General features: G+C 45.2%; 1 protein-coding gene across 5 annotated transcripts; it reads right to left on the bottom strand.

The window, feature by feature from the left end:
* Positions 1–59498: 59498 nt before the first annotated feature.
* ZDHHC2 (zinc finger DHHC-type palmitoyltransferase 2) lies at positions 59499–794501 on the bottom strand. Of its 5 annotated transcripts, none has more exons than XM_069200600.1 (14): positions 794180–794495; positions 695743–695769; positions 627206–627300; positions 587834–587954; positions 537136–537205; positions 497455–497487; positions 406267–406387; positions 279354–279486; positions 207662–207788; positions 205364–205456; positions 108337–108435; positions 89806–89918; positions 75942–76021; positions 59499–62367 (listed from the first exon to the last, which is right to left on the bottom strand). In XM_069200600.1, the coding sequence occupies exons 1-13, from the start codon at positions 794307–794309 to the stop codon at positions 75981–75983; spliced, it is 1203 nt and encodes a 400-aa protein (XP_069056701.1). In that variant the 5' UTR covers positions 794310–794495; the 3' UTR covers positions 59499–62367; positions 75942–75980. The 5 variants fall into 5 exon arrangements, with proteins under 5 accessions (XP_069056701.1, XP_069056723.1, XP_069056717.1 ...); XM_069200609.1 differs by having other exon boundaries at positions 62252–62367; positions 75946–76021; XM_069200622.1 differs by lacking the exon at positions 108337–108435 and having other exon boundaries at positions 75946–76021.
* Positions 794502–1153433: the final 358932 nt, after the last annotated feature.

Below are 1153433 nucleotides of genomic sequence, written 5' to 3' on the forward strand. Positions count from 1 at the left end.
TTATTAGTCTCAAAACCAAGAAACACATTAGCATAGTCACAATATGGCAACTCTGATAAGATTTAATCAAAGCAAGAAACACGAATATTAGAACAGAACACGGCGTCAACATAGGTTATCCTTAGCAGAGTAATATTAGCGCATTATTCAACAAAGCATAGATTCAGTCATTTTTCTATTTGCATCAGTTTTAGTGAACCCCTCTCCTAACCTCGAATTAGCATTGGCATGTTGGGCTTCATGCAAAACAATTTTGTAACACCAATTTAGAAAACATCTAGCTATGGTCTCTGTCAAAAGAAGCAGTTGGTACCTAGAAAGGAAAGCAAACAGACAATTACAATATCATTGTCATATAGTTACCCTCCGTATTGGGTCAGCACTTAGGTTCGGTCTTCGTCCTCAGGACATCAGTTGATTCGTCATCAGGAATTCAGCAATCGGGTAAAAGGGGCACTTCCCTCATAAGGAGGTAAAGTGTAAACGGGCAATATAAGGCAAGGATGGTTTTAAGAACCAAACAGCAAAGTCTCTATGCAGAGAGACAAAGTGTCTGGGTCATAGCAAATCGCATCAGCATCTCCCTAACTCTCTTCTAGTCTCCTATTCTCTCCTGTTCTAAACTACTTCCTTGTGTCAAGGGTTTGTATCCCATTTTCGTTGTACATTCCCCTAAAATTTGGTTGGATGAGGGGTTGCACCCCACTATCTCCCTCCAATAGAGTTTCGATTACTTCATCAAATTTGTCATCACATAACAGTCCTCACGTATTTTATTGGTCCTTATGATTGACGTCTTCAGCAGGTAGAATGTCCGGTATGATTTCATCCTCTCGTGGTCTTTTGCACATCTTCAGTCAGTGGCTCCATTGTCTGTACCGGTTCAGGCGACCTTGTACCAGGTATTCATCTACACTGTTGCATTCAGCTAAAATGTTTCTACAAGCAAGTCGAATTTCTCGAGAACGGATCTACTACAGTTACATTCATCTTCTAGTTTAGAAAAACAAGAGTTCATGTCCTTCAGCAAGTCAGCACACTGCATGTTAGAACACACATTTAATAAGAAACCAGGCAGCTAAGCCTCGACTCATGCTAACTAAGGCCTAATGATTTATTTAGCAAATTTTAGCATATATCCTTTAATATTAGTACAAAATCATATCCTAGTACAACATTTCATAATTATTAGTCAGTTTCATTAGTCCCCATTTATATTGACAGCCACTCCCCGTGGGCACATTTCAAGCACGCGTTTAGCAAAATACATTAATACATTTTCTAAGCAACATTATTATACATTAGTTCATAATTATTTAATGTTAATATTGATTATATATGCTACGCTCTCTCACAAGCTATAAAATACCCTTCTTGGCAATTGTGTATTGACCAATTGACAGATGTAAATTTAAGCATGCTCCAGAGTCCCCAATCCTTCTCTAAACTCACACTGCACTGGGCTCACAACTGCATTTTCCTGGGCCCAGCTCTCAATTCTCCACAAAATGACATGGCTCAGAATCTTCACCATTGACTCCAGCAAGTAGATAAGCTGGTAACATTTGGGGTCACTTCTGTTGCCTTTTTTATACACAGGAACTATGCATGCTAATCGCCAGGAGAGGGGTATTCTATGAATTGTGGCAGCTTCAAAATATTAACAATGATGGGTGCCCAAAAATTGACATTTTCTTTGTAAAGGCCCATTGGTATACCATTGGGGTCAGTCAGGCGTCTTGTTTGCAAGGCTTTCTTGGATGACTACAATTGCCTCATCAAGGCAACACCTAATATCTAAAATGGGGTGGGATTTAGCTGGTACCTCCGCAATCTCCAGGGATTGCCCATATTACTAAATTCGACTAAAAGGACTGTACCAACTTTCAGATGGAATGTTGGACACCACCCCCTCTGACGTTCCAGTTGAGAAGCTTCCTTTGTTTACCATGCTCCAAAACATTCTAGTGTCTCTAGTCAGACAGGCCTAGATCAGATTCTCCCACATCTCTTTCTTGGCCTCCGAATTCCTATTTTTCTTGTTAGTTTATATTCTAATCTAGCCTTTTTCACCCTTGTTCCATCCCTGCGCTTACTGCCCAGCTACTTTTGCAATATCTTTCTGGAGGCTTTACATGTACTATCAAACCATTCAAAATGGCGTTTTTTTTACGGTCTATGAGTGCCATTGATTATATCTCTAGTTGAACTGTTCAGTTAATCCATGGCAATCGTTAAGTAAAACGTCCATAATCAAGTTGAAAGAGCAGATGAAATATTAGCACATGGCCAACTCATCCTGAGGGCATTATCCTTAATTTCCATACCCTTGGGTCCCGTGGCTACGAGGGAGCATCTCAAAATTAGGTGATAATGTGCAACAAGTTGTAAGAAAACTGGAGATGTTGGAACTAGTTTGAGTGATAATTAGTACTCACTAAATATAGATTATGGTGACACCAGAATGTGATTGGAGAATGAAGCTGTTAAAGCGGCAGGTGGAATCAAATATGCAGCTATCGTGTTTGAAGTGATTTGTGAAGTAACAGCAGGTACGTCTGAGAATGAGGAGATTGGCAGTCTCACACATCGGTTCTGGCAGTGTCAGCACAAGTGAAAATTCAAAGCAAACAGCTTGAACAATGACAAATGCATTACATTGCAAAAAAGTGACTGCTTTATAATTGGCTGGAATCAACAGGAAGAGCACTTGCTTCTCCAATGGAATCATCAATATGACAGTCTGATAACAGCTCAATTACTGAAACATGGGTCTCACATGAGGAAGTTAATTTGAGCAAAAGTGCAGGGCCTGTGTACTCTCAGATTAGCAAGTAAATCTGCTCAATACCTTTCCATATAAAATGGGCTACTGTTTACAAAAAAAACACAATGCCAGTTGTGTTCTGAGCATGGAACACAGGGCCTCATTTACAGAGGTCTGTGCCGCTTGAGCATTACTTTTTATGACGCTCCGGTGGCGTAGGGCTCTCAATCATATCTATGCGGAGACGCAAAGCCACCCTCCATGCCTTTGCATGGCCTCATAGATATGGAGTAAGGCACAGGAGCGCGAAAGCACTGCCTTGCAGTACTCTAGGTTAACGAGGCATTCCATGGACATTGTGGTGGGTTTTCCACACAACACCCATGGGTTTTGACACATTCCTAGATTTACAAGAATCTGTAAACCTGGGAATGCACCAAAACTGTACACCTCTCTAGGGGAGGTGTAACGAGGAGAAATAACTATTTCTCCTAGTTTTTTCCGCTTTCTATATGTGCTGCATTTTGCAGCACACATAGAAAGAGGAAAATGCCTCACTGATTATTTTAGTGGAGGAAGGTGTACCTTCTGCACAAAAACATTTGTGCCAACAATGCAGACACTCTTCCACCATGGTGCAAGGGTTTCTGCGTTGGTGCTCAGCAGCAATTTCTGCACCAGCGCTGAATGAAAGGACAGGGATGCACCATATCATGGAAATATGCTGCATTCCTGCCCTTTTGATTTGACATAGGGTAGCGCAGCTAAAAGGCTTGCAGTGCTGTCCTCTGCCAAATGTTTGTAAATGAGGCCTACGGTGTTTAATAGGTCAGAAAATTTGTGAGAAACATAGGTCCAGAATTGCTGAAGGTAACACACGGACAACGCAAGCCCTTAAGTAAGCTTTACTATGCCACTTAATCAATCAATCAATCAATCAGGGATTTGTAACGTGCACTACTCACCCGTGAGCACCTCGTGTGGCTCTGCAAGGCATAGTCAATATGGAGTCACACAAGCCAGGGCAAGTTGCTGCCTTGAGTTACTGTGCCCGGGGAAGGGATTCCCACACATCTACCCATGATTTTTGGCACATTCCTAGATTTACTAACAATTTTAAAACCTGGTAATGCGTCTAAATGCTACGCCTTCTCTGGGGAGATTTATCAAGGACAAATATATTTGTCCTAGTTTTTTCCTCTTTCCGCATGTGCTGCATTCTGTAGCACACATTAGAAAGATGAAAAAAACTCAGAATATTGTTTTTTTTGTGCAGGAAGGTGCCACTTCCTGCACAAAACAATCCTGCCTGCTACCCAGGCACACTTGCACCACAGTGCAGGGGGGCCTGCATTGGTACTTGGCAGTTACTAATGTGCCAGTGTTGAGAGAGAGAGCGACCAGGAATGAGTCACATCTTAGAGGATATGGTGCATCCCTGCCCTCTTCATTTGACATAGTGTAGTGCAGCAAGCTATTTTGCTGCATTGTGCTGCATCAAATGTTACTAACTCTGCCCCTAAACCTTGTTTGGCTCTGCCATGCATACTCAATATGGAGTAACACAACTCGCTCTACTCACCCGTGAGCACCTGCTGTGACTCTGCGAGGCATAGTCGATATGGAGTCACACAAGGCAGGGCAAGCTGCCTCCTTGTGTTACTCTGCCCTGGAAAGGGGTTCCCATTCATCCACCTATGGTTTTTGGCACATTTCTAGACTTACTAACAATTTTAAAACCTGTGAATGCCTCAAAATGTTACACCTTCTCTGTGGAGGTGTAACAAGGACAAATATATTTGTCCTCGTTTTTTTCCTCTTTACACGTGTGCTGCACTCTGTAGCACACATTTAGAAAGATGTAAAAGCCTCAGAAAATTGTTTTTGTGCAGGAAGGTGCCCCTTCCTGCAACCCAGGCACACGTGTACCATGGTGCAAGGCGGCCTGCATTGGTGCTTAGCAGCCACTAATGTGCCAGCGTTGAGAGTAAGCAGGAATGTGCCATATCTTAGTAGATATGGTGCATTCTTGCCCTCTCTATTTGACACAGTGTAGTGCACAAGCTGACTTGCTGCATTGCGCTGCATCAAATGTTAGTAACTCTGCCCCTAAGTTTGCAAAAGCCATTGAATTTCAGAGGCGGAATGGGCTGTTAGAAGAGCAAATGATTCTACTGCAGAGGACAATGATAACTCTTTTTTGAGTGAATATTGCTATCAGCTTATTTAGTTTAGTTTATTAAAGCTTGTATTTATATCAGTTCTCATTCATGAAATGCTATCAACGAATAAGGGAGGAGGGTAATTATACAACATTTTACAATTTCCTGAATAGTCAACAAATACATGTACCCTTGGGCTAACTCGCAGTAGGGGATAATTTGATTGAATTACATAGCTACCCTTACATAACAAAGTGTAGTCAGACAGAATGAAGGAAGCATATGTCACAATGAATTAACAACCAAGGTTAGGCATCCAAGGATTACAAGTGACCTGGATAGTTATATTCTTGCAAATAAGTGAATGACCTAATGAAGCATTTTATAATGTTTTTTTTTTACTTCTGTGGACCCGCACTGAATAATTACTGGTTTAAGAGGACCTCCACTGAGTCATTATTGGAAGCCAGGGACCCCCCCGATCTAAGCAATTTCTTTGATTTGAATCTCAAACAATATACAAAAATACAAAAACAAGTATACAACAAACAAATGCTCGATTATTGAAATATATTGTTTTACAATCAAAAATACAACAAGCTTCAGATTTTCAGTTTTGCTTCTTTATTTGTATATAATTTATCAATTGTATTTAAAAAAAATATTATTTAATTTTGTAAAACAGTCATGGACACCCTGAAAAGGCCTCACAGACCCCCAAGGGCCTTAGACCAACGGTTAAGAAGCACTGTCCTAAGGGATTAGTACATGCACATGTGCTAATGAAGGTAGGATTGCCACTAGCAAAGCAGTGGAATTCAAAACAGAGACACCAAATGTGCTGTAAGAATGTATTATGTATGTGTTCATACCTTCCAAGAGTTGTATATTTTTGACAGCCATAAAAAACAAAAGACTAAGATAGTCAAATAAACTATTCAGAGTAACAACAACGGAAAGAGGCATAATCTCCATCTGTTTCATAGAGCCACAAATCAAATAAAGGATGTCTCTTTTTAGAGATTATCTGTCTTGCAGTAAGATTGCAAGGAAGAAGAAGGAAGATGTCTCATTGATTAAAGACCAAGGCAATTTGTGCAACATAAGTGTTAGTGCACACATTTGAGTTTGTCTATGTTGAAAGGAACTCCAATGCTCTTGTTAAAGATCTTAAAGCAGAAGAGATAGTTTTAGATGTATTTAGATAGAGTCAAATACCCTAATTCTTTCTTCTGCCTCTTTTTCTGAATATTCTTGTTATTTTACAGGTATGTACATTACTGTAAAAGGACCATTTTTTCCACCTGTTGTGGTACCTGAAAAATTGCATAAAACGGTATCTTCCCTTATATTTAATATATATGTTTCATAGCACTCAGACTAGATCATGATCACCAACTTTGTATTTTATAGGCAGTCTCTGTCATGGGAGAATGTAACTTATATCTAGGATCTGTCTATTTGACCTGTATCTTTAGACATAATCCTGTAACTACACATACTACTATGTGTTGGGCACAATGCTATCCAGCCTGAACCAAACAATATTAAGTTATACATGCCATTCTGTACCATTCCGTTCACCTCACTATAAGAAGCATTTTCTTTCCATTTAAATCTGCAAAATGTGTCAAACAGTTTTTTGCAGTTGGTGGTGTCTTCAGATTGGAAACATATGAAAAGCTTGTGTAAGTCGTTTGCTGCACAAATAATTCTATAGCAATCATACATGCTAAATAAGGCATCAGTTCAATTAAATGCAACAATTTAGTTCCCCAAACAGATTTCTCATTAATATTCTTCTTTTACCATGTGTAAATGAATCAATTCATGTTGCTGGACATATAAATATATTTGATTGATGAATGTAGTAATGTCCATCACATTGAAAACAGAACATCTGCCTGATAATTGCCTGTGTTGAGATATTGATGCACATTATCCAATGAAGCACACAAACTCACATCAACCATCAGTTGTTTAATAGTATTGATGTCCCTTGAACTTACAAAGGACATGATGTGAAAATGCCATGCAATGAGATTCTTTAAACAAAGGGAATCTGAATCATTTATGCTAGGCCTTTAATCTGAAATGGGACTTTCGCGCACTAAATACATCAGATACTTGATAGACAGTGATATTGACCGCATGAAAGTCTGTTTTAGCTCTCTATGATGAATAATGCAGTTACAGCTCTTGTATAATAGGAGCCCTTTTGAACTTTCAGGAAGATAGTGCCCATGTGCCATCAACAAAATATTAACCAGCATAGTAAGCAAAAAAAGAAATTACAATTTTATGGCAAATACCTAAATGTAGGACGATGGTGGGCAGACATACCTGTCAATTACCCAGCAACATGTAAGAATTTATCTGCAGTATCAAATAATTTTATAAGTCGACGTTTCTCATATTTCTTGAAGAAATGGAAGGAACACAACTCCTGTTTAAGGAACAAGATTACACTGATTCCAGATAATACAATTTCTTATAATCATCTGGCGTGGAATCTTTCAGTGGTGCACATTCTGCTGCAGTTGTAACAATTGTATTTGAAATTACAAGTTCCATTATTGGAAATGTTGCTTGCCCCACATTTAGATTTATGGGAGTAAAGCTTCAGACACAGCAGGCCATTAATCCCCAGAATATGACCAATAATTTCAGTTCAGCAGTATTGTTCTTGGGCTAACTCCTGATCAGGGAAGAGATGTACTGGACTAATCTGGAGGCACTTTGGTATCGCCAGTGGACCACGGAACAGAATTGGACAGAACACCTTCCTGTTTTTCTTCACATAAGGCATTCTTTTACCCCAAGAGCTGAAACAGGTGGTCTGTAGGAAGGTGCAAAAACGTCCTTGTCAGGAATTTGTTGGTGAACTAGCTCTCCCAATTTAGGGAGCCAACCATCAGAAGTAGATGTCTCTTCAGTAGGGGAGTCAGAGTTTTTTATATTGGAAGGGTTTTCTCTCACTTCTTGGATATTCTGAAACAAACTCAATTGTGAGATGGGTTCAGATGAATCAGATTTAGACTCCATCGTCTATATCGAGATCGGGTATATACAGTACAACACCAAAAAAGCATCTCAAATGAGGTTCAACTACCTAGTACTCCTATATGAACGATATTGAGTGTTTGCTGCACCCAATAAATATTATGAAACCATATCAATCCTGATACCAATACACTGGCAGTCACTGCTTCCTGTAACATACCAGATCAAGCCGTTCAATACTGGACAGAAAGGAAACAAATATATATTTGTTGTTCTGCAAGAGAATAAATAGCCTTAGCAGTAAAAGGAAGACTACTGAATGGAAAGTGCTGCTCCCATTGCTATTAGGCACTGCAAGTCTTTAATGAGCACCTGAGTGGTGGCAGTTTTTTGTGATCACAATCAAAGGAATCCAGAGCAGGAATCAACGCCAACCAATATTTATTTATAATGATCGACTGCTGGCAGCTGGCCAATATAGCTGAGGAAACAAAAACCAAAGGTCTTATCAGATACTCCAATGGGAGAAAGTGCTGGTCTAACAGCTGCTTCATTTGTTACCAAATTTTACATTGCTTTTCATTCTTTGGTAAATACAGCCAGTACCATTGCTGTGGCATTGATACAGTAGGACTGGCACCAGTATGAGTGGAGACCAGCCTTTCATGAGCTGTTCTAATCAGATCTAATGTAGCCTGCTCATTATGTATATGCCTATCACTAAGCCCAGGTATAAAAACCATAGGAACTTTGTCTTTCATGAAATTACCATTGTTTGCATTGTATTCTCCCAGATTTTTTGCCTTCTTTTGTTGAACCTGTATTTGTTGGCCATAGGATTCTGTGCCCTTTACCCCCATTAACAATAAGTAAAGTACTTGTGCCACCCACTAAAGTAGCACTACAAACAGTGTCTAATGTCTGGCCATTACAGCTTTAAACTACCATTTTGACCTGCCAAAATAAACCTTTTGCAAGACCTAAACCTTCCTCAGGACTCATAAGTCACCCCTAACCTAACATAGGCCTTAAAAGCCCATAGGACAGGGTGCATGGTATTTAAAAGTAACACACATATATTTGATGTGTTACATGTCCTGGCAGGGTAAAACCTCCAATGTCATTTTTCACTGTGGCAAGGCCGGCTCTCCCATAAGTTAACACTGGTTTACCCTATTACATTGAATAAGTACTAAATTCAGTTTGGGAATAGCTATAACAATAGTTCAAGGACTCGTTTTAAAGTAATTGAAAATCCAACTTAATGTCCAAGTTGGATTTTAGATTACTATTTTTAAAATTACACTTTTTAGAAAGTTGTGATTTTCATGTCTAAAACCAAAAGTCTTTCCTGCCAATGTCCAGCTTTCACTGTAGTGAGATGTATATTGCTCCCAGACAGTAGGTAAAGGGCTCTGGATGTGAGGAGGGGATGTCTTCACTTGGCAGCATGGCTTGGGGGCCTTGCCCAGTCCTTTATTAAGCTTCAAAGTATGCCTACCCTGTCAGTGGCAGATGAAGCTCGCAGCTTGGCCTGCCTCCCTTTGGTCTCTCTACACAGGCTGCTTTGGAGAGGAACTGACCAGATCTGGTTTAGGTTTGTAAAAAGAATTGCCTTCCACCCACATGCTGGCACTGGGCATAAATGTGGACCTCACAGACCTCTTCTCAGAATATTCCTCGACCTATGAAGAAGACTGTCCTGCTGTATGAAGAACTTGAAGGTAGACTGGAGCAGCTTGTCTTGAACCCAGGATCCCATAAGTGACTCCAAGTGTCTCTCTCCCTGCAACTAAACAGCTGACCAGCCCAGTTTTATGTTCACCTTGTGTTAGTGTGTACTCATCTTGACTAAATTGCAAGAGATGGGACTTAGAAACTTTTTGCTTAGAGAACGAGGGGAGACCAGGCTCGACATTGAAACTGCAGCCACCAATATTCAATTGCCTGTCAGCCACAACTTGCCGGTTTTCCTCACTTTAGGAGATCTGTCTTCCAGAAAGGTTTCCATATCTATCATAGAGAGCTTCACCGGGACTGGCTGAGGTCCCAGCAGCATCAGATCAACATTGAGTCTTTTCTAGGCATGATCTTCGGACATCTCCCGCTAGGAGCTTTCCTACCCTTGTCCATGACCACACCGGAACCCCGCTCTTTAGCAGTCTGCCATCGTCAGGCCCCCTTTTGGATCCAGCCTGCAACTTGCCCCACTGAAGATTCATCAACAACCACTTTTTCCTCCATAAAAGTTGTTAAGTCAGATGGTAAACTTTCCACTGGGACAAATATAGAGACCCATTGCGGTTGACCTTAGCTTTTGACTTTAACCTGGTCTAGCGCGATCTGATACCCACAGTTTATTTTTTAATTGAAACTTTAAAAATCCATAACTATGGTTCTTCTTATTGGATTTTTATTATTTTAGTGTCATTTTATTTATTAGATTATTCTCAATTGGTTTACATGGATTCTTCTTATGTTGTGTTTTCACTTTATTACTGTTTGAGTACTGCATAAATACTCTAACATTGCCGCTAAGTAAAGCCTGACTTTTTGGGTTAGAGTGGCAGAGGGTTAAGCATAGGATAAGTTTATTTAGTGACTTCAGTGGTTCACCCTGACAAGAATTGTGACTATTATTAGAAGTGGGTTCTCATTCCTTGCAAATAATACTTCAATTTCTAACAATAAGTCTATAGCTATATTCAGAAGTAAAACCATCAGTGGACCTTTCCCCTTTTAACATTGCTTGTATCACCACCAATATGTCTGTATTGATCTTAGTTTGAGATTGAGTCGCAGCAGCAACATAAAAGGATTGCACTTCTTTTTTCACAGCTAAGTCAGTCGCACAGTTCCCTTTAGTGTGAATACCTTCACTTTTATGCGCCAACATACATTGTACATGGACCAAAGGTAGCCTATCCTGCATAGCAGCCACCTTTTCCCAAAGCTGTTTGCTTTTAGCAGTTTACCTTTTGAATCTCTGATTCTGTTCAGATGCCAATGTGGTAAGTCCACATTATAACCTTGTACATAGAATGCAGAACTGATGGAACAGCTTTCTAAAGGGCAAGTAAGAGTGCATTACTTTCTGCTATTTATGGAGGGGAATTAACTAAAAATGTAGTCTTTGTATGTAGTGTCTTGAAGCCGTCATCTTCCAAATTTCCCAAGTCTGCTGCAGAAGCCCCAAAGTATTTTTGCTTTGTGTCAGCTGGAACTTGCACAGAGCCATATGCATAGCATGTGTGTCTATGTATTGGTAATATATACAAAGTTATATAGCTTGTTGATGTTGTATAAGTTCTTTTACCCTATATGTTGGATCATATCCAAATTTTAAATCATTTGAAGTTTGCATCACTGCCCAGAGAGCCTGTTCACCAGCGAGGCTGGTGAACAATAATTAATTCCACTGTGCTATCCAGAACCACTACTGCCCATGCCCAGTACTGCACAAGTATTCCGGGGCATATTTATACTCCGTTTGCGCCGAATTTGAGTCGTTTTTTTCGACGCAAATTTGATGCAAAACTAACTCCATATTTATACTTTGGCGTTAGACGCGTCTAGCGCCAAAGTTCATGGAGTTAGTGTCATTTTTTTGCGTGAACACCTTCCTTGCGTTAATGATATGCAAGGTAGGCGTTCCCGTCTTAAAAAATGACTCCGATGCATATGCGTCGTATTTATACTCCCGGGCAAAAATGACGCCCGGGAGTGGGCGGGTCTAAAAAACCCGCATTAGCGCCGGATTTTAGCGCCTGGGTCAGGGCAGGCGTTAAGGGACCTGTGGGCTCAGAATGAGCCCAGAGGTGCCCTCCCCTGCCCCCAGGGACACCCCCTGCCACCCTTGCCCACCCCAGGAGGACACCCAAGGATGGAGGGACCCACCCCAGGGACATTAAGGTAAGTCCAGGTAAGTATTTTTTTTTAAAAAAAATTGTGGCATAGGGGGGCCTGATTTGTGCCCCCCTAAATGCCACTATGCCCAATGGCCATGCCCAGGGGACAGAAGTCCCCTGGGCATGGCCATTGGGCAAGGGGGCATGACTCCTGTCTTTGCTAAGACAGGAGTCATTTCAATGGGGGATGGGCATCGTAAAAAAATGCCGCAAATCGGGTTGAGGCGATTTTTTTGCCTCAGCCTGACTTGCACCATTTGTGGACGCCCATACGCCATTTTCCCCCTACGCCGGCGCTGCCTGGTGTACGTCGTTTTTTTTAACGCACACCAGACAGCGCCGCAGCTAACGCCGGCTAACGTCATTCAATAAATACGGCGCCCGCATGGCACTTCAGAATGGCGTTAGCCGGCGCTAATTTTTTTGGCGCAAAACTGCGTTAGCGCAGTTTTGCGTCAAAAAGTATAAATATGGCCCTCGGTTTCTAAGGCATGCTTCTCTACTTTGTTAGTCCATCTGCTTTCTTTTGATTCAGAACATGTTACTTTGTTCTTCACACTAGCCTCAACTTCATGTGATTGTTGTTTCTCACTTTTAGCTCTGACATATTCATCTTTCGTACAACATTCAGTTCATCTGTCTACGAAGCTCAAAGCCCTGCACATAACAGGAATAACATGTACCAGTATACTGATCTGGTTTTTATATTTTTTTCAACTTCCTCTTGGTTCCAACCCTACCAGAATCCTGCGGAGGTGATGTCTTCCTTTTATTATGTTTAGATTTCTTCTTTTTCTTGGTGTCTGGTGCTTTTTACCTCTCTGAACCCTGAGACTCATTTTTCATTTTGAGTTGTGGTTTTGAGGCACGAGTACCTAAAGTATCTCCTCCTACAGGTGTATAAACTTCCAAAATAATTTTAGGTAGTTCACATTCACAATCTTGTACAGGAACAGCAGCCAAAAGCTGCATAGTCCCAACAATGCCTCCTCCCTTTGGTTGTCACTAAGAACTATCAAAGAGACAATCTCAAAGTTAACAATCGACTACAAAGCCAAGTCTGGAGCTGCTCCATAATCTTTCTGTATTTGTTTCAATGCCTCCGGTAACACCGCCAAATAGGGTGAGCCTTGTGCATTCGTATATAAACCCACAAACATAGTGACCGATGTAGTACAATCCTCAACGGTGGTACCATACCAAAAGGAACACACAGCAAACATTCTGTGCTTCTCTTTGGGATGTAGTGTGAGGATAAAGACCTTTTGGTTAATTAGTTTTGAAAGCAACCTAAAATGGGATTTCATAGTGCTTTACCCATAATCACATTATTGGTCTCTGGACTAATTGTTTGCACTGACACATGTACCTGGGCAGCAGGAGGACACTAATATACCATTCCTAAATGATTCAATCAAACAGCTTCCCCTACATATGCTCAGTGCCCTTCAAAGCACACCTAATGTTGTTGATGTCCTGGAGTGATTAATAATTTTGAGTAACTGGGGCAGATTTATAGTAGTAACTATCAAGTTTTGGACATACAGGTTCAAAGCGAGTATAATATTTCAAAGTGGTACAATGTAGGGTTATAACTATTAGAATTACTTCACCTTCTTACCCTCCAGGGCACTCTCATTTCTCATCTTGTAAGGCACTCTGTCAGAAGACCCATAAAAGTTACCTTCAACACAACTGGCACAGCCACCACTGTAAGACCGATTCAGGAAGAGATACAAAATGCAATCGAACAACGGAAATATTTCACTAGTTGAGCCTTACGGCTGAACTGAGGGAGCAATCTAATATTACAACAGATTTCTTTGCATCAGTAATCATTATTAGTATCTTATGTTTTCCATTGCATTTTCTGTACTTGGATCCATTTTAACAGGCTTGCCAGGTGTTGAATTCTCAATATTGTGTTAAGGCTGTTTTGTTCTGCTTGATGCTGCAACAAGAGTGCATTCACAAGAAAGGCATTCACTTTTTTCCATACCAGGATGCTCCTTCAGAGGCAGCATTATCTATTAATTAGAAGAAGTTGGTTCTGACCATTCTTCAGGACTAATTCCTCGAAGCTGCACTGAAAAATCTACAGGATGACGATCCCCTTGCTAGACAGATGTTGCTTCTTTTAGACCATGACCTTGGAAGATAAGGTAGACCTTTGTCACATGGTCTTGAAAATTGCTTCTGTTCTGGGGTTACTTTCTTCTTGCTTTTTACTACTTCACATGCTGGTCAGCATATTAAATCACCTCTGGAGGGTGTTCATCTTCATTAGTCTTGGATGTGTGGTCAAGGGGATTTGAGGATGCTCTTGTCTTCCCTTGCGTCTATTCCCTCAATAGTGGTTGGATCTCAAGAGCACATTTAGGAGTCTGCCTTTGAACACAATACCAGACAAAATGATCATAAAGACAAGTGCTTTTGTTGAACGATTAGGTGTCATCTGGACAATATTTACCCTTTAGCACCAACATCATGAACATCTGAGTCATCAGACCTGCTCTGCAAGTATTAGTTCTAGTGTTGCATAGCAAGATAACTCTAATGAAGAGTGGAAAAATTGATCAGTATGTTGTACAGGTGCCAGCCAGAAGAGCCAGTGTTTTTGCCCAGGAACACCAAGCAACTTGGGCATCTGACAGTTCAGCACTATGTGTGCAATATTTAATCTAGGACCAACCAGGTGTACGCAATGAGGTGCTAAGTGCCATAGGCAGGGGCCATGGGTAAGAGTTCCTTACAGTCCTGAGGAAATCCTCTTACAGATTAATTTGCTACAAATATAGACACAACATGGGTCCAGGCACCAAAGTCTGGGGTATCTGGAAAATAATTGTTTGTGACAACTTTCCTCTGATTCTATTGGGAAAATGAAGTAAAAGGCATTGGGCTTCATAATGATTCTTATTCTACCCATTTTGGTGAAGCAGATGTGACTACCTGTATCTTCTAGAGTTAAGTTGCTTATCCTATCAAGCTAACATGTAAGCAGAATGTAAGCAGAATCTGTAATCTATGGCAAGATTTTTCACCACAACCTAAGCTGTCAGTTTGACAGCTTGGCTTCTAAACCTCTTGAAGTTGAACAGCGAAACCTTCCTGAAGAGTATATAATGTGAATATAAGCAAGTTCAGATCGAAGGAGAATGAAATGGAGGCTGAAATTAACGGGATGGAGGATGAAGGGTACGGAGACTGTGGGTAAGGATGCTGCCTTGAATGGAGTGGAATTTATTGCATTGAATGGCTCAAGCATTAGAATGGACCTAAGGATAATTAAAGTCAAAACCCTCTATCATACCAAAGCCAGCGTAAGTTTCAATTTGACCTAGCCTCCATAATCGGAGCCTGAAAGGAAATGCATGATGGAAGAAAGGGATCCAGCAGGAAATGTACAAATGACCTGATAAAGTTACTAGGTGATTCAACACAATATCATTTCATGTATCATGAGCATAAAATAACCATCTGACTCAAATTAAGAGAAATTGTAAAGGGAAATGGAAGGCCCCTCCTCGGTACAAAAAAAGTAAACAGGCCAGTAGGGCAATTCTACTGGGAATTAATGAATTGAAAACTCTAGGTACTTGGGGTTTGTTTTTTAAGGCAAGCTCTTTAATTGAACAGCCCTCCTGGATTGTAAAAGAAGGGGGAAATGGCTGATCTTTAATTCTATCAATGGAGTAATCTGTACCAGAATCCCCTATCATTGCAAGCAAACACTTGGTTGAATAGTCAGCACACTTGTGTCAGCAGTAGGGAAATCAACTAATCACCACAGCAGGACAGGGATCCTGCTACTTCTTCCTTTAAATGACCACCAATTTACAGGTTACAAGATAGCGGGAGTGGACACTTGTAGTACAGCTGGTAATCCAGTCTTTCTAACATACATCAGGTGAGGCAGGATAACTGTGTCCTGAAGATAGACTTCACAGGTGTCAGTGCAGGTACAAAGAATTATGGTAGGCTTTGAAACCACCTTAGAATGCATCATATTCTTAGGCTGAACTGACACATTGAGGCTCATCACCTCGAGCACACTTCAAATACTACTAGCCACTAGGAAAAGCAGTTCTTAATGAATCTTTTTTTTTAAGGGGACTGAATTTAAATGAAATGCATGTGACTCATCACTAGTTTTGGACTCCCCTAGGACAGAAGTCCTTGAAGAATGTCCCATTCCATCTAAGAGGAGATGACACAACTTGGAGAAGACATGTAGATGGAAGTGATGGTTCTATCAGAAGTGGAATTCACTTTGAAGCTCTAAGTGTGCTCAAATAGCTGGCCAGTAAAAGACGATTGTAGGAGGCTGGCCTGGCTTGTAGTGGGTACCAAGGGGTACTTACACTCTGTACCAGGTCCAGTTATCACTTATTAGTGTAGAAGAGGTGTTTCTAGCAGCTTAGGCTGAACTAGGAGACATGCAAAGCTCCTACTATACCACTGGTGTCATATGCACAATATCATAAGAAAACACAATACACAGATATACTAAAAATAAAGGTACTTTATTTTTATGACAATATGCCAAAAGTATCTCAATGAGTACCGTCAGTATGAGGATGCCAAATATACACAAGATATATGTACACAATACCAAAATTATGCAGTAATAGCAAAAGGAAGTAATGCAAGCAACGTAAAGTTACAGTAGATTGCAATAGGAGCACATAGGTGTCAGGGCAACACAAACCATATACTCCAAAAGTGGAATGCGAACCACGAATGGACCCCAAACCTATGTGAGCTTGTAGAGGGTAGCTGGGACTGCAAGAAAACAGTGAGGATTAAAAAATTAGCCCACCCCAAGACCCTGAAAAGTAGGTGTAAAGTGCACCTATAACCCCCAGAGAGCACAGAAGTCGTGATAGGGGGTTTCTGCAAAGAAGACCAACACCAGCAAATCAACAACAGTGGATTTCCGGACCTGAGTACCTTTGAAACAAGGGGACCAAGTCCAAGAGTCACGACAATGTCTAGAGTGGGCAGATGCCCAGGAAATGCCAGCTGAGGGTGCAAAGAAGCTGCCACCGGATGGTAGAAGCTGTGGATTCTGCAAGAACGAAGAGGACTAGGAACTCCCCCTTTGGAGGATGGATGTCCCACGTCGCGAAGAAGCTTGCAGAGGTGTTCCCACGCAGAAAGACTGCAAACAAGCCTTGCTAGCTGCAAGGGTCGCGGTTAGGGTTTTTGGATGCTGCTTTGGCCCACTTGGATGAGGAGACAGATGGGGCACCCAGCAAGTCAGGGAGCCCTCACAGAAGCAGGCAGCACCCGCAGAAGTACCGGAACAGGCACTTGGAAGAGGAGTGAACCGGAGTCCACCCGAAGACACAAAAGGGAGTCCCACAACGCCGGAGGACAACTCAAAAGGTTGTGCACCGCAGGTTAGAGTGTCGGGGACCCAGGCTTGGCTGTGCACAAAGGAATTCCTGGAAGAGTGCACAGGAGCCGGAGCAGCTGCAAATCACGCGGTACCCAGCAATGCAGTCTAGTGTGGGGAGGCAAGGACTTACCTTAACCAAACTTAGACTGAAGAGTCACTGGACTGTGGGAGTCACTTGGACAGAGTTGCTGAGTTCCAGGGACCATGCTCGTCGTCCTCAGAGGGGACCCAGAGGATCGGTGATGCAGTCTTTTTGTTGCCTGCGGTTGCAGGGGGAAGATTCCGTCATCCCACGGGAGATTTCTTCAGAGCTCCTGGTGCAGAAAGGAGGCAGGCTACCCCCAGAGCATGCACCACCAGGAAACAGGCGAGAAAGCGGCAGGATAAGCGATACAAGGTTGCAGTAGTCGTCTTTGCTACTTTGTTGCGGTTTTGCAGGCGTCCTGATCAGTCAGCGGTCGATCCTTTGGCAGAAGGTGATGAGAGAGATGTAGAGGAACTCTGATGAGCTCTTGCATTCGGTATCTGAAGAATTCCCCAAAGCAGAGACCCTAAATAGCCAGAAAAGGAGGTTTGGCTACCTAAGAAGGAGGTTAGGCTAGTAACACAGGTAAGAGCCTATCAGAAGGAGTCTCTGACGTCACCTGCTGGCACTGGCCACTCAGAGCAGTCCAGTGTGCCAGCAACACCTCTGTTTCCAAGATGGCAGAGGTCTGGAGCACACTGGAGGAGCTCTGGGCACCTTCCCTGGTAGGTGCAGGTCAGGGGAGTGGTCACTCCCCTTTCCTTTGTCCAGTTTCGGGCCAGAGCAGGGCTGGGGGATCCCTGAACCGGTGTAGACTGGCTTATGCAGAGATGGGCACCATCTGTGCCCATCAAAGCATTTCCAGATGCTGGGGGAGGCTACTCCTCCCCAGCCCTGACACCTTTTTCCAAAGGGAGAGGGTGTAACACCCTCTCTCTGAGGAAGTCCTTTGTTCTGCCTTCCTGCGCCAGGCCTGGCTGGACCTCAGGAGGGCAGAAACCTGTCTGAGGGGTTGGCAGCAGCAGCAGCTGCAGTGAAACCCCGGGAAAGGCAGTTTGGCAGTACCCGGGTCTGTGCTAGAGACTCAGGGGATCATGGAATTGTCTCCCCAATGCCAGAATGGCATTGGGGTGACAATTCCATGATCTTAGACATGTTACATGGCCATGTTCGGAGTTACCATTGTGACGCTATACATAGGTAATGACCTATGTATAGTGCACGCGTGAAATGGTGCCCCCACACTCACAAAGTCCGGGGAATTTGCCCTGAACGAGGTGGGGGCACCTTGGCTAGTGCCAGGGTGCCCACACACTAAGTAATTTTGCACCCAACCTTCACCAGGTGAAGGTTAGACATATATGTGACTTATAAGTTACTTATGTGCAGTGTAAAATGGCTGTGAAATAATGTGGGCATTATTTCACTCAGGCTGCAGTGGCAGGCCTGTGTAAGAATTGTCAGAGCTCCCTATGGGTGGCAAAAGAAATGCTGCAGCCCATAAGGATCTCCTGGAACCCCAATACCCTGGGTATCTCAGTACCATATACTAGGGAATTATAAGGGTGTTCCAGTATGCCAATGTGAATTGGTAAAATTGGTCACTAGCCTGTTAATGACAATTTGTAAAGAAGAGAGAGTTAACCACTGAGGTTCTGGTTAGCAGAGCCTCAGTGAGACAGTTAGGCATCACACAGGGAACACATACAAATAGGCCACAAACTTATGAGCACTGGGGTCCTGGCTAGCAGGGTCCCAGTGACACATAACAAACATACTGACAACATAGGGTTTTCACTATGAGCACTGGGTCCTGGCTAGCAGGATCCCAGTGAGACAGTGAAAACACCCTGACATATACTCACAAACAGGCCAAAAGTGGGGGTAACAAGGCTAGAAAGAGGCTACTTTCTCACAACAATTACATGTGATCAGTGTCTTAATGTGAAGAAGAGGTGACAGAGAGACTATTCGAGGAAAGGAGAGTACACACTGCTGTTCCAGTACTGGGACCTTGGGCGCAGCTCCATCAGTGCACCTCAGTTCACACACTAAAAGCCCCTCAACCGTGCCAGAACCCCACACACACCATCTGCCAGACGACCTCAGTTCTTTCAGTCAGTACACTCTGCTGTTCCAGTACTGGGACCTCAGGCACAGCTCCCTCAGTGCACCTCAGTACTACCCTGGCGAGGTCACTTCCTTTCCTATATGGGGACCTGCTCACATACAGTTGTATCACAGCAGCTCAATTCTAATATTCAGTTCCAATGTCAATATAATAAAGGGCCCAAAAAAGCAAAACACAGCTCAGCCAGTGCACCTCAAGTTTAACATCAAACACCACTGTTGATGGGAACCACCACAGCTCAGCCAGAACCTATCAATTCTAACATTCATTACACATTTCCTCTCAGTACTAAGGCTCACACACACGCCCTACAGGACTCCTCGCTTCTGTGGTTCAGAGGCAATGCCACTCCCATGCTGGGCCCCACTCGTAGCTTCACCAGGGCAACTCCATTCTATCACTCAGCAACACTGGCACGCCAATACTAGGTTCCACACATAGCTCCATTAACATACCTCACTTCTGACCTTGTGTGCCCGTTACTATTCTAGTACTGCAGCCCACATACAACTCTGTCAGTGCACCTCAACCCTAACCTGCAGTGCCCCATTATTCCAATACCAGGAATTACACAGCGCTCCATTTCTCATTCCAGGCCCACTGCCTTTCTATTATTCCAGCACTGGGCCGGGACACAGCTCTGTCTATACACCCAATCCTGATCTGAAGCACCCCAATAATGCTGTATTGGGGTTCACATGCAACTCTGCTAATGCAACTCCTGCTGTTCTGCAGTGCCCCCTGCTGTTCCACACTCTGACATCTGTTTGAGGATGTGGGGGAGCCAATTAAAATCTTTTCTTAGCTGCCATCTTTATTTGGAAGGGTCTGTTTCACCTATTTCACTCCGTTCTTTCCTTTACTCTGTTTATTCTCAATGTTTTCTTTCTCCCCTACTTTTCTCTTTCCAGCTCTTAAAATCCAAGCTAACAGTTGTGCTCTTTCTTTTTACTGTTCACATCTACTCCTCTCCCTTTTTTGATTTCCCTCTTCAACTTGCTACCTCTTCTTTCCAACTCGCAAAAACTTGGTTATTTCTATTCTTGTTTCGTTCCTCTCCTTTTTCTTCATCTGGCTTTCATTCTTTCACTATTTTTTCTCTCCTCTTCATTGTTTCTTTGTCTTTTTTATTTGCTCTTTCTTTTGACTCTGTATGTGTCCTTTCAATTTCTTTTTTAGATCTTTCTTCCTTCTTTTCGCTGGTCTTTTTCTTATCTGTATCTATCAATTCACAATTTGTTATAAATGCCTCTTTTTTCTGTCTGTATGTGGAAGTCACAAGTTACTTGTTGAGACACAAAGTGTCGAAGAGGTTTTCCCATTCTGTGTCTCTAGGAAATGTGTCAGTACATACATGTACTGGTTCTTTCGTTGCTTGTTTCTCCCACCATCTCTCTTTTCTTCTCTAATGTTCATTTTTCTATTTCTTTTCACACTTCATTGATAATTTTTTCCTCTTTATCTTTCTTTCGCTAGCTTCCTTCCCTTTTTTCTTTTGTCTCACACGTTTGCCCTATTTCTTCTATTAGTTGGGCTTTCATTTTCTCTTTGTTTCCCTTCTTTCTTTTTTTTCTTTGCAACCCCTTCTCTTTCTTCCTTTTGTCTCTTGTATTCATTTCACTTCTTTTTTTTCTGCCCCATCCAGTTTCTCTCCTGAGGCCTAGTTATCAATGGAGCAACAGATGCAGTGGCAATGGGGCCCAGAGACCTATGGACTTCACTCAACTCTAATTACTGCTCTGTTTTCCTACCAAAATTCCACTTAACCATTTTCCTTTCTTACTCCAGGATCCATGACACCATTACTAGGTTACTTGTCCTCTCCATCTTTACACCCGACTCCCTCTTTCCTTTCACCCTCCAATCCATCCCAGTTTATATTTTTGTTATGCCGTTTTGAGCATTACATTCTAATGCCAAAAGTTTATTTCTGATAAAGGTTTTTATGATAATTGTATATCTTTTAAGATAGAAGAAGAAGGTAAATGGAAGTGCTTTACTTAAATGATGGGTCACTGGAATTATATGGCAGGAAAAGAAGAAATTATGAGGCGGGGTTGACCAATTTATGTGGCACTAAAAGTCCAGTTATGAATTTACAATGCCAACATCTCTAACTCTAGAAAATGAGAGACATATTGCATTGCAAGTGCTTGTTGCTTTTGTGGCTGACACTTAGCCTTCCCTTTAACCTGAACCAAATGTGTAGAAAAGTTTAACTGAGGACCCAACTTTACAAAAATGTACATTTTACATACGAAAGTGGTAAAATGTAAGTTTCACATTAGGCAGGATAAATAGGATAGGGGATACTGAGAGAGATTCTCTAAATGTTTGCAGGATGAGTACACTGAGCAACCTAAATTCTGCGAAATGGTGCACTGAGAAGGATGATGAGGACAAGAAGTACGCTAATTTAGGAAAATTAGGGACTATTATGTCTACAAATATTTGCATCGAGGATAATTTTAGCAAAATCTCCACATCTTTGTGGTAGAATAAAGGTGAGCTCTGCGACAAATTTTGACGTAATTTGTCTGAGGTATATAAACTGGATTCATTGACGCAGACATGTAACAGCGGACATTCAGTAGGGGTAAAATGCTAAAGTGTATCAGACAACAACAATGAGATTTCATGAACAAAAGAAAACGTGATGTAAAATGAGGCAAAGAGCCCGAGGAGGGGCGTTATAATCCAGATGATCTCAAAGCACGCAAACATAAACATTTAATGAAATGTAATTTAAGGCACGATGAAGGATTCAATCATTTTAAAGGGGAGGGGGAAGGGTGATGGTGTATGTATGTTGCAGAAATGCTCATGGTAGAGCGATAGAAAGCAGTGTACTTATTAATTGATAACATTTTCTCCAAGGACGAAAATAATTGCTTATGAAGGTTTGCATAGCACAAAAACAAAAACATGCTTTACTCTTTCTGTTTTAGGTATCTTGAAATCCAAACTGCAAAATCTGGCAATGAAAGTCGTCAGTGTAAGTGAGCCAGATTGCTTTATGTTTTACTAATGATACAGATGATGAGAGTTGGAATTCATCCAGTCTGAATGATTGCTCATTTTGTGCATTCTGGCAGCTTGCTTTTAATGAAGACTAATCAGTGTTAAATATGTTTGAATCATTACTTTGAAACTATTGTGCATTACCTTTACCTTCTTTTTGCTTGATGACAATAGTGGTGGGCCTTAATCATTCATTTTTCTTCTCTGAAAACTCCAATACAGATACTAAAGATATTAAAGCAAGATCATTGATTCCAAAAAGATTTAGAAACAGCAGTTAATAAACAACTATCCTGTTTCTTTGAAAAATTCTCATTTTGATCCTGCCCGATCTTGACCTGTGCTGCTAATGGCACGGAAAATCTAAGTCGCAACTGGATATGCAGATCAAGTTTTGTCCATTGAACTGTATATCATACAAAGATAAATGGGAATTGTTACTGGAGGAAGAGGAAAATGGTGATAGTTATGCCTTACATGTGGTTGACACTTTGGAAGAATTGAGAGCATTGCAGGACAATGTTGACATGGAAGAGAAACGAAATTGGGAAAATTGAAATGTGTTCAATGTGAGGATGAACTGTGGGTTTCAGGAGAAGGACAGTTGGGGTTGCCAAATAGTTTGTTGACGCAAATGACGAGGTTTTACCATGGTCAAGCACATGTTGGGAGGGATGCTATGATTCGTACTTTTAAGCAGATCTGGTTCAATACAAAATTTAGTCAGGTTGCCGAAGCAATTTGCCACCGCTGTGTCATCTGTCATCTGTCAGCAGATGACCGTGGGTAAGAAGACTGTGGTCAATTTGAGCCACATTGGAAGAGCAGGAGGTCCGTTCAACAGAATGCAGATGGATTTCATTGAGATGCCTGTACGTGGAGGATGGAGATATGTGTTGGGGATTGCTTGCATCTTTAGTCATTGGATTGAAGCTTACCCTACACGAAGAAATGACAGCCTTACAGAAGTGAAGTTACTGGTTAGGGAACTGATACCACATTTTGGGTTTCCTATCTCTTTAGAATCAGATAGAGGAAGTCACTTCAACAATGAAGTAATTAAATTACTATGTTCAGCTTTAAACATTGAGCAGAAGTTGCATTGTAGTTACCGCCCTGAAGCCTCAGTACTTGTGGAGCAGATGAATGATACCTTGAAATAAAGAATGGTGAAAATGTGTGCGTCCACGAATTTGAAATGGCACGACGCACTGCTGTTAATTCTGATGACAATGAGAAACACACCAGACAGGAAAACAGGACTGTCACCACATGAGATCCTCATGGGCAGAGCAGTGAGGTTGCCAGCGGTTCCTGCCAATGCTCTTGTGAACATGACAGATGATATGGTGTTGGATACTGCAAAGGTCTGGCTGATGTGGTTCACTCTTTCTCTCATCAGGTGGAAGCCACCACACTGCAACTGTCTCAAGATCAAGAACACAACCTGACAGCAGGTGATTGGGATGTGATCAGAAAGCATGTGAGGAAGACGTGTTTGGAGCTTCGGTGGAAGGGTCCTTACCAAGTAGTGCTGATCACTACTACAGCTGTGAAGTGCGCTGGAGTTCCAAAATGAATCCACGCAAGCCATGCAAGGAGAGTACCGTGTCCGTTGGACAATGAAGAGGAGTTGTTGAGAGTACCAACAATGTCCAGACCATCTCCAGAACTGGAGAGGGAAGAAGGCGAATCAGAGACTGAATCTGAGCAAACTGACAGCGGTTCAGCCACTCCTGTGAGAGATGAAGTGTAAGAAATACAGGAGGGGGAAAGTGAACCAACCTCAACTGAGATAACAGGAGAGTCTAGGCAGAGGAGGGCTCTCACAGAAGCAGACGGTCTTGAAAGTCAAATAGAGCAAACAACAGATCTCGAGGGGGGAGGGGTCGAGGCAGTTCAAAGCCAATTTAGTCTGACTCCTCCTGAACCAGTTGCAGGTACGTCAAGAGAAAATCCTGCAGAACAAAGAGAAATTACAAGTCCATCACTGAAGAGAGCATTAACAAAAGGTCCACTGAAAAGAGATAAGTGGCCGAAGCCACAAGCAAAGAGAAAAGAGCAATTACAGTGACAACAATTGAAGAAGAAATATACACGACAAGGAGAGAAGATTTGAGCGATAGAGAATTAAATGGAGATTCCAAATTGAAAAGGAATGCTAGGTGGTTCTGAAGATGGTGGAATTGCAAGTCGAAGGTACGCTGGTCTTGAATAGGCATATGCAACAAGTGAATGGCAGAGTGAATTTTTGACTTTTTGTTTTGATCAAGACATTCCATGTCAATCTTTTGGCACTTGAAGCAAATCAATGAATTGAACTGTTGAAAAACTGTAAACTGAAAAGGTGCCAGAGAAAGAGACTATTGAAAGTAACCAGAAAATACTTTTTGATAACCTGATTTGACAAGCTGCTCAACTGATTTTGACAAGCTACCTATTTGTGACAAAAAGATTCGGGAAGAAAGATTGAAAGCTGTAAATAACTGCTAAAGAAAGATCGAAGATTTTTGTTTTCGATTTTTGCTGCATAATTATATATTTTTTCTCTTCTACTTTCTGATTCTTTACAGATCATGAGTAACCGTAGCCAGCAGGGTAGGAAGAATAGGTGCTGTAAACACATGGATATTGGTTTGGCGATTGTATGAATGAAATTGTGTCTGGTGTTGATTGTGAGCATGACTCTTCTTGATAATAGTGTGGTTAACCATACCTCAGCTTTAGCGACAACTTCTGCACTCACAGAAGTAGAGAAGTTTAGGTTAGATGAGAAATATTTGCACATAGACAACACCCAAGGAGAACCTTCTACTAATATTTTCTATTGCTTATTGAGTGAGTATGCTGAGACGATGGATGCAAGAGATTGTTATGTCTGCATGCAGATTCCATCATCAGTCGAGGAAGGAGTTACTTATCATAGTTTGCCCTTTACTTATGGGATTAGTTGTAGTCTGTTACTAACAAGATTCTATAACCAGGAGTACATTCAGTATTTCTATTCCAATTATGACATTGTGTTTTCGTGTGTTCCTATAATTAAGTATTTGAGTAAAGTAGCTAAGGAAAATGCCATAGAATTAGTGAGAAGATTCTTTGAGCCTACATTATATATAGAAATACCCTGACATGCTTGCTTACACCCAGAGAAAAGAGCTTTTTGGATCAGACAGATGATAGAAGAAAGGCATTAAAGGAGAGATTCAAAGAGGGCTTAGAGAAAAGGACATTTAGAAATGAATATGCATTTAGTGAAATAAAGACACAAGGATGGTTAGCTCTAGATGCACAACACGTAGGAAGGCATATAGGCCTTAATTCTAGAACTGATACGTTGTTTGTGGGAACGAGTGAATGTATGCATGTGTTTTTGTTTCAGAGTAAATAGATGTCCATGTTGAATAGACAGGATCTGGCAATTCCAGGAGTTTATTACATTTGTGGACCAAATCCAAATTAGCGTCTTCCAAGAGGATGGTATGGCACATGTTACTTGGGGATAGTCTTCCCAAAGATATATCAACTTGAGGACTTGAATAAGTTACAAAGAATGAGTGAATTATATCACGTTAGACAAAAGAAAGAGTTTCCTTCTAGTATAGTTGGAGATATATTTGGAACAATAATTCCTTCAGTAGAAGTTATCCTAAATTCTAAAAAGATTCGAAAGTTGTCCAGTATTGTGGATAACATGCTGACAAATTTTTCAGGAGCCATTATCCTGATGGATAAAGAAATGGCTGCGGTAAAATCTATGACTCTTCAGAACCACCTTACGTTAGACATTCTTTTGGCAAAGGATGGTGGAGTTTGCAAAATGCTGAAATCGAAGCATTGTTGTTCATATATTCCTGATAATAGTAACGAAATGAAAAGCCTTATTAACAATATGACTAATGACAGTGCTGATTTGAAAGAATTGAAAGAGCCTGGAGTTTGGGAAAATGTTGGCAAAGGATTTGCTTTAATGGGAAATGAGTTTGGCAACCTAGGGAAAGGGATACTATTGAAAATAATAGAAGGGATGATACTTATTGTGATTTGTATAATTGGAGCATGGGGAATATGTAAATTGTATCATGTGATTAAATTAAAGAAATTGAAAAATGATCTGAGGAGGGAAGAAATTAAAATAGAGGAATTGTTCAGGGAAAATTCAAAAAGGGAACGAAGAATTAAAAGAGATAGGTTGGACACATTTTAGGGGAGCAGAACATTTGTGTGGGGAGATGTAAGTGTGATGACATATTTAGTCATCAGAGGAGGGATTGTGAACGCTGAATCTTTACTAATAAATATTCATGTATTCGAATTATGAATCTGCATAGAATTTGACTTAATATCGAAAATAATGCACAGCTTGGAAAATGTGCCTACTTGAGTAGCCGCTAGTATCACAAAGTGTCCTTATTAATTGTTTATTCAAATGAATTTATGTGCTTATGTTTAAATTAATGTAGTAGTGTGTTATATTACTGATTGCATGTTATGTATTTGCTTTATTAATTGTAGGACTTAAAGTTAGCGAGGTCTTGGGCCTAGTTTGTACAGCCTCATGTTAAACTGCATTGTTAAGATAACGCTGTGAAAAATGTTTGCTTGAAGAAATTAATACACAAATTGTTCTTTTCCACTGAGTTGACCAAACATTAGCAACTGTTTTCTTTTTTCCCATGAGAACTGATTGTTGAATGTCTTGTAATAGCTATTGTTACTTTGTATAGTTTAATGTGTGAGAACATGATGTTCCCAGGAGCTAACAATGGACGCACTGACTGGACAACGGAATGATACAAAATTGATACCTGACAAACCTGACACCAGGAAAAGGCAAAGAGGAACAAATCATTGACACGTGAAAGACAGTTTAGTTATATCTTAGATTTAAAGTTCTATCTTCATTGGACTAAAAGTAAACACGATTCTTTGACAAATGGGGACATGAGAAGTGTTTTAGACTATTTTTGCTTAGCCCTACTGCACCGAGAAGAGACAGGCTTTTTCCCACTTTGATATCCTCCTGTGAGGAGCTTGTTTTCCCTGTGTGAGGAGCTGAACAGTTCTTGAGGACTTTATTTCTATTTTTAACTTTATTGCTTAAACTTCTGATGCTGAATGCTGACTATGTTTTACAGATGGTTCAGATAGCTTAGAGTCCCTGGTTCTGAACCATTGCCTTTCATGGCCCATTGCTGATGCTGACCGAACCGATGTCCAGTTGATGAAGATAATCGCAGCTTGCTGACCATACTGAGGAAAAGGAATAACAAAACAATATTGTTCTTGTTGTAATTTGTCTTTTGTTCCTAGGTACCAACCGCTATTTTGATAGAACCATAGCTAGATGTTTTTTCAAATTTGTGTTGTCTAAATTGTTCTGAACAAAGTCCAAACATGCTATTCTAATCAGAAGGTAAGTGAGGGATGACCCTAAATACTATCAGGTTGCTATTAATAAATAATTGATGTTACTCAGTTGCTGAATCTAGATGTATGATATTTTTATTGCTCGATTGTTCTTGCTATTGATTTGTACTGTAACTCTAAGAGTGCCTAGCCATGCAAGCTTTAGTTAACTTGAGATTCTTTAGAAGGTTTGATCAACCAGTGTTGTTTTTGTATGTATATCATTAGATTTTGAGAGTACGTTATGTGATATTAGCATTGTTAATATAGGGAAATAAACATTCTAACCTTTACATAAAGGTGTGGTTATTCATGGCCAAAGGGGTCATGGTGCATGAGATTACTGACTCCAAAGATTATTGATACTGTTGATTGATATTGTTAATGAATTGTATTGAAATTGAGTCGTATGGTGGGATTTACTCTAAGCACAGTCAAAAGGTCCATCGAACCTCTAACGCTTCACCCTATAAATTAAAGATAAGAAACAAAATAAGGCCAGATGCGCTCACAATAGCATCAGGTAGATGGTGGCTGGTGCTGTGCCACAGTGGATCTACTGATTTTGACTCCACCAGTCATCCAACACAGCTTCTTAGTTTCCAGGAACATTGTGTTACTTCCTTCCCCTATAAATTGCTGATATCCCCTCTGCATTGTAGATTCCAGGTGAAACATTTTTAGCCATTTGAACCTGAGATTTAAACACTGAAATGCAGGGGTCCTCACTGATTCTTTTTCATTAGTCCTAAATTCAGGGCCTGATTTAAGGAAAGTGGTGCTGCTCCCAGTGCAGCGCCACCTTCCTTGCACCCCTTAGCGCCCCCTAACGATACTCTATGTGCGCTGTATCTAAGATACGGTGCATCATGGTGGTAGTTAAGCAACTAGCGTCAATATTTTTTATGCTAGTTTGGAGCTTTGCATGATTAGTGTAAAAAATGTTGATGCTAATCCTGCAAAGCCCATTGAGACCAATGGGAACCTCCTTGTAATGCCTGCTCTGAGCAGGCATTAAAAGCTTCAAAACAAATGCCACAAAGAAATCTCTCAGATAATCTTTGCACCATTTCTTTGCCCCCCCCGTAACGGGGAAAGCCCCCTTTGCGTTCATTATGCCTGGTGCAGACATAATGTAGCCAAAGGGTTACAACTCAGCTCGATGACTCTGACCTCCTGGTCAGCGCTTGTTGCTCTCCCAGTGCAGCTCCTCTGGCTACTGCTGCTGCTGCCTCTGCTTGGGACGAATTGAGAATCTGCCTGACTTTCAGTTTGAGGGCCACCTCTACCCGGAGGCTCCTGCATGTACCTCTTCCCTGGTGGCCTAGTGGCCATCTGAATGTAAATATAAGTATCTTTCTCTCTTTGCTCCTTTCCTCTCTTTATTCCTTTTTTTTTTTACTTCGGCCTATATTCTCTTTTTTTTTTACTTCTGGCTCTTTTTCTCTTTCTCTTTTCTGCATTTTATTCCCTGCGCGGCAGCTGCCCCTGCAGCCCCACCTCCTCCCCTCCTGCGGAGTGCTTTTCCCACCCTCCCGCCTCCCAGATAGCCGGACCCCCACCTCCATTCCCATCTGAATGTCGGCGACAGCGCTGTGATAGAGCGACTCCACTGAACTCCTGGTCAGTGTCTGTTGCCCTCCCAGTGCAACTCCTCTGGCTGCTGCTTCTGCCTCTACTTGGGACAAACTGAGAGCCTGCCTGACTCTCAGTTCAAGGCCCACCTCCACCCGCAGGCTCCTGCCTGCGCCTCATCCCTGGTGGCCTAGTGGCCATCTGAATGTGGGTATCTTCCTCTCTTTACTCCTTTCCTCTCTTTCCTTCTCGTTACTGCTGTCTTTTTTACTTCTGCCTTTACTCTCTTTTTTCACTTCTGGCTCTTTTTGTTGTTCTCTTTTCTGTGTTTTATTTTTCCCATGCCACTGCTGCCCCTGTGGCCCCGCCCCATTCCCCTCCCACAAAGTGCTTTTTCCCACTATCCCGCCTCCCAGCTGACTGGACCCCCCACCTCCCTTCCCTTTTTAATGGTGGCTGCAGTGATGTGAGGGGGCGACTCCTCTGACCGCCTGGTCAGTGTCTATTGCCCTCCTAGTGCAGCTCCACCAGCTGCTGCTGATGCCTCTGCTTGGGATGAACTGAGAGCCTGCCTGACTCTCAGTTTGAAGACCACCTCAACCCGCAGGTTCCTGTCTGCGCCTCATCCCTGGCGACCTAGTGGCCATCTGAACGTAAGTATTTTGCTCTCTTTACTCCTGCCTTTTTTACTTCTGCCTTTACTTTCTTTTTTTACTTTGCGCTCTTTTTCTCTTTCTCTTTTCTTTGTTTTTTTCCCCGTGCCACTGCGGCCCCAAACCCCTCCCCTCCCACCAAGTGTTTTTCCCGCCCTCCCGCCTCCCAGTTGACCGGACCCCACGCCTCACTCCCCTTATTAATGGCGGCCGCAGCGTTGTGAGAGGGAGACTCCTCTGACCTCCTGGTTAGCGTCTTTTGCTCTCCTAGTGCAGCACCTTCAGCTGCTGCCTCTGCTTGGGACAAACTGAGAGCCTGCCTGACTCTCAGTTCGAGGCCCACCTCCCCCTGCAGGCCCCTGGCTACGTCTCATGCCTGGTGGCCTAGTGGCCATCTGAACATAACTATCTTCCTCTCTTTACTCCTTTCCTCTCTTTACTCCTGCCTTTTTTTACTTCTGCCTTTACTCTCTTTTTTCACCTCTGGCTCTTTTTCTCATTCTCTTTCTGCATTATTGTTTTCCCCATTCCGCTGCTGCCCCTGCGGCTCCACCCCACTCCTCTTCCATGAAGCTCTTTTTCCCACCTTCCTGCCTCCCTCCACTTCTAAATGGTGGCTGCAGCGTGGCCACGCTGCTGGCGTGCTGAAGGCACACCAAAGGCAAGCCTGTCTGCGCCTGGACTGCGCCCAGGAACACAGACCCTGGTTGTTACCCCCTTCTGCCAGTTCGATGCCAGCACTCTATGTGCCCTCAACCCGAGAAGATCATCAGCCTGCCACCAAGCCGACCCCAGGAACACCCATGGACCTTTTTCCTGCCACACCTGCTCCAGCAGCCTCCAAGTACCACCCCACGATCCTGCATCAAGAACAGACAGCCATCTAAGTGCATACTCCTGAACACACGCTCCCTCGTCAAGCATGCAATAGAAGTTTGGGACCTTCTCGACTCAACAACCCAGGACATCGGCTTCCTCACGGAGACTTGTATCACCCCCACAGCTGCCCCAGACATTGCTACAGCCATCCTGGACAACTACAAAATCCTCCACAAGAAAAGAGCCAACCGACCTGGGGGAAGCATTGCCATAATCTACAAAAACAACCTCTGTCTGACTACCACCATCGAGTCGCAGTCTCAGTCATCGCATGAGCACCTTCACTTTCAGATCCAGACCAACCCAAACACCTCCCTACACGGCACCCTCATCTACAGGCCACTCAGACCCCGACCCCAGTTCTTTGAAGACATTGCCGACCTCGTAACCCTCAAGCACTCACCTCCTTCAACTACATCCTACTCGGTGACCTCAATTTCCACCTTGATACCCTCGATGACCCCAACTCCTCAAACCTCCTGGACAACCTCACAACTCTCGGCCTCAAACAACTGGTCAACATTACCACCCACAGAACCGGACACATTCTCTGCCCTGTTTTCTCAGCTGGGGACAACATCACCATCTCCCACACCTCTGAACAGCACTGGACCAACCACAAGTGAGTCCACTTTACCTGCACGAAGAACACCACATGCCACCAAACCCCCATCACCCCTGGCAGATGCTGGGGTAAAGTCACAGAAGCACAGCTCACCAACTCTCTCAACCACTCCCTCCCAACGGATGCAGCTAATGCTAATGAAGCCGCAAGCAACCTACACCGCTGACTCTCAAACTGCACCAACAACATATCCCCCCAGAGGAAATCACCAGGGAATTGACAGAGCAAAACACCCAAGTGGTTTACACCAAACCTACAGGAATCAAAACGTGCCTGCAGATGATTGGAATGAAAATGGAGACCCAGAAAAACCATCGAAGACGGCACAGCCTACAAAAATGCAGTCACCACGCACCATCAGAACCACCAAAAATACGCCTTTCCAGCATGCCTCAACACCAGCGCTCACAACAGCAAGGAGCTCTTCACTATCGTCAAAAAGTTCATGAACCCCGGGGCAGACACCTCATACCTCCCTCCATCCCTCCCTCCCAAGACCTCTGCAATGACCTTGCCACCTTCTTTCACCATAAGATCCAAGACATCTACAAAGACTTCTGGAAACAAAGCCCACCAGCACCGCTCACCATCACGGACCTTGCACCTCACCAGATACTGAACTCCTGGACCCCCATCACGATAGAGAACACCCAAAGACTGATGAACTCCATCCAATCGGGAGCACCCTCGGATCCATGCCCTCATCACATCCTCAATCTGGCCAGTGCTACCATAGCACCAGAGCTCTGCCGAACCATTAACCTATCCTTCAAGACCGCCACATTCCCCTCAGACTGGAAACACGACAAAATCAGCCTGATACTCAAGCAACCCACCACCGACCCTAGAGAGCTGAAGAACTATAGACCCATCTCTCTGCTCCCTTTCCCTGCCAAGGTAACAGAGAAAGTTGTCAATCAGCATCTCACCGAGTTCCTCAAGACAAACAGTATCCTAAACCCTACCCAGTCTGAAGCAACCAGAGCACTGAAACTGCACTCTTAGCAGCCACTGATGACATATGCTTCATACTGGACAGTGGAGGCACTGCCGCCCTCATCCTCCTCAACCTCTCCGCTGCACTTGACACTGTCTCCCACTCCACTCTCTGTGACAGACTGCAGGACACCAGCATTTGAGAAAAAGCCCTGAACTGGATCAGGTCCTTCCTCACTGGAAGAACACAGAGGGTCAGACTACCACCGTTCACATCAGAACCTAAAAACATTTGCTGCGGAGTGCCCCAAGGATCCTCATCAGCCCAACGCTTTTCAACATCTACATGGCCCTGCTCGCTAAGATCACCAAACAACATGAGCTAATCATAGTCTCCTACACAGCCGACACCTAGCTTATCCTCTTCCTGTCCGAGAATTCTACACAAGCCAAGAGGGATTTCCAAAACTGGATAAGAGCAGTCGCTGCCTGGCTGGAGGCCAGCTGCCTCAAGTTCAACTCAGACAAGACAGAGATCCTGGTGATAGGCTCCAACCCTTCTGCCTGGAATGACTCCTGGTGGCCCACCACTCTGGGTAACGCCCCCACCCCCACTGACCATGCACGCAACCTGTGCATCATCCTGAACTCCTCTCTATCGATGACCTGCCAAGTTAACGCCATCACCTCATCAACCTTCCACACCCTCTGTTTTCTGTGAAAGATCTTCAAATAGATTCTTCCTGACACGATAAAGACAGTCACCCAGAAAACTAGACTATGCCGGCACCACCAAGAAACTTCAATCTAGACTACAAAGAGTCCATAATTCAGCAGTCAAACTCATCCTGGACATCCCCTGTCACAGCCCACTTCAGAGACCTACACTGGCTCCCCGACAACAGGCGCATCACATACAAACTCCTGATCCACACCTTCAAGGCACTGCACAACAAAGGACCAGCCTACCTCAACAACTGCCTCACCTTCTATGTACCCAACAGAAGTCTTCGTTCCTCGCAGCTCGCCCTTGCAGCCACCCCCAAGATCTGGAAAAGTACAGCAGGAGGAAGATATTTCTCTTATGTAGCAGCCTGGGTATGGAACACACTTCCTCTCGAGCTCAGGCAGACTGCATCACAGAAGCAGTTTAGGAAGGACCTCAAGACCTGGCTCTTCGACTGAGCAGCATGCTTACATTCAGCGCCTTGAGATCCTATGTGTGATTAGCTGCGCTTTACACATCCTTGATTGAGTGATTGACAAAGTGGTGCAATGCATGCATTGCGCCACTTTTTAAATCTGGTGTGGCGATTTTTACCTCGTTGGCCACATTAGTGTAAAAAAAAAACAATGCTGATGTGGCACAAGGAGGCGCTGGGGGCTCTTAAGTCAGTCCCTCAGTGTTTACTTTCCACGTTTGGCCCCTTTGATCAGGTTCTGTGGCTTAGACTTCTGGTTATGCAGACAACCCTATGGTTCATTTGTATGGCCCCTGGATCAATACCCAAGAGACTTGCATGAGGTCAGTCATCGATTGAGTGGCAGATGATACCACGAAACTCATGTCAGAAAAAGCAGGTTGCGATTCTTGCTGGCCTAACCTCTATCTAGACATGGTCTTGATGGCCCTTCTTTTAGTGTCCTACTCACATTCCGGGTACATCATTGACATTTACACCTCCAGTGAGGAAAGTGAGAGTCATTTGTTTCATAATTGTAAGAACTCCTTAGGAAAATTCTTCTGCTTCTTTATCAGGAAGGTAAACTCTTAGTGATAAAAGCTACCATATCATTGATTCTAGAATATGGAAATGCCATTTATCTAGGGCTTTCCAAACATGTTGAAAAAAAAATGAATACTGCTGCCTGTCTTTTGCTCAAATGTATGAACTATGACCTTTAAAACAATTAATGTAGCCAAGTTCCACTGGCTATCCGTATCTAGAGGAATCACTTTCAAGACTCTTTGTAAGGTGCCCAGGTATTTGTATTATCAATTCAAGAGATTCATACCCAGCTATCCTCTTAGCTCAGCCTCACAACAGATGCTTCAAATATTTCACTTTATACGCAGCCACTTGGTAGGACGATCATTCAACTATCTTATTGTCCCATTCAACCCCATCAGTTGCTTTGTGTTTTCCCTGGCAGCCTTAGGGTGGTCTTCCCCCACATTTTTGCTTGCCTCCCTCAATTTTTCTGACATTCTTTTTGCTGATTTTAGGACTAAGTGCACTTTACCACTGCTGGCCAGGACTAAACTGCTTGCGCTTTCTCTCATGAATATGTTCATACTGGCTCACACCCAATTGGCATATTTAATTTAAATGCCATTAGTGGGCCTGCAGCATTGATTGTGCCACCTAAACAAGTAGCCTTCCAAACCTTTCTCAAGCCTGCCTTTGCAGGACCTGTGTGTTCAGTATACTGCCACTTCGACTTGGCATTTAAAACCCCTTGCCAAGCCTTAAACTCTAATTTTATTACATGTAATTTACTCCTAATGTAGGCACTATGTAGTCCATAGGGCATGGTGCTATGTAAATAAAAGGTAGGACATGAACTTTTAAGTTTTACATGTCCTGTTAGTGAAAAACTCCAAAAGTCTTTTTTCACTACCATGAGGCCTACTCCTCTCATAGGCCAGCATTGGAAATTCCTTAATATACTTTTAAGATGTAATTCCTGATTAAAAAGGCGTAGCTGCATCATGCTTCATATCATTGGAATAGTAATGAAAAATCCTCTTCACTGGTAAAGTGAATTTAATATTACTATTTTAGAAATACCACTTTTAGAAAGTGTGCATTTCTCTGCTCTTACAGCTCTGTGTGACTGCAGCCTGTCTCCAATACACGTCTGGGTTGGGTGAGAGCTGCACTTCCCTCTAGCCAGCCACAAACAGGGACATTGGGTTTGTATAGGTAATCATCTGCATTCATCTGCATTCTGATTGCTCTTCCTGGACAGGAAAGGTGAGGTGGAGGAGCTGGCACTTACACCTGAAAAGGGTGTGCCTGTCCCCACACAAAGGACTGATTACCCCCACTGATAGTCTTGAGCCAGGGCTGGGAAGAAAGGGCCTCTGTGCACTTCCATGACCCTTCTTGGAAGTTTCCCCCAGTTCAGGGGCACAAGAGGGTATAAGTACTGGGTCTCTGAGCCTACCAAATCATATCCTTCTGGACCTACAACTGGATTCTGTCAGAAGAACTGCTGTGCTGCAGCAAGGACTGTTACTCTGTTTGACTGCTGACATGGAAGGGCAACATTTCTGCTGTACTGCCTGGCTGCCTGCTGCTCTCTGACCCTGCTGAGGGAGAGTTGGACTGTGCCTTGCACCATAAGTGATCTCCAAGGGCTTTTTGGCTTGCCTCCTGTTGCTTGAGACTCAGGGACATCAAAATCTCTATCATTGCTCCTGTGCCGGGTTCACTGGAAGTGTATTCAGAGACTTGTATCCCGGAAAACAGTGCATCTCCTTTCTGTGTGTAGGAGAACCCGTGCGTCGACCCGGTTGCAGGAGAAGAATTTAAGCAGCACCCTTGGAACCGTTGCATTGCTTTGCGGGCCCAAGCATCAGAACCACACTTCTTCACCACAGCAGTCTACAAAGATCGATGCATCCTTCGACTGAGTGGGAAAACCCGGTGCATCATACTTTGGAACCAACGCATCTTGGCTCCACACTTGTCTTCGGTACTGAAGCATCACCATCACTGCGTGGGACAGATCAACACATTGCCAACCCTGCAAGGGTCCGATCGACACATCTCACCAGGCATCTTGTTGTTGCGACCAGGAAAGGTACTTTGTTCCCTGGGGCCTGTGTGAGTCCTGTAGCCAGCCTGTGCCCATAAATATGCCACCTAATTCCTAACACCCTGGAATAAATGAAAAATCTATTTTTCCAAGCCTAGCATCAGGACCTATGAGTAGCAGTGTGCTTTATTGGGTTCATTATTCATCCATCTTAACCTAAAAATTAACTACTAAGGTTTAATTCTATATCCTATCAAATGGTCTATAAGTAATCCCAAAACAACACTTTGACTCCCACTATCTCTTTTGTGTAAGTTGCTGTAAAATGTATCAGCCCAACAATTGTAGCAGCACATCAGAGTTTGCCTTTGCGTAGCTGAACAAGTTATTTACCTTTTGTAACAATTGCTCTTGTTGATACTCAATGCCCCTGCAGATTCCTCACTTAATACATCCTCAACAGGAAACTCACTGTGTCTGGGAAAGTTGTAATAGCTCCCTAGCACCAATGGATTTCATCACCTGGCTGCACCCACTACCACCTCCAGATATGAAGTCACAGAGACACATAAAACACCAGCGTCTGCGGTAATGCCAGTTCCGTTTCTTTTTTCCCCACACCCTTAAAGGCAAGACAATCATGGCTAGAAGAATAATGGAAGTGTTCACAACAACAAACTAATGTGGAAAGTTAGAACCAAAAATCCCTAAGACCACTCCTCATATATGGGAGATAGGTAAACAGTGAAGAATCTTCATTTAGAGTGTCCATCAGAAAGATTGTTGCCAGAGGTAAGTAAGTTGTTTTTAAATAAGTTGTTATTAGGTATACTTTGACATTCTGATTCCTTATGAATCAATACCCTATACAGTACTCCAAGATGTGTAGGTCTGCAGAGAAGATTACACCAAAATGTCTTGCAGCACAGACAGGATAACAAAAGCAATATTGTCTAGTGAAGGTGTGGTCCAAACCCAAGTCACAGTCTGAAAAATGTCCAGAGCAGCAATGCCCATGAACAATGTGGCTAAAGCAGCAGCATTGACTTTGGTGGAATATAACCTGATGTAAGGAAGCAGCTCCTTCTTGATCAGGGAGGAGCACAATTTAATACAGAGAACGATCAAGTGGGAAATTGTCTTCTACTGAACTACCTCGCCTCCTTTGGGTCCTACAAAGACAAGGGACAGCTTTTCATAAGCACAATGCTCCCTTGTGCTAACAATGTAGCCTCTTCTGCTCCAAGGTAAGTATAAGAAACAACGCCAGCAGGGAAATGGACTGGTATGCTCATTTCTAAAGCATTGGGCTGACTGGAAAGAACAGTTCCTGCACCTCATTCACTTGCTGAGCTGAAGCAACAACAAGAAGGAAAACAACTAAGTAAATAAAAACACAGAGAGCTGCTGTTTATGGCTTCAAATGGCACCTTCTTCAAAAGGGTGAGAAACACATTTAGTCTCTTTTGAGGCATGACGAACTGAGGAGAAAACATATGAGTCTATGAAGATTGGCACAGCAGACCAGTGGTATTTTATTGTGCCAAGAACAGGACCTGCTGAGTCAAACTTAAAAACTTGCATTAATCAGATAAACCTTTCCTTTGACACACCATTCCATGGTAGTTCTGCTCCTCAGGAAATCGCCATATCATTTACAATACCTCTCCAACAGAGAGAAGAAGCATCAGTCACAAGTACTGTGACTGCCGATGGAAGATAGAAGGGTTTGCTGCAGGACAGACCATACGACAAACCCCTGTTAAAAACATTGGGAACCTGAGCTGAATGTCTAGGAATTGTTGCACGGGGGAAAGCCATCAAAGTTACTGTTACCAAAACCACCCCAATGAAAAGTAACTACTGAGTAGGCTGAAGATGGGGCTTTAGGTAGTTGAGAGAAAGAAACAAGGTCAAAAACCAAATTTATTGCGCTCTTGATGTGACTGAACATTATCTGGATGCCAAGGTATAGGAACACATCTATCCATGTAAAAGATGGACTACAGTCACTGATATGACCTTTATAAAGACAGGAGGGGCAGATTTAAGGCCAGAAGGACACACCAGAGACTGTTAGTAAGCACAAACCCTCAAACCACAGATATCTCCAGTTGGCCTGCAGGACCCAAACATGAAAAGACACATTCTGAAGATTAAGTAACAGCATCCAACCCTGACACCTGAAGGCTTGCAGGACTTGAGCAAAAGAGAACATTTTGACATTTTCTTTGTGGAGAAGAAAGTATAGTACATGAAGGTCCAGAATTGGCCAAACCCCCCCTTTCTTTTTGGGGGACCAAAAGGAGTAACATTAATATCCCTGGCCTAATTCTTCCTCAGGAACTGTTAGAAATTTGTCCTTTCGGCAGGACCACCCTGGATGTTTTTTCCTTCTTGCTGAGCCCTATTTTTGCTGGTTATTGATCTCTGTGCACATTACCCCTACTGACCAGTAGTAAAGCACTTGTGCTCTTCCTTTCCACATAGTACCATTAGTGTCCATCTGACTTCATTTAATTTGCCCTTAAGTCTCTAGTTTATGGGACCATGTGTTCCCATGGTCTGTAAATTAAATGCTATGAGTGGAGTGCATCTGCTATCTGGTTGCTAAAAATTCACCTTTTGATAAACCAGACGTCTGTCTCTGAGGTTGTTGTGGTTAAAGGACCTGACTCAAACTGGATTTTAGTGTTAGATGTTGATGAACACTAGGATTGCCATGGTACACTCCCCACACATACCCCAAGTCCTTCTTGAAAATGCCCAAACTGGGTAGAGGTAGACCCTGGAACCATTACCCCACTCTACTCATTAGCTCTTGACAGGCAAAAATATGGCATCTCAGGGAACCCACTTCAGAACATTCCTGGACCTGTTCAATAGCAGAACGACTGAACCTGTCATCTGAGATCTACTAAGAGCCTAGAAGACTGCACCTGCTCTCACATTTGTACTCAGGACAAAGAAGTGGAGTCCAATGTTTGTAAAGCTGACATCCTCTTCAAGCTACAAGCCTACAACAAGCTACAAGAGCCCTTTCCTAAAGCTTAGCTGCTCAGCTGATCAGTGGCAACTGGGCCTAGAAAGGACTCTGCTTGACACCCTGTAAGTCTCTAAGGCCCATATTTATACTTTTTTTTACGCAAACCAGCGCCGGCGCTGGTTTGCGGATTTTTTTTTACCGATGGCTAACGCCATTCCTACGCACCTTGCAGGCGCCTTATTTAAGGAATGACGTTAGCCGGCGCTGCTGATTAGTCTGAGTAAAAAAAATGATTCAAACCAGGCAGCGCCGGCGTAGGGGGAAATAGGGGTTGTGCGTCAAAAAATGGTGCAAGTCAGGTTTGAGGCAAAAATCATGCCTCAAACTGGACTTGCGCAATTGTTTGACGCACAACCCCCATTGAAATGACTCCTTGCCCAATGGCCATGCCCAGGGGACTCCAGTCCCCTGGGCATGGTCATTGGGCACAGTGGCATGTAGGGAGCCCAAATTAGGCCCCACTATGCCACTTTAAAATATTTAAAAAAATACTTACCTCAACTTACCTGTACTTACCTGGGATGGGTCCTCTCATCCATGGGTGTCCTCCAGGGGTGGTCGAGGGTGGCAGGGGGTGTCCCTTGGGGCAGGGAAGGGCACCTCCGGACTCCTTCCATGGTCAGAGACCATGGAAGTGAGCCCACAGGTCCCTTAACGCCTGCCCTGACCCGGGCGTTAAAAAACAGCACACATCAGGCTGTGCGCCGTTTTTTAAGTCCTGCCCCCTCAAGTGTGTCAAAATGACGCTGAGGTATAAATAAGGCGTACAGGCCTTAAAGTAATTTTTTGGGCGGGAACGCCTGCCTACCTTGCATGTCATTAACGCAAGGCAGTTTCCTGCATCCAAAAAAAGACGCACACGGAGGAATTTTTACGTCCGCGAGCTCGGGCGTCAAAGTTTAAATATTGTGCACGGTTTGCGCCAAATGTGCGTCAAAAATTTTGACACACATTCGGTGCAAACAAAGTATAAATATGCCCTAAGTGCCTCCAATGAGGTCCTGGGGGGCTTTAGAAATATACTCCTGTGGTGGATTGGAACTTAAATGACTAAAGTCAGAAGGTAAAATCTTTGACCAAGATGAGCCTGGGTGGTGATTCCCACACACCCCTCATTGTGCTCACCATCAAATTGCACCTAGGTCTACTTTGACAAATGACTATCCTTTGTGCTTCTTGGTTCTATATTTAAAAGTTCATATCTCCAGTTCCTCTCATTGGATTTTTGTCATATTGGTGTAATTTTGTTTTTTATATTTTACTCTATTTCTCTAATATATTGTGTGATTGTTACTGTTTTTCATTTCAACTTTATTACTGTTTTACTACTGCATAAATACCTTACACATTACCTGTAAGTTAAGCCAATTGGCTCTGTGCCATAGAAACCAGGGGGCTTATGTCAGGTTTTTAGGGACTTTAATGGTTCACCCTCACAAGGACTGTGATTATTACGTGAGGTGGGTGCTTACTCAACTAATATCCCAATTTCACATAGGAACCAATACATGGCTATCTTACTCATGAGAGGCAGCACCACCTTGAGAAAGATTTGAGTGTGCAGTTGCAGATCAAACAGGAGGATAAAAGGAGCTTGGAGAAATGTGGAGGGACCAAGAGTCGGAAGTAATGACTTGTAAGTTTGGCACAAAATGAGAAATACCCTTCCCCCATCCTGTTCACCTCCTGGACACTAGTTTTCACCCAAAGAATGAGCTAAAGTGGTTTTGAGGCAGTGATGGTGGAGGTGGAAGAGGAGGTCTGTTGGTGCTGATGGAGCTTGCCTCTGCTGCAACTTCCTACTCAGTTGAAAAAGTGATATGTCTGTTGAACGGCGTGGGTTGATTGACTCTGAGTGGGACTGATTTTCCAAAGCCCACAGGATGTCTGGTATTGCTGATGAAATTGGCACGCTGGTAACACAAGATTAGAGAGTGTGCTGTGGCACAGTTTTGCTTGGAGCACTCCAATGCCGCATTTTTGTTCTCTCTGAAAATCCTTGAGCCATTGTATCCCTAGTCCATTAGGTTCACCTGGACATCACTAAAGAAACTGGCTCAGTACATCCTGATGTGCTGGTGAATGTAAACGGAAGTGCCTATAGCTATGAATACAATATCTGCTCTGTCCAGACTGGAACACAAAATGTGCTTGCCAGCTTTCAAGTTGTCCTTGACAAATTGCACCAAGGAGAAGCACATGTGATCCTGAAGACTATTCATCACCAACTGAACCATTTAAAAAAATGAATGGCAGTAGTATGCCTGCCATCATGTGGCATTGCAGGAGCACAAGGACAAGACTCTCCCTCTCCCCATGACAGGCTAACTTGAGTTCAGAACTATAAAGTTTTGCAGGTCAATTTAGAAGCCTTCATTTCTGTAGTGTGGCAGAAGAAGATTAGCCGCCTTGCTGTAATCATCTTATTTGGGAGGTACAATGTGAGCCAGAGAGAGTATCCACCCTTATGAACTTTTAAGCACATGGCAGAGTATAGAACAGGCTTTCATCCTCGACAGAGGACATATCTGTCCAATGCCTCAGTGCAAATAGACTGTTTCACAAACAGAAGGATTCGGTTTCAGAGTCTGTATTGACAATGGTACGGTGCTGGGCAACTGGTGAGGCCTTTAGCGAAACAGAAGAGGTTGCACTGGGTGCTGAAGCAGCTTTTAGGCAACTTTGACAAGGGTTCCATGTAGGACCTACGGATGAAGGATCGGTCAGATGGGCCAAAGGCTCCTTGGCGTCAGAAGGGAAGCCAGAGGGAGGCAGAGCAGCGCTGAAGAATTGGAACATAGCTTGACTAAAGAGCACCACCTGTTGTGGTCAGCAATTGGTGCTGGAAACTGTGGGGACAGTTTTTCCAACATGTTCCTTGAAATAGGAGAGATAACTTAGAGAGGAGGACTTATGAAACCTTTTGTGTTTTTTTTTGTAGGAGAACCTTTCCTTGAAATGCTCCCTTTCATATGACTTACCTGCGGAAGGAGATAATGCGTTTTCTGGTCTGAGCTCTGAAGAGTTTGGCCTCTCTTTTCTTCATCACCCTCATGCATGAGGCCACTCTTGTCTCAGAATGTGGAGTCCTGCCTAATTACCATAAACTGACGTTTCGTGGATCCCAGGTTTATCTCTGTTTCACACTAGTGCCACTGTATGAAGTCTGGCCCTTTAGAAAGCAGAAGGGAGCAGGTCTTAACTGTACACTTCTGAAGAATCGAAGGGAGCAGAAAAAAGGAACTGACGTCTGCTCGCACTGCGACCCCTAATCTGGTTCATTGATGTTATATTTGGAAAAGGTTTCGGAGGTGAGGCTGGATCTGGGGAACTTCTGCATCTTTTTGAGGTCCAGCCTGGCGATTAGGAAGGATTCACAAGGAGAGGAATCTGTGACTAGAAGTATCCAACAGAAAATGGCTTCCAAGCTGAATAAAATGTGCATTACTTAAGCTGGTACCAAATTGTGCCCTCTCAGATGTATTACACAGCACAAATGTAAATGTCTGATTCATGTGATGGGATCGTCAAAAAATAATCCACCACAACTGCAACAAACCGACCTGCACCGATAGATTGCAGTTTTATAACGAGCACAACTACCTATGCGTGTCCAGGGTCTGGACTCCGATTAATGAAGAGGAAAGTGGATTAATAGGAATTATAGAGTATACAGATGACTTTCCAAGACCTTAAGGAAGGGGACATGAATTTTAATTCTTAGGATTTATGCAGGGAGTTGGGTAAGGTTGGCCTGGGGAGAAGCCAGGACAGATAGAGCTGATGATTTGAGAGAAAGTACTGCAATGTATGATTTAGTTTGCTTTCAAGATATCAGGGACTTTCAACAATGACAGAATGCTGGATTAGGCAAAGTGCCTAAAACTGGATAGCTCTGCCCACTAGGAACCACTGGAGTTTTGTAAAGTGAGATCGAACTACATCGCCTCAGACCCAAAAGAAGGCAGGAGGGGCGTTTTGAACAAACTTGGAGTCATTTAATCCATGACTTTGAAACACCCTAGTCCTATTGCAAAGCAAGAACTGTCTGGATGACCAGTCACTGATGTTTCGGGTGAAACAGAGGAAGATAAAAAGTAGGTAGAGACAACTTTCATAATATTGGGTGCAGCAGTGGCTCCTCTGCTATGGCGGAGGAGCGTCAGGCCCCCCACACTCCTGCCAGCAGAAGAAGGTGCAAACCTTGCACACCAAAGGGATAATAAACTATGTTTATTATCCCTTCGGTGTGAAAGGGGCAGGGCCATGTGCACTCCCCTCAGGGTGCATGCGTGTTTGGACAGCCCTCTCAGGGCGTCAAACACACATGCACAGTAGACTGTCTCCAACCCGGAGAGAGCAGGTACTGGCTCCCAGTCTGCCTGGGAGTACCCTCTGAGCAGCATTAGGATTGTCTGCAGGGTAGGCTGGGAGCCTGTGCCTCCCTGCAGTGACAAGGGAAAGAGGAGCGGAGCGCCAGCAGAGCAGGTACGTTTTTACTTTTACTATTATTTGTTTTATTAAATGTCCCCCCCATCCACCAACCCCTCCCCCCTGCACGCCGCACCCGCCCCACCCCTTCAGAGCACAGTGAGCCGCGACTGATTAGGTGTAAGAGATAAGGTGGTGTCAAAAATAAACCCTAGGTTGCGAACTATAGCAGGATGTGCGGGGGAGGGCAGCCAATTTCAGACCATAAAGTGGCCAGGAAGATGGGGGAGCACCACAGATTAACACCTGTGTTTTCCCTCTAACTGCAGAGAATCTGAGGACACCCACTAGGAGACTGCCAGTAGCAGAGGTAATCTGATTCCCCTTCCTGCTGGTCATGGAGCCACACCAATTGCACAGCTGGGGGACAGGCCGCGCCAGCAGCCTATTAGTAGACACTCCTGAGCATTAAGGTGAAGGCAGTTGCTCTTGTTTCCCTAGAGATATACATAGAATCAGGTCAATCTAGCCACCATTGTTTGACGTACGCATGTGCCTAGCGCAAGGGATTGATGACACCTGGAGAACAGATTAGTGCACAGAAATAAACACGGATTTGTTATGTACTGGTTGATGAGAACCACATTAATGTGGGTCGACCACCCCATAACTGCAACTTCAGGTTTAATTCTGCAAAAGATTTGGAATGCTAAATCCTGCTATTTTACCAAAAACAACAGAGCCACTGGTTTCATTTTTTACACTGCCTCTGTGCACCCTCCACCGAAACACCTAAAAATGCATACTTATGATGACTCCTTCAGAATAAATTATATTATCCATAACTCAGTAAATTGTACGATCCGGAATGTTTTTTGGCCAGTAACTTTCTAATAATATTGTTCATCGGCCCATTTTCCAGGGCTTTTACCTGTGCCTTATGATCAATGAAGCTGGATTGTACTGAAAGGTTCTATTCAAAAATCTCTGAGAAAATGTTGACTTTGTAAACATTTCTGTCTACTTATTGTTTGCTTTGTATACATGTTTTAATTTTTTGCAGTTTGTTTGACTTGCTTTAATAATAATCGACAGTGTCATAAGCACTCAGTTAGCTTTTCCCGTTTCTTCACTCATTTTTGGATGCCCTTAATAAGGTGCGGACCAGTATTTATTACTTATTCGCAATTCGCATGTTTCATGGCTGTTCTACATACGAGTTAGGAGAAAGAGCTGGCCTGCTGGGTTATTTAAAAAGTACGGTATTATCTCAAACGCAGTCTAGACGCTTGGATGGAGAACACTTCCTGTGTGGACTTTACTGGATATTTAGACAAGGCCTTTTAATACAATCTCAAGGCACTTCTGGTTTCCATTGTAGTCACTGTATACAATATGGGATAGATGCTCACTCAGTCTTTGTATACGTGCGTCTTTTGTAGCAATATCAGCATGGCCCCATTATCGCATCACTGCCACATTGGGAAGGCAAAAGGGTAAGTCCATTTAAGACAAAGCTTTTCAACAAAAGATCTTGACATGCAATTTTAAAATGTAAATACACTCCATGTAATCTGTATGTAAGAAACACCAATGACATACATCTCATCTCATGCAGTCATAGTATATGTGAAGATCTATGTGGTAGTTTTCCTTGAACTGATGACTTTAATCTAATTTTTTCCAGCAGAAGATTGGAGCATCGTGCCACTACTGAAATCTAGTGAAATCGGTTGCCTTTGTTGTGTATGTACTGGCAGAATCCAGCTGGTGCTCTTTTAACAAACTCTGCCTCTTCCTTTCATGTCCTTTACATTTAATTTTTCGTATTTTCTATTTATGAAATACACTAATCAATGAAATCTGTATAGCCTAAATGTGCACATGTAAGAAAAAGTGTATTTGTTTGCTATTGTTGCTTTTGATGGGTTTTAAATCCCATTTATTCAGGTCTACTTAAAAGCAATGTGGAGATGCGGTTTTGAATCTTCATTAACATATCGTTGCGAAGCTCAGGCAGAATTCATAAATGTTCAGTAGTACTCACCGGGGATCCAGGAAATTCATTTGCATCTTCGTAGAGGTTAATTTTCTGCTTCCATTACACCCTAATGTTAAAACTAGTTTTAGATAAAACACGTTCAAGCGTTTTGCCTGAAGACGTAGAAGTATTGACAAGAGGTATTTTGGGGGGAGGATGTCTGACCGTGTGGGTGGGATGGGCGTTAGGTCTTTCAGTGGCCACGTTGCATTATAACATGAGTGACACTGAGTTCCATGTAGAGCGAATGTGTAAAGTATTTAAAGATAACATGTCTGGTATTTGTTCAGGAAACGCCCTCTTCTCTACTTCTTCATGAATTACTCAAACGTTATTGCAAATTTGAAGATGGAATGTTGATCTCAAAGCGTCACACGTACCAGGAAGCAGAAGACATGCTTTCATTTTGCTTATACTGCTAAAATATGTTAAACACCTGGGGCAAACGTTGAGTGGCCCAGAAACCTACCGGTTATTTGAAGAGGAATTGGTCTGGTTTGATGGCTGAGTCCTTGTTTAAAAAAAGAGTGTCTGACCAAAGTAAAAATAGCTGAGATTCTGATCTCGGAGATACGCAGTCCAGAAAGACGTGGTGGCTGTCTGTCTCAAGTTAGAGGCATGTCAAGCAGGAAAAGCATAGGTGTACCTCAAGAACATTTATTAGTCATCGAAGATGGTAATTTATTTTACTTTGCATGTAGCTTCCACTAATGTGGTCGCTCCATCCACAAAGCACTGTCATCTCACCCTCAGCGGAGGTATGCAAGTGCACTTATATGAAGTGAGAAAAATGTGGGTTGGCGTATCCCATATACAAGTAAGCAGGTTTTTGGTGAGTACTAGAGAGGTCCTGGAGGTGGATTGCTGCGGGAATGTTGAAGCATAATGCAGCAATTTTGTATGATCAAAACAATGTAGGGAGGTTGTGTGAGTGGTCACAGCATATATATATATATATATATATATATATATATATATATCTTCCTTTGTTTTGTCTCCAGAGTCCCTTTATTATGTCTTATAGGACATGCACGTGAGAACTGTCATCCAGTTACGCTATCCCACAGCGTTTGTGTTTTGCTTTGCTTTTGCCGCCCTAAGTGCGCCGGGTATGCCCAGACGTGGGTCCCGGGCTCACTGTGCCACTGGATTCAAGCTAGCCTGGCTGATGAGGGGTGAAACCCCGAAACCGGTCCCAGGATGCTTGTTTCCGGTCCAGGGAGAACCTGGCCTGGCAGTTCGGGCTGGACTGTTCCCATGAGGAACAGGGTCAAGACTGATTTGCATGTGGCTGGGTTCAAACTGGGGTGGCATGGTGAGCAAAATAATGGATGGATTAAACCCAGATCTGTGACTGGGGGTGAATGTTTGATTGGTTCCGCATTCCGTCCATCCAGTTACGCTATCCCACAGCGTTTGTGTTTTGCTTTGTATATCCTGTGGCGGCACCATGGGAATTGACTCAACATGCGTGACAAAGTGTTTTGAGCAGGTTAAAAACAAATATTTCCAATACTGTATTCGAAATAAATCTCCAGCTTTACTAAATATCATATAGACATAATGACTGAGATTATTAAGTCACTGCATCTCAGCCTTATGGGATATGTGGTTATAGCCAGTGCTTAATTTGTAAATGAAAACGTGCCGGTGCTCAAATCCCTCCTCTTAAACAAGTGGCTCTTGCAATTAAATGTGGGAGCACAGAATACTGAGGCAGAGTAATCCTGAAGCCATCTCGGGCCCATACAATCAATTTACACTCACTACCTGCCCCTCCAGCTCAATCTAGCAGCTGTCTTCTTTCTCCGATTGTGACACTTTTTTTGTTTTTCTCCTCCTCCGTCTTTCCCATGTGTGCCTTTTGCTCGCAGCAAGTGCTGGGGGCAGAAGAATAAGCGTTGGCCCTCAAAAATAAGTGCCGGTGCACAGCACCGGAAACATCAAGCACAAATTAAGCACTGGTTATAGGCGAAGCTGGCAGAAACAGTTCGTCTTGACAGCTCTAAATTCAAATTGTTACTAGTGCAAGTGTGAAAAAAGTGCTCTGTGCAATTTAGAAACCAGGCAACATTTTATAGTTCTTGACTCACCAATCACACATCCGCAAAGTTGTGACTCAATGGGTTTATTGACAAGGCGCTTGCGCTGTCGTTGCGTCATTTTTTTTTTACTCAGTGATTGCACTGTGTTAGCTCCATATTTACAAAGTGATGCATTTGGCCAAATGAATCCATTTTCCTGACTGCATTAAAAAAAAAACTGTGCAGGATCCAGTTGTGTTGCATACAATTTAATGTATGAAGAGTAAGTGTTCTGTTGGATGAGGTCACTTACAACTGACACAGTGATATTTACAAGAATTTTCTCATTTGACACTTCTTCAAGAAGCATCACACATAGCCTGCAATGCGTCAGAATTCCTATTCCTCCAAAACCCAGGCACAAGGACTGACGCAGTGGCTTTAAAACAGGAACCTGGCCATTTGAAGTCACTTCACTCCCTAGAAGATGTCTGTTTTGCACCTCCCCACTGACTGCAGTAGGTCTACACATGTACCAATAATTTTGTAGGCCCCCCCGACCAAACTCGGACCATTGCACCTATGATACCATCATCCACTGCAGCAAGGCTATGTGACGTTGTGTACTTTTATTAAGGGACAGGCCAGGATTGTCACTTATACATGGATGAAGGGATTCCCAAGTCCAGGTCTGCGTACTCCAAAGGACAACAGGTAAGCACACACATAAGGTAGATAATACATGTATTTCCACTTCACATTCCAACAGATACTTCTATTCACTTACATTACACTGTCACTCACTATGTCACGCCTACTCAGGTCTCAACATACACATCAGCAGACTATGCCCACTGTAATGTGACACAGCCACACTGCATACATTACCTCTTACATCCAGGACCAATGTAAAAGTGTAGAAGGTGATATTCCACCATTCTACAGTATTTTACATTGGTCCTCACACATTAGGCTCCATAGGTCAATCTGAATTGACTCATTGCATCAGATTTTTGACGCATTGCTGAAGTGTCAGTTCTGAGACCAACTTTAGCAATGCACCAATTTTTGAGTCGATGTCTTGTGGCATCCTTCCCTCAAATGCGTTAGTATTTCTGACCCATCCTGGGACCCTATGTCATGGAGTACCATATAGTAAATATGACACATCCATGGCGTTGTAAACGTTTTTCCAGCAGCGCACGTTTTTCTGATGCATCACTGCTGCAATGCAGCGATGCGTCAGTTCTTGCAAATGAGGCCCCAAGTTTGTACACTCCAAGATGTGCAATTTATTTACATTTTCGAATGTCCCTGGAAAAATAGTAGAACAATGTGTGAGGAGTGATTTCCAAAGAGGAGAGTTGCCCCCATGCACACTAGTTCAATTTTCTTCCATTTTGTTGTCCATGTCCCTTCAGTTCATATCTGCTTATCATACAATCGTTTGTTCCTTATCAATTTATATAATGTGTGCCATAGGTGGGCAAATCTGAGGCGCGCTGAAAACAAAACCCTATTTGTAATTTTCCATACTGGTCATTCCTTGATTCACTCGCTCAATTTCATGCACTCCAGTAGGCAGTTTGAATCCTGTGACAAGAACATTCAATCTGTTAACTGTGCACATTTTGTAACCACCTTGTCCAGATGTTTTATTGTGAGACAGCCATTCCTATGACTGTATTCAACTGCTAAGCAAAATGTACAAAAAAATCCTCAACCAGTATTATGCCTCCTGGGCTCATCCTCATTTTAATGATATATCTTGACTAAAGTTAGTGTCATAGTGCCTCCCGGTCATCCCTCTTTCTGATTTTGGAACACAATCAATGGCAAAGAACTTGAGTACTTGCCAGTTCCCATGATGTGAACTTTCCATATCCTTTGCCATTGCATACATTCTGTCCTTGTTAGTTATTACACATACATGTTCTAAAATACATTTTTGAGAGGACAGACAGTACTACCTATATATTTTAAGCTGCATGGACAGAAGATAAATTTGTTCATGTTATATGTTATATGTTACATGATGTTATATGATGTCTGATCAGACATTTGTTGCCCTGAGCCTCTGAAAACTCCCCTTTAGGTTTTTCTTGCACAGGGCTTTTGCTGTGCTTGAGAAATCTCTTGCAACTAAAAAAAATAATTGTAAAATGGGCTTAGAGCCCACCCATTACTTGCACTTACTTTCCATTGGTTGGCCCCCAAGTCATTCTATTTTCCTTGCTTCCTAGTGGTCAGAGCCTTATTCTTGTCTCTAGCTTGCTCCTATGCTTGGAGTCTTTGTCCATCCTGTGAAGATTGGACCAAGTACTCCTTTCTGTGGCTATTGTCTTTCCACTGGCCACAGGCTCCTGCAGGTACTATTTTGCATTATTTGTGTTAACCCACCACCCCACTGCCATTTTTTGTAATAACACCCAACTCCTTCTGCTTTTACCCACCACCTCCTCCTCCCCCTTTCTGTTTTTTTTTAACCCAACCCCCTGTTTCAGCTACCTCCCGTGCCCTCCATCGCGTCCCCCACTTTCCTACCTCATGTCCTCTACCCTTGTGCCCTTTTTTTGTGTCCATTCAGGTCTTTTATTTTTATTTTTGGCAGTTTCATATAGCACTTACTCAACTCAAAGGTATTGGAGCCCTTTACATTAACACCAGTTACCTCATGCATGGGCACTTTCATTTTGTTTGTTTGTTTCTATTACATACAGGGCTTAAGTGATTTGACAAGACTCACAGGATGTTGAGCCAATGCCGAGATTCGAGCCCGGTTCCCCAGTTCCATGGTTGGCAGCTCTGACTTCGACATGCATTAGTTGTGTTCACACAAAACATCTCTCATAGGCGAAACCTATTGGCTTTGAGAATGCTTGTTGTTGACTGCAATCTTGTAAGCCTTGCAGTTGGAACATTTTCAAAACCCTCTAAATTTTAACCAATCATTTGATGTCTCCTATTTTGAAAAATGACTAAATGTGAATATGTCTTTTAGGCGTTTTGCTTTCCTATTGATGGTCATTGGATGGTCTTCTTTTATGATTGATACCACTGGATCCAAGTTCAAGATGTTCCATTTCTTCATCATTATCTTTTTTACCTGATTGAATTCCACTGAGAGATCTGTAATCATCTTGATAGGTGATTTCACTTCAGGGTCCTTTTGTACATAACAGGAGTTCTCAACTTTGAGTCTTTATTTTTTGGGGACTCTTTTGTATTATTTTTATAGAATAGTTGTGATTTCTAAATCTTCTACATGTCACCTCACTGTTTCTTATCAACTCCTCTTCTTCTGAAACATTATGCTTAAAATGGAGAAATTCGCCATAAGGTATGCTCCATTTTGGTGAAGTTGTATGAAAGCTAAATGCAGGTAATATTGAATTGGTTGAAGTTTGTTTTCTAGATCATGTATTCTGTATGTTCTCATCCTCAATATAAATTTGAGCGCTCAGAAACACCAACCTATCTCCACTGATATTTTATGTGGATCCGAGATTGTTCCGTTTCTGAAAATATTCTTCAAATACACAAATGGGTCCATCCAAAATAGGTTATCGATGTAACACAACCACATGATGGTTTTTGACAAGTTTGTCATTTTCTGATGACCATGCCACTTTCTGCACTTACCAACCCATTGTAAGGTTGATAGTTTGACATATATATATATATATATATATATATATATATATATATATATAAAGCAATCAGGGAACCATGGGTAGGTCCTAAGTTTTAGGAGGAGAGCAGTTTATTATATAGAACACTCTACAACACCACTGACAGTCCACAAATCTGCTCACATCAAATGTCTCTTTTGTACCATACGTTTATCACAGTGCTATCCATGTTGAACTAGAAAGTGACAAAGCCTTTTACATTTTTTCAGTAAAGTCTTAAAGCAGAGGATTGGCAAGTGCCATCCACACCAAGTTGAAAAATGACAACAGCCTTTACCATTCCAAGGACAGTATGACAGCTTTGGATTGGTAAAACACCATGCAAGCCCACCCGGAACGAATAGAAGCAACCCCAGGCACATGTTTTTCTCTTATTTTTCTCTTATTAGAATTCATCAGAGAGGTATAGCTTTGTGCAGACACAAGGAAGCAACTAGGATGTCAAAACAATGCCCTTTCAAGCATAGAGTGCTGCATAAACTATGCAGAAAAGGAAGCACAGAACCCTGGGTAGTTCCCATGTTTTAGGTGGAAAACAATAGCTTTATATGGGACACACTACAACACCAGACACTCTCAATCTGCTCACCTCAAATGTCCGTTTTTCTAGCACAGTGTTTAAGCATAGGTGTAGCACAGTGCCATCCATGCTGAGCTAGAAAGTGGCAGAACCCTTCGCCGGTATGAGGCTTTTGACATTTTTTAGCTCAGACTTTGCGTTAAAAATGGTGAAAGGCTTTGTCACTTCCTAGCTCAGCCCAAATAGCACTGTGTTAATCCTACCAGCCTGTTTGAACTGTAAAACTTGAAGGACGATCTCTCTGACATGAAGATTGGGAAAAGTGTTATTAACAAAGGGTTGATTTTATTTTATCTTCAGTAATCCACTGCAGTTTGAACCAAAATAAGCTTAATACATTGGATGGCCAGTGGAGCCAGGCAAAAGGGTTGTAGTTCTTTAGTAAGCTTCAATTCAGGGAATTGTTAGGAAATGTATTACTGAAGCAATTGGACAAAAAGTGATCTACTTATCTGGGAAATAATAGATGTAATTTCCTAAGAGATGCATGAAACACTTCATCTCCTGCATAGGATGGTAGCAGACATTTCCAAGACTGCTGATGTACTATGGCGAGTCTGAAGCTGAAAAGAGTTGTGGGTTATGGCTTGTGTGAAGTGATGCAGTGCGCTTGGTATTTTGGAAGAAAGAATGTGAAAAGAGGGACTAGAGGTTTTAAGCTGAAATTCAATGACATTTTGGATGCCCTGAACTTTGTTTTTTAACAACATACATTTTGAAGATTCAGTTCTAGATTTACAAGGCTTCAGCGCCTCCTTGCACCACATTAGCATCATTTTTTTATGCTAATGTGGCTCATTAAGGCAAAAATTGCAGTGCCATATCTACAAAGTGGTGCAATGCATGCATTGCGCTACTTTGTGACCCCTTGCGCCACATTATGCCTGGGTCAGGCATAATATATGCAAAGGGGGAATTCCGGCAATAAGAGGCCTCCACAACTGGCACAATGAAATCTACAAGATTTCACTGCACCATTTTTGGCGTCATTTTTAACGAGGATGTACCTATTGAAATCAATGGGCCTCTTTGCACTTTGCTCAACTAGCTTCAATATTTTTGACGCTAGTGGAGCAAAGGGCCACAATAGGGTCAAAGATTTTGACGATATTGGTCTAATGTGCACCATAGTGCGCTGTATTGTAAATACAGCGCACCCATGCTGTCGTTAGGTAGCGGTGGGGGGGCGCAAGAAATCTGGCGAATAAGTACTAATGTTCCAGATTCTTGTAAATCTGGGCCTCAGTGCCTTGAGATGCTTTGGTATAGTGTGCACTATAGAAATGTACACTTACTTGGGGTAGAATGGAGCTTTGCAACTAATTGGATTGGCTCAAAATCTGTTGAGAGCCAGTTGGAAGAAGAATTTGTGACAGATGGTGGTGACTATCATACGTATGAGGATAGAGAACGCTAGGTCCAATAGTGTCTGAAGTGGGTTTCCAAGGGATACATTTTTGCTTACGTCTGGTGCTTTTGGGAGTAAACAACCTTCCTCCTCTTCATACAGTGGTGAGTTAATGAATGAATTAATTCAGTTCTTTATTGTATAAATTTATCTTTAAAATCATTTACAGTAATAAAAGAAGGTAGTACTATTATTTGTTTCAAATGACATAAAATAAATATTGCTATTGCAATTATAAAAACTTGTTCATTAAATTTGCCATTCACTAATGAAATGTTAGGTCTATTTTAAACCATATTAGATGTGACACAAATTAGGCACTGCTATGTATGATTGATTTAGGTTATCTTTAAAGCTAAGCAATTGAGTTCAATGGTAGGTTTGTTGCCATGATGTTTGAGATGATTAGTAATTGAGTCCTTGTCCTTCGAAAGGGATTGTTTTAAGGTTGTGCTGGATGGTACAATGATTAGGAGCATTCAAGATTTTAGTTTGTCCTCTGTAGTGGACAAGAATTTTACTGTGCATCTGAAAGTTTTCCCTGTCCTACCCTTGGAGCCCAAAACAGTTGTTTCTGCTATTGTTCTGGTTCCAAGAGTATTTAAGATTGGTGTCACGTATGTCTTACGTACATATGATAGCTTAGGGCATATACATAAAATGTGTGCTATGGTTTCTTTGTAAGAGTGACACAAGCAGCATACAGCTGATTTTTCAGTGTCCTTCCTTAGTCCTTTAAATTGTAATAGTGGTATGTAGAGGAGTTGAAGCTTAAGAAAATATTTTTTGACTTAAGAGTTTGTCATAATCCAGCTATCTTTGTCTGTTTGTTGTGCTAGAAGATATTAAATCATTTGCACTTCTGTACTTTGATTGCTTAACATGCAACTCAAAGTAGGTAAATGTTTCAGACTTCTTTCTTTGTATCATTCGCTTGGTCCTGGTGATATTCTTCAGATTAGAACTTAGGGGTACACTATATATAAGTGGTGCTAAGTCAAAGTATGTTTTGTTCCTGAAGAGTTCAGGATTTCCTTTTCCAACTCAGGAGTATTGGATTGTTCCAAATGTGTTGTGATCAGGATGCCCTTCATGAAGTTTTGGTTCCATAATGTTTTGCTTGATATAGGAGATTGCAGTCCCACTTTACAGAATTTGTACTTATTACCGTTATTACCTCAGACTCAGAAAGATGTTTCTGGAATTAAATCAGTTGTGGGGACATTTTAAGGGTATATGCTGAAGTCCATGATTGCTTTCTACTCTGGCTCCAATCTTAAATTTGTGCATTTAGAGATTCTGAGGTACAAAGAAAAGTATAATCAATGCTGGTTAGCAGATGCTTGAAAGGTATGACATTCGGGTTGGTCCTTGTCAAGTCTTCCATTTAAGCGACATTGTATGAATATATTTAGACTGGAGGAGTGGGTCAGTTTAAATAAGTGATTAAATGTAGCTTTAGATTCATCACATATATTTGAAATGAGCATGAGTCTTTCAGTATACATTATGATTGGAGTGACCCAAGTAAAACAGTGGGACAAGGAAGTGAGCATTTAGGTAATACTATCCTGAAGTACAAGACCTGGGGTGAGGCCCGATTTTGCGGACTGTGGGTTGTACAGCAGAATCTTCAAATGCACTAATGAGGTGAAAGTACAAAAGTAGGTCTTGTACTTTGGAAGGAGATCAAGAGACTGTGCTAGATGAATTCTTTTGACACCTCAGAACATTCCATTGGTCCCCAGTGTGCACACTACATTCTCAAAATACAAACAGCTAGCTCCTTCAGGTAGAAACTTCCTAGGGGTGCAAGTGGCATTGTTAATTCAGTGAAAGGGGAGCTGTTAGTTCCTCTACAACATTTAGTTTGTTTGGGGCTTGGATGAATACTGAGATACTAGAACAATTAAATAAAACTGCATATGAAATGCCTACTTAAAATAACCCTTCTACTGATTTCTGTATCCTTCAAGTGGTTTTGAAATGCATCATTGCTAATGACATTGGATGGACTCACAGCAATTAGCTGACTGCTCCAGATGTTTAAAGTGGGGCTATATTGTTCTAACAACTTTTTTGAGTTGGACAGAGTATGTGAATCTATGTATGCTTTTCCACATTTACAAAGCAATTCCTTCTAATAAATGTCAAGCAAGCAAGTTGATGCAATATCACCAGAGGACTGTAGCACTGACCATTTGCAAAAGTGTTGCTACTTCCAGTGGGAAGTAGAAAGTGGCTCCTCTTTCAAAGGGCAGTACTACTGCTATTGGATATTCTGCTCTATATTATAATATATTGTGCACACCGTATAGATCTGGTATTAGAAAAAGAAGTATATTTATCAGCCAATTTTTATAGTGAATAACGTTTACCAAAGAAGAAGAGAGCAAAAGTAACACATTAGATATAGGGTGCAGGCATGAAAAAACAAATTAATCATGTTAACAAAAAAATGAATGGGAAACAGTTATTAGATATGGCAAAGTTGTCAATTGTAGCAGGAAGCATACATTGCATTTCCAAGTGTCCAAATTGCAGGATACTGGACAGATCATTTAATCCTCTGTGCCTTAAGTGAGACAATATTTTGATGCCTTGTATTCAGGCAACCCCTAATATTAAGTGCTGTTTATGACAACAGGGCAATAAAAGATTATTACAAATACAGGTGACAAACAACTCTTAGACTTGACTAAATATATGTTTTTATTTACTTAAAGAGATTTAGAAAGCACAAACATGACCATAGAGTATCATAGCACTCTACACAAGCTGGAATAGAAGCAAAACATGAACATAAAACATGAACAAAATATGGTCTGATGCATCACAAATAATACCAAGCAACAGTAACTCAGTTACGAAGCAATATGCGGTTCCTCTAAAGATGGCATTTCTAGGGGCCTGAGATGATCTGGTTCAAGTCACCTGGGTGAACCTTGTTTCTGTCCGGTTTGCTGAGATGGATATGTTATAGTATCATCAAGGGGTCATCCCTGAAGTCAGTCTAACCAGGACATTATGTAAGGAATATGTTCATTAGGATCCTTTTCAACTCTTTTTTGAAGACAGAGGTTGATTGGTTCAACCAAATACCAGGCCGGAGAAAGTTCTATATTCATGGGAAAGACAATGCAAAGGAGCATGTGTAGGTATTTTTGTCTCCTGAACCTGACAGTGAGTTCTGACTTCTGAGGGAGCTGCTGCCCTCAGATATTCAAATCAGTTCAGCCAGGTTCCAGCATTCGTCGTAGTGCAAGTCTTTGAGAGAGGTGAGCAATCTTCAGCTAGTTTCAAAAGGGAGCCTGTGGAGAGACGTCTGTGAAGGGGTAATGTGGACAAAACATTGCGTGCCTTTTATCAGTCTTGTTGCTGGGTTGAGGGTTGCCTTGAGTGGAGTCGTTCTCGACTTGGTAAGACCTATAAAGGTCACATAGCCGTATCCTAGTCTCGGGACCACTAGTGATTGTACTGCTAATGTGAAATCTGGTGGTCAGTGGTGGCTTGTTACTGAAAGCAGTGGTTGGGCACAAATACAAGACGGAATTGCACCTTACTCATCCACATTGTCATCCAACGCCATTCACACAACTCTTATACACAGACACCCACATTTTCTCAGCCACTCAGTCAAGCCCCGCAAACACATTCAAACAAACACACATTGCCTCACTAATCCAGTATCCAGCAGTTTCAGTGATAAAAGGTACACGTTTATTTGAGCTGCAGATTACATGTTTAATATGACATATCACCTCATTACTCTGCAGAAGAAATAAAGCTGAGAGAACAGATTTTGTTCTTATTGTCTGTAAAAAAGCTCCAACTTACTTGTGTTCAGGGTTGTCTTTGGCATATTTATGACTTGAGGTCTTCAGGTCACACTCCTGTCTCCCAGAGAGCCCTGGACGGAGTTATTTATTGTATTTATTCAATTTCTCTGCCACAGACTGCTTGCAATGCAGGAAAATTGGATTTTCTTTGCGCAATGCCACATTCTTTTAATAAAATGTGACCTCTGGTACATAGACCCTTCTGATCACACCCCACCAATTGAGTAAATAGGAAAGGGTGGATAATAATATCGGAGTGACATGAAGTTTTCAGAAACCCGGGCTGAACAAATAACGCTCCAGGCTGTTTACTATCAGGGCTTCTGGTGGAGGAGGAGATAAGCCAGGGACGTCACTGCGTTCTGAGAAAACGCAAGGGCTTTGCGTGGGCAAGCCCTGTCAGCCCTACTGTGCAGCTTTCAGCCACATACTGACGCAAGCGCAGTGGGGCTTTACAAAGTGCACAACTTTCACTCTGAAAATGTTGTGCAGAAAATGTTTTACTTTCATCATGCAATTAAATATATGCTTCACTAGAGAGGCCAGATAAGGCTAGGGGCGCAGCCCCTTAGCCCTTGAACACCAGCCGCCCCTGCTGGTGGTGCCAGGAACTGCTTTAATTTCCTCAGGAGATTGGGTTGGAATGATGCACTACACAGGAATTTACTGAAATGTGGTTATGTTTAGATTTTTATCCAGTGTTATTCCGAGGGATTTAGTTGATTCTATAGTGGCAGGTTTGTAGTTGACGGTATCTACGTGGTCAATCTATTCTTGGATAGGAGGGAAGCTATTATGAGTAGTAGGAAGTCCGTTTTCAGAGAGTTTAGCTTGGGTCTGTTTTGAGACAGCCAGGGTAATATAATGTGACAAAAGTAACTTTAATCATCTGGGGTGAAGGGGGGGTGTTTACACACATCTTGCAGCACTAAACCTGTATACTGTGCATCGAAATTGTGATCAGCACTGACACTTGCCTCACTGGATTTCATGCTATTAGCCACCCTTTCAATAAGACTGAAGGCATTATGCCATTTTTCTGAAAACATTTACTATGAGTTCTAAATGGATTTCAGTTACTGTACGGTTTAGTAGTGGGAAATGAAATTATTATTCATTGATATAACATTAAAAACGTATAACATGGGGTGTGGTTTGGATGGCCAACATGGTGGACATATCCTAAGAGAGTTCTGGCAGAATCTCCTTTTATCTGGCATCATCCTCCTACTATCTAGCCACAGTGAACCCAGACAAGCTGGGAGGAGTGGTGGTGGGGAGGTGGTGCTCTGGTGATTTTTCTCCCTGCCTGGCACTGCAGCTGAACCAAGTCTTGAAAGGATTGCACTCCTCAAAGCCACATATGGTGACCATGCAGTTTGGCAGTGTGATCTGAAGAACAAGCTTACCTGGGCAGCTGACAATGAAACATTGGAGCCCACTGCTGGCCATCTGGTCATTCTGCTACTGCCAGTTGGAGCATTGATGAGCCTGTAGTGGGTCCATTACTGAAAGAGAGGGCCTCCTCACTAGGCTCCCTGGAGAGTCTGAGGGGCGAATTATGGCCTTGGTATACTTTTCGGGTGCCACAGGGGGCCAAACCGGGGCTGGGGTGGTCTCACTGGACATTGGGAGGCACAGCCTGTCCATACACACCTCACTCATCATTGCCTAGCCTGGACTGAAGAAACTAAAACTGGGCTACCTCAATTGCTCTGAAGAGTGTGCCCCCACTAGGCCTGTAATGTTGCTGTGGGGAACCGGGACAACCTTTGTGGGACTAGAGGCAACCCTGTGCTTTGCTGTCCCTCACCCTGTGTATAGACCTGACCATTATTTTCACCCACCTGGGCCCTAGGTGGGGCTGGGGGAACTGGATCTTACCTGCTTCATGCCCACCATGAGGCTCTACCTGGCTGCTCGTGCTGTCCACAGTGAAACCACATAACATAACATTATTGCAATTCCTATACAAATCAGAGTATGAATCACTTTTTAAAGCATAAACATTTCCCTAAGCTAAGATGAAACACACCACAAAGGTGTAAGCAAAGGGCACCACACAACATTTTGCATAATCATAACACATTGAAATAAGGGACCACAATATTTGGCACCATTTTGCATTCAGATTCCACAATATTTGGCAGCTTGATATGAATCAATAGCACGACTACATGAGTATTTTATTTTTTAATGGTTATTAATGTTGCATCAATATTTATTCTAGCGTATTTCCAATACATTCTGATTTTCACAACATGATAACAACAAAAGCTTTGATCCAGAGAGTTTAATGATTCTAGGTACCTAAATGAGAACATGATGCTTTAGATGCCCACTGTTGAATGGGAAACCATATTAACCAATGAAATTAGTTTTCTCTGAAAACAACTGTTGCACACCACCCTTCACTCCGATATAATGCTGTCTGAACCCTTCTATGCCTGACACTACATTAGTTCAGGTTCTAATGTGGGCCTAGGAATGGTTTCATGATAATAAGGATTTTGACTTCAACATACATGCTTGACTACTGATAAAAGAAACACTACAAATTAATGGGCTGGACCAAGTCAAAAGTAAGCTACATCTACTCACAGAAATAATATTTGTGAATTAGGTCCAATATTGTTTGCATGTTTGGGGCGTGAGGAGGGCTCGCTACATTTCTACAAATAGTTCTGACAAGGGATAATTTAAAATGTACTTTTCTGCTACCAAATCAAAATACAGACTGGAACGTTCGTAAAAAATACAATGTTGATGCCCTCAGCATTTGTTAAATTGAGTCACTTTTTGTGCCTTTTTTACGCGTGTAAAGTTATGAAAGCCAGCTAACACAACATGCAGGACAATTGGGAAAACGTGACAGTGGCCGTGGCATCTTCAGTGTAATTATGGATTTGCCGCACTTGCCACATGACCGTCATCTGCTGCATAATTGTACGTTTCAGCTAAAAATGTGCTTCTAGCTCAAATGGATCAAAGCTTACAGAAGAATACGCACGGTGCAAAGCAGTGGGACAATCTTTGCAAAAATGAAATTATCCCCTTTCTGTTGTTGACTGTTGCCTTAAATTATTAAACGAGTACTGAGGTAACGCGTTTGCTAAGACAACAGTAATGTCCCCAATTGGTAGACTCTAGAAGGGGCTTTTGTCTATCACATGAAAAAACTCTCACCTTGTTAAATGTAATTTAGAGTGGAACAACGTTTTGTTTCATTAATCGTACAAATTCGTATTATACCACAGATACTGTTCTACGCACAGCAGTTATATCAAGAAGGTATTACAGAAGAATTTTAAAAAGTTTACTTCTCTTTAAAAAGTATGATCTTTTGTATTTTACAGTGCCTGCTAGTCAGACATTTACCTTTAATATATTGTTGCATTTGTACATATCTTTGGGATCCCTTTTTGAAGTTATGTCTTTTAAAATGTAAATGTTAGAGACATGTTGCCACACAATGTGCCACATAATGCTGTATAATGTGCCTCACTTTCCTTGCTGCACCATTTGGGACTGCAATGCGGCATAATTCCCATGGTCTTGCATAATGCAGGGCCGCACCCAATCGGTTATTTCTGGAATATTGCAGTGCCAGCAGAAAGCACCCCGAAAAATTAAGGTGGAAATGTACTAGTTTCACATTGCACCCACCTGGTGTAGACCCTACCGAGATCAGCAGAGAGCCATCACTGGTAAATAACTATTTGCATATGACAAGGTGTAAAAGAAAGTGTGATTGATCCACAAGAATCACGTGACATGGTGTGGCAAGGCACTGAAAGATGCCAAAGCCAATTAAGCTGGACCACATGCTCTGCTGCAATTTAAACTGAGACAGATGCCGCTATTTGATTAAAAAATACAAAGGTGGATTCTCAATTTGAATTCTGAAAGTAAATCCCCTGTGTATTTCATACGATTTAACAGACACAGACATAAAGGAACGCGAGGAAGGAGTACTCTGCACTTTCTGGGGTGCTTAGCAAGACAGGAAAGGCACTAAGCAAAACACTTTCACCGCACACCTTGTTGCACCGTTGTTCCTTCCTCAATAAAATTACCAAACACGCTGCTCTTCAGGGAAAAAAATACCTTCTCGCGGAGTTTTTGTTTCCCTCTGGTTCCCAGTCTTTTTAATATACCCTATGGTAAACACCGCTTGTTGTGTTGTGTGCCAGTGTGTTTTGGGGCTATTTTCGCTTTATAAACCCAACACATTTGCGACAAAACGCATCCTGCAAGTCTTCCTTGGAGGAGTTGGCACATATTGCCTATCCTGGTCACGTTCATTGAAAGCCCTCTTAACGAGGCTTTAAGGCGCTGCAAGCACTGATTCAATGCACGCCTCTCATCAACCCTCGGGCACGAATGTATAGCAAATCCTGCCCTCTGCAAAGTGGATACTAAGAAAACATTTACAGCAAGGCTGGTTGTCATCAGGGCAGCCTACCCTAATATTTACACGCATGATGCCATTGGCTAAAAATAAGCTATATTTAGTTGCCTTTACCCATGAATGTTAAGACCATTTTATGACGAGAAAAGTCGACAACCAACGTCAGCCAATTCGTGTCTTTGACTTTTTTTGCCGAACTAAATTTTTTAGAAATCAAAGTCAATGCTAGCTGAAATCTAAGAACATGGCTGTACAAGGATGCATCGGATGTATTTAAAATGCACATTTATGATCCTTTGTGCTATCAACATAATTATGTACTGTAAACTATTACCCACAGTTCATACAATACTGGTCAAAACTGCATCCCAAACGACGTTTCTTGCCTCGATCCACCTTTTCTCATGCTTCTACCACTCAAAAACGTTTATTTAAAGTTCTCACGGCATTGTTGCTGGGAGTACTCTTATCACAATACCAAAACGTAAGCACGCCTTTAAAGCAGTGGTATGGAGAGTCGATCAGGTGCGGTAATATAGTCTTCTGAGCACATCCAGACAGGGGCACATAGGTAGCTGGCTGATGTGGACTGGTATCTGCGAGAGGAGTTCCCCACCCAACAGCTTTCTGGGCTAAAAAGTAAGCACAGTATTACACGTGTGCAGTGCAGAACCGAAGTCCAGATTCACAACATATTTTACAAACATATCATTCTATGGAATATAGCATTTTCATGTTGAAATAAGGTTATGTTTTTGTTTTGTGCATCGTGTTGGCATGTACTGGCGTCTGCTTTGATTTCACACATTCCATGTACTCTCCTCCCTATATGCTTTAAATGGCTCCATAGGTGCTTACTCGAGTTCCTGTTCACAGGATAAAATCATGTTTGTATTGCAGACGTGGAACGTTTATTGGTTAAAAGGTAAAAAAAAAATCAGTATCAAAAATACATTACTATCTATGTCGAAGTGCATCGGAGAGTTCTTTGGCAACCATATAAGAGCATTTTGCAACCCCCTCAGTTTCGACATAGTGCCTCTTGACATTTGTACAGTTATTGAAAAAGCCTTTATAACATTTTTCACAAATGGTTTCCAAGCCAAATGCGTTTTTTCTTTTCCCCACGGTCTAGAGATTTTGATTTACCCAGGGTTTGTGATTTCCTGTGGAGGGAGTCTGAAAAAATTGTCAGAATATGGTACATATTTATGGAAAAGTCACGGAGAGCAACGCAGCAAGGGCCAGATTTAGCAAAGGTTTTTCCCCATTCTGTGTCTATGGGAAAAAGTGTTTGTACATATGGCCCCCAAGTCACAGGGAAAATGCAGGACCGAGTTGTATTTATCAGAATAACGCACACTCCTGCCTTTTCCCCTGCGCTGGCACCATTGTGCAAGGGCCTCTGCATTACATGCAGGATTATTTTTGTGCAGGATGGGACACCTTCCTGCACAAAAACAATCCTTTGAGGCATATTCCTCTTTCTATGTGCGCTGCAAAATGCCTCCACCTGGGAAGGCATAGCATTTTGGTGCATTCCCAGGTTTACAGCTTCTTGTAAATCTGGGAATGCGTCAAAATCCATGAGAGTTGCATGGGAACACCCAGAAACACCTATGGAACGCCTTCCCAGGGCAGAGTAATGCAACTCACCGACTTTTGATGCATTGTGTTACTCCAGATTTATGAAGTCACGCAAGGCCACCTTATGGTGGCCTTCAGCGGCTTCATATATCTGTTTTAGGAGTTGTGTTGCTCGTCCACCATGTTACGTGCTGCAAGAGCAACACAACCAGGGTCGTAAATGTGGTCCTTGGTTTTTCTCTAAAAATTTGAAAAAGTGCAGCCCATATCAACAAAGCCATGTTTGCGTGGCTTTTCATGGCCTTGTGGATGTGGTGTAAGGCAACGCAGTAGAAGTAAATGCGTTACCTTACACTGCGTCAGGGAGGCATTCCATGGGCGTTGCGGTGAGTATTCCCACGCAACATCCATGGGCTTTGTAGCATTCTCAGATTTACAAGAATCTGTAAACCTGGGAATGGGTCAAAACTGTACGTCTCCCCAGGTCAGGTGCAACAGGGAGAAATATCTTTATTTCTCCTCGTTTTTCCTCTTTCCATGTGTGCTGCATTGTGCAGCACACATAGCGTCCCTTCCTGCACAAAATCCTGCCAAAAACACAGACACCCTTGCACCATGGTGCAAGGGTGCCTACTTTGGTGCTAGGCAGCAATTTGTGGGCCAGCACAGGGGGTAAGGCAGAAATGCAACATATATTGTTAGGACAATGCATTTCTGCCCTTTCCATGCTGCTCCGCATCACTGGGCTTGTAAATATGCTGTGTACGCTTTTTCTGAAAATGGTATTAGGAAAAGGTTTGCACTGCCAAAATCACGCTTTATCTAACTTTCCCAAAAAAAAAAGAAAGGGCAAAGCGAGAAGATGAATGCAAGCAAGATCTAGAGAAATGCAATAAAACTTTTATTTTAGAAGTTTGCAAACGTTTCCTACAAAGTTCATCTCTTGCATATGCTAATTTGATCTCCCTAATTTTCACTGGTGTTCTGTCTTTTTTGTCTGGTGCTGCAAGTAACAAGAGCTCCATATCCTTGTAGCAGTCACGTTTTGGCATGTATTAATGTAATTCCCTAGCGCAAATTCGAGGAGACATATCACACATGGGTGCACTGAAACCAAGTCCTGGTTAAATTAACCACTACATAATACGTTTGCAAGACACGTGTGTTCCCATAAGAGTTCCATCACCTCCTTGTCCAGCACACTCATCATGAGAGAAGGCTCCTGGTACCAAAATAGTCACCAAGTTTAAATGCATGTTTACCATCTCTCCAACGTGGCTCCACCGTTTTATCTGTCACATGATATAGAAGCCCACGAACCAACCAAACTGATGGGCGTGACATGGGTGTGGTTAAAAGCCCACAGAGAGATTACAACAGGGGCCAGAGTGGCTGGGCGCTCGACCCTATAAAGGAACTATACCAACCTTGCATTCTGTTTTTGTTTGCTTCTTCGTTGGGTACGATCTCCAGGATCAGGTAAGTAGTGATGTTATGTTTTAATTTTTAAAAAGATGGTTCTGCTGTATTATCCATATAGAATATTGTGTTATGAAGTAAGAAGTCCATCAATAGCAAACACATTCACGTAATTGTCTGGGAAGGCATGTAGGGGGTCCTGCTTTAGCAAAGCCTGGGCACCTCGAGCCTTTATTTGTGTTCATGATCCCTATTCATTTTCCACCACAGTTTAAACCCCTCTTTGAGTGGAAACACCTTCTAGGTTTTTAATAGCTGCATCGCACAATTCTGGTTTGGGAATCGCTAGACAATGCAAATAAACAGGAAGGACTGACTTTAGCAAATCCAGTGAGGGGAGGCTTTTCTGAAGTAGTTCCAACTTACACTGACATTCAGTACATGATTGAGATAGTGCTGTCAGCTGCCTTTACAACAAGAGAGCCAACTCATTCCTCCAAAAAGTTTATGCAGCATATTAGGAATAATATGGCCTTCTCAGAAGCCCCGATATTGGATGAATCCGAGGATTTGTTTGTCATTATCAAGAAAATAAAAATAAAATTTGCTACCACATAGTGCTGTGAAGAAGGTTGGGGATTCAGAGTTGAAGGATGTGAATAGGTATCCCTTTAACATGGTTTCTCTCCAAAACATATTCTTTGCAAGGCTTTGCAGATGATTTGCCCATTATTGTTACTGTTGACTCGCTTATGCCTGGCTTATCAACCCAGTGTGCAAGAATTTCAGAAGACACTGCAACATATGAAAGGTTGGCTTTAGCAGTCAGTGCTGAAAAGTAGGTTACTAGTTGAGGGGAGAGTGACTTTTCTCAAGCAGGAACCACAATTTCTGTTAGAGTAAATTCACAGCAAACCCCAAACTAACCTGTGCTTAGCCATCTCATAGATTGGTACAAAGGCAGTCAGGCTTAACCTAGAGGCATGGTGTGAAGCATTTATGCAGCACTTCAGACAGTGATGAAGTGAGAACACCACACAAGAAAAATCCCACACCAATTTAGAAAAAATAGAATAGAATTTAGTAAATTGACACTGAAACATCCAAAGTGCAAACAGTAGAACAGGAGATATGCATTTGTAAAAATTTAAGTGAAAATAGCAACAAAAAGCACATACCGCCAACTGTGGTTATCTAGTCACGCCAGACCAGGAAAAAGTACAAGTTCAGGCCGCTCGTGATGGAACACGGTCTGGATACAGGGACCAAGTTAGGTCCGTTGAAGAAGACTACCTTAAATCCTGGCTCCGCAGCATGGCGAGATCCTGCATCTAAAATTAATGACACAGCTGAAGTGATGTGAGGTCTTGGTGTGAAGAAGCATCATGCAGCAGCTGTTCAGGGAAGCAGTGAGGCTGCAATGCGAGGTCCTGCATTGTTATTAAGGATGCAGTTTCCATGGGGCTTGCAATGCAGAGTCCTTTGTTAAAGATGCATCGTGCATGGACTGATTCCGCAGAAGCTACGGGGTGTGCGATGTAAAGCCCTGCGTCTAGGATGCATCGCACAGCGATGGCACAGAGGAGGCTGTGGGCTGTGCTGCGAAGTCCCTTGTCAGGGATGTGTCACACAGTGGTTCCAATGCAGAGGTTTAGGAGGTGATGCATCGTGCTGCGTTGTGTCTGCTGGAACCAAGCTGAGCTGGTAGAGCACTTTCAGGCCCCCTCCCAATGTCCAGGACTGGGGTGGCACCACTTGGGAGGGCAGACTCACAGCCAGCAGAGTCCTATTGCTGGGTACAAGTTTAGTGGAGTCTGTTCTGTCCCTGAGGCTCTTATTAGGAGGGCAGCCAACTAGCCCTTGGAGTCACTCTGGTGGTCCTGGTCTTGTAGCGTAGGTTCTCATTATCCTAATGAGACTACTGGATTCGGGTGGCAGAATAACCTGTTCTGCGGGGGACTGAGTCGGATCCAGCACAATGTGACACCTGTCAATTAATCAATCAGGGATTTGTAAAGCACACTACTCACCCGTGAGGGTCTCAAGGTGCTCAGGAGAGGGTGGGGGAGGAGGTGGGGGGGGGGGGGGTTGGAGCTACTGCTCGAACAGCCAGGTCTTGAGAAGTTTCCTGAAGGTAAGGAGATCTTTGGTCTATCGGCCTAATCCGGGTTTTGTTCCGGCTAACAAGCAGTGCCTCATCTTCACCCAAGAGCAGGGATGATTGGGGCAACTGGGAGCATGACATAAATGACTCCTCTAGGGAATCGTGGTCACTCAGATCTCACCCGTTTCTCTCAGTTACATTAGTCTCACATATGCAAGGACAGTCAGAGGCGGAGTATAGTTCAATAAGTTTTTATTGAAGCAACTGCATCTTAGATAATAAGGCATGTATTGCAATAACTATAACAATGAAGCACAATAGGATTAAAGTTGTGACAAGGAGAGTAAAACAGAAGAATAACGCTACCATGTTGTCACTAAGGTCTTTAAGGATAGTTCCTACCTAAGCTATGTTAGAGCACAGCATGTTAAGCTCTAATTCTGCCCTTCATGTTTCCCCTGGGAAGACATCATTCCTCATAACTGAGCAAGAGGCCTGTAGTCTACAAAAGCAGCTGCAGCGAAGCAATCAACAATCAGCATACAGTTGTGGTCATCTTCTTGTAATCTCCCTCTAATGTGCATGGGTCAAAGTAGTGTTTTTATAATAAAAAAGCTGATGTTCCAAAAAAAGATCCCACGTAAGAGTGTGTATGTTTCTGTGAACATTGGAGACAAAACGTACCACTTTTGCTGGTAACCTATCTTACTGCAGCCTTGAGAAAAGCACAGAGTGAAAGAAATGTCTTGTTTAAGAATACAGTGCTGACCTCGTCGCAGAACAGCTAGAAAGAGAAAATAAAACAAGACCACATATGTGGCTACTGTTAAAATAATATAATGAAGCTAAAATAAAGAACATCTAGGTTAACGTGCACAGCGGCAGGCCTAGTTTGCTAAAATAAAATGTATAAAATTATAACTAAAATGGATACACAACAGTCTCAAGATGCAGGTCCTGTCCTTCTCACTCAGGTAGAAGGGCAGCAGAGTGAAAATTCTTCATGCAGCAAAGGAGCACAGCATTCCTTGATCTGGGTCTTCTACAGTTCCAAATGTGTACTGAAGAGTTGGGTTTGAGGGTCCAATATTTATATCTGTTGTCCTCTTTGATGCAGGAGGTGGTTCAGGAGGTTCCCACCCCCCCTGAGGTGTAAGGCATTCCTTCCTCCCTGCCCTGGCCCCAGCGTGCCTAGGGACACAAAAGACTAGTGACAAACCCTTTGTCTGACTGATTTGTGAGTGTGTTCGTGCAGGGCCTTTGTGATGTGTAAGTGTGGTAGGAAGCAGCTCCTCCCCCTCGTTAAGTCAGAGTGTCCCATCCTGCCAACACCTATCTTCCCTTTGTTTCACTGTCTCGGAGCAATCTACAAAGACCAACTACCAGCTACACCTAGGGACAGGCTGCAAGCACCAAATGGTTAGGACAAAAAATGTGCCATTTTCAGAACTGTGACTTAAAATGTCACTTTACAATTAAAGAGGGTTTTAAATTATAATTCTTCAGACACCAAACTCAACCTGTCCATCATCTACCAATTGAAAGTTATCATTTATTAAATGTAATAAGGAAAGCCAATGTTTATCCTATGGGAGAGGTTGACCTCGCTATAGCGAAAAATGAATTTGAGTTTTTCACTACCAAGACATGTAGAAATTAAAAATACATACCCAGACTAGACTATGTTGCTTCAATTTCTGTTATCAGGGCAGCGGCATATTGTAGTTATCCCATTCAATCTTTGATTAATGCCTTTAAGGATTAACAGATCTTCTGAATCATGGAAGATGTCTCTCCAACATTGACATTTATGGTGCAACAACTTCTCTTCTTGTCCCATATATCGTGCACCTTTTTTAGTGCAGCAGCAGGGTCGTTGGAGTAAGCTAGATGTTAATTGTGGATGACATCTTTGAGCGTTGATTCAACCCAGAAAGATCTTTAATGACAATTCCATTTTCAAGACCAAAATTATTTGGTAAGCAGCTAGGTACCATCATTAAGAAGTGGTCAGAGGTCAGATTTTTTGGGAGGTTGTAGAGCATTTGGGCTGACTTTCCAATCCAAAGACATGACTCAGCCCTTTCGAGGGAGGGGATGCGGTTGGGATATCCCTACCTCAGAAAAACTCCAGGTGTAGCAATCCAGTGGGGCAAAGCTCTGACTATGCTACTTCAGAGAATCTTCTACAAGGTTTGGATGTTATTTAAAGACGTCAATCAAAATAAAATGGATTCTGTAAGTTATTCAGGAAGGGTTACGTTTATTATTTCAGTCTTGTCCTCCAGGCTATTTTTGTGTAACTCCACTTCCAAACAATAAAGAGTAAAAAGAAACATTGCTGGGGGGTGGCGTAGAAGCTGCTTCAGAGGAAGGCAACTGTTCAAGGTCCTTACCATCAGAAGGGAAAAAGCACATATTCAATTGTGTTTGTCGTAAGAATACCTATAGGGGAATTCAGATCAGTGCTGGATCTAAAGACAATAAATTCATCCATTCTACACGTAATATTCAAGATGTTAACTCTTCAGCATCACTAGATCTTCAAGGCCCTTATCTCCATGTACAGGAACATTCCGCCTGTCAAAGCTTTCATCCCTTCAGTGTCCAGCAGAAATATTATCAGTTCCAGGTACTCTCCTTTAGACTTTCTTCTCCTCTGAGGATCTTCACCAATGTGTTTGGTTTATTGGTGACGTTTAGGCATTCTAAAGGAACTCAGTTATTTCCTTATCCGGAAGACTAACTTATTTGTTCCTCTTCTTTTTTAAGGCACAACCACATGTTGAAGAAACGTGCAAGCTAATCTTACATTCCAGATTTTGTCACAACTTACGTGCTGCTTTACCCTGGAGTCCGCAGAACGAGTGGCGAGGATCTAGTTCGTGAATGTTCGGCCTTGGCCCAGGTAGGGGTGACTCTTTCTGGTAGCCACGGTGCTGCAGGCAATGGGTACGCCAAGAGCAGGCCGTGTCCCTCAGCAGTAGTGCCAGAGGGAAAAAACCCTGAAAGGGGAAAAAAACCTCCAAAAAGATAGGTTCCTGCAACAGGAACAAAAATGAATAGGTAACAACAGGAGCAAAAATACAGGAACAAACACTGGAACAGACGAGAACCAGCACAGGATACAAGGAAGCAGGAGCGAAGACACCATCCAAACAGAAAGTGTTGCAGTGCAAGGAGAGAAAGAATCACAGCCCTTAAATACCAACAAACAGGAAGCGACCAACAGGAAGTACAAGGACACCATCTTAGATAGGGAAAAACACATAGAACAGAATGGACTAGGAGCCATAGAGAGCAAAAATACAGGAAAAAACACGGGAACAGACGAGAACCAGCACAGGATACAAGGAAGCAGGAGCGAAGACACCATCCAAACAGAAAGTGTTGCAGCGCAAGGAGAGAAAGAATCACAACCCTTAAATACCAACAAACAGGAAGCGACCAAAAGGAAGTACAAGGACACCATCTTAGATAGGGAAAAACACATAGAACAGAATGGACTAGGAGCCATAGAGAGTAGGGAACAAGGAATGCTGGGAAGAGAGGGGTAATATGGGAAAGGGAGAAAACATAAAGGAAGGCACAACAAGACAACAAGAAAAAGAAGAAGAAGAAAAGAAGAACAGGTGAGTGGGGGAGGTCAGACCTGCCTGGGACCGCGGCACGCTAAAAAAGAACGAGGCCCCATGCCCAATTTGGGGCCTCGTAAGGTGCAGAGCAGGCTGGGGACACGGCGCATCTTTAGACCGCGTGCTGTGGCCCGAGCCGAATGTTTGGCTCGTGCCGCGCGCAGCGGCGCAACAGATTTTTGCTAAACAAAGCAAAGTGTCATTCAACTCCTTCATGTGAACTGCAGTTGATAGGAGCCCTTTTCAATACAAATTTGGAGAAAGAGATCCTGCCTCAACCACGGGTTTAGAAACTGAAGGAGTTATTAATCCTTCTGGCGAGTGAAGCTCCATCAGCAAGAGAATGATTAAGAGTTCAAGGTCTCATGTCAACGGCAGTGATGATTCTTCCCTGGGCCAGGTTACCTCTGTATCGGTTGGTCAATCATCAGTGGAAAAACTGGATTCCGGAGAGCGAAGATTACAAGCAGAAAGTCCCCACAGGTCAAGACATTCAAAATTAACTGCAGTGGTGGTTAAAGGTAAAGATTCTGTTAAAGGAAACTAATTTTTAACCTTTCTTACCAAAGTAATGACAACAGATGAAAGAGGTTTGGGGTGCAGTTCTAGATCAGAGTTCAGTACAGGGTAAGTGGTCATACCTGGAAGTGGAAGCCTTCACCAACTGGAGGAAATTGAAGGCTGTTCAGTTAGTTCTTATGAGTTTTTCCCCACAGACATCTCAGCAGGAGATAGATAATAACAGAAGGTAGTGTAGTAGTAAGCTATGCCATTAGTGTTGAGGTGCATTCTATTAATGTTCTGTCTCATTACATACATCAATAGTTGAGGAAGGAGAATTGTGCAGCAGATTATCTGAGCAGGGTGTTTCCTTCTAAATCTTACTTATCATTGATAAATCTTGCATTTCAGCTGGTAATGAGGAGGTTCGGCCAGCCAGAGGGAGATCTATTTGCATCGAAGGAGAATGCTTTGCTTCCAGGGTTTTACACAATTAAGCTTTGCCAGAGGGCATGGAAGATAGATGTGAAGTCTTTCAAATGGTCCAAATCCCTTCTGTATGACTATCTCCAATTCCTCTAATATCAAGGGCTTTACAGAAGATTAGGGAGGACAAGCCAATGGTTTTTTAAGTGCTTTCATGTAAGGATTGTCGTTCTCAGTTCCTGTTGCCTATTCAGCTTGTAATTCAACCTCATTGGATGATGCTACTGATCCTTATCCATTGAAGAGCTTCTAGTGGCCTCTACTAGTTCTAGTTAGGGGTATAGATATCAAAAGTGTAAATTTAGATGTGAAGGGTTGTTCCCCAGAGATAGCTTGATTGATCCAGCAATCCATCAACTCTGAAATCATACTCTCACCACTGGCAATCTTTTGATTAGTGGTGTAGAAGCAAGGGATAATCTGGGATTGTGATGGAGCCAGGAAACAATGTTCAGTTGGTAAATGATGGGTTTCAGTTAGGCCTGGCTGTGGGTACAATAGGCAGCACCAAGGGCATTTGGAAACCCTTAGTTAGAAACTATAGCTATTTTAGTTTCTAGAAGGCTGGAAAGTTTTTTCCTATGAAATCTACAGTCGTGAGATTTTCCATTGATTTTTACAGACAACTCCCACACAATTACTGTTGTGCTAGGTAAAAAAATCAAAACATGTCTACTTAAAAATTGCATAGAGAGTTATAGATATTTACTTACCTTCAATGCCATCTGAATTAACATAATTTCCACTCCTTTCTTACTCAAACAGAACCTTTTCTAGCCAACAATCTTGTAAATACTTGAGTCATGTATTTAAGCTATATGAACAACTTAAACAAGTATGTCATTTTGTAGAATACCTGCGTCTGCGATGGCGGAGCATCCAACAAAATTTTCAATAATTGAATGAGAACAATTCTTCACCACCTTCATATAGAAACTAATTTCTTTACTTACCCTCTCCACTTCCTTGCTCTTCACAACCTGCCTGACTTCTTACCCTCTGGGACTTCTCTTTAACGAACCCATTCAACTCTGATACATTTTTAAATAAACAAATGCCTAAAAACTACAACCCTTCAGTTATCAAATTATTATAAATTTACCATTCCCCTCCAATAAACATCTGTCTTACCTCCTTATTCCAACACATCCTCTTGAATGATATCTATCCACAAAGATTTGAATCTGATGCAGTGCTTTCTATGTTCATGTTTTAAACAACTCTTTATGGATTTTGATGCTATACAATATGCTTTGGCAACACGAGTATTTAAGTACATATAGAAAAGAAAATGGAAAAAAGGAATAAAAACAAACAAGGAAAATACAAAAACGAATGTGCAGGTGAGGGAAGTCAGACATTGGTGTAGTCCTTAACTGGAGGTGGGGGGCGGTAGTGTAAAGCCTCACCTGGGAAAGCCTGGGGGGACAAGAGACTAACAAAACGATCGGGTGTAGTACCACAGATGGTTCATATGACATGCAGAGGGGAGTAAAAGCCACCTCTCTGTATCCTCAACCAGACATCAAAGGTCAATAATTAGCCTCTCATTCTTTAACTGACTATTGTTTAGAAGTTGCTTGTTGGTGGGCATGGGCTAGGTAGAACTGATTAGGTAAGCCCATCAACTGAGTTAATTGCTTCTGATGAGCCAAAACCCTATGTAACCCACCTTTCCTGAATAGAACGTTGAGCAATCCTCCACCCTCTTGCTGCCACTTCACATATGTTTAAAGGTTTCAGTATGTTCCGAAATCATCGCAACTTGTTTGCTTGGATGACCAATAACATTTCCATAATGTAAACATGCCAGATTTTTTACCACCCCAGTTTCAGACTTCGAGGTTAAAAAAGCAAAAAAATTACAAACAATGTGTGTTACTTTTCCTGCCAGTAAATGGTGTGATATTAATACGCCCACAGCGATGTACCCAGGGAATACTCTTTCCTCCTCAGGATGACACAGGAGTATGACTGTTATGTAAATGGTGGCACTATCCCATCATGGAATTTATTATTGTGACTAACTCTGCCCAATAAGGTTTCACTCTTTGGCATGTCTATCAGACATCGACCAGTGTTCCCCTCTCCCCGACCCTCTGCCAGCACATGTCAGAGCCTCTGAGCATTGCCCTTAACTGGAACTGAGTGAAGTACTAACAGGTTAAGATTTTGCACGCGCGTTCTTTCCTCTTTTCATGATTTCCTGCCTTACACAGATCATGCAGCTCAGACTGTCTCACTGCAAGTTAAAATTGGAAGGTCCACAGTTCATTCATCTTGCACAATCCAAAATAGGGGTCCTCCTCTTGCCATCATCCTTTGCTTACGTCCCCAATCTCGCTCTAGCCCCATCCCTCCTAATAATCTAACCATATCCTCTTCTGGGTCAAATCTATGGATACTTTTCAACCTCTAGAATCGAATGGGAGCATTTATTACAACCACAACCCATCAATAACAAATAATGAACATTACAATAATACATCCATAACTCCCTGCTATAATCATCATATATGTTGTCTTCTAAGTATCTCCGTTATTAAATTATAAGCGTATGCTTTAAATATGAATGCACATTTATTCATTACATTATTCCCTCCAACAGGATAATTGTGCTTGAATATATTCATGTTTTTTCTGTATTGACTACATTGTCTTTTCCAGTGGTTGTTTTTAAGTAATAAATAATGCTTCAAAGAACTTGATTATATTCACTTCTCATTTCTCATTTTTAAACAATAGACAGGATTTCACAGAACGCAAGTAAGTGAAAAGCTGAAAGGGCTTTACTACTTATTGGTTATTCTGAAAATTTTAAACAGTTTTCAGAAACAATATATAAACTAGAACAGCGTGTAATAAGGTAGAGAGGAACTTTGTACCAATGACTTGAGAATGAGGTTTCATACAGAACCGTAATAACCTTCCCTTGTTGAAGGCTAAATTGAAAGCACACCCAGCCTTCACATGCAGACAAAAATAGCAGATGTTGTTTCCTCGCTGAACATTGGTTAAATTGTTCAGAAGAAGTATGCGAGTGTGAACTATCTCTGAAATTCGAAATAGGCCTCTTTTGATGCTATGTGTATCTTAGTTAGCAAAAAGAAGGTGGAGATACTGAGGTAAAGAAGCTTTACAATCTCATCACAATGCTACAACATTTTTAAATTATTCAATGTACTGTTAAGTATCAATGCCACTATTTTGCTTGTTTTTTTTTAAATAATAGTCACTATTCACAATGCATGCTCTAGGATGAGATTTTGATTTTGAGTGGCTTTCCACAATGAAAAATGATCTGGTGTCCGCTAACTGACCTTATGAAATCTCACAGAAATGATTGTTACCTAGAATTGTATCTCACTGAAGTAATGCTCAGTGCGCTGTGGGGTGGTTGCGGTCAATTGGGGTTTCTGTCTCAGGTTTGTAGATTGACTGAGGGCCTGATTTAAAGTGTGGTTACTCTGGCAGAGCAATAAAGTATTTTACTCTGTCACCCTCATGGAGTCACTGCACTCCAGATTTAGAGATGCTGGCTGCCCCTGCTGACATCTCTTACATTTGCATCAACATGACAGAGCCATACAGCACACTTTTAATTTAATTTTTAAATTTCAAAAAGAAAATCCAAAACAGCATTTTCTTTTTTAAAATAAAAAAGCAATGAACCCCTCCTTCGCCATGGGAGTTTTCTCATATGGCAGGGAGGCCTTCAAAATGTTTTTACTTATCCATGGCTTACTGCCATGCTTTGATTGGCGGTAAGTAAAACCTTTTTACGTCCATTGTGAAAAAGGGTGGGTGTACAAGTGGTGAATCCCCCAACAACCCTCATTATCCTGTTGAGCCATTGGAGGTGTATGTCAGTGGCGGAGATGGAGTAGTCTTCATGGCTGATATGCTCAAGGTCCGTTGAATCTAAATAAGGTGGGCAGACCTTCAATACAGCAGAAAGGATACTTTGCTGCCTTTGTTATGGAGTACCCTCTCAGCTGCACTCTAAATCTCGTGAAAATGGAGAGATTGAATAAATATTGACCCACATCCTGCCTCAATTCTAAATGTTTAAAAACAACACCATGAACACCACCTTTTTGTATTTGTTTAGTCACTCAGTCATCACTTAACATCATCTTTGTGCAGTGCCCCAGATTATTCATTTTGACTTCTGTTTCTTACTCTAGCAGCATATCTTGCTATGTACCACCTTTATATGACTTACAGTAGAATGTCATGTTGCTTAAGTCAAATTAATAAATATCTGAAAATAGTGAATTACCCCTTATTGGTCTGAAAGTATTCTTCATGCCGCAAAATATCTCCTACCATGACAATGAGGTGGCCACTTCAACAGAAAGAAATGGGTCTAGCATCATAGCAGAGAGACGGCTACTGCACCATAAAATGGGCCAGTAGTTTTGACAGATCACTAAATCCACTGTTCATTAAATATACTCGAAGAAGCACTGACCTACTTTCCTCATCATTTACATGCTTCATTGAAGAGTCACTAGGTTTCATTTTCCATTGTTAAGGCTGGATTGCTCATGCCTAAAAGAGAGAAGAACACAAACCATTATTATACAACTTCTCAAACCATCATTATTTGCTTTTGTCATGCACTACGACACATTGATTTAACCCCCGTTTGAGTAGTTGTCGGAGCAGAGGTAACTTATTGAGGGAAACATGAACAGAGACTGTGTAGTTTTTTTTGTGGATGGAGGTATGCTTCATACAGGCAGGGTTGTACGTAGGGTACGTATTAGACCCCTACAAGAGTACTTCGAGTTTTACTAAAAAAGAAGTGGTTGGTCGCATCTGTATACCTTCATTGTTGTTGTCAAACCCTCGTCTCTTTTTATCTCTTGATTGGTCACAATAGGAATGCCATGAACCAAAACTAAATATTAATCTGAAGTGTTCTTTGTCTAACAATAAACGTGATTGATTTATGGAGTAAGAATACAGAATAGAAAGAAAGGCACATTAAGGGTACATATATAGATCATTTTGAAAGGATAACAAAAGAATGCAACATATATTACTGCATACCTTCTTGGCATACTAGGAAAAAATCTCAGAAACAAGCATATTTGTTAATATTACATTAAGTTTTGCATTGCTGTAAAAAAATAAAGAAGCGTTAGTAAAGCCAATAGTTCCTGTAATTAAAAGGTCGAATTTTCTTCCTTGCCAGTACTTCTCTAGTGCTGCACCATGTGAAATTCATAACTGTTCTGGAGAATTACATCGGACACCAATGACACAATTTTAACAACTAAGCACAATGCAATCAGACAGAAAACACTACAGCAACGCCATTTTAAAGAAATTCCAATGAGTAAAAATAATTTTCTAAAGCATGAAATCGACATATGTGTGGTTCTCCGAGAAAGCAGCACACACCCATCACACCTGTGGAGTAGTACAGAACAGCAATATCTATGGTGAGAACGTCATGTTTTACCTTTTCCTGAGAAGGAAAATAGGACCTTGTCAAGGGCCTTGTGGCAATATGCTACACTAGTAACATGAAACAAATGTGTTACCCTTACATGCAGCCTGTACCTCCTAAGAATGCTGGACTCATTCATGGCACCATGTCATGCAGACCCCCCCAGTCCGTCTACAACAGCAGCAGAAAAGCCATGCTGTACTACAGTAGCCAGACCCCAGCACAGTGATTCACATCCCAATAGCCGCTAAACAGCTGCGTCACAGCCCTTTGAGAGGGGAAGTCTGCAGCCTTTCACTTTAAAGCTATTTTCCCGTAAGCCACTGTACATTACATGGAGCAGCAGCAAATGACCGTCAGGCATCCAGTACACTCGCTCAGTTTGGGGCTGCTGGGAGCTGTAGGAAATCCAACCACAGCTACACATTTAGGGGCAGATGTAGCAAAATCCGATTTTGCGACTTGCAAATTGCGAGTTTGAGCGACTCGCAATTTGCAAGTCGCAAAATCGGATGCAGAATGGTGTCTCAGACACCTTCTGCGACTCGCTATGGGGTCGCAAAGACCCACCTCATCAATATTCATGAGGTGGGTCGCATTTTGCGACCCCATAGCGAGTCCCTGCACTCACAGGGATGGTGGCCTGCTGTAGTCAGCAGACCTCCAGGTCTGTGACTGCTTTTTAAATAAAGCAGTTTTTTTTTTCATTTTGCAGCCCGTTTTCCTTAAAGGAAAACGAGTTGCAAAATGAAAAAAAAACGAAACCATTTGGTTTCGTTTTTTTCAGAGCAGGCAGTGGTCCATAGGACCACTGCCTGCTCTGAAAACATATTTTTGTCGACATTCACAGAGGGGAAGGGGTGTGCTACATCTGGCCCATAGTTCCTAGGTAGGTCTCATGACAACTGATCACTTTCTTGCAGTGGTAAAGCTCTACTCCTTGAGCTATCCCTAGCTACCGACAGCCACAAGCACTGACCCTAGTCTTTTCATGCACTTTATTTTATATGAGCAAATTGTCTTTCCATGGGCGTCATTGGTGACCATCTTTGAATGGAGAAGCTTACCAAAAAGTTGAAATAAAACGAAGCAGGGAGGGACAGGAGCAGCGAAGGAGCAGGGTGGTGGGAGGAACATTAAACAAAAGGAGGGAGATGTAGGTGTGTGGAAGCAATAGGGAGGGACAGGAGAAGGAGTGCCAAGTGGGGAGAGTAGGGGAGCAATGGTGGAGCATGGGTGAACATTAACGTAAATGAGTGAGATGGGGAGGGGTGAGGAAAGCAATGGATGAGCTGACGGGGCAGAATTAAAGGAAGGGAGATATAGAACCAGGAGAAGAAGCAAGAAAAATTATTAATTCCCAGGGAGTTCTTAAAATAAATGAAAAAAGTAGTTCCCTGGATAAAAACAATGTTAGCAGTTTGAGACAAAAATATTCCTGGACAGGACAAACACATGAGTATGGAGGAAAGCCATTGAATCAAGAGTAGATAAAGGAGAGAGCGAACAAAGATCTCCAATCATCAGCAATCTAAGGTTGCACTCTTAAATATTGTCTGATCGATCATCAATCACATACTGCTCCCTAGACCTGCTTCATGTACAAAATGTATGATATATGAAGAACCTTAAATCTACCCCATTTATGGCCAGTCAGAAAGAATTCCTTGATGTGTTCTGCAACACCTTCAGTGTGGTCTGGAAGCGATGACAACCTGAAACAACTCCAGGACAAATCCTTGATGATTTAAACTAAACATCCCAATAATAATGAACCATGGAGACCCTATTCAAAACAGGGAACACTAGTCATCCAAAAACATGAATCAAAGCTACCAAGTCGGATGTATTTCTTTGGAGAAGAAAATGTCTCCAAGATTTCTGGGTTTCTCTTGATAGAAATCAGAACATTGAGATTATATTCAACTGGGAGAGTAAAAAAATGAAATATAAAGAGGCATATTTATAAGCTCCTAGCACCACCTTGCGCCACATTTGCGGCATTTATTTTGATGCAAATGTGGCGTTAAGGTGGTATTTCCCATGCGCCATATTTACAAAGTGGTGCAAAGCTTGCATTGCGCTACTTTGTAAACCCTTGCACCACAGTATGCTTGTGCCAGGCATAATGTATGCAAGGAAGGCATTCTCGTGTTAGGAGGGCCGAAAAAATGGCATAAGGAAGTGCGCATTTCTTTCAGCACTTTTAACGCCTGCTCAGAGAAACCTTGCCCAGATACAATAGTACCTTTGGATGGAGGATGTGTTAACGTTAAAGGCCTGATGTGAGGAACAAAAGAGGCGATGCACAGGAAATGCCTTGGTTCCGATCTGGCAGTTGGGTATATGTCATTGGCAAGTCCTTTGGCGAGGAAGGTGATGCATCATCGTCAAGCCGTACAGCCAGCGATGCAAAGTCCTCAAGCAGTGATGCGGCGGCATCGAAGAAGCTGCATCGGTTCCGACCAGCGCAAAGGCAGCGATGCGTGGATTATTCTGGTTCAGCACAGGGAAACCCACTTCCAGGGGCCCAAGACTGTATTAGCACCACTTGGCAGAGAGTACTCACAGTTGGCAGATTCCAGGTGCTGTTTTAGAGTTGCTGGAAGTCTTTGATGTCCCTGAAACCTCAGAACAGGAGGCAAGCAGACAAGCCCTTGGAGTCACTCTGGGTTCAAGTGGTGTAAGTCCAGTCCTTCTTACTCAGGCAGAGAGGACAGCAGGCAGGTCAGCACAGCAGAAAAGCAGTTCTTCTAGAGCAGCAGTACGGCAGAGCAGCAGTCCTTCAGAAGCAGAGCAGTCCTTCTTCCTGGCAGAGTATCCACAGGTCCAGTAGGGGACTCGTTTGGTAGGGTCAGATGTCCTGTTCTTCTACCCAGTGGTGCCTCTGAAGTAGGGGTGACTTCGAAGAGGGGTCTTTGAAGTGCACAGAGGCCCTCCCTTTCTGTTCTGGCTCCAGACTATCTACAGGGGTTAAGCAGTGCTTTGTGTGGGAGCAGGACACCACCTATTCAGGGGTGTCAGCTCCTCTCTCCATCCTGCCCAGGATGACCCATCAACATGCAGATGGCCATTCAGTCCAGTAGTGAAAAACGAATTGGGAGGTTCTTTTTACTACCAGGACATGTAAAACTTAAATGTATATGTCCTGCCTTTTAAACACATAGCACCCTGCCATGTGGGCTACCTAGGGCTTACCTTAGGGGTAACCTATATGTAATAAAAGGGGAGATTAAGGCTTAGCAAGGGGTTTTAAATGCCAAGTTGACATGGTGATGTAAACTGCACAGGCTCTGCAGTGCCAGGCCTGAGACATGTTTAAAGGGCTTCTTAAGTGGGTGACACAATCAGTGAGGGAGGCCCATTTGTTACATTTAATTTACATGCCCTAGGCACATATAGTGCACTTTAGTAGGGACTTATAAGTAAATTAAATATGTCAGTTGTGGATACACCAATGTTACCACATGTTTAGAGGAGTAAGCACATGCACTTTAGCACTGGTAAAGTGCCCTGAGTCCTAAGGCCAACAAAAATAGTTCAGCAAAAAGGAGGCAAAGCAGGCAAAATGTTTGGGGAAAGACCGCCCTGAAGCTGTTCAGCCTCCCCAAGCCACTAGAAATGCTTTGAAGGGCACATTTGGTGCCCTCCTTACATAATCCAGTCTACACCGGTTCAGGGACACCCACTACCTGCTCTGGCACGGAACTGGCTAAGGGAAAGGGGAGTGACCACTCTCCTGTCCATCACCACCCCAGGGATGGTGCTCAGAGCTCCTCTTTTGCTATCTTGAATTCCAAGCTGGCAGGGAACTCTGGGAGCATCTGAGTGGCCAATGCCAGCAGGTGATGTCAGAGCCATCCCTGATAGGTGCTTTCCTGTGTAGCTGACCGATCCCCCTTTCAGGGCTATTTAGGGTCTCTCTCTTGGATGGTTCTTCAGATTCGGATTGCAAGACTCCAGCAGGAATCCCCTGCATCCTTTACTTCACCTTCTCACTGAAGAAACTGCATCTGGACCCTCCAGGAACTGTACAAACTGCAACAAAGATGCAAGGACTACTTCTGCAACATTGTATCTTTGGCTCCTGCCAGCTACTGCAACTGTTTCCCAGTTGTGTATCCTCAGAGGACAGCCTGTCTTCAGCCTGCACCTGAATAAAGAAGGAATCTCCCTTGGAGTGAAGTAGTCACTCCACTGCTTCAGCAGGCACCTCTCTGCATCGACGACCGGCAGCGTGGGTCCCCTCTCCTGGCAAGTTGCATTGATCCAGCATCATGGGTGGTGGACTGAAGTGGTCCCGATGGTCCTGACGTCCTACTGTTCAAATTTGGCGGAGGTAAGAGCTTGCCTCCCGATGCAAGAAGGTACCCTCATGCAATGCATGTTTTGCAGTTGCAAAGGCTTGTTCGCATCCTTCCACCAAGTTCTTCGTGCACCATGCTGCTCCAGCCCCCAGCACTCTATCCTGTGATGCACAGCTTCCTGCATGGCTCTCCGGCGGTATGGGTCCCTTTGTTGTAGTGCTGCATGGGCCTCCTTTTGCACCTTCTTTGTCCCCATGCTGTGGGACTCCTGTGCGCGCTGCCTGGTCTTCTGAGGGCTCTCTGAGTTGCTAAGAGCCCCTCTGACTCCCCCTCCTGGGTAGAGTCTACCATGTCTCTCCAGGTCCCAGGCAGCGACATTTTCCACTAACCGTGAGCTTTGCGTTTGCCAAGGCTTGTTGGCAGAATCCAGCAACGCAAACTAGACTGCAATCATCCATTTGGCACGGGACATCATTTGTATCAACCAGGAACCTCCATCCATCTTCTTGGGTGCAGTACTGACTCTTTTGCACCTTTATGCGGGTTAGCAGGGCCTCCTGTTCTCCGTGGACTCTTTTGTGCTTCTTGGACTTGGTCCCCTTCTTCCACAAGGCTTCAGGTCCAGGAATCCACTGTTGGTATCTTGCAGTCTCTTCTGGTTCTTGCAATATCTTCTTCATTGTGTTATAGGAAAGTTACTCTGATTTACTCCTGCTTTCCTGGGATCTGGGTGGGCTCTATCACTTACGTTTGGTGTTTTCTAATACTCCCAGTGCCCCTCCATACACTACACTTGTCTAGGAGGGAAACTGACTTTTGCATTCCACTTTCTTAGTGTATGGTTTGTGTTCCCCCAGGTCCATTTCTAACTATTGTGATTTTCACTTTGTGCATTGTTTTCCAACTGTTTTTACAGCTATTTCTGCATTTGTGGATATAATTCGTTTATTACTTACCTCCTAAGGGAGTATAGTCTCTATGGTATTTTTGGCATTTGTGTCACCAAAATACAGTACCTTTATTTTCGTAATACTGAGTATTTTCTTTCATGTGTGTGAGTACTATGTGACTACAGTAGTGTTGCATGAGCTTTGCATGTCTCCTAGATACCGTTCCGTCCACAAGCACGCCGTTGAACTTTGGGACCTCCTGGACTCCACAGCCCCGGACGTCGCCTTCATCACGGAGACATGGATGAACGCCTCCTCTGCTCCAGACATCGCTACCGCCATCCCCGAAGGCTACAAGATCTCCAGAAAAGACCGCACCAACCAAGTAGGAGGAGGTGTCGCCATCATCTTCAAAGACTCCATCAGCGTCACCACCTCCACCGAAGACCCCCCCCTCGCCGCTGAACACCTGCATTTTCAGATTCGCACCGACCCAAGGACCACCCTCAGAGGATCCCTCGTCTACCGTCCTCCCGGACCTCGCGCCTCTTTCAGCGACGCCATCGCCGACTTCATCTCCCCGCACGCCCTCGCCTCACCGGACTACATCCTCCTAGGCGACCTCAACTTCCATCTGGAACAAAACAACGACCCCAACACCACCACCCTGCTCGACAACCTCGCCAACCTCGGCCTCAAACAACTGGTGAACACCGCCACCCACATCGCCGGACACACGCTCGACCCTATCTTCTCCGCCAGCAAACACGTCTTCTTCAGCCACACCTCTGCCCTACACTGGACCGACCACAGCTGCGTCCACTTCACATTCCGACGCGAGACCTCCCACCTCCGCACTCAACCCACCCCTCGTCGACAGTGGAACAAGATCCCTGAAGAGCAACTCTTCTCCGCTCTCGCCGCCAACCAACCCACCCTCACCACCGACCCCAACGACGCAGCTCTCAACCTCACAAACTGGATCTCCAACTGCGCTGACAACCTTGCTCCCCTCAAACGCACGCATCGACAGACCAACACCAAAAAACCTCTCTGGTTCTCTGACACCCTCAAAGAATCAAAGAAAACTTGTCGTGCCCTTGAGAAGGCCTGGCGCAAGGACCACACCGCGGACAACATGACCGCCCTCAAGAACGCTACACGCGAACACCACCACCTGATCCGCACTGCCAAAAGGAACTTTTTCACCGACAGACTAGACAAAAACAGCCACAACAGCAGAGAACTCTTCAGCATCGTCAAAGAGTTCTCCAACCCCAGCGCCAGCGCCAACGCCGTCACGCCCTCACAGGATTTGTGCGAATCCCTCGCCACTTTCTTCCATCGCAAGATCAGCGACCTCCACGACAGCTTCGGACACCAGACCCAACCATACACCACTGAACCCGCTTCCCCGGACATCACCCTCAACAACTGGACCCACATCAACACGGAAGAAACCAAATCCATCATGAACTCTATCCACTCCGGCGCCCCTTCGGACCCCTGCCCGCACTTCATCTTTAACAAAGCCGACGACATCATCGCCCCGCACCTCCAGACCGTCATCAACTCTTCTTTTTCTTCTGCTACCTTCCCCGAATGCTGGAAGCACGCTGAAGTCAACGCCCTACTAAAGAAACCTACGGCTGACCCAAGCGACCTGAAAAACTTCCGCCCCATCTCTCTTCTACCTTTCCCAGCCAAGGTAATAGAAAAGACCGTCAACAAACAGCTGACCACCTTCCTGGAAGACAACAACCTGCTCGACCCTTCACAAACCGGATTCCGAACCAACCACAGCACGGAAACCGCCCTCATCTCAGTCACAGACGACATCAGAACCCTGATGGACAACGGTGAAACAGTCGCCCTCATTCTTCTCGACCTCTCGGCTGCCTTTGACACCGTCTGTCACCGCACCCTAATCACCCGCCTACGCTCCACCGGGATCCAAGGCCAGGCCCTGGACTGGATCGCCTCCTTCCTCGCTAACCGCTCCCAAAGAGTTTACCTCCCTCCGTTTCGCTCAGAACCCACCAAGATCATATGCGGCGTACCTCAAGGCTCATCGCTCAGCCCGACACTCTTCAATGTCTACATGAGCCCCCTCGCCAACATCGTACGCAAGCACGACATCATCATCACCTCCTACGCCGACGACACCCAACTTGTACTCTCCCTCACCAAGGACCCCGCCAGCGCCAAGACCAACCTACAAGAGGGTATGAAGGACGTCGCAGATTGGATGAGGCTCAGCCGCCTAAAGCTGAACTCTGAAAAAACGGAAGTCCTCATCCTCGGCAACACCCCGTCCGCCTGGGACGACTCCTGGTGGCCCACGGCCCTCGGCACCGCACCGACCCCCGCAGACCACGCCCGCAACCTCGGCTTCATCTTGGACCCTCTTCTCACCATGACCAAGCAAGTCAACGCTGTGTCCTCCGCCTGCTTCCTCACTCTCCGCATGCTCCGCAAGATCTTCCGCTGGATCCCCGCCGACACCAGAAAAACCGTGACCCACGCCCTTGTCACGAGTCGCCTGGACTACGGCAACACCCTCTACGCCGGGACCACCGCCAAACTCCAAAACCGCCTGCAACGCATCCAAAACGCCTCGGCCCGCCTCATCCTCGACGTACCCCGCAACAGCCACATCTCCGCACACCTGAGACACCTGCATTGGCTCCCAGTCAGCAAAAGGATCACCTTCCGTCTTCTCACCCACGCACACAAAGCCCTCCACAACAAGGGACCGGAATACCTCAACAGACGCCTCAGCTTCTACATCCCCACCCGCCCCCTCCGCTCCGCTGGCCTCGCACTTGCTGCCGTCCCTCGCACCCGCCGCTCCACGGCGGGTGGGAGATCTTTCTCCTTCCTGGCGGCCAAGACCTGGAACTCCCTCCCCACCAGCCTCAGGACCACCCAGGACCACTCCGCTTTCCGGAGACTCCTAAAGACTTGGCTGTTCGAGCAGCGATAACCCCCCCTTTTTCCCCCCTAGCGCCTTGAGACCCGCACGGGTGAGTAGCGCGCTTTATAAATGTTAATGATTTGATTTGATTTGATAAGCCTTGGCTGCTCAGCTACAGCTACTTCTAGAGATCCTGACTCCTAGACACTGCCTACATTTCACTAACAAAGTATAACTGAACCTGGTATAAGCAATATGTACTCACTACAAACCAGTCCAGCCTCCTGCATCGGTTGCTTATGGAGGCAGTGAAGGTAAGGCGGCGTTGGCGGTGAGGCGTCAGTTTCTTATGATCCGGCTGGGTCAATGAGTCCAGCAGGTCAAGACATAATGGGGCGACCTCTCAGATTGCGGTCACACCACGGGGCCACAGGTGCTTTGGCGGAGTCAGGTGTCACAGACGATGCTGGCACAACAATCCGGATTCACAATGTTACAGGACTTCAGAGGCACTGTGGCAGCCTTGGGCCTGCAGTGTTGGTTGCGGTCATCACACTTCAGCGGGGACCACGGCTCCGGGTGCAGGCAGCGGCAAGGAGTCGGGCAGCAACAACAGTTCTGGAGCCATCAAGAGTTTATGTGACTGTCTCTTCTTGTTTTATGCCAAATTTCACTCCCATGGACCCAGGATCTGGTGTGGGCACTTCTTGGCAAGTCAGGGTCCTCAGCAGGAGAACTCATGGGCTGGCAGATGAAGTATTTGATGTCCCTGAGGCTTCTTAACAGGAGCCAAGCTCCACCCAAGCCCTTGGAGAAACTTCACAAGCATGATACATAGCAAACTCTATCATTTGTCCTCTCACTCCAAAGCAGAAGCAGCAACTGCAGGCCAACCTAAAAAATGCACACACAGCAAAGGGGCAGTACTCCTCCTCACTGCTCTTCGGCTCTTCTCCTTGGTCGAGTCTTCTCTTGATCCAGAAGTGTTCTAAAAGTCTGGGGTTTTGGGTCCAATACTTATACTCATTTCTGCCTTTGAAGTAGGCAGACTTCAAAGGAAAGTCTTTGAGGTGCACAAGACCCTGCCTTTCCTGCACTGGTCCCAGACACACTGTAGGGGGTTGGGGACTGTATTGTGTAAGGACAGGCACAGCCCTATTTAGGTCCAAGTGCCAGCTCCTCCCACCACTCTAGCACAGGAAGACCCATCAGAATGTGTAGGGCACACCTCAGCTCCCTTTGTGTGATTGTTTAGGGTGAATTCACAACCAGCCCAACTGTCATCCGGACCCAGACGTGTATTCCACAGCCAGGCAGAGGCACAGAATGGTTAAGCAAGAAAATGCCCACTTTCTAAAAGTGCCATTTTGAAACACCCAAGTTTAAAACCACCTCCACTAAAAGATGTATTTTTAAATTTTGAGTTCAGAGACTCCAAACTCCATATCTCCATCTGCTCCCAATGGGAAATTATGGTTAAGGGCCATTTCAAGGCAATCCCCATGTTAACCCATGGGAGTGATAGGCCTTGCAACAGTGAAAACCGAATTGGGCAGTATTTCATTAGCAGGACATGTAAAACACACTAGTACACATCATACCTTTTAAATACACTGTACCCTGACATGGGGTCGTCCCACCTTAGGAGTGCCTTACCTTACATGTACTAAAAGGAAAGGTTTGGGCCTGGCAGGTGGGTGAACTTGCCAGGTCAACATGGCAGTTAAAACTTGCACACACAGATGGCAATAGCAGGTCTGAGACATGTTTACAGTGTTACTCTTGTGGATGGCACAATCAGTGCTGCGGGCCAACTAGTGGCATTTGATGCACAGGCCCTGGGCACACATGGTGCACTCTAATAGGGACTTACTAATAAATCAAATATGCTAATCATGGATAACCAATCATAATCCCAATTTACACAAGAATACTTGCACTTTAGCACTGATCAGCAGTGGTAAATTGCCCAGAGTACCAAAACCATCAAAAACGAAATGCAGCACACAGTCAAAAATACAGGAGGCAGAGGCAAAAAGATGGGGAAACCACACCAAGGTTGCCAGGTCTAACAAAGTAAAATATTAAAAAGAAGGAAAATTAGAGCAACACACAAGTCGCTCATCCTGAAACTTTTCACATTTAGTACAGCATGTCTTCTTTTAGGTATTCCAAAGTTTCAGTCAATCTTGCAGGCACTACCTAAACGCCACTGGCACCAGTAGAAAAGTGGATTGATTTTAACCCCATGTGTATTGCCCGTAATGCTCTTCAGGATTGTGGTCCTGAATACCTAAAGAAAGGTTTTCAGTTGTAAGTCCCCACAAAAACACACTTCGTTTCAACATTTACAAAAAAATGGTGGTACCTAAAATTAAAAAAATAGAGGGAGGGGTTTGGGGGGGCAGAACCTTTATCGTATCCACTGTGTAAATGTGGAATAGCCTGCCACTGTATCAAATCTGAAAGAGTCTAATGCGGTCATTCTGACCCTGGCGGTTGAAAACCGCCAGGGCAGAGTGCCGCGGAAGCACCGCCAACAGGCTGGCGGTGCTTCATGGGCAATTCTGACCGCGGCGGTAAAGCCGCGGTCAGAAAAAGGCAACCAGCGGTTTCCCGGCGGTTTACCCCTGCCCCAAAGAATCCTCCATGGCGGCGCTGCTCGCAGCACCGCCATGGGGATTCCGACCCCCTTCCCGCCATCCTGGTCCTGGCGGTAAAAACCGCCAGGAACAGGATGGCGGGAACGGGTGTCGTGGGGCCCCTGGGGGCCCCTGCACTGCCCATGCCACAGGCATGGGCAGTGCAGGGGCCCCCTAACAGGGCCCCATAATGATTTTCAGTGTCTGCCTAGCAGACACTGAAAATCGCGACGGGTGCCACTGCACCCGCCGCACACCAGCAACTCCGCCGGCTCCATTCGGAGCCGGCTTCATCGTTGCTGGGGCTTTCCCGCTGGGTGGGCGGGTGGCCTTTTGGTGGTCGCCCGCCCGCCCAGCGGAAAAGTCAGAATGACCGCCACGGTCATTTGACCGCGGTGCGGTCTTCTGGCCGTCTCCGCCCAGCGGGCGGCACCCGCCGCCCGCCGGGGTCGGAATGACCCCCTAAGTCTTTTCAGAAAATCGCTCAAAACGTGGCTGTTCTCAAACCCCTAGTTCCAACATATTTGTGACACGCTATAGTTCTGTTCCAGTTGATTGCAGTCTAATTCATCGCTGTTCATGAGTTCCAAAAATGCATATGGACATTTGTACACTTTATAAGTATCATTCATTCATTTTGGACTCAAACATTTTGAAGTTCTGCATTACTGTGCGCAAAACCACTAAAGGCTCTATCATAAATGTACATATGCCTTTTCTGTACCTGAACACAAATACAGAATGGATCTGTGCACCTGTTAAACAGTAAAGCTGCTGTGGCTGCATTGCATGTGATCACTCGCCTGCTGTGAAAATGATCGCCTGCCCTGCAGACAACTTAAGCAGGGGAGCATGGAGCAGTGTTTCACGAGCCACTCAATACTTTTTGATAGGTGAACCACTGCTCCATATTTCTAGTCATTCACTGCCTGCATCAGATGCACTCACTCAAATACTTTTTAAATGCACATATGCACTGCAGTCAGTATAATTGCTCTCTTAATGGCCTCATTATGAGTGCCCTCGATTTTGATCGAAACATTTCACTTTGTAGTCAATGATAATGCGGTGAGGTAATTAGCACTTGCTGGATTCCCGCATCATTCCGAATTTTCCATCTTGGAATTGTGAATAAGTAGTGCCTAATTTGTGAAAAACTAATAAATCCTGGGCCCTAAATTATTTTTTAGGTGTCCACTGCCAGCACTACTGAACGCTGAGGTTGCGGAAAACTAAGCAGCTTAATTCCGATTCTACCTTCATCCGTATTTCTACCGCGACCCTACAATTTCTACCTCTTTTTCACTTTGTATGTTCCTTTTCATACATACTTTCTCCCTATATCACTGTTTTACTATCTTTCTCCCCTCTTCTCACCCCATTTACTTCCTAACTCTCTCTCTCTCTCTCTCGCGGAGTGTTTCTGAGCACATTTTTCACCAGGCTTTCTTTCCTTGGTGAAAAAGTGCAAGGACAATTGTGGGGTGAGTTACTTTCCTCCCCACAACTTGTAATTCTGATTCTGTAGAAAACTCAAATTTTCGCTCGAATAGGGATTACCTTGAGAGTCCTAATGAGCACCTTAGAGTCCGCTCAACCCCATACTGCACCTCTGTGCATATGCAGCAAGGCCCTCTGAGACCTTATGACACACCCCGAGGAGGCTTTCCTTGTCCTCAAATACAACTTCACCACTTTACCACTCCTACTTTGCGTACTTTCATAACCTGAACTCGACCCGTTTTATGATTGCAGTGAGTATAGCCTAAATTGTTATTTTCAGTGTCACAAAGCCAAGCCTCCTGCTTAAAATAATTCTTCATTACACAACTCCTAACATCACAGACCTTGTGCATACATACTCTTTCTCTTTAGACCTCTGGGGTTAAACCCATCCCATATAAAAGCCTTAAGTAAAATGAAATTAACAAAAAAGAATAGAGGATGATAGAGGATGATCAAGAACAACTATTGCAATAACCTACTGAGACAACCCGATCTTGTCAAAACAGGTTCAAATGGATTGGTTAACACACAATGTTCAACTCTTTTTGATTTTCTCTAAACAGAACAAGGCCTCAGAGGAGCACACACAAGATTATGCAGTAATTGCCACCTTACCAAGTTTACTCTTTTCATTGTTTCCAACGCTCTCTGTCCAGGACTGCGAATCAGTAAGAAGGTGGCTTTGCGACTCGCGCAAAGGCTTTGCAGGAAATGGGTGACCTTCAACCCTGTGTATTAAAACAAATAAATGCACAGTAACATCTTCTGAATGACTCCAACATTCTATGTAACACCTCTTTTAGGCAGTAATTGTGTACGTTGAGTGAGTTTTCATAAACATCAGACCAGGGTACCAGCATGTGTACTTTTGCAGAAAGAAGACAGCTCATCAAAAAATAAGCCTTAAACATAACTGAAGTGGATGCCGTGGAGTGGAGGGCTTGGAAGTACATTTCCTGGGACGGTAGTAGGATTTGTATGGCCGGGGCAGAAAGGGAATGTGTGGGGCCCCTCTAATTTCCGTACAAAGTGGCACATTCAGGGCTGTTAGCATCCCAAAAGATGCCCCTGCTCCAGAAGCTGCTTTGTGCAGAACCCTTCTATGCCGCAGCCCCCCTCTCTCACCACCTACAAGCACCTGCTACAGCTCATACAGGGCTGAAGGTATGAGAGTTGCTTATGTGTTAATACTAGAGGGGGAGGATAAACTGCAGGACAACAGGCTTTCCATGGCGCCTGTTTGTGGGCAGTCAGGCAGGAAGCCTATTTGCAGGATAAACTTGCAGAATGTGTCTCCTATCAAATCTGGGACCATAGGAGGAGGTCCCACTCTCCTAGGCCTCACCTCGCTACATCACAGCAGCTAGGCCCAGGGAAGGGGCTCCACTCCCACCCACTACCATTACCCCAATAGAAACTAGACAGCTTTCTTTCACTTGGAAGAGCAGGGGGCACAAGAAGACAGGTGTACCGTCATGGCCTGGTTGTGGTGTCCTGGTGCGCTGAGTGTGGGGACCTGGGTAGCTGCCCACACTGCCAATGCCTAGAGCCAGCCCTGTATTTTTCCCTGGGTCGTCTGACCCCTCCTCAGTCAGTAACTGCCTCTGGGTGCCCTCTCTCTTGGATAATAGTGCAGAGACGTTTTCAGGCATGGGCAAAGCGGGCTCTAGTCCAGGGCCCCGGCCGTTCAGGGGGCCCCTTGCTACAGCCTTCTCAACTGTCTGCCAGAATAAACTGTTTTATTCTGACAGTCCTGCCCTGATTAACTAGAATGTTTCTGAAAAATAGATTGTTTTTAGTACAATTTATTTGTATTTGTTATTTAATAAGGGGGAAGCTGGAAGATGTGGGAGTCAATTACCAACTTTTTTAAAGACATGTACTTATTTTTTTAGTCTAATGCTACATCAAAAAAATATAATTGTGAGCCAAACAATATCTCACTCGTGGGTTAATGGAGGGGTCCAAATTTACTATTTTAATGAATCCAGTGAACTGCACCTGTTTCACAATATAAAAAACTTAAATGTTATTGTTTTGCCTTCTGGAGCACGTATTTTGAATACTAAACATAAAAGACATTTGATCAGAACCAGTGCATGGCACATTTTGATTTGCTGCATATTTTTATTTGGTTACTGATGTATCTCAGTGTGAATGAGGTTTGCTTTGGCTGCTGCCAGTTGAGAGTGAGGATGCCTAAACTCTTGCTGCATCTTCCACGTGTGAGGAATGTTTGCAGTGCTGCTACCCAGACTGGTGTGAGGTGAGTGTGATAGGACTTTGCAAAGTTGATCTTTACTGCGCTTGACGAAGTAGGTACCTAAGCGAAGCTTACACAGGAAGCTCTCACTGTTAGGGCCAGCTTAGTTTTTGTATGTGATCTTTGTACTACTTTTGTCTGGGCTGATGAGTGATGCTTGCTTTGCTATTGCTTGCACTTTTCCTATGCAGCTTGTGAAGAAAGAATACAAAGCTGACGCCTTAGTTTGTCTCTTTAATAAAGTGGTACTACCCAGAATTCCTCAGTTATAACTTTGCCATACAAAGTCTGAGCCTGTGATATTATGTAGCCTAATATACTTCTGTGTGCCTGAGTATGTATCATTTTCTAAACATAAATTATAACTTTTCGTTCTGTTGTTGAGCCTATGAATTCTGTGTAACATGAGGGATAATTTTGCTTTGAGATGCTTTAGCATGTATGATCACTATAACTTGAGGGAATCTCTGTAGTTGTAGTTAAAATCCTGATTGTGCCAGAGATGTGTAATTTGAGAAGTACTAATGCTGTCAGATAGCTAAAGTTGAAGCTTCTGCCCGAGCTAGAATCAGATCAAATCGAGTTTATGTTTTCAACTTTACACTTATATAGGGGGGTATCTTTCTTGTGTGAAGCTAGAGAGTGTATTAAGACCCATCTAAGTGGAGACATTGTTAATCTGTCAAATGCTATGACACATATGAGTTGTCTCTGTGATATCTGTACTGATCCCAACTAGCTATACCTCAAAAAGGTGTCGAATATTTGGATGTTTAGGCTCCTTTTTCTAATGTTTCATCAACTTTGGTTGTAGTTCTTGTAAGTTGATTACTTTTGGACATTGTGGTCCTTCTTGCTTGAAAGAGGATATAATATGGTGAACTGCATCTCAGAGATGTGTAATTGATACCACTTATTAAATGTGAATTGTCCAAATAGGGGTGATCAAAATATGCGTGTACCTAACACCTAACTAATCCTTGAGATGACACTGCCTGTGAACTGGCATTAGAGGTGAAATGGATAATAAATTCAAAGTCCTTCCAAACTGAGGCCCCTTGAATGTGTATGGCCCACAGCCCCCAAATTTCTTAAGATGTCCCTCTAATAGTGCATAAATAGTGCACAGTTTTGCAAACTGAACCCAAGGTTGTCATGTTTAGCAAAGTACCCATATTGAAAGTTTAATGTAACTTTTGTTTTATTATTGCATTTTTTTTCTTCATAATTTTCTGGCCACAAGATAGACTTCTAGGAGTCCGGGGTCACAGCATATTGCATTGTAGGAACAGTGGTACATGCAATTTAAGACTTGTGTACAGTGGCGGCTGCTAGTGATTATAAGTGGGTGGCAGAGGGAGGGGAGATGGGGGGGTGAATGGGAAAATAAAATAAAATTGTACTTACATGCCGGCTGCCAACTGTCTTCTCCTCTGGTCCTGATTCAGCACAAGCTGGTGCACACTGCGCAGGCTCCAAGCTGCCAATCAAGACACTGCTCTTATGCTGGCAATACTGTTTACTAGCATGAAAGCAGTGCTGTGATGGGCCTGAGCAGGTTGGTTTAGTGCTTGCTCAGGGCCTGGGAACCTGTGCCTCTTCTCCACTCGGCTGTTGCAGCACAACCAGGTGGAGAGATCTAAATGTGCATGTTGGTTTGGCTGGGCTTGGCCAACTGGCCAAACCAAGATGCGCACTAGCTGTGCACACAAGTCCGCCTCCCCCTGCTGCTATCATGGCCCCGCCCCGCCCTAGTCTCAGTGGGCTCTAGCGCCCTACGAAAAATAAAATGATAATAAAATGGATTTATTATCATTTTATTTTCCACTTTTCCCTCTGCTGGCTCTCAGCAGGGGATATGGGGTGGCGACTCTCTTCCGCCATAACGGAGGAGCCGCCACTGCTCGTGTGTTTATAAAAGTAGACAGCTTCACCAGTTAGGTTGCATGCATATGCCCTGGTGGGTCTCAGTAACTGTTTTCGGAGTCTTGCGTTGTTGCTTGAAGACAAATGTCACAATTGCTGCAACTATTAAATGTTTTCATGTTAAAAGTCACCAAGGAATACTTTCAATAACAGGGAAATGCTGAGGCATTATTAAAGCAACATGTTTTTATGTATAGAAATGAGTATGCTGGTTCTTGAACTTAAATAATGCCTTAAATAATGTTTCATAGCTGCTCGACATATATGGGAAAAACCGAAAAACCAGCATTGACAAAAAAGGAAAAAATATGACTCTCTCTGTGACACACATCCAGCGTTCAACCTTAAATCGCACTACAAGGAGACAGTGCAGTCCCAAAAGATGAAGGAGAATCATCATTGTTTATAGAAAATATGACAGAACATAATTAATTGAGTGCCTCAGTCAGCTACACAAGCTTTTTCTCTGCCAAGCATGTACCTAATGAAAGTTGTCACAATAACTTTCTCTCCATCCCTCTCTACCCTTCAACCAAAGGATACACTCATTCAATCTGTGTAAAAGAATCCTGGCACAATGTTTAATTTTGTCATAAAGCATATTTTATGCATTAGTTCTGTACACCTATGTTCGTGCAGCACATATGTTTGCCAAAAGCAGATTGCATTCATGGCCTTAATGCATGTTTCTTATTATTTGCATTTAAAATCATACGGAAGGGGGGAGGAAGCACACCGCCTCTCATCTTCGCTCTCTACTCTTTCTGCTTTCTACTGATGAAGGGCTGAACCCAGAAACATGTGTCTAGAGATAACAGCACTACCTGCACCAACTTTGGTGAAAATCTACAGCAACTTTGAAGTAAGCGTACTGCATTTACCAGAATGTAATGGAATGAACTGTGCTGGGGTGAGAGGCAGTGTTCCCCCCGTGCTTAAAAGACTCCCTTGAGCAAACGAGCTGACAAGCTCATCCGAGATGCACCCATGATCTTGTGGAGTGGTACTGTGACCAGTGAGGACTTGGGTGGCATTCCAGCAACCCCACATGACATTTCCCTGCTAACTACTACTTCTGCTCTCTACTGATGAAGGGCTAAACTCAAAAACACATGCCTAAAGAAAACAGCACATCCTGCACCAACTTTGGTGAAAAACTACAGCAACTTTGAAGTAGGCATACTCCATTTACCAGAATGCAATCGGTTGAACTATGCTGCAATGAAGGCAGTGTGCTGCCCCCTTTGTGTTTCAAATCATACTGACTGATAAACCAGGACTGGTTTAAGGTTTTACAAATGACACTAGTTAGCTAGGCATAAGAAATGCAAACAGGGTTGTAATTTCTATAAAAAAATGAATTTATCATGGCTGAATTGGACTAGCAATTTGTATATTTTTAAACGCAAAAGGTGCCAATATTATATTTTCTTAGTATCTTTGTTTCTATAGAGGCAATTAAAGATCAATTAGTCACATGGAAAGTGGGCAAAAATCCTCTTCTAACAAACAGAGGTACAGAGTTACTAATGTTGTGTGCTGGCGCTAGAGCAAGGCAAAGTGACGCAAAGCTATTTACTATCCAGTGCAAAAAGTGATTTTCACTGGAAAGGTGAGCTGTTCACAGTGCTTATACCTATTTGTGCTGCTTTGTGTCAAGCTGGCATTACTGGGGCAGAACAACACACTTACCCATGTGTTTTAATGCAAAGGTCAGCCTTCTAAGACAGGCAGACTACTCTTTGCGTCAACAACTAATGCCTACAGGAAGCAGGGAAAGGGTGTCCTTGTGTCATATGTGCCATAGTGCCATGCACATGTCCAATGCCTGGCAACCTTCTTAGTTTGTTTGAGCATAAAAATCTCTAAGGAAGGGTATGCTACCAGTACAAATCCTTTGCTAAACAGCACAAACACACCTCTGAACCATGAACACTGTGTTCATGGAAAAATATTAAATCTGGGATAAAGTCTACACAACTCAATCTTAATAGAGTAGAAATTAACACTGAAGACTGAATACGCGTAGGGAGTGGCTTAACCGCTTGTTAGACTTTTCATCCTTGGCATGTCTCCCTTAACTTTTTGGCTCTGTTTCCCAGGTCGTTGATGTGTGCTGGACTCTGATTTTACTGTTTTTGTTACTCTGGGCACTTTACCACTGCTAACCAGTGCTAAAGTGCAAGTGCTCCTTTACAAAATGTGTATGTAATTGGCTTATCCATGATTGGCATATTTGGTGTATTAGTAAGTCCCTAGTACAGTGCACTAGAGGTGCCCAGGGCCTGTAAATCAAATGCTACTAGTGGGCCTGCAGCACTGGTTGTCCACCCACATAAGTAGCTCTGTAATCATGTCTCAGACCTACCATTGCAGTGTCTGTGTGTGCAGTTTTAACTGTAAATTCGACTTGGCAGGTGTACTCACTTGCCAGGCCTAAACCTTCCCTTTTCTTACATGTAAGCCCCCTCCAAGGTAGGCCCTAGGTAGCCCCAAGGGCAGGGTGCAGTGTATTGTTAAGGTAGGACATATAGTAATGTGTTTTATATGTCCTGACAGTGAAATATTGATACATTTGTTGTTCACTGTTGCAAGGCCTGCCCCTCTCATAGGTTAACATGGGAGCTACCTTTAAATATTATTAAAGTGAAGATTCCCTTTGGGAGCGGATGGAAATGTGGAGTTTGGGGTCTCCGAGCTCACAGTTTAAAAATACATCTTTTAGTAAAGTTGATTTTGAGATTGTGTGTTTGAAAATGCCACTTTTAGAAAGTGAGCATTTTCTTACCTATACCATTTCTGTGACTCTGCCTGTTTGTGGATTCCCGGTCTGGGTCAGATTGGCAGTTGTTTTGGTCACACCTCACACTAGACAGTGACACAAAGGGAGCTGGGGTGTATTCTGCATTTTCTGATGAGCCATCTGTGCTAGGAGGGAGGGGAGGAATGGTCACTTACACCTGAAAGGGCTGTGCCTGTCCTCCCACAATGCAGTCTCCAACCCCCTGGTGAGTGTCTGGGGCCTGCCCTGGACAAGGCAGGATTTCACATTCAAGAGAGACTTTGCTTTGAGGTAGGCCTACTTCAAAGAAGAAATTGGGTGTGGTGCCCATACAGTTCCTGGTACCCTGAAAGGAGAAGCTGGCAGCCTAAGAGGAAGAAATTCACAAACAGATCGCCGTGCGGGGAAAAGATCGATGCGACTCCGATTTGTGGCTGAAAAATTGACGCGCCGCTGGCTTCGCAACTGAAAATCAATGCTCGTCTGCAATGCGACCAAAGAATCGGTGCACGGAGCTGGAGAAATGATGCACCGCATTTCTGACAGAGGCTGGGAGATCGCAACTTGCGCTGCGTGGTTTTCCAATCATCGTGCGGCTGGTTTTCCGACGCAAGTACCACGGGCGTGTAAAAACAAAACAAGGCCTGCCCGGACCCGAGAGTGCTGACCGGATCGAAGCATCACTCTCCTGCTGAGAGAAGAAATGATGCGCCGACCCAACAAAAGGAGAAATTATGCAAGGTCTCGCTCGGGAGTGAAATCAACGCATCGCAAGCCCTTTTTGACGCACACTCGCCTGTGCTGGGTTATTTTTGACGCACCCAAGGTACATTTTCACGCTAACAGTGTTACTGTGTGTTTAAAACTACATGAAGACTCTTTTTGCTTTTTAATTGCTAACTTGACTTGTGTATTGTGGATTTTTTTAGTTTTGGTCTTGTTTTGTTTGGATAAATATTCTCTATTTTTCTAAACCTGTATTGTCATTTTGTAGTGCTTTCATTAGGTTACTGTGTGTGTTGGTACAAATACTTTACACCTAGCGCTCTGAAGTTAAGCCTACTGCTCGTGCCAAGCTACCAAGGGGGTAAACAGGGGTTAGCTGAGGGTGATTCTCTTTTACCCTGACTAGAGTGAGGGTCCTTGCTTGGACAGGGGGTAACCTGACTGCCAACCAAAGACCCCATTTCTAACACCGCTGAACATGGCAGACACGCTTTAGGAGTGCTCCAGACTGTAGCCGCTCTATCCTGTAACATCGTCCCCAAACTGCGCACTCAAAACCCCTGGGGCACTCCCTGGGCATAGAGGGATCCACTGTGACACGGAGGTGATTTCAGACTCTGCCACACTGCTGCCTGCTTCCAAGAGATCTTCAGGACTGAGGGGGGACAAGTGGCCGAACATCACTCAAAATGGCGGCACGGCCCTAGGTGACTGGGTGCGGCCCAGGGCCGTGACCTCTATTCTACTCTTCTGAATGCTTATGGCACCCGATAGATGGTAGGGAAGGGTGGGTGCCGCCACTGCAGAAGGTACCCCGATACAGTTCACGCCTATGTCACAAGCTGAGGATAGCCACGGTGCCAGAGTCCCGGGGGAGTGGCACGGTCTTCGGGGATCGAGGCGCCTGCTGCACTTTCACAGAATTGGAGGGTGACGACGTCCCAGCCTACAGGTATGGAAAGGCCTGGATGGCTACACACAGCCACTGACTTTTGTGGGGACAAACTAGATAGGAAAGCTGCACAGCACACTGAGGCAGAGGCTTGTTGGTCATCCATACAGTATACGGGCAATAACTTTTGACAGCAAAGACCTGACCAACGTTGTACACCCGAGGAGGTCAATGCTGTGCCTGGTGGAGGGACCGAGGCACCCTTCCAGTGGGGGAGGGAAGTTGGTTCCCGCTCCTCCTTATTATACACATCCAGAGGTACACCCGGAGAAGTCCTTGTGCGGCTGTGACGTCCTGGCGTCCACGAGGGACGGTGACATTAAATGAACAGAGAGGAGCCGATGCTGTAGGCCTGCTCTCATCCCTCCTTCCACTGCAACATTTACAGCCCTGACACAGACATTTTGCTCTTAGGGAAGTCCCCAGCAGATCCCTCTTAAGGGGCATTTAAAGTGGTCACCCCGGCTGTGGAGGTGGCTCTCCTCTGGGGTTACACCAGAGCCCAACTGTTGCCTGCAATTCTATCCGTCAATGGAGCCAGTGCCCTATCACTGGCAGTCCACTGCTTGTGCTGCCCTTTGCATCCTCCTCAGGAGTCTAGCAGCTCAACCCCAGTGCCTGGCTGGGACATATGGCTTGTACATACCACAACGTTACGATGACCATGACCAAAGACAAGCAACCAGCTGGCACAAAACAGAGCAACATGGATAAATATGCACAACCTGAAGGAGCTGTGGTGACCCCAGGCACCAATACATCGTCAACATCGACCCCGGATAATGCAATGCTCTTGGTGGCCGTAACACAATCCAGCGATATGCTAGGTGCCAAGTTCGGGGTGTTTGGTTCGGACATCGCTTTGCTCCACCAAGATCTCAGGAAAGCAGTGGAGTTGATCATAGAAGCTGAAACAAGGATCTTAGGGATCGAAGACTCTGTAACTACTCTCTAACAGAAGGTGACTAAACTTGAAGAGGTAACTAAAGAACTCCCTCTACAAGTCGAGGATGCAGAAAGAAGAGCCCGGAGGAACAACTTAAGATTTGTGGGCTTTCCAGAGGGCTGTTAAGGCCAGTCCGCGGACACCTTCTTGATGCAATGGCTTTGCTCAGTGGTCCCTGCGGAGGCCCTCTCCTCATGCATGTGTTTGAGTGTGCCCACAGAGCACAGGTCAAGAAGCCCCCTACCGGGGCACAGCCTAGACCAGCGATTACCCAAATCCTAAATTATATGGACTGGGATGTGATCCTCAAATTTGCACTCTCACAAGACAAGATCACTAACCAAACCTCTTCCATGATATTTCCTAACTATACGAAGATGGTAGAGCAGTAGCGACAGTATTTTGTTGCTGCTAAACAATGCCTTCATGAACTTAAACTGTAATACATGCTGCTGTACGTGAAGTGTCTAAGAGTGGCCTTTGATTCACAAACCTACTTCTTCAAAACCCTGGAGTAGGTTTTCTGCTGGACTGATGAAATGTGGCATTGAAACCCCACATTGCGCTACACCTTGACTCTGACTCATCGCAGAGCACTGGGAGAGACTGCTCTAAGAAACCTTGGGCGAAGCCGCACCGATCCTCCTAATGCAGGGACGGACAAGACAGACGCAGAATGATGGGTCAAAAATGGACTACAAGATATTCTTCCTTGCTCTCCAGTACTGTGCTGTGGGGACATCAAGAATTTGAATGACTCTATCCTGTGGTTTGTATTTTGCAGTGTGGTATGCCATATGATTGACCATCAACTTTAGAACCGGAGCTAGCCCGACTCTAGTGCACACTCCTAATGGGGTTTAGGGATCCATTGGATGTTACTACTGGAGCCCCCTGTTGGAGTCCCCTGATCTCATTGGCTGTGATAGATACTTCATTTTTGGTGAAGTATGTGGGTGGGGGACATTCAGGGAAGTTTTTTTTCAGTTACACAGTGTTTACAAGCACAGACTCACTCCTCACCCCTGCTCAGGTTTGTGCCCAGAGACACAGCCATATGCACCCTAACACGTCATGAGTATTATGTGTCCCAGCAGCCCTTTAGGACATGTCTGTGTCGCGTTGTGTCATGGAATGTCCAAAGAATCCTTGATGAGATCAAATGAGAGGGAGTCCTCAAATATGCTAAGAGATCGAGGGCACACATCCTGGTGTTACAAGAGACACATCTCCTTGGTAACAAAACCCCCTGCCTTGTCAGATGTGGTTATGGCCAGGTGTTTCACTTAGGATTCACAAGAGGGTCCAGAGGCACATGCATTCTGATACAGATAATTTCCCCTTCCAACTGATCAAGGCCTGGTTAGATAGTCTGGGTAGGTACATGGTGGTTCCAGGCACCCTTTACAGCGAAACCATCACATTCAGTGTATTTATGTGTCCCCCCCACCTCGGACAAACTTTTTTGGATGAGGTGGTCTGTTTATGGGGAAAACTCGCTAGTGGTTTGACAGTGATCGTGGGGATTAGAATGATGTTATGGACCCACAAGTAGACTGATGGTGCGCACATACAGGTATAGCAGAGCCACGTAGGTCTAGGCTCTTCACCATGGCATCCGTCCCGGAACAGGATGTATGGTGAGCTCAATATCCAACTGGATCAAGGTACACCTACTTTTCTACGACCCTTCGGTCTCTCTCTAGCTTGGACTACTTTCATGTCCCCACCACACATAAACACAGCGTGTCAGACATTACCATCTTAGCCAGAGGACTGTCAGACCACTCCCCGATAGCCATGGGGCTCTGGTAGGGGCCCAAGAGAACAACCTTTTGTTGATGTCTTTCACCCTGGAATTTGCAACTCCCTACATATAAACTACAACTCACATGGTTCATTGAGGAATACTTTGCCCACAATACTGGCTCACTATCGTCTGCAACGATGCTTTGGGAAGCCTTTAAAACTGCCCTTGGCCGGGTAGATATCAGTAATTGTGCCGGGGAACTTTAAAGCAGAATGCAAAATTTAACAGATCTCGAGGTGCAATTTCAGGACCTGGAGGGACGTAGCCACCGGGCGGGCGGGCGCAGAGGCAACCAGGACTGGCACAACAACAGTATAGCCAGTTACTCCCAGATGAGGCTAAACACACCTGGCGGGCAACACAAAGCTGCATTTACCAATGAGGTGACAAATCGAGCAGACTGCTATATAGGCTGTGTAAGGATGCATGCTGGCCGAAGGCCTCTATGTTACTCTGGGACATGCAGGGGACACGGCTTGTGGACCCTCAAGACATAGCCCACAGTGTTGCAGTGTATTTTAGAGCCATGTACGCTCGGCAGAAAACATTGCTCCTTGAGCAGGTTGTCAATTGTGTGGATGCCTTACCTCTTAAGACACATAAAGATGCTGCGTGTGACCACCTAGATGACGTGCTCTTGGAGCCTGACATCATAGCAACACTGTTGGGGCTCCAATCGGAGAAGGCCCCAGGCCCAAATGAACTCCTGGGTGAATTTTTTAAAATCTTTGTGCCTAAACTTGGTAAACATTTTCTAGAAGAGGTACATGTTGCCATGGATGCAGAGATTCTGCCCCTGAGTGGCGACATGCAGGCCCTCCCCCCACCAGACGAGCACTCCTCCTATCACCCAATATCCCTTCTGAATATAGAGGCTAAGCTGATTGCCAAGGCTTTAGCTAACAGACTGATCCCTTATATTCCAGGCTTGGTCCATCCAGAACAAGTGGGCTTCATGCCCGGCCGAGCAACAAGACATAATATCTGATGTGTTTCAAATGCCCTTGCTCTTGCTGGTTGCTTGGAGAGGTCGGAAGAAGATATGGACAAAGCGTTTGACTCTGTTAATTGGGATTACCTATTTGCCCTGTTTCAAAGGCAAAATTTCGGTCCCTGGTTTCTTTCCTATGCCAAACTGTTCTATACAGATCTGACAGTGACGATATGCGTGGCAGGTTACATATCCAACATGTTTCCCATAAAGTGGGGTGTGCGCCAAGGGTTCCCTCTCTATGTGTAGGTGTTTGCTTTGGTTTTTGAGCCCCTAATAGTGTGGGTCAGGATGGATGCGCAGGTGAGGGATTTCGAGTGGAGCTTAGAGTACACAGACAGGGGAAACGTCCTAAACAACGTGTCATCAACAACACAGGCATTTCCCACGCAAGTGGAACAATGCTTGCCTGAACAACAACTGCCTTTTTCTGTGTCTTAACCATGCAAGTGCCAAACTACACTTATGCGTGATTAAGGCAGAGAAAAAGACAGAGAGCAGTGTAGTGGATTGGGAGAGGATGCAGTGAAGTAAGCGAGGCACAGGGTAGTTTTTAGGGGTGGGGTAGATTAAGGGCTGAGGTTGGGTGGGGGGTTGGGGTAGTCTTGTTTTTAGGGACGTGGTGGGTTAGGGTTGTTTTTCTTGGGGTTTAGGGTGAGGGGTCGGGGTAGTTTTCTTATTAGGGGTTTAGAGGTTGGGGTGTTTTTGGGCCTCAGGGTGGGTGGGGGGCTTGGGGTACTTTTTTAGATTAGCGGGGGGAGTTGTATGACACAACCACGCATGCTGTTTCCACATATACCTTTACTAAGCATGTTATTACAACGGAATTCATTGTAAAGGCATGCGTAGTAAAGGCATGCAAGGAAAAGGTTTGGCCATGGTTCCGACCTCATTGTTAAAGCATGCGTGGTTCTGGCATGCATGGTTGTGTCATACAACCCTCAGATAGGATTGGTTTATACACAGATAACATCCTATTTCTTATGAGAGATCCAGAGGTCTCAGGACTGTGCCTACTCCAGATCATGCAAATATTCTGCAAAACATCTGGCCTCTATATGAACAGTCAGAAGTCCATGGTCTTCCTCCTGAATGGGTATGCAGGACCTACAAACTAGGCGCCGGGCTTACAGTCAGTGCAGGGAGGCTTTAAATACCTCAGGGGTATACCTAATACAGGAAGTGGTCATAATCGAAAAATATTGAACAGACTGTGGCCCAGGTGAGGGAGGAGGTAAGAGCGTGGACGCCCCTCCCGCTGTCTCTGAAGGGCCAGTCAGCCATCTTCAAAATCATATCCCTGCCCAGACTACTATATCAGCTGCGGAATTATCCATATTAAATTCCCCAAGTCTGGCTCAGGCAGATCAACTCAATTCTTACTGTGTTCCTCTGGAATAGTGGTACCCTTTACATTGCCTCACCAGATGCTTTCAATCTACATATGGTGGGGGCATCACCGCTGCAGACCTATATTCCTAATACTCTGCCTCACAGTTGTTGATAATCAATGAGTGGGGGTATGATCTCCATGGGGGGCCAGCATATGCAGCTGAAAGGTGGGAAGGCCTGATGGGAAGGCAAGGGTTGGCTCTCTCCCACCAGTGACACAGGTGGTCCTGAATGTAAGGCAGAGCTCCCTAGGGCGTATGGGGTGGTGGGGAACATTGACCGAGTTGATGCCTCTGTGGCAGAGTTGCAGCAGGTGGTACGATTGGAAGGCTTTGGGAGGTGGGATATTATAGGCATCTCAACCCTAGGCGATGTAATGAGTGGTACGATTTTGAAATCATTTCAAGAGCTACATCTAGAATATCAATTACACCATAACCAATTCCATTGCTACTTATAACTGTGACACGCTATCAACCCCTACATTAGACACCTTGAAACACTTCTGGAATTTAGCCCATTAGAGGCCAAACGTCTTCTGGGGGAACTGGAGGCCCACAAAATCACCAAGATATATTGTTTGTTAGTGTTTGTTATGGGATACAGTAGCTGGATGAGTGGCATGTCTGTCCCAATTTGCACACACTCTCTGCCCTTAGAAGTTCCTGGAAGATGTATACCAACACTTTAAATGACAATGACTAGTCTGATGCCTGGAGAATGCCCCGGGAGGTGGCCATTTTAGCCCACCTCCACCTTATTCAACTCAAATACCTTCATAAGGCATATTATCTGAAATATCGCCTGTTGTGTATGGGGATGCTGAGAATGGCACATTCCTGCACAAGATTTGGAGCTGTACAGTGCTGGGCCGCTTTTGGCAGGGATTGACCTCCTCCATTGGTGAAGTTCTCTTCTGGACCGTTCCACTAGACCCAAGATTAAGGCCCTCATTCTGACCCTGGCGGTCTTTTCGCAAGACCGCCGAGTTACCGCCGCGGTGAAGACCGCCGACCGCGGCGGTATGCCGCTGTGCACATTCTGACCGCTGGGAGCGTTCCGCCGGAAAACCGCCAGCAGCCACACTGACGGTCGGCGGGAAAGTGGAGACTGGTCAACCTCCACCGCCACGCCAGCAGAACACCGCCCACAGAATTACGACCCACATTTCTGTGTGGCGGTCTTCTGTTGGCGGTCTTCTGTTGGCGGTCACCTCCCCATGGCTCCTGTCACCTCCCGGAGGACCAACGCACAAGGTAAGTTGATCGTCCGTGAGGGGAGGGGGTGGGGGGGTGTTGTGTGATGTGTGCGTGCATGGGGGTGTGCGTGTGAGTGTGTAGAGGGGGTGTGTGAGTGCGTGCATGCGGGCGGGGAGTGCTGCTGTGCCTATGGGCAATGTGTGTAGTTCGGCGGGTGCGCATGTCGGCATGTATGTGTGCGGGTATGTGTCCCCGTTGTGTATGTGTGTGTGTAGGGGGTGTGTATATGTGCATGTTGGGGGTGTGTGCATGTCGGGGTGCGTGTATGTGCATGTCGGGGTGGGGGTGGGGAGGGGGTTCGTACCACCTCTGGGGGGTGGCAGGGGGGTGGAGGGTGTGGGGGGAGGACTCGGGGGGGCAGTGGGGGGTGGGGGAGACCCCTATCAGTGCCAGGGAAGGAATTCCCTGGCCCCGATAGTGCCTACCGCCATGGTTTGCATGGCGGTTCCCGACCGCAAGAAACCGCAGCGGTAAGCAGGGTCATGATACCGTTGGCGGTCTTGAGTCGACCGCCGGACCGGAGTGCACAGACTCCAGCCCGTCGGTCATGACCGCCGTGGCTGTCGGAGTGGGGAAGTGGCGGTCGGTCGCGGCGGTGACCGCCGCGGTCAGAATGCCATTTTTAATACCGCCGGTCTGTTCGCGGTCCGACCGCCGCCTCTCCGCCGACCGCCAAGGTCAGAATGAGGGCCTAAGGCCCTCATTCTGACCCTGGCGGTCTTTTCGCAAGACCGCCGAGTTACCGCCGCGGTGAAGACCGCCGACCGCGGCGGTATGCCGCTGTGCGCATTCTGACCGCTGGGAGCGTTCCGCCGGAAAACCGCCAGCAGCCACACTGGCGGTCGGCGGGAAAGTGGAGACTGGTCAACCTCCACCGCCACGCCAGCAGAACACCGCCCACAGAATTACGACCCACATTTCTGTGTGGCGGTCTTCTGTTGGCGGTCTTCTGTTGGCGGTCACCTCCCCATGGCTCCTGTCACCTCCCGGAGGACCAACGCACAAGGTAAGTTGATCGTCCGTGAGGGGAGGGGGTGGGGGGGTGTTGTGTGATGTGTGCGTGCATGGGGGTGTGCGTGTGAGTGTGTAGAGGGGGTGTGTGAGTGCGTGCATGCGGGCGGGGAGTGCTGCTGTGCCTATGGGAAATGTGTGTAGTTCGGCGGGTGCGCATGTCGGCATGTATGTGTGCGGGTATGTGTCCCCGTTGTGTATGTGTGTGTGTAGGGGGTGTGTATATGTGCATGTTGGGGGTGTGTGCATGTCGGGGTGCGTGTATGTGCATGTCGGGGTGGGGGTGGGGAGGGGGTTCGTACCACCTCTGGGGGGTGGCAGGGGGGTGGAGGGTGTGGGGGGAGGACTCGGGGGGGCAGTGGGGGGTGGGGGAGACCCCTATCAGTGCCAGGGAAGGAATTCCCTGGCCCCGATAGTGCCTACCGCCATGGTTCGCATGGCGGTTCCCGACCGCAAGAAACCGCGGCGGTAAGCAGGGTCATGATACCGTTGGCGGTCTTGAGTCGACCGCCGGACCGGAGTGCGCAGACTCCAGCCCGTCGGTCATGACCGCCGTGGCTGTCGGAGTGGGGAAGTGGCGGTCGGTCGCGGCGGTGACCGCCGCGGTCAGAATGCCATTTTTAATACCGCCGGTCTGTTCGCGGTCCGACCGCCGCCTCTCCGCCGACCGCCAAGGTCAGAATGAGGGCCTAAGTCTTTTACATATCACTGACAGTCTTGGGGGCAACAGATACAAACGGACACTCGTATACTGGGGACAATGTGTGGGTAGTGAGGTGGGACATTGGGAACATACTGTGCACTTTTATGCTAATGTTGTAGCTTATTTAGCATGCTGTATCTGTCTTGTAAGTATGGCCATAAGCGGCAATATCATCTCAGCAAAACTCAACAAATTTTGTTACGGAAAGACTGAATACGCAAAATTACAAGCAGAAAACAATGGCATATTGTGGGGGAAGGGTTCACTCTGTTGACAACTCTAGCATCCTGGTATCTGGAGCTGCAGGTCAGGCTCTCTCTGTCCATCAGAAGCACTTTTGACTGCCAGAGCTATGCAAGGGCACATTAAAATGATAAAGATTTATAATTGATACCAAACAAGCCTCTCTTCATTTGACTTTTGAACATTGCAGACGATAGGCATATTCAGATGATGTTGCCCAAACCAATAGAAATATTAAGCTGAAAAAATGTACACTTTACAGAAAAGTCGACAAATATTGGTAATGAAGGAAGAACTAGAGAAAAAAGCTAAGGAAAACAAAACACAAAAATAGAAGCAGAGGAAAGATGAGTAAAATTAAAAGCCATACCCAACCTGCTTGCAGACAGACCTCTTACTGTGGTGATCAGATTAGGTTACCCATTAAAAACATATATTGATATTAACACCAGTTTTGCTCTCAGGTTTATTTAGGGTCATTACATTTCAGCAAAGAAACATAACGAGACACACAATTAATAAAAAATAATCAAGAGCAATACCAAGAGCCAATATCTCTGCTAAAAGTGCTGGAAGCAAAGCCTGGTAATCCTCAATCAAGGCTAAACCTCAATCACAACTAAACCCTTTTAGATGCTAAATGACCCACCGTAGCCGTAATACATTCATCAGATCAACATTTTCTGGTTGTGAATATGGAATATAGGGGTTTGATTAATTGTTTCCTCTGTCAACAGGGATCAGGAGTGACCGTGATATTTTCGTTCTATCAGTGGATCATGTTGATCTGTTGAACAGCAGAAGTTAGTTTATCCAGCAACAGGAGTGCAGTTGTAGGATCAGATTCAACATTAGATAATCCTATGCCAGAATTGTCTTTCAACACCTACTTCACCAGTGAACTCTAACAACGTGGACTGTCCTTGTTTTGCTTTTTCAGCAAACAAAGTAGAAAAAGTGCATGCACTACAAGGCTGGTCCGATATTTAAAATATGCTGAATTGTTCAGTCTACACACTTTTCCTGCAAGAGCTTTGCATAACAGCCACTCTGAAGTTAACAGCTAAAGGGTCAACGGAATCCATACCAAATGTGAAATGGAACAATACCGAGATTGCATAGTTTAATTCATTTTCAGAATTATATGTTCAGGACACGATAGCCATCAGAGTATTCACAATTGGTTTGTGTTGGTAAAGAATATTCCTTCCTTCCAATTTCATGATTCCTTGGTGCAGAAGGTGAAGACACGTATCAATCCTCAGAAATCTGAAAAAACGTGGGTGGCAAACTAGTGACATTGGACCATGTGACTCACAGGCTGGTAAATGCCATCCCATCCTTCCAGGCCCGCAGATTCCTGGATAGTTCAAAGAGTGTTATGATTTTGGAAAATAAGATAGAATCCAATCAGACAATTTTGGCTATGCTTTCTGATAAGCTGCTTAGCAAATATTTACGTAGACTTTTGGTTTTTGGGAGGATCCAACGCTGGCCCAATGAGAGACAAATTATCCTGTATTCCTTGGCCATGTCTCACAACCGAAGGTGAACTGGGGATGAGTACCAGAGATTTAAAGTTCTACTATAGAAACAGGTAACTTTGAAAACAATTTTGTATTTTGTCCGTGCAAAGGCCTAAATACTGTGTCGGATACAGTGAGAGAGTTAACTCCTGGTAGGCATTAGATCAAGAAGGAACTGGCCCTGCTTTGTTAACTTTCATTAGAAGGTTTTGGAAATTACTTGCAGTAAAATTTGACAAATGACTTGTCATTTCCATTGGCCTGTGAAGTTCGACAAGGATGTGTGCTTGGGCAAATCATACTTAACATTCCTTCTGGACATCTTTCTAAGAAATGCAAATTTGACCCTAAAAGCCACCCAGACTGTTGGCTCAAAGACAAATAATCTTGAAATGTCAGTTCTTCTCTTCAAGTATAATTCTATTCAGGTGGTGTGTATGGCACATAGCCTTGACTTTTTGCCTGCAGCCTTTGTACACTTTCGTACATTTAAAGATTTACTAAATATTGTTACTGAAATGAAGATTAGAGACCATAGTTGTGGGACTACAAAGGCTTTAAACCTACCAATTGTATGAAACAAGGTTGTGGTAAAACATGTTCCACTTTCAGTTACCTGGATGTCCTTTCTGCTCGTACTGGTAGCTGGCAGACGCAGGCGCAGAAGAGAAAAATGATCTTGGTGCAGCAAGCATCAGCTATTTCAAGTTCTTGGCTAAGATTGGATGAAACAAAGCAATGACAGCAATTGAGAATTACACGGCACGAGCTGCGGCACTGTAAGGGGCAGATTTATTTATGCTCACTAATATAGAATTCATTTTTCTGGTTTCTTAAAAGAATCTTTAGGCTTCCATTGTATACCCCATCTGTGTTCTGGGAAAAAGATCGCCATGCAAGGAATTAAGCACATAGTGTGCGCTCAAGACAGCTTTGCTATGAATTCATGTTTAGTTAAATTGCTCTTAAAAAATTATTGGAATCTCATCAGCAATTAAATAGGCCATATTTGAAAGTGGCAAACCGGGAGTGACTTTGCTTAGGCTGTCTAATTGGAGGAAAGCATGAGTTCATTTTAACATCAAAGTCTCTTCTGAGCTGAAGAAATGTCTGCTAAAAGCATAAACTAGTCACCTCAGACATATTTTTAACACGGAGATTGGGAGTTTGTTCTCTGGCAACAATGACCTGCAAATGAATTGGAAAATAAAAGGGGCAGATTTATCATTATTTCACGCAGCACATTAACGTGCTGCCCTGCACCATTGCAGGCACCTTGCACCATTGCATGGTGCACGGTTGCCTGTGTTACCAGCAGGATTGTTTTGTGCAGGAAGGAGCACTTTCCTGCACAAAACAATCCTCAGAATAATTTTCCTCTTTCTAATTGTGTTGCAGAATGCAGCACACTTCGAAAGAGGAAACAACAAGGAGAAATATAGAAATCCCTCCTTGCTGCCTCTCACCTGGGAAGGCCAAGCATTTTGACGCATTCCCAGGCTAACCAGTATTAGTAGATCTGGGAATGCACCAAAATTCATGGGTGACTGAGTGGGAACACACATGATCGACCCATGATACCCTCCCTGGGGCAGAGTAATGCAAGGCAGCGATTGGCGCTTACTCCAGATTTGTCAAGCCATATCTGACTTTGTTGTTGTGTTGCCCTTGAGCCCCCTTGTGTGGTGCAAGGTGATGCAACACAATGATAAATATGCCCATAAACCTCTAATAGATATATCAGTGAAGCCATCACATATTTTCAGTTGTTGAGATGCTTATGCAAGAAGCACATTACACCCTGCTTAAAGTAAAATATCACAAATGTGTCTAAAATGCTTTACTTATGTTTTCTTCTATCAAATCAAGTCAGTTTCTAATGGCAGTAGACAAAATACAAAAACAAATTAACACAAATTCCTGCAATGGTGTGTTAATTATGACAGAGTAAGATGGTGTGTGTTTATATTAGACCTAACTTTGCTCGGAAGCGGTAAGTAGTGAGGGCGGTAGCTGGACAGTACACATTGTCTTCCAGAAAAGGAAACTGGGATTTATTTTGAGTTAAAGGTCGGGAGAATGAATTTGCATAGAGGATACAGTAGCAGAATGAGTGGCATGTCTGTCCCAGTACAGGAAACGTTAGAGTGAGCTAAGCCAACATTCTTGAGCAGGTGCAGGACGACAGGGCAGTGTATGCCTTCACCAAGTAGAACAGAAACATGGCGGAAATGAGGATCGTAGTTAGGCGAGGATCATTATACATTTTATCAAAACATGAGTTAAGGTTGTTAGGTTACTTGTTTGCTGTTACTTGTACTATCTAGATTATTCATGGATCTTCACTCTTAGAAACGTCCTCAATGAGTCATGGACTATTTTTAGATTACAGTATGTCTCTTACCTTCCTTATATTCCTTTCCTCAGTGACTCAAGGTTTATGCAGCCAGGCATTTGCAGTCCTTATGTGCTGGGGTCATGTAATTTTGTAAATGACTTTATATAAACCCACAGAGACCATACTACTTAAAACAAGTAGCTCACCGCAGGCAGCATCATGTCTAACTCCCGGTAATGCTGTGTCACCTTGCCCACCGTAGCACATAGATTAATTCCATCCATCTGAGATTGCCTCTTTTTAAATGTACTCATAGATTGTGCTCTATGTCGATGATCAATGTCGATATGTTGATGATCAGTTATTCTGCTTGTACTTTGCACATTAACATTGAGAACCAACATTATTTTATATCATAAACTAGCTACGTTTGGTCAGTGATTTTACAGCACGTAATGTTCTATATTACTCAAATAGGTGTGGTGCAACCTTTTCTTAAAAAAAAAAAAAAAGCATAGCAACCAAAAGGCTGAATCAAAGTATAATTATGTCCAATGAACTTGTAAATCGTGACTCTATGACTGTAAAATTCTTCAGATTTACTTGTAACAGTAACCGTGAGAAAGGCAAAATAAAAACCTAGAAAGTAGGCGAATGGGTAGACCAGAACCTGAAACTTGTCAGGACTAACTTCAGAGAAGAAAAGGTAAATAAAAGTGTACATGGACAAGAGACCATCCCTATAATACCCTGTAATCTTAAAATAAAAAACACGAATGATCATAAGCGGATCAGTTTGAGTATCTAGTGCAAATGTTCTATTTAATTTAGAATAAAAGATGTAGAAGAGACCATTAATCGGGGAAGGAATAGTGTGCGTAATACAATGAAAAAGTGACACAATGTGTGACACAAATTTTGAAACTGATTAAATGAAGCAGAGAGGAAATCACCAAGTGCTTTCTGCGTCTTTTTCTGGTGTCCAGCCTTTCCAATGTTGACTTGGATATGGAGAAGCAACATGCCATCGCTCATCATGAATGACAATGTAGTCACTGACTGTCTGCCTTGTGGGTTGAACCAAAAAAAGTCATACTTGCAACAAAGCAATGGATAAAGCTGGATGATCTATTGGCTCCATTCCATATAAGATTTATTTGGGTTGATCCACGATGCGAATGACACTTCTAACAATCAGTGGCTGAAGAGGGCTGGCTCAGCAACCCTCGCCCTCTGTATTGTGTATTGCTTACAAAAGCTCTGAGGAGGCAAATAAACCTGTCTCTGTTCCCTATAAGTTAAGAATACTTCCATTCATTGAATGATTGTGTTGCTAAAAAGAGATCATTTCTACACTAAGTTGTCAATAAGTCACAATTATTACATTGTTTTATGTAGCTCACTACAATGGAGTAGAGCGTTCTCTGCCTGCAATTTTACTGAATTACCCACCTAAATTCATTTGAGCTTGAGAGACCACCTGCAATTCCCGAACACTCTTAAACCCGTCTTTCTCTCTCTCATACAAATAATCACTCTAGATCTATCTCTTTCTTGAATCAGGTACCACTTTCGATACACTGAAAATAAATGGGTTTTGTCCAGGTAGTTCACCGACAGGTTTACTCAAATTGCTAGTGTCCGTAGTGGATACAGCTCAATCTGTCGAGCTCCCTTTGTCAAGCATTGCAATTTGTTAGAAATTGGGTTTTTGGTTGGCAGTCAGGTTACCCTCTGTCCAAGCAAGAACCCTCACTCTAGTCAGGGTAAGTCACACACAATCCAAAATTAGCCTGTGCCCATCCTCTGGTAGCTTGGCACGAGCAGTCAGGCTTAACTTAGAAGGCAATGTGTAAAGTATTTGTGCAATAAATCATACAATACCACCATATAGCACCACAAAAGTACACCACACAGTGTTTAGAAAAATATATAATATTTATCAGGATAATTGTAGGTCAAAATGAATAAAGTTGCAATGTGAATTTGTAGAGATATCACTGAAAAGTGATATAAAGTGTCTTAAGTCTTTGTGCTTGAAAGAGACTTTGTTTGCTTTTTAAAGTACCTGGTTTGGAGTGGAAAATCTCCTCAGAGGGCCACAGAAGAAGAGATACGTGGAAAAATGGTGTGTGCATCGATTTCTCCCCAGCACACATGGACTTGCGTCGTTATTTTTCACACGGGGAAGTCGTGCGTCGTTTTCCGGCGCGCAGACAGTCTCTTTCTGTGGATCGCAGGGATTACCAGATGTCCCGGGTCTGTGCGTGGATTCTCCTGCTTGTTTTCCGGCTGCGCGTCGTTCTGCGGGGCTGCGCGTCAAAGTTTTGCTCTCACGGCAGGCGTCGCGTCGATTTCTCCTCTGGAGGTCGGGCGGCGTTGTCCTTGCGAGGCCGTGCGTCGAAGTTCCGGTCGTCACGAAGGCGTCACGCCGATCAGCGTCAGTGTGCAGCATTTTTCTCGCCGCGGAACAAGCTGTGCATCAAAAATTTCGACGCACGAAGCGTCCAAGTGAAAAAGAGAAGTCTTTTTGGTCCTGAGACTTCAGGGAACAGGAGGCAAGCTCTATCCAAGCCCTTGGAGAGCACTTTCACAGCCAGACAAGAGTTCAGCAAGGCAGCAGGCCAACAGCAAGGCAGCAGTCCTTTGTAGAAAGCAGACAGGTGAGTCCTTTGAGCAGCCAGGCAGTTCTTCTTGGCAGGATGTAGTTTCTGGTTCAGGTTTCTTCTCCAGCAAGTGTCTGATGAGGTAGGGCAGAGGCCCTGTTTTATACCCAAATGTGCCTTTGAAGTGGGGGAGACTTCAAAGAGTGGCTAAGAAGTGCACCAGGTCCCCTTTCAGTTCAATCCTGTCTGCCAGGGTCCCAGTAGGGGGTGTGGCAGTCCTTTGTGTGAGAGCAGGCCCTTCACCCTCCAGCCCAGGAAGACCCATTCAAAATGCAGATATATGCAAGTGCGCCTGAGTACCCTGTGTTTGGGGTGTGTCTGAGTGAATGCACAAGGAACTGTCAACCGAGCCCAGCCAGACGTGGATTGTAAGGGACAGAAAGATTTAAGTGCAAAGAAATGCTCACTTTCTAAAAGTGGCATTTCTAGAATAGTAATATTAAATCCGACTTCACCAGTCAGCAGGATTTTGTATTACCATTCTGGCCATACTAAATATGACCTTCCTGCTCCTTTCAGATCAGCAGCTGCCATTTCAACAATGTATGAGGGCAGCCCCAATGTTAGCCTATGAAGGGAGCAGGCCTCACAGTAGTGTAAAAACGAATTTAGGAGTTTTACACTGCCAGGACATATAACTACACAGGTACATGTCCTGCCTTTTACCTACACAGCACCCTGCTCTAGAGGTTACCTAGGGCACACATTAGGGGTGACTTATATGTAGAAAAAGGGGAGTTCTAGGCTTGGCAAGTCCTTTTAAATGCCAAGTCGAAGTGGCAGTGAAACTGCACACACAGGCATTGCAATGGCAAGCCTGAGACAAGGTTAAGGGGGCTACTTAAGTGGGTGGCACAACCAGTGCTGCAGGTCCACTAGTAGCATTTAATCTACAGGCCCTAGGCACATATAGTGCACATTACTAGGGACTTATAAATAAATTAAATAGTCCAATCAGGTATGATCCAAAGTTACCATGTTAAAAAAGGGAGAGAGCATATGCACTTTAGCACTGGTTAGCAGTGGTAAAGTGAGCAGAGTCTAAAAGCCAGCAAAACAGGGTCCAAAAAGTGGAGGGAGGCAGGCAAAAAGTTAGGGGTGACCACCCTAAGGCATGTCAGGTCTAACACAATTGATATGGAGACAGGTTTAACCAGACATGATGGTAAAATCTATGGCATGCTCTAAAGAAGTTTGAGTACGGATAGAGGTCCCGTTTTACTATATAGTACTGGTTGAAAGGTTTCCCAAATCTGTACCAAGACAGCAGCCTATATTAGTAACAGATGCTTTCATGTCACCGAGGGAAAAAATCATCATGCAGTATGACAATATCAAACAGTTTCAAATTGATCATTCCGTAAAACATATATCCTACTATGCAGTTGATAAAATGATACAAGAATAGATCTGCAAACAGCTAGTAATTCAATTTAGTAAACAGTACAGCTATATGAAAATGTTGAACTACAACTATGTAAATAAGATGTAAATGACGGTTAAACGTAGATACGAGGGGAACGAATGTAAATAATACAAACAGATATCTGGATACAAAAACATCTTCAAGGGAAAAATAATTATTTTGAGCACTATTTTACTTTCTTCCTCTGTCTTTTTTTACTTTTCCATTAGAGTTGCTTAAACGGATAATCTTCTAAAAACGTATGCATTGGTTTGTTTTCCTTCTTTGTTAGGGTTCTAAAGGAACACATCTCTATTTGCCGTTATCCTATTATTTTACAATAATATTATTTGTAGTGAGAAAATTAAAGAACATGCATTGTTTTATTTGATTATAGTTTAGAATAAGAAAACTATGCATTGTTTTTGCCAATGGACAAAGGAATATAAAAAAAACAGTAAAAGCATGAGCAGTATTTTGTATTTTGGCATCTTATAATAAAACTTAGATATCAGAGTAATATGCCAGATGATTATTTTTTCAAGACGACTTCAAACCTTCTGGAACCAGAGTGTGAAAACTGATTTTAAAATTACTTTTGGCATCACATTCCACAAATATATTGACCAAACACTCCCTGAGGCCAGAAGTGGAGCAGTAGTGAGTAGGTTTTACTAGACTAAGGTCCTCTCATTTATGGTTTGGAGGACAGGTCACCAAGTAGCACAGGCTGCAAAGGATCTATCTACAGTACACCAGCCGCAATCTACTGACCAAATCTAGAACCTGGGAACTATTTTATGTCGAAAGTGCTTCAGCCAACATGGTTGCGTACTTTTAATAAAACCTGGCAACGTCAGCAGACCACATGATATAGTGTGGCAGGGTAGAACAGGCATATTTTTTCAATTTTTTAAAATCAACAACCTGCCCCTAAAACAACACAACAGTAACCTAAACATGCAAACATATAGCACAAAATGACTGAATCAACATATTACCACATTCACCTACTCCATAAAATAAATCAATACATTTCTCCTAAGCATTTCTATCAAGTAGTTTCACGCTATGCCTTTACCATGCATGTCATTACTATGCATATACCTTTAACACACATGTCTTTAGAATGCAAGGAAAGTATATCCAAGGTAAGTGAAACCCCTACTATGTGTGTCTATATGTGTAGATATGTAATATATACATATATACTATATATATAACTATATATATGTATATATATATATATATATTCACTGAAAAAAACATAGGTTACAAGGACGTTATAGTTAGGTTCTGAATTTACTCGTCCAAAACCCTAGAAATTCAGCAGAAATATTTAGGTCCATATTTATACTATTTTAGCACCGTATTTGTGCTGTTTTTTTAAGCAAAAGTGGCGCAAACTTACAAAATACAATTGTATTTTGTAAGTTTGCACCGCTTTTGCATCTAAAAATGGGGACCGCCATCCCCCAAGGCTGGCTCCTGCTATGTCCTGGGGTGCCCACCCCCGGGACATAACTATTTGCTCTAACTTGTAAGGAGCTGTGTCAGCTCCCACCAAGTCAGAGCAAACACTTCACTTTCTGCAAATGAGAGCTGTCAAACAGCTCGCACATGCAGAAAGTGAAGTTTTCAAATCAAATCAAATCATTAGCATTTATAAAGCGCGCTACTCACCCGTGCGGGTCTCAAGGCGCTAGGGACAAAGGGGGTGGTTATCGCTGCTCGAACAGCCAGGTCTTTAGGAGTCTCAGGAAAGTGGAGTGGTCCTGGGTGGTCCTGAGGCTGGTGGGGAGGGAGTTCCAGGTCTTGGCCGCCAGGAAGGAGAAAGATCTCCCACCCGCCGTGGAGCGTCGGATGCGAGGGACGGCGGCGAGTGCGAGGCCAGAGGAGCGGAGGGGGCGGGTGGGGACGTAGAAGTTGAGCCGTCTGTTGAGGTATTCCGGTCCCTTGTCGTGGAGGGCTTTGTGTGCGTGGGTGAGAAGTCGGAAGGTGATCCTTTTGCTGACTGGGAGCCAATGCAGGTGTCTCAGGTGTGCGGAGATGTGGCTGTTGCGGGGTACGTCGAGGATGAGGCGGGCTGAGGCGTTTTGAATGCGTTGCAGGCGATTTTGGAGTTTGGCGGTGGTCCCAGCGTAGAGGGTGTTGCCGTAGTCCAGGCGGCTCGTGACGAGGGCGTGGGTCACGGTTTTTCTGGTGTCGGCGGGGATCCAGCGGAAGATCTTGCGGAGCATGCGGAGGGTGAGGAAGCAGGCGGAGGACACAGCGTTGACTTGCTTGGTCATGGTGAGAAGGGGGTCCAAGATGAAGCCGAGGTTGCAGGCGTGGTCAGCGGGGGTAGGTGCGGTGCCGAGGGCCGTGGGCCACCAGGAGTCGTCCCAGGCGGACGGGGTGTTGCCGAGGATGAGGACTTCAGTTTTTTCAGAGTTCAGCTTTAGGCGGCTGAGCCTCATCCAATCTGCGACGTCCTTCATACCCTCTTGTAGGTTGGTCTTGGCGCTGGCGGGGTCCTTGGTGAGGGAGAGTATAAGTTGGGTGTCGTCGGCGTAGGAGGTGATGATGATGTCGTGCTTGCGTACGATGTTAGCGAGGGGGCTCATGTAGACATTGAAGAGTGTCGGGCTGAGTGATGAGCCTTGAGGTACGCCGCAGATGATTTCAGTGGGTTCTGAGCGAAACGGAGGGAGGTAGACTCTTTGGGAGCGGTTTACGAGGAAGGAGGCGATCCAGTCCAGGGCCTGGTCTTGGATCCCGGTGGAGCGGAGGCGGGTGATTAGGGTGCGGTGACAGACGGTGTCAAAGGCAGCCGAGAGGTCGAGAAGAATGAGGGCGACTGTTTCACCGTTGTCCATCAGGGTTCTGATGTCGTCTGTGACTGAGATGAGGGCGGTTTCAGTGCTGTGGTTGGTTCGGAATCCGGTCTGTGAGGGGTCGAGCAGGTTGTTGTCTTCCAGGAAGGTGGTCAGCTGTTTGTTGACGGTCTTCTCTATTACTTTGGCTGGGAAAGGCAGAAGGGAGATGGGGCGGAAGTTTTTCAGGTCGCTCGGGTCAGCCGTAGGTTTCTTTAGTAGGGCGTTGACTTCGGCGTGTTTCCAGCATTCGGGGAAGGTAGCAGAAGAAAAAGAAGAGTTGATGACGGTCTGGAGGTGCGGGGCGATGATGTTGTCGGCTTTGTTAAAGATGAAGTGCGGGCAGGGGTCCGAAGGGGCGCCGGAGTGGATAGAGTTCATGATGGATTTGGTTTCTTCCGTGCTGATGTGGGTCCAGTTGTTGAGGGTGATGGTCGGGGATGTGGGTTCGGTGGTGTTAGGTTGGGTCTGGTGTCCGAAGCTGTCGTGGAGGTCGCTGATCTTGCGATGGAAGAAAGTGGCGAGGGATTTGCATAGATCCTGTGAGGGCGTGACGGCGTTGGCGTTGGCGCTGGGGTTGGAGAACTCCTTGACAATGCTGAAGAGTTCTCTGCTGTTGTGGCTGTTTTTGTCCAGTCTGTCGGTGAAAAAATTCCTTTTGGCAGTGCGGATCAGGTGGTGGTGTTTGCGGGTAGCGTTTTTGAGGGCGGTCATGTTGTCAGCGGTGCGGTCCTTGCGCCAGGCTTTCTCAAGTGCGCGACAAGTTTTCTTTGATTCTTTGAGGGTGTCAGAGAACCAGAGGAGTTTCTTGGTGTTGTTCTGTTGCTGCGAGCATTTGAGGGGAGCAAGGTTGTCTGCGCAGTTGGAGATCCAGTTTGTGAGGTTGAGGGCTGCGACGTTGGGGTCGGTGGTGAGGGTGGGTTGGTTGGCGGCGAGTGCGGCGAAGAGTTGCTCTTCAGGGATCTTGTTCCACTGTCGGCGAGGGATGGGTTGAGTGCGGAGGTGGCGGGTCTCGCGTCGGAATGTGAAGTGGACGCAGCTGTGGTCGGTCCAATGAAGGGCGGAGGCGTGGCTGAAGAAGACGTGTTTGCTGGCGGAGAAGATAGGGTCGAGTGTGTGTCCGGCGATGTGGGTGGCAGTGTTCACCAGTTGTTTGAGGCCGAGGTTGGCGAGGTTGTCGAGCAGGGTGGTGGTGTTGGGGTCGTTGTTTTGTTCCAGATGGAAGTTGAGGTCGCCTAGGAGGATGTAGTCCGGTGAGGCGAGGGCGTGCGGGGAGATGAAGTCGGCGATGGTGTCGCTGAAAGGGGCGCGAGGTCCGGGAGGACGGTAGACGAGGGATCCTCTGAGGGTGGTCCTCGGGTCGGTGCGAATCTGAAAATGCAGGTGTTCAGCGGGAAGAGGGGAGTCTTCAGTGGAGGTGTTGACGCTGATGGAGTCTTTGAAGACGATGGCGATGCCTCCTCCTACTTGGTTGGTGCGGTCTTTCCTGGAGATCTTGTAGCCTTCGGGGATGGCGGGTGGCGATGTCCGGAGCAGAGGAGGCGTTCATCCAGGTCTCCGTGATGAAGGCGACGTCCGGTGCTGTGGAGTCTAGGAGGTCCCAGAGTTCAACGGCGTGTTTGTGAACGGAGCGAGCGTTGACTAGGATGCACTTGAGGTGGTTGATGGCGCGTGGGCTTGTGGTCGTAGTTGTTGCGTGGTGGAAGATGCGTTTGCAGGAGTTGCAGGCGAAGGGTCCATGGGTGCGTTTGGGGTGAGCTTGGAAGCAGGTGTTGGAGCGTCCTGGGTTGAGGGCATGGAGGGTGGTGGGGTCATAGCGGATCATCGGGGCTTGGGAGCGCTGGGGACCAGCGGTCATGGCGCTGGGCGCAGGCCAGGCGCGGACGGGCGCAGACGGGCTTGCCTCTGGCGCGCCTCCGGCGCACCCGCTGCGTGCGCCCGCTGCGCAGTCGCGCAGCGGCCGCCATATGAGGTAGGGGGGGGGGGAGGGGTCAGCTGGGGGCGAATGGGAGCTGGGGGGCGGGGCGTGCAGGAGGTCGCGGCGGGAAAGCGCGAGGGAGGGGGGGGACAGGTAGAGTGAGAAGAGCTGGGGGAGGGGGGTTTAAGGGTGGAGGGGGGAGAGTGTTAGGATGTTTAGGAGATTAGGGAGAAAGATAGGTGTAGGGTTGTGAAGATAGGGGAGGGGGGGTTGTAGAGGTGGGTGAGGGTGAGAGGTAGAGTGAGGGGATAGGAAGATAGGTAATAGAGGGGGTGGCGGGAGGGGGGGAGAGATAGAGAAATAGGTAGAGAGAAAAGGTAGATAGAGAAATCGATAGATAGGGAAAAAGATAGAGAGATAGGAAGATAGGAAGATAGGAGGAGGTGGAGAGTGAGGGAGTTGGATAGTGGGATAGAGAGATGGAGAGATAGGTAGATAGGAGGAGTGAGGGAGGTAGAAAGTGAACGGGTTAGATAGGGGAGATAGAGGGGGGGATGCGAGTGGGGGAGGGGGATGAGGCAGGAGCAGGAGGGCAGGCGCGGGGAGAAGAGGACGGAGGAGGCAGAAGAGCCGAAGGCAGAAGACAAGAAGACAAGAAGAAAAGAAGAACAGAAGAAAAGAAGAACAGAAGAAAAGAAGAACAGAAGAGCAGAAGACCGGAAGGACTGAAGACCGGAAGAGCAGAAGACCGGAAGAGCAGGAGACACACAGAAGAACACAGAAGAACAGAGAGGAGTACAGAAGAACAGAGAAGAATACAGAAAAAACACAGAGGAAGACAGAAGAAGACAGAGGAAGACAGAAGAACAGAGAAGAATACAGAAGAACACAGAGGGAGACAGAAGAACACCGAGGAAGACAGAAAAACACAGAGGAAGACAGAAGAAGACAGAGGAAGACAGAAGAAGACAGAGGAAGACAGAAGAAGACAGAGGAACACAGAAGAACACAGAAGAACACGGAGGGAGATACAAAAAACGAAGAAACAGGGTGCAGAATACCACAGCAGAAGATGAGGAAGAAGAGAAGAGGAGAGAAGACGGGGAGAAGAGGAGTACAGAAGAAGAATACAGACGAGGAGCGAGGAGGAAGAACAGAGAAGAAGGAAAGAGGAAAAGAAGCAGGAGCAGGAGAGAGGGTGAGTAGCGCGGGGCAGAACGAGGGGCTGGGAGGTGGGGGGTACTTACTGTGGGGTGGGTCTCAGGAACTCAGGAACCTGGAGGAGCTGCAGCGGCAGGGGGAGCGACTTACCCTTGGGTCAAGGGTCGCTACCACTGTCGCGCAGCGGCCACCATATGAGGTAGGAGGGGGGGGAGGGGTCAGCTGGGGGCGAATGGGAGCTGGGGGGCGGGGGCGTGCAGGAGGTCGCGGCGGGAAAGCGCGAGGGAGGGGGGGACAGGTAGAGTGAGAAGAGCTGGGGGAGGGGGGTCTAAGGGTGGAGGGGGGAGAGTGTTAGGAGGTTTAGGAGATTAGGGAGAAAGATAGGTGTAGGGTTGTGAAGATAGGGGAGGGGGGGTTGTAGAGGTGGGTGAGGGTGAGAGGTAGAGTGAGGGGATAGGAAGATAGGTAATAGAGGGGGTGGCGGGAGGGGGGGAGAGATAGAGAAATAGGTAGAGAGAAAAGGTAGATAGAGAAATCGATAGATAGGGAAAAAGATAGAGAGATAGGAAGATAGGAAGATAGGAGGAGGTGGAGAGTGAGGGAGTTGGATAGTGGGATAGAGAGATGGAGAGATAGGTAGATAGGAGGAGTGAGGGAGGTAGAAAGTGAACGGGTTAGATAGGGGAGATAGAGGGGGGGTGCGAGTGGGGGAGGGGGATGAGGCAGGAGCAGGAGGGCAGGCGCGGGGAGAAGAGGACGGAGGAGGCAGAAGAGCCGAAGGCAGAAGACAAGAAGACAAGAAGAAAAGAAGAACAGAAGAAAAGAAGAACAGAAGAAAAGAAGAACAGAAGAGCAGAAGACCGGAAGGACTGAAGACCGGAAGAGCAGAAGACCGGAAGAGCAGAAGACACACAGAAGAACACAGAAGAACAGAGAGGAGTACAGAAGAACAGAGAAGAATACAGAAGAACACAGAGGAAGACAGAAGAAGACAGAGGAAGACAGAAGAACAGAGAAGAATACAGAAGAACACAGAGGGAGACAGAAGAACACCGAGGAAGACAGAAAAACACAGAGGAAGACAGAAGAAGACAGAGGAAGACAGAAGAAGACAGAGGAAGACAGAAGAAGACAGAGGAACACAGAAGAACACGGAGGGAGATACAAAAAACGAAGAAACAGGGTGCAGAATACCACAGCAGAAGATGAGGAAGAAGAGAAGAGGAGAGAAGACGGGGAGAAGAGGAGTACAGAAGAAGAATACAGACGAGGAGCGAGGAGGAAGAACAGAGAAGAAGGAAAGAGGAAAAGAAGCAGGAGCAGGAGAGAGGGTGAGTAGCGCGGGGCAGAACGAGGGGCTGGGAGGTGGGGGGTACTTACTGTGGGGTGGGTCTCAGGAACTCAGGAACCTGGAGGAGCTGCAGCGGCAGGGGGAGCGACCTACCCTTGGGTCAAGGGTCGCTACCACTGTCGCGCAGCGGCCGCCATATGAGGTAGGAGGGGGGGGGAGGGGTCAGCTGGGGGCGAATGGGAGGTGGGGGGGCGGGGGCGTGCAGGAGGTCGCGGCGGGAAAGCGCGAGGGAGGGGGGGACAGGTAGAGTGAGAAGAGCTAGGGGAGGGGGGTTTAAGGGTGGAGGGGGGAGAGTGTTAGGAGGTTTAGGAGATTAGGGAGAAAGATAGGTGTAGGGTTGTGAAGATAGGGGAGGGTGGGTTGTAGAGGTGGGTGAGGGTGAGAGGTAGAGTGAGGGGATAGGAAGATAGGTAATAGAGGGGGTGGCGGGAGGGGGGGAGAGATAGAGAAATAGGTAGAGAGAAAAGGTAGATAGAGAAATCGATAGATAGGGAAAAAGATAGAGAGATAGGAAGATAGGAAGATAGGAGGAGGTGGAGAGTGAGGGAGTTGGATAGTGGGATAGAGAGATGGAGAGATAGGTAGATAGGAGGAGTGAGGGAGGTAGAAAGTGAACGGGTTAGATAGGGGAGATAGAGGGGGGGGTGCGAGTGGGGGAGGGGGATGAGGCAGGAGCAGGAGGGCAGGCACGGGGAGAAGAGGACGGAGGAGGCAGAAGAGCCGAAGGCAGAAGACAAGAAGACAAGAAGAAAAGAAGAACAGAAGAAAAGAAGAACAGAAGAGCAGAAGACCGGAAGGACTGAAGACCGGAAGAGCAGAAGACCGGAAGAGCAGAAGACACACAGAAGAACACAGAAGAACACAGAAGAACAGAGAGGAGTACAGAAGAACAGAGAAGAATACAGAAGAACACAGAGGAAGACAGAAGAAGACAGAGGAAGACAGAAGAACAGAGAAGAATACAGAAGAACACAGAGGGAGACAGAAGAACACCGAGGAAGACAGAAAAACACAGAGGAAGACAGAAGAAGACAGAGGAAGACAGAAGAAGACAGAGGAAGACAGAAGAACACAGAGGAACACAGAAGAACACAGAAGAACACGGAGGGAGATACAAAAAACGAAGAAACAGGGTGCAGAATACCACAGCAGAAGATGAGGAAGAAGAGAAGAGGAGAGAAGACGGGGAGAAGAGGAGTACAGAAGAAGAATACAGACGAGGAGCGAGGAGGAAGAACAGAGAAGAAGGAAAGAGGAAAAGAAGCAGGAGCAGGAGAGAGGGTGAGTAGCGCGGGGCAGAACGAGGGGCTGGGAGGTGGGGGGTACTTACTGTGGGGTGGGTCTCAGGAACTCAGGAACCTGGAGGAGCTGCAGCGGCAGGGGGAGCGACCTACCCTTGGGTCAAGGGTCGTTTTCATCTGGAATCAGATGAAACACTGCTCCCGCAAGGAAGGAGCTGCTATTTAAAGCAGCTCCCTGCTTGTGGGAGCAATGCCGGCTTCCACAGGAGGTGGGGAGCCGGCTAGGACCGCAAGGGCCTTGAGGCTCCCCCCGCGGTCCTGTCATTTTCTCTCTCTTCCATCCCATAATGGTATTGAAAAGAGAGAGAGAAAGATTGTCATTGTAGTGGCCTCTCCATGCAATTACTTCAAAGTATCAAACTAGCAAGAAGTTTGGTACAAATGTTATAGTTACGTTTGAATGCAGAGCGAAATAGAGTCACTTCTGGCCTAATGGTCAAGGTCTTGTGCTGTCACTCACTAGGCTGAAGGTTCAAATCCTAGCATCGCTTGGCAGTGTGTTTGTTTATTCACTAATGTTTTGACTGTTAAACCTTCCTAGTGGTGGAACATTCACATTTCTTTCCTATCACATGCATGGGTTTAATGTCATAGGTATGTCTGGAAACAGCAGAGAAAGGAATCACCTGTGGCGTACCTGGTAAGGTCACAGATCCTCACAGTGAAAGCTGAGAGTTCTGCTCCAGGTGTGTCTGTGGTCTTTTCCCTTCTTTAATTTATTTGAAACTTCAAAAGTTAAAGGTTCATACTGAAAGGTGATATCTCTCATTTTAAATGACAAATATACTTTTCTTTTTAATTTGTCCTAAAATACCTCATGTCCTTCATCAAAGCCTGAATCGCTCTCTTGCTCTGAATCTCTCAATTACTCTCTCTCTCTCTCAAGGTTGGGTGGTTGGCTACAGGTTGAGTAGTTATGTTGTGTTGGCTCTCATTGTACCAATAAGACTGCTGGATTTTGGTGGCAGCACCACCAGGTTGTGGGGAACTGAGTCCAATTCCACACCGTGTGACAACTATCGGCCTAACCCTTCTGGCCAGCTAGCAGTACTTCACCAGCACCTAAAAGTGGTGGTGATTTGTGGCAGCTGTGCGCATGACATTCTGATTTCTCAGGGAAATTGTGGTGTAACAGATCTCATCCTTTTCTCTCTAGTACATTCGTCTCACACATGCAAAGACAAACAGAAGCAAGAATTGGTTCAATACATTTTATTAAATCAACCGCACTCTAGATAAAATAGCATGTACTGAAATGATTAGAATGATAAAACATAATAATAGGGATGCGGTGACAAGGAAAGTGAAACACAAGAAAAGTTTCACCATAGTGTCAGAATGCTATGGGTTGGAATTTCTACCTACGCCACTAAGGTACTACTAGAGCACAGCAATGTGAGCCCTAGTCTGTCCTTCAGGATCCCCAGGAAGACACCATCCCCATACCTGAATATGGTAGTAGTGAAGAGGGCTGTTGGTCTACTGAGAGTCCTCTCCTGAGTAGGGGGAAAAGAGGTCAAGTCTCAGCAGACAGCTGCAGAGAAGCGACAGCATGCATTGGCAGTTTTCTGGCTGGAACTCTCCCTCTAATGTACAGGGTCAGAGGAATGTTTCATAATAAAACAGCTGGTGTTCTGAGAAAACTGTCCTAAGGTAAGAACATGTATCTTTCCCGTGGAGTGGCAAAGACTGAGGTGTTCCTACTTTGTACTGACAACAACATTGAGTACAGCCTTGAGCAGGGTACAGAACGAGAATGTCCTATTAAGAAGAATTAAAACAGTTCCTAGGCTAAAAGTGCATGAGATAAAAGAAAGAAAACATCACCACAGAATGAAGCTTCTGGTCAGAAATTAAAATAAATAAATAAATAGTTATTAGGCTAAATGGCACAAGCGTCAGGCCTATGACTAAAATAACATGCCCATAAAAAGCTCACTAAAATAACCTCACAACAGTTATAGGGGGTTAGCAACAGGTCGTGGCCTGTGACCAGGCCCTGTAGCCAATTGACGCCGCGCACGGCCAAAGGCTGTGTGTATGGCGGTGGTTTGGTTAGTGTATAGTATTGAAAATTACTTTACTTTAAAAAACATAGAAATTCACTGAAAAAAAAAACAAAGGTTACAGGGAGTTATAGTTAGGAAATAGATTTAAAAAACTATAGAAATTCATTTAAAAAACAGAGGTTACAGGGACGTTATAGTTATCTCAAGTAACTATAACTCGTTCCCTAAGGTAACTATAACTCGAGACCTCACCATGCACTGCTAATTACCCCATAAATTACGGCACTCGTGACATCTTTAATAACATCATTGATAATATTAATAATGTAATATTCACAGTAAAAACATTTATGAAAAAACTGTGCAAGGCGGGGGAACGTGTTATAGTTATCTTAGGGAACGAGTTATAGTTACTTGAGATAACTATAATTATAACAGGTGAATTTCTATGGCTTTGTATGAGTAAATTCAGAATCTAACTATAACTTCCCTGTAACCTTTGTTTTTTTAAGTGAAAAAATATATATATATTATATATATGTGTATATAAATATATATATATATATATATATATATCTATATATATATATATATATATATATATATAAATTATTCAGTGGCAGTTGCACGTGGTAGTTATAGTTAGGGTCATGTTTCTAAAGGAATTGCCTTTTTTGTGTTGTTAATAACTTTGGCACCGTTTGATGAATCTCGGACTAGTTTGCACATAAAAAATGTCAGGGTGATTTGTCAAGCGGGGTCCAAGAAAAAAGGGGGCTGTCTCAAAATGCATTTTCCCTAATCATTTTTCTATAGGTATTCTAGACACAGCTACAGCACACACTGCTGAAACAATTAACACCAAATTTGGGAGAAAGCTAGATCTTGGTCGGGAAAGAGTGCTTTTGTGATTTGGTGTAAATCTGTTCAGCAGGTTTTGAGCATTAATACTCAAAATCTTTGTATATAACTAGGGACTCAGAACATCTGCAGATCAAATAGATCTCAAACTGAGATCTGATTGGCTGCCACCACCTCAACCTAGAAGTGGTGGCAGCCATCTTAGAAATGAAAAACATGCATTAGGGGGCACGGTAGGGATACCCTAATACACTGATGTGAGCAGGCAAACAGTTCAAGAGATTGTTCCTGCCCGTGGTTCAAGATATTTATGCTGCTCTCTCTGGTCAAGAGCAATGCTGGCTTGTGCAGCATGCAGGGGAGCAGGCTAGGGCCGTGGGAGTATTGCCTGAAGTAGAGTAGAGTGGAGTACTGTACAGTGGAATAGCATATAGTGGAAGGCTGTAGAGTGGAGTGTCTCAGAGTGGAGCAGCGCAGAGTGGAGTGAGGTACAGTGTACTGGCATACAGTAGGGTGGCATACAGTGGAGTGGCATAGAGAGGAGTGGGGTAGAGTGCATTAGCATACAGTGGCTTGGTGTGGAGTAGAGTGGAATAGCATAAAGTGAAGTGGTGTACAGGGGAGTAGTGTAGAGTAGAGTAGCATAGATTGGAGTTGAGTAGAATGAAGTGGGGTAGAGTGGGGTGGTGTATAGTGCAATATCATACAGGGAAGTGGTGTAGAGTGGAACGGCATACAATAGAATAGCATACGGTAGACTACCATACACTGAAATAGCATACAGTACAGTAGTGTAGAGTGGAGTGGCATACAGTGGAGTGGCATTGATTGGAATAGCATACAGTGGAGTGGCATAAAGTGCAATGGTGTACAGTGGAATGGGGTAGAGTGGAGTGATTTAGGGGTACAGTGAAGTAGTGTACAGCGTAATAGCATACATTGGAGTAGCATACATTGGGGAGGGGCAAAGAGGAGTTATATTAAGTCAAACAGCATAGGTGTAGAGTGTAGTTGTGTACATTGGAATAGTGTATAGTGGAGTGCCATTGAGTGGAGTGGGGTACAGTAGAGTGGCATAGAGTGGACTGGAAAACAGTGGAACATTGTAAAGTAGAATAGCGTATAGCCGAATGCTGTAGAGTGTAGTGGTATAGAGTGGTGTGGCGTACAGTATAATAGCGTACAGTAGAATGGTGAACAGTGGAATGGCGTAAAATGGAGTGAGGCAGAGTGTAATGGCATACAGTGGAGTAGCAAAGAGTGTAGTGGTGTAGAGTGGAGCGGTGTAAAGAAGAGTGAGGGACAGCGCAGTGGCCTACAGTTGAATAGCATACAGTGAGTGTCATAGAGTGGAGTGGAATAGCATATAGTGGAATGGCGTAGAATGGAGTGGAGTAGAGTAGGGTGGCTTACAGTTGAACAGCATACAGTGAAGTGACGTACAGCAGAGTGGAGTAGAATGTAACGTTGTATAGTGAAGTGCTCTATAGTGAAGTGGCAAACAGTTGAGTGGTGTGGAGTGGAATAGCATAGAGTGGAGTGGCAAGAGTAGAGTTGCATGCAGTGGAATTGTGTTCATTTGACTAGCATAGAGTGGAATAGCATACAGAGGTGTGGCATAGACTGGAGTTGTGTAAAGTGTAGTGGCATAGAGTAGAGTGGTGTGGAGTGGGGTAGAGTAGAGTAGAGTGGCATAGTGTGGAGTGGTGAAAGCAGAGTTGCATAGAGTGGAGTTGTGTACAGTGGAATAGCTAGGAGGGGGGTAATGTAGAGTGGAGCAGCATACAGCGGTGTGGCGTAGACTGGAGTTACAGTAGAGTGGCTTGGAGTGGGATTGGGTAGAGTAGAGTGGCATAGAGTGGAGTGGCATACAAAGAAATAGAATATAGTGGAGTGGCATACAGTGGAACAGCATAGAGTGAATTGGCGTACACTGTAGTGGCATGGAGTGGTGTACACTGAAGTGTCTTACAGTGGAGCAACATACAGTGGAATAGGGTAAAGCTGAGTGGTGAACAGTGCAGTGGCATAGAGTGGATTATGATAGAGTGGTACGGTGTACAGTGGAATAACAGAGTGGAGTGGAGTAGAGTGAAATATTGTTGAGTTTACTGGTATACAGTGAGGTGGTGTTAGACTTTTCATCCTTGGCGTTGTCTCCTTAACTTTTTGCCTCTGTTCCCCAGGTTATTGATGTGTGCTGGACTCTGATTTTGCTGTTTTTATTACTCTGGGCACTTTACCACTGCTAACCAGTGCTAAAGTGCAAGTGCTCCTGTTTAAAATGTGTATGTAATTGGTTCTCCATGATTGGCATATTTGTTTTACTGTTAAGTCCCTAGTAAAGTGCACTAGAGGTGCCCAGGGCCTGTAAATCGAATGTTACTAGTGGGCCTGCAGCACTGGTTGTGCCACCCACACAAGTAACCCTGTAATCATGTCTCAGACCTGCCACTGCAGTGTTTGTGTGTGTAAATGTGTACTGTAAATTCGACTTGGCAAGTGTACCCACTTGCCAGGCCTAAACCTTCCCTTTTCTTACATATAAGGCACCCCTAAGGTAGGCCCTAGGTAGCCCCAAGGGCAGGGTGCAGTGTATGGTTAAGGTAGGACATATAGTAATGTGTTTTATGTCCTGACAGTGAAATATTGCTAAATTCATTTTTCACTGTTGCAAGGCCTGACCCTCTCATAGGTTAACATGGGGGCTACCTTTAAATCTGATTAAAGTGTAGATTCCCTTTGGGAGCGGATGGACATGTGAAGTTTGGGGTCTCTGAGCTCACAATTTAGAAATACATCTTTTAGTAAAGTTGATTTTAGCATTGTGCGTTTGAAAATGCCACTTTTAGAAAGTGAGCATTTTCTTGCTTATACTATTTCTGTGACTCTGCCTGTTTGTGGATTCCCTGTCAGGGTCAGTTTGACAGTTGGGCTGGTTGCACCTCACACTAGACAGTGACACAAAAGGAGCTGGGGTGTAGTCTGCATTTCCTGACGAGCCATCTATGCTAGGAGGGAGGGGAGGAGTGGTCACTTACACCTGAAAGGGCTGTGCCTGTCCTCACACAATGCAGTCTCCGACCCTCTGGTGAGTGTCTGGGGCCTGGCCTGGGCAAGGCAGGATTTCACATTCAAAAGAGACTTTCCTTTGAAGTAGGCCTACTTCAAAGGAGAAATTGGGTATAAGAAGGGCACCCAAAACCACAGACTTTAGAAACACTTCTGGAACCAAGAGGAACCTCTGCCTGGAGAAGAGCTGAATAGCTGAGGAAGAAGTGCTGCCCTGCCTGTGACTGTGCTTTGTGGAGCTTTCCTTCAGTGCTGCTTCTGCCAGAGTAAGAGGGCAAAGACTGGACTTTGTGTGCCTTCCATCTTGTGAAGAAATCTCCAAGGGCTTGATTTAGAGCTTGCCTCCTGTTGTTTGAAGTCTCAGGGACAGCAAAGACTTCTCTCTGCCAGCACCTGGAGTCTCTGGAGGGACACCTACTCTGACAAGTGGTTCCCTATCCAGTCCCTGGGTCCTTGAAAGGAAAGCTGGTGGAAATCGAAGGAAATCGACTTCGGACCGACGCCGCTGCTGAATCCGGTGACACTGCCTGCACCCGACGCTGTGACCTTCGCTGGAACGCGACGCTCTTCGCAGTCCCGACGCCGCTGCAGCCTCGCTGAAGTCTGTGACTCCATGGAAGTCGCCGCACCACGTCGTGATTGACGCCGCTCGAAGTGCGCGGATTCAACGTTTCGCACAGACGCCGCGATCCCCGACTTTGCGCATCGGCTTGTTTTAACACTTCACCAAAGGTACTGTACTTGGGGGTCTACGTGACTCCGTGTCCGGCGCCGCTGGTGTCAGCTTGTTGGGAACGACTCTGTCACGACGCCGTGTTAACACCTCATCGAAGCATTTTTGTTTCTAAGCGCTATTTTTGAGTTTAATCTTTAAAAATTCATAACTTGACTTGTGTATGTTGGATTTTTGTCATTCTGTTCTTGTTTTGTTTAGATAAATATTTCCTATTGTTCTAAACTGGTGTTGTGTCATTTTGTAGTGTTTTCATTAAGTTACTGTGTGTGTTGGTACAAATACTTTACACCTAGCACTCTGAAGTTAAGCCTACTGCTCTGCCAAGCTACCAAGGGGGTAAGCAGGGGTTAGCTGAGGGTGATTCTCTTTTACCCTGAGAAGAGTGAGGGTCCTTGCTTGAAGAGGGGGTAACCTGACTGTCAACAAAAGACCCCATTTCTAACAGGTGGCATAGAGTGGAGTGTTGTACAGTGGACCATCGTAAAGTGTAGTGGAGTAGATTGTAGTGGCATACAGTGGAGTAGTATAGAATGGAGTGGTGTACAGTGTAACAACATACAGTGGATTGTCGTAGAATGGAATTGTGTATGGTGGAGTGGCATACAGTGGAGTGGCATGGAGTAGAATAGCGTAGAGTGTAGTGTTCCAGAGTAGTGTTGGGTGCAATGGAGTAGTGCAGAGGGGAGGAGTGTACAGTGAATTGGTGTACACTGGAGAGTCATAGAATGGAGCAGTGTGGAGCCTAATAGCATACAGTGGATTGGTGTAGAGTTGAGTGGCTTAGAGTGGAGAATGATAGAGTGGAGTGGCATACAGTGAATTAGTATGGAGTGGATTGACATACAGTGGAGCGACAGAGTGGAGTGGCGTAGAATGGAACAGCATTGATCGGACTGGCATGCAGTGGGACGGCATAGTGTAGAGTGGCATTGAGGGGAAGTGTGGTAATTGAAACGGAAATAGCATAAAAGTGGGTGAACGTATGTAGATGTAATATGGCAGGATTATACATTACGAGGTGTAAATGTTCATTTTTAGTAGTATGTGTAAATAGCATGAGAAGTTATAATTTTTTAAAAATTTAGTTATATATTGCGCTGCTCTATACCGCACAATTTCATGGTATACCACGGTACATGCGGATGAGAAGGCAGTATGTGATTGGCTAATGGCTGTGTTTACCAAAAGTAAAAGGCAGCCTTGCAGTTTTAGCAAAGTTTGTCTGCGAGGTGCATTCTACGTTTCGCTGCATTCTGGGTTTAGGGCTTAGATATAGGTATGTAGTAGGTTTTATCATTGGTCTCTGCCTATTACCACCTTAATAGATTGCTAATAGGCAGAGAAATGTATTTATAATTTTCATTTTTTTTTTACAACAGTTTAGGAAGAACTGCACATTTTTTAAATTGTTTTTTAAGTTGTGCAGTAATTTGTAGGTATTACTGTAGTACTTGATTGACTTTTTTGTGCACATTTAAATATGTTAAAAATAAAAAATACACTGTAAAGGCAGTTATTATCCTATAACATAATGACTTCTCATTGCAATGTACCACGTTACTTCATTGAAATATTGCAAAATACCATGACATTTTCTGTCAAGCCATTTTCATGCTATGTGTGACACAAAAGTCTTAAGAAAATGCATTGGTAGAATAACCTTTTTTCAGACCCCGGCCCCCTTTTCTTTGCACCCCCCTAAACAAATCACAGCAAAAGTTTCCATCCTCTGCCAATGAAGAAAAAGAAACACGTCTGAAAAGTTTCATAGCGATTCGTCAACCGAGGGCAAGTCATTATCATGCGAAAATCAGAGGCAGTCCTATCTCTAGCAACCCTAATGATAAAGTGGCTACCGCCACTCTGCAATATATATATATATATACATCTATGTATGTATGTTGGAAGGTGGGTCATTAGTTGTGTGGCCTGCACAAGTAACGAGTCCGCACACGACCGCCACTGGGAACCAAACACCCCATTGCAGCGCTTGACTCTCATAGGGTAGCGTTGCAGAGCAGTCCAAGGCTTACTCAAGGGAGGTGGTGTGGGCTAGTAATCCCCATTCACAAGCACACAAGCATGACTCTCAATAAATGAATGTCCAGTCTGTGCTTGATAAAGTAAAAGTACATTTATTATTCACACACACTACTCCATACTATGCAACAATCCACAAATATATACAAAGTGACAGAATCACTCTGGGCAAACATTATGTAATCTCTCAGGTCTCCTCAAGGGAGAATATAATCCAACAATCCACATGGGAAAACAATCCCAGTGCCCCCCTTGCGCCATTTGAACATTTTGACCAACGATGACACCTACATTTGTGATTAAGGCCCGTATTTATACTTTTTTTAGCGCCGCATTTGCGCCGCTTTTTAACGCAAAAAGGTGCAAACCTACAAAATACAATGGTATTTTGCAAGTTTGCGCCGTTTTTGCGTCAAAAAACGACGCAAATGCGGCGCTAAAAAAGTATAAATACGGGCCTAAATACTTCCATCTTGCCAAGAGGTGGCTGTCAGTATCATTATTCAAATTAGCATAATCAGAGAACATATGAGACCCAATTCTAGCATTATAACCATGAGGATTACTTTTGGATTATTCCTTATTGATCATCCAATAACAGTAGAATACATGGGGCCATACCAACCTACACCTATGATAGACACCCTTGCACAAACAGGACCAATAGTTCACTGAAGCTTGTGCTTCAAATATCAATCCAACCCTTGAGGGGTTATCTCTCATGTGTCCCACCCTACCTAGGGTGGGGACACCAACCAATGTTGGGGGGAGGCTGCGCTGCTCCTGCAGCTCCCCCTGTCTCCTGGTACTCCTTTGGTGGTGGCCCCATCTCCCTGGGACCACCACAGGCATTTTGGGGGCTCAAATAGCAGCCCCCTGCCCCGCAAAGCATGCTGGGGCGGCTGCATAATTGATGAGCGGCTCTCCCGCTACGCTGGGGAGAGCCGCTGTGCCTTTTCCTGAGGACTTTTCCCCTGGGGGTGCCGGTCCCACCCGGACACCCCCGCACCACAGAGAGGATCCCTCGTTGGAGGGTGGCCCAGGGAGCCCACCCCTGGCCGCCCCGCCGGCTCCCCGCATGGCCAGCACCACCGGGTGCTGCCGCGGGAGCCGGCCTGCTGCCTTGAGACACAGAGATGCTCTCGTCCGGACGGGCCGCGCGGGTGGAGTGCAGCAGCACTCCCCCTTCCTCCTTGCATCTTTGGGGCCCCGGGATGGGGTCTGGGGCCCCTCCTCCTCATGACAGGGAGCGCGACGGCGCTCCCCGAGGTCGTCGTCTTCTCAGGGCCCCGGGATGGGGTCCGGGGCACCTCCTCTCTTTGGTGGGGAGCGCGACGGCGCTCCTCCAGGCCCTCTTCTGCTCAGGGCCCCGGGATGGGGTCCAGGGCCCCTGCTGGCCACTTTTACGGGAAGCGCAATAGCGCTCCCTGACTTCCGCTTCGGCTGGGGGTGCGCGACGGCGCACCCCCACTCCTGCCTCTTCACGGCACCCCCCCCATTCCTCACTCCTTCACGGGGAGCGCGACGGCGCTCCCCGGCTTATCTTCACCGCTGGGGGCCCTGGGATGGGGTCCGAGGTCCCTTCCCACAGCAGCAGGGGGGTGCGCGACGGCGCCCCCCCCAGCTGATGTCCAACTCTGGACCAGGCTTCACAGGGCCCCGGGATGGGGTCCGGGGCTCCTTCCTCTTCAGAGAGGAGGTGTGCGACGACACTCCCCTTTGCTCCTCTTCCTCCTGGGCAGCCCCCAGGCCCTGGCCCACCTGGGGGCACAGTCTCAAGCAGCTGTGGAGCTCCACGCGCTTCGTAGCTGCTTTCCCAAAGGTCAAAGGTCGCCATCCTTTGTCTGGTGATATCTCAGGCCCCCAAGGGCCGATTTTCATCATTCTTGTCTCGTTCCGCTCCTGGTGACAAGCCCTTGCCACCAGGAGCACTCTCCTTAGGCCTCCTGGCCTGGAAGGGTCCCAGATCATCAGGGAGCCAGTCCCACTGACTCCTGCGCCAATCTTTCCTCTGGGTTCCCTCTTGTCCTTCTGGGCAGCGCGCTTTCCTTGCGCTAGCCCAGTCCTTCCCCCAACTAGTCCTCTGCGGGGGTAAGGGGGCCAGCTTGCCTGGCCCTAGCATTCGCCTCGCTGGCCTGGAATCCTTCAGGGGCAGAGTCCCTGCCCCAAGGGCAGTCAGGAGGTTCTTCCTTCCAGTTGTCCATGACGCCCGTCTGCTGTCCCAGTGCCCAGCAGTGAAGCACAGCCAAGGGAGAGAGCTCTCCCCTGTGCAGGACCTTTTAAGTGGGGGCGGAAGTGTCCAGCAGGTCTGCACCTCTGGCCTATCCAGATGTGCCACATCACTTCCTTAGCCCCGTCCCCTCCTTCTTGCACAGTCTTCTGGGATAGCTCAAGATGGCATCCTCCAGGAGTTAGTTGCCACATGTGCTCTGAAAGTCTCAGCCCCTCCTCCCTGACATTCCTCGCAGGGTTTCTCCAGCCTGCTCCTGACACGAAATGACAGCTGGCTGATTGATGCAAGGCCCTGCTCCAGCAACTGGACAGAGCAGTAATTGGCCCTAATCCTGAGCTGAGTCAGAGAAAGATGATATCCCTGGATCACCCATAAGTTGTACAACTATGCTCTTGTAACCTACTGCATCATTATTTTCTTACAGGTTACAGGGTACATTGGTGTGACTCTGGTCTCGGTGGACCCCAGAGAACTGGAGTTGCACCCTAGGCCCTCCTTTCCCATTGACATTCAATGGAGCATCCCCCCAATGCAAATATCTTAAGCACCCTGACATTGGCATTGAACTGGGTGTCCCTACAGTGAAAAGACAGTAAGCACACTGACTCTCCCTCACATGTATACACCCCTCTCATGAGACCTACTCCAGGTCACCACCCACTCTGCACAGTTCCTCCTGCACCCGGACTACCTAAGCGCAGTTCTTGGGCTGCGCACACTAGGAATCCTCCCCCCACAGCCCTCACATGGGTGCACATCCATGCGCACACATGATCACATGTAACCTGCCCGGGGCCTCCTGCCCCTGCTGCACCACAGCAGCCTTTCCTTAGCACGGCGACACCAGCGGTAAACACGCGCAGTCCATTTTACCATGTGTTTATTGTGCGGGAGCCACCTCATAGGAGGCTTCCTCACAGTAAACAGTCAAAAACCAGGTGGTCAAAAATCTAAAAATCAGGGCAGACCTGATGGTCAGAACCGTCCTCTAACAATGTATATATATATATATATATATATATATATATATATATATATATATATATTTTTTTTTTTTTTCACAGAAAACAACAAAGTTTACTGGGACGTTATAGTTAGGAAATAGAATTAAAAACATAGAAATTGACTTAAAAAAACAAAGTTTACAGGGACGTTATAGTTAAACATTTTAAACATACAAAGCAATAGAAATTCACCTGTTATCGTTATAGTTATCTGAAGTTACTATAACTTGTGCCCTAAGGTAATTATAAGTGGCAGTCCCCTGGGCCAGGAGGCTCCTTGGGACCACCCCTATTACATTTCTATGTTGCCCCTGGGAAGTGGTGGTCCCTGGGGTGTGGGAGCTGCGTGCCCACCTGCTTTTATTAAAGTATATTTGCCCCGGGGTTGGTGGCCGTCCCTGGGGCTGTGGGACGGACGTGTGGGCCCCGCATGAATTTAACAACTTTTTCCCTGGGGAGGGGGCAGTCCCCAAGGTGCGGGTTGGTCCAGCGGGCCCACCCACAAATATAATAAGCAGTGCCCCGGGGAGGTGGTGGTCCCTGAGGCTTTCCTATGCCCTAGGAGGGGGGCCACATGCGCCCCCCTCCTATTTTTATTGCTATGCCCTCTGAACCTAGCCCACCAGGGGCAAAATAAAAGCAGGAGTGTGAGACCGTGCTTGCTTTTTTTTTAAACCACTGCAAAATTTGCAGATTGAAGTGTTGGCAGCCAATCAAATCTCTGCATGAAATCAGGAAATCTGAGTATTTGTGAAGCCTTACTGCCTCCAGATATACAAATTTAGTTTTCTTTTAATATTTAAAAAACTACTGAACACAGTTACACCACATTACGAATAAACAGTCTTTCTGTACCAAGAGCTACCTTCCTGCCAAATTTGGTACAATTCTGTCCAGCAGTTCGGACTGTAGTCGTGTCTAAAATCTTTATGGGATTTAAAATGGGAAATGCACTTTTTGTGACCCCCCCAAACTTGCTACGCATAACAAGATTCTTGGGCATACTTATTTTGGAAAATTTCATGAAGATTTCTCAAACGCTGCCAAAGTTATAGGCAAGTCAAAAAACGCTTTTTAAATGGAAACTAGGAGCTAACTATAACAACCTACTTGAGGCCGCCAGTATGTTATATATGGAAAATATCACTTACCCAGTGTACATCTGTTTGTGGCATGTTCCGCTGCAGATTCACATGCTGTTCACTGTTCCTGCCATCTAGTGTTGGACTCGGAGTGTTACAAGTTGTTTTTCTTCGAAGAAGTCTTTTCGAGTCAAGGGACCGAGTGACTCCTCCCTTTCGGCCCCATTGTGCATGGGCATCGACTCCATCTTAGATTGTTTTCCCGCAGAGGGTGAGGTAGAAGTGGTAGAATGAGAATAGTAAAGATGTCCATGCAATGGAATAGATATGTATGTACACAATTTGTGCTAAAGTAGTGTTTATTTACATATACACAATTTTTAATTGCAACTTAAACGGCTACATGCTCCCAGGCAGGTGGGAGGGCGCATGTGAATCTGCAGCGGAAGATGCCACGAACAGATGTACACTGGGTAAGTGACATTTTCCGTTCGATGGCATGTGTAGCTGCAGATACACATGCTGTGCATAGACTACAAAGCAGTAATCCTCCCAAAAGCGGTGGTCAGCCTGTAGGAGTTGAAGTTGTTTGAAATAATGTTCTTAATACAGCCTGTCCTACTGTGGCTTGTTGTGTTGCTAACACATCTACACAGTAGTGTTTGGTAAAAGTATGAGGTGTGGACCAAGTGGCTGCCTTACAAATTTCTGTCATTGGTATGTTACCTAGAAAGGCCATTGTTGCTCTTTCTTTCTAGTGGAGTGTGCCTTTGGTGTAATGAGTAGCTCTCTTTTAGCTCTTAGGTAACAGGTTTGTATGCATTTAACTATCCATCTGGCTATGCCCTGTTTGGATATAGGGTTACCAGCATGGGGGTTTCTGGAATGCGACGAACAATTGTTTAGTTTTACGAAATGGTTTTGTTCTGTCTATATAATACATTAGAGCTCTTTTTATGTCTAATGTATGCAGCGCTCTTTCTGCTACTGAGTCTGGTCGTGGGAAGAAGCCTGGGAGTTCCACTGTTTGGTTTAAATGAAACGGTGAAATGACTTTTGGTAGAAAGCTTGGATTTGTGCGGAGAACTATTTTATGTTTGTGCACTTGTATAAAGGGTTCCTCAATAGTGAAAGCTTGTATTTCACTAACTCTTCGTAGTGAAGTGATAGCTACTAGAAATGCCACTTTCCAAGTTAAGAATTGGATTTGACAAGATTGCATGGGTTCAAATGGTGGACCCATGAGTCTTGTAAGTACAATATTAAGATTCCACGAGGGTACTGGTGGAGTTCTTGGAGGTATGATCCTCTTTAGTCCTTCCATGAAGGCTTCAATGACTGGTATTCTAAATAGTGATTTTGTGTGTTTAATTTGCAAGTAAGCCGAGATTGCAGTGAGGTGTATTTTGATGGATGAAAAATCAAGATTTGCTTTTTTTAGGTGTAGTAAATAGCGTACAATGTCTTGTATGGACGCATATAACGGAGTGATGTGTTTTGCTTGGCAGTAGAAAAGAAATCTTTATTAGCATAGCAATGCCTGGTGGTAGGTTTTCTTGCCTGTTTAATGACCTACATTCACTCGTTTGGAAAGTTTAGATAGCCAAACTCTAAGACTTCAGGAGCCAGATTGCTAGATTGAGCATTGCTGGATTGGGGTGCCTGATCTGTTGTTTGTGTTGCGTTAACATGTCTGGTCTGTTTGGAAGTTTGATGTGAGGTACTATTGAGAGGTCTATCAGTGTGGTGTACAACATTTGGCGTGCCCACGTTGGTGCTATGAGTATTAGTTTGAGTTTGTTTATACTCAGTTTGTTGACTAGAAAAGGAATGAGTGGGAGAGGGGGAAAAGCGTAAGCAAATATCCCTGACCAATTGATCCATAGAGCATTGCCCTTGGACTGAGGGTGTGGGTACCTGGATGCAAAGTTTTGGCATTTTGCGTTTTTGCTTGTTGCGAAAACGTCTATGTCTAGTGTTCCCCACATTTGAAAGTACTGTTGAAGTACCTGAGAGTGAATTTCCCATTTGTGTATTTGTATTTTTTAAAGTTTAAAAATGTTACATTGTTACTGGACAATTCACATACCTATAATGCTTGTTTAACTTTTGTTTTTTCAGTATATATATATATATATATAAATATATATGGAAAATGTCACTTACCTAGTTTACATCTGTTCGTGGAATGTAGTGCTGCAGATTCACATGCTATGCATAATTCCACCATCTAGTGTTGCGCCCGGAGTGTTAAAGATTGGTTTTCTACGAAGAAGTCTTTTTTCGAGTCATGGGATCGAGTGACTCCTCCTCTTGGTAATATTGCGCATGGGCATCGACTCCTTTGTTACATTGCATTCCCACAGAAGGGTATAGGAAGGAGTGATAGAGTGAAAGAATGAAAATGTACTAATAAATGCAATAAGTAAATAAGATGTCCATGCAAATGTAAATATATATACATATGTACAAATAAGAACTACAATGACTACAGACTTCTGGGGAGGAGGGAGGGCGCATGTGAATCTGCAGCACTACATGCCACGAACAGATGTACACTGGGTAAGTGACATTTTCCGTTCGATGGCATGTGTAGCTGCAGATACACATGCTATGCATAAACTAAAAAGCAGTCCTTCTCCCAAAAAAAGCAGTGGCAAGCCTGTAGGAGTTTAAGTAGTTTGAAATAATGTTTTAAGTACAGTTTGATCAACATCGGCCTGTTGATTTGAAAATACATCCACACAGTAATGCTTTATAAATGTATGTGGTGTGGACCATGTGGCAGCCTTACATATGTCTGCCATTGTTATGTTTCCTAAAAATGCAATAAAAATAATTTTTTTCCTAGTGGAATGTGCTTCAGGAGTTATTAAAAGTTGTCTTTTTGCTTTAATGTAACATTTGTGAATACAGCTAACAATCCATCTAGCTAATCCTTGTTTAGAGATAGGATTTCCTTTATGTGGCTTGTGGAAAGCTACAAAAAGCTGTTCAGTTTTCCGAAACTCTTTTGTTCTATCAACGTAGTACATAAGAGCTCTTTTAAGGTCAAGAGTATGAAGAGCTCTTTTATCAGTTGAGCCAGGTTGTGGGAAGAAGACTGGCAATTCCACTGATTGGTTAATGTGAAAAGGAGAACCTACTTTTGGTAACAATTTTGGATTTGTCCTAAGTACAACTTTATGTTTGTGTACTTGGAAAAATGGTTCCTCCAGAATGATTGCTTGAATTTCACTTACTCTTCTTATGAAGTAATTGCTACTAAGAAAGCAACTTTCCAAGTGAGAAATTGACTATCACATGAATGCATGGGCTCAAATGGTGGTCCCATTAATCTTGTGAGTACAATATTGAGATTCCATGCAGGAACTGGTGGGGTTCTTGGTGGAATAATACGCTTAAGTCCTTCCATAAAGGCTTTTATGACAGGGACTCTGAAGAGAGAAGTATGTTGTATGGTTTATAAGTACGCTGATATAGCAGTATGATGAATTTTAATAGAGGAAAAAGCTAAATTTGCTTTTTGTAAATGAAGCAGGTAGCATACAATATCCTGTATTGATGCTTTAAGTGGATCTATATTTTTGGGCTGACAGTAGTAAACAAACTGTTTCCACTTGCTAGCATATTGTCTAGTTGTAGGTTTATGTGCTTGGTTGAGAACTTCCATACATTCTAATGGAAGGTATAAATTTCCAAATTCTATGACTTCAGGAGCCAAATCGCTAAGTTGAGAACACTGGGATTGGGATGCCTGATTTGACCTTTGTTCTGTGTTAACAGATTTGGTTGGTTTGGAAGTTTGCGATGTGGTACTACTGACAGATCTAGAAGTGTTGTGTACCAGTGCTGTCCTGCCCATGTTGGAGCTATGAGTATCATGGTGATAGAGGTGTGATGCAGTTTGTTGACCAGAAATGGAATTAATGGGAGAGGGGAAAAGCATAAGCAAATATCCCTGACCAGTTGATCCATAGAGCATTGCCCTTGGACAGAGGGTGTGGGTGTCTGGATGCGAAGTTTTGGCATTTTGCGTTTTTGCTTGTTGCGAAAACGTCTATGTCTAGTGTTCCCCACATTTGAAAGTACTGTTGAAGTACCTGAGAGTGAATTTCCCATTTGTGTATTTGTTGCTGCGTCCTGCTTAGTAGGTCTGCTAGCTGGTTGTGTATCCCTGGGATGTATTCCGCTAGCAAGTAAATCTGATTGTGAATTGCCCTTTTCCATATTGTTTGGGCTAGAAGGGACAGTTGAGATTAATGTGTTCCACCCTGTTTTTTCAAATAATACATTGTTGTCATACTGTCTGTTTTTATTATGACTGTTTTGTGCCTGAGTAAAGGTTGAAAATCTTTTAGGGTGAGAAACACAGCTAAAATTCTAAATGGTTTATCTGATAAGTTAACTGTGTTGAATTACATTCCCCTTGTATGGTTAGGTTGTTGAGATGAGCTCCCCAACTTGTCCTTGACACATCTGTTGTTATTATCGTCTGAGGCACAGGGTCCTGAAATGACCGCCCTTTTATTAAGTTGTTGTGATTCCACCATTGTAGATATCTGTGAGTTTGGTGGTCTAGCAACACTAGGGGCCAGATGTACCAAGGGGTTTTATCCATTCTGTGGCTATGGGAAAATGTGTTTGTACATATAGCCGTAGATTCTGTAATTGACCCTGTGCTTGAGACCATTGTTGTGAGAGACACTGTTGCAGTGTTCTCATGTTTAGTCTTGCATGCAGTACTATTGATATGCATGATGCCATCATTCCCAATAGTTTCATGATAAATCTTACAGTGTAACTTTGATTGGGCTGTATCTGTGATATGAGGTTTTGAAAAGCCTGTATCCTTGTGCATTTGGGTAGGTTAAGGCTTTTTGGGTATTGAGAATAGCACTTCGGTAAGGTTGAACCTGTGCTGGTTGAAGATGTGATTTTTGGTAATTGATTGTGAACCCTAATGTGTGTAGGGTATCTATTGTGTATTGAGTGTGTTGCTGGCATTGTACAATGTTGCTTGATTTTATTAGCCAATTGTCTAGATAAGGAAAGACATGGATGTGTTGTCTTCTTAGATGAGCTGATACTACAGCTAGGCATTTTGTGAAAACCCTTGGAGCTGTTGTTATGCCGACGGGAAGTATCTTGAATTGGTAGTGTTTTCCTGCTATTACAAATCTTAGGTATTTGCGATGAGCTGGATGTATGGAAATATGAAAGTAAGCATTTTTGAGATCTGAGGCAGTCATGTATTCTTGTTTTTGTAGTAGGGGAATTACGTCCTGCAGAGTTACCATGTGAAAATGTTCTGACAGGATATATAGATTTAGAGGTCTGAGACGCAGAATGGGTCTGAGAGTACCATTCTTTTTTGGTATCAGGAAGTTTAGTGAATATACCCCTGTTCCCTGTTGTGATTTTGGAACTGTTTCTATTGCTTCTCTTAGTAATAGAGATTGCACCTCTTGCTGTAGCAGAACGTTGTGTTCTGGGAACAGTCTGTGAGAGCGAGGAATGTTTAAAGGGGTAGAAATGAGTTCTAGGCAGTAACCATTGCAGATAATTGAAAGCACCCACTGATCTGTGGTGATGCTTTGCCAATGAGAGTAGAATTGTTGCAGTCTGCCTCCCACAGGAGATGTGTGGGATTGTGGGATGTTGAGGAAGTCACTGTTTTAGGGGAGTGGTGACACTCTTTGAGGTTTGAAATTTGCCTCTGGCTCTAAAGTGTTGACCTCTGTGAGATCCTCTAAATGATCCTCTTGATAATACTGCTGGGTTTGTTTAGACTCTGTAGTATGGGGTTTGAAACCTCCCCTAAACTGCTGTTTGCGAAAGGAACCCTGGTAAGGTGTGGTATATAGGGCTCCCATGGCCTTTGCAGTGTCAGGGTCTTTCCTGAGTTTTTCAATAGTTGTGTCAACCTCAGATCCAAACAGATGCTCCCTATCAAAGGGCATGTTAAGCACTGCCTGCTGTAATTACAGTTTAAACCCGGAAGATCTTAACCATGCATGCCTACGAATTGTTATGCTAGTGTTGATACTTCTAGCTGCAGTATCGGTTGCGTCGAGGGCAGATCTAATTTGGTTATTGGTGATTGCTTGTCCCTCTTCAACAATTTATTGTGCTCTTTTTTGATGCTCTTTCGGTAAATATTGCTAGAATTCTTGCATTTCATCCCAGTGTGGCCTGTCATACCTAGCTAACAGGGCTTGGGAATTGGCAATACGCCATTGTTTAGCTGCTTGTGTAGCTACCCTTTTACCAGCCGCATCAAACTTTCTGCTTTCCTTGTCAGAGGGAGGGGTATCCCCTGAAGATTGGCTATGGGCCCTTTTCCTTGCAGCACTGACTACAATAGAGTCTGTTGGTACCTGTTGTGTGATATAAACTGGGTCGGTTGATGCAGGCTTGTATTTTTGATCTATTTTTGGGGTTAAAACCGTAGCCTTGACAGGTTCCTTAAATATGTCATCAGCATGTCTAAGCATACCAGGCAGCATTGGTAAGCACTGATAGTGTGAGTGAGTGGAGGACAATGTGTTAAAAAGAAAATCCTCCTCCAAAGGCTCAGCATGCATCTGAACTCCATGGTATGAAGCTGCTCTACAAATGACCTGAGTGTAAGCCGTGCTATCCTCTGGTGGTGAAGGTTTGGACGGATAGGGGTCTGGGTCATTTAGTGGTAGAGGATCTGGCTCATATAGGTCCCAGGGGTCCACTGTATCTCCATGTGAATATGTATGAGGATGTGTTGGTGAGAGCAAAGGTGTTGGGGTAGTAGGTGGTGGAGAGAAAGAAAGCTGTGACGAATGTGGTGGAGAAAGCTGTAAAGGTGATGGTTTCTCCTTTCTTTTAAATATCTTTGTGGGTAGTGGAGCAGTATCACCAGTTTCTTGAAACGCCAGCTTTCTCTTGGTTTGTAGAGGAGGTGAAGCAATAATTTTGCCCGTCTCCTTATGGATATGTATCCTTCTTTGTTTACTGTCCATACTTTCCAGTATTGGTTGGATATCAGAGTCCTCAGAATGATATTCAGATGCCCTAATTCCTTTAGGGGATTGTTCAGTAATTGTCTTTGAACTGTTTTAATTAGCTCGAAAGTCCTGTCTCATCTGGCATCGAAACAGGTGTGGCTTGTTGATGTGGTGACTTGACCTTTTTCGGCACTGAACCTGCAGGTCGGTCGCCGACAATTTACTTTTGGGTGGAACCATGGCTTTCTGGCAGTGGTGCACCCAAGGCCTTAATAGGTCTTTTAGTAATGTGTGTAGGGGCAGGTGTACTCACATGCTGAGCTGCAGTGATCAGTTGGCTGTTTTCATCCGAGTCTGCTTCGGAGTCGGTGTCCTGAATCCAAACAGCCCTATCTGCCTGCTGTTCTTCTAAGGTGTCGGTGGACTCTATATGCTTCAACGCCATCTTGAGTCTCATTGCTCTCTGGTCACGCAACGTCTTTTTCGACCGGAACGACCAACAGGCCTCACAATCTTCCTCTCGATGTTCGGGAGAAAGGCAAAGATTACATACCACGTGTTGATCAGTGTAAGGGAATTTCATGTAACATCGAGGACAGAATCGGAATGGAGTATGGCGTGGTAGGCCTGAACAGGCCCACGTAGGGTGCAAGCGCCCAAAAGGGCGTTTTCTTGTTTCCGACTGTACTATCGGCTCGATTACAGATGGAAACGCGATCAAAACAATACTGACTGTAGAATAAAGTTAATATAAAGTTTCTGAATTGAAAGTCTCGGAGCGAGAGGAAACACGTCCAAACCCGACAGCGGAAAGAAAACAATCTAACAAAGGAGTCAATGCCCATGCGCAATATTACCGAGAGGAGGAGTCACACGATCCCGTGACTCGAAAAAAGACTTCTTAGAAGAAAAACAACTTGTAACACTCCAGGCCCAACACTAGATGGCAGAATTATGCATAGCATGTGTATCTGCAGCTACACATGCCATCGAACATATATATATATATATATATATATATATATATATATATATATATATATATATATATATGAATTATGGAAGGAAAAAAAGATGGTAAACTAGAAGTCTCAATTTCATCAGAAAGAGGAGGAATTTTTTTTGATGGGAGCTGTCTACGTATGACTACTCCTGTACCATTCAGAATAGCCCAAGCAAAACTATCACATTACCACCTCTTGCATCTCCAAGGTAACAATTGACATAAGCAAGTGCATAGCTGTGTGAAAATATTGCATGGCACGGTAATGGTTTTGCTATGTTGTTGTGCTTGTTTTGGTTAGGATAATTGAGACATTAGGTAGTTGCATGTGATCATTGCTCGAGACTATGATCTATTTAAACACAAGCAAATTGTGCGATAGCAATGATAAGTATAATTTTCAATACTTGTTCACTTCTTTTCAGTTTTTTATATAAAGGTCCGGGGATAAAGAATGAAATAACTGTGTGGACAATAATCAGATTTTGGGCACAGATGGAGAATTTGTGGCATAAATTAGTCATAAAGGTGTACCAAGGTGAACCCCATATGGGTAACTAGAAACCAAATTGCATTGAACAGTCAATCAGTACTGAGCATGATCGTTGTACCACATCTTGTGTACTGTGTCACTCCACAAAATATATCTCATGTCATAAGTAGAAAATTTCAGCCAATCTTTGCCTATTGTCTGAAGAATAGAGGAGCAGCAAGGTGTGTTAAATGCCCGACATTGACCTTTTACTTGCTACAATAAAATTTAAATGAAGAACAAACATATGCCCACACAACTAGATCCTTGAGATGCGACTGAGCTGCGCTATAGAAGAGAGGAGTTTTAATCTGACCGCTGGGAAATGAGAGAGAGGAAATTAGGAGCAAAATGAAAGAGCTGGCAATAGGAATAAACGAAGGTAGAGTTAAAAGGAGTAGACACTGATAATTACAAATTTGTACAATTTTTAAAAACATTAAAAAACACTGAAACAAACTACTGGAATCCTTATCAACTAGAAACTGAAAACAAGAATCCTTAATTATAATGTTTGTCTTCTTATTTTAAGTATGATCTCACTTGCTCTAATCCTATCACTACTACTGTTTCTGATACCATGAAGAAACAAGCTAACTCTTCACCTTCTATCAAGTGTAAAATAGGGGAAGTTTAGGGAACATAATTATCCCAAATACTAGTGGAAATACACACATTTATATAATTACTACCACCATCAACACACATATTAAAAATATTCCAAAATACTTAGGTACTGATTATGAGTTCGGCGGTTGGACTGCCTGAACTCCAATATGGCGTTGGGGAGGCAGCTGTCAGGCCGGCGACCTGACCACTGTTATATTACAATGTTTCTGTCGGGCTGACTGGCAGAAACAGTGCGGGGGCATTGGCCTCGTCTCCCTCAGGAAGTCAAGGCCAATGCAGTTGCACAGACGATGGACCCAGCCATAGCAGACAGAGCACTTTCCAAAGATGCTGACGGGGGCCCCTGCACTGCCCACAGCATAGTGTGCACCCCCCTGTGGCCCCAAACTCTGCCTTTCTGTCACCCTTTTCCTGGTGGGGACCCCGCCATTGAAAGGCTGGCAGAAAGAAAAGTCATCATCAGCACAGCGGTGCCGAACTCGGCTCCACCATGGCTGACCACAACTTTCACCACTGCTAACCCATCGGGATCACTGATCTTTGTGGTGGCAGTCTACTGGCTCTCCAATCGTAATGATCGGAATCTGGTGGTTGGACTGCCAGGAATGCAGATGTCAGACTGCCACAGCGGGTATGACAGTCCTATGGACCACAGTACTCGTAATCAGGCCCTTAGTGAGCTTATAGATGAGAGTCTCTGAAAAAGTAAAAATCAGTGATAAGTTTAGATTTGAACAAATAACTATGAAAGTAGCCTGATTATCTCCAATTAGGACATTACTTTTGGATCTCAAAAAGAGAAATGGACAATGCAATCTACTATTGAGATTGGCAAAGCATTGTATTTTGTCGCATTGTAAATAAATAAAAGCTAGGCATCTTCAAAATATTTTGACATCACCATCTATTCGGGAAGCCTGCCGGAACAATACCTCCCCTTATAGTTGAGAGACTTAAGATATAAATTCATCAGGGTGTTGCCAAAGATATGGCTACCATTCATGAAGAATTTCACACTTAAATACCCACATTGAAAGACTACAAATAGGGTTATTTGACCTGTCTACAAAGAGAATATGGAAAAATGATATATAGAAATCCTTCAGCTCTACTGCTGATCGCATTTCTTGTTTGGACTTACACAATTCTGCCTCAATGGATTCCTAAGATGTTCATGACCTTTGACCTTTCTATAATTCAGGCTTAAATCTACATTTAATTACACCTTTATTATAATTTATTTCACATGCAATTGCTCATGCAGGTAAATGCAATGCTAGCTCTTTCTTACACTTCTTATGTGGTTTGACTTATGGAATTTTCTATGTTTTTTGTCTTGTTTGTCTTTTTGTGGTTAGCTACTTTAGAGTTATCATATACACAGTTCATTTTTCTCATTATTTTATATTGTCTATTCTTCTTCTTTATTTCCTATGGAGAATGCATATAATTACAAAGATAAAGGATTGTGCTATTCAGTTAAAATGAAGAAAATTTTAAATTATCTTACCATGCATAATTCAGATATTTGGTTTCTTCAAGAAAACAATATAAATGACAAGATTCTATCTACTGTGATTGAGGGCTGGGCCCAGATTTTTGTATATTCTTCAGCTATAGGAAGGGGAAAATAGTTTTGCAATACTTTTTCCTAAACATTACAACTTCAAATACTTGATCATCACAATGATTCCTAAGGATGATTTGTAAATGTTGTGGTTAAATCAGTTCACCCGTCATTTTACAAACATACAACATATGAACATGTATGGCTTTATAGCTGATTATCCAATTTTCTGGGGAAAATATTACAACTGAAACTGCTCAGAGGTGCAGCAGAGTTAATCAGCAGCTCTTCCTCTATGGTCACTCCAAACCAATTCTGTAGTCAGACCCCCCTCCCAGTGGGATTAGTGCCTTTCTGACAGAGAGAATAAAATAAGGGGTTTGTCTAGGTGTCACCTGACCTCTGCCTGTGTCAGTAAAGGTCCCTTCGAAGAAAAACATGTGCCAAATCACAGCCCAAATAGATGTCCTACCAGAGGAGTAATAACACCTCCCCACACCCAGGGCTTTGACCCTGCACTGGAAGCAGTTTTTACACCTCATTCAGTGCCATTTACCAGTTGGGTGACAGTTGGAAGGCTCTTGTAAATTAGTTTCAGGCTGGGAAAAGGTAACTTTCTAAAAACTAACTACTTTTCCTTAATATTTACCAAACATCTGACTTCATCAATAAATTGGGCTTTTGAAAAACATTTAAAAGATTGGTTGAATTATATTTCTTGTTGGTTCCTATCCTGAGATGGCAGAATTTAAATTTTGTTTCCCAGTGTTTCTTTATGGGTCAGCCTGACTTCCTATAGTGAAAGTAACTTTTGGATGCAAGACACTGTAAGAACATCTTAATATTACATTTCTACATGTCTTACTTTTAAATACTATGTACTGTACCTTGTGGGCTACAAGGCCTCTTTAGGGGGGACTTATTCACACTTAAAAGTACCAATAGAACTGTGTTAAAAGTGGGATCACTAGCATTTTACTACTGATTACCAGGTGTAAAGTGCACAGAGTTCTATAACCAGCAAAAAGAGGGTTCAGCAAAAAAGGCAAAAATCCAGGGTAAGCCAATCGTCGAGATATGGGAATACATGCATGTGTTGTCTCCTTATGTATGCCGCTACTACTGCAAGGCATTTTGTAAATACTCTGGGGACTGTTGTTATCCTGAAGGGTAATACCTTGGATTGGTAATGTTTTCCTTGTATAACAAACCTGAGGTATTTTCTGTGAGATGGATGGATGGGTATATGAAAATACGCTTCTTTTAAATCCAGTGTTGACATGTATTCTCCCTGTTTTAGTAATGGGACTACATCTTGTAGTGTCACCATGTGAAAGTGTTCTGATTTGATGAATAGGTTGAGAGTCCTGAGATCTAAAATTGGTCTTAGTGTTTCGTCCTTTTTGGGAATAAGGAAATATAGGGAATAGACCCCTGTTCCTTTTTGTTGATGAGGTACTAGTTCTATGGCCTGTTTTGTTAACCTGCACCTCTGTTTGTAACATTGTTAGATGTTGCGACAACAGTTTGTGCGCTCTTGGGGGAATATCTGGAGGAAGATGTGCGAATTCTATGCAGCAACCATGTTGGATAATTGATAGAACCCATGTGTCCGTTGTTATGTTTGACCATTGATTGTGGAGCATTCCCAGTCTTCCTCCCACAGGGGATGTGTGTTGGGGAAGGGTGATGGGCAAGTCACTGCTTGGTATTAGTGACCTGCTTTGTGTTTTGGAATTTTTCCCTGGACCTTGGGAATTGTCCCCCTGAAGGACCCGCGAAACCCCCATCACTGATATTGTGATTGGTAGGAGGGTTTTGTTTGAGAGGTGGATGTTTCTGATGTCTGTGGTCTAAAACCTCCCCTATATTGCGGTTTTCTCAATGTCCTTCTGTATTGGGAAAGTAGAGTGCTCCCATTGCTTTGGCCGTATCAGTGTCCTTTTTAATTTTTTCGATGGCAGTGTCCACTTGTGTGCCAAATAGCTGTTGCTGATTGAATGGCATGTTGAGGACAGCCTGTTGAATCTCTGGTTTGAAACCTGAGGATCTCAGCCAAGCATGCCGTCTAATTGTCACTGCAGTGTTCACTATTCTTGCGGCAGTGTTGGCGGAGTCTAATGTAGATCGTATTTGGTTGTTAGATATTGCTTGTCCCTCCTCTACCACTTGCTGAGCTCTTTTCTGGTATTCCTTGGGGAGATGTTGGATGATATCGCTCATCTCGTCCCAATGAGCTCGGTCATATTGTGCGAGGAGGGGTTGAGAGTTTGCTATGCGCCACTGATTGGCAGCTTGTGACGCTACCCTCTTTCCTGCCGCATCGAACTTCTTACTCTCCTTATCTGGAGGTGGTGCATCTCCAGATGACTGTGAGTTGGCTCTCTTTCTCGCAGCTCCAACCACTACAGAGTCTGGGGGCAGCTGCTGTGTTATGAACACTGGGTCTGATGGTGGTGGCTTGTATTTCTTTTCCACTTGTGGTTTAATGGGTCTTCCTTTCACGGGCTCCTGAAAAATTGTTGCCCATGTTTAAGCATGCCTGGGAGCATAGGCAGACTTTGGTAGGAAGCATGCGTCAAGGACAAAGTATTAAAGAGAAAGTCTTCCTCCAATGGCTCTGTGTGCATGCTCACATTGTGGAATGCCACAGCCCTAGCCAAGACTTGAGTGTATGAGGTGCTATCTTCGGGTGGAGAGGGTTTAGAAGGATAGCACTCCGGGCTATTGTCCAACACAGGGTCATCATAGAGGTCCCAGGGGTCTGTATCTTGTTGCGACTGCACTGTGTGTGTGGATGACTGTGCAGTGGGCGTGGCAAGAGGTGAAATTGCTCTTTGAGGAGAATGTGGAGGGGAATGTTCTGGGAAAAACTGCTGTGACGGAGATTTTTCTCTGGGCACTTTAGCCTTTGGCTGCTCAGTCTCCGAAAGGCCTTGGAAAGCCAGTTTACTTTTGAATTTGAGACGAGGTGCTGTTTGGATCTTCCCAGTATCCTTATGGATCTGTATCCTTGCCTGTGTTTCATCAAACTCCTCCATTTGGTGAAGTTCCTCCTCAATCTGTGTCTCTCTTTCATTTGTTTTGAGAGTCCATGTTCCTCAGTGTATGAGGCTTTTTTCGGCTCCGAAGCCGTTTTTTTGGCACCGAAATGTCCATGCTGACAGTAGGCCTCGGCTCTGAAAGACTCTTTTGAGGCTTCAACTCAACGAGTCGATGTCGAGTTTTCTCGGACACGGTTTCTCGGCTCGAGTCCCAAGACTTCGGCACGGGTTTGGCCTTTTTCGGCGCCGAAGGTGTTGCTTGGTCACCGCTTAATTTCTTGTGGGTCGAGCCATGGCCTTCTGGCAGTGGCATCCCTGAGGCCTTTAGTTTTGTTTTGGACTGACTCTGGACTTGGGTCGGGGCAGGCGTACTCACGTGCTGGCCTGCTGAGTGTGGTCTGTCTGCGTCGGAATTGTCCGAATTGGAATCTTGGATGGAGATGGCCATCTCCTTGTCCTCGACGTCGAGGTGCTTGGAACTCTTCGACGCCATTTGTAGTCGCCTCGCCCTTCGATCCCTCAAGGTCTTATTCGATCGAAAGGACCTGCAGGCCTCGCAAGTATCTTCTCGGTGGTCCGGTGACAAACACAGATTACAGACCCTGTGTTGGTCTGTGTAGGGATTCTTGGCGTGGCACTGTGGGCAGAATCGGAACGGGGTCCGGTCCATTAGGCTTCGATGTTTTCTGCGGTCGGACCGACCAGGCCCTGGCTGGGTGCAGGAGCCCCGAAGGGCAACGAAGGTGTGTTTCGCCAGTGTCGAGGTGTTGATGCAAGATGTTTTGCGATCGAAAACAATACCGACGATTTTCGACGAATTTAGTCTTTTTCCGAATCGAATACCCGTAACGAAGAGGAACACGTCCAAACCCGATGGCGGAAAGAAAACATTCTAAGATGGAGTTGATGCCCATGCACAATGGAGCCGAAAGGGAGGAGTCACTCGGTCCCGTGACACGAAAAGACTTCTTCGAAGAAAAACAACTTGTAACACTCCGAGCCCAACACTAGATGGCAGGAACAGTGCACAGCATGTGTATCTGCAGCTACACATGCCATCAAACATATATATATATATATATATATATATATATATAACCTATAATAATAGCTATGACTGCTGAATTTCTATCATTTTGTGTGTGTAAAATCTGAACCTAACTATAATGTCCCTGTAACCTTTTGTTAAAAAGCTATAACTCATGGCATAAAGCTACTTAATGGCATGAGTTATAGTTCCTTCAGATAAGTATAACTATACGTATAACTATAACTGCTAAATTTAACTATAACTGCTAAATTTCTATTATTTTGTGTGTGTAAATGTGCCCATAACTATAACGTCCCTGTATCCTTTAGTTTTGTCCGTGAATTTTTTTTTGTTTACATAAAGTAATATATAATTGCCATACGTTAATACAACCACCACCGCACACAGCCAAAATAAAATTATTTGTGCAATGTTTTGCCCATAAGGAGTCTCTCGGAGTTCCCTTTGTGTTTCCTATAGGGTCAGGATACCTGTATCCTGATCCCATATGTGATTTTTTTATTTATAATTTCAACCCAGGGACGATCCGAGAAACAAAATGACAGCTGCAACTTTCCTTTCAGGTCGCGGCCAGCCAATCAGGCCCTTGCTTTTGGTTTTGTCTCCATGGTTACCAACAGGTACCCCCAGATCCAGTAGGGATCCAAGCCCCTAGATATCTATATATTTTTTAATTTAGTCACTCCAAAACTACTGAACAGATTTACACCAAATTACAAAAAGGGCTCTTTATGGACCAAGATCTAGGTTTCTTCCAAATTTTGTGTTATTCTATTCAGTGGTTCCAGCTATAGCTGTGTCTAAAAACTTCAAAATCCACATAGACATTGTATAGGGAAAAAGTGTTTTGGGATCCTCCTTTTTCTCGGCCCCTGCTTGATGAACCACCCCAAAACTGTCCACACATCACCTAAAGTGTGAGGCAAACTAGTTTTACAAATTTTGTAAAGATTTGTCAGATGGCACCAAAGTTATTACCAAAAAAACAAAACACTTTGTCTAAGGGAAAAGTTGGGCCTAACTATAACTACCTACTGGCTATATATATTCTCTTAAAAAACAAAGGTTACAGGGACGTTATAGGTAGGATCACATTTTAGATGTACCAAACCATAGAAATTCACCACTTATAGTTAGAGTTATCTCAAGTAACTATAATTCATGCCCTAAGGTAACTATAACTAGCTTCCCACCATGCAGAGTTTTTTAGTCAAAAATTTTACTGCAAATATTACATTGATACTATCTATGATATTATCAAAGATGTCATGAGTGCTGTAATTTGTGCAGTAATTAGCAGTGCATGGTGAGGGCGCAAGTTATAGTTACCTTAGGGAACGAGTTATTGTTACTTGAGATAACTATAACTATAATAGTGAGTTTCTATGGTTTGGTACCTTCAAAGTATGAGCCTAACTATAATGTCCCTGTAACCTTTGATTTTTAAATGAATTTCTACTGTTTGTTTAATTCTAAACCCTAACTATAACGTCCCTGCAACCCTGTTTTTTTTACGTAAAGTAAATTTCATTACTATACGTTAATCCAACCACCGCCATGCATGGCCTTTGGCCATGCTCAGCGGCGTTGGCCACTGGGCCTGGCCTGTGTCCAGGACATGTGGCCAATCCCCCTGACCACCCAACTCCACGCTGTGCACGGCCCTTTGGATGTGCGCACGGAGTTGGCAGTGGCCTGTCTCTCTGGGTGTGAGAATAGGTGTGACAGGGTGTATCTGGGTGAGAAAGTGTCTGTGAAAGTGTCTGTCTGGGTGTGAGTGTGGGTGTGTCAGTGTCTTAGTGGGTGTGTGAGTGGGTGCATCAGTGTATGTGTGGGTCTGTGAGTAGGTGCGTGAGAGTTTCAGTAGGTCTGTGGGTGAGTGTGTGAGAGTCTGAGTGGGTCTGTGAGTAGGTGTGTGATGTCTGGGTGGTCTGTGAGTGGATGCATGAGGGTCTGAGTGTGGCTGTGAGAGGGTGCACGAGGATCTGAGTGGGTCTGTGAATGGGTGTATGAGTGTCTGAGTGGGTCTGGAGTGGGTGCGTAAGGGTCTGAGTGGGTGTGTGAGTGGTAGAAAGATATTGAAAGACAGAGAGAGGGAGAGAGAGAGTGAAAGGCAGAGATAGAGGGGGTCATTCTGACTTCCGCGGGCGGCGGAAGCCGTACTGCGGTCGAAAGACTGCAGCGGTGATTCTGACTTTCCCGCTGGGCTGGCGGGCGACCGCCAAAAGGCCGCCCGCCCACCCAGCGGGAAAGCCCCAGCAACGATGAAGCCGGCTCCGAATGGAGCCGGCGGAGTTGCTGGTGTGCGACGGGTGCAGTTGCACCCGTCGCGATTTTCAGTGTCTGCCAAGCAGACACTGAAAATCTTAATGGGGCCCTGTTAGGGGGCCCCTGCATTGGCCATGCCAGTGGCATGGGCACTGCAGGGGCCCCCAGGGGCCCCACGACACCCGTTCCCGCCATCCTGTTTCTGGCGGTGAAAACCGCCAGAAACAGGATGGCTGGAAGGGGGTCGGAATCCCCATGGCGGCGCTGCTTGCAGCGCCGCCGTGGAGGATTCCCTGGGGCAGCGGGAAACCGGCGGGAAACCGGCGGGAAACAGCCGGTTTCCCTTTTCTAACCGCGGATTTACCGCCGCTGTCAGAATGGCCCTAGAAGCACTGCCAGCCTGTTGGCGGTGCTTCCGCGGTCGTTGGCCCTGGCGGTCTATGACCGCCAGAGTCAGAATGACCCCCAGAGTTTGTTAGGCTTTGATGGATGATATACTTAGAATGAAATATTTATGGACAAATTGAAAAGAAAAATGAATTTGTGAATTAAACACAGTGAGATAACGTTTCAGTATGATCCTTAAGCTTTTAAAATATAAAAGAAATTAAAGGAGGGAAATGATCACAGGCACACCTTGAGTAGAACCCTCAACTGTCAGTGGGAGGGTCTGTGACCTTAACCATTAGGCCACAGGTGACTCTTCTGCTCTGCATCAAAAAGTAACTTTAACGTTCGAACCACACATGTTGCTAGTCTAACTCTTTGAAGTCATTGCATGGAGATGCCATGCACTGACAATCTCTCTCTCTCTCTCTCTTTGGATGGAAGAGAGAGAGAGAGAGAGAGAGAGGGAGAGAGAGAGAGAGTGACAGGACCGTGGAGGGAGCATCAAGGCCTCCGTGGTCCTAGGAAGCTCTGTACGTTCTGTGGGAGCTGGCAATGCTCCCACAAGCAGGGAGCTGCTTTTAATAGCAGCTACCTCGTTGAAGGAGCAATGTTTTCATCTTTCTTCCCTGCAGGAAAGACTGATGAAAAGTATGCTTTCTGACAGCAGAAGCTGTTTGACAGCTCCTGCTGTCAAAAAGCGGACTTTGTTTGAGCTGTCAAAACTTAAAACTAACAGGTATGTCTCAGGGGTAGGCACCCTGGGACATAGCAGGATCTGGCCCTGGGGGGTGGTGGTCCCCAGGGCCATCAGCAGTTCCACGAGGGGGGCCCCCACGGCCCCCCTCCAATGTGCATAGCCCCAGGGAGGTGGTGGTCCCCAGGGTTTCAGGGGTTCAAAACAGACCCCTTCACTCTTTTGGTATAGCCCCGGGAGGTGGTGGTCCCTGGGGTTGCAGGGGGGACCTGGTGGCCCCCGTGTTAAATTACTAATGTGTTCCGGGGGTGGCTGTCCCCAGTGCTGCGGGGAGGCCAGGCGGCCCCCATGTTAAATTACTCTTGTGCCCCAGGGAGGTGGCAGTCACCAGACTTCGGGGGGCAGTGCGCCCCCCGCATTGTTTTTCTTTAGTGCGCCAGGGAGGTGGTAGTTCCTCGGGCAGCAGGGGGGCTGCACGGCACCCCTGCATGATATTAGTTGTAAGCCTTGGGCAGGCAATTATCAATGCCCCTGGGATTTGGCCCAATCAGGGGCTTAGGTGTTAAAAAAGAGCCTGCGCTTCCTTTAAAACTAAATGCAGTGGATTTGCAACCCTGTCACGCTTCCACGGCAATTTGTTCCCCCAAGTCTCCCGATAAAAATGATACCTCACTTGTGTGGGTAGACCTAGCGCCCGCGACAGGAAACGCCCCAAAGCGCAACGTGGACACATCCACATTTTTGGAAGAAAACAGAGGTGTTTTTTGTGAAGTGCCTACCTGTAGATTTTGGCCTCTAGCTCAGCCGGCACCTAGGGAAACCTACCAAACCTGTGCATTTCTGAAAACTAGAGACCTAGGGGAATCCAAGATGGGGTGACTTGCGGGGCTCGGACCAGGTTCTGTTACCCAGAATCCTTTGCAAACCTCAAAATTTGGCTAAAAAAACACATGTTCCTCACATTTCTGTGGCAGAAAGTTCTGGAATCTGAGAGGAGCCACAAATGTCCTTCCACCCAGCGTTCCCCCAAGTCTCCCGATAAAAATGATACCTCACTTGTGTGGGTAGGCCTAGCGCCCGCGACAGGAAACGGCCCAAAGCGCAACGTGGACACATCCAAATTTTTGGAAGAAAACAGAGGTGTTTTTTGCGAAGTGCCTACCTGTAGATTTTGGCCTCTAGCTTAGCCGGCACCTAGGGAAACCTACCAAACCTGTGCATTTCTGAAAACTAGAGACCTAGGGGAATCCAAGATGGGGTGACTTGCGGGGCTCGGACCAGGTTCTGTTACCCAGAATCCTTTGCAAACCTCAAAATTTGGCTAAAAAAACACATGTTCCTCACATTTCTGTGGCAGAAAGTTCTGGAATCTGAGAGGAGCCACAAATTTCCTTCCACCCAGCGTTCCCCCAAGTCTCCCGATAAAAATGATACCTCACTTGTGTGGGTAGGCCTAGCGCCCGCGACAGGAAACGCCCCAAAGCGCAACGTGGACACATCCAACTTTTTGGAAGAAAACAGAGGTGTTTTTTGCGAAGTGCCTACCTGTAGATTTTGGCCTCTAGCTCAGCCGGTACCTAGGGACACCTACCCAACCTGTGCATTTCTGAAAACTAGAGACCTAGGGGAATCCAAGATGGGGTGACTTGCGGGGCTCGGACCAGGTTCTGTTACCCAGAATCCTTTGCAAACCTCAAAATTTGGCTAAAAAAACACATGTTCCTCACATTTCTGTGGCAGAAAGTTCTGGAATCTGAGAGGAGCCACAAATTTCCTTCCACCCAGCGTTCCTCCAAGTCTCCCGATAAAAATGATACCTCACTTGTGTGGGTAGGCCTAGCGCCCGCGACAGGAAACGCCCCAAAGCGCAACGTGGACACATCCACATTTTTGGAAGAAAACAGAGGTGTTTTTTGCGAAGTGCCTACCTGTAGATTTTGGCCTCTAGCTCAGCCGGCACCTAGGGAAACCTACCAAACCTGTGCATTTCTGAAAACTAGAGACCTACAGGGAGTGCAGAATTATTAGGCAAATGAGTATTTTGACCACATCATCCTCTTTATGCATGTTGTCTTACTCCAAGCTGTATAGGCTCGAAAGCCTACTACCAATTAAGCATATTAGGTGATGTGCATCTCTGTAATGAGAAGGGGTGTGGTCTAATGACATCAACACCCTATATCAGGTGTGCATAATTATTAGGCAACTTCCTTTCCTTTGGCAAAATGGGTCAAAAGAAGGACTTGACAGGCTCAGAAAAGTCAAAAATAGTGAGATATCTTGCAGAGGGATGCAGCACTCTTAAAATTGCAAAGCTTCTGAAGCGTGATCATCGAACAATCAAGCGTTACATTCAAAATAGTCAACAGGGTCGCAAGAAGCGTGTGGAAAAACCAAGGCGCAAAATAACTGCCCATGAACTGAGAAAAGTCAAGCGTGCAGCTGCCACGATGCCACTTGCCACCAGTTTGGCCATATTTCAGAGCTGCAACATCACTGGAGTGCCCAAAAGCACAAGGTGTGCAATACTCAGAGACATGGCCAAGGTAAGAAAGGCTGAAAGACGACCACCACTGAACAAGACACACAAGCTGAAACGTCAAGACTGGGCCAAGAAATATCTCAAGACTGATTTTTCTAAGGTTTTATGGACTGATGAAATGAGAGTGAGTCTTGATGGGCCAGATGGATGGGCCCGTGGCTGGATTGGTAAAGGGCAGAGAGCTCCAGTCCGACTCAGACGCCAGCAAGGTGGAGGTGGAGTACTGGTTTGGGCTGGTATCATCAAAGATGAGCTTGTGGGGCCTTTTCGGGTTGAGGATGGAGTCAAGCTCAACTCCCAGTCCTACTGCCAGTTCCTGGAAGACACCTTCTTCAAGCAGTGGTACAGGAAGAAGTCTGCATCCTTCAAGAAAAACATGATTTTTATGCAGGACAATGCTCCATCACATGCGTCCAAATACTCCACAGCGTGGCTGGCAAGAAAGGGTATAAAAGAAGGAAATCTAATGACACGGCCTCCTTGTTCACCTGATCTGAACCCCATTGAGAACCTGTGGTCCATCATCAAATGTGAGATTTACAAGGAGGGAAAACAGTACACCTCTCTGAACAGTGTCTGGGAGGCTGTGGTTGCTGCTGCACGCAATGTTGATGGTGAACAGATCAGAACACTGACAGAATCCATGGATGGCAGGCTTTTGAGTGTCCTTGCAAAGAAAGGTGGCTATATTGGTCACTGATTTGTTTTTGTTTTGTTTTTGAATGTCAGAAATGTATATTTGTGAATGTTGAGATGTTATATTGGTTTCACTGGTAATAATAAATAATTGAAATGGGTATATATTTTTTTTTGTTAAGTTGCCTAATAATTATGCACAGTAATAGTCACCTGCACACACAGATATCCCCCTAACATAGCTAAAACTAAAAACAAACTAAAAACTACTTCCAAAAATTTTCAGCTTTGATATTAATGAGTTTTTTGGGTTCATTGAGAACATGGTTGTTGTTCAATAATAAAATTAATCCTCAAAAATACAACTTGCCTAATAATTCTGCACTCCCTGTAGGGGAATCCAAGATGGGGTGACTTGCGGGGCTCGGACCAGGTTCTGTTACCCAGAATCCTTTGCAAACCTCAAAATTTGGCTAATAAAACACATGTTCCTCACATTTCTGTGGCAGAAAGTTCTGGAATCTGAGAGGAGCCACAAATTTCCTTCCACCCAGCGTTCCTCCAAGTCTCCCGATAAAAATGATACCTCACTTGTGTGGGTAGGCCTAGCGCCCGCGACAGGAAACGCCCCAAAGCGCAACGTGGACACATCCAAATTTTTGGAAGAAAACAGAGGTGTTTTTTGTGAAGTGCCTACCTGTAGATTTTGGCCTCTAGCTCAGCCGGCACCTAGGGAAACCTACCAAACCTGTGCATTTCTGAAAACTAGAGACCTAGGGGAATCCAAGCTGGGGTGACTTGCGGGGCTCGGACCAGGTTCTGTTACCCAGAATCCTTTGCAAATCTCAAAATTTGGCTAAAAAAACACATGTTCCTCACATTTCTGTGGCAGAAAGTTCTAGAATCTGAGAGGAGCCACAAATTTCCTTCCACCCAGCGTTCCCTCAAGTCTCCCGATAAAAATGATACCTCACTTGTGTGGGTAGGCCTAGCGCCCGCGACAGGAAACGCCCCAAAGCGCAACGTGGACACATCCAAATTTTTGAAAGAAAACAGTGCCTACCTGTGGATTTTTGCCTGTAGCTCAGCCGGCACCTAGGGAAACCTACCAACCCTGTGCATTTTTGAAAACTAGAGACCTAGGGGAATCCAAGATGGGGTGACTTGTGGGGCTCGGACCAGGTTCTGTTACCCAGAATCCTTTGCAAACCTCAAAATTTGGCTAAAAAAACACATGTTCCTCACATTTCTGTGGCAGAAAGTTCTGGAATCCGAGAGGAGCCACAAATTTCCTTCCACCCAGCGTTCCCCTAAGTCTCTCGATAAAAATGGTACCTCACTTCTGTGGAGATGGCCCAAAACACAACGTGGACGCAACATATTTTTTCACAGAAAACAGAGGTGTTTTTTGCAAAGTGCCTACCTGTGGAGTTTGGCCTCTAGCTCAGCCGGCCCCGGGAGGGGGGGTGGGGGGCAGAAATGCCCTAAAATAAATTTGACCCCCCCCCCACCCCCCCAAATCCCCCCTGACCGGGAACGACCCTTGCCTACGGGGTCGCTCCCCCTGCGTGACATTGGCGCCAAAAAACAAATCCCCGGTGCCTAGTGGTTTCTGCCCCCTTGGGGGCAGATTGACCTAAAATCGGCCAATCTGCCACCAAGGGGGGCAGAAATGGCCTAAATACAATTTGCCCCCCAGGGGAGCGACCCTTGCCTGATGGGTCGCTACCCATCTCTAAAAGCAGAGCTTCCAGCGCGATGGGGGAGGCCCCTGTGACAAATCAGCGCGCACTCGCGCGCTGACGTCACAGGGGGTGGGGGTGGAAGGGGAAGGTGTTCCCCTTCCATCTCCGCCTTGGGGGGAGGGGGGTGCACGGGGGGGTGCGCTAGCGCTCCCCCAAGTTCCCCTGTGCCTTGGACGAGATGATCTCGTCCAAGGCACAGGGGAACTGTAGCCTTGAACAAGATCATCTCGTCCAAGGCACAGAAGCGGTTAATTTCTCTAAAACTACTGAACAGATTTACACCAAATAACAACAAAGTCACTTTCTGGATCAAGAGCTACCTTTCTGCCAAATTTGGTGTAATTCCGTCCAGTGGTTTTGGCGCTATCGCTGTTCAAAATCGATTTGGAAAAATCAATAGGGAAAATGTGTTTTGGAACCCATCAACCGGCGCCAAAGATATAGGCAAGTAAAAAAACGCTTTTGTTATAGAAACAAGGTCCTAACTATAACTACCTAGTGGCAACCGCCACTAGGTAATATATATTCACCAAAAAAAGACAATGGTTAAAGTAATGTTATAATTAGGTGAAATGCTCAGTAACAACATAACATTTTAAACACAAAAAATCACTGAAATATACCAGTTATACTTACCTCAATTAACTATAACTCATGATGTGAGGTAACTATACCTTGCGCCCCCATCATGCACAGTTTTCTCAGCAATAATGTCACTGCAAATGTTGCAGTGATATTATGAATGATGTCACAGAAGATGTCATGAGTGATGTGATGTGTGGGGTAATTAGCAGTGTATTGAATGGTATGAGTTACAGTTACCTTAGGCCATGAGTTATAGTTCCTTGAGATAACTATAAATGGTGAATTTCAGTATTTTTTAAAGTTTAAAAATGTTACATTGTTACTGGACAATTCACATACCTATAATGCTTTTTTAACTTTTGTTTTTTCAGTATATCTATATATATATATATATATATATATATATATATATATATATATATATATATATGGAAAATGTCACTTACCTAGTGTACATCTGTTCGTGGCATGTAGTGCTGCAGATTCACATGCTATGCATAATTCCACCATCTAGTGTTGCGCCCGGAGTGTTAAAGATTGGTTTTCTACAAAGAAGTCTTTTTTCGAGTCATGGGATCGAGTGACTCCTCCTCTTGGTAATATTGCGCATGGGCATCGACTCCTTTGTTACATTGCATTCCCACAGAAGGGTATAGGAAGGAGTGATAGAGTGAAAGAATGAAAATGTACTAATAAATGCAATAAGTAAATAAGATGTCCATGCAAATGTAAATATATATACATATGTACAAATAAGAACTGCAATGACTACAGACTTCTGGGGAGGAGGGAGGGCGCATGTGAATCTGCAGCACTACATGCCACGAACAGATGTACACTGGGTAAGTGACATTTTCCGTTCGATGGCATGTGTAGCTGCAGATACACATGCTATGCATAAACTAAAAAGCAGTCCTTCTCCCAAAAAAAGCAGTGGCAAGCCTGTAGGAGTTGAAGTGGTTTGAAATAATGTTTTAAGTACAGTTTGATCAACATCGGCCTGTTGATTTGAAAATACATCCACACAGTAATGCTTTATAAATGTATGTAGTGTGGACCATGTGGCAGCCTTACATATGTCTGCCATTGGTATGTTTCCTAAAAATGCAATAAAAATCATTTTTTCCCTAGTGGAATGTGCTTCAGGCGTTATTAAAAGTTTTCTTTTTGCTTTAATGTAACATTTGTGAATACATCTAACAATCCATCTAGCTAATCCTTGTTTAGAGATAGGATTTCCTTTATGTGGCTTGTGGAAAGCTACAAAAAGCTGTTCAGTTTTCCGAAACTCTTTTGTTCTATCAACGTAGTACATTAGAGCTCTTTTAAGGTCAAGAGTATGAAGAGCTCTTTTATCAGTTGAGTCAGGTTGTGGGAAGAAGACTGGCAATTCCACTGATTGGTTAATGTGAAAAGGAGAAACTACTTTTGGTAACAATTTTGGATTTGTCCTAAGTACAACTTTATGTTTGTGTACTTGGAAAAATGGTTCCTCCAGAATGATTGCTTGAATTTCACTTACTCTTCTTATGAAGTAATTGCTACTAAGAAAGCAATTTTCCAAGTGAGAAATTGACTATCACATGAATGCATGGGCTCAAATGGTGGTCCCATTAATCTTGTGAGTACAATATTGAGATTCCATGCAGGAACTGGTGGGGTTCTTGGTGGAATAATACACTTAAGTCCTTCCATAAAGGCTTTTATGAGAGGGACTCTGAAGAGAGAAGTATGTTGTATGGTTTATAAGTACGCTGATATAGCAGTATGATGAATTTTAATAGAGGAAAAAGCAAAATTTGCTTTTTGTAAATGAAGCAGGTAGCATACAATATCCTGTATTGATGCTTTAAGTGGATCTATATTTTTGGGCTGACAGTAGTAAACAAACTGTTTCCACTTGCTAGCATATTGTCTAGTTGTAGGTTTATGTGCTTGCTTGAGAACTTCCATACATTCTAATGGAAGGTGTAAATATCCAAATTCTATGACTTCAGGAGCCAAATCGCTAAATTGAGAACACTGGGATTGGGATGCCTGATTTGACCTTTGTTCTGTGTTAACAGATTTGGTTGGTTTGGAAGTTTGCGATGTGGTACTACTGACAGATCTAGAGGTGTTGTGTACCAGTGCTGTCCTGCCCATGTTGGAGCTATGAGTATCATGGTGAGAGAGGTGTGATGCAGTTTGTTGACCAGAAATGGAATTAATGGGAGAGGGGAAAAGCATAAGCAAATATCCCTGACCAGTTGATCCATAGAGCATTGCCCTGGGACAGAGGGTGTGGGTGTCTGGATGCAAAGTTTTAGCATTTTGTGTTTTCGCTTGTTGCAAAAACGTCTATGTCTAGTGTTCCCCACATTTGAAAGTACTGTTGAAGTACCTGAGAGTGAATTTCCCATTTGTGTATTTGTTGCTGCGTCCTGCTTAGTAGGTCTGCTAGCTGGTTGTGTATCCCTGGGATGTATTCCGCTAGCAAGTAAATCTGATTGTGAATTGCCCTTTTCCATATTGTTTGGGCTAGAAGGGACAGTTGAGATTAATGTGTTCCACCCTGTTTTTTCAAATAATACATTGTTGTCATACTGTCTGTTTTTATTATGACTGTTTTGTGCCTGAGTAAAGGTTGAAAATCTTTTAGGGTGAGAAACACAGCTAAAATTCTAAATGGTTTATCTGATAAGTTAACTGTGTTGAATTACATTCCCCTTGTATGGTTAGGTTGTTGAGATGAGCTCCCCAACCTGTCCTTGACACATCTGTTGTTATTATCGTCTGAGGCACAGGGTCCTGAAATGACCGCCCTTTTATTAAGTTGTTGTGATTCCACCATTGTAGATATCTGTGAGTTTGGTGGTCTAGCAACACTAGGGGCCAGATGTACCAAGGGGTTTTATCTATTCTGTGGCTATGGGAAAATGTGTTTGTACATATGGCCGTAGATCCTGTAATTGACCCTGTGCTTGAGACCATTGTTGTGAGAGACACTGTTGCAGTGTTCTCATGTTTAGTCTTGCATGCAGTACTATTGATATGCATGATGCCATCATTCCCAATAGTTTCATGATAAATCTTACAGTGTAACTTTGATTGGGCTGTATCTGTGATATGAGGTTTTGAAAAGCCTGTATCCTTGTGCATTTGGGTAGGCTAAGGCTTTTTGGGTATTGAGAATAGCACTTCGGTAAGGTTGAACCTGTGCTGGTTGAAGATGTGATTTTTGGTAATTGATTGTGAACCCTAATGTGTGTAGGGTATCTATTGTGTATTGAGTGTGTTGCTGGCATTGTACAATGTTGCTTGATTATATTAGCCAATTGTCTAGATAAGGAAAGACATGGATGTGTTGTCTTCTTAGATGAGCTGATACTACAGCTAGGCATTTTGTGAAAACCCTTGGAGCTGTTGTTATGCCGACGGGAAGTATCTTGAATTGGTAGTGTTTTCCTGCTATTACAAATCTTAGGTATTTGCGATGAGCTGGATGTATGGGAATATGAAAGTAAGCATTTTTGAGATCTGAGGCAGCCATGTATTCTTGTTTTTGTAGTAGGGGAATTAACGTCCTGCAGAGTTACCATGTGAATTCTGACAGGATATATAGATTTAGAGGTCTGAGACGCAGAATGGGTCTGAGAGTACCATTCTTTTTTGGTATCAGGAAGTTTAGTGAATATACCCCTGTTCCCTGTTGTGATTTTGGAACTGTTTCTATTGCTTCTCTTAGTAATAGAGATTGCACCTCTTGCTGTAGCAGAACGTTGTGTTCTGGGGACAGTCTGTGAGAGCGAGGAATGTTTAAAGGGGTAGAAATGAGTTCTAGGCAGTAACCATTGCAGATAATTGAAAGCACCCACTGATCTGTGGTGATGCTTTGCCAGTGAGAGTAGAATTGTTGCAGTCTGCCTCCCACAGACAGGAGATGTGTGGGATTGTGGGATGTTGAGGAAGTCATTGTTTTGGGGGAGTGGTGACAAATTTGAAATTTGCCTCTGGCTCTAAAGTGTTGACCTCTGTGAGAGCCTCTAAATGATCCTCTTGATAATACTGCTGGGTTTGTTTAGACTCTGTAGTATGGGATTTGAAACCTCCCCTAAACTGCTGTTTGCCAAAGGAACCCTGGTAAGGTGTGATATATAGGGCTCCCATCGCCTTTGCAGTGTCAGGGTCTTTCCTGAGTTTTTCAATAGTTGTGTCAACCTCAGATCCAAACAGATGCTCCCTATCAAAGGGCATGTTGAGCACTGCCTGCTGTAATTACGGTTTAAACCCGGAAGATCTTAACCATGCATGCCTACAAATTATTATGCTAGTGTTGATACTTCTAGCTGCAGTATCGGTTGCGTCGAGGGCAGATGTAATTTGGTTATTGGTGATTGGTTGTCCCTCTTCAACAATTTATAATGCTCTTTTTTGATGCGCTTTCGGTAAATATTGCTAGAATTCTTGCATTTCATCCCAGTGTGGCCTGTCATACCTAGCTAACAGGGCTTGGGAATTGGCAATACGCCATTGGTTAGCTGTTGGTGTAGCTACCCTTTTACCAGCCGCATCAAACTTTCTGCTTTCCTTGTCAGAGGGAGGGGTATCCCCTGAAGATTGGCTATGGGCCCTTTTCCTTGCAGCACTGACTACAATAGAGTCTGTTGGTACCTGTTGTGTGATATAAACTGGGTCGGTTGGTGCAGGCTTGTATTTTTTATCTATTCTTGGGGTTAAAACCGTAGCCTTGACAGGTTCCTTAAATATGTCATCAGCATGTCTAAGCACTTCTAGCTGCAGTATCGCTTGCGTCGAGGGCAGATGTAATTTGGTTATTGGTGATTGCTTGCCCCTCTTCAACAATTTATTGTGCTCTTTTTTGGTGCTCTTTCGGTAAATATTGCTAGAATTCTTGCATTTAATCCCAGTGTGCCCTGTCATACCTTGCTAACAGGGCTTGGGAATTGGCAATACGCCATTGGTTAGCTGCTTGTGTAGCTACCCTTTTACCATCCGCATCAAACTTTCTGCTTTCCTTATCAGGGTGAGGGGTATCCCCTGAAGATTGGCTATAGGCCATTTTCCTTGCAGCACTGACTACAATAGAGTCTGGTGGTACCTGTTGTGTGATAGGATCTGGATTGGTTGGCGCAGGCTTGTATTTTTGATCTATTCTTGGGGTTAAAATCGTAGCCTTGACAGGTTCCTTAAATATGTCATCAGCATGTCTAAGCATAGCAGGCAGCATTGGTAAGCACTGATAGTGTGAGTGAGTGGAGGACAATGTGTTAAAAAGAAAATCCTCCTCCAAAGGCTCAGCATGCATCAGAACACCATGGTATGCAGCTGCTCTACAAATGACCTGAGTGTAAGCCGTACTATCCTCTGGTGGTGAAGGTTTGGACGGATAGGGGTCTGGGTCATTTAGTGGTAGAGGATCTGGCTCATATAGGTCCCAGGGGTCCACTGTATCTCCATGTGAATATGTATGAGAATGTGTTGGTGAGAGCAAAGGTGTTGGGGTAGTAGGTGGTGGAGAGAAAGAAAGCTGTGGCGAATGTGGTGGAGAAAGCTGTAAAGGTGATGGTTTCTCCTTTCTTTTAAATATCTTTGTGGGTGGTGGAGCAGTATCACCAGTCTCTTGAAACGCCAGCTTTCTCTTGGTTTGTAGAAGAGGTGAAGCAATCATTTTGCCCGTCTCCTTATGGATATGTATCCTTCTTTGTTTACTGTCCATACTTTCCAGTATTGGTTGGATATCAGAGTCCTCAGAATGATATTCAGATGCCCTAATTCCTTTAGGGGATTGTTCAGTAATTGTCTTTGAACTGTGTTTTAATTAGCTCGAAAGTCCTGTCTCATCTGGCATCGAAACAGGTGTGGCTTGTTGATGTGGTGACTTGGCCTTTTTCGGCGCTGAACCTGCAGGTCAGTTGCCGACAATTTTCTTTTGGGTGGAACCATGGCTTTCTGGCAGTGGTGCACCCAAGGCCTTAATAGGTCTTTTAGTAGTGTGTGTAGGGGCAGGTGTACTCACATGCTGAGCCGCAGTGATCAGTTGGCTGTTTTCATCCGAGTCTGCTTCGGAGTCGGTGTCCTGAATCCAAACAGCCCTCTCTGCCTGCTATTCTTCTAAGGTGTCGGTGGACTCTGTATGCTTCAACGCCATCTTGAGTCTCATTGCTCTCTGGTCACGCAGTGTCTTTTTCGACCGGAACGACCAACAGGCCTCACAATCTTCCTCTCGATGTTCGGGAGAAAGGCAAAGATTACATACCACGTGTTGATCAGTGTAAGGGAATTTCACGTAGCATCGAGGACAGAATCGGAATGGAGTCCGATCCATCAGGGTATGGCGTGGTAGGCCTGAACAGGCCCACGTAGGGTGCAAGCGCCCAAAAGGGCGTTTTCTTGTTTCTGACTGTACTATCGGCTCGATTACAGGTGGAAACGCGATCAAAACAATACTGACTGTAGAATAAAGTTAATATAAAGTTTCTGAATTGAAAATCTCGGAGCGAGAGGAAACATGTCCGAACCCGACCGCGGAAAGAAAACAATCTAACATAGAAGTCAATGCCCATGCGCAATATTACCGAGAGGAGGAGTCACACGATCCCGTGACTCGAAAAAAGACTTCTTAGAAGAATAACAACTTGTAACACTCCAGGCCCAACACTAGATGGCAGAATGATGCATAGCATGTGTATCTGCAGCTACACATGCCATCGAACATATATATATATATATATATATATATATATATATATATATATATATATATATATGAATTGTGGGAGGAAAAAATGATGGTAAACTAGAAGTCTCAATTTCATCAGAAAGAGGGGGAACATTTTTTGATGGGAGCTGTCTACGTATGACTACTCCTGTACCATTCAGAATAGCCCAAGCAAAACTATCACATTACCACCTCTTGCATCTCCAAGGTAACAATTGGCATAAGCAAGTGCATAGCTGTGTGAAAATATTGAATGGTACGGTAATGGTTTTGCTATGTTGTTGTGCTTGTTTTGGTTAGGATAATTGAGACATTAGGTAGTTGCATGTGATCATTGCTTGAGACTATGGCCTATTTAAACACAAGCAAATTGTGCGATAGCAATGATAAGTATAATTTTCAATACTTGTACACTTCTTTTCAGTTTTTTATATAAAGGTCCGGGGATAAAGAATGAAATAACTGTGTGGACAATAATCAGATTTTGGGCACAGATGGAGAATTTGTGGCATAAATGACTCATAAAGGTGTACCAAGGTGAACCCCATATGGGTAACTAGAAACCAAATTGCTTCGAACAGTCAATCAGTACTGAGCATGATCGTTGTACCACATCTTGTATACTGTGTCACTCCACAAAATATATCTCATGTCATAAGTAGAACATTTCAGCCAATCTTTGCCTATTGTCTGAAGAATAGAGGAGCAGAAAGGTGTGTTAAATGCCCGACATTGACCTTTTACTTGCTACAATAAAATGTAAATGAAGAGCAAACATATGCCCACACAACTAGATCCTTGAGATGGGACTGAGCTGCGCTATAGAAGAGAGGAGTTTTAATCTGAGCGCTGGGAAATGAGAGAGAGGACATTAGGAGCAAAATGAAAGAGCTGGCAATAGGAATAAACGAGGGTAGAGTTAAAAGGAGTAGACACTGATAATTACAAATTTGTACAATTTTTAAAAACATTAAAAAACACTGAAACAAACTACTGGAGTCCTTATCAACTAGAAACTGAAAACAAGAATCCTTAATTATAATGTTTGCCTTCTTATTTTAAATATGATCTCACTTGCTCTAATCCTATCACTACTACTGTTTCTGATACCATGAAGAAACAAGCTAACTTTTCACCTTCTATCAAGTGTAAAATAGGGGAAGTTTAGGAAACATAATTATCCCAAATACTAGTGGAAATACACACATTTATATAATTACTACCACCATCAACACACATATTAAAAATATTCCAAAATACTTAGGTACTGATTATGAGTTCGGCGGTTGGACTGCCTGAACTCCAATACGGCGGTGGGGAGGCAGCTGTCAGGCCGGCGACCTGACCACTGTTATATTACGATATTTCTGTGCGGGGCATTGGCCTCGGCTCCCTCAGCAAGTCAAGGCCAATGCAGTTGCACAGACGATGCACCCAGCCATAGCAGACAGAGCACTTTCCAAAGGTGCTGACGGGGGCCCCTGCACTGCCCACAGCATAGTGTGCACCCCCCTGTGGCCCCAAACTCTGCCTTTCTGTCACCCTTTTCATGGTGGGGACCCCGCCATTGAAAGGCTGGCAGAAAGAAAAGTCATCATCAGCACAGCAGTGCCGAACTCGGCTCCACCATGGCTGACCACAACTTTCACCACTGCTAACCCATCGGAATCACTGATCTTTGTGGTGGTGACAGTCTACTGGCTGTCCAATCGTAATGATCGGAATCTGGTGGTTGGACTGCCAGGAATGCAGAGGTCAGACTGCCAAAGCGGGTATGACAGTCCTATGGACCACAGTACTCGTAATCAGGCCCTTAGTGAGCTTATAGATGAGAGTCTCTGATAAAGTAAAAATCAGTGATAAGTTTAGATTTGAACAAATAACTATGAAAGTAGCCTGATTATCTCCAATTAGGACATTACTTTTGGATCTCAAAAAGAGAAATGGACAATGCAATCTACTATTGAGATTGGCAAAGCATTGTATTTTGTTGCATTGTAAATAAATAAGCTAGGCATCTTCAAAATATTTTGACATCACCATCTATTCGGGAAGCCTGCCGGAACAATACCTCCCCTTATAGTTCAGAGACTTAAGATATAAATTCATCAGGGTGTTGCCAAAGATATGGCTACCATTCATGAAGAATTTCACACTTAAATACCCACATTGAAAGACTACAAATAGGGTTATTTGACCTGTCTACAAAGAGAATATGGAAAAATGATATATAGAAATCCTTCAGCTCTACTGCTGATCGCATTTCTTGTTTGGACTTACACAATTCTGTCTCAATGGATTCCTAAGATGTTGATGACCTTTGACCTTTCTATAATTCAGGCTTAAATCTACATTTAATTACACCTTTATTATAATTAATTTCACATGCAATTGCTCATGCAGGTAAAATGCAATGCTAGCTCTTTCTTACACTTCTTATGTGGTTTGACTTATGGAATTTTTTATGTTTTTTGTCTTGTGGTTAGCTACTTTAGAGTTATCATGGACACAGTTCATTTTTCTCATTATTTTATTTTGTCTATTCCTCTTCTTTATTTCCTATGGAAAATGCATATAATTACAAAGATAAAGGATTGTGCTATTCAGTTAAAATGAAGAAAATTTAAAATTATCTTACCATGCATAATTCAGATATTTGGTTTCTTCAAGAAAACAATATAAATAACAAGATTCTATCTACTGTGATTGAGGGCTGGCCCCAGATTTTTGTATATTCTTCAGCTATAGGAAGGGGAAAATAGTTTTGCAATACTTTTTCCTAAACATTACAACTTCAAATACTTGATCATCACAATGATTCCTAAGGATGATTTGTAAATGTTGTGGTTAAATCAGTTCACCCTTCATTTTACAAACATACAACATATGAACATGTATGGCTTTATAGCTGATTATCCAATTTTCTGGGGAAAATATTACAACTGAAACTGCTCAGAGGTGCAGCAGAGTTAATCAGCAGCTCTTCCTCTATGGTCACTCCAAACCAATTCTGTAGTCAGTCCCCCCTCCCAGTGGGATTGGTGCCTTCCTGACAGAGAGAATAAAATAAGGGGTTTGTCTAGGTGTCACCTGACCTCTGCCTGTGTCAGTAAAGGTCCCTTCGAAGAAAAACATGTGCCAAATCACAGCCCAAATAGATGTCCTACCAGAGGAGTAATAACACCTCCCCACACCCAGGGCTTTGACCCTGCTCCGGAAGCAGTTTTTACACCTCATTCAGTGCCATTTACCAGTTGGGTGACAGTTGGAAGGCTCATGTAAATTAGTTTCAGGCTGGGAAAAGGTAACTTTCTAAAAACTAACTACTTTTCCTTAATATTTACCAAACATCTGACTTCATCAATAAATTGGGCTTTTGAAAAACATTTAAATGATTGGTTGAATTATATTTCTTGTCGGTTCCTATCCTGAGATGGCAGAATTTAAATTTTGTTTCCCAGTGTTTCTTTATGGGTCAGCCTGACTTCCTATAGTGAAAGTAACTTTTGGATGCAAGACACTGTAAGAACATCTTAATATTACATTTCTACATGTCTTACTTTTAAATACTATGTACTGTACCTTGTGGGCTACAAGGCCTATTTAGGGGGGACTTATTCATACTTAAAAGTACCAATAGAACTGTGTTAAAAGTGGGATCACTAGCATTTTACTACTGATTACCAGGTGTAAAGTGCACAGAGTTCTATAACCAGCAAAAAGAGGGTTCAGCAAAAAAGGCAAAAATCCAGGGTAAGCGGGGAGCAAATACAGATTTGCTACACATAGCTATGCCAGATTTTAATAAATATCATACTGTTTTTCTAAGCAAGCAAAGTTTACTTTGGCTCCAAAGGTGTAAATCTACATAACAAATAACAATTAAACATTTTCCATTACCAGATATTCTATTCATATCTAACAACAAATTAAATAACTTACCCCGGATCAGAGAAACAATCAAACTTATTCTATTAAAAACTATTAAAGTTAAATACAATATTTCACTCACATAATAATTGTTCATAAAATCTTCCTTTAGTATAATTATTTTTTTCAACTACATTAATTCATTGAAAAGTGGTGTTCTTGGATTGATGCTGCTACTCGCTATTTACAACATATATGTCAGGGTAATATTTTTTTTATTTTTCATAGAATTACAAACTCATAAATATATACAAATACATATAGTTTTTGTTCTTTAGAATATATTAAATAGAACACTTGCATGATTTCTGTAGGAATGACCATCATTTGTGTGACGTCCCATCAAAGTCTGCCCTCTCTGTTTGTAGGCATTAGAACTGTGTGTGCTTTACCCCTTCTGAACAAGAGTAAAATGTCTGCACTCCCACCTTCTCCCTTTAAACATGTTGCAATTTGCTCAAACTTGATCAGCATAAATACTTTCCTTTTAAGACAATAGTGTATGGTGCAGAAATACACCCTTTGCATGGAAAGTTGAATGCTACCTGTGGACCGCCGCCCCTATTGTGCCATCTACGACAGTGGGAGTTAAAACATGGCTTCAGGCCTACCCTATGTGGCATGACAGCAGCAGTCAGGACCCTGCTGTACAGACCTGTCATCATCATCATCATCATTTTGACAGGTACACATTGCTCACAAGGTTTGGTGCATAATAAATACGAGTGGAATACGTGTGATATTAGTAATGACATGTCCCCCCAGTGACTAGGCCCAAAATGCCATTGTCATTGGTCATGCTGTGACTGGCAAGTAAGATAAATCAAGATTATACACTTTAATCTACAACCTTTGACCTGTACATGTTACAGACTCATTCAATTACTTATTTTTATATTTAAGACAAATCCTGTCTAATGTTAAAAGTGGATTTTTATTCAAATAAATAGAAATTTAATTTTAGAAAGTTATCTTCATGCAGTGTGTACCTGCTGGATACTAATTTGCATTAGTTCTCCAACCACTGCCCAGCCTGTACTTAGCCTGAATGTGGTGTAAAAGAAGTGTGAAAACTGCTCCCAGAGCAGAAAACATGACCTGGGAGTACTTTTGTCCCCTGGCAGGAAGACCAGTTGGGGTGGGCCCAGGTACTTAATTAACTTCAAAGAGTGGGCATGCTGAATCTGCATTAGGAAAGTGGGGTATTTCCATGTCTGATTTTTAGAGTGAGTAGCACTTTGGGATTGTTTGCAGTAGGACAAACACGATCTGTTGAAAAAGTGGGTATGGTTGCCCATGGAAACTTTTATCCCATTGGTTAAGTAGTATCTAGGAGTCACCCCCACCCACTACCAGCTACCAGGCATAAATGTGCCATTCCAAAATACCATCCTTAGAACACTTTCTAAACCTGTGGAAGATCAGAAGAGGACTCAACTTGCTGTGTGTGACTTTAGAGTAGCGCTTCAAGGACTGGACCTGGTTCCCTTTGTACCCAGGACAAAGAGGTGGCCTTCAAGGGTAATAATGTTGATCTGCTGTGAGGGTACAGAGACACAACAATTGGCAAGAGGCCATTTCATTGAAGTGCCCAGCTCAACAGTGGCAAGTGGACCTGGACTGGACTTTCCTGTTTTGCCTCTGGATGACACCTTGAGAGTCTTTAAGTCCTTTCCCTGAGGTCCTGGAACCTTAGAAGTCTACTACTGTGGAGGTTTGAGCACCAGAAGAAAGTTTGAAAACTTTTGAAAATTTTCCTCACAGTGACGAGCTGAAAAAAGTATCCGATAAACAGTTCCAAAACATGAGACTTGAATTTCAGGTTCGTCCTGCTCAAAGTTACCCACACCTCCAAACAAATGACCAAGGCCTGATTTCAAGTTAGGCGGACGGGTTACTCTGTCATAAACGTGATGGATATCTCATCCGCCATATTGCGACTCCCATAGTATATCATGGGATCGTAATACAGCGGACAGGATATCTGTAACGTTTGTGATGGAGTAACCCCATCCACCAAATCTAAGTAAGGCCCTAAGTCCCATTTTGTGTTTTCACCAAGAAATCATTAAAGCATCAGTGCAACAACCTGCTCATGTATCAGGCCTTTGGTTCAATGGTGGTGGCTATAACTTCAGCAGGGTCTTGCTTAGGGAGGATTTTTCTTCTCAAAAAAGTAACAAAAAAGTGAGTTGGAACTTAAAAGAAATTTCAGTTCCTCTTTTTAAAAAAAAAGTCAAAGGGCCTCATGAGGCTGGCAATATTGAGACCGCCAGCCTTGTGGTGGCGGTCATAGTGCCACACTTCTGGCGGTCTGACCGCCACACTACGACACTGGCAGTCGGGCCGGCAACTGGAATATAGCTCCTGGCGGCATGGCGATGGTCAGAGTCGTGGTCAGCCACAGCGGCGCTGTGTTCAATGAAAAAGTGCTGATCACAAGTCCAGTTTCTGCCAGCCTTTTCATAGTGGGGTACTCAACACCCTGTTAAAAGAAGCTTATTCTTAGACACTCATAGGGAGTTTAGGAGAGATAATTCTCATTTGACAAGGAACCCATCACGTTCTCTACTGTAATTTGAAAAACATCCAGGGTCAAAATGTTGATAGATATTTGGGCTATTGTAGATAAAAAGAAAAGGGGACATATATAAACAGCACCATGAATTCAACATGCCCTCCTTATCACAGAGACAGACACATAGGATTTCTAGGTGTAATGTCAGGTCTCTATTTCCTTGGGGCAAAGGGAGTGGCTACTATGATTTTGTCACATTTAATGGTTAAAGAAGTTGCATGTTTCCCAAATATCACACATTCTCATGCTTCAATACTGAGAGGAGTAGCAGGGACAAAGGGGTAATACTGTTGTGCAAGTGGTCAAACATTCTTATTAACTAGGTGTAACATCAAATGAATGGCACGGAGGAAAAAAACAGGAAATCAGTAAAGCAACAAGAAAAAAATAGATGTTTTTGTTAAGAATCAGATGTTGTGTGCAAGGAAACATTTGTATTTTAAAGGTGCTATTATTGTGGAGAAATAGCAAAAAGGCATTTAAAGATAGAGTGAAGGAAATAACATAGAGTAAGTTAATGGTCACAAATAACACAAAAGTACTCTTTAATGTGTTAATTCAATGAAAGAAAAGATTAATTTCCTAGATGTATGATGGACAAATTTGGTGCGGTCTTCAAAATAGTGGCAGAAACTGATCGATTGAAAGTGAAGATTGATAAACCTAGGGTTTACTTAAATAGGTCATACAGAAGAGGAAGAAGAGGAAGAGTATAAGCCTTTAAAAAACTTTAAAGCAAAATATTTGTTTGAGTAGTCTCAAAGATACAAACGCTGAGGAGAGAGGTGAGAAGTTGAAGAACAGTGTTTTGTTTGAACTAATGGCTCTATTACCATTTAATGAGTTTTATTGAATTACTTGAGGAAAGTATCAGACTCCAAAGTGATTTTTTTTTTTTTTACATGTGTTTATACAGCTCAGTACACTAGGACACAATTAATGTCCCAGAGGAAATCAGAGCAAGAATAAAGGCATGGGATCTAGCCAATGTGCAACGTAGTAATTGTGAATTCCACAAAACAGTAGCACGCAAACAATATACTAAGTGATGATTGTAAAAGTGCACCAAATATTGTCACAATGAAAATAACTTACTAAACGACAGAGGAGAATGCAAAGCAATACTTTATTAATACACATCAACAGTACGGGGTTTAAAGAAGGATATTTGATAACACTACTGACCTGTTTATTTATGTCATCAACATATGCTGTTACCTGTCATAGTTATATATGGAATTTTACAGAGGTCATTATTTTGTGTTAATGGAACTGCATAATATGTTGAACTTTGTTAATGGACTGTTACAGATAGATTAGATTTCAGGACACGGATCCAGAAATTGAGGTAAGGAAAGCCATTAATAAAAAGAATACATGAATTAAAGCCAGTTTCATATTTTCCGAAGCTGTATTGTGTTAAGGATAAGGAATGCTATTTGATTATGGTGTATTTATTAGGACTGGCATGGAAGATAAGAAACCAAATGAGCAAACTGTGGATTTAAATTGGTGAAACAGTTTTTAGAACATTTAGGTCTGTTTCGAACATTTGGGCAGAGAATATTATAACAGAATTATTTAAACACTTTACACAATAGGAATGAAATAAGTACAAACTCTTGACAAAAGAAGGTTCAGCCAAAACTGTGGACTGGCACTTGTTTCAAAGGGCTGATATAAATTTGCAAAGACAATCATTTTTGTAGCACATCTTCAAAAAGTGTTAGTGAAAACTATATTTAGAAAGTGGATTTTGTTGTTGTTAAACTGAAGAAATCTCCTAACACCGATGAGTATTTTGCGCATGTACCTGTGAATGAAACAACAGTAGGAACATATATAAGAGATCTCACGTTTTGGATGACAATGCTGATTGCAAAGACGATGCTGCCTTGACAGTGATAACATTTATTAGTTTTGAGAAATTAGAAAATGGGGATTTAATGATGATTAATTTGTTAAAATAGTCTCCCATCAATTGTTTATGATGAAGCACTCTGGAAGGAATTTTTAGCAATGCCTGTATTGAAAATGTAAACCAAATTGTGGTTGTATGGGTATACGTTTCAGATCTAACTGGGGTTTTCTCTGGGGAAAGCTGATACATACAACAATGTGGATAGGGTATGAAAAGCATTTTGAGGTTAAATAAACAACATTAAAGGGGTGTGTAAGTTTCTTATCTTGTGGTGTAGTTATACAAAAAACAAATGGTTATGGGCTATATTTTCTTTTAAGGCTGATAAAAGTTTGTGCAATTTCCCTATTGAAACATTACTAAGATATAGAGGTATAACGTTGGGTAGTGCAGGACTACCATTTATTTACAAGAGACAAACATTTTTAAAGTTTATTGAAAGAAAAAGGTTAGTGAAATGATTATATGAAAAATGCTAGTAGCATGATCATGTAAGAATAGGCAATTGTCAATCCTTCTTTGAAAAGGTCAGAATTAATTTTAGAAAGAGGGATTTAGGAGGAAAGTAATAGGAATCATGTTACTGGATAATTTGAGTGCCTTACCTAAATATAGAACTTGAATTGTCAATGGAATCCACAAAAGCTAAAAGGTTATAATATGAAAGCAATATAGTTGGTCAGGATCACTTTAGTTCAAATCAAGAAAACAATGCAGCTTAAAAATAAATCTGTTACTATAGATGAATCCTACGTTTCTAAAATCAGCAAACCTTGGGAAAGATTAATTACATTAACACACAAATTCATGCAGATCAATCACTCAAACAAAATTACATGATAAAATAGCCATTCACACAAAACTCAAAGAAAATAACATGATAAAGTAGCCTTGCCATTTTCTAACAGCATAAAAGGGGGAAAACAGATTGTAGGCCATACTTTAGGTGTAATCTGGTGCAATTGCAGTCAACAATGCCACAATATTTAGGAAGGCTGAAATCAGTGAAATAAGATTTTTTATTTTTCCACCTTCAAAAATAACTTGTCTTTCCTAACTTGGATAATTTATGACTCTAGTTGAGGACGAGGGTCACCTTTTTTCTATGCCTTGTCATATTTTTCAGTCTTTGCTTGTACATTTTAATAAGGTTATCCAATGCGGTACAGTGTGCAATTCTAGATATTATTCAAAGGAGACTCTTTCCGTAACCATGACCTCGTGGTTAAACCAAGTCAGATTATATTTTCATTCTAATGATTCTTGTGCTTGCTTACCAATACCCATCATTCTAGAGCTAGAATTTTCAAATGTTGGGCAAGGTGAATAAAAAGTGGAATCAATCGTGGAGCTGGCTGTACCAGGTACCTTCATATTCTCATCAAGCAATCTTCAACCACACATCCATTCTGAACCTGAGACCCCTTATGTGTCAATATTTCCATAAAATGGTCTCCTCTCATATCTTGGCTGCGATCTGTGAAGGAAGGCCATATTAAATGGCAGGTAGCATAAAAATCTGCTATGCATCTATTGTCCATCCAAACAGCAGTACATCTGGGATCGAGAGTCCTACTAAAATTATTGATTGTTGATTTGTAGACTGTGGACAGCAATAATAGCAAGGCACCACTCAGTCTACCCCCAAAACATTTTTGGCAAAAAAATCCTCTTCTATTTGCAGACAATGTAAGACTCTGGTTTCTTGCAAGAAAATGATGCCATACCTACATAGAAAAGCTAAATAATCTGGATTAGCCAAAGGAGAGCAAAAAACCAGAAGAACTTCATTATATAAATGTTAGCAAGTGAGTGCAGCTCTCTTCCTGCAATGTATCACACAACTTCCATTACCATTAACTGACCTGGCTAAGCCAAACAAGCCAGAATCTACTTTTGTGCATTCCTCACTTCTCATCTCCAAATGGTTTCCAGCATCATTTAAAAATGTTTCAAGTGTCTCTAATAATACTGCACATATCACTTCTTCTCATCAGCATTAACTCTTACAGGGTAGCATTCAAACTTAAAGTATTTAGTTGACTGGGGAACCCTGTCTTTGCACTGCATCCTTATAAGTTCTCATACAATTCTGAAATACACAGTGAATGCATAATCAAATACCTGTATAGCATCAGTGCATCTCTTGATCATGCTTATTATACCCAGTGAAGTAACCTTTGCTTTCCTGATCTATACTACATCATCTACAGTGTGCTCCACAAAACTACCAAGCTCTATTTCTTTGCTTTTGGTCATTCTCATATTGGGACATGCATTAGAACACACAGTGATATACATCTATGTATATATTACTCCCAGTTCTCTTTGCAGATCCTGGGTACATTGCAAAATGACAACGGATCAATAGTGCTGTTCTGGTTCAGTGTTCAAGGATTCCCATGTTTCCCCTATTTTCTCATCTTGGATTCCCAAACTCAAATTCTTCACACTTATTACATTTCCATAATGTTCGCTGCAATGTGACCTACATTGCTGTTAATTTATGCTTGGTGTTCACTAGACCTTCCACTCTTCCCCTCTATTCCACATAAACTGGCAGTAGGTTCTGCATCTGGATTTTTAAAGGTCACCTGCATTTTCCGCTTCTTTAGGCCCATTTGGGATATCTTAGCATTGGCAGAACTCATATTCAACCCAAGGGTTGCTTGCGGTTTTACAGTTGTCATCAAAGTCTTACTTTTGCTCATCTACAGTAAAATGCTGTGGGCTGTTTGTGTTAGTTGTGGTGCTAAGATTTATCACATCCTCATAGCAGCTGTTTGTCTCAGCTCTACCTAGGTATAGTAGGAGAAGAACTTTCAAGATTATATATTTTTAGAGGCAGCTGTGGGATCTGTGGTCATTTCATGAAGGCCTTAGGCAGCTTTAGTGATCTTTGCTTAGGTTTGGGGCCTTACAGCACCTTTTGGAGACCTGCAATAAGAGTGGTATCAAGCCCCACTCACCTATTTTTGATGATTCATGCCACCTCCCAGGGATTGACACATCCACCATGATACCTCCAGCAACTTTGTCCTCAGACTGAGCGAGAATTATGGCAGCCTCTATTGCAGGTGATAACTCAGATATCTGTGTACGTGTCAGTTTGCTCCCATAACTGCATTCTGCTGACTGTCTTTGCCCAAACACTAGGGAGACACTGGTCCTTCCTAACCCTAATTGTGACACCCAACTACAGTTAATGTTGTGAAGCTTTAAGCAGGCGGCTTAAGGTCTAGAGTCTTAAGGATACTTTGTTTTCTCCTGTAAAGGATGCTTGGTAGCTGCTGCGTGTTTTGCAAGCTTTATCCAAGACTCAATACCAGCAGCCATCTCAGTGAACAGAAGAATTCCAGGGCAAAATCAAAATACAGCTAAAGATCCACAGCCCATAGACACACGCTGTAAAGTACTAATGATCATTTGTAAAGTTTGCAAAGCCATAGTGGTCGCAAACCTAAGTAGAACAATCTGAAAGCAGACAAAACAAATTATTGCAGTGTGGATTAGATACCTAGAATTCACGAAAGGCTGCTTATGGAGACCATCGATTTAGATGGATATTGATGATCAAAATAATAAGACTTTTAAACCAAAAATTTATTTAAATGTATTTGTAAACCTGGGCGTTTCTGTGCATCAAATTAATGCAATGAAACAGCAAACAAAATAGCAAAACAGTGTCAAAGGCACCTTCAGAGAAACAGTTTGTAAATGTGTGTAGTTTTACAGAGGAGGTACAATAAGATTGGGATGCCAAAGCTCATACTGGGGCAACTCTCCAAAAGCTATGGGAATCAGAATGAGCCACAAAGTTCGCTGGATCAGGCTAGTTGGCTAGCCAACTTGGTGCCGGGCCGTTATGCTCTTCCAGGTCAAGGGAGGGACTGAAATAATAAGATGTGGTGCCCAGGCTAAGTTAACATTATCTCAATTACACTCAATTGATGAAGTCTCTCAGGAAGTCTGCCTCTATTGCTCGTGTGGGGGTTCCAGGGTCTCAGCATATGGTTATGAACAACAATGTTTGACTAAGTTGAACTCATGACAGGCCACCTTCTGCTTGCGGTGAGAGGTACAGACTGCTAAAGCTATCTTTAGGCTTTCTGCGGATGCAGAACTCTTTGGGTGGGCTGTGGATTTCATGCTGTGCAATTTCAGCAGCAGCAGAGCAGGGAAGCAGAACTTCAGCAGGGCAGTGACCAAATCCTAGCCAGAAAGAAGTGAACAGAGCCCAGGCTGCAGGCACTGGATTCACTTTCAGCAACAAAGGGGTCCATTAAGGTCCAGGTCGAGTGTTAGTTCAGTGAGCTGTTATATTAATGAAAAAATTCAGACCAATCATCAAAGCCCCTGGAACTTGTAAACACTATAATCAGTCTGATTATCTAGCTTGTGCCTGAAAGTGTAACCAACAAAATATAAATTGTGGTGCGTGACATTTTTCTGTGGAAGCTGCTGTCCGTTTCCATCACTAATGACAAACTCACCAAGAGCCACAGCAAACAGCTAGAATGAAAGCAAAAACTGGTTTGCAGCAAGTAAAGTGAATGAGGCCACTTTCTACAAAGGGAATTTACAGCACATTTCTATAAAGCCACAGACTCTAAAAGAGCACTAAACGAACACTTCTGAAATATACCAGAGCTTTCATGATTGTGACTGAATTCCTGACAGTAAACGGATGAATTTAGATGTTAATTTTCCAATGTTTTGAAAAGATGTATGGCTACTCATACTTCTTGCAAAAACACATTGGTTGTCAAATAGCACATATGTCGCAACTGGTGCAACATAAGGCTACCCACTGGATTTTTAGGATGTCCAAAATTTTATTAAACGTTTACTACACAATACATTCTGCCCAGACCTCAACCACAGTACACAAGGGGATTTAGGGTAAACTGTCCATCATATGCCATACTGCGCAGACCTCCCAGGGGTACCCTACTCAATTTTCCATCACACTGTACATAGATCCTCCACCCAGCCCTCTACTAATGTGTAGAGAACACACAGGCGCATCCCCACAACTCTGTTTTACACTCTACTCAGTGGCCATCTGCCCAGGTCTCCAACACTCCTTGCAGAGCAGCAAGGACATTGTTCCTAATCCTTCGCTCTATCAATGGCACCAGGGGCAAGTTGCATAGCAATGAACTAGCCTTTTAAGTACTCTTGATTACAGACAACAGCACTAAGCATATTGGGACATGTAGGCCCTTGAAAAAGTGGAATAATGAACAACCATTGACCTAGCCAATAGGTCTCGCCTGTACAAGAGCTATTGGTAATCTGTGCCATGTTGTACACCAATGTGGCTACGGTCCAGCATGGCTAAATGTTAGTGGTGTGGAGTGTCAGAGTGGAGTGGGGGAGTAGAGTGTGTAGAGTAGATTGGTTGGAGTGTTGTAGAGTGGACTACACCAAAGTAGAGTGTTGTAGAGTTGAGTAGAGGGGAGTAGAGTTCACTGGGTCAGTGGCAGAGACTGTCATAGAGTGGAGTAGGATGGAATAGGGTGGAGTGGATTGTGGTAGTGGAGTGGAGTGGATTGTATTGGAGTAGAGGGAAGTGGTTTGTATTGGTTGAGTAGGGTGGATTGAGGAGAGTGAAGTGGATTGGACTGGGGTGGATTCAACAGGGATGGACTAGATTGGTTTAGGGTGGGTGGTTTGGATTGTAGTGAAAGGGCTGGGTTGGGGTGGGGTGGAGTGGAGTGGGGTGGATTGGAATGGTTTTGAGAGGGGTGTATTAGATTGGACTGGAGTAGTGTGGATTGTGTTGAAGTGGGGAGGATTGGATTCACTAGTTTGGACTGGAGTGAGGTGGATTGGAGTGGGGTGGATTGAAGTGGGGTGGATTGGATTGGAGTGGACTGAACTGGGATGGGGTGGATTAGATTGGGATAAAGCGCTATGGATTCGAGTAACAAGTGTTGTGGATTGAAGTGGATGGGATTGGAGTGGGGTGGATTGAAATGGGGTGTGGTAGGCTGTATTGGATTGGGGTGTGGTGAGCTGCAGTGGGATGGATTAGGTTGCAGTGGGGTGTATTGGATTGGATTGTGGTGGATTGGATTAGGGTGGATTGGAGCGGGGTGGATCTGAGTGAGGTGGATTGGAGTGGGGTGGATTGCATTGAGGTTGGGTGGATTGGAGTGGGATGGGGTGGATGGATTGGGATGGGGTGGGTTGGTATGCAGTGGACTGGAGTGGGTTAGGCTGGATGGATTGAATTGGAGTGCAGTGGACTGAACTGGATGAGTTAGGGTGGATTGGAGTGGGGCAGAGTAAAGTGGATTGAAATGGGGTGGGGTGGGATGGACTGGAGGGAGTGGAATCGATTGGAGTGGGGTGGATTGGATTGGATTGGGGTGGACTGTAGCGTGGTTGACTGGAGGGGGATGGATCAGATTGGGGTGGAGTGGATTGGAGTGGATTGGAGTGAGGTGGATTGGATTAAGGGGTTAATTGGATTGAGTGGGGTGGACTACAGTGGGTGGATTAGGATTGAGTGTTGTAGATTGGATTGAGTGTGGTGGGTTGGATTGAGTGTGGTGGATTGGATTGAACTGGGTTAGATTGAATTGGAGTGTGATGGATTTGAGTGGAGCGGATTGGATTGGACTGGATTGGTGTGAGGTGGATTGGATTGGTGTGGGTTGGATTGGAGTGGGGCGGATTGGATTGGTGTGGGGGGATTGGATTGGAGAAGGGTAGACTGGATTGAAGTAGGGTATATTAAGGTGGTTTTGAGTGCAGTAGATTGGACTGGAGTAGGGTGAATTCATTTGGACTGAATTGGACTCCAGTGGGGTGGATTAAAGTGGATTGTATCGGAGTGGGATGGATTGGTGTGTTGTGTGTCGAATGGATTGGACTGAGGTGGATTTGGGTAGCAGTGGACTTGATTGAAGTGGATTGGATTGGGGCAGATTGGACTGGGGAGGATTGGGTTGGAGTGGGGTGTATTGGATTGGAGTGGGGTGGGTGGCTTTTACTGGAGTAGGATTGGGATGGATTGGAGTAGGGTGGGTTGGATTGCAGTGGGGCTGGATAGATTGGAGTGGAGTGGGGTGAGCTGGATTGGAGTAGATTAGAGTGGGGTGGATCAGACTGGAGTGGGGTGGATTGGACAGGAGTGGGGATAATTAGACTGTAGTGGATTGGGGAGGGTTGGATTGGAATGGGGCGAGGTGTACTGGATTGGAGTGGGGTAGATTAAACTGGGCTGGATTGGGGTGGATTGGATTGGTGTGGGCTGGATTGGTGTTGCGTGGACAGGATTGTAGTGGGGTGGATTGTTGTGGATTGTAGTGGTGTGAACTGGGGTGGAGTGGGGCGAATTGTTTCAGATTGGAGAGGGTTGTTTGGGATTAGAGTGGGGCAGATTGTTTTAGATTAAAGTGTGGCAGAATGGAGTGGAGCAGATTGAAATGGATTGGAGTGGGACAGAATGTTTTGGATTGGAGTAGAGCAGATTGAAGTGGAGAAGATTGTATTAGGGTGGATTGGGTGGGTGGATTGGATTGCAGTGAGGTGGATTGGAGTGGGGTGGATTGGGGTGTACTGCAAGATTATGTGTTAAAGCATCATTTCAGAAATTACACACAATAAAGAAACAATGTTGCTTTGCAATATTTAGAACAAGCTAATCGTCATTTTTTTAGAACGCCCACAAGCAAAAACAAAAGTAAACATGAGGGCAAAGTGAGAAAAGACGACGTGGCAAACCAAAAGAAAGTTAATTATTAAAAATAAAACCTTGCAATTTTATTTGTACTGCTGGGGACGTATTTGACAGTCACATGCCTTCTGTTTGCAGGGCACTAGAAGTTACAAAGAACAAAATAGCACGTCAATCATATCAGGAGCAGCGAACTGACACTGATTAAGTTGAATTAATCAGTGCTTGGTTCCTACTCCACACAGATGAACGGAAGTGATGATTGGCCTGCGGTGACAAATTACGAGGCTGTAAAGAAGAGTGCCATGCAAGCCAACAAATGGTAGGGGTCAGGTGGGCTCTGAGCCCTTTACTGTACACAACAGAGTCTTATGCATGCACTCACAGGCTCGACCCTAAAAAATGACAGTACCAGCATGCTTGTTAATATTGGCTGTAAAATCAGGGCTTGCTCTATCTCATCCTCAAGGCATAGGAAATGGGGACAGCTATATCTCTATCTAGACACCACGTCCATTCTTCCACCACACTACACGCCCAACATGAACATTCTGGCCTATCTCCCAAAACAATGCACAGAGCACCTATGATCAACATTATTAACCATAAACCTTGTAGAACTGAGTGTGGAGGGCTGCTCTGCCTTATCCTACTTATGTCTTACAGTACAGAGCACAGAGGGGCACTATTTACATTGCTTCATTACCTGATATGCCAAGTAGGCCTTATAATTCATCACAAACTGTCCTGGGAGAGGCAGTAGCAGCGTGGTGCTGATGGCAAGCACTTCACAAGTAGTAAGGTTACAAACTGCCTGCCCTCCAATGCCTAGCTAAGTTGTGGCAAAACAGAAGGGAATAGAATCTGGTGACCATGCCAGAAAGAGGAAAACTCCTGTCTTAGTGGTGTCTTCGGTGTGCATAATGCGAAACCATTCTCTTTATATTATTTCATTTAATCGTTTAGTAACTTAAAGGCCTGTTAAAATAAACCATGTGTGAGATATGTTAGATGTCTGTCCTTAGAGAGCCATAAGAGCACTCTAACAGTGAGAAAAAGGGCATATGAGGTGATGTAAACAGACTTTTATGTGACCCAAGGGCCTTTATTTCCAAATGGCTATCACATGACTATTTTGCATGTCATTTTAACATAAATAATCCTGACATGAAACAATTTAATTGATTTCAATTAAAGTAGAAAACATTCCCCTAATATTGGCCACAGCTGACAATGCTTTCCAGATCTGTATATGTTGTGACATTAAAAGAAATTATTGAACATATAAACTTAATTACACTTTTGTGGTACAGTTTAGTGAGTTTTGCATAGTACTGCTTTGCATATTGCCCTGTGTAAAAATTTGCACTTGGTGGTGGAAAAATATAAACACATCATAACAGTGTGTGGAAAAAAATATGTTACTGAAAGACCCCTGCTCACTAGCGCTCCACCTAGGCATGTTAGTAGGAGCACGCATTCTTGGTTCACCTCTCTCATTTTCATAGAAGGAAATACTCCATTGAGATTTGAGGCAAAGGGTTCATATAATTAAGGTAAGTCCACATGGCTCTCACTCTTAAGGGTTGCACAGATATATGCAGCTGCTTAATTTACTATTAGAAAGATTTGCAGCCTTTTCTGTCCCACTGGTCTAGGAAGATGGAGAGGAAATATGCAAGCAGCGCAAATGCCTGTGGTTAGCAGAGCAGGACACTTGCTCTCACCAAGCTATGAATGTTGCGCTGCCTTTTTAAGAAGAACATGTGCCAGGCCCAGTCAGCCATCGACAAACTGCAAGACGAGAGGCCTGCAAGCCAATGAGTGGGTAGCCCCTCACTCTCACACGAGATCTTGACACTTGAGAGCAAGAAAGTGAATAATAATAGGCTGAAGCAACTCGGGTCACAGCTTCCGAGGCTAGGGCCTTAGCGCTGCTACCCCTAGTCCCTTAGGGTGTGTGCAACTGGTGTTTATCACAATGTCATGCATGCAACATAATAAATGCTAGGACAACATTTGTGGGTATAATAGGTTGCAATTTTATTGTTTACACAGGTTGGGTTAGCTTACGGGCGATCCCGGTGTCGGAGATGAGTTTTAAAACATTGGCCGACACACATCCTGAGAAAGCTAGAGCTGTTCCGTCTGGTGTTCTCTGCACCAACGTGTTTAGCATCTTACAGCTCGTTCCTTTATCGTGGTTTACCACTATCAATTTTGTCATGCTCCTGACAAGTCAGAGCGAGACCCCGGCCAGTCACCACAGTTGCTCAGGAATCCAACTGTCACTTGCAGGATTAAGGAGTGCCGTTGCGTCATCCCAGGCCCCGCTGTAAAGGCTCCCAGTAGCCTGAGGAATAGCTTTTGGCTCCAGGAATCACCATCTGGAGGCTTTTCTAATCAATTTTACAGCTTTAGGATCGCCCTGTAACTCCGCCAAGCCTCGGGGATGGCATCTCGCGATAACCGAGGCCCCCCCACCTGTGCTCGTCTCTTACTTGCTAATTACAGGCTGCTATCTCGCGAGGGTCTCTAAGATTATTAGGAAATATACGTGCCCGACTCAGCCTGGTGTACCCAGTCTGGTGAAAACAAATCCCTGCTGATACGCAATAGCGCGTCTCTAATATATTAGGAAATATACGTGCCCGCATCCGGCCGGTGTACCCTGCCTGCTGAAAACAAATCCCTGCCGAATCGCAGTAATTGTAGCGACTGGTTGATTCTCTGCCTGGACATTTCAAATGTGGCCGGAGACCTGTCTCCCTGCGCTCCCTGCCACGCCTCCCCTGGGATCATCTCAGACCAGATTATTTCCCGTCTTCCATAAGGGCGGCCATTTTGGCCTGACCCTGTGTCAAGGCCTGCCACAGTGGACCTCTCCCACCAGTAGTTAGGTTGTTTCCACCCAGGTGGATTACAAGAATGTCAGGCTTAAACCCTCTCTTCCCCACCAGCTGGCCAACTCTAGTCTCCCACATGGCCCAGCTCATTCCTGGGGTTCCCATCCAGGCAAGTTTGCTGTTACTGCAACCGAGGTTCCGGCCACCCACTCTGGCCCAGCGTCCAGCTCTGGCCACCACAGAGTGGCCCCCTCACCTGTTACGTACTGCGCTGGACTTCTCACCTCTGGATACCGGGTTGGCGAATACACCAAGGGCCTGATTCTAACTTTGGAGGACGGTGTTAAACCGTCCCAAAAGTGGCGGATATACCACCTACCGTATTACGAGTCCATTATATCCTATGGAACTCGTAATACGGTAGGTGGTATATCCGCCACTTTTGGGATGGTTTAACACAGTCCTCCAAAGTTAGAATCAGGCCCCAAGTCTTCTACAGGTTCTGGATACTCCCAGATAAGGGCGACCCCTTCTAGTAGCCACGGTGCCGCTTGACAGGCTATCCCAAAGCAGACCGTACCCTCCAGAAGGAGTCCCAGAGGGAAAAAAAAACAACACTGGGGAAAAAACCTCAAACAGGAACTCCTGAAAAAAAACAAGAAAAAACAGGACTAAATAACAGGAAACAAAAATAGGCAAAAATCTCCAAAGGCAAAAAGCAGGAACAAAGAACAGGCAAAAATCTCCCAAGGCAAAAAGCAGGAACAAAGAACAGGAGTGAACAGCACAACCAGAAGGAAGTATTTGCAATGCAAGGTGGTATATACTGAGAAAAGGGAAGTGACATCACAGGGAAAGGAAAGAACACCATCTTGAATTGGGAAGAGCCCATAGACCAGTATAGGAAAAAGAAGGTAGTATAAAAGAAAAACAGAGCATGCTGGGACAAAAACAGGAAGAAAACAAGATGGACACAACATGGACAGAGACAGGGAAAAAGACCAGACAAACCCACCAACAACAAAAAAGAAGAAAAAAGGGCTACAGGTAAGTGTAGCGCGACCGGGAGCGAAATATATGCTTCCCAGAATGTGTAGTCAAAAAACGCGGGGAACGGCGTTCCGAGTATCGGTAGCGCGTTCCATCCGCGAGGACAGAAAGAGATGCCACGTCAGAGCGTGGCATTACATCACCATACTGTTGCAGTCCCTAGATGGACGAGAAGGAAAGCATTACCACACAATTTCTTGACATCTGTTACAGCACATGTTAAGGCTCAACAATGCTACAATATATTCAACGCATTTAGTACCATAGCCATGCCCTTATCTCACCTAGGATGTGTCTGCCATTTCCGTCCTTGGTACCCTGCCTCTTGCTATTGCCTATCTCAAGACCCTCCTATAATGGCATTGTACCTCCTGAGTAGTTCTATCGGGTGACATTGGGGGGGGGGTCCCCTATTCCTCTCCAACAAATCTTCCCCGCCTTTTCCTTTCTGGTCAGCTTTTGAGCGATGTACATAAAGTTCTGCCATGTCCTGCCCTATCTTGAGATCACCCCCTCTTAGCGCCCTAACGGAAGTGGCGCCCCTTGCCTTTGCCACTAACTCTAGGTGCAGAACGCTCCAAGGAAAGCTAGGGAAAATGTGACCGAACCACAGCTCCACCCACCCCCCCCCCACCAAAGCCCTGTGCATGTCTAGCTCGATGGGAGCCCTAGTCAGGTGTCTTTCCTTTCTGTCCAGCCCATCCTTTCAGTCCTGCCCTCAATGGGAAGTCCGCCGTCGGGTCTCCCTCTCCATTCCATTTTGCGAAATAGGCGCTTGCCGTCGAGTGTCTAGAGACCGACGCGTGTGATTGGCCGCAGCACTAATCGATGCACCCCTCTGGCCGGTGGAAGGGCGTCTCCAGCACCCCATCCCTGTGTTACTGGTGTGAACCTGACAAAACACGCCTTGTGTCTAGCTTGGGTGGAAGGGACCCGCGATAACATTCCAGCGCCCCTAATCTTCGCTCCACTGTACCAAACGCCACTGCTCGCCCTGAACGGTCTAATCTCAGCATCGTACCGATTTCTTTCCCTTCGCTGTTGCCCTTGCTAGCCACCTGGCACTTATTCTGCCTGCTGGTATCATCCTCGCTACAACGTTGAGCCTGCCTAGGAGGCTCCAAGTTGCGGCTAGCATTGCTTTGTCCTTGTTCAGTACCTGCGGCAGTCAGCCTGCAGCGCTGTGCCTTGTCCTCCGTCAATCGGCACATCCCTTCCGTTGAATCACTCTCACTGTTCAGGTCTCCAGGGGCCAATGGCACCCCCAGTGACTGCCTGCGGTGTTCAAAATGCACTGAGGGTTGCCCTATACTAGCCAGAACCAGCCCTGCCCATGAAGAAGAAGTCATCTAAGTGGTGCAGTAAACTCCCCGGGGTGGGTGCTTACTCGGGGCCCCTGCCAAGAAACATGCAAATGTTCTGACTAAGGAACATGACACCTCACAACCCGTGGGCATGCACCTGCCGTAAAAGTATTAACTAGCCCCACTGCATACCTAGGCAGTGAAAGCTACCTAAAACCTCCACTGACCTCCGCACAATAGCTCGCATTCAGTTGCAGTGCACCGCGCTACGGACTTACCAGTAAATCAAATCTGTCAATCATGGATGAACCAATTACATACACATTTTGTACAGGAGCACTTGCACTCCTGGCACCGGTTGGAAGGGGTAACAGCGCCCAGAGTAACAAACAGCAGCAACAAAAACAGCAACCACAGAGTCTACCCCACATCCACAAGCTGTAAACCGAGGCAAAACGTTAAGGGAGACCCCATTGCAACCAACAGCTCTGGACACTCCTGACTCTCCTGCCTTGCTACAGCCTGTTTGTGAAGGCCTGTTACTAAAGACTGTGCCGTCTAACTTGAATCGGTTCCAGTCTCAATAGATAAATTCACTGGAGCAAGACCTATCCATCACTGAACCTGCCCTCTATCAGACGCATCAGTGGGAGTGGAATCCTCCCAGGTTCCCCAAAACAATGTTGGCCATATTGCAGTCACCTCCTATCTGTTAAGGAGGATAAATGCTTGCTGCCAGCAATCGTGTGTTGGTCGGATCAGTCGGCCATTGTTATATAATTATTATTTTTTTAAACTACCTTGTGTTGGGTCCGGGTTGCCTAGGCGTTGTGTTCTCACCTCCTACGCTGGGCAATGTTCCTTCCGGGGTCCTGGGTTTGTGGCGTGGGCGTCGCCCGACACCGTGGATCGCAGCGTCCTTGTGAGGGCGTGCTGGGACGCCTTTGCCCACGGGAGTGCTTTCCCGTGCGAAGCAGGGCGGTCGCTGCATCGGCTTCCGGGAGTTCCCTTGCTGGGTCGGGCGACCGCGCTGCGTCCTCCATGCGGCTTCGTGACCTGCCTGCCGCGGCGCGGCAAGGTCGTGGGGAGCAGGGCCGGAGTGAGCGCGCCAATGCTTGGGGGGGCGCGGCGATTCTCAGGCCGCTCGCCCAAACCCCCCCCGGTCAACGGGTTGGGAGGGGGAATTAGAAACCGCCACATAGAAACAGACGGTGAAAGCGGGGAAAGGCTGGGGGCGTGCCCGGCGCGCTTTTTAATAACATTTTAAAAAAGGAGAAAAGAAATATAGCGCGCAACAAGAGCGTGCGGCTACCTCCCCCACCACACCCTATAGTTAAGTACGGGCCGGGGAGACGAGGTAGGCGCTTTTACGATTAACTCTCTGACCCAGTAGTCAGAGTAAGCACGCCCATTTAGGCTCTCACGCCTACAGGCTTACGGGGTGGGAGGAAGCGCTGCCACGCCGGTGCCACCTGCATGTTCAGTACCGTTATGTTTTAAAAAAAAAAAAATTGAATGTTATGTGCATGTTCAGTACCTTTTTGTTGGGCAAAAAAATTTATGTTATGACACTTGGCACGCCGGTGCCAGTGCATGTTCAGTACCTTTGTATTTAGATAATTGAATGTTATGACACTTGACCTTTGGGAGCCAAGTAGCAGATACTGACTTACATGGTGTGGAAAGATCGTATTGGTACACATTATTAAACTCTCCAGTTTAATCCTACTTTGCGAAAACATGTTGGTATGTGCATTAACAAGCTGATTTAGTTACTTGCTGATAACGGCAGTCATAAATGCATATATGTAATAACGAGCCGATTTAGTAACTTACTGGTGACTGCAGTCATACTGAATTTTTTTTTATATATATATATATAATAATAATAGTTCATCGCTGATGATGCTTGGTTGCTTAATTGTCTTTTTGCTTCCAGGCGCCCAACGAACTGCTAGCAATAAGCTGATTCAGTTACTCACGGGTAATGACAGTCATTAGTATATAAAAATAAAAAAACATTATAATTCGTGATGCTTTGGTGCTTAATTGTCTATTTGCTTACAGACGGCCAATGAACTGCTAGGTACTTCCCTTGGTGGGCCACATAGGGCAACTGTGAGGCACAGGCGCTAAGGTGGAGTAAGGTACACGGTAAGCAGGAAGGGGTACCAGGGGGCGGCTACCTCAAATGGGGGGGGCACAATAGCGAGTTGGCCCAGAGGAGGGTGCAGGTCGCAGGCGTATCGAGGAGGAGGTCTGTATGCCAGATACAAGCCTTCCCCCCCACCCCTCTCGTGGCATCGGAGTCAATCGCGTAAGAGGACAGCAACTGGTAAACACACTAGCTGGCGATTCCTTATATCGTCATGAGGTTACCCGGCTGGGGTGCCGCCTTAACAGTTGAGGGGCGGCCACGAGGGCCAGCAGGTCGTGGCAGAGCAGCGCAGAATAGGGCTGGAGGGCCATGGGTCAAGCTCTAGCAGCAAAAAAAAAAAAAGAGGCGGCGGGTCAGCGAAGCAACAGCGGGCGAGTAAATAGAAGGGTGAGGCATCTCCAGGGGCATGTCAATAAGGCTGTCTTCTCTCAATTGCAGACATAAGATCACTCACCAGCACGCACTAGGGGGACGATGGAGGACCACGGTTCGCCTGCGCTCTTTTCCGCCGAAGAGAACCCAGAGGAGGCTGATATATGGACGAGGTTCATAGCCATGGGTCAGGCGAAAGGCCTGGAATGGGTAAAGATGATGGTGGCGGCACAAGGGGTGCAGCAGCCTTTAGAAACTCCCGCCCCGACGAACACGGACGAGGTGCAGCCTTCGGACTCAGGCCTCTGTCTCCTAAGCGAGGAGAGTGTAGCAGCGCCTGCCAAAAGGAAGAGACCGGCAAGGGTCGCAGCTGGGAGCAAACTCAAAAGAGCCAAGAAGGACATGGCGGACAGCAATTTACCTGAGGGCCTCTCTACTACCCAGAAGGACAGTGGGCCAAAGAGAGCCAGAAAAGACAATGAGGAAGAAGAGGCGGCAGGGGCAGGTGGGGTTCCCCTCAGTGCTGGGGGGGGTGGCCCCAGGGGCAAGCCCGCTGATTGGTCAGGAGCAGATCAGCCAACCCGCTAGGAGCGTGGACTGCAGCCCCACCCTAGGAGCATCAGGGCAGGGCCTGCAAGTGGGACTGGGTAAGATGATGGAGGCAATGCACAGCTTCATGGCCTCAGCAAAGGCGCTAGCTGGTTTGGGCGTGGACGAGCAGGGCGCTAGCGGCAGGCCAACAGGCGCAGGACAGGTGTGGGGGCGTGACACCAACTCGCTGCCGACGGTGCAGGGCGAGGCTTCCGTGCTGGGAGCTGGGGTAGCAGCCAGGGTCGCACCAGATAGTCCGGCAGGCGGGAGCGACAAAGTGACTGTTGTTAGGCCTGATCCCCCTTTGCTATCAGGGAGGTCGTCCCTGGCGTGGAGGGTACCTTTGGAAGCTAGGGAGAGAATATGGAAGAGGGAATTCATTTACATTTTCTCATTGCTCACATTTGCCAAGGAGGGTGCGGACATACCGGTACCCAGCAAGGAGGTAGAGAAGCACAAATGGAAGAAGAAGGTTAAGCCAGAGGAGTCAATAGATAACTGGTTAGAGGCATTCGCGATGCCGTCCACAGTGATTATGGAGAAGTTCCCGGAACAGGGACCTGCTCTTTGCAAGTACAACCGGGTCATATATGAGGAATATACCCGCAACGGGGGCACAGGGTGGCTGAAGTACGACCGAGAGTTCAGGCAAAAGATGGAACAGGCACCAGAGATGGCATGGGACTGTCGCGAAATTGAACTATGGGTGCAATACATGGGCAGCAGCAGCAGGCCAGCTAACAGTGACACCGGTTTCGCAAGGCACAAACAGGCAAGGCCATACTATTTTAAGCAGCAGCTTAGGCTCCCCTTTCGAGGGAAGCCTCCGCAGAGGGGAAAGGGGCTTCACAATATCGGTTCAACAATAATTCATGCAGGTTGTACAACAGTGGGGCATGCTCATGGGGCGCCGTTTGCAAATTCGCACACAACTGCTCCAAGTGCGCCGGCTTGCACCCAGCGACCAACTGCAGCAAAGGGAACAGGACGGACAAGCCAACTGGTACCAATGCCGTTCCCAAACAGCCCTAATGGTCCGGAGCTGCAATGCAATACAATAGCACCTTCTCCCATAAACTTTAGCACCTTGGCCCACATTCTCAAAGACTACCCTAGACCAGTTGAACAGGAGCTGTTGTCAGTCACTAGGGGAGCCAACAACTTACGATCAGCCAAGGAAGCCCCAGGAGTGGTACAGGAGAAGCTGGAGAAGGAGCTTCAATTGGGGAGGGTGGCTGGCCCCTTTTCCCAGCCACCCTGTCCAAACTTCATCGTGTCACCTCTGGGGATCGTACCGAAAAAAGAACAAGGAAAATATAGGTTGATCCACCATCTCTCTTACCCCAAAGGGTCGTCGGTTAATGACTACCTGGAGGAGGGAACGTGCTCTGTTGCTTACGCTTCATTTGATGAGGCCATTGACCTGGTTCGCACAGCAGGCAAAGGGGCGCTCATGGCAAAGGCAGACATTGAGTCTGCATTCCACCTTCTCCCAGTCCACCCGAGTAGCTTCCACCTCCTGGGGATGCAGTGGGCTGGTCAATACTTTTACGACAAATGCATGCCTATGGGTTGTGCGGTGTCATGTTCCTTATTCAAAACTTTTGCATGCTTCCTGGAGTGGGCACTGAAGGAGAACAACCCACCGGGGAGTTCACTCCACTACCTGGACGACTTCCTCTTCATAGGAAAGGCAGGTTCTGGCAAGTGTAGGGCTACCCTCAATGCTTTTGAACACCTGAGTCAGTCGCTGGTGGTGCCTTTGGCTCCGGAGAAGACGCAGGGACCTACAGAGTGTCTAACATTCCTGCGCATAGAGATCGACTCAATGAACGGGATGTGCCGACTGCCGGGAGACAAGGTCGTGGCTCTGCAGGCCGACATTCAGCAGGTGCTGAGCAAGGAAAAAGCAACCCTAGCAACAATACAGAGCCTACTGGGCAGACTAAACTTTGCAGCGAGAATTATACCTGCGTGCAGAATCTTTGCCAGGCGGCTAGCATGGGCAATGGCGAAGGTTAACAAGTCCCACCACTTGGTGCGCCTCAGTTCGGGCCTGAAGGAGGCACTCCATGGTGCACCAGTCAGCAGCTCCAGCTCTTCACCGATGCTTCAGGGAGAGAGGGCTTTGCTGTCATACTGGACCATCAGTGGTGTGTGAGGAAATGGCCCAATGCATGGGGTAGGCATGGGGTCACAAAAAACATCACAGTGTTAGAGATGTTCCCAACTGTCCTATCTCTCCATTTGTGGCCACAGGTGCTAGCCGACAAGAGGATTACATTTTGGTCAGACAACATGGCCGTGGTACAGGCGATCAACTGCCAGTCAGGGAACTGCCTGGTATTGGTAGGGCTGCTGAGGGAACTGGTGAGGGTTTGTCTGTTAAGAAATGTGGAGTTTTGTGTGCGGCATGTGCAGGGAGTGAAGAATGTGGCCGCTGATGCTCTTTCTCGTTTTCAGTTGACGAAATTCCGGACTGCTTGCCCCCAGGCGATGGAGGAGATGACGCCGTTCAGGCCAGAATGGTGGCGATTGGTTCAGTGGAGCAAAGGATAGTGGCACTGGGAGAGTTAGCCCTGGTCCCGAATACCCGAGCCAGATACAGGGCCTGTTTCAACAGGTTTACATCACTAACGAATGCCTGGGGGGCGGGGGAGGACCATCCACCGGCCACACGAGAGCACTGCTTTGTTCTGTGGGTAAAAGATAATGGCAAGTCACACACTTGGGTTTCTAGGCACCTGGCGGCAATCGCCCATTTTGCTAAATTAAAAGGGGAAGGAGACCCAACTGCAGGCTTCCCACTGAGGGCAGCATTGAAGGGTTGGGCGAGGGAAGAAGTAAAACCACCCGACCAGACGGCACCCATCGATCTAGACATGCTGAGGGGGCTGATGGGGGCACTCACAGTTATCTGTAACACACAGTATGAGGAGCTGTTATTCGCTGTCACCTTTTCCCTAGCCTTTTTCGGGGCATTCAGGTCTTCAGAGTTAGTGGCGAAAGCGAAGGGCGACACATCCTACAGGGCGCTTAGGTGGGGCGACCTAAAAATTGGGCAGGACATGGTTGAACTAACAGTGCGGTGCTCCAAAACCGACCAGAAAGGCAAGGGTGTGGCGGTGCGTTTGAGAGGTCTAGGGAACCCCAAGTGTTGCCCTGTGGAACTGCTCAGGAGGTACACAGCATGCCGCCCCGCACAAACGGGATACTTATTACTTCACCAAGACGGGCAACCACTTACACAGTTTCAATACAGGAGAGTCTTGAAGTGGGCAATCGCAGAGGCAGGGTAGCAGGGGCGCAAATGGTCAACCCATTCCTTTAGAATCGGTGCTGCCTCTACGACATTTGAGGAGGGGCTGCATGCAGGGGCAATTAAGTGGATTGGGAGGTGGCAGTCGGACAGATACAAACTGTACATTCGGTCATGAGACGGGTAAGGGTGGTCATCGGGACCCCCCCCCCCACAAGGACAGTGCGTTAGTGCAATGAGGGCAGGAGGCTGCCAATGGTCCTAGATGGGAGGAGTGCGTTGCTTTGGGGCAAATGTAATGACTGTATTGTAACGATGTAGCCATAAGTGTGTATATGGCAGTCACAAATGGCAATAAAGTGTATGGTAATGGTTACCTTCTCGTTCATCTAGGGGCTAAGACGGTATCAGTGATGGGCCATGCCATAGTGGCCAGAGCAGATCAGCGGGACAAGGAAAGAGGCTGGAACCTCGGTTTCAGTAACATCAAACTCTCTTGGATGGGATGCCCGGGAATGAGATGGGCCATGCTGGAACCTAGAGTTGGCCAGCTGGTGGGGAAGAGAGGGTTTAGGCCCGACACTCTTTTGATCCACTTGGGTGGTAACGATTTACCTACTTGTGGGAGGGGCCCACTGTTACAGGCCATGAGACAGGGCATCGCCAGGCTCGCCACCCTGATGGAAGACGGCGAGATAATTTGGGCTGAGATTATCCCGCAGGGGTGTGGCAAGGAGCCAGGTCAGCGGCTGCCATTGAAATGTCCAGGCGCAGAATCAACAGATTCCTGCAAAAAATTGCGAAGCAGCGGGGTTTTGGCTTCATCAGACATACCCTGCTGAGTGGACACCTGAGCGGTAATTTTGCGCCAGACGGGGTACATTTGTCTGACGCAGGCTCAGATATTTTCTTACTAAATGTTAGGGATGCGCTAGAAAAAGCAGGATGTACGTAGGGTATGGGATGAGCACAGGTGGGGGGGCCTCGGTAATCGCGAGATGCCATTTCCGAGGCTTGGCGGAGTTACAGGACGATCCTAAAGCGTTAAAATGATAAAAAAAAACTCCAGATGGTTATTCCTGGAGCCAAAAGCAATTCCTCAGGCCGCTGGGAGCCTTTACGGCGGGGCCTGGGATGACGCAACAGCGCTCCTTAATCCCGCAAGGGACAGTTGGAATCCTGAGCAACTGTGGAGACTGGCCTGGGTCTCGCTCTGACTTGTCAGGAGCAGGACAAATAAAGAAAGCAGGAGAGTGGTAAACCACGATAAAAAAAAAAAAGAGCTGTAAGAATCTAAGTACGCTGGTGCAAAGAACACCAGACGGAACAGCTCTAGCTTTCTCAGGATAGGTGTCGGCCAGCTTTAAAGAACTCATCTCCGACACCGGGATCGCCCGTAAGCTAACCCAACCTGTGTAATCAATAAATTTGTGACATATTATACACACAATTGGTGTCCCAGGTGTCTTATTATTATGTTGCATGCATTGTGTTGTTGTGACCACCAGTGCGCACACCCTAAAGGGCTAGGGGTAGCAGCGCTATGCAGCTGGCCACGTCGCAAATAGTGCGACAATAGGGGGGACAGCTACTTAGCGTCGCTCCCCTGCTAGGAAGGCGGATGGTCAGCAGTGGCCACCATACCTTGAGAGGGTGGTCCACCCCCGTTGTTTATGGGCCCGAGGTGTCAGAAGGGAGGAGTGAGGCCAGGAGGTCTCAAAAGGGGTGACCTCCCGGGGCTGGGGCCTCTTTGTACAAACGCTGCGCTGAGATCCCTCCCACCCACCCCACAACTGTGGCAAACCAGGGCTGGATGCATTAGGAAGAAGCGAATAAGCATGTTTGTAGAGATACTTGTTAACATGACTTTCTTTGCAGATGAATGAAGGAGTCGCAAAGCGGAGTTACAGGGCGATCCTAAAGCGTTATAATTATTTAAAAAACCTCCAGGTGGTTATTCCTGGAGCCAAAAGCAATTCCTCAGGCCAATGGGTGGGATGGATCAGACTGGAGTGGGGTGAATTGGACAGGAGTGGGGATAATTAGACTGGAGTGGATTGGAGAGGGTTGGATTGGAATGGGGCATGGTGTACTGGATTGGAGTGGGGTAGATTAAACTGGGCTGGATTGGGGTGGATTGGATTGGTGTGGGCTGGATTGGTGTTGAGTGGACAGGATTGTAGTGGGGTGGATTGTTGTGGATTGTAGTGGTGTGAATTGGGGTGGAGTGGGGCGAATTGTTTCAGATTGGAGAGGGTTGTTTGGGATTGGAGTGGGGCAGGTTGGAGTGGGGCAGATTGTTTTAGATTAAAGTGTGGCAGAATGGAGTGGAGCAGATTGAAATGGATTGGAGTGGGACAGAATGTTTTGGATTGGAGTAGAGCAGATTGGAGTGGAGAAGATTCTATTAGGGTGGATTGGGTGGGTGGATTGGATTGCAGTGAGGTGGATTGGAGTGGGGTGGATTGGGGTGTACTGCAAGATTATGTGTTAAAGCATCATTTCAGAAATTACACACAATAAAGAAACAATGTTGCTTTGCAATATTTAGAACAAGCTAATCGTCATTTTTTTAGAACAGCGCCCACAAGCAAAAAACAAAAGTAAACATGAGGGCAAAGTGAGAAAAGACGACGTGGCTAACCAAAAGAAAGTTAATTATTAAAAATAAAACCTTGCAATTGTATTTGTACTGCTGGGGACGTTTTTGACAGTCACATGCCTTCTGCAGGGCACTAGAAGTTACAAAGAACAAAATAGCACGTCAATCATATCAGGAGCAGCGAACTGGCACTGATTAAGTTGAATTAATCAGTGCTTGGTTCCTACTCCGCACAGATGAACGGATGTGATGCTTGGCCTGTGGTGACAAATTACAAGGCTGTAAAGAAGAGTGCCATGCAAGCCAACAAATGGTAGGGGTCAGGTGGGCTCTGGGCCCTTTACTGTACACAACAGAGTCTTATGCATGCACTCACAGGCTCGACCCTAAAAAATGACAGTACCAGCATGCTTGTTAATGTTGGCTGTAAAATCAGGGCTTGCTCTATCTCATCCTCAAGGCATAGGAAATGGGGACAGCTATATCTCTATCTAGACACCACGTCCATTCTTCCACCACACTACACGCCCAACATGAACATTCTGGTCTATCTCCCAAACCAATGCACAGAGCACCTATGATCACCATTATTAACCATCAACCTTGTAGAACTGAGTGTGGGGGGCTGCTCTGCCTTATCCTACTTATGTCTTACAGTACAGAGCACAGAGGGGCACTATTTACATTGCTTCATTACCTGATATGTCAAGTAGGCCTTATAATTAATCACAAACTGTCCTGGGAGAGGCAGTAGCAGCGTGGTGCTGATGGCAAGCACTTCACGCGTAGTAAGGTTACAAACTGCCTGCCCTCCAATGCCTAGCTAAGTTGTGGCAAAACAGAAGGGAATAGAATCTGGTGACCATGCCAGAAAGAGGAAAACTCCCGTCTTAGGGGTGTCTTCGGTGTGCATAATGCGAAACCATTCTCTTTATATTATTTCATTTAATCGTTTAGTAACTTAAAGGCCTGTTAAAATAAACCATGTGTGAGATATGTTAGATGTCTGTCCTTAGAGAGCCATAAGAGCACTCTAACAGTGAGAGAAAGGGCATATGAGGTGATGTAAACAGACTTTTATGTGACACAAGAGCCTTTATTCCCAAATGGCTAGCACATGACTATTTTGCATGTCGTTTTAACATAAATAATCCTGACATGAAACAATTTAATTGATTTCAATTAAAGTAGAAAACATTCCCCTAATATTGGCCAGAGCTGACAATGCTTTCCAGATCTGTATATGTTGCGACATTAAAAGAAATTATTGAACATATAAACATAATTACACTTTTGTGGTACAGTTTAGTGAGTTTTGCATAGTACTGCTTTGCATATTGCCCTGTGTAAAAATGTGCACTTGGTGGTGGAAAAATATAAACACCTCATAACAGTGTGTGGAAAAAAATATGTTACTGAAAGACCCCTGCTCACTAGCGCTCCACCTAGGCATGTTAGTAGGAGCACGCATTCTTGGATCACCTCTCTCATTTTCATAGAATGAAATACTCCACTGAGATTTGAGGCAAAGGGTTCATATAATTAAGGTAAGTCCACGTGGCTCTCACTCTTAAGGGTTGCACAGATATATGCAGCTGCTTAATTTACTATTAGAAAGATTTGCAGCCTTTTCTGTCCCACTGGTCTAGGAAGATGGAGAGCGAATATGCAAGCAGCGCAAATGCCTGTGGTTAGCGGAGCAGGACAGTTGCTCTCACCAAGCTATGAATGTTGTGCTGCCTTTTTAAGAAGAACATGTGCCAGGCCCAGTCAGCCATCGACAAACTGCAAGACGAGAGGCCTGCAAGCCAATGAGTGGGTAGCCCCTCTCTCTCACACGAGATCTTGACACTCCAGAGCAAGAAAGTGAATAATAATAGGCTGAAGCAACTCGGGTCACAGCTTCCGAGGCTAGGGTCTGACTGGTTGCTTCATCTATTGCAAAATGTGTCGAATCTGGTAGCTGATATTGAGTCAGATCTAGGCTGGCCCCAGAGAAATATGCTGAACTTCTCCCTTTGTAATTTGGTGGCACAGTGACACATTTAACTGCGCCCCCAAGTTGTCAGCTTTCCGATGGGAAACATCAACCTGCAGACGCTGAGGGGCCTTTCTTATTTTCAGTTCCAGTTGTGCTCAATACAAAGGCCCCATTTAAAGAGCTATCAGCCCCCCTTTTGCTGAGTATCAACCTGGTTGGGAGTTATCTGGAGCCTAACACCTATATGCCAATGCAATTAAGGGAAAGAAGGGTACATAGCTTGTTGTCACTTCACAAGTAGCTAAGAGAAACTATGATCTGGAGGCAGGTTTTTGACTTTAGTCAACCCCTGAATGTAAGAGATATGCATGCACTGTAGAATGACAGCTGTATCGGAATGTATGCCCAATTACGCTAATACATAGTTAATTAGCACTTACTAATTTATTTTAATTTAATTTATTTTATAGCACTTCTCATCCCAATGGTCTGTTTCAGAGCGCTTTACAGCACACACATTATAGACAGACAATAAATCATACAAATATGTGACTGAATTAGTGTTCAGGAGGTGCTACATAAGATAATAAGGGTTACAAGGCATAGGTGGTCCATATCATCTATACTGTTAGATATTATATGTTAAGAGTGCATGATCTGGAGAAACACAAAATGAGAATTTACAATTGAATGCATTGATTGGGGTTTTCTATACTAATAAGATGTTATTACTACCCAAAGAACCAAACAAAAAAAAATATGAAGCAAAGATTGACAACAAAACAATAGGGGACCTAGTACAGCGCCACTTTCCTTGCGCCCCTTAGCACCCCCCTACAGCCACCATGTGTGTGCCGTATTTAAAATACGGCACACCATGACGCAGGGTAGGGGGCAATAGCATAATTTTTTGGATGCTATTGATGTACTCTGCAGGAGTAGCGCCAAAATGTTGGCACTACTTCTGGAGAGTACATAGGGGCCCATTAGAAATAATGAATGCCCCTTTTAACGCCTGCTCTGGGAGGCGTTGAAAGTACTGAAAAAAATGGCACAAGGAAATCTCTTAGATTTCCTTGTGTCATTTTTTGACCCCCCTAACGGGGGAACACCCCCCTTGCATACATTATGTCCAGTGCAGGAATAATGTGGCTCAAGGGTTTACAAAGTGGCGCAATGCATGCATTGCACCACTTTGTAAATATGGTGCAGGGAAAATGCCACTTTAGCGCTGCATAGGGTAAACAAAATGACGCTATGGTGGCGCTAAGGGCTCTTAAATCTGTCCCTACGGTTCTAAACCCAATAAGGCTCTAAACTCATCTTGCAATTTGTAGGCAGTTCCTTGATGTTGGGCTATATTAGAAGAATTGCAACTTATGAACTGAATGTAACAAAAAAGTTCCCTGTGACAAAAACCATAACGCCTTGAGCTATACACATAAAATACAAATCTGTGATCTACGCTACGTTATGAGTCAAAACTGTGACTAGGGAAAACAGAAATGTCTTCTGCAAGTGCATTAATTGCCAGAGACATTTACCATCAATATTATCTCCTGGAAATTGCTGGGCACATATACATATATCTCTATAGTATGTGCCTTAGCCTGATAAGATATTTTAAAATGCAGCCTCTTTGTGACCATTCAAGCCAGAACAGATTTACTGTCACACTTTTTCTTGTTGCCAATTGGTGGAAGAGTTTAAATTATATATATATGTACAATTGCGCCATTGTGTGAGCTGAACAACTTTTAATATGTTTTCGGAAAACAAACAATAACTGGGAATGTAGTGAGAGAACTATTTTGGCTATATGGGAGTTGGAGAAATTTACCAACTGGAGTGCAAAATATAACATGCTGGTTATAAATTTCATATAATGCCTCCCACAGATGTTATATGTTGTGCCACAATTCCAAGAATGCCTCCATGTGGATAAAGGGAAGACTAAGGATAATGGGGTATGTCATTACATGAAGCTTGCTGAAATAAATGAAGTTTGCTTAAAAGAACTACCGGGAGTGAAGCGTTTCTCTTGGTTAAAAAAAATAATATATATATATATATATATATATATATATGTATATATATATATATATACACACACACACACACATTTATATATATATATATATATATATATATGAAGTCGGACGCTGTCTTTCATTACTAAGCACCACTTAACTCTACCCTCTTTCTGCTGCCACTGACCCCCAATTTATGGATGTTCACCAAGTAAATCTTTTTTCATTTCTAGCAATGTAAACCGCACATCTGTACACCACCATTGGCAAAGATGCAGTAAGATCTGATCAGAACACACAGACAGAACAAGGGAATTTAGATATGCTGGCCTTGCAAAATGAAAGCTGTGGTTGCTAATGGCTAAAATCCATACAAAAGAGTTCTGTTCTAGAAAAATAAATGCTGGTGGCATCCACCAACAACCAACAACACAAACTCAGTGTCGTCTTAAGGATTTTTGGGGCCCCAGGCAAGAAATATTTTGGGGCCCCCTGTTCATAAAAACTTTGAATTTGACTACACACTTTTATGCTAATTGCAGCCCACATGAAGCTAAACAAAGTTTGGTAAACGGTTTTCACACAAAACAGTTCAAACATGTCTTTCTAAGGTCCCCACATATCCTTAAGATGACCGTGCGCAAGGAGAAACAGAGGTAGAGCTAGGCAGAGAAGAGAGGTTCAGCTATAGCAAAAGAAATAGGTAAGCCTGGGAGAGAAACAGTTTAAGAAGGTGGGGATCCTGAGCAATTGCCCACTTTGTGCATGCCTTAAAATGTCTTTACACAAATTACGTACTGATTGCAACACAAGCAGTAGACTGACAAAAAGTAATTGGTGGCATTTTAATACAGATTCAATCACCCTCTCAATCAAACTTTTTTTTGTAATTTACTAATTTACTAATTGATGAAAGCGGTTTTAGAATAATATGGAAAGAACCTAACAGATAAACAGACCAACCACTACTCTCCAAACCTACTTCCACCATACAGAAATTATTGGTGCGGATGCAATATATTTCGGCATACTTGTAGATATACTCAAAGGACAGAAGGCAGAACCTTTCAGACCATTAGTGGATCTGCTGTGCTTAGTACATTTCAAGTAACTTATTATATAGGACATTAAGGCCCTCATTCTGACCCTGGCGGATACAATCCGCCAGGGCCAACGGGCACGGGAGCACCGCCGACAGGCCGACGGTGCCCCTAAGGGCATTCTGACCGCGGCGCTAACGCCGCGGTCAGACAGGGAAAACTGGCGGTCTCCCGCCAGTTTCCCGCTGCCCTGGGGAATCCTCCATGGCGGCGCAGCATGCTGCGCCGCCATGGGGATTCCGACCCCCTTCCCGCCGGCCTGGCTCTGGCGGTTCTTACCGCCAGAACCTGGCCGGCGGGAACGGGCGTCTTGGGGCCCCTGGGGGCCCCTGCAGTGCCCATGCCCATGGCATGGGCACTGCAGGGGCCCCCTAACAGGGCCCAACTAGGCTTTTCAGTGTCTGCGATGCAGACACTGAAAAGCGCGACGGGTGCTGCTGCACCCGTCGCACGCCTTCCACTCCGCCGGCTCGATTCCGAGCCGGCTTCCTTGTGGAAGGCGCTTTCCCGCTGGGCCGGCGGGCGATCTGAATCAGATCGCCCGCCGGCCCAGCGGGAAAGTCAGAATACCCCTCGCGGTCTATTGACCGCGGGGCGGTATTCACGCGGCTTCCGACGGGCGGGCGGCAACCGCCGCCCGCCTAGGTCGGAATGACCACCTAAGTCTGTTCCTTAATCAGACTCAAAAGACCACAGGCAGCCAATGTGGTTTCTGATATAGCAATAATTTCAGGTTTAAGTTTCGTAAAGAGGCCCAAGGACAGCTCTTTAATTATTGTTAGTATTTCATAGGCTGTGAAGCTTTTCAAAGATGGCTAGCAAAACTCTGTGGAAAACAAACACATGAGTGAAGTGGCTTAATAAGGTCACACAACTCTGCAATAATATTCCTTTCTATTTCCATGTATAAGGTAGCGATACTGAATCCTTAAAAACATGTAATGTTTCATATATTTTTCCCAGGATGCATTGTACAACATGGCAGACTACTATACTGCTTATAAATTCTGCGTCCAATTTCCCAGTGCTGGAGTTACACGAGTACAACTCTACAGGCCATTGTGTTGAAAAGGAGTCTAGCTCATGTGCATTACAAAAAACAGAGACCTTGACTGAACATTGAGTTTCACCAACTTAGGTTATTACCGGTATTCTATTGGTGACAGTCTTCTTCTATGCACTGCTCATGAGGAGATGGACTCACGTTTTTTTCTCTATACAAGCTGGCCATTATCGGATGTGATAATTATCCCAAGTGATAATCCAAAGTGTTTGGAATTTATTGGCTGTGATAATCATAGTCAATCATTATTTTCTTATGGCAGGACCAGACTGGGGAACCAAAAGCATCCCTGGCGAAGGGTGCTCAAGCTAGTCCTGCTCCCCTCCTCTCCTCCTCTCTCTTTTTCTCTCTGTTCTCTCATGTTCTTTTCATCCCTCTCTTTGACTCTCTCACTTGATCCACCTGTGCCTGCTGCAATTCATTTAACAGGGCTGGGGAAATATACAGAGGTGCCAGCAGCAGCATTGGGCCTTCAAACCCGGCCTCCAATTGCTCCAGCTCACCTGGAAAATGCCTGGTGGAATAAAATGCCAGTCCAGTCTTGTTAAACACACTAAAAAAACAATGTTCCGGTGATTAACCTGCACAATTTTTCCAGTTAAACTGTGGCAGGTTTGACATGCTTACATACAGTATACTAGGGGCAAATTGCAGGGGTGTGTTGTTAACCCCAACATTCATAATTCTATGTGTGGCAATGGAAAATATGTTTGAAGCAAACATCCTATTAGAGACAGTGTGCCTCTTAAATGAGCTTACTGAATTGTTGCCAGGTCGTCTCATCACACAAGGAACTTGTTAAAATATATTAGTTCAAAGAACCAAATGAGATACTTGTGCTCCCTCCTATTCAATGCAATCCAAACAAAAGACTCCCACAACGAAGTACACTATTTTTTCTACTGATGCAAATCACTAAACACCCCATATTGATGTTGAATGTCCATATAGTAAGTAATTAGTTGAGTGTGTGTTGCACGTAAGCATTTTGCAAGTGCAAATGTTTCCCTTTTGGCCTGTACTGCTTTTACAATTGGAAAATGCTTTAGTGCACCTGTTTCCAGTCCTCCTTTCCTTCCAAAACATACCTGGTTCCCTACAATTTAAATAGTGTGGAGGTAGAATTTAAATCTTACCTGCACACTATTATCTGGTTATCAACGTTATATCTTTAATCTAATGTACTGGTACAAAACAGATAAACTAGAAGTATTTCAGTTATGTGTAAATACTGTATTTCATACTACTCTAGGTAGAGTATTCACATCTGTAAATCTAGTGGTGTAAATCTATTCATATGTAAATCTACTACTGTACCTAGCAGTAACGTTACACTTTTTTACTATTCTCTATTTCTGAGCATAAAGTTACTCATATGTCTCCATATAACAGCAGTCTCCTGGTGTAGCCGCCTAGACTAGGATTTATGAGTGTAAATGACTAGTGAGAACTTTTCACAAGTATGCGGAGGTCGCTGACGTGAGGAGAATTCGATATGGTAAAATATTGTAGATGTATTACATTTTATTAAACTTAAAATTAAAAAAATATGTATATTAGTATAAAACACCAATGTGAAGTAATTTTATATATTTATTTTAAATGTAGGATAATTAAATGAAATGTTGCAGCACATTAACTTGAATGTATATTAAATAATTACTTTAAATACATTTAATTAAATAATGTCCCTAAAAATAAAATAAAAAGATTTCCCAATATTATTTTTTGATTTAATAGCTGTGAAAGTTTATTAACAATTATGTATACAATTACTTTGAAATAATAACACTTTAAGTGTTAAACCGTATTAAAATGTTATTATTAAATAACTTCATTTTAATAATTGAATAACTATTTATTAATTAAATATGTTTTTCAACTAAATACAATTTATATATTTTGGAAGATGAATATGTTTTATTTATTTAGCATAATTTATGCAGGGTGCTATTTCAATAAATTACTTTCATTATTTTCTATGTGAGTGTGTTTGGTACCTGTCAGTGGCCATGTGTGGTGTTGGTCTTACTCCTGGAGTCCATTTACTACTTCTTGTGAGTTCTTTTTGGCTGTTGTTACTTTAGAATTGCAGTTTGTGAATAGCAAAGGGCTTACTCTTTGGAAGAGTGTGTTTTGCTTTTGCATGTCCCTTCCCAAGCCCCTCCATATCGCTCCCAAAATCCCTCACATTTTCCAGCCACTCCAAATATACCTCCTACACTTACGACTAAAACTCAGACCTATGGGTGCAGAGATCGCCACATACAAATGATAAAACAGGCGAAGGTCTCTCCAGGTAGGTTTCTATATGTAGTTTTGGAATTGCGTTTAGTATTAACTGGGTATGACTATTACAGTACTGCTAAAAGTTGTTTAAAAAAAACACAGTTTGCCTATAGGCCGCTTCTAATTGTTTTAAAAATGCATACAACTTTGTAATAGATAAGCGGATTATTCACGAGTTTTTATATCAGTCTTGCGACAGATGTATGGATTTTTAAAGTCCGATTTGACTCAGCGCTTATGATTCAGGAAAAGAAAACAGGTCAGAAGAACAAGCCAATATATTAATAAGCTAAAAATGAGTGTACCTACCGTTGTTTAAAAGCAAATTACGACAACCAGATGCAAAACCGGCGACTCGAGTTAACACAGGCTAAATGCATTTGCACAGAAGCCCAGGCCTATGCTCCCATCTCCCTTAGCGCTATGTGCATTAATCGGAAATGACAGTGTAATTACATTTTGGCTGCTGGGTTATTTCCCCCCGGCGTGGATGGCTGTTCAGGATCTTGGTTTACAAGACAAGTTGGAAAGGAGCACCCGTCCCCTAGACTGAAAACAAAATGAGAAAAATATCATTAGAACACGCTCGTGGGCAGTTTGACCTCACATCACTCGAGTAAACGCATTTTCATTCCTCCACTCAACTGTTCTACTCCTATGGCCCCTCTAGGTCTTTGATTTGTGATGTTCTTGCTTAATCAGTCCGCAGCCCACCAAAACATGACTTTAACATAGTTGCATTACCATGCTAAGAAACCTGCTCGCAGATCCCACTTTCACTGGAAAACAACCTTTCCTTCAAATGCAAGCGGGTCGGTTTACAAACTATTTACACTCCTAAATGGAAAAGAGACACCAAAAGGACTTTCTGAGAGCAATCCACTATCACGGTGTATTGTCCTTATTGCGAAGACCCTGATTGCCAGTAGTAGAATTTAGCCAAGAGTGGTAACTCTGAGTGAAATTGAACCAGTTGCAATTCAAAGTCTTTCTTGACCTGGTGTTATCGGGTCCGCAAACTATGAACCTGATAATCCCAGGCCTGGAGATTCCGGGCCCTGTAAGGAGCTACAGGGGTGGTGGGAAGTGTCAGAGCTCATCCGCCATCCGACCCCTATCGCAGCACAAGGTTTAAAAAACAAAGCTCCTGGGACATGCAGAATTCTGCCTTGACCCTCCTCCCCCCCCCCCCCCCCCCCCCAACTACCACCTCAACACCCACCAGTCCACCTGCTCACCTTTTTGGCCTCCTTGGAGCTGTTGAAATATGTCAGCAGTTTTCTCCCTTGAAGAACTACACGCAAAAGGACCCCCATATCCCCCTGTCCTTGTGGTCATTTCCCCTTCAGGGGAAAAAGCTTGTAATCACCAGTTTTTGCTGTCGAGATACTGTTCGAAATTGAGGATTCTCACAATTTGGTATCTCTGCACCAGGTCCTCAGTCTAGGGGTAGAACGGGGCAAGTCGTTCTATGGGGCAGGAGGGGCTGGCCATGCATAATGAGCTTAATGGTATTTCTAGATCTTCGTCTTCAGCTGTGCCCTAATAGAGTGCTTGATTTGTAAAATAATAAGTGCTGGGCCCAGCGTTTTACTCTGATGCCCATGACAAGCGCTATTAAATGAGGGGGGTGATGAACCAGGGTTGTAGATTCTTAATGCATGCTTCTTTCATCCACCATCAGACACAACCCGCCCCTTTATTTCACTCTTTTACGTTCTTTTCCTCTGTGCTTCCTTTCTTTGTCACTGTTTTTTCTTCTCCTCCATTTTCCTTTTGTGTCATTACTCTCTTTTGCTCTGGGTGAGGGTCTCATGTGAAAAAATAATTGCTGGTGGGACCCCACTGAAACCACAAATTAAACTCTTGCCATTAAAGCAAGAACATCAGCCTCAGCTAAATTTCAACCTTGTTTTACAATATTTGGCGAATTTCCATCTTTCCGCAAAGTATTCCAGGGCTGAAGTTAGACTAGTACATAAGCCCAGTGAACCATTTGCACTTCCCCGATACATTCTAGGACATGAGTTGAAATATTAAATTAGTTCGTCCAGCTCCTGCAAAACCTCTCCTGCAGAGGGGGTGAAAATCACGGTAAGAAACTCGCCAGCTATTCAACACAAGCGCTCTTACCTCTTCCTGTGTATTCACAAACCTTTAGCATGTTGAGTGCTACCCTGGAAAAGCAAGAAACTCTAAAGTTGTTAAAGGCAGGAGTGAGAAGGAAACAACCCCAAGTTTGGATGTGGTTTCTTCAGAGTTTAAATAATTTTCCTGTTTAGAATAAAGTGAAGGGCAATTTCCCGTTTCGGACAGTCAGCAAATTGTCCGCTGATCTAGATATGCAACGAAACTGCAATACTTCTATGCGAACCCCTATAAAGTCCATAATTATGAGTGGCCTGTAATTTCGTTGAGATTGGGAACATATTTGACTAGGCCCACTGGAGCTTTGAGTTGTGGTCTTTCCCACGGTTCCAGCAGATGAAATCTGTGTATGAAACACTAAGGGGGAAATATACAGCGGGGAGAATTCTTTCATCTCGTGGCATTCACAAAAAAAGTCATAATTCCTGGTATTTCCAGTCCCTCGAATTACCGGATCACGGAGATCGGTAACCCAGGAGCAGGAAAATAACAGTGATGGGTACTCGTCCACGAAGTCAAAGTCGTCCATCACCGAAACTTATATAAGACAATCTACGTTCAATCTCTAGTTGCAAGGCTCTTAAATATGTTTTACTTGATACTTACCTTGTGAAAACCGGCAACAACCAGTATTTCTTTTCATCGCCGAACACCTGTCGAAGATTTTTTCTGAAGCCCAAGCTGAAGCCGTTCTTGTCAATACCATGCCGAAATATGGGTGTCCTGAATGCCTCTAAGAGCAAAAAAATGACAGTTTTCTCCTATTATTTTTAGACCTGCAGATTTCAAGCTACATTTATAAGGTAGATTTAAAGGCTAAATACAGATTTCAGTCAGCAATGTCACCATGCGGCCTAGGGAGAAAGTGGATCTCCAACTGTGCAAAGTATAGCGTGCAGGAGCCCGGATGTTTTGCACACTACACAGCTGTTACCCTCCGCCGGGAGCGCGGGGGAGGGCCAATGCATTCGTGGGAGCAGGACATTCTTAAGTAGGAGATGGCCTTTGAATGAGTGTAGCACAATCTTAAACTTCCCCACAATTACACATTTTTTTCATCATGCTCTGCATCAATTTAGCGCCGAATGAAAGAATAATTTATGCAACATAAAAATGAGCTGCATGTATGTCAATGCTCTGCTCAGTAAGGAACACCTGCTTTTTAACGTCAATTGTTGGAGGTAAAGATTCAGAATATTCCCATGATGTGATCTAAAACTACCCTGAAAAATGGCCACCAGTTGCGTCTCTAGATTAGGGGTGGGCAATATATTCCACTCCGTGGGTGGAGGTGGCAGAGTTTTGGCCACTCTGCAATACGCAGAGTTTCGGCACAATTCCGCCAACCACTGCATGGTGGAGTTTTTTCCCATTCTCAGCTCACAAATGACAAGTTGGTGAGAACAAGCGAGTTTTGGCATCTCCTAGCTCAATTTTCAGTTGCTCGGAGGTCGCTTGGCGAGATTTCTCCAACATGGGCAGTCATGGGAGGTTGTAACCATTTGCAGTCATAAAGTTGCTGCTCGATTAGAAAAATTAGAGGGAGATTTATGAAAAGTGGCACTACACCTAGTGCAGCACCACTTTTCTTGCACCCCTTAACGCCCCCCTAATGCCACCATGTGTGCACTGTATTTGAAATACGGCGCACCACGGAGGTAGTTAGGGAACTAGAGTCATATTTTTTTACGCTGGTTCGATGCTTTGCAGGACTAGCGTAAACATTTTTAGAACTAATCAGGAAAAGCACCCAGAGGCCCCTTAAAACCAATGGGAGCCTCCTTTTAACGCATTCTTTGAACAGATGTTAAAAATCCTGGAAGAAATGAGACAAAGCAATCTTTTAGATTTCTTTGCACCATTTTTTCGGCCCACCTAACGGGGGAATCCCTCCCTTGCATACATTATGCCTGGCGCAGGCATAATGTGGCTCAAGGGGTTACCAAGTGGTGCAATGCATGCATTGTGCCACTTTGAAAATGTGGTGCAGCATTTTTGGGTTTCCAGTGCCACATATGCGTAAAAAAGAAATTACGTGAATGTGGCATTGGAATTACGCTAGGCCCTCTTTGACCTGGGCCTTACTCTAGCGGCAGCAAAATTAACTCCAGAAGCTGTGCCCTCTGGCCACATGGTGTCAATGAACTCCTGGTGCTAAATCATATCATGAGCGGTGCAACGTGCCCATCCGCTGAATTTTTTTGCAACTTCACGGAATTCCGTGGAGTTAAGCTTTGCAAGTTCCACGCAGGCCTACACTAGATACTAGTTTGGGAGGGGACGGCACACAAGGAGCTACAAATACAATGAATGATGGTTAACACTGTGTGCATCTGTGTATGTATATCATTTACATATATATTTATGCAAAGTAATTTTCATTTTTAAGCAAACTGTGAATTCAACTTTGCAATGTAGAACGGGCTGTAGTCTTCAAAATGTCCCAATCACTTCAGTTTTCCTCTTCACACCACTATCTTCTGCATTCTCTTTGAAAAATACGTGACCCTTTTTTCCCCTCATTTCTTTTTGAAACACAATTTGCATTTCACACCTCATTTCAGCACCTTCTTTTCACTCTTTCCTGCACATACCTCCTTGCTTCTCCTTCACTTCACCATCTCCGCCCACAATGAACCGACTCACCTGTAAGCACTGCATTTTCTTTAACGTTCGCTCTCTCAATATTTTGACAGTTCTGTACCTCCTTCCCACACTTTCATTCAATTATATTTGGCAAGCCCAGAGGTGGGCGAGTCACTGAAACTTCAAGCTAGGCTCAAGCCTGAAACCTGCTTCTAGCTCAGCTCGAGGTCCTGTTGGAATCTTGAGCTCATAATGAGCTTAGCTTTCATGTGCCTGCCTGCATCCCTCTACCAAAGATGTATTGTTACAGACAGAGCTGCCACCCAGGTTTGAGTCTCGGCGCTGGCTCAACCCACTGTGTTTTTTAGCACATCACTTAGGGGGTCATTACGAGTTTGGTGGTGGCAGTCATATCGCCGATGGCCCGGCAGCGAAGACTGCCAAATTATGACCATGTTGGTGTTCCCAACAGAACACAGCCAAACTACCACCAGTACTGCCAGTGGGGTCAGGCCGCGGCAGACAGAAGTGGGCACCTTCAGACCGTCTGGGGCCATGTTTCTGCCAGACACATCACAAGGCTGCACACCACCAAGGTTTTCGCCGTGGTTGCGCTGCCACCAAAGCCCTGGGGGAAACCCACAGAATAAAAGGAGACACTCACCTTTAGGAAGCCATACTCGTCCAAAGCCGCCATTGAACCTTGAACTCAAAGTCCTCCCACTGCTCCTGCTCGCACAACGACTTCAGAACCAGCAACAACGACGAAGACAACAACCCTAAATACACCCACCTAGCACACCCCGGAGGGAAAGGCATTAGTACACATGCACACACAACACATGCAGTCGGGACGGCTTGTGATGGCCACACACTCATGTAACCACATACCCATGTGAACACACACACACACACCTACATAACATACTACACACATACTAGCACACCCAAACTACACACACCAGGGCCAACAACACGTGCCATACACACACCAATCCGCACACACACATCACCACCACATTCTAACACAATCATACACAACACCACCGGGTCACAGAATGACATCACAACCGCAACTTAACAAATGCTTCAGCAAACAATGTCACTTCACACTGACACATGACAACACATGCTGACAACAACATGTAACAACACCACACAACCAATTGACACTACCACACTGCCATACAATGTTCCATATATCACACCATGCCCACACAACACACAACGCATATGACACAGCCATCACCACACACATGGATGCACACACAACAACCATAAAAGGGCACACAACACCACCATAACACATGGCAAGACAAAAAATACACAATTTAGCTACACACATTCATGTGCCAAACACAAAGACATTCTACACACAATATACAGCAATGACAGCGGGACTAATGGCAGGGCCAAACAAACACATTCAACTCAGGCACAACAGCTAGCGCAATCAACACAGACACACACATGTCACACACACACACACACAAACCAAAGCCCATAAACACTTAACAGCCATGCAGAAAGAACGGCAAGACAAGTATGTTGTCATCAAATCCAACACCAGGTTGGGCCAGATGTATTCAGAAGGTCAAATTTTAAAGAAAAAAATAACTATTTATATTCACAAGACCATTGGCCAGTCCAATGTACATGCTGCCAAAGGCACAAATGGCACTTCACTGTGCCCCTACTTGACTCCTGACTCCAAAGTGACCTCCACAGGGTAGGGGCATCAAGGGGACATGCAGACACCTCAGTGTAAGGGAGGGTGGAGGTGGGGTTGGGCTTGAGGGGTGTCCTTGGGCCTGGGTTTAGGAGGGGGGTCCTTAGGCCTGGGTTTGGGTTTGGGAGGGGGATCCTTGGGCCTGCGCTTGGGAGAGGTAAACATCTTGGCAGGTAGAAGGGCATGGGCACTACCAGGGGGCCAGGAAAGGACTAGATTTGGGGAGGGACACAGAGCGCTTGGGTGTATCACGGGGTGGGAGATGGATAGGGAACAGGGAAAACTCTGTGAGGAAATGTTTCTTTGACACACAGGGATGGTCATGGCAAAAGAGTTTGGGAGTGGAGGGAGAGGGAGTGGTTGTAAGATGTGTCTTTGTGGATGACTTGGGTACAAGTGCGTGCGTGGAATGCTTGTGGGTGCTGGGTGTCTGTTGGGTGGGTGAGTGCAGGTGTTTAGATGAGTTGGGAGGAGCGGGGGAGGAGGTGCTGGGAGATGCCATGATGGATGGGTGACTGTCTGTTGGGGTGGTGTCTGCAGTTAAGGTACATGTGCTGCATGTGGGGGTGTCAGTGGTAGTGGTGGCTGTAGATGTGGTGACTGGGGTGGATGTCTTCAGGTCTGCTATTGTGCTGACTGTCGGTAAGATAGGACTGATGGCTGGATCCGTTAATGATGGTGTGATGGTTGCAGGTGTGACTGGTGTAGTGTCTGTGAAGGAGGGGTTTGCGGGGAATCAGTGCAGAGAGTGAATGTTGAGTGTCTGCAGGTGGATGTTACTTGTGTGCATTCTGGTGGTGGGTCTTCTAGTGCTTTTGTTTGTCTGAGTTACTCTTGTCAGTTGAGGTAGATGCATGCCTGTGTGTACGTGTGTTTGGGATGGGTATGGGGAAAGGGGTTTGAGATTGGGAAGAGGTAGGTGGAGGGTGGACAGGAGACAAAGGGACACGGGCTGCCATCCGAGTTGAGGCCATAGCCTGAAAGGATCTCTTTAGGCCACCCATGGCACCGTGAATGCCCTCCAGGAATGCATTGCTCTGTTGTACTTGAGCTGCCAGTCCCTGGATGGCATTCATGAAGGTGGACTGACCCAGAGAGATGGACCTCAGGAGGTAAATAGCCTCCTCACTGAGGGAACTAGGGCTGACTGGGGCAGTGGCAGAGGTGCCTGTGGCAAAGGAGACACCCACCCTCCTGGATGAGTGGGCACGGGCAACTGGGTGGGGAGCTACAGGGAGGGCGGTGGTAGCAAGGGGAGTGATGGACAAAGATGGTGCTGGGGTGGACCCAGATGGGTCCGCCACCACCAGGGAGTGTCCACTAGAAGAGAATTCTGAGGAAGAGGTGGTAGATCCAGTCTCCCCCAAGGCACTCCCCTCACCCTCCATCCCACTGGGTCCCTCAGCATCGCTGGTTCCGGGTCCCTGGGACCCGTGGGCTGCTGCTTTGCCACTCGCCTGTGCCACTTCTCCTTCACCAGACGATGCTGATGCACAAAAAGAGAGAGAGGGGGAAGAAAGAGAAAGATAGGGGTGAAAATGTCAACATATACCTCCTGTAGACACAGTTAAACATGTTCATCTGTGACAATACATATCATGGCTAGGCAATTGCATTTGCCAATACACATTACCTACATCATGTCATTACATGTCACTGTTACCCACTCCTGTATGCCAACCCTCACACCTAAATCAATACCGAAATAGGACTGCACTTCTAGAGTCATCCCCATGATGCCTACCAAAGCCAGTTTAGCTGGCATGGCATGCCCTGGATGATGTATCAAGAGTATACCTGAATGCACATCTTACCTCTCCAAACCCCTTCCACCCATTGGATGTACAGCTGACTGAACACAACACTTCAGACCTCTACAGTAACAACACCTGATAAGTCCATGTCCTCTTCAATATGTCTATTGCTGGGAAGACAACTCCACTCACAGACCACACAGCACCTATCTGTCATATTACATGGCTGGCCACTCAGTACAGTGAAGCCATTATGGAGAACAAATCAGATGTAGCCAATACAAGTCAGACACCCAAACATTTGACATCTGATGTGTACTATGTGAGTCTGTGGAATAGCCATGTGATCAGTCAGGCCCTATCACATAGGCAGAGCAGCTGACACCCAACGCATACATCACTACTCAGCATACTGCTAAGTGCATCTACAATGGGCCATGTACCACATATGACACATCCACTGACTGCAGTGTCATTACAGATGTGCCTCTGAAACACACATATCACATCATGGACCACTACCAATGCCACCACACATGCAGGTACACCAGTTGTACTACACACCATGACAACTCCAGCCTTACACACACCATTCCAATAATGGCAAAACCTGTCACTGAGCCCAGACAACACATATCTCAGAGAGGAAATATTTGCATCCACGATGCACACATGGGCAAACACCACTGGCTGTACACCAATTATACATACCACTACACATAAGACAGCCTGAGGGGACTGCATACAAAATGTGAATCACACCTACACGCCATGTGTCATGCTATGCCAAAACCACTCCTAAGCTGCCACTACCTATTACCCACATCAAGTTGTAATAGTCATAGGCCATCAGATGTGCCCACAGATTGCCATTATGACATGATGTAGGCATTTATCCAACATTGCAGCATAGGAATTGCTAGGGCTTTGTCATACATGCCATATACAGACCATGGTGTCAAATTAGGGATCTCCCAGGGCTCTTGCCACCTCTTATACCATCCCATATATTTAAAGGCCACATCCCCACAAGTATGGCTCCTAGGAATGCATTATCTGTGCAATCAGGCCTCATAAAATTCACATGTATCAGTATCCCAGGTTGGCTACCTACACCTACCCTATAGTCAGCAGACCACCTTAGTATGTCTAGTTAGCTATCGGGCCAATACTCCTGTTCCATGAAGGCCATTCATGTGGTAGAACTGTAATACCAGCCCCACAATCTGTCAATACCAGCTACAGTACATGATGTATATAGTACTGGTGATAAAATAAGAGTCACACAGTAGCAAATACACAGGTAGGCTACACATATGGGAATGGACTGACACCTCTGGGCCACTACTGCAGATAGATGGAACTGTTAATGAACAATGCTTCTGGTGATCCAAACACTCACATCCATTGCATGGCCAGGATGTAGTCAGGCATTTGTCTATGTCATTAGTGCATCTCCACATTACAGACATGGAGAGGTATGGAAATGGGAGATGTACATCCACTGACAGTCAAGCATGGACACACATCTACAACAGATACTCTGCCAGGGTGCCTACTACCCATTTCCAATTGCAGAGAAACATGCAGCATTAACAACAATGTCACAGTACCTGCAGTGTCATTTAAGACCTGGCAAGTCCAGGGATACAGTCAGTACTCACCCCTTTGTGGGTGCTGTGCTGCCCTCAAACGCCCATCCACCCCAGGGTAGGCCACCACCAAAATGTGGGCCATTAGGGGGGTCAGGCTCCGACGGGCACCCCGCCCTCATTGGAAGGACACCCCCAGCTAGGCCTTCGCAGTGTTCCAGGCCCAGTGTCTCAGGTCCTCTCACCACTTGCGACAATGGGTGCTCCGCTGGCTATGGACACCCAGGGTCCGCACTTGTTTGGCGATGGCACGCCATATCCCCTTCTTCTGATGGGCATTTACCTGCATGGGTGACACAGACAGAAGGAGAAAGTCATGTAGACTGGCACCATAAAAACAGCAGTGGAGTATAAACATCAGGCTCATCAAATGCTCACACATGCCCATTGTCACGATTCACACAACCTAACTCTATGCATCCTGCATGCATGTATTCCCTGACTGCTACACTTACACCGTTCACCCTCACACACACCCCATCACACATGACAATGCCATTGGGCTCTCCTTCGCCTCTGGTACCATATACAGCTGTCCATACAGAGGTAGGACCTCTTCCACCAGTTTTTCGACCTCTTCTTGTGTGAAGGCTGTGGCATGATGGCTCCCAGAGACAGTACACAGCAGCTCATGTTGTGGAGGTCTTACTTGCAAGAGTGTCAGTAGTCAAGTGAGCAAGGCTGCAGAAAATGGCGGACCATCACTGCCAGCAGTGATCACCATTGGCCCCAGTCCCCTATAGGCAGCAATGTTAACCAATGAGAAGTTGCACTCGGTTGCAACCGCATACCTCCATGACAACATATGCCGTCGGACTTAGGGCACTTCCATCAGTCCAGTGCATGCAGGACAGGTGGCTGCCATTTTATGTACATGTCATGTCTTCCTGCAGCAAAATGAGTGTGCCATACATGTTTGATGTCCAGAATGCGGAGCAGGCCTATGTTGTGTCATCATGGTTAGGCTTACACATGTGACATGCATGACACAGTGATGTTACATGGCCGGTTGTCTTATGGAGTGCAGGTCCAGATACTCAGAACCTCATAGGCGGTGTAACCATATAGGTATATAGCATGACTACATACATCTCAGTGCAGGATACGTCTGTGTTCTATATATGGCACATTACACATGTGATGTGTGTCACAAACTATTGATCAGGGCCAGAAATGTGCAGCAAGGAGGGTGTCCATGCCACTTCAACATGCCCAATATTGTATGCATCAGCAGTGCGAGGCATGTCTACAGTGTTAGGTGTGTGCAATAAGGATATGTTCAGCTAACATGTGTGAAGTGCATGCCACATTGTACATTCTCTCCTCTCTATCCTAGTTATCCTGTCATGAGGAGATTGAGACATGAACCAGTGTACCATCCGCTAGTGGACCTTGCTGCCCAGGAGGACAGGCATATCATCATGACCTATCATCTGAATCGTCAGACCATCATGGATCTCTGTACCCAGTTGGAGCGAGATCTATTGCCTGCTATACGTAATCACTATGCCATCCCTCCAACAGTACAAGTCCTGTCATTGCCACATGCTCAGAATACAGTGGGCTTGGCAGCAGGGATGTCATAGCCCATGTTTAGTCTTGTGTTGAGGGATGTACTGTGTGCTTTCTTGAAACACCTGGGCAGCTACATCAGATTCCCCCAATGTGCGGATTTGGCCTATGCAAAGGCAGACTTCTATGATTTGGGACACATCCCTCATTTGATAGAGGCTGTAGATGGCACCCATATTGCTTTGGTCCTTCCCAGTGCCAATTAACAGGTGTATACGAACAGGAAAAACTACCACTCCATCAATGTTCAGGTGGTGTGTGTGGCAGACCAGTACATCTCCCTAGTGACTGCCAAATTTCCAGGATCTGTGCCTGATTCCTACATCCTGAGGGGCAGCAATGTCCCCCACATGATGGCAAGACTACACAGGGAGAGGGCTTGGCTCATTGGTATGTATGCATTTTGACGTGTGTATTTCTGTTATGGCACCTGTAATCACTATCTATCCTGTGGCTGTACCTGTATTGTAATAGGTCCTACCTCTGTGCACACAGGTGACTCTGGCTATTCTAACCTTCCCTGGCTGTTGATACTAGTGAGATACCATGCCACGGCAGGGGAACACCATTTCAGTGAGGCCAACGGCAGGACGAGGAGTGTAATTGAAAGGACATTTGGCCTACTGAAGGCCAGATTCAGGTGCCTGGGCGAATCTGGAGGTGCCCTCCTCTACACTCCCCAAAAGATATGCCAGATCATAAGTACCTGCTGTATGCTCCACAATCTAGCCTTGAGACATCGGATACCATTACTAGCTGATGATGGGGAGGCAGCTGGACCAGTAGCTGGTGATGCAGACATGGAAAGTGATGAGGAGGCAGATGAGCACCCCTGCAATGGAAGCCATGGTGGCATTGTGGGCCTGCCACTGCTGCATGATCTCCTGGTGGTATTCCCTCTGCAGCCTTTGGTTTTCCCCCAACATGTTGATGATCTGGCCCATACTGCCCTTTGATCAATGGTATGCTCCCAGGACTTGAGAGATGGCTTCATGGTCAGGTGACTGCCTTGGGTGCCCTGTCCTCTTGCCCACAGGTTCCCTCCCACACCCCAATGCCCCCATATGCCTGTGCCCCTGGCATGGTGTGCCCACTCCCAGTCTCACCAGGACCCTCATTGTGTTGGGTGTGAGGAGTCGACTCAGGTCACTGTACCATGGGACACACTATTGATTGTACAGTCCTTGGGACACAGATTTGGGGACGAAGGTTTGACTGTGATGTTGGTGCCTCAAGGGGGGTGTTTGATGTGGGCAGGGTGAGGAAGCGAGTGGTAGACTGACCAGGGGTCCCAAATGGGTCAGGTAGGTCATCACTGTCCAGATATCCAGCGGCATTGTCCTCACTGGGGCCTTTATCCTGAGGAGGGATAGCAGTCTCAGGTATGCTCTCCATGATGGGTCTGGCAGGGGTACCTGTGGATGGAATGAGAGAGGGTTACATGGTGGAAGTGTGAATGGTTGTCTCTTTGTCTGAAGCATGCAGTGGCTTGACATGATTCCCATCAATGGCAATGACAGGTACAGCATTTCTAGCACAGTTTGTGGAAAGTGGATTGTGACATATACCATGCTGCTCCATAGGTGTTGTGGTCGATCAGGCTTGCTAACTTGTGGTCGGTGGGTGGGTTCTATTCCTGTGTGATGCTTCACATTACAGGTAGCATGTCCAAGACCTTCTCCTCCCATGATGTGAACTCTGGGGGGGAGGAGGTGGGGGCCCACCGCCAGTCTTCAGCACGGCAATTTGGTGTTGTGATGTCATGTAACGCACCTTCCCCCCCCATAGGTCATTCCACCTCTTCCTGATGTCCTCCCTTGTGCATGGATGGTTGCTCACTGAGTTTAGCCTGTCGACAATTCTGTACCATAACTCCATTTTCCTGGCAATGGATGTTTGCTGTACCTGTGCTCCAAAAAGTTGTGGCTCTACCCTGATGATTTCATCGACCATGACTCTCAACTCATCTGTGAAACGTGGGTGCTTTCGATGGGACATGGTGGTTGTGTTGTGGTTGGTGGCGGGTGTTATGTGTTATGTGTGCAGTGTAGGGTGCTTGATGGGGTGGGGGTGTTTGCTTGTGTGTACTGGCTGGTTGTGGTCTTTGTGTGCAGTAGTGATATGTGTATAGTGTTGATCGAGCAGCTGTATGCTGTGCTGAGTGTGAAGTGTATATGTGCCTATGGTGTGTAAGTGCTAAGTTATAAGTCTGTAGGTCCTCGCTGTCTCTGTATGTGGTTTTTGTCGCAAAGGATTGTGGGTTGTGTGGGGGGTGCTATATAGTGCAGTGAGTAGGTGTGTCTGCTGTGTGTGTAGGTGTGTCAGGTGTGGGGTATTCGAACGGTCCAATGTGGTGTTTTTGAGTGCGGCTGTTCAGACCGCCAGTGGTTTTCCGCCATGGAAGAAATGCTGTGCTGATTTGTGAGTCGTAATGTGGTGGGTGGAAGGTTGTGAGCCTGGCAATGCTGGTGGTGGAACTGCTTCTTTCCCGCTATCCAGTGTCCTGGCGGTGTCAGATTTGTGGCTGTTTTTTGGCAGCCTTCAGTGTTTGACTCTTAATACGGCAGTCGGATTAATGCCAACATGGCAGTCTTTCGGCAACCGCCACCGAGGCAGTCTTGCGAAAAGACCGCCAAAGTTGTAATGAGGCCCTTAATCTCCCTGTGCCTATAAACAATGAATGTCACCTTGTGCAATGAAAAGAGCTTGAATACTTTTGGGTCAGGTTCCCGCTATATAAAAACTGCATGAAAAGGCATAAAGAGATAAAAATAAAGGGGGTTATTCCAACTTTGGAGGAGGTGTTAATCCGTCCCAAAAGTGACGGAAAAGTGACGGATTTACCACCAGCTGTATTACGAGTCCATTATATCCTATGGAACTCGTAATACGGCTGGTGGTATATCCGTCACTTTACCGTCACTTTTGGGACGGATTAACACTCCTCCAAAGTTGGAATAACCCCCAAAGTCTTAAGATAAGGAAAGACAAAATAAATACCCATTTACTAGGTAATTTGTACAGAGTGAATTCAGAAAATCTGGATATTGCAAAATCCCTGCTTAAATTGTGTGAGCTTAGGCAAATATTTTATTTCACCACAACTCTTTTTTCTTGATTATCGAGCATGAAAGGCCTTTCAACTATGTGGATTTAGAATACCAGTTGTACAAAAAAATACTGTGGTGATGTAATAGTCTGTAATTTTGTTCTATAAAAATCTGGATCACTTACAGTGTTTACATGGCAATTGTCTTGCCTCCTAGTGCTCTAATAGTTCATGTTTAATAAGTACTTCTTGGTGCACTACTGTAATGTGATTTACTAATGTCAAAGCCTCAAAGGTTAAGGAAATATACTTTTTTTAATTGTGAAGCAGCTATATCATATTTTATGTTATTGTTGTTGTGTGATTTTCACAGCAAACATTTTCAGGGCTGGCTCCTGCACAGGCTCTAAGATCTGAGCCAGACCATTGGCTGAGCTCTCCCTGTAAATCTGTTGGCTCGCTCAACTCTAGGCAAACCTGACGATTGCTCTGTGTCCTCTGCAGAGAGTCCAAGGATTGGGTGAGCATGTATTCCAAACCCCTTTATGACCCACGGACAGGCACTGTGAGAAATTAACAATGCATTCGACCTGAACTTCACAACTTTCAATCGTGGCCCACCCACACTCTGAACTCACACATCTTACAAAGGCAAATCTTTTCACACTATGCAGTATATATGATTAATGTTGCATGAAAAAGTTACAGACACACCATCCTAGAAAAAACAAATACTCTTAGGGAATGCAAGACTAAGTAAAACATGAAATTGAAAAAGGAATATCATAGCTCTCTCCCCAGGCTGAAGGCAGTGTCTGTTTTTCCTGGCTGTGGCTGTCGTCGGTGTTGAGGCACAAGAGGAGAGGAGGAGGCCAGGACATTTACAGACGGGTCCCCCTTGCCCCCAGCAACGCTGCTAATGGCCACATCAGACTATGGAAGCCTAAAAGTGGATGGACTGAGTGCTCCCCCTCCCCCCCCAGACGTGCGAATCATAGCTGTGACTAGGATTGATTCAACTTCTAATTCTCCTGAAAGTGATAAATGAATACAGTCACACACTAATTAGTCAAATTCCTACAGAGAATTGAGTTTGTTTTGCGCTCTAAAAGAGTATTTATTGTCTTTCAAAGATGTTCAATAATTACAGAACATTTTTGCCCTGTTACAAATTTATCAGGGCTCTGAGTACCTCTGAGGCAGACCTGGGGTAAAGCAGCACGAAATATGACTAATAACAATCAATTTCAAATATAGAAGACAAACAATATCTGCTGTAAAGTGCGGCACAAAACAAATATTGAGCATCACCTACACAGTCGAGGTTTTAAAAAACTGTCTTTACTAAAGGTTTCCTTTTATTGTAAAAATACAAACCGCAGAACATAGAGACCTACATTGACTAAAAGCAGAGAAAAGCAAACTGACACAATGAAAACAGTGTCTGTTTTAAATTACATACCTACCTGCCAACTTCAGAATTTTTTTTTACTGTGTGAGGAGGGTGCACATGCTTGTCGATTCACCAAAATGTCAGGGTTAATTGAAGTAACACTGGAAACCTTTTCACATTATTGACATCATCAAAAGTAACATATGATCTTTGACCCTACCTCATCCCAGGAAGAGATGTCACGAGAGAAACTGTAAGACAGTGGTTCCCAACCTTTTGATTTCTGTGGACCCCCACTTTAACATTAATGAAACCTAGGGACCCCCACTGAATCATCATTAAAATCCGGGGACCCCCACCTGAGTCATTACTGGAAGCTGGGGACCAAATTTGTTAATATTTGTTAATATTTTTTAATTTTCTAGGCTCTCGCGGACCCCTGAGAAGGCTTCACGGACCCCCAGGGGTCCCCGGACCACAGGTTGGGAACCACTGCTGTAAGACATCACAATAATTGGCATTGCTGAAGTCCTATAATAAGTGTGTGATTAATGTAACATCACAACACAAATGTCTGTTTTTGATATACCTACGTCAGGATGCTGACATGATCTTTGAAAGTGGTAGGGTGTAATTCAGTACTTGCCCTAAATTGCAGCAGATTAAGTGAGTGAGCCAGGCCTATCTCAGGTGTGTTTGGGGGTGGTTCTCTCTCCGAGAAAAGTTTGAATAAAATTGGGTGAGTTAGTGCAATTTAAAGAAATATTTTCACATACATTTGCTAAAAGTCAATGGGCTCTTATAGGACACTTGTTAAGTATGCAAATCTTTTATTGGCGTGCCAAGCCTATGAAATACGATTCTTCCCATTAGTTGATTCGCAGTTTTTCAAAATCTACTATAGATGCCCTGATATGTCCAAAATTACCTCCACTGCCCCAGGACCAGCATTTTGTAATGGGTGCCCCATTTTCCATGGATACCCTTTTATGCCAAAAAAGACATGCAATATGCCAATCCCAGAAGTTTGCTTTAATTTCAACAATATTCCACAGGTGATAATGCATCCCAATCTAGATAATTTATTCACTTTGGGACTCGTTTTAGGCCGATCAATCTTTTGACCCTGATTGACGTCTCCTTAAGACGAGATAACTAGTCAACATGTCAATTAATAATCAATAACCTCAAAAATAATCACAATAGCAAATCAATTAAAGCAATCAGTAACGTCAATAAGCTTTGAACACACCATGACCTTTCAGTCATGAATAACCACACAGAGTTTAGTACAACTTATGATATTTATTCCCTATTGATTACACTCTACGAGCAAGTTTATTAGTCTCAAAACCAAGAAGCACATCAACATTGTCATAATATGGCAACTCGAATAAGATTTCATCAAAGCAAATATCATAAATATTAGAACATAGCACAACGTCAACATGGATTAACTTTAGCAGAGTATCATTAGCACATTTATTCAACAAAGCATAGATTCGGTCATTTGTCTATTTGCGTCCATTTAATGCATTCCTTAACTAACCTCGAATTAGCATTAGCAAGTTGGGCTTCATGCAAAACAATTTGGCAACATGAATATTGAAAACATCTATCTATGGTCTCTGTCAAAAGAAGCAGTTGGTACCTAGAAAGGAAAGGTAAATAGACAATCACAATTTCATCATCATATAGTTACCCTCCGTAATGGGTCAGCATACAGAATCAATCTTCATCCTCAGGACATCAGTTGGTTCGCCATCAGCCAGGAAACACAGCAAAGTTCAGCAGGATCGGGAAAAAGGGAATACTTCTCTCATAAGGAGGAAAAGTATAGAATCGGGCAAGGCAAGGTAGGATGGTTTGAGGAATCACAGCAAAGTCTTTAGGCAGAGTATCAAAGTGACAGCATGCAATGGCTTGTAATGGCTGGTAGTAGTTCGTAATAGCTTGTGTCCATAATGTTTATATCAATCTTGTGGTACAGTCCCCTAATTTCCAGTTGGGCAAGGTTTAGCGCACCATCATCCCCATCCAATAGTCCATCGGTCACCACCTTTCGATTGTCACCCCATGACAGTTCTCACGTAGTTTATTGGCTCCTGTGATTGACGTCTCCAGCGGGTAAAATGTCCGGTATGATTTCATGTTCTCGTGGTCCTCTCACAAACCTAGTCAGTAGTTCCATTGTCTATACCAGTTTAGGCGACCTTGTACCTGTTGCAAGTTTACACTGTTGCATTCTGCAAGAAAGTCTCCTTAAGCAAGTTGAGTTTCATGAGAATGAATCTACTACGGTTATACTCATCTTCTAGCTTTTGGAAAAGTACAACTACATGTCCTTCAGCAACTCAGCACACTGCATGTTAAAAAACACATTTAATATGAAACCAGGCAGCTAGGCCTCGACTCATGCTAACTAAGGCCTAGTGAATTAATCAGCAAAACCTTAACGTATAACTCTTAATACTAATACAAAATCATACATTAGTGTATTATTATTTCATTAGTAGTCAATTTCATTAATCATCGTATATATTGTTGGCCACTCCCCGTGGGTACATTTCGGACTCACGTTTAGTAAAACACATTAATACATTTTCTATGCGGCATTATTATGCATTAGTTCATAAACATTTCATGTTAATCTTGATTATAAAAACCACACTCTAACACAGGTGACCTTTAATATGATAAAGTCAGCATTTCCTTATAGTTGGCCCCAACCTATATGCTATGGCTGTCCTCCTTAATGCCAAGTATCCCCTCCAATGTGGTAATGCCAGGACTTTGCCTTGGGAATCCATTTCCCAGGAATTACCTCTATTATGCCACTACCATTTTACCATGGGTGCCCTTTAAGGAAAGAATTGAATCCAGTATGCCATTGCCAGCTTTTTTCCATAAGTGCCCCATGCCAAGATTTATCTCCAGTATGCCGGTGCCAGCTTTTTGCCATAAATGTCCCATACATTAAGTATTAAACCCTAGTATGCCAATGCCAGTGTTTTGTCACAGGTGCCCGTCGTGTTAAGAATTGTCTCCTGCTTCCCAGCACCAGTATTTTGTCACCGGTGCCTCTATAATCCCCCCAGAATTACCCTCAATATGCCAGGGCCAAATGCAGACCCACAAGCATAACAGAACATTCTCATGCACTATCACTTACATTCACTCTCACTCAACCACTCTCACTTATTTGCCCTAACTCCTTCATTCTCACTCACTCTCTCTCTTGCACTCAGTGTTACTCCTAGTCATTCTTACTATGATTCACTCAGTCTCATTGACTTGCACTCACTCATACATTCACTCCCCCATTCTCACTCACACTCATTCACATCCCCAGTCACACTCACTGTCACTCATTCTCTCTCACATGCTCTAACACACCTTCAAACTCATTCTTACTCATTTATTCACTCACTCACATTCACTCACTTGCAGTACTTTTGCTCACTCGTACTCACTGACATTCAATCTCACTACCTGTCACTCACATGCTTGCATATGGAGATACGCTTGCCCCTAAACCCACTCTATCACACAAACACTCTAACCCACAAGCATGCAGACAACATACCTTTATGGGCATTTTTATACTTACGTCAGTGACCAGCGAATGTCCCCTTTCTGCTCCTTATGCTCCATTTTATACTATGCTAATATTGAACAATGTAGCATTATTCACCAATATTGCAATAGTAATACAAAATAGACAGAAAACATGATGGCGGAGCCTCCTCTGTGTTCTTGGAACTTATTTTGTTACCTCTGAGGCTAAAGGCCGCAAAGACAGGGCCAGGAGATCACAACAGGCAAGCCGAGAGACACAATTATGACCGCTTCTGACCACCAAACAACATTAGTGAGGGGCTGGGGCTTTGGAGGAAATAATATAGCACGTCTTCCACAGAGGACGGTTGACGCGACTGGGAAGATGTGCTGTATTATTTAGCTTCTGGCAAAATATTACCGGAATAAAGACATTGAAGTAACCTGTGTGTGCGGAACATCAATCATAACAATGGCGATGAGCTGCCTGAAGACAGATCGAAGCGTGCACCTGAAGTAAAGTCTTTTTCTCCTGCACGTCCACGTACCTGGATTCTCGCTCGAAAACCCAGGTACCCAGTCGGCATCTCGTGCCCTGCACCTCATGCTAATACCAAGCCACAACAAGAGTGAACAGAGTAATTGCACATATTATCCCACTTTTTTCTAAATAGAGCATAAGACCAGTCTGTCAAGTGGGTTTCTGTTTGAAACACTAGACTATCATCAAGCCTTTTGTTATTAGGTAGTATTTAACAAGACATTTTTCAAGTCAGAAGTCTGATATTGTGTGTCCACGAATAAGAAAGTGTTGAATAAAAGTGCTCAAGATGAGCAACACAGATATGTAAAGCGTATTACTGTTGAGACAGTTTATAGAGAGTCAATTTTACAGGTGGAACTTTGGCACAAGATTGGAGGGCCTTCGTATCACCTAAACATTATAAAATATTACGATGACACCAATCCATACCTATTCAGATTAAAATACATTTTAAATTAATATTACTATATGTATGTCCTGCAGTTCGCAGTATTACCTTTAAACGGTGAAGATACAAGTGATACACAAGAAGGAACATCTTCTGCGGATTCGCTAGCTCTAGTAAGGACTAACATGAACAAACATCATCTTCCAAAGCAATGGTAGCTTTGTTAGATAAACATTGAAATCTAAAAGGACTAAATTGATTTTGAATTTAAGGTACTGTTCAAAGGTTGTACCTTATAACTATGTCCGAGAGGAAAAGGACAACTTTGTGACACCAAGACCTACATACAATTTCTAAGAGACACAACCCTCAAATAAAAAAATGATCAAACAGTTGTGAAAAAGTCACATTTGGATAAATAAGAAGAGCAGAAGTGCCTTGCCAAATATTTGGGTATACCAGTAATTTATGCAGCCCCTATGATTCCCAATGATACACTTAACAATGGAAGGCCACTTAAAGCAGACATTGGTTATCGATTTCAGCATTTACCTAAATAGAAAAGTCGGTTATAGAAAGTTTGGCATGCACAGTTCAAAACGTATGGATTTCACAGGAAAGGCTCAATTGATTCCAGCTGAGGGTCCAGGTCCTGGGGAGGAACCTCTTGGGGATGAGGAACTCACTCCAGCAGAAACAAGCCGGGGCTCAGGCAGGTCCAGTTACAGGTCCAGGCAGGGGCAATTGCATCAGGCCACCTGGGCAGTTGCAGGGATGCCTTTGGAGCTTGTTGTGTCCCTGTAGGTCAGAACAGGAGGTCATCTGACTGATCCTTGAAATCACTCTGGTAGTCCTAGGTTCAAGGAGATGGTCCTCTCTCCTTGAAGCAGCAAGGCAGGTTTCAAGAAGCTGGGTAGTCTTCTGAAGAACATGGCAGGCCTCAAGCAGCAGGACAGTCCTCTAGTAGTAGCAGGACAGTCTTCTGAGAAGCAAGGCAGGCCTCAAGCAGCGGGCAGTCCTCTGAGAAACAGGCAGGTTTCAAGCAGCAGGGCAATATTGAGAAACAGGGCAGGCCTCAAGCACCAGGAGAGTTCTCAGGAGTACAGAGTATTCCTTCTGTAGTCTTTTGTAGGTTCAGGAGTGTACTGTAGAGTGGGTCAGAGGGATCTATTTCTATACCTTGTGCCAGCTTTGAAGTGGAAGAAACTTCTGGAGATTTCTCCCTATAGATGGTTCTAGAATTTCCTTCCTCCCTGCCCAGGCTCCAAAGCCTCTGAGGTGACAAAAGGCTAGTGTGAATTTCTTTATGAGTGTGCTGAGACAGTTTTTTTCTTTTGGTGCATGGGGGGGTCGCGAGTTTACTTACCTTAGGGCATGAGTCACAGTTAGCTGAGATAACTATAACTGCCGAATTTCAGTGGTTTTTGTAGTTTAAAACTGAATATTTCACCTAACTATAAAGTCACCTTAACGTATGTTAAATCGATGGTGAAGTTCTAATTGCTTGCATGTGTACATACTTTGGATGTTTTTTAATTAAATATTTGGTCACAATCTTTCACTTGTGCCTTGGGAATTAATTGAATGACATGAGCTATGACCAAAACATAGCATATTCCTGAGGGATCTTCATGTAAACAGTGAGGCTGTTGTCAGATACTCCTCTGGCTCCTGTTATACAGAAAATTTTAAAACTTTGTGGGGTGTCCGGCAAGAGTGCATTCTGGCCCCCTTTTTATTTACAGTATATATAAATATACTTGAGCAGGTTTTAGTGAATGAGGGAAAAGACTGCCAATACGTTAAGGGTCAACGCTTGTCCATTTTAATGGCCAAAACTGCCAAGTGTCTGCAGGCACTTATTAATGTGTTTGTGGGGCTTATGGATGAGCTGGACCTTAACACTAACATCAGCAAGTCACACTTTATTGTAGTTCGCCCTAGAAATACAAAAGCTTTAACCTTTAAGATAGGGTCCTGTGCTCTTATGCAGGTTAAAGCTTTTCCGGATTTAAAAGTTTTATTTGACGTTAGCTTATGATGGATGATCCTGCTTTCTGATAAGATGTCTATTGCCAATAGGTCCAACACTGTGATCTGAAAATTTGCTTCCAGACCAGGGAGGAAGACAGTTAGGGGGTCATTCTGACCTCGGCGGTAAAAGGCGCTTACTGCCGGTCAGAAGACCGCCATAACACAGCCGCGGCCGCGGTAAACCGCCACGGTCATTCTGACCCGCAACTGGCAAACCGCCAAAAACCCGACATCCACAAAAGTCCGCCACACCAAAGGTCAGCGCAAAAATGGCGATGAACAAACCTCCACCGTCACGCCAACAGAAATACGCCCATACCATTCCGACCCACAAATCCACGCGGCGGTCTTTCAAACGTGGTATTCCATTGGCGGTACACACCGCCGCGGTCAAAATACACACACACATAGAAAACTCAGCCACATTGGTCAGTTTGAAACACGCACACCTGATACACATACCAACACCACTCCCACACACCCAACACAATATAAAACACACACCCACATCACCCACAAGCCCCTACAACCCAAAATGATTGACGAAGGCTAGAGAGCGAGCACAGAATAGACAATCCCACAACACAGAGGCACACAACACCATCACCCACACAGAATCCACGCACCAAACATCACACACCACCACACTCATCACCACAAACGCCACCCCACACCTCATCCACACCACCCCATGGCACCCCAAAGACACCCCAGGTTCAGTGACGCCGAACTCAGGGTCATGGTGGAGGAAATAGTCCGTGTAGAGCCCCAGCTCTTCGGGGCACAGGTGCAGCACACCACAATTGCCAGGAAGATGGAGCTATGGCAAAGGATAGTGGACAGGGTCAACGCGGTGGGACAGCATCCACGCAATCGGGAGGACATAAGGAAGAGATGGAACGACCTACGGGGGAAGGTGCGTTCCATGGTATCAAGGCACAACATTGCGGTGCAGAAGACTGGCGGCGGACCCCCACCTACTCCCCCCGAATTTACCGCATGGGAGGAGGAAGTCTTGCACATCCTGCATCCTGAGGGCCTCGCAGGAGTAGGCGGAGGAATGGACTCTGGTAAGTCAAATCTTCACTACTGCTTCCCACCCCCACCCCACCTGCATGCCAAATCATACCCCCACCCCCATCACACCAACACCTAGCAAAAGGCCCACCATCACAACCCACCCATCCCAACACCAAGCCCTGCATGCGACCACAAAGCATGGACACCCATCACCAAAGCATGCCCACTGCACACACACATCACCCCCACAAGCCACCCTCACAAAAGCCCCCACAAGGAAATGCCTGCACTTGGGTACACGGACACCCACCCATCACACGAAATGCCACACACAGAAGCAATAACCCTACCTTTATACCCCTGCAGGACCCGAACGCCACCACACCGCCACGGAGGGTCCAGAGATGTCCATCCCACCCCCAGAAGAGGCCCCCACGATGACAGCAGCTCTGTCTCCCTGGAGCCAGATTACCAGCCCGGCCCATCGGGGACCTCTGGACAGTCGGTTCCCCACAGACAGCCACAGGCTACACCAGACCCAACCCCCTCTGGGAACACCAGCACAGCTCCCACCCAGTGGGCCCATGCCTCTGTCTCCAGGACACGTAAATCAGCGGTGTGTACACCACTACAGGGCACCCAGGTTGACCCACCACCCCAACAACAACAGGGACCTGGGGGCAGTGGTAGTGGGCACACCGTCCAGGGGACAGAGGCCCAGGAACACAGGGGAACTGGGAGGGCTGCTGTGCGACAGGGGGGGGACAGGCCCGGGGAGCCGACTCTCCAAGAGGCCCTCTCCTCCATCATGGGAGCATACCACCGCTCCCAGGAGACGATGGCGACGGTACTGGCCCGGTTCCAGGAGATCCAGGAACTGCAGGAGGAACGGTACATGGGGTTCAGGGAGGAACTGAGGAACATCGGTTCCGCAATGGGGACCATCGTCGTGGCCCTTACCCAGATCGTCACCACATTGCGGGACCATGTGGCACCCCAAAGGGCCCCTGTCACTAGCCCAGGCCAGGAACAGCCTACCACCTCCGCCGGCGCTAGTGGACAGGAGGCCCCCACACAACGACAGGCCACCAGAACCCCACCTCCTGCAGAAGAAGAACCACCCCGCAAGCGGAACCTGAGATCTCACAAGAAGACAGAGTAGGATTGCAAGACCCCCGCCAGCCTAAGATACCCCCTGATGTCATCCCACTGTCCCACATTGTCACCCTGTCCAACCTTGAACTGCCCCTGCTCCATCCTTCCCCAGGCATATGGACAATGCACCTGTGCGACTGAGAACTGGACTCTGCCATGGACATTACTCCACCCCCACCCATCACCGTTTCCCAATCATGTACCTATATGTAGCACTTAAAATAAATCACTTATTGCACTTAAAATAACAGGAGTCTGCTTGTATTCTTAACAAATGTATTACACATAACGGTGCAATAATGTCCAGTTACTTTGTGATGACAACATACCAATTTCAATAAGCTTTAGTCCATGGGCAAACAAAGCTGAAGTCAGGCAGTGGGTCATACAGCTCTGAAAAGGGAAGGGAAAGTCACAAATCAGTTAACAGGAACTGGGGGGGAAACACAGACAGTGGAGACGCATGAGGCCTTAAGTAAATGTAAAATGGCGTCGGTGATTCTTACCTGTGTGCTACTGAAAATATTGTTGTATGACTGTATCCCTGTTGTCCGTGTCGTCCCCGTCGTCTTCCTCCTCTTCACTCTCCACAGGCTCCACAGCTGCTACAACACCACCATCTGGACCATCCTCCTGCAGAAAAGGCACCTGGCGTCGCAAAGCAAGATTGTGAAGCATACAGCAGGCCACGATGATCTGGCACACCTTCTTTGGTGAGTACATTAGGGATCCCCCTGTCATATGCAAGCACCTAAACCTGGCCTTCAGGACCCCGAAGGACCTTTCTATGATCCTCCTAGTTCGCCCATGGGCCTCATTGTACCGTTCCTCTGCCCTGGTCCGGGGATTCCTCACTGGGGTCAGTAGCCACGACAGGTTGGGGTAACCAGAGTCACCAATTAGCCACACACGGTGTCTCTGTAGCTGTTCCATCACATAAGGGATGCTGCTATTTCGCATGACATACGCGTCATGCACTGACCCAGGGAACTTGGCATTTACATGGGAGATGTACTGGTCAGCCAAACAGACCACCTGGACATTCATCGAATGATAACTTTTTCTGTTTCTGTACACCTGCTCACTTTCTTTGGGGGGAACCAAAGCCACATGGGTCCCATCAATGGCACCAATGATGTTGGGGATATGTCCAAGGGCATAGAAATCACCCTTCACTGTAGCCAATTCGCCCACCTCAGGGAAAATAATGTAGCTCCGCATGTATTTCATCAGGGCAGACAACACTCTGGACAAAACCTTAGAAAACATAGGCTGAGACATCCCAGATGATATGGCCACTGTTGTCTGAAAAGACCCACTTGCCAAAAAATTGAGTACTGACAGAACCTGCACCAGAGGGGGAATCCCTGTGGGTTGGCAGATGGGGGACATCAGGTCTGGCTCCAGCTGGGCATATAGTTCATGTATAGTTGCTCTGTCAAGCCTGTATGTAAGTATGATATGTCGTTCTTCCATTGTCGACAGATCCACCAGCGGTCGGTACACAGGAGGATTCATCCTTCTCCTCGCAAGTCCCAGCGGACGGTGCCTAGGAAGGACAACATGGAGCACAGAGTCAAGCAACCCACAGGTTCGTTCACACAGCTTGCACAGTACACGAATCGCTATGCATTGAAAGGCTTGTATGAGTGGCAATGCAAGGCCTAGGCCTGTGTGACGCAGTAGAAATCATGCCATGTGGGCCCTTGAAATGGCGGCTGCCTGACCTGTGAAGTGTGACAGTGGGATGTGAGGTCACTGCGCTGGCGTGGCACACCGTGGCGGTAGGCGGTCGAAGACCGCGGCGCAAAGCAGCATTGGTTAACATTGAACCCTATGGGTCTCGGGAGCCAATGACGATGTGCGCCGGCAGTCGCGGTACGCACCGCCACGGGCGTGACCGCCATTTTCTATCTGATTAATCACTCGAGACCTGATCATCCACAGGAGAGGACCTATACTGCAAGTGCTGCTGTGACCTTGGTCTGGGAGATACAATGGCTGCTGCGACTGGGGAAAGGGCCCCTGCCTTCACTTCCGAAGAATTGGAGAGACTTGTTGATGGGGTCCTCCCCCAGTATGCGCTACTCTACGGTCCTCCAGACCAACAGGTTAGTACACAGGGTGCACGTTGAATGGGCTATGCCTGTGTTGAGTGGGGTGTATGTAAGATGGTGGGGAGGGGAGCGAATGAGGAGTGCAACGCACGAAAGATGAGAGCATGTGCCACATGGCAAGGTTGGGGAGGGGGGGGCCACTCACATTGACCAGGCAGAAAACTGATGCGATTTCCTTTACCACCCTGTACATGTCACATAGGTCAGCGCCCATCAGAAGATCGACATTTGGCGTGCCATCGCCAAGGACGTCCGGGTCCTGGGGGTCCACAACAGACGGGGCACCCACTGCCGAAAGAGGTGGGAGGACATCCGCCGCGGGACCAGAAGGACCGCCGAGTCTCTGCTGGGGATGGCCTCCCAACGTAGGAGGGGTGCCAGCCGCCAATTGACCCCCCTGATGTCCCGGATCCTGGCGGTGGCCTACCCCGATTTGGATGGGCGCGTGAGGACATCACAGCAGACACAAGGGGGTGAGTATCAGCACATTCTGCTATCTTTGCACGCAGTGAAGGTGTCTGGGTGGGGAGGAGGGCTGTGGCTATCTCCAGGCCAGGGCGCATTCTGTAGGCTAGGCCCCTCCGTTAGACACAGCCCTGTGCCCCCGCCCCCCACCTCTGTAGGGTGCCAAGTACAGCTATCCATGGTCCAGCCTTACCCATGTGTGCATTTGTCGTCCATAGACCTGTAGGCCTAGTCACAATAACTGAGTAGTGTACCCCGATTGCGCGGCCTAGTTCAGGGGGCTTCTGTGTCTGTCCTCTCCGACAACGGTGTTGCCAATGCATGCACTCAACCTGTCTTCATTTCTCCCCCCCCCAATTTCTTTGTCTTCCTGTTCATGTGTGCATTAGCATCATCAGGTGGAGGAGAAGTGGCATCGGCGCACGAGGGAGCTGCATCTCACATGGCCCCGGAGGGCCATACAACAGACTCCGAGTACACCAGTGAGACGGAGGGCGAGTGGAGCTCCACAACGGGGACACGTGGAGACGTCAGCGACACCGACACGTCCTCGGAAGGGAGCTCCCTAGCGGTGGCGGCAACATCCGTGCCCACCGGCACAACAGGTACAGCCACCACCCAGCGCACCAGCCCCGCCCTCCCAGCAGCCCCTCAGCCTTCGCTCCGTGCCCGCTCGCCCAGGAAGGCGGGCATCTCCTTCGCCCCAGGCACCTCAGGCCCTGCCCCAGTTACCCCTGCTGCCCTCAGTGAGGAGGTCATTGACCTCCTCAGGACACTCATTGTTGGGCAGTCTACCCTTTTGAATGCCATCCAGGGTGTAGAAAGGGAGGTGCATCGGAGCAATGCATACCTGGAGGGCATTCATTCGGGTCAGGCTGCCCATCAGCGATCGTTCAACGCTCTGGCCTCAGCACTGACGGCAGCCATTGTCCCTGTCTCCAGCCTCCCTCTTCTGACTCCCTCCACCCAGTCCCAGTCTCCTGTTCCTCTGCCTATCCCATCCACACCATCAGACCAGCCTGCACACACCTCTACACCCAAGGGCAGCTCATCCAGACATAAGCACCACAGATCCCACAAGCATTCACCCAAGCAACATCCAGATGCAGACATGCCAACAGTCACTACCACCTCTGTGTCCCCCACCTCCTCATCTCCCTCCTCCCTCCCTGTGACGTCTCCACTCACACCTGCATGCACACCACCATTAGCCAGTACTTCCTTCACCAGCACACCCTCCATTACAGTCTGCACACGTGCAGTCACCACCCCCACTGCCATTTACACGTCCCCTGTGTCCTCTCCCAGTGTGTCTGTCACCCCCTCTTCCAAAGCACACAACCGCAGGCAGCCACCCACCCAACAGCCATCCACCTCACGACAGCCTCCGTCACAAGCACCTGCACCCAAAGACAGAACACTTGACTCTTCTACAACCACATCCTCTTCCTCCACTCCCATACCCACTACACCTACCCGTCCCTGTCCTTCCCAAGTCGTTTTCCTTTCCAACCTTGAGCTCGTTCCAATCACTGACCCACCCCCTCCATCTGGTAAGAGTAAAAAAAGCACCTCAGCCACCACCAGCCCTGCATCTACTGTGACCATAGTGCAGGGCTATTGGAGTCCACCAGCTCCTAGGGCAGGAACATCGGCCAACAGCAAGGGGACAGCCAACCCACCCCCTGGGAAGAGGACAAAAAAAAAAAAGGCCCGGCGCGACAAGACTGAGACGGCTGCCACCAAGGACAGTAGCCTTGCCCCGTCACCTGCCACATCATCCAAGGGAGGCAAGGGCCACAGAGCTTCAGCGAAGGAGGGCAAGGGCAGCAGGGCGGAGAAGTCAGGCAGCAGGCGAGCTGCCCAGGAGGGCCCCACCAGCCCCATTCCGGTTGTGACGGATGACACCCACGGGCCCAGGACTCCATCACAGGAGGGCCCCGCGACCGCAAGGTCGGATGGCGACTGAGCGGGAAGTCTTGCCCAGGTCTGGCTCCCTAGACACACAGGACAAGTACCGCTGAACAGGGCCCCGCCGGGAGGAGCACCGCTGAACAGGGGCCCGCCGGGACAAGAACCGCTGAACAGGGGCCCGCCGGGAGGAGCACCGCTGAACAGGGGCCCGCTGGGACAAGAACCGCTGAACAGGGGCCTGCCGGGACAAGAACCGCTGAACAGGGGCCTGCCGGGAGGAGCACCGCTGAACAGGGGCCCGCCGGGACAAGAACCGCTGAACAGGGGCCCGCCGGGACAAGAACCGCTGCGCTGGGCCCTTCATCTCAAGCACCGCTCCGCTGGGCCCTTCCTGTCAAGCACCGCTCCACTGGGCCCTTCCTGTCAAGCACCGCTCCGCTGGGGCCTTCATCTCAAGCACCGCTCCGCTGGGCCCTTCCTGTCAAGCACCGCTCCGCTGGGCCCGCCGTCTCTGCACCGCTCCGCTGGGGCCTTCATCTCAAGCACCGCTCCGCTGGGCCCCGCCGTCTCTGCACCGCTCTGCTGGGCCCTTCATCTCAAGCACTGCTCCGCTGGGCCCCGCCGTCTCTGCACCGCTCCGCTGGGCCCCGCCGTCTCTGCACCGCTCCGCTGGGCCCTTCATCTCAAGCACCGCTGGCCCATTGACAGTGCTGGTTCTGTGTCGAGCAGGGCTTCACGAAGCACTCTGGGCACCATGCCTCCTCCATTAACAGTGGAGTCGGTAATCCATCTGATGGACTGTGGCTTGGCACTTCCCAGGATGGAACAGTGGGCAAGCCACCCACTGTAGAGACTTGAGAGACTGTGGCTTTGCACTCCCCAGGATGGCACAGTGGGCAAGCCACCCACTGTAGAGACTTGTGAGACTGTGGCTTTGCACTCCCCAGGATGGCACAGTGGGCAAGCCACCCACTGTAGAGACTTGTGAGACTGTGGCTTTGTACTCCCCAGGATGGGAGAGTGGGCATGGAGGCCCCTCGTGGATCTGGCGTCAAGGACTCCTGTGGCTGAGGTGCCCCCCCTTCCCTTCCCCCTGAGGTGCCTGTAGTTTTATCATCTGATGCCCCAGCAGTGTTCTCTCCAATGGTATCTGGTCTCCTGTGTGGGCTTTGCCCATGTGTTTGTGCACATTGGCCCACGGACTATGGAACTTTGACGGAATGTGCAGGACTTATTGCCTATGTATATATTGTTGACTATGCTCATTCCTTATTTTTGTATCTTTCATATAACATATTTCCCATACCTTTAATGGAGCTATTTATACATATATTTTATAGATCATTTTAATTGTGTCTTTGCATTATTCCGGTGGGTTTGGGGGGGGTCACTCTGACTTGTTGCTCGGCATTGGGTTGTAGGTATTTGTGGTGGGGGGGTGGGTGTATGGCGCATGTGTGTGCCCGTAAGCTTTCCTCCTCCCCCCTCCCCTGTGTCGTAGGTGCAGTACTCACCGTTGTCATCTGCGCCGGCGTTCGTACTCCTGGTAGATGAGCAGGTAGACAATAGCTGGTAGGATGTTTAATTCGGGTTCCATGCTGTCCTCCTTCCTCGTGGAGTGTGTATAGGTGAGCGTTTTCCCGTTCGTAGTCTGTTTCCGCCGTGTTTTTATCGGCGGGGCTCCCGCCCCGGAAAAGGTGGCGGATTGGTGAGTTGTGATAGGGTGGGCGGTACATTGTCTGCCGCCTGCCTGTTGGCGGTGACCGCTGCGCTGTTAGTCTGTCCCGCCGTGGCGGTCGGAGTGTTAAAGTGGCGGGCTGTGTTGGCGGTTCCCGCCAGGGTCAGAATTCCTTTTTTTGGACCGCCTGCCTGTTGGCGGGTTGGCCGCCGCTTTATCACCGCCCGCCAGGGTCAGAATGACCCCCTTAGTCTCTGCTACGAGCCTATCGAGCTAATTGCTAATTGCACATCTTATCCCACCTTTTTCTAAATAGAGCAGAAGACCAGTCTGTCAAGTGGGTTTCTGTTAGAAACACCAGACTATCATCAAGCCTTTTGTTATTAGGTAGTATTTAACAAGACATTTTTCAAGTCAGAAGTCTGATATTGTGTGTTCACGAATAAGAAAGTGTTGAATAAAAGTTCTCAAGATGAGCAACACAGATATGTAAAGCGTATTACTGTTGAGACAGTTTATAGAGAGTCCATTTTACAGGTGGAACTTTGGCACAAGATTGGAGGGCCTTCGTATCACCTAAACATTATAAAATATTACGATGACACCAGTCCATACCTATTCAGATTAAAATATATTTTAAATTAATATTACTATATGTATGTCCTGCAGTTCGGAGTATTACCTTTAAACGTTGAAGAAACAAGTGATACACAAGAAAGAACATCGTCTGTGGATTCGCTAGCTCAGTAAGGACTAACATGAACAAACATCATCTTCCAAAGCAATGGTAGCTTTGTTAGATAAACATTGAAATCTAAAAGGACTAAATTGATTTTGAATTTAAGGTACTGTTCAAAGGTTGTACCTTATAACTATGTCCAAGAGGAAAAGGACAACTTTGTGACACCAAGACCTACATACAATTCCTAAGAGACACAACCCTCAAATTTATAAAAAATTATCAAACAGTTGTGAAAAAGTCAGAACAACACATTTGGATAAATAAGAAGAGCAGAAGTGTCTTGCCAAATATTTGGGTAAACCGGTAATTTATGCAGCCCCTATTATTCCCAATGATACACTTAACAATGGAAGGCCACTTAAAGCAGACATTGGTTATTAATTTCAGCATTTACCTAAATAGAAAAGTCAGTTATGGAAAGTTTGGCATGCAACCCTATCGAGCTAAAACAGTATCTAAAGTGACGGTACGAGAGTGAGATTTGGGGGTATGTTGGGCATAACCCCAACCTTCAGGTAGTGGAAAACGAGTTTTTATGACGGTTGCTCTGTGTCCCACAAAGTACCCCTTAATATATAGTGCATGAAGAACTGAGGTTTAGCTACGTTAGTGACACCATTGCCCTCTGTCCCCTCTTATGTGGGGTTGACCTGTGAGCCAATTGAGCGGAATTGAATAGGGAGATATTACATGACTGTCTATCCCTTGAGTTTGCTTTGTGACTTCCCTGGATTAAGTATATTTATAAAGAGCTTCATGCTCTAGGAGGGGGGTCTTTTTACTTGTCCAGATAAAATTGCAAAGGCTGACCATGGTTGGTTCAAAATATGTTTTTAAGAAACAAAGTTGTTAGCTACAGAAACAGAAGCTCTTCAGAAAGTCTCGGGGCACAGGTACTTACTGTTGAAAACTTGTCTATTTATAGAGCCCTACCTTACAATGGTAACTTCCTACCATGCTCGTTTCCTGCTAACCAGATTTAGGTTGAATCTCATATCTCAGGTTTTAGAATTTCCTTTGGACTTGCATGAATCTTCATCTATAGCACCCTGCGGCTGTGATCAAAGGTCTCCACAGGTCAACATGCACTTTGTTCTCTTTTGCAAATATTATGAGGTTCAGAGAAAGGCAAACTTAATCCCCCTTCTAAAAGAGCTTGTCTTTAAAAAGGTTTGCCCAGTCTTTTTATTTCTGCAAATATTGTCAGAAGATATTGTCTTCCATGTTGCTAGCTTTTTAAAAGCTGCTAAGCTCGTGACAAATTAGATGAGGGATCGGCCTACTTGTATCTTACTGTATGAATTACTGGTCATTTTAATGTATTTTTATCGATTTTTACCCTTCCATGATATATGTATTTTCTATTTTGCTGTGATATTGCTTTTAAGGTCGTTATACTACTACCAGATAAAGCTTACTTGAATTGAATCGAATTGAATTGAGATGAGCTATGAGAAAATGACTTATAACTCTAAAACATATGACTACTTTGAAATAATGATTAAAACATTGTTAGGAGGTTTTGTTAAGATAGTATTTTGAAAATAGATATAAACTTATTATAGGCATTTACAAACCCACCAAGGAAATACCAAAAATCTCTGGAGGAGGAAGATCATTTATAACCGATAATATAGGTTCATGGAATGAAATTCTCGCAATACCTGACAGAGGCAGCTTGCAGATTTCATGAATTTCTAGTCAGACACCAAAAGGGTGGATCAGTCAATGCTTTTGTTTAACCTGTTATGAGGTGTTAGGATTTATGAATCAACTCTAGCTTTCAAAAGAGAAGAACCCACATGTTGAAGGTTAGAAGTACTTACCCTGCGGCTCATGTTTTCCACTATCCCAGATTTTGTTTACAATACATATTTCCTGATCTTGCTTGTCTATCACGTCAGCAGGATAGCAGATTGGAGAAGAAATGATATGCCCACTGGCTTACGCATATTTAGTGCATTGTCTGTGCTTTGGATTGGGAATTTATATCAACCAGAAGTTGCCTGGCTGAGAGAGATGCCAGAGGTACAATACTATTCAGCCCAGAGCTTAGTAAAGATCTACAAACTTGAGTAGAAAGCCTGCAGCAAACTGTCTGCCATCATAATTCCGTGCTAAGAATAATCAGGTAATTGTCTCAGTGGTTTGAAAATTGTGAAGGCTTGACTGCCCATAAAGGTGAAAGGAGGGTCTGGCATGCAGTTTTTATAAAAAATATGTTAACTGTAGGATCATAGTGGAGAGGAAATACCCACAACAAGGTAAGAAGCAATAGCTAGAAATCTGCTGAAGTTCCACTATGGTTTTGTTTGCAACAGACACTGGAGATACAAGGAGAGACATGGAGTGCTATTTTGTCTTTGATTCAAGAACAACTGCATTTCATCTTTTTTCCTGTTATTCTATGTAAGGAAAATGTAAACAATTCTGACAAGGAATGGTTTCATGAAATAAATCCCGACTGGATTGCTAGCAGTACTTAATTTGAGTTGGTGATTGCTGGTGGGGGGTACCAGCACTTTTTTGGGGGGACTGGCACGTATTTCTCCACACCAGGCATTTCCCAAAATCAAATTAAAGAAAAACCAACACAATTAAAAGTCGGAGGAAGACAAATACAGAAAATCCATCACCAAGGAAGAAAACAGACATCTGTATTAGTGAGATAAAAGAGCAGGGACTGCCTGGAAGTGAATTAACGAGGCCTGAAGTGGATTCAGAACTGTGCAACCTTGCTGTTGCTCTCACATTTTATAGTGCCAGCCGCTGGTATCTGAGCAGCACTGTGGACACCAACACCTATTATTTTACAAATAAGGCACTGACAGACAGCCAGAGCTCTAATAATGTTACATATAGATTAATGCATGGGTAGGATAGGGGTTGTACTACATTCAAATACCATGTTTACACAATAGATCCTTGGACCCTCCCCATGTCTACACCATACAGCTCTTAACGGGACTAATGATGAGAAGACATCAATCTCCATTCCAGGACATTTTTCTGGTGGGAAATTGATGACAAGAATAAAAGTGACTCAGGATGGCAAACTCTACAGAAGACATAGGCCCCCATTACAAGTTAGGTGGTCACTAGACCACCAGACTCGTGGATGGCGGTCTGACCGCCACCAATGAGGCAGTCCGAGAGCCATATTTTAACTATGGCAGTCGTGTCGCTGTGGGACCACCAGCAACGCCAGGATCAGAGATCCCGGCAGTCTGGTGGTTGCGGCGGTCTTAATCCTCCAGGGCAGCGCTGCTGTGGGGATTACGACCTCATTCTCTGCCAGCCATTTCATGGCAGTAGCACCACCATGAAAAGACTGGTGGAGAACAGTTGTGGGGGCCCCAGGGGGGTCCCCTGCTCTGCACCATCACAATGTTCACTGTCTGCTTTGCAGAGAGTGAACATTGTGAGGGTGCTGGTGCACCCTGCATCCCACAGCATTGCCGCTGGCTCGAATACGAGCCAGAGACAATACTTTAGGCCGTTTCCCACTAGGCCAGCGGGCAGAAACACAGGTTTCTGGCCGCTGACCTAGCGGGATACTCTTAATGGGCCCGGCGGTGAGGTAGCCACTATGACAGCAACCTACCCATTGGAAGTTCGGTGGACAGTCTTAACCGTCCGCCGAACTCTTAATGAGGCCCATGATCTTTCTCTTATAATTGAATCACATGTACAGCGGAAGCAATACCCACTGATGTGTCCCTGCTTCTTTCAAAGAAAATTAAGTCTTTGGCACAAAGCACAAACTCTAATCAAGTAACATGTTGGCAACTCCATGTCAAAAAGCACAGGCTCAGGCATAGAGAATGTTCACAGAGAAAGAAAGGGTCATGGTGGCACACAAATGTAAGGACAGAGTGGCACAAAAAGCAACAAATAAAGGATCTACGATAAAATTACTTATGTGATCAACTCCAAGATTCAGTAAATATAATCATTAATAACCTCAACATGATCATCACTTAATTAAAAAGAAGCAGTGCAGAAGCATTAATAATGTAGGAAAATAAATCTACGTAGCGCTGGTCCTAACACAGAAAGCGTATTATGGTTACAATAAGATGTTCAATTGCAGGCAACTAGAACAAATAAGGACAAAACAATCCCTGTTTAAAAAAAATAAATGAACAAAAGTTACTAGGTATGACAACGATATGTTAGGAGGATGGGTGGCTTTGCTGTTGATCACGATTAAATGTATAAATGGAATGATAAATGGTCTAAAAAGTAAACAAGTTATCTTTTAATTGTTTTTATTTAAATTTGACATTTATAGGCATACAGACAATGCTATGGTAACAACAGATCAACGTGGTTCGAAACAACCCATCCACCACTCTCAACACCACGTCCCACACCAGGTTGCTTAGATAATAGAGCATAATGGCCTATATATCAGATGAATTTGGGAGGGTTATGCCGTATTGTGGTGGCAGTGAAGTTTCCAATAGGCACAGAGCTTGCAGTCTCTGATAGCATGTCCTGCCTCGAAAGTCTGAGTTCAAGTAGGTAAGAACTTGGTCCCAGAGGTTGGGAAAGAGCTGGGTTGTGCCCACTATGTCGTGGGTGATCGTCTCGTGGCTCACTAGGAGCCACAGTTTGTGAAGCCAGTGCTCACATGTAGGAGTGATGGGTTTATCCCAGAGAAAAAAGATTCTCTGTTTTTCAGCTAAGAAGAGGTGAGAAATGCAATTGCCAACTGTGGAATGGTGGGGCGTGGGGTGGGATAAAAACCTCTGCAGGACTTCCTAAGATAGTGAATTCAAAAACTTGCTGTTCTTGCAGGCCTGGATCTGGGAGAGTTCTTGGAAGGTGACTTCCCAAAACTCCACTAGGAAGGGGCACAACCATATAATGTGTACTAGGGTACCCATGTCGGAGCATCCGTGCCAACAGGCCACAGGTTAGGCCTCGTTAATAGTGTGAAGACAGTGGGGTGTGATATGCCAGCAACAATATTTTATTTTCCTGCCCTGCACCTGTCTGGAAAAGTTGATGTTGTGTAGGAATACTTCCTGCCATTGTTTGGTGTCCAGGGTGAGCTATAGGTACCTCTTCCAGTGTAATTGATATGGTGTTTTGAGTGGCGCTGTCCGGTTGTTGAGGAGTCTGCAGATATTGAGATATTGCTCAGGGGAGGTAAGTCATTGGAGGTAGTTTTCAAAATCAGTAAACTGTTTGGTTGCCTTCATTTTGATACTGGGGTGGGAGATCCAAAGCTGGACATAGTCGAAACACTCCGTCTACAGAATACGACAGTCAAGTTTGGATTCTTCAAAGGCTTTCGTTTAGTCTATTGTGAAAAAGTCCCGGAGCCGGAAGCAGCTTTTCTCTCCCCATATGTGGAAAGCCCATTTTGCCAGGCCTGGAGAGACTCTGGGTTGTCTAGGATGGAAGTGACAGGGGGAAGGGAAGAAGGTAAGGCCCTAGTTACTGGTAAGCAAATCCCAGCCAGCGAGGGTGGTTCAGGTCATAGGGTATAGGTATAGGAGATGGCCTTGCAAGGCTTTGGGGAACCAGGGGACCTCGCCTAATGGTCTAGAAAACATGTTTCTGGTCTATAAAGCACCAGAGTTTGGCAGTTTACACCTTGAGTCATTCGATCATGTAGTGGTGCTTTGATGCCTGGTAGTAGTAGATCCCATGTGACACTCCAGATCCAGTGGCGGCTGGTGCTATTTGAAAATGAAGGGGCTTAAAAGTTGTGGATGAGAGTTATGTCATGAGTGAGCAAAGCGAGCAAGCCCAGTGGACAAAATTGGAGTTTGGGAGGCTTACCTCTCCAAGAAAACTTTGAAAAAAGGAGTAGCAAATCATGAATTTTAGAGGAAGACTGAGAAAGCGACACATTTATAAACATGGACATCATTTAGGGGTTACCAGGGGTTTATTTGTGATCCCTGGACTCAGAGGTAACAAAATGAGTTTCTGGGATATAGTGGCAGCTCGTCCTTATGGTTGTCTATGTGGGCTCCACTCTGCTTGTTTTCTATGAAGTTGTTATTACAGTAGCAGTAAATAATGTTAGATTATTTACTATTAGTGTAATACAAATGTAGTGCAGTTAACTGGAGTATGACTTTTTGACAGCTGAGGTAAAAAATGTTTTAAAGTATGTTTTGTGCATGTGTGCAGTGGGTGCCCATGTGAGAGTGTGTATGTGTGTATGTGTGAGTAAAATTAAAGGTCAAAGGATGTGTGATGTCAATTCCGCTACCCCGGCCATTTTGGTGAATTGATGGCTATTCTTATAAAGCAATTTTGAACATGTAGCCTTTTAATATTTGGAAACATTGAAAACTGTCACATTTTACTGCATTAATTATGTTCAACAATTAGTGTAGTGGGCAAAACCAGGATTTCATTTTCACTACTCTTACCCCCAATTCAGCACACGTTGTACAGTTGTGTTGTTCTTCTGTCCTACTGATTAATGGTTGATGCACTGTAGGCAAACAGTCACCTTTGCCTGCTACCAAACTGCATTGAGTGCAGCACATTTGCTGAACCCATTCAAAGGTCTCAAGAGCTGTCAGCAAGTGCATCAATAGGAAGGCAGGCTAGGATTTTTCCTCTAAGTGTACAGCCCAAGCCCATGTGTGTCATCAGCATTCATTCCCACCATCCGGAGCATCAAACGCAGCCAGCGGTTACTCGGTCCATGTTTATGGGTTCACTCCTGACAAATGGTTTGCACTCCAGACACTAAAGGTCAGATGTACATACCTCAGTGTTTCCAATTTCCTAGGATCAAATTTTTGAGATTTGATATTAGGAAATCTCAAACTACGATGTACTCTGGTGTGTTTAACACTGTTTTTGATTCCTAAATGGGTCGCAAGGGACCTGCCTCATCAATATTCATGAGGCAGGCCGCAAATTACGACGCATTTGGAATGGCCACAATTCCAGGAATGGTGGCCTACTGAGGTCAACAGACCACCATGTCTGTGATTGCTTTTTAAATAAAGCATTTTTTTGTAATTCATCCGGTTTTCCTTAAAGGAAAATGGAATGCATTACAAAAACAAAAATGAAAAGTTTTATTTTGATTTATTTTTAGAAGACCACTTCCTTCTCTTAAAAAATTTAGAGCCCACATTCAAAAAGGGGGACCCCTCCTCTACGGAGTCTGTAAAATATTAATGTTTTGCTAAAGCATTCCAGTTGCAAACCATTCATAAATACCAGTGTTATTCAATATTGGGAAGGGATGAACTAAACACGGCCCCGCAAAAGCAAGTTGTGATTCAGTAACAAGTTACCAAGTCACATTTTGCCTTTGGTTCATGGAAAAAAGCATTTTTCCGTTCGCAAACTGAAATAATGGTTGGTACATCTCACCCTAAGACTTCACTGGCTCACTCTTTACTGCTTTTTACTTTCCAAAACTTCAAAAGAAAAACAAATTATTTTGTCTTTATTTAATAGGATTCACCAGGTACCTTGTTCTTGCTTCCACCCATGGCACCCATTTTATTTGCCTATGCATGGACTGGAAGAAACCCTAAGTGAGTATTTCTCAGCTCAGCAACACTTCAGGATGGAATTTAATCAGTGTTTTCTGTGCAACATGAATCATAAGAGAACTTCAAATAAACTCGTTAGGCGGCAGTGTCAGAGAGAATTAATTTCCACACTACTTTCATGATGAGGTCATCATTCATTTTTATTTATATTGTTGCTAGTGTGATGCATTTAGTTTGGCACTTTAACTAGTACACACATCAATAGCAAGTAGTGCTGCACTGGCTCTCAGGATTATACGTTTCCTTGCTATGAATTGCGCAGGCAGTGATGCATCTGTGATAAATAACCACTAAACCAAGAGAGGAGAATGGCGCACCAGCCAGAGAGCAAGAGTCTGCCTGGAGGCAGATTATGGGACATTCTTATCAATCAAGCTGTCAATAGCGCTGCACAAATTATGATGGTGGTCATTTTTCAATAAAGCGACAACATGGACACAATAAATGTTGTAACAAACAGTACATAGAAGAAAATGTGCATTTTTTAGGGAATTTTGAATGTCTTTAACATAATTAGCTTGGATCAGCATTTAGAACCTCACTGCACAGATGCATTTTGTCTATTTTGAATACTAAGGGGAATAGAGGGTCAGTTCCTACCATTGGTGGTATCCTTTTCGATTTTAGCAAGATTCTGTCACAGCTTACCTCCCTAAAATAGTCAAGCTTGTGTGACTCTGGCATGCCTAGCACACCTGTTGTTTCAATCATTATCAACTAAACCAATGCACGTCTTGCACGTTGGAGAGGGGGAATAATGGAATTAAAAGAAAAAACATAATGAGGTGTTAAACTCTGCGAACGGCCATTCAACTGGAAGCCATTTAAAAATAAAAGTGTACATTTCCTTCACAAAGACACACCTCCCTGACATTAATCCATTAATTTCTAAATAGTTTGCCTTGAGGCAGGACATTACATATCATTTTGGAACGGTAAATCACTCATTAGCTATCTAACTATATGCTTAGTGCACTCTACTGTGTACATCTTTTATTTTACAGTTTCATATACCGCCTAAGGGCTTCAAAGCGCTTTACATGAACACCAGTTAAAATTACACAAGGCCCGATACATTATTTTTAGGCATGGGGAGATTAAGTGATTGTCCCAGAATCGCAGGCTGTTGAGCCAACAGTGGGACTCAAGGGGTCATTCTGACCCTGGCGGTCTACGACCGCCAGGGCCACGAATGACGGAAGCACCGCCAACAGGCTGGCGGTGCTTCCTAGCCCATTCTGACCGCGGTGGTAAAGCGGCGGCGGCAGGGTCATTTTGAGGGCTACGATATGCAGGGGGAGTGTCTCCATAAGGGCGTTGGGTTATTGCCCTGCTTATATTTTGGCCCTCTTGGCTCCCCAATTCAATTAAATGTAATACTGATAAAACTGATTTGTTTTGCATTGATCTGCTGCGGCCGGGCTGGTCACAGTATTAAGGGTTGAGGTGGGTCCTGGAGAAGCCAGTGCGGGCCTGAGGAGGGGGTGGGGCTTAACAATATTGACAGACTGACTGGCTGACTTAGCCAGTGCGCATGTCAGGTTGGACTGCTGCAGCTCTCCAGCCAACCCAACAAGCCCACTAGATGCCACTCAGCGCCTGTGCATACTGGAGCCAGGGGTAACTCAAAGCCGCAGCCCCTGGGCTCAGTAAGGAGTGGTGAGGGTGTCTGCCCCAGCCAATTCAGGGGCTACTGTAACAGCAAGAGCAGCATCTGGATTGGCTGAGAAACACAGTACGTTAGTTGCTAGGGGCCTCTGGCAGGGTGTGCATGAGACATCACACACCACAGGTGGATGTTTCTTGCTCTCTCCTCGGTATGGTATGAAGAGAGATGGGCCGTACGCATGCATTGCTTGCTTTGAAGAGCTGCCTTCTTTTATCTTCATCAAGCTTCCAGTCCACACACAGGTAAGTTAGTGAGTTGTGTGGTGTCTGTTGAATACATCAGCACCACACTGGCTACCACTTTCCCTGAAATGTGCTGTTAATGTTAACTTAAACCTAAAGCAAGCAAGAAGTGCTGCGTATTAGTGTAACAATTGGCCTCAGATCTGTTGGCTTCAGCGGTGGATCTGCATCAGGGCACACTGTGCTAACCTGCTAATATAAACATAAAGACTTGCAAATGTACTTCTTCAGATCAATTATTGCAGACAGTGCTTTCCCCTGATGGTTTCCATCAGGGGTTTCGGCCTTCTCAGGGTTTCCATTCTGCCCCTTTTCCTGGGCTGCAGCCAGAAAATAATGCAGCATGGTTTCATGTTTCACAGTATTGTAATCAGTTGATTGGCACTCACCTTGTGATGATGGCTCCGAGTGGGAACAGAAAAAATCTGACTGTGGTATATTTCCACTCATGCATTCTGCTAGGTGGCAAATCTCTGTACCTAGTGTCCGTAAGTAAGTTAATACAGGTTTACCTTTTCTTACTTAAATATCAGCACCACAAATGAATGTGAACAACTGCCTAACCGCAGCTAAGTTTTAACGCAATTTCCTATGGAACCTGAACGATTATTAAGAATCAGGCTCATTCAGTGATCTTCACATTTATTAAGAAACAGGCTCCTTTAGTGTCAGTCTTCATATTTACAATTTGCATATTTAGCTTTTAAATCTGGGATGTGGGCCCAGCTCAGCAGACAAAATAACATCCTGGTGCGGTGGTGCTTGGACATTCCAGAGTCCATCTGCTTCGGCCGAGTAAAATCAGTGGACTCATTTAGTGCTAGTCTTCACATTTACAACTTGGCTTTGGCTTGTAAATCTGGGATAGGGGCATACCTGTGCGGCTCAGCAGACAGAATAACACCCTGGTGTCTGCTTGGGCATTCTGGATTACAGGCATCTGCTTAGCTTCGTTCAGATGTAATTGTTCACCGAAGGATTGAGGGTCAGGAAAATAACAAAAAAAGTGATAAGGACCTGCACTATCCTGAGGCCACACTCCATAAATTCACACATCTCAATTTCTCTGTGGTTTCCTTCCCCCACTGCTGAACCAAACAGAGAAAAACCAATGCTATTTTTTAGTGAATTCTTTTCTGTATATACCCATTTAAAGACAAGAGACTTTCACTGTACAAGAAAGAATTCACTTAAAATGTGAGCTGAGGCACCCTGATCCTGCCTTTGCTTGAGAGCTGATGAAGCAGAAAAAAGAAAGACTAACAAATATTCATATATCATGTAACAAAATCGTATAAGGTAGTGTGATTTTAGCAAAGAAAAATAATGTATGTGGGAAAATGTGCCCACAAGGTAGTTCGCCATTATTATAAACGAGCTCAATTAATCATGAAGAATCAATAATGTAGTAATCCGTCATAATTGCAAATGTATTCTATGATTTTCTTGTTGAAACAGTTATATGCTTAGCTTAAATTTAGCAGAGGCTTTGGCCTAGTTTGCCTGGTCTCAAATTTAACTGCGTGGTTTTCACTTGTATTAACAAAACGTATTTTAACTTTAAGGTTGTATTTTTCCAGTAGAAATGACTAATACACTTATCTCAAGGTTTCATGCTAGGCTAGTTTCATCCCCTTTGAAGCAAGGTCAGTTTCTGCAGGTGCAGACAATAAAGACTCTGATACAGAAATAATTGGCAAACTTTCTTGCTACTTGTGTTCCAAGGCTCCAAGGACACCTTATGCATAAATGAGTACTAAGAGAAAGACACTATTCATTGGTCAAAAGGAAGCCACCCTATGAACCCTCCAATGGAAGACCCTGAAGAATTTGGAATGTTTCTTATTTAAACCCACCGGACAAAGAGAAGTCAGACATTTGCTTTGATGCCATTTTGAAGCCAGATTCAAGACCCCATATTAAATGACACTTTAATGCCTTTTCTCTGTCGCAGAGAAAGAGACTTTAAGAATTCTTACCCTAGAGACTTTAACTTTAATTTTGCCCCGTCTCGTTCATGCAGTAACTTTTGCCCCATTTTCCTTGCTGCCGCATGGAAACTTGTTTTAACTTTGCCCCTTTGAAATCTGCCCCATGCTGATCGAACTGGTACCTGAAGGACGAAGACTTTTCCTTGAATGCTGATTGTATTTGGTAAATAGGAAAGGATAATTGTATTATGCATTGTGTTTTCCTTCTTAGGTACCAACTGCTTATTTTGATAGGGCCCAAGCTAGAAGTTTTCTAAATTCATGTTCACTAAATTAGTTTTGCATGAAGCCCCACATGCCAATGCTAATTAGAGGTTAGTTGAGGTATTCACTTGATGCACCATGCTAAATTGAAGCCTTGTTATGCTGACCGATGTATGCAATTAGTCAAATTCAGTTACTTATATTAGTAATTTGCATTGCTATAACCGAGTGTATTATAATCCAGATATTGCGTAGATTGCGTTTCTTCCGTCGCTATGGACAGCTAGTAATGTTCGTATACGTATATCATTTGATTTTGAGACTTACTTATATCGTATTAGCTTTGTTAATATAGGGAAATAAACTCATTAATCTTTAATAAACAGGTGTGGTTATTCATGACTGAAAGGTCATAGTGTGTCTAATTACTGATTTTCTGTTTAACTAATTTGTTGTTTGATCTATTAATTGAGTATTGGGTATTGATTATAATGGTTATTGATGATTGATTTGAGTGATCCGACTATTCTTGGATGAGGGGAACCCAACTCGGTCAAAAGGTTCACCGACCTCCGGCGTGTCCAAGTACAAGTAATTTATAAAGACTGGACGCGCTAACAGAGCTTGGTGGACTGCCTGGGCCCACCGCATGCATACACGCGCTCACGATACAAATGCGCAAATTGGCAGCATAGATCGACAGGGTTGACGTGTAGATGTTATCGACGTGCCTACTATGTATTCCCTCATAAATATTTGTGTTGTGCTGCACCCTGCATGAAGGTGAAGTCATAATAATGCCAGATAGTATTTATATGACCAGTGCAGGCACAGAGCAATACTAGTGTCTTCTCGTCTTTCTCACCATTAGTTTTTATAAAGGTTCGGACGGGGCTTGTTTGAAGGGCAGCAGAAGCGAATAACACCCTGGTGCCTGCCTGGGCATTCTGGAGTGCAGGCATCTGTCAGATGTAATTATTCACTTGAAAATGAACATTTATCGGACAAAGCAGCGAAGTTTTATGAAATATGACAGGCTTGATCCCAATGCTTAAAATTAGGCTATGCAATCTCTCGGTTGTGGAAAACGAGCACAGCAGAGATTATAAATGAAATGAGGGAAAACTGCAGAGTGGAGGCAGGGCTGACTTCAGAGCACTGAAGGCTGGCAACCAAATTCAATAAACAGGAGTTTTCAGAGGGAGCAGTGACTATCAACAAGCAGCATAAGCCCTCGCCAATCAATCTGCAAACGACCTTGCTTCCTCCAAAGATGCATTTTATCTGCAGTTTCTCCCCTTCCTGGCTGCTCTCTCCAAAACAGCATATATTCGTGAACTACTTGTTCTGCGAGCATTAAACATTTGCGTTTCTACCAATGTGATTAAATAATTTCTTGCTCTTTCACACCAACAGTTGCATGTAAAAAGTTATAAACCATAGTTACACAAGGATACCAGAATAACACAGACTTATTTTTAATTGAAGTGTTTCTTACACCTGGTAATTCAGGAGTAATATATAATTTCATCACATGCATTTGTCATGTACCAGACCACATTTCTGCGTGGCCACTCATGCCTCGAGCTTATCCTTTCCAATCTTATACTATGACATGAAACTGACTCAGCCTCTTTCAGGAGTGTGGGCAGGGAGAAGACACCTTGATTAGGAGCCACAAACGGTCCTGGAAGGCTGCTTTGTTTTTGATGTTGCTGACTTGTCTTTATTTGTCTCATGATTGAGCCATTCTTGCCGGCTGCCTCCAATTGTCCTGATTTGTATGTAATAATGTCTTACTCAGTGCTTGAAATGGAAAAAATAAAGTGCAGGTATTCTGTGCCAAAGTACCTGCTTGTTTCTGAGAAGTGCTGGTACTCTCCAATTAAAAGTATCACATTTTTCTTGAGATGCGTCGGTACTCTCCCTCTAGAAATAAAAAAGTGCTGGTACTCAGTACCGGACAGTACCAGCCCATTTAAAGCACTGGTCTTACTATTAATATTTACTTTCCATTACAGCCTCTTGCAGTCAGTTGCGCCTGCCATTCATGAGCAGTGACTGTTCCCATTACTCCCTGATGGTTCTCTATTGTTCTCTTCTTCCTTATCCTACAATTCCTAAGACTGAAATTCTCCATTCTGTATGTTCCTTGCTACCATCTCTGTCACCTCATGATCAGGGTAACCCAAGGCATCAGATAAGACAGATTTCTATTACCAATGACCCAAGCTGATCCTAACATTTCTTCATCCCCTGAATGAAACTTACAGTGCCTTGTAGGGTGCCCTACTGCCTTTTTATGTTTATTCATTCCTGTCTCAGTTGTCCAATCTGACATATCACAATAACTGTATTTCCTCAGTAGATTTTGTGTGTAAAGGTATATCAATAAATAAAAACATCTGTGAGGTACTCAACATTCTTATCTCAATGTCTGTTTTGAAGTTCTGGTGTTATACTGCATAAGTAGCTACCTATGTCATTATCATACGAAATCTCTTTATAGAGGTGATAACTACAATTTTACAATTGCCTTATTAACCTTCTTGCATTCTCAGATTTGCTTGAAAAGGCATAATTTGCCCATTCTTTATTTTTTTAAGTTCTCAGGGGGAGAACACACCCTGAGCCCCTCATAACGCTCAGGCTTGCTCGCTCCCCATAGGGCACTCATCTCGAAATTTTACGTCCCACGACTTTCAAATGCCACTAGCTGCAAATGATGATATGTCCCATTCAGGAGAGAGATATTGATTAATCCAGGTGAACAAAAGCTTTGGTTTCACATAGGAGGGATTCAAAGTAGAGGTTGACATAGGCAGAGAAGTCAGATGGATCCCCAAGTATCTGATAGAGGTGGTTGTCCATTGGAATGATGGTACAGTGTGAGTGCCCCACCCCCTCACCCAGCCAGGCCCTCTGATTTCTTCATCCGGAGCCTGGCTGCCACTTAGAATTCCTTTAGGAGGGGAATCAGATTATGGAGTGAGTGTCAAAGATCTGTGAAAGTAAGTAAAATTTCGCCCACGGATTTATGGGGCAAAACGCTTATAGAACAATGGGATGAAGTTGTCCAGAGACTTTAGAGAGCTTGAGTTGGACTATGTCTATAACAATTTCAGCCTCGGTTATGGGAGCATCAAGGTCCATGGTTGCCGATGCAGGGAGCTTGCATAGAGTGACCGAGGTTAGGAACAACTCTACGGGATCAGTCAGCTGGTCAGCCATGTACAGTGATTACTAAAAGAATTAGAAAGCCTGAAGTTATAATAGTTGGAGATTACTACATTCTCTGACATATACATATCATAATAAGTGATGTGGCAAGAGTGTCAAAGTAGACTAGTGCTTAATTTCAAATGTATTTGATTCTTTTAGTTATACAAATCAAAGGGTTATTCCATCTGATCTTTTAGATACAGTAATTACAATCCCCATGGTAAGTGTGATGTGCCATAGATAAAAACTGATCAGTAAAATGTGAGGAACCATGTTTGGTACTAGTAGGCTAAATGACCTTCTCAAACAATTGAAATTCTCAGCAAGTGTCTCCATCTTGATCCTTTCCTTGGCCTCTCACCCTTTATACTTGTCAAGAGGTGTATCTGAAAGTAAAAATTGCTAACAGCGGGATGCTCTTTAGTGTCTCTTGGGGAAATAGATGGAAATCTCTCAATGTAATGCTTTGTGCATTGGGTGGCCTGAATCCTTAACTTTTAGCATTTTCATTAATATGTGTTGTTTTTTCTCAGTGCTTTCGTGCCTACTCTCTAGGTATCCATTCACCCCTGGACCCAGAAATAGTAATTTCACACAGTAATTTGCCTCTTTCTTCAAATAATAACCACCAAAGCTCACATAAGTTATCACAAGTATATTTATTTACAACAATCAACACAGGCTACTTTAGTCAGGGGTCAATATTGTTTTGATCATTAGAGCACTTCTTGGGATCAATTTGGACCAACTATTGTGTCTCATTGCTTCAAATTGACTTGCTTCTAAGAGCGAGCTGTAGAAAGATTCAAATGTCATGATCTCTCCATTACATCATAATACACACAGGATAACTGTTGTAAATTTGCCATTTCAGGGACACTAAATCCCTCACTCCCAATCCCAGCCTAATTTATATATAGAGTCCAGCATGACACCCAAATTGCAAGGATTGAGTTACTTCATAGCTTCCTTCATGCATCCAATTTAAGCCTCTCAAAAGATTACCACCAACCTTACTTTGAGGTGTAACGCCTGTCACCTCCACTCAGATAAGCAGAGAGAGGAACCCAGGTTGTCCCTGTCATAAACAAAATCTATTCTGTTTTCAGCTCCGGGTGTTCTTTCCTTTAAGCTGTAATTGTTTTTGTCATGAGTTTGCCTCAAACTCTCTAATATTCTATTTTTTTCTTATGCAATTGCCTCACTTACAAACACTACTCAGCATTGCATTCACAACATCCAATCATAACACTGTGCTCTCGACAAGGCGCATGCTTCAATTAAAAGCTCATTCTATCTTGCATAACATCCAAATTAATGCAACTTTCCTTTACATGAACTAAATATCAAAATGTTCTTACTGTATACATAAATGATTTTCAACACATCTCATTTTACAATGAATGATAATTTATTCCTATTTTGTGGCTGGTCTCAGAGGACATCTGGTGCAGTTTTCAGGTTTATAAACAAAAGGGCCTCATTACCGGTTTGGCAGAAGGGTTTACTCCCTCACAAACGTGACGGATATCCTTCCCGGCGTATTCCAAGTTCCATGATATACCCTATGGAACTTGTAATACGGCAGACGGGATATCCGTCATGCTTGTGACGGAGTAATCCCCTCCTCCAAACTCGTTATGAGGCCCAAAATCAGGGCACTTTTACATTAGCTGGAAGTGCATGTTAGGAAAAGAAGTGAGAAAGGATCTGGAGTCTGTCTTCAAAAGAATGGATTGTCCATCGTGCATGCAGTGTTGCAGTGTGCTATGCATGTGAGGTAGGTGATGAAAAACGCAGCTGTAAATAGCAGCGTTATAATTTACATATGGAAAATGAGGACTTTTGTAGTGAAAAGACAGAAGTATCTAGTGTAAGTACTATCAGACATTTATAAGGAACAACTTGGTTTATTTAGGATATACATGTAATTTTAAATCTTTCAAGGGGTTGTAGTCAGGTTGCTGGGCCGCTGTTTCTCTGATCACAGCAAAAATTAAAGAACAAGTTTCAGCGACTCTTAAGCCCTAATCAAATGGAAAACTGTCTGCGGGGAATGTATAGGAGTGAGAGCTTATTGCACACTTGACAGTATATAAAGATGGACAAACGGTGCTGAGCTTACAAACAGCTGCTTGTCATTTATGCATGCATCGTTTTGCTGGTCGGATCCCCTGACGTGAGAGCAGTGGGATGCACCATCTCCAATTCCAGGCCATCAGTCTAGTCCAATGTAGTACACTGAAATGTGTTTTCTGGCTTTACAACTGCATTGTCCACTCAAATGTGGTGTCAAGTAGTTTTCTCAAATATATTTCCTACTTTACATTTTTAAGACGAAATATTTTATTTGATAGATTATTCCCAAATGTAGTTCATTTCTTCACTATAAGTGGTGCCGTAGTATTTGATTCTTCCCATCCAAAGAATACGGATTAATTTACTGTGTTAAACATATTCAGATTTAACATAAACGAAGTTTATTTTTCTGTGAAACATCCATCGTCAATGCATTTAGTGAAATGTATTCCCGATTCCACTCAGCGTCATAATATGTCTGTGAATATTGTGCATTTTAAAGAGTAAACTTGATGGAGGGAGATCTTGGCCTTGTAATGAGGGTGGCACAGAATTTGCGATCCTGACAGTAACTCTAGCTAGTAAAATGATCAAGAGTCACAAGTGAGGCAGGATTATCCCATGTGGCTGACCGGAGTGTATTTTTTAATCAGAATCAAATGTAGCAGGTCACACCAAGATGGCTTAATCCCTGGTTAAAAAAAAGACTGGAATTAAGGGTTCACATGCGAAAATCAATGTTGATTCTGCAGTCCATAAGGACCTAATGGGGGATCAACTTGTGATCATACTCTAATCCTCGGCCCTACTATTTCTAATACCAGTAACACTGTGTGTGTGGTTTAACATCCTCAAAGTCAAGAACATTTGCAGGGAAGAGCGTAGTCAACTCTCTAAAATATCAAGGCAAGAACCGAAGGTTCAGTGGTGTGAAGAGTTAATAATTCTACAGACGTTGCTGTTATTATAATGCTGGAAAAAATATATGTAAAATGGAAGACACCACAAGAGATACAGCTTACGATAATAACACGATACAATATAATAACGTAGAGATGTTGGGTTCATATTAATATATGCACTGTAATGGGGGCACGGATGTGCCATTAGATAAGCCTGTTGGGATGAAACAGAAAATAAGAGAAAATCAGTCTTTTTGGGGGTTACAATGAAGTGAATAAGAGAATATGTATGAAGCGATAGCAGATAGACTGTTGAAGTAATGTGTACACATAAAAAAAAAAAATTAAGGCATGGAGGTGTGCTCCAAGAAACAGAAGCAAAAGCTGTCGGGGGTGTTATGCTACAAACAAGAAGAGACAGAGGACGAAAACCTGGAGGGCACTGAGAAGGAGAATAAGGGATAAAATGGCATTGATCAGTAGAAGGAATAGGAGTATTGACAGAGGAAGAGCTATATTAGGTAAGAACAGAACCATAGAAGCCAAAGTGGAAAAGAGTATTTGGTAGATTAAACTCTCAACCGGTTACCCAAGGTAATTGAAATAAAGGAAACACATTAGAAAACAATGTTCAATACTTTTGTAAAGTAAATTAGGTAGTATTATATTAGATCTGGTTTTGTGAACTGAAGAGAGTGAAACCAGACTGATAGCCAAAATGAGAGATACAAGTTGTGACATACCAAGGCATGTATAAGGTTTAGATGAGAAAGAAAGAAGATAATCGCGGCATACCTAATGGAATCCATAAATATGCTTAAAGCTAATAAATAGATCAACAGAGCAGTAAGTTAAGATAAATGAAGTGAAACAAATGATGATGTTAGTGCTGACGGAAGAGAATTAGAAGGTGCTCCAGTAGGAGTGCTCTATTTAATTAACAGCAGCACAAGGGACTCAGGGACAGATACAAATGAACAGAAAGTACACTGGAACAGAATTGAAAGAACTGATTGATGAAGACGATGAAAATATGAACGACATCAAATCACATGCATGTAGAGATAAATCAGGGAAAGGGGCCATGGAGAATTAAGAGCTGAGAAGATGAAGTGAGGACGAGGTGCCAGAGAGGGGATTACAACCTGACCATATACTTATATTTGTATTCTGTTGGGAATCGTTGACATTTGCACTTTAATATAATGTCAGAAGCCGAAAGTAAACTATTTTTTAAATTGCTCTTTGTTGAAATGTTTATACACCATGAAAGACAGCAATTACAATCGTTGACATATCAAACAGGGGCCCAGTGGTGCATGCGAGACAAAAACACTAAGATGGGGCGCAGGAAGCGCCGTCTGCAAGAGTCATGTGGATGGCAGGAGAGTCAAATATTGTAAAAAAGAGAGAGGGACGAGCTCTTGGGAGTGAGGCATAGGTGTCGGGCAGGGGACATCGCATGTCGTTGTCAATGGCCGGGTGGGGGTAGAGCAACCCACAGAGACGCGCCGCCCACGGCCAAGAACGCGGCATGGGGGGGGGCCGCCACCCACAAGTGCTGTTGCTTAAAGCGATATCAAAGAAAACTAGACATCTTTTTCCACTACCTCTTTGCTTTACCGAGAGAATTGCAAATGGAACTAAAAGAGCTAAATTTCATTAGATTTGTGAGGTAAGGTAAAAGCTTGAGCATGTTCCAGATTATTAAAACAGGTGGCTGTGGATAACGCTATTAGGGGAGCAATGTATTTCAGATTAGAAGATAACAGAGGCTAATCATAGCACAAGGCAAAGGCACGGGCGCTGCAGGCAATGGTGAAGGAAATAATCGATACTGGGCCGTTTTAAAAAATACAGGGGTTCAAAGAGTCTCAAAGTACGTAAAATAGTTTGAAGTGGGCACACAATGATGTACGAATAGCAAACAAAGACAGAAGATTGTAGTAAGATTGTAGTAAAGTGCAGGTTAAAATGCAGAATGAGCAGGATCAATGTGGCAAAGGGACTTTAATGACAATGACAAGAGTGAAAAAAAAGAGGTAGATGAAGGAAGAATTAGAGTGCATGGCAGAAAAGGGATGATTTAAAGCACCAAGAAATAAGTGAGTCAGTGGAAGTAGGGAGAGAAGAAAGGAACGTTTTACAACAAAACTTAAAGCAAGAAAAGAGGGAAAGAGTAGGATGATAAATATTTTAAAACAAACGAGAATATGACATTGTTTGTTAATTTTTTGTTTAGCGCAGCCTACGCCACAAATTTTTTTCTCCTAAAGCAGAAATATTGATAATAAATCCAACACACGCAAATAAATAGCAGAAGTAGGCTGCTTGAAAGAGCACATTTTTATGTCATGTCTAAAGGCAAGATGATCCTCATTAATTCTGAAGTGATAGGCGTAGCGAAATGGGCTATGCCCATTTAGTCCACCAGGATTTTTTGGTTTTGATCACCTAGTTTTTGGAACTTAATTGTAAGTGTATCGCACTACCTGCTATGTCATGTCATGTTATGTCATATTGCATCGTTATAAGGATTTGTAGAGCACCCTATCATCCAGGAGAGTATACTGTACTGAGCAGGTGTGAGTCTGGTCAAGCCTAGAGCCCAGTAAGGCTACTCTAAGTCAAACCTAGGGCCTAGTGGACTACTTGAAAAGCTTCTTACAGAATTCAAGAAGTGAGGAGTAGGCTTGTATGTGAAGCAGCAGGTTGTTCCATGCTCTAGGAGTGATGTAGGAGAAGGCTTGACCACCACATCTGGTTATCTATATGCATGAAATGTGTGCATGTAGGAGTCCTGACAAGCAGAGGTGTCTTGGGAGGTTTGTGAAAACAGAGGCGATTGTTGAGGTATGCTGGACCAGTGTTATGTATTGCCTTGAAAGTGTGGGTGAGGAGTTTTAATTGTGCTTGTTCGTGTATGGGGAGTCAGTAGGAGTCAGTAGAGCTAGGTCAGGTGTGGTGTGATGTGAGTGAAGTATGGGTGGTTGAGAGTGATTTTGGCCACTGCGTTCTGAATGGTCTGCATCCTTCTGGTGAGTCCGGGCATAGAGGGTGTTTCGGTAGCCCAGCTTGCTTGTGACGTGGGCATGTGCGTGACAGTTTTCTAGGTGCTGCTTGGAAGTCACTTGAAAAACTTCCTCAATATCTTCAGGGTGTGTAAGCATGAGGCTGTGATGGTCATGTTGAATTTGCTGTTGATGATGATCCCGGGGTTCTTGGTGTAGGTGGTGGAGGTGGTTTTCAGCCTTGGCTCTGTAGTCCCCTAAATAGAATCACACAGTGAAGTGCTCTTCCCGAAGATGATGATTTTGGTCATTTCGATGTTCAGCTTCAGACAGTTATTCTTCATCCAATAGTTGATTTCAGTCATGCTAGCTTTGAACTTGTTCCGGGTACTGGCCGTCTTATCAGCGAATGGGTGAGTTGAGTGTCGTTGGCGTAGGAGAAAATGTTGATGTCATGAGAGCAAATGATGCTGATTAGAGGGATCATGTATACATTGCATAGAGTCAGGCTCAAGGAGGCTCCTTGGGGAACTCCATAGATGAGGTTGCAGTGGTCCATGGAGTTCGGTGCCAGGCTGACTGACTGGGTTATACCTGTCAGTGAAAGACTGTGCCATTTGCTACGGAAAGGTCCAGGAAGATGAGGGCCTTCGTGTTTCCTCCATCCAGAGTAATGCAGATGCCATCCTGGCAGCAATGAGGGCAGTTTCTGTTCTGTGGTTGGGCCTGAAACAAGACTAAGTGGTGTTGAGGAGTTGGTGGTTGTTGAGGCATTCAGTGAGATGTCTGTTGATGATATCCTCTAAGACCTTGGCCGGGAAGTGTAGCGGGTGATTGTTCTGTAGCTGGTGTGCATGTCTGTGGATGGTTCTTAAGCAAAGAGAGGATACTTGTGCATTTCTAAGGGTCTGGGAAGGTGAGGAAGAGGTGAACATGTTCACAGTGGGTGTAAGCATGGTGCAGAGGGGGTTGATGTCTTCTGGACTAGGTCTAATGAGGCCACTGAGTGGAGTGCATTTTTTTCTAGGGTGATAAAGGGTCATGTGTTTAGCATTGATTGTTTGGATAAGATCGGGAGGCATTTGGGGAGATCTGTCGGGTCGGTTTCAGGTTGAAGTTGCTGTAAATGGTGGTGATTTTCTTGCTGAAGAATTGAGAGCTATTGTTACAAAGAACCCACGAGAGGGTGACTGAGTTGGATGCAGCTGCTGATGAGGTTGAACCATTCACAATGGCAAAGTTTTTTTTGCTTCTTTGAGTGCTGGCCTTGATGTTGTCTGCCAGAGCAGCGCACTTGGTGGTCTGGATCATTTGGTGGTAGTGTCCCAGGGGGAGATTTGAAAGTGCTACTGTTTGCATTGTTCTGGCTGAATCTCGACTGCATCTCGTTTGTTTGGAGTGGTGTTTCATCAGTCTAAGTTCCTCCATGTACCAACAGTCCTGTGGTCTGTATCTTTTTATATTGCTGTGTTTGAGGGGTGCTAGGTCATCAGGGACGAGGTGATCCAATAGTTGAAACTCTTGACGGCTTTGGGGAGGTTGGGCTGTGTTCACATTGGTGGGTGTTGAGAACAGTGTTCCAGTCCTGGTCAGTGATGCTGTTCCAGTTGTGGCAGGCTGGTCCAGTGGTAGTGCATGTGCATTGGACAAGGACAGAAATGCTGAACTTGATGAAGGCATGGTCTGCCTAAGAGACTGGTGAGAACTCCCTGACTCAGATGTTGTCAAAGGTGGTGAAAACAGGGTCTATGAGGTGTCCGGTGATGTGAGTAGGTGCCTTTACTTATTGGGTGAGGCCCAGGCTTCCAAAGTCTTTGATTAATGCTTTTGAGTTGGGGTAGATGAGGTCTTTCAGATGAATGTTCAGGTCTCTGAGTACGATGTGACTGCTAACGTTGAAGGTGAGCAGAGCAATGAAATCTGTGAAGGTGTCAGTGGGGTTGGTGTGCAGTCCTGGTGGTCTGTAGATGAGAGTGCCAACTAGGGTGAAGTTGGCTGTGATGTGGAGCTGGCGATGCAGGATCCAGCCAGGTTTCCGTGAGCAAAAGTGAAGTCCAAGGCAATGACGTGCAGCAAGGCGCAGATCTCTGTGGCATGTTTAGTGAATGAGGGGGTGTTGAGGAGCATGAATGTGAGTCTAGAGTGTTGTGTGGGTGGTTGCAGGACTGTATGAGTGGGGTGTTGGGTGCTCTCAGTGTGGGTGCAGTGATTGTTGGGTGTGGGTAAGTGCATGAAAATTTACAGAAAGTCCAGGAGAAAACTCCCTTGGTGTTTGGTGAGGCAGCAGAGTTTGGAGAGGTGGCCTGGGTTGAGGGTGCATAGGGTCACCACGGGTAGTTGCAAAATGGGGAAGACCAGGGTTCCTGGTGCTGGGAGTGGTATCTGAGTGCCACTCACAGTAATTTCATGGCAACTGGAGTGAGCATGTTTTCTGCCAGTGATCGCCATTAAAAAGAAGGCCACTGTGGTGCAAGTAGCATAAGGGGCACAGGGATGGTAATACATGAACATGTGTGCACAAGTGTGTGCATATCCATGTGGGCAGTGTAGCTGAGATTACCATTGTGCGCAGGCCGTAATTGCACTCAGGTAGCCCAGCACAGAAGTGACTCTACCAGGGAAGGTGATGAGCTGGGCTAGGCCTGATAGTACGAGTGAGCATTCACAGATAGGTCAGTAGGGTTTAATAGAAAATATGTAGTGCTACACTGTATTTTACACATAGTTGAATCTGCCTTAAAGTGCAGTTTCGCTTGACCTAGGCCTACACAGCCCAGCGAGATGTCAAACTGGGGTGAAACAAGCACGCTGAGTTTAAATATGCAGGTTCCAATAACATGTGTGCATCTTATTGGTCATCAAGAATTGTCATATGTATCTGGTTTAGCTCAGAACCGGATTCCAGGGCATTTGTTCCCCTGCTGGTCCAAGTTAATTAGTCTGCTCTCCAGCATGGGGAACAAAGGTCTTCCCACACAATGGGAGCAATTATTAATGATTGACTCAGTTCCTGAGAAGGAAGGGGTGGGGAGGAAAATCTGCATCTGCTATCATACTAGACCCAGGGTAAGACAGCGTAGGCCCACTGAATGGAGGAGGAAACCAAGACTTTTGGAGCCAACATAAGAGGGGCTCCCCTTTGAAGTTGTGATGGGAAGTTATCTGGCACTGATGTCAGCTAGGGGTGTTTCTGAAGTCACACAGAAAAGATATTCACAGGAGAAACTTGACAGCGCAGTATTGGATTGTCCCAGAATACTGTGCAGGAAGGTTGGGATAGGGGCGGAGGTATGATGTGGCATGATAGGATTGGGCCAGGGTGCCTGACATCTATAACTTTTCATCAATACTTATAAACCCCTGCACGAGGGAGTGACAGCGAGCAAGATCCTGGACCTGAATGGATTTGATAGCAGAACCATGGACATCTATAAGAAGACACTGCATGATGCCCTGATGGACTAAGGACTCTGACTCCAGCTAACCTCAAGGACTAGATGGGTCTTTCCAGGGCCAATGACTTATCCTCTTCGCACCCTGAGGACCTGTTGTGGGAATATCTGGACTGTGCTGTCACCATAAATGCTTGTTAAAAAATACTGGAGGTTCTTGGGCTTGTAGGACCAAGGAAAATGGCCTTTGTTATGCACCATTAAAAATTGCCATTTAAACATGCTAATAAGAGAAACAAGTCACATGGGGCTCTGACACATTTTCCTAAAATTGCCCACATGGTGGGCCACTGTCCATAGATTGACGCAACAGTATTTCCTGGATTATTGAGAGAGGGGCATGTGTAGGGCCACCCTCCCGGAGTCATATTTGGGCCGATGACCCAATCTCCCAGGGACAGCCACAAGGAAAAACTGTCCTGGGGACCTTATTCCCTTAGATAGTAAAGGAGAGCACGCTGGTCGCCTCTGCATCCCCCCCAACCGCCCCACTGCCCTGCCTCCCACTCTCCGTGCTTATGATACGGGGACAACAGGGAAGGCCAGCAGGACTGCAACCCACCCATGAGAATGTGGGCAGGAGAATGAACATGCCAGAATTGGATCATGTCGGCTGGCGAGAATCCTACTGAGGCAGTGTGCAAGTGGGCTCCCTACACTACCCCCAACTCCTGCACCACTCAGAACCAAAACCTCACCAAAAGGAGAAAGCAGAAATCATAAAAGAACACACCATGAGTGTGCGGAAGAAGAGATCCTGCAGCAAGGCTGCTAATATAATAAAAGGGGGCTATCTCCATATTTTCATCCATTGTGGTGCTCAAGGGAGGAGCAAGGGAGGAGCAAGGGCATCACAAACTTGGTTTGGCGGTGGGGTGGCTGCAGGTTGGTGCAACAGTTCCCCCAATAATTATTTCAAGATAATTCACCATACATCTCCCAGGTCATAGAACACCTGAAGCTGATGCTGTTCAGCTTGGGAGTGCAGAGAGCTTTAGAGGTTGGTCCTATGGCTGCATCCTATGTGGCTTGAGTGTGCAAAAAAGACTGTGGTGCATGTTACTGTGATTTTCAATGTTTTGTTTAAAATATATTGCTCACAATGATTTTTGTGAGCATTGCAATGCATACTTTTTTAATGAATGCATCTAACATGATTGTTCTTACTATGTGGTGACCCCCATGATAACCCCAATAGACTTACTTTTTCTATTGGTGTGGTGAGCCCTTGACAAATGCCAATGGGTCTGCTTTATTTACAAGGACACTGTCAACATCAGGGCAGTGTGCGCTCTACGGGCGACTAGAATGCAAAAACCCAGCACTTTCAAGATAACGTAATTTATGCATTGTGCTCATATGCTGTTGTCTAATCTTTTGCATTGCAGAGTTTAATCCTGAAGACTTATGTTCAAGGTGCTTATAAATACTGTTAATTTGCAATGTATTGCTGCAGGCTTTCAGAGTGTGTCAGGGTGTGGTCCCTTTCCAGGGCTTTCTAGAAGCTTTCCCTGCAGCATGCCTGGGTGTGGTTTGTGGGCTGGGCCAAGACTCTATATAAGGAAGCCAGCACAGCTCCACGTACTCACTATTCAGAGGTCCCGGTGCAGAGTAGCAGCAACTTCCTGAGCTCCTGTTCCGGAGGCCTACTTTGATCCTCCAGGCCTTGCCCTTTCACTTTGTTGGTGATTCTTGATCAGGGCGGTAAGATGGAGGTTGGGCTGGGCCCCCAATCCCGTTCTCAAAGGCTTTCGAGTTCTTGGGCCTAATTTGCATGATAAAACATTTTGGCTCTTGTGCGTGTGAATGTGCGCTTGGTGTTTCATGGCATTTACATGCTGACACTCGAATCGGCAAGACGCGCAATTCATTTCTCGTGCTTAATTCATGTTATTCATTGTGCGCTACCATTTCATGGCATTCACATGGTGGCATTCGAATCGGCAAGACGCGTGATTCATTTCTTGTGCTTACTTCATGTTATTCATTGTGCGCTACCATTTCATGGCATTCACGTGGTGGCATTCGAATCGGCAAGACGCGCGATTCATTTCTTGTGCTTAATTCATGTTATTCATTGTGCGCTACCATTTCATGGCATTCACATGGTGGCCATCAAATCGGCAAGACGCGCAATTCATTCCTTGTGCTTAACTCATGAATATTCAGTGTGCGCTACCATTTCATGGCATTCGCAAGGTAGCATTCGAATCGGCAAAACACGCAATTCATTTCTTGTGCTTAATTCATGATATTCAATGTGTGTTGCCATTTCCTGGCATTTACGTGGTGACATTCGAATCGTCAAGACGCGCGATTCATTTCTTATGCTGAACTCATGTTACTCATGGTGCGCTACCATTTCATGGCATTCACATGGTGGCATTCGAATCGGCAAGATGCACAATTCATTTCTTGTGCTTAATTCATGTTATTCATTGTGCGCTACCATTTCACTGCACTCACATGGTGGCATTCGAATCGGCAAGATGCGCAATAAATTTCTTGTTCTTAATCCATGTTATTCATTGTGCGCAACCATTTCATGGCATTTACAAATTCTTGTGGAAATCCGCAATGTGCGCAATTCAAGTTCCTACATTCTAAGAAACTAAAGTGCTAGAATTCTAGATGTTATATTGTGTGTGCATAATAAGTCCCTTAAGTACAATTCCTATGGTGTTATAGAATTCATTCAGATTATTTTCTTGTCCTCATGCAAAAGACTATGCTTGAATTTGAAAACATAATTCTAGAAGGTTCTGATGTTTCTAATCCATGTGTAACATTTTATTGAGAGGTTCATTGAACAGTTGTATTAATCCTTCTTGATTCCTTCACAGGTAACCAGACATCTTGAGGCCTAGCTACTTAGTCCATGCTTAAGTTATCCATGTTTGCAGTATGACAATGCTTAGAATCATAGTCTAGTAATGATTAATATGTTATAATCTTGATATTGTGTGTTTTAACCTTTTGCTTCCTACAGGTCTCCTTCCCAGCTGTTCCCCACCTAATCCCCTTTTCCCCACTTGGACTCTCTTAGACTCTGTGACATCCTAATCAGAGTATTGGAGCTGTCTTGTGGTGGACGTGTTTGGAACGTGCGCAGACCCCGAGGATCTGGTGACTCTGACAGACACCCCTTTATATTATGATGTTACATCAAATATAGGTGAGGTGGGTATTGAATATGGTGGTGTGACCGACTTGGGGACAAATGTGTTTCAAGAATGTCACTAAAGGCCTTTCTATGTACCATATGTATATATTTGTAAATCAATGCATAGTTTTGAGTAATATGTGTGCAAAATAAATGCACTTTTCCTTTTTCAAAGAAAAAGCATTGACTGGGTAATCATTTATCAAGTGTTGTTGTTTCATGCCAGTGAATGGACATTACTAGACCACACCACCTCCCCTCAGTATGCCTTGGACTGCTCTGCTCTGCTACCCTAAGTAAGTCAAGTGTTACAATGGGGTATGTGGTTACCCGTAAAGTGACAATTGTGGACAAATTACAAGCGCAGGCCTCACATCCTGCATGATAAAACAAAATTCTTACATTAGGGTAATAGTTTTGCAGTTGAGTGTCCAGAATGTAGGAAGGATGTCCTCCAAATCTGCTCCTCTTAAATCTAGCATCAACCAGAGTGGTTTGACCTTAAAATAGACAAGATCTCTGTGTGTCATGTACAGTAAATATTCAAAAAAGTACACAATATAGAACATGAAAAGCTCTGTAACATAAATATTCATTGTAAAAAATCCTTCTAACACATGCAACCCATGGAGAGTGCAAACCACTGGAGTTAAAAGGTCTCACCATCTGTTTTAGCAACATGTGCATCCCAACATTCTGTAGTTATTTCACTTTCGTTAGTAAATATTTTGTTACGTTTAAATAGGTGTAGTCTGCAGAGTCCAGTATAGATGTGTCTGCGCCAAATGCGGTAATCTCAGATATGTGAAAACCTTTTTGAGGGACCCACAGTTATGGATGGAATTACTGAATTAATCTCAGCCACTGGTAATCACTCTGGGCTGCATCCCAGTCCATTATTAGTTTGCACAGCATGCCACCTCAATTTGGACCCAACCATTTGCAACTCAGTCTTGACACTGCTCCAACAGGAATAGTGCAGCCCAAACTGCCAGATCAGGTCCTCCCTGAACCGGAACATAAGCAGCCCAAGAGTTTTTTTCCTCCTTAATAGGGCCATTAGTCAGATATAGATAGCTTGGTTTTAGTTGCACAGTGTGCACAGGATCCGTGTCTGGGCATACTTATCCCATTTAGGGTGCAGTGCTGAAGTATACAAAAAAGTGATAGATGGAATGCTTGAATTTATCTCATCCACTGGTAATTACTCTGTGCCGCGTCCCAGCTCATCGTTATTTTACACGCCATGCCACTTCAGTTTGGACCAAGCCATATCAAAATCAGCCTTACCCTGCACAAAAGGAAAAGTTCAGCCCGTACTACCAGGCCAGGTCCTCCCTCAACCAGAACACAAGAAACACAAGAATGGTTTCCCAAAATATTAGATCTACCTATTAAGGAGAGAGGGAGAGCCGCCCATGCTCTAAGAAGTTTCTTAGTCTCCAAACGCACTTTCTCAACATTTACCCTTGCTACCTCACCCAGATCTTTCGTAATCTGAACTCCTAAGTATCTGATCTCCTGTTTAACTAACGGGGATTCATACAGTATGTTCCAACACATAATCTCTGTCTTTTCAGCATTAACATTATACCCCGACATTCTGCCAAAACCTTCTATCAGCGAGTTTATAAAGTGAAGTGAAAAAGCAAGATCTCTAGTCTAAATCATCAAGTCATCTGCATACAATGCAACTTTCTTTTCCCATCCCTTACTCTGAAAGGGGAGAATTTCCCCATTATTTCTAAGCAATATCGCAAGAGGCTCAATATATAAATCAAATAATAAAGGGGACAAAGGACAGCCCTGACGTGTTCCTCGACCAATGCATACTTCCTGTGACAGCACATCATTAATCAAAATTCTCGCTGTTGGTGACCTATATAGCTCTTTAATTGCTCTAATAAAAGTACTTCCTAATCCAAATAACTCCATTGCAACCTGCAGAAATAACCAATTCACCTGATCAAATGCCTTGGCCGCGTCAAAAGTTATTACTGCTAGAGGGAGCTTCTCCTCTAAGGCAAGGTCTGCTGCAGCCAGCAAATCATGCACTAATTCCTGTAGCTGCCTACCCTTAATAAATCCCTTCTGATCTGGGTGTACCAGATCAGAGATGACTTTCCCCAACCTTTTAGATAACAAGCTTGTGTAAATCTTATAATCTGAATTAAGTAGCGAAATAGGCCGGTAAGAAGAACATTGTGCTAGATTCTTACGGGGTTTCACGATCAAACAAATTACAGCTTCAGCCCAAGATCTCGGTGCATGCGCCCCTTCGAGAAGCATATGGTTAAACAATTTTAGTAAAACCGGGATTAATTCTTCCCTTAGTAACAAGTACAGCTCGTTCAGGAGGTTATCCGAACCAGATGCATTCCCTTTCTTCAATCCCTTAAAAACTTCGATTAGTTCCATCTCACTTAGCACTCCTTCTAAAAAATGTTGTGCTGACTTCTGCAAGGCAGGCAATCTAATATCAGTCAGAAAGTCCCTAATCTGCTCCTCAGAGTTCCAAAGCTCATCCGTATACAAAGTTTGAAAGAAGGAAACAAAAGCAGCTTCTATTTCTGTCCTCTCTACAAAGATCTACCCAGTAACCTCTGACCTTATTGAAGAAAAGTATTTCTTTGAGCGATCTGACTTTGTTTTCCAAGCTAATAATTTACTGCATCCTTCTCCGGATTCATAATGTGCATACTGGCTAGTTTCCCATTTCTTCCTATCCTGCCTTTCTAAGAAACACTCCAAGTCCAAACGTGTTTTTTCATATTGCCGCTCGAGTATCTCTAGTTGGCCCTTATTCTCCTTTTTTCTGTGGACTCCTGCAAAGTTGCCATTATGGTTTCAATGTTACATAACTTCCCTCTTTCCTCACTATGCCTGTAGCAGCCAAACTAATCAGTCTGCCCCTTATATAGGCTTTGTATGCATCCCATTTTATTTGCAGGCTGGCTGAACCCTGATTCAACTCAAAGAATGCTCTTGTGTCTTTTCTTAATGTCTCAATTACCAAGTCATCCAATAATAATGCACAACTTATTGAACACCAAAACCTAGGGACTTGTATCATAAAAGAAAGATACAACTTCACAGCAGCATGATCTTAGAGGTGTGCCGGAGCATGAGCTACGTAAGAAGCATTCCCAAGCAGGCTATTTTGTAGTAGAAAAAAAACTATTCTAGACTTGTGCCCATATTTCTTATTATGAAAGGTGAATCTGGACCCTTCCCCCCCCCCCCTTTCACCTGCTAAACATCCACAAGCCCCAAATCAATCATCGCCTGCTTGACCAATGACCTACTTCTAGGGGAATTAACCGTTGTCCGGGGGGTGGATTTGTCCAGATCCAAATTCAACAATATATTGAAAACCCCTCCTAGCACAAACGGATACTTAGTTTGTAAAAGAAGGTTATAGAGTTCTGTAAACGGGGTAGAATCATCCATATTAGGGCCATAGTAACCTGCAATCGGAAGCCATAACCCAAAAAAACATACCTCGACCACCACCCATCTACCCCTTGAATCTACCTGCACATCACCTATCCTTATCCCCCTTGCTTTTTTCTTTTTGAAAAGAATAGCGACTCCTTTAACTGAGCACAATTGATTAGTCACTATCCCATGGGAGATCCACTGTGTATTTCTAAGCACATTGTCCCATTCATCTCGTGAGAGATGTGTTTCCTGTAAAATAATCACATCCTCTTCTGCCTGTCTGAGAAACTCCAGAATCTTCCTTCTTCTATGCTCGACCCTTAACCCGTTGATATTCCATGAGATTATTTTTAAAAGTAAACCCTCCTGCTTACCCATCTTCTCGAGAGACTTCTTGGGCCCTTCCCTTATCCAACTGTAACAGAGACCTCCTAAGGACATTTATATTTGTATACTTTTTTCCCCTCATGCTCCCACACCTAAAACAACACACTCCCCATACCACACAACACCCCCCATGCCCATAATCTGCCCTCCCATGGGAACCCTCCCTTCTTTCGACGAGACAACCAAAGTTACCCCGTAGAGCACTCCATACACCAGAGTATATCCAATCGTACCATTATTGTAACATTATTGCAACACCTTCATCTGTTCTATTAGGGCCCTAACCTCCTCTGGATCTCTTATGTTGTGGGTTTTATTCTGCCACATGATTCGTAAGGCCACTGGGAACCTAAACTGCACTGTTGCACCCAAAGACCGGAGCCCTTGCATGAGTTTCCCCAGCTCCCACTGTCTGTCTAAGGTCACTCTAGAAACATCTGACCGTATTCTAAAGGACCAGTCACCTTTAACAAAATTTCCCACCTTCAAGGCCTCGGACAAGATCTTCTCTTTTATTGAATAAGTAGCAAAGTTCACTAGGATTCTTCTGGGGGGTCTCCTACCCGGTTTCTTCTTGAACGGATCTCGATGTACTCTTTGAATATCATCCTCCAATTTCAAATGTGCTAAACCTGGCATTGTGTCTTTTATCAACGAAAGCATGTATCCTTTAAGATCCGCCCCTTCCGTCCCCTCCGGGACCCCTAGAACCCTGATATTGTTTCTTCTCATATTGTTCTCCAAAAACTCTATTTTATCCTGTAGGCGCCTCTCCCCACGTTTAAGCTGCGAGATATCTTGAGTATTGGCCAACACCTGGCCATCTTGCTCTTCCACGGCCTCCTCCAACCTACCAACCCGATCTGTCAATTGGTTAATCTTGGTCTCCAAGACCATTCAAGCTTCCTGTATTTTAGCTTGGTTACTCTCAGAAATCTCAAACTTTTCCTGAATCTTCTTGGTGAGGGAAACCAAAAGTTCATAGACAGCCACATTGCTAGGCTCTGAAGGGGCTAAGGTACCGGGCTCGGAAGGAGGGGCTTGTAGGAGCAAGGAATCCTCCCTACTCCCTAAAAAGCCTCTCTTTATTTGAAGTATCTGGGGCATCTGAGCATCATGACTCTCCAGGGACTCCTGTTCTGATGCCTCCGAGCCCCCTAAAGTCAGTTGTGACTCCATAGGTAAAGGAGAGATCTCACTCACCTCCTCCACCCCTGGCTGAAAATATTTAGCTATTGAGCCTAGGGTAACACTTTCCCCCCCCCAAAGTCACCAGTACCTCCCGTATAATTCTCAGACTCTCCCAGACTTCCCTTTATCCGAGATTGGCCCCTCCTTTTGGTTAAGCATATATTATCTGCGATAGTAATGTTTTCCGACCCTCTAGAGCCAGGCTTACCTTTTCGCGTTGCCCCTAGTTTGGTAGCGGCTACCTGGGGACCCTTCAAATAGTGCTTAACTGGTGACATTAATGCTGCTCCAGATGCCTCTTCTCCCTGCTTCTCTGTCTCCGTTAAACCGGCCCCAGGAAATGTTAATGGGCCTCGAAGGCTGCACCTGGAGGTGTAGCGTCTTCCCCGACGCACACCCCTTATGGCCTCACTCCACACCCCCTAAGTTGAGTGAGACCTCCAACGTGTCTCTGATTGTGCCTCTAACTGCCGCTACAGCGGCTCCAGTGTAAGTAAGGGCCAGAATTTCCAGCAGTGCTCTTGCAGCGGCTTGCAGTCCCCTCCGCTGCATGAAAAAAAAGGAAATTGCAAATCAAACAGAGTCAGAAAAACAAAGCCGGCTCGCGTCGGAGGTGCCGGCATCCGACCCGGCGCTGATTCAGCACCTCCGGCAAGCCCCTCCTCCTCCGTCAGCGTCGCTCAGCCCTCCGTACGGAGCACTCACGGCTCAGTGCTTAGCTGGCCGCCATGTTACCGAAAATTCATCAGGTAGTTTTGTGACCCCTGAAGATGACAATTTTGCCAAAATTTACGTTTTTATTTAATACTATCCCTCTGGAATTCAAGGTTTAGTGGTTTACAAAATTGCAGGGAGATTTGTCTACATTTGTTTGGGCACATAAGGGAATAAGGATATTTTGGAAGAAGCTGTGTAAGAAGAAGGAGTGGGGGGGATAGCAGCACCAGATTTTTATAAGTATTATCTGGCTTTTCAATTTAAGAATAGTAGAATTCTTTTAAGGAAAAAGTCTGAGAATACTCCACTGTGGAAAGCTTTGACAGTACATTTGGAGGAAGGAGCCGAGTTTTTTTTGTATAAATTTGGTCATCCAAGGTTTTTAAAAAAAGTTAGACTTAAGATTCCAGGGCAGGCCTGCAAGGTTTGGGTACAGATCCGCAACATATTAGGGAGAGCCTATTACTCCGGATTAGCCCCAATTTGGGATTCACCAGGCACTCCTGTATGTCTTCTTGATAAGTTATCTATCCCGCTGAAAGTGAGTGGGGTACTATTGTGGGGACAGATCATAGAGGATGTGGAGTTGATTCCTTGGACCACATTTTTGGAGCGAGCGGGGGGCCGTTTCTAAATTTAAATATTATCAGTTAGTTAGCTGGATTAAATCATTACAAGTAGGGGAAATTGGTAGATCCAGCTGAGAGGAGAAATTAACTCAGAGATCTTTACTTAAGGAAATCACGTTTTGGTATCAAGCTTTGTTGGGGGCAGCTGAGGAGGATCCCCCCCTCCCGCTCCAGAAGTGGGGGGAGGTGTTTCCAACCATTGATATAATATCGTTGTGGCAAAAGTCATGTTCAAATCTTTGGTTCACTGTTAAATCCGCGGCAATGAGGAGGAACCATCTGTTTACTTTGCATAGAGTATATTGGACTCCAGCTAGGATGTCCCGCATCGGGAAAACTCAGAAAAACTGTCCACGATGTGATGATCCAAATGCGGATGATATCCATATGTTTTGGAACTGCTCCAGGTTGGGAAATTTCTGGGAAGCCATTCAGAAAGTTTTAAACAAGATATTTGGTGAAGGAATAACATTGAATCCTCTTTTGGTCGTATTTGGGGTTTGTGATTTGAAAGCCCAATCACAGCAATAACTTCTGTTTGGGTTGATGCTTATTGCCCGGCTGCAAATCTGCTATAAATGGGTATGCTCATCACCTCCCACAACGCAGGAGTGGCAAAGATCGGTAGATCGTAATTTGGACAGAGCTGGGCCTATTAGTAAAAGGGACACTTTCTGGGTGGGATGGGAAAATGTTCGTCAAATTTTCACTTGATTGGTGGTGTTTAGTATCAGTTATGAAGTCCGATGATTATACATTGTCCCCCTTTCCGTGTATTGTCGTGCTTTGGCACCAGACAAGAAAAAAAAAAAAAAAAAGAATGGTTTCCCTCTTATTAGGGCTCATCAGCCAGGAATAACTTGGTTTCAGTGGCACAATGTTCATGGTTTCTGGGCATACCAGTCCCACTTGGGGCGTACAACCGAAGTATACAAAATAGTGATCGGAGTCAATAAGACATAAGTACAGGAGGCCATTAATTACCATAATGCTGGCCTCACTTGGATTACTTTTCAGGGAAATTGGGTCCTATCTGTCCCTGGCCACAAATCAAGAAAGGAAGCATTGTTAATGCGTCATCACAAGTGTAGAAATGTACCCCCCAAAAGATGTTGCTGTTTGATTACGTTAAAAAAAGATACAAAAGAAAGTGGATGGCAGTTCTGGGACACGGGCAATATTCAGAGTTGTATTACAAGTTCTGTACAAAAGATCGAAAGAACCACTGCGGAAAAAACAAAACAAAGTCCACAACTTCAGCTGAAATGAAGGAGGATGACATGGACAAGGGTGTTAAAGGGTAACAATAGGTATGATAATATGAAGATACCACCATGTAACTCCCAGCTCTCACGATTAAGTGGGGTGTACCTCGAGGACAAATCTCCTGCAAGGCACTGCTGGGTCTCCTTTGCTAAATAGCCTTTTCAGCGTGAGTGAGGCATTGACGTCATTGAAGCATAGTTCTTAATAAATATAGTGCTTTACAATGTTTAACATTTGCACAATGCAGCTCTGCTGATTTTCATGAAGCACTGTGCCAATTTCAATGTATTTCAAAAAGTGTATAGTTAATTAAAACCATTGCACATTCCCGCAAATTGTCAGTTAAAACATAGAACACAAAAAAATATTATAATATCACCAAGTGCTAACTTGCAACAATAGCAGAACGCTTTAAGGCAGGACACACTGATAAAGCTAAAATGACTGCATATATCTATGTAATTAATCTCTTTACTGACCGACTAACGCGTACTAAAGCGACAGTGCATTTCTATAAGGTCTCATTTCCGGCGAGTGCTCAGGACACAAACTAATGACATACATTCATTCAATTACATGTCGATGTAATCGCTTTCCTGACCGGCGAATGGGGGACAGTGCATATCTATATGGTTTATTTTTCGGCGAGCGTTTTCCCGAAGTATGTTATGTTTGCACTGAAAGTTGGCAGAAATTTGACAAAGCCATGGAAGTCATTTATGGGGCGCCAGGGGGCGCAGCTGCGACCCTGGCTTGACCTTTGAGATCCCTGGCACTGCTTTTACGACCTCTGGTTTAAGAGATGGCAAATTTAGTGCCATAAACACAGTGACAGCTCGCCATTATGGACGTCAGTTAGGACTCGCTCTCTTAGTTTTCTGCCAATTGTTATTACACTAATAGCGGATAATAACATATTATATATTATTAGTGTAATACAAAAGGCTTGAATATTCCCTTCCACGGCTGATCAGGAAAGTAAAAATGCTTTTAAATGTATGATGTACGCGTACTTGCGGGTGTGAGTGTGTTTATGTTAGAGAGTGTGTGTGAATGTGAATATGTGCATGTGTCTGTGAGTGAAAGTGGAGGGCAAAGGGCACCTGATGTCACTTCTGCTACCCCTGGCATTTTGGTGAATTGACGTATTTGAGTGCGCTCCAGATTAAATAATGCGATAAGGTTAGAAATTCCGGGCCTTTTAGTGACGAGCTACTGGACTTTCATAATCCAGAGCTAAGAACAACTTTTAGCACTAGAAAATATCCCAGTGCAGCCCATCGAAATGTTTGTGATCGATTCCAACGGGTTTTACACCTCATTATACCCACCAAATGCATTTGTGGATTGTGTCTTTCTTGTGTATTCCAAACCACTTCTCTTTTTTGCCTGCAGTTGGACAGGAGAAATGCTATTTTGAGCTCTTTTCGTTTTGTCAGTTTTTAGTCTGCCTAAAAATGAAGACAACAGTTGCCACTGCTGAGTGGCGTTTTTTGTGTTAGTGTGTTTAAATCGATTGTGGTCTAAATATTGACTGATAACATTCGTATTTCTCATTATTACCAAACATGCAATGGCAAAGACAATAGACCTGGCGTTAATGTGCTAAAATATGTAAATACAGACATTCACAAATGATTTTCAATTGCTTTGCATGCATCAGTGCTGTTTATCACATCAAAACCTAGGGTGACCACCTATCTTCAGGTCGTTATGGGTAGTATTTTCAGTCCTGGGCATTATTGTGATAGCCTAATATATTCTGAGTGTTATAATCTTGTTTTGGTTCAATTGAACAAATTAGACTAACACACCTATAATCAACAATTTGTAGGGAAAAGGTTCAGGAATAGAGGCAGCGTCTTTAATGACTTAGAGACAGGTGGTCAGACACCATTTTTTGAGTGGAGGTGTAAGCCCTCTACCCTGTTGTAATCTCTCAGTGGGGTTTTAACCATGTCCACTCTTGCTATTTATTCGCTGTTCTGCTTGTTTTAAATGCTTCATTTTTATTGGTGCATTTTGTGAAATGTCCCTCCTTTGTGTGCTGAGTTCCCTCCCGTGGTGTATTAACTAAGTGAACTTTCCTTAACATTTCTGTTGGCCATCACACTACGTCACGCTTCCTCCTGTTACAGCGTGTGATGGCCCCTCCTCTGTTTCCAGTTTGCCTTTCGTTCAAGCGCAATGTTTTCTATACATCTACGCAGGGGGCCAATAACTCTCACGGTGGCGCTTTTAATCGGCTTGTTAATTATGCATTTTATTATACTTCCTTGAATGTGCGAATTCGCAGTTTGTGGCAGATAAGAAAAATGTATTGGGTAGACTTTTGTTTTGCCGAGGATAATACAATTTGCTTCAACACAGAAGAGGCTTGAGTTAGAATCCAGGGCTGGTATTTCAGACAGGGGGCTCCACCGTCCCTTATCATTCTGTTTCTCTTGCCGACTTCGCTTCTTCCACGTTTATCCTCCACTCCTACTACTACCCCTCTCACCCAGCGCATTCTTTGTCCCTCCCTTCTCTTGAGTTCTCTTCCCATCCCTCGTGCCCTCCTCCATCTCCAGTCACTCCTGTCACTTCTGGTTTCCCTTCTTCAGCTCTCACAGCTGCTCCTGCTCTCTTACAACTCCTGCCACGAGGCATTCTCTCTGCCCACCCCTCACCTCATGCACTCCTGTACCTCCTGGCTCCCTCGCACTATCTCTCTGTGCATGTTTAGGTGCTCAGTCTATGTCAGTCTCTGGCCCCGCCCCTTCCTCCACAATTCCCTCTCTCCCCCACTTCCCCACCCCCTCATGCAGCTGTGTATTTGGTCCCTTGTCCTCCTGCCCACATGCACCTGAGCTCACCCCCAGTGCTTCGTCTGCAGAATGAGTGCAGGTGCCTAAAGTCTTTCTTAATAGAGTACATTTAGAACTGTCAAATGATGTCCCCCAAACAGTGACTGCGGTGCCCCCCACCTGCACAAATTAAGCATTGTGTCTGTGTCTGTCCCTTGCAGGCCCTTCTTTCATTAACACCATATCAGGTCGCAGCCCCCCTCCACCTCTCCGCAGGGTCTCATTTCAGAGTCATTCGGGTATGCAGCAGGCAGGAAGACCTCGCCAACACCAGAAGGAAACAGTACTGCCCCCGGTGAAAACCACATTGCCTGATTGGCACAGAAAAAGTGGCAGATTCCTGGTGGTGATACAATTACATCCAGTTGTAAATGTATGACCTCCTGTGTTCATTTTTAAGGAATTGAGACAAATTAATATTTATCACCAGGGCCGAAATACTCTGAAAATCAAGCCTAGCTGAGGTTTCCTTAAGCCTGAATGGGTGTGGCACAATACACTTCGAAAATGGCCGGGCTTCTATCGCCGCCCCCTCAAATGTACACTTATGTTACAAGACCTGACATATTTTTACTGCTGGGGAGGAATACAACTGTTGGTGGGGAGAAAATGTCAGCTCTACCTCCTGAACAGCAGAAAAGGATTTCCCCCTCCCCATGCTATTGTTACCACTGTCTGCAATTACCACCGGCAGTATTTGAAAGTAGAGTAAAGCCATACTGCCTACGGTAACATAACAAAGTCAATGCTGTGAGCACGGATAGCCTTTATATCAGCGATGTCAACAAAGCGGTCATTTAATGCCACTATTTCCGCAAAAATAAAACCTTTTTGCCTTCTGTACTCTCTCCTCACAAGCAGGTGCACTCTCTTCCATTCACTTTCTGTGATGGTCTGCTGTACTCTCCCCTCTCTCTCTCAAAACATCTCTCCCCTCAAGCTTGTGCACTCTTCCATTCACCTTCTGTGACGGTCTGCTGTACTCTCCCATCTCTCTCACAAAACATCTCTCCCCTCAAGCTTGTACACTCTTCCATTCACCTTCTGTGATGGTCTGCTGTACTCTCTCATCTCTCTCACAAAACACCTCTCCCCTCAAGCTTGTGCACTCTTCCAGTCACCTTTTGTGAAGGTCTGCTGTACTCTCCCCCCTCTTTCACAAAACATCTCTCCGCTCAAGCATGTACACTCTCTTCCAGGCACATTCTATGAGGTCTCCTCTACTCTCCCCCTCACTCACAAAACATCACTTCCCCTCAAGGATATGCACTCTTTTCCAGTCACATTCTATGAGGTCTCTTGTATTCTCCCCTCTCACTCACAAAAAATCTCTTCCCTCAAGCATGTGCAACCTCTACCAGTCACCTTCTGTGATGGTCTGCTGTAGTCATCCTCTCTCTCACAAACATCTCTCCCCTCAAGCATGTGCACCCTCTTCCAGTCCACCTTTTGGGCCTATCTCGGTGTACTCTGCCAGTTGTCTCCCCGCGGGCATGTGCACTCTCTCACAGTGTCCGTCTGCTGTTCTCCTCTCAAAAAAGCTCCCTAGTCTTCATACAGATGCCGCAACCCTTGGTTATCCTCTGCCTGTCACTTGCATTCAGCTTCTTTCTTTACACCTATCAGCCCCTTGAGGCTATCTCTTTCACACCCTCATTAAATCTCAGCCCTCTCTGTGCCTGTCTCTTGTACTTCCACTCTCTCAGACCCCTCTCTAGCCACCTCTCCGTGCCTGTTTCCTGTACTTCTGCTCTCTCTTGTCCCCCTCACCCCTCTCCCACCACATGCGCCCAACTACCAGTTTGTCTTTTGCAGCCTGCCCCCATTAAGCCTCTCACGCCTTGTCTCTTGCAAACCATCTCTCATTAAAAATCTCAGCCATCTCGCCATCTGCATTTTACTCCCTCCCTCCTCTGAACCCTTGTCTGTCTCCTTGCACGTGCATCCAGTTATCTTTCTGTCTCTTGCACCTCCCGAGCCCTGTTGACAACTCAGCACCCTGTCCCTTGTGCCCCTAATTAAAGCTCTAATTTCCCTCTGAGCCTGTCTTTACCACACCCTCATGAAGCCCGACTCCAACCTCGTGCACTCAGTTACATCTTTACACAATGGTGAGGAGAGGTGGGGAGAGAGAATTGAGACCCCACACTGCCTCCCCTAAGCACACTTAAAAAAACACAAAGAGTATGGGGTTTCACGTAGGGGCATAATATGTTTAGATTATCCCAAACCGTAGGTGAATCCCCGACTTCTGGTCTGATTCGTGTGCTATGTGTGGTTCTCAAAAGGGGCTAAGGAGAAGTTCTCCTTACGGACTAGGTGGTCTCACACACTATATAGTGTCATGCTTCATCATATGACCACCTACCCCCATCCAGGTAGGACAATACCACCTGGACCGACTCGACCTCGTAGTTAAGGGAACTTGGAGGGAGTGCAGGGATAACGATTGTCTGGATAGTATCGGGATCCAGTTGTACTATGGAACAATTAAAATCACCTAATCAATCACCTTTGTGTTATTACACCTTTATTAGCGGTGATTGTTGGTGAGATTAAAAACACAACAGGGACGCTTCTAGAGAATAATGACTCGAAGAGTCACCAAAGTTATACTGGCCAACATGTTTCTGCCCACTAAACTCAGCCAAAGAAGGTCTGGGGCATTCGTCAGGGCCTTGGATCCCTTTATTCGTGCACCAAGGGTCATGCACTGTGGAGGATGCCTAACCTCAGTAGGAGGTGGCTGGATTAACAAAATGGCCTAACTATAGAATGCTTAACCAGGAAGGCCCTGTCAATGAGGGCGGATAGCCCCTGGTCAGGGTAAGGGAAGAGTCCCCTTGTAATCACACTTGCAACAAAGAGGGCGCTCACTGGCGAACCAAAACTGGCTCCTCCCCCAGCCGTAAATGGTAACCGGCACCATCCCAACTCTCCCCTTCCCTCAGATACAGTTACCTCTCCAAGCACCCGCACTCAGTTACAGTTACTTCTCCAAGCACCTGCACTCGGTTGCAGTCATCTCTCAAAGCACCTGCTGTGTTACATTTACCTCTTCAAGCACCTGCACTCAGTAACAGTTACCTCTCCACACATGTGCACTCAGTTACGGTTACCTCACCAAGAACATTCACTCAGTTACAGTTGTTTCTCAATGCACGTGTACTCAGTTAGAGTTACCTCTCCATGCACCTGCACTCAGCTACAGTTATCTCTCCATGCATGTGCGTTCAGTTACATTCACCAATCCAAGGACCTCCACTCAGTTAGTTACCTCTCCATGCATGTGCACTCAGTTACCTCCCCACACATGCGCACTCCGTTACCTCTCCATGTACCTGCACTCAGTTACAGTTACTTCTCCAAGCACCTGCACACAGTTACAGTCACCTCTCTATGCACATGCAGTCAATTATAGTTACATCTCCAAGCGCCTGCACTCAGTTACAGTTACCTCTCCAAGCACCTACACTCAGTTACAGTTGTCACTCCATCACGTGCACTCAATTATATTTACCTATTCAAGCACCTCCGCTCAGTTAGTCACCTCTCTATTCATGTGCATTCAGTTACCTCTCCATGCATGTGCACTTGCACTCAGTTACATTACCTCTCCTTGCACGCATACTCAGTTACAGTCACCTCTCCAAGCCCCTGTACTCAGTTCCCATTACCTCCCCAAGCACCTGCACTGAGTTATAGTTACCCCTCCGTGCACATGCACTCAGTTACAGTTACCTCTGCATGCATGTGCGCTCAGTTACAGTTACCTGTCCATGCACATGCGCTCAGTTACAGTTACCTGTCCATGCACGTGCGCTCAGTTACAGTTACCTCTGTGTCAGCCCCCCACCCGCTCGTGGACACGCAGTCTGCTCATCATTTTTAGGGTTGAGAGCGGAATCGCTCTACCCTGTTGTAATCTCCCTGTGGGCTTTTAACCATGCCCTCTCTTGCTATTCATTCTTTGTTGTGCTTGTCTAAAATGCTTCATTCTTAGGGTTAAGTGAGCAAGTGCTCTAGCCTGTTGTAATCTCTCTGTGGGCTTTTAACCACGCCCACTCTTGCTATTCATTCTTTGTTGTGCTTGTCTTAGATTCTTTATTTTTATTGGTGCATTTTGTTAAATATCCCTTCTTTGTGTGCTGAGTTCCCTCCCCATGTGTTTTAACTATGTCGCGCTTCCTCCGGTTTCGGATTTACCTTTCATCCGAGCACGATCCGTTCTATGCATTCACGCAGGAAGCCATTAACTCTCACGCTCACGTGGCGGTGGTGCTTTGAATCAGCTTGTTTCTGTCAACTGTTTTACTTTTAATTTTCAGTTTATGTGGCAAGAACAGTCCAGTTAGGAATTTACAGCGCTAATAGCTCTAAGTCGGCCAAACGGGAGACCCATTGCATTGCAAATGCTTGTTGGCTTTACCAATGCTGTCAAAAAAGTAGCAAATAATCATTTCTTTCTGTATATAATACATATGGGATATAACAAATTGAATATGACAAAAAGCAGGATTATTGAGTGTAATTTTAAGATGTATTTTAGGCCGTCCTGCATTTCAAAGGCATCACTTTCTAAACGGCTGAAAAATACATTACATAACCAGTGGCTGGGGTGACAGTGTAATAGTCGGGTAGAAGCAAAGAACACTCTATGTATATTTTAAAGAATTTGTAACAATATGTCTTGCAGACATCTGTGCTGTAAATCCAGACCTAAAAATGTTTTATGGCGCTAGAGGACCAAGAGAGTGGTACATAAAAGTAAATACAGTACAGGTCATAGATCAAATTAATACAGACCCTTGTGCCTTGATACCTCAAGTGAAATAAAGAAAGGAAAATACAAACTTCTGAAATTAGAAATCCGACAAGACATACGAAGAATGTGCAAGATATGACAAATTAATCTACAGAAATATTTGTTGCATGTCACACCGAAGATGTGCCTCCACGTTTCCAAACAAAATAACTAACTTCACTTACCTAGAGTAGATCTGTTCTTGCAGACTAACCAGCAATGGTAACCGAACAGAGAGGAAAGACTGACTGAGAACATGGCAGCAGCAAAGAACAAAAACATGATGTGGAACTTGGCTTGGGTGTCAGGGAGGCCGTTCTATCAGAAAGCAACAAGAAAGAAGACAAGGCAAATTAATACACTGAAAGAACAGAGTGGAGATCGAAATATATTTCAAATGTAATAATGAACCGAAATATGTATGAAAGGCAGGCTTGACAATTACGTTTCATTACAAATGTCTATTTCTGAATACAACAAAACGGTGGAAATTCATGTGATTCATTTGAAACAGTGACATGGCGTCACTGGTTTATAAATTACGATAATAGATCAAGTGCAGAACTATCCTTTAGGGATCGTCGCAGCAGATGATCACGTATCAGTCAAAGGTCTTGTCGTTTTCTCTACGCCTGACATGTCTCTAATTATTTATTTATTTTTGTTGGTCGCAAGCTGTGCATAGAGGCTCATTCACCAAAATGCCGGTGATAGCGGAGGCGACATCACACATCCTTTGGCCGCATTACACCATAGGGAGGGATATCCATTTTAAGGATTTTAAGTGGGGAGGTGTGAAGGTATGCTAAAGGTATAAATATCACCTGCCCAGTTTCAGCCATCATGCACCAAATGTGGTGACATGCAAACCAAGTCTAACATGCCAAGGCACAACTACTAAATGCTTGGACTTTCATCACCATTGCTCTTTAGTTCATTATCATGCTAGAGTGGGTTACAAATGTCTTACTGAGCCAGATGTTTAATATTTATTTCCTAGAGAAAGTGGCTGCTCTCTTCGCCATTCTCTTCTTGATTTATATCTGTCCGCTCCTCACAAATCTCTATTCCTCTTCTCAGTTTTCTGTCTTGCATTTTTCTCTACACTGCTCTGCCTTCACATCTTCCTTGTCCTGTTCTGTCATTCTCCTGACCCTTGCTACCAATTTCCATGGTCCTCGCTTCCTCTTTGATGCCATTTGTGTCTCATCTCTTCTTTCCCTTAGCTACATAATGCATCTTTTTCACCCTTCTCCTCTTCTCTTTCTCAACGCTTTCCCACCAGCTGCTGACTCCTTATCTCTCACCTCTCCTTCTCTCCCACCTTCCTTTCTCAGATGTCCATGCGTAACGCCCCTGCTTCTCCTTAGCTTCCTTTGCCTCTCACCGATCTAACTCTCTCTGTCTCTTTCTGCTGTTTCTCACCTCTCTAATCTCTTTATGGCCTTTCTTTGAACTGGCTCCACCTCCCTCAGCAGCCTCTTAATAATCTCTCTCTCAATCCCACCTGCCTATTCTCCCCAACTCTCCCAGTTATCACTTTGTACTCAGTCTTTTTTTTCATTGGCGTCTTTCCTTCTGCTGTCTCCCCTTCTCACTCTGAGCTGTCTCTTGCCAACCTGCTTCTCAGACAGCTCTCCCTCGCCGGTCTCCTGCCGCCTCTCATCTGTCTGGCTCGTCACCTTTTACCTGTCTCACCCTCTTTCCTGTTTCCTCCTTTCTGCCTTATTGCTGTCTCTTTCTCACGTCTCTGGGTCTGTATTATCTCCCTAACCTGTCTCACCTCTGTTATGCATATGTCTATCACAGCTGTCGTCTGTCTCTCTCAGCTCTGTACAATCTGTTTGTCTTGCACACACTCTCCTTGTCTCTGCCTAGCACATGTTTCTCTCAGTAGCGTAAAGAGTGAGTCATGGGCCCGAGTGCAAGGAAGGAAATGAGCCCTGTGGCTGCTGGCTGAATTATGAAGTACAGGAATATTACAGCTCACGTGCGCCCCTCTGGGCCCCAGTGCACTGCACCTGCTGCACCAATGGAAGCCCTGCCCTTAGGTTTTATGCAGAGTCCTCTTATCTTCCGTTCTTTCAGCGTCTCCTGATTCTCTCCCCGTCTGATCTCTGCTGTATTTATCGCCGTCTCCACTCGGATAACCAGGGACAGCCAGAGCTACGGACATGCTGTTTTTCCAGCCCCTATCCACCGGCATTACTTTTTCAATGTGTTTTTAGTGTCTTCCCACAAGATGCAAAGTAATGTGCGGGGCACCTCAGAGGAGAGCCCACCTAACATATAGATATCCCCAGTGCTTGAAATGGAAAAATTAAAGTGCAGGTACTCTGTGCCAGAGTACCTGCTTGCTTCCGACAAGTGCCGGTACTTTCCAATTAAAAGTATTACGTTTTTCTTGGGATGTGCCGGTACTCGCCCTCTAGAAATAAAAAAGTGCCGGTACTCAGTACCGGACAGTACCGGCCCATTTAAAACACTGGATATCCCTGATCCCTGCATGCTACAGAAAGTAAACAAAGCTCGCAGAACACTGACTAATTCTGTTCTTGGCGCTGCCTTTGCTATCTTTGAGGCCCAGGGATACACACGCTGTGCCTGGTGTTGCAAGGGCGAAGCCAGGAGTCGCAGCTGCGCCCCTCTACATTTACACCCTAAGGGTGCACAATAAATACTAAGCATTTCATAAGTATTATTCATGAAATAAAGTTCCACATCTTTATCCGATTTTATTAAGTTAAATCCATAATTTTTACATTGTCAAATTCATACATGGTAAGACTTGACCCTTGCTGACATTCAAAAGGTTTATGAAAATAAATAGCTACTTGCAATGTAGTCCCATGGACTTACAATATATTTATGAAAGGCTCTCCTAGGTCGTTAACTCTTGGAAATTCGTGTCCTCTCTCCTCACTTCTCCGATCAATTTTATTAGTTAATTCCGTACAGAACAGGAGCATATTTCCAACTGCGTAATTTATTTTATATTATAAAGCCACTCGGCTACGGATGGCAGTGTTTTTTTAAATGCTTCCAGCTTTTAGCTTTAGCGATAACTCGTCCAGCAATCACAGTCATAACACGACAATAAACTTTCACTGTGCAATGGTGATTCCAAAAGTGGCCTGTCAGTGTATAAATTCTGATTTAACTTAGAGGAACCGGCTTTACTACTGCATAATAAAAGCGAACTGCTGTAAAATGAGTGATGTCCTAAGCCTTAGAGCCCCGGGGAAGGACATGAAGCAAGGACCTCAGCTGAACGAGCTCGTTCCTTTTCTAGAGATTTCCCCGCCTCCCTCCATTTTCTTAATATGAATGTATTTACAATACGATAGCCGCACTTTGCAGGTCCTCGGGAACCTATCACAACTAGAGTAGGCAGTGGATAATCGCGATCATCGTGCAAGTACCCACAGGCCTCTTATAGCCAAAACACTTTCTAGAGTATTCTGTATAACTACATCCAGTTCCGCGACTATAGATGTTTGTAAAAGACAACATGGAGAAGAGCAGCATACTTGGCTTGTAATGCAGAAATGGCTTTAAGTTTACCATTGAACATGCCGAGGCCAGCGTTACATCATTCAAAGTAACTCCCCCTTTTATCAGCTCCGGTGGAAGCAAGCCCCACAACGGAACTAGGTTACTCCGCTTAGGGAGTCTAACAAGTTTGACGACGAAATAGAAAACATGCAGCTCATTATGAATGCAACGGAATCAAGTATTTAAACAATTGTGATGTCAACAGTGCTTTATTTGTAAATAAAAACGCGCCTGTGCAAAGCTCTCCTTTCGAACACGTGGTTGCTGCATTTAAATGTGCGAGCACAGAATACTGCAGCGTGATCTTGAAGTCATCTGGGACTCATTAATCCATTTACAGCCACTCCTGCCCCTTCAGCTCTGTGACGCTTTTTCGTTATTCTCTTCCTTCGTCTTTCCCGTTTGTGTCTTTTGCTAGCTGTAAATGCCTGATACAGAAAACGAAGGGGGTCATTACGACCCCGGTGGTCGGTGTTATAGTGGCGGTAGTACCGCCAACAGGCTAGTGGTACATACTGCCATTTGGCCAATCTATCACACTGACCGCCACAGCGGTAACGACCGCCGGGCTGGAGACTACAGTCTGGCAGCCGTCACTAGGCCGCCCACAGTAATATGACCCCGCCCACCGACATGGTTTCCGTGACTTTTTTACTGCCACGAAAACAATGGTGGAAGGCACTATCAGTTCTAGGGAATTCCTTCCCTGGCACTGACAGAGGTCTCCCCTGGCCCCCGCCCCAGAGTCCTCCTCCACCCTCCCCCTACCCCTTCTGCTCCCCCAACATACACACACCTACACGCACAGACATACACACGCATACCCACATTCACCCACGCATGCATACATCCACACAGACTGACATACATACAAGCACACATGCATTCACACATCACAATATACACGCACACTCACATTCATTCATGCGTACACCCATTACACATACCCCACACCCGCATGCTCACACAGAGACCCCCCCCCACACACACACACAACAACCCCCACCTCCCTCCCCTGTCGGAGCACCCGACTTACCTGCTTGAAGGGGGTCCTCAGGCAGGAGACGGCATGCGGTGCTGCTGCCAGCAGCAGCATCCGCCAGCAGAACACTGCCAGACCGTATCATGCGGCGGTCTACTGGCGTGGCGCTGCTGCTGGCAGCAGCGCCCCCTTACCGACGTCTGCCACCATGACTGTAGCCGGAATTCCGCCAGGCTTCTGGCGGAATTCCGGCTACGGTCATAATATAGCAGATGGTAGGTAGCCACGGCGACGGTCTTTTGGCGGCTGTCGCCGTGGTGGTAGGCGGCTTTTCCCGCTATGTCATAATGAGCCGGCCCTCAAAAATAAGTGCTGGTGCCCAGCACCGGAAACCACTGGCTCAAATTAAGCACTGGATGTCCAAAGGTAAACAAAAATTTCTTCAGGTCATCAGCCTGCACTTCTTGTATGGTTTTGTCAGCACCTCATCAGGGTCTGCACTTGTTCCTTCACATATATTCATTACATTTCTTTTCATACCTGATCTATCCACAAGGAGGTTGCAGCTCGCAGCCTAGCTGTCTAATCTTTCATTCACTACAGGGATGATTGTCCTATGCGCTTCAGGATAGACAACATTCGTAACCACTGTCTTGAAACAAACTTAGGCATTAAGGACATTGGCTTCAGAGTTTACCTCTGAAAGATGTATTTTAGATTCACTTGAACTACCTTTATCTTTTTGAATTAATTTATACAGCTATTGGGAATTGAACAGTGTCTTATGTGTTATATGTTGTTAATACGATCAGTATGTGAGGACTGAGTTATTTGCACTATATTCACCCATATCACATTGTGTTATACTGTATTGCTTACATAATCATTTAATACATTTGTGGTAGAAACTAAGGTTGCCAGCTGCTGGTATTCCGAGAATGTTTTTTCATTGTGCAATTGATTTGAAATTAAATGTTGTTGTCAATTAGATTGTGGATTCCTCTAACGTACAGATGAGGTTCCTCATTTAAATGAGTCCCACATGACATTATGTTTGGAAATTACGCAGTGACCCTGTCCAGTGGGCATATGGATTGTCTGTATTAAGCACATATATAGATACTTTGGTCAGTCCCATGTAAGTTGGGGGGGGTGGGGGGGGGGGGGTTCTCTCTGTGTTTCCAGCAAAGACAATCTCAAGATTCTATTGCATGGCCCATTCAATCTAAACAATGTTCCCTAGTTCCAAACCTGATTCTTTAACACCTACTGATGAGGTAGATAGGGCAGGGGGACTGATACAATTATCTGCCATGTCTGAGGCTTTGTCTCTAGTGCATGGTTCTCTGAATTCTCATCGTCCATAATGTTTTGTGCATCTTATCCCCTATCATTTAACTTGTTTGCATTACATGGAAAGAATTGTTCAGTGAAATAAAGGCTGTTGATAAACCCTGTAGAACATTTGCACATTATTTCTTGGCCTTAATCCATTGATGGTTCTGCACCTGCTGAATGGACAATTTACCCTTTTTCTTCAACCCTTGAGCCTCAACATGTTTTTCAAGGGCTAAACTGTGGTGGAATGGAGAAAAACTGTGCCCTCTTAAAGGGGCATAACTGTGTAAAAAATAAATAAAACAATCTCAGAAAAAAGGAGACAGAGTACATTTCATGATCCATATTATGAAATACTCTGGCAGTCAAGAGTTCCTTCTGGTCATCTAGGAACAGGGCCAATCATTCCAAATCTAGAATCCAAATCTAGAATCCCGTATGCACTTTGTAAAATAGGACTCAAAGAGTCCATGCACGTTCTAGTAGAGGCCCAGTAGGGAAAACTAGATGCTGAGGGTGGATCTTGCTTGGTCAGGGTGAAACAGATATGCAGGGTACTGCGGAAGCTTCAACATGCAGTGATTCCTCTCCAGAAGATGTGATGTCCTCCCATCAGAATAGGACCCGCTGCTGAGTGACTGTATATGTTCCTGTGGGCCTCAGCTGGTATTGATGTAATTTCCTAAATAAAAGCTGGCCCAGCTAATAGCTAAAGCTTAAACAATGCAAACTGAGGACCAAAAGGCTCCATTGTATCAGAAATGACTTCTCTGTCCATGATTTAGCAAGCTAACTAACTAGCCGTGTTGCATTTTTTGTGTTTTCTAGACAGCAACCTTTCATCTGCTTGCACTTTTTTCTGGCATGCTTGTCTTTTTTCTGGCATGCGTGAATGTGTCTTCACTATACCAGACATTATAGCCTCTCACAGCATTCAAACATCTACTTTTACGCTGTTAGGCGATCTTAATGCACATTTCAAAGACAAGGGCTGTACATTAGCAGCTAATTTACTTATGAATTTCTCAGCACTCCAGCTTCCCCGTTTACTTGAGCTCCCTACGCACAATAAAATACACTGAACCCTATTTTTGATAACATTTATAATATAAGAATTGGGGCTTCTCTACCAGTTAGCTGGTCCGGTCATTTTTTAATCTTGTTTGACATCCCAAGATCAGGAATAAATATTCCTAATAAATCTGAAAAAAGGCTGGCCCAGCAATGATCCAAATTGGAACAGCATGACTGGGAAACGTCCTTGCAACATGCTATTCGAAAAGCCCGGCTGAATAATTTTGCATGCAGGATTAGCCAGGCAGATATCTCCTCTCAGGAACTTTACACTATTTCTTTCTGAAACCTGCTATCTAAGGGACAGGTCCTACCTCCTTGGAGTCACGCTGTGAGGCACTGGCTAGCCATTTTTGGCCAAAGTCACCCTAATCTACAATGCTTTGTCGAAAGAAGCTGAATCTAATATGATTTATGAGGTCACCACAGTCAATCAATTAAATGCTAAGCTCAACACGTTTCCATTATTGAAAAAAAAATATTCTTGGAATTGCAGAACAGATTAAAACTGACTCCAGCCTGGACCCCGCTCCTCTAGAAATCCTCCCGCAAGGAGGTGATGCCATTGCTACTGCTATGGCAGACCTCTATAATTCATCCCTGGAGAGTGGGGGTGGTCCCGGATCCATGGAAGCTTGCTGTTATACGGCCAGTATTAAAAAAAACATTGCTAGACCCAGAACAGATAGATAACTATAGACCTATCTCTCTACTTCTGGAGAAAGTCTTGGAGAAAGTGATTGCTAAGCATCTCTCAGAATCCTTAGAAGCAAACAACATCTTGCACCCTACCCAAACAGGTTTTCGTCAATGCCACTGCTCTGCTAATGACCGCTGAGGATTTAAGGCAATCCCTAGATCAGAGTTGGTAGGCTGCGGTTATCGTTTTGGACTTGAGTGCAGCCTTTGACACTGTATCACACCCTGTTCTCGTTTGAAGATTGGAAATAAGCAGCATTACAGCAAAGGCGCTAAAATGGCTAACATCTTTCTTATCCAACAGGAGATTTCAAATCAGTGAAGGTCCATTTTGTTCCAAGATACATCAGTACCTCAGGGGTCTTCCCTCAGCCCCACACCTTTTAATATATATGTCCCTCCACTAGTGGACATTATATGTTCCTTTGGTTTCAGTATGTTCTCTTACGCTGACGATACCCAGATCATTGTTTCTCTCTCTCCTAATGGTGGACCGGTATCCCAAAATAGCTGCCTAGAGCAAGTCACCAAGTGGATGTCAGGGAGTTGCCTCAAATTAAATAGGGAGATAACGGAGGTCATAACTCATTGTTATGAGACCAACTCACATGGCCTCTGTCCTTAGGAAATCGCCTTTCCCCCAAACTAGAGGTGAAAAGTCGGGGTATCACTCTGGACAGTCATCCTTCTATGACCCTACAAGCAAAACGAGTCATGGCTACCTGTTTCAGCCTTCTTAGAGCCTTGAGGAAAACTATTAAATGGCTCCACATTGAGCTACAAAGAACAGTGGTACATTGACTGAATCTATCATATTTTGATTAGGGCAATTCTCTATTTCTAGGCAGCCCAATTTCAGAGATTAATAGGCTGCAAATCATCCAGAACACATAAGCCTGTTTGCTACTGCGTGTACCTAGAGCCCAGTCAGTTCGCTCAGCACTAGCCATATTGCAAGGCTGTCAATGGGTAAAAGAGTTGAATTCAAGGTGATATGCATGACTCACTGTGCTAAACATAATTGAGGTCAACCAAGCCAGGCCTTCTCACTGTTCCAAGAATAAAAAATGCTAGAAGTGGCAGTTGGTCCTTCGCCTACTTGGCCGCCAAACTGTGGGACTCTCTGACAGTCAGCCTTGGACTTAATATTAACCGGTCTAGTTTCAGAAAGTGTTAGACTTGGCATCCTTGGGGTGGTCTCCCCTAACATTTTGCCTCTGTTTTCCTGGTTGTTGATGTGTGCTGGACTCTGTTTTTGCTTTTTTTGTTACTCTGGGCACTTTACCACTGCTATCCAGTGCTAAAGTGCAAGTGCTCCTATGTAAAATGTATGTGTCATTGGATTTCCATGATTGGCATATTTGATTTACTGATAAGTCCCTAGTACAGTGCACTAGAGATGCCCAGGGCCTGTAAATCAAATGCTACTAGTGGGCCTGCAGCACTGGTTGTGCCACCCACATTAGTAGCCCTGTAAACATGGCTCAGACGTGCTACTGCAGGGTCTGTGTGTGCACATTTTAACTGCCAATTCAACCTGGCAAGTGTACCCACTTGTCAGGCCTAAACCTTCCCTTTTCTTACATGTGAGGCACCCCTAAGGTAGGCCCTAGGTAGCCCCCTGGGCAGGGTGCAGTGTATGTTTAAGGTAGGACACATACTAATGTGTTTTATATGTCCTGGCAGTGAAATAATGCCAAATTCGGTTTTCACTGCTGCAAGGCCTATCTCTCTCATAGGTTAACATGGGGACTGCCTTTAAAAATGCTTAAAGCGTAGATTCCCTTTGGGAGCAGATAGACATGTGGAGTTTGGGGTCTCTGAACTCTCAATTTAAAAATACATCTTTTAGTAAAGTTGATTTTAAGATTGTGTGTTTTAAAATGCAACTTTTAGAAAGTAGGCATTTTCTTGCTTAAACCATTCTGTGACTCTGCCTGTTTGTGGATTCCCTGTCTGGGTTAGTTTGACAGTTGGGCTGTTTGCACCTCTCTCTAGACAGTGACACAAAAGGAGCTGGGGTGTAGCCTGCATATCCTGATGAGCCATCTGTGCCAGGAGGGAGTGGAGGAGTGGTCACTTACACCTGAAAGGACTGTCCCTGCCCTCACACAATGCAGTCTCCAACCCCCTGGTGTGTGTCTGGGGCCTGGCCTGGGCAATGCAGGATTTCACAAACAAGAGAGACTTTCCTTTGAAGTAAGCCTACTTCAAAGGCCAAAATGGGTATAAGAAGAGCATCCAATACCACAGACTTTAGATCACTTCTGGACATCAAAAGGAACCTCTGCCTGGAGAAGAGCTGAAGAGCTGAGGAGAAGTGCTGCCCCGCCTGTGATGGTGCTTTTTGGAGCTATCCTGCAGTTGCTGCTTCTGCCTGTACAAGGGGACAAAGACTGGATTTTCTTGTGCATTCCTGCTTGTGAAGAAATCTCCAAGGGCTTGTCCTGAGTTTGCCTCCTGTTGTTGAAGTCTCAGGGCCATCAAAGACTTCTCATGCCAGCACCTGGACTCTCTGCTGAGACTCCTGCCCTGCCAAGTGGTGCCCTATCCAGTTCTTTGGGCCTTGGATGGTGAAGCTGGCAGACCAAGACTGAAAATCCACGCACAGACCAACGTGCGGGGAAAATTATGACGCTCCTTCCGAGACGCGGCTGAAAAACGACGCGCCACTGGCTTCGTAGCTGAAATCGATGCTCCACCTGCATCACGGCTGTGAGATTGACGCACGTAGCTAGAGAAACGAGGTGCAACACCCGCTGACGGAGGCTGATAACGTCGCAACCCACATAGCGCGGTTTTGCTGATACCGTGCAGGAGGATTTTTGTGGCAAACATTGCTGGGCTTGGAAAAATGACACAAAGCCTGCCCGGACGGGAGTGCTTTCACAGATTGATGCATCGCTCTCCTGTGGAGAAGAAAAACGACGCACGCTGACCCGACCAGAGGAGGAGAACGACGCGCGGTCTCGCTTGCGGGTGAGAAATCGACGCATCACTAGCCTTTTCCGACGCACACTCACCCATGCATGTTATTTTGATGCTACCCAGGTACTTTTCAACGCTAACAGTGTTTTTACTGTTTTCTCAAGGATTTAAGACTCTTGCTTTTAAAATGAATAACTTAGCTTGTGTATGTTGAATTTTTGTCGTTTTGGTCTTGTTTTGTTTAATAAATATTTCCTATTTTTCTAAACCTGTGTTGTGTCATTTTGTAGTGTTTGTACTGTTGGTACAAATAATTTACACCTAGACTTTGAAGTTAAGCCTGTCCGCTTGTGCCAAGCTACCAAGGGGGTGAGCCAGGGGTTAACTGTGGGTGATTCTCCTTTACCCTGACTAGAGTGAGGGTCCTTGGTTGGACATGGGGTAACCTGACTACCAACCAAAGACCCCATTTCTAACAGAAAGCAATTAAAAAACAATTTTTGTTTAAAATGTAAAGGGGAAAGTTTCAGTAGGGATAGCTAGTGCTGGGAAGCCAGAGTTGGGTTCACTTATTTTACTCTAAATACTTTGAAAGCTAAAATCCTTAGACAGACATTACAATTCTACAGCTTATTTAATATGATGATGATACAATACAAACTTGGCTTAATGACACAAACTTTTATGGCTTCAATCCCCAACTTTTTGCAAATGCCAAGGCACTTGGATTCATCCTGGACACCAACCTCATCCTCAAAGAACACATTGCCAAAAACCCTAAAGACGGCGTGCAGGTTAATATATGGAGTCTTATTCTTGACACAAGTAATAAGATCTCTTGCAGTTACCTGCATTTTCCTTATTAGAGGAGGATAACAAATTAACCAAGGAACTGGATATAAAGAACGGTGTAACTGAGACTTTGGGCCTTGGATGGTGAAGCTGGCAGACCAAGACTGAAAATCCACGCACAGACCAACGTGCGGGGAAAATTATGACGCTCCTTCCGAGACGCGGCTGAAAAACGACGCGCCACTGGCTTCGTAGCTGAAATCGATGCTCCACCGGCATCACGGCTGTGAGATTGACGCACGTAGCTAGAGAAACGAGGTGCAACACCCGCTGACGGAGGCTGATAACGTCGCAACCCACATAGCGCGGTTTTGCTGATACTGTGCAGGAGGATTTTTGTGGCAAACATTGCTGGGCTTGGAAAAATGACACAAAGCCTGCCCGGACGGGAGTGCTTTCACAGATTGATGCATCGCTCTCCTGTGGAGAAGAAAAACGACGCACGCCGACCCGACCAGAGGAGGAGAACGACGCGCGGTCTCGCTTGCGGGTGAGAAATCGACGCATCACTAGCCTTTTCCGACGCACACTCACCCATGCATGTTATTTTGATGCTACCCAGGTACTTTTCAACGCTAACAGTGTTTTTACTGTTTTCTCAAGGATTTAAGACTCTTGCTTTTAAAATGAATAACTTAGCTTGTGTATGTTGAATTTTTGTCGTTTTGGTCTTGTTTTGTTTAATAAATATTTCCTATTTTTCTAAACCTGTGTTGTGTCATTTTGTAGTGTTTGTACTGTTGGTACAAATAATTTACACCTAGACTTTGAAGTTAAGCCTGTCCGCTTGTGCCAAGCTACCAAGGGGGTGAGCAGGGGTTAACTGTGGGTGATTCTCCTTTACCCTGACTAGAGTGAGGGTCCTTGGTTGGACATGGGGTAACCTGACTACCAACCAAAGACCCCATTTCTAACAGAAAGCAATTAAAAAACAATTTTTGTTTAAAATGTAAAGGGGAAAGTTTCAGTAGGGATAGCTAGTGCTGGGAAGCCAGAGTTGGGTTCACTTATTTTACTCTAAATACTTTGAAAGCTAAAATCCTTAGACAGACATTACAATTCTACAGCTTATTTAATATGATGATGATACAATACAAACTTGGCTTAATGACACAAACTTTTATGGCTTCAATCCCCAACTTTTTGCAAATGCCAAGGCACTTGGATTCATCCTGGACACCAACCTCATCCTCAAAGAACACATTGCCAAAAACCCTAAAGACGGCGTGCAGGTTAATATATGGAGTCTTATTCTTGACACAAGTAATAAGATCTCTTGCAGTTACCTGCATTTTCCTTATTAGAGGAGGATAACAAATTAACCAAGGAACTGGATATAAAGAACGGTGTAACTGAGACTTTGGGCCTTGGATGGTGAAGCTGGCAGACCAAGACTGAAAATCCACGCACAGACCAACGTGCGGGGAAAATTATGACGCTCCTTCCGAGACACGGCTGAAAAGCGACGCGCCACTGGCTTCGTAGCTGAAATCGATGCTCCACCGGCATCACGGCTGTGAGATTGACGCACGTAGCTAGAGAAACGAGGTGCAACACCCGCTGACGGAGGCTGATAACGTCGCAACCCACATAGCGCGGTTTTGCTGATACCGTGCAGGAGAATTTTTGTGGCAAACATTGCTGGGCTTGGAAAAATGACACAAAGCCTGCCCGGACGGGAGTGCTTTCACAGATTGATGCATCGCTCTCCTGTGGAGAAGAAAAACGACGCACGCCGACCCGACCAGAGGAGGAGAACGACGCGCGGTCTCGCTTGCGGGTGAGAAATCGACGCATCACTAGCCTTTTCCGACGCACACTCACCCATGCATGTTATTTTGATGCTACCCAGGTACTTTTCAACGCTAACAGTGTTTTTACTGTTTTCTCAAGGATTTAAGACTCTTGCTTTTAAAATGAATAACTTAGCTTGTGTATGTTGAATTTTTGTCGTTTTGGTCTTGTTTTGTTTAATAAATATTTCCTATTTTTCTAAACCTGTGTTGTGTCATTTTGTAGTGTTTGTACTGTTGGTACAAATAATTTACACCTAGACTTTGAAGTTAAGCCTGTCCGCTTGTGCCAAGCTACCAAGGGGGTGAGCAGGGGTTAACTGTGGGTGATTCTCCTTTACCCTGACTAGAGTGAGGGTCCTTGGTTGGACATGGGGTAACCTGACTACCAACCAAAGACCCCATTTCTAACAGAAAGCAATTAAAAAACAATTTTTGTTTAAAATGTAAAGGGGAAAGTTTCAGTAGGGATAGCTAGTGCTGGGAAGCCAGAGTTGGGTTCACTTATTTTACTCTAAATACTTTGAAAGCTAAAATCCTTAGACAGACATTACAATTCTACAGCTTATTTAATATGACGATGATACAATACAAACTTGGCTTAATGACACAAACTTTTATGGCTTCAATCCCCAACTTTTTGCAAAATGCCAAGGCACTTGGATTCATCCTGGACACCAACCTCATCCTCAAAGAACACATTGCCAAAAACCCTAAAGACGGCGTGCAGGTTAATATATGGAGTCTTATTCTTGACACAAGTAATAAGATCCCTTGCAGTTACCTGCATTTTCCTTATTAGAGGAGGATAACAAATTAACCAAGGAACTGGATATAAAGAACGGTGTAACTGAGACTTATGTATTGATGGATCAAATAACAATATACTGATTATGAAGCCCTGAAGAAGTTTAAAAACAGCAAAACTGGACCACCATAACAAATGAAAGGTTTATTTGGTCTACAATTAATTTGGTGTGAAGTTGGATTATGAATAATTCATTGATTTTATTTCAGCATATGATCTTCATGTGATGTGTCCAACTTAGAGAGACTAATGTTTACACATATGCTATCTAACTTGAGCTCTGAATGAACAGGCAGAAGTGGGGAATGTGTAATATGTTTAATAATGCATGCCCTACCTGTCATGCAGCTAATGAAACTGAAGTACATTTGTTGCTCTTCTGTCAAGCTTATCAAATTGCTCGAATTAAGTGGTTGTGGTCTGTGTGTAAGAGATTAGGCATCAGGCAGTGTTTAACAGCATTTAGGATTTTTAAAACTGATACATCTGATTTTATTGATTTCGCAGTGAGAAAAGCTTTGAGGATTGCTCAGCGCATACAGGGTAAAGTTGTGGATCAGACTCTTGTATCTATGAATCTAGTTATAATCAACTTTTTTATATTGTGTGTCTTTTAGATGGATCTGCTTCACTTTAACTTGTTTTCACTTGTATATAGATTGTATACCTAATTATCGTATTAATTTTTGCTTGTCATGGTTTTATGGATTATTAAAAATAAACTACGTTGACTGATTGACCGACTTGTTTTTACATTTTGAGTGATGAGCTTTTCTTTTAACTGATTGGACCTCCTCTGTGCAGTAAGTGACGTCATCTCAGAAAGCTTCAACAAGCCTTGCCAGTCAACATAATTGGTAGATGTTAGACCTGACAGCCTTAGGGTGGTCATCCCCCAACTTTTTGCCTGCATCCCTCCACGTTTCTTACACTGTTTGTGCTGGTTTTAGGACTCTGCACACTTTACCACTGCTAACCAGTGCTAAAGTGCATATGCTTTCTCCCTTAAACATGGTAACATTGGTTTATCGCCAATTGGCATATTTGCTTTACTTATAAGCCCCCAGTAAAGTGCACTACATGTGCACAGGGCCTGTAAATGACATGCTAATAGTGGGCCTGCAGCACTGATTGTGCCACCCACATAAGTAGCCCCTTAACCATGCCTCAGTCCCGCCATTGCAAAGCCTGTGTGCAGTTTAACTGCCACTTTGACTTGACATTTAAAAGTGCTTGCCAAACCTTAAACTACCATTTTCCTACCTATAAGTCACCCCTAACATAGGCCCTAGGTAACTCATAAGGCAGGGTGCTATGTAGGTAAAAGGCATGACATGTACATATGTGTTTTATATGTCATGGTAGTGAAAAACATCTAAATTCGTTTTCCACTACTGTGAGGTCTGCTCCTTTCATAGACTAGCATTAGGACTGCCCTCATATACTTTTTGAGTGGTAGATTCTGATAGGGGTAACCAGTTCATATTTAGTATCCCCAGAATGGTAATAGATAATCTTGCTTAGTGGTGACAGCTCACTTGTGCATTTCACCCAGACAACCACAAACACAGGACACTCAGACACGCCTGCATTCATCTGCATATTGAATGGGTCTTCCTGGGTTGGAAGGGTGGCAGGCCTGACACTTACATTTCAAAGGCCATTGGCCTGCCCTCACACAATGGACTGCTAAACCCCCTACTGGGACCCTGGCAGACAGGGCTGAACTAAAAGGGGAACTTGTGCACTTCAAAACCACTCTTTGAAGTCTCCCCCACTTCAAAGGAATTTTTGAGTTTACAAACTGGGTCTCTGACCCCACCAAAAAAGACACGTCTGGACCTACACCTGCACCCTGTCAAGAGGAACTGCCTGGCAGCCTGAAGGACTCATCTGGACTGCTTTGCTGAGAAGGACTGCTGCCCTTCTGCCCTGCTTGCCTCCAACTTTGCTGAGAAGGACTCTGTCTTCCCCAAAAGTGCTGTCCAAGGGCTTGGATTGAGCTTGCCTCCTGTTTTCTGAAGTCTCAGAGCCAAAACAACTTCATTTCTTCAGGAAACTACTTGTGAGTTGAAAATTGACACACTGCCTTCCGACATAGACGCGAAGCGTGCCTTGCGACCGAGAAATCACTGCACAGCCTACCAAACAACGCAGCCCTGACTGGAAACTTGACACAGCACCTGCCTTGCAATGGAAAATTCAAAGCATCACCTACCAGATTGATGCAAAACCCATGCCTTCTTCCAGCGCATCAAGGATTTCCCTGCATTGTCCCTGGGTGTCAAAATATCCATGCATCGCAGTGAGGAACCAAGACTGCGCTCTGAAAAATTACACAAACCCCTTGCAGGGTGGAAAGAAACAATTTATTGTCTGTGCTGCATCAAAAAATTTGACGCAAAACCCTATTTTTTCCACGCATCTCCTACTCTGCACTCTCTGTGCATCAGTATTTTTGATGCATACCAGGTACTGTGTGTAACAACGGTTTATTTCTAAGGATTAAGACTCTTTTAAAACTTTTAAAAGTGATATTTCAACTTGTGCTTCTTGGATCTTTGTTGTTTTTACCTTATTTTATTCGGATAAATACTATATTTCTTTTTAAACCTGTGTGGTGTATTTTTGTGGTGTGTTCACTGGGTTACTGTATGATTTATTGAACAAATACTTAACACGTTGCCTTCTAAGCCTGACTGCTCAGGGCAAAGCTACCAGTGGGTGGGCACAGGATAATTTGGATTGTGTTGTGAATTACCCTGACTAGGATTGTGGTCCCTACTTGGACAAGGGTATATACCTCTGCAAACTAGAGACCCCATTTCTAACATTGATTATCAGCGGTGAGGATAGGACTTGCGTTTGTTCTGTACCATACAATAGCTAGGTGTACACTACCTACCCACAGTTAAAGTTCAATTTGATTTGTTCTCTTTTTGCTACAATTTCCCTGTTGGACATTTTTTAATCTAAATCCTATACATCATGTCTGTAGTTGGGTCCACAAGTGGAGCTGGAGAGTTTAACTAGCCAAGCCGGAGGCATAAACTATCAGCTAGCTGAAAGGGTTATGCAAGGGGATAGGAGTACCAACCTGGGAAGGCTACAGGAAGGAGGAGTACCAAAAGGCACGGACGGTCTAGGCAGAAGCCCATTCACAAGAGCATGTTGAGTTGGGAGAGCAAGTGGATGGCTCTCCTGATGGCTCTCCTGAGGATTTGTCAACAGCCATGGGGGATGACACCCCTGGATCTGTGCCCCCTGCTAAACCAGGGAGCAGTGTCTCAAGTCACGGCCTGACTGCAGAGTAAAGGAGGGATAAGAGAGAAATCCAGCTGCAGTTGGCAAGATTGAAAATAGAGGCAGAGGAGAGGAGAGCAGAGCGAGAACCTTGGCTGAAAAGAAACTCATCTTGGCTCATGAAGTGAGTCTGAAATAGCTGGAGCTCAAGTCTAGGCAGTCTGAGCCCAGCAGTGATGGTGGCAGCATACATACAGGACCTGCTGGAGACAGAAAGGTTTGTATACCCAAAGATGTGGTGCCAAGCTATGTGGTGGGCTCATGGGATTCCTGAAGAGCAATGGGGGGCAGGCTTGTGGAAACACGTGCAAATAATTACACTAGAGGCTGGCGACCAGACCAAATATGCCCCTATGAAAGCCATTTTGATTGCCAAATTTGACCTACCCCTGAAAAGTATCACCAAAGATTCAGTAGCAAGCTCCCCAACCAAACCTGGGTAGACTTTACAGATTTTCCAGTAAGATACTGAATGGCTGAATGCGGGGCAGTAAAGTAAATGATTACATAGGTTTGTACAGTTTGATCCTGAGAGAGCATATACTCAGCATTTGTTTTACAGAGTTGCACCAGCACCTAGTTGACAGTAAGCTGACTGATCCCAGGAAGCTTGCTGAGGAGGCGGACCTCTGGGCTAGCACCAGAGTTTCCAAAAAGGTAACTGGGGGGACACCCACAAAGGTGCTCAGGGTCCTCAACAGCAGAGAGAGGGGAGAGAAAAACTTAAAATAAGGAGTTCTCAAAAGGCCCCCAAAATAGTCCTCAAGAGAATAGTGGTAACCAGTCCCAGTCTGAGTCTAAAAAGAAAAGATTCTTTAAGAGTAAGACAGGTAGTTTTGTACCCCAATGCATAGAGTGCACTAACTATGGTCACTCTAAAGGCAACTCCGGATGTCCAAAGAGGGCCCAACCCCCCACTGGAAGGCAGACACCTTGGTTGACTAGTGTATCGCTCGGGGAGGAGGTAGTCCCAGTTAGTTTTGGAGAACAGACAGAGGTAACCCTAGTATCCCTGGGGGATGCAGAAATGGTGCCAAAAGCCCACATGCCTGCTAATACTTCCAAGTATAGGCAGTGGGTCACCATTAATGGGCAACAGGTGGAGGCTCTTTGTGACAAAAGAGCCAGCATGACTACTGTCAGGGATCAGCTGGTGTCTGCAGAGCAGGTCCTACAATTCACATTCCACCAAGTCATAGTTGCTGACAATCGTGAGAGCCAGTAGCTCTGGTTCCCTTTGAGAGGGGGGTCTCTAGTACTCTGAAAATAGCTGTGAGTCCTGCCATGCCTGAGACTGGCTGTTAGGCAATGATCTTGAGCACACTACCTGGTTGGAGGTAGAGGTAAGGTCTCACTTGGAGATGTTGAGATTACCTGTGTCTGCATGACTACAAGGTCCATGGCAGCTCGGGAGGGGAGTCAAGGGCATCTTCGGCCTGGAAGACTGGCCAGACAGCTGCCAAGAAGAGGGGCAAGGGGCATGAGAAACCGGTCCCAGAAGTTCCCGTGGTGGTTGATGGGGTCCGTGTGGAGGAGGCCCCTGAGCCAACCAGGGAGGACATTGCTGCCCTGGGTAACCTACCTGAGCTTGCTGGCTGGCAAGTTGAGGGTGGAAAGAACTATGCAAGGTGCAGAAAGAGTGTCCTACTCTTGTGGGCTTGAGGCAACAGTCCTCAGTCCAAGCAGAAGGTGAACCCTCTGGTGATCACCTTATCTATTGGAAGAATGATCTCCTTTACAGTGAGCCTTAAGCACCGGAGGCTGGGGCAGCACGTGTGCTGGTGGTACCTCAGTGTTACTGGGCCTTCCTACTGGGCCTGGCTCACAACATTTCCCTGGCAGGACATTTAGGACAAGATAAGAACTTTGCCAGGCTTTTCACTAACTTCTATTGGCCCGAATGCGGATTCTGTACGTCCTGTCCCACTTGCCAGGTCAGTGGGAAGACAGGGAAAAGGCTCAATGCCCCTCTGATCTCACTCCCCATCGTTGGCACCCCCTTTGAAAGGAAGGGCATCAACGTCATTGGTCCATTGGACCCCAAAACTGCCCTAGGCAACAAGTTTATCCTGGTTTGGTGGACCATGCCACCCGCTACCCAGAGGCAATTCCTTTGAGGACGGTGAATGCACTGGTGGTGACCAGAACTCTGATGGGGATCTTTACCAGTGTGGGATTCCCAAAAGAGATTGTGTCTGACAGAGGCGCAAACTTTATGTCTGCATACATGAAGTCCATGTGGGATGCGTGTCGGGTGACCTACAATTTCACCACACCCTATCATCCTCAATCCAATGGTCTTGTGGAGAGATTCAACAAGACCTTGAAGGGCATGATCACAGGCCTCCCTGAGGCCATGAGGCATAAGTGAGACGAGCTCTTGACATGGCTTCTCTTTGCTTATAGAGTCAAATCAAATCAAATCATTAACATTTATAAAGCGCACTACTCACCCGTGCAGTCTCAAGGCGCTAGGGGAAAAAGGGAGGGGGGTTATCGCTGTTCGAACAGCCAGGTCTTTAGGAGTCTCCGGAAAGCGGAGTGGTCCTGGGTGGTCCTGAGGCTGGTGGGGAGGGAGTTCCAGGTCTTGGCCGCCAGGAAGGAGAAAGATCTCCCACCCGCCGTGGAGCGGCGGATGCGAGGGACAGCAGCGAGTGCGAGGCCAGAGGAGCGGAGGAGGCGGGTGGGGACGTAGAAGCGGAGGCATCTGTTGAGGTATTCAGGTCCCTTGTCGTAGAGGGCTTTGTGTGCGTGGGTGAGAAGTCGGAAGGTGATCCTTTTGCTGACAGGGAGCCAATGCAGGTGTCTCAGGTGTGCGGAGATGTGGCTGCTGCGGGGTATGTCGAGGATGAGGCGGGCCGAGGCGTTTTGAATGCGTTGCAGGCGATTTTGGAGTTTGGCTGTGGTCCCGGCGTAGAGGGTGTTGCCGTAGTCCAGGCGGCTCGTGACGAGGGCGTGGGTCACGGTTTTTCTGGTGTCGGCGGGGATCCAGCGGAAGATCTTGCGGAGCATGCGGAGGGTGAGGAAGCAGGCGGAGGACACGGCGTTGACTTGCTTGGTCATGGTGAGAAAAGGGTCCAAGATGAAGCCGAGGTTGCGGGCGTGGTCTGTGGGGGTCGGTGCGGTGCCGAGGGCCGTGGGCCACCAGGAGTCGTCCCAGGAGGACGGGGTGTTGCCGAGGATGAGGACTTCTGTTTTTTCAGAGTTAAGCTTTAGGCGGCTGAGCCTCATCCAATCTGCGACGTCCTTCATACCCTCTTGTAGGTTGGTCTTGGCGCTGGCGGGGTCCTTGGTGAGGGAGAGTATAAGTTGGGTGTCGTCGGCGTAGGAGGTGATGATGATGTCGTGCTTGCGTACAATGTTGGCGAGGGGGCTCATGTAGACATTGAAGAGTGTCGGGCTGAGTGATGAGCCTTGGGGTACGCCGCAGATGATCTCAGTGGGTTCTGAGCGAAATGGAGGGAGGTAAACTCTTTGGGAACGGTTTGAGAGGAAGGAGGCGATCCAGTCCAGGGCCTGGCCTTGGATCCCAGTGGAGCGGAGGCGGGTGATTAGGGTGCGGTGACAGACGGTGTCAAAGGCAGCCGAGAGGTCGAGCAGAATGAGGGCGACTGTTTCACCGTTGTCCATCAGAGTTCTGATGTCGTCAGTGACTGAGATGGGGGCGGTTTCAGTGCTGTGGTTGTGAGGGGTCGAGCAGGTTGTTGTCTTCCAGGAAGGTGGTCAGCTGTTTGTTGACGGTCTTCTCTATTACTTTGGCTGGGAAAGGCAGAAGAGAGATGGGGCGGAAGTTTTTTAGGTCGCTCGGGTCAGCCGTAGGTTTCTTTAGTAGGGCGTTGACTTCGGCGTGTTTCCAGCATTCGGGGAAGGTAGCAGAAGAAAAAGAAGAGTTGATGACGGTCTGGAGGTGCGGGGCGATGATGTCGTCGGCTTTGTTAAAGATGAAGTGCGGGCAGGGGTCCGAAGGGGTGCCGGAGTGGATAGAGTTCATGATGGATTTGGTTTCTTCCATGTTGATGTGGGACCAGTTGTTGAGGGTGATGGCCGTTGATGCCGGTTCGGTGGTGTATGGTTGGGTCTGGTGTCCGAAGCTGTTGTGGAGGTCGCTAATCTTGCGATGGAAGAAAGTGGCGAGAGATTCGCACAGATCCTGTGAGGGCGTGACGGCATTGGCGCTGGGGTTGGAGAACTCCTTGACGATGCTGAAGAGTTCTCTGCTGTTGTGCCTGTTTTTGTCCAGTCTGTCGGTGAAAAAGTTCCTTTTGGCAGCGCGGATCAGGTGGTGGTGTTCGCGGGTAGCGTTCTTGAGGGCGGTCATGTTGTCAGCGGTGCGGTCCTTGCGCCAGGCTTTCTCAAGGGCGCGACAAGTTTTCTTTGATTCTTTGAGGGTGTCAGAGAACCAGAGAGGTTTTTTGGTGTTGGTCTGTCGATGCGTGCGTTTGAGGGGAGCAAGGATGTCTGCGCAGTTGGAGATCCAGTTTGTGAGGTTGAGGGCTGCGTCGTTGGGGTCAGTGGTGAGGGTGGGTTGGTTGGCGGCGAGTGCGGAGAAGAGTTACTCTTCGGGGATCTTGTTCCACTGTCGACGAGGGATGGGTTGGGTGCGGAGGTGGCGGGTCTCGCGTCGGAATGTGAAGTGGACGCAGCTGTGGTCGGTCCAGTGTAGGGCGGAGGCGTGGCTGAAGAAGACGTGTTTGCTGGCGGAGAAGATGGGGTCAAGCGTGTGTCCGGCGATGTGGGTGGCGGTGTTCACCAGTTGTTTGAGGCCGAGGTTGGCGAGGTTGTCGAGCAGGGTGGTGGTGTTGGGGTCGTTGTTTTGTTCCAGATGGAAGTTGAGGTCACCTAGGAGGATGTAGTCCGGCGAGGCGAGGGCGTGCGGGGAGATGAAGTCGGCGATGGCGTCGCTGAAAGGGGCGCGTGGGCCGGGAGGACGGTAGACGAGGGATCCTCTGAGGGTGGTCCTCGGATCGGTGTGAATCTGAAAATGCAGGTGTTCAGCGGCGAGAGGGGTGTCTTCGGTGGAGGTGGTGACGCTGATGGAGTCTTTGAAGACGATGGCGATACCTCCTCCTACCTGGTTGGTGCGGTCTTTTCTGGAGATCTTGTAGCCTTCGGGGATGGCAGTGGCGATGTCAGGGGCCGAGGAGGCGTTCATCCAGGTCTCCGTGATGAAGGCGACGTCCGGTGCTATGGAGTCCAGGAGGTCCCAGAGTTCAATGGCGTGTTTGTGGACGGAGCGAGCGTTGACTAGGATGCACTTGAGGTGGTTGATGGCGCGTGGGCTTGTGGTCGTGGTTGTTGCGTGGTGGAAGGTGCGTTTGCAGGAGTTGCAGGCGAAGGGTCCATGGGTGCGTTTGGGGTGAGCTTGGAAGCAGGTGTTGGAGCGTCCTGGGTTGAGGGCGTGGAGGGTGGTGGGGTCGTAGCGGGTCAGCGGGGCTTGGGAGAGCTGGGGACCAGGGGTCGTGGCGCTGGCCGCGGGACAGGCGGGGACTGGCGCAGACGGGCGCAGACGGGCTTGCCTCTGGCGCGCCAGTGGCACGCCAATGGCGCACGCCCGCTGCGCAGTCGTGCAGCGGCCGCCATATGAGGTAGGAGGGGGGGAGGGGTCAGGTGGGGGCGAATGGGAGCTGGGGGCGTGCAGGAGGTCGCGGCGGGAAAGCGCGAGGGAGGGGGGACAGGTAGAGTGAGGAGGGGGGTTTAAGGGTGGAGGGGGGTGAGTGTTAGGAGGTTTAGGAGATAAGGGAGAAAGATAGGAGTAGGGTTGAGAAGATATGGGAGGGGGGGTTGTAGAGGTGGGTGAGGGTGAGAGGTAGAGTGAGAGGATAGGAAGATAGGTAATAGAGGGGGTGAGGGAGGGGGGGAGAGATAGAGAAATAGATAGAGAAAATAGATAGGGAAATCGATAGATAGGGAAATAGATAGAGAGATAGGAAGATAGGAGGAGGTGGAGAGTGAGGGAGTTAGATAGTGGGATAGAGAGATAGAGAGATAGGTAGATAGGAGGAGTGAGGGAGGTAGATAGTGAACGGGTTAGATAGGAGAGATAGAGAGGGGGATGCGAGTGGGGGAGGGGGATGAGGCAGGAGCAGGAGGGCAGGCGCGGGGAGAAGAGGACGGAGGAGGCAGAAGAGCCGAAGACAAGAAGAACAGAAGACAAGAAGACAAGAAGAACAGAAGAACAGAAGAACAGAAGACCGGAAGGAGAGAAGAAAGGAAGACCGGAAGAACACAGAAGAACATAGAAGAACACAGAAGAACACAGAAGAACACAGAAGAACACAGAAGAAGATACAGAAAAACGAAGAACAGAGGGCAGAAGACCACAGAAGAAGATGAGGAAGAAGAGAAGAAGAGTGAAGACGGGGGAAAGAAGAGTACAGAAGAAGATTACAGACGAGGAGCGAGGAGGAAGAACAGAAGAACAGAGAAGAAGAAAAGAAGAAAAGAAGCAGGAGCAGGAGAGAGGGTGAGTAGCGCGGGGCAGAGCGAGGGGCTGGGAGGGGGGGGTACTTACTGTGAGGTGGGTCTCAGGAACTCAGGAACCTGGAGGAGCTGCAGCGGCAGGGGGAGCGACCTACCCTTGGGTCAAGGGTCGCTACCACTGTCGCGCAGCGGCCGCCATATGAGGTAGGAGGGGGGGGGAGGGGTCAGGTGGGGGCGAATGGGAGCTGGGGGGCGGGGGCGTGCAGGAGGTCGCGGCGGGAAAGCGCGAGGGAGGGGGGGACAGGTAGAGTGAGAAGAGCTGGGGGAGGGGGGTTTAAGGGTGGAGGGGGGTGAGTGTTAGGAGGTTTAGGAGATAAGGGAGAAAGATAGGAGTAGGGTTGAGAAGATAGGGGAGGGGGGGTTGTAGAGGTGGGTGAGGGTGAGAGGTACCAGGAAGGGTGTAGGGTTCAGTCCCTTTGAGCATCTATATGGGTACCCTGTCAGGGGACCCCTAAGCATTGTCAAAGAGGGGTGGGAGAAAGCTCCTAAGAAACCCCACCAGGATATGGTCAGCTACATGTTGGCCCTCTGCAACCAGATGCACCGCTTCTGGAAGAAGGCCAAGAGCAACCTCGAGGCCAGTCAAGTGGTTATGAAACGCTGGTATGACCAGAAGACCATACTGGTAGAGTTTCAGCCTGGAGACAAAGTATGGGTGATGGAGCCAGTAGAGCCCAGAGCTCTCCAGGACCACTGGTCTGGCCCATTTGAAGTCAATGAGCAGAAGGGGGAGGCCACTTACCTAGTGGACCTCAAGACCCCTAGACACGCCCTAAGGGTTCTCCACCATAACCGGCTCAAGCCTCATTTTGAGAGGTCTGCAGTCAGTATGCCCCTTGTAACAGATGAGGCCATGGAAGAGGAGAGTGAACCTCTCCCCCACCTCTCTCTGCACAAAAAGGTGATGGGTCAGTGGAGGGTGTCAATCTCGCCCACTCCATGACCCTGGACCAGCGAGCGGACTGCTAACAGCTACTGGAGCAGTACTCCTCCCTGTTTTCCCTCACCCCTGGACTGACACACTCGTGTGTCCATAATATTTACACAGGAGTTAGTCTCCCTGTAAGGAATACAATTTAAGGGTTGTCAGAGAGGGTGAAGGCCAGCACCAAGGATGAAGTTGCCAAGATGCTGGCTCTAGGGGTGATTGAGAAATCTAGCAGTCCCTGGTCCAGCGCTGTGGTGCTGGTACCAAAGGCTGCCGCACCCGGTGCCAAGCCAGAACTTAGTTTATGAGTGGACTCAGTTCTGTCACTAAAACCGATGCTCACCTGATCCCCCGAGCTGATGAGTCGCAGACAGGCTAGGCGTTGCCAAATTCCTCCGTACTTTCGATCCCATATCAGGGTGCTGGCAGATCACCTTGACTGAGGGGGCCAAAGAGAGATCTGCATTTTCCACTCCAGAGGGACATTACCAGTTCAAAGTGATGCCCTTTGGTTTGAAAAATGCCCGCTGCTTTCCAGCGGTTGGTTAATGGGGGCCTGGCTGGTATGGATGCGTTCTGCGCCGCCTATCTAGATGACATTGCCGTCTACAGTTCCAGCTGGAAGGAACACCTGCTCCACCTCTAAGAGGTGCTCCAGGCCCTTCAACAGGCAGGCCTGACAATCAAGGCCAGTAAGTGCCAGATTGGGAAGGGTTCCGTGGTGTACTGGGGACATCTAGTGGGAGGTGGCAAGGTGCAGCTTCTCCAGGCCAAAATTGAAACCCAAAGAGGTGAGAGCCTTCCTAGGCCTCACTGGGTACTACAGTGGGTTTGCTAAGGATAATGGCACCATGGTGCCCCCCTTAACAGAACTAACTTTCAAAAAGCAACCTAGGTTGGTGATTTGGACGGAATCTTGTCAGAAAGCCTTTGACTCCCTAAAGGATGCCATGTGCATGGCACTCGTGCTCAGGGCCCCTGACTACTCCAAGGAGTTCATCGTGCAGACAGACGCTTCAAAGCATGGTATTGGGCGGTTCTAGCCAGCTCAATGAGTAGGGCCTAGACCAACCAGTAGCCTTTATTAGCAGAAGGTTATTACCACAGGAACAGAGGAGGAGAGCCATTGAAAGAGAAGCATTTGCTGTGGTCTTGGCACTGAAGAAGCTGAGATCATACCTGTTTGGGACTCACTTCTGGGTTCAGACAGACCACAGGTCCCTCAAATGGCTCATGCAGATGAAGGGTGAAAATCCTAAACTGTTGAGGTGGTCCATCTCCCAACAGGGAATGGACTTTACGGTGGACCATCACCCGGAGACTGGCCACGCCAATGCTGATGGTCTCTCCAGATTCTTACGCCTTAGTGATGAGAGGTCCCAGGGGGTTGGGTAGCTCTCCCCTCTTTCAGCTGGGAGGGACACATGTTAGACCTGACAGCCTTAGGGTGCTCATCCCCAAATCTTTGCCTTCCCCCCTCCACTTCTATGACACAGTTTTTGCTGGTTTTAGGACTCTGCACACTTTACCACTGCTAACCAGTGCTACAGTGCATATGCTCTCTCCCCTTAAACATGGTAACATTGGTTCATCCCCAATTGGCATATTTGATTAACTTATTAGTCCCTAGTAAAGTGCACTACATGTGCCCTGGGATTGTAAAGTAAATGCTACTAGTGGGCCTGCAGCACTGATTGTGCCACCCATATAAGTAGCCCCTTAACCATGTCTCAGGCCTGCCATTGCAAGGCCTGCATGTGCAGTTTCACTGCCACTTTGACTTGGCATTTAAAACTACTTGCCAAGCCTTAACCTCCCCTTTTTCTACACCCAGGTCATCCCTAATGTAAGCCCTAGGCAGCCCATAAGGGAGGGTGCTATGTTGGTAAGTTGCAGGACATGTACATATGTGTTTTATATGTCCTGGTGGTAGAAAACTCCTAAATTTGTTTCCCACTACTGTGAGGCCTGCTCCTTTCATAAACTAGCATTAGGACTGCCCTCATATACTTTTAGAGTGGTAGATTCTGACCTGAAAGGGGTAACCAGGTCATATTTAGTATGGCCAGAATGGTAATAGAAAAACCTGCTTATTGGTGAGTTTGGATTTAATATTACTATTTTAGAAATACCACTTTTAGAAAGTGTTAATTTCTCTGCACTTAAAACCATCTGTGCCTTACAGCCTGTCTCCAATCAACGTCTGGTCTGTGCTGGTTGACAGCTCCCTTGTGCATTTCACCCAGACAACCACAATCACAGGGCACTCAGTCACACCTGCATTCATCTGCACATTGAATGGGTCTTCCTGGGCTGGAAAGGTGGCAGGCCTGACACTTACATTTCAAAGGCCAGTGCACATGCCCTCACACAATGGACTGCTAACCCCCCTGCTGGGACCCTGGCAGACAGGGCTGAACTGAAAGGGGACTTGTGCACGTCCTTCAAAGGCAGTTTGAAGTCTCCCCCACTTCAAAGGCAGTTTTTGGGTATATAAACTGGGTCTCTGACCCCACAAAACCAGACACTTCTGAACCCACACCTGCACCCTGTCAAGAGGAACTGCCTGGCTGCCTAAAGGACTCATCTGGACTGCTTTGCTGAGAAGGACTGCTGCCCTGCTGTTACCCTGCTGCCCTGCTGGCCTCTGACTTTGCTGAGAAGTATTCTGCCTTCCCCAGAAATGCTCTCCAAGGGCTTGGATTGAGCTTGCCTCCTGTTTTCTGAAGTCTCAGGCCAAAAAGACTTCATCCCTTCAGGAAACTCCTTGTGCGTCGAAAATCGATGCAAAGCCTGCCTTGCGACTGAGAATTTGCTGCACAGCCGACCGGAACGACGCAACCCCTACTAAATTTGATGCATCATCCAATGGATCGACGCAGCACCCGTGCCTCCTTCCAGCACGTCAAGGATTTTCCCCGCATCGTCCCTGGGCGTCAAAATATTCCTGCACCGCAGGAAGGAACCAAGACTGTGCACAGAAAAACGACGCAAGCCCCTTGCAGCGTGGAAAGAAACAACACATCATCCGTGCTGTGTCATATAATTTGACCCAGCACCCTATTTTTCCACGCATCTCCTCCTCTGCGGTCTCCGTGCGATGTTATTTTTGACGCATACCAGGTACTGTGTGTAACGAGACAACTGTTTAATTCCAAGGATTAAGACTCTTTTAAACCTTTTAAGAGTGATATTTCAACTTGTGCTTATTGAATCTTTGTCGTTTTGATCTTATTTATTCAGATAAATACTATATATTTTTCTAAACCGGTGTGGTGTATTTTTGTAGTGTGTTCAATGTGTTACTGTATGATTTATTGCACAAATACTTTACACATTGCCTTCTAAGTTAAGCCTGACTGCTCAGGGCCAAGCTACCAGAGAGTGGGCACAGGATAATATGGATTGTGTTGTGACTTACCCTGACTGGGATTGTGGTCCCTACTCGGACAAGGTTGTATACCTCTGCAAACTACGGACCCCATTTCTAACAGTAGACAAATGTACCCAACATTTCAAGATGATAATTGAGTGCTGTTCTAGTTTACTTCACACTCTCTGGTTTTATGTATTCTGACTTCAGTGTAGCCCTATCAGGGTTGGACAATCAGGCAGTGCCCAATGGGCTTGTCTGACAGGTAGCGTGTGGGCTGATTTTTTGGCTGTTTGTGAGCTTTTTATGGTCTGTTAAGCCACGTTTTACTGATGATTTCCCTGTTATATAAAAAAAAAACGTTGCCTGCAGGAAGCTCAAATCCATGCAGTCTTCCATACCTTGTAAAATACTTATACATCTTTTCTTTATAGGTTAAAAACCGCCCCAATTTTCCAACATGGGCCACTTTTTAGCACTAATGGGGACACTTTTATTTTTTGTGCTGACCTTTTTTCTGCCGCAGTCTGACCCTGAACCCTTTTATGAATAGCCAAATGCTAGTAATTTAGATTACGACCCAGTAGCCAGCCCATTAAGTAAACTGTTCATGACGGATACTATATTCAACACAAAATGGATGGGACTGGTGAAGAGGTTTTCACAATAGATGAAACTGGGGCTGACAGAGCATCACACACCATTATACAGCAGTGCTGACCACAGACAGATGACAACCACAGTAACCCCAGGAACACACAGGAAAACATAATGGCAATATTATAGCAGTAAAGGAAAACAATTTCATAAGAACCTTTTCACAGATATATTTACAAGCGAGTGTGGTGGGTTCCTTATCTTTAAAAGTGATATAATTATATAGCAAAAAGCCACATTGCGTGCTTTACACATAATGTACCGGAAATCAATTACCTGGTAAAGGAAGGGTTGCCTTTGTAGATGAAGGGAGCATAAGGAACTGGTATTTCTCTCATAAAGGAGACACACCTAATATTTACATACATGATTAGGCTGAAATTGAAGGATTCCTGCACCAGTTCTAATCATGTTTCAGAAGAAACAGAGTAATAATCTTAATATACGATGTAGCCGACTATAATTTAAGGAGGGAGCAGAGATACTTTGACAGCAGATAGATATCCACAATAACCTGCTTCCAGGAGCACAGCTTTATTTCTGTTGATCCTACCAACAAATGAAGAGGGATTACAAAAAGACATATTACTTAGAGTCTTCAAGTTTGCAGTTGGTAAGTTTGTGTAGAGGTGATTCCAGTGCCTTGACCCATGCATAGAAAAGTCAGTGACACATTTGACAGCCACTTACAAATCCCCAGCCTGAAGGGTTGGAACAAGGTCACCGAAGACCAACTTACCCTCTCCCGGAACCCGCCCATCAACACCATCGACACTGATGTAGCTGCCTGCAACTTCAGGCAATGGGTCGACACCTGTGCCAATACTCTCGCCCCAATCAAGAATCCCTCCAACAGATGCACCGACAGAAAGGCCTTCTGGTTTACCACCGACCTCCACGAATCTAAGCTAACCTGCCGAAGACTCGAAAGAAAGTGGCGCCAAGATCAGACACTGGACAACCACACAGCCTTCAAAAATGCCATCGGCAAGCACCACCAACTCATCCGAGATGCCAAGAGAACCGCCTTAAAAGACCGAATCAACAACAGCGCACACAGCCACAAGGAGCTCTTCATCGTCGTGAAGGAACTCTCCAACCCCAGCTCCAACGCCAACGACTTCCCACCATCCTAAGACCTCTGTGACTCCCTAGCCTCCTACTTCCACCGCAAGATTGCAGACATCCATGACAGCTTCAGCACCCAGCCCCCCCTGGCAACCACCAACACCATAGATTCATCTCTGACCAACCTCCTGCTCTCCTGGACCCCCGTCAATGACAAGGACACGATCAATATCAGGAGCACCATCCACTCCGGCTCGCCATCTGACCCCTGCCCTCACCACATCCTCAACAAAGCAAGCTTCGTCATCGCACCACAACTACGGAAGATCATCAACAGCTCCTTCAAGTCTGCCACCTTCCTAGAGAGCTGGAAACACTCTGAGATCAACGCCCTCCTCAAAAAACCCAAGGCAGACCCAAAGGACCTCAAGAACTTCCTGCCTATCTCCCTGCTCCCCTTCCCAGCAAAAGTAATCGAGAAGGCTGTTAAAAGACAACTAACCTGCTTCCTCGAGGAGAACTGCACCCTTCCCAATCCGGATTCCGCAGCAACCACAGTACCGAAACTGCCCTCATCACTGCCACAGACAACATCAGAACCATACTTGACAACGGGGAAACCGCGGCCCTCATCCTCCTGGACCTCTCGGCCTCGTTCGACACCGTCTGCCACCACACCCTACGCTCACACCTCAGCAATGCAGGAATCTGCGACAGAGCCCTTAACTGAGTCACCTCCTTCCTAACCGGCAGAACCCAGAGAGTCCACCTCCCCCCAATCTGCTTGGAGGCCACCGTTATCATCTGCCTGTACCCCAGGGTTCGTCCCTCAGCCTGACCATCTTCAACGTCTACATGGCCCCACTCGCTAACATCACCCGATCCCACAACCTCAACATCATCTCATACGCCAACGACACCCAGCTGATCCTCTCCCTCACCAAGGACTCCGCCCGGACCAACCTCCACGAAGGAATGAAGGCCATCGCCGAATGGATGAAGAGCAGCTGCCTCAAACTCAATTCCAACAAGATGGAAGTCCTCATCTTCAGCTCTACCCCCTCCGCATGGGATGACTCCTGGTGGCCTGCCACTCTCGGAGCTGCTCCAACTCCCACCGACCACGCACGCAACCTAGGTTTTATCTTGGACTCTCATTATCCATGACCCAGCAAGTCAACGCTATCCCCTCCTCCTGCTTCAACACCCTCTGCATGCTCCGAAAGATCTACAAATGGATACCCACTGAACCCAGAACAACAGTCTTGAAAGCAGCAAACAGGACTACGGTGATGCCCTCTACGCAGGAACCACGGCCAAACTCCAGAAGAGGCTGCAATGCATCCAGAACGTCTCTGCATGCCTCATCCTGGACATCCCCACCACTGCCACATCACAGACCACCTGAGAAACCTGCACTGGCTCCCAGTCAACAAGAGAATCACCTTCAAACTTCTCACCCACTCTAACAAAGCACTGCACAACACCGAACCAGAATATCCTAACAGACGGCTCTCCTTCTACACCCCGACTCCACATCTCCGCTCCGCTGACATCGCCCTCGCAACCGTCCCACGTGTCCGCAGAACTACAACCGGCGGTAGATCATTCTCACACCTCGCCGCCAAAACATGAAACACTCTTCCCACCCACCTGCACCAGACCAAAGTCCTCCTTACCTTCAGGAAACTTCTCAAGACCTGGCTGTTCGAGCAGTGGCAGCACCTCCACCCCTTCCCCTCTCCCCCTTTTCAGCGCCTTGAGACGCTCATGGGTGAGTAGTGTGCTTTACAAATTCCTGATTGATTTATTGATTGAAAGGGGTCTATGCGCCTCTCTTAGGCACATTTTTCATTTGAAGGGTCAGTTGTCCATGTGGTTACTGAAGAAGTGGGACATAGCGGCTAGAAGATGAGGCAGAAGTACTACCTGTGATGCTATTAATTGTGTTTGACCAATGACTTTGTGTTTCACCATTGCGCATATTTGTTGCTCAATGTTCACCAGTAGCACATTACATGTTGTGTTCAGTTTAGCTACCTATTGGCTTTGATATGGCATTAGACATTACATTCTCTATTCAGTTTAGCTGCCTATTGGCTTTGACATGGCATTAGACATTACATTTGATGTTTAGATTAGCTGCCTATTGGCTTTAACGTGGGGTTAGACATTGCAGTTGAGACATTGCAGATGAGCTGTGTTTTTCCAAGCTGTGTTTTTCCACAAGATAGACCAAGCTGTGTTCTTCACACCAGACTATAGCTGATAAGAGAGAGTACATTTGGTGTTTTCCTTTCTGATCAGCCTTGGGAAGAGGAGAAGTCTACGAGATCTGGCCAGTCTCCAAAGGCTTGCATAGTTTTCCCGAGTCTGAAAGGAGGGGGCACGTTATTGGAACAATGACTCTGGACTACAGCAGAGGTAGATTGAATCTGCTTTGACTTCAGACAGGAACGGAGATGTCAGTTGCCTGTCTACCGTTTGGGTAGAAAATCTCTTTCTCGCAGTTGACCGGAGTCATCAACTTGCAGACCCCAGAAAGATGAAGCTGAGCTATAGGCCCTACGGAGATAAATTTTGACTTTTATGCTTTGCTTTGAAGTTATGCTATAATATAATCACATGTATTTGCTGTGTACATTGCAACTGAGAAGTACTTTGATTTATTTTGCTTTCATTGCTGCGACTACTTTTGAATGTGTGCTTCCAATCTACTAATTTCGTCTCTCAAGAACCTTGTGGTGAAGAAATAATAACAATAAATGTCTTCTTTAAACTCAGAAGTGCATTCCAGAGAGGTTCTGTAAGATCGGTTATGAGATAAGAGCAGGAAAGCAGAACACTACCATAAAGGTAAGAACACAAGAGAACTCTTCAAGTTCAGGATAGCACAGACTGGTGCCTGTTGTGCATGCTGTAATCTTTTATTAGATTGGAGAGCCTGCAGAAGGACAGACTACAAATGCTCAAGGCACTATTGGGAGGTGCAAATACCAAGGCTCAGATTTAAGAGGGCCTAGCGCCTCCTTGCGCCACATTAGCATCATTTTTAATGATGCTAATGTGGACCAACAAGGCCAAATTTGCAGTGCCATATTTACAAAGTGGCGCAATGTATGCATTGCACCACTTTGTAACACTTTGCGCCACGTTATGGCTGCGCCAGACATAATGTATGCAAGGGGGCATTACCCGTTAGGGGGACCGCAAAAATGACGCAGTAAGAGATTCCATGGTGCCATTTTTAGCGGCTTTTTTTAACTCCTGCACAGAGCAGGTATTTAAAGTCGGCGTACCATTGTTTTCAATGGGCCCCTATGTACTCTGCAGGATTAGCGCCAACATTTTGGCACTAATCCTGCACAGTACATCAATAGCGTCAAAAATGTTGACGCTATGGCCCCTACCCTGTGCCATGCTGTGCTATATATTAAATACGGAGCACACATGGCAGCGGAAGGGGGGGCAAGAAAAGTGGCGCTGCATTGGATGCAGCACCAAGTCTCTTGAGTACCTAAGACAGAAAATGCTCAAAATACACAATTTCTGCTGAAAAACTAAAATGGTTTAGGATTGGGGATGTGGCCTGGCTGCTTAAGTTGGAGATCGAGAGTTGAGAGTGTTCCATGCTGCCATGAACACTGTACATTAATTCTGCCTAAATTCATAACACAACCCTGCCGCCAAGCCCCCTGTGCTACTGCCACTTGTGGAGCTGTTAAGGAATAGAGAGAGGGCAACAGGCACTGAGTAGGCAGGGCCTCCTGGAAAGCATGGCGAGGGCCTGGCTGTGATAGTGCAGGTCACCAAGGAATAATTCGAGTGGCGGAAGCTGGTGGGCTTCATGTGCCCTGACTTGTGCCACCTGGGAGTTGTTGCGGCCCCGGAGACGGATCACTGACATAATATCGATTACACAAATATTGTGACACACTAATATTGTGTCAAAAATATAGTTGACACAAATATCATTACCCTATCTTCATAATAGTAAGTACAAAATATCGAAAAATACAATATTGTTTCAGAAAATCATAAAAATAACACATTATTGATTTTTACTATAAATATGCAGTTTACTATAGTACATCTTCAATATTTTAGAATAAAATATTAATATATTGTAAACTAAACAAATTTAAGTAACATTTAATAATATATATACTCACATAAACATATAAATATGCATGTTTTTGTACGTTAATATATACATATGTATAACAGAACACTATTATAAAACATATATTTCACATCATATTCAATTGTTTTGTAATTTTTTTTATTTACTACCATAAAAGTATATATATATAGTATCCCTCACGTGTGGTACCAATGTGCTCCGGAACATTGATGATGCTCGCAAACGTGTCCACAAACGGATCACATTACAACAAACACTCCAGCACCGGTTTAATGAAAAGCATTTATTGCAGAGAAGCTAACAATGCATTTGGTGTGGGCCTTGATCATGTTAGTAGTGCCATGAATACACCTACATTTTTTAATATGCTCCACCCTACACTGTGTACAATACTCCAATGTTCTTCTACTATGGCAATGAATTGAGCAGTATAAACTAGTGTTCGATAACATTATGCCGTTTTCAGAAGTACAAGTTGAATACAAATACGAGCACATGTATGAAAAACTGAGGGAAATATTGTTGTTTATAAGTAAGTCAATGATTTACTGTTGTGAACTGTTGAATATTGAATGAAAGAATAATATTTGTATTATTTGGAAAATCAGTAATATTGGATAGTACAGTATTCATCCATTCCAAGATTGCAGGTTATTTTACATGGTACCCTCTGCTTTGTAATCTGGTGCCTAGTGTATCTGATTTGGGTAGTTTGTCACAAACTGGTTGGAGCAGCCCGGACGGCAGCGGTTATCAGTGATAGTGTGCAAGATGGCAGAGGATGAGTACCGTGAGAGGGAACAAGCGGCAGAAAATGCTTTTCCCAGGCAATGAGAAGCATAACCAGACCAAGCACACAGGCATTAGCATTATACCAACAAGCACTGGATTTTAAGACTAAATTGCAAAAGCTCCAGAGACTTTCTAAAAGAGAAATTTCTAAATGGTGGGAGATATCAACAAGGAAGAGGTATCTAGACGTGGGAAGAACCACTAGAGGACTGCGTATAATGATTACGTCAAGTTATGAATTTCCCCACCCACACCTCCTCAAAGAATGAGCGGAACACAGTGCAAATAGTTTAAGGGTATGATAAAGATTTTAATGAAATATGCGGTGAAAGATAGAAATGAAATTCTGATGCAGATTAAAGAACTGAACAACCAACTTGATAATGAGATGGATAAGGAACAAGTCTTAAAATGTAAGAGAGACATGAAAGAGAGGTTGAAAAAGTATAAAGACTCAGTGAAAGCCAGGAAAGTGGTTAAATTCCAGAGTGACCATCTCAATTATGAATGAGGCCAAATCTACACCTTTGTAAATAGATCTGATTCATTGAGGAGACAAAGGATGGGAAATTGCAATAAGGACAAACGAGACATGTCTGTGAGTGACGTGAGTTTAGTATCAGAATTGGAAGCAGACGCGTCAGGGAGAACTGACCAAGTTTTCGATGGTACTCATACCTCAGTAGTGGAAGATTTTCATTTTTGAGGTTGGTTCAAAGAACGAACCATGGACCCAGACAGAGAAAAGGAAAAGGAAATGAAGGAGATGACAAAGGAGAGTAGGACAAAACCAAAGGATATCATACAGGACAGAACGTGAGGGATACAAGGAACAGCAAGAATCAATGTTGGAAGTAAGGACTGTAGTGAACCTTTCTGAAGAAGTGCTATGTAAGGCAGATGAGAAGATTTTAGGCTTAGGACTGTCCTACTGTACAGAATCATGTTTTGACTATAGCCAGACTAGTGTGGATCTGTACAAATTTATTAGAGGGCTAAAATTATTAAAAGTGCTTCAAGAAAATAAATACAAGAAAATGCAGATGATTGGCAACTTACCGGTAGATATACAGACAACACAGATTAATTTGTTGATTTTAGACGTAGATGTTATGCTAACTCTCATTGATTTAGAACATGGGTATGATAGGAATCAATCAGAGAGCAAAGAAAGTCTGTCTACAGAACTCTCTAGGGTCATGATCGATGCAGGGGCTGACTGCGGCCTAACAATACGATCTAAAAATAAGATCTGTTTGTTCCACAAACTCCACACAACAACATAGACAACTTTCCTGAAGTTTTGATTAAATAACTGAAATCTATACTTACCACAGAATTTAGAAGGGGGACACACTCATAGCAATAAGGAAAGTCAATACAAGAGAACTATTGAGTGTCTTAATAAGAACAACACTTTGATGATAAAGTCATCTGATAAAGATGGTAATGCAGTTCTCAGGGCTCAAAGTATTTTAAGGAGGCTTATAAACAACTGAATGCCACTAATTGCTATGAGAGGATAGAAAGTAAACAATACCATAAGACTAAGACCAAATGTGATGTCCTATTAATAACTTGGAGGGAGGAAGATTTGATTAATGATGATAAGTATACATTTTTGAGACAAGGCTTTCCTAAGATGCCGATCTTTTATTTAATCCCTAAAATTCACAAGAATTTCAGTGACCCACATAGGAGGTCCATAATAGCTGCACAAGGGAGAACCTTTGAAAATGTATTAAAGTATATAGATTCCTTCTTAAATTCTATTGTATGTGGTTTACCATCTTACATAAGAGATACATCTGATTTTGTATGTAGGAGTTTTCATATAGGCTGGAAGGATGATATGATATTGATTTCATTGGATGTTACTTCTTTATATAGAAGCATAAACCATGCAGATGGCCTAAGGGCAGTTAAACATGAGATCTAAAAGTTATATTTTCAATTTCAATAATTAAATTTTCGTGTAACGACAGGGAACTGTGATAGACATCTGCTTCACCCCCGCTATGCTAATTTCCATATGGGCTTGTGGGAGGAGCAGGTGATTGGGGGGTCCTCAATATGAAATATGGTTTGTGAACATTACCCTGTGGGTGCCCTTTATTGACAACCTCTTTATTATATGGAAGACAGGCTTCTGCTGAGGAATTCATCAGAAATATTAATGAGAATGATTTGAATTTGAGATTTACATACAAGATCAGTACACAAGAAATTGAACTTTTGGATGTGTGTCTGAGAATAGTAGATAAACAACTAACTACTACTTTGTTTTGAAAATCCACCACAGGAAATAGCACTTGGCACATGGATAGTTTCCATCCTGCCTCTTAGAAAGAAGCATTTCATTTGGTGGGTTATACAGGGCCAGATGGATATGCAGTATAGAAGAAAATGATGAGAAGATTGAGAGAGAGAGATGATCATATGTGTTAAACAAAGAGTGTATTCAAATGAGGTCTTACATCAGGCGTCAGTAAGAGCAAGAGCTTGTAGAAGGGAGGAAGCCCTTTTTGGAGAAAGGAGAAAGAAGACTCTACATAATATAGGGAGTAACACAGGGAAAGAATGTAGATTTATTACAACTTACAACCATCAACATTAAAGGGTTAGGGCAGCCTTGATTAGATATTGGTGATTAGTACGCAGTGACCCCGTAATCGGCAACCTGGTTCCCAAACCTCCTATGAGAAGCTACAGAAGGTCTAGTTCAATGAGGGACAAACTGGTGAAGAGTGATGTGAGGGACTCCAAGGGTATATCATCTTAGCTGAAAGAAAAATTTGTGTGTGCGTGCAGACAGGGTGAGAACGCTATGAGGATCAAAGAAAGGATACCTCTGTGAAAAGAAATAAATAGGGAGTACTACTCTCTCTCTCTCTACATAAAAGGATACTCCAGTATTTAAGAGCGATAAAAAATGGTGACTCCTCACATCAAGTAGCCGGACATTTCTCCAAAATGCATGAAGGTGATGACAGCTTATTAAAATTTAGTGGGTTGATTCACATACCAAAATCCTCCAGAGGCGTGGATAGAGAACTAATATTGTGTACAACAGAAGCTCAATTCATTTTGGAGCTGGACACCAACGAAGCGAATGGATTGAGCCTGGATGAGAAGGTACATGTATTTATATAATCCTGGATAAGTTATTAAGCTGTTTTATTCCCTCATTTTGTAGTCCTGTTTTTAAACTCAAGGTTTTAAAATTAACTAATGTTTTTTTCTTATAGGTCTAGTATAGGAAAAGGGCAAGGAGCATCTCCCACTTGGGACTTATAAATCAGAGACAGGATGTTACAGAATTTTTCCATTGGGAATAATATGGACTTTGAGAGTTTAGATCAGGATGTTTTGTAAGTGGACTCAAATTGTTTAAAATCGATAAATAAGAGTGATGATATGATGTTCTAAAATAACAATGAAATTGGGTTTCTACTGAGTAGTGTAAACTAATGCTCAATAACATTATGCCATTTTCAGAACTACAAATCGATAATATATACGAGCACATGTATGAAAAATGGAGAGAAATATTGTTGTTTATAAGTAAGTCGATGACTTCCTGTTGTGAACGGTTGAATATTGAATATTGAATGAAAGAATAATATTTGTATTATTTGGAAAACAAATAATACTGGATAATAATACAATATAAATCCATTTCAAGATGGCAGGTTATTTTAGATGGTACTTTGTCCCTTTTTCATTTTGGTCACTTGCTGATTGGAGTGTTGTACACAGTGTGGGGTGGAGCATATTTAAAAATGAAGTTGTATACATGGCTCTACTAATGCGTTGTTAGCCTCTTGGCAATAAACGCTTTTCGTTAAACCGCCACTGAAGTGTCAATTCCTTCCTTTATATGAGAAGTATGGTGGAATATATATATATTACCTGTGATCAAGGCATTAGCCGAAACGCGTCAGGATTGAGAACTCACAATTTCTGCTGCACTGAAGTGGAAATATAACGCTTGATTTTACTGTGGATTGGTGCTTCGGCTTTCTGTTACAATTAATACTGGGATGCTTCGCCCTTTACCGCGGCCGCCCTGGAGGGTCTGTGGCCCTGTATGGAGCAATTTTGGATTAGGATTGTTTAGTGAGGGGCCCGACCCGCTCTACTTCGTGCACATTACGGCATTTATCCAAGATTTGGTGTCATGAAGGTGAGAAGGGGATGGGACAGAGGTATTCTATCTCTGTCCTAGCTTTCCACAGACTTTCGACGTGAACTTTTATTTTTGGGAGCAGCAAGTGCCTGGCACAGCCCATGGATATGGACTGCACACTGTAAAACATGCTTGGAACTGTGATACCTTTTACGCTATTTGAGCAATATACAGATTAAGTACTGTCCAGCGCAATAACTAACATTAAGCAGGTGCTTGGCACAGCACGTGGATATGGACTGCATACTGTATAACATGCTTGGAACTGTGATACCTTTTACGCTATTTGAGCAATATAAAGATTAAGTACTGTCCAGCGCAATAACTAACATTAAGGTGTATTATGGGATTTGTATTTCAGATTAAGAAACCACGTGCTGATGATTGAAAAACACTGTGAGAAAGTACATCTGTTTCATATTACCTGTGATCAAGGCATTAGCCGAAACGCGTCAGGATTGAGAACTCACAATTTCTGCTGCACTGAAGTGGAAATATAACGCTTGATTTTACTGTGGATTGGTGCTTCGGCTTTCTGTTACATATATATATATATATATATATATATGTATATATATATATATACTATATAGATGTATACACACAAATATGCATATATACATACATATAAATATGTATACACATAACATAATAAAAAAGTAAAATCAAATGCAAAATAGTAAATAAACAAACAAAAATAAAAAACATTTACTAAAATATTAAATAAAAAATATATAAAAAATATATATATATATATATATATAAATATATATATATATATATATACACACACAAACAAATAGGCAAATAATAATATTATTATAGAGCACACAACATATTCGAAGTAGTAAAGTCTGTGATAAATGGATAGACTATTTCCACTCCAATGTCTACAACAGTAAGGCACTTCGCCGAAACACGTCATGCTGGGGTGAGGAAGTGGAATCCAAGAGTGCCCCTGGCTCTGTAGTGGAGCTGCTTGGTTTGGATATTAATTACGTGCAGTGCTGCTTGCACGAAGGAGGCACCCACCTGATAGAGTTCGGTAACAATGAGCAGCATTTGGGTGAATGTACTTTTGTTTGCTACCTGAACCGCCATTGTCCCCTTTTCAAACACATGCCTGCTGCAGAGACAGGACATGACTTACATGAAGTGGCACAGATTACAATAATCGGCGTTTCCAGGCTGTGTGAGGAGTCTCAGGGGTGAGATGTGGCAAGGTGAAATGGAGCATTAGAACTACTGATAATGGGACACACGCACGTTTTAAAATTTGAGTAAGAGAGAGATGGAGGCTGGGAATGCACTTGCCACTACAGTACAGCTAAGTGACCCAAACCAAAATGTTCTTGGTATTCCAATCCACTGAGAGAAAATATGATTGGGACTGTGTAAAAACAATTAAGAAAAATCAGAGTGGTAGCCTATCCAGCTTGGTGCATTATGGGAAATGAAGTCTGTTTGTAATCATGAATGAACTGAAGGAGGAGTAAAAACTTATTTAAACACTAGTGGGCGTGTGTCCTGTAATTACCGGCATCTGAAGAAGGCACTCCGCCGAAATGCGTCATGCTGGGGTGAGGAAGTAGAATCCAAGAGTGCCCCTGGCTCTGTAGTGGAGCTGCTTGGTTTGGACATTAATTACATACAGTGCTGCTTGCACGAAGGAGGCACCCACCTGATAGAGTTTGGTAACAATGAGCAGCATTTGGGTGAATATATATATATATATATTTACATATATACTATATAGATGTATACACACAAATATGCATATATACGTACATATAAATATATATATACATAACATAAAAAAGACCAAGCAAATGCAAAATAGTAAATAAACAAACAAAAATGAAAAAGACATTTACTAAAATATTAAATAAAAAAATAATAATAAAAAATATATATATATATATGTATATATATATATATATATATGTCGCATATATAGAAATCCCGGAATGTGGGTGCTCAACGCAGCGGTCCTGGACGGGCTCCAAGGTGCCCAAAATATCCTTAATCACTCCCTTGCCATAACAGGAGAACCAGGACACCTCCGAAGTAATGAAGTGATTTATTTCAGTAAAAGAATCCAACGTGTTTCGGCATCAGCCTTTGTCACAGATATATTTGTTGCTATAGTGCTCCAAACAAATAACCCAAGTTTATCATAAACATAAAAAACGGACAACATCACAATTTCCACTTCATTGTGGTTATACTATGGCGGCCATCTTAAGATGTTCGGTTTTGGCATAAAAGTAGCAATAGTTGATACAGTGATCATCTGCCAATGAGTTATAAATTATAAAATAGAGTAGTTATTATTATTCATTCGTAAAAGACATCAGATAGTACTTTGTACACAAAATATAAGAATGTTCTTTATATCATTAAATTATATGTTGTTAAAACCTATTTGAAAATATCTAAACAGACATTAATAAACTCAAATTCCTTTTCATATACTATATAAATATTTTCTAAAATATTCTTTACATATTCTCTAAAATATTCCATAAAATATCTTGATCAGGTTCAATAATTACCCAATGGGATTAAATTAAATGTTTTTAAACCATATCAAAATTGTTTTCATATCCATAATGCCTTTTAAAAATATATTCTCTGTGTTTTTTCAAATATAACTTCTCAGATTCAATATTTACCACGTGGGCATATATATTGAAAAGAGCTCCTGTACACAATGAGTTCATGATTGATTACCAGAGAAGAATTCTAGTATTCCTGACGTCATTCACAGTTCCTGTTGCCATTTTTTATATAAAGTTACATATTCATCTCACCCAAGTGGGTAGGCACAGAAAACAACTCAATATTCAAAAAGCTCCATAGCAGACCCCGAATACCATAAATGTGTCAAATGCCAATATGACCTTATAATTCTCAAATATCATTCCCCTAAAGACGGCCACCATACTCCCCCTGAATTCATCACACTAAATAATATTCAACCCAGATGGATGCTCAACTCTTCACTAGAATTCAACCCTACAGGTTCCAGTGCCTCAAAATCTATTATATATCTTGACTCCATAATACGCAGTAATCGCTCTCTGTTACCGCCCCTTTTGCTCATCTTTACCTGGTCAATAACGACAAATTTCAACAGATTTTCATTGCCAACATGTTGATTATGGAAGTGTCTAGCTACTGGATAATTTCTATCATAGTTCTTAATAGCCCGTCTGTGTTCTAATACTCTCTTCTTAGCACTATGGATCGTACTACCCACATACAACTTGTCACATGGGCAAATCAAGCAATAAACACAATATGTTGTGTTGCAGTCAAACATACCCCTGATCTCAAAGCTTTCTATTCTTCCTGGAATTTTTAATTTCTTGCAATTCTCACTGGTTTTGCATGCTTTACATTTCATACAGCAGGCAAAAGCTCCTTCTGTTTCATTTCCTCTATTCCCTTTAGATGTTATATCATTGCAACATAGATCGTCTTTCAGAGACCTATTTCTCCTAAACGTTACTTGGGGAGAGTCATTGATCCAATTACTTAAAACTGGATCAGTTTGTAAAATGTGCCAACTCTTATTCAGAATAGAACGTACTTTGTACGATTGATCGCTAAAGGTTGTAATAAACCTAATCAAATCATTGTCCTGCTTCTGACTTTTACTCCTCCCGTACAGGACATCATCTCTGTTTAAACTCTCCACTTTCTGTCTGGCTTGGTCTATAACTTTAGCTCCATAGCCCCTGTCCTTAAATCTTGCACACATCGATGCACATTCTTGCTGAAAATCCATTAGTTCACTGCAGTTCCTCCATGCCCTTAGTAATTCCCGAAAACGGGATACTCTGTATCAAAGTCGTCGGATGGGCACTATGAGCACTTAACAGGCTATTTCCAGCTGTTGTTTTCCTATACAATTTGGACACTAATCTCTTGTTTCTTACAGAGATTTCCACATCTAGGAACTCAATGCAACTAAGGTCTAGATGTTCAGTGAATCTCAGGTTGAATTCATTATCATTCAAATCCCGCACAAAACGCATGGCTGAACTCTTATCTCCCTTCCAAATTACAAAAATATCATCGATGAAGCGACACCATAGAACCACATTGGTATCAAACTGAGCAATCGTCTCTGACAACTGTTCCTCCCACCAGCCCATGAACAAATTTGCATAGCTGGGGGCGAAGCAAGTGCCCATAGCCGTCCCTTGCATCTGTTTATACAAGCGATTGTCAAAAATAAACAAATTGTTCTTGAGACAAAACTCAGTCATGGTACACAGCATTTCTGAGTGGAAAACAGAGATAATGATCTCGCTCTAAGGAAGTGTCTAATGGCTTTAACTCCCAAGTCATAATTTATACTCGTATACAAACTCGTCACGTCTAGGGTTAATAGCAAAAAATTATATTCCCATTGGATGCCCTCAATGATTTTCAAAAAATGTGTAGTATCCCTTACATACGATGGTATTGACTCCACAAAGGGACGCAAAAAATAGTCAATATACTTCAATGTATTTTCCAAAAGAGAATCCATAGCCGAAACTATGGGTCTGCTTGGTGGATTAACTGTATCCTTATGAATCTTAGGCAAACGATACAGTATTGGAATCTTCGAATGATCGCATTTTAGAAATAGGAACTCGTCCCATTCAATCATTCCCTGGTCTCTCCAATCAATTAACATACATGGAATTTCTCATTCACTGATTTCACATCTTCCCAGCTCACTTCTTCATAACATTCAATATTGCTGAGCTGCCTAACTCCTTCAGCTACATACTTAGCGGTATGTTGAATAACTACATTCCCCCCTTTAGCAGACTGTCTGATGACAATAGTATGGTTTCAAATCTTGGATGGCTTGCCACTGTTCTCCGGACAGATTTCTATTTTTTACATCCTTCCTACTGTATCTCATCTTTTTCAATTGCTTAGTCAATTCTCGTTCAAAAACATCAAGAGCATCACAATGAATAGCAGGTAAAAAAGTAGATTTAAGATTAAAATTGCTCGGACACGCACTATCCAGAGCAATACCTAATCCTTCCAAATTCAAAATTGGATCACTGTGGGCAACCACCCCATCACATAAATCCGTTACTGTATGCAACAATTCAATATCGGAAATACATAGATTACTGAGATCTTTCCTTTTTATCAATTCATCTTCACCTTTAACCTTCGTATGGTACAATTTTTTCAGTTTAAGTTTTCTGATAAACTTAAAAGTGTCAATTCTAGTTTGAGTATAATTAAAACGTCCTGTTGGGTAAAATGACAGGCCCAGAGATAAGAGGTCCTCCTCAACAACAGACAACACTCTGCTTGAGAAGTTAACAACATTCATAGTTTTTACTTGCGTGCACGGGTTACCACTCCCGAAGATCTTGCATCGTCTCCTCCGTCCCCTCTTTTTGGCCTGTCTATTCCTTTTCCTCTTCCTCTGTAACCTCGACCCTTGCCCCTCTGGGAGTGAGTTTCTTTGTGTTGGTCCGTTCTTCCCTGATTCATAAGTCTGAATTGCTTTAAAAAATTCAATCTGTCTGCTTCTTTATCCGATGTCAAACCCTTAGATAATCCTGTATCTGATACATCAGACAGATTTCCATCCGAAATGTCACCCTCCTCTTGTTCTTCCACAGGTTTGCTGGCTGATTCCAAATCCCTCATATTTGTCTCAGTGATTTCCTCATTGCACATATAATCATACTTGCATTGAAAAGTTAAAATCCGGCCTGCTTGATAATCCTTGAAACACGTATGAATTTCCTTTGCTTTTTGCTGGTAATTTCCTCTTCTAATTTTGAAAGTTTTTTCTCTAGATTTTTCATAAACTCATCAAATGCCTCCTGTGTGACAATTGTTAGCAGATCCAATTTTATTTTTTCAATTTCCTCCAGGATTTTGCTCCTATCCTTCATCGCACATTTGATTAGTATATGCATCATGTTTAATGAACTCTGCTTGGAATTCTCAGCCCATTCCTCAAGCATTTCCGGATCGTCATAAGTCGGTATGGTATAAATTCTCAATCCCCTAGGAACTCATTCTACATCAATGTATCTCTGTAGTGACTCTACCTCCCACCATTTGGACAATTATTTTCTGTGTAATTTCTCCAATTTATCATAAAGAGTTTGTAGTTTCACTTCCATCCTCATATTGCCATGACCAGGTTGGGTGGGTTGTCCCTCATCCATCTGGGAAAAAAATAATTTGTTTGATTTTTCTTTTCGTCGAGCTTCCCACCCGGAAGCCATAATTGCTGAAATAAATTACACTCAATCAGTTATCTTAGAAATCCTTTCGGATGTGGGTACATAAATCATCCAATTTAATATAAGATCCACTCTGCTCCTGTACTCTGTAGCAGTCAAAAATACATACGCGTTTAAATTATTCTTATAATCACTCAAAGCAGGTCCTGTATAATGCAACTCTTCTATTATCCCAGCGGGTTTCAGACTGAATAACTGTCTTGTTGTGTCACAGTTATTCAATTAATTCTCATTATACTCTAACAAATCGATCTCAAGTGCTTCTTCCACGTACATATCAAATGGCACACAACAGCCTCAGATTCTCAACTTTGGCAATGAAAATCTGTTGAAATTTGTAGGAATTGACCAGGTAAAGATGAGCAAAAGGGGCAGTAACAGAGAGCGATTACTGCGTATTATGGAGTCAAAATATATAATAGATTTTGAGGCACTGGAAACTGTAGGGTTGAATTCTAGTGAAGAGTTGAGCATCCATCTGGGTTGAATATTATTTAGTGTGATTAATTCAGGGGGAGTATGGCCATCTTTAAGGGAATGATATTTGAGAATTATAATGTCATATTGGCATTTGACACATTTATGGTATTCGGGGTCTGCTATGGAGTTTTTTGAATATTGAGTTGTTTTCTGTGCCTACCCACTTGGGTGAGATAAATATGTAACTTTATATAAAAAATGGCAACAGGAACTGTGAATGACGTCAGGAATACTAGAATTCTTCTCTGGTAATCAATCATGAACTCATTGTGTACAGGAGCTCTTTTCAATATATATGCCCACGTGGAAATTATTGAATCTGAGAAGTTATATTTGAAAAAACACAGAGAAAATAGTTTTAAAGTGGGATTATGGATATGAAAACAATTTTGATATGGTTTAAAAACATATAATTTAATCCCATTGGGTAATTATTGAACCTGATCAAGATATTTTATGGAATATTTTAGAGAATATTTAAAGAATATTTTAGAAAATATTGATATAATATATGAAAAGGAGTTTGGGTTTATTAATGTATGTTTAGATATTTCCAAATAGGTTTTAACAACATATAATTTAATGATATAAAGAACATTCTTATATTTTGTGTACAAAGTACTATCTGATGTCTTTTACGAATGAATAATGATAAATACTCTATTTTATAATTTATAACTCATTGGCAGATGATCACTGTATCAACTATTGCTACTTTTATGACAAAACCGAACATCTTAAGATGGCCGCCATAGTATAACCACAATGAAGTGGAAATTGTGATGTTGTCTGTTTTTTATGTTTATGATAAACTTGGGTTATTTGTTTGGAGCACTATAGCAACAAATCTATCCGTGACAAAGGCTAATGCCGAAACGCGTTGGATTCTTTTGCTGAAATAAATCACTTTGTTACTTCGGAGCTGTCCTGGTTCTCCTGTTATGGCAAGGGGGTATATATATATATATACACACACACACACAAACAAATAGGCAAATAATAATATTATTATAGAGCACACAACATCTTCGAAGTAGTAAAGTCTGTGAAAAATGGATAGACTAATTCCACTCCAATGTGTACAATAGTAAGGAAACCATTGTGCTCCAGAGATGTAAAATTTACTATTCCTACTCCAGCGTGTGCAACAGTAGGGAAAACGTTAGACTCCGAAGGATTAAAATTTACTATTTCCACTCCAGTCTATACAACAGTAGAGAAAGTGTTGGACTCTGGGGGGATTAACATTTGCTATTCCCTTTCCAGTCTGTACAACGGTAGGGAAAGCATTGGACTCGGGAGAGGTACAATTTACTATTCCAACTCCAGTCTGTGCAACAGTAGGGAAAGCAGTGAACTCCAGGGGGGCAGAATTTACTATTTGCCCTCCAATCTGGGCAACAGTGGGGAAAGCGTCAAATTCTGGAGGAGTAAAATTTACTATTCCCACTCCAATCTGTACAACAGTAAGGAAAGCATTAGACTCCAGAAAGGTAAAATGTACAATTCCCAGGCCAGTCTGTGCAACAGTAGGGAAAGCGTTGGACTTGAGAGGGGCAAAAATTACTATTCCTACTCCAGTCTGTGCAACAGTAGGGAAAGCGTTGGACTCCAGAGGGGCAGTGGCGGCTGGTAATCTCAGGAGGGAGGGGGCGGGCGGGAAGCACACACACACATTCATTCACACACGCACGCATATCCATTCACAACACTCATCAACATTCAAACATACACGCAACCACCAAACATTCATTTAAAAAACACACACACACTTACCTTCTGCTCGGTGGTCTAGGAGGATTGGGACTTCTGCCTTCTCTCTCTGGCTGACCTTAAGTCAGCCAGAGAGGGAAGGCAGCATTTCCAACTTCACCACAGAGTGGAATGGGGTCAGTGAGACTTCTGACACCATTCCACTCTGTGACGAGGTGTCACTGATTGACACTTGCCCTGGACGCTTCAGGGCTTAAACCTGAAGCGCCCAGGTCGGAGTCAATGGGTGACACTTTCCCCCGTCACCGTGGGGAGGGCCTCGAGGCACCTTCGCTGAGCCAAGGAGCTGTGACCTCTTCAGCCCAGTAAAGTTCAGCTCAGGCAGCCAGGAGTCTGCACAAATCGTGCATGTCTCGCTCCTGGCTGCCTGAGCTGAACATGAAGATTGTTTGTCAGGCTGACAGTTGCCCAGCCTGATAGCCACTCTTCATGAGGGGCAAAAGGTGGGGGGGGGTGGCCCCTCTGCCCTAGAGGACGGGCCGTGGCTGCAGAGGGGTAAAGCTTACTATTCCCACTCAAGTCTGTTTAACAGTAGGGAAAATGTTGGGCTCCAGAGGGATGATGTTTACTATTACCACTCCACTAAACAGTAAAGAAAGATGTTCACTTCAAACAGATAACATATTTTCATAACTACATTAATTAACCAAAACTATAAAATTGTTCAAATAAAAGTTATACATATAAATAAAAAAACATTTTACATAATTATAAAAAATTTATATGAAATCATAAAAATTTTATTGATTTTTTATTTAAATTCCAACACTGTACTCCAACAAACCTAGCGGCCCAAAATTAAAATAAAATAAAATAAGCTAATAAATAAGTAAATAAATAATTAATTGTTAATTAATTATTACTTAAGTAAAACTCCCATCCTATTTGAAAGACAAACAGCCTGCAGCAAATATATAACATTGAAAATATACTTATTAAACAATTTACATAATTATAAATCAATTTAATAATAAACAATAATCAACTGATAATTAATTATTGTTTAATTACCTTTCCACCTTATACCTCTACAAACTCAACAACCAGCACCTAAAATATAACTTAAAGAATATAATAATTGGGCGTGGCTTGGCAGCTGCCAAGATGGTCACTGTTAGACCTGGCAGCTCTTGGATTGGTTTCCCTGTACTTTTTGCTTCTGACCTCCTGTTTTTTGGACCCTGTGCGGTAATTTGTTTTTGCTAGATTTGCTAACTAGTGCTGAAGTGCAAGTGCTTCTCTGTCTAAAAGATATTGGTAATTTGTTTTCCATGACTGGGACATTTGATTTACTAGTAAGCCCCTAGTAAAGTGCACTATGGGAGCCCAGAGCCTGTAAAGCAAAATACTACTAGTGGGCCTGCAGCACTGATTGTGCCACCCACATGAGTAGCCCTGTAAACATGTCTCAGACCTGCCACTGCAGTGTCCGTGTGTGCAGTTTTGCACTGCCAAATCGACCTGGCAAGTGTACCCAGTTGCCAGGCCCAAACCTTCCCTTTTACTACATGTAAGTCACCCATAACCTAGGCCCAATGGAGCCCAATGGGAAGGGTGCAGTGTATTTAAAAGGTAGGACATACACTGGTGTGTTTTACATGTCCTGATAGTGAAATACTGCCAAATTCGTTTTTCACTATTGCAAGGCCTGTCTCTCCCATAGGTTAACATAGAGGCCTCCTTTAAGTGTATATTAAGTGCAGTCTCCATTTGGGAGCAGATAGATGGTGTTTGGGTCTCTGAACTCACAATTTAAAAATACATCCTGTGGTAGAGTTGGTTTTTAGATTGTCTGTTTGAAAATGCCACTTTTAGAAAGTGGGCATTTTCTTGCTTAACCATTCTGTGCCTCTGCCTGCCTGTGGAATCCACATCTGGGTCAGACTGACAGTTGGGCTGTTTTTGAATTCCCTCTAGACAGTGACACAAAGGAAAATGAGGTGTGTCCTGCATATCCTGATAAGTCTTCCCGGGCTAGAGTAGGGAGGGAGGAGCTGACATCTGCACCTGATAGGGCTGTGCCTGTCCTTATACACTGCAGTCTCCAGCCCCCAGGAGTGTGTCTGGGGCCAGGTATGGGCAAGGCAGGGTCTTGTGAACAACAGAGACTTTCTTTTGAAGCTTGCTTACTTCGAAGGCAGAAATGAGTATAAGTAGTGGACCCAAAACCCCAGACTTTCTGCCAAGGAGACGAGCATGATGCTTGAGGAGGACCTGCCACTCTGCCTGTTGGTTTGCTGTGCTGGCTTGATGCTGCTGCTACTGCCTGAAGAGGGAAAGAACTGGACTTTGCTTTGTGAAGTTTCTTCAAGGGCTAGGGCTGAGTTTGCCTCTTGTTAAGAAGTCTCAGGGATATTAAAGACTTCACCTGACAGCACCTAGGTGCTTCTGCTGAGGACCCTCACTTGCCAAGTGGTGCCAATCCAGTTCCTGGGCCCTTGGAAGTGAGTTCTGGTGAGAAAACAAGAAGATCCAGGCACCCCAACTCCAGACGACTCCAGAACCGGTGCTGCTGCATGACCCTGCACCGCTGCCTGCAACCCTAAGCTGTGGTCCCCACTGGAGTGTGAAGACCCCGACTGACATTGCAGGCCTGATGCCGCGCCTTACTGAAGTTCTGTGCCTCTGAGAGTCCTGAAGTCCCATGTCACCGATGTCTGTGACTCCTGACTCCGTGCCTGAAGCCCTGTGGCATGAGCACGACCCTGTGAGGTCACCCATTGCATCTTGACCCACCGGATTCATCGACCCTGATGGATCGTCAGGAACCGATGCTGCGTACAGACACTGCATCACCTCCCCTGCTCTGCAATAAGGAACCAACACCGTACTGGAGTCAGTGATGCCTCACCTCCCTGACTCCGTACACCGATTTGTTTCCTCATTTGCCAAAGGTACTATACCTGGGAGGTCCATGCGACTTTGTGACCAGCACTGCCCTCCGCAGCGCTATATTGAAGTTTAATCTTTATATTGAAGTTTAAACTTTGAAAATGTGTATCTTGGTGTATGTTGGAATTTTGTCATTTTGGTCTCCCTTTACTCAGATAAAAATTGGCTATTTTTCTAAACTGAAGTTGACTGCTTTTATGATGTTTTCACTGTGTTACTGTGTGTGTTTGTACAAGTACTTTACACATTGCCTCTGAGATGAGCCTGATTGTTTGTGCCAAGCTACTAAGGGGGTCAGTAGGGGTTATCTGAGCTGTGTATGTCCCTTACCCTGACTAGAGTGAGGGTCCCTACTTGGACAGGGTGCGAACTGACTGACAGCTAGAGACCCCATGTCTAACAGTCGCACATTGAATAAACTCTGCTGCAGCAGCTGTATCATACCCCTGAATCCATTACAATCTCTACTACCTGAGGCAATCAGAGTGAACAGGAACAACTGGAGACTGCAGGCGCAGTGACCGATAGATAGTGGCCCAGCTAAGACACCGCAGGGGCGATTGGGGAGAGCCGGATGGAGTAGGCCTGAGCGAGAGCCGGGGGATCAAAACACTGAGAATGGGGCCCTTCCTAAAGCATGGGCTTCCACCACCCCGGTGCTGGAACAGCCGACCGTGGCTTGGTGGAGATGGGTGCCTCAGGCGTGGGCATGTCAGGTGAAAATCTGAGGATCAATCTGGCCCGGCAACTGCCAAGGGCCGGTGAGGTGGTGGAGAGTGCCCCAGGGCCAGCACTTCTGGAATCACCCTGCCCGCCCACTGCAGCGATTGGGGCGCAGGAGGGGTTAGGAGTCAGTGTGCCCATTTGGGACTGCTGGCACCATCCTGACCTAATGCACTTGCCCCCCCTCCCGGGGGCCTCCCCCAGGAGGAACAGTGGCCATGCAGCCACAGGAGATGAGGATAGATGGGGGCGGTATGACTAGTGAGGCTGCTGGGCCTGAGCCTGGGGATCAGCATGTTTGCTCAGTGGCCGGCATCGAGGGACATCATGGGAAGCTCCCTGGTTGTTCCCTTGGGCAGTTCCCCCTCCCCCTGGGTGAAGAAGATAATATTCTCCCCTCTGACCTCTGGGGCCCTGGGTGTGCCTAGCCTGAGTAATTGCCATGCTGCGGGGGAAGGGGGCCTGCAAAGTGTTCCAGTGTTGTGGGGCTCGGGTTTTGAAGTGGCGCTGACCCTCCAGACTTCTACCTGATCTTGGGATGGGCGCAGGGCAACAGAGGCAGGCCCCCGGAGTGACTACAACATACTCAACTGAAGGAACTGAGAGAGCCCTTTGGAACTGGGCATCCCGCAACATATACCAGCCTCTGAAACTTGCATGGATATATAGGATCGCTCCAGTACAGCCACGCCGTATACAATAGTGAGTGCCCTTCACACACACACACACACACACACACACACACACACACACACACAGAATGGGAATCTAGCAAAGCCAGACTTGGAAACTGGACTTGGCCCTGAGCAAGATGGTGTGCCCTTACCCCCCCAATCTACTTAAGGAAGCGCAGAGGGGTGATAAACAGAGTGAGAGGGGAGGCGTTGTGATGAACTGTGATACGGGCGGGCCACCGCCACCCACTAAAGCCACCAGAATCTGACGGAGTTGTGGGGGGGGGGCAGACCTCCTAACAGGGCTAAATTCGAAACAGGGAACTTGCCATGGGGAAGCCCAGGGGGAGCACGTCCCCTCCCCCCCCAGGCCAACAGAATTGACAACTATGCGGTCCTGAGGGGGTGGCAAGGGAGTGAGGAGCAGAGAGAGGAGATGGAACACGTCAGGGAGCTCTCATTGGGGGCATAATGGCGGCAATTCAAGATCTCAAGAACACATTAGAACCCAAGATGGATGCAGTTACCAGTGATGTGGCCCTACTTCATGCAGATGTCCAAAAAATAAGTAATAAAATGAACATGGCAGAGACCCACTTACCTTCAGTCCACCACAAAATGGAATCCCAGGTACAGTCCCTCACCCAAAAGTCAGTAGTCATGGTGGCAATGTTTGAGGATCAGGAGGGCAGGGTGAGATGCAACAATATCCGGTGGTGAGGGTCCCGGAAGGAGCAGAGGGCAAAAGTGTTGACCTTTTCCTTGAAGATGTTATTGTCAATACCCTTCGCCCCAAGAGACTCTCCAAGTTTCTTGTGGTGGAATGGGCACATAGGGCGGTAATACCTCTTCTGAAACAGCCCCGCCCGAGAACCATAATAGCCCGGATCTTCAACTTCCAGGATAGGGACACGATACTGCAGGCAGCACGCACTCATGGGGACCTGAAATATGAGAACGCGACTATCCGTCTGTTTCCGGACTTTACTCAGCAGGTCCAACAGCAAAGATGTAGTTTTGAGTCAGTCAAGAAAGAACTTAGGGCACGAGACCTCAAATATATGATGCTCTACCCTGTCAAGCTATGAGTAATTGTGGAGGGTAAGACCTGGCATTTCCTTACCCCAGAGGCTGCCTGGGAGTGGCTAGGGTGCTGACGGACACCAAGACGATGTCGTATCAATGTTACCAAGGTGGACAGCACTGGAAAGGGCTCGGCACACGAGTCCGATGCTGCACCGGACATGGAAGGGGGAACCCAAGACACTGAGACTGTGTGAACTGCACCGGGTCTGGCGGTGGGGGGCCGGGAGCGGGTGCGGCACTGAGGGTATTTTTCCTAATGGGTGAGCCAGGACTCTGCCTGGTGAGGGGTGAGCTCCAGAAATGATGCACCAGCACCGCGATGGGTAACTGACAGTTGTGGCGTGACACTTCAGGTAGTGCAAACATCTAGTGTGAATAACGAGGTAAGCCAATGATGCTGGTGGAACTATCCAATAGCTAGTCGAGGCGCCAGTAGCCACCTCACAGTTTGGTTTTAGTATCTGCAATATATTGGACGACAGCCACTCTGAAGGTTGGGGCGGTGGGGGGATCTAAGTGTACATAGCAGGGTTGCAGGGTGGGGGGATGTATCAGTTGGGGGTTACTTTTATTGTTTTTTGACTTTGCATTAGAATGCATAAAAAATATGGACATCGATTGTAAATGGTCTGGAGGGCAAGCTAAAGCATACAGTGGTGCTCCAGCGCCTACGTAGGAACACCTCAGACCTGACCCTGCTTCAAGAAACACATCTTAAGGGGAATCAATGCAAGGCCCTTAAAAGGTTCGGATACAAGCTGGTTGCCCATGCTGGATACACAACTGACTCTAGGGGGATGGGTATTCTCTGAAAGAAATCCGTCCCTTTTACCCCTGCTTGAATATGGACAGACCCCCAGGGCAGATATGTGGCACTAACCGAAAATTGGGATGGGCTGGTCCTTCATATTTGCTCTCTCTACTTAGACAGAGACTGCATGCACAAACCCTCACAGCCTTGTGTGCTGTACTTCTTGAACTTGAATATGGTAGGCATTTAAGGTGGTCCTAAGTGGCATATGGGAGGAGGCGCTGTTGAAATGGGAGGCTCTGGAATGAGCCTACGCATCCTTGGATGCCCACCTTGCGACCGGTGGGCCGGACTCAGCTCAGCTGCAACACAAACTGGGCATGAAGCATCACAAACTCAGGGAATGGGCCATAAACAAAGTGTGCTTGTATGCTTTGGCATCCCAAAGCTGTATGTACAACATAAGGGACAAGGCCACTAAGCTGCTTGTGTGGCTGGACAGGTGAGATGTAGACCGGAATTGGGTTCTTGAGATTAGAGACCGGGGGAGGGGGGGCACTGCAAGTCTCTGGAATGCCCATAGCTGACATTTTTGCAACTTACTATGAGACTATATATGCATCCCCCTCTGCTAGGTCAATAGAGGACTGTGACGACTTCCTGCGAGACATTGCACTTCAACAGATTACAGGGGAGGGCTGTAGGACATTAGAACAAGACCTTAAGGTAGAGGAACTAACAGGGGCTGTCAAAGCCCTGCAATCCAGGAACGGACTACCGGTAGAACTACAAATGTCTAGTGGACAAGATAGGACAAAATTTCTTACAGATGTTGCAATTAGAGAAAGATGAGGGAATCCTTCCAGAAGAACAATGGATGGCCACTATTGTGGTTGTCCCTAAACAGGGTAAGCCGTTCAACAAGTGTGGCTCATATAGACCCATTTCATTACTTAACTGTGAAATTAAAGTTCTGGTGAAGGCTTTGGCAACCAGACTGAAAGCGGTCTTTGCCAAACTCGATCATGCAGACCAATCTGGATACATGCCACATATGGGGACACATCTTAATCTCTGCCACCTCTACAGGGTACTACATGTCACTAAAGACTCTGACCATGAACCAGCTGCAGTGATGACTCTAGACGCCAAGATGTCATTTGACACTGTAGAGTCGTCCTACCTTTTTGCTGTGTTGTGTCGGATGGGCTAGGACCCTAAATGTATTGGTTGGGTCAAAGTTTTATACATTGATTCAATGGTTAGAGTACGAGTAAACAACACAGTGTATCGGGTATTTACCCTCCATAGGGGGATGAGACAAGGGTGCCCACTATCCCCTATGATTTTTGCACAGGCCCTTGAGCCATTGGCTGCCTGGATCCGATAGGAACCCCTTATTTGGGGAATGCCAGTGGAACAGGAGTGGATGAGAGGATATCCCTATACGTAGATGAGAGGCTCCTGTATGTGACACAACCGCAGGTCTCTATGGATTGGATTTTACAAATCTTAGCACTTTTGGAGACTACTCCAGCTACTGGATCAATTGGGAAAAATCTCAGATTTTCCCATTGGTGGGAACACTGCAGAGGCAGTATACAGCATCTGTCAAAACACATGCCTTTAAATATCTAGAGCTACAAATCATCAGAGACTCAGGTGACCTTTTAGACAGGAACCTGCTCTAGCAGCTGGAGAGATTCCGCCAGGGTGCACCCCACTGGTGGGTGCTTCCTATCACATTAATGGGAGAGCAGCCTTTTTTAAAAGGATGACCCTCCCACATATGCTATATATCCTCCAAAACACACCATAAAAGATTTTGCAAATTGGACCAGGAACTGCGCCAGCTGCTTTGGAATGGAGGCACCTCGCATATTGCACTAATCAAGTTGCAGAGGGGTGCGTGTGAGGGAGGACTAGCAGTCCCAAACATGCTGCAGTACTACTAGGCCTCCCAACTGGTGGTAGTGAATGCATGGATTCATGAGGACAGAGAGGAACCTGCCTACCGGGTGGACTGAATGGTCATGGGCCTTGATGGCTGCTTGCCTTGCCTGTAACGGAGGACATAGGAATGAACATTGCCCTTCCACATTCAAGTAGCAGTAAAAGCTTGGAGGGAAGCGACCAGGTATTTGGGCTGGGAGGGTAAACTGACAGATCTTACCTGTTATCAATTAGCGACATGCTAAAAAAGATGGGGCGGCTGCAAGGCTTCTTAAAATGGGTGCAGATTGGCATTGTGAAACCTGGGGATGTCTGGAAGGACCAGGCATACATTACATTTGAAATCCTACAAGCAGAATTCGAATTGTACGACACCGAAAGATATAGGTACCGACAGTTGGGATATGTGCTTCGCTGCCATATAATGGAGGGTGAACAGCCTTACTTGAAGACTGGGTGCTTTCAGACCCCCTAACTGAAAGGGCAATTTCCCTTCTTTATAAGAAACTAATCAATAATGCTCCAGACCAGCTGGGAAAACTGTGGGCAGCATGGGATCTAGATATAGGGCTGATGGACAATGAGGACTGGAGTGAAGCTATGCAGAGTCCTAGGGATATAGCGATCTGAAGCCGCTTCAGACTGGTTCAACTTAAAATCCTACATAGGGTATACTATTCAAGGACTTTGTTGCATCGTATAGGGAAAGCTAGTACCCTAATGTGTCTTACAGAATGTGGGCAGGAAGGATCTTTTATCCATACACTGTGAGGATGTCCCAAAATTCAAGAATATTGGGAGAAGATAGCAGGTATCATGAATCGGGTCAAGGGCCTGGTGGTTCCTCTAGATGCAAAATTATTTTTACTGAATGTCACTGGTGAGGTGCAATGGCCCAGGTACCAGAAAATTTGATTAGCACTAGCCGCAATAGTGGTTAAGCATAATATAGCTAGTCAGTGGGGCTCCCCTCAGCCCCCACGGGTAACCGACTTGGAAACAGACCTGGACTGGTGTCAAAGGGCTGAACATGCCATGTACCTTAGTAGGGGTTGCCCGCGTAAACGGGAGAAATTATTAGGGGGGATGGAATGCCTACAGTGGATTGTAGATGTGGATGGCCTGGGAGATACTGGCAACCGGTCATTGACAGCTGAAGGATCTAGGGGAAGTATAGAATGTATAAAAGCACAGAACATGTTCTCTAATGTTGTCCTGCAGAGTTGCACCGGAACTACTCCTTATAATGTGAGAAATAATGTCTTGTGTGACAACATGTGTATAATCGCTATTTAGCATTGTTTAATAAAAAGAGTATTAAAAATATATATGATAAATACACATTTTACATAATTTATCACCAATTAAATAATTAATAATACATTGATAATTGATTTGTAATTAATTGATAACCAATTAATAATGATTTATTTTCCACCCTAAACCCTTACCAAACCAACAACTCACACATAAGATAGAACTTCAGAAATATCATAATTACACAATTTATATAATGAATTATCAATTAAGTTATTGATAATACATCAATAATTAATAAATAATTAATAACCAAATAATTAATAATCAACTTCCCACCCTATACCTGTATAAACCTAACAACCTGAACCTAAAATATAATTAAAAATAATAATTACCATGTACATATTTAATCATCAATTAATAATAATAAACATTTAATAATTAATTATTGATTAATAATCAATTAATTATAATTAACTTCCCACCCCATATGCCTAGAAACCAAAAACTAAAATATAACTTTAAAAAAAATACACAATGTCCATAATCAATTATCAATTAAATAATTCATATTAATTAAATACTAATTTTTTATTATTTATACTTAATTAACTTCCCACCCTGTATCCCTGCAAACCTCACAACCTGCTATGACATTATAAATTACTATTAACAATTACATTAAAAATTATACCTAACTTAAAATTACAAACTATATTAAAAAAATTACAAATAATATATATCATATGGAAGTAAAATATGAACAAAAAAACAAAGATAATTAAAAAACGATATTAATTAGAACTATATTTTTTAAAACGATATACACAGATGTTATTGAAAACAATATTACTTACCTAAAAAAATCGATATTCTTGTCATATATATTTCAAATATTTCTGCATCACCATATTTCTGTGTCACAATATTAATAACTCAATGTATATGTAACTCGTTATTTCTAATCCGATATTTTGTCCAAACATCCCGGAGACAAATCAGAATGTGGTGTAGGTGAGCCTTCCCAGAGGAAAAGAAAGGGGCCCGACAGAGTGTTGCAGTTGGCCGGAGACGCATACCTGGGGACACTGGCCCAGGAGAGCGGGCCGTCCTTCTCCCCTGCGGTGAGTCCTGGTGCTGGGGGTGCTTATGAGGGCGTGCCCCTGACGTTCGAGGACTGCTGGGAGCTGCCGTTGATGCATAGACTGAAATTCCAGGAGTGCTGCGCCTGTATGGAGGTGTATGCTTTCAGTGACCAGTGGGGACAGATATGAATCTCTCTTCACCTCTGGCTCCCTTCCGCAGGGCAGAGACCAAAGATGTCTGTCTGGAGACTTGGATTGCAGAAGCTGAGTATGAGGGTGGGGCGCAGCTGGAATTCATCTGACTCGCCGCCATAGTCAAGGACAAGGTGGCTGGTGTTTACGGTCATGGGAAAATCAACAATATTCTTGGTTACCATCTGCTACAGCACATTGAGGTGGGGATGATGCTGGAGGACCTGGGATGTCAAGAGGACTTATCTCCTCAGCCACAATACTGCAAACGATTAAGGATTCTCATAAAGACCTCCATGAGAAAATGGGAGTACAGCTATTGTTTCTCTGGCAGGGGTAAAATAATCTTTTGAATAATCTTTCTGTGCATAAGACAGAAGCTGAACAACAGGTTTTCACTCTGGGGGAAGAACTGAACCCAACACTCATCGAGCTTAAAAGCCTGCTGGTGCTGGTGGATCAACTTGAGCGAAAACTGGAAGATACTGAACAACAGTCTTGCCGAAACACCCTTGGCTCGTGGGTCTACCAGAGGGCAAGGAGGGAAGGCAGCCAGAGGACTTTTTCACTGACTAGTTTAGGGCTGAGATTGCTGCAGAGGTCCTCTGATGTTGTTTTATTTGAAGAGGGCCCACAGGGCTCTGAATCCCAAGCCCTCACACGGAGCTTCCCCACGGCACATCATAATCAGACTCCTCAGCTACGCAGACTGGGACACATTCCTCCAGCAGGTGAAACAGCAAGTGAACTTACATTGTGCCACGGCATAAATTGTGCTATTTCCTGACTATACCCCTATGGGACAGCTGTACCTCAAGTCATCCCTTGGTGTAAAAGAGAAACTGATGCAATACATGCTACTATAACTGGCCGGTTAAATGTTCTGTTCCAGGGAAGGGAAGTTTTCTTTGACAGCTTCAAGTCTGCATGGGACTGGCTCAAGGAACAGAAACTGCTACCTAAAATGCATGGTGAACCAATGGCAGCCCAGGGGGGTGGTCCAATGGTCTACCCCCCAACCAGCCAGGAACTCCAGGAGATGCAACAGAAACCGCTGTGGCTAATGGTTGCGAGTGGTAACCCGGGACGGGGCGCCTTGTCATCGGCAGGCTCCGGTGAACATCAATGACTGGGCACGAGTGATGCCTCGGACTGAGGGGTCAGGGCCCTGGCCAAAGTGCTGGTGGGACACAGAGCCAATCTTTTAAGGGCAGGATGTTTTTTTTGATCTGATACAAAACTGGCCGAACATGGAGCCTCATATCCCCTTCTTGTGCAATGATTTTGATCATTTGAACTATTTCTCACTATTTTCTTTTCACATTTTAGATTGTATAAGTGCTAAACATTTATGGGGGTGACAGATGTTTCAAGTTTGGAAGTGTGCTTTATAAGGTGTTTTTCTGTTTGGTTACGACACAACATCAGCATCACACAGGCACTGGTGAACATACAATACAACCCGTCATGAACCAGGACACTCTGCCTCCAGCTTATAAAATACTCACCTGGAAATTATTGGGTAAAATAATTATAGAATTAAGAGGGGTCATATTGTGCCAGGCTAAAACCTTCCACCTTGCGGTGCTCCTTCTCCAGGAAACCCATTTACTGGGAAATAGCTGCACTTTTCTGGACCACTTCGGCTTTAACAGGATCTACCTTGAGAGATTCACTAAAGGTTCTAAAGATTCTAGGAAGTAGATATTTTTTTGTATAAAACATTTCCATTGGTGGTGCCGTCATGATAGCTGTCCCCCTGGGATGGTTCGTACAGGTCACTGGTACCAGTGAAGGGAGAGTCTGGTCAATCAATAGAGTATATGTTCCACTGTTCCTCAGGGACCAAATCCTAGAGATAGCTGCCGTTCTTGAAGGGTGCACAATAGTAGGGGAGACTTAAAAATATAATGAATACATTGCTAAACACAAAAGACACGGCCATCATGAGGTTAATGGGCATATTCAATAGGACTTCGAGAGATTTGGAGATACCTCCACTCTGGCACCAAACAATACACTTACTACTCCTATCCCCATAAGTTCTACTCCAGACTGGACTACATAATTTCCCCTACGATGGACCTTTTGGGAGTAGTAGGGACAAGAATTCACTCAAGTGTGCTTTCGGACCATTTCCCAGTTTAGATGATGGGCAGATGTGTTGGGGGTGACTTGAGTAGACAATGGCAACTCCACCCTGGGTGACTGTAAGACACTAAGGGTCTTATTTACAACGTTTTGGCACAGGGCAGCACCACAAAGGTTCTTGCTTGGCTGCCCTGCTTCAAAAAAAAGGGCAGGGCTGCACTGTATCTAAAAGATATGGCACATTCCTGTCACTCTTCCACAGCGCTGGCACACAATTGGCTGCCTAGCGCCAAAGCAGGTACCCTTGTACAGTGGTACAAGGGTGTCTGTATTGTAGGGATGATTATTTTTGTGAAGGTAGGGACACCTTCCTGCACAAAAACAATCAGTGGGGGTGATTTCCTCTTACTATGTGTGCTGCACAACGCAGCACACATAGTAAGAGGAAAAACAAGAAGAAATAATGTTATTTCTCCTCGTTGCGACTTCCTTACGCCTTCCCTGGGGAAGCATAGGCTTTTGACGCATTCCCAGGTTTACAACATATTGTAAATCTGGAAATGTGTCAAATGCCATGGGTGTTACATGGGAACAACTACCATATTACCCATGGCAAGCCTCCCTATCACAATGTCAGGCAATGCAGTGACTTGCGCTGTGTTGCCGCACTCCATATCCATAAGCCGATAAAACACCACACATGGTGACTGTATGTGGCCTTATAGATATGGCTCTGCAGTGTGTGCTGCTGGACCATCATTAAAAGCTACTTTTTGGCTGTGCACAAGGAGGTTATAAATCAGCTCCCTTATCTCTGCACGCACATAGAAGAGGGGATAGCAGAATACATGCCTCTTACAGGTCAATCTTGATAAATGTAGAAGCAAAAATATTAACGAAGGCATTGGCCACCTGGATGGCTGAGGTTATATGTTTATTGATATCCACAGATCAAAATGGCTTGATGCTCACAATAAGGACAAGGGACAGCACTAGAAGAATCCACAACGTAATCGTGCGAACACGAGAAATATATGCACCGACGATTATTGCACAGCTAGACTTTGACAAGCTCTCTGATTCTGTTGAATGGCCTTTACTTCACTCAGTTTTGCAGCACATGAACTTTGGTCCCTACTTTCGAAAATGCATTCAGTTGCTCTACTGCGCCCTGTGGATGAGAGTGAGGGTAAATGAAGTGCTCTCTCAGGAGTTTCCAATACAGTGGGGAAATGGGCAGGGGCTGAGATTGGCACATGACTCAGGAGATCCCACCTCCCTATGCATAGACGATGTTTTGATGTTCATACAGAGACCGGATGTTTCCATTCCAAAGCTAGCTCAAATGTTGAAGGTATGTGCAGATGTGTTGGCCCTTCAGATGAATTGGAGTAAATCGAGGCTTGTTGCGCCCCTCCCACTATGTCCATTAGTAAACATGATATCAGGTACATAAAATGCCCATTCACCCATTTGGGAATACATGTGTTCAGTGACCCCGAGAAGTGTTGGAGACTGAACATTGCCCCACTAGAGCTCAAAATTAAAGGTCACATGGCACAATTGAGAGTGCTCTCCCTGAACCCTGAGCCAACCAGCACACGCTCTCCAAACACAACTCACTAGAAAGCAAACTCACCATGAGGGACTTTGGCGGAAGGGCATCTCAAGCTTGTACAAGAACCGACCCCAAGGTACCCCTGCGGGAAGGCTGGGAATCAGACCTTGGAGAAATGGATGAGAAGGGCTTGTACATGCTAAAATAGTAGTCAAGCAGCTAGTGATCTGAGCATGGTTGAAGCTGATTCAGTTCAAATACTTTCATAGAGCATACTTTACATCACAGAGGTTGTGTAAGATGGGGAGGGTCTCGGGCTCTGACTCCCTCAATGTAGTGAACCAGAAGGTACTTGGGTCCATGTTGTATGCGAATGCCCAGACATATACACTTACAGGAATAGAATCCTTTCTACACTAGAAAAAGAGATAGGCATTACTGTGGGGCAACACCCTAAGATGGCACTTCTCGGCGTGCTCCAGGTTGGGATGGTTTAAGAGTGTAAAGCATTCTAGTGGGCATCTGGTGTACATTGGCCAAGAGCAACATAACCAAATAGGGGAGATGCAGGCAGTCCCCCTTTCCAAGTTGAGGGGTATAGACAATTGTTCAAGAGCTGAAGAGAAAATATATAGATCCAGGGTTTGTCCAAACAAATACACTGGGATATGGGGACCCTGGATAAATCATTTTCACATAATCGAGGGATTAGTGGTGGTGCTCGGCTCTGTATATTATATTTGTTCCATTACTTGTCTGTCTGTCTGTTCAAGTAGTGATGGGAGGAAATGTGATTGATTGGGAACATTCTCAGCATATAATTCTGAATCAAGGTAGATTCTAGTGTAAATTAAGTGTGGAGCTGGCAAAGCTGTATTTGTTATGTGGTTATACAGTAGTATGTTGTTACTGTAAAACAATACAAATAATTTCCCCCAAAACAGTTCTAAGCTCACATCTGTGGCAACATGCCAAAACATCTAGCTGCAAGGATTTACAAAATTTAAACATCTGCCACCCCTTTCGCCCTCTCACCCATAGCACTGATCAATACATTTCCATCAACAGGTGGTGAGCATTTAAAACTATTATATGGAGGGCAAGAGCCAGCTGTGGAGTGGAGTAGTCACACTAGGTATGTTCTTCACTCCTACCTTGTTTTAGCCCTTCAGGTCAAACCCTGGATACCATATCCTGAGCTCCTGTTTGTTGGAAATGGCCCTTTTTGTAGGGTCATCCCTAAACTTTTTGCCTCCTTCCTCCTATTTTTTCAGACCTGTTTTTGTTGGCTTTAGGACTCTGGGCACTTTACCACTGATAACCTAAACCTAGTGCTAAAGTGCATAAGCTCTCTGTGTAAATTGTATTGGTGATTGGTTTAACCCTGGTTGGCATGTTTGATTTACTAGTAAGTCCCTAGTAAAGTGCACCAGCGGTGCCTAGGGCCTGTAAATCAAATGCTACTAGTGGGTCTGGAGCACTGATTGTGTACCCACTTGGCAGGACCAAACCTTCCCTTTTACTACATGCAAGGCACCCCCAGGGTAGGCCATAGGTAGCCCCAAGGGCAGGTGCAGTGTATGTTAAAGGTAGGACATGTACTGGTGTGTTTTACATCTCCTAACAGTGAAATACTGCCAAATTTGTTTTTCACTGTTGCAAGGCCTATCTTTCACATCAGTTCCCAGGCGGTCTGCTTTTAAATATTCTTAAAGTGTAGTTTCCGTTTGAGAGCTGATAGAAAATTGGAGTTTGGGGTCTCTGAACTCACAATTTAAAAATACATCTTTTAGTGAAGTTGGTTTTTAGATTGTTAGTTTGAAAATGCCACTTTTAGAAAGTGGGCATTTCCTTGATTAAACCATTCTGTGCTTCTGCCTACTTGTGTATTTGTCAACATCAGGGCAGTGCGCGCTCTATGGGCGACTAGAATGCAAAAACCCAACAATTTCAAGCTAACATAATTTATGCATTGTGCTGATATGATGTTGTTTAACCTTTTGCATTGCAGAGTTTAATCTTAAAGACTTATGTTCAGCATGCATATAAATACTGTTCACATGCTATGTACTGCTGCAGGTTTTCAGATTGTGTCATGGTGTGGTCCCCTTCCAGGGTCTTCTAGAAGCTTTCCCTGCAGCATGCCTGGGTGTGGTTTGTGGGCTGGGCCAAGACTTTATATAAGGAAGCCAGCCCAGCTCCACGTGCTCACTATTCATAGGTTCCGGTGCAGAGCAGCAGCAACTTCCTGAGCTCCTGTTCCGGTGGCCTACTTTGATCCTCCAGGCCTTGCCCTTTTGACTTTAATTGGTGATCCTAGATCAGAGCGGTAAGACGGAGGTCGGGCTGGGCCCCCGACCCCGTTATCGAAGACTCTCGAGTTATTGGGCCTAATCTTTGCATGATAAACAATTTTACTCTTGTGATTGTGAATGTGCGCTTGGTCGTTTCGTAGCATTTGCATGCTGATACTCGAATCGTCAAGACGTGCAATTCTTTGCTTGTGTGTTAACTCTTGATATTCATTGTGCGCTACCATTTTATGGCATTTACAAGGTAGCATTCGAATCGGCAAGACGCGCGATTCTTTTCTCGTACTTAATTCATGTTATTCATTGTGCGCTACCATTCTTTGGCAGTTACATGGTGGCATTCGAATCGTCAAGACGCGCGATTCATTTTCTTGTGCTTTAACCCTTGATATTCATTGTGTGCTACCATTCCTTGGCAGTTACATGGTGGCATTCGAATCGGCAAGATGTGCGATTCTTTTCTCATGCTTAATTCATGTTATTCATTGTGCGCTACCATTCCTTGGCAGTTCCATGGTGGCCTTTGAATCGGTAAGACGTGCGATTCGTTTTCTTGTGCTTTAACCCTTGATATTCATTGTGCGCTAACATTCCTTGGCAGTTACATGGTGGTACTCGAATCGGCAAGACGCGCGATTCATTTCCTGTGTGTAATTCATGTTACTCATTGTACGCTACCATTTCCTGACATTTATTTGGTGACATTTGAATCGGCAAGCCGCGCAATTCCTTTTCTGTGTTTAAAATCACGGTGTTCATTATGCGCTACCATTTTAAGGCATTTACTTGGTGGCTTTTGAGTTGGCAAGTTGCGTGATTTATTTCTCGAGTCTAATCTGTGTTATTCATGGTACACAATCATTCTATGGTATTCGCTACCCATGTAAAAATCTGGAATGTGAGCAATTCATGTTCCGGCAATTTGAGAGAACAAAAAAAGCCAGAGTTCTAGATGTAATGTTATGTGTTCCTAATATGTTTCTCAAACACGATTCATATGATGGTTTTGAAATCATTCCGATTGTTTCCTGATCCTCATGCAAAGGATAATACTTGAATTTGAAAGTTGCATTTAACCTTTCTTGATTCTCTCACAGGTATCCAGTCATCTTGAAGCCTAGTCATTTTAAGTCTATCCTTAGGTTGTCCATGTTTTCAGAATGACAATGCTTAGAGTCATAGCCTAGTATTGATTCATATGATGTAATCTTGATATTGTGTGTTTTAACCTTTTTGCTTCCTACAGGTCTCCTTCCCAGTTCCTTCCTCCCCCTTTTCCCCACTTGGACTCTCTTGGACTCTGTGACAATTCAAATCAGATTATTGGAGCTGTCTTGTGGTGGAAGTGTTGGGAACGTGCACAGGCCCCGAGGATCTGGTGACTCTGACAGTATTCCACGTCTGGATCAGACTGACAGTTGGGCCGATGTCAATTCCCTTTACACAGTGACACAAAGGGAGCTGAGGTATAGCCTGCATATCCTGATGATCCATCTGGGCTAGAGTGGAGGGAGGAGTGGTCACTTACACCTGCAAGAGCTGTGCCTGTCCTCACACAATGCAGTCTCTGACCCCTTGGAGTGTGTCTGGGCCAAGGCCTGGACAAGGTAGGATCTTGTGAACAACAGAGGCTTTCCTTTGAAGTATGCCTACTTCAATGGCAGAGCTGCGTATAAGTCGTGGATCCAAAACCCCAGACTTTTAGAATCTTTCTGGATCAAGAGGAACCTCTGCCAATAAGAGGAGCTGAAGAGCTGGAAGGGAGTACTGCCCCTTTGCTGTGTTGCCTTGCTGGGTTTGCCTGCAGTTTCTGTTTCTGCCTTAAAAGAGAACAAAGGGTGAACCTTGCTGTGTATCTTGCTTGCTAAAGTTCTCCAAGAGCTTGGAGTAGAGCTTGCCTCCTGTAGGAAGTCTCAGGGACACCAACAACTTCATTTTCATCTGCCTACAGCACAGGGAACTGTGTGTTTTTTGCTGTTCAGGAAGAAAAACCACTGCGATGCCGCCAACGACGCTGCTGGCCTGAACCATGACCTGCCTACACCCCACGGAGTCACACTGCCCTGCTTTGCACTGCAACCCTGGTCTCACCGACACCGCCATCTGAAGCTGCCACCGAGTCACTGCTTGCAGCATGACCTGTGGACCCCACACTCCGGCATCCCCTTGTTCACACCGCAACCTGGGCAACCCTGACGACGACGCTCCTGCTGGCAACTGTGGACACTGCTCATGAGGTATACGAAGCACTGTCCCATCCCGCACTGCAGCCCCGGCCTACTGACACCAGCACCATTGACTCCAGTGTCACCAACAGATGTCCCTGCCTGCACTGCAACCCATGGATGCCACACGGAGTCCATCCCATGCCACGTCGCACCGGCAACTTGGGCCAACCGATGACAGCGCTTCAGCAACGACGACACCGCAGCCTACACCGTGACCTTGTGACACCGCACGTCGCACCGCCCCACTTCACACCACAGCCCTCGTCTCACCGACACCGCTGTAAGCTGTCACCGAGCCGCTGCCTGCACCTTGTCCTGTGGGCACCGCACGTTGCAGTGTGCCATTTTGCACCGCAGCCCCGACGCCATCCACACCAGCACTCCAGACTTCATCAGCCCAGACTTTGATTCGTAGCGCGTGTGACTTCAAGGGCCCAGCGACTCCCGCACAGACTCCGGAACTGACGCCAGCGACGCCGCTCTCTGGATCTCATTGCGAGGATCACACTCCCTGCAATTCCAAAGGTACTGTTTGCAGGTCTTCCCAACACCGTAGCTGGCCTACGATGCCACGGCCGGCCTGAACTGTTGGTTTTGTTGATCACGACGCCGTCATAGCCCCAGGTGGAGCTATCGACTTTAAAGAACTGTATTTTTAAGTTCATTCTTGCAAAATTCATATCTTTATTACTGTATGTTGGATTTTTCTCTTTTTGGTATTGTTTTACACAGATAAATATTGACTATTTTTCTAAAACTAGTGTGGTGTACTTTTGTAGTGTTTTCACTGTATTACTGTGTGTTATGTGCAAATGCTTTACACATTGCTTCTGAGATAGGCCCGACTGATCGTGCCAAGCTACCAAGGGGATGAGCAGGGGTTGTCAGAGCTGGATATCTCCCTTATACTGACTAGAGTGAGGGTCCCTACTTGAACAGGGTGCAAACCGACTGCCAAGTAAAGACCTCATTTCTAACACTGGTCATGGTAAACATGGTTGCGCTGGTCAGCAAGTGGTCTGCATTGCTTCCACTGGTACATTTTTGAAGAAGCAGGTAACTAGACTGAGGCTGGGAGGTAGAGTGCAGGCAATGTTCCACACAAAGTGGCACTCAGCTGCAAGAGCACACCAGTTGCTGTCCAGGGATCTCTGGTAGCAGTGGAAGCATTTTTTACTATATTGTCCAGAAAGGTGGAATGGTAAAACATGCTAAAGGCACCTGACTGAAAACCCACCATTGCTGGCTGAAGAAGGCGGAGTCAACTAGCGTTGGAGCACTGAGTTGTGAATGGTTCAGGTGTTCTAGACAAAGTGAGATGATACCACATGGAGGATATGGGGAGGCAGTGGGGCGGCATGAGTGAGACCTTCAGTCCTCCAATGGGGTCCAAGTAGCACTTAAGATTGCCACAATGAGGTTTTTACATCCTGGCAGTCCTGTACCCCCTTATGGCACAGGGAACCACAATTATTGTTTCGAAGGCGAGTGGAGGCAGTGGAGACCCAGGTGAAGGATGAAGAAAAGACCCTTCCACAGTCCACTGATGAATTGCCCCTGCTGCTTTCCCTTGGGTATGGAAGCAGATGATGATATACAATCACCGTCCACAAAAGAAAAGCAAAGATATATTTTATCCTCAACAAAGAAGTGTTGATAATCAGATACTGGCTTTAAGGGACCAATTCTTTGGGGGGAGTAGAAGTCTGGTGAAACTGGAAACTGCTTACACATAGATATGAGCGATCGTGGAAGGGAGCCTGGAAGCCTTGAACCTCCTGGAATTCACCTCCAGTGAAAGGAAGTTATTCCTGTGGCAGGCAGAGTGTGGGCAAGCTTGAAGAGGATCATAGGTGTGGCCCATGGCTGACATAGCATGAACAGCAGCGGCATACAGCTAAAAGAGAAGGACTCTTCCATTAAAGACATGCTTTCGTCTAAAGTCACAAAAAAGCTAAAGAGCCTTGCAAAATGCACACATGAAGACCATTACTTGATAGGTGGGACAAAGGCCCAGATTAGCATTACACAAGACAGTATACAACATTTCCTCCAAGAAATCTTGACTAAGCAACATCAATACAGAAATAGCATCATCAGATGTGAGGGTTTGATTCTGTTGCTAGGTAAGCAGAAAGAGGAGTTCCAACACAAACAGATAGACCTGAAGACAGGTTTCAGAAAAATAATATATCCATAAAGGGCATTCCAAGAGGCGATGAAAGGCAAGATTTAGAAGGCTATGTAAGGGACCTCCTACACTTAATCAGCGTCAGGCTTAAGGATCATCTGAGGCCTGATCACACAAACAGAGTTGGCCTGGGTCAGAAAAGTGGGACTTGCCCCCAGACATACTCTTCTGGTTCACTGTTTTGAAAAAAAAGTTTGAGCTCATGGTGCTAGCTCGGATGAAAAGCAAGTAAATATATCAGCACCACAAAGTACAATTGCACAGGACTTAGAAAGCACTAAACTAAGGAAAATGAGAGAAATCAGATTGATCAGAGATTTTCTGAGCTCGCAAAAAAAACCATTCCAATGGGAACAACTGTTAGACTTGGCATCCTTGGATTGGTTTTCCTCCTAACATTTTGCCTTCAGTCCTCCTGTTCTTGTTGACATTGATTTTGCTGACCTTAGGACTCTGTGCACATTACCACTCCTAACCAATGCTAAAGTCCTTCGGCTCTCTCCTTAAAACATGTTAATTTAGCTTATATCTTATTGGCACATTTAATTTACTTATCTCATGGGTTCAGGCCTGCACTTGCAGTCTGTGTGTCTGCAGTTTTAAACTGCCATTTCGATCTGGCAACCTCAATGATAATGCCAGACTTCGCATTGCAGCCTTGCATCTCTTCACAACCGACGCAATGCCCTGATTGTGCGTCTACACCTGCATACTTAACCAAAAAGGACAAGGGAGAAGTGTGTGACAACGTACTGTCAGACACACCGAAGGTTGCAGTCAGGGGTGCTTAATCTGCATACACTCTAAAATGAAGACGAACAAAGGAAGGGTGAGAGGACAGCTAGTAGCCCAAGTGAAAAAACATCCAGGCATTCACAAGAGGACAGGCTGAACAATGGTTCAACAAACACTCATAGTAAATAGAGTATAACTTAGGATACTGGACACAAACAAAGTTTCATACACCATACTTAGGGCCTTATTACGACCTTGATAGAGGGGTTTCCTCCATCACAAATGTGACAGATATCCAGTCTGCCATATTATGATTCCATTATAATCTACGGAGATTGTAATATGGCGGATGGGATATCCGTCACATTTGTGATGGAGGAAACCCCTCTGTCAAGGTTGTAATAAGCACTACTCTAGTGGGGCCCGTACAGCAAGGAAACTGCTACCAATTACTTGAGAGCAAAAATTGCAAAACATAGTTTTACAAGAATAAGTGACTCAGACAGGAAGTTAAGCCATAACGATCCAGTGATACTCACAGATTTTCATACCTACTTTTCTAAACTCTTTGTATGTTTGTATCGGCGTTTATATAGCAAAAACTTAACTCAGACGCAACAGAGCACTGTACATAACAGAGGGAATAGGAGATAATCTACAACAGTGTTTCGTAACCTGTGGTCCACAGACCCATAAAGGGTTCACAAGGGCTTTTCAGGGGGTCTGCAAAAATTAATAAATTAAAATTAAAATTAAGAAAGTATATACAAATAAAGAAGCAACATTGAAAACTTTGAAAAGTTTTCCAAATTGGACTGTGAATTAAACTAAATTAAACTAAGTATTCCAATATTTGAGCATTTGTTTTGTGTATGTATGTTTTTGTGTATTGTTTTGAGGTTCAAATCATAGAAATTGCATAGGGTGGGGGTCCCCGGCTTCCAATAATAACTCAGTGGCAGGTCCCTGCATTCCAGCATTCATTCAGTGGGGGAGTCCACAGCAGTCAAAAAGTTAAAAATCACTGATCTACAAGATCGTTTACATTAGGTGAACATCACACAAATACACACTACCTTTCACATACTTAGGCAGAGAGAAATTAAGGCCCTGATTTAAGAAAAGTGGCGCTGCATCCAGTGCAGCGCCACTTTTCTTGCGCCCCTTCGCACCCCCTAACTTCTTTATGTGTGTGCCACCTCTAAGATACAGTGCACTGTGGGGGTAGTTAGGGGAACTAGCATTACATTGTTGACGCTAGTTCAGAGCTTTGCAGGGTCAAAAATGTTGAAGCTAATCCTGCAAAGCCCATTGAAAACAATGGCATGCCTCCTTTTAACACCTGCTCTAAGCAGGCATTAAAAGTGCTGAAATAAATCATGCAATGAAATATTTTAGATTTCTTTGCGCCATTTTATCGCCCCCCCTAACGTGGGTATGCCCCCCTTGCATTCATTATTTATAATGCAGAGCAAAGGGTTACAAAGTGGCGCAATGCATGCATTGTGCGCTCTATCACCCTCCTAGTACTTCCATGGGCCTCATTGTAATTCCTCTCTGCATCTCTTCCAGGATTCCTCACTAGTGTCAGCAGCCAGCGCAAGTTGGGATAGCCAGAATCACCTAGAAAAAGGTGCAAAACAGGACTGTCATTGACAACCCACAGAGGCAGACAGCCTGGCTGTCTGCTATGTGGCAATAAGTGTCAGAAACACCTACCTATGATCCACCCTCTGTCCTCTTGTAGTTGTTCCATCTTGTGTGGCACACTACTGTTCTTCAACACAAAGGAATCATGGACTGAACCAGGGAACATGGCATTCACATGTGAGATATACTGGTCTGCAGTGCACACTAATTGAATGTTCATGGAATGAAAGTTCTTCCTGTTTCTGTACACCTGTTCACTGACTCTTCAGGGGATGATAGCTATGTGGGTGCCATTGATGGCACTTATCACATGGGGTATGTTGGCAAAGGCACAGAAGTCCGACTTGATGGCAGGGAGGTCAGCACTTTGGGGAAACCTCACAAAGGACTTTCGGTGTCGTACAAATGCATTCAGGAGTCTTGACAGTATAATGCTGAACATTGGCTGTGAAAAACCTGCACCCATGCCCACTGTCACTTGAAATGAGCCCGTGGCCAGGAAATGGAGTGCAGAGAGCACCTGCACCTCAGTAGGGATGGCATGCTGATTCCGATTTGCCGGTCTCAATGCTGGATCAAGTAATGCACAAAGTTCATGAATAGTTGCACAAGTAAGTCTGTAATTGATAATGATGTGACGCTCCACCATGGTCCGCAAATCAACAAGTGGTCTGTATACCGATGGGGCCCTTCCTCGCCACAAGGGTCTGTACCTAGGAGGAGTTGAAAACACGTGTGAGGAACACACATACATCTACACACATTGTTTTTCATTCAGCACTGCTGGCATGTTTGTCGACTACACAAATGCTTAGTGTGTGTGACATTACAGCAACATGACCACAATGATATATCAGGACTGGTCAGGTGAGATAATGTATATTGTTACATGCCTATGGGTGTTTAGGGGACAATAGGGCCTGCATTGTGCTGATGAGGGTTTTACAACTGCGTAGTTAAGGCCAAAATGTCTGCCCCCTGTAATCCAAAAGTGTTGTGGTGGAAGTGACCTCATACCGCTAGCGGTTGACGCAATATCGTAAGGCGATGTTTACCGCCGTGCGCAAATTCATTGGTTAACATGGTTGCCAATGAGCATTCTTAGCGTAACATGATCGCCGCCGGCGGTGACGGTGCACAACTTCACTTGTCACCCCAACTTCACTTGACTCCCTGATCTCGTGCATGCAGGTACTCTACTGAGTGTACTGCTGTGTCCTGCCTCTGGTCATGGAAATGGCACGTGTTGCAGGGGAAAGGGCCCCTGCCTTCACCAACAAGGAATTGGAGAAGCTCGTGGACGGGGTCCTGCCCCTGTACGCCAAGCTCTACGGTCAGCCAGAGGTACAGGTGAGTAGGAGGATTTGGGGGGCATGGATGTGTGTAGTGGTGGGTGTTGACAGCATGGTCCAGGGTTCCTGACATGCTGCATGTGTGTGTGCTGTTAGGCTGTTTGAAATGTCCGTCCCATAGTGGACATATAGCCAGCTGTATATGATTGGCCAGTATCTGACCTCAGTGTTGCTTTTCTGTGTGTCCCTTATAGGTAAGCACCCATCAGAAGAGGGGACTTTGGCATGCCATCGCCAAGGAAGTGAGGACCCTGAGGGTCTACAACCGGTGGAGCAACCACTGCAGGAAGAGGTGGGAGGACCTGCAGCGCTGGGTGAGGAAGATCTGTGAGGCCCAGCTGGGGAAGTCCTCCCAGCAAGGAAGGGGTGCCCGTTGGGCACTGACCCACCTTATGCAACGCATCCTGGCGGTGGCGTTCCCAGACCTGGATGGGCGCTTGAAGGCTGCACAGCAGTCACAAGGGGGTGAGTACATATACCACATTTTGGCCCCTTGATGGATGTGTCTGTGTGCATTCGTATTTATGCTGTCTAGTGGCAGGGACTATGACTGATGTTCATCTACATAATGGCCCCTGTGGGGAGTAGCGGTGTTTGGGTCAAGTCTGCAGTATGTCAGGTCCTTAAGTTAGTTGGGGAATGGCTGTAGAGCAGGGTTCTGGCCACTAGTCAGGGGCATAGCCATGTGTATAGTGGTAGGTGCTGCATGGTTGAATATGTTCTGGGTGGTTGGATATGTGAACCACTTATGTACCTCCATTCAGCTATTTACAAGTGTCTCTTGTGTTTCGTCTCCCCAATCCTGTTCTCTTGTGTTGTCCGTGTACATCAGCATCATCTGGCAAGGGAGCTGAGGCACCGGCGAGTGGGGAGGCAGCGGCCTATGAATCCTCAGAGGCAGAGTCATCTGACGCCAAGGGGACCAGTGGGTTGGAGGGCCAGGGGAGTACCACGGGGGAGGCAACTACCACTGGAGGTAGTGACTCCGATACCTCCTCCGATGGGAGCTCCCTTGCGGTGGCGGACCCTAGTGGGCCCACCCCTACTGTGTCATCTTCCACCACCCCTCATACCATCACCACCCTCCCAGTTGCTCCCCACCGAGTTGCCCATGCCCGCTCACCCTGAAGGGTGGGCATCTCCTTCTCCCCAGGCACCTCCTCCCCTGCCCCAGTCAGCCCTGCTGCCCTCACAGAGGAGGCTATTGACCTCCTGAGAACCATCTCTGTAGAGCAGACGACCATCGTCAATGCCATCCAGGGGCTAGCATTAGAGGTGCAGCAGACCAATGCCTATCTGGATGGCATTCACGGTGCCGTGTCTGGCCTAGAGAGGTCTTTTCAGGCTCTGGGCTCCTCTTGGACGCAAGCCAGTGTCCCTGGTCATTCCGTCCCCCCTCCAACCACCTCTACCCCTTCCAGCACCCCACTCCCTTCACCCGTCCAAATCACGCATTCTGACACGCAGGCACACACCTCAACACACAAGAAGCACACTTCAAAACACAAGCACTACCCCTCCCACCACAAGCATACACATAGCCAACATACACATTCACACACACCAACATCCACTTCCCCCATTGTGTCCACCTCTTCCGCCTCCCTGTCTATCCCCTCTACATGCACACCCACAGGCACTGCACCCTCATTCAATGTTGCTGACCCTGTTCCTGCAGTCACCATGATAGCACACATCCATTCATGCACCCCAGAAACCACACCTGCACTCACCACAACGACTTTAGTTGACACATGCAGCACACTCACCAGACTTGCAGACACCCAGACAACATCCATTTACACTAGCAGCAAGTCTTGTCCCACTGTGTCCACTCCCCTCCTCCCAAGACACTCAAACGCACCAAAACACACACCCATCATACATCTACCACACCTCAGTATACTGTCCAGTCACCTGCACCCACGTGAGGCACACCTACACCTGTCACAACCACTCCATATAACTCCACTCCCACGTCTTCCTCCAGATCCACCCCAATTGCACCTAAGAAACTTTTCCTATCCCGTGTTGACCTATTTCAACCCACTGGCGCACCCCGTCTCGTCCCTAAACGTGCTCCCCTCCTTGTCCTGTCCACTCCTCCCACGCCACAGCCCGCCCCTGTCCGCCATTCCCATTCCTGTGCCCCTTTTTCAGGGAGGAAGAAGCCCCGTGCTGAACCTGGTCCATCTGCCACCCCCCCGGTCCAAGCCTACACCCCCACCTTCCAAGGGCAAACTCAAACCCCGTCCACCTTCCAAACTGAAATCTAAGCCCCCCTAAGTCGTAAATCCCCACCACCCCCTGCCCCTGTTCCGTGAGGTGCGTGGATGCCCCATTGTTGCCCCTATGAGGTGGAGTACCGTTGCACTTGTGGGAGTCAAGTTGGGGCCATTGTGGCCCATCGGACTTCTGGCACTATGGACTGGCCATTGGCCTTCTATGCACTTCTGTTGCTCAGTGAGCAGAATAAAGGTTAATGTGTGGCCTGTGTTGTTTGAGGCACACTCTGGATTCGTGGTCTCTCGTTTCATTGTTTGGGGTTTGGGGCACATGTATGTACTTTAGGCAGGTTGGATTTGCCTTGTGTCGGGTAAGTACCTCTTGCTGTGGGGTGTATGGCTTGTGCTGCTGTGAAGGGTTGTGGGAGCGTTGCAGAGTGGGTGGTTATGTAACTATGCCCGTTCTTCCCTTGTTTAGTAGGTTGTGGTACTTACCATCGTCATCTTCGTCGGCGGTCTCGATTGTGGAGGTATATGGCAAGGAGCAGGGCTGGCATGATCTGCAACTCTCTCTCCATGTCTGCTTCCGCGTGTTGTGTGAGCCTCCGGTGAGGGTTTCCTTATATTTGGTCCGCTTCCGCCTGGCTTTGCATGGCAGTAGTTCCCGCCCCAGAACTGACAGTGGTCTAGTGCTTCATTAGTTGATGGGCGGGTAAGGCCTTTTCATCGGCCTGTGGGCGGGCTCTGCCATTGTTGTCGGCACTCCTCTGCTGGTGGTGAGTGGTTTTCAGGATGCCTGTGTTTCAGTTGGTTCCTTATTTGGTGGTTCAGACCGCACGTCTGTTGGCGGTTGTTACCGCCACTGCCGCCGGTGCAGTGTTTACCGCTGTGTTCATAATGAGGGCCTATTTGTCTTTTTTGTTAATTTATTTGTTTCTTTTTTTTAAGGATTCCTGGTGTTTTCTATATTATTACTCTTGCACTTATCATTTGTCCGTTGATGCGTTCCGTTTCCTTGCTGTGCCTTTTTCAGTCTGTGCTGTCACCACCCCTATCCTATTGTTCATTCTTATCAGGTATGTTTATACAGTCGTCTTTATTTGGCACGTACTGTCTTTTCTTTTCCTCTTATATATCTTCAGTCTTTTTTCTTATTGTTTTCTCTTCACTCTTTCTTTCCTTTGTTATCATTGTTTTCCTATCCCCTATATGTTTCTTCAGTTACTTACTTTACAAGACCCTTTGTGTGTATATATGGTTATGCAACGTAAAATTCAGAGTTATTTCCTGGAAAGTCAAAGGTTTTATTAATCCGATAAAGAGGCAGAACATTTTATCCCATTTAGCTAAATATAATCCAGACTTGGTCCTTTTGCAAGAGACCCATTTGACTGATCCTGAAGTGATGAAACTTAAAAGAGGTTGGGTGGGTAATGTTTTTACTTCTCCTACATCCACAAAGAAAAATTGAGTAATTTTGCTTTGCCATAACAAATTATCAGTCAGTGTTCTTTCTCAGGACTTATATTCAGATGGCAGATGGCTCTTTGTGAAATTAATTATTAATGGAATTACATTGACTATTGGTAACATTTATGGTCCTAATCAATCAGATTATCTTTCTTGGCCTAGCGTTACTAAACAATGTATGCAATATAATGATGATTTTTTTTCTACTTGGAGTGGATTGTAATCAAATTATTGATCCTTTAATAGCTAGGCAATCCACAGTCAAATTTTCTCCCCTCAAAATGTATAAATAATTCAAAGCACTGCTATCACAATGCAATTTAGTTGATTCATGGAGAATCTGTAATCCTGACAGCAGGGATTTTTCGTTTTATTCTCCACCACATCGCTCCTTATCTAGACTTGATCATTTTTTTATTTCAAAATCACTCTCCCAAAATCTTATCAATTCCTCCATTGAACCTATGGTTATATTTGATCATGCTCCAGTCATTACGGATTTTGATTTACTCCTGGTACATCCCAAGTCCAATAGATGGAGATTTAACAACTCTTTGTTGCTTGATTCTAAATTTTCCACATCCTTTATTGCTTTTGTGGAGAAGTTCTTTAAATTCAATGATGATTCTCCTATCTACGCGCAATTGTTATGGGATTCATTTAAGGCGGCAGCTTGTGGGCATATAATAAACTTTCTTTCTAATAAAAGAAAAGCTTATAACGCACAACATCAATCTCTACTTCTAAATTTGAACGTTTAGAACATCAATATTATTCCTCTTCTTCTAACTTTAACTTACGAGAACTTATTCAAGCAAAATTACAATTTAATAAAATATCTTTGGAATCTTTGGATAATGCCTCTTCCTTTTTTTACGCAGTAGTGCCCACTACTATGGAGGTCGAAATAGATCGGAAAAACTTCTTGCTATTTATTTAAAAGCCCCAAAACAACGCCACACAGTGAAGTCTATAAGTACTGATACTAGCAAATCTCTTTTTAAGGATGATGATATTTTAGCTAAATTCAGCAAATATTATCAAAAACTCTATACTCCTGAGTCGATCCCGTGCTCCTTACAGATAGATGACTATTTAAAGAAAATTCCAAATCCCAATAAGACTTTATTTGATGTCTCTTCTCTTGAAGTAGATATTTCTGAGCCAGAAATTCTTAATGCCCTTCATTCTCTTAAAAAAAGGTAAGACACCTTGAGGGTCATTCTGACCCTGGCGGCGCACCGCCAACAGGCTGGCGGTGCTCCAACGAGCATTCTGACCGCGGCGGTTCAGCCGCGGTCAGAAGCGGAAAGTCAGCGGTCTCCCGCCGACTTTCCGCTGCTCGTGTGAATCCTCCATGGCTGCGGAGCGCGCTCCGCAGCCATGAGGATTCCGACCCCCCCTACCGCCATCCTGTTCATGGCGGGAAAGCCGCCATGAACAGGATGGCGGTAGGGGGGGTCGCGGGGCCCCTGGGGGCCCCTGCCATGCCCATGCCAATGGCATGGGCACGGCAGGGGCCCCCGTAAGAGGGCCCCGCAAAGTATTTCAGTGTCTGCCTTGCAGACACTGAAATACGCGACGGGTGCCACTGCACCCGTCGCACCTTCCCACTCCGCCGGCTCGATTACGAGCCGGCATCCTCGTGGGAAGGTTGTTTTCCCCTGGGCTGGCGGGCGGTTTTCCAGCAACCGCCCGCCAGCCCAGGGGAAAACTTGTAATACCCGCCGCGGTCTTTTGACCGCGGCGCGGTATTTCGGATGGGGGAATTCTGGCGGGCGGCCTCCGCCGCCCGCCAACATTGGAATGACCCCCCTTGTCTGGATGGATTCACTGTGGAATTTTTCCTGCATTTTTCAGGTCTCCTACTTCCCAAACTTTTACTGCTTTTCCAGTTCTTCTCAAAATAAGGATATACAGGGGGAACTTTTCAAGAAGCTACTCTTTGTCTTATCCCAAAGGAGGGTAAGGATCCTACTTTTCATAAAAATTACAGGCCAATTTCTCTGCTTAATACAGCCTATAAAATGTTTGCTAAATTGTTAGCCTTACGTCTTGACCCCTTTTGCCTGCAATGATAGGTAAGGAACAGACTGGAGTTGTCAAAGGTAGACTTGCTTCTGATAACTCTAGAATATTCTTTAATGTACTCAGTAAAGCATCCACTCTTTCATACTCCTTAGCAGCAATTTCCAAAGCTGCTGAGAAAGTGTTTGATCGAATATTAAAAGCCTTAGCCAATGGCATTGGTTTTGGTTAATGGAAAATTGCTTTGATATTTTTCATTAAGTTGTGGCGTTCATCAAGGTTGCCCGCTCTCTCCTCTCTTATTTATCTTAGCTCTTGAGCCATTTTTATCCTGTATTAGAAGTAATATTAAAATTGAGGGTTTCCAATGTGGCGAGAAACACTTAAAACTAACGGCATATGCAGATGACATACTTTTATATATTTCAAATCCTGAAATCTCTAAACCGTTTCTACTCCAGGAGATGGAGGATTTTTCCTTGATTTCAGGTTATAAGTAAATTTGGTTAAAACTGAAATCCTCCCTCTAACAAAATTTTGTTTTAGACCACCGTTTGCTACTACTGGCTTTCATTGGAATACGTCCAAAATTAAATATTTAGGTATTGGTTTACCTCTTCTATTAGAAAGTCCATTAAAGTAAATATCTCTGATGCTTTAGAGAAGATTGATAGATCCCTTCTGGAATGGAATCCTTTATTTTTATCTTGGTGGGGTCGACTTGACTCTATCAAAATGATGCTCTCTCCCATCATTTTATATATTCTATCCATGATTCCGATCCCTCATCCTGCTACTTTTTTCAAACAACTTAATTCAAGATTATCTAAATTCCTTTAGAACAATAAGAAATCTAGAATTTCTTTTAGTCAACTTCGTCATTCTAAACAGGAGGGTGGAGCCAACTTTCCTGATTTTCGACTTTACCATAAATCTTTTTATTTGCATCAAGCTTCTAGATGGATTTCCTTGTCAAGATCTCAGTGTGCCCTCTTATGGTTGGATATTGAATGTTCTTTTCTTCTACCATTTTCTCCTCATAAGGTGGTGTCCTTTTCTTATAATATTTCGATTATCTCCTCCCCACTTCTTAAACATACTTGTGCTCTTCCATGCTCTCATTATTTAGCTCCATCTGTCACTTATTCCTCTTGCCTTTGGCATAATCATCTCATAACTATCAATAAAAAACCTTTTTTTTTTAAATCTTGGAGACAAAAAGGTATAGCATGGATCAAAGACTTATTTTCCAATGACACTCCACTTTTGTTCTTGCATTTCCAACATCTATTTAACTGTCCTAACTCCTTCATGCCTAAATATCTTCTGCTTATTAATATTATCCTTGATATATTATTTTCATTGCTAACTTTCCCTTCTTCTTCGGAGTTGCCTTCTTCTTTGTCTTCCATTTTTACCTCTTTTCCTAAGGCATCAAATATCTATAAACTTTTTCATTCTCCTATTTTGACAAGACCTAAATCTAAAATTGAATCTCGGTGGGAGTTGGATTTGGTTTGTACCTGGACTATTCCTTTCTGGAACAGGATATGGCATGGGTCATATAAAATATCTAGATCAGCTTCTACCACACAATCGTTGTTTTTTATATGTCACAGACTTTATTTTACCCCCTCCACCATAGCTACATTTTCTATATCCTCAACTTCAAATGGTTGGTCATGTGACAACCAAAAGGGAGATCTTATGCATATCCTCTTTGAATGTCCTCCCACTAGCTCTTTTTGGAGAAAACCTTGGTGTCAGCTCACCTCCATTTTTCATTAGCGATCCCAATTATCTCCCTCTGCGCTCTTTCTAGGTAGTTTATCTGATGATATTGCTTCGGATGGTGATAATTTAAAGCTGTTAGATCTTATGTCAGCTTTTCAGCAAATTACCCTTAATTGGATAAATTCATCCAAAATTTCCTATAAAGCTTGGCGGTATAATGTTTGCCACTATTATAGGCTAGATATTGCATTTACATCTCTACGCTGCCCCTCCATTAATAGAGATCTGTATTGGTTTTCCTTTGACTACTTATCTTGATGCTGTTGCTTGCAAGCCTATTAATTGTAAATTATCTGAAAATTTTAAGTCACTGTAAATGGTTTGCTTTCTCTGTTCTTGATTGACTTTAATTTCAATTTCATTATATGCTTTTAATTATAATTAATGCTTTATCGTTTTTAATATACATCATACCTCTCTTCTTTTTATTGGTCTTGATCCTTTTATTGTTTCCCCTCCCCATTTTTCCCTGTTTATCAACCATTAATTTAAATTGTTAAACAGCTTTTTCAGTTCCTTCCACATTTATACTGTTATAGTTGAGATTGACATTTTGTACTGTTATTATAGCCTTAGAACCCGCCGTAGCGGGCTCTACCGGCTATTAAAGGCCTGAGGGCCTTTAACAAGGGAGAGGGCCTTTAATAGCCAGTAGAGACTGCTACGGCGGGTTCTAAGGCTATTAGAACATTCTGCCATTAGAGGGCAGAATGTTCTCATAAATAAAACAAAGGCTTCACCGAACCGGAGGGGATTAAAATCCCCTCAGGCTCCGTGAGGCTTTGTTCACAGCTGTTGCTGTGAACAAAGAAGATTGGAATGTTGGCTCTCCGGGCTTTTACCGGCCAGTAAAAGCCCGGAGCACTCCATTGTTTTCAATGGAGCTGCCAACATTCCAATGTTCTAATATGGGTTTAATATGCATTTGATTTCAATAAAGCTGATTTATCTTAAAAAAAGAAAAATAGCTGATCTTCCTGACAATTGGAGGACCAGACAGTGGCCTAGGACTCATGCTGGTATTTTCCTGACCCACAATCGTAGACGCGACTTCCCATTTGCAAGCAGTAACCCCTACGTTCTACTCCGCCTGCATTCCACCCCCCCTGGCAATTCTTCTCTCTCTATCCAGACCGTCCCTACCCAATAGACAGTCCTGCCCCACATCAACCACCGAAACCACTGATATCTCACACACTTCTCCCTGCTGGGTACCACTGGCTGGCAAGTTGGGAGAGTCGCCTATGACCCCATATCCCACGACTCCCCATTATGGATTACAGATTACTGTTTCTTGTTCACTGTTTACATCTGTGGAGATTTTTGTAGCAGCACCTTGCTCTCTAGGTTGAGCTTGGTAGACCCTAGCTGCGTCACAAATTGTAGGTGCACCCACGCTTTTTGTTAAATAGCATGTATGCCTTTGTACCTATATGTTGCCCGGTGGGTACCCTACTTCTTTTGGCTTCAGCCACCTCTTGTTTCCAAACCCTACCACGCTTCCTCTGTAGGTTCTCTATGTTGGAGTAAACACTCCTATTCCACTGTATCGCCACGGAAAAGAGCTGGTCTGGACTGCAGAGGATCGAGACTCCACAGCTCAGACACCCTTGCAGCTGCACTCCTCCTGACTCCAGTCAACTGGAGACTCATTCCTCTTCTTTCTTTGTTTGTCATTATTCACTACATAACACCATTGATCAGTGCATCTTGGTTATTGTAATGCTTTCTCAAATGTGAATAAATAAAGGTTGCAAAGACAAAATAGCTTTTTCCCACACAAATCTATGTGACCTTTTATGACAAGAAAGCATGTATGGGAAACAATTTAAGAGCAGAGCATTATGACAAGACATAATTGCATTGACTTTTAGATTCAGCGCAAGAAGAGGACACATAAATTATATCAAGATAGTGCATGGCTCTGCTAATTTGGGTGTCATATACATACTTGCAAACACTGCATGCTGGAGAGATGTGATTTTCAGTGGGATGATATATACACAGGAGGCATGCACAAAGGAGTCTAATCCCTGATTTGGGACATTATAACAATCTAGCTGTCGAGGGATCTTCTAGTGCTCTAGCTAAGAGCCCCTGGAAAGTAAAATGCATATTTGCTCAACTCCTCAACTATCAAACTAATAACCCTTTGTTTCTTAGTCACCAAACTGGCATTGGAAATCGTCTATCTCACTCCTTAGATCTATGGCTGGCCAAGATGTGAGATATGATAGCTGTAAAGAAGGTGACTGTGGTTTAAAACAGCCATGAGAAATATGAGTAAGTAAAAAGCTTGTAAAGTGTGCGAATACCAGAGTCTTGGCGCTAGCATCCTCAAAATAATCCATCAAGTAGAATCCTATTTGGTGAGGGATGAAAAGAACCAAGTTTTCAGCGTCTTCCTAAATTGAGTCAAATTAGGTTGAGATCTTAAATGAAACGGCATAGAATTCCATAGTTTGCAGGTAGAATAGGAAAAGCTCCGACCAGCCCATCTTGCTTTATTAATTCTGGGGATGGCTACCAACTTGGCTGCACCAGATCGAAGTTCACGGTTGGGCACAGGCAGCATGTATTGAGGGCCGGTCTTGTGAAGCGCCTTATGTACCAGGCAGAGAGCCTTAAGTTTAACCCTTTCACAAGCAGGCAACCAATGAATGCAAAGAATGCTTTGAGAAACAAAGCAAAATTTTGGAATATTCAAACAGTGCCATGCTGCTGCGTTTTGCAGTTTGAAGTTGATGCACCAGATGATTCTGTAAGCCCATGTACAAAGCATTACAGAAATCAATTCTAGACAAGACAAGAGCCACAATGACCCTTTTCTGCACGTCTAGTGGAATGTAGGGAAAAACTATTTTCAGACTTTTGAGCACATCGAAGCACGATGATGTAACCTGATTAATTTGATCAGAAAAACAAAGATGTATGTCAAACAGCATCCCTAAGTTCTTGACTTTCTGTACAGGTATGAGAAGTGGGCCAAGATTGGAAGGCCACCAGGAGGTATTCAAATAGGTGGTGTTATTCCCCAAAAGAAGCACCTCCATCTTCTTGGAGTTCAGTATCAGACAATTTTCATGAATCCATGTCACAATTTGTGGCAAACAGTTGTTACATTTGCTGGTCACCTTGTTGATATTGGATGAAACTGACACTACTATTGAGAGCTCATACTCCTCAACCTCTCAGCAGCCTTCAACACGGTCTCCCACAGTTCTCTATGCACCAGACTCCACAACATAGGAATCCATAGAAGAGCCCTGGAATGGATCCACTCCTTCCTCTTTGGGAGAACTCAGAGGGTTAGACTCCCGCCCTACACATCCAAACTCACAGGAGTCAACTGCGGAGTCCCCCAAGGATCCACACTAAGTCCCACACTGTTTAACGTATAAATGGCCCCTCTCGTTGCCATATTCAGAATCCACGGAATGAACATTCTGTCATATGCTGATGACACACAACTCATTATTTCCCTTACTGAAAACCTGGACACAGCCAAGAGGAACATCCACTCAGGAATGGAAGCCATAGCCACCAGGATGAGAGGAAGCTGCCACAAGCTCAACTCCAACAAGAGTGAGCTCTTCATCTTTGGAAATGCCACCTCAACTTGGGACGACTCCTGGTGGCCCACATCCCTCAGCACCCCCCTGCACCGACTGAGCACGCCAGCAACCTAGGCATCACCCTCAACTCCTCCCTATCCATGACCCGCCAGGTAAACCCAGTCGCCTCCTTCTGCTGGCACACAGTCCGTAAACTTCAGAAAATCTTCAGATGGGTCCCAGCACACTGCCGCAGGACAGTCACCCACACCTTAGTCACAAGCAAGCTCGACTACAGCAATGCCCTCTATGTCGGCACCTCGACTAAAAACATCAAAAAACTACAACTAATCCAGAACGCCGCCAGACTCATCCTGGACCTCCCACGCTGAGAACATATCTCCCAACACCTGAGGACCCTCCACTGGCTCCCGGACGAGAAACTAATCCCCTTCAAGCTACTCACTCACACGTACAAGGCCATACACAATGCAGGACCAGCCTTCCTGAACCACTGTGTCTCCTTCCACACCCACGCCAGATCCCTCTTCTCCCCCCAGCTGACCCTGGCCACCATCCCTCGCATTCGTAAAACCACCGCCGGAGGACAATACTTCACCTACATCACAGCAAAGAGCTGGAACAACCTCCTCCTGCACCTCAGGAAAAGCCCATCGCTCACCATCTTCAGGAAGAACCTCAAGACGTGGCTCTTTGGATGAGGCCCCATCCCATCAATCCCCCCTTTGGGGCCTTGAGACCCTCATGGGTGAGAAGCTCCGCTTTGCAAAAACTGATTGATTGATTGATGGGAGTGTCCTCATAGAGGAGACAAACGAAAAGCCATGAGATCGAATAAGTATGGTGAAATGGGTTACATAGATATTAAAAAGTGTTGGGCTTAATGAAGAGCCCTGAGGTACCCCACACGGGAGAGAGAAAGGTGCTGAAACACAATCTCCAAAAGCAACCATCTGCTCTCTATCAGATAGAAACCAACTGAGTATGGCAAGGGCTGCGTCTCGAATGCTGATTCTCTCCAGCAGGTTGATAAGTAAACAAGACCAAGAGATTGAGAAGAATAGGTCCCCTATGAACCATCATTCTGATCTCCTCAGTAGCAGGAACTAAGGCTGATTCCGTATAATGATGTTTTCTGAAACCATGTTGCGATGAATTCAGAAGATGATTAGCATCAAGAAAGGACATAGGGGGTCATTACAACCTGTTTTGGAGGAAGCTCCGCTAACAGGCTGGCGGTGCTTCCATGGGGGATTACTACGCCGCAGTCGCTCCGCCGGAAGCGGCGGTTTCCCGTTTTGTCCCGGCGGATTTAATCCTCCAGCGAGTCCCCCTCCCGCCAGCCTTTTCATGGCGGTTTGAACCGCCGTGAAAAGGCTGGCGGAAAGGGGAGTCACGGGAGTTGCAGGTTTCCGCCCGCCGGCCCAGCGGGGATCTCATAATGGACCCTGCGGGAGTGCGGCTGCATTGGCGGCCGCCCGGCGGTTCATCCTTGGCGTGACGCCTCAGCCACCCGCCAAGGTTGTAATGAGGGCCATAATGTCCACATTCCTAGCTTTTTCCAGTATCTTACCAAGAAGCGGAATGCAGGAAATAGGACAATAACTCTTCAGATCACTAGGCTTGAGGGAGGGTTTCTTCAAAAAAGGAAACACTGAGGCCTTTTTCCAGCATGCCGGAAAGTGACCCGAAGTCAATGATATTCAACAACTCAGTAAGATATTCTGAGGCAGTAGAGGAAATCTCCTGTAAGATACAAGGAGGGCAGAGATCATTTGGAGAGCCAGACTTAGTTGTTTCAATACATTTTGCTAATCTTTCTTCAGAGAGGGGGTGAAATTGGTGAGAACATTAGAGGCCTGAACAGTGCCTAAAATCGAGGCTTCTGAGGCAGTAGGAACAGGGATAGGTGCTTCCATAGAAGGACCTCCTATGTTGACTTTTGACTGAAAAAAATGTGCAAGCTTATTGCAAAAAGCTTGATCTGGAGTAAAAACTTTGCTGTTATTACAGTTAGACAGGGTAGTGACGGTCTTAAATAACTCCTTAGTGGAATCCTTGCCCATGTTGATTCTTTCCATAAAATATATCTTGTTTTTATCAGAAATGATTAAAACTTTGCAATCCCTGATAAGAAATGTATATTTAATTCTTTACTCAATACAACAGTCTTTCCTCCATCTGTATAATTGAGCCGTACATTTTTGTTTAAGATTTTTAAGGTCAGACGAGTACCAAGGAGCTGATGGCTTCCTTCTAAGGTTTGTCATTGTTCTTTCAAGAGCTAATAGAGTGACTGTAGCATAAATCCAATTAGTATAATTGGTGTTTGTGGATTCAATATTACTATCTAATATAGGACTGGAGCTTCTGAGAATGTTATCAAGCCCCAGTTTGTCAATTTTCTGCCCCTGACAAAACATACATGTTGTGAAGGAATGAGGCTTGAGGGAATTATTAGTGGAAACTGTGAGGTTAAGAGCTTTTCGGTCTGACCAGGTTAATGGAAGAACTTTAGCAAAGCTAAGGCCACAGTTGTTAGTGAATATCCTATCCAAAAAATGGTTGGCCTGATGGGTAGGAAGATTGACTATCTGGATAAAGTCAAAGCTAAGAAGACAATTGACTAAATGGTCAGTATCTTTATTTTCAGCAAGCTCTAAATGAAAATTGAATTTCTTCAAATAGTGAAATTGAGAAACTCCATACAAGACTCAGTATAGGACTGCAAGGATCTAATGAATTTCTCTTTCGGCTTGGGTGGGCAGTACACCAAAATGCCATTAAAGGTGTGCATATTATTAAATTTAAACTGAAAAATAGGAACTTCACCATCCAGCTGAGAGGTCATCTGGAAAGTGGCTTCAAGGTAGTTGCGATAGATAATCGCAATCCCACCTTCTTGTCTGAGAAGTCTGTCAACTCTAAAAATAGTGTAGCAATCTGGGATTGACACTCTTAAATCAGGGCCAGATGTAGTGTCAGTTTATGGCTTGGTTACAAGCACTATATTGTAAGCATAGAGCCTGACAAAATCTGCAAATTCTTACTTATTTTTAAACAGCAATTTTGTGCTCAAAAGAAAACACGTACATGACTCAGAAAAATGCTTTAACCTTGCAGCTGCAGGCGTTGGTGTTACCTACTGGAAGGCTGGTAGGATCAGGGCTGAAGACATCTTTGCAAGCAGAACAGCAATATTGACAAAGCTCCCATTAAAATCATGAATATTACACTGTTGTTTCCTTCCTGAGCTGCGGAGTTCCAGAAGTGTGTCCCTCGAATACAAAAAAGTAGAAAAACGGCCAGGGGTCCTGGCACATGGTGCTTTATGGGTGCGGACAGGTGAGGACGGGCGGACTTGTCTTTGGTGCCCCTTAAGTGTGCCAGTGGTCCGCTGTCTCACAAGTGCTGCCTTTTGCAGTCTTTAAGTAAAGAAAGACTAGACCAGCACCCAAGATTGCGGCCGGCAATTAGCTCACTCTAACAGGCAAGTCAGAAAACTAAAGTGCAAAGACTCAATGCTAGCAGAATCAAGTTAAAATCACTGCCACCTTAAAATATCCCCAAACACGGTTCCAAATCGCTTTAAAAGTGAATTAGGTCTCTGAGAATGTTGTACAGTCGTGCCAGCGTTCGTCTTTGTAGTCATGGATTGCATAAAGACTAGACCGGCACAAAAGATGGTGGCTGGTGATTAGCTCCCTCTAACTGACGAGTCAGAAAACATGCTGAAAATCAAGAAATGTCCTGAGATGCTAAATGTATGATTATTGTATGTAATTGAGAAGATCTGTAACTACATGATTCGCGTGCTGGTTATCACTACTAATAAGACAAACTTGGGGGAAAGTTGTATATAAGCAAAAGCCCAGCAACCATAAACACAGCAACAAGAAATAATGTTGATTAAAAGAATCTTTTTAGCTTTTTTAATCATCAAATCAAGGGGGGTGAACAGAGTACACACAAAGCCTGGCAAATAAAAGCATTCAAATAAATGATATCCTCGGTGATACATGATCTATTGGACTTTCTTGATGGAGCTCTCTTGTCAGTCATGTGAGGATGATCTAAGGCTCAGCGGCGGCTCCTCCGTTACAGCGGAGGAGCGTCGCCCACTGCCTCAGCATCATAAAAAGATGTAAAATAAAATGATAATAAAGCAGTTTTATTATCATGTTATTGTACATGATCGGAGCCGGGACTGAGCTGAGTCTTGGTAGCGGGGCCAAGGCAAGCATGGAGAGTGATAGAGCAGTCCGTACTAATAATTTACCTGTATTTGGACGCTCTTCAGGCCGATGAATCTTTTGACTAAGTGGGAACTCTCCGTACTCTTATGTCGCTCAATTGCATCAAATCAATAATCAATAACGAACATAAGCAATACCCTGCTCAACATAACACTTAACAATTAGTCCAGAATACATTTCGGCGAACCCTGACCTTTCAGTCAGGAAGAACCACACCAGTTTATTGCAAAGTTAGTGAATTTATTTCCCTATATTAACAAAGCTAGCACAATATAGATGTGTCTCAACACCAAATGATAAACATAAATGAACATTAATAGCTGTCCATAACGGCGAAACAAGTGTAATCTATGTAGCATTTGAATCACAAGGCATTCGATAATAGCAATGCAAATCACTAAAACTATAATCTGTAATGAACTAATTGCATACATTTAGTCAGCATAACAAGGTCTCAAATTGCATCATGCAACAAAAGGAATCCTCGTCTAACCTCAAATTAGCATCAGCATGTGGGACTTCATGCAAAACAATTTAGCAACATTAATTTGGAAAACTCCTAGCTAGGGATCTTGTCAAAAATCAGCAGTTGGTTACCTAAAAGAAACACAATGCAATTTTACAATTTCCTTTCATATTTACCAATTACGATCAGCATACAAGGAAGTCTTCGTCTCACAGGTACCGTTTCTCGATCAGCATGGGTACCGTTTCGATCGGCATGGGACGGGGCAAAGGGGCAGGGGTGGACGGGGCTATTGCCTCACGGCGGCAAGGTAAAACTACTACTTCATGCAAAGGGATCAAATCAAAGTTAAAGTCTCTAGGGCAAGAATCATTTAAAGTCTCTTTCTCTCGATTAGAGAAAGCATCAAAGTCTCTCAAAATGGCGTCGCAGCAAGATGGGCCATAATAGCTACGAAGTCTGCAAAATGGCGGGATGTCCAATAATGGCTGCTAAAGGCTGGTAATAGCTGCAAAAGTTGGCAAATGGCTACTTTCTTCTCGTGCACCTGGGTTTTATAGACAACAGTTCAAGTCCAGTAGGGTCTTCCATTGGAGGGTTCATAGGTTAGCTTCAAATTGTCCAATCAAAAACAACAGTTCTCAAGCTTTTACTTAAGCATACATTATCCTTGGAGATGGGTACGCAAGTTGCAACATTTTATACCAATTAGCTCACTTTCAGAGCTTCCATTGTCCGCACCTGCAGATTGACCTTGGAGTAAAGAGAAAATATGCCAGGCTGGCACGAAACTTTAAGATAAGCATGTGAACGATCTCAGTGGAAAAGTACAGCTTCAAGCAAAATTACACGTTTAATAGCACATTGGAAAAATACGAGCATCTAAACCGTGAGACCAGGCAACTAGGCCAAAGCCTCCGTTAAAGTTATGCTAAGCTAAAGCATTTCAAGCAAGCAAATCATAGCACACGTTTACGATTATGTCAGATTAGTGCAATTCTAATACATCACGTTATATAAAGCACGCTTATAAATGTCGGCAAACTACTCTAAGGGCACATTTTGTCCCCGTACAATCTTTATTAGTTTGGTTAGAATCACACATGATTATTTCACACTACGTTTATTAGCTAATAAATGTAAAACCTCCATTTTTCTGCTTCATCAATCCCTCCTCTGATGACTACTTGTCATCACACCAAACCATGCCCACAAATTTTATTCCATTAAAATTCTGTCAGTTCTCTTTTCCTTTTAGTTCCCCTAGTTGTCGCTTTGTATTCTTCAGCCATTCTTTTCATTATTTTCTCTTCCTTTCTTCTTTTAATTCTTTCCATAATCATTATTATTCCCCTTTTTATTCCCCAAATTCCAAATACACCAATTATAACTATCATAATTCCCTCTATTATTTTTAACAATATTCCATTCCAAATTCCCCCAATCCAATTTCCCACTGAAGCAAGTCCTTTTCCAACCTTCTCCCACACTCCTGGTTCTTTCAATTCCTTCAAATCTGCACTTTCTTTTGTTAGATTAGCAAGCATAGTTTTAATCTTCACACTATTGTCTGGAATATAAGTACAACAGTGTCGTGCGCCAAGCATTTTGCAAACGCCTCCATCCTTTGCTAAAAGAATGTCTAAAGCAAGCCTATTTTGAAGAGTCATAGCTCTTTCCGCTGCAAGTTCAGCATCTATCAGGATTATAGCACCTGAAAACTTTGTCAACATGTTATCCACTATAGTAGACAACTTTCTTATCTTGATGGAATTCAGCACAACTCCCAATGAAGGAATCATGGCTCCAAATATATCTCCTACCACAGCAGCTGCGGTCTCTCTTTTCTGGATACGATGGGATCCAGATGTCTTTTGAATCATCGATAGGTCATCCAGTTGATAAACCTTTGGGAACACTATACCAAAATAACATCTCCCCCACCATCCCTTTGGAAGACGATAATAGGCATTATACCCACAAATGTAATATACACCTGGAATGACAGGGTCAAGTCCGTTCATCATGAATGTCCATTTGGCCTTAAAGATAAACGTATGTTTACACTCACTCGCTCCTACAAAAATGTTGTCATAATAAGATTCACCTCGATATATACAAAATTTCCCTACATGCCAAGCATCTAAAGCAATTTTCCCTTGCGTTTTTATTGCAGCAAAATCATAATTATCTACTGAAGTCCTCTTATGTAGCTCCTTTTCTAATTTCGCATTCATTTGTGCCCTTCTATCATCTGTGCGATCTAAAAAGCTTATTTCTACTACAGAGAGCGAGCAGGTAAGATTTTCCCTATGAGTGTGAGCCGTTTCAAAAGGTAGCATTGGCTCGAAAAATTCCCTCATTATTTTAGCATCCCAATCTTTAGCAATCTGGCTTAGCTGCGCTATTATAGGAACATATGCAAAGGTAACATCATAATTTGAGTAAAAATACTGTATGTTAGTTTGACCATAAAATCTAGACATTACTATACTACATGTAATCCCGTATGTAAGAGGCATGTGGTGATAAGTCACCCCTTCCTTTACTGATGTCGGTATCTGTGTACACACATAACAATCTTTCGCATCCATAGTCTCAACATATTCTGTTAGCAAGCGATAGAAAACATTATATGAAAGCTCTTTCTTATCATGCAAAAGTCTCTCATCTATTTCTAATCTTTTCAATGCGGTTAGTTCAGTGACAGTAACAGGGGCAAAAGTAGAAGCATCAATTTTCTCATTCTCACCCTTACCATGCATTCCAAGCACTATTGCCATTATTATAAGTACACATGCAATTATCAAGCCTACACACACATATTTACAATATTTCTTTCTATTGTTTTGCGTCATGATCTGTATAGAATCAGAGAGCTAGAAGCACCTATAAAGAAAGTATTTAGCAATTCAGTTACAAAGCTGAACGAGCGCAATGTTCACACCGTCTTCTTCAAGAGGCCAAGTCACTTATCGGTTAGCAGCATTTGTCTCAATTCGGCAATAACTCAGTCTTTATCAGTTCAGCAAGTGTCTCATCCGGTTTAGCAATGTCTCAGCTGGTTGTTTGTTTTCACGTTAGATTGTAGCAAGCGATATCATTTATCACCCTTTCAATCAACAGAGTCCATAAAAGTTTTCTTTTCTATTGGTATCTCTTCTTCTTCTTCGTTCTCGATGCTTAGAGATACAAACTCGTCAGTCCAATCGTCATTGACTGCATATGCCCATTCTGGACCGGAATATCTCCTATTCGGTATCCTTTTCCTTTTCAATTTTGCTTCTCTTTTCGATTCTGCCTCACTGGTACTTTCCTCTTTTGTCAAGTCTTTTTCTTCACTCGAAGTTGGTACCACGACAGACACTTCCTTTCTTTTCTCTTTCACTTTTGGCCTTTCTCCGTCGTTCAAACCTTCTCCAGTCCTTTGTTTAACTGGTGATATACTTAGTCTCCTCTTTGCACCGTGTCCATTTGACGGACCTGCGATCTTTTCTGAGGAAGCTTGAACCTTTTCGTTCTGTTCTGCCTTGTCCCCTCCTTCTGGGGAATCAATCACGTTCTCTTTTTCTTTTTCTGTATCGTCTGCTTCTGGGAAAGCCCTCCTCTGATCAGGCTCTCCTGCTTTTTCACCTCTTTCGAGCCCTTCGTCACTTTTACTTTCGTCAGGCTCTGTATCACTTTCAGCTGCTTCAGGTTCCTTGTCACCTTCAGCTGCTTCAGGCTTTTTGCTACCCTCAGCTGCTTCAGGCTCTTTGTCACCTTCAGCTTCTTCGTCGCTGTCTGAACTTTCTCCTTGGTCTTCCCCAAGTGAGTCGGACTCTTCGCCCTCCAATAATATCTCTCTCCCTCCTGCTTCTGCCTGTTCGCTTCTAGTTTGGTTTTGTTCTGTCTCAGCACTCAGCACTGTTTTATCAGGCACTGGCAGTTTCAGCGCTTCAACTTCCTCATCTGTGGGACACAACACCTTCTTTGTGTGACTGGCGTGGATCCAGTAGGGAACCCCCGCACACTTCACAGCGGTAGTTGTCGTCAGGATCACTTGGAAAGGGCCTTTCCAACGGGGTTCCAGACACGACTTCCTCACGTGCTTCTTTACCACGACCCAGTCACCTGCTTTCAGTGCGTGTCCTGGACCTTGGATCGGTGGCAAGGTGGTTGCTTCCACCTGGTGAGAGAAAGAGCGAACCACGTCAGCTAGACCCTTGCAGTAGTCTAACACCATATCATCTGTAATATTCAAAAGCGCGTTTGCGGGAACTGCAGGAAGCCTCATAGCCCTGCCCATAAGAATTTCATGCGGAGACAATCCAGTCTTTCTATCAGGGGTGTTTCTCATTGACATTAGCGCCAAGGGCAATGCGTCAGGCCATTTCAAATTTGTCGATGCACATATTTTCGCCATTCTTGATTTCAGTGTACCATTCATCTGCTCCACCAATCCTGATGCTTCAGGGCGATAGCTACAATGCAGTTTTTGCTCAATGTTCAGCGCTTCGCAAAGTAACTTTATCACCTCGTTATTGAAGTGACTTCCCCTATCTGATTCTAAAGAGATCGGGAATCCGAAACGTGGTATCAACTCTCTCAACAATAGCTTTGCAACTGTAAGGCTGTCATTTCTACGTGTGGGGTATGCCTCAATCCAGTGACTAAAAATGCACACAATCACCAACACATACTTCAGACCTCAATGCACAGGCATCTCAATGAAATCTATCTGCATCCTACTAAATGGCCCACTGGCCCTGCCAATGTGGCTGGCGTTCACAACTGTTCCCTTTCCTGGGTTCATCTGCTGGCAAGTGACACATCGATGGCAAACTGCTTCTGCAGCTTGACGAAATCTGGGGTTAAACCAATCAGTTTTGAACAATCTTATCATGGCATCTCTCCCTAGGTGAGCTTGCCCATGATAGAACCGCGCAAGCTGTGATAAGAGACTGTTTGGCAAAACAAATTTCCCCTCATTTGAAACCCATAACTCGTCTGGTCTCTTTATACATTGTGATTTAATCCAGGAGTCTTTTTCATCCTCCCTGACGTTATTCTGCAATGCTTTTAGTTCATCTATTGTATCTACAACCTTTAAGGCAAATGCTTCAGCTGGTTCGAGTTCTGGTTCACTTATCGAATTCCATTCATCTCTGAGTAATATACAGTTCAAGGCACAAAATCTTGCGACTTGATCCGCATATGCATTTCCCAGAGAGACATAGTCCTGTCCTTTTGTATGAGTACTGCATTTTACCACTGCAACTTCGGCTGGCATTTGAATGGCGTGTAACAATTCCCTTATTCTCTCCCCATTTTTCACTGGGGATCCTGAAGAAGTCAGGAAACCTCTCTGTGACCATAGTTGTCCAAAGTCATGCACAATCCCAAACCCGTACTGACTATCAGTGTAAATGGTGACTTTCATCAATGCAGACAGTTGACATGCTCTTGTAAGGGCTACAAGTTCTGCTACTTGTGCAGAATAGACTCCTTGGAGCCAGGCCGCTTCCAGGACACCTGTTACAGTACATACAGCATATCCTGCTTTCAAAATTCCCATCCCATCTCTTAGACATGAACCATCAACAAAACAATTTGGTCATTTTCATCAAGCTTAGTGTCCTTAATGTCAGGTCGAGGTTTTGTGCAAAATTCAGTCACCTGAAGGCAGTCATGCTCGACGTCTTCAGCGTTCTCAATTTCAGCATTTTCACCAGGAAGCAAGGTTGCTGGATTCAACGTAGTGCACCTTTTCAGCTGCACGTTCGGTGAGCCCAGAATTATCGTTTCATACCTTGTGAGTCTTGCTCCGGTCATGTGTTGCGTTCGGGAGCGGGTCAAAAGTATCTCAACTGAGTGAGGGACCATGACTGTTACTGGGTGTCCCATCACTATTCCTTCACTCTGAGTGAGGCTGATACCAACTGCTGCTACGGCGCGCAAACACCCTGGAAGTGCTGCTGCGACCGGATCCAAAGTAGCTGAAAAATACGCTACTGGTCTGTTTACGCCACCATGGGCTTGAGTCAAGACAGACAAAGAACATGCATCACGTTCATGACAAAACAATGTGAAAGGCTTTGTGTAGTCAGGCATACCTAAAGCTGGAGCCCTGCACATGCACTCTTTCAATTCAACAAAAGCATCCATCTCATCTCCTTTCAGTTCAATTTGATCCAAGGCATCCTTCTGGGTCAGTTTCAGTAAAGGCTTTGCTAGAGTCGAGAAGTTGGGAATCCACTGGCGACAGTAGCCCACCATTCCCAAAAACTTCCTCACCTCCTTCCTCGTCTTGGGCGGACTCATTTGAAGTACACTCGTTATTCTTTCCTTCATTATTCTCCGTGACCCTTTCTCTATCTGCTGACCCAAGTATTTCACTTTCTTCTGACAGAACTGCAATTTGGAAGGGGACACCTTGTGTCCATTTCTTCCCAAATGGTTCAACAGAGCAATGGTATCGGCTGTGCAGCCACTTTCTGTCTTTGATGCAACCAGTAAGTCATCAATGTACTGTACTAGGGTTGACTCAAACGGCAATTCTAATGCTTCTAAATCTTTCTTTAGAATCTGATTGAAGATTGACGGTGACTCAGAAAACCCTTGAGGAATTCGACACCAACTGTATACTCTGTCTAGGAATTTGAAACAAAAGAGGAATTGGCTGTCCTCATGAAGGGGCACAGAAAAGAATGCTTGTGACAAGTCGATGACTGAGAACCATTCGGCATCGCAAGGGACTTGAAACATTATCACAGCTGGATTTGGTACGACAGGGCAACACTTGACTATGATGTCATTTATTTTCCTCAAGTCCTGCACAAGTCGGACCTTTCCACTTGGCTTTATTAGTCCCATTATTGGTGAATTACACGGACTGCTTAACACTTCTTTCAGTACTCCCTGCTTTACAAATTCGTCAATAAGTTGAGCAACTTTCATGAGGGTGTCTTGTGCCATGTAGTATTGTGGGGTCTGGGGAAAGATTGCATTGGGCTTTACAGTCACTTTCACTGGTTCCACTCCTTTCATCAATCCCACCTCTTTCCCTGTCATGTCCCACACTTCCTTTCCGACTGTTTCCCGTAATTCGGCTGGAATATCTTCTTCAGTTATCATCGGGAAAAGATAAATCAGAGGATACTCTTCATCGACAGTTTCCATCTCATCCCCCTCTACACTGTCCTCTTCTTCCCCATCACTGCTCGTCTGAATTGTTATTCCCTCGTTCGAACACATGATCGAACAACCCAATTTGCACAATAGGTCTCTCCCTAACAGTGCTATCGGGCTTGAGTCACATATCACAAACTGATGCACCCCTTGATAGTTACCGATGCTGACTGGTACCAGATCTGTTATTGGGTTCGTCAGGTGCCTGTTTGCTACTCCCACCACTTGAACTGTCCTCCCTAAGAGTGGCAAATTTGGTACTTCACTGCTCTTAACAGTTGAACGTGTGGCTCCTGTGTCAACCAAGAATGAAACACGATGACCCATTACTCTTCCCTCTACGTACGGACCCTTTTGATCAACTTCCAAGGATGCTGCAAGCACACAATCTCCTTCTTCTTCTGAACTTTCACTCTCCCATACATTGTTTATTCCACTCTCACTGTGTAGTGGGAACTGTTGTACTGTGCCATTTGTACTCATTACCTGACCCGAGACCTGTGGAGGAACCATCACTTGCTGCTGACTCATTGGTGCCAAAGGTATTTGCATTTGCTGATTAGGTACCATGGGTAACTGCTGTTGCATCGGCTGCATTTGCGTCATCTGCATACGAGGCATCTGCATCTGCTGCGGCTGCATAGGTTGTAATCCCTGCAACTGATTTACGGTCTGAAAATTTGGGTTTGGACCTCTCATTTTCGGTCCCCTCATTGTCTGAAATGCATTGACATCATTGTTTTGCTGACCAACACCTGCACCTGCACCTGCACCTTCCTGCACCACCATCGGTCACTCGCGTTTCCAATGACCGACAATTCCGCACACGTGACACGGCATCACCTTCTTCATTGCCTGCACACCAGTCACAACAGTGTTCAAATCCGGACCATTATTCGCAAAACCTCCTCTGCCTCTGCCTCTGCCCTGTGGCTGAAACATCATGTTTCCCTGCAACTGCGGCTGCGGTTGCGGTACCTGCTGTTGGAACCCTTGCATCCCTTGCAAACCTTGCAGACCTGTCTGAGCTGCCTTAAGTTGCATCATCATCACCTTCTCTTTCAACTTTTTCTGTTTCACCTCAATTTCGTCGCTACAGTATTTCGCATAATTCAACACCTCATCAATCGGTTTCGACTGCCAACAAATCAAATGCGACTTTATCATCTGACTTATCTCTGGTCTCAGCCCTTCCACAAATCTGAACACAAAATGAAGCATGTCCTTCGCCTCTATTGTCTCCGTGCCGCTGTAGTTCTTAAACGCCTTCAACAATCTCTCATAGTAACTATGAATCCACTCTTTAGCCTCTTGGGCCGTTCGATCGATCTTCTGCCAATCCACATTTTTCGCGGCAACCTTCGTCTTCAAATGCTCAATCACCTTGTAGTACAAGCTCATCACCATAGGTGATGGTGCACCCGTCTCCCTGTCTCTTTCTGGTTCACTTGTCGGCCAACCTACAGCTCTTTTGCAATCCTCCCACAAATCTGCCGGAACCACAATCTCAAAGAGGGTGTTCAGGTCTTCCCAGAGACATTTTGCAAGCTTCACAAACCTATCAGTCTGTTGATACCATTCAATCGGCTTCTCTCTCAGTTTGGGAAAATCATCCGTAAATGACTGAATGTCGCTTCTGTGCCATGGTACATGTATTAGTTTTCCCCCTGCTGTTTCTCTCATTGGTAACATGGTTACTGCCTCGCTACTCTGTGGTCTTTTCTCGTTGAGCTCTGTAGCACTGTCCCTCCTCTTTTCCTTTCTCTTTACCCATCTGCTTTCCCACTTGTCTAAGCACCTCCACACTTGTGCACTCTGCAGCAATTCTCTAAGGTGCGCCTTCATGCCTGCTGACCTCATGTGTTCAAAATCTGTGGTCCCAAAATCCAACCTATAGCTCCTGCTCAAGTGTTTTGTCTTGTCTATATCAACCCCGTTTTTGTCAGCTACTTCTTGCAAGCTTTTGTGTACCTTGTTCACTTCTTTTGTTATCCTGGGACATAGATACCTCAGCTCTTCTTCCGAGTAGGACTCTAACCTATTCACACCCATAGTCCCTTCCACCAATTCTTGTGCTTCCATGTTCAACCTCATCCTATTCGCATAATCGTCTCCCTTCCCACTGTCCGAGCTTTGTGTGGAATTTAGACTGTTGAACCATTGTGTCAGCTGTTGCGCATTCAACCCCATCAGTGTAGCGTTCACATCGACTGCCATTGATGGTTGCGGCAACTTTTCAGTGTTCGATGACAGAGGTATTATCAGTGGGGGACTCGACCTCACCAGTGTCGACTGAGCACATATGGGACTAAACTCCATCAAGGTCCCAGATCCTGTTGGCTGAGCCGCTATCGGAGTTATCCCTGGAGTGTTTTCTATGCACCTCCTCTCTGTCCCATTCTGCAGCATTGATCCCTGACTGCTCATACCTAAGTTAGGCTGACTGTACAGAGGTACAGGCGGACCTACAGTAATGGGTAGTGATATCGCATCTGGGTTTTGTCCATTCCCCATGTTCTGAGGTATGTTCATTCCCACACCATGGGTCATCATTGCCGGCATGCCCATCTGACTCCCCGTCATCTGAGCATGTGCATTTCCCCCCTGCATCTGCTTTTGAGGCATCAGAAACTGAGTTGATTCAGCTTGTGCCATTGCTGGATTGTGACCATTCTGTACTCCCCTTACGGTTGGATCTAGAATCATTCCTGCACCGTTGTCACTGCTGTAGTACCCTGGGATCTGCGGCTGATAATTTTCTGCAGGTTTCAACATGGGGACATCTGGATATATTCTCCTAACCTGCGGTATCTGCGGGGTGAACAGCAAACTCGGGTCCTTAGATCCCGATGAAGCCCCTGAACTCTGAGTCTCATTGTTCTGTACCGATGCCGGAGGGGCAGAACTGGTACTTGGACCTTGTCCACTCTCTGCATAAGGTGGTGGACGGTCGTTCAGCAATTGCATTATTAACTCCTCAATCTCTAACTCCTCTTCTCTTCTCAACTTTTCCTCGTCCTCTCTATCCTTGGAACACTTCCTGTTTGTCTTACAGGTAGCTTTCTTACCTGTCTCCTCTTCTTCCTTAGTAATTGCGGGAAACAATTTTATCCCCTGCAATACATCTGACCTCCACACCTTCTGTGCATTATCCCACCTAGCGTCCGCTAGTGTCTTTTCTACCTTTCTTATCCTGTTCTCGAACTTATTTTGCTGCTGCTGTCTAGCCATCAGTCCCCAAATTGCTAGAGCCTCAAACTGTGCTGGCCTTGGAGGTACCTTCATGTCGTACATCGTGAATCTCAGATTTTCTAGAATCTTTATATTGAATGTCCCATGAATCGGGAACGCTACGCTCCCATGTTTCTCTGTCAGCTTGTGCCATTGCTTTAGCCAAAGGCACGGAGCTACCCCTTTTTCCTCCATTACAATGTAAGCTGGTGTACCTTCGGGCGGCGTCTCCTCTCCTACGCTCGCTTTAATGTAAGACTCCCCCTTCATCGCACTCCTGAATGCTTTAAAGAATTTCATTTTCTCGTCTTTTATTTCACAAAGTTTGTAATCAATAGGTGACTTTAATTCCCGGAATACTCTTCGCTTGCCTTTCCCCTTCCAAACGAGCCCCACGGACTGCGTCCAATCCGTGCGCGACCCTTCTCTCCAATCAACCTATCCCAGCGCGGCTCCTAGTGACGTCACACTCACACACACTGCGGCTGACAAAGCCTCGCGGCTAGTCCTCCTTCACTCAGCTCCTCTCGTAACAACTTCTTGCATGTATCGCGAGCTACCAAAAAATAAAACAGATCTGTCGGTTTACTACAGGAAGGGTAACACAGTTGCTTCAGGACCTTAGGGACTTTTCACTAGCCTCGGCCGCTATTCCGTCTTTCTCGGTCCCCACGTTCGCAAGCAAATCTGACCCGCAGACCTACTCTCAACTTGTCAATGATCTATTCTAGTGCACTTAGAATCTTGTCAAAGCCCGAAGTCGAAGTTCCTTTCACTCCCTTAACACACGTACCGACTTGTTGACCACGCCCGATCAACCTACTAAACCGCCCAGACCACAACATGGATCAACATACTCCGGAGTCTCTTGACCTCGCAGGGCCCGTCTCAACAACAACAACCACGTGGACCTTTTTATGCACAAAGCGCCACAAACACGTGAAGTTCGACGACTTCCCTACTCTCACACTCGGAGCCGCACCTCCGCTATTTCTATGAAGTTCGACGACTTCTCTACTTCTACACTCGGAGTCGCACCTCCGCTATCCTCTATAAAGAAAAATCCTCGCAACCTTTTCACACACCCTGCGGCAATAAGCTGTGCAAGCGCAAAACCCTAACTTCACTCATACCATCACTAGTACCGCCAACGCTGATTCCACACCTCCATTCTCTTCATTCGCAAGCTCCGAGATCCCGGGAAAGTCGCGGTGGACCTAGCCCATCATCATTCTGTCAATCTATTTTACCCAAGAAAAATCTAATTCAACTTCTCGAATGGGGTCTCAAAGGGCGTAACCGTTAATTCAACACCATGTACTTTAAGAGTACGAGGTCCCAAAAGACGAAACCATCCTCTGCTACCATCTACTGATAGAGCGGTCCGTACTAATAATTTACCTGTATTTGGACGCTCTTTAGGCCGATGAATCTTTTGACTAAGTGGGAACTCTCTGTACTCTTATGTCGCTCAATTGCATCAAATCAATAATCAATAACGAACATAAGCAATACCCTGCTCAACATAAAACTTAACAATTAGTCCAGAATACATTTCGGCGAACCCTGACCTTTCAGTCAGGAAGAACCACACCAGTTTATTGCAAAGTTAGTGAATTTATTTCCCTATATTAACAAAGCTAGCACAATATAGATGTGTCTCAACACCAAATGATAAACATAAATGAACATTAATAGCTGTCCATAACGGCGAAACAAGTGTAATCTATGTAGCATTTGAATCACAAGGCATTCAATAATAGCAATGCAAATCACTAAAACTATAATCTGTAATGAACTAATTGCATACATTTAGTCAGCATAACAAGGTCTCAAATTGCATCATGCAACAAAAGGAATCCTCGTCTAACCTCAAATTAGCATCAGCATGTGGGACTTCATGCAAAACAATTTAGCAACATTAATTTGGAAAACTCCTAGCTAGGGATCTTGTCAAAAATCAGCAGTTGATTACCTAAAAGAAACACAATGCAATTTTACAATTTCCTTTCATATTTACCAATTACGATCAGCATACAAGGAAGTCTTCGTCTCACAGGTACCGTTTCTCGATCAGCATGGGTACCGTTTCGATCGGCATGGGACGGGGCAAAGGGGCAGGGGTGGACGGGGCTATTGCCTCACGGCGGCAAGGTAAAACTACTACTTCATGCAAAGGGATCAAATCAAAGTTAAAGTCTCTAGGGCAAGAATCATTTAAAGTCTCTTTCTCTCGATTAGAGAAAGCATCAAAGTCTCTCAAAATGTCGTCGCACCAAGATGGGCCATAATAGCTACGAAGTCTGCAAAACGGCGGGATGTCCAATAATGGCTGCTAAAGGCTGGTAATAGCTGCAAAAGTTGGCAAATGGCTACTTTCTTCTCGTGCACCTGGGTTTTATAGACAACAGTTCAAGTCCAGTAGGGTCTTCCATTGGAGGGTTCATAGGTTAGCTTCAAATTGTCCAATCAAAAACAACAGTTCTCAAGCTTTTACTTAAGCATACATTATCCTTGGAGATGGGTACGCAAGTTGCAACATTTTATACCAATTAGCTCACTTTCAGAGCTTCCATTGTCCGCACCTGCAGATTGACCTTGGAGTAAAGAGAAAATATGCCAGGCTGGCACGAAACTTTAAGATAAGCATGTGAACGATCTCAGTGGAAAAGTACAGCTTCAAGCAAAATTACACGTTTAATAGCACATTGGAAAAATACGAGCATCTAAACCGTGAGACCAGGCAACTAGGCCAAAGCCTCCGTTAAAGTTATGCTAAGCTAAAGCATTTCAAGCAAGCAAATCATAGCACACGTTTACGATTATGTCAGATTAGTGCAATTCTAATACATCACGTTATATAAAGCACGCTTATAAATGTCGGCAAACTACTCTAAGGGCACATTTTGTCCCCGTACAATCTTTATTAGTTCGGTTAGAATCACACATGATTATTTCACACTACGTTTATGCGCTAATAAATGTAAAACCTCCATTTTTCTGCTTCATCAAGAGCACTTGCAGTGGTGGGCGCTGTGAGTGCACATGACGATTTAGCTGGCTGTCTTAGGATGGTCAAACGATCATGCACACTTAGATGTCTCCAGGCTACTGCTGGAGAGCAGAAGGCACAGTCTCCCAGTCCCTCTGGGAGCATAAATGCAGCCCACTCCATCCAGTCCCAGCACTGCTCTCATGCTGGGTAATAGTATTACCAACATGAGAGCAGCATCTGGATTGGCACAGATGAGTCTGGGAGCCTGTGATCAGAAGAGCAGTGAGGCAGGTGACAAGGCAGTGGGTATGTTTTATTTTAAATGTATTTCTTATTGTCCACCGTACTGCTCCACCACTTTTCCCTCCTGGCAGCTGCCACTGCTTAAGCATAGTTGGTTGAATGAGGACAAGCTGATCTTTAACTTTTAATGACAAACTTTTTCTTACAAATTAATTCATGAAATCGGAATCCAAATGCAGTGCTGACTTTGGGGAAATGATGTGAGGTACTGAAATTTGATCTCTCTCGCATACTAATGCCCCGAAGCTCTTTTCCTCAAGTGCTTCCATATTTACAGTGGCAAATTACCGAAGCAGCAGAGTTAAAAATATTGCTTTCTAGCTGTAATAAACATGTCACATGTGCTCAAAAGAACGCAAATGAAGCAAATAGAGACACAGATGAACCTGCAAAATATTCATGTTGTGAATAGCATATTTATGAGGCTTGGCTAGGTTTAGCTCATAAGATGACAGGATTATGGCAAGAAGGTGTATTGACGTTAGCCTAAAAGTAATTAATGGAGTTAATGTGCCTCCACTGGTTAGTGTATCACTGACTACAAGATAGAGCCCAGGTGGTTGGACTCTTGTCAGACATTTTCTCTCAGCCCTGGAAAAGGCAGTGGTTACTGGGAAGTACCCATGTGCATTTTCTCTTTTGCCATTGATATTTCAGAGCCTCAGGATTTATTGCAATCCAATTTGACAAACAAGTTACTAACAATGCACATGTGAGTCCCCAAGGGGAGCTGGTAGGAGTTGTCCATACAAAGTAAAGTATGTGGTGGTAAGCTTAAAGGTCAAATGCAGATGTCACAATATTCACATGCAGCCAGAACTACAACTTTAGAAAAAATAGACAAACAACATGACCATGAGGTTCTAACACGTTTTGTGTTTGAAATACAATATGAAAAGTATTTATGGCATTTACGTGGGAAAGCACCCCAATACAAAATGCAGTGGTATCTTTAATGTTAATAAATTGGGGATGGATTGTGAGTTCTTGGCTGCACTGGCATGTCCCAGGGTGAGAATCCTCAAAATGTTCCATCAGCCTCGGGTGAATTCCCACTCTTATGGGGGTGATATGTTTGTTTCACATTCTGCAAGCCTGGAACTCACCCACAGTAAACTTATAGTAAAATGGACTGGGCGTGTTTTACTGCTGGTGCCGCCTTATTAAGCAAAGACTTCTGTGACACAGCAAGGGCAGGAGGCCCAGGGCTGGTTATACGTTATTACTTGTGCACCTGTGTGAGGACTGCGTGGGGAGGATTCCTGGTGTGTGCAGTCCTAGAACTGCACTTAGGTAGTCTGGAGCAAGAGAGACTATGCAGAGTAGAGGGTGACCTGGAGTAGGCCTGATGAGAAGGGAGTACACATCTGAGAGATAGTCAGTCTGCTTTCTGTCTTTTCATTGTAGGGACACTCCATTAAATGTCATTGGGAAATGCTAGCCTAGGGCACAATTCCAGTTCCCTAGGGTACACTGACTCTAGAGTTACACCAATATGGACTGTAACCTGTATGAAAAGAATAATGCAGTAGGTTACAAAAGCATAGTTGTGCAACTTATAGGTCATCCAGGAATTTAAGCTTTCTCTGACTCAGCTCAAGATAAGGGCCCAGTATTGCTCGGTCCAGCTGCCTGAGCAGGTCCTTGCATCAATCAGCCAGCTGTCATTCCATGCCAGGAACTGGCCAGAGAGGCCCTAGAAGGAATGTTAGGGAGGAGAGGCTGAGACATTTTCAGTACACATGTGGCATTAACTCCTGGATGACGCCATTTAGAGCTATCCCAGAAGACTGTGCAGGAAGGAGGGGATAGGGGCAAGGAAGTGATGTGGTGCATCTGGATAGGCCAGAGGTGCAGGCCTGCTGGTCATTTCCGGCCCCACTTAAAAGGTCTTCAACAGGGAAGGGCTCTCACCTCTCTCTTGATTGTGCTTCCCTGGAGGACACTGGGACTGAAGAAGGGCATCATGGATAACTGGAAATAACCCCATGACTGCCCACTGGGGCAGGGACTCTGCCCCTGAGTGAGTTTACACCCAATGAGGAACATGCCAGGGCCAGGTAAGCTGGCCCCCCTGAGGACTAGTTGGGGGAAAGACAGGGCTGGTGCAAGGAGAGTGCACAGCCCTGAAGAAAAGAAGACCCCCCCAAATGAAAGGCTGGTGCAGGGAGTCAATAGGACCGGCTCCCCACCAATGTGGGACCTTTCTAGGCCATGAGGCCTAACAAAAGTGCTCCTGGTGGCAACGGCTCACCACCAGGAGTGAAATGACACAAAGATCATTCAAAACGGCCCATGGGGGCCCGACTTATGGCTGCCAGAAGGTCTGGGACCTTTGACTTTTCCAGCGTGAATGGCGAAGCACGTAGAGCTCTGCTGCTGCTCTGGTTGGTGCCCCTAGGGGTGGGCCAGGGCCAGGAAGCTGCCTCCAAAGAAGTAAAGGCAGGGGGACACCCATTTCAGGGCCCCACAAAGAAGCAAAGGAGGGAGCGCAGTTGTGTTCCCCAGGAATATGTGGGCGGAGTTGCGGGCCCGAAGCAAACTCAGGAGGCTCCATCAAACCCACCCGTGAAGGTGCTGGAAGGGGCCACAGGCCCCATCTCAGGCCACACAGAGAAGTCAAGCCAGGGGACACCGTTGCACCCCCGCAAAGATGGCCACTGGCTGTGAGGGCACTGGCAGCTGAAGAGGAAGACGGGAAGCCCTATTACAATCCCCGTGAAAACTCTCTTAAGGGACCCCAAACCCCATTCTGGGGCCCACGCAAAAGCAAAGCAGAAGGGTGTTGTTGCGCCCCCCTGAAGATGGCTAGAGGGGCCCCAGGCCCCATCTCAGGGCACCACAAAGAGGAGGAAGTCAGGGAGCACCATTGGTTTCTCCATGAAGGCGAAGAGAGGCCTCGTACCCCATTCTGGAGCCCTGATGGTAGAGAGAATGAGGGGGGAGTATGGCTGCACTGACACAGGTGGCCTGCCTGGCCGCAGCTGCATGTGTCTGTACTCAGAGTGGGCAGACACCGAATGAAAGGCCGGGTCCTGCCGTGCAGGGAGCCAGTGGGAGTGGCTAGAGGTGGGCTCCCTGTGTCGCTCCCCAACAGGGAACCACATACCTTGTGAGGTGGGTGTCTGGGTGAGACCGGGCATCTCCAGGAGGTGAACCATCCACGGCAGCATCGCAGCTCTCCCCCAGCGCATAAGATATTCACGCTCCGCGGGAGCAACCCAAAATGCCTTACAAGACACAACTGTTTGTTTTGGCCCCTTTCCCAGCTTGTGGTGGCCCCAGGAAGATGGGGTCATCATCAACCGAAAGCCCATAGATAGGGGAAGCTGCAGGAGCCACGCAACCTCCCTCTAACCCAAAGTTTTGTGTCCTTAACCTAGGTTGGGTGGGATTGGAGAATGATAACCCCCAAGGGTTCTAATGCATTTTTAACCATGCCTGAGCTGGAGCTTTTGTTTCTGACTGATGGAATGGCACCAATGGTAAACACCCCATAGGGGTGAATGGCTGTAATTGCAAGTGTTTACAGCAATGGCTGAAATGGTAGCATGTTATGCTAAATATATTCTGAAAATGTGTGGTCCCAGTATGGAGACCAATGGTATGACTTGTGAAAGGTCATATGACGAGTCACCCTCTAGCGGTGCAGGATAATATTACTCAATGTTTATCATGAGAAATCTGAAAGTAATCCGAGAGTAATCATAACAGCACAAATCATTCTAACATGCTAATACATGTACTTGTTCATGCTTATTTGAGTAAAGAGACAGACAGCCACCACTGATCAAAGTAGATGTACTTTATTGCCAGAATTAGGTGCTCTCACCCCAAGTTACAGTCAAATGTTGTATTGGGATAAAAGTAAATGTTTTGCCGTGTGTTTTGATGGATTATATTTCCCCTTGGGGGAGACAAGAATTATTACACAATGTCATCCAAAAGTAATTCCATCTACTTGTGTCTATTTGTAAATTGTTGCATAGTATGGAGTAGTGTGTGTGTAATAAATGTACTTTTACTTTATTAAAAGAAAAAGCACAGACTGGACAATCATTTATTGAGTGTTATTCTTGTGTGCTCATGAATGGTGATTACTAGCCCACACCACCTCCCTCGAGTACGCCTTGGACTGCTCTGCAATGCTACCCAGCACTACGATAGGGTGTTTGGTTCTCAGTGGTGGTCGAGTGTGGACCCATTACTTGTGCAGGCCGCACATCTAATGAGCCACCTTCCAACAGCCCCAATCCAAAATATAGGCAACTGATAATCATAAAGACATATCCCAACCGAACATGGCAACATCAGTGTTAACGGTGATGTACACAATTAAATGTAATTTAATTACATATTAATAAAAATATACATTCATTTATAAATTCAAAAAATGTAGTTTAAATATTTAATAAATAATAAATGTTTTATGCTTACATTTTTTAACTTCACATTATATTTATTTGTATTTTATTTATTTTAAATAATTTAATTTAACATTAGTCCTGGGGGGTTAAATTGTAAGTTCCTACCGTCATTATTCTCTATGGGAGGGTGCTGCAGTACCAGTGGTTGGCCATGCTGGACTTACCACAGATCTGAGCTGGAATATTTTACTACTGTTTGGGGTCCTTTTGTGGTTGTGGTTACTTTAGAACTGCAGTTTGTGAATAACAAATGGCTTAATCTTTTGTGGGTAGGTGCTTGTTCTTTCCCAAAAGCCTCTTTAATCTTTCCTAAACTCCTTCTTACTGCTTCCTAACCCCTCCTCTTATGTAGTAAATATGACCCTTTGTCCACCCACTCCTCTTGGCCCTTCAATATTGACTTCTAAATAGTGAATTTACATGCTTGAGATCTCCCTGGAGTACTTGTACTCGTACTTGCACTTGTAGGTTGTGAATAGCATTTTGTAGTACTTTAGTAGTCTTACGAAAGTTCTCCAAATGCAGTTTGGGAATGGGCCCAGTAGTGCCTCACTGTGGGGGAGAACTTTGCTTCTTTATTGAGCATTTCTATTTGACTATTTCCACAGCAAGAAATAGCACATGTGACCATTGCAGAAACAAGTCGACTTGGGGGAGATCATCTCTTACTTTTACTGCCTACTCAAGCCATTAATTCCTAAATGCTCGGGCACCTGTGGTCTGGCTGAGATGCGACTGGTCACACCAGGGCTGGCTTTAGGGCAGTGCAAATGGTGGAACCGCACCGGGTGCTGTCCTGGATTAGGGGGCACTGACCTTAGGGAGGGGCGGTGTGTTTAGCAATAACTTACGAAACATGCGATTTAAAAGCACCTGCTGAAAGGTTCTTTGTGAGTCCAGCATTCAGGAAGCAATTCAAATGTCAAGATAACTGTTATGATTAATGTTCCTGCTAGAGAGAGAGATCGGAGTTTTGTCCAGCAGCAGTTTTCACTCACCATAAAGTAGCACAGAGTGTTAAAGTGCCTGCTGCTGAAGTATATTTTATGTGGATAGCTGAATGGATTAGGAAAGCCAGCCTTTTCAAGCACTTTAAAACAAATGAATGTATGTGAAAGCGGGGTTATAGAGAGATGAACGGCACATTTGCCGGGTGGGCGTGTGAGAATCCGAGAAGGTGGTCATGTGGTTGAGGGCGCCAAAAAAGACTGTCACACAGGGCGCCACCAGCGCTAAACCCAGCCCTGGATCCCACACACGCAGGGGCCATTGCTTTTTGCCCTTCTTCCATTGTGGAGTAAGAGTCGGACTCTGAATACCTTTGCTGGGTGGGCAAGCAGCGCTAACTACCCACTCACAATGCTCAAACAACCAGAGGCAGGATCAACCAAGCTCCACAAGAGCTAGTGCAGCAGTGAGAGCCAGACCAGGTCACTTTGAGACAAGAGGTAGTGGGCACTCTTTAAGCTTTACTGCATAAGACAGTACCTGTTGTGTAGCCCTGCCAAGTGCCTAATATTGTGGAACAATTTCACAACTTAAAGTGATACATAAAAATGATTTTAAAGCATTTTTGTAAAATGAGATGGGTGGCAATTGACAGGGATGGTAGCTCTCGATCGTTCTGCAAGTATAACGTACCTTGCAAGGTTTCTCATCAGAGAAACTAGAGAGATAAAATAGGGGCAGTTTCCATATGCTTCTTGAAATCTGAATGTATTCATTGCTTACCACTCTGAATAACAAATACTTGAGCCGAGCATACCCCTCCTCGCTCCATAGAATACCATGCTGAAAAAGTTGTACAAGATATTGGTAATTGAGGTGGGGTAAGGCAGATGAATCATCTGCTGTAGAGATGCTGATGGAAGGGTCTCCAGCATCAAGCAGGATGGCATCAAAGTATGGCTCAGCATAGTTATTTAAAAATGAATCTCTCTGTAAATCAGCTATTATAGACGTAGAAATTAAACCATAGCTTTGCAATGTGTAGATAAATATAATTGGTGCATTTAGAGCTTATTTTGTTCAACGGGTTTTTAATACTAGTGATAATTCTTACATTATTTGTAGAAGAATAGCACATAATAAAAACAGTTTGCTGTAAAATACGAATACTTGTATTTGTAGACTGGTTTTGGTGTTGGGGCGGGCTCTACATTCTCACATGCAGATGAAAGATTCGCTAACAGATTTGTTTAACTTCTAACACCCGCGCCCATATGAGGATAACTCAGGGGAAGTAGTGAGAGTTTTCCTTCCTCTAAAAAGATCACAGTTTCCCGTTGGGATTCATTGGCTGTGATCCCAATCATTTCGTGGAAATAACAGGAGGCTTTGTATTATCAATGTTATTCCTACCTACTAAGTCTCCACTCTACTTTTGTCACTACAACATGTGCTGTTGTCTGTCACATCACAGGTTTGTATTGATATAAACCTTATCACTTCTGTCACATGCAATAGTAGCTTAGAGACCAAAGCCAAGGGCTGAGTTAGTTAGTAGCTGTTGCCAGGGGTGGTGACTTTCTCAGTTTGTTATCTGCTCGTGATCCTTCAGATACAATCCTGTCCGGGTACTAACAAAGCTTATAAACATGTGGGCCTCTGTCTCCTGAGATGGATTTGTTTACAGTTCCGTCAGTTGACAAAAGGTGCCAGACAGAATGTTATGATGTACTAACTATGCTTTGATATGGCTGGTCTACATCCTACATTCTCACTGATCCTGTGTTTCCAGGAGGGCAACTCAGTGGGCTTAAGTCCAGACTGCTTAGCATCTGTAAAAATGTCACAAGCCCAACCTTATTTTAAACACTTAAATCAGGCAACTGAAAAGGGAATTGGGATTCCAAAGTCCAGTTTACTTATTGCTCTAACTCATCTCTAAAGTCAGTTGTTGGTGCTCAGAGTGAGCTGATACCCAAAAGAGGTTTGCTGTAAATACTTACGTTTAGTGGGCAACATCCATGAATGACAGGTCACAGGTAATATTTTCAGGTGAAGAGGACTCAAAAAGGACTTTTTGGACACACTGATACCCAAAGGCAATAGATGTGGGAGTTAATATTGAGGCTCAGTCGCATAAATATTAGGCCTGAGCGGAGTTCGCGGAGTTCTGCTACGTGAAACTACGCGAAGTGCTGTAAAAACTACACCTCGCTACGCAGAGTTCCCTGAGCTTTGGGTAAGTCGCACTGTTCGTACTGATTTTCAGCTTTGGAGTTTCTCCCGCACTGCAAAATCAGTGTGAACGACATCACGCAGAGCGTCAGAAGGTGCACACTTCTTTTTGATGCTCAATTAGATTTTCTACTCGAGCAGCAGCTTCCTCAATGTAAGCAGCAGCTTTCTCATTGCAAGTGGGCGCGGCCTACTGCGACCGCTCACGTTTAGAAATCGCGCTCACCAACTTAGCAATTTCTTGTGCTCACCAACTTAACGTTGGCAAGCACGAGCAAGAGAAAAACTCTTCTCTGTGTCTCTCTTTGTGGAGTTTTTTGGAACTCTACACGGAGTGCGGAGTGGGGAAAACTCTGCAAATTCTGCCAGCAGAGCGGAATTCTTCACCCACCCCTAATAAATAGACTTCCTAAAAACAAAAGGGTAAAAAGGTTATTTATATGGTTCTGGAATAAGAGTAGTCAAGCAAGGGATACCATTCTGAGGCCCATGCAAAAAAAAAAAAAAGTCCCTCCTTTCCCTCTTATGCCAGAAAGGGGATAATATGGGTGTCCTGAAAGTGGGGGCTGATATAAGTGGGCTCAGAGCCAACATAAATCTGGAACATCCTCCGGCAAAGCAAACTGAGCCAAAATGCTTCTACTTCGAGGAAGTGAGCGGAAGTGGTTAATCAATTTTCTTAAGGAAAGACCATACACTCGTCATGAAAGTTGTATAACAAATGGAACTCTGATCAAACTAACCTAATACTGATATAGCCTCCAATTTTGTATATAGTGAATGATGTAAGCATAATTTTCTGCTAAAAATAAGGTCTCTTATTTTATAGGATATGGACTCACAAGTTAGAAAGCATAGTTATGAGGCATGATTCATTCCTGAGTCTTCTTGGAGCCAAGTACACTTTGCCCCCCATCAACCCTGTTTTAGAGCAGTTATAAAAGTGGGTAGTGGAACAGGGTATATTTTATTTTATTATTGGCTAATGTCCTATCAGATGATTAAAAGTCTCAAAATAGATTAGAAAAAGCTTAGGATGGGATATTAGGACCCCACATGGTCTATACACAAAATGTGAATGTGAATTTCTATGCTACTTGCATCATGACTGAGAGGAAAAATGCTCTGACGATATACCCAGAATTATACCCAGATTTACATGGTAATTGCTCAATGAAATTGCAACTTCACATCCGCCTCATCTCTGTCTACAGTAGGTACGTTAAATTGACAAGGACGGTGACCTTGACAATGCAGTGCTTTACCTTCTTTTGTCTAGACTAGGCTCAGACCAGTGTTTGGCTAGAAGCATGTTGACTTTGTAATACCAACAATATACAAGTACTAATAAACCATCTGGCTTATCTTTTGTGACTGGTTACTGTAATGCAAAGTTAATCTAATTTGTTGGGAAACAAACATTCTCCTCTTTTCCTAGAAGCATACATTCTTATTGATCTTGAATTTTCAAAGCCACCAATATAACATGAGAGGACTAGCCATTGTTTCAAGGAAGAATACTTGTCAAGTTTATTTCAGCTTTGAAATATATAATTCCCTAACAGTTTCATCTGGACATGATAACTCACCATACAAAACACTTTTCAACAAATAAGCATGTAAAATCAGTAATTTGTTTAAATTGCATGTAAAGTATGTAAAGTCTCTAACTTTGTTAATTTGGCATACCCCAATGGATACATTTCACTTGTCTATAAGTCCCTCTTAAATGGTGTAGAAAATACACTCAGGCCATGTGTCTTAAATTGTACTTGTGGACTGCAGCATCTAATGTGCCATGCACAGGGTTGGCCTATAAAACACTGCTTCAGGCCTAATTTGTCAACATCTTATTGAGGCGATCTAAAACCCAGCAGTCAAACCTGTCAAAATAATCCTTATTGACAGGTGGTGTCACCCCTGAGTACACATTGTTATCCAAAAGGTATGGCGCCTGAAGAATGTGAGAAATTAATGTTGGAATGTTTCTCCTGTCACTGGCATAGTTGAAGCTGGATCCTGGAACATGTCCAGGTGCAGATTATAACCTTTAATACGGAATTGTTCACAGGAAACAGATAGAATAGTGATTCGATATATAGTTTCTATAATGATTACAAATCCAATTTATTGGTGAAGTTATATTTTAATAAATATTAAGGAAAACTAACTTTACAAACATTATGTTTTTACTGCCTGAAGCTCCTCTGGGCTAATTTACCTTTCTCCTAATTTATAAGTGAGTATCCAGGAAACATCTCCATCTACTAGCTAAAGAAACCTGAAAACTGACACCTCACATATAGCTCCTAAGATCACTTTCTGGACCTGCAGAATATCTGGAGAGGACTGGACTTGCTGTCTGTGACCTGTCTGAAGACCTGAAGGAATGGACCGGCTCCCGCTTGCATCCAGGAATTAGAAGTGGAACCTAATGGTCAGTTGACTGATGTCCTGTGTGGACTCAACATGCTGCAAGATACCTTGTTCCTGAAGTGACCAGCTGACCAATAACAGTCAGACCTGGTTTGGACCCTTTTTTTAGTATTTGCTTGTGAGAGTTCTGGCCTTTAAGGGCTGTCCCTGAGGGCCTACGATCCTTAGAAGTGAGACACAGACATGGAGGAGCTGCTCCGGAAACCTTGAAAAGTTGGGACTTAAACATTTACATTTACAAGACCTCCAGAGCATCATTAGCTCCTTGCACCAAAGTTGTGTGATTTGGATGTAGCTTTGCCAAATACAGTGCATGAGTGCTCTGCTGGAATTTCTTCAGCTGCACAAATAAAACACTAAGGGCCTCATTATGACCCTGGTGGTCACCAGACATTGCCTAAGATAAGCCTGTCTGCCCTGTGGCATAGATACCAGTGCTTTGATCTCAGGTGAATTTAGCGATTTTTTCAGGCTCACCCTGACAAGTTAGTATTAATTTTTCCTAGAGGTGGCTGACTACTATCCTACAATGCTGAGCTGTAAACTTAAGATTCAAAAGCATGCTGGTATTGTGGTGAGATCTGAATGGTATTTCTATTATTTGTCAGAGGATTTTCCCCATTCTGAGATCATCTATCAATGACTTTGTCTCACTGGGACTAGATGATGCAAATATCACTATGCAAACGTCCACTGTATTACTGAAATAGATTTACCAGGTGCCTATCTGTTTGAAATCTTAGATTTATTGACAACCTTATTCACATCATATGAAGCACTTATCACAGCAAGGAAATGCCTGTGAACCTTTCTCTCTTCAACAATAAGGGACATTTGAACATGGCAAAATTATCTCTATGCAAAGTTAGAATGCAAACCAACATCCTAGAAGCATTGGCAGGCTCCTCTTAAGTAGAAGTCTGGATCAGAAACATGGAGCAGTCATAAATTCTGCCAAAGATACAGATGTAAATCAGCAGGTGTCAATCACCTTGTTTCAATACCCAACAGCACAAGGGACAATAAGAATAGTGCTAGCACAACTGTGTATTCAGTGTCCTAACTACAAGGTAAGATTTGTGTAACGTGATTTTAAAAAGCACATGAATTGACAACAGCCTCCAATGAAGCTGGTTACAAACTGAACATGCCTGTTTTTCTTAGCAACAGTCCCTAAACCCTTGCACGATGGTTCTAATTAACCATGCAGCAGGCGTAAAATGACAATGATACATTTGTGCAGGGGTGGCTCCTCCGTGAGGGCGGAGGAGCGTCGCCCCCCCCGCCAGTAGCGACAGCAGAAAAACCTTTACAAGGAAACGATAACAAACAGTGTTTGTTATTGTTTCCTTGTAAAGGGGCGGGGCCACGGGGTGACATGCTCAGCACTCCCCCAGCACTGCCCCTCATAGCGCATGTGTGTCTGGCCGGCCGTTGTGGGCCGGCCAAACACACATGCGCACAGGGCTCTCTCCTGCCCAGCTACACGGTTGTTGGGCTGGAGAGAGCCTGCACAGGCTCCCAGCCTGCCTGGGAGCACCCTGGCTGGCAGCTTTGAGCAGCATCAGTATTGTCCGCAGGGCAGGCTGGGAGCCTGTGCCTGCCTCCAGCCAGCAGAGGAGTGGCTTGCGGTGAAGGAGCCACGGTAAGTTATTTTGTTTTTTTAAATTTTAATGCTATCCCCCACCACCCTGCTGCCCCCTCTCCCCACCTGCACATGCCAGCCCACCCCCTTCAACACCCGTGAGCCGTGACTGCATTTGTGAATCATTCAGTCAGAGGAGTAACGTTCTCATAAAAAACGTATATCACAGATAGCATATGGAATGAGAAGTGACCATAACGATTGTTTATGTAAGACAATGTCTATTTCCATTTGCCCTAAAGCATGCCTCAACTATCATTATTTTCTTTATATTTGCAAAAGTAGCTTTGCCATGAAACCCTAGACTATTGTAAAGGTCTGTGTGGCACTCTGAGTTGAGCTTGATTGCAATTTCGCAGAACAATCAAGGTGTAATGGACGGTCAAGAAAGAATCAGGTTACTGAGCACAATGTGTTTTTCATTGTTATTTGTTCTCTGAGGTTTATCAGAAACTATTCTTGGATGTATCTTTTATTTAACTTACAAAGGAAAGCACACTATCTCTGAAGGAAGACGAACGAGTGAATATGCTATCTAGAAAGGTACACAGATGAGGAAAAGGTGGACATTGTGAGCCTTGAGGCTCTAGAATTGGTACTTGCTATTGTGAGTCCTTGAAGCTCATAGCCTACCACGTTTCCTATCCTCCCGCAACACTAAAAGGCCTCTCTCAGCCTGAAGCATTTCCAAGGAGAATTGCAAGGGTTGTTTAACTTTATTGTCTCTTATGAGCATAACCTTTTTTTAATAGCATTCATTTGTGGCGAGCACATTCCATTACACAGAAATATAGGTCCATAGTTTCTATGTACCATCATATCACGTGTGACCCTTGCAGCCATTCCTTTCTTTTTTAGTCAACCACATGATACATTCTGGGATTTGTATTTTCACTTTGAACATTAAAAATATGTGTCCAGAAAATCCCATCATGCTTAGAGCATTTGACAAAAAAGCCAGAGGCGGCTGAAAGTGGCACACACAGCTAATTAATTTCAATACAATGAAGGGTGATGTACTATAGTCAGATTGCATACCAGCAGGTGTTTTTGCACATGGTCTGATTAGGAGCTTGCAAAAAATTCTGCCTCATTAATAAGTATTGAGTGTGAGCCCTTTTGCTGCCCCCTTCAGGTGGATACAAATACCTGGATGGAGAATTTTGAGGGACAGTAGATCTACACCATTACACTTCAAGTTGTTATATCTGGGAAATGACAAAGGGAGAGCATGAAGTGCCTGCTTCTCCAAATGCAAGTAGCCACCACCACTCATGAGAAAGAAGCTGTCCCACAGGGACATTTTCCACTTTGCAAATGAGCTACAATCCCATGTCAGGGCTTGGTATCAGATCCATGCTTTTGGTAGCATTGATACTTTTCACTGAAAGTCAAGAAGAGGTTGAGGACACCACTTACATGCTTCTCCTTTTGATAAGCACTGGGCCCCAAAAAGGCACTCTGCATATCAGAAATGCTCTCCAGAGTCATTTGTCCAGTGCAAATTTTTGCGTTTGTGGTCATAAAACCTTTTATTTTGTTAATTGCAGGATTTGACTCAGAAAACATAGTGACTACATTGAACGCAAGGTAATTAAATAATGTAACAACATTCCACCTATTGAGCCACATAAAACACTGAGCCATGCTGCATTATCCTTGGAGGCCCTGCAAATTAGATTGACATTGAAGGTAGGTAGATGGTTAAGGTTGATACATAGGTACATAGATTGTGAAAAATTGTGTTGAGTGTTTCTTAGCATTTAAAAGAACTGCAACTTCCATGCCAGATACTTGGGTTGCCCTCCAATAGATTTTTAGATAACATAGTACGTTTTAAAAAAAATGCAAAATACCAGATAAATCCATTTCACGTTTATAACATGCGTTATCCAGAACAATGAGCATCACAGCAGGTGGAGTCAGCACGCTCCACTTAACACAGCACAATGAACATCGTGCCTTGTGAAGAGCACTTTCTTTGTGACGAGCAATGTTCGAAATGGGATCTCTAGTTGACAGTGGTTTGCACCCTGTCCAAGTAGAGACCCTCACTCTGGTCAGGGTAAGGGAGTCACACACCTAAGATAACCTCTGCTCACTCTTTTGGTAGCTTGACACAGTCAATGTGTAAAATATATGTATACACACACGCAGTAACACAGTGAAAACACCAGAAAAATACTCCACACCAGTTTAGAAAAATAGACAATATTTATCTGAGTAAAACAAGTCCAAAATGACAAAGGTCCAACATACACAAGCAATGATACAAATTTTTAAAGATTAAATCTCAGTAAAGCGCCTAGAAACCCAATTGCTCCAACTGGGGCTATCACAACATCTTGACGGAGTCATTCCCAACAGCCTGACACCACTTGCAAGGGAGTGTGGGCCGTTACCAGAACCGCACGGATCTGAGTCACAGTACCTTTGAAAACGATGATGAAACAATGACGTTGCAAGGAGTTGGGGTGGTGAAGCATCACTGGAGCTGGTGTGGCGTCAGTTCCTTACCGCTAACGGGAAGATGAGGTGTCGGGTCCTTACTGCGAGGCAGGGGAGGTCAGGCATCAGTTCTTTACGGTTGCAGGGGAAGTGATGCGGTGACGGTAGCAAGGCATCAGTTCCTTACAATCCAACGGGGTCAATGAATCCAGCAGGTCAAAACGCGAATCAGCGACTTTGCTGTGTTGTGATCACACCACAGGGCCACAGGTGCTGCGTCAGAGTTGTGTATCTCCGATGTCGGTGACACAGAACTCAGGACTCATGCTGTGGCGGGACTTCAGAGTCTCTCCAGCCGCTTCGGGCCTGCGGCATCGGTCGCAGTCGTTGCACTCAGTGGGTACCACGGCTGCGGTGCAGACAGCGGCATGTAGTCAGACAATGACCTCGGTTCTGAAGTCCCTCTGGAGTCAATGTACTTGGTTTCTTCTTGGTTGCACCAGAACTCACTCCCAAGGGCCTAGAGACTGGATTTGGCAGCACTTGGCGCGTCAGGACTCTCAGCAAAAGAAAGCCCATGTGCTAGCAGATGAAGTCTTTGATTTCCCTGAGACTTTTAACAGGAGGCAAGCTCAGTCCAGGCCCTTAGAGAAGCAGGATGTTGAAGGGAAAGTCCAGGCCTTTCACTCCCAGGACTGAAGCAGCAAGCAGCAGGCCAGCACAGCAAAGCAACAGGCAGAGTGGCAGTCCCTCCCTAAAGCATCTAGCTCGTCTTCCTGGCAGAATGTCCTCACTCAAGAAGGATTCCAACTTTGGAAGGTCAGAGGTCCAGTACTTATACCCATTTCTGCCTCTTAAGTAGGCAAACTTTGAAGAAAAGTCTTTGTAGTGCACAAGACCCTGCCTTTCCTTCCCTGGCCTGAAACACACTTGAGGGTTGGAGATTGCTTTGGGTAAGAACAGGCACAACCCAATTCAGGTGCAGGTGTCAGCTCCTCCCACCACTCTAGCTCAAGAAGACCCATCAGGATATGCAGGACACACCTTGACTCCCTTTGTGTGACTGTCTAGAGTGAATTCACAAACAGCCCCACTGTCATTCTGACCCAGATGTGTATTCCACAGACAGGCAGAGGCACAGACTGGTTAAGCAAGAAAATGCCCACTTTCTAAAAGTGGCATTTTCAAACTTACAATTTAAAAACCAACTTCACCAAAGGATGTATTTTTAAATTGTGAGTTCGGAGACCCCAAACTCCAAGTCTCTATCTGCTCCCAATGGGAACTTACAATAAAAAGATATTTCAAGACAATCCGCATATTACCCCATGGGAGAGATAGTCCTTGCAATAGTGAAACCTGAATTTAGCACTATTTCACTATCAGGACATGTAAAACACGCCAGTACATGTCCTACCTTTTACATACATTGCACCCTGCCTATGGGGCTGCCTTGGGCCTACCTTAGGGGTGACTTACATGTTGTAAAAGGGAAGGTTTGGGTCTGGCAAGTGGGTGCACTTTCCAGGTCGAACTGGCAGTTAAAACTGCACACACAGACACTGCAATGGCATGTCTGAGACATGTTTAGAGGGCTACGCATGTGGGTGGCACAATCAGTCCTGCAGGCCCACTAGCAGCATTTGATTTACAGGCCTGAGGCACACACTAGGAACTTACTAGAAAATCAAATATGCCAATCATTGATAAACCATTTACCAATACCATTTAGACAGACAATACTTTAGCACTGTTTAGCGGTAGTGACGTGCGCAGAGTGCTGAAGCCAGCAAAAACGAAATTCAGCACAGGATCAAAAACAGGAGGTAAGAAGCCAAAAAGACACAGGAAACCAGGCCAAGAGCTGGCAAGTCTAACAAGCAACAACAGCAAGAATACCTCAACCACTTTAGCAACATTATTGGGATTCCTGTGGAATAGAGAAAACACACTCTAAGCACACACTACAAAATACCAATCCAACTCAATGAAGTCTACACTTTCCAAGTAATACTGGAACAAGAATCTCACCTCCTGAAGTTCACATCCTCCTACGCATCGTAGCACAACACTGTAGTATTTCAGCCACTCCTGTGCATGGGCAATAGACATTAAAAAAATAGACAAGATACCACAACAGCACACGTTATGACACTGAACCTCATAGGTAAGAGAAAATGGAAGGCTCCTGCACTATTGAGGGACTTATACGAACAAGGAATGGCCTATACTTTTGAAATACATACAAAGTGCAACAACAATCTTGTTCAACCTCACGCACACAAGGACTTGTAGAGCAAGTACGTCTCCATATTAGATCCTCTTAAAAGTGCTGCACACAAGCTCAATTGAAGCGGATGCTTCACTTCTGGGAGTAAGACATACATTATGTAGCGGAAATCCAGTACCTTACTCCTGGCAAGCATAAAGAAATGTCTCGATCTATATTGAGACAGAAGGAAAATACCACATCAGGGCAATTCCAATTCATATGTTTCACAGGAGAGAAGTCTGAAGGCATACTAAATTTCCTCGGGACAGCAAATGCTCCTAACACTGTCTCAAAATCTGCAGCAGGAGCTATTTCTTGAGCACGCAGATTTCTCTCTGATAACGTTCTCATCCAGTAGGCCAGTCCACTGCAAAGGAATAGCAAGTCAAGTACAGGCCAGTAAGTGTATGGAGTAGGTACATGGAGCCGAGGGTGAGAAAGTCCAATTAAGAAAGCTTCTTTTTCATCAGATCCGTACTCAGCTTTACTGACACAGCACACCTGACAATCCTTTATGAAGTATCTCAGCCTGTTTAGACTGCTCAATAGTTCAAGAGAACTTAGAGGGCATTGTCCGGACACATCCAGTCTCTTCTGTCGCCCACGTTAATAAATGGATGAATTACCTTTCACCTGCCACCACATGAAGCAATCATGTGAAGCGCACCCCAGCCTCATGGCTAAAGTAAGAAATGTAAGTGATCTGCCACATGTACCTCAAGGACAAACAAGGCACAGATTAGGCTCCAAGTAGGTATCTTTGAGCACATACATAGGTACTGATGCACCACCACAAGACGTAGTCGTTCACCAGCTCAGTCTATTGTCCTCAGTGGCAACTGCATCTCTCTAAGCGCACAGAATACTCATATTTTAAAGCTTTTCACTGAAACTAGAACTACATAGAAATAAAAAGTAAATGACAAACAGCGCAAGATAGCACTAGGGCGATTAAACAAGCAGCTAAATGTAGAATACTGTTCAGTGGGGCCAGAGGGAAGGAGGCAAAAACGGCATTGTGCTATCCAGCATGTAATGAACCAGAATTCGATGGCAGGCTGAACATCTGGAAATGATAGGAAAAAGAAACCCCTTTAATGATAGCTAGACATTGTGGGATGACAATCATAAGATTACATAAGAATTTCTAAGATCCGAATTTTACAATGAAAAAAAAACTCCTTACATGATCGTCAAGACTCAATCACTGACCCTCTTCTCTTCAACATATACTTTTTTTTAACACAAACTTTATTGCATTTTTAGAATATAACCTTAATGTCACATCGTATAATGTGGCATAATAGGCAGTGTGTACAAAACAGGACTGTATTACGTATGCTATATAACAATGTCAAATATGGAGCCTCCATTCAGAAGCGCACTTTGCCATGGATCAACGCAATTCCTACTGAAACTCACCCCACCCTCCCCAATAACCTGACAATGTCACCTGTCAATAATTCACAGCGCAATGGAGTATGAAGCAATGGTCATGTGTGGAGACAATGGAGTGTGGTCCGAGTATCTACAGTGTTGTGGGTAAGTAGTGGATTGTATTTGTGCTCCATTAATTTGGGATAATAAGGTAAGGTGGGCTGAAAAGCACAAGAAGGGGAGAGTACACTTTCAGTTCCACAGTGAGGGGAATGCAGGGAAAGTAACCCGGAGGCAAGATATCCAGTGCATGTGTAGTTTGAACAGTCAACATCTTATTCCTCTTCAGGGACTTCATCTTGTAGTCTAAATCTTTCTAGAAGGCCGATCCATTCAAATGAGTTGGACCTTCTGTGCAGTCCCCTATATTCTTCTCGTCTTATCGCTTTACTCTCTGCTTGTCCCCAGTGTAGGACCTCTTCCCGGCATGACATTACTTGTGGGGCCTTCGGGGATATCAAGCATCTGGTTATCAGTCCCTTTCCCAAGAAAAGAGCCAGTTTGCTAAGGCGCAGGGTTACTTTGGAACACTTTAGTCCGGGAAATAGCCTGAATAGAATGCATGCTGGGTTATTCCAAGGCGCAATGCCCATCAGTTCTACTAGGGTTGCGGAGATTACAGCCTAATAAGCATTTATGGAAGGGCAGGACCATAGCATGTGCATGAGATTAACATCCACTGTCGGACAGCAGGGCGAGTGGAAGATGCTGATGGAAACATTCGCCTGACTCTGTGTGGAGTTGGCCATGCTCTGTGTAAAATTGAAAATTGAATTAACTTAAAACTAAAATTACAGGAGACTTTTGTGGGGTATGCCAATAGAGTGGCCCAGTCTTTATCTGAAAGTACACACAAAGATCATTTTCCCATCGCTCTTTCAAAGAAGAGAGCAATGTCAGGAGGTGGGTTTGGAATCCATGGAAGGTCCAATGCACCAAGTGCCTGCTATGTCCCATTAAGTGTAATGCCTGGAGTGGTGCATGTGTTTCAGGCTCCTTCCTATCAGGTGCCCAGTACCATTGAACACACCTAAGGATACTAGAGGGTGTGAGAAACAGGTTGTCAGGTAGCCCATGTGTGTGTACAAAGTCCCCATGTGTGAGCAGGACTTCATCCTGGAACAATGAGCCCACCGTCATCACCCCTCTTCAACATATATTTAACCCTACCCTTTGAGCTTACTATCACCTTAAATCTGCCTGTTACAAAGCCTCAGAAAACAACGATTTACTCCTTAAGCTGGAAAACATGTGCCAGCTGGATTTACTGGATGCCTGCAGGTAGCAGACATCTAGATGTCACATAATCAGTTCAAAATAAATCCCTCAAACATGTGGAGGTTAACTTGCAGAGCTTACAAAACCTATGAGCCAGCTGCAGTTTGACCTAAGGAGATTGGATACCTGCCAGACATCAAGAGCATACAAGAACTTGGGTGTGATTACAGCCTCTAAACTTTCACCTGAAAGTCAGGTTGACAATATGACAAAAGGCACCTTTAGGACTACGGGAACATGACTTGGGCTGCCTTCTTCTACCACCAGAAAGTAGAGGCCTCAACTGCTCTAGAGCTGACATACCTAGATTATGGAAATGGACACTGTAAGCTGTTTACAACGTGCGTAGTTAACAAGGGCCAGACACGCTCATGAAACGACATGACCACATCACCACTGCAACCTCTGTATAACAATCAATAAACAAACATCGTATATATCTGCATGCGCGGCTACATCTGTCCTTACACCCTCCCAAGACCATGCCTTTAAACTGTACCACTTCTAGCCTACCCCACCTCACACACAGCAACCAGCTTTTCCCAGAACAAAATCTGAAAGCTGCGTGACCTCATGAGGGTTACAAAGCACTATAGAAATGAAACATATGATGCAGCTACGTATTCAATAATCAAAAGTGTGCCCAATGCCTCACAAGTGGTATGGAAAGGTTTATAAAAATGCGAAAACAAAACAATGCAATACATTATTAATATAACTTATTCAGTGCAGCAACATAGTCATGCTAACTGTCGTGCAATAGTCATTAAAAACTATTTTGCTTGAGGTTACATGGATAGAAATCATAACAGTATACAGATTATTTTACTTCCCGACAGAACTCTCTACCCACCAAGTGATGATGTGATAATCATACCATGCTGAAAAAGCAGTTATTGTACACAAGTGAATATATGGGCTGATAATGGTCTCTATTCATATAAAACACGCAGTTATTTCTCTGGAATGGTGAAAGTGTCCATGACAAGAAATGGTTGTTCTAGAAGGAATGTCTTTCCCTGCAATTTGACATTTAAATGAATAGTTTGTGTGAGATGTGCAAACTCAAAACTTAACAGCATGTCTTTCTTTTTAAGTTTGAGGCACATTTTTTAAATAATCATAGTGACAAATCAAACGGATTGATCTTTATTTTTAATAAAATAAATAATGGTGGTATTGCTCGTTTTTTTTGTTGCGCTTTTATCGATGGTTACACTGGGTGTGAAGGGATGGGTGGCTGGAAATATGGGATAGTGGATGTGTGTATTTAGACTTAAGTTTAAATGTAATACATTATTTTTTCAAACTGTAGATACTGGGCGAACAGAGACACTAGTGATAAAATGCACATTTAACACGCACTTTCTCAACATGCCCAATCCGGGCTGCACCCAACCCACCAGCTTTCTAGAGACGAGCGTTCCAGCGGTACTACATGACCAAACTTAAAGTCCTGCTACCACCATCTGCATTTATGGTATCTTGGCCTTACAGAAATGAGACCAACGATGCTCAATTGTCTTATAGCAAGATGCAGGATTGACTTCCGATCGACAGCTTTCTTCTAGTTCAAAAGCATCTAGCCTTTAACCTCCTGTGGAGCATCCTAATCCCACCTTTGAAATCACTATCATCACCCCAGAGAAAAATACCTCTGGGTCCTGTGGACTTGGAGCATCCACGATAATTTCACATATTTTAAAAATGCCAATATGCTGGCACAAGACCAGGCTAAGTTGGTGAAACCATCTTCTGCTTCCCCACATTTGCACATCTATTTGATGTGCCCATGAACATGCTATGCAGGAGGCGTGGGATCTAGAATACTTGTTGGGGGTGCCAGACGTGGAATAATCAGTGCCTGTAATTTAAAGGGTATAAGCTTGGTTTGATCTCTCTAAGGATGTCAAAGGCTAGTTTCAATAGTAATCAGTGCTCCAGGGACATATTTTCTGCCTAAGAGAGGGGAGAATAAAGATTTCAGACCCAGCCTAGTCACCAGGCCCAACCAACCATGGTCCAGCTATTTCTTTCCTTTTTGATTACTGGTCTTTACCAAGAATGCACAGCAGTGCTTAATTTGTAAATAAAAAGGTGCCGGTGCTCAAAGCCCTCCTCTTAAACACGCGGCTGCTGCAATTAAATGGTGAACACAGAATACTGAGGCACCCTAATCCTGAAGCCATCTCCGGCCTCTTCAATCCATATAAAACCACTCCCTGCCCCTTCAGCTCACTCCTGCAGCTTTCTACTTTCTTCCTTTGTGACGCTTTTTCGTTTTTCCCTTCCTCCGTCTTCTCCATTTGTGTCTTTTGCTCGCAGCAAATGCTTGAGGCAGAAGAGTAAGCCCCGGCCCTCAAAAATAAGTGCTGGTGCTCAGCACCGGAAAAAACAAGCACAAATTAAGCACTGATGCACAGCATGTGCCTGCTATCCTTGCAAATGTATATGGTTAAATGGGCCAAATATTGGGCCTGTCCAATCAACATATTAAGTTTGAAAGTATGGTACAGAGTCCACCCATCTAACCAGGATGTCCCACCCAAGCCTGGGCTATCCTTCCTCCCATGTGAGGACTTTGAGATATCAGTTCACGAAGACCCCTAGCAAGGCCACACAGCATGTAGGAAAGGGTTAATGAGCAGGTTATACTTACCACATTATGTTAGGGAGGTCTGAATGGTGCTTTCGCATTACATGGAGGTTGTGTAATTGCAAGAGAAATGACCTGGAGGTCTGGGAGCATACTCCTAATTTACACATAGAATTTACATGGCAAATCTGGAAGAGTAGTATAAATGACTATGGAGCATATTTAGAAGAAAGTGGAGCATCAGCATTGATGCACCACTTTTCTTGTGCTCTCCAGATCAACCCTAACGAAACCAGGGTGCACCTTGGTGCACAATACCACAATAGCCTCAAAATGTTTGGCGCTGTTGTTTTCTTGTGCTCCCCAGATCACCCCTAGAGACACCAGGGTGCACCTTGGTGCCCACTACCACAATAGCGTCAAAATGTTTGGCGCTGTTGTGGCGCTTTGCTGTACTTTCGCCAAAGATTTTGATGCTAGTGCAGAAAAAGCCCAGGGATGCCCATTGGAGATTATGGGTGCACCATTTTAATGCTTGCCCTGAGCAGGTGTTGAAAATGATGCCAAAAATCGCACAGTCAAAACTAGTAAATTTCACTGCACCATTTTTTGGGGTCTCCCTGCGTGGGAACAACCCCCTTGCATACATTATGACTGGTGCAAGCATAATGTCGCACAAGGGTTCACAAAGTGGTGCAAAGGATGCATTGCACCACTTTGTAAATATGCTGCAGGGACATTGCCTACTTTACGCCACATTAGCATAAAAAAAATTACACTAGTGTGGCGCAAGAAGGGGCTTGTAAATATGCCCCTACTTGACATGCACTTCAGCATCTGCGTGCCTTGTTGAGATTTTGTTTGCTGCTGCTTTAGCCAACACCCATTCCTATACTTTCACTCTTCGCCCATGGTCTCCTCTCTGCTGATTGTGCTATTCCCTGGTTGGTGTGTGTATCTTCCACAACTGCTTTCAGTACCACAATCTTCTATTGTGTTGTCGCTGGGATTCATAGCTATGTTCCTGGTACAGACCAAGGGTTCTGCACAGCTATCAAGAAGGTGGAAGCAGTTCAGCTATTTAAATTTGTTTAAAAATGTTTCTCTGTTTTCCTAGTGTATTGCTTACTGGTGTTACTTCTGATTCCCTTCCTTGAAAGAGTGTCTTGTTGGAATAGAGCCTAGCTGATTCAAGAATATGCCAAGATATGTGAGACATGACAAAAAAGGAATATAGGGTGAAATGTATGAAAGCATTTTCCCATAGACACAGAATGAGTAAAACCCTTTCATACATCTGGCCCGTAGTCCAGTGTTTTTCCCTCCCCTTCCAAATTCCCCTCTAAGGCCAGTATCCTCAGCAGTGCATTTTGCAAGCCAGATAACGGGAGGGGGAGGGTAAGAGTTTACATTGAAGTTTGACCCTTGCTCGTTTCATCACAGCACACAATATTCTGATACAGATTGTTTTTAGTTGGTAGAAAACATAACGGGCAATATTATAGCAATATTCCTATAACAATGTAACACCGAACAGACTGATTTACAGGTTGACAGATGGAGTAAAGGTTGTCAGGATGTTGGAGGAATTTACTTCCTCCATCCCACCTTTATTCTGCCTGCTAAATTTAGAGTTCACCATCAGCCTTATGGTGAACTTTATGGGTTTGAATGAACCATTGTATTGAAGCCATATAAAGCTTTCTTGTGTGTGTCCATCATTGATAACAAATAACTACACCAACATTTTAAACGTTTTTAAGTTTTTTTTTTCCTACAACAAACTCCCAAAGGCGGAGCCTGTTAAAAAAAAAAAAAAAGGTCCCCGAACACAAACAGCTCTCTTCCATGGTGTGGGGGACATTTATTTTTATTTTTACTGTCCTGGCGGTGACAGGTACCTAAAAAAGAGCCATCCAATCACCCACTCTAAATAAAACAGACAATACAGTGACTTACCTGCAGTAGCCTGCACTTCCGACATATGAAGGTTTACACCAAAGCAGTAAATTTTACTCTGTCGGTGTAAACCTGGAGGTACGGCTGGCTCAAATTGGACCGGAGAGTTTGGCGGACAGGGTACTCCATTGCAACATAGTACTCTGTCTGTCAGACTCTAAATCAGGTCCCAAGAATGAACCACCATTTTCAGCATGACCAAGACAGGAAGCTTAATCCTTTAATTTTTAGTGTGTCAAAACCTCCCTGGATTCTATTTTTGGTTGACCCCAGTGTACCTGGTGATGCTCATCTCAAACCAATTGTGGATCATGATATTGGACACTTGCCATGTGTATATCTGTTGCCCTTGGTCACAAGAATAAAAATAAACGCTTACAAACAATAAATACGGTGTCCCTACTGTGAATAATTCACTTATACATAAAAGTGTGTATTTCCTATTGGAGATTATCTACTGCCTGCTGAGTATTAATGGGCGACTCGGCCGCTTCCAATTAGCGCTAAATGATCTGCACCACTGAGAGTTTACCAAACTATTTCACTTCATCCACGAATTCGTGCAGCAGACGCAGTGGACAGTAGTTGTACTAACTGAAGGGCAGTCTCACCCGCCTCCTCGTCTCCGACAGGAACGGCTACTCCATTTACTCAGACATTCTCTGTTACATAACAGGATTTGAAGACACCGTTCGTGGCAGTTTGGGTGTTCTTCCCTAGGACCTTTCCAGAACGTTGATGCTGTTGCTTTTTAAAGCACACTGTCTCCAATACAGTAGCCTGTAATGCGCTAAACTTCAGGGCATTATGATTAAAGACTGAAAATGCCCTTCATTCTTTTATTTTTATAAAACGCTACCACGTTTAGATGATAAAACATAGGAGGTAGAATCTGTGATAGAACAAAACGAAAAAAAGGAGACGTGGATAATCTGAGAATATCGTTTTGGAAAAGGGATTTTGAATATTCGTGGAGGAATCTCAATACCCCTTTTAGCCATTTGCTGATATAAGATACTATAATTGATTAACATTACACCTTCACTCGAATTATAAAAACAGATTTGTTTTTACACAGAGCATTTTCACTTGAAAAGCTGTACATATTAACCAGAAAAGTTGTAGGTACTAACCAGGTGGTACTAAGATCATTAGCTGCCGAAAGTCTCGGAGATGTTGGTGATGGATGGGAGAGTACAATGACCATTATATGCAATATACTTTACTTATAATCACACATTTTTTCAGCATTATAAATATTTTGTACTTCAGCCTTAACTCGAATCATCAGCATTTCTGTGTAAGAAGGTAGTCTCATCAATTGGGCATGTAAGCATTACACATTCTAAACTAAAATTAATTAATTTAGGATTCTGGATTGTGAATTGCTGATATAGAATTGCAGGCTGAAATTGCACATGACTGCACTTCTTGTGAAACCTCCAGCTAGGCATGTTTCCAATTCTTGTGTGCGTTTGATAGACAATGGTTCGTGGCAGATAAACATTTTCTCACTAAAATTATTCACCTTTGGGAAGCATACATGGAATAAAGCGTCCAAAATAAGAAATTTGCTGTGTCTCAAAAGAGACGCGTATTAGAAATCTTTCGCCATTTTGTAATCTATCGATTCTCTCCCAAAAACAGTTGTATTAAATAAAGACCTACCGTCCAAAATTTGATAAAATATCTCAAGTCCGTGGCAGCAATAAAGAGGCAGTACAGCAAAGAATATGCCAAGAAGAGAAGGAAAAACTTGTAATTTGAAAATCCCACGCAGTTGTTCACCCTGTTAACAAAACAAAAGTTACATGTCTTGATTGTTATGTAATAGGAATAATTTATTTTTAGCGTCAATTATTATCTCTTCACCAAGTGTTTACGTGTTCTGATTTTGTTGCATTCCTACTTTGCTCATTATGATTCACGTTCCTTGTGGATCATTGTGGTTGTTTGGATCAGAGTAAAGAATGTAAAAATATATGCATTATGTAATGTACTGTGCTACACGAACATTAGCTGATATTACTTCAGATGTTTCATACCTCCGTTTTTATTTTTTTTCACGGAGATACCCTGAGTGCATGAGGTGTGTTTAGAGGTGGGTGTGGTAATGTACTGTGCCATGGGACTCAAGCTGGCCTCACTGATAAATAGTGGCTGCTCATTAACAATGGCGGTGGAGGATGTTCCATCATCTGCTGTCAGCCTCCACACAGGCCCAGTCTTCAGAACAATCAAAGCTGCCCAGAAGTCGGTCTGAGCCAATGCTACATTAAAACATAAACGTATCAGATCTGGCTGTGTGAATCTCAGCCCTGAGCCCTTAGATGATTGATAACCACAATAGGACGGTGGTGGCTGTGGGCTTAGTCATGGACCATGCAATGCATAGACATAAGTTGGGAGTACTGAACCTGTCTGAGAGGTTCTTTGTTCAATGCTGTGTTGGCTGGGGGTCTCAGTCCCCTCTGAATGAAAGTGGGACCTTCCGTGGTGCACTGTTAAGTAGCGTCAGGCGGGGTTACACCCTGGTTCTGTGCCAATCAATCCATGCAAAATGGTGGCTGATGGGTGTCTGAGTTTCCACGCCACTGGTCTAAGACTGCGCCTTCTTTTGAGAGGACACCTAGCCAAGCTGAGCGAGAGCTTATTCACACCCACACAGAGATACATGGATAGTAACTGTAATCACGTGCACCAACACATAAGACCTAAGACAAAATAGAGAATTCTGTCACTCTATTGTGAGTTCTGAGGGCATAGGGGAAATAGCCTAGTGCCTGCAGCACATTGGCATGGTTGATGTTGCTGCAGTTTTTCCCCAACAATCCAAAGCACAACCTTTGAAATTCAATATATATTCATAAGTTCTCCCTACAGTGACTATTACAGTGATGGCTTAACAAAAACAAGACTAGGCTGTAAACACTAAGAGCATCAATTCCTCAGACATGCAACTCTATGGTTACTGAACTGGCAATATTACCTAGACATTGGTTAAATGGATATGTAAATTATGGTTTGTTCACTCACTTTGGAGGCAGGTAAGGCAAGTACATGAGAGTTATTATTATGATTTAAGATGTTCTGTTCATTGAAATCGAAATAGCTTTTTGTGTAATTTCTCATCAGAAGTAAGATATAAGCAAAATCTTGGGTTTCTGAATGTTTTACAAGAAGTAACAATGTTTATCTTCACAGATTCTTTTTTTTATTGTTTTTATTATTGTTAGAGAAGCATCAAACCCAATCAAGAACATACATAGCTAGATCTTTATCAATCACAATTCATTGCATTATATTGATACATAGTTCCATTCATCATGTAGCTGATTATGGTAGCATTTGCCCAGAACAGGGATTCATTTATTAACCTATAACATACTTAATAATGAATCCAATTTCTATGATTATTAATACCACCTTATCAACACCTTCTGGCGCTGCCGCCACCACTAGATTCTATCTATCCAACCACTTGGCTACTGACGCCCATACCAGGACTCCCAGCTTTCCTGTTTCCCGCCCCTTGCAGCGATAAAGATTGCTCTCCATGTGGCACATGGAGAGCAGTCTAGCCAGCCATTGCTGGATGGTTGGGGGGAGGGTCCGAGTTACTCCATGCTGAGGCGATACATTTAAGTATAGTTGCCATAGCCACAAAAATAAAATACTGTTTACCCTTGTCCTTTATGGCACTCTTGTCCATGGCTAATAAAATTACCTGTGGTGTCATCAGCACCTATATAACGAGCACTGATCTCAGGCACTGACTGATATCTTCCTTTAAGACCACCACATTTACACAACTGTAAAATATATGGACTAAGTCACCGTCACGGCTATCACATGGAGGACAAGTAGATTCTGTTTTTCCCCAGCTAGATATTTTGTCTGGTGTGTGGTAAAGATTAAATCATATTTTATACTGTCGGGCCTTCAACACCACAGTTCAAAGCACCTTCTGACCCATCTCAAACGATTTCCTCAGGTTGGTCCTTTGGACCACTAATCTTGTTTCCCAATTGCCCTCTTGCTTGCCAAGGTTGTCTGGCAAAAATGCAACATAACTTTATAGAGTTGTCTAATCCCTCCCCCTCCAGAGCGACCTATCTGATCCAATAGCAGTACCCGTTCCATAGTCATTTCATCCCTGTCTATTTTTTATACGAAGTCTCTTACTTGCAGATACTTATAGAAAGTCTGTTTCGTCAGCCCAAATTTTTGTTGCAGTTCCTTAAATGAGTGCAGTTGATCCACAATAAATAGATCACCCATACCCTCCACTCTAGCTTTTTCCCAGATAAGACAATATTTATTGTAAAGATATATTTGGAAGTATTGTTGAGCGCCAAAGCGGGGTATAGCAGTTATAATGACCTAGTTTCAGTTTCAACTTCAGATGTACCCAGATCTTATGTGCCAATGTTACAACCAAAATTTGACTTTCTTAAAATAGCTTGGTTCTGCAATCCTTAAAAACAACCTTTTGCGTCTTCTCTACAATGTTTTCGCATAGAAAGAAGACAATTTCTCAAGTGTACATCTTTAGTATCCCTGCTGGTGATTAAAACCACCATGTGTTGTAATAAAGTCTAAAATTCGGAACAACCAAGCCTCCTCTTCCCCTGGAAGCATCAGTAATTTTAGTGCTCTGCTGTCCCTTTTGGACTATTATAGAAAACGTCTACAGATTGCCTAAATCTTACTGAACCAATGTCATTCACTTTCCAGTGGGATACCCCCAAAACAATAAAGAACCTTAGGCAGTAGCAGCATTTTTATTATGTTACAGCAACCTATTAAGTTTAGGTGTAAGTTGTTGATCAGTGTCAAATCCTTCTTACTCTTGGTTAGCATTTGAGAGAGTCTTAAACCCACAATGTTTTCCACTCTGGCCATAATGTGACACCCAAGTATGATGCACTCTCAACTTTACGCCCATCTTAAACCTGGATTTTTCTATTGACAATTATTTGAGTCTTGCTCTTAATCAAGTGATAGCCTGCAATTTTCCCACACTTTTGTGCCTTGCTTTCCACTTCCCTTATCACCACTACAAGATCTGATGTTACTAATGCAATATCATCAACATATGCCAATATCTTGGTTTTGATTCCGTGTTGTACTACTGGACTAATTACAACATTATCCTCCAGCCTTCTTATCAATGGATTGCTATATAGAACAAATAAGATGGGTGAACACAGAAATCCCTGCTTTGTCTTCCTTGTAATCTCAATTTTGCATATTCTTTCCCCACTATTTGCAACCTTGCTATTAATTCCTAATATACTGCCTGAATAGCTGTGATAAAAACAGGGCCTATCCCTTTCGTCTTGTGTGCCAGCCATAGGCAATCCCATGTCACCTGATCAAGAAGCCGTCAAGAAGAAGAATGGCTATGGGGTAATCCAATGCCTCAACTACATCAAACAATGTGATTGCCTGTCTAACGTGGTCAGTAGTACCTCACACTGGGATAAAGCCATGCTGCCAGGGAGAAAACAATTTAGCTATGACCCCTGCCTAGAGGCATCATGAGTATCTTCAAATATATTTTTACATCACTATTGATTAGCAATATAGCCTGTAAGAGCCTGGATTAAGAGGGGTTTTCCCCTTCTTCTTTACGACCACTATATTAGTCACTTTCCATGAGGGTGGAGCTAGGAGACCTCGCTGGACTTCAAGGAAGGTAATGATAAAATTCCAGCAGTATCCGGGCTTCCAATTCATCTAATTCCTTAATTCCTTGTGTAAACTAAAGCTACGTGTCTTCCCCCGATTCCAGCTTTCAGTGAGCCCAAAATAATGCCTACTGATGTGCTTCCTCTCTTACTTTCCATAAAGTCTGTTATCCACTGATTCATGTGTGAAATATATTCCAGGTTGTAAAGCAATCCCCATCTAAAGACCAAGAGTGAGGCTATGCTATGGTAGTTGCTACCTGAAGCTCTATTAATAGGGGGTAATGGTCTCAAATATCATTAGATGTCTCTCAAAGGAAGCCTACCTGAGTAGGCCAGCAGAGATCAGGAAGTAACCGAGTTGAACACATTTATTATGAGGGTGCGTAGCCTGTATCTGGTGCCTTCAGCTTGTTCCAGTTATCCATAAGACAGTAATTCCTCATGAGCTGCTGCATTGCCCTACATACCCTAGGTTTTTTACCCTCATACCTCCCAGGTGTTGTTGACCCCTGGATGCAGTCTAGATAAATATTCAGGTCTCCACATAGCATGAGGGGCATAGGCCACAAGGCCAGCTCAACATCCTGGTATTTCATAACTGCCGGCTCATCTAGATTAGAATCATAGATGGAACAAATTGTACAACCTACCCCAGGCCCCTGTCATTCCACCATTGCCCATCTCCCCAGTTTATCCAAGAGTTTGTGTTTCACCTCCCAGACATTTTTATGTGCCAAAATTGCCACTCTCCTCATCACGGGCCCACGAGTGGTGTATGCCAGTAGTACATATCCCAAGGTTTCGAGTATCTGTTTTCCTGCCCCCCTCTACATGTGTCTCTTGCAGACAATCTATGTCTACACCCAGGACTTTGAGGCCCTCTAACACGTTGACCCGTTTAACTCCATCGTTCAGCCAGTGGACATTGGCTGTACCTATAAGAAACGTCCTTGTTTGTTCCATTCAGGTTTATAATAGATGACATGCATACTGTTATGTATCAGCATTAGTTCATTATTCTCAAATTTTATATCTACTTCATAGACCATAGCTTGGTCATTGCTCATCGCTCCTAGAATTTACATTCACATTCTCTGTGTTGCTCCTCCTTCTTACACCCCCTCCTCCCCGACTCTCCCTTCACCACCCTCTTGACCACCATCTTGGTGAACCCCCTCCAGCCCCTCGAGACCCCTTCTCTTTGATTCCCCACCCCATTCCTCCCATGTGAAACCGTCAGGCCAAGAATGATCTGGTGAGATGGTTTGTGTGCCCCACTTCCTCCGGAGCAGACCCCTTCTGTACAACATTACGTAGAAAAGACAGAGATACCTATACAAAAACATTCCTACCAATGCTAACAATCAAAGGGATCCCGATTTTCAGATAATACAGACACAACTTGAGGCCGCATGATCGGGCAATATACAGCTCTTTGAGTGACTGCCAGTGTAAAATACAGACCTGCCATAATAGGCTCTCCAAATATTCTTTTGCCTTGATTTCAGAAGTGAATACCCATATCCTGCTGCCATATATTATCTTGAGCCTTGAGCCATTGAATAGGTTTCTGACCCCTTGTCCTGAAATGATTTTATCAATTGCCTCAACCGGAGTTGGGTGTGCTTTTTTGTCTTAGGATGTAGTTGCTGAAGAAGACCTAAGCGGCCCAAGGTTTTCTGAAGGCCGAGGTATTTCCCTGACCTACATATTTCATCCTAAGGGGGAACCTGTGAACTCTCTGGATTTCAGGGTCCCAGTTTCTCTCTTCCTGCGCTGGAAAAGCATTGCTACTCTCTTTCATCCCTAAAATTCCTAAGTTATTGTGGTGTTGCCAATTTGCTAAATCTTCTAATTTCCATTGAGTATCCACTAGTTTGCCTCATATGCTACCGGCTGATCCTTTATTATAGCAAGCACTGTTTCCAAAGCTGCCACCCAGTTTTCCACTGCTGATATCCTCTCAGCAATCTCCAAGCAGGTTTTTTATATTCTCCTTACAGCTCCCTGAAGCTTTCTAGTTGCAGCACATGCTTTTTCTATAATCTGAGGTAGTCTCTTCCCAGTGTGACATAATGGCACAATATATGGCATCAAGGGTAGGTGATTTACTCGCCCTTGACTGTGGCTTTTCAGTATTATCTTGGGTGCTGGCAGTCCCCTTCAAGGCATGTTGAATGGTAGCATAGTCCTACTTCAGACCCCCAGTGCCTGGTCACTTACTTGCCTTACCAGGATCAGGATTAGGAACAGCTGACCATGTGTGTTTTCCTTTCACTCCTTCCTGAGCAGCCTCGCTTGTCTCGCTAGATGAGCAGATTGGGGAGCTATCTTCTGATACATCTGATTCATCACTTGAGTCCTTTTCGACAGTGAGAAAAAACACTGAATGACCTCCACAGTCTCTGTATCTGTGCCTTCACTGGAGATATTTACTCCCTTCATCCTGTAATTTCCCCTACCTATGTTAGGCAGATGGATGCATCATCCCCCAGGAATACCCTTGCCTGGGGGGACCCTTTCCTCTTGCTACTGACTACTGCTCACTGACTACATGGTATGAAATCGGAACCTTCGAGCCACTCTAGTCCTCGTTTTTCCCCCCATCTTTTTCACCTCTGGTGCATGCTGGATTGGCCTCTTCCATGGAAGACAGTGGTATGGGTACATTTATTGCATTCTGGGGAAGGGCCAATGCATTTTTGTCAGTACATATAGCACCCTTGGAGGATTGGGCCATATCAGCTATAACCTGACTATTGCCACCACCAGCTATAGTATCCATGATTCCCCCTTCAAGATTCATCTGCTGCTGCCATTGTATATGTTGTAAGAACATTGCTGCTGCCACTACCCTGGACTCCCTTGTCTCCAGAGCCCATAGAGGTAGAACTCAGAACCATTGCTATAGATTGCATGGGGTCTTCAACTTGGTTCTATTCTCTCCCTGCTGACATGGGTCCCTCAGTTGAGGAACACATTAGTGGTGACTGCACTGGGGTGCCTCCCTTCTCTTGGGGTGCATGACTCTCTAGGTGATTAATTTCAGGGGCCTGTGTCTCCGCATGTCCTTCTGGTTTGCCTGTGTGCATGGATTCTACTGTCAAATGTCCTTTCTCCCTCAGAGTAGCTTTCAAAAAATCAATGATCATAAGTCTGTCCCCAGCAGAGCTGGCTATCTTGCACAGTAGCCCTAGCTTGCTGCCTACATTAGCTGCAGCTGCCTTCACTAGTGCCGATCGCCCCCGGGGCAGGCAGATTCTGCTTCAGTCTCCATGCGTCCTCACTGCGGGTACTCCCTGACAGGCATCTCTGCTCATTGCTTCTGCTGGCGCCCAGTGTTGTTCAAGTGAGGCTTTCAGAGGCCCTAGCACTTTTAGGCACCATTGCCTTGGAGGCCCGCATCAGCCTGCTTCTCCTGCGGGTGCTTCCAGTCTCTCATTTGCTGGTGCTCGACCTTGCCGGCATTCCCAGAGCAACAGTTGCTGACAGGCACACGGGGAGGAGTCTGCTTGCTCCATTCAGTCAAAGAAGTTGCTCCCAAAGCCTTGTGGCCACAGTTACACCCTCGACCCATGCCGGAATAGCAGCCTAGGGTCTCTGATCTTTGTTTCTCCACCTTGCGCTCAAAGCCTTCCTTCCCTCTCTCCTTCTCCAGACAGACAACGTGGCCACTATGTACTACGTGAACAAACAAGGAGGCACCAGGTCCAGAATTTTATCCAGAGAGGCTCAGACAATCTCTGGAACCTGTCGCTAGTGGCAACTCACCTGTCCGGCATCCAGAATGTTCAAGCGGATGCCCTCAGTTGGGTAATGGACGAGAACCACGAATGGGTGCTACACGACAACGTCGTTCATTCCATTTTCGCACTATGGGGTACTCCCTCTATAGACCTATTCGCAACCCCAGAAAACAAAAAATGCCAAAACTTCGCCTCGAGATACTACCATCCAGGGACACTGGGGAATGCCCTGTGGATAAGCTGGTCAGGAGCATTTCTTTACGCCTTTCCACCGCTTCCCCTGATTCCGGCGGTCCTCCAGAAGTTATCCAATGCTCAGACCAAAATGATCCTAATTGCTCCGGAGTGGCCACGCCAATGGTGGTTCCCAGACCTTCTTCACCGGTCACTCAAACCACACATCAGGCTGCCTTATCGTCCGGACCTGCTCACGAAGTTCAGAGGGCAGATATCTCATCCCAACCTCTCATCGTTGAGTTTGGCAGCATGGCTCCTGAGCTAGTGCAATATGGACACTTGAACCTACCTCAGGACTGTATGGAAATTCTGAAAGAAGCAAAGCGCCCTTCCACAAGATCAGCTTATGCAAGCAAGTGGAAAAGATTCTGCATCTGGTGCTTAGACAACAACATTGACCCGGTTTCCTGTGGAGAGGAATCTATCCTGCCATACTTGTTAAGTTTGGCAAAATCTGGCTTACAACTGTCATCAATAAAAGTTCACTTGGCGGCTGTAACGGCATACAGAAAGAGTCCTTCACAGACTTCCTTTTTTCGGATTCCGATTATTAAGGACTTCCTGGAAGGTTTAAAAAAGGTTTTTCCCCCCATTACAAAGCCTTCTCCTCCATGGGAACTGAATGTTGTCCTATCACGTCTGATGCTGCCTCCATTCGAGCCGATACATAAGGAATCGCTTCAACATCTCACATGGAAAGCTGCTTTTCTGGTGGCAATCACTTCAGCGCGTAGGGTTAGCGAAATCCAGGCCCTTTGCGCTCAAGAACCCTACACGGTTTTTCATTCTGCGAAAGTGGTAATGAGAACTCATCCAAAATCTTTACCTAAGGTAGTCTCCGACATTCATGTGAACCAAACAATTTCATTACCGACTTTCTTTCAAAATCCAACTACTCCTGCTGAGAGAACTGGATGTAAAGAGAGTCTTGAAATTTTACTTGGACAGGACAAAAAGCTTACGGAAATCACAACAGCTTTTTATTAACTATGGCCCAGTTAGAACAGGGTTGGGCACGTCTAAACAATCTTTATCCAGGTGGATTGTTTCATGTATAATGTTATGTTACCAGTTAGCAAACAAATCCCTTGGTGGTAGGCCAAAAGCCCACTCTACTAGAGGGAAGGCAGCTACTGCAGCCTTGATGAGAAATGTCCCTTTGGCAGAAATATGCAAGGCTGCCACTTGGAAGTCAGTCCATACCTTTACTAAGCATTACTGCCTTGATACAGACGCTAGGGCAGATGCACAGGTTGGACAGGCCTTGCTTAAGAATTTATTTGCATGATTCATGTTTTGTCAGTATTCTTCTGTCTACTCCACCGCGGTTATGGGGATGGGCTTGCTACTCTATTCAGTGCTTATGACTATACATGGAAATCCCCTACGAAGGAATGGTTTCTTACCTGTAACTCCAGTTCTCTCGTAGTGGTATTTCCATGATAGTCATAAGCAACCCTCCCTCCTCCCCGGTGGAGTTGACATAGAACAAGTTGCCATGAATATTATCGAGGTTGGTACTCCAACAAATGTTTTGTTTCTTCATGTCAGGTTACAAGCCTCCAAAAAAGAACTGAGGCAGCTGCCTTTTGCTGTGCATGATGGGAAACAGGAAAACTTTACTTTCTTAAAGGCACAGCTCTATTTTCATTCTGTATAATGGCAGCCAATGGGCTACACTGCCCTGCATTGTTTTATTTTCATGAGAGGTGTAAATAAAATATGAGAATGTATTTGTTAATATATTTATAGAATAAATAGATGTTTAAACGTGAATTTACTCTACAACTGTTTTTCTTTTAACAATTTGGCCTGTGTAGCTGTTCACATAGGCTGCACATTGTTATTCTTAAGTGTTTTTTTCACAGACCTTTTTTTTCAATGGGCTGATATTTGCACTTAAGAATATACTTCACAACAGTGCTCCGGGGTCCCCGCAGGCGCGCTGAACTATTCAGTGCTTATGACTATACATGGAAATCCCCTACGAGAGAACAGCATTTAATCATTTGTGCTCATCAAAGTAATGCATGTGGCATGCTTTGGGGTAATTTCCTTTCAGTAGTAGCCAATGGTAAACACCACACAGGTATGGTAAATAATTTAAACCTACAGTATTGTACGCAAATAAATGTAATCCTCTACTGAACCATGCAGGCCAGCTGAAATAATGCAGGTTGGTTTTACAGGACATTGATAAGATGAATGTAAGTAAATGTTTCTTCACAAGAAGTAAACATTGCTCATGAGACCACTACACGTCCTGAAATGAATCTATGTCACATGTAGACTAGAACGTATATCTGCATGCACAGAATCTGCAATGGGAGATTTGACCTCCATATTCACCCCACAGTAAATTTGGTAACGCACAAGATGGACATGGCATGGCAGTTCTGGCTGGACTGTTCCCATGAGAAGGAGGGTCACAACTGATTTGAATATTGCTGGGTCCAAACGGGGGTGACGTGTCGAGCAAAATAGTGATGAATTAAATCCAGATCTGTGAGTGGGGATGAGTGTTTGAAAGTTTCAACACTCTGTCCATCATTTTGTTTTGTGATTTTGCTATGTGCGCCCAAGGTGGCTAGGTATGCCCAGACATGAGCCTCTTGCTCGTTGAGCCTCCGGATTCAAGGTAGCCTGACTGATGAGTGGTGATACCCCGAAACAGTTCCCAGTATGCTTGTTTCTGGTCCAGGGAGGACGTGGCTTGGCAGTTCGGGCTGGACTGTTCCGAATGGGAGTCGGGTCAAGACTGATTTGCATATAGCTGTGTCAAAACTGGGATGAAAGGGAGATTTGATCTCCATATTCACCCCACAGTAAATTTGGTAACGCACAAGATGGACATGGCATGGCAGTTCTGGCTGGACTGTTCCCATGGGAAGGAGGGTCACGACTGATTTGAATATTGCTGGGTCCAAATGGGGGTGACGTGTCGAGCAAAATAGTGATGAATTAAATCCAGATCTGTGAGTGGGGATGAGTGTTTGAAAGTTTCAACACTCTGTCCATCATTTTGATTTGTGGTTTTGCTATGTGCGCCCAAGGTGGCTAGGTATGCCCAGACATGGGCCTCTTGCTCGTTGCGCCTCCGGATTCAAGGTAGCCTGACTGATGAGCGGTGATACCCCAACACAGTTCCCAGTATGCTTGTTTCTGGTCCAGGGAGGACTTGGCTTGGCAGTTCAGGCTGGACTGTTCCCAATTGGAGTAGGGTCAAGACTGATTTGCATATAGCTGGGTCAAAACTGGGATGAAGTGGAGAGCAAAACTATGAGGGATTAAACCCAGATCTTTGACTGGGGTGAATGTTTGAAAAGTCCATCATTTTATTTTGTGTTGTTGCAAAATAAACCTTTTGTCAGGCTTAAACTTTATTTTTAATATAAGTTCCATCTAGGGTGGGAGCTAAACAGTCCCTAGAACAGGGTGGTGTATTTTAAAAGCTGGACATGTATTTTTACTTTTACATGTCCTGGCAGTGAAAAACTCCTAAATTCACTTCTCTCTACTGTGAGGTCTACCTCACCTATAGAAAAACATTGGGTTGCCTTACTACATTTAATAAAGTGCTAACTTTCGATTGGGAGAAAGTAGGAATGCCATGTTTTTATCTTAGAAATTATAATTAAACATCCTCTTTAATGGTAAAATCAGATTTTAAATTACAATTTAAAAATTCCACTTTTAGATAGTTGGCATTTTACTGCCCTTACTGTTTGGTGCCTGCAGCCTGACGTAGGTCACATGAGTGGGTGTAATTGGCAGTTGGGCTTTCCTAATTACTCCGAGACAGCCACACAATAAAGGGATTAGGTGTGCTGGAATGAGCCATCAACTGGCATTGTTCATATAGCCAGCTTGGAGCCAGGGCAAGGGAGGCAGGAATCTTTTAGAACTTCAAAGGGAATTATCTAGATACATCTCCTACTTCAAAGAAACACCAGGTACAAAAGTAGGACTCAAAGACCCACTCATCCATACACACCTGGACCTATGGATATTACAGAAGGAGGACTGATTTGCTGCAAGGACTTCCACCCTGCTGCCCTGCTACTCTGCTGCCCTGCTTACTAAGAAGGAAGACTTGACTTGCAATCTTCATCCCAGGCTGAAGTGACTTCAACGGTCAGCTGACTGACATCCTGTTCTGAGTTACAGGAATTTAACAAGCTACAGAGGTGCCCTGCACCTGCCCAACTGACCTGCTTCCTGGATCTGCAATTGGACCTGCCTGAGCCCTGTTGGCTTCTGCTGGAGCGAGTTCCATTTAATTTACTCAAGTCCCTAATCAATGGCACTTAAGAGCAGGCTGCATTGTATTTCAAAAGTAGGATATCTTTGTTTAAGGTTTACATCTCCTGACAGTGAAACACTCCTAAAGTCATTTTTCACTGTTGCAAGGCCTAGCTCTCTAATTGACTAACCCTGGGTTACCTTACTACACTTAATAAGTGATAACATTCGATTAGGAGCAGATGGGGATCCAATGCCTACACTCAAATGAATTGTAATCTAACCCCTTTTTAATGGTAAAGTTGGATTTTAAGGCACAGTTCTGAAAATGCCACTTTTAGAAATTAGGCATTTTCTGGGCCCCAACCATTTGTGCCTTCTGCCAGTTTCCTGGGTCAGATACTGGTACAAATTTTCTTATTAAAACATATGCTACTTTTCTAAATTAGTTTGGAATTTTTCTTGTGTTGTGTTTTCACTTTATTACTGGTTTTGTGTTGCCTAAATACTTTATACACCACCTTTAAGTTTAGCCTTGCTGCTTTTGTGCTAAACACAGGTTAATTTAGTGACTTTTGTGGTTCACCCTGACAATGATTGTGATTGTTGCCTGAGTGGAGCTACCACCATTCTCAACCAATAACCACATTTCTTACATAAAATATGTCAACTTGACTGCCTAAATATGGCCCTCACTAAAAGGAATATACCAAGCACTGAAATAAATATGACTTGCATTACAGCGAACATCATATTCACTGAAGAGACTGCCTTGTGTTAAGAGAAATAAGACATGTTGAAATAAATATGATTGCTTAAATGAATATAACCTTCAATGTCTTTAACATGTTTGATGGCTCTGTTGCTAGAGTTTGTATATTGTTTCCAGCCAGTAACAAAAAGTGGGCATAGGTATGGACAGAATGGACCATCTTGGCAGGAAGGATGGAGGAGGAGCTGTACCCAGCATCACTTACACTTCAAAGGGATTAGCCTTCTGCACACAATGTAATCTGACACCAGGCCAATCTGCTTTTTGTAACACCCAGTTTGGAGCCTTGACGAGAGAAGGAGAAGAATGTTCCAGAACCAGATGTGTGGGTAGGACATGAAGTTTCTCCACAAAGGTTAGCACCAGGTATAAATATTGAACACTCCTAGACCTGTGGAATTTACAGAAGAAGGACTGCCCTGCTAACAGAGAACATTCCTTGCTGTTTGAGGACTGCCTTACTGTCTCTGAAGAAGACTGGACCTGCCTAAAGTCAACCCAGACTGACATTTTGTAACTCCAAGAGTCAGTTGACATACCTGTGAGAGCTAAAGGGCTCTATGTTAAGCCTGACTGCTTTTGTGACAAGCACAGGTTAATTTAGTAACTTTTGTGTCAAAAGGATTTTGATTGCTGCCTGAGTGGAGCTTCCACCATCCTCAACCAACAACCTTACAAAAAATATATGTCAAGTGGACTGCCTGAATATGGCCATCACTAAAAGGAATATACCAAGCACTGAAATAAATATGACTTGCATTATAAAGAATAATATATTTGTTGAAGTGCCTGATATGCTGATATGAATATAACATGCGGTGAAATGAACATGGCGTACTGAAAGTAATACAACCTTTATTACATAAGACTTTGCCATACCTTAAAATTAATATGATCTATTTTGAAGTAAATATAATTTTTACTGAAATGTATATGACAAGTATTGAAATTAATAAGACACATGTTGAAACATGTTGAAGTGAATATGGCACCTGGTGAAATGAATATGGGGCGAGTCACAATGAATATTCTGTGCAATAAAGTGAATAAGACAATCCTTGGGGATAATATGAAACTCAATGAGATAAACATGGCATTTAATGACAAGAATAAAGCACATGTTGAAATAAATATGATCCATGTTTAAATGAATATGGTAGGCATTGAAATAATAATGACGTTATGAAACAAATGTGACCTCTCAACATTTATGTTACATGCACTACAATAGATGCGCATGTCCTGAAATTAATACATCAATACATTAATATAACATGCACTGAAAAGAGAATAAATTATTTTAAAACACATGGACATGCAGTATGAGGAGTTTGAGGCACAAAAACAGACAAAAACTATCACCCTCATTACAAACTCTGTGACACAGCATTACTGCATAATTTTGTGTGGTGATACCACTCATCCCAATTGCAAGTAATACTGAGTCCGATTTAAAAGTCTCATCACAAGTTGCTGATAAAGCTGCCTGAAAGGTGGAAATACCATAGAAATATTTCAGTTGGTCAAGGATGGTGGTTTATCATAGCAAATGACAAAAACCTGCTCAGAAATAACATTTCAAGAAAAGGTTTCACAAATTGCCACATACACAGCTATACTGACATGAAAAAACAACACCACAGAATATGCATCCAAGTGAGGTCTCCTAGTGAGGCTATCATAAACCCAGACCTCATGCGATATAGCTTTGATGTTAAATAGTGTCTTAGGAATATGTGAACATGTTGGGACCTATTCACAAGCAGCATTTTGTAGTATGTTTAGTAGTACTACAACAGGACAATGAAAGTACTACAAAATGCTATTCACAAACTTATGACTGTATATATTTCCACCTTCAGCCCTTCTTTCTTTTCTGTGGGGAGATCCTCACATGTGTACATTTACTACTCAGACATAAATAAGGGAGGGAGCTGGGAGAGTGCCTAGAAAAATGGATATACTTACTACTAAATAGGAGTGATGTAGGAAGAGCAATGAGAGTTTTAGGGAGGATAGAGAGGGTTAGAAGAAGAGACATGAATCCACCCACAAAAGAGTAAGCCTATTGCTATTCACAAACTGCACATCTAAAGTTACTGGAGCCAAAAAGGGGGACCCAAACTGTTGTAAATTACTTCAACTCAGAGCTGGAGTAAGGTATTTTATATTTATATAATAAATGTGTTTTATTTTTAGGGTAAAGCCTCTGAGTGCATGTGCTAGCGCATGTGTCTCGCTTGCACGACTCTGTTGTGTACAGCAAAGGGCTTGGAGCCCGCCTGTCACTTACCATTTGCTGATTTGTGTGGCACTCTTCTTTACAGCCTGGTAATTCATCACTGCATGCCAAGCATCATTTCCATTCCTCTGTGAGGAGCAGGGACCAAGCACTAATTGATTCAACTTAATCAATACCAGTCTGCTGCTCCAGACGTGATTGAGGTACTATATTGTTCTTTTTAACTTCCAGTACCCTGCAAACAGAAGGCTTTTGACTGGACAAACAAAATTGGTAAGTTTTATTTTCTATAGCTAACTTTCTGTTATTTTGCCAAGTTGTCTTTTCTCACTTTCCACTCATGTTTTTGCTTGTGGACACTGTTCTCAAAAGATGCTGATTATCTTGTTCTAAATATTGCAAGGCAACATATTGTCTTTGTTATATGTAATTTATGAAATGATGTTTCAAAACATAATCGTGGAGTACACCCCAATCCAACCCACTCCAATCTGCCCCAGTCGAAATCCACCCCAATCGACCCCACCTCACCCCTCACCAATCCACCCCACTCCAGTCCAATCCACTCCAACCCACCCTACTCTACTCCAATCCTCCCAACCCACCCCAATCTATCCTGCCCCACTCCAATTCGCCCCACTCTAATCCAAAACAATCTGCACCACTCCAAAACAATCTGCCACACTACAATCAAAAACAATTTGCCTTACAACAATCTGCCCTACTCAAGTCCAAAACAATATGCCCCACTCCTGTCCAAAGCAATATGCCCCTCTCCCATCTACCCCTCTCCAATCTGCAAAACTCCAACCCAAAACGATCTTCCTCACTCCAACCCAAAGCAATCTGCCTCATTCCAGTCTGCCCCACTGCAATCTGCTGCACTCCAATCCAAAACAATCTGACCCTCTCCAGTCTGCCCCACTGTAGTCCAAAAAAATCTGTCTCACTCGAATCCGCTCCTTCTAATCTGTCCCACTCCAATCCAAAATAATCTGCCCCAATCTAATCCACCACACTCCAGTCTGCCCAACTCCAATCCAAAAAATGTGTCACACTCCAATCCGCCCCACTCCAATCTGACCCAATCCGATTCTAAACTATATGCCCCACTCCAGTCCAATCCCCCTTGCCCCAATCCATCCCACTCTATCCCAAGTCACACACTCTAACCCACCCACTCCCATCCAATCCACCCACACAAACCCAATCCACTGCCCCACTCCAATCCAACCCACCCCACTCCAATCCAATCCACCCAACTCCACTGCACCCTAATACATTCTGCCTCACTCCAATATGCCCCACCCCAGTGCAGAACAATCTGCCCCAATCCAGTCTGCCCCACGCCAATCCAGAACAATCTGTCCTACTCCAATTTGACCCACTCCAATCTTCCCCACTCCAATCCACCTCACTCCAACCCAATCCACCCCGCTCCAAACCAACCTCAACCCAATTTCAATCTGTACCACTCCAAACTGCTCTACTGCAATCTGCCCCACTCCGATCTGCCCCACTCAAATCTGCTCCACTCCATTTCAAAACAATCTGCCTCACTAGAATCCAAAACAATCTGCCCCACTCCAATTTGCCCCTTTAATCCAAATGAACGTTCCCCACTGCAATCTGCCCCCTTTAATCCAAACCAACCTGCCCCACTTCAATTAATTCCAATCTGCCCCACTCCAAATTGTCCCACTGCAATCTGCCCCACTCCAATCTGCATCACTCCAACCTGCCCCACTTTATTCCAAACAATCCACCCCACTCCAACCTATCCCACTTCAATTTGCCACACTCCAATCCCAAACAACCCACTCCAATTCAAAACAATCTGCCCCACTCCAATTTGTCCCACTCCAATCCAATCCACCTCATCTCACCTCAACCCAATCCAATCCACCCCACTCCATCCCAATTCACCCCACTCCAATCCACCACACTACAATCCATACCACACTGATCCAATCAACTCCACACCAATCCAATCCACCCTAATCCAGCCCAGTCCAATCTACCCAACTACAATCCAATACAACTGACCATAATTAAATCCATGCCACCTGTTCCACTCCAGTCTAATCCACCCCACTCCAGTCCGATCGACCAAAATCCAATTCCAATCTTAGTCACTCTAATTCAACCCACCCCACCCCACTTCACTTCAATCTATCCCATCTCACTTCAATTCAACACATCCCAATCCAATCCAATCCAACCCTATCCACACACTCCAATCCACCCCACTCCAATCAAGTCCAAAATTACCCAATCCAACTCATTCCAATCCAATCTACCCTCACTACCCCAACCATCCCACTCCAATACAATCCATTTTAATGCACCCCGCTCCAGTCCAATCCAGTCCACATAAATCCGCCCTACTCCACGCTAATCAACCCCACTCCAAACCACCTTAAAATACCCCACTCCAATCCAGTCCACCCCTCTCCAATCAATCCACTCCACCCCACACCAATCCATTTCAATCCAACCCACTCTAATCCAGTCCACCCAACTCCAGTCCCATCCACCATAATTCACTCCTATCCAATCCACCCACCACATTTAATCTACACCAGTCCAATCCAACTCACTCAACCCAATCCACTCCACCCCACCCTAATCCACCCCTCAATCCAATTCACCCCATTCAATATAATCCACCTCACCCCGTTCCACTACACTCCAATACGCCCCAATCTGATCCACCCCAATCCACCCCACTGCAGTCCACCCCACTCCAGTCCACCCCACTCCAATCCAATTTACCCTATGCCAATCCAATCCACCTCACCTCAATGCAAACCACCCCATGCCAATCCACCCCACCCCACCTCTCTCCAATCCAATCTACCCCCTCCATTCCACTCCCACCCCACCCCAATCCACCCACCCCATTTCAATCCACTCCATCCCACTCCAATCCACCCCACTCCACTCACATCCACCACACCACACCCCACCCTATACAATCCACCCCATCCCGCCCATTCCATTTCAATCCATCCCACTCCAATCCAATCAAATCCATCCACCCCACCTCACTCCAATCCACCCCACCTCAGTGCATTGCACACCACAATCCAAGCCACCCCAATCCAATTCAACACACGCCACTCAAATTAAATCCACCCCACTCTATCCAATCCAATGCAATCCATCCCACTGCAGGCCACCACACCACACTCCAATCCAATCCACCCACCCTATTTCAATCCACCACATCCCACTCCTATCCAATCTACCCCACTCCAATCCACCCCATGCACTCCAATCCACCACACTCTACTCCAATCCACCCCACTCTATCCAATCCACCCCATCCCAGTTCAGTCCACCCATGCCAATTTAATACACCAGACCATCTCACTCCAATCCACCCCACCCCACTCCAATCCAATCCATCCGACTCAAATCCAATCCACCCCACCCCACCCCACTCCAGTCCAGCCCACCTCACTCCAATCCTATCCACCCCATTCCAGTCCAATTCACTCCACTCCAATCCAGTGAATCCAATCTACTCCACTCCAATCCAATCCACCCCACTACAGTTCAATCTAATCCACCCCATACTACCCGCTCCACTCCAATCAACCCCAATCCAATCCTCCCCACCCCACCCCAGCCCTATCACTCCAACCCAAACCACCCACCCCAATCCAATATAATCCACCCCACTTGAATCAACCCCAACCCAATCTATCTCACCCCATTTCCGTCGACTCCACTCCAATCCAATCCACCCCACTTCACTCACTCTACCCCACTCTACCCCTATCCAATTCACTGTACTCTACTCCAATCCAATCGACCCCACTACATCAATCCACTCCACCCCACCCCACTTCATCCTATTCTATCCAACTTCACTCCCATCTATGACACTGTCTGCAACTGAATCACTGAACTCTACTCCCCTCTAATCAACTCTATGACACTATACTTCCCCCTACTCCACTCTATGACACTCAAACAAATCCACTCTATAACACTCTACTTCCCCACTCCACTCTGACACTCCACAACACTAACTTTTAGCCATGTGAACGGCAGCCACACAAGTGTACACCATGGAAAAACACATTGCCACAGCCAATAGCTTTTGTATAGGCAAGAACTATTGGATTTGCCGATGCTTGTTTTATAATATTTTAACTGTTGTCAGGATCCTTTTAGGACCCGGTCAGTCACCCCTGTTTTAATTTAGTTTTTACTGCTTATCTTTTTATTCACATTTTATACACATTTTATTTGTGCTAGCAAGACAGCTTTTAGAAAAGGCTTTTACACATTTTATCAGATTGCTTTATTCAAGGAAAACAAGGAACACATTACTCTTTAATCAACCTTTACATCGCATACAATCAGTACTTTCTTTCCAAGGCTATGGAGGGCGGTACGCAATATGCTCGCTTGAATTGCCCGCAAGGAGACAACTTCTATCACCAAGACACAGTATTACACCAGAACTGTAGTCCTAATGTAGGATGGGCTATTATATAAACTGACACTGACCAAAGGAGAGTAGAAAGCATTCGGGCCACAACCATCCTAGGACGCATACTGCATGACATGCAGTCTGGATGGCGCTGATCTTCCAGCTTCTTGAGAGGATTGCCATCTACTCAATAGGCTGATTCTTAATACACTATCCAGTTATGGGGCTGAGGCCAAACCCTTAGATTGGGCTGGGCAGAGGGTTACAATCACTATGCTCTCAGAATAGACATAGGGTTGGGCAGGAATATCTAGAACCTTATTAACATCTAGAACCAAATACATCTGCCTAATTATTACAGCTCACACTTTATAAGCTACATTGCGATTGTGCCGATAAATGTATTATAAATTTATCTTGCATCTTTGTGTCTCGCCTTGGCATGCATGAGTAATTGAACGAAAGGGGTATGATTTGTTTCCACAGCTTCCCTGGAGAGTCAGAGTGTCATGTTCAGGTTGCCTAATCACCTTTTCACCCCAGTGGGTTTGGAGGTTTGGGTGAGGCACTGTGAGCTAGCCAGGAATTAGGACGGCAGCTAATAAAGGTATGGATTGCACTCATTCTTCCACACTCTACAGTGCTGCTGTCACACACACACTCAGTCTTATTGCCAAAGTAGGGACCGCATAAAACAACATTAAATTATAATTATTTATATTTTTAACTATTTTAAATAATTTAATTTAACATTGAAGGGTGTTGCAGTTCCAGTGGTTGGCCATGTGTGGTGATGAACTTATTACTGTTTCTTTTTTTTGCAGTAGTGAATTAAATTCATAAGTTTGGCTCCACCTTCATTTTCAAGGGGTAGAGATATGTAAAGCTACATTTTTTAGTACCATTACACTCGGATTTTGTGAACAGGCAAAAGTAGTAAAGTTACTCAAAAGTATAAGAGTAAATTACATGTGTAAATTACTCACCAATGTAAGTTACCTTTGTGAATAACTACAACAGTCTTGCAATTAAGAAACAATCATGAGCAACCACCCAAGAAACACATCTAAGAACTACAATATTTATGAGCCTGTCAGACACAATCTACCTCCCACACTAGCCCATCAGTAGACCTGTACCCCAAGGAAATCAAGGAAATAAACCTAAACGTATACAACCTATACCTATAGTTAGCTAATTTCTAATTCCCACCCTAACCCGAACTATCGAACAACCCAAGTGGAGAATGAGGATTAATTTCTGGTTGTCTTGGCAGGGTTCTGACTAGTCCTAGGAACCTCTGCATTTCCTGAAATCAGAAGAGTCTGGGGACATTCCTCCAAAGTCTTTCTCCTGCTTAGAGTTGATGGTAAACTTTGAATAACCACTACAGGAACACTGTCACACTCCCAAAACTTGTGACAACACCTAATCATGATGTATGTGTTAATGTCAACATTTAAATTTAGGTGCCACACAAACGTTCAATTTTGGACCTATTAAAAAAGGTACTGTATGATCATCATACAACCACACTGGACGGGCTAATCCTGATATGTGTGCCCCAAGCCTCTATGGTTACCCTTTGACATAGCATATTGTCTTCTTCTCAGACCCAGGGATGTAGTCAGATGGCCTTCCTCCACACTGGCAGTAGAGCCAGGAAGAACAAATTACCTTGTGTCTGTCTTTTGAAGTCATTTTCTCATGGCATTGTATTTCCTTGCACATGCAATAAATCTGGCTGGTAATACATACCGATAACTCAAGATATGGAATATTTCTGCTGTGGTGATACTTCTCAGTGTTTCTGATCCTGTGGGACCTGGGAAAACTCATAATTCTGGAGCTCATTCACAGATTTAGCATGATTTGTTGGAAATAGCAGGTGTGTTATTAAGTCTCCTGATGTCTGTTCCTCTCTTAACCAGGGACCTAGTGTTGAGACTGTGGTACTTACAAAGAGACAGCATGAGGAAGGTAGGCACATGGGACAGGTCTTGAGACACACTGTGTTTTGGTCCCATAAATGTGCAGCATGTAGTACAATGGGATAATGACATGCATTGAGTGTACATGGATGTACTCATTGGAAATCTTAGGGCTCCTGGATATGAAATATGAAGCTGTAACACCTAATGCAGAGCATGCAGAGTGAAGGGCAGGAGTACATTTGCATACTGTGATAGAGATGAGAAAGGAGGAGCGCGTAGCAAGAAGTGAAGCATAAGGAGTAAGAGATGAGGGGTAAGAATGAGGAGTGAGTCATAAGAGATGAGTCTTGAGCATTGAGAGGTGAGGTATGAGGATTGCTGGGTGAAGGTAGAGGTGAGGGATAAGGAGTGAGAGGTGAGGGTTGAGAATCGAGGAGTGAAAGATGAGGGATGAGGAGTGAGGGTCAATAAGTGAAGGATAAGGAGAGAGTGTTGAGGAACAAGGAAGTACAGATTAGAGATGAAAGTTGTCAAGTAAGGAATAGAAACTGAGAACAGAGTAATGGTGATGCCTTTAGAGGAAGCATTACAAAGCCACTATAAGTCTTGTGCTTTTTAACAAATGTATTCGAAACATTGTGCTGTGAAATGCATCTTATTACCCAATTTTTATTAAGATTTCCATTTAAGGTTGGAAATCTCCCAATATTCCTCTTATACAGTGGTGGCTGGTGACATTTGAAAGTGGTGGGGTGTAAAAGTTGTGAATGAGTGGTATGTCGCAAGAGTAGCGAATGAGTCTAACGTACAATAGGGTGGACTTGGTGGATTCTCCCCCGCGAATATTTTTTGAAAGAGTAGCAATTGGCAGCTGTTGTTTGGCACATATTTGTCAGCTGTGCCTATGTGTCAGGATCTGACTGATGCTGCACATGCTGGCATGCCATTGCACAGTGTTGGGTAGGACAAACAAGAGAAGAGCACCGGAGTTGTATTGGGATCCACCTGCAGCTCATGGGTGTGACCCCAACATCCAAGCAACATGGCACTTTGCGCATACTGTGGAATCAGAAGGGAAACAAATAGGGGGGCGAAGCACTGCCTGAAGAAGACTTTGCATCGTAACAACAATCTGGACTGACAGCAATTACAGTAATTAGCAGGGTTAATATATATATGCATGCTGAGTCAAAAAAGAAACATACACAGATTCTGGTGCAACCGTGTCCTTTTCTATTCAACCCCAGAGCAAGATTGTGCAGGTTTATTTAATCTGCATCACTAACAGCAAGAGGAAAACAAAGAAACGGGCACTGTAGGAAGGATAATGAAATAAAATGAGTCTTTCAGTTTACCAATAATCACTGAATTTGGTTTGTTTATTCTGCCTCATTAATTGTGAGTGGAAACACTATAGAATGTGGTTTGGGTAAGAAAATAAGAGGCTTTCAGTTTTACCATAGCCACTGGGAATAATTTGATATGATAATACACAGTCACAGAGCAAGGACGTCTGGACCCATATCTGCATCTACCGTGGCCATACTCAGCAAGCCTGGGTGCCCTCTGCACTGGAACTCACAGACCGTGCATGAGTGGTGCTTTTCATGTAAGACTGGAAGGTGTGCTGTGGCGTGTCACCATCCAACACACACCAATGTAGTCAGACCCATATGGGCCATGATACACCCATTTCAGAATCTGCACAGCACGCAAGTATTCATACGGCTAAAACTGCTATGTGCACTATTATGTGCTGCCTAGCGTTAATTTCAGCAAAGTGTTTCTAGTTCACACGGCATTCACTTTCACATAGTATCATTCATACATACCCACGTGCCATGAGCTATATGTAGTTTGACGATCTTTGGACTGGAGAGGCAAATGATACCATGTAGACGGACTGCATGTAAGGAGAGAGTAACTCTTAGGCTTGTACGGAATGTGCTGTGCTTTTAGAGAGAACAGTAGTGACTACAGACAGGGACAGAAATTTCCAATCACTGCATGGCTTCAAATAAAGCTATACAGTGATTGGCCATTTGCTGTGAACCCACTGCTCCGACCCCCGCGCTGCCAAGACGTCTACACTAGGCCTACTTGGGTCTCTTCAGCCAATCGAGATGCTGCTCCCTTGCTGTTTATGTTAACAAACAGCATGAGAGCAGCACCAGGATTAGCTGGAGCACGCAAACCTGCGCTCCTTTGAAGAGCGTGGAGGCCGCTGCTGTGATGCCTGTCTCACAAAGTTGCACAGGTAGGAGAGGCCTCCAATGCACGTCTGGTTGGTCAAAGAAAGACATCTGTCCAACCCGACATGCGCATTTCACATAAGTGCAGAATAGACCCAGACAGTCTGCTCTGCTGTCAATAATTAAGTTTCACCCCAGCCAGCACACTCATAATTCTTTACACACAGCCATCTGCAGTGTGCACCGTGACCATCCGGCCGGCCCACGGGTGGAATAAGAGTACTGCGGCTGGAGCAAAAACACTGTTTTAATTATTAAAATAATTTTATATGTTTAATACAGGGCAGGGGGCAACAAATGCGGGGTTGGTCAACGCTCCCATTGAGGAACCACCACTGCTATTATAAAACAGACATTAGAGCTTGAGTGGAAGAGACACAGATTCTTACCATGTTGAGTCCACACCTAAAAGTTACCATCACCAAAGGTACCGGTAATTTCTGTTTGCAGAGAAAAATGGAATTACAGGTGGAATCCGGAGGTTCCCCTGAGGAAGCAGCAACTGCAGTTGAAAGCAGTAAAGCCAGCTAATTCTTCAGTACTGCTCCAAACCTTTTCTCTGAGGTTTTGGCAGCTTTCAGCAGCCAGGGTGGCCAGGTGAAAGCTACCTAGCCTACAGATTTATCGCTGACCTTGTATTGCTGGCCCTTTGAGAACTATATGGTCTACGGTAAACCACAGACGTAGCGAGTTTTGCCTGGGGACCTTGGATCAAAAAAGCACCAGAAAACTCTGAGTGAAATTCTAGGGTAAAATTATCAGGCGACTCGGACCCGGAAGTACTGATTGTTTCTGTAATTCTACATCAGAACCACATATGAACTTACCAATCAGTGCCTGAGCAAGATCAAACTGGCCAACAGGGCAATCAGACAGTGCCCTGGTCTGACAGGTCAGTATGTGAGATGTTTTTTGGCTGTTTGTGGGATTCTTTTATGGTGTTGAGTTTATTATATTAATTTCCCTGTTATTACCCCCTAATTGCCCCACAATTACAAGTGCATGCAGTCTTCCATACCTGGCAAAACACCACCTTTACAAGCTCAAAACTGCCCAACCTTGCAAACATGGGCTGTGTTTTTAGTTACCTAAATTGCTAATGAGGGCCACTTTTATTTTGGTGCCCTTGTCTGTTTTCTGTCCCAGTTCAACACTGTCCGTAAGGGTCAGAAACATAAATATTACACAATGACTGAAATATGGCGCACTTTAAGATGGTTATACATAACAATGATATGAACAACACACTCCTTCAAACAAATGTTAATGTGAGAACATGACAATCTGTAAAATAATGAGCCAGTTACATTTGATATTTTATGGTATAATTTGTGTTTTCTTTTGCACCCACAGTTTCATGAAGTACTGCTTCCACTGGCGATCCTTCCGGATCTGTGGTCAACACAAGATCTAGTTAATTTGAAATAAGGGCTCTGCAGTTTCATTGAATTGCACTGTGATGAAGCAGAAAATGAAGGTTTTGGTTTATTAACGCTTAAACGTAGTGCTGAAATAATCTTGTGTGACTTTAACCGAACTAATTAAGATTGTACGGGGACAAAATGTGCCCTCAGAGTAGTTTGCCAACATTTATACGCGTGCTTTATATAACGTGGTGTATTAGAATTGCACTAATCCGACATAATCATAAACGTATGCTACGATTTGCTTGTTTGAAATGCTTTAGCTTAGCATTACTTTAGCGGAGGCTTTGGCCTAGTGGCCTGGTCTCACGGTTTAGATGTTCGTATTTTCCAATGTGCTATTAAACGTGTATTTCTGCTTGAAGCTGAACTTTTCCACAGAAACTGTTCACATGCTTATCTTAAAGTTTCGTGCCAGCTTGGCATATTTTCTCTTTAATTCAAGGTCGACTTGCAGGTGCGGACAATGGAGGCTCTGAAAGTGAGCTAATTGGGAGACAATGTTGCGATTTGCGTACCCATCTCCAAGGATAATGTATGCTTAAGTAAAAGCTTGAGAACTGTCGTTTTTGATTGGACAATTTGAAGCTAACCTATGAACCCTCCAATGGAGACCCTACTGGACTTGAACTGTTGTCTATAAAACCCAGGTGCACGAGAGGAAAGCTCTCTCCATTTTGGACAACCCGCCATTTTGCAGACTTCGTAGCTATTATGGCCCACTTTGCTGCGACGACATTTTGAGAGACTTTGATGCTTTCTCTAGTCGAGAGAAAGAGACTTTAATGATTCTTGCCCTAGAGACTTTAACTTTGATTTGCCCCTTTGCATGAAGTAGCAGTCTTAACTTACCGCCGTGAGGCAATTACCCCGTTCACCCCTGTCCCTTTGTCCCGTCCTATGCTGATCGAGAAACGATACCTGTGAGACGAAGATTTCATTGATTGCTGATCGGAATTGGTAATTATGAAAGGAAATTGTAAAATTGCATTGTGTTTCTTTTAGGTAACCAACTGCTGATTTTGATAAGAGCCCCAGCTAGGAGTTTTCTAAATTGATGTTGCTAAATTGTTTTTGCATGAAGTCCCACATGCCGATGCTAATTTGAGGTTAGACGAGGATTCCATATGTCGCACGATGCAATTTGAGATCTTGTTATGCTGACTAAATGTACGCAATTAGTTCATTACAGATTATCGTATTAGTGCTTTGCATTGCCATTATCGAATGCCTTGTGATTCAAATGCTACATAGATTGCACTTGTTTCGACGATATGGACAGCTATTAATGTTCATTTATGTTTATCATTTAGTGTTGAGACACATTTATATTGTGCTAGCTTTGTTAATATAGGGAAATAAATTCACTAACTTTGCAATAAACTGGTGTGGTTATTCCTGACTGAAAGGTCAGGGTTCGCCGAAATGTATTCTGGATTAATTGTTAAGTGTTATGTTGTTCAAGGGGTTGCCTATGTTCGTTATTGATTATCGATTTGATGTGATTGATCGATCAAGAGTACAGAGAGTTCCCACAAAGTCAAAAGATTCATCGGCCTAAAGAGCGTCCGAATACAGGTAAATTGTTACCACGTTACGCTCTATCAGTAGATGGTAGCAGAGGACGGTTACGTCTTTTGGGACCCTGTACTAGTAGAGTACATGGTGTTGGATTAGCGGTTACGCATTTTTGAGACCCCACTCGAGAAGTTGAATTAGATTTTTCTTGGGTAAAACAGATTGACAGAATGATGATGGGCTAGGTCCACCGCGACTTTCCCGGGATCTCGAAGCTTGCGAATGGAGAGAACGGAGGTGTGGAAACAGCGTTGGCAGTACTAGTGATGGTATGAGTGAAGTTAGGGTTTTGCGCTTGCACAGCTTATTGCCGCAGGGTGTGTGAAAAGGTTGCGAGGATTTTCTTTTTAAGGATAGCGGAGGTGCGACTCCGAGTGTATAAGTAGAGAAGTCGTCGAACTTTATAGAGATATCGGAGGTGCGGCTCCGAGTGTGAGAGTAGGGAAGTCGTCGAACTTCATGTGCGTCTGGCGCTTTGTGCATAAAAAAGGTCCACGTGGTTGTTGTTGTTGAGACGGGCCCTGCGAGGTCAAGAGACTCCGGAGTATGTTGATCCATGTTGTGGTCTGGGCGGTTTAGTAGGTTGATCGGGCGTGGTCAACGAGTTGGGTATGGGTGTTAGGGAGTGAAAGAAACTTCGACTTCGGGCTTTGACAAGATTCTAAGTGCACTAGAACAGATCATTGACAAGTTGAGAGTAGGTCTGCAGGTCAGATTTGCTTGCGAATGTGGGGACTGAGAAAGACGGAATAGCGGCCAGAGGCTAGTGAAAAATCCCGAGGCTAGTGAAAGGTCCCTAAGGTCCTGAAGCGATTGTGTTACCCTTCCTGTAGTAAACCAACAGATCTGTTTTAGTTTTTGGTAGCTCGCGATACATGCAAAAAGTTGTTACGGGAGGAACTGAGTGAAGGAGGACTAGCCGCGAGGCTTTGTCAGCCGCAGTGTGTGAGTGTGACGTCACTAAGAGCCGCGCTGGGATAGGTTGGTTGGAGAGAAGGGTCGCGCACGGATTGGACGCAGTCCGTGGGACTCGATTGGAAGGGGAAAGGCAGGTGAAGAGTATTCCGGGAATTAAAGTCAACTATTGATTACAAACTTTGTGGAATAAAAGTGACCTATTGACTATAAATTTGGTGAAATAAAAGACGTGAAAATGAAATTCCTTAAAGCATTTAGGAGTGCGATGAAGGGGGAGTCTTACATTAAAGCGAGCGTAGGAGAGGAGACGCCACCCGAAGGTACACCAGCTTACATTGTAATGGAGGAAAAAGGGGTAGCTCCGTGTCTTTGGCTAAAGCAATGGCACAAACTGACAGAGAAACATGGGAGCGTAGCGTTCCCGATACATGGGACATTCAATATAAGGATCCTAGAGAATGTGAGATTCGCGATGTACGACATCAAGGTGCCTCCAAGGCCAGCACAGTTTGAGGCTCTAGCAATCTGGGAATTAAAGGCTAGACAGCAACAGAAGAACAAGTTTGAAACAAGGATGAGGAAAAGTTGAGAAGAGAAGAGGAGTTAGAGGATGAGGAGTTAATAATGCAATTGCTGAACGACCGTCCACCACCTTATGCAGAAAATGGACAAGGTCCAAGTACCAGTTCTGCCCCTCCGGCACTAGTACAGAACAGTGAAACCCAGAGTTCAGGAGCACCATCGGGATCTAAGGACCCGAGTCTGCTGTTCACCCCGCAGATACCGCAGGTTAGGAGAATATATCCAGATGTGCCCGTGTTGAAACCAGTAGAAAATTATCAGCCGAAGATGCCAGGGTACTACAGCAGTGAAAATAGTGGAGGAATGATCCTAGATCCAACCGTAAGGGGCGTACAGAATGGCTACAACCCAACAATAGCACAAGCTGAATCAACTCAGTTTATGATGCCTCAAAAGCAGATGCAGGGAGGAAACGCATATGCTCAAATGACGGGGAGCCAGATGGGCATGCCGGCAATGACGACCCATGGTGTGGGAATGAACATGCCACAGAACATGGGGAATGGACAGAACCCAGACGCGATATCCTTACCCATTACCGTAGGTCCAGCGGTACCTCTGTATAGTCAGCCTAATTCGGGTCTGAGCAGTCAGGGATCAATGCTGCAGAATGGGACAGAAAGAAGGTGCATAGAAAACACTCCAGGGATAACTCCGATAGCGGCTCAGCCAACTGGGTCTGGGTCCCTGATGGAGTTTAGTCCCATATGTGCTCAGTCAACACTGGTGAGGTCGAGCCCCCCACTGATAATACCATTAACATCGAACACTGAAAAGTTGCCGCAACCATCGATGGCAGTCGATGTGAATGCTACACTGATGGGGGTAAATGCGCAACAGCTGACCCAGTGGTTCAACAGTCTAAATTCCACACAAAGTTCAGGCAGTGGGAAAGGAGAAGAGTACCTGAATAGGATGAGGCTGAACATGGAAGCACAAGAATTGGTGGAAGGGAATATGGGTGTGAACAGGTTAGAGTCCTACACGGAAGAGGAGCTGAGGTATCTATGTCCAAAGATCACGAAAGAAGTAAACAAGGTACATAAAAGTTTGCAGGAAGTAGCGGACAGAAACGGGATTGACATAGGCAAGACGAAACACTTGAGCAGGAGCTATAGGTTGGATTTTGGGACCACAGATTTTGAACACATGAGATCAGCAGGCATGAAGGCACACCTAAGAGAATTGTTGCAGAGTGCACAAGTGTGGAGGTGCTTAGACAAGTGGGAAAGCAGGTGGGTAAAGAGGAAGGATAAGAGGAGGGACAGTGCTACAGAGCACAATGAGAAAGGACCGCAGAGTAGTGATACAGTAACAATGTTACCAATGAGGGAGACAGCAGGGGGAAAATTAGTACATGTACCATGGCACAGAAGCGACATTCAGTCTTTTACGAATGATTTTCCCAAACTGAGAGAGAAGCCGATTGAATGGTATCAACAGACTGATAGGTTTGTGAAGCTTGCGAAATGTCTCTGGGAAGACCTGAACACTCTATTCGAGATCGTGGTTCCGGCAGATTTGTGGGAGGATTGCAAAAGAGCTGTAGGTTGGCCGACAAGTGAACCAGAGAGAGACAGAGAGACGGGTGCACCATCACCTATGGTGATGAGCTTGTACTATAAGGTGATTGAGCATTTGAAGACGAAGGTTGCCGCGAAAAATGTGGATTGGCAGAAAATTGATCGAACTGCCCAAGAGGCTAAAGAATCGATTCATAGTTACTATGAAAGGTTGTTGAAGGCGTTCAAGAATTACAGTGGCAATCGAGGCGAAAGATATGCTTCATTTTGTGTTCAGATTTGTGGAAGGGCTGAGACCAGAGATAAGTCAGATGATAAAATCGCATTTGATTTGCTGGCAGTCGAAACCGATTGATGAGGTCTTGACTTATGCGAAATACTGTAGCGACGAAATTGAAGTCAAACAGAAAAAGCTGAAAGAGAAGGTGATGATGATGCAGCTTAAGGCGGCTCAGACAGGTTTGCAAGGTCTGCAAGGTCTGCAGGGGTTGCAAGGGATGCAAGGGTTCCAACAGCAGGTATCGCAACCGCAGCCACAGTTGCAGGGAAACATGGCGTTTCAACCACAGGCCAGAGGCAGAGGCAGAGGAGGTTTTGTGAATAATGGTCCGGATTTGAACACTGTTGTGACGGGTGTGCAGGCAATGAAGAAGGTGATGCCGTGTCACGCGTGCGGAATTGTAGGTCATTGGAAGCGCGAGTGCCCGATGGTGGTGCAGGAAGGTGCAGGTGCAGGTGTAGGTGTTGGTCAGCAAAACAATGATGTCAATACATTTCAGACAATGAGAGGACCGAAAATGAGAGGTCCAAACCCAAATTTTCAGACCATAAATCAATTGCAGGGATTACAACCTATGCAGCCGCAGCAGATGCAGATGCCCCGTATGCAGATGACGCAAATGCAGCCGATGCGCCAGCAGTTACCTATGGTACCTAATCAGCAAATGCAAATACCTTTGGCACCAATGAGTCAGCAGCAAGTGATGGTTCCTCCACAGGTAACGAGTCAGGTAATGAGTACAAACGGCACAGTACAACAGTTCCCATTACACAGTGAGAGTGGAATAAACAATGTATGGGAGAGTGAAAGCTCAGAAGAGGAAGGAGATTGCGTGCTTGCGGCATCCCTAGAAGTTGATCAAAGGGGTCCGTACGTAGAAGGAAGAGTAATGGGTCATCGTGTCTCATTCTTGGTTGACACGGGAGCCACACGTTCAACTGTTAAGAGCAGTGAAGTACCAAATTTGCCACTCTCAGGGAGGACAGTTCAAGTGGTGGGAGTAGCAAACAGACATCTGACGAACCCAATTACAGATCTGGTACCAGTCAACATTGGTAACTATCAAGGGGTACATCAGTTTGTGGTGTGTGACTCAAGCCCGATAGCACTGTTAGGAAGAGACCTATTGTGTAAATTGGGTTGTTCGATAATGTGTTCAAACGAAGGAATAACAATACAGACGAGCAATGATGGGGAAGAAGAGGACAGTGTAGAGGGGGATGAGATGGAAACAGTCGACGAAGAGTATCCTCTGATTTGTCTTTTCCCGATGATAACTGAAGAAGATATCCCAGCAGAATTACGGGAAACAGTCGGAAAGGAAGTGTGGGACATGACAGGGAAAGAGGTGGGATTGATGAAAGGAGTGGAACCAGTAAAAGTGATGGTAAAGCCCAATGCGATCTTTCCCCAGACCCCACAATACCACATGCCACAAGATACCCTCATGAAGGTTGCCCAACTTATTGACGAATTCGTAAAGCAGGGAGTACTGAAAGAAGTGTTAAGCAGCCCATGTAATTCACCGATAATGGGATTAATAAAGCCAAGTGGGAAAGTCCGACTCGTGCAGGATTTGAGGAAAATAAATGACATCATAATAAAGTGCTGCCCTGTCGTGCCGAATCCAGCTGTGATAATGTTTCAAGTCCCTTGCGATTCTGAATGGTTCTCAGTCATCGATTTGTCACAAGCATTCTTTTCTGTGCCTCTTCATGAGGACAGCCAATTTCTCTTTTGTTTCAAATTCCTAGACAGAGTGTACAGTTGGTGTCGAATTCCTCAAGGGTTTTCTGAGTCACCGTCAATATTCAATCAGGTTCTAAAGAAAGACTTGGAAGAGTTAGAGTTGCCATTCGAGTCAACCCTAGTACAGTACATTGACGACTTACTGATTGCATCAAAGACAGAAAGTGGCTGCACAGCCGATACCATTGCTCTGTTGAATCATTTGGGAGGGAATGGGCATAAAGTGTCCCCTTCCAAATTACAGTTCTGTCAGAAGAAAGTGAAATACTTGGGTCACCAAATAGAGAAAGGGTCACGGAGAATAATGAAGGAAAGAATTACAAGTATACTCCAAATGAGTCCACCAAAGACAAGGAAGGAGGTGAGGAAGTTTTTGGGAATGGTGGGATATTGTCGCCAGTGGATTCCCAACTTCTCGTCTCTAGCAAAGCCCCTACTGAAATTGACCCAAAAGGATGCCTTGGATGAAATTGAGCTGAAAGGAGACGAGATGGATGCTTTTATTGAATTGAAAGAATGCATGTGCAGGGCTCCAGCTTTAGGTATGCCTGATTACACGAAGCCTTTCACATTGTTTTGCCATGAACGTGATGCATGTTCTTTGTCTGTCTTGACTCAAGCCCATGGTGGCGTAAACAGACCAGTAGCGTATTTTTCAGCTACTCTGGATCCGGTTGCAGCAGCACTCCCAGGGTGTTTGCGCGCCGTAGCAGCAGTTGGTATCAGCCTCACTCAGAGTGAAGGAATAGTGATGGGACACCCAGTAACAGTCATGGTCCCTCACTCAGTTGAGATACTTTTGACCCGCTCCCGAACGCAACACATGACTGGAGCAAGACTCACAAGGTATGAAACGATTATTCTGGGCTCACCGAACGTGCAGCTGAAAAGGTGCACTACGTTGAATCCAGCTACCTTGCTTCCTGGAGAAAATGCTGAAATTGAGAACGCTGAAGACGTCGAGCATGACTGCCTTCAGGTGACTGAATTTTGCACAAAACCCCGACCGGACATCAAGGATACTAAACTTGATGAAAATGACCAAATTCTCTTTGTTGATGGTTCATGTCTAAGAGATGGGATGGGGATTTTGAAAGCAGGATATGCTGTATGTACTGTAACAGGGGTCTTGGAAGCGGGATGGCTTCAAGGAGTCTATTCTGCACAAGTAGCAGAACTTGTAGCCCTTACTAGAGCATGTCAATTGTCTGCATTGATGAAAGTCACCATTTACACTGATAGTCAATACGGGTTTGGGATTGTGCATGACTTTGGACAACTATGGTCACAGAGAGGTTTCCTGACTTCTTCAGGATCCCCAGTGAAGAACGGGGAAAAAATAAGGGAATTGTTACATGCCATTCAAGTGCCAGCTGAAGTTGCAGTGGTAAAGTGCAGTGCTCACACGAAAGGACAGGACTATGTGTCTCTGGGAAATGCATATGCAGATCAAGTCGCAAGATTTTGTGCTTTGAACTGTATATTGCTAAGGGATGATTGGAATACAATAAGTGAACCAGAACTCAAACCAGCTGAAGCATTTGCCTTGAAGGTCGTAGATACAATAGAGGAACTAAAAGCACTACAGAATAATGTCAGGGAGGATGAAAGAGATTCCTGGATTAAATCACAATGTATAAAGAGACAAGACGAGCTATGGGTTTCACATGAGGGAAAATTTGTTTTGCCAAATGGTCTCTTATCGCAGCTTGCGCGGTTCTATCATGGGCAGGCTCACCTAGGGAGAGATGCCATGATAAGATTGTTCAAAACTGATTGGTTTAACCCCAGATTTCGTCAAGCTGCAGAAGCAGTTTGCCATCGATGTGTCACTTGCCAGCAGATGAACCCAGGAAAGGGAACAGTTGTGAACGCGAGTCACATTGGTAGGGCAAGCGGACCTTTTAGTCGTATGCAGATGGACTTCATTGAGATGCCTGTGCATGGAGGTTTAAGATATGTGTTGGTGATTGTGTGCATTTTTAGTCACTGGATTGAAGCATACCCCACACGTAGAAACGACAGCCTTACAGTTGCCAAGCTATTATTGAGGGAGTTGATACCACGTTTCGGATTCCCGATCTCTTTAGAATCAGATAGGGGAAGTCACTTCAATAACGAGGTGATAAAGTTACTTTGCGAAGCACTGAACATTGAGCAAAAGCTGCACTGTAGCTATCGCCCTGAAGCATCAGGACTGGTGGAGCAGATGAATGGTACGCTGAAATCGAGAATGGCAAAAATATGTGCATCGACAAATTTGAAATGGCCTGACGCATTGCCCTTAGTGCTAATGTCAATGAGAAACACTCCTGATAGAAAAACTGGATTGTCTCCGCACGAAATTCTCATGGGCAGGGCTATGAGACTTCCTGCAGTTCCCGCAAACATGCTTTTGAATATTACAGATGATATGGTGTTAGACTACTGCAAAGGACTGGCTGACGTGGTTCGCTCTTTCTCTCACCAGGTGGAAGCGACCACCTTGCCACCGATCCAAGGTCCAGGACACGCACTGAAAGCAGGTGACTGGGTCGTGATAAAGAAGCACGTGACAAAATCGTGTCTGGAACCCCATTGGAAAGGCCCTTTTCAAGTGATCCTGACGACAACTACCGCTGTGAAGTGCGCGGGGGTTCCCAACTGGATTCACGCCAGTCACACAAAGAAGGTGTTGTGTCCCACAGATGAGGAAGTTGAAGCGCTGAAACTACCAGTGCCTGACAAAACAGTGCCGAGTGCTGAGAAAGAACAGAAGCGAACTGAAAGCGAACAAGCAGAAGCAGGAGAGAAGGAAATATTATTGGAGGGCGAAGAGTCTGACTCACTTGGGGAAGGCCAAGGAGAAAGTTCAGATAGCGACAAAGAAGCTGCAGGTGACAAAGAACCTGAAGCAGCTGAGGGTAGCAAAAAGCCTGAAGCAGCTGAAGGTGACAAAGAACCTGAAGCAGCTGAAAGTGATACAGAGCCTGAAGAAAGTAACGGTGACGAAGGGCTCGAAAAAGGTGAAAAGGCAGGAGAGCCTGATCAGAAGGGGGCTTTCCCAGAAACAGACGATACAGAAAAAGAAAAAGAAAAAGAAAACGTGACCGATTCCCCTGAAGGTGGGGACAAGGAAGAGCAGAACGAAAGAGTTCAAGCTTCCACAGAAAAGATCGCAGGTCCATCAAATGGACATGGTGCAAAGAGAAGACTAAGTATCTCACCAATAAAAGAAAGGGGTAAAGAAAGTTTGAACGAAGGAGGAAGGCCAAAAGTGAAAGAGAAAAGAAAGGAAGTGACTGTTGTGGAACAATCGTCAAGTGAAGAAAAAGACTTGACAAAAGAGGAGAGTACCAGCGAAGCAGAATCGAAAAGAGAAGCAAAATTGAAAAGGAAAAGGATACCAAACAGGAGGTATTCCGGTCCTGAATGGGCATATGCAGTAAATGATGATTGGACTGATGAGTTTGTATCTCTAAGCATCGAGAATGAAGAAGAAGAAGAGATACCAATAGAAAAGAAAAGTTTCATAGACTCTGTCGATTGAAAGGGTAGTAAATGGTATTGCTTGCTGCAATCTAACGTGAGACAAACCACCAGTTGAGACATTGCTAAACCGAATTGAGACAAATGCTGCTAACCGATAAGTGACTGGCCCTTTGAAGAAGACGGTGTGAACATTGTGCTCGTTCAGCTTTGTAACAGAATTGCTAATTAGTTTCATTTATAAGTGCTTCTAGCTCTCTGATTCTATACAGATAATGACGCAAAACAATAGAAAGAAATATTGTAAATACGTGTGTATAGGCTTGGTAGTAACATGTGTACTAATAATAATGGCAATTGTGTTTGGAATGCATGGAAAGGGTGAGAATGAGACTATTGCTGCTTCTACTATTGCTCCTGTTACTGTCACTGAATTAACACCATTGAAAAGACTAGCACTGGATGAGAGGCTCTTGCACGATAAGAAAGAGCTTTCGTATAACGTTTTCTATCGCTTATTAACAGAGTATGTTGAGACTATGGATGCGAAAGATTGTTATGTGTGTACCCAGATACCGACATCAGTAAAGGAAGGGGTAACTTATCACCACATGCCTCTTACATATGGGATTACATGTAGTATAGTAATGTCTAGGTTCTATGGTCAATCTAACATACAGTATTTTTACTCGAATTATGATGTTACCTTTGCTTATGTTCCTATAATAGCACAGCTAAGCCAGACTGCAAAAGATTGGGATTTTAAAATTATGAGGGAATTTTTCGAGCCAATGCTACCTTTTGAGACGGCTCATGCTCATAGGGAGAACCTTACTTGCTCCGTCTCTGCTGTAGGAATAAGCTTTTTAGATCGCACAGATGATAGAAGGGCTCAAATGAAAGCGAAATTAGAAAAGGAGTTACATAAGAGGACTTCAGTAGATAATTATGATTTTGCTGCTATAAAGACACAAGGGAAAATTGCTTTAGATGCTTGGCATGTAGGGAAGTTTTGTATATATCGAGGAGAATCTTATTATGACAATATTTTTGTAGGAGCGAGTGAATGCAAACATACGTTTATCTTTAAGGCCAAATGGACATTCATGATGAACGGACTTGACCCTGTCATTCCAGGGGTGTATTACATTTGTGGGCATAATGCCTATTATCGTCTTCCAAAGGGATGGTGGGGAAGATGTTATTTGGGTATAGTGTTTCCAAAGGTTTATCAGCTGGATGACGTATCGATGATTCAAAAGACATCTGGATCCCATCGTATCCAGAAAAGAGAGACCGCAGCTGCTGTGGTAGGTGATATATTTGGAGCCATGATTCCTTCATTGGGAGTTGTGCTGAATTCCATCAAAATAAGAAAGTTGTCTACTATAGTGGATAACATGTTGACAAAGTTTTCAGGTGCCATAATCCTGATAGATGCTGAGCTTGCAGCGGAAAGAGCTATGACTCTTCAAAATAGGCTTGCTTTAGACATTCTTTTAGCAAAGGATGGAGGCGTTTGCAAAATGATTGGTGCACGTCACTGTTGTACCTATATACCTGATAATAGTGTGAAAATTAAAACTATGCTTGCTAATCTAACAAAAGAAAGTACAGATTTGAAAGAACTGAAAAAACCAGGAGTGTGGGAGAAGGTTGGAAAGGGACTAGCTTCAGTGGGACATTGGATTGGGGGAATTTGGAATGGAATATTATTGAAAATAATAGAAGGAATATTAATAGTAATAATTTGTGTATTTGGAATTTGGGGAATAAAAAGGGGAATAATAATGATTATAGAAAGAATTAAAAGAAGAAAGGAGGAGAAAATTATGAAAAGAATGGCAGAAGAATACAAAGCGCAAACTAGGGGTACTAAAAGGAAAAGGGAACTGACAGAATTTTAATGGAATAAAATTTGTGGGCTAGATTTGTGTGATGACAATTAGTCATCAGAGGAGGGATTGATGAAGCAGAAAATGAAGGTTTTGGTTTATTAACGCTTAAACGTAGTGCTGAAATAATCTTGTGTGACTTTAACCGAACTAATTAAGATTGTACGGGGACAAAATGTGCCCTCAGAGTAGTTTGCCAACATTTATACGCATGCTTTATATAACGTGGTGTATTAGAATTGCACTAATCTGACATAATCATAAACGTATGCTACGATTTGCTTGTTTGAAATGCTTTAGCTTAGCATTACTTTAGCGGAGGCTTTGGCCTAGTGGCCTGGTCTCACGGTTTAGATGTTCGTATTTTCCAATGTGCTATTAAACGTGTATTTCTGCTTGAAGCTGTACTTTTCCACAGAAACTGTTCACATGCTTATCTTAAAGTTTCGTGCCAGCTTGGCATATTTTCTCTTTAATTCAAGGTCGACTTGCAGGTGCGAACAATGGAGGCTCTGAAAGTGAGCTAATTGGGAGACAATGTTGCGATTTGCGTACCCATCTCCAAGGATAATGTATGCTTAAGTAAAAGCTTGAGAACTGTCGTTTTTGATTGGACAATTTGAAGCTAACCTATGAACCCTCCAATGGAGACCCTACTGGACTTGAACTGTTGTCTATAAAACCCAGGTGCACGAGAGGAAAGCTCTCTCCATTTTGGACAACCCGCCATTTTGCAGACTTCGTAGCTATTATGGCCCACTTTGCTGCAACGCCATTTTGAGAGACTTTGATGCTTTCTCTAGTCGAGAGAAAGAGACTTTAATGATTCTTGCCCTAGAGACTTTAACTTTGATTTGCCCCTTTGCATGAAGTAGCAGTCTTAACTTACCGCCGTGAGGCAATTACCCCGTTCACCCCTGTCCCTTTGTCCCGTCCTATGCTGATCGAGAAACGATACCTGTGAGACGAAGATTTCATTGATTGCTGATCGGAATTGGTAATTATGAAAGGAAATTGTAAAATTGCATTGTGTTTCTTTTAGGTAACCAACTGCTGATTTTGATAAGAGCCCCAGCTAGGAGTTTTCTAAATTGATGTTGCTAAATTGTTTTTGCATGAAGTCCCACATGCCGATGCTAATTTGAGGTTAGACGAGGATTCCATATGTCGCACGATGCAATTTGAGATCTTGTTATGCTGACTAAATGTACGCAATTAGTTCATTACAGATTATCGTATTAGTGCTTTGCATTGCCATTATCGAATGCCTTGTGATTCAAATGCTACATAGATTGCACTTGTTTCGACGATATGGACAGCTATTAATGTTCATTTATGTTTATCATTTAGTGTTGAGACACATTTATATTGTGCTAGCTTTGTTAATATAGGGAAATAAATTCACTAACTTTGCAATAAACTGGTGTGGTTATTCCTGACTGAAAGGTCAGGGTTCGCCGAAATGTATTCTGGATTAATTGTTAAGTGTTATGTTGTTCAAGGGGTTGCCTATGTTCGTTATTGATTATCGATTTGATGTGATTGATCGATCAAGAGTACAGAGAGTTCCCACAAAGTCAAAAGATTCATCGGCCTAAAGAGCGTCCGAATACAGGTAAATTGTTACCACGTTCCGCTCTATCAACTGTGATTGGCTGCCATGGTCATGTGATTTTTAGCAGGTGTTATACACATAGGGGCATATTTACCAACCCCTTGCCCTGCTGTTGCTTCACTTTTTGTGACGCAACAGCGGCACAAACCTTTAAATCATATCTATGAGGTCACACAAAGCCACTCTGAGTGGCTTTGAATGGCCTTATAAATATGGAGTAAGATAAGGTAGTGAAAATTGCTGTGTTGTCTTACTCTGCATTTAGGAGGCATTCCATAGGCATTGCATTGGGTGTTCCCACACAACACCCATGTATTTTGATGCATCCCCAGATTTACAAGACCTTGTAAACGTGGGGATGTGTCAAAACCTTACACCTCCCCAGGGGAGGCGCAAAGAGGAGGAATATGTTTATTTCTCTTCATTCTTTTCTCTGTCTATGTGTGCAGCGTTCTGCTGCACACATAGAAAGAGGAAAAAGCCTCCTAGGATTGTTGTTGTGCAAGAAGGTGCACCTTCCAGCACAAAAACTAGCCTGAATGCAATGCAGGCACTCTTGCACAATAGTGCAAGGATGCCTGCATTGTTGCTAGACTGTTGAAATGGTGCCGGCGCAGAGGGAAAAGACAGGAATGCACCATATGTCATAGATACAGATAATTCCTGACCTTTCCCTTTGACATAGGGCAGTGCAGCAAGGTGGCTTGTTGCACTGCGCCAAAATCCCATAAATATGAACCATAGTTCAGCATATCCACAGCCATTTCGTTCAGTGTCATTCATTTCAGAAAGCGTCTTATTCATCTCAGTTAGATTCATATATTTTCATTTTTATTCACCTTTGTACTTATTTCAAGCAGTGTGCTATTCACCTTAAAGTGATTCATAGCCATTCATTTTACTTACATTCTTATTCACTTCAAGGATTATTCCATTCACCTCCATGCAATGCATATCCATTTATTTTATGCACGTACATGTTGCTTTCAGAGAGTTTGTTCTTCTGCTCACTGTTATTTATAAACACCTTAAGGTCTAATATTTGAGCCATTCTGTAATAATCATGCTTCTGACTCTCAGGCCCTGATTATAGGTTCATATAATTGTGTTGTGAAATTATCAAGACAATCTACACTTTTGGGTTTCATTGACCTGGTAATTGCACCCAGAGTTTTTGCTGCTTTTTGCAGCGAGATTCCCCAGGCGAAAATCACTGGGCCTGGATTTACCATGGACCTTGTAATTCTCATAGGGTCTGGAATAAAAGATCAGCGATAAATCTTTAGGGTTGGTACCCTTCACCCGGGGATCCTGGTGCACTGAAACCTCAGAGTAACATTCTAGAGGAGAAATGAAGAATTACCAGGGGAATTATATCTGAGATTACCGCTTTCCTCCACAATTGCTCATTTCTGAGGGGAGCCTCAGTCTTCCATTTATAATCCCCATTTACTCTTCTACAGGAAGTTACTAGTACGCCTGGTAATGGTAACTGTTGGATGCAAACTTAAAGGATCATATCCGGGCAATCATACTGCCGCACTAAAACCTGCTTTAGGAGTGGAATAGTGGAAGATTCCCGATCTCTCTATGAAAACTTTAATACAAATTGGGTCATCAAATGCATTTCATAGCATATGTTTCCAAAGTAATTGTTTAAAAGGCACATAACTTATAGAACGTTTTTAGAGCATCACCATCACTCACTTCTCAGTTCTCATTCCTTACCTGTCATCTCTCATCTCCCATTCATCCTCCCTTGCTCCTTATCCCTCCGTCCTTATCCTTCACCTATTGGCCCTCATTTCCCATCTCTCATTCTTCATCTATTTCTTCTTATCTCTCACCTCTCATTTCTTACTCCTCTTCCATCCTCCTTCTCCTCTCTAGCTCCTCATGGCTAACTCATCATCCATCACTCCTTAATCTTCATCTCTCACATAGTACATACATGTGTTCTAGTTTTTCACTTTACATTCTCGTTCGCTCCTAGAACCATATATTGCAGATATAGGAGCCTCAATATTTTCAATGTGTATTTCCTTGTGCACTGAGTGCATGTTAATATTCCTGCACTGCATGTCATTATCTCGTAGTACTACATGCTGCATATTTATGGTACCCAAACATAAAGTGCATCAAGCTCTGCCCACTGTGTTTAACTTCCTCACGCAGTCTATTTGGAAGCACAACATTACCATACTAAGGTCCTGATTATGAGGAACAGATAGCGGGAAATTTAATACTGCACTTGATATTTCCAACTTGGCCTTCTACATCTTGGAACAACACCCAGAATTCTGAATTTCTCCAGGTCCCACAGGATCAAAAACACTGAACAGTATTACCACAGTTGATATATTTTATGCCTTGATTTATTGGTTTGTGTTGCAAGCCGGAATTATTGCATGTGCACATGGACACTATGGCCCTCATTACAACCCTGGCGGACGGTGGTAAAGTGGAGGTAAAACCGCCAACAGGCCGGCGAAAAAAAAAAATTGAATTATGACCATGGCGGAAACCGCCAATATAGACAGCCACTTTAATACTCCGACCGCCACGGCAGTACAAACAAACAGCATGGAGGTCACTGCCAACAGACAGGTGGAAGATAATGTACCCACACTATTATGACAGGCCAATCCGCCACCTTTTCCGGGGCGGATTCAATGCGAACAAAAACACAGCGGAAACAGGAATTGGAAGGGAAAACACTCACCTCTACACACCCCACGAGGAATCCGGACGCCATGGAGCCTGAACTCCAAATACTCCCTGCGATAGTCTTCCTGCTCCTCTACCAGGAGCACGACCGACCGCAGCGACGACCACGGTGAGTACTGCACCTACAACACAGGGGAGGGGGAGGGAAAAGAGAGTGACACACACACGCAACACCCCCACCCCCACCCTCATCCACAACAACACACACACCAATACATGCTGAAGCATTACATTTACACCCCCCAACCCCCCCTGGAAGAACGCAATGACAAAAGGAAATGATTTGAACGATTGTAATCATGTAAAATCCATTAGTTAAAACTTTATATACACTATAAACAAATACGTACACCAAGAATTCAAGTCCAGGTACTGCGCCTATTTAGTCCGTGGACCACTGGGCCCAAAATTCATGGGCGAGGCCCACACTCGATACCCGATCGAAACGGAGAGAACACTGCAGGGGCATCAGATCGAAATAAAACAGGCACCTCAGGGGGAAGGGAAGGGGGGACACCTCAGCCGGATGAGTGCACGACGCCAGCACCACAAGGGGGCTCCATGCCCATTGATGTATCCTGGGGAGTGCAAAGCCACAGTCTCTCAAGTCTCTCCAGTGGGTGGTTTCCCACTGCTTTATCCTGGGGAGTGCAAAGCCACAGTCTCTCAAGTCTCTCCAGTGGGTAGTTTGCCCACTGCTTTATCCTGGGGAGTGCAAAGCCACAGCTTCTCAAGTCTCTCCAGTGGGTGGTTTGCCCACTGCTTCATCCTGGGGAGTACAAAGCTATGATCTCTCAGGTGGATGCCTTTCTCCACTGGTTCTGGAGGGGGCCTTGTGCCCAGAGTACTTAATCCTGCCAAGGACTGAGGTAGTGAATGTGAATCTCCACTGGTTCTGGAGGGGGCCTTGTGCCCAGAGTGCTTCATCCTGCCAAGGACTGATGTAGTGGATGTCAATCTCCACTGGTTCTGGAGGGGGCCTTTTGCCCAGAGTGCTTCATCCTGCCAAGGACTGAGGTAGTGAATGTGAATCTCCACTGGTTCTGGAGGGGGCCTTGTGACCAGAGTGCTTCATCCTGCCAAGGACTGAGGTAGTGGATGTGACACTCCACTGACGGTGGGGCAACATCGAGGCTGCCCAGGCCCCTGGACCTGACCACCAGCCTCGTACGAATTACCACTGGGGATGGCAGCCATGTCTGCGGTGGTGCCACTGGCTCAGGATGTCAAGTGGCCGCTGGCGGTGCTTGCGGCGGGGTCAGTAGCGGTGGTGCTTGTGGCTGTCATTGGGGCGGCGGTGCTTGCGGCGGTCATTGGGGTGGCAGTGCTTGCGGCAGTCATTGGGCTGGCGGTGCTGGTGGCGGCCTCACTGACTGCGGTGCAGGTGGCTGGCGCACTGACTGCCGTGCTGGTGGCTGGCTCACTGACTGCCGTGCTGGTGGCTGGCTCACTGACTGCTGTGCTAGCGGCGGTGTCAGTAGTGGCGTTGCTGGTGGCGGGCTCACAGACTGCCGTGCTGGCGGCAGTGTGAGTAGCGGCGGTGCTGGTGGCAGGCTCACTGACCACGGTGTTGCTGAAGGGCACAGTGTCTGCGGTGCTGGTGAAGGGCTCAGTATCTGGGGTGCTGGCGGCGGTGTCCGTGGCGGCGGTGTCCGTGGCGGAGGTGCATGTGGCGGTGCCTGTGGCGGTCTTGTCCGCCGTGCAGGTTGGCGGCGACGTTGACTTGCCTTTCTTTTTCAGGCCCTTCCCCACCTTCGATGGTGGCGCAGCTGTCTTGCCACTCCCAACTATTGTCTTGGTTGAGCCCTTGGTGGCAGGTGTTTTGGCCTTCTCCCTCTGGGATGTGGGCAACGTCTTCTGTTTTGGAGGTGGGGGAATGTCCTTGGACTCGCTCCTTGGGACACTGGCAGTCCTGTTTCTTGGCGCACTCCAGAATCCGAATATTGCTGGCAATACTGTGCCCGGTGATGTGGTGGCTGAGGTGCTGGGTTGGGACCTGGAAAGGCAGGCCCTAGGGGACAGACGGGGGGGGAGGTGTAGGGAAGAGGTCAACATTTGAGAGGAAAAGTTTTTTTGACACACTGGGACGGGTAGATGGAGGGGGTTTGGGAGTGGAGGAAGAGGTAGTGGTTGTAGGAGGTGTTCGTATGCTGACTTTGGGTGAAGGTGCATGGGCTGGAGGCTGTTGTGAGGTGGATGGCTGTTAGGTGGGTGTGTGACTGCGTTTGTGTGGTTTGGGAGGAGGGCTCACAGACACACTGGGAGAGGACACAGGGGATGTGTGAATGGTAGTGGGGGTGGTGAGTGCACGTGAGCGGTGTGTGGTGACGGGCGTGCTGGAGGTAGTGGCTAAAGATGTAGTGCATGCAGGTGTGAGTGGAGACGTGATAGGGAGGGAGGAGGGAGACGTGAAGGAGGGGGACACTGGAGGCAGTGGATGTTGGTATGTGTGCATGGTTATGATGCTTGTGGGATGTGTGGTGCTTATGTTTGCCAGATCCACCCTTGTGTGTTGAGGTGTGTGCATGCTGGTCTGATGGTGTGCTTGGGACAGGCTGAGGTACTGGGGATTGGGTTTGGTTGGAGGAAGATGGAGGGGGGAGGCTGGACACAGGGACAATGGCTGCCATCAGTGTAGAGGTCAGAGCCTGAAATGCTCTCTGTTGGGCTGCCTGGCCAGAATGAATGCCCTCCAGGTATGCATTTGTCTGTTGCAACTGTCTCTCTACACCCTGGATGGCATTCAGAATGGTAGACTGCCCAACGTTGAGGGATCTCAGGAGGTCAATAGCCTCCTCACTGAGGGCAGCAGGGCTGACTAGGGTAGGGCCTGAGGTGCCTGGGGCGAAGGAGATGCCCACCCTCCTGGGTGAGCGGCCACGGGACACACGCTGAGGGACTGCTGGGAGGGCAGTGCTGGTAGGGGGGGTGGCGGCTGTACCTGTAGATGCGGTGGGCACAGAGGGGCCCGCCACCGCAAGGGAGCTCCCATCAGAGGAAGAGTCGGTGTCGCTGGTCTCAGCTCCTGTCCCCGCTGTAGAGCTCCCATCGCCCTCCGTCCCACTGGTGACTGCACACTCCGTTGTCTGGCCCTCCAGGGCCATGTGGGATGCAGCTCCCTCCTGCTCCGGTGGCACAGCTCCTCTGCCTGATGATGCTAATGCCCACAAGAACAGGGAGACCACAAAAAGGGGGGTGGAAGAAAGAAGAAAGACATGTTCAGTGCATACAATACCGCTACCATCGGCGGACACTACAGACACAGCAGCCCTCTGCACTACGCCATGCACTTAGAGTTCCCTAATTAATCACAGGGACATGGGGTACATGGCCTATGCCCGATTGCTGCACACAGGGAAGACACAGGAGCCTGATTAGGTGTAGATGGCTATTACCACTGGTGGGGATGGAGTGCCACTTTGCCTGCCTCACAAAGGGTCCTTGCCTACAAAGCTCGCCCTAGCCTAGGGGAACCCATTGCCCACCTCCCCCACCTAGACACCTCCAATGCGCGCAGAGTCAGATGGATGTGACGGTACTTACCCCCTTGGGGCTGCTTTGATGCCCTCAAGCGCCCATCCAACTCCGGATACGCCACTGCCAGGATCCGGAACATCAGGGGGGTCATGGTGCAACGGGAACCCCTCCCACGTTGGGAGGCCATCCCCAACTGGGCCTCCGCCGTCTTCTTGCTCCAGCGGCGAAGGTCCTCCCATCTTTTACTGCAGTGGGTGCTCCGTCTGTGGTGGACCCCCCGGGTCCGGACATCCTTGGCGATGGCACGCCAAATATCCTTCTTCTGGTGGGCGCTGACCTAGAGGAATAGTACAGGGAAAAATGTGAAACTTTTACTGTCCGGACCATCACAGTCATTGTCCCACATTCCCACCCTTGCCCTGACGCACATACACTCACCGTCCGATCATGCAGGCCTCATCTCCCCCCGTATCTTCCATCCAAACCACTGAAACAGGCATTGCCCATACAGCATGCTCACTGTGTACTCACCTGTTAGTCTGGAGTACTGTAGAGTAGCGTGTACTGGGGGAGGACCCCATCCACTAGTTTATCCAACTCCTCCGATGTGAAGGCAGGGGCCCTTTCCCCAGACACATGAGCCATTGTCGCTTCCAGACTGAGGTCACAGCAGCACTTGCAGTGTAGGCCGTCTCGTGTTGAAGATCAGGTATCAAGTGAGTGAAGAGAAAAAAAATGGTCTGCGGCGGTGCGTACCATCACTGCTGGCGAACATCGTCATTGGCTCCTGGAACCCATAGGGCCCAATGTTAACCAATGCAGGATTGAGCTGCGGTCTTCGACCGCCTACCGGTATACAACGCCAGCGCAGTTACCTCATATCCCCTTGTCCCACATTACAGGTCAGGCGGCCGCCATTTCAGGGGGACACACGGCATCAATTTTTAATGCGTCACACATATATAGGCCTTGCATATACACAGAGACAGGCACATAGCGTATTGACAAATGTGTGCAATAAAAATATTTTTTTACTACCTCAGTGTTGGCTGACTCTCTGCTCGCTGTTCTCAACCATAGGGCACGTCCGCTGGGGCAGGTGAGGAGATGACGGCATCCTCCGGTGTACAGACCACTGGTGGACCTGTCGACAATGGAAGAGAGACATGTAATAGTCACCTACAGATTGATCGTGCCACAATCCAGGAACTGTGTGCCCAGTTGGAGCCAGACCTGATGTCAGCTATCCGCCATCCCACAGGAATCCCCCCTCTAGTGCAGGTCCTGTCAGTACTCTATTTCCTGGCAAGTGGGTCTTTTCAAACAACAGTGGCCATAGCATCAGGGATGTCCCAGCCTATGTTCTCCAACGTGTTGTCCAGAGTGTTGTCTGCCCTGCTGAAACACATGCGCAGCTACATCGTGTTACCTCAGGTGGAGGATTTGCCTACAGTGAAAGGTGACTTCTATGCCCTGGGACATATCCCGCACATCATAGGTGCCATTGATGGGACACATGTGGACTTGGTCCCCCCCGCAGGAGTGAACAGGTGTACAGAAACCAGAAGAGCAACCATTCAATGAATGTGCAGATGGTGTGTTTGGCCGACCAGTACATCTCCCATGTGAACGCCAAGTTTCCAGGCTCAGTGCATGACGCTTACATTCTGAGGAATAGCAGCATCCCTTACGTGATGGGGCAAGTCCAGAGGCACCGTGTGTGGCTAATAGGTGAGGACAAGGACCCTATACCCTGTGAATAGTTGTCCAGGTCTGGAGTTGTCCCTAAGGGTTAGTGTGTGTCTAACAGATTTTCCTCGACATTTGCAGGTGACTCTGGTTACCCCAACCTGTCATGGCTACTGACCCCAGTGAGAAATCCCAGGACAAGGGCAGAGGAACGCTACAGTAAGGCACATGGGTGAACTAGGAGAGTGATAGAAAGGACCTTCGGCCTCCTGAAGGCCAGGTTCCGGTGCCTCCAGATGACAGGTGGTTCCCTATACTACTCGCTAAAGAAGGTGTGCAAGATCATTGTGGCCTGCTGTATGCTGCACAACTTGGCTTTGTGATGACAGGTGCCTTTTCTGCAGGAGGATGGTCCAGAAGGAGGTCTTGTGGCAGCTGTGGAGCTTGTGGACAGTGAAGAAGAGGAGGCAGAAGAAGAGGGCATAGACAACAGAAACAACATGATCCAGCAATACTTCCAGTGAGACACAGGTAAGAAGACATCACTGCCTCCTACATCTGATAAAATTGTTAGACCTATCATCTGTCTGTCACTTTCACCCAGTGTATGGACCCTGAAATTTCACTTTGCCTTTCCATTTCACAGATGTGGCTCCCACTGCGTGACCTTAGCTATGTTACCTCATGGACTAGAGCTGAGTGACATAGTTATGTTGACAATACAATGGAGATTGCTATTTTCCTTAGTTATTGCAAATACACATTTGTGAAAGCACAGACTGACTCCAGATTGTTTTGTGATTCAAGGGTGTTTATGTAAGTGCTAAATAGTGGAGAGGGTTGTAAAATGGTCAGGGGTGATGGTGGAGGAATGTCCATGGCAGAGTCCAGTTATTACTCTCACAGGTGCATTGTCCAAAGGGGCATAGGAAGTGGAGCTAGGGCAGTTTAAGGATGGATAGGGTGACAGAGTGGGACAGAAGGATGACATTCAGGGTGGTCTCATTTCTTGGCGGGGGTCTTGGCATTGTTCTCTGTCTTTGTCCTGGATCTCAGGGACCGTTTGAAGGGTGGTTCTCCATCTGCAGGGGCTGGGGTGCTGGTGTCGTGGTCCTGTGCCTCCTGTCCACTAGCGCCGGCGGAGGTGGTGGGCTTTTCATCGTCCAGGCTAGTGTCAGGAGCCCCTTGTTGTGCCACAGTGTCCCTCCTGATGTTCACAAGATCCTTCAGCACCCCTACAATGGTGCCCAGGGTGGTATTGATGGACTTGAGTTCCTCCCTGAACCCTAAATACTGTTCCTCCTGCAGCCGCTGGGTCTCCTGAAACTTGGCCAGTATCGTTGCCATTGTCTCCTGGGAATGATGGTACGCTCCCATGATGTTGGAGAGGGCCTCGTGGGGAGTGGGTTCCCTGGGCCTGTCCTCGCCCTGTCGCACAGCAGACCTCCCAGTTCCCTGGTTTTCCTGGGCCTCTGTCCCCTGAACCGTGTGCCCACTGCCACTGCCCCCAGGTCCCTGCTGTTCTTGGGTTTGGGGGTTTGCCTGGGTTCCCTGTAGTGGTGTACACACTGCTGCTTGATGTGTCCTTGGGACAGAGGTATGGGCCCGCTGGGTGGGTGGGTGCTGTGCTGGTGTTTCCTGAGGGGGGAGGCTCTGTGGTGGCCTGTGACTGTGTCAGGGGAACTGACTGTCTCGAGGTCCCCGATGGGCCGGGCTGGTCATCTAGATCCAGTTGGACAGAGCTGCTGTCATCACTGTGGGCCTCTTCTGTGGGGGGGGGTGGACATGTCTGGAACCTCCTGTCCGGTGACGTTGGGTAGGGGTCCTGCAGAGGTGTAAAGGCATGATTATTGCATCTGTGTGTGCCATGGTGTGCAATGGGTGGGTGACCCTGTACCCCAGTGCTCACATTCTTGTGTAGGACCTTGTGTGATAATAGTTTTGGGGTCTGTGTGGGTATCTGTAATGGACATGCTTTGGTGATGGGTGTCCATGCTTTGTTGTTGCATGCAGGGCTTGATGTTGGGATGTGTGGTTTGTGATAATGGGACATATGTGAGGAGTTGGAGTGATGGGGGTGAGGGCGAGGGTGGGGATATGTGATGGCTTGCAGGTAGGGTGGGGGATATGGTAGTTAACGATTTGACTTACCAGAGTCCATTTCTCCAGCTACTCCTGCGAGGCCCTCTGGATGCAGTATAGCCAAGACCTGCTCCTCCCATGTTGTTAGTTGTGGGGGAGGAGGAGGGGGTCCGCCGTCAGTCCTCTGAACTGCAATCTGGTGTCTTGAGACCACGGAACGCACCTTCCCCGTAGGTCGTTCCACCTCTTCCTGATGTCATCCCGTGTTCCTGGATGCTGTCCCACTGCGTTGACCCTGTCCACGATCCTGCGCCATAGCTCCATCTTCTTAGCTATGGAGGTGTGCTGCACCTGTGATCCGAATAGCTGTGGCTCTACCCGGATGATTTCCTCCACCATGACCCTGAGCTCCTCCTCAGAAAACCTGGGGTGTCTTTGTGGTGCCATGGGGTGGTGTGGGTGATGTGTGAGGTGGTGTGTGTTGTGATGTGTGAGGGGATGTGTTTGTGTGTGAGGTGCATGCTTGTTGTGTGGGTGATGGTGTTGAGTGCCTGTGGATGCTAGTTTGTTGATGGTGGTGTCTTTCTCTGGCCTTCTGTCGCAATTCTGGTCGTAAGGGATTGTGGGTGATGTGGGTGTGTGTTTTATATTGTATTGAGTGTGTGGGAGTGGTGTGTGTATGTGTATCAGTTGTGTGTAATTTGATTTGTCCAATGTGGTTGTGTTTTGTAAATGTATGTGTATTTTAGCGCGGCGGTGTGTACCGCCAATGGTTTACCGCGGTTGAAATACTGCTGCGTGGATTCATGGGTCGTGATAGTGTGGGCGTATTCCAGTTGTCGTGACGGTGGAGGTTTTGTTATCGCCAGTTTATCACTGACCTTTGGTGTGGCGGACTTGTGTAGGTGTCTGGATTTTGGCGGATTCCGAGCTGTGGGTCGTATTAGCTGTAGCGGAATTCCGCGGATGCAGAGGTGTGTTGGCGGTCTTCTGCACGGCGGTAAGCGGCATTTACCGCCAATGTTGTAATGAGGGGCTATGTCACCAGGAAATTTCTTCAAAAGACAGGAAATATGCTTCACTGCTAGTTTGTAGGAAAGCCATCTAACTACATCCCTGTTTCACCTGAGCACTGTACTGGGTGCATCTATCCTTCCTGAAAGCCAGCTTCAAACAGTAAATCTCTGGGCAGGTTTCAATCCATTTCAATCCTTCACGAGAAATAGCCATCCATTCAGGCAGACCAACCATCTGTCTACCATTGCATCTGACTGCATGAGAAAGTTCAAATTAATTGTGCCTGAACTACAGGTTGTGAAAGAGAAGCGCTGGCTCATGAGCCTTTTGCTCCCAAAGTCCATGGCCCAAGTGAGAGGGCGACGTACTTGCAGCTGGTAATCCAGAAAGTCAATTGAGTTTTCTCTCACACCAGAGACAGAAGAGGCATTAAGACTTCGAACATTGGCCCATATTTAAACTTTTATAGCGCTGCATTTGCATCAAATTTTGACGCAAAATCAGCACAAACTTACAAAATACTATGGCGGTCATTCTGACCACGGCGGGCGGCGGTCGCCGCCTGCCATGCGGTTACCGCCGAATGACCGCTCTGCGGTCAGGAGACCGCGGCGGCCATTCTGGCTTTCCCGCTGGGCCGGCGGCCGACCGCCAAAAGGCCTACCGCCAGCCCAGCGGGAAAGCCCCTGCAACGAGGACGCTGGCTCCGAATGGAGCCGGCGGAGTTGCAGGGGTGCGACGGGTGCAGTGGCACCCGTCGCGATTTTCACTGTCTGCCAAGCAGACAGTGAAAATCTGTATGGGGCCCTGTTAGGGGGCCCCTGCACTGCCCATGCCAGTGGCATGGGCAGTGCAGGGGCCCCCAGGGGCCCCACGACACCCGTTCTTGCCATCCTGGTTCTGGCAGTGAAAACCGCCAGAAACAGGCTGGCGGGAAGGGGGTCGGAATCCCCATGGCGGCGATTCCCTGGGCCAGGGGAAAACCGGCGGGAAACCGCCGGTTCCCCTTTTTTGACAGCGGCTTTACCGCCGCGGTCAAAATAGCCCTGGAAGCACCGCCAGCCTGTTGGCGGTGCTTCCGCTGCCCTCCGCCCTGGCGGTCAGAGACCGCCAGGGTTGGAATGAGGGCCTATGTATTCGTATGTACTATGTATTTTGTAAGTTTGCGTCGATTTTGCGTCAAAAAGTGATGCAAATGCGGCGCTAAAAAAGTATAAATATGGGCCATTGTGTCCAGAAACTCCTCTCAAAATGCACACCTGATTGCCTTGCAACTGAAGAAAGAGCTGCAGCAGAGTTACACTTGACTCTTTCATGAGCAGATTCACAACTTAATAAGATTGACCAGTTTTGAAGGCATACATGGTGGGCTGAAGCAACAGAAATTAGGGCCTTTGTGAGTGCCAGACATAATAGCATTATGCCTGTACTTGTGCCAACCAACATACTCCAGTTAAAAATGACATTTGCATTTGGGAACACTAATGTCATGGGACACAGGCTCACTTATTGTAGCTAAGTGATGCAAGTCTGCCCAGTGCTACACAGGTAGTTGCATCCAGCAGGCATTTCACAAATATGATAACCACATGGGAGACAAATGCTATGCCTCAGTTCAAAGCTTAGACGACACATGCAATGATCCCTTGAGTTATAGGGGATGGGATTATACACCAGCAGTTTACTGCTAGGGATGATATCACCCATGAAAAAAGGGGTGATATCATCCATGACAAAAGGGGAGGCAGGGCCTGTAGGTGACAGTCAATTGAAATGTTGGCCATTGCATCTCAAGATGGTAGCAGAAGAAACATTGCCCAGATGGAGCTTATTGTCAGATATCATGCGTGGCATAATGTCATAGATATTGCATGTCCTGAGTTGCTAATGCCGTGCTATTAAATAATCAGTACCTCCCAGCTCTCCATCACCTGCAATTCCACTTGGAACTCCCTGCATCTACTAGCCAAACCACAGCCAGTCTGCCTGCCTCTGTGTCTTTTAAATCCTGTTCTAGGATGCATCAGGTTCATAGTAGTTTAGGACTCAGGTGCCCTTGTGTTGCCCACCATTTCAGTGCTTCAAAATACATGTATTACTACCAGGGCCCCAACTGCACTCACTTTTGCCATCACCTCACCTGCTTCCATTCCACAACCTGCAGCTAATGTTATCATGATGGAAGGTGCGGACTGGAAGGAAAATGATGGGCCAATGCCAGATGAATGGGTCACAATAGAGGCCTGAGGCACATATATCAGGATTAATCCGTTCATTGTGGTTGCATGCTATTTGTCCAGTGCCTTTTTGAATAGGTCCAAAATTGAATGATGTTGTGGCACATGAATATTAATGCTGAAATTTGTATGCTGTGATTAGGTGCTGTCACAATTTTTGGGGACATGACAGTGTTCTGTAATGGTTTGCAAAGGTTACCACCGGCTCTGAGCAGGGGTAGGAGGATTATTGTATAGGAGTTCTCTCAGGTCCTTCTGATTTCTGGAACTGCACAGCTTTCTGAGGCTATTCAGACCCGGTTAAGATGTTAAGAAAGCAAGTAATGCTCATCCTTCACCTGGGTTGTTTGATAACTGGTGTTAGGGTGGCAGTTAGAAGTGAGCTCGCTAGGAGTATAGATTATGTTAGTATGGGGCTGTATTTTGTTTTGAAATGAGATTTTTGGGGCTAAAGTGAAAGGTAGATTAGGTCTACCAGGGCCACAGGCATTTTAGTTACTAGGTTTTTTTTCTTAGGTTGTTGAGGAGAGTTTTGTTTCTTAAACTGAGAACTAGGTTCACACATTTCATTTCAATGTAATATTTCACATCCAGGCTACATTGTGGGAGGGCTGGGTTTGTGATGTTATCACCAAGAAACCATGCTCTGTTGTGTTGTTCTTTTTGGTCCAGTTAGCTATTTGTGCAGTGATTTGTGTACATTTGGTTTGAAATATTATTTCTAGGCACGTTTGTTATTTGTCATGATATACCTCCAGGCCTGAGCATGTGAAACATTTCAATGGTGTTTCCACTTATCGGGCAACCTCATTAGCAACTTGTAAATCGGACCCAGCATTACTTGTAATCGGGCTGAGAGATATCACCAAACAAATCCATATGATAATTGTTGGGACAGAAAAGACCTCTGCATGGTGAAAGATGTTGCCCTGAGTGTCCAACTATACTGTTGTCTGGATCCCTAATACTGATTTTTTATCATAGGCAAACATGGATCATGCTTGTGTGCCATGACATAGGCCTGTCTCAGAGATTGTGGTCTTGCTGAACTGGAAGGGGTGCCAAAAGCCCTCTCTTCGTAGTGGCTGAAGGCTACTGCCTTCACCAGAGATAAGCTGCACAAGGGTAGTGGTGGCAGCATACAGTGTAGTGATCAGTAGTAGTGAACAGGTCCTTTTTAGACTTTGTCACTGGAGTGAGGTCTACAGGCTCACTCACCTTTTTACCTGCTGTGTACTTAGCTCACCATTGGCCTACTTCAGGTAGAGGTGGAGTGCTGTGCAACACAGGAGTAGTGACTGCGCTGGACGTATGCATGTCTGGGAAGGGTACAGTACAGGGATACAGCAGTACTGTGTAGTACATGTAGGATTAGTGCATTTGCTGAGTGTGTGAATGCCTGTGAGGAACACATGGCATGAATGATGTAGTGCTGTGCAGTGCATGTGCAATGAAAGCATGTGCAGGTTGTTTGTGTACTTACGTGAAGTACAATACATTAGGGTGAAGTATTGTGCAACGCACACATGGTGAGCGTGTGCGCTGGCAGTGTGTGTGTTTGCAAGTAGCTCACTCTGGTACAGTATACAAGAACTTCAGTGCTCTGAGTACACTGCATACGTGTGCTTGCAATGGCACATTATATGGAGGGCTCAGAGTTCCATTTGGGGAAGCCCAGGCCGGCCTGATGGAGATATGAGGAGCAAAGGAATCCCTCTCGACAGAATTGTGTATTGCTGCATTAAAGTGAGCTGGATGGGACACACTGGAGGAAGGAGGAAGGGACACTCCTACATTTCAAAATGTCGCTCTTTGATTTAGTGATAGATCACTAGGGAGGGACCTGGACACATCTCCAGAAAAAAGATAGGGCTGATAGGGCAATTATAAAGAGTAGGGCTGGGAGTCTGCAATTAACCTTTTGATGCACATATCAATGTGGTTGACATCCAGATGCAAGCTCTGGACACGCCCATGAATTGTGTTGAGAGTCAATCAGCTGGGGACTCATGCCTGCTGTGACAGACATCCTTTCAAGGGGAAACAAATAAGAAATGGAAACTTCAAATGAAACAGAACTCCAACATAAATCTTCAACGATTCAGACCCTAAATCATATTTTGGTGTCTCTAAATGGACTATAAGAAGAAGAGGTTGAGGCACCAAACATTTTCATCTGCCAAGCAGCCAGTAGGATTCTGTGAGAAGGGGAAGCTCTGAAATACTTCTGCTGGTGACCAGGACTGAAGGCCAAGGCCTGCTAGTCTCCCTGCAGGGTGATGGGCATCACTCAGGGAAATTCAAAATCACCTAGCCTGGAGCACAGCACCTACATGATTGCTAAGACCAGTGTACCCTGTGTGGAAAAGGAGAGCATTTGAGGGAGCGAGGCCGCCTTGATATAAGCTGTGTGGAGAGTTTCGTGCGGGAAGCACCAGGCCTGCACTGTGGAGACCCTGTAGGCCATAGAGTGCCACTGTTGAACTTGTTTGAGCCAGGAGTGTGAGACTTGTGTCAGCTGAGATTGGTGACCCCATATGCCAGGAGGGGCTGCCATAGTGAGGGCAGTCGCACAGGAAGAGTCTGCTCCCCTTGTCGTCTCATACCCATTCCATGGGATCGATTATATATCAAATGATGTGAGGCGTGGAAGCAGGGAACGGAGTTAAAGACAATGTGAGACAGTGAAGTTTGGGTTGAACAAGGAATATTAATATAATCATTTTCTGTAGTTGAGAATACAGTAAATATGGTAAATGAACTTTTAGAGGGTCTCAATATTGCAAGGCTGAGAAAACATTCATGTTCTAGTGTATTTCGGAAACTAATTTGGATCTTTGAAATGTATATTGAGTTCTTTTTAAGGATGTGTTTAATCTGCAAAATTAACAAGGGTTTGTTTGGATAAAATGATTTAATTGTAATATTAGTAAATATGGGAGCCTATCCTGGCACATGGGGTCACTGATCTTGGCAGACACAAGTCTCACACTCCTGGCTCAAATAAGTTCAACGGTGGCCCCCTCTGGCACAAGGGATCACCACAGCTTTCCGCACAACACTCTTCACGCAGCTTAGATCACGATGCAATGTTCATTTGAAAGTCTGTCATATTCTTTTCAATTTCATAATACAATTCATTTCATTCAAACTTGTATAAATTTCAGCACATTATATTCATTTCAACATGTGCTACATCTCTCTTAACAAGCCAATTACTTCAGCGAATGTCATAGTCTTTTCAATGCATGTCATATTCATGCTATAGTTTGTAAATGAGGGTCATATTCTTTTCAGTATAGTTCACATATATTTTAGTATATGTTTTATTCAATTTAGGATATGTGTTATTCATATTCACTAAATTTATGCTGCTGTGTATCTTACTTGTTTTGCAAGATTGTATATTGATTCTGCCATTTATCATTTTGGTTTTGAAGTATGTTAGATTTATTTTGTTGCATGTTTTATTCGTTTTGCTATGTGCTATACATTTCAGGAGGTGTCATATTTGTAAAACTGTACATTTTACATGAACATCGTAACATCTAAATATACACTGCTGCAATTTAGTACTCTCTATGTTTAACTCCGCAAAGCACTGTGCGTTCTATCCTCTGACCACACATGAGGTACACCGGTGACTGATAAAGTGCTTTGCGGTCTGCATTAGAATGTTTTCATTGGAAGAGTTTACCTCTTAAAGTACCCTTTTAAAACACATGCAAGTTGAAGTAACGATCACTTGTGTACCGTGTCACAGATTACACAGGCAGCAGAGTGACATACACAGCAAAAACCTACAAAAATGGCGTAATAGTAATGCCTAGAAACATATTCTTGGCATAATATATTTATCTCTGGTTTACTCAGTAACAGTTCGCAGTCCCATGCTGGGTGAAATATGGCGGTAGGAAGGCCATGCATGCTCCCTGCTGCAGCTGACAGTGTGCTTGCACTAAGTGACTTTATGGATGTTGGGTTGGTCGAACTGCAACAGAAAATAGGCCTAGGGAATGAAAATAAAAGTCCTCCCCATTCGTAATTTAGATTATGTCTGCAGAGATGCGTAGGTGAGTGGGCAGAATGCGTGAGTGGAGTTGTCTCTCCAAAGCCAATCTTTTGGCCATCCTGGCTAACAGGAGGTCATCTTCATTGAGGCTGCTCTCAATGCTTCCAGAGTTTCTGGACTCCCCTGTGGGAGAAGCAGCATCTCTGACTATTACTTGTGGTGTCAGGGTTTGAGGAACCCTGGTCTCGATAACTAGGACAGGAGGGGGGAAATTATCCTCCTGGTCACTAGTTTCCCCCTCTGGGATGTTGTCTTCAGAGGGGTGGTCTCTAGCAAACTCTGCCAAAAGCTCCTGGAGCTGTACTTTGGTAGGGTTTGATCCAGTTTTTATATTTTTTATCTTACAGAGAGTCCTTAACTCTGACATCCTTAGATGTAGGTAAGGGGTGAGGTTGAGTTCCACCACCATCTCTCCTGTGTTAGACATTATTTCTCTAAAAGTTGGGACACTTTTTAAGAATCTAAAACTATCTCTAGAACTTAATCCAAACTTTTACAAACTTCTAAACTCTAAAAGAAATGCTAACAGGGACTTACACAAGGCCCTAGCAGGACTTTTAAAAATTTAGAAAAATAGCTCAAGTTGCAAAAATCAGTTTCTAATGACAATTGTTGGAATTTTAGTCGTGTGATCAGGTATTGGCTGAGTAGTCCAGCAAATGCAAAGTCTTAGACCCCACCGCTGATCCACCAATGTAGGAAGTTGGCTCTGTATATACTATCTCAAAGTAAGAGATAGTGTGCACGGAGTCCAAGGGTTCCCCTTAGAGGTAAGATAGTGGCAAAATTAGATAATTCTAAAGCTCTATTTGTGGTAGTATGGTCGAGCAGTAGGCTTATCAGAGGGTAGTGTTAAGCATTTGTTGTACACACACAGGCAATAAATAAGAACACACACTCAAAGACTTACTCAAGGCCAATAGGTTTTTAATTTGAAAAATATATTTTCTAGTTTATTTTAAGAACCACAGGTTCAAGATTTACAATTAATACTTTAAATGTAAGGTACTTCACTTAGATACTTTAGGAACTTTGAATGAAAACAATATCATGTACAGTCTTTGTAAAAATGGCAATAAGCTATTTTCAAAGTGGACACTGCAAAAATCAACAGTTCCTTGGGGAGGTAAGTAAAGGTTAGTTTTGAAGGTAAGTAAAACACTTACAAGTCTCAAGTTTGGGGCATAGGCAGCCCACCGTTGGGGGTTCAAGGCAACCCTAAAGTTACCACACCAGCAGCTCAGGGCCGGTCTGGTGCAGAGGTCAAAGAGGTGCCCAAAACACATAGGGGCCTATGGGGAACAGGGGCGCTCCGGTTCCAGTCTGCCAGCAGGTAAGTACTTGCGTCCTCGGGGGCAGACAAGGGGGGTTTTGTAGAGCACCGGGGGGGACACGAGAAGGCACACAAAGTACACACTCAGCGGCACAGGGGCGGCTGGGTGCAGTGAGCAAAGCAGGCGTCGGGTTTTAGATTGAAAACAATGGAGGGACCCGGGGGTCACTCTAGCGGTGCAGGCAGGCACAGGGGGGGCTTCCCGGGACAGCCACCACCTGGGCTAGGCAGAGGGTTGCCTGGGGGTCGCTCTTACACTGAAGTTCGGTTCCTTCAGGTCCTGGGGGCTGCAGGTGCAGTGTTGGTTCCAGGCGTCGGGTTCCTTGTTACAGGCAGTCGCGGTCATGGGGAGCCTCTGGATTCTCTCTGCAGGCGTCGCTGTGGGGGCTGATGGGGGGTCGTCTCTGGTTACTCACGGGCTTGCAGTCGCTGGGGAGTCCTCCCTGAGGTGTTGGTTTTCTGCAGGCCGAGCCGGGGGCATCGGGTGCAGAGAGTGAAGTCTCACGCTTCCGGCGGGAAACGTAAAGTCTCTGGAAGTTGCTTCTTTGTTGCCAAAGAAGATGCAGGTTTTAACAGGGCTGCTGTTCACAGGAGTTGCTTGGTCGTGTAGTCCAGGGCAGTCCTCTGAGGCTTCAGAGGTCTCTGGTCCCTGTCAGATGCGTCGCTCGAGCAGGTTTTCAAAGTTGGAGACAGGCCGGTAGGGCTGGGGCCAAATCAGTTGTTGTCTTCCTCCTTCTCTGCAGGCTTGTAGGTCAGCAGTCCTTCTTCTTTCTTCAGGTTGCAGGAATCTGATTTCCTGGGATCTGGGGAGCCCCTAAATACTGAATTTAGGGGTGTGTTTAGGTGTGGGAGGGCATTAGCCAATGGCTACTGTCCTTGAGGGTGGCTACACCCTCTTTGTGCCTCCTCCCAGTGGGGAGGGGGCACATTCCTAATCCTATTGGGGAATCCTCCAAACTCAAGATGGAGGATTTCTCAAGGCAGGGGTCTCCTCAGCTCAGGACACCTTAGGGTCTGTCCTGACTGGAGGGTGACTCCTCCTGGTTTTTCTCATTATCTCCTAAAAGTGGGGGCAGTGGCGGAAGGGGGAGGCATCTACACTAGCTGGGATGCCCTGGGGCCCTGTAACAAAAGGGGTGAGGCTCACCGCCAGGTGTTACAGTTCCTGAGGGGGAGGTGAGAAGCACCTCCACCCAGTACAGGCTTTGTTCCTGGCCACAGAGTGACAAAGGCACTCTCCCCATGTGGCCAGCAGCATGTCTGGTGTGTGGCAGGCTGGCAGGAACTGGTCAGCCTACACTAGAAGTCGGTATGTTTTCAGGGGGCATCTCTAAGATGCCGTCTGGGTGTATTTTACAATAAATCGCACACTGGCATCAGTGTGCATTTATTGTGCTGAGACGTTTGATACCAAACTTCCTAGTTTTCAGTGTAGCTATTATGGAACTGTGGAGTTCGTGTTTGACAAACTCCCAGACCATATACTCTTATGGCTACCCTGCATTACAATGTCTAAGGTTTTGCTTAGACACTGTAGGGGCATAGTGCTCATGCACATATGCCCTCACCTGTGGTATAGTACACCCTGCCTTAGGGCTGTAAGGCCTGCTAGAAGGGTGCCTTACCTATGCCACAGGCAGTGTGAGGTTGGCATGGCACTCTGAGGGGAGTGCCATTTCGACTTAGTCATTTTCTCCCCACCAGCACACACAAGCTGTGAGGCAGTGTGCATGGGCAGTGTGCATGTCTTATGCCACCCTATGCAGCCCTTAGAGACCTTCCCTGGCATCAGGGCCCTTGGTACCAGGGGTACCAATTACAAGGGACTTACCTGAGTGCCAGGGTTGTGCCAATTGTGGAGACAAATGTACAGTTTAGGGAAAGAACACTGGTGCTGGGGCCTGGTTAGCAGGGTCCCAGCACACTTTCAAATCATAACTTAGCATCAGCAAAGGCAAAACGTTAAGGGATAACCATGCCAAGGAGGCATTTCCTTACAATTCCCAATTGGCATATTGATTTACTTGTAAGCCCCTGGTAAAGTGCACTACATGTGCAGAGGGCCTGTGAATTGAATGCTACTAGTGGACCTGCAGCACTGGTTGTGCCACCCACATAAGTAGCCCCTTAACCATGCCTCAGGCCTGCAACTGCAAGGCCTGTGTGTGCAGTTTTACTGCCACCTTTGCTTGGCATTTAAAAGTAATTGCCATGCCTTTAACTCTCCTTTTTCTACATATAAGTCACCCCTAAGGTAGGCCCTAGGTAACCCATAGGGCAGGGTGCTATGTAGGTAAAAGGCAGGACATTTACAGGTGTGTTTTATATGTCCTGGTAGTGGAAAACTCAGACATTTGTCTTCCACTACTGTGAGACCTGCTCCTTTCATAGACTAGAATTAGGGCTGCCCTCATATACTGGTTGAGTGGTAGATTCTGATCAGAAAGGGGTAAATAGGTCATGTTTAGTATGGCCAGAGTTGTAATAGAAAATCCTGCTTATTGGTGAGGTTGGATTTTATATTACTATTTTAGAAATGCCACTTTCAGAAAGTGAGCATTTCTCTGCACTAAAAATCCATCTGTGCCTTACAGCCTGTCTCTAATCTATGTCTGGGCTGGGCTGGTTGACAGCTCTCTCGTGCATTTCACATAGACAACCACAAACACAGAATACTCAGTCACACCTGCACTCATCTGCATACTGAATAGGTCTTCCTGGGCTGGGGGGTTGAGGGCCTGACATTTACATTTCAAAGGCTAGTGGCCTGCCCTCACACAATGGACTGCCAAACCCCCTACTGGGACCCTGGCAGACAGACCTGTACTGAAAGGGGGCCTTGTGCACTTCAAAACCACTCTTTGAAGTCTCCTCCACTTCAAAAGCATTTTTGGGTATACAAACTGGATCTCTGACCCCACCAGATCAGACACTTCTGGACCTGAACCTGCAACCTGTGAAGAGGAGCTGCCTGGCTGCCCAAAGGACTCATCTGGACTGCTTTGCTGTGAAGGACTGTTGCCTTGCTGTTGCTCTGCTGCCTTGCTGCCCTATGACTTTGCTGAGAAGTGCTCTCCAAGGGCTTGGATTGAGCTTGCCTCCTGTTTTTTCAAGTTTCAGGGTCAAAAAGTCTTCATCTCTTGAACGAACTCCTTGTGCACCAAAAATCAACGCACTACCTGCCCGAAACATTGAGAAAACAGCATGCCTTGCAACGAAAAAATCGCTGCACAGCCTAACTAGAAAGACTCAGCTCGACTTACATAGAGAACATTTGACGCAGCGCCTGCCTGGCAACCATAAATTTGACACACAACCCTACCGGATAGATGCACAGCTGAACTGGAACGATGTAGCCCGACTTCCTGAGTGAAGAATCAATGCAGCGCCTGCCGTGCAGCAGAAAATGTAACGCATCACCATGCCGGATCGAAGCAACACCTGTGACTTTATCTCGCTTGTCCATGTTTGGCGTGGGTGTTAAAAAGATCCCCGCACCGTACTGAAGAACCAAGACTGCGTGCTGGAAATCGAGACAAAGCCCCTTGCAGTGTGGAAAAAAACAACCTAATGTCTGTGCCACGCCGGAAATTCCGACGCACACCCTATTTTTCCACGCATTTCTTCCTCTGCGGTCTCCGTGCGTGTTATTTTTGACACAAACAAGAGACAATTGTTGATTTCTAAGATTTAAGACTCTTTTTAATCTTACAAAAGTGATATTTTAACTTGTACTTATTAAATCTTTATCGATTTTGACCTTAATTTAACCAGATAAATATCCTATATTTTTCTAAACCCGTGTGGTGTATTTTTGTGGTGTTTTCATTGTGTTACGGTATGATTTATTGCACAAATACTTTACACATTGCCTTCTAAGTTAAACCTGATTGCTCAGTGCCAAGCTACCAGAGGATGGGCAGAGGATAATTTGGATTGTGTGTGACTTACCCTGACTAGGATTGTGGTCCCTATTTGGACAAGGATGTATATCTCTGCCAACTAGAGACCCAATTTCTAACATTCATAAAATACAGAAGCCTAATGGAGTCCACACAACCAGTGTCTTCCAAATAAAAATTAAAATCCACAAAAATAGAAAAATTGGGGCAAGCAATGTAGGGTTCCATTACTGAGATAAGTACTTCAAGGAATTTAAGGCGAGGGCCTCAAGAGCGATAGACTAAAAGCACCACAAATATGGAGTTAGGGTTAGCTTTGACTCTAAAATGGGCCATGTCAGAAATACTAGACTGTGCTAAACCTGCTGGTTCTAGAGTACAATTAAAATGCTCCTTAAAAATCATACCCAGTCCCTCTCCTCTACGCAGAAATCTATCCAGCCTAGCAATAGCGTAGCCCGGGGGAACTGCAGCAATGAGACTGGGGCCAGAATCATCTCTTGCCCAAGACTCAGTAATGAAAAGACAATCTAAATTCTAGGCTGTAATCATTTTGTAGATTTCAAGACTGTGCTTAATCATTGACCGGGCATTGATCAAGGCACAGGAAATGGCTTTCAAGCCTTTAACACCTAGTGCCAGGTCTTGACCACTGGGCTTAATAGCAGGGTTTCCAGGTGCCAGTTGCAGCATGAGCAATATCCGAGAGTGCAACAATAAGATCACTTATTTTAATCCTGGTTAGTGCATTGGATAATAGTGATGTATATTTATAGTGCTGTAAAGTCCCAGCCTGTGACAGAAAGCACTGTGAATATACAAGTCACCAATTAAAAAAAAATGTTACACACAGTCTAAGAGCATATAAAATAGGCTCTCAAAATATGTACAAATATTCAGTGATTAAATTTTATAGTGCTTTCAAAAGTTATATTTGTAGTAAAACACAGTCAGACTGTACCTGGTGCAAGCCATTTTATTGTTTTCTGTTAAAAGAGCACATTCCAGAACTGATGTAATCCTTTGGTACCACTTAAAAAGAATAACTCTGCCACTATAAGGATTCAAACCACTCTATCAATTAAATCCTCTACTTGCTCACATGCAACCTTTACATTTGCTGATGTGAAAAAGTGCTTCTTTTGAGTGGTCACCCCTATTCTTTTTGGACTGATGCAGCTGTTTTCAGAACTCTGAACAATAGGGCACTACTGTCCTGTCCCTATTGTGTGTGCTCTGGTCTCTGAAACACTGTATAATTGGCTATCTTGTAATTGGCATATTTAAATTCTCAGTAAGGCCAGAGTGTAGGGTAAGAAATACTCCAATAAGTTGTGCCATCTACTAGGCAGACAAAGAAAACGTGGCTTCAGGCCTGCCTGTGTAGCCTGACTCCTACAACTTTTAAACCTGCAGGTGAGCCTGTCAAAATAATCCTTTTTTGACAGGTAGGAACCCTACTAGGGTGCCTACTATTTAAAAGTGGTACATGCCAAAATTATATTTGCATGTATCTTCAGAGACTAACTTCTATAAGCTAGTTTTAATGTAAAGGGCTGTGGCATGAGAAAAACTAGAGCTCAGAATAAAATCATAATCCTGCTATCTCTGGTTTGGTAAAATCTACTGGAATAATTCAAACACTATTTTTTATATTTAAAAAAAATCCAATATCAAGGAAAGTGACTTTTAGACATTTATACATTGCCTGTCTGAGGCTCCAGTACACTAATTAGCATTAGCCTGCTGGCAGATGACCCTGCCAGGGCTTCTTTTTATTGAGGTGTGAAAACTGCTCCCAGAGCAGATACAGGGGGTCATTCTGACCTCGGCGGTAAAAGGCGCCTACCGCCGGTCAGAAATCCTCCATAATCCCGCCGCGGTCGCGGAAACCCGCCACGGTCATTCTGACCCGCAGAAGGCAAACCTCCGAAAATCCGACCGCCACAACAGACCGCCAGACCAGCGGTCGGCGGAAAGGTGGAGGTCACAAAACCTCCACCGTCACGCCAACAGAAATACGCCCATGCCATTACGACCCACGAATCCACGCGGCGGTCATTCAAACGCGGTATTCCATTGGCGGGACACACCGCCGCGGTCAGAATACACACAAACGAACAAAACTCAGCCACATTGGACGATTTGAATCCCACACACCTGATACACATACACACACCACTCCCACACACACAATACAATATAAAACACACACCTACATCACCCACAAACCCCTACGCTAAAAAATTCGTCAAGAAGGCAAGAGCGAGACACCAGCATCCAAAAAATAACAGCCACAGCCACTCAACACCATCACCCACACACTATCCACACACAAAACAACACACACCACCACACTCAACTCACTTAAATACACATACTCCACCCCACACATCATACACACCACCCCATGGCACCCCAAAGACAACCCCGCTTCACAGACGAAGAACTCAGGGTCATGGTGGAGGAAATCGTTCGGGTAGAGCCCCAGCTGTTCGGCACACAGATACAATACACCAGCATTGCCCGGAGGACGGAGCTATGGCAGAGGATTGTCGACAGGGTGAACGCAGTGGGACAGCACCCCAGAAATCGGGAAGACATCAGGAAGCGATGGAACGACCTACGGGGGAAGGTGCGTTCCATGGTATCCAGGCACAACATCGCCGTGCAGAAGACTGGCGGAGGACCCCCACCTCAACCCCCACAATTCACATCATGGGAGGAGGAAGTCTTGAACATCCTGCATCCTGACGGCCTCGCAGGAGTCGGCGGAGGAATGGATACTGGTAAGTTGAAGCTTCAATACTGCTTCCCCCCCACCTGCATGCCAAATCAGACCCCAACCCTCACCCCCATCCTCGAACCCCACCCTCACCCCACCCCCATCCTCACTCCCACCCTCACCCCCACCACCATCCTCACCCCCACCACCATCCTCACCCCCACCCCCAGCACACCTATTCCCCGCCAATGTCTCACCATCACAACCCACACATCCCAAAACCTAGGCCTGCATGCGTCCACTAAGCATGGACACCCATCACCAAAGCATGCCCAATGCATATACACATCCCCCCACAAGCCACCCTCACCCAAGCCCCCACACACGAATGCCAGCACTTGGGGACACGAGAACCCACAGATACACCCATATGCCACACATTGAAACTATAACCATACCTCTATACCCCTGCAGGACCCGACCGTCAACACACCGCGGCGGAGGGGCCAGAATTCTCCACACCCCCCACCCAAGAGGCCGTCAGCGATGACAGCAGCTCTGTCGACCTGGACACCGATGACCAGCCCGGACCATCGGGGACCTCTGGACAGTCGGTTCCCCTCACACAGGCCCAGGCCACTACAGACCCTAACCCCTCTGGGAACACCAGCACAGCTCCCACCCAGCGGGCCCATGCCTCTGTCTCCAGGGCGCGTCAATCTGCGGTGTGTCTACCACTACAGGGCACCCAGGATAACCCACCACCCCAACAACAACAGGGACCTGGGGGCAGTGGTAGTGGGCACACCGGCCAGGGGGCAGAGGCCCAGGGAAACAGGGGAACTCGGAGGGCAGCTGTGCGACAGGGGGGGGAGGAGAGGCCCAGGGAACCCACTCTCCACGAGGTCCTCACCACCATCATGGGAGCATACAACCGCTCCCAGGAGACGATGGCGACGGTACTGGCCCGGTTCCAGGAGATCCAGGCACTGCAGGAGGAACACTATCGGGGGTACAGGGAGGACATCCGAGCCATCAACACCACCCTGGTTACCATGGTAGGGCTGCTGCAGGACCTCGTCAACACCAGGGCGGACACTGAACAACACCCAAGGGCCCCTGCCACTAGCCTGGACCAAGAACAGCCAACCACCTCCGCCGGCGCTAGTGGACAGGAGGCCCCCGCACAGCAGCAGCCCACCAGACCCCCACCTCCTGCAGGAGAAGAACCACCCCGCAAGAGGGCCCTGAGATCTCGCAAGAAGACAGAGTAGGATGTCAAGACCCCCGCCAGCAATGGATACCACCTGATGTCATCCCACTGTCCCACATTGTCACCCTGTCCATCCTTGAACTGCCCATGCTCCATCTCTCCACAGGCCTCTGGACAATGCACCTGTGTGACTGTTACTCTGGACTCTGCCATGGACATTCCTTCACCATAGCCCCTACCCACTTGAAACCACCCATCCCATTTTGAGCACTTAAATAAACACCTATTTTGCACCAAAAAATCTGGAGTCTGGCTGTGATTTCAATAGATTGTAATTGACATGACAGTGCAAATATGTCCTTGTACATGGTGAAGTCAACAAACAGCTGCCACAAAGCTGTAGTCCATGGGGAAACGAAGCACAGGACTCGTAGTGGGGACCCCAGATCTGAAACAGGGAGGGAAAAGCCAAAACTCAGTCATCATACACTGGGGCAAATAGACAGGCAGCAGAGATGCAGGAGAGTAGTTAACATTTACTAAATTATCTTTGAAATGTTACCTGTGTCCTATTGGAAGTACTGTTCAATGATTCTGTCCCTGTTGTCTGTTTCAGCCCCGTCGTCTTCCTCCTCGTCACTCTCCTCAGGTTCCACCGCTGCCACAACACCACCGTCTCGACCATCCTCCTGCAGGAAAGGCACCTGGCGACGCAAAGCCAGGTTGTGAAGCATGCAGCAGGCCACGATGATGTGACACACCTTCTTAGGTGAGTACATTAGGGATCCACCTGTCATATGCAGGCACCTAAACCTGGCCTTTAGGAGGCCAAAGGTGCGTTCGATCACCCTCCTAGTACGCCCATGGGCCTCATTGTACCGTTCCTCTGCCCTGGTCCGGGGATTCCTTACTGGGGTCAGTAGCCACGACAGGTTGGGGTACCCAGAGTCCCCCACTAGCCATACACGGTGTCTCTGTAGCTGTTCCATCACGTAAGGGATGCTGCTATTCCTGAGGATGTAGGCGTCATGCACTGACCCTGGGAATTTGGCATTTACATGCGAGATGTACTGGTCAGCCAAACACACCACCTGGATGTTCATTGAATGGTAATTTTTTCTGTTCCTGTACACCTGCTCCCTGTCTCTTGGGGGAACCAAAGCCACATGGGTCCCATCAATGGCACCAATTACGTTGGGAATATGTCCAAGGGCGTAGAAATCACCCTTCACTGTAGCCAATTCGCCCACCTCAGGGAAAATGATGTAGCTCCTCACGGATTTCATCAGGGCAGACAACACTCTGGATAACACCTTCGAAAACATGGGCTGAGACATCCCAGAAGCAATTCCCACGGTTGTCTGAAATGACCCACTTGCCAAGAAATGGAGTACTGACATGACCTGCACCAGAGGGGGAATCCCTGTGGGTTGGCGGATGGGGGACATCAGGTCGGGCTCCAGCTGGGCACACAGTTCATGGATAGTGGCACGGTTAAGACGGTAGGTCAGGATAATGTGGCGTTCTTCCATTGTCGACAGGTCCACCAGCGGTCGGTACACGGGAGGATTCATCCGTCTCCTCGCCCAACCCAGCGGACGGTGCCTAGGAAGGACAACATGGAGCACACAGTCAAGCAACCCACAGGTATGTACTCACAGCTAGCACAGTAAACGATTCTCTATGCAGTGAATGGCGTGTCTGAGTGGCTATGCAAGGCCTAGGCCTGTGTGACGCAGTTGAAATTGAGCCATGTGGGCCCTGGAAATGGCGGCTGCCTGACCTGTGAAGTGTGACAATGGGATGTGAGGTCAATGCGCTGGCGTGGCACACCGCGGCGGGCGGCGGGCCAAGACCGCGGCACCAAGCCGCATTGGTTAACATTGAAGCCTATGGGTTTCAGGAGCCAATGGCGAAGGGCGCCGGCGGTGGCGGGACGCACCGCCGCGGTACGCACCGCCGCGGACGTGACCGCCATTTTCTATCTACTTATCCACTTGCGACTTGAACTTTCACAGGAGAGGACCTATACTGCAAGTGTTGCTGTGACCTCGGTCTGGAAGGGACAATGGCTGCTGCACCTGGGGAAAGGGCCCCTGCCTTCACTGGAGAGGAGAAACTTGTGGATGGGGTCCTCCCCCAGTATGCGCTACTCTACGGTCCTCCAGACCAACAAGTGAGTTTAATTCTATCTGGATTTGGGGCCACTGGCTGGCTTGGGGGCATGGCGGGGGGCCTGGCGGGGATGGGGGGCATGTTGGGCCTGGCGGGGGGCATGGCGGGGGGCCTGGCGGGGATGGGGGGCATGTTGGGCCTGGCGGGGGGCATGGCGGGGGGCCTGGCGGGGATGGGGGGCATGTTGGGCCTGTCGGGGGCATGGCGGGGGGCCTGGCGGGGATGGGGGCATGTTGGGCCTGGCGGGGGGCATGGCGGGGGGCATGGCGGGGGGCCTGGCGGGGATGGGGGGCATGTTGGGCCTGGCGGGGGGCCTGGTGGGGGGCCTGGCGGGGATGGGGGGCATGTTGGGCCTGGCGGGGGGCATGGCGGGGGCTGGCGGGGATGGGGGGCATGTTGGGCCTGGCGGGGGGCATGGCGGGGGGGCCTGGCGGGGATGGGGGGCATGTTGGGCCTGGCAGGGGGCATGGCGGGGGGCCTGGCGGGGATGGGGGGCATGTTGGGCCTGGCGGGGGGCCTGGCGGGGATGGGGGGCATGATGGGCCTGGCGGGGGGCATGGCGGGGGGCCTGGCGGGGATGGGGGGCATGTTGGGCCTGGCGGGGGGCATGGCGGGGGGCCTGGCGGGGATGGGGGGCATGTTGGGCCTGGCGGGGGGCATGGCGGGGGGCCTGGCGGGGATGGGGGGCATGTTGGGCCTGGCGGGGGGCCTGGCGGGGATGGGGGGCATGTTGGGCCTGGCGGGGGGCCTGGCGGGGATGGGGGGCATGTTGGGCCACTGGCAAGGAAAATGCTGACAAACTTGAACGTGGTATTTCTCCCTCCCTGTACGTGTCACATAGGTCCGCGCCCATGAGAAGATCGGGATTTGGCGTGCCATCGCCAAGGAAGTCCGGACCCTGGGGGTCCACCATCGACGGGGCACCCACTGCCGCAAGAGGTGGGAGGACATCCGCCGCGGGACCAAGAAGACCGCCGAGTCTCTGCTGGGGATGGCCTCCCAACGTAGGCGGGGTGCCTGCCCTCAACTGAGCCCCCTGATGTTCCGGATCCTGGCGGTGGCCTACCCTGATTTGGATGGGCGCGTGAGGGCAGCACAGCAGACACAAGGGGGTGAGTACAAGCATTATCTACTCTGTTGTCGCGCAGTGGAGGTGTCTGGTTGGGGGAGGAGGGCTGGGGGTCCCCCTAGGCCAGGGCGATATCTGTAGGCTGGGCACCCCCGTAAGCCCCTGTGTCCCCAGCCACCACCCTCAGTAGTTTGTCAGTACAGCCATCCCTGGGCCGTGTCATCCATGGGTGCAGTTGTCAACTCTAGGCGTGTAGGGCATGTTCCACGGAATGCGTAGCGGACCCCAAGTGCGCAACTTAGTGCAGGGGGCATCTGTGTCTGTCATGTCCGCTAACTGTACCGGAGATCCATGTAATCAATATCCCTTTATTTCTCTCTCCCCCCCCCTTTTTGTTTGTCTTTCTGTGCTTGTGTGCATCAGCATCATCAGGCGGAGGAGAAGTGGCATCGGGGCAGGAGGGAGCTGCATCTCACATGGCCCAGGAGGGCCATGCCACAGAGTCAGACTGGACCAGTGAGACGGAGGGCGAGGGGAGCTCCACGACGGGGATGACTGAACCCTGCAGCGACACGGACACGTCCTCGGAAGGGGGCTCCCTTGCGGGGGTGGCACCATCCGTGCCCCCCGCCATTACAGGTACAGCCGCCACCCAGCGCACCATCACCGCCCTCCCAGCAGCCCCTCAGCGTTCGCCCCGTGCCCGCTCTGCCAGGAAGCCGGGCATCTCCTTCGCCCCAGGCACCTCAGGCCCTGCCCCTGTTACCCCCGCTGCCCTCAGTGAGGAGGTCATTGACCTCCTCCGAACGCTCATTGTTGGGCAGACTACCCTTTTGAATGCCATCCAGGGGGTGGAGAGGGAGGTTCATCGCAGCAATGCGTACCTGGAGGGCATTCATTCGGGTCAGGCTGCCCATCAGCGATCGTTCCAGGCTCTGGCCTCAGCACTGACGGCAGCCATTGTCCCTGTCTCCTGCCTGCCTCTACTAACTCCCTCCTCCCAGTCTCCTGTTCCTCTGCCTGTCCCACCCACACCATCAGACCAGCCTGCACACACCTCAACACCCAAGAGAACCTCATCCAAACATAAGCACCACAGATCACGCAGACATTCACACACGCAACATTCCGATGCAGACATGCCAACAGTCACTACCACCTCTGTGACCCCCACCTCCTCGTCTCCCTCCTCCCTCCCTGTGACGTCTACACTCACACCTCCATTCACCTCACCATCAGCCAGTGTTTCCATCACCAGCACACCCTCCACTCCAGTCCGCACACGTGCAGTCACCACCCCCACTGCCATTTACACGTCCCCTGTGTCCTCTCCCACTGTGTCTGTCACCCCCTCTTCCACACCACACAAACGCAGCCACCCACCCACCCAACAGCCATCCACCTCACGACAGCCTATCCCTCCTGCACCTGCACCCAAAGACAGCAAACGTGACTCACCTACAACCACATCCTCTCCCTCCACTCCCATTCCCACTGTACCTACCACTCTCCATTGTCCCAAGAAGCTCTTCCTCGCCACTACTAACTTCTTTCCTGACCCTGAGCCCCCCCCTCCTTCTCGTCGGGGTAAGAAGAGCACCTCAGCCACCACCAGCCCTGCAGCCCCCTTGACAAGGGTGCAGGGGTATTGGAGCCCGCCAGCCCGCATGTCTGGATCTTCGCCCAGCAGCAAGGGGACAGCCAGCCCACCCCCTGGGAAGAGGAGCAGAAGGCGGAAGGGGCGCCGCAGGAGCCCGCCTTCTACATCCCCCCCGGACACCACCCAGAGACAGTCACCAGCCACAGCTCCAAAGGGAGGCAAGGGCCACAGGCCCACGACTAAGGAGGGCAAGGGCAGCAAGTCGGAGAGGTCAGGCAGCAGGCCTGCTGCCCAGGAGGAGCCCACAACCCCCATAGCCGCTGCCCCGGGAGGAACCGGCACAGCTGCCCCGGGAGAGCCCACCACCCCCATAGCCGCTGCCCAGGGAGGACCCAGCCCAGCTGGCCAGGAGGGCCCCACCACCCACAGCCCAGGTGGGCAGTGAAGGAGCACCATCCCCGCTGCCCAGGAGGGCACCACCAGGCAATTAGCAGTTGGCCATAGACCGTCCGCCGTCTCAAGAACCGCTGAACTGGGCCCTTCAGGGCAAGGACCGCTGAACTGGGCCCCGCCGTCTCAAGAACCGCTGAACTGGGCCCCGCCGTCTCAAGCACCGCTCCGCTGGGCCCCGCCGTCTCAAGAACCGCTGAACTGGGCCCTTCAGGGCAAGGAGCGCTGAACTGGGCCCCGCCGTCTCAAGAACCGCTGAACTGGGCCCCGCCGTCTCAAGCACCGCTCCGCTGGGCCCCGCCGTCTCAAGCACCGCTCCGCTGGGCCCCGCCGTCTCAGGAACCGCTGAACTGGGCCCTTCAGGGCAAGGACCGCTGAACTGGGCCCCGCCGTCTCAAGAACCGCTGAACTGGGCCCCGCCGTCTCAAGCACCGCTCCGCTGGGCCCCGCCGTCTCAAGAACCGCTGAACTGGGCCCTTCAGGGCAAGGAGCGCTGAACTGGGCCCCGCCGTCTCAAGAACCGCTGAACTGGGCCCCGCCGTCTCAAGCACCGCTCCGCTGGGCCCCGCCGTCTCAAGCACCGCTCCGCTGGGCCCCGCCGTCTCAAGAACCGCTGAACTGGGCCCTTCAGGGCAAGGACCGCTGAACTGGGCCCCGCCGTCTCAAGAACCGCTGAACTGGGCCCCGCCGTCTCAAGCACCGCTCCGCTGGGCCCCGCCGTCTCAAGCACCGCTGAACTGGGCCCTTCAAGGCAAGGAGCGCTGAACTGGGCCCCGCCGTCTCAAGAACCGCTGAACTGGGCCCCGCCGTCTCAAGCACTGCTCCGCTGGGCCCCGCCGTCTCAAGCACCGCTCCGCTGGGCCCCGCCGTCTCAAGCACCGCTGAACTGGGCCCTTCAAGGCAAGGAGCGCTGAACTGGGCCCCGCCGTCTCAAGAACCGCTGAACTGGGCCCCGCCGTCTCAAGCACCGCTCCGCTGGGCCCCGCCGTCTCAAGCACCGCTGAACTGGGCCCTTCAAGGCAAGGAGCGCTGAACTGGGCCCCGCCATCTCAAGAACCGCTGAACTGGGCCCCGCCGTCTCAAGCACCGCTGAACTGGGCCCCGCCGTCTCAAGCACCGCTCCGCTGGGCCCCGCCGTCTCAAGCACCGCTCTGCTGGGCCCCGCCGTCTCAAGAACCGCTGAACTGGGCCCTTCAGGGCAAGGACCGCTGAACTGGGCCCCGCCGTCTCAAGAACCGCTGAACTGGGCCCCGCCGTCTCAAGCACCGCTCCGCTGGGCCCCGCCGTCTCAAGAACCGCTGAACTGGGCCCTTCAGGGCAAGGACCGCTGAACTGGGCCCCGCCGTCTCAGGAACCGCTGAACTGGGCCCTTCAAGGCAAGAACCGCTGGCCCTTTGGCAGACGTGGCAGGGCAGGATCTATCTCGGGCAGGGCTGCAGGATGTCCTCTGGCCAACTTGCCTCCTCCAGTGGCAGTGGGGTCTGTTATGGACTGTTTGGACTGTGGCTTTGCTCTCCCCAGGATGGCCCAGTGGGCAGGCCACCCACTGTATGGACTGTATGGACTGTGGCTTTGCTCTCCCCAGGATGGCCCAGTGGGCAGGCCACCCACTGTATGGACTGTATGGACTGTGGCTTTGCTCTCCCCAGGATGGCCCAGTGGGCAGGCCACCCACTGTATGGACTGTATGGACTGTGGCTTTGCTCTCCCCAGGATGGCCCAGTGGGCAGGCCACCCACTGTATGGACTGTATGGACTGTGGCTTTGCTCTCCCCAGGATGGCCCAGTGGGCAGGCCACCCACTGTATGGACTGTATGGACTGTGGCTTTGCTCTCCCCAGGATGGCCCAGTGGGCAGGCCACCCACTGTATGGACTGTATGGACTGTGGCTTTGCTCTCCCCAGGATGGCCCAGTGGGCAGGCCACCCACTGTATGGACTGTTTGGACTGTGGCTTTGCTCTCCCCAGGATGGGCCAGTGGGCAGGCCACCCACTGTATGGACTGTATGGACTGTGGCTTTGCTCTCCCCAGGATGGGCCAGTGGTCATGGAGTCCCCTCGTGGATCTGGCGTCGTGTACTCAAGTGGCTGAGGTGCCCCCCCTTCCCTTCCCCCTGAGGTGCCTGTCCTATTTTCTTTCTGATGCCCCTGCAGTGTTCTCTCCGTGGAGTTCTTGTCGTGGGACTGGGCCTTGCCCCTTTGCACAGGACCCCTGTGATCCACGGACAGTGGTTGGACTACATTTAGTAGCTGTATATATTTTGTACATAGTTTATTTATTTATTGGGATTACTGGTGTACATATTTCAATATATCTGGCCGTTTATGATCTCTTCTTTTGGTCTTTGCATTATTTCGGAGGGGGGTGGTTTGTGGGTTGTGACAGTGATCTGTGGGAATGCATTGATGTGTGTGTTGTAGTGGGTGTGGGTGGGTGTGTGTGTGCCGGTAATCTTTTCCCTCCCCTGTGTCGTAGGTGCAGTACTCACCGATGTCTTCCGCGCCGCCGGGCGTGCTCCTGGTATATGAGCAGGAATAGGAGTGCGGGGATGACCTGCAACTCTGGTTCCATACTGCCGGAATCTCGCGTGGAGTGCGTAGAGGTGAGCGTTTTCCCGTTCGTAGTCTGTTTCCGCCGTGTTCTTATCGGCGGTGCTCCCGCCCCGGAAAAGGTGGCAGATTGGTGGGTCGTAATAGGGTGGGCGGTACATTGTCTGCCGCCTGGCTGTTGGCGGGAACCGCCGCGCTGTTTGTTTGTACCGCTGTGGCGGTCGGAGTGTTAAGTTGGCGGGCTGTGTTGGCGGTTCCCGCCAGGGTCAGAATTGCATATTTTAGACCGCCGGCCTGTTGGCGGCTTGGCCGCCGCTTTATCACCGACCACCAGGGTCAGAATGAGGGCCACAGTGCCTTAGGCATTTTTCACAGGAAGGACCAGGGTGTGAGTTACGTGACAAATATCTGCTCAGGGAGGACAACAGTAAGATATCCAAAACTTCATTAACTTGAAAGGTATCAGGTAAGCCCTGCCTATTCATGAATGAAAATAAAAGGAGACGAGAAAGAGAAGCCTTTTGTTCCATAGGCCCACTGTATCCAGTTTGGCATCAGCCCAAGGGGACATGGAGCAGGTCCCAGACCAGTTTGGTCTAGTTGAGTAGGAGGGGGCCGCTCATATCCCTAAACACACCCTTGGCTCACAAGCTCCCTACAGGGGTAGAATAATTATGTCAAGTTTCATTCACCGCAGAATTGTGCAATGTGGGATAGTTTGCAGTAAGGCAAATAAGATGTGCTACTAAAGTGAGAAGGTTACACCTGGAACTTTTTTGTCATTGGTTAGGGAGTGTTCAGGAGTCACTCTCTTTTTTTGTAAGCAGATTTTATTGGTTTTATACAAAACTCAACAGGCAGTTTAAGAGCATTTAAAGTCTACTCCAAAGTTGACAGTGTGTTTGTATATATAGCTTCTCAACAAAGCCATCTCATCCAACTCCCATCTGCCCCATGTCCCCCCATCACACTCCCAGCATATTGTTGGACGTGCCTCATGGGTCATGAGGGTGTAAGTATGGGTCACTACTTCTCTGTCCTATGAGAGTAATGAAGAGTGAGTTGAGGGTACCTGGTCTTAGTGTCGTGTGGATGGTGAACCTCTCCCGCTTTCAGATTTTTATGGTGCACTGGGCATGGATGTGTGGAGTATCAGGGTGTTTCAGGTCCTCCAGCAGCCCCTCCCATTCCCTGGCCGTCTCTAATGGGAGCTACACACAGCAGCTTTTGCAGAGTAGCACCTCTCCCTATTAGCTTGCCCACTATTCCAGCTTCTGCCTCCAGGTGGTTAGTTGAGGCCCCCTCCCTGACTTCCAATAAAGAGTTATTTCACTCTTGGCTCGGAGGAACCCCAGGTCCTGGAATCCACTTGTGGCTTTTATTTTAGCTGTGTGTGGAAAATTGCTCAATAGGCAGTAGGCCGGGTCACATGGAATCTGTTTATTGATTACTCTCACTAGGTTTTCTGTGACCCTCATCCAGTATGCCTCTAGGGCCGGGCAGATCCACATCATGTGGAAACATTCAGCCCCTTCGTACCACAGTGTGGGCATTTCACATCTAGCGGGGTGGGCATTGTATGTGTGGGGTCATAATACCAGGTGAGGGATGACAGGAGAGCTCAAACACCTGGTCCCAGGTATGCTTATTAAGGAAAAAGGCTGCTCAGCCTGTGCAATCACAGGCCTTTATTCAGTTTCTGTGTCCCCCAGGACGTGCAACCAGGTCTAGCCACAAAAGCAAATGGCCACACCACTATTGCAAGGTCAATACATGCATTAATATTGTAGATAGTACCAGGGCAAGACTGACTCATCCTTGAAGGATGATGTCACGTGCCAGCTCCTCCTCTGTGCCCCGCTAGTGTGCTAGGTCATGAGGCCCGACTCCTCTCCCCTTGTGCTTCCATACCCCCGTATTTTAGTATACCATGTTAGCGGGCCGCAGCGGAGCTTTCAGTTATGCGTCCGAGCTCTCCGCCATCCTGGCTACGTCCTCAGGAGTCACTTTCACCCACTGGCTTGAGAAACCTGAAAAGCTGGCATCTCAGCCACAGTTTATCAGAACACTCCCTAGACCTGAAGAAGAACAGAAGGGGACTGGACCTACTGTTTGAGACCTGTGTGGAGACTTGAAGGCCTGGACCTTCTCCCACTTATGCTAGGACTAATAAATGGACTCCAATGTTCAGTTGGCTGACAACAAGCTTGAAGAGTCCTTTTTCCTGAAGTGCCCAAATGACCAGTAAGAACTTGATTTACACTAGACCCTGCCAGTGGCTTCTTTTTAGTCAGTCCTGCTTCTAAGGGCTGTCATTGAGGTCCTGGGAACCTTACAAGTGACAAAAAGGAGCTACTCCAGAAACTCATCCGATATAACTACAGCCCCGCTGAAGAATTTTAAGCTCCATAAAAAAAGACTGAGTGCAAGGAAGGAATCTTGACTGGGCAAAGGTTCTAAAAGTATGCCCTTGAAGCCAGGTCTTTGGCATACGTGAAATTTGAATTTCTCCTACTCTGAACCTTACCCATCAAAGCCAATGGGTTCAGTGAGACCTCATCTAGTGGCTAACTGGCTTCAAAAGGACTTCGAGGGATATAGCCTGCAACCTTGCCTCACTGAAGACATTCAGCTTCTGTTTCAGAGACTAAGGGCCTCATTATGAATACACTGGGATTTCCCACCTTGTTCAGGCTGGCGGTCTAAACCAGGACTGCCAGCCCGTAGAGGACCCTGTTGGCCAAATAATCAACATTCCGCTGGGCCGGCGGGCAGAAACAGTGTTTCTGCCCAGTGGCCCAGTGGAATGCTGGGCCTGGACATTGCCAATGGCTCCATATGGAGCCGTCGTCAATGCCGCAGTGAGGCGGGTGCAGCAGCACCCGTAGCGCATGTCACTGCCCGTAAATCGGTCAGTGACATGCGCGATGGGGCTGTGCAAGGGGGCCCCTGCACTGCCCTTGCCAAGTGCATGGGCAGGGCTGGGGCCCCCATTCCACCAGCCTTTTCCTGGCGGGGGAAACCACCAGGGAAAGGCTGGAGGAACACAGGTTCTAGGCAGCGCTGCCCTGTCGGACAGAGAACTCCATCATCGTCAGGCTGCCTGGCGGTGGCAGAGGACCACCTGTGGTGGTCCCCCTGTGTTCGTAATATGGCGGTCCAGACCGCCATGCCGGTGGCGAGAATTTTCACCACTGCCGGCATGGCGGTCTGGACCGCCATGTTCATAATGACCCCCTAAGTCAGAAGGTAAAATCTTTTGATGGGACAAACTCACTTAGTGTATCTGCTGCGCTCCTTCGTGATCAGTCTTAAATTACACCTACATTCTGGTTATGCATAAACAGTGCCTACTGATTGGTGCTTTACTTTTTCTTGGCACATTTTTCTTTAATTCTTAAAAAAATCATATTTTTGGTTCCCCTTATTGGATTTTTGCTGTTTTGGTGTCTTTTTACTCATTAGAGTTTTCTCTATTTTTGTAAATTTTGAGATTTTTATTGTGGTGGTTTTTACTTTTTAACTGTTTTGCTACTGCTAAATGCTTTGCATATTCTCCTAAATTAAGCCTGTCTGCTCTGTGCCACAGCTACGAGGGGGTTTAGCCCCAGGTTTAAATTATGGTAACTGTTTTACCTTCAGAGATGTGGTCTTATTCATTCCCATCCACCGATTAATAATCCAGTTTCTTAAAGTTTATAAACCACATTTACATTTCTTTCAGACAGCAGGCATCCTGCAGGGAGGGCTTGTTTCTGTAGCTGCCTGTCTTTTTTTTCACTTCACAGTGCAGGAAACCCTCTCCCTCCCTTTCAACTTGACATGACTTAAGGTCGGTATTAACTGTTCAGGCTGATTTTCTAAAATGAAAGTGTGGGAACTCTTTAACTAAAATAAAAGAAGCACGGGCACACCATTCCCAATAGTACCTGCCCACTTGGACCTCTGTTGGGTGCAATGCACGTGGGCTTTGCAACTGATCTTAAGAGTTTGCTTGAAGGATGGCATTGAGACTTTAATGTGGTCTCCTAATTAGTTGTTAATGAAGGAATTGTGTTACTGTGATGTCATTGGCTTCACTGTCTTTGATCTTGCTTCTACTTAGTCTCTTGAATGACTGTTGCCCTGAATATCAATGTATTAGCACCTAATTGGTCCATGTGTATATTTAAAAAAATAATATTTATATATATGTATGTACCACAAACATGGCTGCAGTGCCTCTGTAGTTATGGTTAAGTCAGAGTTTCCACAAGAGAGGCATTGTTTTTAATAATGTTGAAATGCCGTTTTACAAATCTGCACAAGACTCTACAAAAATAATGCCCATGCATGCAAAATTTGAAGCTTCTTAAGGAGAAACATAGCTGCAATTCATGCCCTCATAGTAAACATTTGAAAACACTTAATAGTGCCATCTGCAGTCTGAGAAGACTGTCTATCCACATTGACTCCTTCATGGACAGTTTGTGTCGATCCATCAAACATGGGTAATAAAAAGTGGATGTGCCAAAAGTACTATTTGTCATTTGAATTCCAGTAGGATATTTTCATGTACGATACACAAAAAAACCTGCTGAATGGAAATACACCAAACTTGGCACAAAGTTAGAACTTTACTCAAGTGTTATGATTTTGTTGATTTTGTATAAATAGGTTCAGTAGTTTTTGAGAAGTTAGCAGTTAAATCTCAGAACATTTTAGAGACACATAGGGTCATGTAGTCTTCTAAAGATCTGATTAGCTGCCACAACATTTTCTTTCAATGTTGTGGCAGCTAATCAGCCATTACAGGACTCAGGGCTTGGTGGTAACCATCCCACCGTAAATTTTTCTACCAAAAACCTGTCTGCCACCATGACGGTCCGCCCGCCGTATTTAGAACTTTAGCCCTGGCCAAGAAACACCGCTTGTGATGACCGAGATATAGGAAAAATGGCTGCCGGCGGGGCCCCATCCACCCTTCCTGCCCTGCAGATTTGAGGAAAGGGGTGAAAACTCACCTTTTTACCTATTCGACCTCCGTCTTCGACTGGAGGTGAGTAGGGAACACCTGCCATCACTGTTTCCACCACCCCACAGAGCAACACAACGCCCCATTGCCAGACTCGAAGCTAGTGATGCCCCAATGCCAGGGTATGTTGGGTGGGCACTGCACAGGAGGTCGGGACCACTGCAGACATATACATGTCACAGTATTTTTTTTAAATTACTGTGTGATATGCAATGTCGGGGAGACAATTGTAAAAACAACAGATGATGGATGGAATGCAGAGCAAATCAAAAATTCACCCGACTCACAGATCTGGGTTTAATCCACCAGTTTTATTGCTTCCCATGTCATTGCAGTTTGGAACCAGTCATATGCAAACCAGTCTTGACCCTGTTCCCCATGGGAACAGTCCATGCCGAATTGCCAGGCCAGGTCCTCCCTAGACCAGAAACAAGCACCCTAGGACCGATTTCAGGGTATCACCCATCATCAGCCAGGCTAGCTTGAATCTGGTGGCATAGTAAGCACTGGACCCATGTCAGTGCATACCCTTCCCACTTGGGGCAACAAATGCAAAAAGAACAGATGATGGACGGAATGCAGAGCAAATCAAACATTCACTCCAAGTCACAGATCTTGGTTTAATCCATCAGTTTATTTGCTTGCCATGCCATTCCAGTTTGGACCCAGCCATATGCAAATCAGTTTTGACCCTGTTCCCCATGGGAACAGTCCAGCCCGAACTGCCAGGCCAGGTCCTCCTTAGACCTGAAACAAGCACCCTAGGACCAGTATCACCCTTCATCAGCCAGGCTAGCTTGAATCTGGTGGCATAGTAAGCAGGGACCAACGTCTGGGCATTCCCTTCCCACTTGGGGCAACAAATGCAAAAACAACAGATGACACACACATGGCTGGGGACACACTGGTACAACATGCATATCGCACACATACACACATGTCATTGCGGTGTCATTATTCATTATCAAATTGATACTGGCACCATAATGAGGGTACATTCACACTTGACAACGGTGTCCATGTGTGCCCATTGCAAGGGGATCTGTAATGGTAGGTTTGTGCTGCCTGTTGTGTTTGTGAGTCAGTATGTGTATGTGTGCATGTAGATTTGCTGGTTGAGGTGGAGGGAGCTAGTGTGTGTGATGTGGTTATGCGGGCTGTATGTGTGTCACTTGCAAGTGGGGTCAATGTTGTTCTGTATGTTGTATTGCCGTGTGACACATTCAGGTGAGTGTTGCTGTTGTGTGGCAGACATTGTATGATGTGTGTAGTTGTGGTTGTGTGGAAGTGTGTCTTTGAAGCTGAGTGTGTAGTTGTGTTGTGGTTGTGCCATGTGTAGGTGCAGTGTCAATTTTTGCAGGGTCACCCCCAAACTTTTTGCCTCCTTCCTCCTATTTGCTCTGACCTGTTTTGTTGGCTTTAGGACTCTTTGCACTTTACCACTGCTAACCAGTGCTAAACTGCACATTCTCTATTTCTAAATTGTATTGGTGATTGGTTTATCCATGATTGACATATTTAATTTACTAGTAAGTCCCTAGTAAAGTGCACGAGGTGCCCAGGGCCTGTAAATCAAATACTACTAATGGGCCTGCAGCACTGATTGTGCCACCCACATGAGTAGCCCTGTAAACATGTCTCAGACTTACCACTGCAATGTATGTGTGTGCAATTTTGCACTGCCAATTCGACCTGGCAAGTGTACCCACTTGCTAAGCCCACGCCTTTCCTTTTTTTACATGTAAGGTACCCCTAAGGTAGGCTCTAGGTAGCCCCATGGGCAGGGTGCAGTGTATGTTAAAGGTAGGACATATACTGGTGTGGTTTACATGTCCTGTCAGTGAAATACTGCCAAATGTGTTTTTCACAGTTGCAAGGCTTATCTCTCTCATAGGATAACATGGGGACTGCCTTTACATATCTTTTAAGTGCAGTTTCCCTTTGGGAGCAGATAGATACTTGGAGTTTGGAGTCTCTGAACTTAGAATTTAAAAATACATATTTGAGTAAAGTTGTTTTTTCCATTGTCAGTTTGAAAATGCCACTTTTAGAAAGTGGGCATTTTCTTGCTTAACCATTCTGTGCCTCTGCTTGGTTGTGGAATCCATGTCTGGGTCAGACTGATAGTTGGGCTGTTTGTGAATTCCCTCTAGACAGTGACACAAAGGGAGCTAGGGTATAGTCTGCATATCCTGATGAGTCTCCGGGGCTAGAGTGGGAATGGAGGAGCTGACACATACACCTGAAAGAGCTGTGGGTGTCCTCACACAATGCAGTCTCCAACCCCCTGGTGTGTGTCTGGGGCCAGGCCTAGGCAAGGCCAGATATTGTCAACAACAAAGACTTTCCTTTGAAGTTTGCCTATTTCAAGGGCAGAACCGGGTATAAGTAGTGGACCCAAAACCCCAGACTTTTAAAACACTTCTGGATCAAAAAAAACCTCTGCCAAGGAGAAGAGCTGAAGAGCTGGAGGAGGAGTACTGCCCCTTTGCTGTGTGTGCATTGCTGGGTTGCCTGCAGTTGTTGCTTCTGCCTTAGAGAGGGCAAAGTCTGAACTGTGCTGTGTATCCTGCTTGTGTAGATTGTCCAAGGGCTTGGACTGAGCTTGCCTCCTGTAAAGAAGTCTTCACTTACCATCCTCTGGGTTCCCTTGCTGTGGACTCTAACTCGCCAGGTGGTGCCTACTCCAGTTTCTGGGCCCTTGGGAGCGAAAGCTGGTTGAAATAACAAGAAAAACCAAGTGCACGACTTTGGACGATGCCCGAACTGACTCTGCTGCTGGATTCCATGTCGCAACCTGCAACTGACGCCGTGGTCCCCGTTGAAGTGCGACGACCCCGACTGACCTGACAGGCCCGATGCCACCAATGTCCTGCTGAAGTCCACGACTTTGTAAGTCCTGAAGTGCTCCGTCATCAACTTCTCCGTGACACCAGACTCCACCGTGGCACCTGCAGCTTTGTGGCGTGACCGCGACCATGTGAAGTCACCCCACTGCGTCTTGACTGCCGGATATCAACCCCACTAGAGCGTAAAAAACCAACGCTTCACACCGACGACGCCTCGTCTCTACCGCTCTGCAGCAAGGACCCAACGCCTCACTCTGAAGCCTCTGCTCCTCTGCTTTGCAGCACCGGAACCAACGCTGCACCAGATCCAGTGAAGCCTCCCTCCCTAACTCCGTGCACCAGCTTCTTTCCTCACTTTCACAAGGTTTTGTACCTGAGGTCAATGTGACTCCATGACCAGCGCCATTGGTATCGAATTGTTGGGAACGACTCAGTCATGAGCCCATGATAACACCAAATTGAAGCATTTGTGTTTCTAAGCACTATATTTAAGTTTAATATTTGGAAATTCATAACTTTGCTTGTGTATGTTGGATTTTGTCGTTCTGGTCTTGTTTTACTCAGATAAATATTAGCTGTTTTTCGAAACTGGTGTTGATTCCTTTTGTGTTTTTTTCACTGTGTTACTGTGTGGTTGTACAAATACTTTATACATTCCCTCTGAGTTAAGCCTGGCTGCTTGTGCCAAGCTGTCAAGGAGGTGAGCAGGGGTTATCCTAGGTGTGTATCTCCCTTACCCTGACTAGAGTGAGTGTTCCTGCTTGGAGAGAGTGCAAACTGACTGCCAACCAGAGACCCCATTTCTAACAGTGTGTGTGTTGTGTTATTGGATGAATGTCAATGTGTGTTTTTGGCATGTACGGCATGTGTTGTGTTGGAATTGTAATGGTGATGGTGTGTGTGTGGTGTGCTGTGTAGTGTGTAGTGCAAGGGAACACATATGGCTAAGGTACAGGTGTGTGTGTGTGTGTGTGTCACTTACCTCTGTTCCATAGCCCATGCCATTGTACAAAGCCCATTGGGTCCCACCACGTCTCTTTCTGTCAGGTATCCATCACCAGTCCTCTGCTTGCAGAGCTATAACATCTATATACAGTGGGCAGAACATGTCAACTTGGCAGTTTTCTTGGGTCCACCACCTACGCAGCTTGGCGGTAACACTCCCAATATCTAAATCAGGCCCTTAATCCTGAATGCTGAAAACAATTAAAAGGGCATGTAAGGGATAAGGTAGGCACACTTTGATCACTAAATGCACTAGGAGGGGTTTAATAATATTTTTTTCATGGTGTTCCCAGATCCACGCCTGGATCTATGGTTCTTTGCAAGGACCTCCTCCTCAAACCTGGGGTGTATCCATGGATTGTCCCTGGAATTGAAGATCCAAGGCAGATCCACAGATCCAAAAATATTTTTTTGAAATAGAAAAAAGGGGCTGTCCCTCAATGAGGATGGCCTTTTGCCATGTACAGAGCAGGTTGGCTGCCCATGGTGGGTTGGATGTAGGACTTGGCCAGAGGCTCTGCATATGTTCAGTTTCTCTTTATATTGCTGCCATTATTAACTCACATAACATCCAGGTATTACCCATTACAGAAACCATTTTGCATGATCATTATTTAGTAACTTTACAATCAGTCGTAAAGCTTAGCCTTTGCTTATAGTCATACAAAGAGGAAAGCGCATGGACTGGCGTTAAAATATTCCAGACATTTTCACTGTACTAAAGTATCAATACCACTCTAGCAGTAAATCAAACATCTGACAGTGAAATGCAAAACAGGCGATATTACGTGCACTGGCCACAGTACTTGATCCCATAAATCATAACAAGGTACTTCTTTTCAAGTTGCAAAGTTTCTGTGAACAACATCAAGAACTCAGTAGTAAAAAAAAAATCCACATCCTGGTTGATTTTAACACCCACATAGACAGTGAAAATTAGCCTCTGATTTTTGGCATTATGTGACAGCTTTGGTTCCTAAAATCTCTATAGTTTTTACCCCATTATATAATACCAAACGAGGCAAGCTGCCTCAGATCACAATGGTTACTAAAAAAGGATATCATACAAATGACTCCAACTAACATACTTCCAGTCTATATTGCATCCCCCGTTTTCCTTCACATTACTAAAGTACCAATACCATCACTACCAACTTCTCCAACAAAAGTAATAGGAAATTATAACACACAGCACAACTAGGAAAATATTTATTGTTGCAAATGATGAATCATCAAACTGTTCCAAACTGCAGTTTTCTGATCTAAAAAAGAAAAAAATGGAAGCAGCTGGAGCATCTTTGGGGCAAGTGTCAAGATCCTAATCACAGACTAAGGGCCTGATTTAGATCCCCCCCGACTTACGCCGAAATATAGATCCCATATTTTTCTGTGGGTTTTAGATTTCGGCAGACGGGATATCCATCACTGTTGTGATGGAGTAACCTGTCAGCCAAAATATAAATCAGGCCCTATGATTTAAACACGTTACATTCACTGTAGTAAAGCTATTAGAAGGGAAAGGTAGAGTATTACAATGCATGAATTTCAACTGCCAAAAACTCCACCAATCAATTATTCAAAATATTCCCATAATTAACTTTGGCTAGCAATGAGCAGCATTCAAGGGCAATACCATCACTAGCGCTCTCTGACTCCTTAGAACTCTATTTACCATGAGAAATCAAAGATCTGCAAGCTAGAATCAAGGCGTACCAAGATACCGATTTGAAGTGCTTTCCTGGGCCTACAGATCACTTTATTTAAAAGATGATATGCTTTATTTATTTATGAAAAAGATGGAACCGTCACTGAGTCATTCCCTGCTCCATGATAGGTGAAGTGCAAGCTATGCCAAAAACATCATATGCATTATCATGCCACTAAAGAGGTCAATAACCAAAAGCTCTTGAACAAGTAGTAGCACTCATACTACTAGAAAAAAAAACTAAGCTTTATGCCTCCCCCCTCCAACTTTAGATCTATATTTTTGAATCAGAGGTTGTCTATCAACTACAACACTACATAGAACAAGGCAGCTTTTTGGCGGACATTTAGGGCCTCATTACAAGTTTGGTGGGTGTCAGAGGCTGCCCGCCAAACTCGTTAGGTCGGAAGACTGCCAGTTCGGTCTTCCGGCCGCTGACCCTATTATGAGTTTCCTGCTCGGCCAGCAGGAAACTACCCACAACATTGACGCCAGATCATAATCGAGCCAGCAGCAATGTTGCGGTAGGTTGGGTGCAACAGCACCCGTTGCGCTTTTCATTATCTGTAATTCAGGCAGTGAAAAATGTGATGGGGCTGCCCATGGGGGTCCCTGCACTGCCCATGCCAAGTACATGGGCAGTGCAGGGGGCCACATGGGGCCCCTGGCACCCCGTCTCTGCCAGCATTTGCCTGGTGGTGGAGCTGCCATGCAAAAGCGGGCGGACGCAGCGCTTCCCTGGCAGGTTACGACCACTATCACACCACACTGTTTGCCGGCAAAGAAGTCACAGTGCTGGCGGTCTGACCATGGCGCTTTTGCCACAGTCATAATGTGGAGGCTGGATCTCCGCATTGCCAGTGGTCCGACTGGCACAGCAACCCGTTGTAATGAGGGCCCCAGTCCGGTTTCTGCCTTATACAAGGCTCTAAAATTGGTGAGTTGGATATCATGAAAAGGTCCACTATCTTGAGGACTAATGGATCATGATATGCTTTGTGAAATATTCCCCTTTGATGACTATTGCTACCTCAGGTTACTGGTAAAAGCGGTGGTGATATCTAGACTGTAGTATTAGATTGCTGCATACTTGGGCCTTTCAAAATAAAACGGAGACACAAACTGCAACTACTGAATCATTGAGCTATTCATACTATCTACATTTTAAAGAAAAATGAACATGTATCTGTCAAAAGGTCCAAACTGAACTGGCTGACAGAGGAAAAGCAAAATCATATTCAGTGGGCTGTGTTAGGAAGGAAGCAAACAGCAAAGTGCCAAAGTTTTGACCAAACCTTTTGTTCCTACGGCAGCCAGTGAACCTCTTTTGATATAATTAATCCCAAATTGTACCTCACTAAGTTTGGAGATATATTTTTAATGGTTTCAGACATACATCTTTGGGAAAATGCGCACCGAAAGTCTCAGGTGGAATTACAGCCAGACAGCATCTAAATCCTAAACAGCATATTCTTCAATCCTGAGAACCAAACTGTTTCCCTGAAGCTGCCTGGCCAGTAGACTCTGAGAGAGCATGGGTGTATCTAAGCTTACATCCTTTTGCTCTTGACAGACAGTGCCTTTTGTGGTTTCTTAACCACTTGCCTGTTTTTAACTTCTTAATTATGTGTTATATTCAGGATGGGTTTTTGTATCTTATTTTGAACATTCTGTGCCTCTTATATTGTTATTGTTATTGAAGCTATGGTTCTAATATTGTTGCACATTACAAATAATAAACTTTTGTTTTAAAATAAATCCATTCAGACTTTTAAAAAACAATATTGGCATTACAAAAAAGGTGACGGGTGGGCTTTGAAGGGAGAATCACTCGGGAATTGTATATATGTTGACAGTTTATCCTCAGATTATTCACAAATTCCTGATTCCGAATTCTTCGAAGACAATACATTTGAAAAATAGACAGACCCTACTAAAGAGGGATTTTATTTTTTCATCCTAAACCTGACCTATAGACACTCCGGGCGTCCTCACGAGTGTGGCCGTCTTAAGATGGGCCCACTCGCGGTGGCAGTGGGACTGCCGCCAAAGTGGCAGTCCGACCTCCACACTACGACCGTGGCAAAAGCAGCCTGGCGGTGCTGCTGGTCTGAATCTGCAAGGGCAGCGCTGCCCTGGGGAGTACGACCCCCGTGCCTGTCAGCTTTTGCATGGTGCTTTCACTGCCATGCAAAGACTGGTGGAGACGGGGTGCCGAGGGCTCCATGAGGGCACCTCCCATGCACTGGGCATGCACTTGCCCATGGGCAGCTCCGTGCCTGATTTACAAGCAGTGAAAAGCATGATGGGTGCTGTCACACCAGACGCACCACTACATTGCTACGGCGTCAATGTTATGGCCTGTTTCCCGCTGGGCCAGCAAGTGGAAACTCTGTTTTCACCCACTGGCCCAGTGTGAAACTCTGAATAGGCCCAGTAGGAGGAAGGCCGCACTGGCGGTCTTCCGAACGTGCGAGTTTGGTGGCAGCGGAAACTCAGAATAAGGCCCTCTGAGTATTTGAGGTTCCTGTCAAACTGACTGGCTAGAAACATTTAAAAATGTGTGTTCCAATGGCCATTTGCAAGATGCAGGCAGCGGATCATACATCCTGAAAGTCATACTGCGGTCTATAACAGCACGTGTAGCAGCCTCTTACCCCAAGTAGGTTGTGGGTGATCTCAGAGGTGCAGATAACCCCCTCAAGGCCATGCTCTGTTTGTTCAGTGGAACAGAGGTTTCAGCAGGAGCATGCTGTTAAAAGCTGATGGAACTACACAACTTGTTTGATGGAGTAGGAGCTGGCTTCAAGCCGAGCTCTGTGTTAAGTGTTCCTGCACACCAATGAAGGCCATGCAAGGCTTGTACAAAGGCATGGAGAGGGTGCAGTACCTTGCCATAAATTACCAAAGAGTAGTTTTGTAAATTCATCAAAAAATTCAACAATATATTAGGCAAACCCGAACACCTGCATCTTAGGGATGCTGGCTATGTTCACATCTTTATCCATTGTTCTTTAAATAAATGACTGATGGCTAGAAATCAAAGACAGGACGGAACTGGTAGTGACTCTCAAATAACGTTCTCTACAGCTTCTCTGATTCGCTAGTACCTTCCCTATCTTAACAGAACTAATGAACACTGATTGATGTGTATATCAACTCATCCCCCCCCCCCCCCAACACTGATTAATGTTTTATTTATAAAACTGGAATGGCAAAAATGGTGTCTGTTGACAGTTGGCGGAATGCAATGCTTTGCTAGAAACACTATCCTGCAAACTAAACTGCAGTTAACACTTTTTGCCAAGATTTGGGTCGAATATTTGGAATTTTATTAGAAATCTTTTTTGCCAATTCTCTAAATTGATGTAAATTCTTTTCAACTTCCTTATAACTTTCATAATCACTATTTAGTTTCTCTTTTTGGAAGCTCTATTAGCTCTTGAAGTTCCTCCAAGTCTTCTTTTCAACTCTTCACCTCTCCCAATATGTCACAAAGACTTCATTCTCTACCTATTTTGACTCTACTGTTGGTATTTGCTTGCATTTGTTTACATGTATGCATTTAGTTTAACGATGCAACATCAGTAATATATTTTTCACATTGCTCATTTGTGAGGCAGGAATGGCACACAGATCAAGTCCCATTAAATGAAATTTCAAAGAGGTTTGTAGGGAGAGAATATGAAGAAGTCTGCGCTTTAGATAAAGATTTTCAGGTGCTGTTTTGTATTCTACTACCCACTCATTCGTAAAAGGCTCCTTTAATACTCTATTAGACCAGTGAGCAACTAATGCTGGTGATATACTTTTTCAGTGATGGAGGAGAGCTGCAGCTGAAACTAGTGTGGCACATTGTGACAGGTACAATAGGCAGAGAGGTAGCCACATCAATAGTCCAAGAGACATTGAAGCATAAAGGCAGCAAAAAGAATACGGCAACAGAGAGCACTTGGAAAACACGGACATATGAAAATGGAAGGATGACAATCGACTATGTGACATGGAGCTGGGAAGCAAAAGACAGGATGGTCACCGAAGAGTACTCATGAGCAGGGCCAGCATAAGGGCAGTGCGCCTGGTGTAGCCGCACCAAGCTATGACCTCGAAGGGCCGCTGTGTTTAGAAATAACATGTTTTAAAAACACCTGTTGTAGAGTTCCTTCTACATCCAGCAGTTTTCAGGCAGCAATAAAATGCCAAGATAACTCTGGTGATTAATGTTCCTGCTGGAGAGAGATCAGTTTTGTCTGGTGGCAGTTTGATTCATCATAAAGTAGCAGAGAGGGTTACTTTGCCTGCTGCAAAGAAAGCGTGAGTGAGTTACAATAATTCAGTTGTGAAAGAACTACTGCTTTAAATATCAGTTGTCTGAATATTTGATTAGGAAAGGGAGGATTTTTCTAAGCAGCTTAAGATAATTGAAGCAAGCAAGTTGAGGACACTTTATTGCTTTGACATGATAGGCTAAGAGATATGGCAAACCAGAAACCGAAGTTAGGTACCTCAGTTACCGGAATGGGAAAAACACCTAAGCCTGAGGACCACAAGCCAATGAAACTGGTACCCACTGTCAACATTTCTGTTTTCTCTTTGTTGACTTTTAGAAAGTGTCTTGTCATCCAAGATACTACCGCTAAGAGGCAGTTGCGAACACTTTGTTTGGGGATGATGAGGAATGATCAGTGCGTACAAGTTGCTGGGTATCATTAGCATATGTCATAAATGTGACATCATATCATTCGATGAATCTAGCTAATGGGGCAATATACATATTAAATATATTTGAGCTCAGCTACGAGCCATTTGGTAGTCCTGATGTGACAGCATTTAAAGAGGAGTAAAAGGAAGACTGTGAAAACTCTTATGTCCTGTAAGTAAGTAAGTAATCTTAAATCCATGCTAGAGCTAACCCCTGGAGCCCATATTGGTACAATCTATCCAAACGTATACTCTGTGAAATCGTGTCAAATGCTGCTGACAGCATCTAGCAGAACCAGGACAAGAGAGCCACCCTGGTCTGCATCAGCCAAAGGTCATCAAGAATGGAGAGAGGGGTTGATTCAGTACTGTTGTACTAACTGAATCCTGATTGTCCAGTACGATGTTGGCTTCCAGGAAACACAATAACTGTGAATACCCAACTTTTTCTGCGATTTTGAGGGAGGGATGGCAGAGAGATTGGTCTATAGTTAGTTAATATTGAGGTATCCAGTGTCAATTCTTTTTAGTAGTAGTGTTACTGTAGCTGTTTTCCATTTATTGTGTACATCTCCTAGTAGGAGCGATTAATTGTATTGTTAGGTAAGAACAGATACAGTAATTTGAGCTTCTGGTTGCATTATAAAAGCTGAACATGGATCCCGCGGGGACACTGATTTGATATTGAGAAGGAGTTTATGTATTGTTTCTTCAATTGGTGGATTGAAAACAGACAGCATAGGTGAAGAGGGGACTGAACTGGAGTGAGACAGGTTACTGCCATTGAATCACAAATAATGATGATTTTATTTCAAGGTTCAAGGATTAACCTAGCAAGAGAATCACAAAGATCCTGTGTAGGAGTGCTATAATTGTTTAAGCAAATGGGGTTGTCTAGGGAATTTACTATCTTAAAAATGTCTTTCGTGGGATTGGAAGAGTGGATCATTTTTGCTGCAATGAAATTGGTCCAAAGTTTTCTAATTAGGCTATTATAAGATATTATGGTAGCTTACTATTGGGTTTACTCAACGCAGGAGTAGTACCATTTTGTCTAGGCCAATTTACACTTTTGATTGACTTCCCTCAATTTTTGATTATACCTGGGCTTGTAAAGTCAAAGCTTGAGTGAGTTCAAGGTTACAGCACTGAACTATTCTATTGACTGGTTATTTATTGGTTATATTGTGTGTTGAAGTCAGGTATCAACTCACTAAAGTTGAGTTTGGATTTTTGCAAGATGTTAAAGAATGTATGCAGTGAGGGATTGTTCGGCCTGTGTCTAGTATGCATAGAAGAAAGATAACACTCTGGAAGACACATTTCTATATTAATCCAGATAGAAAAAGTAATTGCACAATAGTATGTCCATACTAGAGGGATTGCATCATCTACAATAGTATCTTTATTATTAGACAAGACTAACTCAAGTGTATGACATGCTTTTTGGAGTTAGTAGCTGGCCAATCATTGACCCCTTGGCGGTTAGTCAGCCTGATGACTTTGTGGGGGCTTAATAGTCCGAGCAAATGGCTTCCCAGGCAGGCTCAAGGTGGGGAGGGGTGTTGGCTAGGAACTTAACACTCCCTTAGCCCTCCCACGCTCGGCCACAGGAAGGTGAAAGGCACCAAAGCAGGCACCCTTAGACAATGGACTGAAGTGACAGTTCCTACCCTGGACATGGTGGCTGCAGACTGGGGAAGACTATTGTGTCTCTTCGGGGTGGAGAGTGGAGATGGCCCCACGTGAAGGACCAGCCACTGGGCAGATTCCAGACCGGGTGGTTTTGGATGGAAGAGGAGTCTGGGGCTCCTACGGGCTCCGACGGGCTGAACAGCTCTGGTATTCCCCCATGAGAGGCAAATGAAGGCATGACTTTTGACTGGGAGGCCCAGACACTGCAGGCCGGTGGTCCTAGCCAAAAGGGCCTGCGCAGGGCAGGGTGGCACCCAACCAGCAAGGGGTTTTCCATTTTCCATGCTTCAAAATGTTGGCTTTGTGTCAGCAAAAAATGTCACCAGGGACATTTCATTCCAGCAGATGTTCAAGTAAGGGTGTTTCAACTCAGTGAACCACGTCACCAGCTAACTTGAATTACACCCAGGCCTTATAGAATCCATTAATGTCCTCTCTAGTGGAGTTCCTTATTGGCTGATTTGAAAAATGTAGTCTACCTCTTAGCACTGGAGATAAATGACTTGCAATAGAATCACTGTCTACCCATAATACAATTATGGTCGATTTGGAATAGTCACCATTAAATAAGATGGAATAAATGATAGCCATATAAAGGTGTCAGTTCTCTTCTACCCTGCCATCCCTGCGGACTAATTACAGTTATAAGAAACAACTGTGCAACATGGATATTTAATGTTCCAGGCTAGAGGGAGTCAGTGTGGTATTTCTATGCCATCCCCAATACTTCAAAAATACACCAAAGAAAAATAATCAGAAAATACATTTGAGGAAAAGAAGATCACAATTCATTTTTCTGATATAATTACGCTGGCAGAAACATGGTTGAACAATGCTCTTTCTAATAATTTTATTTCTGTTGTCTAGTGTACTATCACATACAGCAGAACACCTCCCCCTGTGATGGTAGATGTAAATCTAATAAAAAAATAATGACATATATTAACTTGTGGCCGCAGGATACCTACCAAGGGCAGTGGTGATCCATTTTCAAAATACATCTAGAGAGATAAGAAACAGATGAATTTATATAGTTGCAAAACATTGCAGAAGACGACAAAGTTTATAAGTCTTTTGCAGTGAATCTTTATTTTTTACTTTTTTTTACGTTTACGTATATAATATTTAAAAAAACATGTAAACACTTTGCTAGGTGGAACAGTGCAATTTTGGACAACAGGATATTCATGTAATCTATTGAACAAACAGGGTTCTGTGCATGACAGTAATAGCATTCATCCTGTAACTGACTGAACGACATATCTGAAAAGATCATCCATGATCTGGGTAATTATTGTCAATAGGCATTAAAAGGAAAATCTGAGAATCCTATATTTATATACATATATATAGATAATTAAACGTAGAACTATAAAATTAGGGCCACTGGAATTATGCGGCAGGAGAGGGGTAAGTTATGTGGCAGAGCTGAGTAAATGATGTGGCAAGATAAGTCGAATTATGCAGCATAATGCAGCACATTTTGCAACCGTATTACTTCATTGTTTCGTCATTTTTCAACTTGGTAAACACTGTCTGGGCATTGGTTGCACCTCATTAGTACCAGTTTGATATCCAAATATAGCAATAAGCAACAGAAAGGTGATCACTCCATCTTTGCAAAAGGTCATTCACTGCACAGCAACACATATTGCTGCATTTTTAATAACTTTTGAACCATTTGAGCTAGAAACTTTTTTTTGTTAGAATCTGTAGACTATGCTGCACATGATGGATTACACGGCAAATGCAGTATATCTATAATTATATAAAAATTGCCACGCTGCACGTTAGCTCACATTATTTCCAATGGCCCTGGATATAATAGAGTTCACATCAAACAAGTTTAAAAAAGTTCTATATAATATAGAACATGCAAAATGTACAGGGTTTAATGGTAGAACCAATGGATGGTCAGCTAGTAACACTTCACAGGTGAAAGCCACTTTGAAGAAGCAGGCATTTCAGTTCTTTTTTTAACGTTCGATAGAAGAGATTAGCCCTGAAAGAATGATAAATGGGGATCATGATCTTAGTGTGCTCTATGATAATGGATGCCTTATCGACATTTGTTTTCTGAAGACTGACCTTTCTGATAGAATGTTACCAGGACTCAGGCCTTATATCTCTGCTGCACTAACTTTGCAGTTATAGCACTATCTTTATAGTGTCAAGATTTAGGTTCATTGGGTACAAGAGCCTATACCCTCTCTGTCTGCCTATCTATCTATCTATCTCTCACTTTGTATAGCTATTACACAGTGACAATGTCTCTAATAATATGCCTCTTCATGAAGACGATGTCAGTGCCACCAAGCCAATTTGTGAAGCTGTCCTGTGCAGGCAGGTGAGTTAGAAACTCATTGTGAGAAAGTGGATTATTAGTTGAAGTGGGTGGAAGTCCTCTTCAAGTAACAATGGTACTATCTCTTATTAGGTCTAGTTAGATCTCAACAATTGAAACCTAAGCTTAACTCTTGGTAGCTGTAGATCAGAGCAGACAGGCTTAACTTAAGAGAAATGTGTGAAGCATTTATCAGTTAGAAATAGTCAACAAGTAGAAAACACAACACAATAAAAATCCCACTCCAATTTATAATAATAGAGTAAAATGTAATGAAAGAACAGAAATCCAAATGGCAAAATCAGAAGTAGGGAACCGAAGATAGGGTTTTAAAATGTTGTATAAGTTTCTAGTGCAAACTGCAGGCATCTGGTTGCGCTAGGCCAGGCCAAAATCAAAAATTAATGCTTACAGCGATTTGATGTGGGTCAGATACAGGGATCAGGCTTGGTCTGGTCAAATTATTTACCTCTGACTTAGTCTCTGTAATGGAAGTGCAAAATCCTCAGATGGGTAAGGCAGCAGGCTGTGACTGAGATGGGATGCATGAGGTTAGCTAGCCATCGGACAAAGTCCTAGTAAAGCTAATGGCTTTTAGTGAAAAATTTGGGAGACATTTTGAATTCACGCCAAGCGAAGGTCCCTCACCCGCTGGATACTTTTGGTGCCTTTTAGGAAGCCAGGATCTTTTCAGTGGAGCAAACCAGCAAATTGCGACTGACAAGCAGTGTCGATGGCTACTAGTCGGTGGCAGTCTGGTGGTAACCTTTGATTCTCCTTGGAACTGTGTCTAAGTCCTAGCTTTTAGGGTTAGGCAGGATGAGTACACTTTGACAACACCTATCCAGGGGCAACAGGAACTTCAGGACACAACTTGGCGGAGTCAGGATTCACTCCAGAGGAAGCCATCAGCAGGGTTCAGGGCACATCCAGTTGGAACTGGTCAGCTGGGCTCTTCAGGCTTCTAGCTACTTTTGTGCCCATGTAGCTTACCAGAAGGCTAGCAAGCTAGTCCTTGGAGTTCATTTCTCTGGATTGGGTTAAAGCAGGAGGAGGTCCAGCCATTGCAGTTTCTCTCAACAGGTTACAGTAGGTGCAGTTCTCGCTCTGAAGCCCAAAGGAGGATCAGTAGCTGCACTCCTTGCTCTGTCTTTCTCAGGTCCAGCAGTGTTCTGAAGAGGTCATCTAGGTGTGCCATTTTTACATCTGGCTCTAGTGAAATAAACTCCCTGGCCAATAGGAAAAAATGTTCCTAGGGACAAACCTATCCACTTCAACATAATTTCCTCCGGGTTTGGCCCTAAATAATCCCACAGTAAACTGCTCTCCAAAAATTCAACGTTATCTTTCCTCCTCTGGTCAGAGCTCTAGAAACACCCCTGAGGTGTGTGTATAGGGAAATGAGGAACTCACCCTGCAAACCAGTTCGGGAATTGACTCCCCCCCCACTGGGATTGGTGTCACTGTAGCTATGTGAACAATGGTAGGGGCAGGCCTAGGTGTGAGTTGCATCTTCCTGTGACAGAGATATTCTTTGAAGCTTGTGCAGCTAGTGGGCACATCCCCTATGCCATCCTGTCAGGAGGACATCACAGCTTCTCCCAGCCAAGGCCCCTTTATTTCCTTTCCTGGGAACAATTCACACCACCCAACAGACTGCCAGGCGACAGTTGGTAATTAACTTTGAAAGAGCTACTAGATGCTTTAGGCAGAAAAATGCTAACTTTCTAAAATGATATTTTAAAAATAGTGATTTTGAATCCGACTTGACTATTACATAGGATTTTAAATTACCAATAATTTGCTAGTTATTCCCAAAATGAAATCATGCCTTAAAAAGTGTTACATTTATGCTATCTTGTTTAGGTTTAAGCCTATAATAACTTATAAAACTCCACCAAAAGGGAAACAGACCATATGGGTATTAACACATAAACACCGATAAACACCTGCACACAACCTAAAATATAATTGAAATAAAGGAAAGTGAGAGACTGAAGGGGCCAAAACAATGTAACTTTATTATTCAAGGCAGCAGCAAGAAAGGCTAGTCTAAGATTACGCTGCTTCAGTTGTGCTGTTTAGGAATGTCACTAAAATATTGCTTCTTCTTCCTTTTATTTCCTCTGGTTGTGCATGCTTGGATTAAAGGTGCAGAGGTTAAAGAATGATTAGGGCTGATTTAATTATTTTATACACTGAAGAGAATCTGTGAATATTAAAATCACATTTTATGTTTTGGCAGTCTTTAATTATTTCACTAACTGGTTCATGAGAGTCAAACACAGACATTGGTACATCAGCCCCCTTTCTTATAAGTCAGTATTGATATGTCACCTGCCAAACACTACAGGCTTTAACAGTTGATGAAAGATGTACTGACAGGTATTTGCGAAAAAGACTGCTGTCACCATGTAGATGGGATAGTGGTGAAAATATGACACAAGACTTTTCACACACCAACAAAATGTATAGCTACAGCGTGTCCCATTGTAATGTGTGAGACCTTGAGCTAACCCAAGCTTTTTAATTCAACTGCATCTCTACTGCTGGGGGTTTTGAGACCATAGTAACAATGTTAACAGCAACATTTGAAGTCCTAGAATACAATGTGATTTCTGTTAAAAAAGGTTAAGACTTTCTTAAAGTGAGAAACAGCAGCACCACCTTATTGAAGTCAGACAAAGAACTCAACAAAGCATTGATGTGTATGCCTTAAGCATCAGGTTTCAGGTGCCTTACGGTTAAGGGCTACAACTTAATGCAAAATTTCAAAGTTTCACAAGGTGCTTGCTGTTGGCAGGTTGACCACCCCTCCAGTACATTACATTCAGTAAGGAGTAGGTGAATGTCCCCCAGCTGTGTCCAGTAATTTGTTAAATTATTAAAACATTTCAACATAGCACTCATGTTTGAATCCATTAATTGTCCTGTAAACCAGGCAGAGTCATGTCAGAGTGAGGATGAGAAGTGATGAGACAGGAGAGAGTGTAATGAGATGTGATTGAGAGTACAATACATTCACCTTCTATGCTTAAAATAGTCTAAAATTAGTCCATTGGATTCACTGCCAATTGGAAGATATTACATACCCTGCATTAAGTTTCCTTTAAATTAAATGTGCTTTATAACCATCACTGAAAACAAAATCAACATGATTTGTAAACACTGAACAAACACCATTTTAGACTACGTTGGGGTTAGGCAGCTGAATAATCACTCATCACAAAAGGTTTGGAAAATACTGAGAAAACACCACTGAAAAACAAACAATAAACACTGAAAACAGGACAGTCTTGTTATAACGTTATCCAGTGCTTTTCTATGGGAGAGCCAGCCTTGCCACAGAGAAAAACGACTTTGGAGATTTTTTTTACCACCATGATAAGTAAAACTTAAGTACACATGTTCTACTTTTTAAATAGACTCTGCCATGTGGGCATTCAGGGCTTCCCTTAGGTGGGTTTATCATTATCATCTTTAAAAAGGAAGGCTTCGGCCTGGCAAAAGGCTTATTTTGTCAGGTCGAATTTGAAGTTTTAAAACTGCACAATCAGGTTGCAGGGGGGAGGCCTGAAGACATGTTCTGCCTCGTCATTTTGGTGGTGGCACAATGGATGCTGCACTCCACTAGTGACATTTAACTTACAGGCTATGGGTATACAAGGTACAGTATACTATGGACTTATGAGTAAGTTAAATATGCCAATCATAGATTAGCAAATCCTACATGTTTAGGGGCAGAGCGCAGCCACTGGGCGCTGAACGGTAGTTTTCAGAGACTATAAACTGGCAATAAGATCTAGCAAAAGGTGGGAGCAGGGGCTTACCATGCAAAAAGGTCATTTTCTTATCCTCAAGTTCTGTCTCTAACTAGGGCATAAAGGCTGGAAGCACCTACTGCTTCCCACAACCTAGTATTATGGTGAATACTGCAACTGCTGTGTGCAGCCCTCTGTGCACTGCATCAGATCTTGGAAATTCTTGGGGGTGGGGGCATTTGGCTTTTTCAGATCCCTTAATACAGATACATGACACTGTGTATTCAGTGCCACAGTGGCTCTCACATTATGTAAGGATGTGGCCCTGCCTTACCTCCTATGCATCTTGTTGGCAAGATCAAGTTCTGAGACCATAAGGTATGTCTTTAATGTATAACTTCTTTCAAGCTGTTTATGGAATGACAGAGGTATGGGTGCTGGGATTTGAGCATGTTGGGGCAGGATCAGCATTCCTATTTGTTCTTATCTCATTGAACCAGAATCCAAAATCTCAGCATCATGCCAAAATTCAGAAAAGCATTTGAAAAGCGTTTTGTGTATCTGTCCATCACATCCCAATTGGCTTTCAAAATATGTGTACCTTTTGCTGGTGCTGGTATGTAAACTGATGAGCTTCCAAATTTGTGATGGTTCTATGTGTGCAGAATGAAAACACCCATATTCTAGAAATACCGATGGCTTCTCTGATTTCTTGGTTTTTTTCCATAGGAAAAATGGCAATATGCAAATGCCTTAAAGTGAATCAGTGAATTTCTACATTTCCTTTCTGATTAACGGTTATTATATGTAAATTGTCTTTGATGACTTGTTTGAGGGAACTAATAGAATAAGACCAGTTTTTTCCCAACAAACATGATCAGATGTCCTCATGTTTGGTCTTGGGTGATTTGTTGTCATGTGCCATGTTTGATTTAATTGTATGTGATCTTCAACCTATGTTTGTGCTGGATGGGAGTTTGCTCTGATTTCTTCTTTAGTGGATTATGTCAGGTGAATGTGTGAATAGAGTTCCTCAGACTGAGTTATTAAGATGCAATTGCAGTGTTACAAGTACTTTTATTCTGATGATTCCATAAATGATTTGCTTGCCATCTGCAGGTGTCTTGCATTTGCCGCACTTTTTGTTTCACATAATCAGAATGTTTATTTCTAGGTGTATATAGTGCTAAAGATGCTCTTTGAACAATTTTTATATTTCAGTTCTGTCCGTCCATGTGGGGTTAGGCAACTCGGTTGCTTGTGCAGCTGGATTTATATTTCCATTTTTTGACTGCAGTACAGACTTCTACAAGACTGGGTAAGGTTATGCAATGAGTGTAGGTATGCAGTAGTCTGCCATGTACATCTCCAATTCTAATAAGTTACTCAAGTGTAATCATCTCCTTTTTCCATGTGTGCTTAACATGGCTGATGTCTTCTGCTTACCTTCACTTGGGAATTTATGTAGTCAAAGTTTTCAACAATAACTCTTTTGTTTTATTGGACCCTAGGTTTATACTTGTTTAATATACGATGAGTTAAAATTTAAACCAAATGTATATTTTCTGAATGATGACTGTCACAATGCACAGAGTTTGACGGGTACCAATTAAGTCACTGTAATGCTCATAATGTCCTGACTCAAATTTTCCTGCACACTATCCACATCCTCACTAGTCCTCAAGACTATGCTGCCTGATTTCCAAGGATAGTTGACTATTGCCAGCTGGTACATCAAGCTCAGAAATGATTTACTCTTTTTTCTCCCTCCCCACTCCAGTCATTTCTATTCAGAATTCCACCTTGAAAAGGGATAGAGCTCACCTTTATCAATATCTGACAGGACCTACTGGCTTCTTCGGACTGATGCACTCCCTGTGCACTAGTGCACTGGATCTACTCTCCAAATGTATGGAATTACTTTCAAATGGTTTATCTTTTTTCTGTAAAATCAGTGACACCAGGTGAAGCCTAGATTTTTCCTTCATAAAACTACTCTTATCATATGTGGGGCACCCCAAGGATGAGCACTCTCACCTAGCTTTTTCAGCATGTATTTTACTGCTCGGGTATTTGAACCCATAGTTACAATGTTTACAGCAACATTTCAAGTTTCAGAATACATTGTGATGTCTGTTGGAACAGGTCTAGACTTTCTTAAAGTGAGAAACACCAGCACCACTTTAATGATGCCAAACAAAGAGTGCAAATAAGCAGTGGCGAGTATGCTTAAAGCATCAAGTTTCTGTCGCCTTACAGTTCAGGCCCCTTTGGCACATATCATTGAATCCTACAACACAGCATTCCACAAATTCACTGATACCCTCAGCAACCAACAGCAGATTGGTCCTTATGTGAAGATACAGTACTAAATGAATTAAAACATCCTCTACACCAGTACTTCAAAATCCCGATCTTTGTGCTGGATGCCTAGTGATGAACCACTATGGGGAGTCCACCTCATCTATTCAAAGTATGAAAACTTAAGGAAACCTTTGATTCTAACTTGCTCATCAAAAACATAGCTAACCATGTTTTCTGCTAACTATACCTCCTCAGGGTATCTTAGTCCTGCTGAGCCTTCCATGGCACATTGCACACCTTCATGTGGTTTTTGTGACACTAGAGCCAAAATTATTGTAATGATAAGCATAACGGCCTACTAGACAAGACTGTTGTAATGTCAAGTAAAACGGCCTACCAACCAAGAGAATTAGAAAACTGCAAAGGGCTCATAACTTCCCCTTCTTGAACATACTTAGAATTGAGCACATCGCCCCTGCACTTCACAACCCTCCATCACCTAAGCACTATACAAACCTCCATGTAGTTGCCTGTACAACACGAGGGTCCATATTACAGAAAGTGCCCTGAGGCAACGGAGATGTGCACGCACTTTGTGTGCCCCACAGCACTTTGGTATTATAGACGGGGCAGCGGACACTTGTGTGACCCAGGCTGGTGCACATGTAGCACCGGTGCAATCTCAAGAGGTAATTCCTTCATTTTTATGGTGGAGTGGCCCATGCAAATGAGAGTCTCTTTGCCTCTGAGGCCACACCATTTTATGAGTGCGAGCGCAAAGGCAAAGAAGCTGGCGGGTACAGTCACAAACCTGGCTGCAAAAAGATCTCCAGTCCCTCCTTAAAGTGCAGGTGGGTTGCTGCCTGCACAGTGAACCACGGAGTGGATTTAAAGCAGCTGCTCCATTTTTCACTGAAATGTGTTGGGGCAGAACAAGTTTGTGGCTGCCCTGGAGGCAGTGCATTCACTGTCATAGGGTGAGCTTTCCCTACTTGCACATGGTGCACCCAATTAAAGATGCGCCGTGGTGCAAACAGGGAAAGTGTGCCATATCTGTAATAGGGCCCCACGATATCATTTAGAATGTTGTGTATTGTCCATAAGGCCATATACGGGTGAGCCCCAATCTCTTTTCCAAAAGTACCAGCTGACCAGTGCCTAAGGTTGACCTCCATCAACCAGCTTACCATCCAATTGATCATGTATAAGCAGGTCAGTATTAGATTTCTCCATTGTCATAGCTCTATTCTCTAAAATCCCCTTCTCTTCATCTTAGACTGTCTAAAATGTATGAACCGTTTCAAAACCTACCTCTTCCAGTGAGCCTTCAGCCTCAACACACCTAAAATAACTTGGATTTTGTCACAGTTTATCATTTACATTTGGTTGACATACCTAATACCATTGACCTGCTTGTGTCCCAGTGTGCTGCATTAGCCCTCCTACCCTCAAGTTAGCTTTTTGAAATGACTAGTAGTAGTAAGAGCTGTATAAAAAATAAATTAAATTAAATAATTAAATATTCCTAGCATATCAGTTAGAATGTAGTTAAAAGAAAGTCAGTTACATTTTGCCAGAAACACTTTTGTTGAGTTTGTACAGATGCGTGACAACCTACGTAAAACGCTATTGTTTAGAGACAGTTCTTAATACGTTGGTCTCACAGAGTACATATACTCATGATGGCTTGATTTTGTTGATGTTGGTGGAGTGAAGCAGCGTTCTTGTAATAAGCATGGTCTTTAAAGAGCATAAATGCATTGATGAGGACCATTACCCTTTTGCCCATGCAGCATATTTTAGAAATACTTTGTGGTATTTCTTTGCCACTAAACTTTGGCCTCCTTTCATCCTGTTCGAGTTAATACAATGAATTCACGATCTTCATAGATCTGCTACAGAACTCTTTGTATCTTCTCACTAAGGTATCTATGAAGTTCATTAATCCATTGCATGGAATCAAAATGTACGACCTTTTCACGACTTTCACGCTGAACTGGACAACAAAGATGTTGTCTAAGTTGTGCCTAGGGTGTCGGGTGAAGTACCTTAGGTGTGAAGTTGAGACTGCTGAAGACATATGCTTCAATCATTTCCAAGGAAAATATGTGGCACTAATGGCCAAATGTACGAAATCGCAATGTACAACAGTGTGTTTAAAACTGTTAATGATTCACAGTTGGTCGCATATGGACCAGCCTCATCAATATTCATGAGGCAGGTCACAATTTGTGACCCACTGTGAATGGCTACAATCACAGGAATGATGGTCAGCTGAGGTCAGCAGACCACCAAGTCTGTGATTGCTCTTTAAATAATGCATTTCTTTTTGTAATGAAACCCGTTTTCCTTCAAGGAAATGCATTACAGGAAGAAAACTGAAAAGTTTTCTTTTCGTTTTTTAAGAGTAGACAGTGGTCCGTGGGACCACTACATGCTCTTAAAAAATGTTTTCATCCCCCTTTGGGACCCTTTCCCCTTTGCGAATGGGTTACCACCAACTTGAAGTTGGTGGTAAATGCAAATGTTTTGTGACCGCATTCTTGGCTGCAAAACATTACTACACCCCCCTGTGACTCGCTATTAGAATGCGACATCCTTGTCACACCCCTCACACGACTCACAAGCCTATTTTGCGATTTGGGAATAGATTACCGAACCGCAAAATAGCATTTGTGCATCTCAAAATGCTTTTTTCTGTTCGCAAATGGCCTGATTATGCGAAACAGGGCGTTTGTGCACAGGAAAAGCTTAGTACATCTGTCCCTTAATATGGACAAAGCATGATGCATTGTAACCATTTTTTTCAGCAAGGACACTTATTTGTTAACATTGAATGATGTAACCCGTACCAACATTGTACGAGTTCCAAGCATGTCCACATAAAAATAAGCAACTGGGAAATAATAGGATTTTGGGGAAATTATGCTACAGCTCGTCTTAAGAAGAATGTTCTTAGGGGAACATTGATTAAATGCCATAAGCAGAATACATTGAGCTTGTTGGACGTCTGCATGCAGTCATTCGGCCTTCAAAAAAGTGGATGGTCCCGATAGTTTGATGTTTGTCTACAATTTTACTCTGGAGTATATGGGGAGATAACAATGAAGAGAAAAGAAAATACTTTATGACATTTAATATTAAAGCTAATGTATTCAGAGACATCTATTGGTCTTTAGCTGACTGATGTGTGCCACACATTGGGATCTAATAATACATTGAGGTTATTTCTAATACGGGGAGTAGATAAATGATATTTCTTTTGAGGTGCCCTCATGAGGAAATGGGTCCTGCCACCAATAGGCAAAGTCTCCAGCTATTTAAATTTTTCTTGTATGTTTTTTTAATAGTAATGTTTTGACTTAAGACACCAAATGCAGGAAATAAAAAAATAAACATAAGAAAAGCAAAAAAGACACACATGAAGAGGTTTTTGACAATTATTCTGGCATGATTATTTCATTTTATCACCACACCTGACGAAGTTTATTAAAACTAGGGGTGTGCAAAGTTATTTTGGTGCCGTATGAAAGTGTATTTCCAGGGATGGCTCCTTCGCAATGGCGAAGGAGTGTCACCTCACTGGCTGAGCCAGCAGCTGAAAAATAAAACAATATTTTGCCCATCAGGTAGGGTCGGGGCTGGTCCATGGGAGAGGGGAGTCCGTGCACTGAGTGCGCATGTCAGTTTGGCCGGCCGTCGTAGGCATGCCAAACTGACATTTACACTTAGGTTTCTCCAACGGTTGGAGAAACTGCATAGACCTCAATGCACTGTCTGAGCGACAGATCAAACCAGTCAGACCAATCCTGGTGCTACTCTGATGCTAGGTATAGCATGAGAGCAGTGCCAGGACTGCTGGGGAGCCTGTGCTGGTGTCACAGGGAATGCTGGGACACCCACACCATCGAGGGAAGTGGATCGAGGCGGGTGGCAGTGACGGCTCCGAAACAGGTATGTTTTAAAAATATATATATTTTATTTCCCCCGTGCCCCTACCCCAATGCCCCTCCCTTTGATATTTGTGGCGGTTGCCGCTGTGTATTCTGCAGTGACTAATCAATGTTTTCACTGATGTATTAAGCGGTTTTGTTATTATTCCCCACTATATACCACTTGCTGTTTTTTCTGATTAATGTCCAGGTATAGGAGTAGCATAAAATGGAGTGACATAGAGTGGAGTGGCATAGAGTGTGGTGGCATACAGTAGAATGGCATGTAGTAGAATAGTGTAGAGTGATGTACAGTAGAGTGGCACAAAGTAGAATAGCATAGCGTAGAGAGCCGTACAGTAGAATTCCATACAGTGGAATAGTATAGAGTGGAGTGGCATTCCGTGAAGTGGTGTACAGTAGTGTGGAGTGTTTTAGAGTAGAGTGGCATACAATTTAATAGCGTAGACTGAAGTGGCATAGAGTGAAGTGGCGTACAGAGGAGTGTTCTAGAGTTGACTGGCATAGATTGGAGTGAGGTACAGTGAGGTACAGTGGAACAGCGTCTAGTGGAGTGACATATACTGGAGTGGCATACAGTGTAATAGTATACACTGTAGTGGTATAGAGTGGAGTGGCATAGAGTGGAATAGCATAGAGTGGAGTGACATACAGTAGAGTAGCATAGCATAGAGTGGCATAGAGTTAATTGAGGTACAGTGTAGTGGCGTACAGTGGAATAGTGTAGACTGGAGCCACGTGCCCTCAAACTACACAATATTGGAGTGGCCCAGAGTATTTATCAGTGGCTGAAAATGAATCAGACATTCCACCCATTACATTTTTGATTTAAGAGTGACACACTCTATATGTGGCAGGTATGCCCACACATGAGTCCAGTAGCTCTCTCTGTGCTATAGGATTCAACTACATCTTACTAAGGAGGCTCAACAATGTCAAAACCAGTGTTGAGTGGGGTATGTTCCCATTCAGGGAGGGCAAGGCCTAACCATTTGGGCTGGACATTTCCTACTAGGGCAGCCCCAAAGGCTGATTTCATATAGTTGGTTGTTATTTGCAGTGGTATAGTGAGAAAAAATGATTATCATGTTTTTCCTATTCACCATTTTTCTCCAGCATTTTTAATCAGTAATTGTAAGGCATATGTCCTGCTATTTGATGGAGTTTGTTTTGACCAATGACTTTGTGTTTCACCACTGCGCATATTAGTTGCTCAATGTTCACCAGTAGCACATGGTATGTTTTGTTCAGTTTAGCCGCCTATGGGCTTTGACATTGCATTAGTCTGTATTCTGCCTATTGGCTTTGACATGGCATTAGCCATTACTTTCTGTATTCAGTTGAGCCGCCTATGGGCTTTGACATTGCATTAGCCATTACATTCTGTATTCTGCCTATTGGCTTTGACATGCTGTATCCAGTCTAGCCGCCTATTGGCTTTGACATTGCATGCCTATTGACTTTGACATGATGTATTCAATTTAGCTGCCTATTGACTTTGACATGCTATTAGATATTCTGCCTATGGGCTTTGACATGATATTATATATTGCATTTTGTATTCAGCTTAACTGCCTATTGGCTTTGACATGATATTCAGCTCCGCTGCCTATTGGCTTTGACATGATATCATATATTACATTTTGTATTCAGCTCTGCTGCCTATTGGCTTTGACATGATATTATACATTGCATTTTGTATTCAGCTCAGCTGCCTATGGGCTTTGACATGATATAAGACATTGCATTTTGTATTCAGCTTAGATGCTTATTGGCTTTGACATGACACTAGACATTGCATTTGATATTTAGGTTAGCTGCCCATTGCCTTTAACGTGGAGTTAGACATTGCAGTTGAGAATCCAAGCTGTATTTTTCCAAGCTGTGTTTTTGCACCAGATGAACCAAGATGTTTTGCTCTCACAGTAGACTAGACCTGATAAGAGAGGGTACATGGGCGTTGTTTTTCCTCGCTTGAGCTTGGGAACAGGAGTAGTCTTGGAGACCTGGCCAGTCTCCAAAAGGCTTGCTCAGTTTCCCAGGTCTGAGAGGAGGGGGCACACCTTTGTAACGAATGTAACAGGCTGCAGAGAGTCAGATTCGAATCTGCCGGACCTCGTGCTGGAGCTTGGCGCCAGCTGCCAGCATCCCGTGTGGGTAGATGAAACTCTTTCTCGCGGCTGACAGGGGTCATCAGCTTGCAGACCTTAGAAAGATGTAGCTGTAAATAGTTCCTACACGGTGAAGTATTTGTTTTGCTTTGCATTCAATATCTTATAAATATAACCTGCTGTGTATATTGCAAACTGATATATTTTGTTTGATTAACGCGGACTGGAAAGCTACTAATTCGTCATTCATATAACAACAATAAAAGTCTTCTTTGACCTCAGAAGTGCATTTCTGTTGTGTTATGTTAGTGCTTAGAAACTAAATAAGAGGAAAGCACTACAATTGGTACCAGAGGTCGTGGGGTGTCGATCATTAAGAGGTGATTAAAAGGGGTTTGACGAGTTAGTAGATTTCTAAGTGCACACTTTAAAAGTGTAATTGTTTTTTGTTGTTTGGAGAATTACAGAAATTGTTTTCTGTTTGGAGAATCACAGTAGCACGGCAGACCATGTCTGAGAATACATGTGTTGATGAACTGCCTGATGGTGCTAAGAAAAACTGTGAATTGTTTTCTGTTTGGGGAATTACAGAAGAAAATGCATGTGTAGCTAAAAGGCCTGATAATGTTTTGAGAAATAATTCCTGTTGTATATATGTAGAAAACGTGTCTTCTGGAAGTAATGATGACAGAAAGGTCTGGATACCTTTATCTGCTTACAGAGAAATGCAGGAGAAATGTAGGAAGTTGGAACATGAAAATAGGAATTTACGTGAGCAAATTAGCCAGGATACAATAATTCAAAATAATGCTGAAAGTTATAAAAATGAAGAATCTTTCTTTTCCCATTCCAGTAATGAGGGGGTTAAGACAGCTCCGAGCTGCACTGAGTTTTCGTGTGAGCCAGGGTTTTTGGCAGACAAAATGCATTCCTTAACTGATAACATGGACGAGAGAGACCAGAATGTGATTTACGACAGAGAAAGAGACACCGAGTTTCAGTAGCTTGTTTGATTTTTGGAAAAAGAATAGCCCTCATTTGAGAGAAATCCTAACACTTTTGTATATGGTCACTGTGAAAAATAATATGCAGCTGCGCGCTTGTGATTTGGCAAATGAAATAATGCAGACTTTAGGTTTCTGCGCAGTGCAAGAAGGAAATACTTATGTACATTTAAATGAAGAACAAGGAAAGAAAATAGTGCCCCTAGCTAGAATCATACAATGGATCTGGTACTTGCAAGACAGGGTTAGAGTACCACAGATAAAAGAATTACCGATGAAATTGTGTGCACCATTTGAATTCGTGTCTACTGAAGATAAAAAGCATGTTTGTTTTACTAATGATTCATTGACTGAAATGTTGTTTTCTGGCACAGGAGAAGGAATGGAGTTGTATAATGTGTGTCAGATTTTAAAGCAAGAACTACGTGAGATGTGTCATTTTTATGCTGATTTTTGGTTCTTTGATAATGTTTTAGCCACATGGCTTGTACCTAACTGGTTCAATTACCTTGCAGATGTTAATGAGAAAAATTCAGAGAGAGAAGTGTTCACCCAGAATTCTGCCTTAGTGGGGATGGCTAAGTGGGTGCCCCAGAAATGTGAACAGCTGAGAGAAAAAGCCACTTACAGGTGGGCAGAGATGAGAGAGATGCACATTCCCCTAGATTTGATAAAAACTGTGCAGCACGCACAAAAGCAATCTGTCATGCAAGCAGTCACAGAGCAGTTGGGGAGAGGAAAGTTACCAGAACAGAAATGGCAAAGTGATCAGGTTTTAGGGAGAGTGATTGCTGCAGATTACCAAGGAAAAATCGAAATTATGCTGATACCTAGAAAAGAATCTGATTCATTCATACAAATTGGAGACAGAATGGCCCAAATTGGCAAAAGTGCAGTGAATGGAGGTTTGTTAAAGAAGGAGTCTGCCCCAGCCCTTCTGACAGTGCAAGAAAAGGGAAGCTGTGGCGCAGCAGATAAAAACCTCAGTGCTGATGTGTGGGCTGAAGCCCCAAGTGATCCTCCAGAACCTGCAGAAAATATAACAAAGGGCCCCAAAAACGTCCTGCTGATTATAAAACAGGGAAAGAAAGAGGAAGGGTGCAGTTTAAATGAAAAATGTTATTTGCAAGAAAAGTCATACTTGTTTCTTTTGCAGATCCTACCACGTTTCGCCACTGTCCCTGAGTGCGCTGTGTGGTCCCCCTTCCGGTGTGTGCGTGTGGGGTCGGGGAAGGGACCGAATCCCCAACCTGAACCTGGCTGAGTAAAGTGCCAGCACCATGGATCCATTTTGCGCAAACTGCGCCTTCAGTTCAAGTTCAACTTGTTTGCTGTGTTTTTTTTTTTTTTTTTTTTTTTCCCCTTCTCGTATGGAACTCTGACTTTTGCTTACCTTCCAGCAAACCTTTCAGGTGGACCGTGCACCTTTACATGAGCAGAACTCATGCCACATCAAATTGCTAACACTGTTGAATTAGAGACTCATTCAGAGAAAAAAAAAAAATTGCCCAGTCTTTTCTATGTAGATGTATCTGATGTGAAAGGTTATGAGATCAATGTGTTAATTCACTTCTATTGCTTTACAGGGATTGCTTTGATCATAATGTTTTTTTTGTGCTGATGTTTTTTTTTGTTTGTTTGAAATATGAGATATGTGAAACAAAAATTCATTGGTCAAAGGGCGGAATGTCCTGCTATTTGATGGAGTTTGTTTTGACCAATGACTTTGTGTTTCACCACTGCGCATATTAGTTGCTCAATGTTCACCAGTAGCACATGGTATGTTTTGTTCAGTTTAGCCGCCTATGGGCTTTGACATTGCATTAGTCTGTATTCTGCCTATTGGCTTTGACATGGCATTAGCCATTACTTTCTGTATTCAGTTGAGCCGCCTATGGGCTTTGACATTGCATTAGCCATTACATTCTGTATTCTGCCTATTGGCTTTGACATGCTGTATCCAGTCTAGCCGCCTATTGGCTTTGACATTGCATGCCTATTGACTTTGACATGATGTATTCAATTTAGCTGCCTATTGACTTTGACATGCTATTAGATATTCTGCCTATGGGCTTTGACATGATATTATATATTGCATTTTGTATTCAGCTTAACTGCCTATTGGCTTTGACATGATATTCAGCTCCGCTGCCTATTGGCTTTGACATGATATCATATATTACATTTTGTATTCAGCTCTGCTGCCTATTGGCTTTGACATGATATTATACATTGCATTTTGTATTCAGCTCAGCTGCCTATGGGCTTTGACATGATATAAGACATTGCATTTTGTATTCAGCTTAGATGCTTATTGGCTTTGACATGACACTAGACATTGCATTTGATATTTAGGTTAGCTGCCCATTGCCTTTAACGTGGAGTTAGACATTGCAGTTGAGAATCCAAGCTGTATTTTTCCAAGCTGTGTTTTTGCACCAGATGAACCAAGATGTTTTGCTCTCGAAGTAGACTAGACCTGATAAGATAGGGTACATGGGCGTTGTTTTTCCTCGCTTGAGCTTGGGAACAGGAGTAGTCTTGGAGACCTGGCCAGTCTCCAAAAGGCTTGCTCAGTTTCCCAGGTCTGAGAGGAGGGGGCACATCTTTGTAACGAATGTAACAGGCTGCAGAGAGTCAGATTCGAATCTGCCGGACCTCGTGCTGGAGCTTGGCGCCAGCTGCCAGCATCCCGTGTGGGTAGATGAAACTCTTTCTCGCGGCTGACAGGGGTCATCAGCTTGCAGACCTTAGAAAGATGTAGCTGTAAATAGTTCCTACACGGTGAAGTATTTGTTTTGCTTTGCATTCAATATCTTATAAATATAACCTGCTGTGTATATTGCAAACTGATATATTTTGTTTGATTAACGCGGACTGGAAAGCTACTAATTCGTCATTCATATAACAACAATAAAAGTCTTCTTTGACCTCAGAAGTGCATTTCTGTTGTGTTATGTTAGTGCTTAGAAACTAAATAAGAGGAAAGCACTACAGCATATGACATATTTTATTTTTAGATGTTTTGTGTGATAGGTTGAAGATAGAATTACATACTTGTTTGGGTTTCAATACAAAGTCATAATGGCATAAAGAGAAACTTAATAAGACAGTTGAACAATTGCTATTATCTTTCTTAATCTTTATGCATGCTATCACGTCATACAACTGCATCAAAAAATGTTGTTTCGATATTAAAAAATATTCATTAAACATTTGGGGTGCTTCAACAGTAAGTTAATAAATACACACAATAAAACATACAGTTCCGTTCTGGATTGAGGGTGTGTATTGCAAAGCAAATCAGTAGACAAAGAGGTAAGGTTAGATTAGCATAATCATTTTTTGTCCAACTAGTTTTTAATAGGAAATTGAAACTTCATTTTGTCAGAACATGTCCTGGTATGTTATTTCTATGTGAAGGACATTCATATCACCCAGGAAATTCTCCTGGTGCCTGGGAAGGAGGGTACTCAGCCTACCGGGGTTACTATTGGAAGAGGCAGGTTTTACATTTTTTTCCAGAGTTCAAGTATGGACCAGCCATGATGTAGAATGGGAGATCATTCCACCCTTTGGGGGTGAAGTAGGTAAAAGTCTTGACCACCAGCTCTGGCTGGATGGATATGTGGTACATGGGAGGGGAGGGTGTCTGAGTGGAAGTATATACCCGGGGTTTGGAAAAGGGTGCAGCTGATAATGTATATTGGACCTTGGTTTCATAGTGCTTTGTATATGTGTGTGAGGAGTTTGAAGAAGGCACATTTGAGTATAGGGAGCCAGTGGAGGTCCTCAAGGTGTTTGGATATGTGTGCACAGTGTGGGAAATTGAGTGTGAGTTTTGCAGCTGCATTATGTACATCTTGGAGTCTTTTCATGAGATGGGTTGTGATATCAACATAGAAGGCGCTTATGTAGTTGAGCCTGAAATCGATGAAGGTTTGAGTGACGGTTCTGCGAGTGTCCAACAGGAGCCCTTTGAAGCTTTTCCTGAGTGGTCTGAATGTGTGGAAGCAGGTTGAGGTGGCTGAGTCGATATGATGGGCCATGAAAATGCTGGTGTTGATCACTACACGCAGGTTCCTGGTCACATTGAATGGTTGGGGTGTCGGCCTTAGCTCCTTGAGCTATTGTTCTAGGGGCCAGAGGGCAGTGTCTTTGTTAAAGAGGACCTCCTCTGTTTTGTTGCTGTTAAGTTTTAAGCAGTTGTTTTTTTATCCAGTCTGCTACCGAGGATATGCATCTGGCAAAGGTGGCTTGGGTGATGGGGGTATCATCAGAAAGTGGGAGGGAGAGTCCAATGTCATTTGCCTTGATGCTTAAGAGTGTTGAGCTCAGACAGGAGCCTTGAAGGCAGATCATGTTGGACACATTGGATGAGTAGAGGGCCATGCTGACCATTTAGGTTTGTGCTACAAAGAAGGAGCTGATCCATTGTAGTGCTGGGCCTCGAATACCAGTTTTGTGGAGACATTAGATGAGGATGATGCGTGATCTGGTGTTAAATGCTGCTGAGCTGTCTAGTAGGATAAGTGCAACTGTGTTTCCTTTGTCCAAGACGAGGAGGATGTGATTGGTGGCGGCGATGAGAGCTGTCTCTATTCTGTGGTTAGGTCTCAGTCTCCAATGGAAGGGTCTACAAGGTGGTTTGCGTTGAGGTAGTTGGCCAGCTGTGCACTGATTAGTTTCTATAGGACTTTGGCTGGATATGGGAGGAGGGAGATGGGACTACAGTTGGCCAGGATCAAGGGGTTGGCTATCAATTTCATGAGAAGAGGTAGGTTGGTGGCATGTTTCCAGGTAGCAGTGGAGAAGGAAGAGTTCAGAATGAGTGAGAGGGCTGCGCTCATAGGTTTGAGTTCTTTGGCAGGCACAAATCTGATGTGGCTCCTGAGTGCATGATGTGCATGGAGTTGGCAGTTTCTGTTGTGCTGATAGCTGGCTAGCAGGTCAAGGTGGATTCCAGGGCAGCTCTGTCAACATATTAGAGGGCCTTGAAAGTGGAGAGGTCCATTTGGGGTGAAAAGCTGTCGTAGAGTGTGTTATTTTTTTTCATTAAGTAGTTGAAGAGTCCTGTGCACAGTTCTTGGGTCAGGGTTATGGATGTGACACTGGCAGATGGGGCAGTGAATATCTACACAATGGTAAACATTTATTTTGAGGAGTTGGCACAGTTCTGGTTCCTTTCAGTAAGGGCTTTGTGATTGGTAGTTTAGAGGCGCTGCTGGTAGATCGGGGGCAAATCTTTAGGTGCCTCTGTTGGTGTCGTCTTGGGAACATACCATCTTCTATCTGTCTGTAGTGAGGTTTTGAGAGCTGGAGGTCCTTGGTGTAGCAGCTTGCTTGCTGCTTGGCTCAGGGAGTAGGGATGGCCCTCAGAGGAGTCAATGAGTCAGCACAGGGGGTGATCCACATGTTTAAGATTCTTCATGGGGGGGTCCCTAGGACTGGAGCTTGCAGATCCAGGTCTCCTTTGGGATTTTGTTCCATTGGCACCGGTTGGTCTGGGTAGTTCTGAGCTGATTGGGCAGGTGTGCAAAGAAGTGGTCCATCTAGGTAAGCAGCAGGGGCTAGTCTACCCAGAAAAGTTGGGAAAGATAGAGTTGAGAAGGTGGCCTGCCGCATGGGTGGGTGCGTCCCCTTGTTGTATTAATTCAAAGATGCTGAGGTCTTCTATGAGTGTGCTGATGTTGGGGGTATTCTGGTCTTCTATGTGGAAATTACGGTTGCTGAGTATAATGAAGTAGTCAGATATGAAAGCCACAGAGGCGATGAGGTCGACAAGAGAGCAGCTCAAATTGGATCTGGGTCTGTGGGGGTGGTAGAGCAGTGCTCCTCCCACTTTTGTGGTGCTCAAGGTGTTGATTTTGAAGTCAATGCACTCCAGGCAATTGCTGGTATGAGCTGAACCAGTGGAGCAAAGGAGTTCCTCTTGGAAGATGATAGCGAGCCCTCCTCTGGATTTGTTGGGTCTGTCTAGATTTGTGATCTTGTACCCAGTGGTGCAGGAGGGAGTGTCTGCAGCTATGGCCAGAGTGGAAGCTGGGATGAAAAATGTTAGGTCTGGGGAGAGGTTGTGTATGAAGTTCCAGGCTTCAATGGGTGTTTAGAGAGAGAGAGAGAGTGCTGAATAGCAGGCAGATGAGAGTGGGGTGTTTGCTGTGTAAGGTGATCAAGAGTCTGCAGCGGTTGTGTGTGTGGTGTTTAGAGGTGGGGATATCATGGTTGAGAGTTCAGAGAGGGTCGGGAGAAGTGGCAGGCAGGGTAGGCCAATCGCCTGTCGGTCTGCGTAGTGGAGACCTACGTACAGCGCAGGGATGGGTGTGCTGGGTTGAGGGTATGGAGGATTTTTCCTGAGCGATGTTACCACGTTGGCAGACTAAGGGTGTTACCGCTGAGCGCAGATGAGGCACAGATGGGTTTGTCATTAGTGCTTTGCCCACCATTTAAAGTCTAGGAGGAGGGAATATGAGAGAACAGTGGGTGGGACTAACAGCCCTAGCCACACTGGAAGTAAATAGGCTGGAACAGGGAGAGAAGAAAATCAAGCAGAGCAAAGCAAGGCATAGAAAATCGAGAGAAACATTAAAAGAGAGCAAAAACCACAGGAGAGCAAGAAAACTGAAGAGCAAAATAGTATAAACAATAGAGGAGCAAAACGTGCAAAAGTGCAAAACAGCAAAAAGAACCAAAGAGCAAGAGAGCCCTAGGGCAGAAGAGGATCAAAGGAGAGACAGCAGAGAGTTAGTGCGACGAGACAGGAGACAGGCGAGGGTGAGGCATGAAGAGAGGGGACAGAAAAGACAGAAGGCACAAACCGGGAGACAGCAGGAGACAGGCAGCCACAGAAGAGAGACAGAGACGATGCTGGTCTGACAGGGCTAAAAATCCTGGTCAGAGGACCGAGAGAGGGGGTCGGGGAAGAAGGGGTCAGAGCACCACCCAAACAAGAAGAACAGGCTGTCAGGAAGGGGGCAAACATCCAGGTCCTCTACAGGTTACTATAGTAGCTATTCAGTGGCTTTTTATTAGGTGAGTGCCCACTCAGTTTCAAGTGTCCCTGATTACACTGACTGGAAGATATCTCACATCAGAGAGTCAACATATTATTGACGCTTACATTTTTAGAGGCAGACTATTTTCATTATGGTGTGGCTCCTGCTGAGCCTATTTGCTTAGAGGTTTCAACATTTTCGCTATTTTTTTTAGATAAACAGAAATACCTAGAAATTCCTCATAAGGAAAAAAGGAAAAGCGAATATTGTGGAAGGTATAGTTGAAGATATAATGAAAGCATACACTTCCGAGCAGAAAAATAGGGTATGGAGAAATAGTATTAAAATTAAATGAAATTATTGGATAGAAGGGGGACATGCTAGAGCATTTCCTTTGCCCTTCCTTTTTTTAGCTGGACTGCAATCAAGAAATATGAAATAACAAAGCATCCAATAGGGTTGTCCCTAATTTACACATTTCACACTCGTGCAATAGCGTACATCCCTGTAACAACCTAAAATAAATTATTATCTATTTTCAATATAGTGAAACTAATGGAGATAAGCCCCCTTAAGTGCCAAAAGCAACTGAATGTTTCTTGTCATATAAATCAGTCTGTGGGAACTCTGTCCCTTCTACAATTTTAAATTAATTTCTCTCAATATGTTTTCCTTATTTGATTTGGCTATTGTAATACTGTTACATCTTTCCCTTTCAGAAAAAGTCATTGCTAACTTATATATAATATACACCAGCAAAATTCTTGCCAAGCTTATCAAAAGTTTGTCAAAGGGGCAACCTTTCTCAGTGAGTCTTGACAGATATATGAGAACAGCAGGAAGCTACAGCACAAAACAAGAACACAAATAATGCAAGATGAAGTTCATAATTTTCCAGTTCAGTATAAGATTTGTTAGATCAGAACCGTGACAACACCTCTTTCACATGTTGTCGTCATATATTCTTGGAAAAGATAAAAATATAATCTAAGTGCATAACAACAAATACATAATGAAACATATCATCAGCAAAATGCTAGAATGCTGTTCTATGGTGCTGTGAGCTGTAAACAGTCAACTTGGGACTTGTGGTTTTTTCCACCCATATCCTTTATAGGGTTGAGCATGTGAGTGCATGCACTAGTGCTTGCGTCTCACTTGCGAGACTGTTGTGCTCAGTAAAGGGCTTGGAACCCACCTGTCACTTACCATTTGCTGGCTTGCATGGCACTCTTCTTTACAGCTTTGTAATTCACCACTGCAGGGCAAGCATCATTTCCGTTCCTCTCTATGGAACAGGGGCCACGCACTGATTGATTCAAATTCATCAGTGCCCATCCTTTGCTTCTGATATGATTGAGGTACTATTTTGTTACTTTTAAGTGCTAATGCCCTGCAAACAGAAGGCTTGTGACTGGCAAAAATGTGCCTAGCAGAACAAACAAAATTGCAAAGTTTTATTTTTTAAAACAAACTTTCTTTTATTTTGCCAAGTAGTTTTTTTCTCATTTTCCACTCATGTTTTCTTTTGTTTTTGCTCGTGGGCACTCTTCTCACAAGGTGACATTTGTCTTGTTCTAAATATTGCAAAGCGACATTGTTTCTTTATTATGTGTAATTTCTGAAATTAAGCTTTAACACATCACATAATCGTACAGTACACTCCAATCAACACCACTCCAATCCATTCCACTACAATCCACACAAATTCACCCCACACACTCGAATCCAAACCACTCTCCCCAATCCAATCCACTCCTACCCACCCCACTTCAATCCTCACAACCCACCCCAATTTAATCTGCCCCTCTCAAATTTACCCCACTCTAATACAAAGCACTCTGCCCACTCCAATCCAAAGAAATCTGCCACACTCCAATTCAAAACAATATGTCCCACTCCAATCCAAACCAATATGCCCCATTTCCATCTACCCCACTTCAATCTACCCCACTCCAATCCAAAACAATACGTCCCACTCCAATCCAAAAACAATCTGCCGACTCCAATCTGTGCCAGTCCAAAACAATCTGCCCCACTACAATATGCTGTACTCCAATCCAAAACAATTTGTCCTACTCCAATCTGCCACACTCCAATCCAAAACAATCTGCCCCACTCCAGTCCACCTCACTCCAATCTGCCCCACTTTAATCCAAAACAATCTGTCCCACTCCAATCTGCTGCACTCCCATCTTCCGCACTCCAATCAAAAAACAATCTGTCCCACCCGAATCTGCTCCACTCCATTCTAAATTACGCTGCCCCCCTGCGATCTGCCCCGTTCCGGTCTCCCCCACTCCAATCAAAAGCAATACAACCCACTCCAATCCAATTCACCTCACCCCAACCCAATCCACCCCACTCCATCCCAATTGACCCCACTCCACTCCAATCCACACCACTCCAACCCAATCCACCCACTCCAATCCAAACCACTCCAACCCAACCCAATCCAATCCACCCCACTCCAGTCCAATCCACTCCACTCAAATCCAATCCACCCCACTCAAATCCAATCCACCTAACTCCAATCCACCCTGATACAATCTGCCCCACTCCATTCTGCCCCACTCTAATTCTCCCCACTCCAATCAAAAACAATCTGCCTCACTCCAATCCAAAACAATATGTCCAACTCTAATCCTCCCCACTCTAATCCAAAACAATCAGTCCCACTCCAATCCAACACAATCTTCCCCACTTCAATCTGCCCCACTCCAGTCCAAAACAATTTACCCCACTCCAGTCTGCTGTCCTTCAATCCAAAGCAACCTGCCCCACTTAAATCCATTCAGTCTGCCCCTCTCCAATCTGCCCCATGTTAATCCAAAACAAGCTGCCCCACTCCAACCTGCCCAGCTCTAATCTACCCCACTCCAATCCCAAACAACCCACTCCAATCCAAAACAATCTGCCCCAGTCCAATCCAATCTGCCCCACTCCAATCCAATCCACCTCACCCAATTCAATCCACCTCACTCCATCCCAATTCACCCTACTCCAATCCACCACAATCCACCCCACTGCAATCCAGTCCACCCCATACCAATCCATCCCACACCAATTCAATCCACCCCAAACCAGCCCAGTCCAATCTACACCACACCACTCCAATCCAATACTCCTCAACTGATCCAATCCACCCCACCCCATGCTAATTCACTCCTGTCCAATTGACCCCACTCAAATCCAATCAACCCAACTGCAGTCTAATATCCCCACTCCAGTCCGACCCACCTCACCCACTTCAATCCAACCCACCCCATGCCAATCCATCCCATCCCACCCCCCTCCAATCCAATCTATCCTACTCCATTCCAACCTACCCCACTTCAATACAATCCACCCCACTCAAATCAAGTCCACCACTACCCAGTCCACCTCACCTCACTCCAATTCAGTCCGCCCACACCACCCCAGTCCACCCCACTTCAGTACAATCCACTTTAATTCACCCCACTCCAGTCCAATCCACTCCAGATCAATCTACCCTACTCCTGCCTAATCCACCCCACTTCAAACCACTACAATCTACCCCACTTCAATCCAGTCCACCCCTCTACAATCAATTCACCCCAACACCAATCCACCCCACGTCAATCCAATCCACTCCATTCTAATCCAATCCAGCACACTCCAACCCAACCCACTCAATTCCAACCCACCACAATCTTATCCACTCCAGTTTACCCCGCCCCACTACAATCATCCCCACCCTAATCCAAGCCAATCCCCCAATCCAATCAACCCCACCCCACCCCTATCCAATCCACCCCACCCAACCCCTATCCAATCCACCCCATTCCACTGCACTCAGTCAAATCCATCCATCCCACCCAAATCCACCCTACTCAATCCTATCCACCCCAATCAATCCTATCAAACTCACATAATGCAATCCACCTCACTCTAATCTAAAGATTAGCGACCTCCACGACAGCTTCGGACACCAGACCCATCCATACACCACCGAACCGGCATCCACGGCCATCACCCTCAACAACTGGTCCCACATCAACACGGAAGAAACCAAATCCATCATGAACTCTATCCACGCCGGCGCCCCTTCGGACCCCTGCCCGCACTTCATCTTTAACAAAGCCGACGACATCATCGCCCCGCACCTCCAGACCGTCATCAACTCTTCTTTTTCTTCTGCTACCTTCCCTGAATGCTGGAAACACGCCGAAGTCAACGCCCTACTAAAGAAACCTACGGCTGACCCGAGCGACCTAAAAAACTTCCGCCCCATCTCTCTTCTGCCTTTCCCAGCCAAAGTAATAGAGAAGACTGTCAACAAACAGCTGACCACCTTCCTGGAAGACAACAACCTGCTCGACCCCTCACAAACCGGATTCCGAACCAACCACAGCACTGAAACCGCCCTCATCTCAGTCACTGACGACATCAGAACCCTGATGGACAACGGTGAAATAGTCGCCCTCATTCTGCTCGACCTCTCGGCTGCCATTGACACCGTCTGTCACCGCACCCTAATCACCCGCCTCCGCTCCACCGGGATCCAAGGCCAAGCCCTGGACTGGATCGCCTCCTTCCTCTCAAACCGTTCCCAAAGAGTTTACCTCCCTCCGTTTCGCTCAGAACCCACCGAGATCATCTGCGGCGTACCCCAAGGCTCATCACTCAGCCCGACACTCTTCAATGTCTACATGAGCCCCCTCGCCAACATCGTACGCAAGCACGACATCATCATCACCTCCTACGCCGACGACACCCAACTTATACTCTCCCTCACCAAGGACCCTGCCAGCGCCAAGACCAACCTACAAGAAGGTATGAAGGACGTCGCAGATTGGATGAGGCTCAGCCGCCTAAAGCTGAACTCTGAAAAAACGGAAGTCCTCATCCTCGGCAACACCCAGTCCGCCTGGGACGACTCCTGGTGGCCCACGGCCCTCGGCACCGCACCGACCCCCACAGACCACGCCCGCAACCTCGGCTTCATCTTGGACCCTCTTCTCACCATGACCAAGCAAGTCAACGCCGTGTCCTCCGCCTGCTTCCTCACCCTCCGCATGCTCCGCAAGATCTTCCGCTGGATCCCCGCCGACACCAGAAAAACCGTGACCCACGCCCTCGTCACGAGCCGCCTGGACTACGGCAACACCCTCTACGCCGGGACCACAGCCAAACTCCAAAATCGCCTGCAACGCATTCAAAACGCCTCGGCCCGCCTCATCCTCGACATACCCCGCAGCAGCCACATCTCCGCACACCTGAGACACCTGCATTGGCTCCCTGTCAGCAAAAGGATCACCTTCCGACTTCTCACCCACGCACACAAAGCCCTCTACGACAAGGGACCGGAATACCTCAACAGACGCCTCAGCTTCTACGTCCCCACCCGCCTCCTCCGCTCCTCTGGCCTCGCACTCGCTGCTGTCCCTCGCATCCGCCGCTCCACGGCGGGTGGGAGATCTTTCTCCTTCCTGGCGGCCAAGACCTGGAACTCCCTCCCCACCAGCCTCAGGACCACCCAGGACCACTCCGCTTTCCGGAGACTCCTAAAGACCTGGCTGTTCGAACAGCGATAACCCCCCCCTTTTTCCCCTAGCGCCTTGAGACCCGCACGGGTGAGTAGCGCGCTTTATAAATGTTAATGATTTGATTTGATTTGATTTAATCCACCCACATGTATCCGATCCACCCCAATCTGATCCACTGCAATCAAGCCCACCCCACTCCAGTCCAATACACCCGAACCCACCCAATCCAATCCACCCCTCCAGTCTGCTCCAATCCAATCAACCCCACCCCATTTTAATCCACTCCACTTCACCCCATTCCAGTCTACCCCACTCCACTCCAATCCATCTCACTCTATTCCAATCCACCCGACACTTCCCCAATCCAATCCACCCCACCTCATCCCAGTTCAGTCCATCACACTCCAATCCAAGTCATCCAGCCCACCCCACTCTAATCAATCCCACCCAATTCAATCCACTTCGCTCCACTACAATCCACCTCACCCCATCCCAGTTCACTCCACTCCAATCACGATCCCTCCAACCCGCCATACACCAATCCACTCCAATCGAATCCAACACCCCCCCACCCCAGTCTACTCCATCCCACTCAATCCAATCCATTCTACTGCATCCCACCACACCCCAATCCACCCCACCCCATGTCAATCCACTCCACTCCATTTCATTCCACCCTACCATATCCCAAATCAATCTACCCCTCACTCCAATCAACTGCACTCTACTCCAGTCCACCCACTCTATTCCAATCCACCCCATCCCATCACAGTTCAGTTTACCCTACACCAACCCATCCAGCACATCCCACTCAATCCATCCACCCCACCCCAATCCACCCCACCCCACTCCAATCAAATCCACCCCACTCCAATCCTATCCAGCCCACTCCAGTCCAGTCCACTGCACTCCAATCCAGTGAATCCACTCGATCCCACTCCAATCCAACCCACCACTCTCCAGTCCAATCCAATCTACCCCACTCCAATACAACCCACCCCACTCTACTTTACCCCACCCCACCCCACTCAAATCCACCCACCCCACTTCAATTTAATCCACCCCAATCCACCCAACCTATATCAAATCCACACCAACCTAATCCACTGCACTCAATCCAATCCACTCCACTCAATCCATCCAATCCCCCTCACCTCAATCCAATCCACCTCACTCCAATACACCCCTATACGATTAACCCAACCCAATCCATCACACCCCAGGCCACCCAATCCAATCCACCCCTCCAGTCTGCCTCAATCCACCGCACCCCATTTCAATCCACTCACTCCATTTCACCACACTCTATTCAATCAATCAGGGATTTGTAGAGCGTGGCTATTCACCCGTGAGGGTCTCAAGGCACTGGTGCTGGGGAAGGAAAAAGGGGGGGGGGAGATGAGGATCAGTCGAAGAGCCAGGTCCATCCCATTCAGCTCCAATCCACCTCACTCTATTCCGTTCCACCCCACTCTTCCCCAATTCAATCCACCCCACCCCATCCCAGTTCAGTACACCACACTCCAATCCAATCCATCCAGCCTACCTCACTCCCAACTCACCCCACTCAATTCAACCCACTCCACTCCATTCCACCCACTACTATCCACCCCAATACAATCCACCCCACCCCATCCCAGTTCAGTCCATCACACTCCAATCAAATCCCTCCACCCCACCACACTCCAATCCACCCAATTCGAATCCAAAACACCCTACCCCAACCCAATCCACCCCATCCCATCCCACTCCAATCCTATCCATTCCTCTGCATCCCACCATGCCCCAATACAATCCACCTACCCCATGTCAAACCACCCTACCCCACTCCAGTCCAATCCACCCCACTCCATTCCATCCAACTCCACTCCACTCCACCCCAATCACTCCAATCTATCACACTCTACTCCAACCCACCCACTCTATTCCAATCCACCCCACCACATCCCAGTTCAGTTTACCCGACACCAACCCACCTCAATCCACTCAACCCTATTCCACCCCACTCCACAATACTATCTGCCACTAAATCACTGACCTCTACTCCCCTCTACTCAACTCTACAACACTCTACGCATCCTACTCCACACTACAACATTCCAACAAATCCACTCTACAACACTCTACTCCCCACTCCACTCTGCCACTCCAAGCCACTAACTGTTAGCCATGCTGAAGAGCAGCCACAACGGTGTACAACATGGCAAAACACATTGCCAAAGCCAATAGGTCTTGTATAGGCAAGACTTATTGGCTTTGCCAATACTTGTTAATATTCCCATTAAATTAATCTAATTTGGGAAATACTACCTTCTTTAGATGCCCCATTAGTTGAGAAATTGACAATAGGTCATATATTTATATCGCTCAGATTTATTTAATTTCATCCTTACTAAATCAGTATGTGGATGAAGAAAGTGTGCCCTTGTTGGTGAAATAGAAAGTCGGATGTTCTCAATAGATGTGTTCAAGACTTCTATCACTTTATTTGCCTTGTGGGATATTTTCTACATGTATTAAATTAATTTTTCGGCTGTGAGTACCGTTTGGCAGCATAAATTTTGCTACAGTGAGAATTTACAGAATTGACAATATCATTTTAGAATCTATAACTCAATAGCTTCTGCATGCTGGTTTGATACTGGTAATTTTCTAGGTTCTTTCTTAATGTATATTCCTTGTTGTTTAAAACATTTCTGCCGATGCAGTTGGGGTTTCAGTTGCACTGTGGGATACCGCTTCTGGTAAATTATTTTCTTTCAATAACCTTGGTTACCATTGCACCTCTTGCCCCTGGATGACAAACCATGCAGCCCCAGAACCGCAACTGAACCTTATTTTGATGGCATGTGCTATATTAAATGTCCCCAAATGCTGAATATTAGAACCTTAAGAGGCAACACACACCTTTTAATTTTTCTCTGGCAAGGAGCACAAGCACACTTACTAACTAGATAGAGGCTAAACTCTTTTCTTGTTCAAGTGACGGCTTTTCAATCTGTGCTCCTATAAGAAAAATATGTATCTATTTGCAGCTACCATTCCAGACATTTTTGTACAGTAAAACATCCCCAGAGCCAACGTATCTTTAAATTCACTGTTTAATCTCTGTTTCTTCCGAACAATAAACATAAATGCTTACTTTCTCTATGTGTGTCACACATGGAATAACTATTACAAAACACAAGGGAACCCAAGGATACGTAGGTACCAAGGGTAATTATATATTTTTAAGGAAACAGAGGTCCCTAACTGACAATGAAATAGAAAATACACTGGGACTAAAACATTAATGCCCAGGTGATCTTACATTCGCAGTTGAATCACATTTATTATATAATATCAAATTCAGAATACATTTTCAGGGGAAAGCCCCTGTAGGGCAAAAAACCACCCTGTATCAAAATAAGCACGTAATTTGAAATGAAGGTTCGAACTTCAACTAAAACCTATGAAAACCTATGAAATAACAAACGAAGAAAAAAAAGAGAGAAAAGAAGTGGGGACGTGGGGAAAGAGGAGGGGGAAGGAAGAATAAATTATAACCAATAATGAGACGAATGAGAAGAAATAGGAAGAACATAAGAAGTGATAAGTGCCTCCAATTCTTCAAACATACAGGGAGACCCTTGCGCTCAACCATGATCTTTGATCTCTAAATGGAGCCATGCCCTCTGATACGCCAGCTCACCACACCTATCAAGTGGGGAGTCATATAAATCTGATAGATTACATTTTGATCAACCTGGAATCCTGGTAGTTGGTCGCTGATTTTGTAATTGAGCAACGAATCAAGGGCGATCATAATCTGTTGATAGCCTGCCTACAAATTCCACTGGGGAATCAATTGGTAATTAACTGCATCTCTGAGCTCTGGAAAAATGACCTGCAAGTGTCAATCAACAGAAAATCAATCGCTAGGTGTGGGCATTCAAATGCAGATTTATATTCTGACAGAGTACACATTCCTGTGGAAAAGGCATCTAGAGATTACAAGGAGTATGGGAACCTAAATTACCCATAGATCATTCATAGTTTTGAGACCCTAATTAACTTGTGACAGGCAGATTGCTCAGCAACAAGCTGGTGGAACCAGGGCCAATGGTAATGTTAAATGGAGTGTGGAGTGGTTTGACGATGAGTGTGCAAGTTAAAACATGAACTCTCACTGGCGTTGAAATCAAGGCATTTTACTCCTGATGGGGAACGACAGCTAAAAGAGTTAAGGCAGAAATAAAAGAGCCTCGTTAAGATCAAGGAAAGTCAAATCAATGAAAAGGCCTGGAAGGCTCCCATGGAAGCCATTGGTCAGAAAAACACTAGGCAATACTGGGAGCTAGTACAGTGGGGAGCACGAGGGACTGCCAGGCAGCTGGAAAATGTAATTACATCCTGGACCGGATTCAACCATTTTTTCACCCTCTGTATGCGTCCAACCCAGGCTATCCCGGGTCTCAAGGGCCCCGTGCTGCGGAAGGAAGAACGTCAGACTCATATCCATTCAGCAGAACAGATTTAAAGTAGCCCACCTTAAATGAAGTCAGAGGGCGAAATAACAGAAAGGGAATTCTGCAAGAGGGAGGTATGATTGGCTATCCTCAGCAAGAAACCAAACAAGGCACCAGGCCCGACAGGATTAGGGCTAAGATGTACAGAGCAGAGATCAATCATTGGGCATCTGTACTGACTACTGTGTATAATGCAATCTGGTACCAGGAGAGAGTCCCAGCACCTTGGAAGTCTGCAGTAATTGTACTGTTGCACAAGAAAGGCCCACGTATTGCCCCAACCAACTATTGTCCTATTTCCCTGTTGGATGTAGCAGGAAAGATATATGCCAAACTATTGCATACTCGCCTAGATGAATGGCTAAGTGAGAACAAGGTAGTCAATACTACCCAAGCTGAGTTCCCGAGAGGGCAAGGAACAATTGACCAGGTCAAGCAATTATTTAATATTTGATTGAAGTATACCAGTAATCCAAGCTGTATCTGACATTCATAGATTTAGCAACAGCCTTTCACTCTGTTAAGCGTAATCTTCACTGGCAAACATAAATAAAGTATGGCCGCACAGCAAAACTATTGGCAGCTATCAAAGAGCTCTATAGTAACAACATCTCGTCAGTCAGGTATGGTCAAAACGGAGAAGGGCTTTAAGATAAACGTTGGGGTCAGACAAGGGTGTGTGCTGGGCCCAGCATTATTGAACATCTTTATGAACTATGTTGTTAATTTCTTAGGAGCCTTAAACCTCGATGTTCCAGTCAGCAGGGGCAATAAAATTGCAATCTTGCTCTTCACTGATGATGCAGTCTATTTGTCCCACACCAAGCTGGCCATGCATAGAGCACTAGAGAGAGTCTTACTGAACAAAAAAGGACCTGAAGATTAAAACATAAAACAGAACGTTCATGATTAGCAAATGGAGTGTTAAACTGATGAGCTCCTTCAAAATCTTTGGACCACTATGACTATTTAGGAATGAGATTCAACTCCAAGTTGTCCAGGTGTCTGCAATCGATCAAGGGCGAGGTGTCACTGAGCCAATATGCTGGTAGGATGCTTGGTTTTGACAGAAGCCAGTGGGATTGGCTGATCGGCCCTCCCCTTGAAGCCGACAGAGCACAGACTCTTGCTGCAGGCTTGTAAGGAGCAGAGGTTTGGGGGGTAGAAACATGTGAAAGGGCTAGTTAAAGCAGAGAATCGCTTTTTGCGTTGTCTCCTCACACTTGGTCCTGGAACCCCAATGGATGCTTTATGGCACTAGCTGGATATTCGATGTATTGAGCAGCAAGTAGCACTTTGTCTAATTCTATACTGGATAAAGGTATGGACAAACCTGATCTGCAATCTTATTTGACCATCATGCAATAGGTCTGGTTTCTCACCAAACAAATGAAACTACCCTGGTACAGTCATGTGGCCAGGGTTCTGCAGACCATAGGATGTTCTGAATGTTGGACCAAACCAGATAAAATGACGAAAGGAACTGGTCAATTTGTGAAGGAAAGGCTCTGGAATTATGTGCCCACTAAACAGCCAGATCGGAAGCTAGAGCCGTTCCGAACACTTAACTCTCTCTCCTTCTTTGAATCATCCATAGACAAAATCATTCAATAGGTCATTGTATGTTAAATTCAGGTTAGGTAACTTGCTAGTCAAAGAGTTCATCAGGTCGTGGTACAAAGGTGGGTCTAGCTCATCTAACTGTAGATGTGTCCTAGAGGGGTGGAGTCTGCAATGAACTTTGTATTACCAAGCACTTTTTCACCTGGGATCAGAAAAAAATATATCCGCCCACTCTTTATAGCATATTTGATAGGAAGCTGCAAGGATGCTTTGTCTCTGTGTATGCGCATAGACTTGGAGCAAGTTGTTATCCAAGTATCCACATATGTTTAGGTTGCCTGGAGAATAACTAGGCAACAACACCAGTAGGCTACAGTGGAATCGCAACCCAAACACCAGCCTACCCGATTGCATCGTACTGTTGCCTAAATGCACTTATGAAATAGCCGTGGACATTGGAAGGGACAACAATTTTTTTTATTTAATTGTGCCAGGCAAGTAAAGGTATTTGTATCCCCATTGGTATCCCCAAAGCCAACCCGTCTATGTTGCCCTTATGTATGTACATGATTATGTTTTAAGTTGTAAAGTTTAAATACAGGCATAACCCAACAGGAGACTGGTGCGACACAAGGTAACATTATGTTTCATGATGATTCATTGACCTAGGAGTTGCTCAAAGCCGACTCACTACCAATTTTTGTCTCAAATAGTAAGAAGTTTGTAAAAAGCACTTAAAACTTGAACAAGTTCTCATCCCTATCATTGTGCGCAAAGGGTCATCTAAGGCCCACGTACTAGCACTTCTGGCCATAAATGGCAGGGCTGGGCGAAGCACTTTAAAACTGCACGGGTTTTATCTGTTTTTTTATGTCATCTTAGTCAGGAATGATCTGGTCTAGTGCAATAAAGTGATTATACTTATTGTATTATGTGTCAGGAGGGAAACCCTGGAAGACACAGAACGGCATCTTTAACATAATACTGGATTGCATGCCACATGAACACTAGATGCTTGCTGGGATGTTGCCATAAGTTGGCTTTGATGTAGTTAATATTTCAAAAATAACCAAAGCAACCATATAATTGCACTTTCTCTTGTTAGGGGGGTTTCCATTTAGAATTCTGTATGTTGTATAACTCTCATTTTCTGATTCATTTTTAATGGGGGTATTTGAATGTTTTCTATGCTCTGGAATGATTTCATAATGTAAGATATCATGTTTTTTTACATATTGTGTAGCCTAGATATGCTAGGTTGAAACAATAAGCTTAAACTTGAACTTGAGACCTTCATGCTGGGGTCTCAGTGTCAAGGCCAAACCATTCTCACTCCTAAACTATTGTGGGTGGCCACACAAAAAAGTGTCTCTCTTTTTTTCTTTTGTTATTTAATTGGTTTTAGTTGAACTACATACCTTCATCACAGGCAAGTAATGAGTTGTGCTAATGATGATCCCTTTATGTACATAGGATCGAAACGTAGTCAACAATAAGCACTCAGACACCGGATTTTGATAGTAATTTGACAAGCAGTGTTTGGTAAGCTGTGACTTGGATTTGTTTATTGCGCCCCACAATTTTCTGCCTGTGCTTGTTTTGATACAAGTTTTGTTTGCCCTACCTGGGCTTTTCCCTGAGCATTTATTCTGACTTTGATATTGTATAATAAATGTGATTTTAGCTGTGAATTTAGGATCACCAGGGCATTATTTTTTGGCCCAAGTGTATTTTCTATTTCATTGTGAATTAGGGGCCTCTGTTCCCTTAAAACAACACATGGAATAACATCATAAGTTAGATGATTCTTTGTTATTAAGTCAGTCCTCTTTAATTATACTGCACATACCAGTTGACATTAACCCTATTTGTTCCTTTCATTATCTTCCTGTAAAATCCATGCATGTACGTTCCATATTTTATTATTTTAATTCGGCAGCTCACAAATTAAGATGTACAGCTTCAATCTCGTGTATATAATATAATTACAAACCACCAATCACTGTATTTGAAATTAATTCACATATTCTACAAATAGTCAAAGCGAATTAGGCAAGCAGAGTATAACTGCAGGAGCAAGTGCTTCATAGATGTTTCACAGAGCATCAGAATTATGCATACATACATTTCTGGCACTTCAATGCATGCGAAATATAAACCACTTGAGACCTTTGGTTAAAGTAACTCACCACCTGATCCCATTTCGAATGGTTTTGAGAGAGCGTAGCTTATAGAATCTATATTAACATGAAATGTTTATGAAATAGAGTGCAATAATGCTCCATAGAAACCTTATTAACCTGTTTTGCTAAACGTGAAAATGACTAATGCCTATGAATATTTGTATTAAGGAATGGTTTTGTGCTAATTGATTATGTTATGTTATTAAAGTTATGCTAAATAAATCTTGTAGGCCTTAAGTTAGCATGAGCCGAAGCTTAGCTGCCTGGCTCTCATATTAAATGTGTTTTTTTTAAACGTGCAGTGTGCTGACTCGCAAAAGGACATGACCTCTTGTTTTCTTCAAACTAGAAGCTGAATGTAACTATAGTGGATCCGTTCTCATGAAATTCATATTGCTTGTAGAAATGTTTAGCCAAAATGCAACAGTGTAGATTAATATAATGTACAAGGTCGTTTAAACCGGTGAAGACAATGGAGCTACTGACCAAAAGATGTGCAAAGAATTACAGAAGGATGAAATCATACCGGACGTGCTACCTCTGAAGACGTCAATCATATAGACCAATAAACTGTCTGTGAACTGTTGTGGGGTGACAAATTTGATGAGCTAATTCAGAGGTAATTGGGTAGAGATAGTGGGGTGCAACCCCTTAGCCAATTAGATTTTGGGGGAATGTACAATGAAAAAGGGATAAAAACCCATGACACAGGGAGCCTAGAGAGGTGTTAGGGAATGCTATTGATTTTATCCAGAAACTCTGTCACTATGTTTGGTGACTTATATGGTTTTAATTAACCATCCTTTCTTAGATTGCCCATTTTACACTGTGCCTCCTTATGAGGGAAGTGGCCCTTTTTGCCCCAGAGCTGAGTTTTGACTGATGGCGAATCAACCGATGTCCTGAAGACGAAGACTGAACCTGAGTGCTGACACAAACCTTGGAGGGTAACTATGACAATGAACTTGTGATTGTCTGTTTGCTTTTCCTTTCTAGGTACCAACTGCTTACTTTTGACAGAGACCATAGCTAGATGTTTTCCAAATTGGTGTTCTAAATTGTTTTGCATGAAGCCAACATGCCAATGCTAATCAGTGGTTAGGACAGGTGTTCACTAAACTGACGCAAATAGACAAACGACTGAATCTATGCTTTGTTGAACCGACGCGTTAACGACCTTCTGCTAAAATTGATCTATGTTCACGCTGTGTTATGTTTTGATGTTTATGATTCTTGCCTTAATGAAATCTTATCAGAGTTGCCATATTGTGACTATGCTATTTTGTTTTTTGGTTTTGAGATTAACACACTTGCTCTTAGAGTTGTAATTAATAGGGAATAAAACTCATAAAATTCTACTAAACTGGTGTGCTTATTCATGACTGCCAGGTAATGGTGGTGTCTTGAATTGATTGATGTCTGTGACTAAAGTGAAATGCATTGTTGTAATAAATATTGGTGACATTATTGACATATTGATTGACATATTGATTAGCTATCTCGTCCTAAGGTGTCTCTCAACTGGGTCATAAGATTCATTGGCCTAAAACGAGTACTGATGTGTAATAAATTATCATAAAGGGATGTGTTAGCAGTTCCTATGGTACTTCCACAGTCTCTCAAAAAACTCTGTCAGCTCTCTCAGAGTACCATGCCAGAAATCCTTCCCAAGACCATACCACAGCAGCATCCAACATAAATATATTTATCATGCATCATCAACGTCACATCAAAAGCATCACTGTCGTAACAGTCATGCATTAATTTCTCTGATTTTCATCACCTCCACTGCTGGCCATACTGCTAGTGCATGCCTGCCTGATACATGCGTTTATGACCCCAAATATTGTTTTTCACTTTGTCATGTGCTTCTTGTACCCACTGCAGATGGCAGTGCTCCCTTCTGTGTGGACTATAACATTATTATTCTCTTGAGGTTTACTTTCTAGAAATGCTGGCAATGGAGAGGCTATATCAGTCGCGGGGGGAGCCTTCTCGTTCATGTACTATCACAACCCTTCATTTTACCAATTAAAGAGGACCTTGTTAAAAGTCTTGTTCTGGGACAACAGTAAGTGATAACTAACATACTTCAATAGCCACAAACCTTGCAGATGTTTCACAACACCTTGCAAGAAGTAATGTTGTACACAAACATGCTTAGCATGGTTAGTGATGGTTCAGGCAGTACTGCAACCTCTTCCTCTTCTTTGTCTTCATTAATAGAAATCAATCAACAAGCCCTATCAGCTGCTCCTATTCCTCATTCCCACATTGGTTTGTTACAACTCAGGACAGAACTACAATGCTGTTTTCCAACTAACTCACAACGACTGACATCAACCATCCATCATCTGTCTTCTGCACACCTAGCTTGCAATACATGTATTCACTGTGTTATTGTTTGTCCAGTACATATCTTTTTGGGACCCTTTGTCACCTCAGATGAGCAACACAAAAGGAATGATGTACGGGTCCAAACTGGGGTGACGTGGCGAGCAAAATAAAGATGGATTAAACCCAGAACTGTGACTGGGGGTGAGTGTTTGAAAAGTTTCAACACTCCGTCCATCATTTTATTTTGTTTTGTGATGTTGCTTTGTGCGCCCTAAGTGGCAGGGGTATGCCCAGACGTGGGTCCCTTGCTCGCTGCGTCACTGGATTCAAGCTAGCCTGGCTGATGAAGGGTGATACCCAGAAACCAGTCCCAGGATGCTTGTTTCCTGTCCAGGGAGTACCTGGCCTAGCAGTTCAGGCTGGACTGTTCTCATTGGGAACAGGGTCAAGACTGATTTGCAAATGGCTGGGTCCAAACTGGGGTGACGCGGCGAGCAAAATAAAGATGGATTAAACTCAGATCTGTGACTGGGGGTGAGTGTTTGAAAAGTTTCAACACTCCGTCCATCATTTTAATTTGTTTTGTGATGTTGCTGTGTGCGCCCTAAGTGGCAGGGGTATGCCCAGACGTGGGTCTCTTTGCTCGCTGCGCCACTGGATTCAAGCTAGCCAGGCTGATGAAGGGTGATACCCAGAAACCAGTCCCAGGATGCTTGTTTTCTGTCCAGGCAGGACCTGGCCTAGCAGTTCAGGCTGGACTGTTCTCATCGGGAACAGGGTCAAGACTGACTTGCAAATGGCTGGGTCTAAACTGGGGTGACGTGGCGAGAAAAATAAAGATGTATTAAACCCAGATCTGTGACTGGGGGTGAGTGTTTGAAAAGTTTCAACACTCCGTCCATGATTTTATTTTGTTTTGTGATGTTGCTTTGTGCGCCCTAAGTGGCAGGGGTATGCCCAGACGTGGGTCCCTTGCTCGCTGCACCACTGGATTCAAGCTAGCCTGGCTGATGAAGGGTGATACCCAGAAACCAGTCCCAGGATGCTTGTTTCCTGTCCAGGGAGGACCTGGCCTAGCAGTTCAGGCTGGACTGTTCTCATCGGGAACAGGGTCAAGACTGATTTGCAAATGGCTGGGTTCAAACTAGGGTGACGTGGCGAGCAAAATAAAGATGGATTCAATCCAGATCTGTTACTGGGGGTGAGTGTTTGAAAAGTTTCAACACTCCGTCCATCATTTTATTTTGTTTTGTGATGTTACCTCAGATGAGCAACCATCAATATTTCTGCTTGTATGAGTAGTCACTAAGTAACTTCCAAAGCCTCCACTAGAAAGATCTTCCCCGAGACAAGGATTCTGTTGCCATAGGGCTCACATGGTAATATGGCTCTACCAGTGTTGGTTAAGGACAGAGCAGTCACAGTTGATTGTGGAAATGTGCATTGACGTTACCCTCAGGGAATCATTCAGTATTTAAAGAAAGCACCAGTTGAAATATCCAGATCTCCAACACTGATCATGGGCACTGGTAGAAGACCTGGCCTGTCCATACAAGCCTTGTTTACACGCAAGCTTCTGCCGCGGAACGACCATACATTAAATGGCCACTATATTTATGCCCTTACAATTCCCACCCAGCGGATAGAAGAGCCTTCAATCCACAAAAGCGCCTTTTCAATACTACCTTGGTTGCTTTGGTAATGAGTCATCACGCCATACTCAATTAACCTGCACCATATAGCATTCTCCAGTACTTACACTGAATGCATGGATATGGACTACAAGCAACGGAAGAATGTACATTCCCTTCCAAGGGAGGAAGACTAATAAAGTTTTTTTTTTATTAAACGTCTCAGTTTCTGATGTTAGGAGCTGCTGACATTTGAAAATGACCTGTGCCTTTCCTGAAACGGTGTAATTATAGAAATCATATTTCTTAAAAAGTCACATTCTTCAGGCACAATAATGTAAACAATTTTTTATAATTAAAAAAAATAAAATAAAAGGGTCAATATGCACACCATCTAGATCAATAAGAAATATGTCATGAACACTAGAAAATGAAGTTTTCTTACTTATCGCAGACAGAACAATGATGACACCGGTCTGGCTTCACGAGCAGGCATCTGTCGCAGTATCTGATTGCTGAGGACACAGACAATATCCTGGGTTAGTCTTAGTTCTATTTCAGCCCTTTCACATCACACAAAGGCTGTACCAGATCCCAAACACACATTTTCTACACACTCCTATATAAATGTATTGAGATTGTCTTAAATCAATTCCTAGCGCAAAATGCCCTCATGTTATTCCCCAGAAACGAACAAGCAACGTTTTAATGTCGCTATGTGAATAACTTTATAATGAAAGAGATTTGTTCAGCTCTTTCGCTCAAAGCTTCCTGCTCACAAATAAATTAATTAATGAAATGTAAGACACCAAAAAAATTCAAGGAAGAAATGTATTGTAAGACGGCACATAGCTGTTGATGTGGGTGAGGAGTTTTCAAGAGAAAAGGGTGCAGCCCGACGGAGATTCTCATCAGCAATATTAATTTAGATTTATAGTCACTATGCTAAATATTTTGTAACATTTTGGCACTGTCTATGAGTAAATGGTATAAGGCTGAACTGATTTCCACCTTCCAGGGACTCTATCCTCATCTGATTTCTTCTTGCAGATCCTGTTTTACTTTTTTCGTGCTTGTACATCTCAGGTTGCTACAGCTTTCAGGATGGGAGAACCTCCGCATCATCATTTGCTTTTGTACAGGGCAACACATAACAAAATAATGAATGCCAAGATAACATTTATTGCCTGAGGCAGGGGTGAGGAATCTGCGTTTTGTGGGTTTGCCAACATGTGCAAGTATTGCCACTCAATTTGCATTTTGAGAAACACCACAGAAGCAAAATTCTCCAGCTCAGGGAAGACTTTCTACGTAAAATGCGTAACTTATTTGGCGTCTGAGTGTACAGCAGCATGCACAAGGGAGCCAGGTCCCTGTGAGCTCTCTACTGGCTCCGTCGAATCATAACTGATATAACAAGAAGAGATGTTCTGTATCATCCACCAGTTATGTTGGCTGACATCTGATATCTATGTTTCAGCTTTATGGAGAGGTCTTGTGGCTGCTGGGAAGGTTATGGAGCAACAAGAGGCTTCTACAGAATACGCATGCGTTGTAGTTAATAAACTCCTTATTACAATAGCAGGACTTTCTTCACTAATGGCATTGCATTTCTGTTTTCCAGAACACCCGCTGTTATGTTTGCAGCTGCTGTTAATGCAAAGAAACCCTAGCTACATTTTTTGTCACCTACGATGAATAGTGGATTTCACGCACTAGGTCGATGAACCAAAACAAATCTGGTTTGAATAAATGTCATTCGTAATACGTCATAAATATTACATATAACATATGATAATCACTTCAACCTCAATAACCACACCAGTTTATTAAGAAATTAATAATTTATTTCCCTATATTAACAACGCTAAGGTCACAAAAATAATTCTCAAACACAAATGATACATATAGAGAAACAATAAAGGCTGATTCGAACGCGAATATATCTAAGTTTAATCAACGCAAAAAGACAAATGATCTCAATGATTATAACACAAATCCATGGCAACAGAATCTGAGCAAGAGAAATTGAATAATCTGAATAATGATAAGATAAGAAAATATCAAAGACAATTCATGAGCATGTGAGTACGCCTCACTAACCATCAATTAGCATTGACATGTTGAGTTTCATGTAAAAGTTTTAGTAACACAAATTTAGAAAAAATTTAGCAATGGTGCTATCAAAATTAAAAATAAGCAGCAGTAAATAAGCATTTACAGCTGGTAACTGAAAAACAAAAGACAAATACCAATTCACATTTATACATTTGCCAAAACTCTACGAAAAACAGCAACAACTTCTACTTCGTCAGTGGGACAGCAACATCAGGCACCCACATCAGGACAGGAACAGGAATATAGGTAAGGGTAATGGTTTAGAATTTGTTTGAATTTCAGTCAATTTGGGAAACTTACTTAAGTCTTCCAGCTGGTACATTTTTGGAAAGACTATTCCTAAATAACATGTGCCATATCATCCTCTAAGAAGATGATAATAAGCATTATTCCCACAAATATAATATACTCCAGGCACTGGAGGATCCTGACCATTTGGCATAAAATTCCATTTACTCTGAAACAAAAACACATGTCTACATTCACTCGTACCTACATATATTCTATCAAAGTAACTGTGTGGCCTATAAGTACAAAGCTTCCCTACATGTTGTGCATCTAATGCTAACTTCCCTTGTTTAGTGATGCCAGCGTAGGCACGATCAATCCCAGGTCTACGGTGAACTACTCCCTTATCTATCTTAGCTTTGATTGCTTTTCTCCTGTCTTCTGTGTTATCTAAAAACTTCTTTTCAACAGTTGAAAGTAGACAGGTGAGGTTATTGTGATGAGCAAAATCAGTTCCAAAAGTTAATGTAGGATAAAAGAAACCCCTTACTAAAACGATGTCATTTTCCTTCGCTATTCTACTTAAATATCTATTTATAGGAGCATAGGAAAATACTACATCATGATTAGAAAATAAATATTGAATATATTCCTGGTCATAGAATCATGTTAGTAAAAGACTACAATTTATAGCATAAGTAAACGGTAAACTATGATAAGCAATTCCCTCCTCAACAGAGGCTGGCACCTACATCGAGACATAAATATCTTTCGTATCCATTACATCAACATACTCATGCAATAAGCAATAGAAGATATTAGAAGAAAGTTCTTTCTCTTTGTGTTAGTATTTATCATCTATTTTACACCTATATATTGCTGAAAGAGTAGTAGTAGACTCTAAAGAACTATCAGTTGTGCTTCCATTGTATGGTTGGCTCCATTCATCTAAAAAAAACAATCACACTCACAATCAACAACAAACATATTATTACACAAACGATTGCCAAACCAATACCTATACATTTACAAAGTCTATTTTTAGTGTGCTGATTACCAAAGTTTCCCATGGTGTGTAAAGAATCAAAAAAGTAGAATTAAACAAAATGATGGCTATGCAGTAAAAGTCAAAACAAAACAAAAGCAAAAGACAAAATTTTCTAAAATAATCAACTTTCAACTTCAATCTTCAATTCCTTCTAATTTTTGTGTTTTTTTTCAACAGTTCATTCAGACTATTAGGATTCTTCTTGTCAAAATTCAGTAAAGAATTGTCACATCAGTTCAGCAACTTGTCAAGTCAGGTTATCAAAGTCTTTTTAGGTACGACTTCATCAAAGTCTTTTCATTTAATTTCTCATAAATTCAGCATCAGTTTTTCCCTTTTCTCTTCATGTACCACAATTTTAACTCGGAATGTATCTATCAAAACAAAAGTTCAAAAACTCTTCTTGCCATTCATTTGTAGTTACATGTGCCCATTCTGGGCCAGAATATGTATGATTTCCAACTCTCTTCCTTTTCACTCTGTGACTACTACCAGCTTCTTCTTCACTGAGATCATCTCCTTTGTTTAATTTGATTTCTTCTTGAATTGGTGGAACCAAGTTTGTCTTCCCTGCTTCTGAGCTCTTCTCTGGCCAGTTGTCACCTTTCAAAGGCCTTCTTGTAACACTCTTTTCAGAATTGAACTTGAACTCTTCTCCTTCAACGTTCCAGGAACTGGTTCAGGAGAAGGCAAACCCTCTTGACTTGGATCTGTCTCACCTCCCTTTCCATTGGGGTCAGTCACTTGTTCAGTCTGGTTCATCAGACCAGCTGCTTCTGAGAACACCCTCCTCTGAGCAGTGTTTCTCTCGATTGGTACTCTCTCTTGTTCTCCTTGGACCGGTTCTTTTATCACTCTGTTCGTGGATGATTCACCTTCTTCTTCCAGGATACTCTCCACTTTGTCTGATACAGGAGAAGGTAACTCAATTTGAACGTTTCCAAGTACAATCTCCAGTTCTTCTCCTTCTCTCTCTTGCCCTGGAATATGTTTAGCTGCAGGTAATCTCAACAGCTCTTCTTCTTGCTCTGTTGGATTGTCCACCATCCGAGTGTGGCTGGCATGCGCCCAGTTTGCAAGTCCTGCACACTTCACAGCTGTGGTTGTAATTAATATATCACCTGGTAAGGGTCCTTTCCACCTTGGCTCCAAGCACGACTTTCTCACATGCTTATGAATGAAGGCCCAATCACCAGCCTTCAGAGTGTATCCTTGGCCTTGCGATTGTTGAAGTTTGGTTGCTTCCACCTGATGAGAAAAAAATCGAACCACATCAGCTAGGCCTTTGCAATAGTCTAACACCACATCATCTGTAATATTTATAAGAGCATTTGCAGGTACTGCTGTTAGTCTCATAGCTCTACCCATGAGGATTTCATGGGGCGACAATCCTGTTTTCTTGTCAGGAGTACATCTCATTGACATTAGAACCAATGGCAATGCATCTGGCCATTTCTAGTATGTGGATGCACATATCTTTGCCAGTCCTGACTTTGGAGTTCCATTCATCTGCCCCACAAGTCCTGAAGCTTATGGGGGGGTAACTACAATGGGGTTTAAAGCTGAACATAGCAACTTTATCACTTCATTGTTGAAGTGGCTTCCTCTATCTGATCCCAAAGAGACCGGGAAACCAAAACGTGGAATTAACTCTCTAAGTAGTAATTTTGTTACTGTGAGACTATCATTTCTCCTTGTAGGGTAAGCTTCAATCCAATGACTGAAAATGCACACAATCAGCAACACATATTTCAAACCAGCACATGCAGGCATCTCAAGGAAATCCATTTGCATTCTGCTAAATGGTCCTCCTGCCATACCAATATGCCCCATATTGACTAATGTCTCTTTGCCAACATTCATCTGCTGACAAACGATGCATCTATGGCAAGCTGCTTCGGCAACTTGTCTAAATTTGGGTTTAAACCAGTGTTGCTTAAAACTTCGAACCATTGCATATCTTCCTATATGTGCTTGACCATGATAGTATCTAGCCATCTGAGTCAGTAGACGATATGGCAGAATGACCTTCCCTTCTCCTGTCACCCAGACATCATCCTCTCTCTGAACACGTTTATGTGTGATCTAATCCTTGCGCTCTTCTTTAGAAAAATAGGCCCTCATTACAACATTGGCGGTAAATGCCGCTTACTGCCGTGCAGAAGACCGCCAACACACCGCCGCGGCCGTGGAATTCCGCCACAGCTATTATGACCCACAGCACGGAATCCGCCAAAATTCAGACACCCACACAAGTCCGCCACACCAAAGGTCAGTGATAAACTGGCGAAAACAAAACCTCCACCGTCACGCCAACAGAAATACGCCCACACTATCACGAAACACGAATCCACGCAGCGGTTTTCAACCACGGTATTCCATTGGCGGTACACACCGCTGCGCTCAAAATACACACACATTTACAAAACACTACCACATTGGACAATTCAAAATACACACACCTGATACACATACACACACCACTCTCACACACCCAATACAATATAAATCACACACCCACATCACCCACAAACCCCTACGACCACAAGTACCGAGAGGAGGCCAGAGAGAGACACTACAAACAACTACCAAGTATCCACAGGCACACAATACCATCACCCACATTACTTCCACGCACCTCACACAACACACCAGTAAATAGCACCCCACTTATCACTACACACACCACCCCACACATCACCCACTGTCGCGCCGCACCGCGCACCGCGTTATTAAGACGCGGCGCGCCCCCAGCCTCTCCTGCGCGTTTCGAGGCCCCAGATTTGCTTGGGGCCTCGTTCTTCCTTCTGCCTTTCACTGTCCCAGGGGTCTCTGAACCCTTTTACCTGTTTTTCTTCGTTTTCTTTGTCCTTTCTTCTTTTTGCAGTCTGTTGTGTGCCTTTCTTTATGTTTTTTCCTCCTTCCCAGATTCCTGTGCTTTCCCAGCATTCCTTGTTCCCTATTCTCTATGGTTCCTCTACTATTCTGTTCTATGTATTGTTTCCCTATCTAAGATGGTGTCCTTTTACTTCCTGTGGGTCACTTCCTGTTTTTTGGTATATAAGGGCTGTGTTTTTCCTCTTTCTTTGCGCTGCAACACTTTCTGCTCAGTTAGTGTCTTCGCTCCTGATTTCCTTGCCTTTTGGTTTTGGATTCAGCATTCTGTGTTTTCTGATTTTTGCTCCTTTTGGATTCCTGTTTGTTTGTTCTTGTTTTTCTCCAGGAGTCTTCCTGTTTGGAGGTTTTTTCCCCTTTTTAAGGGGTTTTTTCCCTCTGGCGCTACTTTCTGAAGGGCACGGTCTGTTCTTGGTGTCTCCATTGCCTACAGCACCGTGGCTACCAGAAAGAGTCGCCCCTTTTTGGGCCAAAGCCGAACATTGAAGATTCACGCCACCAGATCTGCAAATTCCAGGCGCAAGCAGCACGTGAGTCGTGACAGATTGCAGCGCCAAACCATTCCGACGTCCTCAAACACCATGGATAATACAGTGGCGGCTGCTGCAGATCCGGAGCAATCTCTGTTGACCACGATTCAGCAACAAGCCCAGGAATTGCAACAACTACGTAATGAAAATGCTGCGTTACGACAGGCTTTGGCCCTCCGCACCAGTGATGTTCCGACAATCTCCGCTTCTACCCCTTGTTTCTCTGGTGAACCAACCAAGCTTCGCGAGTTCTTGGATGCTTTAACGGTGTATTTCGCCTTCCGACCTACTCAATTCTCCCACGACAGGACCAAGGTGGGTTATCTTATCAGTGCCTTATCCGGTCCAGCCTTGGCCTGGGCAACCCCGATGGTGTCCTCCAACGACCCTGTATTGTCAGACTATTCCGCCTTTGTGAGTCGCTTCAAACAGATGTTTAGCCGTCCTGGATTGGAAGCCTCCGCTGAAGAAGCCTTGTGCGACATCCAACAAGGCTCCCAAGACGTCCTGCAATATATAACCCGTTTTCGTCAGCTGGCGGCAGAGACCACTTGGGTGGAACGTACTCTGGTAACATTATTTCGTAGAGGACTCAAAGAAGAAATAAAGGATGAACTAGTGCATTCTACCAGAGCGGAAGATCTTCGTGGCCTGATGGATCAAGCACTGTCCATCGAATATCGTCTTCAGGAACGGAGATCGGAAAAGAAAAGGAGTAGAGGGTTTGCCCAGCCAAGTAGCTCACGTGCATACCTGCAGCGTTCCGAGGAACCTCGCACTCCTGCTAGAGACATCGAAGGGGAACCCATGCAGGTGGATACTACCCGAGGTCCGCTCTCTGCTAGTGAACGAGAAGACAGACGCAGGAGAGGGTTGTGCCTGTATTGTGGTTCTGCTGGTCACATGCTCCGTACCTGTCCAGTACGTCCGTCCAGGCCTTCGGGAAACGCCACCTCCCGTCCTCTGTGAGAAGGGAGGGGACGGGATCTACAGCTATACCTTCCATCAGCTCCTTTAATGACAATACAACTGCCTTGTTCGTCTTTCCTGTCCTGTTACAACTTCCTGACGGTCGTCAAGAAAAGACCATGGCATTACTAGATTGTGGTGCTAGTGGTATATACATGGACAAGACGTGGGCTGCTGCTAACCTAGTTCCTACTCAAGCAAAAGAAGTACCCGAACAGGTACACACTGTGGATGGATCTTTGATATCCTCTGGTCCTGTAGACACCACTACCCTGATATTAAGTCTACAGGTGGGAAACCATCAAGAACACATCTCCTTCGATCTGATTACGTCCCCTAACCATACCATCATTCTTGGAATTCCGTGGTTCATCAGACATAACCCATATATAAATTGGGTTACCCGGACAGTCTCTTTGTCTTCGCAATTTTGTCATGAGAACTGTTTTACTTCCGACAAGTATTGGTCTCCGAAAAGATCCTTAGCTACTGAAGGTGCCACTGGTATGTCCATTAATACGGTCCAAGGGGTCCCAGACCACTATTTGGAGTTTCAGGATGTTTTCCAAAAACCGTCAAAACCTGTGCTACCTCCACATCGAGAATATGATTGTGCAATTCCATTGGAACCCGGCACAATTGTTCCTTTTGGGAGGATGTACTCCCTCACGGAACCCGAAAAGGAAGTTCTAAAGGAGTATCTGGACGAAAATATACAGAGTGGTCTTATTGTTCCATCGTCGTCTCCGGCTGGGGCCCCTCTCTTTTTTGTGCCCAAGAAGACTAAGGATCTTCGTCCGTGCCTGGATTTTCGAGGTCTGAATAAAATTACCATTAAAGATCGTTATCCTTTGCCTCTCATCAGGGACATACTGGAAGCAATCAGAGGGGCCCAACGTTTTACTAAATTGGATTTACGAGGAGCCTACCACCTTTTACGCATAAGAGAAGGCGACGAATGGAAGACAGCATTCAGGACCCCATTTGGCCATTTTGAATATAGGGTTATGCCGTTTGGTCTTACTAACGCCCCCGCAATCTTCCAGAGATTTATGGACTCAGTGTTTTCAGACCTACTGAATCAGACAGTCGTGATCTACCTAGATGATATTCTTATTTATTCTAGAAATCCTGAACTCCATACTTCCCATGTGAAACAAGTTCTTCAAAGACTTCGTGATCATCAACTATTTTGCAAACCAGAGAAATGTGAGTTCGACATGACGGAAGTCAAATATCTCGGCTATCATTTAAGTCCCACCGGCATAGCTATGGATCAAGAAAAGGTACAAGCTATCCTAGAGTGGCCTTCTCCTTCTACCATAAAAGAAACACAATGTTTCCTAGGTTTAGCAAACTTCTATCGACAATTCATTCTAGACTTTGCCAGTCAGACTAGCCACATAACTCACACCTTAAAGAAGGACAATTTAAAGAAGGGGTTTGTCTGGACTGAGGCTGCTGAAGCAGCCTTTCAAAGCTTAAAGAGAGCCTTCACCCAAGCCCCCATCTTAAGACATCCAGATACCACCAAACAATTTATAGTAGTAACTGATGCTTCTGAGAGAGCCATCGGAGCTGTCTTACTCCAACGACAAGAGGATGATGGCCTTGAACATCCTGTTTTCTATTTGTCTCATATCCTTTCCACAGCTGAACAACATTATTCCGTACTTGAAAGGGAATTATTGGCTCTGAAAACAGCCTGCCTTGAGTGGAGACAGTTTCTGATGGGTTCCAAGGAACCATTTGAGGTGAGGACAGACCACCGTAATTTACAATGTTTAAGAAATTTTGTATGCCAGAATAGTCGTCAGGCCCGCTGGGCCTTTTTCTTCAGTCAGTACGATTTTTATATTACATATATTCCCGGATCTCAAAACATTCTGGCTGATGCTCTGTCTCGCCGATATCCAGAGTGTTCTCCTTCCTCATCCCAGTATCTTCTAGAACCCAGTAAGATCATTGGAGTGGCTCAGTCTTTCCTGGAAGAAGTACAACAAGAATACGCCAACCTATCGGACCATGACATAGAAGAACTAAGACCATTATTGTACAAGAAACAAGGATATTTTTATTACCAAGACCTGATAGTCCTCCCTACAAACAAGGTGCAAAAGAAAGCATTACAAATGTGCCATGATTCCCCTGTAGCTGGTCATAGAGGCATCAAAGCCACACAAGAACTACTTTCACGATTTTTCTGGTGGCCTACCTGGAAACTGGATGTGGAAAAATACGTTCAGGCCTGTCCCATATGTGCCCAAGTCAAAATACCTCACACCAGACCGGCAGGATTACTACAGCCTTTGCCTGTTCCATCGGCCCCATGGCATACTATCTCTACTGATTTTATGTGTTCACTCCCACCATCAGCAGGAAACCGGGTTATCATGGTCACAGTGGATTCTTTCACAAAGATGGCTCATTTCACTGGCCTAAAAAAGCTGCCTACTTCTCAAGAACTAAGTCAAATATTCATAGATCATGTCTTCCGTCTCCATGGACTTCCACATACCATAATATCTGATAGAGGACCTCAGTACATCTCCCGATTTTGGAAGCATTTTTGTAAAACCCTGAATATAAATAGAGCCCTATCTTCAGGGTTCCATCCTCAGACCAACGGACAGACTGAGCGTCTGAACCAAGGACTAGAGCAATATCTTCGATGCTTTTGCAATTCTACCCAAAGTAACTGGAGCACTTACCTCTCTTTAGCTGAATTTTCCTACAATAACTCAGTCCATAGTGCCTCCAAGGTCACTCCCTTTTTCTGTTCCTATGGTTTTCATCCTACCTCTTTCCCTACTTCTCCACAATCCAACTCTCCTCTACCTGCTATTACCTATTTCTCCAAACGCCTTCTCCAACTCCATAAACTAATTCGATCTAATTTGTTACATACCAAGAGGTATATGAAGAAGGCTGCAGACAAGAGACGTACAACCAATCCAAATTATCATCTGCAAGATAAAGTCTGGCTCTCCTCCAAATTCTTGCCCTCACGTCTCTCTCAAAACAAGTTCACACCTCGTTACTATGGGCCTTTCCGTATTCTCCAGTTGATCAATCCTGTCACTGTCCGTCTTCACTTACCCCATACATGGAAGATCCATCCGGTTTTTCATGTTTCTCAGCTTAAACCTTATGTGCCTGATCCTTACTCACGTCAGTTTCCTTGTCCACCTCCTGTCCTTGTGGATGATGTTCCTGAATATGAAGTGCAGGAAATTTGTGACTCTCGTCTTTTTCATAAACGACTTCAGTATCTGATTCATTGGAAGGGTTATCCTCTCAGTGAATGTTCATGGGAGGATGCCTCTTCCGTTCACGCTCCTCTCCTGATTCAACGCTTTCACTGTTTATTCCCTCTTAAACCTGGGCCTTCGGGAGGGGGACCTACTGTCGCGCCGCACCGCGCGGCGCGAGCCGAGAGCTCGACTTCTGCCGGGCGTTCGGCTCGGGCCGCGCACCGCGTTATTAAGACGCGGCGCGCCCCCAGCCTCTCCTGCGCGTTTCGAGGCCCCAGATTTGCTTGGGGCCTCGTTCTTCCTTCTGCCTTTCACTGTCCCAGGGGTCTCTGAACCCTCTTACCTGTTTTTCTTCGTTTCTTTGTCCTTTCTTCTTTTTGCAGTCTGTTGTGTGCCTTTCTTTATGTTTTTTCCTCCTTCCCAGATTCCTGTGCTTTCCCAGCATTCCTTGTTCCCTATTCTCTATGGTTCCTCTACTATTCTGTTCTATGTATTGTTTCCCTATCTAAGATGGTGTCCTTTTACTTCCTGTGGGTCACTTCCTGTTTTTTGGTATATAAGGGCTGTGTTTTTCCTCTTTCTTTGCGCTGCAACACTTTCTGCTCAGTTAGTGTCTTCGCTCCTGATTTCCTTGCCTTTTGGTTTTGGATTCAGCATTCTGTGTTTTCTGATTTTTGCTCCTTTTGGATTCCTGTTTGTTTGTTCTTGTTTTTCTCCAGGAGTCTTCCTGTTTGGAGGTTTTTTCCCCTTTTTAAGGGGTTTTTTCCCTCTGGCGCTACTTTCTGAAGGGCACGGTCTGTTCTTGGTGTCTCCATTGCCTACAGCACCGTGGCTACCAGAAAGAGTCGCCCCTTTTTGGGCCAAAGCCGAACATTGAAGATTCACGCCACCAGATCTGCAAATTCCAGGCGCAAGCAGCACGTGAGTCGTGACAGATTGCAGCGCCAAACCATTCCGACGTCCTCAAACACCATGGATAATACAGTGGCGGCTGCTGCAGATCCGGAGCAATCTCTGTTGACCACGATTCAGCAACAAGCCCAGGAATTGCAACAACTACGTAATGAAAATGCTGCGTTACGACAGGCTTTGGCCCTCCGCACCAGTGATGTTCCGACAATCTCCGCTTCTACCCCTTGTTTCTCTGGTGAACCAACCAAGCTTCGCGAGTTCTTGGATGCTTTAACGGTGTATTTCGCCTTCCGACCTACTCAATTCTCCCACGACAGGACCAAGGTGGGTTATCTTATCAGTGCCTTATCCGGTCCAGCCTTGGCCTGGGCAACCCCGATGGTGTCCTCCAACGACCCTGTATTGTCAGACTATTCCGCCTTTGTGAGTCGCTTCAAACAGATGTTTAGCCGTCCTGGATTGGAAGCCTCCGCTGAAGAAGCCTTGTGCGACATCCAACAAGGCTCCCAAGACGTCCTGCAATATATAACCCGTTTTCGTCAGCTGGCGGCAGAGACCACTTGGGTGGAACGTACTCTGGTAACATTATTTCGTAGAGGACTCAAAGAAGAAATAAAGGATGAACTAGTGCATTCTACCAGAGCGGAAGATCTTCGTGGCCTGATGGATCAAGCACTGTCCATCGAATATCGTCTTCAGGAACGGAGATCGGAAAAGAAAAGGAGTAGAGGGTTTGCCCAGCCAAGTAGCTCACGTGCATACCTGCAGCGTTCCGAGGAACCTCGCACTCCTGCTAGAGACATCGAAGGGGAACCCATGCAGGTGGATACTACCCGAGGTCCGCTCTCTGCTAGTGAACGAGAAGACAAACGCAGGAGAGGGTTGTGCCTGTATTGTGGTTCTGCTGGTCACATGCTCCGTACCTGTCCAGTACGTCCGTCCAGGCCTTCGGGAAACGCCACCTCCCGTCCTCTGTGAGAAGGGAGGGGACGGGATCTACAGCTATACCTTCCATCAGCTCCTTTAATGACAATACAACTGCCTTGTTCGTCTTTCCTGTCCTGTTACAACTTCCTGACGGTCGTCAAGAAAAGACCATGGCATTACTAGATTGTGGTGCTAGTGGTATATACATGGACAAGACGTGGGCTGCTGCTAACCTAGTTCCTACTCAAGCAAAAGAAGTACCCGAACAGGTACACACTGTGGATGGATCTTTGATATCCTCTGGTCCTGTAGACACCACTACCCTGATATTAAGTCTACAGGTGGGAAACCATCAAGAACACATCTCCTTCGATCTGATTACGTCCCCTAACCATACCATCATTCTTGGAATTCCGTGGTTCATCAGACATAACCCATATATAAATTGGGTTACCCGGACAGTCTCTTTGTCTTCGCAATTTTGTCATGAGAACTGTTTTACTTCCGACAAGTATTGGTCTCCGAAAAGATCCTTAGCTACTGAAGGTGCCACTGGTATGTCCAGTAATACGGTCCAAGGGGTCCCAGACCACTATTTGGAGTTTCAGGATGTTTTCCAAAAACCGTCAAAACCTGTGCTACCTCCACATCGAGAATATGATTGTGCAATTCCATTGGAACCCGGCACAATTGTTCCTTTTGGGAGGATGTACTCCCTCACGGAACCCGAAAAGGAAGTTCTAAAGGAGTATCTGGACGAAAATATACAGAGTGGTCTTATTGTTCCATCGTCGTCTCCGGCTGGGGCCCCTCTCTTTTTTGTGCCCAAGAAGACTAAGGATCTTCGTCCGTGCCTGGATTTTCGAGGTCTGAATAAAATTACCATTAAAGATCGTTATCCTTTGCCTCTCATCAGGGACATACTGGAAGCAATCAGAGGGGCCCAACGTTTTACTAAATTGGATTTACGAGGAGCCTACCACCTTTTACGCATAAGAGAAGGCGACGAATGGAAGACAGCATTCAGGACCCCATTTGGCCATTTTGAATATAGGGTTATGCCGTTTGGTCTTACTAACGCCCCCGCAATCTTCCAGAGATTTATGGACTCAGTGTTTTCAGACCTACTGAATCAGACAGTCGTGATCTACCTAGATGATATTCTTATTTATTCTAGAAATCCTGAACTCCATACTTCCCATGTGAAACAAGTTCTTCAAAGACTTCGTGATCATCAACTATTTTGCAAACCAGAGAAATGTGAGTTCGACATGACGGAAGTCAAATATCTCGGCTATCATTTAAGTCCCACCGGCATAGCTATGGATCAAGAAAAGGTACAAGCTATCCTAGAGTGGCCTTCTCCTTCTACCATAAAAGAAACACAATGTTTCCTAGGTTTAGCAAACTTCTATCGACAATTCATTCTAGACTTTGCCAGTCAGACTAGCCACATAACTCACACCTTAAAGAAGGACAATTTAAAGAAGGGGTTTGTCTGGACTGAGGCTGCTGAAGCAGCCTTTCAAAGCTTAAAGAGAGCCTTCACCCAAGCCCCCATCTTAAGACATCCAGATACCACCAAACAATTTATAGTAGTAACTGATGCTTCTGAGAGAGCCATCGGAGCTGTCTTACTCCAACGACAAGAGGATGATGGCCTTGAACATCCTGTTTTCTATTTGTCTCATATCCTTTCCACAGCTGAACAACATTATTCCGTACTTGAAAGGGAATTATTGGCTCTGAAAACAGCCTGCCTTGAGTGGAGACAGTTTCTGATGGGTTCCAAGGAACCATTTGAGGTGAGGACAGACCACCGTAATTTACAATGTTTAAGAAATTTTGTATGCCAGAATAGTCGTCAGGCCCGCTGGGCCTTTTTCTTCAGTCAGTACGATTTTTATATTACATATATTCCCGGATCTCAAAACATTCTGGCTGATGCTCTGTCTCGCCGATATCCAGAGTGTTCTCCTTCCTCATCCCAGTATCTTCTAGAACCCAGTAAGATCATTGGAGTGGCTCAGTCTTTCCTGGAAGAAGTACAACAAGAATACGCCAACCTATCGGACCATGACATAGAAGAACTAAGACCATTATTGTACAAGAAACAAGGATATTTTTATTACCAAGACCTGATATTCCTCCCTACAAACAAGGTGCAAAAGAAAGCATTACAAATGTGCCATGATTCCCCTGTAGCTGGTCATAGAGGCATCAAAGCCACACAAGAACTACTTTCACGATTTTTCTGGTGGCCTACCTGGAAACTGGATGTGGAAAAATACGTTCAGGCCTGTCCCATATGTGCCCAAGTCAAAATACCTCACACCAGACCGGCAGGATTACTACAGCCTTTGCCTGTTCCATCGGCCCCATGGCATACTATCTCTACTGATTTTATGTGTTCACTCCCACCATCAGCAGGAAACCGGGTTATCATGGTCACAGTGGATTCTTTCACAAAGATGGCTCATTTCACTGGCCTAAAAAAGCTGCCTACTTCTCAAGAACTAAGTCAAATATTCATAGATCATGTCTTCCGTCTCCATGGACTTCCACATACCATAATATCTGATAGAGGACCTCAGTACATCTCCCGATTTTGGAAGCATTTTTGTAAAACCATGAATATAAATAGAGCCCTATCTTCAGGGTTCCATCCTCAGACCAACGGACAGACTGAGCGTCTGAACCAAGGACTAGAGCAATATCTTCGATGCTTTTGCAATTCTACCCAAAGTAACTGGAGCACTTACCTCTCTTTAGCTGAATTTTCCTACAATAACTCAGTCCATAGTGCCTCCAAGGTCACTCCCTTTTTCTGTTCCTATGGTTTTCATCCTACCTCTTTCCCTACTTCTCCACAATCCAACTCTCCTCTACCTGCTATTACCTATTTCTCCAAACGCCTTCTCCAACTCCATAAACTAATTCGATCTAATTTGTTACATACCAAGAGGTATATGAAGAAGGCTGCAGACAAGAGACGTACAACCAATCCAAATTATCATCTGCAAGATAAAGTCTGGCTCTCCTCCAAATTCTTGCCCTCACGTCTCTCTCAAAACAAGTTCACACCTCGTTACTATGGGCCTTTCCGTATTCTCCAGTTGATCAATCCTGTCACTGTCCGTCTTCACTTACCCCATACATGGAAGATCCATCCGGTTTTTCATGTTTCTCAGCTTAAACCTTATGTGCCTGATCCTTACTCACGTCAGTTTCCTTGTCCACCTCCTGTCCTTGTGGATGATGTTCCTGAATATGAAGTGCAGGAAATTTGTGACTCTCGTCTTTTTCATAAACGACTTCAGTATCTGATTCATTGGAAGGGTTATCCTCTCAGTGAATGTTCATGGGAGGATGCCTCTTCCGTTCACGCTCCTCTCCTGATTCAACGCTTTCACTGTTTATTCCCTCTTAAACCTGGGCCTTCGGGAGGGGGACCTACTGTCGCGCCGCACCGCGCGGCGCGAGCCGAGAGCTCGACTTCTGCCGGGCGTTCGGCTCGGGCCGCGCACCGCGTTATTAAGACGCGGCGCGCCCCCAGCCTCTCCTGCGCGTTTCGAGGCCCCAGATTTGCTTGGGGCCTCGTTCTTCCTTCTGCCTTTCACTGTCCCAGGGGTCTCTGAACCCTCTTACCTGTTTTTCTTCGTTTCTTTGTCCTTTCTTCTTTTTGCAGTCTGTTGTGTGCCTTTCTTTATGTTTTTTCCTCCTTCCCAGATTCCTGTGCTTTCCCAGCATTCCTTGTTCCCTATTCTCTATGGTTCCTCTACTATTCTGTTCTATGTATTGTTTCCCTATCTAAGATGGTGTCCTTTTACTTCCTGTGGGTCACTTCCTGTTTTTTGGTATATAAGGGCTGTGTTTTTCCTCTTTCTTTGCGCTGCAACACTTTCTGCTCAGTTAGTGTCTTCGCTCCTGATTTCCTTGCCTTTTGGTTTTGGATTCAGCATTCTGTGTTTTCTGATTTTTGCTCCTTTTGGATTCCTGTTTGTTTGTTCTTGTTTTTCTCCAGGAGTCTTCCTGTTTGGAGGTTTTTTCCCCTTTTTAAGGGGTTTTTTCCCTCTGGCGCTACTTTCTGAAGGGCACGGTCTGTTCTTGGTGTCTCCATTGCCTACAGCACCGTGGCTACCAGAAAGAGTCGCCCCTTTTTGGGCCAAAGCCGAACATTGAAGATTCACGCCACCAGATCTGCAAATTCCAGGCGCAAGCAGCACGTGAGTCGTGACACCCACACCACCCCATGGCACGGCAAAGACACCCCAGGTTCTCTGAGGAGGAGCTCAGCGTCATGGTGGAGGAAATCGTCCGGGTAGAGCCACAGCTATTCGGATCACAGGTGAAGCACCTGCACCTCCATTGCTAGGAAGATGGAGCTATGGCGAAGAATAGTGGACAGGGTCAACGCAGTGGGACAGCACCTAAGAAATAGGGATCACATCAGGAAGAGGTGGAACGACCTACGAGGAAGGTGCGTTCCGTGGTCTCAAGACACCACCTTGCGGTTCAGCAGACTGGCGGCAGACCCCCACCTCCTCCCCCACAACTGACAACATGGGAGGAACAGGTCTTGGCGATTCTGCATCCTGAGGGCCTCGCAGGAGTAGATGGAAGAATGGACTCTGGTAAGTCAAAGCTTTACTATTACATCCCCACCCTACCTGCATGCCATCACATACCCCCACCCTCAACCTCACCATACTCCTCACAAATGTCCCACTATCACAACCCACCCATCCCAACACCAAGCCCTGCATGCAACAGCAAAGCATGGACACCCATCACCAAAGCATGGCCACTGCACATACCCATACACCCCCCTAAACCACCATCACACAAGGTCCCACACAGGAATGCAAGCACTGGGGTACACGGACACCCACCTATTGCACACCATGCCACACACAGATGTAATAAACATCCTTTTATGCCCCTGTAGGACCCCTACCCAACGTCACCGGACAGGAGGGTCCACACATATCCACACCACCAACAGAATAGGCCCACAGTGATGACAGCAGCTCTGTCCAACTGGATCTAGATGACCAGCCCGCCCATCGGGGACCTCTGGACAGTCGGTTCCCCTCACACAGTCACAGGCCATTACAGACCTTCCCCCCTCTGGAAACACCAGCACAGTACCCACCCAGCGGGCCCATACCTCTGTCCCCAGGACACGTCAAGCAGCAGTGTGTCCACCACTACAGGCAACCTAGGCTAACCCACCACCCCAACAACAACAGGGACCTGGGGGCAGTGGTAGTGGGCACACAGTCCAGTGGACGGAGGCCCAGGAACACAGGGGAACTGGGAGGGCTGCTGTGCGACAGGGGGAGGACAGGCCAAGGGAACCCACTCTCCACGAGGCCCTCTCCTCCATCATGGGAGCCTACCACAACTCCCAGAAGACGATGGCAACGGTACTGGCCAAGTTTCAGGACACCCAGCGCCTGCAGGAGGAACAGTATTTGGGCTTCAGGGAGGAACTCAGGGCCATCAATTCCACCCTGGGCACCATCGTAGGGGTGCTGAAGGAAGTACTCAACACCAGGAGGGACACTGTGGCACAACAAGGGGCCCCTGACACTAGCATGGACGATGAACTGCCCACCACCACCGCCGGAGCTAGTGGACAGGAAGCACCGCCACAGGACCACCACACCAGCACCCCACCCCCTGCAGAAGGAGAACCACCCAGCAAACGGTCCCTGAGATCCAGGACAAAGACAGAGAACGATGCCAAGATCCCCGCCAAGAAATGAGACCACCCTGATTGTCATCCTTCTGTCCCACCTTGTCACCCTGTCCATCCTCAAACTGACCCAGCTCCACTTCCTATGCACATTTGGGCAATGCACCTGTGAGACTAATAGACTGGACTCTGCCATGGACATTCCTCCACCATCACCCCTCACCATTTTACAACCCCCTCCAATATTGAGCACTTAAATACACACCCTTCAAGCACAAAACAATCTGGAGTCAGTCTGTGATTTCAAAATAGTGTATTAGCAATTACAGTGGCAAAATACTCTTTCAATTGTAATGTCAACATACCTATGTCACACAGCTCTAGTCCATGAGGAAACAAAGCAGATGTCACACTGTGGGACACACATCTGTGAAATGGTAAGGGAAAGTGACAACTCAGTGACCATAAACTGGGTGAAAACGACAGACAGTAGAGCGGTAGTAGTGTTAAAGTAGTAGGCAGGTTTGTATTCTTACCTGTGTCTCACTGGAAATATTGCAGGATCACCGAGTTCCTGTTGTCCATGTCCTCTTCTTCTGCTTCCTCGTTTTCACTGTCCACAGGCTCCACAGCTGCAACAACACCACCATCTGGACCATCCTCCTGCAGAAAAGGCACCTGTCGTCGCAAAGCTAAGTTGTGAAGCATACAGCAGGCCACGATGATCTGGCACACCTTCTTTGGTGAGTAGAATAGGGATCCACCTGTCATATGGAGGCACCTGAACCTGGCCTTCAGGAGGCCAAATGTCCGCTCTATTATCCGCCGAGTTCGCCCATGGGCCTCATTGTAGCGTTCCTCTGCCCTTGTCCTGGGATTCCTCACTGGGGTCAGTAGCCATGACAGGTTGGGGTAACCAGAGTCACCTGCAAATGGCGAGGGACAACTGTTAGACACACATTAACCTGTAGGGATATCCCCAGACCCAGACAACCATTCCCACTGACTTGCTTCCAGGTGCTCACCTAATAGACACATACGGTGCCTCTGGAGTTGATCCATCACATAAGGGATGCTGCTATTCCGCAGGATGTAGGCGTCATGCACTGAGCCAGGGAACTTGGCATTCACATGGGAGATGTACTGGTCTGCCAAACACATCATCTGCACATTCATGGAATGATAACTCTTCCGGTTTCTGTACACCTGTTCACTCCTGCAGGGGGTACCAAAGCCACATGGGTCCCATCAATGGCACCTATGATGTTGGGTATATGTCCCAGGGCATAGAAGTCTCCTTTCACTGTAGGCAAATCCTCCACCTGAGGGAAAATGATGTAGCTCTGCATGTATTTCAGCAGGGCAGACAACACTCTGGACAACACGTTGGAAAACATAGGCTGGGACATCCCTGATGCTATGGCCACTGTTGTTTGAAATGACCCACTTGCAAGGAAATGGAGTATTGACAGCACCTGCACTTGAGGGGGGATTCCTGTGGGATGGCGGATAACTGACATCAGGTCTGGCTCCAGCTGGGCACACAGTTCCTGGATTGTGGCACGGTCAAGCCTGTAGGTGATGATCACATGTCTTTCCTCCATTGACAACAGGTCCACCAGCGGTCTGTACACCGGAGGATGCCGCCATCTCCTCACATGTCCCAGTGGACGGTGCCTATGAAGGACAACAGCGAGCACAGAGTCAAAACACTCAGAGGTACGTACCCACAGCTTACACATAACACGAATCATAATCCGAAAATTGGCTTGTATGTGTGTTGAGGCTAGGTCTAGGTATGTGTGACGCAGTTAAAAATTAAGCAATGTGGGCCCCTGAAATGGCGGCTGCCTGACCTATAAAGTAGGACAATGGGATGTGAGGTAACTGCGCTGGCATTGTACACCGTTGCGGTAGGCGGTCAAAGACCGCGGCGCAATGCTGCATTGGTTAACATTGGACCCTATGGGTCCCAGGAGCCAATGACGATGTACGCCGGCGGTGACGGTACGTACCGCCGCGGACGTGACCGCCATTTTCTATCTGTTCAATCACTCGATACCTGATCTTCGACAGATGAGGACCTACACTGCAAGTGCTGCTGTGACCTCGGTCTGGAAGAGACAATGGCTTGTGCGACTGGGGAAAGGGCCCCTGCCTTCACATCGGAGGAGTTGGAGAAACTTGTGGATGAGGTCCTCCCCCAGTACACGCTACTCTACGGTCCTCCAGACAAACAGGTAAATACACTGGGAGCCTGCTGTATGGGCTATGCCTGTGTGGAGTGGGGTGGATGAAAGATGGGGGGGAGGAGATTGAGGCGTGCATGAAACGACGGTGAGTGCATGTGCATCATGGCAAGGGTAGGGATGGGGGCCAATGACTGTGACGGTGCATTTGGTAATAACTTTTCTTTTCCCCCAGTACAATTCATGTAGGTCAGCGCCCACCAGAAAAAAGATATTTGGTGTGCCATCGCCAAGGACGTCCAGACCCTGGGGGTCTACCACAGACGGAGCACCCACTGCCGTAAGAGATGGGAGGACATTCGCAGCTGGAGCAAGAAGACGGCAGAGGCCCAGCTGGGGATGGCCTCCCAACGTGGGAGGGGTGCCCGTCGCACCATGACCCCCCCTGATGTTCAGGATCCTGGCGGTGGCGTACCTGGAGTTGGATGGGCGCTTGGGGGCATTCCAGCAGCCACAAGGGGGTGAGTACACTCTCATTTAGCTGATTTGCGCGCAGTGGAGGTGTCTGGGTGGGGTAGGTGGGCTGTGGGTTTCCTTAGGCCAGGGTGAGTTTAGTAGGCAAGGTGCCCTTGTTCTGGCAGACCCTGTGGCACCCCACCCCACCTGTGTACAGTGCCAAGTACACCTAGTCAGGCTCCTGTGTCATCCATGTGTGCAGATGTCGTCCATAGCCTTGTAGGCCATGTCCCAGGGATTGAACAGTGGAGGCCAAGTGTGCGGCGTAGTGCAGGGGGCTTCTGTGTCTGTCGTGTCCGCCAACGGTAGCGGTAATGCATGCGCTCAACATGTCTTTCTTCTGTCGTCCCCCCTTTTTGTGGTCTCCCTGTTCTTGTGTGCATTAGCATCATCAGGCAGAGGAGCAGTGGCACCGGAGCAGGAGGGAGCTGCATCCCACATGGCCCTGGAGGGCGAGACAACGGACTCGGAGTTCACCAGTGGGACGGATGGCGAGGGGAGCTCCACGGCGGGGACAGGAGCTCACACCAGTGACACGGACTCGCCCTGTGATGGGAGCTCCCTTGTGGTGGCGGCAACATCTGTGCCCCCCGCATCTACAGGTACAGCCGCCACCCCCCCCTACCAGCACCGCCCTCCCAGCAGCCCCTCAGCCTTTGCCCCGTGCCCGCTCACCCAGGAGGGTGGGCATCACCTTCGCCCCAGTCACCCCTGCTGCCCTCAGTGAGGAGGCCATTGACCTCCTCAGGTCCCTCACTGTTGGGCAGTCTACCATTTTGAATGCCATCCAGAGTGTAGAAAGGCAGTTGCAACAAACAAATGCATTCCTGGAGGGCATTCATTCTGGTCAGGCGGCCCTTCAGCGAGCTTTTCAGACTCTGGCCTCAGCACTGATGGCAGCCATTGTCCCTGTCTCTAGCCTCCCCCTCCAACTTCCTCCACCCAGACCCAATCCCCTCTACCTCAGCCTATCCCAAGCACACCTTTAGACCAGCATGCACACAAGTCAACACACAAGGGAAGCTCAGGCAAACATAAGCACCACACATCCCACAGGCAAACACGCAAGCATTACACACATTGCGACACAACAACATCCACTGCCTCCACTGTGTCCCCCTCCTCCTCGTCTCCCTCGTCCCTCCCAGTCTCGTCTACACTCACACCTGCATGCACTACATCTACAGCCACTACTGCCATCACCAGCACACACACCACCACACACTGCTCACATGCAGTCACCACCCCCACTGCCATTCACACGTCCCCTGTGTCCTCTCACAATGTGTCTGTGACGCCACCTCCCAAGATATACAAACGCAGGCACACACCCACCCAACAGCCATCCACCTCACGACAGCCTCCAGTGCATGCACCTTCACCCAAAGTCACCAAACGAACACCTCCTACAACCACAACCTCTTCCTCCACTCCCAAACCCCCTCCAGCTACCCGTCCCAGTGTTTCCCAAAAACTTTTCCTGTCCAACCTTGACCTCTTTCCCACACCTCCCCCACCCCGTCCGTCTCCTAGGGCCCGACTCTCCAGGTACCAACCTAGCACCTCAGCCACAACATCTCAGGGACCAGTGGTGCCTGTAGTCACCGGAATCTGGAGTGCACCGGCCACCAGGGCAGCCAGTGTGGCACGGAGCCACAGCACGGACAGTCCTCCCCCTGTGAAGCATCAAAAGTTGGCCAGTGCCCGGCGGGAGAGGGGGAAGACTCCAGCCACCAAATCCGCTCCCAGGGGTACAGGTGGGAGTGTGGAGTCAGCTGCGACACCTTCCAAGGTGGGGAAGGGCCACAAGAAAGTCAGCAGGACTGAGAAGAGCAGCACGGCGGAGATGACCGCCACCATCCCCGCTGCCCAGGAGGCCACCGCCATCATCCCTGCTGCCCAGGAGGTCACCGCCAGCACCTGCCCTGCTGCCCAAGAGGCCACCGCCACCAGCCCCGCTGCCCAGGAGGCCACCGCCATCATCCCCGCTTCCCAGGAGGCCACCGCCATCATCACCGCTGCCCAGGAGGCCACCGCCAGCATCTGTCCTGCTGCCCAAGAGGCCACCGCCACCAGCCCTGCTGCCCAGGACAGGACCGCCAGCACCAGCCTCGCTGGCCCAGACAGGACCACCAGCCCCGCTGGGCCAGACAGGACCGCCAGAACCAGCCCGGCTGGGCCAGACAGGACCGCCAGCACCAGTCCCACTGGGCCAGACAAGATCGCCAGCACCAGCCCCGCTGGCCCAGACGGACCGCCAGCACCAGCCCCGCTGGGCCAGACAGGATCACCAGCACCAGCCCCGCTGGCCCAGACAGGACCGCCAGCAGCTGAGTCACTGCAAAGGACCCCGCCGCAACAAGCACTGCAGAACAGGGCACCGCCGAGACAAGCACCGCTGAACAGGGCACCGCCGCCACAAGCACCGCTGAACAGTGCACCGCCACCACAAACACCGCTGAACAGGGCAACGCCGCCATACGCACCCTTGAACAGGACACCGCCGCCACATCCACTGCTGAACAGGGCACCGCCGCCACAAGCACCGCTGAACAGGGCACCGCCGCCCACTGAACATGGCACCGCTGCCACAAGCACCACTGAACAGGGCACCGCCGCCACAAGCACCGCTGAACAGGGCACCGCCGCCACAAACACCGCTGAACAAGGTACCGCCACCACAAGCACTGCTGAACAGGGCACCGCAGCCACAAGCACCGCTGAACAGGGCGCCGCCGCCACATGCACCGCTGGCCCATGAGCGCCAAGGGCACTGACGCTACTTAGTCCGTCACGAGCAGGATGAAGCACTCTGGGCACCAAGCCCTCTCCAGAACCAGTGGAGAGATACATCCACTACCTCAGTCCTTGGCAGGATGAAGCACTCTGGGCACAAAGCCCCCTCCAGAACCAGTGGAGAGATACATCCACTACCTCCGTCCTTGGCAGGATGAAGCACTCTGGGCACAAAGCCCCCTCCAGAACCAGTGGAGAGATACATCCACTACCTCAGTCCTTGGCAGGATGAAGCACTCTGGGCACAAGGCCCCCTCCAGAACCAGTGGAGAGATCCATCCACTACCTCAGTCCTTGGCAGGATGAATCACTCTGGACACCAAGCCCCCTCCAGAACCAGTGGAGTATCACATCCACTTCCTCAGTCCTTTGCAGGATGAAGCACTCTGGGCACAAGGCCCCCTCCAGAACCAGTGGAGAGATCCATCCACTACCTCAGTCCTTGGCAGGATGAAGCACTCTGGGCACAAGGCCCCCTCCAGAACCAGTGGAGAGATCCATCCACTACCTCAGTCCTTGGCAGGATGAAGCACTCTGGGCACAAGGCCCCCTCCAGAATCAGTGGAGAGATCCATCCACTACCTCAGTCCTTGGCAGGATGAAGCACTCTGGGCACCAAGCTCCCTCCAGAACCAGTGGAGTATCACATCCACTTCCTCAGTCCTTAGCAGGATGAAGCACTCTGGGCACAAGGCCCCCTCCAGAACCAGTGGAGAGATCCATCCACTACCTCAGTCCTTGGCAGGATGAAGCACTCTGGGCACCAAGCCCCCTCCAGAACCAGTGGAGTATCACATCCACTTCCTCAGTCCTTGGCAGGATGACGCACTCTGGGCACCAAGCCCCCTCCAGAACTAGTGGAGACTGTCATCCACATGAGAGACTGTGGCTTTGCACTGCCCAGGATTGAACAGTGGGCAAACCACCCGCTGTAGAGACTTGAAAGATTGTGCCTTTGCACTCCCCAGGATTGAACAGTGGGCAAACCACCCACTGTAGAGACTTGAGAGACTGTGGCTTTGCACTCCCCAGGATTGAACAGAGGGCAAACCACCCACTGTAGAGACTTGAGAGACTGTGGCTTTGCACTCCCCAGGATGAAGCAATGGGCAAACCACCCACTGTAGAGACTTGAGAGACTGTGGCTTTGCACTCCCCAGGATGAAGCAGTGGGCCAACCACCCACTGTAGAGACTTGAGAGACTGTGGCTCTGCACTCCCCAGGATTGAACAGTGGGCAAACCACCCACTTTAGAGACTTGAGAGACTGTGGCTTTGCACTCCCAAGGATTGAACAGTGGGCAAACCACCCACTGTAGAGACTTGAGAGACTGTGGCTTTGCACTCCCCAGGATAAAGCAGTGGGCAAACCACCCACTGTAGAGACTTGAGAGACTGTGGCTTTGCACTCCCCAGGATTGAACAGTGGGCATGTGGCCCCCTCTTGTATTTGGCGTCGTGCACTCAACCAGCTGAGGTGACCCCCCTTTCCCTCCCCCTGAGGTGCCTGTTTTATTGCTATCTGATGCCCCTGCAGTGTTCTCTCCGTCATGGTCGGGGATCTTGTGTGGGCCTCGCCCATACCGTGTGGGTCCAGTGTTCCACGGACTTCAATGGAGCACTACCTGGACTACTATTCTTGGTGTATATTTTGTTAATAGTGTATATATGTATATTTTTGCGTACTGCATTTTAATATATTACAATGGTTACACTAATTTTCTTTGGTCTTTGCATTCTTCCAGGGGGTTGGGTGTGTAACTAGAATGTATCATGATGTATTAGTGTGTGTGTTGTCGTGGGTGAGGGTGTGGGTGGGGGTGTTGCGTGTTGCGTGTTTGTGTCCCTGTTTCCCCCCCCCTCCCCTGTGTCGTAGGTGTGTCGTAGGTGCAGTACTCACCGTGGTCTTCGCCGCCGGCGTTCGTGCTCCTGGTAGAGGAGCAAGAAGGTAAGGGCTGGCAGGATCTGCAGCTCTGGTTCCATGGCGTCCTGGTTCCTCGTGGGGTGTGTAGAGGTGAGCGTTTTCCCTTCGAGGTCCTGTTTCCGCCGTGTTTTTGTCCGCGGTGAATCCGCCCCAGAAAAGGTGGCGGATTGGTAGGTTGTGATACTGTGGGCGGTACTTTGTCCCCCGCCTGTCTGTTGGCGGTGACCGCCAAGCTGTTTGTTTGTACCGTAATTCCAAATGTTTTACCGCCGGCCTGTTGGCGGTCTTACCACCGCTTTAACACAGTCCGCCAGGGTTGTAATGACCACCATAGTCTTGTAGAGCCTTCAGCTCTTCCAAAGTATCAATAATTTGCATAGTAAAATTGTAATACACGTCATCATTTTCAGGTAACAATTCCCAATTTCCTTTGAAAGATGTGCCATTCAGGGCACAACACTTTGCAACCTGATCTGCATATGCATTTCCCAATGACATGTAATCTTGTGATCTCTAAGGTGCACTGCATCTCACCACAGCAATTTTCTCAGGCTTTTGAACAGCTTGTGACAACTCATGAATTTTCTCACCATTCCTTACTGGTGAAGCAGAAGTTAGGAAACCTCTCTGTAACCATATCTGGACAAAGTCATGCACAATGCCAAATCCATATTGACTATCTTTGTAGATCGTCACTTTTTATCTGACTTGAAATTTTGCATGCTCTAGTAAGAGCCACCAATTCTGCTACTTGTGCAGAAAACACTCCCCAAAGCCATGAAGCTTCCAGTATGCCAGTGATAGTACATACTGCATATCCTGCTCTCAAAGTGCCCACATCATTTCTCAAGCAGGAACTATCAACAAAGATAATTTGATCATTGTCTTCTGGGCAGGTGTCTCTAATATCTGCTCTGGGTTTTGGCATAACTCTGTAATTTCTAAACAATCATGTTCAGTATCATCCAATTTATCTGAACCTACATTTTTAACCGGAAGTAAAGTTGCTGGGTTAAGCACTATACATCTCTTGATCGTCACAATTGGCGATCCCAAGATTGCGGTCTAAAATCTAGTCAGTTTAGAACTGGTCAGATACTGTCTCTTTGAATGAGTCAACAGGATTTCTTTTGAATGGGGAACCATCACAGTAAGACGGTAGCCCTTAACAATATTCTCACTTTGAGCAATACCCTGCTCTACTGCTTCAACGGACCGCAAGCATCCTGGTAAAGCTGCTGCGACCGCATCCAAAGTAGCTGAAAAATATGCTACTGGACGAATGACACCATCATGTGTCTGAGTAAAAACAGACAAAGAACATGCATCACGTTCATGACAAAACAACAGAAATATCTTGGTGTACTCAGGCATACCTAAAGCTGGAGCGTGACACAAACTTTCTTTCAGATCACTAAACGCTTTCATACAAGTTGCATCCAATACTATAGGATTGGAAACATCTTTATGAGTCAGTCTCTGTATAGGTTTGAAATAATTGAGAAATTTGGAATCCACTGACAACAATAACCCACCATTCCCAAAAACATCCTAACATCTTTTTGTGTACTTGGTACTTTCATCTCCAAAATTGTCGCAACTCTCTCTCTTGAAATTCTCCTAGTTCCTTCCTCAATTAGATGACCCAAATATTTCACCTCTCTCTGACAATACTGCAATTTAGTATGGGACACCTTATGACCATTGTCTCCCAGGAAATTTAACAATGCAATTGTATCATATTTACACCCTTCTTTTGTCTTTGATGCTATCAATAGATCATCGATGTATTGCACCAATGTCAATTGGTAAGGCATCACCAATGATTCTAGACTGTTTTTGAAGATCTGATTGAAAATAGATGGTGACTCTGAAAACCCCTGTGGAATTCTACCCTAACAGTAGACTTTGTTCAAGAATTTAAAACAAAAGAGATATCTACTGCCCTCATGAAGAGGCATAGAGAAACATGCTTAACACAGGTCTAACACAGAAAACCATTCAGCATCACATGGGATCTGAAACATAATTACAGCTGGATTTGGCACAATTGGACAAAGCCTTAATCACAATGCCACTTATTTTCCGCAGATCCTGTACAAGACAAATCTTCCTACATTGTTTTCTCAAACCCATTACTGGTGAATTACATGGGTTACTCAACAACTCTCTCAAAATTTCTTTCTCCACAAACTGCTCTATCAAAGGTCTAACACCCTCAATTGCTTCAATTGTCATTGGAATTGTGGAGTCTGAGGGAAAACCACCTTCAGCTTCACTGCAACTCTAACTGGTTCTACTCCTTTGATCAACCCAATATCCTTTCCTGAAAGATCCCAAACTCTAGACTTAACAGTCTTCTGCAAATCAACCAGAAGATCTTTTATTTAAAAAACTGTGAAGAATCCAATCAAGGGTGCCTCTTCGACCTCTGGCTCATCAAAACAAATCAAAGGAAATTCCCCAGACACCGACTCATTGTTGACAGTAAGTGTTGTGTCTTCATCATCACTGTTTGTCTGAATCTCAATTCCCTCATCTGTGCAAGTAATTGAACATCTTGACAACAGATCTCTACTCAGGAGTGACACTGGACTTGAGTCACAAACTACAAACGTATCTAAACCCTTAAAATTACCAATTTTAACAATAACTGGTTCTGTAATAGGATTTGTCAAATGTTTGTCAGCAACTCCCACAATCTGAACTGTCCTCCCAGACAGGAGTAAATCTGGAACCTCTACAGATCTCACTGTTGAGCGTGTAGCTCCAATATCAACCAGAAAGGAAACTTTGTGACTATGCATCTTTGCCTTAACATAAGGACCTTTCTGATCCACTTCTAATGATGCAGCTGTCACATACTCCTCCTCATCTGAACTATCTGACGACCATATATTGTTTATTCCATTCTCACTATGTACAGGACATTGATGTACTGTATTGTCACTCTGGTTTGATTTCTGATTTGTGACCACCTGAGAAAGCACCATCTGTTGCTGATCTATAGTACTCTGCAGTACTTTCAATTGACTAGGCATTTGAATTTGTTTTGCAGGCACCATCTGCACGTGTGGCTGTACTTAGGGCATTTGTACTTGTTGTACCTGTGGTTGTACATTTTGCACGTGAAGCATTGGTTGTAAGGGTTAAAAAGCCAACATTGGATTTACATAATTCTGGAAATTCTGAATTTGACCTCTCATTCTAGGTCCTCTCATGCTCTGAAAATACCATTTGTCTGTTGAACAACACCCCCACTGATTTAGCATTGGACACTGCTGTTTCCAATGTCCAATTTCATCTCAATTGTTTCTGTACCACTGTAATGTTTAAACGCTTTTAACAACCTTTCATAGTATGCATGAATCGATTCTTTCCCTTCCTGAGCTGTTCTATCTATGCGTTGCCAATCAATGTTTTTCAGCGAAATTCTCATCTTCAGGAACTCAATGACCTTATAGTAGTATTTCATTACTTGAAGAGATGGTGCACCTGTTTTCTGATCTCTTTGCAGTTCACTTGTAGGCCAATCTACACTCCTTTTAAACTCAGTCCACAAATCTGCTGGAACAACAATCTCAAAGAGAGTATTCAAGTCCTCCCGCAGACATTTTGCAAGTTTCACAAACCTATCTGTCTGCTGATACCATTCCACTGGTTTCACTCTCAACCTGGGGTAATCATTTATAAAATACAAAATATCACTCCTGCTCTAAGGTACATGTACAGAATTCCCTCCTGGAGTCTCTCTCATTGGCAAAATTTTCACTAGTTCTCTTGTCTTCATTATATCTCCAAAAGGAGTATCTAAATCTTTCCACGGCCTTTCACTTTTCCAAACCCATCTGCCTTCCCATTTTTCTAATGCTTTCCAAATTTGTACTCTCACAAGTAATTATTTAAGGTGTGTTTTCATCCCTGCACATCTCATGTGTTCAAAATCTTCAGTCTCAAAATTTAACCTATAACTTCTTTTCAGGTTCTTCATTTTTGTAAGATCTATTTCATATTTTTCTGCTAATTCCTGTAATTGCTGATGTACTTCAGCTGCTCCCTCTGTAATCAATTGACACAAGTCTCAACTGGCCTTCAGTATAGAATTCAAGTCTATTTTCTCCCATTGTCCCTTAAAGACGTTCACTTGCTTCCATTGATAATCTCATTTTGCTTATAACTTCATTTCCCTTATTTTGATTCTCTGGGACTTTTAGAAAACTCAAATCTTTTAACCGTTGTGTTATTTCCTGTGCAGTCAGACTCTTTAGTGAAACATTATCAGGCTGAACACTCTGTGATTGCTGCTGCATTGAACTCACACATTGGGGAGTCAATAATCTCCTCTCCTGGACTCTACATGATCCAATTATTTCAGAATTTCTAACAGGAGACAAATCTATTAAAGATCTTAACCTGTTTAGGGTCTGTCCTATAGATTACATTAACCCCATATTTCCATTCTGACTTTGAACTCCTTGATTCACTACACCTCTGTTGCCCTGGACATATAAAGACATAGGTGGACCAAATGTAATTGGTATTGAAATCGCATCTGGGCTTCTGGTTCCTACATTCTGAGATTGCATTCTTCCCATATTCTGCATCTGTGGTAATAATACCGGAGTAGGCTCTTTCTGAATCAATCTTAGCTCTTGTGTATTCTGACTCGAAGATAATACTAAATTAGTAGTTGTTTTCACAATCGGAACATCTGGATAAATCTCAGGAACATTAATCTCTGATAGCTGACTATTGTCTGTCGACTGAATAAAGCTACTCTGCATCGGTATTTGCCCTAAAGGACTAGTCTGTCCTGAGCTCTGTGAACTCTGTCCTGAACTTTGGTTCACATTAGGATTAACCTGTACAGAACTTTCCGTTGCGTCATGATCACTCTGAACTGAACTTTCTGATAGTACAGCTGGTAGTGGTGCAGTAGGATTTAAATACCACTAGTACCAGAACCTTCTTGAGCCACATATGGTGGTGGACAATTTCTCAAAATATGTGTAATAAATTCACCATTGTCTGATGCATCATCATTGAACAAAACTCTTTTAGGCTCTTTTGATGTCTGCTCTCCAACTGCTGAAGTACTCTTTTTAGTCCTCTTTAAAACCTTATTTGTCTCTTTTTCATTGTCTTTTGACATTGCTGGAAACAATAAAACACCTTGTAAGGTATCACGTCTCCGCTGTCTCTCATCACTGTCCCACCTAGCCTCCGCTAGTGACTTTTCTGCCCTTCGCATCCTTCTCTCAAATTTCAAAGACTGCTGCTGTCTAGCTACTAGCTCCCATATTGCTGAGACTTCGAACTGAGCTGGTCTTGGTAGAGGTCTCAGACCATACATCTTCTCCCTCAAATTCTCCAAAATTCTCAAATTAAATGTACCAATTTCAGGAAAAGCTAAACAACCTTCCTTTTTTGTGATCTTAATCCAGTGTTTTCACAAAAGACATGCTCTGGTACCTTTCTCCTCAATTGCGATATATGCTGGAGTACCTTCTGGAGGACACATTTCTCCTTCCCTTACTGGAATATACTCTCCTCCTCTAAGACCACTTTTTAAAGCTTTAAAAAACGTATTTTTCCACAAAATCTATTAAAAAAATTAATAATCAGGAAGTGACTACGATTGTCCACCAATCCGTCCGCCACTCTTCTCACTAACCAACCTATCCCAGAGTGGCACAAAACTGATGTCACACTTACACACAGCAGCTGACAACGTCTTGGGGCTTGTCCTCCTAAACTCAAAACACTTAAACTTAATGCAAAAATTAATTGCGAACACTTCTGCAAAACCAAGGAAACTAATTTGGCTATTTGCTATGGTAGGGACACACAATCGCTTCAGGGACCTTCTAACTTTTGCTGTCAGCTTTCGCTCTTGCAGTAATTCTTTTTTACAGTTCCCCAGATTAGCAAGCAAAATTCGACCTGCAAATTTCACCCTCAACTGATCAATGGAGACAGACCTGATGTACATAGAATTCGCCAAATCTCAGTCGAGAATTTCAAACACTCAATTTAACTCGCAAAGTCGACTTACCAACCACGCCCGATTGGTCTATTAAATAGACAAATTACAACAAAAACCAAGTGTCTCATTACACTTTCAAATATATTCCAGAGTCTTAGCCCTCTTCCATCAGGTCCGTCTTATCAACAACCCGCACCAAGCGCCACACACATGTGAAGTTCACCGACTTCCCTACTCACATTCTTCAGAGTACGCCAACTCTCTTGTTTAACATTATTTTCTTCTGGAGTACGCCAACTCCCCTAAAAGCTCACAAACAACTCAATCAACTGTAAATTAGCTAAAGCTGTGCCAGCGCATATTCTACTCACTCAATCTAACAACAGAACGCTGAAAACATACACAACAATATGCTGAGGACATTCCCTATCAACTTAGAGAACCTCCAAGGACCGGGGAAAGTCACTTTGGGCATCTAGCAACTCATTTTATCAAATTTGAACACCATCTTCAGAAATGAATAATCAAACACTAATTAATATTCATAATTTGTGATGCAAGCAATGAAATCATCAAAAGGATACTTAACCGAACTCTGCTACCAAAACTGTAAACGCAAAAAAACCCTAGCTATATTTTTTGTCACCTAGGACTGAATAGTGGATTTCATGCACTAGGTCAATGAACCAAACCAAATCTGTTTTGAATAAATGTAATTCGAAATACGTCATAAACATTACACATAACATTTGATAATCACTTCAACCTCAATACCCACACCAGTTTATTGAGAAGTGAATAATTTATTTTCCTATATTAACAATGCTAAGTTCATGAAAATAATTCTCAAACACAAATGATACATACATAGAATCAATAAAGGCTGATTCGAATGCCGAATATATCTAAGTTTAATCTACGCAAAAAGGCAAAGTATCTCAATGGTTATAACACAAAACCATAGCAATAGAATCTGAGAAAGAGAAATTGAATACATCTGAATAATGATAAGACAAGAAAATATCAAAGACAGTTCATGAGCATGTGAGTACGCCTCACTAACCACTAATTAGCATTGACATGTTGGGTTTCATGTAAAAGTATTAGTTACACAAATTTAGAAAACATCTAGCTATGGTCGCTATCAAAATAAAAAATAAGCAGCAGTAAATAAGCAATTGTAGCTGGTACCTGAAGAACAAAAGACAAATTTCAATTCACATTTTTAAATTTACCAAATCTCTACGAAAAACAGCAACAACGTCTATTTTTGTCAGTGGAACAGCAACATCAGGCACCAACATCAGGATAGGTCTATATGGACTATAAGATACACTAAACCATCTAGCATAGGTTCAGTACTGAACAGACAGAAACTAATAAAATACCAGAAATTAATAGTCTACCTGGAAAACATGAAATGTCAAAGTGACAGATCATAAAGCAATACAGTCTCTCTTATTATGATTCCTCCTGCTTGCAGTTTGAGTATGAAACCAACTGGAGATCCAAGAAAACTATAAATGTCTGAAATGTAGATAACACTTGAATAATACTCCATATTAATCAAGGGGTGATTTGTGTAAATCACTCATGGTTGTCCCAAATAAACTAATCATAGAAATAATAAAAATAAGAAGGAAAGAAAAGAAAAGAGAAATACATTGCAATGTGCTTTTCTTTAAATTTTATGCCCATTTTTTACCCTGAGGCTTGATTTACAAAAGTAATATACCAATACACAAGTTGGACCATTCTGGTTGCAGAGAAATACAGGCCCTCATTATAACATTGGTGGTAAATACCGTCTACTGCCGCGGTGATGGCCGCGAACATACCGCTCAGCGGATACCATCTGTCCGCCATATTATGAGCACTGCCTGACTTCCGCCACAATAAGTGTGGAAATCTGGCAGTGTTCATAGTGGTGGAAGGTGGTAACTTAGCGCTGCTACCACCAGCACCGCCATGCCAGTAGAATGCCGCCAGTCGTATTATGACCAGTAATATGGTCTGGCAGTGTTCTGCTGGCGGGGCGCTGCTGGTGGGGTGCTGCTGGCAGTAGCAGTGCCCCTTCTCGTTTACTGCCAGATGACCTCCTCGCCGGACAAGGTAAGTCAGGTGTCCGACAGGGAAGGGGGTTGGGAGGGTGGGGGTGTTGTGTTTGTGTCTGAGTGTGTGCATGAATGTGTGTGTGTGTGTGTGAACGCGTCTGTGAGTGTTGTGTTGTATGTGTGGTTTTATACGTGTGAGTGAATGTGTGTAAGAATGGTGATCTGAGTGCGTGTCTGCATGTCAGTGTGATTGTGTGTAAGAATGTGTGTGAGGTATGTACCGCCAGCCTGTTGGCAGTAATATTGCCACATTAACCCTGGTGGTCAGAAGACCACCAGGGTCATAATGAAGGCCATACTGTTTTTGGTAGGCCAGACATTCCAACAACTGAGCTACAGCTTATATTTATATTTCATTATTTACCAACCATGCAGCAATTCATATGGTAAAATCTAATGAATGAACAATAGGGATGAAGGAAACCTTTGTATTTCTGAAATATGCCAAAGATACCAAGATTAGTAATAGTGGTTATTTGTATAACTCTGAATTCATGATGATAACATTTTCTATTATTCTATATTCCCACCCTTGTCCTGATAAAACAATACTCCACCTGTGTGTATGGACCTATCGCCCGCGACACACCAGGTCAAAAAAGCAATGTGGAGACAACACATTTCCCTATGAAAATTGACCCTCTTTAGAGATGCGGGTGCTGAGGTATTTGGGCCCGGGCAGGACTACCACTCTGAGAAACTTACTAAACCTAAACATTTCACAAAACTAGACAGCCATGAAAGCCCAGGGTGCTGTGACTGGCATGGATCATACAATTTCTTCTTACCCAGAATAACCTGCAAACATTAACTTGAGGCTGAAATCAGGCATTTCCTCACATGTCTGTGAGGGAAAGTTCTGGAAGCTTCAGAGATACACATAGGGGGTCATTCTGACCTTGGTGGTCCATGACCGCCATGGCGGAGTGCGGCGGAAGCACCGCAAACAGACTGGCGGTGCTTCCTGGGCGATTCTGACAGCGGCGGTAAAGCCGCGGTCGGAAAAGGGGAGCCGGCGGTTTCCCGCCGGTTTCCCGCTGGCCCAGGGAACCCGCCATGGCGGCGCTGCTTGCAGCACCGCCATGGGGATTCCGAGCGCCTTCCCGCCAGCCTGTTTCTGGTGGTGTCCACCGCCAAAACCAGGATGGCGGGAACGGGTGCCGTGGGGCCCCCTAACAGGGCCCCACAAAGATTTTCACTGTCTGCTGTGCAGACGGTGAAAATCGTGACGGGTGCCACTGCACCCGTCGCACCCCTTCAACTCCGCCGGCTCCATTCCGAGCCGGCTTCATTGTTGAAGGGGCTGTCCCGCTGGGCCGGCCGGCGGTCTTCTGGCGGGCGCCGACCGCCGCGGTCAGAATGACCGCCATAATCCCTACCTCCCAGATTTACCAATAAAAAACAGAATCCCCCTGCTTGTATGCTGGGGCTAGGCCTATAGATCTCAAAATGAATGCATAAAAACTGTCACAGTACGAATTCAATGTGATCCTTGGTGTTGACAATAACTGTTCCCTTTCCAGCGGTACCTCTCTCACATTGGTCAGTGCTGGAATTATGCTTAATGCACTGTTAAAGGTGTAAGCAGATCAAAGCTAATCATGTGGTCTGTCTTTCTCTTCTGTTTCTGTGGCGTGTGCACAATGTGCGTGCTGCATGTGACAGTAAAAAAGAAAAAAACAGACAACTTCAAAACGTGAGGGGAGTTCTTGGCTCATGCATCTAAATTTCTATTTTTAATTCAAATCTTTCTGCTGCCTGCAAAAGAAGTACTGACATTGCCAGTGCAGTGAATGAAACGTTCATGTCCACTGCACTACAAAGGTAATTTGGTGGCTGTGAATAGTTCATTTACCCCATATAAGTGTGCAAAACTATTTGATGTAGAAAATAAATGAATAGATCTCCCTGTTATCTCTACCATCGCATGAAATGCAATGTTGAATTCATGATCTTTAATTAAAAAACAATTGACCGAATAACATTTTCCAGAAATGTATTGCTCAGTCCATTGAGTTTGATCTAAGGTCTTCTTGGAGTAAGGAAAATTGAAGCAGCTAATCATTCAATCCAAGAGTCTCTGGTAGGACTAAGAAAGAAGTGGCATTTCCTAAAATGCTTCAATCCAACAAGAAAAGGCATCTAACCCCTTAAATTGTAAAACGTTTGCTATTAAATGAGGTTGATGGAAATCCATCACAAGTAATAACATAATTAACTTGTTAAGTCCAGTCATGGGTTTCAGTCATTAAAATCTGAGTTCAACCTCTTGTAGTTCTGGCACAGAGCAGACAGGCTTAATAGACTTCAATAAAATGTGTAACATATTTAGAATACAAAAAAACAGGACAAAAACACAACACAAACAAGTAACATTTAATAAACAAAATAACAAAAATTCAATAAAAGGTAGCAGAGATATGATTTTCAGAAAATGTAAGTAAAAATAGCTCAAACAAGGATTTGCCATGCTCATTTGCTCGAGTGAGAGCTATTACCTTTGTTTTCTTGCCACATAAACTGAAAATTAAAAGAAATACAATTTCAAGGGAGCTGATTTAAAGTGCCATGCCATGAGCGTGAGGGTGACTAATCAGAACAAAAACACCGGTCCGGTCTCGCCTTTGTATAGTAATAAAGAAACGAGGTGCAAATGCGCTGTTGAAAACCTTGAATTTGTGAAGGAGCGCTAGGATAAACAATGAAATTAAACTGGTAGTCATGAAAAGCACTCGATCACTGTCCAGCGAGATTGCGCTGCCTACGAAATAAAGAGAAAAAGTAGTCCAGGAACCATACAGAAAACGTGGAGCCTCATTTCTTTTCAGTAGTTGGCCGGTGCTCTCAAGGAGGGCTAAACACTGGAAAAGGCATGACGTATGCATGATTTTCAGTAATGAAATTGAGAGAATTTTAAAAGGCAAGCCCACAAAAGTTATGGCCGTGACCTGGGTGTGGTGAAAAGCCCACAAAGAGATTACAACAGGGACGGAGCACTTGCACGCTTGACCCTGAAAAGGACTTAACGCTAATGATAGACTATGATTGCAGTAACCCTGGACCTAGGCATGATTTCAGGCTGCCAGCAAAGGAGCGTGGGTCAAATACACCAACCAGGTCCATCCCAGTCACAGATTTTATATTGGGACTTAGGTGGTTATTATGAACATGGCAGGAAACACCGCACCGCGGTTGGTGGTGGTAACTACCTCCAACGGCCTGGCGGTCTGGGCCGCCAAATAATGAAGCACATGAGAAACAGGTAGCGGTCAATCCACACACCGCTATTTTTGTAGTCCCGCTGATGACGAAGGAGGCTGCCTTCAGGCCGGTGGAAAGGCCCTACCCATCAACCAAATAATGAAACACCACACCGCCATCAGTTCTGGGACGGGAACCACCTCCAGGCAAAGTGTGGCGGAAATGACCCATATAAAGGGAAACACTCACCGGAGATACACAGAACACGCTGACGCAGACATGGGGCGAGAGTTGGAAATAATCCCAGTGCTTCTCCTTGCCATATTCCTCCAGGACTGTGACTGACGACGAAGACAACAATGGTAAGTACCGCAGCCTAGTACACATGGGAAGAAAGGGCACAGTCACACACCCACCCCACCTACACCACAACACACTCCCAACTCCTCTCACCATCCCAAGCCATACATACCATAACAAATTGTAAAATACACAAGCCAAAAAATACCTGCACCAATGCACACATCTGTGCAACCCACACCCCCACAGTGAAACGTTGCACAGCGGGTCAATATTGTGCCAACAGCACTGCTGGGCACTCAAATTTAATTGCAACAAAGAACATGAATGTCCAAATAAGGCCACTGGCCAGTCCAATGCAAAGTCCTGGAAAGGCAAATATAGCCCAAACTTGACCCCTACAATGTTAAAGGAAACTCTAGTGGGAAGGGGGCATCAATGGGGCAGCCAGCACTTCAGGGAACAGGGGCAGGGGGTGGGAACTCTGGTCTTAAAGGGGGGGTTGGGTTTAGGAGGTGGAGGTGGAGAGGTGTTTGGCTTGCCCTTGGAATAGGGGGAGTGGGCCTGAACCGGGGGCAGGCAGAGGGACCTGGGGCAACACGGGGCTTCTTCCTCCCTGGGAAAGGTACACGGGAATGGGAAGGGCAGACTGGTGCGGACTTAGACGAGGAAGGAGTGGACTGGGCTAGGGCATGGGAACGTTTAGGGACAAGGCTGGGTGGGCCAGTGAGTTCAAACAGGTCAACACGGGAGAGGAAAAGCTTCTTAGGTGCAGTTGGAGGGGAACTTGAGCCACGTCTGGGAGTGGAGGTTGAGGGAGTGGTCGTATGAGGCTTAGGTTTGCTGGATGTGGATGCAGGTGCCTGTTTAGTATGCTTATGTATGGTGGATGTGTGTTATGTGGATGATTGTGAACGTTTGAGAGTTTTGGGAGGAGGGGGGTGGACACAGTGGGATAAGACAGGCTGCCAGTGTAGATGGATGTTGTGTGGGTGTCTGCAGGTCTGGTGAGTGTGCTGCAAATGTACATGAATGTAGTTGTGGTGAGTGCAGGTGTAGTGTCTGGGGTGCATGCTTGGATGTCAGCTTGTGTGGTGACTGCAAGAATGGGGGCAGCAGCAGTGACTGAGGATGCAGTGCATGTGGGTGTGCATGGTGAGGTGACAGACAGGGAAGAGGGGGAGGCTGACACAGTGGAGGAGGTGGATGTTGTTGTGTGTGCCTTGGTATGTTGGGTGTGTGCATGCCTGTGGAGGGAAGTGTGGTGCTTGTTTTTTTCAGTGTGTTTCTTGTGTGTTGATCTGTGTGCATTGCTGTCTGTATGTGGGGTGCTGGAAGGGTAGAGGTGGAGGGAGGGGGGACGGAAAGACCAGGGACTCTGGCTGCCGTCAAAGAGGAGGCAAGAGCCTGAAAAGATCTCTGTAGGCAAGACATTCCAGGTACGCATTGCATTGCTGCATCTGGGATGCTATCTCCTGGATGGCATTCACGGTGGTTGTCTGCCCTACAGAGATGGTTCCCAGGAGGTCAATAGCCTCCTCCGTGAGGGCAGCAGGGCTGACTGGGGCAGGAGATGAGGTGCCTCGGGCAAAGGAGACGCCCACCCTCCTGGGTGAGCGGGAACGGGCAACTCGGTGGGGAGCATCTGTGAGGGCGGTGATGGTATGGGGGGTGGCGGAAGATGACAAAGAATGGGTGGGCCCAGTAGGGTCTGCCACCACCAGGGAGCTGCTATCGGAGGAGGTATCAGAGTCACTACCTCCAGTGGTAGTTGCCTCCCAAGTGGTTCTCCCCTCACCCTCCAACCCACTGGTCCCCTTGGCGTTGCTCGCTTGAATCTGCCTCCTTGGAACCGTGGGCAGCTGCATCCCCACTCGCTAGTGCCTCAGCTCCCTCGCCAGATGATGCTAATGTACACAGGAACACAAGAGCACAAGGGTGGAGAAACAAAACAAGACAGAAGTATGTCAGTTCCTGGAAATATGTACATTTTGGGACGCATACACTCCCACCCAGCCCAGGCACTAACCCTCAGCAGAAACAACACACATTATGAATGTGTCCCTGACTAGTAGGCATGACCCCAGAATACACTACATTACCATCCTGAACCACTACACTGAAGTGAACCCATGAGAGTCTATACCAGGCCAACACATCTACAAGTTCACAAGGCTACATTTAATACAATATTACAAAAAGGGGACCCCTCACAGGCCTACAGACCCTGCCAAAACTAGCTAAGACACTATCCCACAGACATGGAGGGTGGCAGGACTGCAGGGACACAACTGTCTATGTCCCTGGCACTACAATGCATGCAACCCTTAGCTTCTAACTACATTCATCATAGTGGCATCACAAAAGTGTTGGTACTCACCCCCTTGTGGCTGCTGTGCTGCCTTCAAAAGTCCATCCAAATCCGGATAGGCCACCGCCAGAATGTGGGCCATTAGGTGTTCATGGTCCGACGGGCACCCTTTCCTCGTTGGGAGGACTACCCCAGCTTTGACTCTCCGTTCTTACTGGCCCAACGCCTCAGGTCCTCCCACCGCTTCCTGCAGTGGGTGCTCTGCCAGTTGTAGACCCCAGGGTCCGCACTTCCTTGATGATGACTTGCCAAAGTCCCCTCTTCCGATGGGTGCTGACCTGCATGGGACACACAGAGTAAAGAAACAGATGTCAGTGTGGGTGCTCCCTACACAAATGCCATGCCCGTTCATACTGACATGGCCCATGAAGACTTGCAAATAAACAAATAACAAGCAGAAACTGCCAGACACACTATGGCTGAGCATTCACACAGCAAATAAAAACGCATACAGGCATCTGCCACAATCACACACATCTAAGCAGGAAAGATAGCAACTCACCTGCTCCTCTGGTCGCCCATGTAACTTTGCATACAGGGGTAGGACCCCGTCCACCTGTGGTGAAGGCCAGGGCCCGTTCCCCTGTCACACACGCCATCTCAGGGACCAGAGTCAGGACACAGCAGCAACAGCAGCACACCAAGTGGAGTTCTACCCTTCACGCAATGCAGGAGTCAAGGGTCTGTCAAAATGGCGGTAGATACCACGGTGGTGTGCACCGTCACTGCCGGTGGCGATTATGATTGGCCCAGGTTCCCCATTCACTACCATGTAATCCAATGATCAGGTGTACGGCGGTGAACACCGCCTACCGCCATGACAACTAACGCCAGCAGAATTAAGGGGGTCATTCTAAGTTTGGCGGGCGGCGGTCTCCGCCCACCAAACTTACGCCGCCATTTGGCCGCTCACCGCGGAGGCCATTCTGGCTTTCCCGCTGGGCCGGCGGGCGCCCGCCAAAGGAGCGCCCGCCGGCCCAGCGGGAAAGGCCCTGCAACATTGAAGCCGGCTCCGAATGGAGCCGGCGGTGTTGCAGGGGTGCGACGGGTGCAGTTGCACCCGTCGCGATTTTCACTGTCTGCAATGCAGACAGTGAAAATCTTGCTGGGGCCCTGTTAGGGGGCCCCTGCACTGCCCATGCCAGTGGCATGGGCAGTGCAGGGGCCCCCAGGGGCCCCACGACACCCGTTCCCGCCATCCTGTTCCTGGCGGTAAAAACCGCCAGAAACAGGGTGGCGGGAAGGGGGTTGGAATCTCCATAGCGGCGCTGCTTGCAGCGCCGCCATGGAGATTCAGCCCAGCCAGGGGTATTCCGGCGGGAAACCGCCGGATCCCCTTTTCTGACCGCGGCTTTACCGCTGCGGTCAGAATGGGCAATGAAGCACCGCCAGCCTGTTGGCGGTGCTTCCGTTGCCCCCGGCCCTGGCGGTCTTGGACCGCCAGGGTCGGAATGAGGCCCTAAGTCACTTCCACACTACAATACCTGGATGGCAGGAGGCTGCCATTTTGCTTTCACCAAGTATCCGTAGACTGGCCGGGGTCCTCATCCATGGCCCCATTCACCCCCCCCCTCGTCGATTACTGACATGAATACTGGTCCCCCACATGTACTCATAGTTGGAAGTGTGTCTACACTGTGATGCTATTATGACTGAGAAACCTCACCACACATTAGCCTGATGGACTACCTCATTCTTTCTGTTTGTGTGCGTTACCTACGTGTCCCATTGTAGAAAAGTATAGTTACACCATGTGACGCAACTGTATGTCGATGTTCAAAATGTGTTCCTTCATCACACATAGGTGGAGCGAGGTGAGGTGAGGGACTGCCCCATCTGTTTGCAGACCCCTAGTAGATCTAGCCACCATGGAGGAACGTCACATCATCATAACTTACCGACTTAATCGAGCTACAATCCTTGACCTCTGTGCAGTAATGTATCCTGTTCTGAAGCCAGCCAATCAGAATCAGCATGCCATACCTACAACTGTGCAGGTGCTATCTGCTCCATATTTTGGCTACAGGCGCATTTCAAGTAACAGTGGGCATGGCTGCAGGGGTATCTCAGCCAATGTTCAGCCACATCCGGCCCAATTTCCTGGATGCATTCGTTCAACACTTGTAAAGTTATGTCGTTTGCCCAAAGGGCTGATCCCACCACCATCAAATCTGGAATCTATGCCTTTGCTAATATCCCCCATGTGATAGGTGCCATTGATGGAACCCACATAGCCCTCATACCCACAATAGTGAATGAACAGGTGTATCAGAATCGTAAGAGCTATCACTCCATGAATGTCCAATTAGTGTGTACTGCTGATCAATACATTTCACATGTCAATGCAAGGTTCCCAGAATCAGTCCATGATTCACTTGTCCTGAGAAACAACAGTGTACCACACATGATGGGACAACTACAGGGGGACAGAGCTTGGCTAATAGGTGAGTGTGTAGCACACAGGATCAGTTACATAGTTGACAGGCAGGCTGTATGCAAGTAAAATGTGTGTGTTCAAGTCCTCTTTCACCCACTTTTGCAGGGGATTCTGGCTACCTCAACATGCTATGGCTCCGGCAAGGAGGAATTATAATTAGACCCATGGCCGTACTAGGAGGGTGATAGAGCGCACCACAGGACTCCTGAAAGCAAGATTGTGTTGCCTCCATCTCTCTGGAGTATCCCTGTGCTATGTCCCTGACAAGGTGTGTAAGATAGTGGTGGCCTGCTGCATGCTGCACAACTTGGCTGTGAGGAAAGCTATCCCACTTCTGGAAGAGGAGGGTGCTGTCCAACCAGCCCTGCAACCTCAGAAGAGGGATGAGAGTGATGGTGAGGAAGAAGAGTAGGAAAATATCAACTCCAGGACCCAGCTAATCTGGCTATACTTCCAGTGACTCTCAGGTACTGTTCTATGATGCTGATGTCTGCACTGCATTACTTCAGTCTGACTTATGTAATAAGTATTGTGGTGTCCTTTATCAGTAAAAATGCAAATCATGACTGAAGTGGCAGATGCCGTTGAACGCAATGGTATGTAGTGTGACATACTTCAGACACTACAGTGTGTTGGATCCTCTCCTGCAATAAAAGTGGCATTATGATGGTAACTAGCTAATGCATTCACATTCAGAATTGATCTCTCATATTGATAAAGGACAGATATTAGTGCACAGGTGTATTTATTAAATGTCAAAATATACATGAGTGTTGGGACAGTGAAAGGGAGTGGGCACATGGTAACAACATAATCAGGTACATATGATCAGATGTTGGTTGCACAGGGGTATCGTCCATTGGCCATTGGAAGATGGTGAGATGGCAGTGGCATGTCAACGAGGTAGCTCATTGGCACACAAGGGAGACAGTTCAGGGCAGAGTCCCTTCCTGGTGCTTGGCCTTGGCGAGTGTTTCAGTGGCATATCTGGGTCTGAGGGCACGTTAACAAAGGTGCAGCTGGAATGCATGAGTAGGGGTGCTGATGTCCTGTGAGTCCTCTGGCTCAGGATCTGGCCCATCCTGTCCTGGGAACGGTGGTATGCTCCCAGGACCTCAGATATCACCTCCTGGGCTGCTGCATACATCCTTTGGCCACCCCTGGGCCACTGATGCCCTCCCACTGGCCCTAGCCCCCTGTGCCTGTGTCCCCTTCACAGTTCTGGCAGTCCCACTTGCAGTTGGCCTTTCATCATCCTGCCTGTTGGTGGGTGGAGACTTTGGCCTCTGTACATGTGGGCAGCCAGTCCGTGGCCTAGTGACACTGGTGTGGGGTCATTTGGCCAGAGCTGATGGTGGTGGTTGAGTGGTAGGGGGGTCAGTGGTGTCCTGGGTGGGGCTTCTGGAGGGTGACTGTCCAGGGATGTGGGGTGGGCCAGGGATTTCCTCTGTGGCCAGACATCCCTCTGCACTCTCCTGAGTGGGGCCTCCATCTTCAGGTGGAGGACTGGCACTCCTTGACGTCTCCATCCGGGTGGCATGGGTAGTGGTGCCTGTGTGTGAGAGAATAGAGATGTGGGTGCCCTGTACTTTTTTGTCAATTGCAGCACTGGTCAGCACTAACTGATGGTTAAATTCCCATGTAGTGGTATGCAAGGTCCCTTTGTGTACATTTAGATGCATTTTTTGTGGGTGCTGTAGCATGACTGGGATTCCATGCAGGGATAGGTGACTGTGCACAGGTGGCTGGATGGTGATTTGTTTGGGGGATTTTGAGCATGCAGGGGACTTGGATGTGAGTGTGTGGGTGTTGTGGACAGGGTAGGGGATGGGGTCCTGGTGGTAGTGAGAGGGAGGGGGTGATACATGTATTTTAGGTGAGGTGACTGTTAAGGTATTGTAGTTGACTTACCCAAGTTCAGTCCTTCAGTGAGTCCGGTGAGGCCCTCTGAATGCAGGATAGCCGGAACATTCTCCTCCCAGTTGGTGTATTCGATGGGAGGAGGTGGGGGACCACCACCAGTTTTCTGTACGGCGATGTTGTGCCTAGATGCCATTGACTGAACCTTCCCCCGCAAGTCATTCCATCTCTTCCTGATGCCCTCTCTTGTGTGTAGATGGTTTCCCACTGCGTTGACTTTGTTGACAATCATCTGCCATAGCTCCATTTTCCTGGCCACAGGTGTCTGCTGCACCTGTGCCCCGAACAGTTGTGGCTTGACCCTGAATATTTCTTCCACCATGGTCCTTAGCTCCCTGTCTGTGAAGTGGGGGTGCTGAGAAGGTGCCATGGTGTGTGTTGTGGGTGTATTGGTGAGGGTGCTGTTGTGTGGTTGGGTGTGTGGCTTGTGATGGTGGTTGAGCAATGTATGTGTTTTGGTAGGATATTTGCGTGTGTGACTTGTGTGATGCGAGTTCAGTTTATGCATGTTATGTTGTCAATATCTGTCGTGCTATTGGCGTTGCAAAGGATTGTGGGGTGTGGATGTGTGGATGTGTGTCAGATGTGTGGTTTTCGAACTTGCCAATGTGTGCATTTGTTTTTGGCGGGTCCCATTGATGGCCGTTGTGGTCCGTACCGCCAATGGTCGTTCGACATTCACTGTCTGCCAAGTTGAGTTGTCCATCATTATTTGGTGGGCGGGGATTTGTCTGCATGGCGGTGGCGGGGTGGGGTGTACTGCCTTTCCGCTGTCATTGGCCTTGGCAGTGGATGGAGGTTGCAAGATTTTTGGAGATTTGTCTTTTTGGCCTCATTATACAGCAGTGTGCAGTTCACTGCCACTGGAGGTCTTTTGTTCACCGACAGCACAGTGGTCGGCGGTGATTCCCGCCAAGTTCATAATGAGGGCCACAGTCTTTGAAGTGGAATTTGAAATGCTCCAGCAGGGCAAGGTTGCAGGCTGTATCTAACGAAGCGCTCTTGAAGTCAGATAGCCATTGGATGATGACCTGGTGAGGCTGTTGGTTTTGGCAGCAAAAGCTCACAGTGGGACATTTCAAATTTTACTCCCAGGGAAGTACACATGTCAGCCCTTGGCACCTGTGCCCAGTCAATATTTCCATGTTCAGGCTTAGGGCCTGATTTAGAGTTCGGCAGAGGGGTTACTCCATCATAAATATGGCGTATATCTCGTCCGCCGTATTACAATTCCATGATATCCTATGGGACTTGTAATACAGCGAACAAGATATCCGTCATATTTGTGATGGAGTAACCCCTCTGCCACACTGTAAAACAGGCTTTTAGTCTCTGTTTCGGAACTGAGAATTGTCCAGAGGGTCAAGGTTGTAGGCTATGTCCAATATTGAGCTCCACAAGTCTGGATGCCTTCTCGTCGATGGTCAACTGAAACAAATTTGCTGCTGCTGTGAAGTTCCAAGGTGGAGAAACCTGTTTCTTCAGCCCACAGAAGTAGCATTTTGGATGGATTAACTTAGGGGGGTAGTTCTGGTCCTTCAGATGTCTGGAAATCCAAATATTTTTTAAGTACCAACATTTCAGAGTTGTTAGGAGAAGTCCAGTTATACACAGCCGAGAGTTCAAGGACCACAGGAACAGCACTTGGGGGTCACGACCCCCTCCAGCAGAGGCCAACAGCAGTGTCCAGGCAGGTCCAGTTGCTAGTGAAAGTGCCTTTTGCAGCCTGTATGTCCTTGTGACACACATAAGCTAAGCCAACTCGCATTTAGAGTCTTCTTTTTAGTCCTGGATACAAGTGGGAGCAGGTCTAGCCCTTTAGGTCTCCTCACAGGTCTCAACTAGTAGGTGCTGTTCTTCTGTTTTTCCACAGGTCCTGAAAGTGTTTTGAGGAGGGTGCCTTGGGGGTGCCACATTTATACTTGTACTAGTTAGTGGGTGGGTGTGACTACTGGCTCCTAGGGAAAATCCTACCTACTTTCTCAATAGCTCCTGGTTGCCCTACTATAAACAATCCAGCAGTGCATCTTACTCCCAAAATCCAAAATGGGGGAACCCTTTCTCCCTTGTGTAGAGCCTTTTGCCCCCACACAGGTGTGGCCAGGGGAATGAGTTGGTGCCAGCCTGGATAGGGGAATAAAGGGTTGCCTTCTCCAGGTCACACCTTTGATTGTACAAATTGTACAAGTGTAGGCCCCATAACAAGTTAATGAAGTTCCTGGGTCCACCCTAATAGGTCTTACTGTAAGAGGATGAAAGACACCTCCCCAAAATTAGGCCACTGTACCTGTTCTGGGAGCAGTTTTCACATCTCATTAAGGTCAAGCACTAGCTGGGCAGCTGTCTGTGAGTTAAAGCAAATTAATTTACAGAAAACTCAGACGGATGAAAGGTAACTTTCTAAACATTACTTGCCCTAAATATTAATTATAAACCCAACTTCATCATTGAATTGGTCAAATAATAAATACTTTAAAAAAGAGTGGCTGAACTACTTTTCTAGCTGGTCCCAAACCTTAGATAGCAGACTTCTATTTAAATATGCAATCTAGATTTCCTTACAGGGCAGCTACAGCCTTCCATAGTTAAAATAGCTTGTGGGGCATCGTCAGTGTAGGAACAAGGTAACATGAAGGGCCTGACTACGCCTTCAGTGGAAGGGATTGCTCCGTCCCAAATGTGACGGATATCCCAGCTGCCAAATTACTAGTCCATTATATCCTATAGAACTCGTAATACAGCGGGCGGGATATCCGGCAGATTTGGGCCGGAGTAATCCACTCTGCCGAAGTCGTAATCAGGCCCTAAATGTCTACATGTTACACTTGTAAATATCATGCAATCTACGTTTTAGGCTACCTGGCCTACATAGCAGTGACTTATTAACTTTTATAAGGGATATATTTCTTTGAAGAAAAAGTGTTTGTTTGTCAGGCCAAACTGCAGGTTTAAATTTCAGGAGTAAGGCTACACTTGTAGGCCTGAAGCCATATTTTCTCAGTCACACTAGAGAATGACACACTTAGGGCCATTTGTACGAACACATTTTCCCATTGACACAGAATGGGAAAAACCCTTTGCTACATCTGGCCCTTAGTGCTGCAGTCCACAGGTGACATTTAACTTTCAGTGCCACGGCTGTATTACTACACCATATAATATGTTCTTATAAAGAAGTTAAATATGCCTATTTGGAGTTAGCCAACTTTATAATATTATGGGGATCAGAGCACATGCAAAGGGGCCTGAATAGCAGAGTCCCAGTGCACAGAGTCAAATAACCTGCAACATCAGTTCAAAAACTGGAGCTAATCAAGCCACAAAGGGCACTTTCTTACACACCCTCCCCAGATGTAAGGTGAGAAGCAACTGAGACATTTCTTTGGCAGTCCTCATCATCTAGTTGGAAGCACCTGGAATGGCAGTCTACACTGGCATGATCAGTTGAAAGTTGAAATAAGCGATTACCATCAAACAAATGTTTGACATCCCCATCCAAGGGCAAAGTAAAGAATATTGGTATAATCACTGAAGAACAACTAATTCTCATCCAGAAGTTCAACCAGCCATCTGCCCTTTTTCCTGGTACCTTAATGTGTTTTCATAACAGGCCTAAGACTGTGACCTTAATTGTACCCTACAGATACACTCCCTGTTTCTGCCAGAATAGCTCGACTCTCTGAAATGTCATAAACCATGGATATGCTATGTATTTAGGGTGCTGAAGTGGCAGTTGAAGGCATATAATGCACTGGGAACGTCTGCTCCTAGTTGTGTATCAATACCACTGTGCTTGCTGAATAAAGAGAACCAGATGGGCCTGAACCGAGACCTGACTCCTTTCGATGTACACCTGAGAGTCACGTCAGGCCATGACATAGTTTGGCAACAAGGATGGGATGTACTTTATGTGCTAACAAAAGGATGAAGCTGTAAGTGAAGCCTCACATGTATTTAAAAGGAAGACTGAGGGTAAATTATGTATTCTGGTAATGACCACTTACTGCCTTCAAACCAATTGGTAGACACAGGATGAAGGATTCTGTGATGCTTAAAGTATGGTGTGCAAAGTTTTGCATTTTTTATTACTAAGGCTTACCTTGATTGTTGCAAGCAGGTCTTGGGAGCATAGACTGGCATATGCCTGCTAGTCATTGATGTGAACTGGCCTGGTGCTTTGAGAGAGAGAGAGTAAGGGACAGAGATAGTAAGGGACAGAGCGAGAAAGAGACAGAGAGACAAAGGGAGAATGAAAGGGAGAAATATTTCTGGGTGGGGCCAGACCCCAATTGAATTCCAATGTGAAAAGGAGCGTTGGGCTTGCCCTGCTGTCCTTTTGAGGTTTTCTAGAAGGAACAGCAGAGTGGAATCTTCATGGATATAGAGAGTCGGATTTGCATGCATCCTGCCTTCAAATCAGCCATTCTGGGGTCAGCATTGCTGTGGCTGGAGACGATGAGTGTATCAGAGATGCTACTGTCTGAATAGCACAATCCTTAGGCATTCAGAAAATAGTTTCTGACAACCTTGTTTATGTAACCGACAGTGCACTCTTGAGCTGGTAGCAGTGATTTTCATTGGTTTGGTTTGGCAACAAAACCTGAAGAGGGACTTTGTCAAGGTAGTGTGAGCAAAGTAGAGAAAAGTCTACAGAAGTGTGCTTGATGACCAAGCCTCATTTCCATACAAAAGCTGGTTACCTTCCAAATCAATAATAGGCTGTGTAGATGAGCTTGAGGTTAGACCATTGTGTGTTATATGAGCTGTTATCATGTCTTGCTGGTTGCGTATTCATTCACATTAAAATAAGATGAGAGACAAACATATTTTGACCATCTAGACAGAACATACAAAAATAACATGAAAGCATGCTTGGGATGTCAAGAAGAGGCTAACACTACTTTGTTTAAGGCAAGAGAAGGAATCTGATGGTAGTATTAAGACTCTCCATCCCCATACACATCTATTTTGCCACAAACCTTCCCTTTCCCTCTTAACATAGTTATAAACATTTCTGTAGTGCTGAGCCATGTGGAACCCCTCTCATGATTCTGCTAGTAATTAGAAGGAATCTGGACAGCATGATTTGATGGGTGCAGTTTGTCAAGAAGTGTCTGAGTGCCTCAAGCTGTAGATTCATGAAGGTTTAGAGGAAATGGCCAAGTTCAGTTTGTTGAAGGCTGCTGGCAGTGTGACAAGTATGACAGCAGTGGCCTAACAAAAATCCAACACAGTGAGAAATACTTCACCAATATTCATCAGAACAATTTCTTACTTATGACAAAAACAGAATACCAGCCTCGTAGTCCTACAGTACAGAACACTGTTTGATATTCTTTGACTCAAGAATTGGTGATGGTGTATTGGTCTGCAATCCTGTGATTTGCACTATGCTGCTACACTCAACCGTAACTAAATACTCTGCTATATACACACACTTTTGGAATATAAGCATTTATGACAGAGAAACGATCACAAGGAGTGAAGGGAGTTGAATGTGAATATACATATTTTGGGAGACTTTTTGGAAGCAAGATGGAGACTCGTCATTTCCATTTTTCGATATGTTAATTCTCATGACCATGTCAGTGGATTTAGGAATTTGAAAATATGAATAAGCAGCCCTGCATACATTGATTTAAAACCATAAAGGCTATCAGATGTTAAGACCCGATTGGAATATCAAAGCTCTGTGATTCATGTTAATCACGAAGTCTGGGTACTTTACATTGATTTCGACTATTCCGGGTGGTACTGTCAAGCAGTACTGGAAATGAAGGTAATAATGTTTAGCAGAATGTTGCACCCTGGGACAAAGTGTCACTAGCATAGGTTAGAAATGGATATGTTCAGTGGATGTCAATTAACAGGGCATACATTAATTTCCAAGGACATTTCACGATTAGCTATTGGCAATTTTTAAAGCTTTTAGACTACACTGCAGTAGGGGGATTTCCTCTGCTAGAGATGTGGTGTACTAAATGCTAAGTAAAGCAGAATTACATTGCAATGGGTGTGGCATTAATTAATTCATCAGGGCCACTGGAATTATGTGGTAGAAGAGGACCAAGTTATCCAGGGCTGAACAAATTATAAGGCAAGAAAATGCAAATTATGCAGCATAAAATGGCACATTTGGCGATTGTATTACTTCATCATTTTGTCATGTTTATACCTCGTAATAGTGCCTGGTAATAAAGTTTTACATTATTAATAACAACATAACGCACAAACACAATATTAAGCAACTTAAATATCACCAGTCACATTTTGCAAAAAGCGTTCCAGTGCGCAGGAATCCGAGTCGTTATATTTTTTTTAACTTTTGATCCGTTTGCGGTAGAAACCCATTTTCTTGTTAAAATCTGCAGATTATGCAGCAGATGATGGATTACATGGAATGCACCAAATACATAATTATGCGAAAATTGCCATGGCCACAGAATAATATAATTCCAGTGGCCCTGACAATAAAATTGACTACACATTTAGTGGGATTTCTTTATTGCATTCAAGTGAAAAGAGAAAAATAATTCTAACTATTAACAAGTTAGTACTAGTAATGAGTGCAATGGTTATGTTCAGCATGACAGCATAATGTATTATTATTATGGGACCTAGGCACTCTACTTTTTACCCAGGGTTTTCAAACCCAAAGTCATCACAGGTAACAAACAATATTGATTGTGATGATTTCAATGGTGATATCATTATGTACTCAATTAGCATTATACGAGGAAATAATAAGTATTGATATTTAACTGACCATAAAGTGGTGTGTGCTAAATTTAAAATGTCACTGTTTACCTCCTGACATTGTCCTTGTGTAGACCGGAAGATCTTTGGCAGCTCGCCTCAGAACCTCTTGTTGGGATTCGCCCCGTGGCTCTCGTTCCAGCAGCTCTTTGTCTGAATATGACAGGTGGAACTAGAATAAAAAAGAGAAAGTAATTGGCAGAATACCCGATAATTACATTTGTATTGGCTCGCTTAGCTCTAGATCCAAGAAGAAGTTGTCGGTTAGCATTAAATAATTAGCATTTGAATGTGAAAACTCGGCAACATAATACTCTGGCCAGAGACCATCAATTTAGCTTTCTCTTCTTCAAGAGCAGAAACAATTGTTCAACTGGTTACCTGATCTCTACAGAGTACAAAGCATGGCCTTTACAGCAAACACACAACTGTAGAAGAGAAGTACATTAAAGTCATGCAGTCTGACCATATCAGCTGTTGTAAGTTACCTGCCTTTTCAGGGCGCAGAGGCATTCTGGGATTTATACCTTCGTGTCCCACACCTGCGACCCTTTGAAGTATATATAGGGTCCGGAGATTCAGTACTTCAATGTCAACAGTTATTGTGCACAGAGGCTAAGTAAAACACGAAATGGATTACTGTGAAGAACATTGCAGGCATTGTACTATATGCACGAACGTTTGATTGCGGTGAGTTTAGCTATTGAAATAATTAACATTCCTACTGGCATCGTGAGGATTAACAATACAATCTACATAATTATTTGTCACTGCACTGACGTGATTCGTGCCACCTGTTTTGCATTTCAAAATGCTCACAGAATGCTTCAGTTCCCAGGTGTGGGACACGAAGGTATAAATCCCAGAATGCCTCTGTGCCCTGAAAAGGCAGGTAACTTACAACAGCATGGAGAGAGACTGAAAACCATTTGAAAAAGACGAGATGTTGAAACGCGTCATGGAGTCTGATTTATGTTGCCTGAGCATTGCTGCCTTTCATTAAATCAACTTGCTAGTGAATTCTTCGGGAGTGCCGTGTCTCTTTCCTTGTTGATGATATAATGAGGGTCGTGGTCTTAACCCTCACACCGGCACCAGCAGCCAGAGTGCCTTTCTTTAAAGACTGTTTTGTTTTGAAATATATATATATATATATATATATATATGGAAAATGTCACTTACCCAGTGTACATCTGTTCGTGGCATTAGTCGCTGCAGATTCACATGCTGTGCACATCCCGCCATCTGGTGTTGGGCTCGGAGTGTTACAAGTTGTTTTTCTTCGAAGAAGTCTTTTCGAGTCACGAGACTGAGGGACTCCTCCCATTTCGACTCCATTGCGCATGGGCGTCGACTCCATCTTAGATTGTTTTCTCACGCAGAGGGTGAGGTAGGAGTTGTGTATGCTAGTAATAGTGCCCATGCAATGGAGTAATGTACATAATGTAGTTTAAAGTAATATATTTACAAATATACAGATGTTCAAGATCAACTTCTAAACGGCTACAGGCTCCCGGGGAGGCGGGTGGGCGCATGTGAATCTGCAGCATCTCATGCCACGAACAGATGTACACTGGGTAAGTGACATTTTCCGTTCGATGGCATGTGTAGCTGCAGATACACATGCTTTGCATAGACTAGTAAGCAGTTATCTCCCCAAAAGCGGTGGTTCAGCCTGTAGGAGTTGAAGTTGTTTGAAACAATGTTCGTAGTACTGCTTGGCCTACTGTGGCTTGTTGTGCCGTTAGTACATCTACACAGTAGTGTTTGCTAAATGTATGAGGCGTAGACCATGTAGCTGCCTTACATATTTCAGTCATTGGAATATTTCCTAGAAAGGCCATGGTAGCACCTTTCTTTCTAGTTGAGTGTGCCTTTGGTGTAATAGGCAGTTCTCTTTTTGCTTTAAGATAACAGGTTTGAATGCACTTCACTATCCATCTAGCAATGCCTTGTTTAGAAATTGGATTTCCTGTATGAGGTTATTGGAAAGCAATAAATAGTTGCTTTGTTTTTCGAATTAGTTTTGTTCTGTCAATGTAGTACATTAACGCTCTTTTGATGTCTAATGTATGTAGTGCTCTTTCAGCTACAGAGTCTGGCTGTGGGAAGAACACTGGTAATTCTACTGTTTGATTTAAGTGGAACGTGATATGACTTTTGGTAAAAATTTAGGATTTGTCCGTAGAACTACTTTATGCTTGTGTATTTGAATAAATGGTTCTTGTATGGTAAATGCTTGAATCTCACTTACTCTTCTTAAAGATGTGATGGCAATTAAAAATGCAACTTTCCATGTTAAGTATTGCATTTCACAAGAGTGCATGGGCTCAAAAGGTGGACCCATGAGTCGTGTTAAGACAATGTTGAGGTTCCATGAAGGAACTAGTGGTGTTCTTGGTGGTATAATTCTCTTTAGACCTTCCATAAATGCTTTTATGACTGGTATCCTAAATAGAGAAGTTGAGTGCGTAATTTGCAGGTAAGCTGAAATTGCTGTAAGATGTATCTTAATGGAAGAAAAAGCTAGCTTTGACTTCTGCAAATGTAGTAAGTATCCTACGATGTCTTTGGCAGATGCGTGTAAGGGTTGAATTTGATTATTATGGCAGTAATAAACAAATCTTTTCCACTTATTTGCATAGCAATGTCTAGTGTTAGGTTTCCTAGCTTGTTTTATGACCTCCATACATTCATGTGTAAGGTCTAAGTGTCCGAACTCTAGGACTTCAGGAGCCAGATTGCTAGATTCAGCGATGCTGGATTTGGGTGTCTGATCTGTTGTTTGTGTTGCGTTAACAGATCTGGTCTGTTTGGTAGTTTGACATGAGGCACTACTGAGAGGTCTAGTAGTGTTGTGTACCAAGGTTGTCTTGCCCATGTTGGCGCTATTAGTATGAGTTTGAGTTTGTTTTGACTCAACTTGTTTACTAGATATGGAAGGAGTGGGAGAGGGGGAAAAGCGTAAGCAAATATCCCTGACCAGCTCATCCATAACGCATTGCCCTGAGACTGATCTTGTGGGTACCTGGATGCGAAGTTTTGGCATTTTGCGTTTTCCTTTGTTGCAAATAGATCTATTTGTGGTGTTCCCCAACTCTGGAAGTAAGTATTCAGTATTTGGGGGTGAATCTCCCATTCGTGGATCTGTTGGTGATCCCGAGAGAGATTGTCTGCTAACTGATTCTGAATTCCTGGAATAAATTGAGCTATTAGACGAATGTGGTTGTGAATCGCTCAATGCCATATTCTCTGTGCCAGGAGACACAACTGTGTTGAGTGTGTCCCTCCCTGTTTGTTTAGGTAATACATCGTTGTCATGTTGTCTGTCTTGACAAGAATGTGTTTGTGGCTTATTATGGGTTGAAATGCTTTGAGCGCTAGAAATACTGCCAATAGTTCTAAGTGATTTATGTGAAACTGATTTTGGTGAGTGTCCCATTGTCCTTGGATGCTGTATTGATTGAGGTGTGCTCCCCACCCTATCATGGAGGCGTCTGTTGTTATTACATATTGTGGCACTGGGTCTTGGAAAGGCCGCCCTTTGTTTAAATTTATAGTGTTCCACCATTGAAGCGAGGTGTATGTGTGGCGGTCTACCAACAACAGATCTAGAAGTAGACCCTGTGCCTGTGACCACTGTGATGCTAGGCACTGTTGTAAGGGTCGCATGTGCAACCTTGCATTTGGGACAATGGCTATGCATGAGGACATCATGCCTAGGAGTTTCATCACCATTTTGACTTGTATTTTTTGTTTTGTATACATGGCCTGTATTACATTGTGAAATGCCTGAACCCTTTGTGGACTTGGAGTGGCAATCCCTTTTGCTGTGTTGATTGTCGCCCCTAAGTATTGCTGTGTTTGACACGGTATAAGGTGTGACTTTGTGTAGTTGATTGAGAAACCTAGTTTGTGGAGGGTTTCTATGACATACTTTGTGTGTTGTGAACACTTTTCTAGCGTGTTGGTTTTGATTAACCAATCGTCTAGGTACGGGAACACATGTATTTGCTGCCTTCTGATATGTGCAGCTACGACTGCGAGGCACTTTGTAAAAACTCTTGGCACAGTTGTTATTCCGAATGGCAACACTTTGAATTGGTAATGTATCCCTTGGAATACAAACCTTAAGTACTTTCTGTGTGAAGGATGTATCGGTATATGGAAATATGCATCCTTTAGGTCTAGTGTTGTCATGTAGTCTTGTTGTTTGAGTAGTGGGATTACGTCTTGTAATGTCACCATGTGAAAGTGATCTGATTTGATGTAGGTATTTAATGTTCGGAGATCTAATATAGGTCTCAGAGTTTTGTCTTTTTTGGGTATGAGAAAGTACAGAGAGTAAACTCCTGTTCCTTTCTGGTGTTTTGGTACTAATTCTATTGCTTCTTTTAGTAGCAATGCCTGAACCTCTACTCCTAGGAGATCTATATGTTGTTTTGACATATTGTGTGTTTTCGGTGGGACGTTTAGAGGGAATTTGAGAAATTCTATGCAATAACCATGCTGGATAATTGCTAGGACCCAAGTGTCTGTTGTTATTTCCTCCCAATGTTTGTAAAATTTGGTCAGTCTCCCCCCAACAGATGTTATGTGTTGGGGATGTGTGACTTGGAAGTCACTGCTTGTTTTGAGGAGTATTGGGACTTTGGAACTTTCCTCTATTCTTTTGGAATTGTCCCCCTCTATATTGTCCCCGAAAACTTCCCCGCTGATACTGGCTCTGGTAAGTGGGTCTTGTTTGTGAGGTTGTGGGTTCTGTGCTTTGTCCTCGAAACCCCCCTCTAAACTGTGTTTTTCGAAATGTGCCTCTGCCCTGTGGGGAGTAGAGTGCGCCCATGGCTTTGGCCGTGTCAGTGTCTTTTTTAAGTTTTTCGATCGCAGTGTCCACCTCCGGCCCAAACAACTGCTGTCCGTTGAATGGCATATTCAGCACAGCTTGCTGTATTTCTGGTTTAAATCCTGATGTACGCAGCCATGCATGTCTCCTTATTGTTACTGCTGTGTTGACAGTTCTAGCAGCTGTCTCTGCAGCATCCATTGCTGACCGTATCTGATTGTTGGAGATACTCTGTCATTCTTCTACTACCTGCTGCGCTCTCTTTTGGAACTCCTTGGGCAAATGTTCTATAAAGTGTTGCATTTCGTCCCAATGGGCCCTGTCGTATCTGGCCAACAAAGCCTGTGAATTGGCAATACACCACTGGTTTGCTGCCTGTGCCGCCACCCTTTTGCCTGCTGCGTCGAATTTCCTACTTTCTTTATCTGGAGGTGGTGCATCTCCTGAAGTATGTGAGTTCGCTCTTTTGCGCGCTGCCCCTACTACAACTGAGTCCGGTGTTAGCTGTTGTGTGATGTACACGGGGTCTGTTGGTGGCGGTTTATATTTTTTCTCCACTCTTGGAGTAATGGCCCTTCCTTTTACAGGCTCTTCAAACACTTGTTTGGAGTGTTTTAGCATTCCGGGTAGCATAGGAAGACTTTGATAGTGGCTGTGTGTGGACGACAGTGTGTTAAAAAGAAAGTCGTCTTCAATGGGCTCAGCATGCAGGCTGACATTATGAAATGCCGCTGCTCTCGACACCACCTGTGCGTAAGCTGTACTATCCTCTGGTGGCGACGGTCTAGCTGGATAACATTCAGGACTATTATCTGACACTGGTGCATAATAAAGGTCCCATGCGTCAGGGTCATCTTGACTCATTCCTGTATGAGTTGGGGATTGCATCATTGGTGGAGTGGCTACCGGTGATGGTTGCGGAGAGCATTGTGGAGATGGTGGCGGGGTTACTTGTTTAGCCACCTTTGCCTGTGGCTGCTTGTCTTTTTCTTGAAAGGCAAGCTTGCGTTTCATTTTAATCGGAGGGAGAGTACTGATCTTCCCTGTTTCTTTTTGGATATGGAGCCTTCTTTGTGTAGTCTGGCTCTATTGTTTCTAATTCCTGTCCAAATCTATGTGTCTTCATTTGTGTGGACAGTCCTTGTTCCTCAGTGTAGGAACTTGTTTTCGGTTCCGAGGCCGGATGTTTCGGTGTCGAAACCTTTTCGGCTGTTTTTTTTCGGTTCCGACGAAACCTTCTTTACTTTCGGCGTCGTGGTCTCTCGGTGTCGACCCATTTCGGTGCCGCTATCTCGGTGCCGAACTTGCTCGGAGCCACTATCTCGAGCCCGAGATTGCTGTGTGGCGGTATCTCGACCGGAGTCGGATGACTTTGCCCCCAGCGTGCCCTTTTTCGGTGCCGATGATCGGTCACCTATTTTTCGGGTTAAGCCATGGCCTGTTGGCGGTGGCATCCCCTGGGCTTTAGTGGTTTTTTCGTGAGTTTTGTGTTTCGACGTCTTACTCACGATTTTCGGCGTTTCCTCGGGATCGATCTCATCCGAGTCCGATTCCTGGATGGAGAATGTTTCTTCCTCCTCTTCGAAACGCTCTTGTCCTGTCGGCGCCGACACCATCTGCAGTCTTCTTGCTCTTCGGTCTCTTAGTGTCTTCCTGGACCGAAACGCTCGACAGGCTTCACAAGTATCTTCCTTGTGTTCCGGCGACAAACACAAGTTACAGACCAGATGCTGATCTGTATATGGATACTTGTTATGGCATTTTGGGCAGAAGCGGAATGGGGTCCGTTCCATCAGCCTTGAAGAGACACGTGGCCGGGCCGACCAGGCCCCGACGGGTGATCGAAAAAACCCCGAAGGGCCACCGGAGCACTTCAAAAGTCGGTGTCGATCTGTTGTGACTAACCCGATACCGAACGCAAACAATACCGACGATTTTTTCAAGATTCTAACTAACTTTCCGACCCGAAACACGGAGCGAAAAGGAACACGTCCGAACCCGATGGCGGCAAAAAAACAATCTAAGATGGAGTCGACGCCCATGCGCAATGGAGTCGAAATGGGAGGAGTCCCTCGGTCTCGTGACTCGAAAAGACTTCTTCGAAGAAAAACAACTTGTAACACTCCGAGCCCAACACCAGATGGCGGGATGTGCACAGCATGTGTATCTGCAGCTACACATGCCATCGAACATATATATATGTGTGTGTGTGTGTGTGTGTGTGTGTATGGAAAATGTCACTTACCCAGTGTACATCTGTTCGTGGCATGAGACGTTGCAGATTCACATGCTGTGCACATCCCGCCATCTAGTGTTGGGCTCGGAGTGTTACATGTTGTTTTTCTTCGAAGAAGTCTTTTCGAGTCACGAGGTCGAGGGACTCCTCCCCTTTCGGCTCCATTGCGCATGGGCGTCGACTCCATCTTAGACTGTTTTCCCCGCAGAGGGTGAGGTAGGAGTTGTGTATATAGTAATAGTGCCCATGCAATGGAGTAAGTATGTATGTACATAATGTGACTAAAAGTGATATATTTACAGATTTACAAATGTACAAGTAAAATTATTATTTTCTTTTTTTTTGTCAACTTCTAACGGCTACAGGCTCCCAGGGAGGTGGGAGGGCGCATGTGAATCTGCAGCGTCTCATGCCACGAACAGATGTACACTGGGTAAGTGACATTTTCTGTTCGATGGCATGTGTAGCTGCAGATACACATGCTGTGCATAGACTAGTAAGCAGTTATCTCCCCAAAAGCGGTGGTTTAGCCTGTAGGGGTTGAAGTTGTTTGAAATAATGTTCTTAATACTGCTTGTCCTACTGTGGCTTGTTGTGTTGTTAACACATCCACGCAGTAATGCTTGGCAAATGTATGAGGCGTAGACCATGTGGCTGCCTTACAGATTTCAGTCATTGGTATGTTTCCTAGAAAAGCCATGGTGGCACCTTTCTTTCTAGTGGAGTGTGCCTTTGGTGTAATAGGCAGTTTTCTTTTTGCTTTTATATAACAGGGTTGAATACATTTAACTATCCATCTGGCAATGCCTTGTTTGGATATTGGATTCTCTGTATGAGGTTTTTGGAAAGCAACAAACAATTGTTTTGTTTTGCGAATTTGTTTGGTTCTATCAATGTAGTACATTAGTGCCCTTTTGATGTCTAATGTATGTAATGCCCTTTCAGCTACAGAATCTGGGTCTGGAAAGAACACTGGGAGTTCCACTGTTTGATTTAAGTGGAACGGCGAAATGACTTTATGTAAGAATTTTGGATTTGTGCGTAGAACAACTTTATGTTTGTGTATTTGTATAAAGGGTTCTTGTATGGTAAATGCCTGTATTTCACTTACTCTTCTGAGAGATGTGATAGCTATTAGAAAGGCTACTTTCCATGTTAAGTACTGTATTTCACATGAGTGCATGGGTTCAAATGGTGGACCCATGAGTCGTGTTAATACGATGTTGAGGTTCCACGAAGGAACTGGTGGTGTTCTTGGTGGGATAATCCTTTTCAGACCCTCCATAAATGCTTTAATGACTGGGATTCTGAATAATGAAGTTGAGTGCGTAATTTGCAGATAAGCCAAAATTGCAGTCAGATGTATTTTAATGGATGAAAAAGCTAACTTGGACTTTTGTAAGTGTAGTAGGTAGCTTACGATGTTTTTAGCAGATGCGTGTAATGGTTGAATTTGATTGTTATGGCAGTAATAAACAAATCTTTTCCACTTATTTGCGTAGCAATGTCTTGTGGTTGGTTTCCTAGCTTGTTTTATGACCTCCATGCATTCTTGTGTAAGGTCTAGGTGTCCGAATTCTAAGATTTCAGGAGCCAAATTGCTAGATTGAGCGATGCTGGATTCGGGTGTCTGATCTGCTGTTTGTGTTGAGTTAACAGATCTGGTCTGTTTGGCAGTTTGATATGAGGCACTACTGACAGGTCTAGTAGTGTTGTGTACCAAGGTTGTCGTGCCCAAGTTGGTGCTATCAGTATGAGTTTGAGTTTGTTTTGACTCAATTTGTTTACTAGATACGGAAGGAGTGGGAGAGCGATGTGGTGATGGTGGCAGAGTTACTTGCCTTGCCACCTTTGCTTGTGGCTGTTTGTCTTTCTCTTGGAAAGCAAGTTTCCTTTTCATTCGGATTGGAGGGAGAGTTCTTATTCTCCCTGTCTCTTTTTGAATGTGGAGCCTTCTTTGCGTGTAATCTGGCTCCCCAGCTTCTAACTCCTGGCCAAATTTTTGTCCTTGCATTTGTGAGGACAGTCCCTGCTCCTCAGTGTAGGAACTTGGTTTCGGCTCCGAAGCCGGATGTTTCGGTATCTAAACTTTTTCAACCGTCTTTTTCAGCTCCAAAGACACTTTTTTGGCTTTCGGTGTTCCGATTTCTCGTGCCGATCTTTTCCGGTGCCGGTTTCTCGATGTCGAGATTGCTCTGACCCGGTGTCTCTGGGTCGAGCCTGTTCTGTGCCGGTATCACGACCGGAGTCGGATGACTTCAACACGTGCGTGCCCTTTTTCGGTGCTGATGGCCGGTCACCTAATTTTTGGGTTAAGCCATGGCCTGCTGGCAGTGGCGTCCCCTGGGCTTTTATGTATTTTCTGTGAGTTTTGGCCAGGGGTGTTCTACTCACGGTTTTCATAGTCTGTTCGGTTTTGGCCTCGTCCGAATCCGCGATGGAGAAGGTTTCCTCTTCCTCCAAGCCGACGCCACTTGAAGTCTTCTTGCTCTCCAGTCTCTTAGCGTTTTCCTCGACCGAAACGCTCGACAGGCTTCGCAGGTATCCTCTTTGTGTTCGGGAGACAAACACAAATTACAGACCAGATGCTGATCTGTGTAAGGATACTTGTTGTGGCATTCGGGGCAGTAGCGGAATGGGGTCCGTTCCATTAGCCTTGAAGACACACAAGGTCGGGCCGACCAGGCCCCGCTGGGGAATCGAAACCCCGAAGGGCCACCGGAGCTCTTCAAAATTCAGTGTCGATCTGTTTTAACTAACCCAATACCGAACGCAAACAATACCATCAAATTTTCCGAGATTTAGCTAACTTTCCGAACCGAAACACGGAGCGAAGAGGAACACTTCCGAACCCGATGGCGGAAAGAAAACAATCTAAGATGGAGTCGACGCCCATGCGCAATGGAGCCGAAAGGGGAGGAGTCCCTCGATCTCGTGACTCGAAAAGACTTCTTCGATGAAAAACAACATGTAACACTCCGAGCCCAACACTAGATGGCGGGATGTGCACAGCATGTGTATCTGCAGCTACACATGCCATTGAACATATATATATATATATACATATATATATATATATGTGTGTGTGTGTGTGTGTATATATTAGCTTGACACAGAGCAGTCAGGCATTACTTAGACGCAATACAGAATTTATGCAGTACTTCAAACAGTAATAAAGTGAAAACCCCACACAAGAAAATCTCCACACCAGTTTACAAAGATAGAGTAAAAGTTAATAAATAAACTAAGACCAGACCAACAGAAATCCAATCAATAGAGCTGAAGATATGTAACTTTAAAGTTTTCAGTGAATTAAGCGCCCAAAAAAACAAAGTCGCCAACTGTGGTTATCTGGTCGTGCTGGACTGGGAGAAAGTCACAAGTTCAAGCCAACTGTGATAGAGCACAGGCTGGCTACAGGGACCCAGTGAGGCCTCCTGACTAAAAATACCTTAATCTTGGTTGCGTCAACATTGAAGAAGCAGGAAGGAAGCTGAGGCAATGCATTAGTGTCGATCCCCACAGTAGAGGCTATGCGTCAATCTTTTCTACGCAGTAGGGAAGAAGCGTCAAGTTTCTACACTCAACAGCGTTGATGTGTTGGGTCTGAGATGCAGCAGTTGCAAAGGTGATGAAACAAGGTGAATCCTTGTTGGGGAGATTATGGGGGTCATTCGGATGCGGGAGCACCGCCAACAGGCTGGCGGTGCTCCTCAGGACATTCTGACTGCGGCGGTTCAGCCGCGGTCAGAACAGGAAAACCGGCGGTCTCCCGCCGGTTTTCCGCTGTCCTGCAGAATCCTCCATGGCGGCGCAGGGATTCTGACACCCCATACCGCCACCGACCCGCCAGGAACAGGATGGCGGTATGGGGTGTTGTGGGGCCCCTGGGGGCCCCTGCAGTGCCCATGGCAGTGGCATGGGCACTGCAGGGGCCCCCGTAAGAGGGCCCCACTTTGTATTTCAGTGTCTGCTTTGCAGACACTGAAATACGCGACGGGTGCCATTGCACCCGTCGCACATACCCACTCCGCCGGCTCCATTCGGAGCCGGCTTCCTCGTGGGGAGGGGTTTCCCGCTGGGCTGGCGGGCGGCCTTCTGGCGGTCACCCGCCAGCCCAGCGGGAAAGCCAGAATGGCCCCCGCGGTCTTTCGACCGCGGAGCGGCCATATGGCGGCTCCCTCCAGGCGGGCGGCGGCCGCCGCCCGCGGGGGTCAGAATGACCCCCAATGTGTCATCTCAGATGCATGCAATGAGACCGATGCACCTGTATCGTTCCTCGCAACCGGGGTGAGTTGCCAGTTCTGATCCACGCAGTGGCAGTGATGCGTCATTTCAGGTGCATCACACACCTTAAGCCCACTTCCAAGGGTAAAGGAATGGGATGGCACCACTTAGCAAGGCTCACTCATAGATAACAGCAACCAGGTGTAGATGAGTTGGAAGTCTTAAATGTCCCTGAGACTTCAGAAACAGGAGATCAGTCAGCTGACCTATGGAGTCACCTTGGGTTCTGGGTTTAAGTGATGTGGGTCCAGTCCCTCTCACCCAGGCAAGGGGGGGAGCAGGTCAGTGCAGCAAGAAAGCGGTTATTCCAGAGCAGTAGTCCAGCAGAAGGGCAGTCTTTGGCAATACTGCAGTCCTTCTTGCTGGCAGAGTATCCACAGGTCCAGAAGTGTCTTGAAATGGAAGGGTCAAGTGAGGGAGACTTCAAGAAGTCAGTGCACAGAGGTCCTCCCTTCCTGCCCTGGCTACAGAAACACTGGGGTGCTATGCAGCCCTTTGTGTGGGGACAGGACACAGCCTAGTCAGGTGTACATATGAGGCTGTGGTCTGCTCCTTCCTCCCTACAATCATGTGCTGATGGCCCATCAGGGACCTTGAAACCTCAGCTTCCTTTGTGTGTGGCTGTCTAGAGGGAATACACAAAGCCAAGCTGTCACCCACACCAAACATGTGGTCAGATACAGGCTGCAGGCACACAGAGCTAAGAGCAGGAAAATGCCAACTTCCTAAAAGACAGAAAGTAACTGTGGAGGTGTTATTCACTCTCTAATTAACAGTACATGTATCTTGTATGTAGCACTCAACACAGAGGTGTCACACATAAATTAATCAACAATGTGCATGTTGTTACATCTGCAGAAATAGAATCTTTTATAAAAATAGCGTTTTAAGGCAGTACATAAATCAGGTAAACACAAGATGCACTGGCTACATTCATAGGGGAACTTTAGAAAGACAGCCCCCTCCTGAACATCAAAAGTAAATTTACACAGTCCATATCTCCACTGCAATCACTGGAGAGTAGACTGATGCCACATTATGCAATGCATCATATCATGGAGGGTATATCGTCGACGTTTCGGTCTCAAACAGAAATCCACGAGACCATCATCAGGATGCAGAGTCAATATGGAATAAAACCTTCAAATACTGCACGCTAAAGCGCCAATCCATCCAATCACTATTTTAAGTAAAGATGACGCGAAAGCACTGCATGACAATGCTTCAACAATCAATGTGACAATTTTAATCCTACGGCATCTGAACAAAACAGCGTCATCTCAGAGTATACGATTAAGATCCTCTACAATGATGGAGCTCTTCCATTGACTGAGTTGCATGCTGGCGGCTAATAATATGGAAGGACGTCATCATGGAGGTCATTTTGACCCCGGCGGTCGGCGATAATGTGGCCGTAGTACAGCCAACAGGCTGGCGGTACTTACCGCCACATTATGCCATTGGCGGGTTGGCTTAAGCCAACCTGCCAATGTACCACTCCGACCGCCATGGTTTTTGTCCAACCCAGAGGCCACCATTGTGCCACCTGTGGGATTATGACCCCGGCTACCGCCATGGTTTTTGTGGTGTTCGTAATGCAACAAAAACCACAGCCCCCCCACCTCTCCAAAGACCCCCACCCCTACCTGTCCAACCCCCCATATCCATGCCCCCTTCACACACACACACAGGCATACACACACTCATTCACACATACATACATGCATGCATACATTCAATCACACACAAATCCCCACGCACTTCCAAACATACAGGCAGACACTCATTACAATTTCTCAACATACACGCACTCACACTTCCATACATTCACGCATGCAATCAACACTGAACACGCACCCGCAATCACACACACACATACATGCACACACCCCCACACACATAACACCCCCCTCCCCTTTTGGAGACCTGACTTACGTGGATCCACGGGGTCTTCCGGCATGAGACAGGACGGGGCGCTGCTACCGCCAACAGCGCCCGCCAGCAGAACACCACCAGGCTGTATTATTTGTCATAATACAGCTGGCAGAGGTCTACTGGTGTGGCGCTGCTGGTGGTAGCAGCGCCTGCTTGCCGCCATCAGCCAGTATGGCCACAGATGGATTTCCGCCCTTCTTATGGTGGAAATCCAGCTGTGGTCAGAATATGGAGGACAGCTGGTAGCTGTGGCGATGGTCTTTTGGTGTCCGTCACTGCGGCGGTAGGCGTTTTTTACCACCAATGTTACGATGAGGGCCCATATCTTTTAAGTGCAGTTTCCATTTGGGAGGAGATCAAGATTTGGAGTTTGGTGTCCCTGATCTCACAATTTTAAAATAGAACTTTTGGTAAAGTTGTTTTTTAGATTGTCAGTTTGAAAATGCCAGTTTTGGAAAGTGGGCATTTTCTTGCTTAAACCATTCTGTGACTCTGCCTGTGTAAGACTGATAGTTGGGCTGTTTGTGAATCCCCTCTAGACAGTGACACAAAGGGAGCTGGAGTGTAGGCTGCATATCCTGTTGAGCCATCTGAGCTAGAGTGGAGGGAGGAGTGGTCACTTACACCTGAATAGGATGTGCATGCCCTCCCACAATGCAGTCTCCAACCCCCTGGTGCGTTTCTCGAGCCAGGCATGGGCAAGGCAGGATCTTGTGAACAACAGAGACTTTCCTTTGAAGTGTGTCTATTTCAAAGACAGAAAGAGGTATAAGGGTGGATCTAAAACCCTAGATTTCCAGATTTAGTTCTAGAACCAAGAGGAACCTTTGCCAAGGAGAAGAGATAAAAGGTGAAGAGAAGTGCTGCCCCTGCCTGTGACTATGCTTTGTTGGGCTATCCTGCAGTTGCTGCTTCTGCCTGAGGAAGGGGACAAATACTGGACTTTGTGGTATATTCCTGCTTGTGAAGAATCTCCAAGGGCTTGGATTGAGCTTGCCTCCTGTTTTGAAATCTCAGGGCCATCAAAGACTTCCTCTGCCAGCACCTGGACTCTCTGCCAAAACTCCTGCCCCACGAAAAGATGCCCTATCCAGTCCCTGGGCCCTTGAAAGGTGAAGCTGGTAGAACAAGGACTGAAAAACACGTACAGAAAGCCACGCAGAGAAAATTGCGACACACCACCTGCAACACAACTGAAAAACAACATACTACCAGCCTTGCATCTCATTTTAAAGCATCACCCGCATTGCGGCTGGAGAAACGACGCAACACCCTGTTGCGGCTGCTGAAAACAATGCAAACCCCAGGCAGGATTTCTCACATCGTCGCTGGGCATCAACGTCATAGTGAACCTGTGTTGATCCGAGGTGTCCTGCCTAGAAATCGACGCATTGCTCTCTTGCAGGAGAGAATAGCCACGCATCTCCTTCCCGACCTGAGAAGAAGCAATGCGCAGCCTCACTTGCGGCAAGGAATTGACGCATCGCTGACTTTTCCGACACATGCACACACGTGCAGCTTTTTTTTTTCCGCAAACCAGGTACTTTGTATAAAAACAATGCTTTCATTGTTTTCTTTGAAGTAAGACTCTTTTTACTTTGAAAATTAATGTATTGACTTGTGTATGTTGGATTTTTGTCATTTTGGTCTTGTTTGATTTAGATAAATATTGCCTATTTTTCTAAACTGGTATGGTATCCACTTTGTAGTGTTTTCACTGTATTACTGTGTGTGTTGGTACAAATACTTTACACATAGCCTTTAAAATAAGCCTGAGTGCTTGTGCCAAGCTAGCAAGGGCGTGAGTAGGGGTTGTCTGAGGAGTGCAACTCCCTTACCCTGACTAGAGTGAGGGTCCCTGCTTGGACAGAGTTCAAACTGACTGCCAACCAGAGATCTCATTTCTAACAGTCAATTATGTATATGCCAATGAAACTATGCTTAGGGGAGTGCTGGACCCATCTAAGAAGGGGTTTTGATCCACAAATAGCTCAGAGTCAGCCCTTCTGGCCTCACTGTACAACATCAGCTCAGTAATTGATCAGGGCACTGCTGCCACCCTGATTCGACTTGACCTTTCTGCAGCGTTTGACACTGTCTCTCATGGTCTGTTGATTAAACACCACAAAATCAGACTTCACTCTAAATCCATACAGTGGTTTGGCTCTTTTCTAAAGAACATAACACAAACTGTACAACTTAGCATTTTTAGATCCCGCTCCCTCTTATCTAAATGAGGAGTCCCTCAATGCTCCTCCCTGAGTCAGACTCTCTTTAATATTTATGCCTCCTCTCTAACGAAAATTGAAAGGAAATGGGGTTTTGAGATCTGGTCATACACAGTTGAAGCCCAGTTGGTCGTATCAATTGGGGAGAAACATGATGAACCCTGAGGCAAACTAACCAATTACTTCTCTGAAGTAGCAATTTGGATGACTAATCGCTGTTTTAAACTAAACGTTAACAAAATAGAGGTCTTACTCTTCGGTGGAGCCCACTGAATCTCGGACTCCTCGTGGTGGCCTACTTCATTAGGAGATGGCCTAAACCCAAGAAATCAAAAAAAAATCTTGGGGTCATCATTGATGATTCACTTTCTATGCAGGAACAAGTCTGCGCCATTTGTGATAAATGCTTTGGTGTTCTCAAACTCTTGAGAAGGTTGTTCCGGAGGATACCAGTTACCTGGTGAAGAACCATAGTCCGAGCTCTTCTAACCAGCATATTGGACGATGACAATGACTTGTATGTGGGTATGGCTGATTATCTATTCACTAGACTCCAGATGATTCAAAATACTGCTGCCTAGCTGGTCTGCAATATGGACAGATACAGCTCAGCTTCAGCATGCCTGGCAACCCTACATTGGTTGCCAGTGCAAAAAAGAGCGAGCTTCAAGCTTCTCTGCTATACACACAAGGCATTATATAACATAGGGCCTGAAATTCTTAAAGCTAAAAGTGGAATTGTACCACCCAGCGCATGATCTGAGGTCATAGAACCCTGCTCTTGCTTAAGCCAAACAGATTTTATAAAAAAGTTAGAACAAGTGACCCCTCTTTCTCACATCTAGCAGTGGCCCACTGGAACTCCTGCCCCTACCCTTACCCCTATTCCTTCCCCTACCTTTACCCCTATTCCTTTGCCTTACCAGCAATCATCTCTAATATATAAAAAAAACTAAAAGCATGTTTTTTCAGAGGTTAATGTATGTTCAACAGTTAATCATAAATCTCCTTCCTGTGCTCATTGTTGGAAGGATAGAGAGCTTCCTAGCACCGTGATAGCCCCTTGGAGATGACTGCTAGCACTCACACAGTAAATAAAAAATAAATAAGTGAGCACAAACACTTTAGGACTGGTCAGCAGTGGGAAAGTGCACAGAGTCCTAAGCCCAACAAAAACTGATTTAGCAAGATTGCAAGCAAGCAGGCAAAACGTTTGTGATAAGACCACCTAAAGGTTGACAGGTCTAACAATGGCCTACCCTTGGGATGACTTATATGTATTAAAAACGAAGGCTTGTGCCTGGCAAATTGTTTATTTTGCCATGTTGACATGGCAGCTGAGAACTGCACACACAGGCTGTAGTGACAAGCCTGAGGCATGTTTACAGGACTTTTTAGGTGGGTGGCACAATCTGTGCTGCAGGCCCAGTAACATTTAATTTACAGTCCCTGGGCACATGCATTACCACTTTACTAGGGACTTACAAGCAAATTAAATATGCCACTTGAGTATAAGCCAATTCTACGATTCACAAGCACATTAGCCCTGTTTAGCAGTATTAAAAGTGTGCAGAGTCCTAAAACCTGGAAAAACGAAGTCAGCAAAAACAAAAAAGCTGAAGGCAAAAAAATTAAGGGAGAACTATGCCATAGGATGCCAGGTCTAACATGTGTCCCTCCCCAGCTGAAAGCGGGGTGAACTATCCAACCTTTGGGGATTTCTCATCACTATGTCAGAAAAACCTGGAAAGACCATCAGCGCTAGGGTGGTCTGTTCCAGAGCGGTGTTCCACTGTAAAGTCCACTCCATGTATGGAGAAGGACTACCTCAACAGTTTGTGATTCTTACCCCTAATCTGCATTAGCCATCTGAGGAGCTGTGGTCTGTCTGAACCTAGAAGTGAGCACCAGCAAGTTAGAAACAAGTATGGTCACAGCTTCATCAGTGCCCAGACCACTGTAAAGGCTTCCCTTTCTATTCCACTCAATCTCTATAGTCAGGGAAGTAACCTCCTACTAATGAAGGCTACAGATTGAGCCAAGCCTTCTTCACTGAGCTGTGAGTAGGTTCCTATGCCATTCTCTGAGGCGTCTGTCTGTGCAAATAATTATCTAGAGAAGACAGGGGCCTTGAGCATAGGCTGCTCTGCACATGGCCTCCTTCAGGGTGTCAAAAGCGTTCTGGCATGGCTCCGTATAGTTCACCCATCTGGGCTGCTTTTTAGAAGTCAGCTCTGTCAAGGGAGCAACAATGGTGCTATACCCCTTGAGGAATCTCCTGTAGTATCTGGGGAGGTCTAGAAAGGCTCTCACCTCTGTCTGCCTCTTGGGGGGGTCCCAAGCCAGAATAGTGAGGATCCTGGCCTGGAGGAGCTATACCTTGTCGACTCCCACTTGGTATCCCTAGTAGACTACATAACCCTGCCCTATCTGGCACTCACTGGCCTTGGTAGTCAGCCCTGCCCTCTCAGAGCCTCACACACTTCCCTGAGGTGACACAGGGGATACTCCAAACTAAAACTGAAGACCTCAGTGTCATCTAGGTAGGTGGCACTGAAGTTCTCTAATCTAACCAGGACCTGGTGGACCAACATATGGAAGGTGACAGGGACCTTCTTTAACGCAAAAGGCATCACCTGTAATTGTAGTGGCCTTCTGGTGTAGAGAACTGAGACCTCGCTTTGACCACCTCAATCAACACAATCTGCCAGTACTCAGATGTTAAGTCAAACATGCCCAGGAACTTAGCAGCTACCAACCGATCTGTGAGCTCATCAGTTCAGGGGATGGGATGTGCATAAGTCTTGGTGAAAGCAGTGCACTCTAGGTAATCCACTCAGAACCTACGTTCAGAGGTGGTATCTGGAGGGGCAGCTTTGGAGACCAACAGCATCTGAGTGGACCAAGAAATGTTTGAGGGCTCAATGACCCCTAGCTCCAGCATTTTGGAGGCATCCTCCTTTACGCTGCCTCTCACCATATCAGATAGCCTGTAGATTTTACTCTTGACAGTCATACTGTCTCAGATATCAATATCATGAGTATACCATGTAGTGAGACCTGGGGTAAGGGAGAAAAGACAGACAGGCTGTCCTAACAATTTCTGGCAGTCCCTCTGTTGCTATAGGATCAGGGAAGTGGAGAGTCTGACACCCTCAACTGACCCATCCTGCTCCTTGGAAGAAAGAAGGTTAGGTAGAGATTCACTCTACATCATCTGTGACCAGGAGCATGGTGACCTTGGACCTCTCATAACAGGGCTTGAGGAGATTGACATGCAAAACCCTTAAAAGTTCCTGTGGGTCTCATAGGGCCCAGATCATCGTTCTTGTACGACCCAGGACTCCACAGGCTCCATTACCCATACCTTTTGGCGAGGCTGAAACTAGACCAGGTTGGCATTCTGGTCATACCACTGTTTCATTACCTCTTGACTGGCTTTTAGATACTCCTTGACCTTCTTTGAGAACCACTTCATTTAAGTATGGAGAGCCAACATAAAGCTGACCACATTCTGAGGGCTTTCCTAGGACTTTGCTCCCAACTCTCCTTTATCAGACTGAAAGATCCTCTCACAGGATGCCTTTACAGAAGTTCAAAGTGGCTGCAGCCAACCCCCTTCTGTGGTATTTCTCTGTACACAGATAACAGGCATGGCAAGAGGACATCTCATTTCTTCCTTCAGGGCTCTGAGAGGCTCATGATCATGCTCTTCAAAGGCTTGTTGAACCATTCAGCAAACCTATTAGTTTAGGGATGGTAGCAGGAGCAAAACGTATAGTTTACTCCACATTCCCTCCACATGGACTTCATGTACTTGGACATGAGGTTGGCCCCTCGATCAGATACTATCTCCTTCAGGAACCTCACACAGGTAAAGATCCCCATCAGTGTCATGGCCACTACAGGTGCAGACATTGTCCTCAGAGTTATATCCTCCTGGTACCGGGTGGTATGATCTACCAAGACCAGAATTAACCTGTTGCCCAGGGCTGCCTTAGAGTTCAGAGCCCGAACAATGTTGATTCTCACCCTTTTGAAGGGGGTGCCAATGACAGGAAATGGCTGCAGTGAAACCTTGTGCTGCCCTCTTAGAATCTTACCACTGTTATGGCAGGTAGTGCATGACGTGCAGAACACATCTGAGGCTATCCTGATCCGGTGCTAATAAAAGTGGGCAATACACCTTTAAAAACACTTTTCTGCCCTAAATGACCTGCTAGGGGAACATCATGAGCCAGCTCCAGTAGGACAGCCCTGTATCACTAACATTCCTCCATCTCAAGATTGCTGCAACAGACTAGCCACCTACTTTCATCGAAAAATCAAAGACATCTACAACAACTCCAGATGCCAAAACTCTCTGAACTCACCAACAACACCCCTACCAGGATCCATCGAACCCCCACGACTCCTGCACGATGGACAAGACTCACTCCATCATGAGCAGCATCCACTTCAGAGCCCCTACCGACCCCTGCCCCCACTACATCTTCAACAAGACCAGCACCTCAATTGTGCCCAAACTCTGTAAGACCATCAACTGCTCCCTAGAGGCAGCAACCTTCCCCGAGGACTGGAAGCACGCCGCGATCCGCTCACTTCTGAAGAAACCTACAGCTGACCCAATGGATCTCAAGAACTACCACCCCATCTCGCTACTGCCCTTCCCAGCGAAGGTCGCTGAGAAAGCAACCAACATTCAGCTCCCCCAACACATCAAGGACAACAACACCCTGGACATCCCCCAATCATGATTCAGAACTAACCACAGCACCCAAACTGCCCTGCTTGCTGTCACAGATAACATCCTCTCCCTCCTCGACCGTGACCAAACAGCAGCCCTCATCCTACTAGATCTTTCAGCTGCCTTCGATACAGTGTCCCACTACACCCTATGCTCCAGACTCCGCTCAGCAGGCATACGCGGCAAGGCCCTTTGATACATTCCTTCCTAACAGGCAGAACACAGAAAGTCAGGCTCCCGCCAACACCTGTCAGAACCTACAGATATCAGCTCTGGAGTACCCCAACAATCCTCGTTGAGCCCCACACTGTTCAACATCATCATGACCCCGTTTGCCCCATCGTCAGGAACTGACGTATGATCATCGTCTCCTAAGCTAATCACACCCAACTGATCATCTCCCTGACCGAGAACCCCTGAACAGTCTATACGAATTTCAGAACCAGGATGGAAGCAGTCGCCACCCGGATGAAGGAAAACTGCCTTAAGCTGAACTCTGTCAAGACTGGGATCCTTACCCTAGGACCTTCCTCCTCAGCCTGGGACGACTCCTGGTGGCCCTCAACACTCAGCAGGCCCCTTTGCCCCCACAGACCACGCACAAAACCTCAGTGTCATCCTTGACTCAGTGCTTACCATGACCAGTCAGATCAACTCCATTGCATCCACCTGCTTCCACACCCTCCGACTCTTACAGAAGATTTTCAGATGGATACCAACTGACTGCCGAATAATGCCCTCTATGCTGGAATCTCCAGGAAGAACCTGAGCAAGCTGCAACAAATTCAGAACGCCACCACCAGACTCGTCCTGAACATCCCTCGCACAGGACACATCACAGGACACCCGAAAACCCTCCACTGGCTCACCGTCAAGAAGATGATCAATTTCAAACTCCTCGTACATGCCTACAGGGCCCTCAACAACATCGGACCCACCTGCCTCAACTACCATCTCACCTGTTACTCCCTTTCCAGACCTCTCTGCTCATTCCAGCAGTGGCTTGCCAAAATATCCTGTATAAAGAAGTCCTCGGCTGGAGGGAGACCTTTTACCTACCTGGCAGCAAAAGGTTGGAACACCTTACTTATTAGCCTCAGTCAGTCACCTCGCTACCTCAACTCAGGAAGGACCTCAAGACCTGGATCTTGATGGACTGTATCACTGGGGGACCACCAACACATGGGTTGCACCAGGCTCAGGAGCCTTAGGTTTGCCACGCAGGAGACCAATCTCCCAGTAGATGAGGTGATCATCGGAGGTGTCCCTGGCTGCTGGGCCTGCTGCCTTGTGCAATAGGGCCTCCAGAGTAGGCCACTTCTTCTGCGCTCTGCAGAACTTCTACCTGGCTAGACTCCATTTCTTCTGCAAATTGGACAGTTCAGGCAGGTCTCCAGTGGTGGCAATGTCCTGCCCTGTATATTCAGGGACATCATCCTCAGGCTCAGCCTCCTCTTGGACCACTGGAGTTTAGGGATTGTGTTTCCCATGCCCCTTGTCCTTCCTCTTTGTGGCAGGTAGCTGGACCATTTTTCCAGACTCCAGGTTTCCTGACTACCCTCTCACGTGGTCATGGACTGTGTGGTCAGGCACACACACTTAGGCAGCCCCTAACGTCTCCAACTTCCAGATGGTATGCTTTAGGACATTGCCAAGTAGACAATCAACAGGCAAGGATGGTCTCCTCTCCAGGAACCCAAGACTCCCCACCACTCAAAAGGAACCAGAGCCACTGGATAGTGACTCTCATGGTTGTCGGCTACATTAACCTTGTAGAATGGATTAGGGACAGTTGACAGTTGTCATGCTGGCTCCAGTGTCTCTCAGAGCTGCTGCCCTCTGCCCATTTATGGTGCCCCACTGCCTATACTTCTTAGTATTACTAGGCATGTGAGTCTTTGGCACCATCTCTCTGTCATGTGGGGACACTAGGGTAACCGCTGCTACCCTACTATCTGGGGGAAATTCCTCCCTAAGCACTACCCTAGTTAGCCTCGGTGTCAGCCCACCAGTGGGGGGGGCTATGCCTGCTTGAGGCACTCGACATCCCCTATGAAATGCCCAACCTGTTGGCATTCAAATTAATTAGGGAGTGTCTTCCCTGAGGACTTGTTATCGGGGAACCATTTCTTCTTCTGCTCAGGATTGCTGTCCTAACAGAACACAAGGAAAGCATTTCCTTACGGAAGAGGAAACTCACACACTCTTTTGTGTCATGCTTCATCATCAGCAACCTCTCCCCACCCTGGTAGGCAATGCCACCAGGGCAGACTCAACCTCCTGGTGAATGTAGACAGGATGGAGTTCTTACATAAAAGCTACTGGGCAGAAAGGGGATACAGATTCACTAAAAATACCTGGTGGACAACCGGTATATCACCTTGTCAATTGTGGTATCCACAGCTATGTCTAAAAACAGGGTGTAACGGTACTGCTGAGGTTAATGGCTCAGCCTGTCTCAAATAGCCAACATGTTTCTGCTCTCAAAAAGAGCATGTGCAGGTCAGGGGCATTCTTCAGGGCTAAGGATCCCTATCTGAAATGGCATGCTAATGCCGCAACTAATTCATAAATTATAAAACCACTCAAGTCCTGAGTGGTGATACTGGTACAATGACCTGTTTAAAGAAATAAAAATATTTTATAAAAAACTGATTAATTACTTACCTTTTTATGTTCCTAAATCACACAGAGTTGTGAACATGCAAGTGGAAAAGTCACTGCAAATCACTGCAAACCAACACGTGTTTAGGTGAAAACCATGTGCACATGACTGAGGCATGCATTATTGTCTCCAGCAAATTCATATTACTACTGGTGCAAAACCTTATACATGAAACTAAGAAATGCACAAGAAATGCACAACCTCTATCTCAGTGTATTACTCCTCTATCGAGTGAATGTCACAAATTCAAATGAAACAGCAAATAGGCCTGTTCCTTACCCTTGATTATAGGGGATACCTGCTCCTGGTCTGAAAGGGGATGGTGTCCTTTGAAGTCACACACTAGTAGCAGAAGAAATGAATTTAAAAGTCATAATTCAGGTTGAATTGTTAACTAAGTGGGGCTATGACTAAAAACCATATATCGGTATTAGTTGTTAGAGGTTGATCACCTAGGACTCAAATTTATGTAGGAGAATGCTCAAGTCAGATAATCATGTACCCAAAGAATATGGAAGGGAGCCACTGATTCAGACATGGTCTTATGGATAACGAATGAGGCTTCATACATTGTGCAGAATGTTTGTCATAGTAGAAAGAGCTTCCCACTTCCACCATATCTAGAGGTAAATACACACAACATATATGCATACATGCTGGAGTTTATGGTGTAGTCATATGATACACATTCCCAGAAACCCGATTTCCACACATTATTATTTGTGTGTTATGTAGTTTGATCAGTAAAAGTGTATGGCTGTGCAAATTGAGTAGGTATTTCAATGGAAAATATGCTGTCAGTAAATGACAGTGTGCTACCACACAATGCTTTAGTTACATTAAAAAAAAAAAACCTGTCTCATGTCAATTAAAGGTAGGTGGGTCACAAAAATGTGTTGTGCAAAAAAGTGGGTCATGGTTCTAAAAAGTTTGGAAATCACTGGTCTAGATGTCTCTTGGTCAAGATGTTCTCAGAAACACCACCGATTGTCAACTACAGATGGATAAGTCTTTCATCCATGCCTCATGCTGTGGGAGTCCCTCTCTCCCACAACATGGCAACTCTATGCTTGTGAATCAGCAAGGAATTACTACACATTTTCTAGATGGTTTAGGAATGTTTTATGCATATCCCAGAAGAGTTGTAAATGGACCAAAAACTGGAAATGTTTTAATCATTATTCCTATTGCCCCAAAAACTTACAGCCAAAAGGTATGGCAACCAGACAACTCCAGGCCAGGTGCAGAAAGGCTGCGTTGGGTGCAGCAGACAACATGAATTTATGGACATACCAACCCTTACCATACTGGCCAGTGTATAATATGCTCACAAATCTGTGTGCATTTCCAAGATAGTGGTCTAAGCTATCTGTTGTGGTAGACTGACTGAGACAACTTTGTTGCGGAGCACAAGCCCTCACTCACAAGCTGGTGGCATGCTTCATCATTCGGCTGTGCTCTTTGTTGGCCTGGCAGTGCAAAGCCTGATAGGCCCCATAAGGATGGGCATATTTAAAATAAATTAGTCTATTCTTCCCATCGGTGTATATTTCTTTTGTCTCTTGGCAACAGTAGGTCCATTAGCTATCCGTGAGCTTGTGTCCTAGCTCCTGAGCCCACTTGTCTTTTGATTGTGGTTGCTTAAACCCCGCTTCTCTGTAGTACTTTGTAGTGATGAACCAGACAGGTTGGGGATTTTAAATAAGCAGTTTCCACTCATCTGGTTCAGCAGGCAAAGGATAGAATATCTCTTCCATCGTCCACTGTGTTCTCTGATATGCCAGTACAGGATGTGCACTGTGCTTCATGCATGTTACTACCTTTAAGTATGACTGTCTTGGCTTTCTGATTTCTTCCTTAAACACCAAGTCAAATAAGGTTGTCAGCTGTCACCATAGCATATGTGAGTGCATATCTGTGGGGATGTCTAATGCTATGACAATGGGTCAGTGATCAGAGTGGATCCTGGGGATGTGTGTGATGGATGAAGCTCTTCCTGCCATATCCTGGGTACCCAGTCAGTAGTCTGTTCTACCTGAGAAGCAATGCACTGCACAGTAAAATATGTACTCTTTAGCTGTATGTTATCTGATGTGCAATGTCTGCAACATTGGTTGGCTAGCTCTACTTCCCTCCCCTGGATGATCTGCACATCTCATCATTACAGAGAAAAACTCAGGATTGTTAAATTTCGGGCCACATGTATTTGTAAGTGTTACATGTGAGAAACCTAGGATCCTCTGAACAATTAAGAACCATCCCTCTTTTTTTCATTGTGTGAAGTTGCTTATATGTTAAGCATTTTATCATTCTGATAGCCACCCACCCTAAAGAAGGTAGAAAAGGGGAACAAAAGCCAATGAGAACTCCCTTAACTAACCATTCTGCAGGAGCAATTTTGGGCTGGTGAGTTTCCTATATGAGCACAATGTCTATGTAGTCTATTGAGGTAGGCTGTGACGAGGAACCTCACATTTCATATCCCCTCATTATGAGCCATATACCTGCATTAATAATATGTCATTATGCTGTTCATTAATGTATTTTTGTGCATCAACTAACATCTTAACCATGTTACCATGAATATCCCTTCCTTCCTCTCCCACCCACATTAAGCCCCAATTGTTCAATGAATACACAAATAACAGAACGCTTTCCATAGTGCTATACAGGTACCAGGCAGTCCCTGGCTCTATGTTTAAGTATCTGCTTGGCATCTCACCTGGGGTTGCCAGGGCAGTATTTAACTGAAACTGAAATTTACTCAACCGATATTGATACTCTATACTTGAGGAGCCCCAGGGAGACCCTGAGTATAAATTTTTGTGAACTGCGCTTAACTGAAAGACATCATATAGGGGACACCACCAGTGAGCCAGCGCACATCATAAGTTAAGATGGGTAGTCAAGGGAACGGAAGATCAGTCGGGCTTTGCTACTTCTTCTGCCACTCCATGTCACTAAGATGTTGATCTGTTGGGGATCTGGTCCCCTCCTTTATGTTGCAGTACAATGAGTTAGCTTTGCTCAGAAACATAGAAATCTCCTTCGAGCCACCAAAAACATGTACCTTTGCATGTATTATAAATGGTGATCTGGCTGGATGCAGCAAGGCATACTGTATCTCCATGTCACAAAGCTTTTTCGTCCTTTGGGTGAATTTTCTTGTGGCATCTTGCACATTTTGAATAAAGTCGGGGAAGAAAGCAATGGAGGAACAATCATGCTGAATCCCATTTCTGTCTCTTGTCATTTTCAGGATTTTGTCCATATCTCTATAATTGAATAGTTTGGCGATGATGGGCTAGGGCCATGCACCGGGGCCCATTGTAGGAGCCAGAGCACAGTGAACCTGCTCCACCACGAAAAACTGTGACTGGTTGTTGTGGCCAAAGATGTTAATGAGCATGCATTCTATGTTGCTGTTTGCAACTCATGGCTGTAGTCTTTTGTATTCCAATTTTATGTAACTTGCTTCTCTGAGAATGTACTTCTGACTCTTAATTTTTTGCCTGGACCTTTTCCATTTCTGTCAGTAGCTCTTTTTGTAGCGTGGAGTGGATGATAGTGTTATTTTATGTATCTGAGATCGGATGTTCCACCATCTATAGTCATGTGTGTTGCCTGTCAAGCCACTTCATCGTGTTGTTCAGATGCAGTGGAAGGGAGTCTACATGTCTCAATGGAGGCCAAGCTGATTTTCATCTCTAGAAGGAGGACTCTTTACGTCCCCTGGATCTTAATGGTGCTGCCCTTGAGTCTCAACTGATGTGGTTTCGGGGTCTGGCATTTGCTCTTGCAAACAGGCACTCTTCTTGCCCTTGAATGTTAGCCTGGATTATTTGGTGTATGGCTTTCCCTTGGTGTGACAGCACAGCAACAATATGTGAGCATCCTGTGCTCTCCAAGATATTCATTGCATTGTTGGATCCTGTTTTCTGTGAGAGATCCAGAGATGTAACTGATTGCTAGCGCAGCAGCTCAAGTTATTCTCTACAGCCACACATTCTTAATGTCAAGCAACGGCATTTCAGGTCGATCCCCCAGCCAAAGGTCTCTCCTAAACACTAGGGACCAAGAAGCTCCCACTGACTCTCTGATGACAGGTGAGAAAACGACCTGAGGTTCAGAGCAAGTATCTCCTCTAGTTCTCAGCTAATTACAGTCTGGAGCTGACCATTAAATTGCTCTTTCTGTACGCTGGATATGGTGCCTTTGCTATGCAACTCTGATTTACAGTGCATACGATATGTCTTATAGGCAGTGTGGACAGTGTAAGGACAGGGTCACACTCCTTCATAGTCCAGGCCTGTTTCTTGTCATATGGCCTATTCCTCCATCTCCCTCACCTCAGTGAGTAATGGCTCTGGGGAAGAGGGGAAAATTTAGATGCTGGCTGCCACTGCCCTAGCTGTCACACTGCCAGCTGGTAAGCACAAGGGGCTGTGCCAGGTACAAGAGTGCCCCAAAGTCTCTAGGGCATGTAGTGTCATCGGGTGTATCATAGGGTGTATGCTCCGGGTGGATGGTGGGGCACCCATGTGGCGGGCTAGAAATGACAATACTCAGAGGCAGATGTAACTGTTAGTAGTTGTACTTTACAGGCTAGTCAGGGACTCACTGCCCCACCCGGCAGCTTCCTGTATTTATTATCTTTAGCCCATGTGATCACGGGACTTACCATAGGGATCTCGTGCACAAGGAGCAGCCGGCTGATGTCCCCTGAGGCAGCGTTACACATCGCGCTGCTCCATCATTCCAATGAGGTAACTAAGAGACATTACAGGGCAGGTTCAGGCCCTGCACCACCCAATAGCAATGCAGGCCTCAAGTGGCAGGTCTTTCTTTGGGTCTACCTCAGAACCTTCGGCACCTCACAGGTTTGCAGTCAGTTCACTGCATTGTCTCGCTCTTCCGATCTCTTGGCAGTCTGCCAGAATCCTCCAGTAAGCATCTGGGCAGGTAATTTTTAACAAATGTAAGGTATGGCTGCCTGAACGTTCTCAAATGGCAGCGATTTTGTTTCACACACTTTAGCCCCCACCATGGAAGGCATAATGCCTGAGTCCCTATCTACCTAAATATTAATTGGCTTTCTGCACAAAAGGCCTTTGCATAGAGAGAAAACAAACAGTGTGTTTACAAAACTTCTCATCTGCCCCACATGGGTTCTTTCTCTGTAACCCCCCTGCTTATACCTACTAAGCTTACTACTTATGGCCAAACATTTCCACTAAAGCCCAGACGGATGTGCAAGTCCTATGGTTTTGTTAAACAGTTTTTATATAGCAACAAAATAATAAAAATTGGAGAGATAGTCTGTTGAACATTTTCTTGCAAAGCAAAGGCACTAAATAGCGTGAATATGCTTGTGATTTCTCACTAATCTGAGTGTTCACTGCTTTAACTATGTGCAAACTGCATGTCATAGTTTCAAAACTTGATAGTACAGTCTCAGCTGTTCATCCATCTGAAGTCAATAAAATGTGAACCATCAAGGTGGGTAGAAGGAACACTTGTTACTTACAGCCGTGGCTTGTACCCTTTGAAAGTGGTGGTCTGAGTAAAGTGCCCTACCACGTTTCAAAAAAATAAAAATAAAACACCCTGTCCCTCCAAAACCTCAAGGTAAACACATCCTCCAAGAGCCCAAATAAAACCATAAAACTAACTATAAAATAAACACATCCACTAAGCTTACATGCATTACATACCTTTACATTCATTACACACATATGCATTACACACACATGCATTACACATTTAAAATAAAAAATAGCACTCACCCATGGGCTGCGCGTTCTCCTCCATTTTCTTCTGCTCTCTGATTAGAGGAGGAGCTCCCCTAAGCAATCTAGACGCTGCCCTCACGCTGTTAACCAGCATGAGAGCAGCCCCTGGATTGTATGGATCTGCCAGGCTGGATGCTCCTTTAGGCCCTCGAGGCCTCTGCTTGGTCTCCATCTACCTGTCTTAAGACAGCTGAGTGGAGAGCTTCAAAGTGTGCATGTCACTTTGGCGGAAAACAGCCGGCCAAAATGACTTGTCCAGTCCAGGCACTGTGCCCAGCATGTCTTGGGCTGGTACATGTGCATGCTATGCCGGTAAAAATAAATTGGCAATTAAATCTTTTCATTGCCATTTTATTTTTGACTGCACAACCGGCAGCTGGCGGGGGACCAACGCTCCCACATCCTTGAGAACAAACCACCTCCGGTTATTCTTGACTACTTTAGCTTTCTGTTGCTAAAGACCCACTGTCTACAATACAGACTATATAAAGCAGGCTTTGTGTCATTCCTTTGCTCATAATTGGATTGATTTCTTGTCTTCCTCAATTCCCTGTCCATGGCTTTCCTCCCTCATCTTGTGTTTGCCTGCTCCTGGAGCACAACTGCTTTACTATACTTCTGACTGGTTGATTTGTAGAATTCCCCAGCTGATGTGAGGAAACTCATTTTTATTGTTTGGCTTTTAGTATTCCATGAGAGCTGTTTGTTCCTCACTCTTTTCCCTGTCTCACCTAACCTTCGCTTTTTCATTTTTTTAACTGCTTTCTTAAATGTTTTTTCGATGATGGCTGGAGCTACACACAGCTACTGAGCTACTCGATTCTGGGCCTTTGCTCCTGCCTACCCCATCAACTTCCATCACCTCCTGCACCATATTTTTTGTTATGAAGCACTACATCTTTATAAGTGCTGTTGTTCACCTCGTTGAAACTAGGGATCATGTCCAGCCAGTTGACGGTTCCTATGCAGCCATCCTCCTGTATAACACACTCAGGCGTCATGTTTAGCATGAGAAGCCTCCGGCCCTGCTACTCGATGCTGAGGTACCTGCCAACCTGCTTTGGACTGTCTGTACGGCTTAAGACTTGCTTGTAGCCTGCAGTCCTGACTCTTCTTTTCAAATAACGAAAATGTTCTGCATGGACGTCATTTAGGGGTCGCAGCTGCGACCCCCAGCTTGACCCTTGCAACAACTGGCACTGCTTTTGCGACCTCTGGCCTCAGAGGTGGCAAAATCAGTGTCAGGAACACAGGGGCAGCTCGTTCTTACGGACGATGCTTGAGGCTCCACTTTCTTGTTTTCACTAAGTATTTCATGTTACACTAATAGTGATTATTAATAATATATTATTCACTTTTAGTATAGTAAAAATGAAGTGCAGTTAGCTTGAAGACTGAGTTAATAAAAAAACACTTGCAAAGGTATGTTATGTGCATGCTTGCATGTTACAGTGTGCTTATGTAAAAGACAGTGGCCCTCATTGCGACCCTGGCGGACGGGGGAGAAGTGGCGGTAAAACCGGCAACAGGCCGGCGGCAAAAAAAATTTGAATTATGACCATGGCACAGCCACTTCTCCACTCCGACCGCCAGGGCGGTGACGACTGCTGGGCTGGAGACTTCGGTCTCCAGCCCGGCGGCCGTCACCAGACCGCCAGCGGTATCAAGACCCTGCAGACCGCCATGGATTTCGGGTGGTTTGGAACCGCCACGAAATCCATGGCAGTAGCCACTATCAGTGCCAGGGAATTCCTTCCCTGGCACTGATAGGGGTCTCCCCCACCCCTGAGTCCTCCCCCCACACCACCGACCCTCTGCCACCCCCCAAAGGTGGCAGTACCCCCCTCCCCACCCCCAACATGCACATACACACACCCCCTCCCCATCCCCACCCCCAACATGCACATACACACACCCCTACACACACACATACACTACAACAACACATACCCGCACACATACAAACAGACATGCACACAGACCGCACACATTTCCCATACACACAACACAACCCCCTGCATGCATACACGCACTCACACACCTCCTCTACATACTCACACGCACAACCCCATGCATGCACACAACACACAACAAACCCCTCTCCCCTAACGGACGATCAACTTACCTTGTCCGTTGATCCTCCGGGAGGGAACAGGATCCATGGGGGCTGCTCCGCCACGAGCTCCCTGTCACCAGAACACTGCCACACCAAATCATGGGACGTGATTCGGTAGGTGGTGTTCTGATGATGGGGCAGTGGAGGTGGAGCAGCTTCCACTTCCCGGCCGACCGCCAGTATGGAAAAAGGACAGAGGGCTGCCAGCAGTCATAATACGCTGCGCGGAAAAACGTCTGCACTGGCAGTCTTCAGCACGGCAGTACCTTGTCGAAATGAGGGCCAGTGTGTGTATGAGTACTGTGTGTGTATGGAAAAGCTTGTATGTGAATGTAAGTAAAGCTGAAATGGCATATGATGTCACTTCCACTACCCCTGGTGTTTTGGTGAATTGACGTCCATGGTTTTCTGCCAAGAGGGCGGTATGAATTCTCCTTTCTAGTCTGCAGTGCAAGAAGCTTATGACTAGGGATCATGCTCCAGCTTACAGGGCTGAGAGCTATGTCCACCCTGTTGAACGCTCCTTGCCTGCCTGTAGTGTTGCGCATCCAATGTACAGTGCTACATGCATATCCGTTGTTGTGTATCTATCCACCAAAACAAGGCCCGGTATTTTCAGCATCATGACGTGATTTTCTGTGTCCTGATTTCACCTATAATAGATTTATGCTTCTGTGACTCATATACTCAGTGTAATTAATCTGCTTGTAAGATGTAACTCATGAACACGCAAAAATCGTTTTTAAAGTGGCATGCAAATATTGTGCATAAAAATGATATTCAAATGGTGTTGCATATTCCATTAGTAAAGTTCATCCAAAAGAAGAGGCAGAAAACAGGGACCATATTACAGAAGGGCCGCAGGAGTACATTGAGCATTTGCAACTGTATTTTCCAACCAAAGGCACTTGCTTATTACAAATGGGGCTGCAGATGACAGTGTGGCCCTTTCTGTAATAACGATCCCATGGGTGCAAATTTTCCATATGTGTAATCTCAATTAGGTGTTCCTCCATTTGCATAGGAGTGTGACTTCATGTGAATGAGTTTACTACACATTTACCCTTCAGCTGTGCAGTATTCCAAAACATAGAAGCAACCATGCTATTGGGAGGCGCACTAAAAGTGCACAACAGGGCCGTATTACACATACAGCACATTCTCTTTGTTTGCAACAGGCGCACCTTTCAAAAGCTGCACCCTGACCAAACAAGGAGAATGGGCCATGTAAGAGTGAATACGCTGCCCCCCGGGCAGTCGGGAACTCACTCTGGCCCTCATTTTGACTGTGGCAGTAAATTACCGCCAGGGGGTACCGCTGACAGGCCAGAGGTAATCCGCTGCGTATTTCGACCATGGCAGAACCGCCATGGTTTTACCACTGGGACCGGCGGTTTTCCACCACGGATGTCCCAGTGATAACAAACCTCCAGGGCAGCGCTGCCCTGGAGATTTGGACCCCCTTAACGCCAGCCTGTCTGTGGCGGTAGACACTGCCATGGAAAGGCTGGCGGTAAGGGGGTCGTGGGGCCACTGGGGGCCCCTGCACTGTAGTGCAGGGGCCCCCAGGCACAGCCCCACCGCACTTTTCACTGTCTACACAGCAAACAGTGAAAAGCGCGACGGGTGCAGCTGCACCCGTCGCACGGCCGCAACACCGCCGGCTCCATTAGGAGCCTGCTGCAATGTTACGGACGACATCCCCGCTGGGCCGGTGAGCGGAAACTCTGTTTCCGACCGCCGGCCCAGCGGGGATGTTGAAATGTGGCTGGCGGGTTTGCACCAGCATAGGCGGCCGCTTGGCATTTCAACCTTGGCTGGCGGCCTCCACCGCCTGCCAGGGTTGTAATGAGGCCCTCTGACCCCAGTACAGGGCATTTAAGTGGAATACAGAGCAGATTTGAAGCAGCAGCGCCATGTTTCACTGTGCAGGATACAAACCACCTTCACTTTTTAGAGGGGTTAGAGATCCCCTTGCACCTGCCTGAAAGGGCATATCTGGGGGATCCATAGGACCCCCTTCAACCCCCCAGAGGGCTGCCACCAGGGGAGGTACAATAACAGTGGAGTACCTTTTTGTGGCACACTGTCTGTACGCCTCCTGAGTGTTTCTTTCCCTTTGCGCCTTTGTCTATAATGCGGAGTGGGCGCAGAGGCAAAAAGATTCTCTCATTGTCTGGGGCCACGCCACCATGCAAATGCAGGAACACCCTTCTATGATAGAGATTGTACTATATGTGCACCAGTGCTATCTGAATTACAGAAGGGGCTGCACAAGCGTCTGCAGCCACATCTGTCATACCAACGTGCCCCGGGCGCACAAAGTGGGCACAAACGCGCATTGCACCCCCAGGGCACTTAGTATAATACAGCCCCAGGGGCGCAATGCAAGTACCTGCAGCGCAGAGGGTCCACAACCATTCAGGAGGTCCCCAATCATTTTGAGGGGCCCAGTTCTGCCCCAAGGTCAGTAAATATCTGTGAGGTATGGGAGACCCATCAACAGCAGTTTTAAATCATTGCTTGATCTGTCACAGCAGGTTTGCGCCTGGGTGGGGGACAGCACAATGTTCCCTAACCAGGTGCCTCTGATAGATAGTCTCTGATAGGAGCACCCAATAAGTGTTCACTGCAGTGCACACCAGGACAATGCATTTGATTTGAAACGTGGCCCTGAGTCCCTTGGTGCATCAGACTTAAATTTCCATTTTACAATGGAATTCTATTTCAAAATGTCTATTATCTAGATGTAAACTGCTCTACCCCTTGTACTGATTTGACATTTGGGTGTTATCCCATATCCAATAAATATCCCAGTTTAGAGAGGGTGGAGAGCTATTTAAGTGATGTTCTGTTTGATAAAATCAATTTTACAGATAGGAATATAATGTTGAATAATACTTGCACTATCCCAGGAGAAGAAGCCCTAAAATGCCTACTTGCAAATTGAATTTCAAGGATGACATCTGCCAGTCAATATTGTTTTTTTTTTTTAACGTTTTATTATTTTATAGTTTGATCCCTAGCATGAAATGAAGAGAAGCACATATTCATTTTGAATTACAGGTGAATGGCACACTGTACTCTCATAAGTTACACTGGAAATCGTAGCTCTATCATCAACAGTCACATCAAATATACAGCACAATCGTACCTTTGGCACACTTGTCACAGCAACAGGGGAGCAGGTAGTCATAAACAAGTATAAGGAGTCTTGCATATGACTTTGATAACTATTCAATGCACCTTTCATCTTTACAAACTTGTGGGAACATTCCAACCTCTCATACAAAACCATTCAGTACCCATTCAACAGCCCTTGTCGTTAGCCCACTGCTATGTTATGTCGGGTTGCTACCATACACACATTATTAAATAGTTGTTGATATCTGGTGGCAGTCTCCCCATATTACTAAAATGCATATATTCTTGTTTGGGATTAACTGCAGGGCAGCAATCCCTTGCCAAACACTTCATCATCCCCGACCAAGATTTTCTAATTCCAGGACAAATCCATTAGGTATCTATAAAGATCCTACCTGACACCTGCGGAGGCACTGATTGCTTTCTGTTCACCCAGTTTTCACCACTATCTTTCTAGTATAATACACTCTTTGGTGTATATTTAGTTCTATCAGCCTAAAACAAGACCTGACTGTGACCTCCCAGGCCCCTGAAGTGCTTCATTCCATTCCTCATCTGATTCATCCTCCAAACCTGCTCCCATTTCCCTGAAAGCCAGTCCAACACATCCACCAGGCTATTGGTTACTTTCTTGTAAATGAGAGAAAGCCAAGCCCTTTTTGCACCCACAGTCCAGGTAAAATTGTATCTTCTAGTGGGTTAATGTCCTCCAGCTGCATCACTTGTTGTTTTTGCTTTGTCACCCTAAGTGGGAAGGGTATGCCCAGACGTGGGTCCCGTGCTTCCCATGCCACTGGATTCAAGCTAGCCTGGCTGATGAAGGGTGAAACCCCGAAACCGGTCCCAGGATGCTTGTTTCCGGTCCAGTGAGGACCTGGCTTGGCAGTTCGGTCTGGACTGTTCCCATGAGGAACAGGGTCAAGACTGATTTGCATATGGCTGGGTCCAAACTGGGGTGGCATGGTGAGCAAAAGAACGATGGATTAAACCCAGATCTATGACTGGGGGTGAGTGTTTGACAATGTTCAGCATTCCGTCCATCACTTGTTGTTTTTGCTTTGTCACCCTAAGTGGGAAGGGTATGCCCAGACGTGGGTCCCGTGCTTCCCATGCCACTGGATTCAAGCTAGCCTGGCTGATGAAGGGTGAAACCCCGAAACCGGTCCCAGGATGCTTGTTTCCGGTCCAGTGAGGACCTGGCTTGGCAGTTCGGTCTGGACTGTTCCCATGAGGAACAGGGTCAAGACTGATTTGCATATGACTGGGTCCAAACTGGGGTGGCATGGTGAGCAAAAGAACGATGGATTAAACCCAGATCTATGACTGGGGTGAGTGTTTGACAATGTTCAGCATTCCGTCCATCACTTGTTGTTTTTGCTTTGTCACCCTAAGTGGGAAGGGTATGCCCAGACGTGGGTCCCGTGCTTCCCATGCCACTGGATTCAAGCTAGCCTGGCTGATGAAAGGTGAAACCCCGAAACCGGTCCCAGGATGCTTGTTTCCGGTCCAGTGAGGACCTGGCTTGGCAGTTCGGTCTGGACTGTTCCACGATGGATTAAACCCAGATCTATGACTGGGGGTGAGTGTTTGACAATGTTCAGCATTCCGTCCATCACTTGTTGTTTTTGCTTTGTCACCCTAAGTGGGAAGGGTATGCCCAGACGTGGGTCCCGTGCTTCCCATGCCACTGGATTCAAGCTAGCCTGGCTGATGAAGGGTGAAACCCCGAAACCGGTCCCAGGATGCTTGTTTCCGGTCCAGTGAGGACCTGGCTTGGCAGTTCGGTCTGGACTGTTCCCATGAGGAACAGGGTCAAGACTGATTTGCATATGGCTGGGTCCAAACTGGGGTGGCATGGTGAGCAAAAGAACGATGGATTAAACCCAGATCTATGACTGGAGGTGAGTGTTTGACAATGTTCAGCATTCCGTCCATCACTTGTTGTTTTTGCTTTGTCACCCTAAGTGGGAAGGGTATGCCCAGACGTGGGTCCCGTGCTTCCCATGCCACTGGATTCAAGCTAGCCTGGCTGATGAAGGGTGAAACCCCGAAACCGGTCCCAGGATGCTTGTTTCCGGTCCAGTGAGGACCTGGCTTGGCAGTTCGGTCTGGACTGTTCCCATGAGGAACAGGGTCAAGACTGATTTGCATATGGCTGGGTCCAAACTGGGGTGGCATGGTGAGCAAAAGAACGATGGATTAAACCCAGATCTATGACTGGGGGTGAGTGTTTGACAATGTTCAGCATTCCGTCCATCACTTGTTGTTTTTGCTTTGTCACCCTAAGTGGGAAGGGTATGCCCAGACGTGGGTCCCATGCCACTGGATTCAAGCTAGCCTGGCTGATGAAGGGTGAAACCCCGAAACCGGTCCCAGGATGCTTGTTTCCGGTCCAGTGAGGACCTGGCTTGGCAGTTCGGTCTGGACTGTTCCCATGAGGAACAGGGTCAAGACTGATTTGCATATGGCTGGGTCCAAACTGGGGTGGCATGGTGAGCAAAAGAACAATGGATTAAACCCAGATCTATGACTGGGGGTGAGTGTTTGACAATGTTCAGCATTCCGTCCATCACTTGTTGTTTTTGCTGTGTTTCCAGGTATCAACCTGAAGGGCCTGCCTAACCTGCAAATAACAGAAGAATCCAGTAACTATGCCTAAGGTTTTTTCACTAGATATCTTGTCTAAACTCACATATGTTCTCAATCTCTCTGTTATGACCAGAGCAGTTCTGGGCCATCTGTAAGAGAATAAGAAACCCTGGACAAATACCGTTAGGGCTAACTGTTGTCCTATTACAACTAGTACCTAATGCAAAACATACAAGTGACCAGACAAATATCATAATTCTTAGAGTCAAATATTCCCTACCTATAGCAGTTCGGTTTCAACCTGGAAAAGCAACCAACTCTTTCTCTGGCCATGTGCAAGCTCATAACTATCATGGAGTTAGAATATATGCCAGGGTCGATCTTCTTTGATCCCTCCATCACATTTGATACAGTGAATTATTCCAACCAGAAATCAAGACTGAGGCCCTCATTACGAGTGTGGCGTTCCAACAGCCACATTACGACTGTGGCGGAGCCGCCACGGTCCGACCACCAGAACCGCCGGCACCGCCAGGTTGCTGCCAGTCGACAGTCTGACGGTAACAGTGGTCGTAATCTGCCAGGCCAGCACTGCAAGCAGTGCTGCCCTCCGGATTACGAGTCCCCTTTCCACCAGCCTTTGCATTGCGGTTGGACTGCCATGCAAGGGCTGGCGGAAAGGGGATGTTGGGGGCTATGGAGGCTCCTGCACTGCACATGCACTTGGCATGGGCCGTGCAGGGGCCCCCATGGACAGCCCGTCATTCTTTTCACTGCCCGAATTACAGACAGTGAAAAGTGTGATGGTGCTGTTGCACCTGACGCACCACAACATTGCCACAGGCTCAATTGTGAGTCTGCGTCAATGTTGTGGTGAGTTTCCCACCAGCCCAGCGGGAAACTTGTAATACGTCCAGCGGAGGGACGGCCGCATAGGTGGTCATCCCGACACGGAACAAAGTCGTAATGAGCCCCTGAGTGAGGTTGTAATAACCCCAACTATGGTGGAATGGTTTTCTTCTTTTTTGGAGACACACTCAGCTTTTCTTACTCCCTGCTTTTTATTCAGCCAGCTCTAAGGGGCAAGAAGGGGCTGCAAAGGATTCGTGCTTTCACCCATATGTTTTATATTAACGTCAAGGAATTAGGATAACGTATTAGATCATATGCTTGCTTGCCTCTGACATAAGAGTATAATACTAAATTGATTGTACTACTCAGCTAAGATGCCCCACACTTGTTATCCGTCTGAAGTGTGTGTTTACTTGATGTACACAATTTGATGAGAGCCAGCTTTCTACTACTAAATGATAACACTACACTGCTCTTGGTCCGGAGAAACAAGTGTCTATGCACAGCTTGATATGGCCACTCTCAGTAGGTACAATCCCGAAACCCGCATTGAATGTGAAGTCCTAAAGGATATGATTGGATAGAGAACTCTTCATCAATTCACAGATAGATGTTGTGATTTGTTGTTTCTAGGCATTACAGACTTTAGGGAAAGTTTTCCCATTCATCCTGAAGACTATACATATCAGCAGATCTCTTATCTTGCTCAGACTTTTGTATTAATCTCAATGTGGGCTTCCCTGAATCAGCCTTATCAAAGCTGGAAAACATTCAAAAGTTTGCAGCTAGCAAGGCAAAAAGCCCAGGGAAGTTTGAAAAGTGACAAAAGCAAAAAAATCATTCCAATGGTGTCCTGTAACATACATCACTTTAGGATCCTATATCCTATGCACAAAATTTTCCTTTGAATGACCATATTTGCCATAGCTCAGGAATTTTAATGTACAATACTGGTCACCTGCTGTGTGCTAGTTGATTGCTATTGCTACACAGTCCAAGGCACACATCTCCCCATTTGCAAGGTCTATCCATAGGGGTATTCAGTCGAAAAATGTAGAAACAGTTCCTCTTTGATCTTTAAAATTATAACATTTTTTTTCTTTCACCCTTAACTGGGGGAAGTGAACCTGGTATTACCAATTACCCTGGTAATGCATCACGTCTTACTGGATCCTAAGGGTTCAAATCTTAAAGGGCTGGTGTCTTGTTGATGCCAACTTGATTAGTGAAGTGGACACATTTTTAATCATAGCAGCCAGCAAACATGCTGGAATACGAAATGCACATTTAAATACAGAACTCCCTCTAATAACAGACAAGCAGGCACCGTTTTGTGGGCAGTCTCTTGAAATTGAGATATGAAATGGCAGAAAATATTTTACATAGTCATGAATTACAGGGGACAAAATCACTCCAGATTTAAAGATGTGGGGGGTCTAAAGTCCACCTTGTCCTTAGCACATAAGTGTTTCACAACTAGATTCACTCTGAATAGCACCACAAGGAAAACAGTATTTCGAAACATGAGTGAGCATTATCCAATTACTCAAAATATGACAAGATTCCAAAACATATAGAAGGGGATCACACTGAGAACTTGAAAACCAGATCCCACAGCAAAAAGAAAAAATTAAAAGCAGACAATGAGGGCTGGAAAAAGGCCCATGGCGATAAATGGCTGCCTCAAGGTAGGGTAGAGACTATCCTGAAATGATAATCTCAAATCAGGGAACAACTGATTTCCCTAATGGGTGGCATCCATTGAGAGGAGACCACCATCAGAAAGGGGGTAAACTATGTAGGGGGTGCCTCCAACAAAAAGAAATGCATCAAAAGGAACATTTGTCAGTCACAAAATTATACCATTATTTGATAAAAGCTATGTATTTAATTTTCTGTAGAAAGATATACACACAGATAGAGATGGATAGGAAGGGAACACTGATAGTGAGAAAAATATAATCATATACAATAAATGCCTTAACGTACCTCCTTTGCAGGGTTCATAGGCTTTGTAAATATGGTTTGCCAGTAGGACCACAGGAACAGTATGACAAGGAAGTGATATGCTATCAGGCAAACAACTAAAAACAAAAACACAGGAATTCAGCTGCAAATGTGTAATGAAATGCACAAAGTATTTTCATATAGTCGTTACAGAACACACAGGATATTTAAAAAAAACTAGAGAAGGTTAAGGAAAAATCAGCCAAATACTGAAACATGGTAGAATTATATATACCTTCAATCACTGTAAAAGGAATAGTGTATAGACAGTTTTATTGTTTAGCAAAGAAGCAATACCTATTGTGTTGCCCAATCATACCCTTCTATTGTCAAATAATACTTGGTGTATTTTGCATAAATGTAACCATAGTAAATTAATGGGATGGGTCAGTAATTTTTACAAAACATTGGATCTTCATTATGTGATTGCAAAATTTATGCAAACTTCTGGCCGCTGGTCTCAGATTAGTTTATATAATATCTAACAAAAACTTACTAATCAGGTTTTCTTAAAAAGAGACTGATAATGAATGTTATTTCTACTACTACTTCATTAAATTGAATTGAAGCTAAGATTCTGATAGCCACCTTGTTAGAAACTGGGTTACTGGTTGGCAGAGGTATGCTCCCTGTCCAAGCAGGAACGACAATCCTAGTCAGGGCAAGTCACGGAGGCAGCCGCCACACATCTCAAAAGGAGGGGTAGAGATGTGGGGATTAAAAAATATATAAAAAAGAGCTTATCTCTTTCCTTCACCGCCGCCTCCTGCTGCTTTACTTCTCTGCTGTTCTTCTGGTGTCCCAGCATTCACTGGGACACCAGCACAGGCTCCCCAGCAATCCTAGCGATGCTTTTTGGTTAAAGCTAGCATGAAAGCAGCATCAGGATTGGTCTTTGCAGTTTCTCCAGCCCGGCTGTTCAACACAAACAGGTTGGAGAAACCTAAGTGTGCATGTGTGTTTGGCCAACCTGAAGCGGTAGGCCAAACTAACATGTGCACTTAAGTTCACTCTCTCCTCCTCCTCCCCTCTCCCACCTCCTGTGGCTCAGCCCTGCCGCTCCCTTCACATTCTGCTGGCTGAGCCAGCAGCTGAAAGATAAAACAATAAAGAAATATTGTTTTATTTTTCAGCTCCAGGCTTAGCCAAGGGAGCGACGATCCTTCGCGATTGCCGAGGAGCCACCTTTGGTAAGTCACAAACATACCCTAACTTAACCTGTGCTCACCCTCTGGTAGCGTGGCACAGAGCAGGTAGGCTTAACTTAAAAGGCAACGTGTAAAGTATTTGTGCAACACTTCAAACAGTAAAACAGTGAGAACACCACACAAACCAAAAATACAGCTTGTTAGCACACAAGTGCTCAATTTAACCAACAAAACAAAACAAAAACAACAAAAATCCAATTAGGAGAACCAGAGTTATCAATTTTTAAAGAATAAACTGAAATGTAGTGTTTAAAAGCATGAAGTGCCAACCGGGGTTATCTGGTCATGCTAGACTGGGTCAAATCTGAAAGTCCAGGTCAACCATGATGGAGCATGGGTCAGATACAGGGACTAGCCTTGGTCTGTGTCAAAATACCTTGTTTGCACCAACATCATGGGAGTTGCGAGGAGTAGGGGAGACAATGCATTGTCATCGATCCTTAGGATGGAGGCGATGTGTTGGCTTTGAGCTGTGCAAAGTCAGAGATGCATCGGAGATGGAGGAGATGTGCCACGCCACCAGCGATGCGATGCACTCAAACCTAGCAGCAGTGTCTATGCATTGGCGTCTATGGAGATGCACCCATTCTGAGTGGCGCAATGGTGTTGACATGAGGATTCTTGCTGCAGCAGCACTTTATAACCAACTTCCAAAGGCCCAGTACTGGATTGGCACCACTTGGCAGCGTAAGACTCACAGATGGCAGAGCCAAGGTACTATAGCTGGTGAGGTGTGAGTCTTTTATGTCCCTGAGACTTCAGAAAACAGGAGAGCAGTCAGTTGGATCTGGAGTCAGTCTGGGTGTTGAATTCAAGAGATGTGGGTCCTGTCCTTCTCACCGAGGCACAGAGGGAAGTAGGCAGCAGGTCAGCAGAGCAAGAAAGCAGTTCTTCCAGAGGAGCAGTCCAGCATAGTAGCAGTCTTTCAGCAGCACAGACATGTACTCAGTTGGTAGGGTCAGAAGTCCAGTTCTTATACCCAATGGTGCCCTTGAAGTGGGGAGATTCAAAGAAGGGGTTTGAGGTGCACAGAGGTCCTTCCTTTCTGCCCTAGCTCCAGACTCACTACAGGGGATTATGCAGTGCTTTGTGTGGGAACAGGGCAAAGCCCACTCAGGTCTAAGTGTGAGGCTGTGTCCAGCTCCTCCTTCCCATCCTATCCAGGATGGCCCATCAGGATGTGAATGGCCCATCTGTCACACATAAGCTCCCTTTGTGTGTGGCTGTCTAGAAGGAATGAGCAAAGCCCAGCTGTCACCCACCCTAAATGTGTATTGGAGACAGGCTGCAGGCACACAGGGCTAAGAGCATGGAAATGCCAACTTTCTAAAAGTGCCATTTTTAAAATTGTAATGATAAATTTGACTTTGTCATGACAGAGCCATCCCTTCTCAGTTACATTATTAAATGTAATAAGAAATCCTTAGTGTTATCCTATGAGAGGGTTAGGCCTCACAGAAGTGAAAAATGATTTTGAGAGTTTTTTACTACCAGGACATGTGAAACTTAAAGATTTATGTCCTGCCCTTTATATACAAAGCACCCTGCCCTACAGGCTATCTAAGGTCTACCTTAGGGGTGACTTATAAGCAGAAAAAGGGGGTTTATGGCTTGTGAAGTGGTTGTGAATGCCAAGTCAAGATGGAAATGTAACACTGCATTCAGTCTGCAATGGCAGGCCTGGGACATGTCTTAAAGTATTACTTAAGTGGTTGGCACAAGTAGAGCTGCAAGCCCTCTAGACATAAGGTAAACTGACAAAAAGGGAATCATTCATACATGAATTGCAAAATTGAAATCTGTTTGGATGTCCTTAAGTGGCATCATGTATAAATTGGTAAAATTTACAATGAAAAAAATCACAAAGAGAGGCATGTATAATTATTATATGTATATATTATTTATATTTGATGTATGTAAATTTATGTGTAATCCATCAAAAAATAAATATTTGGTTTTCCCTTAATCTCTGAAAAACTATTCAATTTTTTAATGTTTCTTTCCTTAAAACCAGTACTTATTATCTATCTTGCTCCTCAGGCCTTATTATCTATCTTGTCCCTCTCTCACTTTCACGGATTGGACACCATCAAATAGATTTTCATTTTTTCACATCCTGTTTACACTTTGAATGTTGCTTTTCAAAATTCCCTGTCTTATGTTTAAACAACTTGACAGCATAGGTTCAAGAATGTTATGCAATAACAAAAACCCTTGAATTGCTTTATCAAAACTTAACACGACTAACATTCCCTGATTTTAAATTGTATAATTCCTCTTTCATTATCAGGCAAGCTTGTGCATTATTTGTTTAATATGATGCTACTCCTGACCCTCTATGGAGTATGAATCTTTTGACACATATCTTTCAATCTACATTTTGGAGCAAAACATGTCTGACTGGAAGTACTGGAAAAAAAGGGTATTTCTTGGAAAAATCCAATATTGGAGGGCTCCTCTAGTATAACATCTGAGAAAGTACAGGTTATTTATTCACAACTCAATACATTTATGAAAGAATATTTGCTGTTATATGCCTCCCTCTCCTCGTACAGGTTCTCAAATTTACTTCCATTGCTGATTGTCCTTCATGTTTCTATAATCTAATCTGAAATACTAACACACCTAAAACTGCTGTTATTTGTAAATTATGTAATCATTCACCTATTTAAATCCTACTCTTTATTCAACAAATGTATCACAGTTATAACCCTTGAGGTTCAGACTTTCTTGCTCCTGCAAACTCTTTTTTTCCTCTTTAAACTATTCATAATATTCCAGACTAGATTATATTTTTGCCAATACATATAGTTTAGGAGATTGTGTTGATGTGGAGATAGGCCTTACATCCTAATAGCAATCTCATACCACACCTAAGCTTTAGCAGATTTTTTAGAAGATTTTGAATTGTATAGATCTGTTCGTCAGATTTTTATGAAAGTTGTCAAAATGGTTACATTTGTTTATAATATTTTTGACAGGTATTCCAAACATTTCAAGCTATTAAACAGGTTTGAAATGTTTGCATTCTTTGGGGAAAATTTTTTATTTTCTACAAACATTTCCAAAAATGTAACAATGTTAAATTAGCTTTACACTTTTTGCAAACCTGTTACTAAAGCAAGCCTGTTCAGTACTCCTGACTAACTTGTGGGATCAATATTTTAAAAGTAGGACTTTTAAAACAGTTAAACAGGTACAAAAGTTATTAAAGATTCAGATTGGCACTTACAAGTGCAAATTACTTTTTGTGATTGCTGTATGTGCTAGTTCGGCACTCCCAGGCACTTATCCTCATTACCCTTATCAAAGATCCAGCATCAGAATTCTCTTCCAGGTGATAGCGCACTCTACAAATCTGCATGAAGTAAACATTTACCACTCAGAAAACCTCCCCATGCTCATCAATGCCATACAGACCAACCTTCATGCTGCAAACATTACAAACCTCTTCCCACATAACTCTCTAAAAGCACTCCTCATCTTATACTACTGTATGCAGGATTAACTACCAACACTCATCAGAATTTCAGGCTGATAAATTCTTCAGCCATCTTTCATCAGAGGTCTACGCTCTTTTCAGGCATATTGCCTAACTATCCACAGAATGTGCATATGCAGGTCTGGCAATAGATCTTTCTCAATGACTGCTGCAAACGTATGAAACATACTACCCTGTGTTCTTCGTACAAATTAGAAATGTGCTTAATTTAAAAATCTTTAACAACTTACTTATTTTAACCTATTTTTATACAGCAGCATCTTCTGTGAAAAATTAAACTTCCAGCATCAAGATGTTTCGGGGCAAGTGGTCTATACGTTTATTCTATGGACCATTGTAGGCCTGCTTTACACATTTGTCTGGGTAATGAAGATTAAAAATGTGTGAGGAATAACACAGGAAAATTCGTATTTCTACACACATAGCACATGTTCACCCCTGAATTTACATACAGAGATTTTGTTTGCCTTCCATTGTAAAATCCAAAACTTCTGATGAGCTCACTACTCCTGCTATAAGGCTCATCAGAATTTGCAAGCCACTTGTAGTTGTAGCTATATTAGCTGATTGTCTTAAAGGCCACCATGACACAATGTAAAAGTGTGAAACAGATCCCACTCCGTGAGGGAATGCTTCCAAGAATGGTGGGGTTTATTACAAATTATCTGACCCCTCCAGGAGGAAATTAATATGGCCTTAAGTCAGTGGGACATGCAGACAATAGCGGGTGATACAACTTCTGCTGGTTCAGGTGATATTCATTGCATGAGTGAGAGACCTGCCACAGTCAAAAGATTAAGCCTAGTCAGTGAGATGCTCTCCTATCCAGTAATGTTCCAAAACAGTGATTGCTCACTGGGTGGATAATGGGTTTTTCCAATAATGAAGACCTGGAGGCATTAAAGAAAATCCTCTGGCCCTGAAAAATATGCCATAATGAGTAGGGAGTGAAACATATCAACCTTTTCATAATGAAGGTCCTAACATATGCATAGCATTGTTAATGATGTGTGCGGTGGCATGGAAATAAACTGACCTACCTACAGAGAGACATTGGTAATTCAGACTGTGACAACATCAGTACCTTTTCCCCTTAAGCAGACTGGCTACATCTATAGGACAAAACCAGTCTGGGGCTGCTTGTGTGATGGGACCTGGCAGTTCAGGCTGGACTGTTCCTACTGAAAAAGGAGCAAGACTGATTTGCAAGAGGACGATCTCTGTCTAGAATGGCACAGTAGTGGGTGATAAAGGATGGTCTGCGATGCAGCTCAAATTGATCTCCAGTGGCTGAGATAAATTTGGGCGTTTCTTCCAGCACTTATCACCAAAGTTTCTTTTGAGCAAATAAATACTCAAACCAGAAGTAAACACACTAAGCCAGTGACACTGGACTCTTAACCAGGAGGCCGTGTCACAGACTCCATCATCTTGCCCATCTCATGTAGAGGAACACACCAAACCAATGATAAGAAGGTTACTGCACCCTAAAGTACTTTGACTGTAGCCCGTATTGGTAGCTTCCATGGAGTGTCTCTTTCACTTTTTGTTCTCTTGTTTTCACCATAAGATCAACCATGTAACTCATGGCTTTACAACAAGGTTACATGGGAAAACATTAATGACAAAGCCTTGTCTAGCCTACACAACACCGTAGAAGACAGTGGACCGAAAACGGACTGAATCCACAACAAATTCCTTTTGAGTGTGGGGCACTTTATAGTGATTGTATATGTGAGTTGATGGTCCCCCAACCCAGTAATCCCTCTTGACGCCTTTCATTGTTCTAGCAGCACATTGATAACAAAATAACCCCACTAGGACATCTTAGATCTTAAAAGTAAAATAAAATGTAATGGGTATTTATTTAGGGTTTAGTAGTGCCTGAGGAAGCTATAAAACAGCTCTAATTAGAGTCCAAGAAAGTGCTAGGTTGCCGTAAACAAAGCCTCTGCTGGCCCCACCACAGTAACCTTCAATCCAGTGGTCTGTCTGGCACAGGACCACTGTGTTGTAGTGATGGTTATTCTGTCCTATTGAGAGCAGGTCGACCGTAACACATTTTCCTTGCCAATGTATCAGAATTTTTTTTTATTCATTTGGGAGGGTGTGACCACTACCAACTTAACAAACTCAGTCTAGTCAGGTCAGAGCACAGTGCTGTGAAAATACCTGCTAAAACCTTGTTAGCTCTGACACAAGCAGCAGGTGATCCTTAGAAAAGAGTTTTTTAAGTTCACTCCTTTGCAACTGTTTAAAAGTAAAGAAAATATTAAATAAAAATCACAAATCTATTTTAAAACACAATCAATAAATAAATGATTAAACAAGTATGTCATTAAGCCTTTTATTTTTAGTTTGTATGTATCAGTCATTGAGATGACCTTGAGAAACCCAAGAGCCTGTCCTCCCAACCTAAGTGGCATCAAGCAATTATTTTCTAATTTGAGGATGACACGGTCCTCCTAGATAATACCAGAATTGGCTTACTACACACTTTAAAAAATCTATTTCAGTTTTGTGAACAAATAGATTGGAGATCAACTATGAATAAAGTACAATTCTATTGTTTGGTTCCCAAAAAGGCATGGCCACTACTAGGAACATATTGGGACAACTGCGATAATTAGTGGGTTCATATACTTATCTTGGTGTCACCCCACACAAAATAAATTATCAAAAAGCCCACCTGGAGGGATTAAAAAAGGAAAAAGTCATCACTAAGGTTTGCACTATCGAAATTCAAAAAAAGTACATGGTCCATTGATTTTGCTCCTGCTAAATGTAATAAAAGCAAAATATAAGCTGTCTAATCTATGTTATGGACTATTTTCCATATAAGCCAATTCATGCCTATATTTGGAACAAAGCAAATGTTTGAGAGCACTCTTTAACCCCCCCCTCCTACCAGTGTTTGAGCCCTGCCGAAATTCAGTTAGAATTCAGCATAATCAATTAAGAGATCAGAGCAAATGGTGCCCTGGTAAGGTATTGCTTTAACATGAAAAGGAGAGATCTGAAAAACTTCAGAGGCATTCTATGTCAAGTATTTGACAATCTAGCTGTGCGAAAGTCATCCTTTTAGCCCTTTTCACCTCAATTATTTCTGACTGATACTGGTGGTAACTGACCCTGACTGTGCCCTGGGTTCAGCTAACCAGCTGCAGGGCCAGTGCTCTGACTGAAAAGCTATATGGTAATGAGGTATAATTACACTGGCAATGACAGGCCCCTATAAGTAGTATATAATAAGGAAAGGGGGATTCAAACTACCTATAAGTCCCTAGTACATAATAGGGCAGGGGGGTTTAAAGCCTCAGTAGAGTGCCTGCACTGGAATGTGTACTGCTGTGTTGACTACAGTCGCTTTTAAAGATATCCCTGCTTTGCAGACTGTCTTTGAATGTAAAACTTATGAAAACTCGACTTTGGAATTAAAGGGCCAGATGTAGCAACTTAAAAATTTGCGAGGTGCAAAGTGCGAGTCCATGCGACTCGCAATTTGCACCTCGCAAATTGGTATGCAGTACGGTGTCTCAGACACCGACTGCAACTCGCTATGGGGTCGCAATGACCCACCTCATGAATATTCATGAGGTGGGTCGCAAATTGCGGCCCCATAGTGAGTATAGGCACTCGCAAACATGGAGGCCTGCTGTCGTCAGCAGACTTCCATGTTCGTGACTGCTTTCAATAAAGCAGTTTTTATTTTTTTAAGTGTAGCCCGTTTTCCTTAAAGGAAAACGAGCTGCACTTAAAAAAAAAACGAAACCTTTAGTTTCGGTATTTTTTCAGGGCAGGGAGTGGTCCCTGGGACCACTCCCTGCCCTGAAAAAATATTTTTGGGTCCATTCACAAAGTGGAAGGGGTCCCATGGGGACCCCTTCCAATTTGCGAGTGGGTTACCATCCACTTGAAGTGGATGGTAACTGCCCAAATGGTATTGCATACCACTCAGACTCGCAAATAGGAAGGGAACACCCCTTCCTATTTGCGAGTCGGAAATGCATTTTGCGAGTCGGTTCCGACTCGCAAAATGCATTTCTGCATAGGAAACTCCGGTTTGCGACTCGCAAACGGCAAATTTTGCCGTTTGCGAGTCGCAAACTGTTTCCTACATCTGGCCCAAAGTTACTTCCAAAGTGATAATCTACCTGATTTTTACATATGTCACCCCTAAGGTCTTCCCTAGGTGCTCCAGGAGTGGTGTGCCATGCAACTATAAGCAGGGACTTTATAAAATGTATTTTATATGCCCTTGTGAGCGAAAACTGCCTGTTTAATTTTTCCCCATTGTAAATACTTAGCTCCATAGGCTAACATTGGAATACTTCATATAAGCATAAATATTGCTAGGAAGGAGTTACATTTCTCATTGAAGGACGCAAAAGATTAGTAATGATAAATCCAACAGTTTGCCACTGTTGAATTTATCATAACTAATACGGAAGAGAAGTTATAGGTCTTTCTTTTCTGTAAGCCAAAATCTTGCCTTTTTTGGAGGCCTTTCCTGACTGGTCAGCCTAATATGATTAGCCAGGCTGCCTTGGCGAGGTGATAAGTGGTCTGTATAGGAATGACAGCCAGGTCTAACCCCTCTTCCTGTACCCCTCGGACTGATGGCACAGCCAGGTAAGGAATTTGCTGAGGATAAATCTAGAGGGGAGTGTTAATGGAAATGAGCCACACCAGTAGGTTGGCTTAGGCAGGTCTTAGTCAGCTGGAGAGAAATCATCCATTTTAAAGTGTAGTGCTTTGTAGAGAAAGAAAATGCCATGCTTTGGAGGAAGCTGTTGTGCTTTTGGGTGGCACCCTGCATCTCATTAAACAGGGTGTGCCCCTCTGCTAGTCCCCCAAGACATTGAATAAATATGCCTGAGCTACATTGCAGCTCAGATCTGCTATAGGAGAAGAAGGACTGCCCTTGTGGAACCCTGGTTTGCACCTAAAGGACTGCTCTTTATTGGATTGTTCCTGCTGCACACTGGGAACTACAGCCCTGAAGACTGTGCCTTGCTACTAAAAGAATTAAGGACTAAAAGCGACAGGTTAACAAAGCTTCCTTGCACCATATCCACAAGAAGTCCCCAGCCTGGAGTGTGTACGGTGGACTTTTAAGGATTAGGGCAGGTGCATTATGGGAATTGTACTCCAAACAAGGACTGTCTCAGAGCTTCTAGACCCTTGGACTTGTATTTAGGACACTTTGAACCCTCAAGGGGAACTTCAGGAAGAAGTACTAGAAATTTGGAGAGGTTTAGAGCAACCTTTGGAAAAACCTCCATAAAGTAACTGACCCGTTGATGAGAGTCAAGCTGTTGCCGCCGAATTGTGACCCAGCATGAGAAAAATTACTAAGTCTGAAGGTAAACCTTTGGCTGAGGCCTCCTGCACAGTGGATCTGAGCAGGGTGCCATCGCGGTTGACCCCAAGTTGTGGCTAAATCCCGGTCTAGCGCAACCAGATGTCCCCTTTGGTGCTATTGGCTTTTAAGTACTAGAAAGCACTTTTTTTTTTTAAATTTTTTTATTCCTATTTTTATAAATTTTTATGGGATTTTTATTGTGTATTGTGACTTACTTATTTACTGTATTGATGTATTTAAATGCTTTACGTACCTATCTCCTAGGTTAAACTTGCCTGCTCGCAGCCAGCTACCATAAGTTGAGCCAGAGGTTAATGTATTGAGACCTTGACTGGACCTTATGTTGGCAGGGTGGGCTTGCTGCTAGTGGTAGGTGCATACTTATCCTTACTTATAGCCCATCCTCGACACTAGCAGTCCTAAATATAACACAATGGCATGGCTTTTAAAGGAGCTGAAAATGGGACGAAAGATTTCAAGCTTTAGGTTCAAATGATTCCTAAAGAAATACCTTCTCCTACAGTCCTGTGGTAGGTGCCTTTGGGAATGCAGTGCTGGGACTGTTCCTTCTTTGTCAAAAGAAACTATGCAACAAGTCACTTCTCTACAAACCATGCAGGTTCTATAAGTATAAGAAAGAAAGCATATCTCTATTTTGATTTTTGCTGCCCACTATTTATCACTCAGCAAAGAGCACTTTTTGTTATCCCAATGTTTCAAATATTGGGCACACAAACATACAATGAAGCAATACTTTACTGTTTTAATAGCACAGAGAGCGTCGTAATTGATACTTTAATCAAAGTTGTGAACTGTGTTCAAATTAACTTGAAAAATACAACAATTATACCAATAGCCTGTACACAAAAAGACTCAACATGTTATAAGTTCTCAACTTTACAAAGAACTGCATCTCTAACCTTTTCCATGTATATTTCGTGATGAATAGATTTTATACCCTATTGTTGAGTTATGTTCGTTTTCATGCGATTACCCATTGAATCTGTGCCTGTTAATTTAAGCAGATTAATTCACTAAAGCACTTTACATAAAAATATATCTATTATATTTCTGTTATGTATTATAATGTTTTTATCAATGGTTTTTATTAATCAATCAATAAATATTTAGGATAGTTATTTTTATACATATAAACATATATTTATATATATGGATTTTTGTTTCAATGAAATATATAGCACAAACTATAACTTGTGCCCCTGCTATGCACTGCTTATGTTCCATGACATCCTTTATGACATCACAAATGACATCTCAAATTACATCATTGATGCTCTTAGCTTTGCTCACTATAACTGGTGAATTTCTGAGGTATTTTGAGTTCAAAACATTTATGCTGTCACTGAATATTCATATTTATAATGCTACTTTAATCTTTGTTTTTTTTCAGTGATTTTCTAGGGGTTTTATTTTTGAACTAAAAAAGATCTTTTTAATCACACCTAACTATGATATCACTTTAATTTTTGTTTTTTAGTGAATTTCTAAGTTTTTATTCTTTCTATCTCACCTAACTTTAATGGTACTTTGACCTTTGGTTTTTGTAAATTGCATACTCTACACTACAGTTCGTAAAGGACCACAAGTAATGTCTCCGGTGACCTTGTGTACACATAATTTTGGAAATGTGATCTTTCCTAAGAAGTCTTCAGACAGGATTCAGTGACAGAAAGAATTCTTGTGTGGGGGACAAAGATATGAGATGTTCTCATATTCCTCTAAATCAAGAACATGTCATGAAAATCGGTGGTAAACGACCTTGGGTCACGTTGGTAGGGTGAGCTGTTGATCAGTCTGGAAAATGGCGGGAATACCATTGTACACTACTAACATTTAAGGAGTGGGGCCAAATGGGCAGAGCTTGCAGGTGATATTCCGCCTCTGCAAACTCAGCAGTTATTAAAAAGGAGAGCCATGGACTCTGATCTCAGACCAGGAGACGACATACATGAATGCACCTATCTTAGGCAGTCACTACAGAAGAGATTGTGCTCCACTGAATCAACAATGCATTCACCTCCATCAAGGATTCAGATAATTTTCAGCATGGATTTGTAGAGAAAACACACTTGCTTTGCTTTAGCCAAGGGTAAGAAGTTCAGAAGATTTGTCTTTTACAGAAGTGGATCTTCAAGTTTGGCACCTGCTATGTTTATATTTGTGAGTGCTTTCCTTTGAGGTTTCACTTTTGTGAAATGAGCATCAGGGCTCAAATGGAACCTTGCCTGTGTATTTATCCAAGATGAGTTGACAGTTTTGCATAAAATGTCTAACCAACTGGAGTACTTTCTATTGGTAAATTAGGAAGTCCAAACTTGTTGGGTGAATGTCCAGTGCATATTCGCCACTACACCTACATAAAGGACCACAAAGTACTGTCTCCAGAAACCTTGTGTATGTCTAATTTTGTCAATACATTTGTTCCTCGATAGTCTTCATACAAAGTTGGCACTGCTCCTGACCGCCGCTTTTTGTAGGAGCAATTTGATGAATTCTGTTTCCCTGCTGCACTGATGTGCTCACACCCACTGGTAGCAAACACAAGCTTCCCTGCCCATGCTGGTGCACGCAGGAAACCGCGGTATCCCCGGGACACACCAAGTGAGCCGGGCTTGAGGATAGGGTCTCTGGGGTCTTTAAAGACTCAGAGAGGGGGGCTGTGCACCCCCCTCCCTTTTGTTGGAAGAGTCAGCCCTGGGGGATAGGATCCCCAGGCCCGGAGCGATGGAGTCTCTGGGGTTGATAACAGCTTGGAGAGAGAGCTGCACATCCCTTCCCCTGAAATATTCTAACCACAGGGATGGGGTCCCTGTGGTCCAAAATGGACATGGGGAGGGGGTCCTACTCACGCCCACCCCAGCATATACAAAATAAAATGCAGCTATCATTTTTTTTTGTTTTTTCTGCAATCCAGCAGGAGTCCCACCTGATTACAGGAAAAAAAAGTATATTGGTAAGGGGGGGGGGGGGGGGTTGGTGGTCAGGGCAGGGAACTGACTCCTGGGCAGGTTCCTGACTCCTGTAATGGCTGCCAGCAACATTTTTCACATGTGCTACCAGCCAATCAGAGCGCACACTCCCATGGAAGTCTGACTCACAGGAGCAAGATGGCTCAATGGGAAAAAATTGGCAACTGGCACTGAGTAACTGGGATGACAACTAGTGGCATGGAAAATGCTGATCCCTGCACTCGGTTTCCTGTAAACTGTTGTTTCTAGTCTCTTGTTCCCTCCTAGCTGCCATCGAAATCACTCATCAATAGTATTCCCTATGGCGAGCTGTTAAGAGCCAAATGGATTTGAGGTGTACAAAAGAACTTTGAAGAGGCTAAGAGTGAGATGTTACAATGGTTGAGCTAGAGAAGCTACAATGAGACAGTGTTGAAGGAAGCATGCAGGAACGTGGATGCGAGAACTAGAGAGAGTTTTCTATTTAATGGAAAGAGTAGAAGATCCACCAACAAATTACTACTCAGATTCATAACAACCTACCGTAGTGGTCACCAGAGAGCAAGGGCAACCTTACAAAAACATTGGCATTTACTTAGAAGTGACCCAGTGATAGGACAAGACATGAGCAGACAATCTCAAATAACATTCCTTATAGGTAAATCTATGAGAGATAAGATGCTGAGGAGTGATGTGACAGACAAACAGAACAACAGCATGTGGTTACAGCAAAGAAAAGGATTTGCGAAATATGCAAAATGAAAAGCGTGCAAAAATTGAGAGAATACCAAGTGTGTGGAGATTGAAATGACAGTAGTACACAGATTCAAAGGTGAATATAACAGCTAGAGCGAATTTGTGGTGTATATGTTGAACTGCAATTGTCCTAAAATATACTTAGGAAGCACTATATTGCAAGTTCATAAAAGGATTTTATAACATTTGAAGGCAATACAGAATAATGATGTTCCTTACCCTGTAGCGTGACACATCACAGAAATACATGCAGGAAAGATGGACAGTTTCAAATACAGTGTGATTGATGGTGTTGCCAAGGATGTGAGAAGGGGTAACGGTGAAAGAAAATTGCAGATCTTAGAATCCACGTACATATTAGCATTTGATACAAAAAAGCATAATAGGTTGAATTGCAGTGAAGAACTGTGTGTACATCTGTAATACAAGTATGATAGCAGGTTCTCTGCTTTCTTGAATAGGTAGATAAGGAAGAAGTACCAGTTTTTAACATTGTTTGAATTATCTTTGCAGGGGTGGATTAATCAGAAGAATTGGGGACGCAAAGGAGTTGTTATATCTTTCTAAGCAGAACTGTTACTACCGTGGGGCTCTGGAGAAAGACAGTATGGTTAGCCCACTTGAGCATATTTGTGATGTTATTGAATGTCTGTAAATTTTACAGATTGATCAAAAATTACACTTATAATCTACTATGGGGGTATTTTTCCATTATTTAGACAATTTATACAGTGAGCTGTGGTTTAATACAGAATGGTTTGCCAACTTGGGCATAACAGATACAGTAATTTAATGTTTGCATCCATTACAAAATTGGTTGAAAAATTCAGGACAACAGTTTTATGAATGTGGGGCCCAATATTTTGTTATTAGGAGAATTTATGCAAAGCTTGGGCATTGTCATGGTATTCTAGCGGATGATAAGCTCTCCATGTCTTTCTTTGTGTAACTATTAGCTTCATTGTCAATGTTTGGCAGAATATATCGATCAGGTTTGTTGATGCTGGGTAATCTTTTAAAGCATTGAAAGATAATTTCATAAACATAAGTTCATCTGAATGTTCTATGTAAATCAGATGTTTAGAGAGCAAAGCCTGTAAAAAGTATTGTTTTTAAAATCACATTGTCAGACGAAAATGAGTCATATGTGAGGTTAAAAGCCAGACGAAAATGGCGATGAACAGGTTGAGAAAAACAGCAAGTGCCGGAACGCGTTCCTGTTCCCGAGTGTAGTACCGTGAAGTATTAACACCCGCTCCATGGAGTGCCCGTCTTCTTTGTCTGAGGAGAAGGCGTGAAGATATATATAAAGATATATACAGATAAGGATATAAAATAACCATGTTGGGTAATGGAGAGGACCCATTGGTCCAATGTTATATTTGTCCATTGTGTGTAGTAGTTTTGAAGACGTCCCCAACTGGTGTGATATGGGTTTGTGGTGTGTGTAGGTAGTCAATGTTTTGCTATTGCAGCTGAACCTCAGGAGTTAAGGATTTTGTCTCTGCCTCTGAAATTGTTTGCTCTGAAAGACCCTCTAAATGAGCCTCTGTTGTAAGAATGTGACATCTGTTTAGTTTGGGAGGTTGAGGGCTCAGATGTTGTAGAGGCTCTCTAATCCCCTCTGTATGTTGGGTGATGGAAAAAAACCTTTGTGTTTGTGATTAGAGAGCCCCCATGGCCTTTGCAGTTCTTTTTTAATTTTTCTTATGTTGAGTCAGCCTGTTGCCCAACTAGATGTTTTCTGTCAAATGGCACCGCTTGCTGCACTTCGGGCTTTAATCCAGATCATCTAAGCCATGCATGTCTTCATATCAGCACACTATTATTTATACCTCTTGCTGCTGTGTCATAATTGTTTGACCCTCTTGCACAGTTTGCTGTCCATGTTTTCGATGCTTCTCTGGGAGATATTGGAGTAGATTCCCCATTTCATCCCAATGTGCCCTGTCGTACCTAGAGAACAAAGCTTGCGAATTGGCAATATGCCAATGATCTGCAGCTTGAGCACCTACAGCATCCACCTTTTTACTCTCCTTGTCTGGTTTATGAAAGTCTCTTGTGGCCTGGCTATTAGGTCTTTTTCTGGTTGTAGTAGCCACTATTGAGTCAGGTGGTGGTATTTGTGACTTGATATAAAGTGGGTCCGAGTCTGCCAGTTTATTTTTTTTATCAACCTTAGGTGTTATAATTCTGGAGCCGACAGGCTCTTGAAAAGTATCAGCCACTTGCTGCATCATCCCAGGAAGCTTAGGGAGATATTGGGTGCCTCTATGTGTGTTGCTTAGTATTAAATAATAAATATTCTTCAAATGGTTCTTTATCTATTGCCACATTATGGTATGCAGCTGCCCTTGCAATAACCTGTTGGTAGCTGGTTGTATCTTCTGGGGGAAAGGTCTAGTAGGATACAGCTCTGAGTCAGTATTAATGACTGGCTCTGGGTCATAAAAGTCCCATGGGATCTGGATCTTGAAGTGTGTCCCCTGGGTAGAGTTCCTCAAATATGGGTGAACCCTGTGGACTACATTCTTTCACTGTTAGACCTGACAGCCTTAGGGTTATCATCCCTCACTTTTTGCCTTCCTCCCTCCACTTTTCTGACACTGTTTTTGCTGGTTTTAGGACTCTGTGCACTTTACCACTGCTAAACAGTGCTAACGCGCATATGCTCTGTCCTTAAACATGGTAACATTGGTTAATTCCCAATTGGCATATTTAATTTACTTGTAAGTCCCTAGTAAAGTGCACTAATTGTGCCCAGGGCCTGTACATTGAATGCTACTAGTGGGCCTGCAGTAACGGTTGTGCCACCCACCTAAATTAGCCCCTTAACCATGTCTCAGGCCTGCCATTGCAAGGCCTGTGTGTGCAGTTTCACTGCCACTTCGACTTGACATTTAACAGTACTTGCCAAGCCTTAAACTCCCCTTTTTCTACACATAAGTCACCCCTAAGGTAGGCCCTAGGTAACCCATAAGACAGGGTGCTATGTAGGTAAAAGGCAGGACATGTATATGTGGGTTTTATATTTCCTGGTAGTGGAAAACTCCTAAATTCATTTTCCACTACTGTGAGGCCTGCTCCTTTCATAGGCTAGAATTAGGGCTGCCCCTACATACTGGTTGAGTGGTAGCTTCCGATCGTAAAGGGGTAAACAGGTCATGTTTAGTATGGCCAGAATTGTAATAGAAAATCCTGCTTATTGGTGAGGTTGGATTTTATATTACTATTTTAGAAATGCCACTTTTAGAAAGTGAGCATTTCTCTGCCCTTAAAATCCAACTGTGCCTTATAGCTTGTCTCCAATCAACGTCTGGGATGGGCTGGTTGACAGCTCCCTTGAGCATTTCACCTAGACAACCACAAACACAAGATACTCAGTCACACCTGCACAAATCTTCTTACTGAATATGCGTTCCTGGGCTGGGAGGCTGGAGGGCCTGACACTTACATTTCAAAGGCTAGTGGCCTGCCTACACACAATGGACTGCCAAACTCCCGACTGGGACCCTGGCAGACAGACCTGAACTGACAGGGGACCTTGTGCACTTCAAAACCACTTTTTGAAGTCTCACCCACTTCAGAGGCATTTTTAGGTATATAAACTAGGTCCCTGACCCCACCAACTCAGACAGTTCTGGACCTGAACCTGCAACCTATCAAGAGGAACTGCCTGGCTGCTCAAAGGACTCATCTGGACTGCTTTGCTGCGACGGACTGCTGCCCTGCTGTTGCCCTGATGCCTTGCTGCCCTCTGAGTTTGTTGAGAAGTGCTCTCCGAGGGCTTGGATTGAGCTTGCCTCCTGTTTTCTGAAGTCTCAGGGCCAAAAAGACTTCATCTTTTCAGGAAACTGCTTGTGCTCCAAAAATCGCTGCACAGCCTGCCGGAAACGCCGCTCAGCTGTGGTGCGACTGAGAAATCGCCTCACAGCACAACCGGAACGACGCAGCCCAACTTTCCGAGTGAAGAATCGATGCAGTGCCTGCCTTGCGGCCGGAAATTCGACACACAGCCCTACCGGATTGATGCACAGCCGAACCGGAACAATACAGCTCGACTTCCAGAGTGAAGAATCGACACAGCACCTGCCATGTGACAGAAAATTAAACGCATCACCATACCGGATCAACCCAACGCCTGTGACTTCATCCCACAAGCCCAGGATTTCCCCACATCATCCCTGGGCATCAAAAAGATCCCCGCATCGCAGTGAGGAACCAAGACTGCACGTCGGAAATCAATGCAAAGTCCCTTGCAGCATGGAAAGAAACAACGCATCATCTGTGCCGCACCAGAAAATCCAACGCACACCCTATTTTTTCACGCATCTCCTCCTCTGCGGTCTGTGTGCATGTTATTTTTGATGCAAACAAGGTACTTTGTGCAAACAAGAGGCAACTGTTGATTTCTAAGATTTAAGACTCTTTTTAATCTTGCAAAAGTGATATCTTAACTTGTTTATTGAATCTTTATCGTTTTGACCTTCATTTAACCAGTTAAATATCACATATTTTTCTAAACTTGTGTGGCATATTTTTGTGGTGTTTTCACTGTGTTACTGTATGGTTTATTGCACAAATAACTTACACATTGCCTTCTAAGTTAAGCCTGACTGCTCACTGCCAAGCTACCAGAGGGTGGGCACAGGATAATTTGGATTATGTGTGACTTACCCTGACTAGGATTGTGGTCCCTAATTGGACAAAGGTGAATGCCTCTGCCAACTAGAGACCCCATTTCTGACATTCACAAATGGAGATGCAGGAGAATGAGAAGAAGAGATAGGAGGAGGTGAAATTTGGGGGAAGTAGGAGAAGGAAGAGCAGGTCCAGTTGAGGGAGCAACCTTCTCTTTATGTATCTTCTTTGGAGTTGGGGAGGTGTTCAATGCCTCCTGGAAAGTTAGCTTCTGTTTAAATGTTACAGTGGTTGAAGCTATAATGCGCCCTGTGCCTTCTTGAATGTATATGTAATACCCTTGTTGCTTAGCATCCATAGTTTCAAGTATAGGCTGAATAGGTGAGGGTGTGGAGGACAAATGTCTTGAGTCCAAAAGTCCTGAAGTATCAGTTACTTTTTGTTTTGGAACTGTAGGATTTGGTCGATGGAATTTTTTGGGATGTGAACTTGGTTCAGTAGACTCTCGGCTCGAATCTTGGTTTGAGGCTTATGTAGTCAGTGCCGAAACCTTGGCCATACTTGGACGGACAGAAGTGGCTGAGATCCATACCAAAGCCTGAGGGGTTTTCTTTGGTTTCGGTGATGAGCCAGTAGGAGGGGCTGCCGAACATTCTTTCCAAGACTGAACATGGCTTGTTTGCAGTGGTGGTCCGGTGACCTCTGTAGGGACTTTATTTGGTGTTCTTTGTTGATGAGATGGGGCCACATTACTCATGGTTTGTGCAGACCTGATAGGCTGACTCTCGATGTCCGATTCGATCTCACAGTCCGAAACTTGAATGGAGGTGGCTTCTTCTTGAACTGGCTGTTCCTGCGCATGTTCCTCCCTGAAAATATCTGGGGTGCCTTCTAGAGATCTGCGTGCAATCTCTAACCTGTGAGCCTCTAGGTCCTGTAGAGCTTTATTCAATCAAAAAGATCGACACGCCTCGCACGTAGCCTCTTGATGATCCGGCATAGATTACACACCTGATGGTGATCGGTGTAATGGTACTTCGAGTGGAACGAGGACAGAAACAAAGTGGTTCCATCAAGATTACTTTCTTTTTGGGCCCACTAGTACCTAGGCCCAAAAGCTGACTGGGCCTGCCCCAAAGGGCGTGCGGTTGAAAAACTTGTCCTGACAAGTTTGAAAAACTGATGTGCAAAGTGAGAAATGCGATCAAAGTTACAAGACGGTCGAATATACATAAGACGGAGAGAAAGTCTTGGAACGGAGCGAGTCAAAGATGGAAAAAAAAGATTGCACATCCAAACCTGATGGGGGAGAGAAAATAATCTAACAAGAGGACTCAATGCCCAAGTGCAGTATCACAGAGAAAGAGAAGTCACTAGATCCAGTGATTCGAAAACCAACTTCTTTGAAGAAAAACAACTTGTAACACTCCGGACCCAACACTAGATGGCAGGATAATGCAAAGCATGTGTATCTACAGCCATACATGCCAACAAATCTATATTTTCCACCTTGGTGCTACGGATCTGGTGAAATCAAAGTGTTATGGTAATTAATGACCAGTCAGCTGCTGAACAGACAGTAGGTTTTATATTACTGTTTAGCAATGTGCTACCTTTTTGCTATAAAGAGTGCCTCATTTAGAGTTTGTTGGAGGTGGAGCTCTAACATGAATTGGTTTAATTGACAGTTACTGGGATTCCAACAGCAGATTGCCAGCTGCCTCTTCAATTTGAGATCTTTGAGCCAGAGGTCCTTCTACCATGGCACGAATGAGTCATTGTAGTAGCAGTAGCCCCACCTTATTTAGGGAGGGAAGATCATCACTGATTTTTAGGTTTCACCTAGCACAGCAAATGGATGGTGAGCAAAATCTTTTGCTCATAAAAAGGGCGTAGGGCCCATCCATTACTTACCATTTGTTGGCTTCAACACCAATGTAGCTTCCTTGCTTCTTATTGGTCACCACTCCCTACTTCCTCCTGGGGCTTCACTGAGGCTCCCCGGCATGGAGCATTGACCAAGTACAGCTTCCTGTCTGGGGCCAGTGTTTTTTCACTGGCTGCATGCTCCTGCAGGTACTTTTCTTTAAACTTTTTTACATGCACTCTCTAAGAGTGCATGTGTCTCTATTCCCTCCCTTCCACCATCTGTGCTCTTGCCCCTTACCCCCTCTTTTCCCACTCTCCTTGGTATTGCTGCTACTTCCCTCTTCCCCCACACCTCCCTCGTGTTGCTTGCCCCCTCACTCACCTTGCTCTCAATTGTAATGCTGCTCCCTTTCTACTCCCCACACAACATCCCACACCACCCTCATATTATTTTCCCCCCTGAACGCCCCTCACCCTCCTTTGGGTTTCTGCCCCCTCCCTCCTTCCTAACACCTCCCTCGTGTTGCTTGCCTTAACCTCCCAATGTCCACTGTGTTGCTGCCCCCTCCACAAATCCCCCTGCCCTCTCCAATCCTCCTTCTCCCCCGCCCGCCAAAAAAACAATAAACAAAGCCAAATAGCACACACTGATGGCTATCTTAACGTTTTTAGACAACAAAAGTGCTATGACAGGGCTGTGCTGCTGTACACCATGTCCAAGAAAACAATGTCGAAGCCACTTGATTTTGCAAAGACCAAACCTATTGGCTTTGCCAATGCTTGTTCTTACCTGCGACCACCATGCATGGCCTAGCAGCCCTGAGGAGAATAATTTGAAATGTTCCTGACATGTAGGAATAAAGCTCCACGCACATCAGGGACATTTGTCTTTCGCTCCACAGCAAGAAACCCCTGCTTTCAGGCTGTGTTGCTGAAAAGCAAAAGAAAATGCAGAAGGATGCATTTTCATCATAGAGATTCCCACCAAGAAGTGGGGGGGGTGGCAGGGATATCTGAATTCAGCAAGCGGTTCTGGTGGCCACAATAAGATAAGTATCCCAGAATGCACGTGGCCCTTATCGCAGTTTATTCAACGATTGGCCTGTTTTAGTATTCAAAGGCTACACTCATTCATATTGCACTTTATTTCTATTTATCAAGCATTCTTTTACCAGAGATAAAACTGCATATTGACCAGTGTAACAATAAGAAGTGAGTTTTCATAATTCAAATGTGTTATCTCACAGAATCTCTAGCAAATCCCTCAATGTTTCTCTTTAGTAATCCGCACTTAACCGGACGTCTTTCAATAAACTCAGATTAAATGCTTTTCAAAGTCATACGATGTCACTGCCTTTCATTGGATTACATTCAAGTTTCATATGATGTAACTTGCTGTGATGTCATTATGGCCCCAAGTAATATTAGGTCACTTCTGGTAATTCTGGTATTTGGTGAATTTAGCTTCACATCCTCAACATATTAGCATGCACATAACGAGGATGTAGGTCTTCGATTTGAAATTTACTATGAGAATACCATTAAAAGGACACTATGGCCCATGTTTATACTTTTTGACGCAAACCAGCACCTGCGCTAGTTTGCGTCAAAAAATATACCGCTGGCTAACGCCATTCCAATGCACTAGGCGGGCACCTTATTTATGGATAGAGGTTAGCCGGTCAGATTTTTAAAAAAAATGACTCTAACCAGGCAGCGCCGGCGTAGGGAAGAATGGGGGTTGTGCGTCAAAAAATGGTGCAGGTCAGGTTAGAGTAAAAAATCATGGCTCTAACCGGACTTGCGCCATTTTTTGACGCACAACCCCCATTGAAATGAAAGACAGGAGTCATGTCCCCTTGCTCAGTGGCCATGCCCAGGGGACCTTTGTCCCCTGGGCATGGTCATTGGGCACAGTGGCATGTAGGGGGGCCCAAGGTAGGCCCCCCATGCCACCTTAACAAAATTAAAAAATTATACTTACCTCAACGTACCTGTACTTACCTGTGATGGGTCCCCCCATCCATGGGTGTCCTCCAGGAGTGGGCGAGGGTGGCAAGGGGTGTCCCTGGGGGCAGGGAAGGGCAACTGTGGACTCCTTCCATGGTCAGAGACCATGGAAATGAGCCTCCAGGTCCCTTAACGCCTGACCTAACCCAGGTGTTAAAAAACGGCGTACAGAAGCTGTGTGCCAATTTTTAAGGCCCGCCCCCTCCTGTGTGTCAAAATGACGTGGGAGTATAAAAAAGGCGCACAGGCCTTAAAGTAATTTTTTGGACGGTAACGCCTACCTTGCATGTCATTCACGCAAGGTGGTTTCCCGCATCCAGAAAATGATGCACAGGGAGGAATTTTGACGTTCGCGGGGTCGGGCGTCAAAGTATAAATATGGTGTTGAGTTTGCGCCAAATTTGCGTAAAAAATTGTGATGCAAATTCTGCACAGCCAGAGTATAAATATGCCCCTAAATATAGTAACAAGACATCTAAAAGATCAGCTATTATTGTAAATGTGATGCTTCATCTTAAATTTGCATACAGCACATTTAATTTCGACTTGTACGTTTTAGGACTGGCAGCCATGGGGAGAGTTAAATTACAATGGACATTTCAACAAGAGAATGAGCACACATTTGATTTCCAATGCAACATTACAATTTGAAATTTTATTTCTTTAACTGCTGTCTTTTTGTCTTTTACCACTACTCTTTTTAAGTCAGACATCATCTCGCTCTGTAAATGTATCAGAAGTCATCTCTGAAGCCACTTTGGCAGTGACTAAGAAATTAAAAGTAACCTGTTATTAAAATCCAAAGGATATGTAAATGTATACAATTGATAAAAAACATATTTCACGTTTTTAGTGTTCTTTTTTTTATAATATATATGCAGGATTCTATTTTTATTAGAGGTGGGGTTTTCATTATGTTTTCTTTCTAATGCTTGTAGCAAGTGGCTCCTGCTTTCTTTTGTTGTCATCAGACCTGATTTGTCCCAGGGCCCTCTTTGAGCTGTTGATACAATAGTTTTGATCCTCTGTGAGAAACTGGTACAGCATGACCTTATATAATTTAGGTAAGTATATTCAGTGATTTGGTTCACTAGTGGAAATTCCAACTGGCCAATAACAACATATTTTCTGCTGGATACAGTTGCTGGAGGAGATTTCAGTAGATTTTTTTTGCATCTTGTGCTTGGTTATTGGTTGCTGCTATATGTTCCTGGAGCACCAGCTACTTAGTGTAGAAGGGGATTCAACAGCATCCCAAGGTTTATGAGTTTACTGGTGGGGTCCAAGTTTAGATACACACTTGCCTTTAAGCCAAGCAAATCCTTTGAACTGCATCTCAAGTAAATTTAGAATCCCTGCTACTTCACTTTGGCCTAAACTTCTGTTGAACTGCAGAGTTTGAGGTTGTCAGCTCTGGTGTAGTTGATAAAGTTCCTGCTCCTATGTCCATGACATTCTGGCAGCTGCCTCGTGCAGCTAAATCATTCTTTTAGCCAAAGCAGTTGGAGGTTTACACTATTAGAAAATGTCAGTGTGCTTTTCAATTCCAGGATTGGCAAGGTTGAGTTTCCAGTACTGGGTTATTCTGTTGTGGGAAGCCTGTTGAAAACACCCTTGCCTATGAGTCTTGGGGTGGATTTTTAGCAGACGACTGGGGAGTCGCTCGTGAATGAAAATGCTGTCACAGCAGTTGAAATGGGACTGATCTCTGGTATGTTCTCTTTGTTGTTGTGCTCCCGGTTATTAACTTTACATAATAAAACTTTGGAATGGAAGGAGCTTCATGTGTTTATTCTTCCAACAAATATGTTCTGCAACAAATTTCCATGACATTTACTATTGCTCATACACATAGATTAGGGGAGTGAAGCAGAGATAGTGAGTTCGATAATGGTCCCTTTACAGTTTGGAAGAGGCCAACAGGCTGCACCTTCAACGCCCACTCTTCCTCCCAATGGATTTATTTAAAAATTAAATTAACTGTCATCTCACAACCACCTCAGGGGAACTCCATAGTCCTTGTTTGCTTGGCAGTTACTTCTGACTTGGAAAGGTAATAAGAAAGATGCATAAAGAAAAAGAGATACCTTCCATCAAAAACCAATCTTAAAGAAATAGAACCAAAACTACAACTTAGGCAAAATTTAGATATCATCAAAAAAGAGACAGACAAATGAGGAAATATAGCATTCTCCATGTAGATGATTTCATCATGGAAATAAAGCAGCAACTACTAGACATTACGTGCTATGAAAAGCTACCTGGAAAACCAACAACCACAGCACAAAGGGAACTGCAGAGCCATTTGTACACCTAATATCAAAAGGGTGTTTTATCCTGAGAAGAAAACAATATCTTTACATAGAGCATCCAGGATGACTACACTGTATATAGTCTCCAAGATGCACAAAACAGGATCCCACCTAAAAGAAGATCCATTATAGTGGGTATTGATTCCATCTGCTCTCGACTTGGAGAATATATAGATCACCAACTCCTAATATTCATGAAAATACACCCTCCTCCATGAGAGGCAACAAGGGTGTACCATAAACATTTGAAAATCTGGCCTAGCAACAGGACCACGTCTTGGCAAGTACTGATGTGGTCAGTCTCTACACATCCATGAGAAACAATAATGGTACTTGGTAAAGCACTATCAACTACATTGGACCACTTTTGAGAAAATTAATGAAATTATCATAAACATGCTAGATTTCTGCCTCACCAATAATATTTTAACATTTTATAGTGACATCTTCCTCAAAAATCAAGGGACTGCCATGAGGGACAAATTTGCCCGATCATATGCCTGTATTTTCATGGATGGGGTCGAAAAATATTGGCTGTAGGATGAACACTAGTAACCCCTTAACAAACTCATAATTTTTTGAGGACACTAGATTGATGATATTCTGGTGATCTTGCTAGGATCCTTGAAACTCCTAGAGGAATACATGGACCAAATGTAAATTAGTACATGTGGTATCTCAATCACCTCCACTATTTCTAAACAGCAAGTGAACTACATGAACGTAGCAATCTTTATTGAAAACAACTCTTCTGCAGCAAAATTAATCTCAAGAAGACCACATCTAATTTGATTTTGCCTACTGAAAGCTGGGAATACTAATTGGAATATTCCACGGGAAGAACTCCTGCATGCTACAAGAAATTGTAACAACCAAAGTACATATGTCACCAAAAACTCAGGAAATATGTGAAAGCCTCATTATTAGGAGCTATGGCTCACCACTCTAAGAATAATCTATAGCAGCTGTATCTGTGATGAACCTATCCACATTACATCTAATGACATCATACTACATCATTAAACCAACCAAAGAATCAATTCCGTTCATAACAATGGTCAACAACAAATATGGAAAATAATACGTAAACATTGATGCCTATTTAGTAACATTCCCTCCATACAGAACCACATCCAACCATACCCTCAAACATGCTTCATGAAAGCAACGAATCTCAAAAAACACCTCCATAGATTACTAAGAAGGTACTTTGTTGCGGGCCATGGGAGAGCCCAGGAAGGACTTGTATTTCCATAAAGCGCTCTGTTTTGGCCCTGAGAGGAGGAGCTTTCATCTCCATTGCTGCTGCTGACATGCCTGAAGCGCTACAGAGATTCCCATGGTGTGGGACACCGTTCTTGTTGTTGTGTGCCAAGGGAGAGCCCAAGAGGGACTCATAGTCCCAGACAGCACTCTGTGTCTGCGCCAAGAGGAGGGGCTTTAATGTCAGCTACTGCCTCTGATGCGCATAGAGCGCTCCAGAAACTCCTGTGTCATGAGACACGTGCCGGCCATGCCTGGAAAAAGCCCGGGCCAAGGGTGGGCTTGTCCTGTACCCATCAGCACCTGGAAGAGCCAGGGCATGGCCACTCCCCTTGGCTCTGTGTCCAGGCGCTGCCTATTGTTGATCCTGTTGGTTTTTCTCACACTTAATCAGGTACTGTTGTTGCTTAACACCCCGAACATCTTGACATCTTTCACTGTTTATTGTTTGCCCAGCCTGTCTGTTCAACTTTTAAGTGGGTCCTTGCCTCTTATTAAGAAACGTGTCTAGCGATGTTGCATTGACCTGCTATGCCAGTCAGGGAATAACTTTGTAGTCTGGGAAGAGCTGCTGTGCCTAAATGATCCTTGTGTTTATGGAATGTTGTAGCATGAGGAAAGATGCATTGCTATCAGCGCCCTCCACTGGTTCTTCTGTTGGTTGGACTACGCCGTTGCTGTTATGGGCAAGTGGGGTTGGGTGAAATTGACCTATCAGTCTGTGGCCATAAGAAACAGCAGATTATTTTAATCTTTAAGGCAAGGTCAATGGAAAGCAGGGTAATCTGAAGTAGAGCACCACCAAGAGTGAGCCCAAGCGCATTGTAATATTGAAGCACGGTTTGTTGAAATTTCCAGAGACGCTGGAGGACACTGTTTATGCCAGTTTTATTTGCTATCCTTTTGGTCTCTTTTGTCTTGTTGTATTTGAGCATCTTTCTTAAAGTCCAATACCTAACGGCATAGGGGCATACTGGCCCAACAGTAAATTGCCTACTTGCCACTCAACTTTGCGGGGGAAGATTCCTAGTGAGCAAGTTGTCTAATTGATACCTTGCACTTTCTTCCTGGAGCTGGGGGGGGGGGTGATAAGTGACTGAATGAGGAAGCGCCAAGCATCTGAGGCTCCACCTGGCAAGGGGAAACACCAAAAATAATGACAAATGCAGGGGACAATGGCTAAAATAATCTAATAGAAGAGGTTGAGTCCATATTGGGTGATAAGGCCAGGTTGCCCAAAGCACACACCCAAAAATAACCTCCTTCATTGTAAAGACAGGGAGGGGGCATATGAAAGGAATAAAGCATGCCCCAAATCTGCATTAAGTCTTTGAAGGACCAAGGATTTTTACCCCTGCCAACAGTAGCCAGCGATTTAAAGGTACTGGCTCCAACCCAATCACTGGGTCACACCCCAGGAGAAAAGCCAATGCTGCTACGATTAGGGGATGGTTCTTGGGGTCACTTGTGCAAACAGATATTCACCCTTAGCCATTAGGGAGCCAATTAGTGCCAATGTGACAAGTTCAATAGTCCATAGCCTTGCTATTCACAGGCCTCCACCAATGAACTCATGTGGGAAGGGAATCAACCCAACTTCCCAAAATGTCGAGGTGTAGCTGTAATGACATAAAACTGAGGGAGTTAACCGTGAAAACTGACATCTTGTCAAGGTTGTGGATTTTAAAGGACTAGTGAAATCCCTGATGACACAACTTGAGGGCCAAGGAGGATCTCCACATAACAAGTGCAGGGAGGTGAGTCACATGCTACCCAAGCCATCCTGTTCCCAGAGTCTAGGTCCACCAGTTATACCCTATAAACACTGGACCAACCACACCCAGCCATGTCCTAACCTTGCCATTTGGCAGGGTAAGTGTGATATCGAGCGCGGTACTATGATATGCAGTGATAACATGCCACAAAGGGGATAAGCAGAGTGAGAAGACCCAGTGTCCCAAAGATAAGCCAATATCACCCCTCCAGAGTTTCACAACATCTAATGGCATCCATTCAAGAAATGGTAAATGTCAGTACACTGTGTAGCATGATCTAGCACAGAAGGGACCCCCATGCCCAAAACATGCAACACCACCAAGCTGGGGAGCACAAAGTCTACATGACAAATGTCCTGAAGTTAAGGCAAGGTAGCTGGGAGGATGGGGAGTCACTCATAAACAAGGTTACCTACTGGATCAGGCACAACCGGCAATGCCTGTCGGTTGTGTGCTCAGATATAATGAAAGCAGAATGACTACCTAGTGAAAATGGAAGTAATGAAACCATTGCCCTCACTGTAACAAAACTACAGCCAACGGTTTGATCACCATGGACTTAAGGTTCAGCTCATTTTAAAAATTTACAATAAAGATCAAAGATCAAATACAATTTTATTGCTTGATTAATAAAAACCATTACAATATAATGCACAATAAAACACATTGTAAAACACATAAAACATTCCCATCCAAGTCCGTTTTCACAAAAAAATGCATTGCAGAGTTTTCCAACTGTAATTGCTTTTAAAATAACATTCAAGACTTGTGAACCTCTTGTCCATTCATAATTAAATACATTAAGAGAGGGAACCTTCTACATACCCAACTAACCCAAGGCCTTTTGTTCTCTGGCATTCTCAATATTCTTGGCGTTAAGGTGTTTAGGGCAATATGGGAGTTATAGTGCACATGCTCATAAAAAGCTTTGAGTTGGCCGCAAGGCAACCATTCTAATCAACCTTTCTTAAAGTCGGAAGGAAAACTATCTTTAAGTGCTACCTTCTCCAACATTGGCATCCCGATTCCCCCCGCAAAGTGCATAGGACAGTGTGGGGATTAAAGTGCAAGTGCGTCAGTTAAGATGGATAAGACAACGTTGGGAGTTAGAGTGCTAGTGCACATTACAATTTATGAGCTGGCCACAGTAAAAGCTTTCTAATAGGCCTTCCTACAACAGCAAGAGTGCCTTAAAGCAGTGGCGTAACAAAGACCCCCTTGGTGCAGTGGGTGGAGGCCCAGGCTCCATAGGGCCCCGTCAGAACAATGTCCTGGACTGGGAGCTCCTGAGTGAGTCTGAAGTGGTGTCCCTCCATGTACTTTACAAGTGGGCCCTCTAAAGTTTTGTTACATCAGTGTCATAAAGTGCTATGACTTCCCCAATATGCGCCCTATCTCCCCTACCTAATACATAGGACAGTGTGGGTTTTTAAGTGCAAGTGTGACAGTTAAGATGCATAGAGCAATGTGAGAATTAAAGTGCAAGTGCTCATTGCAAGTTCTTGATTGGCCACAAGACGAACTTTCTAAAACACCTCCCTAAAGGTCAAAGGCAAAAAGTGTCTTATAGTGCTTGTGCTTTACCCAACTCCCCACAAAATGTTCCCCTATGGCAATTAAAACCGAGCTAAAGTGATCCTTGGCACTACAGTTTCTAAATCTTCAATAGTGCTGCAGGCCACTAAACAGTTGCTTAAGGCTGTTCCCGCCTCCACGGCATCCTCACAATCGTTAGGCACAGCCCTTTTCTCAAACCTCTGAAGAAATTTCAATGTTTCTTTCTTATTTCCTTGAGATGATCACTGCACCTTCCATTCGAGTTGAAGTAAACCCCAAGGTACCTGAAGCTTTTTACAGATTCTATTTTTTCGCTTCCCAAAAACCAGGAGTGCTTCTGTGACCTGTTGTCTTGAACTACAAATTTTGGGGGTATCTTCCTACTAACCAGACCATTACTTACTTACTTAGGCTAAAATTGCATCACAAAGCCGCTACAGACTGGCCTTGGTCCTGCTGATGACGACTAAATCATCCACATACAGAAGGATTGAGAGCTGAATACTCCCAAGTTTGGGAGAGTGGGCATTAACTGCATTTAAGACAGGTGAAAGATCAGATAAAAACAAATTTAACAGATTTGGGGCCAGCACAGAGTCCTGCTTCATGACCTCATGGTGTTTTTAATGGTCCTTGACAAGTGGGAACCATACCCTTGTTTTAACTCTGACCTATGAATTGGTATGCAGTAATTCTAAAGCCTCTAACAAGCACCCAGAATGATCAAGTTGGCCAGTTTCCACTAAAAACTCTCTCTGTTGACCCTGTCCAATGCTGATTTATAATCTATAAAGCACAAGTAAACAGGATAGCTGTTTGTCATTGCAGACTCATTCAACAGGGAGAAAGCCATGATGTTAATTAAGGTCCATGTGTGTTTAAGGAAGCCTGTTCGATTCAGTACTAAAGTCCTTCCAGCAATACACTTGCAAAGCAATAGTATTTAGTATAATTGTCTATTAAAGCCATCAAGTAATAATTCCCAGGGTCCCCTTTGTCTTCTTCCTTAAAGACAGGTCAAATAATAGAACCACGCCATGAGGACAGAAAGCAATGGTGCTGAATAATAAAATTAAAAGGTGAGTTAGATGAGCTGCCCAGAATGGTGGATAATTCTTATAGATAGCTGGCGAGATTCTATTTGGGCCCGGCACCCCTTCTCTTCATCCCAGGGTGAATGATACATGTGGTAATAGTGCACCCAGGAGGTTTATGAACCCTCTCCCTTTGTGGAGTAGGCATAGATTTGGGTGACTACAGGTCGCCTGAGTAATTACTTGTATGTTCTACCTGCTCTTCAGGATGAAGGTGGCTAAACAGGAAGTGATACCAAGTTGCCTCCAAAATAATGGAGGTTGCCACTCTTGGTAGAGTACTGCCAATTCCATTGGCAGTCCACCAAAAAACGGCATTTTTGCCCAGAAGGATTCATGATGCTCCCTTTGAATCATCCATTTTACTCTTTTTAGTTATTTTATCTCATTCTTGTGATTATGAAGGATATCTGGTTCCTTTGGGATCCTTTTGAGAGCCCACCAAAATTGGTCTGCTTTCTTTTTAGCAGTCCTGGTCAAGGGATTACACCCCAAGCATAATGAGAATCATCCTTGTAATCATAATGTTTCCTGTTGGCCAGAACTGGTTTAGCATATAGATCTACAAAATTTATTGTGAACCTTTCCTATTTAGTCAAAGGGTTTTCTCCCACTGTCTGCGTAGACAACACTAGTTGCTTACACAAGTTGTTACATTAAGGTTTAAGTTGCACAGATGGACCACTGACACAGATCACTCATTGAGGGACCCACAGGCCGGATTAACCAATCACATATAATCATAACATAACAACTCTTGAGGCTGTAGATTGACTGTGCTAGGCCTTATCAGCCAGTACCCTTACTGTAAAAACATTACCCGAGTAGGGTCAAGGGTTGAATGATATAACAGACATAAGTTTTGTTAGTGTCATATACCAAATACCACAGGCAGAAGAAAGATACACACAAATATTGGTATGAAGAGAGTGCTAGAGGCTGCATCATACAACTTGAGAACACCTAGGCTGGAATCTATACATTTAGTTTCCTGGAATGTAACAGGATTAAGGTATAATATAATGGATCAGGCTGGCATGAGTATATCGATCAGTATCATCTCTGCCTCTTCCAGGAAACCTGGTTATTCGATCTACCGTACAGGTTAGGGTACAAAACCTTCCATATTAATGCAGTTCCCTTGCTCAAGTGGTAGACCATCAGCAGGGTTGGTCCTATGGATAAAAATGCCACTAAATGTCTCTGACAATGTGCACCCCATAGACTCAGCAGATATTCTGGGAGTACGTTTAAGCACCCATAATAGAACTCCAGTTCATTTATTTAATGTGTATGTAAGACCGAGGAGAAGCAATCTGGAGTCCCAGGTTATAGAAGCCTTGGATAGTGCCCTCAACATCATAGACCACAAAGATACAATCATTATAGATGGCAAACTTAATTGTATGTATGAGGCAATCAATGGTCTAGAATCAATTCTGGAAGAAGAGGACATGGCAAAAGGCATTCCTCAATTAGTGACCGGTCCAGTGACACCATGTACAGCAGCAGCTATGCAAACTGGCACATCTTACATTAGAACACAGTATGAGAGCATGCACTGGCAGGATTGACTCTGACAAACCTATCCCATATGCATTTAAAATCGGTCTTGTTTGATCTAAGATATATAATATGCTACACATAACTTCCTTTAAAGTAGATCCCAGGGAAGACAACAAACATTTCCTGCTATGTCTAAAAATGCCATGGTGTGTCTCAGAATCACGGCCACTCAATAGTCGACAATATAACCGACCACTGGAAATAACCGTAGGTCAGTACCAGGCCATCTATAGTGAACTATCCGGAGTCTATGACCAACATCTATAATGAAGTTTCTGATGCAATAGGCCCATTTGTTGACTATGTTTCATCTGAAATTCAAAGACATTCACTATTCTTTTGTTACAGATTTAAGACCATATCTAACAAAGTTGCCGACCCAAAAGAAAGAACAAGGGTTTAAGAGAGTTAAGAGTATAAGAGATTCCTTGTGCAACCCATGGTACATGAAGGACTGTAAAGAGGCCAATATATTTTTACTCAAAGCTCTAAAGACTAAAATTGCACTAGCTGTGTGGGAGGCCAGGGCCAACCATAAAAAAGAGCAATTTAGAGCAGAAAGGACCTGGGAAGAGACAAATTGGAATGACCTGCTCAAAACAGCCAAATGTGAAAACACCACCACCTTCTGGAAAATAGTTGCACATGGAAGCAAAGATGCATCCACATGCACAGAGCACTATCTGGACTCTGGTACTTGGATCAAACACTTTACTGATCTCTATTCTGAACCCATGGAACATCCCCAAGAATTAAAATGGCTTTCAAACAGTGGCACTGAATATATAGTTCATTTAAGCATAGTAGGGGACTTATTTAAACATGACAAAGACGTAGGTGCACCTTATGCAAACCTAATTTATAATGCAGTTGCTTCAGGAGCACTGGTTCCCTCTACATGGAGAGAGGCCGAAATAGTTCCAATTTATAAAAAAAGGGAGCAGACAAGAACCTTGCAATTATAAGCCTTGAATAAACTGAATGACTGGTTGGACGAAAACAACATCCTATCTAGCAGGGTTCAGGACTCATGTAAGTACAACTGATCAGGTCTTCAGGCTTCTGTATATCCTGAGGAAATACACTAAGTTGAGAGGAGAGCACAACTAAGTCGCATCGGTTGACCTACAGGCAGTTTTAACTTTGTCCCGAGAGGTCTCTTATGGCCACTTTAAAGAGCCGAGGCATACCTCACGAACTTCTGACCCAGATAATTAGGTTGCATCAGAACAATTAAGTCTGCTGGGGTCCGTATGGTAAACTCACTGAACGCATCCTCATTAGAAGGGGAGTGAGACAGGGATGTGTGCTTGCACCCAACCTGTTCTAATTTTATGGTAACAATGTGTTATTTATATATATATAAATAAATATATGCCCGACTGTTAGCAGGCAGGGAAAGAGAATAAAACTCCACTTTCAGCAATCAGGGAGAATGTTTAAAGCTCCTGCTTGCTGACAGCGGAGGGTTTCCTTTTACACAGTTCCTGCCAAGCGAAAGCAAACAGCTACCTCCTGAGGGTGGGCACCTTGCGAGGCAGCAGGAGCTGGCCATGGGGGGTGGCAGTCCTTAAGGCCATGTATGGCTCCACGAGGGGGCGCTCGGCTCCTCTCCTTATATTCTATTTGCACTGGGGAGATGGTGGTACTGGGGGTGGGGGGTGCTGCATACTTGAAATTTATATGTTAACTTGGGGAGGTGGCAGTCCCCAGGGCGCAGGGGGCTCCGTGCCCCCCTGCCTACTTCATATACATATATTGCCCTAGGGAGGTGCACAGCCCCCTACATATATAAAATATTTCCCCAGAGAGGTGGCAGTCCCTGAGGCTTCTGAAAGCCCCAGGAGGGGAGGCCCTGTCTGCCCCCTCCTTTTTTTGTCAAAAAGCCCCTGGGACCCAGCCATTCTGGGGGCAATATAACAGAGAAACACAGGAGACCAGGTTTTTTTTTTTAAATCACAGCTAAATGTATGTATCCACTGCCAATTTCACTGTGATTTAAGAAAAAAATACTTTCAAGCCTGTTTTGAACGGAAGTATCCTAACAATATTGGCTTCTATATTTCAATAAAATCTAGCTTTTTCTTCAGCAGCCATCTGAAAATATGCATCTCCCAGTGATGTGCATGGGTTGGTAGTCAATGTAGCACATATATAAATTCTTCTGATGTTTTCATTTCTATAAAATGATAGAATGTTTTTAAAAAAATAGAACAATTGAAAACTATTGGTGGCAAAATAATCTCTATAAAGTTTGGGGAAAGTATAGAATTTCAAACATTTTATTGAGTTATTTTCACTAGATGTATTTAAAAATTGACGTGTAAAGTCATGTATGTCTATCTAAATATTTGATGAAGGCCATGACATGTTGCATGCTAGTTCCTCATCGACTCATTGGGGTGCTTAATCTTAAATTGCAGGGGTGTGGCTACCACTTGCTCACCAGGTTCACTGGCACCGTGCCAAGAGTCTTGAGGGGCCATTGAAACCTGATAATTTCTGTATTGCACTACTCAATAGCAGTCAAAGGGCCACCCACCTTGTGTGCATCAGGACACAGGACGTCCTTGCAAAACTATTGCCATTTTGATTGCTTCCACTGCCATATAGATAAAAACATATAGTACACTGTAAACAGTCAATTATCTTTTTAGCGCTAGAATGTTTGTAATCACTCCCAGTTTCAGTAAATGTAGGAGCTGAGACACATAGAGACGATCACAAAATGGGAAAGTGGTGAAGCTGAGACTTGAACCCAAGGAGAAGCATGTAGCGTGTAGACAGCATCTCCTCTTCGGCTCTATTTGTTGTTTGCTGTTGTTGGATGGTGTCTGCCTGATACAGGAGCGGTTATCTTTCAGTGAAAAAGATACATTTAATGTATCTTTTGTACGAGAGAGCACCATATATTTCTCAGGTTATACACAAAGCTCCATGTATAATCGCGAATGTATAGCCTGGTTTTAAAATGTGAATGCACAAATAAGGAAGCAAGTGTTGTGTTTTAATGTTAATTTACCTGTCAGCCAATTAATACTCTGTTAAGATCCCATAGCGCCTAAATCTTTTAGTATAAATAGTCTCCATCAGGGCACCAGATTCTGCGCAGCACCATAACGTGGACTCCAGGGAGTTAGTTGTGTTTTGGATTGTGGGAAAATAATGAGGCGACTCAATTTTGCACAATATTTGCTAACGCATGGAGCAAAATGAGTGTGTTTTAACAGTGACTCGGCTGCATTGCATCACCTACACGGTTAAAACAATCTAAGGAGACGTGCTACAGAATACCTGCTGTTTGGTTTAATTTGAAACAGTATTAAACAATGTAAATCTTATTTTCAAGAGTGAAAAACGTGACCGTGTTTGTTGCACGATCATTTCTGTTCTGTCTGTTAATTAGCAACAAACATAGTGCAACTTCATTCGGCTCCGTGTTTATTTTGGGGCAAATTCTTTGCATATACAGTTTGATCAGCAAAACTAATTTTCTCCATTCCACATCAGACAAACAAAAAGAAACTAATAATAATATGCTCTACCTTTGCACAAGACCACACTGTATTAATAGGAAATCCGTCCTCGCTGTGCTCCGATCTCCGACAGGTAGGAGACAATCCGTTTCCGATCTACCAGGACGGAGGGGATGACGGTTTAGCGTTTGTTTTTGTTAGCACTTTTGTAAACCAGTTATTTCACTACTATGAACCCTCAAACTCTAGGCAGGAGTAGACAGGGTCTGGTTGCTAAACAGTACAGTGGGGCTATTTTGACACGAAAGGTCCTGATTGCAAAGAGGCATGGGACCTACTGGTAGCTCTCCAGCCACCTAGATGTAGCTCTCATGTCTGCAGACAAGTTTACAAAATTAGAATCGTAATGTATATACGCCATCATTTAAAAAAAAAAAGTATATTTGAGACAAACATGTGTGCATTTTCGTAATTTATAAGCTGATGTTTGGAGAAAAATAATTGATTTCCAAAACATATTTAAAGCTTTTTTTTTTTTTTTTACTAATAAAGCATGTGATGTTGGGGAATGTGAGGAGCGCTCTAATACTGCAGATCGAGCTCGTACTGTGAGCGCCATGGCTGCCATGGAGCACGAAGGGGAGAGACAAAAGGAAAAAGTAGTTCACCCATGCTGAAGTATGTCAGCAATCATGCAATTATCCATGTAACAGGACCGGTCTGCAAGGTGGTAACAAACAAGCCTTAAGGCGGGACAAGCGTAAAGCATTTACCAATGACATCAAGGGATTTTTGGCGCAAGTCTAGGAACAAATTAAAGTGATGGGCGTGAGGTGGGCGTGGTGAAACCCCACAAATGCATTACAACAAGTCAGAAAAACAGCACTTGAGCACTGCTATACTCGACCTAAAAATGAAAAACTGTGTAACAGAACTCACAAAGGCTTGGGATGAAGCTGCTGTTCCACAAGTAGAAAGCTAAAATAATTGCTCTGTTGTTTTACCGTTAGGTTCACGCTATCTAAGTACAACAATATGCATATTCCACCACCATGAAAAGGCTGTCAGAGAACAAGTGCAGGGGGCCACAGAGAGTGCAGGGATCCCCCTGCCCAGCACTCCTACCCAGCACCCTTGAAATGCAGACTGTCTGCTCCCTTCACTATGTATGGAGTCCCGACACTCTGCGTGTGGCAGCATTGCCTATGGCTCAATTATGAACCGGGAACAATGCTGCCGAACCTTTCCCACTGGCCCATCAGTCCAGTGGGTAAGTTGTAATAGGGCCGGCAGGAAGGCCGCCACCTCAATGACGGTCTCCTCACCACGGGTCTGGTGGTAATCAGGCCCTTCATCTCCTTGTATTTGTCAGTGTTGACAGGCTAAGGATTCCACAGCACACTTACATGCGTGACTTCTATTTACTGTCAAAGAAAAGTTGAACATTAATGGTTATGCTATTTGGACAAATGCAAATCCAAAGCACTGCTTACTGAAATAAAATAGCACTAGCCCTTCAAAGGGCCCAATTACTCAAGAAGATTGTGCACTGAGCTCTGTAAAGACGTAGCAGTACCTTGACAAAGGAAAGAACCCGCAACAGTAAAAACCATGCCAAAGCCAATGCGCCTGACTTTTTATTAGTGATAGCGTAGCGTAGGCTTTTATTATCCTAATGAGACTACTGGATTTTGGGCTGCAGAATCACCTGCGGTTTGGGAGACAGTGTGACCCACTACAGGTGACGCCTGTCACCCTAATCTGGGTTTTGCTCCAGCTAACTTGTAGTGCCTCATCTCCACCCAAGGGCATGGATGATTGAGCAGCCGAGCGCATAACATGATTGATTTCTCAGGGAAACCGTGGTCACTCAGGTCTCATCCGTTTCTCTCAGTTACATTAGTCTCACATACACAATGACAAACAAAGGCAGTATACTGTATGTTTCAATAAGGTTTTAATAAAGTGACTGCATCTTAGATAGCAAAGCATGGGCTGCATACAGCATGACAAAATTAAAATTGTGACAAGGAGAGTAAAGCATAGGAATAACGCTACCATATTGTCACAAGAGTCAATAGACTAATTCCTAACTAGGCTATAGTAGAGCGCAGCATGTTAAGCTCTAATTCTGCCCTTCAGGTTCCCCTGGGAAGACATCATCCCCCATACATGAACAAAGGCCTGAAGTCTGCATAAGCAGCTGTAGCAAAGCATTCAGCAATCAGCATACAGAAATGGTTCTTAGGCTGGAATCAGGGAAAGGGAAGTGTTTTTATAATAAAACAGCTGATATTCTGAGAAAATGTCCCTAGGTAAGGATGTGTGTTTTTCTATGAATGTCAGAGACACAACTAGTACCACGTTCAATGGCAATCTATCTAACTGCAGCCTTGAGAGAAGCACAGAATGATCAAGAATATCTTGTTTGAGAATGTAGTGCTGGCCTAGGCAAAAACAGCTAGATAGAGAGAAATAAAACAAGACCGCAAAACTGGCTATTATAAGAATAATAAACAAAGCTGAATAAAATATATCTAGGTTAAAGTACACAACGGCAGGCCTAGTATGCTAAAATACCATGCATGGAGCTATAACTAAAATGGCTACACAACAATAGTGCTCAGTAATTGATGGAGAATAGGTGTCTGATTTTGTGTGGTCAGATGGGTTGGTGAATCACAGAATGAGGGTCTTATGAGTGTATGATTGAAGATGAATGATGAGGTAAGTGATTGAGTGCATGAGATGGATGAATGGGTGAGTGAACAGCCGTGCAGTGATTGGAGAACTCTGCCACCAATATGACTGTCTTGGCCAAGAACATAAAGATCAGCAGTACAGGCAGGGGCTAGAAGTAGGTGGGGTATGCGTACCAGGGGCTAATCATCACAAATCAGATGGGCTCCATTTACATGATTTTTGTGTTCAGTTTATGGTCATTACTTTTTTTGATTTAATTCATTTCCCAGTCATTTGATTTCATACATATCACAATTACCTATACTTAATCAGGAGGTATATTTGTAACCAATTATGCTCACCCAACATGAATGTTAAGTTTGGGTTCTGAATGACTTGACCTTGAAGAGTCTGAACTCATATACTTTGCATTTACTGTGCTACTTATTAGTGTCTCACCTATTTGATAATTGCTGCTTGTGCCCAAGTTTAGTTCTGGTATTGCCTTCACCTGTAGTGTTGGAGACACTGCTTTTGAACCTGATTCGGTACTTCGTTGAACACTGAGAACTGCTTCCAAAAATAATGGGTATATGTCATGCCTGAACATATCTTTTGAAGAATACTTCGCTTAAAACTTTGCCCCTCATTACAACACTGGCGGTCTTCAGGCCACTAGATCCACTGTGGCGGTCTGAACGCTGCCAAAGCAGTGGTCTGACCGATTTGGCAGCGGTCAGCCTGCCACATTATGACCGTGGTCGTTTGGCCACGGTCGGACCACCAGTACCACCAGTTTCCCTCCAGTACAGGGACTGGTGGTGCTGGTGGTCCTAGCGCTGCATGAAGCACCACCATGGGGAATACGACACTACTCTCTGCCATGTAAAAGCTGGTGGAGGTGGGGTGCTGGGGGCCCCAAGGGGCCCCTATGCTGCCTATGCAATTGGCCTGGGAAGGGCAGGGGACCCCCTCACCAGCCCTGTCACGCGTTTTACTGTCTGCAGTGAAAAATGCTAAAGGTGCTGTTTCACCCTACGCAGGCTTTGTCTAGCAGGGGAGCAAACCTTAGAGCATGTAGGTCACTAAAATTAGTGGCCACTCGAATTCCCAAATACCTGATGGGGCACCCAGGATTATGTGTTGAGCGCATTGCAGTTGGAAGAATTGTGGAGGAGCAATTGAAGAGAAGTGCATCAGATTTGGATTGGTTGATTTTACAGCCGCTCATTGCTGTGAATTCGGCAGTCCTATTGAATTCGCATTGAAAATTGGCCTTATTAGCAGCTAAATATAGTGCCCGGTCATCTGCATACAATTTGAGCTTAGGCGCTTCGGGCAGTGGCAAACTTATGGTCTGGTCTTGATGAATAGTGCTTGCCAATGATTCTATAAATAGTGCAAATAAAGTCAGCGACATAGGGCAACATAGGGCAACCCTGCCCATTCTAACTGGTATTTTCCCTGCTGTTGTGCTGTTAATACTAATGGTAGCTTTATCCCTGAAGTATAATGCTTTCAATAAGTCAATAAAGCTAGATGGAAATGCAAACTTGTGCAAGATTGCATATAAAACTTCCCATTCAACCAAATCAAATGCTTTTTCCACGTCAAGCATAATAGCGTCAGCTATTATTGGAAAAATAATCAATCGCTTGCATCAAAATGTTAGTATTATGAGAGATATCCCTCCCAGGAAGAAAGTCATTTTGGTTCTTGTGGTTGATTTGCTGGGCACATGGCGTGATTTGATTTGCATGATGTAAGGAGTTTATATTTAAGAGGCTTATAGGGTGGTACGAGCCAGGCTCAATTGTAGGCTTATCTTTTCATTGAAAAACTAAGGCCAGATTTAAGAAAAGTTTGAAAAGTTTGTGCCACCTTTGTGCCATTTTTTTATTCAAAAGTGGTGCTAACTTAACAGCATATTTCGATTTTGATGCTAGAGCTGTTTAGTGAAAAAGTTTGGACTTAGCGTCATTTTTAGGGAGCGCCACCTCACCCTGCATCTTTGACAATGACAATGATATGCAAGTTAGGCATTCCCTCCTAAAAAATTACGCTTTCCCGCTAGCGCCAAATTTAGAACCCAATGGAAAAATGACGCATGCAAAGGACCTTCTCCAAAAAATGATGCTAAGTCTGATTAGTGTCAACATTTTAACACCTGGTCAGACCAGGCGTTAAAATGAGACCCACATGCTAATACATAAGGGAAGCACACAGTATGAGCTTTGGAAAGCAACTGGACCCCATGGAAGAGTTATTCCTACAGCTTGGCCCCCACAGAAGAAGACAGCAATGACGCCAAGTGCTACCAGCACCACCGCAACAACCACAAACACCACCACATTAGTCACAAACACAACGTAGAAGACGGGAGAGAACCTTTTGCCTGCATGCAAACATCCTGGACCTCAGGGAAGAAGAGGTCATCAGACTCTACCGTCTGAGGTGAGAGTCCACTGTATGCCTGCTACACCACATTGCACCAGACATCAAAGCAAGAGTGCAGAGTCACACTAAAATTCTACTCATTACCAAATTCCTGGCTGTTCTCCACTTGCTGGCATCAGGTTAATTCCAGATGACTGCAGCACAAGTGGGTAGGATCACCCAACCATTCCTCTCTGCCTTCCTTACGAAAGTTCTGGACGCCATCATCAGACTCACAGCCCACCACATATGGTTCCTCAGCGCCCAGGAACTGCAGCAGGAGACCAATCAAGGTTTCTAACAAATAGCTAGCTTCCCGCATTTGCTGGGTGCAATGGACTGCACCCATGTCTAACTTGTCCCTCCTGCAGCAGCCAAACACCTCTAAAGAACCACAAACATACACACTCCATCAATGTGCAGGCCATCGTGGACCACTGTGGAATTATCACAAACATCCTAGCAAAATATCTTGGAAGTGTCTATGATGCTTACATCTTCATGCACTCCACTATAAACCAACAATTCCAGGATGGACAATATGGCAATGGCGTACCTGTAGGTAAGATACCATACAAATCATAACATGCACAACACACCAAACTTGTAGTACAAATAATACAAACACAACATCAAACATACATGGGCAGGGAAACTTAGATGTGTAGACCACAACACATAAGCCACATGCCACACTACACTGCATGCAATGCACATCACCCTCACATACGCCCATATTTACAAGTCCCTGGCACCACCTGACTGACAGGTGGAGAAGTGTCCCCTACGAATACAAAAGCTGGACTCAAACAACTACATGTGTCCACAGGTTCACAACAAAACACAGATCCTACACACATAACACTTACCAAGGAATCACTCTGCTATGTGATTTGCAGTGGGCATTCAAACATCAAACAGCTCACATATTGGCACTGCCATACATTTACTATGCTGTAGACGTCTCAGGCAGCACTGATATCTATTGCCACCCAAGAGATCCCATCACCATCTACATACCAGCTAAATATAATAGACATACTGATTGTGTACAACTTTCCCTTGTGTGGTGCATAGTAAATATTGAAATACAACATCACCATCAATGAAAGACCATGTGCAGGAATGGACACCTCACAGCACACCAACAACCATACTGGTAAATTCCACATCTCCATACCATGATACAAGGGTACCAACAATGGACCGTGCCAGATGTACTATTGACAATGTACAGAGGGAGGCCAGAAATGCATATGAATGATGATATATGGAACTTAGCAGGGCTGGACTCCTGATGAAGGGCACTGCTGAAAAGCACAATATGCTCTGTCCTGTCCCACAGCTGTCTGAAAAATCATGGATACATCACAATACATCCCATATAACTGTCCCACAGTGGGCATATGAACCTCATGCACAAATGTATGCTAGTCAGCAATTGCCAACAACAACACTTTGTGCGAGGGAGGTATTTCTAGGGCAAAGGTCGGGATTTACATGCAACACACAGGCCCCAACACCTGTTACTTGGCCCACAACACACAAAATAGGTACACATCTACTACATCACTCCTATGCAGGTCTAAAGTGAAGGCATTAAGGGCCACATGTCATAAAAGTTGGACAGTATCTAAAGCAGTGCTAATTCACTTGGGCACCTTGGTGCCTCCCTACACCCAACATGTGCGTCAATATATGGTGCACTATGGTGCAGAGTAGGTGCAATAGTATCAACATGATGGATGCCATTGATTGACTGTGTGGGATAAATGCCAAATGTATGGTACAAGTCCTGCACAGTACATAGGCCCATATTTAAAGCAATGGTGTTCCCCATACTTATGCCTGCTCTGTGCAGGCGTCAAAAGTACCAGATAAAAATGATACTTTCTTATATTCCTCTGCAACATTTTAGCTTTAGCCCAATGGGACAACACACCCCGTGCATACATGATGCTGTGCACAGGTATATTGTGTTGCAAAGGTACACTAAGGGGGTCATTATGACCCTGGCAGATGGCATTAATATGGAGGAAAGTACTGCCAACAGGCTGGTGGTACTTTTCTCCATATTAAGACATTGGTGGTTTGGCTCAAGCCCGGCGGCCGTCACTAGCCCGTCTGCGGGATTATGACCCGCCTACCGTCATTGGTTTTTGTGGCTTCCTTAACGACACAAAAACCATGGTGGTAGGCATTATCAGTGACAGGGAATCCCTTCCCTGTCACTGATCGGGGTCTAACCTACCCCCCCTCCTCAGGTTTCCCCCACCCCTCCTCCCTCCCCTTCATTAATGCACCTTCATGCACACATGCATTCACACACTCATACCCACATTCAGCCACGCATGCAGACATCCATTCACACACACATCCACACACATACATACATACAAGCACACACACATTCACACAACACAACATACACGCACTCACACATCCATACATGCACACATACACAACACGCAACACACACCCGCATTCATGCATGCAAAGACATACACAATACCCCCATGCCCCCACACACACACAACACCCCACCACATCCCCTGTCGGAGCACCCAACTTACTTTTTGTATGGGGATCCTCTAGCAGGAGACGGGCAGGGCGCTGCTGCCATCAGCAGCGTTCGCCAGCAGATCACCGCCAGGCCATAGTATTTGTCATGATATGGTCTGCGGCTTTCTACTGGCGTGGTGCTGCTGCTGGCAGCAGCACCAACTTACCACCATCCGCGGGCATGACCACCGCCGGATTCCCGCCATCATTCTGGTAGCTGCGGCAATGGTTATTTTGCGGCCGTTGCTGCGGTGGTATATGTTATAATGAGGGCCTAAGTGTTGTACTTCATGGGTAGTGGCACTTTGTAAACATGGCACTGCGATCATTTGCCTAGTTGGCCCACAATAGCATCTTCAAAAATTAGGCTAATGTGGTGCAGGTGGTTCTAGGGCCTTGTAAATGTGGTCCCCTGGCTCAAATATAGAGGACACTGCACACATTTGGCATGAGTGAACTGTCCAACAAACATTCAAATTACAATCACAATGTACCTAAGCCACAACTCATGATCGGAAAGTCCACCACCACAGACCAATGCAACAATACATCCAAACAGGAACACATACATTACAGATGTAAGTTTGATACACCACTCAACTCAAAACAAATATGGGCCATGGCACCTAGCAATTAACTAATGTGCATGATTTACACATAATCTCACATGCCTTTGCAGCTGACCAAGGTTGCCAGCCATGGGTCATGACACCTTTTGGAAACCCTACAACGGATGCAAAGCGGGCCTAAAATGAAGCCCACATAAGGACCAGAAATTTCATGGAGCAGATATTTGGCCTCCTTAAATCAAGGTTCAGGTGCCTACATCTTACAGAAGGAGGACAGTTATATGCACCACCCCTTGTCTGCACAATTATCCTTGTGTGTGCCATTTTGCACCATATTTGTCTACGCACACATGTCCCCTGGGATGACCAAGTAGATGTTCCCAATGAGAAGGATGAGAACAATGGTGTACAACTGGAGGAGGGGGAACAACAAAACACTGCTGCTGGAGTATGCAGAAGAGAACTAATTGTGCAAAATCTTTTCACATATAGCTGGACTCCAAGAATCGCTATGTAAATAATTCAATAAAATCATGTAAACTCAGAATGTACATGACGTACTATTTTACACCATTATATACCAACTGTAACGTGCCCATATCTCAGAGAACATGACTACACCACAACAGTTATAAACAACTTTGGGACATGGGTCCTGATTTAAGAGGGCTGAGTGCATCCTTGTGCAACATTAGTGTCAAACATCTGACGCTAATTTGGCCCAACTATGCAAATATCTAAGCAGCAGAAAGGCAAATCAGGCATTGTGCCACTTTGTAACACCTTGTGCCACAAAATGCCTGCAACAGCCATTAAGTATGCAAGGGTGGTGTGCAGCAGGCAGAGGGGTCACCAAAATGGCGCAAAGGAATCTAACAAAAACAACTGTGAAATAGGGCACACCTTTGGTACCAATAGGACCCTGAGTACTGTTCATGGTAGGGGCCTAAATCTTAGCTCGGACCCCTAACAGTACATTAATAGCATCAAATATCTCTTACGCTATAGCCCCCTACCCAGTCCCATGGTGTAGAGGCTGTAAAATACAGCACACACATAGTTGTGGTAGGAGGATTCTAAGGGGGGAAAGAAAAGTGGCCCTGCACTGGCTTCTGCGCCACTTTATTTTAATCTGCCCCATAGTCAGGAATATTAAACATCTCCTAAATAATTCACTACCACATGAATGTGTTGGTGGAATGTAGGCATTGTCTGTAGCTAATGCATTTTACATTGTCACACACATATCACATAAGGGTGTTGGCTTGACATATGCCTGTATCAATCCAGGAAGACTGCTGTACACATGTATGGGCTAGGCGAGAAAGGTTAGCAAGTACCTACAATGCCAGGTTTGTGTCTGCTAGGTAATCTAGCTAAGCCTGAATGACAGTATCACACGTGAGTAATGAGAATATACTTCTTAGGGCCACTCACATGTATTAGCAAGAGAGTGACATACAGGGACCTATACACACAAATGTCTGGATGTATCACACCCAATCCACTCGGAATATGCATTTAAGTCAGGCACTGAACTAACAGGCCACAGACCCTTGCCAAATTGTATGTGTGAAGAATAACATAAAAAGATTGATTGTTTCATTCCCTCCACTCATAGCTGACATGAGTATCACAGTACCAAAATACACTCATTGGGAATGTGATATAGGTTGTGCAAAGCAGATGTGAACATGTGGCCATGTATGAAAAATGATGTGAACCCACAGTAGAACAGTTGTGAAAGATGTTGGAAGACTTGGAGGGCTGGTCCTGCTGAAATGATGTATGGATACTAGTGGTACCTCTAAATACCAAGGGTCCACCCATGAACCTGTTTGTGGACGATCTCATCCTGAAACAGCTGCAAACATGTGGACTCCCCAAAATCTTTTAGGTGGAGGGAGCCCACAACATTCCAGGTGCACCATGAAAGCCTGGAGCACACCCTTGCCCTATCATAACAAGACTTGGAAACGTCCGAAACCCAGATGTGAGTCACCAAGCAGCTTGCAGTGACCCTCCATTGCTTATAGGTAAAGCTCAGGTTACCTTTGTCACCAATTTCTCTCTTTGAGTCCAGAGGCTGCACTCCAGGTTCCTCTAGGTGAAGAAGGCTCTGAGGGAATGGAACCACAAGTAAACAACAATTTATCCGGCACTACTTTTATTAGTCACAGCATGCAAAACTCACTTTTTATCAAGCCCAGAAGCTATTTGTGATTGGCTAGATTGAATGTCAGGTGGCAAGAGGGTCAAGACACTGTAAGTGCCCTAAAAGGTACAGGGTAGAGGCATGGCAAAGGAGAATAGTGAAACACTTGAAGTGGAGGTGCGGGACAAAACATATAACGCCTAGCCTGGGGTATCATCCTGATCACTCAAACGGATCTTGGGACCCATAAGAGGATGAGAGAGGCTTGTGGGATCGTAAATGTGTACTGGATACACACCTAAAGCATCTTGAGGGTGGGCTGGGAGCAGGCTGCAGTGGTCCTAAATGGGAGCAAGATTGAGAGAGAGGATATGAGACACCAACTTGGTAAAGACATTCCAGTAAGGGGTTGGGTGGGGGCCAGAGGGTGGTAGTGATGCATTCTAGTTAGCAGGATGTTTGATTGGGACAATAGGTGCTATACTCAGTTGGGGAGGTGGGCGGTTTGGAATCTGCAGCGCAGTGTGGCAGGGAGGGGGGAGTGATGATTGCAGAAGGGTAAATGAATAGTTGTTGTAGTTTATGATCAGGCAAGATACATATGGATAGTCAAAATAGCTGAGGCACACCGGATATTCACTCTCACAGTCTGAACCCCAACCAGCTTAGGGTCAGCCCCCCGTGTGTGTGTGGTACTTTAACAATACAGTGGGATGTACAAAGTTATTATGTCAACCCTAAGGATAGTATCCTGGAATATCAATGGCCTAAGCGACAAAGTCAAGTGGGGAATGGTGCCCAACTACATCAAGCCAGATTCCCCTGAGATGGTTCTCCTACAAGAGATTCACCTTCTATGTAATACGTGTGGTGGTGAAATAAAAAGGCTGCTAATGTGGGCCATACCACCTCCTCTACAGGAGTAATAATGTTCGTGAGGAGAATGCCCCCCCTGGTCATTTGACAAATATGTCCCAATTCTATGGGTCCCTATGTGGTGCTTTCTGGGACCTGGGAAGGGAGGAATCTTAAACATACCTTCAGTAGATATCTCAACATGACCTCACGACTTGGTACTACCAGCACTGACCACTCTGCTACAGTATTCCAGGTGGGGATGTGATCATGTGAGGGGACCTCAACGCAACGCAGAGCGACTGGAAGATGTATGGCGTACCCTTAACCCAGCAAGCCAGCACTTCATCCTTTTACTAGGGGTACATGATAGTCTCTCCTGAATTGATCAATTTCTCATGCCGACTCCCCAGCTGGATGTTAGCCGCAAAAGACCATTATTTTCAGGGAAACAGCTCATCAGTCGAGCCTCCACTCACGTATTGGGTGGCCTATGAGACAGTAGTCAAGGGGATGGGTCTCACAATGATAGTGCAAGGGAAACAACTAAAAAGGGACAAATTGAAGGCTCTTGAATATGAGTATTTGTCCCTTGAGGCTGGCTTACCTGATGCGGGGGGATTAGAGGGAGCCCACATCTAGCCCTGAAGCAAAATTAATACTGAGACATAGCCCAGGAAGGTGCCAATATGCACCAGAGGGCAACACAGCACAACATCAATGTAATGGGGGACACAACTGAAAAAATATTGGCCAGGCTGGACAGGTATGAAGCAGTGGAGAGATGAGTTCCTAGGATCCAGAAGGAGTATGGGGAACTTGCTAGTAGTGGACGAACCATAGCCCCAATGTTTGCCCACTACTGTGAGAAAATCGATTAAGCGAGGTATTTCATCACAAAAATCAAATCAGATGAGCTCCTGGGTGACATCACCCACACAAGCCTCACTACAGAGGATAGGAAGCCTTAGAGGTCACACTTTCCTTGGAGGAAATTGTGAGAGCCATCAGGGATGTGAAGCCCGTCAAAGCATCAAGACGCAACGGGGTAACAATGGAACATGATAAGTTGACAGCCACTTAGCTTGCCTCACATCTGAAGCAGATGTATGAGAAGAACCAGAAGGGAAAAGTACTCCCGTTAGACCAGTGCCATGCTTCCATAGTGGTCATCCACAAAGAAGGGAAGCCCAGAGTTGACAATATCTGTACCCTGGGTCTACAGACATGACCCAGTTAAAAAAAAAAACTATTAATGACCTAACCAAGCATCCTATGAATAACCACATGGGAACTGACAAAACATCCTACACAAACAAGCTGCCAGTCCCCAGTGTATGATAGGGAAAGCCTGACACCAAGTACCTCAAAGGTAACAACACATACTTGGCCATGGGATCACACATGTGCTGGTTTATGTCTGCAGGGGGCTGTGCATCGCAGTGCTTATGATCCATCATGAGGATGGCAGATCAGCACCCAACACCCCCTCAAATCCCTGAGTAGGCTACATTGACCCTTGACTAGTCAGGGGTCTGTTGACTGCGCACAGTGAACTGAGCTAAGGTGACTACAGTCAACCGGTGTTCATACATGCAACAATGGCCCTGTATGTTCATTCAAACTGCAACAGATGCATTGATGACTAGGGTGCCATCACTGCATGAGAGCACACCTGCCGTAAAGATTGTTTTCAATTTCATCAATCTGCCAATAACATCTATGTCTGAGTAACTGAAATTTGAAAATGTATGTTGTTAACACAACATACCTAAATGTATCCACACATGTTCCAGCCAGGAGGACCATGCTTGTTGCTGTCAATTTGGGGATGGAAAAATTAGTACAATTTACATCATAAAATGTGTATGTCTCACATGATAGCTTATAACTTATCATGACAGTACAAATGTCCCCCCATTGTGGAACATGTTTTACACTGATATGAGTACACTGCTTTGGAACAATGGCCTACATATAAGTTAGCTGGAAGTCTATTGTGAACCATGATGCAACCAGTAAGTGTCACCTTGTATGTCATGTGCACACACAGTGTTGTGTCTGAGAGGGTTTGATGTGAATTAAGCCATGTACAAATGGCATGTGTGTCAATTTAGACACCATCATCTATCCTTGGGTATCAACATCATGTCTGATGGTATGCTGAGGATGTGTGAAGCTGATGTCGCACAGGTGTCAACGTGTGCTGTCATGGATTTGTGGGTCTAAGGAAATAATTTGTATGGCCACAAACAAACTGATGTCTGTCACATTATTTGTCAGAGGTGTGGGCTTTCTGCAATGCATGGATGTTGCAAACATATGCTTTTACAGCATCCGTTCCTACACTGTGCGCCACACGTTGCACAAATTCAGTCAGGACATGGTACAATATATGTACCTGAGTAGAGCTCTCCAAAGGCTTGTCACAAGGAGACACCTGCACCACTGGTGCTTCACTGCTCTTCTGTAATGAAGTATGGCACTGGACATGCAAGAAGCTCTCTTGAGAAGGACAACAATCAATTGAGTACACATTGAGATTTGCGCTCGTCTCCAGATGGATGTGGGTCAAGTCCATGGATTGTGGCAAATACGATGTGTGTAGGTGAAACAACAGGTTTTAGCCATCACGATAGTTGTGAGCAAGCATGATCACATCACGTGTGTATGAAATCTGCATGGTGAATGTGTACCTGGTAGTTAGGAGGTGTATCAAGTTTGTGCACAGATAGTATATAGGCGCTGCACCCAGTGCTGCGCCCATTCTCTTGCGGTCCTTAGCTACCCCCACCAACCACCATATGTGTGCATATAATATACAGCACACCATGGTGCTGGGTATGTGCCAATTGTTGTCAACATCTTGTTGAAAATTATGTACTATTCATGGTTAGTGCAAGAGAATCTAATGCTAACCCAGGACTGTACATAGGGGCCCATTGTGACCAATGGTGTGCCTCTTTTAATTCCATCTCTGAGCTGGCATTAAAAGTAGGAAAAACAAAATGAGGCAGCTGAATCTCTTAGATTGCAGTGCGCCATTTGGCAGTCACCCTACCGGGGTAACGCCACCCTTGCACACATCATGCCTGGCACAGGCCTAATGTCCTTGCATATGTGCGACTAATGTAGCTGAGAGAAATGGATGAGATCTGAGTGATCACAATTCCCCTGAGGAGTCATTCATGTCATGCGCCCGGTTGCCCCAATCATCCCTGCTTTTGGGTAGAGATGAGGCACTGCTAGTTAGCCGGAACAAAACCTGGATTAGGCCGACAGGTGTCACATGGTGCGGGATCAGACTCAGTCCCCCGCAGTACAGGTGATTCTGCCGCCCGAATCCAGTAGTCTCATTAGGATAATGAGAACCTACGTGACAACACTACTGTGCAACTTTGGAGACCCATTATCCCAGTGACATGTACAAAATACTGTAGATGCTTGCTAAGCAGATTTGTATGGACTTGGGTCTTGCCTTGTTGTTGGCTTCCTGGTTGACAACATATGTCATCAGAAAATGCTGTTTACAATGCATGCTTGTTCTTCCTCTACCCAAAGCAGTTACTGAGGACATGTTCTGATGACATGTTCTCCTCATGTTTTAGCTGCCACAATGCCTCCAGCCCAGAATCAGAAATTCACAAAACATGATGATGCTGAACATTTCCAGCAATTTGCAAGGTCCAGGCTAGTTAGCGAAGATGGTATGGAGGTACCACACAAAAAAGTCACCAGGTCATGAAAGGCCTTCCCTAATGGTGGACCAGCTCAACAGCCTGCAACCACCTCAACAAAAGGAGTGTCCTCAGCACCCAGAGCCCGTGGTGCTCCTTCGGATACGGCATCCTCGACATCTGCAGCACATCTGATGGCACCAGAACCACAACAGCCACTGCCATCTGCCACTGGGACCAGCTTTGAGGAGAAATGTGTTAAGACCTTGCTAACGTCAAGGCTAGATTGGCCAGACTTGAGGCATACAATGCTCCAAGTTACAAAATACTAAAATATATCAAGAGGAAGCTGAATAAGCTGTAGGTGTGGCCACTGACCGCTTTCCTAAACCTTTCCTTCTCCAATCTGCATTGTTTAAAGTTTTAGTGGGTTTTAGGGGGCTACACATAGGGGGCAGGATTTAGGCATTGATTTGTTTGGTAGGTAGTTGGGTGGGGGGATATGTTTAGGGGTATATGTAAAAAAATATACAAATACCGAAAAAAAATAAAAACAAAAAAATATATGTTTGTTTAGAACGTAGGATTAGTTAGTATATGTGTAGCTTTAGTTCATGTTTTCCTACATGTCTATTGCCTTATAAGGGGGGTGGAGGGGACAATGTTTATTGAGCGGCATTATGTGTATAAGTAAAGATTATAATAGGATAGATAGCTGTAGGGTTAAGTTAAGTTAGTATAGGTTAGCTTAGTGTAGGTTAGTGAGTAGATCAGGTTTTTAATTGGTTGTTTTTTTAGGTGCCAATAAATCCTTTTACTTTTTGTCAGTTAGGTGTCCATGATGATTGAATGTCTGGGTGTTCTCATGTCTTCACTGGCCAAGTTGGGGAAATGCCTTAGGGTATGCATTCAGTATTGATTTACATGTATAACTATGGGGGTCATTATGAACACGGCGGTGTTTACCGCCGTGTTCATGCTGGCGGTCATTTCACTGACCGCTAGCCCCCTCAAGACCCCGCCGGCCGCATAAAGAACATTCTGCTGGGCCGTGACATTGCTGCTGTGCGGCGGGTGCAGCATCCCCCATCGCGCGGATCAGGGGGCTGCACTGGGGCCCTGGAGCACCCCTTCCGCCACCCTTTTTCTGGGGGGGGAACCCACCAGGGAAAGGCTGGAGGAAAAGGGATCATTATCCGGAGGGCAGCGTTGCTTGCAGCGATGCCCTGTTGGATAATGATTTCCACCATTGTCAGGTTGCCTGTCGGCGGTAACCTGACAGGGGTGGAAGGCCACCTGTGGCGGTCCCCACAGCCTTCATTATTTGGCAGCTGAGACCACCATGCCGGTGCCGGTCATAACCGCCGCCACCGGCATGGCGGTCTCAGCCGCCAATGTTCATAATGATGGCCTATGTGTATCCCCAATGACCAAGGAGCTGTCTCATTGGCAGCGCTATGACATCAGCTACTCAAGACTGACACTCAGATTGTGTATGGATACAATATCTTTGGCAGGTAAGGATGCAACATCATTTGTCATTTCTAAAGTCTTTCACAATCATTTTAGAACAGCTGTGCACATTATACACCACCTTATAAAGGGTATGGATACTGGCACACTGAAAGCTGCCTGTTGCAGTCTTAAATATGCTCATCAGTTCCTCACATATTTGTTGTATTGGTACATTTGTCAGGGAAATTTCCTGACACTTCAGTTCTGACCATTCATGCCATATGTCAATTTGCATGGCTAGATGTTCAATAGATCCCTGGGAGTCTCAGTATGTTGTTTGTAGTCCACAATACTATCGGTCACCTTTATCATGTTTGAGTCCCAGTGTATGTCTTTGTGTCTGACAGTAAGCCATACATGTCATTTTGTTCTGTTCTCATTGACATTGCTGCACACAATGCAGACATTTATATGAGTTGATTAAACAATGAAAAAAGTGCATGATACACATGATTATGGTGATTTATTTACATGTGCAAATTTCGTTTCCAAAGCAGTACAATGTCCAGTTCACTGACCCAATGAGAGATCCTGAACCATCTGATGTACAGTCAGAGTCCAAGGGTGAGGGACTTGTCAAGAGAGATGTGTAGGAGAAGTGTGCATTAGTGAGGAGGTGTCTAATTTGACAATAGGTAGGAATAGAGACAATGACAGTCCATAAAAGATACGTCAACAGTGGTTGAGTGAAGATGGCACATTGCCAACTGTCACAACATTGGCATGATCTTAAGCACAGAACTAAAGAGATATTGTTAATGTGGCACAGACTGGTGCTACCGAGTGGTTTTACGTGTGAATGTTCTTCCTTCTACATCTTCATCCTCTGATGTATGTGGTGCCTCCTGTGCCATGGGTTGGGTTCTTGGTGAAGTTGAGGAAGCCACACACACATCGGGGAAAGAGATGTGGAGTCAAAGGTTTCATCAGCTGCCATTTGTGGGAACACATAAGGTATCACTGCAGCAAGGAGGAACTGCTGATTTCTCAACACCACTGCTACATCATGGTGGTAGGCAGCCACGTTTTCCCTGAGGGAGGGCACTTCCTGCTACATGTACTTCAGGGCATTTGTTTAAGCCTCTGCCTCATGACAGCAGCTATGTTGGCTAAGGACTGCTGGAGTCCATGTAGTGGGGAGTGGGTGCCTCTGATGGCAGCTGTGTTGTCCTTATTCGGACTGAGGCACCTCTGCACTCCCTATAGGCTGCCTGCAATGGTCTCCATCCCCACCCGCACCTGCTGCGCCAGCTCCCGCTGGACTCCTACCACTGTCCTATGAAAGGTGATGTCTGGGTCCTCAGAGTCCAGGGATGTGGCAGGACTGATTGGTGCTGTGTATTGGTAACTGGGTGGTTCATGTGGAGACCCAGCAATGCTGTGTGTACTCCTTGTGACTGTAAGGAACCTAGGACATCCTGGAGAGTCTCTTCATTGATGGTCGGTAGCTGGTCATCCAAGTCATCTGTAAAATCCAGGACAGGCAGGTCCGCAGGAGGTAAGGCATCATACTCTGCAATGGGATAGTGAAAGGTCAATCTTTGACTGTAGAGGCTGTTGACCTGGCTCATCATTTACTTGCTACTGGTGGCTCAGTGACATGTTACAGACCCCAGGTTGTAATTGTTTATTATGAGTTGCATTGTGCATCACACATAGGGCAACCTTTCAAGGTATTTGATGCATTGATCCCACACCACCATATTCCTTGCAGGCCCATTGCCCCAGCTACTGACACCATGGTAGCATGTCATTTAAATTCCTATTTGTCATGGTGGATATTCCCACACTAGTCTACTAAGTGTTCACACTATTTAGGTGCTTTACTGCATTGGCACCATGAATGAAGGCACTTCTCCAGCAAAGCACAGGGAGGTCCATTGCCTACAATGCTCATGTCACTGTGTCATTTGCCTTTAGTAAGCCTCACACAAGTGGTAATTAGATGGCATAATGCAACCTTTATGGATTGTCAGCCCCATTAGTTCTTCCCACTCTGCATAAAGGACATTTCCTTGCGTACAGCATATCTAACACAGGCATACTTTGGTGTAAGGATGTACAATGTGAATCAATGCATGCATTTTGTGACTTTGTTAATTCGGCATGAGGGGAATGAGCAGCTTGGATCCACATTGGCAACTATTTGTATGATGGTACTGTTGCATTACGGGCTAGTGACATTGGGCCGTAGTGCCACATTGATGCCACTTGTGTCTGTTGTTACGCATGAAGGTGTCACTTTGTGCACACTGCCAACCATAACCACAACACAGGAAACCTTGTTACATGGTGAAATGGAGGCTACTTGTACAGTAGCCCAAATAATGATCAAACACATGCCCCATATGTTGTAAATGTTCACTTTTGTGCCCATTCCCAAATGGTGCATGGAAGTATGAGAGAGTTGTTATTGGGCCACCCTGTGCTGCTAGCATAGGACATGGTGCACACTGAGGGACAGATTTAAAAGGCCTTAGCACCACTGGAGCATCACTTTCAGTGACGCTCCAGAGGCGCATTTCACTGCCCCACATTTACAAGGAGTGTTACACCTCCACTTTTTGTGCTGTTATGCCTCCTTGTAAATTTGGGCCCCTCCAAAGCAGTTTTCTTTATCAGAGGGTCGTGCACTGGGTGTTGCAGTTGGCGTTCCATCGCAACACCCATTGTTTTTGCCACTGCCTGAGATTTACGAGAAATTGTAAATCTGTGACCTTGGCAAAAACTAATGCCACTAGGGGTGGAATGCTTTTATTACTTCTCATTCATTTGCTTTTTCTATGTGTGCTGCATTCTGCAGCACACACAGAAGAAGTAAAATGCCGTGGATGATTGTTTATGTGCAGGAAGGTGTCCCGTCCTGCACATAAGCAACCATATAAAAATTACGCTTTGGTACTTCCGTGTGTGCTGTATTCTGTAGCACTCATAGAAGTGCCAAATCGTCATTGTAGATTGTTTAAGTGCAGGAAGGGATACCTTCCTGCACCTAAACAATCACTTCCCTCAACGCAGGCACCCTTTCACCATGGTGCAAGGATGCCTGGGTTGGCGCAGGCAGCTTAATAAAGAGCCGGTGCAGGGGGAAGCGCAGTAGTCTGGTGAATATGGCGCAGCCCTGCATTTCAAAACTGGCACAGCACGTCGCTGTTGATTTTGGTGCGGATCCGCGTTGCGCCAGTTTCTTTTAAATCTAGTCCTGGTTAGATACACATGGGCAGGTGGATCAGTAGCAACAGTAAAGCGATTGCTGGGATGGGTGAAAAATGTTTGGTGGATATAGAGGGGAAGGTGTGTGCACATCTGAAGTGTTGGCCCTTATTACCCAAGTTTCAAGGAAAATGACGGAGTGCAACGTAGCTCAGCATTTGGCAGTGGCACACTCCGTGACTTTCAATATGGTTGGATGCACCATTTTAAAGCCTATATGACGCAGCTCTGTATTGGCCCCTTCATCCGTGCAATTTTTGCTGCCGAACGCCAATGCACACAACCTTGCCCCATGGTGCAAGGATGGCTGTGCTGCATGGGCGATGGATTATGGGCAGGAAGGGACATCTTCCTGATGAAAATAGAATGTTTTCAAGGCATTTACACTTTCTATGGGGGAAGGGCAATGACACGAGGAGGGAGGTAAGCATTTTACCTTGTTGCGCCATCCGAACACCACCCCTTGGGTGGTGTCGGATTTAGTCGCAACCTCAGGTTTACATGTAGTCTTAAATCTGTGGAAGCAACAATATGCAACGGGTGTTGTTGTGCAATGGGCACAGCCACACTGATTGCACGCACATTCCAGGCAAAGTGCTCTGTATGTAGGGGCCATATTTACAAGGTGGTGTTAAGCCACAGTAAGTGACACTGTAAATGCATAGCGCTACCGGTGCGTATCTAAAAGCGAGGCTTCGGTGGAGATGGGGCCTTTTGATTCTGACACTATGGGCCTGATTACGACCCTGGCGGTAAAAACCGCCAGGGCCGTGGTCCGCGGGAGCACCGCCAACAGGCTGGCGGTGCTCCTTTGGGCATTCTGACCGCGGCAGTACAGCCGCGGCCAGAAACGGAAAGTCGGCGGTGTACCGCCGGCTTTCCGCTGCCCTGGGGAATCCTCCATGGCGGCTTGCTCCATTGCTCCGCCGCCATGGGGATTCCGACCGCCATCCTGTTCCTGGCGGTTTCGGCCGCCAGGAACAGGATGGCGGTATGGGGTGTTGTGGGGCCCCTGGGGGGCCCCAGTAAGAGGGCCCCACTTAGAATTTCAGTGTCTGCTTAGCAGACACTGAAATTCGCGACGGGTGCTACTCCACCCGTCGCACCCCTTCCACTCCGCCGGATCCATTCAGAGCCGGCTTCCTCGTGGAAGAGTGTTTCCCGCTGGGCTGGCGGGCGGCCTTTTGGCGGTCGCCCGCCAGCCCAGTGGGAAACCCAGAATGACCGCTGCGGTCTTTTGACCGCGGTACGGTCTTCTGGCGGTTCCCGCTTGGCGGGAGCAAGCTTGGAACCACCCCCTATGTGTTCCGATGCAATACTTTTGAATGCATTCAATGTGTCCTATGTGCCTACCCCTTCTGCCATTTGTAAAATTCCAGCTATTCCCCCCATGCAACTTACCGTACATTGTGGTAGGTCTTGGTAGTCTGCTCTGTCCTGTGATTCCAGTGACCAGCTCCACTGGAATGACAGCTGTCATTTGGCGTAAAAAACATGCAGCAAAACATTCTAACGCCACTTTTACAGCATAAGTGTCATTTGTCTTTCCGGCATTGTTGCGATGGTTAGCGTAATTGTTTTTACGCTAAACTTTCCTTAGTGCCATGGTGCGTCATTTTTTAAATATGGCGCAAGGATGGTGTTTTGGATGGTGCTAAGGAATGTGGTTAGCCGGTGGTATTTGTTTTTATGTACGTTTTCTTAAATCAGGGCCTAAGGATTACAGATTCAGTAAAGGTGATGGGTATAGGACACTCCTTTATGATCTCATTAAAAAGAAAAACAAGAAGTGGAGCTAATTGCAAAGAAAAGGCTTTATATACATCCACGGGTATGCCAACCTTATTGATAGCTTTAGAGTTGGGCGATGTCGCTATTGCTTGCAATACTTCTGTTAAACTTGTGAGGGTAATAATGGCTGCACAAAGTGCAGGCATCTGTTTTGGAAGCTTTATGCCACTTATTCACGCTTCGATAACCTCTGGGGAGGGGTTATGCAATTCAGAGTAAAGTTTGGCATAACGGTCTCAAAACATCTGGGCTACTTCAGAACATCAATCTGAGGGTCTTCAATAGACTTAATAATGTTAGCATTGGCTCTATGTTTAGTTAACCAGGCTAAGTATTTACCTATTTATTCACTCTCCTCATATCATTTCTGAAGATAAGACCAATTGTTCACTATTTCTTAAGATGTAAAAAGGATTGAAAACTATTTTAGCTAGAGTTAATTCTGCCTGTGTGTTTTTGTTCGGGGTTCACATGTGTGCTGTAATTGCAGCTTCAAATCTGTTTTGTATGGTTTTTTCTTCCTGTCTTTGTGCTGCCTGTAAGGAAACAGTCTGACCTCTAAAAATGCTTTAAAAACTTTTCTTACCAATAAAATAGAAACAGTACCAATGTTAAGGCTTAAAAATCCCTCTAAGCTGCCCCTCATCTGTGTAAGCCAGCACTCATCTGTAAGAAGCACTTTATTACAGCTCCATCTACCTCTCTGGGTTGATGGTGCTGCCAAAGCTACTTCAAAGGAGATTAACGCATGGTCCGAAAAGGCGTTAGTCAATATGGTAGCGCTAACCCAAGAGAGTGCGTGGGATATAAAAAAAAAATCAATGCATACGGCGGTACCATAACGATTGGAGTAACATGTATATTGATGAGCTGATTATGACTTGCCCGACAAGGATCTATCAGGTTGTAATCACGAATCAAAAAGTACTGGGTAAGTACTGATTTAGGTATATTTTGGTTTTTATTCTGATGTGATGTGTCACAAGACGAATTCTGAATTAAATTGAATTCCCCTACAATTATCAAAAGACCAGTCACCTGTTGAAATAGTGAATTAAGTTCCAGTATTGAAGAGAGTAAATCTTCAATGGGGTCATAATAGCTTATAAGATTATAAATTTGACCACTACATGCACCTCTAGCCCAGATCCACTTAACCTCTGGGTCTTATACAATGCTTGATACTTCGAATTGCACAGTGCGTGCAATCAATATTGCTATCCCCTGTTGAGAGGCTTGAGAGGAGGCAAAATATGAATGCTAGATGTATGCAGGACTGTGAGGCTGGTGGCCCTTAACCTTCAGGTGTGTCTCCTGTAAAAAAAATAATCACATTGTCAGCTAAGGATCTAAGCCACGCTAATATGCCGCAGCATTTGAATCTGTTATTCAAGCCGTTCACATTACATGAAACTACTTTTAACTTGCCACCAGGCATTTTTGGGAGTGTAGTCTGCCTTGTGTAACCTGTTGCATTTTCCTCACTATTCCACCCCCCTCAGCACACACTTCACCCATGTCCCCCTCCCTCTCCCTGATCCTGCTAGCCCTGCAGCCCAACCCGTCATAGACCCCCTCCTCATCAGAAATACCACATACTCCTCCTCCCTGATGGTGACTTCTCCCTACCTACCCCTCTTCTTTACATAACCTCACCTCCAGTGCAGTGCCTTGTCATGGCACTAAAAACAGCCTAGGCAACCAAGGGCATCAAAAAGACCATACGTTCTGTAAGCTGTGTGCAGAGTGACAGATGAGTGACTAATGATTACAGCCTCCCATCTTCCCATCTTCCTACCCTCCCCCCATTTCCTGCCCAGCTGCTGGAGTGAATAGAAAAAGTCTACAGCGTATTCCACAGTATGGAATATGTTTGACTGTCCTTTGAAAATAACTTTTAGCCTTGATTTGTGTACAATGCCTGCTGGTGCACTGGCTTCTTGAAAGTCCTCTGAATTCACGTCAATGCTGAGCTGAAAGGGTTGACATATTGGAAAATATTTTTTATGAGAAATCCCCATAGAGTCTGATGAAGTTTAGATTTGATTGCCATAGACAGGTTATTCTTCTTAAGCTGATAATCTCAAAAAAATTATCAATATTGTGCCTGGGAATTATGCATGATGAGGTTTAACTGCAGGGACGCAATGGACACTCATGATGTCATGATAGTAAGATCCAGTTTTTGAGTTTCCACTTCCAGGTATACATGCTCAAGAATGAGGTCTGTGATTAATTTAGCAGTTATCTGCCCATTCTCCCGCCCTTCTGGTATCCCTGTGAACCTTACCTTTCAGGGGCATGATCTGTTTTGGCATTGTCAATTCTAATCTGTAGGTCAGTGAGTTCAGCTTGAAGCTTGGCAACTGAGGTATCCAGCAGGGTACCCTCATTCTCCAGATTTGAAACCCATTGTTCAATGTCCGTAATGTGTGTACTGAGCTCTTTTATATTATTATTGATGAGGGATAACTGTGTTTCTGTCCTTTGATTTAGTCCTCACCCTGTGAGATTTTCATTGTTTTAAGTTCCTCCAATATCTGAAGAAAAAGAGCATTCCTAATATGCCTGATGGTGTAACTGGAACCGTTAACAGAATAGTGCCTGGTGAATAGCTATTTCTTGACAAAATTTTCTATTTCTGAATAATAATGTTGGGATTCACTTACAGTAATGACTTCATATATGGCTTCCTTACTAAGCCATGCATGCAAGACTGGCATCCCAAGGACCACACTATTCTCGATCCTTAACCCATTGTCCACTATATCCAGCTCCTTTGAAATACTTTACCCATCTAAACTCTCTAAATCTTCTATGAAGAATTATAAACACAAGATTATATGGGGTCATTTTGACACTCAGTGTTGCTGGCCAAAAACACTGTGATCGCAGGGTAAAACTCAGAACATCTTCCCTCACAACACTGCACTTTAGAGATTTTTTTTATTTGGAAAGGAATCATACATCAAATACAATCTTAAATCGTTTTACACTGGATATATAGAATTCTGAACCAACAGAGAGAAGCATCAGGAGATGAGTACCACCAGTCTAAATAGTGAAAAGGCACAACAGTCCAGCTGAAATTTCAACATCACCTCCTCAACCTCTCTCAGTGCCGCATCAGGGATGGGTGTTAATATAGCTATGTCATCTGCGTAAGCGAGAACTTTTGTATCCCATCCCTGCCTATGTATTGGTGGAATCCTAATATTTTCTTCCAACTGTCTAAGCAGGGGGTCTATATATAAAGCAAACAGGAGGGGAGAGCATGGGCATCCCGGCCTGGTACCTCTCCTGACCTGGATACTCTCAGATTGTCCTCCCATTAATTGAATTTTCACTACCGGTGATCTATATAGAGCCTTTACTGCTACAATAAATTTCTTCCCTAAGCCATAATACTGCATTACATACCACAAGTAATTCCAGTTCACCCAATCAAATGCCTTCTCTGCGTCTAATAATGCGACTGCCATGGGTTCCTCTGCTACTTCTGTAGCGTCAAAAAGTGCAAGGACTTTCTGAATATGGTTGGTAGTATTCCTTCCTGGGACAAACCCATGCTGCCCTAGGGGAGACTAACTTCCTAATCACCAGAGATAATCGAGCGGCCAATACCTTTGAATATATTTTAATATCGCTATTAAGTAGTGTAATCGGCCGATATGAGGCCGGATTTAACGGGTCTTTTCCTTTCTTCAAAAACATTACCATATTGGCCATATCCCATTCTGTACCTGAATAAATAACTCTACCATTACTGGGAGTAATACTGCCCTAAAAGTTTTATAAAATTCTAAGGGAATCGAGTCAGGACCCATAGCTTTTCCGGTGGCAAGATCGCTCATTGCCGTATCAATTTCCGAGATATCTATCTGCTCTCCCATATATAAATTATCTCCCTCAGATAACTTATGGACCTTAGTGGGGTATAAAAACTCCAACATTTCATTCTCCCGATAAACAGATGTATCATTATATAGTTCCGTGTAGTATCTATGAAATACTTTTCTGATTTCCTCCACTTCTGATACTATCTGTCCTTGCCAGTCTTTAATCTCTCTAATGACCCCGGATGCTGACTTCTGGCTTGCCCGTATTGCTAGCAAGCGCCCGTTTTTTTCTCCATACTCATACCTTTGTGAACGTTGTGCTAAGTATTTTTCCGCTATTCTTTGGGCCATAGCCTCGTTAATCGCTGCTTTAACTATAGCGACTTCCTCCTGAGCCCTCTTTTTATCCGCCCCAGTTTCTATAGCTATGACCAATTGCCTTTCTGCTGCCCTCAACTTAATTAGGGAGTCATTTATTCTACCTTGGGCGCCTTTCTGCCTTTTAATACTGAAGCTCAACGTTTCACCTCTGATTCCTGCTTTCAGGGTATCCCAGACTATCTCTACTGAGGCTGACCCCTGATTAAACCTCAAGAATTCAACTATCCACTTTCTCATGTGCTCACAATATTCTGGCTCCTGCAGGAGTCCTCTTTCAAATGTCCAGTTCCTGACCTTTGATTCTAGCCCATCCAGTTCTAAATCAAATACTAAGGGGTTATGATCTGATATAATCCGTGGGCATGACTCAATCCTACCCCGCTTTAAAAATAGAGGAGAGATCAGAAAGTAGTCGAGCCGTGCTAATTTCGATTGGGGGGCGGAATAATAAGAATATCCAGGGTCTAATTTACGTAATTTCACCCAGGCATCCACTAATCCTAATTCTTTCTGAATGGCGACCATTGCCTTGTATACCCGAGGCTTATGCCCCTGATACTGCTTAGTTGTGGATGCTAATAAATCCTGTAGTCCCTCCCAAGAACCATTAAAATTAAAGTCGCCACATAAAATATAGGGAGGGACCCATCCTGTTAGCTCGATAGCGAGGGTATCTAGAACTACTAGATCTTCCGTGACTACCCCATATAAAGTATATAATGTGAAACTACTGTACCCATATCTGCACTCTATGATTACCCATCTACTGCCCCTGTCCGCCTTCTGCCTGATAAAATTTACTTTATTAGTCCGGTCTAGTACTACTACCCCTTTGGTTCTAGCCTCTTGTTCTGACCAGGCGATCACCTTCATACCAAGCGAACCGAGGATTTCAGAATTTTTAGATTCCACATGTGTCTCCTGTAGGCAATACATATCTGCTTTAAATATTTTTAATTCCTCAGCCACTCTTCTTCTTTTACGAGGGTCATTTAGCCCACATATATTAATTGAGGCGATTCGAAGTCTAGCCATTTACTGTTTTTGTCTCATTTCTTTTTTTTTCGTCTTTCTGCCCCCCCCCAGACCATCACATCTAACTGCATCTTCTCTTGAATTCTCTTCTCTCCTTCTTTCCCTCCTCCTATTTTCTCCCCCCCCATTTCTCTCCCTTCCCTTGGTCCTTTCCTTCCCTTTTAATCCCCTGAATTTCCATCTCCCCCGCCATCCCTTTCCTGCCCCCTCCCCCCTTCCTCCATCCTAGGCCAGTCTCCTCCACCCCCCTCCCAGGTTCCTTCCCTCCCTCACTGGGACTGGCCCCCCACCCTGTTGAGCAATCAGACCACAGATGGCCTGAATATTGGTGTCGTGTATAGGTGGGCCCGCCCGCCCACCAGTCTCCCAAGCACCCTTACCTTCCCTGTGACTCTATGCTCTATTGCTTGGCCCCCATCAAATATTCTTTGGCTTTAATTTCTGAAGTAAATACTTTTACTTTTCCATTCATTACTGTCTTAAGTCGAGCGGGGGCTAGCAAATAAGTCTCCCCTCCTTTGTCTGAAAATGGCTTAATGAGCTGTCGAAGCCGCCATCTCCGCTCAACGGTGGCATGACAAAAATTGGGGCGAGTAAAGAAAGTAACCCCATCCACTGTACGTGGATTATTGGGGCGAGCTTTATCAGATATCTCCTGTCATAATAGGTAATTCCCAAAATAAACTAAGATAGCTCGAGGATATTTAGAATCCGCCCGATGACCCCCCTCCCGCCGGGTTGTTGGAAACCTGTGGACCCGCTGCAACTCATTCTCCCAATCCCAATTCCCCAGTTCCGGGAAGGCCCCACGCAAAAGATTAACCATGTAGGTCCGTATATTACTTCCCTCTGAGCCTTCCGGTATACCCAGAAATCAAAGATTGTTCCTTCTCTGCCTATTCTCAAAATCCTCCATCTTCCACATTACATCCGTCAATTGTTCGTCCCTCGAAGCACTCTGTTCTTTAAGAGTATCGACATCCTCCTCAACTGCCACTATCCTTTCTTCCATTGAGCATAGCTTAGCTTCAATTTCTGTACATGATTTCGCAACCTTACAGACCGTCCCCTGCAATCTCTTTGTGGCAATCCTTGCACACCGACTTTCGATCCTAGTCTCTGTTTGCAGTTCTTTAATTGAACTATATATTGACTGCAGGATCCCTACCTCAGTGCCCATCACAGACGGATTACCAGCAGAGGCACCTACATCTGGTTCCAAGTTACCATTAGCTGAATCCTGTTGACTCATAGTGGAAGTATCTACTAGTCCAATACCGGAATAGTCCCACTTTAAAGTCCTACCGCTCATAGATGTTGAGTTTTCAAAACCCTCCAAAGGAGCAGGCCTTGTTTTAACTGATTTCCGCTGTCGTCGCACCTGACGCACTGTAAGTTTATTACTTGAGGATTTATTACCAGCCTCCGATGTCACGCTATCTTCAGACTCACCAGAGCTATGATCGACGCTGCTAAAATCTGACTCCTCAGTCAAGGAGTAAAATTTATCACTACTATCTTTGCCCCAGTCTACAGGTTGGGGATCTTTTCCAGTTGTTTTACCCCATCTTGTAGGGTTTCTTAAAGATTTATGTAGGTCCATCTTTTCTGCTGCAGATCCTGAGGTGTTCACAGATCCTTCCCCGTTCTGACGCTCCGGCTGCTCAATTTGATCAGATTGTCGTGTTTGGAACTGCTTGCCTCCTGTGGGGGGGGGCAGGCTCGTTCTCTCTTGTCTCCCTATTACTGTCTTCAATCTCTGGCAAGTTCTCACTACCATGTATAGGTTTAGTAGGGGGTTCGTTATTTTCAATACGCAACCCTGCGTTGTTACTGATACTCGGGAGTGCAAATTCTTTCCCTAGCGTATTGCTTTCAGAAGGGGGGTGTTATGTGTGCAGAGAGGCTATCTCGTGCCCCGCCTGTAAGAAAAGTCATAATAGTAGATTGACTTTTGCCTTTTCCCTTTATTTCCAACGGGGGGTAGTACTGTCGCCCATCTTAGCATCTTTCCCCAATCCCGGCATATTCTTCCCGGCAGCTTTACCTACTGCTGACGTCAGGCGTTTGTTTACTCCTACTGGTTCTCCTTTATCTCTTCCAACACGCGTCGTCTTAGCTCCTTCGGTCTTGTCACCAAGATTCCGAGTAGCTTTGGGTGCCATGTTGTTTTTTAACACTTGGGATACCAGCCTGATGAGTCCTATTATTCCAGCCGCTGCCGTTTGCGCCTCAGATATTGCTTGCTTAATCAAACTCCTCAGAGGCCGTGAGGGGGTATATAGGTGCCAAGGTGGATCAGCTTGTGCATCCAACACCATTAGTGCCCCTGAGTCTTTTAGTTCTCCTTTTATGCCCCCTTCTTTTTCTTTCCCTCTTTCCTTCCCCCTCCTCTCTCCTTTCTCTTCGTTTCCAGCCGAAACAAGAAAAACACAAAGGGCCGGGGGGGGGGGGGGGGTGCAATATCACATGATATCAAATGGTATAAACAGTATCAACTGTTAAAGTTGGTTTGTCCCTTCCCCTAGTAGTCCATATTTTAAGAAGGGAAAAGAAAGGGGTTCCCCCCCCCCTCAGCATCTATATCAGTGTTAAGCAGTTTCTTTAGCCCAAATTCTCTGCTGGTTTGTCAGCCTTTTCTAATAAGGAGCAAGTTACAGAACCGCACTACAGACAACTCTCGTTTTGGCCTCCTTCAATACCTGGCTGTTGCTGCAGGTCCCTCACGTAGTCAGCGCAAGAGTCTGACAGATAGCCCAGACTCCTCTCTTCCTCTTCTCATCTGAGTATAGGTAGATGCAGCAGAACACACTCCCCTCGCTGCATGGAGGTGACTCTGCTCCCGGCACAACCAAAAAACTCTGAGGCTGCTGCCTCCCGGGGGGCTCCTTTCCGGGATATTTACTGGACAAATCCTCGTCCCGATTTTCTTGCGCACTCGGTGTGCTCTTCCCGAGCGCCGCAGCTGCCTCGTCTTTCACAGGTAACAATACAAGACAGGCTACGGGGGGGGCTCCTATCCTTGTTGTCCTTCAATCACGCGATCCTTGTTGCGGCCGCTCGACAGCGGCGTCGGCGGCGTCTGTGTGCTGGTTCGTGGTGGGCGGGACTTACGAGCCTTGCAGCTACGCCGGCACCATGTTGCTCGCACTTTAGAGATTTTAAGAAATCAATTGAGTATTTCCAGCAACTTGAGAATTGGTATGGCTTGTATGGCTTGAAAATATCTATTTCTCCCTCACTTCACTTTCATATCAATTTCAATTTCTATCTGCACTTCTCAGAAAGTTAAGTGCCTATCTCTGGATGACAATTTATCACTCTTCTATCCTCATTTCTCAGCACTTCTTTGGGCTGGGAAGCTACTGACTTCCCTCCCTCCGCACACTTCACCATCATTGGGCACTGACTCTCACAATGATTGTCTTCTCTTGTTCTCTTTTAGAAACCAGCAACTTAGTTTTACCTTTGGCTTACTTCACACAAGTAATTTTGTCCTTCAACCTCTTACTAACATATAGCTTCCTTTCTCACTTTCCGGACTTAACCAACCTCAAATTTCAGATACCTCCATCCTTTGAATCTCCAGCATTGCTATTTCCCTCTCATTTATCCCTAACATATTGCTTTCCCTCCTTCATGGAGTATGCACATGTTGACGGCTGTCCAGTTCTTGCCTCTCCTGTGAATCTGCGTATAAACGTCCGCTATGACTAAACTCAATTACCCATTTACATCCTGCACTCTTCCAACATATGCTGTATGACCGCCTTTCCTTTCTGGCATCTCATTAGTTTGCTTCGGGCTGCTTTTCTTGGGTTTGACCCCATATTTATATATGGATATATGCACGCAGTGAAATAGGTTTTTCTTTGTATGAATATATTGTTTGAATTATATGATGAGATCATCATATAATTTAATAAAATGATGTGCAATTCACGTTTGCCTCAAACCTTATATTTGTTTCTTCAATGTGAGATATCATTCAGAAGCAGGAATTAAGCTATTTATTTTCTTATTATCTAGAGGCGGTTTATGTGGTTCTTTTTCTGAATAATGAATAAGCAACTTGTCTTTAAGGGCCAAATTTAGGAAAAGTGGTGCTTCACCCAGGGCAGCGCCACTTTTCTAGCGCCACTTAGTGCCCCCTAACGCCACCAGTGTGTGCCATAACTAACATATGGTGCAACATGGCGCTAGACGCTTGTTCGGAGCTTGGCAGGACTAGCGTCAAAACTTTTGAAACTAATCCTGCAAAGCCCATTAAGATGCATTGCAAACAATGATGTGCCTCCTTTTAACGCCTGCTCTGAGCAGGTGTTATAAGTGCCAAAAAAAATTACACCCCCTTTGCATAAATTATGGCTGGCGCAGTATAATGTAGCACAAAGGGTTACAAAATGGTGCAAGGCATGCATTGAGCAACTTTGGAAATTTGTTGCTGCAATCTTAGTCTTGTTGGGTCACATTAGCGTTAAAAAAATGATGCTAATGTGACGCAAGGAAGCTCCAGGGCTCCTAAATCAGTCCCTTGGTGAGGTAATGTAGAAGCTTATACTTTAAAATGCAGTTTCTAAAAGCAAATGGTAAGAAAGCTTGTAAACATAAACTTTGTATTTGATAAAAAATATTTAACTTGACATTGCTGTATCTGGACTATTGTATTCCTGGTGAAAAGATGAAGGAGTGATTCTGTTCTGAGAAGGACATTGAAAACTGATTGGCTGACTGAAGAAAGACGAATCAACATGTTGCAAAAGCTGAGATTATACTGTCTATATTAATGCGTGTCCTGGAGTAGGTTACCTCATTCATATGCCACTTTCCCCTGCCCACATGTACGCTGCTCATGCTGAGATTTTACTGAGTTTCTTGAACCTCTCTTAGTGAGAAGTTGTGCTTTGACTCATTACTGGATTGAGCTGATAGTTGATACTGAAGCTCTGTGCTTATTGATCTCTAATTGGAACTCTTCATGGGTTCTGACTGACACTTTTTCTCTAACTATTTTCATTACTAGAATCGGGATTGCTACTTTTTTGGAACATGCTTTATGCATTGATCATGAAATATTGAGTGCTTATTTTTGATTAATTTAAATGTTGAGTCAATAAAGATTTAATACTAAAAAGGTTTAATTAATAAAGCTGTTTAAACTTTAACCAGTTCTCATTAAATTACCTGATGTACAGCTTCTGGTTAATCTCATCTAATGTCAAAGATCCATTGGACCAGAGTTGAAGCAGCAGAGATTTCTCCCTGATGAGTTAGTATGCTGTGGTATCTGTTTTGAAGATGAGTGCAGGTCCATGCAGGTAAAGTTGAAATCAGCTTTTATTCAGTTATAATTCATAGATAATAAAAACAGGAACTCCAGTCTCCACTAAAACCTCCAGCACCATCAACTGTCCAGCACGGAATGCTGTCCAGCTGAGGAAGATACTAAATGCCACAGGTGGAGCTGGGAGATACCAAATAGATCATAAATAATACAAATACTCCTAAAATATAGAATACAACCCTACACTGAAATACTACAACAAAACTCTACCTACAATATTGTTCTAGAAATAAACCCAATACTACATATGCCTTACCTCGTAAACTGATATTTAAACTGAGATTCTCGCTCCAGTACAAGTCATCATGACCAACATCTCGTCAAGCTGGCTGACAAGCTCATAATCTCGGCCTCTAGCTGCAGTCAGGATACCATCACACTGGAGATATGTATAAAAACTAGCACAACAGGGCGACATGTTTTCTCCATTTATGCACCAATGATCTGGAATGGCATGCTAATAGCCATAAAGACCACCCTAACCGTGTTCCAATTTAGGGAAGAATGAGCTCTTAAATAACTCTATATTGCGTTGCAGTAAGAGTCCACTTCCACTATAAGAGCCCAGATACTCATCAACTACCTTTGCCTTTGAGCCTGTACAGTGGTCCGCTGCATTTTGGTCAGGTTTATGCGATACCAATTGTGCATGCGTACGCACATACATTTGAGAATAGACTAGACCCGCACAAAAATTGGGACAGACATGTAATGAAAAATAACTGCAAACAAAAATTGATCCAGAAGCCCATCTACTGAGAACAGGGGAAATGGAGAAAAGGGGAAAATAAACACTGGAGCTAAAAGCCTGTCTTTTTTGCATATCGTTTCTGTCAAACCGATAGCCTATTGATAGAATGATGCACAGTAAGTGGCCAAGAAACGTTTAACATAACTAAGAGTTCACTTTTCTTAACTATCTTTTTCCACACAATCAATAGATGCACTGAGGGTAACATTTAATGAGCTGCAAAAAAAAAAAAAAACACTTGTTTGGAAAAATGCAGCTAGAAACACCTTGAAACAAAAAGATTATGCTGCTCTCTAACATTTACTTGTAAACATTTCTGAATATAATTGAAGACACTTTATGGTAACTTACCCTTTTCGCCAATAAGGTCCATGGAAACTGGAAAAAGAGAAAAAGAAAATAATTACTGATTAGGTAATAAGGCAGCGTAAACTCTCTTGTGTTTACTTTTCATAAATGTTTTCTGGGAGCATGAAACAATGTTTTAATTAATCTTTTGTGATTAGTGTGGCTCTGGATGCCCGAGTATAGAAGCATCATCAGTGTATCTATGAAGAATCAACATTCCTCAGTGATTCACTAGGTTTGCTTCTTTCAACTAAGTGCACCCTAAGTATTCAATGGCAGCCAAATTTTTTAGAAGATGCCCATTATGATTTTTGCCATTTGCATGTAACGGCCCTCATCCACGTCATAAACTAACACACTTTATATACCCAATTAAATAATCTCAAACCTTATTAAATATTTTGTCGCTGTTATCTATGCTGATCCCCAGCTATAGAATATTATATTATAAACAAGGTAGGCCTCGGGTTGGGAGAAGGTTTTAGTTGAAACCTTCTCTGGTCTGCAGCCCTACCTGGAATTGGTGACCAATATGTGGGACAGGATACTCTTGAAAAGACGTGGATTGAGGTCGGTTTGGCGCCATCTTTGTTACCCTTAAACCAATAGGACACAATGGGCATTGTCAACTACCTATGTGATGAAATTTCCCAACAGAGTTTGTTCCTTTTTTGTATTCTTTTGTAAATTTTACTGACCGTTTGCAAGGAGATTTTTATTTTTCATCTGTATATACTCCGGTTGCACGAGATGTAAAGCAACTCTTATCTACCTTCAGTTGATTACTCCACCGGAGTGTGTTATAGTGTTTGTATCTTTCTTAAATATTGATTTGCAACACATTAGACTTATCTCTTAATTTTTTCGATCTGTTGAGGCTTTTATGATTATTTTTAATGATCAAATAAAGTTGGTTTGAAAGATCAAAGATGAGAAATAAGAAGACATAGGCATGAGGGTCTAACATATGTCATTGCATGAAGAGCTGAAGAGACTTTTGATAGCTGTTGTTAAAGGATGTGAGATACTGGGTGAATTAAAAAAAAGTGAGACTCATACAATTCTACTGTTGATTGTTTGTGAGCGTGAGCAGTGAAGGAGAGAAAGACCTGGAACATCCCAGCAACATAGTGTAAATGTATTTCTATGCAGACAATACCTAGTGCGCATGTGTGACATTGAAAAAAAATCCCCATTTTTGCTTAATAATTTTGTGTACATGAAGTAGGAAAACACATGGCCAATCAATTGATTGATGGAGAGCAGTTCCAGACCCTGTGTGCCAGCAGGAGTCAGACATCCTTTACCACTCCAGGGAGTCTTTGTCTTTCAGGAGGATTCAGGAGTTGGATGTTTTCATTCTTCCGGGAGGGCCTTCTTTTTCAAGTGGAATCTTCCCAGGTCTAGGAATGATCTGAGCAGGTGGTGGTGGAAGTGTCAAATCTATCCTGTGCACTAGCCAGTGATGGCAGAACTACTGCAACACAACCTTAACTATATTCTCACAGCCTCTCAACTCCTTTTGCAGGACTTCCTCTTTGTCTTACAGTAAAATTACCCAGGAGTCCCGGTTTCAATATGTTGTAACTTCAATCACCAGGCCGGCATTTAGCACTTCAGCCACACCCCTATTTTGATGAGCTCTCTTTCCACCTGACAGCTTCCAACCTCGTTTCTCCCTACTACGAGAGGTGCTTGGCTGTTTAGGGGGTCCTGGGAATGAATAGGAGAAGCCCTCCTTGACATTTCCAACTCAAAACAGGTAGTGGTAGGGTTGTCCTTTGTTCTGCCAGCTATTTCTGTAGACTCCTAGCTAAGTGTTCGGTAGTTACAACCTCACTATTCATCGTGAGCAAAGAGGTTGGCAATTGTCTTCTGATACAAGGTTGCTGATTTCCCAACCATGGATGTGTGTTCTAGCTCCAAAAGGTGTGCAAGTGGTTTTAAGCCAGTTGTGGTTCAAGTATCATAAAATACATTTCTAGAAAGTTGCTTTATCAAAAATCTGATTTCACCACTAAATCAGATTTTGAAAAGTAAGTAAAAAATAACTCTAAGCAACTTCATTAACATTTTCCAAGGAGGAGATATGAATTTAAATATTTTAATCACATGTAAGGGATAGGTAGCTGTATCTACACAATGAAATAGCATTTAGACTACAGTCACTGTGGGGGCACACTTTTTAAATATGGTACGTGCCACTTCTTTATATATTAAACACCTTATTACATGGCCTTATAGGGGACGTTGAAGACCTGGCATCCTTGGTGTGGTTTTCCGCTAACCTTTTTCCATCTGACCTCCTGCTTTTGCTGACTTTGTTTTTGCTGGCCATAGGACTCAAGAATTTTACCACTGCTGACCAGCGCTAAAATGCTTGTGCTCTCTCTTTAAAACATGTTACATTGGCTTATACCCAATTGGCATATTTAATATTTACTGGAAAGTCGCTAGAAAAGAGGCACTACCTGTGCCCAGGGCCTGTTACTTAAATGCTACTAGTGTGCTTGCAGCACTGATTGTGCCACCCACTTAAGCTGTACTTAACCATGCCTCAGCCCTGCCATTGCAGCCTGTGTGAGTTCAGTTTTTATTTTCCATTTCGACCTGGTAAAGTAAACCTTTTGCCAGACCGTGATCTTCTTTTATAATACGTATGTCTCCCCTAAGGTAGGCCCTGGATAGCCCAAAGGATAAGGAGCAGTCTATTTAAAAATTTGGAGATGTACTTTTTAAGTTTTACATGTCCTTGTAGTGCAAAACACTTACATTTGTTTTTCACTACTGAAAGGCCCACCTTTCCCATAGGATTACATTGCAGTTACCTTATTACATTTTATAAGTGTAATTTCCAAATGGAAATAAGTAACCAATTAATCTTTGGTGTCTCTGGAATCACAATTACATTTTTTAACTTATGGCGAATTCACTTTTTAAACTGCAATTCTGAAAATGCCACTTTTAGAAAGTTGGAATTTTCTTGCCTTATCCATTTGGCGTCTGCAATCTGTCTCTGGCTCACATGACTGGGTATGGATGACAGCTGGGCTTTGTCTATTCTTCCTAGACAGCCTCACACGATGGGGAGCTTAGGTGTGACTGGATGGGCCATCACTGGCAGAATGGGAGGGAGGAGCTGGCCCCAGCCTCATGTACACTTGAATAGGTTGTGTCCTGTCTCTACACAAAGGGCTGCATACCTCCTGTAGTTAGTCTAAAGCCAGGGCCAAGAAGGCAGGGCATATGTGCACTTCAAAGGCAAGCCTCTAGAAGCTTTCCCCACTTCAAAGGCACATCTATATATATATATACACACAAGTTTGTTCTTGTGTGTGATATATATATTTATAGATATATTTCACACACAAGAGCAAACTTCGCAAGGAGGCCACTGACCCTGGAGGGCAGCCTCAGCTCCAAGGACGAAGTATCCAGTTCAACATTAAACAGCACAAAATGCTGAGGCACTTCAGTTCAAAACTATCCAAGCATTTATTCACAATGTAAAAAGCAGCTCCCACAAAATCCTCCTGGCACATTTTGGCTGGAATGCCTTAATCATCTGCATAGTTGTAGCATGTGAGTTGAAAATCATTGATCAGTTCTGGTGATGATATCATGTAGATGTTGAAAAGCAAAGGTGAGATGATTGATCCTTGGGGGACTTCTGTTTTTGTGAGGTATGTTTTGGACAGGAAGGGGGGAGAATAGATAATATTAGTTCTGTTTTGAAGGTAGTCCCTGCTATGCCGGCTTCGTGGAGTCTTTGAATGAGGGTGTCATGGTCAACACTATCAAAGGCAGCTGAAAGGCCCAAGAGAAGTAGTGCAGCAAATCCATTGTGTTTGATCATGTTTTTAAGATCATCCAAGATTGATATGAGTGCCAATTCAGGGCCTCTTCCTGGGTGGAATCCAGTTTTATAGCTTGAAAGTATGGAATTGTCTTCAATGAATTGTGACATCTGGGAGAATGCTGCTCTTTTTATCAGTTTGCCCAGGAAATGTGATTTATGCCCAGATTTACATGATATTCATGTTGTGTTAATTCATGTGTGTGTTGAATACAAACTTTATTTACTTACACCTCGTGTGGTATCTTTTGTGACGCTTAGTGTATTTATTGTGTGGTAGTGCTGTGCCAATGATTTACAAATTGCCCCTTAGATAAGCCTGAGGCCAGGTTATACAGTGAGTATAATCACCCATCCATGACGAGAGTGGAATGTTCTGCCTGACTAGAACGTTGCCTCAGCCAACCAGAATGTGCCAAGTTTAACAGCATCACATTGAGATAAAGTGTCATTAGATAGTAGAGAAGCTGAGTTCTCCTTGGCACTCTCTGTTAGGGCAATTTGATAATACTCTGAAGTCAAATTAAAGGTATGTAAAAACTTGGCAGCCCCTATCTGTCGATGAGCTCATCCAGTCAAGGCATCAGGTGTGTGTGAGTCTTCATGATTACATTGAGCAGCCAGTAGTTCCCATAGGATCTCAGCTCTGGAGTACCTCCTGGGGGTGGCTTCACATGCCAGTATCACTGGACTGGAGCATGGTGTGCTCAAGGGTTCAATCCCTCTGTGGTCCAGCATCTTGAATACTTCTACTTTGATGCTGGTTCTCATCTGTCTGACAGCTTGTAGAGATTATTCTGGACAGGCATGCTGTCAGCAGTATTATGAGCCCAAGTGTCAGCAAGAACAATGAAGCTAACAGCCCCAGCAGCTGGCAAAAGTGTCTCTGCTTATAAACCTACAATCCAATCTGCCAAAATAACCTCTTTAACAGAGAAAACCTTTCCTTTTAAATATTAAGATGTCACCTGCCTGTAGACCTTGTAGTCCACAAGATAGGGTGCATAGATTTATTTTTAGAAAATGAGACAAGTAGCAATTTAATATTAACTCCTTGGAGGCTAGTTTACAGTAGCTTTCCAGCAGCTGTCTATCAAGTGCTTAACCATAATGAGCCGTAAAAACTGTTCCCAGAGCAGGGGCAATGGCCTAGGTGTAGGGAGGTGTTTTTCTTCTGATGGCAGGAAGACCCTTTGAGGTGGGACCAGTAGCCTAATTGAATTAAGAAAGGCCTGCCTGTCACCTGTAAATGTCAGGTGACACCTAGAGAGGACCAGCCTTGGTCCCCACAAGTCAGACTTGCACTGAATCCAATGGAAGGAGACCTAGCTCCAGAACTTGTTTCGAGAGACCATGTAGGAGAGGACTTCTCAGTTACATGGCCACCTCTGTGGGTAGGCACGCAGGCTCTGGCTCTGTACAAGGGGAGTAGGGTTTCCTCATCTTGGATTTTAGGAATAGGATGCACTGTGGGGATGTTTGCAGAATAGATGTAGGCCCTCATCCCGACCTTCGCGGTCTTTTGGAAAGAACGCTGAGGTCCCGCCGGGCCGAAGACTGCCAGTGTTGGCGGTCTTCCACCAACCATATTATGACTGGTGGTGACCCTCTGCCGATTGCTGGACGGAGAGCTGCCAGCAGCCATACTGGCGGTGTAGTGGAGGCTGCTCCTCCGTCACCGCCACATCATCAGAAAACCACCCACCGAATTATGTTCCAGTATTTGGCGTGGCGGTGTTCTGGTGACGGGGTGCTGGCGGCAGAGCAGCCCCCATGGATCCCGTTCCCTCCCGGAGGACCACCGAAGCAGGTAAGGTGATCGTCCGACATGGGAGAGGGCTGGGGGGGTGTTGTGTGGTGTGTGCGTGAATGGGGGAGTGAGTGTGAGTGTTTAGAGGGGGTGTGTGGGTGCGTGTATGTTTTCGGGGGGTGATGTGTGTAATGGGGATGTAACGTGTATGTATGTGTGCATGTGTGCTTATAAGTGCGCATGTATGTGTGTGAGTGGTGTATGCGTGCGTGAGTGGGTGGTATGTTTGGGGTGCCTATGGGGGTCAGGGGGGAGAGGGTGGGGAGGGGGCCCTACTACCTTTGGGGGTTGGTAGGGGGGTCATGGTTGTTAGGGGTGGACTCCAGGGAGGGGGAGGAGGTAGGGGTAGACCCCTATCAGTGCCAGGGAATCAATTCCCTGGCACTGATAGTGCCTACCGGCATGGATTTCGTGGTGGTTCAAAGTCCACGAAATCCATGGCAGTATGCGGGGACATGATCCCGCAGGCGGACTGGTGATGGCCGCCGGGCTGGAGACCGTTGTCTCCAGCCAGGCGGTTGTTACCGCTGTGGCGGACGGTGTGGTACATTGGCGGTTTGGCATGTGCCAAAACGCCAATGTCATAATGGGGCGGTAATTACCATCTGCCTGTTTGCAGTCCTACCGCCAACATTGCAAGCCACGGTTGTAATGAGGGCCGAAGTATGGAATTGTTAGCAGAAAGGCAACCAAAAACAGCTGTAAAAGTTGGTAGGGTAGCCCCTGGGTACAATTACCCCATTGGTAAGGGAGAAGCTAGGACTCACCTCACCCATTAGATTGTGATATGGGTAACTTTGGCACCCCAGACACCCTCCTCAAAAAACTTTCTGGGCTTGAGGAAGAGCAGCAGATGTACAGTACCTGCTGCTTGAGACCCAAGGAAAGGGCTGGATGTGCTCCTACTTCAAGGATCAGTTGTAACAGCTCATGTGTGGCTACAATAACTCACCAAGTTGCAAGAGGCATTTTCCTTGAAATGCCCAGCTGATCAGAGGTGACAGGATTTAACAGTTTAACAGGTTAGTGATTTTATTACTTATTTTGAACTTCCGTCGACCCCAATTAAAAATGTACCTTCTTATATCGATTATCTAATTCCTCTAGAGTTCTCATGAGGGTGAGAAATTGTTTAGCACTGGTACAGTTCATGAAAACATAAATGGTCCTGAGAACGAAATTATGTTTAGGTGGTTGTCGGTTATTTATATGGATTCATTAGATTGTACAAATTGCCCACTTTGCTAATATTCTCATATCATAGCAACAGCTCATTTGGAGGCCTCCTCAGTTCCCTCCCTTTTTTCACAGAGAGGCAGAGTGACTAGAAAAATATGTTTGCACCTACTATTGCTATATGCTATTTGGTATATTTCTTGAACAATTCATTCATTCATTTGAGTGATATCATTGGTGAGTGACAGAGTTGGGTCTAATGTTAAGTAAGAAATTTCAATCTGGGTGAAAAATATTAAGAAAAGATTTTCACTTAAGGCCCATGAAGAAGCGTAGGATAGATATGGCTGTGTTTCGGAATAGTTAGGAGGAATTCTGTTTTCTTTGATTAAGGATCAGGACGGTGGCAAACACACAGGTTTGCAGTGTGGTAAGTTAAGCATGAAAGTTATATATGTCATAGAGTTAAACAATTTTGCTTCACCGGTATATTGGAGGGTTCAGATTCCAGCACCCTCAACCAATTTACCCAGCAGTTCAAGACCCAGGTTGAACCAGGTAGGTGCTAGAAAGTACCATGTTGGTCCACACACAGAGCTGCAGCACTTCAGTACATTTGCTTCCCAAGGATTACCAATTGGATCTATGTTGAACCCTTACCAAAATATAGCACCCACAAATGTTCAGAGGATGCCAGTGAGCTGCTTCAGCATAGAAGTGAAAGGAGAAAAAAACAGGAATACTTGACATTTGTAATGAATGCCACATGTTCTAAAATTAGCTAGAGTGCCTACAACTTCAGTTTATGAAACTAAAGAAAAAATCTTTCTCTGCAGTGGAGTCGATTGAGCTGACAGAGAAGTTTGAATTGGCCAATTCAGTTAACTTGACCAAACAAAACCAAGAAATGAATACTAGATGGAAAATGTAAGCTGCAACACCTAATCAACACCTAATACTGACCACAACAACATATCCCAATGGAATATAGGCCTATGTTCCATAGATAACAGTAAAACAACAACAGTACTACTACTACTGCTGCTACTAGTAGTACTACTACTGCTACTACTCGTACTACTACTACTAATAATGATAATGATAAGTTTAAAAATACACTATGGCTGTAGGAGACACTCGTTTGTAAAGGGCTTGGAGGGGAATGCAGAAGCTAAACATAGCAGAAAAGATAATTCCAACAAATGAGAGATTAAATGATCTATTCATATGAATGTGCACATCTGATTTTAAGCAACTGAAAGAAGTGAGCATGAGACGAGTAAACAGAGAGTGCAGGCACGTATTTACAAAACCGACTCTGTAGGAAAACAGTGCATCTCAGTAAATACCAGAAAAATGCACATGCATTTAAACACTACCTGCTTAGATAAGGGATGCCAGTATAGATCAGCTCATTGATTGCTTACCAGACCTGTTGTTTCTAAACCCAAGCAAACATGGCTGGTGGGTGTTGAATAAGTTGCAGTTGTAGTTAGGTAGTCTGCAAGACAAGCATGCAAGGAATTGCCATAATCCAGGTGTGAAATAGTCTCTGCCTGGTCAATGATTTTATAGCAGTCCACCAGGGCAAGCAATAGAATTCTATTTATGTCTTTAAGAGAGATAAAGTGAATAGATGGCCGTTTGCATGCGCTTTGAGAGTTCAACTGAGATCCAGTATGAAACTAAGGGCCTGATTTATATTTCGGCGGAGAGGAATACTCCCTCACAAATGTGATGGATATCCCGTTCACCGCATTATGATCCTATTACATTTTATAGAGACTGTAAAACTGCGGATGGAATATCCGTCACGTTTGTGACAGTATATTCCATCCACTAAGATCTAAATCAGGCCCTATGTTCCTTACCGATTCAGCTGGAGTTTGAGTGATGTCCATAAAAGTGAGTCACCAAGCATCAGATTCATGTTAAGTTGAAGGGCAATTAAGCTCTTCTACTTAATTATTGCTATCATACAGTTCAAACAGTTACTATACGGATTCCACACAATCCCCTGGGCATCATCTGTAAACCTGTATGAGGTGAAGCCAAACGTATCATTCAAGGATGCCAAAGGTTTTATATAAAAATTAAAGAGAGTGGAGCTGAGGTCAGAGATGTGAGGTAAACCACAGTCAAAAGGTTGTGGTGGGACTATAGAGATTGTCTAGAAGTGCCCATCCAAGAAGGAAGCTCTCCACTCTAGTGATGTATGGCCTACTTTCACTTTTCGTGGAGGTTAGATAAGGAAGGATAGACAAATTGTACCAAAGGGACAAAAGAGATACAAAAGGATCAGGACCATCAACTTGCCTGTGTCAAATGAGTATGTAAGTCATTCACAACACCTGTCAGGATGAACTCTGTACTGTGGTTAGGTCTGCAGACAGTTTGAACTGAGTCTAACAACAGATTTGGTTTTGAAACATTCAAACAATTGCGAACTGCACATTAAGTAATTTCAGTGTCAATTTAAAACTGTATGATTGTCATGTAGCTGGAATCAGAGAGTCAGTACCAGGTTCCTTAAGCAAAGGTATGACTGTGGCTTCTTTCCAGCCCTTTGTTATCAGTGCGGACATGATTATTGGTTACATAGCTCAGTAGGGTTTAGGAGTAACTATCTCACTTTCTAATTAAAAAATGTGCATGATAGGGGGATCTAAAGAAGACTTATTACTTTCCAACTTAAAGTTATGAAACTGCACAGTGGGGATGTAGGAAAGGTATGTCTTTCAAGAGAGGCGCCCTCTTCCTAGGTTCTGCCATTAATATGTCAACGGTCCTGTGAGTAAGTCCCTAGGATTATAAACAAGCATTGGCAAAGCCAATAGGTTTCAGCTTTGTTTTTTCTTTTGCATTCTATCTTACTAACTGCATTATAAATATTAGAAAAGGGCTATAATAGTGTCTGTTACTAGTTGTTTATGTTGTGATGTATGTAGAGTTAATATCCCTGGGTTCTGAACTTGTAATTTGTACCTTATTAAAAATGGCACTGTCATTATTAGATTACAGTAATGTGTAGTTAGTAAAGTGCCAAGTGCACCTGCTGCACCATTCAAATCATGCCCTTTTTAACTGCAAGGTAACCACAATCATGACTGCCTATTTAGTAGAAACATATAGCAATATTTGTCGTTTAGAGGAGCTATGACATTTGGGCACAGTGCCCAAATGCTGCACCATTCAAATCAAGACCCTAATGCCTGCAAGGTAACTGCACTGGTGAATGCCTGTTTAGTAGTAACATTTAGCAATAATCTGTGTTTAGAGGGGTTCTGACACCTTGTGGCACAGTTGCCACTGCACCTGCTGCACCTGCTGCACCATTAAAACCATAACCCTAGAGCCTGTAAGATAACTTGCTCTTGTGACTGCCTGTTTAGAAGTAAAATTTTGTAATAATTTATATTTTGTGGTGTTCCTAGAGCTTTTGGGCACAGTGCCAATGCACCTGCTGCACCATTCAAATCATGACTCTAAAGCCTGCAAGGTAACTGCACTTGTGACTGCCTATTTAGTATTAACATATAGCAATATTTGGTGTGTTGAGGAGTTCTGACAACTTTTTGGTCCTGTGCCACTGCACCTCCTGCACCCTTCAAATCATGACCCTATTGCCTACAAAGCACCTGCACTTGTGACTGCCTGTTTAGTGGTAGAATATAGCAATATTTGGCACATTAGCTCAATTACAACAGTATAGCAGCTGTTTCTAGAGAATGACGGATGATACATATACATATCTCAAAGCAATATCCTTTCACGCTTATAGTGCTGCATAAAATATGCAAAAGAGGAAGCATGGAACCTAAAGTAGTTTCCAAATTTTAGGCAGAGAGCTGCTACTGCATGTGAAGCACTCTGCAACACCACTGACACTAAAATTACTCATCTATTATTTTCACAGTCTATATATTGAGAATGCCACAGTGTCCAACTACTGCCCTCTGGGGTACACATCCTGCACTAGAAGGGAATGTCTAGAGACAATGCTTGGCATAATGTCAGCAATACGGCCAGAGCTATGACAAGAATACCGTTTTTTCTTTTATTTATTGTTTCTAGAGTCGAGCGTGCGCAAGCGCTCTGACCCCTGTTGTGATCTCTCTGTGGGCTTTAACCACACCCATTAATTTAGTTGGTTTGTGGGTTTGCCTTTTAAAATTTGCTTGATTTCATTAGTGAAAGGCATGCATACGTCATGCCTTTTCTGGTGTTTAGCCCTCTACAGCACCGGTAAACTACTGAAAACATATGAGGCTCCGTGTTTTCCTAATACCATCTGCACTATTACTTTTTATTTCCTACAGCGCGATCTCGCTGGGCAGTAGTTGAGCGCTATGCCTAACATCAACCCTGTTACATGGATAATTCTACTTTTGCCAGTTACATGGGTAATGGCACTTTTGCTGATACGTTTCACTGTGAGTGAACTTCTGTTTCCTTTTCTGTGTCTCCTTCACGCTCATGGCGACCGTCGGCTCGCATATGTGAAACTGTTTTACTTTTCATTATCGGTTTATGTGACAAGAAAAGTTCAGTTAAGAGTTTACAACGCTAATAGCTCTAACTCGAGCAAATGCAAGACCCATTGCATTGTAAATGCTTCGACCAGCGAGGATCGAGCAGTGAGGACCCAAGCAGCCCCACTGAGCTCTATAACCCCCCCTCTGAAATAAATTCTATGCCTTGCGATATAATGAAAAAAAGGGCGCTCTGCGATCTCATCCTCCTAGGCTCAATTACAACCTCACTTAGCGAGGAACACAGCAAACAGTATTATAAGGGTGTAGGAGCAGTGTCAGCTTGTGTTTGTGAAGGCAGGGATGCTGTGAGCGCCGGCACGTCCCTTGCTCTGTAAAAAGAAATGCCATTTAAACATGTTAAAAGGATACAGTTGCTCACGTGAATAGAATTCAATAGCACTCAGTTTAAGTTTTAGAAATCCCACAAAGCATGAGTAATACGGTAGCAACGTTTGCATCTCAGCATGCCATACTGAATTCTGTAATTTCACCTGGAGCATTGGAGAGAAATCCCCTCTTCCGTGTTTTTCTTGCTTGAAGTACGAGTGACATTTTCTCTCCACCGTATTTGAGAAATGTTTCTTACTGACATGAAAGAACTGGCTAGTATTTGCCTGAAATATGGTCACTTGCATTTGTATTTTTTTCTTTCTGTTTTTACATTATGTCGTAACCATTTTTCCACCAGTGTCCCTGCACATATTCTCAGCCTCGTCCGGGGTGATTTACACTACTCTCATTATTAACTATGTTCACCAGTGGCAGCTGCTGTTTCTTAATCACTTAGAATTGTGCAAAGGGCATTGAGTGCCTTGTCTTTTAAAGGTTTTGGTTTGTGGGTTTGAGAGTGTTGCTGTACTCAGGGGTGGCTCCTCCATTTGGGGGGAGAAGCATCGCCGCCCGCCAGCTGCGGCAGCTGCAAACCTTTACAGGGAAAAGATAATAAACAGTATTTATTATCGTTTCCTTAGAAAGGGGTGGGGCCACAGGGGTGACGAGGAGTGAGGGTGAGTGCACAGCACTCCCACTCAGAGCACATGTGTATTTTGTCCAGCCATCTCGCGCCAGCCAAACACACATGCGTACAGGGCTATCTCCAGCCCAGCAACACAGTTGCTGGGCTGGAGAGAATCCGCACAGGCTCTCAGTCTGCCTGGGAGTGCCCTGGCTGGGCGCTGCTAGCCAATCCTGACGCTGCTATCAGCAGTGTCAGGATTGGCGCAGGGCAGGCTGGGAGTTTGTGCCTGCCTGAAGCGACGAGGGAGAGAGGAGCGGCGAGGAGCAATGTAAGTGTTTTTTTTTTTTTTTCATTTTTATTCATACCGGAGCTGAAGGTGCCCTGCCCCTTCCATGTAGCATGAGCCGGGACTGGTTGCTCTGCGACTATGGAAGGAGCCCTTGAACGACAGGTAACGTGTATATTTAAACCCTATTAAACCAAGTCTTTTCTGAGCATTACAGTCAAGATAATACTACAATGATGCCAAAATATAATGGCAATATTTTCATTTTTGTTGCTGCAGAGAGAGGAAGAAGGTAAATGGAAGTGCTTTAGTTGTATACAGGGCTGCTAGAATTATGTGACAGGGAGGACCAAATTATACTGCATGGTTGACCAATTTACGTGGCAAGAAAAGTCCAGTTATGCATTTACAAAGCCAATAGATCTAACTCGAGCAAATGCGAGACCTATTGCGCTGCAAATGCTTGTTATGCAATGCTAGTACACCTGTGTTTAAGAACGCAGAGGTTTTAAATATCACGTGCTCATTGTAAACACCACATTTTCCTACTGTTGGATTAGTGCAGAGATATAAACACTGCACTCGTGCTTAGCACAAGTGGGCAGTGAACATTGCACTCTTTCTACCGTGAGTTTAGTGCAGGGGACACACATACAGAAAGGAAGCACTGTTAGGTCTGAAAACATCCGGGTATGTGAAATGTGGCCTTCCAGGACTTCCTGCCACGTGACTCGGAGTTCTTCCTGCAACTTCCTTTCTTATTAAAACACCATTAGACTCTATGAATGACTGATAAGCTCCACCTATCCAGACTTAAAATGACACTCGCTCTCTGCCTTCAAGGCAACAGTGAACTAGGCAAACATTGCTGCATCCCCGAGTGTTTACCTCACTGCTTTAAGAAGCAACAGTACACATTTATCTTCATCACTAACCACACAAGATTAAGACAATTGTCATATTACAGGGTTCCTGATTTGCCAAATTAGATCATCAAATGGAGAATAACACGAGCAAGGCCGCGAGTTGCATCTACACTGCTTTATGCAGGTCGCCTTAAAACAGCCGACCTAGACTTTTGAAACAGCATTTTTCCACTTAATGGCACTGGTTGAGAAAACAAATGCCTCTCCTCGATGTTGGTGTCCCGTTTTAGCTGCTATAATTACGCCTGTGATCCAAAGCGTGTGCTTGTCAAACATACCAGAGTGAACACCATTGCCATGGAGTCTGCCTGCATCACACATAGAATAGAGAAACAGTTAGTGAAGGGAAATCACTTCATGCAGCGGGCAATTTGCAGAAGAGAGAGGCTCTGTGGCGCACCTTCTGCTGACTGTACCAAGCAACACGATAAACATCAGGAGATGCATGTACTCATACCATGCCTCACAGCTTTGTAAGCATACAACTCTAATGACTGACAGACACACACACTCCGGAGCTCTTCCCTCTCCTTCTGCAACTCCCTGATCCCACCTAGAATCCGTCATCTTCAACTTTACTTGCCAACAAGATCGCAAAAACTGGTCTCAGCGTTAAACCTCTAAAAAATAAACCACCCATGTACCAGGGACACCAATTGGCATCAACCACAACTATTTCCCTTTATTTCCTGCCTTTTACTAGGTGTAAAAAAAAAACTACAAAGAGTAAGATTAATATTTTTCAATACAAACAAGTGTTGCATAATGTTTGAAAGGATATGATACACACAGAAAGACAGACACCCCTGCAATTAATTTGAGCGTCCTGTGTACAAGCCACAACTGACTGAATTTACAAAACAGCGACAATTGTGTGTTTTCAGATTAGGAGCCAGGAGGGTGAAATGTGCATTGCTGAGCCTGCATCATGCAACCTGTGGGCAAACGTATCTGCCGAAGGGAGTGCCTGGCTGGTTGGCGTCTGTGCGCTGTGACAGCCCTCTGCCTCATTCAAAACCCCAAGTGAAGCCTGCTCTGCCTACCCTGCCTGCCTACCCTTGGAGGAGCTTCCACCCGTAGGGAGCAATCACGTGGATAGTAGTTGTGCTCTCTTCAGAGGCAACATAACTAAAACATGTGGCTTATTGGATCCAGCAGCGCCGAACAAATCTGGTATGGGAACCTGAAAATAAACAGCTAACGAACTGGAATGCGATGCTGGGTTAAAGGATGAGGACAGCAAAGGAGTGCAACTGGGGAAGCAGTGAGGTGTGAGCCAGGAAGAGTCTGAAAGACCATGGGGAGGAGAGAGAAGGCGTACTGATGCACTCATTTGAAGTGGTCATTCATGAATAAAAAACAAGTATCTGTGGAGTGGAAGGAGACTGGCCTGTAGCCAATGGCAGTGACTGGAATGAGTACCTGGCCCAGAATCCACCTACGGCACAGACGGCAGGACGGCAAAGCAGCAGAGAGTAGTAATAAAAAAGCAACCGACAGGGTGGCTAATCAGAAGCATGTAAATGAAATCAACGTTGGACTATGCCAATGGTAAGTCCAGGTAAGTAGGGGTCTGGTTCCAATCCCCTTTTAAGATTTGTTTTCGAATCACAAATGATTTCACAAGCACGTGCATGTAGGCGAAACATAAAAATGGTCAGTTGCTGGCAGGTAGTGTCGGGCTTGCTCTCTTTGGCTCCAGTTTGGCAAGGCAGCCTTACAGGCTCTTAGCTGAGGATTGGTTGGTGGCACTTTATAGACAGGCAGCCTGGGCCGTGAACATTCCCTCTTATTTTTTGCAATGCTGCCTGTGATTAGTGACAATCCATGGCACTCTAAGGAATCTCCTGGATATGGCACGCCATGGTTCTGGTTAGAAAGCTTTAGGAATGTGTGTGCAATCTTTTCTGAGTTTGTTCTAAGTATCTACATTCAAAAGTTTTTTTTATGGGGTAAAACAGTTTGAATATTTTTGCAAAGCTGACATGCTTGTGCGAAAACAGGGGGGGGGGGATAACCTGACGTTTTTTCTAAAAAGATTCCCTTCTAAATTGCTTATACAATTGTGAAAACAAATAATATTCAAGTTACTAAAAGGGGACCTTAAAATAAATAATATATTTATCTAACAGTGAATTATAAAACACTTATCTTTATCAAGAGATACTTACAATTAACATACACTGGTGAAATCCCTCAAACACAAACATAGTTTGGGCCATAAGCATTAGTAAAGGTCAAAATATTTACTATGTTACTCAACCATTTAAATCAAATTGAGATAAAATTATCTAAAATACCATACCTTCGCTATGTGTAATAGATTACTATAACCAACACATTTGCAAAGAAATCTATATACTCGTTGACCAAACCTAAAAATTGGTATTTGCAAATTTGGGGCAGAGTGCATTGACTAAAATAGTAGCCCATTCAGAAGATGTTACTATTTCTAAATGTGCAATCCTACTTCAAAAGTAGAAAGTAAGTGAAAAGAAAGTGGCAAACAGACCTATATGATATAAATTAAACAAGATTACTGGGATTATTGGGTATCACAGCTCAATACGAACTATGAATGGATGGTCTAATTATGCAAATTTGGCCATGCTTAATATCCTCCATAAATATTACTATGAACTAGAGCATTTCAGAAAGCGTTGTAAGACACAATCATATTTTCGTCCAAAATGTTAACATGATATGTTCACTCTAAACAACTGTGTGCTGAGTTCCTGTGGATGTAGACAAGCCTCTCACTTCGGATACTCTCACCCACTGTAGTGATAATGAGTGTGAGACTGATTTTCTGATAGGGGGAGGAAGCTCTGGACAAAGCCGGAAATGAGAAAGAGCTCGTGTGGTTATGCTGGAAGGGACCAGGGGTGCGAGTGAGAAATGTGTGGCAAAGGCAATGCAACTGATGTGAAGAAGATGTTCTACTAACGCTGGTGGATTGGAAGGTTCATTATAAACCTGCTATTGGCAATATCTGGGTGTCATCTTGTGTGCGTGTGTTTATTATAATAATAATATTTATTTACACAGCTTTCCTTACAGTTTACAGTGCCAGTGTTGAAGGAAGTGTTAAAAATGTTCAGAAAATATATTTTTAACTATGGTATGAACACTGTTTCCTTTAAACTCGTTGCCAGATAAACATAGTTGGGAAAGCCCAAGATTTTGCTCCTGGTTACAATAGTGATGTCTGAAAATCCACAAGTACAAAAAAAGCAATCAAAAACAGGCACAGAACCTCACTGCTAAGAATAGAGCAGCATTTATGGGAAGGTGGGACTTTATGACGTGTCCTGCCCAAGAAAACATAAGTTGGGAAATTGGTATTGGTTGCGCGTGCCTTGCGCATGCCATACACTTGCATACAACTTAGAATGGAGAAGGGTTGAACGTAGAACATGATAAGCCGGCGAGAGGAAGGTTAACTGAAACCGAAGTCGGGGTGCATTTACCTGCTCTTACAATAAAGGAATTACTTAACTCAACTGAAGCTGCAGTGTATTGTTATATTCTACAGTAGTGTATTGACATATTCTCCATAAATTTGGCGACGAGCGGAGAAGTCGTTTCTACGTTTGCTGTATTGAAGCCTTCCACGTTGCAGTGTTGGACTTTGTGATGCTGTTGGTGAAGAGCAGGTTTGCACCAGTTACGGCCGTACTTTTGCGGTTCTCTTCTTGTTACCGCTGGATCAGCCACAGTGTTTTTTAACAGCGCTGTGCTTGCTTTGGCTGTTTTGGAAGCTGTTAAAGTACTGGGGAGGAGCCACTGTCACTTGACATTCAATGATGTTACCTGCGGCTGCCATATTTGAATGAGGCACTGGACACGGTGCCTTGAAGTTCTGCGGCAACCATTTTGGAGTCAGGCAGTGGACGCAGTGATGGTAGGAAGCTGTAGCAGCCATCTTGGAGTCAGGCTGTGGACACAGTGACGAGTAAGGCTTCAGCGACCATTGTCTATGCACTTCCACTATATTGTGCATAGTAATTAAAGACACCAACAGTTTGAGGAAGAATTAAAGTTATTTTTTGTGGCTATTGCGAGCATGTGTGCACTGGTGTTTTCGCTCACTCATCCAGTTCCCTCGTGGTGATGTGTAATGCTGCAGTGACAATTTTCTGTCCATTTCCGCTACATAGTGCATAGTATTTAAAGACACCCACAGTTAAGGAAGGAATTAACTTTGTTTTTGGGGTTATTGCGAGCATGTGTGCGCAGGTATTTTCGCTCACTCCTCCAGTACCCTTCTCCCCAAAGCGGGCGAACCCGCTATGAAATGGGGAGATTGGAAGGACTATTTTTGTTAAATTACGTGGCTGCAATTGGAGAGGAGAGCGATGATGCGTTTTCCAGTGCTAGGAAGAAATGCATTATTTTACATTGCTTGGGTCCAGTCGGACAGAGAGTATACACTCAGATGGAGAAGAAACAGAGAGCGAGCGAGGACTCAGATGTCTTCAAGAATGCGTTGGAGGACTTAGACGCACATTATCAACCAGTTGTGTGTGCTGCTGTAAACAGATACAGTTTTTTCCAACGCCAGCAAGGCAAAGATGAGACTGTTGAAGACTATGTATCTGCGCTAAAAAATTGGCTATTACCTGCAGATTCGGGCAGTTACATGATGAACTGATCCGAGATCAAATCATAACGCATTCTAAAAATACTGGAATTCAGGAGAAACCTTGGGTTAGCGGTGACGCTCCTTTGAATGAGATTATTGCTATTGTCAAGAAGGCAGAGTTGTCTAAGCGCTGTGCCAAAGCAGCCTTAAGCAATGGAAGAGAGGGTGAAATTGGATGTAAAGTGATGCATGATGGGAAAAAAATTACTAGTAAGAAACAAACTGTGCTTACAAGTGACATTAAGATGAGTCACAAGGGAAGGTTGTTGTATATTACATATGTGGCAATAAGGGACATTATGTAAGAGACAAATACTGCCCTGCGGCCAAATCCAAGTGTGCATTTTGTGGTGGGTTAGGGCATTTCACCAAAGTGTGTAAAAAGAAGACTAATGATCCTATGGTAAAGTGTTTGGAGTAGGTTCAAGAATGCCATGTTGTAGAGTCTGGGTCTGATGAGGATGATTGTGTTCTAAGTATGGACAATTTTGTCTTCAGTAGCAACAGGTTGCGGGGTAAGCCAGTTTGCAATATGAAAATGGTAGGGGTTCCAATACAAATGGTTTAGGGGCACCTTTCTCCATTATTTGTAGTGATGTTTGGGCCGAGAAATTTGCTGAATTGTATGGATGTGATTTACCCCCCGTGTACAACCGGTTACCTTTACGGGTGATAAAATTCCTATGGTGGGTTGCATGAATTTGTTGTTTGAGTTCCAAGGTAGGAAGGCACCTGGTACTTTGTTGGTTGCAGAGAAAGGACCTTCTGTCTTGGGATGGAAAGACCAAGGAACATTAGGAGTCATTTTGAACCCGAATTGTGACACACAGGTGCTATAGTTGGAAGAACCGGGTAAGCTCTTAGAGAGGGAGTTATTAGAAACATTCCTGCACGTGTTTTCTGGTAAAGTAGGTGAACTGGTTAAGTTTAAGCATAAAATTGTTGTTAAGGAAGGGGTTACTCCTGTTTCCCACAAGGTAAGGAATATTCCCTTGAGTATAAAGGATGCAGTTATGGAGGAATTGGAGAAATTGGAGAAAGAAGGCATAATTTAACCAATTGAAAGTGCTGAATGGTTGGCACCCTTAGTTGTGGCTCGTAAGGCCAATGGGCAGATTAGGCTCTGTGTAGACTTGAGAGAGCTTAATAAGTGCATTGTTGTCGATAAGTTTCCTCTGCCCAAAATTGAGGAATTACTGACTAAATCAAAGGGGTGTCAATGGTTTTCTACTATCTACCTTAAATTGGCGTACCATCACATCTGTTTACATCCGTCTAGTAAGAAATTAGCATCTTTTATTATGCCTTTTCGGTATTATAGATTTGTTTGCATGCCATTCGGTTTAGCCTCTGCAGCAGCTGTGTTCCAACGACTCATGCACAAGTTGCTGAGTGACATTGCATGAGTCACTTATTTCCAAGATGATATACTCATCATGGGGAAAGATAGAAGTGAACATGACACCAGGCTAATGAGAGTTATGGAGAGGCATGCAAAAAATGGACTTACAGCAGAATTAAATAAGTGCAAGATTGCTAAAGAATCTGTTACGTATTTAGGTCACATAGTGAGTAAACATGGTATCCTTCGAAAGAAAAGTTTCTTGACAGCAATCAGAGATGCCGCTGCTCCGAAAGCTAAAGATGATGTTAGATCTTTTCATGGTTTTGTAGAATTTTATGCAAGATTTGTGGAACATTTTTCCTCTAACAGACAGTTGTTTAAGGAGAGGCAACAATTTGTGTGGAATGCGGAGTTGAATAAGGATTTTGAGCAAATCAAAAAAGTGATTTGTTTGGCTATTCCCCGGCAGGGATTTGACAAACAAGAGAGGAGTATGCTCACCGTTGATGCCAGTGGTAAAAGCCTTGGGGCACTACTTACTCAGATGTCATGGAAGGGTGAAGAAAGTATCATTGCTTTTGCCTCACATGCTTTATCCCCTTCTGAAGAAATATTTTCTGTTATCGAAAAGGAAGTGCTAGCGGCTGTGTGGGGAATGGAGAAATTTGTGTTGAGATCAGATCATAAACCTTTAGTGAAGGTTTTAACTACCCAAGGCATCACAAAGGCTACTCCCTGCATAGCTAGATTGTCATTACAGTTATTGGAGTATGTTTATGATGTAGAATATCTTCCTGGCATTAGGAATAAGGTGGCAGATTACCTGAGCCACTTTCGTCTACCCTTTCAAGAAAGTGATGAAGGTGAATGGAATGAGTATAGTGTGGCCTTTGCTGATGAGATGGATGATGACCAAGACAAATTGGAGAGTAGTTTTGTCAATGAGATGGAATGCATCTCCGCTTACAGGAGTGATTGTACCATACAAGAGATTATGGGCAATATATGTAGTGGTTGGCTTTGTAAGAGTAAATTGAACCAAAATTACGTCAAATGGTGGGAAGTGAGGGATGAATTGACCATTAATGATGACAATTTCCTCATGAGAGGTGTGAAAATGGTACCTCCTGAAGTGCTCAGAGAGAAAACTCTTGTGATTACCCATGAAGGACACTTGAGAATAGTCAAATCAAAGAAAAGAGTGAAAATGTTGTATTGGTGGCCTGGTATGGATGCCGATATAGAAAGAATGGTGCAGAGATGCGTGGAGTGTGCATATTCAGACAAGTCTTTGAAAGTGTTTAGACCAGCTCTAGGTATGAGTTTGTGCCCAGAGAGTCCTTGGAAAGATGTAGTAATTGATATATTGAGTCCCATATCTAATTCTGATGTTGGCGATTATGGAGTTTGCAAGTACCTGATTGCATTGCTAGATCAATAGTCAAGGTGGCCTGAATACAAAGTGTGCGAGAAAAATGACTCATCTACCGTGATCTCATTTGTGTCAGGGTGTTCTTGAGAGAGGGCATACCCAGATATAATTTGAGTGATAATGGGCCACAATTTGTGTCTGAGAAGTGGAAAAAGTTTTTATCCACAAATGGGATTAAGGAAAAACATACTCCTGTATATCAACCAGCAGGGAATGGTGCTGTAGAGTGCTTCAACCGGGTGATAATGGGGTCTGTTCAAGCAGTCATTCGTGCAGGGTTGGATTGGGAAAAGGAACTTGCATGCATGCTATGGGCTTATAGAATCACACCAACGGTTACAGGGTATAGTCCATTCAAAATATTAAGAGGTAGAGAGCCGTTTACTAAAGATAACAGAGCATGGCTAAAACTGAAAATTCATATCAAGTGGTCCCCTGCTATGGTCAAAAGCAACATATTGAAAGCACAGAAGATGTATAGAAAACATTATAATCATAATCCCAAAGTTATGAAAGTCAAACTTGTGCCTGGTTATTGGGTCAAAGTTAAATTGATGTGTAAAACTCAGAAGGGGGGCAGCACATTTTCTGACCCACTTCAAGTAATAAAAAAAATGTTCAGGTGTTCAGCGTTACTGAGTGATGGGAAGATTTGGCATTGTAGTAAATTGCCCAAGTGCAATGAAAATGTGAAGTGTTGTGATATGAATGAACAGAGAAAGTCTAGTTCTGATTTTGAGTGGCTAGAGTCTGAAGTAGGGGGTGAAGATGAGCATTTGCAAACAGATCAAGAACAACTTAGTACTCATGGCCTCCATAGGCAATCCACTCTTTCAGATGCCCGTAATGAGTTGTCACCAGCTCAAGAGTTTCAGAGTCAATTGTCAAACACCCCTTGCAGTGATAACCAAGATGTGTTGCCTCCGGTCACTACACGTTGTGTAAGGGTGGTGGGACTGCCAAAAAAGTATCAGGATTTTATAATAGACATTTAAAAAAAAAATCTGTTTTTTTTGTATTATTGTGCTTATATTTTTTTATTCAGTTGCCTATTTTGGTATTATTAAAGAGAGGGGATATGTGGTATTGGTTACACGTGTCTTGCGCGTGCCATACACTTGCACGCGATTTAGAATGGAGGAGGGTGAAATGTGCAACGTGATAAGCCGGCGAGAGGATGGTTAACTGAAGCCCAAGTCGGAGGTGTGTTGACCTGCTCTTACAATAAAGGAATTACTTAACTCAACTGAAGCTCCAGTGTATCGTTATATTCTACAGTAGTGTATCGACATATTCTACAGGGAAGAGAGAGAATGTTCTGTGTGCATAAGCAGAGAGGACCACAGCTTCAAATCCACTGTTATCCCAGCTGTATAGTTTGCACAACTTACAGAGTGAGGGAGCACAGAATATTACCATTGGTGGTTATGAACTCGTTTGGAATTTCAGCATTCAATCCAAATATTAAAGGGCGCATTCGTGCAACCGAGAGGTTCTAGGGTCCTCTATACCATCAAGTCATTGAAAGTTTGGTGGACTATAGGTCAAGAGAATACATTCGGTATCTGGTTGTAGAACTGGTTGTAGAGCAAATAGCGATAACAGTTCTACAACCAAATACCATGATGACAGTGTTTAAACATACAAATCAATACGAGACTATGAAAACCCATCTTTCTTGGTCCCTACTAACGATATAAAATGGAGAGCTGTCATAGAAAAGCGCTAGAAATGCTCTAACAAGACTAGCAATTTGACATTGCGATGCAGCTTTTCGACAGCCACAGCTCTTCTCGACTGTGCTCTTTCACTTGATATGCTACATTATGCAATATTAAGAAAAAACCTCCTTTATCGCTACACGTCATCTCCTAGGAGACAAGAGAGATTGATTCACGGGTAAGTAGGTCAGACACGTGGAACACTTAGTTATAAATTACTGTGAGCTAAAAGTGAAGCAGAAAGGATCATCTCGTTGTCAGCGTAATCTGCTAAGAGTAGTAGATCAAATACATCTGTGCAATTACATAATATAGAGGAACAACATGCAGATTAGGAAATGGAAATATAGAAAGAGAAAATACAGATATTAGCAATATATTTTATGTTGTCCTCACCCTGCTTCTTAGGTCCGGGGTAGAAAATAGCCTGGAACACAGGCCCAGCTGTATAGTTTAACCAAATCAGCAGTGCAGCAGAAATGAGTGCTAAGGGGGGTGCTCCTTTGCTATGCTGAGACTGTGTCTCTACTAACACCGGGACATAGCCCTGACTGACTTTTCCTACTGTATGTGGGTGAGGAGAATGTCACTGCCACTTGATGCCATGCACACCTACATGCATGGAATATGTTGGATAAGTCTCAGGGTGAGTGTGACTTGTCAGGTGGTCTGGATCACTTTTTTCACAAGGTTCACCTACACAACAGGCAGATCGTCCACCAGGGATCATCAGAAACTGCACTTCAATGCTAAATCCTAACCAGAGAAGCTGTAAAGAAGTTTGAGCCAGTGCTGGTGGGGGACCTTTAAAAGTGGTGGGGTGTATACCTTGGCTTGATTTTCAAAGAGTTTTTTCTTGAAGGGTTCTCTCACACGTTCTTACACCAAGTTTACTGTTTCACTTTGACTCACTCAGTCTCACTTGGTCTAAGTAATTCACAGTCTCACACATTGTACTCAGCCCACTCTGTCTCATTCAGTCCCACTCATTCTCACTCATCCTGAATTACTCAGTCTTATTGTGACCCATTCTCTCACACAGTAGCACTCAGTAACACTCACTGTCATTCTCCCTCACTAGCTCACATTCATTCTCACACATACTGGTCCTTACTGTCACTCATTCTCACTCACTCTGAGTCATTCCTTCTCTGACTCTCTCTCACACTTTAACTCACACACATAGTCACACAGGCATGCTCACAGTGCTGATGTGGCGCAGGCACCTTCATGCACCTGTGACAGCAATCAAACAATGCCACTAGCTGCCTCAGTTTATTGCTGGACCTGAAGTGGGTCTGCATTTTATCTTTATTATATCAAGAATGGAGAATTATTCACTATTGTTAAAATAAAAATGATCCACAAAAGAAGGAAGGTGTAGTGTAACTGTGGAGCCCATAAAGGAGAGATGTCGCCGGTCCAGGGACACCTATCCATCAAACCAATCCATCCACTCAATCACCAATCCTTTCAGCTATCCATCCCCCTTTCATCCATCCATTCAATCATCTATCTATTCCTTTACTCATTCATCCACCCTTTTGCTCCATCTATCCATTCTTTCACTCTATCTATCCATCATCCTCCCAGTGGCTCATCAATCTATCTACCCTTTCACTCAGTTATCCACCCTTCCACCCATCCATCCACCCTTCATCCCATCCATCCATTCATTCATCCCTCCATTTACCCTTTCACTCAGCCATCCAGCCTTTCACTCACTCATCCATCTAGCCATCTATTCATCCATCTATCAATTCACCCTTTCCCTCTGCCATCCATCCATCCTTTCATCGAGCCTTCATCTACCCTCGTTTCCCTTCTCAATATATTGTTTTACCCATCCATCTTTACATGCATTCTTTCACTCAACCATCATTTCGCTCATTCATCCATACTTTCACTCATCCATCCATCCATTCATCCATTTACCCTTCCTCTCATCCACACATCCACCCATCCTTTCACTCATTCTACCATCCATCCATCCTTTCCCTCATAATCCATCAACTCATGCTTTCACTCCATCCATCCATGCATCCAGCCACCCACCCATCCATCCAACCCCCCTTTTACTCATACACCCTCCCTGCCTTTCACTCTTCCATTCTTATGCCCATCCTTTCACTCATTCATCCGTACATCTATCCATCCATCCATTTCATCCATACATCCATTCATCCATACATCCTTTCACTCACTCACCCTCTCAAGTTAATTGTGAGCTTTTGTCTGCCAAGCTGCAGATAGAACAGGCCCATCAATAACCCGCCCCACTATAGCTGCTAAAGTGGGGGAGGGTGGTGATGAAGCCCCTGATGCAGGCAGAAGCTTAACTGCATACTTACCTCTTAGTTCGTTAGTGCAATTGATTGTTGTCCACAGCTGGTTACCTCCCTCTTTTAGGCCTCTATGGTCGAGATAAGGAGCACTCTGCTGTGCTCAGCTCCAGAATTTTTATTTCAAAGTGAAACCAGATGTAGTAATAAACACGTCTTACTGCCAGGAGGGGAGCCCCCTGAACCTCTCTTACAGCCTGCCCCTCTGTGATGAGCAACAAAGTGTTGTCACCCACTCCCTCCTTGTCTCATTGGCCTGCCCCACCCCCATTGAAGTGAATGGAGTTGTGCGAACTCCTCCTAGGGTCACTGTTCAAGTGCCCCAAAAGTAACGGAATGCATGGCATTCTAATTCAGCACTCCCTCTCTTGTGATGTCACTGCTGTAGCTTGTGCCTGCAGGTCAAAGAAAACCTCGCCTGGCTGACGCTTGCACAGTAGGACATCTGCAAAGTTCAGTAGAGCTCACCCAAGAAATTCAGCACACAGTCTCAGAGCTTCTCTCTGTTTATTTTCTTTGTTCTTGCCTCTCCCCAAGGGTGGCAGGGCAACGCCCCTTTTGTCCATGAACCCCAAATCTTTCAAGAGACAGTAAGGGTGATAACTGAAAAAAAGATATTTCATCCAGATGATCAAACCTCTCTTTCTGGAAGAGTAATTTAGACCAACGATCTAAGTCCTATCCCCTTTCACATTGATCGCAGGAACAAAATCCATCTGTGGTTATCTATGTCAGTGCTAGCTCATTTCAAATCGATCATTCATTTAGCAGTTTATGAAGAGTCATGGGCAAAAAATCTGACCACAGTATTAACATTCAATCCACTCTACAGTTGCTTTCTATTGAAGTGTGCATCACCTTCAAGATCTGTTGTATTCCTCACAAAGTGCTAAACTTGGAACAATTATGGAGCTGCAAACACAAGGAGCAAAGTCCATCTACTAGAGACACCCCACAACTTAACAAAGGAAAAACAAAAAAAACTCTCATGCTTTACACTCAAAATATAGGCTATCCTATGGATTATACTACCTAAGAAAATTCTGCCAATACTATAATTGGACATTTCACAGCACCCTTACATAATGTATTTACCTTTCACTTTGAATCGTAACTAACAGAGATGACTTCAAAGATCTAACTTCCCATCCTTATATCCTAGTCTTGCAACCTTCTGTCCCTCTGCTCTAATGCATTTGCATGTTTGATTGTGCGCATTGTTCTCTCTGAAGGCTTGGCTAGACTAGTGGCTAGATCCACTCTCTATATGTACTTATATACAAATGAAATAAATAAAAAAAATAGCTTTCTCAAAGTTAGACGTGATAAAGTTTTCTTTTGCGTGCAGAAGGCATGGCTAGCTGATTAATGGATGGTGGATAAAGCCAAGTCAACCCAGAGTCATCACTTAGGAAGCCATTAGCTAAGCTAACAGCCTACACTTACCTAACTACTGTCTCTGACATATGCACTGTAGTAGATGGAGGTTTGACCGAACCATCCCTTTTCTTCCACATGCTTTGGTCACAATAAAAAACAAGTATTAAAAACTGAACAGCTCCGGCTTTTTGTTAAGGGTAGAGCTTAGAATCAATTTGTCGACTTTGTTTATGTGGGCCTCATCTGTCCTAGGTAGTAAAACCCATAATGAAGCAACATCTTGAGCTACAACAATATAGAAGCTGGACATAGGATCCCTTAATTGAGTAGACTACATTAACAGAGTTAAGCCGTCCTCTTAAAGAGGATAGTGTGATGAAAAGGTATCAAATGATTACGTGTGCATTGTGAGCGGTGAACGTAAAAGCATGCACACTGGCTACTAGCAGATAATTTTGACAAAAATTTTGAAGAAAATCTACGTGCACGTACATCTTTCGTTGTGAACAAAAGTTGTGTATCCAACAGCATGTTTTCATGATAATAAAATGAAATTAATAAATATCATTGGTGATTAGTGAGTAGGGCTGTGTTTTTATGACAGGATAAGTCACCCATACTATGTGGATATCCTAAACAATAAAGCCATATACGAGCAATTAAAATGTTGTTGTGTCAGCAAAGTAATTCCTTTAAAGAACACACATGGCTAACTGTCACATCTGCAGTCTAACAAAAGGAGGTTCATCAAAACCTAAAGGGAACACAAATAGGACTATACAACCAATCCCAAAATGCCACAGCCATGAATGACATCCAAGTCTATCCAAGCAATGGGAAGCGGTGATAAACACATGCAAGCTATCCGCTGAAGGGGGCTGACCTAATACTTCCAATGTATTGTTTAGAAAATTGATAACATCAAGTAAGATCTAAAGTTGTTTGTAGCAAGACCTAAGCATGGCAAACCTGTGGACATTTAATAGTGGATCAGCATTCCCGAGAAGTGTCTGTAGTGGTCAATAAAACACAAAGAACAATGCTGAGAAGTGCCTTTTCTGCCCATTACAATGATGTCGTGTCACTACTCTATTAAATGTACACCCAACCTAATGAGAACCTCTTGTGCTCTCCATTCAGTGTGCAGCAGTCATGTTCAAAAGTACTAGCACACTTTGATTAAGTATAAACGCTCTGCTGGTGCTGTCCATTAGAGTCATGCTTGCTCAGTTGAGAGTGCAAACACTTTCCATGGAGGCAGCAGAACTGTAGACATGTGTATGCTCTCTCCACCTAACATTGCCCCAGACCTGATGAGAACTGCAGGTGCTGTCCGGTGAACATACGGCAACTGTGCTCAAAAGTGCTTGGGCTGTTTTGTTAACACTGCAGGAGAAATGCTGTCAAGAGCCAGTATTGTTACAATAACAGAACTTCAGCTCTGGTGAGATGTGTCATTTCACCTAGGCAGGTTAATGGATCTCATATACAGCCACTCACCATAGAGGTCCCGCGTACATTACTTCCTGCAGGATAAATACTGTTTTTTCATTTCCAGTCCTGCCTTCATCTAAAACGAATTAAACTAAACATTGGAACGCACAGCTAGACCCGGGCATGTGTTTTGGAAAGGAATGTGGGCTTGGTTCACTTTCAAAGAACTTCATGACTTGCCGTCAGCTGCAGACAATAAATGTAATTGTCATGCGCCTGGCTCCTAGTACACCTCCAGGGCCATTCCTTAAAATAAAATGAAATAATTTCTTATAAGGGGGAAGAAACAGACAGCTCGGCCTTGCTTCCACTTATTGCCACATAGCTAGAGTTATACCGGCCGACAGGGCAATCTGGCAGTGCCAGAAGGGCTGGTCTGACAGATCAGTGTATGGTCTGGGTGTTTGGCTGTTTGTGAGTCTGTTTAATGGTCTGGTGGGACGATTTACTGGTGATTTTTTCTCATATTGCCCCAAACAATACCTACAGTAAGCTTAAATGTTTGCAGTCTCCTTGCAAAACAACTTCTACAGCTCGACTTCTCAATTCAAAACTGCACCGATGTGCAGCATGCGGTCCTATTTTCAGTCCCAGTCCTAACGTGCATGTACTTGGTTCCAAGACTGATTGATAGTAGCATATATTACAGCGACCACCTGTATTATTATTCCTAATTATTTGTTTTATAATTAATTTTTTTACATTTGCTGAATTTGTGAATTGGCACTCTGTTCAATAACAAACATTTGTGCAAAACAATTTTAATGAAGTACAACGAAGAGTAAAATACAACCAAGATTATAATAAAATCAACGCAAAACAAAACGAGAAAAATAGATTCCTGGAAAGAAGCCGACTGTCCAAAGTCAGGAAGATATTCCAGCGACGTGAAGCTGCGGCAGGAAAAAAAAAAACAATCGAGCCATTACAGACAAGAAAATACTGCTAATTGCAATATAAGTAATATTGCCCCATTCACAATCCCCCACTGCTTATGTCCACTGTAGTAAATGGGCTGGAACACAGGTCCACCAGTATTAGTTTCACCAGGCAGGGCTGTATGATTCATGAAGATTGACTTCCTGTGTGCAAGCTGGTTTGCGTTCCAAATCTGCACAAAGGCAGCCACGTTTCTGTCATTTACAGAAACAAATCATCAGAGGTTGTATCATGAGCAATGTGCGCATGCACAAAAATTAAGGTGCGCACCTTTGTTTGCACAGGTGCAGTGCCTGTTCTATTATTTATAGGTCTGTTTCCTAGTCACATGGCCTCTGTTGTGACTAGTGTGGGTTACATTTTTCCTCAGCTAGCACATTTTATGACATTGTTCCTAACTGATAAAATGCCAAAATAAAACTACTGCAGTGCCTTTCTCCCTTAGGAAGATATAAATCACAACAGATGACATGTACAATCTGAAAAAGGCATATAAAGCACAAAAGCGCAGCTCCAGGGAGGTAAAGGAGATAAAAAAATATTTTTGAACATTGTTCATGAAACTGCCACTGATCTTAAAGTTCACCAAATGTAGGCTACCATGGATGCTAGTGGCCATCGCCACCATGAGACATGCAACATCTTTGTTAAATAAATGAGTTGATTAAATACAAGTTGAACAATACAGTTTACCACCAATCCAAAGGGTGAAGTGGGAGGACGGAAAGCCTCTTTCATTGCTGTTGGCTGCCTAGCAAAGCACCAGCTTCCGCCCCTGAAAGCAGATACCTGCATACCTCCACATTCAACATTTACTGTTTCTGCATGCTGCCCTGCTTTCTTAGCTTTGCACAGTTCTTCGGATCTCTAGAGAATCTATTAAGAATATTTTTCCTTTCTCTATGTCAGAGAGGGTAAAGATGGGATATGCAATCCCAGGCCATAGGATTTGAGGGGGGGGGGGCAGGAGAGCAATATGTCATCCTGGCAGAGACCCCAAATATCGCATTGAACTGATCCTCTGAACTGTGATTTATTTGAAAGGTTCTCTTCACAGTGATCACCTTTTTCCAGTTTACCACATTGTAACTGGATTCCACCAGTCAGCTTCTCATCTGAAACAGAGAGATTGCTAGCCTGTCTTTTGACCATCCAAATCAATGACCGAAGGAAACATTTAGAAGTGATATCCAACACCGAAAGTTAGAAAGAAAAAGTCATCACTCATGCACACATAGGCCCTCATTATGACTTTGGCGGTCGGCGGTAATATGGTGGAAAGTACTGGCAACAGGCTGGCGGTACTTTCCACCATATTATGACATTGGCGGTTTGGCTGAAGCCAAACTACCAATGTACCACACCGACCGCCACAACGGTAACTGCCGCCGGGCTGGAGACATGGATCTCCAGCCTGGCGGCCGGCACTGTACCGCCTGCGGGATTATGACCCCGCCTACCGCCATGGTTTTTGTGGCTCCCTTACCACCACGAAAACCACGGCAGTAGGCACTATCAATGACAGGGAATCCCTTTCCTGTCACTGATAGGGGTTTTCCCCTTCACCCTTCACCCCCCTCCCCAGAGTCTCCCTCATCCCCTCTTCCTCCTCAAACCCCCCCTACATTCACGCCCCTCCTTTACACACGCACACACGCATCCACACCTTACTGCCATCCGCCGGCATGACCACAGTCGGATTTCCACCATCCTTCTGCCGGAAATCTGTCTGTGGTCATAATACAGCGGATGGCTGGTAGCCGCGGCTACGGTCCTTTGGCGGCCGTTGCCACAGCGGCAGGCGGTTCTTACTGCCAATGACATAATGAGGGCAATAATCTATTGCTTTATCTTATTTGAAATGAGCAACTCTCAAGAGCAAACCTACTTGATGTGGGTGCCGAAGAGACCAAAAATAAAGCTAGTCAATTAACTCAAATGTCCAAAATATATTAGAGGCTTTGCCCTGATCTTTAAGAATATCTGAAATGCTGACGGTTCTTATGACATTGAGGTACAGTAGTTGATTGCCTGAAAATATTGTTCAAGAGTAAACACGACTGAATACGATTCAGTCAATATTGTCTAAATTCCACATTCAGAACAGGGGAGTTAATTGATTTGGTTTGAGCAAGGTGGAAGAATTCACTGTGGGAATCTGCTCAGGGTCCAAGACTTAAGTGTGTTTGCTGAGACCCATACAACCTTTTCCATGGAGAGGGGGGCATCACATTCTGTTTACTTGTGTTTCGCGGGACTTTGAGACCATGATCATGAGTTGAGCAGTACAGAATTTCATTGTGGAATTCCACTTTGCTCAAACATAATCTGGCAGTTGTTCTCAGACTCAAATATGGTGGCTTTAGAAAAATGTGGAGTATGTAATGTTTCCCCCTGCCAGGCAACATCTTCATCTTCCCTCCCTCATCCACCTTCCATTAATACTTGTGAGTGGATCTCGTTCAAGTCCACGGAATGTATTCCAATGTTCCCACACCTTGGCAAACCTCCGGTGATATTTCTGGCTTGACTTTGCATCTTACTCAGCCTTCATAAACACATCTAGGTTTGTTTTATTCTCTGGGAGGATACATTGTAATAGGTCATCCTCAATTAGGGCACGCTTTGTGGATATAGCATGTTATGAGTAGTATCTGTTCATTTGAGGATATATTCTTACAAGCCATCTGACCGGGATCCTCTTTGGCTTAAATCAGCTTAGTAACAATTGCTGATTCAATGCTATAATAGATGGCATTAAGTTTGGCTGGGCTGATGTTACTTTTATTTTTGTTTAGAGTTTCACCTTGGTGTGTTTGGGACGCGGTTTGCAATGGATATTTGTATTTATGTGGTAGCTGTGAATGGTAAGATCTTTTGAAGGGGGCACCTTCTTGCTATGTGTAGCCGTATTACTGATGCAGTGTTGCAGGCTCCTTTCACTTGGTTGTGGTTGGGGCGTGCTTGAGAGAGAGGAGAGTATGATTGTGATATTGTGCTACCTCATCTCATCATATGGCGGATTTGACCTGCTGTGAGCATTGGTCCATTATTAATTGGATGTATTTGGGACGTGCTCGACAGAGCGGGGGTTAATATGATAGTAACAGTCTTTTCATAAAGAAGTATGGCTGATTTGATATGGCTAGGTTGATTGGAAAGTCTCCCTTTGTTGGCGTGACTGGGACATGGTTTCATGGTGGTTGTGTGTATAAATGGAATGCCTCATCTTGGTTTTTTAAGTGAGTGTATAAAAGTATAAGTTGGACATTGTGGGGGTCATTCTGACCCTGGCAGTAGGCTACCGCCAGGCCAACGACCGCGGATGCACCGCCAACAGGCTGGCGGTGCATCCATGGGCCGCCGCGGTCAGAAACGGAAAACCGGCGGTGTCACGCCGGTTTCCCGCTGCCCTGCGGAATCCTCCATGGCGGCGCTGCAGGCAGTGCCGCCATGGGGATTCCGACCCCCTTACCGCCAGCCTGGCTCTGGCGGTTTTGACCGCCAGAACCTGGCTGGCGGTAACGGGTGTCGCGGGGCCCCTGGGGGCCCACCAAGATTTTCAGTGTCTGCCAAGCAGACACTGAAAATCGCGACGGGTGCAACTGCACCCGTCGCACCCCTTCCACTCCGCCGGCTCCATTCGGAGCCGGCATCCTCATGGAAGGGGGTTTCCCGCTGGGCTGGCGGGCGGCTTTCTGGCGGTCGCCCGCCAGCCCAGCAGGAAACTCAGAATTACCGCGGCGGTCTTTTGACCGCGCAGCGGTATTCTGACGGCGGTACTTTGGCGGGCTTCAGAATGAGGCCCTGTGTTCTTTGTTGATGCTTTTTCAATTACTGAAGTTGTTTGGTTATATTAAGATTTTGATAATTTGGGGGCATTTTAGAATATTTTCCTCTTGGTGCACCTATGCACATTTATGATATTGTTATATTTAATAGAATTTGAATTTATACTTTATGTGCACAATTAAAAAAAATCATTGCAATCACCACAGCGTTAGCGAACTGTAAAACATCCAAATAAAAGTCACATTTCTCTCTTATTATTGATAGACCAAACAAACCGTACTGACGTATTGAACACCTAGTGCCATACTGTAAGCCACTTGCCGGTGTATTTTACCAGCTCAGGGGGAACTAGGTGACAAACAAACATCCAGAAAGATGCTGAGTTGATTACTTGTGTAAAAAGGGCTGTTAAAATATAATTTGACCAGTCCAGGGACTGGGTAATGGACGTTCAGTTGGAAGAAAGGCTGTGTCCATTTCGCATGTGACCAGAGCTGATAGTGTTTAATTTGGACACTAGTTGGTGGCTTGAGACTAACATTTAATAGGTGTTCATTGTGGGGTTCTCGTCAATGGGAACAAGAGTGGGCCAGTGAGTTGAAATACGACTGGGACCGCCTAATGCTGATGACAATATTTGGGATAATAGGAACATATACTTTTGTGTCCAAATGCAGTCGCGGCTCACAGGGCGCGGAAGGGGTGGGGCAATGCACAAAGGGAGGGAAGGGGGAGGAATAAATAATAATTTAATAATTTTAAAAAACACCACTTACCTTCACTCTCTGCCGCATCGCTCTGCTCCTCCGTCGCAGTCTGCAGGCACAGGCTCCCAGCTTCCCCTGCCGCCAATCCTGACACTGCTCAGCACAGCATCAGGATTGGCTGGGAGTGCCCAGTCAGGGCTCTCCCAGGCAGACTGGGAGCCTGTGCAAGCTCTCTCCAGCCTGGCAACTGTGTTGCTGGGCTGGAGAGAGCCTACTGTGCATGTGTGTTTGGCCAGCCCAAGACAGCTGGCCAAACATATGTGCTCCAAGGGGGAGTGCTGTGCACGTCCCCTCACAGCTCGTCACCTCTGTGGCCCGCCCCTTTACAAGAAAACAATAATAAACTCAGTTTATTACCTTTTTCTTGTGTAGGTTTTGAAGCTGCCGTGGTGGGGGGGGGGGGGGGCAACACTTCTCCACCCTAATGGAGGAGCTGAACCTTTCCAAATGAATGACTACAGTTTGTAGAAATTTTGATGGTATGCACTGTTTTACTCCTTTTTTGTATTTTGTATGTGTGTTTTTGAGTATAACTTACTATTAGAATAGAACGTCTTGTATTGAATCTATGATAGATATAGACAATTAATTTGGTGTGCTTATAGTGATGGTCTTGTATTTACACCGTTATGAGTCAATATTGAATGATGACTTTTCCTTTATGGTGGGCAACTACTCCCTAGATGTAGAGAGTATGGGGTATATATAATATATGATGGAGGGACAACATGCTAGTATTGATCAAAGGTTTACAGGATATGCATCGTGCCTATATGAAGTTTTGTAAAGCTTTTTACTATGTCTTTTTAATTGGCACATTTTTGTATGCTTATGAAACAAATATTGCACACAATTGGGGGGTACTTTGTGCTAACATGAGGTATATGTTTTGCTTTATTTATGTATATTTCTGTTGTCACATTACAACCCCAAAGAAGTTCACTGAGTGAATGAAATGTGTTGGCTGTGTGTTATTGCTGTAATGTAGTGGAATCATGAAGTTTTAACAACTGTCTTGAAATGGAATAAATAAAACATGGAACAATTTACAGCTTAATTGGAGTCTTTGATATTGATGTTTTTTGTTAGTGCACCTCTACATTAATGTTTATGTTTGGCCTGCTTTGCAGTGCACCCTGGAGCAGCGGGTACTTGTAATGTAAACACATCATCTTTGAAAATTTATTTTGGGACGGGGGAGGTGCCGTTTGTTTATACCTGCTGCTCAAACTGGGGTTTGAGAACATCTGGGTTGGAACACCAGAGGTCAAATCTTGAGCCGTTCGATTACCTCGTAGTCTGGACGTATCTCGTCTTGCAACATTCAATCCAATATACTATAAGGGTTAAACATATTTTGGTGAAGCGTGATCCCCAAATGCACAGCAGCATTGTTTGAATGGTCATATTAATGACATTTTTGGAAACATGGGCATTAATCTTTCCCAAGAAGACATTTACATGGGGAAATTGCCATGTAATATGTAGAAATATAAACCATGGAAGTTGCCTTTCTAAATAGGTTTTTTGATACCAATCATGTCTCACTCATGAAATCATCTCAGATCATTTAGATTTTTTTAAACAGCACTGTCCACATTCCAGTCGATTCACATGTAGTGGACATGTCAGCGTTCACCCCTCCTATGTTTACTGATCTCATTTATGTTGGCCTTAGGAGCCTGTGCACTCTACTATTGCTAACCAGTGCTAAAATGCGTGTACTAAACATAGTAGAAATGGCTTGTACCAAATTGGCACATTTAATTTACATGTAAGTCCATTGTATAGTGGTATCCCATGTACCCAGGGCCTGTAAATTAAATGGTACTAGTGGGCCTGTAAAACATGTCTCAGGCCTGTCACTGCAGCATCTGTGTGCAGTTTTAAACTGTAATTTAGACCCGGCAAAACAATCCTTTTGCCAGGCCAAAGCCTTCCTTTTTAATACCTATAAGTCACCCATAGCGAGGCCTTGAACAGCCCACAAGGGAGGGTGCAGTGTAATAAACAATTTGGACATGTACCTTTAAGTTTACATGTCCTGGTAGTGAAAATCTCTTACATGTGTTTTTCACTACAGCAAAGCCTTCTTCTCCATAGGATAACATTAGGTTAACTTGTTACATTTATTAAGTGATAACGTTCAATTGGGAGCTGATTGACAAGTCACATTTTGTGTTTAAGGAATTGTAATTTAAAGCCCTCTTTGATGGTGAAGTTGGATGTTAAGTCACAATTTTGAAAATTCCACCAAAGTTGGCATTTTCTTGTTCTAACCATTTGGAGCCTGGAGCCTGTCCTGGGGTCACATACGTAGATGTAGCTGGCAGCTGGTCTTTTTGTATTGCTCCCAGGCAGTAAGAAAAAGGGAGGCTAGATGTTGGTAGGATGGACCACTCTGACTTAAGAAGGGAGAGGAGCTGTATCCTACCACACTTGCACATCGCAAAGGATCTGCCTGAAAACAATCACAAATGGTTTGCCACTATTCTTTTGTGCTCACAGACAAGCTGGGGCCAGACAGGAAGGAAGGGGATGTCTGACACCTCAGGGGGGTGGAAACCTCTTCAACCGTCTCATACTTCAAAGTGGGCACCAGGTATAAATAATGGACCCTTAAACCAAGCTCCTCAGCACACATCTGGACCTATGGAACTCTCAGAAGAAGTACTGCTGTTCTGCTTTGGTGCAAGACGAACTGCCCCTGCTGTGTTGCTCTGCTGCCCTCCTACCTAAATGAGAAAGACTGGACCTGCATCCAACCAGGGCCACCAGAGCTACTCCAGGGCTGGTTGGCTGGCCTCCTGATCAGAGCCTCAGAGACAGAACTGACTCCAGCAAAAATGACCTCAGCACATGGACTTTGCCAGCTGTGAGTCCTGCCCTCCCAAGTGGTCCCACCCCAGTCCTGGACCCTTGGAAGTGGGTCTGAAGGTGCTCTTCCAGCCCAACAGTGGTAGCAGCAGAACTAACATAGAGTGATGCATCGTCTCCCGAAACTCCACATTGGAACTGCTGTACGATGCATGTCTCCCAAAACTCCACATTGAAATTGCTGGTGACGCATCTTTGTTGCAGGACTTCACATCACAGCCTTTTCAGCACCATCGCTGCACAACGTATCTTTGACACAGGTCTTTGCGTTGCAATCTACTTGATAGTAAAAGTTAATTTCAATAGCACAATGTATCATTTATGCGGGTTACAGCATGGGGCATATACAGAGTGAAGGCAGGATGCAGTCTGGATGAAGGACTGTTGGTCATCTCTCTTGTGCGTCATCTCAACACTGTAAAATGAGGGTCTTGTGCAGAGAGGGGAAGCTACTGGACAGGGAGGAGGAACAAAAGCTATGAATTGCAGTACTTCAAATTTCAGATCCCAAACTATTCCTTCTCACTGCAATGTCCTAAGCCATACAGTGATACTCTACTGGACAGTGCATAAGAGGTCTATTAATAGCCAACTGAGCCCACACCGGGGTCAGCACTATTTAATAGGCACACTCATCTCTACCTCGGACACTGTACAGCAGAAGCTGACACATTACAATGATATGAAGTTGACTGAGCAAGGATTCCTAAACATGAAGACCTCCCATGCTAACATGGCTGCTCACAAACCATTGTATACACAACGTTTTAATTCCCTCCTGCTAAAGAAAACTAGCACCAGATGAGCGCTTTTCATATTTAGGAAAAAATTATTGGATTTGCCTTTTAAAGAACGATGCCCATACAACTACCAGAGCGAATTAGCAAACTTCAGTTCTCTGACTTTGATTTAATCAGTGCAGCACCTATATGACCAGAAGACAATTTATTTTCAAGACAATTGATCAGTCTGGAAGAAATAATAAAAGGAGTACACGTCATGCTGACACACTCCTGACACTCACCTGTTCCACAGTTATTTGAAAATTACACCTGGTGCCAACACAATTTTCGAGAGCTCATGAAGCAGTGCCAGAAACCTTAGTCTGGATATGCTAGGGGAAGTGAATCAGTTAAGCTTAGAAGACTACTCCACCTGAGCCACATCCTGCGACATGAGGGCGATCCATTGATCTAGGGCAGTGGATCCCAACCTTTTGACTCCTGAGGACCCCCACTGCATCACTAATGGAAGTCGGGGACCCTCAAGCAACTTGTACGATTTAAATTTAAAATACTAAACCAGTAATTTTGCAAAAAATACACAAACAAGTACACACCGAACAAATACTCGAATTACTTAAGATATAATTATTTTATATTAAAAGAAATATGCAAAAATTTAAACATTTTAATGGGAAGGTTGGTGCTCCATCTCGGCGATGTTTGATTTTATTTAGAAAAGCTGAATCCTGAGGTCAGATTCTACATTTCCCAAGCGATTTCTGTTTTTATTTTTAGGTACATAAAATCTGAGAAAGCTTTTTCACATAAATATGTGGTGGAGAAAGGAAGTAAAACCATAGGGGCCTCGCCTCTCTATAGCCTCTCTTTCACATTTATTTAATTTGTTTTATAGCACAAGTCATACCAATGTAAAGTGTAGGAGCACTTTACAGGGGACTACAAGGTGTAGGATTCACATGTCATCCATACTGGTAGGCATTTTCGAAGAGTGCTTGGTCTGGAGAAGCACAAACTCAGGATTCAGAACATAACACAGTGGTTAGCATTGACTTTAATAATAAGAGCGCATTTCTATGCAAGCAAACTTTTTTTAACAGCATAAGGATAATGAAAGACTTGGTAAAAACATAACTTTCTAATTTGTGCATGCAGTTTGCATGCAGCTCTTTAATGGCAGTTCTTAGCTCACTGTGCTGGATTACAATTGTAACCTATGAACTGCACAGTAACAAAAGAATCTCTGTGACAAAAGCAGTAACCCACTGTGCTACGCACATATAATACTGTTCATTGCATGATGCACGTTCTTTGCAGCAGGCACATTAACCATCTGCGCTACCTTAGATGAGTCAAAACTGCAGAAGTGGCTGCCGCGGATATCAAGGAGATGGGTGGGGGGAGGTACGGGGATGATGGAGACAGGGGGGTAAATTCATTTTTTTTAAACGTACTGTTCGTCGCTGCCACCGCCGTCCTCCCTGCCGCCTCGCTCGTTCTCCTTTCCTGTTCTGGTGTCCCAGCATTTGCTGGGATACCAGAAGAGGCTCCCAGAAATCCTGGGGCTGCTTACATGCTAAAAATAGCATGTAAGCAGCGTCAGGATTGGTCTGAGCGGCAGTGACTGGGCCTGGGGCCTGTGCAGTTTCTCCAGCCCGGCTGTCTACACAGTTGGGCTAGAGAAAACTAAGTGCACATGTGTGTTTGGATGGCCATCTTAGGCCGTCCAAACACACATGCGCACTTATTGCACACAATTCCTTATTCCCCTCCCAACTCCCAAGGCCCAGCCTTACCCCTCCCAGCACCTGCTGGCTGACCCAGCAGCAGAAGAATAAAACAATATTCAGATATCATTTTATTTTTCTGCTGCTGGCTCTTAGCCAGTGGGGCGACACTCCATCGCCATTGCCAAGGAGCCTCCCCTGCAAAACTACCACTAGGCAAAACTCAGATCACTCTCCAGCAGGTATATTAATCAGCAAGAGTTTTCTTGACACTTTTATTTTTGCCCATAGCTGCTGGATGAACAAGGAACTTTGCAGTGCTTTTAAAACTGCTTCACAAAAGAAGTAATAAATATAAAAACACAGAGTGAAAGGCCCAAGTTGGAGAAGGGCATTCCTGTCAGCCCAGACCTGTGGACCTCCTGAGAATGTGTTACTGACCACTGGAGGTCCACGGACCACAGGTTGTGAACCGCTGATCTAGCAGGTGAGAGCATTCCTTCCGGTGGAGCAGCCAACTAGATTCAGAAGCGTAGCTTTGTGATGGGGGGGTGTTTGGGGTGTTACACCTCCTCAATTAATGTATAGTTGGGTACAGCTGCTTTCAGTTGGTTATGGTGAGGTGTCGGATTTCACAAGGAATTTTTACATAAACACGGGCAAAACCGCACACCCACTTTCTCAATCTCTGCTTTGAAAGTCTTCAAAAATGTTGATATGTTTTACAAAATATTGTTTTTTCTCTCACTTAGTACCCCTACCAATCTGCATTGTCTCCCTTTGCACTACCCCTTTAGCCCGTCTCATGTACGCTGCTTGTCATATAATGTATTTTGACATTATATCCATGGATGTCGATTCACTAGAATGTCAGGGGTAGCAGAAGTGATAACATTCACACTTTGCCCTAAATGATGTGACAGGAAATGATATTGTATGACCTTTGAGCCTGAATCTTCCTAGGAAGTGATGTCACATGACCTTAACTCCAATGACATCATAATAGTTAACAATGCTGAACTTACATAATTAGTATAAGAACACAGTACAAATGTATAAGGTGCAGTTATCATATGTCAAGTGAACAGTCAGCTGAATTGTAGTAAGCAGGCAAAGTGATTCTGACATCTTCTAGAGGAGATCAAAGGTTGGGTCCACTGAATTCCACATTATGGTAAACAAATGGTCTCTAGTACTGCATTTTAACACAACCTAATGAAACCCTACAGTGCCTATGAGTTGACCAACTATGTTTCTAAAAATACCCATGGGTCCCCCCTCATGTTAAAAATTAGCTTCATTGCCAGGGTCAGCATTCTGCAATGGTGCCACCTTTGCCCAAACATTAAATGCAATATGCCAGTGCCAGAAATTTGTTAATACTCCTGTTTATATACTATGGAGGACCCTTATGTGAAAAGTTACATTTAATATGTTGAGGCCCACCATTTGTCATGGATGGCCCCATGACATTGCCACTGTTGTCCTCCCATACACCACAAAATGTCCTCCTGTGTACCAGCACCATCAATTTGCCACACATGCTACCCGTACAAAGATTATTTTTCATTGTGCCAGCACTGGCATATTTTCGAGGGTGCCTCATGCCAAAATTTACCTACAATGTACCAGCACTAGCATATTGCCGTTGGTATCCCTTATGCAAATATTGCCTCCATTATGCCAGTGCCAGCATTTTGCCAAGGGTGCTACTATAAGCCAAGACGCATGCAAACTCCAACAGCAGATTTGGAAGCATAACAACAAATTCTCACTCATGCTCTCTCACATTCAATTACTCTCACTCATTAGAATACACTTGCACTCATCAATTTTCAATCAGTCTCTTGCACTGATTCTTACCTTGACTCACTCATTTGCACTCTTCCACTCACTTTCACTCCAACTCAATTATACTTACACATTTCACACTCACACCCACACAATTCCACATACAAACATACATGTTCACACTTACAAATACTCTCTCACACAAACTCACTCTTGCCCACATGCACGCACACAACATACATTTAAAACCATTTTATTTTTCTGACCTAAGATGCCAGTGAATGTACTTCTCCAGATCTTGCTGCTCTACGTTTTACTACACTAGCAGTGAATAATACACTATTATTCACTAACATTGTAATAGAAATGAGCAGAAAAGGAGGTAGGGAACTGACTCTGATAATGCAAGTCATCCCCTGAGTTCTTGTAACTGATTTTGCTACCTCTGAGGCCAGGGATCGCAGAGGCAATGCCAGGAGTCGCAGGGGGCAGGTGCGACCCCTGCCGACCCTTAAATGACATTCATGATTATATGCAAGCGTGATTGTTGGAAACTCTGAAGCTCACAACCATCCACTTCCACTAATGACCAAGCTACACCCCTCACTAAATCCTTATTACAAGCTTCCTGTTAATTCTGATAGGCCCAGTAACAGAAACTAATGGTCCATCGAACTGCACGTTTAGCAAGAACTGCTGCTAGGTAGTATTCCACCTAGATATTTCGACTGCGCAAGCAAGCAAGGACTCAGGATAGAGTACCGAAAAAAATAATGAAAAGATGATTTCTACATGGTATTCCCCAAACATGTATAATTCACGTTATTTCACGCCCCACTCCCCTCTGAAATTGCAGGGACAACCAGTAATGGTAATCACAGTGAGGGAATTTGAACGGATTACAACAGGTAACTCTTAATGAGGTTATAGAGTCAGAAGGTAATTTGTAAAGCCTAATGGTGAAAATGACCATATAACATGAGGATGCAGTTTGTGCTTGTATAGGAACGAATGATAGGCACTGTAAACATATTGCACTTATTCTACTTAGAAGGCACCTAATATTTCTGAATTTTCGAAATTAAACCTTTTCACCCAGGAGTTCACTGTACTCTGAACAGCTATTAAGAGTGCTATCAATTAAACAACTATTTTATTATGGAAAAAGTCAACAGGATGCAGTTGCTAGGTGACTGTGCTAGGATGCATGATATAGCAGCTGGAATCAAAATGTCATCTTTGATCTACGAGGCTTTCAAGCCTGTGCGCAAATCCTACAGTAATTGATGCGTTTATAAGACATTCACTTACTGACAATGCCTCGTTGTTTTTGTCCAGCTCCATCCTATTTGTACCACAAGGGGTTATAAGAGACTTTATTTAAGTGTTTGTTTTTGTGCAGCTGTGGCCTGTGGTGAGGCAAGTAGCCAGTTGAGCCTCTGTTGTGGTGAATGGCTTCTTTTATTTTAAGATAACATCATCATGAAATGTTGAATATTCTATGCCAGAGAAGTCCCTTTGCCGTGTTCATAGAACACACAAGAACCAAGTGTCATCACTCTTGATAGGTCCATACACTGCAGTCTCCAGTGCACTTGAACCGCTGCCAGTGCACGTGCACGCATCTTTCATCACCAATTAGGACCCAGTGTATGTGGCATGAACTCATAAACATTTTACAGCGGATCCGAGAGTGGTTAACTGATAATGGACCCTCCTGCTTTTATATCCGAGTAACTTTAGCCTAGAATGGAAGCACGTTCCTGAAAGGTGTCGGACAAAACAGAGAATCATCAGTGCAGAAATACAGTGCATACAAAAATCTACATTGAATGGAGACAAGAGTTACACATTGTTAAGATGCAGTAAGGCTGACCTACAGGCATGCATGAGTTCAGATAGATCATTACATATGGTGGTGGATCCGAAAGAAAGGAAGGATAATGATGTAGTCTAAACCTTTACTAGATAACCTTGTCACAAAAGTCATCAGAATGTGTCAGTTTATGTTTTATATTAATTGTAGTTTTAATAGATAAACACAGACAGCTGCACTGACATGCAATTTAAATGTGCACTTATTTGTATTTCAGATTTGGAGTTAGTTGGCATTTGAATTTAATCACATGATAGAGGGATACAATTTATGTTATAGTGTAATTTAGACTTTAATAGTGCATACAGAAACAATATTGAATTTCTAATGATTAATGAGTTTAAAAATATGTGCAAAGTGAGAGAAATGCAATTCTCTATTGTTCCTAATGAAATGCAGTAATAAGGGTTTTCCATTTGAAATGAAATGCATTACTCATATTAATTCAATGTTATTAACGCTTAACGTATTAGTTTGCACATTACATGTGTTTTACTAAAATTAATTAATTTAATGCACTATTATGATTTCCGTGTATAAGCATGAGTGAGGACTGTTGAAGCTTGTAATTTGAGATTGTGCTAGGAATGCTGATTAAGTTTCTAACAAACTTTCTTTTAGGTTATGTTCTCATGAGAAGCTTACCTAGTTGGTAATAGATCTATTATTTAAGCAGAGAGAGAATGTAGGATAGTGTCCTTGATGGAAGAACATTGTGGAACCTAAACTGGTATTGTATACAATTGTTTCAAACATGTGCAGAGTTACACAGATGAAAGATGTTCCCATGACAGACCTGGGAAAGAATTGGACTGTTTTAATTTGGAGTCATACAATTGATTACTATTGGATGATGCCCCTTCAGCGTGACATCAATTGATACCTTTGATGAATCAGAATGCTTTGTGAATTCTAAAATACTGACGGACATTTTAACTTTGAGCAGTCCCCGCATTTTTCTTAGCAGCTTACAGAGAGCTCCTGATGCTTGCAGACTGTTTGCGGCTCTTGATGCTTTGCTGATGAAGATTCCCTGAATACTGTACTCTGGGAGGGGTATCTTCCTCTCTGCCATTACCTTTGAAATGCCCTTTTAGACTTAGAAATCCTCTTATTTTCCCTTTCAGAAGACTCCTGACCGAGTTTCCGGTATGCTGACGTTTTCCCTTATTTTTGGCCTAATTTAGTTAGTGACCTGCAGTCCAGGGTTATGCCTTTCCAAATAATTGTTGCCCTTTTTGTGCTTTTTGTCTTTTGCCCACATGTATTTCCTAATTTTTTTTTATCTGTGGGGTTGACCTGTGCCCAGCAAAAGATTGTTGGCTCTGCTAATCTGAATTTACAGATGCTTGTTAACTCTGAGCAACGTATTATTTAGTATCTCAGATATTTTTATTGATGATATGCATTCTTCTTCTTGAATGCTTAGTTTTAATAATGTTAGTTTACATAACACTATTTCAACGTCTTGGTCAACCTTTAGTGATTATGTATCTTTACAATTTAGTTTAGCGCATTGTGAACATGACTTTGAGCTTGTGCTTGTAATAAATGCTTTAAGATTACTATGATTAGAGTTTTCCTTCTGTGGCCACACTGGTCATGGTGTTTAATTTGTTTGGGTGTTGTTGAAATTCTGCTGATGGTTCTACCACACCACTTACTGGGTCTAAAGATTCATCCATCTCTAAGAGCTGACAAGATTCCTGACAATGCTACAACAATAACAAACCCACAAATTCATTCCCTTGACAGTCGATGCTAGAGCACTGCCACAACATGCTTTTTAATCCAAAATTCAGAATTCAGATGTGTTTAAAGGGCATAGAGGGATGGAGGCAGGATGTGTTGGTTCTCAAAAGCCACACTAGCAACCAAAATGTGATGACATGTATTAAAGGAATCCTCCTTTCAAAACTGCACATCTTTAACAAGACTAACATAGTGTTTGTCCTATTTTTTATGAGGGTATGCCAAGACACACAGGCTCAACTCTGAACTCCCGAACTGTGTGACTTTGGCATAGAAAGATCTTGTAACTTGAGGACATGAAAATATTTATCTAATACTACACAAACCCTAACTGCATGTGACCTACATAATTAAAACAATAGGTCAAAGACATGAAAAGTGGTTCAATAAGGAATTATCTTAGTTACTGAATGCTATAGAAAACTTCAAATATCCACACGTTCCTTTATGAAATGGAAAGAATGTCATAGCCATTCCAGTATTAGAATAGTTGGCATATAATCAATCACATTCTCAGTTCAGATTTCTTAACTTTAAATACTATTGTGCCTGAAAAAATTATTCATTAGATGGGTCTCATGGATTGGTACATATGTCCTTAGTAATTCATGCGCCTTGATCTATGGATCATGTGCTGATTTATGTGAACTCTGAGTGTTGTCTAATTTTCATAGAGTCACACTTACTCCCTTTAAGAAAAAAATACTTTTCAACTAAATACTTGCCTAAAATAAAAGGCAGAAATGCAGCAAATGTTCAATGCAGTAGTGGACAGATTCCTACCACACACAGCCCATGGTGACCTTATTGAAATGAGGAATACAAAAAAGCGAATGGTGGAGTGCTTGAATTAATCTCAGCCACTGGTAATTACTCTGGCCACATTGCAGACCTCATTTCTTGCCCACTATGTCACCTCAGACAGGAACCACCTTTATGCAAATCAACCTTGGTCCTGCACCAGTAGAAACAGTCTGGTCTGAACAGTCAGGCCAGCTCTCCTCTGAACTGGAACACAAGCAACTTTGAGTGGTTTAAGTGGTTTAAGTGGAACTGATAATCACGGTGCAGCTTGGTTCCAGTGGTACAGTGAGCGATCCATCTACCTATTGTTGTTAACCACTTTCCAGCATCCATACAGCTATTATCCTACAGGATCCTATACAATGTTATCCTGGACCTCAATAGGACATTTTAGAAACCCAGGTGTGATTCTCATACTTACCATCTAATCTAAATGCTTTCTGAAGTGACCATAAGGGAACCATATAAGGCAACTGAAACCGCCATATACATAAAAAATACATACATTAATGTATGATAAGGAAGAAGCTTGACAGTCTTCAGAACAACAAATATTTGACTAGTGGCACTTTAGGACAAGTTGTCAAGGATAACATTTTTATACTAATTACTTTCCACCTTACAAAAACACAAGCATGGCACACAATTAACTACAATTTTTCTCAAGCATACCTTACAAAGGGTGGTAGATGTTTTAATATTTCCCTAAAAGTGGTCCTCATGTAGTCGCCTGAAGCAATAATAATTTCTTGGTAAACAGCTGAATTGCAGGGCATTTAAAGCTAGAGTATCAACAAGGGCAGCTAATTACCTCGTGAGAGCCTGGGGCAGTAGACCCAGCATGCATGCAACGGTTGCTGATGGTGTATAGTAGTTATGCATGATTGGCAACAAATGTAAAAAGTAATCAAAAGCTTTATCAAACTTAGATATAAGAAAGGGCCATACATTCAGATACAGAAATTTAAGGAAATAGTGCAATGTTTAATGGCTCACCTTCAGAAATAAGAAAAAAGGGCATGATCATGCATGTATGAATTTCAAAAGGAACAAGGTATGTTAATGGACTATACAAACTAAGAATTCTGGTCAGAGTTAATCAATTGAAACACAAATTAGTACAAATAAGTCACATGATTACATGGGTGCCATCGCATCAGTGGTAGTTCAAGTCATGATGGGTTTTAAGGGACATCAGAACAATTTATTATTGAGCATAGGCGGAGGTACAAAGGGCCAGGAGTTCCCTGTGATTCTAAAAGAGCACATGGTGTTGAAAAAATAGAAGTACATTATTGCACAGAATATACCATCATACCTAACAATCTCGGAGCAGTGTATGCAGAACAACTTAAAAACAACAAGGGCAGTGCAGTAAGATACTGCAGCCACAACTTAAAACTGTGTAACAGAACCATACGTGGGCCATATTATACATTTCCAAAATGTGCGCTGGGAACGAACAGGGAAAATACACCCTATTATATTGAATGCACTGCCCTCAGGGCAGTTGCAAACTTGAGCTGACCTGAGGGCAGAGCATCAGGTGAAATTTGGAGAGACTGTTTACAAGCTGGTCTGTGTTTCACTGTGCAGGCGGAAACCCATCTCCACTTTTACAGGTGGGTGCAGTAAGTGACTGCGGGGGGTATGTCTGGGTGGTCAGTGGGACCCCCTTGTTCACCACCTGGAGGCTGGCCTCTGGGGCGTACTGACAGTGTGCCATCTTTTGTAGTGCACTGTTAGTGCGCCTCCATGTGCCTACTTTACCTTTGCCCCTGTGTCCATAATACGCGGGGACACACACACAGATATTCTCTCATTAGCATAGGGCCACTGCAACATGCAAATGAGGGAACACCTTCTCATGATAGCGCTGGTGCATATGTGCGCTAGCGCTATCATATTACATAAGGGGCTGCATTAACATCTGCAATCCCTTCTGTAATAACAAAGTCCCTTGGAGGGGCACAAAGTGGGCACATGTGCTCATTGCACCCCTAGGGCACTTTGTGTAATACAGTCCCAGAAGTAAATCTGAATATGGCATGCATTGCATTTACTAGAAGCTAAGACAGCTGCAAAAGTCAGTGTCTGTGGAGACAGTTTATCGGCCTAAATTAATATTTTTTCAAGCCAAATGGCACATATTTCCAGCAGGAGATGTTTTCCTGCATTAGGTCCTGCCTCCAATGAACAAGAATGTTACTGGACATAACTACCTTTTGAATAGTGTGTTTTGCAATTATGCATACATTTTACAATATTCTTAAAAAGCACAAAAGACTATGGGGGTCATTATGACCCTGGCGGTCACTAGACCTCCAGGGTGACTGTTGTGGTCAGACAGCCGTCAAAGTGGCAGTCCGACTGCAACATTAGGACCGTGGCGGAGCCGCCACGGTCCATCTGCTGACACCGCTAGGCTGCCACCAGCCTGCAGCCTGGCAGTCCCAAAGGTTGTAATCCGCCTGGGAATTACAAGTCCCCATCCGCCAGCCTGTCCATGGCGGTAAACACCGCCATGGACAGGCTGGCAAAATGGGGGACTCTGAGGCACCTGGGGGGCCCATGCACTTGGCATAGGAAGTGCAGGGCCCCCCATGCACAGTCCCTTAGCGCATTCCACTGCCCAAAGCGTTATTGGTGTTGCTGCACCCACTGCAACGCCACATTGCAGCCGGCTCCATAAGGAGCTGGCTACAATGTTAAGGCCCTGTTCTCTGCTATGCCGGTGGGCGGAAACCATAATAGGGCCGGCGAGGTTCAGGCCGCACAGATGGCAGAAAGACATTGGTGGGCGGCCTCTGCCGCCAGTCAATGTCATAATGAGGGCCTATACAAGGATCCAGCAACTACATTTTATTATCTCCTTGGTAATATGAGAGTGAGGGTAGACTCTGTTCATCTTGAGCAGGGGTCTTCAAACTGGGGGGGCAGTAGGGGGGTGCCCCCTAGAGGAGCCTCAAGAGATCCCAAAGGGGGTATCCAGCTCTGGCAAAAATAAGTATTTTCAGATAAATGTGCTTTGTTTTAAGCAGAAAACAGTTTTCTTAAATTTTTAAAAAGGTAACATAACTTAACTGCAATGTTCAAAGAAGTCGAGACATGTTTAAACATTGCCATCTTAATAGAATAAGGGGGTCATTACGACCCCAGTGGTCGGCGATAATTTGGCGGTAGGTCCTGCCAACAGGCAGGCGGAACTTACTGCCATATTATGACATTGGCGGGTTGGCTGAAGCCAACCCGGCAATGTACCACTCTGACCGCGATGGCGGCAACAGCCGCCGGGCTGTAGATATCCATCTCCAGCCCGGCGGCCCTCACTGTTCCGCCTGAGGAATTATGACCCCGCTTACCACCATGGTTTTCGTGGCTTTCTTAACGCCACGAAAACGATGGTGGTAGGCACTATCAGTGACAGGGAATTCCTTCCCTGTCACTGATAGGGGTCTCCCCCCTCAAGTTAGCCCCCCCACCCCCTACCTCTCCAAAGCCCCCCCACTCCCCCTACATTCACGCCCCCTTCACACACACACACACCCATTCCCACATGCATCCATGCATGCATACATCCATTCACACACACATCCGCACACACTTTCATACATACACGCAGTAACGCATTCACATAACACAACATACACGTACTCACACCTCCATACATGCACACATGCATATAACACACAACACACACCAGCATTCACGCACACACAAACATTCACACCCCCCCCCACACACACACGCAACACCCCCCTGCCCCCCTCCCATTTTGGAGACCCGACTTACCTTTGTTCAGGGGGTCCTCCAGCAGAAGACCGGACAGGGCGCTGCTGCCACCAGCAGCGCCCACCAGCAGAATATCGCCAGGCCATATTATGGGTCATAATATGGTTGGCGGCGGTCTGCTGGCGTGGGGCTGCTGGTGGGAGCAGCGCCACCTTACCACCATCTGCCAGCATGGCCACAGCCGGATTTCCGCCATTCTTCTAGCGGAAATCCAGCTGTGGTCATAATATGGCAACGGTCTTGGTAGCCGTCGCCGCTGCAGTAGGTGGTTTTTACCGCTAGTGTCAAAATTAGGGCCTAAGTGTGAAGAATTCTGAGGGGGGGCGATTATATTTATTTTTTCACTGGGGAGTGCAGCATTAAAATGTTTGGAAACCACTGATCTAGAGAGTAGATATGGGGCAAGTGAAGCAAGCAGTGCAGGACAGATCTCTAAAGAGATATAGGCAAAGCTAATCTGTTCTGCTTTTTGTAAGGCGATGTATTTGGTAAACTTCAAGTGACTCTCAGAGTATTGCCCCCAACTTTCCTAGTAAGAAAATCTCATAATGTAACAACAGTTTGTGCAAATAGAAGTGCTGATCAAACTGTATCAGGAGGGCTTGACTGTACTCTCAAAGAACAGTATTAAGAAAAGGAGTGAGAAGATGAAGTTTTAAGTGGTGAACCTAAAATGTATGCACAGCAACAAACTGTATCAGAGATACATTTGACAAAGGGGCAGTATTTTCATTGTATCTTTAAGAGAGCATGCATGTGCACATGTACCTACTTGTGAACAATAGGCAGTGGTAAAGCCAATAGGTCTCACCTGTAAAAAGCTAAGATATTCGCTTTGCCAATATTTTCTTGCACTAGTATCTCAAAACAGCAGACAGTACATAACAACGCATTCAAACATGCATGCAGATGCATGTCATGTTAAGTCAAAATTAGTTTTCTATTAAAGAAAAAAAATTCTAAGTTGGTTGATGATGCTTATGCATGCTTGATGCATATATCTAGATGCATCATGATGCATTTATGCACGTTTCATAATTCATCAGCATCCCATTTAATATTTTCATTTTACCATTGTAACATAGCAGACGTCTATTTCTGAAAAGTATAACAAAAATGTAAAAATAAAAAGTTAAAAAAGAAAGCACTCAGCAGTGCAAAGAAGAAAGTCACCAGCCAGATAGCATTTTGCAGCTGTTATGCATTCATAAACAACTATTTAGAAAAATGTTGAAAATAGAGCACATGTAGGAGCTGGAAAGAGAGAAGGGAGCCTATAGAGCACATTGGGCATTGGAAGGAGCTAACCCTATAAATGATAAGAGTGAGTGCAAAGTGTTATTTGGCCAATGGAAAACAACCATTGGCAAAACAAATAGGTCTGGCACTGTCTGCCAGCCTTTTGGCATTTCTTGTATTGTCCTGGTTTTTGTAATCCTTATTGTTCGGTAAGTAGCAGGGTGTTCATCAAACTAAAAAAATGGACTAAAGGCACATCTATTTTTTGGTCTCAAAACAGCACACATTACCATAGTACTCTCTGCCATTAAAGGGAACTACTTTGTGTATGGATGTGTTCATTGTGAAAAGGCAGCATGCCATAACTCATAATGAAGTCAGCCAAAGGCTGAAGTGAGCTAGAGCATTGATCCTTAATGCATGCTAGAGTGGGTTGGAGCAAATATAAATGACACAACCAAATACAAAAGGATAAAGTGTGGCTGAAAACCCCTATTAGTAACTATGTCATACACAGAATAAGTGTGTTCTGAAGAATTGCCCACTTATGAACCTACATGTGTGAAATTGATGCTTTCGGTTTATGTACTACATGCATAGTAAAAAGAGAATAACTTTATACAGAACAGTTTCGAATGGACGCAATCTGTTATGCTGTGAAATACCAGCAGTCCAATAAATAAAGGACACTTCAAAAGGAATTTACAACAGCGATGACAAGATTTGATAATGCTGGAATGTGGCCTGTGCGCTCATCTGATCGAAAGCATCCAGCTATCACCAAAGGATCTGAACACAATGGCAACACTGAAGTATTTATAAGGTAGAAACAAAAATACTGGCACTGAGGGGAACTACCTCGTGTGCAGATGTGCTCATTGTAAAAGAGAAAAATGCAATCACTCAGAGTGAGGTTAACCAGTTGCTGAAGTAGGCTGACCCATTGCCCCATGCTTTATACGGTGGTGGGTGGAAGCAAAACTCACACATACTGGAACATACTCCTCTAATCAAAGCTGTGATAGCTATACCAAGCCCAGCTGCTATTGACGCTCAACACGCTTTCCACAATACAGACATAGAAAGAAAAATGTACCCCAGAGATCCCCTTCAAATTGCACTGTAAACACTGTTGTCATCTTTGAATTTGGGCAAATTGAGCTTTCTGTATGCTTAAGAATACCCATGTCAGCATAGCACCTGCTCTTCAATGTGTCACAAAACGTCGCTTGGTTGGCCAGTTTTGAGGACAGTTTCAGTATGTTTACTAGCAGTCAGACTGTTTACAGGCTGCCCTTCCTCTCCTTTCATGTGAAACTGAAGGCAGAGTCAGGATGAAGTGGCAAGCTGACACCTCCCTCTCCCACCAAGGCCATTGTCACTTTAAGGGAAACTAGCAACTGATCACTGTTTGGGTGTCAGCATGTAAAGGAAAGTCCTGAAGGCAGAAGGGCTACAGAAAGGGGTATAGCCCAGGGAACTCATGATGTCGAGGAGCAGTATGAGGCATTATTGAGCTCAAGCAGGGCATTGTAATGTACTGATATGTGAGAAATGTGGCTTCATGTGACACCTGCAATGGGGAGAAAGCAGCAGACAAGAAGGGTAACATGGGTGACCAGGGGAGATACACACACATGACTGAGAATTGCGATGGGCGTGGATAGGAAGAAGCAACATAGGGGACTGGAAGCAACACAGAGATTGCGGGTAAGAGGAACCAACACAAGGTGGGAGAAACCATAAGATGCAGCAAGAGAAAGCAACGACTAGCATCAGGGGAGGAAGAGTAGCACACATTCTAAAGAAAGCAACATGGAGCTGGGCTGGGGAGAAGCACATGGGTAAGAGAGAGCAATGTTGAGGTTTGTGGGGTAGAGAAAAGAACCAGGGACACAGCTGGAAAAGACATGCACTCCCATCGTGGGCTTAACACAATAGATAAACGTAGTTCCCTAAAATTGAACCATGGAGTATACAACTAAAGAGGCAAGGCTTCAGGGATGGGAAAGGCACAAGATGGTTAAAGCAAGCTATCAAATTAGAAGCAGACAAATGAGAGCGACAGTAAAACCAACCAATGGTAAGCAACTGGCAGTCTGCAAAGTCCTGTATGTTTTTTGTGAGCCACACTAAGGGCCTGATTTAAATACTGACGGAGAGGTTACACCGTCACAATTGTGATGGATATCCTTTCCTCCGAAATCTAAATCTATATCCAATAGCATTTAGATTTCGTCAGATGGGATATCCGTCACTGTTGTGACGGAGTAACTCCTCCACCAATATCAAAATCAGGCCCTAAGTCTTTTGCAACTACACAGCCTGCTCAACCTGGCATGCTTGAATTAAAAGTGAAAAATCTGACATTTTATCATGACCTCCAAAGTAAAAAATGACAGTAGCCTTGACGATGATGCAGAAACTCGGCATTGCAGCTTCACCGCTCGTCAGAACGGATGCATTGCCTCAACTGCACAACGCATTCTTGATACCGGTGTTCACATCCAAGCCCGGTCAACAGGATGCCCGATGTCAATGCAACGGGACCTCACACGGCAGCCTTGCGGCATCTCAGAGCAGACGCATTGCCTCCACTGCACACCACATCTTTGACTGGGATCCCAGCAACACTCAGCAACCAGGATTTAAACTACTTTGTTCGGGGTGGGCCTAACTGGGGCCCTGTAGTCAGCCTGCCCTCCATCACAGTCGGCCTGAACTTTTGACTTTGTCCCGATCTGGTGCGACCAGGTTTCCCTGGTTGGCGCTTTTTGCTTTTAGGCACCATTCTACAGTTTATTCTTTAAAAATGTATAACTAAAGTTCTACTGATTGGATTATTGTAATTTTAGTCTTGTTTTATTTAATGAATTAAGTTCCAAACTGGTGTGGGATCTTTTTAGGGTAGTGTTTTCCCTGAGTTACTGTTTGATATGTTGCTCAAATATGTTACACATTGCCTTCAAAGTCTGACTATTCTGTGCCAAGCTACCAAAGAGTGAGCACAGTTTAAATTGGGGTTTGCTTGTGCTGTATCCTGATAAGAACTGTGGTTGCTGCTTGACCAAGGGCGGTATTCCAGTAATCCAACAACCATATGTCTCACAATGGTGTTTATTAAATAAAATCAATCAAGTTACCAAAGCCCATAAGTGATCCACTTTTCTTGCTGAAAACATTACTCCTTTTGGCCCGAGGAAGTACTAAACATCACTTATGTCCAGGAAATAAGAATAAAGTAATTAAAAATATACACGACATAAGAGGATCAAAACCGTCACTCCAGGAGTAATTATCTACATTGCCCTTGGTTACCAGGGGGACTAGATTAAGGCAGCTCACTCCTCCTTTTCATCTAGGGGGTGATAAAAAACAAAGTACAGAAATTCTAGATGGAGGATTGCTGGTCAATTGCTAGGACTGATCATGGTATGGCAACGTACTTGTCAATAAACCACAACAGTAGGACAACAAGCTTTAGACCATTATAGTAAACTTCCAGGATTGTGTGCATTATTGGTGAGCCACATTAGGAAGGATTAAAGGGGAGATGGCTGATGGTAAAAATAAACTAACAAAGTTCAGAACTACTTTAGTTAAATTATTATAGACCACTTCATGATGACCATGAAAATAATAAATGAGATCAGGATCAAAAAACTGAACTGTTGGTGGATATTCTATGATCATCTTGGCTATTATAACAACAGAAGGTAGTCATTTTCATTGTGATTGCCTATTTATGCTCCCTCAACCACTTTAACCACAGCCTTTGATCCGACAATCTAAAGTTCCTAACTCCACCTAAACCTCCATACGCCACTTCTAGATTCTGTTCAATCTACCGCCTAGGACTGAAACTCTCTTTTTTCGGGCAGCAGAGAATACCCTTCACTTCTGTAGCGTTGCTATGTTTACTTGAGCATCAAGTATACATCGTGGAAGACGGCCATGGAACGTTATTGGGGTGCGGAGCGCTGAATCTCTGGGCATAGTGACTTTTGCCTTTGGGGTACATGAAGAATCCATGACAGAAATGCTGAAAGAGTTTCCCAAAGTGTTCAATGGCATTGGCTGCCTAAAGGACTGAGAGGTAAAGTTGCACATTGAGGAGACGATCCAACCAGTGGCACTCCGCCATTGTTGCATCGCGTTTCATTTGAGACCACTAGTATAGCGAGAGCTTGACAAAGTGGAAGCCCCCGGCATCATCGAGGAGGTAATGGGACCCACACCGTGGGTCTCCCCAATTGTGGTCACCAAGAAACAAAAGCAGCTCGGGGAGGTGAGAATCTGTGTTGACATGAGGCTGCCCAATGCTGCCATTGAGAAGGAAAGACACCTAACCCCCACCATAGATGACCTAATCGGCGAGCTAAGTGGAGCCTGTTGGTTTTCTAAATTAGACCTCCAGTCTGGGTACCATCAGCTAGTACTTCAAGAGCAATCGAGGTATATCACCATAATCTCGACACACGTGGGGCTGTGACGTTACCGCAGGCTGAGTTTTGGGATATCCAGTGCTGCAGAAGTATTTCAGAATGTCATCCAAAAACTCCTTGCTGACCCCCCTGACGTCATCAATGTCAGTGATGACATCCTTGATTACGCCCACACAGTATCAGAACACCATACTCGGCTGAAGAGGGTTCTCCAACGGATACAAGAGTCAGGCCTGACCTTGCATCGCAGCAAGTGCAAATTCTTGATGGAGAAGTTGAATTTCTTTGTATATGTCTTCTCTGCACGGGCTGTCACCCCTGACCCCACCAAAGTCCAGGACACCAAGGATGCACCACCACCAGCAACTGTAACAAAAGTCATCAGTTTCCTGGGAATGATAAACTACTGTGGCCGGTTCATCAAAGACTTCACGCTGCTGACTCAACCGCTGAGGGACCTCACCAAAGCGACTGCCCCATGGGTATGGGGCCTCGAGCAGGAAACTGTGTTTCAGGCCACAAAGAATGCACTGTCTGCTGACACCACTATTGCTGTCAACGCGGGCCCTAAAGGACTTGGAGCGGTGCTGCTCCAATGAAAGAATGGGCTCCTGTCGACTTTGCCAGCAGGTCTCTCAACCCAAAAGAGCAGTTGTATTTGCAAATAGAAAAAGAAACAATCGCAATCCATTGGGGGTGAAAACACTTCCATCTGTATGTTTATGGACACCCTTTCTTGGTCATGACTAACAACAAACCTCTGATCCACTCTTTAGAGGGACTGCCTCTAAGCCTCCCCGAGGACTGAGAAGTGGATGCTCCAACTGCAGGAGTATAACTGTAAGAATTGAATACCAAACAAGGTCTCACAATTCTTCAGATTACCTGTCTCGGCATCCCCGGGCAGAAGAATCTAAGGAGGTTGAGGAGTATGTGAGGTATGTCACAGAAAGATCCCGACCCCTCCCTATTCCCACTGACACGATTCGCCATGCCACTGCACAAGATGAATGTCTGCAGAAGACGCTGAGTGCAATCCGGACCAACCAATGGCATGTTGTAAAGAAACAATGGCCACTACTTGACCCCGAAGCGAGGCGCATCATGGAAAGCTCATACCATGTCTGGGAGGAGCTGACTACCGACCCGGAAGGGTGCCTCCTCCGAGGACACCAGTGGTCATCCCTTCCAACCTCACTGATCAAGCCATCAAACTGGCCCACGCTGGCCACCAAGGAATGGTAAAAACCAAGAATAGACTATGGACCAAGGTGTGGTTTCCCTTGATGGACGAGAAGGTGGAGGCCCTCGTGAGATTGTGTGAGTGGTGCCAAGCTGCTGGGAGTGCCAGCCCCTCAGCCCCGGTGGAAACTGAGATGGGACCCAGACAACCATGGATTTTGAGAGCCTCACTAATTGTCGACACACCTTAGTGCATATTGATGACTATTCTAAATATGCAGAGGTCAAAATCATCCCAGCACTAACTGCCCGTGAAGTTATTCACAATCTCAAAACAATTGTAGCCACTCATGGCATCATGAAGGAAATCAAGACTGACAATGGGCCTCCTTTACTGAGCCAAGAGATAGTCTTGTACCTGACATTGATTGGGGTCCGCCACAAGCAGATAACACCTCGCTGGCCTCAGGCCAATGGGGAGGTCGAGAGATACATGAGTACGCTAAATAAAACTATTCGAATTGAGGCCCTCTGCCAACACAGTTTAGAGTTATCGATCAACTAATTTCTTCGGAATTATCGGCTCACCCCTCACACCACTACCAGATGTGCCCCTGGACATCTTCTGATGGGGAGGGTTGTCAGAGATTCCATCCCACACCATTTGAGCTGGAGGCCTCACCCCATGGATGAAACAAAAACCTATGAAAGACGCAGATCAACCAATGACAAAGCCAGCAGGAAACGAAGAGCCAAGATATCTGATCTCCAAGTGGGGACTCAGTACTTCTGAAAGATTGTAATCCAGGGAGTAAATTCAGACTACCATTTGACCCCAGACCTTGGACTGTGGTGAGGCATCAAGGCACCCTCATTGTCACCCGACGTGAAACTGTGGAAGTTGCAAGAAACATTTGAAGCGATATTACTCTACCACAGCGTTGGAGATTCAGCCACCCCGAGGAGACTACCCCCACTGAACTGATATGCACAGGAGGGGGGATCAGACCACCCAGCAACCTGCCTGATGACCTTGACCATAATGAGCCTGTCATACCTCTGGAGGGGGAAACCCCAGTGGAACCATTGGCAACTCTGTCTCGGTCTCCTACAGACCGAACCATCCGCATCCGGAATAATCTATGTCAAAACCCAGTGCCACCCACCCGGCTGAGTGACTATGACCTGATAACCAGGCAAGATCTCTTTGGGAGAATTCTTGGACCTACCTTGAACATCCTGGCACTTTGTGGTGTGACAATATTTTATTTCCGGTCATGACTTTTTGAAATTTTAAGAGGAAGGTAGCATTGCGACCCCAGTTACATAACTGAGATGCAGACCCTACCATTTGGGACTTGCACCTGTGGGGAGTGGTGGAACACTCCCCGTGTTTCAGACTACGGATGGAACACCCCTGTGTGATGTACCAAGGCTAATAGAAGGGGTTCTGCTGCACGCGGTACTGGAGTGGTGGTAATAGATGCGTGGTGGCAGCGCCCATACAGTTTTATAAAATGTTGTCTCCTGTAAATATTTACGTGCCAGACTACCGCAAATGCATACCTGCAGGGCATGACAGAGAAACCCTATGACTTCTAAGACTTCAAAATACACCTTTAAGAGTTACCTTCTGCTGGCAGAAGATAAATAGTAACCACCACATAACTCTGCATTTACCCAATACAAATGTGTATTTATGGCTGTACATATACTGTTGAGAGATTAGTAAATGTAGTTTTAGACTTGTGAAATGCGTGCCTTTGCTGCCCACTGATATGTAGCAGCAACTTGCCACTACCCAAACTTGTGGCCACTTCTTGGTTTAAGTCAACCCCCTCTTTTGCCTCATGTACCCCCAATGTTCTTTATGTACATCATTTCTGATCAAAGTGATATGACCACCAAGTAATAAAAATAAAATACATTTAAAAATGAAAGTTACATCAAATCATATTGATGGAGAACAGCTTTATTAGGCGTGGACAAGAGCAGATTGCCAAGTTTTATTTATTTAATGAAGACTCTGCTTCTAGAAATGTCATAAGGGGTTTGCTACCACATTTGTTCAGCTAGATTTCTATTAAATTCAAAAATAGAAAGAGACAAATAAGAAAAGCACCAAAGAAAATCCGGCAAAGCCAAGTGTGGAGGACTGAAACAACTGCAGGTGGATGGTGATATTGTGAAACATAACGTGTTCTTTCAAAAGAATCGAAGATATGGAAATAAAGTAGACATCCCACAGATCTGACAATGCTGTTGTAGAAAAAAACAGAACCAAACATCGATATTGAGGATCCGTAACCTGTGTCAGTTGGTATAGATGGCAAAGAAATACCTAGAATCCTAGCATGAATCAATCTGTACTTTATCATGAGTCCTTTACAGATGGCCTTATACACCTTCTTTTATAAAATATATATTTGCATTGTTTCTCAAATAGATCAGATGATGCCTAGATTGCCAACCAAATTAAATGCTAAGATGTGTGGAGATGTTCATCCCAAGGATGCACTGTAATGAGATCACCTATAGGGAATATTTCCCTCTGTTTTCTTTCTTGGTAACTTTGATGTTTTCTTAAAAACAGATGGAGATAATTTCGGATAGAACTCATATTGGCTAATAAAAATGTTAACTATATTATGAAAATATTGGCCAACAAACATACCTGGTGGCCAGCAAGGCATAGAGTTTTTGATCTGAGCCACCCCTTGTGGTAGTAGGGATCCAAATAATTGATAAGGCAAGTTGCAGCTATCTATTCAAGAGTTGATCCCAAAATGTCCTGGGTCAAATAATATCTCATGCCAATAAGGGTGCGAACAGGTGTGAGTCTCAGGTCAGAGTACCTATAAGGGTAGCTGAAAGCAGTCAAATTTGGGTCTCAAAAATGCTTAGAGATTTATCATGCATTGTACAGTAAAGATTCATTGTAAAATATACTTCTCCAGAAAGCGGCTAGTGGAAGTATTCCAATAGCCAGTCTGGCTGTAATATGACGAGAGAAAGGAGAAGACATTAGTTATGCCTACAGGTGTATTATAGGCCCTAGCATCATGGTTGACAGATGCTACAAAAAGCTGCAGCAAAACTCTTACTAGCTAAAACAGGAAAATGAACTTGCAATAGGTCATCAAAACAATTAGATTGTTGGCATACCTAGACTTTAACCTCATGGATAGAAATAGTAAAGTGTGGAACAATGCAAAAGTTGGTCACAAACTGGAATAAGGCAGTCAGTACTGAGAGTGGTTACTAATTTTCAATGCTTTTCAATGCTGTTAATGCAGACAACAGTGGACAAATCTAATACAGGTATAACCTGTGCTGAGGAGAGCCATTGGACGTCTGGGACCCTTGGGATCTTGGTCAGAGAATCTGCTATTGAAGTTAATGTTATACGTTTTTGCATCAGTTGGTACTGGGCTTTTGGAGTGAAAGGGTGGTAAACATGCCAGCTGCCATAGTGCAGTGACATAGTGCAGGGACTGAAAGACAGGAGCAAGTATCAAATATCAAGTCAAACGATCAAGGAGCAGAGTAGTTCTGAATTCTTTGATAATCTAAAGTCAAATTGTATCATGACCTAATCAAATGGGTTTAGTGGAATCCTCGCCGACCCACTGATGGGACACCAATATGGGAATGCAGGATGGGAATGAAAACTAAGCTGGAATATAATCAGGTCAGAAAGCTCATTTTAATAGTGTTTTAGTAACCCTATTAGAGCACTTTGTCAACACCCAGAAAATGCCCTAATGCAAACAAGACTTTCCAGTACAACATGGATTGTGGCCATCACAAAAATTAGGTCAGTACCCTAGTAAACTCTTTCCCTCTTTACTTATGTGATACCCAAGGCTTATCCCTTGCACAGGCTTGTGAATGTACATTAATGCGAGGATAAAATTTGAACTTTGATTTCAAATGTTTCGGCCTGTCTGATAGCATACACAGTCACCAATAGCCCTTTACTAGCTTTATTTTGCAACATATTACAAATTGAAATGTATTCTGAGGTTTTGGGCATTTATGTCCATCTACATCTACTGAAGATTAGGCCTGTGTGGAACTCGCAGAGTTTTACTCCATGGATTCTGTGGATTTACAAAAAAACTCTGTGAGATTCTGCTGAATTCTGTGAAGCTCCAGGAGCTTGTTCCACGAACTCAGAGTGAATAATCAAAGTGAACAGCACCAAGTGACATGCCAAATGGCATTGCTTCTCAAGATGATTTTGATACTAATTGAGTAGATTTTCTACTTGAGCAGCAGATTTCTGACTGCAAACGGTTGTGAACACCTGCATTGGAAAAATCTTGCTGGGTGTGCTCCTAGCGACTGAAAATTGGCTACGGGGGTCGCCAAATCTGACTTACGTTTGCCAACTTACTGTTTTCGAGCAGCATGTGAGAAAATACTCCCCTATTCGGCTGTCAGAGGAATTTAGTCAGAACTCTGCTTTTCAAGCGTATCACAGAGTGGCTAAAATTCCGCCAATTTTACTGGTGGAGCGGAATATATCGCCCACCCTTACTAAAGACTTGTGAGCAATCTGAATGCGGGCATCACTTTGAGATCCTGCTCAGGTGGAATCAACTGACAGTTACAAATAATTCACCGAGCCAAAGTGATATACGTTGACATATGTCAAGACAACATGATTCAGGCAATACAGAAAAAAGTAGGTGCATGGCAGGTATCCCAATCAAACCAAGAAGAGGGCTGAGAAGCCATCATATTAAAAAAAGTATGCCCCGGTCATTCACAGTTCCAGTCCCCACCACATCACAGACATCAAGAAAAAAAGGTGTGTCCCCAGCTGCATGCAGAAGTGATTGTTGCTACACATGCGGCAGACTGGAGTAATACTCAGGTGCAGCTTCAACTCCCACAAGAGAGGGGTGAACACACAACGAAAAGAGAGCTAGGATTGCTGGGTAATAATACTATTGAGAAATAATTCTGATCATTCAGTGTTTGAAAATACAGAATTTGTTAAATGAAATTAATTGAATTCTGCTAGACCCTCAATAAACAACAACAAAAAATATCACATGTGGCTTTCCTTTCTATTTGTAATTGATAATAAGCTTTACGCTATGAGGTACACACTGATACAGTTATGACACTTCTTCAATATTTAAGAGAAAGTGAAAAGATTTCTACAGTCAAAAGGAATTACTACTTTGCACCTTTAGTACTTAATGTGTATTTTTATTTAGTGTTTTGCTTTCACCAATTCCACTTTTACTGTTTTGAGGAAGTCAATTTATTTTACTTGCTGTGGTTGATGGGGAATAAATACATTCAGCATGCCTTATTGAATCTGCAGTCATAAATATTCCATAAAACTATCACTTATCTATACTCCAAAATCATTCGATTCACAAAGCTTTTCTTTGCCTTCAGCACCTAAAAAGAATTTTCAGTTTGCACAAATTAGGTTGCTGGTTGACTGAGGTGTTAGCCACACTCTCTGTCGGGTGAACCACAAAAAGTCACTAAACTAACCTATGCTTAACCCTCTGGTATCTTGTTCCAAAAGCAGTCAGACTAAACTTAGAGGCAAAAAAGTTAAAACACAATACAAGAAAAATCCCATATCAATTGAGAAAAATAGAGTAGATTTTAATAACGTATTTGACACCAGAACAACAAAAATCCAATCAGTAGAAAAAAACATCCAATCAGTAGAACCAGAGTTATGAATGTTTAAAGTTTTTTGTAAAACAAAAGGCCTAAAAGATCAAAGCTCCAACTGAGGACATCTAGTCACACAAAACCGGATCAAAGTAAAACAATATGGATGACCACAATGGAGCATGTGTCAAATATAAAAAATGGATTGGACCCGGTCGGCGCTTACCTTAACATAGAAGAAAGTTTGAAAAAACTGTTCTGAGAAGGAAATGTTCAGCTGTGCAAGGCTGCATGTGTTGTCTGAGGAGGGAGAGTCGTAGTTGGGGAGCTGCTAAACAAAGTTATGGTGAAGCCTTCTACATTCGGACTGTCACATTAGGAAATTGAAAATCTCCAGTGGGATGAGGCAGGAAGCTGTAGCCGACAAGAGTTCCATGAGGCTGGTTAAGGACCGCTAAACAGGTTTGCTGCTGTGGAGAAGAATGTAGCAGCACCTGTTGCAAAGTCAGGCCCACAGCAATGCACATTGGGTAGATGGACAAGCAGGTTGGTCACAGTCTTCCCTCAGTTCTCAGAGCAGCTTTTAGCCACAAATGTCCCCAAGTCCCACATTTTAGATGTTGGCTATATGGGCACCTTTAGCACCACCACCAAGGTTTCAGGACTGGAGGGACACCACTTGGGGTGTGGTTAGGACTCACTCAGGCTTGATCCAGGTGTGAATTAAAAACAGAGGGAGATTTTTCTGTTCTAGAGGCTCTGAACAGGAGGCCAGCAAACTAACCCTTGGAGTCACTCTGGTAGTTCTGGGTGCACTGAAATTTCCCCCTAAGCCCTGTGGACATGGGGTGTCATTAGTTAAAAATAACTGCAGTAGTTGAATTATAAAAACGTCAGCTATGGTTGGGTTGCTGTGATGTACATGGGTGACTATCACCACTGATGGCTTTGATTTTATTGCATCTTTTAGATAATTTGGTTTATGAGAGTCTGAGTCTGCAAGGAATGATTTGTGATAGAACTTCAGAAGTATACCAAACTACTGAGTAACTGGATGTGCACTAGCTTTCAATGGGCCTTGCTTCTTACTACTGCATCTGTTATGGAATTGTGGTGGGGGTGGTGAGCATTGAGCCTTGGTATGTGTCATGGATCTTAACCATTTACATTGGTTGGAGGAGGATGGGTTGCCATGTCTTTTATGTGTTTCTCTTTGACAAAGCATAAGAAAAAACATTTTGTGATAAATTCCGTCTTTGGTAATAAGTCTACATTAATTAATAATAAAAGTATGCTGTATTTTTTTAAGTTAACTGATAGCCTTAATTGTAAAGGCATGAGAGGAATGTTTGTCAATGGTTGTATACGAACAAGCTACTTGACCCAAGTCTTTTAGCCAACTAAATATTTAGGGTAGTGCCAGAGAATAATATTGACATTGAATATGTTTATAAAGTGTTTGAATGTCTTAAGCCATCTTGCCTCTGGTGTCTGTGAGTAAAATAGAGCTATATGCAGAGTTGGTGGTATTCAAGAACCTGATTTTGTGTAAAAAGCCAAGTCTTAAGTTGTTTTCTAAACTGCAAGAGGGTGGAGGATGCTTTGGTATGCAGGGGGAGCGTATTCCATAATTTATTGGTGACATATGAAAGAGTTCTACCTCCCCAAGTAGCTCTTCTAGTTATAGGTCTAGCCATAGATTTACAACACCTGGAGTGAAGGGGCCTGCTCAGCATGTACCACCAGAAGACGTTCCTCAGGTGGAGTGGCCAGTATCATGAAGCGCTTTGTAGACCACACACAGCGCTTTAAAATACACTCTTTTTCCCACTGAAAGACAGTGAAGTTGCATATTCATTTGAGAAACTGATGAGTGTTTAGAAATGTTCTTCAGCAGACGAGCAGCAGCATTTTGCAGTGCCTGTAGTTTACTCAAATGCCTTTTTGAATGCCCAAATAAAGGGCATTACAGTAATCAGTCTTAGAAAGCACTAAGGTAGTGATTACAGTGTTTTTGTAAGTCAAAAGGGATAAACTGCAGTATTGTTTTTAGTATTGTTAAGAGATAAAAACATGAGGAGGTATTTTGACTCATCTGATCTGAAGACATGAGCTCACTATAGAAAATGATCACTAGATTTCTGACCACCAGTTAGAATTCCAGAACGTTATGTCTTTTCCGAACAGTACAGCTTTTGTTTTTTCTGAGTTTATTTTTAGTCAGTTGTTACCCATCCAGCTCACAACTTCACATTTACAAGATTTAAAATGATTTGCAACCTCTGCTGGATCTCCCGCGATTGGAACTACAATCTGAGTATCATCTGCATATGAATACATTGGAGAAACCAAATGATCGGATCAGTGTGGCCAAAGGTGCCACATAAATATTAAAGATGTCAGATTTGGGGAAGATCCCTGAGGGACACCACAGGGCAGCGTAAAATGTGTAGATGTGAAGTTTCCAAACGCAACTGTCTGTTCTCTGTCAGCAAGAAAAGATGTCAACAGAGCATGTGCTGATCTACAAACCCCTATTCTTTCCTACCACTTGGAGAGAACTGAATGGAAAACAGTATCAAAAGTGATGGAAAGATCTAATAAGATCAATGCCGCCTTTCCTCCCCTGTCCATGATCATTCTAATTTCTTTCACAGCTGCAACCAGCACTGACTTTGTACTGTGTTTTTCCTAAAACCATACAGTGCAGCATCTAAGACTTCATCTATATCCAGAAATTCTAAAAGTCCAGAGTTAAGATGTTTTTCCAAAATCTTTGCTGGAAACGGAAGCCAAGATATGGGCCTGTAGCTTTTTAACTCCTTATGATCCAATGATGGCTTTTGCAGTAGAGGAAGAATAGATGCTTTCTTCCAGTCAGCAGAATGATTCCTTTTTGAATAATTAAATTCAAAAGTGTGGTGAGGTGGTCTGAAATTGATTCAAGGGATAGTAAATAGTAGGTGGCAATCCCACTGTAAGTGACCCAGAGTGCAAGAAGTGGCCACATAGACTCCTAAATGTCTTACCATTATAGAACGGTTATTTGCTTTACCTGGCAAGGAAAGGATTCAAGCAGGTGATGCAAAAAGAGGGTGACCTCTATTTGGTTCAATGATATGGAAGTCTAACTAGCACCTGAATTTTCTTGGCAGAGAGGAAGGATTAAAATCCGAACTAATGAGTTCAAATTACCTTCCTCCACTTTTTGTGCTCTTGACGTGGCTGTGCTGCCATCTGCTCCAAGTTCAGTTCCTGCCTGTGAATAGGGGTGTTCTCAAGGCTGTGGGCAAATCATGCACCACAACTGAGTTGCACATCATACGTTTTCCCCATAAAACCTATAGTAGACAGGTCTTTAAAAGAGATACTACAAACTTGTCTACATTGGGAAACAAGCTCGTACAGAAATGGAATATATAGACCTCAGTCTGAAACTAAACCACAGAGGTACAACCACAACCTTCCACAGACAGCATCCTAGTAGTAGTATTATGCCAAACGTCACCATCCATCGCCATGAAGTGTAGTATTCAGTATGGTGCTCTCTGGACAAAAGATCATTGTAATGAAGAAATTGAATATGAAGCTCTTAAAAATACATGCTTAAAAGATTCAGTGAGAGGGGGTATCCCAATAGCATAGTGATAACAGCAACTCAAAAAGAATACAATAAAATAATCAAGAGGACTTACTTTTGCAAAAAATATATGATATGAACCCAAAAAAGGGGAGGTAGACTTATCATCGTTTATAACACTGCATCTAATAAAATGAGGGCTCTTGTTTCTAAACATTGAGATATTTTGCAATCAGACAGTATCACAAGCCCTCTTTTACGTAGAGAAAATCACACTGTTTAGCAGATGCTCTAGTGCACAGTCCATTTACCGGAGAAACCAGCATTGCTGCATGGCTAAATAGATATTAGGACTTTGCTTGTTGCAAACTTGGAAGGTGTGTAAAAATAGTAACAGTTGCAATATCTATACTTTAACCAGTGGCAGAAAAAGACAAATCACCAAGCAAAGTTCCTGTAATTCTGGTTACTTTGCTTACATGTAGGGAAATATATATTGGATGATCTTTAAAGGCAAAAAGGTAATATAAGAACAGTTAAGGGCACTAAAAAGTGAGGCTAACCAGTAGCGCTGCCTTATAAGTAATGTAACACCATTAATGAAATTAATTAATGTTTTATTTTTGGCATTGACAATATTCCAAAAGAACCAAGTGAGACCAAGTAAACGTGATAATAATGAATCACTGGCAGTGCTTATGTGAAGATTTAAATTGAAACCATGGGGTAAGCGAAATACATGGATCAGATTTTGGCACACTTGTATATATATTTTCTTTGGTCATAGGTAATATAGTATGTCGAAACCATTTGAGTATAATGAGACAGACATTTGTTGACCGTAAAAATGTATTGATAACTCAGGGGACAATCACTATATTGGTTTCACTCATGAATTTACTATTTGCCTAAATGTGATCGATTGAGATTTACTATTTGCCTAAATGTGATCGATCGGGGTATCAAAAGCTATTTCCAGTGAGTTGAGCAAAGTATTCATGGCTGTTACATCAACAATTCAATGACGATGTATTACATTTTCTCAATTGCAGTTTGACAATCCTTACTGTTTATCGAACTTTTAAAGTTTTAAGGAATTGAATAATTTTATGAATGATAAAATAAAGATTTCATATGCCACATGTAGTTCCTTCCTCTTTCTCAGAACAACCTTCCAGACTTTTAACATAAAACAGCACTAACTTTGTCCTTCAAATCTGCTTGAATGTGAAAAGTGTTTCAGTGTGATCGATTCATATCTTCAAATTGTCTAGAATCTTTTTCTCTTATGCTAATAGGGTGATGCCTGCTGGGGTCTCTAGACATATCCTTTTTAAAACTGGATCAATGTTTGCATCCAACTAAGTGTGGGGAATGGGAGACCTTGAGCAATGACACTGGAGAATGCTAGAATGTAGGGGCGCGATATCCTCAGCTCAGATCTGAATACAGCTTCTGTACTTTATCCATGAAAGATGCTTTACCCATTTCTAAAACAGTACAAGATTTTCAATATATTAGATGAGAAATGGATGGAGTTATCTTCTGTCATACTCCTCATGATCATCATGACTATTGTACTATTTGCCTGAAAGAGCCTTTCCACGATCTACATCATGATCATCTACATTTTTTAAATTATTATTATTAATATTATTATTATTATTATTTTATTATTATTACTATTATTACTAGTAATAATAATAATATTAATAATGTCGATTGTGGAGAGGCTCTTGATAATGAGGGTATTTGTGATGACGCCATAAGGTTTGCCATGCTTTGGATATACGAGAACAGATTGTGGTATGCTAAGTGTGTAATGATTTATGACAAGCGGATGATGAACAATGTGTGTGGCAGAGAGATAATGTGGAATGGGTATCCCTGATTAATGGCCATGTGGTGGATGCAGTATATGCTGAATTTCGGAAATGAAATGGATATTTACATAACCAACGTTTTTTTTTTAATTGGCCATGGGTATCATAAATTGAGAGCAACAATGTAGGTGTCAGCAAGGGAAGCAAGTAGTCTAGTAGCAGCGTTTGGGAAGATGTTGGGCCTTCAATAAAAAATACAAATATTTGCAAAGCTAATAAAAAACCATTGCAAAACCAAAATAAACAAGAACTGGCAAAGCTAATGGGTCTCGCCTAGGACAGCATTTCGCAATGTTGTACAGCAGCGTGGCTATAATACAACATGGCTGAACGTTTACAAAAAGCAATGTTATGCTGTAGCACTCCACCAGACACTAGAGGGTATATTTACAAGCCCCTAGCATCACCTTGCGCCGCCCTAGTGTTTCTCCTGTGCTATATTCACAAAGTGGCGCCACTTTGTAATCCTTTGAGCCACATTATACATGCACCAGGCAGAATGTATGCAACGGGGGTGTTCTGACTCATGGAGGCCCGAAAAAATGGTGCAGTGAAATTTACATTTTACTGTGCCATTTTACGTCATTTTGAATGTCTGCTCAGAGCAGGCGTTAAAATGAAGAACCCATTTTAAGCAATGGGCCTCCCTGTACTTTGCTGCACTAGCATCAAACTTTTTGATGCTACTGCAGCAAAGGAACACAATATCCTAAACTTTTTTTACCCTATTGTCTGTATTGTAAATACTGTGCAACCATGGTATCCTTAGGTGGGGCAGGGGCAACACAAGAAAAGTGGCGCATAGGGACCGATGCACCACTTTCTTGTAAATATGGCTTTAAGTTCCGTATAACTACATACATTAGAATTCATTCTTCCAAATATTGGACTCCATATCTCAACTCCACATAAGTCTGTGCGTGACTAGACTGCCATAGTATCTTTACATAATTAGAATGAATTTTAAGAAGTGTGTTCAAAAAGAGCCAAGAAAAAGATAAGGTTCCATTTCATAAAGTGATGCTGCTGTTTTTTTAACTCGGAAAGGGCACTGAGGCCTGCTAACCAGACCTCAGAGCCAGTGTTCTGACCCCATGTAAAGTATATACCAAACTGTATACCCCCAATTGGCAAGGCCTGAATTATGTAATTCTAAATCCTTAGTATATGGTACCCAGGGCATGTCAGGCAGAGTGTCCACTCAGGGCTGCAGCACCGTTCCTATGACAAGACACAAAATTGCCCCCTGCCACTGCAGACTGGAAGGACAGTGTTCTCACTGCCAGTTCAACTTTGCCATGTAAACCAAAGGCAAAGTCACCCTGCCCCATGACATTATATATGTCTCCCCTAAGGAAGGCCTAGAGAGCCCTATGGCAGGGAGATATATTTTGGTAAGTGATATATATATATATACATATATATATATATATATATATATATATATATATATATATATATATATTTGTAACCAAGTCCCGGAATGCAGGTGCTCCACACAGCGGTCCTGGATGGGTTCTGAGAGACCCTAATATAACCTAAAACACTATTCACAAAATTCAGTTTATTTCAGCACAAAATCCAACGCGTTTCGGCAACAGCCTTACTCATGGTCCATGAGTAAGGCTGTTGCCGAAACGCGTTGGATTTTGTGCTGAAATAAACTGAATTTTCATATTGGAGGTGTCCTGGTTCTCCTGATATTGGAAGGAGTGTTTTAGGTTATATATATATATATATATATATATATATGTATATATATATATATCTCAACAGCAACATTTCTAAATTGTTGTTTTGCTGTGGGTAAAGTTGGTACCGCATTGGCTAACACAGGGTTACCGGGGCGCATCCCCACCTAGCTAACTTTTGACTGGGGATTGCCAATCTGGGTCATGTGAGGTATCAAATTAATCATGACACTAAATGTGATCAGATGCTCAGGTCGAAATTAATACACACTATTAATAGTTGGCCTCTTTCAGAAAAGTGACATCCCGGTGCTCTGCCTGTCCAGCGGCCTCACAGATACACACATCCAGGCAGCTTTCTGATCACATGGGGAGACGTGAATGAATCACAGGCTCAAGGACAATGGCAGAGCCGCAGCAGCAATGTTTCACCTCCTCTGCCAGGATGGTCACATATGGGGTTATCCCGGGAGCGTGCTTCAAAGTGGAAGCTTCCTTTGATGCACAACATCAAGATCATCCTTGAGCATCTTTGAGCCTGCACCCCTCAGCACCAGGACCACTCCATTATCGCCAATGGCGGTCAACCTATAAAGTTTGGATCTTGGTCTAAAAATACTCTGGTGGGCAGGTATCTGTCCAAGTTATCCTCCCGGCCCCCCTGGACCTCTGTCCTGCCAGACTTCGTTGCCCAACTGAGGCAGAGTTGCCAAACTAACTTTTCCAAACTTTTTAAAGGTTTCTAAAGTTTTTTATGTACCATTGCTTGTTTGCAGTTGATATTCAAGTAATTTATTCCTTTAAAAATCTATATCCCTGCAACCCTCTGGTGGGCTTTGATGGTTAAGGTCTCTAAAGATTCATAAAAATCTAAACTATGTTTCTAACAAGGTGTCTTGTTTGTTTTGTGTTGGGTGAATTTCTTATTCTGTTGTTTGGTGTTTTGTTTGTTAAATGCTTTACACATTGTTCCTTTGCTAGGCCTTGCTGCTCACAGCCACAGATACCCAGGATTGAGCTTAAGGTTGAGTAAATGTACCTGACAAGAGCCAAGATGGTATTTGTGAGTGTACTGCATGGTAGGGCTACCCAGTCATACCATATAGTGCACCCCAAATCCTCACATTGGTGTCTAGCAGTGCGATCCAGAAATTGTGTTTAGCTATACCAGACAACTAATAAGTTGGTATTTTACCAAATGTGTCCTTGTGCTAAGGACAGAAGTAAAAATTTGACCAAGGTCTATCACTTAAGGCACCTGCTTCTGTGGATAATGGCCAGAGGAGTTGCAAAAAGTTTTTTTTCTTGCAATTAAAGTCTTCAAGGATGGAGGGCAAAGGAATCGACTTGGCTACCTTGAATACTTTGTAAATCAATGAGCTGAGGGCTTTATACAAAGAAAGGAAAATCCTGCTAGGAGGTTCAGCTAAAAAGGAGGACATGGGGGGAAAGCCTTCAAAGCCTGTGAGGAGGCAAGGAGAGCACAGACCCTACTGGGGGATGAGATTACCCCTGAGAGTGGGGATGAGGAGTATAACATTTACCCGTTCACAGAGGGGGTCCAGGAGGGTGTGGTCCCCACATTTCATTTAAGACATGACTCCCTTATCTGGGAGTGAGAAAAGCTTTACATCTGTGAGGAAGCCCATAGAGGCCCAACTTAGCCCCTTGGAGCTACAGGACAGGAGACTGGGCCTGGAGAAGAAGAGATTGGTCCTGGAAGAAAGGAGGCCAGGCTGGGGTTGAAACCTGAGTAGAATGGTGGCATCAACAGATGAACAGAGGTAACTGCTGAGGGTGCCTATCATCCAAGATTGCCAAAAGGGATTGTGTTCAGGTACACTAAAGGGGATGAAATACAAATGGCTGGCATTCTATGAGAGAGCTCTTAGGATGAGAAGGGTATGTGCACAACACTGGGGGTCCTTACTGTGGGAACTCATAACAACTGTAGGGAGAGATAGATTGCTGACACTAGAGGATGGGGTGGTAGAATCTTACACTCACATAAAAGATGCACTCAGTAAGCTCTTTGGTCTCACCCCTGAAGAGTATAGGCAAAGGATTAGAATCACACAAAATGGGAGCAACATAATCATGGGTTGATGTTGTAGATGCCTCTGCGAAGTCACTGGATGGGCGGATTAAAGCTAACAAAGTTGTTACCTATGAGGGCTTGTAGAGTTTACTGATCAAAGAGCACATTTTTACAAATTGTTCCTCAGAGAAGTTACACCAGCATCTGGTAGGCTCTAAGTTATCTAGCCCTAAAGAGCTGGGGAAAATAGCTGATTAGTGGGTATGCACTAGAGTATCCAAGAAGTCCTCTGGTCGTGAACACCAGAAGAGAGGACAGGCCTCCCTCAAGGGGAAAGATGGGGGTAAGTGTAACGAGTCAAAGAAACCCAAAGAGTCCCCAAAACTAGAGCCACATCCCAAGGAAAGGGGAGGGGATATCAGGGAAAGAATTTTGACCCATCAAATGCTGGAGTGTGCTTTGACTGTAGAGGGGTGATGCAGCATGCACCAAAATGTCACCTTCTAAGTGGCACTTTCAAAGGTATGAACATTATAGGGATGGAGGTTGAAGTTGTCCCTGGGGAAAACAAGGGGTGTGTGGGGTGGAGGTGCAGGCCTTGAGGGATACAGGTGCCAGCATAGCCATGGTGACAGCCAAGCTGGTTTCCAAAGCCAGATCTTACAAGATGAGGTGCATGAAATAGTTAATTCTGAGAATGTCCCAAAGTCACATTCCATAGTTGTGGCAGACCTTGACCGGGGAGGAGTTACTGGCCCTAAGAAAGTAGCTGTGTCCCTTGTCATCCCAGTGGATTGTCTGCTGGGCAATGACTTTGAAACTTCTGCATGGGCTGAGGTGGAGTGAAGGACTCATGCGGCAATGCGGGGTCTTCCTGGGGAAAGGTTCAGGGCCTGGGAGCCTGAAACAGTAGATCCAGGTCCTAGTGTATAAAGGAAGGCCAGGAAGACTAGGAAGGTTTCTGTAAAACATCCACAGAGCCTCAGGGGAAAGTTCTGGTCTCTAAAATGGAGGGTTCTGCCTCGAAGGATTTACCTGACTTAGAGAAACTTCAAGGAGTGGGTGGACCCTTCAGAAAGCACTTGAGCCAAGGGCAACACACTTGTCCCAGTCTTGAAAGCCTGAGATAGTTAGCTGCCAGACAGGAGAATAGAGATGTCAATGGGACCCATATGGTTTACTAGGAGGAGGGAATCCTGTTTAGTAAGGCAATGGACCTCAGACCAGGGTCAACCTGGAGAGTGGTGTCCCCCAACAACAAAGATAATTCTTCCTTAACCTAGCCCATGACTGTCTGGACATCTGGGGCAGACTAAAACATGGCAGAGGTTAGTCAACCATTTCTACCTGCCCCAGATGTCAGAGAAAGTAAATTAGTTCTGTTGCACCTGTTTGTCCTGCCAGGCCAGTGGAAAAGCAAGTGGCATGCCAAGCCCCCCTGATACCACTACCTGTGGTTTAGGTCCCCTTTGTCATGGTGGAGATTTATATTGTTCATCCTCTAGACCCACCTATTGGCTCTTGGTATAGGTTTATTCCAGTGGTAGAGGACCATGCCACTTCATATCCAGAAGCCATTCCCCTTAGTACCGGTACAGGTCCTGAAAGAGCTACCGCCCTACTCAGTATCTTTACTAAGGTACGTTTCCCTAAGGAGGTCATCTCAGATAGGGGCACTAATTTTATGTCTGCCCATCTGAAGGCAATATGAGGTGAATGTGGGGTGACTTACCAGTGCACCACCCCCTGTCACCCACTAGGCAATGGTCTTGCTAAGGAGATGTCTGCCTTTTCAAACCCAGAAGGCCACTTCCAGTTCAGACTGATACTGTTTCAGTTGACAAATACACCTTCCAAAGGTTGGTGAACAGAGTTCTTTCAGACCTGGAAAATGTCAGTGCACCTTATCTTGATAAATTGTTGTTTTGCTGTGGGTAAAGTTGGTACCCCATTGGCTAACACAGGGCTACTGGGTGGCATCCCCACCCGGCTAACTTATGACTGGGATTACCAAACTGGGTCATGTGATGTATACAATTAATCATGACGCTAATTGTGATCTGATGTTCCTGTCAAAATTAATGTCACTATTAATAGTTGGCCACTTTTAGAAGAGTCACAAGTCTGCTCTGTTTGTCCAGTGGCTTCACAAAGGCACACAAATACAGAGAGCTTTCTGACCATCTGGGTAAATGTGTTAATGACTCCCAGGCTCAAGGATAAGGTCAGGGCCACAGCAGCGAGGTGTCACCTCCTCTGCCAGGATGGCCACTCAGGGGATTAGGCCATGAAGGTGCTTTAAAGGGGAAGCCACCTTTGATGGGCCACCTGGCCCAGCATCCCTTAGGATGCTTTTGGTCCTTGCAGACATTATGGAGACAGTGTCATAGACAGGAAACACACCCCAAAACCAGTTCTACCATGGGCATGTTGTCCCCAGTTAGCCACTCCTCTCGGGTGAGCTACCTTGTCCGAGGAAGGGTCATGCAATCTAGAAAGGGGGCAAGAGTGTGGCATTCTTGGAATTCTAGATGCCACACGTCACAGGAACATTGTCAATAGGTAGGAGGGGTCCCAAATATGGCACCCCTTGTACATTTACCCTCAGTACTTGCTGGACTTGGAGCGAGGACGAGAAGAAAACCACTCTGCACCATTTGGAAGTGCACAAAGACAGATTGCGACAATGGAGTGACTGCACCTGCTTTGGGCTAGTGGGGTTTGGACCCTGTTCTGTACACCTGTCTCAGGGAAAAGCTGATTCCTGGCCCCTGTCCAAAGAGAGACTCCAAGGGTCAGCTGACTTCCCCCCCAGAATGAGACTGGGGACATTAGGGTTGAAGAAACCTAAACTGCACTCCTGGTAGCTGCTGCAGATGTTTTGACATACCAGATGTTGGGCAATTCAGAGGTAGCCAAAAAAGGCACCTGTGTCTGCTGGATCCATTAATGTTGGTTATGACTGGGTTCGTCAACCAAGAGGGACACCAGGCTTCACCAGAGATTTGCTTCCTGACCGCTGTGTTGCAAAAGTGCAAGGTCTCCATCAGCAGCACTTGGAACTCTGCAAAGAGGACTTTGTGGGACCCTGAAATCCGTGGACAGAGTTGTCCCTATTTACCTGTGGACCAGGACTCAACAGGACTTCCACCCCCCATGGACTGCACAGCATCAGGTGCATCCTTGAGCATCTTTGAGCCTTCATCCCTCAGCATCAGGACCACTCCATTATCGTCTATGGTGGTCGTCCTGTAAATTTTGGGTCTTGTTCTAAAAACGCTCTGGTGGCCAGGTAACTGTCCAAAGTATCCTCTCTGGCCCCCTGGACCTCTGTCCTGCCAGACTTGGTCACCCAACTTGGGACAGAGTTGCTGAACTAAATTTTCCAAACTTTTCAAAAGTTTCTAATGTTTTTATCGACCAGTGCTTGTTTGCAGTTGATGCTTAACTTATTTATTCCTTTAAAAATGTATATCTCCAGACCCTTCTGGTGGATTTTAAAGGTTAAGGCCTCTCTCTAAAGATTCATAAAAATGTAATCTATTTTTCTAACCAAGTATCTTGTTTCTTTCTTGTGGGGTGACTTTATTATTCTGCTGTTTGTTGGTGTTAAATGCCTTTGCTATGCCTTACGGCTCACAGCCACAGCTCCCCAGGGTTGAGCTTATGGTTGAGTAAACGTACTTGACTGGACTGAAGACAATATTTGTGGGTGTACTGCACGGTAGAGTTACCCAGCATTCCAAACACCACACATCTTCACAAGTCTAAGCTGTAGAAGTCTGAAAGATGAAACCCCATTGCTAACACCTAATTATGTGGGGAAAGGATGTGGTGTAACAGCCATGGCTGGATAGTATGGCTCTGGGAAATCAGATTTGAGGCTCTGTGACAGCTTAACATCCTGTGATTCTGGACAAATCATTTCATCTCCTTGTTCCTATAGACAATGAACAAGTCCTTGTGAAATTAACTGGTGCTCATTTAAAGCACTACGATAACCTCAGGTCCAGTTCGCGCTACACAAAACAGCAAAAAATATGTATGCTTCTTTTGTAGTCATTGCCAAAGTGTATGAATCTAACACTGGCACCTAGGAGATGGAAAGACACAGAGCAAATTATCGAACTCAGGCGATTAGAAATAACGGTGCAAATTGCCTCGACTCTGGCAGGGTAGACAGCTGAGGGGAGGGGAAAAGCAGGAACACCACAAAAGATGGAAGGAATCCCAGTGGGCAGCAAACAGACGATGATGGATGAGACGGGGCATTAAAACCTCAAGAGGGGACAGAAATCAATTGAGGGGCCTGCAAACAGGTCACCCCTCCCACTCCACAGGTATACCCCAAGATGCTCTGAAATACCGTTATGTCACAAGAAATAGTGGCATAAATTGGGGCTGTAAAACAAGGGAGTATTTGTTGACAGCAGAGAAGTGATGATGAAAATAACTACTTGCAGAAATTATCAAAGCGCAATCGCAGTGGTGAAGCATAATTTTCTTTAAGTTCTGGATGTCAACAGGATGTGTACGCCAGCCCACAGCTCTGTTAACTGGGAGCAAACCAAAAGATAGAAGAATTGATTAGGTCAACATTCTTATCTCTGTGAGAGCTATAGGCTTTGCCAAAGCCTTTTAGCCACGTTGTACAGCAGTACAGCATGGCTAAAAGTCCTGCAACTAGGCTTTTCCTGCAACCCGTGTGAATAAACCTGACAGAAGAATCATAGTAGGTGCTTAATACAAAGCATTCCTTGTACTAATGGCGAGCTTGCTCATGGTACACGTGACAGTGGAATCGCAGGAGGTGCTCACATGAGAGGGGTCCTCGGTTCTCATAGTGAGCTTTCCTGCAGAACACATGTGCCCATTCAGTTGGGAGGAATTCCTGAGATTCCCGAGTTGGCAGTAAGGTTCTGTAGAGTCCGGTAGTTTTCTAACTTGCAATATCACCAGCCCAAGGCTTTTCTTAACAAAGCTGGGGAGAGCCCAAGTCAGTTCTCCCAAGGTTCGCAGCTTAGTGACTGCTAAAAAGCTGAAAGGGTGGAAGTGTAATGTTTCCTTCACTTCCTGGTCCTCAGGAGGCATTTCATTATTTTGCCTGTAACACATCGACTTGCATCAAAGGTGTCCCATGACTAGTAATAAGAGGATTTACTGGTCCCATATCCCCTTTTTGACAGGGCTACATTCAGATGGTTTGAACGATGGAAGAGCTTGTACAATCAACTCAGTAAAATTGAGGAGAGGCAACAAGGAATGAATTTACTTCTGACATATACTTTTTGGCATTGGTGGACAGGAGCTAAAAAGATAAAGCACAAATCAACTGTGTTCAGTTTGTAATTCTCTTTGTCGGCCAGTTATTTCCTTGATCTAGTTTCTAGATGGTTACAGAAGTGCAGGCATGCAAATGTATTTATGTGAATGTTTTTTGTTATTGAAATAATGAATACCCAGTGATGATTAACTGTGCCATTGAGGGGTTATCATTACACAACAATTTTTCCACACAACTTTCCATGCTAGATTTTTCCTGCATATAAAGCCTAGGGTCTGCGGGTTATATCGGCAACCCCTTAATGTGTTGGGACTAAAAGTAAAGTGCCATAAAGAGTTATGATTTGGCCAGCGCTGGTTCCATTTCATAGTGCTTTTTGTGGGTGTTACAGACAAGATGGGATGGACAAGCAAGGATGGAACTAGGGGCTAGAGGTATGGGAAAGGAAGAGCGGTGAGGAGAAATAAGACAGTAACACCAAGAACTGGAAACAACAAGACAGGAATTATACTAATCAGGAGAAATCAGTCTGTGGTTGGTCCATGCACCACAGAAGACACTGGAAGTGACGCCTGGCTCGCAGGGGGCATTTAAGTTGCCGTAAAGAAGAGTGACACTGATGGCGTCTAATGGTAAGCAATGAGCTGCCTTCAAGCCAATAGTTTTAATTAGTGTCTCGCAAGCGAGATGTATGCTCTAGCACATCCACTTACAGGCTCCACCCTAAAAGGTAAATGAAACTAAACTGGTGCATGAGCCTGTGCAATAAAGTGTATTATTTTATTGGTGGATGTTGACATGTGACAAAATGCCATGACTCCCAGTGAGAACAGCAAATGACTAAAGCAGACTGAGCTACTGCCCAGTGCTATATTCTGAGGCGGGTGGAGCCAACACGTGAATGGCAGATCAAGGACAGCAGAAAACCACACGTAGTTACAGATAGCTAAGAAAATACACCATAGTCACTTATTAGGACACTATTTCATCTGAAATACAATCTAATCACTCACAACGGGCAGCAGCATACACACAGTAGTAAGTAATCGGGTGGGCAGACAGCGGTTGTAGGCTGAGGTTGTTTATCGCATCCTTTACGACACCCCCTCATGTGCACTCTTCTTGACTTCATTAGCGGTGGATATTGCACACAGCACTCATTGGAAATGACAGACAAGGGGAATGGTAGCTGGTGGCTAAACCAAAGGGTCTGTAAGGATGATTTGCTTGTTTTTTTTTTGTTCAATGTTCATCAAACCTTATGAATCTGTCCGTAACGTCAGCCATTTTCTCACAGACGTTCCGCCTTTCCCACTCTTTATTGCAGGGCTTGCTACAAGGACATCCCATTGCATATGCAGGTGTATGCCACTTGACCCTAAATCCTAATCTCGGAGCTAATGCTCGAATGATTCTCTTTCTGGTACTCACTGGCCATTGAGATTCGACCATATGTTTTGGCATAACATGTTCATAGCACTGCAATGTGAAGGTCATAATTCAACATGCTTTTCTTTGTATATCGTGCTACCGGTCACTTGCTCAGCTATTATATTGTATAAATGGTAAACCTTTCATAAACAGATTTAAAAAAACACAGAGACCGCTTCCCTAGCAACACGCAGGCTGTAAGGCCATCTAAGTAGGTCAGGAGAACTGTTTCAAAAGTAGTTGCTTAAAGCATACCTTTGAGGCAACCAATGTTGGGGAACAAGGCAGCCAAATGTTGAACCCTTTGTTGTGATCCCCACTGCGTCTGCTTATAAGGTTCCCAGAATGGACAATGCTACATGGTGTAAGTTGAAATTAGTGATTCTCTAGGAGAAAGCGGATGGGACAGCCATGGTTTGGAGCCACTGGAAAGCAGCGGGATATGCCTCTGTCTGACTGTGCAATGACAGATGCCAAACCTACAGACTAAAAGCAAGCCAATTCAATGTTGAGTGGCGAAGGGGAAGCGGCATACTCAATGTCTCTGCCATAACCCCCTTTGAGGCTGCTCGCATCCTCCTTTGAATAGAGCACAGTTTCATGAGCCGAGTCTCGATAACGAAAGCCATGGGTCTCTTATGGCAAGCAGACAAGCAAACTGGAGCTTAAGGCCAATACAAAGTGGCAATAGAGAATACCTGACGCAGACCCTTCAATTGAGCCAATGTGGTGTTGATGAAAGGAGCAACTGCATGTTCAGTCTCTTGGCCATGACACCATATCTGTCTGCTTGTACCGTCCCAGGAATGGAGCACTATTTCACATTCTGAGTCTCATTTAATGAAAGCGTCAGACCTCTTGGCGCATGCTGGTCATAAATTCTGGGCTAGGGGTAATGTGAAGCAGGGACTAATGCTCTGGAAGTGAGCTAAACTGTCTAGGACTATCCTGTATCGGAAAAATTGACTCATTAGTTTGTTTAGTTTCTGGTAGTGACTGAAAGTGAAGCTTGAATAATGAAGTGATGAGCATGAGTGATAAAGTATGGTTTGATTCCGTGTAAAGAATCAGATAAAACAAAATTGGAACTGAACAAAATAAAAACACTAAACACGATGTCTAGCACGTCCCACTGCTGCCGAGTGTAGAGTCGGCCTTTGGAGCGCACCAATAACGAGACGGACACCGTGCTTAGATGCTGGCACACGAGGAACTGCGTCATCGCAGTTCCCACTTTATTTATACCCGTGCTCTGCGCTCCTCCCGGACACGCAGAGCACACTACACATCAGAGGAGAGCCCGAATGGCTCTCCGAACACTCTCTACATCCCTCCCATGTTTCACTTCACACGGATAAGAATTACTCTGTAAACTTACAACAACCAAATGAACATTACCCCACAGACCCCAAAAGGGGTGAATGTGTTAGGGAAAATAAAAGAAGGAAAGAACAATAAAACTAAATAAAATAATCCAGAGAAAAACCCATTTTCCCACACTAACACTGTTCACTTTTGACCACCGGACACCTCTTCATACCATCGATATCGGGCTTCATCAATTTTCAGTCACGGAAAATGTTAACGAAACACAGTTCACAAACAGCCTGCTTTACAGACAAAGGGGGTCATTCTAACCCTGGCGGTCGGCGACCGCCAGGGCTAAAATGACAGAAGCACTGCCAACAGGCTGGTGGTGCTTCCTTGGCCTTTCTGACCGCGGCGGTAAAGCCGCGGTCAGAAAAGGGCAACCGGCGGTTTCCCGCCGGATTACCCCTGGCCCAGGGAATCCTCCATGGCGGCGCTGCTTGCAGCGCCGCCATGGGGATTCCGACCCCCTTACCGCCATCCTGTTCCTGGCGGTTTTCACCGCCAGGAACAGGATGGCGGTAACGGGTGTCGTGGGGCCCCTGGGGGCCCCTGCAGTGCCCATGCCACTGGCATGGGCACTGCAGGGGCCCCCTAACAGGGCCCCACTAAGATTTTCAGTGTCTGCAAAGCAGACACTGAAAATCGCGACGGGTGCCACTGCACCCGTCGCACCCCTTCGACTCCGCCGGCTCCATTCGGAGCCGGCATCCTCGTAGAAGAGGGTTTCCCGCTGGGCCGGCGGGCGGCCTTCTGGCGGTCGCCCGCCTGCCCAGCGGGAAAGCCAGAATGGCCGCCGCGGTCTTTTGACCGCGGTGCGGTCATTCGGTGGTTCCCGCTTGGCGGGCAGCGACCGCCACCCGCCAATGTAGGAATGACCCCCAAAGTCTTTCAGCTGGCTGCTGGGGGCAGGATTGGGGCGTAAATCGTACCTCGCATTTCTGGCACGCAAACCCCCATGTCCAGGAGCATCACACGGCATGGCTTGCTCAACCAGCATGGGCCCCGGGACACTGACAGTCTCTTCAGGTCTATTCGGCGAGCCGCTTAAGTTGTCCTCCATCTCTCCTTCTTCTTCTGCAGGGACAACAACACCAGCTTTACGAAAATGTGACACATTTCATGTCACTCTCTGTCTTCCTCTGGCCGCTGTTATCATTGCTCCTTGTACGCCGATGACCTCCCAGACTTCAGGTTCAAATGCTGTCCAGAATTTTCCTCCTCCTCTCCGACTTTTCACCACCACTCGATCACCTTCCCGAAAGTCTCGATACTTGGCTCTTCGTTTTCCACTAGCTTTCTGATTAGTAATTTCCCATCATCTCTGAGTGGCCTTAACATCCAACACAGGTGGTTTCCACCTTGGACCAGCTGGGATACAGTCACGTGGAGAACCCTTGAACATCAAAGCAGAGGGTACACACCCAGTGGTGCTATGCGGTGTTTGATGGTATGCACTCAAAAACTGTTGTAGGCACTGCTCGCTTTCCTCCCTTTGCTCAACTCCAATCCTGAGAGCCCTATTCAAAGTTCGCATAAATCTTTCAACGCCACCATGAGGCCAATACGGCATGATCTTACGATGACAAATAGCCAACCCATCAAGATACGAGCAAAACTCTTGCCCCTGGAATGGGGGCCCATTGTCTGTCCTGATTTCGTCGGGTAGCCCGAACAATGCAAAAGTCTTCTGAAGAACTGGCCGCACATTTTCAAACGCCGTAGACGCTATGACCTCAACCACAGGGAACTTTGTATTGGAATCTATCATGACGACAGTCAGCCTCCCATCCGGAAAACTCCCAAAGTCCATGCTCACCTTCGTCCACGGTTTCAAAGTGGCTGGTTCAGTCACCAAAAGGCAACTCGGCGTTTCCGCCGATGTGATGATACAGGAGTGACACTTCCCCACCATTTCATCAACTTGGCTGTCCATGCCAGGGAACCACAATTTGGCACGTAATCTGGCTTTTGTTTTGTCAGCACCTTGATGCCCTTGATGAGCCAATTCGATCACCCGACACCTTCCTGAGGAAGTACAATTCTTCTTCCCCTCAGGATCAGTCCGGCATTATCTGTGGACAATTCATCACGCACCTTCCATATGCCCTGCATAGCCAATTTCTGGTCTAAGCTGGATGCATTTGTCTTTTCTAGAAAGTGTTTCCATTTCTTATGACTCAACGCCTCCTTAACCTGAATCAGTACCACATCATCCTTGGTAGTGTTCACAATGTCGGTTATGAGAAGAGCTTTGGGACATGCCGACTGCACGACCATGCTGACAAAAACCTCAGTGCTTTCTTCATCTTGCTCTTGGTGAGAATCAAGTACCTTAGGAGACGGATGGCGAGACAGATAATCTGCTGGGTTGTTTGCCCCAGGTCGATAAATGACTGTAACTCGATAAGGCTGAAGTAGAACAGTCCATCGTTCAATCCTCGGAGGTGCGAGACGTGGGCTACCCGCAAACAATGAAACTAAAGGCTTGTGATCAGTTACTACTTGAAACTCATGCCCATACAGATATAAATGAAAATGCCGGCATGCCCATCGAATAGCTAGAGCTTCGCGCTCAATCTGCGCATATCGTGTTTCAACCGTCGACAAAGCCCGGCTGGCATATGCAACGGGAATCCACTCTTGATGTCTTCGCTCTTGAAGAAGAACAGCCCCAAGCCCAACAGGGCTCGCATCCACCACCACTTCTGTCCGCCTACCGGGGTTAAAATAAGCCATGGTTGACCTATCCAACAACGCTGCCTTAATGTCTTTCAACGCTTTGTGTGCATCGGGAGTCCACTCCCAGCGGTGTTGTCCTTTAGTGAGTTGTCGAAGAGGCTCTGACATGGTGGCAAGCTGTGGTATGAACCTCCCACAATACGTGGCCATCCCCAAGAAACTGCGTACTTCCGTGGGATTTTGGGGAGTTGGGGCTTCACGAATTGCTTCAGCCTTACGAGGATCCACTTGTAGACCATCCTTTGAAAAGATGTAACCAAAAAATTCTACTGATGTTTGATAAAATGCACACTTCTTTTTGTGAAGGGTCAGTCCAGCTTCCACTAGTCTTTGCAACGTCGCTCTTAGATGACGATGATGTTCTTCTCTCGTCCTGGAGTGTATCAAGATGTCATCACTCAAATTGATTACCCCCGGTAATCCGGACAAAGTCTCTCTGATAGCATTCTGGAACACCTCGGCGGCCGAGGACACCCCAAAACTCAGCCTCTTATACCTCCGTAGCCCCACGTGCGTTGAGAAAGTGGTAATGTTCCTGCTCTCAGGACCTAGCTCCAGCTGATGATATCCAGCGTTAAGATCCAGTTTTGAGAACCACTGCCCCCATTCAGATCTGCTATGATGTCATCCATAGTGGGCGTTATGTGTCTCTCCCTACGAATGGCTTTATTAGGCAAGCGCATGTCAATGCAGAGACGAATAGCTCCAGGCTGCTTGGGTTTTGGCGCTATCACCAATGGTGAGACCCAGGGCATAGGCCCATCTACTTTTTCAATGACTTCCTGGTCTTCAAGCAGTTGTCATTCCTTTTCGACAGCAGGCCGCAAATGGAATGGCACCCGACGATGCCTCAGAGCCACAGGGACAACGCTTGGATCTATGTGAAGTTTGACACGCTTTCCTTTTAACTGTCCCAACCCCTCAAAGAGTTGCGGAAATTCACTGAGGAGGCGTTCCCCCTGAGAGTCATAAACTTGACGTGCAAAGAATACCAGCTCTAAATCCCCTGCCGTGTGACACCCTAACAGAGTGCCTCGATCTCCTGCTACCACATAGAACTTTGCCTTTGCTGACTGATCCCCACTGGTCACTGATACTTCCACAGTTCCTCTTAGAGGAAGAGGCTCTCGTCCTTCATAGTTGTATGTCCTGGTGGCAGTCGGGGTAAGTGGCGGTGTGGGGGTCAACTGCTGATATAGGGTCTCATCCATAACGTTAACTGAGGCCCCTGTGTCGATAAGTACTGATGCCAACGTGCCATTGACTTGTACGTCACTCATGGGAGGCGGTCTCTTTTTTTGTTGCCTCCCGCCAGTGAATGAAATCACAAAAATGTCCTCTTCCTTGTCTTCCTCAAAAACAGGGCTACCTGACGCTGTGTGGTCTCTCACCTCTTCAGCACTCTTGGATACACTCCTGACATTAGCATCCTTTCCCTTTTGATCCCCTTGCTTATTCCTCCTAGACCTGCACACTTTTGCAAAATGATTTGCTTTACCACAACGGTTGCAAGACTGTCCTTTTGCCGGGCACCCCATGTTAGCTCTGGGTTTGTAGCCACAGCTCCCACAAGCACGTTCACCGTGTCTGGCGAGGTTTGGCCTGCGCGGCAGTGCCGGGCGTGCCTGAACAACATCTATCTGCTCTTCTTTCACTTGGACTGAACGGGTAGACGACGCTGCAGCCAACGACTGACCTCTCACAGCCGCCATTGCATCTGCCCATACCGCCAACAGTTCATGGGATCGTGCAAGAATTAGAATTCCGTCAAGGGACATAACGTGCTGTCGAAGAATAAGCTTTCTTAAGGCATTGGACCTGCAGCCCTGGATAATCTGAGCCCGGATCTCTTCTTGCTGGTTGAGTCCCGTGCACGAACTCTCTAGCTTTCTTAATCTGGCGTAAAACATGTCCATTGACTCAACTTCCGTTTGTTGCGCCTGTCTAAGTTTGAAATGTTCATAGTCAGAGTTAAGTTGGGGATCAAAGTGCCTATTTAAAGCTGTTACAGCTGCATCCAAGTCAGATTTGTCCCCTGTGTCTGGGAGGGAATCAAACAGCTCTTGTAGTTCATCTCCGCCCATCAACAACATTAAAGACCTTCGTACTGCTCCATCCGTTTCCCTTGTGGCACAAAAATAAGTGTCTAGTCGATTTATCCATAGGCGCCATTTTGGCGCAGCAGTGGCCAGATCAATCAGTTGGCTAAACGGGGGTAACGATGTGACTGAAGAATGGACACTGTTATTTAACTGCGCCGGGAGCTGGGGATTTCCTGGTGGTGGTGGCGCATTTACATTTTCTTGCTGTGGGGCACTCATGTTGGCACTCTCCCAATACACTAGTTTAAGAGATTCAAGTTTTTTTTTTAGAATCACTTCAGCCTTTGTTTGACATTATTATTTTTTATTTTTTTATTTTTTCTTACAACCCCTTTTTTTTTTTTTTTACTTTTCTTGGTGCACTCCTTTTTTTTCAAATTATTCCTCTTTTGTTTTTTTTTTTCTCTCTTCTAGTGTGTTTTATTATTGCTGTCCTTTTTATTCATTCAGCTTTTGTGTATTTTTTTTTTCCAGGCCTCTGTTTACAGGCTCAGATCTGGAGCCTCAGGCTTCACACAGCCTCCGGTTTCGAGATGAAGGGACACGCCCCTTCACAGTTCCTGCTGATGAAGCCTACAGGCTTCTAACACGAGACCGGCGCTCACTGTTGCATCTGCTTAGCAACAAAACGCCTCGCATTTAAGAGCGCTCCGCTTCCGCGTGACAGCTCCCCTGGGGCGTAGGCGTGGCTCACCTTCTGCATTCTTCCCGAGAAGGGAGCTGGGCCGCAAACTCTCCAGGCAGGAAACCAGGCGTTTGGGCTCCGCCAAAACAGGAACATCGAACGCCTTCTTCACCGAGGCAAGACAGCGCCTCCCACGCCGTTTCATCCGACGCCACACCACACCCTCAACGGTATGTCATCACCGAGGGGGGGGGGGAACCCTCTCCTCGTTATTTATTGTTTCTGTGTCAAACACGCGGAATAATAAAAAAGAAATCCCGCTCGTCGCCAATGTAGAGTCGGCCTTTGGAGCGCACCAATAACGAGATGGACACTGTGCTTAGATGCTGGCACACGAGGAACTGCGTCATCGCAATTCCCACTTTATTTATACCCGTGCTCTGCGCCCCTCCCGGACACGCAGAGTATGCTACACATCTGAGGAGAGCCCGAATAGCTCTCCGAACACTCTCTACACCGAGTACATGCCTAGGCCCTCTTCTGGCAGCTGACATGCCTCTCTGGTGTCATTCTGGGTGAGGGTTCAATTAGCCAATGGTGACCAGAGAATAAGGGATGCACCAGCGACCAGCAAATCCAGTACCATTCTCCGAGATACAGAAGATTTCAGAAGTTAACAAGCTTTAGAGAGGCCTGATGTCTGCCTTCTGCACTCAACCTGATCATGGCAGCCTCCGGAATCTCAGAAAACAAACTTAATGAATAATAATTTTCTAATTTAATTAGGACTCCTGTGCTTAATCTGAAAAGAACAAAAAAAAGACCGTAAAAATTCACACCAAATTGCCAATCCATAAGAGAAAAAAGAACAGAGCAACAATGAGACTATTTGAGAATCAGCATAACATGAAAGAAGAAAGTTCACCTGTCTGCTGAATTATTTAATCAGATATGTGATATCAAATACAGCCAAATTCATCAACCGTTGAAATATGCTGTTTTGAGGAAACATGCCAGAACAGTTTTGCCAAGCCTGTGTCATCTCTGTAACCAGAAATATATTTTGGGGTTCTGTGTCATTTTACCAGCAGACATGAGTCTTTCTCACTTTCAAGTAAGAGCAGGAAGATTCTCACAAGCACATTCAGATATCGGTTCAGTTTACCACCACTTTACTCAAATGTTTTGTCTTCGATGATGGGAATAAACCAGGTTGCCACTGCAAGCGGTAGAAGGAAAGGCATGAGCAGAAATGAAATTTCCCAAAATGAGCAAGTTTCCGGTAGGTTTGCATTTCGTGAGAATACTCATGTTGGGCCTGGCTCTCTCTGCAGCGTTACTTCTAAACGTTTTGGCTTTACTCCTAATTTTGCTGCATTAGTGTTTGTTGGCCTTAGGCTCCGTGCACTCACTGCTACCAGCATAACTCCCCACCTCAGGGCCCTCCACTGACTCCCCGTACAGCACAGATGCCTCTTCAAGCTCCTCACTCACGCTTACAAGGCCCTTCACAACACCGGACGCGCCTTCCTCAACAACTGCTTCACCTTCCACTGACCGAGCAGGGGACTCTGACCAGCCACCCTCACCAAGGCACTCGTCCCCCACATCCAGTACGAACAATTCGGAGGGCGCTCATTCTCCTTCCTCAGAGCCAAACCCTGGAACATACTTCACCTAAACACATCTCCCTTGCTGGATGACTTCAGAAAACAGCTCAAGCCCTGGCTCTTCGACCACCACCTCCCACCGGGTTAGACCCAGAGCCCATTCACAGCACTCTGAGACACTCCAGGCTGACAAAGCATGCTTTACAAGAGCCACCGGCTGATTGATTGATTGACTGCTAACCAGTGCTAAAGTGTTTGTACTCTCTATTTTAAACATGGTAAACTTGGCTTACACATTTTTGGCTTATTTAATTTGCTTATAGGTCCTGTGTAGAGTGCCAATTTGACTTGTCAATTAAACCCCCTTTCCTAGCCTGAAACTCCCATTTTATTGCATGTAAGTCACCCTAAGGTTGGCCATAGGAAGCCCATAGTGCAGGGTACATTGTAATTAAAACATTGAACATGTACGTTTAGGGTTTATAAGTCCTGGTAGTGAAAACTCCTATGTTTGTTTTTCACATAGGATATGTAAGTACTAAATTGTGATTTGGAGGAGGTAAGCGTTTCATGTTTGCTGTTAGAGAAATTGTAATTAAAAATCCTCATTAGTTGTAAAGACTGATTTTAAGTTACAATTTTGAAAATGCTACTTATACAAAGTTGACAATGTCCTGCCCTTTGCTATTTGGTTCCTGCAGCCTGAGCTAGGTCACATGACTGGGTGTAGTTGGCAGTTGGACTTTGTGAATTCCTCCAAGACAGTCAGACAACAGAGGAATAAGGTGCACCTGAATGGGCCATTTGCTGGCACGATGGGGGCGAACCTAGGCATAGCCTCACTTGCAAGTCAATATGCTGTGCTTTGCCTTCAGACAAAGGACTTGTCACTGCTGCATTGTTCCTACAGCCAGCCTGGAGCCTGGGCAGAAGAGTCAGGAATCTTCCAGGACTTTATAGAGAATTCTCTAGAAACTTCTCCTGCTTCAAGGAAGGCACCAGGTATAAAAAAGAGATCCTCAGACCCACTCTTCATTTCACCTTCTGGACCTATGGAAGTACACTCAGAAGACTGCCTACTGCTGTGGCTTACTGTGTACTCCACAAGACAGCTTTGCTGTACCTGGAAATACTGCTTTGCTGCCTTTAGCCTGCCTTGAATCCACTTAAACTTGCTGTGCTACTGGAGCACTGCTTCTTCACCTGAACCCAGGGATACCAGAGTGACTCCAAAGGATATTTTCCTGTTCAGAGACAAAGGGATATAACAGGCTCCCTCCATCTTGAACCAATACTTGGTCCCAGCCAGATTGAGTCCTAACCCCCAAGTGGTGCCCCTCTAGTCCCTTGGAGATGGTGCTAAAGATGCCCAGATAGCCAAAATCCAAACCTTGGGGAACATTTTTAGCTGAAAACTACTCTGCAAACCGAGAGAAGACAGGAACCAACCTGCTCGTCTATCCACCCAAGGTACATCCCTGGTGAGCATGATTCCCGTTCCATTCTTCTCCACAGCAGCAAATCCTGTTCAGTGGTCCTTCGCCAAAGGGGTATTTGGCCACCTGAAACTCTTTTCGGCTACAGCCTCCTGCTGCGTCCCTCTGAAGATTTTTGACTATAACTTGTGCCTTCTCAATGCACTGGTTATACCCTTGCATATGACATTATTTATGCCATGTAATAGCATAGTTTTCATAACAACATTTATGACATCTCAGTTTAGATTATTTTTTAGAACACAATGCATGGTAGAGTCCTGAGTTATAGTTTATGTAGTATTACCAGCGAGGTAAGAACAAAGGGCCTCATTCCGACCCGGACGGGCGGCGGACGCCGCCCGCCGTGCGGAAACCGCCCAAACACCGCCCCGCGGTCAGAAGACCGCGGGGGGCATTTCAACTTTCCCGCTGGGCCGGCGGGCGATCTGCAAAAGATCGCCCGCCGGCCCAGCGGGAAAGCGCCTTCCACGAGGAAGCCGGCTCCGAATGGAGCCGGCGGAGTGGAAGGTGTGCGACGGGTGCTGTGGCACCCGTCGCGCTTTTCAGTGTCTGCTAAGCAGACACTGAAAAGCAATGTGGGGCCCTGTTAGGGGGCCCCTGCAGTGCCCATGCCATTGGCATGGGCACTGCAGGGGCCCCCAGGGGCCCCACGACACCCGTTACCGCCGCGGTCAGAATGCCCATGAATGCACCGCCAGCCTGTTGGCGGTGCATTCGCTGCCCTCGGCCCTGGCGGATTCAATCCGCCAGGGTCAGAATGAGGGCCACAGTGTACGAAGCAGCACGATATAGTAAATTCAAGTTGGTATGTTAAGTTAAACTGTAAGTTATAAGTACCACTCTGTACATAGGTGGGCTACTTATAGTAATGTGAAGGTGGTGTATAAATTGTAAACTAAAGTTATAACTATTACTTTAGAATTTGTAATGTTTTTGTAGTTTAAGTATGGTTTGTATGGAAACAATACATAAAGGTTACCTAACTATAACTTATCTGTAACCTTTGTTTTTTTCATGGAATTTCCAATGTTTTTTATGTTTTTAATAAAAATGTTTTCAAGTCATAGTTTGAGTGTTATTTATTAAGGTATTGTTCATTGGAGCGTCGTACAATAAAATGAAGCTGAGGGTTTTACCGCTGTGTTATAGAGTGGAGTATTGTATAGTGGAATTGAGTGTAGTGTGGTCAAACATAGTCGGATAGAGTGGGAAACACTGTAGTCTAGTGTTGTAGAGTGGAGTTGTGAAGAGTACAGTAGTGTGTTCTATAGTGGAGCTATATAGAGACGATGATTGGCAGTGGCATGGAGTGAGGTAAAATCTGAGATAGTGGAGAAGAGTGCAGTAAAGTGGATTTACAAAACGTTGAGTGGAGTCAAGTACAATAAAGTGTATTAGCGTGCCGCAGAGTGGCGTAGAGTGGATTATGGTGTAGTTGCATAGCTTATAGTGAAGTAAACTACAAAAAATTGGATGGGTGCCCCATACAGTACAGTGGAGAGGTGTATCATACAGTATTGAGAGTTGTTTTAGTGGAATAGAGTGTTGCGTAATGGAGTGTACAGGCATAGATTGGATTGTAAAGTTAGACAGAGGAGTGTACATGGATAGACTGATTTAGAGCCATGTACAGTGCCATAAAGATATATAAATACTTTTTATAGAGTGCATTTCTAGAGGGGGGAGCAGACTGTCGTTCAGTGGAGCCACATATAGTGCAGTGGCAAACACTGTAGTGGCATAAATTGGAGTACCGTACAGTGGAGTACCATATGGTAGAATAGTGTATAGTGGAATACCGTACAGTGCATAGTGGAGTGTAGAAGAGTAGATTGACAGAAAGTCCAATAGCGTACACTGGAGTGTCGTACAGTGAGGTTCCATACACTGGAATAGTGTACAGTGTAGTGGAGAACAGTAGAGTGGCATACAGTGGATCAGCACAGAGTGGAGTGGCATACAGTGGTGTGGCATGGACTGGAGTGGCATACAACAGGGACTGACAGACCAGAGGCTCCGAGGGCATCTCTCTAACGGGCATTGTGACTTCCTTCGTCGAGCATCCCACACACAGCTCTGCAGTTCCGTGGCTCAGTGTCCTCTTCACTCCTCTGATGCAATGGTCTTCCTCACAAATGGTGGGGGGGGGGGGGAGCAATTTGTTGACTGCTGGTTCTGGACCTCAGTCAGGGCTTGGGCCCTCATGGGTCACCATGGTAGCCTATCCTGGCAACAGTGACATCAACCAGGCTACAATCATTGCATTGTCCAGTGGCCCCCTCTGGCATACGGGGTCACATGTGCTCTGCACATTGCGGATGGCCTGATCGGCACAACAGAAGTCCCCTCTTCATGGCAGTCCCCTGAGGCATACACAGCCACAGACTATCACAGCACATACAGGTGATGGTCTGATCAACACGGCTACCTTCATGCAAGTCCCTTCTGGCACACAGGGTTGGCATCTTACACAACACACATGGGAAACAGCTCAATCGATGCAGCTAACTTCATGGCGGCCCCCTCTGGCACACAGAGGGGTGACCACCTTAGACACCACATACGGGTGATGGTCTGATCAAAACGGCTACTTTCATGCCAGCCCCTTTTGGCACACAGGGTTGCCAACTTACACAAACAACACACACGGGCGACAGACCAATCAACATGGCTAACTTCTTGGCAGCCCCCTCTGGCCTACGGAGGGGTCACTGACTTACAAACCACACATGGACGATGACTTCATCGGCATGGCTGTAATGCTGAACACGCCTAACTTTGTGGCATCTCCCTATGGCATATGAGGTTGACAACTTTAACCTGCACATGTGCAAATGACCCAATCAGTGCAGCAGCCTTATACTCACACCCTGCTACAGGGATTCACCCTCCAGGATCCCCCACTGGACCTACCTCCCTCCAGCATTCTCCTCTTTCTCACAGAACTCAGTAGTCTTGGTAAGCAGGCGGGCACTGGTTATCCAGGCTCCAAGGGCAGTTCGTCTTAGATGTCTCAGGGTGATGCCCCCTCATGCCAATAGGAGACTGGCAGCAATTAGCCTCCAGACCTAATCACAGCCAGAAGTCTTGCAGAGCTTCTCCTCCTCACACAGTCTGACTGCCTACTTGACAGTTAAGCAGTTTGGGGGACTTGAGAACCCCTTTCTATCCATTTGCACACAACAAATGTGATTTTGAGTCTGTCTTTGAAGTTTGTGTTAGAGGTCTGCCCTTCGACCAAAAAAAACAGTCTATTGCAGCAGGAGCAACTCCAAATCAGTTAGCCCCACAACACAGGCCATGGGAGTGACTAGAGGTTCACACCAGGATGTCAACCACAGTGATATGTGCATCAAAAGGTAATCCCAGCCCTACGTTTTATGATTCTCTTATCAAGCTAATCTCCTCCCTGAGATTGCCAAGGCCCCTTTCCAGTGAATCAAAGAGCACCCTCCAAAGTGTATTGAAGACCAACACTCTTCATTCCCTAGTGTGTTGCACACCCTCTTCACTGGAATGCAGCATCCACAAATCTGTCTTGGGTCATTTCCGTACCTCCTCATGCTCCTCCACTTAGCCCTTGGTCTCCTAAAATGGAATCTAGAACTTTCCATGTATTGTGCCAATCCCAAGCACACATACACCCGGCACATGCATGCAACACACATGCACTATACAGCACTACATACTAACTTTATGTAGGCCAAGGGTAAGTAAAGTCCACAACAGCTGAACTTTACATGAGGGAGCCTGTAGACTTCACCCCAGTGACAAAGGTAAAAGGCCTGTTCACTTCTACTGATCACTACATAGTATGCTGTCACCACAGCACTCATTCTTTTTAATGCCTGGTAAAGGCAGTAGCCTTTCACCACTATGAGCTTAGCTCTTTAGGCACCTCTCCCAGTTCAACAAGACTGCAGTCCATGAGACAGGCCTATGTCATGGTGCACATGCATGATATGTGTTTGCCAATAACAACAAAAATCAGCACCAGGGATTCAGACACTGTTGCAGCTGGGTCACCCAGGGCAGGGGTACACACCCATCATGTGAGGGATTTTTCCATCTATTTTATATATCCATGTCCAGTAGAAGGCGTTTTGCCGAAACGCGTTGACATCTCACTGCAGGATACTGTGTAATTATTATACGGAACAAACTCGATAAATTTTAACTCCGTATTGTTGAACTTTACTTCGTTCGATGGATTGGGATTCAACCGAGGGAGTGGTGCAGCCGTCAGATGGTTATGGTTCCATCTGTTGAGGATATATATATATATTCACTGAAAAAACAAAGGCTACAGTAACAGTATAGTTAGATGAAATTTTCAGTGACAATCTAAAGTTTTAAGCTAAAAAAAAAACGGGAATTCACCAGTTACAGTTATCTCAAGTAACTATAACTTGTGGTCTAAGGTAACTATAACTCCTGCCTCCACCATGAAGAGTCTTGTCATCAATTATCTCATTTCAAAGATTGCAGTGAACATATCAATTATGTTAATATGTGGGGTAATTAGGTGTGTTATAGTTACCTTAGGGAAACAAGTTATAGTTCCTCGAAATAACTGTAACTGGTGAATTACGATTATTTTTTTAGTTTATCACATTTTCATTGTCACTTAAATTTTTACTATAATGTTACTTTAACCTGTGTTTTTTTCATTTAATTTCTTGGATACGGTAAGCCAAAACTCCACCTTGGTCTGCTGCCGACCCCACTAGGCAGTCAACCCTCCACTGAGCATGGCTGTGCACAGCATAGGGTAGTCTACAGTGCCTGGTCTGTGAGCAGCAAGCCTAACACCACGCATGGTCTCCTGGCATGTGCTGCATGTGTTTGGTCTTGCAGGTCCTGGCCACACTCAATCAGACCTACTGACTTTGTCAAAAGAGTCACAATACCAAAATATAGAAAGCCTATTGGCTTTATCAAGGGATGAGCATATCAAAATATAAAGCAGATCTATCATTTTCTCCACCATATTCTTAATCTGATGCATATTTAAGCAATTCACTAAATGCAATGTTTAATAATATTGATTATAATAGAAATGTTTAATAAAGGGTTGATAAAAAAAAGTCTATGCATCTTTTTTTTAGCATAGTTTTTATTTTTACGTTTTGTGGGGGAAAAATGTTGAAATATACAGTCAGACACAATTTATTTTTGCTTTAAATAAAACCAATAGGTCGCTGAGTCTTTCTTCTAACATTTTTGGCCTAGAAAATGCAATCATAAAAACAACCATGTGAGGACCTTGCACTCCAGCCGAAGAGCATAGAGCTCCACCTAGAAGCAACAGCATAGCAAGGAAACACACATCTGCTCCCACCTGGCAGGAATATTTTTAAAGCTTCTACTGGATGGGATTTCTTATATACATACTCAGGACATTGGACTAAGGGCTATATTTAAAAGAAAACGATGGTGTGCGGTGCTGCACTAAATTTAGCAGCATTGTGCACCGTCATTTTCAAAATGCAGGGATACGCCATATTTACCAGAAAACTCTGCAACCCTGCATTTCCCCTTGCGCTGGCGCTAAATTTGCTGCTGTGCGCCAATGTAGTAATCCTTGCACTATAGTGCAAGGATGGCTGCGTTGTGGGGAGATTATTTTTGTGCAGGAAGAAACACCTTCCTACACAAAAACAATCTTAAATGGCGATTTGCTCTTTCTATGTGTGCTGCAGAAGGAGCAAAAAATGAGGAGAAATAAAAGCATTACTCCTCGTTGCGCCATGCTACCGCCACCCCTGGGTTGGCGTTAGACTTTGCCACTGCCTCACGGTTCCGAAAACTCATAAATCTGAGGCAGCGTCAAAATGCAATGGGTGTTGCTGTGGCACGCCCACGGCAACACCTATTGCACGCCCACGGAAAGTACTGCTTGTGAAGGGGCTGTATTTACAAGGTGGCGTTAAGCCACAAAACGTGGCACAGGGCATTGTGCCACCGGAGCGTCACACAAAGTGATGCTCCAGTGGCACTAGGGGCTCATAACTATGCCCCTAAGTCTCAAGTTCTGTAATGGCTGCCTGCAACATTTTTTTTCTTCATGTTGCAGGCAGCTAATCAGAATGCTCCCGCAGGATCTTGGCTTTAAGGGAACTCTTGCAAGAATCCCTAGAACCCAATCAAACAAATCAATCAATCAAAAAAATGTGAAACCCTGAAGCCGGTCCCAGTATGCTTGTTTCCAGTCCAGGGAAGACCTGGCCTAGCAGTTCGGGCTGGACTGTTCCCATGGAGAACAGGGTCAAGACTGATTTGCATATGGCTGGGTCCAAACTGGAATGGCATGGGCAGCAAAAAAACGATGGATATAGGCCCAGATCACTGTACTGGGGGTGAATGTTTGACAATGTTCAGCATTCCGTCCATCACTTGTTGTTTTTGCTTTGTCGCCCTTCCCACTTAGGGTATGCCCAGACGTGGGTCCCGTGCTTCCCATGCCACTGGATTCAAGCTAGCCTGTCTGATGAGGGGTGAAACCCCGAAACCGGTCCCAGGATGCTTGTTTCCAGTCCAGGGAAGACCTGGCCTAGTAGTTCGGGCTGGACTGTTCCCATGGAGAACAGGGTCAAGACTGATTTGCATATGGCTGGGTCCAAACTGGAATGGCATGGGCAGCAAATAAACGATGGATTTAGGCCCAGATCACTGTACTGGGGGTGAATGTTTGACAATGTTCAGCATTCCGTCCATCACTTGTTGTTTTTACAGGTCTCCTGACACCTTAGAGCACATAAAGGAGTCCCTTAGGGACCATTAATGGGCAATAAATTGCCCAATTGTTTTGGGCCGGTCCGTGGATCCTCTGCGTGGCTCAGCATCGCCTCCTTTGTAAACCTGCGCTGGATCCACTGATCCATAGAATTTTTTTTTTTTAAACACCCACTGCATCCAACTCCATGGTGTGCACAGCCGATGGCCGTGTGCAGCTTGGGTTTGGGTGCATGTGGGAGAATTGGCCATAGACCAGGCCCTGCTGCACATTTGTTTTCAATGGTGACATAAAATATATGCTCCTGCCGTGACATATATTTTATGTAACTGCATTGAAAATAAATGTGGTCCACCATAGTACATTAAAACGTCGTTAATTAAGGTACATGCAGATATGCAGAGTATAATGTCCTAGTCTTGTTGATGGGGGGAAACAATATTTACATGAGGCTTTGCATCTTGTGAGTCACAGCCCCTCCCAAAACTCACTCAGCAATGGTAAGAAATAGCATATTTCAATCTGTGTGTCTACATATATAATACATAAAGATTAGCAGTGGGTGGAACTCAGTGAGTTTCACTCCTCAGAATTCCGTGGAGTTACATGAAAACTCTGAGAGATTTTGTGGAGTTCTGCGAACGGGCAGAAATAGCCATGTTGCGCTGCTAGCACTGATTTTTGGCACAGTGAGCTCTTTTCACGCTTGAAAATCAGCATGATTGGCATCACATAGCATCCCAGAGGGTGCTGCTTCTTAAGTTGATTTTGCTGCTGCTCGAGTAGATTTCTTAATTGAGTGGCAGCTTTTTGACTGTGAATGGATGCAAACTCCTGTGTTGCACAAATCTTGCTGGGTGCCCTCCTAGCGAGTGAAAATCATGCTAGAGGAAGCCACATCTCACTTGGCAACTTACTGTTCACAAGCCACACACAAGAAAAAACTCTGCCATGTTGCGGTTGGCTGAATTTGAACGGAACTCCCCATTACAAGCTTAATGTGAAGTGGCCAAAATTCTGGCAACTCCGCCGGTAGAGCGGAATTTATCACCCACACCTAATAATGATTAAACAAAGAAAAAACAAACAAAAAAGAGTGGTATCAAACCATAGTCTTCAGAGATTCAAAGGTCAGAAGAATTAGGGATGGGGTAAGCCATTTGCTATTTATGCCTGTATTTTGTGAATGTAAATAGGCAAATTATTGTCTTTCATTTTTCATGGTGCCTGAAATTACAATATGAAGAATAATGTGATAAAGTATGGTTTGAGTACGTTGAAAGATTGGATAATAGCTGACAGCCATGTAATGCCACCTGACACTACTTGGGAACATGATTAGGTGTGCTCTTTTAAAGTCTCCATTGCAAATAAAGTATTATCCCCTCTCACCAATCAAACACAACCCCTGAAAAGTCAAAGGGGCATATTTTCAAGCCCCTAGCGCCACCTTGCGCCACCCTACCTTCATTTTTTTTACGCTAAGGTGGAATTAAGGAGGCCTTTTTACCATGTCATATTTCCAAAGTGGCCCAATGCTTGCATTGTGCTGCTTTTCAAACCCTTGCACTGCAGTATGCCTGCACCGGGCATAACATATACAAAAGTGGCATTCCGACGCAGGGAGGCCTGAAAAAATGGTGCAGTGACATTTACAATATTTCACTGCACTATTTGTTCCACCATTTGTAATGCCTGCTCAGAGCAGGCATTAAAATGACGCACCCATTTTAATCAATGGGCTTCCCTGTGCTTTGCTGCACTAGCGTCAACGTTTTTGATGCTAGTGCAGCAAAGCATCACAATAGCAGCAGAAATGTTGCCATTTTTGTGCTAACAACAGCCATGGTGTGCCGTACTGTAAATGTGTTGTTAGGTGGGGCAGAGGCGATGCAAGAAAGGTGGTGCATCGGGACCGATGCAACACTTTCTTGTAAATATGCCACAAAGAATGCAAAAAGCACATTATGCTTGCCATTGCATGTATTAAGAAGTGAGTAATACAGTGCCACTCAGAATGAAAGCAGTTAACATTCAAGGAAGGGTTACTCCCACCAGCCTAAAAACTGGAATTAGCTATTCTCTTTTGGCAATTGTGAATATGTGCCCCAACAAAGTACAGTCACTCAAACTGAAGAGAGCCAATGGCTGAAGTGGGCTTAACCCTTTCCCTATGCTGTAATGGGAGGAAGCAAATGCGAATGACAGCTGAACAAAACAATGGAGGAAGACTACTGACCCAAATTCTCTCTGTGTATGTATACTGAATATGATTTTCTATTGGAAAAACAATAGTCTGGCAAAGCAGATAAAGCTGTCCCAAAGGCCAGATCTTAAAAGAGGCTTGCGGTCTACAACAATATAACAATGTTTCTCACTGGTTAACTTTTTATACTTAAAACCTTTTCAAACATGGTTACTGTACGGTGATAATACACACTGAATTGCTTTATAGATGTAACTGGGACCTATAGAAAGATCATTTCTGTACTGATTGATTTGCATATCTCTTGGCAATTAAGGTGGAAGGATCTTGGATAATGGCCTGGTACAATAATACCTCACTTCCTGGTTGAAATTTCAGTCCAACGACTGTAATGACTACAAGAGAACAGACTACATCAGCACTCGTTCTATATAAGTATTGTCTACAGCTAAGGCACAGCCTACCACTGGGTTTTAGAAAGCCTATATATCCAAAAATGACTACAAGAGGAATCTCAGCATTACTTCATCTTTACACTTTTAAACGCAGTGCTTGACTCCTCTGAAATATTAGATGTTGAATGACAATTTGGATTAAGTAGTAACGAAGACACACTGGTTTGAATGAAGTGTAACATTACTGGTCCCATCAATGTGATGCCATACTGTTGATAACTCTACACGTGGGGCACTTGATCTGTGATTGTGTATGTGTTTTCACTAATTCCTTATTTTACGTCTGCTATTTGTCTTACAGCTCTGAGGTGTTTTAGATGATTGGTTTTGTTTTTTGCCAAAACAAAGTATGGTGGATGGTTCCAGTTATTATAGGGTGTGACGTCCTTTCGCATTTAATGATCGAGTCATGAAATGGGTACCAAAGGTTGTTTGCAAATTAGAAAATTCCTCACTTACACCGCCTCCCCGCTTCTATAAGGAAGAAGAAACTGTTTCCCCAGTGGATGGGCATCAGAATTTACTTTCAGTTTCACCCGAAAGTACCTTTCTGGCCGAATGAACAACACTAACACTTGACTCCACCAGTTTTGCACAAACAATTATAGTCTGAGGACGTAAGCCCATTCTCTTCCTGTAGGTAAAATGTGATGTGTGTTTGAATACATACCTTTAACCATTAACCATCGAAAAAAAAATTGGTCTGATTCTGTTTCTGAATACGTACAGTTTGGATGTAGTAAGAACGTGGGACATATGCGAGCAAAGGATTCCATCCGGAAGTCGAAAGTTGTGATATAAAGCATTTTAACCAAGTGTGGCCAAAAGAACCTCTCGCCCCACGTATAAGGGATGCGCTTAAAGCAGGAGAGGGTAAGAAATTGTGATAATAAAGGGGTTCATGAAAGACAATGAAAAACTAATCAACGAATGCTATTTGGCAGCAAAGTTACGAGCCGAGGAACATTAGTGAAGGAAGTCCTACATGACAGAGCTGTCTCCTTAAAGCAGCGAGGCGGGAAAGGAAATTAAAAAGAACCAAGGAAATGGCCACACCCTGTACGCCGAGACATGACGCACCGCAGTGGTACTGTATACAGAAAAAGAAGCGAGGTAACGAAAGCTCGCTGTAGCACCTCAAAGTTTCCATGTCAAGGTGCGTGCTGCATCACTGACACCATCAAATAGCATCGCACGCCCTTTCTATTGCTGAGAGGAGGTACCGTGTACTAGGTACGTTTCATAAGGACAGAAGGAAATTATATTAATCCTTCATCTTAAATTCCCATCATTGGAGCAGTTATAAATGAAGCTACTAAATCGAATACGCAAGGAAGCTCACAGCTAAACATGCTCTGATCAGCTGCGTCTATGACCGTTTTGATGAAGTTCCCTATTAATACATGGGACTCTCGTCAGTCAGCTAAAAAGGTTTAAATTATTAAAAGTTTCCAGTTCCAAAAAAAACATTAATAAAGAGGGGTATTTTATGTTACAGAAGGAGTAGATTTAAATATGTTCCAGCGTTTCAGTGTAATCAAATAAAAGAGAATAGTAAAACAAGTTGAGAAAATAAAATCATAATTTTTTCTCCATTAAAATAAAGAGGCAGCCTGGCTGCTAAATAGCAATCGTTTCGTTTGTAAAATGTCCCCTGAGCTAGTGCGGAGTCTCTCTCCCGAGATTTCTCATGTTGGCAGTTGTGTTTCCCGTGGTACCCACACGCGCAGCTGCCCCTGTGAATGCTCACTCTGCGCCCGCTGCTGATCGCCCAGGGTTACCTGCCTGGGCATGGCTCCCGTAGCCGCTAATAGTCCTGCAGCGGCAGCAGCAGAGGTAAACAAACGCCCCCGCGCTGCCTGCTGTTGCTCCGGAGAATGCAGCAGGCAGGGGGCGGCTGCGCACTCACCTAGGCAGAGCTGCACCACATAGGCGTAGTAGGACCAGCAGACGATGATGCAGATGAAGAGCACGGGCACCCAGTAGAGCACTTTCTGGCACCGGCGCTTGAGCGTGCTGGGGCCCACGGAAGGCGCCATCTCCGTGGCAGCCAGCGCGACAGCCACAGCTGGAAGAGTGCGCGGGCAGCGCAGGGAGGAGTGAGGGCAGCCTGGGCGCAGGGCCTCCCCAAGCTTTCTCCGCTGTGAATGTGCCAGACACAGCCAGCTGGGAGGGGAGAGAGGGGAGGAGGGAGGTCCTTGCCAGCCACACTGCTGCTGCAGGCAGCTGACACCGCCACGGGCGGGGGAGACGCTGGATGTTGACAGTTGTAATGAGGGGGATGTGGGTGATGGTCACGGTCTCTGGCAGGAGGCAGGATCCAAGGCAGATACAGTGTGAATAAAAAACCGTACACGATGTTATGCTTAATGCCCTAAAGACTTATCAAGTTTACTGGGCACGTTAGTTAATACGCGTGATTCCTTTATTGATTTTAAGGATTTTGAGGGTGGAGATTAACGCAGTAAAGCATACTCATTTTAGAGTTCCCACAATATTACGCTCTCACTCGCTGACTCAGCATCCTCTGCCACTAGAGTAGCGCTTATGTACGGCACGTAATGCGTCACAAGTACACCCTACCAAAACCGTGGAGGTCCCAACACTACTATTATACCACGGACTTAGTTTTTACACTCATAATTGGAAGCATGAAAGTTAGTCACAGAGATGAGGGCCCATATTTATACTTTTTGACGCTAAACTGCGCTAACGCAGTTTAGCGTCAAAAAATTTTGCGCCGTCTAACGCCATTCTGAAGCGCCATGCGGGCGCCGTATTTATGGAATGGCGTTAGACGGCGCAATCAGACCGGCGCTGCCTGGTGTGCGTGGAAAAAAACCACGTAGACCAGGCAGCTCCGGCGTTGTGAAAAAATGACGTTAGGGCGTCTTAAAATGGCGCAAGTCAGGTTGACGATAAAAAATCGTCTTAACCCGATTTGCGCCATTTTTTCGACGCCCAGACGCCATTTCATGACTCCTGTCTTAGTAAAGACAGGAGTCATGCCCCCTTGCCCAATGGCCATGCCCAGGGGACTTGTGTCCCCTGGGCATGGTCATTGGGCATAGTGGCATGTAGGGGGGCACAAATAAGGCCCCCCTATGCCACAAAAAAAATAAAAATATTAAAAAAATTATACTTACCTGAACTTACCTGTACTTCACTGGGATGGGTCCCTCCATCCTTGGGTGTCCTCCTGGGGTGGGCAGGGGTGGCAGGGGGGGTCCCTGGGGGCAGGGGAGGGCACCTGTGGGCTCATTCTGAGCCCACAGGTCCCTTAACGCCTACCCTGACCCAGGCGTTAAATTCAGGCGCAAATGCGGGTTTTTTTGACCCGCCACCTCCCGGGCGTGATTTTTGCCCGGGAGTATAAATACGACGCATTTGCGTCGCCGTCATTTTTTTAGACGGGAACGCCTTCCTTGCATCTCATTAACGCAAGGAAGGCGTTCACGCTAAAAAATGACGCTCTTTCTTCATACTTTGGCGCTAGACGCGTCTAACGCCAAAGTATAAATATGGCGTTAGTTTTGCGCCGAATTTCCGTCGAAAAAAACGACGCTAATTCGGCGCAAACGGAGTATAAATACGGGCCGAGATGTCTAAGGAAACGTGTTGAACCAAACACTCAATTACTACAGTAATTCGCCAACATGCTCAAGGGCCGAGCAAGAAAAAACACAAAACAAAAGAATAATGAAACTAAGCTTAATGCATCCAGGATGTAAAATGACATCCCCTTATCCATTAGAACTGGACCAACATTGTTCCATTTTAGGAAAGAGCTGAAGACTCACCCCTATAAAGATCACTGCGTCTTGATCAATACTCCACTTCTGTTCTGAGAAATCAGCTAGCCCCCATAACCAGACTGACTATTACATACAGCACACCGCTGCCATTTGGCTTGATACAACAATTGAAGACTCCAAGCACTCCAGAAATAAATACGGATTTGCTACGTGTAGCCAACAGTCGTTATTTTAATCAGAAATCAATCACACTTACGCTCTATCCAACACGTACCCTGGGACATTACATTCATCTGCTATGTTTGTATCATATACCAGCATAACCTGCACGACGGTGGTTGCACCTTGAATAAGGTTTATTGATATATTCAGGTGAGTTATAGTTTATCACGAAAGGGAAAAATGTTGCTTGCCAGCTATTTTATAAATTTGATGGGCGCAGTACAGTGGAGTTATTTGTGCATGTTTACTAGTTATGAACACAGAGTAGTCTATTGCATCACACGATATGCAGCCTCGTTAAAGACACAGATGTGTCTTTAGACATATGACTTTCTTGTGAGGCCAAAAGCTGACGCACAGACTAATGGTATACCTTTTGACTTACAGATATAGATATACTGACCTTACAAATATGACCAGCAGTTTACATATTACCTGAGTAATACCAGGTACATTAAGGATTCCTATAGGTATAAAACTTTAACCTTGCTTCAGCTGTACTTTAGTTATTGGCCCTCACTTCCTTTTGTAGGAATATTATTTAGTTTGCCAAGAAGGTGGCTACTGTTGAGAGAGACAATGTTATAACTATTAGGTGATATTTCTCTTTTATTCACGAGGTGAGATCCTTTTCACAAAACACTAACATAATATTCATATCCATTGTTCCTGTCATGAGTGCTAGGCCCAGCCACACAAGTAGGGCAGAGTTTTTATCACCACAGGTGCGGCAGTGCTGGGTGGTAGGATTTTTGGGGATTTCTGTGCATTCCGGAAGTTTCCATCACAGAAATGTAGGAACAAATATGTGACTTCAGGCAAAGTTGGAGGTTTGCAGGGCATTGTGGGTAAGAAAATGAAACGTTGTAGGATTCAGTGAAGTACACCACCTAGGACTCTCACAGATGTCTAGTTGTCAGAGGTTTCTGGGTCTGCTAGGTTTTTCCATGTGGCAGCATACCCAAGCTAAAAAAGTTAAACTGTTCACCATTGTAAGTGGGATGATATTGGGAGTTAGCCAAGCTCTCCAGACCCATATATAAAATCAACACCCAAAAGAGTCAAATGCCATCTTTCTTGCCATTGGGATGAGATGTTTTAGTCCACAGAGGAAGCAGAAAGACTGTTGCCCACTTCAGTTGGGGTGGGAGCATAACCATACCCATGGTGGTGGGCAGGCCCCACCCCTCTTTCCCTGGCACCTAGTGGGCTGTCTGTCCCCTGGGGGTGGATCAGGGGGACTTACCCCATCTATCCCCTGGAGGGGGGGGGGGGCAGAAAGACTTTGTCCCCAATTATTTGGAGCTAGGGGCATGGCCATGTCCCCAACCCTCTTTTTTAAAAAAAAAGAAAAAACCTTCCCTAATGTCTAGTGGGCTTTATGCCCCCCCAGGGGGCAGAAAGACTGTATCAATTTTTTTTGGAGGGGGTGGCCATTCTAGGAAGCCCATTCTAGGAAGCCCCCACTCTTAACCTAACAAATAAAATAGTCCCTGGTGTCTAGTGGTCTTTCTACCCCCTCGGGGGTGATCAGGCATAATAACCCCTATCTGCCCCCAGGGTGAAAATAACTGTGCCCATTTTTGGGGAGTGGGTGGGGGTATTACAATGCCCATTCTGAGCAGCCTCCAACCCTCCATGAGCATAGTCCCATTTTCAATGATACCTCTCCCGTCTGAGATAGCCCCACGAGCAGCGAGGCAGTGAAAGTGAAATGAGCTGATTGGCTGCTGATTTTTATCTCACAAAAAAATATCCTCAGGTGCTGCCAAAGCTCTTCTCCAGCTCCTGAGGCTGTTTTTTTTGGAGCAGGAATTCCCTCTGGTGCCCGTACCAGAGGAATTTCCTGTGTCATGTGCGGGGATGACTGCGAGCTATCCGACACACACAAGCACTACAGTGTCAGACAGCTCCCAGCTGTCCAATCCACGCAGCTGGTTAGGTTTGTGCAAAAGGCCATGTTATTACAACAGATCTGTACATAACCTGATACATCCCTGAAAAGAAAACCCTGCTTCACTAATACAATCACTTTACATATCAAACCACCTTTGAACCTCCTGCTAATAATCCAACTCCAATTTTAATAACTATCGGGCTGTCTATTCACACCCATAAATATTCTGTAATCATCTGAAAATTGGCTTACACCTGATTGGCATATTTAATTTACTTATAATTCCCTTGCCACTGCAGCCTGTGTGTAGTTTTAAACTTCGAATTTCTCTTGACAAAATAAACCTTTTGCCAAGCCCAAAACTCCCTTTTTAATACATCTCTCATCCTTAGGGTTTTTCATGACCTGGTGATGAAAAACTTGCAAATTTGTTTTGAACTACTGTGAAGCCTACCTCTGCCATAGGATAACATAGGGTTACCTTATTATATTTCATACATGATAACTTTTGTTTGGGAACAGATAGAAATATCTTTAGTGTCTAAAGAATTGTAATTTACAATATTCTTTAATTGCAAATATGTATTTTAAGTTACAGTTTTGAAAAAGAGCATTTTTAGAAAGTTGGCATTTTCTTGTTGTGTATCCTGGGTCACACAACTAGGTTTGACTGGCATTTGGCATTTGTGTCTTTCCCCAGGCAGTCACACAAAGAGGGACTATGTATTGGAAGTATAGGCTGTCCTAAGAGGATGCAAGGGGCAGAGCTGTGCACAGCCCCACTTACATTTCAGTGGAGCTGCCTCAGCACACACACAAAGGACTTCACACTAGCCTTTTGTGACCCCAGACCCAAAGGAGCTTGGGCAGAAAGACAGGAAATTTCAGGGCCATCTTGGGGGGGGGGAGGTTGGGGGGATCCAGAATTTTCTTCCAATTCAAAGCTGACACCAGGTATAAAAATAAGACTCTCAGGCCAACTCTTCAGTTCACAGCTGAACCTGCAGAGGACTCTCAGAGAACTGCCCTGCTGCTTGAGGCCTGTTGTGTAGTTTCAGAGGATTTCCTTCTTGGTCTAAGAGGATTGTTCTGCTGCTGAAGACTGCCCTATGTCTTCTGAAGACTGACTGCTGCTTGATACCCGCTCTCCTGCCTGGACCCAGGACCACTACAGTGACTCAAAGGGCTGATTTCTTTGACCCCCTGCTCAGAGCTACAGGGACATAACACCCCCAACAACTTTTAAAGTGCACCTTGAACCAGCCTGAAGTTAGTCCTGAACCTCCAAGTTGTGCCCTCCCTCCGGTCCCTGGACCCATGGAAGTAGTGTTAAAGGTGACCAACCAGCCAAAATAAAAAACTTGCCTCTGACAGGAGACCAGGACATATCTGCTTGCTGATCTGGCCACAGAGCACTGCTGGTTGGCCTCACTTTTCAGTAGAGCCCCCTCCATTCTTTGCAGCAGTAGTAAATTCTGTTCAGTGGCTCATTTCTGGAAGGGTATCTGGCCTCCTGGACCCTTGTCTGATACAGCCTGAAGTTTCATCCCACTGAAGATCTTTGGCATCCAAAAAAGAGACTAAGGGCCTTATTATGAGTCTAGCAGTCAACAGACCGTCAGACTCGCAGTGGCGGTTGGACCGCCGCAGATGTGGTGGTCCATCCGTCACATTACAAGGTTGGTGGGCAGACCCACGAACCTACCGCCATCCCCGCCACGATTTCCAATGAGATGACAGCAGTGCAGGTTAAAATCAGCCAGGGCGGCGTGAAAGTCAGCGCTGCCCTGCTGATTACAACTTTGTTCTCCACCAGCCTTTTCATGGTGGTTCAGCAAAGTTGATGGCCAAACTGGTAATCAGGCTTCTAGTCTGAACTAAGAAACCTTCACAGGGAACAGGGAACTTTATGCAGCGGCTCCACGACAACAATTCCTCCTCCTTGGACACTGCCAACTGCCCTTCCCCACTGAACTTTACCTTCTCAGATACTACCGAACCACCGAACCATCCAGATAAATGTCTTCCTCTCTTAGCCCTGGCTATCTCCTTCTATCAAGCAACTCTGAGACCTAAAAGGTCCCAAAAACACAAACCCATGTATAACTAAAATATTCCAACTTCAAGCGTTGCCCTTGATAGATTGAATTAACGGCTCAGTATCAAGTTTGTTTTGCAATCTTAAGAGCTGAGATTCTTTAAGGAAATGTTTATGAAACACATTTCAGTGGCGCTCTGAAGCAAATGGGTCCTGCCCGTTTAGTTCCTATGTATTTTTTTCATTAACAACCCATTTATTTGGACATTTACTGAGAGCGCGTCTTAATTCCCCAGTCTCACTTACCGTAAATTGACAGTAATTGGACTAAAGTACTAACCACAAGTGTACACCAGTTTGTTTTTGCCTGTCTCACTGGGATCCTGCTAGCCAGGACCACCGTGCTCATAGTTTGTGGTCTGAATGTGTGTGTCTGTGTAGTGACTAACTGTGTCACTGAGGCTCTGCTAATCACAACCTCAGTGCTTATGCTCTCTCTGCCTTTAAAATTGTCACTATAGGCTAGTGACCATTTTCACCAATTCTAATTGGCATACTGGAACACCCATATAATTCCCTTGTATATGGTACTGAGGTACCCAGGGCATTGGGGTTCCAGGAGATCCCTATGGGTTGCAGCATTTCTTTTGCCACCCATAGGGAGCTCTGACAATTCTTACACAGGCCTGCCATTGCAGCCTGAGTGAAATAACGTCCACGTTATTTGACAGCCATTTACCACTGCACTTAAGTAACTTATAAGTCACCTATATGTCTAACCTTTACCTGGTAAAGGTTGGGTGCTAAGTTACTTAGTGTGTGGGCACCCTGGCACTAGCCAAGGTGCCCCCACATTGTTCAGGGCAAATTCCCCGGACTTTGTGAGTGCGGGGACACCATTACACGTGTGCACTATACATATGTCACCACATATCTATAGCGTCACAATGGTAACTCCGAACATGGCCATGTAACATGCCTAAGATCATGGAATTGTCACCCCAATGCCAGGGCATTGGGGAGACAATTCCATGATCCCCTGAGTCTCTAGCACAGACCCGGGTACTGCCAAACTACCTTTCCCGGGGTTTCACTGCAGCTGCTGCTGCTGCCAACCCCTCAGACAGGTTTCTGCCCTCCTGGGGTCCAGCCAGGTTGGCCCAGGAAGGCAGAACAAAGGACTTCCTCAGAGAGAGGGTGTTACACCCTCTCCCTTTGGAAAAAGGTGTCAGGGCTGGGGAGGAGTAGCCTCCCCCAGCCTCTGGAAATGCTTTGATGGGCACAGATGGTGCCCATCTCTGCATAAGCCAGTCTACACCGGTTCAGGGATCCCCCAGCCCTGCTCTGGTGCGAAACTGGACAAAGGAAAGGGGAGTGACCACTTCCCTGACCTGCAACTCCCCTGGGAGGTGCCCAGAGCTCCTCCAGTGTGCTCCAGACCTCTGCCATCTTGGAAACAGAGGTGCTGCTGGCACACTGGACTGCTCTGAGTGGCCAGTGCCAGCAGGTGACGTCAGAGACTCCTTCTGATAGGCTCTTACCTGTGTTGCTAGCCTATCCTCCTTCCTAAGTAGCCAAACCTCCTTTTCTGGCTATTTAGGGTCTCTGCTTTGGGGAATTCTTTAGATAACGAATGCAAGAGCTCATCAGAGTTCCTCTGCATCTCTCTCTTCACCTTCTGCCAAGGAATCGACCGCTGACTGCTCTGGACGCCTGCAAAACCGCAACAAAGTAGCAAAGATGACTACTGCAACCTTGTATCGCTGATCCAGCTGCCTTCTCGACTGCTTTCCTGGTGGTGCATGCTGTGGGGGTAGTCTGCCTCCTCTTTGCACTAGAAGCTCTGAAGAAATCTCCTGTGGGTCGACGGAATCTTCCCCCTGCAACCGCAGGCACCAAAAGACTGCATCACCGGCCCTCTGGGTCCCCTCTCAGCACGACGAGCGTGGTCCCTGGAACTCAGCAACTCTGTCCAAGTGACTCCCACAGTCCAGTGACTCTTCAGTCCAAGTTTGGTGGAGGTAAGTCCTTGCCTCCCCACGCTAGACTGCATTGCTGGGCTCCGGGTGATTTGCAGCTGCTCCGGCTCCTGTGCACTCTTCCAGGATTTCCTTTGTGCACAGCCAAGCCTGGGTCCCCGACACTCTAACCTGCAGTGCACGACCTCCTGAGTTGTCCTCCGGCGTCGTGGGTGCCTTCTTTTGTGACTTCGGGTGAGCTCCGGTACACACTTCTTCATAGTGCCTGTTCCGGCACTTCTGCGGGTGCTGCTTGCTTCTGAGTGGGCTCCTTGTCTTGCTGGGTGCCCCCTCTGTCTCCTCACACAATCGGCAACATCCTGGTCCCTCCTGGGCCACAGCAGCATTCAAAAACCCTAACTGCGACCCTTGCAGCTAGCAAGGCTTGTTTGCTGTCTTTCTGCACGGAAACACCTCTGCAAGCTTCTTCACGATGTGGGACATCCATCCTCCAAAGGGGAAGTTCCTAGTCCTCTTCGTTCTTGCAGAATCCACAGCTTCTACCATCCGGTGGCAGCTTCTTTGCACCCTCAGCTGGCATTTCTTGTGCATCTGCCCACTCACGACTTGAGTGTGACTCTTGGACTTGGTCCCCTTGTTCCACAGGTTCTCTCGTCTGGAAATCCATCGTTGTTGCATTGCTGGTGTTGGTCTTCCTTGCAGAATTCCCCTATCACGACTTCTCTGCTCTCTGGGGAACTAAGGTGCACTTTGCACCCACTTTTCAGGGTCTTGGGGTGGGCTATTTTTCTAACCCTCACTGTTTTCTTACAGTCCCAGCGACCCTCTACAAGCTCACATAGGTTTGGGGTCCATACGTTATTCGCATTCCACTTTTGGAGTATATGGTTTGTGTTGCCCCTATACCTATGTGCTCTCATTGCAACCTATTGTGACTGTACATTGCTTGCATTGCTTTCTATTGCTATCACTGCATAATTTTGGTATTGTGTACATATATCTTGTGTATATTTGCTATCCTCATACTGAGGGTACTCACTGAGATACTTTTGGCATATTGTCATGAAAATAAAGTACCTTTATTTTTAGTATATCTGTGTATTGTGTTTTCTTATGATATTGTGCATATGACACCAGTGGTATAGTGGGAGCTTTACACGTCTCCTAGTTCAGCCTAAGCTGCTCTGCTAAGCTACACTTTTCTATCAGCCTTAGCTGCTAGACACCTCTTCTACACTAATAAGGGATAACTGGACCTTGTGCAGAGTGTAAGTACCCTTTGGTACCACTACAAACCAGGCCAGCCCCCTACAGGCACCCCCTCTGTCTCCCCCTCCAAGTGGAGACATCCTGGTCCCTCCTGGGCCACAGCAGCACCCAAAAACCTCTACCACGACCCTTGCAGCTAGCAAGGCTTGTTTGTGGTCTTTCTGCGTGGGAACACCTCTGCAAGCTTTATCGCGACGTGGGACATCCGTCTTCCAAAGGAGAAGTCCCTAGCTCTCTCCTTTCTTGCAGAACTCCAAGCTTCTTCCATCCGGTGGCAGCTTCCTTGCACCCTCAGCTGGCATTTCCTGGGCTCCTGCCCACTCTTGACACTGTTGCGACTATTGGACTTGGTCCCCTTGTCTTACAGGTACTCAGGTCCGGAAATCAACTGTTGTTGCATTGCTTGTGTTTGTCCTTCCTGCAGAATCCCCCTATCACGACTTCTGTGCTCTCTGGGTGTAGTAGGTGCACTTTACACCTACCTTTCAGGGTCTTGGGGTGGGCTATTTTTCTAACCCTCACTGTTTTCTTACAGTCCCAGCGACTCTCTACAAGCTCACATAGGTTTGGGGTCCATTCGTGGTTCGCATTCCACTTTTGGGGTATATGGTTTGTGTTGCCCCTATACCTATGTGCTCCTATTGCAATCTACTGTAATTCTACACTGTTTGCATTACTTTTCTTGCTATTACTTACCTAAGTTTGGTTTGTGTACATATATCTTATGTATATAACTCATCCTCCTACTGAGGGTACTCACTGATATACTTTTCGCATATTATCATAAAAATAAAGTACTTTTATTTTTAGTAATTCTGTGTATTGTGTTTTCTTATGATATTGTGCATATGACACCAGTGGTATAGTGGGAGCTTTACACGTGTCCTAGTTCAGCCTAAGCTGCTTTGCCATAGCTACCTTCTATCAGCCTAAGGTGCTAGAAACACCTCTTCTACACTAATAAGGGATAACTGGACCTGGCACAAGGTGTAAGTACCTTTGGTATCCACTACAAGCCAGGCCAGCCTCCTACAGATGGCCACAATACCTTTTTAGGCATCTTTTTGCTAGTGAGGTCATTAAGATGGGCTGCAATGGAGCCATAATTGTTAATGAACCTCCTCTAGTACCCTGTGAGGCCTATAAAGGCTCTCACCTGGGTTTGAGTTGTAGGGTGAGCCCATTCCATAATGGTTAGGATCTTCCCCTGCAGTGGTGCAATCTGTTCCCCACCTACCAGGTAGCCCAGACAAACCACTTTCCCCTGCCCTATCTGGCACTTTGAAGCCTTGATAGTGAGGCCTGCCTTTTGTAGGGCCTCCAAAACTTTCCATAGGTGGACCAGGTGATCATCACAGGTGGAGCTAAAGACAGCTATATCATCTAGATATGCTGCACTAAAGGCTTCCAATCCTTGCAGGACTGTATTCACCAACCTCTGAAAAGTGGCAGGTTCATTTCTCAATCCAAAGGGCATAACAGTGAACTGATAGTGCCCTCCAATGGTTGAAAATGCAGTTTTAGGTTTAGCATCTTCTGACAACTTAATCTGCCAATACCCTGCAGTTAAGTCAAAAGTGCTTAGATACTTGGCAGAAGCCAGTGTATCTATGAGCTCATCTGCCCTGGGTATAGGGTGAGCATCAGTTTTGGTTACTCGATTGAGACCTCTATAGTCAACACAAAACCTAATTTCCTTTTTACCATCTTTACTATGAGGTTTGGGGACAAGCACTACTGGGCTAGCCCATGGGCTTTCAGAAGGTTCAATCACTCCCAGATATAACATTTTCTGTATCTCTTGTTTTAGGCAATCTTTGACATGGTCAGGCTGCCTATAAATCTTACTTTTGACAGGTAAACTGTCTCCAGTGTTGATTGTGTGCTCACATCAGGTAGTTGTACCTGGGATCAGTGAGAAGAGGTCAGAGAACTGGTCTAGGAGATTTATGATGTTGTCCTTCTGCTCAGCAGTAAGGCAATCTGCAAGCACAACTCCCTCCTCTAAGCCATCAGCTTCAGTGGTGTAGAAGAGGTCAGGGAGAGGGTCACTCTCTTCTTCCTGCCCCCCATCAGTTGCCATGAGCAGGGTTAAGTCAGCCCTGTCATAGTAAGGTTTCAGGCGATTGACATGGAGCACCCTAAGGGGACTCCTGGCAGTGCCCAGGTCTACCAAATAGGTGACCTCACCTTTCTTTTCTACTATTAGATGGGGTCCACTCCATTTGTCCTGGAGTGCTCTTGGGGCCACAGGCTCCAATACTAACACCTTCTGTCCTGGGTGGTACTGAGTCAGGAAAGCCTTCTGGTCATGCCATTGCTTTTGGAGCTCTTGGCTGGCCTGAAGGTTTTTACTGGCCTTTTTCATATACTCAGCCATTCTGGATCTTAGGCCAAGTACATAGTCCACAATGTCTTGCTTGGGAGCTTTTAAAGGTTGTTCCCAACCCTCCTTCACAAGAGCAAGGGGGCCTCTTACAGGGTGCCCAAAGAAAAGTTGAAAGGGGCTAAAGCCCACTCCTTTTCGGGGTACCTCACTATAAGCAAAAAGGAGGCATGGCAACAGGACATCCCATCTCTTCCTGACTTTTTCATGGAGTTCCATGATCATACCTTTGAGAGTTTTATTAAACCTCTCAACCAGACCAATTGTCTGTGGATGATAAGGAGTAGTGAACTTGTTTGTTACACCACACTCCTTCCACATAGCTTTGAGGTATGCAGACATGGAGTTACTACCTCCGTCTGACACCACCTCCTTAGGGAAACCCACTCTGGAAAATATTCCCAGGACGGCTTTTGCCACTGCAGGAGCTGTAGTGGTCCTTAAGGGTATAGCTTCAGGATACCTCGTGGCATGGTCCACTACCACAAGGATAAACCTATTGCCTGAAGCTGTTGGAGGGTCAAGGGGGCCAACTATGTCAACCCCTACCCTTTCAAAGGGCACCCCAACCACTGGAAGTGGAATTAAGGGGGCCTTAGGTGTGCCACCAGTCTTGCCACTGGCTTGGCAGGTAACACAGGAGCGACAAAACTCCTTGGTGTTCTCTGACATGTGAGGCCAATGAAACAATGGAACAAGTCTGTCCCAAGTTTTGCTCTGGCCCAAATGCTCAGCCAAAGGAATATCATTAGACAAAGTCAGAAGAAACTCCCTATACTGCAAAGGGATGACCAATCTCCTGGCAGCTCCAGGGTAAGGGTCCCTCGACTCAGTGTGGAGGACGTTATCTTCCCAATAGACTTTATGACTATCTGTGATATCCCCATTCTGCTGTTTGACAGCTTGCTGTCTCAAACCCTCTAGTGTGGGACAGATCTGCTATGCCACACTCAGCTCTTCTCTAGCAGGCCCCCCTGCACCCAAAAGCCCAGCAGAGTCTGCTGCTAGCTCATCTGGTGTAGGTTCTGCACAGGAGAGGATTCCTCTTCCTCAAAAGGGAAATCTTCTGGAGAGGGAGGGATAGTGGGCAAGGATTTACCCTTTCTACCCCTAGCTTTTGGGAGCACTTGGTCCATTGTTCCAGGATCCAAGTTTCCCTGTCCTCTTTGCTTCTGGTCCTGAGCCCTTGTGAGAGCAAAGATATGCCCCGTAATGCCCAGCATTGCTGCATGAGCCTCCAACTTCACTTCAGCCTAAGCTGATGTCTCCAAATCATTGCCTAGAAAGCAGTTTACAGGTAAATCAGTGGCTACCACAACTTTCTTTGGACCAGTACCCCCTCCCCCCCCAGTTGAGATTCACAACAGCCATAAGGTGGCTAAGAGTGTTGTTATGAGCATCAGTGTCTTGGTACTGCTGACCAAGTAGGTGTTGATCAGGGTGGACCAGTTTCTCAATCACCATAGTGACACTGGCTCCTGTATCCCTGTAGGCCTCAACCTCAACACCATGTATTAGGGGAAGTTGCTTGTACGTACCCATGTTAAGGGGACAAGCAACCAAGGTGGCAAAGTCAATACCACCATCAGAGACTAAAACAGCCTCTCTGGTCTCCCTAACGAGACCAACCCTAACTACATTACCAATGGTGAGACCAGCTACACCCTTTGATTGTCTATTTGTAGTATTCGTCCCACCACCACAGCTATTAATAGAAGCACTAGAGGACGCAGTTGGGGTTGTGGTAGTGGGAGCCTTGGTGTTTTTCTTGGGACTAGTGGAGTCACTTGCCCAATAGCCTTTACTTTTATATAAATAACACCATGGCTTCTTTTGATTGTTAGAAGAGGATTTGGACCCACCTCCCCCAGAGGACTTTTGTGGGCCCGATGAAGACTCAGAATACTTTTTACCTTTGTCCCCACCCTTGTCAGAAGACTTACCATCCTTCTTCTTGCCATCCTTGTCACCACCTGTATGAACTTTTCTGCTCACTCTTGTTCTGACCCATTTGTCTGCCTTATTTCCCAATTCTTGGGGAGAGGTCAGATCTGAGTCCACCAATTACTGATGTAACAAGTCAGACACACAATTATCCAAAATATGCTCTCTCAAAATAAGATTATATAGGCTTTCAAAGTCAGTCACCTTACTGCAATGTAACCATCCCTCCAAGGCCTTCACTGAACAGTCTACAGAGTCTGTCCAGTCTTGAGAGGACTCTTTTCTGGTATCTCTGAACTGTATCCTATAGTGTTCAGTGGTTAAGCCAAATCCATCTAAGACTGCATCTTTCAAAACTTTGTAGTTGTTGGCATCACCCTGACAGTAAGGAGCCTATCCCTACCCTTGTCAGTGAAAGATAGCCACAAGATAGCAGCCCACAGCCTTCAAGGGTCCAACTGTACCATACAGGCCCTCTCAAGTGCAGCAAACCACTTGTTTATGTCATCCCCCTCCCTGTAAGGGGAGACAATTTTGTGCAGGTTTCTTTAATCTGTTTCTCTTACAGGATGACTATCAAGAACACTGCTGCTACCACCATGGGGCACTAACCCCAACTTCTGTCTTTCCCTCTCTACATCTACATCCCGCTCTAAGGCCAACTGCTGCTGTTGTATCAGCTTCAGTCTGGCCTCTTCCAACCTCAGCTTTCTGAGTTCCCGGTCTAGGGTGTTATCCTCAGGGTGGGAGGCTTGGGCATTCTCTGACACAGAGGTAATGTGGGAATTGGCAGAAGTGGACCTGTCTCTAACTGACGGAACTCTAGTTACCTGGCCTTTTGGAGTGAAAGGTGTCCTACTGACGTGTGACCCCCTCCCATTACCAGCTTCACTAGATGGCCTGTTAGCTGACTGGTCTTTGGATGAACCCTCCCAAGAGTCCTCAGGGCCCTCCCCTGATTCTACCTGGGTACCCTCCTCCTCTACCTCCTGATTCTGGGATGGGCCAGACTGGTTCTGGTCACTTTCTAGGAGAAGGCTAAGGAGAAGATCTTTGGTAGGGTTCATACCAATACTTAAACTTCTTTCTATGCAGAGACCCCTCAAACTTGTAAAGTTTAAATTGCCATAAGTTGTCTGGACAACTTTGGGAGTGGCCTCTACTACAGACATAGTTGCAAGAAAGAGTTTGGGATAGAGAAAAAAAAGTTTAGAAACTTTCAAGGAAAGAGAAAAACTTTTTCAAACTTTTCAAAACGTTTTAGAAATTTTTAGAAAGTTTTTAGAAAGAGAGTTAGACTGTTTAGGTTAACTGTGTATATTTTTAAGTATTTGGAATATGTCTTTCCTATGAAAAGCACCAATGACAAAGTGGTAAGGCAGTCACAAGTACTTATCCCATCGCTGCTGCCAATGTAGGAGGCTGGCCTGCCTTATAGTGGGTAACTGATGGTACTTACACCTTGTGCCAGGTCCAGTTATCCCTTATTAGCAGATTAGTAGTGTTCCAGCAGCTTAGGCTGATAGAGGTAGCTATAGCAGAGCAGCTTAGGCTGAACTAGGAGACATGCAAAGCTCCTACCATACCACTTATAATATAGTACCATATCATAAGAAACACAGTACTCAGAGTTACTAAAAGTAAAGGTATTTTATTTTAGTGACACTGTGCCAAAAATATCTCAGAGGATATACTCCCATAGGAGGTAAGTAAAATACACAAAATAGACACACAAACAGGCAATAGGCCAAGGGGCAACACAAACCATATACTAAGAAAGTGGAATGCAAACCACAAATGGACCCCTAGGCTAGTGTAGTATGTAGAGGGTCACTTGGAGTGTAAGAAAACACTAAGGGTGTCCAGGATACCCCACCCCAAGACCCTGAAAAGTAGGAGTAAAGTCCTACTATTTCCCCAGAAACACACTAAACATGTGATAGAGGATTCTGCAAAGACCACAACAGACTGCAAAGCACTGAAGATGGGTTCCTGGACCTGAGGACCTGTAAAGGAAGGGGACCAAGTCCAAGAGTCATGAAAGTGTCCAGGGGGGACAGGAGCCCACTAAACCCCTGATGAAGGTGCAAAATGGCTGCCTCCGGATGGAAGAAGCTAAAGATTCTGCAACAACGAAAGGTGCTAGAAACTTCTCCTTCATGTAGAAGATGTCCCACCAAGTGCTGGAGGACACAGAGTTGTTTCTTTGGAGAAATACTGCAGACAAGCCTTGCTAGCTGCAAAAGTGTCAGTTAAAGAAAAAGGGTGCTGCCTGGGCCCAGGAAGGACCAGAATGTCACCACTTGGGAAAGGAGACAGAGGGGACCCTCAGCAATACAGAGAGCCCACACACAAGATGGTAGCATCCAAAGAAGTCCTTGAAAACGGGTTTAAGAAGATTGAGCACAGCGTTCATCTCAACACTACAAAAGAGGGTCCCACAAAGCTGGAGGTCAACTCAGGGAGTTGAGCAATGCAGGACAGGGTGTTGGGGACCTGGGCTAGGCTGTGCATGAAGGAATCCTTGCAAAAGTGCACAGAAGCCCTAGCAGCTGCAGTTCACATGGTGCACAGGATTACTGTCTGGAGAGGGGAGGCATGGACTTACCTCCTCCAAATTTGGACAGTTGGACCACTAGACAGTCTGGGTCACTTGGGTCCACCACCTGTGTTCCAGGGACCATGCTCATCAGGATGAGAGGGGTCCCAGAGTACCGGTGACGCTGAAGTTTGGTGCCTGCTGGAGCAGGGGGAAGATTCCATCAACCCACTGGAGATTTCTTCGTGGCTTCCAGTGCAGGGTGAAGGCAGACAGCCCTCAGAGCATGTACCACCAGGAAACAGTCAAGAAAGCCGGCAGGATTAGGCGTTACAATGTCACTGGTAGTCTTCTTGCTACTTTGTTGCAGTTTTGCAGGTATCCTGGAGCAGTCAGTGGTCGATCCTTGGCAGAAGTTGAAGAGAGAGGTGCAGAGGAACTCTGGTGAATTCTTGCAAGTCGTTATCTGAGTAAAATCCCACAGGAGAGACCCTAAATAGCCCTCAAAGAAGGATTGGCCACCTAGTGAGGTAAGCACGTATCAGGAGGGGTCTCTGACGTCATCTACTGGCACTGGCCACTCAGAGGCCTCCAGAGTGCCCTCACACCTCTGGATTCAAGATGGCAGAGGTCTGGGACACACTGGAGGAGCTCTGGGCACCACCCCTGGGGTAGTGATGGACAGGGGAGTGGTCTTATGCAAGGAGCGCACCATCTGTGCCCGTCAAAGCATTTCTAGAGGCTGGGAGAGGTTACCCCTCCCCAGCCTTTAACACCTATTTCCAAAGGGAGAGGGTGTAACACCCTCTCTCAGAGGAAATCCTTTGGTCTGCTTTCCTGGGAGTGGGCTGCCCAGACCCCAGGAGGGCAGAACCCTGTCTGTGGGGTGGCAGCAGCGGCAGCTGCAGAGAAAAACCCCAGAGAGCTGGTTTGGCAGTACCCGGGGTCCATAGTGGAGCCCCGGGGATGCATGGGATTGGCACCCCAATACCAGATTTGGCATGGGGGAACAATTCCATGATCTTAGACATGTTACATGGCCATATTCGACGTTACCATTGTGAAGCTACATATAGTTATTGACCTATATGTAGTGCATGTCTGTAATGGTGTCCCCGCACTCACAAAGTCCGGGGAAATTGCCCTGAACTATGTGGGGGGCACCTTTGCTAGTGCAAGGATGCCCTCACACTTAGTAGCTTTCCACCTAACCTTCACGAAGTGAAGGTTAAACAAATAGGTGACTTATACGTTACTTAAGTGCAGTGTAAAATGGCTGTGAAATAACATGTGCGTTATTTCACTCAGGCTGCAGTGACAGTCCTGTGTAAAATTTGTCTGAGCTCCCTATGGGTGGCAAAAGAAATGCTGCAGCCCATTGGGATCTCCTGGAACCCCAATACCCTGGGTGCCTAGGTACCATATACTAGGGAATTATAAGGGTGTTCCAGTTAGAATTGGTGAAAATGTTCACTAGCCTATAGGGACAATTGTAAAGGCAGAGAGAGCATAAGCACTAAGGTTGTGATTAGCAGAGCCTCAGTGACACAGTTAGTCACTACACAAGTACACACGTTCAGGCCACAAATTATGAGCACTGGGGTCCTGGCTAGTAGGATCCCAGTGAGACAGGCAAAAACAAACTGACATACATGTAAAAATGGGGGTAATATGCCAGGCACGATGGTACTTTCCTATACAAACCCTATAGTATATAATGGGTGGATAAAATATTCGTCATGTTTGTGATGGAGTATTCCCCTCCGCCCAGATCTAAATCAAGCTGTAAGTCATGTAAGGTATCACATTAAAGTGAACATCAAATGTGACTCAATGGTGCTGTTGATATTTATGTCCACTTTAACACTGGCCACTTATGCAAAAGTAGCCATACTTTTACCCAGGTAGTCCAGTGGCTTCAGAGAGGCACAGGGACTGAGACAGGTTTTCTCCCTGCCTGGGGAGAGGTGTGAAGGACTCCTAGGCTGAGAACAAAGGCTGTTGCTGCACTGGAGGTGCAACCCCTACCCACAGGATGGGCTGCAAAGGGTGTTAGCCTGAAAGGCAAGCATCAAAGGGTGACACTGCCTTTGAAGGGATGCTGTAAAAACACTCCAGTGCAGGAAGCCCTTTGTTTCCCCTAGACAGGGTAGAGCCAGGGCCAAAGGAGGGAACACCAGTTTTAGAACCAGTTATAGATGAAGATGCTGCCCATGGTAGCCAAAACCCCAGGAGTGGGCTACAGAGGTCCTCACACTCAAGTAAGTCTTCAGCCATGTTGGTTGTGGCATGCAAAGTGCACTCTGGAATACCCACGTGTCACACATCACCAGAACTGTGTCACCAAGTAGGAGGGGCCCATTGACAAGTGACTTCATTCTTCTATCAGGGCATCTTAATGGGATATAATGGATACCCCTATCCCAGAGACTTCAATACTCACTGGATTTGGACTGAGGATGAGAAGAAGACCACACTGCACCTGTTGTGAAGTGCACAAAATAAGGCTGTGATGTCGAAGTGACTGCACCTGCTGCACTTTGGGCTAGTGGAGTTTGGACCCTGTTCTGTGTGCTTGGCTTGGGGAGAAGTTGATTCCCAGCTCAATCCAAAGCCAAGACTCCAAGGGTCAGTTGGCTGCCCCCCCCCAAGAACAACACTGGGGACATTAAAATTAGAAGAGCCCAAACGACATTCCTGGTAGCCACCTCAGCTGTTTTGCTGCTACTGAGTGCCAGACACTTTGACAGACAGATTGGGAACAACCAGAAGTTGCGCTTGTGTCTGCTGGACCTGTGGTGTTGGTTATGACTGGATTCTTCCACCCTGAGGGACACTTGCCCCCACCAAAAGTTAGCACCAGAACAGCAGTGTTGCAAAAACAAAAGGTCTGCATTGGCAGCCCTTTGACCCCTGCAGAGAAGACTTTGTGGGACCCCAAGATTCATGGTCAGTGTCGCCATCACTCACCTGTGGACCGAGTACTCGACCAGACGTCACCCCCGTACACCACACATCATCTGGAGCATTCATTAAGCATCCTTAAGCCTGCATCCCACAGCATCAGGACCACTCCATAGAAGTCAATGTCGGTTGTGCTGTAAAGTTTGGAACTCACTTAAGAACTCACTTAAGAGACGCTCTGGTGTCCAGGGGACTGTCCAAACTTTCCTCTCTAGACTCATCTCCTACATCTCTTTACTCTCGGTTTTGGTCACCCAACCTAGGGTGAAGTTGCCAAACTCAGTGTATGAAACGTTTAAGAAGATTTTAAACCTTTGCAAACTTTTTACTTACCAATGTTTGTTTGTGCTTGCTGTTAAAGTTTTCAAATGCTTTAAAAATTCTTACCTCTGGAATTCCCTGATGGACTTTAGTCAACAAGGACTCTAAAAATTCATAAACATTTGCTCTACGTTTATAAATTGTTGTCATGTCTCTTTCTTGTTTGGTGACTTTCTTAACTCTTTGTTTGATGTTGTTATATGCTTTACACATTGTTCCTTTGCCATGTCTTGCTGCTTTGTGTCATAGCTACCAAAGGGTAGAGCTGAGGGTTGAGCAAATTATTCTGGCTAGACCTGAGGAGATAAATGCTAGTGTACTGCACAACAAGGCCCCAATCTTGCCATATAGTGCACCCATTTTCGTACGTCTTTCAAGATAAGGGAACTGCTATGTAGCTAGGGTAAAAGGTTCTGGGTTGGTTACATGTGAACAAGCATTGAGACTACTGTCTTTAGCAACCCGATATTGGCACACAGGCAGCCTGTTGCATAATGGACTCTCCAGGGATTAATACTGACCTGGAGTAGGTCATATAATGTGAGTGTGCATGAATAGTGAAGGTCTGTGGTGCTTACACTGCATTACACATAATAGGCAAATTCTGCCCTACAGTACAGTTTCACACTATTTAGAACTAGGGTTCAGCGAGGTAACACTTTTAGGCTAAAAATGCATTCCAAGTGCAGATTTAAAGTCCCTAACAGCATATTTACTCTCCGTATAACACTGATAATTTATAATATTTCCCTGGGTCTACTCAGAATCAGGGGCCAGATGTACAAAGCATTTTTGTGTATGCACACAAAACGTCCTTTTGAAATGTACAAATCTCTATTTGTGACTCAGTAAATTTTTATCGAATTGCAAATTGAGTTTGCAATTGGGTATTAGGAAAGGTTGTGTTTAGGGCATCCCTTCCTAATACCGAATTGCAGTAATATGTGTGAATTTTTTTGTGAGCAAAGTGCATCATGAAACATTCACATTTCACCACCAACTTCAAATTGATGGTAATCCATTCGCAAATGTGAAGGGGTCCCCAAGAGACCTTTTCCCCTCCAAGAATGGTTGTAAAAACATTTTTTAAGAACAGGCAGTGGTCCCACAGACTATTGCTTACTCTCAAAAAATTAAAAGAAAACTTTTCATTTTTCTCTTTGAAAATGTAAGGAAAACAGGCTGTTTTTTTTTTTTTAAAGAATGCTTTATTGAAAAGCATTCACAGATATGGTGGTTTGCTGACTCCAGCAGGTCACCATCCATGTGATTTTTGCGATCCACAATGGGTAGCTAACTGACACATATCTCATTAATATTCATGAGGTAGGTCTATTTGAGACCCACTGGGACTCGCAAAATGTGTAAAAGTTGCAAATTTACACAGGTAAACATTTGTACATGGGCTTTTACAATTACCAAATAGCGAATCACAAAAACTTGCTATTTGGTAATTGCTAATTAATTCCTATGTACATCTGCCCCAGATTCTTAGCCTTTACCCCCACCCCCCACTGGACCATGTTATTCACTCTGCTCCCCAGCAAGAGGATAAAAGGTCCCCCTTCACAATTAGCAGAGCAATTAGCAGCGTTTGGCCCAGTTCCTGGGAAAGGGAGGCATGGGGAGAAATTTTGCATCTATTAATTAGCTTGTCACAATACACGTGGGCTGGGATAGATAAAAGGAAGAGGGCAGACTCTAGAGCCAACACAGAGGGGCTCACCTATGAAGTTTTGGGGGGAGGGTATCAGATTGGTAGATGTGTCAGGTAGGGGCAGTGATAAAACTTTTAGGGGAGTTCTTTGCATAGACAACTTGAAGTCGCCAAATTTGATTGTCCCAGAATACTGTGCAGGAGGGATCAGGCAGTGGTGGAGTGATGATGTGGCACCCTACGATTGGTCAGGTGTCCCTGGCTTCTTTAACCTTCCACCCCCACTTCAAAAAGACCCTTGATCTGGGAGCAAAATGGCAAAAGATTTCCCAGGTGGAAGAAGAAGTCACCTCATGTCCTGCAAGGATGGACTTTGGGACTCTGACTCTAGATGACCCCGCCAGGGCTAGGATGGGTCTTTCCACAGACAGTGGCATGGATCTTCTGAAGGCCACTAAGGAAGAGTTGGGGGAAGGGCCTTCTTGGGGACCCTCAATGGTTTCCCCTGGACCTTCTGTGGACTGATCTCTAACTGCTGCTGACACATAAGTGCCTTGTAAGATGGCCAGGAGGCTACGGGGTGTAGGAAGTGAGCCAGGGAGGGTGTAATGCTTGCTGGCTTTGGTGGGGCTGTGGAGGATGTCCCAAGCAGGATGAAGCCTCACGAACACAGGCAATGGACAGGTCTGTCAAAGGGGGTGCAGAAACCAATTCCACAAGCAAAGTACTATGTTAGAGGCCAGGATACCTGAAGAAAAGGCTCCTAGTGGCTAAGGCTGGCCAACAGAAGTGAAATGAGCCTAAGAGAGAGAGAATCAGTCCTACGGGGTCTAAAATACTACCTGGTCACCAGGGTGACCAGGCAGAGAATAAAGCAATTGCCATTTTACTCAAGATTTTCACAAATACCCCAGGGGTGGGCCAAGACTGGGGGTTCAGTGCAACAAACTTAAATTAATTTTCAGGGGAAGAAAACATCCATGGGGTCACCTTCCAGAGCCAGCTGTTGGATGCAAATCCTGTCTTGGGGATCCCATCCCCGGGGACACAGAAGGGCAAGTGGTGAACCCTTGGCACAAAAAGGAGTCAGACTTAACTTAGAGACAATGTGTAAAGTATTAATGCAACACAAAAACAGTAATGAAGTAAAAACACTAGAAAATTCACAGGACAATTTAGCAAAACAGAGTACATTTTAATAAAATATTTGACAACAAAATTACAGACATCCAGTCAGTAGAACTGGAGATATGAATTTTCAAAAAACAATCTGCAATATAACTCCTAAAAGTATAAGGCACTAACTGCAGTGTTAAAAATTGGGTCTTTGGTTGGCAGTCAGGTTACCCCCTGTTCAAGCAAGGACCCTCACTCTAGTCAGGGCAACAGAGAATCACCCTCAGGTAACCCCTGCTTACCCCCTTGGTAGCTTGGCACGAGCAGTAGGCTTAACTTCAGAGTGCTGGGTGTGAAGTATTTGTACCAACACACACAGTAACTTAATGAAAACTACAAAATGACACAACACAGGTTTAGAAAAATAGAAAGTATTTATCTAAACAAAACAAGACCAAAATGACAAAAATCCTCAATACACAAATCAAGTTATCAATTAAAAAGCAAAAAGAGTCTTCATGTAGTTTTAAATGCAATGCTAACGCTGTTAGCATGAAAATGTACCTTGGGTGCATAAAAAATAACCCAACACGGGTGAGTGTGCGTCAAAAAGGGCTTGCAATGCTTCTATTTCACTCACGAGCGAGACCTTGCATCGTTTCTCCATCAGTCGGGTCCGCGTGCGTCATTTCTTCTCTCCACAGGAGAGTGATGTGTTGATCCTGTCAGCACTTTTGGGTCCGGGCAGGCCTTGCGTCGTTTTTACACACCCATCGGTGTTTGAGTGAGAAATTCAGCCGCACGATGGTCAGAAAACTACGCAGTGCGGGTTGCAATCTCACCAGCCTCCGTCAGCAATGCTGTGCGTAATTTCTCCAGCCGCGGGCATCGATCTTCCGGTCGCGTTGCAGGTGAGCGTTGATTTTCAGCTGCAAAGCTGGCGGCGCGTCGATTTTTCAGCCGCAGATCAGAGTTGCGTCAATCTTTTCCCCGTACAATGGTCTGTGCATGGATTTCTCACTCTTGGGCTGCCAGCTTCTCTTCTTAGGGTCCCAGTAACTGGATGGGCACCACTTGGCAGAGTAGGAGTCTCTCCAGAGGCTCCAGGTGCTGGCAGAGAGAAGTCTTTGCTGTCCCTGAGACTTCAAACAACAGGAGGCAAGTTCTAAATCAAGCCATTGGAGAGTTCTTCACAAGAAGGAAGGCAACACAAAGTCCAGTCTTTGTCCTCTAGCACAGGCAGAAGCAGCAACTACAGAATAGCTCCACAAAACACAGTCACAGGCTTCTTCCTGAGCTCTTCAGCTCTTCTCCAGGCAGAGCTTCCTCTTGGTTTCCAGAAGTGTTCTAAAGTCTGTGGTTTTGGGTGACCTTCTTATACCTATTTTGACCTTTGAAGTAAGCCTACTTCAAAGCAAAGTCTCTCTTGTTTGTGAAATCCTGCCTTGCCCAGGCCAGGCCCCATACACACACCATGGGGTTGGAGACTGCATTGTGTGAGGGCAGGCACAGCCCCTTCAGGTGTGAGTGACCACTCCTCCCCTCCCTTGTAGCACAGATGGCTCATCAGGAAATACAGACTACACCCCAGCTCCCTTTGTGTCACTGTCTAGTGAGAAGTGCAACCAGCCCAACTGTCAAACTGACCCAGACAGGGAATCCACAAACAGGCAGAGTCACAGAAATTGAGTAAGCAAGAAAATGCTCACTTTCTAAAAGTAGCATTTTCAAACACACAATCTTAAAATCAACTTACTAAAAGATGTATTTTTAAATTGTGAGCTCAGATACCCCAAACTCTACATGTCTATCCGCTTCCAAAGTGAATCTACACTTACATCAGATTTAAAGGTAGCCCCCATGTTAACCTATGAGAGTGACAGGCCTTGCAACAGTGAAAAACGAATTTAGCAATATTTCACTGTCAGGACATATAAAACACATTACTATATGTCCTAACTTAACCATACACTGCACCCTGCCCTTGGGGCTGCCTAGGGCCTTCCTTAAGGGTGTCTTATATGTAAGAAAAGGGAAGGTTTAGGCCTGGCAAGTGGGTACACTTGCCAAGACGAGTTTACAGTTAAAAACCGCACACACAGACACTGCAGTGGCAGGTCTGAGACATTTTTACAGAGCTACTAATGTGGGTGGCACAACCAGTGCTGCAGGCCCACTAGTGGCATTTGATTTACAGGCCTTGGGCACCTTTAGTGCACTGTACTAGGGACTTACTAGTAAATCATGGATGAACCAATTACATACACATTTTGTATAGGAGCACTTGCACTTTAGCACTGGTTAGCAGTGGTAAAGTGCCCAGAGTAACAAAAACAGCAAAAACAGAGTCCAGCACACATCAACAATCTTGGAAACAGAGGCAAAAAGTTAAGGGAGACCACGCCAAGGATGAAAAGTCTAACATGCAGCTATCCAGTCACTCTAGACTAGGTCAAAAGTCAAAAGTTCAAGCCGACCAGATTAGTCCCACTCAAGGTTTACCTACTCAAGGATTGTGCCAAGAGTCCAGTGGCCAGTTCCTGTTGGAAAGGGTTTTGAGGAGCAAGAAGAGCGTCAGAGGCAGCAGTTGGTGTGGTGCGAAGAGCAAGCAGGGTGCTGCAGACTGGTGGGCTGCAGCTCCGCAGTGGCGGTCCTCTGCGTGGAGTCAATGCTGCTCTGCAAAGAGATGAGCTGGCAGCGGTTTGTACTGATTTTAGATGCGAACAGCACAGTTTCAGTGCGAACTGGCCCATTTGCGGTCACAGAGAACCGAAAAGCTTTAATTCAAGAGCTTGAGAGCCACACCAGGGGTCCAGGACCTGAGAGGCAACACTTGGGGGTCAGAAACTAACTGAAGATGGGTCCAGGAGCTGATAGGTAGCCTTTTATGTCCCTGAGACTCAGATCAGGAAGCCAGTAGACTAGCCCTTTGAGTCACTTTGGGGTCCTGGGCTCTAGATGGGTTGCAGGTTCAGTTCTTTTTCCCAGGCAAGAGAGCAGCAGGTACTAGGTCAGCACAGCAGGGCAGCAGTCCCTTCAGACAAGTAGTCCAGCAGAGTGGCAATCCTCGTAGCAGCATAGCAGTCCTTCCTTGAAGAGTATTCAGAGGTCCAGAAGTGTACTGAAGTGTTGGTACCTGAGTCCTTCTTTTATACCCAGGTGCCCTGGTTCTGGAAAGTGAGAGAAGCTTCTAGACAATGGCCTAGAAGTGCATGGAATGTCTTGCCTCTCCTGCCCTGGCAACAAGCTGGTTAAAAAGGCAATGCAGGGCAGTTAGGCCCTTTGTGTAAGGCATAGCAGAGGCTATTCAGTTGTAAGTGGGGCTATGCTCAGCTCTGCCCCTCCCCCATCCTGCCAGCAGATGTCCCATTCAGACACATTTAATCCCCCTTTTGTGTGACTGTCTGGGAAGACTTCACAAAGTCTAACTGACAGTTACACCCAGTCATATGACCCAAAGCAGGCTAGAGGCACAAAAGCAGAAATGGCAGAAAAATTGCAACTTTATAAAAATGGCAATTCAGAATTGAGATTGAAAACCCAACTGTAACATTAAATAGGGTTCTTCGCCACAATTCCAAAGACAAGAACATGACATAGGCCAGAGAATCCAATAAAAAATTAAAGTGTATTTAATGTAATAAGAAATACCCAATGTCATCCTATGGGAGCAGCAGGCCTCACATTAGAAAAAAAAGAATTTAGGATTTCTTTACTACCAGGACATGTAAAACCCAGAAATACATGTCCAAACATTTAATTACACTGCATCATGCCGTATGGGCTACCTAGGGCCCACCTAATGGGTAATATAAGGGGAGTGTAGGCGTTGGGGGGGTTTAAATGGCAGGTCGACATGGCCATTTAAAACTGCACTCAGGCTGCAATAGCAAGCCTGGGGCATGTTTTAAGGTGCTTCTTCAGTGGGTGGCACAATAAGTGTTGCAGACCCACTGGTAACCTTTAATAATTTACCGGCTCTGGGCATATGGTAAACCATTGTATAGAAAACATTATGTGGAGCACACAAATATCCAAGTAATTCATTGTCTAAGTCAATGGATTCAAAAGACCTATAGTCAATTCATTATGGCAAAATTTCATTTGTACACAAAACAATAAACAAATCATTCAACTAGTATGTGGCAAATATTCAATAAGAAAAAGGAAACTAATATACAGATATATTGTAAATGCAGCATTGTTTCTGGGTATGACACAGGGGGATGTAAATGCAGTGTTATTGTTTCTGTGTATGACATATTGTGCATGGGTATGTTGCCCTCTATGGTTGTTATTGCCCTGGTAGCTTTGCCTTGTGTGAGTTGTTATTTGGTGGGCTAGCTGATTGTCTCTATTGTGCATGCTGTAGTGATAGGTGTCCATGCAGGTCTGTGAGTGGTGTCTATGCAATGGTATGGCATGCAGGGCTTGGCATTGGGATGAGTGGGTTGTGATGGTGGGGTGTGTGGGTAGTGGTGGAGTGATGGGAGTGAGGGTGGGGGTATGTGATGGCATGCAGGTAAGGGGTGATAGTAGTATAGAGTACAGTCCTCCTGCTACTCCTGCCAGGCCCTCAGGATACATGATTGCCAAGACTTGCTCCTCCCATGTTGTTAGTTGTGGCTGAGGAGGTGGGGTTCCACTGCAAGTCCTCTGTACAGCTAGGTGGTGTCTTGTTGCAATGCAACGTACCTTCCCCCGTAGGTCATTCCACCTCTTCCTGATGTCATCCCTTGTTCTTGGGTGCTGTCCCACGGCGTTGACCCTGTTCACGATTCGCCGCCATAGCTCTATCTTCCTAGCAATGAATATCTGTTGCACCTGTGATCCAAATAGCTGTGGCTCTACCCGGATGACTTCTTCCACCATGACCATTAGCTCCTCTTCAGAGAATCTTGGGTGTCGTTGTGGTGCCATGGGTGTAGTGTGAGTGGTGTGGGTGAGGATGTGTAAGGTGCTGTGTTTGTGATGTAAGGTGGGTGGGTGGTGTATAAGGTTATGGTGGTATGTGGCTCTGCTTGTGTGGGTGCGCTTGCTGTCTCACTCCGCTGGCAATTATTTCTTGTAGTAAGGGGTTGTGTGTAATGTGGGTGGGTGTTTTTTATAGTGGTGTGGGTGTGGTTTGTGTATGGGTGTCAGGTGTGTGTAGTTTGAATTGTCCAATGTGGTGCTGTTTTGTTTGTGTGTGTATTTTGAGCGCGGTGGTATGAATCGCCAATGGTTTACTGCCGTTGAATGTCCGCCGTGGTGATTCGTGGGTCATAATGTTGTGGCCGTTGTTTTGTTGGCGTAACGGTGTGGGTTTTGACACCGCCAGTTTATCACTGACTTTTGGTGTGGTGGATTTGTGTGTGTGTCTGAATAGTGACGGATTGGTGTGTGTGTGTCATAATATGGTTAGCAGATATCCGCCACTGCAGCGGTATGTTGGCGGCTGTCAGCATGGCAGTAAGTGGGATTTACCGCCAAAGGACTCAGGGACAGATGTATCATCATCCTGATTTGCATTTCCTAAATAGCGATTTTTAAGAAATCGCTGTTTATGAAATGCAAAATGGGATGTATGAAAATTGCGATTCGGTAATAGCGATTTCGTAAAAGTCGCAATCGCTATTACCAAATCGCAAATTAGGGAATGAGACTCCATAGGTGCAAATCTTTTTGCATTACCTAATTTGGGAATTCCTGTTAGGAATTCGCAAATTAGGTAATGCAAACCCCAGGGTGCTGGGGGGCTAAGGCCCCCTTTGATGCACCCCAAAAAATATTTATGGACATGTAAAAAGCACACATGCCCAAGGGGCATGTGTGCGCTACATGTCATTTTTAAAAATGCATTTGTAATGCATTTTTAAAACTTGCGCATGCTTACCAGCAAACTTGAATTTGTGGTAATTGCATTTCTAAATGCCAAACTTGCATTTAGGAAATGCATGATAAATGTGATTTGGAAATCAAAAATAGGAATTCCCTATTTGCAATTTCCTATTTAGGGAGTCATAATTTGCGATTTCCTATTCACAGTCGCAATTTTAGGGAATCGCTAAAAATTGCAATTCCCTAAAATTGCACTGCACTCACTGCCTTTCATACATCCTGAAAAGTGATTTTGCATTCGCAAACAGTGGAATTTATCGATTCGCACCGTTGCGAATGCAAAATCCTTTGATACATCTGACCCCCAATCTAGTATTGCCTTTAAGGCACCATATTGATGTAGCTGGGGAACCTTCAAGAAACCTAAAGATCCCCACTGCCATAATAGCTTCCACAATTCTATCAGCATTGCAATATTTGCTTTGCTTGCAGTGCCAGTATGTGGAACATCTACCACTGCGAACAAGACTGCTATGTTGCTATCAGTTTCTGGTATAGGATGGCCCTAAATATTACGCTACATGTCACAAAAGCTAGAGCAAACCTATGTAGCAACCTCCAAACCTTTTCATCCTTTGCTCTTTTGCCACTATCCCAAGCCACCACTGATTTATTATCAACATGAGAAGCCTCGCTCTTATTAATCATTTATCAGCTACACAAAACCAGGGTCTGAGCACCAGAAAATAAATACTTCTACCATCCTTTAACGATCACATAGGCCTCTCCTCTGCACCCTGCCTATGTTTCCAAATATAGGGGGTTATTCTAACTTTGGAGGAGGTGTTAATCCATCCCAAAAGTGACGGAAAAGTGACGGATTTACCACCAGCCGTATTACGAGTCCATTATATCCTATGGAACTCGTAATACGGCTGGTGGTATATCCGTCACTTTACCGTCACTTTTGGGACGGATTAACACTCCTCCAAAGTTAGAATAACCCCCATAGTCTAAAACCACCAATGCCTGCTGTAGTTGAGAAAATGTGATCAAACCACCTCCTCATCTAGGGTTCACATGCTATCTCCATAAAATCTCCTAAAAAACATATCCCACACCATGAAGTCTGCCTAAATTCTTGCTCTCAATCTCGATGCCATAAGGAGCCCCTCCTCCTAACAAAAAAAATAACCTGCTCTTGCCATGCAGTATGGAAGTTCTATTGTTCAAATCTCAAGTCCAAATCTGTACTTTCCTCAACTCTTGCTTCTTCACTGACAATTTCTCTTCTATAAAGCCAATAAAGACCTCTAACACCTCAATTTCTTGTAATCGTATGTGACGGAATCAAGCTGTAACCCTAAGAAAATCACCAGAATGTACTAGCAGAAGCCTAAAAAGTTGACATAATGTGATACTTTACATCATGTACCAAGGCATATCTAAGTATATTCCTCTGGGAGACAGTTGTTACTCAAAATAAATCTCCAGCTATGAAAGATGGTGTACCCCCACATACTGGCCCTCTCCCTTCTTTATCCCCTTACCCAAAGGGGAAATAATTAAATTGCTCAACAGCCAGCCAACAGTCCTTTTTTTTAATAACAAACTTTATTATTTCTAGAAGAATATCACCACTTACAGTGCGTAGTTACAGGAGTATATATCAATTAACGTGGCGTATCAATGAAGTAGAAGCAATGTACAACATACACTACAAGTTGGGCATTAAAACTATATACCATATCAATTGTAGCAGGGACAGTCGTACAATATGTAAGTGCTGAAATCCACAGTTGTGCATGATTACAACCCATGAACACATTAGGAAATAAGAAAACAAGCTAACCATAAACCCCCCTGATCTATCTTCCCAGCATCGCACATCTTGAACATAGATGAAACACAATTGAGAAGAAGCCTGTGTGTAAGTACATCACATACATACCTAAATAGTGATGTCAACACTTTTTGACATATTGTTTCAGCGTGTGTGTGTGGCGTCAGTACAGTGCAACATAATTGTGAAATATAGTGGACGTCAATGGGCAGCATGCTGTGCTGAAACAGCGTACGTGGCACAACAGTGAGGGCAGGGCAGACCTTGTGCAATGTTCACGAAAACAGAGGAAAGCGGTACACTTATCAGCAGGTGAGGGAGTCTCATCAGTGCTCTTCTCCAGGAATTTGAAAGTTTTAATCATGTCATCCCAAATCATTGCAATGGTCATTTACACAGGTCTGGACGTTCCTCCCTGCGCAGTGCATAACTCTCTGCTGTGCCTCAACAGAACACCTCCTGCCTTTATTGAGATACTGTGGGCACTAAGGGGGGTTTCCACTGCATCGTAAGTAGATGGTTTTCCAAGAGACGCGCCAGGTCAGCAAAACTTGTCATAATCTTAAATCTTTTAGGTCTGGGATATACCCCCAACAGGCACAGCTGTTCCCCAGAGGTTACTCTGAGTGAGTGTGGTTAAAGAATTATGTATGACTGTACGACTAACCAGTAAGAAAACAATAAAGGAAAGGTCTATAACATGTGCAATAGATCAGCATTCTCCACGTGGCAACAGGGGCAACTAAAGGAGGTTGCAGGGAACATTGAGTGAAGTTTCCGCAGTGTAAAGTATGCCCTATATAGAAGTGAAAATGGTATAAACTTGAAGAGTGAATTACGAGATGGGCTACTCAGGTATTCTAGGATAAAGTGCCATTCTTTGTCATTAAAAGTCGTCCTCTTCCAACTTTTTACCCAGACCCTCTATGGGAGTAGTTAAATTGGTATGAAGGCCCCAGTAGAGCCATTTGATTAACCATCTGCCATGGCATGTTAAATGTACTTTGTGAATAAACGTGTGGGTGATAGGTTTGATACCTAAAAGAGTGCAGAGTTTGCTGGTATAGCTGGTTATGCTGTTGATGTTACCATCTAATAAGTCTTTAGCTTCCCTATAAATCTGTGTGCCTAAGTAGCAACATGTCTGAAGGGCACACTGTATATTATAAGGTCCAAAGGGGAGGTGATCCCTTTTGGATCCATCTGAAAATAAAAAGGCATAGGACTTGTAATAATTTACCCGAAGGCCCAACAAGCTGCCAAACTACTGGAGTAAGGTAGATAAGGGTGTTAAGCCCATGTTAAGGTCACGGATATATTGGACATCTGCATATAGGGATAAGGCATGCATGTTAACTCCCTGGGGTATCCCTCAGTCCAACACGGACTGACTAATGTGTTGTGCTAGAGGTTCCATCGCCTGCACAAATAATAGCGGTGAAAGTGGGCACCCTAGTCTAGTGCCCCGGGATCCCGGGAACTGCGCAGATATGCGTGATCCTGCTTTAGCCCATGCTGTTGGATTTGTGTATGAAGTAAAAAGGGGGGTTTACTCTAATGACCCTACTATACCTGGATAGACTACAACATTTATAAGAAATGTGGTACAATAGTAGGAAAAAATATCATCATCAGTACACCGGTGAAACCCTAAATCAGCCACTGGAAGAGCAATCAATTTCTACAATTCACGTAATCATATTTTATCAGACGGTTCAATAGCCTAGGTCGAAAAACATTAGACATGTCAAAAGACCCTTACATATTATACAAAACATATAAGACAACAAATTATACTTAAACAAGCGCAAACAATTGTTCAACCATTTCAATTCATCAGAGATGTACTACAATCGTCCTTTTACTTTCAGAACAACGTGGCTTTGGTCTCTACTTTATACACTAATCCACAAATGAGATGGTTGCATCATGGTCACATCAAGCAAATTTTACTGTCCATTTTTAAGAGAATGTGTGCCAAGGTCACTCATTCTAGGTGTTATTTAACAATTCAGACAACCTCCCGATTAAAGAAAAGGTTGACGCATTTCAGGCCCTTATAACTATGGGCCTCTTCATGACCATGGGAGAAAGAAGTACCTGATAAACAAACAAAAGATGAATTATAAAAAAGCGTATGATCTTAAAGGTTTCAAAAGCTTAAAAACAGTTTTTGTATAGGAACAAGTAGACCCTTATAGTGCCCCATGTGAAATTCATGCGGAGAAACGTGGATGTCAGTGAGCCTAAGTTACTCCTCGAAGATCAAAAACTTATTGATTAAACCCACACCGTGAACAACTTATCAATATAGCAGAATGCATCCAGAATAGAACAAAACACCAAAAAAACAAAAGCATGAATCTGTGGACAATCATTAGCTATTTAGCCCAGGATGTTCCATAAATGCCGCATTCTGAAATAAGTAGCATTCAATTAAGATCCGTTCTAAAGTCAACAGAAATTCCAAATATATATACACCAATCAGATCAGACCCTAAAATAATTAATTATCTACTCTTCGTAACTAAAATAAAAAAATGAAAGAATCAATTCTAATCGAAGAAAATAGGTCTATCACTTACTTTACTCTGGCGACTTAATTCAATCAAGGAATGAAATGTCCTTCCAAGTATAATCCTGTCGCAACTCGTGGAGTTGCTCCAAACCTTTTTTAATGTTCCGAATGGGAAACCAAAAATCGTGCCCCTGTAGATTAGCAAATACGGGTTTCACTTAATTGTGTATCTGGCTGGTTCAATATTGAGTGCTCTTTTCCAACACCACCAGTGGCAACAGGAAAAATCCTGAGGTTGCCGGCAGCAGAGGAAGGACAAGCCTAATAACAGCCCAGGAGTTGGGATGCAGCCTCAAGTCACACTCAGTTCCAGGGGGTTGTGGTCTGACAATGTCTTGTCCAAATACGTTACATGCATCACATCAGCTTGTAGGTAGAGCCAGGCAGACATGCAATTCATGAGGGGGGGAGTAAAAGAAGTATTCACAGATACCAACATTTCAGCTGCACCAGGCATCACTCACCATCCTGCCACCCATTGCTGTAAAGCTTTGAGTTGTTTGATCAAACCTGTTCCAGGTAGCCGAGGTGGGAACGTCCTAGATCTACATCAAGGACTGCACTGAAGTCCCTGCGATCACCCGAAGCTATTGTGCCCAGTCAGCTTAGGTGGCGGGTAGGTGCGCTAAAAATATATCTTGCTCAGCATTAGGGGCAAAGACACTTTCAAGCACCACCTGTTTGCCATCTAGTTTGCACCTAACTAAGACAAACCCTTCAGGTAAGAGCTTATGAGTGCCCCCATGCCCAATTAGCAGAAGCCCATTTACCATGGCATATGTACCTGACATCGGTATTTACAGAAGATACTACCAGTAATCTATGGCGTCTCGAAGGGGAGGAGCGCCATGTCAGCCCTGTAGATGGAGTGTACAGCTCCTGTCGTGCAGGAATCAGATCACTGGCAAAAGTCAACAAAAGCCAGGGGGAATAATCAGCAGTTTGTGGCATTACTGAGGGAAACAGAGCCACGTTGGTGCTGGAGTCCGAATCCGAGGCACTGACCGATGAAGAGCTGGATTGGAGGATTGGTCGTTGCTTCCTGATGGATGTCCCTGATACAATTATTGCTTTTCTGACTTCCAGGGCCTGCTGCAGAGATGGCACAGCTCTAGACGTGGATCGATGGTCGGTTCTACAACAGCATGGTCAGATTTTACAATGTTCGGTGAAGGCATGCGTTGTTAAGGCCTATAAGGATCTCAGCATTGGGCACCTTTTCCCATATTTGTCCCAACTTTTGCTGATCTGAGAGTAAAAAATGCTTTATGAAAAAAATGTGCACCGTTCGAAGAGGCGCACACCTGCAGTGAAAAAAATAAGAGCAAGGTACATACCTTGATTGAAAATACCGATAAGAAGTAGCATTTAATGTGAAAATAAGATCAAGAGAAGTGCAATTTACCAAAATGTATGGCATTAAGTAATGAAAGCATAACGCAGGTGGGTTTTGGATGTCTCTAGTACCAGAGCCCCTAGATGTTGTCGCACATATATCCTGATGGTGTGCACAAATGTGTGAGATTCCAGATATCAGATATGTTTTAACACAAATTAGATGTGGAAATTTCTAGTACAATATAGTTAAGATCAAAGGACAGATTTATCAGTGCTTTGCACTGTTGCAAAATGACGCAGAGCGGCAGAAAGTGTTGATAAATTACTTACTTTTGGTGCAAAAGTTTTTAATGTGCAAATGGCGCCATGCAACTGTTTTTGCTGTACTCTAAAGGAAGGGGGGTTGCATCAGTGGTATTTGGGCTTTACCATACTTCCACCATGGGTTTTGATGCAAAGCCAGATCTCTACAAAGACTGCAAAACCTGGCTTTGCATCAAAAATATCACCTCCTTGAAACAGGTAACAAGTAGGAACAATTTTTACATTTCTACAACCATTTCAGTCATTGGATGTGTGCTGCAATGTACAGCACACTTCAAAATGGGTAAAAGGTTTTAAAGCTTGTCTAATCATATCAGTATACAATGCAGCTGTGTGAGTAGCGCTAGGTAACCATATTGTGCCCCTGTGCTGGGGAGAGAATAACACAGCAACGCAGTGCAGCAACTATGATTGCTGTACTGCATTATTCAGCAAATCTCGCTACAAATTTTTAAAGTGACACCGGAGTATGATCAAAGCTGTCAAGTTTCGAAATTCATGCACTCCAGGATATTTTCCTTTAATTCTGAGATTGTTAGTCCCTGATTTTTTAATGGAATAAACAAAAATACAAGTCCTAGAATGCAAAGAAAAAACCTGGAGCGCTTGACCTGGGAATCTGGGCAGGGCTTTGTTTTACAGTGTGTCACACCAGCGGCATGGACGTGCATATTTTACTGTGAAAATTACAAGCCATGGGTCTATCTATTAAAAATGTGAAGTGTAAATTCAGGACCGACTGTGTGATTTCACTTAGGTAATGACAAGTATGGTGATAGGAATTGCTCCAGGGATGAACTGATAAGCAGCATGGATCCTTCAGCTTATTAAGGTGAAAAGTACCGACAAGGTAACATGGGGCCTATTTAAATGCCCCTACCACCATTGGAGCGTCACTATTAGTAATGGTGGCCCTGTGCCCATTGCCATATTTACAAGGTGACGCTAAGCCACTTTGCATGGCTTAACGCTGCCTTGAAAATATTGGCCCCCAATGCAGTTTTCTGCAGCAGAGGGGCATGCAATGGGTGTTGCTGTAGGCGTTTCTGTGCTTTTGACACTGCCCCACATTTACGAGAAATCGTAAATCTGAGGCAGCGCCAAAAACGAAGAGAGTGGCGCAACGAGGGGAAATACTATTATTTCTCTTCGTTTTTGCCTATTGTTTGTGTGCTGCATTTTACAAATACTGCTCATACCTGCATTTCTGAAGTAACGCAGCACAGTGCTGCCAATTGTGGCGCAGGGCCGCTCCACTTTCTTGTAACTGGAACCCTTAAAGTCTTCACTGCTAACTCATACCTTAGGGCTTAGCAAAACTAAAACATTTTTTAAAAGAAGTTCAACAGTGTGAGAGAGAGTGGAAGAGAGCGAGAGAAAGAGCAAAAAACACACCAACGGCTAAGCCGTTCGTGGAGATGCTGAGATTGCCATCTCTGTGTTGAAAAAAGTGGGAGAAAGAATGAAACTTTTACATCTGAAAAGGATGCAATTAGAAATGCGTTAAGACATCAATGTGTACCCTGGGGGTGGATGTCTATTTATTTCGCGTCAAGACGTGTGATATAGCCCTAAAGCAAAGGTTATGGTTAAAGTACAAAACAACTCATCCATAATTATTGAAAAACCCTTTCTGCTGAAGGCTTCATTAATACAATAGGGCATCTTAAAAAACATATCATAATAACACAAAATTACGTTTTCATATTTACGAAATGCACATTTGACCCATTTTACATAAGAAACGAAAAAAAATTGTCATCCAGGCAAAACGGCACTCTCCTTAAAGTATTCTGGGAATGAGTCCTAGTAATCAATCATTGTAAGGTGCTCAAGAGAAAGGGTCCGCTGCCTAACAACCCAGTTCATAACCCAAAAACAAGTGTTAAAGTCAATGTAATAGATAGTCACAAGCACTCCTAAATTTGAAATAGATCAAATCCCCCTGCAAAGTACAAGGAGGGACCCCTCTGAACTCACTCAGGAGAACTCAGGCAAGGGTACTGAGCTGAAGGGCCTCCCTGGAGGTCGGGGCCGCCCACCCTTCACACAATCAGGGCCTTTGTCACTCCACTGGATCAAATACGTCCAATAAAGAGTCGTACTAATTCCAACATCTCTTTATTTGGTCCACAAAGATTTCTCCACTTCTTTCTTAACAGTGTTGCAGGTACAATGATCAAACTCTTCATACAGCCACAGCCAACACGTGTTTCATCATAACGTCTGTTTAGCCACCGACTCCTCCAGGGCCGGAAAAATTAAGTAATCAATACAACACAATGAGTAAAAGTACCCTACATAAGGTACCTTCATCTGACAAAAGTGCTGAGATCGGAAAGCAAATTCAAAGTGACATCGTAAAACCACTGTGAAAAAAGACAAACCTTACTCAAGCAAAATTAGGGAAACTAGTTTCAGCAACAGGCATGTGTGAAGAAAGGAACGTAACCAATAGCAAAAATTATTTCACAAATCAAAGCCCACTCAGAATGAAAAAACAAAAGTATTAGAATAAAGCAATGATGTCGTTCTCAACAAGCAATTGTAAATCAGGTGGGGCTTCACTGTTACAGGATAACACAGCCATAGTGTACATGCTACATTCATGCCAAAACATCACACAAACCCATCTGCATACCCCCCTGTCCCAGAAGGCACAAAGGCCTAGGAGGTTCAAACCGAATAAATCAAATTAGTAAAGGTAACCTTCTATATATTTTGAGAGTCTCCACTCCCTTGAAAAATATGATGAAAGTAACATTTGAAAATCAGACATATAGTAACACAGGTCTCGACATCCTAATTTATGTAACAATAGAATTCAAGGCACAGACGGGCTAATAAACAAAACTGTCTAGTCATTATAATCAGCAAAAGCTACCACTATGTGTACATACAAAAACGAAAACTGAGATTATACCCCATGTAAATTCCATATCAAAGTGGCAATATCATGTAAAGATCAGCCTCCGTTTTTTTCAAGTCTCTTTTTATTGTTTTGTATTAAAACCCGCAGGTTAAGCCAAGTATACAGTACATATAAGTATACAGTCACTGTACATATGCATTTTAATATTTGTAAGCACTGTGCAAATAACAATACAGATTGAGATAACAGAGAGTGTGTCCGCTACGGTGCGTCATTCGTGGGAGGTCAGCTGGGGAGAGGGGGCGGGGGGAGGGGTTTCACCTAAACAGCATATGGAAGTTGGGGCTATTACTTGCAGCTCTAAAGCGCAGGTGACAGAAAGTAGTATTAGTGAACTTAACGTGCTGGTGCCGGTGCAGGTCACCAGCATTTCCCTCCCATTGGGCTGCAATCATCTAGTAGATACGTGGACCAAATGGGCCATTCCTTGACAGTGTGCTTGCCATAGACCCTATCCATCATCTTAAGGGTGGGCATGTATCATTCTTAGCTCCGTTATTTATAATGTATGTGACCCAGTTCCCGCCACCTAGTCTTGCTCCCTCTTTAGTGCATGTGTCCACTGTAATAACTAGTCAGCCACCTGCCAGTGTCTAGGGCTGTGGGTGCTTTCCATTGCATGGCAATTTGTTGCTTGAAGAGGACGAATGCTAAGTCTATGAATCATTGCAGGTGTTTATCTTCTTTGGCCCTGGGACGAACGCCAAGGAGGCAAGAGTCAGGAGTGGGAGTCAGTGCTGGTCTGACAGGTCTATTGTAGTGGCTGTACTCTCAACCCAAGTCTGGGGTATAGGGGGACAGCCCCAGACCATGTGGTAAAGCCCAGCCTCCATCAGTTTGCATCTCGGGCATTCCAGCATGGATGTGGGATACAGTTGCTTAATACTTTGGGTGAGAGAGATATGTATATAATTAAATTGCGTAAATTGGAATGGGGGATTTCTAGAAGTACCTTTCATGCTTTGGAGTGCATGTGACCAGGCTTTGTCTGTCAGTGGCTGGAGAAGTACTTTGTGTAATCGAGCTTGCACCCTACAGGCGTCAGTCGGGTTGCTGAATAGCATGCACCAAAGAGGGTTGGGGCCACACTGCGCACATTGCCATGTGTAAGGAGTACCTGTAGGAAAGGTGAGTGGGGTGGTTCCACCTCCCCAGCTTCCCATGTAGCTCTTACAACGTGCCTGATGGCCTGATATGTGAGGAATTGCCCCATCAGTACATTGTAGATTTCCTTTATGGCCTTGAAGGACATCGCTACCATCTTGGAATAGATCGCACAAAGGGTCAAACCCCACCTGTCTCCATGGTGTTAGGTCATGGTGGTCAGCCAGCCCCCGTATACCAGGTGATTGATCCAATGTAATAGAAGGCAAATAGGGCAGGATGGGCTTTCAATCATGTACAAACCGTTTCTAGCATATCTGTGATGTCATCATAAGGCTCGAGCCCCTTTGGAGTGGGCAGGTGAGGCCCGATAGTCAAGTATAGACTTCTATTGCACCAAGCCAAGAGCGGACAGCAGTGCGTTCAGCGATGGTGTGAGCATATTTCATGGAATGGGCACTATGCTATGGAGAGTGCCACCCCCTGAAGTCCCATGTCCCAAACCAAACTCAAGAGAAGGCCATGTAGTTCCCTGAAGAAGTTCCTGGGGACCACTATTGGTAAGACAGCAAAAAATACAGTAGATGGGGAAGGTTTATCATTTTGGCAATCGCTGCACACTGAATTGGAGATAGGGGTAGCCAACACAAAAAAGGGGTGGAGCCACATATCGATCATACTCCACATTGCCCTCCTTCAGTGCTCGGTCAGAATGATAAATCTGGACTCAAGATATATGAACGTATCATGACACCACTGGAGACAATACTTGGGCCAGTTGACCTTGAGGCCAGACACAGCCCTGAACTCATCCAGTAAACATATTAGTCCCGGCAGCGAGGTGTCAACATCATGCATCAAGTGCATCATCCTCGTAAAGGGGTTATTATGTGGTGGATGTTGAGTTCTGGGTTTTCCGAGTTTCTCGTTCGCTGTCTCAAGTGGCAAGCTAGTAGTTCCATAGCAGCTGCGAAGAGCAATGGAGACAGCAGACACCCTTGCCTCATGCCTCTCCCGGTGAAGCGAAGCCGTCCAATATCAATTGCCCCATTTGCCCATTGGCCACCGAATGCGAGTACAAAGTACAGACTCATCCTAAAAACTCTGCTCCATACCCCATCTGGTGTAGCGTAGTCAAGAAGAAGTCCCAGCTCAGGGTGTCAAATGCCTTCTCGATGTTGAGAGACACTGCGACTTGGCTATATGCTCCCAGTGGGGTGTCATGTATAATCCTTAGGGATTGATGGATATTAAGAAAGGTGCTGAGGCCTGGAATAAAACCAGATTGGTCCTCAGGTACCAAGGCACCAATCACTGGAAGTAATCTATTGGTGAGCACTTTACAGAATACCTTGCAGTCTAGGTTTAAGAGGGACAGCAGACTGTAACACCGTACGTCCAAGGAATCATGTCCAGGTTTGAGAAGGACCACTATTAATGCCTCATGTTGCGAGTCTGGTAGCCGATCGAAAGAGTACCTCTAAGAGGTAGTGAGTGAGCTGAGCAGAGAATGTGGCGTAATATTTGACGCAGCCCATCCTTGTTAGAGATCTTATTTCTGGCCATTTGGGTAATAGTGGTCTTGATCTCTTCCAAGTGAATGGGTTCTTCCAAGCCCACTTTCTGTAGGAAGATAAGAACAGGAGTGGGAGCCCGGCCAAAAAACCCTGTAATAGGTCATGGTTAGGGGGTCACAGCCCTATATAGGGTGTGATAATAGTCATGGAACATGTCATTGATGCAGCTTGTTTCATGGCCAATGTACTATCATCACTTTCTAATAGCTCAGATCGGGGCTTGTTGCTGATTTTCCTTAACTAGTTAGGCTAACAATCTACCCAAACGATTGCCCACTGCATGCTGTCTGGTTAGTCAATATTTATAATTGTGTCTGCTCAGTCTGGTCTCTGCCTCTCTGTATTGTGGACACAAATGTTGGAGATGCTTCGTCCCTGCACCGCAGGTTGTCGAAGTAAGCCTCAGCAAGGCCTATTAGTGCAAGGGGTTCGCCCTTCTCTGCACAAAGTCCTCAGACCATATAGGAAGAAGTTGGCACAGAAACTGAAATAAAAGACAAAGGGGGTCATTCTGACCCTGGCGGTAATTACCGCCATGGCGGAGGTCGGCGGTAGCACCGCCAACAGGCTGGCGGTGCACCGCTGGGCATTCTGACCGCGGCGGTTCAGCCGCAGCCAGAAACGGAAAGTCGGCGGTGTCCCGCCGACTTTCCGCTGCCCTTGAGAATCCTCCATGGCGGCGGAGCGCGCTCCGCCGCCATGGGGATTCTGACACCCCCTACCGCCATCCAGTTCCTGGCGGTTCTCCCGCCGGGAACAGGATGGCGGTAGGGGGTGCCGCGGGGCCCCCGTAAGAGGGCCCCAAAAAGAATTTCAGTGTCTGCCTAGCAGACACTGAAATTCGCGACGGGTGCAACTGCACCCGTCGCACCTTCCCACACCGCCGGCTCAATTCTGAGCCGGCGTCCTCGTGGGAAGGGTGTTTCCCTCTGGGCTGGCGGGCGGACTTTCGGCGGTCGCCCGCCAGCCCAGTGGGAAAGCCAGAATGACCGCCGCGGTCTTTCGGCGGGAACCGCGTGGCGGGCGGCGACCGCCGTCCGCCGCGGTCAGAATCACCCCCAAAGTTTATTAAACCTCATGAGTTGGTACTACAGTTCAAACAGCACCCTTCGGTAATGTTTGAAGCAGCACACTGAACTAAGAGAGCATGGTCCTTTTATACCCACGCAGGGGCTAAAAGAAGGTGGTACAATTATAGAAGCAAGACTTATATACATATAAGGTCATATGGAAATGCACAGTTGACAGGTAGGAGGGGCTAACAGTTTTCAAGGACTAGTTGACACATTACTGTCTGTTACTGATTACTAACAGCTATAGATCTTACTGGGCATGTGCAAAAGTGGGAGATGCTAAATATAACTTGTCACTAGACAGCTTTTGAAGAGTAGTTAACAGAAAGGTAGGACAGAGCACATGGCAAGCACATGGCAGCATGTGGCAGAGAAAATGGCTGCCATGAATACAAAATGGATTCCGCGAAATGTTCACAAAGTTGCTAAATACAAGATGTCTTCTGCTAATGCTTAATCTAATCGCTACTGATTTACAACAGACGACCCTTTCAGCATTAGCTGAAGACATTCGTCTTTCTGGGATAATCTAAATATTAATCTTGTATATTTATGCTCATCATTTCAGCTATTTCCTTATCTAACATGTGTTGTGCTTTCATTTCTCTAATATTTATTTTGTTAGGCATACAAGCAGTAATACACATGGAGCAGAACAGTGGACCACATTGAATACAGATACAGCATGTGAAAAATATTGCAATCATTACACACAGGATAGTCAGTAGTTTCCAGCCCCAACCGGAAACAAGAGCCCAAAACCATCCAGAAAAAGTCTGAGTACCAGTCTCTCTTTGGATTTCTGCAGCAATTTTATGCAATTTAGATATTGCATCATATACTGAAGGTGAGTGATCTGGAATGAAAACGCAGCAACTACTACCGATGATGCGACATGCACCACCTCGATCAGCTAATATCACATCTAGTACCATATGATTTTGGAGCGCTACAATCCTCGCAATTTGGAGCTCCTCTGTAATATTCCCAAATGCCAGAGCTGCCTGATTGGTAACAGCTTTCACAACCCTAGTCAATCGTCTCACTTGCCTACTGTTTAACGCAGCAACCACAAAGGAGAACAATCCTAAATTAAAATCAACATATTGTTGCAGGCTAGTGTCCGTTTGGTCTACCTCATTTGTACTTATTGTCCTTTTATATCTATTTTTAATGATGTCATTGAACAGTTTAAAATCTCGGTGATATGATGCAGGGGCCAAAAACACATGGGGTAATAGAAAAGATACATAACACACACCTGACAACCCAACAGGTAGTTGGTAATATCCATAGTTACCACAAACAAAATATGTATTATGTGAAGCTGTAAAACTACTATTATTTACACCCTCAATAGTTAAAATCAAGGTACAATCGCTTATCCCCACTGGAATTCGCCCAATGCTACGTATACATAAATCTGCTTTAGTTTTTGTAACAGAAATCACAAATTGTTCTTTCTTGTCAGAGTCTCTTATATTTGTGAAGACACATGGTATACATTGTCCGGTTGATACTCTTCCCATTCCCATTTAGTTCCTTTGGCTTTGGGATACCCATCTTTGTCTTGGTAGCATACTTTATTAAGACGAAAAAGAAGTCCGCCCTCTGTACGTTTTCCAGATGCAAACAAAAGCGTATACCAAGCTTGACAAGAACCATTGTGTGAAAAAGGAAGAGGAATGAAATGTGTTCCTCCTTTCTTTTGATGCGCAGGTATCATTCCTCATACCCAACAGTTAGTAGTATTTGTAGCATTATGAGTATGATGCAACATCTGAATGAAAGTATTATTTAAGTACGATTGATGGTGCTTCTGCTCCTGATAGGGAAGCGTAAAGTAATAGTGATCCTCTTGTACTCGTTTAGTGGCAACAAAAAACTCACGAGCAGGAGCCTTCTTTTCAACAAACCAGGTGATTATTGCGATAACCACCAAAACAACAACAAACCCCATAGGACTAATGATCAGTTTGTTATTCATTTTAGCAACAGTGATAATCAACCCTTTCAGAAATTAATTAAAAACAATCGTTGGAGCTCTTATCCCTGGGCAGCTGCTGATTTCTTCACCACGGGCCAAGACGGGTGTCACTACTCTAATGCATGGTTGATCCCCCCCCTTGCCACATTGGCTCTCCGTTTCACTAACCCAGGGCGGTAGTTCAACCAGTTTTCTCCAGCACTACGGGGTCTTTCCTCGGTCTCAAATTATATCGCGACACTCCAGAAACCGTATGGTACGGGAAGAACTCTGCAGATTCGTCAGGTGATATAGCGCGGCCTTTCTCCGTAGTCAAAATCTCTCAATGATCGGTCAGCACAGCAGGTTCCACCAAGGTAGGTAGCACTCTCTTGCAGTGAGTACTATGGACCCAATTCTTTCGGTTCGTCACTCGAACTGCTGTCCTTGTCGCAAGGAGCACCTGCTCTGGGCCTCGCCACCTTGGTTCCAAGCTCCTTGATCTTTCAAAGGACTTAATCATCACCTGGTCACCAGGTCGGAGTTCATGGCCTTCACCTGTAGATCTGTCAGGAAGTGCTTCTCGAACCTGTTGATGAATAGAAACCGAATTGTCGGTTAATTGTGCCAAATAATCATTCATCAGGACACAAGGTACATCATGTACAGCATTTGGCTTAGGAACTCCCCAAATGTTCATTGGCCTTCCAAATACTATTTCATAGGGGGTAAGGCCTGTTCGAGAGTGTGGCACTGACCTAATAGACAATAATGCTAACGGTAATGCAGCCGGCCAATTTAAAGATGTGGAAGCCTGTATCTTCGCTAACTTCAGCTTCAAAGCAGCACTATACCTTTCCACCAACCCTGCTGATTGTGGGTGGAAAACCGCAAGGAACTTCTGTTTGATACCTAATCCTTTCCGGACATACTTAATAACTTCCCCAACAAAATGAGGTCCGTTATCAATCCATAAAAGTCTGCAAACACCAAACCTAGGGAAAAATTCTTTCAAAAGCACCTTCGCTGTGGTAATGGCAGTATTATCCTTTGTGGGGTACTCCTCTATCCATTTACTGAAGGCACATACCACCACCAAGACATACTTTAAATTGTTGCAGCGTTCAAGCTGAATATAATCCATTTGTAGAACTTCAAAAGGTGCAGTTGGTGTAGCAAACCCTCCCGCAGGAGTTTGTGTCCCTTTTCCAGGATTGTATTGTAAACAGATCAAACAAGACTGTACTACTCTCTTAGCTGTACTGGAAATTTCTGGATGCTCCCAAACTTGCGTAAGCAACTTCGTTATTGTTGAAGCTCCAACATATGCCAGCCCATGTGCCATCTGAACCATAGGTTGTACAAAAGCTATAGGCAATTTCAATTTATCCATCTGCTTATTCCGCCAACAGGCCTCATCATCCAATTCTCCTTCTTCAGACCATTGCTCACGTTCTTTCACAGAAGCAGATTTCTGTAAATATAATACGTCTTGTCTAGCATTATGCCAACGTTCAGCTTGTGACTTCACTACATACATAGAAGTAGTACTTCGATGCATCGCAGTCTCACATGCTACGCGGTCCGAAAGGGCATTACCTTGCCCTATCTTATCGGTCACTTTCTTGTGTGCACTACATTTCACAATAGCTAGTTTCTTTGGATATGTCAATGCATTCAAGAGGTTATGCACTAATTCTCCGTGCATTATCTGCATCCCGTGGGATGTGAGAAAGCCTCTCTCCTTCCAAAGAAACCAAAATCATGAGCTACTCCAAAAGCATAGCGGCTGTCTCTATAAATGTTCACACATAAGTCAATACTAAGCTCACATGCTCATGTCAAAGCTATTAGTTCAGCTGCTTGAGCTGACTTCTGTGGTATACGAGCTGTCTCCACTACCGTGTGTATTGTGGTGATTGCATATGCAGCTGAGGTCGTACCGTCTGGCAACTTCAAACAAGACCCATCAACCCACAATTCCCCATCTACATCTGGAAGGGGCGTATCTTGTAAATCAATACGACCCTTTGTCTGTTCTTCGGTAAGGAATATACAATCATGTGTTTCTTGTGACTGAGGCTGAGTCACCGGATATGGCAACAAAGTGGCTGGATTTAGTGTTGCACATCTCTTCAGTGTAATGTGAGGAGCCAGCAATGTCAGTTCATATCCTGTCAGGCGAGCGCTAGTTAAATGTTGGGTCTTTGTTTGATTTAAAAGAGCATCAACCGCATGGGGTACTAACACCAACAGCTTATGTGACAAAACTATCCCTTCACTCTGACGTATTGACACAGCTGTTGCGGCAACTGAATGAAAACACCCAGGCAACGCTTGAGTGACAGGATCAAGTACTGCTGAAAAATATGCACAGGGACACTGCTTATCACCATGTGTCTGTACTAAAACTGACAATGCACATCCATCTTTCTCATGTACGTAAAGTGCAAAAAGGCTTTGTGTAATCTGGAGTACCTAACACTGGTGCTGAACAAAGGGCTTGTCGTAGCTGCCGGAAAGCAGTCTCACATTCATCTGTCCATGGGAGGGGCATTGGAGTATCTTTAGTCAAAAGTGCTAGCAAAGGTTTGACAATGTGTGAAAACCATAATATCCATTGCCTACAAAAAGAAGTAAGACCAAGGAATGCACGAACATCTTTCTGAGTAGAGGGTACTGGTGTGTCTAAAATTGCTTGAATACGATCTGATGTAAGTGCACGGCCCTCCTTAGACAAAAGGTGACCTAAACAGGTTACCTTTGGTCAACAATATTGCAATTTCTTTCGTGACACTTTATGATGGTGTGAAGCAAGAAAAGAAAGTAAAGACAAAGTGCACTTTTCACATTGCTCAGGGGTATCAGCTGCCAACAAAATATCATCAACATATTGTATGAGAGCCACACCTTCAGGCAAAACAAAAGAATCAAGTTGTCGTTTTAACGCTTGACTATAAATACTAGGACTCTCAGTATAGCCTTGAGGAACTCTGCAAAATCTATACGATCGTTTATTTAACCTCTTAGCTGCTGGGCCTTTCCCCCCCCAGTGCTGAGCCCTTTTTTGGCTATTTGGGGTAGTTCGCGCTTAGGGCTTCATAACTTTTTGTCCACATAAGCTAACCACGCCAAATTTGCGTCCTTTTTTTCCAACATCCTAGGGATTCTAATGGTACCCAGAGTTGGTGGTTTCCCCTGGAGGAGACCAAGAAAATAGCCAAAATACAGTGAAAATTTTGTTTTTTCCAAAAAAATGGGAAAAAAGGGCTGCCGAAGAAGGCTTGTGGTTTTTTCCCTGAAAATGCCATCAACCAAGGGTTTCTGGTGCTGAAATCACTATCTTCCCACCTTTCAGGAACGGGCAGACTTGAATCAGAAAACCGATTTTTTCAACACAAATTTGGCATTTTACTGGGACATACCCCATTTCTACTATATTTGGTGCTTTCAGCCTCCTTCCAGTTAGTGACAGGAATGGGTGTGAAACCAATGCTGGATCCCGGAATGCTAAACATTTCTGAAAACTAGACAAAATTCTGAATTCAGCAAGGGGTCATTTGTGTAGATCCTACAAGGTTTTCCTACAGAAAATAACAGCTGAAATAAAACAATATTGAAATTGAGCTGAAAACAACAGCCATTTTTCTTTATGTTTTACTCTGTAACTTTTTCCTGCGATGTCAGATTTCTGAAAGCAATATACCGTTTTGTCTGCTGGACTCTTCTGGTTGCGGGGATATAAAGGGCTTGTAGGTTCATCAAGAACCCTAGGTACCCAGAGCCAATAAATAAGCTGCACCCTGCAGTTGGTTTTCATTCTATACTGGGTATACAGCAATTCATTTGCTGAAATATGAACAGTGAAAAAGAGGTATCAAGAAAACCTTTGCATTTCCAAAATGGGATCAAGATAAGGTTTTGAGGAGCAGTGGTTATTTGCACATCGCTGAATTCCGAGGTGCCCATACTAGCATGTGAATTGCAGGGCATTTCTCAAATAGACGTCTTTTTTACACACTCTCTTATATTTGGAAGGAAAAAATGTAGAGAAAGATAAGGGGCAATAACACTTGTTTTACTATTCTGTGTTCCCCCAAGTCTCCCGATAAAAATGATACCTCACTTGTGTGGGTAGGCCTAGTGCCCGCGACAGGAAATGCCCCAAAACACAACATGGACACATCCTATTTTTTTTATAGAAAACACAGCTGTTTTTTCCAAAGTGCCTACCTGTAGATTTTGGCCTCTAGCTCAGCCGGCACATAGGGAAACCTACCAAACCTGTGCATTTCTGAAAACTAGAGACCTAGGGCAATCCAAGGAGGGGTGACTCGCGGGGCTCGGACCAGGTTCTGTTACCCAGAATCCTTTGCAAACCTCAAAAAGTGGCTAAAAAAACAAGTTTTCCTCAGATTTCGGTGACAGAAAGTTCTGGAATCTGAGAGGAGCCACAAATTTCCTTCCACCCGGCGTTCCCCCAAGTCTCCCGATAAAAATGATACCTCACTTGTGTGGGTAGGCCTAGCGCCCGCGACAGGAAACGCCCAAAAGCGCAACGTGGACACATCAAAATTTTTGGAAGAAAACAGAGGTGTTTTTTGAGAAGTGCCTACCTGTAGATTTTGGCCTCTAGCTCAGCCGGCACCTAGGGAAACCTACCAAACCTGTGCATTTCTGAAAACTAGAGACCTAGGGCAATCCAAGGAGGGGTGACTTGCGGGGCTCGGACCAGGTTCTGTTACCCAGAATCCTTTGCAAACCTCAAAAAGTGGCTAAAAAAACAAGTTTTCCTCAGATTTCGGTGACAGAAAGTTCTGGAATCTGAGAGGAGCCACAAATTTCCTTCCACCCGGCGTTCCCCCAAGTCTCCTGATAAAAATGATACCTCACTTGTGTGGGTAGGCCTAGCGCCCGCGACAGGAAACGCCCCAAAGCGCAACGTGGACACATCAAAATTTTTGGAAGAAAACAGAGGTGTTTTTTGAGAAGTGCCTACCTGTAGATTTTGGCTTCTAGCTCAGCCGGCACCTAGGGAAACCTACCAAACCTGTGCATTTCTGAAAACTAGAGACCTAGGGCAATCCAAGGAGGGGTGACTCGCGGGGCTCGGACCAGGTTCTGTTACCCAGAATCCTTTGCAAACTTCAAAAAGTGGCTAAAAAAACAAGTTTTCCTCAGATTTCGGTGACAGAAAGTTCTGGAATCTGAGAGGAGCCACAAATTTCCTTCCACCCGGCGTTCCCCCAAGTCTCCCGATAAAAATGATACCTCACTTGTGTGGGTAGGCCTAGCGCCCGCGACAGGAAACGCCCCAAAGCGCAACGTGGACACATCAAAATTTTTGGAAGAAAACAGAGGTGTTTTTTGAGAAGTGCCTACCTGTAGATTTTGGCCTGTAGCTCAGCCGGCACCTAGGGAAACCTACCAAACCTGTGCATTTCTGAAAACTAGAGACCTAGGGCAATCCAAGGAGGGGTGACTTGCGGGGCTCGGACCAGGTTCTGTTACCCAGAATCCTTTGCAAACCTCAAAAAGTGGCTAAAAAAACAAGTTTTCCTCAGATTTCGGTGACAGAAAGTTCTGGAATCTGAGAGGAGCCACAAATTTCCTTCCACCCGGCGTTCCCCCAAGTCTCCCGATAAAAATGATACCTCACTTGTGTGGGTAGGCCTAGAGCCCGCGACAGGAAACGCCCCAAAGCGCAACGTGGACACATCAAAATTTTTGGAAGAAAACAGAGGTGTTTTTTGAGAAGTGCCTACCTGTAGATTTTGGCCTCTAGCTCAGCCGGCACCTAGGGAAACCTACCAAACCTGTGCATTTCTGAAAACTAGAGACCTAGGGCAATACAAGGAGGGGTGACTCGCGGGGCTCGGACCAGGTTCTGTTACCCACAATCCTTTGCAAACCTCAAAAAGTGGCTAAAAAAACAAGTTTTCCTCACATTTCGGTGACAGAAAGTTCTGGAATCTGAGAGGAGCCACAAATTTCCTTCCACCCGGCGTTCCCCTAAGTCTCCCGATAAAAATGATACCTCACTTGTGTGGGTAGGCCTAGCGCCCGCGACAGGAAATGCCCCAAAACAGAACGTGGACACATCACATTTTTTCATAGAAAACAGTGCCTACCTGTGGATTTTGGCCTCTAGCTCAGCCGGCACCTGGGGAAACCTAGCAAACCAGCACATTTTTGTAAACTAGAAACCCAGGAGAATCCAAGATGAGGTGACTTGTGGGGCTCGGACCAGGTTCTGTTACCCAGAATCCTTTGCAAACCTCAAAATGTGGCTAAAATACCACGTTTTCCACACATTTCGGTGACAGAAAGTTCTGGAATCTGAGGGGAGCCACAAATTTCCTTCCACCCAGCGTTCCCCCAAGTCTCCCGATAAATATGATACCTCACTTGTGTGGTTAGGCCTGGTGCCTGCGACAGGAATAGATCACACAACGGTCAATGTTGGTCCTTACATGAGGCAGCTGTTGACCCTGGGGTGATCCATTCCTGACACAGGCACTAGGTGTAGGCACTCAAGTGGGGTAGTGTTTTTATCAGGACAGGTGAGGAGTCACTGGGTGGTAGGAATGTTGTGGATCCCAGCATATTCCTGTAGTTTGTGTGACAGAAATGCGAGAAAAATAGAGTTTTTTCTCAACATTTCAGCTTTGCAGGGTATTCTGGGTAAGAAAACTTTGGGGAATCCACACAAGTCACACCTCTGTGGACTCCCCCGAATGTCTAGTTTCCAGAAATGTTTGGGTTTAGTGTGTTTCTCTATATGGCCGCCGAATCCAGGACCAAAAACACAGGTGCCTGCCTTACAAAACCAGTTTGTTTTGCCATAGACAATTTTGATGTCTCCACAATATGATTTGGGTGGTGGAATTTGGGGCTGAACTAAATTGGTGAGCTCCCAAGAGAGCACTCTCTCTCTGCTTGCCGCCGCATTCACCTGCTCTCTGGGTTGGCCTAACCCACTATTACCCAGTTGCACGAACAGCTTGCGAAGGGACAGCAGGACTGTCCTCATCACCTCCCTCATAATGTACTGGAAGAGGAGTTTTCGAATGGGACTCCTCTGACTGAAAAATCACTCCCAGAGTCTGCGCCATTGTCCTATCCCTCAGATGCTGTCTCAGTATCTGATGTCTCAGTCTCTGATCCTATGTCAGAGCGGTCCTCTATAACCCGAGTGCAGGCAGCAGTCATCCATCAAGATGCCATCTCTGCTATTGGCTAAACTGTTGCTCTAAAACACTAGCCTACGTAGACAGTCACAAAATCGATGGTGTGTGTGAGATACGTGCAACAGTAGAGGCCACCTTACCTGCGCTTCTTCCCTCAATCAGCATGTACTTTCAAGACACTCAAAAAACACCTTGTCACATACCATTCGTCACAGTCTTTAGCACCTCCTGCGCCCAGTCCAACAATCATTATTGGTGCTCCCACTCCCTCCTCCTCGGATTCCCTCATTACCACCCAGCAAAAGTGCCCTTCATCTCTCCATAGACTTTACTAATGTACTCAGCTATTTACATAAAATACAGATGTGCTCTTTGCAGTAGGCATATAAACCTTCTGCGCTTCTTTATGGCACTAAAACTGCCACTAGACAAGTCGGACCCTTTTCCCCCCAGGGAAACCACACACATATTGACAAAAGTGATGTATATATGACAGCCAACCACCTGAAACTCAACTCAAGCAAAACCGAAATAATCCTCTTTGGCCCTCACCAAAAAAACCTGGGACCCCCCATGGTGGCCCACCACGCTAGGCCCTGCACCCACCCCCGCCAACTACGCACGCAACCTCAGCATCATCCTAGACTCCTCCCTCTCTATGACCCAACAAATCAACGCTCTTACCTCCTCATGCTTCAACAAACTCCGTATACTGAAAAACATTAAAATGGATCCCCACAGAGACCAGAAAAACTGTCACTCACGCACTCATCAGCAGCAGGCTTGATTACAGAAACGCCCTCTACACCGGCACCACTCTAAAACTCAAGTGCAAACTACACGCATCCAGAACTCAGCAGCACGACTCATCCTCGACCTCCACCGACACGAACACATCTCTCCACACCTCAAATCCCTCCACTGGCTCCCCATTGACAAAAGGATCACCTTCAAGATCCTCATCCTCACACACAAATCACTCCACAACACAGGCCCTGCCTACCTCAACGAGAGTCACCTTCCACACCCCCACACGAAACGTCCGTTCAGCTGACCTCTCTCTCGCCTCTGACCCCCGCATCAAACACACCACCACCGGGGGCAGATCCTTCTCCTACATTGCACCCAAAACATGGAACGCACTCACAACCCACATTCGCAAGACCCAAAACCTACTTCTTTTCAGGAAGGGCCTCAAAACCTGGCTTTTTGAACAGTGAACCTCCTAGCCCCTTTCCCTCCCCCCCGTCCCCCCCCCAGCGCCTTGAGACCCTCACAGGTGAGTAGCGCGCTTTATAAATCTCTTTGATACAGATCTACCTATATATATATATATAAATATATATCTACATAGATATATCTATAGATATATCCATGTACCTAGATATATCTATCTACATAGATATATATATATAGATATATACATATATTTTTTTTTAGTTGTTGTATGGTTTCCTTGGGGGCCAAAATGCCCCCCAGGGAAACCCTACAACATCTAAAAAAAAAAATGCCCCCACAGGGGGTCACCCTGCCCACGGGCGACCCCCTGTCATTTCATTTTTTTTTTTTTTTTTGAAAAAAAAATAAAATCCCCTGGGGGGGGGGGGGGGGGGGGCGCGATCGCCCCCCCCCCCCCTCCCCAGGGGGCACCTACCTTTTTATTTTTTTAGGAAAATTATCCGGGGGGGCGGCCCGTTTTCCGGGGGGGGGCTGCCCCCCAAAAGTGAAATCCCTGGTGTCTAGTGGGGTTTCCTGGCCCCCGATCGCAGCTGTGCTGCGATCGGGGGCCAGGAAACCGTTTCAGAAGGCCTCATAAGAAAGGGGAGACTCTCCCCTTTCTTACGAGGCCTTCTGAAACTGTTTCTGGCCCCCGATCGCAGCACAGCTGCGATCGGGGGCCAGAAACAGTTTCAGAAGGCCTCGTAAGAAAGGGGAGAGTCTCCCCTTTCTTACGAGGCCTTTTCAAAATGTTTCCTGACCCCCCCGATCGCAGCTGTGCTGCGATCGGGGGAGCCAGGAAACCTGAAAGTGTTTCCTGGCCCCCGATCGCAGCACAGCTGCGACCGGGGGCCAGGAAACACTTTCAGGAAGGCCTCGTAAGAAAGGGGAGTGTCTCCCCTTTCTTACGAGGCCTTCCTGAAAGTGTTTCCTGGCCCCCGATCGCAGCTGTGCTGCGATCGGGGGCCAGGAAACACTTTCAGGAAGGCCTCGTAAGAAAGGGGAGACTCTCCCCTTTCTTACGAGGCCTTCCCGAACGTGAAAAAGGCCGTTTTCCCCATGAAAGCAGGAAGCGGCCGCAAGGCTGCTTCCTGCTTTCATGGGGAAAACACCTTTGCAACGTCAGCGCGCCTCGCGGCGCGCTGACGTCACAAAGGGGCGGGTGGGGGGCGGGGGGAGACACGGTAGCTTCCGTGTCTCCCGGGGGGGGAAAAAAAATAAAAAATAAATCCTCGGGTGCGACGCACCCGAGGATTTATTAATGCCCTTCCTGGTGTCGGCCACTGGTCGTGACCCGCACCAGGGAGGGTGTGTGGGCGTCGGCCAGTGGCCGACGCCCGCATTTAAGAGGTTAAAGTAAAACCAAACAAATATCGGCTGTCAGGATGAATAGGGATCGAAAAGAAAGCATTCTTCAAGTCTATCACAGAGAACGTAGTTGCTGTTGGGGGAACCAAAGTAAGAAGTGTTGTGATGTCAGATACCACAGGATATTGTGGTACCACAATATTATTGACTTCTCGTAAATCAATAATGAATCCGTAAATCCTAGTATCAATATCCTTTTTTTAGAATAGGAAGAATCGGACTGTTACAAACATTATACGGGACTTCCTCAACACCTCCAACTGCAATAAGATCATGCGCAATTCGTGTGAGTGCTTCTTCGCCCTCCTGTGAAATTTTTTATTGAGGCAAACGTGGCAATACAGCTCCCTCCTTGACACCAATATGTACCGGTGTCCCACATCAGTATCTGAAGTAGCCCACAAAGTACTAGGGAGTGAAGCTAATGCAATATCCTCTTTAACAAGACAAACTCTTTCCATCACAGGATGATTATCATTCAAAATAACACGCACCCCTTCAGGAGAGCATCGTATTGTAGCCCTGAAATACTTGAGCATATCAAGACCCACAATATTGTCTGGTGTATTTAGAGAAAGCAAAAATGGACATGGAGCAGTAAATGTATCAACATGGAATGCAAGTGGTTGTCACAATGGGCTAGGGGAAGGTGTTCCATTAAAACCTATCGATGTAATGGTTAAGCCAGACAGGGGAGCCCTTGGAATCAATTGTTTAGACAAGGTGCTACGAGTAGCTCCTGTGTCAACCAGAAACTAATCAGTAGAACTCAAAACATGTGCTGTAACATAGGGACCCCTCTGATCTACTGGAACTTCAACTGATTCCTTACCCCATCCTAGGCAATCCTATGCATAAGCAGAATCTTGGAAATCAGGCTGCACATAGTTAGACATCTGGTATTGGTTCCGTCTATCAAAAGTGTTAAACCCATCCTGCACTCGTACATTAGCATCAACCCTAGCATGATCATTCATGCTTCTTCTAGGCCCTGAATATCCTGAGCGATTTCTCATTTGTCCCCAACCACGTAAACACTGCTGAACACATAGTGCTGGACAATCGGCAGCCCAATGCCCAAATTTCTTACAATACGCACACTGATCAACAGACAAATTCGAACGAGTGTAAGAAGAACCATAAGATCCACGTTCACCTCTATCACTACCTCTAAAAGGCGGACCATAAGCTTGAGCCAACATAACCTTCGTCTTTAATTCTTTAATCTTTTTATCCTCGCTACCTCTTGCTTCTAATTCCTGACGTTCATAATACTGAGCCATAGTCAAAAGAGAAACCGGAGTAGAGGTAGTCCATGAACTTTCACTAGCTTTTAGATGACTAGCTATTCCTGGTAACAGATTTGCGACATATTTATCGACAAACAAATGTCTGCCCGTATCATTTAACAATAACTGGCCGCTAAAATCATGAAATGCTTCTTCAAAGCGTGTAAAGAAATCAGAGACCGATTCATCTGCCTTTTGCTTACAAGACGCTAAAACAGTCCAATCTATCTTTTTAGGGGGAATAATTGTTTTTAACTTAACTAATATGGCTGCGGGAAGATCTAGAATGAACTGATACGGCTTTTTCGCAGGTTCCCTATCCCCGTCCATCTGTTCTAATTCTTTCCATGACGCCCCAAAAACTACACGATCATCAACTTTACGAACAGTTCTCCACATATCTAGCGGTAATATCAATCCGAAAAATAAATCGTCAGCCAAAGTCACAGTACAAGAACTAATTGCTCCCTCAACTTCCTCATAAAAGGCAGCTGGATTTTTCCGCAGGTCAGGTAATGCCATTTTAAGTGCCATTACATCTGCCCTATTCCAAGGAGTATACACTTAATTATAAATAAAATAACCCTTAGCATCAACAGAAGTTTTATCATCACTTGTACCCAATCCTTTAGGAGGAACATACAAAGGCGCGGCCTCCCGCATTGGTTTTGCGTGAACTATCATAGTCACATCTGTTCCGAAGATGGAAGCTTGCACCCTGCCGGTCTGAGATGTCCGTGCAACTACGTCCACTGCCATTTTCTCCTCTTGCAAATGGACTGCCACAACACATAATTTCACCAAACGCCTGATTGCATCAGCCACCTGGGAGAAAACAAAAAGACCATCACGCATTTGCTTATGATCAGCTGCTACATCATCGGGCTCTAACTGATCAGAATATTTCCGAAATAGTTCAATAACTTCTGTGCCAAATGCCTCAGTAAAATATAGCTTCTCCTTTTCCGTCCACCCTTTCATGTTGTCTAAAAGTTCAGAAGCAGAGACAACGCTACGAATTGTTTTACAAGCAATAGATCTAAGCTCAGACGCACGGTCAGCAGGCAACATAGAGCGACTGTCTCGTATCTTCTGTTGCTCCGAACCGGAGACCTCAGCTAACTCATGAGGGGCAGAAGGAACAACATACGGAGGTGGAGGGCGATCTAGTAACAAAAACTCATCGTGTGGTTTATTAAGGATAGGATAGAGAGGTTGCCTAACAGTGTATTGGCCAATTACCTGTAATTTACGTTCTTTCTCTTCTATTTCCTTTAAGTCATTTATTTCTTTCTTTCTCATTTCCAATGCTTTCACATATACATTCTTCCGCTGCTCTTTCTCAAGCAAGGCTTGCTCACGCTTCACTCGTCCACCCACTTCTTTCTCCCACATTCTGCACAGTCAAACATATCTTGCCTAGACCTTCGCTTACACATACATTTTTCCACATACTCAATCTTTCGCAAATCAAATGACCCATGCATAGGCCAACATAACTCAGGATCCACACGAGTGTATTTATTCCATAATGTGCTGTACATTATAGAAGAAAGACCATGTTTAACATACATATCTCTATTGGACGTCCCCTCTGGGGGTGCCGGTTGCGATTCTTCCAGTCTAAAATTGGTACCATTACAAAAGCAACACATCCTACGAAGTGCGCTAAAAACAGGCATGCCAAAAATAGTGCAGAATATGCAATATTATAATCAAAGTAGCACTTATGGTGCCGTTCAAATCAAAATTAAATTGGAGAAAATTCTCCTCATTACCTGCCTATATAAATTGCAATTTATATGTCAATTCAAAGGACACAAATTGACTAGTCACCCAAAACACGAGAGCCACAGTAAGTGGTGCTAAACTTCATTACCAAAGAAAGGCATCAAAACCCACAGCAAGTGCCATAAAACGGCTCTTACCAATCACAGGGCGTCCAGGTTCCAACTGCCAAGTTCTAAAATCGACCAAATGGTCACTGCATGACGAATGAACAAAAAGGATCTCAGTCGAGGACCGGTGCCACCTGGATGGTCAAATCAGAAAGAAGGGAAAAACGCCGTGGTTGCCAAGACTCGGGTCTCCTCAGGCATTGATCGTCCGCAGCGAGATCCCAATCTTTTATCGCGACCAATCCGTCGGGCGTCCGAGTCACCGATGAGTCCCTGTTCGGGCGCTAATTTGTCGAAGTAAGCCTCAGCAAGGCCTACTAGTGCAAGGGGTTCACCCTTCTCTGCACAAAGTCCTCAGACCATATAGGAAGAAGTTGGCACAGAAACTGAAATAAAAGACAAAGGGCCAGATGTAGCAAAATCGTTTCCTTAAAGGAAAACGAGTTGCAAAATGAAAAAAAATCCGAAACCATTTGGTTTATTTATATTTATGTCGACTTTATTTATATTTTTGTCGACATTCACAAAGGGGAAGGGGTCCCATGGGGACCCCTTCCCTTTTGCGAATGTGTTACCACCAGTGTGACACTGGTGGTAACTGCGAGTTGGTTTGCGACTTCATTCTCGGTCACAAAGCAACTCTGAATTGCGATGCGAGTCGCAAATAGAAAGGGAACCCCCCTTCCTATTTGCGAGTCGCATTCCCAAATTGCGAGTAGGTACCGACTCGCAATTTGGGAATGAGCATCGCGTGAGTCCGTTTGCATGGCGCAAAATGTGTTTTTCGCAGTTTGCGCCATGCAAAAGGCTTGCTACATCTGGCCCAAAGTTTATTAAACCTCATGAGGTGGTACTACAGTTCAAACAGCACCCTTCGGTAATGTTTGAAGCAGCACACTGAACTAAGAGAGCATGGTCCTTTTATACCCACGCAGGGGCTAAAAGAAGGTGGTACAATTATAGAAGCAAGACTTATATACATATAAGGTCATATGGAAATGCACAGTCGACAGGTAGGAGGGGCTAACAGTTTTCAAGGCCTAGTTGACACATTACTGTCTGTTACTGGTTACTAACAGCTGCAGATCTTACTGGGCATGTGCAAAAGTGGGAGATGCTAAATATAACTTGTCACTAGACAGATTTTCAAGAGTAGTTCACAGAAAGGTAGGACACAGCACATGGCAAACACATGGCAGCATGTGGCAGAGAAAATGGCTGCCATGAATACAAAATGGATTCCGCGAAATGTTCACAATAGTTGCTAAATACAAGATGTCTTCGGCTAATGCTTAATCTAATCGCTACTGATTCACAACAAGGTGGCCACCGCTCTCTCCAAGGTCACAACTCTGTCTCTATCTTAGATAAGTCATCCCGCAGTGCATGTCGAAACACCCAGGTGGCAGTCATGCAACATCCTTGTGCCACCACTTTGTGTGCATTCCATTCTGTGGTGCGGGGTGGATCCTTTGTTAAAATCAAAGTATTGAGTTATGCATGTGGATAGGTCTGCCGTGAAAGGGGCATCTAGCAATGCTTCACTTTGCAAGCACCAGGTAAGGATACACATGCTTGGTCTATCCCATTGCAAAATCACCTACGGCAGGCAGTGCTCCAAAAGTGCGCAGGCTAATTGTTCCACCCGAATGATCATTGGTCCCAGGAGTTCTGTACAGAGGACCAGATCAAGTTTGTGTGGAGATCATGGACCAGCGAAAAAAGTGAGGCATTTCTGCGTCAGCCACTGGTGGAAATACTGCATCATCCATATCCCCATTGTGCCTGTCAGGAGTGCTATGGAGTTGTCCAAGAACACATCCAGTACACAATTAAAACCCAAACACCACAAAGTCAGAGCTACAAGATCATGAAAGAGTGCAAGTGTAGGCGTATCGAAAAAATGTGTTTGATCAATATTGGGAGCATAAATCCCAATGAGTGTCAGCTGTGCCCCATCCAGGTGGCCCTCCAATATCACATGTCTCCCATCAGTATCTGCACTATGACTCTCCACCACGTTCAATCCAGAAGAGCACATCACACGCACATGCATAGGAGGATGTGCCATATACCTTTAGCCTCCATTCAGCATCGACATTCTGGAGTCATGCAGCTGTTAAGTGTGTTTCCTGTAATGTGGCGACGTGTGTGCGCCAGCATTTGAGGTAGGCATGGATGCGGTGTCACTTAGTTTGTGGTGCCATGCGGCCTACATTCCACGTCACCACACTATATTGTGGGGGAAGCGTATCAGTCCGTGTACCCATGAAGAAATTTTACAAGTGGTCTACCAGTGTTGAAAATGTAATGTTGAGTGTGTCCGTGATGTATGTGCATAATCACTTCACAACAAATTCCTCCTTACCCTGCCCCCTTAAATGCATCCCATTGTTCTCTATATACATGTACTGAACTTCATAAGAACAGATGTAAAGTAGCAAAAACATAGCAAACATGCCCCTCAGGTCAGAAGACGTATGTTGGAAATTCACTCTTTTTGGCATGGCAACTCCCACTTTTTGCCTGCTATCAGTGTGACTAGACTGTTTTCACTGGGATCCTGCTACCCAGGACCACAGTGATTGTGTTCTCTCCCTCCAAATTTGGTTGCCTAGGACTTTTGTGCACTCCACAATTGGCATGCTGGTGTCCCCTCATAAGTCCCTAGTATATGGTACTTAGGTACCCAGGGCACTGGGACACCAGGGGTCCCCCATGGGCTGCAGCATGTATTATGCCACCCATGGGAGCCCTTGCAAAATGTGTCTGCATACCTGCCATTACAGTCCGCATGAAAAGGTGCATGCACTCTTTTACCACAGGTAACTACACCAGGTCACTGTAAGTCACCCCTATGGTAGGGTGCAGGTCCCAGTGTGTGAGGACACCCCTGCATGAGCAGAGGTGCCCCTACGAACTCTAGTTCCGTTGCACTGGACTTTGTAAGTGTGGGAAAGCCATCTTACCTGTGTACTGGACACAGGTCACTCACTACCTGTGATCCAGCTACATAATGGTAACTCTGAATCTGGTATGTTTGGTATCAAACAGATTGGAATCATATGCCAAAACGGTTGCCAGTGTTGGTTGTATGATTCAATGCACTCTGGGGGGCTCCTTAGAGGACCCCCCAGTACTGCTCCAACCAGTCTTCTAGGGTTTTCTGGGCAGCCCGTGCTGCTTCCACCCCTCAGACAAGTTTCTGCCCTCCTGCTACTTGACCAGATCCGGCAGGGGAAGACAGAACAAAGAATTCCCTGTGGGAGAGGTAGAACACCCTCTCCCTTTGAAATAGGTGTCACAAGGGTTGGAGGGATAGCCTCCCCAAGTCACTGGTTTGCTTTGCCTCCTTGCATAAACTGGTTTGCACCAGTCCAGGGATCTCTGGTCCCTTCTCTGGCACGAAACTGGACAAAGGAAAGGAAAGTGACCACTCCCTGTCCAACACCACCCCAGGGTTGGTGCCCAGAGCAAGTGGCCACTCAATTCTGCCACCTTGAAACCAAGATGTGCTGTGGCCCCTGGGAGCATCTGAGTGGCCAGGTCAGGCAAGTGACGCCAGAGACCCCTCCTGATATGTGGTCACTTTGCAAGGTGACTAAACCCCCCCTATGGCTATTTAGGGACTCCCCTGCGGGTGGGTCCCCAGATTTGATGTGAAAGACTCCACAGGGACTTCTCTGCATCATTTACTTCTACTTTCGGCCACTGGAACCGCAATTGGACTCTTCAGGAATTGACAAGACTGCAACAACTGGAGACGACCTTGCCTTACAACACTGTTTCTCTGACTCCTTCCAGCAACTGCAATATTTCCCTGGCTCTGCATCCTCTGGGGTTGGTGAGACTTCAGCCTGCACCAAGAAACAAGAAGGAATCTCCCTTGGAGTGAAGGAGTCACTCCCCTGCATCTGCAGGCACACACAACAATTACGTCTGGCTGTGTGGATCTGTTTTCCTCTGAAACACCGGGGATCCTGCATCACAGGTGGTGGTCTGGAGTGGGGTCCTTGGTGCTCTCTACCAGCTGTCCAACGTGGAAGCTGGTGAATCCTTGCCTCTCCTTGCAGGAGTACCCCTGTGCACTAAGACTCTTGCAGCTACCAAGGCTTGTTGTCTCTTGCTCCAAAGGATCTTCAGGCTCCCAGTAGCTCTGGCCCCCAGCATTTCATCCTGCCAAGCACAGTCTCCTCTCTGCCGCTCCAGCGACATGAGACTCTTCTCCAGGTGTGCTGATTGGGCCTCACTGAAACTTACTGTCCCTGCTGCTAGTGGGTTGCCTGGTGGGGCTGCAACTGCTTCTGCTGGCTCTCCCAACTGCTGAGGGTCAGCCTGGACTTCCCTCTGGTCCCCTTCAGATTTGGAACACTTCTTTTGCTTCTTCTTGCATTTGCCAAGGCTTGTTGCTGGTTCTCCGAAATCACTGACCATCTGCCACCCGACGACCAACGTGGGACACCATCTGCACCAATCCAAGGACTTCTCTTCAGCTCCTGGGCTCTACAGCTGGGCTTCTTCTTCCCTCATCGCCCGGATCTTCATACACAGAAGGGTGGGTAGTGGCTTCTGCCCGACTGGACACTTTATCGTCGACTGGACTCTGTCCCTTTCTTTTGCAGGTCCTCTTCTTCCAGAATCCACTTTTGGTGTCTTCTAGATTGGTCCTGTTCTTGCACAATGCAATTTTTAAGTCCTCTCATCCTCTTGTTAGTCCTTGGGAAGACCAGGTACTTACCTTTGCTCTCTTGGTTGTTGGGCTCACTCAGGTACTCACCTCTTGGGGTCCCTAGTTTTTCCAGCTTCCCTTTAACGACTTCATATCCTTGGGTGGGGGGACTTAACTTTGCAGTCCATTATTTTAGGATATGGCTTGGGCTTATAGTTTCTTGTGCCAATTCCTATTGTATATATTTTTATACATATATATATATATATATATATATATAGTGTGTACTTACCTCCAGTTGGGGGGACTGCCTATAAGTAATGTAGTGTTGTGTTACTATAATAAAGTACCTTTATTTTTGTAACACTGTATGGTTTTCACATGTGATAAGTTGCTGTGTGGCTATTGTGGTTTTGCATCCGTTTTGCATGTCTCCTAGATAAGTCTTGTCTGCTCATCCATAGCTACCTCTAGAGAGCCCTGGCTTCCTAGACACTGCCTACATTCACTAATAGGGGTTGCCTGGACCTGGTACAAGGTTCCAACACCATAGGTGTCCACCACACACGAGGCCAGCTTCCCACAACATATAAGTCCCTGGCCAAATGCCCCTCAAAATCAACCCTAAAGCAACTAAAGTATATACCAGGCAAAACATGTTCCTTTTAGAGTCACTGTGTGGGCGTGGAGCTGTCAATAGTCACGGAGTCCGTGATGTAGGCCCATGTCAGAGGGTATGACATCCGGCCCTCTAAATCAGTGCAGCTTACATTTGGGAAGATCAAACTCAGGAGCAACCCGCCCTAACCAGTTCACTCGCATTGTAGTTGGGAAGATCCAGCTTACAAGTCATTTGCTGAACGTGGAGTGACCTTCGGGTGCCAATGGATCCCAGCCTCTGAAGAGAGAGAGACACCAGAGTCCAATTCTGACTCTGATAGATGCTCAGTCTGCAGGTGGGCAAAGTAGTTCATACTGTGAAGTGAAGGTTCAGACACTGCCCTTGCCTGCTCCCCTGTCAATTGATCTTTGATTGATTTTGCATTGAGAGATCCATGTTTGCGCTGTCTAGATCTAGGCACCAGCCACTCGGCATCAGTCAAGCCTACATGTGGATCATGACTAGTCCCTTAGCATGGAGCAAGGTCCATGGTGAATGGGAGATGTGTGTCGTCTTGCCATTGACAATCCAGAGTTACACTGGGGAAAAAAGGCATACTTAAGCTCCAACTTGCAGAGATGACCTTGGAGTAAGAGCCCCTGTGAGGCTGCACATCTATTGTGAAATTAGGAAAAGTCATGATCATGGCATTCTCATATTGCGAAGGACCCTTAGTGCTGAACCACTGCAGTAGCAGATCACGGTCCTGGTAGTTAAGGAGATTGGATACGATGGGACACAGCAGGGTACCAGGGAAGGGAGACCTGCCCGGTATTCGATGGGCACATTCAACAGAGAAGAATTTCACCAGCCATTCTTTGAGAAATAATTCCACGCTAAGGCCCTTTGAGCACTCAAGAAAGCTCAGGAGTCAGATGTTAATATGTCTAGACTCCTCCACATCCTCTGCTCTGCGGTGTAGAGTGGCCACCTCCCCATCCATGGTCTTTATTAGCTCCTGTAGGTCTTGCACCATTGGTCTCATTGTGGCTAGCATGGATGCCCTGCCATTCACCCTGCCCATCAGCTTTCAGTGGTCAGCTCACTACAAATTCACTTCCAGTGAGACAGTGTCTATGCAGACCTCCATGGAGGTTTTAGTGTAAAAATATCTTGTAGCACTTTATTAAATTGAGTAGAGTGGGTTTGAAGAGTCACCTCTAAGTGGTGGAGGCTGTCAAGAGTCCTACCATAAGTGTCAAGGCAGTTATTGACTCTCCAGCACCAGTGGGCAATGATTTGGTGGTCTTAGACTGCTCCATCATCGTAAGGTATTCTGGGTGATAGTGGGGACCGCAGAAGCTCGATGTGGGTTTCTAATGGGCGCACTAAGGATCTGTGCTCGTGAGGCCACTGGATAGAGCCGGTATAGATGTACACCACAGGGTGGTCTGGGTATGTGGCATGCAAGCGGAGCAAAGGTGTACCAGTTTTCTGTTAGAGCTCTTATATCTCCAGGCCTGGAGGACAGCGCATAAAGCTAAAGGCAGGGCCCAGCATCAAATGCAGTCCAGATGTCCCATGTCCTTTCAAGACAGGCACAATATTCAAATGATGAGGCCCCACATTTCCGTAGAGTCGCTCACCAATGTGTATCCACACAAGCAGGCACAAGGAGCAGGGGCCACAAGGTGGTAGGCTGACAGTGCTACTCCTGAGAGTCACAGGTAGAGGCTTTGTGTTTGGTGATTGTGGAAAGGCGCTGTTGAGACGAGAGTTCCATTGCTGACATGACCAGTGCATGTGTATAATCATAGGAAGCAGCTTTTCATTTCATATAGCTACTTATAAGTGCCTTGAGTACTTCAGGGGCAGTAGTCAGTGCACCTCTGTCTCCAATAGTGTCAGGGCAACAGGGTTTCAAAAGGCCCTGATGCCCGAGGCCCGAGGCAATGAACATGGCCCCCACAAGTGACTAGAAGCATAAATCACCTGCAAACAGGGCACAGGGACAATGTGGTAGGACTAGTTGTAGAAATACTGGGCTGCTGGGTCAGGGAGTTCAGGGGGAGGAGCAGGAGGGAGGCCCTCATCTCACACAAATGTGGTCACATTTCCCTTACAATATGAAGGCAGCACACAAGCAAAGCCCCTCTCAGTTGGACAGTTGCGCTTTGCATGGGGAACAAGGCCGATAGCAGCTGGGGGAAGAGCAGATAACGTCCACTTGTGTAGCAAAGTAGTTCTTGAGGAGGCCTGTCTCTGCTGTAAGCAGACCAGCAACCCCTCCAGGGAGAAAGCAGGCACAAATCCATTTGAGTCAGTTAGTGTGCAGGGGGAAAATCTATATCCTGCAGAGTGGGAGTTGTAAGTCTGTGCTGGCAACTTCGCACTCACCGGTAGCTCTGAATGGCCTTGCTGATCTTTGTTGTGAGTCAAGGCCTATCGTAGTCCTTGCTGCCCCCAGCAGACAAGAGCGCCGCAACAAATGGAGTAGCTCCTCTTCAGTGGGGATGGGGAGGCACATACTGCATGGCAGCAGAGGGGTTCCCTCTCCCACTTCCAGCCATCAGAGGGGCACTCAGCTCGACCTTCTGGCAACTTCAGCCGCAGGTCCGGTTTATGTGCGCAGACAAGTCTTGCCGTCTTCCAGTCATTCGTCACCTATTTTGGAGCTCCCCTCATCCACCCTCAATGCTACTAAAAGAAGTGACACAGACACAGTGGCATGGTGCTAGTAACTGGCCCTGGGCTCGTGCGCCCGGCCCTTTTTTATTGGCAGGGTCACCTGACCGGTGACGCCTGTGTTGGGTGGGTGTGGAGTGTAGATAGAAGGCCAGCCCTCAGCCGAGTGGCTGGCAAAACACTAGAACGTGTCAGGCAGGACACTAAATTCCTCCAAAACTTTATTGAGGAACAAAACAAAGTCCGACCTGTAAAATAAAACACAGTAACAAAAACACAAACATCAGTCTCTTGGCCTCGAGAAGGCAGGCTGCAGTATTGCAGGGGACATGTGCAGCTGGGAGCACACGGACACTTCCGCACGAGTCCATGATTTAACCAGGTACAGCCGGGCCCGAACACTGTGTGGAAGAAGTCCGGACTCTGACAGTCAGATGGTTGGTTAAGTGTCCACTGATGCACTGTGGTTCAGTCCTGTGGGCACTCGTGGCAAGGCTAGTGGTGTTTACAGTTCAATTTGTTCGAATTGGGCGTATCATTCGAATTGGGTGCGTCATTTGAATAGGGTGCGTCATTTGAATTGGGTGCATCAAGAGCGGTGATGGAGTCCGCTGTGAATATGCTTGTTGAGACATCCTGGCTTCATGAAGGCCAATCCCTCGAAGACGGATGACATCTGTGATGGTGTGAACTCCTCCTCTGAAGCCTTTGTACATCCTGACACTTTGCTGGCAGAGCTGCTTTCAGACCACCTCTCGTTTGTGGATTCTTCACTCTGGAACTTCCTTGAGGCCTTTTCAATGGGTTTGCCACGGGATTGGCATGGACTGTGCTGGGCTGCGTGTGGGCCATCTGCGGGCCGCTGCAGTCTCTCCGACATGAGCCACGGTCAACTTATTCGTGCATTCGGTGAGGGTGGGGGCGGTGCCTGGCATTTTAATTGTCCTTCTCCAGTGTGTGTTAGCTCCTGCCCCCTTCCTTCCACGCATTTTCTTGTAGATTGTTGGTGGGGGAGGGAGGGCTGCCCTTGGCATTGTACAACTTTGGTGCGTGTTTGCACCATCCTTTTTAGTTTGTTTCGGTACGTGTATGCACCATTGCACCTTCTGCTTTGTTTTGGCCGCGGCAGCCTTCGTTGATGCTGCGGGCCGTGTTGGCAGCATTTTGGGGGTGGCCCTGGCATTTCTGGGCATTTCTTCTTCGGTACGCAACAGCACCATTATTTCAAAAGAAAAGGGGAAAACGGCCCAGGGCATTTTCTTTATTCTTGGTGCACGATCGCACCATTTCCTTAAAGCGCAGCTGCAGCAGCATGGCACACGCTGCGGACCGCATTCTTTTCTTGGGGGCAGGGGCGACTGACCCGCTCACTTCTTCACACATTATGCGTGGCCCCGGCAGCCTTCCCACACGCTGCGGGCCACGCTTTTGACCATGAGCATTTTCAAAGGGGGGTGGCCTTGGGCATTACTGCATGCGTTATTTTTCTGTGGTGCATTGCAGCACCATTTTCTACCTCCCACGTCGTGGCTGCGACAGCTTTCCCTAGCTTTGCGGGCTGTGTTGCTCGATGTGGAGGGTACCCCCAGGCTCACCTCATGCTCGGTGGAGTGCCGGACGGCGCTCCCGTTTCCCTCATCTTTTCAGGGCGTGCACCTGTCTCTCACCGGGTCACTGTCTTGTTCCCTACAGACCAACGCAGAAGTAGTTGTCTGCGGCCACGTGGGGTTGCTGTACCCACTCGTCGCCAATGTAGTGTTGGAGGCCCTTGGCCCTCAATGCTACTAAAAGAAGTGACGTAGACACAGTGGCATGGTGCTAGTAACTGGCCCTGGGCACGTGCGCCCGGCCCTTTTTATTGGCTGGGTCACCTGACCGGTGACGCCTGTGTTGGGTGGGTGTGGGGTATAGATAGAAGGCCAGCCCTCAGCCGAGTGGCTGGCAAAACACTAGAACGTGTCCAGCAGGACACTACATGTGCGATCAGGATCAGCTGGGCAGGATATTGCTGGATAATATTATGAGCTCATTAGAAAGCGTTCTTTGCGGCTGCCATCTTGGCCATGCCCAAGTTCAGCCACAGTTGATTAAGAATCATGAGGAACATCAGCAAATATATACCTCATACCTATGTCACAATTACAAGAAAAAAACATAATAATGTGACTGAATCCGAAATTAGTTAAGCCTCTTAAAAATACAGATTCATCAAGCCAGACACACTTTCCATCAGAATATAATAACAAAGTAAAAAAATATATATACTCCAGGGGTGATGGATAAACCACTCCCTCAATACAAATAATGGTATCACCAACGCACCAAAAGAAGTTCTTTTGTATAGCACTTGTTAAAAAAGTCCATGTTGCAAAGTACGAAAAACCGTGCAAAATAAGGTTTAAAAAATACTGTACAACAGCGGCCCAATTTATTAATAAACACAAGCACCTACTCAAAGGACAGTATCACAAGCTTGTCAGTGTCTAATCACAAAACTACAGCCAAACAAGCAATTTACTCGATACCCCCTCAAAGACGGAGGTCACTCCTAATCTTGTGTGTATCGGCGTGGGTAGCCACTGCCATAATGGAACATTTTATATGCTCTCCTAACGAGCAATGTTACCAAAAAAGAATCGTAAGACGGTGGTCGTCATAATGTGGAGCATCAACCATACAAGTCACTTATATTATAATACAACCACTTAGTACACTTATCTCCAGAGAAACCTACATTTAGTGTATGTTAAAAAAGATTCTAATTTACTGAGACCGGCTAATCGGAATCAGCATGCCATCCCTACTGAAGTGCAAGTGCTCTCTGTACTCCATTTCCTGGCCACGGGCCCATTTCAGGTGACAGTGGGCATGGGTGCAGGGTTTTCACAGCCAATGTTTTACCTTATCCTGTCCAGATTCCTGGATGCATTTGTACAACATCTGCAGTCATATGTGAGGTTTCTCCAAAGTGCTGAGCTCCCTGCCATCAAGTCAGACTTTTATGCCTTTGCCAACATTCCCCATGTGATAGGTGGCATCAATAGCACCCATAGAGCTCTCATCCCCCCAAGAGTAAGTGAACAGGTGTACAGAAACAGAAAGAGCTTCCACTCCATGAACATTCAATTGGTGTGAACTGCAGACCAATACATCTCACACATGACTGCCATGTTTCCTGGATCAGTCCATGATTCATTTGTGCTAAGGAACAGCAGTGTGCCACACATGATGGAACAACTACATAGGGGCAGAGGATGGCTCATAGGTGAGTGTGTCTGACATTTTTTCTGTACATAGCTGACAGCTAGGCTGTCTGCAACTGAGGGTAGGTAGTTACAGTCATTTGTTCCCACTTTTGCAGGTGATTCTGGCTGCCCCAACATGCATTGGCTCCTGACACCAGTGGGAAGTCCTTGAACAGATCCAAAGGGGAATTATATTGAAGCCCATGGACGTACTAAGAGGGTGATTGAGCGCACTATAGGTCTCCTGATGGCTAGATTACTTTGCCTCCATCTCTCTGGGGGTTCCCTGTGCTATGGCCCTGAGAAGGTGTGTAGAATAGTGGTGGCCTGCTGCATGCTGCACAACGTGGCTGTGAGGAAATCTATCCCCCTTTTGGAGGAGGAAGGTGCTGTATATCCAGACCAGCTTCCTCTGAGAGGGGATGTGAGTGATGGTGATGATGAAGAGGAGGAAGGTGTACACTCCAGGAAGCAACTGACCCAACTAAACTTCCGGTGACTATGAGGTACTGTTCGCTGATGATGTTGTCTGTACTGCATACTGTCAGTCTGACTTATTCTCTATGGGGGTGTGGGGTCTGTAGCCATTTACACTGTGACATGAATTTCAAGTGCCATGTGACATGATAAACAACTTGTTAGGCATTTCTGTTTACTCCACACCATGTTGTGCGTGGGGTGCAATTCCTGCAATAAAGGTCAGATTATTGAATTTAACATGCAAACGCATTCACACTTCGATTTGATTCAACATAATGACAGGGGACATTGAAATTGGTGTACATGTGTTTTAACAGGTGTCAGTGATGGGAGTGGGCTGATGGTGGGTGTCCATACTGGCTACATGGTCTCAGCGATTGGTGGCAGTGGTTATATGTCCATCTGTACTTTACTAGTTGTTGAGTTGCTATTGGCCAGTGAGGATTGTGGTTCAGTGGCACACTTGGGAGACAGTTTGTGTCCGAGTCACTTCTTTGAGGGTGCCTTGGTCTTGGCATGTGTACCAGTGCCATATCTGGGTCTGAGGGACCGTTTGAGTGTCTGGTGTTGGGCTGTACGGGTAGGAGTGCTGGTCTCCTGTGTGTCCTTAGACAGTGGCACCAGTCCAGTTGCTGCTGCTGATGTTGATGTCTGGTCTGTATTGTGGTCTGTGGTAGGGGATTCCTGGTTTGTGGGGGGGTCTCAGGCTGGGTTGGGAAGTGGTGCAGCAGCGCCCCTGCAATAGTGGCCATGGTGGCATTGAGCTGTTTCCACTGCTCCATGGCCTCTTGGTGGTGTGCTATCTGCAGTCTTTGATTCTGCTCCAGGGTGGCCACGATCTGGTGGTATGCTCCCAGGACCTCAGAGATCACCTCCTGGGCTGCAGCATAAATCATTTGGCCTCCCCCCTGGGCCACTGATGTCCTCCCACTGGCCTTAGCACCCTCTACCTGTGTCCTCTGCACAGGTCTGGTGGTACCACTTGTACTGGGGCCATCGTTATCCTGCCTGTGGGTAGGTGGATACCGTGGCCTCTGTACTTGTGTTACACCAGTCTGTGGCCTGGATACACTGGTGTGAGGTCGCTTGCTATGTGCTGATGTTGGTGGCTAGGTGGTAGGGGTGTCTGTGGTGTCCTGGGTGGGGCTGCTGGATGGTGACAGTCCAGGACTGTGTGATGGGCAAGGGTATTCCTCACTGTCCAGAGTTCCCTCTCCAGTGTCCTGAGTGCTGCCTCTGTCTCCATGTGGGGTGCCTGCACTCCTTGGCCTTTCCTTCAGGGTGGCATGGGTGGTGGTACCTGTGGGGGGGGGATGGGCATGTATGTTACATTTACAAAATCGGATGGGGTGCACAGGGCAGGCCTATTTTGTGCAGGTTTTCCACTGTTGGGCCATGCAGGGTCCTCTTGTGAGGTTGCCATTGCATTTAGCATGGGATGTGGAGGTGCACTGTGGGTGGTGTAGTGCCAATATGATACCTTACAGGGGTGGGTGGCTGTGCATAGGGGGAGGGATGTGGGCCTGTTAGTTGGTGTGTGTGCATGCAAGGTGAATGGATGTAGTGATTGTGGTCCTGGTGCTAGTTGGAGGGGTGAGGTGGTGCATGCATTACAGGTGTGGTGGATATGGAGTAGTTGTAGATGACTTACCTGAGTGGATTTCTCCAGTGAGTCTTGTGAGGCCCTCAATGTGCAGGATGGGCAGTACCTTTTCCTCGTAGTCAGTGTAGTCAGGGGTCATCCCCCAGTCTTCTGGACTGCAATGTTGTGCCTCAATGCCAAGGACCTCCTCTTTCCATGCAGGTCATTCCATGTCTTGCGGATGTCATCCCTTGTGTGTGGATGGCTTACCAGTGCGTTGACCTTGTTCACTATTGTCTGCCATAACTCCATGTTCCTGGCGATGGGTGTGTGCTGGACCTGTGCACTGAATATTTGTGGCTCGACCTTGAGTATCTCGTCCACCATTGTTCCTAACTCCCTTTCGGTGAAGCGTGGATGCTTAGGGGGTGCCAGGGTGTGTGTTGTGGGTGGTGTGTTGTGTGGATATTGGTGAGGGTGCTGTTGTGTGGTTGGGTGTGTGAGTTGTGCATTGTTGCATTCAGCATCTGCTTGTACTGTTGTCTGTCTGGCTTCTCCTATTGGTGATGCAAAGGATTGTGGGGTGTGTCTGTGAATGTTTTATGGTGTTGTGGATGTGTGTTAGGTGTGTGGGTTTCAAACTTGCCACTCTGTGCATTTCTTGCTGTTGGGTCCCATAGTTGGCCGTGGCGGTCTGTACCGCCAGTGGTCATTCGGCATCCACTAACCGCCGCGGTGATTTGTGCATCATTATTTGGAGGGCGGGGGATTAGTGTGCTCAGTGGTGGTGGGGTGGGATGTGCAGTCTTTCCGCGGACAAGGCCCTGGCGGTGGCTGGTGGTAACAAAAATTTTGGCAGGTTCTGTTTTTGGCATCTTTATATAGCGGATTTCTGTTCACCAGCAATGGCGGTATTCTGTTCACCGTTGCCACGGTGGGCGACAGTGCTTACAGCCATGTTCATAATGACCCCCTAAATCTAGGGGGAGGAAAGCTACCCCTAGACCAGAATTTGAGTGATTACAGAGGAGGAGACTGCTGATTCATCTGGCCACACCTCTGAGTGGGCACACGTTCTTTGCACAAAGAAAGAATGGTTTCTGCAGTTTGAACTTTGAGGGTGAGTGGCACTCTAGGATTGTTTGCAGTAGAGCAAACAGGAACAATTGAAAAAGTAGATAGGGTTGCCCCAGGGAACTTTTACACTATTGGTTAGGGAGGATCCAGGAGTCAGCCCCTCCTACTGGCTGGTGGCAACAAAAATTGAGGAACCCCAAGACACCCTCCTCAGAACACTTTTTAGACCTGTACAAGAACAGAAGGATTGCACCTGCTGTTTGAAATCTGTAAGGAGACCTGAAGGGCTGAACCTGCTCCCACATGTACCCATGACAAAGAAGTGGACTCCAAGGGTAAATTGTGACCTCCTTTGTGGCTACAGGGACATAACAAGCTGCAAGAAGCCTTTTTCTTGAAGTGCTCAGCTTACCAGCAACTGAACCAGGACTGAACCATGCTGTTGGCTTCTTCCTGACACCCTGTGAGTCTTCAAGTGCCTATCCTGAGGAACTGGGGTTGTTTAGGCATCAGAGCAAAGTCTTGAAAGTTTATAAAAGTTTTACTTCAGAGCTTCAGCTATAGCCACCAGAAAAAGTATCTGCCTGGCAGTTTTACAATATTGAATTGGATTTTAGGTTTGTCCTGCTCAGAGGTCCTTGCATCTTTGAAGAATTTACTAAGTGTCATTCTGCCCCGGGACTTCAAAAATGGTCAGCAGGAGCTCTCTAAAGCTCCAGTGGGAGCAACCTGCTTCAGGTATTCAGCAATCAGTTCCATGATGGTGGTTACAGTTTCAGGGGTGACTGGCTTGAGGTTGACCTTTCTTCTGAAAAAATGACAAAGTCCCTTTTTGCTTTTGGACCTAGAAAAAAAACTCTTTTCTTCAAAAGTTGTGACCAAGTCTCTTTCTGAAGTTGGACTTAGAAACTGTAAGATACTGGGGTACTGGTTGAGAGAGGTAAGGACCACCTCAATTAATAACCGCAATCTATGTCAGGGTCAACTCTTAAAGTCACTAAATCAACCTGAGCTCAACCCTCTGGTGGATATGGCACAGAGTAAACAAGCTTACCTTGGAGGGAATGTGTAAAGTATTTATGCAGTACTAGTCCAAACACAGCATAAGAAAAATACTAAACCAATTTAGAAACATGGAGTACATTTTAATAAAAGAATGACACCAACACAACAAATGTCTAATCAGTAGGACCATAGGTATGATTTTCTAAAGTTTACGGTTCAAAATAGTGCCAAAAAAGCATTAAGCGCTAGCTGTGGTCATCTGGTAGCCTTTGACCAGTAACTAGGTGCATGTTAAGGCCGGCCGCGATGGCTTGCTGGTTGGAGACAGAAACCAGATTCAACCCAGACAGATATTTCACCTTTGGACTTAATCTCTGGGATGGAAGTCAAAATCCTCAGTGGGGCAAGGCAACAGGATGCAGGTGAAGTGGGCTCCTTGTCTTAAGATAGCTACTGAATGAGGTCTCTGAAATTTGAATTTTGTCCCAACAGAACATCCTTCACAAGCCTTATATTTTTCGCACTATTGCCTGGTGAAGATTTCTACTTTCGGACTTAGGGGGTCATTACGACCCTGGCGGTTGACGGGGAAGTGGCGGTTTTACCACCAACAGGCTGGCGGTAAAACATTTGGAATTATGACAATGGCGGTTACCGCCATGGTCATCCGCCACTTCTCCGATCAGACCGCCATGGCGGAGACGACCGCTGGGCTGGAGACTTGGGTCTCCAGCCCGGCGGCCGCCACAAGACCGCCGGCGGTATCATGACCCGGCTTACCGCCATGGAGTTCATGGGGTTTGGAACCGCCATGTAATCCATGGCGGTAAGCACTATCAGTGCCAGGAAATTCCTTCCCTGGCACTGATAGGGGTCTCTGCCACCCCCCACCCCCTCCCCCGAGTCCGTCCCCAACACCCCCCTGCCACCCCCCAAAGGTGTCAGGATCCCCCTCCCCACCCCTACCCCCGACATCACAACACAGACACACACGACACGCATGCAGACACCACCAACACACATTCCCGCACACACACGAACAAACATGCCAACAGACACACACACAGTCATACACGCACACCCTCATTCAGACATACACGCACACATCCATACAGACATACATACAGACAGACACGCACACATTTCCATTCACACTACACCCCCGCATGCATACACGCACTCACACACCCCCTCTACATACTCACACGCACACCCCCATGCACCCACACATCACACAACACCCTCCCCACCCCCCTCCCCTAACGGACGATCAACTTACCTTGTCCGTTGATCTTCCGGGAGGGGACGGGATCCATGGGGGCTGCTCCGCCGCCACTACGCCGTCAACAGAACACCGCCACGCTGAATCACAGAACGTGATTCGGTGGGCGGTGTTCTGTTAACGTGGCGGTGGAGGTGGAGCAACCTCCACTTCCCCGCCGCCCGCCAGTATGGCTGCTGGCCGCTCTCCAGAAATGGACGGAGGGCTGCCAGCAGTCATAATACGCCGAGTGGAAAACCGCCACCACTGGCGGTCTTCATCACGGCGGTCCCTCAGCAGTCTTGTGAAAAGAGCGCCGAGGTCGAAATGACCCCCTTAGTGGCAGATTCATATTTTGCCAGCGAGAGAACTCCATTTTGACAGACTTTCATCCTCGCATAGGGCCTACCCTCCCTATTTAAATGTGGGCAGACCATGGTTTGACAACGGTAGAGACTGGATATATATCTGCCACTTACTTTAGATGGGCGGACACATAGCCATTTTTCAATGTCCATCACCTCCAGGAAAAGTCTGGCGGTATGGGGTATTGAAAAGTGCTCAGTGCTCCCCTCACCATGGGAGGAAACACCCAAGGCCTTTGTCTCAGCTCTGATAGCAAGTTCACGCCTCATCAAGGAGACTATTCAGCTCCTGGGTGACAGATGCTCATTCAAATGGTCTTCTAGAGGCTTTAGGCCGGTAGCAGGCACCTTATAAGTAGCTGTTCCAAAATATTTATTACAAATATGACTTTCTGTCTCGGACCAAGGACCTTGCATGTACATATTCTTTTCTCTTCATTTTTAACATTCTGACATTCTGTCAGAGGCCAATACCCAAACTATCTGGAAAAGTTAGAAACAGTCCAGGAGGGTCTGCAGTGTTCAATGGACTCAGCAGATTCTGATCAGTTTGGGGTCATGCACCCTCGAGACCGGAAGAGCCCTCAAGAGTTTAAATGTTGCTTAGATATGAACTGGTCAGGCCTAGCCAACAAGGACGTATAAGGACTTGGTATTTTGACCAATACTTTGTTTATAGAAATCTAATCTACCATTGAGGTCCTGCACACCAGTGCAGACGAGCAGAACTGGCTTCCAAGAGTGGAACCACTGATGGTTGTATTTCTCCCTAACTGGGCTTGAACTGGACCCGGGAGCATTTTTAAGATGTGTAGGACATCCCATTGAGCTTACCTGTCCTGGAGACAAAAGATTAGTCCCAGTCAGCTGCCATGGAAGCAACAACCACAGTGCAAGATCTTCAAGGGCATAGAGGAAGCTCATTGCCTTCATGAAAAAAAACAGAGGACGAGCCTGTTTTATCCTGGACTCTTCCTGTGCCATGGAGTGGTGTGACTGCGCCCCTTACTTGTCTCTTGAGATCTTAAAGTTCCCTCTCCTGCTCTGATCTAGCATTTGGGATAGCAGGAAGAGTTTGTCCTAATTCGAGAAATGTTGGCATTGACTTCCTAGGTCATGAAATTCTGGAGATGATTTTGAGTCCAGATCAGCACACCTGCGCCAATACAATCTCCATTCTTTTCTTTGTATTAATAGCAGCTTTAGTGGGTGTCTATGAACATGTGGATATCCCTGCCAGAGGGAAATCTTGAAAACAACCAGTGAGTTCTGCTATAGGGGCCTCTAAAATACATTTTCCAATAAGAGTCTATTGTAACCTCTTCCTCTCCATAAATCTTGTTCTTGCCTCCTTTCTCTCCCCATCTCTACCTTCTCCCCATCTGCTCCCTCTCCCTTTTAGCTGGTTCATCACTTTTATTATGTTTGCTGCTAGGATCCCGCATATTAAAATGTTTGTCTTCCTAAATGATTGTTTACTACATCTAAAAGTTGGACCCCTGGCATTTGCTGCACATTACAAATGATACAAATAAATAAATAAATCAAAACAACTAATCATCACCTCAAAAACATATGCATTGGCCATCTTAACTGGCATCTCGAAAACCACAGAAAAAGAGGTTTTTGCTTGCCATGTTTGTGGTGGGCACTCACAGTGAGTTCTTCGAGTCAGACGCCTTTAAACATAATTAACATTTCTGCACAAGTTACTGAAAGTAAAGCAGTACATCGGGACATAGACATCGACACCCATTATACTGGTGTAAAAGGCCATTTAGTAGGACAGGCTTGCTCATCATAACATAACATTAACATAACTGGAAATTTAAATGAACACTTTTCCTCTTTACCTTTTGAACTCCCCCGTCTTCCATTCTCACATTATTCCCCACTTTTTCCTCTGTTCACCCAGCATCCCCTTCCATTCTCCCACACATCACCTTTTTGCTTTCGTCTCCTGTCTGAATTGGGCATTCCCCACTCTGTCATCCTTCACCTGCTTCTTTTTCCCCGCTGGAAGGGTGGCCAGGCCAGCATCTGACCCTCCCCCATCTACTTCCACTCAGCATAAACCCTGTGGGCATTTCGCTGCTTCACCAGCGAACCCACTGCAACCACAGTAACCTAAACAGGCTCACTCTGCCACAGCTTCTCTCCCCCCAAATTAGTTTTAAAAAATGCAGTTCTAACATGTAATGCACATTTCCCATTTCCGACAGATGCACCCCATCATCCCTGAAGAGCACCTGTTCTTTCTCCTTAATCCCTTCATGCACCAGCACCTTGATGTCCTGTGTCCCACAGAAAACCCGCACAGCCCGATTAAGCTTCCTCCTGGCCCATTCAATAGCCTGTGCTTCAGGGCTCTTCTCCATTTTCTCCTGGGCACAACCTCCGTTCAGACCAAACAAGTCCTATGCATATTGTGCCTCAGTAATGCCAAATCCCACTGCATGTGTTGCAGTAGGGTGAGCCCCGATTATCATACTAGATCATTTTCTCCTAGGTGCAATACCAAGACATCAGGACAACCCCATGTTGGCAATATTGAAGTTATAAAAGGAAGCAAATTGCCCCACCTCATGCCACTCTTCCCCCACCACAACACCTCATGCCTGCTACTCGGAAGTTCCAGAGATCGTCCATATACTTGCTTTTCTGCATATTTTGCCGCCCAGTGAATAAACGAGTGTCCAACCAGCCATGTTACTGCTTTAGCTTTCTCCAGGCCGTGCACACAACCTGGAAGGATAAACAGATGTCAGTGTGGGACAAGAACTGCCCCCCCCCAAAGAAAATCCCCCACACCTATAAAGAACCCCCTCCCCATGGCACTAAATGTCCTGTCTACGAAAAAGACCACCTCAGGCCCTCACATATTTCTCACAACATTTCGACCGCCATCTTCCAATGCGCCCGATTTGGTCCCAATCCCAACCTAAGCGAGCCGCCTCAGTAGCCGCACCAATACGGAAAGAATGAGTACCAAAATTACCCTCCTGCCTCCCAATACGCCTCAAAGCCATCCTCAAAACAGCCAACAACTGGAAAGCTGTAAGCTTCCTACCATTATTGTGACAGAAAACACTCCCTCCCTGCTCTGCTCTGTGCTCCCTGAAAGAGTCCCATTCCCATACTGGACATGCTTCCCCCTCCCCCCTCTGTCCAACCATATCCACTTTCCTCGTCCAAAATGATCTGTTTTGGACCACTTCAACCAGATGCCCATGTGTGCACCCTGCCTCCGCACATCCCCCTTTCGTATTCCACAATCTTTTCCCACACCCAACAACTCAGACACTCGGAAAGCCCCAAAAAACATCCATATCATACACAAATGAAAAAGTGCCACCTCGTATGCATCCACACAACAAACTGGCAAAACATGCAAAAGTTGTACGCGCAGGTCAAATGTAATAGCCTCACACCATCCTAACTGACCCTAATCGTGCCCGACCCCAACCTTTAAGCATTCTCCCCAAAATTTCATCCTTCACAGGGTCCCTACCAAAGAACAACTTCCCATAAAAAGGCTCACCCGCAAACCCTTGTGAATCAGAAATATCACAAAACGCAACACTCAAGCTTCAAGCACTCCCTGCCCTTGCCACCAGAAACGTCCTCCAAAAATCTCAAAGTCCTGAAATTCCAACCATGCTAAGAGATAACTCTTTAGAGTGGATTCCACTAGCGACATCTCAACCAGTCTCATGACCATCACGCCCCCCACTCCCAAATATCTGTTGGGACCACTGTCTTGTGCTCCTCTGCGGCTGGTGCCAATGCGTGGAAACGCTGCCACTGCGAACGAGACAGGGAATCTGCAATAGAATTGTTGACCCCAGGAATGTGCTCATCCTTAAATATGGTATTCATAGTCAAACAATGCAGCATGACCCTTTGCAAAAGGCGCAGCACCCTGAGATCCGTGGCTTTCTCTCTGTTCACCAGACCAACCACTGTCAAATTGTCCACATGAAACATTATGGTCCTGTTGGCCAGTCCGTCACCCCACATGGCCAAAGCCACCAACAGTGGGAAGAATTCCAGAAGAGCAATGCTCCTGCCCTGATTCAGCCATTGTGCTGGCCAGGGTGCCGCACACCACCGTCCATCCCAGAAAAGGCCAAAACCAGAGTCCCTTGCCACGTCCGAAAAAATCTGCACCTACCAAACAGTGTCCTCCTCCTGAAAAGCCATGGAAACCACATTAAACTGTGCCAGAAAAAGCTCCCACACCCTGATGTCCTCCTTCAAACCTACCATCAGCTGAATCCTGTGATGAGGAAGGGATGCTCCGGACATAGCCAGCCACATGCGTCTGCAAAAAGTCCTACCTCCCCGGACCACCCTGCATGCAAAGTTAAGGAAACCCAGGAGCTGTTGTGCCATGCGCAATTCTATCCTCTGTCTCATCCGGGTCTGCTGTAAAAATTGCATCATTTCTTCAACCTTTGCCGCAGGCAAACGTGACATGAATGACACCATGTCCAGTTCAATGCCCAAAAAAGTCAGCCCTCTGTCTTTTCTGGGGCCAGGGCTACCCCAAACCCCCATGCCAAACTCTCAAAACACTATAAAGCCTTCCCACATGCACCAGAGTGTGGTGTACCCACAAAAAAGGAAATTATCCAAATCGTGTGACACCGTCCGATGCCCACTCACCTGCACAAAAACCCACTGCAAGAATGTACAGAAAGTCTTGAACAATGCACAAGATATTGCGCACCCCATGGGCAGCACTCTGTCTACGTAGATGGACCCTCCCAACTGCATCCCCAGCAAAGAGAAATCTTCAGGGTGAATAGGGAGCAGACAAAAAGGTGCCTTGATGTCGCACTTAGCCAACTCGGTGCCCGTGCCAGACCCCGTATGAGCTGAATGGCATCATCTACCGAGGCATACACTACCTGGGTGTCCTCCGATGCAATACAATCATTGACCGATGCCCCCTCTGGCCATGACAAATGGTGTATCAATCGGAAATCCCCCTTTGTCTTCTTGGGGACAACACCCAAAGGTGAAATCATCAGATCATCCATATGCCCCCCGTAAATGGGGCCTGCAATTCTGCCACTTCCTTGTTCAATTTTGTTGCTATCACCTCAGGCATGGCCAATGCTGACTGCAAATTGTCCGCCCATCTCCTTGCCTGTGGCCCTTGGTAACCTACCCATAATTCCTGTCTGAAGCCCCATTCCAATTTGCGTGCCATGTCAGTATCCGGGTACATGCGCAACCAGGGCAGTAACCTACCCAGCTTAATTGGAGTCGGCTGCTTTCTGCCCAGGAGCGCCCTGCCCTCCTCTGCTCCTGGAAGATCTCCACTGCTCCGCTGGACTGGCCAGGGAAAAACATTGCATGACTGGGTGTCTACCCCCACATTTGGAACATTCATGCTTACATTTTCAGGGGTGCCTAGAGCAAAGCCCTTTGTTGAAGTTCCAGCATGCTCCTGAGTTAAGCACTGGGGCTCTTTGTGCCTACCCAACCCTCCTGAGGCGGGGCACTGCTGAAAAGGCCTATATACCACTGGAAGGCCACTGGCTGTGTGAGTGGATGCAGCAGACTGCAAAGAGGCCATCCACTGCATCCACAGCTCTGAGTCCACGTACCCCCATGGGTTTTTAAGGATTAACACTCATTCTGGCCCTGAGCTCTTCATTGTAGCTCAGCCATGCAAAGCCCCCAAAATGCATTTGGGCCTTGCAAATAATGTCCACATACTTAAACATGGCAATGGCTCTGTCCACATATTTTTCGCAGTTGATACTAGCATATATAAAAAATGCAGAGGTCCAATTATCCATAGAAATGGGGACCCTAGGCCTACGCGCCAGTTCCCTTTCCTCCTCCTTAGAGCCTTCTTTGGCCTGAATATCTCTTTGAAGGAGCCTAAATACATCAACATACTCATGCTTCCAGATCCATGCTTTCGTCTTGTTCGCTACGTGAGACCCCAGTGGTAACGCCAGTCCTATATAGGGGAGCCACTTCTAATGGCTATCCCCCTCCATAGCGTCACTTTCCTTGTCCCCACTCACCACAGTCTCCCCCACATCTCCCTGGGGCATCAACCCCTTCTCCCCTGCCTGGTCCTTGTCGCCTACATTTACCGCATCTGCAGTAGGCATGCCATGCACTGAGTCATCCCCCACCCCAATAGACTTATATTGGGCCGCACCAGCCTTGCCTCTCCACTCTCCCCATGGTGACCACGAGTCTCCCTTACCTTGTACTCCATGTGCTTGAGTGCTCGCCTCTAACAAAGACTTGCACCCCTAGCCTTTCGTGTGCAACACCTCCTGGACTCGTGTGCCAGTCTTTGATGCCTGCAATACAGGAAAAGAAGAGGGGGTTGCGCCGCTCCTGTGCCCCGTTCACCTCTCAGGTTCCCCGTTCACCTCTTTTTCGCGAATCTCCCCTCCTTCCCATTCCTCCAAGTTTTCCTTATAATCCAGCTCAACCACATCCTCCACGTCCACCCCCCACTCATCATTCTCACCCTCTGTGTCCATCGCGTCACGCTCAAACTCCATCCCGTGCCTCCCATGACGTATACCATACGTGTGCTTCATGCGCTCCCACGGTGTAGAGAAAGATGCCGAGGACCCCTCCATTGCTTTGGACCAACGTCCAGGGGCTGTGATGTGCCCATTGGCTTTGCCACCTTTCTGCCGGCGTTAACTCCCAGTGCCGCATATGGCCGTATGCGCCCTGTGCGCCCATTGCACTGCCTGCCCCACCGGCTGCACCAGCCTCCTGCTCCTTGCCCTGCTCCTCAGCCGGGACCCACACCCAACTACCCCACCCCAAACTGCACCCCCTGGGTACCTCGCTGACACCTACAGACTAGCGCTACGCCTGCCTGGTTCTTCCCTTCACCTCAACCCTTTCTCTGCATAACAGAGCCCACCACTCCTCTGTCTCCACCACTGGCTTCCTCTGTTCCTGGATCTTGGCTTCAATATCCACTGCTGAAGAGTCAGTGGATGGCTGCTGCTAGGTCACCTCCCCACCCTGTCTAACAACACCTGCCTCCAGCTGTTCCCCAGCATTCCCCAGTGCTGTCTCTCTCCCACTGCCTTCAAGTGACCCCCTTTGGCCCCCTCTTGTGTCTGCGCCTTCTTGCCTTTGCCCCTTCCCTTGCTCGCACCCTGCCCCCCAGCTATGCCTCTCCTTCCAGCCTTGGCAGGCTGGCCAGCTACATAAAGGTCCAGGGGCTGCTCCAAGCCCCCAGACCCCCTGGGCCTCCGGCCCTCATCCTGAGTGCCTTGCTCTGCAAGTAGGCTCTAGGCACAGAGCCCTGCCAGCTCCCCATCTGTGGAACCCCTGACTTGGCCCCCACATTTGTTTGCTCCTCATCAGGCTTCCCCCAAGCCCCATTAGCTATGTTTTGCATTGGGGGTGGACGCGCTGCATCCCTGCCACCTCCCAGATCTACTTCTCGCCCCCCTGGATGGCGATCCGCAGGTGGCAACCGCCGCCGCTACACCGTGTGCAGCAGCGCACGTCACGTGCTGCATCCCCACCCAGGCCTGGTCAAGCACACCAGGCCTGAGGAGGTCGCTACGGCTGGCTTTGCCGATTACGTGAAGCTCGGCTCATACAGCCACTGCGTCATGTGCCACGGCCATCCTCAAACTTTCCTACCTCTTCTAACGTGTCCCCGTGGGATTGGCAACCTCAGTGCAGCGCGGCAGGCCAAGCCCCTCCCTATAAACTATCCCTTAGACCCTCCCCTTCTCCCCCCCCCAGCCTATCCCTTCTACGGCCGTCTCCTTCCGGCCCAAAAGTGCTTATTTCAAAGAGGAATGACATGACAATGTATGGCCCCGTGGAGAGAGAGACACAGTCCAGTCTCTCCACGGGGCCCTACATTCTCATGTCATTCCTCTTTGAAATAAGCACTCTCAAATTCGACCCTTTAAATTATGTCTTTAGTGAACAGTGATTTGAGATACCGTTTTTTGTTGCATTTGAAAGGATTGCTAAGGTTTGGCTAAGTTGCAATGCGGACCATCACAGTAGTCAGCTAAGATCTTTATGTTCTGTTTTAATCGAAATTATAGTACTTAATAATGCTTAGGAACATATTTGGTCCCATCTCTGGCTAGGAATAGGAGACTGCCTGTTGTAGCTGGACCACGTGTTGTATGCAGTGTTTATCTCTATGCATAATAAAGTCGCTTCATTTTTAAATGCAAAGAACCAATTGGATAATGACCTTATTGGTTGTTGCCTTGTGAATACTACATTCTCAGTGTCTAAATCCACACCACAAATTGGGGTAAGCCTTGCATCGCTCAATCGTGAATCTTACAGATATTTGGCAATTTCTTTACTTGCCTCCCCCTCGATATACCTTTCCCGGTAGAAATAAGAAAAAAACTCACATCTTCTCTGGTTCTGCAATTATATAACTTTTGTGTTAATATTTAATTTTTCGAAAAATTTTGTTTGTCTAACGTTCAGTTTGTGACTCCCCATGGATCTTTCTGTGGCATAAGAATTTATAAAATCATGGCCTATAAAAACAGCAGGTACAGTTATAAGAATTTGACATAGTTGAGTATAGCTCATTCAGTCTTGGGGGCAGGAAATAAACATATGCACAAACAAAAGTAAAGAAATTCCATCTCTTTGAAATGATACATAGCCAACAACCTTAGTTTTACCACTATATTTTTCTACATTTTGGGTCAATGTGTATTTTTTACTTTCCACTATCTTATTTATCATTTGTACTTTGAATACATTTATAATTTCTTGAGGCGTTAAAGAGTCGTCTTACTTCTGTGGCTGCACACTGACACCTTTATTTTAACCTCTTGGGTGCCTTGGACGAGATGATCTCGTCCAAGGCTACAGTTCCCCTGTGCCTTGGACGAGATCATCTCGTCCATGGCACAGGGGAACTTGGGGGCGCGCTAGCGCGGCCCCGTGCACCCCCCTTCCCCCCCCCAAGGCGGGGATGGAAGGGGAAGACCTTCCCCTTCCACCCCCGCCCCCCCCACCCCCCCCCTGTGACGTCAGCGCGCGCGCGCTGATGTTTCACAGGGGCCTCCCTCGTCGCGCTGGAAGCAGAGCAAAAGCATTTCTCTTTCAATCACCGGGGAGGCCCGGAGGGGCTTCAAAGGGAAGGAAAAGTATTTCCTTCCCTTTGAAGTCTCTCCGAGGGTTTCAAAAGCCGGATTGCTTGCAATTTTAGGCCATTTCTGCCCCCCTAGGGGCAGATCGGCCTATTATCAGGCCGAACTGCCCCCAGAGGGGGGCAGAACCCTCAGGGCACCAGGGCAATTTTTTTTTTTTGTGTTTTTTTTATTTATTTTTTGTTTTTCGAGATGGGGAGCGACCCATCAGGCAAGGGTCGCTCCCCTGGGGGGCAACTTGTATTTAGGCCATTTCTGCCCCCCTTGGGGGCAGATTGGCCGATTTTAGGTCAATCTGCCCCCAAGGGGGCAGAAACCACTAGGCACCTGGGATTTGTTTTTTGTCGCCAATGTCACGCAGGGGGAGCGACCCCGTAGGCAAGGGTCGCTCCCGGGGGGGGGGGGGGGGTGTTGGGGGTTCAAATTTATTTTAGGCCATTTCTGCCCCCCCTGGGGGCAGATCGGCCTATTATTAGGCCAAACTGCCCCCAGGGGGGGGGCAGAACCCTCTAGGCACCAGGGCACATTTTTTTTGTGTGTTTTTTTTTTGTTTGTTTGTTTTTTTTCGAGATGGGGAGCGACCCATCAGGAAAGGGTCGCTCCCCTGGGGGGCAAATTGTATTTAGGCCATTTCTGCCCCCCTTGGGGGCAGATTGGCCGATTTTAGGTCAATCTGCCCCCAAGGGGGTAGAAACCACTAGGCACCTGGGATTTGTTTTTTGGCGCCAATGTCACGCAGGGGGAGCGACCCCGTAGGCAAGGGTCGCTCCGGGGGGGGGGGGGTTGGTGTTGGGGGGTCAAATTTATTTTAGGCCATTTCTGCCCTCCCTAGGGGCAGATCGGCCTATTATCAGGCCGAACTGCCCCCAGAGGGGGGCAGAACCCTCAGGGCACCAGGGCAATTTTTTTGTTTTGTGTTTTTTTTTTGTTTGTTTGTTTTTTTCGAGATGGGGAGCGACCCATCAGGCAAGGGTCGCTCCCCTGGGGGGCAACTTGTATTTAGGCCATTTCTGCCCCCCTTGGGGGCAGATTGGCCGATTTTAGGTCAATCTGCCCCCAAGGGGGCAGAAACCACTAGGCACCTGGGATTTGTTTTTTGGCGCCAATGTCACGCAGGGGGAGCGACCCCGTAGGCAAGGGTCGCTCCAGGGAAGGGGTGGGGGCTGGGGGGCAAATTTATTTTAGGCCATTTCTGCCCCCCCTGGGGGGATATCGGCCTATTATTAGGCTGAACTGCCCCCAGGGGGGGGGGCAGAACCCTCAGGGCACCAGGGCAAATTTTTTTGTTGTGTTTTTTTTTTTGTTGGTTTGTTTTTTTCGAGATGGGGAGCGACCCATCAGGCAAGGGTCGCTCCCCTGGGGGGCAAATTGTATTTAGGCCATTTCTGCCCCCCTTGGGGGCAGATTGGCAGATTTTAGGTCAATCTGCCCCCAAGGGGGCAGAAACCACTAGGCACCTGGGATTTGTTTTTTGGCGCCAATGTCACGCAGGGGGAGCGACACCGTAGGCAAGGGTCGCTCCCGGGGGGGGGTGGGGGTTGGGGGGAAGAAATTTATTTTAGGCTATTTCTGCCCCCCCCCCTGGGGCCGGCTGAGCTACAGGCCAAACTCCACAGGTAGGCACCTTGCAAAAAACACCTCTGTTTTCTGTGAAAAAATATGTTGTGTCCATGTTGTGTTTTGGGCCATTTCCTTTCGTGGGCGCTAGGCCTACCCACAGAAGTGAGGCACCATTTTTATCGAGAGACTTAGGGGAACGCTGGGTGGAAGGAAATTTGTGGCTCCTCTCAGATTCCAGAACTTTCTGTCACCGAAATGAGAGGAAAAAGTGTTTTTTGGGCCACATTTTGATGTTTGCAAAGGATTCTGGGTAACATAACCTGGTCAGAGCCCCGCAAGTCACCCCATCTTGGATTCCCCTGGGTTTCTAGTTTTCAAAAATGCGCTGGTTTGCTAGGTTTCCCCAGGTGCGGGCTGAGCTACAGGCCAAAATCCACAGGTAGGCACTGCTTTTTATAAAAAAATGTGATGTGTCCACGTTGTGTTTTGGGCCCTTTCCTTTCGTGGGCGCTAGTCCTACCCACGCAAGTGAGGTATCATTTTTATCGGGAGACTTGGGGGAACGCTGGGTGGAAGGAAATTTGTGGCTCCTCTCAGATTCCAGAACTTTCTGCCACAGAAATGTGAGGAACATGTGTTTTTTTAGCCACATTTTGAGGTTTGCAAAGGATTCTGGGTAACAGAACCTGGTCCGAGCGCCGCAAGTCACCCCTCCTTGGATTCCCCTAGGTCTCTAGTTTTCAGAAATGTACAGGTTTGGTAGGTTTCCCTAGGTGGCGGCTGAGCTAGAGGCCAAAATCTACAGGTAGTCACTTTGCTAAAAACAGCTCTGTTTTCTGTGATGTGTCCACGTTGTGTTTTGGGGCATATCCTGTCGCGGGCGCTAGGCCTACCCACACAAGTGAGGTATCATTTTTATCGGGAGACGTGGGGGAACGCTGGGTGGAAGGACATTTGTGGCTCCTCTCAGATTCCAGAACTTTCTGCCACAGAAATGTGAGGAACATGTGTTTTTTTAGCCAAATTTTGAGGTTTGCAAAGGATTCTGGGTAACAGAACCTGGTCCGAGCCACACAAGTTACCCCTCCTTGGATTCCCCTAGGTCTCTAGTTTTCAGAAATGCACAGGTTTGGTAGGTTTCCGTAGGTGGCGGCTGAGCTAGAGGCCAAAATCTACAGGTAGTCACTTTGCTAAAAACAGCTCTGTTTTCTGTGATATGTCCACGTTGTGTTTTGGGGCATATCCTGTCGCGGGCGCTAGGCCTACCCACATAAGTGAGGTATCATTTTTATCGGGAGACGTGGGGGAACGCTGGGTGGAAGGAAATTTGTGGCTCCTCTCAGATTCCAGAACTTTCTGCCACAGAAATGTGAGGAACATGTGTTTTTTTAGCCAAATTTTGAGGTTTGCAAAGGATTCTGGGTAACAGAACCTGGTCCGAGCCCCGCAAGTCACCCCTCCGTGGATTCCCCTAGGTCTCTAGTTTTCAGAAATGCACAGGTTTGGTAGGTTTCCGTAGGTGGCGGCTGAGCTAGAGGCCAAAATCTACAGGTAGTCACTTTGCTAAAAACAGCTCTGTTTTCTGTGATATGTCCACGTTGTGTTTTGGGGCATATCCTGTCGCGGGTGCTAGGCCTACCCACACAAGTGAGGTATCATTTTTATCGGGAGACGTGGGGGAACGCTGGGTGGAAGGAAATTTGTGGCTCCTCTTAGATTCCAGAACTTTCTGCCACAGAAATGTGAGGAACATGTGTTTTTTTAGCCAAATTTTGAGGTTTGCAAAGGATTCTGGGTAACAGAACCTGGTCCGAGCCACACAAGTCACCCCTCCTTGGATTCCCCTAGGTCTCTAGTTTTCAGAAATGCACAGGTTTGGTAGGTTTCCCTAGGTGGCGGCTGAGCTAGAGGCCAAAATCTACAGGTAGTCACTTTGCTAAAAACAGCTCTGTTTTCTGTGATGTGTCCACGTTGTGTTTTGGGGCATATCCTGTCGCGGGTGCTAGGCCTACCCACACAAGTGAGGTATCATTTTTATCGGGAGACGTGGGGGAACGCTGGGTGGAAGGAAATTTGTGGCTCCTCTCAGATTCCAGAACTTTCTGCCACAGAAATGTGAGGAACATGTGTTTTTTAGCCAAATTTTGAGGTTTGCAAAGGATTCTGGGTAACAGAACCTAGTCCGAGCCACACAAGTCACCCCTCCTTGGATTCCCCTAGGTCTCTAGTTTACAGAAATGCACAGGTTTGGTAGGTTTCCCTAGGTGGCGGCTGAGCTAGAGGCCAAAATCTACAGGTAGTCACTTTGCTAAAAACAGCTCTGTTTTCTGTGATGTGTCCACGTTGTGTTTTGGGGCATATCCTGTCGCGGGCGCTAGGCCTACCCACACAAGTGAGGTACCATTTTTATCAGGAGACTTGGGGGAACAGATTAGCAAAACAAGTACTATTGCCCCTTGTCTTTCTCTACATTTTTTCCTTCCAAATATAGGAGTGTGTGTAAAAAAGACATCTATTTGAGAAATTCCCTGTAATTCACGTGCTACTATGGTCACCCCGGAATTCAGAGATGTGCAAATAACCACTGCTCCTCAACACCTTATCTTGTGCCCTTTTTGGAAATGCAAAGGTTTTCTTGATAGCAATTTTTTACTCCTTATATTTCAGCAAATGAATTGCTGTATACCCGGTATAGAATGAAAACGCACTGCAGGGTGCAGCTCATTTATTGGCTCTGGGTTCCTCGGGTTCTTGATGAACCTACAAACCCTATATATCCCCGCAACCAGAGGAGTCCAGCAGACGTAACGGTATATTGCTTTCGATAATCTGACATTGCAGGGAAAAGTTACAGAGTAAAACGTAGAGAAAAATTGATGGTTTTTTCACCTCAATTTCAATATTTTTCTTTTTCAGCTGTTATTTTCTGTAGGAAACCCTTGTAGGATCTACACAAATGACCCCTTGCTGAATTCAGAATTTTGTCTACCTTTCAGAAATGTTTAGGTTTCTGGGATCCAGCATTGGTTTCATGACCATTCCTGTCACTGACTGGAAGGAGGCTGAAAGCACAAAAAATTGCACAAATGGGGTATGCCCCAGTAAAATTCCAAAATTGTGTTGAAAAATTGGGTTTTCTGATTCAAGTCTGCCTGTTCCTGAAAGCTGGGAAGCTGCTGAGTTTAGCACCGCAAACCCTTTGTTGATGCCATTTTCAGGGGAAAAACCACAAGCCTTCTTCTGCAGCCACTTTTTCCAATTTTTTTGAAAAAACCGAAATTTTCACTGTATTTTGGCCAATTTCTTGGCCTCCTTCAGGGGAACCCACAAAGTCTGGGTACCTCTAGAATCCCTAGGATGTTGGAAAAAAAGGACGCAAATTTGGCTTGGTTAGCTTATGTGGACAAAAAGTTATGAGGGCCTAAGCGCGAACTGCCCCAAATAGGCAAAAAAAGGCCTGGCACAGGAGGGGGAAAAGGCCTGGCAGCGAAGGGGTTAACTGTGATAAGGAAGTTGTACTGCATCTAGACTTGAACCCTACCACCTACCATGAGCTAGGCCTAGTCTTTTACTCCACATCTACAATGAGAGTAAAGGAGGATGAGTAACCCAATCTTCCACTGTAGAATGAGTCCCATGTGCTCTGGTTAGCTAGCAATCTCGTTGTTGGAGTTCTAGGTTTCCTTTGCCGTTGGAGAAGAAGCCCAACTCATTTTGTCTTGTATTTGACCTTTCACCTATAATCCAGGAACCTTTAGATCTCACATTCCACATCAAACACATGTGCAATGTTCTGTCGTTTTCTAATACTCTTCTTTCAACTGACAGTTCTGAGATTTCTGATCTCATACCACTTTATTTATAAAGTATTTTTTACTAAAGCTGGGAGACTGCGCCCCCTCAGTCCATGGTCTGTTGCCCTGATGATGTCCATTCTTTCTCTTACCATCTACCATATTTGTATCTTCAACTTGCTTTTTAGAAGATCTTGTTCTGAAATAAAATGACCTTAACAATATCAATAGTAAATAACCTTTGGGGAGATTGGGGGCTCTGAATCTAACCAGTTACCTCCACCAACAGCCAGTTCTAGAATCTAGTTACTGCACTTCATTTTTTAACTTGGCCTTCACCTAAAAAGCAATTGTTTTAGGTCTAGTCTAGCAACACCTTTAGCTGTCTGACTAGCCTAATGTAACCTAAAAATTAATACATCATATTCAAATGATACTACCTGCAGAAAGAATATTTGGGTCCTCCTTCTTCAAACATTGACAGTCTGAGTGCCATTCAAATACTCTTTTACCCCAGAGTATAGCTTACATTCAATGGACAGTGGGTTAGCTCTCTCCAACTATTGGTTATATAGTGTATGTAGTCATTTTATGTACGCAAGGTGTTTTTGTTTTTTGCTCTCATTAACATGTTACTAAGGACCACTACTTTGCTCCAACATGGACTCTATATGCAGGGCTTGTAGACTATAGAGAATTTGCTTTTAGCCTAATCTTTTTCTACGTGCATGTCTGCCTTTGGGCTGTGAAGTGAGACAAGAACACAGCCTTGAAATGAGCACCAAACATTGAGATGAGGACCTGCAAGAGTAGTTATGCCTCCCTTGTTTTAATCTCTGTGTGTTTCTGTATACGTGGGTGTGTGGTGTGGCATGGCAGCCCATCTGTGTGGAAATGGAATCAAAGGAGAGTCCTGAGAGCTAAATGGATCCCATTAAAGGCTGGACCTATTGGCTTTGCCAATGCTTGTTGTGTTAAAGTACCTAGATTTTGCAAATGACTAGATATCCAATTATCTAACTAGAAACACAATATCAAACAAAAAGTAATACAGTTTGCCAAAACAGACATTTGTTCCAATATTAATGCCATGAAAATTCCCTTGTTAAAACAGAACCTTATTTCGAGAAAAAAGGGATTTCCAGAGGAGCCATGATAAAAAATTATAATACGGCATTCAAATTTGGGGACATTGGACCTTTGTTGGTTGCAGTTTGTAGCAGTAGTTGTATTTGAAGTTGAAGGGCTACTTCATATAGAGATATTCAGAGAAACAAGCATGATGGGCAAGGAGTTATCCAGGAACATAAGGGCCAGGCCTTGCAACCTTCCAGCATCAGGAGATGGAGCTAGGCACTCACAAGAATGCTGCAAGCTTTTTTACTCCCACCATGGCAAACATTACACCTCATAAGGGGGCTTGCTGCTCTGCGGAAGCTCAAGTAATCATCCCGATAGCTCCAGGTGACAATCCCCTGGTGTTAGATCAACCATGCATTCTACTCCCCCAGAAAGGAGCTTAGCCCTCCTCTTCTCCTTCCCCTTTTGATGTGCCTCCCGCCGTACTAAGTGGCTGACAATCAGACCTCCCCGCTTTCCTTCTCAAGTTGGAGCGCTGCCCACTCTTCTCCAACCCTGACAACAGAGCCACCTTGCCCCCCACAGTTAATGCTCCATCAGAAGACTGTCAACATCTTGCGCCACACAGACTTACTCTTCCTGATGCAGGAGTGGATGGTTTAGAGCGGCAACAGGAACGGATTGCTGGCGGACAGGTGATGGCAATAGGCCTCCTGTCACCAGTTATGTGAGTCAAGATATCAAGAGCATTATAGAAAAGGGACTGACATATCAATCACCATCGCGGTTTAGGCTTAACTGCTCAAATCAGAACAACTCATCAACCTAGATTGGGATGTTGTTCGCAAAGTGAAACAGGATTGAGCTCAAAGCTCTGAGTTCGGTCCTGTTCACTTTGGGAACCTCGTGCTTGGACAGCGCTGTCTCCTTTTCGCTCATTTGCCACTCTGTTTGCTGGTCCCATCACTGGGCTTGAGTGGTGCCTACTGGACAAAGTACTTTCGAATGCCATAGATCCCACCATGTCACACCATACAGTGAGTATGAGGCGAATCTTACAACACTGCATCAGAACTCAAGCCACAACACCTCATCAAACCAGGAAGAATTGCAGAGATGTGATTCTCTAACACAGAAGTGGTCCCAGATCACTAAGCTGCACACTAGGATCTTGCTGACCCACCAACATTATCCCGTACACCTTCCGCTCCCACATGCAGACTCCACTAAATAGACCCTTGAAAATATCATCCTCTAATGTCAAGGGGCTGACACATTTCATTAGTGGAAAAAAATTCTTACGTTCCTTGGATGTAATACATCCAACATAGTCCTTTTACAGGAGACTCACCTTTCTCCTGATGAAAGAGGCAAATTCAAAAGGTACTTGGGGGAGTCATTCATGCCATGACTCAGGGCCAGAGGGGAGTGATGCCTTCCCTAGGAAATGCGGGGTCACCATCCTTCTGCACAAGAACCTCCCTTTCAAATTGCTGCATACTTAGTTAGACATTAAGTGGGTATGTCTTTGCAGAATCCCTGATTCAAGTGACACACATCATTGTGGGTTCTATACATTCCCCACTGAAATCTGGCTTCTTCTTCCATATCAGCAGACTGCTTACTTCCTTTGGTTCCACTTGAGTTATCTTTGGTACGTGGTACGTGACTCTGTATTGGACAGATGGGCAAACCGGATCTGTAACACATTAGCAACACAAGTGCATTACTCGATCTCATTCAGGACCATGCCCTGCAAGAACCCTGGCGGCTGTTACATCCCCAGGACAGAAATTATATTTTTACCTCTTGTCCACACAACATCTGCACTCTAATTGATTATTTTGTATGCTTACCTCCACTTCTACAAAACCTGGTCGAGGCGTAACCAGTCCCCTGCGGGGTTTCACACCAAAATCTGATAGCCCCGCAACTGGATGTCGGCCTACAAAAGCCACCACGGAGCTCGTGGGGCATGTATCTCACCAATTACAAAGATCCAATCACAATATGCCACCTTCTTGCCCATGTAGAGGGGTTCTTTTATGGACACTTACATTTGCACTGATCCTAAGGGGGAACTTGGAAGGCCATAGTGAGGGGATACATTGTGAGACACTGCACCCTAGCCAAGCAGCCGGCTGCTAACTTATGGCTCCATGTCTGCAATCTGACATTCACTAATTCGGGGTCCCTGACAACAGAAACCTTGAGGAAATGCCTAGTAGTTAAATTCAAACATGCTATATGCAGCAATAACAGAGAAATATCTCTTCCACATCCAACAATGGCACTATGAATGAGGGGAAAAGGCTGGCCATCTGTTGGCCGCTCAACTCCACCAATGGGACTCTTCTAAGATGATAGCAGCCCTCTGCACCTTGGACGGGTAGCTTCAGTCACTTCCAATTGACATAACAACAGAATTCTAGAAATGGTATGGCACCTTCTTACCCCTGAGGCTCCCTCATTTCTCATTAACAAATGTCATTTTTGCAACCGCATCAATGAACTTAGGCTGATTTGCACCCAAGCGGACATGCTAGAGGGGGGATATCTGCAGAGGATGGTCCCACTAAAACGATCAATGCTATATGTCCACTGGCAAGACACCTGGGGTGGATGACTTTCCACTGGAATTTTATAAAATGACCAAGGCCTTCACTATCCCTATCCTTGTCTCCATATTTAATGAAGCTCTGACTCAAGCGCACCCTTCTACTAACTTTATTAGAACTAGAATCTCAGCGATCATTAAACCAGGGAAAGACCAGCTTGAATGCTCTGGTTACAGGCCTACCTTGGTAATAAACACAGGTTCTAAAATATTGGCCAAAATCTCAACGACCTGTCTGAATAATGTCATCTAGGTTTTGACACATCCTTCACATGTGGACTTCATGCTTGGCAGTCCCTTGACCAACCATTTATGTACCCTCTCCTACAGACTATGGCAGGTCAGGCCTGATCTGGATAAAAGAGTCCCCCTCTTCTTGAATGCCGAAAAGGCCTACAATTGCACGGAATGGGGCTACCTCTGTTGGACAATGCGGAGAATGGGTATTGGCTAGAATTTCCTCAGATTGACCAAAGGCATGAAGCATGACCTCACCACGTTGGTCAACTATGGTGGTTTCAACTCACCATACTTTTCAATTCACTGAGGTATGCAGCAGACTTGTTCCTCATCCTCATTATTAATCCTATTGAAACTAGAACCCCTGGAAATAGCCATATGCTCTAACAACAAAATCAAGGCATAATGACGGCAGCAAGGAGGTTAAAGTATTCTATTACATAGACTACATTCTGTGGACCTTTTCGTAACTGACTCAGCCTCTTCTCTGATAACTCAACTTAACTCCTCCTCATGGTGTTTGGGTTGTGAAATAAATTGGTCCAAGTGTGAGGCGCTGCCCCTGACTCCAGCTACTATAATAGCATCCCTGGGGGATTTGCCTTTCACAGGAATGAACAAAAACATGAAGTACTGGTAATCTACATATACCATGGCCTCCAAAACATAGGCTATGATAATCTCCTGCCGATTATTGACACAATGGAGTGGGGCTTTTGTGTTTTGAAAGTGGTTACACTTAAATGTATCCCTGTGGGGGAAAGTCCAAGTTCTCAAAATGAACATATCACCCAAATGTAACTAAGTCTTTGGCATGCTTCCCCTTTATATTACTCACAAGGGTGCAGCCCGCTCCATTTCCTGTTTTATATGGAGATTGGACAAACTGAGATTGAAGGAATCCAAACTACATGCCTCTTTAGCGAAGGGTGGCCTGAGGCTACCCTATTAGAGTGCTACTGGCTGGCACACCACTGTGTCACTCAGTTTCCATGATGCCTACACAGAGACAAATAATGTTAGACCTGACATCTTGGTATTGTATTCCCCCAAATGTTTAGTCTTCACAAGTCCTGTTAGCTGAATTCACTTTTTTTTACTTTAGGCATCTGTGTACTTTACCACTGCTAATCAGTGCTACTGTGCTAGTACTCTCTCCTTCAAACATGGTAAAATTGGCTTACATGTAATTGGCACATTTAATTTACTTGTAAGTCACTAGTAGATTTGTTATAAGCATGCTACATGGAAAATGATGTAGATCTGAAACAACTTTTATTAGCCCACTTTTTACATAGGCGACCTTATGTTACAAATGTTATTATTGTAGTAGTAGTAGTTATTTTTAAACAATCACTCAACCTGTTGTTAACATTTAACCAATGGTACACTCCCAAGCCTCCTTAGAACCTCGTGTCAATGGATTGGCCGGGAGCTCACCTTGGAATGTTCGTTGTTGAGTCATGGTGAGCGGCGGATGGCTTGTGAGAAGTTTGGTGCAATAAAAGAGATTTTATCCAAATTAATGTTGCTAGTGTCGTTTACTACAACACTTAGGGCCAGATGTAGTAAAGAAGCATTTTGCGAGTTGCAAATAGCGAGTCTTAGCGACTCGCTATTTGCAACTCGCAAAATGTCATGCAGAACGGTGTCTCAGACACCGTCTGCGAGTCGGTATGGGGTCGCAATGACCCACCTCATTAATATTAATGAGGTGGGTCGCAAATTGCGGCCCCATACCGACTATGGGCACTCGCAAACATGGAGGCCTGCTGTAGTCAGCAGACCTCTGTGTTCGTGACTGCTTTAAATAAAGCAGTTTTTTTTTTTTTAAGTGTAGCCCGTTTTCCTTAAAGGAAAACGAGCTGCACTTAAAAAAAAAAACGAAACCTTTAGTTTCGGTATTTTTTCAGGGCAGGGAGTGGTCCCTTGGACCACTCCCTGCCCTGAAAAAATGTTTTTGGGTCCAGTCACAAACTGGAAGGGTTCCCATGGGGACCCCTTCCAATTTGCGAGTGGGTTACCATCCACTTGAAGTGGATGGTAACTGCAACACCATTTGCGACCGCATATGCGGTCGCAAATGGAGTTGCATACCACTAGGAATCGCAAATAGGAAGGGAACACCCCTTCCTATTTGCGATTCTGAAATGCATTTTGCGAGTCGGTCCGACTCGCAGAATGCATTTCTGCATAGGAAAATGCGATTTGCAACTCGCAAACGGCAGTTTTTGCCGTTTGAGAGTTGCAAATCCTTTCCTACATCTGGCCCCAGATTTGGTGACGAGGGTGGGATCCTGCGCAGGGGGCAGTTGAACTCCTCGCCCCTGTTTCTTCGTGCCATCATTTGTGTTCTGTTCGTTCTGAAGGCGCCGTGGGCCGAAACAACTTGAGACACCCTGAAGACACCGGTGCGCGCTCACACCCGTGCTAAAAGAAGCACCGGTCTCAAGTTAGTACCTGTCTCGGGTACAATACTTCAATTGGAATTTGCCTCCTGATCCAACGGACGTCGAGGCCAGAGACGGAGTGACAGGTGCCGGCAAGCCTAGTCGGGGAGGAGTTAGAGGCGGAGCAACGTGGCGTGTGGGAGAGCAAATTCCCATGACACCAGTGCGATGTGAATAGCATGAGGCCGTTCCCCTTGTTCTTGATTTTGTATACTACGCCGAGTTCCGAGTGACTGCTGCGTAAAGTTGGGACTTCGAGCGACGTTTAGGCTGCAGGTAAAGCGAGGGATCGGAAGAGATTCCTTGATGGGAGAAGTCGAGTATTCCACGCATCCAAGCCTCCACGGAATAAAATAAAGGAAAAAAAAAAACGTTTTAAATCCAGTAAAGACGATCGTTATTGTAGAATTCAAGCTAGGAACCTTAAATCTAGTAGACCTCAAAGTTGGAGATTGATAGTGTGGGACAAAATGGTTTTGTAATTTTTTTAATGTTGTCATATCGCCACATATACAGGTTTGTACAGTATAAATTTTTAATCCAAGTGAGGACGATCGTTATTGTGGAATTCAGACTAGGAACTATAACTTCAGTTGACCTCAAAGTGGGAAACCGTTTTTGTTGGCTATAATAGTTTTTTTGTAACTACTGTCTATACAAGTAATTTGTGTATCATGTCTGCTGCTGGTATGTGGAATGAGGTTGGGGAACCTAGCCTACTATGTAAAGACTGGGATAAGTTATTTGAATCGTACCTGATCGCTATAGGTGGGGAAATATTTTCACCACTGAGGAAACAGCACATCCTTCTTCATAATTTGGGCATACATGGATGGAACGTTTATGATAATTTAAGTTTACCTGAGGAAGTGGAAGAGGAGGGTGATGAGCTAGATGAATATGAAAAAGCTCTCAAGAAGCTGGAATGTCATTTTGGTGTAAGAGTTAATGTTGTATTGGAAAGACACAAGTTTCTTAGCAGAACGCAAGGCAAGGACGAAAAGGTTTCAAGTTACATTGCCAGCTTGAAAGGTTTAGCTACAACCTGTGATTTTGGAAATCTTGAGGATTCCTTAATTAGAGATCAATTGGTGAGATGCACCAACAATATTAAAGTACAGGTATACTATTAGTCTTAAACCCCACGTTAAAAGAGGCTATTGAAGTTGCCAAGGGTATTGAACAGACTACAGAGTGCATGACATTAATTAAAAATGTTTCCATAGAGGAAGAAGTAAGGGAGGTGAGGTTTAGCTCTAGACAGGAAAGTAGAGAATCAACCATTGATGAGGAAGCCAGGGTCCATGAAGTCTCGCAAAAGAAAAATACTCCTGAGGGAATGAAAAGTAAGTGCTATAGGTGTGGTAATTGCAGACATCTAGCCAACAACCCAACATGCCACGCTCAAAGTTGTATATGCTGAAAATGTGGTGCCAGGGGACATTATGCAAGGGTATGTAAAAGTGTCAAAATTGGACACAGTGAAAGGAGAGTAGTGCATATCATAGAGTATTCTCAAGATCTCCAGGGCAAATTCGTGCTACAAGTGAAGGGTAGTAATGAGACCAAGAGTAAAAATTACGCATATCCTTCCTGTGATATTACTCTGGATGGTGAGTGTGTAAGAGTATTTGCAGACTCATGTTCCCCATTCACTTTTATAAATATTGACATTTATGAAAGCGAATTTGAGAAGAAAGGATATGTACTTCAACCAGCGGACATATCCCCAGGGGGGTATAATAACGATCCCATACCTTTGGAAGGGATGTTAAACATGCACATAACATTTAAGGGCAGACAAACTACTGGCAAAGTATGTTTTACCAGCAAGGGATCCAATTTGTTAGGCTGGGAACATCAGCAAGAACTGGGCATACGTCTAGACCCTAACATGAAGGAATCAGTACTACTAGCGGAGGCTTTAGGTAGCACATATACAATATACAAAGAGGTTCCCGAAGTTTTTGAAGATAAATTGGGTCGACTAAAAAACTACCAACATAAAATTGTCATAAAGGAAGGGGCAGTCCCAGTTGCTCACAGGGTAAGACCGGTTCCACTCCTTATGCAGGAACCCTTGAAACAGGAATTTAACAATCTGGAACGGTTGGGGGTCATAGAACCTATTGAAAGCTGCTTGTGGTTGGCACCCATTGTTATAGCCAGGAAATCTGGGGGCAAGGGCATTCGTGTGTGCAGAGACTTGAATGCCAATATTTGGGTAGAGAGGTTTCCTTTGCCCAGGATTAATGAAATGTTAAGCACCATGGGTCCAGCCAGATTTTTTTGCGTCATAGACCTATCCTCGGCCTACCACCAAGTCGAGCTACACCCTTCTTCACGATCTCTCACCTCTTTCATCACGCCGTTCGGAGCTTTCAGATATTGCAGAATGCCGTTTGGCCTGGCATCTGCGGCGGCGGTTTTCCAACGTATCATGCAAAACATCTTGCAAGGCATTAATCGTGTATTGTGTTTCCAGGACGATGTGTTGATTTATGGTGCGAGCAAAGATGAAAATGATGATACATTAAGGGAAGTGTTCAAGGCCTTGAGTCAAGCTGGCATGACGATTAAAAGAGAGAAGTGTCAGATTTGCGTAGAATCAGTAGAATACCTAGGACATAAGATCACAAAAGAAGGCGCCCAACCCAAACATGATTTGGTAGAGGCTGTAAAGGAAGCGCTTGCACCCACCAGTAAACAAGAACTAAAATAATTTCTCGGTCTGGCTGAATACATGGCGAAGTTTGTACAAAATGTTGCCATTGTCACAGCTTCCATGAGGGCACTCTTAAAAAAGGATATTCCCTTTGTATGGAATGCCGAGTGCCAATCAGCATTCAATAAAGTAAAGGAAGCCATTGTTCAATCCCCACAATTAGGAAATTGTGATCCTAAATTAAAAACGTGGGTGACTACAGATGCTAGTGGCCAGGGGTTGGGAGCGGCATTGTCTCAAAGTGTCAACGGACAGGAAAGAATTGTAGCCTTTGCATCAAGGTCATTAAATGGGGCTGAACCAAATAACGACAATGGATGCTGTTAATTTTCTATCGGAAGCATTCATGAGGGAAGGGGTTCCCAGTACACTTGTCACTGAGAACGGGGTGCAGTTTACTTCAGAAGTCATGAAGGAACTCCTTAAGAATTGGGGCGTTCAACATTTCAGAACTGCCTTGTATAACCCCTGGGCTAATGGTTTAGTCGAGAGAATAAACAGAATGTTTAAGGAGTGCATTCAAAGGGCAAAGGTTTCAGGCATGTCTGGGGAATCAGCACTTAACCAAATGTTATGGTCGTACCACACCACTCCTATTGCAGCTACAGGGCTATCACCATTCCAGTCCTTAAAAGGAAGGCAACCGGGAACTAAGCTGAATCCCAATTGGTTGAAAGGAGGGGAACAAGTGTGTGAGCAAAGGGAAGCGTTTGCTGAATGTATCCAACAAAAACAGGAAAAATACAGTAGATGGTACAATAAAAAAAATGGCACCAAGGACAGACTGTGGAATGTTGGGCAGTGGGTCAGGGTCAAGCTTCCATTTCACACACAGAATAATTGCAGCAAATTTTCCAATCCACTTAGAATTAGAGAAGTTTACAAGAATTTTGTCAGGTTAGAGGATGGCAAAATCTGGAGTATGGACCATATTGTATGTCACCCAGAAACGAAGAACGTGTTGGAAGGAAATTCTGGAGTAGGAAGTAATGACTCTAATCCAACGGACATACGACATAGGAGCAGCAACACCCGAACCAGGAAAAGCCCAGCATGGCACAAGGACTTCGTTTTCCCACGTTAAGGAGGGGAGATATGTTATAAGCATGCTACCTGGAAAATGATGTAAATCTGAAACAACTTTTATTAGCCCACTTTTTACATAGACGGTCTTATGTTACAAAAGTTATTATTGTAGTAGTAGTAGTAGTAGTTATTTTAAAACAATCACTCAACCTGTTGTTAACGTTTAACCAATGGTACACTCCCAAGCCTCCTTAGAACCTTGTGTCAATGGATTGGCCGGGAGCTCACGTTGGAATGTTGGTTGTTGAGTCTTGGTGAGTGGTGGATGGCTTGTGAGAAGTTCGGAGCAATAAAAGAGTTCTTATCCAAATTAGTGTTGCTAGTGTCGTTTACTACACCAAGATTGTACTAAATGTACCCTTGGCCTGTAAATTAAATGTTACTAGTGACCTGCACCACCCTTTGTCGTACCCACTTAAGTAGTCTGTCAAACATGTCTCAGGTCTGCCATTGCAGTCTGTAGTCTGTAGTGCAATCTTAACTGCCAATTTGACCTTGCCAGGCCTAAGCATTCCTTTTTAATACAAATAAGTCACCCATAAGGTGCTCATAGGACAGGGTGCACTGTAATAAAAAAGTAGGGCATGTGGGTTTAAGTTTTACATGTCCTAGTAGTGAAAAACTTCTAAATTAGTTTGTCTCTACCATAAGTCCTATCTGTCACATTGATTAACACAGAATTACCTTATTACATTTCATGAGTGCTAACTTTGGATTGGGAGCTAATAGAGATGTGCTGTTTAGATCAAACACATTAAAATTTAAAATCTTGTTAAATTGAAAAGTCTGATTTTAAGTCACTATTTTGAAAATTACAGTTTTTAGAAAATTGGCATTTTATTGCCCAAAACATTTGTGCCTTCTACCAGTGTCCTGGGCCACAGAACTGTGAGTGGCTCTGCTATTGGGGTTTTTGTGTATTCCTTCCACAGGGTGACACAAAAGGGCCTAAATGTGGGCAGGATGGGCCATCCTGCCAGGATGGCTGGGGTGGAGTTGTGCCTTCCTCCACATGCACTTCAAAAGGCTTGCCTCCAGCACACACAAAGGAACATGACAGCAGTCTTTTGTTGCCCCAGACTTCTTGGAGCCTTGACAGAGGAAGGGAAGATCTTTCCAGAAACAGATGTAATAGTATAGGGAATCTCACTTCAAAGGCTGGAGACAATCATCAGTTTACTGCTGGCTCTGTTGACATTTTAGAAGGACTGCCTTGCTCTGTAGAGGACTGCTCAGCTGCTTGATGACTGCCTTGCTCTCTGAGAACGAAGACTGGACCTGCTCTCTTCATTCCAGGCTAACTTGAGTGACTCCAAGGGTCAGTTGACTGACCTCCTGTCTTAGCTATAGGGACACAATAAGCTCCAGAAACCTCCTTGCAACTGCAACTAGACCTGCCTGAGCCCCTCTGGCCTCTGTTGGAGTGAGTTCCTGATCCACAAGAGGTGCTTCCCCAGGTTCTGGACCCTTTGCAGGTATCAGTTGAGCTCCTCCTGTGAAGAATGGTGAAATCCTGAGGCTTTTGGCTGTTCATGATCTTAAACGTACTTGTTCACATCAATACTCTGCTCCCCCCACCCCCGATGACCACCAATGATAAGGTCTAGTGAACCCGACTCTTTGTGCTACAGCGACAACCAGCAATCTGAGATCTGTACTTTGCACTACAGAAATGTCAGCCCACAGAGACTGCCAACGCAATCTCCAGCAATGACCTTCTGAGATGCCCAACCTAGTCTTTGCACTACAGCAACAACCATCCGTGATGGCAGCCTGCTCTTCCCCCTTCAACGACGACCATCCGCTCCTCGGGGCCTCTTCCACTGTGAATGGGACTCTTCATGGCAGACTTTGAGAAGGTAACTTTTTCAGTTGGACTAACCTGCTCCTTGTATACAGCCTGCTTCATCCCAGTTGGTGTGAAATTGTGACTTTTGCCAGGTCAAGGACAACTAAATGACCGCAACTGCCACTTTGTGCTTTTAGGTGCTATATAACTACCTAAAAGTTTGAAATTGTTTATTTTCGATTCTACTGATTTTATTTTGTAATTATTTTATAATTTTATTTATTAAAATGTACTCTGTGTGTAAATTGATTTGGGATTTTTTTGTGTGTTGTTTTTTTACTTTCTTACTGTTTGTTTCACTGCATGAATAAGTTACACATTGTCTCTAAGCTAAGCCTCACTGCTTTTGTGCCAAGCTTACAGAGAGTTAAGCCCAGGTTAATTTAGTGATTTATTGTGGTTCACACTGACAAGGATTGTGGTTGCTGTCTGAGTGGGGCTTCTACTCCTCAACCAATGGCCGATTTCTCACAGATGGGTTACACTAGAAAGGCACATTTTGAAAATGTCAGGGGATCTCACTATATGCTATACCTCACAAAAGCCCATCTCCAATCCTATCATATACACATCCCATTATGCATGGAGGCAGGTTCACAAATTGTTAAACATTTCCAGCCACATCCATTCTAAATCCCCATTGAGGCACAACACGATCAGAATAATGGGTGAGGAGATCACTTGGTTTCTGTGGAAAACTCACAAAATCTGACACGCAGCAACATTATCACTCATGACTCCCTGAAACTGTTCCATTCATTTGCAACATGAGTTTGGCATCCTAGCCTCCCAAGAATAGAGGTACACCCAACTATCTCAAGCCCAAACTAAGTTTGGGAGGGCCCAAACTGTTTGACCCACTCCCCCACAGCTCACTACATTCACAACATAAAGAATGTCGGGAGAGGATTATATCTGGGATATATGCTGCACTGACTGGTCATTGTTTCTCTATAGGCACAACCTCCACACTATGCACTTGGTGGGAAACATGGCTCACCACAAATCCTGTAGGACAACTGGGATGTACTTTCTGGCAAATTATAAGTAGAGGCTTCAGGAAACGTTGATCAAGTACAGTTTTTACAAAAGCCTCCATTGCTTGCATAGGTCATCAGCGAGATTTCACAAAGCTAACCTCAGCACTAACTCGGGCTGCTGAAGATGTGAGGAGCCATAATGTGACATTGTTCATGTGTCATGGGCGTGCACCCTCCTACACAACTATGGGGACCAGATTTGGGGCCATCTGAAGGCTGAGTTACAGGTGGCTGTTTCATTGACAACAAACTTGGCTATATTGCATTGCACCTCAGACCTTCCCACCCTGATGGTACATGCAAAGAGGTGGTTTTCCACTGCCCCTGCTGTGGCCAAATTAGGCATTCTCTGCTTTTGGAAAACAAACCACCCCCATCTTTGCAGTCATGGCTCGAGAGTATTACAAAATGGCATTGTTTGAGAGACTGATTTATGAACTCAATGACAGATTGCAGATCTGTGAAGACATCTGGGGCTTTTTTCTTAGAGTTTTATATCACTGCTGAATAGCTCAGTGGTGCAAAGCTGTTGATTGCTTGGTACTTGATTTCCAACCCTGAGCATTCTTGATTCTCTACTCACTCCTTCTCCGATACTAACAGTACATGTATGTACCTCTCACTGGCTAGCCCGATTGGCATATTCTACTTTGTTTACCCAATGTAGGTTGCCTTTGAGATACAAGAAGAACTTTGTAGATGTAGTTGTTACTCTTGTTGGGTAATAGGAACCCCGGATTGCTGTGTTTGTCTCTTTCTATTGTTAAGGGGCTATCATTTCCATCAAGTTTAGAAAGTTGCAATGTAACCTCTTAATTATGCTTGGATCCAAGACATTGGCTATGACACTACTTTGTCACTTCCGTCCTGTTAATCTCATTGAGCCAGCAACATTGTTCATTAAAGCTGATAAGGATAGATTATAAAAATAACATTGTAGCATCATAAACTTATTTCATGTTTGTGTTTTTGGTCAAAAGAAAGTGAGACAAGACTTGTACATGAGGAACTCGTTCCTTCTACTCAAGTTATCGAATGTTTAAAACGCTGTCTGCACTTTAACCAGAGCTAAATCGCAAGCACTGACCTGAAACTCAGCCCCACCAAGACAAAACCCCTGTTATTTTCTAGAAATAACAACCAAGAAGTAGTTCAAACGTACCTGAATGACATGAACTTTGATGATTTCAAACCCCAACTTTCACCTAATGGCAAGGCACTTGGATTCTTCCTGAGCAGCACCCTGACAGAACGCATGGCCAAGAAAACAAAGCTGGCCTAGTAGCTGCTCCTCTACTGAATTAAGTGAGTGATCCTCCCAGAATTAAGGTTCAAACCCTTATACTCCCAACCTGGGTGATGCTTAAACCCTGCTCCATGGCCTCCCACATTACAACTCGTCCCATACATTGTAGTAAGAAATATGATCACAATTCTGATTAAACTCTACTGGCTCTGTTTGCCGGCCCTCGCTTTCTACAAAGCAGTGCCGTCCAATCTGCAAACGTGCCTATGTGGCAGACAAGTTCACCATCCCTGGTGGATCTTGTCGCACCCACCGCCAGGACGCCATCAGACTGGAAACAAAGAAGCATAAAAAAATGGACAGGCCTTTTCAATTAGCGCGCTCAGAATATGGAACACCGTCCCCATATCCATCTGGCCCATCTTCAACCTACTCCAATTCATGACAGAGTTAAAAGTCCACCTCTTGAAAGAACACTGCATCATGATGCACTAACAGTCAACAAACCAGTTAAGTCTCAAATCACCTGCTGACTATATCCATGCCTTTGAGCCACTACAACGCCTTGCTGCCTTTGGCTAGGTTCACACTATACAACTACCACATATATACAATTAGGCCCTATTCCTGAAACATTTTATACACCCAAGTTAGGAGTAAAAAATGGTATATCATGCTCTGTGTTTTTCCCCAAAAATATTTACTATAACTAGGGAAAATACACTAGCATGGTTGATCTTATGCAACAGTAATTTAGAGGTGTAATTACAAATAAAATTAAGGACGTTTCCCAAGTGCATGGACAACACGTTCCAAAAAATACATATCATAGACTTTAATAACCTAAAAATTTTCATTAAGTTACTCCTTCAAAAGGTTTGGGTTTATGTCTGCACCAGATTGGTACACGCCTATATTTAATTGGGTTGCCATTAAGGGGGCTTCTCCACTCTCGAAAACATTTTAGCTTGAGGGAGGAGTACGCAGGAGAGTCCCTAGGCGCTTTCTGATTCTTAACAACAGAGTTCTCATGCCACCTAGAGGCCAACATGTAAATTGCTTCTATGTCGTAATTAGGAGTTTCTGTTTTGGGAAAATGCACATCATTGCAACAGTCGAGAGTACCTTCCCCAGTTTACTTCAACTAAAACAAGTATTGCAAAACCCATTAGGTTTCGCTTTTGAAGCTTATTGACCTTACCAGCGAGTTTAGGCATGCTCCAGAGCATCCCTGATGCTGTGCAATTTGGTTAAACAATAAAAAAGCCTTTTTGATGCAGTCTTCTGCGTAATTTTGTAGCGCATGTGCGAACGTACGACAGGATATGACCATTTTTTCTGTTTAGTGATGTATCCGAGTTGGAGGGGTTGTAGAAAGAAAAAAATAGCGCGAAAGCGTTTTTTTTAAAGAGCTAAGGAGGATGCAACACAGTGCAGGTGGAGGGGAGTAAAAGCAATAGGTGAGAGAGCAATGTGGAGCGGGTGGGGAGAAGCACACAGGCCTGCAGGCAATTAGGGTGCAAGTATGGGGTGGGGTGGTGAAACAAAGGACAAATGAGAGCATTCGGAAGCAGGAGGGGAGAAGCACATGTGGAAGAAAGCAACGAATGGAAGTACAAGAGTGCAGGGAGAGAGAAGTACATGAGGGAGGCAGCTGGATAACACATGCACTCTTATGGATTGATTAACTGAAAATAAAAAAGTAATGCTTGAAAAGCAAGCATTGGAAGATTGGAAGCTAGTCAATCAAAAGTGGTGATAAAGAGGCAATACTCCATGGGAGCGAGAAACAGAAGATTGACTAGCTGGGACACAAATCAGAAGCCGCCAAATGAGTGACAGGAATGCCAACCAATGGTAATCAATGGGTGAGTTCCAATCCCTCGTATGTTCTTGGTAACCCACAATGTGTCTCTTAACAGACAGTGCATACACTGTCTAATAAGTGAAACCTAAAAGGGAGGTAATCAATGATTTTCTTCAGACCAATTGTTGAGGGGTTAAGGACAGTATGTTGATATTCTTGCTTGTCCACCATTCTTAAAATAGGGGTATCGTCCACAAGAAAGCGAACAGAAAGGGAACCAGAGATGGCGGCATTGGACATCTCAGGCTTAGGCATAAAGAGACAGTGCATTACCCCAGGATAAAGACTCACACCCATAATACAACCATAATACATAATGCATTGAGTGGCCTATGCCACTTCCCTACAAATGTCTTGAACATGCACATCTACTGAGGTAGTAGATAGAGTTCTATTCATATGCTGGTTTAACCCAAAGCACAGCTTACATACAGTGAATGGTAGGTCAGCTCTCTCCAGTCATTGGCTTTGTAAGCAGTGACATTCTCATTTTTGTTCAGCCCAAGGGCATCTACTTGGTAATTTGAATGCCAGTTATGTGAAATGATTGTATTTTGTCTGTCTACAAATGCATGGTGTTTTTTTTGCTCTCACTTACATATGATTAAAGGCCACCACTTCATTTCGATGTGGTTGTTACATCCAGTGGTTCTAAATTATGGACACGTTGCATTTTAGTCTCTTTTTGTTTTGTACTCTTGTCACCTCTTGAGCTGTGTTGTGATAAAGCTCAAGGCATTGAAATGAAGACCAAGCACTGAAAATCAGCCATATTCATTCAATATATTCATTTAAATGTACAAAGGTTTGAGGTTAGTTATATAGTTATTGTTAGGAAAACCTCTTTTATTATTTCTACACAAAACCACTTAAACTACACAAACTTGACACATTCTAAAGTTATACAGTAGTTATAACTTTACAGTTATAACTCAATTATAATATTCACCATGCTGTAAAATTACTATAACTCATGCATCTCTGTACCCAGTGTTGAAAACTCGTTACCCAGAATACTTTAACTATAACTTGCCCCCTACCATGCACAACTTTCTCATAAATTATTTATTTTGAAATGTTATCAGTGTTGCTATAAATGCTATTATTTAACGTGGTATAAGTGATTTGATATGAAAGGGTATTAGCTGTGCATGGTAGAGTGATGAGTTTTAGTTAATATGGGCTAGTTAGTAAGTTCACAATACTGTCTTTGCAGGTTTGCGAGTTATAGTAATTTTACAGCGGAGCATAATTTATAACTAAGTTATTACTGTAAGTTGTAAACTGTAATATAACTATAACAGGAGTACAGTGTTGTAGAGTTAAATGGTGCACATGAGGATTACCGTGCCATAGAGTAGAGTGGAGTGGCGTGTCCAAGTGACATGTCATAGAATGGTGTGTCATACAGTGTCTTAGAGTGGAGGGGATACAGTGGAATGTCATACAGTGGCGTATCGTCGAGTTGAATGTCACTGACTGGAGTGTCACTGAGTGGAGTGTCGTCAAATAGCATAGAGTGGAGTGTCACAGAGTGAAGCAGAGTGGAGTATTGTGTTAGAGTGGAGCGTTGGTGAGTGGAGTGTCGTATGGTAGGGTGGAGAAGAAAGTTGTACAGTGCAGTGTCGTAGAGTGAAGTGTCATAGAGAGGAGTGTAGTAGAGTGTAATCTTATAGAGTGTCATACAGCTGACTGCCATAGACTGGATTACATTGTTGTGGAGTGGAGTCTCATAGAGGGGAGTAGATTGATGTAGCGTATGGAACAGTGGAATGGCAAAGAACGTCATGGAGCGGCATAGAGTGGCGTGGACTGGAGTACAGTGTTGTCCAGTGCCATAGAGTGCAGTACAGTGTTGTAGAGTGGGGTGGCATAGAGTGGAGTACAGTGTCACAGAATGAAAGAGCTTAGAGTGGAGTGTCATACAGTGGAGTAGAGTTAGGTGGCATACAGTGTTGTGGTGTAGTGTTGTATCGTATAGTGTTGTTGCAAAGAGTGTTGTGCTGTAGAATGTTGTGACATATAGTCTTGTAGCATAGAGTGTTGTGTTGTAGATTGTTATGGTGTAGAGTGGTGCAGCATAAGGTAGAGCGGCATAGAGTGGAGTGGCGTGGAGTGGGATGTTGTAGAGTAGACTGGAGAGGCATAGAGTGGAGTTGTGTGTTGTAGAGAAGAGTGGAGTGGCATCTCAAAGTGGTGTGTCGTACAGTGTCTTAGAGTGAACAGGAATAGAGTAGAGGGTGTACAGTGGAGTGGCATATTTTAGAGTGGAGTGGCTTATCTCAGAATGGATTGACATGTAGTCGAGTGGAGTTTCGCAGTGTGGAGTGGTCTGATGTAGAGTAGAGTGGCATGACATAGAGTGGTGTAGCATATTGTAGAGAGGAGTAGAGTGCTGTAGAGTGGATGGAGTAGAGCAATGTAAAGTGGAATGGCATATAGTAGAATGGAGATAAATAGAATGGAGGAGGGTGGAATCATTGAGTGTTGTGTTGTAGTGTGTTGTGGTGTAGTGTCATGACATAGAGTGCCACAACGTAGAGTGTAGTGGCATGTCGTAGAGTACACTTGAGTGGCATAAAGTGGAGGAGCATGTCATACAGTGGAGTGGTGTTTTGTACAGTTGAGTAGCATTGAGTGTTGTGGAGAGGAGTGTAGTAGAATGGAGTGGCATGTAGTAGAGTGCCTTTTTTCCACATATATACATATTTTTTTACTTTAATAGCTGTATTGGTGAGTGGGTAGTTTCGCAGTACTCCATAACATTTTTTTAAATATATATGCAAAAGTAAAAAAAAAAATCCCTACCTATTGAAACTTCTTCATGTCTTATAGTTTTAAAACATTCTAATAAAAATATATCTACCATAGAAACCCACAACACAGCCAAACTGTGTTCTAAACAATAAGGCTGCCTTTTCATTTTGTGAGAGCTTGCATTAACCAATTGTATGGTGTTTTGTTATTTTTGTCATAGTTATACCGCAGTATACCGCAGCTCAATATTTCATGTTTTTGTCCTTTATTACTAAAAACACTACTGAACTTTTTTTCACAAAAAATCAAAAAATGATGATTTCCAGGCCATAATCTATATACATGACACATTTCATGAAAACTCTTTCAGCTGTTTTGCCACCACATCTGTCTGAAAAAGTCTATGGAAAATGTGTTTGTGGAAAAATGTGTTTTGAGTCCTCCCATTTTTCTTTGTACCCCCTTAACTAATCACTATGAAACTTGCATCAGCAGCCAATGTAGAAACAGGAACAGGTCTATAAAGTTTTGTGGAGATTGGTCAAACTGTGGCAAAGTTATTACCAATCAAAAATCAGAGGAATCCCTATCTCTCAGAATACTATCTATAACTGCAGAGTGGCTACCAACCCTCTGTTTATATATCTATATCTATATATCTATATATTCACTTAACAAAATCCAAACATTATGGAAATATTATAGTTAGGTTCAGAATTCGCACACACAAAACCATAGAAATTCAGCAGTCATAGTTATAGTTATCTCAAGTAACTATAACTTGTACGCTAAGGTAACTATAATATGTGCCCCCGACATGCAGTTTTCTTATCAATAATTTTACTGTATATGTTGTAGGTATATTATCAAAAATGTCATTGAAGATGCCATGATTGATGTAATATGTGGGGAAAGTAGCAGTACTTGGCGAGGGCGTGAGTTATAGTTACCTTAGGGCACAAGTTATAGTTACTTGAGATAAGTCTAACTATAACTGCTGAATTTCTAAGGTTTCTTAAATTCTATTTCCTACCTATAACAATTCTGTAAACTTTGTCTTCTCCAGTGCATTTATAAGGTTTTTTTTTTTAACACAGAGGGGTGTTGGCTGCAGGAAATGTCCCTGTGGCCAACCCCCTGCATGCAGCCAACCCCATGGAATGCATGACTTTCAACTGTGTGCGGCGACCAACCCCCTGCATGCAGCCAGCCCCAAGTCATGCATGGCCTTCAGCCATGTGTGGTCAGGGTTGGGCACAGTCTCTGGCTTGTGGCCAGGTCCTGTACCCAACTCCTTGCACTCAGTAAACCGCACACAGCCTTTGCAGGACCTGGCTTGAGGCAAGGCCCTGCAGCCACCCACGCATGCAGCCAACCCCTCACCATGCACATCCTTCGGCCGTGTGTGGTGGGGGGTTGGCAAGAGGGCCTGGCCTGCAGCCAGGTCATACAGTCAACCCCACACTGCACAACCCCCAAAGGCAGCCAACCTGGGAGGGTGGCATGCAGCCCCCCAGGACAATTTTGGCCCTGGAGAGCCCATCCCCTGGGGCCTGCCATACTTTTTTAAAGGGAGGGTATGTGGCCACTCCCGGTCTGTATTTTGGCCCCAGGGACCCCATCTCCTGGGGCCCAGTTTTAGTGTAAATGGAAAGGAGGGAACACAGACCCCCTCCCTGGGCTGATTTCTGGCAAAGGAGACCCTATCTCCTGGGACCTGGTCCTATTTACAAGGGTAACGGGGCTTGCAGCCCATCTCCTTGGGCTAAAATTTGCCCAGTGACACCATCTCCAGAGGGCTGTCCTACTAATATTTGGGGAGGGGGGTTCACACAGTCCCTTTCCTGGCCCAATTGTGTCCTGGAGACCCCATTTTCTGGAGCCAAGCCATTTTAAGAAGGGGTAGTAGGGCATGCAGCTCCCTTTCCTGGGGCAATATTGGCCCCAGGAACCGCATTTCCCGGGGCCTGGCCAGTATATGACGGAGGATGCGGGACACGGCCCCACTCCCAGGGCCAATATTGTCCCTGGGGACCTCATCCCCAAATGCCAGCCTGGTGGGTGCCCTGAAGCTCATCCAGAGCACCCAATGCCTCCTTGTTGGAGGCTTCAGTGAAATCCCCAATTCCTCCAGCCGGCTGTCCACCTCCAGCAGGAGCCAGCATTGCTCCTGTCCACAGGGAACACCTAGAAATTCTGCTTCCTGCAGGCAGGAACAGTTTTTTCATCTGCTCTCTGCTGGTTTCACAGGGGCTAGGGAAACAGATGAAAAGTGTGTTCTCAGCAGGCAAGAACATTTTTAATGCTCCAACCCGGTGTGAGCAAACTTAGGGCCTGATTACGACCTTGGCGGATAGGCTACTCCATCAAAAAAGTGACGGATATCCCATCCACCGTATTACAAGTTCCATTATATCCTGTGGAACTTGTAAAATGACGGGCAGGATGTCCGTCACTTTTGTGATGGAGTAGCCTATCTGCCAAGGTCATAATCAGGCCCTTAGTGTTTTCTCTTTCTTGGCTGGAGCTTTGAAATTGCTCTTGCCAAGCGAGTAAACACAGGTTTCTCTGCCTGCACTGGTCCAAAACGTGGGTGAGGGCCCCCCCTCCCAGTTGTTGGCACAGCTGGGCCCTAGGGGGTTAATGGTCCTCAAGGCCAGAAACGGCCCAGGGAAGGACGACCCTTTCCCCTTTTTTACATGGCTGGGCCCTGGGTGGTGGCAGTCCCCAGGTCTACAATTGTCCCAGAAGGGTTGCTATAGGCCCCTGCCCCTCTTTCTTTATGGTCAGGCCCAGGGGGTGGGAGTCCCCTCTCACTTTATTTATAAGGCTAAGCCCTGGGCAATAGGGACCACAGGGCTGAAATTGACCCTGGGGGGGGGGGGAGCGGCGTGTGAGCACCCTTTTTGTTACTGGTGTAAATCGTTCAGACGTTTTCAAGAAATTAAAAGAAATTTGTATATCTAGATGAAGCCAAAGCACAGATCTCATGGTGAGATCTGATTGGCTGTCAGCACTTCAACTAGAAAGTGATGGCAGTCATCCTGTGATTAATATGCATGATATCATCCCATTGAAATTCATTGCAGTGAATGGCAGGTTTTGAGGGTCACAAAAAGGAGAACGTGTAAAGGATGATAACAGATTTTAGTTACAGTATAAATAATTTGTTGATGGTATCATCCTAATTTTAGAAATTGTGCTGTGTTCTAAGGTGATTTTACCCTGTGAAAAAGCTTTCTGCTGGAATCTCATGAATTATACCTGAGAGAAAACTGTTTCCTCATGGTTTTCCCATTGAGGTTATGGAAAGTGCTCCAGAAGCTAAAAAGAGAGCATATTTTCTGTAAATTCATACTATCATTCTCAGCCATATGAGAATGAAGTCTGACATTCTCAGTAAAACATGTATTTCCATCAGGAGCATCCTGTAAGTTGATTCCCTTGTACTCTATTGCAGCCTCCCAGAGTGTTCTAGAGAACAACTAGAGCACCTATAGCCGTATTAATGAGAAAAGTGTGGCACGCCTGAAGCCACCTGGATTGAATCACATTAGTAAAAACTTAAAACATTTAGACCCTCATTAGGACCCTGGCGGACGGTGCAAAAAACGCGGTAAGACCGCAAACTGGCCGGCGGTCATTACCTCCCCATTATGACATTGCCGGTTTGGCATATGCCAAACCGCCAATGTCCCGCACCATCCGCCATGGCGGTAATGACTGCCAGGCTGGAGACAACGGTCTCCGGCCCAGCGGCCGTCACTAGGCTGCCGGCGGTGTCAGGACCCCGCATACCGCTATGGATTTAGTGGGGTTTTCAACCGCCATGAAATCCATGGCAGTATGCACATTCAGTGCCAGGGAGTTCGTTCCCTGGCACTGATTGGGGTCCCCCCCTCCCTGAGTCCCCCCCAACACCCACGACCCCCCTACCACCCTCCACAGGTAGTAGGACCCTCTCCCCCTCCCCACTCCGGCCCCCACCCCCATTGAAATCCCCACACATACCCCCCATACTCCCCTACACACACGCTCACACCACTCACAAACATACACGCGCACATGCATGCACACATGCGCACATACATACAAGTTACATTTCCACCACACACATTACACCCCTGCATGCGTACACGCACTCACACAACCCCTCTACACACTCACACGCACACCCCCATGCACGCACACAACACACAACGTCCCTCCACCCCCCTCCCCTAACGGATGATCACCTTACCTGTTCCAGTGATCCTCTGGGAGGGAACAGGATCCATGGGGGCTGCTCCGCTGCCAGCACCCCATCACCAGAACACCACCACGCCGAATACTGAGTCGTATTATGATGGGCGGTGTTCTGATGACATAGCGGTGACGGTGGAGCAGCCTCCACTTCACCGCTGACCGCCAGTATGGCTGCTGGCGGCTCTCAGTCCAAAAAAAGGGCGGAGGGCTGCCAGCAGTCATAATATGGTTGGTGGAAGACTGGTCTTCGGCCCGGCGGAAACTCAGCGGTCTTTGGAAAAGACCGCCGAGGTTGAAATGAGAACCTAAATTTAGAAAAGAACAAAAGAACAAAATGAGGCTGTTCATTTTGTGATAGAAATTATGGTTAGTGTTGTAGAAAGAAAAATTAGGGCACATTTTAATTGAGTTCTCTAATATCTTCCTCTTGTATTTCATCAAAACATTCTGACATGCAGACTGACATATGCATTTTCAACACCAGCAGCAGAATGCCACTTCACTCCTTTATGATCAGCAGATTTACTACAGTGTTTTAATGAGCAACTAGAGTGCTAACGTTCTGAATGTATGCCAAATGTGTGACACATCTGAACACCATCTTGATGGAATCAAAGTGGTAAACTGAAAGCATTTTCTACTGAGGATACTGCAGTAAATGAGGAAATTAGGGAGCTTCATAACAAATAAGTTTCCAGAGATTTCCACCAGAGAAAAAAGGGCACAAATGTAGCCCAAATAGTAACTAAATATAGCCCAAGAATAGCCAAATGACAGAAGTTTGCAAAACACTGAAGGGGAGATTTACAAACATTTAGCGCTGTGACCTAACCAGCAAAATGTTTTTTTCACTAATTTACTTTCCAGTGCAAAACTTGTTTTGCACTGGAAAATACCCTAAAAGTAACGCAAAGCAGCGCAAAGCGTTGCTGAGCACCCGGGGGTTGCAGCATGGGTGGTGAATGGGTGTTTCCATGCAACCACCCATGCCTTTTGATGCAAAACCCTATCTACAAACAATAGTAGACAGGGTTGTGAACCTTTTGAAAGCAGGCGTTAAAAGGAGAAATGTTTTCATTTCTCTTTTCTTTTCCGACTTACACATATGCTGTAGAATTTTCATCCTTTGCAGGAATCAATGCTCTTCGAGGTGGATACATCTTTGAACCCAGTAAGTAGTGTGGTAGATCCATCAACAGAATTTCAAAACAACCCCAAATAATTTAAACACCATGACCAATGTGGCCATGGAAGGAAAAAAAATCCAAAACAGGAAATAAAGGTACATAATTTATTAAAAAACAAAACCTCAAACACAAGCTTAAAGTCATGTAGACAATGCACAAAACCAAATTGTTAAGGTTCATAATCACCAAGGGTTGCTCAAGGCATTGAAACAGAATTAGGTGTACAAAAATTAGTAAAACTAAGCATTCAGGAAGAACAATGCATATCATCAACAAGAATATCTGAGTTACAGAGATAAATTGCTCAGAATTAACAGTCAATTCAAATTAGCAGAGTCAATAATCTTTAGCTGAGCACAGGTCAACCCTACAACTGATCAGACCAGGGAAACACATGTGTGGGGAGAAACACATGCAGGCAAAATATAAAAAAACTTTAAAAAGGCAAAAATAATTTGGAAAAATATATTCTCAGACTGCTGGTCACTAAGTTGGGCAAAAATAAGAAAAAAGGAAAGCATCAGCATATCAGAAGCTCAGTCAAGAGGCATCTGAAGGGGAAAATAAAAGGATTTCTAAGTCTAAAAAGGGCATTTTAAAGGTTAATTGGCTGAGAGGAAGATACCTCTGCAAGGGTTCAGCATTCAGGGATTCTTAATCAGCAAAACATCAGGATCAGCAAGATGTCTGCAAGCATCAGGAGCTCTTTGAAAACTATTAGGAACTGTGGGGACTGCTCAGGACTCCTCCAGTGTTCAAATGTCAATCAATATTTTAAAATTCCCAAATCATTCTGAATAGTCAAAGGTATCAGTTTATGTCACGTTTAATAGACATCATCCAATGAAAATTAATCACCAGATGTAACAATCCAATTCTTTCTCAGGTCTGTCATAGGGACGTCTTGCATTTGTGTGACTCCACGCATGTTTGAAACAATTGTATACTATACCAGTCTATGTTCCATGATGTTCCTACGCTACATTCTCCCTATACTTAAACAATAGAGCCTATCACCAACTGGCTAAGCTTCTCATGAGAACCTAACCTAAAAGGAAGCTCACGTTAGGAAATGAATCAACATTTCTTGCACAGTCACAAATTACAAACTTCAACAGGTTGTACTCATGCTAATAATGCATTTAATTAATGTTTTAGTAAAACAAGTGTAATATTCAAACATAAATTCAGAATTGATATTATTTCTTTAATATAAATAATAAATTTCATTTCAAATGGGAAAGCGTTGTTACTGTGTTTCATTAGACACAACAGAGAATTGCATTTTTCTCACTTTTGCACATACTTTTAAAACATTAATCATTTACTAATCACTAGAAATTCAGTATCATTTCTATATGCACTGTTAGTCTAGAGTCTCAATTACATTATAACAGCAATTTTAACCTTTTACTGTGATTTAATTTAATTGCCACCTAAGTCGAAATCTGACATTCAAGCAAATGCATATTTAAAATGCGTGACAGTGCAGCTTTCTACATTTAACCATTAAAACTACAATTAACATAAAACATAAACTGGCACATTCTGATGACTTTCGTGACACAAGGGGCTTTACTAAAGGTTAGACTACATCAGTCCCCCCTTTGATGGCAACTATGCCATCACAAATTGCTCCAACTCTCATTTTCAATGAGACAGCCCAAAACTTCAGAGGTTCATTTCAGGTAAGATCTTCTGAAATCCTCCAAACTGCTTGACATTACTATAATACAGGCTTCTCCGGGTCTCCATTTCTATCTCTTCTCTTCTCTGTCTATTCTTAGCTCTTTTCTCTTTCGGTACCGAGCATAACTTGTAAAATCCAACTGCAACTAGAACTGATAAGTGGACTGATATAGTTCCCACAATACCTCTTCTCAGATTTCCAAACCATCTACTAATGGCTGTAAAAACATTTTCTATAGCTTCCCATGCACCTGCTGCTGTCAGTTCGTTCAGTTCTTGTTTTGAGTCAGTCATAATTGAAATGTACTTTCTTATCTCCTTACTATTGTCAGGGATGTATGTGCATCATTGTTGCACATGTAGCATGTTGTAAACTATGCCTTCCTCTACCAGTAATATGCCTAAAGCAAGTTGATTTTGGAAAACCATTGCTCTCATAGCCACCATTTCTGTGTCCATTAACAATGTGGCACCTGTGGTGACTGTAGATAACTTATCTACTCAACACCTTTCTTATATTGATGTCATTCAAGAGCACACCTACTGATGGAATTATGGTACCAGAAATATCTCCCATAATATCCGAGGCACTTGCTCTTCCTGACTCTGGAGTTTGATTTCTCACTCCAAACTGGATCAATAAATGTTCCACATGATAAATCTTTGGAAAAACTAGTCCCACATACCATGTACCATACCAGCCTTTCGGCAGTATGTAATAGGCATCCCTTCCACATATGAAATAAATACGTGGTATGGAGCGGTCGTGACCATTTAACATAAAAATACCAACACATTCAAACAAAAATGCATGTCTGCACTCATTAGTACCTACAAAATGTATATTAGTTTTTGATTTTGGCCTATATATACATAGCTTTCATATATGATGCCAATCAATAGCCAGGAATCCTTGATTTCCAGTCGCTGAATGTGTCACATCTCTCTCCCAATTCTGCAAAAATACTCCTTTTTCTGTCTTACCCTTCATTGCTCTCTTTCCCCCCTCTACTTGTTCAATGAATTCCTTTTCTGCAGGACTAGGAATGCAAGTTAAATTATTTGTGTGTCCATATGTTAATGTAGGTTCAAAGAAACCTGACACATAATCAATGTTTTTCACCTTTGTAATGCCACTTAAATGTTTCATGACAGGAATTGAAAACACTAAATCATAATTTGAATAGAAGTGTTGGTAATACTCCTGCTGATAAAACAGTGTTACTAATAGACTACAGGAAATTACATAGGTTAGGAGTAAACTGTGATATGTAATTCCTTTACTAGCTGATAAAAGCAGCTGTGTACACACGTAACAGTCTTGAACATCCATTGTCACAACATAGTCATACAATGACTTATAATACACAATTGCTGATAAATCACCTTTAGAACTATCAGTGTGTAAATACTTCTGATCTGTGTGAAATGAACCTTGATCTGCATGGGGTTTTCTAAATTTGAAAGCAAGTATGGGTGTAATCTGATCTGAATCATTTGCTATGGGCAAACTCAAACCTATAAACAATAATATAATTGTGGTAACTGTCACTAGTGCTAGACCTCTACATATGTATTTACACTTACTATGGTAATTTAAATCCATGCATTCTCTAATTCCAGACCAAACATCCGAATTCAAATCAAAAATCAAAAATCAAAGCGGCTTTTGTTTATCACAGTCTCTTTCAGTCCTTTTTATTTATGAGCAAAATAAATAAAAAATACTCTCTTTTCAAAAATGAAATTATTCATAAAGTACTTTGATCTTCTAGAAAGTTCATCAAGAGTTTCTCTATTTCCAAATCTTAAAAAAGCTTCTAGTAAGGGTTCAAGTGTCACTAATAAAGGCACAGTTCACAATCACTGATAATCACTTCCAAAACGTAATGTCTCTCTTCATCGACTGGCAATGAGATTTCAGAGTTCAATTCCAAGGCAATTTCAAACTCAATAATATTGAGCTGGACTTGAATTATTAGCACAAAAGGTAACAAACTCCTGTTCCCAGTCATCAGCAGAATGATATATCTATTCAGGTGCTGAGTACTTTCTGCTTGGCACTCTTTTTCTTTTTGACCTTCTGTTTACTTGACAGCATCACTTTCACTTTGACTCAACTCTTCACTTTCGTCAACAATAGTTGATGGCACCTGTACAGCTGGCAGGTTTTTTCTTTAGGTCAAATGTCTTTGGGTACAACTCTTTGTATCTACCATGACCGATCCTTCATCAGAATCCGAGCTTGCATAAGTCAGCCGATTCTACTTCAACCCTTCTGTATTATTCACTGTTGTCACTGTTGTTGACTCACTCAGAACCCCATCAGACACAGTCTGTGCTACAGCCACTTGTCTAGTCACAACAGCTAGGCTAACCTGGTCCCTCACACTCACTGTAATCGATCATTCCCAACTGGTGCTGTTTCATCAAGTGGACCTGGAACTTTGCAAGTGTGGCTTGCATGTACCCAATTCGGGAGACTAGTGCATTTCACAGCTGTTGTCGTCACAAGAACTTCTCACTCAGTAAAGACCTTTCCAATGCGGCTCCAATCATGTCTTCCTTACATGTTTCTTAATCATGACCCAGTCACCAGGACATAGGTCATGACAGAGTTCCTGCTGCAGCTGTACAGTAGCCTCTCCAACCTGATGAGACAAAGAACGCACCATATCAGCTAGTCCTTTCCAATAATCCAGCTCCAAGTCATCTATAATGTTCACAAGCACATGTGCAGGCACTACTAGCAATCTCATAACACGCTCCATGATGATTTAATGTAGTGACAATCCTGTGTTCCTGTCAAGTGTGCTGCGCATGATCATCAAAACAAGAAGCAATGCATCTGGCCATTTTAGTGTTGTGGATGCACCTACTTTTGCCAGTCGTGACTTCAGTATTCCAATTATCTGTTTTACCAGACCTGAAGCTTCTGCACAACAACTGCAAGGCAATCTTTGTTCACCTTGTAGTGCTGCATGCAACATTTTAAAGACCTCACTATTGAAATTAGTTCTTCTGTCTGATTCTAGAGAAGCCGGGATTCCAAACCTAGGTATCAACTTTCTAAGTAACAGCTTCACTACTGTGAGGCTATCATGTCTCCTAGTGGGGTAAGCCTCAACCCAGTGTGGAAAAAATACAGACAATAACCAAAATATATCTCAGTCCATTGCATACTGATAGCTCAATAAAATCTAACTGCGTTCTGCTAAATGGTCCTCATGACCTACCTATGTGACTCAGTGAAACAACTGTATGTTTCCCTACATTCATTTGTTGACAGGTGAAACCAGTGACGTGGCTCCAGCAATCTATCTAAATGTAGGATTAAACCATGTTTGTCTGAAGGTTCTGACCATGGCCTCTCTACTTATGTGTGCCTGTCCATGGTAATGTCTTGGCATCAGGGACAGTAAGCTAGTTTGCAACACTACTCTTCCATCACTTGAAACCCAAACATCATCTTCGTTCCTTTTGACACATCTGCTCTAATCCAAATTTGCTGTTCTTTCTCTGTCACTTCTTCCTGCAATCTTTTCACTTCCTCCCATATGTCAACAGCAAGACATTTTGGCTCATCTTATCATGTGTATCACTGTTTGACTCTCCATTAAAGGGGGTACAATTAAAATCATAATACCTATCAACTTTGGTCCTCATTACGAACATGGCGGTCCGTTCCGCTACGCCGGTGGTGGCGGTAGAAACCACCAACAGAGGAGCGGTCCGGACCGCCAAATAATGATCCAAACGAAACACACACCACCCACCGCCAGGAGAGGAGTCCCGCTGACGACGGCAGAGTCTGCCCACAGGCCCTCAGAAAGGCCTAACCCACCCATCAAATTATGAACCACCATTCTGCCGCCAGTTCAGGGGCGGGAACCACCGCCACACAAAGCCAGGTGGAAATGAACCGAATATAAGGAACCACGTACAGGAGTCCCACAGAACGTGCATCGGCAGCCATGGATAGAGAGCTGCAGATCATGCCAGCCATGCTCCTTGCCATATACCTACACGACCGAGACCGCCGACGAAGACTACGACGATAAGTACCGCAACCTATGAAACAAGGGAGGAAAGGGCACAGTTACATACCCACCCACTCCACCCATCAGGCAATGCCGCCCAACTCTTCCCAGCAGCACAAGTCATACACCCCACACCAAGATGGACGTCCCCGACACAAGGCTAATCCACCTTGACCCAAGTATAAACAAAAGCCCCACACCCATAAACAAATAAACAAACACCAGGGTGGAACTGCGTGCATCCCAAACACAGGCCACACAGAAACTTTAATAAGAAGCTCACTGAGCCAAACAGTGCAAACAGGGCCAATGGCCAGTCTGTAATAACACAATTGTCATGGGCCACAACGGCCCACACCTGACTCCGACAAGTGCTGGGTACTCCACAGAACGGGGCACCATATGGGGATCCAGGCATCTCATGTAAAGGGGGCAGGTGGTGGTGGGGGTGGGGATGTTCACCTTTGAAGGGGGTGGGTGCTGTTTGGCTTGGGTGGAGCTGGATGGCCTAGGCTCAGACCGGGCCTTCTTCTTCTCTGGGGAATGGGCAGGGGAATGTGAAGGGTGGACCGGGATTAGCTGTGATGTGGAAGGAGCGGAAGGGCAAGGAGGTGGGCACGTTTTGGGGACAAGACGGGGTGGGCCAGTGGGTTGGAAGAGATCAGCACGGGAGAGGAAATGTTTCTTGGGAGCAATTGGGGTGGGCGTGGATGAGGGCGTGGAGGCAGAGGGAGTGAATATATGGGGTGTAGGGGTGCGTGTAGTGGGTGCAGGTGACTGCTCAGTATGCTGTTGTGTGGTGGATGTCTGATGGGTGGGTGTATTGGTGCGTTTGTGTGTCTTGGGAGGTGGGGGTGGACACATTGGGAGAAGACAGACAGCTAGTGTGGATGTGAGTGTCTGCAAGTCTGGTGAGTGTGCTGCATGTGTCAACTACAGTAGAGGTGGTGAGTGCAGGTGTGGTGTATGGGGTGCATGTATGGCTGTCTGCAATTGTGGTGAGTGCAGGAAGAGGAGCAGTAACAGTGAGTGAAGGTGCAGTGCATGAGGGTGTGGATGTAGAGGGGACAGACAGGGAGGTGGAAGAGGTAGGCACAGTGGGGAAAGTGGACGCTGTTGTGTGTGCAGGTGTCTGTTGGCTGTGTGAATGCTTGTGGTGGGAGGTGTGGTGCTTGTGTTTTGAAGTGTGCTTCTTGTGTGTTGATGTACCTGTCAGCAGGTCTGAATGTGTGCTTTGGACGGATGAAGGGAGTGGGGTGCTGAAAGGGGTAGAGGAGGTTGGAGGGGGGACGGAATGGCCAGGGAAACTGGCTGCCGTCCGAGAGGAGGCCATAGCCTGAAAAGATCTCTGTAGGGCAGACACGGCACCGTGAATGCCATCCAGATAGGCATTGGTCTGCTGCACCTCTGATGCTAGCCCCTGGATGGCATTGACGATGGTTGTCTGCCCTACAGAGATGGTTCTCAGGAGGTTAATAGCCTCCTCTGTGAGGGCAGCAGGGCTGACTGGGGCAGGGGAAGAGGTGCCTGGGGCAAAGGAGATGCCCACCTTTCTGGGTAGGCGGGCACGGGCAACTCAGTGGGGAGCAGAAGGGAGGGTAGTGATGGTATGGGGTGGTGGAAGATCTCACGGTAGTGGTGTGTGCACTAGGGTCCGCCTCCTGTGGTAGTAGCCTCCCGTGTGGAAGTCCCCTCGCCCTCCCTCCCACTGGTCCCCTGGGCGTACGTTGTCTCTGCCTCAGAGGATCTGTGGGCCGCTGCCTCCCCACTTGCCGGTGCCTCAACTCCCTCGCCTGATGTTGATGCTGTACCAAACCAACACAAGAGAACAGGGATGGGGAGACAAAACAGGAGAGACACTTGTAAATAGCTGAATGCAGATACAGAATGGCCAGACATACACCCACCCAGCAAACACACCCAACAGGCAGCACCGTACACTATGCCCATGGCCATGCCCCTGACTACTGACCAGAATACTGCTCTACACCCATCCCCTGAATTACTTTTGGAGCTGAGATAGGTGAAACCTGACAGGGACACCTCTACACCCTTTGGGGAACATACAGTAGATGAACACCAGTCAAATTTCCTGCTCTGAGCAGCATGTGCCCTATTGCACACCCAGACATCCTTCCAAACTGAAGTATCGTCAATGAGTACTCACCCCCTTGTGACTGCTGTGCAGCCTTCAAGCGCCCATCCAGATCTGGGTATGCCACCGCCAGGATCCTTCGCATGGGGGGGTCAGTGCCCGACGGGCACCCCTTCCACGTTGGGAGGGCTTTCCCAGCTGGGCCTCACTGATCTTTCGTGCCCAGCACCGCAGGTGCTCCCACTTCTTTCAACAGTGGGTGCTCCGTCGGTTGTAGACCCCCAGGGTCCGCACCTCCTTGGCGATGGCATGCCAATATGCCTTCTTCGGGTGGGCGCTGACCTAGAGAGGCGACACAGAAATGGAAAACAGAGGTCAGACACAAGCACGATAGGAACAGCTGGCAAATTGTCCAACATGGGATGGACAGGACTCTCAGACATACAGGACAGTCGCATGCAGCATTCCATGCACCATGGCCCATGCAGGCTCAGAGGAGCACACATGTCCAATCCACACCATCCATTACACACACAGTGCCCTCCAACCCCAGACTCACCTGTACCTCTGGCCGTCCATAGAGTTTGCCGTACAGGGGCAGGACCCCGTCCACTAGCTTCTCCAGGTCTTCCTGGGTGAAGGCCGGGGCCCTTTCACCTGCACCACGTGGCACATCCATAGCCAGAGGCAGGCCACAGCAGTACACAGAGTAGAGTGCCTCTCCGCACAAGATCAAACGATGACGAACGCGCGTACCTTCCTCGGCGGTATGCACCGTCACCGGCGGCGGCGGTCATGATATGCCAGGGTTCCCCATTGGCATCCATGTTAGCCAATGAGGGTGCGAACAGCGATCAACACCACCTTACACTGTTACGTCAACCGCTAGCGGTATGACGTCACTTCCACAACGAAGGGGCAGATCTACAGTGGGCAGACATTTTGCCATCACCTACGCATCTTGAATTTCCTACTACTCACAATGCAGGGCCTACTAGCCACATGAAGCACCTAGGCCTCTATCCACTCCGTGTAGTAGCACACATAAATTACTCTGTTTCCTCCCAGGGATGTACATATATATCTGTCAGGTAGCAGTTATTGTAGAGACACTACAATGAACAATGCAGTGCAGAAATAATGAGAAGTGTGCCTATGTATGTGTCTACATCACTCCTTTTTGTAACCCCCGTAGGTACCGACCCTTGTGGCGAGGAAGGGCACCATCAGTGTACAGACCACTTGTGGATATGGGGACCATGGTGGAGCATCAGATCATAATCACTTACAGACTCCCACGTGCAACTATTCAGGACATTTGTGCATTACTGGATCCTGTACTAACTCCGGGAAATCGTAATCAGCATGCCATTCCAACTGAGGTGCAGGTGCTCTCCACACTCCATTTCCTGGCCACAGGCTCATTACAGTGGGCATGGGTGCTGGTTTCTCACAGCCAATGTTCAGCCAGGTACTGACAAGATTTCTAAATGCATTTGTACAACATCTGCAATCCTACGTACGGTTTCCCCAAAGTACTGACCTCCCTGCCATCACGTCTGACTTCTATGCCTTTGCAAACATTCCCCATGTCATAGGTGCCATCAATGGCACCCACATACCCATCACCCCCCCAAGAGTGAGTGAACAGGTGTGCAGAAACAGGAAGAACTTTCACTCCATGAACATCCAATTGGTGTGTACTGCAGACCAGTACATTTCCCATGCGAATGCCATGTTTCCAGGTTCAGTCCATGATTCATTTGTGTTGAGGAACAGTAGTGTGCCACAGAAGATGGAACAACTACAAAAGGACAGAGGGTGGATCATAGGTAAGTTTGCCTGTCAATAGCTGACACATTGCTGAAAACCAGTCTGTCTGACTAAGGGACATAACAATGACGAGTCTGTATTGAACCATTTTGTAGGTGATTCTGGCTATCCAAACTTGCGTTGGCTCCTGACACCAGTGAGGAATCCCAGGACGGATGCAGAGAGGAAATACAATGAGGCCCATGGACGTACTAGGAGGGTGATAGAAAGTATTATAGGTCTCCTGAAGGCTAGATTCCGGTGTCTACATATATCTGGGAGTTCCCTGGCCTATGGCCCTGACAAGGTGTGTAGAATAGTGGTGGCCTGCTGCATGTTGCACAATGTGGCAGTGAGACATTCAATCCCGCTCTTGGAGGTGGAGGGTGCTATAGGTCCTGATCAGCTACCTCAGAGAGGTGAGGAGAGTGATGGTGAGAATGAGGAAGGGGAAGATGTCCAGTCCAGGAACCAACTGATACAACTCTACTTCCAATAACTGTGTAGGACTTAAGCCTGGCATTGGGGTTGGTGACTAATACTGTCAGTGTGCTCTGTTATATAGGGGGGATTGGTCACGATGGGCGTTACATGGACCACTTCTGCATGGTACTGACAGAACATATATGCATTCCCTCCTGGCCACCATTTGGGCACACAGTACCACCATCAAGCAAAAATTGACAATAAAGTTGTTCTCTGCCAGTTACATCCATACTCCACTTTGTTCACAATTTAAGACAGGGGACAGTGGTACAAGTGTCAAATGTGTTTTATTGGTAGAATAGAGTGAATTGTGCTATATACAGTGATGGGAGTCATAAGGGTTGGGTGTCCTCAAAACCAACTTGGTGGCAGCCCTGTTGGATGTTTTAGATGGGCCAGTTTTGTCGAACAGTACTTCAAATTGCCCTCAGTTAAGTGTTGTTGGTGAATGTGTGTGATGGTTGCTTTCATTAGTAGCAGAGTCAATTGTTGGAGGGGCCCTTGTTCTTAGCTGGGTTTCCAGGGCCATATCATGGCCTAAGAGTGCGTTTGGGCACCTGCTGTGGAGCTTCTTGGGGTGGCATGGTTGTCCCTTGTGTTTCCTGGGAGGGTATTTCCTGTGATGTTTCTGCTGCTTGGGTCATCAGATGCTGGTTGTCCAGGGCTGTTGTGGGGGCCTGTTGTCCGGTGTGGGTGTCAGACTGTTTTTTTACCAACTGCATCAGTGCTCCAGCAGTGGTGGCCATTGTGCTCTTTCCACTGCTCCATGGCCTGTTGGTGTTGTTGCTGCGGCCTCCTCTGACTTTGCTCCAGGGTGGACACAATCTGTGCCAACCTGTCTTGGGTATCTTGGTAGGCCCCCAATAGTGCAATACCGTCCTGGGCTGCTGCATCCATCCTGTGGCCTCCCCCCTGGCCCACTGGGACACTTGAACTTGCCCTAGCCCCGTGCCTGTGTCCCATGCACAGGTCTTGATGTGCCACTTGTACTAGGGCCCTTGCCTTCCTGCATGTTGGGAGTGGGAGACTGTGGCCTCTGTAGCTGTGTTATACCAGTCTGTGCCCTAGGTACACTGGTGTGGGTACGCCTCCCCTGGCCTGCTGGTCTTGTCTGGGTGTTAGGAGTGACAGTGGTTTCCTGGGTGGGGCTGCTGCATGGTGAGAATCCAGGACTGTGTGAGGGGCCTGCCTGCTCATCAGTGTCTAGGGATCCTTCGCCAAGGTCTTGTGAGGTGGCTCTGTCCCCCTGGAGGGCTGTGGCACTCCTTGTCCCATCCGTCAGGGTTGAATGGGTGGTGGTGCCTGTTGGGGGACATACCCATGTCTGTTACATATGCATGTAGGTTTGAGGTGTACAGAACTGTGCTATTTTGTGCTGGTGTTAATTTCAGTGGCCTTCCAGGGTGCCTTTGTGAGGTTGACATAGCATTTAGCGCCAGTGGTGGGGTTGCATTGTGGTGGGGGTATTGTTCCATTGTGGGTACGTCCAGGGGTGGGTGGCTGTTAGTGGGTTGTGGTTAATGCAGGGTGGTGGATGTGGTGAGTAATGGCTGGGTGGGGTGTAGGTCCAGGTCGTGTGGGTGGGGTGGGGTGGTGCATGCATTGCAGTTGTGGTGTATATGGGGTAATTGTAGATGACTTACCCGAGTCTATTCCTCCAGTGAGTCCAGTGAGTCCCTCTGGGTGCAGGATGGCGAGGACCTTCTCCTCCCAGTCAGTGTAGTCGGGTGGTGTTGGTGGCGGTCCTCCCCCAGTCTTCTGCACTGCGATGTGGTGCCTAGATGCCATGGCCCTGACGTTCCCCCGCAGGTTGTTCCATCTCTTCCGGATGTCGTCCCTGGTGCATGGATGGTGTCCCACTACATTCACCTGTTGACAATGGTTTGCCACAGATCCAATTTCCGGGCGATGGGTGTGTGCTGGACCTCGGGCCGAATATTTGTGGCTACACCTTCAGGATCTCATTCACCATGGTCCTTAGCTCCCTTTCGGTGAAGCGTGGATTTTTTTTTGGTGGGGGGCATGGTGAGTGTGGTGGATGCTGTCGGGACTGGGGAAGGGGTAAGGGTGCTCCACTGTAGGTCGATGTGCGTCTCCTGTATGCTGACTTTCGCTGTCTGGCTCTGGTGCTCTCCTTCTTCTTGTCCTGGTTCCGTTGCAAGGGATTGTGGTGTGTGTCTGGGGGTGTGGGTGATACGCCTATCCAATGTGGGCACTTGTTGCTGTTGAGTCCACTTGCCGCCTGTGGCGGTCGCAGCCGCTAATGGTCGTCCGGCCTCCACTTTCCGCCGAGGTGATTTGTGCATCATTATTTGGAGGGCAGGATGTGGGTGTGCTTGGCGGTGGCGGGGTGGGGTGGGCCGGGATTCCAGCCAACAGTGTCCTGGCGGGGAGTGGTGGTGTGGGAATTTTTGGTGGGAGTTGGGATTTTTGATCATTATATGGTGGGTTTCCATTCACCGCCAGCGGCGGGATTCTCTTCACCGCCAACACGGCAGTCGGTGGTCTTTCCCGCCATGTTCATAATGACCGCCTTTGTCAGCATATGTTTGGCCAGCGGAAGATAATCAGTTGATTTCTTACGGGGTAGGCATTTCACAATGGCAATTTTTGCTGGCAACTGTAGTGCATTCAACAAATGGTAAATTTTGTCACTGTTTCTGATTGGGGAACCAGAAGAGGTTGTAAAACCTCTCATGGACCATAACTGGCCAAAATCATGAACGACACCAGACCCATATTCGGTATCAGTGAAAATCGTCACTTTAAACTGTTCAGAATTATAGCATGCTCTGGTAAGAGCAACCAATTCAGCTACTTGGGCTGAAAAGACTCCTCGAAGAAAGGAGACTTCTATTACACCTGAGACTGTGCAAACTGCATAGCCTGCTCTCAGGGTAAAATCCTTATCTCTGAAACAGGAGCTATGAACGAACATGACATAGGGTCTAATTATGAGTTTGGTGGAAGGGAACATCTGTCTGCCAAACTCTTGACTGCTGCTGTAGTGGTGACCACCCTGCCAGACCTATTACACGTTTCCCACTAGGCTGACAGGCGGAAACCAAGGTTCCCGCCCATCAGCCTAGTGGGAAACTGGCGGCAGAATTATCTCCAGCTCAAAATTGAGCCGGTGGCAATGTTGTTGCCTGCAGGGTGCACCAGCACCTTCACCAAGTTTACTATCTGCACTGCAGACAGTGAACATTACGATGGTGCTGGGTGGGGGGCAGTGTAGGGGGCCAGTGCAGGGCCCCCCCCAGTGGTCCCCTGCACTTGTTCTCCTCCAGCCATGAAGGTAAAACTGCCATGAAAAGGCTAGCAGAGAACGAGGTTGTAATCAGCAGGACAGCTTTGCATGTAGCGCTGCCCTGGCTGATTGCGACCTCGACCCGCCATCAACCTGTCGGGATCAATGATCCCGGTGGAAACGGCAAAACCCCGGTGCTCTGACCACCAGGGTTTTAATGTGGTGGTCAGACCACCACAGCAGCAGCAGTCCCACTGTGAGGCTGGCGGTTTCAAGACCGCCAGCCTCGTAAAGAGGCCCATAGCCAGTTTTATCTAAGGAAATACCTTGAATATCACGTGTTGGTTTGGTGCATAATTCAGTCACATCGAGACAGTCATGCTCAACCTCAGCTTTGAAGTCAGTTGCACTTTCAACAGGAATAGGCGTTACGGTTGGGGAGATTAACACTGTACATCTCTTGATATTCACATTCGAAAAGGCAAGGATAACTTGCTCATAATGGGTTAAACAGGCACTTGTCACGTATTGGGTCTTTGTACGGGTTCACAAAATCTCCACTGAGTAGGAAATAAAAACGTTCAGTAGCTGTCCCATTACAATGCGTTCGTACTGCATTTTGCTGATGCTGAGGGCAGGGACTGCTTTTAAACAACCAAGTAACGCTGCAGCTACAGGATCAAGTGTTGCAGGAAAATAAGCCACAACCTTGTTTGCATTTTCATGCAAATGTGTCAAAACTAAGAGTGTACGTCCATTTTTCTCTCAACAAAACAAAGAAAAACATTTGTTATAATGAGGCATTTACAGAGCTGGGGCTCGGCATAGGCTTTCTCTGAGCTCTGGGAAGGCATGTATGACATTTTCATCCAAAGCCCCAGATTAGTCATACCCTTGTGTGTTAACCTCTGTAAAGGTTCGACCAAAAGGGAAAAGTCTGGAATCCACTGACCACAGCAGCCAAATATTTCTAAAAGCATTCAGACTTCTTTCTGTGTTACTGAAGAATTCATTCTCTTGATTACTGAGATTCTTTCTTGTTATACTTTCCTCACACCTTTCTCAATGTGATGACCTAAATACAGGGCTTAATTCTTGCAATACTATAATTTTACATGGGAACCTTTACAACTATTCTCTCCTAAATGATTCAAAAGGGCAATGGTATGTCTTCTGCATGGTTCTCTGGTGTTTGACACAACCAACAGGTCATCAAAATACTGCACTAAGACTGAATAATATGGCATTTTAAGGGACTCCAAATTCTTGTTTTGGATCTGATTGAAAATGGATGGTGACTCTGTGTACCCCTGAGGAGTTAGGCACCATGCCAAAACACAACTGTCGGATTTAAACACAAATAAATACTGACTTTCCTTGTGCAATGTTACAGAGAAAAATGCTTGCTAAAGATCTATGACTGTAAACAACTCAGCTTTACAGGGAATTTGGAATACAATTGCTGCAGGATTTGGTACCACGGGACAACATGGACCAACAATCTTGTTCACCTTTCACACATCTTGAGCTATGAGGTACTTTCCATTGGGCTTCAGCAATCCTAAAGTAGGTAAGTTACAGGGACTTCCCATGATTTCTTTTAAAATACTCTGCTCAAAGGGTAATTCTAGCAATTGTCTCTTGGAACATATTATAAGGAGGTGTTTTTCGATACACTGCATTTGGTTTTACTGTTATTGTAATAGGCTCGACTCCTTTAATAAGGCCTATTTTCTTTCCTGAAAAATCCCAAACTTCTGGTCTCTTTAAAATCTTCGAGCAATCATTACATGTCATCAGTGGATACGATGTGTACAGTTTTACAGGGAACATCTTCCTGATTTGTTTGAATCGCTATTCCTTTTTTTATGCAACTGATGGAACAATTCAGCTTACACAACAGATCATGTCCCAAACTAACTTACAAGACTTGAATCACAGACCACGAATTGGTGCTCATCTTCAAATGAACCTATTTTAACAGGGACATCCACTGTTACAGGATTTGTCAATTGCTTATTGGCAAGTCCTACAACTTGGATTCTCTTTCCTGAAAGGGGCAAATTTGGTACATCAGCTGTTCTGACAGTGGAACGTGTAGCTCTAGTGCCAACCAGGAATGATATATCATGGCCCTTAACATTTGCGTTTACATAGGAACCACGCTGATCTACCTCAAAGGATGCACTTAAGATGCAATCATCCTCATCATAACTATCACTGAAACGTTTCTATGAATTCCTTATCACTTAAATCAATTAAGGGAAATTGTGACACTATCTGATTCACATTTGCAATTGCCATTTGATTCATGTATCGCTGAGAAACAATCACCTGCTGCTGTGTATTTGGGGCTTATGGATCTTTGAACTCCTGGAATTTTAACCCGATTTTATCACCTTGAGTGTGAGCAACTCCAGCATTCTGCACTTGAACATTCACATTATTATCTGGACATTCCTGTCGCCAATGGACCAAAGTTTCACATGCATGACACAGATTAGTTTTAAGAGGCTGTCTCTCTATATAGTGTACATAAATGTTGAGCACTGTGCAGAGAGATAAAAGCAACCACACCTTGGTATCCAGAGGTATTAAGTAGACCACAAATGCTCTATTTTTAGTGGTAGCTTGGTTGAGCACTTAGGCTAATCTTGGAGATGTGCTAAGCATATGTTGAACCCCTTGTATCAATAAATGTGGACACACACTCAAAAGAATAACTCAATACCAATTTACAAAAAAGCTTCAGATTTTAATAACATTTTTAAGACCAAGATCATCAAAATTGGGTAAGTACTTTTTAAGTTATGATTTTACAAAGTTTAGCAAAAATAGTCTTTTTGTGCGTAATTATGTACCATTGGAATCAATGGGAAAACTTTTTAAATGCATATAAAAACAGGCAATGCTCTCGCAAGCGTCACCTTCTATTTTTAGGTCAAGGTCATCACTATGTCCTGTGGGTCAGCCGGAGAACTTTGTGTGGTTCCAGGTTCAAGCAGGAGAACGGAAAAGGGGGCCACTTGAAAACACATTACACAGGAGGACTTAAAGGTAAGTCCTGTGGTTCCCCTTGGAGTGTAGAGGTCGTAAGGAATTAGAGACCCCTAGAGCACAGCTGGGTTTCTGATGCAGGGGCCATGGAGGCCAGGTGCAGTGCAGATAGGTCAACAAAGGGTCTGGAGTTTTAGTATAGGCCTAGTTTTTGTTTTACATTTCATAGATTTTTCACCTTTTGTAAAGGAAAATTGTTGCACAGCTCAGTACCCTTTCTACATGTTTGTAACATTTGCAATATTATTTTAGTATGTGGCCTAAATTTCCAAATGGCCATTTTGCCAGTAGGCCCAGTACTAGTAGTCATCAGTGCATGAAACAAATGTTTCAATGGTATAGGTTTTTATAACAATGGCATTGGATTACATTTAAAACATTGGCTATTGTTTGCGTTTCATTTTTGGGCAAAAAGTATATATATTGTGGGATAATATTTGATGGCATAGGATGATGTTGTTTGACCATGTGTCTGGTAGACATTTTGTGCTTGCAGACAGTGTCCCATTGCCATAGGCTTGCAGTGTGCTTCTTTGTTCTCCTTGCTACTTGTAGTTGTTGTTTGACCATGTGCTGGCAACCATTTTGTGCATGCAACCAGTGTCCCTTTTCTGTAGGCTTTTATTTGTTCTTTGTTTGCCATGCCTTCCTGCTTCTTGTTGTTGTTTGACCATTTTGTCCATCCAGCCAATGTCCCTAGCCATAGGCTTGCATATGTTCTTTGTTCTCCATGCCTCCTTGTTTGCAGTTGTTGTGACCATGTGCCTGGTGGCCATTTTGTGCATGCGGCTAGTGTCCCTTTGCCACAGGCTTACATGTGTTCTTAGTTCGCAGTGCCTCCTTTGATTGACATGACTCACTGCTCATTGTTGTTGTTGTTTGACCATGTGGCTGGCAGCCATTTTGTATGTGCAGCCAGTGTATTTTTGACACAGGCTTACATACAAATATAGTTAATTATTGATCATTTGTTTTATAAGTTTATATATATATTTTTTCTATTTTAATGTTTTAGTTTAATTTTTTTATGCCATCTTTTGTTTCATTTAAAAAAATAAAATAATTTTTATATTTTTGTTTTCTCAATAATTTATTATTATTACTTTTTGTTTTTATGTTTATTTTTTATATTTTATTTTCTTAATTTTTATATTTTTTATTTTCATTTTTATCTATTTTTATATTTTGCCTTAATCCATCCACCCACATCCATCTGATCCGTTCCTCCATCCATCCACCCCCACAAAAGACCCACAGCTGCACTACAGCATTGAGTTTCTATAGGTGTACTTCCATTTCAGGACACCCTGGCTGCAAGGCACGGCAGAAAAATGAACAGCATAATTCATTTTGTCAATGATTATTTCATTTCCTCTGGAACACCTTGCCACCATAAGTTATTTAAAGGATTATTCCATTCATCCATGCACCTGTCTCTGACTACCCCTCCTTTAAAACAGATGGAGATAAAGCAAAGAACTAGATCTGCCTTTTGTGCTGTTTGATTTGAAATGTAATTTTTTTATGGTGTGGTGGTGGGGTTTGCCTTTACAATGTTTGATTAAATAGGTATGTTACATAAGTAACCAACCACACTCAGATGGCATTTCTCTGTACTATTTCAACCTGCAACAATGCCAGGTTTCACTAACTACGTGTTTTTTCTTGCTTGGTTGTTTTTAGGTGCACAAGAGAAGAGACCCCACACCACCCATAGTACTGCCAAAGAGAAGGCATTACAGTTACTTCGGTCCACAGGCACCTAACTCTTTCACTTGTGAATATTTGTGCCACTGCCAACCTAGACCTTAAGATTGTCCTAAAGAAAGTTGCTCCCAAGAGAGTTGCCAGTAAGAAGAAGCAGCTTTCCGCCAGTGGCAGGCCAATCACAACCTTTTTCGGGAGACGTGTGCCTGCCGCACCAGCCTCCATGGAGGAACCTGGGAGCAGCACTCCCACAGTCAGTGAATCAGCAACTGCAATCATGGCAATGCCGACGAGCAATGATATTGAGTTGAATTCGTCCTTTTCTTAAAATAGTACCCAATCATTTAAGGAAACAGAGAAAAATGGACGGCAGCCAGATCTTCCCAAAGTTGGAGCACAACAAGGAGTTGAGCTTCCTGTTGAGCAAGAACCTCTTCTTTTAGAATCACTGGTTCCCAGATAGCAAGAAAATGGAAGGGTAGTACTCCACCATCTTCTCCAAGCACCACTTCTGATGACGATGATAGGGATATTTAGTGGACCCCAGCAGAGTCTTGGAGATGCCAGGAGAGGCAAAGGAGAAGAAAAAATTCCGGGAAGCCTTTAATTCATGGAAGGTGATGATGATGAGGAGGGTGATGACTATGAACCAGTCATTGTGCAAGCTGGCACAGCGGAGTCCGACAATACTATCCAACCAGTACCGAGGGATGTGGCACAGGCAGCACCTCCAGCTCCCATATTTGTAAGGCCCCATCATTGACCTGCTCTTAGTAGAAGTATGCACTGCAGAGAGGCAATCGACACACCCACATTCATCCAGGTTTTCTTCAGGCATTGGCAGTAACCCAATGAGAAAGTACTCCTCCCCAGTTTGGGACTTTTTTTTACGATTAGCAAACAGGAGAAGAACATTGCCATATGCTCCATCGGCCATACAAGTGTTCATCAAGGTAAGCCAGGTTCACATTATGGTACTGGAGGCCAGATGACCCATATGAAAAAACATCATGCAATCCGGTGGGTAGAGCACCTTAAAAAAATGCTTGCCATGGTGAAGGTGAGGAGAGCCAGGAAACATCAGCTACAGTCAAATCACGGTGGATGGTGAGGAAGAAGATGGTGACATCCTCATGCAAAGCAGCCCTGTCCTCAGCAGTGCACCAGAATCGTCCGCCTCAGCGACCTCACAATGGAACAGAAAGACTCGGAGTCTGATGGAGACACCACTGCATAAGGTGACTGCACCACTGTGCTCATTGAGTCTAGCACCACCTACATCTAAAAAGTCATTTTTAGGAAGGAGAAGCCCTACGACTGCAGCCACCTAATGGCAAATGGAAATCTTACAAAAATTTTAGTGCAGCTACTCCTCCCTTTTTCTTTTGTGGAAGCAGTGGGATTCGTAGAGTTTGTGGCAGCCCTCTGCCTGAAATTGAAGGTTCCAAGTCAGGCCTATTTTGCCAGAGTTGCTGTTCCAGTTCTGCATCACAATGTGCTGTAATTGGTTGGACAAGCTTTGCAGCAAACTGTTGTCCACACTAGCCACCTAAAAACAGACATGTGGATCAGTTATCAGGCGACTGATTACATTTGCATTACTGCACACTGGAGCTCTTTTGTGGGGGTAAAGCAAAAGCTATCTACAGGTTTTTGCCCCAGAAAAAGATGCAAACATCTTGGAGGAATTTAATAGCAAGGTGTCTGGCTGCAACCCTGAGGTCTTCGAGTTGGATTTATTGCCATGGACAATGGCAGTAACATAGTCAAGGCTATGGCAGACAGTGGCTATTTCAGAGTCCTGTATTTAGCACACTGCATCAACCTGGTTTTGCCACACTTTAAAAAAAAAGAAGATATAGTCAGCAACATACTGACCAACTGCAGATGCACTCCTTTAAGCCATTCTTTTAAAGCCTTGAAACAGTTGCAAATTATTCAGCATGGTAACAGAGTACCAGTTGATGTCCTGATACAGGAGGTGCCAACACATTGGAACTCAACCTATTATATGTTGCAATGTCTGTTTGAGCAGTAAAAACAGGTTAATGGCTATGTCATTCAAAGAGAAACTGATACAATTGGGAAAGCTAATGCCATGGATGCAGACAAATGAGAGCTATTCAAATGCCTCACACAGATGCTGCTCCCTTTTGAGGTTTTCACACAGAAAGTTAGCAAGGAGAACTGTACAATGGGCCAAGCTATCCCGTTAATACATCTGCTACAGGAACAGCTAAAAAACCTGTCTGAAAGGTTTGCATTCGGGGTTGTGAATGAAAACCAGGAAGCGCATGCCTTGGTTAAGAACCAGACCTATAACTTGACTTGTCATGCAAGGCTGCAAAATGACATTAGCTCTTCCTTTCTCTCATTGCCACCCTACTTGATCCATGCTACAAAAAAATCTTTCTGCTTTCACCCAACCTCTGCATTGGCTTGGTTTCAAGTTGCAGGTCTTAAGTCCAGTGCAGAGGAGTAGGAAAAAGCAGTTGAGCAGGCAGCAGCACCAATGCCATGACCATTCAGAGGATGTTCCAGGAGTATCTGGATGACCTAAAACAGGTGTATGTGGATCAAATCCCATTGGTGTATTGGTATGGGAAGATGTGCCAATGGCCACAGCTCAGCAGGCTGGCAATAAAGTTTCTGGCTTGTCCTTTAGCCAGTGTGTCTACTGAACATGTGTTCAATGCAGCTGGTGCAGTTGTTACAGTGAAAAGGACCAGTCTCCCACCTCAAAATGTAGAGAGATTGACCATGATCAAAATGAACCAGCATTTTATCCACCTAAACAAACCATTCCCGAAACACCACAGGAGGAAAAAGAGGATGATTGGTCTGAATGAAGTGTGTTAGTTGACCAACCTCTGGGAGAATCACCAGAGTATGAGGAGAAACTGAGTTCCAAGATTGAGCATGCCAGTGCCACCATATAACTTTTTTTTATTATTTCTCATTCAGCTTCTTTTTCTCTTTCTTTTTTTGCAACAAAAAAAAATTATATATATATATATATCATCAAAGAGGGAGTCCTGTGTTTCTTTCAGGGCTCGCCTATCGAGGTTGGTGCTCAGTCAATGGGCACAGGACCCATTTCAAATCCACGCCAAAAACAATTCAAAATCTGGCACTCCTTGCAAAACAATGGCCTTCATTTAGTTCAAAAATCCATAAAACAGAACATAGGGCCCTATGTTCTGTTTTATGGATTTTTTAAATAAATGAAGGCCATTGTTTTGCAAGGAGTGCCAGATTTTGAATTGTTTTTGGCGTGGATATATATATATATATATATATATATATATATATACAGTATATATAAATGCTAGGTCAACATGTTTGTGTCGGATTTATGCTGCCCCACCATTGATTTTATAGTCACATATAAGCCCAGATTGGAGTTGGACCCATTCACAATGAAGAAGCCCCAGCATACCCTTCAGGACATTGAAGACAAGGCCTGACTCTCTCACATGCCATTGCCTGAGTGTTCACACTGATCTGTAGCTATGATAGATCACTGATATTAGACCCCCACCTCGGGTCTCAACAACGATCTGGAGACATGACGCCATGGAGGACAGCACCACCCCCGCACACGGGGGCTAGCAGGAGTTGCATTGGTCCCAAGGGGTACGGTTGGGAGCACCAGGCCGGTCTGTGAATGGGGAGCCTAGTCGGCAGTGGTGAGCTCGGGTGGAGCCCTGTGAGGTGGCCGCGACGGACTGGCAGGTCCTGGAACTGTGGAAAACATATAGCAGGCAGAGACGGTGTAATCATGTGTGCCCTTTAACGCGTGGCGGACTCTAGTGTGACTGCGGTGCCGGGGCTGTGTCTTGGTGCCAAACGAGCATGATGCCTGGGCAGGAGGCCCTGGAGGAGCAAATTGGCAGCAGGTGAAATCGGGGCCAGCCAGTTGGGGTGGAGGACACACACAAGAGAAATGTGTGCCTGGACACTATTGAGTGTGATGCGTGGTCCCCCGCGAACCTTCCCGACTGCCATGAAGAGGGAGGCTTGGCCCTGGGGGCCCGCTTGAGGAACACCACGGTCAACACTGGCCCTCCTGAGGTGATATTCCAGAGGATATTCGCTCAAAACAGCTGTGGACCAACTTCACAATAAAAGTACACATCGGGACAGGCTGTGGGGAGAGCAGACAGGGCCAGAGGCCATGGGCATAAGGATCCTGATTTGGATGCAGCCTCAATAGAGATCCCTGCTGCCACCATTGGCGACCCTTCCCCCATCGTGGTGCCTGCTGGACACTCTGAATTTCCACACAGGAATGAAGAATACAGACATGTGCTGGGCCCCACAAGTTTCACGGGGAGGCACCACTGGGCACAGATGCCAACTAAACCCAAGGGGGCCCCATGCATGTACTCTAAAACACGAAATACGAATAGAAGAAGGACTAGCCAGAATGGCACAGAGCACAAACCTGGGTGGGGAGCTGGAAATGGGGGACCCGTTGTCACCGTCCATGCTTGAATTCAAAAATTTGACTATGGATGGCACCAGGGCCATAATGGAAAAGAATGATGGTGTGGCCACCTCAGTAACTGTACTGAGGCAGGATCTGAATAAAGTGTGGGAGAGGGCACGAGAGCGGATGGAGTAGATGAGATTGTGGGGACCCATGCCTCTACACTGAATGATCATGAACAACGCCTAAAAATGCAGGATGCCAAACTAGCGGCCCTGGAGCACAAGTTGCGACACAATAATGTTTGTATTCTGGGGCTACCCGAAAGGACGGAATCCACACCAGTGGAGTAATTTCTAGAATCATGGTTACTGACCGTCCTTCTGGGGGTCGAGAGCAAGGGGGGTTTGCAAGTGGACGGGGCACACAGGATGCATGGAGGCAAACCAAAACCAGGAGCGCAACCACGCATGTTAATTGCCAGAATGGAAAGATATAAGGACAAGGCACATGTTCTTGCGTTGGCACACCCAGAAAGGAAGGAGGAATTCAATGTTACTAGGATCTCTTTCTACCCAGACTATGGTGTGGCGACACAACAAAGGCAAAAGTCCTTCATGGAGGTCAAGAAGAAACTCAGGGAGTGAGGCCTGGGATATGCGTTGTTGCATCTGGCGTGACTCCAAGTGAATATGTAGGGGAAAAGATACTTATTTAAGAGGCCATGCAATTTATAGAAGGACACTAAAAGATTGATTGATGGTCGACATGTAAGGGTGAGGCTAGATATGTCAATATGAAGGGAGTGTGTTGACTATGAACTATGCAACCGAGGGGGGGGTGCAAACTAGTTGAATGAGCACAGTCCAATGTCGGATTCAAAACTTTGGGATAAGAAACTCAAGGCGATCCCCTTTTATACAAGGTTAATGGTAACACTGCTGGTGGAACGGCCCCAACACTGGTGCACACATGGGCAGTGCAATATGTTCGAGAAGTTTGTTTATTATGCATTTGGGGGGAATGGGCGGACACCTTTTGTGTCAATTGTGGAAGCCTGGTTGGGGTGGGCCACACGGGTAAGGGGTCAGGGGTAGTTCAGGGAAAAGAGTTTGAGCACGGAAACATACACATTGGGCAGTTACATCATGGCACAGGGTGGGCACCGGACAAATGAGACATATATAATCCTTGCATGGGGTGAAAATCATATTGTGGAATATTAAAGGTATACTAAAACCAATCAAGCGACAAATTATATGGTCATATATCCATAAACAACAAGCAAAGGTAGTTATGCGACAGGAAACACTTCTCCTACCCCAGGAACACGTAAAAATTCAAGCTAAATGGTGGTGGGGGGGGGGTCAACTGTGGCCTGACAGCTTTAGTCTTCGGCACAGAGGGTGCTTTTGTGAGTGGATGCTAGTGTTCCCGTTAAAGTAGTCTTATAATCGGTCAATGGCCAGTACATTGGAGTGGTGGGAGAAAAAGGGGGTAGATGCACAGCACTTTTCAACACTTACACCCCAAATGTAGACACACAGGATTTTTATGAAGAGGTGACACATTTATTGGCACCGTATGTGCATTATGATACAATATGGACGCGTGATTGCAACTGTGTTTTTGACAGGGAGCTGGATAGCTCGTGACAGGTGTCATGACCACTGGGCAAATCCTCAAGCGCACTATTGGAGGGAATGGACACGTTAAATTTGGTGGAGTTATGGCAGGTGAAACACGGGAGCACACATGGCTATTTCTTCTATTCCCCTCCATATAGGACTTCCTCTAGAATAGATTATATGTTCATACATCCGGAATAAGTAACACAATTTGGGGACATACACTACCTAGACTGGACACTATCGGACCATACCCTGCTAGCTGCAGAGTTGCTGGGTCAAGCTTATGAAACCCCAGTACCACAGTGGCGATTCCAACCCAAGCACTGCACAACCAAGCATACAGGGAGGCCATACGGGAATACTGGCGTAATGTGGGAGGCTTTCAAGATGACCATCAGAGGGAAGTGTATGGCAACAACATATGGAGTTTGAAGGTCACTGTGTGACATGGTTACATGCCTAGAAAAGCAAATAGTTGATATAGACAAACAAGCTCCACACACAGATGAGGTGTGGGAAGAGAGACACAAATCATGGGATGAAATGGATGAGGCCAGGGACATACTGAGTAAACATGATTATCACACATACTTGGAAACACAACACGAACAGGGCAATACTACTGGCTGACTACTAGCGTGGCTGGTTAACAGGGAAAAATAAGTGTAGTGAGGTAGTGGCTCTTAGGGATGCGAAGGATGCAACATTGACATCACAGGAAGAGATTTTGAATTGCTTCGCTGAATTCTACTCAGCATTAAATGCGAGGCAGGACAGGGATAATGAAGCAGAAATGGAGGCCATCCTTGATGAGGCCCGACTGCCCATAATGGACAAGGACATGAAGGCTCAATTGAGTTCACGTTAGGCAGACGTTAGGTGGTCCATATGACAGATGAACACGGGGAAGGCGCCTGGCAATGATGGGCTGACAGTGGAATTTTACCAGACTTCTGTGGACCTACTATGCACACCACTGCTAGCAATATACAGGAAAGTGTTTCAAATGGGTAAGCTCCTTGTCTTGCTGAGAGAAACACACATAGTGACTCTCCCTAAACATGGGAGAGACCCTGCTGAGTGTGAAACGAACTGCCCGTTATCAATGATCACAGTATGCCAAAATATTGGGGACAATATTGGCCCAGAGACTCACGGGAGTGCCAGAAAAGCTCATACACACAGACCAATCAGGATCTGTGGGGGGCCGCAACACTACTAATATCTGGAAAGCATTCCTCATTACAGAACAGGGGGTGCAGAGGAGAGAGCCATGCAAGTTAGCAAGTCTGGATGCACATAAGGCATTCAACACAGTTGATTGGCCAGTTATGGACAGGACAATGCAAAGATATGATTTGGGGGTGGATTATTTATGATGGGTGAATCTACTGTACACAGATAATTTAGCTAGAGTGAGGGTGGGCCACAGGCTATCTGGTGCCTGGCCGGTGGAGAGTGGGACCAGACAGAGGTGCCCGCTCTCCCCTCTGATGTTCCCGCTGATTATAGAACCACTGGCACAGATTATATGACACAGGCATGCGGACATTGGTACCTTGATGGGGGATAGGAGGGAGGTTATATCCCTATATGCGGATGACCTACTGCTGACCATGGGGAATCCAGCTGTCAATTGGACAGTGTTAAATAACACTGCCGCTGAAGTGGGGGCTCATTCAGGTTTCACTCTGAATGCGTACAAATCAGTGCCCTATCCCATATTAACAGATCTGAGGGGATGAGACCACATGCACCATGAAAGTACAGACCACATACAGCATAAAATTACAGACTGGTCAAGCACCTATGTGTATGACTGAGCTCAGATATGCAGGAAACTTATGACTCTAATGTGGTTGGCTTGCTGGTAGGCCTAGAGCGGAGGGTGAATAAATGGTTGGATTCCCAATGTCTCTGATGGGGCGCATAGCGCTCAGTAAAATGATCATGTTACTCAGGGTGTTATACGTGCTACAACACATGCAAATGCGCATACCAGAAGCATGTTTCCGGAAATTGAATGACTTACTCCGATTACTTTACTGGGGGACGGGAAAGGCGAGAATAAGTCTGTATTTTCTGAGGCTACAATGGGAACATGGAGGGTTACAGGCCTCGTACCTTCAAGTTTATTAGTGGGCTTCTCATCTACAATACACAGTACCATGGTTTTAGGGTGAGGATACTGATCCAGTGGTCGCTATATTGAAAAGTCTGGCTCACACACGGGAGCTATTGACACTACCTATGGTCTCTAGGAAGAAAAGGGCTACCCTGCCCCTTCAGATTACAACTTTTCTGGCAACATAGGAGCGGGTATCTAAAAGGAAAGACAACATGTATATTTATATTTATATGCAGGATCTGATTCCATGGGGCATGGGTATTAGCTCTCAGTTACCAGTATTATTGAGAGTTGGGGAAGGGAGGAATGCACCACAGACTATGCAAGATCTATATGGGGTGTGGTGGGCAGTGGCTTCCTGGAATATGCCTGTCTTGCAGCAGCTATTCGCAGGGCCTGGGTGAGATTCCCACAGGAGTCAGAGACTCACACCCTGAACTTAACACTCCCTGGGTTGGTGGAGGGTGGTAAATGTATCACTTAACTCTACACAGTGCTATTGCTGAGTACTGTTGATTGAATGGATAAGCTGAAGACACCATGGGAAGGTGACCTGGGGATGGCACTGGGGGAACGTGAGTGGGTGACAATGTTAAGTAATTGCAGGAAAGTGATACGAAACGCGCGCCTGAAATTGATACACCATAAATGCATACACAGGGACTATTTCACACCACAGTGGCCACACAAGCTAGATCCATCTAAACAGGAAAATTGCCCAAAATTAAAGGTGGTAGTGGGACTGTATATACATATGTGGTGGGCATGCCCCGGGGGGTGACACCTTCTGGAAGGCAGTTATTGATACCCTAGGGGAACTGACTGAACTGACGATTCAACAGACAATCCAGCTGTGTTTGTTGGAGCTGGTGCCCTGGAATCAGCAGGCCAGAAGCATGATGAAAATATCAGAGTTGGGGCTGGCACTGGCTAAAAAATATGTGGCTCTTCGCTGGATGACCAATAAGACACCCACCAAGAAACAATGGATGCGGGAATTTGCCAAATGGACACAGGCAGAGCGTGGGGTCGTCACAGGTTAATAAATAGTGATATAGTGGAGGTGCATTTGCAGGAAGAAATGGAGGATGGTGCGGAAGCACGGGGCAGGACAACGCTTAATTGGATAATGAGGAAACAATATTGTAGTGTTGTGAAATGATTAAGCGTTGACAAACAGCGAATCTAATATTGTCAGATAGCTATGTAAAAGAAATATACAGTATGCCATGATTGTAACTGCTTGTTAGAGGGGCGGGAGGGGGGAAATTAGATGTAGATGTACATTTAACTGTTATGATAACCAATAAAAGAAAGATACTAAAAAAACTTGTTTCTGATGATTTGCAATGTCTGGGGGCTGATGGGTGATTATTTTTTCCTGATAGTGATTGGCCTTTCAAAAGTAGTGAAATTTACCTGCAGGGTCTGCTCCTTTTTCCTGGTTCCTCACAACAGACCATCCACTTTAGTTATCAAATACAAATCTACACAAAAAATACTCTAGTTCTCTTTCTCTCTTTGTTCTCTAACAGCAGTGCACTTCACAGGTTTACCTTGCTCGGTTTGAGACTGGGACGGAGTTACTTTGAATCTGGAGGAGGAAGATGGAAGGACTTAGGGCATGACTACCTCAACAGCTAGAAAGGAGAAAATTATCGACTTCAAAGAGAACCCATGATGATGGCAAAGGCTCTGTGGCCTAGTACTCACTCAGCTCTGTGAACTGGAGAGAGGTGAGTTGGTTTGGAAATGCTGCTGAGTATGTGTTTGCTGCATTGCTATCTCTAACGTGAAACTCCTCTTATGTTTTTGCTCTGCCTCTGAGTCTTCTTGGTGCACTCCTGACTCCTTGTGAAGCTTACCTTGCTTTCTTTTGTCCTTCTCCTTTACTCTGTAATATAGCTACTGGTAGTTTCAATACACAGGCCTTCTCCTAGACCTCTCCTGCATGAGCAAAACTTGGGGAAAGCTGAAGACTCCAGCTTACCCACCGGACAGGTTCAGACAGGCGAAAGAGTGAGAGACGTTCTAAGAAGAATGGAGATGCATCACCCACGTTGGCAATACAGCATCATTTTCCTTTTACCAAACACAATTTTTAGAACTGTGTGGGTTACATTCAATCTTCCATATTTCAAAACTAGAAGACATAACACTTAGGATATACTATCTGGGGTCTCCTTGGGGCAGAAGGACTATTTCAATGCATTTACTGAACTGTGTCATTCTTACTTATTCCTTTGTTTCCTTCCACAACAAAGTGATGATGGTGTGTTGCTCAGCACCCCAACAAATATTGTCATGGTTTCTTTTGTGTAGTGTTTGTCTTCGTCACACCTTTCCCCAAATCCCCTTTCCCATCCATTCATAGATCCCCTAACCCTCTTTCCCCAGGCTGTGTGATTTATTGAGATGTGACCTAATTTTAAACCATAAATGAATCACACACTTGCTGGGCCGGATGTGGTGAAAGCAACACCAACTCACTGCATGAGCTTCTATCTTCTATTACCTAAGCAATATTCCACACTGGCCCCATCAGCATCATTGTTCATGCCTTATGTGTGTGTTCCATAAATGCTTAACCTGGTATAACCACTCTTGAGTCTGAGCCCACTTTTCCTAACTCCATAATCTAATTCCTAAGTTTAGTTTTATAGCTCCCCACCATTGCTAAGAAGAAATTGATATTGCTAGATTTTATTATCATATGTCTTCTTTGTTGTGGCTCTAAAGCTTTCATTGTGGTAGTATGTTCTTTGTCTTCCTAAAGTTATGACATATGACCCACAAACTCTCTGTTTTCTTTCAATCTAGTTGACAGTGATCGATAATCCTTTAATTAATCCTGCAGTTGGAGTTTGCATAGGTGGGAGTGGCACCTTCTGCATTCCCTGTTAGTGCGCTAGCCTGCTAATACTACCCCTACCAACCCCTTAACACGCTACCTTAGGAAAAACACTGCAGTAAAAAGACTCCCTCGCTTCATCTTTTCAGGTGAGAGAACAACTACGGGTTGAAGTGAACTTGTTTATTTAGCAAAAGTTCTACTGAAGAAGATGTTGCCTGTGGGCACTGGGTTTTTGTAGGCAAAATAGGCAAGAGCAATCATCCCCTAGTGGTCAATTTATATAGTTGCAAAGGGCAATAAAGCAAGGGTATGAGTAAATTACACACTTTTTTTAGCAGATTAAAATAGTAGACTACAGTAAAGACAGCAGTGCAAACAAAGTCTAAAACACCAAAATAAAGATTTGAGATGCAAATGAAATACAACAATTATCCCCTTTAAATATTTAAAAATAGAAAACCCTCACTCTCTACCCACATCAGTCCCACCCCTCTCTCTGAACAAATAACCCCATTCTCAAAAAGTCCAACAAAAAGTCCAAAGTCCACCCCAAATCCCTCCCCACTCTCTCCACCCACAAGTCCCTCCCACCAAAACAAACATTTTTGAAAAAGGGCTTTAAAGAGGGCACTGTCAGTATGGGTCCGGAGCCGGTCCAGGCTCTGCTCAGTGCTGGTGAGTCGGCTCTCCATTCAGTGCATCTGCTGCAGGATGCATTTGAACAATTCCCTGTTGGAGCTGAAGTGTGCAGCAGCAGGTGCAGTCAGGGACCCTGACTACTGGCAGTGGCACTGGTGATGTACTGGCCAGGAGGCTGGGGGCTTGGGTGCTGCTCTGCTGTGTCCGAGGCAGATGTTTTGGCCTCTTCCTCCTCTAGGAACATCTGCCGCTGATATTCAGCCTGGATGTTCCCAAGCCCTTTGCTGCCACAGACAGGCCACTATCTCCTGCCTGGTTGGTGGTCATTGAGCAGGAGTAGCTGTATCAAGAAAAAGAAGAATAAAAAAGACAAATTCTAAACAATGCTCTGAACAAACACTTCTTCAAATGATGGGTGGCGGGTGGCACAGTAGCACTACATTGCTGGTCCCCTAGGGATGTTGGAATTTGATGTCATTATAATGAGGAGAGTCACAGGGTCAATATTTTATTTTTTACCTACAAATGCCTCACATAAAAGCACTGACAGTCTGGTGGAAAATAATTAAGTCAGAATAGGCCCTGTTTAAAAAAACAGTGATTTTTTTTTTATTTTAAAGGCTTTTCTAGTAACTAAACAGATACGTTTAGTGGAAAAATAAAAAATGAATTACCTCTCATTTATGATGAGTAAGGCATTATACACTATAAAGTACAAGTTATTGTGCCAGCTAATTGGAGGCATGCTAGCCAGTGCTTCAAGTACTTTGCTACTGTCTGCAGCTCAGGCAGCTGTAGCTGAGAATTATCTGTCTTTAATTCCAATGGCCCTGCTCTTCCCCAAATGCCTTTCACTTAGTTTAATTTCTACCGACTCCAAAAAGGCAGATAAACAAATAAGATACTTCACACATGTCATGTATAAAAAGCAGATATGTTTATCCTGTCAGTTGTAAGTAGATGGGGGGAATGATGCAATGCACTACAGGGAAAGGAATGAGCTATATAGATTGTATTTGGCACGTTCATCACAGAGTGTCCCCTACACCAAACTTGAAATCAAATCAGGTACTTACTAGTCCCACTTTACTCATTGGTCACACCCATCATCACAAATTCTTTCCAACAAAATGATTCGCTGGGTGGTAAGGCAAATGAAGAAACTTGACTTACTATACTTTTCTGCAGAGAAAGGCAGATGGATTAGGCAGGTAGGTAGAGCTTTTGCTATAGAAGAACAGAGGAGCATCACTGATCTCTCTATAAAAGAAGAGCTCCCTTTATTCATCCAAGCAATTATTCAATCGACCTTTCATTCTTCCCCTATATGCACCCATAGCCACCATGATTTAAGGTTTACTTTCTCTCATCCAGTCTTTCACCCAAATTCACAATCCTTTATTCATCTATTCAGGTCCCACTATCCACCCTTTCTTTTAATCATCTTTTCACCCATTCATCCATTTACCTAATACTAATACTCACCCACACATCCTTTTTCATCCAGCCACACATCCTTCCCTTTCGCTGTTTTCACATCCTTTCTTTTAACCTTCCCTTTTTCACATTTGCATCAAACCATCATTTTTAGCGTGCATTATGTGTGCTTTTACTGAGTTGCAGACAGAAGAGGTCATAAGAAACCCAACCACTTCTGTACCTGTAATGAGGGGAGGTTCATGAATCCGATCACCACAACGGCCTTATAGCTGGTGAGTAATTGTCAATTAGCAAGCAATGTGATTTACCATCTCCCATCCCTGCCACCACATCTTGCTCTGCTCTATCTGCTCCTGCAGCAGTAGAACTTGAGCCGGCTCCACTGGTTTGTGTGGCTATAAAAAACAATGTACAGTTTCTAGAGGCCAGGTACACCTCCCATTCTTAATTTTTTTAATCAACTAAATGCAACCGTATTACATCAATTCAGTTTCCTTAGCATTGCAGTATCTTCTGCTAAAAACATCACTCTGGGCATTTTGTTGGAAGGTTAGAAAAGCAAAAGCTTTGCATAATAGAGGGGCAGAGCTATAGCCTATGATTGACTAGGACTCCGAAACATTGAAGAGCAATGAAGGGGTGGAATACAAAATGGTCAATGAAAGACAGAAAAAAGATAACGCAGGAATAACATGAATTAAACAGAACTTGGATAGGGGAGGTAGAAAAAAGGGAGACAGTATAAAAATAGGTAAAAGTTAGGGATATAATAATAATAATTTAAATAATAGGACTTAATGGGATGAGCAGAGTCATCAGCATCGGTGTTAGTGGCCAGAGCCTCTGAAGCTCCTGCTGGACCCAGCGGTGCAGTGCCCCTCGTCGTGCCCTTAGGTGCTGATGTAAGAAATAAAGATGATAAAAAGTATACATTAGTGGTATCGTTAATCTCCACAAAATTATTATATAACAGGCAAATGCAATAACATTGTACTTAAATCAGATCTCCTTTGGTACTAGTATGATCAACTATCGTTGCGTTGGCTATACTCCTAAAATCCCCATTCCAAATTTTTCCACAAAAACTAGATTCAGAACTAATGCATTGCATTGAAGGATCTTTCGTTCTTTTCTCATTTCTCAAGCCCCTTGATGGACCAACTCAGTCTACCTTTTTTGCAATGCAGGCATTCTCGCATCACTGTGAAATTGCCTGGGACTGCAAGAGCTATATAAAGTCACAGAAAACGCTAACTCACTGATATCACTAATTCACAATGGAGACAGGAGTATAGAGGAGTCTGTGTTGCAATGCCTTCCTAAATAATCAGACAAAGCGAGTGCCTATGAGTACGATGATGTACCTGCCTAGCTCTAACTGAATCACATAATAAATAATATTCTTAACGTAAACTAAATGTAACTTACCTTTGAGTGGATGTCACATGCTATTCAGAAAAAAAGTTAGCATTGTAGAACACAAACACAATAAAATGATATATAATATTCACCAAGCCTCAGAATCTCAATGTCTAGCAGGTCAAGCAGGTCCTGCTTGCAGTCCATTATATCCGCCCACTGGTGCGTCAGCTGCTTGGTGGTGCGTTGGACCTGGGTGGTGGCCCTGACCAACCGCCGCACAATAGACCAAAGCTGCTGATGCTGCCGCAGGGGGTAACTGCTCCCAGGTTTGCCCCATGCTGCCAGCATGGAGGAGAGGTGGGGCTGCACATAAAAAAATAGTGCTGCCACTTCCTCCTTGCTAAAGATTGGCCCAGGCTGCATCTCTTGATGGCGCCGCTGCCCACAAGGTAGGCGGACGCTGTTCCCCTGCTCTGCCATGGTGCTAGGTGGGGTAGGGTGAAGAGGAGAATAAAAGAAACAGGAGGAAAAAGAAGGAAGGAAGAAATAAGGGAAACATGAACAAAAATACAAAAAGTCACAAAAAACACATAACAAATTTAAACAATGTAAAAATAATGACACAAAAAGACACACTAATACAATACATGAAAAATAGGGGTAGATTAAGTATAAGAATGGAGGATTGCAAAGATTCAGGTGGGATGTAAAAACAGGCCAGCACCATAAACAGAGTGAAAAACAAAATGGCTGTGCCCATGCGAACTGCGTGGTGATGTTTGCGCTCGATTTTGAATGCAAGCATGAACTTTGCATTGTGTTTGGCGTCAAACGCAACCTGAACAGGGGAAACGGAGCACTCTGCCCACTCACAGAACTCCACATAGTGCGGCAGAGTTTCTTTGCCACTTCGCGGGGTTCCGCGTAGCACAACTCCGCACACTCCACCCAGACCTACTTCTTTGTTGCTGGCCTTCTTGTGTCCATAGAATCTGATCTGCAGGTCAAGGAATGCCCACTAAATACTGCATTTAGTGGGCATTAAAGGGAGTACCTGGTACTTACCTCAAGGTGGCTACAATCACTATGTGACCACTCCCTGTGGGAAGAGGTTACATCCCTAACCCTTATAGGCTATTTATCTGACATCCAAGATGGAGGAAAATGAAATGGAGTGGCCACCTCCCCTTCCACAGCTGGGCTGGGGTTGACTGAGGCTGGGGGTGGTCATTCCCCCTGTCCTTTGTTAGTTTTTCAACCGTTCCTTTTGCCAAAAGTGGGGTCTGGGACAGGGGGTGGCCATCTGCTGCTAGCAGCAAATAGCTGGAGCAGTGCTTGGAAGGTTGCATGGCCTTTGAATCTTCCTGCCAGAGCAGGGCACATTCTGGGAGGAGGAGGTGTGACCCTTTGGCCCAGGAAGGCTTGGTCCTCTGGTCCCAGAGAGCAGGAGCTCTCACCCCAGGGATCCAGATTCATGTCTGGGGGTGGCAGGCTGGTTAGGACCAGCCAGCAACCATGCCAGAGCAGTTTAGGTTTTGCAGGGGCACCTCTAAGGTGGCCCCTGGGTACAGTGTATAATAAATCGGGTCCCCTGAGGATTTATTACTCTGAGTTGTTTAATACTAAACAACCCAGGGTTCAGAGTAGCCCTTATGTACCTGGGGAACTCCTAGTGACCAGTATCCAGCACATGCACTTACTATGGCTCCCCTGTACACTTACTATGCCTTAAAGATTTGTGAAGACACAGTAGGGGCATAGTTACTCATGCAAACATTTGCCCTCACAAGCATTATAGTGCACCCTGCCTTAGGCTGTAAGGCCTGCCAGAGGGGTGACTTACCTATAGTGCATGCAGTGTTAGGGCATTCTTCGTGAGTGCCATGTTGAGTTTGCAACATTTTGGATGCACCTTGTCATGCATTGCAATGGCAGTCTGCATGAGACTGGTGTGGGGCCTCTCAGAGTGGCACAATTGGTGCTGCAGCTCTGGGGGTCCTTCTTCAGTACCTATGACCTAGGTACCAGAGGTACCATTTACTAGGGACTAACAAGGGTGGCTGATGTGTATATACATGGTACAGTTTTGGAGAAAGAGATCCGGCCCTGGGAATCTGTTTAGCAGGGGCCCAGGGCATTTACAATTTTGAACCCACATTATTTTCCAAGCAAAATATAGGGCGCTACCCATGTAGAACGAGGCCCTTTCTCACACTGGTATTCTTCAAAGACTGGATCTCCAGAACACCTACACTCTGATCTATCTGAACACTACATCCTCTACCTCTAGGCTGGACAACATTCGAACACAGACACAATTTAGAAGCGTACACGCTCACAGGGGGACCGCACAAGAATTACGTTACTCAGAAGCCTGGGTAATTAATGGAACCCCAACAAGATAGGATTGGACACTGGATACGGTCTCCTAAGATTTTTTGATCAAGAAGTTTGGAAATATTTTGACTTACCCTGATTAAGTTGTAGTAATGATTTTCATTTGACGAATTGTGAACATTTGGAATTTCGATTGCATGTCATAAGAGAGCTACTGAAGCATGAAAAAAAACAAAGATGGAACTGAAGAATTTCTGAAAGAATTACACTTACTTTATTGTATTTCCACGTGAGCCTTGGATTTATTATTCATTTCTGTTAATCCCTTGATTAGGGTTGTTTGGGGGGAGTTGGGTGAATCTCCACTTCCAGGAGCACTGTACTTGTGGACTTATTTTTGTTACAATGGAGTCATTCTGTGAGTGCCATTTCCTACAAAAACACCCTTTCATATTTTTTTTGGACAACATTCGTCACCTGCTGTGGTACTCCTTGCATCACAATAGTGTTCACCATCATCTACAGATTCTTATTTGCTTTCTGTGCAGCTTTCAATTCTAAAACCATTACTTTTTCTTTCAGCCTTTTCTGTTTCAACTCTATCTCATCACTACAGTATTTTGCATAATTCGGAATCTCATCAATTGGTTTATTTTTCCAACATATCAGGTTCTGCTGAATCATCTCCCTTATGTCTGGTCCTAATCCCTATACAAATCTGAACACAAAATGACCTATATCTTTAGCTTCTATAGTCTCAGTACCGCTATGATGCTTGAAAGCTTGCAACAATCTCTCATAATAAGCATAAATAGTTTTTTTCGTCTCCTGTGCTGGTTTGTCAATTTTCTGCCAAACAATATCTTTCGGGGACACTTTATTTTTCAGGAACTCAATCAACTTGCAATACTTTTTAATTACCCCTTCAGATGATGCACCTGTTACTGGATTTCTCGGACGTTCACGTTCACGTTCAGGCCAATAAGCATGCACTTCACACACTGTCCACAAACTAGTTGGAACCACAATGTCAAACAACATATTTAGATCCTCCCACAAGCATTTTGAAAGTTTCACAAATCTCTGTCGGCGTGTACCACTCCACAGGCTTTTCTTTCAATCTTGGGCAATCATCGGTGAATGACAGTTTATCACTCCTACTGCAAGGTATGTGAACATAACCTTCACCTGGGCCCTATTGGGAATCATTTTCACATTGTCCTCGGCTTCATTTACTCCTGATGGGGGCAAATTTGACTTTGTTCTCTTCTGATCTCTTTTCTTGGCCCAGCTGCCTTCCCACTTATTTAAAGCGTCCCATATCTTTATATCGGTAATCGAATGGTTAATGTGCAATTTCATTCCAGGCAATGTCATGTTAGCACTGTATTTTGAACTGAACTCTAATCTGTAACTAAGTCCACATCATATTTCTCAGCTAATTCAGCTAATCTCCCATAAGCCTATCCTGCACGTTCAGTAACATCTTTACACATGAGCTATAGTTTGTTGTCTGTGTAAGTTACCAATTGAGCTATGTTAAACATTTGCAGAATCAATTCATTAAATTCTAAAATTTAATCTGGACACATTCACTGATTTGTCTCTTCTGTTCTGGCATTGCCATTTGTCAATCCTGTTGCACCTTGTGGAGTCAAGATATTAACCTAATGTGCTCTGCTGTGAAAGCTTGTAAACTAATATCATTTCTCTGGGGTAAGTCTTGTGGGGTACTAGAATGTACATTCAGAATCTAATCTGGTCTGACCATGGGATATGGTGGGGATCTCTGAGAAAACCTCGCATCAAGGACTGGTCCTGCCTGATTTAGCATCTGGTTAGGTTCTGCAACTCATGTAGGGGTCACAGATGGAACAATAGAAGCTGTTCTCTCCATCTCTGAATTACTTATATATGCTGATATCTGCATACCAATTGCTGATATCCCAACAGATGTAACTGGTGTTTAAGGAACAGTCAGGACATTTATTGAATGGGTGTTACTCCCAGTACTACCTTAAGCATACAATGAAACAACTGGACCTATAGTCACAGGAACTGTGAGTGCACAGGGACTCATAAGATTTGTGTATTTTTGAGGAATTTGCATTCCTGCACTCTGTCCTGTTAACATAGTGCTGAAACTTTGTCCTGTTTGACTTGAGGTAATATCTGGCATTGACTGAGCTGGATTAAAAATTGGTACTGACTGATGTGAGATACAATTTTGAATAGGCGGATTCACATAAAGTGTCTGCACTGTTTGTCTCACAGAAAAATCTGGGATCATTTGATTTGCAACTGGACCAGGTGCAGGCTGAACAGTGTTAACAGCTGTAACTGGGGGATAGACCACAGACACTTGTGTCTCTGAATTTACAGATGTAACTGAAACAATCTGATTCAGGGTCTGTGCAACTGGAGTGGTTGGCACATTTGGGACTGTATTCTGCACTGCCTCACTTCTCATTCCAGTCTCAAGTGAATGATATGGTGGTGGATGATTCATCAACAACTGATTCATTAATTTGTCACCTGAATCACTGTCATACGCTACTGTCTTTTTACCCTCGGCTTTTCTGTCTGTCCTGCTTTCTCTGTATGTTTCTTTGGAGTCTTAGGTTTTGTCATTCCACCACCTTCCTCTGATATTGTTGGAAACATCCTAACTCCATCTAATATAGCTGCTCTCCACATCTTCTATTAGGCATCCCATCTAGCTTCGAAAAGTGTCTTAATGCTTTCTTCATTCTATTCTCATATTTAACTGACATTCTTTCACGCCCAACAAGTCCCTAAATACAGAGGGATTTAAATTGTGCAGGTCATTGAGGTAGTCTCAGTTTATACATTATTCACTTCAAATTGTCTAAAATTAAATCTTTCACTAATGGGAAAAATTAATTCACCTTCTTTCTCTGTAATTTGACACCATTGTTCAAGCCAAAGACATGCTTGAAGCAAACAACACAATATATCTCGAAGTTCCTTCGGGTTGTGTTTCTATACCTTCTCCTACTGGAATAAATACATCTCCCCTTAAGGCACTCTTTAATGCTTTGAAAAATTTCAATTTCAGTCAAATTCAATTAATTACACAACTTGCGATCGAATGAGAGAGTAGTCAAACTTCAAGTCAAGTTTATTTAAATGCATAGTTAATAAAAACCAATATATCATACATTTTTAAAAGATACTTCTTACCTCATACAAAAAAAAGCAAGTACCTTAAATTCTAGTCTAAAAGTTCTTCTTAGATTTATAACATATAAGATTAGCATATCTGACCATAATTTTTCTTCTAATTATACCTTTCATAAAATATTACAGTTGTTAACTCTTTTTTACTGGCAAAATACCTTCTGATAGGAGTGAGTATGCTATAGTCGTAGCCACATAAGTTTTGCTATAAAGTGCATCAACTTCCCACTCTCCTCATCTTATATATGCAATTCCAAGCATGTTAGAGAGGTATCTTAAAGATTTTTAATAATTTTTCATTAAAATACATTATATATTTATTTACAATTAAATTAATACTCAGGAGCTAAAAATACTTTCCTGGATACTGTGCGGGGGTCTTGTAAGCCAGCGGAAATATGTATTAAGTTTAAACTAATTGATGAGCTTGCAATAGTTTTTTAGATGTCAAATATATAAACTTTGTAAATCTGGTATTCAAGATATAGTCAGAAGGTTTAAAACAGGCGATCACCGCTTCTCTGCAGGACCGTATTCCCCTCTGACTGAATGCTGCTTTTAATAGAGTCTTATGCTCATTCAGTAGGCCATTACAGATCAGATTAGTAATGTCTTCCATTCCACGGCCACAGAGCCTACACTGGGGAATTATTACAGTACATTCCCATGGGGCTTGGTGGACACCGCCAGGAATAAGGCCAAATCGATGTTTGATAAAAAAGATCCTTCTCAGCTTTTGACCACCTGGCCTCCAGATATGGCTGATATTTCAGGAGTTTATAGTCATTTATTACCATCCAAGAGTGCGACCTGGCTGATAACAGGTTCTTATCCATTAATACTCATCTCTTCTTCACTATTCAGTTTCAGATTTTTTTAAAGCATAGTAGGAAAGATTTGAGTCCCATAGTTCCCGTACTTTCAAGTCTTCTATTGCCTGATCTAAGTACTGTATGGATTTGGCTGTAGGATTCAAACAAATCTCCTTCCAAAGCGCCTAGCAGAGCTGATTTCCCCTTTATAGCTGTAGGTATTTCCATGTTTTAAGATAGCTACATTCCATTGCTATATTTTGGTTTAGATAACCAAACTCCAGTCTAATGTGAGCTTGGGAAGTATGCCTTGGTAATTGAAATAGAGACCTAAATATTTTTCCAACTATACCATTTAGGATGGCGGCATCTTGCCCATGCAGGGCTTTGCTACCGTACCCTATCGTCTAATTTAGTTTAGCTGCCGCAATTTGCAGCAGCGGACGGTAGCTAAGGTCGCTACTGACTTTTTCAGAGTGCAAAAGGAAAGCAGTAGAACGTTTCCTTTTCTATATAAATCCTGCTTCTGAGGGACAAAAGTCCTGTTTGTCAAATAATATGCCTAGGTATCTATAGTGATTGACTTGTTCTAAGACTCCCCTTTGTGTGTGCCATTTTTTATCTCCAAATGTTTTTTCACTGATTTCCATCACTGTAGTTTTTTCCTGCTTGATTTTCATTCCGTTCTGCTCGGTGTATTCGATTAAGTTGACGATGGGCCGTCGTAGTCCTACTTTAGTTTGGCTCAGAAGTACTACATCATCAGCGTATAGCAGATTGGAGACCAGCATGTCACTAACCTTAGGGGAGTGCGTGTTCATCTTATTAACCTTAACAGTCAAATCTGATAGATTGAGATTGAACAGATACGGCACCAGCACGCAACCCTGTTTCAGACCTTGTTTTGTCTCAATTTTTTTGTAGAGGAAAGATCCATCTCCTATCTTTACTCTGAGCCATGAATCAGTATATAACTGCTGAATGGCCTTTAACAATTTGTCTGGTGTGCCCCAGGCTGCTAGTTTTTCCCATAGAAGAATTCGCTGTAAAAAATCAAAAGCTGATTTGAAGTCTACAAAACACAAATACGAAGGTTGACTTTTTTGTTTGCATATGTCAATGACAATGGAAAGAGTTAAGATATTTGTAGCAGTTTCGGGGCCCGTTTCAAAGCCTGTCTGATTAGGGGGAATAATATTGTTCTTGGTTGCCCAGCTGCAAAGATGCTCCATTAATAGCTCAGCGTAGTATTTAGCCTCTACATCCAGTAAGGTACTCAGTCGGTAATTCTCAGGATTAACTTTATTATTACCTCCTTTAAATATTGGATGGATTATAGCCCCCTTCCAAGATTTTGGAATGCATCCTGATTCTGTACAGTGGTTGTATATCGAGACCAGTTTTTCACTTCAAAAGGCCAGGTTTATTTTAAATAATGCATTAGGGATCCCATTTGGACCTGGAGCCACTGCGCTTCTGCTGTTCTTTATTAAATTCACAACTTCTGACATCGAGAAGGTTAACATTGCGGATTCCTTTTGGAGAGTTGGGGACTCTGATATAACTCCTTCTTGGCTTAACTCATTTCTTATCTCGTCTGAAATTTTAGTGTCCTCCTTATTTTCACCAAAATGGTGAGTTAGGTAATCAGACCATGTGGATTCCAAAATTTTGGAGCTGGTCAAGGTCATTGGGGCTTTATTCAGTTCATTAACTATTTTTCAGAATCCCGGTTCATTTGATTTTTTACTCAGAAATAAAACCTTTGGCCAAAAGTCATGACTATTCTGTAATTCATCATCCATATTTGTTTCTGATAGATATTATTTACATTTTTAAGTCAACCTTAAAATACCAATCAGTTGGGTTTTTCTTATACAGCCTTAAGAGTCTGTTTTGTTGTCTTTTTAGTTTGGTCGTATGAGCTGAAATTGTTATATTCTTCTTTTGTTTTAACTCACCCCTGGTTTTGATAGTTCTTTTCTGGTCTATCTATGAGGAGATCAACTGGAAAATCTGTCCAGGAATGTCGACCATATGGTTATTGGGTCACCAGATATATCATTATGGCATTGGTCAAATAACACAGTTGACAGTTCTCCAATGGACCCCATTGATTTTTCATTCCATTGAAGTTTTTCATAGTTTGTTGTAGTGACATTCCTTGATGTGGTTGGGCAGGATTAAATATAGGAAAGCCACAGCCAACCTCCAGACATTGTTGACCATGGTCACTTTTATCTGACTTTCTAATCTGGTACTTAGTAATCAGAGTAAGTAGGGATAAAGAGGCCGCAGAGTACTCGATTGTTGCTTGGGTTCCAGTGACGTAGCAGAAAGTTGCCGGCGGAGTATCTTGTGGAAATCTCTCATTTAGGAGTCTGAGCCCGAGGGCCTCAAGATCTTTTACTAAGGAAAGCACCTTAGTGTCAGGTTTACCTTGCTCTAATGACCCCAGGGACTGCTGCGGGAGTGACCACAGCTGATCTTGCAAGATGGTTTGCGCATCCCTTCCAAAAGGATTTAGTAATTTCATATTGAGGTCCCCAGCTACTAGAAACTCTGGGGATCCTAGATCCTGCTAGGCAGTTATTATTGTGTCTATCATTTTGGAGGATATGTGTTTTCTGGAGCATGCATCTAGACGGCTATAGATATTAATTAGCAAAAGTGAGCTGGAATGCTCATTATTCCATCCATCTAACTTCAATAGCAAAACCGCGTCATTTTCCTCATTTACTCAGGTGCATGATATATTTAGACCTGCTGAAATAAAGATTGTTAGTCTCCCCCTTGAGTGGCCAAACCTTTTTTCCCTAATTGCTGGGGAGAAAAAAACAATGAAACCATCAATTGTAAATGGGTTGGTAGCCCAAGTCTCCTGTAAGAAGATAATTTGAATTTTTAAAAAAGACTAGTCAGGTCTTTGTGTTGGATATTTGATATAATACCGTTTATATTCCAAGAACAGACTTGGATTGGTTTAATGTAGGGAGTTACCAAGCCAGTGTGTGCACGGTTATTCGGAAGTCACTGATGATTTTCTTGGTGAATTATATCCGACAGCCACCCTAGATCTAGCTGCTGTGAGGTGTGAATATTGGATGCTTTATGCCCCATGTATTGATCATCGGTGCCTTGGTTCCCAATTGTAGATCTAAGGACTGAAAAATGTTTATTTAAGTCTTTTGATTTATTTAAATTGGGCATATTATTTTGGACCTCTAGAGGGTCGGGATAACCTATTTGTTGGGGTATACTAAAACGAATTCCCCATTTTAAAAGGAACTTTTTTCTTTTACGACTCTACTAGCCACTGGTGTTGTCCTCCAAGTTACCAGGGTTGATGCGTTAAGTTTGCCTTCATTACTTTTAGCCCCTGATAGGAATTCTATAGAAACAATATCAGTAGACTTAATATATTTAAGGGCCGGAATAACTTGTAAATGTTTTAGTATGTTTCCTCAATTTAGAATGTCATATGGGCCCCTAGATTGATATTGTGGTTCCAGAATTAGTTGTTTGCAATCTACGGGAAAAACGTAGTTGGGATTTCTCATAGAATTATCTTGTTCTCCCATTTGGGGCTGTCTTATTGTAATTTGTTACATGTACCTGTGGCACAGAGTCTTCATCTGGCCATCCTGGATTTGATACATTTGGCCTCGCAACTGATCTATTTGGGGGCTCTGCTTATGAGAGTGGTCTGGGAGATTCCACCATACCCTTTGCCCCTAATCTCACCCTTTACAACTGTTTGATGGCAGACCCTCTTCCTTTTTTTACCTGAAGCTAATCCGTTTGGGCCCCTGTTTGAACCCCTTGACGTTCAGCATATTCTGAATTGGTAACTGTAATAGTTATATACTCGTTGTCAAATGACCTCCTGTGGATTACTGGAATGGTACTCGGTTCAGCTTTCACCTCCCATTGATGTGGTTTTAAATTCAGTGATTCCTGCTCGGTTGGACCTATATCGTTTAGGTTTAGCCAATCTTGTTGGTCCATATTTTTTATTATCTCCTCATTTGATTCATTCTGCTCCCTATGGTTTTGGTGACTAGTCCCCTCTTTTGTGTGTTGAATAGTGGGAACAACTTGTTGGCCATTAGGCTGCTCTTTTTATTTTTATTTTGGTCATAAGACATTAATATTCAATTTCTTATGTCCGGGGTTAGAGAAAAGTTCATCTTCGTAGTGGGAGGGGCCATTAAGACACTCCCTTTTTTATTTCTTGCTTTCCTTTGTTTTTTCTTTTGTCTTTTTGTGGGAGGCTTTACTAATTGTATCGTGTGCACCGCAGCTTTAGGGGAGGGGGAAGGAAGTTTATTTCTTTGAATCTCAGGCTGATGCCCTTCCTCCTTCTAGGGAGATTTTAGTAGACATACTATTTCACTGAGTGCTCCCTCCTGCCCGCACCCCGGTTCTTCAAAAAGTTCTATTTTCTTATCAATAATTTTCTTAGGACAGCAAGTTACTATGTTGCCCATGTTATTATTTAGACCGGCCTCCTCCTTTTGTTGGGAAGATTCTTGGGCTACAAATTCACCCCATTTTATTGTATTCAGATTCGCCTTAAGGTTTGTTATCATTGAATTTAAAGCCTCTGGGAGTGTGGCCAGTTTGTTGATTAAGGTCTCACAGGTGCAGTCTGTTATTGTCATCTCTGCAAAATTCTGAGCTCGCTTTACAAGGATGTTTAAGTTAGCCAGCTTCTGAACTATCCCTGCCACTGATTTTGCCATGGTATTCAGTATATCCACCTGGACATCCATTTTTGAGGACTGATAGGACAGAGCCTCGAGAGTTAGGTGAGAGGTCTTAAACAAGATAATCTATACAGCAGTTTCATCCAATTGGTTTTGGGTGTTTTGTGACGGCAGTATGTTCTCATTTATAGCCTCCATATTTCGGAATCATTTGTTTGTGTTTTTTATGCGACAGAGGCATTTGAGGATCTATCTTCAAAGGCAAAGGTATCCAGTTGAGTGTCTGAGGTAGCAACTTGCTCTACTTGTGAATTACCCCTCATATCCTTCCATCAATGGTCCTTTAAGGACGTGTAGCATGGAGCTCAAATCCAAATGTAAATGAGAAGGAGAACTAGGATTTAGAGTTAGTGAGCCTAGTCTATTAATATCATCTGAAGTGTGAGTAATTTCTAGAATGAAATTCTCCTTCCGCTCTTGGCCAGCCTCCTGTGGACCCAATGCTGGTAGTCGGGCTTGGGGTCCATAACTTTTTTAATAATTACATTTAACTCAAAGGGAGGCTGGATCCCTAGTTGTGATTGATCATTCAGGGTTTCCAGAGATGGACAATTGAAGGCAACTGTGGACGGCGATGATGACTGATGCGTTAGTAGATCTGAGTCACTGATTGAGCCCTTACATTTTTTTAAAGTTTATCGTCTGTTAGATTTGTGATATTACCAAAAACAGATTTTTCGGTCACCCCCTCCTCCTTGAGCCCCCTTATGTCACCTTGCTCATATAACAAACTGCTTTCACTTTTTATAGGGGAAATTGGATGGGGTAAAACAACGGAGCCATTAGGTATGGTGAGAATCGCATCCACGGGGTCCTTCGAGAAATCAAATTTATGGGGGATGTTCACCGATTTCTCAATCCTTTGAAAAAAAGGAGATATTGGAGAGATTAAAGACTGTTGATCTTACTTCATTTTTGGTTTCTGTTTTAGTATTGAAGGTGGAGATGAGGGTTTATTATATTTCTTATTTCTCTTAGTTTGTGGCTGATTAGCCCTTTCGTTCCCAGATCGCATCTTCAGCAGCCTTGAGGTTTTTCTTCTCCTTGTTTATATTTAATATTTAATAACGTGCCCCCACACCTCAATGTTGAGGGGCACGAGCATGCATAATCCTCCTCAGTTATTACTGGATCCTGCTGAGACCACTGAGTGCTTGAACCGCTAAGGGGTCCCACTGAGTCCGGCTAGGGCTTTCATCGCTCTCCAGATAACCCTTGGCACAGGCTTTGCCGACACGCTGCGACACCTCGACTCTTGAGGAGCACCAGCAGGAGCAAACTTCCTCGGTCTCCTCCTGAATCTTGCCGGACCCGCTGGAGAGACTGCTGTAAATCTGCTGTAGATCTGAGTGGCCATGAGGGCTGGGCCTAGCTGATCCTGTCAGGCCTGTCGGACCTACTAGGGCACTTGGGCACTTGACTGCTTGATAATTAGGTGTTTGGCGGCTTTGCAACTTGGCACACAGTATAGCAAGCGGGTCTCGTTTACTTCCCACAAGCTGCACCCAGACCTGGCTGAGCCGCTTCTGTGGAGGCCCGGACTCACCTTTGGCGGGAGCCACCTATTACTAGCGCACTCGCCCTTACTTGCCGACACTGCCCTGTGTTGAGCTTGTCCTGCTTAACCTGATCGTAGGTAACACCGGCCTGCGCAGCCTCCTCCGAAGAGGCCTACGCTGCAAGGGGGCCTGCTGCAGGGGCCTCCAACCAGGATGGTGGGGGAGTGGTCTGTGAGCAGCTTCCTGGCTCCTTGATCCGCAACTTCACTGGTGCTGCACAGTGGTGGAGCAGGATGATTCCAAGGCGCAGGTGGGGCCGAGGAATGGTGGGCAGCCTCTGCAACACAACACAGCACAGGAGCAGCACAATGAAGCCGTCAGCCAACCCTCCTGACTGCTCAGCCGTTTGGATCTAATTACTGCGGGTCTGGCCGGTGATGCCTCAGGCCAGCGGGGCAGTGGTGGTGCAGAGGGAGCCTGAGGACCCCAAGGCTGGTGGGGCTGATGAACGGGGTGCCAATGGTGCGGCAGGAGAAGCAGGAGCCGCTCAAAAGACAGGCGGCTGACAACCAAGCCTCTCGGCCACTCAAATCGAATTACTGCGGCTCAGGCAGATCGACTTTGCTTCAGCCCGTCAATGCTTGCACCAGGTACCAAGCAGCAGGCAGCACTCAAGCTGCCCGGGGTCCCTCACTGCTCTCTTGCTGCTCGGTGCTGCTGCTCTCGTCTGCGCATTGAGAGCTGAATCTCACCGGTCACAGTGTGCAGAGTCACACTGTTTTGTCGTAGTCTGCCCTCTCAGCAACGAAAATCAAGGGAGAATCAGAGAGTAATTTCAATCCCTTTTCTCTCACAGTTCTCAACCAATAGCAATGTGGCACTATCTACCAATACCAGCATGGCATCACACTAACCGACCTATACCAGAGTGGCACAATGTGACGTCACACTCACTTCATTCAACTACTTCATAATTGTCTCTCACACAATGGCTCACTCATACCTAAGATAAATTTTGCAAGCAAAAGCCAAAAAACAGTCTGCACACTACGGGTAGGAATTCAAACACTTCAAAGCTGTACATGCTTACACTTCTCTGACTGTAGTTTTCACAATCACACAACGGGTGAAACTTTCCCAGCAATTCTCATTCTGGTTGATATAGATCCTCTGTAGGTCCTTAGGATTGACTAAATACCAATCAACAACTCACACACATTCAAGGAAAACTATTGGCACCGTTAATGACGTCTCATGATAAGCACCTCACTGCAGGCAATTAATTAACCAAATGCCTTCTACTCTTGTGTGTTATCCTGGGGTCTTGGGCCCCGGCAGACCCGTCAAGAACGACAACAACCACGGACATTGTTTAGCAAAAAGCATTACAGTCACTCCCAGTACAAGGACTCCGCATAACACTTCACAACATCACACTTCACCGCAATCTTCAAGTCAAAGCATCACAAGCATAAAACTCTATTTATACTCACACTCCTGTCACTTGTGGATAGAACGCTGGAACTTTCATCAATCTTCAGAACGAACCATGGGACAAGATTTGGGGTGAGCAATCTTTAGACTTGGCAATCACAAGGGGTCAATCCTATCTCCTAAAACTAGACAAAAATGTTTCTCCTTCCATATGGGAGGAAACCACTGTCTGCTACCAGAACTGCTGCAGCATTTTCACCCTTCGTAGGGATCAATGATGGATGAATCTTTGGTCCGAGTAAGTAGTGTGGTTATTACAAACACAAGCTCAGTTTTCTTATCAATAATTGTGTTGCAAATGTTGCAGTGAAATCAAAGATGGCATAGAAGATGCCATCAATGATATAATATGTAGAGTAATTAGCAATGCATGCTAAAGGTGTGAGTTATAGTTACCTTAGGGCGCAAGCTATAGTTTCTTAAAATAACTCTAACTATACCTGCTGAATTGCTATGGTTTTGTACGAATAAATTCAGAACCTAACTATAATGTCCCTATAACCTTTTTTCAGTGGATTGCTATGGTTTTTTAACATAAAGTAATTTGAATTACTATACATTAATCCAACAACCGCTGCACACAGTCTTTGGCTGTGCACGGCAGGGATTGGCTGCAGGGCATGGCCTGTGGCAGGCCCTGCAGCCACGCCCTAATAACCACCCAACGCTGCTCACGGCCTTTGCCAGTGCGCAGGAGGGTTGGCCACAGAGCATGTCTCTGTTAGTGGATATGTGACTGGGTGCATGAGTGTGTGAGTGGGTCTGAAAGTGGGTGTGTGAGCCAATGAGTGGGTCTGAGCGGGTGCATGAGTGTCTGAGTGGGTGGGTGTTAAATTGTTTATTTTTCATATCCTTGAATATTCTAGGATATTTGAGGATATATACGAAAATATCGCACATGGTGAAGAAAAATAATTTCAAACCCATAATTTGACCCTAAAACACCACTATATCACACCCCTGGGGTCAGGGTTCCTTCACCCTGACCCCTTATGCCACTTTCAATTTGGATTTTCAGCCCCGGGGACCACGTCCTGTGAAATAAAATGGCGGATGGAACTTTCTAGTCGGGTTCCAGCCAGCCAATGAAAGCACTTCTATATGCGCACACATTCGCAAAAATTCACAAATATTTGTGATTTATTTGTGAAGAATCCGTGTCCCTAGATTTACACATTTTTTTCCCTTTAATATCTAAAAAATGCTGAATGGATTTACACCAAATAAGTGAAAGCATGATCTAAGTACCGAAAGCTAGCTTTCTGCCAAATTTGGTGTAATTCCGTCCAGTGGTTCAGGCTGTTGACGTGTTCAAAGGTCCTATGGGAATTACCATAGAAAATGCAACTTATTTGACCCCCCCTTTTGCTCTGCCCCTGCTGGACAGATCACCCCAAAACTTCTGTGTGCAAAAAGAATCACCAGGACATGCTTTTTCTAAGTAAACATGTTCCTAACGGCAGTAGGATATACATATATATATATATACATATATATATATATATATATATATATATATATATATATATATATATATATATATTTAAAACAAAACAACTGATACCAATTGTAATGCTGCACTCCAGGAGGGATTTTTACTTTTTCATTGCAGTCATAAACTTAACCAACAATCACCAACGCGTTTCGACCTCCCGGTCTTGTTCACAGTGTATAAGTATTTTTTACATGTCTCTTATTTATAGTCTACTTCCTATTGTTCACCCTAATGCATTATGGGACATGTAGTTATTTTTTTGTATTTTTTTTAATAACATTATTATCCAAAAAGAAAGGATGCAACATTTCCCAGTGTTTCAAAAGCTAACAAAACAGATAATAAATAACATATCAGTTGTGCACAAACTTATGGAAAATGTATTTCCCCAAAAAAGGCAGGGTAATATAAAAGACGCAAAGGAGGAGATCCCATGTTGAGACTCAATATCAGTTTTTTGTTTTTTTAGTAACAATCCTGTTCTGGAGAGTTCACTAGTTTAACCACAATTCTAGGTCATTGGCATTGGAATTCCATCTGTAAACGTTATTTCTATTTTCAATTCACTCCACTGTTTTGTCAATACAATATCTTTAGAAGTGTTTCCAGATCTTACCAAATCTACCCATTCATGTTTTTACATGCTTAATTATATGTCTGCATACCGTATGATACTATATATGTTTGTACACAACTCTTCATAGGGGATAATTAAGTTCTTTATCTCCATTAAGACCCCCGGGGTCTTAGTTTTGAGCTGTATTATGAACCGTGATTCCAAACGTCTCAGTTTGATCTCTCGGTCTCCTCCTCTCTCAATACAGTCAATACTAGCAATTCCAAAGAAAATGCAGTTTAGTTTACATGTATTTACACACTTTAATAAATATGATTTTATTGCGTAAAATATACAAAACCATTAATGGGAGCCAAAGCTGTTCATGATTTAATTACATTCCATTGGTATATAGCTAAAAATGTAAAATAGAACATCTTTGTTACATAGAAACTAGAAGTTGGACTTTTTAGAACTTGGATCGCTGTATTAAAATATTGTAAGCTGATGGTCTTTAAAATTTAGATTTGAAAACTAACGACGTTGGACACTGTATTGTGAAATCGGAATGTCTAGTATATAGCTATTAATAATGTCACATCAGGATGCTCAATTGCACAATAAAATACTAAGTAAATATAATATACATTTGAAGGATGTTGAAATTAAATTAGTTGTAAATTGAAAAGCTAAAATGCTATTCATGTTACCACAGCTAATATCATTACAAGAAATCGCTGTTCTGTAAAGTATGTTATTGTGAATATTGGCTAATAAAAATTATATTTTATACGACTTTTTAAAGCTGTTTTCTTTTCCTTGTCCCTTTACACTTTTTTGACGACTGTCTGAAATAAGTATGTTCTTCTAAACAACCCACTTAAACACCAAAGAATGTAATTAAAATGTGAAACCTCCTTGTCTTTTAATCATGCCTTCGTACATCCTAACATATATGCAGGTAGGATGGCTTGGTTTGTGGATAGTTTGTGGATTACATCAGTATGAGGCCAATGAAGAATTTTCCCCCTAATTCCCCTCAAATCCCGTAACCATTTGCTCTTAAAGTATTGGTTCCTTCAGATTTTTTAAATATCATTAAAAAATTTTTTTTTTTAAAAAGAAAGTAGATTTTGGCATGCAGAACAACAAGCAGCAAAGCCAGGACCACGAAGAGATGTCCACACTTGTCCACTATATGAAGCCTGTTAAAGTCCATTTTTAGGGTCGAGCACGCGCAAACACTCTGTCCTGTTGTAATCTCTCTTTGGGTTTTCAACCACACCCATGTCACGGCTGTCACTTTCATTGGTTTGTGGGCTTGCCTTTAAAAAAATCCGCTTGATTTCATTAGTGAAAGGCATGCATATGTCATGACTTTTCCGGTGTTTAGCCCTCCTCAAGTGCACCAACCAACTAATGAAAACATATGAGGCTCCATGTTTTCTGAAGGACTTCTGCACTACTTTTTCTCTTCATTTCATAGGCAGCGTAAGCCCGCTGGGCAGTAGTCAAGCGCTTTGCATGACATCGACCCTGTTACGTGGATAATTCTACTTTTGCTGGTTATTTAAATGATTTGTATTTCTATATGGTTCCGTGCCTTGCTGTGCCTTGAAGCAAATGTATTTTGGCACTTCATGCAATCAGCTAAACAAATAAACCGAGTCTCATTTAGGTGCTCAAATAAATCAGGTGTGACTTTTGCGGCTCACAGTTGCAACAGCATCATTAACGTGATAAGACGTCTTACTGGGGTTCATTAAAAATGTGTGTAAGAAGCCTCCATTAGTGCACTCTCAGAAGCCCGTTTGGTCCCTGCACTGAATTTATTTCGGAAACCGATCTATGAAATCTTTAAACAGATTGCCATATGTGATCACCCTCTTCCTGTTAAGGCCATTTTACTTTTCTGCCAAGAAGAGCTCTTAATCTGGATCTCAGTTGAACTGCGGTGGCGGAGGAGGAAATGGCTTATTGCTGTTGTTGCTGGGCAGGACAGCAAATGTTTTTTTGGAAAGGTGGCCAAAGCCTTGCCTGACTCACCAAAACCCCTGATTCCAGTTTTCAGTTACAAGCGGAAGGGCGAGGGGGGGACATCTTGTACCCTTGATCTTTATTTCAGCATTTCACGTCACTTTAGATCTTTCCCAAGAGTCATTTCATTGCAGCCTGTACGGACAACCGTGCACCTCACTTTACTCTTTTGTGGCTCTAGGGTGGGAGAAGAAAATCGTGTATATGGAGTATTGCACCCTAAAGAGCTGCGAGGCTGTACTAATGGTGATCAATGCTATGCAGATCTCTGCTAACATAGCATATTGCAGTTGAACTTATGTTATACCCTGATGACACAACATGCTTTCAGATGGGTATCACGCTAAACAATAGGGAGCGCTTGGAATGCTGCTCTCACCATGTAACATATAGCTGCACTTAAACCTCAAGTGAAGCCAAGTGAGAGATGATAGTTTTTCAGGTCAAGCGCGCAAGTGCTCTGGCCTGTTGTAATCTCTCTGTGGACTTTTAACCACGCCCACCGCACACCCATCACTATCACTGGTTCATGGGTATGCCTTTCAAAAATCCGTTGTTATCAATAGTAAATGCTTTCAGTTTGTCACTCCTTGGGGCAGTTTTGTTACCCCCTTGGCCATCAACCCTGTTACATGGATAATTGCACTTTTGCCGATATGTTGGGCTGCAAGAGAGCTTCTTTTTACTTTTGTGTCTCTCCTTTGCGCTCATGGTGGCCATGGTGCTTTGAATCGGCTCGCTTATGTCAACTTTTACTTTTCATTTTCAACTTATGTGGCAAGAAAAGTTGCGTTAGGAATTTACAGTGCTAATAGCTCTTACTCAAGCAAAATCGCGACCCACTTCATCAAAATATGTCTTTTTAGATTGTGAGTTCAGAGACCCCAAACTCAAATCTCCATCTTCTCTCAAATGGAAATTACACTTAGAAGATTTTTCAAGGGATCCCTAAGGAAGAGATAGTCCTTGCAATAGTGAAAACCAACATTAGCAGTATTTCACTATCAGGACAAGTGAAACACCCAAGTACATGTCCTACCTTTTAAATACACTGCACTCTGCCCATGGGTCTGCTTTGGGTCTACTTTATAGGTGGCTTAATGGTACTAAAAAGGAAGGTTTGGGCCTGGCAAGTGGGTGAATGTGCCAGGTCAAAAGGGCAGTTTAATACTGCTTACTCAGACTCTGCAATGGCAAGCCTGAGACTTGTTCATAGGGCTACTCATGTGGGTGGCACAGACAGTGCTGCAGGCCCACCAGTAGCATTTGGTTTACAGAACATGGGCACACCTTGTGCACTGTACAAAGGACTTACTAGTAAATCAGATATGGCAATAATGAAGAAACCAATCACTAATTCATTTTAGACAGAGATCATATGCATTTGCCACTGGTTAGCAGTGGTAAAGTGCAAGATCCTACAGCCAACAAAACAGATCTGAAAAAAATAAGGGGGAGGGAAAAGGTTTGAGGATAACCCTGCAAAAATGGACAAGTCCAACAGTAACAGAATGGGAAGTAGAAATGGGTGGGGGCTAGTTGGAATGATTTGTCAGTCATGCTGGGATATTTGGACATGGAGTGGATATTAACAGGGAAGGACAGATAGGCCCTCATTACAACCCTGGCGGTCGGTGGAGAAGTGGCCGTAATACCGCAAACAGGCCGGCGGTAAAAAAAAATGAAATTACAAGCATGGTGGTGGCTGCCATGCCAAACCGTCACTTCTCCACTCCGACTACCAGGGTGGTAATGACCCCTGGGCTGGAGATTTCTGTCTCCAGCCCGGCGGCCGTCACTACACTGCCGGCAGCATCATGACCCGCATACCACCATGGATTTCGTGGAGTTCTGTACCGCCACAAAATCTATGGCGGTAGGCACTATCAGTGCCAGGGAATTCGTTCCCTGGCACTGATAGGGGTCTCCCCCACCCTTCACCCCCTCCCCAGAGTCCTCCCCCCAAACCCACGACCCCCCTACCACTCCCCAAAGGTGGTAGGACCCCCCTCCCTAAACCCCCCAAACATTGACACACACCTCCCTACACGCACACTCACACAACTACTACACATACACGCACATATACACACAGACATACACACAGACATAAACGCACACATTTCCCATACATACAACACAGCCCCGCATGCATACACGCACTCACACACACCCTCAACATACTCACACCCCCATGCAGGCACACAACACCCCCCCACCCTCTCGCCTTACAGACGATCACCAGTGATCCTTCAGGAGGGAACGGGATCCATGGGGGCTGCTTCGCCATCAGCACCGCGTCACCAGAACACTGCCACGCCGAATCCTGGGTTGTGATTCGGTGGGAGGTGTTCTGATGACGTGGCAGTGGAGGTGGAGCAGCCTCCACTTCACCGCCGACTGCCAGTATGGCTGCTGGCGGCTCTACGTCCGGAAAAGGGCGAGGGCTGCCAGCAGTCATAAAACGCTGTGCGGAAAACCACCTGCACTGGCGGTCTTCAGCACGGCGGTACCTCAGCAGTCTTGAAAAAAGACCGCTGAGGTCCAAATGAGGCCCATAGTGTTAACGAGGAGCTGATGACCAGGGAGTTCTGCATCTTGTTAATATATTAATAGACAAAAAAGCTGCAGGGGCAGATGCTCAGGGGTTGTCTGATGGGAACTGTGAGGTCCAGTATGCCCTTTTAATGCTTAGGGGTGTGGTGTTTTAGGTAAGAGGTACTTTGGTTTTTGGAAGATGAGGCCTGGCCAGTTTCTTGCAAAGGGTCACTGAAATGTAGGAGGCATTCAATTTATCCTAGGAGGATGTTGGACATGGAGAGGGGTTGGATGGAGAGCAGCAGAGATGGAGAATTCAGTATAGGACAAGATTGGAAATGATGGCCTCCTATATAAAAAAAGAACCTCTCTTCTTGGTTTGTGTGGGTTTTTATGGTGGGAGAGGGAGGGGATGTTTTGGCAGTGGTGGCCTTGGTACAGAGAAAGAGTGGGAGGCAGGGTCTCTGAAAGGATGACAGGTTCCCAAGAAGGAGTAAGTATGGACTGGTGTGTATCTTAGGAGCGGCTTCTGTTCAATGTCCTAGAAAATAGTGCATGTCAGAATTTTACCATTGCAAGAAATTGTTTTGATTAATAGGCGTGGATGGGAATAAGACAAGAAGCTTGTTATGGTAAAGTGCAGTTACAATAATTTAAACCTGGACTCAACCCCCTCGTATCTCTGGCACACATCAGACAGACTTAACAGGAAAATGTGTAAAATATCTTGCAACAACAAAACTGATAGAAAGTCAATACACAGCACAAGAAAAGTCCCACAACCAATTTAGAAATAGAGAAAAAATGAAATGAGTAAATTGACACAAAAACAGCAAAGATCCAAAAAGGGGAACTGGAGAATTGAGTTTTTAAAGAATTAAGGTAAAAAGAACCAAGAAAGTGTAAGCCACCGATCATTAGTCACTGTTTGGAGTTATCTGGGACCTCAGTGTGATTTCAGGCCAACTGAGACAGAGCTTGGGTCAAACACACCAAGTGTGTTCATCACAGTCAAAGATTTTGGCCCTCATTATGACATTGGCGGTAAATCCCACTTACCGCCATGCCAACTTCCACCAACACAACGCTGCTGCGGTGGATAACTGCCAATCATATTATGACACACACATACCAATCCGTCACTATACAGCCACACACACAAGTCCGCGAGCCCAAAGGTCAGTGATAAACTGCCGGTATCAAATCCCACACCGTTACGCCAACAGAACAACGCTCATCATAATATAACCCACGAATCACTACGGCGGACATTCAATGGCAGTAAACCATTGGCGGTACATACCGCTGCGCTCAAAATACACACACACATACAAAACAACACCACATTGATCAATTCAAACTACACACATCTGACACCCATACACACATCACACCCACACACCCACATCCACATTACCCACAACCCTTTCCGACTACAAATGCCAACAGAGAGAGATACAGCAAGAGCACCCACACAACCAGAGCCACATACCACCATCACCCATACACCACCCACGCACCTTACATTACACACCCCAACATAACACCCTACACACCCTCACCCACACCACTCACACTACACCCATGGTACCACAACAACACCCCAGGTTCTCAGAGGAGGAGCTAAGGGTCATGGGAGGAAGTCATCCGGGTAGAGCCACAGCTATTTGGATCAGAGGTGCAGCAGATATCCGTTGCTAGGAAGATTGCGCTATGGCGTACAATCGTAGACAGGGTCAACGCCGTGGGACAGCACCCCAGAACAAGAGATTACGTCAGGAAGAGGTGGAATGACCTACGGGGGAAGGTACGTTCCATTGCAGCTAGACACCAGCTTGCAGTACAGAGGACTGGCGGTGGACCACCACCTCCTCCCTCACAACCTACAACATGGGAGGAGCAAGTCTTGGCAATCATGCATCCTGAGGGCCTGGCAGGAGTCGGAGGAAGACTGGACTCTGTTAAGTCAACTCTCTATTACTAATACCCCCCTACCTCCATGCCATCACATACCCCCACCCACACTCTCATTACTCCACCTCCCACATACCCCACCATCACAACCCACTTATCTCAATACCAAGCCCTGCATGCAACACCAATGCATGGACACCCCTCACAGATCTGCATGGACACCTATCACCACTGCATGCACACTGGAGAGAATCACCTAGCCCAACAAATAACAACTCACACAAGGCAAATCTGCCAGGCCAATAACAACCATAGAGGGCAACACACCCATGCACAATATGTCACACGCAGAAACAATAACACTGCAATTACATCTCCACAGGTATCCCAGCCAATGTCACCAGATAAGAGGTGCCAGCAACATCAAGTCCCTCCAAAGAAGAGGCCCACAGTGATGACAGCAGCTCTGGTCACCTGTATCTGAATGACCAACCTGGCCCATCAGGGATCTCCGGACAGTCGGTTACTCAGACACAGTTTCACACCACCACAGAGCCTCTCCCCTCAGGAAACACCACCACAGCACCCACCCAGAGGGCCCATACCTCTGTCCCCAGGACACGTCAATCTGCAGTGTGTCCACCACTACAGGGACCTCAGGGCACCCCACAAACACAGCACGATCAGGGACCTGGGGTCAGTGTCAATGGGCACACAGTTCAAGGGACAGAGGCACAGGACAACAGAGAAGCTGGGAGGACTGCTGTGCGACAGGGGGAGGACAGGCCCAGGGAACCGACTCTCCAGGAGGCACTCACTGCGATCTTGGGAGCATACCAACATTCACAGGATACGCTGGTCGAGATCATGGCCAAGTTGCAGGAGAACATGCGGCTGCAGGAGAGACAGTACCTGGGGATCATGGAGGACTTGAAGGACATCAACACCACCCTGGTCTCCATTGCAGGGGTGCTGGCAGACATGGCCAACACTATGAGGGAGGCAGTGGCACACCACCGGGCCCCTGACTTTAGCCAAATCGACGAACAGGCCTCCACCTCCGCTGCCACTAGTGGACAGGAGGTCCCGCCACGGGAACAACAGGCCACCAGCCCCCCACCCCCTACAGAAGGAGAACCACCCCGCAAACATTACCTGCGATCCAGGCAGAAGCCAGAGACTATTGCCAAGACCCCCCGCCAGGAAATATGACTCTCCTGATTGTCACCCTTGTGTCCCACTCAGTCACCCTGTCTACCTTGAACTGCCTTTGCTCCCCATCCTATGCCCCCTTGGGCAACGCACCTGTGATAGAAATAGACTGAACTCTATCCTGGACTTTCCTCCATCATCACCCCAGCCCATTGCACTTCCCCTTCTACTTCTTAGCACTTCAATAAACACACTTTGAAAAAATACAAGTATGGAGTATGTCACATGATTTAAGTATGTATTTGTTTAAGAAGGTTTAAACATTGCAATTCAACTGTACAGTCATGTATACATAGGAAAGACCTGTAGTTGGCTGCAGTGAACACACCAGGAGCGATAGTGGGGCACCAACATCTGCAAAAAGAGTTGCCAAAGGGTACAGTGAGTGGACATAGAAGTGGCAAATCACAGCCTGCCAGTGACAATGTCAAACACAAAACTGTCAATTAAATGTGAAGTTACACTGTCTTACCTGTGTGTCATTGGAAGTACTGATGAATCATTGCACTTCTGTTGTCCTCATCCTCTGCCTCCTCATCTTCACTGTCCACAGGGTCCACTGCTGCCACACGGCCATCTCAGCCTCCTCCTACTGCAGAAAAGGCACCTTGTGACACAAGGCAAGGTTGTGCAACATACAGCATGCCACGATGATATGGCAGACCTTCTTGGGTGAGTAGCACAGGAATCCACCTGTTAGATGGAGGCAACGAAACCTGGCCTTCAGGAGGCCAAAGGTGCTCTCTATAATCGTTCTTGTACGCCCATGTGCCTCATTGTAACGTTCCTCTGCCCTTGTCCTGGGATTCCTCACAGGGGTCAGTAGCCATGAGAGGTTGGAGTAACCAGAGTCACCTGCAAATATCGAGGGACAACTGTTAGCCACACAATAACCATTAGGGCCCACACCAACATATACTGATGGGGAACCAGGGCTCACCTATTAGCCACACCCTGTGCCTCTGGAGTTGAGCCATCACATTTGGGATGATGCTATTCCTCAGGATAAAGGCATCATGCACAGACCCAGGATACTGTGCATTGACGTGGGATATGTACTGGTCTGCCAGGCACACCATCTGCACATTCATGGAGTGAAAGCTCTTTCGGTTTCTGAACACCTGTTCATTTCACCGGGGGTACACAAATGCAAGATGTGTTCCATCAATAGCCCTAATAATGTTGGGCATATGTCTCATTGCATAGAAATCAGCTTTCACTGTGGCCAAATCCTTCACCTGGGGGACATCAAGGTAGCTGCACATGTGTTTAATCAGGGAAGTCAACACTCTGGTCAGCACTATTGAGAACATTGGCTGAGACATTCCTGCTGCCAAGCCCACTGTCATTTGGAAGGAGCTACTTGCCAGGAAATGGAGCACTGATAGCACTTGCACAAGAGGGGGGATCCCGTTGGGGTGACTGATAGCAGAGATTAGGTCAGTCTCCAATTGGGCACACAGCTCCGTGATTGTGGCCCTGTCAAGTCTATAGGTGAGGATCAGGTGCCTATCCAAGTCCACCAGGGATCTGTACACAGGGGGATGTCTCCATCTCCTATTCATTCGCAGCAGTTGCAAACTATGGAGTAAAATAGTGAGCAGCTGGTCATTATTTCTACATTCCAACCACTACAGTTCAATGCATGATGTAATTGTAACAGTATTTTGTTGGAGATGTCAAAATGGTGCACTTGTGTACTGTGCCGCAGTTAGGATCCATGGCCTGCACCCCCCCTGAAATGGCGTCCGCCTGTCCTGTATGGAGGGACAGGTGGAAACAAGGTAATTCCGCTGACGTTGTGCGCCGTAGCGGGAGGCGGTCGAGAACCCCTGTGCAAATCCTCATTGGTTAATATTGGGCCCTATGGGGTACAGTTGTCAATGGTGATGTACAGCGGCGGTGACGGTATGCACTGCCACGGACATCACTACCATTTTCTATCTAATTCCTTATGTGCTACCTTACCTTCAACAGGAGAGGACCTACACTGCATGTGCTGCTGTGACCTGTGTCTGGAACTGACCATGGCTTGTGTGACTGGGGAAAGGGCCCCTGCCTTCACGGAGGAGTTGGAGCGACTGGTGGATGTGGTCCTACCCCAGTACCGACTGCTGTATGGGCCTCCAGACCAACAGTTGAGTACACCGTAAGTATGATGCATGAGGCGTTAATGCATGGAGTGCTGTGTGTGAAGGCCTCATGTAGGGGGTGGGTGGTGGATTGGCCCTGGGCAGCGTGCAGCATGTAATGTGGACCATGTCTGTGCTAATGAGGATGGGAAGGGGCATGGTGGGCCATGAGTGTAACAGGCAGGATGGTTGAACTAATCCCTTTCACTGTGTCTATTTACCTGCAGGTCAGCGCCCATGAAAAGAAGGGTATATGTCATGCCATCGCCAAGGACGTGCGGACCCTGGGGGTCTACAGCAGGCAGAGCACCCACTGTTGGAAACAGTGGGAGGACTTGAGACGCTGGACACGGAAGACGGCAGAGGCCCAGCTCGGGATGGCCTCCCAACGAGGAAGGGGTGCCCATCGAACCCTGACCCCCCTGATGGCCCACATACTGGCAGTGGCCTATTTAGAGCTAGATGGGTGCTTGGGGGCATCACAGCAGCCACAAGGGGGTGTGTACAGTGCCCTAATATACAACTTGCGCCTGGTGGGGTGGTATCCGGGTAGGGGGTGTGGGCCCTGTGGGTTTCCCTAGCCCAGGCCTGGCATTGCAGGGTAGGTCCCATGTTGGGCAGGGTTCTGATGAGAAAGTACTCCAACCAAGCTAGTAGGCATCCACTACTGGGCAGGGGTATGTGGGTCTCAGGTATGCTGCAATTGGCGTTAGGTGTCCCTAACCATGGGCTGGTGACTAGCAGTGTGAATGGTAGTGCATTGCCTAGTGCATAGGGCTGTTCCCTGTGTGTGAGTGTGTCGTGATTGCCAACGGTGGTGTTGTTGGCGCCATTGACCAAGTGTATCCTTTGTCTCTCCCCCCTTTTTATTTTGTCACCCTGTCCTTATGTGCATTAGCATCATCTGGCGGAGGAGCAGAGGCACTGGCGACGGAGGGAGCTGCATCCCACAGGACCCAGGAGGCCGAATACACCGACGGTGAGAGCACCAGTGGGACGGAGGGCGAGGGGAGCACCACGGCATAGACAGGAGGGGACAGTTCGGACACGGATACCTCCTCCGATGAGAGCTCCCTGGTGGTGGCGGACACTTCTGTGACCACCGCAGCTACAGCTGCCACCCCGTAACAGTACTGCCCTCCCACCAGCCCCTCAGCGAGTTTCCCGTGCCCACTCACCCAGGAGGGTGGGCATCTCCTTTGCCCCAAGCACTTCAGGCTCTGCCCCAGTTAGCCCTGCTGCCCTGAGTGAGGAGGCTATTGACCTCCTGCGATCCATCTCTGTTGGGCAGTCAACCATTGTGAATGCCATCCTGGGGCTGGCAGCCCAAATGCAACAGACAAATGCATTTCTGGAGGGCATTCACACTGGCATGGCGGCCCAACATAGATCAATCCAGGCTCTGGTCTCCTCTCTGATGGCAGCCATTGTCCCTGTTCCCAACCTCCCCCCTCCAACTTCCTCTTCCCAATCCCATTAACCTTATCCCCAACCTATTGCAAGCACACAGTCAGATGAGCATGCACCCAGGACAACACACAAGAGTGGACATGGCAAACACAAGCACCACATTTCATCCCACAGGCACTCACACAAACACCATCCAGATGCAGATATATCAACATCGACTGCCTCCACTGTGGCCCCCTAACCTCATCGTCCACCTCCCTCCCAGTTGCGTCTCCACTCACACCTGTACCACCATGACCAGCACACCTAGCAGTTCACGCCCCTCACTGGCAGTCACCACCCCCACATCCATGCACACATCCCCTGTGTCCTCTCCCACTGTGTCTGTGCCCCCTCCTCCCAAAGTACACAAACGCAAGCACTCAGACACCCAACAGCGATCCACCTCACAACAGCATCCAGCCCATGCACCTGCACCTGCACCCAAACACAACAGACAGACACCTCCTAACACCACTCCCTCTTCCTCCACTCCCAAACCATCTCCCTCTTCCCACCCCAATGTCCCTAAGAAGCGTTTCCTCTCCATCATTGACCTCTTCCCCACCCCTTCCCACCCCGTCCCTCACGTCATGCCAGGGTGGTCAAAATCCAGGCAAGCACCTCCGCCACCCAGGCCACGGGCACAGTTGTGTCCCCAACTACTCCAGGTGGGAAGGGATCCCGGCCACTACCAGCCAGCCAGACAGATAGGGTGCCGGCCCCAAGTGTGCCAAGGATGGGCAAGGAGTCAGCCCCAGCTGCAGGAAGGAAGGGCAAGGAGGCAACCCCAGCTGCAGGATGGAAGAGCAAGGAGGCAGCCCTAGCTGCAGGACCGAAGGGCACGGAGGCAGCCCCAGCTGCAGGACCGAAGGGCAAGGAGGCAGCCCCAGCTGCAGGAAGGATGGGCAAGGGGCCTGCAACAGCAGGCAGTAGAGACAAGGGGCCTGGTGCAGGGACTCAGTCAGAGCTCCCACCACCAACCATGGTTGTGCAGCCGTCCGAGGCTGCAGGGGACGGGCTGGACCCTTCCCCCACCACTGCCAGCACTGCTACCAGCACCACCACTGCCACCACTGAGCAGCCGTCACTCCCAGCGGTCAGTGTGTAGTCCTGAGTCCATGGGCTTTTGTGCGGCCTGGTCCCTGCAAATCCTGTGGGTTTGACACCCAGGTGAGCGACTGTGACCTTGCACTCCCTAAGATCTGCATCACAGGGCACAATGCCCCCTCCAGAACCAGTGATGAAGCCATCCACTCACCCCATCCTCCCCAGGATGAAGCTCACTGGGCACAATGCCCCCTCCAGAACCAGTGGAGAAGCCATCCACTCACCCCATCCTCCACAGGATGAAGCTCACTGGGCACAATGCCCCCTCCAGAACCAGTGGAGAAGCCACCCACTCACCCCATCCTCCACAGGATGAAGCTCACTGGGCACAACACCCCCTCCAGAACCAGTGAGAAGCCATCCACTCTAGAGACTGTGGCCTTGCACTCCCCAGGATCAAGCACAGGGCATGTTGCCCCCTCCAGAGCCAGTGGGCAAGTCACCTACTTGAGAGACTGTGGCCTTGCACTCCCCAGGACAGAGTAATTGGCATGTTGCCCCCTCCAGGACCAGTGACGATGTACCATCTTCCGGCTGAGGTGCCCCCCATTTCCCCATCCCCCTGAGGTGCCTGCCTATTTTCAACCTGATGCCCCTGTTGTTGCAGGAGTGAGGTGGGGCTGTGGACTATGTGATGTGGCCCTGTGGCCCACGGATATTGAGGACTGGGCAATGTCCCTACATTTGTAAATATGTATATACTTGTTGATTTGGATGCACATATTTATACTATTTTATCTTATTACACTCACTTTAATCAATTAAATTCCTGAGGGGTACGGGGTGAATGTGTAATGTTATTGCATCTGGTTATGTGTATGGTGTTGGGGATGGGGGTGTTGCGTGTTGTGTGTCACTCTCTTTTTCCTCCCCCCGTGTGCTAGGCGGCAGTACTCACTGTGATCATCTTTGCCGGAGTTGGTGTTCGGAGTGGAGCAGAACATAGAAGAGCATGGGGAACACATGCAACTCGGGCTCCATGGCAGCGTGGTTCTTCCTTAAGTGTCCAGTGGTGAGTCATTTCCTTTCTGATCAGTGTTTCTGCCAGGCTTTTGATGTTGTTGGTGCCGCCCCGGAAAAGGTGGTGGATTGGTGTGTCATAATACAGTGGGCGGAACATTATCTTCCACCTGGCTGTAGGCGGTTACCGCCGTGGTGCCTGTTGATTTCGTCCTGGCGGTCGGTGTGTTGAAGTGGCTGGGTGTCTGAGCAGTTTCCGCCGTGGTCATAATTTCATATTTATTAACTCTGGCCTGTTGGCGGTATTACTGCCACTATATTACCGACCACCAGGGTTGTTGTAATGAGGGCCTTTATCTTCTTACTTTATTCTGTCAAATTTAAGATGAAATCCTCTCGGAGACAGCTGCTGGACAAGGTCCCACGGAAGATATTGGTTTTGACAGGAAAAGTGAGTGGGAGAAGTTTAAATTTTGCAGCCAATGAAGTCCTCACGTCTGGTGAAGACATTTTGCACATTCATCCAATTAAGATTTCAACCTTTGGATTTAGTCTTTTTTATGGAGTTCAAATCCTCGTGTGGGAAAAGACTGAAACTTTATCTGATGACGTTGCATCAAAATCATATACCTTTACTGTGAGGACCTGCTGACACTCAGAAGTTCTTGGAAGTCACAACTTTTCACAGTTTCCAGAGCAGATACTCTTGGTCCATTTGAAGGCTCCTAAGACATCAGGGAGAGCACCTAAGGGTCAAGACTCATTCCAGCAGAGGCCACCAGTGAGGTTGAGTTCTAGTTGGTACTGGCCATATGGGCATTTCAGGAAAAAGGTCTCTTGCATCTTGTTGTAACCACACAGGAGGTTAGCCGAGTAACCCTTGGAGCCCTCTTCTTAGCCCTGGTTACAAGTGGGAGCAGGTCCAGTGTTGGCCATTTTTTGCAGGGTCATCCCTAAACATTTTGCCTTTGCCCTCCACTTTTTGCGGAATTTGCTTTTGTTGGCCCTAGGACTTTGATCACTTTACCACTGCTAAATGCTAACCAGTGCAACAGTGCTTAAAACATGTTAAGAATGGCTTTTATCCAATTGGTATATTTAATTTACTTGTAAGTCCCTAGTAAATCGGCACTACCTGTGACCAGGGCCTATAAATTAAATGCTACTAGTGGGCCCGCAGCACTGTTTGTGCCACCCCCTTGAGAAGCACTGTAAACATGTCTTAGGCCTGGTATTTTACCCTGTGTGTGCAGTTTTAAACTGGTGATTTGACCTGGCAAAATAAACCTTCTGCCAGGCCCAAATCTTCCTTTTCAATACATATTTTACCCCTAATGTCGGCCCTGGACAGCCAACAGGGCAGGGTGCAGTATATTTAAAAAGTAAGACATGTGCTTTTAAGTTTTACATATCCTGCTAGAAAACAACTCTTAGATTTGTGTTTCACTTCTGCAAGGCCTATATCTGTCACAGGATAACACTGGTCCCAAAGGGCCTCAAGAACTTCGCGTCTATCTCCCTGCTCCCCTTCCCGGCAAAAGTAATCGAGAAGGCTGTCAACAGAAAACTAACCCGCTTCCTCGAGGAGAACTGCACCCTGGACCCTTCCCAATCCAGATTCTGCAGCAACCACAGAACTGAAACCACCCTCATTGCTGCCACCGACAACATCAAAACTGTACTGGACAGCGGCAAAACCGCGGCCCTCATCCTCCTGAACCTCTTGGCCGCATTCAACACTGTCTGCCACCACACCCTACCCTACGCTCATGCCTTAGCAATGCTGGAATCCACGACAGAGCCCTGGACTGGGTCAACTCCTTTCTCATCAGCAGAACCCAGAAAGTCAGCCTCCCCCATTCCACTCGGAGGCCACCCAAATCTTCTGTGGCATACCCCAGGGTTCGTCCCTCAGCCCGATCCTCTTCAACATCTACATGGCCCCGCTTGCTAACATCGCCTGATCCCACAACCTCAACATCACAACGAAACCCAGCTGATCCTTTCGCTGATCCTCTCCCTCACCAACGACTCTGCCAAGACCTACCCCCACGAAGGAAAGAATGCCATGGCCGAATGGATGAAGAGCAGCTGCCTCAAACTCAATTCCGACAAGACGGAAGTCCTCATCTTCAGCTCCACCCCCTCCGCCTGGGATGACTCCTGCTGCCCTGCCACTCTCGGAACCACTCCTACTCCCTAGGATTCATCTTGGACTCCTCACTATCCATGACCCTGCAAGTCAATGCCATCTCCTCCTCCTGCTTCAACACCCCCTGCATGCTCCGAAAGATCCACAATGGATACCAAAGAAAACCAGAAGAACCGTAACCCAAGCCCTCGTAAGCAGCAAGCTGGACTACGGCAGTGCCCTCTATGCAGGAACCACAGCTAAACTCCAGAAGAGAAAACCAGAAGAACCGTAACCCAAGCCCTCGTAAGCAGCAAGCTGGACTACGGCAGTACCCTCTATGCAGGAACCACAGCTAAACTCCAGAAGAGGCTGCAACGCATCCAGAACGTCTCCACACACCTCATCCTGGACATCCTCTGCCACTGCTACATCACAGACCACCTGAAAAACCTGCACTGGCTCCCAGTGAACAAGAGAATCACCTTCAAACACCTCACCCATGCTCACAAAGCACTGCACAACACCAGACCAGAATACCTCAACAGACGACTCTCCTTCTACACCCTGACCCAGCATCTCCGCTCCACCGACCTCACCCTCGCAACCGTCCCACGTGTCTGCAGAACTACAACCAGCAGTAGATCATTCTCGCACCTCGCCGCCCAAACGTGGAACACTCTTCCCACCCACCTGCGCCAGACCAAAGACCTCCTTACCTTCAAGAAACTTCTCAAGACCTGGCTGTTTGAGCAGGAGAAGCATCTCCCTCCCCCTTCTCCCTCTCCTCTCCTCAGTGCCTTGAGACCTTCACGGATGAGTAGTGCGCTTTACAAATTCCTGATTGATTGATTGACCCTATTACATTTAAGAAGCTGTAATTTTAAATGGGAACGGTTAATCCCTTCATGTTTGATGTCTGTGGAAATGGTAATGAGATTTCCTAAAGTCAGATTTTAAATTCCAGGTTTGAAAATGCTACCTTTAGAAAGTTAGCTTTTTCCTCCATTAGCCATACAGTGCCTGTACTGTGTCTCTGGGACACATGCCCGGGTGTAGCTGACAGTTGGGCTTTGTGTATTTGTCCAGACAGCCGCACAATAGAGAGCTTGGGTGTGCCTAAATGGGACATTACTGGCAGGATGGGAGTGCACAGCCCCACTTACACTTGAATAGGCTGTGTCCTGCCACCACACAAAGGGCTGCATACCCCCTATAGACAGTCTGGAGCCAGTACAAGGAAGGCAAGATGCCTGTGGGCCTCAAAGGGAATTTCTAGAAGCTTCCCCCACCTTCCAGAGGATGTGTACCAGGTAATACATTGGACTTCAGACACTAGCTCTACAGTACACTTCTGGACCCGTTGATATTCTGCCAGGAGGAAGGACTATTGTGCTGCTGAAAGGACTGCTAATCAGGACTGCTGCTTTGAAGGCACTGCTGTCCTGATGTGCTGCCTTCTTGCCTGGGTAAGAAGAGAACTGGACCAGCAACTGCACCCTTGAACTCAGGGCACCAGACTCACTCCATGGTCTAGCCTACTGCTTCCTGCTTTGAGCTTTAGGGACATAAAAGACTCCCCAGCATTGTGCACCAGGCCCTGAACGGACCCAGCCGAAGTGAGTTCCTGACCCCCAAGTGGTATCCCTCAGGTCCTGGGCCCTTTGTGTGGTGCAAGAGAGCTGTATTTAAGCTTGTCGGCTCTTTGTGACCATGTTCGGGCCAGTTTGCACCAAGAACTCTCTGCTCACACTGCAATTCAACACAACATTCCGGAAGCCTCCTCTTTATGCTACAGCACCGACTTCTAGTCGAGGGCCACAAATGCAAAGCTCCAGCAACGCCTACCCATGTTGCTCTCTCTCTGCTCCACGAAGTTCCCTCCATCGCTAAAGGGACTTTTGGCACAGATTTGAGAAGGCAAGTTTCAGCAGGCCTAGTCTGGTGATAGTAACCAACCTGCGCTCCATTGCCGTCAGCCTAAAAGTGTGACTTTGACCGAATCCAGCGTGACTAGACATCCTGGGATGGCGCTTTGTGCTTTTTGGCAGTATTTGCACTACAACTCTGGTTCTACTGACTGGAGAGTTTTTGTTGGTCTTGTTTTATTTATTAAATATTATTCCATTGTTCTAACTTGGTGTGGGATCCTTTTTGCATGGTGTTTTTCACTTTGCACAAATTCTTTATATATTGCCTCTAAGTTAGGCCTGACTGCTCTGTGCCAAGCTACCAGAGGGTTCAGCAGAGATTAATTTAGGTTTGGCCTGTGCTTCACCCTGACAAGGATTGTGGTTGCTGCTTGCCCAGGGCTCACACCCCAGTTAGCCAACATCCCAATTTCTCACATCCAGCTTTTCAGGTCTCCATACAGGTCTGAAACTGCAGGTCCAGTGCATTCCTCTGTTCTTCCACAGGCCAGTGAGTGTTCTGATGAGCTGTGGTGAGGTTCCACATTCGTAGGCATCAGTAGCTAGTGAGTGAGGTGCCTCCTGCACATTCCCTATTGAAGAAAAAGTTCCCGGGGCAACCCTTCCCACTTTTGCAGCACATTCCGTTTGCCCTACTGCAAACTATTGCAAATGCACCATTATGAGGCAACTCCAACATGGCAGAATCTTTTTGTCCTTGAAGGGAGTTGGTGAGCCAGATAGGGATGTGCTAAGGGAAATGAGCAGCCCCTCCTCCTTGTCTACACCTAGTTGGTTTTGGGGCTAGCTGGAACTCCTAGTGGGGTGGTGCCAAGCGGGTAATAGAAGCCCTACCAAACAAAAGACTTCTCTTGCCTAGTTCTCCCTTTACACTTAGCAATAAAGGGGCTGGACTCACACTGGTCCCTTTCAAGTTAACGATATTCTGGAACCTCTCCAGCTGTCCTTTCTGAGCTGATATGTGTCACCTACACCATACCGAGGTCTTCCTTGGAAAATGTATATGCAATTGTTCTTGCTATGGGAGAAGTTTTCACATCTCATTAAGGGGAAGCATTGGCAGGGTCATCGGAACCACTGGCAGAGCCATGAACAGGTATAAATTGGCCAACTGAATGCTCAGGCAGGTAAACTGTAACTTTTTAGAGCCACTTTTCCTAAATGTTTACTGAAAGCCACCTTCAACATTGAGTTGAATTTTAATACATTTGTTTTTTAAAGTGTTCAAATTATAGAGTAGTGTTTCTAAAACCAGAGGAAACAGGCTATGATTTTCCTCTGAACTCTAGCTTTTATCATAATAGAACTACAGCCCTTTACTGTGAGAATAGTGATAGGGACTAGTTGTAGATACATGTCAACATTAAATCCTTGCATGTACCACTTTTAAATACGAGGCACCCTACCTTGTGTGGTATAAGGTCTTCTTATGTGTGACATTTAATTTTTATATTTAGGGTTCTTTCCTGTCAAAAGGGGTTGTTTTGACAGGTTTGCCTGAAAGTTTAAAGTACGCCTGAAGAGATGTTTTCTTTGTCACTTGAGTGGATTACTCAAAAAGTGTTGCAGTCCACAGCTGACATTTAACTTTCAATGTCATGGTGTATTTTCCTGCACCATATATTATGGGCTTATTGTCAATTTTAAAAGGGAATAGCTAATGTAAGCATGTTTTAAGGGTCAGAGCACAATCCTGCTAGAAAACAACTCTTAGATTTGTGTTTCACTTCTGCAAGGCCTATATCTGTCACAGGATAACACTGGTCCCAAAGGGCCTCAAGAACTTCGCGTCTATCTCCCTGCTCCCCTTCCCGGCAAAAGTAATCGAGAAGGCTGTCAACAGAAAACTAACCCGCTTCCTCGAGGAGAACTGCACCCTGGACCCTTCCCAATCCAGATTCTGCAGCAACCACAGAACTGAAACCACCCTCATTGCTGCCACCGACAACATCAAAACTGTACTGGACAGCGGCAAAACCGCGGCCCTCATCCTCCTGAACCTCTTGGCCGCATTCAACACTGTCTGCCACCACACCCTACCCTACGCTCATGCCTTAGCAATGCTGGAATCCACGACAGAGCCCTGGACTGGGTCAACTCCTTTCTCATCAGCAGAACCCAGAAAGTCAGCCTCCCCCATTCCACTCGGAGGCCACCCAAATCTTCTGTGGCATACCCCAGGGTTCGTCCCTCAGCCCGATCCTCTTCAACATCTACATGGCCCCGCTTGCTAACATCGCCTGATCCCACAACCTCAACATCACAACGAAACCCAGCTGATCCTTTCGCTGATCCTCTCCCTCACCAACGACTCTGCCAAGACCTACCCCCACGAAGGAAAGAATGCCATGGCCGAATGGATGAAGAGCAGCTGCCTCAAACTCAATTCCGACAGGACGGAAGTCCTCATCTTCAGCTCCACCCCCTCCGCCTGGGATGACTCCTGCTGCCCTGCCACTCTCGGAACCACTCCTACTCCCTAGGATTCATCTTGGACTCCTCACTATCCATGACCCTGCAAGTCAATGCCATCTCCTCCTCCTGCTTCAACACCCCCTGCATGCTCCGAAAGATCCACAATGGATACCAAAGAAAACCAGAAGAACCGTAACCCAAGCCCTCGTAAGCAGCAAGCTGGACTACGGCAGTGCCCTCTATGCAGGAACCACAGCTAAACTCCAGAAGAGAAAACCAGAAGAACCGTAACCCAAGCCCTCGTAAGCAGCAAGCTGGACTACGGCAGTACCCTCTATGCCCTCTATGCAGGAACTACAGCTAAACTCCAGAAGAGGCTGCAACGCATCCAGAACGTCTCCACACACCTCATCCTGGACATCCTCTGCCACTGCTACATCACAGACCACCTGAAAAACCTGCACTGGCTCCCAGTGAACAAGAGAATCACCTTCAAACACCTCACCCATGCTCACAAAGCACTGCACAACACCAGACCAGAATACCTCAACAGACGACTCTCCTTCTACACCCTGACCCAGCATCTCCGCTCCACCGACCTCACCCTCGCAACCGTCCCACGTGTCTGCAGAACTACAACCAGCAGTAGATCATTCTCGCACCTCGCCGCCCAAACGTGGAACACTCTTCCCACCCACCTGCGCCAGACCAAAGACCTCCTTACCTTCAAGAAACTTCTCAAGACCTGGCTGTTTGAGCAGGAGAAGCATCTCCCTCCCCCTTCTCCCTCTCCTCTCCTCAGTGCCTTGAGACCTTCACGGATGAGTAGTGCGCTTTACAAATTCCTGATTGATTGATTGACCCTATTACATTTAAGAAGCTGTAATTTTAAATGGGAACGGTTAATCCCTTCATGTTTGATGTCTGTGGAAATGGTAATGAGATTTCCTAAAGTCAGATTTTAAATTCCAGGTTTGAAAATGCTACCTTTAGAAAGTTAGCTTTTTCCTCCATTAGCCATACAGTGCCTGTACTGTGTCTCTGGGACACATGCCCGGGTGTAGCTGACAGTTGGGCTTTGTGTATTTGTCCAGACAGCCGCACAATAGAGAGCTTGGGTGTGCCTAAATGGGACATTACTGGCAGGATGGGAGTGCACAGCCCCACTTACACTTGAATAGGCTGTGTCCTGCCACCACACAAAGGGCTGCATACCCCCTATAGACAGTCTGGAGCCAGTACAAGGAAGGCAAGATGCCTGTGGGCCTCAAAGGGAATTTCTAGAAGCTTCCCCCACCTTCCAGAGGATGTGTACCAGGTAATACATTGGACTTCAGACACTAGCTCTACAGTACACTTCTGGACCCGTTGATATTCTGCCAGGAGGAAGGACTATTGTGCTGCTGAAAGGACTGCTAATCAGGACTGCTGCTTTGAAGGCACTGCTGTCCTGATGTGCTGCCTTCTTGCCTGGGTAAGAAGAGAACTGGACCAGCAACTGCACCCTTGAACTCAGGGCACCAGACTCACTCCATGGTCTAGCCTACTGCTTCCTGCTTTGAGCTTTAGGGACATAAAAGACTCCCCAGCATTGTGCACCAGGCCCTGAACGGACCCAGCCGAAGTGAGTTCCTGACCCCCAAGTGGTATCCCTCAGGTCCTGGGCCCTTTGTGTGGTGCAAGAGAGCTGTATTTAAGCTTGTCGGCTCTTTGTGACCATGTTCGGGCCAGTTTGCACCAAGAACTCTCTGCTCACACTGCAATTCAACACAACATTCCGGAAGCCTCCTCTTTATGCTACAGCACCGACTTCTAGTCGAGGGCCACAAATGCAAAGCTCCAGCAACGCCTACCCATGTTGCTCTCTCTCTGCTCCACGAAGTTCCCTCCATCGCTAAAGGGACTTTTGGCACAGATTTGAGAAGGCAAGTTTCAGCAGGCCTAGTCTGGTGATAGTAACCAACCTGCGCTCCATTGCCGTCAGCCTAAAAGTGTGACTTTGACCGAATCCAGCGTGACTAGACATCCTGGGATGGCGCTTTGTGCTTTTTGGCAGTATTTGCACTACAACTCTGGTTCTACTGACTGGAGAGTTTTTGTTGGTCTTGTTTTATTTATTAAATATTATTCCATTGTTCTAACTTGGTGTGGGATCCTTTTTGCATGGTGTTTTTCACTTTGCACAAATTCTTTATATATTGCCTCTAAGTTAGGCCTGACTGCTCTGTGCCAAGCTACCAGAGGGTTCAGCAGAGATTAATTTAGGTTTGGCCTGTGCTTCACCCTGACAAGGATTGTGGTTGCTGCTTGCCCAGGGCTCACACCCCAGTTAGCCAACATCCCAATTTCTCACATCCAGCTTTTCAGGTCTCCATACAGGTCTGAAACTGCAGGTCCAGTGCATTCCTCTGTTCTTCCACAGGCCAGTGAGTGTTCTGATGAGCTGTGGTGAGGTTCCACATTCGTAGGCATCAGTAGCTAGTGAGTGAGGTGCCTCCTGCACATTCCCTATTGAAGAAAAAGTTCCCGGGGCAACCCTTCCCACTTTTGCAGCACATTCCGTTTGCCCTACTGCAAACTATTGCAAATGCACCATTATGAGGCAACTCCAACATGCAGAATCTTTTTGTCCTTGAAGGGAGTTGGTGAGCCAGATAGGGATGTGCTAAGGGAAATGAGCAGCCCCTCCTCCTTGTCTACACCTAGTTGGTTTTGGGGCTAGCTGGAACTCCTAGTGGGGTGGTGCCAAGCGGGTAATAGAAGCCCTACCAAACAAAAGACTTCTCTTGCCTAGTTCTCCCTTTACACTTAGCAATAAAGGGGCTGGACTCACACTGGTCCCTTTCAAGTTAACGATATTCTGGAACCTCTCCAGCTGTCCTTTCTGAGCTGATATGTGTCACCTACACCATACCGAGGTCTTCCTTGGAAAATGTATATGCAATTGTTCTTGCTATGGGAGAAGTTTTCACATCTCATTAAGGGGAAGCATTGGCAGGGTCATCGGAACCACTGGCAGAGCCATGAACAGGTATACATTGGCCAACTGAATGCTCAGGCAGGTAAACTGTAACTTTTTAGAGCCACTTTTCCTAAATGTTTACTGAAAGCCACCTTCAACATTGAGTTGAATTTTAATACATTTGTTTTTTAAAGTGTTCAAATTATAGAGTAGTGTTTCTAAAACCAGAGGAAACAGGCTATGATTTTCCTCTGAACTCTAGCTTTTATCATAATAGAACTACAGCCCTTTACTGTGAGAATAGTGATAGGGACTAGTTGTAGATACATGTCAACATTAAATCCTTGCATGTACCACTTTTAAATACGAGGCACCCTACCTTGTGTGGTATAAGGTCTTCTTATGTGTGACATTTAATTTTTATATTTAGGGTTCTTTCCTGTCAAAAGGGGTTGTTTTGACAGGTTTGCCTGAAAGTTTAAAGTACGCCTGAAGAGATGTTTTCTTTGTCACTTGAGTGGATTACTCAAAAAGTGTTGCAGTCCACAGCTGACATTTAACTTTCAATGTCATGGTGTATTTTCCTGCACCATATATTATGGGCTTATTGTCAATTTTAAAAGGGAATAGCTAATGTAAGCATGTTTTAAGGGTCAGAGCACAATCCTGCTAGAAAACAACTCTTAGATTTGTGTTTCACTTCTGCAAGGCCTATATCTGTCACAGGATAACACTGGTCCCAAAGGGCCTCAAGAACTTCGCGTCTATCTCCCTGCTCCCCTTCCCGGCAAAAGTAATCGAGAAGGCTGTCAACAGAAAACTAACCCGCTTCCTCGAGGAGAACTGCACCCTGGACCCTTCCCAATCCAGATTCTGCAGCAACCACAGAACTGAAACCACCCTCATTGCTGCCACCGACAACATCAAAACTGTACTGGACAGCGGCAAAACCGCGGCCCTCATCCTCCTGAACCTCTTGGCCGCATTCAACACTGTCTGCCACCACACCCTACCCTACGCTCATGCCTTAGCAATGCTGGAATCCACGACAGAGCCCTGGACTGGGTCAACTCCTTTCTCATCAGCAGAACCCAGAAAGTCAGCCTCCCCCATTCCACTCGGAGGCCACCCAAATCTTCTGTGGCATACCCCAGGGTTCGTCCCTCAGCCCGATCCTCTTCAACATCTACATGGCCCCGCTTGCTAACATCGCCTGATCCCACAACCTCAACATCACAACGAAACCCAGCTGATCCTTTCGCTGATCCTCTCCCTCACCAACGACTCTGCCAAGACCTACCCCCACGAAGGAAAGAATGCCATGGCCGAATGGATGAAGAGCAGCTGCCTCAAACTCAATTCCGACAAGACGGAAGTCCTCATCTTCAGCTCCACCCCCTCCGCCTGGGATGACTCCTGCTGCCCTGCCACTCTCGGAACCACTCCTACTCCCTAGGATTCATCTTGGACTCCTCACTATCCATGACCCTGCAAGTCAATGCCATCTCCTCCTCCTGCTTCAACACCCCCTGCATGCTCCGAAAGATCCACAATGGATACCAAAGAAAACCAGAAGAACCGTAACCCAAGCCCTCGTAAGCAGCAAGCTGGACTACGGCAGTGCCCTCTATGCAGGAACCACAGCTAAACTCCAGAAGAGAAAACCAGAAGAACCGTAACCCAAGCCCTCGTAAGCAGCAAGCTGGACTACGGCAGTACCCTCTATGCCCTCTATGCAGGAACCACAGCTAAACTCCAGAAGAGGCTGCAACGCATCCAGAACGTCTCCACACACCTCATCCTGGACATCCTCTGCCACTGCTACATCACAGACCACCTGAAAAACCTGCACTGGCTCCCAGTGAACAAGAGAATCACCTTCAAACACCTCACCCATGCTCACAAAGCACTGCACAACACCAGACCAGAATACCTCAACAGACGACTCTCCTTCTACACCCTGACCCAGCATCTCCGCTCCACCGACCTCACCCTCGCAACCGTCCCACGTGTCTGCAGAACTACAACCAGCAGTAGATCATTCTCGCACCTCGCCGCCCAAACGTGGAACACTCTTCCCACCCACCTGCGCCAGACCAAAGACCTCCTTACCTTCAAGAAACTTCTCAAGACCTGGCTGTTTGAGCAGGAGAAGCATCTCCCTCCCCCTTCTCCCTCTCCTCTCCTCAGTGCCTTGAGACCTTCACGGATGAGTAGTGCGCTTTACAAATTCCTGATTGATTGATTGACCCTATTACATTTAAGAAGCTGTAATTTTAAATGGGAACGGTTAATCCCTTCATGTTTGATGTCTGTGGAAATGGTAATGAGATTTCCTAAAGTCAGATTTTAAATTCCAGGTTTGAAAATGCTACCTTTAGAAAGTTAGCTTTTTCCTCCATTAGCCATACAGTGCCTGTACTGTGTCTCTGGGACACATGCCCGGGTGTAGCTGACAGTTGGGCTTTGTGTATTTGTCCAGACAGCCGCACAATAGAGAGCTTGGGTGTGCCTAAATGGGACATTACTGGCAGGATGGGAGTGCACAGCCCCACTTACACTTGAATAGGCTGTGTCCTGCCACCACACAAAGGGCTGCATACCCCCTATAGACAGTCTGGAGCCAGTACAAGGAAGGCAAGATGCCTGTGGGCCTCAAAGGGAATTTCTAGAAGCTTCCCCCACCTTCCAGAGGATGTGTACCAGGTAATACATTGGACTTCAGACACTAGCTCTACAGTACACTTCTGGACCCGTTGATATTCTGCCAGGAGGAAGGACTATTGTGCTGCTGAAAGGACTGCTAATCAGGACTGCTGCTTTGAAGGCACTGCTGTCCTGATGTGCTGCCTTCTTGCCTGGGTAAGAAGAGAACTGGACCAGCAACTGCACCCTTGAACTCAGGGCACCAGACTCACTCCATGGTCTAGCCTACTTCTTCCTGCTTTGAGCTTTAGGGACATAAAAGACTCCCCAGCATTGTGCACCAGGCCCTGAACGGACCCAGCCGAAGTGAGTTCCTGACCCCCAAGTGGTATCCCTCAGGTCCTGGGCCCTTTGTGTGGTGCAAGAGAGCTGTATTTAAGCTTGTCGGCTCTTTGTGACCATGTTCGGGCCAGTTTGCACCAAGAACTCTCTGCTCACACTGCAATTCAACACAACATTCCGGAAGCCTCCTCTTTATGCTACAGCACCGACTTCTAGTCGAGGGCCACAAATGCAAAGCTCCAGCAACGCCTACCCATGTTGCTCTCTCTCTGCTCCACGAAGTTCCCTCCATCGCTAAAGGGACTTTTGGCACAGATTTGAGAAGGCAAGTTTCAGCAGGCCTAGTCTGGTGATAGTAACCAACCTGCGCTCCATTGCCGTCAGCCTAAAAGTGTGACTTTGACCGAATCCAGCGTGACTAGACATCCTGGGATGGCGCTTTGTGCTTTTTGGCAGTATTTGCACTACAACTCTGGTTCTACTGACTGGAGAGTTTTTGTTGGTCTTGTTTTATTTATTAAATATTATTCCATTGTTCTAACTTGGTGTGGGATCCTTTTTGCATGGTGTTTTTCACTTTGCACAAATTCTTTATATATTGCCTCTAAGTTAGGCCTGACTGCTCTGTGCCAAGCTACCAGAGGGTTCAGCAGAGATTAATTTAGGTTTGGCCTGTGCTTCACCCTGACAAGGATTGTGGTTGCTGCTTGCCCAGGGCTCACACCCCAGTTAGCCAACATCCCAATTTCTCACATCCAGCTTTTCAGGTCTCCATACAGGTCTGAAACTGCAGGTCCAGTGCATTCCTCTGTTCTTCCACAGGCCAGTGAGTGTTCTGATGAGCTGTGGTGAGGTTCCACATTCGTAGGCATCAGTAGCTAGTGAGTGAGGTGCCTCCTGCACATTCCCTATTGAAGAAAAAGTTCCCGGGGCAACCCTTCCCACTTTTGCAGCACATTCCGTTTGCCCTACTGCAAACTATTGCAAATGCACCATTATGAGGCAACTCCAACATGGCAGAATCTTTTTGTCCTTGAAGGGAGTTGGTGAGCCAGATAGGGATGTGCTAAGGGAAATGAGCAGCCCCTCCTCCTTGTCTACACCTAGTTGGTTTTGGGGCTAGCTGGAACTCCTAGTGGGGTGGTGCCAAGCGGGTAATAGAAGCCCTACCAAACAAAAGACTTCTCTTGCCTAGTTCTCCCTTTACACTTAGCAATAAAGGGGCTGGACTCACACTGGTCCCTTTCAAGTTAACGATATTCTGGAACCTCTCCAGCTGTCCTTTCTGAGCTGATATGTGTCACCTACACCATACCGAGGTCTTCCTTGGAAAATGTATATGCAATTGTTCTTGCTATGGGAGAAGTTTTCACATCTCATTAAGGGGAAGCATTGGCAGGGTCATCGGAACCACTGGCAGAGCCATGAACAGGTATAAATTGGCCAACTGAATGCTCAGGCAGGTAAACTGTAACTTTTTAGAGCCACTTTTCCTAAATGTTTACTGAAAGCCACCTTCAACATTGAGTTGAATTTTAATACATTTGTTTTTTAAAGTGTTCAAATTATAGAGTAGTGTTTCTAAAACCAGAGGAAACAGGCTATGATTTTCCTCTGAACTCTAGCTTTTATCATAATAGAACTACAGCCCTTTACTGTGAGAATAGTGAAAGGGACTAGTTGTAGATACATGTCAACATTAAATCCTTGCATGTACCACTTTTAAATACGAGGCACCCTACCTTGTGTGGTATAAGGTCTTCTTATGTGTGACATTTAATTTTTATATTTAGGGTTCTTTCCTGTCAAAAGGGGTTGTTTTGACAGGTTTGCCTGAAAGTTTAAAGTACGCCTGAAGAGATGTTTTCTTTGTCACTTGAGTGGATTACTCAAAAAGTGTTGCAGTCCACAGCTGACATTTAACTTTCAATGTCATGGTGTGTTTTCCTGCACCATATATTATGGGCTTATTGTCAATTTTAAAAGGGAATAGCTAATGTAAGCATGTTTTAAGGGTCAGAGCACAATCACAGGGGCCTTGACTGCAGTGTCCCAGTGCGCAGAGTTAAATAAAACCCAGCAATACTAGTCATCACAAATGACAGGGTGCAAGTCTTTTAACATTTTACACTTGCAAGACCGTGAAGCCCAAAACCATTTACCAATTCATGAGATGTACCATTCCTGAAATGCAGCAATGACTTGGCACATCTTAGCCTATTTAAGGAACTTTAGGGGACAGCATGTATCATATTAATTCACTGGGATTGAGGAAACTTCTCAATATGGAGGCTTCATACCATATCCTCTCATTGTTGGGTTGGAAAATAGACTAACTTTGGGAAACTAACTGGAAATTGGGGGTACACATGGCTTTACACGCTCCCATTAGGTTGGCAGACTGGATGACTCCGCATTGCGATTAACACTTGAACCTGAGATAGCCTGGCAACATGGAGAGAAGATTGTATGTTAGCCATTGTGAGCTTCTCTCTGGAAACTGACCCGTGATTTATATTGAGTGTTAAAGGACAACCCCCAGGGCTGGGAGACCAGATCATGAACAGTGAATTTATTTTTAAATGAGATTTTCCATCTAAATGAGTATCCCACTACTTACTTACCATAGTACTCCAAACACCCCCAGTCCCTCCAGCTCACCTACCAATGCTTACAAACTGGGAACCTAAAACATGTAACTATAAATAAACTTTTAAGTGACTGGGATATTAAGGCCCTGCTTAAATCCAACATAAATGCTTGGACATAAGAAAGATGAACTCGCAGAGCCCATTACCTCCCACCGGCAGAGAGGGAGGTAGTGGGCCCTGCAAAATCATGAGGTTGTGAAGGTTAGAGGCATCTTGTGTAATGAGACAGTGACTGCTGCCTGGCTTCCGGGCACTACCTAGAGACTCTTCTATATGTATTCTACCACCTTGAGCCAAGCAAAAGTGAATTAACATTCCAACATAATGGAACTTCACGTGATGCTGAAATTCAATCAATGAGAACAAAAGTAATAATTCTTTTCTACTGCCGAACCCTTTTTTAACTCACTATTACTGTCCTCAGGTAACTCTAGGCTCAATAAGGTGAGCAAAACACATCAACTGTAATTTTTCAACACGTTTTTTTTCATACAGTGGATTATAAACACATTCTTCTGACAAAGTACAGCAACAAGCACTTTAACCTCTACACTACCAACCTCATGAGATGCTGTTGAAGAAATATGGAAGCTACATCTAGAGCACGATTGAGGGACACTAAAGAAAGAGGTACTCATCTACATATAATTTATGTACCATTAGCACATATCCATCTCACCTCGTTGCCTCACTACGGAGCCCAGATTGTAAAGGTCTGATGGGGAAATATAATCCAACAAGGATGGTCTTTTCGGGGAAGGTATAGATGGGAGGAAGGTTTGAGGTTTTTTCCAATCAGGTGTTCTCGTGGAAAAGTTGGCTTGCCACTCATGGTGTATGAGTGGGCCTGTTACTGATGATGATAGAACTTACTTTGCAAATCTGTAGCAGGTATTTTAGGGGAAAACAAGATAGTTAGTCTCACTTCTGGGAAAAGTGATGGGCTTGTCTGGCTCTCCTACAGTGTTCACGTGGATGATTAAACCAGTTTTTGATCAAAGGTTTACCTGGATGCTAGGTCATGCATTGCATTGCCTTATGTGCTCTCTCATAGAACAGGTCTACTCCTACTAGAACGTAGTATATAAAACATTAATCTCATACCAAATGCATGACATTGGTAATGTTGAAGGGAGTATTCTATTGGCAGGGCCCTCTGTGAGATGATTCTAGTGACCAAATGGGGCACAGTGGAAGGACTACACATGATAAATCCAGACTTCAGAATAAGCATGCAAATTATACTTCCCATCGTGAAACAGAGTTCTGGACTTGTATAGCTCTGTTTGCCTTGGGAAAGCACAGGCACAAGGGGGTGAAACATGTTGGCACAGGCATGTGGACCACATATTTATGTCTGATGTAATAAGGAAATAATCTATGATGATTTGATTCTTTTGTTATAAAAGATTTCAGATCGTACTAATAATGCGAGGCCTTTAGGCAATGACCTGATTAACTGGTTCTGGTATTTAAGACTAACCCCACAAGAAGGTATCCTTCAATGCACAACCCAAATTCTACTGAGAAGGAACATATACGTTATGGCAAGTAGCAGCATCTTCCTCTCACTCTAAGTGAACTACTGATTCTTGTCATCAAAACATGGAAGATCAATACACAAAATGGGTATTGTCATTACTCAATGAATCCCTCGAGGCCTCAAATACTATTTCACAGAGGACTGGAGACTTGAGGGACAGGGGTGTTCCCCTGTCCATGAAAAGTGTGTCTTATCCCATTGACACCTACAATTTATTTTCTGCCCTGTCAGGGATGGGCAAAAATGATTGACCTAACAAATCAAAGTAAGTGAGAGAGGGGTTATGGGATATTGAAAAATATTCGCATTGAGGTGGTTGATGGGGCAGAGAGTGATCCTAATGCCCTTACATTACTGCTAACAGGCATCCGTATATCAAGGATAAGGTGGCAGCAGCCATTAAGGCAGCCCCCAGCTTTCCTTTTAACAATAGAAGGTCTATCAGATGGCCATGTATTGAAGACTCTCCTGGAAAATATGTGGGAATCTACGGAACTGTAGCTCAGTAATTAGAACCATATCTCAACACCTCCCATTAGGGAATCCCTATTATGGCTATCAATGGTTGCATGGTAAATCACCTTAAAGACCACTTTACCAAGCTGACAAGAAAAGCTTAGTCATATGCACTGTCAAGTTTAACACTTCATGCAGGAAGGCTAAGTCTGAGCTAACCAAGGCAATCAATGGGGGAATATTAGATGTGATCTCAGTAAGCCCGGGTACTAAACTACTCCCCGCTCAAAAAGTTTTCAGAATTTGGCACTCCAAGCTATGCAGAATATCATGAAGTTCCTAAATTCTGCTATCCTGCACAAAGCGGAATTCTTTCTTTACATTCACATGCAAGATTCTCAAGCCACTACCATGAGCGAGCAAGATTTTGCAGCCGTGACAGCTCCATTAGAGTGCCACTGGCGAGCGCACCTTGAGTAGATTCTCTACTCAAGAAGCAGCTAAATCTAATCAAAAATATGTTTTTGAGTAGATTTTCTTCTCCAACGGACAGATCAAGTTGTTTTTAAGTGCGAGAAGCCTTTTTTTCAACTTTTTTCCAACAGGAAGTAAGTGCCCTAGAGACTCAAACTTCCTTGTCCACAAGGCTCCTGCCAGTGCTTTGTCCATCTCCTGGTCAATTTGTACTTGGATTTCACGGTGGAAGGATCACCTTGTCTGCTCTATAGATACCCTTGGATTTAAGGACTTTGTTTTTGTAATATTATCACACAAGTAAGTTCAAAAACTATTAAGGGTTTTGTTTGTTTGATAGGTCATGCACCAGTATTTCTGCCTTCTTATTTGAATTTTTAATTTCAATGTGATGGGTGGCCTGGAATTTAAGTAGGGGCCTAGTTACTTTTTTGCATTACATTTTCCACTTTTTGTAAAGAAACAATGTTGCACAGTTCAGTACCTTTTCTCCATGTTTATTATATTTGCAATATTCATTTATTTTACTATGTGGCCTAGTCTTCCAGCGGGCCATCCAGCCAGCAGGCCTAGTACTAGTCATCAGTGCATGAAAGAAATGCTTCTGTGGTATACGTTTTTTAAAACATCATTGAGGGCAGTGATGGCAGTGAATTTAATTCAAAATGTTCACAGTTGTTTCTATTTCATGTTTTTTTTCTGCAAAAAGTGCATATGTGGGATAACATTTGATGCCAAAGGAGGATTTGTGTTCCTGTTAAATTTTTATGCCTCAGTTAATTTTCTTTGCTGAATTTATGGTAGTGTTTTCTTCAGTAATGTGGATAAGCAAGCAAAAAGGTAGTAAATGGTAGGAATTGCACATCCGAATGGTGTTCACAGTGGTGAGTTGTATTAAGAACAATACTGGTGCGCGTGGACAAGTGCCCTACTACCTAAAGGCACAGTATAGTGTACAAAATACACAATATATAATGGACAGAAAATGACCACAGCACTCAAAAAGTGTACAAATTGTAAGCGTATAGTTACAATCTTATATGTAGCAGGTAAGTAAATAAATCATTCAAAGTTCTTCTTGATATTCCAGTAGGTCTTTAATTCAGATTAATAGTCGCGAAATACAGTCAAACAGGCACAGCCTGTTTGAGTGCTGTGGTCATTTTCTGTCCATTATGTGTTTTCTTCAGTGTTAGCATGGGGGAGGTGGTGTGTGTGTGATTGGCATTGGCCACTATTTGTCTTTGTTCTCCATGTCATGTATCCAGGGGGCATTTTGTGTTGTCTATGTCCATAGGCCTAAATGTGTTTTTTGTTCTCCATGCCTCCTTGCTAGTTGTTGTTGCATGCCCATGTGGCGGCCATTTTGGGCATCCAGTCAGTGTGCTTTTGCAATAGGCTTGCATGTGTTATTTTTTTCTCCATGCCTCCTTGCTCACTGTTGTTTGACCTTGTTGCTGGCAGCCATTTTGTGCATCCAGTCAGTGTGCCTTTGCCATAGGCTTCCATCGATATCAGTTTAATAATGTGATTGAGCATCATTTTATTATTTGTATATTATGAATATGATGATGATGAACAGTGCTTTGTATTATATGCATTTTTTTCATCTTTCATCTGCACCTTCTTGCCTCACAATAGGTTTTTCATACTCCCATATAAACATCAGCAATTCATTATTGTATTTTTCATTTTCATTGTTTTATTTGAATTTTTCTATTTTAATTACTTATTTTATTTTTTGTTTTTTCTTCTATTCTTCTTTTTTTGCACTGTGCCTCAATCTGTCCACCATAGGTACAAAGCCACACAAGGGCATGCATTTTTGTTAAGGTATAATTCCATTTCCTTCTGGACACCATGCCTACCATAAGAGTGGGTGCACTGCAGATGCATCAGCAGAAAGCATCATTCATTTTTCAAGTATTATCCCATCTACCCATGCACCGCCTGGTCTGCAACAGGTGTCTCCTTTAGAATACATGTACATAAAGCAAAGGCTATACCTGTATCTTGTTTTACTATTATCCTGCTGGGAAATTTAATTTTATGGTAAGCTGGTGTGGTTAGGCTTTAAAATGGTTGGATAAATTGTTGTTAATTATGCCACATTTCACTAAATGTTTTTCTTGCCTGTTTGCTTCTAGGTGCACAGGAGAATAAGGGACGCCACCCAAAGGACTGCCAAACAGAAGTCCTGTACAAGAACATGTGATGTCAGTCCTCCAATCTCTTCTGCTTGTGCAGCTTACTGCCAATGCCAACTGAGAGCTTTACAATGGTCCCAAACAAAGGTGCTGCCAAGAAAGTGACCAGTGAGAAGAAGCAGGTTTCTGCTACTGGCATGCTGACTACAATATTTTTTGGGAGACGTGCCTGCCGCCCCGGCCTCCAGTGAGCACCTGGGAGCCAGGCTCTCACATCAACAGCACCACCCAACCTAAGCCCAAACCCATGTCTGTCTGCGAGGCAGCTACTGCAATCATAGCAAAGCCAATGAACAGTGACGTTGAATTGGACTTGTCCCTTTCACAAAGTAGTACCCAATAATTTCAGGAAACTGAGCAAAGTGGACAGCAGCCACAGCCAGCAATAGTAAGTCTTCCTGAAGTTGGAGCAGAACAGGAGGTTGAGCTTCCTGACAAATAAGAACCTCCTCTTTTAGAATCATTGGCTCCCAGATCTCCAGCAAGAAAAAGGAAGGGTACTTCACCTTCTTCTCCAAGCACCACTTCTGATGATGATGATGTGGACATGGAGTGGTCCCCGGCAGAGTCCGGGAGATGCCAGGTAAGGCAAGGGACAAGAAAAAATCCAGACAGCTTTAGAATTATGGAAGGGGATGATGAGGAGATAACGATGACAAGCCAGCCGCTATTGAAGCTGACACAGCGTAGTCCAACATTACTCCTCCTATTCAATCTGCTCCGAGGGATGTGGCACAGGTAGCACTGCTGGCTCCCATATCTGTAAAGCCCCATCTGAGACCTGCACCAACCACTACCTCAGTAGAGGTATACACTGCAGAGAGGCAATCAACAACACACCCACCTACCTCCAGTCATTCTTCAGGCATTGGCCGCAGCCCACTATGAAAGTACTCCTCCCCAGTTTGGGTCTTTTTACACTTAGCAAACAGGAGGAGAAGATTGCAATATACTCAATTTGCCACAGAAGTGTCCCTCTGGGTACGTTTGGTTTACATTATGGTACTGGAGGCAAGACTACCCATATGAAAAAAAAATCACATAATCCGGTTGGAGGAGCAACTTAAAAAAATAGCTGAACATGGTTGTTGTGAAGGTGAGGAGAGTTGAGAAACATCTGCTACAAGTCCAATCATGGTGGGAAGTAATTATAAAGAAGAGGGTGATATCTTCATGTAAAGATAGCCCTGTCCCCAGCAGTGCACCAGAATCACTCACCCCAGCGACCTCAAAATTGCACAAGACTCAGGGTCAGGTGGATACACCACGGCATACAGTGACTGCCCAAGATGCACATTGAGCATACCACCACCTAGTTCTCGAAATGTGCCTGCATCAGTGACCACAAAAAATTACAAAATCCAGGGTACTGTTAAGGGCGGATTTAGGCAGGAAGAGGCCCATGACCGTAACCACCCAATGTGTGCAATGGGAATCTGGCAAAATGTTGGCGCTGAACCGCCTCTCTTTTTCTTTTGTGGAAGGAGTGAGATTTTTAAAATTTGTGGTGGCCATCAGCCCAAAATGGAATATTCCAAATTGGATCTTGGATGAATTTAACAACAAGGTGTCTGAATGGCTGTGACCCAGATGTCTCTGAATTAGATTTGTTGCCATGGACAATGGCAGTACTATAGACAAGGCCATGGCAGACAGGTGCTATTTTGGGGTCCTTTGTTTGGCCCATTGCAGCAACCTGGTTGTGCAGGAGTCAGCAGCATGCTGACCACCTGCAGAAGAATCAGTACTCATTTCAGCCATTCTTTTAAAGCCCAGAAGCAGTTTCAGATTATTCAGCATGCTAATGGAGTACCAGTTACATCCCTCATAGAGGAGGTGCCAACACATTGGAACTCAACCTATTACATGTTGCAACATCCGCTTGAGCAGTAACGACAGATACATGACTATGTCATTCAAAGAGGAGGGGGATGCAGTTGGGAAAGTTATGAGCATGGATGCGGACAAATGGAGCCTAGTCAAGTGCCTGACATAGAATCCACTCCATTTTGACATTTTCACATGGGAAGTTAGCAAGGAGGACAGTATGAGGGGCCATGGTATCCCATTATTGCATCTGCCACAGGATCAGCTAAGGAAGATGTATGTAAGGTTCACAGATGCAGGTATGAAAGAAAACTCAGAAGTGCATGCTTTGGTTGAGAGCTTAATCCTTCACTTGGCTTGTAATGCAAGGCTGCAAAATGCCACGCCACTTGATCCACGATACAAAAACACTCTACCCACTTTCATTCCTTTTTCTGAAGGGGATGATTCAAAATACAACAGATGGATTGTTGAGCAAGCCGGAGACCTGGAAGAAGAACAGCTAGAAATTAGAGTCCCACTCTGCAGATCTGGATGCCTCTTTCAACTTCCAGAGGGCTGAGACTTGTCTCTCAACAGCCAGCACTACCAACAAGAACATCTGCAACAACCGGAACAGAAGAATGCTATTAGGCATTACCATCAAGAAATAAAGAAGGCTCAGGCCTCCTACTTTGAAGCTCTGATGGTCAATGCTGCCAATAGTCCCAGGGAACTTTTTTGCATTGTGAAATCCCTCACCACTTCTAAAGTGGAAAACGTGCTGCCCACTCCCATAGAAACTCTGTGCAACAAATTGGTAGCCTACTTTCAAGATGAAGTGGCCGAACTCTACAGTGATCTAAAAAAGACCAAGGATACCCCACCCCACTCACCAAGGATACCCCACCCCTCTCACCATGCGCAGTGAGGCAACCAGTCTCTTCTATTTCCTTTGACCACAATGGAAGCCTTTGGAGCTATTTTTGATCAAATTAAATCAGGATCACCTTTGGACCCAGCTCCACCACACATTTTTCACCACAGAGCCCCTGGAATTTACCCCACACTCCTAGAGCTCCTCAATTTACCTATTACGACTGGAATAGTCCCACAAGTCTGGAAACACGTGGTAGTGAAACCGTTGTTGTAAAAAAAAAAAAAAAATCAGATCCAGCATGTCCTTGTAATTATTGGCTTATCTCCCTGCTGCCCACTTTGGGAGAAAATATTAGAAAAACATGTGAATTAAAGTCTTTCAAAGTTCTTAGAAGGAAACTCCCTCCTTAACCCTACCGAGATGGGTTTGCATCCAAACCATAGTACGGAATCAGCATTACTAGCCATTATCCTTATCAATCTGAATGCTGTGTTTGACACACGTTCGATCATGCAGAGAAGTGGGAATTGGGAGGTCTGCAGTTATTTAAATAAGCCTATGCTCTGGCTAATTATTTGCATGTAGCCTGGAGTTCAACCCATAAGATATCTGTGGACTAGTTGTTCCTATGAGATGAGCATCAAGAATTGTTAATGCCTAAACATGCTTCAACGTTTTGTGCTCTAGGCAGTTTTGAGGATGTTGATTCTGAATTTGTAGGAATGATTCTAGTTATGATGATGCTCTATTATATTGATTGCATCACCCAATGGCTAGCTGCATTTTGCCCTGTTTATGTATTTTAACAACGTTTTTATTAATGTTGTTAACCCTCAATTACTGTACTCTGTTATTTGAATTGCGATTTTTGCACATACATTTTTTTGCACCTTGCTGATGTTCTTGGTAAATTTTTATTGTGTCTTTTATGAGGATCTTTTAAGGCTGCACAAACAAAAGTTCCTTCTTTGGCCAAGATATGGTCTTGAACATAAGTATAACATTGGCTAATGTAGCATAGGCACCAGACAGAACAATTCAATGCTGATTATTGAACGTGCACTGTTCCTACAAGGCCTAATGCCTACTAATGACATTCATTCATCTAGGTCCCTCTCAAAGTCAGAGATCATACACAGTTTAGCCAGTCACACCGTAGAATCGATCACACCCAATATTCCAGGTTTTACACATAATTTGGCTTTACGAACATCAAATCTACCAATGAACATGTTCTGGAAGCACAACAACTGTTAATTGAGAGCAACTTTGGCAGACTTGAACTCACCAAGATACGATTTAGTTACCACTTGACCACCATTTTTGATTAATTGAGCCGTCCAGTATATAGAATCATTTACAATTAAAGACTGCAATAGTGATCTCTTATATTACTCAGCCAAATTATTCTGCACAGAAATTCCTGACTAAATCTTCTCCATTTCTGAGTGTGTTGTCAGATGTGTAATAGACTCAAACAGGACCTTCCTAATGGCGATCATATATCTACATCCAGTCTACAGTCCAGATGTCTAGAGCAGCTGTTTGACTTGGCCTTGCATCTTCGAACAATTGTCCAGAAATTCAACAAGTGAATTGGCGGCTGACAACTCTATAATATCCTCCTACCTAACTTGATCAACTCATCATCGCCTAAATAGTATCCTGGACCAATCAGAAAAGTTAATAATTTGGCTATTTACAAGTTCAACAAGGCCGAATAACTGATAGGCCCTTTACCTCCCAACATGAATGAACTATGAGTTCTGTTGACACCCTTCAATCACAGAATTTCAAGTCACCAAGAGTTAGTGTCATATCTTATAAGAAAGTAGAATATATTTTCTATTACCAAATGATTTGATCAAGAATTAGCCAAAATGAAGAGAAAGTGCGGGAAACTGAAATGCAAATGGCATATATTTTTTTACATTGACAAAGCCAGCTTAGGAAGCAGAAGAGGGAAACCAGAAGACAATACATTGGCCAAAAAGGCATACCTCACCAAATGTATTTCTGAAATAACAGAGAAAGATAATTTTCAGCATCTTCCTAGAACTGTCAAATCATTAAATGTTGAGAAAATCTCCCTGTACTTCTGTCCAAGATTGAGAAGACATCCTGAAGATCTTGGAAAACTAATTCTCAAACATACAAGCCAGTAATGCAACCAACCAGTCCCACCTTATGCCAGTACTAACCATATTCAATTCTATAATAGTAAAGAAAGGCCCTCATACAGCAGGCTCACATAATGGGTGGGGTGCAAACTGCGCAAAAAAGTTTTGTGACTTGCCTGTCATGCTGTAGTGTGACCTGTGTACTAATAGGTAGCATCCCAACATGGTTATTTCTAGTGTGTCATAAGACAACATGCCTAATAAACATTAATTAGTTAGGCTGCAATTTGTGCCCCCCTCCTATTGGCTATGACAACAGTGATAGTAGCCTACATAGGACAGCAGACCTCAATCCCTGCACTTCCATTGAAAAATGAGTTTTTAAAGCAGTGAATGACTCTTAAAAGGACAGGCACTGCTTTAAAAAAACATTGTAGATACACATTTCTATTTTCTTGTCGGATACTGCCCCCAACTTGGGGGTGGTTCCTGATCAATGGTTTGTAATAGCAATTGCTGTCGCAAACCATTTATGCATGTCATTGTAAATGGCAATTAGAAGCTGGTGACCTTTCATGACCACTTCAATCTGGAATGAGTCAGATAACTCCTGTTGTGAGTCAGAAAGACGTTTTTGACTAGAAAAGTGTTTTTTTTGTCTATCTAAAGTACCCTTTCCACAGCTGCAAGCCTTGTGATTTTCCGAAGGGTTTGCAACATTAGTGTTTTGTACATTAAGCTTGAAGTCACCTAATTAGCCCAGAAATCAAAAGACTTTACAACAATACACAGAAGCATGTATGAAAAAAATCTTTCTACTTTTGTAGGGGACAATGTAAACATAATGATAAACTCCATCCTCAGTAGCAGGGTTCACAACCCAATGAAACCAATGGCTGATCATTGAGTTCTGAATATTGATTGACGAATCTCCAACTTCCCATGGCAGTAAAACCAGAGAAAGGGCAAAATAATCAGACAACCACAAGAGCACTTTGAACAAAACAGTATTCTGCATTTTTTTCAATAAGGTTTGAGATGCCTGTGAGGGACAGAATTTGCGCTGGCCAATACCAGGCAATATATACTCATCATCTTTGGTTAAACCACCCCCTGGACTGCTTCTGTTATGACTCCGAGACCCTCATCAGCCTCAACACCGGACGTCTCAACAACTGCTGCACCATCTCCCCCAAGGACACCCATGGACCTTTCACCTGCAGGAACTGCAACTTCAGCGCCAACCTCAACAAACCGAAGGTACTCTCTGCACACAAAGATACCAACAACCTCCACAACCCCATCAACTGCCTGCTCCTGAACATCCACTCCCTCCACAACACGCCACTGAACTCTGGGGCCTGATCAACACCACCCAACCGGACTTCCTCACCAAGAACTGGACCAACCCAACCCCACCTGCCCGGGTGGAGGACTCGCCATTGTACACAAGTCCTCACTACGTGTCACGGCCGTCCAAGAAGAACAGTGCACCACAATGGAACACCTTCACTTTCTGGTCCACTCCAACCACAACTTCTCCATCTGTGGCACCCTAGCGTACAGGCCACCCGCCAGCTTTCATAGACGACATCATAGACATCGCTACCCCCCAGGCCCTGGCATCAGTAAACTACCTCCTCCTCGGCGATCTGAACTTCCACTTCAAGGATCACACTGACCCAAACACCACTGCTCTACTCGACAACCTCACCACCCTCAGACAGCTGGTCTCCACACACACACACATTGCAGGACACACACTGGACCCCATCTTCACACCAAGCAACCAGATCACCATTGAGACCATATCAACCCCAGACTGGACTGACCACCACTGCATACACTTCACAATCACCGCACCCAGCAGCCGCACCCACACCTCTAGGACCCCTCCATAGGAAATGGAATGAAATCACCAACGAGCAACTCACCTCATCACTCCCCAAATTCCCCCTCTGACAACGCCAACACAGCAGTCCGCAATCTCAACGCATGGATCACCGAATGTGTCAACACTCTAGCCCCTCTCCGGCTGACATCGGCCAAATGCTTACATAAGAAAGCCAGCTGGTTCACCACCGAACTCCAAGAATCAAAACGTACTCAGAGATGTTTAGAGAAAAAATGGAGGAACAGCCATTCCAGTGAAGACCTTGCCTTATTCAGAGCTGCAACCGCCGCCCACCAATGAAAAATCAAGGACGCAAAGAAGGACCCACTCTGGGAGCACATCAACTCCTCCGCACACAACTCGAAGGAACTCTTCTCAGTCATCAATGAATTCACAGGTTCCCCCCTCAGAAGCCACCAGCATCCCCCCATCACAAGACCTCTGGGACAAACTCGCCTTCTTTTCCCACCAAAAGATACAGGACATCAACGATAGCTTCCTCCCTGAAAATCCTTTCACCGGAACCTGCAACTGACCCACCCCCCCAGAAGCCTCCCAGACCATCCAGGACTGATCCACCCTCACCACTTAGGAAAAAGTCAACATCATGAAAGCACCCACTCTGGAGCCCCCTCGGACGCCTGCCCGCACCACATATACATCAGTGCAGAGCATTCATCGCCCAAGTTTCGTAACAAAATCAACTGCTCCATCAGCACGGGCACCTTTCCTGAGGACTGGAAACACTCTCCGAAATACACCCTCTCCTGAAGAAACCTTCGGCCAACCCATCAGAACTAAAGAATTTCCAACCCATCTCCCTGCTACCCTACCCCACCAAAGTACTAGAGAAAGCAATCAACGCACAACTACAGAATTTCATCGAGGCTAACAACTCCCTGGACAGCTCCGCAGCAATCACGGCATGGAGACAGCACTCCAGGCAGGCACCGATGACATCCAATTACTCTTAGACCGTGGCCACACCGTAGCACTCATACGCCTCGGCCTCTAAGCCGCTTTCGACATGGTCTCCCACAGCACTCTGCGCCTCAGACTCCATGACATAGGATTCCACAGAAGATCCATGGAATGGATCCACTCCTTCCTCTCCGGGAGGACGCAGAGGGTCCGACTCCTGCCGTTCACTTCAAGATCCACAAGAGTCAACTGCAGAGTCCCCCAAGGATCCTCACTGAGTCCCACACTGTTCAATGTTCAAAACAGCCATCGTCAGAAGCCATGGTATGAATATCGTGTCATATGCTGATGACACACAACTCATCATTTCCCTCACCAAAGACCCGGACATGGCCAAAAGGAACTTTCACGCAGGAATGAAAGCTGTCTCCACCTGGATGAGAGAAAGCTGTCTCAAGCTCAGCTCCGACAAGACGGAGTTCATCATCTTTGGAAACAACCACCTCAGCTTGGGATGACTCCTGATGGGCCACATCCATCAGCACCCCCCTGCACCATTCGAGCATGCCCGCAACTTAGGAATCATCCTCGACTCTTCCATATCCATGACCCACCAGGTAAACTCTGTTGCATCCTCCTGCTGGCACACACTACGCAAACTTCGTAAGATCTTCAGATGGATCACAGCAGACTGTCGCAGGACAGTCACCCATGCCTTAGTCACGAGCAAGCTCAACTACGGCAATGTCCTCTGTGCCAGAACATCAAAAACTTCAACTCATCCAGAACGCCGCCAGACACATTCTGGACCTCCCTTCACTGGCTACCAAGAAGTGCATCACCTTTAAGCTTCTCAAGCACACTTACAAGGCCACACACAACGCAGGACCAGCCTACATGAACCATTTAGTCTCCTTCCACACCACCCAGATGGCCCTAGCCACCATCTCTCGCATCCGCAAAGCCACAGCTGGAGGACGATCTTTCACCTACACTGCAGCAAAGAGCTGGAACAACCTCCCCCTGCACCTCAGACAAAGCCTGTCGCTCACCATCTTCAGGAAGAACCTCAAAACGTGGCTCTTGGGATGAGGCCCCTCCCCCCTCAGTGCCCTCACGGGTGAGTAGCCGCAGTTTATAAATAGTGATTGATTGATTGATTAATTGGTGGAGACAAACAAGATACTTCTTGAGCTTTTAGTAGCCTATGACACAGCTAGTCACATTCTTGTGTAGAAATTTAACCTGCTAGCTGCTGAGGCTTCCTCCTCCCCAGTGCTGAGCCTTTTTTGGCTGAGCATAGCAGCGCACAAGTGCTGCTTTTCCGACGTGTTGGTATCTATGTGAGCTTTTAACCATGCCCACCTCACGCCCATCACTTTCACTCGTTCAATGACTTGCCTTTCAAATGCTTTACACCTGTCCCTTCTTGGGGCAGTTTTGTTACCACCTTAGGGACCGACCCTGTTACATTGATAATTGTACGTTTGCCAATATGTTTGACTACGAGCTAACTTCTTTTTCCTTTTGAGTGTCTCTTTCGCGCTCATGCTCAAGGTGGCTATGGTGCCTCGAATTGGCTCACTTATGTAAACTGTTTTACTTTTCATTTTTTCATTTTGTGTGTCTCCTTTGCTCTCATGCTCATGGAGACCATGGAGCTTTGAATCAGCTTGCATATGTAAATTGTTTTACTTTTGATTTTTCCTTTTGTGTGTCTCCTTCACGCTCATGTTCATGGCGGCTGTGGTGCTTTAAATCAGCTTGTTTTTTTCCCTCTTTGGGGTGGTTTTGTTACCGCCTTGGGGACCGACCCTGTTACATGGATAATGGCACGTTTGCTGATATTTTTGACTGCGAATGAACTCCTTTTTCCTTTTGTGTCTCTCCTTCACGCTCATGATCATAGGGGTCATGGCGATTTGAACTGACTTGCTTATGTCAACTGTTTTAATTTTAATTTTCAATCTATGTGGCAAGAATAGTCCAGTTTGAAATTTACAATGCTAATAGCCCTAACTTGAGCAAATGAGAGACCCATTGCATTTCAAATGCTTGTTTTGTTTGCAGAAGTCTGAGATTAAATCATCAATATATTTTCCTTTAACACAGAAGGTATTTAGCCCAATTGTGCATCCTGTTTCTGAAATTTTGAGGATTCTAGAGGTACCTACAGGTTTTTTGATTTCCATGGAGGAAACTGAAAAAATAGCCAAAAGGCAAGAAAGCGTTCTCTACACTAAATATCGCCTCAGCAAAGGTTTTGCTGTGCTTAAAGTGCCATCTACCTAGAGTCCAGGAACAAGCAGAGTTTGAAAAAGTATTTTAACCACAGATTTTGCATTTTTGTAACTGGCAGTCCATTTTTCTTCCAATTTTCGTGGTTTCAACCTTCTTCCATTCAGTGCTGAAAACAGATACGAAATCTTGGGTGTGCCTGCAACGCTATACATTACTGAAAATTAGACAAAAATTCAGAATTTAGAAGGGGTCAATAATTTAGATAGATCATGGATGTTCCAAAGAAACTAGTTTTTGAAATACAAAAATAAGGAAAATTGGAAGGGAAATTTACAATTTGGTGATAATGTTTTCATCTCAATTTTCTTTGCACCTATGGCTGATTTACAAAAGTAATATGTAGTACACTCTGATGCTTTTAGTTGCAGGAAAATAGAGTGTTCGTTGGTTGTCTAAAAATAGGTCCCCACATCCAACAACTGTAATATAGCTTACATGATATTTCATTGTACACCAACCAAGCATCAATCCTTAATGTAAAATGTAGGAATGAAAAATGGGCATGAAGGAAACCCACTCATGTTTTTGAAATGTGCCCTAGATAAAGAGTTTAGGAGTAGTGGTTATTTGTACATTTGGATTTTTGGTCACTCATACTATTGTGTCTTTCACAGGGCATTTTGAATAAATGAAATTTGTAAGCCAAAAATTGAGAGACATTGAATTGGTAATGGAGAGACGTTGAATTGATTATTCTGTATTTTGACACTTCTCTTGATAAATAGGTACCCTACGTTTGTGACTGGGCCTTGCCTCTGCAACACAGTAGACTCCAAACTGCAGCATGGACATATCTTGTTTTCGTCATGAAAAGTTATCCCATTTTGGAGTTATGGGTAGCTGTGGTATTTTGGTCTACATTTCCCCACCGCCTGAGAAAACCTACTGAGCTCAGGCATTTTCAGAAACTACACACTCAGGGGAGTCCAGGGTGGTGTTAGTTGTGTGGATCCCACTCCGTTCGCTTATGCAGAATGTGCTGCAAACCTCAGACTTTGCACGGATCTGGGAAATGGGCTACTCAAGGGCTCCTGATTGCACATTTACATGGTGTGGAAATTACATTCATGGCATGGAAACTAAATGCCACTTGTGGTCTGCAACACTTATTGTGCCATCTATTAGTGTGAGAGGAGAGACATACCTTCAGTCCTACCAGTGCAGTCCGGCTACTGCAGTTTAAACTCATAGTCCATCCTCTCAAAATAACTGTATTGACAGGGTAAATCCACCCACCTGAATATTAATATCACCTCTATATAGGCCTTGTAGCCCACACTGTAGGGTGCATGGTATTTAAAAGTAAGACATTTTAATGTTACCATATTCCTACAGTGGTATCGCCCCATAATGTACTTTTACTGTGGAAGACTCTGACTGTCCAATCATGAAAACTAAGGTACAGATTAAAAGAAGTAATGCTGTTAGTTTGTGTTTGGGACCATCTAGAAAAATGATTCAGCCACTATTTTTTATATTTATTTAAAGTCCAATCTAATGGTAAAATTTGTATTTTAATAAATATTTAGAAAACATGACTTTTAGAAGGTTACATTTTCCCTGTCTGAAGCTCTTAGAGGCTAATTTACATTAGCTCTCCAGCATCTGGCTAGTATACACTTGGCATTAATGAAATGTTAAAACTCTTCTCAGAGCAGGCATATTACCTGAGTGTAGGAAGGAGTTTTTTTTACCCCTGGCAGGAAGACCAGTTGAGGCGGACCCAGGAACTTCCTTTAGTTGGAGATGGGCCTGCCATTACAGTAAATGTATTGTGAGACCTGGAGAAGGCCAAGTTTGTTCCCAATGTCAGGCTGGCACAAAACCCAGTGGGAGGGAAGTTATCCATTGAAATAGTTTTGAACGATCAAAGAAGGAGTGGACTACCCATTTACATGGCCACACCTCTGGGTGTGCACAGAGGCTTTGAAAAATGGAGGAAGGGTTGCTCCTTCTTGAATATAAAGAATGTGGTACACTGTTGGATTGTTCAAAATAGGGCAAACAGTAACTGCAGCATAAGTAGGAAGTGTAGCTCCTTGGAACCTTTACCTTATTGGTTAGGAAGGAGCCAGGAATCACCCCCACCACTAGCTGGATCCAAACATAACTTAGCACTCCAAGGCGCCATCCTCAGAACATTGTTTTGATCTGTGGAAGAACAGAAAAAGGACTGTGCCTCTTGTTTGAGACCTGTGAGTAGGCCTGAAAGGTTGAACCTGCCTCCACTTGTACCAAGAAACAAAAAGGTGGACTCCAATGGTCAGCTTGGTGACCGTCTATGTGGTTACAGGCCCATAACAATCTCCAAGTGACCTTTCCCCTGAAGTAGTCAGCTGGCCAGTAGCATTTGGGTCAGCACTATATCCTGCTGGTGGGCTCTGTTTGAGTTAGGTTTGACTCCCAACTGCTGTCCCTGAGGTACTTGGACCCTTGACTGTGTCTAACTGGACTTTTCCTAACATCCCTGAAAAGCTCAGACTTTGGAGACTTGTGAGCAGACAGACCTCCAGAAGCATGGGACCAACTACCAAAGCCAATCAACTCCATCTGTGATTTGGCTGGGTTAAAGAAACAGATTCTCCCCACTTGGAGCTTCACTGAAGCAGCAAATCTGTCAGCGAGAATGTATAATTGTCAGATACAGTCTGCAACCTTGTACCGCAGGAGAATTCTGATCTCTGAGAAAGACACTAGGGGCCTGATTTAGATCTTGGCTGTGTTACCGCCAAGCCTCATCGAAGGCAGACACGCAAAGACCATCAAGTCAATGGTGGTACGCCCACTCAATTCAGATGCTACAGCTCTGCAAAGGGTGGATTGCTGATGGAGGGATACAGTGGTGGGTCCCAATGGACTTTGTACAATGGCAGGGACTATGAAATTGAGGTAAGTGACACACACACACACTCTCTGTCCTTTTGCCATGTGTCCCCCTGCACTACACAACACACCACATATACACCATCGTCCATTACAATTCTAAAACAACACAACCCGCACTTGCCAAAAACACACATTGACATACATCCATGACACAAAATACACATAATATTGAGCCTTCCATCCACACACAACACAACCACAATGACCAACAAAACTACACACTCAGCTACACAACACACACAAGCACAACTACACACATCATGACGTCTGCCACGCAACAACGCTCACCTAAATATGTCACACAGCAACACAACATACATAACAACATTGGTCTCACATGCAAGTGACACACATACAGACACAACCACACCACCCACTCCAGCTCCTTTCACCTTAAACAGCCAATCCACACATACACACACATACACATACTGACTCACATACACAACAGATAGCACAAACCTACCTGTACAGAATCCTTTGCAATGTGCACACATGGACACCCTTGTCCAGTATGAGTGTACCGTCATTGTGGTACAAGGCTTCATTTAGCAATAAATGGTGACACCACAATGACAGTTGTTTATGTGTGCGACATGAGTGTTGTGCCAGTGTGTCCCCAGCCATGTGTGACACAATTTTCGCCTGAACATATGAATGTCACAGTGATTAAAAAAATTACTGTGACATGTGTATGACTGCAGTGGCCCGACCTTCTGTGCAGTACCTATCCAACATACCCCTTCAATGCAGCCTGCCCACCTTTGGATCCAGCGATGGGGGGGGTTGTGTTTTCTCCATAAATCAGTGGCAGCAGTGATGGCAGATGTTGTCTAGGTATGTCCAGTCGAAGACAGTGGTGGAATGGTGTAAAAAGGGTGAGTTTCCACACCTTCCCTGCCAATCCGCCAACTCGGAAGTGGAGGTTGAACTGCCACTTTTTTCTTTGTGGTAAGGCACACCATATCTGTGCGGCAAAAAAGATGGCTGGAGTCCCACCGGCATCCACTTTTCCCTCTCCTGCAGTCGATGCGGGCAGTGTTTCTTGGCGAACAAGGCAGTTTGCATGTGAGCTTTCGGCTATAGGACTGCCAACATCTAAATATGGCAGGTGAACTGTGACAGCGGCAGATGGGTTTTCAGTCAAAATGTCGAGGGGAGGAATGTTACCACCAACATTGAAATCATGCCCTAAGTCTCACCAGTGAAATCTAGAATGAGTGAATGTGCAAAAAGTATCCAGCTGTAGGAAACTGGGTTACTGGTTGAGGGAAGTGTAACCTTACTCAAGCAGCAACCTCAATTTCCGCAAGAGTGAAGTCACAAGCAACCCCAATTTAACCTATGTTCAAACCTGTGAAAGCTTGGTTGAAAAGCAATCATGCTTATCTTAGAGGCACTGAGTAAAGTATTAATGCCACACTTCAAACATAATAAAATGAAAGCACAACACAAGAAACATCCCACACCAATTTAGAAATATAGGGTACACTTTACTAAATTATTTGAGACCAAAATTGAAAAAATCTAATCAGTAGAGCCGCAGATATGCAATTTTAAAGATCTAAGGTAAGTATGGCACCTAAAAGCACAAATGGACACTCATGCTTATCTGGTTAAGCAGGACTGGGTGAAAGTCACAATTTTAAGCAGAATGTGATGGAGCGCTGGCCAGATACAGGGACCAGGTTAGGATCTCGGAAAGTGTTACATTCTGAAGACCAGCGCAAAGAGTTCTGTTCACAATGGAGAGGGCCATAAAGAGCAGGGAAGAGAAGATCCTGCCAACATCGCAGACTTTGTGGCTCAAGATTTGCATTCCTCCTCACCACGTGCTGTTGTCGTTGTAGCACCAAATGCAGCTTTTGTGTTGCGGTTGTTGTGGCGATCGCTGCAGCATGAAAAGTCGGGTTCAGTAGAACTTTGCATTTGAGGTCAGCACAGGTGGAAAGATCTTGGCGTGCACAGCCCCATCTGAGGTTTCAAAGAGCCCCAAACTTCAGGATTTCTCCTTGTCTTGGAAAGTGAGCTCAACTGACGCCACACAAAGGGCTTAGGACCTGAACGCCACTTCTTTAGATTAGGAATTCACTTCAGCAGAAGCCAGCCGGGCTACAGCAGGTCCAGGCAGCAGGACTTCACAGAGGTCACTGGAGCTTGTTATGTCTCAGTAGTTCAAAACAAGAGGTTAGTCATCTGCCCCCTGGAGTCACCTCAGCCTGGGATGAAGGGTGCAGGTCCAGTTGTCCTTCATAGCAAACACAGCAACAGACAAGCAGAGTAGCAGGGTAACAGAATAGCAGTTCTTTTGGCAGCAGAGCAGCACAGCAGTCCTTCTTTTGTATTGAGGTGTATTGAAGAGTTGAGTCTGAGGGTCCAATATGTATGCTTCGTACCAGCTTTGAAGAAGGGGAAGGTTTCAGGGGTTTCCACTCCCACGGGTTTTTCGAATTTCGTGCCTCCCTGTCCTGCCCCAGCTTGTCTGGGGACACAAAAGACTAGTGTCAAACCTTTTGTGAGTGTGCTCAGGCAGTGCCTTTGCAATGTAAAAGTGTGGTAGGTAACAGCTCTTTCCCCTCATCAAGTCAGAAATGTGCCATCCTTCAAAAACCTATGACCTCTTTGTCTTGATGCCTGAGAGCAATAGCATTACACTAAAACCAACTGTTAGCTCACCTAGTCATATGACACAGGAGAAAGGCTGCAGACACCAAATGGTTGGTATAAGAAAATGACAACTTTCTAAAAGAGGTATTTTCAGAATAGTGACTTAAAACCCAACTTTACCATTAAAAAGAGTTGTAAGTTACAATTATTTAGACACCAAACTTGATATTCCTTCTTGCTCACTATTGAAAGTTATCACTTACAGAATGCAATAAGGCAACCCAATGCCTTGCATTGGTAAAAAATGAATTTAAGTGTTGTTCACTACCCTGACATGTAAAAGTTAAAACTAGATGTCCAACTTTTTAAATACCCTGTCCCATGGGCTATTTCAGGCCTCCCCTAGAGGTTACTTATATGTTTAAAAAATGAAGGTTTGGCCTGCCAGATGGTTTATTTTGCCAGGTCGAAATAGCAGTTTAAAACTTCCCTCACTGGCAGTAATGCTAGGCCTGAGATATGTGTGGCCGGTTACTTAAGTGCTATCACAATTAGTGCTGCAGGCCTACTGGTAGCATTTAATTTACATTGCCTGTGTACATGTAGTACCACTTTACTAGGGACTTACAAGCAAATTAAATGTGTCAATTAAGGCTAAGCCAATTTCACCTTGTTTAAAGGAAAGAGCATAAGCACTGGTTAGCTGAGGTAAGCTATGCAGGGACCTAAAACTCAACAAAAATGGTTTCTGAAAACAGGTAGTTGAAGGCAGAACCTTTGGGCATGACCCTGCAAACAGGGACATGTCTAACATCGGCCACTAAGATGACTTCTCTGAGCACTAAATTTGAATTTACTCGTTAGGCATTTTTACTGGCCAAATCAGTGCCTTAAGTAGGACCTTATTCAATGGCTATATAGCTTTGTGCAAAACTTCTAGGCTACAGCCCGCAACCTTGCCCTGTTGAAGGCTATTGACTTCAACTTCAGGTATCAAGTCTCAAGGTAAAATCATGGACCAGTATGGACCTGGTTGGTGTATCAGGCCTGTGCTCTATTGAGGTCAGCCTGAAATCACACATGGGTCCAAGTCTAGCATGACCATATTCTATCATTGGTGCTTAGTGCTTTGTGGTGTTTTTTTTCCTTAAATCTTCCAAAATGTATATCTCTGGTTTCCCTTTCTGGAATTTTGTCGTCTTGGTGTAAGTTTGGTCATTGAATTTTACTGTATTTTCATAATTTGGAGTGGGATTTTCATTGTGTTGTATCTATGACTTTTTAACCTGTTTTGGAAATTCTAAATGTTTTTTCTTTAAGTTAGGCTAGTCTGTTATATGCCATAGTTACCTGGGGTTGAGCTCAGATTTAAATTATTCAAATCTTTGACAGGACCCAACAGGTTAGTGGCTTTATTACTTGTGGCAGACTTCCATCCACACCAATGAACAATTCACTTTCTTTCACCCCTTAATTTAAACCTCTAGTTTATCTCTCCCATCATCCCCATCCTAATGGAACTTCACTAGCTTCCCTTGCCGGCCCACACTATTTTCAAAAACAGCTGCATGATTTACAAAGCCATGATGACCATCATCTCCACTTATCTTTCAGACAATCTCACCATCTCTGGTGTTTCTCAGAACATCCAAAGCCAGAACGCCATCAGACTGCACACTAAGAAATGTGAAATAAAGAAGAAATGTAGAAAGAAAAAATAAATAGACTGCAGGCCTTTTCCATCTATGCACCCAGAATCCAGAGCAACATCGTCAAGGCTCCTCAGCCTCTTTAAATAGCACTACATCCCAATGTATTAACTGTCCACAACCCAGCCTTCTCTCCTATCACTTATTGACTTTAAGCTTGTCTTTGACCTTGTACAGCACTACGCTGCCTTTTGGCTAGGTTTGTGCTATAGAAATACCATAAATACTTATTGTCCTGTTCAATTAATAACTCTGTATTTAAGACTACTTTTGAGCCTCAAGCATTGTAAGTACTGAAGTTTCTTTATCAAAGATCTTAGATATAAACTTTGAAAATAAGAATAAGTTCCAAGAAGTTTGACTTCTTTCTCTCATGGTGCTATAAATGTCATCCAGTGATGCTTGTTCATTTTTCATTATATAGCAATGAATCTAGACCATTTTTAGAAATATAACATCTTTATATTTCTAAAGTTTCACCCAATCTTTTTAAAATGTCTCATCGACCAATATGTGTTCTGTTTTGGAAGCTGCCACAGGAATATATATTTGCATATGACAGGGCTGCTAAGAATGAGTGTTTAAATAATTAGTAAATAATAATTTACATTATGTCAGAAGTATGTAAAGCTTAACATGAAATGCATGTCTTCCAGTGGGAAAGACATTCACTCTTATTTTGTCATGTTTAGTAAGATGTTCTTCAATAGCCTTCAGACCCTCTTGATGGGGATATAGAGCATAATGCGGGAACCCAGGGGGTGCAAGGCTATTAGCCGGTCTCCCCCGGGTGACTTTGCACACTTGTACTGGACACGGAGAGGTATAGGTGTCCTGAGTTAGAAGGGGTGGGGCTTAGGGATAGGTTATATAGGTAGGTTTGATGTGGAAGTCACTCGGTTAGACGGTGCCAAAAGTGGGTTACGGTTTGCGTGACAGGTTTATTTTTCAGTCAGGTAAAGTCAGGTAGTTTTTTTCAGTGTTATAAGTTACCTCTGCATAAAGGTGATGGAAGTTAGCGAAGAGATACGTAGAGTGATAAGGATTTTATGTCAGGCAGGCAGGGAGGATTTGTTGAAACAGAGTTTGCCAGGTGAGGTGTGGGTGGGTTGGAGCAGCCTAAGAATAGGGCTGTTGGTGGAGTAGCAGCAGAGGTCATTGCATGTTTGCCGGAAGCAAATAAAAATAAGAATTAAGTGACAAGTGAAATAAAGGCTAAATGTTTACCTGGCAAAATGCAGGTGATTGAGGGCACAGATATTCAACAAGCTGAGGTGGCGGACGGGTCTGGAGAAAGAAAATTCCTTTTGAAAGGCAGAGCAGACACTGCAGAGTGTGCAAGGTGACCCTCTCTCATCCAAGAGGCGGGCTGTAAGGGGAGTGACTCGGCAGAAGGGAGGATCTCGTCGGTTGGAGCTGAGTTTATTGACCGCTCGAGCTCCTGTGACGGCGAGGGGTGTGGCACAGTGTAATATCAAGGTTATTTCCAGGAAAAAGGTGTGTACATTGCCAGTTAACCCCGTTGAGTCAGTTGGCAGTGGGGAATGTGTTGTAACTCCCACTGGCAAATTACATGTGAGAGATGAGCCGCCACTGAAAAGAAAGCATTTTTTGGCTAACGAGGACATGGATGTGGCAGGCGGTTTGGAGCTAGATACCTCTACTAAGAGAGAGGAATTTAATAATCTAGCTAGCTCAAGTACTGAGTTGAATTGTGAGAAGTAGGAGTATGAGAGTGTTGTAACAAAAATAAATCTTGGACAGATTAAGGCCCTCATTCTGAACACAGCTGTCCATTCCGCGCCGCCGGTGGTGGCGGTAAAAACCGCCAACAGAGGAGCGGGCCAGACCGTCAAATAATGAACCAAATGAAAGACAGGCATCCCGAAAACCACCCACCGCCAGCAGAGGAGTGCCGACAATGACGGCAGAGTCCACCCACAGGCCGACGGAAAGACCCAACCCGCCGATCAAATAGTGAACCACCAGTCCGCCGCCAGTTCCGAGACAGGAACCACGGCCACGCAAAGCCAGGTGGAAATGAACCAAATATAAGGAAACACTCACCGGAGGCCCACACAACGCGCTGAAGCAGACATGGATAGAGAGCTGCAGATCATGCCAGCCCTGCTCCTTGCCATATACCTCCACGACTGCCGACGAAGATGACGGTAAGTACCGCAACCGATGAAACAAGGGAGGAAAGGGCACATTCACATACTCACCCACTCCACCCACCCTGCAATGCCCCCCAACCCTTCACAGCAGCACAAGTCATACACCCCACAACAAGAGGTACTTACCCAACACAAGGCAAATCCAACTTGACCATAGTACATACAAATGCCCCACACCCATAAACAATGAAACGAAAGACCAGGATTCAACAGTGTGCCGCAAAAACACAGGCCACACAGATATCTTTAATGAAAGCTCACAGAGTCAAATAGTCCAAACAGGGCCAATGGCCAGTCCATACGGATATAATTGCCATGATCCACAACGGACCCAACCTGACTCCCAAAAGAGCATGGTACTCCACCTAATGGGGCAACAAAGGGGCATTGAGGCACCTCACGGAATGTGTCAGGGGGTGGTGGGGGTGGGAATTTGCGACGGGGTGGGTCTTGGACTTTCGTTTGGATGGGGGAGGGGGGGTGGGCTTGTCCTTTAAAGGGGGGGGTGTTTTGAGCGGGTAGAGCCAGATGGACTAGGCTCAGCCCGGGTCTTTTTTTTCTCTGAGGAAGGGGCACAGGAATATGAAGGGCGGACAGGGGTGGGTTGTGAAGTGGAAGGAGTGGAAAGGGCAAGGAGGTGAGCACGCTTGGGGACAAGACAGGGTGGGCCAGTGGGTTGGAAAAGGTCAGCATGGGAGAGGAAAAGTTTCTTCGGAGCAATTGGGGTGGTCCTGGATGAGGGCGTGGGAGTGGAGGCAGAGGCAGTGGATGTATGTGGTGTAGGGGTGCGTGTAGGGGGTGCTGGTGACTGGAGAGTATGCTGTGGTGTGGTGGATGTGTGATAGGTGGGTGTCTTGGTGCGTTTGTGAGTTTTTGGAGGAGGGGGTGGACACAGTGGGAGAAGACAGGCAGATAGTGTGGATGTATGTTGTGTGGGTGTCTACAGGTCTGGTGAGTGTGCTGCATGTGTCAACTACAGTAGTTGTGGTGAGTGCAGGTGTGGTGCATGGGGTGCATGTATGGATGTATGCTATTGTGGTGAGTGCAGTGAGAGGAGCAGCAACAGCGACTGAAGGTTCAGTGCATGAGGGTGTGGATGTAGAGGGGACAGACAGGGAGGCGGAAGAGGTGGGCACACTGGGGGAAGTGGATGTTGTGTGTGCATGTGTCTGTTGATTGTGTGAATGCTTGTGGTGGGAGGTGTGGTGCTTGTGTTTAGAAGTGTGCTTCTTGTGTGTTGTTGTGCTTGACTGCGTGTCTGAATGTGTGCATTGGACGGGTGAAGGGAGTGGGGTGCAGGAAGGGGTAGAGGAGGTTGGAGGGAGGACGTAATGGCCAGGGAAACTGGCTGCCGTCCAAGAGGAGGCCAGAGCCTAAAAAGATCTTTGTAGGGCAGACACAGCACCATGAATGCTATCCAGATAGGCATTTGCCTGCTGCACCTCTGATGCTAGCCCCTGGATGGCATTGACAATGGTTGTCTGCCCTACAGAGATGGTTCTCAGGAGGGCAATAGCCTCCTCTGTGAGGATAGCAAGGCTGACTGGGGCAGGGGAGGAGGTGCCTGGGGCGAAGGAGACGCCCACCTTTCTGAGTGAGCGCGCACGGGCAACTCGGTGGGGAGCAGAAGGGAGGGAGGTGATGGAATGGGGGTGGCGGAAGATGTCACTGTAGTGGTAGTGGTGTGGCCTTTAGTGTCCACCACCGCTAGGGAGCCCCCATCGTAGGAGGTCTCGGAGTCACTACCTCCTGTGGTAGTTGCCTCCCCTGTGGATCTCCCCTCACCCTCCCACCCACTGGTCCCCTGGGCGTCGGATGTCTCTGCCTCCGAAGATCCATGGGCCGCAGCTTCCCCATTTGCCGGTGCCTCAGCTCCCTCGCCAGATGTTGCTGCTGTACCAAACCAACACAAGAGAACGGGGATGGGGAGACAAAACAGGAGAGACAATTGTAAATAGCTGAATGGAGGTGCATAATGGCTAGACATACACCCACCCGGAAGACACACCCAACAGGCAGCACCATTCACTATGCCCATGGCCATGCCCCTGACTACTGACCAGAAAACTGCTCTACACCCACCCTCTGGACTACCTAAGGAGGTGATGTGTGGGAGACCTGACAAAGACACCTCTACACCCTTTGGGGACCATAAGGTAGATGAACACCAGTCAGAGTCCCTACCTCTAAGCAGCTTGAACCTTAATGCACAGACAGACATCCTTCCAGACTGAAGTTTGTGAAATGAGTACTCACCCCCTTGTGACTGCTGTGCAGCCTTCAAGCGCCCATCCAGGTCTGGGTACGCCACCGCCAAGATACGTCACATAATGGGGGTCAGTGCCCGATGGGCATCCTTTCCACGTTGGGAGGACTTCCCCAGCTGGGCTTCACAGATCTTTCTCACCCAGCGCCGCAGGTCCTCCCACCTCTTTCTGCAGTGGGTGCTCCACCGGTTGTAGACCCCCAGGGTCCGCATATCCTTGGCGACAGCATGCCAAATTGCCCTCTTCTGGTGGGCTCTGACCTAAAAGGGTGACACAGATATGGAACAAATAGGTCAGGCACTTGCACGTTAGGTACAGCTGGCTAAGTGTCCACTATAGGACGGACAGTACTCTCAGACTTACAGGCCGTATGCACACAGCATGCCATGCACGACGGCCCATGCAGGCTCAGAGGTGCACACATATATCCATTCAACACCATCCATTACACCCAAACAGTGCCCCCCAAACCCAGACTCACCTGTACCTCTGGCCATCCCTACAGTATTGCGTACGGGGCAGGACCCCGTCCATTAGCCTCTCCAGTTCCTCCTGGGTAAGGACGGGGCTTTTTCCCCTGCAACACGAGCCACATCCATTGCCAGAGGCAGGCCACAGCAGTACACACAGTGGAGTACCTGTCCGCACGAGATCAGGGAGTCAGATGAATAATTGATGATGAAATTGCGTACGTTCCGTGGCAGTGCACCGTCACCGCCGGCGGAAATCATGATACGCCAGGATTCCCCATTGGCATCCATGTTAACCAATGGCGGTGCGAACGGCGGTAAACTCCGCCTCACGCTGTGACGTCAGCCGCTAGCAATATGAGGTCACTTCCACAACGAAAGGCCTGCATTACAGTGGGCAGACATTTTGGCATTAACCACGCATCTGTAAATAAAACTTTGCACAATGCAGGCCCTACTAGCCACATGAAGCACCTAAACATGTGTCCATTCCGTAATATACCACACATGAAATACTTTGTTCCCTCATTGTGTTGTAGATGTAGATCTGTCAGGAAGCAGTTAATGTTGAGTCACTACAATGAACTATGCAGTGCACAAATGATGAAATGTGTGCCTATGTATGTGTCTTCATCACACCTTTTTGAAACCCCTCGTAGGTACCGATCCTTGTGGCGAGGAAGGACACCATCGGTGTACAGACCACTTGTGGATATTAGGACCATGGTGGATCATCAGATCATAATCAATTACAGACTCACACGTGCAACAATTCAGGAACTTTGGGCGTTACTGGATCCTGTACTAACTCCGGGAAATCGTAATCAGCACGCCATCCCTACTGAAGTGCAGGTTCTCTCTGCACTCCTTTCCTGGCCACGGGCTCATTTCAAGTGACAGTGGGCATGGGTGCTGAATTTTCACAGCCAATGTTCAGCATGGTACTGACAAGATTTCTGAATGCATTTGTATGACACCTGCAGTCCTATGTGAGGTTTCCCCAAAGTACTGACCTCCCTGCCATCAAGTTGGAACTCTATGCCTTTGCCAACATACCCCATGTTATAGGTGCCATCGATGACACCCACATACCGATCATCCCCCCAAGAGTGAGTGAACAGGTGTACAGAAACAGAAAGAACTTTCACTCCATGAACATCCAATTGGTATGTACTGCAGACCACTACATCTCACATGTGAATGCCATGTTCCCAGGTTCAGTCCATGATTCCTTTGTGTTGAGGAACAGTAGTGTGCCACACAGGATGGAACAACTCCAAGAGGACAGAGGGTGGATCATAGGTAAGTGTGTCTGTCACTAACTGACTCGTAGCAGTGAGCCAGGCTGTCTGACTAAGGGGCTTAACAATGACGACTCTGTATTGCACCTTTTTCTAGGTGATTCTGGCTTTCCAAACTTGCGTTGGCTCCATGCGCCAGTGAGGAATCCCAGGACGGATGCAGAGAGGAATTACAATGAGGCCCATGGACGTACTAGGAGGGTGATAGAGCGAACTATAGGTCTCCTGAAGGCTTGATTTTGTGGCCTACATATCTATGGGAGTTCCCTGGCCTATGGGCCTGAAAAGGTGTGTAGAATAGTGGTGGCCTGCTGCATGCTGCACAACGTGGCAGTGAGACATTCTATCTGCCTCTTGGAGGTGGAGGGTACTGTATGTCCTGACCAGCTACCTCAGAGAGGTGAGGAGAGTGATGGTGATGATGAGGAAGGGGAATATGTCAATTCCAGGACCCAACTGATACAACTCTACTTCCAGTAAGTGTGTGGGTCTTGGGCCTGACATTGGGGTTTGTGGCACATACTGGCAGTGTGCTCAGTCATATATGGGGGACTGATAATGATAGGTGAAACATGGTCCACTTCCGCATGGTAAAGATTTAAATTTTCTGCACTTACTTATTGCCAACATTGAGGCACACAGGACTCCCTTCATGCACAGATTTCACAATAAAGTAGTTATCAGCCAGTTGCATCCATACTTCACTTTGTTCACAAGTTAACACAGGGGACAGTGTTACAGGTGTGATATGTGTTTTATTGGTTAAAGTGAGTGAATAGTGCTATTTACAGTGATGGCACGCCGTAAGGGGTGGGTGTCTTCAAGACCAACATGGTGGCAGTCTTGTTGGTACTAATGATGGGTCCATCTTTTCTTACATTAGTTCATATTGCCTCTTAGCAATGTGTGGTGGCTGATTGAGTGGGATGGTTACTGTGCAGACTGTTGCTGAATTACTTCTTGAAAGGGGCCTTATTCTTTGCTGGGGTTCCAGTGCCATATCTTGGCCTGAGGGTCCATTTGGGCGCCTGCTGTTGATCTTCAGGGGATGACATGGTAGGCCCTTGGGTTTCCTGTGAGGGTAGTTCCTGGGATGTTTCTGCTGATGGTGTATTCTCATGGTGGTTGTCCGGTGCTGTAGTGGGGTCCTCTTGTCCTGTGTGGGTGTCAGACTGGTTTTGGACCAGCTGCAGCAGTTGTCCTGCTATGGTGCCCATTGTGGCATTGTGCTGTTTCCACTGCTCCATGGCCTGTTGGTGGTGTTCCTGCTGCATCCTCTGACTGTGCTCCAGGGTGGACACAATCTGTGCCAACCTGTCATGGGTATGCTGGTAGGCCCCCAATACCTCTGATATCACGTCCTGGGCTGCTGCATCCATCCTGTGCCCCCACCCCCCCTTGGCCCACTGCCACCCTTGCACTTGCCATAGCCCCCTGTGCCTGTGTCCCCTGCACAGGTCCGGCAGTACCACTTGTACTGGGGCCCTCGCCTTCCTGCATGTTGGGAGTGGGAGACTGTGGCCTCTGTACCTGTGTTCCACCAGTCTGTGGCCTGGATACACTGGTGTGGGGACGCTTGCCCTGTGCTGCTGGTCTTGACTGGGTGGTAGGGGTGACAGTGGTTTCCTGCATGGGGCTGCTGCATGGTGACAGTCCAGGACTGTGTGAGGGGCCTGCCTGCTCATCCTGTGTCCAGGGATCCTTCACCAGTGTCCTGTGAGGTACCTCTGTCTCCCTGGGGGGGGGGGGCACTGGCACTCCTAGTTCCGTCCGTTAGGGTTGCATAGGTGGTGGTGCCTGTTGGGGGACATAGACATGTCTGTTATACCTGCATGAACGTTTGAGGTGAACAGGACTAGGATATTTTGTTTTGGGGTTACTTCCAGTGGCCTTACAGTGTGCCTTTGTGAGGTTGACACTGCATTTAGCGTCGACTGTGGGGTTGCATTGTGGTGGGGGTGTCATTCCATTGTGGGTACTTGCAGGGGTAGGTGACTGTACACAGGGGGAGGGATGTGAGCCTGTTAATGGGTTTGTGGTCATGCAGGGGTGTGTGGATTTAGTGGCTGATGCCTGGGTGGGATGTAGGCCTGGTGGGGGTGGGTGGGGTGGGGTGGTGCATGCATTGAAATTATGGTGTATATGGGGTATATGTTGATGACTTACCTGAGTCCATTCCTCCAGTGAGTCCAGTGAGTCCCTCAGGGTGCAGGATGGCTAGTACTTTTTCCTCCCAGCCTGTGTATTCTGGTGGTGTTGGTGGCGGTCCTCCCCCAGTCTTCTGGACTACGATGTGGTGCCTTGATGCCATTACCCTGACCTTCCCCCGTAGGTCGTTCTATCTCTTCCGGATGTTGTCCCTGGTGCGTGGATGGTGTCCCACTGCATTGACCCTGTTCACAATGGTCTGCCATAGCTCTATCTTCCTTGATATGGGTGTGTGCTGCTCGTCGGTGTCTGGGAGTCCGGATCCTCGGGGTTTTTTCCTGTTCCCAATATGTCCACCTCTTGGCAGCTCCAAACTCTACTAGCCATTATAGCACAGAGTTAAAGAATGGCCAAGTGGGGGAAGGGGTTTTAGGTTGGAAACAACGTGGAAGGAGACCTGTGGAAGGAAAAGTTAAGAACTCAATAATCAGATTATGCACTTTGACTTTCATAAGCTTTGTTCAGGATAGCTATGGACTGATAACATGAATAATCAAGAACCTTCATTCATCATAACCTTATGAGCTCTGAATACCTGGAAAATAAATAAGGATTATGCAAACATCCATGTGAGAGTTTCCTTCTAATACAATCTGAAGCTCAGAACCTTGAACTAAATCAAGTTATTTCTTTGAATGGAAAGTGCTTAATAACAGTGATCAATAAACATTCGTTTTCAGGAATAATCTGCATTAGGTTCATGAATGACTCTGCAAAGACACACTATAACAGTAATCATTGAACACATTGGTTGCAAGGATGCATTTTGTCTAGATCTTCAAGATGCAATTGCTTAAGAATTATTATACACTTTAAATATCAAAAATGTGCATCAAGATTTCAATGTCTAGAAATGATAGCGCTTTCTGCCGATCTGAAACACAAGGGTTAAATGCCAAGAATGACTTTCACACTCTATCATTGATTCAACCATCAGGATTCAAATGTCAAAATACGATCGCGCACTCTGCCGATCCGCACTGTGGAAGTTAAATGCCAAGAATGAATTGCGCACGCTGCTGCTGATTCAACAATTAAGGTTTAAATGCCAGGATACGATTGCGCACTCTGCCGATCCGAACTGTGAAAGTTAAATGCCAAGAATGAATCGCCCACACTGCTGCCGATTCAACCACCAAGGTTTAAATGCCAGGATACGATCGTGCACTCTGCCAATCCGAACTGTGAAAGTTAAATGCCAAGAATGAATTGCACACACTGCTGCCGATTCAACCACCAAGGTTTAAATGCCAGGATACGATTGCGCACTCTGCCGATCCGAACTCTGAAATTTATAGGTCAAAAATGAATCGCGCACACTGCTGCCGATTCAACCATCAAGGTTTAAATGCCAAAATACAATCGCGCACTCTGCCGATCCGAACTGTGAAAGTTAAATGCCAAGAATGAATCGAGCACACTGTTGCTGATTCAACCATCAAGGTATAAATGCCAAAATACGATTGCGCACTCTGCCGATCCGAACTGTGCAAGTTAAATGCCAAGAATGAATCGTGCACTCTGTTGCCGAATCAACCATCAAGGTTTAAATGTCAAAATACAATCGCGCACTCTGCCGATCCGAACTGTGAAAGTTAAATGCCAAAATTGAATTGTGCACACTGTTGGCGATTCAACCATCAGGAGTTAAATGACATGATGTGATCGCGCACACTGCCGATCCAAATTGCAGAAGTTAAATGCCAAGAAAACCATTGCACACGCAATGTAACCAAAAGGCCCAAAACTCGAGTATTTCTGAAAACGGAGTCGGGGGCCTAACCCGACCTCCGCCTTACGCCCTGCTTGAAGATCACCAAGGAAATGAAACCAGGGCCTGGAAATCCTAGGTAGGCCTTCGGAACAGGAGCTCAGAAAAATGCTGCTGCTCTGCACCGGGACCTAAGAATAGTGAGCACGTGGAGCTGGGCTGGGTCCCTTAAATAGACCCAGGCCCACCCACATGCCACACCCAGCCAGGCTGGAGGAAGGGATTCTAGAAAGGCTTAGAATAGGGACCACGCCCTAACCACACCTTGTAATACTGCAGCAAAGCCTGAAAAATGAACAATACATAGCAAACAGCATTAATGATGTTTTAACATGAATCTCTGATATGCAAAAGGTTAACATACTGCATTAATACATAATGCATGAATTATTACATTTCACAAGAGTCAGTTTATTGCATTACGAAGCCCGTAGAGCGGGCACTGTCCTGATGTTGACACTCGGCCCCGAATATTTGTGGCTCCACCTTCAGGATCTCGTCAACCATGGTCCATAACTTCCTTTCAGTGAAGCGTGGATGTTTGAGGGGTGACATGGTGAGTGTGGTGAATGGTGTCGGGGCTGGGATCACGGTGAGGGTGCTCTTCTGTGGGTCGGTGTGCGTCTCCTGTATGCTGGCGTTCGATGTCTGCCTCTGGTGCTCTCCATCTTCTTGGCCTGGTTTTGTTGCAAAGGATTGTGGGGTATATCTGGGGGTGTTTTATGAGGTTATGGATGTATGTCAGGTGCGTGGGTTACACGCTTATCCTATGTGTGCACTTCTTGCTGTTAAGTCCACTTGCCTCCCGTGGCGGTCAGAGCCGCCAATGGTTGTTTGGCCTCCACTGCCCGCCAAAGTGATTTGTGCATCATTATTTGGAGGGCAGGATGTGGGTGTGCATGGCGGTGGCGGGGTGGGGAGGTCTGGGATTCCCACCGACAGGGTCATAGCAGGGAGTGGTGGTCTGGTGATTTTTGGCGGGGTTGGGATTTTTGTTCATTATATGGCGGGTTTCCATTCACGCCCAACAGCGGAATTCTGTTCACCGCCGCCACAGCGGTCGACGGTGTCCCCCCCGTGTTCATAATGACCACCTAAGTCCCAAGACGTGGAACAAAATACATTACATACATTTGAAAATAATATTGAGGACACTGTAATTCATGGAATTATTAAGGAAAAAGAGGTTAAGTTTTCTTGGTGTCACAAAATAGATATAAAAAATAATTTCAACCAAAACAACAGTCTGAGTTTTCAAATTTTAGCTACAAAACAAAAACTTTAGGTAAAGATGATGACAATTTGTTAAGTGATATGAAAGAGAATTTACACAAACAGGCATACACACAATTAGGAAAAGGAAAGTAATAGGAATATGGCAGGTCATTGGGTTTGGGTGGAGGACACAAACAGAGAGGCGGAGAAGATTAATAAAGTAGGCAGGGCACATTCAGGTCAAAGCAGCCTTATGAATAAGAACACATTAAGAAGACCGGTCTACGTAGGAGGGACACCAGGAGAGCACGAAGCGGCTCGTGCACGTTGGTCAGAAGAGAAATGAAGATCATTTGAGGATTTCCCTTCAGCGAGGGATCAAGGAAAGTGGATGGCAGCCGTGCTAGGGAGGTCATATGATGGAGGTGTTGGGGATGGCGAAAGACCAGGTATGAGTGTTAGTGCATATCTGAATGAGGAGGAGGAAAATCTGGATAATGATCCTGACAGTGAGGACCTTGAGGAGGAGGAGTTGGGAGTATGGGAATGCATGGAGCGTCAGACTGAGGTGGATGTGAAAAATGTTTAGAGCAGGGGCTAAAGGGGCAACAAAGTGTTTTTAGTGTATTGCAGAAGTCTGGTGCGGACCGAGAAATATGCAGGAAGGACAAAAAAGGAACCTAAAGGCATATGAAAAGGAAGAATTCAAAAGAAAATCATCTCAGCTGCCAAAAGGTAGGGAATCATGGTGGTCGGTGTGGGCAATTATAAGAAAGGGAATCATGTGCCAAAAGATCAATTGGAGTGGGGGAAGAAGAGCTGTTTAAAGATTGAGGTACTGATCCTCAATGCACAGAGAATTGTGTTACTAACAAAGAAGAAAAAGTGAAGGGAAAAGAAGCAAAAAAGTCAATGTGCGATAAAGAAATACAAAGTGAAAAAGGTAACAATAATGGGGTGCAAGATAATATGGAGGAGGAAGAAGACGGTAATAACAATATACATAGGAGGCTACCATATATGGGCATTGCCATGCCATTAGGCTCACACATATTCAAACAAACAAAGAATAGAATCTGGAAACATTAGTTTGTCAATGTATTTAAATTGCTTCATAGGGACATACAAGCATATAAGGAAGAGGAGTAGGAGTTAGCTAGAAGGCCAAGAGTCCCTAAAACAATTGAAACTGGACATCTGTATGTTTAATCTATGCAAGTATGTATTATGAGAAACATCAGGATAGAGCTGTGGCAATCTTTAAATATATGGATATAATATGAAAAGCACAAATGCATTTTGGTGGATAGGCCTGGTTGAGCTAAGATGAAGAGTTCAGGGCTAGGGTTAGTTTAAATAATGATAAGCCATGGGGAGATGTGGAATCTGGCTTTAATGGATGTCATCAAAGCAGCCCCCAGCCACTGTTCATACGGCAAGTGGCTTACCTATAAATTACCAGTCTTTTCAGTATCGTCCCACCCATCCAGGGCGGGGTGGTATGGTAAAGGACAAACTATGCAACATCCTGTTAGAACATCAATAAAGGATTCTGTAACAGAAAATGCTGCCATTTTAAGTATGAATGCTCTCATTGTGGGGGAAAACATGCCCTCGCTCAATGTCCTGCAGCATTAAAATTTGGAGGGGACCAAGACAGAATACAAATGGGGTAGAGGCCAGCAATTTCAATTTACACAAAAAGGCTCATACCCCAATTAGACTTGAGATATTAACACAGTGGCTGGGAGATTATTCGGACAGGGAGGCAGCTTTCAAATGGTTCTGGGGCTTCAACTGTGGTTTTAAAATTGGATATCAAGGACCAAGGCAAAAAAGATGGGCTGATAATTTTAAGCCAGCAAAAGAGTTACCAAATATAGTTTAAAAAAAGCTACATTCAGAGTTAAAGGCAGGCAGAATTGCTGGCCCATTTTTGCAATGGCTATTAGATAATTTAATAGTTTCCCCTTTGTGCGTAGTGCCAAAGAAAACAGAGGGCGAGTATAGACTTATCCAGCATTTATCATGGCCAGAGGGCCAATCTGCAAATTATTTTATTTCCCAGTCAGATTGTAGTGTATCTTATGCATCGGTGGATGATGCTCGGAGGGTGATACGAACAGCAGTAAGAGCAGCAGAGTTAGCTAAGAGCGATATTCAGTCAGCATTTAGACTTTGACCAATACATCCTGATGATTTTGAATTACTCGGCATGCATGCATTTTGGAGGTGTATTTTACGTAGCTAAAGTCCTTCCAATGGGTTGCTCAATCTCATGTGCCTTATTTCAAACATTTAGCACTTTACTACAATGGGTTTTTATACAGATGAGTGGTCACACACTTGTATGCCAATATGTAAATGATTTCATTTTTGTTGGTGAAAACAACACAGGCAAGTGTATGAAAGCATTACAGAGTTTTCAAAACATAACAGAGCAACTTGGTGTACCACTGGCTATGGAAAAACAGAAGGTCCTTGTACTAGGTTAACGTTCTTGAGGATTGAAATCAATACTACAGAAATGATAGCCAGACTTCGTGCTGCAAAAGTACAAGAGTTAAAGACATTTTTACTTTCAGTGATTGAAGAAAAGAAATTGGAGTTTAGGAAGATGCAAAAATGGCTTGGATATAAAAATTTTGCATGCAGAGTAGTCAGAGCTGGTGGAACTTTTTGTAGATGCCTAGATCTGTCTAAGTCTGGAGCCTCTCTACCTCATCATTGGACAAGAGTTCCTATGGCAATCAGGGCTGACCTTGTTGTATGGCTGAAGTTTCTTGATTATTTCAATACTTTCTCACTATAATTTATGGAAGAGGATTTGTTGTGGCAGATTCAAATTTACTCGGATACAGCAGGCGCCAAAGGATTTGGATTTTTTTAGGAGGGTTGTTGCTGTGCGGTGTGTTGGCCACAGCATTGGTTGAAGCAAGGGCACAGTACAGCATTTTTAGAACTAATCCCCTTGGTTGTGGAAATATATGTATGGCGTGAGGTATACAAAATAAAGCAGTCATGTTTAATGTAGATTATAAGGCAGTAGTTGAGTTAATAAACAGGCAGAAAGTGAGAGATTTAAGAGTTCTGTGTTTATTAAGAGCTTTTATGCTAAAGTTATTGCAGCTCAATATTGTGATTACTGCATGGCACGTTCCTGAAGCAAGGAATATTGTTGCAGATGGTCTGTCTCAATTCAACTGACAGATGTTTCCAAACCTGGCGCCTGGTGCAGACATCAGCAAGATGCAGATCCCACCGAGAATTTGGGCATGGGGAAATGAAGATAGTCGAACTGGTTGAGAAATCTTTAGTTGCATCCACCAGACGAAGTTACGTGTAAGCATAGAGTGAATTCTTAATGTTTGGTAACAATAAACATTGTGATCGATTTGTGGTCTCTAAAAAAGAACAGGCCATTTTAGATTTTGTGTTACATTTGATGGAAAAGGGTTTGTCACACAGAACCATTTTGGGGAAATTAGCAGACATTTCCTTTTATGGGCAGCTATGGTGGGGACATAATACTGTTGAGGGCGTTTTAGGCAGAACATTTTTAAAGGGTTGGAGCAAAGAAAATAAAAGAGTACAAAATTGTTAAGCAAACCAATAACTTTTGATTTGTTACAGAAATTGTTAGTACAGTTACCCTATTGCTGCTATGATGCATTTGAGACTTCATTATTTTAGTTCTGTATGTTTTGGTTATTTTTTGGTGCATTTAGAGCGTCAAAATTATTAGGTTTGAGAGGGCAGGGAGGAATTCAGATCCATGACGTTATCATTGAACATGTAAGAAGAAGAATTTGGTTGAAAGCATCTAAAACAGATCAATAGGGAGGGGGGAATGTATATGTTTAAACAAGAGTGGTGTGGAGGACTGTTGTCCAGTTTATGAATAGAGAATTTTTCAAAACAGAATAGGAAACAAGATTAAATATATTTTTGTCATGCACATGGTAAAAGACTTTCTATTGCAAATTTGTTAGCAGTGTTAAGAATAGCTTTAAAGAAAATAGGCACGGACCCCTGACATTATAGTACATAATCTTTTTGTATTGGTTCAGCCACTGATGCAGCAAGATTGGGTTGGTCATGGTCAGATAAAAAAAAATTGGGAAGTGGAAATCAAAATGCTGTGAAAGATACATTAGGAAATAAACAAGCTGTCATATTCAATTTTGCTAATTTCTTTTTCCATTGAAACTAGGTTGTGTACATGGTCCATTGTCAGTTAAAATGATTACTTGGATAGTCGGATATTCTTTAATAAAAAGGGGAGCATTGTAGGTGGAACAGCAAATTTATGGCCGTTCACTTCGACTTCCAAGTTTCAGACACGAGGTGGTATGGAAAGGAAAGAATGGGATGCGATGGGGGAGTCCACTGCCTACTTTACTGGAACGTTGCTCTATTAGAGGATGCCTGGATATGTTATTCATTCACCTAGATGAAAATGATTTAGTGCAAATGTCCAGTTTAACTCTTATAAAACAAATGAAAGTAGGCTTATCTGGGATAAAATGTAACTGGGGGTACATGTTCAATATGCTCAGAATTTCTACCACATAAGCAGTTGAAGGGAGCAAAGAGCCATGCGGCAATTGACAAAGCAAGAAGAAAGTTAAATAGAGCAATAAGGGTTTTTTGTTTCAACCTGAGTATCCCAGTAGTAGCTCACAAGAATATAAAAGAAAGTGATGCAGGCATTTTTCGATCTGATGGTGTTCACTTAACAAAAATGGGGCAATCTTATTATCTTTTGGAATTGAGGGAGTTGTTTCAGAAAATATGGAATGAGAAACTCTGGTGTTCTAGCAAAATGTTAGAAGTTAACAATTACATCTAGAGCTCTTTTTGGTGGGGCAGGAAAACTCTTTGGTTTTCCTTGTTGGCAGTTTTTTGGGGAAGGGTGGACAGTCTGGAGCGGGCTTATCCATCCCTTGGGGGAGGAGCGAAGGCAGAACTCAAGGGAGGTGACTTTGAATATTACTATAGCAGATTGCTTGGGGATGCTTGATAGGGTGAGGCTGAGACATTGGGGAATGCAAAGAAAAGGCGGTGCATGAAGGAAAAAGGGGAAAAGGTGGAAGAGCATGGGGTTTTTTCTTGAAGCAATGTTTGAGCAAAGTGGGGAGTTAAAAGCTGGAGGAAACGGTTAGACATTTTGGCCCTCATCAAATACCAAATACGGCTGTGGTGACTGCTGCCAACATACCACTGCGGAGGCGAACATCCTTCTGCCAGATTTTGACACATGCACACAAAACTGACAGACCCACTAAACGTGATCGGGACTACCACCCATACCGTTACACCACCAATACTACAGCCTCCAAATAATGACCCACGAGTCACCACAGTGAACATTCAATGTCGGGAAACCATTAGCGGTGAACACCGCTGCAGCAGATAAGGCCACCCAAATACAAAACAAGACAACATTGACCAGAACAAAAAACCCACACCTGACATAAATACACACACCCCACAAATAGCACTATAAAACATACACCCATATCACCCACAATCCTTAGCTAACACAAGACGGCTACATTTTACGACACTAATCCAAAAGAGAACTGCACACACATATCACAACTACCTATTCATCACACACGCACCACACACCCCACCACATCACCCTCTGCACAACCTACACACACCACACAATACCCATGTCCCACAAAGGCACCCCCGTTTCACTGCTGAGGAGTTGCGGGTCATGTGTGAGGAAATAGTTAGAGTAGAGCCATAGCTGTCCAGTAGATATCCATTGCCAGGAAAATGGAGCTATGGTGGAGGATGGTGAACAGGGTGAACATCGTGGGACTACATCCACGCACAAGGGACGACATAAGGAAGAGGTGGACCGACCTACGGGGGAAGGTGCGTTCCATTGCAGCAAGGCCCCAGCTAGCCATCCAGAGGAATGGCGGTGAACCCCCACCACCCCATGCACAGCTGTCAGCATGGGAGGAGCAAGTCTTGGAAATCCTGGATCCTGAGGGACTCACTGGAGTAGCCAGAGGACTGGACACTGGTGAGTCAATATTTACTACCTATCACCCCCCATACCTGCATGCCACCATGACCCCTCACCCTGACACCCATCACCCCACTCCATGCCACACAGTGGACCACCACAATTAAAAAACCTAAATGCCAAACCCTGCATGCCATACCCACTGCATGCACATCCCTTCCAGCCCTGCATGCACACCCACCACCAATGCATACACAGTCCATCACCATACACAAACAAAGGTGGCATGGTAACAGCAATAATATAGGGGAAGCTAGTGATGCAGAATATGTCACAGACATGTAGCATAATACACCACTTACATCCCCACAGGTGCCCAAGCCAATCTCAGGGGTGAGGAGGTGCCATGGCTACCCAGTCCCCCACCAGAAGATGCCCCCAGTGATGACAGCAACTCTGGGGCTCTGGATCTAGATGAACTCCCTGGCCCATCAGGGACCACTGGTCAGTGGGCTACCCCAGCCCACACCCAGTCCACAACAGAGCCTCCCCCCTCATAATTCAATACCGCAGCAGCCACCCAACGACCCCAGACCTCTGCCCCCAGGACATGTCTACACACCAATCTATCCTTACTGCTAGACACTTAGCAATCATGTCCTTATTCCAAACCTTGCCATCACTGGTCTGTACAGCACTAGGCAAACATCGTTCAATACATACAGGGTTCGGAAAACGTGTACAACCCTTTTGCCACAATATCAGGTTTTTTGATTCTCACCAAGCGCCCTACCAAGAGATCTCTAACATAATTATTAACATACGTTTTTGCTCACGTCCTCTGGACTCTCCTCCGGTTGACAAAATTAGATAACATCTGAACTGACCTCATTTTGGTCCATCAATTCCCTATTAAACTTAGAACTAGAGATGTTTACTTTAGAGTAAAAATGGTGATACTCACGTGGAAACGTTATGGGTTGTCCTATAATCCCATAACATGTCATCTACCACTGGTTTTCAATCAAGCTTGTTAACAAATGCCAGTTGTAGTTGATCCCTCATGGTATGGCTGAACTTCTCAATCAAACCATTGCTTCTAGGGTGTTATAATGCATTTTTAAAGTATTTTATGCCAGGGATATTCAGGACCATTCCCTTTTTCGGACGACGCTCATTGAGTACCTTTGCCTGTTACTGTTTCAATGGAAAACCACTGCCTTCTCTTACTGTTTTCCTTGAAAACCCCTCTCTTCTGAAAACACTCTGCACAAACTGAATAACAGAGTTGGTATAAATGTTGTTCACAAAACCCACTTCCAGCCGTTTAGACATATAGGGGGTTATCATGAGTTTGGCAGATGGAAAAGGCCGTCTGCCAAACTCTCGCGGTCAGGTTGCTGCCAGATCGGCAGCCGTCACGCAGACTCCATTAGGAGTTTCCCGCTGGGTTAGCGGGTGGAAACAGAGTTTTGTCCCACTAGCCCAGCGGGAAACAGCCTACTACATTGATGCTGGCTCATAATGGAGCCGACTGCAATGCTGCAGTGCTTAGAGTGCACCAGCACCCATTGCGCTGTCTTTGGCAGCAGTCAGACCATCACCACAACGATGGCAGTCTAAAGCCCGACAGGATCGTAACAAGGCCCATAGTCTGTTAACACAATAGCATATTTAGACTGATCTCTTGGAACTTTCATGTGACCTGTGGTATCTAAAAAGCTACTTTTGAACATGTAACAGTAGACGTATCAAAGGGAACCTCAAGCGATGGATTAGTGATGGGTTTTAACACTAACAAAAGAGGCACCACAATCTCTCATAAATTCTTCAATGGCTACATCAACCCTAGGACACCAAAAAAGCTCACGCACTCTACGTTTCAAAGCACGGATTTGAATGAGACCCTCCTGGGCTAGTTCTAAAACTTTTGTTCTTAAAGAAGAGGGCACCACCAAATGACCCATCCTCTGGAGAAAACCATCTTCCCATTTTAACATGGATTACATTTGTACATAAGATTTAGCACTGAGTGACAAACATTTCATACCCGGCCATCCTAGTACAATGCAGGACATTATTCTTTTTAAGGTTTTATCACCATCCACGACATCTCGCCACTCATTTTCTGTCAAAGTACCATGTAATACATCTTCCCACTGATTATTCTTTCATTATCCTCAGACTCCATCTCATGATCATTTTCCAGAGGCAAATGAGAAAGAAAATCAGCAACTATGTTCTTTTTGCCAGGAACATATTCAATTGTATTCTGCTCCATGAAGGGTTCTGGAAGCAAATGCAAAAACATCTTCACACCCATTCTTTCTTTTCTGCATCACCATACCCAAACCACACTTGCTTTCATCATTAGTGCTTATACTTGTATCAGCAGTAGTAAATGGTCTCTGAGGCTTCAAGTCAACAATATTCTTTTCGATTCTCATAAAAGCCTTTTGACATGGTTCATCCCCTTTATATAACGTTCCTTTCTTCAATAGATTTCTCAGTGGTTTACTGATGTCAGGAAAATGGAGAACAAACTTACAATAAAATGTGGGGAGGCCCTAAAAAGATTTCAATTGATCTCTATTGAGTGGACCAGGTGCGCCATGAATAGCTTACACCCTCAGGTGTCACCAAGGAGGTAAGATGCCTGAATTCTGCACACAGTACCCCCTGATGATAAGAAGCAGTCATCCAAAGTGGTGAAAACAGACGCAACTTTAAGGGTGGTTAACATCTATGATATGTTGGGTGGGGTGTCCCCTATTCACCCAAATACTGTGATGAAGATCACGTAGATCAATGCAAAGATGTATCAAATTGTCCTCCTTGTATGCCAAAACCATTGGAGCCAACCATTCAGACCCCGAAATAGTATCAATCACATCTAACTTGAGATGTTTATATGATTCGTTGCATAAATCGGATCTTAAGACTAAAGGTTCCTACACACTTTGACCACGTCAGGAGTGTCTCTTTCTTGTAAAATATTTTTATGTTGGAATGTTTTCAATTTTCCAATGCGATTAGAAAAAACAGCCAGAAACCTCTTTACCCATTGATTAGATTTTAACTGCATGCACATTATTTTGAATTTGGAAAATAACATGATCAGGATGGTTTGGGACTAAAATGATATCTAGTTCTCTGTGATCATTCCATATTAACAAATAAGAACCCTCACTGGTTACATAAACATGCAGCTCTTTTTCCCTCATAATTCAAGTACACCTTCAAATTCCTGTTGGACCTAAATTCTGTTGCCACTGTTAACTAAAATATTGATGCTCGAAGGTGTCAATTCCGAACGGCTAAGCTTGCTAAAAACTGTCTGGACCAATTACTGTAAAAGAGGAACCAGAATCGGCCATCAGTCAGATCATTCATAAAGATATTACAGTAAGAAAGTTTCCTTTCAAATGATTTCAATGTAGCTACACATTGAGTACCATTCCCACTGCCACTGTGATTATTGCCCTCAATTATTGTTAAAATACAATCATTATTCTTATCAGACAGACTGGACCCACAGTACTTCATTTCATCAACAGTTGATTTACGAGCACCTCAACACAATTTTGCAAAATGACATTTACTATTACATTTAAAGCAAGTTCTTGAGAAGGCTGGACATGCCTCTGCAGGCTAAAAGCAATTTGCTACCACATCTGAAACACATGGGATTCACAGGCCCTTTATTAATGTTGGATGCTGTTCAAATTTGCCCTTAAGACTCCTTTAAAAATATTTATGTTGTTCCTTTTGATTATTAACATCCCAAAGAGTATTCCATTCTTTTGCTGATGCTGCATCATTGGGAGTTGTTAGCTCCTTAAAGTAGCCATCAGAGTTTTCAATAGCCAGTGAAATGGTTGTGCCATACTCAAGGTCTGGGTGTTCCCCCGACAACAGTCTTTCTTGTATCTTTCGACTATTAGTTCTTTCTATGAACTGATCAAGTATGATTTCATCCTTAAATTCTCTAAAGTTTCAAGTAGTGGCTAATTTCACACTGTTGATACAAATTGATCTATTGATTCTATTTGTTGTTGTCTCCTTTGTATAAACATATGTCTTTCTAGAACCACCTTCAACTACATTTTCTTAGGGAACAGACTGAGTTTTAGGAATGCCCTTACCACACACTTAAAACATTCCTTCTAATAGTAATATTAGTAATGAGATTTGTAGGGTGCATGGTTACTTCACTTAAGTGTCCCAGTGCTGAAAGTCTTGTTTCTGGCGCAGCAGCACGGTAGCATCACTAAAAAACTATCAAGATGACATAAACAACCAAGTTGTCTACTGTTTATGAAATTATGACTCTGTCTCAGCCTTCTATAAATAAAGTAGAAGAGAGTTCCACAGTTTAGGTGCTAAGAAACAAAAAGAGCTGCTTGAAAGCCAAACTTTCTTCACAGGGGGAGAAAGGCTAGCAGAGCCCTCACCGATCTGAGACATCTGGAGGGAGTGTAGGGATTGATGGAGGAGGGAGGGGTGCAAATAAAGTGTTGCTGTACAATTAAAAGCCCTGTAGCAATGTCACAGGGCATTAAAAGAAATTCACTTCTTCAGCGGAAGCCAGTGCAGCTTTGCAAGTACAGAGCCCATAGAGGCCCGTCTTGGAAGATTCAGCGGCAACTGAGCTGCGGAGTTCTATACACACTGAAGTTTTATCAAGTGGGTTTAAGACACTCTTAGATATAAAGTGTTACAAAAGTCCACCCTCGACATGTCAGTAGCTGGACTACTGTTTTCCTAGCTGGCTCAGGTAAAAGATAGATAATATTTTTGAGAGATTTTAAAATCCCAAAACATCTGCCTGCTAAGGCTGTGATCTAGCAGTCAAATGTGAGTTTTTCTTCCAAACAAACCACTAAGTTTTTACCCTTATACTTTGGTGTAGGCAGGGAATTGAGTGAATCAGGCCACCAAGGCGAAGACCATATTGAAGGTTGCTTGCCTAAAATGAGGACCTCCATTTTCCCTGCATTTAGCTTTAGGCAGTTATAATCTAGCCACTGAGCAACTTCCGCCAGGCAGGTCCTCAGAGCCATGGCTGTACTGGTTGCATTTTGAGACACACTGACAATAAGCTGCGTATTATCAGCATGCAACATGATGTTAAAGCTGTGATGCTCAATTATATCAGCTAGAGGACGCATATACAGATTGAATAATGTGAGGCTCAAAAACGAGGAAACCCCTGCTTCAGTAGAAACAACTGTGATTTAAAAGGTTTTTGAGGTACCTGAACGTTGCAGTCCTGCAAAAAAAGGCTAACCATTATAAGGCCTTATAGTCGACATCGCAGCTCTACAACCACTCAAGAAGGAGGTTGTGGGACACAGTGTCGAAGGCCACCCTCTATACAAATCTTCAAATCAAAACAGAATAAGCACTTGCTAAAGAAAAATTAGTCTTCTGTCACTACATGTCTGTTAGACCTGTCAGCACTTGGTGTGGTTAACCCTGTACTTTTTGTTTCAGACCTCCTGTTTTTGATCCTGTGCTGAATTTAATTTTTACTGGCTTCAGGACTCTAGGCACATTACCACTGCTGACCAGTGCTAAAGTGCAAGTGATCTCTGGCTAAATTGGAATGGTCATTGGTTTCCCCATGATTGGTATATTTGATTTACAGGTAAATCCTTAGTCAAGTGCACTATGTGCACCCAGAACCTGTAAATCAAATGCTACAAGCGGGAATGCAGCACTGATTATTCTACCCACATGGGTAGCCCTGTCAAGATGTCTCAGACCTGCCATTGCAGTGTGTGTGTGTGCAGTTTTATACTGCCAGTTCAACCTGGCAAATGTACCCACTTCAAAGGCCCAAACCTTCCCTTTTTCTACATGTAGGTCAACCCTAAGCAAGGCCCAAGGTAGCCCCATAGTCAGGGTGCAGTGTATTTAAAAGGTATGACATGTACTGGTGTCTATTGTGAAATACTGCTAAATTCGTTTTTCACAATCTTTCCCATACGGTAACATGGGGATTGCCTTGCAGTATTTTTTAAGTGCAGTTTCCCATTGGGAGCAGATAGAGATTTGGAGTTTGGGGTATCTGAACTCGCAATTCAAAGATAAACCTTTTGGTGAAGTTGGTTTTGAAATTGTAAGTTTTAAAATGCCACTTTTAGAAAGTGGGCATTTTCATGCTTCGGGCCAGGAGTACACTTCGGCTCCACCTGCCTGCCTCCGTGCTCCTGTCCCTGCCGTGACTGCCACTGACTAAGTTCGAGGCCCTCCACCACCCGCAGGCACCCACCTGTGCCTCATCCCTGGTGCCTAGTGGTAGGTGTGTCTGTTATTTCCTTCTACAGATTGCTTTTCATTTTCTGCATTTAGTTTTCATTTTTTCGAAATTTTATTTGTACCTGACCTTGCCCTTTTGTGCCCGCTTTGTTTTGCGCTCAATTTTGTGCCTGTTTCACTTTTTTCCGGGCTGAGCCCAGCCGCTGCATCCCCTGCGGCCCGCCCCCTCGCGCCCCCATTGGACACACCCTCCCGACTCCCAGCTGCTCCTCCCTCCCACCTCCCCTTATTAATGGCGGCCACTGCGCGGAGCCTAGTGTGACCCCCTGACCTGCTTCAGGCCAAGAATACACTTCGGCTCCACCTGCCTTCCTCCATGCCCCTGTCCTTGCCGTGACTGCCACTGACGAAGTTCGAGGGCCTCCACCACCCGCAAGCACCCGCCTGAGCCTCATCCCTGGTGCCTACTGGTAGGCATGCCTGTTATTTCCTTCTACAGATTGCTTTTCATTTTCTGCATTTAGTTTTAATTTTTTAGAAATTGTATTTGTACCTGACTGTGACATTTTGTGCCCGCTTTGTTTTGCGCTCCATTTTGTGCCTGTTTCACTCTTTTCCCAGCCGAGCCCAGCCGCTGCATCCCCTGCGGCCCCACCCCCTTACACCCCCATTGGACACACCCTCCCACCTCCCAGCTGCTCCTCCCTCTCACCTCTCCTTCTTAATCGCAGCCGCTACATGGCCACGCAGTGGACGCGCGCAGCGTGCACGCCGCTGCTGCATCCTCCTTAACACCCGCTCCGTCCACAAGCACGCCATCGAACTTTGGGACCTACTCACCACAAACTCCCCTGACATCGCCTTCCTCACTGAAACATGGATGAACCCCTCATCAGAACACGACATTGCCATAGCCATCCCAGAGAGTTACAAAATCACCCGTAGAGACCGCACCAACAAACCAGGAGGAGGTATCGCCATAATACACAAAAACTCCATCAAAATCTCCACCAACACCAACGACTCCCTAGACAACGCAGAACACCTACACTTTCAAATACACATAAACGCTAACACCACCCTTAGAGGAACCCTTATCTACAGATCACCAGGACCCCGCCCCCCATTCTGTGACACCATTGCCGATACCATGAGCTCCCACGCCCTCTCCTTCACAGACTACATACTCCTTGGTGACCTCAACTTTCACCTAGAAAGCACCCACGACTGCAACACCACAGCCCTGCTGGACAACCTCACAAACTTTGGCCTCAAGCAACTGATCACCTCACCCACTCAGCAGGACACACGCTAGACGCCATCTTCACCTCCAGCAACCACATCACCTTCACTCGCACCACTGAGCTCCACTGGACTGACCACCACTGCGTCCATTTCTCCTTCATGAAACCCACCACCACCAACTCACCACACCCTGCCGCAAGTGGAACAAGATCTCCAAGGAACACCTGATCTCCAACCTATCACAAACTCCACTGCCCATCACCAACGACCCCAACACCGCTGCCCACAACCTCACACGATGGCTAGAAACCTGCGCAGACTCCCTCGCCCCATTGAAAACATCAACAACACCCGCACCACCAAGACCGTCACCTGGTTCACCACAGAACGTCAATCTTCCAAACGAGAATGCCAAAAAACTGAGAAAGCCTTGCGCCAAGAACCCACAATGAGCAACTTCTCCGCCCTCAAAACAGCCATGCGCAAACACCACCAACTCATCCGGACCACCAAACGATCATTCTACAAAGAACGCATAGACAACAACACACACAACAGCAAGGAACTCTTTGCCATCATGAAAGAACTCACCAATCCCAAATCCTGCACCATCAACCCCCCCACACTCCCAAGACCTCTGCAACTCCCTCTCCAACTACTTTCACCGCAAAATCGCAGACATACACGACAGCTTCACAACACCCTACTGCACCAACCGACTAAACACCTGGACCTCCACCAACGACAAAGAAATCGGCAAAACCATGAACTCCATCCACTCAGGCTCCCCAACAGACCCGTGCCCCCACCACATTTTCAACAAGGCCAGCCAAATCATCGCTCCCCAGCTCCGTGCCGTCATCAACAGTTCCTTTGACACTGCAACCTTCCCAGACATTTGGAAGCACGCCGATGTCAAAACTCTTCTCAAAAAACCCAAAGCAGACCCGGAAGACCTCACAAACTACTGACCCATTTCTCTTCTCCCCTTCCCCGCAAAGGTCGCCGAGAAGATAGTCAACGCACAACTATCTCACTTCCTTGAAGAAAACAACATACTTGACACCTCCCAATCTGGATTCTGCAAGAACCACAGTACTGAGACTGCCCTCATCGCCTGCACAGATGACATCAGGACCAGAGTGGACAAGGGCGAGACTGTCGCCCTCATCCTCCTAGACCACTCTGCAGCTTTTGACACTGTATGCCACCAAACCCTTCATGCACACCTGTTCAACACCGGAATTCGCCACAAGGACCTGGACTGGCTCACCTACTTCCTCTCCGAAAGAACCCAAAAAGTTTGCCTCCCTCCTTTCCGGTCTACAGCCACCAAGATCATCTGTGGGGTATCCCAAGGATCCTCCCTCAGCCCCACCCTCTTCATCATCTACATGGCTCCTCTCGTCAACATCCTCCGCCCCCACGGCATCACCGTCATTTCTTACGCTGACGACACCTAGCTCATCATCTCCCTCACCAAGAACCCAGCCACTGCCAAGATTAACCTGCATGCCGGACTCCTCAACACCGCCAAATGGATGACAACAAGCCACCTCAAATTGAACTCAGACAAAACAGAGATCATCATCTTCGGCCCCAACAAGACAGCATAGAACCTCGCCCTCGCCACAGTCCCCCGCATCCAACGCACCACCTCCGGTGGCAGAACCTTCTCCCACCTCGCCGCCAAGATCTGGAACTCCCTCCCCACTAACCTACGCAAGACCTTCTAACATTCAGAAAGCACCTAAAAACATGGCTTTTCTAGCAGTAATCAGCCACTGCCCCCCCAGCACCTTGAGACCCTACCAGGTGAGTAGTGCGCTTAAGAAATTATTTGATTGATTGATGCTTAACCATTCGGTGCCTCTGCGTGGCTGTGGAAAACACACCTTGGGCAGAATGACAGTTGGGCTGTTTGTGAATTCGCTCTAGACAGTCACACAAAGGGAGCTGAGTTGTGTCTTGAATATTCTGATGAGTCTTTCTGGGCTAGAGTGGGAGAGAGAAGCTGACACTTGCACCTGAATATGGCTGTTCCTGTCCTCACACATCACCGCACGTAACCAAGGCTGCTTGCCTATAAATCAATGCATCATTCTCCTGTGGGAAAAGAAACCATGCCCGGCAGGGAAAGAATCGACACACGACCTCACTTGGTAGTAAGGAATTGACACATCACTTGCTTTTCTGATGCATCACCTCCCTTGGGGTACTTTGTGCTAAATTAATGCAAACATTGACTTTTATGGATTAAATCTCTTTTAAAAAGTTATATCTTTTCTTGTGTATGTGTGATCTTTGTCTTTTTTTGTCTTGTTTTATTTAGATGAAGGTTGGCTATTTTTCTGAACTAGTGTGGAGTCCTTTTGTGGTGTTTTCAATGTGAGCCAAGCTACCAAAGGGGTCAGTAGGGGTTACCCTGTGTGACTCCCTTACCCTGACCAGAGTGAGGGACCCTACTTGTATGGAGTGTAAATTGACTGCTAACTAGAGACCCCATTTCTAACAATATCCTAGTTGACTCCTATCATATTATGGTCCTTGTCTCTAAGTGTGCTATGACTTAATTTTTGTGAATCTCAGTGGTATACACTTTATTATAGTAACCCTTCATTACTCGATTACATGTATGAGGACATCACCACTTTAAAGTCGTCACACTTAACTAAATAAAATTACTGTCTAAATTGTTTTTTATGACCTTGATATATTGAATTTACTTCATTTTGCATGTCCACCTGAAACACCAATGTACTTGCTGTGTCATATATACACCATCCAGAGCATCTTGTGGTAATGTACTGTTGTTATAAAGGCTCAGACAACCATTAGGGTCTAGTGGAGCTGTATAAAAATAAATTAAATAAATACAATAAAAAAGTATGATGGTTGAGACAAGAGGGTATGCTTGTACATGTAGAGTGTCTGATTCTTTAGATTGTTTCTGTTGTGAGCTACTATTTACACTTGAATAGGTTTATAGACCTATTAATTGTAACACATTGCAAGATATATCAATTCCTTATTTGAAGAATGTTAACGTTTTTGCTTATTCATTTATTATATGGCATTTTCCTTGAATTCAGCAAGAATTTGTGAATGAGGCACATACGTCCACTAGAGGGCAGCAGGGTATGATTAAAGGTTCTTACACTATTTTTCATGCAACACAATTGTGTACATTTAGGGGAGAACTGCCATAAAGAGAAAGTAGGGGCCCTATTAGGGGTTTTGTTGAGAATGACTTCTTTGGTCAGCAACAAACTTTAAATTATTAGATAACATTAGTTTACCATGGAGTACATATAACAGATGTAAACTGGTTGCTCAGGCCAGATCCTCGGCCACAGTGAGGGCAAGTAAGGGCACACATACATTCTGTCATAAAATGCAGGACTGATTCTGAGCATTCACAGTCCCTTTCATTTATATTATGTGGGGTCAGTGTGTCACCTGGGGGAGATGGTGGCTCACTACATCCCTTTCAACCTTAATCCATGACAGTCCCCGCCAAGACAGCCAGGAGGTGCACACAAAATCTCTGCATCGTTGGACAGGAGCTGGATTTGGGCGTAGATCATACTTGCAGCTCTGAGCTGTCTCTTGACACTTATAGGCCTTCTGGGCATTACTAGTGACTTGCTGTCCAGGTTGAGGCAGACCAGAAACCATATGGGGTGCAGTCTCAACCATGATGTTCTGCCAAACTGGCCTGGGTGTGATAGCTCTGTTATCACTAATAAAGAGTGAGAAAAACCACCTCGTCACATTCTTCCAAACAGTAAACTATATCATATCATAGTTACTAGATTGGGGAAGTTATAAAACAATCAGGATCATTAATCCAAATGGGGTTTATTATTGATTCTAACTCCTCATTCGATTCACCAGTTGAATTCTTCCAAAAACTGGAATAGACACCCCACCCACTAAATAGTGGCATGCTTCATCATCTACTGTCTATCTACACCCCGGTAAGATGATACTACTGGGGCGGAGTCAACCAAGAACTTTTGAGAGTACTATATAATATGTCACTTATATATAACTTCCTCAACCTATTTACTGTGGTGTGATATAGCTGGGTGTGATAGTTCCCAGCTCTTCATTGGCCATTCTATACATGAAAATTATCCTCATGCTGGCCCTGCTACCACTGGATCACTTTCATGTTGGTCTTCTTTTGCTGATCTTGTATGCTGTTGGTGTCAAATACTAGAACCTGCCACAATAGACTTGTGGGGATAGTGTCTTAGCCAGACCACCTCAGCATATGGATATCTATTGAGAAATCGGTGCAGGCTCTCCTCCGAGTTAGAGCCTTCATCCACAGCGATGTGTATGACTTTATTTAGTGTATGCATAAAGCGTTCTAAATGGTATTTGGCTTACGGCCACTGAGGCATAACCTTCTGGTGATGGATTTCCAAGTGTTTTCAGTAATTCTCTGAATTTGGACTTTGGGCCATTTGGACTATTATCAGTGCATACCTCCTTTGGGAGGCTGAATGCTGCAAAAACCTTTAGGAGGGGGCTGATCTTGAAAAACTCCATTGACTGTCAGCTCTACCCAAGTGGAATTGTTGTATCTGTTAACCAGCACCATGGTTAAATGTCCATCTGAGAAGCTGCCAAAGTCTAGGCTAACTTGGTCCATCATGCTTTGCAGCATTCTTTTGTTGCTATTGGAGTTAGAGAGCTGACTATGCCAGTCAGGTGACACACCATGCAGTGTTTCACCAGGTCATCAATGGCTGAATTAAGCCCACATCTTTTCTTGTAGAGATGCCTTCATTTTTGTGGCCTGTTGATGGCCATCAAGAGCTAACTCGACTAACCTCTTGGGTAGATGTGATGGTATCACAATGTGGTCTCACTGCAGGAATACTCTGTCTGGAGTCACACTCAATTCATCCCATACCCTCCACAGCTGAGACATTCATTCATTGTCTGATTGCCCATGGGTACCCACTGATTGGCATCTCGTAGGATGTTTTCTACATCCCTTCCTGATCATAGACTTTTGGAGAATGTTGCCGTGTTGCATGGCTTGACTAATATCTCTGGTGATCTGTGCTTTTGGACATGCATTCAGGCTCACCATCAGCAGCTAGGAACACATGTATGAAGTTATTTAGCAGTCACAAAGGCTCTGATTTACAGAAACAGGCCCTTTGCGACCTCTAAAAAGCCTTGTTAACTGTACTAACCCGATTTTGTGAATTGGTAAGCTATTACCAAATTGCAAAATAGGGTTTGCGATTCCGCATTAGGAAGGGTTGTGTTAAGGACGTCCCTTTCTAATAGCTACTCACACTGGCATGTACAAATGTTATGTGACTGAAATGTGGTTGCAAAGCATTCATAGTTTACCACCAACTTCAAGTTGGTGGCAACCCATTCGCAAAAACTATGGGGTTCCCAAAGGACCTCTTCCCCTCTGTGAATGAGTGTGCAAACATCGCTACTTGCATGCTATAATATACCCCCAACCCTCACCCCCATCACTCCAACTCCTCACAAATGTCCCAATATCACAAACCACACATCCCAACACCAAGCCCTGCATGCAACACCAAAGCATGGACACACATCACCAATACATGGCCACTGCACATACCCATACACCCCCCTAAACCACCATCACACAAGGTCCCACACAGGATTGCAAGCACAGGGGTACACGGTCACCCACCTATTGCACACCATAGCACACACAGATGTAATAAACATCCTTTAATACCCCTGCAGGACCCCTACCCAACGTCACCGGACAGGAGGGTCCACACATGTCCACACCACCAACAGAAGAGGCCCACAGTGATGACAGCAGCTCTGTCCAACTGGATCTAGATGACCAGCCCGGCCCATCTGGGACCTCGGGACAGTCGGTTCCCCTCACACTGGCACAGGCCACCACAGAGCTTCCCCCCTCTGGAAACACCAGCACAGCACCCACCCAGCGGGCCGATACCTCTGTCCCCAGGACACGTCAATCAGCAGTGTGTCCACCACTACAGGTAACCCAGGCTAACCCACCACCCCAAAAACAACAGGGACCTGGGGGCAGGGGCAGTGGGCACACGGTCCAGGGGACGGATGCCCAGGAACACAGGGGAACTGGGAGGGCTGCTGTGCGACAGGGGGAGGACAGGCCAAGGTAACCCACTCTCCACGAGGCCCTCTCCAACATCATGGGAGCGTACCATCATTCCCAGGAGACAATGGCAACGGTACTGGCCACTTTTCAGGAGACCCAGCGGCTGCAGGAGGAACAGTATATGGGCTTCAGGGAGGAACTCAGATCCATCAATTCCACCCTGGGCACCATCGTAGCGGTGCTGAAGGAAGTACTCAACACTAGGAGGGACACTGTGGCACAACAAGGGGACCCTGACACTAGCCTGGACAATGAACTGCCCACCACCTTCGCCGGCGCTAGTGGACAAGACGCCCCGCCACAGGACCACCACACCAGCACCCCACCCTCTGCAGAGGGAGAACCACCCCGCAAACGGTCCCTGAGATCCAGGATAAAGACAGAGAACGATGCCAAGACCCCCGCCAAGAAATGAGACCACCCTGAATGTCATCCTTCTGTCCCACTTTGTCACCCTGTCCATCCTTAAACTGCCCCAGCTCCACTTCCTATTCCCATGTGGGCAATGCACCTGTGAGACTAATAGACTGGACTCACCATGGACAATACTCCACCATCACCCCTCACCATTTTATAACCCCCTCCAATATTGAGCACTTAATAAACACCCTTGAAGCACAAAACAATCTGGAGTCAGTCTGTGATTTCGAAATAGTGGATTAGCAATTACAGTGCCAAAATGTTTTTTCAAATGTAATGTCAACATACCTATGTCACACAGCTCTAGTCCATGAGGAAAAACAGCAGATGTCACACAGTGGGACCCACATCTGTGAAATTGTAAGGGAAAGTGACAACTCAGTGACCATACACTGGGTGAAAATGACAGACAGTAGAGAGGTAGTAGTGTTAAAGAACATGTAGTAGGCAGGTTTTTATTCTTACCTGGGTCTCACTGGAAATATTGCAGGCTCACTGAGTTCCTGTTGTCTATGTCCTCTTCTTCTGCTTCCTCGTCTTCACTGTCCACAGGCTCCACAGCTGCCACAACATTGCCATCTGGACCATCCTCCTGCAGAAAAGGCACCTGTCGTCGCAAAGCTAAGTTGTGAAGCATACAGCAGGCCACGATGATCTGGCACAACTTCTTTGGTGAATAGAATAGGGATCCACCTGTCATATGGAGGCACCTGAACCTGGCCTTCAGGAGCCCGAAGGTCCGCTCTATAATCCGCCGAGTTCGCCCATGGGCCTCATTGTAGCATTCTTCTGCCCCTGTCCTGGGATTCCTCACTGGGGTCAGTAGCCATGACAGGTTGGGGTAACCAGAGTCACCTGCAAATGGCGAGGGACAACTGTTAGACACACACTAACCTGTAGGGGTATCCCCAGACCCTGACAACCATTCCCACTGACTTGCTTCCAGGTGCTCACCTAGTAGCCACACACGGTGCCTCTGGAGTTGACCCATCACATAAGGGATGCTGCTATTCCGCAGGATGTAAGCGTCATGCACTGAGCCAGGGAATTTGGCATTCACATGGGAGATGTACTGGTCTGCCAAACACACCATTTGCACATTCATGGAATGATAACTCTTCCGGTTTCTGTACACCTGTTCACTCCTGCGAGGGGGTACCAATGCCACATGTGTCCCATCAATGGCACCTATGATGTTGGGGATATGTCCCAGGGCATAGAAGACACCTTTCATTGTAGGCAAATCCTCCACCTGAGGGAAAACGATGTAGCTCCGCATGTGTTTCAGCAGGGCAGACAACACTCTGGACAACACGTTGGAAAACATAGGTTGGGACATCCCTGATGCTATGGCCACTGTTGTTTGAAATGACCCACTTGCAAGGAAATGGAGTACTGACAGCACCTGCACTTGAGGGGGGATTCCTGTGGGATGGCGGATAGCTGACATCAGGTCTGGGCACACAGTTCCAGGGTTGTGGCATGATCAAGCTTGTACGTGATGATCACATGTCTTTCCTCCATTGTCGACAGGTCCACCAGCAGTCTGTACACCGGAGGATGCTGCCATCTCCTCAAATGTCCCAGCCGACGGTGCCTATGAAGGAAAACAGCGAGCACAGAGTCAACCAACTCAGAGGTACGTACCCACAGCTTACACAGAACACGAATCAAAATCCGAAATTTGACCTGTATGAGTGTTGAGGCAAGGCCTAGGTATGTGTGACACAGTAAAAAACTAAGCCATGTGGGCCCCTGAAATGGTGGCTGCCTGACCTGTAAAGTGGTACAAAGGGATGTGAGGTAACTGCACTGGCGTTGTACACCGTCGCGGTAGGCGGTCGAAGACCGCAGCGTAATTCTGCATTGGTTAACATTGGACCCTATGGGTCCCAGAAGCGCACCGCCGCGGACGTGACCGCCATTTTCTATCTGTCCAATCACTCGATACCTGATCTTCGACAGGAGAGGACCTACACTGCAAGTGCTACTGTGACCTCGGTCTGGAAGAGACAATGGCTCGTGCATCTGGGGAAAGGGACCCTGCCTTCACATCGGAGGAGTTGGAGAAACTCGTGGATGGGGTCCTCCCCAGTACACGCTGCTCCACGGTCCTTCAGACAAACAGGTAAGTACACTGGGAGCATGCTCGATGGGCTATGCCTGTGTGGAGTGGGGTGGATGAAGGTTGGGGGGGAGATTGAGGCATGCATGAAACGACGGTGTGTGCATGTGCCACATGGCAAGGGTAGGGGTGGGGGCCGATGACTGTGACGGTGCAGTTGGTAATAACTTTTCTTTTCCCCCTGTACAGTTCCTGTAGGTCAGCGCCCACCAGAAAAAGGATATTTGGCGTGCCATCGCCAAGAAAGTCCGGACCCTGGAGGTCCACCACAGACAGAGCACCCACTGCCGGAAAAGATGGGAGGACATTTGCCGCTGGAGCAAGAAGACGGCGGAGGCCCAGCTGGGGATGGCCTCCCAACGTGGGAGGGGTGCCCGTCGCACTATGACCCACCTGATGTTCAGGATCCTGGCAGTGGCGTACCCGGTGTTGGATGGGCGCTTGAGGGCATCACAGCAGCCACAAGGGGGTGAGTACACTCTCATTCTGCTGATTTTGCGTGCAGTGGAGGCATCTGGGGGGGGGAGGTGGGCTGTGGGTTTCCCTAGGCCAGGGCGAGTATGCTAGTTAGGTCCCCTTGTTCTGGCAGACCCTGTGGCGCCCCACCCCACCCCACCCCACCTGTGTACAGTGCCAAGTACACCAAGTCAGGCTCCTGTGTCATCCATGTGTGCAGATGTCGGCCATAGCCTTGTAGGCCATTTCCCAGGGATTGAACAGTGGAGCCCAAGTGTGCGGCGTAGTGCACGGGGCTTCTGTGTCTGTTGTGTCCACCGACGGTAGTGGTAATGCATGCACTCAACATGTCTTTCTTCTGTCTCCCTGTTCTTGTGTGCATTAACATCATCAGGCAGAGGAGCAGTGGCACCGGAGCAGGGTGAGAGCTGCATCCCACATCAATCAATCAATCAATCAATCAAAGAAATTTGTAGAGCGCGCAACTCACCCGTGAGGGTCTCAAAGCGCTGGGGGGGGAACTGGGAAGGGAAAGGGGCGGGCCACAGAGGGTCACTGGTCGAACAGCCAAGTCTTGAGGTTCTTTCTGAAGACCAGTAGGTCTTTGGTTTTGCGAAGGTCTGTTGGGGAGGGAGTTCCAGGTTTTGGGGGCGAGGTAGGAGAAAGACCTGCCTCCTGTGGTGGTGTGCTGGATGCGGGGGACTGTGGCTAGGGCGAGGTCGGCTGATCGGAGGTTGCGTGCGGGAGTGTGGAAGTTTACTCTTTCATTGAGGTAGGTTGGGCCGGTGTTGTGGAGGGATTTGTGTGCATGGATGAGGATCTTGAATGTGATTCTCTTGTCTATGGGGAGCCAGTGTAGGGATTTGAGGTGTGGTGAGATTCGTTCGTGTCGGGGGAGGCCAAGGACGAGGCGCGCGGCTGTGTTCTGGAGGGCACCCTGGAGGGCGAGACAAGGGACTCGGAGTTCACCAGTGGGACGAAGGGCGAGGGGAGCTCCACGGCGGGCACAGGAGCTGACACCAGTGACACGGACTCGTCCTCTGATGGGAGCTCCCTTGTGGTGGCGTCAACATCTGTGCCCCCCGCATCTACAGGTACAGCTGCCACCCCCCCACCAGCACCGTCCTCCCAGCAGCCCCTCACCCTTTGCCCCGTGCCCGATCACCCAGGAGGGTGGGCATCACCTTCACCCCAGGCACCTCAGGCCCTGCCCCAGTCACCCCTGCTGCCCTCAGTGAGGCGGCCCTTGACCTCCTCAGGTCCCTCACTGTTGGGCAGTCTAACATTTTGAATGCCATCCAGGGTGTAGAGAGGCAGTTGCAAAAAACAAATGCATTCATGGAGGGCATTCATTCTGGTCAGGCGGCCCTTCAGCGAGCTTTTCAGACTCTGGCCTCAGCACTGATGGCAGCCATTGTCCCCGTCTCTAGCCTCCCCTCCAACTTCCTCCACCCAGACCCAATCCCCTCTACCTCAGCCTATCCCAAGCACACCTTCAGACCAGCATGCACACCCTTCAACACACAAGGGAAGCTCAGGCAAACATAAGCACCACACATCCCACAGGCACTCACTCAAGCATCACACACATGCAGACACACCAACATTCACTGTCTCCACTGTGTCCCCCTCCTCCTTGTCTCCCTCCTCCCTCCCAGTCTCGTCTCCACTCACACCTGCATGCACTACATCTACAGCCAATACTTCCATCACCAGCACATACACCACCACACCACGCTCACGTGCAGTCACCACCCCCACTGCCATTCACACGTCCCCTGTGTCCTCTCCCAGTGTGTCTGTGACGCCACCTCCCAAGATACACAAACGCAGGCACACACCCACCCAACAGCCATCCACCTCACGACAGCCTCCAGCGCATGCACCTTCACCCAAAGTCACCTCCTACAACCACAACCTCTTCCTCCACTCCAAAACCCCCTCCAGCTACCCGTCCCAGTGTTCCCAAGAAACTTTTCCTGTCCAACCTTGACCTCTTTCCCTCACCTCCCCCACCCCGTCCGTCTCCTAGGGCCCGACTCTCCAGGTCCCAACCTATCACCTCAGCCACAACATCTCCTGGACCAGTGGTGCCTGTAGTCACCGGAATCTGGAGTGCATCGGCCACCAGGGCAGCCAGTGTGCCACAGAGCCACAACACAGACAGTCCCCACCTGTCAAGCATCAAAAGTTGGCCAGTGCCCGGCGGGAGAGGGGGAAGACTCCAGCCACCAAAGCCGCTCCCAGGCATACAGGTGGGAGTGTGGAGTCAGCTGCGACACCTTCCAAGGTGGGGAAGGGCCACAAGAAAGTCAGCAAGTCTGGGAAGAGCAGCACGGCGGAGAAGACCGCCATCCTCCCCGCTGCCCAGGAGGTCACCGCCACCCACCCAGCTGCCCAGGAGGCCACCGCCAGCACCAGCCCTGCTGCCCAGGAGGCCGCCGCCATCATCCCCGCTGCCCACATCATCCCCGCTGCCCAGGAGGCCACCGCCAGCATCAGCCCTGCTGCCCAGGAGGCCACCGCCAGCACCAGCCCTGCTGGGCCTGACAGGACCACCAGCCCCGCTGGGCCTGACAGGACCGCCAGCAGCTGAGTCACTGCAAAGGACCCCTCCGCCACAAGCACAGCTGAACAAGACACCGCCGCCACAAGCACCGCTGAACAGGGCACCGCCGCCACAAGCACCACTGAACAGGGCACCGCCGCCACAAGCACCGCTGAACACGGCACCACCGCCACAAGCACCGCTGACCCATGAGCGCCAAGGGCACTGATGCTACTGAGTCTGTCCGTGGCAGGATGAAGCACTCTGGGCACAAGGCACCCTCCAGAACCAGTGGAGATTCACATCCACTACCTCTGTCCTTGGCAGGATGAAGCACTCTGGGCACAAAGCCCCCTCCAGAACCAGTGGAGAAAGACATCCACTACCTCAGTCCTTGGCAGGATGAAGCACTCTGGACAGTGGAGACTGCTATCCACTTGAGATACTGTGGCTTTGCACTCCCCAGGATGGAACAGTGGGCAACCCACCCACTGTAGAGACTTGAGAGACTGTGGCTTTGCACTCCCCAGGATGGAACAGTGGGCATCCCACCCACTGTAGAGACTTGAGAGACTGTGGCTTTGCACTCCCCAGGATGGAACAGTGGACAAACCACCCAGTGCAGAGACTTGAGAGACTGTGGCTTTGCACTCCCCAGGATTGAACAGTGGGCAACCCACCCACTGTAGAGACTTGAGAGACTGTGGCTTTGCACTCCCCAGGATTGAACAGTGGGCATGTGGCCGCCTCGTGGATTTGGTGTTGTGCACTCAACCGGCTTAGGTGCCCCCCCTTTCCCTTCCCCCTGAGGTGCCTGTTTTATTGCTATCTGATGCCCCTGCAGTGTTCTCTCCTTCATTTTGGGGATTGAGTGTGGGCCTCACCCATACCGTGTGGGCCCAGTGTTCCACAGACTTCAATGGAGCACTAAATGGACTACTATTCTTGGTGTATATATTTGTTTATAGTGTATATATATATTTTTGCGTACTGGATTTTAATATATTACAATGGTTACACTAATTTCCTTTTGTCCTTGCATTCTTCCCAGGGGGGTTCGGGGGTGTAACTGTAATGTATCATGCTGTATTAGTGTGTGTGTTGGGGTGGGTGAGGGTGGGTGTGGGGGTGTTGCGTGTGTGTGTCCCTGTTTTTTCCCTCCCCTGTGTCATAGGTGCAGTACTCACCGTGGTCTTTGCCACCGGCGTTCGTGCTCCTGGTAGAGGAGCAAGAAGATAAGGGCTGGCAGGATGTGGAGTTCGGGTTCCATGGCGTCCGGATACCTCGTGGGGTGTGTGGAGGTGAGCGTTTTCCCTTCGGAGTCCTGTTTCCGTCGTGTTTTTGTCCACGGTGAAACCGACCCGGAAAAGGCAGCGGATTGGTAGGTTGTGATACTGTGGACGGTACATTGCCCTCAGCCCGTCTGTTGGCGGTGACCGCCAAGCTGTTTGTTTGTACCGCCGTGGCGGTCGGAGTGTTAAAGTGGCTGTCTTTGTTGGCGGTTTCCGCCACGGTCGTAATTCCATTTTTTTTCCGCCGGCCTGTTGGCGGTCTTACCGCCGCTTTAACACCGACCGCCAGGGTTGTAATGAGGGCCATAGTAATGTCTTTTATGTGCCCTGACATTGGAATACTGCTAAATTTGTTTTTCACTGTTGCAAGGCCTGTCCCTCTCATAGGTTAACATGGGGGCTACCTTTAAATATGATTAAAGTGTATATTCCCTTTGGGAGCGGATAGATATGTGGAGCTTGGGGTCTCTGAGCTCACAATATAAAAATACATCTTTTAGTAAAGTTGATTTTAAGATTGTGATTTTTAGAAAGTGAGCATTTTCTTGCTTAAACCATTTTTGTGTCTCTGCCTGTTTGTGAATTCCCTGTCTGGGTCAGTTTGACAGTTGAGCTGGTTGCACCTCTCACTAGACAGTGACACAAAGGGAGCTGGGGTGTAGTCTGCATTTCTTGATGAGCCATCTGTGCTAGGCGGGAGAGGAGACGTGGTAACTCACACGTGAAAGGGCTGTGCCTGCCCTCACACCATGCAGTCTCCAACCCCCTGGTGTGTGTCTGGGGCCTGGCCTGGGGAAGGCAGGATTTCACAAACAAGGGAGACTTTTCTTTGAAGCAAGCCTACTTCAAAGGGCAAAATGGGTATAAGAAAAGCACCCAAAACCACAGACTTTAGAACACTTTTGGAAAGCAAGATGAACATCTGCCTGGAGAATAGCTGAAGAGCTGAGGAAGAAAGGCTGCCCTGCCTGTAACTGTGCTTTGTGGAGCTATCCTGCAGGTGCTGCTTCTGTCTGTGCTAGAGGACAAAGACTGGGCTATGTGTTGCCTTCCTTCTTGTGAAGAACTCTCCAAGGGCTTGATTTAGAGCTTGCCTCCTGTTGTTTGACGTCTCAGGGACAGCAAAGACTTCTCTCTGCTAGCACCTGGAGCCTCTGCTGAGACTCCTACTCTGCCAAGTGGTGCCCATCCAGTTCCTGGGACACTGAAAGGAGAATCTGGCAGCCCAAGAGTGAGAAATCCACGGCACGACCGCCGTGTGGGGAAAAGATCGACGCAACTCCGATCCTCGGCTGAAAAATCTATGCGCCTCCAGCTTCGCAGCAGAAAATCGATGCTCGCCTGCAATGCGACCAAAAGATCAACGCTCGCGGCTGGAGAAACAACATGCAGCATCGCTGACGGAGGCTGGTGAGATCACAACCCGTGCTGCATGGTTTTCGGATCATCGTGCAGCAGGATTTCCGAAGCAAACATCGCTGGCCATGCAAAAACGATGCAAGGCCTGCCCGGACCTGAGAGTGGGGTTCGAATCGACGCATCGCTCTCCTGCAGAGAGAAGAAATGATGCACGCTGACTTGACTGAAGGAGAAACAACGCAAGATCTTCCTCGTGAGTGATATCGACACATCGCAATCCCTTTTTGAGGCACACTTACCCGTGCTGGGTTATTTTTGACGCACCCTGGTACATTTTCATGCTAACAGTGTTAGCCTTGTGTTTAAAACTACATGAAGACACTTTTTGGTTTTTAATTGATAACTTGACTTGTGTATGATTTTTGTCGTTTTGGTCTTGTTTTGTTTCAATAAATATTACCTATTTTTCTAAACCTGTGTTGTGTCATTTTGTAGTGTTTTCATTGAGTTACTGTGTGTACTAATGCTTAACACTTAGCACTCTGAAGTTAAGCCTGCCTGCTCGTGCCAAGCTACCAAGGAGGTGAGCGGGGGTTAGCTGAGGGTGATTCTCCTTTAACCGGACTAGAGTGAGGGTCCTTGCTTGGACAGGGGGCAACCTGACTTTCAACTAAAGACCCCATTTCTAACATGTGCACCCAGGACTTCATAACTTTTTCTCCACATAAACTATCCATGCAAAATGTGTGCCCTTTTTAACATCCTGGGGCTTCTAAATGCGCCAATGAATTGTGTATATATATATTTTTGCGTACTGGAGTCCCTAGAGGGGACTGTGAAAATAGGCAAAATATAACTAAATGCTGATTTGTTTTAGAATAATAGGGAAAAGGTTTGTTTTTTCCCCAAAAATGCTATCCACAAATTGTTTTCTATACTGAAGTCACCATCTTCCCTGCTTTCAGGTACATGCAGAGCTTAAATTAAAAAATCGAATTTTGCAGCACAGTTTTGGGATTTTTCTAAGAGGAAGCCTAATTTCCTTATTTATTGAGCTCTCAATCTACTTCCACATTATGGGGGAAACCAGTATGAAACCCATGGGCAGAAATGCTATATATATTTCTGAAAAGTAGACAAAATTCCAAATTCAGCAAGGGGTCATATGTATAGCTCCTTCAATGTTTACCCAAGGGAAATGACTGTTTAAATAAAGAAATATTGAAAATGAAAAAAAACAGCATCTGTGACAACATTTTCATCTGTAACGTTTTATCACAATGGCTGATTGACAAAAGAAATACACCATTACATTCGCTGGTTGTGAGGATAGATGGAGTTTGTTGGTTAACCAAGAACCCAAGGTTCCCACAGCAAATATCTGAGCTGCACCACACAATGGTTTTTATTTATAAATTTGCAGGGTACCTGCACCAGCGTATGGTTTGAAGGGAATTTTTCAAAATGTCATCCTTCTTATACACTGGCTTACATTTGAAAGGCACAAATGCATTGAAATCCAAATGGTATTAACAAATGCTCTACTATTCAATGCTCCTACAGGTCTACTGATAAAGATGGTACCTCACTTGTGTGGGTAGACCTATTGCTCCCAACAGGAAACGGGCCAAAATGCAACCTGGACGCAGCACATGTTTCCACCGAAAACACACCCTCTTTGTCCAATCTGGGTAACTCTACATTTTGGACCCTAGCTCAGCTGGAACCTAGAAAAAACTAGCAAGCCTGTACATTTTTGAAAAATTAGACACCTAGGGGTATCGAGGGTGGGATTACTTTCATGGCTCTCACCACACTTTTTTTTTTTTTACCCAGAATCTCTTGCAAATCTCAAACTCTGACTAAACAAAACACATTTTAGTCACATTTCTGTGATGAAAATTATGGAGCCACATGTTTCCTTCCACGTGACATTCCCTCAAGTCTCCTGATGGAAATTGTACCTTGCTTGTGTGGGTATACCTAGTGTCCTTGACAGGAAATGTCCCATAACATAACCTGGATGCAGCACATTTTTCCACTGAAAATGACCGTCTTTTCCGACATAGGTAGCTCGAGATTTGGACCTTAGTTCGGCTGCCACCTAGGGAAATGTTAGAAATTGGGTCTCTAGTTGGCAGTGGTATGCACCCTGCCAAATAGGGACCATAATCCTAGTCAGGGTATGTCACAGCACAACCTAAATTATCCTGAGCTCACCCTCCAGTAGTTTGGCACAGAGCAGGTGGGCTTAATTTAGAAGACAATGTGTAATGTATCTGTGCAAAAACTCATGCTGTAACACATGAAAACACCACAAAATGTACTCCACACCAGTTTGAGAAAATAGATAAACTTTATCTCAATAAAATAAGATAATAATGACAAGAATTCAATATATGCAAGTCAAGATATAACTTTTTGAGGTTTAGGTAAGTTTTAATCCACAGGAATCAATGTTTGAATCTGTTTTAGCACAAAGTACGTACCTGGAATGCATCAAAAATAATGATGCACAGGGCCACAGAGGAGGTGATGTGTCAGAAAGTAAAGTGATTCATTGGTTTTTCCCTCACGGCGGAGGTGATGCGTCAATCCTTTCCTTGAGGGCAAGGTAATGCGTCGATTTCTGCGTGCGCAGCCCTATCTCCTCACTGTAGTGCAGGGATATTTTGACACCCAGGGACAATGCATGGAAAACCCAAAACACACTGCGATGATGACACAGGTGCTGCATCAATTCGGGAGGTGCTGCTGTGATTTTTTCAGTCACAAGAGAGGCACTGCATCTATTCTGCAGGCGATGCGTCGATTATTGCAGGCTCTGCGTCAGTTTTCCAGCTAGTGGCTTTTCTCCCTCTGGTGATAGTTTTGATGGGCTTGAGACTTATTAAAAAGAGGCAAGCTCAGTCCAAGACCTTGGGGAACAGTTGTGGGGGAAGGCAAAGCCCTTCCAGTAGAGTCAGGGAGCAGCATGTCAACAAGCAGAGGAGCAGTCCTTCCAGAAAAGCAGTCCAGATAAGTAATTTGGGCAGCCTGGCAGTACCTCTTACAGAGTCCAGCTCTAGGTCCAGAAGTGTCTGATTTTAGGGGGTCACAGACTCAGTATCTGTACCTTAATGTGCCTTTGAAATGGAGGCGACTTCAAAGAGTGCTTTTGAAGTGCACCAGTTCCCCTTTTAACCCAGTCCTGTCTGCCAGGTGGTCTGTGCGTGCGGGGGGGGGGGGGGGAGTTATCAGTCCTTTGTGTGAGGTCCGGCCATTACCCTTTGAAGTGTACATGAAAAGAACCTCCACCCTTCCTGCCCAGGAAGACCCATCAAAATGCAGATGCAGCTGAGTATCCTGTGTTTATGGATGTCTAGATGGAAGGTACAAGGGGAGCTGTCAACCAGCACAGCCCTGACAGGCTGTAAGGCACATAGAACAGTAAGTACAAAGAAACGCCTACTTTCTAAAAGACACATTTCTAAAATAGTAATGTTAAATCCAACTTTACCAGTAAGCAAGATTTCTCACTACCATTGCAACCATACCAAACATGACAATGCCACTCCTTTCAGATCAGAAATCACCACTTAAAAGTATGTAAGGGAATTTCCAATGCTGGTCTATGAGAGGAGCAGGCTTCATAATAGTGAAAAACAACTTTGGGTGTAAAACTTACAAGTACATGTCCTTCCTTTTACTTACATAGCTCCCCTTGATATGGGCCATCTAGGGCCTACCTAGATTTAAGGCTTGGTAAGTAGCTTTAAATGCCAAGTCAAAGTTGCAATGGCAGGCCTGAGACATGGTTAAGGGGCTACTTATTTGGGTGGCACAATCAGTGCTGCAGGCCCACTAGAAGCATTTAATTCACAGGCCATGGGGCATATGTAGTGCACTTTACTAGGCATTTACAAGTAAATTAAATATGCCAATTTGATGTGAGCCAATGTTGCCATGTTTTAGGGGGCACTGGTTAGAAGTGGTAAATTGCCCAGAGTCCTAAAGCCAACAAAAACGAGGTCAGAAAATGAGGAGGAGGAAGGCAAAAAGTTTGGGGTGACCCTTCAGAGAGGGACATTTTCCAACAGGAAGCCTAGCCAAACTGTACATTTTTGAAAACTAGACACTTAGGGGGATCCAAAGTGGGCTGACTTGCATGGCTCTCAATACATTTTTGTACCCAGAATCCCTTGCAAACCTCAAATCTTTTTTTTTTTTAATTATTGAATCTTGCGGTACACAGCAACATATGACCACCGGCCACAAGGCAAGTATTCATTATCATCAACATCATGACATTTCTATCCTGTGCAATAATTTACATTTTGTGTCTGTGACACATCCAGACCCTAGGAGCTCTATTAACAATACTGTGTATAGCACAAGGCAAAGCGAAGAATTGATATGATTTCCTTAACCTGAGGGGGTCATTTATGAAAAGGTGAGGGGGGAGGGAAAAGAGAGGGGGTAAGAGAAAAACACATTTTCCTTAAATTGTTTGTGATGAAAGGTTCTGGAATATGTGGAAAGCCACAAACTTCTTTCCACCCAGCATTCTACCAAGTCTCACAATAACAATAATACCTCATTTGTGTGGGTAGACCTAGTGCCTCTAACAGGAAACTGCACACAACGCAACATGGATGCAGCATATTTTGCCACTGAAAACTGACCCTCTTTTTCCGATGTGGGTAGCTCTAGATTTTGGACCCTAGCTCAGCTGACACCATGGGAAACCTAACCAACCTGCACATTTTTGAAAACTAGTCACCTTGTCTTCAACAGACCCACCCCCAATGAGTTTCAGGGACCAGATTCATATGGAGAGCAGACTCATACTCCTTGAACCACAAGAATATGTCATCCTCCCTTTTGTAATCCTTCACAATATCTTTAGGAATGTGCACCCTCCTCTCAGGCTGCCCTGTGATATTGCTGCCACCATCTCTACTAGACTGGCTCCTCTGATCTAGCTCCCTCAAGCTAAGCTCATGAGCAAGCAGTATCTTCTTTTCCTCAATGGCCATTTTTCTCTCTTCCCTCTACCTCTCCCTCTCCATCTTGAGCTTGATCTTCTCCAGCTCCAATTGGTATTCCCTCTCTGCCTGTCTGTTCTGTAACTCTTCAGGGGTCATACCCTTGAAAAACACACTGCTACCTGCCCTGGAGGCTCTCTCCCTGGGCATAACAGGCCCACCCATTATCCCATTGTGAATGGGTTGCACCTCCTCCTCCTCATCCACCTCCTCCTCTGTGTGCCCCTCAGCTTCCTTAGCTGTTACCCAGGCCCTCAGTGTCTTCTGCAACTCCTCCTTCCTGGTGGAGCCTTTAATGGGACAAGCAAGGTTTTTGAAGATCTGCTTTAACTGGGCAACTGTATAACTCTCCGTTTTTTCTAAATCAAAATCAGCTTCAGCTGATGCATCTCCAGACTGAGACATGATGAAGGTTTTATTTTTTATTTTTTATTATTATGCAGTTATGACAACATATCCAATGTGTCACATCTGAGAGGTCAGCATTAATATCACACGAAATAAGTAAAGCATAGTTAGCAACAAAATCATGCAATCTTCTTACAGTATCTCAATGACTGGATTCAGGCTTCACTGAATATGAGACAATGCTGTCAAAATCTGAACACTCCCGATGTGCACACTGAGGAATGAGAGAACTTTACAACAACAGGTAGGCTCAAATCAGGAAGCTGAGAAGTGAGAAGGAAAGGGAGATAAGAGCAGGTATAGATAGAAGCGAATGGGGAAAGATCAGAACAATCATGCAGCCGACAATACATTAATATTCCTGCAGGCCTTGCGACAATGGGGAGTTTGGCCATGTCCCCAGAACATCGCAACCCTGCTTTTGGCTAGCAACAACAGCAGCCCTATCAGTCTTCTGTGAGTAGCGGGGACCTCCTCCACATATCCTAAAAGGTCAAGCTTAGGAGTGTGCAGCAGCTCGGTATCAGTCATCTCCTCAATGATACACAACACCCCTGTCCAGTATTCACGCAACTCGGCACAGCTCCAAGTGAGGTGCAGGAAGTCCACTTCAGGGGCCCCATATCTCTCACAACGTGTGTCAGCATGCAAACCCATGCTTCGCAAGCCGCAGGGCGTATGATACAACCGATGTAAGAACTTAAAATGAATAAGTCGTAGCCTATAGTTAGGGGACAACTCTCTGATATGCACGCAGCATCTACGCCACACATCACCAGAGATGGCTTTACCGATGTCTGCCTTCCAGCGTACTCTAGCCCTCATCACAGTCTCAGGCGACTCACTCTGCTTACAGGCATAAAGCTTGGTGATAAGCCTGCGCGGGGAACGCGTCTGATGCAAGAGCTCCAGCGCACGGCACACCGGCGGCATCACAGGGAAACAGGGGTAGTGCGAGCGGAGCATAGCACCTATTCTAAGCACATATAGTCGGTTCATCGAGTATCACGCCCATCACCTAGCGCCACCTCAGATTGAGATGACCAGCCCATCAGAAAACCAAGAGCCCAAGGTGGTCAAGCTAGACTCATGGAGAAACTCATGCACCCGAGCATCTCCCGACAGCTGTCTGTCCGCAACATCCAAAACCGGCAAGCCACAGTATCAACCCCACACGGTCTGGGTCTAAACTGGCTCCCCAGCACATGCGGTAGTCTTTCAGGCCACACAGCGTCACTTTCAAGTGCCAAGTGTGGCAGATATCGTCTGGGGTACAGCCAGAAATGCGCGAAATGTGCCTGCGCACAGTGATAATAAAGCTCTGAATCCGGGGTAGCCAGACTGCCCATCTCAAACGGAAGTGTCAATTTCTCTCACGAAATTCTGGGCTGTCTACCCACCAAGACCAGCTTCACCAGTGCGGACCTAAGCCGCTTCAAAAAACTCACAGTGAGAACAAGGGGTAGGTTGAAAACAGATATAAACATTTTGGCAAAATAACCATCTTCGCTATTACGATGCGAAGCGACAGTGGCAGCGAGCACCATATCTCCACCTTGTCCTCCAACCACGCAAGAGCTCTGCCGTAATTCGCTGACCAAAGCGTATTGACGTCTCTGCTCAGCCAGACACCTAAATACCGCACCGGGCCATCAGCCCAGCCAATGGAATATTCAGAGGGTATCTGTGTCGTAGCCGCAGAAAGAGGCAATACAACTGACTTGGACCAGTTGATGGTAATCCTGGAGAACCGTCCAAAACTCACTATTTCATCTAGCAGGGCGTCAAGATGTTGCTGCGGATTACGGACATACAGGGCAATATCATCCGCATACATAGAAATTAGTATTGGCCGCTGCTGAAATGCCAATACTCTATGATTGTGGTGTTGCCCCAAACGAGCAGCCAGCTGCTCCATCGCTATTGCAAAGAGCAACGGAGATAGTGGGCAGCCCTGGTGAGTGCCCCTAGCTATCAGAAAGGGGTCAGAAATGGTCCCATTTACTCTCAACCGGGCAGAAGGTCTCGAACACAGCAAGCGGATCAGTTGGAGAAACCTGGAACTCAGTCCCACCCGAGCCAGCAAAGCAAACATGTATGACCACGCAAAGGAGTCAAAAGCCTTGGTGGCATCTAAGAACACTGCTGCAGCACGGTCATCAGGGTCAATCGTGCCATATACCGTAAAGTAGGTACGGAGATTGTGCAAGGTAGAGCAACCCGGCACAAAGCCAGATTGGTCCTGCAGCACCAGGGATGGGAGTAAAGGCCGTAATCGAGCAACAATTAGTTTCGCCAGTATCTTATTATCTATGTTGATTTATGAAAGGGGGTGGTAGGAGTCACAGCTGCACGGGTCCTTCCCGGGCTTTAAAATAGTCACAATGAGAGCCTCTCGCAGTGAGGCAGGAAGAGTACTGGCATCAACAGCTTCCGCATAAACCTCCAGGAGGTGCGGCGCAAGGATGTCAGCATATTCCTTATAAAAGGATGATGTTAAGCCATCCAGCCCAGGTGCCTTATCACCCGGCAAACTGCGGATCACCTGGACCACGTCGTCCACCGATAAAGGGGGATCTAGATATGACCCATGTGAATTCCCAAACCACAACAAACTGATATCTGCAAAGTAATCATTGCCCACCGCCGAGTCCAACCAAGGAGGTTCCGCATAAAGATCCGCATAGAAGTTAGTGGGAATGCATCTAATCTCATCAGTGCCAGTGTGACGCTCACCGGCTGAATCTGACAACTCTACAATATAGTTACTTGCCCATGGCTTACGGAGCATGTTTGCTAGTGTACGACCAGCTCTCTCTCCCTTGCCGTATCTCCTCGCTGCAGTGTGCCTCCCAGGAAGCAAATATCGTGCAGTGCCGCCTCCTCATACTGTGTCATCTTACTTCTCAGGGTGGTCAAAAGGTCGCCCGATCAGTCCACCGCTAAACGTTTTTCCAGATCAACAAGCTCCGCCAGTTCCCTCCTCAGCACTTTCAGCACTCCATGCTGCTTACAAAGGCAAATGCCACGAATCACCACCTTAAAAGCCTACCACACGGTCCCAGCAGAAGCCACCGACCCCCGATTCTCAGCAAAATAACGCAGAATAGCGTCACTGATCTCATTCCTGAATACCTGATCTCTAAGAGCACCGTGAGGAAGTCTCCACGTAAAGGCCCGCGCAGGGCCTTCTGGTATAGCCAACTCCAGCAGAACTGTAGAATGGTCCGACAGAGTACATGCCATATGCTCAACCGACCGCATCCAGAGTTCAACATCCCTGGTACCAAGCTATCTGTTAATACGGGACCAACTGGTATGAGCATAATTGACACATGTGTCCTCCCTGTCAGTTCCATGCTTTACCCTCCATATGTCTATCAGAGCACCCTCAGACATCACATGCGAAAGAGCCCTAGCAGCCACAACATGCTGCGGCAGAGCCAGACTCTCACGATCTGCCACAGGATCCAATATCACATTAAACACCCCCCACAGCAAGGTCCCAGATCCCAGAGAGTCAATCGACTGCCACACCTTACGGAAAAAGTAAGGGTCATCAGTATTAGGACCGTAAATCAATACCAATCTACAAGGTCTATCCAGCAGTGTGCCGCGCAGCATGACATAATGACCAGCAGGATCCACAAGTGTCTTTTCGGTGCGCGACTGTAATCCTTTCCGAATCAGAATCGCCACACCTCTAGCATAGCACGGATACATCGCAGAGTGACACTCTCCAATCCAGACAGCCTTTATCCTATTTTTGGTGGCCGCAACCAGGTGGGTCTCCTGCAACATGCAAATGTCAATCGCATGACGGTGCATATAGGCAGACGCCCTTCATTCAGCCCACGCACATTCCAAGTTAGGCAGCACACAGGCGTCACGCTATTCCTTACCATTCCAAACAGCTATCTAAACACATATCCTTCCACACCATCAAAATCAAGACTTCGTCAGCATGCAAAAAGGGGGGCAACGACAAAGGAAGAAAGACAGAGGAAGTAGTCCAAAAAGCAGAACACCCCAAACCCCCACCCACGCTGACCCGCCAAATGGGTCTGTGCTATAATCCCACCCATCCCTAAATTCACATCCCAAACAGTAGTGTTAAACAGTATTGAAGGACTCATCCAGAGGGGCGTGAAACAGGCCATCCGAAACACCATCCCAAACGTGATGGTGGAGGGGGGCTCACAATGCAAAAAGTACAATAGAGCAGCCATCGTGCAGATTGGAAACAATAACCAGTGTACGAGTGATAAGGCAGCGAGCAGGGCCACCGTGAAAAGAGAACAGCAGAAACCATTTAGTCATTGCCACTCAGGACACCTTTCTCTCTGCCAGAATCTCTTGAACCCTCCGACTGTGCCTTTTTGGGAACCAATTTTGCAAACTTGGCGGTCAATTTCGGATCAGTAAAGAAATACAACTTGCCCTTATACTGCACTCGGAGTTTAGCGTGATAAATGAGGGAGTATTTGGCATCCATCTGACTTCGAGTGCGCTTGACCGGAAGGAAAGCCCTACGGGCAGCCTGCACCCCAGGGGTATAGTCAGGAAAAAAGTTAAGCTCAGTGTTATTATAAATCACAGGTCTCTGCTCTCTGGCCAGTCTGAGTATGCTGTCCCTGTCACGATAGTTCATCAAACGGACAATTATAGGGCGCAGAGGAGTTCCCGGCGACCGAGGACACACGTACCTGTGGGCCCTCTCCACCCCCAGTACCTGGGAGAGTTCACTGGGAAATATCTCAGACAGCATAGACTCAACATAGTCCTCCATATGACCCATAGCTGTAGACTCAGGGAGGCCAAAAATGCGAATGTTATTGCGGCGAGACCGGGCCTCCAGATCCTCGTTCTTGTTGCGGAACGAGGTGCGAGATTCCAGCTGCTCGAAACGAGCATCATGACCATCCACCCGTTCCTTTAAACGATCCATCTGCTCAGTCAAATGAGTTATTTGCTCTTTTCAACCTTACACAAATACAACATGGCAAAAAGGAAGCTAGTTACACCATGCTTAATATAGAGGAATTAGAAATGTGGCCTTTTACACTAGCTGAAACACCATTATCAGTGTGGGTAATACATGGGGGGAATATCTCTGCCAATATCGACATTCTAATTTACGCCTTACTAAAACATTTTCCAATTGGCACATTTAAACACCTACATTCATGAGGTATGGAAACTGCCTTTCAATTACAAGTGTGTAAGTGGGGAAAAATACTTTTTTCTTAACGGAAGTGAGTGTGAGACTTATGTAAGCCATTCAATGCTGTGTAAACAGGTGGCATTGCACGGCGAATGTAATACGTCAGCAGCTAGCTTAGCCTACTATTTGAAGGGTATTCCCGTCTCTTTGATTCACCCAGTTACTTGATGTTATTGGAGGATGAGAGCAGGTGTCCCATGTGCGATTTCTGTTTCTCAAATAGTGAAATGTACTTTCCCCACCATCAGATAAAAGTTGCCTCACATTGCTACTTCTAATGTAAATTTTGACAAGTTGAGCTGACTAAAAGCACTATTGTTTCAAAAACACATGGTCTTACATTTGCCCATAAAACCTATTACCTACAAGTGGCAAGGTCATCAGCAGAGATACAGTCCCTCTTAAATACTAACTTATCAAGACACTGCTGTGATGTGATGAGTCACACTTTTAATGCATCAAACACTGCAGTGGTTGTGCATTTTTTTAAGGCAATAGGGCCTGAATGTATTTTTTTTAGTTTTTGGAGTAATACCATTAGACATACACTCACTTTTTTGAGGGTTTTTGGAGGCTTCCAGCTAGTATTAGCATTAATTGGCGGTATTCTGCTGTTGCTGTTTTGGATTTGCAATGGCTGCCCCTTCTCAAACAATTAGAGGGATGGAGCTTCCACCAGCCCAACAGTGTTATAAACCTTTGATGCAGTAGTTTGGAGTATCACGGCTGGAGGGACTTGATAAAAACTGGTGCCTTTTGTTTAGACCAGTGTTCTACTGTGTACAGCCTGACTTCTGTCGCTTATGGTGCTCCTTCGAGAATGCAATGGGTGTCTTGTTCAGTAACAGATGCTTTCTTTGGACATGAATCTGATGATGTTGCGGTTGAGGGTTCATTACCGGAGCAGTCCTATGAGATTGCGGTTACTTCGTGATGTTTCCTACGAGCCATCTTTCTTGGACTAGGTTGCTTGAGCTCTTGGTGCTGCCCCCTCAGCTGCAGCTAAGGTTACGGATTATGATTGCTTCTTTGACTTTTTGGATGAGGATTTGGTGGTGATATTGACTGCTGAAGAGGGATCCCTCTAGGATTTCATCTCCACTGATGTTTTGATGACCTTCTGGAGGATTCAAGTGGCTTTTAATTTAGACCCTTTTTACCAAATTAACAATGTCTTTCAATTAGGCCATCTTCTTTGGACTTTTCTTTTTGCCAACATGGACATTCTTATAGTATTTGTTTAAATATGTTCTATCTTTTTCTTATATTCCTTTAGGGGATATCAGAATCTGTACTCCAAAGCTGGCAAGGGGAGGGTGTTGTGTGGATCTTTTTAGTACTCAGTGTGAGCACCCATGTCTTGATTTAATGTCATGGCTTGTGCCTTAGTTTACCTTTATACACATTTTTATTCAGATTTTAGCAAGCCTGCTTTTAGCATTTGCTTTTACATTTTTTATCAGCTGCTTCTTCTAGGAGGACAAGGTTCACACTGCACATTTAATCAGCCTTTGTACCACATATAATCTGTACTTCTTGTCCAAGGCTGTTCCATACAGTACATGATATGCTAACTTGTGTTGCCAGCCCAGGAGCCAGCTTCTATCTCTGAGGCACAGCATTACGTCAGAATTGCTGTCCAAACGATGTATGGATCATTATATAAACTACATTTAGGCCAAGGAAGGTAGAGGGCATTGTGGTCAATCATCCTGAGACACGACAGAAAGCTTTGCTGGCAATTACTTCTCGGCTCCCCAATAGTACTGCCATTCCCACAACGGGCTGACCCCTCTTATTTGATTCAGGTATGGGGCCGGGCTAATCCCTAAGGTCAGGCCATGAGAGGGTTACAACCACTAAGCTCTTAGATCTAGACATAGGATTTTGGTAGGAACTTCTAGATTATCTAGGAACTCACAGCATGTTGGGGTTGTTATTTTCTTCGCTTTGACCATAATGTTGGTTACCTTCCTTTTTTTTTAATGTGCCTAATTATCACATCAGATGCTTTTTATTTCAGAATGCGATTTCTTCAATAAACGCATTGAAATCCATTTTTCATCTTGCGTTTCACCTTGGTGTGCATGAGTACGTGAGTGAAAGGGGTATGCTCTGTTTCCACAACTTCCCTGAGGTGTCAGAGTGTCATGTTGAGGTTGCTGTAATCACCTTTTACCTAACAGGTTTGGCAGTTTGGGTGAGGCACTTTGAGTACGAGTTAGGCTGACAGATACTAAGTGGCGTAGTTTGGACTCAGTCTCCCACGCATGGTGGTGCTACTATCCTAAACACGAAGTCCTATTACCAAAGTAAGAACTGCATAACGAAATAAGGTGACTAACAATTTGTGATCCATAATTACTTTGAGCTCTCAGTCACAAAGATATCCGTGAAAATGTTTGCATCCCCATTTTGTGGTTATGGCTTCCTTTTTAATTTGGGTGCAACAAGTCTCTGTCACTGTCACTGTGGGGGCTCTGCTGGTGAAAGTGACACTAGCTCTGTCTCTTGAATTAGTACTGCTCCGAGTCCATCAGGGTTTGCATCAAAGATCAATTCTATTTCTTCCTTAGGGTCAAAGTAGGACATTGTGGTAATCGTCAGCAAGGCCTGTTTGATATTCTCAAACTGTGCATCTTCCTTGGGTCCCTAAACCCTGGGAAAATGATTCAACTTCCTGCAGCTGAAACATCTCTTCCTCTATGCAGGATACCTTTCCATCAGGTGTACTTCCGTTCCATAGCTCCTCCATGCAGGATACCTTTCCAGGAGGTGTACTTCCACTCCATAGTTCCTGCACCAGGTGCTGGAGTTATGTTTATTGGTGCTTACCCATCTCTGAGTAGGTCATCTCTGGAGGGCAGCAACAGACTCAGGGCCTCATTTCAACCTCGGCGGTCTTTTACCAAGACCGCTGAGGTACCGCCGTGCTGAAGACCCCAGTGCAGACAGTTTTCCGCGCAGCATATGATGACTGCTGGCAGCCTTCTGCCCTTTTCCGGACGGAGAGCCGCCAGCAGCCATACTGGTGGTCGGGGGTGAAGTGGAGGCTGCTCCACCTCCACCGCCACGTCATCAGAACACCGCCCACCGAATCACAACACATGATTCAGTGTGGCGGTGTTCTGGTGGGAGCTAGCGGCGGAGCAGCCCCCATGGATCCCATTCCCTCCTGGAGGATCACCAGACCAGGTAAGGTGATCATCCATTAGGGGAGGGAGGTGGGGGGTGTTGTGTGGTGTGTGCGTGCATGGGGGTGTGCATGTGAGTGTGTAGAGGGGGTGTGTGAGTGTGTGTATGCATGCGGGGGGTGTTGTGTGTATGGAAAATGTGTACGTATATGTCTTTGTGTATGTCTGTGTGTATGTCTGCGTGTATGTGTGTGTGTATGTGTATGTGTTCGTGTATGTGTAGTTGTGTGAGTGTGCGTGTGGGGAGTGTGGGTCAATGTTGGGGGTGTGGGAGGGGGGTCCTACCACCTTTGGGGGCTGGTAGGGGGGTCGTGGGTTTGGGGGGGACTCTGGGGAGGGGGAGTGGGGTGGAGGAGACCCTTATCAGTGCCAGGGAACGTATTCCCTGGCACTGATAGTGCCTACTGCCATGGATTGCGTGGCAGTACAGAACCCCATGAAATCCATGGTGGTATGCAGGGTCGTGATACCGCTGGCGGTGTAGTGACGGACGTCGGGCTGGAGACCGAAGTATCCAGCCCAGCGATCTTTACCACCCTGGTGGTCGGAGTGGACAAGTGGCGGTTTTGCATGGCGGTCACCGCCATGCTTGTAATTCCAGTTTTTTTTACCGCCAGCCTGCTTGCGGTATTGCCACCACTTCTCCACCGACCGCCAGGGTTGTAATGAGGGCCTCAGTGTTGATGGACAGCATCCTTCCAGTTTTGGGTGTAGATGCAGTTTTTGTCAGCTCTTCTTCTGTTTCTGCAGCATGGGATGCTGATAGATCATGTGAGCGTGCTACACTTGCTATAATCTCATGTGAGGCCGGTGCAGCATTAGACCTTGCAGCGTCACTAATCTACAGTCTTGTATGATTTGGGCCTGGATCTCTTTTGCCTAAATGTCATCAATGCAAGGGCTCGCCATTTCATGCTTAAGTGAATAGAATGCATCGATTGATCCCCCCTCTCGGGCCTGTCTGAGTTTTAAATGTTCAAGGTTCATATTTAATTGGGGGTAGAAAAATGTGGATTCAGTGCTCTGATGGCGTCCTCATATTCGCCAGTATTTGTCCTTGAGAGGTGCTCAAAGAGCTTATAGAGCTTTTCCACAGAAACATGAATCATCAGTGATCTATTGATGATACCAACCGTCTCCAGGGTGATCCTGAAACTGTTGTTGGGACATCCCACCCATGTTTTCCATCTGGAGGCCGGGCCAACCAGCTAACTGAAAAGCTGGGGGGGGGAGCAGAGAGATGTGCACCATTGCTGGACCCGAAGGATGGGTAGCTGGAGCCGGATTGCTGCTGCCTCCAGGCGTGTTGTTGATGTTGGCCATGTTTTATGCCCAGGCTACTTGAACTCACCCGCTACCATGTCTGGTAAAAGATTCAGGTTGTATCGATGGGTACACGTATTCCTGATTGCATGTGTGGAAAGAGCATAGACCCTCACCATGTTCAAGCAACTCACCAGGGTGGCCAGACCTGTTGTCCATGTTACTGGTTGGTGACGTGTTGCACATGGCTCACTGGTGTGCCCAGATACAGGGTGCAGTAATAGGCGGAGGATGCTCGGTGGCACAGGCACACCGTTTTATTGGCTCAAGCCTTTCACCCGACACAGTGAGCAGTAATCTGAGGCTGCCACAGAGGGGCACTGGATTGCAGATGCAGGCTGTCCCAGCAGCACAAACTGTGGAGGGGAAGTCATGCTGTAGTGGCCCACAATACACTTATGAGCTGACAGCAGTCAATGGTGCAGCTTGTAGCATGCAGCATGTGGATGTAACACGGAGCCTGGTCCATTTTCCCTAAATGCAGGGGCACCAGTGGGAGTGGGCCAGCTTGCACCTGGGAGCATCTTCACCTCCTCATCACCTTGTAAATTGGGGCTCAGGCTAGGACAACAGCCACAGTGAGGAAAGGTAAGGACCAGGGGCGTAGCTTTGGGGGAGGTGTTATATCTCCTAATAAATGTATTGTGCAATAAATAGTTGGGTGCAAGTGCTTTCAGTCATGTATGTCGAGTTTTCTAACGCATGCACGCACTCTTCTCCTCTCTCTTTTTGGAAAGTCTTCAAAAACGTTAGTTATTTCACAAAATATTGCGTTTTCTCCCTCTTGGTGTCCCTCCCAATCCGCATTTCTCTCACTTTCCGCTGCTACTCGTGCCCCCTGCTTGTCATATAATGAATTTTAACATTATGAGCCGGATTGATTGTCAGGAAAACTGAAGCACACCCTACCGCCCCCACTACACCCTATCTTACTGACCGAGCTGCGCCCCTGGTAAGGACATTCTGAAATATACAGAGGCGCACTCTGTTTTGTAGCACAGGACTGACCTCGGGCGGCCCTGGTCCCTTTGTGTGTACTATACAGCACCCGGCCGTGAGGTTGGGTGGGGTCAGGGTATTATCTCGGGGAGCCCTTTGGTTCATTAAAACAGATTCGACTTCCAGCAAGCTACTATAGCCTTGGAATTGAAACACTGCGTTTTATTATCTGTACACTGCTGTGCAAATTGAGTAATTGACCTTTAGTAATGAGGGCCCGTGGGATCCCATAAACTACTGCTATTCAATCACTTCATTGTGAATAATGTATTACATTGGTTTTATTTTCAATTATTTTTCAAAACCAAACACATTGGAAAGTACTATTCTATGTAAAACACATTATTTATTCATTACCATAGTCACAGCATGGCTTCTGCTGCACTTACGTTTTGAGCAAACAGAACAAGAAATGCTCGATTTGTTATTCTAGTTTCAGTGCCAAATGTGAACTGTTAGAATGTAGAAAAATATGTGGCCCAGAAAAAGAAAATTCGATTTTTTTTTACCCCGAGTTGAGGAACTGATGTAATCGAAAGCAATTTATTCAAGCTGAATATATAGCAGCAGAAAAAAAAATCTGTACCTGTGTGTCAAATTTCAAAGCTATTCGAATTTACGAAGTTGCATTTTTTGGGACCTGGACTCTTCTCCTCATTCCATTCCTTAATTCTATTAATATTAGGCTCCTCACCCTCGCCATTTCTCTTTTCAAGCTTCCCTTCTTCCCTTTACTTCCTCCCCTTTACGTGGATCCAGCCTCCTTTCTCCTCAAAAGTATCCCAATAATACAACCACATCCTATTTTCTTTTGTGCTCGCTTTCTGTTTTGATGTTTTAGCAGAGGTGCTGTAGAGGCGTGGCTCATTAAGGATCTCAGGTGTGTAATAGACAGCTGAAATTTATGGTATCGTGCTCATGTTATGTGCTATTAGGTCTAGATCTAAGGACGGAAGTTTGACCTGTGAATAATTAAGAGGTGCTTCGGCACGCGTTTAATTTTCAATAGGTGGTCAAAATCACTGGAGTGCGCTAGCCTGAATACGCGTTTGCAGTGACTCTTCAAGGTTTAAGTGGCGCATAGGCCCAGGCAAGTTGTCTATGTCGAGCTGTATTACTAGTCGGTCTTTGCAAGCGGAGCAGAGGCCCATGATTGTCCAAAAAACATTATTAGCAGTGCATTGGCCTGAGCTTTTCGTCTGAGCAAGATATATATTCACGTTCTTTTTAGCAATGCTTTAGCGGCTGATATTATGTTACTTTATTATTTATTGTGGCTGCAGGGCACGATTGTCGATATTGAAAGAAAAGAGAACTATGAAAAATAATTCATGGGTGCGGTGGGAAATTGCATTAGTAGTTGAGTGGATGTGAGCCTCACTCAACAAATAAACACAACCCTTCTCAGAGTTAACCATAAAAGCCACTCCATAAACTTGTTTAACCCTCTAGTATATGGGTTTCCAACGGGTAGCTTGGGAGCGGTCAGTAGCTCGCCAGCTGACAAAAGTAGCTCTTCAATTTGGAGTCTACCCCAGTATACGATTCAAAGGATCTGGAGTTTAACAGTCCTGCACTGTGCATCACAGAGTTGTAGATCCTTGAAGTAGAAGCCAGCCTAACCAATGGCAAGGTTCAATGCTCAAACACACACAATGAGACAAACGGCATGAAGCCTGCAACATAACAAATCATCATGTAGCAAAGCCACCTGTTGCAGTGAGTGTTAATCCTGTTAGTCACACTGTGTGTGTACGCTTTGGCTTGGACGTTAGATCACAGTATTTCAAGTGTGGCACAGTATGAGTTGGAATCAACATATGCAAACGTAATAAGAATAATCTGATGACCATGTCTGATGTGGTATCTACTGTAACAGTTGTTATGTTTGCTAGTGGCTCGGGGTGATTTTAATTGATCCGAAGTAGCTCAGTGGGAAGACGAGGTTGGAAACCCCTGCTCTAGTGGCGTGGCACAAAAGAGTCAGGCTTAACTTATAAGCAATGTATAAAGTATTTATGCAGCACGCTACCAGCAATAAATAGAAAATACAACACAAGAAAAATTCTAAGCCACTTTAGAAAAATAGTATACATTTGAATAAATAAAATTACTCTGCAACAACACAAATCCAAATAAGTAGATCTGAAGTTATGAATTTCTAAATTTCTAGGTGAAAATAGTTCCAAAAAGCACAAAGCACTACTCAAGGCTATCTGGTCACAAGCTGGACAAGGTAACAAGTTCAGGCTGAATGCGATGGTGTGGGTTGGATACAGGGACCAGATTTAATCCAGTGAAATATTTACCTTCTCACATAGCACAAGTCCACGCAAGGAACCTCAGCCGAAGATTTGCATTGGCGGCAGCTGCGTAAAGATCATTATCAGCACAAGGAGCAGGTTACCACTGGAGCTTTGAGTGGGCGGAAAACGCAAGTGGTATTTGCAGATACAAAGAGCAAGTCACAATCAGATATTTGCGTTGGTCAGAAGATGCAGTGGTTGTCCACAGTCATAAGGAGTCCCAAACTTCTGCATTTTCACCTGGTGTTCTTGTCAAAGATTATTACTTCTAATTACATCCAGTTACCGACTTTGGTCATGCAGGTAGTGCTGTCGGTGTAGGAGATAATTTTTATGTTGTGTGCACAGGTGACATTGGCCAGAGGGATCATGTATTCATTGAAGAGGGGGAGACTAAGCAATGGAATTTGAAACACTATGCAGATAGGGTTTGGGGCTTCTGAGGAGTGAGGTACCAGCCCAACAGAGTGTGGGTCCTTGAATGCAAATCTCATGCAGGAGCCTGATGAGGAGAGGTCCAGGAGAATGAGGGCTGCTGTGTATCCTGTGCCAAGGATCATGCTGATGTAATCTGTGGCAGTGACGAATGTCTGAATTCAGTCTACATGGTGTCAAAGAGCTGGTGGTTGCTGCAATGGTGGATGAGGTGTCAGTTGATTAGTTACTGTAAGACCATGGCAGCATGTGGTAGGAGGGAGATGGAGAGCATGGCTGGGTCAGTGAATGTTTTCCTGAGCAGAAGCGTGATGGTGGTGTGTTTCCAGGTGTCTGGGAATGTGGCTGAGTTGATGGAGGCATTAAGAATGGGTGTTTTTTTGCTGATCGGTAGGAGTCCTTTGCTGAAGGAATGGTAGGGGCAATGATCAAATGGCACCTCCCAACATTTTGTGGGGTTTATGGTAGCAACGGTTTTGATGGTGGTGATGGCAGGCCACAAGGTCAGCTGTCATGATGGCCCTCAATGGGGTCAGATTTGAGAGCTGAAATCACCGTATAAGGAAGTGATTTTGTTACAGGAGGATTTAGGGACCTTGTTGCACAAGTCTAATGAGGAGTGATGCTTCTGGAGGTGATAGGAGGTGCAGGGACATCTTTGATCATGGTGAAGGTTCCTTTGCTGCTGTTTATACCAATGTCAATGTGGTCTACAAGAGCTATTTCTGGGTGTTCAATATTTGCCCACAGTAATGTCGCAGGGTGGATTTGATGATGTCTTTATACATGGTGTCTTAACTTGCTCTCCATTTGTCCTTCAGCTGCTTGCAGTGGTGTTTCATCAGCCTGGGTTCCTCTATGCACCAGCTGACCTGTTGTGGGGCTCTTGAAATTGGGTTGCACTTGAGGCGAGCCAGTGTCTCTGCACATGCAGTGATCCAGTTGTTAAGATTATTGATGGTCTTTGGCAAGTTGCTAGTGTGCTCAGTGAGTGTACCAAGAGGGCAGAGGCCCAGTCCTCTTCTGTGATGCTTTTCCAACTGTGGTGCATGAGTTTATTGGTGGTAGGTCTGTGTTGGTGTGGGATGGCTATGTTGTAACTGATGAGGGTGTGGTCTGTTCAGATCACAGTTGTGGGCTTGTAGACTGTGATATTACTGACTGAGGAGACAATCAGGTCCAATAGGTGTCTGGCGGTGTGGGTGGGTCTGGAACAGAGGTCTCCAAAATCTTCTTCAGGATGAGCTACTTCATATAAATGGAAACCACACTGAGCTACTAACAAAAATAACTATCTGATTGAGACATCTAGCCACAGATTCCTTAACTTTGAATTGTCCCCAGGCACCAGACTGGATCTGGAATTTTTTTCAGCAGTACCTCTGCGCATCAGAAGAGGGCATTGTGCAACTCTGTAGTGAAGTCATCCACTGGCCTTGACGCTGACGGAGTCCATATAATCCCTCTTCTGACGTGCTGACGTCAGACCCCTCTTTTCTGCACTTACAATGCATATCCGGAGCTGTTCTTCAAGCTATTTTTGGCCTATCTCAACATTCTTCTGTCAAAGGAACAGTGAGCTCTTTTTTCTCGTGTCCTTGGGGTTCAAACCTTGAGAATCCTGTGGCAGGCAGATGTCGGCCACAGACCCTCATACTATTTGTATGTGCCCCAGGGAGTACCACAACTCTTAGGATTGTGGCTCCTGGTGTCACCTTTGCCCGAAGACATTGCAGGAATGGCACATGAAGATCCTAGCAGCGTGACTGGCAGAGGTCCTAGACTTGTAGCTTCCCTCTTTGAAGGGGACCACTGACCTATTGATGTATTTGCTTTTCCAGGGCCAAACAGTAGTGAAGCTCTGTATGACCTTTTACTAGGGGTCTGGGCTAAGCCTGCTAAGGGGGCCCCTGTGGACCAGTATGTAGCCCAGACACCAACCCACACCTGAGGGCCTAGCCTGTCTTTTCCAGCACCCAACTATAAGAAGTTTTGTGGTGCAGGCCACTACAACTTCCTCTGACATCAGCATCCCCCCCAACGTTCCTCCATACAGGGAGTCCAGATGGCTGGAAACTTGTGGAAGAAACATTTTCTCCTTAATCAGCTCAGCCTTGTGGTCAGTAAACACTGTATGCATTCTGGGCTGCTTTTCCCATATGTTGTGGGATTATGAGGTGCACCTGCTACCTTCACTTCTGGAAGAGACCTGAAGCGAACTCACCCGATACTCCAGGATGGGCAAGAGGCAGCTAAGTTTGCAATAAAATATGGTATGAATACCACAGACTCAGTAGGTCGAGCCATGGCTCATTTGGTAGCGCTGCTCCGTCATGCCTGGTTATACCACTCTGGCTTTTCAGAGTCTGTTGAAACCACCCTGGAGAACATGCTCTTCGATGGCACCTTCCTGTTCAGCAAACATGCTGATTCTGCATTGCAAAGCTTTAGGGACAGCCACGGTGAAAGAGACTTATGTATGTCTATTCATTTACCGTCTGACTCTCTAGCTTCCCACTTTCTCGGGTTGTAAGGGGGGTTACTTATCTTTTCTTACAGATAGACCCATACCAGAATGGAGTCCTAAACTTGCTGTTGGGAGGAAGCTTCACCCCCGCCCCCTTTTCTTTCACTTCATCTGGACCATTCTACCTTCTGGTGACACCCAGTTCAGTGTTTCTGCCTTGTGCAGGTATTACTATTATTTCTTAAGGCCTTTCAATGGCAGTGTTTCACTCCTGCTATCTGGTAGATATTTTCTTTGTGTCCCTAAGTGGGTTTAACACCTGATGGAACATCTTCTGCAAGCATTATAGGCATTACTAGGTACATCTGTTGTACATTTAGTATCCTTTTTAGGGAGCATATCATTATAACTTCCTGGGATCATTTGTACATGGCTCACAGCTTTGCCCAAGAACCTATTTGTGGCTAATCTCTTGTTTCTCTCTGCTTTATTCTTTGGAGCATTACTTATGCTTCTTTTTCTAGGGTTGTTCTACTTCTCCTGAAAGACTTTTAATTTCCACACAGAGCAGTGGGGCAAGTGGTAATGCCATTTAACATCTGTGCGCCTCTTTAGTGAGTTGCTCTCACTGTACTGCAGCAGCATGGACACTTGCCACTGGTCTCTCCGACACCAGTGGTACACGGGTTCAAATTCCTTCTTGTGTTATCCATAGAATGAGATTTTTCCTTTATCCTTGTACCCTGCTGGTCTTCCGTGTTTGTGGCAACTTGCCTACATTCCTAGTCTGTGCAGGTCATGCTCACTGCACTCTTTTTTTGTGCCGGTGGTCCTGTTGTCCTTACACTGACTTACGTATCGCTTAGAGCCAAGGTCCTATACCTTTGCTGCTACAGTCACCTCTTATGCAAGAGCCCACACACTACACAAGGCCACAAGATGTCTACATATTTATTCTTACGGAGCCACTATGTAGCCATCTTCTGTGCTCATGGCTATCTTATGGTGGATACATGGTTGTTTACTCCTATTACTTGAACATTAAGGTTCCGTCTTTCTTGGGATTAGTTCGTAATGGAGATTGGTTACTCCCTTTGGAAACAGTCTGTCTGGTCGGTTCCCTTCACTCTATTCTACAGGGTGTCATAATATTTCTAGCCCTCCGGGGTAGTTATAACGCTTCTGCAGTAGTGTTAAGGTTCCTTACTTCATAATGGAATATTCCTCTGTTGCTGTGTACCTCACTCCCTTCGGAAGATGTCCATATACATTAGTATAATGAAGGCGGTAGGACTGCTTTGTCCAATACTTTCCGGTAATTTTAATGTCTTCTATTTCCTGTAGGGACATTATTACTTTCTATAATCAACAATTGTTGCTCTTCTAAAAATTGCACCTCCTTCTGTTGATTCAGCTTTTGGACTTCCACTTTGAGGGGGTTTTGTCCCTAGAAGACTATGGCCCTCATTACAAGTCTGGCGGTCAGCGTACCGCCGCAGTGGAGTTGGTGGCCGCACCGCCGCGGACCCGGCGGGGAGACCGCCATATCACAAGTCCTGGAAAGGTACCTGCCAAGTCACTGTTCAGGCCATCACAGCAGAAGGGCTGACGCGCCAGGCAGCAGCCATCTCCAGCCTGGCGGTCTAGCAGCATCCCACGACCAAATTACGAGGTTGCACACCACCAGGATTTCTGGGGCAGGACCACGGCCACCAAAAGCCTGGCAGAAACTAACAATATAAAAGGGAACACCTACCTTCAGGAACTCAGCCACGCCCGAAGGCGCCACGGCACGTGAATTGCAACTCCTTCCTAACCTCTACCTGGCCCTGCAACTCCCTGACCAGTGATGGCAACCACGATACCAACCGTAAGTACACCAGCCGAGCACACAGTGGAGGGAATGAAGTTAGTACACACACACATGACACGGGAAGCCATGCCCACACACAAACATGCAAACAGACACCTGTACCAACACACACACACACAAACCCATACACAGCAATACCCACAACCACCGGACATACATGGTGAATGAAAGCCAGGACTAGGTAGTTAACAACAACACCAACGGTGTAGTGCCACATAAATACAATATTTTGCAAAAATGTGCAATAACTAATGTAAATACAGGCCCAATGGCCAGTCCAAAATCCATAGTGCCCTGAGAACACTGGGCACAAAATGATGCCCCAACTTGACTCCTGAATGAAAAGTGCAGGCCTTCACAGGGCAGGGGCATCAATGGGGAATGCAGGCACCTCAGAGGTGTGTGGGGGGGTTGAGTTGGGGGTGGTCCTTGGGCTTGGAGGGGGGCTCCTTCCGTCTGGGCCTGGAGGGGGCCCCTTAGGTGTGCCTTTAGATGGGGGGTCCTGGGCTTGCCCTTTGAGGGGGGTGCTCAGCAAAAAGGGGGGGGGGAATGGCCTTGGAAGTGGGAGGAGTGGGCTTGGCCTTGGAAGTGGAGGGAGTGGGACTGGCCTGGGAAGAGGAGGGAGAGGGCTTGGGTTTGGTAGCAGTAGCACTGGATGTGACAGGGGCGGAAGTGGCAGGTGGTGGAGGGGCATGGGCAGGGGCAGCAGCAGACTGGGATGCGGAAGGCAGGGGCATAGGAAGGGTAGCAGGGTGCTTGGGGGGAACAGGGCCTGGGTCAGTTATGGGTAACAGGGAAAACTCGCTCAGGAATTTTTTTTTGGGTACACATGGGAGGTAACTGGAAAGACGTTTGGAAGTAGAGGGGATGGGTATGGTTGTGAGGTGTGTACATGGATGTGCCCTGGGTGCAGATGCATGGGTGGATGAAATGTGTGTGCTGGGTGACTGTTGGGTGGGTGAGTGTGCACGATTAGATGTACTGGGAGGAGGTGGGGAGGAGATGCAGGGAGATGGCAGGGGGAAGTGTGAGTGAATGTTAGGGTGGTGTATACAGGTATGGTGGATGTGCTGCATGTGGGTGTGTTGAAAGTTGTGGTGTCTGCACCAGTGGTGTATGGTGTGCTTGAATGGGGGTCTGAAGATGTGGTGACGGTGGCAGTGAGGGCACATGTGGCAGGAACAGTGACTGATGTGATGCTGACTGCAGGTGCGAGTGGTGTGTCGACTGTGAGGGGGAGGTGGTTGGGGAGTTGGTGCAGGGTGTGGATGTTGTCATGTCTGCATGTGTGTGTTGAGTGTGTGCGTGGTGGTGGTGGCGTCTGTGGTGCTTATGTCTGTCCTTGCGTACCGTGTCTGTTGATGTGGATGCATGTCGGTCAGTAGGTGTGCCTTGGATGGGTGAGGGGAGAGGGATGTTGGATTGGGAAGAGGTAGCTGGAGGGGGGATGGAAGAAGAAGGGACACTGGCGGCGTCAATAAGGAGGCCAGAGCCTGAAACAATCTCGATCACCAGACAAGGCACTGTGAATGCCTTCCAGGAACGCATTGCACTGTTGCATCTGGGATGCCAGTCCCTGGATGGCATTCACAATAGTTGTCTGCCCCACAGAGATGGACCTCAGGAGGTCAATAGCCTCCTCATTGAGGGCAGCTGGGCTGACTGGGTCAGGGGCAGAGGTGCCTGCGGTGAAGTAGATGCCCACCCTCTTGGGTGAGCGGGCACTGGCAACTGGGTGGGGAGCTACAGGGAGGGCGGTGCTGGTAAAGGGTGGTGGACAAGGATGGTGCTGGGGTGGTCCCAGATGGAGCCAGGGAGCCGACATTGGAGGAGGAATCTGTGGATGTTGTGGTCGATCCGGTCTCCCCAATGCACTCACCTGGCCCTCTGTCCCGCTGGTCCCCTTGGCTCCGCTGGTGTCAGCCTCCTAGATCCCGTGGGCTGCAGCCTCCCCACTCACCAGTGCCCTTTCTCCTTCACCAGATGATGCTGATGCACACAAAGATAGAGGAGGACAGGGAGGGAGAGAGAGAGAGAGACACTGTGCAATTGGTCAGTGCCAGCACAACAGTCACACAGGGTAGAACATCAGCATTTGATGCCATGCCATGATACCTTACGTCCACCTTTGAACATCCTACAACTTGGGGACACCATGTGGGTAACTGCAACAATGCACATGTCAACTGCTGATGGTCTGAATGATTCTAAAATATACATGAGGAATGTCATACCCGCCACACCTGTTCAGTACCTGCCCACTACTCATGGCCGTTGAGACAAGCATGCAAAGGACCGCACACCCAACAGGATCCTGAACGCCTAGTTGGCAGGCCCCCATGGCTATTATCTAAAAGCACTGTCACCACTTGGTGCACCAACCCCACCATACATGCAGTGCCTGCCAGCTGATTGAGGTTAAGGATACACCCTTGGCACAGTGGTTGGCCAGGAGCTATTACAATGCCCTGCCACCGAAGCTCTGAAGGTCCTGTTGCCATGTGCTGGCAAGCAGATCTACCAAGTAGGTGGCCACACAGTTAATCATTGGAGGACTCTGTCCCGCTACCACTGACTGTATGGCATTACTTACACCTGTAATGTAAATACTGCCCAGAGGGACACAACCCATAGCGTACATCTTTGTACCTAGCATCCATGCCAAAGCCACCCAATAGTGCCCATCCAGAGCCACCATGCCAACACGTCACAAGTGAGAGTGAGTACTTACCCCCAAGTGGCTGCTGCGCTGCCCTCAAGTGCCCATCCACCTCAGGGTAGGCCACCACCGATATGCGGGCCATTAAGGAGATCAGGGTCTGATGGGCACCCCTCCCTCGTTGGGAGGACATCCCCAGCTGGGCCTCCGCGGTCTTCCGGGCCCAGCGTCTCAGGTCCTCCCACCGATTTCTGCAGTGGGTGCTCTGCCGGGCATGGACCTCCAGGGTCGGCACTTGCTTGGCGATGGCACACCAAATCCCCTTCTTCTGATGGGCGCTGACCTGCATGGGTGACACAGACAGAAGAACACATTAATGTAGGGTGGCATCCCTGAGACAGTAGTGGACAGCACACATCACACTTCCACACCCACACGTCATCAGACAACGTAGCTCTCGGCCCCTCACCCATGTCGATGCTCCATTCACACTGCCACATACCAAAGCCCCCATCCCCATGAGTACAACTCACACACAGGATAATGACAATGGGCTTAGAAAAAATTGTTGAACGTGCACCACAAGAAGCCAGACGATTAAATCCACTTAGTCCATATTGTGACAGACGTAGGGGGTCATTCCGACCCTGGCGGTCTTGGACCGCCAGGGACACGAATGACGGAAGCACCGCCAACAGGCTGGCGGTGCTTCAATCCCCATTCCGACCGCAGCGGTAAGCCGCAGTCGGATTGCCGGGGCCGGCGGTCATCCGCCGTTTTTGCCCCGGCTGGGAGAATCCGCCAGGGCAGTGCTGCAAGCAGCGCTGCCCTGGGGATTCTGACCCCCGTACCGCTAGCCTGTTTCTGGCGGTTTTCACCGCCAGGAAGAGGCTGGCGGTAACGGGTGTCCTGGGGCCCCCTAACCGGGCCCCGGCCTGCTTTTCACTGTCTGCATGGCAGACAGTGAAAAGCGCGACGGGTGCAACTGCACCCGTCGCACCGCCGCAACACCGCCAGCTCCATTCGGAGCCAGCTCCTGTGTTGCGGCCTCATTCCCGCTGGGCCGGCGGGCGCTAACTTGGTTAGCGCCCGCCGGCCCAGCGGGGATGTCAGAATGGGGGCCGCGGAATTTTGGCCACGTGGCGGCCAAATGGCGGTTTCCGCCTGGCGGGCGGCGGTAGCCGGCCGCCAGAGTTGGAATCACCCCGTAGTATTTCTTTATTAAAGTGTCCTTATATGTAAAAACAAAATAGCCAACGCGTTTCGTCCTTGTTGAAGGACTTCTTCAGGGCTGGCTACTTGGAACGAGGGCCCACTGTGGTACATTGTAGAGTTATCAGCTAAGCACGAGAGCTTGCTCCTTACGTCCCGTATTCAGGTCTACCATCTGTAAATGATTATATTTGAATCCTGGTAGCAGTGGGACTCTTGGCCATACGAGCAGAGTAAAGGGTCTGATTGGAGAGGCAGCAGCCTGATACGGGTTTCCGCTACTTCCTCATACACGAAAACTAGCGGTTCTGGACATCAGCTGTGTTTAGTTCACAACGGCGCCAACAGCAGTAGCAGCGACGATATCCTCAGAATGCCTGGCTGCCGTGCACGCGCAGGTGAGACTACAGGCCTCTAGTCAGGTGACACTCGCCTGACAATGGGCTTACCTGCTGCTCTGGTGCCCCATACAACTGTCCATACAGGGGCAGGACCCTGTCCACAAGCCACTCCAACTCTTCCTGGGACAGGCTTGGGCCCTGTCACCTGCAGGGCTACCAGAGTCAGTACACAGCAGCACACGCAGTGGAAGTCTTCAGTGTACGATGTTCAGGAGTCAAGTGAACATGAGCACATGAAATGGCAGTCATGACCGCTGCGGACATCACTGTCACCGCCGGCAGCAATCACCATTGGCTCATGCCTCCCATTAGGAACAGTGTGAGCAAATGGTGAATTGCACAGCGGTCGTGACTTCCTACCGCCATGACGTGTTACGCTGGCAGGATGAACTCACTTCCACCTGTCCCATGCATGCAGGCAGACGGCAACCATTTTACATCTACAATGTGTGATGTGCGTGTAATTGACTGCGTCATAAGTCTATGTTGCACCACATTGAACCACCTCTCTCCTGTTGCCAGGTACTATGCACGGTTGAGGATGAGGAATGCACCAGTGTACAGGCCCCTAGTCGACCTTGCCTCCCTGGAAGATGTCACATCATCCAGACCTATCCCCTGAATCATGTAACCATCATGGAACTGGTGGCCCAGTTGGAGCCGGATCTGTTTCCTGCCATTGGTCATCCCAATGCCATGCTTCCCACAGTGCAGGTGTTGTCAGCCCTCCAGTACCTTGCCTCAGGCTTCTTCCAGGCCAACGTGGGCCTCGCAGCTGGGATATCACAGCCCATGTTCAGCAACGTCCTGAGGGATGTACTGTGTGCCCTGATTAAACATATGTCTATATGTTTAATCAGGGCACACAGGGCAGAATTGCACACTGTTAAAATTGCATTCTATCATGTGGCACACATCCCACATGTGATTGGGGCCGTTGATGGCACCCACATTGTCCTGGTGTCACCCAGGAGGAATGAACAGGTGTACAGAAAACTCAAGAACTTTCATTCGGTCAATGTGCAGGTGGTGTGTCTCGTGGGCCAATACATCTCCCAAGTGACGGCCAGGTACCCAGGCTCTGTGCATGATTCCTACATCCTGCAGAACAGCAGCGTCCCACACATGATGGCACCACTACAAAGGGACTGGGCCTGCCTTGTCAGTATGTACCTCAGCATAAGTGTGGCTTTCAGGTCTCTGCTCCCTTGTGTCCCTGCCCTATTCCCCCCTGGACTTGACATGCCTCTTACCTCTATACACACTGATGACTCATGCTATCCCAACCTGCCCTGGCTTATGACAACCGTGAGGCATCCAACTTCAGCTGCAGGGGACTGTTACAATGAGGCACATGGTCATACTAGACGGGTCATTGAGAGATGCCTCGGCCTGCTGAAGGCCAGGTTCTGGTGTTTGCATGTCTCTGGGGGTGCCCTGCTCTACAACCCACAGAAGGTGCACCAGATCATTGTGGCCTGCTGCATGCTGCACAATCTGGCCCTGAGGCATCTCATCCCATTGCTGGATGCAGAGGAGGGGGCAGTGGGGAGAGATGAAGAGGAGGATGATGAGGATGCAGATGACTCCAGGATGTAGCTGATTTGACATTACTTCGGCTGATATGCAGGTATGTGTAAACTGTGTAGTATGTGTCCTCTACAATTGTCTGCCTTGTCCCTGATGCGACCGGTTGTCTGTGTCCACTGACGCTATTGGTTGCAGCTTAGGCTCTGGGTGGGCTCGGGGGTGTCATATGTGCCCATGACTTAGGTAGTTACAGTGTACAGCTCAGGCCCATAGTTAGGCTGCTGTTGTGCTGGTGCCATCAATGTCTATGTAGAATGTTCCCTGAGCTGCCAGTGCAGGTGCTATGTGTGTGCCACACAGGGCTGTTGCATGTGTGCAACATCTATCCTGGAATTCAACGTTGGGTGGCAGTGATACATTGTTGGTGGTGGCAGTGGGTATGGGGTCAGGTCTGGCACTGAGTGCTGTGTGGTTTGGACCACTGTGTTGGTAAGTGTTATTATTGTGTGTTGGTACTGACCATCTGGTTGTGGACCTGACTGGCATATCTGCAATGGATTCCTGTTCCTACAGTGCATTTGTGTGGAGTTGGCATCTGTGACGCCCACAGTGATTGTTGTCCCTGTCTTGCTCTACTTTCAGGACAATGTTGTGGTTTTCTGTGGTCCCTGCTTGGCCTGTTGGCTCCATTGACACATATGTCCAGCCACTGCCTGCTACACGTATGTCCTCCCAGGATTTTTTACCCCCTCTGTCATCCTCCCATGTCTGTGGAGTTGTCCACATTTTGCCAGTTTCATACGTACTCATGACAAATAGACATGAACTGTGCTCAATAGTTCTTTATTTGGTATGTACAGGAGTAAGGGGTGATGAGTGGGGTCATGACGGTGGAGATCATCAGAGCGGTGAGTCCAGCTGTAGGTAGTCTGGGTCCAGTGTACTGGCTATGGGTAGACGGAGATTTGGGAGTGGACAGTCGACAGGGTGTCACAGTCACATACAAGGGAGGTTGTTCAAGTGAGGTTCACTTCCTGGTGATGGTCGTGGTCTGACCATCATGTCCAGCTGTATGTCTAATTGGACGTCCTCGCATGCGTGGGGGTTCCTCAGCTACAGGGGCTGGGTGCTGGTGGCCTGTGAGTCCTGTGGCTGGGCCTCCATGCCACTGGCTGCTGCTGACATGGAGGGCTGTGATGGGATGTGGCCAGTGGTAGGGGCCTGCTGGTGGATGGTGGACGCACGTACGACAGTGATCAGGTCCTTAAGCACCCCTACTATGGAGGCCATGGTGGTGTTGTGGGCCTGCCACTACTGCATGGCCTCCTGATGGTATTATCCCTGCAGCCGCTGGGTCTCCTGCACAGTATTGAGGATTTGGGTCATTGTGCCCTGGGTGTGCTGGTATACATCCAGGACTTGGTTTAGGCCCTACTGGGCAGTCAGTTGGTGTGGCTGTCCTGACTCTTGGCTCATGGTTCCCTTCCCACTGCTCCAGGCCTCCTGTGCTCCTGGCACAGTGTGCCCACTCCCAGTAGCAGCAGGGCCTTCATTGTCTAGGGTGTGTGCCCTTGACTCTGGCCTCTGTACTATTGGGCACACCTATGATTGATGGGTCCCTGGGGCAGAGGTTTGGGGTTCATGGTCTGGCTTTGGTTGCAACATGGGTATGGGTGTCCGGTATATCCAGGGTGGGTGTGCCGTTGGTGGACTGTCCAGTGGCCCCAGATGGCCCAGGCAAGTCGTCCTCATCCAGACATCCAGTGGGGCCTTCATCCTGGGGAGGGCTGTCTGCGCCTGGCATTCTCTGCAGGGTGTCAGTGGCAGGGGTACTTGTGGATGGAAATGGTAGATGTAAGTTGTGTGACTGTAGTTATTATGCTCCCTGTTGTGATGCATGCAGTGGCTCGACTGACTTCCCAGTGCTGGCAATGACAGCTGCTGCACTGCAGACATTGATTTGTTTAGGATTGTGGGTGCTGTGGTTCTTCACACTGTGGTTGGCATCCATGCATTGGGGGTGTAGGGATGGTGGAGGTGGGGTGGGGTGACGTGCAGAGGAGGGCCATGGGATGTTTGGGACGGTTGATCAGTCACTCTTTAGCCATGGGTTGACCTGGCGGTGTTGGTTTTGTGTCTGTATTTGGGCGGTTTGTGTTTGTTGTCTCGTAATATGGCTGTCGCTTTACCGCCACCACTGCTGGTATGGTGGCGCCATTTCGCATGCCGGTCTTGCCCGGAAACCACCATTCTCGTAATGAGAGACTATGTATTTTACCTTTCGTTTCTTATTTCATCCAGGTCCTCTTCTGTCTGATGTCACTTACTGTTAGGATGTTAATGCTGAAAACCTGTTCTAGGCCAACCGTGTGTTGGCCTCTATTTCACCTTAACCTTCTTGTAGGTCCAAGTTGTGGCCTTTTTTCTCTACTAGCAAGGTTTGGTCACACTTGCTGTCTTCTTTCAAGCTTATATCAGTGCCCTTATTGTGGATTACTCAGTCAGTTGTCATTGGGTTAAATGCTTAGGCAGCTTTTACTTTATCGGGGTATGTGATGACCCCCACTTTCCCTCTTTTTCATATTAGTACTATTTTGCCAATTTCTCTGCCCTGTCTTCATATGTATTTATGACATCATCGTAGTGACGACTTCTATCAATGGCCGATATATTATATATATATATCCTTTTGTCGTTACATAGGCAATTATTTTTCTTTTCCTCCTTTGTGCATTATACAGTATAGATGATCCCAGAAGTGTTAACATTATCTCTAGCAGTTTTTTTCTTAGGACAAGAGTTGTTTCCATACCAATAGTTGCTGTTGTTTTCTTCAACATATTTCCATTAAAGCATTGTTCAATGCTTTTTTCATAAAAGATGGATTCTTGAATTTCCCCTTTTCTCTGTGCTGTTATAGAGCAGCTTTGGCTAACATGATGGCTTTCTACGGCAAAGAGCTATAGCTCAGTGGCATTGCCTGTTGACTCTGGTCCCCCAAGTTCCTGCTGAACATGGGTTCTGATCCCACCATTGGATCAAGTAGTTTTTATGTTCATATTGTCGGTTGTCCTCCAACACACTTTTGTCTCAATGCTATGGGGACGCTATTCCCATGTTTTTCAAGGCCTTTATGATTTTACTTGCTTGTGGTCCTTCCCACAGTTCTTATGATGTAGCGTATGTTCTTACCTAAATTCCAAAGAGCATCCGGTCTCTTTTCTCTTTTTCTGGACTGGCTTGTTACAGAAGGCGAAATGAACTTGCTACATAGTTTTATACTTGATAGTTGTTGGCTAATCTAACTGGCAACAAAGCTGCAATCATAGAAGATGCAGTGGTGTCAGATTTAGTAGACAAAACAGAATCCACACTTAACCGAGCTATGCAGGTTTGCGTTTCACTATCAAGGCAGAAATATATACAGTACATGTTTCCTAATAGTAAAAGATTTCCAGTCATTTCTTTGGCAAAAACAGAAAGGTGACAACTTTTCAAAACATTTAGCAGAATTGGAGGTTCAAACAACATGTCTTCTAGATAAAATATTGGGTAATTCGAAAGCTATAGCAAATGCTTCAAGTGGCATGGTACCATACAGATGCCATCTTCATGGAAAGGCTGGAGACACAATTCAATCCACAACCTTTTTTTATTAAGTTAGTTGCAGATCATTAGAGATCTGGAAACATAATCATTCCTTCAAACATCAATCTTAGTTCTTTGAAAGAAACACAATTATTATGAACGATCTCATCGTAGAATATTCTGTCAATTAGCGAATCCTGCACATTTCCAGCTAAGAGAAATCAATAATTTTATTGATTCTGGAAGAAACGAGAGGTAGAGGTTGACAGAAACCTCACTATACTAAGATTCCTTGAAAATAAGGGCTGGAAGGGAGAGCAAGCAGGTGACATATTTGTTTGGATGTTTGAAGCACTTCACAATAGGACTGATGGGTACAGGAAGTTGTTTCAATAGGTTACACCATATATTTCACTTCAATCCCAGGAGTAATAGGGACTCCCTGGCCATGGGGAAAAGAAAGTTAATGACTTTGGAAAAGAATATAGATTTATTGGTTCAAAGGAAAGCTAGAGTTTCAGTGCTTTCTTAAGATAATGGAAAATAATGGTATTTAGTTGTGGTCCTAGTATAAAACATGTCTAGAAAGTATAGACTGGTAATAGATTTAAAGGATGTTACCAGGTATTTGAAAATAGTACACTTCAAAGTGAGCACTCTATATTACAATCCTATCCCTGTTCTCTGAGTGAGATTTTGTTTACACCAATAGACCTGCAGAATGCTTATTTCTCTAAGCCATTAGAGAATATTATCAAAGTTTCCAGTGATATAGAGAGCCAGCATTGGTCATTTTAAATTTCACCATATGGGAACAATCAAAATAGTAACCAAGTCATGTAGAATAACTTTAACTGAGTTGGTCTGCCAGGCATATCAAACCTCTGCTCTATTGCAGTCAGCCTAAAATCATACATAGATCTCAGTCAACTGCTATCTTTGGCTCTTTTCTGTTTTCTTATTTGGAAAAAAATCAAAAACTCATAACTCAGTCCTTTAACCTTTTTTTAAATAATTTTGTGTGTCATTTTGCTTATTTTTTTTCCAGAGTATTTTAAATTGTTAGAGAAATGTAATGTGCTGTGTCCCTAATTTTAATGTGGTTTGATGTAAGTTAACAGACTTTTTTTTAAGGGAAACGTGTGGAGAAAAGAACGTGCCACCAAGACAAATTTGTTTCCAACTCAATTTAATAAAAAACAAGGTTCGCCTTAAGGGAGCAAAGCCATCTCGACATCCTCCAGCAACAGCCCCACAGCAACTGCTGCCCACAACATTCTCCTTGCCTGACCATTGCATCCCCACATTCTACTCCCATTGTAGCTATCAAACATTCCGATCACCACGAAATTTAATGTGCTGTGTCCATAATTTTAATGTGGTTTGATGTTGCTGTAAGTTAACAGACTTTTTTCAAGGGAAATTCCTTCCACCTTTGCCACAGCTATCATTAGGGAAGGGAGTTTCTTGCTGAACTGTGCTGTGATCTAACCAGATTGTTGGTATTAGGTTGCTAAGGCTCCTGCCTTCCGAAAATAATAACCCAAACTCTGATAATTAGCAGTGGTCAGTTCAAGAGTGGTACTCCCACTATGAATAGGTAGAATGTAGTGTTGAAGAAGGCTGTTCTGTAAGAAGCATTTAAATATTGATGGGGGATTGTTCTCATGCTTTTCCCAGAGGAGGATGGAATCTCTATGGAAAACCCCAATGCAAGAAAGGAGAATCTATTTGGTTGTAAAGTCAAGGAACTCTTCCAAGAAGAAAATGCTTCTCTGAGTTGCTTAAGTCTTCCAAAAAGAAGATGCTTCTTTGAGTTGCTTAAGTGAGTGTAAATTATGACAGTATTGAGTGGTGGAGTTATGTAGGGAACAGTTGGTGAAAGTGGAAATTTGAGACATGTGAGGATTGGTTATGTTTCTAAAGGTTACAGTCCTATGAGGAGTTGGTAAGTTGTGATCTGTGGTTGAATCTGCAGTCTTGGTCTTCTTTAATGAGTTTAATGCTTCTTTCATCATAGTAAGGGCTGCAATGCAGCTCTGACATTTGATTTTGGTAACCTTAGATAGTTTTCTACAATTGGGGGTTTTAGTTCTGATCAAGACAAAGAAAAAACTGTGTAGAGTTTGTGCACCATATGACTTTTGTTTTAAAAAACAACTACCTCTGTAAGAGTACCCAGTCTGACACTATAATATTACTTTCTAACCAGACACCCACGGCTACCTGTAAGGATTTACATTTATGATTTTTCAGAGCTCTTGTAAAGGCCTGGGGTGAATTCAGATGGATTACTTGTGTCCACAGAGCTAATCTTATATGGAATATTCCAGTTTTAAATGTGTTGGCCTGTGGAGGGATTTGGCTATGAGGACACTTCCAGATAAGACAGTATGGGCCTGATTACAACTTTGGCAGAGGGGGTTAATCCATCCCAAATGTGACGGATATCCCACCCACTGTTTACAAGTTCCATAGGATATACTGGACTCGTAATACTGCGGGCGGGATATCCATCACATTTGGGACAGATTAACCCCCTCTGCCAAAGTTGTAATCAGGCCCTATATTTTAAACAAGAGTAAATTTAAATAGTATTAGAGGGCTTATAGTATTATTTCTAGTAAGAATACCTGTAGGAAATAGCTGTCTTTTGCATGGTATTGCCCCAGAGGTTTGCCTCAACGGATTTTGCTGGCTATAGAAGCATGTGCACTTTACTCCTTCTAACCAGTGGTAAAGTACCTGTGCTCTTCCTTTTCACCTAATGAAATTGGTAGACTCCTAATTGGAATAGTTAACCTTCTTATATGTCCCTAGTATATGGTACAAAGTGTACACAGGGCCTGCAAGTTAAATGTCACTAGTGTGCTGCAGTGCCTATTGTACAATCCATAACAGTGATAGGGTAAAACATAACTTCATAAATGGCAATTAAACCTGTCATAACAAACCCTTTTGTATAGGTCTACCGCTTCCTTTTATATATTGTCAGGTCATCCCTAATTAGACCTTACTGCATATAAGGTAGGGTGTGTGGTATTTAAAAGTAGGACATGTAGAAATCTAACCCTACACCTGTTTGTAGTGATCAGGCCCCAAAGGCAATTTATGCTGCAGAAGGCTGGCTATTCCTTAGGAAAACACTATTACATTTAAAAATGCTATTTCTGACTAGAAAACACCTATAAATTGAACTCTTTGTAATATTTATTAAACATCCAATTAACTGGTTAATTCAGATTTCAAATGAATATTAGGGAAAAAGTACTTTCACAAAATTATCTTTTCTTGTCTTAAGCAACTAGAGGCTAATTTGCATTAGTCTCCAACTGCAGCTTTCTGAGGGCTTAACCCTGAATGAGGTGTGAAAAACCAGAGACCAAGGCATGGGTGTGGGGAGGTATTTTTTGTACTGTGGTAAGATGGAAGAGACAAAGATTTGGGTGGGGAAAGGTGTTTCTGTTACTCTGGTAGGATGACTATTTGGACACTATCCAGGAACTTAACTTCAAAGGAGCCTTCCCTGTCACCGGCTGATGTCAGTTGACACCTTCAAGAGACCTTCTTGGTTTCCCCAGTTAGCCAGATTCCAATCAACGTGGGGAGGAAGCTGGTTAAAACTGACCACAGACGAGGGGTTGCTCTTTCCCTGGATACACAGGCTGAGTACAAAGGGAGAAGGGTTTCATCATCTTGGATTTAGGCAGAGAGGGGCACTCTGGGATTGTTTGCAGTGGGACATTCAGGAAATGCTGCAGACATATGTAGGGTAACCCCTGGGAACATTAACTCCATTGGCTAGAGGGGTAAAAAGTCACCCCACCTACAGAATTGGTATCCCCAGTGCCCTCCTCAGAATGCATTCTTGGACTGAGGAGGATCAGAAGAGGATCGAACCTGCTGTTTGAGACCCAGGAAGACACCTGAAGGACTGTACCTGCTCTTCCTCTTATACCCAGGACAATGAAGTGGACTCAAAGAGTGGACCTCCTGGTCCAACAACAGGGACACATTCAGCCACAAGAGGTCTTTCATGCAAATTCTCAGCTAACCAGTTCCAACTGGACCTGCCCTGCAAGCTGCTGCTGGCCTCTGCTGGAGTGAGTTTTGACCCCCATTTGCTGTCCCCCAGGTCCTAGATCTTTGACTGATATGAAAGTGTACTCCTCCAAATAAATTCTGAAACCTAGAACTGAGACTTTTTTGGCTTCAATGACCTCCAGAGTACTGAAACCAACCTGCTTAGCTGACCTGGCAAAGGTGTGTGCTGCTGGTCCAAAGATTTAGGCTGTTTCTGCTCAGATCTTTTCTGCATCAGCAAATCTGATTCAGCTGAACATTGAGGCGAATGCAACAACTCCACAGAGTGGATTTCAGCTACAACCTGGAGCCTTGCCCTGCTGGGAGAATCAGATTGCCAGAAAAGTAACTAAGTTCGAAGGTAGAAATAATCACCACCACAGATGGGAAAGGTATTCAACTTGAGGCAGACCTTCCTTGGGAGCCAAATTCAAATTTGCCCTGCTGGGGCCTGTTTCCAACCAGAAGTCAATGGCTTCCTAGAGCTCTCCTCCATTCGACAAGATGAAGCTCTTTTTGGACGCAGCCTGCTGATTTGCCCTGCTGAAGACTTGACTTCCATTTGAGAGACTAAGGGCCTGATTTAGATATTGGCAGACAGGTTACTCTGTCACAACTCTGATGGAGGTCCCATTTGTCGAATTCTAAATCTCATAAGACATGATGGGATTTAGATTTTGGTGGACGACATATCTGTCACCGTTGTGACAGAGTAACTCATCCGCCAATATCTAAATCAGGCCCTAAGTTCAAATGTAAAACCTCTGACCGGTTCGCACCTACTTTCTGTATCCTATCCCCATATCATCACGATCAGCCTTGACTTACACCTAGGTTCACGATCAACCACATCCAGATGAATGCAGTCAGATCTCAACGTCTTCTGGTGCTATTTTTACATTTAAATTTTATAAAAACATAACTCCGGTCCACATTATGCACTTTTTGTCGTTTGTGTGTGAATTTACTTATTCAAATTTACTCTGTTTTTCTAAATTGATTTGGGATTTTGTTGTGTTAATTTCACTTTATTACTGTTTGAGTACTGCATAAGTACTTTACACTGTATATCCAAGTTAAGCCTGTCTACTCTTTGCGATAGTTACCAAAGGTTAATTTAGTGACTTTAGTGGTTCACTAGAACAAGGATTGTGACTATGATTTGAGGTGCGTACTTACCACTAGCCCCTCAACAAATACCACCAATTTTTGCATTGTTCTTAACAAAGAAATAGGATAGTGTTACAAAGTTGAGGCCGTATTGTGAATTTGTAACTCATCAAGTTTGTGATCTCAGGGTGACAACTCAATTTTAAAGTTCTGTTCTCTATATATACAATGAGTTATCTGTTCCTCTAACTCTGCATGATAGCATTCAATGGTCAGAGATACTGGACCTATAGCAAGTACTTCAGGGGAAGGGGCTAGCATCACAGCTTGCCCTACACCCAAATCCAGCATCATTTTGGAGGGAACTCCCCCAAACAGTCAAACACCTGATATTAACTCATGCCCCCCACAACGCACTCTTCTACCGAGCTCCGGTGGCACCAACATAGACAGTTTCAGAAACTTCTAAAGTAGCATTAAACACCAGTTTTTATCAGAATTTTTTAAACTATGAACGGTAAGAAAAAAACCTCTTACTGCTATTTCTAGAGAGGTATTGTGGATTCTACAGAACAATCTAATTACAATATGTTTATTAAGTGAAAGATTATGCCATAACCATAGATTCAGGAACTTCAGAATCCATACACCTAAAATAGGGACAATGATAATAATTTCCTAAATGATTATGTGTACTTAGTACGTGAGATTGCCTTGGTGAAAATACTGAAGTTTTTGTTAATGATTTCTTTATAGAAAACACATCAGAGGAAGACACAGAGCAGCGCTCCACACGTTGTGCTCCATCACAACACCTTGCACTAGCTCAAAAACAAAGTATGTAAAATCAGCAGTGCCACTACTGCTACAACAGCACAACCATTGACAATTCTGCAAGCAGAAACAACCCAATCTGTGCCTCAATCACGGTCACTGCCAATGCAACTCCTGCAAACGCAACAAGTGAGCCTGCCTCAGGAATAATGACCACCGTACATATTCCGTTTCAGAGCACAGCAGCAGCCACAGTCTCTACCTGTAATAGTTGTCAGCAATCAATCCCAACAATGATGTTGAAGTGCCCATGGCTGAGAAGGAAGAGTAAAGTAGAAGAAAGAAAGGGTCTGACGTGGTGTGTGTATCCCATCTGCTGAGAAAGGCGAACCGCCTGTTTCTGCTGACATTCCACCAATGTGAGCACAGTCTCAGCTGTTGACAAACTGGCCCAAAAATTGCATAGCATTTCACAAACAGAGGAAGCATATTCTGCTTTACAGCAGATTTCACCGGACACTCAAAATGTGATAAATGCTGCGAGCAACAAGAAGAGACTCAGATGGTGAGGCTGCAGCATCAGCAAAATAGTGTAACTACACCACCATCAGATACAGATGCAATACGATAGGAGGTCTGCTCAGTGGCAAAGATTGTTGTACCTTTTTTTAGAACAAACGGCCATATGACACGCGATGCTCCACATGCTTGACCCATGAGGTAAATTAATTCACAAGCATTGTTGCTGGGGTGCATGACTCAATGCTTCATTCATTAGAGGCACATAGCTATGCCCTTCCTGAGGGAGCATTGAGACTAATGCCAGGTAGGCAAATGTTTGCACCAGCTACAAGGAGCCATTCACTGCGAACATCCACTGCTTCAAAATCTTCTAAACAGTTGTCCCCAATCAGGCCTTGAAGAAGGTTTGTCTGTGTGGTGAGCATTCAAGGATAAGATACCATACCTGAAACAAAGAATGCACTATAGGTTTCCCTAATATGAGGTTTTATATTGTTTTGAATCTTTTATTGCGTCACATATACATTAAAAAATACATGTAATTGTTTGTATCTTTTATTTTGTTAATATGTCTGGTGAATTGACCTAATCAATTGACATTTTTATGTTGATTTACATTTATTACAATTCTATACTTTATAAAGCGTATGTGTTGGAACAGAATATTTTCCTACATAGAATGCTTTGTTTGTTTGACAAATAGTATGTTTTTTCTAAAATTAAAAACAAATATTTCATGTTGAAGTTGTTCTCTAGGAAATCACAGCAATAATGTTCTCATTCTTACTGTTCAAATGTTTTATTTTTATATAAAACATGTTTACAGTTTCGATGTTGTTCCTTTTCTAAACACTCATTCCAACTTTAAATTTATTTTTACTGACTGTTCAGGTGGTAAATGTAGGTGCCAATTCCTAAATACATTTGAAAATGGTTTACTCACAACTTGTAATAATAGTTTGCCTTTTCCACAGGCAATTTTGCTGAACGGCGTAAAGTCATGTGGTTTTTCCAAACAGGTTTTTCCCACATGAAAACCAATCAGAAAAACTGCATGCAAAACATACGTAGTCAGACGGAATGAAATTAACACATAAAACCATGCGATAATTTAGCTCCAACTGGCTCATAATCAGGGCTAATGAAAGAAGGCACAATAATTAGTTTATGGGACTATTAGTTCTGATTTTGAATTTAGGATATTTGTATCCGGATTTTTTTATTCTTCAAAAGCCATATGACTAGTCACCACTATGCCATTGGTATATTACCAGGCATTTAACATAGGAGAGAGCCAACTAAATCAAATACCTCCCAGCTGCTTGTGTGATCCATTCAACTCTCTTTTGCTTCATACTACATATAATATAAAGTATTCTAGTGGCCATTAATTGACAACTCCTACTTCCGTTCTTGTTGCCTGACACAGGGGTTGCTCTGGGAAAGAAGGGAATGACATTTATAAACCATAAACCATACAGTGGTTGTTCAGTAATGAGCAGATGATAACACTCCAACTATCCAAAAGAAAAAAGACAGGTGTTCTATTTGTGCAGATTTTTTTTTCCTAAACCCTTTAATGTATTTATCAACTGAAGGAACGACACAATTGTTACTTGGCCAGGCAAACAGCTGCGGCTACTGTCCGTTCAAACATAGAGCTAGAAACATATTGCTGAGCTCAGTACTTGAATACTGGAGATTTGTTAACAACTAATCAAGGTGAATAATAGTAAAAGACTTGGGAGATAGTATGACACAGGACACAATTGTGGAAGAAGCTCAAAAATCTGAAAATACTGTGCAATGTTCCGGAAAGCATAACACGCATGAGCTCAAGGATTAGACTGAAATGTTTTAGGATCACAAAGAGTCAAAAAGGATCAGATGCATAAGCATTCTTTGTAAAGCTATCAGAGATGGGTTTATTAAACTTACAAATATGGCACTTCTCTAAAGAAATCCGAAGACTACTGCACAAACGTTCAAGTTCCTGAAACGATCATTTGATTTCGGCCTCATGACCTAATAAATCTTGATCACACAAAAGGTGATGGGAGAAATGCTTGCAAATAGTCTAACCAAAGTCAGTCCCTAGAGGTGGAATTCCAACCTATCATTTTTCACCCACTGTGCCACTCTAGGCAAAGACAAAGGCCCACCTCATGGAAATCAGTACTGACCTTGTTTTCTATTGGAACATTCCAGTCTGCACTGCCTGGTGAGATTCCCCTCCAGAAAAGAAAACAAGCGATCCTGGACCAGTTTCAGCCTTATTAGGTCTCATCAGTGAGAAATAGCGTGGATCCTATGGAGCAGAGAGCAAAGGGCCCATGTTTGAGCATAAGCCTGGCCACTTACCCTGTAAACATGAGAGGCTGAGTTGCTTTACTATAAATAACTTTCACAATGCTGCAGCTATGTGTTGAGCATTAATTTGGAAATTTAAGGAAATAAATTACACCATCTGTCTGGAGGTGCTTGCAAAACTAAAACTCATTTACAAAGACAAGACTAAATGTGTGCCCATTAATAGGCAGATCATCTCCATCCACCACTTTTTAAAGAGTGAGACAATTTAATGGCATCAGGCCCTAGCATATTAAACATCAGTATATTCTTGCTCATGTGATGAATGTGATATACATTTGGTTTGCTATTATTATGTTCTGCAATATGATAATCAAGCTTACATTGTTATATTTGAAGTTATGATCTAAGCATGGATTGCTTCATTTTTTATTTGCTTGCTACTGATTTCTAAGTGATATCGGAAGGTTGACAATTATGTGTTTCATTTATTGTTGTTTATTGTTGTGTTCAAAAGAGCACAAGATTATAGAACAAAGATAATTGAAAGGGCATCAGATCATTTTCAGTTAACTGTTTTTGCTAAGAGTTTTCAACAATCCATGGGGTAACTAAACTGAAGGGGGCCTCCTGCAAAGAATATGGAGGGCACCCTTCCTCTGGACTCACCAAGGCCAGGTGTTGTGCTGAGGGGGGCCCCGGAGCTTGTACCACCCCCACTGCAGGGTAACAGTGAGATAATGTTGTGAAAGGTAAGCACAGAGGGTGAAGAATATAGGGAATCTTCACACCAGGGAACACTGGGACAGGCTGTGCAGAATCATATATGTAGTTCCAGTCCAAGTCTACTGAGACTAGAGGCACTTACCCTTTGCTCGCTGACTTATCAGTGCAGATGGCCTGCTATTTTTCTCATCATAGAACTCTATCTACTAAACAGGTATGTGTGTGTACACAGTCTATGATACTTGAAATAGTCTTCATTTTCACTGTGATAAAATGAGACTAGAGCTGAGAAGCAGTAGAATGAACGCAGGGTTTCTACAGATTTATAACAGCAATCATACACAAACACAGTTTTGCGGCAAACAGTATAGCGCCGGCTTGCACCATTCCACAGCAGCAGCCGGGTGCTATATGAAAGGAATGGCCCAAGCTGGTGCTAAACTTGGGCTAGCGTCTCAGAAGGAGATGCTAGGTGGGTAATGGTGGAGGTAAGGAAGGAGGGGGTTGCGCATCAGAAAATTATGCTAGCCTTGTTAGAGACAAAAAAAATGCCTCTAACCAGACTAGCACCATTTCCTGGTGCACAACCACCAAAAACATGACTCCTGTCTTAGGAAAGACAGGCGTCATGCCCACCACCCCAATGGGCAGCACAGGGGACAAGTATCCCCTGTGCTTGGCCATTGCACCCTGTGCCATGCAGGGGGCCCCAAGTTACTACACCTAATGGCAAAAATAAATAAATAAATAAAATAAAAAAATAAAAACTTACCCTACTTACCTGGGATGGGGTCCCCAATCCTCTGGTGTCCCTCTGGTGGGGGTGTTCTTGGGGCTTGGGGAGGGTACCTGTGGACCCATTCCATGGTGTGTAACCATGGAAATGGATCCACAGATCCCCTAACGCCTGGTCTGACCCAGGAGTTAAATAATGGTGCAAAGCAAGCTTTGCACCATTATTTAGCCCCTCCTCCCACCCGTGAGTCATTTTAGCACAGGGGATAAATATGGGGCTATGGGGATAGCATCATTTTTTGGATGGGAATGACTACCTTGCATCTCATTGATGCAAGGTAGGTTCATGCGTCCATAAAATGGTGCAAACTCCAATATTTTGACTTTAGACGTGCTAGCATCAAAATATAAATATGGAGTTATGTTTGCGCCGAATTTGTGTATAAACAAATTACACAAATTCGGCACAGAGTATACATTTGGGCCCTAATTTACTCATAAGTCCCTAGCAAAGTGCACTACATGTGCCCAGGGCCTGTAAATTAAATGTTACTTGTGGGCCTGCAGCCCACTTAAGTAACCCTTTAACTGTGTCCCAGACCTGCCATTGCAAGGCCTGTATGTGCAGTTTACTGTCACCTCGACTTGGCATTTAAAACCCCTTGCCAAGCCTTAAAATCAACTTTTCTTACACATGTCAGCCCTAAGGAAGGCCCTATGTGATCAAAGGGAAGGGTACAATGTATTTAAAATGCAGAACACTACAGCAAGTCTCATCTCTACCACATAACTTTGGGATTAGCTTATTATATCTTATAAGTGTCATTCACAACCTGGAAGAGATACAATCCTAGAGTTTGGTGTCTCTGGAATCACAACTTATGGTGAATTCAGATTTTAAATAGCAATTTGGAATTATATTTTTAGAAAGTTGACATTTTCTTACTTTAGCTATTTGGTGTCTACTGCCTGACTTTGATCACTTGTATGGGGTGGGTGCCAGCTGGGCTTTATGTATTTTCTCTAGACTGCCACACACAATGGGAGCTTAGGCGTGACTTGATGGGCCAACCTGGGAGAATGGGTAGGAGGAGCTGGACCCAGCCACAATAAAACCTGAATATGCTGTGTCTTGTCCCCCCAACAAAGGGCTGCATAACCCCCTGTAGTGATTCTGGAGCCAGAGCAGGGCTGCAGTGCTTTTCAAAGGCCTGTTTCTGAAGTCTCTCCCACGTCAAAGGTCCAACTGGGTATAAGTGCTGGAAGTCTGACACCACCAACTGAGTACACCTGGACCTGTGGAGACTGCCAGGAAAAGGACTGCTGTGTTGCTGAAGGACTGCCACTCTGCCGGACTGCTGCTTTGCTGGAATCTTGCCTTGCTATGCTGCCTTGCTGCCTTCTGTTGTAGAGTGACTACAAGGGCTAGCTAGCTGGCCTCCTGATCTGAAGTCTCAGGGACATAAAAGACTTCTAACCAAGCTACTCCTGCACTTGAATTCTGTAATCTATGAGTCTGCCATGCCGAGTGGTGCACCTCAAGTCCTGGAACAACGGAAGTGGGTTTGAGGTTTTTGCTTCAGCGGAACAAATGTTTCCTCTGCTGCGTGAGCAGAACTGACACATCGCAGATATTGCATGGAACAGCACTGATGCATCGCCTTCAAAACTGCCACTGAAACAGTTTTTCTGACATAAGATCCTCGCATCCCTGTTGACTGCAGCCTCAACAATGTTGCCAAATCTCCACATCACAGCCTCTGTGCTCATCGGAACCAACGCATCACCTCAAATGTACAATACATCCTCAACACCATTATTCGTATCACAATACCCAGTGCCTGGACCCTAGATGTTCACGCAGCAACAACTCACATTCTAACTCTGCTGGATCTCGGAACAGATGCATCATTGTTGCTGAATTGACACAACACCTCTACTGCGTGGTTTGGAACTGACGCAATGCTCCGCAATCAGGATTTAAGGTACTGTTTCTGTAGCCGGCCCGCGCTCCATTGCGGTTGACCTGAACTCCTGACTTTGTCCAGATCCACTGTGACCAGATATACCCAGATGGCTCTTCTTGTTTCTAAGTACACTTTATTCTTTAAAACTTCATAACTTAAGTTCTACTTATTGGATTTTTGTTGGTTTGGTCTTGTTTTATTTATAAATATAAATTCTATTTTCTAACCTGGTGAATCATTTTGCGTGGTGTTTTCACTGTTTCACAGTTTGAAGCGTTGAACAAATACTTTATACACTGCCTCTAGGTTAAGCCTGACTGTTCTGTGCCAAGCTACCAGAGGGTGAGGACAGGTTAATTTTGGCATTTTGTATTTTTTCCTAAATTGTGTCTGTCTGGATCTACAGCTGCACCTGCAGTGGATTTTGAGGGGTGTGTGGCCAGCAGCATCTTTGCCTAAGCTCCCCAGCTGGGGCCACCCTAAATGCCCACCACAGCACTGTAATGGGCCTGGGGAGGGGTGAAGATCAACCACTGCTGCCCTGGAGCTGAAAGTAACCTGCTTCCATGTGAAGCAGATAATGGCGGTGAGTGCGGCTATGCGAGCACTTACTTCAACCATGAATTCAAGATAGCTGCCTACATTGCTGAAACGCTGCTCCCAGCGGGCGGCCGATGTTGAGTGCCTCTGCCCGGCCACTAAAATTACTTGAGGCCAAGGCTGCTGGGCCTCCCTCCACTTCACTGTGCTATGGAGATGCTACCTGCTGCATAGGTGGGAGGGGGCACAGAGCACTGCCAGTAGGGTCTGCGGCACCTTGTGAGTACCCTGCTGCCTGAAAATGACCCACTTCCTCCCTTGTGGTATCTTTGGGTTCCCTCTGAATTCTTCCTTAATGGCAGCGGACCTGCTGGGTGGGGGGACCTCCCCTTATGGCATCCTCACACCACAACCCCCCAAAAGCTTCCTACTCCATTAAAGATATGCTATGAGCCACAGAGGCATCTAGGGTTGATGGTGCCACGGGATCTGTTGACAAGGGGCTGCTGGGGGAGGGTGCTCCAGATCTATCCTCCCTGGCAATAAAAGAGCCTTCCTCCAAGAGATGAAAAGGGACATTCCAGCCATGACTAGTAATGTCACCAGGGAGCTCGCAGTGCTTTACCAAATGGTGAAGGGGATTGAATCCCGCATAGACATGGTGGAGGCAACAGTGGCACAGCAAGATCAGGGACAGGACTACTTGATGGAGAGGGTGTCAGCGCTCGAAACCAAACAACTACTTCTTGAAGATGCCCTAGAGGACTATGAGTATTGATCTAGCTGCAATAACATCCGGATTAGAGATGTGAGCACCTCTACGTCCAATGCCAAGCTTGACAGCTACGTTGGGGAGTTGTTCCAGCATATTCTTCGGGACTCCATGGGCTGTGATCTCACCATCATCACCCTCATTGCTTTTTTCCACTTACCAGCAGCAGAATCACTTAGCGCTGATGTGCTCACCAGAGTCTACTTCTACAGAGTCAAGTAAGACATTCTGAGAATGGCCTATAAGATGGAATCCATCAGCTTCAGGGGTGATAACCACTCCCTCTTTAAAGAGCCATCCTTCAAGACCTTGGCCAAATGTAATGACTTTTGGAATGGTTTGTCTCAACTGCATGACAGGAAAATCCAATATAGTGGGGGCTTCCTGCTGCACTTGCTCTTCACCATCGACAACAAGCGGGTGTCCATACGCTCCCCAGATGAAGCCACACTCAACTGCACATGGATCCTCCCGATGGGGCTAGTGTTGCCCCATCAGCTTCTCTCTACTACCCACACCCGGATAAATGGCAAAGACCACCTTCAAGGGCAGCCTGCAAAGCTTCCAAGAAACTCACTCATTGGCGTACTTGGCATGCAGACAAACCTGATCCGGACACTGAAAATCTTCTGGATGATTGTTACCTCTGAGGTTGGTATTGGGCTTGAGGAGGCAGCAACTGTGGATTCATTTTTCTCCACTGACTAAACTGTTCCTCTGTGTGGTGGTTGTTCTGATTTATGTGGGTTGCCTGCGGTTTTTAGAGCAAAAACTGTATACTGGCGGAGGCTCTGGGACACTCTTAAGAGTTTCCCCTTTTGCAACAGCCATTGGTTATTACTCAGCTGCCAAACATTCCTGTTTTCTTCATTGACTGTAATGTTGTTTCCTTTGATGTTGTTCTACCCTGTATTACAGATCCAGTCCTCTCCCTCACACATTGGTCCAGGGCTCATGCATTTCTCTGGGGCTCATTTGATTTGGGAATGAGTTTTCCTCAAGGTATGGGGGAGGGTTGAAAAATGCAAGTATTTATGATCCACACACGGGGTGAGCTTCCACCCTGTAGTGCTTCAATACCACCCTGCCTCCTTGTTGCTTCTTTAATCACCCAGGGTCTTAAGTCTCCAATGAAGCTGAAGCACTCCTGAAATGGTTCCATAATAAAGAGGTGGATGTTGCCATGCTTCAGTTGACACATCTTCCAGCATCAGACATCAATAAACTTCGCTCCTTCTGGTAATCATTGCAGTTTCATGCACCCGGTCATAAAAAAACCAAAGGGGGTTGCCCTCTTATTAGTTGCAGTCTACCTATAGGGGTGGTATCCTCATCCCATGTTCATGGAGAGAGCAGAGTGGTTGGGTTTTGGGCTCGTATAGGCTCCTAGGCAGTCACATTCTTTTTCGTCTATGGCCCCAATGATAAAAAAAAGGAGGAGTTCTATGGTTCCCTCTTCCCACTCTTGGATAGCTGTGCCCAAGGTGAGCTAATCTTAGGAGATGCAATACATATCTGGTCCCCTCGAACCTGACGCAAGGAATGCATGATCTCTGTTTCCTAGACATTTGGAGGGAAACTAATTTTGGGGAAAGGGACTACACGTAATACTCGTATGTCCACAAAACACACATGCAGATTTATTTCTTTTTAATAACTGCTTCACTCCAATCGAGGGTGATCTCTGTTACTGTCAGCACTGAGACCCTTTATGGCCATTGCCCAGTGTACTAGTCTATGGCACAGCCACACTGCCCTAGATAATAACCCCATAGTGGTATGTCAATGAAATTGCATTCCGAGATTCAGTGTTACACGACTTAGTCCGAGTCTTCTTGGAGCATTACTTCAAGGAAAATGAACTGGGGAGGTATTATGGGCAACCTCATGGGACACCGCAAAAGCAGTACTGAGAAGGGAGCTTATCAACTAGACATCCACTTTTGTCCGATTAGCTAGGATCCAGAAGACTGACCAGGAGACTTGTCTGACTCAGCTTGAGTCCCAACATAATGCCACGGGCTCTAGCAAAGTGTATAGGGAACTGAGACTGGTTCAGGCAAATTAGAACAACTTTACATGACAGATATGGTGCAGAAACTATTGCATAGCATCCAGAAATGTGATGATAAAGTGCAACAGCTGTTAGCATATAAACTGTACTGGAAGCAAGGCAGAAATCACTTCTCAGACGTTTGAAACAAGGCCAGGGTTTCTTACACAGATACAACTGACATTCTTGACCTCTTCCAGCCATGTTTCACACTACTTTGTCAAGCCCACCCCCATCAGTATCGTCTCAGAATTCTCTTTCCCACATGTAGACCCAGTGCTTATCCAGGAATTCGAAGAGCCCATAGCCCCAGAAGAGGTGACGTCAGCCATGCACCATTTGAAAGCTAACAAGGCTTCCAGGCCAGATGGGTTTGCAAAGTCCTTTTATAAAGCTTATTGTGAATTGCTAGTGGAACCCATCTCGAAGGTCTACAACTCTTTCCTTGCCACAAAGTCTGTCATGACGACCATGATGGAAACTACTAATCCGTTAGGCCCATTGCCCTGTTGAACTTTGATGTCACAATCTTTACCGCCATCTTAGTCTCCCATCTACATTCTTTTTGGCCGCTATTGCTGTGTAGTTGCCAGTCAGGCTTCACTCGTAACAGACAAGCTCACTGTAGGAAGTTGGCTCTGTATATACTATCTCAAAGTAAGAGATAGTGTGCACAGAGTCCAAGGGTTCCCCTTAGAGGTAAGATAGTGGCAAAATTAGATAATTCTAATGCTCTATTTCGTGGTAGTGTAGTCGAGCAGTAGGCTTAAGCACTTGCTGTACACACACAGGCAATAAATGAGGAATACACACTCAAAGACTTAACTCCAGGCCAATAGTTTTTATATAGAAAAATATCTTCTCTTAATTTATTTTAGAACCACAAGATTCAAGATTTGAGTAAATACATAAAATGCAGCGTACTCCATACAGGTAAGTAAGGAACTTTGAATTAGTGCAGTAACATACACAGTTTTAGTTAAAATGGCAATAAGCTATTTTAAAAGTGGACACTGCAAAAATCAACAGTTCCTGGAGGGGGTAAGTATTGGTTAGTCTTTCAGGTAAGTAAAGCACTTACAAGTTCAAATTACTGGGCATAGGCAGCCCACCGTTGGGGGGTTCAATGCAACCCCAAAGTTACCGCACCAGCAACACAGGGCCGGTCAGGTGTAGTGGTCAAAGGAGGGCCCAAAACACATAGGCGCCTATGGAGAAAAGGGGTGCTCTGGTTCCAGTCTGCCAACAGGTAAGTACCTGCATCTTCGGAGGGCAGACTAGGGGGGGTTTGTAGAGCACTGGGGGGGACACAAGTAGGCACACAAAAAACACCCTCAGCAGCACAGGGGCGGCCGGGTGCAGTGTGCAAAGCAGGTGTCGGGTTTTGTATAGGAATCAATGGAGGGACCCGGGGGTCACTCTAGCAGTGCAGGCAGGGCACAGGGGGCTTCTCGGGCCAGCCACCGACTGGGCTAGGCAGAGGGTTGGCTGGGGGTCACTCCTGCACTGGAGTTCGGTTCCTTCTGGTCCTGGGGGCTGCAGGTGCAGTGCTTGGTCCAGGCAGTCGCGTTCAGGGGGTGCCTTTGGATCCTCTCTGCATGCGTCGCTGTCAGGGTCCAAGGGGGTCGTCTTGGGCCACTCACGAGGTCGCAGTCACGTGGGAGTCCTCCCTGTGGTGTTGGTTCTCTAGAGCTCGAGCTGGGGGCGTCAAGTGTAGAGGGTGAAGTCTCACGCTTCCGACGGGAATAGTGAAGTCTTTAAAAGTTGCAATAAATTTGCAAAGTTGTTGCTGTTTTTGAACAGAGCCGCTGTTCACAGGAGTTTCTTGGTCCTTTGGTTCAGGGCAGTCCTCTGAGGCTTCAGAGGTCGCTGGTCCCCGTTGGATGCGTCGCTGTGCAGCTTCTTTGAGTCTGGAGACAGGCCGGTAGGGCTGGGGCCAGGTCAGTTGTCGTCTTTGTCATCTCTGCAGGGCTTTCAGGTCAGCAGTCCTTCTTCTGGTTTCAGGTTGCAGGAATCTGATTTCCTGGGGTGCCCCTAAATACTGAATGTAGGGGTGTGTTTAGGTCAGGAGGGCACTAGCCAATGGCTACTGTCCTGGAGGGTGGCTACACCCTCATTGTTCCTCCTCCCTGAGGGGAGGGGGGCACATCCCTAATCCTATTGGGGGAACCCTCCTATCTCAAGATGGAGGATTTCTAAAGGCAGGGGTCACCTCAGCTCAGGGCACCTTAGGGGCTATCCTGACTGGTGGGGGACTCCTCCCTGTTTTTCTCATTATCTCCTCCAGCCTTGCCGCCAAACGTGGGGGGAATGGCCTGAGGGGCAGGCATCTCCACTAGCTGGGATGCCCTGGGGTGCTGTAACAAAAGGCATGAGCCTTTGAGGCTCACCACCAGGTGTTACAGTTCCTGTAGGGGGAGGTGAGAAGCACCTCCACCCAGTACAGGCTTTGTTCCTGGCCTCAGAGTGACAAAGGCACTCTCCCCATGTGGCCAGAAACTCGTCTGGTTGTGGCAGGCTGGCAGAAACTGGTCAGCCTAGCACTAGGAGTTGGACTGGTATTCAGGGGGCATCTCTAAGGTGCCCTCTGGGTGCATTTTACAATAAATCCCACATTGGCATCAGTGTGCATTTATTTTGCTGAGAAGTTTGATACCAAACTTCCCAGATTTCAGAGTAGCCATTATGGAACTGTGGAGTATGTATTTGACAAACTCCCAGACCATATACTCTTTATGGCTACCCTGCACTTACAATGTCTAACGTTTTGCTTAGATACTGTAGGGGCATAGTGCTCATGCACCTATGCCCTCACCTGTGGTATAGTGCACCTTGCCTTAGGGCTGTAAGGCCTGCTAGCGGGGTGACTTACCTATGCCACAGGCAGTGTGAGGTGGGCATGGCACTCTGAGGGGAGTGCCATGTTGACTTAGTCATTTTCTCCCCACCAGCACACACAATCTGTGAGGCAGTGTGCATGTGCTGAGTGAGGGGACCCCAGGGTGGCATAATACATGCTGCAGCCCTTAGAGACCTTCCCTGGCATCAGGGCCCTTGGTACCTGGGGTACCATTTACAAGGGACTTATCTGGGTGCCAGGGATGTGCCAATTGTGGGAACAAAGGTACAGTTTAGGGAAAGAACACTGGTGCTGGGGCTGTGAAACAACCACTCTCCTTCTTTTGCTAGACGCAAAGAAGGCTTTTGATCATGTGCTTTGGGGGTTCCTGCATGCCGTTTTATCTAAGATGGGACTGGGACCCCATATAACATCAAATTTTTTGGCCAACTTAGAGTCAATTGAATTAGAGTCAATTAGAGTCATGATGGCCTTTGTTCTCCGACACTGCTTGTCAGGGGTACCAGACAGGGGTGCTTGTGTCTCCATTGATGGTTACTCTCATGATGGAGCCATTGGTCCACCATATCGAAACAAATCATGGGATTCATGGGGTCAAGGTATAGGTACAGTGTAAATGTGCACTCTTTGCCAATGAGGTGTTATGTTTACTCACACACCCAGAGATGTTACTTCCACAGTTGTTGGACAAGCTAAGATGCTTCAAAGAAGCCTCATGCTTCCGTATCAACTACACAAAACTCACAGACATCAGGGTAGCCATCCCAAACCAAAAGACTCACCCCTTAATCTCCATCTTTGGCTTAGCTTGGAAGGCTACCTCTCTGCGCTATCTAGCGATCCACCTGATAAACTCTGTTTTAAGCTTTATGATCATAACATTCCACTGGTGCTGGATGCTCTACTAAAAGACATCCGCCACTGGGGCAAGAATGGAGACATCGTGGCTGGGTCATAATAATGCTGTGAAGATAAACTACTTGCCACAACTATTGTACCTGACGCACACCTTGCTATTGTGGATCCCCTGAGACCATCCAACAAACCACAAGGTAGCTCCTGCAGTTTGTGTGGCATTACTCCACACCCCATATACCTAAAACTACACTTCACAAGATACCGCTAGATTTCATATTAGGCTTCCCTGACTTAAAATTGCATTCCACCATGGATTGGCATAGTACCCCACATACAAAGCCTTGGGTGCTCCTGAAACATGGATGCTCAGCTCTTCTCCTGCATCATATCATGTGGTTGAGGCCCTGTGACCTATTTCCATCTTCTCAAACACCTCTATATGCCACTGTAACCATTGTCAAGCATTGGGACAGGATTAACTGTAGTCAGGCAGCTACTACTAACCTCTCCCTACTCTCATCCATAATTTAAAACCTGGACTTTGTGCCAGGCACTCTCAAAGCTTACTTCCCTGACTGGGGAAGGGGGTGCCCCCTTTATTCGGTGACCTTTACCTTGATGGAACCCACCTACGCTGGCAAACTTGTTGGCAACGTTTTCACTTGACCTCTTAGGATGAATTCCAAATGAACCAAATACTACACTGGGCAAACTCACCCACAGTAAAGGGCAACGTTAGTAGAACCAAGACATCCCTAGAACAACTCTTTGTACAAGGGTCCATTAGGAAGAGCATTACCCCTCAGTGCCTTGAGACCCTCACAGGTGAGTACTGCACTTTACAAACACTATTATTGATTGATGATTGATGTCAAGAGAGAGGGGGCACGTGTGAACCCCTCCATTGCGGTACCCCTTTTCCTACAACAAGCTCATCTGGAGGGCCTTTCATCATCTGATGGCAAACTGGTGTGAGAAGGCTGGCGGGTGATCAAAACCAATCCCGGCACTAATGTTACTATGTAATGATGACCTATGGGGCTGATGGCCCTTTCATGTCCAGACCATTAATTGTAATGCATTGCCCCATGTGCTATTGCGGTGCTATTACTCTTTGTGCTCATGTCTCTTAACTGCTTTCTCCTGGTGTCGCGATTACCCTGGACTTACCCTCCCTATGCCCCCCATTTCCTCCTCCAGTTTCTTTTGTATGCCTATATTGTTTTAAAAAAAAGTCTTTATAAAGAAAATAGAATTTGAGCTGGCCAACCTGGAGGTTTACACTGTGACCAAGCTCAAAGATTTCTGCAAAGGATATGGACTTCCTACTAAGAGCCCTGTTGGACCTGGCCCTTTTTGCAGGGTTTTCCCCAATGTTTTGCCTCCTTCCTCCTATTTTTCTGGCCAGGTTTTGTTGGCTTTAGGACTCTGGGCACTTTACCATTGCTAACCAATGCTAAAGTGCATATACTCTCTGTCTAAATTGCTTTGGTGATTGGTTTATCCATTAATGACGTATTTGATTTACTAGTAAGTCCCTAGTAAAGTGCCCTAGAGGTGCCCAGGTTCTGTAAATCAAATGCTACTAGTGGGCCTGCAGCACTGATTGTGCACCCACATGAGTAGCCTTGTAAACATGTCTCAGACCTGGCACTGCAGTGTCTGTGTGTGCAGTCTTGCACTGCCAATTCGAGCTGGCAAGTGTACCCACATGCCAGGCCCAAACCTTCCCTTTTACTACATATGTCACCCCTAAGGTAGGCCCTAGGTATTCCCATAGACAGGGTGCAGTGTAGGACATGTACTCATGTATTTTACATGTCCTGATAGTGAAATACTGCCAAACTGTTTTTTTTTTTACTATTGCAAGGCCCATCTCTCCCATAGATCTACATGGGGAATGCCTTTAAGTATCTTTTAAGTGCAGTTTCCCATTGGAAGCAGATAGAGATGTGGAGTTTGGGGTCCTGAACTCACAATTTAAAAATACATCTTTTGGTAGAGTTAGTTTTAGACTGTCTGTTGGACAATGTCGCCTTTAGAAAGTGGACATTCTGTGCCTCTGCCTGCCTGTGGAATCCATGTCTGGGTCAGACTGACAGTTGGGCTGTTTGGGAATTCAATCTAGACAGTGACACAAAGGTAGCTGAGGTGTGTCTTGCATATCCTGATGAGCCTTACTGGGCTAGAGTGGGAAGGTAGGAGCTGACACCTGAACCTGAAAGGGCTGTGCCTGTCTTCACACAATGCAGTCTCTAACTCCCTGGAGTATGTCTGGGGAAAAGCCTGAGCAAGTCAGAATCTTGTGAACAACAGAGACTTTTCTTTTAAGCGGGCCTACTTCAAAGGCAGAAATGATTGTGAGTAATGGACCCAAAACCCCAGACTTTTAGAACACTTCTGGATCAAGAGGACCTCTGCCAAGCTGGAGGAGGAGTACTGCCCTTTGCTCTGTGTGCTTTGCTGGATTGGCCTGCAGTTGTTGCTTCTGCCTTAAAGAGGACAAATACTGGACTTTGCTGTGTATCCTGCTTGTGAAGTTTCTCCAAGGGCCTGAAGTAGAGCTTGCCTCCATTGGAGTCTCAGGGATATCAAAGACTTCAGGTCCATCTGCCTACAGCACTGGGAACTGTGTGTTTTTTTGCTGCAACAGAAGAAAAACCACCACAACGCAGTCAACAACTCCGCTGCCTGCAGAGTAACCTGACGCCGCCACACGGAGCTATGCCCTGCCTCGCACTGCAATCGTGGTCTCACCAACACTTCCACCTGATGCCATCACCAGACTGCTCCTTGCACCGTGACCTGTGGGCCCTGCACTCTGCATCACCTTGCTCACACTGCAGCCTTGGTATCCCCGATGACACCGCTCTATACTGACACCACTCTGCTGCCTGCACCGTGGCCTGAGGACACCGCTTGTGAGGTACAAAAGGCAATGTCTCATCCCGCACTGCAGCCATGGCCCACAGATGCCAGAGACTCCAGCATCGTCAACAGACGCCCCTATCTGCCCCTGTGACCCATGGGAGCCACACAGAGCCCACCCCATGTCGTACCGCAGCCTTGGGCCTACCAACAACAGCATTTCAGCCATGACAGTGTTTCAGCAATGATGCCGCTGCTGCCTGCACCGCGACCTGGAGACACCGCACATCGCACCACCCCATTTCACACCACAGTCCTGGTCTCATCGTCGTCACAGAATGCAGTCACTGAGCCGCTGTCTTCACTGTAACCTGTGGGCACCGCATGTCACATCGTCCTGCTTTGCACTGCAGCCCTGTTATCAACGCCAGCACCCCTCATTTCGTTATCAGCCTGGAATTTGATCTGCAAGGCTGTGTGATTTCAAGGGCCCAGTGATCCATGCACTGACCTCTGGAACTGACACTCGCTGATGCCTGCCGACATTAGCGACGCTGCACTCCCTACATTTCCAAGGTACTGTTTGCACGACTTCCCAACACCGTAGCTGGCCTGTAACCCCGTGGTCAGCCTGAACTGTTGGATTTGTTGTTCACGACACCATGATAGCCCCAGACAGAGCTATTAACTTTAGGGAATTATATTTTTAAGTTAATTCTTGCAAAATTCACAGATGAATATTGACTATGTTTCTAAAACTGTGTGGTGTCCTTTTGGAGTTTTTTCACTGTATTACTGTGTGTAATGTGCAAATGCTTTACAACTTGCTCCAGAGATAAGCCTGGTTGCTCATGCCAAGCTACCAACAGGTTTATTAGGGGTTATCTGAGCTGGGTATCATCCTTGCCCTGACTATAGTGAGAGTCCCTACTTGGACATGGTGTAAACTGACGGCCAACTAGAGACCCCATTTCTAACAAGCACAACTAGAAAGGTGGAGTTGCAAAAGGTGGACAAAAGCTCACTCCGCACTGGGTGTAACCACAGGAGAGGATGAGGAGATGGAAGAGCCTGAGGATGTCCCTTCAGAGGAACCACCTGCAGCTGTGGGGAAAAAATAACTCCTGAATCGGAGCTCCCTACCAGGGCAAGGAGCAGTGTCTCTTCCAGTGGTCTTTCTCCGGAGGAACTGGCGGAGAGGAGAGGGAATTCATGTGTCTGATGGCAATATTAAAAATAAACACGGGGAAGAGAAAAGAAGAAAGAGCCACAAGAGAGAAAAATATATTACTGGCTCATGAACTGAGTCTGAAAGAGCTGCATATCAAAGATAGACAAATGGATTCCAGCATTGATGGTGGCAGCATACCTGCAATACCTGAAGGAGGGTAGAGGGTTTGCACGCCCAAAGAGTTGGTGTCAGTTATGTGGTGGCAGCCAACTTAGACAAATGGTTTTCTGCTTGAGAGGTTGCACTGAAGGTTCACATGGTTCCTGAGGAACACTGGGGGTGGTCTGTAGAAACACACACCTCCTGTGGTGGGGTCCCACTTCTAATACTAGAGGTTGGGGACCAAGCCAAGTACACCCACATGAAAACCATTTTACTTTCCAAAATTGGGCTGACTCCTGAAAAATATCACCAAAGATTCTGGGGCAGCCAGAAGCACCCCAACCAATCCTGGGTAGATTTTGTGGACTACTCCAGTAAGGCACTGAATGGAGGGGTGCGGGGCAGCAAAGTTAATGATTATGGTGGGTTGCTCAATTTATTCTTGAGGGAGCACATGCTCAGTGTGTGTTTTATAGAGTTGCACCTGCACCTAGTTGACAGTAGGCTGACTGACCCTCAAGAGGGCAGATACCTGGGCTAGCGGTGCAGCTCTCAGATAGGAGATAGTCCCAGTTAGCTTTGGGGAGCACACAGAGGTGACCCTAGTTTCCCTGGGAGATAAGGAGATGGTGCCTAAAATCCATATGCCTGCAAATACATCAAAGTATAGGTAGTGCGTCATCATCAATGGGCAACAGGTGAAGGCTCTGTGAGATGCAGAAGCCAGAATGCCTACTGTCAGGTGTCAGCTGGTGTCTGCAGAGTAGGTCCTACTGAACACTTTCCACCAAGTCGTAGTTGCTTAGAATCGAGAGAGCCATTTACTAGTGGCTCTCATTTTCTTAGAGTGTGTGGTGGGGGGTCTCAGGTTCTCTGAAAGTAGTTGTGAGACCTACCATGCCTGTAGATTGTTTGCTAGGCAGCGATCTGGAGCACACTGCCTGGAGGGAGGTAGAGGTCAGGTCTCACTTGGAAATGTTGTGATTTCCTGCTTTGTATGGTCCATGGCTGCTTTGGAAGGGAGGCAATAGTGTCTGGAGCCTGGAACAAAGGCCCAACAACTGCCAAGGAGATGGGCAAGGAGCTTGGAAAACCAGCCCCTGAAGTTCCCATTGGTGCAGAGTAATCGGGTCCCTAAGGATTAGGGCCCAAGCCAACCGAGCAGGCCATTGCTGCCCAAGGTGAATTACCTGAGCTTGCTGCCTGCAAGTTGAGGGTGAGCCAACCAGGGGGGAATTCTGCAAAGCACAGAAGGAGTGTCCCACTCTTAAAGGGCTTGAGGTGGCAGGCCTCAGTCCATGCAGCAGGTGAAGCCACTGGGGATCACCTAATTTACTGGGAGAATAATCTCCTATATAGCAAAGCTAAGGCTCCTGGTACGGAGCTGCCCGTATGCTGGTGGTCCTTCAATGTTAGAGGGCCTTCCTATTGGGTTTGGCTCAGAACATACCCCTGACAGGACATTTAGGGCAAGGCAAGACTTTCCCCAGGCTTTCTGGCCACTTCTATCAGCCCCAATTGAAAACAGCCTCTGATGCAGTCTGTAACTCTTGCTGCACTTGCCAGACCAGTGGGAGAATCATGGAAAAGCAAAAAGCTCCCCTGGTTCCTTTACAAGTCAACGCCACCCCCTTTGAAAGGGTGGGCATTTACATCATTAGATCCCAACACAGCCTTAGGTAATAGGCTTGTCCTGGTCTTGGTGGACCATGTCACCCACTACCCAGAGGCCATTCATTTGAGAACAATGTCTGCACCTGTGGTGGCTAGATCTCTAAAGGGGATATTTACCTGTGACAGGTTCACCAAGAAGGTTGCGTCTGAGAGAGGCACTAACTTTATGCCTGCATAAATGAAGTCCATGTTGGATGAGTGTGGCATGACTTACAAGTTATTCTCCCCCAAACCAATGATCTTGTGGAGGGATTCAACAATTTGAATGGTGTGATTATTAGCCTGCATGAGCCCATGAGGTGTAAGTGGGACATCCTCTCTCTTTGCCTAAAGGGAGGTGCCATATTAGTGTTCAGCCCTTTTTTAACTCCTCCAGGACACTCTGTTAGGGGACCTCTGAGCCTTGTCAAGGAGGGGTGGGAGGAAGGTTCCAGGAAACTCCTGAGGAATGTGGCCAGCTTCATTCTGACTCTTAGCAACCAGATACACTGCTTCTGGAAAAAGGTAAAAAAAATTACCTTGAGGCCAACCAATAAGTCATGAAACTCTGGTATGACCAGAAGGCCACTCTGGTAGAGTTTCAGCCTGGAAGATGTAGGGTCACAGAGCCAGTAGAGCCCAGAGCTCTCCAGGACTGCTGGACCGACCCTGACAAAGTGAAAGAGAAGAAGGGGACTCCACCTACTTTGGTGGATCTCCAGACCCCTAGGAATCCTCTAAGAGTGCTCCATGTTAACCAATTGAATCCTCACTTTAAACGGTCCGAAGTGAGCATGCTCCACGTGTGAGATGAAGTAGTAGAAGAGGAGAGTGAACCTCTCCCTGACTGTAGGAAGCTGGCTATCTAAGTAGTGTACCAATCTATAGGGGCCCTATGCAGATAGTCCAGGGTGACCATTATCGACTGGCAGGAGTTAAAATAATAACCCTAAAAAGCTCTCTTTTGCGGTAGAGCGAAAGACCAGTTAAGCTTATTAGAAAACAAAGGTAAGCATTTAATGCACTCAAAGAGCCAGTATGCAAGACCTACACTTAATAAATAAATACGACACCAGTTGATAAAAAATAATGCTTACTTTTATATGAATTTAGATACTCTAATCATCAGAATCAGGTGAGTACTTTTCAAGATATAAATTTTTATACGCTTCAGAAGTAATTTATGAAGTGGTAATGTTATCCTATTGGGAAAAGCATGTATTGCATTCGGGTACTTGTCAGTGACTTACAGGACTGTTCTTCAGGACTTGAGGTGAGTATGGGTCAAGGGGCAAGGTCCAAGGCCACACAAACAGGTCACCTTGGGAGGTTCCAGGGCATCCGGGTGCAGAGGTGTGTTATAGGTTTGGGTGTCCCATTCACTTCAATGGAGAGCGGTCCAATTAGAAAGAGGCTGCAAGCAGGAACTAGGGGGGCCCGTCCAGGGAACCCACAAGGGAGATCAATACTTGAGATGCTTGGGAATGTTGCAAGGTGGCAGTATTATATGGTATGACTGAGGGGGGTCTCACCATGTAATACTAACATGATACCCAAAAGTAGACCTCAGATTAACACTAGTAAACCTTAGCTCAGTCCTGGTCGAGTGACAAAGAGCAGTCAGGCTTTACTTAGAGGAACATGTGTTAAGCATTTCACAGCACAAGCATGGGCAATAAGTAATTGGCATGACTGGAAAGAAATCCAAAAGCAATTTATAAAAATAGAGCTTATTTTTAAGTAAATTTTATATACATTCAGACACCAGAATGAACAGTATAGGTTCGGGAGACGTGGAGATATTGATTTTAGAAGCCATAGAAAATGTCTGCAGAAATGGCATTTAAACATTGCATTGAAGTCAATAGAAAAATGTCATATGCTGCAAAAATGCACTTAAAGGACGAGTTGCATGGAACACTTATGGGTTATACTAGTGCAGTCCCTGGGACTAGATCATGACAGAACAGTTTTACCTGGCTTGAGGGGTCTGGGTGCAGAGTTGTCCTGGCTTTCCGTGGTGCTGAATGGGACTCGTGTTGAAGTCAATGGCAGGGATGACATTGGTGACAAATTACCACTTGGGGGTTGAGCTGCGGGGAATCCTTGCAGGGCTAAGCTAGTGTGGGCCCTGGGACCAGTCCACAACAGTCAGTTCACTTCTACCAGGTTTGTGGTGTCCAGGTACAGAGTTGCCCTGACTGTCTGTGGTGCTGAATTGGACTCATGTTAGTGCTGATTTTACCATACACGGTGCTGCCGCAAAGAGGATGCAAAAACTCTGCTATGGGGTCATTGCTGATGTCACTCATGGTGCTGGGTGGGGCTCTCTTCTTGCAGCGTCGAGGTAAGGGGTCAGTAACCTATTTGGTGGCCAACAAGCCTTGGTAGTGGTAAGTACAGAAAGATGCTTTGGAGACGTCGGAAGGTCTGGGGGAGTGTGGTAGTGGCCTGTAACTTTGTGGAAGGCTGGACTACAACTCCCACAATGCACTTCACCAACTGGATACATTTGATCCCTTAGCAGGCATGATGGCCAGTGATTCTTTGGTTCCAGAGCAACATTTTACCTTTAGTTTGTAGGGGACTGGAGCCACCAGTTCAAGGGAAAGTGAAGGTACTTCTGGCTTCCACAGGAGTCCCTCTGGTCCAGAGTGACTAGTTTCAGCCAAGGACAAAGGTAGATCATGCACTTCCCAGTCTGTTGCCTTAGGGGCAGAGTTTCCATATTTTGCTTTGTAGCAGTGGGCAGTGTTCGGTTGTCGGTGATGCAGATCTTCTCTGTCCTTCTTCAAAGTTAGTCTATCAAATCTGAGGTTGTGGTGTCAAGGGTGTCCCTTAAATCCCGGATTCAGGGGAGTTAGGAGTGTGGAGACTAGAAGCCAATGGGCAGCTAGGTCCTATAGCTAATCTGTCCCTGAGGTGACCATATCCAGTGAGACAGGTCACTTTTAGCTACCCAGAGCCCTCTATTCTACCACTCCTACGATGGCAGAAACTAAAATTTAGTGCACAGACTGGGCTGCTCACTCTAGAGGTGTGGTCAGCCAACTGGGGGTGGGCACAGTGCTGCATACCTAATTTCTCACCTGTCCACAAGCAAATGGGCCTGGTGCTGGGGGAAGGACTGTTTCTTCACTGGGGACAGCGCAGATGGCAATTGGAGTTGGTGCAGCCTTTGAAGCGCACTGCCATGATGGCTCTATTCACTAGCCCGGTTGGGACACTGGAGGTGTGACCCAGAAGGTCATAACCCTGTCTTGGTTGCAGCAAGCACGGGAAAAAAGTGTGGGCTACTCAGCCAGAGCACAGAGGAGGGTGGCAAACACGTGGGCAACCACTAGCGTGCCATCTGGGTGCATGCTAGCTATTCCTCTACACATGATTTGTGTTGAAGGAGAGAAGGCATGTTGTTTAACAACAAACTTGACATATCTAAGCGATACCATAATGGAGTTAGCAGCCCTGGTCAACTGGGACTTAAATCCTATGTTATCCTATGGATTGGCTTGCACTTATAGTGTACCTTAATGGAAAGGATGCTATAGAGGCATATAAACTTGTGCTTACATGCCTGCACCTGAATTATAATGCACCCTGCCTCATGGACTGTAGAGACCTTCCTCAGGGGTGCCTGACATATCTGTAAGGCAATGCATGGGACTGTGCCACTCATGGTGAGGGCACAGTTAAACTCAAGCAGTTTGCACCACTCTGGCAGTCTGCAATGGCAGGCCTGCCATCAGTAGTTTGCCTGTGCCCTCCAGGGTGGCACAACCTTGTGTGGCAGTCCTGGGGACCCCTTCACCATTATGCCCAGGGTACCCTGGGAACCATTTATTAGGGGCTTACAGAGGGGTAACAATTTACCAATCAGGAATTCACCATGTCAACATAACAATTTAGGGAAATAACCCATACAATGGTGCCTGGTTAGTAGGCCTGAGTGCACTGTCAGAGTTGAAAAGCCATCATCTAGGTGATCAAATGGGGGCAAACAGTGGGGGTCATCTGCAAAGAGCCCAGTTTTCTTACACTCAGGCACATAGGGACACCACTGGTCTACTCCTTGGGCTGGGGGACGTGGATACAGTGGTGTATTTTAGCATTGGGTGTGTGTGCTGGAGTCACTTGCGATTGGAAGGCGGCCTGCAGAAAGATCCTGCAGGTGGTGACTGGAAGTCCAGTCTGGCAAGTCCCAAGGATGTCCTCAGCTCCTGTGGGCCTCAGGACCCCAGGGGCACCACCACCTCCTTCGGACTCAGGGTGTGGGTGCAGAGGCACTTTGAGTGTCGGGTGGTGGCAGTGGGGTACTCACTCTTTGTATTGGGTCCTTCAGAATTGGGACAAGCAGGTCAGCAGGGCCACTCTTGATGTAGGTTTCACTGTCCCTGAAGGCCCTCAAAGTGCAGGTTGTTTCCCTTTGCATTGGTGTCCGGACTGGATGCATCAAGCCTTGGGTACTGCAAGAGTTCCGGTACCCCAGGTGTTGGTGCTGTGCTGCTCCAGTCAGTCCTGACATCCCCACACTTGGAGGGAGCACGGAACTGACCTGGAGGAGCATGGTGACTTCTTCCTGGGAGGCTGCTGCATCTGAAGTCCCAGTAGGTAGCAGGACGGTGAACCGAACCTTCCTTCGTTGGTGCCTGCAGCTGAAGGGGAGTAGCTCCTCTACTCCAAGGGAGATTATCTGGGAATTGGTGAAGCACTGGCAGCCCTGTGGGTTTCTTGGAGTCTGCACAGTGGCAGGACGAGTCTGTTTCTCCCACGAATTTGAAGGGCAGCAGGCAGGCTGGCAGGGTTGGTGCCAAGTCAGTCATTGCTCCTCTGTTCTCAGGTCGACACTCTTCTTTGTCCATTTCGTCTCTTTGTCTGTTGAAATCTGAAGTCCTGGTATCAGGGAAATCTCCCAAACACTCAATGTAGGGGCACTAAGGGGAGTGAAGGGTAGTAGCCAATGGGCTATGTACCCCTGGGGTCACTACAACCCCTAGATGACCACTTCTTTTGGGGACTGGGCATCACTATTTCCAAGAATTCCTAATTCCACCACACACAAGATGGTGGAATTCCTAACTTCATGTTCACTTCAGAATGGTCACCCTAGAGGTGTGTTCATCTTGGCAGTGCAACTCACCTCCTGCATAGCTAATTTTCCTGCCAAATAGACCTCAGGACAGTGGGCTGCCTCTCCCAGGTCTGGGGAAATTGGGGGTCACATACCAAAGGTAGTAGGGACTTTGAATTCCCTGGCCTTGGTATGCATATTTAATAGCCATCTTGTTGGCGGAGGTGATAACATCTCCTGCCAGAGCAAGTGTTGTTTCTGTCCTCGGAGATCAGAGGCTCTCACCTACAGAGGGTCAGAAACTCATCTGTGGTGGCAGGCTGATCAATGCCAGTCAGCCAGCATACCAGAGGACTAGTAGGTTTCGGGACACCTCTAAGGTGCCCTCTGGATGCTTGTCATAATAAATCCAATACTGGATTCATTATGGCTCGATTAAGACGAGGTCTGCGATGCCAAACACCATTATTTTCTGTGCAGCCATAATGTAGCTGGGTAACTCATGCTAACCAGCATCCAGTACATGCTTTGAGATGGCTGCCCGGTCACTTACAATGTCTAGGAATAAAACTAGACATCAGAAGGACGTATCTGCTCGTGAAGATATGTCCTCAGATGTATCATAATGCACCCTGCCTTAGGGCTTTTAAGGCCTGTTGTAGGGGTGACTTATATATAATGCATGCAGTGACTTTGGCATGGCACACAATTAGTGTCCCATGTCCTGTTTTCACTCAGGGTTTGCACCAACCTCTGGGAGGTCACTTCCAAGGAGACAATCAAGGGGGCAGGCTGGACTGACTCCCACCCTCTACCAACTAAGTGACCCAGCTATCTCCAAGGGTACTAAGGCCACAGGCCTATAGTAACCTCACCTGGAACAGACATTACTCTTCTAGTCTTTCCTAGTAAATACTGGTCTGGAGATACCAACCTGTCATGCACAATGGTGTGACTGACACAAATATTCCTCAGGGCAGTGGCTGGAATTTCATTCACCTGGATGTGATGGAAGTGCCTGCTTCCCTTTCGAGTCACAAATTCATCTTCTGGCCCTATTTCCCAGTTAAAGGCTAAAAGGATATCCTCATCTGAGGAGCAATCCTCCAGGTCTACATTGACAACCTCAGTTCCTACCTTCTTCTTGGGGCAAGCCGAGCTGCCCAACCTACTTACAGTCAAAGCAGGGTCTACCTTCTAGGGGCTTTTAAGGTTTTTAATACCACTAATCTGCTTACCCTCAGAGTTGGGGTGAGAGGCACTTTCCTCTTTTATAGGGGCCTGGGTCCCTGAAGGAACTTCTTTGGAGGGCTTGCCACCACCTTATTTTTCTTTCTGTGGACCTAACATCCTTCTTTTGGGATCAACTCCCCCAAAGCTTTTTAGAAAACCTAGTCCTTGCCCATTCATCAGCTTTCTTAGCCAGTTCTCAGGAACTAATAAACTGTGTATCTACTAGATGCTGATGGAACGTCTCTCATGTACAGTTTGACAAAATGTGCTCCTTCATAATCAAATTGTAGAGCCCATCATAGTAGTGCACCTTGTTACCTTTTAACCAGCCACCTAGTGTCTTGACTGAGAAGTCAATGAAATCTACGCAGGCCTGCCTTAAGGTTTTGAGGGTATCCCTGAACTTAGGAAAAGTCCACTCCTCTCACAGAGTTTTCGAAATTCAGGCACTCTGTGCTGCGTGGAATAGCACAGAGTTTTTGAATTCCACCATTCATTGCAAAGCGGTTTTTTTTCCATTCACACATGTGAGATTTGTTTTGGTGCTCACTCGCAAGTGCCACAATATTCTCAGGCAGCGAACACATAAAAGATTTCACTCCCACAGCTTCCGGCTGCGATTCCCCAATACAGTGCCACTCATGCAAACATTCCTTGAGTAGCTTTTGTACTCAAGAAGCAGATAAATCTACTTAAAAAGAGGTTTTCAAGTAGATTTTCTTCTCCAACAGACCATTCAAGTTGTTTTCAGTGCAAGAAGCATTTTTTTTAAACTTATTTTTCCCAACAGGAAGGAAGTGTTCCAGAGAATCCAACTTCCTGTTCCTGCCCAGCAAGCTCCTCCAAGTGTTTTGTCCATCTCCTGGTCACTTTTCACTTGAATTTCGAAATGGAAGGATCACGCTCTTTGTTTGCTGGATATGTACCTTTGGATTTAAGGACTTTGGCCCTCATTACAACATTGGCGGTAAATCCCACTTACCGCCGTGCAGAAGACCGCCAACACACCGCTGCAGAATTCAGCTACAGTTATTATGACCCACAGCTCGGAATCCGCCAAAATCTAGACACCCACACAGGTCCGCCACACCAAAGGTCAGTGATAAACTGGCGATAACAAAACCTCCACCGTCCCACCAACAGGAATACGCCCACACTATTACGACCCACGAATCCACGCAGCGGTACACACTGCCGCTCTCCAAATACACACACACTTACAAAACACAACCACATTGGACAAATCGAAATATACACACACCTGATACACATACACACACTACTCCCACACACCCAATACAATATAAAACACACACCCACATCACCCACAAACCCTTACGACCAGAATTGCGACAGAAGGCCAGAGAGAGACACCACCATCAAGAAACTTGCATCCACAGGCAATCAACACCATCACTCACACAACATCCACGCACCTCACACAACACAAACACATTGTCAACATCAGAGCAGTATGCGCTCTATTGGCGACTAGAATGCAAAAACCCAGCACTCTCAAAACAACGTAATTTATGCATTGTGCTGATATGTTGTGGTTTAACCTTTTGCATTGCAGAGTTCAATCCTGAAAACCTATTTTTAATATGCTTACAAATTCTGTTCCTTTGCAATGTATTGCTGCAGGTTTTCAGAGTGAGTTAGAGTGTGGCCCCTTTCCAGGGCCTTCCAGAGACTTTCCCTGCAACATGCCTGGGCGTGGTTGTGGGCTGGGCCAAGACTCTATAAAAGAAAGCCAGTCCAACTCCCAGTGCTCACTATTCAGAGGTCCCGGTGCAGAGCAGCAGCTTCTTCCTGAGCTCCTGTCCCGGCAGCCTATTGGATCTTCCATGCTTCTGCCCTTCATCCTTCATTGATGATCATTGTTCCAGGCGATAAGACGGTGGTTGGACTGTCCCAACAGCGTTATCGAGAATTTTCATATTCTTGGTTTAATTCTTTAATAATTAACAGATTACTTGCGCACTACCATTTCTTGACATTTATATGGTGGTTTACAAATTGGCAAGACGCGCAATTTGTTTCATAAAGGTTTGACTTTGTTATTCATTGCGCGCTACCATTTCTTGACATTTGTATGGTGGCTTACGAATCGGCAGGACACGTGATTCGTTTCATAATGATTTGACTTAGTTATTCATTGCGCGCTGTTATTTCTTGACATTTGCATGGTGGCTTAAGAATCGGCAAGACGCGTGATTCGTTTGATGGTGTTTTAACATTGTTGTCCATTGCGCGCTACCATTTCTTGACATTTACATGGTGGCTTAAGAATCAGCAAAACACGCGTGATTCGTTTAATGATGATTTGACTTTTATATTCATTGCGTGCTACCATTTCTTGGCATTTTACATGGTGACACTCGAATCGGCAAGACGCACGAATCTCTCCTCGAGTTTAATTCATGTAGTTTATTGTATGCCACTATTCTAAGATATTTATTATGTAATATTCGAGTTGACAAGTTATGTGATTTGTTTCCTGAATCCATATTGTGTTATTCATGGTGCACAATCCTTTCATGGTGTTTACTATATATATATATATATATATATATATATATATATATATATAAATCTGCAATATGCGCAATTTGTGTTGAAACATTTTAAGAGTACACAGAAGGCCAGAGTTTCTAGATGCAATATTGTATGGTCCTAGTATGCATTCTCAAAAAAGGATTTATATGACTGGTTTAAAATTTAGTCAGAATGTTTTTCTGATTCTCATGTAAAGGAAAGTGCTTGCATAAGAAAGTTTTCATTTAATCCATCTTGATTCCCTTACAGGTATCCGGCCATCTTGAAACGTAGTCATTTTAAGCTTAATTCTTAGATTGTTCATGTTTTCAGAATGACTAGGCTTAGAATCATAGTCTAGTATTGATTTCAGGAGATATAATTTTCATATTGTGTGTTCTAACCTTTTTCTTACTACAGGTCTCCTTCCCAGCAGTTCCCTTCCTAATCCCCTCTTCCCCTCTTGAACTTTCTTAGCCTCTGTGATTTATCTATCAGAGTCTTGGAGCTGTTCAGTGGTGGACGTGTTGGGAACGTGCGCAGACCCTGAGGATCTGGTGACTCTGACAGAATAGTGAGCCCACAAATTATTATCCTCCTGGTTTGTGTATGTTCTCAGCATGGCCACGCTAGACGAGTTAGTCAAGGCTATCACCCAGCTCCAAGCAGAGGTGGTATCATCCAAAGAATTGATAACTAGCTTAGCAGAGAGAGTGAGTCAGTTGCAAGATAAGGTAGAGAAGAAGGAACAAAGTCCCACAGGTGTGTCTTGGCCAGGTACATCTTCTCAGGCTTCTGGAAGTAATCCGACAAGCATTTCCCTAAATGTTCCTTCTGCAATTCCTTTAGCTCCCCCAGAACGTTTCTCAGGTGACCCTTTGAAAGCGCAATCTTTCCTGGTTCAAGTGGAACTACACTTCACCTGCAGACCACATACTTTCCCTGATGCCCAGTCCAAAGTAGCTTTCTTGTTATCACATCTGTCTGGGGATGCAGCTACTTGGGCAATTCCTCTTGTGCGTAAAGATAGTCCCTTGTTGTACAACTGGAAAAAATTTGTTTGTGAGTTTGAGAGAGTTTTTGATTGTAGAACTGTAACACAGTCAGCAGATCGAGAATTATTAGATTTTCGCCAAGGGAATCAAGACCTAGTGTCGTATTTAGCCAACTTTAACCGGCTGGTTGCCAAGACAACCTGGCCTGAAGAAAAACAAGCTGTCTTGTTTTACAAGGGACTCAAAGAGGAACTAAAAGATATCTTAGCGCAAATCAACCCACAACCTACAGACTGTCAAGAATTAATAAACCTTGTCTTGAGACTTGATCATCGTTTAGCAGAACGTAAAGGAACGCGCAAAAAGATTGAAAAATATTCATGGCGTGTTCATGATAACAGAGACTCAAGAACTCCGAAAGAAAGAACACTGGAACCGATAGAAATTGGAACCATCAGAAGACCTTTGACCAAAGATGAAAAGGACTTACGCAGAAAAAATGGACAATGTCTTTATTGTGGGCGAAAGGGTCATTTTGCCAAAGATTGTCCAATCAAACCAAAGAACAAGCAAGGTCCAGTTCAGAAGGTCGCAGCTAATGCACCAGTCGAGTTGGAAAACTAAAACACCCGAGATGCAGAGAAGGGTTGCTCTTGGGTGTCACGTGGACCCTTCACAATCTAGACATCTTAAACTGGAAATAAGAGTTCAGGTCAAGAAAAATATCTATTTAAAAAAAGCTCTAGTCGATTCTGGGGCTACTGGGAACTTTGTTGATGTCCAATTGGTTCGTGCATGGGGTATCCCATGTATTGAAAAGAAGACCCCAGAAATCATCCAGGCAGTCGATGGAAAACTCTTGACTGGAGGTCCGGTAACTCTTCAGACTATCCCCTTGTCGATGATTTGTGAAGATAAGAATCAAAGAAAGAAACATAAAGAGAAAATCATCCTTGACGTGATCCATGCTCCCCAATATGGGATTATCCTCGGCTTGCCATGGTTAACTCATCACAATCCAGAGATCAATTGGGCAGAATGAAAAATCGTGTTCTCAACTGCGCTATGTAACAAACAATGTCTCCAAAAGACTAAAGTACCAAAAGTTAGCAACTCTTACATAGCTACTGCTGCGGAGAAAGAAATTCAGCTGCCCAAACAGTATTTATCTTACAAAGATGTATTTGATGAGAAAGGAGCAGAGACTCTACCTCCTCATAGATCTTATGACTGTCAAATTGATCTAGCCCCAGGTGCGATACTTCCCAACTGTCGTGTATATGCCCTGTCAGAACATGAAAATCAACATTTACGAAAATACCTAGATCAATTTTTGGAGAATGGCTTCATTCGCCCCTCTAAGTCTCCTGCAGCTTCGCCTTTGTTTTTTGTTTCAAAAGCTAATGGAGAACTTCGAACTTGCATCGACTATAGGGATTTGAACAAAGTCACCATCAAGAATAAATATCCTTTACCCCTAATTCCGGTCTTATTGGAACAAATAAAGAGAGCAAAAATCTACACGAAGCTTGACCTTCGAGGTGCTTATCATTTGGTCAGAATGAGAGAGGGTGACGAATGGAATACAGCGTTCAAGACAAGATATGGCCTTTTTGAATACACCGTCATGCCTTTTGGTCTGTGTAATGCTCCAGCAGCATTTCAATTTTTCTTGAATTACGTTCTTAGAGAGTACCTCAATATATTTGCCATAGTCTACATCGATGACATTTTGATCTACTCAGACAATGAAAACGAACATGTCCAACATGCCAAGAAAATTCTTGCAGCCCTTTGAAAACACCATTTAGATTGCAAACTAACCAACTGTGAGTTTCATGCTACCACAGTTGAGTTTTTAGGGGTTATTCTTACCCCTCAAGGTACGGTGATGGCAGAAAAGAAAGTAAAAGCCGTATCTGATTGGCGCACCCCAAAGACTGTTCGTGATGTACAATGTTTCCTGGGGTTTGCAAATTTTTACCAGAGGTTCATAATTCATTTCTCCCAGACAGTGGCTCCAATCACTAAGCTACTAAGAAAGAAAAAAAAGTTTGTGTGGTCCCCAGAAGCTGATCAAGCCTTCTCGACTTTGAAGGAACCTTTCTCCACTGCCCCAGTCTTGACTCATCCTGGTGCGAATCGACCTTTCATAGTGGAAGCTGATGCTTCAGATGTAGCAATAGGAGCCGCCTTATCACAACGAAATAAAGACACTGGTCAACTTCATCCTGTAGCTTATATGTCTCGGAAGTTGAACGAAGCCGAACAGAACTATGTCATTGCTGAAAAAGAGCTTCTGGCGATTCGTGACACCTTTAAAGAATGGAGACATCATTTGTTGGGTGCCAAATACACTGTCACAGTATATACTGATCATCGTAATCTTCAATTCATGAGTTCCGCCAGACTTTTGACCCCTCGGCAATTACGCTGGATGCTGTTTTTTGCCGAATTTGATTTTGTAGTGATCCTTCCGGTGTGGTAAAGATAATCGCAAGGCTGATGCTTTGCCCCATCAAGAGTCTACCACGTTGCCTGCATTTCAAGCCTCCAGAGCTATCATTGCTCCTGACAAGGTTCTATGTATCACAAAAACTGAAGATTTCTTTGAAGAAATTCGCAACTCTTTCACTGTTGAAAAATGGCAAACATGGGCCCAAGCAGATCCCAAAAGGTCAATCAAGCAAGGATTACCCTTTCATCACGCTCGTTTGTTCGTACCCACTACCAAACTTCGCAAGATAGTGTTTCATTGGTTGCATGTTATACCTACGGCAGGTCACCCAGGTACTCCTAAAACTCTTGAACTGATCCAATGCTATTTTTGGTGGCCTACCCTAACAAAAGATGTAAAAGCAATGGTAAACAACTGCGAAGTTTGTGCTTGCATTAAAACAAGTCATTCAAAACCAAAAGGGTTGTTACATCCACTTCCAACCCCAAGTCGTCCATGGGAGCACATTTCTTTAGACTTTATTACCTGTCTGCCAGTGGTTCAACAGCATTCAGTAATTCTGGTGGTAGTAGATAGTCTCACGAAATATGGACATTTCATTGCCTGTAAAAAATTGCCCACTTCTAGTGAATTGGCAACTATTTTACTGAACGGAGTGGTTCGTTATCATGGACTGCCAAAGGTTATCCTCTCCGATCGGGGGTCGCAATTTGCCTCCAATTTCTGGAAGACATGGTGTAAAACACTCCAAGTGACATCTATGCTATCTACTAGTCACCGTCCTCAAACAGATGGTCAAACGGAGAGACTAAATCAGACTTTGAAACAATACCTACGTGCCTACGCTGAAAATGCACTTCATTCTAGGACATCTATGCTCTGGTTAGCTGAGTTAGCTTACAATAACTCACTCCACACTTCTATTGGCGTTACACCCTTTTTTGGTTTATTTGGCTATCATCCTGACACCTTGCCCATCACAATTCCTCAAGAAAGTTCTCTTACTCCAGCTGTGTCAGAAACCATTCAGCATTTGCATCAAACCCAGAAACTGATTCAACAGCATTTAGAAAAAGCCAAACAAAAATACAAAAGGCATTATGACAAGAAGCATTGTGAGGGACCGTAATATCAACCAGGTGACAAAGTGTGGCTTTCCACAAAACATATAGACTTCAAGAAGAAGCACTTGTTTAACCGCAAATTCATAGGTCCTTATACTGTCCTTCAGCAAATCAATCCCGTGACCTATAAACTACAATTGCCCAGATCCTTACGGATTCATCCAGTGTTCCACACTTCCCTTTTGAAAAAGGCAGTCCAAAAGGTCCACCCTCATCCAACTCCTGTTCTAATACAAGGGGAAGAAGAATACGAAGTCAAGAAAGTGTTGGATTCTAAACTGAGAGGGCGTAATCTATGGTACTTAATCTCATGGAAAGGTTATAGTTCTGCAAGTAACTCATGGGTTTCCGCATCTGATGTTCATGCTCCAGTACTTGTGAGACACTTTCATCGTCTTAATCCAGGCAAACCAGGCCCTAGAGCGCGTCTGGGAGAGGGGAGTACTGTCAACACCAGAGCAGTAAGCGCTCTATTGGCGACTAGAATGCAAAAACCCAGCACTCTCAAAACAACAAAATGTATGCATTGTGCTGATATGTTGTGGTTTAACCTTTTGCATTGCAGAGTTCAATCCTGAAAACCTATTTTTAATATGCTTACAAATACTGTTCCTTTGCAATGTATTGCTGCAGGTTTTCAGAGTGAGTTAGAGTGTGGCCCCTTTCCAGGGCCTTCCAGAGACTTTCCCTGCAACATGCCTGGGCGTGGTTGTGGGCTGGGCCAAGACTCTATAAAAGCGAGCCAGTCCAACTCCCAGTGCTCACTATTCAGAGGTCCTGGTGCAGAGCAGCAGCTTCTTCCTGAGCTCCTGTCCCGGCAGCCTATTGGATCTTCCAGGCTTCTGCCCTTCATCCTTCATTGGTGATCATTGTTCCAGGCGGTAAGACAGTGGTTGGACTGTCCCAACAGCGTTATCGAGAATTTTCATGTTCTTGGTTTAATTCTTTAATGATTAACAGATTACTTGCGCGCTACCATTTCTTGACATTTATATGGTGGCTTGCGAATCGGCAAGACGTGCGATTCGTTTCATAATGACTTGACTTAGTTATTCATTGCGCGCTGTTATTTCTTGACATTTGCATGGTGGCTTAAGAATCGGCAAGACGCGCGATTCGTTTTATGGTGTTTTAACATTGTTGTCCATTGCGCGCTACCATTTCTTGACATTTACATGGTGGCTTAAGAATCGGCAAAAGACGTGTGATTCGTTTCATTGTACTTTGATCTTGTTATTCATTGTGAGCTGTCATTTCTTGGCATTTACATCGTGGTTTCCGAATCGGCAAGACGCGCGATTCGTTTAATGATGATTTGACTTTTATATTCATTGCATGCTACCATTTCTTGGCATTTTACATGGTGACACTCGAATCGGCAAGACGCACAAATCTCTCCTCGAGTTTAATTCATGTTGTTTATTGTATGCCACTATTCTAAGATATTTATTATGTAATATTCGAGTTGACAAGTTATGTGATTTGTTTCCTGAATCCATATTGTGTTATTCATGGTGCACAATCCTTTTATGGTGTTTACTATATATATATATAAATCTGCAATATGCGCAATTTGTGTTGAAACATTTTAAGAGTACACAGAAGGCCAGAGTTTCTAGATGCAATATTGTATGGTCCTAGTATGCATTCTCAAAAAAGGATTTATATGACTGGTTTAAAATTTAGTCAGAATGTTTTTCTGATTCTCATGTAAAGGAAAGTACTTGAATAAGAAAGTTTTCATTTAATCCATCTTGATTCCCTTACAGGTATCGGGCCATCTTGAAACTTAGTCATTTTAAGCTTAATTCTTAGATTGTTCATGTTTTCAGAATGACTAGGCTTAGAATCATAATCTAGTATTGATTTCAGGAGATATAATTGTCATATTGTGTGTTCTAACCTTTTTCTTACTACAGGTCTCCTTCCCAGCAGTTCCCTTCCTAATCCCCTCTTCCCCTCTTGAACTCTCTTAGCCTCTGGGATTTATCTATCAGAGTCTTGGAGCTGTTCAGTGGTGGACGTGTTGGGAACGTGCGCAGACCCTGAGGATCTGGTGACTCTGACACACATCCCCTCACACATCACAACACACACCACCTCACACATCACCCACACCACCCCATGGCACCGCAAAGACACCCCAGGTTCCCTGAGGAGGAGCTCAGGGTCAGGGTGGAGGAAATCATCCGGGTAGAGCCACAGCTTTTCGGATCACAGGTGCAGCATACCTCCATAGCTAGGAAGATGGAGCTATGGCGCAGAATCGTCGACAGGGTCAACGCAGTGGGACAGCATCCAAGAACACGGGATGACATCAGGAAGAGGTTGAACGAATTACGGGGGAAGGTGCGTTCCGTGGTCTCAAATCCCCAGATTGCAGTTCAGAGGACTGGCGGCGGACCCCCACAAATAACAACATGGGAGGAGCAGATCTTGGCTATACTGCATCCTGAGGGCCTTGCAGGAGTAGCAGGAGGAATGGACTCTGGGAAGTCAATTCTTAAATACCATATCCCCCCACCCTACCTGCATGCTATCACATACCCCCACCCTCACCTTCACCCCCATCACTCCAACACCTATGTCCCACTATCACAAACCACCCATCCCAACACCAAGCCCTGCATGCAACAACAAAGAATGGACACCCAGCACCAAAGCATGTCCACTACAGATACCCACACAGACTCCAAAATAATTATCACACAAGGTCCTACACAAGAATGTAAGACTGGGGTACAGGGTCACCCACCCATTGCACACAATGGCACACACAGATGCAATAATCATGCCTTTACTCCCCTGCAGGACCACTACCCAACGTCAACGGACAGGAGGTTTCCAGACATGTCCACCCCCCCACAGAAGAGGCCCACAGTGATGACAGCAGCTCTGTCCAACTGGATCTAGATGACCAGCCCGGCCCATCTGGGACCTTGGGACAGTCAGTTCCCCTGACACTGGCACAAGCCACCACAGAGCCTCCCCCCTCAGGAAACACCAGCACAGCACCCACCCAGCGGGCCCATACCTCTGTCCCCAGGACACGTCAAGCAGCAGTGTGTCCACCACTACAACGAACCCAGGCAAACCCACAAACCCCAAGAACAGCAGGGACCTGGGGGCAGTGGCAGTGGGCACACGGTTCAGGGGACAGTGGAACAGGAAAAACGGGGAACTGGGAGGTCTGCTGTGCGACAGGGGGAGGACAGGCCCAGGGAACCCACTCTCCACGAGGCCCTCTCCAACATCATGGGAGCGTACCATCATTCCCAGGAGACGATGGCAACAGTACTGGCCAAGTTTCAGGAGATCCAGTGGCTGCACGAGGAACAGTATTTGGGGATCAGGGAGGAACTCAAGTCCATCAACACCACCCTGGTCACCATTGTAGGGTTGCTTAAGGACCTTGTGAACACCAGGAGGGACATTGTGGCACAACAAGGGGCCCCTGACACTAGCCTGGACGAAGAACTGCCCACCACCTCCGCTGGCGCTAGTGGACAGGAGGCACCGCCACAGGACCACGACACCAACACCCCACCCCCTGCAGATGGAGAACCACCCTGCAAACGGTCCCTGAAATCCAGGACAAAGACAGAGAACAATGCCAAGACATGAGACCACCCTGAATGTCATTCTCTGTCCCACTTTTTAACCCTGTCCATCCTTAAACTGACCTAGCTCCACTTCTTTTGCTCCTTTGGACAATGCACCTGTGAGACTAATAACTGGACTCTGCCATGGACCTTCCTCCACCATCACCCCTGACCATTTACAACCCCCTCCACTATTTTGCACTTAAATAAACACCCTTGAATCACAAAACAATCTGGAGTCAGTCTGTGCTTTCACTAATGTGTATTTGCAATAACTCAGGAAAATAGCAATGTATTGTCAACATACCTATGTCACACAGCTCTAGTCCATGAGGTAACATAGCAGAGGTCACACAGTGGGACTGCACAGAGTCAGGCAACACTGAGGTAGTAAAAAAACAATTTAATTGCACACATTTGTCAATACGCTATGTGCCTGTCTTTGTGTGTATGCAAGGCCTAGATATGTGTGATGCATTTAAACTAATGCCATGTGGCCCCCTGAAATGGCGGCTGCCTGGCCTGTAATGTGGGACAAGGGGATATGAGGTAACTGCGCTGGCGTTGTACACCGTCGCGGTAGGCAGTCGAAGACCGCAGCACAATCCTGCATTGGTTAACATTTTACCCCTATGGGTCCCAGGAGCCAATGACGATGTATGCCGCTAGTGACTGTACGCACCGCCGCGGATGTGACCGCCATTTTATAGCTGTTCACTCACTTGATACCTGACCTTTGGCAGGAGAGGACCTACACTGCAAGTGCTGCTGTGACCTCAGTCTGGAAGCGACGATGGCTCATGTCTGGGGAAAGGGCCCCTCCCTTCACTTCGGAGGAGTTGGAGAAGTTAGTGGATGGGGTCCTCCCTCAGTACACGCTACTCTACGGTCCTCCAGACAAACAGGTGAGTACACTGTGAGCATGCTGTATGGGCAATGCCTGTTTGGAGTGGTGTGGATGGAACATACAGGGGGGGACTGATGCCTGCATGAGCGGACGGTGAGTGTATGTGCGTCAGGGCAAGGGTGGGAACATGGGCCAATGACTGTGACGGTCTGGACGGTTAAAGATTTAACTTTTTCCCATGTACTATTCCTCTAGGTCAGCGCCCACCAGAAGAAGGATATTTGGCGTGCTATCGCCAAGGACGTCCGGACCCTGGGGGTTCACCACAGATGGAGCACCCACTGCAATAAAAGATGGGAGGACATTCGCCGCTGGAGCAAGAAGACAGCGGAGGCCCAGCTGGGGATGGCCTCCCAACGTGGGAGGGGTGCCCATCGCACCATGACCCCCCTGATGTACCGGATCCTGGCGGTGGCCTATCCGGAGTTGGATGGGCGCTTGAGGGCATCACAGCAGCCACAAGGGGATGAGTACCGTCACATCCATCTGACTCTGCGCGCATAGGAGGTGTCTGGGTGGGGGAGGTGGGCAGTGGGTTACCCTAGGCTAGGGCGAGCTTTGTAGGCAAGGACCCTTTGTGAGGCAGGCTAAGTGGCACCCCAACCCCACCAGTGGTAAGAGCCAACTACACCTAGTCAGGCTCCTATGACCTCCATGTGTGCAGCAATTGGGCATAGGCCTTGTACCCCATGTCCCTGTGATGAATTAGGGAACTCTAAGTGGATGGCGTAGTGCAGAGGTCTGTAGTGTCCGCCAACGGTAGCGGTATTTCACTCACTGAACATGTCTTTTTTCTTTCTCCCCCCCCCCTTTTTGTGGTCTCCCTGTTCTTGTGTGCATTAGCATCATCAGGCAGAGGAGCAGTGCCACCGGAGCAGGAGGGAGCTCCATCCCACATGGCCCTGGAGGGCGAGACAACGGAGTCTGAAGTCACCAGTGGGACGGAGGGCAAGGGGAGCTCCACGGCAGGGACAGGAGCAGAGACCAGCGACACCGACTCCTCCTCTGATGGGAGCTCCCTTGCGGTGGTGGGCACCTCTGTGCCCACTGCATCTACAAGTACAGCCCCCACCCCCCTACCAGCACCGCCCTCCGAGCAGCCCCTCAGCGTGTGTCCCGTGGCCGCTCACCCAGGAGGGGGGGCATCTCCTTCTCCCCAGGCACCTCAGACCCTGCCCCAGTCAGCCCTGCTGCCCTCAGTGAGGAGGCCATTGACCTCCTGAGATCCCTCACTGTTGAGCAGTCTTCCATTCTGAATGCCATCCAGGGTGTAGAGAGGTAGTTGCAACATACAAATGCGTACCTGGAGGGCATTCATTCTGGTCAGGCAGCCCAACAGCGAGCATTTCAGGCTCTGAGCTCAGCACTGATGGCAGCCATTGTCCCTGTGTCCAGCCTCCCCCCTCCAACTTCCTCCACCCAGACCCAATCCCCTGTACCTCAGCCTATCCCAAGCACACCATCAGACCAGCATGCACACACCTCAACACACAAGGGTGGCTCTGGCAAACGTAAGCACCATACATCACACAGGCACTCACACAAGCATCATACCCATGCAGACATACCAACATCCACTGCCTCCACTGTGTCCCCCTCCTCCACGTCTCCCTCCTCCCTCCCTGTCACGTCTCCACTCACATCTGCATGCACTACATCTTCAGCCACTACCTACATCACCAGCACGCCCATCACCACACACCGCTCACGTGCACTCACCACCCCCACTACCATTCACACATCCCCTGTGTCCTCTCCCAGTGTGTCTGTGAGCCCTCCTCCCAAAGTACACAAACGCAGGTAGCCACCCACCCAACATCCTTACACCTCATGACAGCCTCCAGCCCATGCACCTTCACCCAAAGTCAGCAAACGAACACCTCCTACAACCACTACCTCTTCCTCCACTCCCAAACCCCCTCCATCTACCCGTCCCAGTGTGTCTAAAAATCTTTTCCTGTCAAACCTTGACCTCTTCCCTTCACCTCCCCCACCCAGTCCGTCCCCTAAGGCCCGCCTTTCCAGGTCCCAACCCAGCACCTCAGCCACCACATCACCGGGCACAGTGGTGCCAGCAATAGCCGGATTTTGGAGTGCGCCAAGCAACAGGTCTGCCAGTGTCCCAAGGAGCGAGGCCAAGGACATTCCCCTACCTCCTAAACAGAAAAAGTTGCCCACATCCCGGAGGGAGAAGGCCAAAACACCTGCCACCAAGGGCTCAGGCAAGACAATTATTGGAAGTGGCAAGACAGCTGCGCCACCATCCAAGGTGGGGAAAGGCCTAAAAATGAAAGGCAAGTCATTGTCGCCACCAACCTGCACGGCGGACAAGACCGGCACCGCCACATGCACCGCCGCCACGGACACTGCCGCCAGCACCCCAGATACTGAGCCCTTCACCAGCACCACAGACACTGTGCCCTTCAGCAGCACCGAAGTCAGTGAGCCCGCCACCAGCACCGCCGCTACGGACACCGCTGCCAGCACCTTAGTCAGTGAGCCTCCCACCAGCACCGCCGCTACTGACACCGCCGCCAGCACGGCAGTCAGTGAGCCAGCCACCAGAATGACAGTCAGTGAGCCAGCCACCAGCACAGCAGTCAGTGCGGCCGCCACCAGCACCGCCGCAACAATAACCGCCACCAGCACCGCCGCAACAATGGCCGCCACCAGCACCACCGCAACAATGACCGCCGCAAGCACCGCAGCTACTGACCCCGACGCCAGCGCCGCCAGCGGCCCGCGACATCCTGAGCCAGTGGCACTACGGCAGACATGGCTGCCATCCCCAGTGGTCATTCGTACGAGGCTGGTGGTCAGTTCCAGGGGCCTGGGCAGCTTGCATGTTGCACCACCGTCAGTGGAGTGTCACATCCTCTACCTCAGTCCTTTGCAGGATGATGTACTCTGGGCACAAAGCCCTCTCCAGAACCAATGGAGAAAGACATCCACTACCTCAGTCCTTGGCAGGATGAAGCACTCTGGGCACAAAGCCCCCCCCACCCCAGAACCAGTGGAGTATCACATCCACTACCTCAGTCCTTGGCAGGATGAAGCACTCTGGGCACAAAGCCCCCTCCAGAACCAGTGGAGAAAGACATCCACTACCTCAGTCCTTGGCAGGATGAAGCACTCTGGGCACAAAGCCCCCTCCAGAACCAGTGGAGACTGTAATCCACTTGAGAGACTGTGGCTTTGCACTCCCCAGGATAAAGCAGTGGGCAAACCACCCACTGGAGAGACTTGAGCGACTTGAGAGACTGCTGCTTTGCACTCCCCAGGATAAAGCAGTGGGAAACCCACCCACTGGAGAGACTTGAGAGACTGTGGCTTTGCACTCCCCAGGATAAAGCAGTGGGCAAACCACCCACTGGAAAGACTTGAGAGACTGTGGCTTTGCACAGGATACATCAATGGGCATGGAGCCCCCTCGTGAAGCTGGCGTCGTGCACTCATCCGGCTGAGGTGCCTCCTCTTCCCTTCCCCCTGAGGTGCCTATTTTATTTCAATCTGATGCCCCTGCAGTGTTCTCTCCATTTCGATCGGGTATCGAGTGTGGGTCTCGCCCATGCATTTTGGGCCCAGTGGTCCACGGACTATATAGGTGCAGTACTTGGACTTGAATTCTTGGTGTGCATAATTGTTTATAGTGTGTATACATTTTTGACTAATGGATTAATCTTGATTACAATGGTTACAATAATTTCCTTTTGTCCTTGCGTTCTTCCAGGGGGGTTAGGGGTGTAAATGTAATGTTGCAGCATGTATTGGTGTGTATGTTGTTGTGGGTAGGGGTGGGGTGGGGGTGTTGCATGTTGCGTGTGTGTGTCACCCTCTTTTCCCTCCCCCCTCCGCTGTGTTGTAGGTGCAGTACTCACCGTGGTCGTCGCCGCCGTCTTTGGAGCTCCTGGTAGAGGAGCAGGAAGACAATCGCAGGGAGGATTTGGAGGTCAGGCTCCATGGTGTCCTGGTTCCTCGTGGGTTGTGTAGAGGTGAGTGCTTCCCCTTCCAAGTCCTGTTTCCACCGTGTTTTTGTTCGCGTTGAATCCGCCCCGGAAAAGGTGGCGGATTGGCCTGTCATAATAGTGTGGGCAGTACACTGTTTTCCGCCTGTCTGTTGGCGGTGACCACCATGCTGTTTGTTTGTACCGCCGTGGCGGTCGGAGTGTTAAAGTTGCTATCTCTGTTGGCGGCTTCCGCCATGGTCATAAATCCATTTTTTTTACCGCCGGCCTGTTGGCGGTTTTACCGCCGCTTTACCACCGACCGCCAGGGTTGTAATGAGGGCCTTTGTTTTTGTGATATACAAGTTCAAAAACTATTGTATAAGGGTGTTGTTGGTTTGATAGGGCATGCACCAGTATTTCGTTGTACTTTTGATTTAAACATTTTATTGTGATGTGGCCTGTAGTTTAAGTAGGAGCCTAGTTATTTTTGCATTTAATTTTCCATCTTTTGTAAAAGAAACATTTTTCACAGTTCAGTACCCTTACTTTGTGTCTGTTACATTTGCAATATTCATTTATTTTACTATGCGGCCTAGACTTCCAATGGGCCATCTAGGTAGTAGGCCTAGTCCTAATAGTCATCAGTGCATGAAAAAAAAAAATCTTTGGTATGTTTTTAAACTTCCATTTAGTGCAGGGATGGCATTGGATTAAATTGAAAATGTTGGCTAGTGTTTGCATTTCATTTATTTCTGCAAAAAGTGTATATGTGGGGTATTATTTGATGCCATAGGATGAAGTGTGTTGTAAACTTTTTTATAGCTTAGCTAATTTTTGTGCTTTGCATTGCTGAATTAATGGTAGTATTTTCCTCAGTGTTACCACCATACCTCCTTTTTCTGGCCAGTGTATGAGATTGTCAGCGGCCACCATTTGTCTCTGTTCTCCATGCCATATGTCCATGGGCCATTTTGTGCAGTCTGTGCACATAGGCCTGAATGTGTGATTTGTTCCCCGTGCCTCCTGGCTCGCTATTGTTGCTTGACCATGTGGTTGGTAGCCATTTTGTGCATCCAGTCAGTGTGCCTTTGCCACAGACTTGCATGTGTTCTTTGTTCCCCATGCCTCCTTGCTCACTGTTGCTCATTGTTGTTTGACCATGTGACTGGTGGCCATTATGAACATCCATCCAGTGTGCCTTTTCCATAGTATTGCATGTGCTCTTTGTTCCCCATGCCTCTTTGCTTGCTGTTGTTTGACCATGTGGCTGGCAGCCATTTTGTGCATGCAGCCAGTGTGTCTTTGTCCTAGGCTTGCATGAATGGATGTGATATCAGTTTACTAGTATGCTTTAGGGTCATTGTAGTATATGTATATTATGAATATGATTTTGATGAACAGTACGTATATAACATGCATTTTTTTACATTTTTTATTTTGTGCCTCCTTGCCTCACAATAGGTATCTTCCCATCCCCCCCATATGAACATCAACAATTATTTATAATTTAGTATGTTAATTTTTTGTTTTATTTTTTCATGTTGCTTTTAAATTTAAGTAAAATGTTTCATTTTATTTTTTTATTTTATTTTTTGTATTCATTTATTTGTTTATTTTGCCTCGATTGATCCATCCAGCCATCCATTCACCATAGGTGCACAGCTGTGCAGAAGCATTCAGTTTTGTTTAGATATAATTCTATTTCCTCCTAGACACCCTGGCTGTGGTGCACCGCTAGCAAATCAGCATCATTCATTTTTTTTTAATGATTATTTCATTTCCTACTGGACCACATTGCCTGCCATTGGTGCACACTAACCTTCATTTTTTTAAAGTTTACTCCATTTACTAATGTACTTGCCTGACTGACACTGGTGACTCCTTTAGAATGGATGCCCATAAAGCAAAGTGCTATATCTGTATGTTCTGTTATCCCGATTGGAAATTAAATTTTACGGTATAGTGGTGTGGTTTGACTTTAAATTGGTTGATTTATTACTACCTAAATAACTAACCACACCAATACTGCCTTTGTAGTAATTCAGCCTGCAACAATGCCACATTTTACTAAATGTTATTCTTGCTTATTTGCTTCTAGGTGCACAAGAGAAGAAGAAACATCACCTGCAGTACTGTGAAACAGAAGGCCTGTACAGTGATGTCAGTCCTCCAATCTCTTCCGCTTGTAGTGCCACTGCCAACTGACAGATTAAGACGGCCCCAAAGAAAGTTGCTCCCAAGAAACTGGTCAGTCAGAAGAAGGAGCTTTCCACCAGTGGCATGCCAACCGCAACCTTTTTTGGGAGATGTATGTCTGCCACAATGGCCTCCGGGGAGAAACCTGGGAGCAGCGCTCCTGCATCAACAGTACTACCCCAACCTAAGCCCAAGACCATGCCTGTCAGTGAGGCAGCCACTGCAATCATGGTGATGTCAATGAGCAGTGACATTGAATTGGATTTGCCGCATTCACAAAGTAGTACCCAATTGTTTCACGAAACAGAGCATAGTGGACAGCTGCCACAGCCAGCAATAGTCAATCTTCCAGAAATTGAAGCAGAAGAGGTCAAGCTTCCTGCTGAGCAAGAACCTTCTCTTTTAGAATCAATAGCTTGCATATCTCCAGCAAGAAAAAGGAAGGGTACTACTCCACATTCTTCTCCAAGCACCACTTCTGATGACGGTGGTAGGGACATGGAGTGGATCCCAGCAGAGTCCAGGAGACACCATCAAAGGAAAGGGAAAAGCCTTTGATTCATGGAAGGAGATAAGGATGAGAAGGATGATGATGATGATGAGACAGTCATTGTGGAAGCTAGCACGGAGGAGTCCGACATTACTATCCATCCTGCTCTGAGGGATGTGGCACAGGCAGCACCGCCAGCTCCCATATTTGTAAGAGACCTGCACCAAACCATACCTTGGTAGAAATAAGCACCGTAGAGAGGCAATCAACACACCCACCTGCTTCCAGTTCTTCTTCAAGCATTGGCAGTGGCTCAGTAAGAAAGTACTCCTCCCAGTTTGGGACTTTTTTATGATTAACAAACTGAAGGAGAATATTGGGATATGCTCCATTTGCCACGTGAGTGTTGGTCGAGTAAAGCCTAGTTTGCATTAGGGTAGTGGAGGCCAGATGACCCATATAAAAAAAAAAACACTCAATCCGGGCGGAGGAGCACCTTAAAAAAATGGCTGAACGTGTTTATGGTGGTGAAGGTGAGGAGAGCCGGGAAGCATCAGCTACAACTAATCAAATCACAGTGGAAGGTAAGTAAGATGAGAGTCACAATCTCACACAAAGCAGCCCTGTCCCCAGAAACATCCGCTTCAGCGACCTCACAATGGCACAGGAAGACTCAGAGTCAGATGAAGACACAGCGGCATACTGTGACCACAATGCACATTGAGACTACCACCACCTACATCTCAAAAGTCATGTGTGTCAGTGGCCACACACAAGAAGAAAATCCAGACTACAATTAATGGCATGATTAAGAAGGAGGGGCCTCACGACTGCAACCTCCCAATGGCACATTTGTACAATGGGAAGCTGGCAAAAATGTTAGCGCTGGACCTCTTCCCTTTTTCTTTTGTGGAAGGAGTAGGATTCTTAGAGTTTGTGGCAGTCATCTGCCCGAAATGGAAGGTTCTAAATCAGACCTATTTTGCCAGAGTTGCGGTTCCAGCGCAGCATCATGATGTGCTGCAAATGGTTTGGTAAGCTTTGCAACAAAGTGTTGTCCACTCTAGTCATCTGACAAAAGACATGTGGACCAGTTGTCAGGCTACTGATGTGATATGCATCACTGCACACTGGATCTCTTTCTTGGGAGTAAATCAAAAGCTATCTACAGGTTTTACCTCTGCAGAATTTTTTAAGAGTGTTCGGCAGCATGCAACAGTAGCCATGTTCGCCATGCAGAAATCACTTACAGCTGCAAACATTTTGGACGATTTTAATTGAAAGGTGTCTGAATGGCTGTCACCCAGAGGTCTCCAAATTGCATTTGTTGCCATGGACAATGGCAGTAACATAGTCAAGGCCATTGCATGTGGTGACTATTATAGGGTCCTGTGTTTGGTGCACTGTTATCAACCTGGTTGTGCAAGACATTCTCAAAAAAGAAGATATAGTTAGCAACATACTGACCCACCTGCAGACGAATCTATACTCATTTCAGCCATTCTCTTAGAGCACAGAAACAGTTGTGGATTATTCTTCGTGGTAACGGAGTACCAGTTAAGGCCCGGATACAAGAGGTGCTGTCACGATGAAACTCAACTAATGATATGTTGCAATGTGTGTTTGAGCAGTACAGACAGGTCAATGATTATGTCATTCTAAAGGAAGGGATGTAATTGTGAATGCTAAGACCTTGGATGCAAACAAATGGGGCCTCGTCAAATGCATGCCACAGATGCTGCTCCCTTTTGAAGTTTTCACGCAGGAAGTAAGCTAAGAGGACAGTATAGTGGGCCAAGCTATCCCATTGTTGCATCTGCTACAGGATCAGCTAAAGAAAGTGTCTGAAAGGTTCTCACTCGGAAGTGTGAACGAAAACCTAGACGCACATGCCTTGGTTGAGAGCCTAAGCTATCGCTTGACTTGTAATTTAAAGCTGCAAAATGACAATCTCGTATAAATAGTACATCTGTGCCACCCTACTTGATCCATGCTACAAATAAATTCAGCAAACTTTCATTCCTTTTTCTGAAGGAAATGTTTCAAAATACAAGAGGTGGATTGTTGAGCAAGCTGGACAACAGGAAGAAGAATGGCTGGAACTTAGAATCACATTCCACAGTTCTGGGGTTCCAACTTCCAGAGAGGGCATTCTTGTCTCATCACAGCAGTCAACACCAGGAACAAGAACAACGCCAGCAAAAGAAGAATGGGACCCAACCTCTGCAATGGTTTGATTTCAAGTGGCAGGTCTTAAGTCCAGTGCAGAGGTGAAGGCAAAAGAGGTTGAGCAAGTAGCCACATCAATGACACTTCAGAGGATGTTCCAGGGGTATCTGGATGACCCAAAAGAGGTGTATGTAGATCAAAATCCATTGGTGTATTGGTATTGGAAGATGCACCAATGGTCAGAGCTCAGCAAGCTGGCAGTAAAGGCTTGTTCTGTAGCCAGTGTTTCTGCTGAACATGTGCTCAGTGCAACTGGTGTAGTTGTTACAGTGAGAAGGACCAGTCTGTTGCTTCAAAATGTGAAAAGATTAATCATGATAAAAATGGACCAGCAGTTTATACCACCTGATTACATTGTTTCCAAAACACCACTGGAGGAGGAAGAGGATGATTAGTTAGAATCAGGTGTGTATGCCAACCAACTTCTGGGTGAACCACCTGAGTTTAAGTACAAACTCTACTTCCTGGACTGAGTATGTCAGTGCCACCATAGAACTTTGTCAATATTTCTCATTGAACTTCTTTTTTTCTTTGCAAAAAAAAAAAAGTAGTTGGACGTGTGCAGTAAAGAAGTTCCCACATTCCTTTCAGGACATGAGACAATGCCTTCCCCCCCGCACACCACTGCCTTTCCTTTGTTTACATCATCTAGCTGGGCTGCCCCAGAAGATCATTGAGTGAAAGACTCCTAGTGCCAATGCCAAATTTCAATGTGTTGCTACCACCAAAGAGGAAATAATGTTTTGTATCAATCAAGCATCGTGCTTGGATTGGAAGAGGTAACTACTAATTATTGCACCGATGAGTAGTGATATATTGAGTGATTGTGAGTGATGATTTCTGATATATGTGATGGCAGACAGTGAAGGAAAGAGTTCAACAAATTTGTAAACTTGATTCTGATGATTTCCAATGTTTGGGGACTGATGGGTGATCGTTTTTTCCCTGAAAGTGATTGGCCTTTCAAACTTAGCAAAATTTACCTGCAGCGTCCACTCCTTTTTTTCTGGTTCCTCAGATACCTGACCAGTTACTTTAGTTGCCATACACATATCTACAAAAAAATACTCCAAATCTCTTTCTCTATTTGCTCTCAACAGCAGTGCACTACTACAGTTCTAACTCGCTCAGTTTGGGACTGGGACTGAGTGACTCAGAATCAGGAAAAGGATGGAAGGACTCAACAACTAGAAGGAGAAAGCTAAGTTAGCAACTTCAAAGAGAAACCATGTTGATGCAAAAGACTCTGAGGCCTCGTACTCATTCAGCTCTGTGGAATGGAGAGAGGTGCGTTGATTTGGGAAATGCTGTTGAGTGTTTGTTTGCTGCATTTCTGGCTCAAACTTGACACTCATCTTTATGTTCAATCCTGACTCCTCAAGAAGCTTACCTTGCTTCCTTTTGTCCTTCTTCTTTACTCTGCAACAGTGTTACTATTTATCAATATGCAGGCCTTCTCCTAGTCCTCTTCTGCACAAACAAAACTTGGTGTAAGCTCAACACTCCAGCTCACCTACCGGATGGGTTCAGTCAGGTACCGAAGAGTGACGGACATTCCAAGAAGAATGGAGATGCACCACCTAATTTGGCAATACAGCATCATTTTCCTTTTAACAATCATAATCTTTAGAACCAGGTGGGTTAACTTCAATCGTTCATAATTTGTATTTTTCAAACCTAGAAGACATAACATTTAGAGATATGCTATCTTGGGTCTCTCTTGCGCAGAATGACTGTTTGCAATGCATTTAACCGAACTATGTCACACTTATCCCTTCATTGTTCCCTTCTACATCAGATTGATGATGGTATGCTGCTCAGCGCCCTGATAAATTATTGTTGTGGTTTCTTTTGTGTAGTGTTTGTCTTTGTCACACCTTTCCCCAAATCCCCTTTCCAATCTATTCATGAGTCCCTAACCCTCTTTCTATTACCTAAGTAATATTCCACACTGACCCCATCAACATCACCATTAAGGCCTTATGTTGAGTGTTGCGTAAACGCTTAACCTTGTTCAACCTCTCTTGACTCTGAGCCTACTTCTCCTGATTGAAGGATTTCATTTCCTAAGTTTAGTTTTAAACACTAGCTCCCCATTGTTCAGAAGAAGTTGATATTGCTAGTTTTTATTATCATATCAAGTGTTCTTTGTTGTGTGTCAAATACTGTCATTGTGGTAGTCTGGTCCCAGTCTTCCTAAAGGTATGATATAATATATAGCCCACTAACTCTGTTTCCTTTCAATCTAACTGACAGTGATGGATAACCCTTTGACTAATCCTGCAGTTGGAGTTCGCATGGGTGGGAGTGGTGCCTTGTGTCTTACCTGTAAGTGCGCTATCCTGCTGCTACTACTACCCACTTAAGCTAAGATGCCACCTTGAGAAAACCCTGCAGTAATAAAACTGAGGGATTTAAGTTAACTTGCTTAGTTAGTAATTAACTTCTACCAAAGAAGATGTTTGTCTATTTCTAGGTGTTTGTAGACAAAATAGGCAATGCAATCATCCCTGCAATCATCCCCTAGTGGTCAATATAGTAACAGAGGGCACTAGAGCAAGGGTACAAGTAAATTACATACACTTTTTTTAGCAGGTTTAAAAAACAGGCCACAATAAAGTGCAAACTAAAACACCAAAATAAACATTTGAGGCATAAACGAAGTAAAATAAATGTTCCCTTTTTATTATTAAGGAATAGAAAACCCCACCCTTTCCACCCACAATAGGTCCACTCATTTCTCCAAACAAATAGCCCCATCCCCAAATGGTCAAGTCCTATGATACTCCAAAGTGAAACCTGGTCCCAACTCCCTCCCCACCCTCCCCACCCACAACATGTCTCTCCCACTAAAACAAAAAACATTTTTAAAAAGGACACAGAAGAGGGCACCTTCTATTTGGGTCTAGAGCTGGTCCAGGCTTTCCTCAATCCTGGTGAGCTGGCTCTCCATGCCTTCTATCTGCTGCAGGATATGGTGGAGCAATGCCCTATCAGAGCACGAAGGGGCACCAGTAGATACAGCCACGGCCCCTAACAGCTGGCAGCATGGTCAGCGATGTGATGGCTTAGAGGCTGGAGGCTGGGGCTGGCGTGCTACTGGTTATCTGGGTCAGAGGTAGAGAGTTCCTCTTCTTTATTCTCTAGGATCACAAGCCACCAGTATTCAACGTCGATGTTCTCCAGCCTCTGTCGCCACAGATGGGCCTCTATCTCCTGTTTGGTGGGTGGTGCTGGTCGACCAGCAGGAGTAGCTATATTGAGAAAAGAAATAGAAAAGACAAATTGTAAACAATGCTCCGAGCAAACACTTCTTTAAAAGTAATTAGTTTGTGGCACAGTAGCAGTGCACTGCTGGTCCCCTGGGGACATTGGAATTTGATGTGAGTATAATTAGGAGAGTCACAGAGCCAATTTTATTTCTTTACCCACACATCCCTCACATAAAAGACATTTCTAGTAATTAAACAGACACTTTTATCTCTCATCAAATCAATTACCTCTCATTTACAAGTAAAGCAGGATACTCTCTGGAGTACAGGTTGTTGCTCCAAATTAATGGAGGCATGCTAGCCAATGTTTCGGGTACTTTGCTACTGTCTGCAGCTGGGACAGCTGTAGTTGACAATTATCTATCTTTAACTCCCATGGCCCTGCTCTTCTCCAAATGCCTTTCACTTTGTTTCTACCCTAACTCCAAAGATGGCAGATGAATAATAAATAAGATGCTTCATCACATATGAAATGCAGATATTTTATCCTCTCTGCCATAAGTAGATGGCATGGAAAATGTTGGACTGCACTACAGGGAAAGGGATGGCCTATTTTGATTGTATTTGGCATGTTCATCACAGACTATCCCTTACCCCAAACTTGAAATCAAATCAGGCCTTTATTAGTCCCACTTTACTCACTGGCTTCGACCAACACCACAAATTATTTCCAACAACTTGGCATACTCTACTGCAGAGTAAAGCAAAGGGATTAGGTGGGTAGGTAGAGCTTCTGCTATAGAACACAGGGATGTCAATGATTATTGATTCATCATGTGCCTAAGCTTTGGCTTATTCAATCACTGTAATACACGAAAGTCTAAAGGGAAACATCTAAACAGGCATACAATAAATCAGTTATGGGAAACCATAAAATATATTTTGGAAACACTTCAAATGACCATAAAAATGTAGAACATGCCAAAAATTGATTTTTCATTTATTTTTGGTACGAATGAATTCAGGGAAAAATAAAGGAGTGAAGTACTAAGAGAGGTGACTGAGTGGGCTAAGGGGAATACACCTTGTGTGTTTGGTTTGCAATGCATTGAATACTTTCTAAATGCTGCATTAACTGAAGCAGACGCACATTGCACAGCCAACACTGCAGTCATGAATTGAACCATACTGCACTTCCTCGGTCGTGGGTGGCAATAGGCAGGGAGGGTGTTGATGAATGATAATGGATGGGATACATATCTGCCTCACTTAACAAATACAGTGAGTCAAGGGATTAAGGCAACACAACTTAAAATACCCCCCACTTTGAACCATGGCTTTCATAATGATAGAACACAGTACGTGAATGTAGGAGGCTGGTCTGGTTTGTAGTGGGTACCTAAGGTACTTACACCTTATACCAGGTCCAGTTATCCCTTATTAGTGAAATGTAGACAGTGTCTAGAAGCCAGACTCTATAGGGGTAGTGTTAATGAGCAGTCCAGGCCTAACTATGAGACATGCAAAGCTCATGCAATACCACCTTAGTCACACAGTACTCACACACATGAAAGAAAATACTCAGTGTTACAAAAATAAAGGTACTTTATTTTGGTGACACAAATGCCAAAAATACCTTAGAGACCATACTTCCTTAGGAGGTAAGTAATATACGCAGTATATACACTAGAATGCAGGAATAGCTGTAAAAAGCTTTAGAAAACAGTGCAAATAGTGAAAATCACAATAGTTAGAAATGGATCTAAGGGGAACACAGACCATATACTAAAATAGTGGAATGCAAAAGTCAGTTTCACACTTAGGCAAGTGTAGTATGTAGAGGTGTGCTGGGGGGGTAAGAAAATACCAAATGTAAGTAATAGAACCCACCCCAGAGCCCAGAAAAGCAGGAGTAAATCACAGTAACTTTCCTAGAACACACAAGAACACATGATAGAAGATTCTGCAAGAACCAGAAGAGACAGCAAGCCACCAAAGATGGATTCCTGGACCTGAAGACCTGTGGAAGAAGGGGACCAAGTCCAAGAAGCACTGAAGAGTCCAGGGAGAACAGGAGCCCTTGCTAACCAGGATGAAGGTGCAAAAGAAGAACCACCGGTGAAGAAGAACAGTCATAACTGCACCCAAGAAGACGGATGTGGGTTCCTGGTTGGTGCAGATGATGTCCCACGCTGGATGGATGATTGCAGTCTGGTTTGCATTGCTGGATTCTGCCAACAAGCCTTGGCACACGCAAAGCTTGTGTTTAGTGGAAAATGGCACTGCCCGGGACCAGGAGGGACCTGGTGGCCTCTACCCAGGAAGGGGAGACAGAAGGGGCTCTCAGTAACTCAGAGAGCCCTCAAAAGACCAGGCTGTGTGCACAGGAGTCCCACAGCACGTGGAAAAAAAAAGGTGCAAAAGGAGGCCCATGCAGCCCTACACAAAGGGATCCCACGCCACCGGAGAACCACACAGGAGGCTGTGCATCGCAGGAAGAAGTGCTGTGGGCTGGAGCTGCACGGTGCATGAAGAACTTCATGGAAGGATGCCGACAAGCCTTGGCAACTGCAAATTACGTGGTGCACGTGGGTACTGTCTTGCTTGGGGGAGGCAAGTTCTTACCTCCACCAAAGTTGGACAGCTGGACTTCAGGACCATCTGGACCACTTCAGTACACCACCTGTGCTGCTGGATCCAGGCACTTCTTCAGAAAAGGGGACCCAAGCCACCAGTCACCTCTGCAGAGGGGTGCCTGCTGAAGCAGAGAAGTGACTCCTTCACTTCAAGGGAGATTCCTTCATTCTTCTGGTGCAGGGCCAAGACAGGTAGTCCTCAGAGGATGCACAACCTGGAAACGGTTACAGTTGCTGGCAGGACCTGAAGATACAATGTTGCAGAAATTGTCTTTGCTTCTTTGTTGCAGTTTGTAGAGTTCCTGGAGGGTCTAGATGCAGTTTTGGCCGTAGAAGGTGAAGTATAGGATGCAGATGATTCCTGCAGGAGTCTTGCAATCTGAGGAAGCACCCAGAGGAGAGACCCTAAATAGCCCTGGCATCACCTGCTGGCCCTGGCCACTCAGATGCTCCCAGAGTTCCCTGCCAACTTGGAATCCAAGATGGCAAAACCCAGGGACCCTCTGGAGGAGCTCTGAGCACCGCCCCTGGGGTGGTGATGGACAGGCGAGTGGTCACTTCCCTTTCCTTTGTCCAGTTTCGCACCAGAGCAGGGACTGGGGTCCCTGAAGCAGTGTAGACTGGATTGTGCAAGGAGGGCACCATCTGTGCCCTTCAAAGCATTTCCAAAATGTTCTGTGAGGCTGCCCCTCCCGTGCCTAGAACACCTATTTCCATGGGGGGGAGGGTGTAACATCCTTCTCCCAAAGGAAATCCTTTGTTCTGCCTTCCTGGGCTTGAGCTGCTCAAGCAACAGGAGGGCAGAAACCTGTTTGTAAGGTGGCAGCAGCTGGTGCTGCCTGGAAAACCTCAGAAGGCTGTAATGGCAGTACTGGGGGGGGCTCTAAGGAGCCTCCAGAGTGCATGGAATCATACAACCAAGGAGTATGATTCCAACCTGTTTGATACCAAACATGGCTATATTCGGAGTTATCATTGTGAAGCTGTACATAGGTAGTGATCTATGTATAATGCACACGTAAAAAATGGCATCCCCGCACTCACTAAGTCTGGGAAAATGGTCCTGGATGGTGTGGGGGCACCTCTGCTACTGCAGGGGTGCCCTCACACACAGGTACTCTGCACCCAGATTTCAGGGTTGGAAGGCCTGGTATATGGGTGACTTATAAGTGGCCTGGTGCAGTGTAAATGGCAGTGAAAGGGTGCATGCACCATTTCACACAGGCTGCAATGGCAGTCCTGTAGAAGACTTTACATGGGCTCCCTATGGTTGGCAAAAGAAATGCTGCAGCCCATAGGGATCCCCCGGAACCCCAATGCCCTGGGTAACTAGGTACCATATACTAGTGACTTATAATGGGGCACCAGTATGCCAATTATGAGTGGAATACTGTGTTAACAGTATCCAACAACCAAATTTAGAGGGAGAGAGCATAACTACTGGGGTCCTGGGTAGCAGGATCTCAGTAGACACAGCCAAACACACTGACAACCACCACTGTAGCTGGTAAAGCAGGGGGTTGATAACAAGTCCCGACAACACCCTTGTAGCTAGTGAGTATAATAGTAATTGTCAATAAGCAAGCAATGTGACTTACCACTGCCCATCCCTGCCTCCGCTTCTCCCCCTTCTCCTTCTGCTCCTGCAGCGTAACTTGAGCTGGCGGTACTCTGTGTGGCTAGAAAGAAACATTATTCATTTCTTTAGATGCCAAATATGCCTCCCCGAACTTTTTTTTAAATACAACTGCAGTACATCGTTACAATTTGGTTACCACTGAAGTATCTTCTATCAAAAATATCACTGTGAGTATTTTGTTGGTTCACAATGTTAGAAAAGCCAGGTAGTCAAGCCAACCAAAACCTTTTTATAACGGAGGCATAGAGGTATATAGAATATGATGAGATGAGTCTGAATCATTGAAGTGGAAAGAAGGGGGGAATACTAATGGTCAATGAAATACATATGATGTTGGTTTGCAAATTCAATGGGACCTCATACTTTCCAGCCATGCTGCACCGCCCGAAGAACTGTTGGTATACTGTATAAATGAATTACACAGCACAACATTGGGGGCTGAGGGGTGGTCCATGACCAAGGCCACTCTCTCATTAACTGTTAGAGAATAAGCAAGAAAAAGAAAGCTTTCTCAACAAACATTCATGGTGAATATTATTAATAATACTAGCTTACTTGGGCCAGCAATCTTCACAGTAGACAGTAGAGTACCAAAAATGTGTTTTTAGTCTTACAGTACCACAAGATATATTGAGGAGAGCGAAAGATTACCAACAAAGCAGAAGACATCTACAGACTAGTACAGACTGAAAAAAGTCAGGTACCAAAAAAACATGAAATAGGAAAAAAAAGGACAATGCAGGGATAACAGGAATTAAACAAATTAGATAGGAGAGTTTGAAAAAAAAAAAAAAGACAGTAAAAAAAACAAGGCAAAATAAAAATGTGTATAATAGTGGGCCGAGGTAAAAGTTAGGAAAATATTAATAATAAATAATTTGACTTATTAGGGTGAGCAGAGTCCTCAGCAAAGGCGCTGGTGGTCGGTGCCTCATCCCCAGCTCGGCCTGGGCCCGCCTCATTGCCGCCCCTCTTCTTGCCCTTGGGTGCTGATATAAGATAATAAAGAAGATAAAAAATAGATTAGTAGTACAATTAGTCTCCACAAAATTATTATAACAGGCAAATGCAGTAACATAGTACTTTACTAAATCAGATCACCTATGGTACTAGTATTGACTATCGTTCGGTTGGTTATACTAATCCTAAAATCCCTATTCCAAATTTCGTTAAAAAAAACTTCAGTTGGAACTAATGCATTACAACGAATGATATTTGATTCTATTCTCATTTCTCAACCCCCTAGATGGACCAACTCAGTCTCTCTTTTTTGCAATGCATACTAATACTACACATCACCCTGAAATTGCTTGGAACTGTATGAGTTACATAAAGAACGTCACAGAGAATGCCAACTCACTGATATCACTAATTCACATGGTGAAAGGAGGGCAGAGGAGTCTGCATTGCAATGGCTTCTTAAGTAATCAGCCAAAGCGAGCGTGACGAGTACGATGAAGTAGTGCCGAGCACCTGCCTAGTTCTAACTGGATCACATAATATCACATAATATTCACATAATATTCTTAAAGTAAACTAAATGTAACTTACCTCTGAGTGTGAGCAGTATGCTATTTGTAAAAAAAAAACAAGTTAGCATTGTAGAACACAAACACAATAATGTAGTTAATACTCACCGAACCCTGGAATCCCTACACCTAGCAGGTCCTGAACGCGGTTGATGGTGTGTCAGCTGGCGGATGGTGCGCTGGACCAGGGTGGTGCACCGAACACACCTGCACACCCTCCCCAATGCAGCCAATGCTCCTACAGGTGCGGAACCACTGCCAGGCCTGCTGCTAGCATGGAGAGGAGGTGGTGCTGCATGTAGAAAACCAGTGCTGCCACCTCCACCTCAAAGAAGATGAGCCGGGGCTGCACCCCTTGGTGGTGTTGCCACCTACAAGGTTCCGTGCTGCTGGCTGCTCGGGGGCCTTGGAGATGCCGCTCCTCTGTTCGCCAGTGCCACCCTGCTCTGCCATGGTGCTGGGGTGAAGAAAAAACTAACAGGAGAAGGAAGAAAGGAAGAAATAAATAAGGAAGTAAAGGGACAAATAAACAAAAATACAAAAGTCACAAAAAGCACACAAAAAATGAAAAAACTAAAAAATACTTAGACATAAAAAGACACACTAATATAATAAATAAATATGATGGGTAGATTCATTAGAAAGGTAGAGGATTGAAATGATTATTTAGGGATTAAAAAAAAAAAACAGGCCCAGCACCATAAATAGAGTAAAAACCAAGATTGACGTGGCCATGCGAACCAAGTGGTGCCACTCCTGCATGATTTTGAACCTGAGAACGTATTGATTTAGAGTCAAACGCAATGCGAACTGGAGTGACAGGTAATCTCCACCCGCCAAACTCTGAGTTTTTTTTTTACCACAGAGTCCTGCTTAGCACAACTATGCCCACCTCTACTAAACATGGTGAAAGGCTGCACCCCCTGGCAGGCTGGCATCCGCAGGATGTGCAGTTCGCTACACTCTCTCACATTCTGCCATGGCACTAGGTGGAATATAAAAAAGACAGAATGAAGAGAAGGAATAAAGACGGAGAAGTTAGGAAGTTATGGGAAGTTAGAAGAAAACTAATAAAGGGCCAATAAATCACAGAATAAAATAGAGGCAAAAACGTAAAAAACACCAAAACAAATTCACATACTAAGGAAGTAAATGTAAAACAGGGAAGGATAAGTTGGATAAAGTAAGGATAGCTAAGACATAGTAGGGATTGAAAAATAGGCCCAGCACTATGCATGTAATAGAAAAAACAGAATTGGTGACTGCATGGTGCTGTTCGCGCTCGCATTGCAAAGCAGAGCATGCTACCTGCATCAATCAGCAAGAATGGGTGGCTTGCACAACTCTGCCCGTTCACGCAGACATCGGTGGAGTTTTGTTTTTTCACTCTGCGGAATTCCTTATAGCAGGACTCCCCCCACCCCTAATCCTGTACTCCTCAGTGGTGAGTCCAAAGCAGTCAATCAGGGTCCCCTTCATGATGTCATAGTACTCCGCATCTGACTCACTGTCAGGGATCTAACAATGCACTTGCCTGAAAACAGCTCCCAGAGTAGAGAGAACTGGTGTAACCTTCTCATTCTACATCCCCTGTCAAAGGCACTGAACCACTTGGTTATGTCATCACCCTCAACGTATTTGGGAACAATCCCTTGGTCATTTTAGGGTCAAAGTTTCCTCTGTCTCCTTATTTATTTTGTTGCTGCCACCATCTATGGGTGCTAGACCCATTTCAGCCCTTTCTCTTTCTATGGCCAGCAGTATGGCCTTGAGGGTTACTTTTATGGCTGGATCCTCCAGCATTTCTCTGAGCCTGGGGTGCCTGGCTTACCTCCAGGTACAATTTAGGGTAGAGGGGTCTGTTGTTTTCCTCTCCATGTGGGACATTGGAAGGAGAATCTTCCCCATGAGTACTGTTGCCATACTCACCCTCACTTACTATGCAATCTTCATAACTATCATCAGTGTTTTCTTGGAGTGCCTGGGCCCTATTGAAGTCCACAAGCAACTCCTGGAGTTGTGCTTTTGTTGGTTGAGGCTCAAGTACAACTTTGCAAGCCTTGCAGAGTTCCTTCAGCTGCTTCAAACAATGTTGCAGGTAACGGGTGAGACTGAGCTACTCAACTCTATCCTCTGAGACTGACATTTTTATAGGTAAGTTGGGACCTTTTTAGAAAAATGTTAAACAGTTTTTAAGGCCTTTTAAAATTCTAAAACAATTGGACTAGGGGACTTAACGCAAGGTCCTAACACTTCAGAGTAGAAATTTTTAAACATTAAAAACAATTGAAAATCAAAAGATAATTTTGGCAACTAAAGTCAATTTTGGATTCTTAAGTGGAAACACGTATTGACAGAGTGGAACAGCAAAAGCAAAGCCTTGCATCCCACTGCTGTGCCAACAATGTAGGAAGATAGCTATCCATGTATTTTACCAAGGTACGGGACCACTATGCAGATGGTCCAGGGCAGCCTTTATTGGCTGAAAGGGTTTAAAATAATAACCCTAAAGGTTATCTAGTGTGGGTGAGCAGTTAGGCTTATTAGAGGACAGTGGTAAGCATTGATTGCACACACACAGCCAGTAAGAGAGAGACACATCCCAAAAACAAATCTGACACTAATTTATAAAAATAACACTTATTTTTATATGAATTTAGATACCAAAATCATCAGAATCAGGTAAGTACTTTTCGAGATATTCATTTTTATTTGTTTCAAACGTTGACAATACAATTTCTTGAATAGTCATGTTATCCTAATGGGAAAAACATATACTGCATTTGGGCACTTGTCAGCGACTTTCAGGACTGTTCTCCAGGACTTGAAGTGATTATAAGAAAGGTTCAAGGCCACGCCAACAGGTCACTTCTGCGGGCTCCAGGGAATCCGGGTGCAGAGGTATGTTACAATGTCAGGTGTCCCATTCACTTCAATGGATATCAGTCCAGTTAGAAAGAGGCTGCAAGCCGGGACTGGGCGCCAGTCCGGGGAACCCGCAGGGTGGCTTGAACCTTGAGATGCTCAGGCACATAGAGACACTGTTGGTCCACTTCTCTTTGGGCTGGGGGGATTGGTGCAGTGGTATCTTTTTGTATCAGGTTTGTGTGCTAGAGTCACTTACAGTTGGAAGGGCGCCTGCAGAAAGAGGCTTCAGGCAGTGACTGGAAGTTCAATCTGGCCAGACCCAAGGATGGGCTCGGCTCTTGTGGGTCTCAAGACCCCATGGGCACCATCATCCCCCTCAGACTCGGGCTGTGGGGCATGGATACAGAGACACTTGTCAGGTGGCAGCAGTTGGGGGGGATCTCACTCTGTCTTGGGTCCTGCAAAAGAGGGGCAAGCAGGTCAATTGGACCACTCTTGATGTGGGTCTCAATGACCCTGAAATCCCTTGATGTGCAGGTTGGCTTTCCTTGAAGTTGGTGTCCAGACTGTACACAACAAGCCCTGGCTGCTGCTAGGGTTTGGGTACCTCGGGTGTTGGTGAAGTGCATCTCCGGTCAGTCCCGGCATCCCCACACTTGGAGGGAGGATGTATCTGACCTGTAGGAGCATGGTGATCTCTTCCTGGACAGCTACTGCGTCATTCGTCCCAGGAAGCAGCAGTACAGTGAACTGGACCTTGCTTCTTCAGTGCCTGAAGTTGCAGGGAGGAGATCCTCTTCTCCAAAGAAGAATCTCTGGCTATTGATGAAGCACTGATAGCCCTCTAGGTTTCTTGGAGGCTTCACAGCAGCAGGATGAGTCAAGTTCTTCCACGATTGTCGTGGGCGCAACAGGTAGGCTGGCAGGGTTGGCACCAAGTCAGTCGTTGCTCCTTTCTTCTCAGGTCAGCACTCGCCTTTGTCCACTTCTTCTTTTGTCCATCGAAATCTTAAGTCCTGGTATCAGGGGGTCCCCTAAATACTCAATTTAGGGGCATTAAGGGGAGTGAAGAATAGTAGCCAATGGGCTACATACTCCTGGGGTCACTATATCCCCTAGATGACCACTTACTTTATGGACTGGGCATCACCCTGTCCCAGAGTTCCTAATTCCACCACACAAAAGATGGTGGAATTCCTAACTTCGTGCTCACTTCAGGCTGGTCAACCTACAGGTGTGTCCAGCCTGGCAGTGCAACTTGCTTCTTGCATAGCTAATTTTCCAACCTGTCCTGGTGCCAAATGGGCCTCAGATGCTCTCACCTCTAGGGGGTCAGAAACTCATCTGTGATGGCAGGCTGGTCAATACCAGTCAGCCAGCACACTGGAGGACTAGTAGTTTCAGAGAGCACCTCTAAGGTGGCGTCTTGGTGCTTGTCATAATAAATCCAATACTGACATCAGTATAGATTTATGAAGATGAGGTGTTTGATACCAAACACCACTATTTTCCATTCAGCCATCCTTAGCTGGGTCATTTGTACTGGCCAGCATCTAGAACATTCTTTAAGATGGCCACCTGGCCACTTGCAATGTCTAGGGATAGAACTAAACATCCCAGGGAAAAATCTGCTCATGCAGCTATGGCCCTACATGTATTATAATGCACCCTGCCTTAGGGCTCCTGAGGTCTGCTGTGGGGGTGACTTACATTCAAAGCATGCAGTGACTTTGGCGTGCCATGTTGTGTTTTTACTCGATGATAGGCTGTGTGCAATTTGTGTGGGGGTCTCTTAGGGTAGCATAAGATATGCTGCAGCCCTTAGAAACCCTCTCTAGTAACCATGCCCTAGGTACCAGGGGCACCATTTACTTGGGACCTATAGGGGTGCTAATGTTCCGTGCCAATTGGGAAACAATCAGACATACTTTGTTTTAAGGAAAGAGCACGGGCACAGAGGTCTGATTAATAGCCCTCACTGAGTCGAAAATCAGCATCTAGTAGTTCTAAAAAAAAAGGGGCAAAAAATGAGGGGGGGGGGGATTTGCAAAGAAGCCCAGTTTCCTACACTGACCTCATCTCTGCACAAGTACACAATGGGTCAATGGAAGGTGTCAACCTCTCTTTTTCCCTGACCCTAGTCATTGGAAATGTTTGCCTCCTTGTTCTCACCCACCCCTGGCCTCACACACCTGTGCATCCATGATACTGAAACAGTAGCCAGTCCCCCTGTAAAGAACAACATTTACAGGTTGTAAGATAAGGTGAGAGCCAGTATCAAGAAGGAGGTCTTGAAGATGCTAGTGTTATGGGTGATTGGGCTCTCCAGTAGCCCCTGGCCCAGCCCTTTGGATCTGGTGCCCCACTGGGCACCACGTCGGACCTCAGGTTGTATGTGGACTACTGGGGAGTCAATTCTGTCACCAAGATGCACACTCTATCCCCCGAGCTGTGAGCTCATGGACAAGTTGGGTGATGCTAAATTCCTCTGTAACTTTTTTTCTGTTATAAATGTATTTATTGCATTTTGTAAGCAGTACAAACATTACTGCTCAGAGCAAAGGGCAGATGTATACAACCATATCACTTTGTAATGAACAAAAATCAATAACATACACATGATCCAGTATTGATATACTTTACAGCAAGGAACATTCAAAGCATAAATGAATGAATCAAGTTTTAGAGCCATCAGTAGAGTCAGATTCTAAGGACAAAAGGTAGATTCAGAGGGGTTGCCAGATGTCTGTGGGCCTGGAAGATGGGGGTTGAAGGGAAGCATACAGCTTGCTGGTTGTGTCACTGAACATCATGGGGGTCATTCTAATTCCGGCGGGCGGCGGAGGCCGCCCGCCAGAATTCCGCCCCCATAATACCGCTCCGCGGTCAGAAGACCGCGGAGGGTATTATGAGTTTTTCCCTGGGCTGGCGGGCGGTCTCCAAAAGACCGCCCGCCAGCCCATGGAAAAACTCCCTTCCCACGAGGATGCCGGCTCGTAATCGAGCCGGCGGAGTGGGAAGGTGCGACGGGTGCAGTAGCACCCGTCGCGTATTTCAGTGTCTGCAAGGCAGACACTGAAATACCTTGCGGGGCCCTCTTACGGGGGCCCCTGCCGTGCCCATGCCATTGGCATGGGCACGGCAGGGGCCCCCAGGGGCCCCGCGACCCCCCCTACCGCCATCCTGTTCATGGCGGCTTTCCCGCCATGAACAGGATGGCGGTAGGGGGGGTCAGAATCCCCCATGGTGGCGCAGCAAGCTGCGCCGCCATGGGGGATTCTGAGGGCAGCGGTAAACCGGCGGGAGACCGCCGGTTTACCCTTTCTGACCGCGGCCAAAGCGCCGCGGTCAGAATGCCCTGCGGGGCACCGCCGGTCTGTCAGCGGTGCTCCCGCCGACCCTCGCCCCGGCGGTCAAAGACCGCCGGGGTTAGAATCAGGGCCCATGTCTTTTAACTAAGCGTCAGTGGTGGGGGCTCTGGTGCTGCCCCTATGCAGGGCTGTACACCATTCGCCAGCAGTAGAGCGATAGCTGCAAAACATCTCAGCCCAAGCGGTAGAGGCCTAATATATCCCAAGAGGACCATCATGGGGTCTGGGTCAATTGCTTGTCCAAGCATCGTTGAGATTAAGGTGAACACTGCTTCCCAATAGTCATGTATTAAGGCAGTTCCAAGTTACATGTGCAAAATCAGCATAATCGGTAGCACATTGATGTGATCTAGTGGAATCAAGAAGCACCAAAGCTTTATGTGTGGTGTAGGCATGGTGTAGATATTTATAGTGGACCAACTTGTGTCTCTGATTCAGGGATAAGGGTTTTGTTTGCATGTAGCAGTATTGCCAAGTCTTATCCAATAGAGAATAGCCCAAGTTGTGCTCCTATGCCCGCCTAGCTTTCCAATCAATCACTGATTTCTAAAGCGCAGTTAGTCCCCCGTGGGGTCTCAAGGTGCTCTTTATGGGTGTGCTGCTCAATTGAAGAGCCAGGTCTTGAGGTCCTTCCTGAACTACTTCAGTGATGCAGTCTGCCTGAGTTTGAGAGGTAGCGTGTTCCATGTTCGGGTTGCAAGGTAGGAGAAGGATCTTCCTCCTGCGCTGCTTTTCCGGAGCTTGGAAACGGCTGCAAGGGTGAGCTGGGAAGAGCGAAGATGTTTGTTCCCTTCGCCTACAGGTTTCAAAGTAAGGCTAGTATGGTATAGGCAGGAGATCAGATGGATGTTGTCAACAGCAGTGATAACGGAAGTTGGGGGAAATCAGATGGTTTCTTCGGGGTATGTGTGTAGAGTTTACCGTAGGGTACTGTACAAGCACTGGAATGTTAAGTGATCCATAGTGGAGTGTCCCCAGGTAGGTAGCCCAGTGGGTCTACCATTTGTGAAAAAAATCTCCAGCTCTGTGTAGTTAGTGAGCTTCCTGTGTCCTCTGCACTAGCAGTTCTTGGGTCAGGGGGAGCCAGAGATTGTTCGAAGGGGCCAAGTTAGGAAATTAGATAGGCCCATCACCTAAATATTACCAGACTAGAGACCACGCCCAGCAGGTCATAGCAAGGTTTTGAATCGCGCTGGAAGCAGAGCTTCCAGCGCGATTGAAAGAGAAATGCTAAGCATTTCTCTTTCAATCACGTGGGGGAGGCCCGGAGGGGCTTCAAAGGGAAGGAAATGTATTTCCTTCCCTTTGAAGTCTCTCCCAGGGTTTAAAAAGCCGGATTGCTTGCAATCCGGCTTTTGAAACCCCACTAGACACCAGGGATTTTTTTTTTTTTGTTGTGATATTGACATAAGGGAGCGACCCCTTGGGCAAGGGTCGCTCCCAGGGGGGGCATTTTTTCGGGAAGGCCTTTTCTGCCCCCAGTGGGGGCAGAAACCTCTAGGCACCAGAGATCATTTTTTATTTTTTATTTTATTTTTATGTTTTATTTTATTTTTTTTTGGTGGGGAGCGACCCCTTAGGCAAGGGTCTCTCCCCTTGGGGGAAAATTATATTTAGGCCATTTCTTCCCCCCTTGGGGGCAGATTGGGCTATTTTGATGAGGCCAATCTGCCCCCAAGGGGGGCAGAAACCACTAGACACCAGGGAGTTTTTTCTTTGCGTGAATTTCGCGCAAGGGGAGCGACCCCTTAGGCAAGGGTCGCTCCCTGGGGGGGCAAATTTATTTTAGGCCATTTCTGCAACCTCTAGGCGCCAGGGCTGGTTTGTTTGTTTTTTTAGAGATGGGGAGCGACCCATCAGGCAAATTGTATTTAGACCATTTCTGCCCCCTGGGGGCAGAAACCACTAGGCACCGGGGATTTGTTTTTTGGCGCCAATGTCACGCAGGGGGAGCGACCCCGTAGGCAAGGGTCGCTCCCGAGGGGGGGGTGGGAGTTGGGGGGGCAAATTTATTTTAGGCCATTTCTGCCCCCCCTGGGGGCAGATCAGCCTATTATTAGGCCGATCTGCCCCCGGGGGGGAGGCAGGAACCTCTAGGCGCCAGGGCAAATTTTTTTTGTGTGTTTTTTGTGTTTGTTTTTTTAGAGATGGGTAGCGACCCATCAGGCAAGGGTCGCTGCCCTGGGGGGCAAATTGTATTGAGACCATTTCTGCCCCCTTGGGGGCAGATTGGGCGATTTTAGGTCAATCTGCCCCCAAGGGGGCAGAAACCACTAGGCACCAGGGATTTGTTTTTTGGCGCCAATGTCACACAGGGGGAGTGACCCCGTAGGCAAGGGTCGCTCCTGAGTGAGGGGTGGGGGGGCAAATTTATTTTAGGCCATTTCTTCCCCCCCTGGGGGCAGATCGGCCTATTATTAGCCCGATCTGCCCCCGGGGGGGGGGAGGGGGGCAGAAACCACTAGGTACCTGGGATTTGTTTTTTGGCGCCAATGTCACGCAGGGGGAGTGACCCCGTAGGCAAGGGTCGCTCCCGGGGGGGGCTGGGGGTTGGGGGGGCAAATTTATTTTAGGGCATTTCTGACCCCCCCCCCCCCCCCCGGGGCCGGCTGAGCTACAGGCCAAACTCCACAGGTAGGCACCTTGCAAAAAACACCTCTGTTTTCTGTGAAAAAATATGTTGTGTCCACGTTGTGTTTTGGGCCATTTCCTTTCGTGGGCGCTAGGCCTACCCACAGAGGTGAGGTGCCATTTTTATCGAGAGACTTAGGGGAACGCTGGGTGGATGGAAATTTGTGGCTCCTCTCAGATTCCAGAACTTTCTGTCACCGAAATGAGAGGAAAAAGTGTTTTTTTGGCCAAATTTTGATGTTTGCAAAGGATTCTGGGTAACATAACCTGGTCAGACCCCTGCAAGTCACCCCATCTTGGATTCCCCTGGGTTTCTAGTTTTCAAAAATGCGCTGGTTTGCTAGGTTTCCCCAGGTGCCGGCTGAGCTACAGGCCAAAATACACAGGTAGGCACTGTTTTCTATGAAAAAATGTGATGTGTCCACGTTGTGTTTTGGGCCATTTGCTTTCGTGGGCGCTAGTCCTACCCACACAAGTGAGGTATCATTTTTATCGGGAGACTTGGGGGAACGCTGGGTGGAAGGAAATTTGTGGCTCCTCTCAGATTCCAGAACTTTCTGCCACAGAAATGTGAGGAACATGTGTTTTTTTTGCCAAATTATGAGGTTTACAAAGGATTCTGGGTAACAGAACCTGTTCCGAGCCCCACAAGTCACCCCATCTTGGATTCCTCTAGGTCTCTAGTTTTCAGAAATGCACAGGTTTGGTAGGTTTCCCTAGGTGCCGGCTGAGCTAGAGGCCAAAATCTACAGGTAGGCACTTTGCAAAAAACAGCTCTGTTTTCTTTCAAAAAATTGGATGTGTCCACGTTGCGCTTTGGGGCATTTCTTGTCGCGGGCGCTAGGCCTACCCACACAAGTGAGGTATCATTTTTATTGGGAGACTTGGGGGAACGCTGGGTGGAAAGAAATTTGTGGCTCCTCTCAGATTCCAGAACTTTCTGCCACAGAAATGTGAGGAACATGTGTTTTTTTAGCCACATTTTGAGGTTTGCAAAGGATTCTGGGTAACAGAACCTGGTCCGAGCCCCACAAGTCACCCCATCTTGGATTCCCCTAGGTCTCTAGTTTTCAGAAATGCACAGGTTTGGTAGGTTTCCCTAGGTGCTGGCTGAGCTAGAGGCCAAAATCTACAGGTAGGCACTTCGCAAAAAACACCTCTGTTTTCTTTCAAAAAATTGGATGTGTCCACGTTGCGCTTTGGGGCGTTTCCTGTCGCGGGCGCTAGGCCTACCCACACAAGTGAGGTATCATTTTTATCGGGAGACTTGGGGGAACACTGGGTGGAAGGAAATTTGTGGCTCCTCTCAGATTCCAGAACTTTCTGCCACAGAAATGTGAGGAACATGTGTTTTTTTTAGCCAAATTATGAGGTTTACAAAGGATTCTGGGTAACAGAACCTGGTCCGAGCCCCACAAGTCACCCCATCTTGGATTCCCCTAGGTCTCTAGTTTTCAGAAATGCACAGGTTTGGTAGGTTTCCCTAGGTGCCGGCTGAGCTAGAGGCCAAAATCTACAGGTAGGCACTTTGCAAAAAACAGCTCTGTTTTCTTTCAAAAAATTGGATGTGTCCACGTTGCGCTTTGGGGCATTTCTTGTCGCGGGCGCTAGGCCTACCCACACAAGTGAGGTATCATTTTTATTGGGAGACTTGGGGGAACGCTGGGTGGAAAGAAATTTGTGGCTCCTCTCAGATTCCAGAACTTTCTGCCACAGAAATGTGAGGAACATGTGTTTTTTTAGCCACATTTTGAGGTTTGCAAAGGATTCTGGGTAACAGAACCTGGTCCGAGCCCCACAAGTCACCCCATCTTGGATTCCCCTAGGTCTCTAGTTTTCAGAAATGCACAGGTTTGGTAGGTTTCCCTAGGTGCTGGCTGAGCTAGAGGCCAAAATCTACAGGTAGGCACTTTGCAAAAAACAGCTCTGTTTTCTTTCAAAAAATTGGATGTGTCCACGTTGCGCTTTGGGGCATTTCTTGTCGCGGGCGCTAGGCCTACCCACACAAGTGAGGTATCATTTTTATTGGGAGACTTGGGGGAACGCTGGGTGGAAAGAAATTTGTGGCTCCTCTCAGATTCCAGAACTTTCTGCCACAGAAATGTGAGGAACATGTGTTTTTTTAGCCACATTTTGAGGTTTGCAAAGGATTCTGGGTAACAGAACCTGGTCCGAGCCCCACAAGTCACCCCATCTTGGATTCCCCTAGGTCTCTAGTTTTCAGAAATGCACAGGTTTGGTAGGTTTCCCTAGGTGCTGGCTGAGCTAGAGGCCAAAATCTACAGGTAGGCACTTCGCAAAAAACACCTCTGTTTTCTTTCAAAAAATTGGATGTGTCCACGTTGCGCTTTGGGGCGTTTCCTGTCGCGGGCGCTAGGCCTACCCACACAAGTGAGGTATCATTTTTATCGGGAGACTTGGGGGAACACTGGGTGGAAGGAAATTTGTGGCTCCTCTCAGATTCCAGAACTTTCTGCCACAGAAATGTGAGGAACATGTGTTTTTTTTAGCCAAATTATGAGGTTTACAAAGGATTCTGGGTAACAGAACCTGGTCCGAGCCCCACAAGTCACCCCATCTTGGATTCCCCTAGGTCTCTAGTTTTCAGAAATGCACAGGTTTGGTAGGTTTCCCTAGGTGCCGGCTGAGCTAGAGGCCAAAATCTACAGGTAGGCACTTTGCAAAAAACAGCTCTGTTTTCTTTCAAAAAATTGGATGTGTCCACGTTGCGCTTTGGGGCATTTCTTGTCGCGGGCGCTAGGCCTACCCACACAAGTGAGGTATCATTTTTATTGGGAGACTTGGGGGAACGCTGGGTGGAAAGAAATTTGTGGCTCCTCTCAGATTCCAGAACTTTCTGCCACAGAAATGTGAGGAACATGTGTTTTTTTAGCCACATTTTGAGGTTTGCAAAGGATTCTGGGTAACAGAACCTGGTCCGAGCCCCACAAGTCACCCCATCTTGGATTCCCCTAGGTCTCTAGTTTTCAGAAATGCACAGGTTTGGTAGGTTTCCCTAGGTGCTGGCTGAGCTAGAGGCCAAAATCTACAGGTAGGCACTTTGCAAAAAACAGCTCTGTTTTCTTTCAAAAAATTGGATGTGTCCACGTTGCGCTTTGGGGCATTTCTTGTCGCGGGCGCTAGGCCTACCCACACAAGTGAGGTATCATTTTTATTGGGAGACTTGGGGGAACGCTGGGTGGAAAGAAATTTGTGGCTCCTCTCAGATTCCAGAACTTTCTGCCACAGAAATGTGAGGAACATGTGTTTTTTTAGCCACATTTTGAGGTTTGCAAAGGATTCTGGGTAACAGAACCTGGTCCGAGCCCCACAAGTCACCCCATCTTGGATTCCCCTAGGTCTCTAGTTTTCAGAAATGCACAGGTTTGGTAGGTTTCCCTAGGTGCTGGCTGAGCTAGAGGCCAAAATCTACAGGTAGGCACTTCGCAAAAAACACCTCTGTTTTCTTTCAAAAAATTGGATGTGTCCACATTGCGCTTTGGGGCGTTTCCTGTCGCGGGCGCTAGGCCTACCCACACAAGTGAGGTATCATTTTTATCAGGAGACTTGGGGGAACACTGGGTGGAAGGAAATTTGTGGCTCCTCTCAGATTCCAGAACTTTCTGCCACAGAAATGTGAGGAACATGTGTTTTTTTAGCCAAATTTTGAGGTTTGCAAAGGATTCTGGGTAACAGAACCTGGTCCGAGCCCCACAAGTCACCCCATGTTGGATTCCCCTAGGTCTCTAGTTTTCAGAAATGCACAGGTTTGGTAGGTTTCCCTAGGTGCCGGCTGAGCTAGAGGCCAAAATCTACAGGTAGGCACTTCGCAAAAAACACCTCCTGTTTTCTTTCAAAAATTTGGATGTGTCCACATTGCGTTTTGGGGCGTTTCCTGTCGCGGGCGCTAGGCCTACCCACACAAGTGAGGTATCATTTTTATCGGGAGACTTGGGGGAACACTGGGTGGAAGGAAATTTGTGGCTCCTCTCAGATTCCAGAACTTTCTGCCACAGAAATGTGAGGAACATGTGTTTTTTTTAGCCAAATTATGAGGTTTACAAAGGATTCTGGGTAACAGAACCTGGTCCGAGCCCCACAAGTCACCCCATCTTGGATTCCCCTAGGTCTCTAGTTTTCAGAAATGCACAGGTTTGGTAGGTTTCCCTAGGTGCCGGCTGAGCTAGAGGCCAAAATCTACAGGTAGGCACTTTGCAAAAAACAGCTCTGTTTTCTTTCAAAAAATTGGATGTGTCCACGTTGCGCTTTGGGGCATTTCTTGTCGCGGGCGCTAGGCCTACCCACACAAGTGAGGTATCATTTTTATTGGGAGACTTGGGGGAACACTGGGTGGAAGGAAATTTGTGGCTCCTCTCAGATTCCAGAACTTTCTGCCACAGAAATGTGAGGAACATGTGTTTTTTTAGCCAAATTTTGAGGTTTGCAAAGGATTCTGGGTAACAGAACCTGGTCCGAGCCCCACAAGTCACCCCATCTTGGATTCCCCTAGGTCTCTAGTTTTCAGAAATGCACAGGTTTGGTAGGTTTCCCTAGGTGCCGGCTGAGCTAGAGGCCAAAATCTACAGGTAGGCACTTCGCAAAAAACACCTCCTGTTTTCTTCCAAAAATTTGGATGTGTCCACATTGCGTTTTGGGGCGTTTCCTGTCGCGGGCGCTAGGCCTACCCACACAAGTGAGGTATCATTTTTATCGGGAGACTTGGGGGAACGCTGGGTGGAAGGAAATTTGTGGCTCCTCTCAGATTCCAGAACTTTCTGCCACAGAAATGTGAGGAACATGTGTTTTTTTTGCCAAATTATGAGGTTTACAAAGGATTCTGGGTAACAGAACCTGTTCCGAGCCCCACAAGTCACCCCATCTTGGATTCCTCTAGGTCTCTAGTTTTCAGAAATGCACAGGTTTGGTAGGTTTCCCTAGGTGCCGGCTGAGCTAGAGGCCAAAATCTACAGGTAGGCACTTTGCAAAAAACAGCTCTGTTTTCTTTCAAAAAATTGGATGTGTCCACGTTGCGCTTTGGGGCATTTCTTGTCGCGGGCGCTAGGCCTACCCACACAAGTGAGGTATCATTTTTATTGGGAGACTTGGGGGAACGCTGGGTGGAAAGAAATTTGTGGCTCCTCTCAGATTCCAGAACTTTCTGCCACAGAAATGTGAGAAACATGTGTTTTTTTAGCCACATTTTGAGGTTTGCAAAGGATTCTGGGTAACAGAACCTGATCCGAGCCCCACAAGTCACCCCATCTTGGATTCCCCTAGGTCTCTAGTTTTCAGAAATGCACAGGTTTGGTAGGTTTCCCTAGGTGCTGGCTGAGCTAGAGGCCAAAATCTACAGGTAGGCACTTCGCAAAAAACACCTCTGTTTTCTTTCAAAAAATTGGATGTGTCCACGTTGCGCTTTGGGGCGTTTCCTGTCGCGGGCGCTAGGCCTACCCACACAAGTGAGGTATCATTTTTATCGGGAGACTTGGGGGAACACTGGGTGGAAGGAAATTTGTGGGTCCTCTCAGATTCCAGAACTTTCTGCCACAGAAATGTGAGGAACATGTGTTTTTTTAGCCAAATTTTGAGGTTTGCAAAGGATTCTGGGTAACAGAACCTGGTCCGAGCCCCACATGTCACCCCATCTTGGATTCACCTAGGTCTCTAGTTTTCAGAAATGCACAGGTTTGGTAGGTTTCCCTAGGTGCCGGCTGAGCTAGAGGCCAAAATCTACAGGTAGGCACTTCGCAAAAAACACCTCCTGTTTTCTTTCAAAAATTTGGATGTGTCCACATTGCGTTTTGGGGCGTTTCCTGTCGCGGGCGCTAGGCCTACCCACACAAGTGAGGTATCATTTATATCGGGAGACTTGGGGGAACATAGATTAGCAAAACAAGTGTTATTGCCCCTTGTCTTTCTCTACATGTTTTCCTTCCAAATATAGGAGAGTGTGTAAAAAAGACATCTATTTGAGAAATGCCCTGTAATTCACATGCTAGTATGGTCACCCCGGAATTCAGAGATGTGCAAATAACCACTGCTCCTCAACACCTTATCTTGTGCCCTTTTTGGAAATACAAAGGTTTTCTTGATAGCAATTTTTTACTCTTTATATTTCAGCAAATGAATTGCTGTATACCCGGGATAGAATGAAAATGCACTGCAGGGTGCAGCTCATTTATTGGCTCTGGGTTCCTCGGGTTCTTGATGAACCTACAAGCCCTATATATCCCCGCAACCAGAGGAGTCCAGCAGGCGTAACGGTATATTGCTTTAGATAATCTGACATTGCAGGGAAAAGTTACAGAGTAAAACGTAGAGAAAAATTGATGTTTTTTTCACCTCAATTTCTATATTTTTCTTTTTCAGTTATTTTCTGTAGGAAAACCTTGTAGGAACTACACAAATGACTCCTTGCTGAATTCAGAATTTTGTCTACTTTTCAGAAATGTTTAGGTTTCTGGGATCCAGCATTGGTTTCATGCCCATTTCTGCCACTGACTGGAAGGAGGCTGAAAGCACAAAAAATTGCAAAAATGGGGTATGTCCCAGTAAAATGCCAAGATTGTTTTGAAAAATTGGGTTTTCTGATTCAAGTCTGCCTGTTCCTGAAAGTTGGGAAGCTGCTGAGTTTAGCACTGCAAACCCTTTGTTGATGCCGTTTTCAGGGGAAAAACCACAAGCCTTCTTCTGCAGCCACTTTTTCCAATTTTTTTGAAAAAAACGAAATATTCACTGTATTTTGGCTAATTTCTTGGCCTCCTTCAGGGTAACCCACAAAGTCTGGGTACCTCTAGAATCCCTAGGATGTTGGAAAAAAAGGACGCAAATTTGGCTTGGTTAGCTTATGTGGACAAAAAGTTATGAGGGCCTAAGCGCGAACTGCCCCAAATAGGCAAAAAAAGGCCTGGCACA

The sequence above is a fragment of the Pleurodeles waltl genome, chromosome 1_2 (genome assembly GCF_031143425.1).
Source record: "Pleurodeles waltl isolate 20211129_DDA chromosome 1_2, aPleWal1.hap1.20221129, whole genome shotgun sequence".
NCBI classification, from domain to species: domain Eukaryota; kingdom Metazoa; phylum Chordata; class Amphibia; order Caudata; family Salamandridae; genus Pleurodeles; species Pleurodeles waltl.

Bases quoted from the DNA above. Each gene is read 5' to 3' on its own strand.
- ZDHHC2 (XM_069200600.1), bottom strand. From the start codon at position 794,309: ATGGCGCCTTCCGTGGGCCCCAGCACGCTCAAGCGCCGGTGCCAGAAA. The intron at 695,770-794,179 runs GTGAGTGCGCAG...CTCTTTTTCCAG, and splicing joins TGTGGTGCAGCTCTGCCTAG to TTTCCATGGACCTTATTGGC. The intron at 76,022-89,805 runs GTAAGGTGGCAA...TCTCTCTTTTAG, and splicing joins CAATGAAAAGAGTAAACTTG to GCATGAGCAATCCAGCCTTA.